This window comes from Vulpes vulpes, chromosome 13, assembly GCF_048418805.1.
Source record: "Vulpes vulpes isolate BD-2025 chromosome 13, VulVul3, whole genome shotgun sequence".
Taxonomy (NCBI): domain Eukaryota; kingdom Metazoa; phylum Chordata; class Mammalia; order Carnivora; family Canidae; genus Vulpes; species Vulpes vulpes.
Window position 1 is genome coordinate 106477962 of NC_132792.1, and position 909212 is coordinate 107387173.

At 40.4% G+C, this 909212-nt stretch overlaps 3 protein-coding genes and 6 pseudogenes across 44 annotated transcripts; 5 read left to right on the forward strand and 4 right to left on the reverse strand.

Moving 5' to 3' along the window:
• The first annotated feature begins 5430 nt into the window (after positions 1-5430).
• FHOD3 (formin homology 2 domain containing 3) lies at positions 5431-470553 on the forward strand. Of its 21 annotated transcripts, none has more exons than XM_072732212.1 (29): positions 5431-5715; positions 67712-67818; positions 78454-78518; positions 209042-209109; positions 217796-217901; positions 281583-281677; positions 297369-297480; positions 304133-304227; positions 310490-310633; positions 327705-327955; positions 351563-351655; positions 354485-354823; positions 355250-355321; positions 360751-360858; positions 376000-376134; positions 379403-379453; positions 385737-385969; positions 403740-404003; positions 411793-412676; positions 422181-422339; positions 432456-432638; positions 434042-434161; positions 435060-435221; positions 439598-439788; positions 445471-445663; positions 449786-449809; positions 451364-451538; positions 459628-459789; positions 469953-470553. In XM_072732212.1, the coding sequence occupies exons 1-29, from the start codon at positions 5551-5553 to the stop codon at positions 470033-470035; spliced, it is 4839 nt and encodes a 1612-aa protein (XP_072588313.1). In that variant the 5' UTR covers positions 5431-5550; the 3' UTR covers positions 470036-470553. The 21 variants fall into 21 exon arrangements, with proteins under 21 accessions (XP_072588313.1, XP_072588323.1, XP_072588316.1 ...); XM_072732222.1 differs by having other exon boundaries at positions 5434-5715; positions 354482-354823; XM_072732215.1 differs by having other exon boundaries at positions 5435-5715; positions 354482-354823; positions 376036-376134.
• LOC140595226 (U4 spliceosomal RNA) lies at positions 32542-32666 on the forward strand (annotated as a pseudogene).
• Positions 203582-204029, forward strand: LOC112918831 (large ribosomal subunit protein eL30 pseudogene; annotated as a pseudogene).
• Positions 290187-290270, forward strand: LOC112918994 (U4 spliceosomal RNA; annotated as a pseudogene).
• On the reverse strand, positions 452959-549866 carry TPGS2 (tubulin polyglutamylase complex subunit 2). 5 transcript variants are annotated; one of them, XR_011996230.1, is made up of 8 exons: positions 549507-549866; positions 533706-533785; positions 498119-498206; positions 496018-496146; positions 484640-484753; positions 483189-483364; positions 482801-482961; positions 480723-481663 (listed from the first exon to the last, which is right to left on the reverse strand). XR_011996230.1 is itself a non-coding variant. In XM_025997002.2 (7 exons), exons 1-7 carry the CDS (start codon positions 549682-549684, stop codon positions 481433-481435), a joined length of 981 nt encoding a protein of 326 aa, XP_025852787.1. In that variant the 5' UTR covers positions 549685-549785; the 3' UTR covers positions 480723-481432. The 5 variants fall into 5 exon arrangements, 4 of the variants coding, with proteins under 4 accessions (XP_072588370.1, XP_072588369.1, XP_025852787.1 ...); XM_025997002.2 differs by lacking the exon at positions 483189-483364 and having other exon boundaries at positions 549507-549785; XM_025997000.2 differs by lacking the exon at positions 483189-483364 and having other exon boundaries at positions 549098-549638.
• A 74-nt stretch (positions 549867-549940) lies between these two features.
• Positions 549941-898837, forward strand: KIAA1328 (KIAA1328 ortholog). Of its 18 annotated transcripts, none has more exons than XM_072732237.1 (12): positions 550079-550308; positions 552140-552262; positions 557093-557229; positions 557921-558060; positions 569096-569190; positions 598806-598921; positions 681691-681818; positions 766614-767287; positions 775010-775117; positions 828782-828969; positions 846728-846836; positions 893336-898837. In XM_072732237.1, the coding sequence occupies exons 3-12, from the start codon at positions 557178-557180 to the stop codon at positions 893544-893546; spliced, it is 1821 nt and encodes a 606-aa protein (XP_072588338.1). In that variant the 5' UTR covers positions 550079-550308; positions 552140-552262; positions 557093-557177; the 3' UTR covers positions 893547-898837. The 18 variants fall into 18 exon arrangements, with proteins under 18 accessions (XP_025852782.1, XP_072588346.1, XP_072588341.1 ...); XM_072732242.1 differs by having other exon boundaries at positions 550110-550308; positions 557093-557252; XM_072732236.1 differs by lacking the exon at positions 550079-550308 and adding an exon at positions 550408-550520.
• LOC112918834 (ATP synthase subunit d, mitochondrial pseudogene) lies at positions 627322-630891 on the reverse strand (annotated as a pseudogene).
• On the reverse strand, positions 747668-748184 carry LOC112918835 (small ribosomal subunit protein eS19 pseudogene; annotated as a pseudogene).
• Positions 788450-795306, reverse strand: LOC112918836 (protein SET pseudogene; annotated as a pseudogene).
• Positions 898838-909212: the final 10375 nt, after the last annotated feature.

Below are 909212 nucleotides of genomic sequence, written 5' to 3' on the forward strand. Positions count from 1 at the left end.
AAAAAACAATGGCTTCATGTTTACAGCTGAACAGCTTTCTTAGCCTGCTTCTTACCCACTGCAGGTTGGAGTTCCAGAGATTTCTTTTTATTTTGAATGAGTGCCTTTTTAGACCAAATTTGCTGTGATTTCATCAACACACCTATGTTAAACGCTCTGTGGATTTTTCTATGAATCTTATTAGGCTTAACTCCATGTTCCAAACACTAGATCCATAATTCTTTTTCCTTTGGGTCTGTCAGGCTGCTATGGAATAACACCCTTGGGAATCTTAGAAGCCCTTTTGCTTAAATGAGAGTATCTACAAGGCACTGCCTTAAATCTCTCTGAGATCTTAACAAAGGGTCTTATTAAAAGATAAGACATTTTAAAATTGATCTTTACCAGTCAGTTACTAGCTGGGCAGACTGGAGATGAGAGATATTTTATTTTACAACCCAGCAAGTCTTAGGCCCTCTCTATACGTCCTCTAAATTCTGCTTGCAAACAGAATATCTTATTATATGCAGTTAGAAGCACCTAAAAGATACTTTCAACATACTATCTAGAGTTCTCTTTAGCTAAGTTCATAGTTTATTAGACACATGTTCTATCTCCCAAATTACTGTAGGCCGTTGAGTAGTCGTTTTGCCAATTGTTTCAGTGCTACCTAACACAGCTAACCATATTCCCAGTCTTTAGTAGTAGTTTTCTTACCATTTTTTTTTTCTGAGGCTAGACCTGGCTTCTTCACATGGTAGTCTCAGGTCAACATTCTAAGAGGGAGAAAGCAGAAGTGGTGAAGCTTCTTGATGCCTGGTTTCAGGAGGCACACGAAGTCACATAAGTCACTTCTAAACATATTTTATTTGTCCAAGCAAGTCATAAAGGTATCCCCATTCAAGGAGTGGGGAAATAGTACCCACCTCTTTATGGAAGAAGTGAAAAAGTCAGATTGCCAAATGGTGGGAATAAAAGGAATGGGAAGAATTACTGTGGCCATTCTTGCCAGTAAAACAACCACATCGAGACATTCTGTGAGGATACAGAATGACGTTATCTTCAGACATAAAAGTTATTAAGAATTTATCTTTTCAGGAAACCACTAGGGTATGTATTGACAAAAATGAGAATATAAATCAGGAAACAATAAGACAAGCGATGGAACCAGGGGCTTTTATCTGAGGGAGAAGCCAAGGAAATCTCCAGGAAGATAGGGCTCAGAGAACCTCATTCCAAATGAGAGCAGGAGCATGGAGGACACCCAGAAGAATATCTCCAAAAAAGAGTATCTTATGAGAAAATACAGCACTGAGAAATTATTTGACAGTATTGAAAGAGGCATTTTCAGAGCTGTTACAAGATATGAGAAGACCTAACCAGCTATTCAAGAAAAAAAATAAGCAAGAGAAAAATATTGAAGCAAACATTAACTTCAGAAAAACAAAAAGTTGTACGAGAAAGGTCATGTAATCATGTGTACTACTTGGCACCAAAGTGATCGTTTTGACATAATCATCATTTAAAAAAAATCACTGAATAGGAATTTAATTAAAATTATGATAGAACTATAATGGGAAGATGGAGAAAGGGAAATTGTAATGAAGCTAAAATCCTCATTTAACATGATATAAAACCAAAGTATTATCTGAAATTCATAGTTCAACATATACCAGTGTGCTTACATTATAATGGGTGCCTCTAAAGAAAAAGAAATGGGTGCCTCTGAGAAGTAGGGTGGGATGGAAATGGGGATTATAAAATAGGGAGCTGATTTTTTCGTTACAACTTTTTATTACTCTTGACCTTTTAAATTAAAAGAAAGCATTATATTGCTAAAAAGTGATTTCAAAAAATAAGTTGAGGAAAAGACATTGGCTATTAATCAGGAGAAAAAAATTATTGCTAAAAGCAGTTTCAAGGGAGTGGTTGGGGGAAAATCCTTAAAAGAATTAATAATAACTTATGTACTTAAAATTCCAAAGGTTTTACTTTAGTGCCAGTCACTATTTGAAGGTTTTAGACTAAAACTGAGTAAGGCAAATTCCAGGTCTGGAAGTCTTATAGTTTAGTAGAGCATAGGTAAGCATGTACGAAAAGTGCCACAATAGGAACATGCCAAAAGTAGTCTGAGACCACAGAGGAAGGAGAGACAGTCCTCATTCGGGGTGAAGCTGGAGACAGCTTTCTAGAAGAGTGGACCTTGTAAATGAATGGTGAAGGAAGAGGGTTCAGCTGGCCAGCTAGAGAGGGTAGAGCATTCCAGGTTGAGAAGCTCATCTTGAAAAATCCCAGCATGTTTGGGAAAGGGTAATAAATTCAGTGTGCCCTGAAACAGGGTATGAAGCAGGGAATGACCAGAGATGAACCTGGTTTGTAGACTGGGGGAGATCTTGGAGGTTCTCATGAGTCATGCTAAGGGAGTTAGCATGTAAGGATTTTATCCTAACATGTGACACATTAAATGCACATCTTAGAGGGATCAGTGGTTCTGGGGAACCCAGTGGAAGATCAAATTTGGGATTGGCACCTGAGGAAGGGAGACCCACTTGAAGACTAGCATAGGAAGTGAGAGCTAGACAGGAGGAAAGAGTTGAGAAATATTTTAGAGACTGATTCAGTGACAGGTCATAGTGACCAACTGCAAGACCTAGGAGTCAAAGACGACTCTCATGCTCACTCATTCATCAGACATCTATCGTGTGCCCTTTCTGGGCCAGGCACTCTGCCGGGGTGGGGGGGGAGTAATATGGTTGGATACAGTATGGTTGCTGCGTTAGAGCAGCTTTTAGTTTTGTGGGAACATAGGGATAAATTATCAGTAACTGTAGCTGTGATGCCCATTTTCAAGAGGAGAACAGAGTCCAGAGGGCCTCAGGAAGCAGCTGCCAAGGAGGAGGAAGGAGGAGAGCCCACAGTCTATAGAACTATGGCAGCTGAGGGAAGAGAGTTTGGGAAAGGAGTGGTCCATAGTGACAGATGCTGCCAAGAAAGTGGGCATTAGGGTTGAGGTGTCCCCTGATGAGGCAATTAGGATGGCACTTATGATCTCAGAGCAGCAGGGGGGTGGTTTGCCCATCAGGTGTCTCGGGAAGTGGAACAAAGGTGGTGAGGATGCCGAGAAGTGAATATAGTTCTCCCTTCCAGAAGCTGGTCAGGAAATGAAGGGATAAGCCAGCGAGTGGCAGGCTTCGTAAAAGTGTAGCTTTTAGGATGGAAACTACTTGAGAGTTTCTTTTCCCATCGGGACCAGCTCCCTAACTTGTAGAGCCCAGTGTGCAATGAAGATTTGGGGCCTCTTGCTAAATTACTAAGAACCATAAGACAGCAACAGCAGAGTGTGAAGCCGGCGTGGGGCACTTCGAAGTGCAGGGCTCTGTGCGACTGCGCTGGTTGTGTGCCAGGAACCCAACCCTGATTCTCAGGGGAAGGAGCCCGGGGAGGAAGGAAGGGCTGCTTCAGTAACAGAGCCTGGTCCCAGGGCAATTGGGAAGGGAGGGATTCAGGGTCAGGATGGAGGGAGAGCCCTGAGCGAGAGAGAAGATGAGGTTTTGGTCATCTCCTGAAATGTGGGACATGGAGGATACAGGTAGCAGATGGAGAGGAGGTGGTGCTGGAAGGGGAGGACTTCGTCCTGGAGACATGAGTTTCTGGACTGAATAATCTATCGATGGGGGTTGGGTGGGTAAATGGGTCCCTGAGAGTGGTCCTGCCATCAGCGGGCACTGGCAGATTGGGCAGGGGCGAGCCAGCCCGGAACCTGACAGATAGGTGAGGCCCAGGGAGTGGTGTGGCAAGAAGGCCCCAAGATGATAGGCTGGAATTCATGCTGGGACAATGATGAGAAATGAGGTGGCCAGAAAGACAGGAGGGCTCTCTCAGTGAGGAGGGGGTTGGAGATGAAAGTGGAAGAGTAGGAGCCCCCCGGCAATGGAGTTGAGTTTTGGGGGTTTCGTATTCTGGCCATGAGCGTCTGGTGAAGTTGGCGTAGGGCCTGCCCAAGAGGACTCATTCAAAAAGTTAAGGAGCAAATGTCAGGGGAGTTAGGAGTTCTTCTGGAATGAGCAGAAGTGTTGTTCATGGATCATCATTACTTTAAGACCAGGCATAAGTGTCGGGTGTGTGACAGGGGGAGTCGGTGGAGAGGGAAGGGTAAACGTGCTGGGGGAGGGCACGCCTGGCTGGCTCATTCCACGGAGCACGCGACGCTTGATCTCGGGGCTGTGGGTTCCAGTCCCATGTAGAGATTACTTAAAAATAAAACCTTTGAAAAAATAATAAAGGTGCCAGTGAAGGGGCTAAGCATGGGACAAGGGTTTCTTTCTCCTTGAAACCAGAAGAAGGGGAGAGAGATGTTAGAGAGCCGCCGTAGACAGACGCAGATGTTAAGAGCGAGTGGGTATTAATCAGCCCAGGCACCTGTGCGAGGTGTGCGGAACCGCGAAGGCGCCTGGGGAGGAGACCGCTGAATTCTCATCGGAAACGGAGGGGGTCGCCCTCGGGCAGCGGGGAGAGCGGCGGGAGGGCGGCGGGAGGGCGGCGGGAGGCGGGAGGAGTCCGGGTGCCCCGCGAGGCGGAGGCCGGCAGGCGGCATCCCTCCCTCCCGCGTCCGTCGGTGGCGAGGGGGTCTCGCTCTTCGCCGCCCCTCCGCAGCTCAGCGACCTCTTTGGAAGCGGTCCGCGGCCCCACAAGCCCAGCGGGGGCTTTTCGGGGCCCTACGTGGTCGGTAGGCCGAGGTGAAGCCGAGGGCCAGCTAGCACCCAGCAGGTGGCCCCGGTGTGGCGCCCGCGCTGGGGTCCGGGCGCAGGGCCTCGCGGTCCCCCGGACATCTGCCCTAGCGCCCCCTGGGGTTGTCTGCGAGGAGCTGCCTGGGTTGCCCGGCTCGCCCTGCTCCTTCCAAGCTTCCTTCTCCCCACGGGAAACCCCCCGGTAACCCCTGCCGGGGCTCCGGTGGCTGCCAGCACCGCGCTTGCTGCCGGGCCGGCTCCCTCGCCTGCAGGCGCGCAGCTGGGGTTTTTGGGACCCGCAGCCGGGGCGGGCGCCGCAGCCTTCATCTGCAAGGGGTTAGGCCCTCTCCCAGACGGGGAAGCCAGGATGGCCGTTCTCTCCAGTTCCCGGAGCTCGGCGGTGCCGCTCGGCGGTGCGCCCCAGGCCGAGGGGCGCACGTGCAGCAGGCGGCCCTCGCGGCGCCCGCGCTGCGGGACTCAGCCGCCCGGGGACCCCGCCCCGCCCCGCCCGCCCGCCCCCCAGGGCCGGCTGCGGAGGCCGCGCCAGCCGTGCGCCCTCTCCCTCTCCAGGCGGCGGGTCCCGCGGGTCCGGGCCGCGGGGACTGGCGCTGGGGGACGGAGGAGGGGAGGAGCCGGGGAAGGAGGGGACACGGGGGCCGGGCGGCCCCGCCCCCGCCCCGCCCCCCGCGGCCGGAGCCCGGGCTGCAGCGGGGCGCGCCGGAGCCTGCGAGCCCGCGAGCCAGCGAGCGGCGGCCGCGGCCTCCCCTGCTCGCGGCGGGACCCGGCGTCCCGGCCCGCGGCCCCGCCGACCCCGGCGCCCGCGCCCCAGGGGCAGGGATGCATCATGGCCACGCTGGCTTGCCGGGTGCAGTTCTTGGACGACACCGACCCCTTCAACAGCACCAACTTCCCCGAGCCCAGCCGGCCTCCGCTGTTCACGTTCCGCGAGGACCTCGCTCTGGGCACCCAGCTGGCCGGGGTCCACCGGCTGCTGCGGGCGCCGCACAAGGTACGGCCCACGGCCGGGGCCGGGCTCCCCGCACGCAGCCGGGGCTGCGGCCCCGAGGGCAGACCCCGCCGCCTCCCGCCTCCCGCCTCCCGCCTCCCGCCTCCCCGTTAGGCAGGGGGGCCCGGGGCACCCGCCGGCCCGCGCGGGATCCCCCGGCTGTGAGAGGGGGCGGCCCAGAGCCGGGGCGGGCGGGGCCGAGCAGGTGCCGCGCCGGCCCGGGCGGGATGGAGAAGGTTCGCGGGCGCCGAGCCGTTAGCTCGGGGGTGGGCGGGCTGCGGCCCGGACGGCCCTGCGGGTGGTCGGCGCTGGCCCCTGGGCCCGCGCTGAGCCGGCGCGGAAAGGACCCGGCGCCCGAGGACTCGGGCCCAAACCTCCCGGGCCTCTGGGGCCGCTGCGGGCGGCCGCGCGACCCTCGCGACAAAGCGCGCCTCCCGGGCACCTCCTCCTCCTCCCCCGCGGGCAGCGCCGGGGACGCCGCGGCGCACGGCGGCAGCGCTCCGAGTAGTCCCTTCCCCGGGAGGAGCAGGTGGCTTGGGAGCCCCGGGGGGGCCGGGAGCGGGAGGAGGGGCGCGGGCGCGGGCGCGGGCGCGGAGGGGCGGCGCGCGCACAAAGCCCGAGCCTCGCGGCCCGCGGTGAGGGTCCCCCGGGGAGAATGGCTCCTCAGTCCCCCGATAGAGGCTTTTCTTCTTCTTTTCTTCCTCTTCTTCTTAACCCTTTGCAGGAGGACAGGCATCTTGCAAAGTGTGTGTTGCAAAGAGCCGGCCGTTGAAAGCTAACCATCTAGTTACCCAGGAGAGCCCTTCCTCCTACTTAAACAGATTGCCCCTTGAAGAATTACTTCCCAGCACCTTTTCTTTTCTTTCTTTTTCCTTTTTTCCCTCTTTCTTTCTTTCTTTCTTTCTTTCTTTCTTTCTTTCTTTCTTTCTTTTCATTAGGGTTCATATCAAAGCTTGGAGATGATTTATTCTTTGAAGATCAACGTTGATAAATATTTGGAAGAGATAACCCTTGATACCAAAAAGACCAAAATTGATTTTTGAAAATTCTTTAGATTTCTGTAGGATGTTCACCTGCCTTGGAAGAGAGGGAGGTTGTATGTGGAAGCTGGTGAACTTTGGCAGTGCTCTTGTTCTCCCTCCATTAGTAGTGTATCAGTGCTTTCCCTCCCTACTTAATTAGTAGTAACCTGTTTTCAGGAATGAGGAATGGGAGCAGTTGGTGCAGAATGGCTAACAGTCACTGTCTGGGGGAGTCTCTCTGGCCATAAAAGCAGGTTGGATTGGGAGATGGAGGGATAGAAGGGATAGATGTATTGTGAATTCAGTTTATCGGAGTCACTTTTGTAAATTATTTGGGTCTTCTTAATCAGTAGATTGAGTTAAAAGTTTTTGAAGGGCTTCTTTGGCATCATGATATTTTATTCATTATGATCTCTGATTACAGTAATCTTTTGCTGAAACCACAGAAGGCTCATAACTGTGGCCCTATGACCTTGAAGTGGTTTTCTTGGATTTCAAACCCTATATATATATATATATATATATATATAGGTATATATATATAGGTTGACCTTTCAAGCTGGAAACTAGAGTATGTTTTTATGTTTCCCTGGAATAGCCCCGTAGTCTTCATCCAGTGTTCCTGGTCTGGTAGGAGGAAATCCTGATGCTCTAGTGTTGGCTTCCTGTACCACCACCCCCTCCCACCCCTAGAAGCCACAGCACTGAAGTTGCACTGGCTCACAGAGCTTTCCGAGGGGTCCCCTATAGAATAAACAGAACCAGAAGGTATCCCATAGAACCCCTTGACTCCTTGTCTTGGCAGCCAGCCAGACTGAGTCTCAGCATCTTTTGCCCAAAGACCTCTGCAGTATATTCAGATATTTGGCATTGTTTTTCACATCTAGAGCTGAGTGACTGGTGGATTCTATTAGGGTTCTGTAAAGCAGAATTCAGTGCATTTGTGTACCTATGTGCACATTCATGTTTTAAAATGCTTGGTGGTTTCCTGCAGGGAATCTTAAAATTGGATGATCCTCCTGTGATAGAAAGACCTAAAGAGTTTTGATCACTTGGCATATAGGCATACACTCTGTATCACACCATGAGGGATGTGAGTGCACGGTCTCATGGAATACTACCTACCTCTGTGTATGTACCATCCCTATTGTGCAGATGAGGAAACTGAGGCAGAAAACGACAAAGTAACCTAGTTTCTCTGCTAGGAGTAGAGAGCTGAGATTCAAGCCAGGCCTGTGTGTCTTGAGCCCCCAGTGCTGCTCTGCTCCCTGGACCAGCTGTGCGGCTGTGGGCAGAAGCAGCACCTCCTGGGGGTTCTCTTCTATTAACCTGGGGGCGCTGACCAAATTACCTTTGTGTGCCAGGTATTTTTTGACCTGGGGCAGTTGGATGTTAAGAGCATGAGTAAGAGCCTTGAGGCAGAATTCCTAGTCTGGTAGGGTTCCTTGAGAGGTGAGAACAAATAGTTACCACCCCACTGTGAATTAGCTGATGGTGAGGGAGTGGGCCAGCTGTCACTCCAGGTCCCTGCTGTGAGTCAGGCTTCCCACACCACAGGGAACAGCTTCTTACAGGTCCCTTTGAGCCTGGCCTTGGCCAGATGGGGAGCTCCTTGGGGGAGGGCAATCTGTGTGATGGACAGGATGGAGAGGCGTGACTGTGGAACATGCAGACACCCTGGGCGTACCCAGCCATCCTGCACATGCGACTCCTTGGGAGAGTAAACTTTTGTTGCTCGAAGTAGATCGCATGTACAGAAAAGTGTGCAAGGCATAAGTGAGCAGCTGGAGGCATGGTCACCATGTGAACACACCTGCGCAACCGGCATCTAGAAGGCCCTACGGAGAGTTCTCATTGCGCAGCCCCGCTGCTAGGTTTCTCCTGTGCTGGGAACCTACCTATGAGTTGGATAATCTCTCAGGCCCTTACCAGCCAAAACTGGGGTCTGTGCATCTTTTCTTCACTTAATGATATATTCATTTTAGATCATGTCTGCTGACTCCTTTAGAAGTTAGTTGTTCATTTAACTAGTATCGTCTTGGACAAAAATGGTATATTTTGCTTATTATGCTTTATCTTTGTTTATTTTCTTCTCAAACTGCTGGTAGTTCCAGGGAAGATAATTAATGATGAGTTTTGATAACAAAAAGGTCAAAACAGATGCTGTATTCTCACTGGGGAGATATTCATTTTGGTGGTTATACGTTCTATCTGGCCTAGGTAAGGCCTTTTGTTTTCAAATGTTGTATGAATAGGTGTTTCTTCCTGATTTAGTGTTTTAAAGAATTATAATTATAGGACTTCTAATTTAGAAAAAACAATACAGTAGAATTAGTAAGTCGGGGGCCTTTGGGGATTTAAATGTGTTCAGATTGATTGATACAAAAAGCTAAGGACTCTTGTTGCCTTCTGACAGACAAAAGTGGGATTGTAGAATATTTTTACCAAGAAAAAGTGATGACTAGCTTACCTGTTAAAATGGCAACGAAGACAGTAATTTAGGGACGCCTGGGTGGCTCAGCAGTTGAGCGTCTGCCTTTGGCCCAGGGCATGATCCCGGGGTCCTGGCATCAAGTCCCACATCGGGCTCCTGCGGGGACCCTGCTTCTCCCTCTGCTTATGTCTCTGCCTCTATCTCTCTGTGTCTCTCATGAATAAATAAATAAAAATTTAAAGAGGCAGTAGTTTAGTTCAGGAGATATCTTGGTGCCTTCTGTGGACTAGACAGACTGGAGCGATAACAGTGACCATGTTCAAGGCACTTGCCTGAGACAAGGCCCATCCTCAGTATGCACCATCTCACCACGCCCACGGATCAGGTCCTGGTACTGTTGCATTTCATAGCCTAAGAGACCCAGGGCAGGTGAAATTCACCTGGTCACGTGAGTGCAAAATTCCAGAGTTGGCATTTGACACCACGTCTGAGCTCTTAATGACTCCACTTTTGTGTCTTGGATGTCTTCCTTCCAGGCAGCTTGTCCATTTGCCAGAGTTCCATCTCTTGACTTACTGTGTTCATCCTTTTCTCATCACTTTTGTCTTTGTGGTCGCCAGACTGCCTCAGCTATTGTACCTGCAAAACAACAGATTGCAGTGAGGATCAGAGCCTTGGTCCTTCAAGTGTGGGCTGGGCATTTCCTAGACTTCCATTAGAAAGGACTGTCAGCCTTCCCACACCTGCTGAATCAGAATGTGTGTTTTTCCAGCATGCTTTGGTGATTCCTGTGTACACTACAGTCTAAGCAGCACGGATTAGAGGTCATTTAGATCAGGCTCTCAGCATGTGGGGCTCTCACTGTCTCCTCTGTTGCAGAACAATTCCTTGAGGGAGAAGACGTGGCTGTTCAGTTCTTCCGTGTTTTCCTTGAAGCTCAGGAGTGCTAAGATGGAGTGTGCACTAAGTTGATTGATCGGTGTTAGTTATAGAACACAAATCCACTGGTATTATTGCTGTAATGAATTTCCACCTTAATCCTCTTAAGGGACACATCTGTTTGCTGCATTACATTAAGATTTTTAAAAGATGAGATCACTGGTAAAGTTGGCAAGTGTGTTGTGTCACAGAGCATCTTAGGACAAAACCGTTTAAGAATGTTGTATGAACTGCTAAGAGCATCTCTGTGCAAGCTGAGTCGAATCTGACTCTACCGTAATTAGCTCAGTTGGTTGGAGCCGGGCTATTGAGATCAGGATCATGGGATTGAACTCTTTATGGGTCAGTTGGCTTTGCTTCATGCATGGCCACAGACAGCGTCGGTAACCCAGCCAGACGTCCCGCAGGTGCTCTCATGGCTCCCCGCAAGGATCTGCGTTGGAAGGGATGGCAGGAGTCCTGGGGGCGAGGGGGACCACAGGACGGAGTGTGCTGGGCCCTAGGCGGTAGGCCTCCACGCATAACTTCATTCATCCTCATATCAACTCTAGCAGGTGGACAGCAGTCTCCCCAGGTAACAGGCGGGGGAAACCGAGGCACAGGGCCGCAAAGCAGGTTATCTCAGGCCACCCTGCTTTTAAGTGAAGGAGCCGAGATTTAAGGTCAAGTCTTTTTTTACTCCAAAGCCTGTAGCCAACTGTGTCCCATTATTAGAAAGCCAGCAGAGCACATGCTCCAGGGGCCCGGGAGGCGCAGGTGGGGGAGGGGGCGGACCGCGTTGCCTTCACACGCGGCTGCCTGTCACAGGCAGTGACTTACCCGGTTGTGCTCTGCTAAGTCCTGCCAGCCTTGAAGCCCTGCGAGGCGGTGCCTTTTGTCCTCGGAGTCCAACCTGCGTCCCTCTGGAAAACAACAGGACGGCCCCCGCCCTCCCCCCTCCGGACTCTGAAATGTTAGGTCTTAATGGTGGCAGATTTAAAACTGATTAACACGCTGGGGACGCGAGCACCCCTCCCCCAGCCTTCCTTCTCCTCCAGGGTTTATTTCTCCGTGAAGAGGAAACTTTGAACCCCTGCGAACTTGTCCTCCTCTGCCAGCCGCCCCTCCTGGCAACCGGCACCCTGGCCTCCAGGTGATGCCCCTCCACCGCGGCCGGCCCAGGGAAGTCCCCAGTTGAAGCTGGCTTGCCATTCGGGGACACTTCCCGAATCTTGGGTTTGTCAGCATCTGCTCCTTTACAGAGGCGAGCAGACTGCTTTTTTTTTTTTCTTTTTTCTTTTGCCTTTTAGCAATTTCATTGGGAAGTGTTTCTGGATCTTGTTTCTGAACCAAGTTAAGAAAGAATGGGGGAAAATTAAGTTACAATGAATGCTAAAACCTCACCACAGGGTGCAATCAGCAAAAATCCAGATTGTGGGCGATTATAGTTTCTCCAAAAATTAAATTGTGAAGAAGAAAAAAAAAAGATGGTAGGGAACCTTAGATTAAAAGAGATTTAAGAGATACATCAACAGCCATTTGCAATGTGTGGCTCTAATTGGATACTCGAAGAAACACATGGCAAATAACTATTTGAAATCATTGGGGAAACTTGAATAATGACTATTTGATATTAAAATTTATTAAATTGGGGCAGCCCAGGTGGCTCAGCGGTTTAGCACTGCCTTTGGCCCAGGGTGTGATCCTGGAGATCTGGGATCGAGTCCCACATCGGGCTCCTTGCATGGAGCCTGCTTCTCCCTCTGTCTGTGTCTCTGCCTCTCTCTCTCTCTCTGTGTCTCTCATGAATAAATAAATAAAATCTTTAAAAAATTATTAAATTTAAATTAAGAAAAATAAATTTATTTGACATTAAAAATTATTAAAGTGTGATAATATTATGGTTATATTTAAAGGCAAGTTTGTCTTTTTCAGAGATACATACAGAACTATTTACAGATGAAATTATAGGATGTCTGGAATTTGTTTCAAAATAATCCTGGATAAGTGGAAAGTAGGTGGGTGACTATACAGAGGAACAAGATAGACCATGAGCTAAAGCTGGATTATGGGCGAATGAGGGGGTCATTATACTGTTTTCTATACTTTTGCATATGTTGAACTTTTTGTTTTTGGAACTTTTTAAATAAAAGAGCAAAAAATATTACGAGTTCCAACATTCCCTTTGGGATCCGAGTCCTTTTATAAAGTGCACTGGTGTCCTCAGTGTGTTTGCTATGGCTGAGATGGCCAGTTGTCAGCAAATTTGTTGTTGTGCTTCCACTTTTATTTTTCTTCTTACCCTCATGGTTGTGTTCTTCTTAGGATCTTTGAAAAACAAGCGTAGGACATCTGCTTTTTTATGTTCAGGATGTCTTTCTAGGCTTAGTTCTTATGATGAAGACAGCAGTCATCAGCTACACAAAGTCTGAGTTTGGTAAAGGAAGTGTTAACGTAGAGATATTATATGTGTAGCTTCGGTAAATGCCCCTAAATTTTTATCACTAAGCTGAGATGTTGCTAAGGCTGTAATTAATGATACCGTATAAAGGTATCAGTTTCCCAGTGGCTGTTGGAGCCTATGACTTGCTCTCATGGCCACACCCAGGGTCTTACCTGATTCCCAGTGAGCCAGCTCCACCTCCACCTGGAGTATGCCTCAAGAGAGCATCCAGAATGCAGTGCCTGGCAGTGATGTCCTGTATATGAAAATGTAAGTTGATTGTATATGTTGGCACTCTTACAGGCAGCTTTAGATTTCTATGGAAAGATTAAGCCATTTATGGATTAGTTTTGGTGGGGGAGGGGAAGATGGATCATTAAAAAACATTATCATGCGTGAGCAGAATTATATATCCGGAAGTTGATCTATTTTTAGAGCCACATAGTAACGAATGGAATTACCTTGTATCTATTTACAACTTGGGAACATACTTCCTCTTCACCATTTAGGATTTGTAACCAGAAATTAAAATTTTGAACTCTAAGGGGAAATGTTTAGAACTTAATATTAGGAGGGGCACTTAGGGTGGCTCAGTGGCTGAGCATCTGTCTTTGGCTCAGGTTGTGATCCTGAGGTCCTGGGATCAAGGCCCACTTCAGGATCTTCACAGGGAACCTGCTTCTCCCTCTGCCTGTGTCTCTGCCTCTCTCTCTGTGTCTCTCATGAATAAATAAATAAAATCCTAAAAAATAAAAAAAAAGAACTTAATATCAGGGAAAAAAGTCTCAAAATTGTTAACACATTGGAAAAAGGGAAAATGGTAAACAACTTGCAATTCTGCTTAGAACAATGCTCCTAGATTTGGCAAAAGGGATGCAGAAAAATGGATTTGTTGACCACCTCATCAAACATTTCCACATTGCTGGAAAGAGGACCCAGAAGAAGTCTTTGTTGTTATTGATTGGGGCTACTCTGCTTCTTCATCCTGGTACTATGGCCGCGAATGAGATGCCAGGGTCTTCACCAAAGCACGCAGGACACACCGAAGATTATTTTGAAGTTCTCAGAAAAGAAGATAGAACTAATGCATCTTTTGCCTGATATTCTGATCAGATCCCAAGAGCAGCTTGGGGCTTGTGGCAGACGAGTTGAGTGGCCAGACACCAACGGGTTTAGAGCAGGTGTAAGACAGGGAGTGGGTCCTGGGAGGGGAGACCGAGGAACAGAGTCCTTTTGGCTATGGTGGAGTCACCCGCGGTACCGCAGCCGGTCCCTTTGCCTCTTAATACTGGCCAGAGTTGTGACTTAAGGGAGTTCATACCACTTACATTTTATACCACTATAGTACTGGTTTTGTTTTCTCTGTGATTTGAGCTCACCTTCCCCAGCTCTCCCCTCGCAATAATTATTCATCCAGAGTCAAAGGTAAGTCCCTCACAAGTCATGGACACACGTGTGTGGCTGTGGTGGGGTTGAGACAACAGGCTGAAACAATGCTTCCTTCCCCTCTCCCATTGTAATGTAAGTAAGTGAAATTTAATATTGTTAAGTGTGCTACGCCCTGAAAACCTAGCTTTCAGCCCTTGGGAACAACTGTGAGGGACGTCTGTCCGGTTCTCTGATTTCACCCCGCAGGCTGTGAGCAGCTCAAGGGCCGGGGTGCTGGTCTCCCTGGGAAAGCAGCCTCCTGAACACAGAGGTGGACAATGTCCCTGTGACAATGCGAGTCACAGGGAATGTGAGGGCTTGGAGCACAGTCTTCAGTGGCACCGCCCTGGCCCACGCGTGTCCACAGCCTCCGAGTGGGCTTCCTGGGCTGCCTGCCACGTTGTCTAGTGGTGTGTTTTTGTGCTAACACCCCCCTGCCTCGCTAACTGTGGCTCACAGCAAGCCTTGGTGTCTGCTAGGGTGGAGGTTCTCTCCTTGTCTTGGATCATGGCCATTAGGGGAAGGAATGGTGAAAGAGGGTCCCTTTAATAGCCTTTAATGTGAAGGAATACCTCCAAAACAGGCCTGTGTGACTCATTGAAGAGGAAAGAGAGAGGGACGCCTGGGTGGCTCAAGCGGTTAAGCATCTGCCTTCCTCTCAGGTCCTGATCTCAGGGCCTGGAGATCAGCCCTGCCTTGGGCTCTGTGCTCAGTGGGGAGTCTGCTTGCCCCTCCCCCCGCTCATGCTCTCTCTCTTTCAAATAAATAAAATCTTTTTAAAAAATGGAGAGAGAGAGAAAAGAAAAAGTCAGGAAACGTCACTCTTCTGCTCCAAACCTCCCTGTGTGCCGTGTCCTTCAGGGTCAACTCCAAAGCCCTTGAGTGGCTGGTCCACTGCTCCATGAAGGCAGAGTTGGTTGGTTTATGGTTTTATGGTTTACCCTAGAGCCTAGATCAGTGCCTGGCACAAAGTACATGTCTAGTAAATGGTTGTTGAATGGGCAAATTACCATAGCATTCAGGGCTGGAGAGAAGGAAGAGTGGTCTCATTCAAACTCTTCCCATGCGAAATCCCTTCTGTAAAGCCTCCGGCCAGCATGTTCTAGTATGAGGGTGAGTAGTTGCTTCTCCCTTCATGTGTAGCCTTTCCCGTTTTTGAGCTCTCTTGGTAGAATTTATTCTTTTTTAAAAAATTAATTAATTTATTTATTCATGACAGACAGAGAGAAAGAGATAGAGAGATGCAGGCAGAGAGAGAAGCAGGCTCTGTACAGGGAGCCCGACGTGGGACTTAATCCCGGGTCCCCAGGGTTATACCCTGGGCTGAAGGCGGTGCTAAACCGCTGGGCCACCGGGGCTGCCCGGTAGAATTTATTCTTTACTTGCCCCTGATTTTCACTTGCAGAAGTGGGTTTTCAAAGCTTCACAGATGGGATGGAGTCAGGTCTAGACAGTTTTTTGGTTGACTGTGCCTAAGAGGGTGGAAATAGGATGGATAAGCCAGAAGGGTCATGACTGCAGGGTTTGGTAAGTGGAGTGAGCTCTGACCTGCAGATAGTAGTACCTAGAAGGGATTGCTGGAAGTATCAAACCTGTCACTTTTCCCTGTGGCAGCAGTAGCAAAAAGCTGCCCTTTTCTCATGTTAACACTGAGTAATATGGTCTATTTTTCTTAGTTAAGTCAATATTATCTACATTGGTCTGTGTATGGTTGGTACCCTAAATCATCTTCACACTTGCCCTTCCACTTGGCTGTTAACTTAAACTGTGTGTGTGGAATTCCGAGTGACATTGCCCGGGAGAGGATACCAGTAGCAAAGCTACATCCAAGGAGAGAAAGGCCAAGGGCAAGGAATCTACCCATGGAAAACTAACAGAGCATCTGTTTCCATCCCAGAATGAGCATGTGTATAAGTTTGGAAACTACAGAAAAGCACACTGAAGAAATATAAACCACTCTTGTCACTCCCCAAAGGGAACCAATCATTCTTAACACTTTGTGTCTTACCAGTATTTTAATATCTATGTATCTTAAAATATAATATTGTGGTTACGTTCCCAAGCCATTAAATACTCTTGGAGCATATCTTTAGTGACAGCATGCTGATCCAGTCTGTGCATGTACTATGGGCCATGTAAGCATCACTCCCTTGCTCTGTGAAGTAAAGGGCTCTATCCCTTCCATATTTATTTGTCCTGTGCTTGGTGCTTAATAAGTAGTCATTAAACAAATGCAGGAATGAATGAGCCATTGGATGTTTAGGTAGTTGCCAATATAAAAATACAGATAATGCTGTAATATACGTGCTTGCAGAAGGAAAATCTTTGTGCTTATGACTGATTATTTCCTTAAGATGAATTCCTAGGGGTTTCATCACTAAGAAGGGTAAAGAATTTATCTTGGATGGTTGCAGTTTCCTCCATTTTAAGGCGATGATTGGAAAGGTTCTTAGGGGCACCTGGGTGACTCAGTGGTTGAGCGTCTGCCTTTGGCTCAGGTCGCAATCCTTGGGTCGTGGGATCGAGTCCTGCATCGGGCTCCCCGCAGGGAGCCTACTTCTCCCTCTGCCTATGTCTCTGCCTCTCTCTCTGTGTCTCTCATGAATGGATAAAATCTTTAAAAAATAAAAATTAAATTAGGAAACGTGGTCTCTGAATCAGTACAGGGCTGATGAAAAACTAGGCCAAGTTGTGACGCCCAGCTCCAGTGCCACCTTGTCCTTCCTCCCACATGAAGCTAATATCACAACTGAGAATAACATTTGAATTCTGGGAGTACCACCGGGTGGTATTAAGAGAAGACTGTTAAGTCCTTAGTAAATTACGTGTATGTATCCCATTGCCTCTCCCTATTTTGAGGGACAAATTCATGACTATACTTTAAAAGTCAATGCCAAACTTACAACCGTTACATTGTACGCATACAAGGAACAGAATTGTGTTAGACAGGGATCCATCTCAGTAGTTGCTACTGCTTTGAGAAAACTGAGGCACTAAATATGCTGCAGGTGCTGTAGTCAATGACTCTACCTCTTTCTAGAGACTTAGCAACACATACAAATCATAAAAATGATTATTCTTGATCTAGTGACCACACTTACAAAAATTACTTGAAGATATAAAAAAATATAAAAGTGCTATATGTATAAAGATATTCGAGGATTATGTTAATAATGAAAAGCTAAAGAAACACCATGTCCCATGATATGGAAGATATTAAATATATTATGTTTCATTATGGATAGAATATTGCATAGCTATTAAAATAGCTCCTATCCTAGTGCAGGCTATAACAAAATACTATAGACTGTGGGATTTACAGAGCAGATATTTATTTTCTCAACAGTTCTGGAGGCTGGAAATCTAAGATCAAGGTGTCAGCAGATTTGGTTTTTGGTAAGGGCCTCCTTTCTGGCTTGTAGATAGATGGCCACCTTCTTGCTATGTTTGCACATGACAGAGAGAGGGCTCTGGTCTTGTCTTGTCTTTCTTTCTTTCTTTCTTTCTTTCTTTCTTTCTTTCTTTCTCTCTCTTTCTTTCTTTCTTTCTTTCTTTCTTTCTTTCTTTCTTTCTCTCTTTCTTTCCTCCCACCCTCCCTTCTTTCCTTCCTTCCTTCCCTCACTCCCTCCTTCCCTTCCTTCTTTCGTGGTTCGTGGTTTGTACTTCCTCTTCTTATAAGGGTACTAATCCCATCATGGGGCCCCACCCTTGTCTAAACCTAATTACCTCCCAAAGGCTCTACCTCCTAATACCATCACACTGGGATTTAGGGCTTCAAAATAATACATTTTGGGGAGACACATCCAGTCCATAGCAACCCACACGAATTGTCAAATTGTACATATGGAAATGTAGATAAGAAAAGTCAAGAACATGGGATCCCTGGGTGGCTCAGTGGTTTAGCACCCTTGGTGCCTGCCTTTGGCCCGTGATCCTGGAGTCCCGGGATTGAGTCCCATGTCCGGCTCCCAGCATGGAGCCTACTTCTCCCTCCTCCTGTGTCTCTGCCTCTCTCTCTCTCTATGTCTATCCTAAATAAATAAATAAATAAATAAATAAATAAATGAATAAAATCTTTAAAAAAAAATGTCAAGAACAGAGTGAGTAGCTTCCTTCTCCCAGACCTGCTGCTCACATCCGTCTTCTGCATCTTATTCGTTACAAACGCCCTGAGAACTGTGAGTCAGACTTGATTCCTCTGCACACATCCAGTCCCCTCCTCTCCATTCCTGAGTGTTCCTGGCTCTCATTTGGACTCCTGGCTCTGCAAACAGCTCTCTCATCCGTCCCCTCACCTCCCTTTCCCTGCCTCCTCCTTCTGCACTCTGGTGGCTCCCCAGTATTTACTGGGTGAAGTCTCAGCTCTTCATGGGGTCACTCAGATTTCTCTGTGACCTGGCCTCTTGTCTGCTGCTCCCACATGGTCCCCAACTGTCCTTCCCTCCTTCCCCCTCCCAAGCCCTGTGCTAAGATGCCGGAAGTTCTCCTCATTGGCTGCCCTGGATGGTTGCTCAGGTTCTTGCCTCTACCTGGACTGCCTCTTCAGTCCTCCAGCCTGGGCTGAGACTGCTTTTCAGGGTCCCCTCTGTGGGCTTTCCTAGCCCACCCAGACCCACTCGGGCTGTGCTCCCTGCGCCCCCTCACTCATGACACTCTGGGTCTTATTTCATTCTGTGTTCCTATCTGCCCACCAGGGGTAACCATTCTGGAGCAGGTAGTGCATTTTAACTTACCTTCCAGTTCAGAGTTCCTAGGACAGTGTCTGATACATAATCAGCCCTAATAAATAGTTTTTGAATATTTGCAAGAATATTAAGTGGAAAAGTATAGTATCTGTTTATATCATGATGATTGTAACCATAGAGTAGATTCTTAACTTTCAAGATCTTCATCAGATCCCTGGTCTAGGAACATGATTTGCATGTGACAGTTTCTCCCTCAAACTGCAGCTGAGTGAGGTAGAACCAGTTCTTCAGTGCATCAAAACCTTGTTTTCTGGCCTTTTCCGCACTGAGCCTGTGCTAGGATCTCAGATAGGAAGCCTGGGGTCGCCAAAAGACGGCCCACCGTCCTGTCAGGGTCATCTCCTATTGGGTTTGAAGGATGTGCATGAGCCCTGGAGCTCTGCCACATAGGTAGTAAAGTCTCGTCCAGAGGACCAGATTTGAGGCCTGTTGTCCAAGGTGGAGAAGTTTCACCTCGGGGCCAGATGTCCTTGTTTGCCTGGTTCCTGGCCTTCCACACAGCCTCACTTACTGTTCGTGCCCATGCTGAGCCATAGGGAGGGCAAGGAGAGCTGTGAGCTTATGTGAGAGGCAGGGTCCCTGAAGCTGGGGAGGCCACTGCCAGTGTGATTATGGGAAGTCCCAAGAGGAAGGTGGGTCTGCCTGCAGACCAGCTGCCCTTCTTTCCACACAGGAAGAATCAGCCCTTTGCCAACCTTGGAGCTTTTGGATAGGTTTTATTTCAGGTGATGACACTCAACTGACAGGGATATATTACCTCTTGGCCATATCAGATCATAATTTAAGGCTGCAGGAGTGCTTAGGCTGGCTTCTCATCACAGCTTCCAGAAATCACCAACCCCCTGGCTTCTGCAGGACCTAGCAATATCCAAGAGTGGCTGGTGTGTGAGTGGCCAGTGCTTGGATGTGGGTGAGGTTATTTAGTCTTCCTAGGGGTCTTCCATTCAAGTTCAATGGCATTGTGTATCTGGGGGCAGGAAAGAAGAGCTTTGGCCTCCCTGTCCAGAACAATAGTCAAGGATATAAGTGGTTTTTTGTTCCCAGAACTGGGTGCATTTTTGTGGATAGTGATTCATCACCGAATATGCCAGTAATAGAACCACGGCATGTCTGTGCAGTTTACAAGGCACTGGGACATAGGTTTGCCTGGCTGATCCTCACACAACCCTGAAAGGGGGTGAAATGGGACATTTGGGCTCCAAGATGAGAAAAACTAAAATCAGGTTGGCTTCACAACTGATGCTCAGTAACAGCCCCTTGAAGGATGGCAGGGCTAGAACTTTGGCTCATGTCTTCTGTTCTCTGGATCCCAACTCTCTGTCCAATGAGGATCCAACCTTAGTCTGTTGGAGATAAGCATGGGGAATGTAAGTTGGCACCCAGAGAAATTTATGGAGCAAACATGATCAGGAGAAAATTTTAGCTGAGTTCATAGACATTATACGTAACCCATTCGTGATTATCTCTATGCGAGCTGTGGGGCAGAGCTTGGTTAAATGCAAAACTTTCTTCTCAAGGCCACTGATCCCAGGCCATGAAAATCATCTCCTTTATGGTTATGATTGGTTGGGGCAATCAGTCATAGACATAACAAAGAGTGAAGTAACCATTGACAAGGCAGCATATGACTCATGTCTACGTGTGACATAGGCAGCCAGGGCTATGGAGAAGTCGGAAGTGGGAAAAATCTACGTGGGCTCACATTCCAGAAAGCCTCCTGGCAAGAGTGGGAAGGGTTGAGTAGGTGAATGGAAAGGTGAGAAGTGGATGGGACCTGGGGTGGGGGGTCAAGTCCGGGTGGCTCCAGGCAAGTGAGAACGGTCCGCCACGTGGGGGACCCACAGTGGTGAGCTGCGGGGCTGGGCTGACACCCGGCTGTTGTCAGAGAGCCCAGAACCATTTCTGAAGCTACTTCCATTCTGTGTAATGGAAACATAAGGAAAAACGAAGGAAAGAGGAGAGAAAAATGAAAATATGGGAAGAGGAATGATTATAAAGAAAAGGGGAGAGAAGAAAGGAGAGGGATGGACAGGCCGTCCTTAAAAAGCCCCTGATGAAGAATGTGTGGGAGGAGGAGGCTAGTCGGAGACCACCACACCACGGGCCTGGCCTGGGCCTGGAGGACAGGGCTCCCACCGTCCGTGGCCCTCGGGCACTGCTATTCCCAGTGTGTGCAGGTGTTAGCCAACGAGGGCTAAGCTGTGACCCTTTTCAGGGACTCTCTCCCTCCCTCCTCTCTTTCACAAACATTTATGGGGTATCTGCTCAGTGTCAGACTCTGAGGGCCAGCACAGTAACCGAAGTAAAGGACACCGAGGGTCAGCAAAATCTTGGTGGGTGACAGCTCTGGCCCAGCCCATGCACTCCATATTCCCTCTCCTAAAACCTTGGACCTGTTGTAGTGTCTTCCCTCACAGGGCCGTGGGGACAAAAACAAAAAATTGTGAGGTCCCCTGGGGGGACCTGTTTCCTGCCCCGCACCCCCCCCCCCCCCACCGGCGTGCAGAGCCAAACAGCCCCTGGCCCGCCTTGAACCTCCAGCCTCGGCTTCCCTGTGGGATCGTTCCTTTAGCCACAAGGTGGGCAGAAGCTTCTGTCATCCAGAAAACCCTCCTCCCGGGCCCACAGAGCCCGAGTCGGCCTTCCCCGCCAGGCCTCTTAGAGCTGCTCCCCGCTGCGCTGCCTCACCTCAGTTTCCCTCCTGCCCCTTCTCGCTCCCGTCCCCACGGCCCTGCCGCTGCAGCCAAACTGCCCTTGCTAAGGTTGCTCGGCCTTAACGCAGGGGCTGGTTTTCTGTCTCTGTCTTATTTGAGGTCCTGGCAGCGCTCGCCGGTCCTCATCATCCCCTCTGAGGGACGCTGCGGCTCTGCGGCCGACAGTGGCAGACCCACCTTCCCTCCCTTCCTTCTCAGTCCTCGGTGGCCTCCTGCCCTTTGAGTGTTGGCCTTCCTCGGGCCTTTGTCTCGACCAGGCCTCCTCCTCGCAGTTGACCTCGTTTTCTGGCTGGCTGCCAGGGCGCCCCCATGGGCCTCCTCGGCCTTCTGTGTCGCCTGGTGCTCTCTCCGGCCCTGGGGCCGACTGTCCCACCGCCCCCGGACAGCTCCTCTCGCATGACCCGCAGATGCCCAACTCGCGCCATGTCCAGATGGCAGCTGGTTGGCCTCCCCCAGACCCGCGCTGCCTCTGTGAGGAACACACCCCTGGCCAGCTGCCCAAGCCAGCAGCTTCTCCCTGGCTCTGACCCCCTTCCCTCTGCCCTCACGTTCTGGGGATTCCGTTGGCTCTTGGCACTTCTTGCCCTGTTCCATAGAGAGGCCCTGGCGTACAGAAAGCGTCCGGCAAATGATGAAATGAAGGAAAAGCAAGCAGGATAATGTATGAGAAAGTGTCTGTCACATGGCAGTTGCTCAGAAAGTGTGCCTTGCCTTTATTAGTTATCCATGGCCGTGAACAAATCCCTCTGAAGCATAGTTGCTTAAAATATTCACATTATCTCTTGTGGTCTCCTTGGGCCAGGAATTTGGGAGCATCTTGCCAGGTGGTTCTGGCTCCAGATCTGCCATGGGCGTGCAGCCTGATCATGACTTCTTCGGTTGCAAGGCTGTCCTCTGGGCTGGGCAGATGCGGGTTGCTGGGGGCTCCTTGGGCATCTCTCGTTATCTCTCTGGTCTCATTATCTCTCTGATTTTTCCATGGGTCTCTCATATGGTGGCTTCCAGGTGGCTGGACTTCTTCCTTGGCATCTCAGGGCTCCTGATGGAGGCCAGGAGGGTGCTGTCTCTTCTCTTCTGTCCCTCTTACTGGTATTCCACGCGTTCGAACAGGTTGGCAAGGCTGGCCAACGTTCAAGACACCATTGCTACCTGGTGAGAAGTGTCAAAGGTCTGTGAACTTCTTAATCAGACATTTATATAAGATTCACTCTCATTTTTGGTGTATGATCCTAGGGATTTTGACACATGCAGAGATTCTTGTGACTACTGCAGGTTATAGGAGAGCTCCAGCAACGTGAAGAACTCCCTAGGGCTAGCCCTTTGTAGTCAGATTATTCCCCTCATCTCCCTAATCCCTGGTAACCACAGACCTGTTCTCTCTCCCTATAGTTTTGTTTTTTTTCTGGAATGCCATATAAAGAATCATTTAGTATGTAATCTTCAGAGACTGGCGTCTTCACTCTTCTTAATGCCCTCGAGACCCATCTACGTTGTGTGCATCAGCAGCTCCTTCCTTTCTGATGCTGAGTGGAATTCTGTTGTGTGGATGTACCAATTTGGTCATTCATTCACCCTTTGAAGGGCATTTGTTTATTTCCGGTGTTTGGTGATTACAAATAAGGCTCCTATAAACGTTTGATCTGGAGTCTAATCTCTTAGCCACTGTGTCCTACCGCTGTTTCTGCTGTAAATGTGCAGAGATTTTGTGTGGACATACGTTTTCATTTTTCTAGGATAAATACCTAGAAATGGGATTGCTTTTTGGCAGAGAATTACCTGGCACTCTCCTTGGCAGGCCTGTCAGGGGGTTTGAACTTATTAGGCAAATTACCCTTTGTCAGAAGAATTTGTTATTCGAGTCTTTGAACTTCAGAGTATAAGAACCTTTTCAAACACTGCCCAGAGAAAGGATCATTCATTTAAAAATCACTTTTCGTAGGTATCTGGCAATTCTTTATTCTTAAGCCTTCAGAGGCCCTGCTGGGGATGAACATGAGATGAAGCCCTGGGGTCCCCCTGCAGCCTATCATCCTGAGCTGTGACGTCACCCAGTACTCACTCTGTACCTCATTCCAAGACTTTACAAAGGGACAGCACCCGTGACAGAGCTGTGTGGTGACCATTTTCAAAGCTGCAGGGCACAGATCATCAGAAATTCCATCAGTTGGCAAAATACCATAAATCGATGAACTAGCAGGCCGCATTGGAGGATCTCAGAGTATGAAAATGCACTTTTATCATCACAGAGATGAAGAGCAGTGGTGGGGGGTAGGTGGCTGGATGGCTGTGGTTTTCTTCCTCTGGCAAGTCAGAAAAGAGACCCATCTGAAGTGAAGAAGGAGGTGGTGGGAACAATGGGAAGTCGCTGAATCCTTAAGAAGTTCAGAGGCTAGAATGTTAAAGATCTGTAGTTTGTTTTATTTTATTTTTTAAGATTTATTTATTTGTTTGAGAGAGGGAGAGAGCATGTGCAGGTGTGAGTCAGGGGAGGGGCAGAGGGAGAGAATCTCAAGCAGACTTCCCACTGAGTGTGGAGCCTGATGTAGGGCTCCATCTCATGACCCATGACATCATGACTTGAACTGAAATCAAGAGTTGGATGCTTAATGGACTGAGCCACCCAGGTGCCCCAAGACCTGGTTTTTGAATGAGTTTTACCTTCTCTTTGCTAATGGAGAGCTCAGGGTCCAGAAGGTTGCCAAGGCCTCAAGGTGACCCTCAGTGGAGGACCTTTTCATCAGGACTTCTTGTGCATTCCTTTTGTATTTGACTGAATGAAGCTCCCAGCCTGGGGAGCTGCCTGGAACATATAAGCAGGCATTGTGCATCGAGCCTTTTAGCTCTCTTTCTATCCTGTGGGGTTATTAGGAATACTTAGTTTCCTTAGGATATTAGTCCATAAATCAGGTGAAGGGTCTAAATAGAGGGAGTTCGGTGTGATTCTCCAAGTATCTTTAAAAACTGAGGACGTCAGTGCTTCTCTAGGAACCCACAAGGAAGTGAAATGTGAAATTGTGCCTGATGTTCACAGAAGCCTTTCACTCACTCTACATCCATGTGAGTTTGTGCTCTTTGTCAGGTTCCCTGCAGTGCACGTGGAAGTCAAGTAGAATAAAGCATGGGTCTTGTTGCCGAGAATTCCTCAGCCATGATGGTGACAGGCTGGCCTGATATCCTCACCATGGGTATCACTTCATTTCTATGAAAAATGCATTCAGAGTTCCAGACACTGAGTCACGGTGAACTTTTGAATGCCACCCGTGGGTAGGCTGGGGGCTCTGCTTGTGTAGGAAGTCGTGCTTGGCTTATCTTCAGTTTCATTAGGTCCTGTGGGTTTCTGTTATCATGTTTAGGACAATGTCCCTTGGTCACCTCCCTGAAAAGTCAGTCTCTTCCTCTCTCTCCCTCTCTCTTGGTTTCCTGGTCCCTGCCCATGTCTTTGGCCACTCAGGAGCTCTGTATTCCAGATTCTGTCTCCTGTGACCAGAGTCTACTCCCTCTGCTACATCCACCCGACTCCAAGCCACTTGGTTCTCTCATTCATCCACGGTACAGAAACTTCTGCCAGTTCCTTTTTGGATGAAAACGGGGGGCTCCTCTGAGGGGATGTGTGCACCCCGTGATTTTGAATTTTGCTTCTAACATTAGTGTTTGTGAACAGCGCTTTGGTTAAGGCCTGGCCTGATGGCAGCAGGGAGGGAGGACTTTAATGAAAGCCCAGAACCTGTCTATGCTGACATGTGTGCCTCATTAGCCCCTGCTGTGTGCCTGGCCCGCACAGAGGCCCTTCTGATCTGCGATGTCCCTGTGAACTCCCCACTGCTTCTGTCATCACCTCGACTTTGGGAAACATGGTTTGGTTTCCTGATTTGGTGTCCCCCCCAACATCCCCCGCCATCTCCTCCTTGGTGGGCTGTCCCCCAGCGCTGTGACCTGCCAGGCTCCCAAGTGGCAGCACTCTGCCTGTCGTGCCTGCCCCCTCTGGGCTGCTGGTGAGGCAGCCATGAGAAAGACAAGGGCTAATCCCAGGCTGAGGAGCGGGAAGGGAGGGGAGGGGCCCCCACCCACCAAGAGTTCTTTGTGTCTCAGGACTCCGGTGTCTCTAAGCCTCTTTTCTTCCCCCCACAGCCTTGGAGAGCCATTGCTTTCATTTCACAAAAGTTCCCTGGCCTGCCTGGTCCCTGAAGCAGAGCATGCAAGCACCATTAAATTAGTGTGTGCAATTCTGCAAAGTCTAAAGGTTTTTTTTTTTTTTTTTTTGTCTAAAGGATTTAAATTTCATTATTCTGGGCAGTGTTGGTCTGGTGACTAGTGCTTGCCAAAGCGGGAGGACTCTGAGGGGGCAAAGAGAGGTTTTGCCCGCGGCACTCCCGGGACCAGGCCCTGCTTCTCCCTTCTTGCATGGGAGAGAGTTGGCACTCCTCATGAAGGCTCTGTTGTCGACCAGCAAACATGGCATTGCTCTGATTCTATGGCACGGGTAGCTGGGGCTGAAAACCCATCTAATGGGGGAGAAGGGCAGCTGTGGGTTTATGGCGCTGTCTGCATATTCCATAGTGGGTTTTGGCCATATTGATCAGTCCTCATTGATCGAAGGGCCTTGGGTTCTCATTAGTGTTTCCAGTCAGTTTCTAAAAGGCTCAGAGTAATCAGTGGATTGAAGACTGACCTGATAAGGCAAACTGTACTGCCGCACCCCAACACCCAGTCATTCCGCAGCACGGCTCCCCGGGGGGTGTTTGTTGGTGAGGCTACTGTTAATCCTTCTGGAATCAATAGCTGGCAGCGTGCTGAGAAGCAGCATGATGTCCTCAGAGCACATGGCTCATGACTGTGGGTAATTAGCTGCGTTGGTCACGTTTTTACTGAGTGCCTGCTATGTGCCAGGCCCTGTTTTAAGCACTGTGGGAGCAGCAGCAAACACAACAGGCAAGAATCCTGACCTTCTTGGGGTGTATATTCTAGGGGCAGAGATGCCGAGAGACAGAGAGAGAGAGAGAGAGAGAGAGAGACTAAATAAAACAAAATAGTGAGTGTGACATCATGTGCTCGGTGATCTGTGCGGGTCTCGTGGACTCAGCTTCTTCATCTGCAGAATGAGAAAACTGGACCAGACCCCGGTGGTCCTTGCTGCCAGCTCGTCTCTAGATTCCTGGATCAGTTCTTTGCATTGTTCCCGAGGAGAACCGACACCTTTTCTTACCTGTAAACATGCTTCACGGGGACACAGAATTGTGTCCAACTGTGTGGTTCCCTGTCATCATTCTTACTGGGCGCCCCGGGGGTGTGCACCTCCAGGAACCCCGGGGGCAATGGCAGGACTCCCTAATCTAAGTGGCCAGGGCCTGTCCTGCGCCAGGTGTGTGTGTGTGGGTGTCGGTGTGGGTGTGGGTGTGTGTGCAAGCGTGCTGAGCCCCGTGCTCCGGAGTGTGGCGAGGGAGGACAGTCAGGTGCACTCAGCATCGGGCGCTCCCCCCAGCCATGGGTGTGTGCAGGGAGGATGGGGAGCCCCTGGTGTCTGCAGGCCACCACTCAGTCTCCCCAGCTTCTGGCTCAGGGGGCTGAGGAGGGACCTCTGTCTTCCCCATCCTGGCGGGGCTCTTGGGACGGGGCCTGCCACTAACCATTCACACTATCACACTTCCAGGATCTGCACAACTGTAGCTTGCCCTCGGCTCAAGTCGGATGTTGAACACCATCCACCGGACCAGTGCGGGTGATGTGAGGGTGAGGGGGAACAGACAGGCCTTTGGGGGGCTGGCGGCCCTCTCCCAGGGGCGACACTCGGGGCATCTGCCGGCCCCTGGGGTGCCGAGAGCATAGTGGCGGGTATGCAGGGATTGCAGCCTCCCACCCACAGAGGAGGGAGGGAGCTTTCGGTGTCCGTGAGCCACGAGGAAGGCTGCAGAGCTGCAGGTGACGCTGTGTGTGTTCTCGGATGTGCCCCGGGTTGGACTCTCGGGGAGACCGCGAAGCCTTGCTGTCCCTGTGGCCCCGGCGGCAGAGCCTCCTGCCTCTCAGACACTGCCTCTGCCAGGTGCTTGCTGTGCGGGAGCCTGGGTGCTCCGTAGGTCAGGCCTCCGACTCTTAATTTCAGCTCGGGTCATGATAGCAGAGTTGTGAGATGGAGCCCCATGCCGAGCTCTGCTGGGGGGGCCTGGGGCCTGAGGCCTGCTTGGGATTCTCTCTCTCCCTCTACTTCTGCTCCCTCCCTCCCAACAAATAACAAGAACAAAAAAGCAAAAGAATGTGGATTTACCAACTTTCTGGATGTGACTTTGTGTGATTGGTAAACAGGACCCAGTAGAAGTGTGGCTCCTCCCACCTCTTTCTTGCTGAGGTAGGGGGTGCCAGGCCATTGAGGTGGGGACTTCTTGTAAGAGGATGGCAGACATGAGGGTGGAGGGAAGATTGTGAGCAGATGCCAGGGTCTGAGGACAGGTGAGGAGGGAGGGTGGGGTGCATGCTCCACCCTTGCAGGTGAAAGAGCAGTGGGTGGCTGGAAGATGGCCTACCTTCCACCCCAGGCCTGGGGCCAGGGGAATGGGCCAGGGTACACATTGCAGTAAATTGTGCTTGTTTTCTTCACTGCAGCATCTGAGGTTGGTCCTCACTTACAGCTGTGTGGGGCATGGGTGAAGGCGAAGCCAGAGCCGAGGCCCCAGGAGGGAGCTGGGGCTGTCCTGGAACCCGTGGGCCTGAGAGGAAGAGCAGGTTTCCTGGGGGGAGTGGGTAGGTTTGGTGTGGGGCACACTGAGTTAGAGCTGCGGGGCCCGACAGGCCGCTCCCTTCAGTTATTGGTCATCACCAACACCTGGAGGCCTGCGTGCCTTCAGGGACTTGGCAGGGTCCCCTTTGTCCAGGCTGATCCGTCATTATGTCTCCTGTCTTTGCTTCATCAACCTGGCTGTCTTAGTTTCCTCACATTCCTAGCTGCTTCTAGCTTGCCTGCCTTTGTTTCTGCCTTGTCTCCATCCTCCCGCCCCCCTGCCCCTCTTCCTGGCTGGGTCATCCTCCTCTTCTGGCGTTAACTCACTCATCCATTCTGCTGGCACTTACTGCTGCCTGTAAAATGCCAGATATGGCTGCTGGGCGCTGCCACCTGCCACCCCCACACCCCACTATGGAAACGCTCCTTTGGCTGTTTAGTGCAGCATGCTGGTTTAAAGCCAGGCTTTGGATCCCATAGACACATGCCTCCAGTCCCTCTGAGTTTCAGTTTCTACATACATAAAATGGCAATAATAATGCTTTTCTGAGAGGGTGGTTGCAAGCTTTAAATGAAATGACATTTGGAAAGCATTTATCATGGTGCTTGGCCCCCTCAGGGAGAAAGGGAGGCATCTGCTGCTGCTTCTCTTTCCTGGCTTGGGATTCCCTCACTGGGTCCCTTCTCCTGTGGGAGTCAGACCGGTGTGGTCAGGAGTGAACTCAAGATGGAGGTGGGATGTAGTCAAGTATGGAAAGAAGATGTGAGTGTAGGCGGGTGGGAGAGTGGGGAGTAGATTGGAGGCTTGGAGAGGGGAGTGGGTTGAGCCAGGCCAGTTGATGCAGAGCCTGGGATGCCAGGCCTCATTTCTGGCCTTTGAAACCAGGACTTGGTGTATCCATAATCATTATCATAGTAATGAGTCCTGGTGGTGATCAGCAGAGCTGGGGTCAAGCTATAAGGCTTTCGAGCAAATTGAGAAATGCAATCTGTGTATTTTGAGTCTTGGATGGGAACCAAATATCCAGGGAGATATTAGAACATGTCTGCTAGTTATTCCTAATCTAGAAAGATAGTTAAACTGGCAATTATGATCTTGCTTGATGGATGTTGTAATTGAGGGGTGAAAGATTTTTGGAAAGAATGATTTCAGTACTCTCACAATATTCCCCTGAGAGGGCTGCTGCTGCTGGGTCTCTCTTCCTTCTGAGGGGACACAGGGCTGAGGTGGAGGGCAGGAGTGGTTGGAGCTACCTTAATGGTGGGAACTGGGAACTAGGCACTGAGGCTGGTGGTGCAGGTGGGTCCTCTGCTGCTGCCATCAAGAGTGTCGCTTTGCCTGACTACACACTCTGGGGGTGCTAGAGGAGTGGGGAGAGGCATCCCAATATGCCTGAGGCTATGACCCAAGCCAGCAAGGGCTGCATTTTGTGAGTAATTAAACATGCTATCTGAAGCCTCCTCATTATCTGCAATCTTGCCTCACAGACAATCCCATCCATTGCAGTCTTTTTTTTTTTTTTTTTTTTAAGTGTCCTTGCCATGGTGCTAAGTGGAAGAATTTGATGGTGTGCTCCTTTGCTGGACTTTGTGTTCTAAATTTTGCTTCCCATCTGCTTTGTGTGCTGCTGCCAACGCCCCACATTTTGTGGCCTTGGCTGTGGTGCCCATAAGAGAAGTGTGCTGAGCTGAGTGGAGAACAGAAAGATGGTCTGGTTAGAAGAGCTTTGCTTTGGATCTTGTGGCCAAAGGCCCAAGTGATTTGATCTTTTTAATTTGACATTCAGGGTCCTCTACAACCTGAATTCAGCCTGCCCGCCATCCCACTGTCCCCTGATCCCTCAGTCCCCCAGCCATTTCCTGTCCCTTTGCAGTATTCCTCTTTTCTAGATCCACATTGCTGCAGAAGCAGTGGTCCCTGCAGTGAACTGAGGGAAGCTGGTCCTGGGACATGGCATCCTTGTGTGTTCCCCAAGCTGTAATACATTCATGAAGGTAGGATTGGAGATGCAGGAGATGACTTGGTTTCATGCAGCTTCTTCCACCCACACCCGATCTGGTCTCTGACTGAGCCGAGCTCTGCACCCCCACACCGGTGCTCAGCTATTTCCCATTCCCCGAATCCTCCCCATTTCCAGGCACTGGTTCAGATAGATGCTGTCACCTACATAGAGGCTGCTCCACTGACGGCGGCTGGAAGTCACCATTCTCCTTGCCTTCCCAGTGATGAGTCTCCACCTTCCTCAGGTTTTCCTTCTCTTTAGATTATGAGAATGGGTTTGAATTCCTTCTCCCTACGGAGAAGAAGAACACTCACTGGGTAGGATCCTCCTCTCAGTCATCTTTGATCCCCTGAAGTCACTGCCACCACCTCTTCCAACAACTTCTCAGCTTTTTCTTTTTTGCTTTTCTTTGCTTCAGATTTATGGTATTAAGTTTTTTTTTTTTTTTTTTTGATGCGTTCTCCATCCTGGTTCTAGGTTTTTTTGTTTTGTTTGTTTTTGTTTTTTTTTTTGGTTCTAGGTTTTTGATGTGTATGTTATTAGAAAGTGGCCAGAAGATTAAATCTGAAAAGGTCAGTCCCATCTCAGACTTAATTTCTCATATGTTACTGTCTGGCTTTTGAGACCCTCCCTCTCCAAATAAAAATGGTTCATAAACAGCACAGGCTGAAAGCTTGAATGGTTGAGTGAAACTGTAAACAGTCTTATGATGCCAAGGAGATAAAAGTGAGAGTTGGGGCTTACAAAGGTGGAGATATCCTGGAAACACCCCATGCTTATAAATACCCTCCCACTTTAGTCAGGAACCCTGGAGGACTATGTCCTAGGAGAAATAGCTTGCTAAAATAGGCCAACTTTATAAAAACTGAAACCCAACCTTAAACTAGCTAACCAGAAATAGACCAAATTTGCAAAGACTGAAACTAAGCCTCAAATCAGCTAAACTGCTGATTTGGATTAAGATGATCTATTCCTGATATAGTTGCCTGTCCCAAACTAAAGAAAATCAGAAAATCATGTATCATCTAGATCCTTTGTAGTTTTACATATACATATAATATCCATCACTCAGTTAAATATCAGGCATAATAAGAAGCAGGATCAAGAGAAGAAAAAGTCAAAACAGTCAAAAACCACACAGCTGGTACAGATTTGCAGTTATCAGGCAGGGGCTTTAATGTCTGTGATGAAGAGTTTCAAGACAGTAAATGACAAGATGGAGAATTTCACCAGAGAATTAGAATCTATTTACATAACAAATCAAATAGAAAAAACAATCAAATAGAAATTCTAGAACTAAAATAGAATCAATGGTATTAAGCATCAATAGGTGGATTTAACACTAGCTTAGACACAGCTGAAGAGAGATTAGTGATCTAAAAGATAGGCCAGTTAAAAATATCCTGTCTAAAACAGGAAGAGGGGATCCCTTGGTGGCTCAGCAGTTTGGTGCCTGCCTTTGGCCCAGGGCATGGTCCCGGAGTCCCAGGATCGAGTCCCACATTGGGCTCCCTGCATGGAGCCTGCTTCTCCCTCCTCCTGTGTCTCTGCCTCCCTCTCTCAATCTGTGTCTCTCGTGAATAAATAGATAAATCTTAAAAAAAAAAAAAACAGGAAGAGAGAAAAGATGAAAAATAAAATTGAAAATGCCCACAAAAGATACATGATATATAATAAAGAGGTCTAACACACATGTCAGTTGGAACCCCATAAAGATAATGGAAGAGGCAATATGCTAAGAGATACTAACAGAGAATTTTCCAAAACTAATGAAGTGTACCAAACCACAGACTAAAGAAGTCCTATAAACCCCAAGCAGGATAAATGAAAAGAAAGACACAAACACATGCCAGTAACATTTCTGAATGTCAAAGACAAAAAGACAATTCCAAAGCAGCCTGAGAAAAAAGACCTATTATTCTTGAAGAAACAAGAGGAAGATTAACAACAGAGTTCTCAGCTGAAATGATGGACTCTAGGAAACAATGAAATACGTCTTTCAACTGTTGAAAAGTAAATGCCAAAGTAGAATTTTATACCGAGATTTTCCTTGGAGATAAAGATGAAATAAAATCATTTCCAAGAGCAAAGACTGAATATATTGCCAGCAAATGCACCCTAAAGAATACTAAAAGGGATTCTTCAGAAAGAAGCATTTATGACTCCAGTTAAAAGCATGGAGATGCAGGAAGGAATGAAGAGCAATGGATAAGGCAAATGTGAGGAAATCTAAATGAATACTGACTGTAAAAAGCAATAATAATGTTTCATGGGACTAAAGTACATGTAAAATCAAAATAGACAATAAACAGGAATAAAAAAGGAATGGGGGTAAATAGGAATGAATTATTTTAAAGTCCTTTTATATTCTAGACAATGGGAAAAGTACTAATCAATAAAAAGTGAAGGATGTAGCTTTGCACAGTGGCAGTATCGTAGCCAATGAGATTTATCTGAAGTGCAATTATTGCTAATTGAAAAAGTGAAGGATGTTATTTACATGATAGTCCTTAAAATAATAGTAAAATAATATATAATTAACAAGATAATAGAGGAGAAGAGAGTATTGAAGAAAACTTGACTAACCCAAAAGAAGGTGAGAATTGAGAGAAAAAGGAACACTGAACAATAGGAAAAATAGAAAATGTGTAGAATGTAGATTTAAATCCAAGTATATCCATAATTGCATTAAATAAAAATGGGTGAGGGGTGCCTGGGTGGCACAGTCAGTTGAGTGTCTGACTCTTGGTTTCGGCTCATGTCGTGATCTTTTTTTTTTTTTTTTTTTTTTTTTCAGATCGTGATCTTAATGTTGTAGGATTGCACCCCTCACTTGGCTCTGTGCTTAGCATGGAATATGCTTACCACTGTCTCCCTCTGTCCCTCCCCACTGCTCTCTTTCTCTATCTAAAATAAATAAATGAATCTTTTAAAAAATGAGTTTAAAAAATGGGTTAAATATTCCAATTAAAACTTTGAGATTGTGAAATTTAATTTTAAAAAACCTGGGGCACCTGGGTGGCTCCCTTGGTTAAGTGTCTGCCTTTGGCTCAGGTCATGATCTCAGGGTCCTGGATGGAGCCTGGTGTCCTGCTCCCTGCTCAGCAGTGAGTCCATTTCTCCCTTTCCCTCTGATCTCTCTTACTGTCACTGTCTCTCAAAAAGATAAGTAAAAATCTTAAAAAAAAACCAAAACCCAGCAAAATTCAGTTAATGCTCCTTACAAAAATACCTTAAATATAGGGAGTCAATAAGACTGATAGTAAATGAATGGAAAAAGGACATTCCATGCAGATCAGGTGATATAGCAAATGAGACAAAGTGGAACTTAAGGCAGAAAACATAACTAGATACAAAGAGGAACAATTAACCAAGACACCAGAAACCCAAATTTGTTTATATCTAATTACAGAATATATGAAATGAATTTTGATAGACAAAATAACCTGTAATATCATGTAAATAGACAAATTTACAATTAGAGTGGCTTTTTAGCATGCTTTTTAAGTATCTGATAGCAGAAGATGACAATAAAATCTGCTTGGCTCTAGAAGATTTTAATTGAATGCTATCAACCAGTATAACCAATCTGACATGTAGAGATCATTATACCACATAATTGTGGATTATATATTCTTTATAAGTGCATATGAAAGGAACATTTGACAAAATTTACATATTTGGGTCTTAAAGAATTGGATCTGTAAATAAATCCTTTCTATAAAGAATTCCTTAGGACCAGATATCCTCATGAGTGATGCAAATGTTTAAAGAAGAACTAGCACCACTCTTATACCACTCTTATACCAATTCCTCTAGAGAATGCAAAAAGAAATGAACACTTCCAAACTTATTTAATGAATATAACCTTGATCCCCAATCCTGACAAGGACATTACAAGAAAGAAAACTGCCTGAGTCAATCTCTTTTGTAAGTATAGATACGAACCTAAAGAAAATGTTGGCAAAATGTTGACAACAATGTAGTCAAAGGGTAAGACAGAGTAGTACCAAGTTGGAATAATTCTAGAAGTGAAAATTTGGTTGAATATTTAAAAATCAGTGTTACTCAGTATGCTAACAGGCTGAAGGGAAAAATCATGTTCATAATACAGAAAAAGCATTTGTTAAAGTTTATATTCATTTGTTTTAAAAAAAACCTCTTAGCAAACTTGGATCTCAGCAAACTGCAGATATTGATGAATGATGTCTCTTTAAATATAGAACAAAGATCATATTTAATGGTAAAATACTCAAAGCCCTGAAACTAGGACTGAGACAAGGAAGTCCGTTATAATCACTTCTTTTTAACATGGTACTGGAAGTCCTAGTAAGCACAACAAAGCCAGGAAAAGAAATAAAAAGTATGAAGATTTGAAAGGAAGAATAAAATTGTCATTCGTAGACATCATGATTATATATGAAGATTATTCAAAATAATCTATACTTCATCAGCTAGAATTAACAAATGAATTTAGCAGTCATTGGATACAAGATCAGTATGCAAAAATTAACTCAATTTCTGTATCACAGAGACAAAATCTAGAAACTTAAAATGATAAAAAAATAAAATCATCAGATATCTAGGTGTACATTTGACCGAAGACATTCTAGACCTCTACTTAGGAAGTTGAAAGGTATTTTTAAAAACTGAATTAAATGGACAGATATACAATGTTTATAAATTGGAAGACTCAGTATTGCAAAGATGTAATTTGTCTTAAATTGGTGTATGTAATCCCAATTAAAATCTAAGTAGATTTTCCTTTTTTGTAGAAACTGACAAACTGATTCTAGTATTTTTTTTTTTGACTGATTCTAGTATTTATATGGAAATGCACAAGACTGAGAATGGCCAAGGTAGTCTTGAAAAAGAACAAAAGAGAGGACTTACATTGCTAGGATGAAGATTTATTTCAAAGTTATAGTACCTAAAACATGTGGTATTGATGCAAGGGCTCCCTCATCCCCAATTTAGTGCAGTAGTGCAAGGTCTATAACTAGACCTTGGAACAGCATGGAGTCCAGAGACATACTCACAGGTGTATTAGTGATGACAGAGGTAATGCTGCCGTGTAGTGGGAAGAGGTTTATCCTTTCAGTAACTGGTCCTAGGTTAATTGGATATCCATATGGGAATAAATGCTTCCTGCCCCTTATGTTGCATTATATTAAAAATTCAATTCCAGATGGATCATAAATCTAATGGTGAAAGGTTAAATTATAAAGTCCCTACATGATAATAAAGGAAAATAATATTCACAACTTTGGATAGGCAAAGATTTTTAGGTAAGATGTGAAAAAGCCACTAGCCATAAAAGAATAAATGTGATAATTTGGAGTACATTAAAATTAAGATTTGTCCATCAAAAGACACGAATACAGGTTGAAAGGCAAGTCACACAATGGGAGAAGATATTTATGGGCTCTTTATCTATCTGTATGTATGTATTATTCAACAAAGGACTCATATTCAAAATACATAAAGAGTGCCTACTCCTACTAAATAAATAAGAAAAGACAGACTAATAGAAGAAGAGGGGAAAGATTTGAACAGGCACTTCAAGATAATATCCAAATGGCCAATAGACTTTATTCACCAGGGACACGCAAAAAAAATTTTTTTTTCTTAATTTGCACACCCACCAGAATAGCTAAAATTCAAAAGCATGATAAAACTTAAGGTTGGCAAAGATGTGGAACCAAAGCAATGGTCACATACCCACTTTTAAATACTCTTTTACAGCTACAGAACTGAACATTTGCATGCTCTATGACTCACCATTCCATACTTATAAACCCAACAGATACATAAACATAGATGCCCGAAAAGATGTATGCAAAAATCTTCACAGTAGCAATCTGTGTGATACTAAATAACAGACAGAGACCACACTATGTTTATCACCAGTGGAATGGGTAATTGTGTTATATTCATACAATAGCATGTCCTACAGCTACTGAAAATCAGTGTGTTGTTACATCCATGTAACAACATGGATGGATCTCGCAGACATATTTGAAAGAAAGAAGCTAGACTGGAGAGTACTTAATTTATATCAAGTTCAAGTATGGGAAAGCTAATTTATAATTTTACAATTTAAGATAGCAGTTACCCTTGTTTTTGTTTTTAAAGATTTTATTTATTTATTTATTCATGAGAGACACACAGGGAGAGGCAGAGACATAGGCAGAGGGAGAAGCAGGCTCCCTGCAGGAAGCCCGATGTGGGACTCAATCCTAGGACCCTGGGATCATGACCTGAGCCAAAGGCAGACTCTCAACCGCTGAGCCCCCCAGGTGCCCCTAGATTACATTTGGATGAAAAAGGGGATTGACATAGAACGAGGAATGCTCTATGTTATTATCTGAGTGGTGGTGACATGGATGTATTCAGTGTTTTCTAAATGGCTTATCTTTAGATAATAAAAAAACTTACGTAAAAAAACCACAGAGGATGGAAACCATTGATATAGAATCTCCTGGCTTTTGCCATTGCGAATTGGCTACGTGGAAAAGAAGGAGGTGATGATAACGTCCCTGGTATTTTTCAGATACTCTGATTTTGAGATTGTGCAGTAGCAGATTTATCCTCATCCCTAAGCACGGTGAGTGCTTTAGCATCATGGTTTTTGAGGAACCTCAGGACCAGGAATTATTGAAATGAAAAGAGAAGGGCCATTCCTGTGGCTCTTCTCTTTCTTGGAGACACTAGAGCTCCATCGTCTCTGCCTCACTCATAATAGATGATGCTGGCAGTGGGCAGAGTGCTGTGGGCAGAAGGAAGGAAAGCAAAGGCTCTTTTTTGTCTTCCACTGCCCCCCTTCTTCCCCCTCCTCTTTTTTTCACTCTGCTGCAAAGAGAATTCTTGATAGGGGAGCCCACACCCACAGATGAAAGAGACAGAAGGGCATTTATTTAACAAAAGGACAGATGTAAATTAGTATTTTGTAGACTGAGACACAAATGCTAAGATTTCAGAATGTAGTAGAGCTTAGACCCAGTGGGCGGTAGAGAGGGCTTCTTTGAGAAAGCAAGAATTCCATTTTCAGAACCTGAATGAAAAGATGTTTTAAAAACTTTATTCAGGGCATGTTATGGGCTGAATGTTTGGGTCCCTCTAAAATTCCTATGTTGAAGCGCTAACCTCCAATGTGATGGTATTTTAGAGGTGAAATGTTTGGAGGTGATTAAAATTTAAATGATGTCATAAACCATGGCCATGATGGAAGTAGTCCATCATAAAAGGGACTATAAATAGTCCTTTATAGTATAAGGGACTATAAGTAGCCCCTTATATCTACATATAGGGATTTTGTGTCCTTATAAGAAGAGGAAGAGGCAGGAGAGATCCCTCTCTTCACACGAAGGTACCAAGGAAAGGCCATGGGAACTCATAGTAAGATGGTGGCCATCCCTGATTTTGGAGACCCAGGATCGACTCGAGTCCCGTGTCGGGCTCCCTGCATGGAGCCTACCTCTCCCTCTACCTGTGTCTCTGCCTCACCCCCCCACCACCCCAGTCTCTCATAACAACTAACTAACTAACTAACTAACTAACTAACTAACTAACTAAATAAATAAAATCTTAAAAAAAAAAAAAAAAAAGATGGTGGCCATCTACAAGCCAGGAAGTCCAAGAAGTGAATCTACTAACAGGTTGATCTTGGACTTCCTAGCTTCTGTAAGAAAGAAATGTCTCTTGTTTAGGTCACCTAGTCTCTGGCATTTTGTTACAGCAGCCCAAGATAAGACAGCAAACTAAAACTTCACTTGGTCTAATGGTACTGGTTCCTATAAAATGAACCACAGTTATCTCTTCCCTGAGGGTGTTTCCCTGTGGAGTGCTGTTAGCTGGGACCACTCAGCAGCCTAGCCATGTCCATCTTCTGTGAGCACGGTGGTTGAGCTGAAATAAAAAATGTCTTGTAAAAAAAAAAATGTCTTGTGTTCACACTAGGGCTTTTAGTCTGGCCCCATCTTGGTAATGGGAAAGTCAAGGCACGAAGTGAGACACACTTGAGTTTGTGGGAACTGAAAGATTCAACTGTGCCTGCCAGGGCCATAATTAAGTTGACTTCCAAGTCAGGCTTTCCTTTTAAATTCTGTCTGTCGTTAGTCTCACCAAGTAAGTTAAAAACGTTATTTACTCCTAAAAAATGGTATCATAAAAGAATTGACTATTGGTTCTTTTTTTTTAAATATATATTTTTAATTTTTATTTATTTATGATAGTCACAGAGAGAGAGAGAGAGAGGGGCAGAGACACAGGCAGAGGGAGAAGGCAGGCTCCATGCACCAGGAGCCTGATGTGGGATTCGATCCGGGGTCTCCAGGATCGCGCCCTGGGCCAAAGGCCGGCGCCAAACCGCTGCGCCACCCAGGGATCCCTCACTATTGGTTCTTAATTAGTGTTGCTTCTCATGTTATCTAGTCTGAGTTGAAAATTCTTTTTTCCAGGGCACCTGGGTGGCTCAGTTAGCCAAGCGTCTGCCTTCGGCTCAGCTCATGATCCTAGGGTTCTGGGATTGAGCCCTGCCTTGGGCTCCCTGCTCAGCAAGGAGTCTGTTTTTCCCTCTTCCCCTGTTCATGCTCTCTTTCTCTCTCTCTCTCTCATAAGTAAATAAATAAATAAATAAATAAATAAATAAATAAATAAAATCTTTAGAAAAGAAAATTCTTTTCTCTGATTTAACAGATGGTACATTTCAATGATGCAGAATTTCCCCCACATATTTCATAGGAGTAAAGTAGTTCAAACTTTAGAAAATACTTGAGAAAATAATACTGCACATTTGGTTTGTGAAAAAGTCGAAAGAACGTCACTGGCTCAGGAAGCAGAGCCCTAGAGAGAGCGGGTGCCCTGCAGGGTTTGCCTTTGCCACGCTGCTGTTTCTCTGCTCTGAGTCTGGCATTTTAAAGCCAATGATTCAAGAGGTTTGCTTCTGCAACGACCAGTTATCTGCTAACCAGCCAAAAATAGCCACCAAATCAGTTTCTTTCCGTGGTATCTTTGCAAAGTGTGTCATGAGGTTTCTTTGAATCTGGAGATTTTCTTGCTAATTTGGGAAGCAGCTGGGGAGATTGACAGAGGTCACAGGGACCCATGCAGCTCTCCAAGAGAGCTCAGGGCTTTCCCTGACTCCCCAGAGTCAGTCCTTTCCCAATGCTGAAGCCATAGACTTCATCACTTTTATTTTATTTTATCTTTTTTTAAAAGATTTTATTTATGTATTCATGAGAGACAGAGAGAGAGAGGTAGAGACACAGGCAGAGGGAGAAGCAGGCTCCCTGCAGGGAGCCTGATGCAGGACTCGATCCCAGGACCCCAGGGCCATGACTTGAGCCAAAGGTAAACACTCAACCAATGAGCAGCCCAGACATCCCACATCTTTATTTAAATAAAAACTTATTTTTAAAAAATGAAAATTGTGTTCATTAAAGATAAGGAAAACCTGCTGGAGTCCTGGCCCAGCCCTGTTAGGGTCTCTGTAAGGGTCAGATGAGTCATTACATGTGTAGCATCAAGATTGTGTTTGGAGGACAGAGAATTCTCAGTGGTTAGTTGCGTAGATATATTGTGAGCTAGCCATCGTTAGTGCTTTACCTACAAAATCTTGACTCTTCCCGATAGTTCTACGAGGTGGTTGGTAGTGTTTCTTATTTTATTGAGAAGGAAGAAGAGCCCCAGAGAAGTTATCTATGTAATGTCACACAGTTACTGAGTGGCAGCACCGGGGACTGATGCGAAGTCTTACTTCTCCACCACGTATTTGCTCTGTGACTGTGTCTCAAAAGGGGGTGTGAACCTCCTGGAAGGTTTGCAGACGTTTTTGTTTGTGGGAGGGTTGTCCTTGAGTTTATGGCTTGAAAAATTCTGCTTTATGTAAGAGGTTGACGACAGTTTCCTATGAAGGGGCAGGGAGTAAGTATTCATGCTGAGTGGGCCGTAGAATCTCTGCTGCAACTACTCAAATCTTGTGCTGCAACTGGCACCATAGACAAACCTTGAACAAATGCATATGTTCCAATAAAGCTTTATTTGCAGGAACAAGTGATGGGCTGGATTGGACCCGTGAGCCATAGTTTGCTGACTCGTGCTTTATTCCGTGCTATCTTCTTTTCTCCCTAGTGCTCCCACTTCTCTCTCGACAGCATCCCCGCTTTCTTAGAAGCCTTCTATTCCACATTCTCAGTTGTCAAAGTCCTACATTCTACTAATGTATGACTGGCTGCCATATACTGGGCACTGGGGCTAAGGCAGTGGTCAGAATGAAATTCCTGATCTCATGGAGCTGACATTCTGCTGGCGAGACAGACAGGTGTATGTCAGGTGGTGAAGGATAAGAAGAATATAACACGGGGTGAGGGAGGGCCAGGGCTGCTATTTTATATGGAACAGTGAAAGAAGGCCTCCAGAAAGGTGACATTGTAGCAGAGGCCTACAGGGAGGGAGGAGAGAAGCTACATGGCATTCTAGAGGAAGAGCATTTTGGATTCCAGGGAGAGAGAACAGCAAGTGCAAAAGTCCTGAGGCAGGAGTGTGCTTGGCATGTTTGAGGAACAACCAAGAATCCGGAGTGGCTAGAGTGCAGTGAGTAAGGGGAAGAGCAGTGGGAGAGGCGGACAGATAAAGGGCAGTTCAACTGTAGAGCTTCACAGTGAGTAGCCTCTGGGGGATTTTGAGCTGCAGAGTGTCATAATCTGATTCATACTACAAGGGATCCCTTTGGCTGCCGGGTCAAGAGAGACTGTAGGGTAGGTAGAGATGATACCAGGATCCTCATTGCGAGGGTGATAGTGGCAGAAGTCAGAGATTCTGGATATATGGTGAAGGTAGAAGCACAAGCTTTCCCAACAGACTGCATGGGATGTGGGAGGAAGAGGGGGGGTCAAAGCTGACTGGTGGTTATGGCCAGAGCAGCTGGAAGGTCAGAGGAGCCCTCTGCTGAGACAGGAGGACTGTGGGAGAGCAGGTTTGTGGGCAAGATTAGGGGCTTAGTTTGGGTGTGTCAAGGTGGGGTGGTCGGTAGGGTATCCAAGTGCAGATGCCACGTAGGCGATGGATTTTCAAGTCTGGATTTTAGGTTGGGGCTACATAGCAGGGATGGGTGGTCTTTAAAGTCCTGAGCGGGCTGGGACTGCTCAAGAAGTGAGTGCAGAGATGCGGTGGGCTAAGCTGGAGGCCATAGCTCCCTCCTGATTTCACTGCCCCTTGCTGACCTCACACCTCACGGCTTGTACCTAAAACCACTCCACCGCCGCCCCCCCCACACACACACACTTAGATTCTACTTTATTTGGTAAAACTCAGAAACTAACCACCACTTCACATCTTCCCACCTCCTGCTCTCCGAAGAAGCCGGTTCCCGAGGGACAGAAGGGCTGTGGCTTGGGGGTCATCCACCATCTCCGGGCTTTATCCTCAGGCAGCCCACGGCCTGCGGTCAGGCCTCCAGACCCGAAGCTCTCAGCAGCAATAGGAGGAAGCAAAAGCAAGCTCCCACTTCCTGCTGTCTGTTATCCACAGAGCTACCAGAGATTCCAGAAACTTGACACCAGCCCCGTCCCTCCCCTCTGAAACCTTTGTTGTGTGTGCACAGCGTGCAGGAGAGTGTGTGGGCACCCAGGTCCCGTGCAATCTGCTCTGGCCTGCCCTTGCGCCCTCTCCCGTGTCCCACCCCCATCACCCACACTCTGCATGTGAGCAGAGCAGAGCAGAGCGGGGTTCTGTCTCTGTCCTTACCAGTCCTGGTCTCCATGGTTCTGCCACCCAGAAGAACCACTCCCGTGCTCAGCATTATATAATACATGTGTAGCCATTGTGCTAAAGGCACAAGAAGATTCTAGAGAGATGTAAATCACTGCAGTGCAGAGGCTTCATCTTTTAAAAGCATTCCCTCATGATGATGAAGGAGGGGTTAGAGATGGGATCAGAGACGTGCTGTGGCTTGGCAGTCTGGTGGCCGCAGGGAGTGGGACAGGGTGGTTCAATCACTCAGGGCTGTATCAGGGAGATGCAGAATGGGGGAGGTGGGCGAGTCGAGTTTTAGCCCAACTGTGAAGGAGGAGAAAGAGAACTGGAGAAGAGAGGAGGCCAGCTGGTTTGTGGCCCTGCCACGTGAGCATGTTCCTAGCAATGCTACAGACGTCTTGGGGAGGGCTGAGTGGACCCCTGAGCCACCAGGAGATGGAATCCCAGGACAGAACTTGAGTGGGACGCGCAGGGCACCTGTAGCTCAAGAAGGGCAGGTAGCTTTCTGTGGCTTATGCCAAGTTCGATCCACTGCTAGTGCCCCCTAGGGTCAGCTTGGAGGTCAGGTCTCAGGTGGAAGGATGAGGTGATGGCTTAGTCATGCCTACTGGGAGTGTGCGTGGCTGGGTGTGCTCCTCTGGTCTGGGAGGCAGTTTCTACACTAACAGGGGATGTTTGGACTGTAGCAGCGCGTGGTGTTTCCCACACACCTGCAGGGGATTGTGCTGCATGAACCTGATACCCACCGAAGTAGATTTGGCTTGAAATTAACCAACTTTAAGTGCAAATTAACCAGATCTATTAATTTTTTTTTAAACTCACAGGTTTTCTCCTTGTGCGTTGGAGGTGACCCTTAACATTGTTGTGGCCTGTGTATTATGTCACGGAGTGGATTACACAGAAGCTTCTCAAGAAGCGAAAACAAAGCATCTGAGAGAAAAAAAAATCCCAAGTAGCGAGATTTCCTTTCCCAAAAGGAAATGTTTGTAAAAGTATTTCGAGTGCAGTAAAGTGCCCTATAAATATAAGGACTTATTATTATGCATTGCTTGAGGCAGACCAGCTCAGCCATAATGCAAACAATTACAGAACAGACGTCCTTACTGCTCCTCCTTCCTGTGAAGTCGGTTCACGTGGATGGTGAAGATGACCTCTGAGGATGAGCTCTCCCTGACCTGGGTAAAGGTTTTGCTGGTGAGGGCAGGCTGAAGGCGGGGGCCTGTGGCCTTGCAGGACCCGCTGTGAATCATTTTGATGGCTAGTTCATCCAGCAGAAGTCCAGCCCATGAAAAATTGTCTGTGTTTCTAGTTGTGTGAGTTGGTTTCACATGGGGAGGCCAGCCTAGTCACTGAAAATGATTTGGCTGCTGGGCACCCTGCTGTGTATGGGCTCCGTCTCCTCCCAGCAGGGAGGTCTCCCTGGGAAATCACATCAAGGTCAGGAGCATCAGAGTGTGTATTTTGTTCCAGTTAGTGAATGCAACATCAGAGTATGTATTTCGTTCCATTATGGTCCACTAGATGCTCAGTACCTCCTGGTGAGTGAGTGAGTGAGCATACATGGAGTTGGAGCCATGAGGGTGGCTCACAGGCAGTGGCAGGCCCGGGACTGAGTATTTCCTTTTTTTTTTTTTTTTTTTTTTGAGAGAGAGAGAGAGGCAGCATGCACGATGGGGAAGAGGTGGGGCAGAGGGCGAGGGAGAGAGACTCTTTTTTTTTTAAATTTTATTTATGATAGTCACAGAGAGAGAGAGAGAGAGAGAGGCAGAAACACAGGCAGAGGGAGAAGCAGTCTCCAAGCACTGGGAGCCTGACGTGGGATTCGATCCCGGGTCTCCAGGATCGCGCCCTGGGCCAAAGGCAGGCGCCAAACCGCTGCGCCACCCAGGGACCCCGGGAGAGAGACTCTTAAGCAGGCTTCACTCTTAGCATAGAGCCTGATGCCGGGCTTGATCTTAGGACCCTGAGCTCATGACCTGAGCTGAAATCAAGAGTCGGAGGCATAACCTATTGAGCCACGAGGTACCCCTTTCCTATTTTCTTTTGTAAAAAGGTAAAAAAGTTATTGAAAATAAGGTACACATAATTTCCCCTGTTTTTGATAGAAATAGGCTCCAAGACACCTATTGTTAGTAAGCATCCAAAAAACTTTTGGATTGCCTGATAAAATAAGAATCTTTAAGAGGAGGGTCTGAGTCACTGTTCCTGACTTCTGTATATACTCAATTGACAAAAGAATAGGATTGATCATCACATACTACACTAAAAGTTAGTGTCTGTACTTTGTAGGGGGCCCCTTGCTCCTGTGAGTACCTCGGTGTCAACAGATGAGTAACACAGGGTGTGCTGGCCTGGCTGCACCCCCTGTAACTTCTTTGGGGTGCTTCCTGGGGGCTTCTTTGGGGTGCACCTCGGGGAGAGTTCTGGCATCATGGTCTGGGTCTGGTTGGGAGGTAGAAATCACACAGTGATTTAAACAGTATTTATTTACTCATGAGAGACACAGAGAGAGGCAGAGACATAGGCAGAGGGAGAAGCAGACTCCCTGCAGGGAGCCCGTAGCAAGACTTGATCCCAGGAGCCTGGGATCATGACCAGAGCCCAAGGCAGACGCTCAACCACTGAGCCATCCAGGCATCCCAAGGGAAGTTTATTATTAAGAATTATTAAGCTACAATGAGAGAGTATAGGATATATGAAAACTGTCCATGGTACCCCAGGGCTGAGGGAGAGTGTGCAAGGAAGGATAGACTTGGAAGGGGTATAGACCTGGTTGGAGAAGGCATCGTTGATTGCATTAGATGGTAGAGAAGTTTGCTGGTTTGGCGGCTCCTTGATCACTGGACAAACAGGAAGCATGCCCCCAGAATTGAGGTGGGGTGGGCAGGCGGTGGGGGTGTGGGTGTGCAGTGGGAGGGGACACCGGTGCAGGCATGAGGCCTGGAGCCCAAGTGTCTCTGTCCAGAAGGCTGGACCATCAGGACCATAGGAGAGAAACCCCAAGGAGGCAGTGGGTGAGCAGAAGGAACCGGGGTGCTAGTGTGGGCAGGAGCTAGAAGGGCCTCATGTCTGTCCCAAAAGGGGATGCAGGAAGGTGATGGCTGGGCTGACTGTGCAGGGGCTGCAGGGTTGCTGGGAGATAGAACATTCTGGCTGTGGAGCTGGGGCAGAACCTCACTGGACGTCCTCACCCCATACCCCCCTCCCCCGGCAGCGCCTTCCTCCTGTAGCATCCCTCCAGCACCACTGCTGAGAAAGCTTCACGTTGCTTCGGTGAAGGACAAATGCATGGAGGAGTTCCTTCCATTAACGCAGAGCATGGATTGTCGGGGGAGTCTGGAGTGAAGGGGAAGTCTGGTGACAACTGGCTTCCTTGGGTTCCCCTTCCTGCAGTGCCCCCGGCCCCAGCACGTCTGAGAGGATGCATGGTGCCCACTTCCTCTGGGCTATTCTGGTTGCTTCTCGAATGTGGCTCTCACAGGGACTGGCTCTCCTTATAAGACGGCAGCTTCTCCTCTGGCAGCCAGGGCAGCGAGGACGGTGGTGGAGGAGGACCATGAGCCCCATCACAGGCCTGCCGCACAGCTCCAGGTGACAGGGGTTGTGTGTGCCAGGAACCCAGTGCCCGCTGGAGAGCCATGCTTTATGACTTCGACTTGATGCCTTGGGGTTGGGGCAGTGGCATCTCTGAGGACTCCCAGAGGATGCCCCCTTCTCTCTCTCTCCCTCCTTCTCTCCCCCCTTCAGGCCAACTGGAAGTACAAAATGCTTGAAGGGCGTGTGTTTCTGCAGGCCCAGACTACTCTCCAGGCACAGCTTGGGTGGTTCTTGGAAAGAATCTTTCTTGATTGGTGCATTTTGGGCACAAGGACAGGTTCTGGCCTGTTGCCGACGCGGGCTGGACCCAGCTCTCAGCTCAGTTGGGGTGGGTGGCCATGCACTTAAAGGTGAGGTGCCAGCTGCAGGTTTGGAATGTCTGGGGCCTTCAGCATCCTTCTGCCAGAGCCCTGGCTCCCGGACGTTCTGGCTTCACTGATCCCAGGTGGCCTCTGGCATCTACGGGCTTTCATCACACCTCTGCCCCTGCTGTGTGGTTTGAAGGCACAGCCGAGGAGAGGAGCTGAGTCAGAGCCACTCTCTGCTCCCTGGGGTGGCACCTCTTGGCTCGCATCTGCTCTGTTTGCTTGTTTGTGAGTCTCACACAACTGTTGCTTGTGGGCATTTTACAGGCAGAGGATTTTCTTTCTTTCTTTTTAAAGATTTTGTTTGTTTGTTTGTTTATTTATTTATTTATTTATTTATTTGACACACAGAGAGAGAACACAGGCAGGGAGAGCAGCAGGCAGAGGGAGAGGGAGAAAGCAGATTCCTTGCTGAGAAAGAAGCCCGACATGGGGCTTGATCCCAAGACCCTGGGATCATGACCTGAGCTGAAGGCAGACACTCAACTGACTGAGCCCCGCAGGCACCCCAGGCAGAGGATTTTCACCCTTTTTGTGTATCTGTTGTCCACACTGTCCTTGGCCGGGGTTACAGACTCTCTGTAACTTAAGCTCATCCACCAGGCCTTGGATCCCTGGAGTTGCTGGTGCTCCTGGGCTTGCCTCACAGTCAGCCCCAGAAGCTCACTGACTCTGTGAGAGCTGACTTTCTAGACTTTCTCAGGGTCCAATTATCACTTGCCAAAGGAGGGAAGGAGGAAAAATTAGTCCTGGAGAGGATGGCTGTGGGGCAGACATAACTTTGTCTTTGAGCACTTGACAGGTTGACATTTGGGGTGGTTGTTGGTCAACTCGACTTCTCTGGGAGTTCATCCACAAGCTGAAAGGGTTCCATGTTGTCCCCACTTAACTTGGTGGGATGGATTCAAACCCATCGCTTGTAAAGCTTATCCAGAGGGACAGATGATTTTGCCCTTTTGGATTTATAACCATCTTTGCCTTGGCAGTAACATGAGCTATTGTACCCATTTCCAGATGGGAACAGTCCACTCTTTGAGACAATCTGATTGTCCTCCCTGGAATGTAGTGCAGGTGAGAGTGGGGCAAAATCCTTTGTCTTTGTTTGACAAAACCTGTCCTAGCAGTTCTCAAGGTCTGGTCCCTGGACCAGCAGCTTCAGCAACACCTAGGTGGTGGTTAGATGTGCAACCTGCCCCTGTGCCAGTGATCCAGATACTCCTGGGGGTGGGGCCCAGCATTCTGTATTGTGAGAAGCCCCCCACAGATGACTCTACGTGCTCCTGTTTGAGAACTACTGCTCTACCCAATAGTCAGATTGGATGGACGGATGCCTTAGTGTACCATGAGTCCAGTTTCTGCTTTCTTTTCTTTTTCTTTCTTTAACTTCCAAGCCTTCATCCTTACCCCTCCCTCCATTCTTCATGTGTGCCTTTTGAAATCACATCCATATTCCTGGCCATAGTCAGATATTTCTTCCTTCATGATCCCTTGCCTGACCGCCCCCCCCCCCCCCCACCTATGACAAGTGCGCTTTCTCTCTCCTGATGGAGCTCACTCTGCCTCTCCCTCTCCATCCCTTTTCCTTCCCCCTTCCTCTGCTTCCCCCTTCTCTTTATCTCTCTCTCTCTCTCTTTCTCCCCTGCCCCCCATCTTCATTGCCTACGGTCTTCCCATAGAAACACCAACATCAGTGGGCCCTTGTTAGAAATGCAGAATCGTGGCCCTGCCCCACCTACAATATTGGAGTCTGCATTTCACGAGATCTGTAGCTGATTCCTGTGTAGAAAGCATTGATCGAACCACCCTGAGTATACAAAAAAAATTTTTTTTTCCTGGTTACATTTTCATAATACATTACAACAAAATATACACAAGCCCAGGGCAGCCCGGGTGGCTCAGCGGTTTAGCGCCGCCTTTAGTCCAGGGCCTGATCCTGGAGACCCGGGATCGAGTCCCACACGGTGCTCCCTGCATGGAGCCTGCTTCTCCCTTTGCCTGTGTCTCTGCCACTCTCTCTCTCTCTCTCTCTTTCTCTGTGTCTCTCATGAATAAATAAATAAATAAATCTTTTTTTAAAAAAAATACACAAGCCCAGAGATTGACACTGACATGAGCAGACTCTCTGGGGGTCATTATTCATGTATCTGTTTCACCTTTGTTCTAAGAGTAGCTACACTCAGATGACCTGATTTTGAGATGGGAGTTATGCTTTAAACAACAGCTAATATCATGTCTTGCATAAAGCAGGGATTCAATAATTAAGGACACCAAAGAAGAAATTAAGAATTCTTTACTACTATGAGGTATAGACTCCTTTCTAGAAATTGGAGTCCCAGTATATTAGATGAAGGCTGTTTTTGGTTGAGCTTTTCATTCCTGCTAAATCTTGGTGCAGTGGCCATAATGTCTGTCTGAAACCTGTATGGCCTGGCTTCCCGGAGGGATGGTGAAGCCAGGTGAAAATGTGCCGCATGCAGGGCCCAGGCATGGTTGAGATGCTCTGTACCAGGAAATCCGCTTTCTGACCTACTCTGAGATAACGTGATTGTAGGTTTTACTAGAATTCTCCAGTGGGAATGAAAAGGGGTGGAGTTGGGGAGAGAGGGAATCGTCCTGCTTGCCACTCTGGCTCAGAGCCTAGGGACTAATTTAATTAATCCTGTACGGAGCTCCAGCAGCTGATGAGAGGCATTCCAGAATCCACCTTTAAGCCCATTCAGTCTAGCACCCTTGGCTGCGTGCCCATCCTTCAGGAGCTGTGCCTGAGTGCCACCCTCCTTGGCTTTGGGAGCAGCTACAAGTCTCCAGGACCTGGGTGGCTTTGTGGATGCCCACGGCACCGCCTTGTAGAAATAATTGTGGGCTTGGAGTCATAATCTCAAGGTTCTAGTACTGTCCAGCATTTAATCTTAGCATGCTCTGTCCTGTTTTCCCAGCTTTGCTAGAGCTGGTGCAGGAAAATACCCACCTTGCTTTCTGTGGATGCTACTGTGTACATCACTGTCCCTGTCCTCCAGGTGGGCAGAAACTCGGATGCTCCTGTGCTCCTTACAGACCTCTGCTGCTATGGGGTAGTGGCTCTGAAGGGGTTAGCACAGGGGGCCTAAGGCATGAATGGCTCCTTCCTATTTGGCCATTTCCCTCCATGAGGGTGCATGAAGGTGTGTGTGATACCAGGTGTGTTTGTGCAGATGATGATCTGGGCATATTGCTGCAGGAACAGTGTAAGGGTTGGTGGCAGCCTTACAATAAGGACACAGGACGTGTTCATACACCAGACACATCGGGTGCTGCAGGGTCTGCCTGGCCAGAGCATTTCTCTGGAGGATCTGGGAATGATTACTTTCTGTCTACAACCAAACTGTGAGGGGGCCATAAGAAATTCACATTTTAGATGAATTAAAAAAAAACAACAACAACAAGCAGGCAAACATGTACATGTGTGCTTCTCCATGAAAATAGTAGGTATGAGGGTTTTTTTTTTTTTCCCCATGAACACCAGATCTCTTTACCTGAGTGCCCAATCAGAAAGGGACGTGAGTGAAGTCCTGTCACAGACGGGCCATTACTTCTAACTGAAGCCACTGGAACTGTTTCTGGGACCTGAGGAAAATTTCAATTTCGATTTTTTTTTTTTAAAGCCAACCTTGTAGTATACTTTTCAGCTGCAGAGTATCTCCAGATCCCAAACAGTGATGACTGATGACTGGTCTGAATCTACAAATTCAAAATTGCAAAATAGAGTTTCACTCCAGAAAATATATACTGTGTTGAAAACGTCCATTGATTCCAAAAAGCTCAATCCTGAACAGTCATAGATTGAAGATTATTTCTGTACGAATGGTGGGATTCTCCAGATTCTCCAATGAGCTTGGAGTGTAGCTGGAGTCGTGTACCGACAGTCTCGGTTTTCGGTTACAGAAGTGCACGTCCTGCGTAATGAGGGAGGTCCCCAAATGCCCCAGACCCGGTGACAGTGATAGTTCTGCTCTAGGCTGCTAGATAATCCCAGAAGAGGTGATGACTTTCTCTCTACAAACATTTACCAAACACTAATTAAAGATAACAACATGTTTGGGGGTTTTTCAGGGAATATTCACTTGAGGCATATGGCATCATAAATGGAAGTGTTGCAACTTTTGCCTTTCCCTACAAATGGCTGTTTAGAAGCTTGTCTTATGGTGGCCAGAGGCTCCAGGAGAGATCTGAGAGTCATGTGGTCTTCTGCTAAGGGGCAAGGGCACTGGTTGTTTTTTTTTTTTAATTTAAAAATGGACCAGTTGTAATTTAGAAATACAGGGATGCCTGTGGATTTTTAAATTGGATTTAAAAAGTTGTGGCAAGGAGTACAGGGACCAGGCTTTAATTATAGCTCTCAGCAGCCCTATACTTTGTCATGTGAGGTGGGGGGGAGGCATTGCCGCCAGGCAGGGCTCTTGTAACCAGGGACATCAGGCATCTTGGGATGACGCTATTTGCTGTGGTGACAAAAGAGGAAACAGGGGAGCAGTGGATAATGACCTGGGTACCTGGGACCCTGAGTATGCTCATGGTGGCACAGAGCTCAGTGCGCTAGTAAAGAGTGGAGTGTTTTGTTGAGGGGATCCAGCTGGTCACTAAACTCGGGCTGTCTGGTCACATAGTTAATGAATCACTCAGGGAACAGAGGAGAGTCAAATTGTCTGCTGATTTCACACTGCTGATTTTGAAATCCTCTGGTTATTGAGAATGTGTCAGGCAGAGAACATTAGTGTTCTGCACGGTTGAAACTGAATGGAGAAATTGCACATTTTATCCAAGAACATTTGAGGAAAAAGGGCCTTGGAGTCACCTGAGCCAGGGTCCAGACAGGTGACCGAGAGAGTCAGGCGGGCAGGTAGCCTCGGGAGAACCAGCAGAGCATATACCCCCGAATAGAGGATGGCTGCTGCTCAGCCCAGCCTCCCTGGGCCTGGAAGGGATGGTCCAGGGCTTCCGGATCTTTCCATCCTTCAAGAGAAGCTGGAAACTTGGAATGTTATGAACAACCTCTTTTAACTATCTGGCAATTGGGATCCCTGCGTGGTTCAGCGGTTTAGCGCCGCCTTCAACCCAGGGCCTGATCCTGGGGACCCAGGATCGAATCCCACATTGGGCTCCCTGCATGGAGCCTGCTTCTCCCTCTGCCTGTGTCTCTGCTTCTCTCTGTCTCTCATGAATAAATAAAATCTTAAAAAAAAAAAAAACACTTTGGCAATTAACCAAAAATATTTTAAAATGCCACGTAGGCCGGGATCCCTGGGTGGCACAGCGGTTTAGCGCCTGCCTTTGGCCCAGGGCGCGATCCTGGAGACCCGGGATCGAATCCCATGTCGGGCTCCTGGTGCATGGAGCCTGCTTCTCCCTCTGCCTATGTCTCTGCCTTTCTCTCTCTCACTGTGTGCCTATCATAAATTAAAAAAAAAATGCCACGTAGGTCAAACTGAGTGCGGCAGTGAGCTGCCAGGTTGCATGCCGCCAGTCGTCTGTCTCCCTTCCCTTCCCTTTACAGGAAGCGCTAACTCAACAGCCCCAGGTTTTGCTCCTGGCTTGGCAGTGGCCCAAGGCCTAGAGACCCAATCTCTTGACTCTGGCTGATTTTCTTTTCTCCCCACAGGCCATTTTCTGGGGGTGCTGTGGAGTGACCAGGGTATTTAGGGTTTCCTGGGTGGCAGGCAACTCTCCCTCTAGTGTTCTTGAAAGCTCTTCTTAGAAGTTACAGTCATGGCCAGCTGGACTTCCCCTGAGGTGTGGCTTCTCCTGGGTGTTAATGGCACACATGCCAGGTGGAGCTGGATCCTTGACCCATTTGTGTGTTTTCCTAGGGTATCAGGATACCTTCTCTCGGACATGGAGTTAATACTCTACCCCTTGCTCACACCCAAGACACACTTCTCAGCATGCAGAACACTACACACAAATGTACTGGAGTAGGAAGTACTGAGGACAGGGTGAGGAGGGCAAAGCTCCACAAAATCCAAAGGGATTGGGACTCCCTCCTTCCCCACAGAGTCTCTGCTCTTGGTCCTTAGCCTAACCTGAGACTTCCACCTACCACCCCCAACCCAACTTGGGAGCTTAACACAGTAGCTTTGGCACCTGTTATGAGTACTGTTCTAGGCCCCTGCATCAGATCACCTGAGGATAGTGGGAAATGAGCAATGTTCTGAGCCCTGCTCACCCAGACCCTCAGAATTAGAATATTGGAGTATGACCCAGAACGCCCTCTCAGACACATGTCCCAGGAGATTAGTAGGCACTCAGAAGTTTAAGAATGACTGTTTTAGGGACAGCAGAGACACTGGGCAATAGGGTCTTGTGAATCAAGCCATGTTCTGGAGGCCCCGCCACCCAGGAATACAAGCAGATCAGAGGAGCTGGTGGGTCAACCAGACCATTTTGGCTCATAGCCTAGAACCCAAAAGGCAGTGTTAAGATGGAGGGGGCGTGTCTCAGGAATACTTTCACTGCTCTGCAACCATTGTTGTCACACAGTGCCCCACACTTGGGGGTTAATGTCCTGCTTCAAAAAAGCACCTTTTAAAATACTTAAAAAAAAAAAAGACTTATTGGGCAGCCTGGGTGGCTCAGTGGTTTAGTGCCGCCTTTGGCCCAGGGCATGATCCTGGAGTCCCGGGATCGAGTCCCATGTTGGGCTTCCTGCATGGAGCCTGCTTCTCCCTCTGCCTGTGTCTCTGCCTCTCTTTCTCTCTCTCTCTCTCATGAATAAATAAATAAAATCTTAAAAAAAGAGATTTATTTACTTTAGGGAGAGAGAAGGAGCATACATGGGACAGAGGGGCAGAGAGAGAGGGAGAGTCTTAAGCAGACTCCATGCTGAGTGTGGAGCCCAATGTGGGGCTCGATCTCACGACCCTGAGATCACAACTTGAGCCAAAACCAAGAGTTGGACACTTAACTGACTGTGCCACCCAGGTGCCCCTTAAAACACTTTTGAAATGCTTAATAATTTTATTTTTGATTTTGTCTTTTATTTTTAATTTATTTTTAAAGATTTTATTCATTTATTCATGAGAGACACAGAGAGAGGCAGAGACACAGGCAGAGGGAGGAGAACTAGGCGTCATGCAGGGAGCCCGATGCGGGACTCGATCCTGGGATTCCAGGATCACGCCCTGGGCTGAAGGGAGGTGCTCAACCACTGAGCCACCCAGGTTTCCCTGATTTTGTCTTTTAAATGAAAGCTAATGGGACAACAGAGCATGTTCATTCCCGCTTATAGACGGTTTCACCTGCCTCTGTTTATGCAATGTCCCCCAGGACAGGTCCTCTGCTGTGGGCTTCCCTCCCTGCCTGCCTAGTAACTTTCCACTACCTTCCACCCCAGCAGGAGCCTGGGGTGCAGGCTCATGCCTGTGTGCTGAGTTAGGGGGGTGCCAGTGAGGGTCTACACTGCCCAGTAAGTATCCCTTAGCTCAAGGAAGTGCAATAGTAAACAGAAGATAACAAAAGACAAAACATCAGAACACCATGACGGGTTGCAAGAGAGCCCCCTGAGAAAGGACCCCTGCTTTTGAACATGGAGTCCCACATTTTTAGTTTGCACTGGGCCTTATAAATTCTATGGCAGGCCTAGATGACCCTAGGCATAAATTCTATCTTTAGGGGATCTGATTGGTGGCTCACATTAGTAATATAATGTGCTCCTTCCCCTCCATCTTCTTTGTCCTCATTTCCTCAACTCTTCCTTCTGATTGTAATACCCAAAGCCTTCTATATGTTGACAAGTATCTTTGCATTATACATTCCAGTCTTTTTCTTTCAATGAATGGGAATAAAAGAAATTTTGAAGAATAAAGCAATCATAAGTTAAAAATTCCCTTGTAAGTTTTATGTAGGAGTTTTACAGATTTTAAGGAGAATCAGTGAAAGCTCTCATATTTGCATGGTTTCTCTAATTATGAAGTGTTCCATTTTAGCCCCATGCATTTGGTTATGTGGTCCAGCTAGTCAGGAGTGTTTTGCACTGCCTCTATCTGGCAGGCCAAATTAGCATGGTACACCTGGGACACAGTGTATGCTCAGGGAATATTTGTAGAAGGGTGGGATGTGAAAACAGACACTTTACCAACTGAGCCACCCAGATGCCTCTAAAATTTTAATTTGTATTTTTTTGAAGGAATGAGCAGCTGATAAAGCTAGGCCTAGTAATCTTCAAATGGAAGTTGTTACAGTATGTGTCTCAGGGATCACGTTCTACCTGAAACCCTCTCCTCTTTGGCTGGTAGTACGACCTTCTGGTTTTTCTCTCATCCCTCTGCTGCTCCTTCTCAGTGTCCTTGTCTTTGACTGAATCTTTAAATGTTGGACTTCTGAGGGCTTACTCTTGTGCTTTTCTTTCCAACTCATTCTATACTCTCCTGTAGCTAAAGACACAAGCTCCAGAATTGGGCTGTCTGGGTTCAGTTGCCACTGATTTTGAAGATCTTGGCCGAGCTGTTTGTTGAAGTTACAGTTTTCTGTGAACCTGTTCTCCATGGGTTTATGTCAGTGATCAGGTGAGAATAATAATAGTCCCTTCCCCATAGCTTGTGGAAGGATTAAATAATTCATCTCAATTCATGTTAAGTAAGTAGTAAATATTTTTAGCCACTAAAAATTAGATGTTTGGGCTTCTGCTTCTGACTGTAATGAACTAGCTTGTGGCAAACCAATACTCCCATCTAGGACAACAGGTAAGGTCGACAAAGCACCAAAAAATATCTTCTTGAAGGCATTAGAGAAACTCCCAAGGCAGTCAGGACTTGGGAAGCCAAGATTCCAGAGAGAAGGGAGAGTCATTGAGGTCAGAGTCAATGAGCCTGACATCCTGAGTTGCTTTTCACCTTGATGCACTCACTGGTTCATCAGTGGCAGGTGTAGAGACTATGAAGGCAAGCAGAAAATGACTGTGAGGAGGCTGAGAAGTTAGGGAAAGCCGTTAGCAGTTTCATAGTGCTGGGGAGAAGAAAACAATTCAGACCCCACCAAGGTAAACAAATCTTAATAAACACTCCATGCATTCAGTTGAGACCCCTAAAGATTACACCTAGAAGTAAGGATTAACTGAAAATAGATAAGGCCAACAAAGACAGAAACCCAGTTCTGGGTGAGCTCAATCCTTGATTGGATTACGGTGATGGACTCCTACAGCTTGCCAGAAGCGAAGGAAAATCTTCCCTTCAGAAAGATATCACCTAGAACCTTGAAATTTCTTCATAAACAATGATTGTAGTCAATAAAATATACATTGTATATCCAGAGACTTGGATCATAGAAATATCTATATGTGATATAGATACTAGAGTTATCAGATGTGATCGTTAAAACAATAGTGACAAATACATTCAAGAAAATAGGCAAGATGGAGAATTTTAATAAAACAAAGTAGGGGTATATAATATAAAGAAGCAAACAGAAATTGTAGAAATGAAAAATACAAAAATAAAGAATGGAGTAGATGGGTTCAACTGAAAAATAGACACAGATGAAGAGGAAAATCAATGATCTGGAATATAGGTCAGTAGAAGACATTGAAGACCAATTTAAGGAGAGCCAAAAATGGAAAATGCAGAAAAGAGCATAATAGGCATATGGTATATGTGTCTAAAATACATATATTGGAGTCCCAGAATGGGAGAAGAAATTGGGATAGAAGCAATATTTGAAGAGATAATAGTGAAGATTTTCCAAGACCAAAAAATGAGGATAAGCCACAAGTTCAATAAGTGCTAGAACTCTCAGGCAAAATAAATAATAGGTAAACCACACATAAACACTTCATATAAAACAATTGGAAATTGAGACAAACACAGCGTTAAATGCAGCTTGAGAAAAATAGATTCTCTTTAAAAGAATAACAGTAAGATTGGCAGCTGATGTTTAAATTGAGTTGATTTGAGCTGGAGCACCATCGGGTCATACTTTGTGAGTACTCCAAGAAAAGAACTGCTAATGTAGATTCCATGTTCTCCAAAAATATCTTTCAAAGTAAAGGTGATATGGTACCAAAAGTACAAACAACCAAAGAGAAAATAAGTAAATTGTATTTTATCAAAATTAAAAGTGTTTGTGCTTCAAAGGACACCACTGAGAAAGTAAAAAGACAACCCATAGATTGGGAGAATATTTTACAAATCTCATATCCAAAATAGGACTTGTATCCAGAATATATAACTCAACAACAAAAAGGCAAACAACCCAATAAAAAATGAGTAAAGGATTTGAATAGACATTTCTCCATAGAAGATCCCCAAATGACTAGTAATAAATACATGAAAAGATGCTCACAATCATTAACGATTAGGGAAATGCAAATCAAAACCACGAGATACCACTTCACATTCATTACGATGGCTATAATCTAAAAGCAAATGAGTGTTTTGGAATTATGGGGCAATTGAAACCTTTCTGCATTTTCAGTGGGAATGTAAAATGGTTAGCCAGTTTGGAAAATAGTCTGGCAATTTCTTAAAAAATATACCCAAGAGAAATGAAAATGTATGTCTACATAAGAAGCTATATACAAATGTTCACAGTACTTCATAGTAGCCAAAAAGTGGAAACAATCCAATGTCTATCAACTGAAGAATGGATAAATCAAATTTGCTGTATTCATGCAATAGAATATTATTTAGCAATAAAGAGAATGAAGTACTGATAAATGCTGTAATATGGATGAACCTTGAAAACTTTACACTAAGTGAAAAAAGCTAGCCACGAAAGATTACATATTGTGTGATTCCATTTATATGAAATGTCTAGAATAGACAAATCTTTCAAGACAGAAAGTAGATTAGTGGTTTCTGGGGGCTAGACGGGGGTGTGATTGTGGGAATGAGGAGTTACAGCTAATGGGTATGTGGTTTCTTTTTTGGGCGATGGGAATATTTTAAAATTGATTGTTGTGATGGAGGCACAATTCTGTGAATATACTACAAGCCAGGGAATTGTACACTCTAAATGAGTGAGTTATGTGATATATGAATTATATCTCAATAAAGCAGTTATCCAAAGAATGGAGGTAAAATAAGGATGTTTCCAGAAAACCAGAACTGAAGAAATTTGTTGCCAGCATACTCTCACTAAAGAAATACTAAAGAGAGTTCTTTAGGCAGAAGGAAATGATCACAGATGGCAGCACAGAAATGCGGGAAGGAATGAAGTGCAAGAGAAAAAGTAGGGGCACCTGGGTGGCTCAATGGTTGAGCATCTGCCTTTGGCTCAGGTAGTGATTCTAGGGTCCTGGGATCAAGTCCCACATCAGGTTCCCTGCAGGGAGCCTTCTTCTCCCTCTGCCTAAGTCTCTCATGAATAAAAGCTTTAAAAAAAGGAGAAAAGGTAAATATGTGGATAAATTTAAATGAATATTAACTGCTTGAAACAATATTGTGTTATGGTTTTCAAAATATATTTCTCAATATCTCAAAAGGTATAGGCCACATTCAAATGGTCTAGTGCCCTTAAATTGTCTGGGACGTGATAATGCTCATTTATAGTAGGTACTTCTGACTCAGGAAGCCATGTGATTATCTGTAGGGTAAATTCCTAAAAGAAATAATAAGAATGGGTAGCTAAGAGTAAATAGAATAATAGAAATGAAATACAAAGGATGTATGGAGTAATAAATGATAGTAGATTTATCCAAAAGATGGCAAAAAAGGAGGAAAAAGGAAACTAGAACATGTAGGTTTGAATCTAAATATCAGCAATCACTTTAGGTTAACAGACTTTGATTAAAAACTTGCATTAAAAAATTGAGATTGTCAGATTGGATTAAAAAAACTATGTTCTACTAAAAAGAGATACTTCTTACATATATGGGCTTCAAATGTTTTAAGTAAAAGACTAGAAGAGAGTAAACCATGTGACACTAAACCTAACAAAAGTGGTCTGGCTGTCCTAGCAGCAGATGATGTCATGCTTAAAGGAAGTAACATTACTGGAGATAAGGAGGGAATCTCATACTGCTAAGAGAGTCAGGCCACTAGGAAATATCAATCAATCAGATACTGACCAAATTAAAAGGAAAAAGAAACATTCACAGCTCTATTGGGAAATTAATATGCCTCTCTATAGAATAAGCAAGTTATGTATTTATTTTTTTTTTAAACTTTTTTTAAAATTTTTATTTATTTATGATAGTCACAGAGAGAGAGAGAGAGAGAGAGAGAGAGAGAGAGAGAGAGAGGCAGAGACACAGGCAGAGGGAGAAGCAGGCTCCATGCACCGGGAGCCTGACGTGGGATTCGATCCCGGGTCTCCAGGATCGCCCCTGGGCCAAAGGCAGGCGCCAAACCGCTGCACCACCCAGGGATCCCTAAGCAAGTTATTTAAAGCAGTGAGGATAGAAATCTGAGAATCTACTTAACAGTGTGGCTGTTGAGGACATATCCATTCAATTTACTGGGTCATAGATGAATTTCAAGAAATTTCAAAGAATTGAAATCATACAGAGTATATTTGCTGACTACAGAGAAATTAAGCTGGAAATCAACAATAAAAAAAGATACTTGGGATCCCTGGGTGGCGCAGCGGTTTAGCGCCTGCCTTTGGCCCAGGGCGCGATCCTGGAGACCGGGGATCGAATCCCACGTCGGGCTCCCGGTGCATGGAGCCTGCTTCTCCCTCTGCCTGTGTCTCTGCCTCTCTCTCTCTCTCTCTCTCTGTGTGACTATCATAAATAAATAAAAATTAAAAAAAAAAAGATACTTGAAGATCCTTAAATATTTGAGAAGTATGTAACACATTTCTAAATAACCCATGGATCGAAGAAGTCCCAGTGGAATTTAGGAAATATTGTGAAGATAATGAAAATTTGAAATATGGCATATCAGATATTGTGGGCTGTAGCTAAATGTGACAAGAGAAAATTATAGTTTAAAGTGCATATAATTGAAAAGAGGAAAGACTGAAAATTGTAAGATTTTTAGATGCTAGAAAAAAGCATATTAAACACTAAGAATGTAGGAGGAAAAAAATTAATGAGATAAAAAACAAACTGGAAAAGCAATAAAATCAAAAGTTGGTTCTTTGAAAAGACTAGTACATGAGAGAAGGACTTCTCCTAAACCATGAGAAAAAAAGGAGAAAGCACAAATTACCAATACCAGGTATGAAAAAGGGGATTACATTCCCCTTCAAGATACAAAGAGTTAGCTGTGATCTTTAGGTACACCAGTGTGTTTGTGAGATTTCAACTGCCATGTTTGTATTTATACCTGAACTCCCCAAATCAATTTCTCTACTCAGCATTTCCACTGGTCCAAGATGTAACATGTTTAACAACAAAAACTCCAATTCTGTCCTGTTTCTGCCCCCAAGAGCTTTCCCTCTCATGTTTCTCATGTTTGTAAAGGTATCACTAAAAGATATTAATTTGATCAAATAATAAACTCAAGATTTTGCTTCTCTCTGTTTGGGACTGCTGCATCTGATCAATCCCCATGTCACCTGACTTTTTCTTCTCTCTTCCCCATCTCTTTCCCTGAATGAGCCCTCTCCCTCTTTTCTCTCCATTCCCATAGATCCCCCCATTGTCCAAACCCTCTTCCAATTACCCCCAGGTCCTGCACTGGCATCTTCATTTGTCTTCTCCCTTCCATCCCCGTCCTGCAAAGCTGGCCCTGTATGTATCCCTTTACAATCCTTTCACAGCTTCCTGTTGCTCTAGAATCAAGCCTAAACTCTCCAGTGGCCAGGAAGTCTCCTCTTCCAGAGCCCTTGGCTTCCTTCTTTCAGTGTCTGGCCTACTCACACTCCTTCCCTGGCAGGGCTTTTGCATCCTTTAGCTCCCTGTTCCCCAAACCTGTCAATGCAATGAAAACAAGAACAGACACAACAAAGGGGACATACTCATTGTCCTTCCCGAAGTCCCACCAGCTGTTTGGGGATCAGCCCCATCTATAGCGGTGGGTGCTCCCTGGGCTGTCCTGATGGCAGTCGGCTCCCTAGGACATGGCACAGTGCCTGGCACACACGATGAGTATAGGAAAGGATTATTAATCTGCGTGAGGGAATGGGTGAATGATAATGGATCAGATAGGATTCTGAAACTTGGTGCTGATGCTGTTTTACAAATTGACTGAAGTGAAACAGAAAATGGAAAAAGGTGCCTGTAAATGTAAGTAAATATTACAGCCTCTTTAATAGAGAAGGTTAATGCATTCTTGGTTATTTATTTAATGATAAAAAAGTCTTTTAAAATCATTCAAATATTTACCAGATTATCATATCCCCTTAGCTTAAGCTCTTAATGGGAGAAATCTTGCCTTTGTCTTTCTTGTAGACTTTGGCAGAAGCCCTGGCCTTTGGTCGATGAGCTGCATGGTTTTGTTGACTTAAATAAAATCTGGCAACTGCCTAACTCAATTTCAGGACATTGCTTCTCTCGATGAAGTTGGTGGCCACAAATAACAGAACCTACTAAAGGTTTCCAAGGAAGTAAAATCCAGCCTCTTTCAAAGCAAATGCATTCATATTATTTCATAACCCATATATGCTAGATATCCAAAAAATCTGTGTACTTTACCCTAAAACATTTATTAAAGTACCTGCATTGTATTTGTTGTTCCAAAGAAGCTAAATGGGTCCCTGTGGATTTAAAAGTTTGAATAATATTTGTTGGGATTAGTTAATAAGACCTGTTTTCTTCTGATATCATGTGAATCAGTTTCATCTGATCTTTCTCTAAGAAAATGGACCAATATATGAAACTAATCATTTTTAATTGTGAAATGTATTATATATATACAAAGGAATAATTGTGAAAATTTTCTGTGGTTTGAAGGACAATGATATGCATGCCACATCTTCACTATACACCTCAGGAAATGACAGAGGGCAGCCATAATGTGCATCCCTTTGCATCTCGTTCCTCTGTAGTGGTCTGCGTGGGTTATAGGGGAACCATAGACCATAGATACTTGAATGGCCGAGCCAGGGTTTTGTGCAGGTTTTATTAAGAAATTGTGAAAGGACCTCGTGTCATTGCTTATTGGAAAACTCTCTTTCCTTTTTTTTTTGGGCCTGTCTCCTATGTCTAGTTCCATGTCTCTGCTGCCTTTAGAAGGAACCACAAAGTTTAAAGAAGCCACAAGCTTCGTGACTGCCTAGCAGCAGCAATGCCATTTGAAGGGGAAACAGGTGTAGTGCTCTTAGAACTGATGAATGGAAACGTGCTGCCTTTCTACTGCTCTTAGAGCTGGGATGAGTCTGGAAGAGGGGGCACCCAAGGAGCCCTCAATTAGCCTGCCCTGGAGAGAGATGGGACCCACAGCCATGCTTTGTTTCTGAGCCAGTAGTGGGACCAGTCCCACTTTCGGGACCTGCTTTGTGGGTGTGCGAGCAGTGCAGTCCAAAGGGTCCTGTGCTTGCAGTTGCTTATCCTGAGAGTCTTCATACTTTGACTTTTAAATGTACATTTTGTACAATGGGACGATGGAACCTGCATTAAGGGCTTAGAACCACAACTCATACATTGTTTTGCCTTTTGCTTCTTCCTACCTCCCTGGGAGGGATTCTCAGCTGACTACTCTCCCAGCCTTTTTTTTTTTTTTTCTCTCCCAGCCTTTGATGCCCCCCCCCCCCTTACTGCCCAGCGTCTGCCATTGCCTTCTGTCCCCAGTGGGGTCTCCAGGAAGGACATGCCTGCTCTGTGGCAGCTGAGGGCTGGGCGTTGTGCTGGCATTCCTGCCTTGAGCTGGTAGTGTCATGGTGTGTTCAGGGAGCACCTTGGTGGTGTGGGCCTCTCACCCATCACTGATCCAGGCACAAAGCACTAAAAGTGTGAAGTTGCATTCCCTCGGGCTGTGTGTCTGCTGTGGGCTGAGGTGGCTGGCCCTTGGAAGGGGATATTGACCTAAAGCAACAATCATAAGATGTTACCCATAAGTCTTTGGGTCTCCTGGCTGGTTCTTCTGGTTTGGGCCAGTTTGGCTGACATCTGCTGGTCTCTCATGTGTCTATCATCAGCTGGCAGATCAGATGGAGGCTCGATGATCCATATTGGCTTCACTTAGTGTGCGGCAGTTGGCAGGATGTCGGCAGGGGCAGCGGGAACAAACAGGCATCCCAGAGGCTCGCTAACCCTGGCTTCTTCATGCGTTGGCAGAGTTCCAAGAGCAGTAAGAGAGGATAGCCCTAGGGGAACAAGTATCTCTCGTCTCTACTATGTCACATTTGTTGCTGAGTTGGCCAAAGCAATAATACACAGGGCAACCCCAATTCTGGGAGTAGAGAAAGAACCTACCTCTTGATGGGAGGAACCACAAAATCATATTGTAAGCCGTGTGCATGCAAGGATGGGGGGAACCAATCAAATGACATTAGTAAATGATATTTTAGCTTTTCTCTGTTTTCTCTTAAAAATCAGCATATGTTTTCCTACTTCTGAACTATTACCAAAATTAGCTTAAAGGATAGTCCTTATGTGTATTTATAGAATGGTTCCATGCAAATGTATTTTACTGCCTAGACTAAGGATCCCTGTAGAACTGCTGCCAACCCCAGGTAATCATTAAACCACCTCAAGTAACACGCTGGCTTCACTACATTAAGGAAAGAAAAGAATATACAAATTGAGATGTGACATCAGCCTTGTTTTAGATGCTTCCCCCCACCCCCACCCCAGGATGGTGAGTCTGCCTTTTCTTTTTGTTTTTTTTTTTTTTTTTTTTTTTTTTATAAATTTTTTATTTATTTATGATAGTCACAGAGAGAGAGAGAGGCAGAGACACAGGCGGAGGGAGAAGCAGGCTCCATGCACCGGGAGCCCGACGTGGGATTCGATCCCGGGTCTCCAGGATCGCGCCCTGGGCCAAAGGCAGGCGCCAAACCGCTGCGCCACCCAGGGATCCCTGCCTTTTCTTTTTGAACTGCACTGTCTTTGTAGGAACAGTCAGAAGAACCTGAGAGTGACCTTGTGCAACCTTTTTTGCAAGGAGTGGAGGGGCTGCTTTAGTGGTGTGTTAAGATGGGGTGACACAAAACCCCAGAGTGTTTGGAAGGGTCCCTAGTGTGGCTCTGTGACTGACCCCCTCCTGAGTACCCTGCCCCCCCCCCCCCCCCCCCCCCCCCCCCCCGGAATCCTGGCCACAGGTTTACAGGCTGCAGCCTGATCTGAAGTTTTCCTGCCACACCGCGGTCACTGCTGCTAGAGACTTCCCTGCCCGCACTTCTGGAACAGCCCTGTAACGTTATCTTCCCCCAGGGCTCCCTGCTTTGTCTTATGTCCTGAAGTGCCCGGCAGTGTCCTGGCCACTGCACCTAAAGCCAGGAAGGGAGTGGGGGGAACATGCTGCCAGGGGATCAGGGTTGACATGAAAATTATTGGAGTCAGGAAATTCCAGAGTTCTTAAGTCATTCAGGAAGACAGTTGACATGAGAGGCCAAGGGAGGGGATCAGGTTGCCTTGGCGTAAGTAGGGATTGAGGTTCCCTGTCAAGAGCTGGTCTGGCAGGGAGGTGTCGGAGTCCTCCACGGTGTAGGCAAAGTTTGGGTGGTTCTGTCTGAATCTTTATAATAGCCAGGTGGGACTCAATCTTGACTCACTGCCTATTCACATCGTTGTGTTCTTTTATAACACTTCTCCCTGACGAGATTGAAGATTTCGCTGGGTATACTTACCAATTTGCTTTGAAGGTGATACCTGAAGCTGACCCTCCTTCGGGGGATTTTACTGTTTCAATGTGTGGGTCCAGCAAAGAAGCCCTGTGTTGTTACTCCTTAGCCCACATGATGGTTTAAATATTAATCTTGGGTGTCTCGGTTGTGCTGATGAGGTGGGGCTTGTGTGGTGGAATGGGGCGGGCAGTGTGTGTTGACCTGTGTGGTATCTTCATGGGCCGCGTGACCCCCTTCACGTGTTGTTGGGACCCCCCATGGTGCACATGTGTCCCGGCTCCTAAAGACTGCAATGTCTGAACTTGACCCCTTCCTGTAGCTCTACTGTGAGGCCTCCCCACACTCACTTCCTGACAGATTAAAAGGCACATATTCATCTTTTCTGGTTTAGTTGATGAAAACTAGCACAAATTGCCCATCTGTTAATTAGGGGAGCAGGATTGTGACACTGGCTTAGGAAGTAATGGCAGCCTTTCCTCTGGAAGGAGGACTGGGACATTTTCATGGAGGATGCTTGGGTCCCGGGAGCCTGTGGCTGCTAATTATAGGGAAGAAATACGACTGAGGATGAACTTCCACACATTATAACAGTTGGTTTAAATGGCTTTTAATTCTCTTCTGCATTCTATTTGTGTGTTATATTTACTCAATAAGATGATCTTTGAGGGGAGGAAGCGTTTATGTGTTCCTTGGTGCCCAGCCCGTGCCTGACATATAATTTTGTTAAAATTGAACTATGGAAATGGTAGTAATGATGCCCTGAATGTGAGGAGAGGAATGATGAGAACAGGCAGTTCTGCTAAACTTTTGGGATTCTGTTGTTGGAGGCCGGGGAGATTGTGGGGTGTTATGTTGTGGTTCCAGCCTGGCCAGGAGCATGCTGAGGCAGATACTTGGTGGGCAGATACTTGGTGAATGTTGAGGAAAACCGGATATTCCTTTTTTTTTTTTTTAAGATTTTATTTATTTATTCACGAGAGACACAGAGAGAGGCAGAGACATAGGCAGAGGGAGAAGCAGGTTCCTCACAGGGAGCCTGATGTGGCACTCGATCCCTGTACTGGGATCACACCCTGAGCCAAAGGCAGATGCTCAACCGCTGAGCCACCCAGGCGTTCCAAAACCAGATATTCGTATTCATCTGAGGCTCCATCCTCAGGTATGGGATGGAGATGCTGGGCAAACTGGCCACAGTTGCCAGTAAGAACAAGGCTATATCTGCTGGTGGCCAGTGAGCTCCACCTCTGCCCCAGCTGAGGAGACAATCATAGGGCTAAGTGGGGTGTGAGGAGTGAAAGCTGGGACAGGGTCTTCAGCCTCTTACCCACTCCCTGCTGGCTCCATGTTGGATGCATCAAATGAATGACCTGGGAGGGTCAGAAGGAGTGTGACCTGGGAGGCTGGAGGGGGCTCACAAAATTCCCAGAATTTTGTGACCAGTTGTTGAATGCATCCATTATTAAAAAGTAAATTTTAAAAAAGATTTTATTTATTCATTTGACACACACACACACACACACACACACACACAGAGAGAGAGAGAGAGAGAGAGAGAGAGAGAGAGCATAAGCATGGAAAGTGGCAGGCAGGTCAGGGAACCTGATGCGGGGCTCCATCTCAGGACCCTGAGCTGAAGGCAGTTGCTTAACCGGCTGAGCCACCCAGGTGCCCCTAAAAAGTAAATTATATAAACGTACACTTAAATAAGTTATATAAAAAATATACGTAATAAATACTCAAAACATGTTACTTCCTAATTGTTTTGTTATATTGTACTGCTACCTATGCTTTTAAGGTTCCTGACATCTCTTGTATCTGTTTGGTGAAAATACTATATACTGGTGGGCTTCTGTGTCTCTTTTCCAACTCCACACTCATTGGTTTCCCTTTGGTAGCTTGAAATGGGCCATGGTGGCAATATTTATACCCCATACAGGTGCCCATTCTGTCTCTCTCCATGCTAGCAGCACTGCCTCTCTGACTTGGTTCTTTCTCTCTGGCCTGAGTGTGGACCCTATCCTCAGAATAACTCAGGCCCCTGGGAGAAGCAGAAACTCTTTATCCAAAAGCCTTTTTCTCTGGGCCCACACATTTCTAGGGCCTGAGGCAAAAAAAAATTGTTATGGCTTAAAGGGCTTTTATTATCCCCATCTTCTGGTCTGTTGGTTATAAGTGGGATGAGAAATAAGCCAAAGTGTTGGTACTATCAACAGAACAGACCCCGTAAGTTGTCTTAGTTAATAACATCAGCAAGGGGTCAAAGCAAGACTGAGCTGCAGTGATTCCAGCTCTACACATGGCTTAGGGTACACGTTAACAGGTCCAGTTTCTAATGGAATGTTCCATCTAGGAATGATCAAGTCTGATTGCAGTCCACAGGAGACACTTGGCCCAGGAGATGGCTTCTGCAGGAAATCCTTCCTGTCCGCTGCTTCTAAAGGCTGGGGGAGGCAGCTCCCCTGCATGTCCCCCCAAACGCTGGGTGCACGTCTTGCACCACAGTACAATGAATTTGGCCAATTGGATCCTTGGGTTGAAATGCTTTCTCAGATGAGATGATCCATCCATAAAATACCAGTCAAGAATGCTGAACCTCACCAGTGTGCCTTTGGGAGTTAAGGGAAGCCAGTTTGTTATTAGAGAAATAAAAACAAGTGAATCAAATAGGATTAGCCCCTTCAAATGATTTAGCTAGGTATTTCTTACAAATAATTTTAAAAAAATTCCTTTCATTCTGTTGAGGATAACTAGAAACAGGAGCTGTGGGGTCTCTATAAGAATTAGCAGCCTATTACAGATGCTGATTCTAGATAAGTCGACAGTCTACATTTCTCTTGTTGAGGATAATAAGCAAAGCTTTTGCATCAAAAGAGATTAATTCCTTGTTTGAAATCTCACTTATAGTGGGAGGATTATCAGGCATTTATCTAGATGTTTTAAAGCAGCTAAATATTTACCTTTGCTTTCCCCCAATCTCCTGTCATTGTGGAATAGGAGTGTTAGCTCATCTGGTAGGTAACTACTAAGACCAGCCCTTATAGCCCAAGAAATCAAGCGTGAAGTTGGATTTCCTCAGAACGTTAATCTTTGATAAAATTATTTTCCTGTATTCTAAATGTCATGTAATGCTGGCTGCCGTAACAACCTCAAAATCTTAACAGTTTATCACAGCAAAGGCTTATGTCTAGCTCTTGTCACTAGCCAGGGTGGGCAGTGGATGCTGGGCAATTGAATGCTCTCTTCCAAGCAGTGATTCAGGAGCTGGAGCTCCTCCTATCTGGGGCTTTGCTGGTTTCTAGACTTTGGAATCCTCCTTTGGTGCCTTTGCATCCAGCCTCTGGCTTCTCTGCATCTGGCTGTATGTGCTAGAAGAAAGGTGGATGGATATGCAGGGAAGTTAAGGGCCAGGCCTGTTGGGAGCCTTTTTTTTTTTTTTACTTTCCACTAGGATTCCATTGGTCAGCACTCAGTTATATAGCCGTTAGCCCTACTGTAATACTGGGATATGTAGTCTTTGTGCCCAGGAAGAAAAAGGAATGGGGTTGGCAAACATGTGACACGGCCTTGGCCACACCCGAACACTAAGATGACATGTACTGCATTTTGCAAACATGATATTTTCAAGTCCTTTGTAGGTTTGTGGCCGTAGAGAGGATGCAGAGTGGCACAGTGATCAAGAGCATGACTTTGAATCAAACTACCATTTACCAGGTGTGACCCTGGTCAAGTAACGTAGTCTCGCTCCGTGCCTTGGTGTACTCTTCCTAAAAATGGGGAGAATGATAGAAATTAATAGGGTTTGTGTGACAGTCAAGTGATGTAACAGGTATAATGCTTAGCATTATGCATGGGACATAGTTAGCAACATGTAAGTGTTAAATAAATTTTTGAAAAATAAGGTTAGTAACAAAGAGACCAAATGTCTTCTGTGGTATGTTGTAATTTGGATATGCTATTATTCAGATGGAGAAGGACTCCTTCACTCCCCTGTCCACGTCTCCTGGGCCCTGTCAGTGTCATTCCCTTATTAGGTGTCATTTCAGTCCAGACATTATGTAGTTGGCTCCCAATTTGTTTGTATTAACCCACTCCCTCTGCCTGTTATGATCTGAATTTCAGAATAATGTTTGATTTTAAAAAAACACATGAGGGCAACCTGAAGGGACTTCTCTATACAAGGTCAGTGTCCTGGGAGCAGGCTCGGCTTAAAAGCTCTTTCTCTTGCAGCTCGATGACTGCACGCTGCAGCTCTCCCACAACGGCGCCTACCTGGACTTGGAAGCCACCCTGGCAGAGCAACGGGATGAGCTGGAAGGCTTCCAGGATGATGCTGGGTAAGAGCAACAGTTGTCCCTGCTCACTAGTCCCAACCTTCCAAGATATGGGGGTACGTTAAGGCCTTAGAATATTCGGAAGAAACCACCATAGCTTTACTCTTCTCTTCACACACAGTTACACAAAGGAAGGGAGATGCAAATGCCTGACCAGTAGAAATTGCAAATCTGTTTGCATTCTGAGTAATTCTTCTTGACAGGGCCACTCAGGGGCAGGAACATTTGTGGTATAGTTTAATTAAGCACATTACCTTCTAAGTTTTTTTTTTTTAAACCAAATATAATGAAAATAATATTTTCTAGACTTGAGTAGTTGGACAACTATTTCAAATATTGTTTTTAATGATAACTTCCTGGATATTTCATTTTCTTGGCAGATGTCCTAGTAGCTTATTTTATACTATATCACCTTTTGAACTCACAACAGTGGAGAAAATGATTCATAATTGTATTAATTGACATCACAATTAGCCTACCTACTTTTAGCCTACCTCTAGAATGGCTTAGTACTTTTGATTGCTGTGAATCTGAATAAAACAATACACATGAAAAATCAGGTGTAAAGAAAGTAAAATCCCATTCATCACACATGAACATATGGTCAGCTATTCCTGTATTTATTAGGTTGTTGAAATAGCTTTTTTTTTTTTTAAATTTTTATTTATTTATTCATGAGAGACACAGGCAGAGGGAGAAGCAGGCTCCATCAGGGAGCCCGATTCAGGACTGGATCCCAGGACCCCAGGATCACACCCTGGGCCAAGGCAGGCGCTAAACCGCTGAGCCACCCAGGGATCCTCGTTGAAATAGCTTTTTAATTGGGGGCCCCCTGCCTTCCTTTCTGTCCTCATCCATTCAGATCCAAGTCAATCTCTGATTTTATCACCTTCCTCCTGAGAAACCTTCAGAGATTCCCTGTTGCTTTCCAAGTAGAGTTTAGCTGTCTCAATCTGATATTCATGGACTTCCCCAAAAGTTTCTCTGAAGCTACCCTGCCTGAGTTAAAAATAGATTATAGCCAGATGAATATTCTCAGTGAGTGCTGATGCTTTGTGAGTGGCTCTCAAGATGAGGGAGAGTGGGAACCTTCTCAGCATTAGTTTTCTGCCTGATTCTGGTATTTCCGATGATTTTCTGGGTTTCCCCAACTTCAACACCTGCCACAGTTTAGGGTGCTTTGCCCCCTAAAAGTACCTCCCTTAGTTGCCTGCTGCTAAAAATCTCATAGATCAGAACTGGGCTTGTCTGAATATCTGTCATCTAGCATTTTCCCAGCACATGATAGGTACTTACTGAATGTTGGTAGTCAGGTAAATGGCAGGACCCTGAAATGGATTCCTGAATAACATGACCATGAGCACTAATGCCAGGATCCTTGGTGGGAACCAGCCAAGTTTTCTGAAGACCCAATGGGAACAGACCCTGGGGACAGACTACTATAGGCTATACATAGAGGAGAGGTGTCATTATTATTTCACACTAGATTCTACTCATCATTATTAAAAATAATTATTATTAGATTGATAGGCTTGGGAAAATTCCATTGCTATGTTTTTACAAAGTATTTGACAGTGCTATCCCTTTATATAAGATGTCAAAATTCAGGCTGGATGACAGTCTAATTGGATGACTTCATGGTTCATTGATTAAGCATATACCAGGAGTTTATGAGTAGATTGTTACCATCCTGAAAAATCTCTCTACTGGTAGTACAGTTGAAGACCATGCTCTGTTTGATTTTTTTCTTTCTTATCAAAAGTTGAAAAAAAAAAAACCAAAAAACAAAAGTTGAATGATCTGGAGATGGGAGCTTAGGGGAAGAAAGCATCCTTATATTAGATAGCAGTATCAAGGGTTAAGAGTGGGGGAAAAAAGGGGCACCTTGGTGCTGATTCTTGATTTTGATTCAGGTCATGATCTTGGTCCTGAGATCGAGCCCCATGGCAGGTTTCCTGCTGCGCATGGAGTCTAAGATTCTCTCTCTCTCTCTGCCCCCCTGCAACGCATGCACATACTCTCTCTCTTAAAAAAAAAAAAAAGAATGGGGAAGAAAATAACATTTATGGAACACCTGCTATGCCAGCCACCATACCAGGTAACTTGTTCACGGTCTGTTTATTTAATAGTTCATTCTCTTAACAGTCATGTGACTGATTTTATTGTTTCTGTTTTTCATTTGAAACAACTGAGGGTCAGGAGTTAAATTACAGGTCCAGGAAGACAGAGCCAGGAGATGGTAGAGCCAAGTTTGAACAAAGGTGGACCTGATTCCAAGTCTGTACTCACCTGACCATCCCAGGAGCTTCTGGGCAAAGGCATTTTAGGTTTACTCAGGATGTATGTCGGTACTTTTGGTGACATAAGTTTGTTTCATGCAAGGACATCATCGGTCCCAGGCTAAAACACTGGGTTTGGCTCAAGTAGCACTCAAGCAGGCTGCACCGTGACTCGGGAAGACGCATTTGCTGCCATCATCTGGCACTCTTAGCATCAGCATCCAGGTGCTGGAAGTCCCCACAACCATTCCTCAAGAGCCAGGAACCCTGCTGCAAGCTCTCCAGAGGAGATCCTGGGACTTACTTTCTCTCTCTGTTCCCTTGTAAATCATCACCTGGACATGGGGCCATGTGATAGGTGCAACCTTGACCACATTTCTGCACCCGCAACCTAAGATGGATTATGGCAAGATGAGAAGGCAGGACTCATACGTTGGAAAGTATCATCAGGAGAAAGTAGCCAGACCATGCTGGGTAGCTGTGCTTTTGACAGGTGGGCCCCAAACTTAGCCCAGAGGGGGCTTTATGTTTTTGCAAAATTCCTGGTTTTTAGTGACCTATCCCTTGTCCTTTGGAATGTATTCAAGATGGCACTCCTTTTTGTCTGGAAGAGTATGGGGAAGCTACCTTTAGTGATCACTGGTGGGGAGGCCCCTCTGTCCCTGGCCTAGGCTGCAGAAGATTAACCAGGATGGTACTGTCCTGGCATTGCTGGGTCACTCCATTATCCCCAGGTTGTTTACCACCACTGAGCCCAGGCAGCATATGGCAGCTTGCTGGGAGCTAGTTGGAAGCAGCCTGCAGGCTGAGCCTTCCTGCACAGGTGGGAGGCATCTGGGCACATCTGCAGTGTCATTTATTCTGAGTTTCCCCTTCTAGGTCCTCCCCTCAGAGTGTGGCATTTGGCATTGTCTGTGTGCCTGAGAACTCTTGTCTCCCATGAATGGGAGTTAAAATATAATTTCTTTCTAGTTAAGAATTGCCCCGTTGAGGCATGAAAAGGACAAATGAAACCATTCTTTCTCTTGATTTCTTTGTGTAAATTTTAACAAAAATCTGCTAGTGTTGTGACCATATAATGACAATGTGTGGCAGGAGGTGTGTAAATGCTGGTATTTTTGTTGTTGTTGTTGTTGTACAGTGTGTTCTGAGAATTTTCCTTGCTGGAGGAGTTTCTTTGTGCTTGTCCATTACCCTGCTCTTTAATGCCAAGACTAAAAATTAACCCACTCCTTGTTTAGAATTATCACTAAAGCTATAGCTAATTGGAGAAGAGGAGAAAGACCTTCAAAAGTAGAAGGACAAAGCAATTATGCTACCAAAATGGAGCCAAGTCTATTTATTGCTTTTCCAAGACCAGGGAAATTAACAACTACAGCATGTTGTGGCCGAACCAGAAGCTTCGAACCCTCTGGATTATTATTCGCGACTCTGCCATTGTGTGACCTTGGGCAAGCCACTTGATCTTTGACAAGAGTTTATAAAATTTATTTATAAAATGAGGACCATATTACCCAATTCCATTTACCTCCCTGTATCAGCAGGGATCCCAACACGGTCTCTGGCACAGCGGGGAGCAGCATGGCATAGTGGTTAGGGACATGGGCTTGCAGTTAGTTTCATGGCTGTGTTACCACGGGGATGCTTCTTCCCCTCTCTGAACCTCAATCTCCTAGTAACTGGGGATAATCCTAATACATCCTGGCTGGGTTGTTGTGAGGAAAAAATGCAATGACGTATAGTACCGAAAACATTAAGCCAATTCCCAGCATATAAACTCAAAAGTAGTAGCCCTTACCATAATTACAGCCAGAATTTGGAAAGTAGATACCCTGAAATGGGAATCCCTGCATTTTCGACCTGGAGGGGTGCATGAAGGTGAAAGCGTTCTGAAATCTAATTTCTTTTAGTTCAGGAAAACCAAAGCTGGATCCTTGCCCACAGGGCAGAGCTGGGCCAGAGAGCCCCCACCTCTTTTCTGCTTATTTCCACCTTCACTGCGTCTGAAAGAAAACCAGTGCCAGCTGAGGGGCCTGGGGACCTGTCACGGAGAAATGGGGCTGGAGGTTAGCCCTGGAGGAAAGCGCCGTCAGGGGGAGCGTGGTAGAGCTACGAGGGGCTTGAGGAGCACTAGAGTGCAGCTGGGTGTGGTGAGGACCGGTGTGGTGACTGTGGCACGTGGACTGTGCCTCCCCAAGTGCTCCTACCTTTGTCTCAGTCACTTAGGGTGACCTCAGTTTTCCCTGGCCTTGGCTCAGGCCTGCGGCCAAGGGTTGGCTCTGAAGACGACTGCTGCTTCTCTTCCAGTTTCCTCCTGGGCTGGGGCTCTGCAAACTACTCCTCACCCCCACACCGGTGCTCACAGGGCTGTGTGTGGGTGGGGAAGTTGGGTGCAACCCTGTGGGCTTGGGTGGGGGGGCTTGTGGCTCAGGCCAGGCAGGGCTGGAAAGGGCTGAACGTTTGAAGGTCCTTAGAGCCAAATACCCTGAGGGCAAAAGTGCCTAGAAATGCTGGCTTCTAGGTGCCTGCTTCAGGAGGTTTGGCTGGGGCCTGGGGGCCTGGGATCCTGGCCTCGTCAAAGCTCCTCAGGTGGTCTGCTGCTTGGTCTGGAACCTACAGCCTAGGTCCTCAGGCCTGGAGTGCAACACCTGAGGAACTTTAACAACTTCCCTCCTGGTCAGCCTCAGACTAATGAAATCAGCACTTGGGGGTGGCCCCAGACGGTGGTGCTTTTTAAAGCCCTCCAGGGCTGGCTGGGCAGACCATTCCTGAAAATGCTGCCGGAAGTTGCACAAGGGAGGAGAACTCCCACGCTGAGCAGGTGGTGCAGTGGGGACGGCTCTGTGAACCCTCAGAGGCAGGTGAGGAAGGCCGTCTGCAGGGGTGGCTATGCCCCCAGCCTGCCAGGTTTGCAGCTGACGTGCTTAGGGGCGCGAAGGAGTTGGTGAGAGCTCTGGTTTGACCCTAACATGCCTAGCTTCTCGGCCTGTATCTCATGAGCCCCAAGGAGCCACGTGAGTGTGGGGTCCGTGGACCCCTGAGGTTTCTGTACGGTTTGTGTGCCCACAGGGTTTGGGGTGAGGAGTCAGCAGTGAGGAGCTGAGAAGCCTGAGCTCAGCAGGAGGGCCCCCTTTGGCTTGGAACTGGCTGGTTTTCTCCCTCACCACGGCCAATGACAGGGCTTGGTTGCAGTTTGAGCTTGGCTTCCACTGGGAAGACGGGACTCTTCGCATCCTTCGCTGATTTGCCAGAGGAGCGCCAACAACATACCTGCACCCTCAGCTGAAGGGGACCTACCAGGAGGACAAGAAGGAAAAGCTGCTCATCGCTTCCCGTCCACCACACCTGACCTAGAGCCTCTCTTTCAGCATATCCAGGGTTTTTGCTTGTGTACGCTTTGGATTTTTGGTTTCAGTATGCTTTTAGATTTAGGTTCACAATGTATTGCAAGTGACTTCTCCATGCTGCGAGGTCTAGAAGCAAAGGAAACAAAGAGGTGACTGGATGAGGTTTTCTTTCCTGCCAGTAAGAAGGGAGAACTACTCATTCCTTCAAATTTGACCTATTGGGATGCAGAGAACTCTTTGAGAACCTGGTGAAAGGCAGTGGAACCCCTCCCCACCTAAAACCTTGCACAGTAGCCCTGGGCCAGTGCTGGGCTGCCTCTGAATAACCTGGAGGAAAGCTGCCTAGAAATGCTGGCTTCTAGGCACCTGCTTCAGGAGGTTTGGCTGGGCCTGGGATCCCGGCTCAGGTAGTTTGCTGTTTGGTCAGGAACCTACAGCCTAGGTTTTCGTATTGGAGCATACTGCAACCACCTGAGGAACTTACTTGAACTTCCCTCCCCACGCAACTTCAGAGCAATGAAATCAGAACTTGGGGTTGGGCCTAGGAAGTGGTACTCTTTAAAGTCCTCCTGGGCTTTTAAGGACTCAGGGAGGAAACAGTTCTGTAGGAAATCAGGGGAGAGAATTCACTCCCATGCGGAGCTGACAGTGAGAATGGGAAGGCTCTAAGCACCTTTGAATGCTACTCACATCACTGGATAGAGATGGCATCCAGGGGAAGTGGGTGAGCTTGGGTGGGCACTGGGCTTTACGGTGGGAATAGGAGTCAGAAGAGACCTGACCTGTAGTGGGGGAGTCCTCCTGGAAGTCAAGTGACAGGGAGGGTGGAGTGAGTGGACAAAATTTGGAGCAGGGAGGCTGCTGTCAGATGTGGTCTGCTGTGACCTCATGTGCCTGAGCTTGGTGACTGAAGAAGGTGGAGTGGGGGGTGGGTAGGGGCCTGTCGTGGAGGGGGAGTGCTGTGTTGGCTACAGCATAATAAGAGTAAAATGGGCACATGACGTTAATTGGCTAGTGTACAGACAGTAACTTTAGAAAAGTAGTGGGGTTCTGGAGTGGAAGCAGTTTAGGGAGGGGAAGAGGGTTTATACAAATTAGGTTACCTTGAACTGTACTCAAGGTGTGAGGTGGTCAGGAGAGGAACATTGGTCTGGGACCCAGGCGATGAGCATCAAAAACCAAAGAGGCTGGGGTGATTTCTTGGAGGAAGGGAGTTATAAACCTAAAACTTCTCTTTATTTACTTAAAAATATTTTTTGACTGTGAGCCTGCATGCTAGCGCATGAGTTGGGGAAAGGGCAGAGGGAGAGAATCTTCAAGTTGAGTTGAAGTGTGGAGCCTGATGCAGAGCTCAATTCCATGACTCTTACTAAGATCATGACCTGGGTTGAAACCAAGAGTTGGACACTCAACTGACTGAGCCACCCAGGCACCCCTTAATCTTCTGTTTAGAAATGAAGTCTAAATAGTAGATGATTAGGGCCATTTGAAGGACAATATGTTGATGACAGGTTGCTCTTAGGGGCCTAGGTTTATTTTCTCTTTCTCCTTTGCCATCCTTAGGATGTGGCTTCCATCTTTCATGCTTCATCACAGTTTAAATATGGCTATTTGCCTTCCAGCATTACATCAAGGCAAGAAGGCATGTAGTGGGTAGAGTATACCTTCAACCAAAATAAGTTTGTTTCTTGTTTGAGTTCAAATGTAAGCAATCCTCCTTGGGATTGGCAGAGTGCTATAACATCTTCAAAATGAAGATTCCATCTCTGCATCCAGAGGAGTTTTATTTTTAAAATTTTAAAGATTTTATTTTAGGGACACCTGGGTGGCTCAGTGGTTGACCGCCTTTGGCTCAGTTTGTCATCCGGGGGTCTTGGGGTCGTGTACTCCACTGGGCTCCCCACAGGGAGCCTGCTTCTCCCTCTATGTCTCTGCCACTCTGTCTCTCATGAATAAATAAATAAAATCTTTTTTTTTTTTTTAAATTGTCTTCTAAAGACTTTATTTGTGAGAGAGAAAGCATGAGAGCCTCTGAGCATGTGCATGCATGAGCAAGGGGGCGCGGGCAGGGGCTGGGGGAGGAGAAGCAGACTTCCTGCTGAGCACAGAGCCCTAGGCTGGGCTTGATTTCAGGACCTCAGCTGAAATCAAGTCACTTACTTAACCCACGGAGCCACCCAGGTGCTCCTTGATACATATTTAAATAAACTCTGGAACTTCTTGTAATTCTTCTTGAATTCTTAGAATAAACTTAATTTGGTTAGCCAATATTTTCTTAACTTGCATCTTAATTTTTTAATGTGTGTCTTTTTTGTTAGGTTTTGGTATTAAGGTTACACCAGTTCCTTAAGAATGCCTGGACTCTATCCTATGTAAGCTCTTGAGAAGGTTATGAAGTATAGGGCAGGATGTTTTCAGCCTGGGTCTGTTTCTACCAGCCATGTGACTTGATGCAGTTTATCTCCTTTCTACAAGCTTTGTATTCCCCAGCTGCAAAATGGGCACAGAAAGAGTACCCACATTGAAGGTGGGGGAAACCAGGGATGGGATGGAGATGGAGAACCCGTCTGTGGACCTGGCTGCCACTCACTACCACTGCCCTCAGCCTACAGCAGCCCTCTTCTTTGCTAGGAAGTCCTGGGATCTGGGGCTTCCTTTCTTTTAGGTGGTTTCCACAGCCTGTGGCCCCCAGTTCCCCACAGGTTTCTTCCCGTAGGGGAACTGTACATGAATTGTAGGATTTCATGTACAGGGGCAGGTGGGGAAGGAGGTAGTATGTTGAAGCAGAGGAATTATAGGTGATAAAACTACTACAAAATAGGCCTTTCTTCTGTGGTCTTTTCAATTCCTTTAGAGTTTAGTAATTTAGTAAGCCATTTGCCTGCTTTCTCAGTGCACAAGCACAGAGAAGACCACCTCTCCAGAATGGTGGGTCCAGCATAGATTCCTCAAGACTGTCTTTGTTTCCATGCAGGTGCCTGGAGTCCTAGACTACAGCACGCTCCCACTGTGGGACTGGAGAATTCTGTGGGAAAATAAGCATTTCTGCAAGATTCAATTTTGCAGTTGTTTGAAGATAAAGCAGGGCTATCAGTCGGCCCTCTTGAACTTTTCCAGAACTTGAGGTTTTCTGAAATATTTTCCCTGGCCAGACTATACTTTCCCCCCATATCTGGGCATCTAAAACATGTACTTTTGTCTACATGCTTTATTTATTGACTCATAACTGCTGATAACATGAGTTATAGAAAATCCTCTAGATCTGTGGATTCAGGGTTTGCTGTTACTCATAATCACAGTCTGGCCTTAACTCATTGGTTCTCTGGTTACCGCTCTAAGCTTGACCTCTGCCCATTGCTGGGTAAAGCTACACACCTGGTGGCTGCTGTCCCCCATCCCAGAATGCCCTGAAATCTGTTCAATAATTCACTTCCATGCACTTAAAGCTTTCTAATGTGATCACAAGAACTGAAGGAGGATCAACATCTGGATTGTCAGAGAAAGATTTTTGTGTTAAAAAAATTTTGCAGTCTGTGTTTATAGGAATCCCAGATTTGTGAAGATGGGTCAAGTGTTGTATACTTGTTAAAGCTCCTTGAGACCAGTGCCTTGTTTCATATTTGCTATGTGCAAACAGATGAACAAAGAATAAAGGAGGGGCTCACCCCCATCTGAGGGGACTGTGAATGCAGATTTTCTGCTTCTAAGCAGCTGCTGGGCTGGAGGCCACCGCATGCTTTTGTAGGGACTATGCAAGTGGTTTTCCTTTCTTCTCTGAAAGAGATAATTTAAAAAGCCATAGTTTCCCCTCTCCCCTTGTCTCAAGAATAAATAAAACTGTTGCAGTGATTATTATGAATTCATAATCACAATATTAGTCATGTGCCCTGGTGATATTTTGTTCCTTTCCTTCCAACAGGATACCCAAACCAGGAAGCAGGAAAGCACTGCCAGATTTAATGGGGGAGGGGGGGGGGGTTGGGGTGGGAGGAGCATCCAGAGAAGTGATGGGAAGTGTTCAGCCATGTAGAGACCCAGTAGGTTATCTGCTGCTGTGCTGGTTGGTTGGCTCCATTTTACCTTTATTCACTGGCTCCCCAATTTGTCCAAATCCCAAAGACTTTGTTACCCCTAAGTAGCCAGGACTCCTCTTTTTTTTTTCTTCTCCCAGTTATTGTCTTCTCTGAACTGCTGTGTGCTTTGGTTCTTCTTTGCATGGGGTGGAATGAGCCCCAGTAGGAGCAGAAGAATGGGGGAGGAGGGCCCATCTTGTTTTCTCTTAAGATTTGAGAGTGAGAGAGCGTGCGTGCGTGCAGGAGTGGGGGGAGCGTCAGAGGGAGAGGGAATAGCAGATTCCCTGCTGAATGGGGAGCCTGACATGGGGCTTGATCTTGGGACCCAGAGATTGTGACCTGAGCTGAAGGCAGACACTTAACTGAGCCACCCAGGCACTTCCCCGCCCCGCTCCCCACAACCCTGTTGTTTAAATGAGGTGAGAAGGATGCAGAGGCATTGCATAAACTGGCATTCTTGAGAATAAATAGGCTGTAAGCGCTTTGGTGGACTCCTACCTTCCTGTGAGCGAAGGGTAAAAGCTGTAACTGTCTTGACTTACTACATGTACATGTTTATATTCAAAAACATGTAAAAATGGTCAAGCAGATGTATATTGTTACATTGCAGGGATCTCACTTGAGCACAGCTTTTAAAACTTTCCCAACATGGTCAAGCATGAGTATATGCTAAGTCTACAGATGGAATGAGTGGATGAGGTTTGGTAATAGAATGTGTGAGCCAATCCAACAGAATCAAACTTCATCATTTAATTTTCTGTAAAGTCCCATGACATCTCATTATTTCAGGACAGATTCTTGTTCTGTTGAGGCCTCTGCTTCTGTTGAGGTCTCTTTGTGGTGGGTGTACCAGAACCTTCAAGTTGACTGACAGTATGTAGGTGTTGTCTTGGTGACTGCTCTGATACCCACGTCTATTTTGTCTTCTGTCTCCATTAGGCGGGGCAAGAAGCACAGCATCATCCTGAGGACACAGCTGTCCGTGAGGGTCCATGCCTGCATTGGTGAGTGACATGTGCAGAAGGGGATACTTGCCACCTGCTCTCAAGTGATTAAATGTGTGATAAGAAAGTCCTCTAAGCAATGAAATACTTAGGGTTATGCCATCTACTTGGGTAAACCCAATCACAGATTGTTAGTTTAGTGAAGCAGTTTCTGGCAATAGTTTTTGAAGCCCTGTTTCATTTTGACTTCCTTTACTGTTTGGTTAGTGAATAGGGCTGGAGGTAAGATAGATTGTTGATGAGGTTCTTTGTGGGGCAGTGATCGTGTGAACCTCCAGCCAGTTGAAGTGATCTGCACGTGTCTTTTGGTGGCTCTGTGCAGCTCCCTGTGGAGAAGTGGGGGTTGAGGCTCTGGGCTATAGTCACGTGATAAAAAGGTATGGTTCAGGTCAGTGTAGGACAGGGCATACATAGATATAAAGCAATATGGTGTCAAGGGGATGTATTTGTGGTTCAGAATGGTTTGCAAGTGGTCACACAGGGAGCCCACTGGGGCCATTCTCCAGCCATTTTCTTGTACCTATTGGCTTCCCCACCTACACATGTGGGTTGAATGGCAATGAAAGCAGTTATTTACATGAAGTAGACCATTTTAATGTGAAGTGTACCTAAAACTGTGCCCTGGTTTCTTCCTGGTGTTGGGCTAAGTTGAAGCAAGTATCTAGTATCATAAAAAGAAGAAAATTAAAATTTACTTTATATATAGAGGTTTTCCATATCTGAGTCCTTTTGCTTTTATTAAAGGTTGTGCTCTTAATTCAGGCCTCTCATTAAGAGAGCACAAATTGGGATGCCTGGGTGGCTCAGGGTGTGATCTTGGGGTCCTGGGATCGAATCCTGCATCAGGCTCCCTGTGGGGAGCCTGCCTATGTCTCTGCCCCTCTCTCTCTCTCTCTCTCTGTATATCTCTCATGAATAAATAAACAAAATCTTAAAAAAACAAATCACCATGCTGAGGCCCCAGTCTACACCTGGAGTGTGGGGGCTGAATGCAGTGGAAAGGATTGTTTCTGGTCCCTTCCCTTCCTCCCTGCTTCCCTATTTGAGACCCAGGGATGGGATGAGGAGGTGGCTGACGTGGAGGGGAATCTGTAATTTTAGGTCATCTGGTATTAGATGTGTGAAGCCGTAAGGGTCTTCAGTGACCACTTTTGTGTTGCCAGCGAGTAATTGTATAGCAGACTCAAACCTCTGGGGTGGGGAGGGTCCCTAATCTTGTTGGAAACATAGTGAGATCTGTAGAACCTTAGGAGTGACTTTTCATTTCTGCCTGGTGCCCTGAGTGACCATAAACTATGTACTCTAAAAATATACACTATATATTTAATAATTTGCTTTTTTAAATTACTGGCTTTATACTTTTTCCTGTTTCATATCTAGAAATCATGTCTCTCTGAAAAAAGGGCCTGTGACCTTATGACTTTGGATAACCCCACCACCACCCACATCCAGATCTAGAACAAATTCCAGTATGTAATGTGCTAAATACTGTTGAAGTTAACTGTTGGTTGAAGGATAGCTGATAACCTGTAGAGATTTGGGACATGAGTATGAATTGGTATTTCCCAAGACAGTAAGGCAGTGGAAAGCAGAATAACACTAAAATAGGCTAGATCAGAATCCTAATGAACTAATTCCTTTTATGTGAATTCACCTTTTGTACTTAAATATTTCAGGTAGAGGCATTTTTAAAACCAGCTTCTATGTTATTGACTTGCTGCAATAACTTAGGTATTCTATGGTCTCATGTAATACACGTACAATGTAAGACACATAACTTAAATCCATAGCACTTTGGGCACCAGCAGCCTGTCCAGCGCTCTCCTGGGACATGCATGCCTTCCTGCTGGAGGGGTTGAACTGGGCACTGATAAGATCAGTGTGTTTGTTTCCAAATCTCCTTATACCTGTTGCACTTGCTATTGGAATGAAGTAATTGAATGAAGTAGAGGTGACTATCATATAAACTGATTAAATTTGAGCATAAAAAGTCACTGCTTTGAAAATTCATTGACTGTTTTGGACAGGATCCAAAATTGGTTACTACAAAGGCATTCGTCAATGTAGGCAGGTTACAGCAACTTCTAAAAGTTGGAATATTGCAAAAAAAGAAAAAAAAATGGAGAAGGGCTCTAGTCTTCACCAGTCTGTTCTTGTTTGACTTCACAAAAACTGATATTGGAAATCCCAGACCACATCAATGGAGGGGTTCATGAAAGAAGGTCCAGAGAATTCTAGTTAGTAGACCCTATTCAAAGAAAGGTCATAGCTTGAACCTGGGTGTGAAGGTGTTGTGTGCCCAGTGTCTCATCACAGGCAAACCAGGACAATCAGTTCCTATAGCTGCACATTAAAATAAGGTTTTAAGGTATTTATTACTTTCAAAGGATCTCGTTCTTTAATTAGTTCTTGCCATTCATTACCTCAGCCCTAATTATGTCGGTTGGGAGGGTTTGACTGTATAAATGAACGTCAGTACCCAAGAAGGCAAAATTTTTCCTAGTATTAAAAAACCCTCTCTCTTGTCCCACTTCCTATTATTGGCAAGATCTGGAATAGATTTATTATAATAGCACTAAATATTATCCTTTGGTTATGTATAGAAAATGGAATGTATGCATCATGTGTACGAAGTACCAACCCCCATTGTGACATATTCTTTCCCTTTCCAAATGGCAATATTAGAGGAGATTTCTTTAGGATTAAAAACCCAAACCTGGAACAATCTTCAGTTGAAATGACAAAAGAAAACATGACCAGAGGGGAGAAAACCTTTTTCACATCAGTTGGTTGAATCCTTATTTCTTTTCCATATTTCCCCTCCCTGCCATATGAGCAGTGATTGAACTATTGCAGGCATTGGACAGTCTCTCTTCTCTTAATGCCTGGCACCGTATGCTATTTCCCGATGACCCCTTTCCCACCACGCAGTTGGCCTGGAAGGATCCAGGATGAGTTTTGGCTCATGGGTTTAAAATGCTATCAAGTAAATTTCTCCAAAAGGCTTTTTTTTCACCCAACAATCTTTTCTCAGCCATTCCTGTTTTTATTAAGTATAGGAATGTTTAGAATCCAGGACTGCATGTTGATGAATTGGAGATGACATACCATTGGAATTATCCAGTGTTAACTTTGGAACTCTGGACCCGATTGGGACAAGAGTAGAGTGGAGCCTTTATGATCAGCAACTGAACAGACCTCACAAAAAGTGAAGGCCATTGGGCGCTGCTTTGAAGGTCATGGCTGGCAGCTGACACGGGCCTTTTCTGATAGTACGGCAGTGCCGGAGCAGGAAGTTGGAATGAGATCTCGGTACGGAGACAGACCCAATGTTCCTCTCCACTGTAATTTTTATTTCTTTGCACAGTTTTGAGTATGACCACTTGATGTAACACTATAGCAAACAACACATGACTCGCCTTCCAACTCTAGCTGCAGTCCCTCAGAAAAACCAGTGGTCATGTTGTGGGCATGAACTTAGGTATGGATGGAAAAAGATCTATGACAGGCATGTAAAGTCTGCATTTTTATGAGGTTAGCTAGAGAAAATTTTTTGGTCTCTGCAAGTGATCCTATTTCCAGACACCAGAAAAATGTTCAGAGGGCCAACTGGCTCTGATGACTAAGTCTCATCCTGAAGAGAAAAGGAGTGGAAGAATTGTAGGGGTGAGGAATGGAATTGAGGATTTAAAAACAAAAAAGATTTGAGGTCGTTAGTATGCTCAAGGTAATATCTGAGTGTTTTCTACTGGCTTGCTTTGAAGGCATTTTATTGGACTTAAAACCTCTGTGCTTTAGTTTTCTGGACCAGACCCTGTCTTCTTATTAAGAGAAGAAACCCTGTCCAGTGATTGTCTGTGACAATGTAAGGTGGACACTTGCCAGTATCCATCATTAAATTAAACAAAAGGGTAAATTGGCTGAAGGTTGCAAAGTATCATTTCTGATGGCAGTTGTGAGGAATAACCTGGTCCAAAGGTCTTTGGAGTTTTTAGAAGCATTTCCTCCAAACCTAGGAGATGATGAGGTCTGCCCATGAAGATAGAGATGAGGGAAACAGAAATAGGTAGCTAATGTGACTAATCTCTCCACTAGGTTAGTCTCTTTGCTCATTAAAGGTCAATTCACAGAGAGGACTCTTGTAGAGGCAAGAAAATCCTATGAGGAGAAGTCTGCTTCACATATTGATACAAAAAGTAGTCCATTTCCAGCAACACAAACAACAGAACAAGGCATCAGCTATCATTTGCCAAGACCTCTCCTCTCCTGGCTGGTAGCCTCTTCCACCTTGCCAAGCTTTCCGACTGAGTCCAGCATCACTTCTCCTGCTTCTGAGTGTCTTTTTTCCTCAGAGCTAAGTTTGAGCTGAGGTTTTATGTGGCTGAGCCCTCCTGGCCTTGCAGGAAGGCCTCCTTCCAATTTTTTTTTTTTTTTTGATGTTGTACTTGTCCCTCGGGTGGGCTGTTATGTGACACTGGGTTTTGGCCTGCTAATTGGATTCCAATGTGGTCCTCTCTTGGCCTCTTGACTCTGGAATTCTCATGAAAACTAGAGGTTTCCTTCGGCAAACTGCAAAATGCCTTTTTTGATCCCCTTGGGCTTACTAGCACCTGGGTGGTATTTCTAAATTAGCTAATCAAGAGGAGGAGCTCCTTAGCATGTTGGGGGGATGGGTTACTGAGACACTGGAGGCCTGTATGGTAGCTTGGGTGTCTTGCTCCTCTGAGTGCTGGGAAGGGGAGTGGGTCCACATAGGTGTTGCTGGTCCTATGTTGTCTGAGGTGGCAGGCCTCACCCATGCATCCATTGGGTGACTGTGGAAACCATAACACAGGCTGTTGTGACCAGTACCACTCCCACAATCACTCTTTCCCCTCTGGCCTCCCTGCCCTGCTGTGTCTGACTCCAAGTCTTGGGCTTGGGCTTGGGCTTCTTGCTGAATCTGTTCTGCATTGCCCCAGCTTCTGCTCTTATCCTTTCTCTATGGCCTTGGGACAGGGGCAGGGGTTCCCTCCTGCCCTATTTGTGGATGTCACAATGGCCAAGTTCACAGCATCCTGGCTATGTCCTTCCCTAGTGGGGTTAGGCACAGCAGGTCACGTTTCCTATTTTCTGTCCTTGGATGTAGGGATCTATGGATTCTCCAGAAACCCTGGAACCCACTTCCTATCCCTGTCTTTCTGCAGACACCTGAGCAGCTGGCTTTGGCCTTGGCACAAACTGGTCTCAAGTTTGAAATCCTGTGTCTCCCTTTGTATTAGGAGATTTTAGCACTTATATATATATTGAAACCTCTCTTTTATACCCCATCAAGTCTGTGACCCATTTTTACTCACAGTTCTGTTCTTTAGGTAAAAACAGGCTCTCTGGGCTAATCAGATAAACACCTCCCGTCATCTGTTTCCTATTAATCTACCTCAGCTCCCAGGTGCAGAGCCCATAGAGTGTCCACATGTCCAGAAAGCATCTGGGCTAGGAGAGGCTAGCTTCTCAGTCTCTCTGCTCTGCGGAGGCGGCTACCTTGAGGTAACTTACGGCCAAACAGTGATTGACAGATGTGCCCTTGCTACCTGCCCCTCCAAGGCAGAAAGCATATGGGGAAGCATGTGAAACATTCCAGTTAGGTGGTTAAACTGCCCAGAGTCTAGTGTTTAAGTGCTGATGGCTATTCAGTTCCATCACACCTCTCCGCACATGCTATAAACTTAAAGGACAGTATATAGATAGGTCAGGAATGATTTGTTGCCAGAAATTAAAAGAACAATTAGAGAATTAAAAAAAGACTCTACTGTCTATAGACATACAGGTAAACATAAATACAGAGAGTGAATCAAGAAAAGGAGACACACTTATGAGAGAATTAGCATGAGAACCTTCCAGATACAGGTGGAAACTCAGGTCAGCTATGGGAATTAAGAGGAAGGAAATACAAGCAAATGTGAATTGACCCATACAGGGTCTCTTAAGGCAGTTTGACTTCACTGTTGTGCGCTTTCTTCCCCCTTTGAGGAGGAATTATTCATTCATTGCCTCTTTAGGACTTTGTTACCTTTTACCTCTGAATAGGTTCGATTGTTGCATAGTATTTGAGCATTGCCTTAGAAACATTATTCATGTTTACTTTGCACAGTCCTATTAATTGCTTATATCCTTAACAAGCAACGTGAAAATTTGGCAGAAATGGACTCTGGAGAATGTAGTCATAGTGGTGGGAACACCTGTAGCAGATGTTACAAGTTTAAACCATGTGCTGGCAGCTAGACTCCAAAGTTGCTGTCCAGCAGAACCTTCAATTTTATCCAGAAAACCACCCCTGGTAAGGAAACCACCATGCTTTAGAGTGTTGCTATAGATGCTTTCTACTTACATGTCTGAGCTGCCTGGGGGCTGTAATGGAAGTTCCAGTGATGGTCTCCACCTGAGGCTTACCCCATGAAGGGACCGCTTCATTTTTTTTTCTTTTTTGTCATGGATCAATAAGAGTATATTAGGAAGCAAAGTGATTTGTCTGGTTACTAGTTATTTAGAGGGCATGGAAGCTGAAAAGTAGGATGGATGGCTTGCATGCACCTTGCTACATGGAGGTTCTTCAAGGATTAGATGTGCAAAAAAAAAAAAAAAGATGTGCATCTATGTGTTTTTCAGGTCTTGCTGAGGGACTTAGAAAAAATGGATTCTTGGGTGGGGATTCTTGGCACATTTTACCGATTCCTGTTGCATTAGAAATACCAAATGGGAAATATTTTAACTTGGGAATCAAAACACATGGAAAGCATTAGTAGTTGAGCAAAACATGCAGCCAGTTCAAAATTTAATTCAAAGGAGGTAAAAAAAAAAAAAAAGGTGTTTAGGAATTGGTTATAAGTGCTGTAGTCTCAAGTTCATGTGCCAGAGTAGTAGTGATGGAATATCAAAGGAGAAAATGAAAAAGGTTAGAACAATTGGAATCTTATTAGTATAATTGAAAAGGAGGAAACAGGGGGGCCTGGGTGGCTTAGTCAGTTAAGTGTCTGCCTTTTGCTCAGGTCATGATCCCAGGACCCTGGGATCGAGCCCCATTTGGGCTCCCTGCTTGGCAGGGAGTCTGCTTATCCTCTTCTTTCTTTTTCTCTCTTCCTCTGCTCCTCCCCCAACTCATGTGCATTCTCTCTCTCTCTCTCATATAAAATCTTAAAAAAAAAAAATGAAAAGAAAACATTCTGTTAAGTGTACTGAGAGGTGATGTGATTTATTTTTATTCTGGTAACTGGATTGTGATGTGTGGGCAGGAGGGGGGATCCATTTTCAGGGATTTAGGGAAATCTGTGTGGGACAAAGTATAGCATTCAGCATGCAGTTGATTCTTCAATCACTTCTTATCTTTTTTTTTTTTTTACTTCTTATCTTTTTAAAAAGATTGCATTTTAGATTAAATGGTCAGCTTACTATCACTCTGAAAATTAGATAATGTATCTGCAAATATTTTAAGTTGTAAAATGCCATGAAGATAATTAGTTTGAGAAGAATTCTACTAAATTGTTTATTGTCTACCATGGCCATTTTATTTATATTTTAAAAGATTTTATTTATTTGAGAGAAAATATGTGAAGCTGACTCCATGCTGAGTGCAGAACCCCTGATGCATGGCTTGATCCCCACAACTGAGATCATGACCTGAGCCAAAACCAAGAGTCAGATGCTCAACCAACTGAGCCACCCACATGTCCCCTACTTTGGGCATTAAAAAAAAAGTAATGTGAATCATGTTCACAGAGCGGCACCTTTGCAGTTGGGTCCTTTCCATCCTTGGTTTCAGGGATCCTCACTAGCCCTCCTGAGCTAGGGGAGGAGTTGAGAGAATAAAGCTTGAATTTCTCAGTTCTCCAAGGAGTACTCTTTGTACAGGCCTGTTCCTTTGCTCTTTAGACCATTTATATGGTCTTCAGCCCTTTTCTAGATACATGATTGCAGAGCCCACTGTGACCCTTCTGGTCCAAAAAGTCTGAAGTGCTGCCAAAACCTCTAAGTAGGTTTTTCAAAACATTTGCCCTAGTGAAGTTCCACCAGGCTTCAAAGGACGCTCTTCTGAATTTTGGTATGGTTCACAGATGGCCTTAAGGGAAAGTTAATCAGCTGAGAAAAATGGATTTCACCCTTCATGAGCTGACTATGTTTAATTATCAGTTGAAATCCCTTTTCCCAAGCCAGGCTGCTGACTGCTGGAAGGGAGCTGCCCTATCCCTTCCAGGCTTCCATCCTGACTGGCTTCTTTCTCATTTTGGGCTTCACGCTGGGCAGACCTGGAAACTAAGACTCAACTGATCTAAGCTCCATGCTGTCAGTGCTGGCTTTAGGAGCTATCGGAAAGGAACACAAGGTTCTGGGCTGGAGGCTCTGAGTCCTGCTGCTCTTGGTTTGGAGGTCTGGTCCTTATCTGGGAAGATCTAGGAGGTAGGGTTTTTGTTCCAGGTAGCAGTTAGCTCTTGAGCATTTGAAGGTGGAAGGTTTTATATCCAGCCCACAGAAGCAGACTCCCAAAGTATTTGTTGATTAAAGAAAGCCACTGTAATAGTGATTTATGATAAATATTTGATCTTCATTGTGTTTCTGGCCCAGAGCTCTTAAAACACTTGAAATTCTTTAAATGATGAGAGCAACAAATGTGCCTTTTCTTATGTTAATGAGGCGATTTTGTCCCCCACCTTAAGGATAGGAGTGGGTTATCAGAAGAACTACCCATGTGATGGGGGGAGTTGAAACTTTCAGTCCTGTCCCTGATCTCTTAGCCATTGATGAGTGATTCAGTCAATCATCATGTTAATAACGAAGCCTCCATAAAACTCAAGAGGATAGGGTTCAGAGAACTTCCTGGTTGGTGAACACAGGGAGATTCAGAGAGAACATGGCGGGACTATACCCCTTCCTCATACCTTGCCTTAGGCATAATTTCCATGTAAGTTACATCCTTTTATAATAAACTGGTGATCAAGTAAAATATTTGAGTTCTGTGGGCTGCTCTATCAAGTTAATCAAACTCAAGGAAGGATCCATTGGAACCTCTGATCAAAAGCTGGTAGATCAGAGGCACACATGACAATTTGGGTTAATTACTGGCATCTGAGGGTGGTGGGCAGGCTTGTAAGAGTGAGCGCTGAACGTGTGGCACGTGATGTTATTTATAGGTAGTGTCGGAATTGAGTCGACTTGTAGGGCACCCAGTAGGTGTCTAATGCTTGGTGGTGTGGGAAAGCCTACACCCACAGATGTTGAAATCTGGTGCAGGAACCCAAAAGAGCTTCTGAAAGGGTCATGTTACTGATGCATGCTTAATTCATTTACTTCAGAAATGAATTTGGTGTTTTCTTAGGAAAAAGAATAAAGGGCAGGAAGTATAATGTGAAAGTAAATAGTAACAAATCTGTGGAAGTGGGTGGAATGTCATTTTAAAGCATTTCCAGGAGAGCTCTGGGTTCTGTGGGGGGTACTGTGTGGATCTGGAAGCGCACTGCCTGAGATGGCTCTTGGCCTGGGTGGCCTGTGTGCCAGGCAGAGCAATGTGAGTGGGACCTTGGGGCATCCACTGCTACCTTCCCCGCCTCCAGCCTTGTTAGGTCTGCCTGCTTGTTTATAATGGTGAGGACAGGGGCCCTGGTGCCTCCATCCTGGCAGTGCTGTGAGCATTCATGGAGATAGTGTGTGCACAAGCCCAAGCACTGAGCCTGGCATGTGCTACCTTGGGCAAATGGTGGTAAATGTTGTCCTCATCCTTATCACAGTTTTGTGTTTTGTTGCTTTACAAATTGTCAGAGCAAAGTTGAAATGTGATCATTCAGTGGTTCTCAAAGGAAAACACTTTTTAAATTTTTTAAATTTCCATTTCTTAAAAAGATTTTACTTATTTGAGAGAGAGGAAGAACACAAATGGGGGAGTGGCAGGCAGAGGCAGAGGGAGAATCAGGCTCCCCACTGAGCAGGGAGCCTGCCATGTGGCTTGATTCCAGAACCCTGGGATCATGACCTGAGCCAAAAGGCAGATGCTTAATTGACTGAGCCACCCAGGCGCCCTAAAGGAAAGTACTTTGAGTGTCTGACATGTTTAGAGACAGAACTGTCTAACTAACTGGAGGAAATGCATGTCTTGCCTCCAATTCTTGAAGGACCTTCCTTATTCAGAAGTGGATATCAGAATTGTATTAAATATTGAACTAGGGCAAGAGATTGTCAAACTCTTAAATAGAAAACCCAAATGATGCTCAACTAATGTGTTTAAAGTATGATTTAGCTGCTACCCTTTTCTGCTTGGCAGATGGATTTGTAACTGCAAGTCAATACATTTCCATTAACATTTTACCTGACACTATTATGGAGTTGGCCATCCTGGGTCCCTGATTCCTGGTTAACTAGTGGCATTGAGGTCTTTTTGTGGTTTTCTTCTCTTCAGTTTACCCTGCTCTAGGGGTACATTTTAGAATGTTCCAGAAAAACCCTAATCTTCACTGAAATTGAGTGGGTTTTGTGAAAAGCGAAGGCCATTTGATACTACCATTCTATGTGTTCCCAGATGGTGTTCTCCTGAAGGAACCACCGAAATGGAGGGTGCGTTTAACTGAGAATGTGCTCAGGCTTTACACAAGACAGTTGGGTACATGAAAAGCAGTGAAAACACCATAATGTAACACCAAGTGCTAGTTACATTGTGTAACTTTAAAGTGGAAAAATTGTTCTAAGTACTATAAAAGTAGTCAAAATATGCTGTACGAGTTGATATTTACACAATGGTCAGATAAGCTGTTCAGATTGCACCAAAAAATATAATCTGTATGTTTTGTCTAGAACCACTGGTGATGGTAAACTTTGACACATAAATAACCTATAATAGTCATTATCAGCTGGCTTTGTTTCTGAAGGATTTTGTTAATGACCTGGTTGACCTTAAAAAGCTGTCTCACCATGTCATGTGTTGGCATCTCTTCTACCTCCTGTTCTGCACCTTGGGGCCTGGCGTTGGTGAAGGTGGGGATGGGCGGACGGCCCTTCTTCCCTTCACAGGGCTTAGGCTCTAAGGCCTCTGAAGCCACCAGGAAGCAAAGAAGAGTGCCACGGAGCACTTCACACTTCATCAGAAAGCCGTAAAAACAATTACCAGTCCATTAGGGACTTGAAAGGGAGCTCCACAAAGCTGTCCTGACTGGGAATTGCCAAGACTCATGTGAGTCACTGATGGGATTCGTGCTGTGGAGTTTTTCCTCTTTTCTTTTCTTTTTCTTTTCCTTTTCCTTTTCCTTTTCCTTTTCTTTTTTCTTTTCTTTCTTTTCTTTTCCTCTTAATTTCTTTTTTCTTCTTTATCCTTCTTTCTCCTTTTCTTTTTTCTTCTTCTTCTTCTTTTTTTTTTTTTTTTGATAGAAGATAGTAGATTCTAGAAGTGAGGCATGTCATTGGGATGGTCTCACAGACTGCCTGGAAAGCTCAGAGCAGGCTTCTCCAGGGCGGGACTAATGGTGTACATATTCACTGTGGGTATTGGGATGGTGGTCCTCCGAGGGCAGCTTGGTCTTGGGGTTCTAATCGCAGCCCTGCCTTTTGTCGGCTATCATCCAAGGTTTGGAGTTTAGTCCTTTCTGGGATCTGACTCCAGGCCTGGCCTTTGTCAGGACTCTGAGGGAGTGCCAGGCTGTGGCAGCTGGGTTTGGGGCTTGGGGACTGAGTCCCTCCCGCTCACGGGTGGGCAGGCCACTGCTGACTTGGGCAATGTGGGAAGGACTCCAAATGAGGTGGTACCTAGAATGCAAGATTAAATATTTAAAACATACCAGTGTATATACATATTTTATATAACCCTCCTTTGGCATGTTTTCATTTTACTTAAACAAAAGGCTGAGGAGGCAAAATAAACTTAAAAACAAGGGGGTGGGTGGGAAGCAGATGCTCTAGAGCAGTCCTGCTGAGGTCTGGGCACCCAGACTGTAGCCAAGGGTGCTGGTTCCTCTTCAGAGGTGTCCTAGTTTAGAGGAGGAGGTGTGTGAGGGAGGAGCATGCGCAGACAGGATTCTAATTCTGAAATCAGGATGGTCAGCAGTGAGGCCTGGGACGTGGCATCAACTTTCCCAAGAATGGAGACCCTCACACTTCCCTTATGAGCTGTTTGAAGGCGCTGATGAGCCATATTGCTGTCTCAGGTCAAGAACCTGGCTGGCATCTGGCAGACCTGCATGATTTTTATGAACCTGACCTTTGTTGCTGCTGCTGTCAGGAGTCAACAGTATCCTGTGGGTGGATTTGAAAACCTCTTTATCCTTTATATTACTGTAATGTTGGACATGTTTAGCTTTCCACCTGACTTGGAAAAGAACTCTTCAAGGCTTATTAAATACCTTTTGGGTGCCACCACTGTGTTAAGTGCTAAAAGGAAATAGGCATGAGGCTTTTCCATTCCCTCCCACGATTCTAACTAGGAGCTTAGGCATGTAGTTTCCAGCTCCCTCAGAGTTCAGGATCTGCCGTTGATATCTGTGCTGTGTCTACTGGATACCTGAACTTCATCTCACATCCATCTCTTATTTCTCACCTCCCCCCCCCCCCCCCATTGGAAGGGCTCTGGCTCACCTACCCCTTGTGTCCCCAGTACTTCTAGCATGGATGCTGACCCTTCACTTCTTCTCTAGTTGGGTGATCTGCGTCCTGTTTCCCAGGATGCTATGTGATCCTTCAGGGCAGGATGGAGAACCTTCCTCTCTCTCAGGGTAGAAGGGTACAGAGGTCTCAAAGGAAGGAGGAGTTGGGTTTCTAGGAGCCAATCATACAACTGCTCTGATTCTCAATTTCCCCTCCTGAACTTGGGGATGGAATTCTTTTCAAAGTAGAAGAATTTTCCATACACATTTAAAAAGTATTTTTTTTTTGTCTGATAGTATATTTACATTGAGCTTTCTCTTGAATCTTGTCTTTGTTGTTCTCCAAGAAAGTTTGCTCGTAGAAGTCTAATTATACTCTTCATTTCTCCCGATCCTGTAGTGTATGGAATCTGGCTGATAAGTTTGTTAAACTAGATGTGTCAGGCTAAGCAGAGAGAAAACAAACCCCTGGGGCCCCCTGGTGCCTCCCAGGTCTGTTGTTTCTTAGATATAAACAGAAAATGGACAAAATGTATTTTGGGGACGGAGCTCAGCCCCTGAAGAGGCCCAGGATGTCAGAATGGAACAAAGAGCCTCTCATTCCTGTCTATTGCTGCAGGGGCAGTTTTTTCCCTCCCTTATTCCTTTAGGAGGCCACAGTCCCAGACCCAAGAACTGAAGAATTCACCTTCTTATTTCCTAACGAACTTACGTGATTACTGGTCATTGTCCTTTCCTGGAGCACTGATTTTTTTTTTTTTTAATACTTGTTCCCTGTACACACAGAGCCTAGGATGATGTGGCATGGCTTTTTATTTTCCTCTAATATGGGTACATCTTAGGGGACTCTGAATCCTGCTTCTCCCATTGACAGTGGGAGCAGGGGATTCTACATGGCTTTTCAGGAGGACCCTGGCTGCCCTCACTCCTGCGGGGGGAAAAGATGGGGGGACATGGGGAAAGGCAGTGAGCCAGTGAGGCTCAGGCTCTCCCTTTTTGGTGTCCTATTGGGATCCTCAAGATCTTTGCTTAGCCATGGGCAAGCAGCTTGCCCCCATGGTAGGCCAGGGGTCATTCCCTAAGCTACTGGGAAGCCTATCTGGTCATGGTGGGAGGCTAGTTCTCTCCTTGGTGGCATCAGTCTGGCTGTTGTCCCTCTGAACTCAGGAGGGAAAGACCACAGTGTGATCTGGGGACCTCTGGAGCCCCAGAGAGATGTTCTCTTGTACAAGAGGCTCAGGAGTTGGGGCTGTGAGTACTGTAGCTCTAGCCCTTCCCCTGGAGGCATAGAGTGCCATTGACAAGCAGCTTAGGGGTGAGCTGTGTGCACAGCAGAAAGGGGTGATGTGTCCAGAGCAGAGCTGACAGGCAGCTGTTTCTACCTCTCTTGCCTCTGCAGTGTTTCCAGTTTGGAGCAGCGTGGCTGTGCCAGGCTAAATTAAACTGGAGGTGCCCTGCGTTTTCTTCTTTTTAAGGCTGGAGTATTTGAGGTTAAAGAGAGGGAGTGAGTCTAAAATAAAATGTGACTCTGTTGGGGGTGTGCAGCCAGATGCTGTCTTTGTGCTTGCTGTTCTAGAAGAGATTGAGCCTGTTTTGTGCTGGGGTCTTGTTCTGACATACATGATGGCCATTGTCCTGAGTTCTGCTTGTCTTGAGTTTTCTGGGAGCACATTCTATGCTTGGAAATTTTTGGTCAGCATGTCTTTAAATAACAGTAGGACATAATCTCTGGCTTGGTTTATCAAGGTGTGAGCTGGACATGGTTTGGAGATGAATGTGTTTGCAGCAAACTTGCTTTAGAAAGTCCCTTGGGGAGTGACTGATATAATAGGTCAAACTCACTGATGATGGTTCTTGTAATACCTAGCATGATTCTCCACTCGGCATTCTGAGGGGAAAGTGGGAAGCCAAACTCCCCAACTCTGGGACCTGGAGTAGTCCCAGAACAGAATTTATGAAAGCATTTATTGTAAAATTTTTGGGGAAAATAACAGCAGGACCACATAGATCGATACCCTGTCATTTATGAATGACACCAACTTGGAAAGATCAGGAGTTCACCTCTGTGGATGGGAAATGACCTGCTTTAGCTTTCTTTCCTCTGGCCTGTGAGAGGTGGCCCATGGGTACTGACCAATGAACGGTGATTGCCTGTGGGCTGGGAAATTAGGAATCGGAGGGCAGAGCACCCAAGGATTTGTGTTGTAGTCATTAGTCAGGGTTCTGTTTCTTTTCTTTTTCTTAAGATTTTATTTATTTCTTAGAGTACACGCAGGGGGAGGCACAGAGGGAGACAGAGAAATGGACACCCCGCTGAGCACAGAACCTGACATGGGGCTCGATCTCAAGACCCTGAGATCGTGACCTGAACTGAAGGCACTTAACTGACTGAAGCCACCCAGGCATTTCCAGGGTCCTGTTTCTGATGCTGGCACATCTTTCCATGAGCAAAAGGCATGGTTTTATGTGATGATGCCTGGACTCCTTGGAGGGGACACTTTGAGTAGAGGCCCCACGGTATGCTGAGGCTCAGTCTTTCCATAGACTGGGTTTTTGAGGATCTTACAGGCACTTGGCTCATGAGCACCTGCTTTTGAGGGAAAGGCTCATGGAAGAGATGGAGAGCTCATTTTGCCAGAGGTTGCCCCTCTTCCCACACAAGCACCTGGGTCCCTGCATCTGAAGGGGCGCTCATGGGTGCTTGGGAGTCCAGATAGGGATTCTTTGGGGTTGGGGCAGTCTTGCCTAGGGAAGCTTCTTTACATCAGTAGTAGGTTCTACAGGGGGGTATAATGGAAATGGAAGATTCGGGAGTTGGAGCTCCAGCACGTTCAAAGCTCCAACCATAGGGGCATGTCCAGGGCCTTAGGAAGTCCTGAGACATGCCTGGGCTGTTGAGCCATGGTTCTCCCACTCAGCAGTATGAGACCTTGAGTCAGTGACTTCATCTCCCCAGGCCTCAGGTGACTTTCTTGTAAAGGGGTGGTCACCATTCTGTGCATCTCATGGGGCAGTTGGGGGCCCAGATAAGATGACTTGTGTCCTTGCCCTCCAGCTTCAGCTCTGCCGGGCTACTGGGGACTCGTCAGACAGGCTGTGTAGCCCTGTGACTCTGTGCCCGCCATTTGTTGACTCCTAGTCAGACTTTTGGGCTTCGCTCAAAGACCCTACCACATGATGGGGATAGTGACGTGTGGCCTTCTGTGTCCCCCACAGATGAGACCAGGCACTTTGAGTGCTTGTCAAGCCTCCAGCATGAGACGGTGGCGGTGCTGGTCCCTGTTAAGGAGGGCAGACATTGGAGCTGGTCTACCTGGTTCACACCCTGGCTTCACCGCTAAAAAGGCTGTGTGACCTTGAGCAAGTTACTTCTCTCTGCCTCCCTCTCCCCACCTGTAAAATGGCACAGTTGTAAGGTTGTTGGCAGTTAAATGAGTCAATCCACTCATTTAATCTCACCAGGTGGTGAGACGGGCCCGGGCACACAGTAAACCCTACGTAAGCACCTTGGGGCAGCCACCATGGGCTTCCCGGACACAGTGCCTAGCACAGGGTGGGCCTTACATCCCTGAGTGAATAAGAGGGGCCAGAAGGATTTGGGATTATGGGAGTCTAGCTGAACTGTCAGGCGGGAGAGTTGTCTTCCTTTTTTTCCCCCTGAAACACTTCTGCAGTTTTTCTGTAGTGCTGATAAGATATAGAGGCCAAAGCTGAAGTGTCTGCTAAAAAAGCCTGCCCCGAGCAGGGGACCGAGTAGGGGACCGAGGAGGGACTGCTTCCCACCGCCCCAGGCCCTGACCCCCTGCCCCTGTCTCGTCCTCCCCCTTCCCCTAGGGAGGCGCACGGCTGCTGTGCTGCTGTGCTGTGACGGAGCTTGCCGGGAGCCAAGCAGGATGTAGCTCTCGCTTCCCCTTCTGGCCTTGTCTGCATTTCATGCTCAGGCAGCTAATTTGTACCTCACCGTGGAGCACATTCTTTTACTTTTGGCTACTGTAATGGCACATGGGAAGGGCGGTTTTAATGGATTACTGTTTTCTTTTAGAGATTAAGCTTTCATTATGAATATAATTGTGGACACTTAGCCTCCTGGTACTTACATATCATTTGCCAATTAGGATAATGGACTAGAAAGTCCCTTGGAAAGTGACAGGGACTGAGTTAAGCCTGTAACTCAGCTCAGGGTGCTGGCAAATGGAATGCTTTGCCAACTGGAAGCAACATATATCAAGTCTGTCCGCAAAATGCGTGTGCTGAGAGGTCTGAAAATATTCGTGACCTTTGAGAAAGAGAAATTAAAATTAGTAGGCAGCCAGGCGGCAGCCAGCTCCAGTAGTTTGTGATGTGGTCATCCTGGAGCATCTGCCATGCCTGCTGCATGCTTCTGGGATGGCTGCAGGGCAGGAGGCTGTGCTGCTTAATTTTAGAATTCCGTGATGAAATGTAATGTTGAAAGCATTTATGATGGATTTGGATCTAATGTTGTGATGTTTCCATCACTTTTAGAGGGCCTGGGTCTCCTGGGCACTTTCTCTTATTCCCGCTGGAGCAGGATTTCCTCACTTGAGCATTGTTAACATTTTGGGTAGGATACTTTATTGTTGTGGGTCATGTGTATTGTGGGATGTTTACCAGCATCCCTGGCCCCTGCCTACTAGATGCTAGTGCAATACCCCTAGTTGTGAGAACAACAACAACAAAAATGCCTCCAGACTTTGCTAAACATCCCCTGAAGGGCAGAATTGGCTTCTTCTCCTTTAAATTGTGTTAACGTGGTCTATTCCTAACTGCACTATGATAGTATGGCCCCAACCTTCAGAAAAATCTGAGTTCTGTGGATATCCCATGTGAGGGCAGAGAGCTAATCCATGTGGTCTACATGCACGGTCTTAGGAAAGGTCTTTGGAGGCGGTGAGTGGTTTGATGAAAGCCTGGAAGGATTACACAGGTAAAGAGGTGCCTGGAGGAAAGACACCTGAAGGGGCAAAGGCAGGAGCAGAGTGAATTTGGCAGCAGAGAAAATCCACTCTATTTGGACACAAGGTCAAAGCAGGAAACAACATGGGTATGTGGGATGGGGGTGTAGGTAGGACAGGGAGGTAAGATATGCCTTGGTTTTCTGACCTATCTACTGGGGGAGGATGCCATATGTTCCATAGTTTCCTTGTTAGGTTCAAACAAGATAACATCCATTTAAATATTGGGTTGCCCAAATAAACATATTAAGGTCTTTGTATAGACAGTTGTCAAATACAAGATATGATTTTTATTTACTAAATGGAAAATCAGGGAATCATTGAAATAGGGTTTTGAGTATTATGGAAATAGATTGTAAGGAAGAGTATTCTAGAAATAGTATATAGAATGAATTGGGTGGGGAGAAGCCAAAAGGGCAGGGTGGAGGAGAGGAGGCTAGTGTTGCAGCTAACTACCAGAATATTTCAGGAGGTCTTGGTGGTAAGGAGGGACTCCAGGGTTATAACTGAGAAGTCTAGTTGGCAGATGCAGTGGTTGGCCAGATTCCGTGATTAACTGAGTATGGTTATACTTTTCTTGCTCCCCAAAATGATTAAAAGTGATATACAGTATTAAAACAACACAAAATAGTATATTAAATATGGATCATAACAAGTCAGAAAGAACAAAGAAATAGAAGATACCAGGCATCTGGGATGAATTGGTTACTGCAACTGGTCATTCAACATTAGCACTAAACTTGCTGGTAGTTCAGTTGCAAAGGAGACCACTGCCTTAGAACCTAGATGTTTCATTTGGTAGATCTCTTTGAGATGGTCTGGAGGAAGAAACTAGTATTTTGGCTCTGATTTAAATTGTTATACAAAGGCACAGAGTGTTTTTAGCTATAGGTTTTAAAAAACCACCCAAACCTTGTTAAAATGGATCGATCTTTCTCACTTTTAAAAGATTTTATTTACTTATTCATGAGAGACAAACAGAGGCAGAGACATAGACAGAGGGAGAAGCAGGCTACCTGTGGGGAGCCTGATGCTGGACTTGATCCCAGGACTCCGAGATCATGCCCTGAGCTTAAGGCAGATGCTCAACCATTGAGCCACCCAGGCGTCCCTAATACGGACATTTTTTTTTTTCAATGAGCCTTTTGGAAAAATGGAGGCACATTTAAAAATCTTGCCTCACTGGTGTTAAGTGGCATCATTTATGTCTTTGCCAAACTCCTTTCAGAAGTCTAGTTGGTGCCCAGTGGAGCCTGGCAGGCCTGGGAGGGGTTGGCTGACATGGGGAGATGGTGGTGCATTTGGTTTGGGGTACACTGAGTTAGAATAAGGACAGTACTGGAGGCATGTGGAAGGAGAGAGAGAGATGGGCTAGTAGTTCAGGGTTGCTTGTGATGCGGCACAAAGACACAGGGGTAGATATAATTGGAATATAGCCTTTATCCATTCACTTGACATCACACTCACAGAGGTACCAAAATAGCAACACTACTACCACCGGCAATATAATTATCTAGAAGAGTTAAATTTCTTTTCCATTTTTTCCTGCTCTTTGCTCTTATATTTCCAAATCTATTCTATCAAAGCATAAAACCATTTCAAACCACCCTCTTCATTTTAGCCCTAGTTTACTCTTACGTGCACAGGTACTTTCATGTTTAACGTTCACCACCAACCCTTACGTGGACATCTTTTTAGTCATTTTGTGTGTTTAGAGCTCATTCCCTAATTAGGGAGTCCTTGAGGTCAAAACTGTTTCCACGGGCACCTGGCTGGCTTGGTCGGTGAAGCACCTGCCTTTGGCTCAGGTCATGAACCTGGAGTCCTGGGATGGAGTCCTGCATAGGACTCGTTGCTCAGTGGGGAGCCTGATTCTCTCTCTGCCTCTGCTCCTACCCCCATTTATGCTCCACCTCCCCTATCTCTAATAAATCTTTTTATTTAAAAAAAATCCTGTTTTCATAATCCAAAATGTATTTTCTGCCCCCACTTCATCCTGTCATAAGCCTACAGTGGAGTTTTCCAGAAGCCACTTCTGACTTATGATCTCACAACAAATTGCATAAGCAGATAGGTGAGTCAGGCTGTCATGTATTAAGAGAGAAAGAAATTTACAAAAATAATAGTGATGGAACTCTTTTTCACTAATTATTTTTGGGAAAAGAGTTATTTTTCCTAAAATGTTATTTATATTAGCATAAAACAGGTCTATTATTTTTTGACTAGTAAAACATTTTGAAATTTCTGTTTTAATTTCTAAAAGGTTAATGTGGATATCACCCACAGAAACAAAGCTCTTTGGGCTCCTCAATAATTTGAAGAGTGTAAAGAGCCAGGGATTAAAATTTGAGGATCCTCATTCTAGTAGATTCTTCAAGAAGTGCTTTGAGGTTTTGTATGTTGTTGACAGTTTGCAGGTGCACTTGATATTTAACATTTTTTGCTCTCTGTAATATACTTTGCTGACATTTTCTTGTTATTCAATTTTCTTTTTCTTTTTTAAATATTTTATTCATTCATGAGAGACAGAGATAGAGGCAGAGACACAGGCCGAGGGAGAAGCAGACTCCATGTAGGGAGCCCAAAGTGGGACTTCATCCGGGGACTCCAGGACCATGCCCTGGGCTGAAGGCAGGCGCCAAACCGCTGCGCCACCCAGGGATCCCTCCATTTTCTTCTATATAAAATGTTGCTTTAAAAAAGTCTGGTGGGAGCACCTGGGTGGCTCAGTCCGTTAAGTCTCTGACTTCGGCTCAGGTTGTGATCTCGGAGTCTGGGATTGAGCCCCGAGTCAGGCTCCATGCTCAGTGGGGAATCTGCTTCTCCCTCTCCTTCTCCCTTTCCTCCTGTTCATCCTCAGTCGATCGATCTCTCTCTCAAATAGATAATTTTTTTTTAAAAGTCTGGTGATAATCTACTTTTCTTTCCTTCATAAGTCACTTGTTTTTGCTTAGATAACCTCCCCTCAATTTTTTTTCTTTGTTCTATTCAGTAATTAGACTGTCTTAATGTATGTTCTTCCAGGCCAGTATTCTCAACTACACAATGTGCTCTTTCAAAATGTATTTTCAAGTATATGTATTTCTTAATTTTAGGAAAGCCTTCTGGTATTATGGTTTATAATACTGGTTCTCTTGTTTGGCTTGTCAGGTTCAGGGACTCCAGTTTTCTGTATGTTAGATCTTCTTTGTCGACCTGCAGTAGTTCACTTTGTTTTGAATAATTTTCTTCTTTTAGAAGGAACAAAAAGTCCTCATTTAAACTTACACATGTCTTAAAGCATTATCTGTTGTATTCATTTCCTCTTGTGTTTCTTCTAGTTTGGTATTTCTGAGGTTATTTTTTAAAATTTCAAATACCCGAGTTCTGTCATTTCTAAGTTTTCTTAATTCTGATTTATATTGTTCTTGTATTATATTAATTCTGTCTTTCGTATCACTTTTTAAAAAGGCTATGGCTTGGCTTTTTAGGTGTGCCTTTCTGACATGCTTTTGTTGTCTGTGAGGTGGTCATTCAGCTCCTTAGACACTTTTTCCCTATAGCAACCCTGCATGCGATTTGACCTTTATATTTTATGTTGCTCATTTTTTATGTGAAATTGGTTTTCCTAAACTTTGAGAAGGTGGCACGGTTTAGTGTTGTTTTCCTAACATCATAGAGCTTCTGTATCTATTTCAGTATAGTGTTCAGAGACTTGGCTGGTTGTATTCTTAGACTTCTGGGCTCTGTTCCTTTCTATTTTTAACTGGATCATCTCTTTCTTTCATATTGTTCCTATCTTGCTCAGTTTTGATGCCACTCTCAACAATTTCTTCTATGCTGGTAGGGTGCCCTGGCAGCCCATTTTAAGTGTTCACAGGGGCTAGACCACTCCAGATCATTTAGTCCTAGCCACGGGCTCATGGACTCGCCTGGTAGTGGATTGGTCAATACCCATCTCAGGTTCTGCTGCTGTTCTTAAATTGGCCTACCATACTTTCCAGTGAATACCTATTAGCTATTTTGGGTTCTCCTGTTCTCATGTCTGTCAGATGTCTCATTGTTTCCTGTTTTCTGCTAAGCAGATGACAATATCATACATGTCTTAAAACTAGCGGTTTTCCTCACCCACTTATATTTTAGTGTTTTGGGGTTTTTTCCTTACCCTCTTGTATTTGACATGCGTCATTTTATTGGAAAATATGTTATTGGGGCTTTTGTTTTGTCTGGTTGCTTTTTTAAAGGTAGAGTATCCTTAAAATTGTTACTTGAAATTCAGTTTACTTTTGTATAACAAAGCCCTTAAGACAACAGTCTAGGGGGATGTACTCCAGGGCTAGTGTGGTAATTCCAAAGTCATCAGGGACATAGTTTGCACTTTCTCGTTGGCTCTGTCATTCCCAGGACATCCCCTCACAGTCTAGGATGACCACTGAAACTGGAGTCCTCTCTTGTGTATTTTAGGCAGCAGAGAGGAAGGAGGGCTGAGGAAAATCCTTTCTGGAAATTTCTACTTACATCGGATTAGCCAGAATTTAGTTCTGTAGCTATAGGTAGCTGGTAAGGAATCCTGAAAATAAATTCTAGCTGGCTTCAGGGTCACCCTCAGTAAAACTAGGATTCTTCTCTTGAGAAAGAATAGGAGAGTGAATACAGGGGTAGGCAACTCAGGCAAATGGACCTTTCTTGCTGTGTGCATGAAGAAACATACAGAAAGTGAATAAATATGTAGGAAGTTAAAGGACATTTTGAGTATGATTTTAATCTTTAACATTTTTCTTATTAAATTTGTGCTCTTCTGCAAATGAAAACAATTCAGTGGTAGGAGCTGAACTTTTTGCACAAATCTTGGGATGCTGATGGCACCTCAGTGCAGATCTTGAATCTCTTGGTGGGAAGGTACAGGAGGCTCTGCTGTCTGCTTTTTCTAGCAGTAACTCCTAAGTCACTGTCTTTGCAGTGTGTTGTTATACCAACTCCTGAGCACATCCATGCTGTGATGATTGGATTTAAAGGATTCTGTGGCTTCTTTGTTTATTTAAATAGGTAAGTGTACATCTAAGCCATTAAAACCTACATATCATGGGAAAAGTGCTGGGCAACTTTTCCGCTTTCATACTGTGGCTCTGAGTTCCTCAGGGGAGTTTCTAAAGTTCTCTGATTCACTAGAGTCAAAGAACTTGGCGGAATCTAAGTCTGATGTTACATTGGAAAAATTCGTATTGGGCTTACTTTTGTGTAAAGTGTGAGGAGCTACAGATGGTCTTTGGTTCTTGGGTAATAAGAAAGCAGTCTTCCCTTGCCATTTTCTGTGTGTTGGCGATTGCAAATAATACTACTTGTGAATATCGGTGTATTGATATCTCTTTGAGACGTAACTTTTGATGATTTTGCGGATATAGACTCAGAAATGTTGTTGCTGGATCCTGGAGTCATTCTATTTTCTATTCCTTAAGGAGCAGCTGTCTCTCCTGTAGTGATGGCACCATTTTGCAGTCCCACCAGTAATGCATGATGAGGCTCCAGTTTCTCTACATCCCCATCAATACTTGTAATTTTCTTGGGCTAGATTTCTTGCTTTCTTGCTTTCTCTCTCTCTCTCCTTCCTTCCTTCCTTCCTTCCTTCCTTCCTTCCTTCCTTCTTTCCTTCTTTCCTTCCTTCCTTCCTTCCTTCAGCAGCAGTTCTAAGGAGTGTGAGCTGATAGCTCACTGAGGTTCTAATTTGTATTTCTGCCATTATATTTTTGAGTCCCTTCTTTTGCTCTCTTTAAGTGGAGAAATTGTAGGGTATTGTGTTAAAAGGGTATTTGTTTTGGAATATTACAGGTTTTCCGGTGGCCCTAGTGCTGCCAGCTGGGCTGAAAGAAGCCTCCTGTGAGCTTCATGCAGGCATTTGTTCAACTCTTGCACTGAAACCGTTACCTCATTGTAGTTGTGCTGTGTGGCCATGTGTCTTTTGCAAAAATAAAGTACAGTAGGAGCACACAGGCTGAAGTATTGCCTTTTTAGAAAATCTTCAGAAGTATGAGGGAAATATTTTGGCTTTTTAAACAAATGGAAAGGTCTTTTCATTGCGTGCTTAAAAAATATTTGTTTAAAAATGAAGATTCTGCTTAAGTGGGTGAGGTACTAAGCTCTGAATACTGTAACACCCATACTGATTTTCTCCCAACTGAAGCTGTAATGTGTAACTAATATTTCAATATCATTTTCATGGGGATGGGAGGTGTTCAGGTTCCTCAGTGACCATACAAATCAAGTCTTTGGGTCTGAAACACCCAGAATCTTCAATGGAAAATTTGGCATTTTTTCTTAAGTAGACAGCTTATCTTTAATAAAACAGTATGTCTTGGCTCTAGTTTCTTCATAATTTCTGTTTTGTTGTCTCTTGTGCCCTGTCTTTCCTGCTCATTCCCTTTGCTTGGTCAGAATCTCAATATTTGGAAATGCGTTCCCCTAACCCGACCAACTTTAAGCTACACATACTTGCAAGCAAGTTACAGACCATTTATTCCTTCAACCACTTTTTTAAGAACTGCAAAATACACACAGGTAATTGTCTTTACCATTTTAAAGTGTATGGTTCAGTGGTATTAAGTGCATTCACATTGTTATATAACCATCACCACCATCAATCTCCAGAACTATTCTCATCTTGCAAACCTGAAACTCCATACCCATTAAACAATGACTCCCCATTTCTCCCTCCTGCCAGCCCTTGGCAGTCACCATTCTACTTTGTCTCCAAGAATTTGACTACTCTAGGTTGCTTATAAGAGTGGAATCCTACAAAGAGATGGGAACACTGTTCTTGCCCACTTCCTGTAGATGGGCAGGGCTCTTAAAAAAAAAAAAATCTGGTCGGCTGCTGTCTTCTCCCTACATCCTGGCTCTTGAGTGGTGACCCCACGGCCTGCTGCTCAAAGTGCACTGTCTAGACCTTGTTAGAATGCAGCTCCTCAGGCCCACCCAGGGTCTGCTTTTTCCCCAGGGTCCTGGGTAGGTTGGGGGTGGGGGTGCATTCAAGTCTGAGAAGTGCCTTTGGGGCTGTTTTGTGAGGGAGGCCCTGTGCAGCTGGGGCAATACACCTGTAGTGTGGGGGAGGGATTGGCACAAGGGAGGTGCTTTTCTTTAATGTATTTGCAGAGTTGAAAGCAGGACCAGTCCCGGGAATTGAGGGCGACTGGGGAGTGGAGGGCTAATCAAATATGTCTATGGCCGTCTGCTTTAGGGCAGAGTCCTTTTCTTTCTCTCCATGAGATGGAAGAGAAGATGTAGTCCAGAAGTAGAGTAAATCTTCAGAGGAGAAAAGATTGTGATTTGACATTGAGGGAGGAGTTTTAAGGAGGAGAGATAGGGCCACTGGCTTCCATCTCTGTATCTCAGATGTGAAGACAGGAGCTTGGCTGGCCTCTTGCTCTGAAGGGATAGTAGGCTGACTCTTCATTACAGAGATGAGCCACTGAATATGAATTATGGTGAAGGAGGATTTTGGAGGACATGATGCTTGGTTCTTCTCACCTGCCAAGATCATAGGAAGGAGGGGCAGGCAAGTGTCTTTTTAAGAGAGGGGTGAACTAGGACGCTGGACCCCCAGGTTCATGCTGTGCACCATTTCTTACTAGTGTGTGACCCTGGTTGGGTCCTTCCACCTCTCTGATCCTCAGTTTCCCAGTCTATGAAGTGGGCACAATAACACCCTGTGGTCTCTAGGCTTCTGTAAGGATTGGATGTGGTAAAGGAATATAAAAGTGCTGGAGGGCAGCCCCGGTGGTTCAGTGGTTTGGCACCACCTTCAGCCAAGGGCCTGATCCTGGAGACCTGGGATCGAGTCCCGCGTCGGGCTCTCTGCATGGGGCCTGCTTCTCCCTCTGTCTGTGTCTCTGCTTCTCTCTGTCTCTCATGAATAAATAAATACAATCTTTAAAAAAAAAAAGTGCTGGAAACTTGTGAGGCACTTTAGTCCTCAGCTTTTATTGTTGAGGCATCTCATGCAGGATATCTCACATGCAGTATACTGTAGGATGGCCATAATTGGCTACACCAAGCTGAACGCCCATTTTTCCAGCTTACTAATCAATGTGTAGAAACGAGTTAGTCTCACAGGAGAGGATGCTCCAGTAGACATGGCCAGCTTACCTCTCTCCTCCTAGGTCTGATGGCTGGGAGCTGAAGTGCAGGCGGGTGTGAGGGGGGAGCTTTATTAGTTGCATGACTCAGGGATTTGACGGTGTCAGATGAGGGTAGCCTAGCATGACCAGCCTGTCTCACAGGGACTGAAGGCTGTGGGGCAGGATAGGTCTCACCTCTGTGACGCTGCCAGAACTGTGAAGAATTTTGTAGTAGTATCCCACACATCCAGGTACATAGACTCAATATTTTATGTTTTGAGACAAAATTCACATACCCTAAAACTTACTCCCCACTTTTGGAAAAAGCATTAATATCTTCTCCCCGGTTGTTAAGTATATTCAAGTTGTACAACCATCGCCACTAGCTAATTCCAGAATGTTTTTATTGCCCGCCGAAAGAAACCTTGTACCCACTAGAGCTCCTCCCTATTCTTCTCCCCAAGTCCTTGGCAGCTGCAAATCTACTTTCTGACTGTATGATTTGCGTGGTCTGGAAATTTCGTATAAATAGAATCCTATGATATGTGACCTTTCGTGTCTGGTTTTGATTTGGCATGTTTTCAAGCTTTGTCTGTGTTGTAGCATGGATCAGCCAGGACTGGATTCCTTTTTATGATTGAATAATATTCTCTTGTATGGAGTTATATTGTATGGATATAGCACACTCTGCTCCTCCATCCCCTAGCTGGTGGACATTTGGGTGGTTTTCATCATTTTGGTTATTAGGAATAATGTTGCTATGAACTCTGATGTTTAAGCCTTTTTGTGGATGTTTCTACTTCTCTTGCATATATGTTTTAAAAATTCACTTAATAAATTCTACTGTCTTTTTTAAGGCAGAAATCTTTTAAACATGGTGCTTTTGAAGTTGTGATGATTCATTGATAGCCCTGGGCACAGGAGATGATGACAAGGAACAGGGGCCTTTGGGGTAGGTAGGATAGAAGTACTGAGCCAGCAGGGCTTTGCCTTTTTGTTTTTAAAAGCAGAAAAACCTGATAAAGCTCCAGGGTTGAAGAAGACCAGCATGTCTCTTTCTTTCATGACAGCCAAGAGGCCTGAATAAAGATTCCTAAGCTTTGAAGACTATGAAGAACCTGAAGTGCTCCTCTTAGTTAATTTCTAGCAATATATACACACACACACACACATACATACATACATACATACCCCTGGAGAGGTGACTTGTCTAAGGTCTCACAACTAGCAACTGGCAAGGCCAGGTTTGGAGTCTACTTTCCTGTGACATTAGATCAGTCTAATTTCCCTGACCTTCACCACTTCTCCTTTGATGTGACATAGTGGGACTTCTTTGAGTCACTTGCTTCCTTTATGACCGAAAGGGAAATGGCTTGGTGCCCAGTGGGATTTCACTTCTGGATTGTAAGGCCTCAACAAATATGTTCCAGTTTTCAGACTATCTGAACTAGAACCACAGTGAGTTTCCATCAGCTGCAGAAAACCCAACATTTACTCATAGCATCTTCTGTTTCACATATGCCGAGAGGCGTGTCTGCTCGCCCCAAGCTGTGGCCAACAGTGACGCAAGTTAGAAACTCAAGCTGGCTCGGTGGTAGGAAAGCTCTCCTTGGTTAAACTTTGCTAAGTATGACCACGAAGAGAGAATCTGCAAGGACAGTATTGCTAGGAGGGGGCCGTGGTGGTGCAGGGTGCAGGGACCCTTGGCTCTGCACAGACTGCTCCGTGGAAGACAGGAGCTGGAGGAGGCCTAAGGCCAGCTGGAACCCGGGGGCAAGTGGAAGGTGCTGGGAGAAGTCTCTGGGTTGTCATCCTCTGGTTTCCCAGGGGTGGGGTGGGGGGTGGGCAGTGGGCAGCCAGGGTTTTTCTGTTTTTCTGTCCTCTGCAGCCTTCCCACCTTCCCACAGCCTATCCTTGGGAGTGAGTCTGGCAGATAGAGTAGGGTGTTGCTCTAAGGTGACATGTACCCAAGGGTGTCAGTGGAGAATGAAGAATCCTGGTTAGTTTACAGAAAACCATAGTTCACTTTGTACCTTTAATAAATATGTCCCTGAAAGTGCCTGCAGGATGAGCAGCACGTCTTCCTTCCATGCCACCTACCAAGATGGAAACCTTAGAAGCCCTCTTGTGTGTCAGGGCTTTTTTACCAATCCTTCACACTCTTAAAGTGGAATTTATCATTTTAGGATCCTCACTGTTCATCTTTACAACAACAGATATGCTCCAATAAGGAGTTTTCACACTTAGTCATAACAAAAACCGGAGGTTTTATTTTGAAACACACAAAAATGAAATGCCTCAGTGGCTCAGTCAGTTAAGCATCCGACTCTTGATTTCAGCTCAGGTCATGATCCTCAGGGTCATGAGATCAAGCCCTGCATCATGTTCAGAGGAGAGTCTGCTTCTCTCCCTCTCCCTCTGCTCCTCCCTCCCCTTATTCTTTCTCTCTCAAATAAATAACCCTAAAAAAGAACAACAAAACACAAAAAGTTGTGAGAAGATGTTATTGCAATACTTTGAGATTTCATTAGAAGAATTCATGTTATAAATTATCTCAGAATTTTCTCTGCACCTGCCAAAGACCCTTCAATTTAAGGTAGGAATATTAGTAGATATTCTAATATCAGTATTAGAATATCTGAGCAGTTTCTAAAAAGAACTGGCATCTAGACCCCACTGCAGTCCAGTGTGGGGTGCCACGTTCTGGGGGTGGGGCCTGGGCATTGGTGTCCTTGAAAAGCTTTCCCAGGCGATTCTCAAGGGTGCTAACTCATGCTCTGGTGCCCTCAGGGTAACTAGAACTCATTGCTAGCTCTGTGCCCCACCTGTGCTAAGCACTCTACTTATGGGATCACATTTCTGCCTCATTAGCAGAGAGGTTTCATTATTCCTTTCATACAGAGGCAGAAACTGAGCTTAGCCGGGTTAAGTAACCTAAGGGCCCCCCTTCCAGGCCCCGCTGCCCCCTGAAAGTTTGGGCAATGCTGGCTCCCAGCCCAGGCCTCCCTCAGCTCTGGGGCTATCCTGCCTCCTGCAGGGACTGTCTGACTCTACAAGCCTGGGGAGAGCCAGCTGCAGGTGGGGTAGATGCAAGGTGTGGTCTGCTTCAGGTATTGGTGACATTCCCGGGAGGGCCACAGCAGGGCCTGGGGGCTGGCTTGGTATATGGACCTAGCCTCTTGCTGCTCTGTGACCTCACCTTACCTCATCTCACTTCACCTCTCTAGGGCTTCACTCCCTCATCTGTAAGTCAGAGATCGTGGTGCCTGCCTTACAGGGTTCATGGGAGATTACATGAGCTGGAAGCATGAAGGGCAAGCCCAGTGGCCAATACGTGAAAAATATGAGGCCTGTGTGTGGTGTGGCCCGATCCCCTACCAGGCTGCAGGTGCCGGAAGGGTAGTTTTGCTGCATTTGGTGTGCTTGTGCATCACCTGGATTTGGTGGGTCTGGGTTGGGACCTGAGATCTTGTGTATCTGCCTCTTCCTGGAGGATGCTAAGGCCTGAGTCTGCTCCTGGGATTCTCATGCACCCACTGCAGTGGCTAGCAAGGTGCTGCAGGCATGACTACGGGACGAGTCGAGGTGCCATGTGTTCACGTTATTACTGTCCCTATTCTCAGATCTGAGGGCTGCCATGCTTGCTTTCCTTCTGGGATGGAAGCTTTTGTCTAGAATGTTCTTCAGCTCTTTGAATTACCAGTAACTAGAAGGATTATAAAATCAATGACATGTTTACACTTTGAAATGAAACCACTGGTTTCAAATACTCTTCATATTTTGACTTTTGTGAAGTCGTTGTTCGTTTCTGTCTTATAAAACATCAACTCCCATCAAGCAGAATGAGAAACGGACATGGGGTTGCAAGTTCTGGGTTTAATTCCTGGCACTGCCAGTTAGTAGCTATTTACTTGGACTTCTCCAGCCTTCATCTGTGCATCTAGGAAATGGGTCTGATAGGACCTACAGTACCAGGTTGTTCAGTGGAAACAATTCAGAGGCACGGATGCCACCACTTTGTCTAGTTATATTTTAAGGGAAAATTTTAATTTGCAGAAGGAGTTAGTTCAAAGATCAAAATATTTTTAAAACTTTGGAGATGTTCCTCTTTTCTTGCCCCCTCTGCTTTCTTAGGTGACGGTGGTAGCGGGAGGTGTTGTCATGCCAGGATCCAAATTGATGGGCATGGAATGCTTGCAGGATGCAATTTACATCTTAAAGCTCCAATTTCTGTGCCTACATTATTTGATGGATGTGTGACATCTTAATGAAGGATTTCTTGAAAATGTAAAATGCAGATAAAAATAGGATAATAGGGGATCCCTGGTTGGCTCAGTGGTTTAGCGCCTGCCTTCAGCCCAGGACGTGATCCTGGGGTCCCGGGATCCAGTCCCGCATCAGGCTCCCTGCATGGAGCCTGCTTCTGCCTCTCTCTCTCTGTACCTCTCAGAGAGACTCTCTCTGTCTCTCTCTCTGTACCTCTCATGAATAGATAAATAAAATCTTAAAAAAAAAAGGATAATAAAAAACCAGAGGAATAAAGCTCAGGACCCATATTTGTAGAACTCAGGACAAACAACTAACACATCTTCATACACTTCCCAAGGACCCAGCTGTGAGGACATTTTTATATGACTGTGAACGTGTGAAAATACAGAACAGATGTGTTTCTTTTCCACATGGGGAGCAACTCTTGTTTGTGGCTGTAAGGTTCATGTATGATGGGCATTGCATAATAAATATTTTCCCTTTTCTCTTTTTGTTGGTTAAATGAAGCAAGATTGTTTCTATTTAAAACATGGTATGTCAAGTTTGTCTGTGGGTTCCAGAAATTGAACCAGCTGCGCAGGGGTCTGCCCAGCATTACCAAGCATGTAGTGGGCTCTTGATGATGGCCTGATGGGAAATTCATTTCTGGAGTGTGTACTTTGATGGATGTCATCTGCCCTAAACTCAAATTGGGGCTTTGTCTGTTTTTTAAGGCAAGATGGCACCTGCAAATGCTTTGAGAGGCAGTGGGAAGTGAGTGCGGGCTTTCACAGGATGCTGCCAGCTGGTGCTGGGTCACATGTCAGCTGCATACAGCAGTTAACAGGCATTGCCACTGCAAATGGACTTGTGGAAATGTGGCCCAACACAGAGATGCAGATTTAGGCTCTCTGAGCTGGACCGCTCACAAACCCATCCGTCTTCCTGGCTTGTTTGATATTCTCATGTTTTTGAAAGCTAAATCTTAGACCTTTGTAAAAGTTTTCCTTTCCAGCAGTTTCCAAGTGTGCCTGAAAACATAGCCTTGGACATGTAGGGGTGAGAATGGTGTGTTTGTGTTGGAACCCTCTAGCCTAGGGTTAGGAGTGGGAGGTGGGAGAGGGATACAGATGGGTCTTACATGTGACATTGAGAGGAGGTGCACTTAGACTAGGAAACTCTTTGGAATATCTGCCCCCTCTTGTCTATCAGTCATTTTCATCTTGGAATGAATGAATATAATCTGATTGTCTTTGACCTGAGATCAGCTGACCACTGGGACTGGGTGCTCTTATTTTTAGAGTGTTATTAGGGAATTTTGAAATTAATGATACTGCATGTTCTGGCTGGCAGCTTGAAAGTCAGAACAGTCTATAAACCACTTTCATGGGCTGGTGAAGAGGAAGGGCAATTGGCAGGAGGCTGTGTATTAATTCCCAGTAGGCCCTCCTGGGAATCTTCATTGGGTGTAATCAGACCACACGTGAGTTTTCATTTGGGCTTGTCACATCACCCATCCACCTATAAACATGTACTAAGCACACATGCTTCTGTACCTGTTGAGGGACAAGGTCATGTATGAGTTCAGTGTTTGACATAGTAGGCCCCTAGAGTCTACCAATAGGAAGTATAATGTATGTGGTCTGCCTCCATCACACAGTGGTAAGGGTATGTCTGCCATCGTCTGTCTTCTCTTCCCTATTTGCCTCTCTTCCTTCTCCCCATGTGTATGGAGTTTTTTCAAAAAGCAGATGTAGGGCAGGCCCAGGGGGCTTTTTTTTTTCATGGGTTATTTATTTATTTATTTTTTTAACATACAGAAAAACACCCAGTGCTCATCCCGTCAAGTGTCCACCTCAGTGCCCGTCACCCATTCCCCTCCAACACCCGCCCTCCTCCCCTTCCACCACCCCTAGTTTGTTTCCCCGAGTTAGGAGTCTTTATGTTCTGTCTCCCTTCCTGATATTTCCCAACATTTCTTTTCCCTTCCTTTATATTCCCTTTCACTATTATTCATATTCCCCAGATGAATGAGAACATACACTGTTTGTCCTTCTCCGATTGACTTATTTCACTCAGCATAATACCCTCCAGTTCCATCCACGTTGAAGCAAATGGTGGGTATTTGTCGTTTCTAATTGCTGAGTAATATTCCATTGTATACATAAACCACATCTTCTTTATCCATTCATCTTTCGATGGACACCGAGGCTCCTTCCACAGTTTGGCTATTGTGGCCATTGCTGATAGAAACATCGGGGTGCAGGTGTCCCGACGTTTCATTGCATCTGAATCTTTGGGGTAAATCCCCAACAGTGCAATTGCTGGGTCGTAGGGCAGGTCTATTTTTAACTCTTTGAGGAACCTCCACACAGTTTTCCAGAGTGGCTGCACCAGTTCACATTCCCACCAACAGTGTAAGAGGGTTCCCTTTTCTCCGCATCCTCTCCAACATTTGTGGTTTCCTGCCTTGTTAATTTTCCCCATTCTCACTGGTGTGAGGTGGTATCTCATTGTGGTTTTGATTTGTATTTCCCTGATGGCAAGTGATGTGGAGCATTTTCTCATGTGCATGTTGGCCATGTCTATGTCTTCCTCTGTGAGATTTCTCTTCATGTCTTTTGCCCATTTCATGATTGGATTGTTTGTTTCTTTGGTGTTGAGTTTAATAAGTTCTTTATAGATTTTGGAAACTAGCCCTTTATCTGATATGTCATTTGCAAATATCTTCTCCCATTCTGTAGGTTGTCTTTTAGTTTTGTTGACTGTATCCTTTGCTGTGCAAAAGCTTCTTATCTTGATGAAGTCCCAATAGTTCATTTCTGCTTTTGTTTCTTTTGCCTTTGTGGATGTATCTTGCAAGAAATTACTGTGGCCAAGTTCAAAAAGGGTGTTGCCTGTGTTCTCCTCTAGGATTTTAATGGAATCTTGTCTCACATTTAGATCTCTCATCCATTTTGAGTTTATCTTTGTGTATGGTGAAAGAGAGTGGTCCAGTTTCATTCTTCTGCATGTGGATGTCCAATTTTCCCAGCACCATTTATTGAAGAGACTGTCTTTCTTCCAATGGATAGTCTTTCCTCCTTTATCGAATATTAGATGACCGTACATTTCAGGGTCCACTTCTGGGTTCTCTATTCTGTTCCATTGATCTATGTGTCTGTTTTTGTGCCAGTACCACACTGTCTTGATGACCACAGCTTTGTAGTACAACCTGAAATCTGGCATTGTGATGCCCCCAGCTATGGTTTTCTTTTTTAAAATTCCCCTGGCTATTCGGGGTCTTTTCTGATTCCACACAAATCTTAAAATAATTTGTTCTAACTCTCTGAAGAAAGTCCATGGTATTTTGATAGGGATTGCATTAAACGTATAAATTGCCCTGGGTAACATTGACATTTTTACAATATTAATTCTGCCAATCCATGAGCATGGAATATTTTTCCATCTCTTTGTGTCTTCCTCAATTTCTTTCAGAAGTGTTCTATAGTTTTTAGGGTATAGATCTTTTACCTCTTTGGTTAGGTTTATTCCTAGGTATCTTATGCTTTTGGGTGCAATTGTAAATGGGATTGACTCCTTAATTTCTCTTTCTTCAGTCTCATTGTTAGTGTATAGAAATGCCATTGATTTCTGGGCATTGATTTTGTATCCTGCCACGCTACCAAATTGCTGTATGAGTTCTAGCAATCTTGGGGTTGGAGGCTTTTGGGTTTTCTATGTAGAGTATCATGTCATCGGCGAAGAGGGAGAGTTTGACTTCTTCTTTGCCAATTTGAATGCCTTTAATGTCTTTTTGTTGTCTGATTGCTGAGGCGAGGACTTCCAGAACTATGTTGAACAGCAGTGGTGAGAGTGGACATCCCTGTCTTGTTCCTGATCTTAGGGGAAAGGCTCCCAGTGCTTCCCCATTGAGAATGATATTTGCTGTGGGCTTTTCGTAGATGGCTTTTAAGATGTCGAGGAAAGTTCCCTCTATCCCAACACTCTGAAGGGTTTTGATCAGGAATGGATGCTGTATTTTGTCAAATGCTTTCTCTGCATCTAATGAGAGTATCATATGGTTCTTGGTTTTTCTCTTGCTGATATGATGAATCACATTGATGGTTTTACGAGTGTTGAACCAGCCTTGTGTCCCAGGGATAAATCCTACTTGGTCATGGTGAATAATTTTCTTAATGTGTTGTTGGATCCTATTGGCTAGTATCTTGTTGAGAATTTTTGCATCCATGTTCATCAGGGATATTGGTCTGTAATTCTCCTTTTTGGTGGGGTCTTTGTCTGGTTTCGGAATTAAGGTGATGCTGGCCTCATAGAACGAGTTTGGAAGTACTCCATCTCTTTCTATCTTTCCAAACAGCTCTAGTAGAATAGGTATGATTTCTTCTTTAAACGTTTGATAGAATTCCCCAGGGGGCTTTTGTAAGGCCACAGAACTTCCCTTCCTGGGTGATCCCAATGTGCAGTCAGATTAAGAATTACTGCTTCACAAATTCTCCTTTGGTTCCAGTCTGCATGAATTCTTTGGTCCTCCCTAATTTTGCATTTTTCCACCAGTGCTGTCTCTTACCTGTGCTCGTGAACAACAACTAGGGTAGGACTAACCCTGGTGCTTGAGAAGCACATCTGCCCTGGGCTCTCAGTATGGCTTTAGGAGCCTCACACTCATTATTCCAATCTGGTTCAAGTCTACCAGCCTTGCAAAATGGGTATTAGCATCCTTATTTTACAGGTAAGAACAGAGGCTTAAAAAGATTTACAGACCACCAAAGCCATAGATGTAAGTGGTTGAAGAATTTGTAGAGAGGTCTGTCTGATTCCAAAGCCATGTTCTTTCCACATATTAGGCCGCTTCACTAAACTCTGCTTTGAGTTCGACAGATACCCTACAGGAAATCACACTCAGTGTAGTCTCGGTTTCAGAGTGTGGACTGGATTTGAATCCTGGCTCTGCTGCTCATTGGCTGGGTCTTGAACATCCTGCTAACTTGTGGCCCTCATTGTCCCCATCTGTGAAAGGGTAATGATAATATTGGTAGGGTGACATGGTCAGTGGTTGTCAAATATTATTTTAAGCAGCACCATCCTTTGTTAGGAAACATAGGCAAATGATATGGGGAGTATTTGAGGCTGAGGAGTATGAGGCCTTGGCTGCTCAGCTTCCTGTGGGGAGAGCCCCTGAAGCCATGAGACCACCTTGCAGAGACCTTGGGCTGTACTTCATGACACCTTCTCCAGGGTAACCTTCTGTCCTGTGCATTTACCAACCTTTAAAATAAGTAGCAGGGAATTTAGTTGGTAGTGGTTACGGTCAGTTGTCAAGGAAAGAGCTGGATGGTGTGCAAAATTGAGGAATATAAATGTGGAATCTTAAAGATGGTCTTGGTTACTAAGAGGAAATACCCACATAAGCCTGGTGAAACTCAGTCCTAGTGGTGGGATGTACAGGGCAGGGCCTACATTGGCAGCCGGTTCTGCATGCCCAGGAAGGGGGTGTTTGAAAAAGTAAGGGTTAACCCCTGTAGGTGGAGGTGCCATGGACAGGCCTGACGAGTGTTACAGGGCAGCCGAGAAGCAGATGTGAAGGGCATAGGGAGCATGGGGTGGGTGGGAGCACTGATGGCAACACATGGGAAAGATGCCATCTGGAGATCTCGTGGTAGATGGAGGTAGCCTCACCAGAGAATGAAGCTGAAGATCAGCACACTGTGTTCATTGATATCCAGGATTCAGTGTCAGTGGCCACCCGGAGTGAGGGCTGGATAGCTGGGGACTTGTCAGGGGGAAGCCAGGGGTAGAGGTACTGGAATCTGGCCAGGGCTGGAAAGTGTCCCTCATGAAGAAAACCAAGGATGTCCTGGGCCCAGGAGCCAAGCCCAGAGTGTGTGGTGGTTCACCTCCTTGAAAAGTGCAGACCTCATAATACCATAGTGAAAGGGACACATTCTTGGGCTGGCTAAGTAAAAAGTGTCTGAGAGATGACTGGGGTAAGTGGTCTGTTCTGGAGAAGCTGACCAGATCATGTAATCCTTGTTATCGCTGGGAGGGGTTCCTGAGATTCTTTGCTTACTTCCCTGCTGGGGAGCTAGGCCTGAGAGCTTTGGTGACTGGGTTGAAGTGATAGAACCAGGGCAAAGACTTGAGCTGGAGCCTTGCCAGTGCTTCTCACAGAACTGAGCCTGGCAGCATGCCAAATTCATTCCTTCTCAGGAGGAGACCATCCAGCCACCATCCTCCGTTGATGGTGAGTAACTCCTCCTTGAGTGTGGCTGAGGCATATGCTCATCTCCTTTAGCTCCTGCTTTTTAAGACCTGGAAGAATCAAGCTGCTCATCTGAAACATGTAGGCATGATATCAATAAACAGACAGGAATGGCTGTTTTAAGAAGTCATGGTAACACATGGTTGGCAGTTCCAAGAGTCTATAAAAGCTCTTCATGCATACTGTTGGTTGTCATGTCTGTTCCATGCTGATCAGGCTTCCCTGCTCTCCTTACCTGGTTAGTGCCTTATTGTCTGTCACTATTCAACTCTGTGCTTGCTCCTCCAGCACACCTCCTTCATTTCTTCTGCCTGGTCTGGATGCCCACATATGTGTTCTCAGGTGCCCTTATGTATTGTTTTTTTTAAAATATTTTATTTATTTATTAGAGAGCACGAGTGAGCACATGTGCACTGGAGCAGAAAGGGAGAAGCAGACTCCCTGCTGAGCAGGGCACCTGAGATGGGCTTGAGCTGAAGGCAGATGCTTAACTGACTGAGCCACCCAGGCACCTCTTATGGGTTATTGTTGACTTGCTTTCTCCTTTAGTAGCCTCTGAGCTCCTTGGCTTTATCTTTGTGCTCTCAGCATCAAGCACTATGTATATTTCAGGGCCTGGTATTAAGTAGATGCTTAATAAATGTTTATTGTTGAGTAAATGAGAAGGTCATAATTTGCTATCAGTCTTCAGAATTGATCCTCAGACACAGACTTCTGGCTACCGGAAAAAGCCAAAGCTTTGATATTTGTTCCATAGGTCTGCTGGTTTGGACTGGTGGGGCTGCTTTGGCGACTGTTGTGGCAGCTTGAGGGAGAAATACTGCTCAGTGCTTGAAAGGTGGTTTCATGGTGGCTTGTCCAACTCTTACCAGGACTAGGGAATCCAATGTCCTCTCTGCCCCAAGGCCATTAGTGTTGGAGAGAGAGCTGTTAGAGCAGTAATACTGGAAAGAAAGATGATCAGAGGAAAAGGACATTGCCCAGGGGACCCCCCTCCCCCACTATGTTTCTTGCTTCTGATTTTGCTGTCATGTAAGAAATCATTGGCTAATAAAATACCATAATCATAAATATCATAAAGGTTTATTTCCATGTTTTTTCTCTAAGAATTTTATCATTTTAATTCTGACATTTATGTCTTTGATCCACTGAGCTTATATACGGTGTGAGGTAGGAGTCCAGCCTATTCTTTTGCATGTTAATATACAGTTCTAGCACCATTTGTTGGAAAGATTATCTTCAGTTTTGACAAATTAATGTATTTTAAATTTTGCTTTTGTAACTTAAGTGCTTTTGTTAATTTCATTGGGATCTATTGTAAAGAAAGCTACTAAAAATAATGTAATTCTTCAAAGGGCAATTATGTGATCCTGAAGGAAGAATCAATTAATTTCATAGCTCTGCTTATATTTTAACTAATATTTATAAAAGGATATTTAATCATTGAATTTTAGTTCTTAAAGCACACAAAGGTCTGGCCTCTAGACTCCTTATTCCTATTTCTCAGTGCTTGTTTTTCATCTTATTCACTGTCCTTTGTTTACTTGCTTATTGTTAGTGCTCTTTTTTGGTATAATAGAGTGCCCACATTTAAAATGGAGCACAACACAGAGTAAGTACTCCCATGGATTTATCTCTACAACCTGGCCTCAGTAGCACAGGACAATGTTGCAATTGTTAATTTTCAAAAACAGAGCAGAACCAAAATTCTGGTTTCTCTTCCCAAAATGAGAGTACCTAACTTATTCCAGAGTTATTTGACACTCTTCTGCTTTAGAACTTAAATGCAGGTCACCATTCAGCCATTGGCAGATTGACCTGCCTGCCAACTTGCTCCCTTTGAGTAGTGCCTGCTCCTGGTGATGGCTGCTCCCTTGGCCTCCCCTCTTGCTCCTACTCAGACGTTCCTAAAATAGATATTATCCTGATAGGCCATCTGCAGGGTGACAAATGGATTGCTGGAGTTGTAGAGTAGGACTTGAGCCCTTTGTATAAAGTGTGCTCTGTACTTGCCTAATTATAACCAGGACTGCCCCTCACCCCTACCCCATGCAGGCGGCAAGGGGGGGATGTTAACAGCGTTGGGGCCATGGCCTTTGGGGGAGGGTAGCGGGGAACAGAAGAGTGTCTCAAACAGTGCCCTTCTTTAGTACTTTTAGAACAACTATAATAAGGGTGTCTGTACAAATGCAACGGCCTTCTGTGTGTATGTTCATATATGCATTTAAAGAACAATGTGAGATAAAGGTATTTACCAAGAAAATAAAACTACTTTAGTTCTCTTTAAAATTAAACTAAAACTTACAGAAATGTGGCCAACTCTAAAGGGAAAAGGTAGTGCCATTCTTAAATAAAAAACAAAACCTTACTTAAATGCACATAATTTAAAATCAGGATGATTGACAAGTAAGGGGAAAAATTCATATTTATTTTTGAGCAGCTGGGAAAGCTATCCACATGTCATGGAAAGTTATCATGACATCTTGCTCATGTGAAAGTAAATGTGAATCTGGGGAAGAGTGCCCAGGTGAACTTATTCCCCTCTAAAGCAAGACTTAAGGTAGAAGCATTTGCTCTTAAAGCAATTTTATAAAAGTCAAAATAGCTTTTGCCATAGTCCTTTCAGATTTTTTATTTTAATTAGTAAAAATTACTCACTATGGAATAAAAGTAAGGGTAAAAACTATTGATTAGGTGTGGAAATTGAAAGTGAAAAGAGCATAAAAAGCCAATGTGTGAAAAAGAATGAATGATAGAATTTTCTCACCTCCTGGTGGCATATTGCCATGGCACGCGTGTCCCGGATAGCTCACCAGTAAAGTTGTCCCTAAAGCCTGGCCAGGGCTTCTGCCCACTAAGGCCATATAGTGAACCTTGGTTGCATGAAAGACTCCGTAGAACAGCCAGTGATGGGCAAGCCCAGAACCAGAAACCTACACCTCTCTCAGAAACTCAAGTTGTATAATTGAAACACCCTAGTTTTTAGCAATACCAGAAACTTGTCAAAAAGGTTGGCTCTTCACATTTTCCATCCTAAGTCCAAGTTAGTCCATCCTTAGTCCTAAGTTATTATCCGGTCATGTTTGGAAAAAGACACCTTAAGATAGGTGGCCATGGATGTCCTACTTGCCCAGAGGTAAAGATGCTTATTTCCCAGGAGAGGGGCCCAGTGTTGGCAGGGTGCATGCAGAGAGAGCCCTATGAGCCTGTGGCTCCCTTCCAGAGGTTTCTTTAATGTTTCTATTGATTAAAAAAAAGTCAAAAGTGTGACATGTCCTAGCTGTGAGCCCCAGGACATGGCACCAGGTTGTTCTGTGGGCTGTGCTCTGAGGTCAGGCCTGCTGACGAAAGCAGTGAGCCCTTCCTGCTTGGCAACCTGGGATGACAAGGGATGCTTTCCCCATGGATGGGGAGCTGCTTTTAGAGTTACGACAGACTGTCTCACATTAGCTTTCCATTTATCAATCATAGTACCCCTATCCAATATATAATTTAAATTTTATTGTGCTAATATACATACAACAAAGTTTGTTATTTTAGGCATTTTAAACATACAATTCAGTAGCATTACATTCACAGTTTTGTACAACCATCACCCCTATTTCCAGATTTTCATTTTCCCAAATAAACTCTGTAACCAAAAGCAAAAACTCCCCCTTCTCCCCTCTCTCAACCCTATAACCTTGAATCTACTTTCTGTCTGTATGAATTTGCCTATATAATCTTAAAAACTAATTTAAAATACTATTTTAAATTGAAGTTGGAGGGGTGCCTGGGTAGCTCAGTGGTTGAGCATCTGCCTTTAGCTCAGGTCATGATCCTGGGGTCCTGGGATTGAGTCTCGCATCAGGTTCACTGCAGGGAGCCTGATTCTCCCTCTGCCTATGTCTCTGCCCCTCTCTGTGTGTCTCTCCTGAGTAAATAAATAAAATCTTTAAAAAATTGATCTTAGAAGCAAAGTTTATATAATTTCAAAACTTAAAAGATTCCCTCAGGTTTTACAGTTTTTCAGTGGAGCACACTTAAGTCTACAGATCTATCACCCTTTCCACACTTGGACAATTGCTGGGAGAGACAAACAGAAGGTGCACTGAAGGGGACAAATCTTTTTTTTTTTTTAATAAATTTATTTTTTATTGGTGTTCAATTTACCAACATACAGAATAACACCCAGTGCTCATCCCGTCAAGTGCCCCCCTCAGTGCCTGTCACCCATTCACCCCCACCCCCCGCCCTCCTCCCCTTCCACCACCCCTAGTTCGTTTCCCAGAGTTAGGAGTCTTTATGTTCTGTCTCCCTTCCTGATATTTCCCACACATTTCTTCTCCCTTCCCTTATATTCCCTTTCACTATTATTTCTATTCCCCAAATGAATGAGAACATACACTGTCTTTTTCCGATTGACTTACTTCACTCAGCATAATACTGAAGGGGACAAATCTTGAGGAAGTATCATGTACCAAGTACAGGAGGAGCTGCATGGAGGTTGATCTGAGGAGATCCACATGGCAGCCTCATGAGTGAGTCATTCCTGCTTTAAGACAATGGAACTCGATTTTCATTGTGAAATTCATTGACATAAAAGTCCTCTCTATAGAGGAGTTAGAAAACCAAATCCTTCTGACCTCAACATGTCCATCTCTATTACTCTGTCTTCTGAGTGCATAAAAAGGACATTTTGTAAGGAGGGGACCATACATTTTGCTCCATTATTAAATTTGGTAGAGTGAATTCCAGAGTACAAGGTGGCAGCAGTACCAAGGAGGGCCAGAGAGACACCAGGACAATGCAAAGGGAGCCCCTGCCTTACCTGAAGCCATTCGGTCACATGTCTACCCATGTCAGCTCATCCCCAGTCCCTCACTGATGCCGGGCCCTCGGGAGGTGAGCCAGTGGCCCCAGCTGACTGCCAGGGGTGATGACAACCATGAGGATAGTAGTAGCTGCCCTTTCATGTTTACCAAGCACATTCTATGGATTGGACCTGGGTAGGGGGTTTTCATGAACATTCTCTAAAACTCTCACAACCCGTAAGAGGGATGGCAGTGGATTGAGCATGGGGAAATAGAAGCTCCCAGAGGTCAGTTGAGGCTGTCAGGAGAGCACTTGGCTGGTGGTGGCAGCATGGGGCCCAGCAGGGCCTCACTGGGGAGTTGGCAACCTTCTAGCCCCTGCTGCATCCTGCCCTGCACCGCCCCCCCCCCCCCCCCTGTAGCAGATAGGGCAAGGTGGCTCCTCCCAGGCCACTCCTCTGTGAGAGACAGACACCTGAGTAGCCAAGAGACCTGGCCAGCAGCAAGGGGCTGTTGGGGGCCTGGGGAGCAGAGACTGTAGGGGAGAGGTGTTGAACATCTCCATTTCTGGACTCCTTGGCTGGAAGATCCTCAGTGTTTGAGGGAGGTGTTGGGCCTCTGCTGAGTGCCCCTTTTTCATTGTGAACAGCACAGGCTGAGGTAGGAGCAGGGTTTAAGTCTAGGGCAATCAGTGAAAGTCATCTACCAGAATTTTAGGCGTTGGTGCTAATTTGCACACTGGAAAGTTTCTCGTTGTTTGGTCTTACCCTGCATATATTTCTATCAGCTTTGATTTTATTTCTTAGTCACAAAATATCTTCAAAATAAAATTAGGGCCGTGAGGCTTCTCTGATAGATGGTCACAACAGCAAGAAATAAAGGTGTAGGATGAGTGTTGATTGGTCTGTCAGTGAGAGAAAGGGGAAGAGAAAGAAGAAATTTGACTTTGTAAAAATGACTTAGTATACAAGGATTTATTCATACACCGTTAAAATTTAAATTGTATGCTTCAGTTTGTCACTGAAGACAAACAGTATCTTTTTAGCTTCATTTCATTTGAACTGTTTTATTAAGGCAATAAATATTTAATTAGTTAATGTTTTAAATTTTACCAGGCTGCAGTAAATCTATATTTAGCATAAGCCCCAGTAACATTGTTAGTCATTTCCAATAGGATTAAAATTATCAACATGTTTCTCAAATCCTAAAAGAAATATCAAACTCTGGAGGTATTTACAGTTGTTTATTCTCAATTTCAGACAGACCTTTTTGTTCTACCAACAAGTGATTTTTTTTCCAAGACCACATAAGGATGATGTTGCTCCTTCCCATGCCACAGCATCCCCGAAAGGGAAAGGAATCTGATCTCCTTGATTAAGGTTGATTATCTCTTTGCCTGGTTGATTATCTCTTTGCCTACCATATTGCTTAGCTTGGGAATCAACTGGAAATAAATCTGCTTTTCAAACACATCTCAAATGTGTTTGTCTAAGTGTCTAAGTATCCTGAACATGGGTGTCATTTCTTAACTATCTGCCATGACACAGAAATATGATAAGGCAGGTTGGATATCACTTAGAAGTGTAAGGAATCGTCAGCCCCATCCTGGGCCACTCCCTTCACATGAGGGGAGATGTGGGCTGTGCTTCAGACCCAGGTGATGGAGTGAGCGGTAGTCTCCTGAGTATACCCTCCTTCCATAGCTATCGGGTTAATAGCACTTACTTTGGTTGATCTCTAATTTCTACTTTTTGAAAATCTATAATTTTGATTTCTACAAATAAAAAAATTGTTCTCTTGAGTTCCCTCTTAACATTCTAGTTGCTACCACTTTAGCCTGCAGTCTTGACCCCTCTGGGATTTTGGTGGCACTCTTCACTGGGTTCTCTCTCCTCTGGTGGGATTCCCTGCTGCCAACCTGACATTCATTTTGGAGGTAGGTGATCTACCTGAAATGCAGATCTGAGCAGGACATTCTGCTGCTTTCAAGACCCACCCCCACCCTTGCCATCCAGACACATCTGTGCCCTTAGTCCTGTGCCTTCCTGTACCCTTCTCTCTGCCTCCAATGGCGTCCCCACCTGTTATCTTCTTAGCTGTCTAGCTTTCCTTTGTCCAAAAGTTCAAAACCAAGGAGGCCTACTTCCTTAATTCTATTTAAATTTCTTCCCCCTTGGTGAGAGATACTGAAGGACCCAGAATATATGTCTATATGCACATGCTTTTATTTCATGAGATTATATCCTTTAGAAACTTCTTTAACCACATGCTTTGTCTCTTATTGCTGCTGTATAGATTTCAGCTGGCAGAGGATTAAGAGAGGGAGAAGACAAGTAGGGAGCTTTCAATGGCATTCCCTCCCCAGATATTTGGAAGACAATTAAGCTACTCGGCAAACAAACTGCCTTAGAGAAGATTAAAATGTTGGCCTTAATTTCTTTTACCAACTTTTAATTTCCTTGAAATGTATCAAATCAAGTACTATTTATTGTCTTGGAAAATTTATCAGTTTAGAGTTTTTTTTTTTTTCAATGTTACTATGAATTCAAGAAATTTAGGATGAAATGTCACTTTTAACAAAAAAGGAAAAGCATTAAACCTATTAATGCATATAACTAAGCATATTATAAGAGACAATCTTATTCTTTGATTTTTCCCATTAAAAAAATCGTCAGTTTGCATCTCGGTGATACGCTGACATTTGCTCCTGTAGTAGGTAGGTGGTGGTTTGGAATTTGGCTGCACTGCACCTCATTCCATTTAGATGAAAATCCCCATTTCTGATTTCAGAGCGGTGGGGGTTAGCTCCCAGTATAGATGCTCACTACAGCTTCACATTTTAATGTATTCTGAAAAGGAATTTCACAGAGCTTAGCATCTAGAATGTGTCTCATTCCAAGTGAAAGACTTTTGGGGTAGAAAGATGGAATAAAATGCTTTATCCTCTATTGCAGCTTTTCTTTTTTTTAAAAGACACACATGTTGCTTTTGTGAAACCAGTTTGAAGATTCTCCATGTTAGTTTGAATGCTTCGTATTCCAGAACTTGGCTGAGATTTGGGAGTACCATGTTGAAACTGAGGTAACGGGAGTTGAGGTTTATGATGAAGAGGTGTGGATGAAAGGCATGCAAAACTCAGATCCTTTTGTCAGAACCTACATTCTCTTGCCAGATGGGAATTTCACTCTTATAAATAGGATGCAAACAGTGGGCTAGATGGGAATGCTCCATGTTAGTGGGAGAGAAAGGGGAAAAAAATATAGGGCTCTCAGGAGAACTTTGGATAAAATTAAGGCTTGCTCGTTCTACAGTCAGTCTGGCCATAAACATATTAAATTCTTACCAGTATCAAATTCAAGGAAAATGTTGTGAAATAACACTGGATGCAGTAAAAGGAATTTTAAAATAATTATAATTTGCCATATTCTCTTCAGTCAAGAGTACTTTGGAATCCGATGCCCCAGCAGCAAAGTCAGAGGAACTATTACCCTTTCTGTAAGCATTTGGCCTTGCTCTGTTGTTGACTGTCTCCCCTTCAGTTCACGGGGAGGCCTCCTGGGCAGCTGGTGGCCGGGGCAGCTGTGGTGACCTAACTCCAGTGTGCCCCTCCCATCAATGGAGCTCCCAATTTAGCTGTTGGGTTTGTGCATAAAATGCCACAGCACAGCAATCTGAGCTCTTGCCTTCTGTTTAAATAAAAAGGCAGATGCTTCACACATGTTTTCATGAATTGACATAAACCATGGAAGGAAAGAATGCCGATACTCAGGAGTTACCCTGTAGCAGCTTGTTACTTGTAATTTTTAGGTTTACTGTAAGAGCAAATGCTGACAGCCAACATGCATCTGTCCTGACCCTGGATTAGGAGTAACCCAGGCTCTTTTAAGTGCCTGAGTAATGGGTGGATGGGGCATCTATAAATAGTGAGCTTGTGTGTCTGATGGATCTCTAAGATGGGAAGACTTCGTCGGGCCAGCATGGGCCCATGTAGCTGAGAAGTACACTCTGTTTTTGCCTTTCTTTCCATATCAAGAAGAACAGATGCTTGAGTCACAAAATGAGCCCACTGAGGAGTGTTAGCTCTGGAGCTTAGGCTACGGGGGGCCCTAAAAATAGGTCTGAGAAAGGGTTTGCCCCTTTGCTTGAAGATACTGGCCCAAGAGGCATCAGATGACTCTCAATGGACTATCCTGTTAAGTAACACTTGATTAACTCTTGTGTTTCTTTCTGGGCTCACTACTTTATGAAGCTGATCTTCTCTTTGAATGTAGGGGCTAGGAGGGAAGGAGGTGGGCCCTGGATATTCCTTACAGTTGTTGTGGATTTACACTGATTCATCCATCACCATGCCAGGCACATGTCAGTGTTGAAATTAATTGATGGTGAGCATACTTGTAAGCAGATGAGCCACCACTAGAGGGGTAGCCTATGACCAGCACATATAGTCAGGTATCATGTGGACTGAGATGTACAGTCTGCAAGTCACAAGTCTATCGTGGACACTTAGGGAATGGGTTGTTTGTCATGTACCCATCTAGAATTGTGTGTTCTGCTTGTCACCTAGTGCAGTGTTGTCTGCTCCAGTGAGGATGAACACACGTACGTGCCAGTCTGCTCACCCATGTTGGAGCACCCGTGCCTTGTATGCTGCCTCGGGATGGTGGCCCCATGGCATCCAAGCATGGGGCTGGGAGCAGGTCTCTTAAATAAGCTCATACTTTTACATGTGGCTGGTTCTTGTTGGGGAAGGACATCTGGCTTCATAACAACCCCTCAGATAACCACAGTTAGAAATTTAGTGTTAAATATGTCTCATCCTTACACTTCAGGGTTTTTTTTTATTTTTTTATTTTTTTTATTTTTTTAAAGTAGTGTTTGCTTAAAGTCAGAACTAGCTTCTGGGAACGGGTCCGGCAGGAGCCCTAGTATTTGGCTAGTGTCCTTTAGCTTATCTGTGACTAGCTTAGATGCTTGATAAATTCTTTTCCCATTCCAGCAGCTTTATGACCATTGGGGTCTGACTGTCTGGTGGCAATTGAGGATAACAAGTAGGAAGTCAAACAGTCTGGGTAGTGTAAATAGTAAGTGGAGACATGTCTTGCTCGTCTTTCATTTCTACTGATGACTCTACAGTAGTGCTGGGGTTTTGATGTTTATCATGGTTTCTTTCGCTCCCACCCATTCCTTACCCAAAAGACAAATGGTGAGGTTAAATATGGCTATGACTCAACCAGTGCTTGGCGGAAACCCAGTCATGGCCATTGGGAAAGATGGTGCCACCGTCACACATCTTTTTAGAATTGGCATTCAACTCATCTTAGTTTTCACCAAGGTTTTCATAACTCGTGATTAGAACTTATTCTTGCCACTAGCTAATAAAGTATTCTGGGGCACGTTTCAAAAACTAAAGCATTTTTAAAAATAAAAATATAGATGAGATTGATTGGCCATGGGACATTCATGTGTGAGGAAATACACACAAGTAAAGTAAGTCTAGCTTTTAGGCTTAGATAAAAAATGTTTTTGAATTTTCACATACTGATTGAAGCAGTAACCAATGGGGAAATTGGATAGCTTCTTTTGTAAGACTTCTCATTCCTATAAAGTTAGTTGGTCCTGAAGACTTGAGTTGAACCAGGAGTTTGTGGAGCTGAGGTTTCAAAGATCTCAAACACTGCAACCTAAAGCAAGACTTGAGATTGTATATAATTTTTTTGTATGAGTTAAATTCTAGGAGGAAGAATATAGTAAAATAGTGACTGGATTGATTTTTTTCTTAAGTATTTCAGAGCAAGAAGTGTAATATGTACTGTTGAAAACCTATTAATGTGGCTCTAAGTCCAGTGGACTATTTCTGGCAGATCTTCTGGAATAATTCTCCAGAATTAGCATTTGACAAGAACACAATAGTGACATGCAACCTTGTCATCCAGCCAGGGCTGCCATGGATGTTGGTGGTAGTTTTGGGTCACATGCCAGTTCTAGGGGACAGCACGGCCATGCTGGTTCCTGGGTGGCAGCACCTTTGTGCATAGGCAGTCAGTAATGCAAAGAAGAGGGTATGCTACCTGAAGGCTTACGGAGGAATCAACATCGGAACGGGCGGTGCCAGAATAAAGACAGAGAGGAGGAGAGCAGGGTCTGTTGGATCCCAGGATGCCCAAAGCCTCCCTCCTAGATTCACATAGAACTGTCACTTTTGGAGTGGGAATGATATTTCAACAAGCTGTACAACCTTTATTCTAATTTTAAAAGTTGTTTAATTAAACTATTTTTTTTAAAATGGTAGCACATTCACATGGCTCTAACTTTTAACATTGTAGAATGATGTGTAGTAAAATACCCTATCTTCTCTCTGGCTATGTTCTCTACTCCCATTCTCAAAACTCACCAGTTTGCCATTACACATAATTAGTGTTCTTAATTCCCTGTGTTTTTATGCATGGAGAAAAAAATATAATTTACCTCCTCCTTAAAAAAAAAACCCTAATCTATCATACATACTCTTTTTCACTTAATATTTCTTGAGGTTTTTTCTGTATTAGTAAATAGAGTGCTTCCTATTTTAACAGTTGCATAATATTGGCATTACTGTATGTAGAAACTTCTGTACAGTCCATCTTCTATTGAAGAATAATTGGTTTGTTGTCTCTTCTTGGCCTTAGTAAACAATGCTACAATGAATAACTTCATATGTATGCCATTTTATCAGCAGGGTCAATTCCAGAGTCCTATGCTCTGTGCACTTAGAATTTGGATAAATATTGCCAAATTGCTTTTCACAGGACTTGTTCTAATTTCCCTTCCCACCAGCAATTTGAGATTGATCAATTTGAATGGGTTGGCATACTTCTTAGTGTGTCAAATAGTCATGGAAAAAACATTCTATGTGTAGGTGTGAGAGCACAATCAAAAGTGGTATTGTAGTCTTTCCCAACAGTATAAGAGACCCTCAGAGTCCTGATGTCATGTAAGAGAAGTTCACCCTGGACAGTGGTGCTTGTTGTACCCTGGCCAGGGACACCCTCCCCTGGAAAGCTTTAATGGGCCTGTGATCCAGCTCAACCTCTTGGCTGCCCAGAGGGACATCATTCTCTAATTCCTCAGCAGCAGCTGTGGCTGAAAAGGCCTTTTGAGAAACAAAAAAGATCCAATTCAGATTAGAAAACACAAAGTATGGTCTCTGAGTAAGGTCTTAATCAAATTTGATTTAATTAAACACTGACAGAAGTTGTCTTCATCAGATGTGTAAGAAGGGTGTATCAGGGAGATGAGCAATCTGGTTAAAATTTCAGTATTTTGACAGTACAAAAGATTTAATGTTTGCATCATTGCAGCACGAAGATAGGAAACCACCAAGCAGTGGGTGGTAGGATGGGAAACGCAGCTCAGGGAGCCTTCTTGGGTGTCCCACTGACCTGGCTTCCCTGCCATTCCTTGCTCAGGGCCTGCCTCCTGGGGAGTAACCACGCACTTGCCTCCCCGACCCCTCCGCCTGCTTCTCTGCCTCCTGAAGCTTCCTATCCAAATTGTCATTCTGCTGTAAACTTTCAAATGTAAGAATTGAAAACTTTCTGGTAATTAGAGCAATACATGTTTATGATAGAAAATTTGCAGTACTTGATTGAAAGCTGTGATTACAATTTTGGAGGCTTGTTAGAGGTTAGTTTGGGTTAGAATAAGGAATGAGCAGATGTGGAAAAGGAAGTTGAAAATGGACTGTACTGAGTTGTAGTGAAGTTCTCAAAGTATGTGGAACAGCTGAAAGATCTCAACAGTGTCTTGACCACAGGGGAAGTGCGAAGAGAAGATAATTTACCAGTTTTTGCCTGGGTGAATCTGCAAATTCCTGAACCCACACCAATATGTTGGTGGACATTCAGATGATTTGGGTTTGCTCATCACACTGGGCTGACTTGGAAATATTTTGCTGTCATTTTTTATGTGTGAAATCCCATTGTCTTATAATAGTGATGAATAGTAAAAAGTACCTGAGGCCCCATAGAAGGGCTGTGAGCAGTGGGCACAGTGTTGGGAGACCCTGTGACCACAGCATGCATTTGGGAAGGTTGGAAGAAGGAGCAGAAGGATGGCATGAATAAATGCAGTGCACCCATGGGTTTTTATTAATCATAAGTATAGAGTGAAAAGGGTAGTAGAGAATAATACATTAAAGAATTCAATGATATCCTAGTTCTCAGTTGTCTTTATTGTCCTGCTGTAGTTTTTCATGGCAATTATAATATACACCCAGTTCTGTTAAAAACAAGTGGTAAAACAATACCACTTGTTTTTAAAGCACCTATGTGTTTCAACATGCCTGATACAGTACTGAACCATTTGAGCATAATGCAGATTTCATATTTGCTTATGTGTGATTTCCTTTGCAAAAGCACCAGATGAATGTAGAAAACTGCACCCAGCTCAGCCAAGCCACAGAGGAATACACGACATACACATGCACACCCTTTAAACATCTACTGGCTGCCTCAGTTAACCTCTTGTTTTATGAGGCACATTCTGTCCCCATGTGTTACAACTTTGTCTGATTTCAGATAACCCTACCATGCCACAATTGTTCACAAGCTGCAGTCCCCATGTCCACTTCCTCAAGCACACTTGAGCTTGTTTTTATTAGTTTGTAGTGAAGTGCCATGTTTATTGTAGTGTTTGTGTATTTCTTAATCAGTGTGGTTAAAATTGTGTTCATTTTTATTAGGTTCTTGCCCTTTCCCCCTCATATGGCCTTTGGTGTTTATTGTGTGATTTTTTTTTTTCATAGCACGATGACTTTTTAGGAATGCATGTGTGGTGGTCTAACAGGAATTGAGTGTGATTGCTTTAGGTTTATTGCTCACTGTCTTGTCTCTGCCTCCTCTCCCAATAATGTCATTTCGAAGGGGCAGGGCCTTTTGATCACTGGCTCACTGTTGCTTTCCCAGGCCCTGGAACAGTATCTGGCACAAGCAGGGGCTCAACAAATACTTGTTGAATGAATGAGTTATCAGATCTTTTACTGGAAATAGCATTCTAGCCACATTCTGTTGCAAATTAATGGTCCTATTAAAATTATTACAGTTAAGGGATATAGCATAGTGGATGAGTTTGGCAGACAGGTCTCACTCTTTGGCTGACATAGCAGACAGAGGGCAAAAATGGAAGTGTGGGATATAGGTCAAACAGCTTTTTAGAATTTGAATTGGAGAAGAAATGTTCTAACAACATATTAAAAGTCAATTAAGAACAATCAGAATAGTAGTAAAAGTGGCCAGACTCGTGAAAGAGGTTATGTTCACTTAGTAAAGAGTGGAAAAGAGAAGGAATCTTAATGGTGGTGTTTGACTCCAAAAGAATTCAACAAATGAAAAAGCAATTTTAAGAAAGATATTTTGGATTAGTTGTTAGGAAGGACCCAAGTTTGTTTGTTTTTTTTTTTAAACTAAAATTCTTAAGTTAATGAATCATTGCCTCAGCACCTAGCATATGTATTAACATGTGTAAAACATGTCTGTAGTTAGTGCTCTGTAAAGGACAGACCGGGTGTGCATGTAAAACTGATGGCTGGAATTGTAGACACACACATATGTGCACACGTGTAACACAGGTGCACATATGTAACTTTGCTGCAACTCTAGGACGTGCTCTATGTGCTGATTTCGGTTTATCCTCACAACAACCCTACATGGCAGCTGCTGTTACTTTGTCCTTTTTCAGATGAGGATCCTGAGGCCCAGAGAGGCCAAGTAATTTAGTGAGGATGATGTAGCTGGTGAGTGGTAGAGCTGTGATTGGGGGATTTTTGAACTTTGGGTTTAGAGCCCATGTTTCTATGCACTGATATTGTGTAGATTCTGGTGATTCCAATTAAGATTTGTCTCCTCCCTTCCCTCAGAGGACATGGAGATGTAAATAACAAATAACAGTAGGGGGACACCTGCGTAGCCCAGCGGTGGAGTATCTACCGTTGGCTCAGGGCGTGATCCCTGGATCCTGGGATCGAGTCCCACATCTGGGCTCCTTTCGGGGAGTCTGCTTCTCCCTTTGCCTATGTCTCTGCCTCTCTCTATCTCTCATGAATGAATAAATAGGATCTTAAAAAAAAGAAAAAGAAATAATAGTGGGGTTGTTACCCATATGAGCAGAGCACAAGAACGATGGAGTTGGGGTGCAGGGGACCTACCCACTTTATGTCATGGGCCCTCTTTCTAATGACTAGGTGCTTTGGAAGGTGGCCTCCATCAAAAGGAACCAAACCCCCCCCCCACCCAAAAGAAAGCATAGTCATGTACATAAAGAAAGGAAATAATATTTATTCGATTGCTATTTCATTCTAAGACTAGTCACTTTTTATACACTAATAACTGATAATTTAGGATCTTGACCTAGGGTTAAGTGCTTTTAGTTGTTCTCTTTCACTTAATCTTGACAGTATTTCAGAGGTTCATTCTGTTATCTTCATCTTCCATAAAACTCAAAGAATGTGTTCAAAGTCACTTTGGCTTTGTTCAGTTCTCATGCACCAACTAGTGAGATAGGAATTATTTGAGAAATGAAGACACACAGTGAGAAAGTAGCACTGTTTTAATTTAAACTCAGGTCTGTCTTGATAGCTTTTCTTTTTTCATCGTAAATAAGGCATGTGTTGAATTGAGGTGTGTCTCTAGAAAAAATACGGGAGGAGATTTGAACAGAAGTGATGACATTTCTACAAAGCTTATTACAAATAAGTGTGTACCTGAGTGCATGGGTGGCTCAGTGGTTGAATGTCTGCCTTTGGCTCAGGTCGTGGTCCTGGGGTAGAGGTCCTCCCTCTGCCTATGTCTCTGCCTCTCTCTCTGTGTCTCTCATAAATAAATAAATAAAAAATAAATAAATAAATAAATAAATAAATGTAAATGTGTACCTAGAATAATGGAGATCTCCTATTGAAATACACCAAACTTCTCTAATGAAACTTGGCTGATAGCCCCTAACCCAATGCTCATGGTCATTGTTAAAAAGGCTTAAGACAAACCTGGATTATTTGTTCATTTATTGTGTATCTGGTGCCTGTTCCCTGTTAGAATGTAAGCTTCATAGGCATGTTTGTTGAGTAACAATGAGGAAGGTTGTGAATGAGGATTAAAGAATGCATGTAAAGCTCTTACAGTTGAACATGGGCGTCGCTTAACTAAATATAAGACTGAGTTCACTTTTAGCTGACCTAAGTGTATCTAGTAGTTGGGAGCTTTGGCATTGACCATAGTCAGGTGTGAATTTTGAAAGTTTTGAATAAAGTTAATAAGATTCTGGAAAAAAGTTTCAGCTAGAGTCATTTGAGAGGAGAATTTAAGAGGCCCACATTGCTTAGATTTCAGATAGGGATATACTATGCTGGTACATGAAGCTTTGGCCTAGGAAGTGGCACCTTGTCAGGGATTTTGAGGTCTAATTAGAAATTGAAGATGGTTAGAAAAAAAAAAAAAAGAAATTGAAGATGGTTAGACTTCCTCATGGCATGGGCATCTGGGAAAAACAAACTAGCATGGCAGGCAGTAACTGGAGTGCCACTTAGGTGGTTTACCTATAGTATGAATGGTGATGCTGGAAGGCACGGGACTTCTTTGGGCTGTGATGTGTATCTGCTGTATATATGGGAAGGGGATGGGAGTGACACCTAGCATAGTATTAATCATTATTAATCTTAAAAGATTAGCACACCTCAGTGGGAAAGGGAGCTGAAGAAATAAGTAGACTTAGAACTTGATATTCAGAGCCCCAGCCAAACAGGTGTAAAGAACACCCGGTTTTCTGTGGCTGGCCCCAGTCGGTTATAGGCCTCCATTCTCGTATATGACCAATGTGTTGCAGAGGGGCCTCTCTATTACCTTTGTACTTTGAAGCAATTTTCAGATCTATTAGAGATGAAGTTCACTCCTTTGCTATTGAGATAAAGAAATGGCTTTCAAAAATGTCTTGGGGCACCTGAGTGGCTCAGTTGGTTAAGTGTGGTTAACCTGTGCCTTTGGCTCAGGTCATTATCTCAGGGTATTGGGCCTGAGCCCTGTGTCGGGCTCTCTGCTCAGTGGGAGTCTGCTTCTCCTTTTGCCCCTCCCCCTGCTCATTCTCACTATTTCTCCCTTTCTCAAATCAATAAATAAAATCTTTTAAAAAGTCTATTTTTATAATGAAGAATAGAGCAGAAAGTAATGATACAGAGATAAAAAAATAAGACAGATCAACAAAAGTAGGAGATGGTTCTTTGAAATAATTAATAAGATTGATAAACTCTTAGGCAGACTTATCAAAAAGAAAAGAGAAAGGACCCAAATAAATAAAATCATGAATGAAAGAGGAGAGATCACAACCAATACCAAAGAAATGCAATTATAAGAGAATATTAAGAAGGATTATATGCCAACAAATTAGGCAATCTGGAAGAAATGGATAAATTCCTAGAAAACTATAAACTATCAAAACTTAAACAGGAAGAAATAAAAGACCTAAACAGACCCATAACCAGCAAAGAAATTGAATCAGTAATCAAAAGTCTCCCAACAAACAAGTCCAGTGCCAGGTGGCTTCCCAGGGGAATTTTACCAAATATTTAAAGAATAATTAATACCCATTCTTCTGAAACTTCCAAAAAAATAGAAATGGAATAAAACTTCCAAACTCATTCTATGAGACCAGCATTATCTTGGTCCCCAAACCAGACAAAGACCCCACTAAAGAGTCACAGACCAATATCCCTGATGAACATGGATGCAAAAATTCTAAGATACTAGCTAAATAGGATCCAACAGTACATTAAAAAGATTATTTGCCACAACCACAAACTAAGTGGGATTTATTCCTGGGCTGCAGGGGTGGCTCAACATCTGCATCTGGTTCAACATCAATGTGATACACCACATGAATAAAATAAAGGACAAGAACCATATGATCCTCTCAATATATACGGAAAAAACATTTGACAAAATATAGCATCCTTTTTTGATAAAAGCCCTCTGCCATGTAGGGATAGAGGGAACATACCTCACTATCATAAAAGCCACATCAAAAGACCTACAGCAAACATTATCCTCAACAGGGTGAAAAACTGAGAGCCTTTCCCCTAAGGTTAGGAACACAGCAGGGATGTCCACCCTCATCACTCTTGTTCAACTTAGTACTAGAAGTCCTAGCCTCAACAATCAGACAACAAAAAGGAATAAAAAGCATCCAAATCAGCAAAGAAGAAGTTTAGCTTTTACTTTTTGAAGATGACATGATACTCTATGTAGAAAACCTGAAAGACTCCACCAAACAATTGCTAGAACTGATACAGGAATTCAGCAAAGTTGCAGGATATAAAATCAATGCGCAGAAATCAGCTGCATTTTCTACACTGAAAATGAAACAGAAGAAAGAGAAATCAAGGTATCGATCCCATTCACATTTGGACCAAAACCAAAAATAGCTAAGAATAAACCTAACCAAAGAGATAAAGGATCTATACATAGAAAACTATAGAATGCTTATGAAAGAAATTGAGGAAGACCCAAAGAAATAGAAAAACATTCCATGCTCATGAATTAGAAGAACAAATGTTGTATGTCTGTGCTACCCAATGCAATCTACACATTCAATGCAATCCCTACCAAAATACCACAGCGTTTTTCATAAAGCTGGAATAAACAATCCTAAAATTTGTATGGAACCAGAAAAGATCCTGAATAACCAAAAGATTGTTGAAGAAGAAAACCAAAGCTGGAAGCATCACAATTCCAGACTTTAAACTGTATTATCAAACTATAATCATCAAGACAGAATGGTACTGGCACAAAAACAGACACATAGATTAATGGAACAGAATAGAGAACCCAGAAATGGACTCTCAACTCTATGGTCAACTAATCTTTGACAAAGTGGGAAAGACTATTCAATGGAAAAAAGACAGTCTTTTCAGCAGATGGTGTGGGGAAAATTGGACAGCTATATGCAGAAAAATGAAACTGGACTGCCTTCTTGTACCATACACAAAAATAAACTCAAAATGGATGAAAGACCTAAGCATGAGCAAGGACTCCATTAAAATACTAGAGGAAAACACAGTCAGCAACCTCTTTGATCTTGGCTGCAGCAACTTCATGCTAGACACATCTCCAGAGGCAAGGGAAACCAAACAAAAATGAACTATTGGGACTTCATCAGGATAAAAAGCTTTTGCACAGCAAAGGAAAGAGTCAACAAAACTAAAAGGTGACCTACGGAATGGAAGAAGATACATGCAAATAAGGACTAATATCCAAAATCTATAAAGAGTTTATCAAACTCAACACCCAAGAAACAAAAAATCAGTCAGCTAAGAAATGGGCAGAAGGCATGAACAGATATTTCTCCAGAAAAGACTTACTAATGGCTAATAGACACATTAAAAAATGCTCAACATCATTCAGCATCAAAGAAATACGAGTCAAAACCACAATGAGATACCACCTGACACCAGTCAGAATGGCTAAAGTTATAAGCTTAGGAAACCACAGATGTTGGCAAGGATGTAGAGAAAGGGGAACCCTCTTGCACTGTTGGTGGGAATGCAAACTGGTACAGCCACTCTGGAAACCAGTGTGGAGCTTCCTCAAAAAGTTGAAAATAGAGCTGTCCTACAACCCAGCAATTGCACTATTAGGTATTTATCCAAAGGATAAAAATAGAGTGATCCAAAGGGGGCATATGCACCCCTATGTTTATAGTAGCAATATGCACAATAGCCAAACTATGAAAAGCGCCCAGATGTCCATTGACAGATGAATGGATAAAGAAGATGGGGCACATATATACAATGGAATATTACTCAGCTATCAAACAGAAGGAAATCTTGCCATTTGCAGCCATGTGGATGGAACTAGAGGGTAATATGCTAAGCAAAATCAGTCACTCAGAGAAAGACAAATACCATACGATTTTCCTCATGTGGAATTTAAGAAACAAAACAGATAAACATGGGGAAAAAAAGGAAACATGAAATAAGATGAAAACAGAGGAGGAGAGAAACCATAAGAGACATTTAACTATAGGGAACAAACTGAGGGTTGCTGGAGGGGAGGTAGGTGGGGCAATGGGGCAACTGGGTGATGTGCATTAAGGAGGGCAAGGGATATGACGAGCACGGGGTGTTACATGCAACTGATGAATCGCTAAATTCTACCCCTGAAACAAATAATAAAAAAACCTTTTAAAAATGTCTATTTTTAGCTTATTAACATAGGTTTAGGAATTCTTAGGATTGGAAAAATAACGGGGGTCAAGGTGAAAGGGAGTCCAAGTTTGATAGATGACCATGGTGCAGACAGCAAGAAAGGGGGGGGCATGCAGAATTGAGGGAGGGAAGAAGCAGTTCATCATCAGTGGAGGTGCAAGAAGGGTGTTTCTTGGGAAAGCAACCTTTCCTTTGCCTGGAATGTCCCGAAGGTAGCATGGCTGTGCCAGCCCTGGGAAGGAAGCTTGTTGCTTTGCAGCAAGAATCGGTGAGAAACAGCTGTCTAGAGATGACCTACTAACAGACCGGTGAGTCTTGTTTTCACAGTGAGGTGAAGAGCCCGACCAGATTCTTTGAGCTCATTGGCAGTAGATGGTTGTTGCCTTGTGCAGACTCTAAACTTCTGGATCTATTGCCAGAGACCTCGAGGGTTCAGGCTGTGAAGCTGAGAGATCTCAGAATACAGGAGATATTTTCTTCCCTTCTTATACTTGAAGGATCTTCATTTGAGGGAGAACAAAGATAACTTTTGACAGCTCATTGGTGTTGATAGAAATTACCGATTATTTCATTGTGACTGCTTTCCATTTGCCAGAGGACTAGGTTGGGCGAATAGCCAGTTTTTAAAACTGGAAAATAAACAAGGTCAAAATGTTGGGCTCCTGGAAGTCTGACAGCAGTCTTGAGTGAAATCTATACCACTCAGCACATAGTAGATAAAATTTATTGCATAAAGCATGAAATTTGGGAGCAAACTGATAGGCATATTGTAAGCATTTCTGAATGATGCAGAATTCGTAGGAACCATTATGGCTTAGCTAAGAGTGAATAGTGCTGATCCTATCTCAGATGGGCCGTAACAGTGGTTGGTAGGTCTCATCTGAGGGAATAGATTTGATGGGGATTCTTATAATGTCCTTGTGGACTAGATATTAATATTGAGAAAAATCACCATTTCTTCAAAAACAATCTTTTTTTAAAAGTCATCAGAATGGACCCCAAGAATGCCACACACGGCCTTCTTCAATTAATAATAATAATAATAATAATAAAGTGTCCTCTATTTAGGGGACATTCTCCAAGGAATTTCAAGTGGCAGGAAGCTGACAGAAATATCTAAACTGTTGCATGACCAGTTAAGATCTCAGTTGAATTCAGCTAAGAGACTGGAACATAAATAACTGAACTAAAAGTCTTGCCTCTTGGGTTAAACATTTTGACAGGAGTTATAGACTTGAAAAAACAGCAATTCTATAAAAGACCTGTAGGTTTCAGTTGACCACATTTACAGAATATAAAGCTTTATAGGGTGAGACAGCCTATAAGTCTTTACTTTTGGTTAAGGGGATATAAAGTGCCCCCAGCAGAAGTGCCCTGGAAGCCTTATCCTAGAGGATCCTGACTCTTTGCAGGGTGTGCTGAAGAGCATGCAGGAGAATCCTGGACAGCCAGAGAGCTAGCTGGAAACCTGGCAGTGGTATACGAAGCCTTTCCCTGATGGCTTCATCTCTCCTGGGGAAGCAGCAGGCCTGGCCTGGGTGGCCCCTGAGGGGAGGACTACTTCTGTGGATCAAGGTTACTGGTGGACAGATGGAACTCAGTGTTGAGCAAGCCTGATGGCTGGGTTAGGGTGTGTCTTTAGTGGGTGGAGAGCAGAATTTGGTAGCCTCTCTAAATCGGAGATTTTGCAGTACTGGACAATCTACATTTTAATTTTGGAGTCACTACCATATGGTTTAGAGATGGGTTTATCATTATAATTTGGGTTGTGTAATACTATAAAAGGAAACTGTGATATGACTGTCCTTTAAGTGGGAAGGCTCAAGGAAATTTCCAGAGAAGTGAAAGAAACCATGACTGTTTTTGCAGAGGTCTAGTCTTGTGGAATGTACTTGTAAGGATAAAAGAAGTGTGTTACTTGAATAGGATAGTGAGTGGAGAGGGCAGGGGATACGTGCAGCCTGTGGAATGTGTCCCCAAGAATGCATTTGCATTTAGTCTATAAAGGTTGACTCCATTCAATAAATCTTGAAGATTAAACAAAAGGTCCTTTCTCCCTTTGGTAATTCTTTTTGAGCATTTCCGCTTTCCAGTAATCATAGCTTTGATTCCCCAAGAATGCTCTGCCTCTCAGGGAGCAGTGTTTTTCAGAGCAGTTATTACAGCTGGCATGGGTGGCCGAAGACCATCAGGCCCATGGCTGGCCTGGAGATTTTCTTCAGAAAGAGACCCTGATTACTCCTTATTTTTGCTCATGTTGTTTTACTCTCATCTGTAATTTAAAATCCACTATACAAAGAGTCTACAGAGCGCCAGCTGGATGCTAGTTTAAAGACTTTTCTTCTTTTTTTTTTTTTTTTTTAAATTTTAAATAGGACTGTCAATTTTGGTGTTTGCTGTTTAGAAATTGGTGAGATGTGTCTTTTGGTCTCCTTACCTTCAGTGGATGGGTACATTGAAAATAAAATCACCAGTTTGAGATTTATGTTGAAGTCCTTTTTTTTTTTTTTTTTACCCTCCTTGGAAAGGGAATGGGAATTACTTTGCCGACTTCATCTGACATAGAGGAGGGGAGGACCAGCAGGTTTCTGGAGTTAGTTCTCTGATTATAGCCTGGGAAGTTGTGATCTCAGGAGACCTTTGTGTGTGTGCTGGGTGCCTGGCCCTGCCATTCTCTGGGCATGTTGGGGTCACACGTGGAAGGGAAGGAAGGCAGGTGGGGCCAAGACCATGCTCACCCTCACGGGTCATGGTCAACCACAGAGGGCAGTAAATGGCACCTCCTTGCTGTTTTTGTAAAGCAAATGCTTCACTCACATATAATAATGGCTTTGTCTTGAGTTTTGTTTAGTGCTCTTTATCTTATGTTTGGACTGTATTTTTTTGAGGGGGGTGGCTTTTTTTGATTTTGTGAATCTCTGCCTTTTCAGCTTAGATGGAAGTCTTATCTTTTACATTCCCTCTACTTGTTCAAATGTGTGAGTCCCACACATAGATTTTTGAACAAAATCATTTATACAACCTAAACTTAATAGGACATTGTGAAGTGGACAATCCCAAACTCTGCTCTTGCTTTGGAAGTATGGTTCTTTCAGAAAAGCAATTAAATAGTGTGTGTTTAGATATTCTTACTATTTAGAAAAAAAAAGAAAAAGAAAAAAAACCTTTACAGATTTACTCTTTTTCCCAGCAATTTAACTTCTAGGAATCCATCCCAAGGAAATCTTACGAAACACAAAACCTCAGCATATCTGTTTTACAGCATTATTTATAACCATGAACTCTAATAATATTGTAAACAAACTTTATGTCTAATTGTAAGGGGATCAGTGTTATTTCTTCTTTGTACTTGTCTGTATTTTTTAGCATCTTGTTAAATAAATGTGTTCATTTGACTTGTTCCAGTGAGTCACGGGACCAGATCTTTTATGGATGAGAGGTTAGACTAGATGAGGTTTAAATTACATTGCCTGCACAGCTTGTGTAAGGGAAAAAAAAGCTTGATTTAAAATATCTGTTTGTTGAATGTATGCCCTAGGGCTTCTGTTCCTGGCAGTATGGGAAATGGGAGATTTTGAAAGCCCTCCTTTACAGAATGCCAGTATTGCTGGCTGTAAAACATTAATCATCCTTTCCAATGTGTGCAGAGATGACAAGTACTCACAAGAAATCCCTAGCATCTAAAAACCTTTTCATGAGTACTGTGAGCTGATGCTAGAGCAATTGCAGGAAAGTTGGCCAGTCTTGGTAACCTCAGGTCATTTTAGGGGTGTGGGCAGGAAAGATGAGCCTGTAGGCACAGAAGGGTAGGGATCCCTATTTAAAGCCATGCCTCTCAGGACTACATCCTCGATGAAAAAATGACCCTAGAGAATGTGCCCATCAAACTGGGGAGATCATCAGGAAGTTGACATACCCTGGGTTGGGACTGGGTGTGTAGGATTGGTAACCTCAGGCCAGCCCTCACTCAGGTGTAGAGTTTGAATTATGTTAACTTGTGTAAGAATCCCCAAGCTGATAAATTAACATGAGAGGGGCCCCATGTATCTTGAGGGATACACTCTGCTCAAGCTGCACAGAATTCTCACATAATGAATGCTCCTGAAGATGGGCTCACAATCCAAAATTGCATACCCCTGGGAGAGCCATCCACTGCACTGGGGACTCCATACACACCCAGTGAGCAGTGGGGTTAGAATGCTATGAGCCTAAATAATAGACTGCTGGATGGAGAATATTAAATAAATATATTTAAAACTATGGGAGATATACAAGAAGGTATTTAAATCATAAGAATAAAAAGATTATAAAAAAGACTTGAAAAAAATCAAAGAGTAATTTACATTCTCAATGGACAGGTTAACCATCAGGTTAATGAAATTGAAGACAGAACTCTGTACTACAAGGTGGTTGCAAGTTAGTGCAATTGCACAGAGCTGTGTATCTCATGTAGGATAGATCCTGGGAGTTGTCAAAGAACACAGAAACCAGGGCCAAAAAGAGAGCCTGCAAAACATAAAAGCTAGTAAGTATTATGTAGTAGCATATAACTTTAATGTGTAGTTGGATTATGTTTCCAAATCATCTTATTTTATGACAAGTAGGGTGTCAAGCAGATGACAAATGGAACTAGTAATGGCTTCCATTTTGAGCACTTGCCCTGTGTAAAGTCTCGTTTTCAGTTTCTATTCCATGAGGAAGAGGAGGATGGGTGGGGGGCGCTCTGTGATCTTTCCATCTGTCCACCTCCCCTCCCACCCTCGCTTCCCCATTGAGGAACCACCCTTTTTAAAAAATATTTTATTTATTTATGAGAGAGAGAGAGAGAGAGAGAGAGAGAGAGAGAGAGAGAGAGAGGCAGAGACATAGAGGGAGAAGCTGTCTCCTCACAGGGAGCCTGATACGAGACTCAATCCCAGACCTCAGGATCACGCCCTGGGCTGAAGGCAGATGCTCAACTGCTGAGCCATCCAGGTGTCCCTGAGGAACCACCCTTGAGCAGGGCCTGATGTTTGGAGAGGTCCTGTGGAGGCTTATGTGTGAATCAATCTAAACTGAAACTCCCTGACTCTGAATCCCTCTGGGACATCTGTCTCTTTGGAATCCTGATCTTGTAGGGGAGGGGAGCAGATTCAGTCCAAGAGCCGAGCTCCTGAGCGATGCTGGCTGGTCGCTGGCTGGTCGCTGGTCTGGTCGTCCCGTTACCTGCATTCCCTAGGGCTACTGTCGTTCCAGCACTCCCCAAGGCCCAGCCCTTAACCCTTCTTTTGATTGTGAGGGCTGTGCTTATATTGCTAATGCATTTCTCTGTTGTTTATTTTAGCCAATAACTTTCTTGATTGTCACCCTAGAGACTTAACTGATTGAGTAGATGTTTAATCTACTGTCTCTCTGATAAGCAAGATGAGGTGTGGAAAAATGAAGTGATTCTCCATAGGTCCTAGGGTCAGTAAGGTAGAGGCAGAATTGGAAACCAGATCTGGCCTGTGCCAGAGACTGCTCTCACCAGTTTGCCATGTGGCCTCCCTGCCTGTGCTCTTTATGTGGATTGAGGCAGCTTGTTTCCTTGTGATGACTTGGTCACATCTGCTTTCCTTTCATGGTGATGTCTCTGTTTACTCTCACATCCTTGGGGTGGAAACTTGCCAAAAGTGGTTTGTATATAAATGTATATTACACTTTTATATTATTCTCTTATTGGTTTCCTATTGTTGCATAGTAAATTGCCACAAACTTAGTGGCTTAAGAATACACATTGATTTTCCCACTGTTTGCATAGGGCAGAAGTCCAGTCATCACTTACCTGGATCCTCTGCTCAGGATCTCACTAGGCTGAAATAAAGGTGTCAGCCAGGCCTTGTTCTCATCTGAGGCTCAAATTCCTCTTCCAAGCTCCTTGGTTGTTGGCAGGATTCCATTTCTTGAGGTTGTAAGACTGAGACCCTCGGCTTCTACAGGCTACCTGTCCTTGCCTATCACATGGCTCTTGTCAACATGGCAGTCACTATTTCAAAGTCTGTAGGAGAGTTTTTCTGTTGTTAATGGTCTCTTATCTTCACACTCGCTATTAGAGGGATCACCTGATTAGGTCAGGCCCACTCAGGATAATCTCCCCTTTGATGCACTTGAGCTGATTTGGGACTTTAATTACATATGCAAAAATCTCTTCCTCGGGCAGCCCTGGTAGCTCAGTGGTTTAGCACTGCCTTCAGCCCAGGGCGTGATCCTGGAGTCCCGAGATCTAGTCCCACGTGGGGCTCCCTGCATGGAGCCTGCTTCTCCCTCTGCTTGTGTCTCTACCTCTGTCTGTCTGTCTGTCTGTCTCTCTCTCTGTCTCTCATGAATAAATAAATAAAATCTTTAAAAAAAAATCTCTTCCTCTTACACAATTAGTGTAACCTAATTGTGGGAGTGATATTCTGTCCTAATCCTTAGTCTCATTCACTATTCAACTGGAGGAGGTTATAGAGTTTGTAGAGCAGGGAAGAGAATCTTGGAGGCCATCCTAAAATTCTACCTACCACACTCTTCTAAATGTTCGCTCATTTAAGCCTCAAAGAATTGCACAGGATAGTAACAATTTTTACATTCCTTGCCTCCTCACGCTCACTCATTAGGACTTTATTAGGAATGTCACTAATCCCTATTAAGGGAATGAAATTCAGTACTACTTTTAGCATTAAGTGAAGAGGTTAGCAATTTTGTTCCATTTTATTTTATTTTATTAAGATTTTATTTATTCATGAGAGACAGAAAGGGGGGGGAGAGAGAGAGAGAGAGAGAGAGAGAGAGAGAGAGAGGCAGAGGGAGAAGCAGGCTCCATGCAGGGAGCCCGATGTGAGACTCGATCCCGGGACTCCAGGATCCTGCCTTGGGACAAAGGCAGCGCTAAACCGCTGAGCCACCGGGGCTGCCCAATTTGTTCAATTTTAAAGTATGTTGGGATTTTTATTGAATCTAAAATATCCTGGGCATACGATTGATACAAGGCTACTCAAAGTGTCGTCATTACGGCTGATTTGTGAGCCATTGGCTATCACTTCACAGTAAGATAAGTACAGAACCTGAAAGTAAGCATTTAGAAACAATCACAGGCTTATCTCTTTTTATGGTACTTCGCTTAATTGTGCTTCACAGATAGTGCTTTTTTTTTTTTTTAAATAAATTGAAGGTTTGTGGCAACCCAGAGTTGACGGAGTTGACTGGTGCCATTTTTCCAACAATATGTGTTGAAACACTTCATGTCTCTGTGTTACACTTTGGTAATTCTTGTAGTATTTCAAACTGTCTCATTAGTAGTTACAGTGATCTGTGATTGGCAATTACAACTTGCTAAAATCTCAGATGATGGTTAGCAAAATTTTTAAGAAATAGTCTTTTAATTCGTTTCTACTCTTCTTTTGATACAGTGCTATTGCACACTTGATAACAGACTGGTATAATGTAAACATAACTTTTATACCCACGGAAGCCAGTACATTCATTTGTCTCACTTTGTGATATTCACTTTAGGTGTTGGTTTAGAACTGAACCTGCAGTATTTACAGGGTATGCCTGTAGAATAATTGAATATTGTTATAGTATTGAAGCAAGGGGTCAATAGACAAATCCTATCGGCCAGAGAACAGATTGGATATTGCTGGACTGATGTGTAGAGTTACAAATGGCACAGGCTGTGCATCAGTCATGTGTTTTACAACTATGTTTCAAGGTGTTACTTTATTCTTAATCAACTTTATTGAGGCATACCTTACATTCAGAAAATACAGCCATTTAAGTGACAGTTGGATAAATTTTGACAAATGTATATATCTACATAATAACCTCTACCACAATCTATATTCCTAAAGCTTTCTTATGCCTCTTCTCAATCAATTTACATTGTCCGCTTCCCACCCTTCACCCTTGAGCCATCAGTAATCACTGACGTGCTTTCTATCACTATGGGTTAGATTGATCTTTTCTAGAATTTCACAAAAATGGACTTACTATTTTTTTTTTTTTTTTGGTCTGGCTTTTAGTAAGCAAAATGATTTGGAGACCCATCTATGCTGGGTATTATCAGTAGTCTACTACTCTTCATTGCTGAAGACTAATCCATGGTATGGATGGACCACAATTTATATCAAATGTCAAATGCTGATTGATTTTTGATTGTTCCCAGTTTTTAACCATCATGAATCAAGCTGTTGTGAATGTATATGTACAATACAAGTTTTATAAATTTTTAATTTTTCATGTGTAAATAGCCAGAAGTGGAATTGGTGGGTCATTATGTTAAATGTATGTTTAGCTTTGTAAGAAACTGACAGTTTTTTCCAAAATGATTATACCATTTTCTGCTAGTAAGAGCAGTGTATGAAAGTTCTAGTTGCTCCAGATCTTTGACAACACTTGGTATTCTGATCTTGCTAGTAGTATTAATCATTCTAAGATGTTTCTTATGGTGTCTGATTTTGGATTTTTTTTTTCTCTAATGGTGTTGAGCATCATCTTATGTACTTTTTGTCCATCTAGATACCTCTTTTGTGAAATATCCAAAATCTTTGCCCCCCTACCTTTATTTTTTATTATTGTTGTCTTCATCAAATTATAAGTTCTTCATGTATCCTAGGTACCCGTCTTTTGCCAAATGTACATATTGGGACTCTTTTGATGGCTTGTTTTATTTTCATTTAAAGTATCTCTCAAAGAGCAGAGATTTTTTAATATTTTGATGGGATCCAGTGTATTAGCTCTCTCTTCTAGGCTTAAATTCCTTGAATCCTACTTAAGACATTTTTGCCCATCCTGCTTTTACAAAGATCCTTTCCATCTGTTTTTCCAGTGGAGCTATATAGTTTTAGGTCTGTATTTTGGTCTGTGATCCAGTTGTGAGTTAATTTTTATGGTTAATGTAAGGTATGGACATCTAGTTGTTGAAAACACTCTTTTTCTATTGAATTATACTGGCACTTTTGTTAAATCAATTGACAACATATGTGTGGTTCTAGGTGTAGAGTCTGTATTCTCTTTCACTATGGTGTTTGTGCTTAGAGCAATACCATACTGTCTTCCCTGTCATTTTATAATATGTGTGAAAATTAAGTAGTGTAAATCTTCAAAATTATTTTGGCTATTCTATGCTGTTTGAATTTCCATATGCATTGTAGAGATCAGATTGTTGATTTCTGTTAAACCATGGGATTTTGATTGACATTGCAGTGAATCTGTAGATCAATTTGAGAATTGACAACTTAATATTGAGTCTTATATTGCTTTTATTTAGATATGTATCTCCATTTATTTAGGCCATCTTCAGTTTCTCTCTGCAGTGTTTTATAGTTGTCAGGGTATAGCTTTTAACACATATTTTAAGTGTTTTCCTAAGTGTGCCATTTTTGGATGCTATTATAGATTTAAATTTCCAATTCTTATTGCTCATATATAGAAATAAAATTGATACTTGTATATTGGCCTTATATCCTGTAGTTTTTCTATATTCCTTTCTAGCAGCTTTTTAAAATTCCATTGAATAATATAAATACATAATTATATTCTATATGAATAAAGATAGTTTCTTAAAACTCAATGTTAGCTAAATATTTTTCAGCAAGTGTGTATTAATTCTAACCTTAATGATGGCAAAGCACATTATCACTGGATTTTTTTTTTTTTTCAAAGAAAAACCTCCTGATCTGAATGCACAGTAGTAAACAAAGTGGTGAGGGTGGAAACCATTTTGAGAGCAAAAGATTTTATTTTAGTTTTTGTTGGCAGTATGAACCTTCATACATTTAGTTTTATAGCCATAATCAGCCAAATAAGCTGATTAAGCACAATGTGTTATTTTGTGAGAATGTATTGGCTGATGAAGAGATAAGAGCATTGATATTAGAGCATTTACAGATATACCAAAGAAATATATTGAAAAACAAAAAGAATTCTTCGAAAGCTCCAGTTGAGAGATGACAGATGCAGGTGTTCACTATTTCATATGTCAACATTAGTATTTTGTGGGCTTCTTACTAGATAACACTTTGATTTGCTAAGAATAAAAAGACAAATAGAGGTTGCCTGGTTGGCTTAGTTGGTTAAGCATCCGACTCCTGATTTTGGCTCAAGTCATGATCTCAGAGTTGTGAGATCAAGCTCTGAGCTGGGTGTGGAGACTGCTTAAGATTCTCTCTCTTCCTCTCCTTCTGCCCCGTCCCCACCCCAAGACAATATACGGTTGTTGAGACTGGCATCAACAATACTTGTGTGGAAATGGGTGAATCTAGGGCAAAGAAGATGGCTCAAGTATCACTTTCCAATGGTGTATTCTGAAACTAGGGCTACAGAAAACCAATCCATAGAACAAATAGAGAATTTTTCATTATAGCTTGAAGAGTATGCACATTTGCTGATGTGGCAATTCTAGTAAATGTTGAACATGATGTTGAGATGGTAAGAATTCTTAGCTTTATTGCTGATTAACAGAACTCTGAAACCATATAAAACTGAAGAATTATATGGTCAACAAGTGTAATTTGGAATTTCTTTTGTGTAAGAGTATGTTCTGGGGATCCCTGGGTGGGTCAGCAGTTTAGCACCTGCCTTCAGCCCAGGGTGTGATTCTGGAGTCCCGGGATCAAGTCCCATATTAGGCTCCCTGCATGGAACCTGCATCTCCCTCTGCCTGTGTCTCTGTCTCTCTCTCTCTGTGTCTCTCATGAATAAATAAATAAAATCTTAAAAAAAAAAAAGAGTATGTTTTGAGAGAATAAGAGAATATCCTAGAGCAGCCAAATGGATTAGGGAGCTTGCAACATAGTGTAAATCATGTACCTCTTCCTTCATTGAGCAAACTATAGTATGGAAAAATGTCATCTGAACTAAACAGTGTGCTTAGTAATAATGTAAGAATTGTGAATTATGTAAAGGTAAAGATGTTAAAGTTTATCTTCCCTTTTCTCTCTCTTTTTTTTTAAGATTCTATTTATTTATTTTTGAGAAACACAGGCTTTTCTTCATTGTATGTGTATTGGGTTTTAATGCGGGAATCTGTTCCCTTAGGACTTTTTATTTGCATGACAAAGTTGTGAGAGTCCTAGTGACTTTCTACATTAATTGCCTATATGCTTTCTTTTAGATACTTATATGTGTAATTCTTATGTTTTTTAGATCATATTAACAGAATTTTGTGGATTGAGTCGAATGATAAGACATTTGGTGTTTGTGTTTTATTTCCTTTGCTAGTACTTTATTTTGATTATAAATGACAAAAGCTCCTTTAGTGTGAATAGTTAGAGAAGCACTTAAGTGAACATTTTGTTTTTTTCCTTGAGAGCATTTATTTTGGATGGCACATCCCTGGACTACCCACTGTGTCCCACCTCTACAGAGGTGGCTCCCAGGGGTGCCTCAGGACCTAGCGGATTCCATGACAGGACGGTAGGGGAGTTTCAGTGAAGACTTCACAGTAGAAGGCATTATCCAGAAATACGATTTCCCTTAGGTATACCAAGCAGACCAGCATGGTAGGTGTTGTCAGTAACTGCTTTTGCTTCTGTTCTGAGGACATGCCAGCACCCTAGCCCCATGTCCACATTTCCTCACTGACACCATCAGCAGGGAATGTGCTTACAGGTCACCAGCTAGTTCATACTTACTAAGTGCAGGAACCTTTTTTTCTTGTGTCCTCCCCTCCTTTGAAGCACTGGAGGTGATTTGCTATCTCTTTTAGCCCTCCCACTAGCTCCCTTGATAACAGGCTTCCCTGCTTTTTCCCTCTCTTTTCTGGCAGCTTCTGTGGGTCCTCTTTTGGCACATGGGGTGTCACATTCTCCCTTGGCCCTTTCCTTTGGTCTCACTATGTCCATTCTCTTCCATCTGTGGCTTCAGTAGCCTTTTGAATCAGATTGGCTCACACCTCCGTCAGCCCACAGATGTCTAGGCACCCCCCACTCCCTGCCCCACCACAAGACTCAGCCTATCCACAGTTTAGTATCCCTCTTGTCAGTAAAAGCTGCCAGTGATCCCCTGCCTGGCCGGAGACCCGTGCCTGGCATCGCTGCCTGGAAGCCCTCCAGGCTTGCTCTCTTGCTTCCAGGTCCTGGCTTGACTTGACTCTGGCCCTCACTCTCTGACAGATGCTGCTCCCTGTTCCTGCCCCTGACTGCTCTCCTCTAGTGTACCCTTCACTCAGATACCTGAGCTTTCACTTAAAAAAAAAAACAGTTCTGGTCCTGAACTGACCTCTCTGTGGCTTTGGGGTGAGGCCCAGACCCTCCACATCCTGGCCTGAGCATGGCTGGTGTCACCTCGGGTGACTCTGCATCTACCTTGAACTCCAAGCCATGTTGAAGACAGTCAGATGCTGGTATGGGCCGTTGAGGGTTTGTGTTTTGTGCAACAAAACAAAGCAATTCTAGCATCTCATGGGAACGTTGGGTGAGAGAGAATGGGAAAGTTTCTAGGCAGCAGAGGATGCTGCACAGAAAGAGCAGTACAGCACCTTATTGACTAAGTCATAAGGGGCCCTGGGTGGTTTTTAAGAGTGTTCTGTCACTGCAGCTAATGTATAGGTTTTCCGGAGACTTTCATCCAGGTCCATCCCCAGCCTTGAACCCTCTGGTTTCAGTCCTGAAAGGTTGAGGTGTGTCAGCCCTGGGTTTCCTCCCTGGGGTTGCCTACGAGCAGCTGCATCCCTCCCTCACCAGGCTCTCTCTTCCCCCGACCTTGTTAGGTGCCTTGTCAGCTCTTTGGATCTGCCCCTGGATTTAGCAGAGAAGTCTGTGAATGCTTGAGGAATGAATAAATCAGTCTTCCTGCCCTCTAGGACTGAATCATTGCTTCTCAAATCTTAATATGTCTGTACCTCTCGCAGGGATCTTGTAAAATGCAGATGGTTCTTCAGGAGGTCTGGTGGAGGAGGTCTGGTGGAATTGAGCTTCTGTGCGTCTCACAAGCTCCCCAGGTGATGCTGATGATGCTGATCCAGGTTCCACCTTTGAACCGGATTAAACCAGTAACCTTTAAAAAAAAAAATAGGACATTCAGGTTCAGCCAGCCACTTGCTGTGAGGAGTGGTTCAGCTGTTACCTCCTGTAGCAGGAGCAAACTCTGGGGTATTTCAGGAAGTCATTCTGCATCTGGCTGCTGGTGGGGGGCTGGGGTGGGGAAAGGATACTTCTCTTCTGATCTCCACCTGACCTCTAGCTTCCTTTCCTTGTTTGAGGAGCCCCCTGAAAAAGCTGCATGTGGGATGGAAAGAACATGAGGTGCTGTCCCAGTTGGGTATGGGGACCAGCTGACTGAATCTGCATCTGGAAGATGAGGGATTCCACTGGTGACCTCTGAAGCCCTTCAGATGCTCCTATTCTGCCCACCAATTGCTGCTACCCCCTTGGCTGTAGATGATCCTGAGACAAGAGTGGCTGAGGCTGAGTTATGAAATGTTAACCTAAGTACCTTTATGGTAAAAAAAAAAAAAAAAAAAAGAAAAGAAAAAAATCCACTCTGTAGTCAACTCTGAGTATCTTCCCACATATCAACATATTTCACATACTCGTCATTTTTAAATGGCTCAGTGGTTATATTCTCTCAGGTTGCCTGGATAAGGCCATGGGTGGTCATTCCCTTGAGGCTGGCACTTGGCTCACCTCCAGGTTTTTTTTTTTTTCTTGTATTTTCAATAATGGGGTTGTGTCTACGGAAATTCTCCTCAACGCCCATTACTGCCTTAGATGACCTTTAAAAATTAGGAGGTTATGTGGTCAGGTCATCTAGTTACATGATCTTTTTTTTTTTTTAAAAGATTTATTTCTTTGAGGCTAGAGGGGGGAGAGAGACAGAGAGTGGGGGAAGAGAGAGAAAACATGAAGAGGGGCAGAGGGAGAGGAGAGAGAATCCTCAAGTGGACTCCTTCCCAAGTACAAGGTCTGACACAGGACTTGATACCGGGACCCTGAGATCATGACCTGGGCAGAAATCAAGAGCTGACTGCTCACCCAGGTGCCTCTAGTCACATGATCTTAGAATCCTGCTATACTTTTGTTTTGTTTGACAATATTTTTTGCAATTATAGTTACACGGTCATTTGCATGGTTATATGTTTAAAGTTCATCTCCCCCACTAGATTCTCAGTTCCACAGGATGCCCTGTGTCTCTGCCATTGCAACATTATCAGCACCTAGAACACTGCCTGGCATGTAGGAGCTCAGTAAAGTGGGTCACATGGACAAGCATTGCTCCATAGCTGGACTGTACACATAATCAGGTGTGCCTCCTACCAGCTCTACTTGGCCACCAATATAGACCTTAGGTACCTGTATGGACCAGGCATCATGTCAGACGCTGGTGTGGAATGGTGTGCGTGGACCCTGCTTTTAGATAGCTCAAGTCCAACTGGGAGACCTTATTGTTTGAAGTGCTGGCAAATGTGAAAGTATAGGGATCTTTGGGAACATAGAAGAGGAGGAGCAGATTCTGAAACCAGGGGTCTAAGTGAAGTCTACCTGGAGACAGGTAGGCCTCAGTTTGGGTCCAGAAGAATTAAAAAACTGTCCTGATAGCCCTGTTCCCAGATAGAGGTATGATAGCTGTTGTACAGAGCTGTTGCAGAGTCCTCGCTGGCAGGATTCTTCTTGGCTTTGTGTTTGCTAGTGGGCTCCTTTGACTTCTAAGGTCATTCTGGAGATGGTATACTGGGAAACCACATGTCACAGTGGAAGCATTACTCAAACAGCTGGGCTGTGCAATTGCCTTTATGTGCCTTAATTATAGACACTATGGTTAAGATCTAGGTCTCTATCACATTTTAGATGTAGTGTCTGCCCTGGAGAACAAAATGTACCTTTTCAGAGTGAGGGACTCATTGAATTTGTTCAGTGGAGCTAAAAGGGACCTTGGTTAAGTTAGTGACACATTGCTTGATAGAAAAATGTCTTCCACCTCCTACCCCCTGCCAAAATTAGAAAGGCTAAGCCAAGTTATGCTAAGTTAGGATTTTTCACTTCAGTTCACGAAAGTCCATGAATAAAGCTGAGGAATAGAATAAAAAATTACTGATTACAGAGTGTTTCCTCCATGAGTCATGGTGTGAGAGAGTGTCATTAGTTTTCACAATTTAGAAATGACATTGCCAGTGACTGGAATACTCAGCAACTTCCAGACACTGGACATTCCATGTGTTTTTGGATTGCCCCTCCCTGCTCCCATTCCCCCCACATTCCCCTTCCTGTTTGCTCTGTTTCATGTAATGTGTTTGCAAGATAGTGGTTCAAACGTTCTTCTAAGTATGTGGCATTCTTTGAGCTGAAAATAGTCTGTGGAGGCTAACAGTTGTTGTCTCTTTCTTTTTGCTTACAAGGTATATTCACGATAATGTTTATCATACACAGAAATGTATTTCCATATTTAGCTTAAAAACAGTGAATTTTACTTCTCAATTCTTCATAAATGGATTTTTCCATCCTAGGTTTATTTTATTTTATTTTATTTTATTTTATTTTTTTTTATTGGATGGTTTTCTTACCTTGGCATTTGGACTTCTTACATCGATATACTTACTTTTCATTCAGTCTGTTTCTCTGTTTACCTTAAGTGGTTGTATAGAAAAATACAGGAAAATTACCAAGAAATGAGGATTTTTTAAAAAAATTTTTTATTTATTTATGATAGTCACAGAGAGAGAGAGAGAGAGAGAGAGAGAGGCAGAGACCCAGGCAGAGGGAGAAGCAGGCTCCATGCACCGGGAGCCCGATGTGGGATTCGATCCCGGGTCTCCAGGATCGCGCCCTGGGCCAAAGGCAGGCGCCAAACCGCTGCGCCACCCAGAGATCCCAGAAATGAGGATTTGTTAGAGAAAATTTTGTTTAAATATACTTTAAATCTTCATTTTGAAATAATTGGATATCTTCCTCCCCAAATTACAAGAATAGTACATAGACTTTCTATGTGCCCTTCACCCAGCTTCCCCAAATATTAACATCCTATAAACCATAGTGCCAGCATCTAAACCAGGAAATTAATGTTGCTACAGTAATATCAACTATTCTTTATACTTTATTCAAATTTTGTCAATTGTCCCACTAGCTTTTTTTTTATTCTAGAGTCCAGTTCAGTCTTCAATCCAGGATCTTATGTCTTCATATCGTCACATCTCCCTGGTCTCTTCTGTTTTGTGGCCATTCTTCGTCTATTTCTTTCATGGCAACACATTTCAAGAGTACTGGCCAGTTACTTTGTAGAATGAGCCTCAGAATGGATTTGTTGGATATTTCCTTATGATTGAATACAAGTTACATGTTTTTGATAAAAATATGGCAGAAATGTTGTGTTCTTCTCAGTTCATCATAGATGGTGGCACATTATAGAGTCAGTGTCCCTGCTACAGATGCTAACTTTGGTCATGTGGGTAAGGTGCTATCTGTAAGCTTTTTCCCCTTTGTAATTAATAAACATTTTGGCAGGAGGTGCTTTCAGATGATGCAAATATGCTTTTCATCATACTTTCAAATTCCTTTGTAATTCTTGCCTCTGAAAATCATTACTGTGATGTTTGCCTGATGGTAATTTTCTATCTCTTTTATCTGCATTTATGAATTGAAATTCTGTAAGGAATGTCTTCTGTTATCTATTTGTTTACTCAATAATGTCAGTATGGATTTAAGGATATCTGTTTCATTCTATGGGTGCTAACCTATTAGTATCATTTATTCTCCAGATTTTCCAGATTTGACCATTGGGAGACCATTCAAGTTGACTATGTCCTTTAGATATTGTCTCATTATATTTTTTGGACTTAGAAAATGGTTCCCATTTTGAGATGTTTCATGTTCATCTTATGCTTTCCCTGTTCAGTCCTGGAAGCTGTGGTTTTTCCAAAGAGCTGTTTCCTTTATTTCTTTTTTATTTTTTATTTTTTATTTTTTTTATTTTACGATAGTCACAGAGAGAGAGAGAGAGGCAGAGACATAGGCAGAGGGAGAAGCAGGCTCCATGCACCGGGAGCCCGATGTGGGATTTGATCCTGGGTCTCCAGGATCGCGCCCTGGGCCAAAGGCAGGTGCCAAACCGCTGCGCCACCCAGGGATCCCTGAGCTGTTTCCTTTAGTGGACAATGGTGTCCAGAGAACAAGATCTCAAAAGTCAAGTGTGCTCATTGATACTGGAGTGTCATTGGTTTTTATACCTTCTCAGATCACAGGGCTAGAAAACATGTGTATATATGTATGTGGGTATATGAATTCACACACTTCCCTATCTCTATATATCTATCAAAATATTTGAGTTTGTAATGATAGGACCTATTCTAATCTACACACACAGGGCTTATTCTGGTCTTCCCCTTTTTCTTATTTGTAATTCCTTTCTCCATCAAACAGAATCCTGGCTCCTGCTAGCCACAATATGTTTACTTATTTACTCAGTCTTAGGAAACAGAATAAAGTGCAATGGTTTCTAAATCATTAAGCCATGGACCTATGGGGGAGAAAACTAAGTAGAGTATAATACAGTCCTTTTATCTTCAGCCTTATGGTATCTGATCAAGATATGTTCTCCAAAGTTACTTATTTCTTTATCCATTCCTCCAGAGTGTGGTTACTTATTTGTAGCATATTTAGATTTGTTACCTTTTTGGGTATTCTCACATCTTGGTTGGTTTTAATTATTTTTTTGAATATGTGAGAAACTAAGCACAATTTAAAAAGTTGAAACAGTTCAAAAAGGTGTACTCAGAAGTATTACTCCCCCCTCTTCATCGTGTTGCCATCCCTCTCTTCCTCAGATTGTTCCCAGCCACACCCAATCGGTAACCCATCTCCTTAGTTTTTCATCAGTCATTCCGTACTTATTGCACATTAACAGATACATGAATACTATCTCCCCTTTTTAACATGAAGGGTAGTGGTACTGTAGGTACTCTTTTTCATTTTGCTTCCCCCCACGCCCCCATGCATTTGCCTTGGAAATCCCTTCCTATTAGGTCATTGAGAGATCCTCCCCATTCTTCTTTACAGCTGCCTCATATTCCATTTTGTGGATGTACCAGAGTTTATTCAACCCTCTTATGTAAGGCATTAAGGTTGTTTTTAATATATTGCAATTATTGCACTGAGTAAGCCTCTTACATGTGTATTTTCATGTTGTGGAAGGCATATAGTCAGGGTAAATTCCTAGGAGTAAAAAATAAAGAGCCTTTACAGAGTAGATGTGCTAAGAAAATTTAAACAGAACAAGCCTAGCAGATTGATTCATGTGTCCCAAAGGTGGTGAGCTGTGGTGACATTTTTTGGTTGTGGAGAGGCCATGAAGGGCAGGAGTGGTTCTCCCATAGGACCCATTGTCCCTCTCACCTCCTGTCTTCTGAGGCAACAGTATAATGTAGCAGACTGCGAATGGAGGCCAGCTCAGGATTTAGATAATCATGCCTTCCAGGCTACCTCAGGGACATATGGGCTGCTGTTCATGGTGTTTCATGAAACTATTTCATTTAGAGAATGAACATGGACTGAGCCTGGGGGGTGGGTTAAAAACTTTCTGGGGTTGAGTCCTGCCTTGAGTTTCGGTGGTATGACTTGTAAGCAGGCTTTTTATTTTAACCAACCTGAAAGATGGGAGAAATAAATACTAATGTATGGAAAGTATATTTCAAGGTGTCCGATAAGGTTGATATGGTTGGTCTAAACAAATCATAAATGGAGTGGTAAACACTGAAGCGAATTTCTCCTTTCTACTCTCAAGTCCTGTTCAATTTATTTAAAGTCAGAAGAGGGATTCTAAATCATTCCACTGACCATGAGGCTGTGCTTAAAATGACTACAAAAATAAGCTTTGTTTCCTTTCAATATTTGACAGCCTGGCTACAAGGGTGATTACAAAGGTTTGGGCCTCTGCCTCCTCTCGGATTTCCTCTTTCCCGCCGAGGAGGCCTTGTTGGTGAGTTCCAGGAATTGGGGCATTTCCAGGTAGTTACCACTGAGGCTTTTTATCTGGTTAGCCACCACAACTTCGATTATGGTCTCTTGGATCTTAATACAAAGTCAGGCTGAAACTGAAGTTGCACATTTCTTTTAAATCAATTAATGAAGGCTCCTTGACCCTATTCCAGGGTTTTCCAGTATTTTGGTTGCATCCAAAACACCAAAACCCTCCTTGAGGCATGTGCTGGCAAACAGATGCCCTGGCTCCTTTGCTGGGGTAGGCTTTGGGAACAGGAATGTATCACTAAGGACAGCAGATGTTAACGTGTTTAGAAATGCCAAAGAATTGACCGGGGTTCATCCTGCTGCAGATATGGGGCTGATCCATGCAGGGTGAACAGACTGGGAAAACCAGACCTCAAAACATGATGTCACCCTGGGCCACCACTTGGGGATCTGGAACACTGGGAACCTGGTCTCCCTACAGTCTAGAAGGGCTTTGGGGTTATCAGAGTGATGGATCATCAGTAGTGACAGCCTGACATCACCAGCAACATGAGAAGCCAGCAACAGAATCAGACTGTCTTTTAACAGCTTTAAATCTACGTATTGATTTCTCCTACTCAGCAGCAGGAGCCTCTGTGGGTATTTTCCTTTTCCAACACGCTGTCTCATCAGCCCTGGAGACTGCTCCCAGGGGAGGTCATGGGATAATTTCTCATTGGCAAGTCTTGCCACATGTCCCAAATTGAACCCTTTTTTGAATGGAAAGGCTTTGCAAGTCAATAAAGATCTGAAAGTAAGTGGAACTGAGGGAGGCATCCCAGTTGGGGAGGTCATGAAATCACACATCCTGTGCGTGGTTGGTCCTGGAGGAAAGCTGCTGTTGGCCCTGGCCGGTGTTCTCATTACCCCCTCCCCATGTAGTGGCTGAGCCCTTGGTGTAATGGGTGCTCTGGGAGTAGTTACATGGATCTGCCTCCCTTGATGAGAAGAGCGGTATTGCACGTTGACTGTCATCTTCATCTATATGTCTCGTGTATGCATGGCCTTACATCTTTCACAATAAAAGTGTATCCAAATGAGTAGGAGAATGTCTGGGATGTAGGCAGGGAGAGGCAAGGCTGCTTTGGACTTCCCTTGCTGGGAGGTGGTGGAGCATGTGACAGAGGCCCTTGGGCCTTCGCCCTGGATCTGCTGTGATCACCCAAAAGACCTTTCCATGCAGCACCTGCGGCAGCTCCTCTTTTCGTTTGAGATGGACTTGTATCAAACAGTAGTGCCTTTACAATGCAGAGTTTAGAGTATGTGGTGCATACTTATGTAGTGCAGCATTCCTCAAATCACAACTGCGGGGAGGAATGGGGGCAATGCCTTAACTGCTTGCCTCTCACAAAATGTTGAAATCTTTTATGTTTTCTTAGCTTTATTTTAGAAACTCATTTGGACGATGCCTTCCACTTTCTAAGGATCAGTGATTTGTATAAATGTAACAGTTCATTTTCCAGATATTTGAGTGAGAATGAGGCTCAGGATGAGGACCATGAACCCTGCAGGCTAACTTTATGTCATTGTAAATCCCTAGGGAATGAGCACATGTTGGAGGGGCCCAGACCAGAGCATCTCTCAGGATGCCATCATCCACATACCTTTCTGCTTGGTCTGGGAACATGATGTTTGGTCTGACCTTGGCCTGTGACAAGTGTCTAGGCATCATCAACTTGATCAGACTCCATTTGGTAGGTTCATGTTTCCCATGAGTTGGTCTTTTCCAGTGGAGTAGCAAGACTGGTGTGGACCTCATGCTTCTCTTTATCAAAAGAGTGGATGGAATTGGAGAGAAGGATAGGCAGTTCCAGCCTCAGGAAATTCTGCACAGTATGACAAGAGCTAACCAATGTCCCTAGATGGCTTTTGCAGCATTATTTATCATGAAAATCTGAAAGCAACCTTAACAATTAATCACAACAAGGTAAGTTCAAGCAAACTATCAATTTAATGGAATAGCATGTAGTCAGTAACATCATTTTTAGTGTAGCCAGGTGGAAAAGGATTTTTAGGGTATATGAAAGCAGATTTTGCACTTAAAAATTTTTTTATCTGGGGGATCCCTGGGTGGCGCAGCGGTTTGGTGCCTGCCTTTGGCCCAGGGTGCGATCCTGGAGACCCGGGATCGAATCCCACATCAGGCTCCCGGTGCATGGAGCCTGCTTCTCCCTCTGCCTGTGTCTCTGCCTCTCTCTCTTTCTCTCTCTGTGACTATCATAAATAAATAAAAAAAAATTAAAAAAATTAAAAAAAAATTAAAATTTTTTTTATCTTACGGAAATTCAATTAATTAACATATAGTGTGTTACTAGTTTCAGAGGTAGAGTTCAGTGATTCATCAGTTGTATGTAACATCCAGTGCTCATCATATCACGTGCCCTCCTTAATGCCCATTGCCCAGTTACCCACCCCATCTCTCCACTTCCTTCCCCTCCAGCAATCCTCAGTTTGTTTCCTAGAGTTAAGTCTCTTATGGTTTGTCTCCCTCTCTGATTTTGTCTCGTTTTTTTTTCCCTCCCTTCCCCTATGATTCTGTTTTGTCTCTTAAATTCCACATATGAGTGAAATGATACCATAATTGTCTCTGACTTATTTCGCTTAGCATAATACCCTCTGGTTCCATCTTTGTCGTTGCAAATGGTAAGATTTCATGTTTTGATGGCTGAGTAATACTCCATTGTGTGTGTATACCACATCTTCTTTATCCATTCATCTGCAGATTTTTCACTTAACTTAGAAACACATTAAATGCATACCCGAACAAGAAACCGACTTCTTTAGCTGCCACTGAGAAGGGGAATCAGGTAGCTGGGGGGACAGGAGGGATGAGAGACTGTATAGGCTTTTGTACCTTTTGACTTTTATACCATATAAATGTGTTTCCTTTTCAAAACTAAACAAAAGAGAAATATGTAAAAACTAAAAGGAAGTGCAGCAAGATAGGTTAGTGTCTGTGTCCTATGATGCCATGAAGCAGGTTTTCATTTCACTCCAGCCTTCTTAAGATAGTAAAGAATTATTATCACTATTTTGAAATAAAAGAGCAAATGTGAGTATATACACAGCAGAAAGAATTTCCCTAAAGTTGCTTACATGTTCAAAGTGGAGAGAGTTCACTCTCTATTTCCCATGCTGGTACATGAAAAATGGGGGAGGAGTCAGCTCACAGATAATCCAAAACAATGGGTATGTGACAATAGTTTGAAAGTTTGGATTGAATTTTTTGTTTCCGAGCCACACGTTTATTATACTAGTGAAGCCCTCTTCCCCAGACCACTGTCGGCAACCCTCATCAGCATGCCTTTGGCTGGGCTTTTGAGGCCTGGAGATGGACAGTGGTGGACACCTTTTCTATGTGCGCTCACTGAGACCAGGCTGATGTGGCTTCCCAAATGTGTTATGCACAAGATTCTCTGCTCCCTTCTGCACAAAGCATAAGACAGCCTTGACCTGGCACTGGCTGGGGGATAGGATCTCAAAGCACTGTTTCTCCTTCCACTTCTGGCTGGGCCCATTTGGACTCCAGGCAGAGTGTGTGGGATGACTCGGGATGGGGTACAGGAGGAAGCTTGTGTGCTGTCCTTCTGTCCTTAGGGACTACCCCATAGCTGGTTTTAAAATTGAGACGTTTGTCCTTGGTGCCTTTCCTTGCTGTGCTCCTCCATCCCCCTGAGGTCTTGCTTCCTTGTGTTCTCTGTGACTAAACATGCAGCGGCTGTCCTGCATTATTCAACCCAGGGCTCCCCATTCTCCCCTGTTCTGCCTCCCCAGAATCCCAACTTGCCCTTTCAGGATGGCCATTTTTCAGCGTCCTTTTGACTGGAAGAACTCCTGTATTCTGAGCCTCATGAAGTTATTTGTGTTTAAAAGATGCTTGAGGAGTACAGTGTTTTAACCAAAACAGATAATCCCCAATGGTAAATATTGGGGTTACACAGATAGCAAGGACATACTGAAGATAAGGCTCAGTGGCTCTTAAATCACTCCAGCTTAGAAGCTATCTATATTTCCTGCGTTAAAGGCAGTTCTAGGGGCAACTGAGTGGCTCAGTGGTTGAGCATCTGCCTTTGGCTCAGGGTGTGATCCTGGGGTCCTGGGATCAAGTCCCACATCAGGCTCCCCACAAGGAGCCTACTTCTCTCTCTGCCTTTGTCTCTGGTTCTCTGTGTGTCTCATGAAGAAATAAATAAAATCTTAAAAAAAAAAAATGAAAGTTCTATCATTGGGCTTAAACTGGTAGAGAATTGGGAGGAAACACTATATATATATTTTAAGTTTTTATTATTTTAAGATCAAACATGTAGGGAAGGCATATAACTTTGAGTATACAGCCTGCAATAGTTTTTTATACTATTTATTTTCTTTATATGTCCATATTGCCTCCATGCTGCGTATGCCCTTGTTATCTTGATGTTCTAGGTGGAGGGTAGAGATTGTGAGTTCTTAAGGTACCTGCCCTGCAGAACCAGAAAGCAGGATTGGAGCCCAAGTCCATCTCACCACAGAACTTGAGTCACTGTGTTAACTGTGAGCCCTCACTTTACTTCCTTTCTTCCCCAACTTGTTCCCCAGACTTACTGCAGGAGATAATTATATGCATTCTAAAATAGCAGCAAAATGTAAAGCCTAAAAAACTTCCAATATTTTATGCTTGGCTAGAATTCTTGGAATTTTAAAAATGATATTTCTTTCCTCCTGTTCTGATATGCATAATAATTAGTCCAGTAAGCTTTTCTTGATATATGTATTTTAAAAGAAGAATTATTTAGGGAAAAAATTTTTAAGTCCAATTTCATTATTGGTTCATTATTGAATGGGGGCTTGTGGTGGGTAGAAAAACACTAAAGATTTTAGATGATCATGAAAATGAACATATTATATTTTGGGGTATGTTTGGTGTTATGTTTTTATTACAGTTTGATGAAAGAAACTTCTACCCTTAATGAGCAGCAAGTGATGAATCTAGAAGCAAAACTAATGTGAGAAGTGGGGCTCCCTTGTGGGATGGCGGAGGCAAGGGCTGTGGGGGTCTGAGGTGAGATCATCTATGGTGCTTTGAAATGTTTTGAAGTGGTTAACAGGGGGACTATTTGGACAACCAGCATTCATAAGCTTTTCTTTTTCTTTTTCTTTTTTTTTTTTTTTTAAGAAAATGCATTGTATTAGAGAATATTTGGAAAATGCTTTTTGTCTCAAACTTTAGGCATCTCAAATAACTATTTAATGAGCAGTAAACCGTGAAAGTTGATCCTGGCTTCCATTCTCTGGGGTCTTATAGAAGACTTGATAATCCATTTCATTCATTTATTTGCTCCTACTGCAACTGTTCTTGAATTTAGTTTCTTTTTACATGCTAAGTGTACCGACATTTGCCTGATGACTTTTCTTAGCAAGCCACTTTCGTTTCTTGATCCCAGAGAAAGAAGAAAAAACCCCACAGCAATTGAAAAACAAAAGATCATCCTGTCGTGACATTGCAAATTAACCTGGTGCATATCTCATGGTCCTCTGGTGGTCCTCACTAGTTGAAATATGATGGGTACAGAAAAGAGAACGAGTTGATACATGCCATTGAAGCATGCAGCCAAGGTCACAGATCTGAGTTGAACCAAGTGCTGTGTCCCACCTTAGGAAGCCAGCACTCAGCAGGTCCTATCTTGGAGTGGTACCGTGGTAGAGAAAGATTCTAGCAGCCAAAAGTCACTTCGGAAGAGTCCTTGGATCTTTGCTTTCTTCAAAGTGATTGCAAACCCCACTTTTTGTACTCTCCTTATCTGCCAGAATATGAAGCTGCCAAAGATGGAAGGGCCAAAAAAAAAAAAAAAAATCAGTGCTGCTTCGCCACCTGGCAACCATGGCAATGCCCATCCCTTCCCCTCTCTGCTTTAGAACTGCAGGAAGTAAGTCAGTCTAGCCCACCTGGTCATTCGTCAGACATGTGCCTCCCTCCATCCTCCTCCTCCTCCCTATGTCCTGGACTCTGCATATCAGTACTCAGGAAGGCTGCCTGACAGGAGCCGAGCCCACCCCTGTGCTGCTTCCCTGTGCTGGTGGTAGGGTGCGGGGCTCGAAGGAGAAAAACATGTTCACAGTTGTCCAGGCTGACTGTGCTGTGCCATCCTGCCTGTAGTACCTGATTGTCAGATGTCATGTGTACAGAATGAGTTTGACCAGGTGGGAATGCAGTTTGCTCTCTTGGGCACAACTGTTCACACCTGTGGTCCTGGGTCCACTCCTTTGCAGTCTCAAACCTCTCTGCTCTCCTTGTTCCTTTCTCTCTTGCCTGTGGTTCCATTTCCCAAGTTTGGCACTGAAAGCATCTCTTTTGCCATAATCAGCAACCTCATTTGCTTGCAAGTTTCTTTGAATTAGGCTCGGGGAGTTTGGGGTCCCGTTCACCCTCTGGAATGATGGGCCACCATCACAGCTCACTGGTATTGGGAGTTGGGAGGATTGTGAGGGTGCCTCTTGGCATTTTTTTGTGCTGCAATTGCGGAAAACTTTGGGACTTGAATCATGAAGGCTCATGAGCCTCCTCAGTACTTATGCTGCCTTTCCAGAGTTCTGGGATCTCACAGTATTTTTCCTCAGAGAATTAATGAAGTCGGCCTGCAAAGCAGGCCTGTCTGGCTTGGAATTACTCACCATTTGTTGTCAATGTGAGTTGAGAAAAGAAGCCCAAAGAATTTGAGAAGTCAAGAAGAGAACCAGAGGTCGCTATCTCTGGATCTTGAGGTTTCGAGATTAATATTTTTATAGGAATGAGAACATTTAACACGAAGTCAAGCCTTGTAGTAAATTTTTAAGAGTATAATACAGTATTGACTTATGAGCACAATACTTTACAGATTTCTAGAATTTATTCATCTTGTGTAACTGACACGTCATGCCCACTGATAAGTATCCCCCCCCCCACAACGTTTCCCCCTCCACCAAGATCCTGGGAACTGCTATTTTTATCCTTTGCTTCTTTGAGTCTATTTTAGATACTTCATATAAGTGGAATTGTGCAGTATTTGTTCTTCTGTGACTGGCATATTTCAACATGCATAATATTTTTCATGTTCATCCATGTTGCCTATTTGCAGGATTTCCTTTTTTTAAAGACTGAATTTCATATATACATATGTATATATATATGTATACATATATATGTATATATGTGTATATATATTTTCATATATATGTATATATGTATACTGTACATACACACACACACACTTTTTTCTTGATCTCTTCATCTGTTAATGGAGACCTAGGTATCCATATCTTAGCTCTTGTGAATCATGCTGCAGTGAACATGGGAATGCAGATAACTTTTTGAGATTCTGATTTTAATTCCTTTAGGTGCATACTCAGAAGTAGGATTGCTGTATAGAATATTTGCTGCTGATGGAAAACTATATGGAGGCTCCTCAAAAAATTAAAAATACAGACTAAAATATGTTTGCCAGAGTGCTTCGTGGTCAAGCTTAATTCTAGCCTGGTGTTGCCCTGACCACATATTCATTTTTTTGTTAGCTTTTTGTCTTAGGTCAGATGCTGTGGAGACCTCAGGATCAAGGGATCTGCTTAATGCTGTTCTGGTTCTAAAAACACCTTTTGTTACGCAGAGGTTTGATTGATTGGTTGATTGATTGACTTAGATTCAATTAGCCAACATAAAGGACATACTTAGTTTCAGATGTAGTGTGTGATCATTTATCAGTTGCTTATAACAGCCAGTGCTCTCATCACATCACATCACATCACATGCCCTCCTTAATGCCCATCACCCAGTTACCCCATCTCCCCACCCTCTGTCCCCTCCCACAACCCTGTTTGTTTCCTCTAGTTAACCATGAGAGACTCTTAACTAGAGGCAGAGGTTTTAATTTATATGATGATTTGATCCCCTGACAATGGAAGGTTGTCAGATAAGAACAGTGGAAACAGGGCTCTGAGGAGAGACAGCCCTGAGGACACAGAGCCAGTGGGAAAGGAGAAGCTGGTTCTGCAAAGTAGTCTTGTGAAGAGCCCCCCCCCCCCCGCCCCCTCCAATGTGCTCTGCTATGGTACTGGATGTGGGCTCCCTCTGCTTTCCTCACATGACACCTCTTGAGGAGGCTTTAGACTTGGCTTTCACAGAGCCTATATTTCAGAGGAGACATGAGTGTTACATGAATGTTAACTGCTCACAACCTTGAAGTGATGTGTTCATGGGGCCTGGAAAGGGCTGGAGCAGGGAGCCAGGGGATGTCAGGATGTAGGGCATCTTGCTTTGGCTTTTCTGTTGTGAATTAATCCCTGAATTCTGACAGAACTTTCGAAAAAAAAAATCCTCAATCTGGACACACCAGAAATTCAAACCTATTCAATTTTTTTTTAAAGATTTTATTTATTCATGAGAGACACACACACACACACAGAGGCCAGAGGGAGAAGCAGGCTCCCTGTGGGGAGCCTGGTACGAGACTCAATCCCATCCCAGGACCCTGGGATCACCACCTGAGCCTAAGGTAGATGCTCAACCACTGAGCCACCCAGATGCCCCTTCAATTTTTTCTGATTTCCACCCCCGCCCCGTACCCATCCCTCTTATCTCTCTGTAGGGCCTCCACAGTCCCCCACTGTTTTTTTGGTCTTATGATGGAAGCACAGGAAAGGGGGTCTCCTAGTATCTAACTTCTCCTTTTAAAACTTGCAACCAGGGCAGCCCAGGTGGCTCAGCAGTTTAACACCGCCTTCAGCCCTGGATGTGATCCTAGAGACCTGGGATCGAGTCCCATGTCGGGCTCCCTGCATGGAGCCTGCTTGTGTCTCTGTCTCTCTTTCTTTCTGTGTCTTTCATGAATAAATAAATAAAATCTTAAAAAAAAAAACCTTGCAACCAGTCCTATTTTCACCTCTGTCCTGCGTCCTGCTTTCTGCATCATGAACTGATTTGCTTCCTAATGCTCCCACTTAGGGAGCTTTCCCTGGTCTGCAAAGTCTGAACACATGCCCATTTAGCTCTTTATTCTTCAGACCTGCTAATACGAGGTTCACTCTTGATGGAACAAAGGCATAAAGCCACAAGAACAAAGAAAACCGGAGAGGAAATGCCAGCAGAGCAAGTGTGTTAGGAATATTTCGAAAACCAGACTGTGTTCCAGCTGCCATGTTTAGCTGGAAGGCACTTTAGTTTCTTATCGGTTTTCTAGTTGATACCTTGCAGCCACTATTCCAGAACCTTCTAATCTGCAGGCCCCCAGCAATCCTGTCTCCCTGCTTCTGGCGTGGAGCCCACCCAGTGTGCTAGTTTGTCAGCATTGACACTAGGAAGAGCCTATTGGGGCAAAATATTTTAATACAATTTTATTAAGAGAGACTCTTCCATTTAGACAGATGCTGTCAGTATTTTTTAAACTTCCATTTCTAAAAGGCTAAGCATCACAGGTAAATGTATTTGATAGGGGAAAGAGCCAAAGAATTTATTAAAATATATAGACCATGCTGTGGGGCCTGCCTTCCTCAAGCTCTGAGATGACTCAGCAATTACTGGAGTGATCACCACACACACTTTGATTCTGGCTGCAGCTACTGTTTGGGGCAAAAGTAGACACAGATTGGGTTGCAGCCTTCAGGAGAGTGGCAGACTCCTTTCATTACATCTATGGTTTGGTTCTACCCTCCCCTCCCCATCTTCCCCATGCTATGACATCTTACTCTCTCGATGTGGCATGTTAATGGCTGGAGACACCTGACAGACCCAAGTGTCTTCTGAGTCCTGAACCCTAGTGTAGAAACTCTGCATGTAAATATGGCCAGGTCCACATGCATTGGCATTTGGATTCTTATCCCCGAGGGCCTGTACTTTTCCAATGTTTTTTTTTTTAGGCCTCCCCCATGGAGAGTTAATGGGGTTTCTGTTCCTGTTGGACTCCTTTGGTCTGGAACAGTGAACAGTGACAGGTGAGTCTGGCTCCTGGGCCCCTGGTACAGTTATAATTAACTGTGGTCTCAAAGCCTTCAGCTAGGTGTGATTTTCCATCTTTGCACAACCTTTGGGGGTCTGTGATGAGTCAGCCTCTGACTGTGACTGGAAAGAGTAGTTTTCTGACAAATGCAAAAGCTTTCACAGAGAGCTGGGGTTCAAGCTATAGACTTTTCAGCTGCACCACCTCAGGGGTGCTGCTGGTTTTCTTTCTTGAAACAGAGAAGGCAGTTGATTGTAATGCATTAGAAAGTATTTTTTTTTTAAGATTTTATTTATTTATTCATGAAAGACACACAGAGAGAGGCAGAAGGGGAAGTAGACTCTCCACAGGGAGCCCAATCCAGGACCCGATCCCCAGACTGGGATCATGTCCCAAGCTGAGGGCAGATGCTCGACCACTGAGCCACTCAGGTGTCCCTCATGACAAAGTATTTTGAAAAGAGATGGTCATTTCTTGTAAAACAAAACAAAACAAAACAAAAAACCAATGTGTGCCCTGAGATCCTAGGGAAGGTTGAAGGAGTAGGAGGAAAGGGCTGTCTAAGTCATCTAGCCTATAGTTTTTAAACTGCTCACTGAGACTCTCAATGTTCCTTGGGGGCCGCTGGGAGGGACAGTAAAGGGTTTCCAGCTGTGGACCCCCCCAAGAGTGACAGTGTCAGTGACAGAGTCAGAGAAGGGACCTCACTTCTACTGCCTTCCTACTTTGAGCTCTCTGGGCTATATCAAGCTTCCCAAGAAAGCCCTGCTTGAAGTCTAGGACTTTGTATAGGCTCAGATTTTGCCTGTCCATGTGAAGCAGGACCACAAAGCTGTGACTACCAACCTCTCTTTGTCATGGGGTGACTTGTCACAGTGCCGTTTAGTGCCAATGAACGAGTCTGAGAAGGAAGATGCTGATATATAAATACTCTTTGAAAGGAATCTCCTTTTAAAGAAAGACTGTCAAACCATGAGACACTCCTAACTCTGGGAAACTAACAAAGGGTTGTGGAAGGGGAGGTGGGCAGGGGGTTGGAGTAACTGGGTGATGGACACTGAGGAGGGCACTTGATGGGATGAGCACTGGGTGTTATACTATATGTTGGCAAACCAAACTTCAATAAAAACAAATAAAAACAAAACAAAAAGGAGGACTGTATTTCCTTATTTAGTACATGTACATTTGCTTTTGTGGAACAGTGAAGAGAAGAATTAGAAAGGTAAGGTAAGGATGAGGCTGCTTGGAGCATTGGCCATTCAACCTGGGGTGTGGGGAAGTGGGAAGCGAGCCTGAAGGACTGGAGTGTTTTGAGAGGAGAGAGATTTTAAGGGAATAGCTGCCAGGATGCACATGATCGGGTGAGAGAGATAGGTGAAGAAAATCTTGAGAGTGTTTTGTCATGTGTTGATGCCTGTTCAAGAGACTTCAATATGAAAAAAAAAAAAAAGAGAGAGAGACTTCAATATGGATTTAAAATGCCACTGAAGATTCATTTGATATTGAGTTCCTTTTTTTTTTTTTTTTTAAATACTGAATGCCATGTCCTGCTGAGGCATAGCTGTGTAAGTCACTCAGCGTGGTTAGAGTCCTTGTGTGATGGTCATCATACAGACCTCCTGGTGAAAGTAACAGCCACCAGTATTGGTGGAGTATCTGCTGGGACAAGCATCTTCAGATGTGGTAGGACATTCCATAGTAAGCACAAGCTTCTGTGCAGAACATCTGGTTTTTGCAAGAATTTTGGCAGAAATTCAAATACTAAGGTTGTCTGAATCCAGCAGAGTATTCAAAGGCAGAGCTTTCCAAAAGAAAAAGGAGCAGCTTTGGTCCTTTGCCTCGATTGGTAGAATTGGTAGAGCTGAAACTGATTTCATAGAGTTTGACAGTCTTGCCCAATAGGATGAGGATGAGGAAAACCACAGTGCCTGTTACAGCAGGTGGAGAGCAAGCCAGGTGTCTGGTCTCGGAGCGTTTTTTCTCTGACTCAGTTCCTGCTCTTTATTGATTTCTCTGACACATCTTCAGGGCTTAGTACAGTTAACTCAAGACATCACAGCTTGGAGACAGAATTTTGTTTCTGTTAATCCTATGCCCTGTAGTAAGCAAAGATCTAAGACAAATTATAGCCTCATGGTCTATGTGCTACTTATTCTACTTATTGTTCTTAGCAATTGGGTAACATGGAAGGTTCTGGGCTTACTGAGGGGTAAGTCTTAGAGCCCCCAAGGAGGAGGAGAGCACTTGAGAACCCTTAAAAAATTAGAGGGAGATGGGAGAAACAAGAGCAACCTTGAATCCTTTCCAACTTGGATCCATCTCCTCCCAGGTACCTATAACAAGGGGTTGTTACTCTGAGACTGGATGAAAGTGGTCATTTGCATGGTGTGAATGATCAACTGACAGAACCCTCCCTGCAGGTATTGCAGGGGGTTCACAGAAAACTCGTAGGAATGAGTCTGGTGAAATAAGAAGGAAGGACAGACATGAAGACTTAGTAGTTAGGTTGGGCAGTGATGGGGAGGGAGGGTTGTCTGGGGGTCCCTTCTCGTTGCCTTTTCAGGTGGCTGTCTCACTCCCTTGCTCCTTGATAATTCTATAAGAAGTGAAATAAAAGAGAATTAACAGTTTCAAAAAATATTGTTTGGTAGCATACAGCTTACCACCACTCGCTTACCCCTGGTCACACTTATGGCAATGGGTCTACACATCAGGGGTTACTGAAGACGAGAATCAAGGATGGAAATGTTTCTGTGCATTGTGCTCCCCTCTGTTGAGACCTTTTCCCTGCCTCTGCTGGGTCCTTGACCTTTTGCTCCACTGAGGGGAGGAGGGACGGTCTCAGCCTTTTGAGAAACACGTTCATTTGTCGCTTAGTTGGAAAATCATCCCCGCAACCTTCTTCATCATGAAACCTGAAAATGGCTCAGTTGTACCATCTGGATGACTTGGCCAAACTAAATTTCATGTATCCCCCTTACTTTTTTTTTTACTTTAACATTCAAATAAACTTTAGTTCTTTCTAGCCTAAAAAAAACAAAACAAAAAACAAAAAACCAAAACTAAACAGTCTCTCGATTGAACTTGACCTATTGTTGAACTGTGTTATTATATCTACATGTGTCCTTGATCACTTGGCTGAGGTGGTGTTTGTCCAGTTTCTCCACTGTAGAGTTATTCTTTGTCTCCCCTTTCTATAATGGACCCATTGGAAGAAAGTTACCTACTAGATATAGCCCAAACCCAAGGGGGTCGGGGAGTTCTCTTATTTGTCCATTCTTCCCCTTTATTCAGGCTTTTATTTCTGTCAGTATAGACTTGTGGATATTGATTTTATATTTTGGACTATAATCCAGTACTACTTTTGAGCAGGGGTGTTGACAATGCAGATGTGAGACATTAATAATTGTGTTAGAGGCCATCCTGGAGGTCATTTTCCCTATGAAGCGTTGCTACAAGTTATTTCCTGGATGGTCTGAGACACCTGTGCAACACACAGCATGGGCAGTGGGGTTCTGTAGCTCCTAGCTTTTGTGTGCAGTGGTTTATGGGAACAAGCATCCAGAGTACTGGTTAATGGCGGTGGCACATCTCCCACTTTGCCATGTGGGTGTGCAGTTGTAAATTTGAGTCACAGTTCCCCTCTTGCTTACTATGTAACCTTGAGCAGGTCACTAACTCTCTGTGAGCCTCAGCATCTAATTGGTTGCAGGAGGCCATTCAGACCTATGTTGGAGGGTGGTTGTGGGAGGTGAATAAAGAGGCACCTGTGAAATGTGTGACATGGAAAAAATGATTGTTCAGTTCCCCACTTGCCCCTGTTCCACCCCTGCACCTGCTGATCAGGGAAATGGAAGCCCGCCTGGGATCTAGAGTGTTGGTAGTGACCCCTCCCTTGATAGCAGATGAGAATTGTTAGAAGTGGGGATGGGCACAGGTTGGGGATGGGTGGGGGTCACCGACTAGCTAGTGGCAGGGGTGTCCCTGCAGAGCGAAGTAGAGCAGGGCTTGCATGGTGCTTCTGCTTCTGCCCTGGACACTAGGGCTGGCTGCCCATGTTCTTTTCCATTGCCACCATCCATTGTTTTGGAGCAAGGCTTCCCCCTTTCCTCTGTGGGATGGCATCTTTCCCCCCATTTTCTCTCCCCTTGTTTCTGAAGGGAGAAGGGCTGTTTTGACTTCTAACTCACCAATACGATGGGCCCATGCAGGACTAGTGAAAGGATTTCTCTATCCCACCCTCAACTTTTTCCATGGGATTCCTATGGAGAGAATAAAGTCCATCGCTATTCTGTGAAAGTTGGGTGAATCTGAATTTGAATTCAGGCTCATCCCTTCCCAAAGCCTTTGTATTGACCCACGTTGCCCTCATGGGTTGACAGTGAGTTGGCTCATGAGTCAGGGCTTGCCCAGCACTGTCACCTGGACTTAGAGGTTTTGGAGGATTTCAGGAATGTCCGAGGGCTGGAGGATTACCTACTTCTGCTTCTCAACTCACTTTTGTGGGCTGGCGTGGCAAAGTTGCTTTCATAGGGAAATTTCTTTTAAATTTCAAGTAACTTACCAGTAAGCTCTTGGAACGTAGGTAGTTTGCTTTGCAGACTTGGGGTTCTGCCTGTCTGTTGTGTAAGAAGAAGCAGGGTTCCAGCAGGGAAAGGGTAATGTGGTGGAAAGAGCTGCCCTAGGATTTGGAAGACCTCCGTCTTAGTCATGGATCTGTCACAAATTATGGGGATCCTGAGCCAATCCCTTTTAGCTTGAACTTGGCGTTTTTAATAAAATCAGTTGGACTAGAAATCTTGAAGGTCTCTTTCAGATCTAAGAATTTTAGAACTTAGGCTCCACTGTAGAATGATACGCAGAAGTGAAATTGGTTGTGGTAATTTTTAGATGGTTTTATGCAAACCTGTTTTCATTGAAATTACTATAAACGCCCCCTCCCCCAGTGGAAAGTGCTGGGCTGACTTAACTGTTGGTCTATCCCAACCTATGTGCCTCATAGGATTGCTCACTGGCCAGACCTGATAGGAAAAAGAGGTCGGCCTTCTGGTGGCTTTGGTGGAGCTGTTGGGGTACAAGCAAGTAGGTTTCCCTTTAGCTACCTTCTTTTAGTTCTCCGATCTTTGTATTAGATGGCCCCAAATAATTTATATTCGATTCCTTCAGATTATTGGTTACTGACCCTGGGAGGTCCCAGTAGTTTAAAGATAGCAACCAAAGTGATCTGTCTCTTATTGCCCACTAACCCGCTACAACTCTGATTTGCATGATTTCTGGATTTTTAAGATTGGCAATTTTGTTAGTGCGGATTCCTGTTGCCAGAGATTAACTAGTTTTTAATCTCCAGAGGTCAACATTCTCAGTAAAATCCAAATTAGTTAGGGTGGTGGTTTTCGGTTTCCATGATCTCTGCATGGTTACAGCTGAATAGTATGAAATTCCTTCTGATAGCTTTGCAGGCTATGACAGGCATTTAGCCCAAGTGCTGGCTTATCTGTGGAAAAGAGAAAAGTTCTCACTGCTTTCTTGTGGTTTTAGTCTGAGGAGATATTAGAAGTTGAGGAAATTAAAATCCAGTAATGTCTTGCAAGTGTTTCATAGATGGATTAGATTAATAATGTAACAGTTGTCTTTAAAACAGTTTTTTTTCCTTATATGGGTCCCTGTGTACTTATGAAATACTCAAGACCTAAAATTCAGAAAATAGGTTACGCTCAAAAGAAACCCCATAGTATGAATGGAAATGTTCTCACTTAATGACACGGCTGGTGGTTTCTGCAGGGAGATTCAATAGGAGAAAACAAGCAGCTTTCATTTGTAGTTAGTCCGAAAGCCTTCTGTTTTCCATAGCTGGCCTTCAACTTGGACCATATCTGTGGCCAGGTTGATAATTCTTTTGGGAAACATGCCACTCTACTTGAGTTTTCAGATGATTGTGTCCACATTGACGTGTCGAAGAAATGAACTGCGTGCCTCTCTGATAAAAGGTATCTGGGGAAAGGATTAGGAACGGACGAGTCCGTTACAGAGCAGCGCACATTCCTTTCATTAATAACGTTCGAATTGTTCCTGAGGACATCTCGCTGCTCTTAAAATTCTTCTAGGAACGGCTCTGAATGGTAGCAACATGCTTCCTGCCCTTTGAGGCGTGCAGCAAGGCTGCCCTGTGGGGAGCCCGGGGAGCCCAGCCCATGCTGTGGCTATGGGATGCTGCACTGCTGCCCAGGCCCCAGCAGCCAGAGGCCGGGGACGGATCGGCTCCTGCAGAGTGAGGCAGGCCCAGCCAGGGGAACTTGGGTCAAGAAGATAAACATTCCATCAACTCACAGCTAGGAGACATTGCGTTTCTTTTCCTTTGCAGACTGCCAGTGTGATAACTTGCAGAAGTAGAAAGGATCTGAGTGCAAGTGGAGAAAGAGAACGCGTGCCAGAGACCCAGCATCAGGGAGGGAGATGCAGCCGGGTCCTCTGGGCTCCCTGCCTTCCTGCCCCAGGGACAGCTCAGGATGAGGTGGAGAGTGGGAGGGAGGCCCCAAGGTGTAGGTGGTAGTGGTTTGGCTTCAGTGGAAGCAAGAACAAAGACCCATCTCTTGGCTCCTCCGTTCATCCCTCCCCAGTCTCTCATCCCTTCCCCTCCTCCCTTCAGTGGGAGGAAGCCAAGGGCTCTGAACATCGACAGGCCAGCTGCCCTTCAGTGTCTCCGTGTGTGTGTGTGTGTGTGTGTGTGTGTGTGTGTGTGTGTGTGTCTGTGTCTTATATAAAAGTGCTCATACACAGGCCAACTACTGCGTTTGAAACTGTTAAAACAAATTTTAAAAGGGGACATGACCATTTCAGGTACAAAATAGATATGGATATCAGAGTGCAGTGACTTTCTTATACATCTTCCTGTAACCGTGGGCACAGAGGTGACCTGGAGGGAGCAGAGGTGCAGGCTGGCTTCTGCAGAGCCCTGGGGTAGGAGCCGGGCCATGCAGCACCTGCCTTCCAGACCTGGGGGAGATCCTTCTAGTTTGTTGCTCTGTCCCTGACACTGTCATCCAGGGACATAACGGGAGAAGGCTTGGCTGCTATCCTCCTAATGCCTCTAGGTTCAAACCTCTGTTAGTGATCATCCACGCATTGATTTAAATCAAGGATCCCAAATAAGTTTTTATTTCAGGAGGTAACACACGTTTATTGATACTAGATTCCCATAATGCTGTGTTAAGAATGATGCAGAAGTTGGGTTTAGGCCTGGTGGGTTCAATTACGTAGTACCTGCTATGAGGATAGCGGGAAAGAGGCTTTATCCTTTATCCCCATCCTTTATTCTAAATCCTTTTGAATCGTGTTAAACTTAAGATTTTCCTCCTGCTTCTCAATACATAGGTACATTTTGCCTGATTAGACTGAGATTGGCTTTGACCTTAATTCTAGACCATAAAATTAGAACAAGTCCTTGAGGTAGATAATACTTGTCAGTTTGCTGTAGACACTCCGGCTCTCTCACCCTCTTGAATGTCTGTTGCCTCAGCCTTCTCCCCATCTCCTCATTCCCTGCAAACCTCATATAATGCAGACATGGTGAAGCAATAAAGATTTGCCAACTCTGCTGCAGAGAGGTGCCATACCTCTGGGTAAGGTACTTTGGTCCCTGTGTTTCCAGGGAGGAGAGGATGATCAGGACACCTACAGGGACAGAGGTCACTGCAAATGGGTGAATTTGTCTTCCATCTTGAAGGAGAACTTGTTTGGGTATGGCTTCCTGGCCTGGTTTCCCAGATCTCATACTTTCCTGCTGACCAGCAATTCCAGCTCTTTAAATAAAAGGTGGAGACATTGTCTTCTGAGGAGTGCCTAGGAAGATAGGAGTTGCATGGCCCAACTTCTCCTGTGTACTTCCCACCTTCACCTTTGTCTTGGGAGATAGCATCCTCCTTGTTTTTCTTTGGCTCCTCTGGTGATTCCATAGTAGACAGAATTCCCATATGCCACAAAATAGATTTCCTTCTAGGGTGGTGAGGAAGTCACGGTGTGCCGGATATTTTTAACATTTAAAGTAGAAATGCTCTTTCCCAGGCACTGTGTGTTTCTGAGAGGGTGGGGGAAGAGAACCACCTTGCAGGTAAAGAGGTAGTACCATCATCGTGTGGCTGCTGCCCCTTGAAACTCTCCAACTGAGGCCACTTGTGTCCAGGGCAGAGGCAGGAGGTGGTCCAGGTGACTTCCTGGCCAGGAAGGACTGAGGGGGGCAAGGGCTTTGGGCCCTCACTGCCTAAATTCAAATCCCAGCTGGGGGATAGCCATGGGACTATATTGTCCTCAGCTGTTTATCAAAACCAAGAAAATGCTATTTCCTACTCATGGAGCTATGGAGGGGGATCAATTAAGATAACTTCCAACATTTTCTGGAAGTACTCAGTGCTGGCCTCTGTGTTGCATCTGACCTCCAAGATGTGCTTTAACCTATTTAAGGTTTAACCTGATAAGACTTGGGTCCTCTCATGCTTTGTGCAGGTGGGGAGATGACCTCAGATGTCATCTGTGGCATGGATGCCCACACTGCAGACCCTGCAGAAATGGAGATACTTGCTAAAATAAATTCAAATGCCAAGCACCCCCCAAAAGATTTGCATGTCTGTAGGTGGAGGGTAGATTTGTCCTCAGCTGGATGGTTAGGGTAGCCCCCAGGGTCTCTCACATTCCCCACTCCTCTTCTACAGTGGCATGAAGATAGGTGTTCTTTTGTGAGCTGCTGGGTATTGGGGGAAGAACAAAGTGAGAACCAGCCAACGTCCGCTTTCTAGCACCAACTCAGCAGCAGCCATATGCATCCTTTGGGGGGCCCCAGTCTGATTGCATTGCCTCTGATATTCCTTTCACCTTAAAGACTTCTGCAGTACTGAAGCTACATGCATGGTGGTGCCTCCCCCCTTGTGTGTCTGGGTAATGTAGCAGGGAGGCCCAGATGGGAGCCAGGACAGGACCGCTAGGGAAAGTGTGGTACTAAGAATAGCCAGCCAGACACAGTGATAAGGGCCCAGATGGTCAGGGATGTCACTTGGGGACAGGGAAGGCAGAGGTGGTGGGGAAAGAACAGGGTGATAAGATAGGGGCTGCACACAGAGCTGGGGCTCTGGAGATGGCTGTGGGAGCATGCCTCCAATAAGTGTCCCCCCTGACTGCCCAACCCCTGCACTCTGGGCAAAGGAGCTGCCCAGAACCCTTCCTGGATGTGCCCTATGGTTGCAAACCAGTGCAAGGGAAGGGTGAGCCCACAGACTGAGCAGTTACTGAATGTCAGAACCAGGAGGATTTTCATGATATTCCAGCTTTACCCCTACTTGCCCGCCCAGTACCTGATGGGGGAGAAATCTGTGGCTTAGATATGGATCCATCCAAGGTTGCTGGCAGAGCTTAGCCCAACTGTGGCTCTTCTGAGTCATTCCCCAGGGTTGCCAACTCCACCTATGCTACCTCCCAACCAGGCCTTCCTGTGGCTGTCCCCTCTGCTGTGCTCCTAGAGTGCAGAGCACCTCTAGGCAGAAGCCAGCAAGGAGGGTCCCGCCATTTATAAGGCTGCAGATAAACATGGAGGAACTTCTGGGCAGCAGCTCCAAGCCTTCTCACTGGGGATTTGGTAGGAGATATAACAGATGAGTCCCATGCCTTCCTGGAGCATGGGGAAGGAGAGAAATAAACACGTACATGGTGACTCTGGCTGGTTCAGATTGTGACTGGCCCTGGCAGGGCGTGGGGCTTAAGGCTGCTCTTGTTCAGGATTTTGGCCTTGCTGTACTTAGCTGGCAGGGGTGGGGGTGATGATGGAGATATCTCTTTTTAGAATGGTGACCACTCTGACCCTCCCTGAGAAGTGGGGGTGAGTTTCCTGTTTTGCACGTGCCCCCATCCCCTAGCCTAGCACCAGCTACGAAGCTAGCTTTCTACCATTCCTGAGCCTTGTGGGGCTGGGTGGTTACTGCTCACTTCATCCTTCTGAAACTTACAGAGACGTTTCTTCCATGGTTGGGTTCTGTGGCTTTGGGTGCAGATGATGGGAATGTGCAAGCCACATTTAAATCCCTGGGCCTCGCTGACGGCCTCGATCACATGGATGGCGGTGGGGACAGTTGTCCAGCCTGAGGCTATGATGGGGAGGCTGGCAGCAGCTCTGGAGCACCTGTCGCTCCCTTGTTGCCACACCCTGCAAGCTGGCTGAGCTCCCCTCAAGGACACCACCACCTTGTCCTTCAGGAGTGAGAGAGCAAAGTGCCATGCATAAGACGTGGAACCCAGACTGCTTCTTAAGATCCCAGAAGGGATGCCTGGGTGGCTTAGTAATTGGGTATCTGCCTTTGGCTCAGGGCATGATCCTGGGGTAGCAGGATCGAGTTCCGCCTCAGGCTCTCCACAGGGAGCCTGCTTCTCCCCCCTGCCTATGTCTCTGTCACTGTATCTCTCTGTGTGTCTCTCATGAATAAGTAAATAGAATCTTAAAAAAAAAAAATCCCAGAAATCAAACCTTCCTACTCAGCTATCGCTTGACCAACCAGCAGCTGATGGCAGCATGAAAATGACCTGGCCGGAATGTCAGGCTTCATGAGGGGCTGCGAGGTCTCATTGTCACGTTTGCTTGGATCATATTGTGAAGCCAGTTGGTGCTCTGACCAGGTTTTGAGGGTGTTCAAGTATTTTGATGTCGTGGGCTTTAGCAGGCCCCACAGGAAGTTGTTGGAGCTCAAGGAGATGGCAGTGGGTCTGAGGGGGAAGCTCCAGTGCTCTGTGGCTAAGCCAGAATAAGCATTATTATTTCCACAGATCAAACCATTTCCATGCATATTTCCCCGTGTCCTGATCTGTGTAATTGTGGAACGCGTATGTGTGGGAAAGAGGCTTTGGAAGACCGGCTCCTGTTCTTTGTCAAGAAGCTGACCTAAAAGTTCAGGAAATGGGTTATGAGGAAATTCTGGAGTGGAGAGCTGACAGGAGTTCCAGACGATGGGAGAAGGTGTGGTGCCCTGACCACGGGATTTGTCTATGTTGCTTTGTCCCTGGGGACCCTGACAAAGATCACAGGCAGAACTTGGGGCCCAAAGAATGTATGAACACGGGGCAGCAATTAGCATAGCATCCTCTTTTAAAGCTGGGAGCCTCCCAGATGGGCTTCCTGTCCTGCCACCAAGAGGGGCTGCACCTTCTTCTTGGGCCTGCCATCCCCTCAGTGCCTCAGTGTGCCTGGCACATAGTAAATGCTCGCTAAATAGTAGTGATAAGAGCCAGTGTTGCATGGTCTCTCTGGTCTCCTTTTTTTTCCAGGCATAGCAGGAAGGAAGTCCTTTAGCTCTGCAGTGGCAAAAGGTTTGATCATGTCTGTGACACTTGTCTTGGAACTTTGTGGAGAGGTTTAGGAGGTTTAGGAGATGCAGGTTGGGTAGGGAAGTTGGGGGTTCGGGGAGGCAGAGTGTGCACTTCCTAAGGGGACTTTCTCTAAAACCTGTATGGTTCTTTAATGATGTATCATTAATAAATTTCAAGTGTATAAGGGACTTTTAACTGGGATAGTGCTCGATGATCTGTACAGACACTGGATCTGTCCAGTGACTTTGTACATTCCTTGGTGAGCAAAATGAGGTAAGTGCTCTGCTTCCAGGATGTGAAGGAAGGTTTAGCCAGGTTCCCACCTAGGTATGGAACACTGAGCAGCAGAGTGTTGAAGTCTCTTGGGTATTGATGATCTCACTGGCAATAAGTGATCAAAAGGCCAAGGGCATGGGGTTAGAAAGGAAGAAACAGATAAAGAGCTGTCAGGTGGTAGGCTTTTAGTGAAAGGTGGGTAACTTGTGGCTTCACCCCTCCACTGATCACACCTTTCTGGGGGGAGGCCACGGCACCTGGTGTGGGAGGCCCACCTTACCTCTCTGAGCAGAGACCTGAGGGCATTCAGGCCTGGCTTTAAAAGCTCACGAGTATTCTTTGTGACTCAGCTGTTATAGTGTCCCAGACTTAATCATGTTAGTGGTTTTCTGCTGTATCATAAGGGCAGAGGGTGTGTCCTTTTTTTGAGGCTTTGAGCAGGTGAGGATGCCACCCCTGATCCTCTGCCTAGCCCATGAGGAGAGGAGTGCACACCCGTGCTGTGTGGATGCTGCCACAGGAGTCATGACCTGTGAAGGCCTCACTGCCTCTCCGTGAATTCAGTCTCCTGCCAGGGCCCTGCCCCCCGGTGCTTGCTCCCTGAACCCCTGCTGGCTTGCTTCCTGCTTCTCCAGGTGCTTTCCCAGGGGTTCCTGTAGTAGCATCCTCTTCCCAAGAGCCACAAGGTTGTTAGAGTTGGAAACCACACCTTATACTTCCCTAGGTCACCCTGTGTCTGTGGCAAGTGGTTGCCACCAGCTGCCCTGCATCAGAGGCCCCGAGGCTTCTCCTGAGTGCTGGTCTTTTTCAGAACAAACAGAAGTCTCTGTGGTTAGGATCCAAACAATGGTCTATTGAATGCTTCCCTAAGTAAAGGCTCCTTTTGTCCTGATTGCTGACTTTGGAAAGTTCTTGAGGTTTTTCTCTAGGAAATTCGAATCACCAGGGCAAAGACAGCAAAAGAGAATCTCCCCATGGGGAAATGATCCTGTTTTTAAGGTAGTTGGTTTTCTGCTGCTCTCACAGTTGCTGGTCTGTCTGTTCACAGTAGAGGGGATATTTTCCCTGCAGCACAGGGAAAGGTTCTTTGTTTTAGGGACATAGCTTTCAGAGTGCAATTTTGCATCTATCCTGGAGAGTTTGACCTGAACTAGATGTTAGGAATAATGGCTTGCATAGATTTTGTGGGCGGTAACAAAATAGCTGCAAGAGGATCCAAACCAGGCAGGAGACCAATAGCTATTTTCCATCATTTTAGCACCCAAGGTTTCCAGTGCCCCAGTGAATCTGGATTGAGATGATAAAAATCGTCAAACTCAGAGGGTCCCTAGGTAGAGCAGTCAGTTGAGTGTCCAACTCTTGGTTTTGTCTCAGGTCATGATCTCAGGGTCCTGATGAACCCTGGGTCAGACTCAGTGAGCAGTCTGCTTTGAGGTTCTCTCTCTGCCTCTCCCTCTGCCCCGGCCCTGCTCACATGCACGTTCTCTCTTTATGTCTAAAATAAATAAATCTTTAAGGAAAATCCTCAAACTCAGGTAATGATGTTGCCTGAAAAAACTGAAGTCTCTAACCAAAAGTGAAGAATGCAAATGCAAATCCCGTTTCTCCACAGCGTATATCTTGTCATAATCTCCAATGTACAAACGATTTGCCCTACATGATTTGCATCAGAGCTGCAACTTTTATGAACTTTGAAAGCGTGAATTAGTATCTGGTAGTATTTTTGGCTCATGCTGTTGAAAGCTTTGTATGAGCAAGTTGAGATTGCTGGTGTTAATAGAATGGCAGCTAGCTTTGCATCAATTCATTATGAGTTACTCTTACATCATTCCTGTTTTATGGATGAGAAAACCATCTAACTTGTCTAAGGTCATATATTTAGCAAATGAAGGAGCTGGAACTTTAAAAAGTGGCTTTACTGAGAAATAATGTACGTATCATAAAATTTATCCTTTTAAAAGTATATGATATGTTTTAGTACATCCACAGAGTTGTGCAGAAATCACCAGTGTCTGATTCCAGAACATTTCCATCACCCCACAAGGAAACCCTATATCCATTAGTAGTCACTCCTCATTTTGTGTCTTCCATTCGATGGCCCTAGGTAACCACTAAGCTCCTTCCTGTCTCTACACATTTGTCTATTCTGGGAAGTTCATGAAATAGAATAATACAATTTTTGGTCTTTCGTGACTGGCTTCTTTCACCTAGTGGAATGTTTTTAAACTTCATGTTGTAACGTATTAGTACCTCATTTTTATTGCTGAGAACATTCCATTGTATGTCCCATTTATCACTTGATGAACATTCGGGTTGTGTCTACTTTAGCTGTTCTGCAAAATACTGCTATGAACATTGTGTGGGCATAAGGAGCTAGAATTTGAACTAGGCTCTTAACTCTGCTCTCTGCATATGGTTGTCACAAATGCTTTGCATCTGTACCAAAGAGAACAGGATTTAACAACAGGAGAGTCCTTGGAGATGAACAAAGCCAATTCAATTTCATTTCACTGGACACAAGCCCAGTGAAATGAAATGATCTTCTGATCTTGGCTGTTCAAAATTACAGTCTTTGGTCCAGCAGCACCAGCTTCTTTGAGGAGCTTGTCAGAAATTGCAGCATCTTAGTTCCCACCTACTGAATCAGGAGCTGCATTTTCACATGACCCTTGGGGAATGTGTCAGCTCATGAAAGTTGGATACTCATGGCTGAGGCTGGAGCTGGAGCTATGATTGCCTAAAATTTCTAGTCTAGGAGATTTTTCCTTCATATCATGTCTGGACATTTTCAGACTGCATTATTATTCTATAAAATATTAATAACTTCCTCAGGCCATCAAAAAAAGTGAGATAAGCATTGACTCAGTGGAAGGGGTGAAATTCAAATGAAGATACTTGGTCCTTCATCATTGTCAGAGATTGCGGCTAACTCCTCAAGTCCTTTGGGCCAGTGGTGTCTAACTACCCTCTGCTAAATTTCCATTCCACAGGAAAGTATCTGTGGCTCTGAGAAAAGCTTGGTAAAGAAAGCTCTTTACTCTAGGACACATTTTTTGAGAAGCATCCTTAGGAATCAGTAATACTTATGTACACGCGTACCTCAGAGAGATTGTGGATTCAGTTCCAGACCACTGAACTAAAGGAATATTGCAACAAAGTGAGTTGAATGAATGGTTTTGTTTCCTAGTGCACATAAAAGTTATGCTTATACTGTGTTGTATCTATTAAGTTTTTAATGGTATTATATGTTTAAAAAACAATGTACATACCTTAAGTAAAAATACTTTATTGCTAAAAAATGCTAACCATCATCTGAGCTTTCTGTGAATTGGGATCTTTCTGCTACGGAGAGTCTTGCTTCCCTCTTGATGGCTGCCAAGTGATCTGGGTGGTAGTTTATGAAGGTTGGGGTGGCTGTGGCAATTTCTGAAAATAAGGCAATAATGAAGTTTGCCATGTTGAATGATTCTTTGTTTCATGAATGATTTCTTTATAGAATGTAATGCTACTTGATAGCATTTTTACCCACAGTAGAACCTTTCTAAATTTGGAGTCAATCCTCTCAAACCCTACTACTGCTTTACCAACTGACTTTATGTAATATTCTAACCCCTTTGTTGTCATTTCAACAATCTTCATGGCATCTTCACCAGGAGTAGAAGCCATCTCAGGAAACTACTTGTTTACCGATCCATAAGAAGTAACTCCTCATCCATTCAAGTTTTATCATGAGATGATAGCAGTTCAGTCACATCTTCAGGCTCAACTTCTACTTCTCTTGCTGTTTCCACCACATCTGCAATTACTTCCTCCACAGAAGTCTTGAATCTCTCAAAGTCCTCCATGAGGGTTGGAATTCCAAACTCCTAGTGATATTTGAACCTCTTTCAATCATAAATGTTCTTAATGGGATCAATAATGGTGAATCCTTTCCAGAGGGTTTTCAGTTTACTTTGCCCAGATCCATCAGAAGGACCATTATAAATGGCAACCATAAGCCTTGCAAAATGTAATTTTAATTTTTTTCAAAGATTTATCTATGTGAGAAAGAGAGTGAGTACAAGCTGGGGGGAGAGGCAGAAGGAGAGGAAGAGAGAATCCCAAGAAACATGCTGAGTGTGGAGCCCAACATGGGGCTCATCGCATGACCCTGAGATCATGACCTGAACTGAAACTAAGAGTCAGATACTCAACTGACTGAGCCACCCAGGTGCCCCCAAAATGTATTTATGAACTGAAACTTGAAAGTTGAAATGAATCCTTGATCCAGGGATTGAAGAATGGATGCTATGTTAGCAGAAATGAAAATATTCAATTCGTAGAACATCTTCAACAGAACTCTTGGGTGATGAGGTGAATTGTTAATGAGTAGAAATATTTCAAAAGATTTTTTTTCCCTGAGCAGTAGGTTTCAGCAGTGGGCTGCCTAAAATATTCAGTAAGCCATGTTGTAAACACATGTGCTGTAATCCAGGCTTACTTGTTCTGTTTCAAGAGTCTAGGTAGAGTAGATTTAGTGCAATTTGTCAGGGTCCTAGGATTTTCAGAATGGTCAGTGAGTATTGGCTTCAACTTAAAGCCACCTGCTGTATTAGCTCCTAATAAGAGTTAGCCTGCACTTTGAAGCTTTGGAACAAGGCACTAACTTCCCCTGCCTAGCTATGAAAATCCCGGATGGCATTTTCATCCAATAGAAGGCTATTTTGTCTATACTGAAAATCTGTTGTTTAGCGTAGCCATCTTCATGAATGACATTAGCCAGATCTTCTGGATAGTTTGCTGTAGCTTCTACATCACTTGCTGTTTCACCTTGCACTATCATGTTATGGAGACAGTTTTCTTCCTTAAACCTCATGAACCACCCTCTACTAGCATCAGACTTTTCTCCTGCAGCTTCCTTACTTCTCTCAGCTTTCATAGAATTGAAGAGTTAGGGCCTTGCTCTGGATTAGGCTTTGGCTTAAGGGAATGTTGTGGCTGGTTGAATCTTTGATCCAGGTCACTAAAACTTCCTTCATATCAACAAGGAGGCTCTTTTGCTTTTTTTATTTTTTTTTATTTTTATTTTTTATCATATGTGTATTCACCAGAGTAGCACTTTTATTTTCCCTCAAGAACCCTTCCTTTGCATGTACTGCTTGGCTAACTGTTGGGCCTAAGTGGCCTAGCTTTTGGCTGATCTTGGCTTTTGACATGCCTTCTCACTAAGTTAAATCAATTTTAACTTTTGATTTAAAGTGAGAGACATGAGACTCTTCCTTCTAATTGAATACTTAGAGACCATTGCAGGGTTAATTGCTCTAATTTCAATATTGTTGAGTCTTAGGGGAATAGGGAGGTCCCAGGAGGAAGGGGAGAGATGGGGAACTGCTGGTTGGTGGAGCATTCAGAACACACAGCATTTATCAATTAATTTTGCTATTTTAAATGGGCATGGTTTGTAGCACCCCTCAAACAAAAGATCACTGATCACAGCAAATATAGTAATAATGAATTATTAAAGTTTGGAATATTGCAAGAATTACCAAAACATGACCCAGAGACATAAAGTGAGCCTATGCTGATGGAAAAATGGCTCAGCTAGACATGCTCAATGTAGGGTGGCCACAAACATCAATTTGTAAAAAATGTAGTATCTGTGAAGCTCAAAGTGAAACACAATAAAATGAGATATGCCTGTGTTAAGGTTCTCCAATGAAATGGAATCAATGGGATATGCAGTCAACTCTTGAACAACACAAGCTAGGGGCACCCATCCCCTGCCACAATTGAAAATCCACATAAATCTTTTGATTCCTGGAACGCTCAGGGTGGTGAGCCCCTGGGTGGCTCAGTGGTTGAACATTTGCCTTTGGCTCAGGACATGATCCTATGTCCGCAGATCTAGTCTGCCTGCACCCCCCCCCGCCCGCCCATGAATAAATAAATAAATCTTAAAAAAAAACCCAAAAAACCTTTGATTCCTCCAAAACTTTACTAATAGCCTGCTGTTGACCAGAAGCCTTATAAATAACAAAGCATTGATTAACGCTTATTTTGTATATGTAGTATATATTATATTTTTACAGTAAAGTAAGGTAGAGAAAATATTAAAATCATACATTTATCATACTGTAAAGAATTTACATATAAGTGGACCTGTGTAGTTAAAACTTGTGTTGTTCAAGGGTCAACTGTATATATAAAAGATTTATAATAGGAATTGCCTCATGCAAATGTGGAGGCCAAGAAGTCACAGCATTCATGGTTAGCAAGCTGTACAACTAGGAAAACTGGTGATGTAATTTAGTTTTAATCCAAAGGCCAGAGAACCAGGGGAGCTGATGGTGTAAATCCTGATCTAAATTTGAAGACCTAGGAATGAGGAGCAGGAACATCCAAGGGGAGAAGAACCTGGATGTCCCAGTTTAAGCAGAAAGAGAGCAAATTTACCCTTCTTCACCCTTTGTTCTATTTAGGCTCTCAGAGGATTAGGTGATGCCTATCTGCATTGGTGAGAGTGATCTTTACACCTCTACCAATTCAAGTGCTAATCTCTTTGAGAAGCACCCTCCTAGACACGCTTAGAAGTTGTCTTACCAGCTATCTCAGCATCTGTTAGCCCAGTCAGGTTGACATATAAAATTGACCAACACAACTTGGAACCCATTTTGGGAAATAAATCTGATCCCAATATTATTGATCCCACAACCCACCCTTCTGCTATGTTATAGTCATAAGACGGTGATATCCAAGTTTTCTATTTAAGTCATTCCTTTTTTTCTGACTTTTCTTCTTCCTTTGGCCATGAACAGTTAAAAATGAAGTTTAGGAAGCTATATTTCTTTTAATAGCTATGCAACATAGAAAATTACAAAGTTTAGAAAGGACTTAGAGATTCCCCAAGGAGCCATCATGATTGTTGGTTGACCTTATAAATTACACTCCAGGATATTTATCTATTGGTTTTATTGACTCCTCTACTGTGTCCAAGGGAACATGGTTCCCTTTGTTCATGGTTCCTGTAATTTCAGTCCCTACAGAAGAGACGCAGCAATGATAATGTCAAATAGGAGGGAGTAAACTAGGATTGATATGCTGATATTACTTCCATAGGTTTTGACAAATGCCTTAAAGACCGTTCTCATCCTGTCCTGGCCACCATTTGGGATGCCTTATAATTGGGAAGCTGGATTTTTAGAGTAAGAGGCAAACTGCAAATGGAGGGCTTGGGGCTCTTTGCCTGTAGTTGGTGGTTTAGAGCCTGACAGTCCTTGGGAGATGAGGAGGGCTCTCTGACCCCAAAGAACTAGAAGCCAGGATGGCTGATGTCTGAGGAGATATGGGTCAGATAATAGGGTAGTGTGGGGCAAGCCCTGGAAACCCCCAGGCAAGCCCTGGAAACTCCACTTGAGTTGGCTGAATTCTGGTACTCAACTATTCCTTAATCCTTGAGACCACCTCTGCCTTGGACCTGGCCTGGGATGCTGAGGTGGGAAGGGCTCACAGAACCAGGAAGTCCGGATGCTCCTCTCCCAGCCCAGAGTGGATTTCCAGGGCCTGTGGTCCCCTGGCAGGCTGCTGCTGCTGGACTTTGGAAGGTGTGGCCAGTTTCCCTTTTAGCTAATTTCGAAGCTTCCTGGAGTTGCCGGCCATTCTTGGCTGGTTTGCGGCTCAGCTCAGTCTTCAGGGTCTTTTGAGGTAGTCCAATATCCTAAGGCTCTAAGGAGTGTAGGATTAATACTAGAATGTTCCAAGGGGTTGAGCTCTCCTGGATATTTCATGTTGCCTGCATTTTGTGAAACATCAGGGGTTTATGTGCTCCAGCCACTGATAGGGAAAATGTGTCTTCACTAGCTGCCATAGGGGAAAGTAAGCCAAGTAGTTCAAATGTTGGATAGAGGGGAAGAAAAACAAAGAGATTGAGAATTTTAATGGGAAAGACCTCAGAAATAGTGATTTCTGAGAAACTTTCTCTAATGTAATGAGATGCAGAAACTGTTATTTACACTGCTTTGTTTAAGTGTATATATGAAGTTAATCAATTCCTTTAATAAATCTGGCGGTTTGATATCCTAAAACCGATAGGATAGGATTACAGGAGTCTTTTACTTCATATACAGACATATAATTTGTAGTGTTTTATTCTCTTTGCTGTATAATTATAGCACTTTTTTTTTACAGTGGGAATGCATTTTTATAATCTGAGAAAATATACACAATTTAAAAGGTAATAATGGCCTAGACAATGTTAGCAAAAAGCTGTGGATTGAGAAAAATGTGACCAACAGAATTTATTATTCACTAGATATATTAGCAAACATCTGACCCAGTGACTGGTCAAAAGAAATTTATTTTAGGGCATCTGGGTGGCTCAGCAGTTGAGTGTCTTCCTTCAGCTCAGGTTGTAGTCTTGGGGCCCTGGAATCGAGTTCTGCCTCAGGCTCCCTATAGGGAGCCTGCTTCTCCCTCTGCTTATGTCTCTGCCTCTCTCTCTATGTCTCTCATGAATAAATAAATAAAATCTTAAAAAAACAACAACAGAAGAACTTTATTTTAAAAAGCATTTAACTAATACAGTGACTTAAAGTTAATGAGTATGCCCATTCACTCACGTGGTCCGTCAGTCCTTTATTGAGCCTTGTTGTCAGTCATGATGTTGAGCATGTCCCAAGAACACTAAGATGCCCTGGCCATGGTTCCTGCCCCTCCCCCGCCCCCCAAAGTGCAGTTTTGCTGACAGCCCCATTTCCACCAGATTGCTGCTGGTAAGGAATGTCTGCACATGCTGCCAAGAGCCCCAAGAGGCATGCTCATCTCTGCAGGGGGTGGGAAAGGTGATGCTATCAGGTGGGCAGGAAGGGATCTCTATGTCTAGTCTGGGGATGCCCCTGTTGGCCACAGGGTTTGGGTCCGTGGGACAGAGCCAGTCATGCCACACAGGGTAAGCTGCTCGTAGCCCTGTAGCCTGGGCAGACAGGGCAGCAAGTTGGAGAGGGAAATTGCTCAGCATTAGGAAAGACATAGTGCTCTGGCTTCCCTTGCTGGGGAATGGGGCCTGGCTCCGAGAAGAGCCCATGAAGCTGGTGTCATCTAAGGAGGAGTCCTCAGAAGGGGCTGCCTTTGTGAGCCTGGACTAGAGGAATCTTGACCCTGAGGTTAGGTCTGGAAGTGGTGAGATAGGGGGAGGTGCATTTAGCTTCCTCTCCTATTGCCTCTCTGTTTGTCCCTTCTCGATTCTCTGCTTTCCCTGAGTTACCAGAATATTAAATAAGTTGTGTCCTATTACCTGCCATATTTATGAACTTGAACATTCTTATTCTTAAAGATAATAGATGTCATATGCTTTCTTTTCTTTCTCCTCTGAAATAGGAAAGGAATGAAATTTTTCTTTACCATTGTGTTTATTTTTATGGGTTAATGATTTTTAGGTGAGAAAAGACTCAGAAGGACTTTTGGGCCAGATAAAGTGATCTAATTATAACACAGTCATATCCAAATTTCCTCGTTCAGATCCCAGGATTCTGTGGCTCATCTCCTGACCAAGAACCTGTAGGAACAAGTTGTAACTCTCAAATGAGGCAGTAAAACCTTGCCATTTAATGAATTACTGATGGCCAGACAGGCCATGTTGGAGGCCAAGCCATTGATGATGTGTGGAGGAGAGAGCTGGGAGACCAGGGCAGGCTGTCCTAGAGCGGACTCCCTTGCCCAGCCCTGAGGCCCAGGTGTGTGGGAACGGGGTGTGGACTTGGCTTCTGGGCCCCCTGCCTAGATTGACGATGGAAATGCCACAGAGGCAGCAGTTTCTTTATGGTGGCACAATAGGGTTTTGTTCCTCCAGTGCCCTTTTCTTAAAGCCCCCTGAGATTGAAGATGAAAAGATCTGGGGACTCCCTCTCCAGCATGTTGCTCAAGGCACCTTCTCTGGCTTTTTGCCCCCTGTAGCTGGGAAAGGTCTGTAGGATACGTGGACTTTTATGTTTAAGTCAGATTTTAAGCCAGTTTGAGTCACTGAATCCCTGCGATCAAAGGCAATAATTTCACCTCTTTTAGCCACTTCAAAGCAAGTCGTGGAAAAAATTAGGAATCTGAAAGCAAATTGAATTATACATCAAAGAAGAACATCTCTTGACCTTTCTTCCTTCCATAATGAATTGTTAAGTGTGAAGATCCAAACTGGATATAGCCAATGCTGTGTGGGGGGTGATGGAGGTCAGTTAAACCACGGGACTCATTGAACACTTTTTTTTTTTACCAAGGAATGTTCCTGGAGCTGCCAAAACATGGAAGAAGCACAAGATGAAGCTTTTGTCAGAAAAATACTTACCATTAGTTGGGAATGCAAGAACTGCACACAATGCAAGTGTCACACAGAGTCTGGTTAAGTGGGAGGTTGGGTGCCATAATGGGATGTGCTGTGAGACTCTGGAAGGGAAAGAACAGCTTGGCAGGAGTGGTCTGGTGAGGAAGGATTTCATAATGGGTCTGTGAAGGTCTGTAGAGCCTGGTAAGAGCAGAGTGGGGCACTCCAGAAGAAGGAGAGGAAGGAGGGGGAAGCACAGGGTATGCATGAGGGCAGTTAGTCCTGATTTCTTGGGAGGGGAGGAGGGTGACGCTGGAGGGGTGAGTGGCCCCCACGAAGGATGGGTCCCTGTGGCTGGACGGAATGTCACAGATAAACAAAGCCAGATGCTAGTTAAAATAGTAAGGGCAGATTTTAATCAGTAATCTGCTGCGATAGGGAGAAGTGTCCAGTGTCAACCAAGCTTTGATTTGTGCAGAGGTGGCTGGGCAGTTTAAAGGGAACAAGGGAACAGGGAGGAGTGAGTGGGGGCTCAGAGTCAGGGATGTGAAACATTACAAAGAGTGGGAAGGCAATGTTGGTCTGTGTGACACCCATCTGGGTTTGTGAACTGGCGCTTAGCAAAGTTAGGCCTAACTCTGCAGAGGCTGGGAGGCAGGGGTCCTATCTTCAGGTGTTGACTGAAACAAACTGAATTCTTCTGGAAGCCTTAAGATTTCTCAGGCATGTCTTTAAGGGGGGGGGGGGGGCTTCAGTCATCCTAGGAATGTGACCTTGAACTGTAGAAACTGTTCAAGGCTTGCTTTCTTTCTTTCTTTCTTTCTTTCTTTTTCTCTTTTCCTTTCTTTTCTTTCTTTCTTTCCTTTCTTTCCTTTCTTTTCTTTTTCTTAGTAGGCTCCATGTCCAATGTGGGGCTTGAACTCATGACTGAGATTAAAAGTTGGATGCTTTACCCACTGAGCCAGCCAGGCATTCCTATTCAAGTCTTTATAGGCCAAGGTTGAGGCCTAGTCAAGAAGGCTCAGAGGAGCTTTGCTAGAGTTTAATCACGCAGAGACCTCTTCCTCAGAAGGCAAGAAATGGAGTTGGTAAAGTGGGAATAACCTGAGGAAAAGGAGACTAGATAGCCATTGAATATTAATCCTTTTTGATTGAATCTTAGTGCGGCAGATGACCAAAGAGGCAATTAAACTTGAAGTCCTTTATTTGTAGAGGAGATAACTGAGATCTAAGGGGTCAAGCGACATGAAAATTGTCAGAATGTATGTATCCTACGTGTGTGTGTGTGTGCTAGGAATGCGCTAGGTGGTATGGGAGGCATAAACATTTGTCCTATAGAAGGACTTCAATATTAGTGAATAATTTGCATTTCTTATACAGAAGCAAGATTTTGGTGATGATCTCAATTAAGGATCATCATGATGCCATGAATTGCCTCCATGTACCTCTCCCACCCCCAACTTTCCTCCTTTGACCTGTCTTTCCAGTTGACTGCCCAGTTAGGCTGTGCTGAGGTTGCCCCCATGAGTCTTCCCAGCTGCAGCTGCAGGGGGCTGGCTCAGGAACAAATGAGCCTTTCCTCAGGACCAGTCAGCCAGATCTAGGCAGCAGTAGCTGTTGCAACTATCACACTCAACCAAATTGCTAAAACTTCCTAAATGATGAAGAGAAACAAGTAAATTATGCATATCTAGGTTTAGGCAAATGGGTATTTTTCAAATCAGTCTGCTTCCATGCAGGGGCACCTTGATGGCTCAGAGAGAGATGGCTTTTCTATGAGCCTCAGACATTGTGGGTCTGCTGGCCAGAGCCTTCTCTTCCCCAGTGCTGCTCTAGACATCCTGAGCCTTTATAGCCTGTGCCACTCTTTGCGTACCACTTCCAATTTGGTGTGTTCTAATGCCACCTAACCAGGACCACTAAAACTGCAGACAAAATTTGATTTAATTCTGTAGAGGAATATTTGCACACACGCACAGAGATGTCCAGTGTCTATCAAAGGCTTCTATGGTGGAAACTAGGGGTAGCTGAAATGTCCATCCAGAAGAGGAAATGCAACTTAATTACAGTTCTTTTGTCCTGGGAACACGAAGCATAAGGCTCTTGCCTGTGGCTTCAAGGACATTATTACTATTGACAACTATTTAAGTTATTCAAAGGCCTTTTCCACTTGAATGGTTTTTAACCTTTATTCTGGAAGTTCGCAGTTTCTGCTAGACTCTAGAAAAGTGGGAGAGTGACGCTAATCCTCTGCTCACTGTTATGATGAGATGTTATATACAAAATAAACTGTAGCAGTCAAATAGCATTTGGTCCTTGATTTATATTTTTGTAGCAACCTGGTTCAGTAGAATAGACCAGCTTCAGTATCAGTGAATAATTTGCCTTTCCTATGTGTAAGCAGTATTAGTTTTCTCAATTAAGGTTCATCACAATGTTATGAATTGCCTCCATTTACCGACTCTGCTCTGGGATTCCATAGTTTTTCCAAAACCGAAAGGTAGGATTCTAGCATTTTTCCTCTCCAGTCTTGACTCCTTCCTTCCTCATGGCATTAAAAGAGCATTCAAGACTTCTCTGGAAACTCAAGCCATTTCAAAACCTAGTTTTCTTGTGCTGTGTTGGGCTGGAAGCATCAGGAGTCTTTCTGCTTTTGAAGAGTGTAACTCCTTTTGTTAAGGCTTTTAAAGCATTCGGTAGCTGGTGTTGGAAATGAACCTTAATTTCCCTTAGCTTTTTTCTTTCACTGAAAGAGAAAAGCAACTGGATGGAAGGAAGGAGGGGAGTGGTGGAAAATCATTGTTGCATTCTGTGTTTGCTGTCCACTTCTCTTTTCTTAGTAAATTGCCTCAGGAATTTCTGCAGTCAGCTGTAATCTACTCTTGAAAGGCCTCCTTTTTGGACCAAGCTCTTCAAGTGAGCCAAAACTCTCTAGGGCCACAGAATTTCAGAGAAGACAATGAAAAGAAAGAGAGTATTAACATGTGGTCCTGCTATTGAGATTGTAAAATTTCCTTATGTTGTTGTAAAGACGGCTGGGAGAAAGGTGGAAAACTCTGCTTTTGGGGAGGCAGTGTTCACCACCCTCCCTTAGCCCTTCTCTTTACCCTCTGTTCCCCCAAGTTGGTTGTCACAGGTTTTATATGTGGTTCTAAAAATGGGAGGGGGCACTTGTGTCCCACTGGTACCATGGACAGATACCGAACTGATATTTTTTGTTGATATTTTGAATTAGCACCTCACTTCAAAAGTAACCTAAAATGCAAATAATTAAGATGTGGCTTTTATTCTTCTTAAGCCAGTTAATTATGGAAAATAATGTTGGGAATACATTAAATGCAATAGAAACCACCAAAGACAAAAGTATTTTTATATGACAGCTGGCATTTTAAAGTACAATTCTTTCCCATCCTACCCATGAAAGGAAAAAATCTCTACACTACCAAATCAGAGGCAGGCTTTCTGAACCTGCAACTTCTGCTATTGATCTAGTTGAGAGTGAGAACAAATTAATTAATGTTTCCTTAATTCTGAACAATGACAGGAAGGCAGCTTGCCACTATTTTACATCAGGGTCTGGGTTGGAGTTTTAAGGAATTAAGCAGAAGGTGGGTGTGTCTGACACTTAAAGATCCTGAAAGCTATTCCTAGCTCTCAGAAATTGTAAAAAAGAAGAGGGTGGGAACAAACTTCAAACACTCTATTCATAAGATCTGAGGAAGAGGGAGGGGAGGGAAGGTACTGATTCTTTCATTCACTCCACAAAAATGTATTCTGTGCCTATTATGTGTCACTCACTTTTGAAGGTTCTGGGGCTAGAGCAATGCATGAAGCGGGCAAAAACCTCTGCTCTTGTGGAGCTGACACTCCAATAGGGAAGCAGACAGTAAGCAAGCTAAGTAAGTAAAATACAGACAGTGAGTGGTTCTGAACTGTGTATATTTGGGTGCATGTTGGTGATTTAATAAAGAGTAGCCAGGAAAGCTCTCACCCAGAAGGGGATGTGTTCTTAAGGGTCTGAAGATGTGGGACCATGAATCAAATGGAGACTAGGGGGAAAGATAGGACACCACTGCATGCCCCAGGTGAGGGAAGATTGCTTAGGCCAGGGGTATGGAAAGGCAGTCATAAGAAAGGGTTGGATGGAGTCCCTTGCCAGATGAGATTGGGAGGGTAGGAGGGAGAAGCAGAAAGGCTGGCCACAGCACTCTAGGCTGAGCATCAGGAGCAGGCTCCTGGTTCCTCTTGTGGTCTCTGAAGCAGTCACCTAAGACCTTCAGTTTGCCCTGTTTTATACTTTGTGGAATTGGTTTTACACTAGTTTATTAAGCTCCTTGGGAGCAAACCTATTTAATCTTTCCATCATAACTCACGGAGTCTAGTAAATGTTGATTTGAACTGAATTGGATAATCCAAGATCAGCACTTTAGGGACAGAACATTGTAGAATACCTTACAGGTTCAAAATCCCTGACTCACCTGTAGTAAGAATGATAGCCGAGGGCCATATGATGGTCTCTTGTCTTGAGCCAACCAGATGCATTCATGCCCTAGGAAAAGATGTATGGACTTAGAATGTGGGGAAGAGGGGCAGAGCCTCATTCTTAATGCAGCCCCAGGCTCCTTGTCCTCGCTCCAGAGCAACCTGGGAGGAATGCGCTTTGGGAGGGAAGGATTGGAAGATTTTGGGGTTTTGCCAGGTAGTGACTTCTGGTTGGAAGGCCAGTCACTGCAGATGACCCACGGTTTTTAGCATGTCCCAAGCCCAGGCCAAGGCAGCAGGGCAGTGTGGCTTATGGAGAGGCAGGAGCAGTCTGGGGCAGCACTGCCAAACATGAACAGAGCTCCCAGTGGAATCAGGCTCAGCTCCATGCTCCACTCAGCCAGCCAACCGGTGTCTCTGGAACTGAAGAAGGAAAGGACGAGTTGTAGCCAGTTCACACCTGCTCTCAACATTTCTAGCTTGTCAGTGTCTGGTGTTTTGCTACAGGAGAGTTAATCTATTTGTTGCATGTGAAAATCATATATGTATGAGAAGCAGCTACCCTCCACTGGCTCATTTTGTTCTATCTCCAGGTGGAAAGATCATAATGCTAGTAAAGTACATTACCAGGTATTTTCACAGCAGCAGGGTGGGTTTTTATTCTCATTCTTCTGATGGAGGACTGGCTTGAAGATGAACTGCAGTTCAAGGATGGAGTTGCCAGCGTGGTCTGTCTAGCCAGTGACCTGTCCCGGACTACCACACACGGCGCAGTTGGAGAAGTATTTTATCCTCTCCCATGCTGGTTAATGAGCTCTGGGGAGCGGGTTTAGACAGCAGGATTAGAAGCACCTGTAGTGACTACACTTTCTATGGATTCCTTCAAATTCTAACTAGTCTCCCCTGGTGGGTGGCCTCTCCTTCAGGGTCCTCAGGTGGTAACTAAATGCCCCACAGTTAGTGGTTCTCCCAGTGTGGTCCTGGGACCTGTGAGTTTGGTATAAATGCAGAAAACTGGGCTCACCCCAGATTTACTGAACCCAGATCTGCAGCTGGCAAACTCCCTAGGAGGTTTCTGTGCACATTCCAGCAAGAGGAGATAAAAGGTAATGTGCCTCAACTTTCTGCTGGACTGTTGTAAAGGAAACCCTGTCATGTGACCATCTCCACGGTGGATGATTCCTACTCATGAGGGCTCCTCTCATCTGGGCAGCTAGTGCCTCCCTTCTTTCTGTTGCTGGTCTCTCAACACCGTTTTTTCTGTTCACGTGTCCAGTTCTTTGAATATATGTCACAGAAAATGTGTAGTGTGAATTTCTGATTTGCTTTGCAACTAGAGATAGGATGTGGCTGTGCACCTTCTGTGTCCCTCATATGCCACATATAGGACTGGCCAGGGCAGAGTTGCTCTTTAAATTCTTCCTTAATTTGCACTTTTAGCACCTCCCTGACTTAAGGCTGACTTGGCTTAAGTTTAAATATCCTGTAAATGCAGGCATTAACTGGTGAGATAAGGCTAAAATCTGGTGGTCTTAGATCCTGAAGAGAATATATGAAACAGGCTACCTCAGAATTTTCAGTCTAGCAGAAAATGTAACAAATCTCTGCTTCCTTGCCCCATAAAGCAACAGTTTGGGTGCTTGGTTTTGTTCTATTGGCACCTTCATTTGCAGTCAGTGTTTGAGGGAGCTTCTAAGTGTGGTTTCCTGATGGATACTCATGTCTCTATCCTGAGGAAAGAGCTCCAGCCCCTCGGGGGGTGTGGTGAAGGCTGGGGCCCTGCTGTCCGACCACAACGATTACTGAGGACATTTTCCATGCCTGTGGTTCTGGTCTGTGTGGAGTAAGGGCAGAGCCCAAGGAAGAACCCACTGGGGGGCACCCAGTGGAGCCACTCTCACCAACTTCTCGTTCTTGGTTCTGTCACTCTAAGTGCCACCCACCCTCAGTGGTTGCCACCAAGGTAATGGTTCACACAGAGGGCGTGGCTGAGGCAGCCCCATACCCTTTTAACACTAACTTGAGTTTCTATTCCTGGAAACACGTCTGCCCTTGGGAGGGAATGCGGGCTGCCATCTGTGCCTGAAGGGAGTACATATGGAGTTTGACCATTGGTGGGGGGGTGGGTTATAGGTCAGATCAAATCAAGGAGAATGCCATCTCTTGCAAAGGTATTCAAAGGTCCTCTTCACCACCAATGTGCCCTGTCTGTTGTCATGTACCATTCAGAAGTTTACTCATTTCCCTGTCTGAAATAATCCAACCAGGGGTAGGTCTGCCCAATTCATGGTGATGTGATGACTGCACTGTGGGCTCAGAAGAACGTGCCTTTTTGTTTGTCATCTTTTGTCAGTGGCCTGTGGTTCTGACTCTCTTTTACAGGCTCCCTTGGCTCAGCCTCCAGTGTGAATTAATGGAGAAGGCACTGGAAGGGTGAGAGCTTGCCTGCAGAGCCGATCATGGTCCAAAACCTGTGGGAAGTCTGCTCTTTAGCTGCTCCCAGCCCTCGCTCCCCACCAGTACTAGTACTGTCTAGTCCTTTTCTTTGCACTGACTGAGGTGGACCAGTGTAGAGCTGTGGCTCCTGAGGAAGAGACCTGGAGGGGAGAGGAAGTCAGAGTCAGCCAGATGTGATAAGTGGGCCTTATTAGGCAGGTGGGGAAAGCACTGTTGGAGTGCTTTAACTTTCTAACAAAGGACACCACTGTGGTAAGATCCCATCCACATTCAGTGAACCTAAAACTTAGCGCAAAGCCTGGTGGTACATAATGGGTGATAGTGTTGGTTGGGTGAATATCAAAAAAGTCACTCAGTCAACTTACCGTGAGTGTGATTGATGATTATTCCAGGAGCCAGCCTGTGTCTAATCCAGAATAACAATCCTGCCCATTTATGGCTCCTCTCCATGGTGTCAGAGGACACCTAAAGGTTACCAGGTGCTCTCACTTCTGGGGGTTGTGCTCTCATCCTGGAAATCTGTGCCTGCCTTTATTTGCCTGGATAACTCTGACCCCAGAATTTGCCTGAGGTCTTAGGCTTCTGGAAGCCTCTCTGAACCCCCAAATTTACTGAACTCTTCCTTACCCCACCCTAAGCCCTCCTCTGTTTCATCATATCCACCTTAGACTGAACTTATCTGTTAGTAAATCTGTCCCATTAAACTCTAAGTTCCTTATGGGAACCATCTTTTGTACATCTTTGAGACTGGGATGCAATGCTTCTTCCTGCTAGAGTAACTGTCTACGAGTAACTCAGAGGCCACAGCCCTTACTTTCTATGTGATGTCCCTCTGTAGTTCGTGATCCCATGGGAGAAGTTAGAGCTTGGCAATTTCATTAAGAAATACTGGTGACATATTAGGGTCAGAAAGACTGACTCACTCCACTGAGGCTTCGATCTCTAGGCTTTCTGGTCCTCTTCTCTGCAATGGGAGTCAACCTGGAACTTGAAGCTATGTGCGTGATGCTTCCTAATTATGTTCTCAGCTGTGTTAGACTCTCCTAGCTGTTGGTGCTCCAGTCATTTATGGGCCCTTGGCCCAGCCCTCCTTGGCACAGCTTGGAAATAAACACAGAGGGAAAGTGTCAGGAGGTCAGGGAGGATTGGGATGCGGTTTGTCCTTTTGATGTGTTAGAGACCTTCAGTTCAGACGTGAATTTGTTATAAGACAAAATGAATATTTAAGGTTTGCTGCTACACTTAATTGTAAAAAATGCTGTGGTCCTCCCAAGCCTCACCCCTTGGTTAGTGAAGAAACCCTTACCAAAACAGTTGTAAAAACTCAATCTTTGGCACTTTTTTTTTTTTTTTTTTTTGCCTTATAGGATGCTTGCCATAGATTAATAGCTTTCCATCTTAAAGAAGTCTTAAAGGAAGATCCTGGCCCCATGGGGTGGGTCAGGTGAACTATAGAGTGTTGCCACTCTGCTCTGTGACATGATTGATGCCAGATTGTTCCCTTTTGACCTCAGCTAATGATCCTTATCTTTTCTCTAGGGATTAGACATCCACTTCTTTCCCTCAAAATGTTTAGGGCTGGGTGGTGAACATTTTCCCTGTCAAGAGCCATTGACCCAGGAAGGAAGAGGCCGTCTCTTTGGGGCAGTCATGGTAGTTGGAGAGGCACCCCCAGGGCCCAACCAGGGCTGTCTGAGCTCGGGCGACCTTCTCAGCACAGAGTTAAGAGGGACCTGACAGATGACAGGAGGTGCCTTGCCAGCCCTTCACTACAGAGTCTGGTATTTTTTAGAAATGTCGTTGAAGGCTTTGGGGTCAGAGAGAAGGAAAAGTAGTTTTTATTGAGCACTATAATGTGCCAGGTGCTTTGCTAACATGATTGTGTTTATCACATCACATCACATCAAAATGTCGGGATGTGTCCTAAAACTGTTTTATTTATAAGAAAAGCAAGGCACAGAGAAGAATCCCTTCTGAAATGCAAACATCAACTTAGAAGTTTGGATGGTGGTATTATCCAAGGCTACAGCAGAATAGCGTGTCCTTTTTTTTTTTTATAGTTATTGGATTTTATTGGCTAATTCGATTTCAAGGCAAAAGAGGTATTATATTTTATTTTAATTTTTTAATTATTGTTTTTAACGAGGCTCCATAACCAGTGTGGAGCCTAATGTGGGGCTTGGACTCATGACTCTGAGATCAAGACCTGGTTTGAGATCAAGAGTCAGTTGCCCAACCGACTGAGCCACCAGGTGCCCTATAACATTTTATTTTTAAGGTACTCTAGGACAAGCAAAGATGATTTTTTTTAATGAAAATATCAAATAGCAATCCTGTGTGAAAGATCACTCTTATTGTCCTTTACCCTTGGGACTTGGCATACAACGTCTCCTCTAGCCAAAAGGCATAGAGGGAAATGGCCATGTTTCTGGATTCCATTTTGTAATGTGCACGACAAAAGGCTATTGTGACTGGCCATCTCCTGGGAAAATTTTCCACTAAGGAAAGGATAAAAAATAGAGATTTGGGAAGGAGAGAGGGTGTTATAAGAGAAAAAAGAGGGTGTTAATAAGAGAAAAAAGGTATAGCTTGAGTAATAGTTAGCAAGTCCCATGTGGGACAAACCATAGCGGTGCACAGTCCTGAGCAAGGAGCTTGCCAACTGGCAGGGCAGGAGAGGGCAGGTGAAGTGGACACAGTGCCCCAGGGGTGGGCAGGAATGGAGGTCAGGGGTCGGGGGGGCAGGTTTGGTGAGCCAAAGCTGGGGAGAAAGGGAGTACTTTGCAGAGGCCAAAGGCTAGGACAGTCCTGGCTACAATCTGTCCTGGGTAGGAGGGCTGAGGTGCTGGTGGGATGGGTGTGTGGTTTCTGGCCCTTGTGGCTGGATGGTTCTTTTCTCCTAAGTTTTCTCCTTGGAGAGGAAAGTAGGGTTGGGTTTGACACCCTGATTCAGAGGGATAGTCTCCTGTGGACAACATCTGGGATTCTGGATGCTTCCAGGAAAGCAAAGCAGAGCTTATTTATTAGGCAACCTCCCTGCCCTTTGTGCCCTGCCAGTAGGGGGTGAGCAGGGTGCACTGCAGGGCAGCGATGCCATTGTGCCATAGCCAGCTCAGGAAGCGAAACACCCTCCACTCAAGCAAAACCAACCTAGCACTGTGGTTTCCTGGTTGTTATTAAAAGAGAACTAGAAAGACAAATAAACATAATTTTGAAAACAACCTACATCTAAATGTTTTAGCTGAATTCTAAAAGAAAGGGAATGATACAAGCCTATAAATAAAATATGTAGAGGTTCTCTAGTTTCCTAATGAGGGGAGAAGAGAACAAAGAAGAAACTGGAGCAAGAAGAGAAGAGGGCAGGGAGCCTAGCCATTTATAGGGTGGAAAGGCAGAGGTGTAGACAGAGACCCAGGGGTTCTGAAGTGACAGGTTCCCATCACCTGTTTTTCAGGCCACTGTTTGCCTCGGGGTGTTTTTATTGCTTTTCAGATGCAAATGATCTGATCACCACAGGGTCAGCAGCCTATTTAAAGGGCCACTGTCCAAGTGCTGACCCCTCTTGGCATGGGAACAGGGGTTCTGTGGGTTGGGTGACTGGTTCAGCTTCTCCAAGGGGAGGTGGTAGGCCTGGATGTCTCTGTGGTTTCTTCTGTCTCTACCATTCTTTGATCCTGGGGAGAAATTCTCCCCAGAATCCCAGTGTATGAAGTGGCCTGCAGTAGCCGATCTGGTCCCTGCCAGGGACACTTCTGTTAAAGTGAAGATGGCAATAAACAGATGTGCACTTCACTGGGGCCCAAAGCTGAGCAGCTCCCTAAAATTCAGAGGGAGAAACAGTTGCCTCCCAATGAAGTCCAGTTTCATTCTACCTTCCTCAGTGGCCATGAAGGGGGGGTGGCCTGGTGACTTTTAAGGTAACAAGCTGGAAAGCACGTGTTGTTGAGCGGGGTTCAGGTAGGGGGCCAAGGTGGACAAGCAACCCAGCACATGAGTTCTGGATTTTAAGCCTGGTTGGTGTGGCTTCCTTCGTCAGCAGCTGTTAGAAGCTGTTTGGCACTTGAAGGGGGGCCTATGTGACAGGTGAATACTAGGAGTTCACAGAAGGTTTGGGAGGTGAAGGAGAGTGTCTTCAGGGAGGGATAACTGGCACACAGTGGTGAGGTGGAGAAAGTAGGAAAACCATATTCCAGGCTGGGGCATGTGGCCCCTTCTGACCCTAGAGACTTTGGGATGGTATTCAGCTGTCCTAGGGGGTCCATGTCAGGGCAGAGGCACTGCTTGCAGGCTGCAGTTGCTGGAGTGTCCCATGTCTTGGGGAGTGGCCTCCCCACAAACCCCCTGGGCCAGCTGAAGATCTGGGGGTCCTTCGCCCATCTCACCCCACGTTCAGCTCTATTCCTAAGTCACTCCCAAATCAACCCCTCCTTGCCATCCCCACTGTTTTTATCCCGACCTACCATCCCTTGCTCAGGTGACTCCAGAGGCTTCCTACTTGGTTTCCTGCTCCTACCCACCTCTGTTCTAGGTCCTTGGCGCTGGCTGGCCGTCCTGGCAGTGAGCTTGCTAGAACCCTGTGTCCTTAGATTCTTCCCTGCTTGCAAGCCCTCTAGCACCCTCTGTCACTGCCTGAGAGAGACATGGAGTTGAAACTTCTCAGTGTGGCAATGTGAGAGCCTGCATGCAAGGACTCCCCAGTGTCCCCAGCCTCAGGCTGTCACTGCCACAACCTGCTGAAGTGCTAGCCACGCTGAAGTGGTTGCGGCTCTGTGAACCTGGTGCTTCCCTCGGCAGCATCCAGGCTGTACACCTGCTCTTTTCTTGTCCTCGGGCTCCCCTCTGCACCTCTCTTCTCAAAGTGGCTCATTTTTATTTACCCTTGAAGTTTGTTCCAATATCACCTCTTCTGGATCTCTGCTGCCCAACTTCTGGTGCACAGGTGTCACCTATCCTTCCTTGGTGGCCCCTTAGTGCTGTAGTCACCTTCTCACATAGCTTAGGCACTATGTGGGGGTGTGTCTGTCTCCCTCTCTCAACTCTGGATGACTGAGACAGTCTTCCTTTACATCTGCTTAGTAGAGAATCAGTAAAGATTTGTATAAGGATGATGCAACATAAATATTTAAACTGATGGTACTCCAAGGGACTTTGGGTTTAAATAAGTTGATCTTTAGCACTTTTTTTTTTTTCCTCAAGACTCATGACCTCACCATCATTCCCATGTAGCCTCTTCATCTTCAGGCAGAATGGGTTGCCTCCCAAATGGTTGACAAATGGTTGGGGTGGCAGGAGGTTGCCCTCATGAGTCCCTACTCCCCATCATCTCACAGGTACGTCTCCTAGCCAACCTCCAAAACAAAAGCCCTTGCTTTTATGGGTGTGTGATTTCTCTCTGAATTAACATAATGACATGAATGTCATGGTTAGGATGTGAATTTCAGTGGCCCACTTGATTTTTTAAAAAAGATTTTATTTATTTGACAGAGAAAACACAGCAGGGGGTGGGGCACAAGGAAAGGGAGAAGCAGACTCCCTGCTGAGCAGGGAACCCACCATGGGGCTCTATCCCAGGACCCTGGGATGATGACCTGAGTCAAAGGCAGATGCTTAACCGACTGAGCCACCCAGCTGCCCCTGGCCCATTTGATTTTTATTGTACAAGCAGAACATAATAGTTTCCATTTCTACTAGTCATTTTCAGTTACTCTCTCCCACCTCTTATGGTCTCTGATTCCAGTGCCGAGGCCAGCAACTCAGTAACTCTCTGGTCTTAGTTTCTTTACCTATAAAAATGAAGATGCTGGGTTAGATCAGGCTTCTCGCCCGGGGTCTGTAGAATGGTGCCAGAGGCACACAGGTTGTACCTATACCCTCTGATGTTAAGTTATATACAGGTCATCAAAAATGTTATCAATGAACCTATGACTCTAAAAAACTTAAATGTTGCTGAGGAAAACGTGATTTCTAAAATCTGACCTGTAGTTTTTTCACTGAAAAATTTTCTTCCATGCCACTTTGTTTTTTTTTCTTTAAAATATTAATGTGTAATAATGAAGCTACAGTTGCAGGTTGAGGTGGGTTGTATTTGCTGGTCATCAGTGTGTCCGTGGCACATTCAAATTCATGGGAAGAATGTCCAGAGTAGAATTCTCTTGACTCCGTGCTGACAAGAAGAACGTGGGACTGCAGACTTCCTGGCTGGGGAGCAGGGTGATTTCTGCAGGTGGTCTTTTGTCCCTTTTCAGAGTCACTCTTCACCAGCTCTCTCTGATGGGTGAGTCTGAAGAGCAAACGTCATGCAGCTAATGCCTGGCAGACGAGCAGCTCATTTCTTTTTGCTCCATCTGAAAAAATGATGACGGTTGCATTCTCTGTGGCTGGTGCCAACAGATTCTTAAACGTAGGTGTGGACATTTTGTCTCTGAATAAATCTCCTCTCTCAGTGTGATGTCTTTTGTAGCAGCCCAAGGGTAAAAGGAAGGTTATTGTTGCCTACACGCAGAGAGGGGTCTCTCGGGTCCTGGTCCAAGTGTTTGCCCAGGGCACTTGGTTAATATGTTTGGCACTTGGTGAGAGAAGGGTGTGCTGAAATTATTAGCCTTTAAGTCAGTGATTTATTTGGGTCTGAAGCATGATGTTCTAGATGTATCTTTCACTCTCCCACGTCCCTTGTCACACTCACAGATGTCCTGGGTTCCTCCCCTCTACGTTCTTTCACTAATGTAAATTGGTTCTTATTTTCCCACAGATTTCCTCCTGACGTTCTGGTCTGCTTTCCGCACACAATGTTTTTCTTCCGTGTGTTCTTGGCTGAGCAGGAAACACAGGACCTCTGTGGCTGTGCCTTTCAGCACTGATGTGGGCAGGCCGTGCAGGTTTCCTTCTTGATGATGAAACAGGAATGGTCCTGAATGGCCTTTAATCAATTTGCCCTCTGCTCATTATTATAGGCTGGTTTAAAGTATAACACATTAATTATATCTCTTAAAAGAACATGTTTCATTTTAAAAGGCAAGAACCATGGACAGAAAAGATGGGGGCGGTTATAAAGACCATAACAAATGATGTTCTGGTCCTGCCTCCTTTCCCCACCAATTGTAGGCTCCTATGGCCTTTCACTCAAAAGCTAGTGTTATACATTTGACTGCGCCCTGGGCAGATCCAGTTTGGGAGGAGGTATGAGCATACATACATACATACATTCATTTATTGGCCAACTGCAGGCTGTGCTTGACCCTAATAGGAATGGATGCATAATTGTCCCACCATAGCGTCCCCAGCTTCTGTAACTGGCACTTCCTCCTCCATGGCACCTTCTGCCACCTGAGCTCTCAAGAGCTACTGTTCACCCTTGGGGCTGTGCTGGTGGGAGGTGGGTTCCTCTTTGAGTACCTCTCACCTGGCCGTCTCCAGGCTTTGGGAGAATGACAAATCTTCTGGACTCCAACCTGAGCCCAGCCTTGCCTTTTACACCTAGGATTCAGCTTTGCGTTGAGATGTTGTGGGTTTTTTTCCCCCTTTTTTTGAATTTGCCAGGAAGGGATCCACATTTCACTTCTTAGTCACACAGGCATCTTTTCCTCCAGTGCTCTGGCTTAGGACTCTTACACTGAGTCTGGGGCAGCAGGATCTGTCTTTTTCTGCACCATCCCCCCAGTAGAGGCTGCATGCTCCTTGCATGTGTTTACATCGTAGGTGGACAAAGAGGAAAAGGGAGAGCCTCTGTGAGTTCCTTTGCATATGGGAGAAGCCTCTGGAGCTGCCCACTTGCTGGCATAGGGTGGGCTGGGCCTCTCTTCCTGCTCATTTGATGCCTTCTTTCTTCTGCATTGCCTGATTTTCAGGCAATAGGGACATACGGAATTCCCTCCTTTGGGACTCAGAAACCATTAGAACAGACTGCACAGTGTGTTGGGTATATTTGGGGAGTCAGAAGACCCCCCAAGCTCTGCTTCATCATCCACAGGCTGAAGCACAATGTGCACCTGGATTTGCACACATGCAGACCCACACAGAGAGCAGGGGCTGCAGATACTTGAGGGCAGAACAAGGAACCCCGTGGGGCTCAGTCATCCTTCCCTAAGGAAGCCTTACATGTACTCCGTAACCCAGAACTGAGAATCACACTAGAACTCTGCATAGACAGGCTTCTTCTAAAGGAGTAGTGATTATTGTTCAATAGGAAATGTATCCATGAGCTGTGTCCAGCATCCACTCAGGAAGCTGCCAGGCCAGCCCTATTGCTAGGTGAGCCCTTCATAGTCTCGTCTAACCCAAAGGGGAGGCCTGAGCCTTGGTGAGCCTGACTTTCTGTATGGTGAGGACTGGATGTGCTACAAATAGAACGCTCATTTTCTTGAACCCCAGAGTGGCCCCAGCAGTGAAAGCTCCAGACCACGCCTCCCATGGCATGGTTAGCCCTGTAGCAAGGAAGCTGGGGCTTGGGCTGTAGGAAGGAGGGTTTCTCCTCTATCAACAGGAACCATGCCTCCCAAAATGACAAATTATGCAGGCAGAACTCATTTTATTGCACTTGATTGCACTTTGCAGATACTGCATTTTTTACAAATTGGAGTTTTATGGCAATCCTATGTCAAGCGGGTCTAATGGTGCTATTTTTCCAAAGGCATTTGCTCACTCATATCCCTATCATATTTTGGTAATTCTCACAATATTTCAAGCTTCTACATTATTATATTTGTTATGGTGATTTGTGATCAGAGATTATAACTCACTGAAAGCTCAGATGGTTAGCATTTTTTAGCAATAAAATACTTTTTAATTAAGATACATATGTTGTTTTTTTAGACCTAGTTCTATTGCACACTTAGTAGATTATAGTGTCAATATAACTTTTCTATGCACTGGAAAACCAAAAAAATTCATTTGACTTGCTTTATTGTGATATTTACCTTATTGCATTGGTCTGGAAGCAAACTTGGAAAATCTCCAGAGCATACCTGTATGTTATATACAAGGGTACTTGGTTCCTAATCCTTTCTGTCCTCTAGGTAAACAGCAGTGCCTCCTAAAATGTAAGTGAAGAACCAGAAGAACAGGTCAGGTTGGGCAAAGAGGCTATTTGGTACTAGTGTATTTTATTTTATTTTTTTATTTTTTTATTTTTTTTTTAAATTAATTTTTATTGGTGTTCAATTTACCAACATACAGAAAAACACCCAGTGCTCATCCCGTCAAGTGTCCACCTCAGTGCCCGTCACCCATTCCCCTCCAACACCCGCCCTCCTCCCCCCTTCCACCACCCCTAGTTCGTTTCCCCGAGTTAGGAGTCTTTATGTTCTGTCTCCCTTCCTGATATTTCCCAACATTTCTTCTCCCTTCCTTTATATTCCCTTTCACTATTATTTATATTCCCCAAATGAATGAGAACATACACTGCTTGTCCTTCTCCGATTGACTTATTTCACTCAGCATAATACCCTCCAGTTCCATCCACGTTGAAGCAAATGGTGGGTATTTGTCGTTTCTAATCGCTGAGTAATATTCCATTGTATACATAAACCACATCTTCTTTATCCATTCATCTTTCGATGGACACCGAGGCTCCTTCCACAGTTTGGCTATTGTGGCCATTGCTGATAGAAACATCGGGGTGCAGGTGTCCCGACGTTTCGTTGCATCTGAATCTTTGGGGTAAATCCCCAACAGTGCAATTGCTGGGTCGTAGGGCAGGTCTATTTTTAACTCTTTGAGGAACCTCCACACAGTTTTCCAGAGTGGCTGCACCAGTTCACATTCCCACCAACAGTGTAAGAGGGTTCCCTTTTCTCCGCATCCTCTCCAACATTTGTTGTTTCCTGCCTTGTTAATTTCCCCCATTCTCACTGGTGTGAGGTGGTATCTCATTGTGGTTTTGATTTGTATTTCCCTGATGGCAAGTGATGCAGAGCATTTTCTCATGTGCATGTTGGCCATGTCCATGTCTTCCTCTGTGAGATTTCTCTTCATGTCTTTTGCCCATTTCATGATTGGATTGTTTGTTTCTTTGGTGTTGAGTTTAATAAGTTCTTTATAGATTTTGGAAACTAGCCCTTTATCTGATATGTCGTTTGCAAATATCCTCTCCCATTCTGTAGGTTGTCTTTTAGTTTTTTTGACTGTATCCTTTGCTGTGCAAAAGCTTCTTATCTTGATGAAGTCCCAATAGTTCATTTTTGCTTTTGTTTCTTTTGCCTTTGTGGATGTATCTTGCAAGAAGTTACTGTGGCCGAGTTCAAAAAGGGTGTTGCCTGTGTTCTCCTCTAGGATTTTGATGGACTCTTGTCTCACATTTAGATCTCTCATCCATTTTGAGTTTATCTTTGTGTATGGTGAAAGAGAGTGGTCCAGTTTCATTCTTCTGCATGTGGATGTCCAATTTTCCCAACACCATTTATTGAAGAGACTGTCTTTCTTCCAATGGATAGTCTTTCCTCCTTTATCGAATATTAGATGACCATACATTTCAGGGTCCACTTCTGGGTTCTCTGTTCTGTTCCATTGATCTATGTGTCTATTTTTGTGCCAGGTACTAGTGTATTTTAAAAATAGGTAGCGATTCTGAGTTTTAATTGAGCACTGTGATTTCATTTTATACCATGACCTTGGTTCTTTTAGAAAGATAATATTATTGATCTTATTAAAAAAAATCAGTACTTCAAGGGCACCTTGGTGGCTCCATTGGCTGAATATCTCGCTCTTGATTTTGGCTCAGGTCATGATCTCAGGGTTGTGAGATCAAGCCTCACATAGGTCTCCCCACTCAGCAGGGAGTCTTCTTGAGATTATCTCTATCTCTGTTCCTTCTCCCTCAGCTCTGTGCTCTCTCTCTCTCTCTCAAATAAATGAATCTTTTAAAAAATCAGTACTTTAGAGCAATATCTCTTAATTATTACTTAATTTCAACCACATTGGTGATAACTACAATGATAACTACAATAACTACGATGTTGCTTTCAAATGTTATAGAGAACCGATGCATGACTTTTATAAAAATGTCGATTGTGTAAAGTACTTTGGGAGAGGTTATCTTTGTCCATAAAAGTGAAACTTTACTGCTAATTGCTTTAAAAAAAAAAAAAAAAGCTCCAGCTTAACAAATGCCAGATTGGAAGAATTTCTGATCTAGACCTCACCTAGTGCTTTTAACGTATAGAATTAAAACTGTGGCCTTTCTCCCTCCCGGCCATCTTGGCGGTTGCTGTTGGTTGGGGCCGTCCCGCATCTAAGGCAGGAAGATGGTGGCCGCAAAGGAGACGAAAAAGTCGCTGGAGTCGATCAACTCTAGGCTCCAACTGGTTATGAAGAGTGGAAAGTACGTGCTGGGGTACAAGCAGACCCTGAAAATGATCAGACACGGCAAAGCGAAACTGGTCATCCTGGCCAACAACTGTCCGGCTTTGAGGAAATCTGAAATAGAATACTGCGCCATGTTGGCCAGAACTGGTGTCCATCACTACAGTGGCAATAATATTGAATTGGGCACAGCATGTGGGAAATACTACAGAGTATGCACACTGGCTGTCATTGATCCAGGTGAATCTGATATCATTAGAAGCATGCCAGAACAGACTGGTGAAGAGTAAATCATGCAAAATTTTTCTTTAATAAAACTGGCCAGAGCTTGTTTAAAAAAAAAAAAAAAAAGAATTAAAACTGTGCCTTTTAAAGGACATTTAAGCCAATATGTGCAATATTCTTCAATAGGATAGCTTTTGAGTTTGCTATTAAAATACCAAAAAACTGTGTTAAAAATCTGTGAATCTTTCTCTGAAGTTGGCAGTGCTAGTTCTCTCATGTGAAAGAATTAGTTGGGAACATTACTATTTCATTATCCGGCTTTGTTTGGAATAATTTTTTTTTTAAAGATTTATTTATTTATTCAGTCACAGAGAGCGAGAGAGAGGCAGAGACACAGGCAGAGGGAGAAGCAGGCTCCATGCAGGAAGCCTGACGCGGGACTCGATCCCGGGTCTCCAGGATCACACCCCGGGCTGCAGGCGGCGCTAAACTGCTGCGCCACCAGGGCTGCCCTGTTTGGAATAATTATTTAAAGAAATAACAAACTTTTTTAAATTAACAACAACTGAAATAATAATTTTCAAATAGAAATTATGGGGCCGCCTGGATGGCTCAGTCAGTTAAGTATCTGACTCTTGGTTTCAGCTCAGGTCATGATCTCAGGGTCATGAGATTGAGCCCCCAGGTGGGTTCTGTGCTGGGTATGGAGCTGCTTAGGGTTCTCTTTACTTCTCTCTGACCTCTCCTCCCCCACAAAATAAATAAAAAATTAAAAAAATAGAAATTGTAGTTTTAATTAAAAGAGACTTGGCAAATAAGGGAGGAGGAGAATTTTTTTGGCACCACTGAGATATTTTTGGCAATTGTACAAGGATGTTTCTCATCAAAGGCTGAGTGTCACCATGAGGCTTCCCTGAGGTCTTTTGTTCTAGTATCACTGAAGAGTTATTTGTGATGCCCTAGGGGTTAAAAATACAGTCAATGCAAAAACAAACAAAAATACAGTCAATGCATATCAATTAAAAGATAGAGATTGTCAGACTGGATAAAAACAAGTTGCAGCTATGACTGCAGGAAACTATATCAGGCAAATACTAACCAAAAGTGGCCATAATAATATTAGAAATGTAGACTTTAAACAAGGAATATTGCCGGGGATGAAGAAAGACATTATATAGTGATAAAAGGGCAATTCACTTAGAAACCATAACAATCCTAAAGTGAGTGCCCATAATAAGAGAAAGGCAAAGTGTACCTAAAGCAAGTACTCAGACAGGTGCAAAGAAAAATAGACAATTCCACTGTCATAGTTGGAAATTTCAACCTTCCTCTTATAGTGATCTACAGAAACTCAGGAAAATATAAAAGATCCGAACAGCACTACCACTCAGTTTGATGTAGTGGATATTTCTTGAACAGTCCACTTAATAATAGCAGAATGCATATGTGAATTGTTCATGATAAGCTATTCTGGGCCATGAACATTAATAAATTTAAAATAATTGATGTCATACAAAGCATATGTTCTCATTGTAAAGAAATGAAGCTAGAAATTGGTAACAGAAAGATACGTGAAAAATTCCCAAACATTTGGAAGTTAAATAGTATACTTCTAAATAAACCATAGGTCAAGAAAAAGTCACAAGATTTATTCCCCTTTGAGTTGAATGAAATATTCAACATTCATTCAATTTTGAATTGAATGAAAATGAAAACATCAGATATCAAATTTGGTGGAAAGCAAATAAAGCAGTGCTTAGGGAGATATTTATAGCATTAAGTACTTAGAAAAGAAGAAAGGTTTCAAATCAGTTGTGAAATTTCTACCTTAAGAAAGTAGGAAAAAAGAGCAAATTAGGCCAAAAGCAAGCAGAAGGAAGAAAATGATAAAGTCAGAAAAGGGGAAGAACAATGAAATCGGAAGCTGATTCTCTGAAAAGATCAATAAAATTGATATAGCTCTAGCCACACTAAGTTAAGTGGAAAAAAGACCCCAATTACCAAAAATCGGAATAAGAGAGGAGATGGCTGTAGTCAATAAAAGGGTGGTAGGGAATATTATGAACAACTTAGATGAATTGGAAAAATTCTTTAAAGGATGCATGTTATCAAAGCTAATTCAAGAAGAAATAGATAATCAGAATAGCCCTATATTAATTAAAGAAATAAAATTCATGGTTTAAAACCTTCCAATACAGAGAACTCCCAGCCCAGGTGACCTCACTGGAGGTTTTTGCCAAGCATTTAAAGAACGTATAATACCAAGTCTACACAGACTTATTCTGAAAGTAGAAGAGGAGGGAATGCCCCCAACTCATGAGAATCAGCACTGCTTCAACATCAGTACCATTAAAAGGAAACAAAACTACAGATCAATATTCCTTGTGAATTCAGATGTAAAAAAACAAAAATCCTGAAAGTATTAAGTCATTCTCAGCTAAATTTTTTAAAAAACTGATTCTGACTACAGTACCAAGTACAATACCAAGTCTCTTAACAATCTAAACATAATTAACCATAATTCTCATTCACATGAACCAGAAGCTAGGACAGGTAATCAGTAATGAACTCTGTGATATTGTAAATTCACTTAAGGCCTATTTCTGCATGTCATCTAGTGGTAAATACCCAAGAAACATCTCCTGCAAGTCTTACTATCTTACAAAGAGGTACCTGGAATTGACACTCTCATCTGTTGCTCTTCCCAGATAGGATAAATCTGCTCCTCTTCTTCAGGGCTTATATATACTCATGCTTATGTCTGGTAGATTTATTCCTGTTTATTGGAAGTGGTACTGGCAAAAACCAAAATTTATATCCTCAGAATTTGAGAAGTCTGAGAGGTTAGCTGGCAAAACTGAAGAAGTGATCACCTCAGGGACGAGACCCAGGGGTGATACAGTTCACTCCATTTATTTATTACTTGTGTGTTTTGGGGCAATGCACACACTTTAGAGGTCAGCTTGAAAGTTATCTGAGCCTCATGTCTTATGGTCTGTGATAAACAAGATGTTCATTTTAGGGGTGGTTGATTTCTCTGGAATTTTCTCAGATCCTTGTTTTTAGTCACGTGATGCATTCTATCTTAGTCAAAACTCTATAATTACTAAGCAATCATGGACTGCATATTGTTTAGAGGTGGTAGATTCCATGCTGGTCAAACAATAAGAAGGCTTTGAGGTCAGACACTACACTCTAGACCCCCAAACTGACACAGTCTAGCCTCTGTCACTTGCTGGGTGTTTTCATAGGTTTTGAGTCTGGAGGAACCTGACCTGCCCAGTTGCCTAGAGGAGACCAGAGTATCTGCAACACAGTGAGGGAAGGAGCCAGGGGTGCATGACCAAGGGCTTGATGGGTCATGCAAAGGATTTTGGATTTCATTCTCAGTGCAGGGGCAGACATTGAAGGGTTTAAATGGGAGCAGTGATGTTATCAGGTGGTCATTTCACCCAACCCTTCTGGCCGTGGTGTGGAGAGAGGATGGGAAAAGGGCAAGATGTCTATAGGGAGGCCTTCAGAGTTAGCTACTACCATGCAAAAGCTGAGCCCCACCTACCATTCATCCTTTTAAATCTAAGGTGGGAGCCTATTGCCTTCTAGAGTTACTGTGCAAGCGGGCATATTCATCTCATGACCAGACTTCTGCAAAATCTCATAGACCTATGTGTTCCATGCCCTTCTACCCAAGTCTGTGATGTAAGCAGTGAATGTGGTTCTGCATATTGCCCCCCATAGGCTGGAATCGAAGCTCAGAGTGGCTGGCCTCCAGTATGATATTGCTTTTGATTGCTTTATTCTTAACATTTAAAATAATTTGGTATCACTCTTCATCATATCAATGTTTGATTTAACGCGAAAATGGTCTTCCTCTAAATCTCTTTTTTTTCCCCTCTAAATCTCTTATTGAATGTTCTTATTTTATAGACGGGATCCAAGACTTAGGAAAGGTAAACTACTTTGTTCAAGGTCATATAGCAAGTAGCTGGTGATCCCAGCTTTGAAATGTGGGCTTTCTGATCACTTAGTTTTTGCTCTAAGTCCACTCTTCACTAACTACTTCTTCACTAACTACTCTCTACCAAGAACAGTTCCTAGCAGGTGCTCAGGAAATACACATTGGATGATTTTTATTGGGTCAGTCTGGTGGTACCCAATGTTAGGAACCTAACCTGACCTCTGAGTCACCTGGGTCAGGGCCAAGCCTGACTTGTGTGAAGTTGAGCAGAGTCTATGCTCCCAGGCATTCTACATACACTGGAATAACCGGTTTTTTCCTTCTTCCTGTGTGCCTCAGCACTTTGTAACTCTATTCCATTGGCTAATTAGCAGTTGTGGCATATTCAATTCATTTGTCTCCCTGGCACACTGTGACTTCTGGAGGATGAGTCCTAGGTCAGGGTCACCTCCTTATACACCACACCTGGCCTAACTAGTATATGTTAAATGTGCCTAACAGCACACTGGGGGTTGTAGAAGTTGGCCTGAGTTTTGAGCCAGAGAAGACTAACACAGGGCTCCTCCATCTGCCTTGCTCAGGGCCAAATCCATTCTTGAACATGAGTGAGAGCTGAGGTATAGGCAGAGCTAGGGCTCTGTAGAGGGCCATCACCAAGGACTCCTGTCCTTAAAGCCTCTGTACTGCCCTTGGGTCTCTCAAGGTGACCATCAGATCCCAGGGAAAAGGAGGTGCCTCAAAGCTGAGCTCAGCTGCAGAAAGCATGGTGGTGCAAGGGCTGTGAGGCAAGGAAGGAGGCAGGTGGGAGGATGCATTCCATCTTGCTTTGTTAATTTTCTGGGTATAGTTGGCCATCAAGTGCAATGGTCTACAAACAGCTGGGAACAGAAGTCTGGAGAGAGGGAGGGTGGAGGCTGCGGGTGAATGTGTTGGGTGGTGATGTTTTCACCTCTCTTAGCCCCTCTTCCAGCCACCTGTAGCAGCCCAGATTGTTCTCTACACTGTCTGAGGTGAGGTCTGTATCTTAAATGGATTCAGTCTACTCACCTTTCCAGTGGAAATTCTGTTAATTGTTCACATCCTGTATTTTGACCATTTATTGAGTCAGTTTAATTAATCCTGTATGTTATGTTTTTTTTTTTTATTTCAGAGAAACTGTACAACTCCAGTGGGCGAGATTTAAGAAGGGCCCTTTTCTCCCTGAAGCAGATATTTCAGGTAAAAAAAAAGAAGAAAAATGTGCTCTTAGGCCCTGCTTTTGCATTACTGATGGAATTAGATACAGACATGTTTCTACCTCTCACTGACTATAGAAAGAAAAGTTTCTTTAGATTAAAATGTCAGGTAAAAAAAAATCTCAGTTGAGAGTATTTTTACCATATCAAATATTTCAAACATAAGAAGTAAAGACAACTTTATCAAATCATGTTTTTCCATATTTACTTCAGGCTTTCAAAAAGAAAAACTTACTGCAAGTATAACTGAGGTCTTGTTTTCTCCCTAATTCCAGCCATCCTCTCCCTCCCCCAGGTCCCCTCCCTCATGATGGTCACAGGCATGCATGTTTCCATGCTGGTGGTGGACGGTGTCCAACAATATCTGTCTCCTCTTCTGCTGACTTCATCTATGTTATGCTGCGGGTGTTGTACTTCAGCTTTCTTACTGAAAGTGGGCCAGATGTAGGCATGACTGATACAGCTCTGAATGTCCTTTTGTATGAATGAAGCACAAGTTGCCTTGTTCATTCTTCTATTGGCAGGCACTTTGGTTTATTGCTAGCATTTGCTGGTACGTAAATGGTGCTGCTGAGGACCTGTCCTTTATGCACATGGGCAAGTTCCTCTTTCAGGGTCCATTTTATCCTTCTTTCCTAAGCCTTCCCTCTTTCCCTGCCCTGAGAAAGTCGTGAACCTAGTGAAGAGGGCTGGGACAAGCTCCGAGACATGAGACTGCAGGAGAGAGACTGACAGAGCCAGGGGAGGAGGAAGAGGCTGCTGTCTGGGCCGAGTTGGGATGGCACTCGCATGAACTGGTATCTGTAGAGGTTCAGTGTTCCTTCGCTAATGGTTTTGGACCCTGTATAAGCAGATATATTCTGCTTCTCTCCAGTAACTGTTTGATTCACATTCTTAAAAAATTTTCATTGTCAGTGATAGTTCTGTCAGGGTGGCAGTCCCCTCATGGATGTCTTCCTGAGGTTGGCAAAAACGGCAGGCCAGCAGTCCATTCCATCTTCACATTCTCTTTCCGTTGTTCCTTAGACTTGGTCAACTATGCTCTGACCTTCTCCCAGAGCAGAATCCCTTCTCAGTGTCGACATTTCTGGACAGGAGTCCTCTTGGATCTGGTTGTGGTTATGGTTGTGAACCTACTGTGTCACTGCTCCCTCATGCCACACATCTCAGGGGCTGGGATCTGCCTTGGTTCAGGCTGTTTCTTCTGGAAAAATTGCAACAGCTGTCCTTGAGTACTTCCTGCCTTTGGTTCTCTCCATCTCAGTCTGTTCTTGAACTTCCTACCAGAGGGCTTTGAGGAAATCCTTTTCTTGCTGGTTCCATGTAGCCTTCTGGATGACATCTGAATTTCTCAGTATAACATGGAAGCCCTCATGGATCTGGCCTCTGCTGCCCACTTCTCTGGCTGCATCCTCACTTCTACCCACGGTTGTATTCTGGGAGCAAGCCACATCCTTTTCTGCACCTTTGTCTTGGGACCTATTGCTTCTGTGTTAGCATGTGTTACCACCCCACATCGACTCTCTGTGTCTCTCAGATTATATCCTGGTATCTCCTCCAGCTAGGGTCCCTCTCCCTAAGTGATTCCTCTCAGTCCCTCCAGATACCTCAGAAGTTCCCCATGCTTCTCTCTAGCATAGAACTTAAGGGACTACAGGACAGTCGTCTGAGTCTAGCTATGTGCGAGCTCCCTGGATTTCATTGCTGGGTCTTGGGGGCCCAGCACATGTCTGGGGCTGTGTAGGCAATGGATGAATAGACTAGGTGCATTGTATAGTCTTCTAGAAGATGTCTATGTCTTCGGTCTTTCTTGTTTTGAAGTTCCATCTGTATCTCCCCGTTCCTTAGCTGAACAAAAAAAAAAAAAAAAAAAAAAAAGCTTGTTTACCCTCGATTACATCCTTCTCTGTAACTCAGATCCCTTGATGCATGTGAGCTGGACTCTCATTGTACTACGAGAGGGTCATGCTCCTGCCACTCTTGAGTCCCTCATCCTGCCTGCTGTTTCTTTTCAGCTTTGACTTATTTTAAAACCTGTGTTTACCCCCTTGAGTGTCCAGCTGTGGCCAAACTGAACAGAGAAGAGTTAGTTATTCCAAATGACTTTAAAACATTGTGATTTGTGTACTTTGATAGATCTACTCTAGGAACAAAAAGAAACCACACAATCAACTGTTCATAATAATCCTGTTGCTGCTGCTGGTGTCATATTGCTATTCTGTGACTGGTGTTTGTGTGTTCTCACTTTGTCATTTTTAGAGTTCTTAGGGCTTTGGATTCTTGGTGTTGGGGAGAAAGAAAATAGAAAGGTAGAAGAGGTTAAGTTAAAGATTCTGTATTCCCAAATTCAATTGGAAGTAGCAGAATGAACCCACGGTGTTTATTGTTTAACAAACAAGCAACTAAGCATACTTCCAGCTCTGAGTTTACCAAAAAAGCACCACTAGCATTGAGATTGTGATTTTAAAAAACTGAAAGGAACCAGAGCTCCTTGGAGAAATAGCTGATTCCAAGTCTGGAGTAGGAAATGGGTTAAAAAAAAATTTTTTTTTAACCCAAGGAAGCAAGGAAGCTATCAGGTACTACTAGGATTATTGCTGGGAGAATTCAGGAGGATCTTGAAGCGCCTCCCACTGTCTGGTTAGAAAATTGAAACCTCAATTAGGATAATTACAATGGGTTGAAACACATCAGATAAGTTTGTGTTGATGAGTTCATAATGATACTGAGGAATAACGATGAATAGGTCACCTTTGGAAGATGCTAGTGAACCAGCTGATTATTTTGAAAATGGGTAAAATTTTAGACTCTCACATTTAGGGGTGCCTGGGTGGCTCAGTTATGTCCAACTCTTGATTTCAGCTCCGGTCATTATCTCAGGGTGGTGGGATCGAGCCCTGTGTCAGGCTCTGTGCTGAGCATGAAGCCTGCATAGGGTTCAATCTTTCCTTCTCCCTTTACCCCTCCCCCACTTAAAAATATCCTCACATTTATTTTACCATTTGCTCTAAAATTTGTTTATCGAAGTATAATTAACATGAAGTATTTTATTAGTTTCAGGTGTACAATATGATTCCATACTTCTATACATTACTCACTGCTAATCATAAGTGTACTCTCAATCCCCTTCACCTATTTCATACATCTCTTCATCTACCTCCCCCAGGCAACCACCAGTTAATTCTCTGTATTTGAGTCTATTTTTTTACTCTTTTTCCTTTGTTCATTTGTTATTGTTTTAAATCCTGTATATGAGTTAAGTCCTATAGTATTTGTCTTTCTCTGATTGACTTATTTCACTTGAAATTGTATCCTCTAGGTCCATCCATGTTGCTGCAAATGGCAAGATCTCATTCTTTTTTGTGGCTGAGTAATGTGTGTGTGTGTGTGTGTGTGTGTACACATGTACACACTGTACCTTTTTGACTCATCTGGGATGGACACTTGGGTTGCTTCCATATCTTGGCTATGGTAAATAATGCTTCAATAAACATAGAAGTGTATATTGTATATACCTTTTCGAATTAGTGTTTTTATTTTCCTTGGGTAAATACCTTATAGTGAAATTACTGGATCATATGATAATTTTACTTTCAATTTTTTGAAGAACTTCCATACTGTTTTCCACAGTGGCCACTCCAATTTGTGTTCCTACTCACAGTGCACAAGGGATCCTTTCCCCGCACCCTCACTAACCCTTGTTATTTCTTATGATTTTGAGTTTAGCCAGTCTTACAGGTGTAAGGTGCTAATTCATTATAGTTTTAATTTGCATTTCCCTGATGATGAGTGATGTTGAGCATCTTTTCATGTGTCTGTTAGCCATCTGCATGTCTCCTTTGGAAAAATGTCTATTTAGGTCCTCTGCTCTGAATTGGATCATTTGTGTTTTTTTGGTGTTGAATTGTATAAGTTTTTTATATGCTTTGGATATTAACCCCTTATTGGATACATTATTTGCAAATACCTTCTCCAAGAAGTAGGTTGCCTTTTTGCTTTATTAATGGTTTCCTTCACTGTGCAAAAGCTTTTTATTTTGGTGTGGCTGCAGTAGTTTAATTTTGTTTTTGTTTCCCTTGCCTTAGGAGATGTCTAGAAAAAGTTTCTAGGGCTGGGGTCAAAGGAATTACTGCCTATGTTTTCTTCTAGGAGTTTTACAATTACACCAAAAATAATAAATTGTCTATGTTGACTTTAGGATAATCAAATAATGGTCGAAGGGAAGTTTTGCTTGTAATAATCTTCTAGCTTATAAGAAGGAGTAATAGAATTAAAATATCACAATTTTGCAACCCTAAATGAATGGATCCAGGCATTGAGCATCAAGACCTGCTGATATGATAGAAATGAGATACAGACAGATTGTATGTGACTCCTCATGGTCATTCATACTGTCACTGATGATGTGGTCAAGCCAACAAAGTCTACCCTGGATCTCCTCATGCCTCCACATGCAGTAACCAATTTATAAATGATCTAGAACAGAGGCACATGTTAATCTATATCACAGTGGAGCAATGAACAAAATCCAGACTATAGGCTACTCTACAGGACAAATGACCTTGTTTCTTTAACACATAAATCAAGAGGGGGGAAAAGATGAAGTAGAAGGCATTTAAATACACATGTGGATCTTATTTGGATTTTGGTACAAAATGTAAGAAAACAAAACAAAAAACACAAACATAGAAACACAAAACTGTATTTATGAAACAGTTGGAATTTTGGTCACTGGACATTTAATAACAGAGTATTAGTTTTTTATTATGAGTACATGATTTTAAAGAGTTTCTGTATTTTGGAGATGCATATTGGAGTATTTATGGATTAAGTGATGTGATGTCTGGGATTCGCTTCAAATTAATAGGGCAGCAGACAGACAAATTAATATGGGGTGATAGAAGAAACAGGATTGGTATAAGTTGATTGGCACCTGGGATTTACTAAATTGTTCTGTCTTTTGTATATAGTTAATGTTTTCCATGGTGAGAAATTTTAAAAATAAAACAAAATAAATATGTTTGGGGTCTTGTGGGACATTCCTTCAACAAATTTATTTATTTATTTGTTTTTGTTTATTTTTTAAATTGGAGTTTGATATACCAACATATAGTATAGATCATCAAGACAGTGTGGTACTGGCCCAAAAACAGACACATAGATCAATGCAACAGAATAGAGAAGCCAGAAATGGGCCCTCAACTCTATGGTCAACTAATATTCGGCAAAGCAGGAAAGACTATCCACTGGAAAAAGGACAGTCTCTTCAATAAATGGTGCTGGAAAAATTGGACAGCCATTTTCAGAAGAATGAAACTGGACCATTCTCTTACACTATACACAAATAAATTCAAAATGGATGAAAGATCTAAATGTGATACAAGAATCCATCAAAATCCTAGAGGAGAACACAGGCAACACTTTTAGAACTTGGCCACAGCAATTTCTTGCAAGATACATCTATGAAGACAAGGGAAACAAAAGCAAAAATGAACTGTTGGGAAGATAAAAAGTTTCTGCACAGCAAAAGAAACAGTCAACAAAACTAAAAGACAACCTACAGAATGAGAGAAGATATTTGCAAATGACATATCAGAGAAAGGGCTAGTATCCAAGATCTATAAAGAACTTATTAAACTGAACAGCAAAGAAACAAACAATCCAATCATGAAATGGGCAGAATACATGAACAGAAATCTCACAGAGGGAGACATAGACATGGCCAACAAGCACATGAGGAAATGCTCCACATCACTTGCCATCAGGAAAATACAAATGAAAACCACAATGAGATACCACCTCACCCCAGTGAGAATGGGGAAAATTAACAAGACAGGAAACAACAAATGCTGGAGAGGATGTGGAGAAAGGGGAACCCTCTTGCACTGTTGGTGGGAATGTGAACTGGTGCAGCCACTCTGGATAACTGTGTGGAGGTTCCTCAAAGAGTTAAAAATAGAACTGCCCTAGGACCCAGCACTTGCATTGCTGGGTATTTATCCCAAAGATACAGATGCAGTGAAAAACTGAGACACCTACACCCCAATGTTTATAGCATACTGTCCTTCACTGAGTTTATTCTGCAGTATTCTGAATTCTCGGGAATGTTATTTCTACCATTTATTCATGAAACAGCTATTTTTGAGCAGCCTTTGCTGGCATTAAGTCAGCAAGGAAGAAGGTGCTGCTACCAAAAGTGTATAATCTGTTTGGAAGACCACAAAACAGCTCGAACCAGGGCAGGCATCATTGGGTGTTGGATGGATTACACAGGCTGCAAGCTGTCTGGGGCTTGGATCTCCTTCTCCCACACCCACAGTCTGCATTTCCCTCATCCTGTGTTTTTCACATACAGGGGGTTCTTTCTGGAACTTAAAGTATAAGGGTATAAAATACAAAGCCATTGGTCTTTTCTGTTGAATTGAATATTCCTTGACTAATGTGCATTAAAAAAAATTTTAGGTTAAAATGTGGCTAATGTAGAAAATTCTGAAACACAGGGATAATCCCTTATCAGTTAGAGTTAACATTTTTATTTTATTCCAGTCGGAAACCAGTGTTTTAAAAATCATTTATTAATGCCTAAGTATTTCGGGGTATGTGTTCAAAATCTCAGACATTGCCAATTTGGAGGATGTTCTTCACAATTTATTATCCACAAATGTCTATTTCTTAAGTGCCTTATCTACATATGTACATAAATTTTAGTTGGGGTTCTGAGTCTTTATAAACATTGTCTCCCCTGTCCGTGTTTTTTCCAAGTACCTTTGCCAGGCAGCCAACTCTCTGCTGTATTAATATTAGCGATTAGCTTGAGTGGTTTCTTGAGAGCTTGTTCTCACTTTTTCACCATGAAGTCATGTGTGAATCTAGGTTTAGTTAAAGTAATAAACATTTGTTACATGCTTGGAAAAACTTTCTGACTAGACATGAGCTCATCTAAATGTTCACTTTTCACATATGCTGGTGGAAAAGGATATGGATGGTGGGAGAATTATTTTTATTTCCTTTATACATACGAGTGTAAAGTAATTTTCCAAAAACTCATGATATTGTTCCACTTTTTTTTCATGCTTCCAAAGCCATGATTATCTTAAAGTCTGAGTTAACACAGCTGTCTTTCATTACCTTCAGGGCACAAGCATTGCTCCCCACCACCCAGTGCCCTCTGAACATTGAGAGTGTTTTCTGGGTTCAAAGGGAACCTTCTCCTGGCCTGCCCACACTTAGCTCAAGTCCTCCATCCATATAATTGGAAAATGCCATAAAATCAAAATGAGGGGCTGATTTCACAGAGGGACAGAATTATGCCTGCTTGTCGAAATTATTTTTTTCTTTTTTGGAGATAAACTATGGTTGCTGGCCATTCCTATAATAATAACCCTTCATTATTCCATTAAGCTTTCTACTATTTACATCACTGAGGGTTTTTTTTAATATATATATATATATAATTTTGCTCTGTTGTTATAATTGAAGATGAATGTTCCAGTCTTAGGCCCACTACATTTGAGACCAGGCACTGTCCAATTGAAGAAATCTCCTGAAATAGTAGTGGAAAAATCCCTCTAATAGAGCTCTGTAGAACTTGGTACTACAGAAAATGATTGGGCTAGCTGGACAGAGGTAATCTCAACCAAAGTTTTGAATCTTTATCTGTAAAGAGAAGGTCGGTTTAGGTCAGTGGTTCTTGAACTGGCTGCCCTTTAGGATTTCCTGGGGAATTTAATAACAAAGCCAGGACCCCACCCCTAAAAATTCTGATTAAATCTGTCTGGGTAGGGTCCTGCTTCCTACTCCTTTTTAAAGCTCCCCAGATAATCCTAACGTGAGAGTCAGGGATGAGACCCGTCTGAGCACCCCTGAGTCACCTGAAGGATGTGTTAAGCACAGATTGCTGAGCCTCATGGTAGAGTTTTCTATGTAGTAAGTCAGGGTATTTGCATTTCTCACAAGTGCCCAGGTTATGCTCATGCTGCCTCTGAGTCTGGACACCTCTCTTTGAGAACCACCGAATTAGATGGTCCCTGATATTCCTTCTGTGTTCTGCCTTCTGTGACCTGAGTCTGCTGGTCTGCCAAAGTGGCCCATTTGTGGGGTCACGTGGCTGCCCTAGATGCACGTCTGGTTGTGTGCTTTGCTTCCAGGCTGGTCCTGCAAGCAGCACAACTTGGGAGGTGGAGAAACTGCTTCCCAACTTAGATACCATTTGCAAGACCCCTCTAACCACTGACCTTAAGAACTGTCTTTGGAACACACGGGTGGCTTCAAATCCTCCACTTGACGGTCTGTGCTGCAATCAAACATTTCCTGTTGCTGAAACCCAGCAAGCTTCATGTGGGCAGTCCCTGGGGACCTGTGGGGGCACAGAGCCTGGTGATTTTTGAAGAATGAAAAACACAACACTATAAATATTCCTGACAGGGGATTCATTTGCTTTATCTTTATTAGATTGCCCAGAAGGCAATAATTGGTCTTTGGCAACCAGCAATATGGAGACTAGTTGTAAAATTCCTCTGGCAACAGTTAAGATGCCTCATTTGAATAGAGCAGAGCAATCTTCAGAGGTCAGTCTGGCTTCAAAGGCTCATACATAGTTTTAACAGCATGGATGGAGGATGGACTGGGATACTATTTGAAGTCTTTTTTTCTCCCTTCTTTCTTGCCAGGATGACAAGGATTTGGTGCACGAATTTGTGATGGCTGAAGGTCTGACGTGTCTGATCAAGGTGGGAGCTGAGGCGGACCAGAACTATCAGAATTACATCCTGAGGGGTAAGTTACGACATGTGAGCCCCACCCGTGGCAAGGGGGGCCTGGCATCGCCTCCAGGAGCTTCCATACCGAGACCTCTTAAAAAGATTTGGATTATGGAGTAAAGTGACAAAGACCCTCTGTAGCAAAAGATGACACTTTCATCAGGTTTTATCACTTCCTGGTAACTAGTGACTGAACTAACTTTACTGGTTTTTACCTAACATCTCTTCCTGGTTATGAAGAAGAAAAAAAAACCTACTTCACGTTAAGTTCTTTATAATTTCTTTCATTTGGTAAGGAAAATGGGCCTGCATTTCAGCAGAAAGTCACCCAAAGCCAAAGAGGCCAATTTATTTTCTGGGGAAAAAATTTTTATTCAACTTGTTACTGGGAGTCCTTGTCAGAAGCACACATTCTTCACTGGGTCCTTGTGTTTCTGACTTGGTAGGTTTGGGATGGGCCTGGAACTTACCCTATAAAGAAGGAGTCTGAAAGTTATCTGTATAATTTTGTCTTTCTTTTTTCTTTTCTTTCCTTTTTTTCTTTTCTTTTCTTTTCTTTCTTTTCTTTTCTTCTTTTCTTCTTTCTCCTTCCCTCCCTCCCTCACTCCCTTCCCTCCTCTCCTCTCTCCTTTCTCCCCTCCCTCCCTCCAAAGTGAAGTATGTGTCCAGTTTGAAGCACTGATCACTGTTCCAGTTCATAAAGTTAATGCTCTTTGGTTATACTATTTTTGTCCACCTTCATATAAATAATTTTATTTGATCCCATAAAAGTGTGACTGGGGAGAGCAGAAATTATTCAGTTGGACCCTAAGAAATCACTGCTATCAACAGTTTTGGCTGGTAAAAGTAGAGATTCAGTAGTTCGGTCTCATCCCCATTTTGCAACTGAAGGCTGTGAGACTCAAAGACATGAAGCAGTTGCCTGCTAAAGTTGGTCTCTCTAGGGCCCGGTCAAGCAGGGGCAGCGCCCAGGCTCTGTGGCACATGTCTCATCCAGCTTTTGTTCCTTCCTCTCCATGTATACCTGCAACCCCACAGCTCCATCTTCTATGTTCATAGAAGGGGGAAAATAGTGCTTTTGTTTCCTTTGGGTGAAGGATGAGTAGGTGACATGTGATTTAATATCACATGTCCATGGTTAGACTTGAATGAGACCTGTGGAGTGAAACCATCTCTTGCAGTTTTGCCCTGAGAAGGAGCCTCCTATTGTGTTGTCACCCAGCACAGCCAACCGAGGCCTTCCCTTTTGTCCCTGGCTCCTGGGGAGCCACAGCAGCAAAGAACAAGAGAGAAAACTTGGGCTCGTGAAGATAAAAAAAAATATTTAAGGACATATTTTCAAGTCCATGTTAATAGTTTCTGTCTCTGAATAAATGCCAATGTGTGCATGAGAGAGAGTTCTTAGCCTTCCCTTTCTGCTCTGTGGTGTTTGGGAGGCTAGGGAGTCGCCTCCTTTTGCCCATCTTCAATCTTTTCCTGGGTGTGTGGTTCATCCTCCTTACAGGTTATCAGTAATGATGGCTTATGAATGAATTTGATGATTTCTATCTCCACTGTAATTAAAACGTGGAAGCTTTTATGGGGGCTGTAGACAGATGAACCATAGAAGGCTCTTGCCTCCCAGTGAGGCTGTCTTTGTGTCTGAAGAGATTCTCCTTAGCTTTCTTTTCACACAGGTCCCACTCATAGAACAGGGGAAGACACACAGATAAGGGTGAGGGAAAGTCTTCTAGTTTATTTTCCACCTGCCTGATGGCTGTTTGTAAGTCAAACCACTGGAAGGAAAGAAACCTCAAATCACCTAATTCTGAATAGTGAATCCACATGGTATGTTAATTGTTGTTGTTATGCTTAAAGTATATACACACATCTCTCTCTGGAAGTAATATTTTAACCATCTACGTGCTTATCTTTCTTCTTCTGACCCTTACCTTGGAGTGTGTATATATGTATGTTTTTTTTTTATATGTATGTTTTTATAGTGTAACATCAGTGTAAACCTCTATATTGATCTACAGCCAAGCCTGGGTTGAGGGGGAAGGCTCTGCTAGCAGGGATCAACCCTTATCAGCCCTTATCAGGAAGGTCATATATATATATTTTTAAGTTTTATTTGACTTATGAGAGGGAGGGAGGTAGGGAGGGAGAGAGAGCAAGCAAGTGTGCATGCAGTGGAGGGAGGGGCGAGGGAGAGAGAGAATCTAAAGCAGGCTTCCCACTGAGCATGGAGCCCCATGCAGGGCTCAATCCCAGGACCCTGAGATCAGGGCCTGAGCCGAAATCAAGAGGCAACTGCTCAACAAACTGAGTCACACCAGGCGCCCCAGGAAGTCACCCAGGCGCCCACATTTTTGTCAGAAGCCCCTTGAAGACCTCTCTCAATAGGTTGGAACTAGGCCACATGACCACCTATAGCTGCAAGGGAGGTTGACAGATGATTAGGCTTCCTGGACTCTAAGGGGAGGCAGCAAGAGAGAAACGCCAACTCTAGTTAGGCCTGAGGGTTACCAGTGCCTGTCAGACAGGTGGAGTTAGGAGGCAAGGGGTCAGCCCCGCTGAGGAAGCTCTTTTAAGTAAGTAGGCCTGTGGTGGCTTAGTAGGTGGGAGTGAGGGCCTCCCTGCCATGGAGGAAATCATGCTGGGGCAGAGGAAGCTCAGCGGCTGCACAAAGGTCCCAGATGATGAGCTGTGTTAATTGTGCTTCCCAGTAAGGAAATATGGTACTGATGCAGAATACTTCTTCAAGGCTCTTTACCATAATGCGTCTCATTAAACGGGCGATGGTTATTTATGTTATTTATTTTACATATTTGCGGCAGTAGTTTATTCACAATTTGCAGTATCAGGCAGGTGCTAAAGTCAATTAGCAAATTATTAAGAATTGGATGTCCAAGCACAGCCAGGAGAGAGTCTTGTCTTGTTGACCATCTGCTCCTTCTCTGTGTAGAAAATACCACTGACAAAGATGCCTTGCTGCAGACACCCCTTCCTTAAATAGGAGGACGCTCTGTGGTTTCATCACCACCACCAGGGCCTTGCCTTTAGATTTTTCCTTTCCACTAATGCACATTTACTGAAGGCCAGAGGCTCCCCATGAATTCCCTGGAGAATGAGCAGGTGCTTACTCCCATTCAGGTTATTGCAAGATACTCTGTTTTCCATGGAATGGAGGTGCCTTGGCATGCCTGCCCCACTTCTGCTCAATCTCAGAAGACTCAGCATGAGCAGAGCACTGTGTGCAAACATCAGCACATTTGGATGTATCTGACCAGAGTCCATGCCAGGAAGATACCTTCTGAGGGATGTAAATGACAGATTTCTCAGAGTGTGACTTTTGTGTTTTTATATAAAGAAACTATCATTTTTCCTAGCCCACATGTTGAGTCACCCCTTCCTGACTTTGAAGAACTTCTCTTGTAAGCTTTTTAAGGTAGTGATCAGCTGCCAGCAGCCACCAGACATTTACAATCAAGGACAAACTTTGAATTGCCTCATTGTTCAACCTTATTTCAACCATATTACCTTGGGTGAGGGTATGGTGAGGCCAGATGCAGATCTTGAGAAAACCTGCTCAGAGTTTGGTGGTTTTGTAACTCACAGTTCTGGGAGGAGGCCCGCGTGCCCCACAAATGCTACTCAGGAGAAGCATGGGGGTCAGTCATGAGGCGGAGGGAGAGGGCAAGCAGCTTTGCTGTGGTTTCCATGGGAAGGAGCTGATGAGGTGGGATGAGCAGACTTAGGATGCACTAGAGTGAATAATTTCTGTGGGCCCTGGGGCAGGTAGGGTGGAAGTATCATGGCCCAGAGTGTGAGAGCCCGACATGGCAGGTGGCAGGGGGTGGGCCCTTGAGCTGCTAGAGAAGAGCTGATCAACCTCGACCCCTTGCCTCAGAACTACATCAAGACATGGGCCTTTGGAAAAACAGTATTACAACCTGTAAAGTGGGTTGCTTGTCAAATTGCTGTCAGGGAGAGTGTGCCCTTCATGTAGTTACCTTAGGAGCTCTGCTCTATGGGACCATGTGTGAGTCCCCCAGATCCAAAGGAAATGAGCTTTTGGAGAACTCAGTGCTTTTCACATCTGCTTTTAGAACTCATTTAATTTATCTTTATTTTTGTGCTCGACTGTCAGCTTTTTTTTTTTTAAAGGCCCAAGAATTTGTTGCTTTTAGTAGAGGATGTATCTGCTGAGAGGTAAAGATAGGTTTTGAGTTATGGTGTTAACCAAGTGCTCTCCAAAAATGTGAGCCGGCTGCTGGGAAGAGGTCTAAGTGCACAACATGCAGAAATAATATTTATCTGACTTATTATTCTTGGATGGTTCTAGCTAATGATCTAAAGTTTTTTGTGATAGCCAGTATTTAATATAAGTCTCCTGTGGAATTTTGTAACTCACAATTATTAAAGGAGGACCTAGAATGGTATATTCCTGGGAACTTTGTGCACGCATAATGAGCTTTCATTGTGGGCCCCATCAGGCCCTGGGAATGTGATGATGAAACTAGGGTGCCTGGTGAGGCTCCTCCCTAGGAGGCACTGTGCCTGGGCTACTTTGTATGTTATGTCTCCCACGCCTTATATATTTAGAGAGTGTATATAGGTGATCTACTTCAGGGCCGGGGGTGGGGGAAGAGAAAGAGATGAGTAGAATCAGTGAGACCAGCTGCCTTTTCTGGCTGTCCTTCAAGTGAAGCTGCTTCTTAAGGGCTAGTTTTACATGGAGAAATTTGATTTGATCATTTCACCAAAAGCAAAGTACCCATTAATCATAAAACACCTCAGTCATTGTCAGAACTGGAAAAGGTCTTAGGACTCCTATAGCTCAGCCCTTTCATTTTAGGAGAAAACTAGATATTTTTTTTGTCCCTATGATGCATCATAAAAAATGGTTTAATGCCTGTCAACATTTAAAAATTGGAACATTTGACCTAAAATAAATCCAAATTTCAGATTTCTTTGGGAAACCGGAACCAGAGAATTTTAGTGCTTTGCCAAATATTGCCTAACTATATTCCACTCTGGAGGGAAAAATGCCTTTCATGTTAGCAGATCTCTTAATGAGGTTCAAGACTCCTGGCAAGGAGGGTTTTTGTCAGCATCGGTATCACCAGGAAACACACGTTATGGACATTGTGGAAAGAGATTTGTGATCTTAGGAGGTGGTGGTACAAAATGATCAAATGGTGTTTAAACTAAAACCCTCCATCCTGGAAAACTTAAAAGTTTGTGTTTTGGCATTTCAGAACAAGGGAGGAGAGTAGAGGATGGGAGCAGACATGAGGAGCTACTCACTTCCTGAACCAAGCTCAGGTCCTTGGCTGCTATGTTTTCTACTGAACAGCCTGGCCTGATTCTATCCACTTATATTGGTCCTGGGGGACACTTGATCTGTCTTGGAGGAACCTTCCTCTCCTGAGATGAACATGTCAGAGTACTCAGTCATGGCGGCCACACGGCCAGGCTTTGGGTGGATGACACAAGTGCACAAGTGTCTGGGTAGGGGATCTGTCACCAGCTTCTGGGGATTGAAGCCAGTATCAGTGATGGAGTTCTTCCTCACTTGAGGTCCCTCTGCATGCTAAGTCTTTGTGACAGGGGACTATTCTAGTAGGGAATCATATTGGCTGGCACAAAGTAGTAGACCATGAGGCCAAATTGAACCTGCTGGTGGAGAGTGTCAAGGCCAGTGGAATAGAGACAATCTGAGATGGACATGTCTGAAAAGAAAATGGAGTAAAACCAAGTGATGGAAGTGATGGACATATTTTTATTCATTCATTCATTCATTTATTCATTAATTCGAGAGACATACAGAGAGAGGCAGAGACATAGGCAGAAGGAGAAGAAGACTCCCTGTGGGGAGCCTGATGGTGGGATCAGTCCCAGGACCCTGGGCCAAAGGCAGACGCTCAACCACTGAGCCACCCAGGTGCCCTTGGACAGATTTTTCTTAAATAGCTTTTTATAATATTTTATTGTGCAGTTGGTGAACACACCATTGTATGGAAAGCAACCAGCATACAAAGGGGGAAAAAAAGATAAAAATCACCCATAGTCCTATTAAACAAAGATAAAAACCATTTTCTACCCACACATATTTGTGCCTACTTCATACATGCCTTTTACAAAAATGAAGTGTCTTTTAAGTATGTCATCCAATTGTGTCTCCTGGGAATGGCTTGAAAATACAGGCCTTGGAAGCTGCCTTTGTGACATATCTTAGACTTCAGTACAATTATTTAACTACTTTCAACAGCAGCTTCCAAGAACATAGTATCTACTTTATAGGAGTGTTGTGAAGGTTCAGGGGCTCATAGAAAGGCCTAAATAAAGGATTGGATTGTAGCTATGATCATTATTATCAATAATGGGGAGAAGACAGCTATATACAAGCCAAGAAGAGAGGTCTCAGAAGGAACCCACTGTGCAGATACCTCGATCTTGGACTTGCAGCTTTCAAACCTGAGAAATTTCTGCTGCTTCTACCCCTAGTCTGTGGTAGGTACGTACATTTGTATCTTGTTTGGGATTGAATCATTGTCCTGAGAAAGGATAAGGGAATTGATGCTTCCATCTGTGTACCTTTCTGTTCATTTGCTCCAGGCCTGGGGTAATCATTCCCTTTAACCTTTGTCACTCCTGGTGACTAGGGTACCCTTATTAGTACCCATGAATTATAAACCTGCTACTGGAAAAGTGGTTTGTAATTTTGGTTGTCACCATGTTAAATCTCTCTATCAAAATTTGGGAAGAATCGATATGTTTGTTTGAAAATTCAAAACTACTACTTATGCATACTTCTGTGTCCCAGGACAAATTCTTTTCAAGAATATAACTCCTGTACATGTTCATCTGACTGGTGTGAAAGGTCTATTTACTTTGCCTTGGTGACAGAGTTTTACGTATTCCTCTTGGGTGTTTTTGTATTTATTTATTCTGGTCTCATTTTTTTTAATCAGTCCTGATATTTACCATGTGATAGAGTGAAAAGGCCTTGGCACCTTTTCTTGTTTACTGGTTTTGTAAATTCGGTTTTGGAGTGGTATCTCCTGAGAAGAGTCTTTCTCACCCCACTCCTACCCTTGGGTATGTTTTGCTTCAAACAGGGAACAATCTGTGTCTGGAACCTGGGTTTCTTATTTGTTAGCAACTGCTTGGTGAAGACAGAGAGGGAGGGTTAGCTCCTCTTCCTCTGTTTACATGCATGAATTTTCTTTTTTGCGCTTAGACTGGTAGCCTGCCTGGTGGGGATCTGGTCTGTTGGTTCTGGCATTTACCAGCCAGCTGGAGAAGGCGGGCCACTTGTAGCTGGAGGACACTGACTTATGTTTTGTTTGTTTTAGTTTCCCCTATGCTGAACCCTCTGCAACTGCTGTTAAATGATCTCTGTGGCCTGGCTGTGTCTGACCTCAGCCTGGCCTTTCTGCTCCCCGACTTGGCATGCTGTTGGTGCTGTGGCCTCCAGGTGGAACCAGCCACACTGCTGAGGAATTTGGTTAGGGGCAGGGAAACCATAGCCATCCTGCTTGGGGAGGAAGGCTGAGTTCCTCTTGTTGCTGCTGTTGGCACATGGTGGCTGACCTGCCACCCCAGAGTGCTTTAAGTGTCCCATCTGTGGCTCCTCTTGTCACCCTGCTGCCACCACCACCCGGCATCAGGCCTGCACCCCTTTTTAGAAAACTGAGAGAGTAGCTGAGAACTGTACTTCTGTCCTTCCTCTTGCAGCCAGTTTGAGCACAGGGGCAAAATAATGGGCTCACACTGGGGCAGTTCACATCTCTCCCTTGTCCTGCCCAGATCAGGGGGTACTGTGGGTTTGCTCAGCTTTTCTCCATGACTTTCTACAACATTGCATTTCCCAAAAGAGGGCATAGGATGCAGGGTCCAGCATTCCCCTCGGACCCGCTGCACCCTCTGGTGTGTGTTGCTGGGCCTCAGGGTCAGCAGCACGTGCTTAGCTACCTCTACTCTCAGGGCTTGTGGAATCTCTTCTCTGCTGACACCTCTCATTGGTTCTCTGGGTAGATTGGTAGGAAGATGGTTTGGAGGCTGCTTGTTGTGGTGCCATTTTTTCTGGAAGTGCTAAGTTATTGAATCATCCTTGCTTGTGGCCTGTGTCCCAACCTAGGCTTGGTCTGCCGGTGCAAGGTACAGGAACATGGTGAGTCAGAAGGTCGGGGGAACTCTTGCCAGAGGAAGCAAGGAAAAGCCAGAATTGGGTCCTGGCCTTTGCTGGGGCAGAGCATCCTTTGTTTTCCCTTTGATTGCTCAGGTGAGAGAGGGAGACACCCCGGGTGAGGTGGGTGACATGAGGGACCCTGAGCCCCTCACCACATTTGGCAGCCAGTAGGATATTTGCCTCAGTTTCTAACTCTATGTGGACACTTTGGCTTTAACAGGATTTTGATTTTTCCCTCTAATCCCTCGTGCAGGGGGTTTTTCCTCCTGAAATTAGAGAATGCTTGTTTCCTGGTAATCTCGTTTTAGGGTTAATAAGGTTCTTATTTCAAGCTTTACTTTTCTTAAAGTAAAAATCAGTTATTAATACTGTTGAATATAGCAAGCATTAAGTGGTAACAGAAACACTTCACATAGAGCAGTCTTTATAAAGCAGCAGCAGGTCTACCTGGCGACCATTTTTGCTTTACAGGAGCAGTAGACTTGAATGGCTTTATGTAATATTAGTTATCATCATTTAATTTTGACTAATTCTCAGACAGATTACGTGCTGCTTTAAAATTCGCCTTGCACTTTAGATATAATTACAGCCCTCCAGAAGTTCAGGCTAGTTGCAGACAAAACAAAACACAACAAAAAAAAACCCCTTGAAATGTTGTGCTGTCATGTCTTTGAGTCCTTCAACCTAAACCTTATCAGTCAGAGTCTCAGCCAAAGAGATTTCTCCAGAATGTTCTCTATGAGAAGCCTCCATCTTCTTTGTTTTATCTGAGATGAGATGGAAGAAAGAAAAGTGGGGTTCCTTGGCCATTCCCACATGTAGAATTTTCCACAACCAAATTCCACTGCTGTGTATTCATGAGGAATTTTTCTGCTCTGTTCATATGGAAGATGTGCCTCCTCACCCCATCCTTCTCTCCTTGCTCAGGAGACTTTTCCTGAGAAACTGCAGGCTAGGGCTACCTTCAATCATAATGGTTATTCCCTTGGCTGTAACTTTATCTCACATGTGATCTTCTTTTTTTAGGACTTCTGCTTACAAATGCAGGCTTATAATAGCACAGAATGTCTTCTGCAAATTTTGAACCTAGCCCCAAACATGACTTAAAATGATCTTCTTGCCTGGAGTTTACTGGGGAAACATCAGTCGCTATGTTCACTGATGCCTGCATTTTGGAGTTTTGAGAGCTCCTGGTAGATTGGGGCAACCTCCCAGCAGGACGCTGCTCTTTTTCCTGGCACTGTGGCTTCTTCCCCTGCCATCCTTGTGCACAAGGTCCCCAGCCCAAGTCACTCTGCAGTGCCCCAGGCCTGCAGAGCCAGCCACATGTCCTGGGTGTCTCCAGTGTACCTTGTCCAAACCCAACCCATCTCCATGCCTTGGTCAGCACCCCCATGGCTCCATTCATTGTGTCAGTGGAAGAGCAGTCCTCCAGCGTATTCAGGACCACAGCCTCCTAGATCCCTGGTCTCTAACTTTCTGTAATCCTCAATCTTCAAATCTCTGTCCCGCACTCTTTTTCAAGGGCTTTCATCTTCTTCATTCCCAGTTCTGGTTTCTGACTTCACACCATCATTTGTTCCTTCCTGATCTGCTCTACCAGCCTCCTGACTTGTTTCTGCTTTCCCTCTTGGTTCTCTTTGGTCTATTTTGTACCCTGTTACCTGGGTTGACCTTCTGCAGTGCTGATCTGGTCTTCCTTCCAAGGCTCCTCTCATCCTCAGGATGAAGCCCTCACTCTTCCCTGTGGGTAGTGCCCAACTTGGTCCTGCTGGATATATCTGTCTGGGCCACTTCAGTGCTCTCTCTGACCTGGGCATCTGCCTGAGACGCCCTTCCTCACCTGCTTTACACTTTATTCCTTGCTTCCTGCTCCTATTGGAATTGGGCTTACATACAATATTCTGTAGGAGACCTTTGCTCCCAGTATTTTGGTCCTTTGTGCATACCCTGGTCCTGATGCTTACCTCACTGATAATATTTGTTAAGCATGCGCTATGGGCCAAAGACCCTAGGCTAATTCTGTGTATGATACTTGGCTGCTTATGTGTCCATTTCCATCCTTGATGCCAGGCACATTTTAGGAGTTCAGCAGAAATTGGCTGAAGGAGAGGATACATGAATGATAGAATGTCTGCAGGGAAGAGAACTCATGACTCCCAAGGAAGCTGCTGGTTTGTGCTAAGGGTTTGAGAAAGCTCAGGTCTACTAATCTTGAAGCTTTAGCCCAACAGATCTTTTATTCCTGAAGCACTATAGCAAGAGTTGATTTGTTTGTAGTACTTAAAAAGAATGTCAACGTACTGAATTTCCCTTTTGGTAATTTTGCTGGTTCAGTAGGTCAAGGTGCTGTATATTTTTATTTTAAATATGCCATGATTTCTTTTTTTTTTTTTATGCCATGATTTCTACAGATAAAATACATGCAAAATGAATTATATTGTATGACCTGTTTTGTATCTCAAGGAATTATTTACCTGCCTTTGAAACAGATATACTATGAGTTCCTTGGTGGCAGGAATAGTGTCATCATAGCCTTTAGGGCCCCTGCTCTAGCCTATTCTTGATGCCTTCTTAGATATTCAACAAATACTTGATGAAAAAAAATGAAGGAATAGAAGGGGATCTCTATCTTGGTCTTCATGTTTTATGAGTGATTGTAGGTAGCATATACTTTATATCGAGAACTAAGCACACAGGATCTGAGGATGTGAAGTGGTGAGACAATATTATGGTAAATGATGAAGTGTAATTTGGAGAGTTTTCATTTGCTTTGGTTTTTTTATTCTCAGGATCTCAACCACATTGTCTTTTGCTTCCTGTGCCTTGCCTCTCCTTTCCCAGCTCCCCCGACCCCCTGCCAGCTTCTTAAAATTGGGTTCTCCCAAAGCCATTCCTGTGCTAGTTTGGCTTGACTCATCCTGGAGCCACTTCCTGCAGGCACACCATCATCTCTGCCCCCAGTACCTTATTGGCTCCAGGGTTCCCTGTAACACTACTGGTTACCCTGACTGCCCCAGATTTAGAGCTCCCTCCCTTTCCTTCCCAGGTAACCCTTCTTTGGAGCTGGGCTTGAGCCTGCAGAGATTTAAGTGGGGGATAAGTTTTAGATGTAGTTAGATAAGGAAGGGGTTGTTTTTTGGAGGAAGAGACAAAACTGTTGCTTTTAAAGGCAGATTAAGAGCAATGAGTAGGAGTTATAGGAAAGTGGTTTTTGACTGAAGACAAACTCCAAGAAGAGTTGGAAAATTAGTTGATTTTCCTTGCCAACATAAACTGATCAGTGGTGACTTTCTGGAGCATTCTGTTGAGGATTCTGAAGCCACATCCAGCATCAGCAGAAAAGAGTGCCACAACTGATTAGTGATGTCTGTCAACAGCCTGAGAGGTGGAGAATGAATAGGAATACTATATATGGTATTTGTTTATTCTGTGGAATACTGGGGATTTTCAGAATGTTTGTTGAGTTGACTTAGACAGGTGGGTGGCAATTAATTTTCTAACCACAGAACACACTACTTTCCATTGGGAATGCTCTAACAGAAATCAGATGACCTACTAGGGTTGAAAGACTTGGAGAAGGTGAAGCTGGATGACCTCTAAGAACCCTTCCAGCTCTAAGATTCTGTGATTCTCAGTAAAATGGAAAAAGCCAGATGAGGGATGAAAACAGACCTGCTTGACTCTTCTTCTGTGTGTTTTGTGTTAGTTGCTATAAGATCCCCAGGCTATCACCAAGCATATATTGTCCTGGTTCAGCTTCCAAAAAGGCCATCTGGTTACATGACACAGAGCCCAGCCAAGTCATTGAAAAGGAAGATGAATTGCCCATAGTCATTAAAGGGCTAATGTTCATGTTAATCAACAGGATTTCAAAGGACTAGCACAGCTGAGTATTAGTTTATATCCAGAAATTCATAGGTACAGGGTGAGGTCAGGAGCATAGGAGACAATGGTGGGTTTGCTGCTTCTCTAGAGCTTGAGGACTAGGAGGCAGTAGGGCTTGTAGAAGCACCATGAGGTTGGATTCATTGGTCAAAACAAGATAGGGCTGGAGAAGCAGGTTGATAGCTAGGAGGAGAGTACTCACAGGCTGGGTTACTTCCCATTGTTGCCTCTGACTTTCCTTGGTATCCACTTAGACTACCAACATGGCCTATATGGTTTCTCTCTCCATGTACATTTTCTTGTCCTACATCCCCCCCCCCCCCGCCCATGTTTTCTTCTTATCTTTTCAAGCTCCTCAGGTCTTAATTGGAGGGTTGCACGAAGATTGATCTCTGCCAAAGTTTAGATTTCATTGCTCTTTGTCAGTTTATGGTCCAAATTTTTCTATGGTTGGAGGCCTGAATTGCTAAAGATAGATCAATTGGTTTTGTTCATTCATTAGTGTGACCTGATTGCCTTACGAGTCAGTCACTCTGGGGTCTGAGTACCAGGTAGCTGAGAACAATACAAACTGAACAGTTACAAGTGGTGCTGTTAAGTCACGAATAAGGCATTAAGGAGAGCCAGCTGAGGATTTAGTATAGGAAGTGATGTACACACTATGATAGGCAGAGTTCTAAGATGGTCCCTGTGGTTATGAGAGATGTGTGAATATCACAGAACTGTGCTTAGGTTACATTATGTGGCAAAGGTAAAAGGATTTTGCAGATGTAATTAAAGTCCCAGATGAGTTGAGTTTGAGTCCATTTAATGGGGGATTATCCTGGGTGGGAGGAGCCTAAACAGGTGAACCCCTAAAAGAGAGTCTAAAAGTCAGAGAACTCTCTCTTCTGCTGATCTTGAAGAAGCAAGTTGCCATGAGTTCTCCAGCTGCAAGGAAATGAATGCTGCCAACAACCACATAAGCTTGGAAGGGGACCCCAAGCCTCAGATGGGACCACAGTCCCGGCTGACACCTTGATTGCAGCCTTGTGAGACCCTGAGCAGAGGACCCAGCTAAGCTGGGCTTGGATTCCCGCCCCATGGAAATTGTGAGAGAATATGTGTTGTTTTAAGCTGCTAAGTTTGTGGTGGTTTGTTCTATAGCAGCAGAAAACAAATTTGGTCACTACAGAGAATCACAATGCAAAGCCATCTGGACATGCTAAATACCGTGTGAACACACAAGAGACAGAGGTCTCTGGTGAGGAGTAGGGCAAGGTTTCATGAGGTCAGTGACTTCTTATTTTCCTCCTTGGCTTTTTAAGCAACCATATGCTGTCCATTAAAGCTGAATTCCCCTCTATGCCTCTGTTGCTGCTTATGTGTGACCGTTTCCAATGGTGGGCTCAGACTCCTCACTCGGTGGTGGTCATTCTTTTGGGTCTCTCAACTTTGGTGATGCCCATACCCATTCAAGTAAAGGACTCTCTGCTATACACAAATGAGGAACTGAAGAAGGTGATTCAGAAGAAAACTCAGTATTTCCAGTATGCCAGTGTCATGAGAAAACATGGTGGTCTTATGAAGATTGGGCTGAGTTTCAGGGGAAAAAAAAAAAAGGAAAGTCATAAGCAGTCACTTGGGTCATCTTGGGGTGATCTTGCTGGTGAAGTCTGACATAGGTAATTGGGCACAAGGGCTCTGGGGCAAGTCTTGCTCCTCTCCAAGGATGGTTTTGGCTTATCTTTCCCTGTATCCACAGCATTTGCTCCTTCATGTGCTCACAATCCCGCATGTGCCTTATGCACAGAATAGTAGTGGGTGGGGGGACTCCAACTGAGGCCCCTCACCACAAGGAACTTGGCAATGGCCTTAGGATAGGAGCCATCATGTAAGGATGGATATACAAAAAACACTGTATTAAGTTAGGTTTTGGATAAAAATCCTGAAATCATCATGTTTTCTTTCCTCAACTTTGCTTGCATCAGCATTATGTTTCCAAAGGTGGTTGATAAATTATAAGTAGTTCAGTCCTATATGATCCATTTCAAAGACCTAGGAAACTGTTTTTCCTTCTTGCTCATTCAGGATGTTTGCTTTTTATAATTTAGCTTTTTTTTTTAAACAGAATCAGCTTATGTATCAGGTTTCATGAGAATTTCATAAAACATGAAACGTATTTGAACCAACTATTTTCACGTACACAAAACATAGCACAAAGGTTTTTAGGCATTATCATGCTTGAAAAAATAATTGAACGGTTTGTTTCTGAACCACATGTGGATTATAAAATCCCTGTTGGGTTCATTGAAGTACTAGTGTCAAAGGTGCTTGGAACCAAGAATGGCTAACAGTTTTGTAAATTATAGTTGAGATAGTAGTAACCTTCTAGATCTATTAAGTGGCACAGTCATTACCCCATCTGCTTGGATATTTTGTGGAGGCTGCATCTGGATTCTGTGGCTCTGGAGAAGGGAACAGTGGCTGACTGGAAGCTCTTCCAGTACCTGATGGAGGTTCCTGGGAGTGTTATCTAGCTTAAGGCCCTTGCATCTATTCCCATGGGGAGCTGTGCCTGACCAACATGTGAGCAGGTGGTTGTTGTTATATTCCTTAAGCTGAAGGGGAGTGGTGTATCATCATGTGAATCATCTGGTCTAAATTAAGTTTTCTGAGTAGCACTAAGAAATAAATGTAATTGCTCATAAAAAGGGATTTATTTAAAAGGTACTGAACGTACGCTGAGTGTTCTCTAATCTGCCAACTCTTGAGAGATGGTGACAGTGCAACCTGTCTTGTAACCTAATGGACTCCTTGAGTAAATTGACTAGTGCTTCCCTCTTTATTCTTTGTTTTGGCAGGACACCGGGGCCAGGACAGTTGGGAGACGATGGGGAGGTGGTTTGGGGCTGTTTTTCCCCCATGCAGCTGATAGCAAGGGGTAGGCAGGCCCACTGTCTATCAGCATCTGGGTCATCTGTCACCTGAGTACAGTGTGGTCTCCTGAAAGTTGCCATGGGAGCACCGTTAGGTCATGTTCATTTTCCTGGCATATGGTCCTAGAAGGGAGAAAATATTTATATCACCAAGAGGGAAAGATAGACTCCACTCTAGTTCTGTGAAGGGGCATACATAGACTGGACTCTGGAAGTGTTTGAATCTATTAGGCTCTTGACCTCTTTGCTTTGTGCATGCCCACCCTCCTTTCTGCCTCCTCCTCTGGCTTACTACAGGGCTTCTCTTTACCTATGGACACTTTTTCTGGGACCCCGTCTGTGCTGCCTTCCGGGGAGTCCTTCCTAAAGCTGTCTGCAAGTGTGGCCTTCCTACCTCATAGGATATTTGTAACCATTTGTCCCCTTGTCCTTCCCCACCATGGGCAGGGTCCTCCTTAAGAAGCAGACACTCTTTCTTATTTGTACCCCTGTCCTACTCTGAGCAGACACCTCAAACAGGACTAGGGTTTGCTGGGCCCTTCATCAAAGGAAGGCTGTTGACCAGATGATGTTGCAAGGAGAATAAATCTGTGCGAGAAGGATAAGGCAGAGAGTCCTAGAATCAAGAGCTAGGAAAACTGAAGGAAAGACCCACAAAAGATGAATGTGTTCGGGGTACCTGGGTGGCTTGGCTGAGCATCCAAACTCTTGATTTGGGCTTGGGTTGTGATTTTTTTTAAAATTTATTATTTATTTATTTATTTATGAGAGAGAGAGAGAGAGAGAGAGAGAGAGGCAGAGACACAGGCAGAGGGAGAAGCAGGCTCCATGCTAGGAGCCTGACGCGGGACTCCATCCCGGGACTCCAGGATCGTGCCCTGGGCCAAAGGCAGGCGCGAAACCGCTGAGCCACCCAGGGATCCCCTTGGATTGTGATCTTGAGGCTGTGGAATTGGGGGTCCATGCTCAGCGTGAGTCTGCTTATCCCTCTCCCTCTGCTCCTGCATGGTTCTCTTTCAAATAAATGAATAAAATCTTAAAAAAAAAAAAAAGATGAGTGTACTCATAGCCAAAACCCTGTCTCTGCACATGTGGACAGTTGGATGGAACCTTGGCATTTTTGGGTTGGCCTGTTTAGGCTGCTGTATTAAATACTAATGGGAATCTGGAATAGTTAGCCCCATTCTGGGTGTTGGGATGGTTTGCTGGGAACAGAGTGCTCTACATTCCTGCTCAGAGCCCCGTGTTTGTCAGGAATAAAGTCTTCCTTTTGGAGCTCATTTTGTTTCTTTCCTTTACTTCAGGCACAGTCCTGAGAGATCCAGAGGGCAATTGCAGAATGTCTCGATCCTTCCTCCTTGAAGTGACAAGTTTTCTAGCCTGGGTATCTGAGCTGGTGTTCCCCTATCCCCCTGTGGCTTTCCCTTTTAGTCTCAGTTGGTGTAGGAAGTTCACCCTGGTGGTCCTCTGAGTGCTGGGTGATCTCATTTGCTTGGTGTTTGTGTGAAGCCAGTACCACATGCACAGCTGTATGTCGATAGCTTCCTTTATTAACTAGACTTTGTATAGTATTAATAAGGGAACCTGGCTGTCCTAGCAAATTATGCCTTGAAGTGTTTAGGGTGCTGAAAAAGTTGACTTTGTTGCACAGCTTCTGCCCTTTTGGAAATCTGGACTTGCATACATTCCACACCTATTTCTGTGCCAGCGTGTTGTGCCACGTTTCATGCTTCTCTCCTGCTTCACTCCTGCTCAGGACCCTGCTGATGGTTGGTGTCGGCTGGACAGAGTGCTACCCACTGAGTCTGGTTCTGGAGTGGGGGACTATGTGTGGGATTCTGACCCCGAGCAAATGTCACCATCATTTACTGTAAAGAGGGGGTCTGGAGGCAGATTTCTCACTTGGAATTTTATAAGTAGATATGGCTGTTGGTGATACATAGGCTGGCTTTGGATGTTGCTTCCCTAGATGCAGCTCAACACTCTGGTGCTGACTCTGAGTGTCTTTTTGATGGGGAGTTCCTGTGGTGGTTCTGGAAATGTAGCAACATTCAAGGACAGATGAGTTTAAATTCAAATTCCTTTATCAGAGATCACTCTTTATCAAAACTTCAATAAAGTCATTTTGTCTGCTGCTTTTTGTTTAGCTGTTAGCATTCCACAGTGAGGCAGTGGTCATGTCTTTTTCTAATATCCTGACAATTAAGATTTGGAAGTGGTCTACTTTAGCCACTTTATATTTACAGGGAGAGAGAGCCTTCATTGAATAAGTACATCTTGCTTTCTGATTTTTCTTTTCAATGAGAAAACCAAAGAGACATAGATTGGGGCGGGGAGGATATTTTCATATCACTTGTATTTTAAAGATTGAAAAGGCTAAGGCATCCTAAAGGCTGAAAACCTGGGGAATTTGTAGTGGAAGCCCATTCTTCCACAGTGGAAGTCACAGCTCTGACAAGGGTCCTCATAGGGCTTGGTAGCATAAGGTGCTACAAGGATTGGCTGGATTCCAGGAGCATCGCTCTTGACCTTGAGAGCCTCTGCTTCTTGAGAGACACCAGCCTCCTTATGTGGGAGGCTTGGCCATGTGGAGTGAGAGACAGGAACTGTGCCTTGCAGTGTAGAGGCTCAGAGGTGCCTCTGGCAAGGCATGGCTCCCCCGACAGCAGCTGAGCACAAGCATGCCTCACTCCCTCCCCCCCTTTTTTTAAAAAATTTTTATTTATTTATGACAGGGGGGGGGGGCAGAGACACAGGCAGAGGGAGAAGCAGGCTCCATGCACCGGGAGCCCGACGTGGGATTCAATCCCGGGTCCCCAGGATTGGGCCCTGGGCCAAAGGCAGGCGCTAAACCGCTGCGCCACCCAAGGATTCCCTCACTCCCTCCCTTTGGTGACACTTCACTTCACCTGCTTTCTCTTTGGTGACCCTGCTTTCACAGTTTGTCCCATTGCTTTTTCTTTTAGCCAGCACTCTAAGTTCAGCATTCCTGTTTGCTCCTGTCATGTGACACTCTGGCTGTGGGGACCCTTCCCCCTCCTGTGTGGGTGCCAGCTTTCCTCTCCCACCTCTGAAAAGCACTCCTTGTGTCCTCAATAGGAGGGACAGAACATCCCCAGGACTCATTTGTAGCACCTCAGATTACCCGAACTCCTTGGTTTGTTTTTGTTTTTAAGATTTTATTTATTTATTTTGAGAGCAAGGGAGGGAGAGAGCACATTAGCGAGTGGGAGAGGCAGTAGGAGAGAGAGAAGCAGATTCTTCACTGAACAAGGCGGGGTGGGCTGGTTCCCAGGACCCCAGGATCATGACCTGAGCCAAAGGCAGATGCTTAATAGACTGAGTCCCCCAGGAGCCCCGAACTCCTTGATTTAAAAGGAGGCTATTTGATATTTTAAAAATTGTGCCTGGACACCTTGCTATTGCAACAAAACTTAGAGGTACCACTTAAAACCAATCTAAGTCAGGAATGACATCTCCAAAATGCAAGTCTCTGAGCTGACTCCTAATCCAGCTGCCATCCCACATCTTCAGCCATCTATAGCCTGCCATCCCCTTGGTGTCCAATGCCCCAAACCAGAGTCGTTTGCCCAAAGGCTGGCCCTCTCCGGGTCTCCATGCTGCATGGGCTCTGTGCTGCCCTCCCTGCCCAGTACTCCCCGCTCCCCGTGGCCTCTCACCAGGTCTTGCACTTCCTTGGTGAAGTCGGTCTCCTTTCTACCCTCTTCCTCTGCCCTCGTCCCCACCTTGGGCCTTGCTGCCTGCTTGCTTTTCTGTCCTTGGCCTCTGGAAAAAATCTCCCTGCCCTGCGGCTTTTATGTCGTCATTGGAGGAAAACCCGGAGTTCCTCCCCTGCCCTAAATCCTGCCCTTGACTGTGTGTTCTCCAGCACTATAATTGGGGACATAGCCAGGCTCTGTAATTTTAAGGCTTCAAGTCTGCTAAAATATGGAGCGTCTCATTTTTCAGTAGGCCTGCTGTGTATACAGAGCAGTGACTGCCTTGATTCAGGAAGTCTTCAGTCTTGGTCTACGTGTTCAAGAAACTCTGGGGCCCTCCCTCTCCTTTTCCTCCAGCCCTGTCCCTCCAGACCCACCCCCTCAGATGCCTGCGGTGGTTTCTGTAGGCTCCTGGTCCAAGGCTGGCCAGGAGTCTTTGGGGTGCCATGGCTGGTGTGGAAGGGGCTGCTACATCACTGGTCCTGCTCTCAGCCTGGCAGAGGGCGGACTTCCTTCACTGCCAGAAACATTTCTGAGATTCCCACCTGCTCTGTTCTTGGTGGGAGACTGGAAGCTTTCCCAAGAATCTCTGTGTGTCCTCTTCAGATCCTCTCTGACTCCCACTAATATAAGGAACCAGGGGTTTCCATATGTTATTCCACAAATCCCATGGTCCGTCTGAGAGCCACACCCCCATTTTAACCACAGAGCCTTCACTTGGGTCTGTTTTATATCTCAGGCTTGTGTGTAAGCATTCTTGTGAAAAAGGTTCTGTTAGAACAATGAAAGATCAGAGACCACTGTTAGATGAGACAAACGGGGTGTCTGATCCTGTCATTTGAGGCTCTCTGTAATGGGTCTTCCCATGGATGGTCATCTCACTGGCCCCAGCATGATGCCTGCCCAGTTGGGGCTCCCTGTGGTGGTGGTCGAGGGGGCTCTGTAAGGACATCCCCTGTGTGAAGCTGACCCATGTGTCTTCTGCACATTTGTCCCTGACAGTACTGTCATTTAGGATCTAGGTCCTGTGGGTTGAGAACTGGGCTCTGGAGCAATCACTGTCCTTGACCCTGTCCAAGACCTCTCTACTCGTTTCTCCATTCCCAGAGCCTGGACCCCAGCTCAAGCGTGGAAATGCTGTGCACATTCCTTGAAGCAGTCCTCCTGTGGGTGGCCTCTCTGCCACCATGTCACCATTGCTGTCTGGAGCTATTCAGGAGCCCTGTGTGTTTAGTCTTTGTACCTGTAGGCTTATGGTGCCAGAGGACTAGGGAAGGATTGGGAGAAAGATGAGAGAGGGAGGGAGAGAGGAAAGTTACATTTTAGGTCCAAGTGTGGGGCTCAATTGTTTTGCTAGTTGTAGGCAGAATTAAAGATGCTGTTCTCTTGCCTAATCTCAGTCAGTCTGCCATTGGTTCAAGGCTGCCGCGTCTTCATCAGCCAGGCTGGATATTGAAAAGTGAAGAGGCATTCTTCCTGTAGTGATGAAATTTGTTCAAAGTTCAGCTAAGTGCTGGGCCTGGAGATAAAGAAATAGGATAGAGCCCCCACCGTGCTGTCTGGCTGGGGAAGTTGATACGAGTTGGCCATCTGGTCCCCAGGGGGTCAATGCTGGCACAGCAGAGTCCCCGAGGCTGTGGTGGGGAACTTCCCATTACCTGGGTGGCACCTCTCCCAGCTAGTGGGGAGGAGGGCAGCAGCCCAGAGGTGGTCATTGAGTGAGTATAGAGAATGGTGGGTCAGGGAGGGAGGCATCTGTGATTACGATGGGCAAGGGGAGAGGAGAATAAAGCACTAGGACAAGGGACAGCATAATGCCTGCCAGGAGCTTCCAGCTGCTGGGTGGTCAGGGCAGGTGCAAGGCAGGGGTGAGTAGTGTGGAGGCTGGAGCTGTAGCAGTGTCACTGGGGCAGGGTGTTGGCAGAGGAGCTAGACTCAGACTACAGCTGAAGGCGGTGCATTCAAAGGGTCTGGGTGGGAGGGGGTGTGGTCTGGATCTGGACTAGGGACATTCTGAGATCCCCTTAGGACAGAGGTGGTGGAATGAGGGAAGTGTGTGGTGCCAGTGTGGAGAGGGGTGAGAAGATCCTAACCAAAGCAGTGGGGTGAGGGGAGCAGCTGCTTCCCAAACAGGAAGTAGAAGCATCAGTGTTTGCTGGGCAGTGGCTGGGGGGCTGACAGAGGCATAAGTTATTATTTCAACATTATGAAATGATTTGGAGATGGCAGTAAGAGGAGCAATTGAAGGTGGTGTTTGCGTTAGAGCTGCCTGTGGACATTTAAGTGTGTCTGGGTACTTGGGTACCTAAGTCTAAAACTTAAGAGGGAGGTGGGACGGGTCATACAGGTGTGGCTGGCGTCAGGGTTACCTGGGTGATGGAGAGGCAGGGCGGGGCCCTTAGGAGGGCAGCTCACAGGATTTCCAGCCTGGGCTTTAGGCCATAGTAGGCTGCCAGTGAGGACTGACAAGGGTAGGAGTATGACTGCTGTAGAGCAGGGCCCGCTGAGATCATCCTCAGGCCCAGGTGTGAGCAGGAACTGTGTGTATGGCACTTGCAGTAAGAAGCAGGGCCAAGGGCCCAGCTTGGCAACTCCAGTCCTCAGGGGCACAAGGAGAAACCAGATGCCACAAGGGAGCAGAAAGTAAGTGGTCAGAGAGGCAGGAGGAGACTCAGCATTGAGCTGTCCTGGCCACCTGGGGGCAGATACCTGGGGTCACTGGGGTGCAGACTAGAATGGGCCCCTGCTCTGTGTACTCAAGGTCACAGATGAGGTGGGAATGCTGGTGCGTCATTTAAGGAAAGTGTGAAAACTCAGGAGACCTTGTCCAACTTGAGTTGAGCAACTTTCAGAATGTATATAGCCAGTTTTTACCACTAGGGACTCAAAATTCTTAGAGGCATAGTTTCTTCCTCTCTAAATGGGATAATATAAGTTTCCTTTTATAGCTTGATGTAGGGTTGAGTGAAGGCATGCATGTGGTGCACTGAATTCACCCCACGTAGTGAGGGCTGTAGAGATTCCCACTCTACTCCTGGCACTTCTGGCAGAAGGGATATGGGGCCAGGGATGGTGGAGAGAGCTCTGGCCGCCTCTCAGAGGCCAGACTGCCTTTTCTTAGATGTTTTCAAAGCACCTGTTCTTTTGGGGAGTGTGCTGTGGAAACAGTCCCCATCAAGAAGTGTTCATCTTCAAAGTAGACCATTAGCAGTGGCTCCATGGGGTGGCATAGACTGAGTTCAGGGCAGTAAGCTGTTGTTACATGCCCAGTGGCTCCAGCAAAGTTCTGAGGTCTTGGTGGTGGTCTTCGGATAACTGTCACAAGGAATGAAACTGATAACCCTGAAGGTGAGTGGGACTGAGCAATTAGTGGCTAGCCCCCTCATGGAGTTCTACTGGGAAGAGAACATGCTATCATAGTTGCAGAGAAAACCATGGCTCAGTGTGGCCTGCCCTCCAGGGCAGGTAAGAAATTGTGAGGTAAGAAAAACCTGACAGCAGAGGCTTTCAGAGGGGACAGGAGTGGGGAAGAGGAAAACTGAATCGTGTGATATGATATCTAAAATGCCTGTATTTCATTGAGAAATATGTTCCCCATTAGTGTTGAGAATGCCAGGATTATAGGGTCCTCTGAATTAACTATCCATCCATGACTGGGGATCTCCTATCTCCAGTGGAAAGAACCTTAACACCCCTGGAGTGGTGAGCCAACCCAGTTTTGGACATTGCTGATTAATTAAGTCCTTCCTTCCTGGAATCTGCTCCTTCATGACATCCTCCTCTTAGCCCTGGATGTGGCATACACTGCAACTCTAATCCCCCATCCAAAGACAACCCTTCAGATATTGGGAGAGGGTGGTCATTGTCTTGCTGTCTGCCCTCCTCACGGACTCAAGAACAGACATATCGGCAGCTAGGTCAGGACATGGTCTTCCTGTCTGCCTCTGCTTAGCACTATGCTGCTATTTCCACTTGGAGAAAGGCAGGCAGCCTTTCACAGCCAGCTGTTGGAGAGGGGTAGGCACCAGACCCCAGGGTGATGAGGAAGAGGAGACATTCCTGCAGCTGATATGGGAGGGATTGGTGTCCACCCTGGATGGCCATCAGAGATGGAATTTTATAGGACATCTGGGTGGCTCATTCAGTTAAGTGTCTGCCTTTGGATCAGGTCATGATCCCAGGGTCCTGGGATCAAGCCCCACATTGGGCTCCCTGCTCAGTGGGGAGTCTGTTTCTTCTTCTCCCTCTGCCCCTCCCCCTACTTATGTGTTCACTTTCTCATGCTCTCTCTCAAATAAACGAATCTTTAAAAAAAAAAAAAAAAAGTGATGGAATTTTATTAGTGTGCTTTTGAAATCCAGCATCTGCCTATGTAGTTGCCTTGGGTTATTATTGTTGACCAGTACCTTTGAGGGTACCCCAAGTACCTTCACCATTACCCTGTTTTTCAAAGCTCTGTGAGTTCAGGTGGCTCCTGAGACACTCCCAGCACGAGAGAGGGGGTTGTCCCTGGTGCTAATTTGCAAACTCCAGATCTAGCTTTTACTTAACTGTGTAAATTTGCTGGCCTTAGAAGGCCATTCAAAATACTCAGGACCATCTGTGAAAGTTTACCTAGGGGGGTGGGAAGGCAGGGAGACCCTACTGGGCCACTGGGCCACTTTGATGTCTTTATCATGTTTTTCTTCTTGTGTTTCTTGTTTTACAAACTTGCCCCATTTGTCCCTTCAAACTGTATTTCACTGCTACCCTAGGAAGCCCACTTTTTCAGATTGAAAAGTATCAGTGTTACAAACAAACAGTACTTAGCATTACCAAAGCAGCAGTTGCCTGTGACCCTGGGCTGTGAGCTGATAGACAAGGCTCAGTGAATTGGTGAATTTAAGTTACATGTGCAGTTTTCACTCTCTGGGAGTGAAAATTGCATGCTCTTGGCTGAAGACTTGATTTCAGACGAGAAGATCCAGAATGGGTCCCTGGACCAGGGATTCTCACCCTGTCTCCCTCAGAGCCTGTAAGCCCAGGCTGGTGTCAGATGGGCAGAAGCCACTCTCCAGCTCTCTGCTTCCTCTCCCTCTCCAGTCTTTGCCTTTCACCCCCCCACAGCCACTTTTTGGGTTAATCTGAGGGTTGAACACTTGAAGGTCATCAGAAGTAAAAATTTGGGTCAGTGAGTCAAGCATTTAGCTGGAATTCATTTAATCGGGTTTGGTGTGATTTCTCTTTGCGTGAAAACAGAAGGGCCCATAGAAAATGTCTAGATTAGAGAATGGTTTAAAATAAATGTACTTGTGGGATGCCAGCGTGGCTCAGTCAGTTAAGTGTCTCACTCTTGATTTTGGCTCAGGTCATGATCTCAGGGTTATGAGATTGAGCCTCCCATAGGGCTCTGTGCTGGGTATAGAGCTTGCTTAAGATCTCTCTGTCCCTTCCTGTACTCTCACCCTCTATATTAATGCATTAATGAATGAATGGATACATATGTGTGTACATACACATACTTGTTACTTTTAAGTTAGAGTCACATAGGCAGATCGAGTACTACTTAATTGTGCTATAGTGAGTAGGTAATTACTTAAAGTTCATACATTTTGTCTATATGATAGCCTTAACAATATTTCAGATTTTTTTTTGCTATTTATTTATATTATTAATTCATGCCAGAGATAGCAAACTTTTTCTGTGTAGGGCCAGTAAGTAGATATTTTAGGTGTTGCAGACTAAACACTTGATCTTAGCCAAAAGGCTGAGAAGTGATAGGTATTGCAGACTAAGACAAAATTGATGATATTGAGTGGGCACTTTTGTGATGCTGGAGAAAACCAATTTGTATAGACTTTTAGACTTTTTTTTTTAAGATTTTATTTATTCATGATAGACAGAGAGAGAGAGAGAGAGAGAGAGAGAGAGAGAGAGAGGCAGAGGGAGAAGCAGGCTCCATGCCGGGAGCCCGACGCGGGACTTGATCCCGGGACTCCAAGATCATGCCCTGGGCCAAAGGCAGGCGCTGAACCGCTGAGCCATGCAGGGATCCACTGTATAGACTTTATATTGACTAAGTTCACATATAATAAATGAGTACAAGATTCTTATAACTCAGGTCTCGTAATGATATGAACAGAATTTTGGTGTGTGTGGGGGAAATAGCATTTCTCTTGAGGTTAAACATTAGTGTTTTCTACCATCAGATTGACAATATTATCTGCACAAAACTGTCTTTAGCTTGCACGCTGTTCAAAAGCAGGTGGTGAGCTGGATTGGCTGTAGTTGGCCGACTTTGATGTATAAAAATGTCTTGCTTAGAAAGTTCATCCCACCTCACAAATGGGGCCATGCTGTCTGGTCTTACACAAATACAATTTTGTCTAAACATAATGGTCCTTTAGTGTTTTATGATACTTTGATTTTAAACTATTGCTCTGTGTGTTTGTGTGATTTAACAAGTAAGTCTTGGCAACTTCCCATTGTTAACAAAAATGAATTTAAGGAAGTCGGTGCCCCACTGTGCCCACTTAGACGTTTTAGAGTGGGCTGGGATGGGGGTCATGCACTGAGCTCTTCCTTCTATATGTACAGTTGGCTCCCTGCATGTTTTCTCTATGTAGGCCCCGTGCTGGTCCCGCATGTGTGCTTGGGCCTCCGCCCTGCCTCTGGGACCACAGTTGCCTGCCCGCCTGCCTGAGGAGCTGTCCTGAGCACTGACTCCCTGCTGGGGGCAGAGTGAGTCTGCCCTTGCATCCTGGTGAGGATCAAAGCAGGAGGAGGAGGGAAGGCCTTGTTCCCACACTTCTGTCTGCTTTGGCTGCACTGAGGCTGCATCACACCAGGCCAGTCGAGACACACGAATTCTGCTAGCAGTCCTGGCCCCAATACAAATGCCCAGGAAATATTCCTTTTTCCCCTTAGTTCAGCTAAAATAGTATAATTCTTCAAATGGAATCTTTTCTAGAAATAACCATAAAAAAGGAAAGAAAAACAAAAGTAGAGAAAGGTAAACTTGCAGAATCAGAGGAGAGCTTGATTAAAATGTTTTCACGTGACTAAAACCTGACACGGCCTTGGTTTCCCCTAAGTACCGGCCCCTCACCCTCCTTGCCCTGTCTTGTTGAGAAGCCTAGGCTTCTGCTCACACTGCCTTCTTGCTGCCTCAGGCTGAGCCTCCAGGCTGCGCCTCCAGGTCAGGCTGGTCTGTCCACACTATAGAGCCAGCATCAACCCCCCGCCTCTCACCACATCAAGGAGGGGGCTCTGGCCTATGGAGTCTTTGGAAACTTCCCATCATTCACACTTGCTATGGACCAAGGACTCCAGGGTCTCCAGCTTTCGTGGCATCCCCATCTGTCAGCATGTCAAACTGTTGTTCTGGGTTTGTCCACTGTCACATCTGGTCTACTCCTCATGATTGCCGCGCTGTTCTCAGATGGGTAGCTAAGCTATTTATCTCCTTCTGGCAGTGGTCTCCAGTACTTCTCTAGGAAGGGGAATCTGGAATTTACCCCAATCTGATCTGGTGGAAGGTGGAAGCAAGGTGCCTCTCCTCCTTCTTGGGCTGGTGCCAGAGAAGGCCAGTGGGTAGTTGGGGACTTTTATTGCTCCTCAGTTGAAACAGGTAAAGAAAACTACAAGACACAGAAGGATATGATATATGATGGGAAGTCAGTCTACTTGGAAGGCACCATAATCCTAAATGTGTGTGCAAGAAACAACAAAGATGTGGAGCAAGTGAAACAAAAACTGATAAAATCAAAGGGAGAGATAGACAATCCATGGTTAACATGAAACTTCATTACCCTTCCCTCAAAATAAAAATCAGCAAGGATACAGAAGAAGGCAATGATACTGTCAAACATTTATAGACCACTCCAACCAATAATCGCAAAATATACAAGCTTTACAAAGGCCTATGAAACATACACCAAGACCATATACTGGGCCATAAATCAAGTCTTAACAAACTTAGAGGAACTGAAATCATACAGAGAATGTTCTCGCAACCACAGTGGAATCAAACTAGAAATCAGTGACAGAGGGAAAATGGAAGAATCCCTAAACCCTTGGAAACCAAACAACACCCTTCTACATGGTCCGTGAATCACAGGCAAGTCTTAAGGGAAATAAAAAAAATATACATGTGCTGAATTGAGTAAAAATGAAAATGCAGTATATCACAACTTGTGGGATGCAATAAAAGCAATGCAAAAGGTGGGGTACCTGGCTGGCTCAGTTGGTTAAGCATCTGCCTTTGGCCCAGGTCATGATCCTGGAGTCCCAGGATCGAGATCCGTGTCGGACTCCCTGCTCAGTGGGGAGTCTGCTTCTCCCTCTCCTTCTGTTCCTCCCCTTGTTCATGCTTACTCATGCTCTCTCTTTCACTCCTTCTCTCAAATAAAGAAATCTTTTTTTTTTAATAAATCTTTTTTTTTTTAAAGTGTGATAGGGAACCTTACTGAACTAAATGTTGACATTAGGAAGAAAAGTCTCAAGTGAATATTCTATGTCCTACCTCCAAAAACTTAAGAGCAAAATGAATGTAAAGCAGAAGGGAGGAAATAATAAAAATTACAAAATAAAAAAAATAATTGAATGGACCAGTTGTCCCTCAGTAGGTGGGTACTTATGCAGTCTGTGGTGTGTCGCTACCATGGCATACTGCTCAGCAATAAAAAAACGAATGAACCATGGGCACACACAACTTGGATGGATCTCAAGGGCATTATGCTGATTATAAAAAGCCAATCCTAAAAGCTCACAGGCTGTAGATAACATTCTTGAAACAACACAATCACGGAGATGAAAAACGGGTTGCTGGGGGTTAGAGGTGCTGGTGTTGGGGTAGAGGTGTGGATGCGTCCCTGAAGGGGTAGTACATGGGGATCTTTGTAGCAGTGGTGTAGTTCTTTATCTTGATTGTGGTGGTCATTACACAGATCCACATATGTGATAGAATAATACAGGACTCTCCACACATGTCATACCGATGTGAAATCCATAGTTTTGGTATTGTGCTGTCGTTAGGGAAACCGTAACCATTGGGGGAAACCGGTACTACCTTGTAATTTTCTGTGTATTTATATTTCAGAATAAAAAGAGCAAAAAAGAGCTGTTAACTCTTTAGACCCCTCCTAGCTCCCTACCTGCACCCAAACCATCCACAAGCAGCATGGGCTACCGCATTGATGAATTTATCGTGTCTGATAAAGGCACATCATTGTCTTCAGGCTGTCTGTGCTGATTAGACCTATCTTGAGGTTCTTCTACACTTTAAACTCCTATGGGTGAGCTGGCTGGAATCCAGCACATGATGCACAATTGAGAGAACCCAGGCAAGGCTTGCCAACAGAGGGCATGCTGTGACTTTATTTGAATAGTTCACGATACAGAAGAACAGAGTTATGCTAAGTGTGGGCCCTGAGGCCAGAACCGCTGCCAGGGTCTGGAGGACATGTATCTGGAGTGAGATTGGGACTTGTATAAGGAAATCTGGTTACTGTCCAGAGAGGTAGACAGGCTGTGGCTCTCCCACTGTTCAAACACACATCAGGTGCTGCGCAGAGACTCAGTGAACATCCATCAGGGATCCTATCAAGGTGGTGACTGCAGTGGCAGAAATGAGGACTCCATGGCTTTTTTCTTTTCTTTTTTTTCCCAAAAACAAAAGGTTTTACTGAGAGACAAAGTATGGCCAGTACACCACCACTCCGCTATCCCTAAGGAGGGCAATGCTGCCCTGCACAAGGCCCTTCCACCCCCTTCCCTTCCACTGCCTGCTTATTGAACAGTCTCCATCCCTGGAGCTTTTTTTTTTCTTTTTTTTTTTTTTTACCATGGCTTTTTTCAATGGTATACCAAGTTGTGATTAATGAAGTCCATCACTAGGTGGATAGAGTCAGGGGGGACCAAACTTTAAGATGGGTCATTGATCAATCTCCACTATTTTGAGAAAATCAAAGCATAATTTTCTGGGATTATTTTTGGTCTCATTAGGATACTGGCTCCAGGCTAAGAATGGCAGGATTTGAGGATGACATGCTTGGGGGTGTTTGTTTGTTTGTTTGTTTTTGTTTTTGTTTTTTTAAAGATTTGATTCATTTATTCATGAGAAACACAGAGAAGAGGCAGAGACATAGGCAGAGGGAGAAGCAGGCTCCATCCCAGAACTCTAGGATCATGCCCTGAGTCAAAAGCAGATGCTCAACCGCTGAGCTACCCAGGGATCCCAGGATGACATGCTTGTTAACGTACCCCTGGAATGGAGAGCAATAATGAATCAGAACAGGCAGGTCTTGGGCAGAGGCCTGGTTCTGATGGTGGTGATGGGGGTGCAGCTCTATACATCCCTGTGAAGCCTTGGACTTCAACAAAGAGAAGGCTGCAGAATGTTCTCTGCTGCCTCTGGCTTCATGTAGCCTACATTTAAATAATAAGCCCTTTCATTATGTTGCCCCAACAAGCACTATTTCTACAGATCAAAGCAGATTCCTCGATGACACACATAGAGCTGTGGGCATGGGGAGGAGTTGGCCTGAAATGTTAGGCCGGTTTGTAGGGCCCCTGAGAAAGGAAAAATATTCTGCATCTTGAGTACATCCAATTTGGCCACATTCCAATTATAGTGGTAAGGTTGTGCATTGAGGCAACAGTATCCAATCATATTTATATTTGTCAGCACGCAGAGCAGCCGAGTTTAGTTTCCATCAACATTTCATCTTTTCGGAATGACTCCCAGAACTGTAAAGGCTATAACTGGAGGTAGTTGCTAGAACAAAGATTATCTGTTGCTGTATCAGGCATATCCTCATCAGCAGAATTTGGCATTACTCGAGGTAGGGCCTTTGGAGACAGGTGTACTTGGACAGAAGGGACCTCTCGGTGCCAATTCGACTTGGAGACATTGCGGGTCTTGTTGATTAAATCAAGTTAATGTGTCTGAGGTAATATATTTGACAGCGCTGCTGCAGCCAGGCCTGCTCTCTCGTGAGTTCTATTGACTGAGTGGTACCCCATGACGTAAGCAGGGAGGGAGTGTAGGAGGAGGGAGGATTATACAAAGGACAGAAGGGCTGTTTGGCTAGAGAGTAGCTTTCAGGGAAGCAGCTGAAAGTGTCCCCGTCCCAACTCCAGCCCCTGGTTACTCCGTGTGGTATTCCTATCACCAGGCCCCATGTGAGTGGGGCACAGAATGCTTAGTTCCATGCCCCTTCCCTTGGCCTCTGTGTCCCCTCACTGTCTTTAAGGCTGACTTGTCCTTACCAAAAGGAAGTTTGTTTGGTTCTGTTTAGTTTCTTTTCCTGTTAGTGTTGCTTTTCAGAAGGAAATTATTCTAAGAAATATTGCTGTAAGTTTATTGTTTTGCTTTCCATTTTAGCAGTCAGAAATCTGAAACAAGATATAGATATGTGTGTGTTTATTCATTCCAAATAGCATGGGAAGTTAATTGGGTAGTCAGTAAAATGTAGAACTAGCCCCAGGACATTAGGATAGTAGGGAAGTTGTTATGTGGATGAAGTTCTGGGTCCAAGGTCTCCCAAAACCTTTTTAAAGTTTAACCTTTTTAAAGTTGGCATTTGATCTCATGTGCCTCTTTATGGAGCACAATTGAAATCCAACCTCAGAATTGAATTGAGCTAAATCTCCACAGTATTCCCCTTAAGAATTCTGAGAAATTAATGCCTTTCTTTTAAGTACATAGATTAGAGATCTCCAGATAACAATAGTCTATGCTTATAAAGGATCCTTTACTAGTGCGCTAGCCGGAGGGAGAGGTAGGAGATCTGTGCTAGCATCCAAAGGTTCCCAGGAAATATCCACGCTTGCCAGTCCAGTCCTCACCAGCCCCACATCAAAGCTGTTTCACAAATGGGAACTTGGATCCCAGTTTATAATGCTGGAATTAAAAGGCTGATGTACTATGGATAGAGCTATGTATAATGAGGCTGACTTAATGGGGTTCCCACAGTCCTTTGTAGAGTTAGTAGCATCCTTGCCTTTTTATGAAGAGAGATGCCCTGTGAAAATTAGAAGGATCAGAGCTGGAGCCCAAACAGGAAGTAAAACCCATCATGATTTCTGTGCTCAATGCGCTTTCATCCCACGGATGCTAAGGCGGGTAAATAGGTAGGGGTGGAGGTGCCTTGATCTCTTTTATAGACCCCATCTCAATTTATTTTTATTTCTAAGGATTTAGAAAATTAGCCTTTGTTTTTTTGAATTCTAAGAAAAATAATAGGCAACTGTTTCACACTCATATTTCCTAAAAATAAAAACAGGAAGTTAAAGGAAAGGCCACACAGCTTCATTGAGTATTCTGTATTAGGTTTCTTGGCTTTGACATTTACTATTTTACCTGCTATAAATATATGTGGTGCTTCCTGAATGATCATCTTTGTCCCAGATTAAATTGGCTGAAAAAGAATTATGCTGGAAAAATATCCACTCTGCCTTAAAGCACTTTTTTGGGTTTGTTTTCAAAAGTTTGATTTTTTTCCCTCAACGAAAAAAATGACATATTTAGAAAAGAATTTTTTAAAAGATTTTATTTATTTTTTCATGAGAGGCAGAGGCAGAGGGAGTAGGACACAGGACTCGATCCCAGGACCCCAGGATCATGGCCTGAGCCAAAGGCAGATGTTTAACCTACTGAACCACCCAGGTGCCTTAGAAAAGAAAATTCTTGAGTGTTAGATTTGTGTGAGTTCCTTTGTAAAGGGAGAAATGTGTAAGTTGTCAAAGGTAGTATATAGAACCTCATAGTTCCTAAGGGCATCTGTATTGCAGGAGACATGTTACTATATTTAAAAAAAAAAAAACATGAAGTGTATCTGGAAAAACAGTGAAGAGGAGGAAGAGAGTGCTGGTTAATTTTATATGTCAACTCTGTGCTGGTTAATTTTATACGTCAACTTGGCAAGGCCACAGTGCCCAGGTATGTGGTCAGACATCATCCTGGATGTTTCTGTGAGGGTGTTTGTGAATGAGATTAATATTTAAGTCAGTGGACTTGAAGAAAGCAGATTATCATCCATAATGTGGGTGGTCCTCATCCTATCCATTAAAAGCTGGATAGAATGAGAGACTCATCTCCTTCAAGCAAGAGGGAATTCTGCTGCACTTGGCCTTTGGATTTGAATTGGAGCATTGATTCTTTTTAGGTCCTCAGACCACTAGCCCACCCTGCAAATTCTGAATTTGCAGTCTTCTACCATTGCATGAACCAATTCCTTAAAATAATTTGTGTGTGTGTGTGTGTGTGTGTGTGTGTGTGTGTGTGTATCCATCCATCCATCCTTTGGTTCTGTTTCTCAGGAGAACCCTAATACATTTCCCTTTAGAGAAATCCACCAGCAGAGAAATCTATGAGCAAGTACTTAATTGCATGATGTTTTCCTTGATACCCTGGTTGGGCCATATGCTATCACATATATACTTTTCCTGCTTCTAGAGAGGAAAGTTCAGGGTGCTCAGGATTAACAGCCTGTTGAGTCAAGAAGAATATCTAATGGGGGGGTTGGGCACCTGGGTGGCTCAGTTGGTTAAGCATCTGCCTTTTGCTCAAGTTGTGGTCCTGGGATTGAGCCCCGAGTCAGGCTCCCTGCTCAGTGGAGAGCCTGTTTCTCCCTCTTTCTCTGCTACTCCCCCTGCTTGTGCTCTGTCAAATAAAGTCTTAAAAAAAATCTTTTTCATCTACCTAGTGTGAGCAAAAGAGAACACTCTTGAAGTTTCCAGATGCTGAAAAGCTTATGAGTCAATCTGGGCTAAGGTTCAGAAGACCTAGGAGTCCTGCCTCTCACTGGGGACTTGGGTGGAGGTAATGAAACAGGGCTGGTGTGTCGGCATGAAGGTGAGTTCCTGCTGAGTGCTGTGGAGGAAGGCATGCAAAGGAACAATGTGCTTGTTCTCAAAGCTTGCTCTCTCTCCCCTTTAAATAGTGTTTTGTGATATTGCCAGTGCTTAGTGTTTCAAAAACAGTTCTTCTTAAAATAAGAATGTTTATGGAAAAAGATCATGCTTCTGATCTCTTCCAGTTATCTCCATGATGAAAACTGGGCACTTCGTGGCACAAACCCAAGTTTAATTGTTCAGGGCAAGAGGAGGGGTTCCAGTATAGCTGTAGCAAATTAAATCTCCATGCAAAACATAAAATTGTTTTAAAGTCTTTTTATGGGCTTCTGGCACATAATAGGTGTTCATTAAATATGTCACTTCAATGAGAAATTCTCTGGCTGTTCTCTAGAGAGATAGATCCATGTATTGATTTCCACAGTACTGTCCTTAAATATTAGAGCAGGTGAGGTGTTACCCTGGAAGAAAGGCTCCTGACCATAGTCTTCTCTAAGGAGAGATGCAGGTTTGTAGGGTCACTACCAGAAGCTGACACAGGCTTCTTGTCTTGTGTCCCCACACATGCTTCTTGTTGCGAGGCTACACCCAGCCTGCTCATGGTTGTTGTTGGTAAAGAGCATCCCCTGCTTGCTGATTGTGTGTTAACTTTCCTTTTTACTTCTCCTTGTTTGTTTCTCATCTAATTGCATCTGGTTCATGGGTAAATGCTTTATTGGTTGGGTCCAAAGCCCAGGCATCTCTGGGCCCCATGAATCAGGTTGCGTCTCAAGTCAGCTCTTGCTGTGAGGTGCCAGGGCACCTGAGTCACTTGGAGGTTGGGTGGCTGTAGACGCCACAGTGCCTGGTCACAGTAACTGGCTCCCCCAGTGCCTCTGGATGTGGAAAAGTTTTGGCAAGCTGAAAAGTTGGCCACAGATCGAAAAAACCAAGGAGAGCCAACCAGGGTTGTGGAGCAGTAAATGTGTTTCGGAGGAAACCTAAAAACCAGGTGAGTGTGGGTGGACAAGTTGGGGCTTGGCAGCCAAGCGTGCTTGCCCCTTTCCTGCTGAACCTCTCAGACATGTCTCCTCCTACCTTAGCATCTTCCCCAGGCATTTCTTTGAACAGAGTGGTAGGTACTTTTCCAGGTACATGAAAACCTCTGAATAGAAATTTTATAGACAATTTTAACTTAAAAATAGACAAAGAACAGTATCTTCACAAGTTGGTATTTCCTAAAGTGTCGGGCAAAATAGCCTTCTAGTTTTCTCATCTCTAAAACTCGATTAATAATACTATTAACCAAGTGTCCTCACGAGGCTGCAATGAAGCCAGTGCTTGTAGATTATCTGTGTTGTATATATTAGAACAAAAGTAGAGTTACTAAGGCAGACTTTTACTTTACTTGACACTTTATAACTTAATTTTTTTCCGTGCTCATCCTGCTTTCCTCTTCCTTTATCTTTTCACTTTGGTCGACAGACATTCATTTTGTTCCTATTGAACCAGGACCAGGTTATACAGTGGTGAGTGGCCCTGCCTCATGGAACTTTCTGTTCTGGCCAAGGTGATAGACTAGAACATGTAAAGGGTGTATGTAGTGATGATAGCTGGTCATGATTGTTGTGAAGAAAGATAAAGCAGGGTATGGGGTTGGCGGGTAGTGGAGGTGAGGTGGGCAGGCTCTGTATTATATAGCATGAACACGGAAGGCCTTTCGGAAGAGGTGATGTTTCACCAAAAGAATGGAGCAAACTGGAGATTAATCACCCAAAATTTTTAAAAAACAGATGGCTTAAGGCGTTTGAAATCAATTCCGGATCCTCAGCAACCAGCAATGCTGCTGCTAACATACTAGCTCAGAGATGTTTATCATGAAATGTTTTTAGGTCCTGGAAACCATTTCTGTGTTTGTGTGTGTGTGTGTGTGTGTGTGTGTGTGTGTGTGTGTGTGTTTGATGAGTAGGGGCAAAGTGCCTTTTTCCTCAGCATGGGTTACGCTTTATCTTATGAAGACACCGCTGAAAGAAGAACTTCTCGGAGGCATGATTTGGCAGCACTTACGTAGTAGGTAGAGGGTTTGGGTGATGTTACTGTTTGGTATTCTCTCAAATAAAGGTTGAAATGAACTCCTGTTGCTTCTTTGACTTGTAGAAATAGGTAAAAACTTTATGTATTTGTCTTTTTAAAAAATCTACTTTGATGTTAAAAAAATAGTTTAAAAGGAATTTTATGCCTGTAAGACTATCAGAATATGGAGCTGACTTCTTGGAAGGAGCTGCTGGGAGCTGGATACCTGGGAAGGGCCCTCCATGTGCAATGGGGGCTTGCTCTTTGGAGTGCAACCAGTGGGAAATCTGTCTGGAATCTCTGTGTCATGGCTGGCTGTTCCTCCTGGAGTAATAAGTTCTGGAACTAAATCTTGTAGGTGTCGTTAGAAGAAATCCCTTTCAAGGTACATTTCCCTAGGCAGTCATTCTACCCTATTTCCTCTTCAGACGTTCCTGCTAATCCCCTGTTGTTGGTCTTATCACAAATTAGCATTGCTTACCACCCTAGACTGTACTTCTGGCCCAAGTTCTTAGTGGCATTTTGGCTGTTTTTATTTCACATCTGTGTGTTTATTACTCACAGTTTTCTGTTTCTTTGCACCAGCTCCTGTCATTTGTACTTCAGGGTTGTGATATTTCATTTAAAAAACTGACCCAGGCAGCCCCAAAGCAACTTTCAACACGTATGTGGTGGTGGGTGAGTTTCAACTTTGGTGCAGTTCACAGAGAATGGCTGTCTTAGAAGCAGAGCATTTTTTCAGATGTTGGTTCATTGTTTTCTTTAGAGTCACATTAATGAGCAACTGGAGGACAACTCCAGCCCCCCCACCCCGCCCCCGCCTGCCCCAGCCCTGCCCTGTGTTCTCAATCCAGCAGCAGGAAGGGAGAGCAGCAGACGGGCTGGAATGTTCATTAAGGGAGATTTCAGGTTCTTCTCTTTCAGGATGAAGTGGGTTGTTTTTAACTTGGACTTGAGGATCTCTCTCCATGATTATTGTTTCAAAACATTATAGTCAAGGCTTATAGTGGAACAACCAAAGGTAGAAGAGAATGTTGTTTTGTTTTGCTAACTGTGAGATGGATTCCTAACAGTTGAGTGTGGATGTATTTGCTTGTGCGCTGGTGTCTCCACTACACCCAGTGTGTTTTGGTGTAATATTTATTAGGTGTTGCAGGAGACACCTAATAAATGGCACAAAGAAGTGAGTAATGCCACTGCATACTTGCTTCATGTTTCTCTTTGTTTTTTTTTTTTCTTTTTTTTTCATGTTTCTCTTTGAGTGTCAAATGCTGACTCCCTTAGGCCTTCTGTTCCTTTTTTTTTTTTTTCCCTTCATTTATGGGGAAATCCATATAGAAGTTGCAGGGAAGAATTGTTATCTAGGGCCTGGAAAGTCAGTGCAGCCCATGACATAGGGACTCCAGTGTTGACTCATACCATCTCACAGAGCTGATCCCTCCCTGCCCCAAGCTCTCTCCTGGGAACAGCCTTCAGCCTGGTCCCCTTGTTCTCTGCCTTTGGGGAACAGAGTGACACTGGAGGGGGGAGGGGCATCTCCATGGGGACAGAGGGCACAGGAAAATATGGGCGAGGAAAAGGCAAGCCCCTGGTAGAACACAGCCCCTTGCATTGGTGAGGTCCAAGGTCTAGAGGCACTGACTAGGGTGGGAGAGCCTTTCCCTTCCCTTTACTCTCTTCAAGATGGTTTCAGAACACAACAGCCAAAGGCTTATATGAGAACAACCAAAGGTAGAAGAGAATATCATTTTGTTTTCTTTGGCTTACCGTGAGATAGATTCCTAACAGGTTAAATTTTCTAATTTTAAAACCAAGGATAAAGGCCTTCAACATTTATCCCCACAAATATAGAAGGCAAAAGGGGAGAGAGCCAGAACACGGTAAAGCAGAAACCCTAAGTTCGGAAAGGGAAGTAACTTGTGGGAGCTGGCCCTCTACTGGTAGCTTTATACATCCTGCTTCTTAGCTCCCTATGGTGACTTGTCAGCTCCCAGCACAAGCAGAGTCTGGGGAGACTTGCTGCACAAAGTGGGTATTCCTGAGCTAGGCCTGGAGCAAACAAAAAGGATGTGGAGAGTGATACTTGAATTTGATGAGTATTTCAAATTTGTTCACTTACTGAGCAAATTATCAATTGAAAACTGACAATTCGCCAGGCACCATGTTTAGCTCTGTGAGTGCAAAGATGCCTGAGACAAGAAGCTTCCAACTGACTTGCTGAGGAGAGTGTACTTGTTATGCCATTGTTTCCTTTTAGTTTTGTAGAATATTTCTTTTTTCTGTTTTGTTAGGTGAAAACATAGATATTTCAAAACTACCCTTGAGGTCACATTGACATACAATGAACTGTGCATATTTAAAATGTACAAACTAATATGTTTTGCCTTGTGTGTATACTAGTGACACCATCACCACTCAGGAGAGTGAAATGTGTCCCTCACCCCCAAAACTTTCCTTGTGTTAATTCTTATCTCCAACCCACCATCCCTTCCCTAGGCAACCACTGATATCTTTTCTGTCACCATAGATTAGTTTGTATTCTCTCTAAGTTTATATAAATTGGATTAGATAGTATGTCTTCTTTTATTGTCTGGCTTCTTTCACTCAGTGTAATTATTTTGAAATTCATCCATGGTGCATGTATTTAGTAGCAATCCTGTACAATCTGCCACAATTTGTTTATCCAGTCCCATGTTGGTGGACTTTGGGTGTTTTCAGTTTTCAACTATTCAAAATAAGGCTGGTGTGAACATTTGTGTACAAGCATTTTTGTTGACATACATTTCTTTGTGGTAAATACTTAGGAGGAAATTACTGGATCATAAAATATAGATATATGTTTGATGCTACCAACTTTTCCAAAATGTTTTACAATTTTACATCCTCATCACTATTGTATAGAATCCAGTTCATCCACATCCTTTCCAATACTTGATACAATTAGTCTGCTCAATTGCTGCCATTCTAATATGTGAATAGTGGTATTCCTTTGGGATTTTAATTTGCATTTACCTAATGACTAATGATGTTGAACATCTTTTTATGTGCTTATCTTCCATCTGCCTATCTTGTCTGGGTGAAATGCTTGTTCACATCTTTGGCCAATTTTTAATGGGATTGTTTGTTTTCTGTTACTTTATTTTATTAATTATGTTATTTCTTATTTCTCTTTTTTCATAGTTTTGAGAGTTCTTTGTATGTTGCAGTTACAAGTCTTTTGTCAAATATGTTATTTGCAGGTATTTTACCCAGGCTGTGGCCTTTTAATTTTCTTAATGGTATTTTTCAAAGGAGGCATTTTTAATTTTGAAGTCTGATTTATCAGTTTTTTTCCTTTTATCAACTGTACATTTAGTGTCATATCTAAGAATTTTTAACCTAACTCAAGGTCCCAAAGATTTACTTCAACATTTCCTTCTAAGTTTATAGCTTTAGGTTTTAAATTTACGATCTATTTTGAGTTAGCCTTTGCATTTGATATGGATCAAAGTTCTTTTCTTTCTTATGTATAAACAATGGTTCCAGAACCATTTGTTGGGAAAAAATAACTACTATATTTTTCTCTATTGAATTATCTCTGAACCTTTATTAAAAATCAGTTGTCCAAAAAAAATCAGTTGTCCATATACATGTAGGCCTATTTCTAGACTTTCTATTCTATTCCATTGATTATTTGTGTATCTTAATGCCAATACCACACTGTCTTGATTACTGTAGTTTTATAGTAAGTGTTGTAGTTAGGTAGTGTAAGTCTCCAGATTTTGTGTTTCTCTTTCAAAGGGCCTGTATTAGATTTTTGGCATTTCCACATGATTTCTAGATTTGGCCTGTCACTTTCTAGAGGAAAAAAATCCTGCTGGGATTTAATTGGGAATGCATGGAATGTTTAGATCAACTTGGGGACAACTGACATCTTTTAAATACTCAGTCTTTTAATCCATGAGCATGGTTTATTTTTTCGTTTATTTAGGTCATTATATCAGCAATATTTTGTAGTCTATCCCTAAGTATTTCTTTCTTTTTTTTTTTTTTTTTTTTTTTAGAGATTTTATTTATTGAGACACAGAGAGAAAGGCAGAGACCTAGGCAGAGGGAGACATAGGCTCTCTGCAGGGAGCCTGATGTGTGGGACTCACTCCTAGGACACCGGGATCGACCTGAGCCAAAGGCAGATGCTCAACCACTGAGCCACCCAGGTGCCCCAGTATTTCATGTTTTTGATGTATTTTAAAATTTCATTTTTTAATTGCTCACTAGTATTACATAGACCTATTGACCTAGTATTCTGCCGCCTTGTTCTAGTCACTTATTAGTTCTACCAGCCTTTTGTAGATCCCATAGGATTTTCTACTGAGATGATCAATTTGTTTGTGAATAAAGACATTTTAGGTTTTCCCTTTCCAGTGTAGATGCCTTTTAATCTTTTCCTTTCCTTATTGCACTGTCTGTAAAGTTGAATAATGTTGAATAGGAGTGGTAAGAGTAGACATCCTTCTCTTGTTTCCTGCCTTAAGAGGAGAGCATTCAGTCTTTAACCATAACCATGGTTAAAGTCTTTAACAGATAACCATAGTGTTATCTGTAGGTTTTTGTTTTTTTTTTTTTTTTGGTAGAAATCCTTTATTGAGTTGAGGAAGTCCTTCTATTCCATGTTTGCTGAGAGTTTATATCAGCAATACACATTAGATTTTGTTCAGTAATTTTTCTGCATATAGGGATCTTTCTAAAAATTTTGTTAAAGTGGTAAATTACATTGATTTATTTTTAAATTATTAAACTGGGTTAAACTCGGTCATGACGTATTTTCCTTTCTTTTTTGGTAAGATTTTATTTTTAAGTAATCTCTACACCCATCATGGGGCTTGAACTCACAACTGCAAGGTCAAAAGTAACATGCTCTACCAAGTGAGCCAGTCCACTGCCCCGGTATTTTCCTTTTAATATTAGAGTTGATTTGCTAAAAATTTTTTTGTTGTTACAGCTATGTTCATGAGAGATACCAGTCTATAGTTTTTCTTTAATGTTTTGTCTTTGTTTTCATGGTAATACTCATTCTTTGTTTTGTTTCTAGAAGTTTAATTATTTTTTTTTTTGAAGTTTAATTATTTTTAAAGTAATCTCTACATCCAAGGTGGGGCTTGCACATGACTCTGAGATGAAAAATCTCATGCTCCTCCAACAGAGCCAGCCGGGCACCCCAGTAATACTCATTCTTATGTTATTGGATAAATTGGGAAATTTTTCTCCTCTTCAGTTTTCTGGAAGAGCTTGTGTATAATTGGCATTATTTCATCTTTAAATGTTCACTGGAATTCATCAGTATAGCCATCTGAGCCAGGAGATCCCTTCCTAGAAAAACTTAACTACAAATTCTATTTCTTTAATAGATGTTGGGCCATTCAGGCTATTTATTCTTGATGAGGGTTTATTGGTTTATGTCTTTCACGGAATTTGTCCATTTCATCTAAGTTGTCAAAATGTTTTGGCATACAGTTCATAATATTTTCTTATTTTAATATCAGCAGAGTGTATAGTGTTCTCTCATTTCTGATATTGTAATATATCACTCACTCTCTCTCATCACCCTGACTAGAGATGTATAATTTTATTTATCTTGGCAAAGAACCAGATTGGTTTTCTTTGTTGTTTTCCTTTTTAAAAAAAAAATTCATTGATTACTCCTCTCTGACAGGTATTATTACCTTTATTCTGCTAACTTTGGACTTGTTCTTTTTCTGGATTCTTAAGGTGGTCACTGATGTAGTTGACTTGAGAACTTTCTTTGGGATAAAGACTAGGTAATCTAAATTTCCCTCTAACCACTGCTTTTTTAGCAGCATTTCATAAATTTTGATATATTGTATTTTTACTAATTTTAAAACGCTTTCTAATTTCTTTTTTGATTTCTTCTTTAATCCACAGGTTATTTAGAAGTATTATTATATAAATATTTAAGAACTTTTAGAGATCTTTCTGTTATTTATAAGTTAATGTTATAAGTCAGAGAGCATGTCTTGTGTGACTCAAATCCTTTAAATTTATTGAGACTATTTTTGTGGGTCAGAATCTGGTCTGTCCTTGGGCATTTGAGTGGAATGTACATTCTGCCATTGTTGGGTGCAGTATTCTATAAATGTCAATTAGGTCATGTTGATGGATAGTTTTGTTCCAGTCTTCTGCACCCTTACTGATTTTCTGTCTACTTATTCTATAGATGACTGTGAGGGTAGTCTTGAAGTTTCCAGCTATAATTGTGTGTATTTCTGCTTCTCCTTTCAGCTCTGTCAATTTTTACTTCAGGTACTTTGAAGCTTTGTTATTACATGCATAAATATTTAGGATTGTTATTTCTACCTGATAAATTGACCTCTTTAGTGTTCTGAAATGACCTCCTTCATTCCTGGCAATATTCATTTATCTTAAATTTGTCTCCTCTGATATTAAGATAGTCATTCCAGTATTCTTTGGATTAGCATTATCATGGTTTTTCCACCATCCTTTTACTTTTAGCTAATTTTTGTCTTTATAGAAAAAAATTATTTTCTGTAGGAAGCATTTGGATCTTTTTTTAAAAAATATAATCTGATATGAAATTATTGATGTTTGGGACATTTATATTTGTGGTTAACGATGTTTCGGTTTAAACCTATCATTTTGTTGTTTGTTTTCTATCTGTACTTAATTACATTTTCCTTTTTTTTTTTTTTGCTTGTTTTAGATTACTTTGTAGCATTTTGTTTTCTTTTTTTAGCTATAATTCTTTGATATGTTGTGGGTGCTTTAGGTTTATAGCATACATCTTTCATTCATAATGACATTCTTCAAGTGATACTAACCATAAAATAAACTCACAATATAGTATCATTTCTTCCCTGTTAGTCTTTGTGTCTATTGTCATTTCTTTTACTTTTACATATGTGATAAGGCTCATACTACATGATTAGTCTTCTGTTTAGGCAGCCAGTTATCTTTTAAAGAGATTTAAATCTTTTTAAAAATTACATATTTACCTACATTGTTAGATTTTTTGCTTCTCTTTATTTTTTTTATTTTTTTTTCTTTATTCCTTTTTGTAGATTAATATTGCCATCTAGCATCATCTTTCTTTTGCCTGAAGGATTCCTTGTAGTGCAGTCTGCCGTTGATGAATTATTTCACCTTCACATGTCTGGATAAGTCTGTATTTCACTTTTGTTCTTAAAAGATGTTTCGCTTGGTGTAAAAACTAGGCTGAGTTTTTTTCCCCTTTGTGTTTTAAAGGTTATTCCACTATCTTCTTATTTGCATTGTCTCTGACAAGAAATCTGCTGTCATTCTTATCCTTGGTTCTCCATTTGTACTGTCATTTTTCTGCCCCTCTTAATATTTCTTTTTATCACTGATTTTGATCAATTTGGTTATGATGTGAATTAGTATAGTTTTCTTCATGTTTCTTCTACTTGTGGTTTGTTGAGCTTCATAGATCTGTGGGTTTACAATTTTCATTTCATCAGATTTGGAAAAGATTTGGCCACTATTCAAGTATTTTTTGACACTTTCTCCATCTTTTCTCTGCAGGACTTTCAATCACACATGTTAGAATGCTTGAAGACATCCCACAGCTCACTGATACTCTATTTTTAAATTACGTTTTTCTCTATGCTTCATTTTGGGCAGTTTCTATTGCTTTGTTCTCAATTTTGCTAGTCCTTTCTTCTGTATTTCATTTGCCATTAATTTCATTTAGTCTAATTTTCATCTTTCATCTTGAGTCTAATTTTGGTTTTCATTTAGAAGTTCAATTTAGGTCTCTTTCATATCTCTCATGTCCCTATTTTAACTTTTTGAATATAAGAAATACTGCTCTAATACCTGTTTAATGCCCTTGCCTGTTAATTCCAATATCTGTGTCAGTTTTGTTTCAATTTTGATTAATTTTTCTCCAGACCAGAAATGCCTTTCCCTGTTTCTTTGTATGCTTGGTAATTTTTTATTGAAATCCAGAATAAACTTTACCTTACTGGTATGCTGATTTTTTTTTTTAAATAAACATTTCTAAAGTTTGGGAACATAATTACTTAAAAACAGTTTGATCCTTTTAATTTTTAAGATTAATTAGGTAATCTCAGAGAAGCATGTAGTATAAGGCTAATTTTTATCCATGACTAAGACAAGATACTTCTGAGTACTGTATGTACCCAATGTCCCATGAATTATGAGATTTTTTTTTAGTATGGCTTGTGGAGATAGCCTTGTGTGAGCATTGGGTATTTTTCCTTCTAATCCTTTTTGAGTGCTTCTTTTCCTGACCTCAGGTAATTACATGCACTGACTAATTGTCTGCTGACTACTCAAAGGGAATCCTTTGTAGATTTCTTTCTGTTGTTCTTTCTGTATAGCTCTCTTTTTTATTCTGTCCTATGAACTCAATCTATCTTACTCTCTCAGATCTCCCAACTCAGGGAGTCTGATGACTTCCCAGCTCTGCTTTGAGTCCTTTTCCCTATGTCATGGGAGTTTTCTCAAGGCAATAAGCTGGAATTTTGTATGTTTTAAGCAGCAGGGGAAATTTGATGCCTGTTTCTCAATCTTGGCCAGAACCAGAAGCCTCACAACCATTTATATTTAAAACGTACTGACAATGTATAATGATTAACAAAAAATGATCAAAATTTTTGACCTGTAATCCTACTTCTGGGAACATAATCTTAATTCTAAAAATGAAAAAGCTATGCATACAAGAATACTCTGTAAAGTGTAATTTATAATGGAAAATTAGAAGAAATCTGTTAAAGGAGAGTGGTTTAAATTAAGGTATATATATGTAGTAAAACAGTGGGTTACTTTAAATGACAGTTTCAGAGATTTTCAACATTAAATATGTTTGATGTTAAACTCATTAATGATGTACAAAAATATTTCAGGCTATGCCATCAGTACAATCTCATAAGACATTTATATAAATAAAGACTCAAAAAGACGAATGCACACAAAATGACATAGCATTTTGAGAAGAGTGAATTGACCATTTTCCTCTACTTTAAGAATTTTTTATCATTGTATTAGAATCTACCCATTTGGAATTAATTTAATGATTATTTTTAATTTATTATAAAATATTAAAAGCATGCAGAGATGTAAAGAAAAATAAGATAAATTCCTGTGCATGTTATATGTACGTATATATTATGTGTGTTATTTATTTTCATTGTATTGTGGCATATTTGTGGGACACACAGTTTCACGAGCCACCTCCTGATGCTAATGGGCATTTAAGTTGCCTCAGTTTTTCAGTTTCAAACGTTGATGTTACAAAAATTCCTGTACGTGTCTCCTTATGCCTGTGTGTGAGAGTTTCTCTAGACAAGAGCTTATTGGTACAGAGAAGTTGTAGCCTTGTGAGGTTAATAATTATGTTTTTTGGAGCTAAGTTTCATAACCTCTCTCATTTTACCTGTTTTCTGGGAGGAGGGGTGCCTTGTATCTTTAGGTACATATTAAGAACATTTTAATGTGATTCTTAATAAAAGAAAGCTGCCATAAATTGCATTATTAATCAATTTAACTGAAATTGAAATGAAATTCTGTAACCTTTATGGTTAATCCATACAGCTATGCCTTATTTATCTAGAATTAGGGGAGTTGCTTAGAATTCCAGTATCTATTTTGGTGTCCTTCATAAGTGATTCCTTCTGCATCGAGTCACTGTATAATGAGACTCCTGAGGTTTTCATGTTGGACCCACCTGAGGCTAAATTCACTGCAGCTGCATCCCTGCTGAACTGCAATGTATACAGTCTATGCTCACATTCATGTTCACATGCCTGTGCTTTCTCAGCTTCAGTCTCACCACCTCTGGTAGCCTGTCCTGTTGCCACTATTGTTTTCACAGAACAGGAACAATCACCTGGCTCTAGTGACCTCATTCATCTTGATCTAGTATAAAGCACTGTCTTCTCTCTTGATCTGCTTGAATCACAGTCGTCACTTCCTAACATTCCTTGATGGTTTCTGGGAGTTGGAATTTTTGGGGGCATGCTCAGCCTTTCAGGGTTGAATGATGTAGAAAAGCCAGAAGGTTTCAAAACTCTCTGCCTGTGATCACCCTGCTAGCACAGGACCACCTACCAGCTGTTGAGCCAATGGCATTGTTTGTCGTCCAGGGATCCCCCTCTCTGCTACTGCTTCTCCTGGCTCAGCAGAAAAAGCAGAGAAAGAAGAGCAGCTGTACTTGTTCCCACACAAATCCCTCCTCAGCTCAGAAGGAAGCTTTTAAAAATAGGACTAGTTGGTTTACCTTTTCCTCCCAATAGGTGGCAATTTACATGTGTGTTGTTGATTGATTATATACCATCTGGCTACCAATGCCTCTGCTCCTCTGAACCCTTGATGGCATTTCATTTCAGCACCTCACTCAGAACACAAATTTTATTTTTTTCCAAAGATTTTATTTATTTATTCATGAGAGAGAGAGAGGGGGGCAGAGACACAGGCAGAGGGAGAAGCAGGCTCCATGCAGGGAACCCGATGTGGGACTTGACTCCAGGTCTCCAGGATCACGCCCCGAGCCCAAGGCAGGCGCTAAACCACTGAGCCACCCAGGGATCCCCAGAGCACACATTTTAAAGAGAGCTGCATGGTGATTTTTCTTCATCATGTGAGGCTGGCACTTCCTGAAGATGTGTCTATTTTGGTCACAATCACTGTCTTACTCTGAACTCTCTTGTCTCCAACTAGTTGCTCCCTTCTATCCTATCAGTTTATTTTTTCCCCCCAAAAAAGTCAAAGAGAGGTCTGTATGTGGATGACTATGGGCCATAGAAATGGCCAGGTGTCACCTCTTCATACATTAGTAGGTATACATCATCCAGCTTATGTGGCCTAGAGCTTACATGACTTGGGGCTACAGAAGCCAATATTTTATTTTATTTTTTTAAGATTTATTTATTTATTCGTGAAAGGCAGAGACAGAGGCAGAGACATGGGTAGAAGGAGAAGCAGGCTCCATGCAGGGAGCCCGATACGAAACTTGATCCCAGATCCCAGGATCATGCCCTGAGCTGAAGGCAGATGCCCAACCACTGAGCCACCTAGGCATCCCCAGAAGTCAATATTTTAAAATGAGAAAGTGAATCACAACAAATGACAGATTATAGGAAGGTGACATACCATAAACCTCTCAAAACCCACAAAAAAATCTTAATATTTTTATTAGTTGGCATACTGACATGCATCTGTAATATAGTTTTCCCTGCATTTTCTGGCTGTAGCTTTCTATGCTCTTACTTTTACAATGATTTGATTTGGTAGTGTTTTCTATAGACAAAGCAGGAAGATAATCCAGCCTTTGTTCTGGTATGATTGACTGAAATATGTTTTGTATTGATACTTTAGAGCAGGGATCATCAGACTTTGTCTGTGAAGGATCAGATAATATTTTAGGCCTTGGGAGCCTCTGTATCAATTAGTCAATTCTGCCTTTATAGGCAAAATCAGTCTTAGGCAGTATGTAAATGAATGGGTGTGGCTATGTCCCAATAAAACTTTATTTATAAAACCAGGCAGGAACCCAGATTTGGCCAGTAGGCTGTAATTTGTGGCACCATGATTTGCCAGTCCTTGTTTTAGAGTGTTGTTTTTATCTTCAAGCTTAATCATGGTAATCTTTTGGAAATGTCTAGGATTTTTTTTTTCAAATGGGCATAAACCTCTATTACTTTCATATGGGAGCTATAGGAGTTAGAAGATATGCCACAAACTTCTAGCTCTTTCCCTCTGAAGCATTGGTTCTCCCATTCACATATTTGTGATTGCTTACACTTAGGTCACATCTTACAGTGTGATCGTAGTGTCTGCCCCTCAGGTCACACATCAGGTGAGTTGCCCCACTGGGCAGCAGAAGCATTCTGGGGGATCATTCCTTCACCAGGATGACAAGCAAAAACCTCTATACACCAAAGAGATGGTAAACTACGTAAATACATCCCACCAAACCCCTTACTTCATCTCCCTTATCTGGATCCCCCAAATGTCCGTGATCATTCTTCTACCTGCCACTCAAGAAAGGATGATGGAGGGAACCAGCAAGCAACTATGGCAAGCAATTATAGTCTTAAGTGATTGCTGTTAAAGTGCTTTCATCTTATAAATTATGTGAAAATACAGCATCCCAAGAACACATTACCTGAGTCCCTCAAGTTCTGGGTATGGGCCTGCAGGAGTGAGGGGCTCTGGAACATAAGCTTTATAGCACAAGTAAAATTAACCCACAAAACCTGAACCTCACCTTTGTGGAATGGAAGTATGTATCCTAAAGTTTTAGCAAGAGGCATACTATTCAAAGGCTTATTCCTTCTAGGGCCCCTGAAATCATATCCTAAATGCAGACAACTTTTTAAACTGCTTATTAGTTTAGTTTGTGGGATGTGAACTCAGTGTGTCCTTGGGCAACCAGAGTCAGCATGCCTCCCATTGCCTAGATGAATTAGCCTCAGAGAGGGGCACGCGTTGCTGACCTCCTTCATTGACTTAAAAGCCCTGCCTGCTTCTGCTCCTGTTAGTCCCCCGGTCGTTCAGGTTGGGCTTTGCATCTAACCTGCTGGAGCCTGTTCTTCTATAAGCTGACCTTGAAGCCAGAGCTCCCTCCAGGAGATGGTGGCAGGGACCTAGCAGGAGTGTTGACTTTGTCATGCCCCGGATACCCTGATGGACATTGTGACAGCTGACTGTGTACTTTTGAGTTGTCTTGTTTCACCTGGTAAAGCATTACCAGTAGTTACTTAAGCTTGCAAGAGACAAATGTGTTCTGTCATCTCTCCCTTGATTCCTGCTGCAGCCCTGCATGAAACATCACCATCTTTTTTTTTTTTTTTTTCCAGAGGAGAGATTTGAAGCAACAGAGGTCAAATCACTTGCCAGACGTTGCTAGGTTGGGAAGAGGCAAGGCCACTAGGCCTGATCCCCAGGTTTCTTGGCTTCAGAACCCATGCTTGCCACCACTTCCCTGGCTTACCCTACTGCTTTTCTTCCAGGCTGCTGTGGGGCCAGGTGTCCAGTCACCTCCAGTCCTCATGGCCTAGGGCTCTGTCTGCTCCAGTGAGGGGGGTCCTGCCTGAACAGGCCTAGCAGAGTGCCTGGCACTTAATCCTTCCTTGCAACCTCTTGGTAAATGAATGCATAGGTCAGTCTTAGGGAAAGCTGAGAGTTTGGGCCACATGTGGAGGAAGGCTCCTTGCAGACAGCGGAAAAGACCAGAGGGAGGTCTGCAGCAAAACCCTAGTCTTTAGTGAAAACTCCTCATAGCTTTCCCTTTTTTCCCCTTTTCTTTTTTGTGAAGAACAGCTGGTTTTTGTTTACTTTTGGTTTAAGGAAAAAATCTTTAATTATAGGATACAAAGCAATGTTTATCAACCCTTTCTTCATTTTCATCCCCCTTTGGGACATTGTTTTCTTAATCACCCCTGTCGCTCACCCCCTTGAAATGTTAATGCTGCAGACATACTGTGTATCTGTTACACACTGTGTCCCTGTAGAAGACCATAAACCATCCTAATATTTACAGTATTTTTGCAACCAAGAACTGATTTTTTTTTATTCCTTCCCATGTTTGAGAATGCATGGCCTAAAGTCTTTGTTTAGCTTCACTAGCTGATGACATGTGAAATGCTCATAGATTTATAGGAATGAAAATAAAGTACTCATTGTTGACAGCCCGTAATGACTGTTAGCATGGCAAAACAATCCAGCTCTAATGAACATGTGATTACAGCTGCCAGGAAATAGCTATTAATTAAATGGGAGTCTAATACATTGGCTAAGGAGACAGGGATGGGTGGCAGTGGCGTCCATGGATGCATAGCCTTGTAGCAATCTGTCAGGTCTACAAGGGCTGATCTAGTCTTAATGCCTGTTTGCTCCCAGGGAAGGATTCCGGAAATGGTAGAGCACGTGCCAAGGCCACCTGACTCCTACAACATTTTAATTGCTTTTAGGTTTTTCTGCTATGGACATTAAGCCATTAGTTTTTATTGTTTTTCAAAATATATATACATATCTCCTATAACATACAGGATATGTAAATAACAAAACACATATATAACAACATTTGCCATGGTAACCCCTTCTAATTGTATAATTCAGTGGCATTAATTATCTTTATAATGTTTTACTGCCATCACCACTGTCTATTTTCATGACTTTTTCATCACCCCAAATAGACACACTATGCCCTTCAAGCCATACCTTCCCATTTTCCCCTTCTTCAGCCCCCCTTTTTTTGTCTCTCTGAATTTTCCTACTCTAGATATTGCATGTAAGTGAAATCATGTAATGTTTGTCCTTTTGCATCTGGCTTGGTTCTACTTTGTGGGATGTTTTTTCAAGGTTCATCTATGTTGTATGTAGCATGCATCTGGTAGGATTTTGAAATGTATCCATAACTAATTAAGCTTTATGGCATATAGATAATGGAGTGGATGGGCACAAAGAGAGATTGGATTATTACTTTTCTCTTTAAAGGAGGTTTCATTATTTCTCTTCCTCTTCCTTCTTTGAACACCAATTTAGAGGCCACATTTATGAGTATGAATTGAGTCATCCTAGGAAGGCTTCCAGTTCTTTGACTATTTTACATATTTTGGTTTTGTTCTAGGTCCTAAAATACGTGTAAAATATCATAAAACTATATTTGGCAAACTTGTAATACTTATAAAGAACTTAAGTTTAAATCATAGGCAAGTAACTCCTACACTGGACCCACATTTTCAAAACATCCTTGAAATCCCATCACGGGGGTCTGTAATAAAGTCCTTTGAGAACAAACTAAGGGATTGTCTTACTTAAAAAACATTATTTAAGAGTGCCTGAGTGGCTCAGTCTGTTAAGTATCTGCCTTTGGCTCAAGGCATAATCAATCTTAGGGTCCTGGGGTTGAGCCCCCATCAGGTTCCTTGCTCAGTGGGGAGTCTGCTTCTCTTTCTGCCCCTCCCCCTGCTCATACATGTGCTCTCTCTCTTACAAAAATAAATTAAAACTTTAATAAAACAATAACTATTTACTGCATTACCTGATGTTATGATTTTAAAGTAATGTCTAAAAGTTGAAATTTTGAAATTGTCAATCAAACAAGATGAGGCTGGGACCATTTCCAGCAATTGAGAATTTTGAGAGGGAAGTAGACTGGGCTGGTAGAAACCATTGTCTCCTACCTTGTCCCTCTCCACAGTCCTCTGCCCAGTTGGAAAGCATGGGAAATTGTTGTTGGACATGGGATTTTGTTTTTTTTCTGTTTGCCTTTGAGTTTGATTTTGGTTAAAAAACAAGTACTAAGAGTGAGTGAGCTGAGAGAGAGCCTAACCCAAGCACATCTCTTAGGTAATAGTTTAGTATCCACCAATGGTTCACATCTTCTGGATGCTCAGAAGAAATACCTGCAGAACTTTGACAACCATGGATGCCAGGTCCACATCCAGGACCAATTAGGTGCTGGAGGTGGGGCTCTAGGGGTGGGGAGCTTCCCAGGTAATGATTTTCCGCTGCAGCCCTGCCTGACAGCCCTGAGGAGGGTCAGTGCCTGGGATACTGGCAGCCAAGGTAATTACAGGGCACAGGTTCTTTATAGGAGGTGCAGAGGCAGCACCCTGCAGGGGCCAGTGGCAAGTACCCTCTTGGTGCAGATTGACTAGTAGTTGGTAGAATTGTAAGTAAGTTTGGAAGTTTAGTAAATCAGGCCTTTTTTTAGGAAGTTAGAATTCTAAAGGTTTCGAAATTCTACATAGAAGTACAGAATTGGTGTACTGGTATATACTCTGATTGCTTTAAATAATGCCCAGAAGTGTACTTCTAAGTTTTATGGAGTCACATTTTGGTGGCCTGGGACTGCGGGCCATTAGAAGGGCTCCCCCTGGTGCCAGACACTTCAGATTACATCCCCACAAGGGGCTTTTGAGTAATGTTAGGAAAAGGAAGGATTTTAGAGCTGATGGGCTTAGAAAGTCTTCCGGTTAAACCCTTCTATCTCCCAGATGACAGCTGAAGTCCAGAGATCAGTTAAAGAGAAGCATTGGCAAGGGCTGCTGGACCATCAGCCACATACTGGGCTAATACAGAACCTCCTTTCATCTTTACAACTGGGGATCCAGGTGGGACTTATCTTCCATTTTATAAACGAGTAAACCAAGGCTCATGCTGGGTAACTTGCACATGTTCAGAACTAGGAATTGATGAAGGCAACATGGAAAACAGCTTCTCCCTGGGTCCCAGTTCTATGAGTTTTCCTTGATGCTACACTGTCCTGAAAGCAGAAATCAGGGGGAGCATTGATGCACATTTTCTCTTCTCATGCCCTGGAAGCTCTCTGTTTTCTTGTAGTGAAGTGTGCCCCAGCCTTTAAGGTATGGCTCTGTTGCCCTCTTCTGTGACGCCTTCTCTAATTAGTCTCATACCAACCCTACTCTTCTCTAAATTGGAGTGTTTATGAGCTCCATCCCACTTCATACCACCCCACTCGATCTAAGTGCTCTCTCCAAGCCTCATGCCTATTGTCTCTGTCATCCCAGAGTATAGGTAAGCCTCTCAGAGGGTGGCATCCCTTGTGTTTTGCCTGCTGCGTGTCCCCTCCCTAGGTCAGGGGAGGAGCTGCTTCTCCAGAGGCACTCTCAAGTGAGCCCTATGTCACAGATCCATGGTGCCACCCTGGGTCTCTGTAGGAAGAGCAGGGTTTAGGTGGAGCATGTGAGATGAGCAGGGTGAGTTGGGTCACTGCTGGGCCTGTGGAGTCTCTGGTTTAGTTCATCTCAGGCCCTGAGATGCCTTGGGGATGGTGTGCACATCTGCTTTCATGTCACTGGCTGAAAGTTCTGGAAGATCATCATAGATCACATCATTAATGTGACTCTTCTTTTCATAGAGAAATTAGGGGCTGCTAAAATTTTTTAGAAGCTTAAAAGCTGCTAATGTATTACACCTGCCTTCATTCCATTGGTTTCTCCTTATCTAAAAAATAGGGGAATGTGGAATGGCAGAGAATGAGAGGCCAGGGAGCCTAGGTGTGATTGAGGCCACAGCAGCCCTGGCAGTAATAAGGCACTTCCTGTACTGATGGCTGGTGAAGGCCTACTTTTAGAGCATGAGAAATTGGGGTTGAGCTTTGCTGCTGGTTGAAAGGTGAAGGAATGGGCCAGAAGCAAATAGGTCCTGTGTGAGTGGTATTACATGGGGGAGTAGGATGGGGCTGGGGCATGGCTGCATAATGATATGGTGGGAAGGTCCATCAGAAGGAACCACACCAATGAGCCTGTTCTAGGGAGCCTGGGTGGAAGGCCCTCCCTTCACTGAGATGAGACTTAGTGGTTAAGTTTGCGAGTGTTATGCGTGGCTCTTAGGCCTGATTTATTTTAAAATTTATCTTGGGGGCAGCCCCGGTGGTGCAGCGGTTTAGCGCCGCCTGCAGCCCAGGGCGTGATCCTGGAGACCCTGGATCGAGTCCCATGTCAGGCAGGCTCTCTGTGTGGTGCCTGCTTCTCCCTCTGCCTGTGTCTCTGCCTCTCTCTCTCTGTCTCTATGAATAAATAAATAAAGTCTTTAAAAAGAATAAAATTTATCTTGGGGACTTTTTGGGCATTCAGGGGTGAGGAGAGGTTAGTAATTTTTCTAAGAATGCTCTGGAAAATTTGCATTGCAAATACTGCTAGATGTCAGCTGGGGACTCAGAAACTTTGACACCTTGCTGGAGCTCTTTGTGCTGATTAAATTCTTGTCTCCAGTTTAGAATTGGCAGCTTATTCTCCTTAATTTTCATGCAGTAATTGGTGTTGAAAGAGTATTTCTTTGACAGTTGCCCTTGGGGAAAACTGGGCCCAGGCTTGTTATTTAGGGCGGACAGTTAAGTGGAAGAGCATAATAATAACTCAGACTCCAAGGTCTCCACTTCTTTCCAAGAATGTCAATGTTATCAACCTCTTTTCACAATTTACTGCAGACTTTGGTGCAAAATGAAAGTTGGGGATCGGCAGATCCATTTGAGATTTAAAAAGTGAGTTCTAATGGTGTGATTAAAATAAGTTGAAATCTTGTGTCTGTGATGAATTAGGTCTTCCCAGAAGATAAGATTTTAGTGGTAGCAGTGGTTTTTCCCTCTCTGGAGATAACTTCAGTTTAAGAAGTCTCACTGAGCATTGTCAGAGGTCTGGTTGGGTTCTGGCTGAAGAAAGCAGTGCCAATCTTGGGCTTACATCTGCCTCCAGGAAGAACTGGTTGTATCCGATGACATGGCAACATCCATCTTCACTCCCAATGGGCAACTTACAGGTCACCCTCCCCTGGTTCCAGGAAATACCTTCGTGACCAGTAATAATTGTTAGTAGCGGATGGTTGCCCTTGTGGCAAGGCAGTTTTTCTTTAATTTTTCATACAGTCTCTTTTTCTGTACTTTGGGTTAAATAGTGATTTGCAGTCACATTTTCAAATGATAAAGTATCTTACGAAATGGCTGTAGAGTAGGCTTTCCTTCCCATGCTTTTGTGAAGAGGAAATCAAGAATGGGTGAGTGCAATAAATAAGTCTAGAGATCTAATGTAGAAGCGTGACTATAGTTAGTGCTGTGTTCAATTCCTGAAATATTCTAAGAGTAGGTTTCAGGTGTTCCCAACACACACAGATGTTAAACATGTGAGGAGATATGTTAATTAACTTGACTGTAGTAATCATTTCACTGTGTGTATGTATATCAGAGCATCATGTCGTACATTTAAATATACCCACTTTTTTATTTCAGAATTTTTAAAAGCTCAGAGAAAGAGGATGGTAAAGTACACAGCATACAATGGAAACAATTAATGAATTTGGGTAAAATGTATACAAGTAAATAAGGATTCCTTGTGCTATCCCTGCAACTTTTTTGTAATTTTGGATTTCTATCAAAATGAAAAGTTACCCAAACATGCAAAAAAAAAAAAAAAAAGTAGGAAGGTGATGTGGGATGATAAGTTGAGATACTCTGACTTCAGGGGGAGGAATCTTTTGTTGCATGATGGAGCTGTAGGGTCAACTATGCAAGTGAATACCTAGTTTACAAACCAAGCCTTATCTAGTATATAAAAGGACTGTTTTGTAGTGAATTGTGTGATCTCTCCATACTTAAAACAGCACTTCAACAACAATGCGTTTATTTTATTTTATTATTTTATTTTATTTTATTTATTTTATTTATTTTATTTTTAATTATTATTATTATTATTTTTTTGCATTTAAGATACTTAGACCTGGGATCCCTGGGTGGCGCAGCAGTTTAGCGCCTGCCTTTGGCCCAGGGCGTGATCCTGGAGACCCAGGATCGAATCCCACGTCAGGCTCCTGGTGCATGGAGCCTGCTTCTCCCTCTGCCTATGTCTCTGCCTCTCTCTCTCTCTCTCTCTCTCTCTCTCTCTGTGTGACTATCATAAATAAATAAAAATTAAAAAAATAATAAATTTAAAAGACTACACTGGGCATCAATGTTTGAGCTCTTTGTTTAAAAAAATCAGAGTGACTCTGCCAGGAAGGAATTACCTTCCAGCCTCTTCCATGGCATTTTTGGCATCTTTGGGCAAAGGAAAGGACATGAACAAGGAGGCCAATAAGGCATTTGGGATTGTTTAGTTGTATGTCTCTGCGGTGTCAGAATTTTTTTTTTTTTAAGTAAAATTACATCTAGCTCTGGTTTGTAGAACAAATGTATGTTTTATATGCAAAGACTTCTCTTAAATGAGAGGCATGGGTAATGAATTCAAGGTTGAGAGGCTTAGCATTGGTGGTCTGGTGGCCGTAGGTTCAGAGGCACAGGAGCCCAGGTGGTCTGGAATCACGCAGGTTGGCTGGAGAGGGAAGGGGCCCAGGCTTCATCCTGAGGTAGGAGGGAGCCAGAAGGTTTTCCAGCTGTAGCTGACATGTTTGATGCTTTGGAAAATTGGGTGGAAACAACATCTACCATAGGATTAGCTAAAGAGTGAGAGTCAAGGTAGGGATACCAGCAGGGATCAACGGTTGCTATAATTTGAAAAAGACAAGGAAAGCTGGACATGAGGTAGTGATGGAAGACAGGATGAATCTGCAGCCTGTTGCAGAAGAGAAACTGAGGGAATTAGGTGACTCATTGGTGATGGAGGATAAGGGAAGGAGTCTGCAAGAGTAGATTCTTAACTTTTGTGGCTGAACACCTACAGGAAGAAAACATTCCTATTTATTTAGAATAAAGATAGTCCTTATCCGAATAAATGAAATGCACTCTATTTTCTATTGTTTCCTTAAAAAAAAATATTGCTGGTTCAGATTCACTAGGTTGATTTTTATAGCTCACTAGAGGTGTTTAAAGATGCAGGCTTACACCTGAACTCTAGTATCTAGCCTGGGTGACTGGGTTCTGTGTGCAGTAGGCAGGGTGGGGGTGGTGGATCCAGTGTTAAGATGCGAGAAGCAGTTAAAATCCAGCAAAGCATCTGCAAATTATCTGTTGACCATGTTAGGATTCCTTTTAAGGGCTCCTTGGAGTAGAAGACCTCCAGCTTTAAAAAAGGAAGGACAATAAAAGAGGAAGAAAGGAAAGTAAAAATGAGGGGAGGAGGAAGGAAGGAGAGAAAACGTGGAAAACCATGAGGTTAGAGCACAGAGGCCAAGTTCTGGTGGGCACGCTCCCCCGCACACCCTACAGGACACGCTCTCTCTAGGCCACCTTCCACGTTGCTGCTGCAGAGCAGGGTGTGAGTTCATTTCTGGATGAGATGGAACGAGCACATGTGACCCCTATCTCTCCTGTTAAGTACAGCTGTAAGCCTGGGACAAACAAATTGAGTAACAACTCGAGGACTCTGAAGAGTAAATGGTAGGTGGGGGGAAGAAGTCGGGATTGTGAAATGGCATTGAACTGATGGTTCTTTTAACATTTTTCTTTTATTCTGTGGTCTGGATTCCAATTAGCCTGAAACCCAGGAGTCGGTCTTGGTGTGGACAGAGAGCATTCCAGGAGAAGCCTTCTGCTTTTGGCTTGAGCCAGAGGAAAAAGGACTCCGAACACTCAGTGTCAAAATGCTGCCCATGTTTCTTATTCATTTCTGTGTTATGTTGCACCTCAGGCCCTAGGTAATGCCAGAGTGACAACAGCCATGGTAACATGTGGACAGTCGAGCACCAGGGTTGGGGGGTGGGGGAGCATAGCACCTAAAACTTGGAGGGACATATAAACTTTTCCTCCAATGGAACTGTGGTCACATGAGGTTCAGGTGAACACTGTTGTTTTTTTCCCCTTGGTTCTCCCATAGCTTGGTTCCAGGTATGGACACAGTCACAGAAAATAAGTGGCAGGGTAGGGTATATGATGACTCAGCATTCCAGCTGAAGGACTAAGATGGAGAGCCCCAGGGAACCTAAAAGTATCAAGGAGATAATGAAGGAGAGGCTCAGGAAAGGTACCTGGAGACTTTCTCTTGTGAAGCCCTGGGTTCACACAAACTGTACACGCATGACTCAGACCCTAGATGGCATACTAGTGAATCTGAGGATGAAACAATAAGGTAAGTCATGTCCAAGTCTCAAAGTGGATGGGACAAATGCAGGACCAATCCAAAAAGCACAGTAAGAACTTTGAAAATGGAACTGGCATTAGAACCAGAGCCTGTGAAAGGCAGGTCAGAACTTGTGGCATGAGTTGAACCAGGTTAATTGCCTGCTTAGACAAAAAAAAAAAAAAAGTCAACATTTTCTGTTACATTTAAACAAAACCCAGAGTCTTAAAATTTTCAAAGTGTCCAGGAAATACACCAAAATTACTTGGCAGAAAGTAAACTAGGAAAATCTCAACTTGCGTGGGAAAAGATAAATCAACAGACCCCAGTGCCAAGGCAATATAGATATTAAATTTTTCAAATACTTTAGCCATTCTAAAAATGCATCAGGAAGAAAGGGTGACACTTAGAAAGTCTAAGCAAAGAGAGATACTGAAGATATAAAGAAGAACCAAATTGAAAGTATAGGAATGGAAAATATAATAACCAAAATAAAAAGCTCACTAGATGGGCTCTGTGACCGATTAGAAATGATAAACCTGACTTCAGATGCACCAATAATTAACTGTAACTGACTTAATCTCAGCAATTAAAAGGCAGAGAAAATCAAAATGAAAACATAGGACCCAACTAAATGCTGCCTACAAAAAAACCCACTTTAATTATAATGCTATAGGTAGTTTTAAAGCAACAGGATACAGAAATAAATACCCTGCAAACGTTAATCAAAAGAAGGCCATGATAACATTAGAGAAAGTAGACTATGAAATTTAAAAAATCAGCAAGGGACAAAGAAAGATATTATAATGATGAAAGGGTTATTAGTTCACTCAGAAATGAAAAACCTATAGAGCTTCAAAATACATAAAGCAGAAACTTAAATAAGAAATGGAAAATCATCAGTTATAGTTGGAGACTTCAACACTTCTTTCTTTGGTAATCCATCGGACTGGTAGACTGAAAATCAGCAAAGCTGTGGAGGAACTAAACAGCTCCCCTAGCCAACCAGCTCTAATTGAGATTCTTAGCACACTCTACCAACCACAGCAGAGTATCCACACTCTTCAAGTGTGCATAAAATATTCACCAAGACAGACTGCATCCTGGGTCATAAGACAGACCATAGCAAATTTAAAAGAAAACCATATGATAGGTTTTCTGACCATAATGGAATAAAGCTATAAATAACCAAGATAACAGGAATATTTCCATATGCCTAGTAATTAAACATCATTCTTTTAAGTAATCCATGTATTGAAGAGAACTTCTCAATGGAAATGGGAAAGTATTTCGAAACAAGTTGGAAATGCAAAATAATCACAAATTGTGAGATGCAACTGAAGTAATGCATGGCGAGAAACTTCTAGGATTATATGCTTATATTAGAAAAATAATAATAATACAAACATTCACTGTAGAAAACCAGAATAAGAAAAACCGGAGCAAGTAGAAGAAATAATAGAGTAGAAATTAGTGAAATTGAAGACAGAAAAATAATAAGGAAAAAAAATCAGTGAAACAGAAAGATAAATTTTTGAAAGAAAAATGGCCAGCAATAATGATGGAAGAAAAAAAAAACACTATTTGCCAACATCTGGAATGAAGAGAGGAGGATATCATGGTAGACCCCACAGACATTAAATGAGTAATAGAATACTAAAAACTATTCTAAGCACATAAAATTGAAACCTTAGATGAAAAGGACCAATTCCTTAAATTGCTCATGAAAGATGAAATGGATAACCTGATTAGCCTATTTTAACTATTCTTAATAGTGTCTACTGAAGAAATTTAATTTGCGGTTACCAGTCTTCTTAAAAAGGAATCTCCAGGCCCAAGTAGTTTCCTGGTGAATATGAACATTTAAAGACAAAATAAAACCAATTTTTATACAATCTCTTTCAGAAAGTAGAAGCAGAGGGAATGCTTCCCAAAATGCTTCATTTGATAAGGCCAGAATTACAATGATATGAGATGAGACAAAGATAGGGTACTACAGACCAGTATCTTTGATGAACGAAGAAGCAAAAATCCTTAGCAAATATTAGTAAAATGCAGCAATATATAAAAAGAATGATGCACCATGGCCAAGAGGGGAATACAAGCCTAGTTCAAATATCTGAATATCTGTGTAACCTGCCACATTAACAGTATGAAGAGAAACCACATGATAACATTAGTCGAAATAGAGAAAGCATTTGACAAATTCAGCATGCAGTTATTAAAGTTTTTAGCAAACTAGAAATTGGAGGGAACTTCTTTACCTTAACGAAGGGCAATGTAAAAAACCCTACAGTTAATATCATAACTGTGAAAGACTGTTTTCCCTGTTATTGAGAACAAGCAAGGGTGTCCACTTTTACCACTTCTGTTGAACATTACACTGAAAATCATAACCATTGCAGTCAGGTGAGGGAGGAAAAGGAGAATATAGATTGGGAAGGAAGAAATGAAATTCTTCTTAGTCACAGACAGCAGAATTGTCTAAGTAGAAAGTCTCCAAAATCTACAAAAACAAAACCTCAAATCTCCTAGAATTAATACATTTAACAAAGTTATAGGATACCAGGTCATCACACAAAAATCGATTTTATTTGTTTGTTAGTGATAAACAGTTGAGAATAAAAAAGTTTTTAACGTATAATTTCTAATAGCTCCAAGAACTGTGAAAGACTTAAAATTTAGCAAAAAGTCACATACAGAATCTATAAATTACAAGGTGCTGATGAAAGCAATCAGATGATTTAAATTAACAAACATGATGGCTCATGGATTAGAAGAATCAGCATAGCAAAGATATCAGTTCTCAGTTTATCTATAGATTTAATGTATTTCTTATAATACTTCCAGTAACGGGATCCCTGGGTGGTGCAGCGGTTTGGCGCCTGCCTTTGGCCCGGGGCGCGATCCTGGAGACCCGGGATCGAATCCCACGTCGGGCTCCCGGTGCATGGAGCCTGCTTCTCCCTCTGCCTGTGTCTCTGCCTCTCTCTCTCTCTCTCTGTGACTATAATAAATAAATAAAAATTAAAAAAAATTAAAAAAATACTTCCAGTAACATTTTTGGTAATTTAGACAAGCTGTTTCTAAAATTTATATGGGAAGGCCACGGAATAGGAATAGCCAGAAGAATTTTGAAAAAGAGTAAAAATTATAGGAATCATACTACCTATTATAAATAAGACTTACTCTAAAACTATGGTAACCAAGATAGTGTGGTATTGGAAAAAGGGACAGACAGATGAATGAAATAGAGTCCAGGAATGGACCCATGCAAACAGAGCCAGTTGATTTTTTTTCCCAATTTTCAAAAGCAATTACATAAAAACACAACAATCTCTTCAAAAGGTGTTAGATCAAGTGAATATCTGTACGGAAAAAAAAAAAATGAATCTTGGCCTAAACTTCACAATTTACACAAAGATTATCAATCACATATCTAAATAAGTAAAACTACAAAACTTTTAGGGAAAAATACAGGAGAACATTTTTATGACTTGGCACGAGGCAGAGGGTCTGCTTTGTGTCTTTTAGATTCTTTCAGAGTATGCTTGGCTTCAGTAGATAATGGATCCACTTCATGGAGGTAGTTGATATGACATTCATTGAACACTTACCTCTGAGTCAGGCATTGTTCTAACTCAATCCCTGCAACGCCCCTGTAAAATAGATACTACAATATTACTGTCTCACTTTTGAGAGGAGGAAACTGAAGCACAGATATTCCTAGGGATACCTAGAGTAAATTCCACCAGAGACAGAAGGACCAATGCTCTGGGCAGTCTGTTTTCAGACCCTGGCTGTTAGCTACCACTCTGTTCTGACATCCTCATCTTTCTGATCCTTTTTGAAAATGCAGATCACTGGTTTTCATGGCTTCTGTGACCCAGGCCATCTACCTTTTCTCTCTGTGTGAGTTTCATTCACTGGCCCACATTTAGGTTGGGTGGGTTTTTGAGGTTGAATTGGTGCAATATTAACCCACTTGAATCTATTTAGCGCCCTCTTGTGTCTGCAGTGGATTTGACAGGAAGCAGTGCTTCCGCATTAGGGTCAGGAGACAAAAAAAAAAAAAAAAATCTAGTGGGAAAGCTTTTGATGATCAAAATAGGACAAATTAGTGTGATCAGAAACTTGAATTCCATTAGACATGAGCTTTCTGGGAGAGTTATAGCCAGTGTGATTTTTTAATAAGAATACAATCCTGGAGGGAAGCTGGTCACAGAAAGCTTACAGAAATTCCAGTTGGTTTTTAAATCTCACTTTGCAGCCTTCTTTTGCAGCAGGGACTTGGATTTTGGGGCTTCCTTCTTCCCAGGGAAGTTAGGTGAAGACCTCCATTCCCAGCTTTTCAGCCTTAGAAGCAAGGTCCTCCCAAGGGATGTGTCTTCCTAAAGGCTGAAGAGTAGGAGGCCTCCCTCATGTGTTAAGCTAATTTAGAAGAAAGTGTTAAAATCTGCCGCTGGATTTGCTTCTTCAACAGTAAACCTAGAATGGGAAAAGGACAGTGGGGCACACTCCTCTTCCCTGGAGGTTTGCCTCTTTGTTTTGGGTGGGAGTGGATGGAGGAAAGGCTGGGGGAAAGGGGAAAACAGGGGTGGTATGTGCTGAATTCTCAGAGCTATTCCCTGAAATGGGGAGGGGGTGTATCTTTCTGAAGGAGGGAGGAGCACATGGAGAGGGATAGGCTAGAAAAAAAGTTCTGAAAACCAAGAAAAACCCCTAACACTTTGTTATATAGTCTTATTTTGTTCCCTTTTTGTATATTTATTTACTTTTCTATTATAGACATAATCAATGCCCCTAATGGAAAAAGACAAGAACAAAAGGGGGGAAAAAAAAACACATCCAAAGAATAGATATCCAGTCGTAAGCTTTGTATTTCATGTGGTTTTCTTCCCTTTGATGCATGAAGATTTGGGTGTTCCATTGCATAATGTCATGTTTATAATTTTCTACTTTTTAATTATTTTATCAGAAACATTTTATGAGTTGGGACATAACCTATGTAGTCATTTACCAAAGCTGAGTTCTAGAACTATGATAGATATTTAGGTCCTGGTTAATTTTAATATTACAGGTGACACTTCAGTGACTATTTGCTGCTGCTTCCCCCCCCGCCCCTTTAACTTGGGGTTATTTCCTTAGAACAGATCCCTGAAATCACCAGTGAAATCACAGTGAAGAGCTCAGAGAGGAGTTTCAGGCTCCCCGTACTGACATAAAGGAGCCTGCCTGCCCTGACTGCAGGTGGGCTCCATCCCTTGTTATCAGTGGGGTTTTTAGAGTACATTCCTATACTTTTCAGAGCCTTGTTTTCATTTTTTTTCCTTCTGTCAAATGGGGGTAACAATATCCACTGCAGAGAGCTATTGTATTAATAATGCATATAAAATACCCTCTCAGAGCATGACATACAGTGGTCATTAAATAAATGTAAACAACTTAAAACACTTAAAGGCACTAAGGTAGCCTTCTTACAGCATTTGTGTCAGTTTGCCTTGCCACTTGTAATGTGTGAAGTTACTTGTTTAACTCTCTAGTATTTGATACCTAATTATTTCTTTTTTAAAAAATCCTTTTACTGGTTTCACTGAAAATGCTACCTCACTATTGTTTTAATTTCTTTATTATAGTGATGATGGACAAATTTGTGTGTTATCATAAACAAGCTTGTCATCTCTCTTATGAAATGCTTTTATTTTTTCTCTTGGTATTTAGTATTTTCTTATCACTTTATGAATTATTTATACAATAAATTATCTAAACCTTTATCATATTTGCTGTTGTATATCCATTTATTATGTCTTTACATTAAACTTGAATTTTTTTGTATACAAGTTACACCTTTCTTATGAAAATGAGAAAGTGGTTGTAATTGTGATCTCTTCATTGTAAATTCTGTAGATGAATTTTTAGCCAGGTCTATATTTCTTGCAAACATGATGATATTATGTGTTCCTTTCCAACCATCCTACCTTTCATTAATTCTCATGTCTTTTAAATTTGCCTGAAATTCTGTAACAGTGCTAAATAATCATGGGGATTAGTGGGCATCATCTTTTAGTTCTGATTTATATCTCCAGTGCTTCATTATTAAATAGAATATAAATATGTTATTTTCAAAAATACAGTGTTTGTTGTGTCAAGAATATATTTTTTAAAATTTTGAGTTTTTTGCATATTTAAGAGCATCATTTTTCTCAACGATTATGTGGTTTTGTTTCATCTTTTTTGGCTAGAATAATATGTATTTTTTAACATCACAGATATATTTCTATTCTTGGAATTAGTGTATACTCACTATTTTGTGTTTTACTGTTTTCATTCAACACCATTTTTCTATGACCTATGTCATAGAAACACGTGTTTGTGTGAGTGCACATGTATAATAAATAAAAGAATGGAAGATTGATCCATATATGAAGAATGATTATCCTTAAGTTATGGAATTATGAGTTATTTTCACTCTTCTGTATTTTCCAATTTTCTACAATGAGATATCCTACTGTGGCCAGGAAAAAAGTGTTGCCTAAAAATATCAGTCCTGTGCCAATTAATTATGGGTGAGAGAAGATTTAGGAGGTCACACATGATTTAAGGAAGCCTATTTATGTGGTATATGTAACTTCTGTTCATTAGCTAGAATCTAAATGGTTTTTTATAATACAGGAACTGAAAAATTAGAATTAATCTTTTATTAAATAATAGTGAAAGGGAATATAAGGGAAGGGAGAAGAAATGTGTGGGAAATATCAGAAAGGGAGACAGAACATAAAGACTCCTAACTCTGGGAAACGAACTAGGGGTGGTGGAAGGGGAGGAGGGCGGGGGGTGGGGTGAATGGGTGACGGGCACTGAGGGGGGCACTTGATGGGATGACCACTGGGTGTTATTCTGTATGTTGGTAAATTGAACACCAATAAAAAATAAATTTATTTTAAAAAAAGGTAGTAACATGACTGTATTTTCTTTTTGGTGAATGAAGATAATATGTAGTGACTGTCTTTTCCCTAGCTAGGAATCTGGGACTTGGTTTCTGACAGATTATTTTTTTCATGCTTTCTGACTTTCTTTTTTTAAATCTGAAGTCTTTTAAAGGAGTTACAAATAATAAAACAATTTATCTCTTATCTAAGGGATCAAAAATGTATGAGCCCAGGTGGTTCCATAGCATCTGAGACCTGCCAGGTTGTTTTTAAAAACCCGATTTTTCCTCTTGGTCCCAGTAGGAGGTCACAATCCAGACACCGTCCGAGGGATATTGTTGCCCCGTCTGGGACTGCACACAGATATAGAAACATAAAAACATGCACTTATACATCAAGACACACAGAAACAACAATCACTGGATTTTGGTACCTTAATTGCATCTTCCAGACACCAGGAATAGCCCTTGCTTCCTCTGCCATGGTTAACACTTTCTCTCTGAGATGAGATTTAACTAATTTCAGAGCTCAGGAAAACTTTTCAAATTTGGTTTGTGACACATGGTGTACTTAAAGTATGAAAATCTCAACTGACACGATCACTGAAGATTACACATACATATAAAACCATAACGTCTCCTCCTTTTTCTCCTCTCTTCTGTAGCTTTGGGCCAGATTATGTTGTATGTGGATGGGATGAACGGAGTAATAAACCACAATGAAACGATTCAGTGGCTGTACACTCTCATTGGGTCAAAGGTAAGAGAAGGTTTTAGTTGAACATTTTATTCAGTTTGCATGTCATATACCTTTCTTTTTATTCTCCTCTCTGAGAAAGGAGAAATTCTATTCAGCTTGGTTTCAAGCCCTGTAATAGTACAAATGAGGACTACTGTTTTATGGATTCAAAAATACACTCAAATTGCAAAAAGCTTTTAAATTTCTAATGCATTTTATATTTCCTCGTTTTAAGCTTTGATCCTTCCAGCACCTCTGGTTTTTAATAATTAAAAGATTGTACCATAGACAGTATCAATCTTAACTGCTCTACTTTGTCTTCATATGTGCTCAGTTATTTAAGGACATATTTATGTGTTGTACATATGTATATGCTTATTCCTGTATGTGGTTAAAGGAATTTGAGACCACCTTTCAACTCTACCATCAGTTATAAAAGTAACTAACATTTAGTAATGATTCACCAGACACCATTGTAGGTGCTTTACAAGCATTACCTTCTTTGATCCATATAAGACCGTGATAGGATAAGTAACATTACCCCATTTTGTAGTTGAGAAAGTAGTGCTTAGTTATGAGAATCCTCTGACTTCCCCCATGGATCTTGGCACATGGTGACTCTATCTAGGCATGGTGTGGCGTGCTCCACTAAGGAAACAGACCTACCTGCCACTTGATGTGTATCGGCAGCTGGGAAAGGCTCTGGTGTGGTCTTCTCTGGGTTCTCAGGTGGGGCCATGGGAGACCTGGGTGGAGGGGGGGATTGAGGATGAGTAAGAAGGGATCCTGTCCTGAGCAGGGGCAAATGAACCAAGGCTGGAGTGTGGCCAGCTTTTGGGATGAGGGTGGGGTGGGGCATCATGGAGGGGATCTAAGCGGCTGTAGTGGGGGCAACAGGGTCAGGCAGAGTGGTGTCTGCAGGCCTGGCTGGGGGACCTGAGCATGACCTACACAGATCACAGAATCACCACAGCGTTCTCAGGTGGTCCCTGGAGAGCATGTAGTTCACACAAACTTTTCCCCACCCCCATACTTGCTTCCATACCTAGTTTGGCAAACCTGTCAAGGCTGGTGTCCCCTCGCATTGAGCTCACTGTGGTGAGGCCCATCCCTTGGCCTGATGTCTGCCATTACCTGCTTCCCAAAGACTCTGCTGTGCTTCAAGAGGGCTCAGCCCTGATTTGACTGTGTGGAGAACAGATCCCATTTGAGTTTCATTATCCTTTCAGATTTCCAGAGTCCCAGTGATGGTGCCCTTGTGTCGTGGGGAGACCCTTTTCTCTGTGAGGGGGATGGATATGCAGGATTCCTTGGGTCCCAGACCCATGCTTGACCCTTATATCGCCTTCGCAATTTTGCTTCTTCTCACATTACTGATGATAGACCGCCCCCCGTTTCATACTAGAAATAGAAACAGCTTTTCTCAGAAGACTGACAATCTTTCCTTCTCTCTCTCTCTCTCTCACCCTCCCTCCCTCTCTCATATTTGGCTTTGTTTCCTGTGGAAAATGGAAATGACTCTATTTACAAACTGCTGTGGGTGACCTTCGATGCTGAATGAAATGCTGGTTTTGCCAGGTTGAATTAGCCAGGCTGAGGGAAGATTGGTATCTCATATCCTGTTTCAGTGTTTTCTGTGTTTTCCTTATGCTGGGAGCCCTCCTCAACCTTCGTTCATTTGGATGCTGCTCCCTTCCCAAGGCTCCCTGGATTGTCTCAAGGGCTTCATGATGTAGGGAGATGCGTAGAGATTCTGCAGTAGAAATGGACTTTTGGTACATTTCGGAGATGAATAAAATCTTTGGGGGTGCCTGAGTGGCTCAGTCGGTTAAGCATCTGACTCTTGATTTTGGCTCAGGTCATGATCTCAGGGTCATGAGGCTGAGCCCTTCATTGGGCTCCACACTGGGCATGGAGTCTGCTTATATTCTTTTTCCCCTCCTCCCTTCCCCACCTCAAAAAAATAATCTTTGTACCATTATTATAGCCATGATAAAACACCAATAGCCAGCCCTATTTTTCTTAAATAAAACCTGACATACTTACAGTAGGAAAAGTGACAGTCTTTTAGCTCATCAGCAGGAAAAGCAGAGTGTGAGGGCAAAATCTAGGTGGTGAGACAGGAGGAAAGAAGGGAGGAAACAAAGGGAAAGGCAAGAAGAAAGGAGGAGATGGAGAAAAGTGAGAGGAGAGACCCCAGGGGAAGAAAAGAAAAAGAGAAGAGAGAAAGGAAACAGGATCAACAGAGATCATTTCTCTGCTTAGTCAATGGGAGGAGAGCTCAGAGTCTCCTGGGTTGCAGTATCATCCTGCTGATGTTTCTTAGAAATCATTCTTTTAAGGAAAGCAATTGAAAGGGAACCTTATTGCATTTCTAAATAGCATGGAGAAATCATAAAATTAAAAGCATTGAAGAATGAGTTTATAGGAATTATGCACCCTCAGCACACACATGCCCGTGACCCTGGGCATCTCTCCCCAGGGCTTTGTCTGAGGTGGGGTGTTCTCCTCCTTCCCAGCTGTGGATCAGTGCTGGTTTGCTTCTCCATCTTTCATTTCCCAAAGGAGAGTCCATAATAGTCTCGAGCTCCTGTGTTCAACGCTGAGCCAGTCACTATGAGAGCTAGAAAATAGAGCCAATGGTCGGCCTGAGCCTTGGAGCCTACAGTGTTGTGAAGAAGGATGACTATGGGTGACACCATAGCCCATGTCCCTTCACTCACTCTATTGTCAGATAAAGGTCCCGCTTTGTTCTACAGGGTGTACTTGGCTCCAGGCTAGTGGTCGAAAGTCAACAGTGGCAGCAGCCACCAAACAGATTTTTGGTATCGTTCTAATGAGATCACCTCTTCTTGCAAAACCAGTAACAGTGGCCCCTGACATTGCCCCCCTCATTCCCGTGTTTGGATAGTGAGGAATCTACAAGAAGCATAGCTGCCCCGACCTGAAACCCTTAGGTTTTGAGAAGGAAGCCACTATCCCCTCCTTATGTGTAGGTTTTCCCAGTTCAAATTAAGAAATCAGGAAAGCCAGAGGTCCTAGGGCTTTCTTTTGACTAAGAGTCTGATTTCTCAGAACCTAAAAGATTTACCTTAAGATCCTGCTCTTTTTGCCTTAAACAGGCACAGAGTTGATAAATGAAATCTTGGGTTAAAGAAACCTTCCTTGTCATTCTGTTTTTATAATTCTTCATTTTCCTCCCATGAAAGGCAACAAGATGTGATTTTGCAGCCTGCCAGAGGGTCATTATGCAATGCATATTTGCAGATATTTGAGACTCCTAGCCAGAGGAGAAAATGATGCATTTGCAGCCAAATAATCACTTTTTTAAAGAAAGAAAAAGTGTTTTCAATAAAGTGTTTCACTTTATTTACAAAAGCCAGTCTTTAAACTCCCCAGTCAGAGGTGAGAAGCAGATGCCCATCCCATGACTTCTCACACAGTGTGGAGGGTTTTTTTCCTCTGGAAGTCTAATTAATTGGGGCAAAATGATTCAGCTTGTACAGCCTGGCCTGTCGTCACTCTAACACAGTCTGTCTCTCTGTATGAATCCCCTTCTGGCCCACTGAGGAGGCCCCAGGGTCCCCCACCTCCTTGTGGGTTCTCCAGGGATGCTTCCAGATGTAGTCATGGAATCTGCACTTTCTGGATTTCTGTCCACCTTGGCTCACCCTGCTGTCTCTCATTTTCTGTCAGCCCTGTGGAATCTAATTTTTTCCGGCTATGCCCCAGGTTGCTGATCACGGATCTCTAGACTTCTTTTGGGCCTGAGTGGGGATAGATATGCTTGCACAGTATCAAAACTGTGAGGTGGTGACACCTGGTCACGAGTTGCAGTAGAAACAGAGTAATGAAAATATGGGGACATTCTGAGGAAAAGCCTCCTTGGTTTGGGTTTCTGGATATGGGTAAATAAAAGCAGTAATCTGATATCAGAAAGGGAGACAGAACATAAAGACTCCTAACTCTGGGAAACGAACTAGGGGTTGTGGAAGGGGAGGAGGGCGTGGGGTGGGGGTGAATGGGTGACGGGCACTGAGGGGGGCACTTGACTGGATGAGCACTGGGTGTTATTCTGTATGTTGGCAAATTGAACACCAATAAAAAAATAAATTTATTATAAAAAAATTAAAATAAAATAAAATAAAATAAAATAAAATAAAATAAAAGCAGTAATCAAAGATAGGGTCGCAGTTTTGAATCAGGGTAGCCAGGACTATGGTATGGCCCCTGGCAGGAATAGAAAAGTTGGGTATTGGGATTTATTGGCAGGAATACTTTGACATATTGGTTTTGAGGTGAAGGTAGTGTCCACAAGAAGGGTTAAGCCAGTGTCTCCATGATGTCAGTTGCTCCAGGAAGAGGAAAGGAGATTCAGTGAGACTTTTGGTCTCAGGTCATAGGCATGTCACTGCTGTGTCATCCATTCAGAAATGCCCCACATGTGAGTGAGTCTGAAGCTCTTTTTGAATTACAGAACATAAAACAATCGTGGCCTTGAAGAGGTGGCAAGGTCTTGTTATCTGACATTCACTAGCTACCTTCTTGACATTTCTAGAGGCAGAGCGAGAGCCATTGTTGGATCCTGGAGTCCGTGGGAAGCCTGCCTGCCTTCCTTCCTTCCTTCCTTCCGTCCTTCCTTCCTTCCTTCCTTCCCCTGCATCCACCTCTCTGACATTAACCAAACACTATGTACTGCTTTTTGGAGCAAAACACCCTCATATCCCCCTGGAAGCTCTTTGAGTATTTAAAGGCCGTTAACATGTCATCTTGTCCAAGCCAAGCTTGATGGTTTCCACAGATAGTCCTTGGTGACCTAATTTGCAATTCCTCATCATGCTGGATACAGCATCATTCTTCCACAAATCCCCTTTCAATTCATTAGGCTTCTCAGCAGCAGCTCTGGGTGCTGGCTCAAATCAGACTGATAATGGACTAAACTTCCCAGGAATTTTTTGTTTGTTTTTATACATCCATATTTGCCAGTTTCTTCCATTTTGCATCTCTGTGATTGATTCACACCTAAAAGCAGGACTTTGCATTTGTTCCCACTGATACCAGGTCAGAGTTCTGGACTCAAGATTATTTTGCATTTTGCTTTGTCCATTCATCACATTAACTGTTAATTCTAGTTTTGCTTAACATAAATTTAATAAGCAGATCTTCTCTTTCATTAACCAAAATGTCAACATAGGCAAGGAATGAATAAGCCAGTGAATAAAGCTTGCAGGTTGACACTCATCAGTCATTTTAAGGCCATTTTGTTGCAGTTAGGGGGAAGGCACCCAATTCTGATCATCGAGTCTTGTTTCTTCGTTGAGTTCTAAGGCCAAAAGTCAAGGTTTACTGCATCTGCTGTTAATTGCAGAGCTCTGAGATCAAATACACCTGTGTGATCCTTTGGGCGGACTATTTTTTCATCTATAAGATGGGGCTAATTATCTATAAAATGGGGATGATAATAATGGTGAAGAATATGTAAAACACTAATTATTGTGCCTGGTGTTGTGAGCTAACGTCTCTTCCCACAATTTCTCCAACTTCCTGTTTAAAAAAGGGAGATATGCTCAGCTTGCTAGAACTTGCTCACCTGGAAACTGCTGGTTCCAGGTGTTTCCCTCTTTTCTAAGTGCTTATAAGACTTTCATCCAGGAAGCCTTTGGAGCATATTGCCAGGGATCAATCAAGGATTTAATAAAGTGTGGGATATCAATTTTCTACTTCATCTGTAATCCTTTTTCTGAAAATTGGGACATTAACTTTGCATTGTTTGAGGCGCCTGTATTGTAAATTCTCAGAACAGCAAATATGCTCACCTATTCTTATTAGAATGTGAGGGATTGTATTAATTAACATGTTTAAATGTAAAAACCGAAATTGAATTGCCATGTTGAGAAGTCATTATCTGAATTCCTCTTCTCACTCTAGGGGTTCATCAGATGTACTATTGTTTGAGGTACATAATTTTCCAAGGTTTTTAATCTCTGCATCTTTGGATCTTCACATGAGGAAATTGAGATTGTGTGCCTTCATTAGAATCATTTTACCTTCAATAGGATGCTTGTTGAAATGTTCTTGTGTCTCTGGCTTCTATCCAAGAAGGGGGAGTTTTAGGCTTAAAAATGTTGCCTGTGATTGGCATAAAAATATGCTTTGCATGGTTAAAACTGACTCACTCTCTTTTCCTTTGTTGCTTTTTGGGCAATTTCTGTTGACTTATCAACTTATCTGATTCTTTGCTCAGCTATGTGAGTCTTCCTGATGAGGTTCTGAAATACATTCTTCATCTCTTTTACAATGCTTTTTATTTCTAGCATTTCCATATGATGCTTTCTAGTTTCTCTCCATGGAAAATTTTTCATCTATTCATGCACATTGTCCACCTTTTCCACCATAATTTTTAACATATTGATCATTGTGATTTATAGAGTTGCGATTTAACATTGTGATTTAACATTGAGTTAAATCTGTCTGGTTCTATTGATTGCTTAGTTTCTTTTTTTTTTTTTTTAAGACTTCAGGATTTTTTTTTTTAATTTTCATTTATTTATGATAGTCACAGAGAGAGCGAGAGAGGCAGAGACACAGGCAGAGGGAGAAGCAGGCTCCATGCACCGGGAGCCTGACGTGGGATTCGATCCCGGGACTCCAGGATCGCGCCCTGGGCCAAAGGCAGGCGCTAAACCGCTGCGCCACCCAGGGATCCCGATTGCTTAGTTTCTTGATAGGGTTGGGAACTTGGAGTTTTTAAAACTTTCAATTTTTTTTTGTATAAAAAACTTCTCTGTATAAAACTTTTGAAATACAAAAAAAGTGAAAATCACCTGAAATACTTCTATATAGATTTAAACATTAACTTTGTACATTTTCTTCTAATCTTTGGAGTCTTTCTTACATAGTTGACTCTACATTGCATTTTCCTTTGTTATTACCCTAAAGCATATTAAAACCTATGTAATAGTCATAGAAAATTTGATTTCTCATATTAATCAAATTGTTTTGATATGAAGAGCTTTGTTATTAACTTGTTGAAAACATATTTAGTGAATGAGGTTGTGTTTATCATTGTTTATCATTGTTTTATCATTGTTTATCATTGTTTCATTTTTAAGATTTAAAAAATTCTACGGGGGATCCCTGGGTGGCTCAGTGGTTTAGCACCTGCCTTTGGCCCAGGGTGCAATCCTGGAGTCCTGGGATCGAGTCCCACATCAGGCTCCCAGCATGGAGCCTGCTTCTCCCTCCTCCTTTGTCTCTGCCTCTCTCTCTCTCTCTCACTCTCGCTCTCACTCTCCCTATGTCTATCATAAATAAATAAATAAATCTTTAAAAGAAAAAAATAAAAATAAAAAAAATAAAAAATTCTACGAGTTGTAATGGCATGTTCAAGTCATTTGTGTTAGAGAGATGGTGGGTACAAAGGGCTATCACTGTCCTGCTGGTTACTTGGCTACATACAACCAGAAAACTAATTCTCTGTGTGATCTCACGGATACCCCACATGAGGATAATCTCAGTGGAAGAAAAAGAAAAAAGGTGGAAGGGGAGGAGGGCAGGGGGTGGGGGTGAATGGGTGACAGGCACTGAGGGGGGCACTTGATGGGATGAGCACTGGGTGTTATTCTGTATGTTGGCAAACTGAACACCAATAAAAAATAAATTTATTATTAAAAAAAGAAGAAATAGTTTCACTCATGATTATTTTAGGAAGATGTCAGGGGGAGAGGCCAGAGATTCAAGCCAGATCTTAGAGGAGCCAGTATGCTGAGAGGACCCTATGGTCCAGGATGGGTCTCCAGCCACAGGTCTGGGCATCAGCTTCTTCAATGCACTCTGAGATGATCAGCTTCAGGGAGCTGGTTTGCAGTAGGAACCATAACTCTCTTTACTAATTTACATTGGCAAGATCTCCGTGAACAAGAGAAATAGTGGAGTGGGGGAACTGACACTTTGACCCTTCTGTCCTGTTAGTGCATTTGGCTGAGGACTAGCAGCTGTGTTCTAGTAGCTGAAGAGGCTAGGAATGGGTGGTTCTAATAAGGAAGAAGAGACCCTGGAGGGGTCAGTGTGCTGTTCTTCAGCAAGTGATGCTCTATGAGTGTTGGATGGGCAGGAGAACTGGACAAAGCGTAGGCTTCTGGGAGTCATGGGGGGAGTGGCCCTGCAGGCTCAAGATTGCCTTTGCCAGTGCTGGTAACCCAGTTCCTGTAGCCTTTTTCCACCTGCCAGGGCTCACCTGCCAGCCCTCTTCCACCCACTCTAAGGAGATGTGAGTTAGCTGTCAAACTCTTGCTAATTCACATTTGCCATTCCTCAGGCTTCGTTGTCCTCTGTTATTTTCCAGGGCTGATTATTTACTTAGGAACATTCTTTAACCTTGATTATAGCTCATAAGAATGTATTTGTCTCATTTCCCCAAGGTTTAAGTTCTTGCACCAGAGGGAAAGGTGGGGCTCCTCATAGTATAGTAGAAAGAATCAGATCAGAGTTGGTGTTTTCCTTTGACTTTCTTCAGAAAGTAGTTGTGTGCAGCTTTGTGCAGTGGCAGTATCGATCGTAGCCAATGAGGCTTATCCAAGGCATGATTATTGCTAACTGAAAACATAAATTAGTTGTGTGACAAGTTAAATAGCCTTCTAGAACATGAGACTTTGTATCTGAGAATGGAGATGTCTGTCAGTAACTGGACAAGTAAGTACCCAACCTTGTTGATTTCCCTCCTTCATTTTGCAAATATTACCAGGGTGTTATTTAAGGCAGTAGTTTAGTGCAGAGTTTTTGGTATTCCTTAGTCAATAACAGAGTGGATCTGTGTTACCTATTATTAACCAACTCCTCATAATTACATTGAATATCCTGAGGAAAAGGTAGCAAAATGGGTATTTTCTGGCCTTGCCCACTTTTATCCATTGTTCTTTAAAGAAACGTCCTGCTAAGCCCCAGAACTTTTTTTTTAAAGATTTTATTTTTACTTATTCATGAGAGACACACAGAGGCAGAGGCATAGGCATAGGGAGAAGCAGGCTCCCTGTGGGGGGCCCAATGCAGGACTTGATCCCAGGACCCAGAGATCACGACTTGAGCCAAAGGCAGACACTCAACCACTGAGCCACCCGGGTGCCCCAAGCCCCAGAATTTTATCTGAATAGAAAGAAAACATTCATTTGTAGCATTTTAAAAAATTATTTTGATACTTAATGATTTCTGAATACTCTGCTGTATGTTCCGTTCTGCAAGATTTCCTCTCCACTAACTAGTAAACACTTATGGGGTTCCTAAACTCACACTTGGCTACTACATGAATCACAAATGTAGTTTGGTTCCCTTTCTGCAAATTCCATTAGGTCATAAGCAGATAGGCCATCAGGACCTGAGGGCATAGCATGTGGACTTGGTGTAGGTGACTTCCTGTCCTGGCAGATGTGCCAACCCTGGCCTCTGTGCACCTTGCCTCTTGCCAGATACCTGCAAAGCCACAGCCCCAAGTTCTATACTCAGGTAATGTATTTGGGTCCACACTTTATTTCTGACTAGACCCATCTCATTTTGCAGACAGCATCTTAAAAGGGGATAGATTCAGGGTTTAGGGTATCTGTTAGACTGTTTAATAACCAGTTACAAAGGCTTTAGGGCCTATTCTGAGCTTCTGGCTAGGAATTCTGAGCTTAAGGATATGTCATTGGAATAAAGTGCTTAAATGAGAAGGTCTTGAAAGTGTCTTAAATGCTTAACTCTTTGTTGTTAAAATATTCAGTATATTTTCAGTATGGTAAGCTGGGAAACAGTGTGACAAAGCTCTATAAGTTATCTTACCAATTTCTAATTCAGGTTTAATAACCAGCATCCACTTCTAGAACATATATTTATGCTTTTTTAGCAGAAAATGAAACAAATAGAATGGAGCATGTTTTTCTAACTCCCTTTGTAATTTAAATCCTGAGGCTTGGAAATTGTTTTCTTTTTATGGTTGTTGAATTTTTAGAAGCAGAGTAGGAATTTGGAGATTTCTTTTTTTCTTGGAATACTTTTATTTCTACTTAATAAGCAGCATATTTGACCTTCTAAGTATAGTTCTTGTGTTTCTCTAAGTACAATAAAACGTGAAAGGAGTTCCAGTTTGCTCTAATGTGCAAAATTATTGAGAAACTGGCTTGTATTCCTTTTCCATACATCTGGAAGTTACATTTTATCTAAAGCCCAGATACCCGAGTTCTGTACCAGCCGACTCCACACTCTCTCTGTGGGTCGGCCTAGAAAATTGAAAGAAAGAAAGAAAGAAAGAAAGAAAGAAAGAAAGAAAGAAAGAAAGAAAGAGAAAGAAGGAAGGAAGGAAAGAAAGAAAGAAAGAAAGAAAGAAAGAAAGAAAGAAAGAAAGAAAGAAAGAAAGAAAGGCAAAGTTCTATGCTGACAGTATCGTGCCACCCCTCCCTCAGGCTCAGCCTCCCTGGCATGGAGGTGACACTGGATCCCCAAGTGGTTGATGGAATCCGGAGGCTTAGTCCCCGAAACCAAGGCTTGACCTGACAAATGTCACATCCCTAGGTCAAAAGGCATCTCTGTTCCTCTGAAGGCTCATGGCCTCTCTTTCGTGCTGAGTAAGAATGGAGTGCAAAATGATAGTTGCAGCAGAAAGTGAAGCTCAGCCCAGGCGTCCCCAACAGGCACTAAATACTTAAGAGAAACACAGTTCACAGCTGGCTGCACGTTCTTGTCCTGCCTTTATAACAAAGGGGTTGTCTCAGAGTCCTGTTAAATACTGTGATTTAGCTACATGTTTTAAAGCAATATAAAGCATAATTTATTATAATGGACCAGTGTTAAAATAGAATACCAGTATTCCCTAGAATGTAATTACATAAAAAGTAGGTAACGTGTAGCTCAAAGACTGAATCTAGACCCCCCACGTGTTTCCCCTATCCCTAAGGAAGTGGTATTATTTATGGGAGCATGAACTCAAAAGTTATCACATAGCTCTTCTCTTCCATGGAAGCCCACAGGCAGCTGGATCAGCTCCAAGTTGGTTCTACTGACTCTCCCTCTCCACTTTCACGGCTGTCTTCTGGCTGGTGCTCTCTGTCCTCAGCCACCTGGCCCTGAGGGCTTCCAGCACAGATAACACTCAGCTGTGTGGTGTGGAGGGGTTCTGAGTCCTCTCTCAACAGCAAGAGGACCATCTCCTTGAAGGCAGGGCCATGACTTTGTTATCCTTTCATAGAACCTTGTTGGGGGCTGGGCATCTGGAAAGCACTCAATGTTGTTGAAAGAAGCAGCTCAGCATCTTGGGATGGGAAGGATCTTAAACAGAATCAGCTATTTCACCACCGTCCAGGTTCTGAATTTCTTCTGGAGTAGCCTTAGCAGGTGGCCACTCAGAACCTCTAGATGTGAGGAAGTTGCCATTTGTCTCTGAGCCACCACTTCTGAGACTGACTCCTTTAACTGTTTTATGACTGTTTGCTCTTATCTTCTCACATGATCCATGTATCTTCAGAATGAAAATCAATTCTTACTGACTTCCCTTCAGTGTTAGACAGATGGGCAAATGTTTGAGCCTGTAAGTCACTGTAGGTGAAACCTGTCGTTAGAACATGAGGGAGTAGCAGACAGAGCAGAAAACCCAACAGTTCAGATTTGGAGGGACACTGCCTTGTGGCTTTGAGGGGCCCCTTCAGTTGCTGAGCCACACTGCGGTGTGTATGCTGGCTCCTGAGTAGCTTGCTCCCACCTTTGTCATTTGTGGTCCTTGCTCTAGCTGCCATGCTGGGCTTGCCTCGCCTGTCTGTCACCCTCCTGTGGTGTGTCCCTTTCCAGTGGATGCGGGCTGGCAATCACCATAGCTATTCCTATTAGAATGTGTCTAAGATCAGCACAGTGGCACCAAGTGTGGGTTTTTAAGAGCTTTGAGATCAGCAGCATGTTTGGACTTGGAGGAATGGGTGTGTGGCCTCCACTGTGGCTGTTCCAAGGCTTTGGAGGGTTTTGACTACATTCCAGATACTTGTGGGCATCAAATTAAATGATTTCTGGATAAATAAAGGTTGATGCAGAAACCTTTTAAAGTAATGCGCTGTTATTACTTTCAAGTCTCTACAGTAATGCTAATAAGGTATTTCTGGGGAGGAGTCCTGCTGGACATATTTGGTGATTAGTTAGGACATGCTTGCAATTAGTATCATGCATTTCCATAAATTCACATTCTGCCCCTTTTTCAAAAGTAGTTTAACTATTGAACATTTTTATTAATTTCACATAGGGAGGCTTCCAAAGGCACCTAAATGTAAACTTAGACTCAATAGAAGCCTAAAATCATGAATCAGAAGAGTTTGGAAATTTTTTAAAATAAAAATATAATGCCAAAAGAGCTCCAAACAGAGCATTTACAGCAAAGGAGAAGCAGACATGAACAGACATGTTGAGACCGATAAAAAAAAAAAAGACTTTGCTAGAAAACAGTGTTTGTTTGTTTGTTATAAAATAGTTTAATGAAGGAGAATGGCGAAAGGGGTTCTGGGTCCCTGGGACTGTGTTGGCTAAAATCTGTGACCACAGAGATGTTCAGGAGGGACGTTGGTGAGACAGGCACAACCCCCCCCCCCCCCCCCGCCCTCCTGAGACCAGCGCATGCAGGTAGCCAGGTGGGCAGCAGCCAGGATCTTGCCCAGGAAGGCACTGACAAGGCTTAATCTACTCAATAATAGTCCGCCCACTGAGGAAGTTGCCTGGGCTTGCTAGGTTGTTTTATTTACTTGAAGAACTGTCTACAGCCCTAAACATACAAAGATAGAACAGTTCATTATGCCTTGCCTTTCCCTTCTACCCCCAACCTTGTGGTTGAAAAAAGTACTCTGGGATTCAGTGTGTTCCTCTTCTGGGAGCAGAGGACTGAATGCAGGTAGAAACCCTCTAAAGAGTTCAAAGCCTTCTAAAGAATTCCGTTTGCAGTGTGGTAAGGAACATAACGGTGAGAACAGAGGCCCAAGGCACTGCTGGTCCTCAGTGTGATTGTGGAGGGACCCCAGCTTTGCTGAGGACTAGGGGGATGGCAGCTGGGGCTGAGATGGCACCCTCTGCTGATGTGAGGGGGTGCATTTGGGGAACAAGCCTCAGATGCCTTCCTGACTGATCATCGGCTCTGGGACAGATGCTGTTTCTGGTGTGTCAGATAAAACACCTCTGCTGCCAGGTGACTAATGTTCTCGTTGGGGGCAGTAGAGGAATGTCAGGTGTAGCAATTTCAGGTCATGATAAAGGATGTGAGAGGTATAAGGCGTTGATATGAGAGTGACCAAGGGGCCCCTTTGGGTGAAGTGGTTAGGAAGGCACTTCCCACGAGGGAAAATTTCTCACATCTGAAGAATGATAAAAGGCCAGTCCTGTGGTGACTGTTTCTAGGCAGGGAATAGCCACTGAGAAGGCTTGAGCTGTGAACGAGCTTTGGTAGGTTGAAAACACAGTCATGTGATGGCAGAGAGGTAGATGGTGGGAACACACTGGGCAGAAGGAGAGTGACAGATGAGCCAGGACGTAACGCCTGTGGGAGTGGGTTCCATCCTGGGCTCGGGGGGCCATGCGGGGAGGTTGAGGGTACAGTGGTCACTCTGGCTACAGTTTGTAGAATGGACATTAGGGGGAGGTGGGAACAAGTCTGGAAGTACTGAAGAGGCTCTCTTGAGGGAAGCTCTGACCACGCTGGTGGATGGATCTGTTGTGGGAATGGGGTGAGAAAAGTCCCCACCAGCCACTTGGTGTGTGGCTGACATGCTGAGTGGAGGGAACAGGCTGGAATGGTAGGTGGGATGGAGTGAGCCCATGTGAGATGAAGGGTTCTCTTTTGACCACCTGAATTTGAGGTGCTGTTAGCATATGAGTAGCCATGTCCTGGGTCAGGGGGCTGTCAGAGCCCAGGATTTTGGTCAGGCCTGGGGTGCAACAGTTTGCACTGAGTCACAGATAGAATGTAAAACCAAGAGACTGAATGGACTCACTTAGAGTGTACGGAAAGAGAAAGAAAGAATGCAGAGTGGACTCTGCAGCCTTCCCCCACCTAAAGATGGAGTACCCTAGAAGGAGCCAGCAAAGGAGTGGCCACTCAGGTTGGAGACTGCGGTCAGCCATGGTGACAGGAAACTGTTCTTGGAGGAAGTAGTTGTGTCATATGCTGTTGGGGATTGAAACGAGTGAAGAAATAACTATTGGATTTAACAATATGGAGGCTGTTGGCAACCCTAACAAGAGAAATGTCATTTGCACGGTGGTGATGGAAACCCTATCAGATTGGGTTGAGGAGTCTGTAGAAAATGAGGAAGTGGAGCGAGTGGCAGTCCTTTTGAGAAGTTTTCCTATAAAGGGGAGCTGAGAACCAAGACACTGGCTGGAGAGAGATGTGGAATCAAGGAGAAGAATCAGGGAAGTATGCCCAAGGAGAAGGGTCAAGAGAGTAGAGGTGTTTGCCTGACTTTGGGGAAGTAACTTGATACAGGTGGTGTTTTTACACTATTCACTCTGGAATAGTGAGGAATACTTGAGGCTCCAAGTTTCTTATAAAATCTACATGTGTCCCTATCCCTAGTATTTTGATGTGAGCTGTTGCCTTCAGGAGGCCCTGGGTCTTCCTTGGAGGAAATGGAGGTCCTGGAGCTGATTCTTTACAACGAAGGTGATAAAGTTGAGGGGTCGTGCATTGACTGGTCATGAACTGATTCATTCATTCAGTGAGCAAACATCACAGAGCCCACTCCGTGCCAAATGCAGTTCCTGGTCCTGCAGACATGATGCAGATAAGCCCCCCTCCCCTTGAAAGTGTTACTCTCTGTGGGGGTGGGGCATTGCCAAGCAAATTGCTGGGGCTGGGCTGGGTAGCCTGGGGCAGGCTCCTTATTTCTTAGATGCATGATTTGAACCCATTTACAGGAGAGAGCTGGTGGGTAAGTTTCTTTAGAAAGAAGTTCTTGGGTGAGATGAGCCCTGGGTGTTAATACTAGGTTGGCAAATTGAATTTAAATAAAATTTAAAAAGAGTTTCTTGGAAGATGGGGCTCAGGGAAGGGACACTATAGGTAATGAGTTGTGGCAGCAGCATTTGGGGGAATGGGGGGAGGGGTGACCTGGAACCCCCACCCAAGACTGCCACAGGTAGCCTCCAGGGCCAGCTAAGCTTCAGCTGGGAAGCTTGGGAATTTCTCTGGGCAGGTAACCTGTGGTTTGTGTGATGGAAAGCCCCAGGGCTGTGTGTGGCTCCTTACAAATGCTGTGCCCTGGGCCTAGCAGGATGGGACTTGGTTCAGATTCCTGCTTGCCTCAGTTCAGTGGTTTGGCTCTGGGTAAGGCCTTTACCCTGCTGTGCCTACTTCTTACCAGAAAAAGGAGGATTGTGATTGTTCCTATCTCACAGTGTTCTAGTCTGGATAAAATGAATCAACCAACATGGCAAGTGCTATCTTTTTTGCTGAGAGGCTGCAGGGTGTGAGCTCTGGACCCAGAGGCCTTGGGATCGAATTCTGGTTCTATTTCTGGCTGTGGGCAGGATAGTCTGTGCCTCAGTTTCCTAATCTGTGCAATGGGGATAATATCAATTCCTGTTTCTGAGGCATCTGGCAAAGGAATCTGTGTGCTTGCCGAGTTCTCCTGGCCAAAGCCAGCACTGGGTGCCAGCCTGCCTTCAGGTGTACACAGACCGTCCACAGCTACATGATGCTTTTCTCTTTTCTGGGCAGTTCCGGCTGGTGGTGAAGACAGCCCTGAAGCTGCTGCTCGTCTTTGTGGAGTACTCGGAGTCAAATGCACCTCTTCTGATTCAAGCTGTCTCTGCTGTTGACACCAAAAGGGGTAAGTGGTCCCCACCCACTATTTCATCAAGGCAGACATGTCTACTCTAGGCAGGTTTCCATTTTTAACATGTTCATAACAGAATTGAGAATGAACAGAATTCCATTTGTGTGGACTCCCCGCTGCAGGAAACATATTTTTTAGAATTGTGAGTATACAAAGATCAGGGATTGAACATGGATTTTAGCTATGAAAGGGAAAGTATTCATGGCCTTACCCAGGACAGGTCAGACTCTGAGCTTGTGTTTATGCCCTGTTCTTAGTCCCCTCCACTGAACCCATAGAACCAGCTCCTCCTCTCCTTTCCCATTTTGTCCAGGTCACCCTGGCTCCTTTCTCCCCTTCTCTCACACAAGCTTTATTGGCTCTGACTCTCAGAATGTTCTCCTTTTTTTCCTTTCATCTCATGTCCTCCTACTGGGGGCCCTCTCCATCTGTCACCTGGCATTACGTCCCTGAAGTGCGACCCTCACCTCTGCTATTGGGAGATTCTTTTAAAACAAAAATTTGGTCACACCGTTTCCCTGCTGGTGGCTTCCCAAGGCCCACAGAATTAGGTCCAAACCCTGTAACTCATCCTTCACCATCCATCCCCTGTCTACTTGCCGCTCCCACTGCCCCTTCCCTATCTTGGGCTAGTGACATGCACTCAGAGCCCATATGTTGTTGTCATTGACATTTCTGATGAGTGTGTGCCCTGCCAGATGGTGGCAGAGTCTTTGGCTCTCTTCTTGGTGTCCCAGCACTGAGCTGAGCAGTGGGCAGGCAGGCCTTCCATATGCACTTGACAAAAAAAAGGACTTTGGATTTGGCTTAGCGTGTGGCCCCTGTAATACTGTAAAGCCCAAAGTTAAAATGTTAGGGGCTTTTGATTTTGTCCTCTTAAAAAAAATGTTTGGGCCTCTTTTCTGGTAGGACATTATTATTACTATGATCATCCCCATAAAGACCCAGCGAAAAGCAAAACCTTGATAACATTTATTTTTCTTTTTACAACACTCATGCTCTCTATAGAAAGAAAGTATAAAGGAGATTATAATGAATCACCACCTCCAGTCTCACCAGACAGAAATAATTATTAACATGTTGGTATATTTCTTTACAGTTTCATGTATATGTTTCTGTGCACACACTTAGCCAAGTACAACTGTCAAGGACAAGAGGCCTAATAGCACTCTTCGATTCCAACTATTTGTATCTCTGACTCAGCATTGCTCAGAGACCCACCTTTCAGTGCTGCATCAAAGGTGAAGGAAAGTAGCTCACTTATTAATTCAATAGTTTGAATATAAGTTAATGAAAGCCATCCAAGGCCATAAATTGAGCTCCCATACCTTTTCCATGAATGCACAGGCAAATGTCAGCACCAGGCATGATGGATCGTAGGCTGGATGTAACTCTAGGCCTGTGCATGAGGGTGGGTGGGTGTGAGAGAGACAAACTCTTATGTGTGGACAGAGACTGTGAATCTGGAACATGGGTCACAGACCAGGGCAGGCTTGTTTTTTTTCTTTCTACCATAGCATGTTTCCATCTGGTGCCAGATTTTAAATCTCTTATGGCCAAGAGCAGATTATAGGGCCAGCTGAGAATCCTTAATGAAGGTAGTCAGTGGCTCAGAAACCGGGGTTTGTGTTTCTAAAGCCAATTAATGAAGTTTAGGGTCAGAGGTGGGTGTATGGGAAGACAGCGAGGCAGACCCTTTTATTGGTCCTCAGAGAGATCATACTCCATCCCCCAACTCCAGGGATTACTTTAGGACAGTTAATGGACTCCTTGTTTTCCTGCCCTAAATTTCAAATAACCCATGGGTCCTTCTCATCGAGGCTGTATTTAAGGGATAAGCCTTTTCACGGCCTTGGGGGTCCCTCTTTGGCTTCATTGAGTTGGGAGTTTAGAGTTTCCTTCCTTGGACTTCACATTCTCTGAAGGGTTTGTTGGTTGGAGTTGCGGGTACAGGAATGAGCCTGAGATAATCCAGGGCTTGGTACCTACATCAAAGCCCCCATCTATCAGCCCAGTCAGAGGCTCTCTGTTGTCTTCAGTGTCTCCTTCAAGACACTATTATGTGTCTTGTTCCTGCATACAAACTTTATCAATTTGTAAAAAAAAAAAAAAAAAAAAAAAAGGTAGCTAATAGATGGTTTTCTTAGCTTGATGGTTTTGCCTATAAAATTTCTTAATTCTTGGCAGCTACTGCCATCTGTCTGCTACTGAGAGCTAGCAACTGAAAAAAAGCAATACTAACGGAAAAACTCAGACATAGCACATCACGTGGTTCAGTAGCATGTTCCTCTGTGGACATGTGTGGTCTTGGCCGTGATTTTTTAATGCATACATATAACATCATCCTATTTGCCTGCTAGTAAAATTGTTCCTGAGCTCTATGATGGAATTAAACATCTAAATATGTCATGGTGCTCTGCAGAGAGCACCGTGACTCCCAGGTGTGTTTCCACCTGGCAGGTTTAGAAGCAACTCTTCACTCCCCTCTCAGCTGGGGGAAGTGCTATACAGAGGTGCCAGAGGTGACTGAGGGCCAACTGAGCATGTCTGTTTGTGCACAAGTTTATAAATAAGCCATCAATTTTACTCCTCAAAGTGGCTTCAGATCCATTCCTCTATGGTGTTGGGTGGAGAATGGGCATGCTAAAGTATAGACTGGGTTTTGTTTTGTTTTAAATAGAAAGGCATTCTTTTGGACGATGAAAACTGTCAGATTTTTTAAAATTAGCAGAGAAAACCAACAAATAAGCTATGAGTCCTGAAAAATCACCACCACCTACAGCAGATGAAGTCCAGAACAAATTCCTCCAGTTGCTTTATAAATATTACGCATGCTGTGTGGGGGTTAACCAGAAGGAGTGTGGGAGTGGGATTCTGGAAGTGGGGATGGTTTGTCCTTTGGCCAGGAGTAGGCCAGGTATGAGCAGAGATAAAAGCTGAGGAGTCTAAGTCCATCATAGGGATTAATAACTATGAATTAAGGAAAATTAAATATGCCCCATTTAAATCAGGCAATTGGTACATTTGCTCAGGGGTTGGTATGGAAAGGTGAACCGGTGCTAGTGTTTGGGGCATGGCATGGTATCACAGTTACCTATTCAAACTGCTAGGTCACCTCTCTCCTGGCATCTTCGGGTCACTTTCCCTTCCTAGGGGACAGGATATGGCACAAAGAAAGAAAGGCTGTGAGTGGGTACAGGCGCCTATGAGAGGGCCTTGCTCTGTCATTTTGCCATCATCACAAACTCCCTTTCATTGAGACTGTCCTTGTGGGGGGTGGCAGGAAACTGGTTGAGAACCAAACCTCTGCTCCCCTGGGAAGGTGCCCTTCCCACTGACTGTGGGTTTGCATCTCAGAGAGAGGGTGGGGCAAGTGAGCAGACTGGGGAACTTATTTTGAAATTGCAGCCATAAATCCTGAGTTCCCCTAATTGGGGTCAGCACTGCTTTTGAAGAATTTTCATTTTCATTTGAGTGTGAGGTAATGAGAGATGACATAATTCCTAAACGTGTTTGTCACACCTGATTTACGGGAAAGACAAAATCCAACCATCCTTTCAGGCCATCCTGTGTCTGACTTCTGCTGGAGGAAATACTGATCTTGTGAAGCACTCCCAAAATTTGGTGGAAGTTGGGTGACGAAAGTCAAGCCATGTTTCCATGGTTAGCTCTAGCAGGAGCATACATGCTCAGTGTGTTTTTCAGTCATATAGAAAGACATGAAACCTGCTGCCTTTCTGATGGAGTGTTAGACCAACTCGTGTGTCCTAGGCATTGTGCTAAATATCAATCTTTTTTGGGTCGGGGAGGGGGAGGTAGTTACCACAGAGAGCTAAGAGGAAAGTCAGAAGGCGAACGCGTTGAGTCATCTGTTGTGTGCTTGCTTCTTCTGGGTTGAGAGAGAGGCACTGTGGTTTGGCGGGAAGAGAGGACCTGCCTGGGAGCCTGTGTAGAAGCCCTGTTGGGTAAGCGTGGGTGTCACCACCACCGTGACAATTATAGCTACTGATAATTCCAGTGCCTATTATGTAACAGACACTAGGCTAAATATTTGTTGTATAAAACTCCTTGATTCGGTAAATATTTAAGTGCCAACGATGTGCTTGAAACATCATAGGAGAAAAGGGCTCTCGTGGAGGCTGTACTCAGAGCTGGCATCTGGGGGGTGGAGCTGGAGAGAGACAGATGGTTGTAATTAAGAAAATTATTGTCTTCTAATGTACTTCAACAGCGCTAAGGCAAAAAGAGTGCTTTATCTCTGTGACACCCCACAGGAGTTCTCCAAGGTTGATACGATCACTCCTATTTAGATGTATTTCCTGAGCCTCTTTTCTTTCCACTACTTTGGAAAGGGGTTTCTTTCTCTGTTATGTGAAAGGGTCAGATCATATGGTTTATGATTCTAATACAGGACCACCCACCTCTACACGCGTGTGCGCGTGCACACACACACATGCATGCACTCACACTCTGTATGGAGCAAGTTGTGGCGGGGGGATGGAGGGGGGAGTTGACCTGGACCATTTAGTTCCAGCAGGTGCAGCTTTGGGGAAGTTGGGTGACTGGTGCTTCCCGTGGGCCAGCCTGAGCCCTTCCAAGGCTGTTTTGTTGCCCCGAAATGTTTCTTCCTCTTCACCTCCTTTCTTTTGAATGTTTCCCATTTCTGGCACTAAAACAATCAAAGGAGTGTAACATTCAACTCAGCAGTGTAGGGATATATGCAAGTTTCCAGAGGTTGAAATCCATAAAAGGTAATCAGATATCACAGCTGAAGAACATGTTTTTCAACTAAATTAAGCCAGTGTTTGAGTGTTTTCATTATAAAGGATTAAATGGTGCACACATGAGCGCGTTTGTATGTGGGCGAGGATATGGTCTGGCTGTACCTCCCTCTCTCTGGGAGCCTGCCTTTGCTTCTTGGCTTTGCCTTCCCTAGGCCCTGTTTGGCTTGTGGTTCCAAAGCTCGCAACCAGAAGGCTGTTCTGGGTCCACTAGCGCTATTGGAAATGCTTTGCGTCAGCGCAGTCTCCTTCAGGCTCCCTTTGAACTGTATGTGGGTAACCCACTAGAACCCATGTTTTATGCTAGGGTTGGGTGCCGAGTGTGAATGATACTGGTTACGCTTGTCCTAAACACAGCAGAAGTACTTGGAGTGCTCTAACGGCACCTGAACAGTGAGACCCAAGGCCTACTGATCACGTTGACTGTGGTTGACTGTCATGAGGGCAGAAATGGTTTCTTTGCTGGTTTGAAGCACAGCTGAGGACTTCAGAATACTTTGATGGTAAATAGCAGCAAGGGGATATGTCAGTGGTTAATAGGTAAAAGGTCATGAGTTTGTGTTTGGAGTTAGGGTTAGAGTAGCTTGCCTCATTCTGACCAACTGGGCAGTTTTGCCAAAGGAAAAGCCTCTCTGTTCACAAGGTAGGAGAGCCAATAGACCCCTATGTGAAACTCTGTGTTCCTAAGTCATAGAGTAGGTGCCTGTTCCTTTTTAAAATTCTCCTCATCTCCTTCCTTCTCTTCCTGCATTTGCCCCTCTGGTTCCTTCAAAACTGCTCCAGCTTACCCCACTTCATGCCCTCCAGTAGTTCCCCATTTACTAGTCAGACCTATTAGGTGCCAGACACTGTGCTAAGAGCAAAGAGATAAGACAGCTACCACTGCTGCCCTTTGGGGAGCTTTTTTCTCAAGGCCAGCAGATGAGCTCTGACATGACTCATCCAAGAACCTGCGTTTGGAAGCCACTGGTTTTACATTATTTCAGAATTTACTTTTATCAGTAAGAATAAGCAATATCCCTTTGAGATCTTTATAGAGAAAACAGGAAGGAGCTTCATGTTCCATGCCGCCATGCCAAAGGTGAGGCAATACCTCCCTTCAAATGTTTATCTCAGGCATAGGAAACTGTGTCCTGGTTTTGTCTGCCCTTTGTAACCTTGGCCTTGGCTGTACAGTACTGAATGTGATGGATTTTCCTGCCCTCTCTGGGAGCCAGGGAATAACCACCTCTGAGCTTTCATTTGCAGAGCCACTTCTTGTACCAGGCCCTCTGCGACCATCGGCACAAATACTGGCTAAGCATCAACAGGGTTCAAAGAACCAGCTTTTTGGTGAGGTGGGTTCTTTGTACCCTGTTGATGCTTAACCAGTATTTGTTCCTGGATTGAATCATAATATACTTCTGTTCTTGAAATGTTTGTTAGACAGATGTTTCCCCAGTATTTCTTGGAGTCCACTGTTTAAGCGAATGTAAAGATCTCCTATATCCCTTTCCTTGCAAGAGATCAGAGCATAATATGCCGATGGACATATAGAGAGCATTTATCAAGAGTTTCCACGCTCAGAGAGTGAAAATGCACATGACTGGATTTCCTCAAATTACGTATTTAATATAAAGAGAACTTTCAAGCGAATTGATAGCCATGCTGACATAGAATATACATTTTTAACTGGACAAGAATGATGTGGTGGTATATTATTGCCAAATTAGAAGCATGTTCAAGTTCACCCTAAGGGTATGCTTTGAAATTTGGTGACTGAAGACAACAGCATCATTGGGTGATAAGTCTTTGAATAAACTGTGATATTAGTTGGATAAGGAGTATTGACTTGCTGTTTCTAATTATTTTTGCTTTACTCATAGGAGTCAAACCCTGGTCAAATATCATGGAAATCCTGGAGGAAAAAGATGGGGTTGACACAGAGCTGCTGGTTTATGCGATGACATTAGTGAACAAGGTTGGTTGATGATTGTTAAGAACTGAATTATGTCCCCTTAACTGATATGTTGAAGCCTTAACCCCTATGAACCCCTATCTGTGAATGTGACCTTATTTGGAAATAGGGTCTTTGCAGATGTAATCAAGGTAAGGTGAAGTTGTTAAGATGGGCCCTAATCCCACATGATTTAGAAGAAAAGAGACACAGAGGGAAGACAGTATATGCACATGAATATGAGGAAGATAGCTGTGTGAAGACAGAGGCAGAGATTAGAGACCAAGGAATGCCAAAGAATGCCAAGGATTGCCAGAAGCCAACATAGGATGAGGCAGAGAAGGATCCTCCTCTAGAGCCTTCAGAGAAAATTTCTGCTGTTTTAATCCAAGTTTGTGGTACATTGTTATGGCAGCCCTAGGGAACTGGTACAATGTGAAAATCTACAATTTGCCCTCCAACTAAAGGCCACCTCACGTAGGACCCCCACGATGGTGGCTGGGACCATGGCTACCAGTGTTCTTCTTTGCAAGAGAAAACCCTTTCTAGCCACATGTGATGTGGGTGCCTGCAGGCTGGTGTACATACATGTGCCTGGAGTGTCTGTGTGCTTTCTTCTACTTTGGTCTTTTCTAACAAAACCAGAAAGATGACAGCATTGTATGATTACTTTTCCTATCAAGATGTCCCCTTAAAAACATTTTTCCTGAAAAATATAAATTAACAAGTTTTGGGGGTGCCTGGGTGGCCCAGTCGGTTAAACATCCAACTCTTGGTTTCAGCTCAGATCATGGTCTCAGGGTCATGAAATCAAGCCCCGTGTCAGGCTCCATGCTCAGCACGGACTCTACTTAAGATTCTTTCTTTCTTTCCCTCTCTCTGTCCCCTTTTGCCCCTCTCCTGTGCTCGCTCGCTCTCTCTTGCTCTCTCTCTCAAATAAATAATTATTTTTAAAAAGAATATAAATCACGTTTACCCTAAGAAAATAACTTACAATCCAAGAGAAATAAAGACACTTTTGTTCCACTGCTTATTGAATTCTGACTGCTGGGGGCAGGTCCCATCCTCCTTTTATGAAGGTGACATCACCCTTGTACTCCCCCCAACCCCAACACATCCTTCCTGGTCACCAGCTGGGAGGGCAGTAGCAGCAGTCTTCAGTATCCCTCCCTGGAGAGAGTACTGATCCTATGCTGCCCTCGGACAGCCCACTCTTGGGACTGGAGTCCCTTTCTCCTTAAAACTATGGTTGGTAGGGGGTATGTCCTGCAGATTACTTTGTCCTAGACCCCAGGAATCACACCACCCACCCCAGGGGCCTGCTTTTCCTCCCCAAGCTGCTGGGCACAGGCCTACAGTACTGACTGCAATGATGGGTGGTTCTTCAGAGAAGATTCAGAATCTCTTTGTGAAATAGAACTAGGGAAACATTTCCCCTGACAAACTGGGGACACATTAGTAGAAAGTATTAGGAGAAGTCATTTCTACTCGATATTAGAGTGTTGTGCAAACTCTAAGGACTAAAACAACATGGTGCTGGCTCTTTCCTCAGAAGACAGATGATGTGAGCCAAGAAGCGCTGAAACAGCCCTCACTGCACAGAACATCTCACCCTAGGACTGAAATCAGTAAGGATGGGTCAGCTTCATTCAGGACTGGGGAGAAGCGTGTGCTAAATGGAAATAAACAAATACATACTTTGACCAATACCAAATGAATTCCAGACAGATTAAAGAATTCAGTGTAACACATCCAATGGTAGAAAAACGAGAAGTAGTAGTGAAGATGAATTTGTGTCTGGTAGATGAAAATTATTTTAATAATCAAACCTGCCAAAAAAGAATCCAAAGGGAAGGAAATTTATTTCACCGCATAAAATTATTAAAGAAAGGTCTTATTTGTAAAAATGAAAACCACAAATAAAAGCTAAGGGCAAGTGGCAAATTGGGAAAATCGCTGCAAAAAATAGGGCAAAAAATTATACAGTCCTCAATATAGTAAGAGCCCAGTCGAGAAATGAAGGATATTCAACCAATTAAGATGAAAAGAAATAGATAGTAAAACAACAGACATTTTCCCCTGATTCTCGTTGGCCAGGGTTGCTTTTTAATAAAATGCCTTTGTTGATGAGGACCCAGGAAATTCTTCTATAGTCCTGGTGAGGAAGGGGCAGTACTTTTCTGTAGGATAATCCTAAAAATTCTGTTTATGTTTTCAAATGTATTTGTGAGTTGATTTTACTATATGCAGTTTTAAAGCAATTTTCTGGTTTTAAGTGTGTGTGTATGTGCATTTTTCTTTTTTTAAAGATTAAGGTCATCTATTTCCTGTCCTTCAGTCCTTCAGTGACATTGTTTTGGAAAACATGGACTTCATTCAGCAAAAATGGAATCTTCCTTCTTGCCTGGTGTTTTCCATTGTAACGCTACCCATCCTATTGGCAGGGGCCGTGCTGGGCGGTTCTGCTGGTCCCAGCAGCATCTGCGGGCGTGGGCATCCTGCTGCTAGTCACTGGCAAGGACCCAGCATGTGCCACATTCTCCTTGGCATCAGATGGCACTTAATGTCCAGGAATTCCTCGCTTACTCTTTCTCTTCTGGCAGTTCTATCTCCTCTTTTGCTAGTTCTGGCTCAGGGGAAGTCGAGGAAGATCCTATGGACATTATTCCAGATGTCATGCTTTCCTCAAAAAAGGTCGAATAAACCGTTGGCACCCACACTGGGTTTGTTTTCCTTTGTTGAATTTTAGTCCTATTGCCCCCGTGAGTAAAATCTTCTGAGATCCCAACCAACAACAACAACAAAAATAATAAATTGAAATGTTAATATGGTCTGGAAAAAAATTCTGACTCTGAAATCTGGGAAATTATTATATTGCTTTTCTAAGTTTTGTTTCAACAAATAAGAGGTGCACTAATAACATGGAATTCAAAACATACGAACATTTTTATGACAAAACAAGGGTGCTACATTTTAGCCTGCTTAGGGTTCTGAAACTGGCATCTGCTCTCTTTTTTAAACAGGGCCATTGATGGGGGGTTGCCAAGATCCAGACTAATCCCCCCCCTCATTCCTGCTCATACCCCCTGGCACCATGTTGTCAGATCTGAAGGAGCATCAGAAATTAACCCATTTCTCATTCTGCAAGCTGAAGTTCTATAATGCCCTGTTGTGATCCCGCTGAAATCCCCTCGGTGGGAGCCCCCCACTTTGATATTGATATTGACCACCTTGTGGAATAGGAAGAGGCAGATGCGGCGGGGGTGGGGGGGGATGAATAACAAGGTATTACTGTGACTGTGAGGCTGGCTTGGAGCTTTCAGGGAAGGGCTAAGTAACCTGGATGGGATTCATGCTGAGTCTTCGCCTTTGTTTTCACATTTCATTTATTGTTAGTTCTCATACCAGAAACTATGTCAATTGTAACATTTGTATAGTTGTAGAGCCTTCACAGTTAGAATCTAGAACATTCCCATCTCCCCCCAAATCTCCCTCATGTTAGCCTTTTACAGTCATCTCCTGATTCCCTCTTCCTACCCCTGACAACCGTTCTCTAGCACTATAGTTTTGTCATTTCAAAAATATCAAATAGAATCATACAGGATAGATCTAACCCTTTGAGGCTGGCTTCTCTCAGCATAATGCCTTTGAGGTTGATCCATTACTGGGGGTATAAATGGTTGCTCCTTTCTACTGCTGCGTAGTATTCTATGATATAGAAAATTTGTGTGCAGGCATTTGCCACACTGTTTTTTTTCTATCAGGAAGATTTGATGCAATCAGTGAGAACCCAGGAGAGGAAAAGAAAATGTCCTTTAGGACAGAAATTTCTCCCTCTGAGAGATGCCTGTGGAGATTTACAGGTCACCAGCCCTGGTAAGACAAGTGTGAGATAAGGCAGGATAGGGAGTCATAAGCGTCATCTGAAAGTGAAAGCACCAACAGACGTTTCCCTCACAAACATCTCGGGAGCAGCTGCTACCTTTGCCAGAAGGAGGCAATTGAGCAGAGTAGAAATGCAAGGACAGGACCCAGGGAGGGGTGGGGGCATGGCACAGTTTGCTGAGCATGTTAGAGAATTAGCTGGAAATAGGTGAATGTGTTTCTAGGATAGATGGTCTTCCTCAACAACTGGAGAAAAGTTGTATTTGTGTGGGGCAGAAGGCCACCTTCCCTGTAGCCACACATGGAAGGGGCTGGTACATCTTGGCTCCCACCCAAATTTTCATGGTGGAAATGACAAATGACCTCCTAATACCTTTGCTTCTGGACCTATTATTGAGCAAGGCTCCCTGAGTCTGTTCAGTTCTATGGACCTAATTGTTTAATAGTAATACGCCCTCGCCCCTGCTGCCATCGTGGTGGGGCTTGCTAAGGCAGTGGGAATTAGGTCTAGGAATTTAACCCCCTGGAAACTTTTGTGAGAACTGCAGTTGATTCTCAGCAGGGAGAAAAAGGGAGGATGGGAAGGGAACTGAGAGGTAAGAAGGCTTCTCTCTGTCTCATCGCGGCCCCCACGCTGTTGAGTAGGAAGTTTTGAATCCAACACTAAATGTCAACTCACTGGGTTCTTAAAATTGAGAATTTGGCAGAGTCTGCGATCAGGGCACTTCCATTAACCTGCCCTGGCCTTGGGGTCCCATTCTCTTAACAAGTTCAAGGGTTTTCACTAAAACCAGAAGATGGATTGTTCTGAGGATAGGATTCTTTGAAAGGCTGCAAACTTTTTTAACATTGTTAGGAGCCGGTGACCACTCAGGGGACTGCTCTTGCCCACTACCACAGAGATGCTGCCTCCCTGGCACCTGCAGGCGCTGGCATGCGCTTTCCCACGTGGCCGCTTTGGTGTGAGCACCTGTTTATGATGGAGTCAGACTGGTTCACAGCCTCCCGTTCTGGGTCTTGCTGGGGTACCTGCTTAATTAAGCTATCCCATCCCGGTTACTTTTCCTTTGTTTCTGATCTCAACAGCAGTGAGTTGTGTACTCTTTGCTCAGCATTGAAAGGAAAAAGCAATCATTTGGGTCATGAATAAAGACATTATTTCCAATAATTAATAGCCCCCAAATAGGGATGTTGGAGAAGTTGGTGCTGTGAACTGTTTTTAAAGGTTGGTCTTTTCCCCAATGAGTTCCAAATAATTTTGAAATATACACATGGGGCTCTTGAAAATGCAAAGGCAATGAAATAGAGAGTAAAGACCTGTGTTTGGAATTTCAAGCCACCATAATTTGTGTAGAAAACGAGTGTGTGAAGAGAGACGAGGCTTTTATCCCAGATCTACAGGAGCAAATCCCTTCCCTCCCAAGCCCTCATCTCCCCTGTTCATAAGATAAGGGCTTGCAGTGAATCACCTCAGGCCCCTCCAGTTCTGAGCAGAAGCCCTTTCTTTTAAGAGACACGGAATTCAAAGAGAAGTTAGCTTTTCCCCCTTGGGTTATCTTTTTTCCTTTTTTCCTTGCTTTGAAATTTTTCATGTTTTCCTAAATTTCCGAGACCAAGGGGGAAGGCCTACCAAATTGAAAGAAAAAGGAGTCATTATTCTGTTCTAAACCCAGCTGTTGGTAGATTGATCCTAACAGGAGTTTCTAATCACTGAGCATGTTAGTTTTCTATTGCCATGTAACAAATTACCACAGATTTAGCAGCTTAAAACAACACAGACTTATCATCTCACAGTTTCCATGGGACAGGCTCCAGGCACCGCCTAGCTGGGTCCTCTGCTCAGTCTCACAAAGCTGTAGTCAAGGTGTCGACCCTGGAGTCTGGTCTGAGACTTAGGATCCTCTTCCAAGCTTTTGTGGTTGTTGGCAGAGTTCATTTCCTTGCAGCTGGAGAACTCATGGTGGCTTGCTGCTTCTTTGGGGCCAGCAGGGTAATCTCTCTCCTAGTCTCTGAGCTCCGGAAATGCCTAAACCTGCTTTTAAATGGCCCACCTGATTAGGTCAGGCCCACCCAGGATAATCTTACCTTTAATTAGACAAAATCAGCTGATTTGGGACTTGAATATCTGTAAAATCCCTTCACCTTTGCCATATAATGTAATTTAATTATGGAAATGTCCTTCTTAGACTTAAGGGGATTATACAGTACCTATATACCAGAAATGGACCCTTGGGGTCCATTCTGTTTACCACACTAAAGGAGTTTTTTCTCAAATGATCTGGTGATCTATCTTGGTTTGTCCCTATAGTTATAATCCTGGCCAATGGCTATGCTGCAAAAAATGCTTTGAGAGTCTTGAGACAGTCCCCTAAAACATGTTTGTGTCCTGTTCTTTCTTTAGACATTGTCAGGATTGCCAGACCAAGACAGCTTCTACGATGTGGTGGACTGCCTGGAGGAGCTGGGCATTGCGGCCGTGTCCCAGCGACACTTGAACAAGAAAGGGACCGACCTGGACTTGGTAGAGCAGTTGAACATTTATGAGGTAACAGTATATACCTTTTGTTTGGCATCATACAGCTTGTCAGAGGCTGGGTAAACACATTCTAAGGCCAGTGGTTCTGAGTGTGGGGTAGTAGACACCACCTGAGAGCTTTACAAAATGTAGGTTCTGAGGCCCCCATCCAGATCTCCTGATTCAGAAACTCAGAGTGGGTGCAGCAATCGGCATAGTGCAAGCATCCAGGTGCTGGTGGTGTTTACTCAAATGCGAGAACCCCTGATGTAGGAGGACCTTGGTCCCTTGTTTCCTATTCAAGATACTACCCAGCTAGCTTTTTCCTTTCCTCTGCGGTCTCTCTTGCCTCATTATAGTGTTTTATTTGCTATTTATTGCCATTGCAAGGAAGTAAAAATAAAAGTTTTAAAATACTAGTGTAGATTTTACTGTTCAGCTTTATATTGTGTAATGCCAGTTTAAAATGCAAATATAAGAGCATTTAGCCTCTATGCAGAACCATATGCAATTTCCAGTTCATAGCTCCTATAGGCCTGTGTATTTTGTTCCTAGTGGACCAATGGAAACACCATATAAGATGAACTCTGTTTTTACTTCACTTCTTGATATGTGTTCAGTCTATTAACACTGTACCTTCTATTTACCTATGTGTAAGGAAAAGCTGAAAGGAAAAGGAACTGTGGGATTCCATATTTCTCTAGTTTTTCCTCTCATTTCAGCATAAGTGGTTGGCTAGTATAGCAGAGTAACCCAGGTAAGAAAGCATAGGGTAGGACCCTTGGGTTGCCATCTCTTCATTCAAAGCCAGTTCTGGTTTACATGGAAGGGCTCTAGGGCTCCAGGGCTTTCCATGCCTGTACTTAGTTATAAAGGAACATACTTACCTTGTATTCATTTCGATTCTCACTGAACTCCTACATACCATGCATCTATCAGCACTCAATGTGCATGGGTGCAAGAAATGGCACACATGCATATTGCATCTACTTCCCCTACTCATGCCCATGCTCCACTGTTTCATTGGACTTCAATTATAAAACACAAGTTTAGGGGCACCTGGGTGGCTCAGTCAGTTAGGCATCCAGTTCTTGATTTTGGCTTAGGTAGTGATCTCAGGGTTGTGGGACCAGTGCCGCATTGGGTTCTGCACTCAGGCAGAGTCTACTTGTCCCTCTCCCTCTGTTCCTCCCTGCCCCACTTGATCTCACCTTCTCTCTCTAAAAAGTAAATTAAAAAAAAACCCCACAAATTTAAAGATAAAATTTCAAGCTGGCCAAAGAGTATTAAACCGAGCATGGAGCCCTGTATAGTTGTACCCATGACACATCCATGAAGATAGGTTACACATCATGGCTTGTTTTTTTTTTTTATTTTTATTTTATTTTATTTTATTTTATTTTATTTTATTTATTTTTATTTTTTATTTATTTATTTATTTATTTTTACACATCATGGCTTGTTGACTTGAGTTCAAATTGTTCGCTGTCGGTTAGTTTTAGGTCAAATGCCCCCTTATTAAAGTTGTTTATCTGATGTGACGATTGTCTGGGCTCTAAATGAAGGTTAGAGCACATTTTAGGAGTAGCAAATCACATTCCTTGTTGCTGATCCTCACTGTCCCAGTTTCCTTCCATGGCCAGGGGGGGCCAGAATCTGGAGATCTGATTCCACTAGGTTGTGTGACTAAATAGGAAAGCTTATGACTTTAGACATGCTTACCCATAATAATGGTGTGAACTAGGCTATCCTTGAGGATGTTATCCAGAATATACTCATCATCCCAAAAAGAAACCTCATACCTATTAGCAGACACTTCTGTTTCTCCCTGCCTCACATACTGCATACCCCCAAACCACTAATCCACTCTTATGGATTTACCTCTTCTGGACATTTCCTATAAATGGGACCATACAACATGTGACTTTTGTGACTAGCTTTCACTTGTTTTCAGGGTTCATCTCTGTTTTAAGCATGTATCTGTACTTTGTTCTTTTTTGTGCTAATGTTCTTTTGATGGGTAACACCACATTTTGTTTACCTCTTTGTCACTTGATGGCAGTTGGGTTATTTCCATATTTTGGCTAATATGAATAATGGTGCCATTAACATTTGTGTACAAGTTTCTGTATGAACATATACTTTCTTTTTTTATTTTTTTTTAATTATTTTTTTATTGGAGTTCAATTGAATATATACTTTCAATTCTCTTGGCTATATATCTAAGAGTAAAATTGCTGGTCATAATGGTAACTTGATGGGTAACTGTTTGAGGGACTGCCAGACTATTTTCCATTGAGCCTGCACCATTTTAATGAGTGTAATGAGGGTTCCAATTTCTCCTCATCTTCCTCAATGTTTATTATTGTCCTTTATTTTAAAAAATTATAGCCTTCCTAGTGGGTGTGAAGTGGTACACATTTTGGTCATGATTTGCATTTCCCCAGTGACTAATGATGTTGAACATATTTCCAAGTGCCTACTGGCCATTTTTCTATGTTTTTTGAAGAAATGTCTACTAAGATCCTTTGCCTATTTTTAAATTGGGTTGTTTTGTTACTCTTGAGTTGTAAGTATTCTTTACATATGCTGGATACCTGACCCTTATCAAATATAAATTTTAATATATTTTCCCCAGTATATAGGTTGTATTCCACTTCTGACCTAACTTATCAGTCTTATTCATAGTGATATATGTTTTTAATCTTTCTTTTTCCACTTATAAAAATGATGTACTCATTGAGGAATATATAAATGTAAAAGGAAAAAGTCATCCATGGCTCTGTTACTAACCATGATTAACATTTTAGTCCATTTTTTCTAGCCTTTTTTTGTATATGTAGGTGTATGTAACCAGGGGCTTAATCATCTATATACAGTGTTGTGTATTGAATCTTTATTGCTAAATATGTTGGAGCCATTTTTTTGTCATTAAATCTTCAAGAACTTAATTTTATTAGGAACATAATATTCTGTCTGCATGCATGTACCATAATGCATATAGCCAATCTCCTTTTTATTTCAGATTTGGATTATTTCTAAACTTTGTGCAATTAGACATGCTGTTATGATGGACAGCTTTATTCATAATTTTTTTTGTGCATGGCTAGAGTACTTGGAGGGATATTTCCCAGTTAAGAGGCTCCATTGTGATTTTACCAGGTAGAATTGAAGAGGCTGACATGTAATTTCACTATTTGCTACAAATCATTGTCATAAAAAGTAACAAGGGTCAGAACAGAATTATCTTTATATGATCTTAGTAGAAGAAACTGAACTAGAGATACTTGTTATCAGAGCTTTAAAGCTTCCCATAGCCACCTAGCAGGCTCTGGGCATCTTCTCCAGCTGAGCCTCATTTCCCTGGTTATCTGTTCAAACTTTTGTGTTTCCTTATTCTTATGGCTCCTAAATGAGAGGTTAAGGTAAGAATAGTAGAGGTGGAGGTGGAGAAGGAAGAAACTAAAGACAGTTGGCTTACATGAAGGTGGAAGGTAGACTTTTCCCAGTACGGATATCTCTTTTTACCTTAACTCCCCACCGCCTCCCATTCAGAACTCCCATCTCTGAGACTGTGCTCAACCAGAGGCTTCCATTCTATGTAGTTGATGTATATTGGGAAGACTGCATAATGCAGGTGAATTTCCCATCAGTGAGCCATCTGGGAGTGAATTTTGAAAAGTGGCCTTGATACCAACCCTAGGAAACTTCCTGTTTGAGGCTATACCTTCTCTTCAGCCCACCTGACTCTCAAGCTACCTCCCATCTTTCTCTTCCCCCTCATATAAGCCTTTTCAAAAGTGTTCTGTATTCACCATCTTCCTTTTATTAGATTGCTTTTTCTTAATACTTTCAGCATCAAGGTCATATTATTCACAAATACAATGTATGTATGTTATTTAAAGAACAGTAAAACAAATAAATACCCATTGTGATGGTTATGTGTCAACCTGACTGGGCCACAAGATGCTCAGATAATTGGTCAAAAATTATTCGAGGTGTGTCTATGAGGGGGTTTCTGGATGAGATTATGATCTGAGTTGGGAGACTGAGGAAAAGAAGATTGCCCTTGCCAGTGTGGGCAGGCCTTATCCAATCTGTTGAAGGCCTGAATAGAACAAATCCTCTCTACCTGATGGTAATGAGCTGAGACATAGGTTGCCTACTACTTTTGAACTCCATCTGACACTAACACCATTGGTTCTCAGGCTTTTGGACCGCAGATCTTGGGTCTTGTGAGCCTCCACAATCATGAGAGCCAGTTCTTTTATTATAGATATCCATACATATCCTATTTATTCTGTTTCTCTGGAGAATCCTGACTGATACCCTCATATATTTAAGAATTAGAATATTACCAGTAACTCTGAAGTGTCCTTTGTAGCCCTCCCTGGTGTCATCCCACTAATCCCCAGCACTATTCTTTTGTTTTCTTTATACTTTTACCTGAAAATCACTTATTCTGTGAGTGAACACAGAGGATCAGATTATCAAATCAGAGTCAACAGATCAGAGATCTTGTTATCTAGCTGTACTAATCTAGTTATGCTAATAATTTCAAGAATACAGATGCTATAGAGGTGCAGAGGAAGCAGGGAGGGGTCTGTCCCAGGTCTTTTCTTCATGCATCAGATGTGCTCCCTGACCTGGAAAATTGGTTAGGTCTCCAAGTGGGGATCATAGGTCTCCTCCCCCAGCAAGAAGGATTCCATTATGAGACATCTCAGCTACATAGCTCAGTCATGTTTATAAGCCCATACATTCCAGGTTTATTTACTATAGGTAATCCTTAGCCAGTCCTGTCCTGGTAAGGACATTCCAGAAACAAGAGCTCTCATTTTAGCAAATATTGTTAGGCTATTTATTCGGTAGTCTGGTTATAAGCATACTTAACTAAAGATTAGAAGGAGTCACTTGCCTTTTCTTTCCCCAGAGGCATTGCCCTATAAAAGAAGCAAAGAGGTCACAGGCCAGCTCTTTTAACTCTTTCCTCCCAGTCTGTATCCCTAAACAACATACTGTTTAATTATATCTGTTCTCAAACTTTTAATAAAAGGAAATATATCATTTGTAGCCTTTTACAGTTTTCTCATTTGCTTATTGTTTTTTAAACTTATTCATGTGGGGGCACCTGGGTGGCTTAGTCTGTTAAGTATCTGATTCTTGATCTCAGCTCAGGTCTTGATCTCAGGATTGTGAGCTCAAGCCCTGTGTTGGGTTCCATGCTGGGTGTGGAGCCTACTTAAAAAACAAACAAAAAACCTACCCCTGTTGTTGTGTGGAGCTCTTGTGTATTCATTTTCACTGCTGGTGAATGTATGACGATTTATTCACCTGCTGTTCTCTTGATGAATGTTGGTTGGTTTAGTTTCGTTGCTATGACAAACAGTGCTGCTGTGAGTGTTTTTGTACTTTTCTTTTGGTGTGTGTGTGCAATACTTCTTATGTTTAAGTATCAGTTTTATTCTTGCTTTATAAAAATATTTAGAAATTTGTCTTCCTTCTCTTTGCCCTTGTTTCTGGTCCTTGATGATTTGATAGAATTCCCTTAGGGAGTTGTGTGGCCTTCTGTGAGGAGGAGTGTGTGTGCGCGCACTGGGTAACTTGTTTTTTCTATGGTGTTTAGTAACTATTTTTTTCTATGGTGTTTAGTCTATTTAAATTCCCTATCTTTACTGTGATCAACCTTGCTAAATTATATTTTATTAGGAACTTATTCATTTCATTTAGATTTTTCTAAATTTTAAAAAAATTTTATCTATTTACTCATGACAGACACAGAGAGAGAGGCAGAGACACAGGCAGAGAGAGAAGCAGGCTCCCTGCAGGCAACCCAATGTGGGACTCAATCCCAGGACTCCAGAATCACACCCTGAGTCAAAGGCAGATGCTTAACTGCTGAGCCACCCAGGCATCCCGTGTTTTGATTTTAAATGGATTAGCAAAGAGGCGTATAGTTATCTCTTATGAATGTTTTTAATTTCATCTGTTCCAGTTAGATATTTTTCTTTGGTTATTTCATAATATTTGTTTGTAATTTTAGGTAAACTAATAGTTTGACTATTTTGTTGGAGTTTTTTTCCAGATAATAATTTTGGCTTATGTATGATTTGCACTGCTTTTCTGTTTGTAACTCAATACTTCTTTTTATTTATTTATTTTTAACTATCTATTTATTTATTGATTGATTGATTGATAGATAGATAGATAGAGAATGAGGGGAGGAGGGGCCAAGGGAGAGAAAGAATCTCAAGCAGACTCCCCACTGAATGTGGTCCAGAGTCCAATGCAGGGCTTGATCTCACAACTTGAGATCATGACCTGAGCCAAAATCGAGAATCAGGCGCTCAACCTCCTAAGCTACCCAGATGCCCCTCAGTAATTGTTTTCTTTAAAGTTATTTATTTATTGAAGAGATAGTGACAGAGATAGAGCACCAGTGGAGAGGAGAGGGAGAAGCAGTTTCCCTGCTGAGCAGGAAGCCTGAGGTAGGGCTCCATCACAGAACCCCGGGATCATGACCCACACCAAAAACAGACACTTAACTGACTGAGCTACCCAGGTGCCCCTCAATGCTTGTTTTTAAATTGAGGTATGGTTGACATACAATATCCTATTAGGTATACATCATAATGATTTCAATGGTTTTATACATTATGAAATGATCCTCGTAAGTTTAGTTATCTGTCACTGTACAAAGTTATTGACCATATTCCCTGTGCTGTACATTACATCCCATGACTTACTTATAACTGAAAGTTTGTACCTCTTAATCCCCTTCATTTATTTCCCTTGTCTGAACCCATCTCTCCTCTATAACTAGAGTTCAACAGATCAGATGGGGCCTGCTCACACTGGCAAGGGCAATCTCCTTTGCTCTTATGAGTCTGTTTTGTTGGTTTGTTTAGTTTTTTCATGTTCCATGTATAAGTAAAATAATGTATTTATCTTTCTCTGTTGGACTTATTTCACTTAGCACTCTACCCTCTCAGTCCATCCGTGTTGTTGCAAATAACAAGATTTTGTTCTGTTTTATGGCTGAGTAATATTCCTTGGTGTATATATGCCACATCTTCTTTATCCATTCATCTGTCAGTAGACACTCAGGCTGCTTCCATAGCTTGGCTATTATAAATAAAACTGCAATAAACATAAGGGTACATATATCTCTTTTGAATTGCTGTTTTCATTTTCTTTGGAGAAATACCCAGAAGTGGGATTGCTGGATCATAGAGTAGTTCTATTTTTAACTTTTTGAGGAATCTCTGTGCTGTTTTCCAGAGTGACTGCACCAATTTATGTTCCCACCAACGGTGCACGAAGGTTCCCATTTTCCCACATCCTCACCAACACATGTTATTTCTTGCCTTTTTGATAACAGCTGATCTTGACTAGTGTAAGGTGATATCTCACTATGATTTTGATATGTGTATCCCTGATGATTTGTGATGTTGAGCATTTTTCCTGTATCTGTTGGCCATCTGGATGTTTTCTTTGGAAAAATATCTAAGTTCTCTGCTCATTTTTTAATTGGGCTGTTTGGGTAGTTTTGGAGGTTCTTGATATATTTTGGATATAACTCCTTATTGGATGTGTGATTACCTTCTCCCATTTAGTAGGTTGCCTTTTTTTTTTTTTTTTTTTTTGCTTTGTTGATGGCTTCCTTCACTGTACAAAAAGTTTTTTAGTTTGATATAATCCCATTTGTTTATTTTTGCTTTTGCTAACCTTGCCTCAGGAGATTGGTCTAGAAAAATATTGCTGAAGTTGATATCAGAGCTTATTGCCTGTTTTTTTTCTAGGAATTTTGTGGTTTCAGCTCTTATATTCATGTCTTTAGATTTGATTTTCAGTTTATTTTTGTGTATGGTGTAAGAAAGTGGTCCAGTTTGATTTTTTTAATATGTAGCTGTGCAGTTTTCCTATCACCATTTATTGAAGAGACTGTCTTTTCCCCATTGTATATTCTTGCCTCCTTTGTCAGAGATTTATTGAGCACATAAGCATGGTCTTATTTCTGTCCTATTGATCTATATATGTATGTTTGTGTTAGCACTATACTGTTTTGATTACTATAGCTTTGTAGTATAGTTTGAAATCATAGAGCATGATAACTCCAGCTTTTTCTTTCTCAAGATTGCTTTGGCCATTTGGGGTCTTCTGTGGTTCCACACAAATTTTAGGATTATTTGTTCCACTTCTATGAAAATGCCATTGGTATTTTGATGGAGATTGCATTGAATCTGTAGATTACTTGGGTAGTATGGACATTTTAACAGTATTCTTCCAATCCAGCAGAATGGCATATTTTCCTCTTATTTGTGTCTTCTTCAATTTGTTTCATCAGTGTTTCATAGTTTTTAGAACATAGGGTTTTCACCTCATTGGTTAAATCTAATCTTAGATATTTTGGGGGTGCAATTGTAAATGGGATCCTTTTCTAATTTTTCTTTCTGATAGTTCATTATTAGTATATAGAAACACAACCAATTTCTGAATGCTTTGTATCCTATAACTTTATTAAATTCACTTATGAGTTCTAATCATTTTTCAGCAGAGTCTTTAGAACTTTATATAGTATCATATCTGTGAATAGTGATACTTTTACTAATTCCTTTCCAATTTGGATGCCTTTTATTTTTTTACTTGCCTAATTGGTGTGGTTAGGACTCCAGATACTATATTGATTAAAAGTGATGAGAACTAGCATCCTTGTCTATTTCTGATCTTAGGGGAAAAGTTTTAGCTTTACACTGTTGCGTATGATGTTAGCTCTGCATTTGTCATAAATGGCTCTTATTATATTAACATATTTCCTTCTATACCCACTTTTGAGAGTTTTCATTATAAAAAGACATTGAATTTTGTCAGAGCCTTTTCTTCACCTGCTGAGATGAACATATGATTTTTATCCTTTGTTAATGTGATGTGTCATGTTGATTGATTTGTGGATGTTAAACCAGCCTTGCATCTCTGGAATAAATCCCACTTGATTATGGTATATGATCCTTTTAATATATTGATAAATTTCCTTTGCTAATATTTTATTGATAATTTTTGCAACAATGTTCATTAGGGATATTAGCCTGTAATGTGTGTGTGGGGGGGAGAGGGGTATCTGTATCTGGTTTTGGTATTGGGGTAATGCTGGCCTCATAAAATGAGTTTGGAAGTGTTCCTTCCTCTTCAAATTTTTATCCTTATAATTTTCTTCTTTAACTTTGTTTTACTGTATTATTCTTTTTCTAGTTTTTTTAGTTGGTTACTTAATTGACTTCTTTACATTTATTAACCATCCTCATTTTCCTAGACTATAACCCATTTGGTGATAATGTATTCTTTTTAAAATATGCTCTTAGAATTCTGTTTCTTACTAACTTCTTTAGGATTTGTACACAAGTATTCTTAAGTGTAAGATTGGCTTCCCCCTCATCCTCCCTCCACCTCTTCCCTTCCTTTCCTTTTTGTGTGCCATTTTTATCAGTTTGGGCATCACTGTTTTGGTAGCATTTTGAAAGACTGATGCTAGTATTCATGATACCTGTGTGTTGCTTCTGTGTTTCTGGTGGCTAAGTGTACAAATGGCTCCAGGATATCTCTCTGATCATTCCTCCTCAGTGTCCTCCCCTGGATCCTTCTCTGACCCCCCTTTCATTGTTGGGATTTCCTTATGAGACCTCGTCTCTCAGTCTATGTTGCCTGTTCTAATTTACCCAGTGAGTTCAGCAGCTTTTGAGGCTGGTGGCTGATATTTGACCTTGAGCTTTTGCCAAGGCCCATGGCTGCCTGCCTCCCTGCCTGTGTCTCTTCTTGTGTTACTTTCATTCATGGGGGCCTGTTATATATCACATACTTTGCTGGGGTTAAAAATACAGAGAGAAGTTCTATCCCTGACAAGGGAACTTTAAATCTATAGTCTAAGACAAGCAAGTGGCTAATTCCTCTAGCAGCTAAATGTAATGGAGCAGAGGGACATAGATGGTACCCTGGAAGCTCTGTGTTGGGGATGGCTACTTAGAAGCTCACATGGCATGTAACCAGCTCTAACTGAACTTTATTTTTCTCCCAGGAAAAAATAAAAATCCTGCATAATCTGCTCATTTCTCTACTTCGTGCAGTAGAGTCTCCCATGTTTCAAACATGGAGCTATCCTAGACTCCTTTCTCTTTCCTCTGCTTACCACCCCCACCCCCACCCCATTTAGAGATCTGACTGCTGAAAACCTCATTTCTCCATTCCCCTAGCTCGGTCCTATTGTTTCTTACCTGAATTACTGTGTCTTCTCATTCATTTGTTCCTCTGTGAATTTGTTTATTCATCAGAACTTTATTGAGCACCTACTATCTTCAGGTACTATTCTAGGCCCCAGGACATACACTGAACTAGACAAGGCCATTGCCCTCAGGGAGTACACACTCTAATAGGGTGTAGTGACCAAGTACATGAATAAATCAAGAATCTGAGGCTTCAAACATGTCTATGAAAAGAGACAGGATGAAGTTGGGGTGAGAGAATGAGGCAGGGACGGGGAAGACCTTTCTGAGAAGATGGCCTAAAGAAAGACTGTGATGGAGGACAAAACAGTGAGAGAGCTTTGGCATGGCAGGTGGAAAAGGTCAAAAAGAGGTTGGTGTGACAGGAGGGGGTAGGATCTAGGGAAGCAGTATGAGCTGAGCCTGGTGAGGCTGGCATCCTACAGGGGCTGCATCCCATGGGGACTTCTCTACTTTCTTCCTTTTCCTAATTCCGAGCAACTGGAAAAAAAAATCCTCCTGAAATCAGATCTGACTATGCCATTCCTCCTCCATTTAAGAGAACAAACCCAAGTAAACAAGTGAGTGAATGAATATATGAAAAAATGTTTTTATGGCTAGCAGGATGAAGCCCAAACGCCTTGAGTTGGTACAAGGACCTACATACTGGGTAGCCTTTACGTTCCTGTGACCTTGTTTCTGGCCACTCCTACAGTGTCTCTGGAGTTATCTCCTGTCTCCTGAATATGAAATGCAGGCCTAGGGGCAGGAGGCAGGCAAGAGGCTTTCCTTTATCTGTTCTCTTTTATTTACCACAGTTCTTCCTTTGAGTTCTCGCAGTTGGCAAATTCCTACTCCTGTAGGAGTCACCATAGATGTCCCCTTATTCACAAGGCCTTCGTGGCAAGATAGAAGGAGTTTCTGCTGCTTGTCCCCTGCTCTTTGCTCATGACTTAACAAAAGAGAACTTGCTATGACCATACCTCAGACTGAGCAGTCCTCAGGGTGTACTTCTCTGTCTTCCTTTTAGCTGCTGCTTTGAGTCATTTCTCATTTCCCTCTTTGGCCCCAGGGCCCAGCAGTGTGCCTACCCAGAGTAGATGTTCAGTAAGTGCTTGAATGAAGATCTCTTTTAAATATCATTTGTTTTATGACTGTATTTGCCAATTGCCAGGTTGAAGGAAGGGCATGATTTAATCAGAATGCAGCTCTCTTAAAGGAAAGATGCCTTGAGTAATTTCTCAAGGTGACAACTCAATGCTTGAGATACTGGGCAGAGTCACGGTTTTATTCCTTTCTGAAAGTTAATGTTTTGAAAAATATTTACTGCCACAGGACAACTAAGCTCAGTATATGCAGGGGCAGAAAGGAGACCTGTGAGTGGAACCAGACTTTTGCTCACAAAGGACTATGAATGTTTTCAAATAATTACAGAGAGAGAACTTGGTTGGGCTTCTAAAATTCTTCCTCATAGTGGAGGATGTCTGGTGACCACATGTCCGGGACTTTCTGGGGACAGGCCCAATTCCATGTAATTTAATTCCATTTCAGAGAGGTGATTTAATTCTTGTTTAATTAAATTCATTTTAATTCTTATAGCTTCATGTGAGTTTTCAAAGTACATAAATGCACAAGTCAAAATATAAAATCTTTTGTCAGATTATATGTTCTAATTTTTGATTCTAAAAATGTGGTCGTGGTAATGGAAAAGCATATTAAGGCTGAAAGACTTGGGGAGTGGGGAGTGGAGAGTGTGATAATGTGATTTATTTTGAGAAATATATATTTGGTTATTACCCTCGTTTCTGACTCATAGCTCCCCAAACCTTTGAAACTTCCAAAGTGTTGAGAGTGATAAAGGTATATTTTGTTACGTTAGGTGACTTTTGGAAAGCACCTAAAGGTAGGGGCTGGTTGCCAAAAGAGGACCAACTCTGTGATTAAATGGTTGGAATTTTCAGTCCCACTCCCTGATTTCCTGGGGCTGGAGGTTGGATCCTCCATTGGCTGAAGACTTAGTCATAACTATATCATGAAGCTTCCATAAAAACCCAAGAGGACAGCTTTTTGGTCTTTTTTGGAGACTTTCCACTCTTGCGGAAACAGAATGCTCCTGCATACCACCAAGTTCTATGAAGACAGAAGCTCCTTTGTTTGGGAATTTGCCCTATGTATCTCTTAATCTGCTGTTTCATATTTTTTTTATCATATCATTTAATAAACTGATAAATGTAAGTAAATGTTTCCATGAGTTCTGTGAACCACTCCAGCAAGTTAACTGAACCTAAGGAGGAGGTTTTTGGAACCTCTAATCTGGTTAGTTAGAACCATAGGCATCCAAATTAGGGTGGGGGTCAATGTGGCAGTCTTGTAGAACTGAACTCTTAACCTAGGTTATTTGATGCTGTCTCTTAGTAGATAGTGTCAGAACTGAGTTGAATTGAGTTTAATTCTTAGATATCCTGCTGGTGTCCAAGAATTGCTTGAGCCCCGCAGCCCCCTCCCAGTGTTGGAATTGGGTTCAGAAACCCTAAAAGAAAGGGGTAACTATTACTTTTAAGAATAATTAATTAACAGGTCCAATCTCTTAAATCTTTTCTTGTCATAGGTGATTTTAAAATTATGTATCAGTTACTCTTGCTGTAAGAGTTACTTTTTGCTCAAGCCAAAAACAGTGACCTAAAACAGCATTTATTGCTTATGATTCTATGGGTCAGACATTTGGCCTGGTTCAGCTGAGAGGGGTTGATTATATCAGAGAGCTGCCGTTATCTGGTGGCCTGACTGGGTATAGTCTAAGATGGCCTCATTCACTTAGTTTGGCATTTGGGGTTGGCTGTTGGTGGGGCTTTGTGTCTTTAACAGCCTAGCCTACACTTCTTAACGTGATAACAGCATTTCAGAAGGGCAAGTCCCAATGTGCAAACACTTTTCAAGCCTTGTTTGCATCCTGTTTGCTGATGTCCCATTGACCAAAGCAAGTCCCAGAGAAAATGGGCTCAATGTAGGATGGGGCTACACAAGAGTGAGGCAACAGGGAGGCATGGTCCTCTGGGAGCCTAGCACTGTTACAGTCCTCTACAAGCTGTCATTGGCATAATTCCTTCTTGAAATGGTACTAGTACTGGCATCCACTTCATCTAAAAGATGCGTCAAAATGTATAGGTATGGATGTATGTATAGGAATAAAAAGAAAATGAGATAGCAGTATGGAAAAAGATTGTATCTATTATGTGAAGATGGCTGCCTGTCACAATATTAGTAGTAATATAATGGTATAAACTCAAAGAAATGTAGTAGCTTTTGACTTCTATCAAGAATGTTCATATTGTTGGATATTTGATAATATTAAGAAATTATTTTAAGTGGAACAGTATGGTGGTTATGGTTTTTCAAATATCCTTATCTTTTAGGGATATATACTAAAATATTTACAGATGATATGGTCTGGAATTTACTTCAAAGTCTGGGATTGGGGGCAGGGAGTAGAGTATAAATAACACAAGATTGGACAGGGTTGATACTTGTTGAGCTATCAGGGGCGATAAACACATCACAGTCTTCATATTCTCTTTCATACTTTGTGTATGTTTGAACATTTCCATGATAAAAACTTGAAAAGAGTATTCAGATCATTCACTAGCCTTAACAACTGATGGAAGTTGCCACAGATACCCCCCTAAACTGCTTCTAACTGCTTTCCTAGTAAGGTAGGGCAGAGTATGCAAGCCATCGTGGCTGGATTTGGCAACTGCTTGCTCCTCTTCTGGGTTTTAGTGTGTATAAACAGTGTTCTACATCTAATTGAAAGAACTAAAAGACATTTGCTGAGGGGCCCAGCAAGTGAAACACTTCCTCATTAGGGAGAGACTAGAGATTCTCTGGGACACTGCTGATCTCATCTTGTGTTTGCTGGAGGACACTCATTACACATGTCGTTAATTAGATTTGAGAGCACAGAATCGGAGGAAGAGTTGTGGTAAGTGCTGTCCTCTCCAGGTCCTTGCCAGCTCTGCATGTTCTTGACTAATTTGTTGTGCTCCCTAGAATCTGAAGAATTGGGCACTGCTGTTGTGGCCCCACATGTGATCATAAAGCCTCTCTTTCTATCTTCAGTAGGTACTGGTGGTTCTATGATTCTTCTTGTAAGAACAAAATCATGAGTGAACACCAGGCCCAAATTTCATGTTATACAGTTGCTCACTGTGAGGCCCAAGGCTGCCATTGAATCTACTGGGATTCTGTGGTTCATACCCCCTTCTGTGTACCCCGTTCTCTTTTTAAAGAGATAGATGTTTTGCTGAGGCTCTGAACTTTAGAAAGCCCCCATTAAAATTTGTTTTATGAGGTTGCTTTGATAATTTTTCCAGATTTTTCTTTTCATTTAAACTTTTTGATTGTCTCCATCTTCTCTGACAAAAGGCAGTTAATGTGGGTTTCGCTTTGCGCACAGAGAGTGTGCCTCTCTCTGAAAGGAGCTGTGAGAGGCATGCTATTTGATCCTTGGATCTCTGAGGTTAGACAAGGAATTAGAAATATCTGAACTCTACTTTATCCCCTAATCTTATCATTCCAAATGTGTGCTTAATAAGAAGCAGAATCAATACTTTGGGTCAGGATAAGTTCAAATGGTCTAGAATTTTTATATCTAAAAATGAAGAAAAAATAACTGGTTAGAAATACTTTATAAATACTGTCCTTCATAAAGTGTGCAATCATTCTCAAACTTTCCCAGAGAATGTTTAACACATTTAAAGTGTTAATGTTGAGATGATAAATGTGGTAACCAAATGCATCCTGTCTTTCTTAGTTCCTGTAATGATATTGGAGAAGAGACCCCTTAGAAAACTGACTTTACAATGACATCTTATTTTTTGTTTTTTCCAATGACATTTTCTAACAAGGCTTTTTCTGAACTCTTACCAATTGTTACCTCAAACCTTCCCAAATTATGTCTGACTAGTAAATTTTGGGAGATCAAATAGTCAAAATATTATTAAATTGTCCTCAGATATCTGAGAGTTTGTTATAAAATGTATCTGGGACAGAGATAGTTTTCACTAAATCAATCTTACCCAACAGCCACAGCTAGAGGAAACTAGAGATGGGACAGATAAAAGGGGGGGTGCACCCCTGTGAAACTGGCCACATGTCCCAGGTGTTCATCCCTGTAGACCAGGATGAGAGTGGCCAACCTGACCTTGTCACAGTCAAGCTCACCTTTACTAGATGAGCATAGATGGCAAAACTTTGAACACAGGGGACCACTTATTTTGCAGTAGCTTAGTTTTCTATAGATAGGTGATATTAAGACCGTATCGCATGGTTAGCCAGTCTGGGTCTCCATTCTCTCACCTGTCTGGACTGAGCTGTGAAATGTGACCGGGAGCATCTGTAGGGCTGGAGAACTGGAATCTTTGGGGATGCAGGACTGTGGAACTCCTTGGTTACCTTGACAAGTCAGAGAGACTGCTGGACTTGGTTGGGACTGGCTCAGGCTTGCCAGTTCTGTGAGATGGAGGAACTTGTGGGCAGCCTAGGCCCCTTCACCTGATGGCCTAGCTTGAGGAAGGATAGTCATATTTATTGAGTACCAGCCACATAAATCATCTTTATAGAAGCTATTCTTACCTCAATCCTGCAAATGTAATATGATTAGCCTCACGTGGCAAGCTAGAGAAAAGGCAAGTAATTAGCTGAAGGCCACACCTGGTTTGTGAGTGGCACAGCCGGCATGCATGGAAAGGTCTAGTCTAGTCATCGACAACTCGTGCTTTTCCTACTTCCCAGTTTTAGCAAGGGCAGGCACAGGAATCACTTACAGAAGCTGGTGATACAGGTGAGCGTCGCCCCAGGCCAGGAAGAGCGGGCATGGATAAGGACGGAGCCATGCAAAAGCACATGGTGTCATAACCTAAAATGAGGCAGCCGTGGAGCAGGACCCAGGACAGAGCGAGATTAGGAGATGGCAGAGCTGGGCCTCCGGAGAGGGCGCCAACTAGGAGCAGGACTAAAATACCCTTTGGAAGAGAGTGGCGGTATGGGGGCACGGTGCCAGCTGGCTCGGCTTTCCACGAGAAATCCAGAGTGGCAAAGTGTAGGCAATTATTCTTCTGCACAAATATGCATTACTTTTAAGAGGAGATGTAACAAAATCAACTAATCCAGAGGTGAAGTCTATTTCTGGTGTGTATTTTTGTGACTAGCCTATGCAGGCTCCCTAGTGTAATTTCAGGCCCCGCCCCCTCCCCGGGGACCAGGCTGGGAGGCAACCTGATAGCAGCAGTGCCAAGCAGAGGCACTGACCTCAGGCAGTACGTGCTGCTGCACTAGGCCTCTTGAAAGGATCCGTGGGTGAGGCCAGCCCCACTCACCTGCCTCTTGTGGCTTTTGCCTCTGACCAGAATCCTTGCCAGGCTCTTCTGAGCACCCTCGTTGGGAAGCAAGCTCAGGAATGATCAGATACTCGAGGGCTCACTGCAGTTGGGCTTCAGGACAGACCTCGCCTCCTGGACCAGAGCAGAGCAAAGGGCGGGCCAGGAGAGATGCAGCCCCGGAAACGACAGTGCTGGGCTCCAGGGTAAAGACCCTAAGTACAGAGTACTTCTCAGGCCTTCTTGGGGTATCTGTCCCATTTGATTGGGAAAATTACAGTGGCAAGCATCTTTAAGTACGCAGCCTGTACTTTGGCACGCGAGTGGTTGTGAAGATCTTGCAGAGAGGCTGAGTTAGCAGGATGGAAAGAATGTTAAGTCCCCATTAGGGCGACCCTGGAATGCAAATCACACCTAAGGTCTCTGAGAGGATGTCAAGTCTGACCTTGCACCGGGCGCTCTCTGCTTTTTCAGGTGGCACTGCGGCACGAGGATGGCGATGAGACTGCAGAGCCGCCCCCGAGCGGGCGCCGCGACCGGAGGAGGGCCAGTGTGTGTTCCGGTGGCAGCAGCAGCGCTGCGGGTGAGCAGCGGGGCCTGGACCGCAGGCGGAGCCGCAGGCACTCGGTGCAGAGCATCAGGAGTCCTCTGTCGGCCCCCACCAGTCCCTGCTCCCAGTCGGCTCCTGGCTTCAAGCCCAGTCAAGTAGGAGAGCACTGTGAAAAGTAAGTATTAACCCAGCCCTTGAGAGGGGTGGAAGGACCTTGAAAAGGTGGGAGGGGTCACAACTCCGCAGGTACTGACCCCCATGACTTGATTCCTGCCTCTTTTCCACCCTTCAAACACCACCCCCAGAGTCCCTTGGAATGTCCTATGGCAAGGGGTCCCCGGTGATAGGCACAGATTTGATCTTACTAAGCCCACGAGCTCTTCTTCATGCATTTGTGTTTTTGTATTCATATCTCACATAATATCTGTTCAGAAAATCTGTGCTTTATCAAATAGAAAAGCATCCAGAACACAAACTTTACCATCCTGTAAATGTAAGATCATAAGAGTCTTGAGATACTTGTAGCAGTACGTAATTGAGGTAGTTAAATAGAATAAGTCTTGTGTGAGTTAAATATAATGTATAAGTATAAACATGTATGCAAATATACATTATTTATAATAAATATATTTATGTATATGAGTAGATACATGTAAATTTCAGTAAATGTTATTGCCATCATTTTTGCCTTAAAGATATAAGGTATGATCTCTGCCCTTATCAATCTCACATGTGGGCTGGGAGAAAGTAAGAATAAGGAAGACAGATAGGAAGAAGTAAAAAGGTTGATCTCATGAGAAATTACATATGTGATACACACACACATACACAAACACAAAGTAATAAATTTTGACAAAATCTATAGGAAGTTAGAAATGGTTCTTTAAAGCAGAAATGCAACAAAATGATGGTCATGCTGTTCTGGAGTCTGGGTCCACTGATATCTTCCCAAGTGAATGCTGTCAGTTCCCTAGGATGATGGAGCTCTGGGGACCAGTCCATGCCAACCAGGTCCACCTGGACTGACTGGCACACTAGCTTGCCAATGCATTACCACCTCCTATGGCATGTGGAAGCCCTGCTCACATCATTTGGCTGGAGCATTTTCTGTCATCATGGAGATCCACCTGGGAGCCAAATGTAGGTCATGAGTGCCTGGTGAAGAAAATAACTCAGAACTAAGTTGGATGACCTTAAAAGAATGATCAAGATATGTCTCTTCCTCTCCATCCCTAAGGGAGCATCCACCCCCCTATCTTGAGAGATGCCCTGAGCAGTCTGTTACTCATGGGATCACTTGATCCATGCTTCTGGGTGCCTCCTGACACAGAAGGAGAGGAAGGCTTTAGCCTGAGAGTGATGTGTAAGGCATGATCCACATTGACACCATTCTCTACCACATAACTATCCATCTGCAGATTTTTCTGCTCCTAAGAGTCTGCATAGAATGAGCTCTGTTATAATGAAAAGGAGAACAAAACTTCTAAACAGATTGAGGAATGAGAACATCTACCATTGCACCTTGTGGTCTAGTATCTTCAAGAAACTTAGTGCTCAAAGGACACTTAAAGTTCTCTTCAGCCCTGCTCCTAGCTAATGGCTTCAGAAATTAACATGGGGAGAAGTGTATATGGTGCGCAGAAAATCTATATTTAAAACCACCACAGATGCTGAAGAAAGTCATTTGGAGTCCTTATCAGTAGTATCTTGCTGTGTCCAACATGAGTCATGTAGATGCCAGTCTGTCTGTTTCTAACCTTTTCAATGATTCCCATATTGTGAGCCCTGATGGCCATGCCTTGTGACTGGTTGGCAAGGATGTCAGCAGTAGAGTGGACCACTGTGGGCACAGTTCACAGTTTTGAGGTGTGGGGCTTGGGGGGATCTGGAATGGGAAGCCACTCATGAAGCTCTGCATGCTTCTTGTCTCATTCTTTTCAAATAGGACTGATTTTTCATTTTTCTGAAATTAGTACTTTGATGTAAATTTATAGGTTTTATTTGAGAAGAATACACTGTCCCGCTTGTAAAGACAGATAACATTTTACAGACTGTTGATGAAGTAAGTGGCTTCATCCATGAAGCCTGTTGGAGGGGTTTTGCCCTCTGGCCCCAAAACAAGAGTACAATTTTGGCAGAGGTAGGAGTGGAATACAGGGAAAGGGTGACGAGAAGCCGAATGGGAAATGATCCCTGCATGCATAGCTTAGTCACCTGCTCAACATCTGTGCCTCCAAATAGGACCTTAGAATCAAGTAGTTCATTGTGTCAGACTCCCCATAGACCTTGAAAGACACAGAAGCATGCCTGACCTAGATCATTCTTCATCTATGTGAGCATTTTGGCCCTAGTTACTGCTAACTTGTAGCAACATGCCTTCCATATGCCACATAGGAATTTTAGAGTGGATTTTGTTAATTCTGACTGAACCAATTGCCAGTACTTTAGAAAAGAAGATGATAGGTTAGAGATTCGTGTAGCCCTAAAATGCATATGGCATTCTCCACTCAGATGGTCCTTTCACATCATCTGAAATTCTCATGATGATCCTCTGTAGGATCTAGGAGGACAAGCATCTTCATCATTGTTTTACAAGTGAGAAGATGGGTTGCTGCTTTGTCATGATCCCAGGACGAAGGGACTGAGTTATGGGTTAAAACACACATCTTCGGCCCTTGCCTTTCAATGTCCAAATCGCACATAACCACTTCCTGACCCACCATCCCTAAGCATAATGACTGAGTGAGAAGGAATTTTATTTACATACCATGTAGGTGTATTTTTTTGATATAAATATGAAAATTCAAAGAGTTGAAAAGGAGAAAATTTCAAAGTCTGCTTATGATTTAAGCCCGCTGGGCTATGTGCCTCAATTCAAGTAAGGATTAAGACTCCAAGCATGGATTGGTTTGCTTTGGTTTCTTAAAAAAAAAAGTAACTCTCCACTGAACATTTATCCAAAAAGGTATGAGTTTATTGGTTATTGGTCATCTGTTACCTAAGAGCATCTCTTTTTTTTTTTTTTTCCTGAAAGAGAGAGCACATGAGCATGAGAGGTGGCATGGAGGGAAGGGGCAGAGGGAGAGAAATTTAAAATGTAAGTGTAAAGATAAAACTCATTATGGCCCACACACAGTTACAAAAGATGCTTTTAGGGGCACCTGGATGGCTCAGTTGGTTAAGTGCCTGACTCTTGTTTTCGGCTCAGGTCATGATCTCAGGGACACAAGGTTGAGCCCTGCATTGGGCTCTGTGCTGGGCTTGGAGCCTGCTTAAGAGTCTCTCTCTTCCCTCTGCCCCTCTCCCCACATCCCTCACTTGAGTGTGCTCTCTCTTTCTTAAAAAAATTTCATCTTTATACTTCCGTCTTTGCACTGGAAGAAACAAAAATATTGATGCTTTCATTTTTTACCAAGAAAAAATTATTGTTAGCATCAAATGTGCGAAAGAACCAGTGTTGCTGGCTTAAACTATCAATAGTATATAATCTTAGGAGAGAAAACCTTAAAGCCTAGAGCAAGAGACCTTTCTATGCACTTCTCTCTGGGGCACCCCATTCTATCCCTGAACTTTCCTGTCAGGAAGATCATCCGACCTAAATGCACCCCATAATATTATAGTTCTTTTATTGCCTAGTATCCCAATACATGGATGAAATTTCCCCATCATGTTTCCCTATTCATCCTGGTTCTTAGCTCTGTCAGCACACACCAGGTCTTCTTCTTGCTCTGTATGTCTGTCTTTTTGATAATGAGCATTGCATGGGACTTTAATATGTGAAAAATTTCATCCTGTTGATTTCCACACAACATTCCAACCTGTCGAGGTAATTTTGAACTTTATTCAGTCACTAACGTTAGCAGTTGTGCCATCCAGCCTTCAGTCCTATGTATATTTTAATACACATGGAAGAGTGACCTGGCAGGTAGCAGATGATGACAACTGGCTGGGAGTGGATGGCACAGACTGCTGCCATGTGCCTCCAAGGTGGGGATTGGAAACTTTCTCTGTCGGAGGCCAGAAAGTCCAACTGTTAAGCTTTGCAGGTCAGACAGTCTCTGTTGCAGCCATTCAACTGCATTCTGCCTTTGTACAAAAGCAGCCATTGACAGCAGATAAGCAAATGAGCTTACTCATGTATGGACACCGAGATTGGAATTTTACATGTCATGAAATATCCTTCTGGTTTGTGTTTCAACCATTTAGAAATTTGAAAACCAGTCTTAGCTGATAGACTATATAAAAAGCCAGATTTGGCCAACAGACTATAGTTTGCCAGCCCCCATCATAAGGGGCTGGGTTTCTAGAGGGAGGTTGGGAGGGAAATGATCTGGAATGGGCAAAGAGGAGTACAAGAGGGCTGTGGGAGCAGCATGCTAAGTTCAGGGTGGGAGCAGGGAATATTCCATGAAGACATTGAGGCTATAGGGGATTTTGCTGAGAGCTGCTCATAAGTTCTCAGGGCACAGTGAATGGTTGAAGGGTTTGAAAAAGGCAGGAGTTGAGTTAGGTTAGGAGACATACAGAGCCAGCAAGGAGAAAGGGGATCTGGTGATGAGTCTGGGAAAGGTTGGGCTGCTCTGGGAGGTGGAACCAGCCTGGAGTCAGTCCTAGTGTTCCCACTGAGGTTGTGAGTCTCGATTGGAGTCAGTTCTGTCCCTCAGGACATTTGGCAATGTCTAGACATGTGTTTGGTTGCCATAATCAGGGTGCAGAGTGCTATTGGCTTCTGGTGGGTAGAGGCCAGGAATGCTGCTGAACATTCCACAATGCACGGGACAGCCCTCTGTAGCAAAAAGTTATCTGTTCTAAAATATCAGTAGTGCTAAATCTGAGAAACCCCACCCTAAAGGACAACAAGTAAATGGTTGTAATTTTCAAGTCCTCATTGGGATGATGCCAAGGTAGGGAGTCCTTTGGCTATTGGAAGGAGGGGGTGTCTTTCTTAGAAGCACATGGAACTCTGTGGCTGTACCTTCAAATGTTCATGTGTGTGGGTGCGCTTCAGGGAGGAGAAGTCAGGCAGGATATGATGTGGAGATGGAGTGTGGATCCTAGCATCAGAAGCTCAGTCCGCACCTGCTGGTGGAGAATAGGCTGTGGCTCCTAAAGAGTAGGGGGACACCCAGTCTACACAAGCCTTCACAGCCTTGCATTTGGAATCACTACAGTAGAGGACATAGGATGGTTGTATTGAAGCATGGGAAGAGGTGCTTAGCTCCATCACAAAGAGCCATGCATCGATATAGATATGGCCCTGTATCTAAACACAGGGACACATGGAGGCACTGACTGCACAGCAACTCTGTTTTCAAATAAAAACGATACAGGATTAAAGATGTGGTACCAATTATTAATGCAGTATAAAGTGGACAGAGTCGGACCATATGGTGTGAAGGAGATGGTAATGGTGATTAACAGCTGTAATAGTGGCTCACCTTTCCTAGGCACCAAGTTATCTGCCATACCTTATACTGAGAACCATGGTGTACTAAGTCTATTTTCACCATCACCCCATGATGTAAGGTGGCATTAGGATCTCCATGTGGCAGGAGGAGAAACTGAGACACAGGGAGTGAAAGGAACTGTCCAGAGTCCCACAACTGGTAGGACTGGTTATAGAGTTCATGATGGAGCTGGTTTTAGAGTTCAAGTGGTCTGTCTCCAGAGTCCCTATCTTTCATCATTTTGTTCAACTCCTTTTTTTTTTCTATGATTCTGTAGAAATAAATATCCTTGGTACTTGGCAATTAATAAGCAACTATCAAATACACACTGCCATCTTTTTATATTGCCACTTCCAGATTTTTATGTCAGTACATTTAAACAAGTTATTGCTTGGTGTTCCATTATATGGGTGTACTGTAAAAACAAGATGCCTTCATTCATTTTGCTGTGGCTTGACTTCAATTTTTTTTCTTGTACCAAACTTTCTGCAATAAGCATACACACATGTATTTGTACACATATGTTAGCATTCTTTTAGGAGAAATTCTTAGGAGATTCTAGATCAAAGAAAACTTACATTTTAAATATTAGTATCTCCATGTTGGCTTTCAAAACAGTGATACCACTTCCCTGTCCTCCACCCTCTGCAAGTAACTGACCATTTTCTCACATCATCACCAGCATGGGGTATTAGGAATTGTTCAGAAGGTGAGTGTTTTCTGAAGAGTGAAATCTGATGCTTCAGCATCTTACTTTGCACTTTTGCATTACTACTGAGGTTGTCCTTCTTTAATTGCCTCATTGGATGTTGAAATTTCCTCTCGTGAGTGCTGCCTGTTTATATCCTTGGCCCATTTGTCTCCTGAATGGCTTGTCCATTTTAATTGATGAGCAGCTACTCTATTTTAATATGGAAATTTTCAGATACAAAAGCAGATGGATTGTGAGTGTCCTTTCTACATTATAGATAATTTTTGACAACCATGTCACAAATATTTTTCCTTGTCTATTACATATCTTTTCATTTCTGATGACTCTTGGTGTATGCATAAAATATATTGCTAGGGTATCCAATTTGTTAGTCTCTTCCTTGCCGGTTTTAGGTGACATGCTTATACAGGAAAGTGTATCCTCTTTCTAACCAGGCTCTATGTTGCCCGGGGAAGATGCTTTGCTTTTCTTCCTTCACTATCTAGGAGATACGTAGTGATTGCAGGAGCCATCACTTATGGGGCACTGACTTTGTGCTTGCCGTTGTACTAAGCAGTTTTGCATGTATTGTAAACTATATGAAGAAAGTGGGAGAATCTTCGTCCATCTTACAGATGAGGAAACTGAGGCACAGAGCATCAAAAGAGCTGGCCCCAGATCTCACCGATGGTAAGCAGCACAGCTGGGTTTGAACCCGTTCACTCCTAGTCCAGAGCATGTGTTCAGAACCAAACATCCCTGGAACTAAGCTCTGAACCTATAGAACCTATTCAATGGTAACAACTTTTTCTCTTTTGAGGATGAATCAGATTTGTTGAAAAAGCAAAAAATCATTCAGAGCAAATATTTACTGTGACTTGGAAATCCTAATGAGCTGTATTGTTTATAGCCACTTAGATTTTGATCTTGAGATAACCACACTGATTTGCTTGTTTTTCTCAAAAATTGGCACTGTAGAGGGTTCCTAAGGAGTTCTGAAAATGAGCAACATCAGAACAAGCCTCCCCTGTTAATCATAACTAGGCAGCCATTATCTTGGTGATAGAGGAAGGAAGGAAGGTATAAAGAGCAGACATTCCTCTGGTTGAGAGGAAGCCACAGTTAATAGCTACTGGAGGCTAGGCCGTCCTCACCTTTTGGGGGCTCATACCTAATGTGTACCAATTAGTGGCCTGGTGAGTGGTGGGGAAAAAGGGAGCCAAGCCTTGGGGCTGAGCCTCAGAGCAGAGAACTGGAAGGAGGCAATTGGAGAGGGAGTTGTTGTCTATTTTCCTGCAGAAATAGGAAGAGGTGTTGGCTCCTCTCCACCAGCCACAGGAACCAGTGGGCAAAGGGGAGCCTAATTATGGAAACATTAGCAGGGTGGGTGAGCTCATCTTCCCATATTTTGACTGGAAGAGGCGTGTTTGGATGCTGAGTGCTAGGGCAGTACATTGCTCTCTGGTCTGTCTTCCACCTTGTCCACAGGACTTCATAGCCAGGGGTCACAGAATTCTTGGCCAGAATGTTGCTGCAGGGTCTTTAGCAGAAATAGCAGACTAGTCCTAGCTCTCTCTTTTTGTTTTTTTGGAAACAGTTAACCATGAGTAGATTGGCAGACAAACGTGTGAGATGAGTAGGTGTTGTGTAATTGGTGCTAACCTGTGAGATCTACACCTGGTGACTTGCTCAGTCCTGGCTTCTGGGGGAAGGTTTGGCCAAGTGCAGTAAAGGAGCAGCAGCTGAAGTGGCTGAGAGCACAGGGTAGGTCTTCACAGCCACAGCCTGCACTTCCCTGCCAGGTTTGGCCTCAGTCTTCTCCCCGATAAACTCTGGATGATGCTACCTCTTTAATAGGGTGGTGGGTGATTTTAAAGAGGCAGCACAAATGTGTGCTTAGCTCACCTTTATTATTATTATAGTCACTCCATGCCCTGGAGCTTTCCTGGGTTTTGTTCTGTTAAAGAAGGTAATTGTTAAATAAATACGGATGCAAAGCTGAAGAGAAGATTTATGCACTGGCATAAACATGCTAGAGGATTTCACAACAGCCAGATTAACAACCACTGGTACCATGGGCTGCAAGTGGCTACCTGGGAAGATTTATCTGATGGCAGATGATTTGTTGTAAATGGGATTCACGACAAGGGATGTGACCTTGTGAGGTAGGTATGATTAGAATACAGCCAGTGATTCAGGTTTACCATTTAGTGTCGAAGAGGCCCTTTCTGGTTTCCCGAGTATTGAATGGAGTATTGAATGTTTTGGGGTGGGCAGGAAGGAAAAGTGCTGGGGGGCAGAGGGGAGTGAGCCTGGAACTGGTAGACGTAGGCCAAGAAAAGACAGAAGCATTGAAGCCAGAGGAAGAGGTGGCTTTGCAGAGCTCCTATTGATTTCTGGGGCAGGGTCTCTGGTTTCTCAAAATTTCACTGTGACTAGATTGCAGATTTCTTGGGAGTTTGGACTCTGCTGCTCTTTATAAATTGAAATTTAACTGACATATTCTATTCTATTAGTTCCATGTGTACAACATAGTAATTCGACTAGCCTTTGTATACATTTGGAGCTTTGCCAAACTGAATTTGAGAATCTTGCTAGATTCTGAAGAAATCGGCAAAATTTTATCCTTACAACTGAACAGAACCTCCAGTGAATTTGAAGTGACCCATGATCGGGGCTGTGTCCGGATGAGACTGCTGGGAGGAGCAGAGAGCTGGTGGCGACAGCCCAGGAGAGGGCCTGACTCAGGCAGTGGCTGGGGGAGTGGCAAATAGGAGCAGGTGAGGAGACAGCACATTCACAGGACGGTGACTGGATTTGATGGTGAGAGAAAGGAGTCTGGGTGATTCCCAGGCAGCCGCTAGCCCAGCATCCTGGGGTGGCTGTCAGGACACTTTGCAAACCTTGGGCATTAAGTGTGTCTGTCAGTGGGTCACAAGTACAGCTTCCCCTGGTCAGCTATAGAGACATTTCTGGTATTCAGGTATGGGTAGATGATGGTTGAAGTCTAGGCTTAAATGCCATAACCCAGGGAGAAACCAAGTGAGCAGAGAAGTGACTAGTTAGAGCCCTGGAAAGCAAACTGTAGAATTCTCATCCTGTGAAATGCCGGAACCGAGAAGCTCACTTACTTGCCAAGTCAATGAACCTTGAAATCGGTCGTCTTCAAGTGTGAATATTTTTCAAGCTAGAGTGGCCTGCCCTAGTGTGATGTTTCAAGAAGAGACAGCCTTTATGGGGAGAGCCATAGTGAGCACATTTCAAAGAGCAGGAAAGGTTCTTGTTTCTCATTAAATCTTTGACTTGCTCTGGGAATTTACTTTCGGTGTCAAGCCTGCTTCCCCTTGACCGGGGCAAACACCACATTTCCTATAATGTGCACCTTCTCCTCCAATGTTCTGAATGTTCAAAGCCCTTTCCAGAGGAGCTTGCTTTTCCTTGGTAGTCCGTGTGGGTGTGGGTGGTCCTTCTGGAGAGTGAGCATCTGTCTCTCTCTGTCTTGTGCAATTCCCAGGATGCCTTTGGAAATGGAGCAGAGGCTTTCTAATGATTCCTGAGTGAGCTGTTTGGGTCCAGTCATGCAAGGAGGAATGTAATTGCCTTTGCTTGACAAGAGTCTGTGGAGGAAGCTCGGTGGTAACTCTTCACTTACAAAGGTTGAATGAACAGGGAAATTAAACCCAAAAAATGTAGATTGAAGAAGGTAAATCTGACCTGGTGAAAAGAAAGAGTGGCCAGAGGTGTGACTGGTGAGGCATTTTGCAGGACGAGGCTTTGGAGATTGAAGGGGATAAGCCCAAAGAGAGAGACCTGGCTTGATGGCATTCTTGTCTCACAGTATGTGGTCAGCATGCTGACCGTGATCACAGAAACATCATATTCCTATTCAAAAAATATTTATTTCTGAGTGAAGTAATGTTTATGGTTCAAAAACTGACCAAAATTAACATGTACTATAGCCTTGGTCCAAATATGTCTCATGGTGGTGCTCTCAACTGAGTCTGTGCTAGTGAGATGGGACCTTGGTGGGATGAGCAAGGGGTGAGAGCTGTAGACTCATTGTGCTCTTGAATTCAGTGAGAAGAGACATTGATGTGCTGGAAAGAATCTGGAAGAAGAAAGGATTAATGGCTTCTTCCAGTCCTTATATTGACGAGGTTTTGTTTTTGTTTTTGTTTTGCCACAGAGAAATGGTAACAGCAGAGGTAGCATATAGCATCGTAGTTAGGAGCTTGGATGCTAGAGTTGCACTACTTGGGTTCAGATCCTTACTAGCTGTGTAACTCTGGGGAAACTCCTTAACCACTCTGCTGGACTTCCTCATCTGTGAATGGAGTAATAATAGTACCTACCTCAGGGCTCCTGTGAGAATTCAAGGAGCAAGCCAGGCTAAGTGCTTAGAATGATGAGAATGGCCCACACAGAGTATATTTAAAAACTAGAGAGGATCCCTGGGTGGCTCAGTGGTTTGGCACCTTCCTTCTACCCGGGGCGTGATCCTGGAGTCTGGGATCAAGTCCTGCATTGGGCTTTCAGGCTCCCTGCATGGAGCCTGCTTCTCCTCTGTCTGTGTCTCTGCCTGCCTCTCCCTCTCCCTCCCTCTCTCTCTCTCTCACGAATAAATAAATAAAATCTTAAAACAAATAAATAAAAACTAGAATAAATGAGAGACTATAGGCCCCTATCTCCACCTCGGTAGACCCTGCTTTCCTTGGAGGGATCCCTGAGACGTGGAACCCAGCCAAGAGGGAAGCCAGCCTTGTCCTTTGAGAATTCAAGGAAGCCTGGGCACATCTAGGACAGGTATCTGCAACCTAAATGCCTTTTGATGATCGTGATAGAGCATGCTTCCCAAAGACACAAGAACTCAGAGAGGAATTCAGAAACAATTATATCACACTTTAGGAATATTCAACTATGGTATTCACATTGCCCCAGAGAAATAATTTCATTCCTGAGAGGTTTGGTGGGTTTTTTTTTTTCCCTCTCAACTGTGTGTGGTTCTGGTTTTATAAACATGAGATTAAAAATGGCTAGTGATAAGCCCCCATGAAGAAGTGGCCAGTCAGGGCCTGCCGCATGCAGGCATCTATCTCGCAGAGGTGTTGGATGGGATGGAGAGTATAGTGACCTGTGTCAGCAGCAGACTTCCAAACTGAAACAAAAACTGACTTAACTGGACTTTAGAAGATATAGAAAAACATTTTTTTCCACCTATGACAAGCTTTGTAAAGTTGCCTTTGAATTAGAAAGGTAAATAATTTTGATCATGAGATGGGAAAAAAAGCAAAGATGAGGTACCTTTGTGTCTGTAAAAAACATGGCTGGGGCTAGGGTCTATATCATGATAGCTCATGTCTGTAAGTAAATGAGCAAGCCACCAAACCTCTGGAAGAGAAATCCCCAATACTGAGCATCTTATTTCAGAGTGATTTCACATGGATAGACTTCTTAATATTGATATTTTATGAGCCTTGATATTAGGATTACTGCTTTGAGTTTGTGGCAGAAACACTAGTTAACGGGCTAAAGGAAAGCGAGATCATGTTCATTCGTTCATTATTCATCCAGCTCCTATATTCTTGTGTCTGCCACATTCTTGGTTCTGGGATACAATGGTGGAAATGACCCTTATGAAGCCTCAGACAGTGAGTGTGTAAGTAGTGTAACAAGGAAATGTGTGCAGCTTTGGAAGGAGGCTTTAAAGGAAGTAAACGACTGTGTGGTAGAGGGTAGTCTGGGATATGAGGGTATACCCTTGAAGAGAACTTGCAGAAGGGCACAAAGCTAGGGGGAGGGATTTCATTACAACATCACATGTAGGAGCAAAGAACTGGGGACTGGCTAGCTAAAGTAGGATGTGAAATAAGCATATGATGGAATGCAACCAGCAGTTATAAGAAATGCACCAAAACTAGAAGTACTGACCTTCTGACTATATGCTGCTGTATAAAAACTTGCTGCATAAAATGATTATATAATAATCTATGTTTAAATATTCTTTTAATCTGGAGATTTACCCACCAGATTTGTAGCAGTGGATATCCCTGACCAAAGGGAACTTAATTGTTATCAGTAGTAGTATGCTTTTTTGAAGGACACATGTATGCCTGTAATAACATCTGAATTTTTAAAAGGTTCTTTAGAAGAAAGGATAGTGGGAGGGGGTGGTCTAAGATATCTCCTCAGGAATTTAGGCTGAATCCTGAAAGATGAGAAGAACTCCCTGGGCTGAGGGAGGGATTGCCATGCTTAGTGGCAAAGAGAGGAAAGGGCTTGATGTGTCCAGGGAACTGGTAGGGGATCTCAAGAGACAAGATTATAGAGTGTGGATGGGGACACAGAAGTGCCACGGGGGTGAGACAAGGTTGCACCGCCAACAGGGTAAGTCCTGTGGGAGGTTGGAAACCATAGCATGGAGTCTGGTGGCTATTTGACATGCAAGACTTAGCCACATAAATCTGAAGAGATGCCTGTCTGGCTGGTGGGGATCAGATTGGAGGTGAGGAAAAGTGGACATTGGTACTCTGGGTGGTAGCTATTGATGCAGAACTATTGAAAAACACTGGTACCTTGGACTAGGGCAATGGTTCTCAACCCTGTGGAACACTGACAATAATGCATGCTCAGACTACACCTTAAGATGGTGGAATATGGGGCACCTGGGTGGCTCAGTGGTTGAGTGTCTGCCTTTTGCTCAGGTCGTGGTCCCAGGGTCCTGGGATCAAATCCCTCATCGGGCTCCCAGTGGGGGAGCCTGCTTCTCCCTCTGCCTGTGTCTCTACCTCTCCTTCTGTCTCTCATGAATAATAATAATAATAAAAAAGATGTTGGAATAAGCTTCTGAAGGGAGGACCTAAGCATTAACATTTCACTTATTTTTTTAAAAAGATGTTATTTATTTATTAATGAGATGTGGGGGTGGGGGTCAAGACCAAGAGAGGGAGAAGCAGGATCCCTGTAGAGCAGGGAGTCCAATATGGGACTCAATTCCAGGATTCTGGGATCATGACCTGAGCTGAAGGCAGACACTCAAACAACTGAGCCATGCAGGCGCCCCTAACATTTTAAAATTATGTATCTCATGGATGGGAATCATTAGGCTGGAGGTTGCTATGGGCCATGGAGAATTTGAGGCCCACACTGGAGAAAGAATCAGTAGTCCTCACTGCTGGATCTCCCAGGACTGCCCTCTCGGACTAGGCTGAGCCCCTTATGGACTGGTGGCACATATCCAGTTCCTTTGGGATGGTCCTTGTAGATAGTTCTTGGCCTTTCCTGCTCTTTTATTCTCTTCCTATTACCTTCTTTTTACACAATTCAGTTTTCATTGGCATCTTCACAGGCAGATGGCCAGTGAAGTAGAAAGCAAATGCTACCCACACAAGTCCATGTGGTTACTATTGGTAATTTGGAGGCATGACTTGAGGGGGTAGAAATAGAAAATGAGGTTGTTGAGAAAAACCCTGGCTGAAATGTAAGATTTGAGGTTTATCTCCAGATGTCAATTATCTGTACTTTATTACCATATTAAGAGTTGACTCTGGTGGGTTCAAGTCTAAAGCATGTGAAAGGGCAATTAGAATTCTAGAAGCAAACTGAGTCATGAGTTAGAAAGATATTACTGCACACAAACTCTGAAACACATTGCCTTCCTCATGGTGGTTGCATTTGGTATCTGGTTCTCAAAGATGGACATATCCTGTTTCTGTGATTTATAGCTAAAAGTTTTTCACTCTTTAGTATACCTCTCTTCCCATCTGTGAGAAACATGAGACAGTATGTGTAAGAGGGGCCATTATTTGAAACATTTAAAATTAAGCTTGACCAGTAAACATCTTATTAGACTAGTAGTTGCACAAGTTCTAGAAATGGGAGAATTTATTTAACGTCCATACAATTTTGTGTCTTCCATTATCAAAGGCCACTCCAGCTGGAAGCTCCCATCTTGCTGTTTTACTTTATTATGTGGGTGAGATAAGTAAGAAGTCAAGCTAGACATGCGGCAGGGCTGTTTTCATCTCTGGAGGCTGCGGTCTTGAAACCTCAGCTTGGGACTTGGCATCCCTTTCACTTCCAAAAGCCCATAGAGAATTCTAGTCCCTTTATCTTAGTTTCACTTCTCTCCTAGATTTCTAAGGGACATTTAACACAATTTACTAGTATCTGTGGCTTAGAATAAAGTGTTTTATTGGTCTTTTTATATCAAAATCAAAGCACACTCAAAGTAGTGAGTTGTCTCACTACTGTCTGTAGTTATCATTGGATTGATACAATTAGCTTGGCACCTGAATTACCTTTATGCCTGTTAGCTGCAACCTAGCTAATGTATTTTTTTCTATGGCTGTTTATACTCTATAGACTGGAATTCCATTATATTAAACTATTCCATGTTTTCAACAGAGAGAATGTATTGGATCCATTAGTATTTTATTCTAAAACAGGATAACAAAATACTGGCTTATGCATTAAGATTCTGGCCAGTAGTCCAGTTCTTAGATATATTCGGTATCCACGGCCTGTGCTTTATTCTTCTAAACTTTGCATGCTACAGGGACAATAAATACTTTACTGCCTAACTTTGAGTTCTCACCATGGAAACATCAGAGCAACAGCTGGGCTCAGTTAAATGTCTTCTCATTCTCTTGGCTGGCAAAAAATCTTTTAAGGGAACCTTTTTTTTTTAATTTGATGGATAATAAAACTATTTTTGAATGAAATCTTCACTTTGTCAGATATATCTCTTAACTGATTAAGATCACTAATTGGAAATTTTCAAAACTCATCTTGGCCCTTGGTAACCTAGAAACAGTCTTATAGTTAACAGAAAGTGTGAGTCACTGCAAAGCTAAATCTGAACTGGTTTAAGTATTTGTTAACACAGAGTGATGCAAACGGAGCCAAGGGGACACTTTTTCTGTCATAAACTTAACAAAACATTTCTATTACATATTTTTTCATCTAATTTTGCTAAGTCATGTACATTTTACAGAATTAAGTGGAGCATACAAAATGTGTGCATTTGGTCTGAACCTTGAGACCACATTCCAATTAATTGCCACAAATGTCATACCTATGTCGAGTGTCACCCTCATGTTCAGACACTGATCTGTTCAAGGCAACCAGGCAGGTCTGGGATAACCGGGGGCTGTAGGCAGCCCTGTTCATTATGCTAGTGTGTTGTGTATTAGATTGTCTGTGCTGTGCAAGAGGAGGATTGAGAAGCACATTACAGGAGACTGTTGCTTAGAAGGACAGTTCAGTGATGACAGGGTGATAAAACCAGTTGAGATTCTGCTTTGGTTTCTTGGAGTAGGCTGGCTGGTAGAAAGGATACTAGCCTGGATATCAGGAGACCAGAGTTCTTCCTGGCAGGTTGTATGATCTTTGCACTCCCTGGACCTCATCTTTCTTATCTGCAACATGGAGAGGTCTCTAAGGCCATATCTCAGTTCTTGCCAATCTTGTTCTTTAACCACCCTTAGCAAGTGTCTCCATGCTGAACATCATGGTAGGTCCTTAGTGCCAAAAAAAAATGCCACAGTCAGCTGATATTTACTGGCTGACCATGGGGACTGGTCTACTGGAGAAATAAGCTGAAGCAGCATCTCCAGGCAGGGAAATGGCTTCTGCGAGGGACCCCAAAACTGAAATATACCAGACATTGGGCTGATAGATTAATAGATCCAGTAAGACTGGGGGTGTGGAGGTTCAGGAAGGGAGAGTGGGAAATGAAGTTGGAGAGACAGTAGAGAAAGTTAGAGTTTTAGGTGGGCAAATTGGATTGAATCCTAAGGTTTGAGTAAGGCAGTGTCCTATGCAAAAATCCATCTTGTCCTCTGCTCAGTTCTTCCCCTGCCACCTTCGTTTTGCTCCAGCAGCACTGGATGGAAGTCTCATTTTCCAGGCCAGTCAGCCCCAGTTGAATACTTCCTGGTACAATTAGCTACTGGCTTGGTCTCTAACAGGTCTGTAAACTCGAAGGGTAGGAACCAGAATTTTGCATAAAATAAATGCTCAATAAATATTTGTTGGATAAAGGGAGAGAGCACTCCTGTCCCATAGTTAAACTTTTTGCTTTTGAAAAAACTGTTGTTACTTATGGGAAATCTCTATCATCTGCTTAGTTTTGCTGTGAACCTACAACTGCTCTTGAAAAAACCTATTGTAAAAATCCCAGTTGTACAAGTTTGGATCAATCATAATCCTTGGTTTATGGTGTATTGTCACTGTTGCTCCATGTGTGGCCCTCTCCTAGTTTGTTTTTATGTAAAATTGATTTACTGATACATAAAAAAAAAAAAAAAAAATCAGTGAGTCTGCGGCCTAGCTAAAACAACCAGAGCATTTCCCCTAACTTATACCTATCCATGTGCTTCCATGTTTCCCATCTCTGTGCCTGGGTAACCAACACTCTAAAATATTGTTTACTAAAATATTGTCTTTATGAAGTTGTTTTATAATATTATCAAACATATATGTATAACTAAACCCCTCACACAGGTTTGCCTTTTTGAACTTTTAGAAAGTGTATCATATTGTGTGCTCCTTCTTACAATTGCTTTCTCCACATTACGTATCTAATGTTCATCCATATTGTCATGTGAAGCCAACCATGATCTATTTTCACTGCTTGGAATATACCTCAATCTGTTTATCATTTTCCTTGTTGCTGAGCATTTGGGTTGCTTCCATTTCTTGACAATTACAAAGAGTGCTGCTGAGAGTATTTTTAGACTCATATCGTGGTGCATGAGTGTTTCAATATCTCTAGGGAGGGTTTCTCAACCTTGGCACTACTAACATTTTGGACTGAATTCTCTTGTGGAGGACTCTCCCGTACATTGAAGGATGTTTGACAGCATCCTTGTCCTCTACCTGCTAGATGACAATAGCACCTTCTCCTCAGCTGTGCCAACTGAAAGTATGTCCATTGACAAATGTCCCTTGGGGGACTGAATCACCCTAGTTTACAACCACTGCTCTGGGGTGTAACAGGGCCGTCTAGCTGTGGTATTTCTGGGTCATCTTTCAGGTGTTTAGCTTTACAGATAGCACCAATTGTTTTGCCAAAGTGTTTATACCAATGCACATTCCTATCAGCAATATGTGAGTCAGTTGGTCTACATTATCTTTGATACTTGGTGTTACCAGACTTCTAAATTTTTCCAGGTAGAGATAAGATGGTATCTCATTGTGTTTTGGATTTATATTTCCTGATTGATAGGTTAAAATATCTCTTCATATAAATTTATTGGCCATGACCATGTATTTTGCCCAATTTTATACTTTTGTTTTTTTTTTTATTTTTATTTTTTTAAAGATTTTATTTATTTATTCTTGAGAGATAGAAGGAGAAACAGAGCCAAAGACACAGGCAGAGACAGAGCCAGAGACACAGGCAGAGGGAGAAGCAGGCTCCATGCACCGGGAGCCCGACGTGGGATTCGATCCCGGGTCTCCAGGATCGCGCCCTGGGCCAAAGGCAGGCGCCAAACCGCTGCGCCACCCAGGGATCCCCTGTTTTTATTTTTTTTTAATGTGTATTTTTAAAAGATTTTATTTATTCATGAGAGACAAAGAGAGAGAGAGGCAGAGACATAGGCAGAGGCTCCCCACTGGGAGCCTGATGCAGGACTTGATCCCAGGGCCCTGGGATCATGACCTGAGCCAAAGACAGATGCTCAAACACTGAGCCACCCAGGCACCCCTAAAAAATGTTTTTGAGTTTGTGTCTGTTAGATGTACTTGAATGCCTTCTTTGAATTCATTGTTTGATTCTCTCATCCATAGTATTTTGGTCTTAGAATATACTTTAACACTGTTTTAAATGTTTTTTTGTACTTTTGAAAAGTTGAGCAACATCCATTTTCCTTTTTGTTTGTCTTTTGAAGCCTAAGAGGTGTAACATCAGCCCAAGACCCAAATTTAGGAAGTAAAGTTTGCTTTGATGGAAAATATATGCCACAGAATGGTCAGACATTGGGCCTCTTGGTCTCTTTTCTAATATGGAAAGGGTGGCCTCCAGTCTGAGATTGCTTGTGGTAAAAAGGAAAGTGCCTGTTGGATTCAGAGTAGACCTGTGCCCTGGAGTAACTCCTTATCAGTTAAAAAACAAAACACCCTTCATCATATTTGAAAGCCAAAGGTCAAAGACCCAGAATTCCTTTTAGACAAATGTAAACAAAATTAAGTTATACTTTAAGGGAAAATTCAGCTAGGGGAAAAGCAAAATTGTCTGAACTAATTCTTCATCTTAAATATTATCAGCATGAAAGATTCTGTTTGACTAATTCATCATGGGCTGAAACTAAAATCAAGCATACAAAGTCCTGTGTTCTATGAGAGAATATCTCTTTCTCCATCCATTTGGATTATAGGGCAAGGCCAGTGCCTTGACCATAGGCCACCCTGGAACTGGGTCCTCCAGGTAGGTCATTGTGCTGCCTGCTACTGGTCCTGGCTTGCCATTCATGATAGTAAAGCTATGGCACACACAAGCCATGTGACAGTTTAGTGCAGGATCAGAAGATGTTTAGCCTAAAGAGAGTACAGTTTGGGATGTAGGTCTGGATCGTGAACTTCAGACATCTGTGGGGCAGCTATGTAGAAGAGAGACGGATCAAAAAGAGCTTACACAGGCAGAAGTTATAAATGGAAGTGTTGCTGTCTGTCAGTGGTATGGAATGCTGTGTCTTGTTTTTTAGGACATCAAGCAGAGTTCTGAATGTCCACTGGTGGAAGATATTAGAGATTTCCTAAGGGGGCCCAAAAGGCAGTGTTGATGTTGATAATGATGGCCCATAACTAAAACAAACTGATTTGTCTGCCGAGTGCCAAGCCTTTTCAAAGTGCTTTTACATATGAATACAACCCTCCCACAAGGTGTAGTTACTGTTGTATCACATGTAGGGATGAGGAACAAAGGGATCCAAGATCACACAGCAGTAGGTGGTGTAGCTGGAGTACAACCCAGGCAGCCTGGCTCTGAGCATCTCCAACTTTAGCAGACTTTGCTTCTGATGACTTTACCTCCTGGGGGAGCCAGTAAAATAAAAATATTTTGGAGGGAGAGACTCCATATTTTGTTTTAAAGAAGAGAGGCCCATTGGTTGTCAGGATAGACGGCATTCTTGGTAGACCAGAAGTAATAGCGTCTGCGAATTCCCACTCAAGCCTTGTGAAGGTGGTAGCATCGGGCTGAAGATTGAAGGAACAGTTTCATCTGGGCTGCTATTAGAGCAGGTGGGAGAAAAAAAGGACTAAAGCTGATAAAGGGTGATGTGTGAGTGAAAGCGATCCCAGTCTCAGAAGAACAGACTAGGTATGTGAGTTTGCGTCTGGTAGCATTATAGGAGGAATGCTGCCCTCACCATTCCCCTGACCTCCTTGTTTGTGATAGAGGCACCCTTCAATCCAGGTAAGGGGCATTTAATCATTCTATTTTGCCAATGTTTCTCCCTCCCTTTTTCCTTTACATCTGATCAGTCACCAAATTCAGCCAACTCTGCTTTAATCTTTTTCAGATATATGACTACTTCCTTTGTTCTTAAAGTTGTCACCTTCTCTGCTCTGATTCTTTATGAGGTTTGCATAACTTTGACTCCAAAACCTGACAAATGCATTATAAGAAAGAGAAATTCTGATCAATTTTTCCAGAAGATGTGGGAAAAAAATTCATGATAAAATATTAACAAATAGAACCCAGCTGTATATAAAAAGAATAATGCAGCAAAGCTGGATTTATTCCGGGTATGCAAGGTTTAATACAGATTTGATATTTTAAAAAAGCAGACTTTATAATTCATTGTTAATAGAAAAAGGGGAAAAACATAAGATTATCTTTTTAAATGGAAAAAAAAGAAACCTTTGACAGAATCCAACATTCATTTATGGTAAAAATTCTTACCAAACAAGGAAACTTTAATCTGGTAAAGAATATCCACACAAAATTATGGCAAATCTCATACATTCCCCTGATATTTGGAAAAATAAAGGAATACTTAAATTCATCACTTCAATTTAATATCATACTGGCGTTTATAGCCAGTGTAATAAGGCAAGGATGGCATGAGAATTTGAAAGCAAAAAACAACAATCATTACTTACAGATGATGTGATTGTCTACATAGGAAATCTAAAAGAATCAATGTAAGAAGTATTACAATTAATAAATTTAGAAAAGTTGGTAGGTCCAAGGTAAATTTTAAAAAAATACACCACAAACAAATAGAAAATGAAGTTTAGAAATTGATAAATGTAACATAGCATCAAAATTTATGCCTAGAAAAAAATTTAACAAAAGATATGTAAAATCTCTACTGAAAAGTTTCCACAGTATTAAGAGATATTAAAGAAGGTTGGAAAAAGATTAGATTTAAATAAGATTATCCCAGACCATGGGATAATCCATGGTTTGAAAGACTCAGTATGTAGATGTCAATTCTGAAGTCGTGTATAAAGGAATGTTGTTCTGCAAATTTGTATATAAATTTAATATAATCCCAAACAGTAGTCCAGCATGATTTTTATGGAAATTGACAGGCTGATTGAAAATTCTCATAGAGGTCCATTTCTGTTAGGAAGGACGTTAGGTTTGAGGTAGGTGTTAAGGAGAATCACTACCATGACTTCAAGCACTTTGATGAAACCTCAGATGCGAGGCCTTCTGGCCAAGCGTCTGCGATTTCATATCGTTGAGGGTTGTATCCCTGTATCCCTGGGGATATCCCCAGAGGGATTCGCTGTATCCCTGGGGGTTGCAGCTTTCTATAAGTTTGCTGTGGCTGAACCAAGAAAGAAAGCATATGTAGATTTCTAAAGAAATTATGATTCCATGAAAGATTTTGAGGAGATGAAGAAAGCTGGTATCTTTCAGAGTGCAAAGCGAATTTAGAATATAAAGAATTTCTTTGGGTTGCATTTCACTGAAGCTTGTCACTGACTGTCCTGTGTTCCTGAGCTATGAAACACGAACACTGGGTTATGGAATAGTTTCTCTTAATAAACAACTAAAAACTAAAAAAAATTCTCATAGAAATGCAAAGGGTCAGGGACTTATTGACGCTATACAATGTCAAGATCTGCCTTAAAACTACAGTAAGTTAGGTAGCAAGGTATTCACACATTGAAAATTCCTCTTTGGTAAGAAAAAGTTCCATAACCCATAGGTATTTACCTGATTTATGATAATAATGATATTAAAGTAGGGAAAATAATGACCTCTTTTTCTAAATGATTCTGGGCCAGTTGTATATCCATATAGAGGAACAATATGTCTAACACTTATCTCACATGATATACAAAAATCAATTCTGGATGAATTGCAAGTATAAACATGAAAGGTGTAATAAGCTATGAGAAGGGTACATAAGAGAATGCCTTTAAGACCCTGGTATAGGCAAAATATTGTAAAAACAGGACACAAAGGGCACTAACTCACAAAGAAAAAAGAGAAATAGGACTTTTTTATGATTAAGAACTTTCATTTATTAAAAGATACCATAAAGTGAATCCAAAAACAACCTGCAGAGAGGGAAAAGAGTCTTGCAACATGTTAAGTATGGCAAGAGACTTGTACCCAAGTTATATAAAGAATTTCTACAAATCAAAAAGAAAAATACAACCTGAACAATGGGCCAAGTACTTATACTTCAAAAAGAGGTAAACTAAATGGAGGACACCTAACCATATGACAAAAGTGCCCAGCTTCACGAGTCATCAGGAAAGCAAACTAAAACCACAATGAGATGTCACCACAGGCAGATTAGGTAACCAAAATGAAATAGACAAAAAACACCAAATCTTGGCAAGGATGTGGGACAGGCAGGATGCTCATCTACTACTTATGGGATGTACATCTTAAAAAATTGCTTAACGGTTTCTAGTAAAGATGAACCCAAGCATATATGACCCAGAAATGCCATTCCTAGATACATACTGCATAGTAAGATATACACATAGTTGATGAGAGACATGTATGACAATGCTCATAATAGCCCTATTCAAAATCACCCCAAACTGAGAACTGCCTCGTTTATCAACAGTAGACTGGGTAACTAAATTGTGGTCTTTTTACAAGGGAGTATTTTATAACAACAAGAATGAATGATCTTCAGTGGCATCTAACGTAGATGAACCTCACAAATGTTATGGTGGACAAAAGAAGCTGGACATGGTGTGATTTCTTCTAGACAGGAGAAAAACAGACCCGGCTAATCTCTGCTATTTGAAGTGAGGTATAGGGAAGGGAAGCAATTGGAAGGGAGTACAAAGGGAGTCCTGGTTATAGGGATGTGTTTATTTTGTGAAACTTCAGTGATTCATGTACTTTTCTGAATATACTTTATATTCCAGTAAAAAGAGAAAACACAAGCAAAGGACAATGGGAGCAAAGAAATTAAAGATCTTGGCAAAATGGTGCCTGGGGTGGGAAATGGTACATTCGTTGGTATTCAGGGCAAGAAGGAGCTGGCAGCGTTGAAAAGGTAGAGGATGGACACAAAGAGATGGCAGTGGAGTTCTGGTGGGAGGAGAGGAATGAGAGATGGGGGTGAGGGGGGTTTGTGGCCAGGGATGGGAAGGTAGGATGTTTGGAAAGATTTCCAAGGTGGACTTGTTCTGTGTGATGGTGAAGTCCAGAGTGTGATGGGCTGAAGTGAAAAAAGGTGAAGGTCACTGGAGTTCAAGAACACAAGGGATCAAGAAGTCCACAGGGTGTGGGGTAGGTGTTCCATGTAGACAGTGACACAAGTCAGGTGTTGACAGGGCTCAGAGCCCAAAGGAAGGTAATGATTCAGTTATCAAAGTCTGTACCCATGTAGCTGCCAGGACAAAACCCAAATTAAGCTGCCTTAAGCGAAAGTGAGAATTTATTATCGTCCATTACTGAAAGGCGAGGGTAGAGCTTCAAAAGTGCTGGATCCAAGTATTAAAATTGTTGTGGGATTACCCCCCTTGCCCTCACCCAACTCTACTCTCCTTGGATTGCTTTTGGTCACAGGCAGGCTTCCTCCACTAGTAGCTACACACTTAGGGTGCCCTTACAGTGACTCATCCCTAAGGGCTCCAGGAGAAATCCCAGGGGTGACACTGTAGACTCTACCAGGACCACGTGTCCATCCTTGAAGTGGGAGTGGATCAGTCGCCTGCACCACGTTTACTGGGAAAGAGAATGTAAAAACCATGTGTTCCCCATGGGGGTAAGTGCTGGATTGGTCTGACCCTCAGTCATTTCAAACTGAGAGGGGTGCAGCGAAGTGGGGGCTCTATGCTTTCTGCAGGAGCTGGACATCGCCGAGAGCATTCGCTGCATGATTCTGGGTGGAGGAGGCCAGCCATCACAGAGGCCTGCCCAAGGCCAGGAGCTGCTCTGAATCCCATCTGAGGGGTGCAGGGCAGTGGCCTCCAGCCAACTTGACAGAGAAACTTGGCCCGTGCGGGGTTATTGTATCTTTACCCACATTCGAGTTTCCTCACCTCAGAACTTTCTCCTCTCTCCTAACAGACTGAGTGTGTTCTTTTCATTTCAGCCAGCTGGAGTGTGTCATTGTGTTCTGTTTTTTGCTCATCTTCCTGTTTGTAACGTTTATCTCGTTTTTCCATCTTGTCTCTGTGCATTTCTCTTTTCCTGGCCTTGTCTTAGGGAAGAGGAGGAGGAGGAAGAGGAGCAGCCAGTCACGGAGCCCAATTCAGAGGAAGAGAGAGAGGACGATGCCCCCTGTCAGGGCAAGGACAGGTACCGAGCCTGGACCCTCCCAGGCTCCCACTAATAGCCCGAGGTTCCTTCCGGTTAGATAGTTTGCAGCCACCTTTCAGAAATCTCCTTTCCTCACTGGCTCCCACTGGCAAATCTTTACCCTGAACACAGAGCCACACAGTGACTGGTTTTGAAGAAATCACTGAGCACGTGTTGGTTAGAGAACTGCACTTCCCCTTCCTTACCATGCTTTACAGAAAAATCACGTAGCTGGCTTTCTCCCTGCTGTTCCCTTCCTCCTTAGTGTTCTGGCTTAGATGGGCAGTGACTAGAAGGGTTCACTTCTAGTGAATCCTTCTAGTTCAGATGTTTCTGAACATCTGCTCAGAAAATGTTATTAACCCTTTCAGCATTGTCGGAAGGATAATTGCATGTATCCCCTTCTTCCTATTAATTTTACCAATGTAATAGCTGCTAAAATGTGTGGGTAAATGACTGCATTAATTATGTGGGTTTGTTTTTTTATCCAAGTATTTGGACAGGAGTCCGTTTCACCCGATGCAACCTAGAAAAATTTCCCATTATCTGTTTTCACATCAAGAATAAGTAACACAATTCTACAACCTTTTGAGGGAGTTTACTGTCTTCTGCTCATGCTTTCTGTCTTCAGGCAGTGTTAACAGATATAGGCTCCTGGCAGTTATTTTTTGATTTTATAGATTCCCAAAATAATATATTTATAAAAAATAAAAATTGATCACAGGTAATTTCATGTTCTAATATTCAAAAGTTGAATTTTTTTTTCATTTAACTGATTACCACAGCCAATTGACTTTTTTACTGTTTTTCCACAAATAAGCAAAAATCAAAGAGGTCTTGGATAAATTAGGGTAAAAAATTATTTCTTATGAACTTCAAAGTCAACGTGATTCTTTGCTGCCTGGCCTCTTTCCCCAGACACCAGTGGCATAAAAGTGGTCCATTTGGATGCACCGACACACCCACAGCTCCCAGGGGCCATGGAATCCTATCTAATCTGAGAAACTAGTGATTATTTCCCTGCTTTGGAAACTGTCAGGGAAGAAGCCAACAGGGTGCAGTGTGGAGAGAGGAAAAGAATGACCTGGTGACAAAGAGTGAGCCATGTGTGTCAGAATGAGGGGGGAGAAAGGTGGAGAAAGGTTGTCATTAGACAGAGCCCCTCACCTACGTGGAACTGCTGATGTCTGGGGGTAAAGATAATCAGCTAGGTGTGCTCTGAAGAGGGAGGAAGTTTCGTTGATAGTCACACATTAGGTTGAAAATTAGCCGCAGGAGATCATGTAGACCCTCAAAGAACACACTGGTTTGGCTCCATATGTGCTTAAATGTACACGTTCTGTCCCACCCACACAATCACCACCCCCAGACCCCATCTCCACGCCCCCCACGCCCCCCAGCTACTCTTATGGTATATAGCACCTAGGACCAAATAGAAGCTGGCTGGAAAGGGCAAACTTTGAAGCATCCCTCTTGATGTTGTATTGTCGTTTCATTTATATAAGGTTGTTATTTACACAGGTAGGTGTGGCTTATTGCTCTGAAGGCTCTTTTTTCCTATATGACCTGATGCTGGAGGCATCCTTGATCAAACTACTGTTAGGCTTTCCCGTTTTAGGAAATAAAGTTGTGCATGTTGAACACTGGGGCTTGGTCTTGACAGTAACTGAGGTACTCCTGAACATTGAACTGGATGTATTTATTCCTTGGCATAATCTGATCATACCTTAAAGTGATGAGAAAGATGCTGCTTACTTCTCTTGGGTTGGTGTCTTCCACTGCTTGTTCTGCCTACTGGCTGCTGCTTTGTGTGTGCATGCCACGTGTGGCAGGCCTGGGCTGGGCACTGTGGCGAGGTCTCATCTCATCCTCCCATCAAGCCAGGGGAACTGGTATGTCCCTGCCCTGCTATACAGATGGAGCTCGGAATTTGAGGTAGAAAAGAAAATCGTTCACCTCCCATTCCCAAATGGGCATGCCGGAGAGTCAAATTCTCTGGGAGAGGGACCATGGTTTTTGAAAAATGCTGAGTTTAACAGATTTTTCAGGTTCCAAGAGTGTACGTCAAAAGATCTAAGTGGTCCAAATCAAACCTGTGAAGATGGAAAAGTTTTAAAACTGTGGCAGGACTGGGCTGCTGAAGGAGTCCAGATGTCTAGGGCATAGTCTTAGAGGTGGGTTGTGGAAAAAGTGTGAAGTGGGTAAAATTTGACTCTTATTTATTTAACATTTATTTAAATTTATTGTTATTTATTCATTATTTACGTATTATTTATTTAACATTTTATTTTCTGGCGGTTTGCATTGCTTGCTGGCATCTCTTCTCCTTTGTCCTTTTCCATACCTTGCTTTTGAGAAAGCACCTGAAAGCAGGGACGTAAAGGCTATGAGGCTTGGGGGATACCGTTTCGTCAAGGCTGGGCTTTATAGGAGGAGGACAGAACCTTGATTTGATCAAGAGAAAGAAATGAAGTTCCAACTTTGGAAATTTAGGGGCCAGTACAGTCAGTGGGGGAGAAACTGGGGAGGCTGGGAGCTGCTGAAGAAGAGCTCTGGGGGCTCCTGAGTACCAAGGCCAGCCTGGTTCTTGGGAATGTGTCCTTGATTTTGGCAAGTCTTGCATCCCAGATTGACAAGCCCAGGGTGTCAGGATTGTTGGGCAAACCAAAGCTTCTGGTGATGGGCTTTTATGCTGCAATTCAAGAAACCTAGCTGGACCCTGGAGTTAAGTGGCCATAACGGTAGTGGGGTTTCTGTGTCTTTTTCTCCTTCCTAACCTCTGCTTCCTTTTCCTTCCCCCACTTCCCTTCTTCCCCACTGGGTCAGCAGAGAGGCCGGACCTGCCTCGGAGCAGAGCCCTGCAGGAGAGGATGCTGCTCCTGAGAGCTCCACCCTGTCGAGTGCCACCTCACAGGGAAAGTGGCTTCCAGCCAGCACGATGACAGTGGGGAGTCCCTTGCACATCTCTGGGCCTGCCTGCCTGTCACCGCCCCTGCCCCCTGCCTCTGCCTCCCGGCCCTCTGCCACGCTTGGGCCCCTGAAGGCATCACCGACCATAGAAAAGCTGCCCTATGTGCCTCACAGCCCTTTCCACCTCTTCTCCTACGACTTTGAGGACTCGCCCTTGTCCACCAAGGAAAAGGAGGCTGAGTCCCAGAAGGAAAGCAGGTAGATCCAGGCCCCAACCCCCTGGAGGCCTGTGTGAGTTTAATCTAGGGAAGGAGACCCAGCATGTTGACTGTACCCTCCCATCCAGCTTGCCTTCTGCTGTGTTTGTGTGGAGTCCGGTCCAAGCAGGGGGCAGTTGAGGCCTAACCCAACTCTCCAACTACTAACTAACTAACTACCAGTATTTAGGCAAGAGACAGAAGAGAACTGTCATCTGTTTGAATCGAAGAGCTCTTCTGTTACAATATGATTACTAAAAATAGATGTTTAAGCATACCGTTTTAAACAATATGCATGGCCTGACAAAATCTAGACATTTTGCACCTACCCGTGTGGCGGGGGTCTTGTTTGACCTGCAGAATGCAGTGGAGTGTCCTTCTGTCTGTCTGTGCAGTGGTTTCAGTGGAACTTTCCTTCCCTTAACAGTACTGATTCTCCCCACTTGAGCGCCTATTCTGCCTCTGAGCCTTACAACTTCCGGTCTTTCTCTTCCAATAGGTGGGTGTCTTTATTTTCTTTCCCTTTTCTTTTTTCAAAAGATTTTATTTATTTATTCATGAGAGACATAGAGAGAGAGAGAGAGGCAGAGACACAGACAGAGGGAGAAGCAGGCTCCACGTAAGGATCCTGATGTGGGACTGGATCCCAGCACCCTGGGATCATGCCCAGAGCCGAAGACAGATGCTCAACTGCTGAGCCACTCAGGCGTCCCTCTTTCCCTTTTCTATAGCTTTCTGTTTTTATTCTAATGTCTGCATTTTTTTCTTTCAAAGACTCCTTGTTGCTCCCCATGAGATGGCAAGCAGTTGCAGTGTGAGTCCCTTCGTAGGCGTTCATGCAACTACATTATTTAAGTGTGAGCACTACAATAATTCAGGTAGAAATTGGAGAGAGGAGCAGAGGGAAGGAGGTGTGCAAATCCAAACTGCACAAGGAATCTTTAACAGAGGCTTGTCAGGTGCCTGTGTGCCTGCCTTCCACTGTTGCCTGGGTTGGGGGTTCTCTGCAGAGTGAGGAATGGGAAATAGAGGTTTGGAATATTTTGAACAATCCATTATCTGAAATCACTGATTGATAATATGGATGGCCACTCCCATCTTAGAGTAATAATCGTTGAGAACATTGATCTTATCTATTTATTTATTATGAGTCAGGCCCTCTACTTGCCATGAAATTAGCATCCTAAAGTATTACTTCATGCTAAGAGGTAGGTTCTGTTATTAGCTGTTATTTACATGAGGAAACAGGCACAAAGACCTAGGGAAGTAGAGAGTGCTTTCCACCCCAAGCATCCTGCTCCAGGTTCTGGTCCTAACTTGTATGTTGTACAGGCCCCTCTTTTAGGCAGTCTGTCTCTCTCCTTCCTGGGGTCATCTACACAATAGCTTCAAACACCAGGCCCAAACCATGGCTGCTCCCTGCTAGGGGTTCTTCAGGCAAGTTCTCCTCAACAAAACACTTGTCAGAGCCCATGTTTGGGGAACTCGCGGCCTGGGTGCTCAGCAAGAAGTTACGTCTTGTTTTGAATAAAAGCATAGAGGAGCTAGACTCGAAAAACAGCTCTTGCACACCACAAAGAACAGGTCTTGCATACCAGTTGCAACGAGTATCAGACGTTCCATCTAATAAATAGAAGAATTAATCTAGAACTCTGAGGATCATTAACCTTTCTGCTTATATAAAACCTAAGAATGTTTTGAAACTTCCCTCAAAATTTTATTAAAGATTTATGTATTTATTTTGAGACAGAGAGGGAAAAGAGCATGCACATGTGGAGATGGGGAGAGGCACAAAGGGAGAGAATCTTCCAGCAGACCTCCTGTTGATCAGGGAGTCCAAGTCAAGGCTCAATCCTAGGACCCTGAGATCATGACCTGAGCTGAAACCAAGAGTCGATGCTTAACCAAATGAGCCACCTATTACCCCATATTTCCCTCAGAGTTTTTTTTTTAATTTTTATTTATTTATGATAGAGAGAGAGAGAGGCAGAGACACAGGCGGAGGGAGAAGCAGGCTCCATGCACCGGGAGCCTGATGTGGGATTCGATCCCGGGTCTCCAGGATCACGTCCTGGGCCAAAGGCAGGCGCCAAACTGCTGCGCCACCCAGGGATCCCTTCCCTCAGAGTTTTAAACAGCCTAAGGACCACCTGAGTGGCTCAGTGGTTGAGTGTCTGCCTTTGGCTGAGTTCGTGATCCTGGGGTCCTGGGATCCAGTCCTGCGTCGGGTTCCCCACAAGGAGTCTGCTTCTCCCTCTGCCTATGTTTCTGCCTCTCTCTGTGTGTGTCTTATGAATAAATAAATAAAATCTTAAAAAAAACTCAAACAGCCTATCTAAAGTTTTTTGTTAGGAGTTTAAAGAGTTGTAAAAGATGTAATTTATCTATCATATGTGCTTCAAATTCATTTTTGTCAGAACCTTGGGGTTTCAGATTTAAACAATAAGATTCTAGGAAACAACTACATATGCCTGATTGACAAAACCTGTCCTCAGACAAATGAGACTGAATTTCCATCAGAAAAAGTCTGACATCATATTTCAATTCAAATATGCACATGTCCCTGTGACAGCCATCTCACTTCTAGAAATGAGAAGCAAAACTTGACAGGCAGTCAAGTATTTTCCCTAGAAGTGGAAGGAAATCATGGAAGGGGAGGCAGGAGACCAGAACTTGGAGACCCTACGAGTGGCCCCAGCAGACCCATTTTATTTTATTTTTTTGTTCTTCTTTTCTTTATTAATGAGTTGAGATACACAAAGACTTAATAAAAAGTTACATAAAAGGCTCAAGCATCATCAAGACCCTTAGGCATCACTCCCATTTCACAACAATGGCCATCTGTTAATACCGGGTAGCAGAAGCTGTGCACTCACAGGCACTCAACAATTCAAGTATCTTTCGTTGTATGTAAACCCAACATGGAATTTCTAACCCAGTGGGCTGCTAATGGAGGGAAGGGCAGACCCATTTTAAGAAGAGAGCAGATATAGAACTTGTGGCTTTGAATGTCATTTCCTCTCATTTCCAGGATGGCTTTGTATGCCTGCAGGAGTGTGTGAGCTCCACTTTGACCACCATCAAACTATAAGTTCTCTATGAGTCTCTTCTAGGTCTAAAATTGTGGGCTTACTGGATCTTTCACATGATTTTTATGGAGCACATCCAACACGGCTCTTATGTCTCCAAGAGCATTATCTCTGTGCAAGTTAAGAGCTGTACATTTGACTGGAATAGAAATAACTTGGCAACCTCTTCTTTCCCAGCAGTGTGGTGTTAGCCCATGATGGTGATTCTGGACTTTCTGGTGATGGTCTTCCAGCCTCTGATGGGGCCTTCCTGGGCCCAGGTTCCTCCCGCTTGGTCTTGCTTATAGTCCTGGGGGATGGGAGGAATAGAAACATATATGTCGCTGGAATCAATATACACATAAATTAAGAAAAACAGCTTCATGCTTGTACATAAGGATTGTCTTATATTTAAGTGAGAGATTTTTACAATGTTTAATCATTTGACAGGAATTTGAATGCTGTATAAATATTGTTTGTACCTATTAATTTTTTCATATTCACTCACTGTGGTTTTCATGGAGTCTATACAGCGCAGTGGCTGATGCCAACTGAGCCCATTAGAGTAGATAACCAACCAGTTAGTCAGTGTAAAGAACCAAAGGAAAAAAGTACAGTGAACTGAGTGAATTGTATGATCCAGTTTGTTTGGCTGAAATTAAGAGGCAAAACTGAACAGACTGTGAGGTATGTGGATTAATTGCTCAGCCATTAGAAAAACCAAAGCGGGGGAATATATGTTATGCTTGTTTTCATTTCCATCATATCATTTAAACTCAATTTTCATAAAATAATCCAGTTAAAACATTCTACAAGATGTCCACATTGGGTCAGAAGGGGATTGTTTTAGATGCTTGCTGGGTGATACAGGTCTGAAGCCTGGGCACCGGGGCCTTGGCTCCCTGAGGACTCAGAGATCCTGATGGCAGCCTCCTTCCCTGCCCACATCACAGTGCCCTCTGCCCACTTCTCTTCCTCTTCTTTGCTCCTGAGCTTTTTTTCCCCTTTCTCTGCTGCTTCCTTTCTTTCTATGTTCTTATCCTTTGCTTTTCTGCCTTCTCCATGCCCTATGGTTTGGGAGCACTCTCAAAAAATCAAACCAACCCTCCCATGGAGAAGCAGTTAAACTGTTAGACATATAGCCATGTTGGGTTTTTATTTTTAATTTTATTTTTTTATTCTTTAAAAAGATTTTATTCATTTATTTGACAGAAAGAGCGAGCGACCCCAAGCAAGGGGAGGAGTAGAGGGAGAGGCAGAAGCAGACACCCCACTAAGCAGGGAGCCTGATGCGGGGCTCGATCCTAGGACCCTCGGGTTATAACCCGAGCCAAAGGCAGACACTTAACCAACTGAGTCACCCAGGCACCTGCATATTGGGTTTTTCAAAGAGAAAAGAAAAGGAATGCCCAGAAACCAAGTCCCATGAAGGTGATGTGCTAACTGAGGAGGACGATGGGATAAAGACTCGTGATCTGAGTCGTCATCTGCCTGGTGGCATGCCTAAGTGTTAAGCACGGGCCTGACATGTGATACCAAGAAAACACAAAGAACAGACTTAGCCGCACAGGATAGATGTGGAGTAATACAAATATTTTATTTCTCATTGTATTACTGTAATTTATGAAAGCAAATGGAAAAGATCTGTCTATACTCCACTTTTTAAAATAGATGGCCTGTTTTTAATTTTTTTTTCTGTCCATAGCTTTTGGTCTTTGGGTATATTTTGATACAGTTCTAATGTAACTTTGTATAAATATTATATTCTTATGTTTTACTTCAACCTGTATATAAACATTTCCCCTACTATTACATACAGAATTGGTGATCATTTTTAATGGTTGTATAATATCACATTGATAATTAATATATCCATTCTTTTTACCCATTCTTGCCTTGTTACCTGGTTGGGTACTTTCCAGTTTTTCCACCATGATTTTAATAATGCTCCAGTGAGTACCACCACAGATAACATTTTCCGTATGCAAATAACCGTAAGATTATGTTAGCTTCCCTTAAGTAGGCTTACTCTGTGAAAAGATATCCATATTTGAGGTTAAGTTGCTTCCCAGAATAGTTCACGCTGCTTTCTGCCAATGGGAGCTTGGACTGGATTCACTGTGTGCGAGAAAGTCTTTGTGCACTTATATTACAGTGACCTGTGTGGTCCCACACACCCAATACAGTATCCTCAACAAGTTTAGGGAAAGTAGTTGGCCCTGCTTGTGGCTGACTAGGTTGAGAAGTAGACCTCATTGACTCTCATTATTTGTGACTAATCACGAGGGTCTGCTCCCCACCCCCCCACCCCCCACCACAAGGGCTTCAAGTGATGATTTGTTTTCTGGGAATGTACTGAGTGATAATAGCTAAATGCAAACTGCTAAAGGGCAGCTATTCTGAAAAACAGAAAACTCTAGAACTTTACAAATCCTGAAGCTTGTCAGAGATGACTGGGAAATGATAAAGGCTCATTGAAACCTTGTGGCTGTAACTTGATTTGAAAGAAATATTGAAAAAAAAAAAGAAATATTGGCTGGAAACATGAATAATACATGTACCTCTGGCCCACAGACCAGTCCAGAAGGTTCTAAGGACATTTTCTCCTTGGTCACCCGGCACCTGATGAGATTACATTTTGACATTGCTTCAGAAATACCTAAAGCAGCATTTTAAATAAGAGGTTTGCTTAGCTAATCATTTGGTATTTTATACAGATCTTTGATGGATTTAATACTAGTTGTACCTGTTTTTCTTGCAAATATTAAGATCGTTTGCTAAAAGTTATTCGTTTACTGACTTGTACTCATTTCTCTGTCCTTCCACCCTCTTCCCCACCTTAAACTTCTGCACTATTTAGATACAACAGCTTTGGCAACACCTCTTATCACTCAAGACCTTCTGGATCGGCTGCGCCCACCACCCCCACATCATCGCTCTCACCCCAACAGGAGGCCAAGCTGGAAAGGTAGGTTTTATAAGAAGTATGCTGATCACTGTCCTCAAGTGAAGGAAATCAGTTTGATTAAGAGTGACTAAAGGAAAAGTATAAATAAAAAGCATAATCTGAGGTATTTTCCTTTACATAATATAGTCCAGAGGCAAGAATATTTTGTCTTTCACACTATTTACAAAGTAAATATTTTATTAGAGGTGATATTTATCACTGTTGTCTCATCTCCCTACAGAGTTCCCATAGAAAGTATAAAAATTTGTTCCCAAATATGTAAATGTGAATGTTTTGATTGACCTATGAAACACTGTTCTAGAGTTTGTGGAAGGTCTGCATTTTTCCCTATAAATACCAGTTTTCACTTTTGAATGATTAATTCCATATAAATCAGAGGTAGTGAGCCCATTAAGGTAATTAATCCAGGACCTACCAGAAGAGAAAAGAATTGCATGGGTCCATGGAAGGAATGTAACTTGGCAAGAGTATTAACCCACTAGAAATTAACTAATCATTACTTCTGGAAGCAAGTGATTGCACAAGGATGTGTTTACAAGGAAAAGGTAAGACCTGTAATTTTAGAACAATTAAGAACAGTTAACCTTATATGGCAAGAGTGCTGAGTTAGAGAAGACTGGCTAGAGTTCCAACATACTCACTGGGAAGCTATTTAATCCCTGAGGGTGAAGTGCCAGTTATGCCAACTCTTACCTGAGAGGGTGGTTTTGATGAGCCAATGAAAAGGTACCCATGAAAGTGCTGTGTGATCCCCACCATGTGGGTCCAGTGGGAAGTGACAAAACGTGATGATAAGATATGACATCCAGCAGCTCATGATTGATCAGAAATCCAGACACAAGCAATTCACAGAGATCCTTTGCCTCAAATTTTGAATTTAAAACAAACTCGACCTGTTCCAGACTCTGATCGTCTTCTGTGTATTCTGGAGTGTGTTTTTCTGAGTATGACTGGGTGATTAGAGATTTGTTTGGGATGGAGTGCAGATGAGACTTTACAGCCCCAGGAAGAGGGAGTTGTCCGATAAGCTTTATCTCGCCACACATCACGCTAATTTCTGAGGTGACACACAAGCTCCACATTGTCAAAAATCTCAGATTCCACAGCCTAGCATGGCCCTGTGCTGAGCATATTTGGGCTTAGTTACAGTTTAGCAATAAGACAACAAGTGATTACCTTGAAGACACACTGTCCTTCACCCTAGGGTGCCTCTTCTTGGAATCAACTGAAATCACTTCTGGTCCCAGAGATTAAGATGATCCTCGTCTTAAAGGATGCAAGGTCTTGGGCCAAAGTCAGGAATATTAGAGTCTTAGTGATATTACATCTCACCTCTTTACCTGCTAGGTGGACAGCAACTTGGGAACAAGAACCAAGTCCCATTCATTGCTATATCCCCCCCTAGTACTTGGGGCCTGCCTCTGGCAGAGCCAGCACTAAACACTAGTTGAAGGATCAGATGAATTTACCCACTTATTGGTTGGAGAACAGTGCGGAGGTCCCTGAAGTTGACAAGTTATAAGAATGGGAAGTTTATAGGTTTCCAAAGCCCTGGGCTTTAGGGGAAATTTCCCCCAATTCCTAAATAGGAAGTTCTAGCCTCTCCCTACTTCCCATCCCCTGGAAACCCAGGTCCAGGTTTGAACTGGGAGGTCCAGGGGTACAGGCTCTGGAAACACTCCTGCCTGTGTCTCCTTCCCTGTCTGATCTGGCTGAGTGTCTTCTGAGACCTGGCGTGGGGTGGAAATGAGGATTAAAAGAGAAAGGATTGGGCTAGATCCCAGAGTGCCTGAGGAGGAGGCTGCCCTGGGGAAGAGGCTAGTCTTCATCCTGAGACCTCAGGAGCTGTTCGGGTTTTGAAGCAACTGGTGAGGTGTTCTAACACATCCATAAATGGAATCAGTGGGTTGAGGCCACAGGGACTGGGGCTACCAGAAGCTGTCTCTGAGTTTGAGAGAGTTGACTATGCCCACCGAGGGCAGTGGCCATGGGGCTTGAGAAGAGCAGTGAGTTTGGGCCAACTTGGAGGAAGGTGGGAGCATGGGTAGCAGAAAGAGTGAGGGTTCAGGCTTGCTCAAACATGAGGAAGTTAGAAACTAGGAGCTTAGGCATAAGTTACTGGGAGAAAAACAAATTAAAGGTGGAGATGTTCAACCTGGGGCATGCAAGGCCTGAGGAGTCTATATGATACCAGGGGAGGTATCACCTGGGGAGGTGTGGACTCAGTGGTCTGTGGCTTGAAGAAGGTACTGGCATGAAATCCCTCCAGGCAGCCTGTGTGCTGAAACCTGGTCACCAGATAAACCAATAACAGGGGCCTTTTCTCTCCTAGGTGGTCTGTTCTCTCTTACAGCACACTCTGCCACAGAAAGTTTTATACCTGTACCAGCTACTGTAGCCACCAGCAAGTAAAGCTTCAAAGAGGTTTATTACTTCCTTTATATTTGCAAATTTTTTTCCAACTATCATTGTCTATGGCTTTGCAAAACAATGTGATGAATCATTTGAAATATTAGATGTGCTGTTTCCTTATTAAGACCACCAAGCCCCCAGCCTGGCTGTGCTATCACACTTTAGTCTTGCTGGCTGGCTTATGTCTGTGACTATTAAAGAAAAAAAAGAGAGAAAGTGCCCCCCAACTCCACCTCATACTTATATACCATCACCCAAACTTACAATGTCAATTGTATTTATTAATATATAGTTTAATAGAGTTTAATTTTTTCTTTTTCATTTTTGACAACTGGATTCTTTGGATATTACTCATAATCCACTTTCACACTGACAACTATTTTCTGCCCTATTGAGATATATGATTGTTTTTACTGAGGTTTATTCTTCAATAGAATTTGTAAGATTATTGAGATGTTTTATATACCCATAATTATTGAAGCCAAAAAGAAAAACTCAGGAAAAACGTAGAAGTATTATCAACAGTAGATGCATTTTTGCAGTGAGAAACCACATCTTCTGTTAACATACTTCTGATGAATAAACATCTTGTCAGGGTGCTGTGCAGTACTGGAAGATCTAGAATTCTATTCCCTTGATTTGGAAATGAGACTCCTTTCCCTGAACTCCTAGGACAATCAGGCCAACTAAAATATCCCTTCAGGAGGGTTGGGCCACTTAAAACCAGCCCACATATAACTGGGCATCATTGTGAACTTAGAGTTTTCATATTTTTCTCAAGCACTCTAGTACATTGGATGTTAATCAAATTTGGAATGATAAATTGACCTAGAAAGGAAGAACTGAAGAAACAATATGCAAAATTAAGACAAGGCAAGGGTATTATAATGAAACTATCTCCACATCTCCTATTACAGCTTCATTTAGAGGACTCTCTTTCAGCAACAGTGTAACATTAATTTTCATGAAATTGGACATTGAGTTGTGCCAAAACAAAAGAAAATAAGAAAACCAGAACTATTTGCAGAGGCCCTCAGGGACGCAAGATGCAACTGTTTAATTAAAGCAGACTTTCTAAATGCTTCGATTTTGAAATGTGCTTTTTGAGGGGAAATGTTCTAAGTATTTCTAAAAGAAAAAATTACAAGAATATTTGAACCATTCATATTGAGTATTCAAATAAAACAAACAAGCAAACAATAATTACGCCACAGTAAACATGTCTGGGAAGTCGGGAAGGGCAGAGCACATTCTCTTTCCATCCCTGCAGTGACATCTCCATCTTGTGGGCCTTTTCAGAAATGCTGGCCAGATGCTTGTTTGCAGCAGTGGCCAGTTACTACTGATGGGGCGTGGGGGCGGGGGGTCGCGAGTTGGGTGCCTGGGGCTGAAGGTACTCTGAGGCCGTCAGTCTTGGCGCTGAGCCTGGGGAGGACCCTGATAATGAGGTTGGGCTTGCACCTTGGAAGGGGCATTAGCAGGTGAACACACTGAGTGCTCCAGGGAGCACACTGGAAGAACCCCAGGCCCAGATTTCAGGGGGCCAGGGAAGACTTCTTTGTGTTCACTGAGCTAAAACCTGAAGGATCAGTATGTACCTTAAGCAGTGATCCTGTTGTTCTCTCTTCCACTTACAACAGTGCCACTGCTTATTGGAAATGACAATCACCTTCCTGTTTTACATGTTAATTATCAAGAGCCTTTAGAAAAGCTTGGGAACGTCTGCCCTCTGTAGCTGTTCAGCAGAGTTTCTCCTATATCCTGGACGACAGTAAACCCACATATAAGTAATAGCACCTCCGTTGAGAGTAATAATGCATTAATGAGGGATGAGTAAAGGATGCAACTTTAAATTTTATTTCTTTTTATATGGGCTTTATATGTGCACAATTCAGCATTTAAAAAGTGTAAATAGGGGGGCCCCTGGGTGGCTCAGTTGGCTAAGCGTCTGCCTTAAGCTCAGGTTGTGATCTCAGGGTCTTGGGATCAAATTCTGCATTGGGCTCCCTGCTCAGTGGGAAGTTTGCTTTTCCTTCTGCCTTTCCCACCTTCTCTCTCTCTCTCTCTCTTTCTCTCTCAAATAAATAAATAAAAATCTTTAAAAAAAAAAAAAGGGATGTGGGGGGGATATACAATGAAAGTGAAGGTCCCTCCCCAGAAGCACCTACAATTTCTTAGGTATACTTTCAGATATATATGATGTTCATATAAACATATGCATGTTTAGTAATCTTTACACAAACAGTGATACACTATACAAATTATTCTGTGTTCTGCTTTATCACTTAAAAAAATGTTTCCTGGTTCTTCCCACCACAGTACTTATAATTGTTGTGTTCTTTTTAATGGCTGCATCATACTTTTTTCCTTTGGATGCTACTTCATATACCCAATTCCATTTTTATGGGCCTCAGGGTTTTTGCTGTGAACAATGACATGGCAGTGTAATTCTTATATGTGTGGTTATCCATAGGATAAGTTCCTAGAAATAGATTTAGTAAGTCAGTTGCTTATGCATAAATGCTTATGCATTTAGTAAGTCAGTTGCTTATGCAAGAGAAATTTTGTCAAATTTCTCTTCATGAGGATTGTACCAATTTTACCAACCGTAGTGTGTGAGAGAGCTTGCTTCCCCCATCCTCTTGCAAAAAGACCACTCAACTTCTCAGCCTGAAAGCGAAGAATTATGTCATTAAAATTTAAATTTACACTTCTTGTGCTATGAGTGTGATTGAGCATGTTTTCATATGTCCACAAGCCTTTAATTCCTTTTCTGTGAATTTTTGGTTCATAGTCATTGAGTTCTTAACAAAGTGTAGAGGTTATTTATAAAGTGTGATTAAGAGTAGCAATTATTTTCTTCAAACATTGGTCTTTTTACTTCATTTCTGGTATTTTTGCCATGCAGAAAAATTTAAATTTTATGAGTTAAAAGTATTAATCTATTTTGCTTTCTGGTTTTGTGTTCTTCATGAGGAAACCCTTTTCTCCCATACTTGCTTCTAGAATTTCTAGCTGCAATTTTCCAGCTGCAATTCTCAAATTGAAATATTTTATCTATCTGGAAGTTATTTTGGAATATAGTGTGAGACAGAGAACCACCTTAAATGTTTTCACTGGTTTGCATACCATTTATTGAATAATCCATTATTTCCCTACTGATTTGTCATATACCTACCAGAATATAGGTTCGTGTATGGGTCTGTGTTCAAACTCTTTCCTTAGGAGTGCCTCCATTTCCTGCCTTCTCTGGGGTTGTCAGGAGCTCTCCTTCCTCTCAATTCTTCTCTTTACCATCCAGCCAGTAGTCTTTGGAGCAGGACTGTATCATGTGCTACCTTGAAACAGTCCCATTATTTTTGTTATCCACTATTGTGCAGTTTCTTATGATGATTGACAAATGGAATAGAGAATGCGGGGGCGGGGGGACATTTGGGGAGCCTGGGGACCAAACACCTAGGACTAGGAGAATGTGCGCCTGCTGTGCTGAGCAGTGACTTCTCCCAAGTCAAGCTCCCCCTTGTGGGATCTCACTTCTATGACTCCCTTCAAAACCTGCCTCCACCATTGGTGTGGAAACCTCTTCCTCAGAATGAAGATGTCTGTTTCCATAGGCATTTCCTGCCTATTTACAGTTACTTCAGCTCTTGTATATTACTTGCCTGGCAGGTCTTTTTGTCTGTTGCCCTGAGTGTAACTTGCTGATACCTGTGCCTTCCTCGTCCTGATTTCCTCCTTCATGTGGACTATCTGTTCTGCATGGGTCTGCATGCTTGTGTCCTCTTGTTCTAGTTAGCTTTGGCTTTTATCATTTCTTGCCTTCACTAGTACCTACATGTGCCTTGAGGTTTTATTTGTTTGGGTTTCAAACCACTGCTTTTCCAAACATATGATTCATGTGTTTTTCTGGATCTCAAATGCTTGCTGGCTATGTTCCATCACTTGATCTATACGGTACTTTGTTAAAAATGGTGTTGGTGGAATCAAGAGCCCCACTGTCCAAAGGGGCTCCAGTTAAAGTGTTTTTTTAATTTTAAATTTAGATTGGTCAAAGTGGAATTAAATTTTTAAAAAACCCTCAAGCATCACTGAGAAAATCCTGAAAAGCATATAAATATAGGATAAAAGTCAGTGCCTCATTACATGATCACAATTAATGGCACCCAGTCCATAACTGCCAATAGGAAATAAAAGGTACCAATGTGAACGAGTCCCTGCTATTCAAAGAAGTTGAGTTCTCTTTTTACATTGTCAACTTCCTACTTACCTACTGCTAATTCCTGATACCAATCTTGTTATACACAATGAATTCCTGTAAGGCACAATGTGGTCCTGATTAATCGATTGTGTTACATCCAAAGTGCAGGAGGGGAGAAGCACCAGTGCTTTGGTCCAGTGAGTTTGCAGTAGGTCTGGCTCCCTAATGGCAGTTTCATGCAGTGACTTTGGGTATTTGGAAACTGTCAGCCCTCTGTCCCAGGGGGACTCTGAATCCTCAATAGACTTTGGAGATTCTTTCTCCCACATGTGTTTTGGAACTGACTGCTCACCATTCCTACTATCAGAGACTTAGTTCAATACCTGTGTCATGCCTGGACTATGTATTGAGTGATACATGTCCTGAAATGTGGATCTGAGCAGGTGATTTTTCCTGCTTAGAAACCTTGACTCTCACTATCAGTGAAGCCCAACTTGGTTAATATCACCAATAGGATCTCTCCTGTTTCGGTCCTGCATGCACCTTCCAGCTTCATCAGCTGTCATGTGCGTATCCTCACTGTCCTCTAACCCCATGGAGATGCCACTGTGAACATACCGGGCTCTACTGAGGCCCCTTGCTTCAAATTTTTTCTGTTCTTTGGCTAACCTCTTTTTTAATCATTCACTTGATCCTTTTTATCCTCTAAGAGCCATGTAGGTAACATCTGTCCTATAAAACTCCTCTTCAGACAGGATGAATTGTAATATCTTTGTGGGTTCATGTACCCCTATTTCAGCTCTCAGCCCTTTGAATCATTATACATTTATCCTTTGTCTCTAAAATGGGGCTCATGAATCTGCAGTGGTCTATGGTAGTAGACTTGGGTCCCATGAAGCCAAGGGATCAAGATGGTTAACTTTCCTAGACTGGCCCTTTTATTTTAAGACTTGGGGAATATCATTAAGACAAGCGGAACCATGCTCTGTAGGGTCCACATTCTCATGACTTATCAAGAAACAGGTGGGTTTTTTTTCTTTTTGCAAGGAGGCACTTTGTGCTGAGCTCATTTTCCTTGCCTTCTCCTGTAGGACTTCTTTGCTGCTTCTTCACTGCTGTTGGGCAGCAGCCATTTCTGTGTCCTGCATGAGATTCTCCAGCCTCCTGTTCACTGCCCTGCCCCATACCTCTTTGTCAAATAAACAGGTGAACAAATGCACGACCAGTTTTAACCTCACAGAATCCTGTTTCCTTCCTTTGGAAAGTAGGATTAGAATAGATTTTTTTTTAATTAAACAATTCTCTCATTCTCATTTATATAAAAGGTAAAGACACCAACTTTAAAGGGTATGTACTGTTACTCCATTGGGAGGTGAGAACAGTGTGTGTAACACTTAGCCTTTGGTGAGATCTCTAACAAGGAAATGCAAATGTCACTCCTCAAAAGATTGCCGATGGAACCCCTACCCCGGCAGAACTGTAGACACTCTATGCTGTGAGCTGAGCCCCTGTGTCACCACCCTTCTGTGCACCCTCTCCTTGTGGGTCCACCCCTGATGGTCCATTTTCTACTTGTCACTGGCTATCGTGGTCTTACATTAGCATTGTACAAAGATTACAGAGTGAAAAAGAGTAGAAACAAGGGAAGAGATTTCTCCCTCTGAAAGTGTACATTTCTCCCACTGCTTCCCACAAAGCCCAGCCATAAGTAAATAAGCTTTACCATTATAATGGTAGAGGTTGAGTTTCCTCCTGGGTTAATTTGAGAAAGAGTGTGTGTGCGTAGACAGATAGCAAGATATTTAGATAGGAAACCCCACCCCCATCCTTTCTCTCTAATCTTCATATAGTGCCCAGTGCAAAACCACAGTAGCCAGTGACAGCTGGAAACCTAGCCACTGGGGGCTGTACACCCTCCTACACACATATAAGGACTCCTATATTTCATTCAGTAAATATTATCTCAGTGATCGTGATGTGCCACCCATGCTGGTATGGGATGTCGACATTGATTTAATCAGACCCTGTTCCTGGCTTCATCTGGCTTATACTCCAGTGGCAGACACAGAAGGTAAGCAAACCATCAGCAAATAGAGAGTCTCCATTGTAGCAAATTTTGTGAAGAAAATGAAATTTTGTAGAAGAGCTAGAGAGAAGCCATCAAAGTTGAGAGCCTAGCATAGATGCTCTATCCTCGTGAGGGACACCTCGGGTAACAGGTCTGGGAAACTGAGTCACTAACGTAAGACATGTTGCATTTTATCCCTAGGTTTGCCAGCTCTCATGGTGAGGTGAGCAAGCCCATTTAAATGAGGGAGATTTTTTAAAAAAAAATTGAGTAAGTTGGGCAGTCCCAGTGGCTTAGTGGTTTAGCGCTGCCTTCAACCCAGGGCGTGATCCTGGAAACCTGGGATCGAGTCCCACATCAGGCTCCCTGCATGGAGCCTGCTTTCTCCCTCTGCCTGTGTCTGTCTGTCTGTCTCTCTGTGTGTCTCTAATAAATAAATAAAATCTTTAAAAAAAATTCACATCTTTTCTTCAAAACATAATCCTGAGCCGGAGGACTATGTTTAGAAGAGACCTCGTTCTGGGCCAGCAAGGCCAGGAAGCCATGGTACAGGAGGTACTGGTGGCAATCTGTGTTGTGGAAGCTGCCAGGAGAATAGTTTAATTACGAAGCCACATTGAGGTGGCCCTGGGGCTGTGATGGGAAGACTGACCTCCTGGCTGGAGGACTCATTTGGTCTTCGACAGGAGAGTCGAATGTAAGAATGAACTGGCAAGAACTGCTATGAGCCTGAGGCCAGGGCCCGCAGAAGGGGCTGGGGGCCAGGTCAAAGCATGACACCATGTAGGCCTAGAGGAGTGGCAGCAAGCCCTGCGCATGAGCGAGTGCAGTCTCCAGGGCCTGCTGCGTGAGCTCTCTGTTCCCTCCTGTGCCTGGGAAGCTCAGACCTGTGCTGAAGCACTGTGTGACAGGCTGGAGAAGGCAAAGCAAAAGGAAGCCTTAAACCCATGCCCCATCTTTGATGCAGATGTCTCTGGGATTGTAGCAGTGATGTTGGAGAAAAGTTGCCTGTTTCTTAGGGCTGCCTCCGGCGCTTGCTCATTTCATCTTGAGAGCTGGGATGTAGCCCTGAAGTATGAAGATTCTGACATCTCCTAATTTCAGGACAAGCAGGCGCCTTTTATACCTAAGCATAACCCAGAGTTACCTCTTCTCCTCTGATTGTTAGATCAGGTGACCCCCAATTTCATAGCCAGGTTGTGAGGACAATCTGTGTTCTACATTGTTGAATTGCCATTTTATTACTGTTTCTTGACCTCTATAATCTTCATATTAAATTATCTACTTGAAAATTAAGTAATAATTTCAAATATCAGATAATTTATTAACTTACTTTGACTTTTGTTACTATTTCACTAGAGATAATTTTATGAAATAAAAAATGTTGAGGATCTGCTTCTTTTACAAATAGAACTTGTACTTAACTCAGACTTACCAAAAGGAGTGTGTGTGTGTTTAAACAGCTTTTTTAGTGTAATTGACATAAAAAAGTTGAGCAGAATTTTCGACGTTAAGTATGCATGTGAAACCATTATTGCAATTGAGATAAGGCAAATATCCATCATCCCAGATATTTTCTCATGCCCTTTTGTGATTATGGCTGCCACTCCCCATCCCAGACAACCACTGGTCTGCTTTCTGTCCGTAGAGATTAGTTTACACTTTTTAGAGTTTTATATAAATGTAATCACGCCGTATGTACTCTTAGGGAGGGGTTGGCTTCTTTCAATTAACATAACTGTTTTGAAATCTATTCATTTGTATGTTTCAATACTTCATTCCTTTTTATTGCAGACTAATACTCCATCGTATAGACATACCACAGTTTATCTGTTTACCTGTTGATGGACATTTGAGTTGTTTCCAATTTTTGGCTATGAACATTTGTTTGCAAGTCTTGGTATGGAAATGTGCTTTCATTTCTCTTGGTTAAATACCTAGAAGTGAAGTGGCTGGGTCATATACTAGATGTGTGTTAAGCTTTTTAAGAAATTGCCAAGCTGTCTTCCAAAATGGTTTGTACACCAGAGTAATACTGGCCTCATAAAATGAGATGGAATGTATTCCTTCCTCTTGGACTTTCTTTAAGACATTGGTCAGGGATCCCTGGGTGGCGCAGCGGTTTGGCGCCTGCCTTTGGCCCAGGGCGCGATCCTGGAGACCCAGGATCGAATCCCACATCGGGCTCCCGGTGCATGGAGCCTGCTTCTCCCTCCGCCTGTGTCTCTGCCTCTCTCTCTCTCTCTGTGACTATCATAAATAAATAAAAAATTAAAAAAAAAAAAAAAGACATTGGTCAACACTAGGGGTCTGGCCTAACAGGCTTGTTTAAATGCCCAGCTCTGCTGTATCCCAAATGTGACTCCTCTGGCCTCTGTTTCCTCATCTATTAAGGAGAGAAAAATGAAACTTCGTCCAGGAGGTTGTAGGGTTAGAAGAACATTTCACATAAAATAATTGCGAAACAGTATTGTCTTCATAAATGGTAATTGTTATTACCGACCACATTTCAGTGAAATGGAGTTCCTGTTTCAGACATCCTGGCGAGGGAGGCTTTAGCCAGATGGGTTTCTGAGGCAGCCCCTGGAGCCTGGTATGGCCAAGATTAAATGTTGCAATTCCTCTCACTCAGAGTATATCATCCGCTCCATTGCAAAATCACTCTCTCTCGCTCCTCTCCACCTGCATTCTTAGGTGGCTTCACTCGGCTGCTGTTGCCAGGGGTGTAACTTATATATGACTTCAGCTTTCCAGGTGCGTTGTGGGGTGGCACGCAGTCCCAGTGACTCACCCAGCTGGAAGCCACAGTGGGAAGATTCAGATCGAATCCCAGCCCAGTCTAGCCTCTCAGGCCGGGAACTGCCAGTGTCATATTCCAGATCCAGCCTTGGGGATTGCAGCTTAGCTTTTTCTCTGCATTTAGAGGTTTTAGGCTCCCAACATAAAATGACATATGTCGTGTACCCATTATGACACAAATGCTGTTCTCAGCAGACTCATACATAAACTGTCATATTAACCTTACAGTGCTTCAGGAGTTGCAAGTATTATTACTACCATTTCACAAACAAGTAAACTAGGCTCACAGGTGTTCAGTGGTTGGCCATGCTCAGGTTTTTCTCTAAGCCTTGTGCTCATTCCTTTTCACCATAGCACTTCATCACAGCAACTTCCAATCACTGTAAGTGTTTTTCCTGGAGAACTTGATATGAAAGATACAGATCTGTGAAAGATGCCTTTATAGGGATGCCTGCGTGGCTCAGTGTTTGAGCATCTGCCTTCAGCTCAGGTCATGATCCCGGGGTCCTGGGATTGAGTCCTGCATTGGACTCCCTGCAGGGAGCTTGTTTCTCCCTCTGCCTATGTCTCTGCCTCTCTCTGTGTGTCTCTTATGAATAAATAAATAAAATCTTTTTTAAAAAGATGCCTTTATAAGGAGAACTTACCATGCTACCTTGAATTTTGGTATTTGGATGTGTTTTTTTTTTTAATCAAAGGATGGTTTGGAATAGTCCCCTTTGTATGATTTGAATGCATTCCAGCTTTGATATTATAGATTGAGCCCATTTCCAGAAACAGGATTTATGGGACCATAGTTTATATTCTCACATGTTGGACTTATCCAGGAGACCTAGGGTAATTTAATTTATTAATATTATGTTTATAGCTTTTTGTTTCCAGTATGACCAAATGGATTATATCTAGGACAGAAAAGCTCATGGGGAGGTGTCTTTTTTTTTTTTAAAGATATTTATTTATTTATTTAAGAGAGATTGAGCCTGAGGGAGCATGAGCAGCGGGGAGGGGTAGAGGGAAAAGCAGAAATCCCTGCTGAGCAGGGAGTCCAGTGTGAGACCTGATCCCAGAACCCTGGGATCATGACCTGAGCTGAAGGCGGATGCTTAACTGAATGGGCCACCCAGGCGCCCTCACGGGAAGTCTTTTAATTCTCCCTTCCTGTTACAGGGATCTGTGTTAGAGTGCTCAGGAGAATAGAATTTGAATTGCTCAAGGTATTTTGTTTCATTTCCAGAAAAGAGTAACCATTCTGCATTGCTTGGAGTTAGCAGCTCACATTTCGGTTCTTCCAAACTGTGAAATGATTAAGGAAGGAGACTTCATGTATTGTTAATGCTGCCCAACAGTGTGTTTGCTGTTGTGTTCTGGCCAGTCAATAGGAGAGCTCTTCTTATGAGGTCCAAGTGGGCAGGAGCACAATCCACAGGAAGGAATGGCTTATCCATTTGACTAAACTGGACACTACTTAATGTTCTTAAGTTCTCGTACTACTTTAATTTTATACACGCTCCAATATTCACAGTTTACAGAAGTAAACGATGTTAATGTACAGTATAGAGAAGCTTCACTGTGACTTCTTTAGCATAGCCACTAATAGCCCATTATTAAGTTACGTGTAAAGTTTTCCCTGATATAAGTGGAAACATTTGGAAGAACAAATTAAAGTCAGAAGTTGGGGGTGGGGGATGGCAAGGTTCTTACCTTGCTCTTCACCAAAGAGCACAGACCACCAAGTTTGTTCTTGTCTCTTGCCTCTGAAAAGGGAACTCAGTAAAGCTGCTACTACTTAAGGAGATAACAACACAGGGCAGGCTGGGGAGCTGGGCTGGATTCAAATTCCCCTTGTGAGGGAAAACAGTTGCTAAAAAAATTCTGTGTAGAGTTATATTTTGCTTTAAAATTCTAGACTTAACTTTAAAAAAAAAGATTTTATTTATTTATTCATGAGAAACATACAGAGGCAGACATAGGTAGAAGGAGAAGCAGGCTCCCTATGGGGAGCCTGATGTGGGACTGGATCCCAAGACCCCAGGATCACGACCTGAGCCAAGGGCAGACACTCAACCAGTGAGCCACCCAGGTGCCCCTAGACTTAACTTTTGATGTTCACCTAGCTTGGGGCTTCAAAGATATTTGATATTAAAAGAGAAGAAGTTTTGATTCTTCAAGAGCAAAAGGATGACTTCAAAAAATATATTCCAGGCTTACAGAAGATTTTAGTGACAGGAAATTTTAGAGCTATAAAGAACATTGCATATAAAATTGAAGCCCTTACTCCTTTAATTTTTTCCTTCCCAGTGATGACCACTTGAAATTGTTTTTTTATAATTTCCATATGTGTTTTTATGTTTTTGCTAAATATAAACATATCCCTAAATAGTGTATGATTTTGCTTTGCATATATTTAAACTTTGTACAAATAACAGTATACTGGTCATATTCTTGAAACTACTTTTCACTGTCAATAAATATTGCACTTTTTAGAATCACCCATGTCAATCCATTTCACTCTATTCATTTTTCACAGGTATAGAGTATTTAAATAACAGCAACTTAAGCAAGATAGTCTGGACTGCATTTATGTGAAGGAGAAATCAAATTCTATACATGCCTGAGTGTCTAGGGCTGATGTAGTTCCCTCATGAGCCTGAAGCATAGGATTTGGTTACTCCCTTCCTGTGGCTTTCAGGAATGGTACTTTCTTCCCTCTACTTCTATCACCTCTGAATGAGAGCCAGAGGCAAGTAGCAGAGAATGGCTGTGGGACTTAGGGCAGAATGTGAGTGATACAAGAGTCACATCTTTCTCACATCTTTCTCCTGCACTAAGGAATCTTGTGTTCTCCACTAGGAGAGGTTTTTTTCTTAAAAAGATTTATTTTAATTTAGTTAATTAACATATAGTGTATTAATAGTTTCAGAGGTAGAGTTCAGTGATTCATCGGTTGCAAATAACACCCAGTGCTCATCACATCACATACCCTCCTTAATACCTCACACTCCTTCCCTACAGCAACCCTCAGTTTGTTTCCTATAGTTAAGAGTCTTTTATGATTTGTCTCCCTATCTGATTTCGTCTTATTTTTCCCTCCCTTCCCCTATGACCTTCTGTTTTGTTTCTTAAATTCCACATATGAGTAAGATCATATGATAATTGTCTTTCTCTGACTTATTTCACTTAGCATAATACTCTCTAGTTCTATCCACATTGTTGCAAATGGTAAGATTTCTGTTTTGTTGATGGCTGAGTAAAAAACCAATTTTAGATTAAATGTTGATTCTATAACGTCTTTCCATAGAAAAGTTTTAAAATGTGTGTCTCCATGAAGAGAAAGGGAAAGGGAGAGAGAGAGAGGATGAATTTCTATGTTATGCATATTACTGGAATTCTTTTTGGTAATAACAGCACACATCATTGAAGACTGCTTATATGCCAAGCATGGTGCTTAGTATTTTATACAAATTACCATCCTCCTGTCCTTCTGGCATGTGGAGTTACTAACCTCCATTTACAGGTGAAGACCCTGGGAAACTCAGTAATTTTCCCCCAGCAATACCTAGGTACTAGTGAACCAGACCCTCAATTCTAACTGAAGTATGGCTGCTTCCTACTTGGGTACTTGGGTACAGACCAAGCCACTAAAACATTAACTCTGTATCTTTAGGTCATCACTGAGTGGTCTTCTCACATCATCCTTTAGGCAGCACCAAGAGTCATTGGCAGCAGAGAGAGAGCGGCGGCGGCAGGAGAGAGAAGAAAGGTTGCAGAGAATAGAACGGGAAGAAAGGAATAAATTCAAGTAAGAGGAATTTCAAGATTTTGTAAATAACAAATTGAAAATTAAAGCACATACTTTCCTGCTCTATATGATTACTTCTGGTCTTAAGGGTTTGGTAGTAATATGTTTGCTTTAGATTCTGTCTCTGTTTTTAAGGAACGGTAAGACATTCCTGAAATGGGCTAGCTCTGGCTTGTTATGGCCTTTTCCCTTTAACCATATGGCAGGAAGCACAGAAAGCCAGCCAAATACAATTAGGAATTTGTGTATTTTTGGGTTCTCCATTATCTAAAATGGTCTTATCCAGGCTTTCCTGAAGACAGCCTAATTGTCCTAACTTAATTTGTCATTTCCCCCTAAAGCTACTCATGTTTTATTCATATCCTATTGGATGCCAAAAGAAAATACTTTTCCCACTTTCTGGTTTGCTTCTTTGCTCCCTGTATCAATCTTCAATATATTTTTTTTGAACAATCCTCTCTCCTCGTCTGGAGGAGAAAGCTGTTCTGCCGATGACTCCCAACCCACTGATCTCTTTGGTCTCCCTCCAGCCCCAAGGCTGTGTTCCTGTCTCAGGCTGTCTGCCCCCGCTGCATCCAGTGCCACTCCATTTCTCCTCCAGCTCCAGCTTGTGCACCTGTTCTTCCCAACCCCCCTGGTCAACTTCCTTCTGCTTCTCTCTCCTGAGCTTCATGCTCTGCAGTGCTCTTTGGACACCTGCTGTGTCTTTCCTTACACATTTCATTCCTTCTACTCTTCTTTTCCCTGCTTCCTCTCCTCCTCCTAATCTCTCCCCTTGTCATCTTTCCAGTCATCGCTGTGAGACCTTCTATGTTATTTCTTGTTTTCATTTCTCACCCCATCTTCACTTCCTGTTTCCTCAGTTCAATTTCTTTGGCAAACAATATTTCCTTCAGTTACTCCCACTTAAACCCACAAGAGTATAAAACATTGTCAGTGAGGGTTTACAGGTGCAGTAATGTTTTTCCAGAACACACTGCAGATGGGTGCAGATGGATTTACTGAAAGTATAGCAGAGCATAGAAAATAAAGCCCAAGCTTTCTGGCTAGAGGAGCAGGAAAGGAGACCCAAGGAAGCCAGAAGATTATAGGAAAGTCACAAAGAGTAGAGAGATCAAGTGAGCACTCCTGAGCTCGTTTCCAGTTTGTGCACATGTGGCTTAAAACCTAAAGAATATAGTACAGACTTTGAGAACTAAATACAGAGTGGACCACACTCAGTTCCCAGACTGGCCACTGGGTGGGTGCACACAAGGGTTTGATTTGTTAAAAAATAATTTTTAACAAAATCATTTTAACAAATCATTAAAAAATATTTGAAAACTAAGTTAATATTTTAGCCAATGTCAGAGGCAGTCAGAACTTGCAGGCTGAACCTAACCTTGTTGATGGCCTGCTAAAGGAAAATAAGATTCTTCATAGAATTCAAGCAAGACCCAGAGTCTCCTTTCAAAATATTTAAAATGTTCTGAATGCAATCCAGAGTAACTTATCACACACAAAAAATCCAGGAGAATCTTAAAGGAATAAGAGAATCAAAATATGCTAACTGTAAAAGGACATAGATGTCATTATCAGACAAAAACTGTAAAACAGCTACTATAAACGTGTTCTAAAAAGTAAAGGCAAATACTTTTGAAGTTAATGAAAAGATAAGGCTCTGCAAAGAAAAGCTATAAAGAAGAATCAAAAGGAAATACATATAGAACTGAAAAACACAGTAATCAAAATAAAAATTAATTGGATGGGTTCAGTAGCAGAATGGAGACGAAAGAAGAAAGAGTCAGTAAATTGGAAGATAGAACAATAGAAATATTATCCAATCCAAAAAATGAAGCAAAACATTGGGGAAAATGTACAGTCTCTCAGGGACCTATAGGAAAATAACAGAGAGCCTTGCATTCATGTAGTTAGAGTTCCAGAAGAACAGGACAAGAATGCACTGTACTCTATATTAAACTGTATGTATGTATGTAGGAAGAGACTGTGCTTATAACTATCAATATTTGCTCTTGGTCCAAGTGGGTCTCACTTCTCATTTAAGACACCAAGAGATCCTGGCAAGACCCTGTCCAAGAAGGACTGCTGATCATTAGGACAGACCACATACAACTATTAATTATGAAGACTATAATTCCTTCCTAAAAGTCTTAGGGTGTAAATGAAAAGAAATTCAAAAAGGAAATAGGAAAAGCTTTATCAAGTAGTCCCTGGAATTACCCAAATGCCTGACCTTTCTTCAGGCATTTTACTGATTTAAGTTATCCAGGCTTCTTGTGCTTTTTTTCCTGCAAAACATCCTTATCTATTGTTATTGTTGTTGAATGTGGTCTTAAGCTTCCTGGGTTATGAGACATATTATTTCTAGTGTGGAAAATGATGAGTACAGGTGCTTATAAATGATAACAAATCTGGGTCTTTGTTGCATTTTCTCCCTCTCCTAATCTGCTTTAGTTGCTCTAACTTACTGCCCCTTTCTATCCTGTTGCCAGTGCTTGGAGGGGTAGCATTCTTCAGCTGCATTGTGAAGTCCAGTTTAGAAAACATGAAGTCATAGTTTTTCAGGAAACTATGTGGTCCACTGAGAAGTGGCTGATCTTAAGTCTTAAACTCAGATTCAAGCTGGAATCTCACCAGCAGGAGCAGAACAACAAACATTAGAGTTGGACAAAGTTTAGCAACTCATAAGTGCAGACAAGAGGATGCACAGAGTGAGAGCTTCCCCTGATCCCTGCCTAGAAACTGGGAATGTGAGGGGTGCAGAGAAAGAATCCTGCACTATGGGATGAATGTCCAAACTATAGAGTGCAACATGAAATGGCCATGATGCCTGGACTCACCCAGATGTAATTCTTGAGATGAAAGTCATGGAGCCTACCAGACTTTGATTGGATGTTACTCGTCTCTGAAAGCTCTTGCTTGCTTGTAGTTGCCATATGTCACGTATGTACTGTTTCATATTTTAAAAAGCTTTTTTTTCTTTTCCCTTCTCCCCTCATATACCTAAACTCTTCTTTCTTTACTTAGTAGAATCTCCCATGTTCTCATCCTGGTGCTTTTATAGGAAATCCGTTATATTTAGTACTTTTAAAGTGTAGTACCTTGATATTTGTTGTTGTTTTTTAAAAAAATCGAACACAATTATTTTCCATTTCTGAGGCAATAGAGTTTTTCGTGATACACTGTTAATAATTTCTTGGCAATTGCATGAGCATCTAATTTTGTTATTTTCCTTCCCTATTTTGTTTCTTCTGCATATTTCCATTAGTCGAGAGTATTTAGACAAAAGAGAAGAGCAAAGACAAGCAAGAGAAGAAAGGTGTGTATATTTCTTCTTTCCCATTGAAACCAAATGGCACTTGACTTTGCATCCTTAACCAAGCATGCTGAGGAAACTGTGCTAATTAAAATAAATAGCTTCACTAAAGACGCCTAAGACTTTGGGTAACTGGTATTTTGTAGAAAAGAGTGTCCTAGTTATCTAAATTTTCCATGAAAATTTAGATTTACTATTTAATGCCATCATGGTGTGAGACAAATGCCTGTTCCTGCGACTCCTTTCCAAATGAGCACATTAGTTTAGCGTATTGACATATGGTGATATCCTGAACTAACACTACTGAGCCTAGGGTAGATATCCCTCTTGTGTGCTTCCAGATCACTCATTCAGTATTCCTTTAACAAATGTTTTTGTTTTGTTTTTTAAGATTTTATTTATTTATTCATGAGAGACACACAGAGAGGGGCAGAGACACAGGCAGAGGGAGAAGCAGGCTCCCTGTGGGAAGCCTGATGTGGGACTTGATCCCAGGACCCCGGGATCACCACCTGAGCCAAAGATAGATGCTCAACCACTGAGCCACCCAGGTGCCTCGCTTTAACAAATATTTGAATGCACACACCATGCTAGGCACTGACTGAGGCAGCAAACATTCCTGAGACTCTTGCAGGATAAAGCCGATTACTTACCTGTCTCCCTACTAACTATCCTCAGTTCCAGGATGGCAGGAACCATGTCACGTTTTCCTTGTTGTTCCAATGCCCTTCATAGTGCTTGGCACACAGTAGGCACTTAAGAAGGTTATATGGAATAAATGAGCAAATGAGCCAACAGCTTTATATAAAATATTAAGCTGTAAACTATTTTGTTTTTTCAATGGCACCATGCTTTGAATCCCACTAAAATATACAAAGTGAATCTATTCTATGTCTGATAAACTAAGCAAAAGAAACTGGTTTTGGAAGTAAACCGGCCTGTTTTGATCCTGGAGTTATTCCCTCTACCACCAGATGGCGGTAGTACACGGAGCAATGGAAAGGCTGATTTCATACTAGAGCCGGTTGAGAACCTCACCATCTATGAACTATGCCAATAAGTGGAACTTTGCTGACTTTTCTAGACACCTTCAGTTAAGTAGTTCAAGACAGTCTGAGGGGAGAGAAGAATGGAGTATGCCTGTGTTCAATTAAAAAAATAGATGCTTAGGTCAGCCTCATAAACAAAACTATGGCATTGCTTTAATTCCAGTGTTTTATTAGATTATTGTCATCATAATAACCAGTTGTGGCCAGCAAATTTAGAGTGAAAGAAACAAGAAACTTTTTTTTTCCTAATTCATACCCATTTTTGACATTGGAGGACATAGACTTTTACTGAAAATGCTGCCGACTTTATGCCCAGGCTTAAGAAACCAAATTTTATTTTCATTTTTAACTTTCCCTCCAGATTCTGCTTTTTTTTTCTTTTTTTTTTTTTTAGCTTTTGACAACTTGACTGTCAAGTTATGTCTGCGTAAGCAAGGCTTAAAAGTTTCTGGGGAGATACCAAAGTCTCTACTGGTTTCAGACTGATTTAAAAATGTTCCCAAACCACTGGAGGCTACCTCTTTCTGGATATCAAAGCACAGCATCACTAATGTGGTGGAAAACCTATACATAGGGGTGTTTGCCACTCATTTCCTGGCGCTTCTTGTTCTGACATCAGTCCTTGCCCCTTGCCATCCATCTGCCGGGGCCTTCTTCACTGGTGCAGGGGTGGGCTCTCCATGGCCTCATGTGGGCCCCATCTCTGCTTACATGGAGCACTGTGGAAGCAGCCAAGAATTTCCGTTTGGTTTGGACCAACCACTTTTCTTTGTTAGTTGGCTTCTTAAATTACCTGGTGAAGAAAGGAGAGAGAAATATAAACTTTTGTTCCTATTTGGAAAGTTGTTGGGGATTTCTGGTTGACCAGGAAAAGATAAGATTTCCAAATATAATGGGATTCAGAAATGGATGGAGAAAATGGAGATCAGAGGTGGAAAGATGTTCAGAAATAAGGAAGAGGACTCCATCTAGAAATGTAAAAAAGAAAACAAAATTATTTGTTTGTTTGTTTGTTTAAAGAGAGAGAGAGAAAGCAGTGGGAAGGGCAGAGAGCGAGGGAGAGACTTAACCAGACTCCCCACTGAGCATGAAGCTCCACAGGGGCTCGATCTCATGACCCTGAGACCACTACTGAAGCCAAAACCAACAGATACTTAACCAACTGCACTACTCAGGCACCCCTAGGAACTCTTGGTAGAGCCAGGTATGTTTGTTGGGTCCCATGTCTCTTACTCTAAATGCAATGACTCAGAGAAAAATGACTGGAGTCATAGCAGAGAGTTTTTTAAGGTTTGTATCATCTAGTGCAACAAGATGAATGTGGTTTTGCTATTTTGAGGTGTAATGGTCATCCAGGCACATTTGGTTTTATGTTGATTTATTTCATATTATCTCATTCTGTAATCTCCGGCAAACTATTCCATTGACAATGATGCAGACCCAGAATAAGATTCTATTGAGGTGATACTTCTAATTTTTTTTTAATATTAGAAGAAAGGCTCTATCTGATCATGATGAAGTAACATTCACAAATAATCTTTTTAAAGGAATAAGAAGGAATGAGATCCAGGCTGAGCATATGTTGGGGTAGGGTCAGGACAGAGATTAGTCTGAAGGGAATGGCATAGGAAATGCCTATGGGAAGCAGGGGTTATGGGAACAGAGTGCAAGAGGAAAGGTCAGGACTGGGCTAGGATTTGGGAAATTAGGTATGAAAGTGATCAGTGAAGCAGTAAGAGAGGATTCTGAGCATTGCTTAATAGGTCTGAAGACAGAATAGAACTTAGAAGGAACCAGATTTCAGTTTAATGTAAGGGAGAGTTCCCAAGTAGGAGAGTGGCAGGAAAAGCCATCTGTAAGTAGGTTTAGGTTAGTCTAAAGTCAACAGAGTTTCCATAGGGCCCTTTGTATGTCCCGGACTGCCATACAAGCCCCTGCAGCCCGTGACCTTGGCGGATGTGTGAATTCATTCCTAAGGTTTGTTTGCCTGTCTCTCCCATTGAACTGTGAGCTCCACGAGGATGGGGATTTTCTTGTTTATTATTAAATTTCTAGTACCTACGGCAGCTCTTAGCACATGACAGGCACTTGACAAATTTTCAATAAATAATGAAAAGATGAATGAATAAACAAAAATATGGATGGAAGTAGGATAAATGGAAATGTTTAGATGAAAGTGGGAAAGGTGAAAAGTCTTTTCTTAAGGCTGTAGTCTGTGGATAGAAAACCCAGCACCTTGTACACAGAAAATTTCAGGGGAGTCTATCAGTTGGAGGGCTGTGTCGCAAAGCCACAGGGACATATGACCGTCATCTCATGGGCTGCTGGGCTCCTGGGATCAAGTACTACTCGGCCTCTAAGTGACTCAGGGTGTATCTGTAAGGGAAGGTTGTGACATGGGGTGAGCTTCCTCCACAGGGACTGCCAGAGGTTGCCATGGGTCAGGAGGGGTTGCTAAGCTGTACAGCTCTAAATGCCAGGTGGCTTAGTGCTTCCCAAGCATACTGGTTCCCCTCACCACTCTGGCCCATTGCAGATGGACACTGGCACTGCTTTTTCACAAAGATTTAGTGACTCTTGACCTCGGTGCCCCCTTGTCTGTGCCATTTTAAAATGTCTTTAATTGTAGGGCCACCTGGGTGGCTCAGTCTGTTAAGTGTTCGACTCTTGGTTTTGGCTCGTGTCATGATCTCAGGGTTGTGAGGCTCCACAAAGTGTTTGGAGCCTGCTTAAGATTCCCCCTCCCTCTCTTTCTGCCCACTGTCCCCACTCACATGCAAATGTGCATGTATGCTCTCTCTCTAAAAAATAGTCTTTAATTGTGGCAAAATACACATTATACCAGATTTACCATTTTAACCATTGTAAGTGTACAATTTAGGAGTGTTAGGTATGGTCCTATTGCTGTGTGATCCATCTCCAGAACTCATTTCATCTTGTAAAACTGAAACTTTATACCCAGCTAAAGAGTCCCCATACCCCCTCCTTGTCATATTTGTCTACCAAATAAATCTCAGAATTCATATTAAATCCTTGACTCTTCCCATGTCCTCTGGGTCCTCGAGGATGGCGTCTATGAGACAGAGTGTACAGGAAACCTTTGACTCATATCTATCCAGAATCTGGATGAGCATCCCTTGCAAAGTGGGTTGAACCCTTTGGCTGCCCACACATACCTGCTAGTCTGGCTGCCCGCAGATAGGGGTATGGAGAGACCAGGTCCAGTGCTGGGCCACCTGAAATGAAGGTCATAAATGGGTTGTCCTCCTGGCCTGAAGCCTTGGACCTACATCGGTCTCCTTGTCTGCACTTCATTCCTTGGCTGCCCCTTTCTCCTGTTCCAGAAGGCTTGGACTCAGCGTGTGGATGCCTTCCAAACCCCTCCTGGGCTCGCAGCTTTCCTGGCCTTGAGTGTGCCATCACCTCATTTAGAACATGCCTTCTGTTGGGCCTCTAACTCTTCCCCTCAAGGTCACTTTCCTCCAAGATTCCATAGCCAGGTGATTTTCCTTGCTGGTCCAAGTGAAGCTCAGAAATAGCTCTCCTACCTTTTGAGAGGTGACATTGTTGGCAAGGACAGTCCAGAGTTTCTAGAGCTTTCTGTTCCTTCACCCTGTAGCTATGAGGCAGCTGCTCCTCCAAACCATGCCCCAGACCTTTGTGTATGTAGACCCCATCACATGTCTTTTATCAGAGATTCCCTGTGAGAGGAAGCTCACTCCCCCTGAAAGTGTAATCCGTGTATTCACCATCCTGGGTACCCACTGCTGCAAGGAGACCTCTGCAGGCAGGGTGCTGCCTCTCAGGCTCCTCCTTGCATACCTTGCCCGCTTTGCCTGGGCTGGCAAATGCAAGACGCCGAGGGAAAGAACAAAGGATGGTAATCTTCTGTTCTCAGAAATCCTATTATCTGCTTGTTGAGAACAGACACACACATGTGAAAAGACAGCTAAATATGCCAGGCAGTAAATGTAAAATGCCATCTGAGTTGAATGGACTACATATCCGACATGAGTTCAGAGGCAAGGCCAAGATCACTTCCAGCTGTGGTGGTCAAGGCAGGCCTCACTGAGGGAGACACGCGTGCAAGCCTGGGCTGCGGGGCAGATTGCCTATGGACCAGCAGGGAGAAGGGGTGATGACCACGGACGTGGGGGAGCCACACCCACCTTACGGATGCATGAAGAAATGCATGCTTTCTAAAGGGTTCCTGTGTGCACTCTGCCTTTCTTATGCGGGTGACTCAGGAATGCTGTGTGCCGTGTTGGGGGAGGGCTTTGGTGGGCTAGAGTTGGGGGGCTTGCCCATTAGGAAGGAACTGAGGCAGTAGATCTGGACGGGTATGAGCGAGGGTCTTCAATAACCTGTTCCAAAGTTTAGTGGTTGGTAAGACAGAAACCTGCTACAACTGAATTCGTAAATTTATTTCTGAACAAATGATGGTGGGTAAAATTAGCAGACATCTGGAAGAGGCACATATTTCAAAGTTATTTTGGTCTGATCTATAAAGCGCACTATGAGGAATATGATTGGTAGCTGGTCTTAATAAACAGTTAGTGGGTTCTGCCTGCCTGAAATGCAAAACAGATGTATCTTTGTTCTTTTAAACTGACTTTGATGAATAAACTATATGTGACGTCAGGTCCCAGCTATTGGATGTCTGAGCCCTACTCAGAAATATTTTAGAATATAAAAAAGTTTCCATGGTCGACACTGAGAGAACAAAGTGAATTCCAGTCGCATTGCTGTTAGCATTGAAGCAGGTTCAGAAATCCAGGGAGGGCTTCGTCCAACAACCCCTTTTGGTATTTTGGGGGCATTGTTTCTCTCCGCCGCACCAAGGCACCCTCCCATCTCACAGCTGCAGGCTCTGAGTGCGTGTGGTTTTCAGCTGTCACTGCTGGGGCTTTGTAATGGGCATTATTGCTGTTTTGCTTATTTGTACAAATGTTTCCTAAAAGAGCAAAATCGGATTCTGCAGCAGTGATCCAGTATCTGGAGACTGTGTGATGTTGCCATTTCTCCCAATTTGTTTGGTTATGAATGATGCGGGGTTTTTAATCATTAGCATCTTGGCTTTGCTGGCTGTTTTTGGCAGACTGGCCCTCCAGCCAGCCCTGTGCTGTGCTCTGTGCATCAGGAAACCAGCTCACTCTGCAGGTGTTTCAGCCATAAACAAGCATCGGCCACGGGCTCCTCTTTCTTTTTACGGAAACCCTTTGGAATTTAACTTTCAGATACAAATACTTGGAGCAGTTGGCAGCGGAGGCACACGAGAAAGAACTGAGGAGCCGGAGTGCGAGCCGGGGCAGAGGTGACCTCTCCTTGGACCTGACCTCCCCGGCGGCCCCTGCCTCCCCGACGGCCCCTGCCTCCCCGACCCCTCTGCACCGCAGCCCTCCCTCTTTAGACTCACAAGAGGCTCTTGAGGGATCCTCCTCCTCTCCAGGAACACCTCAGCATCCCCAAGGTGAGTGCTGGGAGAGTGGAGGGAACACCCATGGGGTAATTCCTGTTCGGCTTCTGGGCAGTAGGGACCATTACTACATGCAAACTGGTACCAAGTGGCAACTAAGAGCAAACTCCAGGCAACTGCGCTCACACATAAACCAGTTGCTTTCAGAACCACTTCTGTTAAAGCAGAATTATGTATGAAGATTGTCAATGCATAGTCATTGAGAAGGGAGCATATTGAAATTAAGGCTTAGTTGGCCATTTCTTCCTAAATCAAAGAGTATTAACTTAGTTCTCTATAATTTGGACATTATTTATTTATTGGCTCTGCCCAATAAGGTGGCCGCTTTAAATTGTCCTGACCCCAGGAATTGTGGGTCTGTTTTAAATTAAACTGATGGAGAATAAAATGAATCAAAGCAAGCAAGAAAAAAAATGTGGACCTAGTGGAAATAGAAGTTAAACCCTGAAGCAGGAAAAAGAGAAGATAGTAGTGATTACTGGCGCGTGTGGTGTGGGTGTAGATGCTTGTGTGCAGACAGACAGGCTCTCCCTGGAGAAATTGTCTGTCATCTTAGCTTTATTTGGAGAAAAACAGTGCTGAATGCTGCAGCCTGAGAACATCAGCTGTTTCCCTGATTGCTCCGAGAACGGCGAGTCGGTTTTCTCTCACATTAACAGAGAGGATGGGTCTTGGGCACTGCTGTCTACACTGCTGAGCCTGCAGCTAGCACTATTCAGTTTGGGTGTTATGGCTTGCAGCCTGACCGAGGCTTGGCCAGCTGAAGACCGCAGAGAAGCCCAACTTTTAACTCTCCGAGAGCTGACTAAATATGGCGTAAAGTTTCAGTTCCACAAGGCAGGACTGCATGACCTCAGCAGAACTGGACGTGACAGAGCAATCTTGTCTGTCCAATTCTTTGCGGGCTCTCCAAGCCCTGGGGCTCATTCTGCAGGAGCGGGCTGGGTTCACCGCTGCCTTCCATCACGTCCAGTGCCTCCCGGTCCCCGAGCCATGGCAGATGGTCCCAGGCAGATGGCCTGGTCATAGAGGAGTAACGTCGGTCTTCAAATCCTGAGACTCAAAGAGTCAGGAAAACAGACTGTTCCCTGACTGCCCTGTGCTTTCCAGACCCTGCCTGGTATCCCTGCTCTATCTGAATTGTGGTATTTGCAGAGGCGATAGGAAAAACATTCCCCTATGAAGTTGTGGGTCAGCACTTAATCTTGGGGCCTTGCACTCTAAGAGTTGTACCCTCTCCAGTTTACAGAAGGGTTGTCTAAACAGCCCCAAGCCTAAAGGGAATTGTCAGTCTCTGTGAATACTGTTTGTTCTCAGAACTTTTAATCTTCTTGATGTCTGTCACAGAAAGATAGGCCCTTAAGTACTTTGCCCAGCGATGGTCACTTTTGAGGCTGTTCTACCCAATTAAAAAGGCAGAATATATATTTTCAAAGATTTTATTTATTTGAGAGAGAGCGCAGGAGCAAGGGGTGGGGCAGAGGGAGAGGGAGAAGCAGACTCCCCGCCAAGCAGGGAGCTCCAAGCAGGACTCGATCCCAGGACCATGACCTGAGCCAGAGGCAGACACTCAAACGACTGAGCCACCCAGGTGCCCAAAAAGGCAGGATATTTTAAACTTCAATAAGAACACAGGAAATACTTATTTGGGGTACATGCAGTATTCACTGGAGGGAAATTTTTTTTAATTTTAAGATATACATTTATTAATACTGTGAATCTAAGTTTTATTTTTATAAATTTATTTTTTATTCGTGTTCAATTTGCCAACATATAGAATAACACCCAGTGCTCATCCCGTCAAGTGCCCACCTCAGTGCCTGTCACCCAGTCACCCCCACCCCCCGCCCACCTCCCCTTCCACCACCCCTAGTTCGTTTCCCAGAGTTAGGAGTCTCTCATGTTCTGTCTCCCTTTCTGATATTTCCCACTCATTTTTTCTCCTTTCCCTATTTATTCCCTTTCACTATTTTGTATATTCCCCAAATGAATGAGACCATATAATGTTTGTCCTTCTCTGATTGACTTATTTCACTCAGCATAATACCCTCCAGTTCCATCCACGTCGAAGCAAATGTTGGGTATTTGTCGTTTCTAATGGCTGAGTAATATTCCATTGTATACATAAACCACAGCTTCTTTAGCACTGGAGGGAAATTAAGTTATTTCAGTATGCTTTCAGAAAGACCGTGTCATTTTCCTCTCCAGAGAGGGAACTCCTAGAAACTGATAGAATGTTTGAGTGAAATCACCCCACATGCATCTGAAATAGGAATTCTGGGCTTGAAATGAGATATAATTACAAATTAAGGAAATAGCACCATATGATGTTTGCTTTGTTCAAATAAAACCAGAGCAGTGGTTCTTGTGGAATCTGGAAAAGTGGTCTGTTGTACGTTAAGTAATTCTCCAAATCAATCGGAACCAGCAAAGTAACCTAATGTCTGTGTCCTGATACATCACTGAATTATACAGTTGGCAATTATAAGTGTATAAGAAGAAATGCTGTGAGAGGATTGTCTCAGAAAGGTGCTGAGACTTCCTGCTGCTTTGGAGACCTTTGCCCTCATGGCAGAAACACAAAGGTGGAATGGCAGCAGGGTTTTCCTCAGCCTAGCTTGCGATCGTTCTCTGAGACATTCTGCTAACATCCAATTAATAGTCTGTTTTTGTTTTTTTTTTTAAACCAGGTCCCGTTTTTAAATGCTCAAAGTAACTGTTTTGCTTGTCCCTAACATTTACCACATCTGGGAGAATAAAAAAATCTTACCACACATCCAGATGTTTGTACTACTCCAAACACCTGGCACTATGTGGTCCAAACGTGCCCGGGGTTGACTGACTTCTTCATTCTCTCTGCTTATGGAATCATATGATGATAATCTTCACATCTCTGTAGTGCTCCACCCCTCCCTCCCAAATGCTACTATTCAACACCTGCTCGGGCGTCTGAGTAAGCAGGGGAGATGCTATTATCCATATTTGACTGAGACTCAAACGGGCAGGGGCACCATTTGCAGATCTTGTTGACACCATACTGGGGATAGAACCCATCTTTTAATGCTCAGTCCAGCCATTTATCAGGGCATCATGGCACCCCAGTATTTGTGGTGGTGTTCACATGACTGCCACACTATCCCTTTGCTTCTACCCCTTCCCCAGTATGTGCATGAACCACAGCCTGCATTTCAGAGTGATGTTTGCAAAGAAAAGGAAAAACAGGTATTTGTTACGAATCTATATATCTTAGGATTAAAGGCTATTTTATGGGGGGGTTTTAAAAATTAAAGATTCTGGAGAATTTTTACTGACAGAAGATAGGAAAACATTAAAAACTTCTTTACCTTTGCTCTTACAGAATACATTTAGAAAGAAGGGTAAATGGGGGATCCCTGGGTGGTGCAGTGGTTTAGCGCCTGCCTTTGGCCCAGGGCGCGATCCTGGAGACCCGGGATCAAATCCCACGTCGGGCTCCCGGTGCATGGAGCCTGCTTCTCTCTCTGCCTGTGTCTCTGCCTGCCTCTCTCTCTCTCTCTCTGTGACTATCAAATAAATAATTAATTAATTAATTAATTAAAAAAAAAAGAAAGAAGGGTAAATGTTAAAATACCAATAGCATTATGTGCCATCTAGTGAGATCTTTCAGCCAAAAACCTTCCCAGCTAAATCTGCTGTAATTTTTGTATAACTTATGCCACTACCCCCACCATCAAGTAAATGTGTGCTTGAATTATTTTTCCATCTGGCCCTCTTGTGGCTGGCTCACAGCAGATGTTTGTCCCAATACTGCCTAGACTTAGTGGTGATGGTCTGAATATTTTTCCTCTGTGTGAAACTACCAGGCCCAAGTGAGGAACACACACACGCACGTGTTCTCATTTGCACTGTGCTGCAATTAATGGAGACGATCAGCCCCCAATTTAGGTAAACACGAAGGGCCTCTCTCTCCATTGCTTTGATTATCTCTTATTTTCATGGAACCCTGGTGGTATAGATCAGACTATCTAATAAGCTTACTTCCTTTTATTTTAAGAAACACAGATGTCTCTGGAAATAAGTTTTTCTTACTAATTAGAAAAAAAGTTTCAGTATTCTTCTTAGGATAGAATTCTTTGCTATGACTCTTGAGGAAGTTACTGAGGGAATAATCTGTGTGCCCACAAGTGAAATCATTTTAGCAAAGTAACCTATTATCCCAGTGGGTATCATATTTCCATAACCTATTTCGTGGGAACAAAATGGAGAAGCCATCCGTCTCAAAACCAGGTGTTGATGTTGGTCCCTGCAGGGTGGCCCTGTGCGGAACTGCCTTTTCTGGAGGCTAGAGCTGTGTGGCTTTCTTGCTCCTTGGCTGGTACACCTGAGTCCATCCCAAGGCTAAGAGGAGAGAAATTGCCTTAGCAGTTAGAAAGCAGCTGCTGTTGTCAAGAGTTCACAAGTGGCTTTTACCCACTAATGGAGCCCTGAAAGCATACATAATAGACTATTTTTCTTATTTTTAGTTCAGTTCTCTCCACATTGCACACAGAAATAATACTTTAGAGAGCTTTTGAAAATTTTACCACACTATATTAATTTTATGTCAGGAAAAAAATATGTTCGATGGTGGTTTTTTTCTTCCTGTACCTGGGTTCCAGAAATTTCCAAATGTCTTACTGTTGGGCCTTAGATGTATAAAATATTCCGTATATGGCCATGGCCTACTCACCAGCATTCATCTGGAGGCTTTTACAGAAATTATTGACATTCTATACTGATATTTTCTCTCACAGATCCAAGCTTTTAAAGTGCTGGTAAATAGGACTCTTCCTCTAGCTTCCTTATCCTCTCACCTGGAAACAAAATATAGACCTATAGTTATATCCTGAAATGCTCTGTTGGCTTAAATGAATAATCATTTTCTCGTAGGCAGCATTCATTATCACAGCTGTTGTCATTGTTACCAGTCATTGAGCACCTTTGTCATCTTGTGTGACATGTTTTGGGTCTCCTTCAGGTGTAGACACTCTCTTAAGTTACCCAATCCACATGGCAGAAATCAGAAACATCTGGTGTCCTGTTTCCAGTTGGCACAGTAGCGATGGAATATCATCAGTCATCAGCCTAATGCATGTTGGTTCCCTTGCATAAAGCTTTTGGACACCTCTAGTCCAGTATTTCACGAATTGGCAGGAAACTAGATTCCTTGTGGTTCTGTGACTTGGGGCGGCCCCACCTCCCCACAACTCACCTGACTGCTGCTACTTGCTGACATTTGGTCAGTTAGACAAAATCTCTCAGAAGCTCTACCCAAGGCCAAGGCACTGCCTGCTACACCTGCTGTGGAACTGCTTTGAGAGACTTTGCAAAACATTGGGTTTTCCTGCCTTTTTCTCTGTCTCTAAAAATGGAAAGGAGCAAAACTTTCCCTTTTCCCTCCTATAGAAAATGACAGTTGCCTGCAGCATGTTTTCATGCATTTTGAAACATAGTCTTGAATCCTTTTGAAGTAGATCAAGTATGAGTCTTAATTTTGCTTAAGTGAAGACAAGGCACAGAATGGCTTTGGAAAAGTTGTTAAAGAATGGTATTACTTGATCGACGTGATCCCTTCATAAGTAGTAGTTAGGTATCAAAAAAACTCTGAAGGGTCTAAGACTTTACCAACTTATAAGTTAATAAGTTATCCTGCCACAAATTTGTGGATGGAGGCACAAAACATGAAACTTCAAGGTCAGAGACAATGGACTTTACTACTTGTAGCAATAGTGGTAGCCAGAGTATCAGCGCTTGTGCCATTTCTCCAAGCCTCAGTTCCTATGAGTTGATGTGGATAACCTTAAATGATGGCTGCACACACAGAGAGGAACCTTGAGCTTAGGGACCCCAAATCTTTTATAGTGGACAGGAAACATGTCTTCCCTTTGTCCCAGGGGGAGACATTATCTTTATCACATAGAGCTATAAACCAGCCAATCCTTGCTCCAGAGGGGAGACACCATCTCTGTCTTCCAAGGCTATTGGCTATGCACACATCCTTAGAAAGATATCCCAGAACCAAGACTCTTAGTACTTCTATTTGTAAGACTCCAGAAACATGAGAGACTCATGGAGAATTGTTTCCAGGCTTTGGATTGTAATGTTTTGTTTTGTTTTGTTTTTATATAAATTTATTTTTTATTGGTGTTCAATTTGCCAACATATAGAGTAACACCCAGTGCTCATCCCGTCAAGTGCCCACCTCAGTGCCCGTTACCCAGTCACCCCCAGCCCTGCCCACCTCCCCTTCCACCACCCCTAGTTTGTTTCCCAGAGTTAGTAGTCTTTCATGTTCTGTCTCCCTTTCTGATATTTCCTACTATTTTTTCTCCTTTCCCCTTTATTCCCTTTCACTATTTTTTATATTCCCCAAATGAATGAAACCATATAATGTTTGTCCTTCTCCAACTGACTTATTTCACTCAGCATAATACCCTCCAGTTCCGTCCACGTCGAAGCAAATGGTGGGTATTTGTCGTTTCTAATGGCTAAGTAATATTCCATTGTATACATAAACCATGGATTGTGATGTTTTTTAACCAACATTTACAAATTTGCATCTTAAAATCTGTTTAATGGAAACAAAGTATTCCACTTCAGGAGTTCTTAACAAAAAGAGCATCCGGAGTTGCAAGACCCAGTTTCATGCAGGCACTCTGGGGTGAATGAGCTTGTCTCCATCTGGACGTGCTAATGGGGAATCTGGAAAGACATCAGTGCCTTTCATCCCAGGTGGGAGCCTGGGATAAATGCTCCCAGGAACAATCAGGAGGCCTTCACAGGTAGGGACACTGAGCATTCTTCAGGCAGTGTGGTACTTTGAATTTCCAGAGCTATTGACTAAGAACTGAGATTTCTCAAAGACGAATAACTACCTGGTTCCTTGTAGCATTCTTAACTGTGGTCAGGACCTTGATCACCACTCTGACACTCCACTTTTCCCTCCAGCACCCCTGCCCTCATCTCTACCACCCCTGTCTTTCCCCTACTCACTCCAATAAGGCATTTGTGCAAAATGATACACCATTTGCCATGTGGCAGGATAATCACAAATTAGCTTTCCAGTCCCTAAAAGTATGCTTTTCAAGAGAACTCTTGGGGTCAGTGACCCTACAGTGCATCTTACTTGCCTCTGAACATGGCAGGAATCTTTAGAGCCTTCTGAAGCTGGAACATCCTCTGAGAAAGCTGTCTCTGCCAGATACATTTGGAAGTTCCAGAAGATTATCCATCAGTTCTTGGTCCCTAGTCTAGATACTCTCCAGACTCAGAATGTTATTTGGCTTTCTTATCTTCTGCATTTCTCATCACTGTTTTCTCATCATTTATCTCAGTCTTTCTCATCATTCTGTTTTAGTCTTTTTTACTGACACTTCTCCTGCATTCCTTCTAAGTATTGGGTTCTCCAAAGACTCCTTTCCCAGCAACTCCTGTTTTTATGCCTAACTTCTGGCTGTTTTCTCATATCCTCAGCTGTGATTTTTAACTATCTTCCATGTGATGGAAACCGCCAGGTCTGCATCACCAGCCTTGGCCTTCTTAAGCTCAGGACATGTGTATCCAGCCTTCTTAGACATCAGCATTGAATGCTCCTCAGACATGTCACACTCAACAGGTGCCAGTCAGGGGCATTTGGATGGGCGATTTACCCATCTCTCACCTGTAAACTCCCTACTCCCTAAACCTGTTCCTTCCTTCCAGTCCTCATCTGGTTTAGACCATCTCTCTTGGCCTAGTCATTTAAGCTGGAAGCATGCATATAATTTTTGACTCCTCCCTCAATACTCACACCTGCATGCAATCACCAAGTGTTTATGTGCTCCTTTCTCTCAATTCAGCCCTCTTTCCTATCTCCTCATCAACAATGCCTTGGTCCTCATCTTAACTAACTCTCATTTATGGGAGAGAGAGAGTGAAAAAGAGAGAGCGCAGGCCAGGAGGAGGACCAGAGGGAGAGGAAGAAGCAGACCCCCCATTGAGCAGGGAGCCTAATGTGGGGCTCAATCACAGGACCCTAGGATCAGGACCTGAGCTGAAGGCAAACACGTAACCAACTGAGTCACTCAGATACCTCCATTTCAATAACTTCTAATAGATCTCATATCTTTGAGGTTCTTATTAGCAATCCAACCAAAAAGAAAATCAGGATTTTTTTTTTTAAACAGCTCTAGTGGCTCTCCATTACCTATACCATAAAGTTAAGACCTTACATGGCACTTAGACTTTGGTTATCCAGTCTCTACAACCAGTCTTTGACCTCTACAACCACTCCTACATGTTACATTCCATCAGCACCAAACCACTGTCACTACCTGAAAGGTGCTATCTTCTTTCACATGTGCTTCTATGCTTGAGAGCCCTCTTCCACGGGGTGCCCACTGGGCTCTTAGCCATCTAGTTGAAGCATCTTCTCTAAAGTCTCCTTTGATTCTCTCACATGATTCCCTTACATCTTGCACATACCAGGGATACAGGGCTTATCTCACTGTATATGCAATAAGTGCTCCCTCTTCCTGATCCATGTGTTCCCCAGAGGAGAGCCCATGCCTGCACTCAACTTTGTTACCTCCCAATGCTTGGAGCAGAATAAACATTCAGTAAATGTTTTATGAACTAGGGAATGAACGAATAGGATGAAAAAAGAAAACACTCTACTCTATAGAGACAGCTATTTCCCCTATATCCAGAAATTATTACATGGGTCATGATGAAGGAACATATTTGACAATATAGACCACTCTATATAAAGACTGAAGAAAGGACGGTGCATTAATATAGAAAGGAAAATTTCACAGAGAACTGACATGTGGGCCATTTCCTTCTGAGGATCTAACTCTAAAGGATGCAGAACATTCAGAGGATGATTCTTGATAAATTGATAAAGATATTTATTCAACCACCTATTAAAATACCCCTTATATTAAGTGGATCTTTATCTTTTTATGAATAAATTTGCTAACAAGGTCAAATAAACTAAGTTACTGACTCAGCAGATTAGTGATTAGATATAATTGAAGAAGAGTTAACTGTTTGGGGTGAGATTTTAGAAGTGAGATTTCTAGTTGTACCCCAATTGTAGTCCAGCTGGTTCTGCTTAGGCTTGGTCAGACTCTACTGGCAGGAAGAGCTAATACCTCCTTTAGATAATAGTTGCTTTGATCCCATAATATCTCTTGACTAGACCGCTTTATCCTGAAAAAATATTTTGGGGAAGATATTTTTTCACATCTGACTTTCTTATGCCTAACACAGTGCCTGGTACATCAGAGGTACCGATAAAGATTGATGGAGTGAGTATAGCTGCTAATTACATTAGAACATCTATTTAAAAGTAACTGCATCATGCTAAGCCTGAAAAAGTGAATTAATCAAAAAACTCAAGTTTAATCAATTTATTTGCTAGCTGTTATGACTCAGGACTATCCATTTTAGTGCTAGTATATCCTTTCCAAAATAGCTATTTTGTTTTGATGTCATTAATGTTCTGTCTGGGACTTGACAAGAACTAGAAGTGCTCTTGAAATGCATTGTCAGTTTGGAATCAGACAGTGTCTTCATCCTTGAGGAAAGGCTGTCTTCCTACTTGCTCTTGTAAGAAAATGAGCATGTAGTTAATCTAGGAGCTCCACCAGCTCTCACTGGGCATTCAAAGACAAAAGAATACTGGAACTGATCCTATTTGACATTGTTTGAGCCAGGACAAGATCTGTCTAATCTGATTTTAGAAGAATTTAAACAAACTCAAAAGAAGTCTTCATATCCAAGGATTGATGTTTGGGATCATATGGTTTGAGTTCAAAATAATGATAAAGCAGTGACATAAAACAGAATAATGATACATGATAAAATAATCTTAAATTGTTTTTTCTTTTTTTTTTTTTTTCAATTTCTGTTTATAATGTGAAATAGAATCTATCCACTGACTGATATTTGCAAGAACTGGACCTGAAACTAGATACATATTTTTTGTCTAATATGATAGTACAGTGGAATTACATCCTGTATATGTTGAACCAAGTGTACTCAGTCAGAGGCATAATCCAAGAGGCAAAGGTTGAGGAAGTGAAAATGACCATTTGAGTAGTGTTTGTAATCCTGCCCAACATCCAGCTCAGGTGTGGGTTTCCATGTGAGCATGACAAGGGCCACGGATGTGTATTTATCTTGAGTCATTCCTGACTCTCATGTGCCTTTTCTAGTGTGAACAACACACTGCATCAAGTATGATTTTATAGTATAAGGATTTGTGTTTCCTGGTAACATGGCTCACCACTATAAGCCCAGTACTTCTTATGGCATTCCATTGAAGCTAAATGAGCACTTTGATTGTTGGTACTATGAGGGTTGATATGGTATTTATAAAGTGGCATTTTCCAAAAGGCCTTCTGAAGGTAATTTTGGTCTTACAGGGTTTTCATCTTAAGAAGTGGCTTAGGCTGAGCCTGTTTGGAAAAATCTAACTCTAAATTTTGAGAATAAAACTGGGGTAGATTTTGAAGACAGATGAATTCACGAGACTGAAGGATCAATATTTTGCACTTGATGAAGTGGGTTTTTTTGTTTGTGTAAAGCTGAGTTTGTTTGGTAGGCTAAGTTTGAGTCCATCGTAATGAAACTATTCCTTAGGGTAGTGATTCTCAACACAGGATGATCCCTGCTGCCTCCCCCACTCCCTCTTCCAAGAGACATTTGGCAGTGTCTGGAGGTATTTTTAGTTGTCACAACTGAGGAGGAGATACTATTGGCCTATACTGGGTAGAGGCCAGGAATGCTGCTAAACACCCTACAGTGCAGAGGATAGCCCTCCCACAACCGAGTTATCCAACCCCAAATAGCCATGGTATTAAGGCCAAGAAATCCTGCTCTAGAGTGAATCTGAGTGAACAGTTTAGCATGAACTGGCCCAACACCAAAGGCAAAGTCTAAAGAATTTTCAAAGTTGTGAGCTTTTTCTCTTGGGACCTTTTTCACATTTATGTGATTAAACCACAAGTTTAATGTTGATGGTGTTAGTTATTAGCTCTGAACTGGGGAGGTCCCTGGAATGTACATGATTTGGAGCAACTATTATAGAATTGGCTGGCCCAGCCCTTGGTTTCATAGACCTGCCAGAAAGCCAAGTCCTGGCAGAGTCATCAAGACACCCTCACAGATTGAAATCAATTGAAGCCACCCAAAGACTTATTAAGTTCAGATCTTTCTACCAGCAATTTATCTCTACAAAGAAAAGTTACATGACAGGAGATTCCAATTGGACACTCTGGACTCCGTTGTCAGGGACATGTATGAAAGGAGACCTGGAACATTCATGCATACTGTATGTTGTATTTGTTTTTTTAGGAATGATTATATACCTTTCCTTTACAGCGTAAGTCACCCACCTCACAGTGTAATATCCTGATTGGTAGCCTCAGTTTTTCAGTTATTCCTGTTGGGGTTCAGATCCCAGATCTGCTTGTTGGTGAGCTGGGAAGGAGATGGGCATGCTCAGAGGGTGTCTGAGAGCAGCCAGTGAAGGCACAGTTCACAGAGGTGTGGATGAGGTCATGGGACCATCCGGTGGAGAAGCCCCCAGAGACTAGGAGCAGTAGGAGACCATTAACACTGCTCCCACTTCCAGGCCTGGAGGAACTCAGTCAGTTCCTGGGACACGGTGAGAGCTGTCCCCTCAGGAAGGAGCACGCAGGACAGAAACGGTGGCCTGACAACCTCTGCTGAACTGAGGCCCCACGTGCAGAGAGTAGAGGCATAAATACTCCAGCGTCTCCTTCCTCTTGCTCATGCCTCTACCTCCCTGTGAAAGTGAGAAGCAGCCAGCCTCCCAGGGCACAGAGCAGAACAGAGAATGGGTCTGGAGGAGCAGCCATGAGCACCCAGCCCACTGTGTAGCCCTGAACCAGTTGCTTAACCTCTCTGGACATGTGTCCTCGTTTCTCACGCTAATCTTCATACTGCTGGTGTGAGGACTACACAGAGTGATGTGCATGTGGTTTCTGGGAAGTGCCAGCGTGGAGAAGGCACTTGGTACCTAGTACGCAGGGCCTGACATCTAAGGAGATTTTCTTTTCTTCTTTCTTTTTTAAAAAAGATTTTATTTATTTATTCATGAGAGAGAGAGAGAGAGAGAGAGGCAGAGACACAGGCAGAGGGAGAAGCAGGCGCCATGCAGGGAGCCCAACATGGGACTTGATCCCGGGTCTCCAGGATTAGGCCGTAGGCTGAAGGCGGCACTAAACTGCTGAGCCACCCGGGCTCCCCTGAGGAGATTTCAAGACCAGATGAGGAGTTGGTGCTGGGCTTTTGGAGGGACAAAGAGAAGTACGTGCTGTGAGCCGTCATCTGCCCTGGTTGAATTCCTCAGGGCCTGCTCGCTCTCGTCTCTCTCCCACTTTTGTGATCTGCGAGAAGTCCCGGCATCTAACCTGGCACCCTGTTATATTCTCCCAACAAAAGCAGTGGAGTGTTCCCTCTTTCCCTGTGGTTCTCATGTTGGTGGGTTCCCGTCCTGCTCCCATGCCCAGCCTCTCGCTCCTGTAACGTCTGTTGTCTTTGGGTAGAGGATTCCCTTCAGTGGCCATGTTGGGGCTACAGGTCCATCCCCAGGATGGCGATAACCGGGTTCCTTGTCACTTCTTTCTGAATATACCATGGACCTCTTTCTTTCAATGATTTCTTCCACATTACACAAATTATCCACTCCTATATCCCTTTATGCAGTTTAATTGCGATTTTTTTCCTCCTTTCCGCACTCCAACCTTAAATTTTAGTTTAAAGCCCTTTGAATCAGGTCAGCACAGGTTCTGGCCAAATACATTTTTCTGGCATTTGCTAAGTGCATTCTGACAATACCAGGATCCCATCAGTTCGCTCGCTTGGGATGTGGGCCAGGAGGACGGGTCCCTGTTTGGGGTGCCTTTTATGTTGCCAGGCATTTCTTGCCATGTCCTCCCTCCCCTTCCATACTTGTGCTGTGGGGAGAAGGACTACCTGGCCCCTGGCCCAGGAACTTCTCGCAACGCCTCTCCTCTTTGGCCCAGCCCCAGAGATGCGGCAGATCTTCACGTCCTTTCTCTGTCCAAGGTGATGAGAGGACATGACTGGTGATGGAAAAGTTGGGAGGGAGGAGCGCCCTGGCAGCTGTTGACTTGCAAGGTTAGTTTATTACAGTCACTTCTGACCTTGCTTCAAAGGCAGGGCTCAGGGTCCTTACAGGCACGTGCTTGGGAAGGCGTACCCTGCCCCTTCCTGCCCAGCACCATGACCTGGGCCTCCCCTGTTCCTTCCTGGCCTTGCTTTCTGGGGGCAGTATGACAGGCATCTGCCTAGAGGGGTTGTGTGGATTTGGTAGACCATTCATGTGAGGTGTGCTTAGTTGCAGTGCTCAGGAGATAGCACCCCACGCTCCCATCAAAGCTGACACACTACCTTCCCCAGAGGCTCTCTGGGGTGTGGACCAGCTTCCCATTGGCACCATGATTTGATTCATCATTGTCTGTTGAGCTCCAGTGTCTGGCATTTGCCTCTACCTCTTCAGTCTCTGTCTGCAAACTTTGCTTCTTGGGCTCTCTGTTCCACACTACCGAAGAGCTTCATCCATAGCTCCAGACACGTGGCAGCTATCCCAGTGGGAAGTGTTGTTTGCCTGTCTCTACCTACAGCAGCCATCACTGCCCTTAGCATGACGTCCCAAGTCCTTGCACCCATTGCCAAAGCCCAAACACCAGGGACCTTTCATTCCTCTGGCATGCCCTGTGCTCTCCTGTCTCTGCACACACTCTTCCCTCTGCCCAGAACATTCTTGTGTCCACTCTTCTACCTTTTAACTCACTTTCTTCCTGGAGACCCTGCTTAAATGTCATTTTGGCATAGTAACTAATGTGGGGGGGAGGGCGAAGTCCCTAGCCATGCCCTCGAACCCCACCCCCAGGGCACCATGCTTTTGCTTTTAGAACACTGCCATGTGTATAGATCTGTATAGATCTGTTTAATTGCGTCTGGGTGAGCCAAGGGGCTGGGATTTCCATGTTCATTGGTGGTGAGGTTCCCCCACCTTTGCTATGCAGAGGCCATGGCCAGGCATGTTGGTTCTCTTTGCTCCTCTGTAATCCCTGTGATGACAAGCCCTGGGTCTGTCTCTTGTGTCACTCATGTATCACTGTGTCTTTCACCACCAACACCATTGTTGGGCCAGAGAAATGCTCAGTAATTCAGGGATTGGCTATAGTGGGAAGTTGTGAACAGTTTCCACTCTGTGATGCTGATAAATGCCTTTGTTCTCTTTGGGTTGCTCCTGAAGGCTAGTATGATATGGTTCCTCCTGCTCCTGCGCACTCCCTGAGGGTAGATGATACTTTCTCCCCTGTCTGCCCCGAGTGGGGCAGCCTGGCATGGGGCAGTGATACAAGGAGTGGGGGTGTGGGTGTGGGTATGTGTGGAGTGGGTGTTGACAAGAGATGTCTTGATGAAAGAGAACAGGAAAGGGGGGGTAGAAATATTCTGGTGTTCAGGGTACAGTCTCAGAGGGCTTTCTGGGTGTCAGCAAAGACTCTGCACAGATGTTGGCTCAGTACCATGCTGGGGGCTCCTGGACATGAGAAGAAGGTGAGGTCTCAGCTTTTAGGGACCTTTTGCCCTTGTCATTTATATGTTGGATTAATGCAACTGCAGAAGGGCTCTGCCGTGGGTCCCAGCTGCTCCTTCCAGGGACCCCTCCCCCCACCCCACCGCATCACTTGTTATCCAGTGCCCTCTTTTGGGTGCCCAGCCACATATCACTGTGATCCCCACTGATGGGTTTTTATGTCCTGTTTCCCTAGCCAAAGACTGAGCCCTCTGAAAGCTGATATGCTATGTCAGTGACAAGTATGCTGCCTGGCGTGTGCAGTACCAGTGTTATCAGGAAGCAGCCATGTGTGTTTGCGCTTACAGTCACTCTCTATCTTTGATGGCTTCGCTTGACTAGAATTTGTGTGAATATTATTTGGTCATCATTAAGACCACCTTACATGCTGCAGATTTGCCATCAGGGCTGTGATGCTGAGTCTGCATGGTGGTCAGGAGGCAGTTTTGGAGATGGCTGCCTCTCCAGCAGCAATGACAAAGAGCAACCATCCGGTAGTCGGATCACACATAGAAATATCTCCACAAAGTGAGGGCCCTAGCATTTGAGGATGAAATCATTTAGGATTTCAGCCACAAGAATGTGTGGCTCTCTAGCATGTGCATGGCCATCACCATACCTGTCCAGACCACCAGGGCTAATCAGGGGCCAGTGTCATTGCTTCCGTGGAAGGAAACATGGTGGAGTGCACGTGGGCTGAAGTCATACTGCCACCAAATCATGGGTCTTTCCTACTTTGTATGCCCACTGTCCTGGGGATGGAGAGTAGACACAGGCTCATGGCAGCCCACTGCACCCCTCTCCCTGTCAGTGATAAAGCCACATGGAGGCACCCTAGCCAGTTTTCACCATATGCTCACCAATTAAAACTCAAATGTGTGCCACATGCTAGACTGTTGGAAACACATTTTCGTTTTGATGTGGCTATTCTGAAATAAATGTGTGCAAGGACATATGCCTTCTGTCAACCAAAGGATGACAGTGCTATTGGTAACGTGGTGCTTGTGCCATGCTCGTAAACCAAAGGATGTTTGTATCTCCTTGCTAAATGTTTTATTATCAGATGAAAAAGAAATCACCATAAAAATTCCTTTAATACTAAAGGGGATTTTTCTCAAGGATGTATTGTTCTTTCACTGTACTCAGCTCTGTCTCTGCTTTTGAGGAAAAGTGTCTGACAAGCCCATTCTTAGGTATATGGGTTCATGATTGTATGTCCTTTGGTTTCCTCCTCCTACTGCCAGACAGCACATCTCTGCCTGGAAACTTTGTCCTCACATCACCAGTTCTTGGGGGACCCCCAGCAGGGGTCTTTGCTGGACACAGGGTCTTTGCTGCCCCAGCCTACCTTCCCCTAGTCTCCCAGGGCAGCAGGTTCCCATATCAGGCTAGAAGATATACAACCTATCATGAAGCCATGGGCAGGCAGAAGGCTCTCTGACCTCTATACCCCATTCCTACCAAAGGGCATGAGAGACTCTCCTGGAGGAGTCATTCTGTCCTTTGGTGGTTGGAAGTTACCCAACCACCTTGGGAGAGGCTCTCTGACCTCTATACCCCATTCCTATCCAAAGGGCATGAGAGACTCTCCTGGAGGAGTCATTCTGTCCTTTGGTGGTTGGAAGTTACCCAAGGACATAAGGAGAGGCTGACATGTCACCTCCTTCAAATCCCTCTTTCTCAGAGGAAAGCAGCCTGAGAGTAGATGAGGGTCGGGGATACTGGACCCAATAATTCTGGGCAGAACAGCTTCTGGCTGGGAAGCTGAGGGAAGCTGAGGGTAGCTGAGCTCCCTGCCCAGTGAGGCCTGAGCTTTCCTCTCCCATAGTAATGGCACTGCCAGCCCTGCTGGCCTGTTCTGTATATTCCCTTGCTAGCTGTCCCCACTCACCTGAGCCAGCAGGTTGCCTCCACAGAGGGAGCTCCCTGGTCCAGTTGTTCTCCTGAGGTCTGGACAGATCTCTTACAGCCCCTGCCCCATGCAGATGCTGCTGCAATTCTGTATTTGAGTAGCCTATGCCTAGGGCTTGAGCACACACGCTTGGGACTCAAAAATGTGACTTTGCCCAGCCCCGAGGATCACACTCTCAGGAGTGACCTGTCTCCCTTTAGCCTTCACACAAGACATTTGGCTCAGAACTTTCTGTATCCTCAATCATTTTGCTACCCATATACAGTGCAGAGCTGAGAATTTTGCTCAGTAAAACCATGCAAAGCCATCCTATGCCATTTCCTGTTCCCTAGGGGATGGATGTCATACTTGGGAGTGTGAGCATTTTACCTTGCTACAAGCATCAAATCTCCAGCCTCGATAGGTTTACAAATAGTTCTATGCCCATGAGTGATTCTCCTGAACAACTCTCAAAATTATGGACTAATCAAATTATGAGCAAACCTAATTTAAGCAAAGGGCAACAGTCCTCATTGGTTTAGCTCCTGATAAAACTTAGCGATGCTACTGGTACATAACAAATTACCACAAACTGTGATTCAAAATAGACCCATTTATCGCCTCACAGATTCCATGGGTCAGAAGTTCAGCATGATTCAACTGGATTCTTAGCCCTGGGTACCAGGAGGCCACCCTCAAGGCTGTGACTGGCCTGTCTCTTACCCGGAGGCCCTGGGAAGAATCCACCTCAGGTTCATTTAGGTTGTTGGCAGAAGTCAGTTTCTTGTGCTCACAGGCTCAAAGTCCCTGTTCTGTGTTTTATGTTGGCCAGGAATTGCTCTCAGCTTCTAGAGGCCACTCGCATTCCTTGTCTGTCACATGACCCCTCTATCTTTAAAGCCACATGCTTCTAATCTCTCTTTCTTTTTTGCTGCCAATCAGGAAACACTGTGCTTTTAAAAAGTCTCACCGGATTGTTTCAGGCCCCCCTAGATAATCTCCACATCCTAGAGTCAAGTGATTTGAGACTGTTCCAGCAGCTGCACGATCCCTTCCCAGTGCCTAGATGAGTGTTCAACTGAATAACCAGGGGATTGGAATCCTGGGGCCATCTTTAGGATTCTGCCCACAACAAATAGCAAAGGGATGTCAACCTCATGTCTACTTTAACACCTCACTTGACATTCCCAAGAAATTCCTGTTGTGATGATAATCTCCATTGTTGTCTCCACCAGCTGAGCCTGGACCGGAGGCGGAGGTGGGGCAGGGTACGGATGAGGCCAGCCCGGAAGTAGCCCCTGCCCACGTGGGAGCAGAGAGTGAAGTGGAGCGAGCACTGGAGCAAGAGCCAGAAGAGCGGGCCTCCCTCAGTGAGAAAGAGAGGCAGAGCGAGGAGGTGAACGAGAAGGACAACTGCTCTGCCTCCAGCATCTCGTCCTCCAGCAGCACGTTAGAGAGGGAGGAGAAGGAGGACAAGCTCTCCAGGGACAGGGGAACTGGTAATACAGCCCCTTTTCTCAGTAAATAAATTCCAGGGAAACCTGGGCAGGGGACTTGGTTTGCTGGCCACTGAGGTCACTGCTGGCTCAGCTCGCTCACTGGGCTGTGTCACCTGGAGTCTGGAGGTTAGAGATGTGGCCACACTGTAGGCAGCCCCTCAGCTTCCTGCCCAATGGGGAGGTGACCCCCACACCCACTGCCATATTATTGTAGCTTCACTTCTATAGGTGGGAAAAGGCAATAATGAGGGCAGGAAAGGACTTTGCCTAAGGAATAAGTCCCAAAGGAGAAATGCCTCATTTCCTTCTAATTGCTCATTAATAGTAAATGTAGTTTTTTTTCTTACTTATATTTAGAGATATGTCATGTTGCTATCGGCTCCCTCGAAAGTTTCTTCAGTGAAATGTGCTAAGGTATTATGATGGACATTTCAAACCAGAGCAAATTTGTTAAAATGAATTGAAAGGGTACTTCCAAAAAAATGACAGCTCACAGTGTGCTGAAGTCAGTTTGATGTGCTTGAGTGGAATATACATAATTTAAGTACCTTTCTACAATATGCTCAGGGCCATGCTTTTGTTATAAAGCATTTGCTTTTCTTTATGAAACCAGATCCTTTTGGCATTATAGCTGATATTCAGTTCATATGTGTAATGGTAACTTTATGATGAGAGACCAAATGGAATGTTAATCCTCACTGGGGACTCAGGGAGGGTGCCACAGAGGGTTATAGGAATTGTAAAGGATTTATGTAATCACTTGAATTATGGTTCATATGCAACACCATAGGCTTGGTTTTCCTACCCATGACTTGTGTGCTGTTGAGAGGACAGCCACCTCTCTCAACTAACACATTTCACCAGTGGAGGCATGTCTTACTAGCCAGTCTTCATTAAGCTACAGAGTGATACACACTCAAGGAGCCTATGCTTTGGGCCCAAAGTGCATCATGAAGGCTTCACAAGGGCCTGCCAGCCAGTGACATAACCCATGCATGGCTTGTTAGCTCATAGATTAAGAATACATGATCTCTGAAACATGGATGTGTGAATGAAATGAATGATTTCATTCATTTTGAATGAATGCTTGGAGCCATAATGCCTGCCATGAGACCTATCAATCAATGGCTGAGTCTTAGTTGATATTTGAGTTTTCACCAGCTGTATTATTTTTATTCTTTATATTGCTAGTCACTATGATGCACTGAAAAAAAGACGGAAAGATATTAGTTTATGTCTTAGTAGTTATTGCATTGAAAATCTTGTGTCTGGTTGAAGATGTACGTGCTAGAAGGTATTGTAAGTATTTACTTATTACATGTATCTCTCGAAGTCAGATGGCAGTTAGTCTCCCGAATTCTATTTCTTAGTATTCACATTTGATGTGATTTATGGTCACAGTACAGGGGGTCAGGTCGGGTAAGTCTTCTTGATCAGTTTGGTCTTAAATCATGTTTTATTATAAATAGCTGTAGGAATTATTCGTCATCACTAGGGTTAGCAAGCCTAAAACATATCAACAAGTGGGGTTAGTGAAAAGAAGCCAAGGAACAGAACTTTCTTGGATCAGATTGTCCAATATTTTTCCAAATAAGGGCAACTTTCCAAAAATGGAGACTGTACTCTCAGTGAAGAACCATTGACTTTCTACCAAAAGCTGGTGGTGTCCAAGAGTATTAACTCAGGAATTAGGGCTTTGCAGTGATTTTTTTTTTCCTGCTTCAGTCTGGTGCTATTAAGAGATGTGATCATGTTTATTTGTTGCAACTTCTTAGAAAATCCCACTGCTCCCAGGCACCATCACCAGCTGTGGAGTCAGGGCAGCTCTGTCATCATAGCTGTTGCCTTTTATGACTCTAATGATTGTATCCATTACTCAGAAATGAATTTGTAGGGATTGAAAGAGTCTCAACCTATTCTGGTTGTACGGCTTTCTTTTTGTTTCATGTGTTCTGCTCTATGGCATTAGTGTGAGAGGTTTTATTGTAGTATTTGTTACACTTTGCGGTAATTACTTGTATAACTGTCTATTACCTCCACTTGAATGTCAGCTTTGTGAGGATGGGGATATCTGTCTTGTTCATTATGAGTCCTCACTTCCTACCTGTAGGACTGGAGCATAGTAGAGGCTCACAAAACCACTAATGAATTATTGAATGAAGAGGCATCTGGCTAAGATGGAGCAGGTCTATTGTTCCAAGTTCCTTCCTCTTACAACTAAAATAGAAACACTCTGGGCATAACAGAACAATCATAGGAGGTCCCTGGAAACTGGAGAGAAGAAGGCCGACTGTCTAAGATCTTTGGACTTCAGTGACATGGCAGCAAAGCTCTGACTAAATCTTATTCCTATAGCCAAAGAATTGGGAAAATAAAATGATTGCCTAACAGAACAGAAAGTCTTTTTGGCTTTTAATACATGCCCTACCCTAGACCAGCACTAATGAAAAATCAGCTGCTGACCTACCCCTTCCCCACCTAGTAGCTTCAGTGGGACCAAAGAGGAGGTGATCTTCTATAACCTCGACTCCATGGAGACCGGGGTGACACCATTCCTCTCCCCTTCCTCCAAGTCCCTGGTGTCAGTGGGACGCCCATCAGGAGGGAGCCAGTCCTCTATCTCCTGCCAAAAAGAAGCTGATAGTGCTCTCATTTCCTTGCTGGGGTAGTTTTGGCCTAATGGAGAACTGATATTCTATCCCCTATAGGACAGAAAGAATTGGCATCCCAGTTCTTCTATTGAGGTACTGTCAGTGGGGTCTTGTAAAGATCTGACCCTTTGCCTTTACCCAGCAGGAAAGAGACTTAGGAAGGCAGTGGAAGAGGACTAACCAGCATTCTATTGCCCCTACCCTCCTTCTCTGATACCAGTTGGGCCAAGCAAGGAGCTCAGCCTCCACCCCACTCCACATAAAAAAAGGTAAAATGATGTCATTGAGGGTGAAATTAGTCTGCAATCTATTCTCCCCATCCCAGAATCAGTAGGGACCAGTGGAAGCTGAGCCTTCACTTCCACTTGGAGGCAATGTGAGTAAGTGTTCCACTTTCACTCGGAAGATACCAGTGGGTCAAGGGACTGCTGCACCCCCACCCTGCCCATCTGCAGTGAGGGTAGTCAGCCTTCTTCCTGTGGTGGTGACAGTAGGACCCAGTAGAGAGCTGAATATTTACTTCCATCAAGACCTGTACACCACATCTAAACAGGGTGAGTGCCTACTGAAAGAGAATAGTACACATGACCCAAAGTCTAGCAGACAATCTCCAAAATATCCAGGATACACTCTAAAATCACTCATCCTATCAAGATCTGGGGCAATCACAACTTGGATGGGAAAAGACAAACCACAGATGCCAACACTGAGATGAGCCAGATGTTGGAATTATCTGACTAGGATTGTAAAGCAGCCATCATGATGATGCTTCAGTGAACAATTAGAAACATTCAGGAAATACATGACAGAAATGAGATATCTTGGAAAGAAATAGAAGATATTAAAAAAAAAGAACCAAAGAGAAATTACAGAATTGAAAAATACAATGGCCAAAATAAAATATTTGTTGGGCTCTGTAGTAGTGTGGAGACAGCAAAGGAAATAACCTGTGCAGTTGAAAGCAGAGCAGTAGAAGTAACCAAGTCTGAATTGGGGAAAAGTAGATTGAAAGAATGAACAGAGCCTCAGGGACCTGTGAAACTGTATCAGTAGAACTAACATTTATCTAATCAGAATCTGAGAAGGAGAGGAGAAAGCCTGCAGGGCTGGAAAAATATTTGAAGAAATAACAACTGAAAATTTCCCAAATTTGGGAAAAGGCATAAACCTCCAGATTTAAGAAGCTAAGCAAATACTAATGGGGATGAATCCAAAGAAATTCACACCAAGGAAGATGAAAAACTATAGATGAAAAATTAAGTCTTCAAAGGGAGTAAGAAGAAACAGTGTATCATCTATAGAGGAATGCTGATTCAAATATTTCATCTGAGACATGGAGGTGAGTGGGAAGGGGCACAGCATTTGTCAAGTGCTCAAAGACTAGAGTTATCTACCCTGAATGCTGGATCCAGCAAAAGTAGCCTTTTTTTTTTCTCCAAAAAGTAGCCTTTAAGGATGAAGAGAAAATGAAGACATTCTCAATTCAAGGAAAACTAAGAGAATTTGCCACTAGTAGACCACTCTTAAAACAATGACTAGACGACATTCTCTGAACAGAAAGGAAATGATGACAGAAGAAGGCTCAAAATTTCAGAAAGAAATAGAAAAATGGAGTGGGGAAAAAAATAGTAAATAAAAAAGACAGTCTTTTGCCTCACAAGTTTCTTAGTCATAGGTGATGGTGGAAGCAAAAATTATAACCTATGATGTAGCATTCAATGTATGTAGAGGAAATACTTGAGGCAATTCTATTTTTAAAGTAGGGAGGGTAAAAAAAAAAAAAGGGAGGGCAAAAGGATCTAAATGGAAGTAAGAATTCTATGCTTCAAAGTAGTAAAACATCAATATCAGCACACAGAGAAGTTAGTGTTCATATTGTAATCCCCAGAGCAACTGCTAAGAAAATTATATAAAGCCATGTAACTCAAAAACCGTAAAAATCAAATTGAAATTCTAAAAAATGTTCAAGTAATCCAGTTGAGGTCAAAAAAGGAGAAAGAGTAAAACAAAGGAAATGAACAAAAAATAAAGAGGCATATTGAAGCCCTAACATAATAATAATTTTTTTAAGTAGTCTTTACCCCTAATATGGGGCTCGAACCCACAACCTCAAGATCAGGAATCACATGCTCTCCTGACTGAGCCAGCCAGGCACCCAAGAATGACTTTATTTTAAAAGAGGGAGGTTCGCAGAATGGATAAAAATATAACCTAACTATATGCCATGTATACAAAACTCTTTTTCAACATAATGACAGGCAGATGGAAAGTGAAAAGTCAGGAAAAGATAATACCATGCTAACACTAATCAGAGAAAAGCAGGAGAGGCTATATTAATATCAGATAAAGTAGACTTCAGAGCAAAGGAAATTACTAGCGGCAAAGAAGCAACACTACATAATGATACAGGAAGACCTAAGTGAATAAAGAGAGTAAGGGAGACAACCAGCATTTAAAAGATCACCTAATTGTGTCCTCCTCCTTGTTGACAAAAAAAAGAAAATTGCAACATTTCCCAGGAAATGGAGGAGGAGAGAAGCAGTCTCTTGAGAGAGACTCAGCCACTTACCCGCTGCAGCCCCCTGATCTCAAAGCGGTCTTCCTATTTATGGGCCTGTCTGGCCAGTTGTAGGGACTGCAGATACCCAGACTTTCCCTGTCCTGTCCTCACTTGCCGTCTCCTCCCGCTTCAATGGTGGTTGTCCCCTAAGCGGACTCGGTGAAAGCTGCCAAGGGTCTAAGAGCTCCTTGTTCTGGTATTGGGCCTTTAGTGAGGTGGGGCCACTACTGAACAGAGGGCAAAGCTGCACTGGAAGAAGAGTGCCGGGAGGCCCTTGTGGCTTCCCAGTGATGCCTCCTCTGAGATCAAGGCAGGGTCACGTGGGAGAGACCAGTGTCCCTCCCAGTAGGTTTGACTGGGCCATTCTCCTTTGGTTGAACAAAGGCTGCTGATGCTCACGTCCATGACCGAGGTCCCTGCCGTCCCCCGGCGCAGGTGCCCACAGAGGTCCTGGGTATTGGAGGGACCTCACATCCTGAATGCCCGCCAAACAGCCCTGCTGGCTCTTAGGAGCCAAACTCTGAGGAATCCCATTTTTGAGCATTCACTGATTCATCGACGTGTCTTAGATGCTGGGAGTTCAACAGTAAACAACAACAAAAAACCCCAATCCCTGCTCTTGTACGGTTTACATTCCGATGAAGAGGACAGTTTAACAAGTAATTATAACCATTCCAGTGGCAGGACAAAGGCAGCAGTAAAATAAATAAGGAAAATATGGGGAAGATTAGGCAGTAATAAGTACTCTGGTGACTAAAGCCAGAGAGTGAGATAAATGGCATTGGGGAGAGAGGGGGAGTGTTGCAGAGTTTTAAATGAGGTGGTTGGGGAAGATTCACTGAGAACATACTGTTTAAGCAAAGACCTAGAAGGAGGTTGAGAAGCAAATTGTGTGGTTAAACGGGTGCAGTTTGTTCCAGGATGGGCAAAGGCCCTGAGGCCAGATCATGCCCGGTGAGGTCTAGGAATGTCAAGCAGCTACTGCAGTGAAAGAGGTTCAGGGATGTTCATCAAAAAAAATTAAGGTGGGTACGTGCAAGGCTCGGGAAATGATGAAAGATCACTGGCTTTTTTCTTGGCAAAATGTGGCACTATTAGAAGTCTTTGAGCAAAATGATGGGATTGGGCGTTTTAACACATCAACATCGCTGTTAACCACAGACTCTAGAGGGACATGAGTGGAAATTGGGACGAGCTAGGGGACACTCCTGCAGTGTTGCAGGCAAGAAACCATGCTGTCTCAGACGAAGGCCATAGCAGGGCAGGTGATGAGAGAAGTGGGTAGATTCTGGATGTGACATGAAGTCTTAGCTAACAGGACACCCTGCTATGTTAGATGCCCACGTGAAAGAACAGGAGTTACATGACTGAGATTTGTGGAATTGGCAGCAAGATGGATGAAAGTTGCCATGTCTGAGATAGGAAAGGGGTGTAGAAGAAATGGGTTCAGAGAGAGGGTGGGTATGAGGGCAGAGGTGGTACCTAAAGCCTGAAGACTGGATGAGATGGTAACTAAGTGTGCAAGGACACAAGAGGTCCAAGGACATCTAAAGGGTAAAGATAAGGAGGAAGTGGCATAGGAGAATGAGAAAGAGCATCCAGAAAAAAGGGAAGCAGACCAGGTGAGTGCAATGCCCTGGAAGCCACGTGAAGGATGTAAATAAAGGAGGGAGTCCTCTTCTGGGTCTAGTGCAGCAGGAAGGTTTTAGGCCACCTGGGAAAGGAGAGAAGTTGGATTATAGCTGGAGGGCTAAGTGGAGTTGAATTGTTTTAAGATGGGTGAAGTCATACCAAGTTTATATGCCAGTAGGAAGGTCTAGTGGGAGGAGCATGGGAAATGCAGGATAGAGAAGCACCAGGATGGCTTCCAAATGCACACGTGGAGTGCGTGACCCTGCTAAGAGGGCCAGTCTGTCGGTAGTCACAGGAGGGAAGCCATAGTTGGGGTTCAGGTGTGGGAAGCGGGGGGCTAGGTGAGGCCCTGGGAGATCTCTGGCTTCTGTTAAGCTGTGGAACTAGGAAGCAAGGCCATGCTTGTGTGCAGATGAGACAGCGGGGAGGTTAGAGGAGAGAGGGGAGGTGGGAAAAGTCACCCAGGAGAGGTCGCAGATGAGGCTGCCAGGAAGCATTAGGGGTTTCCTGAAGACCGGTGGCCATGGATTTAGTGTACAAGCCGCGCGATGGCCTGTGCATTTCCCCCAGGCACTTTGAGCAGATGTGGGGTGGGGGGTGGGGGGAGGGGAGACCTAACTCCACAGCTTTTCCACCTGTCCTGCGGTGGGCGAGGGAGCAGCTTCCTGGCCTCCCTGTGTCTGGTTAGGACCAAAGCCCCTTGTTACGTGTGGCTGGGTGGGTCTGTGGGCAGGAAAAGTGAGGAAAATACTCTCCTGAGCCAAGGTGGGAGCTGAGAGCGATGCCCTAACTACAAGAGTCTTGGGTCCTGGAGCAGGTTATTGTGACTGTCAGCGTCCTCTCCGAAGTCACTCCGTGTGTTAGGCCCCGCTGTCCCCCAGCTGGCTTCCCTCCACACGGAGGCACCTGCCATTTGCTCACTTTTTTCTCTCCTCTGTGCTTCCAGGTTTGTGGTCCGTGGGCGTTCAGGATGCCGGTGTAAATGAGCAGTGCGGCGACATCCTCACCAACAAGCGGTTCATGCTGGACATGCTGTATGCGCATAACAGACAGCCCACGGATGACGAGGAGAAAGCGGAGGGCGAGAGCGGGAGGGCCGAGCCGGGCGCGGAGGCCGTGGCCAGCCTGGCGAGCAGGATATCCACCCTGCAGGCCCACTCGCTGGCCCAGGATGAGGGCGTCCGGAGGGTGGACGTCGGCCGCCTGGACAATCGGGGCAGCGTGAGGGCCTTCGCTGAGAGATTCAACAGCGGGGACCTAGGGAGAGGGTCCGTCTCCCCGGACGCCGAACCTAGTGACAAGGCCCCAGAGAAAGCATCCGCACAGCCCAAGACGGAATCCGATTACATCTGGGACCAGCTCATGGCCAACCCGAGGGAGCTCAGAATCCAAGACATGGATTTCACCGACCTGGGGGAGGAGGACGACGTGGACGTCCTGGACGTGGACCTGGGTCCCAGGGAGGCCCCGGGGCCCCCGCCCCCGCCCCCACCCACCTTCCTGGGTTTGCCGCCCCCGCCCCCGCCGCCCCTGCTGGACAGCGTCGTGCCTCCCCCTCCGGTCCCCGGTAATTTATTGGCTCCTCCTCCGGTATTCAACGCTCCTCAGGGCTTAGGGTGGCCCCAGGTCCCCCGGGGTCAGCCGGCGTTCACCAAGAAAAAGAAGACCATCCGTCTCTTCTGGAATGAAGTGCGGCCTTTCGAGTGGCCGTGCAAGAACAACCGGCGCTGCAGAGAATTCCTGTGGTCGAAACTGGAACCTATCAAGGTGGACACTTCCAGGCTGGAGCACCTGTTTGAGTCCAAATCTAAGGAACTGTCCGTCTCCAAGGTACTGCTAGCATCCCAAGTGCTTCTTCATTTGCAGAGTTACTTTCTGCTGTTGAGTAGGGCCGAGAGATCTGTTGTATTTAAGATGTCCCTCGTGCTGCTTTGGTTATGCGGTTTAAAAAAAAAAAAAAAAAAGTTGATATAAAAATCTGTCCTTTAAGAGATTAGTCTTTGTGCGGTAGGCTGGACGCAAGCTAAATGAGTACCGGACCCTTAGTGGCTGACATGGACAGCGGCCTACTGACCCCGTTAGGCAAAGTAGCTTTCAAAGAAGCAAATAACCCAGGGGAAAAGACAAAAAGGTCCGCCAGGGACTATTAACAGGCCCAACAGTAGACGCTGACATTAACTGGAGGGAGGCAGTCTTGCTAATTTATCCAACACGTGGACTTTATCCAGGAGATACATCTGTTTACTCTCACCTTGATTGATGATAGTTGGTGTAGTGGTAGTTGGAACCCCAGCTGTAACCCCATATTTAGGGTTATGTAAACCTGCATATTTAAACCTGCAAAAACTTACCCTAAATTAGTTTCAGGTCCGTATGTTTTCCCATTTATCATCATGTTTCAGGTGAGGATAAAGCTGCCTGAGTTGGGCTCCCTGACCTGCCAGTCAAGCACTAGGTCTGAATCAGAAAGTTTATGCAGCATCCTCAGGCCGAGTGCCCTTCAGACAAGGAGCCAAGTGACAGGGTTAGTGCCCCAGGGGTGGGCGTGGGGGGGGCTGCAAATGCTTGCTGCTGTCCTCGAGCTGGCCTTCACTGTGGTGTCAGCTTCTCCCCAGTCTCAGCAAAGATGTGAATCTGAACTATGCCAGCCCCAGGAATCCCTCAAGTGTCAGGATTAGAGCTGACTCCTGCTTATAAATTCAAACTGCCGGGATCCAACACAGCACATCACATCCTGTCACTCCTCTCCTACAGCCAAAAGTAGACCTCCTTTTGTCCTCTCTAGGATATGACACTTAGGAAAATGAGGTTGGGCACCTGCTCTCAGTGTGCCTAACTTTCCCAGGACTGGTGGCCTGTGGTGCTGAGCCACTTACATGCCCCCTTCAGTTCTTGCAGTACAGCCCGCATTCCGGAGAAGACAGGCCTGGCTGCTTAACACAACAGTCTCTGGTGGCCTGGAGTTACCCAGGGCCTACCCTCGATCATACCCTCCAACCCCCGGATCTAGTTGGCTGGTCTCCTTCAGCCACCATCTCCCACATGGGCTCATCTGGCTGGTGTGCCCTCTGGGTTTTCTTTGGTTGCTCAGTACTTTTAGGTTACTGGCCCTTGACTTGAGTGAGAGGAAGGAAACGGAGTAACAATTTGGCAGTGAAGTTACTTCTGACTTCATTCTTACAAAGAAATTAGCAAGATTAAAAGCTTCACTGACAAGACCCAAAATGGGCGGTCCACCTGCCTCCTTCTCTTGGCCCTATGTTGGTTGGTGACAAGAGTCTAGTAAGTGCCCTTATAGTAGCCCAAAGTTCCATTCTTGCTTCAGGTAGGTGGTGACCTCATAAAATACTTTATTGCCTGGCTAAAGGACACCTGTTTGCCTAGTTTTTATAAAATGAGAGCATAAGAGAAAAGTATTGAAAATTTTACCAAATGGATTAAGATATGTTCTTCAGTGGGACCCAGAAACCCATACCTTTGTTCTCAGGGGTGGGGGCATAGGAAATGTGAGCAGGAACTAATTTACAAATGTTACAAAGGGTGAAAATGCACCTTAAGATGAAAATACATCACACTGGAAAGTTGAATCCCTTATATGGACGTTAGCAACACAGATATAACCAATTTTACTTCTATTTCTAATCCTTGGCTGTGGTTTTCATAAAACACAGCTGTAAACTGCCACTTCCGAATTCTGGCTTGTGAGAAGTTTTTCATTAAACACAATAGAGAGCAACACAAATAAAATGAAATAGACTTCATAGGCCAGCACAGAGCAAAGGGAATCAATTTTGGTTTTTGTCAGAAGACTTATACTGGACCAGAGTTCCAGAACATGCTAATGACCATCCAGGCCAATCCTTCCCCAAATAAAGATTCGTGTTCCAGATCCAAGGCTGGGTGACCACTTAGTGGAAATAAGAACAGAAAAATATGCTTTTGTATGTCCTTTCCAAATAGTTTTTGGAACTGGACCTATTTTTCTCTCTCAGCAGGAAATATATATAGCTTTTTAGTAAGATGACTTTAATTATGTTTTGTGGAGAAAGGCAGAAATCCTGTGCTAAATATCATCATGTTGTGTTTCTACTGCTGGTCTAAGATGTGGTGAGTCACATAGGAGATCATAGGAATGACCCCAGAGAAAGCTGTCAGGGCAGAAAGCCCCTGGAGGTATGGGGAAATACCCCTGTGGACTTGACAACATGCTGAGGGGCCCCTAAGAAGTGATCTTCAACCTATGTGCCTAATTCTTCCTGTACCCAAAGGCAGTTTTTATATCCTACGTTACAGACAGACCGAGACAGGTGTGGAGTGGAAGAGGAAATCAGAAGGAAGAGACTTGGTCCTCCCCACCTTGTGGACTTACTGTCTTATTCTTTTGGGCTCATTAGGTTTATCATGGGGAGGGAGCTCCAAAATGGGTTTGGAGAAATTTTTTCAACTTTATTTATCCTGACATTTCAAAATATATCAGAAACTGTTAGCAGTGGCTTTTTAAGAAAATTCAGAGAATGATTTATTTGGTCTGGGTGAGCCCCAGCCTGGGTTATTTTTAAAAGCCCCCCCAGGGACTCAACCAAAGTTGTACACCATTGAGTTAAAGTGAAAAATGAGGCACCAATGAAGGGGGGCATTGATCCTCCCCCCACTTTCCATGTTGACTCCCGTATCCACTACCCTACTCCATTTTACTCTCCCAAGATGAGAGTAAAGTTTTCCTACCTTATATTCAAGTTTAGGACATGCAGAAATGTTATTTTACTTAACATCACCCTCAGAAAACCTGAATTCTATCTGGAAATTCAAAACCCAGCGTGGGGACTTAAGTGAGGTGACCATACATCTAGTACGTCCAGTTTGGCCCAGGTATATATGCTTGTTGTCCTACTATGATTATTAAGAGCACTCTCTTGCTCTCTCCGGGGTCTCCTGGTTAGGGTACTAGACAGTCCATTACCATGTTGGAAATGCAGCTGTTTTGCAGCTGGCCTCAGCTATAGAAGACTGCTGCAGAAGAACTGGGGAATGAATACTTTTTTTCCTAAACTTCACGATAAGGCAAGCCTATTCTGGCCAGTTCCTCAAACACTATTCCTAACTACAGCCTTTGTTTAGACATCGTTGGGTAATGTTGCCTTCATGCTTGCCCATGTGTATGAGTCTCCCTTGTGATAGGACTTAGGAGAAGTCCACAGTTGTCACATCTTTATGACATCTGTGTCGTGGCCTCATTGTCATTGTCACTTTCTCAACAGACAGTTTTGAAAATATCCTATGGCGTCACCCTTTTGGCAGTTAGCGGGGAGTGAGGAGGAATGATTTATCCTTGCAAAGCCTGCACCTTAATGAGCCAGACCCAGGGGCTGTGACCGCGATGCCAAGAAGCATTTTGAGAGGTTATGCATTTCATGGGAGTGTTCTCCAGCTTAGGGGGAGATCACATTGTTAGGGCAGTTTCTACATTCAGTCATAGCACCATTTGGGGTGACAAGTTTTATATACTGAATATCTACTCTTTAAAGGTTGCATCCTTCATTTCTAGTAGAATCAGTCTTTAAAAATTCAAAGGAGGGGGCAGCCCCAGTGGCTCAGCGGTTTAGTACCGCCTTCAGCCCGGGGCCTGATCCTGGAGACCCAGGATAGAGTCCCACGTCCAGCTCCCTGTGTGGAGCCTGCTTCTCCCTCTGCCTGTCTGTCTGTCTGTCTGTCTCTCTCTCTCTTTCTCTCTCTGTCTCTAATAAATAAATAAAATCTTTTAAAAAATAATTAAAAATTCAAAGGGGGGATTCTTCATGGCAGCATCAGGAAACTGGGAAGCAAGCCCCATTTGGGACGCCACCACCCATGTCCCCTCTCCCCCCACCACACTTCTCATTTCCTACTCGCCCCTCATGAGGAAGCTTGTGCCTTCACTGTTGTCCTGCTCTGGCCTTTGGTCCACACCGTGGTGTGCCACAGGCAGAAACTCCAGGACTGTATGGAGAGGTGGAGTCAAGTTTTCTGTTTTATTTCCAAGAGCCACAGCCACGATGTGGTTGCTTGGTGTTCGCTGTGGCAGACTGTGGGGCCGTGTCTTCAGGAGTCAGCTGCATCCAACCCCAGAGACTCTCAAGCTGCTTTACCCCTGAGTGTGGAAAGACTCTCTGTGACTGACAGCTTAGCTCCCTGTACTGGAATGTGAGTTGGCATTTGGTGGGCATGTCAGGCACATTTTTACCATCGATAAAAACTCACTGTGTTGTCTATAGCTGTTGGGACTTTATCCTACATCATTCATAAAAATGGCAGGACCAGTCCTTGTTACGTCTTGGAATGGACAAGAGGACGCTGTTACTGTTTTTCTATTTTAAGAAATGTTCTCTTATCCTTGCCTTTTGTTTCCTGTTTTTAAATGACATTCCTCTTGAAAGAACAACTTTCTACTTGACAATCCTGTCTCAAAAGAGCTGTAGACTTACAAAAAGTCTAAATCGGTGGCTCTAGTTGCATGAGAGATTATTTAACATCTATGATCCATATGCCCTGCTCCACGCCGAGGAGATCAGAATCTCAGAGGATAGAAGCAGCATCTCTGAAGATTCTCTTGTGTACCCACAGTTATAAAGCATTGGTCTTAAAAAACTACATTTTCTGGTTTTCCTTCAGAAACTGTCAGTAGATTGATCAGGCCTGTTTCCAATACATGATGTCAAATTTCTCCCAGCCTAGTGGTAGTGACTTAATGTTACCCATTCAGCCATCAGTCATGGAGGCAGCTACATCTTCTGGAAAAGGAGAATCTCCTGTTCTTTCTCCAGAACATCCCTTTGCATTAGTCCTAGAGGTCAGTCTGTTAGTTTCAGAAGGGAATTTGGCATGTGCAAATCACCATGATAGTCTTTGTTAAAAACCGAAACCAAGATGTTCTCTACGTTTTTTTGCAAGATCTTTAGTACCACCTAAGGTGTGTTCATTTGCTGGGCTCCTGTATGCCAGGGGTCTGGGTAGCCTGTAACAGACGCCCATGAGCTATCTTCTATCATTCACAAAGGCCCATGCAAGTATCCATGTCCCCGGCAAGCAGCTTTGTGGGCTACATTGAGTATCAAGTCCACACTTCCCTCTGGAACTATCACTCTCTGGGGTGGGGACATTGATCTAATCTGACGTCCTATGTATGTAGGTGCCTTGGATCAGTAAACATGGTAGATGCATTAGTCATGAAAAGTATACATTGGTAGACCACATATTTTTAAAATGTCCATAGAGGAAAAATGATAAGCAGGAATCACTATTGGTGAAATAGGTAAGAGCTAATTTTTAGAAAGCACTATGTCCCAAGCATTGTCATAAGTGCTATACATGTACTAATACCAGTAATACTCTGCTGATAGTTTTAGCAAATACTTCTACAGTGCCTACCATGGCCAAGCATTGTTCTCACTGCTTTACATCCATTGTCTCATTTTATTCTCACAGAAAACTTTGTGGGATACATACCAGAGAGGAAACTGAAGCACAGAGATATCCAGGGACTTGCCAAAGTCACACAGCCACAAATGGTCAGATCCCAGCTGAAGTTACCTTTCAGGGCTCCTGAGTCTGTCAATGAATGTGATCCTTGGATTATATTTTGTTTCTTCTATTTTTTGATAAAAAGCCAATCAGTCAAAGCTCTGTCCCCCACCTCAGCAAGTCTCAAGAACTCTCAGGGAGGAAAGGATGGAAAGAGGCCCCTGTGAGCCCAGGCCCTGGGCACAGCATGCTAGACTAGGATTTGGTGGAAAGTGAAAACAGGAAAGGTGGACTCTGGGGTGAGATAGTTGCCCCAACAAGCGAGTGGTAGTAAGGCAGTGTGGAGCTGTCTCTGAACATGCCATTTTGCCAAATATGTCCAGTGGTGTTTAAGGGAAAAGAGGATCTGTGTCTTTAAGGGGTACAGGGTATCCTGGAAAGACGCTGGGTTCTGTTTTTGCTTCCAGAAAGCTGGTTAAATCAAACTCTTGTTCAGAGCCACACAGCAATGCTTAACATATAGAATAGCAATGTTTCTGAAGCCCCAACTATCAGGGATCTTCTAGCAGGCTAACAGTTGCCTTTCCAGAAATACTGTCTCTGGGGAAAAGCTTCAGCTCTGGATGCCATGTAGGGCTTTTGTTTGTTTCTGATTCAGCCAAGAAGATTGCAGGGCGAGGGGAAGTGGTATAGATGGCCAAACTAGTGAGAGAAGAGGTTACCCTCCATGGAAAGAGATGCTGTCATGGCGAGCAGGGACCCCTTAGAAGGGTCAGGAGGGGGATCCCTAAGCCAATTCAACTCCCTCTTCCCAAACTGTACAAGAAGACTGAAGATCTAGCTTCCAGGAAGGCAGAAGTGAGCCCTTCCAGGAAGATGCTTCAAATAAGCAGCACCCAAGGTCACAAGAGTTACAGGATTTCTGAGAAGTATAGAGGAGGTAGTCAATTTAAGAGGTTATTGCTAACTGCTAAGGCTTGGGGGGAGGGCTGTGACATTCCCTGTAGCCCCAGATTCACCTAGTGGTCAGCTTCCTGGGTTGGGGTCTACTCTCTAGAACCATCTGCTCTGAGATGTAGGGCCCTGCAAATAGTTACTCTGTCACAGGAAGGACATCGTGAAGGTCACACTTGCTGATCTGGGGCTTTGACCACACAAAGACAATTGGAATGGATCAGACTTGATGCCTGCTCATCCTGAGACACAGACATGTGCTCCCTGGCACAGAAAACTGGCTCTCACCCTTGCAGGTGCGCTCTAGGTAATTGTGGGAGGGGAGGAGAGAGTCAGACATCCCCACAAGATCTCCTCCTTTGTGTCAGGCAGAATGGATCCTGGGGCACTTGTGTGCTCAGCAGCATCCACTGGAGTCTGTTTTAATTATAAAGAACAGCATTTAAAATACATCTTGGATAAGATCCAGAGATTGGAAAATTCAATTTCAGATATTACTTTAAATCTTATTCTTTTCTTCACCAAGTGGGTTGATGTGCTCTGAAAACGTGTGGCATCATTTTGGGGGACAGCTCTTCCTGTGATTTCAGGATACTCGGTGGCTTACTTCTCCCTGACTCCTAGGGGAGTGTGTGGGTGTGCCCACTGGTGTACATTGGGTTCTGTTGGGAATGGGGAAATGGACATGTCAGGCTCAGAGCCATCACGTAGGTGTCTGCAGGTTGTTTGCTGTACATGTATGCTGACCAAGGGGAAAGGACCAGAATCTGAGTGGTGCTTCTCTCTCAAGCTGTTTGCCATGGGGCTGTGTCTCCCCAGAGGGAGCATCTTTTTCTCATTTGCACAAAGGCTGGATTGGGCTGAGTCTGCTTAGGCATCTTTCCAGGCTCTTGGAGTGAGAGGGGCTAGATAGATGAGGGGCTAAGATCTAATGATTCCCAGGAAGTCCCTGCCTCCTGTACTGGAGCCTGGCTGTGGGTATTTGCCTCTCCTTCTGCCATGCATGCCGCCCTCCTTACGTGGCACCATTCCTCATGTTCACCGGATGTCTACTGCAGCATCTCCAGGCCTCATATCCTTGAGTTCCCCTTCGTTGCCTCTGCTCAGCATTTTGCCAAACCTTTTCTCGTTCCTTAGTTTTTACACACAAAATACTATCTTAGATTTGAAAGCTGCATTCCAGGGGCTCCCAATAAGCTTATTTGATTTAATATATTGGAGATAAGTTTGCCCTGCAGAGTGGGGATGCTTCTACCCCACATGTCCCTGGGCATTCAAAACTGATCACACCCACGAGAATTGTTCTTCCTGGCCACCAGGCCCCAAAACAGCTGGGATGCTTTCAGCTGTTTTCTTCGTGAGGAAATTTTAATTTATTCCCAAATGCATATTTAAGGATTTAAAATAGAATTTTAGCAATTGAGTTTGGAAGAGCTTAGTAGGACTTAAGGAACCACAGTCTGCTTCTCCTTGCCAGCTTCCAGCCTGCAGTGCTATAGCAAGCCAGCTTCTCCAGAAAGCTCAGCCTTCACACAAGAGACCGACAGTCAGCATTATCAGGCCCTTGGCTGGGCCTGCCTGCAAGGAAATGGAGCAGCTGGCTCCGAGGCCTCCTGCATGTGTCCCCCCAAACCTCTCATTCCCTCCCTGGCACTTCCCAGCAAGCTAGACAAAGCCACTTCCTCTCTCCTTATCTTCACTCCCCAATTCCAGGCTCCATCCTAGACATTCTTTAGGGCCCATCCTCCAAACCTGACCCTTTCCACCCCCAGGGAAGTTATGTACCCCACTGCTGAGCCCTTTTCCACTGGGAGCACACCCACCATCGCGCTGAACACATCTTTTCCTTCAGGAGATCCATGATGCCTTATTCATCATTGTCATCCTGGGCTTATTACGTAAGTGGAAATAGTCATCCTCCCAGCTCTGCCTTGTCTCAAGGGAAATCTGAGCACGAACAGAAGGCTTGCTGAGCTGGATCTCTTCCACATGCCCCCATGGCCACCCACCCTTAACTCCTGGACAGCTAAGCGGGAAAGTGGAAGGCCTTGTCATCCTGGCCCTGGCACTCATTGGCTTACCAGCTCACATACTTGTTAGGCTCTGGTCTTGTACCAGCCCAGGGCCTGTCCCCAAGGAGCACCATGGTCAGCAGGGACGCCATACATGCAAGGGCTTTGTGAGGACACCTGTTCCCCTCTTTGGCCCCTGTTCCCATTCATCCCTCATTTTTCTTGAGCAGGTTCCCTTCTGTTTCCCTGCCTCTGAAGGCCCCTCTTAACCTACCCAGTGGGCAGCCACCCTGGTGTGGGAGTGTGGCAGGTGATCTGTTGGCAGGGCACAGGATGTTGAAATGGTGAGAGGAGCCATGAGACGCTAGCAGTGGGGGATGCAGAGGGGCTGACTGGCCAGCCCTGTCGGATTCTCCTCGTCACTCCTCTCGTCTCGGCATGTGTACTGACTGTCTCCATCTCTGGGCTCATACCGTGTGCGCTAGGGCCAACCAAGGCACATTCCGACACCTTGCAGCCTGCAGGAAGGGAGCTCTGAGAGGTTTTAGTTTTGTTTCCACTGCTTCTATGGAAAAAAACAGGTTTTTTTCCTTGCCAAATATCACATTTTTCCCAATTGAAGGAAAATCAATTTTATTTTGTAATGTGTCTGACTCGCGAAGTTCCACTGCTGACCCGTGCTTGGCGGCTTCTCAGAGCTAATCCTTGATCTCTTTCTTCTGTGCTGAGCAGTAGCCAGTCCTTCCCTGAGCTGGATCGGGGCCATGTGTTTTCATCTCTAAATAAGAAGTGAGTTTGCTTTTAATAATGAAACACAGAAAGGACCAAAGATGATGCACTAATCTTGGATTCTCCTTATTTTATCACCAAGAAAACTGCTGCAGATGGAAAAAGGCAGGAGGTCATCGTCCTGGACCCCAAGAGGAGCAATGCCATTAATATTGGTCTGACCGTGCTGCCTCCTCCAAGAACGATTAAGATAGCCATTTTGAATTTTGATGAATATGCCTTAAACAAAGAAGGAATTGAGGTAAGAGAAGCTCTATCAGGCATTATTTGTGTTCTGCTAACATGTCCCATATGTAAAGCATTACTGCATCCAATATGACTTTCTCCACAGGGTGGCTTGCCATTTTTCTATTTCAGCCAGACTCTGAATAATGTTAATAATTCTCACATTTTTTTAAACTTCTGGGTCGTGGCGGGGAGCCCCACTTGGCCTATGAAGTTCAGTGATCCTCACTCTGGCTCATTTGCTGCCTGCCTTCTGACCACGCTCACCCACCTCGGCACAGAAGAAGTCTAGGCTGGCCTCCTGACGGGGACTGGTAGGGTCTTTCATGTCATTGCCAACTGAACATACTTAAAGGACAGTTTCACAAGTAGGGCTTTCAGCGTGTGTTCACATCTGTGTGAATGACTTTGTTTCTTTCTTGGTGCTCAGTGGGATATGTAGAGATGGCTTTTGGGTGATAAACTGGAGAACCTATGCCACCTGTGCCTTTAGCAGTTGGTGACCTGAATGGCAGCAGTGGAGGGAGATGGGTCACTTGCTGTGACCACATGTCTTGCCAGCCTCAGTGCTCTGCTACCAGGCCCCGTTCTGGTAGCCCACCATGGGCTGCTGCCACTTTACAGCAAGTTAAAGCTCATCTTCTAATAATGAAGAAAGGGTGACTGGAGCAAGTAGCCCAGCACACAGATTCCTCCAGATGGGCAGTATAGCCTGGGACTCACCAGTTCACTGTGGGGATGTGAGGGCGCTGCTTTGTGGTGTTGGGTGACAAGGAGCCCTGGGTCCCTTTAAAGCCTTCCCATAGTTGAGGTTCATTCATGCACAGTCTTATCTGAGGGACTGGAGAGTGGACAGGACCAGGGAAGACCGGCTACAAAGGGAGAATGAGCCCCTGACAGTGAGGAGGGGCCCAGGGCCATGATGTGAGGCTTGCCCATGGCCCCAAGTGTGGAAAGGAGCAGTGGGGGCCATGGAGCCAGGTGGGTCTGACCATAGCAGGGTGGGCATACCTCTGTGCTTTGGAAAGAAGAGGCTCCCACAGGAATGATTGTGCTCCTGAGCACAATCCTGATTGTATACTGAGTTAGTAGTGTCCCTTCAAAATCCATGTCCACAAACTCAGAATGTGACCTTATTTGGAAACAGGGTCTTGGGAGAGGCAATCAAGATAAGGTCATATTCAATTGGGGTTGGCCCTCCTCCAGTGACAAATGTCCTTATAAGAAGAGGGAAGTTTGGACAGAGACACAGAGAGGGGAATGCCTCCTGTGAAGAGAGAAAACACAGGGACACACACACACACACACACACACACACACACACACGAGACAGCCATGTGATAACAGGGGCAGCGATTGTAGTGATGCGTTTACAAGCCCAGGACACCAAGGATCACCTGCAACTGCCAGAAGCTAGGAAGAGGTGAGGGGGGAAATCCCCTCTAGAGCCTTCAGAGAGAACACCACCCTGCTGACACCTTGATGTCAGACTTATAGTCTCTCAGACTGAGAGAATTCTGTTGTTTTAAACCACCCAGCTTTGTGCTACTTTGTGTGGCAACCCTAGGAAGCCAGTGCAAGGCCTGAATAGCTCTACTCTGAGAAACACACACACAGCGTGTGCCAGGCCAGGTACAAGGTATAGCATGCATTTGTTTTCTGGCTGCAGAGGAAATTGAGCCCTGAGCCCTGGAGTCAGGCCTGGAGTCAGGCCAGGTACCAGAGCAGGTGAATATATCTAAGTGGGCACACGGCAGGCTGAGACAGGGGTATAAAGGAGAGAGCAGGTGACAGGAGGCAAATGCAGAGAGGGACGTTGAGGCAGCCTTCGGACAGTGAAAAGGTGGCAAGCCTGGCCTCAGTGTGAGGCAGTCCCTCTCTGGGGCACCAGGCAAAAGCGAGGGAAGAGATGAGCATTGGCTGGCCACTAGGCAGGTGGGAGCTGCCAACCTGGATGAACCAAGCACCACGTGTCTTTCATCTAAGACGAACTACGTGGTAGGCCCTAGCACACATTCCAGCCATCCTATTTACTTAACAGTGCCTTTTGGAGACTGCAAAAGCTTCAGATTCATACAAAGAGAAGCTTCGAATGCAGCCAGAGCCAGCCTGATGAAAGGGAAAAATGACATCTTCCCCTTTTCAAAATATTTCCCCTTCTTGTCATGGGAACTTGAAAGTCCGTCAGGAGAGATTGATTCCTTTGGATCTAGCCTTTGTTCTTTCCTGAAATGTAGCTCTCCTTAGGTAAGGAAAGTTTCAGATACAGTAAGTCACTTCAATTTTAGAATAATGCAAATCCCTTTCTTTTTCTGACTGGTTTCCAGTGAGGAGCTTTTCGATCCAGGAAGGGATATAATGGTGGCGATGCAGGGCCGATGAAGGGTATAGGAATAACAAAGCAGCATTAAGCTTAGTGACTTCCATAGCTTTCTTTCTGGAGGCCAGGCACAAGCCAGGTGCGCTACACCGATGCTCGTGAGGTGTAACTATTAGTTTCCCCGTCTCGAAGACGAGGAGAGTCCCGATGGCAGTCTGTGCCTGGGCTCCGCAGGCCGGTGGAAAGTCGGCCGGAAGCAGGAGCTTGAGAGCCTGAGCCTGAGTCTGAAGTGAAGACCATGGGCCTTGGGGATGGAGGGTCATCTGGGCCCTGGCTCCTGTGACAAAAAGAATAAGAGGGAATCTGAAAGATTAGTGAGAAGACTCCTGAGGCCAGTAGTTCCGCCTCACAGTGCCACCTACAGTGTGTCCCCCGAAGTAGCTGACCTGGAATGGTTTACAGAGAGAGGACACAGCCATAGGAAACAACACTGAACCCTTCCTTCCTGAGAGTTCATTGTGTAGTCCTGAGTCACAACAGCACATGGGGTGGCACATTTTTTAATCACAGTTTTTATCAAAACGGTTTCCCATCTGTGTCCCTACTGATGTTCTGGATTGGATGGTACCTTGTTGTGGGAGCTATCCTAGACATTGTAGGATGGTTAGCAGCCTCCCTGGCCTCCGCCCACAAGAGGCCAGGGGTACCACCCGAGTGGTGACAACCAAAAATGTCTTCAGCTTTGTCAGATGTGCCCTGAGGACAAAATCCCCCCAGCTGAGAATACCTGATCTGAAGGCTGTCCCTGTGAATTCAGGGAGATTGTGTATACTTTTCAGTTCTGGGCGGTCATGATGAGAAGAGTCCAGTGGAAACCAGACACACTCGTCTGTCACCTGCCGTCTCTGGCCATTGTTGGCAGGACCTGGGTGGAGGGCATAGCTGGTCTAGATCCATGTCCTGAGCCACTACCCAGAACTTGCTCTCTAGGCTTATTGTTCAAGAGCTAAGTCAGGACTGAGAAGAGATGGAAGCTGTGTACTTGCAGATCTTTACTAATAAGATTTCCAGCTTATGCCCCAAGGGCCTTTTGCCAAACAAACTGTCTGCTTCTTGGACGCAGGCACTGTAGCATGGCACCACAGCTTAATGGGGCCATTTGAAACCTCTGTACCAAACGTGATTAGGATGTATTAAATTATATCCTGTGCCTTTGCTTAGCAACCCAGCAATATGTATCCAGCTTTGTCATGAAAAACTGAGAGAGTGGTTCACTAATTTCATTAAGGAAGTAATTTTTCATAAGGATATTAAACTTTAGAGCACATTTTGGGGCCATCTCAAATAGTATTCATGATATTTTTTCCAAATAAAATGTCATCAGCTTATCACAAGTGGAGTATGACGGGTTTTCCTTTTTTCTCTTAGTTTTCTAAGTTTTATCATCTGTATCTATAGTGTCACACAATTGGATAGTCTCAAATGACACTTAACTTGGCTCACTCTGGCTGGCAGGCCTGCCAGCATCCTAGAAACAGAAGGTCCCTTACTTAGGCTGCGTATACAAAACTATAGCACCTTTTCAGGCCATTTGTGCTATTCAACCCCTGTCTGGGAGTCGGGGGTGGTGGACACACAGATGAGCCTGGGCCCCAGAGCCATGGTCAATCAGCAGTGCCAGGGAACCATAAAATCCCCGCAGCTACGTACCTTAGCCACATGGTGATTTTACGCTTCTGGGCGAATGGCCATGAATTGTGGAAATGGCGCTTGGAAAGTAGGAGCAGCCCCTCGGTGGCTCCCCAGCTCTGCCTTGGTTGATCCAACCTACCTTTGGGCAAACACTTCATGTGCAAATTTGATGCAATAATTTCTGCCTTACATACCTCATTCAGTAGTCACAAAAATGAAAGAAAATATGATCAAGATACCTTAAGAAATAAAGAAAAACAATCCCTGCATAAGAAGTGCATGAAAAGAAAGCTGTGACTCACGAGAGAAGGCAAGTTGTTCACAAACGAGCCTCAGCCCTGAGAGGTCCACCTTTCTAGCAAAGTCCCTTTGCTAGATTCTTACCCAGAGCTCTAGCCAGGGTTCTGTTCAAAACTCCCGGGGCAGAATAATTATTCGTTACAGTCGTATCTGTAGGTGAACGAGATGGCCAAGCCCAAGAGCATTTGGGTTCATAAAAAATGGGACTTTTCCATTTTTCTCTGAAATATAGTTTTCAGATAACCAAGCAAAGCTGCTTAAAGCAGTGCTAGTGGGACACTGGGAGAAAGCAAGAAAAGAAAGAAAAGAAAACAACCCCTGAGATTATCACGTAGTGGTTTTGTTTGATGTGTTTTTCCTGGTGAAACCAAATGGTGACCATAAAATCATCAAGAAATTCACAGACATGGTGGAAGAGCAAATTGAAGGTACCTCTTCATGCTCATCCCCTTATCCTTTGCTCATGGAAAGAAAGGGCCATCAGCTCATCGAAGGTGGCTGCAACCTGCCCTTCCCCTGTCTTACAGCTATTTTTATTACCAGGGATGTGTAAAAAAATAAAGGGAAATAAACTGGCAGATGGCAACCTCATAAATCTTCAGCGGTGAACAAATGGTTTAAATTAGTCAGAGAAGTAAAAAACAAAAGTAAGAGTGTTTGATTACTTTCCCAAATGAAAGAAGCAGCTAAAAATCATTGCAGGAAAATGCCTTCTGAGAAAGGAGGAAAGTGTTGACAATTTCTTTGTTTTGGAATTCTCATACATACTTAAAACAATTTAAGCAGTAAGAAACTTAAAATCCAAATTTAGTTTTGGTTTTGAAGGCTCGTTGGGTTCAGATCCTGTATGTTTTTAAGGAAGTGACATCTGCTTAGATTGTTTTGGTTATTTTTTAATACCATCTGGTGTGTGGACAGGTGGGAGCAAGAGCTTGAGCCTTTGGGGGAGCAAGGAGCATTGTTCCTGCCCATGTGCCTTGCTGCTCAGATTCTCTCCACACGCTGTCAATAGTAGGGCCACAATGAAGGGGATGTTGGAAGAGGAGGTATCTAGGTTCCCCTTCTGGAATGTCACCATGACTAAAGCACAGAAACATGTCTTCAGTGTGGTTGGCATCACTGGCTTCTGAGAAACTACAGAAATGACCAGCCCTGAGGACTCTCTCATCAGACCCAGGATGCCAGCCACCCCACCCAGATATATCCTGAATCACAGTCATGTGAATGTTTGTGTCATTTGTGGATTATGCTGTCTTGTCCAGTTTTTTGTTTTTTATTTTTCATTTTTTACATCAATATAGAGGAAAATTGTCTTGTATTGGTGTCCAGTTCTATGACTTTTAAGATCTATAAATTCGTGTAGTGGCCACTGTAGTCGTGATTCAGAACAGTCCTATGTCCCAGAAAAGGTATGTGCTAGCTCTTTCTAGTCATTTCCTTCACCCACCTGTTGCCTCTGGTAACGACTGATCTCTTCTCATGACTATGGTTTTGTCTTTTCAAGAATGTCACATAAATGGAACCATGCAGTGTCTAACCTTTTAAGACTGGCTTCTTTCCCTCAGCATGATTGATGTTTTTGAGATCATCCAAGTGGTAGCGTGTATCTGTAGTTGGTCCCTTATTATTGCTGAGCACCACTGCGTTACAGGGATGTACCACAGCTGGTCTGTTCATCTGTTGAAGGATTATGTAACTCGGTCTAGTTTTTGGCAATTGTCAATAAAGCTGCTACACTCACATACAAGTTTTTATGTGAACATAAGTTTTCATTGTTCTAGTGTCACTACTTACAAATGGAATTGCTGGGTCATATGGTTGGTAAATCTAACCTTTGAGGAACTGTAATTGGTCTTTTGGTTCTCTTCACAGTGTCTTTCACTATGTGTTGCACAAGAGAGAAAAGTTTTTAACTTGGATGAAGTTCAAATTCTCAACCTATTCTTTTTTGGTATCATGTCTAGGAGTTCATTGCCCTAACATGGGTCACAAAAATTTCCTTTTCAGTTTTCCTTTTAAAAGTTTTGTAGTATTACCTTTGACTTTTAGATTTGTGATCTCCTTTGAGTTACTTTATGTCTAACGTGTAAGGTTGGATTTGAGGTTCTTTTTTTTTTTTTTTTTTTTTTGCATATGAATTCCAGTTCCAACACCATTTGTTGAAAATGCTATCCTTTCTCTATTGAACTGCCTTTGCACCTTGGTCAAAATCACTAGGCTGTATTCACATTTATTTCTGTATTATCCTAATGATCCATGTGCCTGTCCCATGACTTGTCTTATTCCTATAGCTGTATAGTAGATCTTAACCATTTTCAAAATGGTTTTGGTTCATCTGTTTTGCCATATAACTTTTAGGACCAGCTTGTCTATATCCACAAAAAAATCATGATGGTATTTTTATCAGAATTGAGTTAGATTTATAGATCAGTTTAGGGAAAATTAACGTCTTGACTGTATTGAGTCTTCAGTCCAGGAACATGGTATCCCCATTTATTTAGATTGTCTTTGATTGCTTTCACCAGTATTTTTATTTTCCAGCCTACAGATCCTGCACATGATTTGTTGGATTTATATCTAAGAATTTTCTTATAAATAGGACTTTAAAAAAATTTCAGCTTATAACTATCAATATAGAAATAAAATGGATTTTTAATGTATTAACCTTAAATCATGACATTGTTAAACTCACAGATTCATCAATTTTTTTGTAGATTCTTCAGTTTTTTTACATAGATAACTATGTTGTCTATGATAGGAATAGTTATGCTTTTTCCTTTCTGGTCTGTATGTCTTTTTTTAATGTTATAAATCTGTTGTGTTCCCAATCTTAGAGAGAAAGTATTCAGTCTGTCACCATTAAGCATGATATGAGATGTAGGTTTTTCATAAATGTGATTTATCAGATGGAGGAGATTCCTTCTATTGCTGGGTTGCTGAGATTTTTTTGTTATGTATGGATACTGAATTTTATCAAAAATGTTTCTGCATCAATTCACATAAGTTTTTTTTTAAAGATTATTTGAGAAGATAGGGGTGAGAGGGGCAGAGGGAGAGAATCTCAAGCAGACTCCCCACTGAGCACAGAGCCCAATGCTAGGCTGAGTCCCAGGACCCTGAGATCATGACCTGAGCCAAAATCAAGAGTCAGATGCTCAACCAACAGAGCCATCCAGGCTTCGCATCAATTGACATTATGATGTGAATTTTCTTGTTTGGACTGTTAATCTGGTAGATTGATTGCATTGATTGTTTTTTTGTACTGAACCAGACTTGTGGTCATTACTTTTAATATGTCACTTTATAAAATACAGTAATGTTTATGTATCTGAATATATTGACTTTTACATAGTTAAAAATAGTTTTGTTAAGGATTTTTGCGTCTAGATTCCTCAGGGATTTGGGCTGCAGTTGTAGTATCTTTGTCTAGTTTTTGTATTGGGTAATTCTAGTCTCATTTAAAAAAAAAAAAGAAGATTATTGCCCCACTTGCTTGGGTTGGGGCCACAGGTTCTGACCTGCCTCTTTTGGACTATGGTTCCAGTGTCAGCTCGGTTTTCAAGGTCTTTGATACCATGGTTAAGGTCAGGTTCACACATTAACAGCTCAGGGAGGACCCCAGAAATTCTTGAAGAATGTTTTACACTTGTTTTGCCAGGCTCTTCATTTTCCCCAACCTCCCTGATACTCTCTAGTTCCCTGGAGCCTTCCTTTTTGGTCCTCTGGTTAAAAGCTGGAGCTTAGTTGTCTCACTTTGCCATGTACTTTCTGTGACTGTGCCCATGTCTGGCGCCAAGCCAAGAGGAGACAGCATGTGCCTGGGGACATGGGCCCATCACATGGGATTGCCTTATTTGGAGGAAAACTGCTATTACCTTGTACAAAGAATTTAAAGGAACAACGTAAAGCCAAAATGTACATTCTTTATTATCTTTTCTTCAATTCTTTTAATCAAAAGGAAGTGACAGAGCCACTCTTGGACTGAAGAGGAAGAAATAGCCTAGCTGGAGGCTAGGATTTACCCCGTCTACTCCCTTTGTCTGGCCCTGTTGGGACTACAGCCCTACTTATTGGAGAGGAAGGTTCCCTCCCCCAGAGCTATAGGTGGCTGCCAGCCCCCGCTGTCACTGCTGTCACTACTAGGAGACTCATTTCCCACTCCTCAAGTCAGCACTAGAGGATTCCACTGGAGCTCTCTCTGTCTGCACCCGATACCCTCTTCCAGGTTTGGGGTACCTGAGCTCAGGCTGTGGAGTACCAGAGGACAAGTGGTCAACTCATCACCAGTTGGGTTGAACTTCCAGTTCTGATGGTCTTCCACAATCCACCTGCCACTGTATAATTTTTAGTCTTCAAATAGCGGCTCCATTCATGCTGTCCAGGGTGTGTAGTTGCATTCACTGGGACAGGAGGGAATATGTCTACTCCATCTTTCCTAGAACCAGAGCTCCTTCTGCTTCTATGCAGATGCTTGCTCTTGTAGAACAGTGACAAAAGCCATTTAGAATTAATGAATTAACATAAGTTACCAAGAAGTGTGGCACAATGCTGGAGAAGGAAAAATTAGAGAAAAATAATGACTCCTTACCTTTAATTATGTTGTTTGTGAAATATTACCTAATGGGAGCTTTTACCTTCTTTTAAATTACTTCTTATAATCACTGAGGAATTTGAACCTACAAGAATCCTAATCTTTTGGAGGACTTTTTGCCTCTACTGCCTTCCATCGTTAATTAACCAGAAATAAATAGAAGCAAAAGATAACTTTTTTCATTCATTGGTAGGTATTACTCTTCATAAATACCATCATTATTTTTGCTCAACCAGACTTGGATCTGATATTATTTATTATATTATCTGTTTTCATTTGAAGGCTCAGTAGTTAAGTGTCTGACTCTTGGTTTCAGCTCAGATCATGATCTCAGGGTGGTGAAATTGAGCCCAACAGCAGGTTCTGTGCCAGGCCTGAAGTCTGCTTGGGAGACTCTCCCTCTTCCTCTCCCTCTGTTCTTCCCTACCTTTCTCTCTCTTTTAAAAAAAATAGGAAGAGGAAGAGGAATAAAGAAGAGGAAGAAGGAGAAGAAGAAGAGTACTTTCTTTGCTACCTAAAATTTGAAATATAGCTTAAATATTTAAAACAATTAAAATTATAGTATGCCCCATATGCAAAAGCCAGTCTGAGTTCTTATATAGTCTTGACAAATTTTATTCTTTCCTAGGAACAGGGAGCCACTCTCTAACCTTCTATTTTCTGCTTTCCCTTTTGTCTCACCTCCCATCCCCCTTTTTTGTCTAGAATGTCCTTCATGTACAAGACCCAGAAAATTTAGGGCAAGTTTTTAAAATTCCTTATGAAACAGGTTCAGATTAGGGCACCTGGGTGGTCAGTGGTTGAGCATCTATCTTCGTTCAGGTCATGATCCAGGGGTCCTGGTATCGAGTCCCACATTGGGCTTTCTGCAGGGATCCTGCTTCTCCCTCTGCCTATGTCTCTGCCTCTCTGTCTGTGCCTCTCATGAATAAATAAATAAAATATTGCAAATAAATAAATAAATTCCTTATTAAACAGGTTAAGATTAAAGGAAAGAGAGAGAGAAAGAGATCATCTTAGAACAGATGAATGTGAATTTAGACTCTACTTGGGACTTTTCTTCTCTACAGTATTTGGTTTATAACGGTATACCACCTGTATATGATATGAACACTGACAACAGAATCTCTTTACTACCTGGTTGGAAAATTACAGTGTGATTTTGGAAATATCAAAGGGCTGGGATAGGATCTGTCACTAAGAATATGCTATATCATTTCACCTTTCAGAAAATTCTAACCATGATTCCCACTGAAGAAGAGAAGCAAAAGATCCAGGAGGCGCAGCTGGCCAACCCTGACGTGCCACTGGGCAGTGCTGAGCAATTCCTCCTCACACTCTCCTCCATCAGCGAGCTCTCAGCTCGGCTCCACCTCTGGGCATTCAAAATGGATTACGAAACAACAGAAAAGGTACACGCTTAGGGAGAGAGGCAAGCAGTCCTCACCCCCAGTGTGGAGAGAAATCCGATTTTTATTGGTGAAGGTAGTGAAGTATCCTTCTTGAGTGAGGATCTGAGGGGCAAGTTGGTGAGGGTGAGGTTGTGTCCACACTAAGTGATGGACAGCTTGCCAGGGGGGTGTTTTTCTCCAGTGGCTGCCTGGCCCCAGCCTCTGACATTTGCTTGAGGGTACCAGATGACTGGTCAAAAAAACTAAAATTTTCTGTCTATACTCATTGTAAAAATTTGGAAAATGTAGAAATGCACAATATAGAAATGCACCTGTAATCCTTCTACTTAATGATAGTCACCTAAACTGCCATTGACTGACAATTATCCTGGTATTGGGTCCCTTTGAGGGAGTATCTCTGTAGGAAGTTGAGGATGAAACACTCTAAGAAGTTGAGAAGATCCTTAACAGTGAAGGCATTGGGAGATTCATTTTAGTAAGAAGTGGAAGGAGCAGGTGTCTTCTGGACTGGGGAAATGGGAGTATATTTAGAGGTTTTTAGCAGAAAAATCCAGTAGAGAGGAAAGAGATGGAAAATGAGCTGGAATGAACTTAATTAAGAGAAAGTACCCAAAGGAGAGAGATTCAAAGCATAGGAGAGCCCGTGTGGTCTCCATCCTCTGGCAGAGGAGGCAGCAAGGTCTTATGCCGAGGACCAGGCAGGTGGCAGTGGGCGTAGGGGCTTCTGGAGGGAACCTGTGGTGTTTGAATTCATTCAGGAATCAAGTGGGGATGAAGAGATGCAGGACCACTGAGGGGACTTGGCATGACATAGTCTCAAAACCAGTGTGAAAGTCTGAGAGAGTGAGAGTTATGAGGGCAATGGCAGTAATGAGGATGGTGGTCTTCTAGAAACCCGGGCTAAGAAGTGGCCACCCGCAGAGTGCCCAGAGGGGAGGTTAGGAGACCAGAGGGGTGCAGGGACAGTGCAGGATGTTTTCTGGTGTCATCTGCCTGGAAGGAGAAGGCAAAGAGGAAGACTATGTTCCAAATGCTGAAGGTACATGCAAAGGAAGAGAGTTCTAGAAGGCAGTCAGAAGGAGAGAGAATGAGAGGGGAGTGTGGTCTGAAGGTCCTACCTGAGCTTCACTGATGGGCAGGAACAGGGGAGATAGAGCATTTGTCACCCCAGCACAGGTAGCCAGACATACTCATTTGGGCTCTACTGGGGAGACTCTGAGGACTTCCCGCTGCCATCTGGTACTTTTCCATACTTGGGAGCCTGTGCCCATCCCATGGACCTGCCTGACACCAAGGAAAACTCTGCTGCGGTGCCCTTGTACAGAAGTGAATAAGAACAAAGTAAAGCCAAAATGTACATTCTTAATCATCACCTTCTGACTTTTTTTTTTTTTAATTGAAAGGAAGTAGCAGAACCACTTTTGGATCTGAAGGAAGGCATAGACCAACTGGAGAACAATAAGACCTTGGGCTTTATCCTATCTACTCTCTTAGCCATTGGGAACTTTCTAAATGGAACTAATGTAAGTGTGTCATATCTCTTATTCTCCTCCCTACCTTGTCACAAAATCCCTGCTCTTCGTTTGCTGAGGGACATTGTACCTCTGGTCCTCCAAAGCACAAACGAACAAGTAATTTTTGTATTTTCTTGCTGGAAAATCTAGAAGGAATTTCATCCTTAACTTATCAGGGCCTATTTATTTATTTATTTATTTATTTTTAAAGATTTATTTATTTATTTATTCATGAGAGACACAAAGAGAGAGGCAGAGAGACACAGGCAGAGGGAGGAGCAGGCTCCATGCAGGGAGCCCAACATGGGACTCGATCCCAGGTCTCCAGGATCATGCCCTGGGCTGAAGGCAGCGCTAAACCGCTGAGCCACCTGGGCTGCCCAGGGCCTATTTATTTGAGCCTGTATCTTGCTATACATAAGAATACTTAGAAAAATAAGCACCCTCTTCTTTATGAAGCGTGGCTTCTCTCAAAACTGACATTGGAGAGAATTTCATTCACCTCCCTCCCCCATTTTTTCCCCTGAACTTATCGCTCAAATATTTATAATTTACACACATTATAAACCAACTTTAAAAAAAAATTGGCATATCTTTGGTCAAGAAGTAGAAAAGTAGAGGCCAAAGAGAGAAAGTTGTAGATACCCAGATGGCAGAGACCCATCAACCCCTACAGCACCCTGATTTAGTGGCAGAGGCCTGGGACAGCTCGTGGCTGATGGCCGTGGTGGGAAAGAGCCAATGTGGTTGGTCCCTATGTGATCAGCTAATGGTGGTGGAGCATGTGGCCTGAGAAGCTCCAGTCACAGGGGAGCTATTATTAGGCTCCTCCAACAGGGCATTGATTCTGGCCATTTGTGCCTGTGTACAACTTATTCTTGTCTTTTATTTAATGTTCACCAAACAGGCCAAAGCGTTTGAGTTAAGCTACCTCGAGAAGGTTCCAGAAGTCAAAGACACCGTGCACAAGCAGTCTCTTCTCCACCATGTGTGCACCATGGTGGTGGAAAACTTCCCAGACAGCTCTGATCTGTACTCAGAGATTGGGGCTGTCACCAGGTCAGCCAAGGTATGTCCATGGGCACAGAGGAGTGGGCTGTGCTTTTCCCTCAGTTGTTGGATCTTTGTCAGTCATCTCTGAGGAGCACAGACTCTATTAGGTGAAAAAAAAATGTCCAAGGGCTGCTTGCAACCCTTGCTCTAGAGTTTGTGGGTATGTCTTTTCTGATGCCATTTCTAATGGACTTTTAAGATCCTTTTCCCATGTCTGGTTCTCTATCAGATTCTTTCCTACTGAGGTATGTGAAGCAGGCCTGCTATCCTGGTCCAAAGCTCTGCATCCGCTGTGGAGCAGTGTTACTCACTAGACCTGGATTCTTCTGAGCAAGAAAACTTCTCCACTTTCTTTCAGTGGACAAAAATGTCAAAAAAATGCAATTTGGCTCCTCCTCAGACTTCCTGCAGCAAGACATGGAGCCAGGAAACAGGACACCTGGCCTTCTGCTCCCCCATAGATTGGCTGGCTATTCCTACACTCTTACACAGAGGGAGGGGTTTTATAGGGCTGTAAACAGTACATAGCATTGGCTTCTCGACTGCAAACTCTAAATTGAGTATAGAATTAAAATCTTCATGAACTTGTAGTTTATTAGAAAAGAGTTGTGATAGTTGGATACCCAGCTGCCTCAACTTGTAAGAGCATCTTGAAGCTGAACAACCCCAAGGAGTCCCCACCACAGCACAACTGGACAATGTGAGGGTCTCAGGAGCCAATAGGAAGCGCATGGGGAAGGGCTGAACAGGGTAACAGGAGTCAGGCCAACGTGGAGGAAACTTCTGGAAACCCAACCTGGGCAGGCCGAGGAGCTGAAAGCAGATGACTCTTAGCTCTGGGACACTCTGGACCCCAGTATGAGAAGAGGAGATAGAGTGGTGGGCAGAGGGGAAGAAGTGGGGAAGGGGCTTTGCTTAGGTCTCCTTCAAGAAACTCCCTCTCGCTGCCTTCTCCCACAGAACTGGCTTGTGGGGTCCCAGGGGCTGGGACCCTACTTTACCTGCCTCAGGAGCAACAGGCTGGCAGCTGCCAAGTAGAGCAAGCAGGGGGCCCTGGGCCAGAGCATGGCCGGGGATCTCCCAGCTTTGGCAGCTGACCACAGGCTTCTACTCTGCCAGGCACTGTTCAGAAGTCTTTTACAAATATCATTTCAGTGTCCTAACCAAGAAGAGAAACCCTTCCTGAGTGTCACAGTGGGGGAGGGTCCTACAACTGCTGCTTGGATCCCCAGCCCCCGCCCGCCCCGTGAGCACCTTCTCAGAGCGCAGTGTGTTAGGAATACCTCTGCTTGAGACAGGGTCTCATCTTTGTCTTGTTCCCAGATCCACACAGAACCAAGCAGTTCCTTAGCTATATGTGGTCCTTTGTTCTTTCCCAGGGCTTTCTCCTGGGTAGAGCCTGCTTATATCTAAAGCAGCCCTGGCCTCAGAGTCCTGACACCAGGCTGGCCCCCAGTGACTTCCCCCTTAAGTATCATCCTAAAGGGTGTTTAGTATTTAGTTAAATCATAATGAAATAACTTCTCCTTGTGTGAAGATTGGCTATGCAAGTCAAAAGTGCAAGTCTGTTTTATCTGTTAACGTTGGCAGTTACTAAAGGTGATCATTGAACTAGATCCCTGTGACTTGCAAGACGGCATCTACCACTTCTCAGCCTTTACTCCCAAAGCCTTTTTGTGTATTGAGGGGTCCTTCTGTGTAGACAGGCACAAAATAAACCTCAGGAACCCTCAGTCCCACTGCGTCTGCTCCATCTGCTGGTGTGTCACACGGGCGGGCTGCTCTGGCATCTGCAGGATAACTGTGTCCCTGAGTGACCCACACTATCCCAGTCTGACTTGATGTTTCATGTGGAACAGTCTTCAGGAGAGGTCTCCCTGACAAGGACTTTCTTCTCAAAGAGGGTGGCCAGGCTTGCTCTGTCTCTGGAGTAGAATTTTTTAGGGGCAAATCTAGGCTTAAGGCTGGTTGAAAACTTAGACTCTGGAGCCAGAGAGATCTGGGTTCAGATCCCAGTTCCACTACTTAGAGCTGTGTGGTCTCTCACAAGCTACCTACCCTCTCTGTGCATCAGTTTCCCCCCACCTGAGTGGAGCTAATAACAGAATCAGGGGATAATGGTGGAGACTCGGGTCACATGTGCCGGTGGCCTCTGGCCAGGCAGGCAGCCAGTTGAGACAGCCTTCCAACCCCCCTCAAAAGAAGCTACATTGAGCTCAACCCTGAAATTGTACTTCATCAGAAGTTTCCCTACCTGGCTTCTGTTGGCGGTAGGTTACTTTCTCCTGCCCACCGCCCCCGAAGGGCTCACAGTGGACTCTCTTCCCAGAAAAACCATCTGTCACGTGGTGGCTGCCTGGCCGCTCTGTGCCAGGTGAGTATCCCCTGGTTAGACTGTACAGGACTGCTCAGTGCATGTCTGGGCGGAACTGAGGTTATTTTATTGTGTATCAGGGAGCTGCCAGATGCAAATGAGGACAGATCCAGAGAGCTATGATTAGACATATTACTCTTGGCTTAAAATCTCCTAGACATTACTTCTCAGTCCGGGTCATCCAGATCCTTCTCTAGACTTATTCTTTGAACTATTCAGTCTTTTTCTAAATCTGCATTTTTTTTCCCCCTCTTGACTGAGCACCTGATTTTTCCCCCTCAGCTCCACAATATCATAGGAAAGCAAAAACTTTTCTAATCTGGACCCAGGTTTCTTTTGGTTCAGGCAAAATCATTTTTCTCCAAATCCCATGAACCCCTTGCTTACCTGACCAAGGCTCTGCCTAAACTTGCCTTCAGTTTTTGGCTCTTCTGCACTCAAGAAACCCAGGACTTGCAATGTCTTGCCTGGCACCCAGGTCACCCTTTGAGCTCATCCCATCTGGTGATAGATCCTCTAACAGAATCCACCTTCGTTGACTTGATTCCCTCCATTGTCTCCTGGAGGGTGGGACCACTCCAGCAAGTGCCCTAAGCACTCAAATCCAGCCTCACATTGCTCTCTTTTTGAAAAGATTTTATTTATTTGAGAGAGAGAGAGAGACCGCATGAGCAGAGGGTAGAGGCAGAGGGAGAGGGAGAAGCGGACTCCCTGCTAGCAGGGAGCCTTATGTGGGGCTTGATTCCAGGACCCTGGGATCCTGACCTGAGCCAAAGGTAGATGCTTAGCCACTTAGCTATCTGAACCACCCAGGCACCCCCAAGGCTCACATCTCTTGACTTTGGTCTTCTAAGCAGTGGCAGCTCACCTCCACGCACTTGCCTTCTCCTTCTGACCTTGAGTTGTCCAGCGATTGGCTTTTCCCACCACCTCCCCCCTGCAGCTACTTCTCTCCCCTCAGGCTCCTCCCTAAGTCTTGCCTGTTTATGTGTCTACCTCCTCTCCAGCCTTCTCAGTCCCTGCCCCCGCCCCATCCCACATCCTCCTAAATGCCCTCAAGTGTATTTTTTTTCATGACTACCTCTTTGATTCACATAATTTCTAGTCTAGAAATTCAATAAAAGCATCACGTTAGAAAGCCTCAGCTCAGGCTACCTCAGTTCATCCCTGCTGTCCCCACTTCCCTGAAGAGCACAGTGGGTACGGTGGCACGTCTGTTCTTTGCACACATGACTTGCATCTGGCAGTGAGACCATTCTCTCTCTCTCTCTCTCTCTCTCTCTCACACACACACACACACACACACACACACAGACACGTGCGCATGCACCTAGTGGGTTCTATACATCCCCAGTGTTTGGTCTACACACCTGTCTATACAATGAGCCTCCTTGAGAGCAGCAGTTTAGGTTCACTGAACATTTATTTGTCTTTGTGTTCTTAGTGCTTGGTGTAGGAACTGATAGACACCAGTCTCTCCATCCGTGTGGGTCGAATGAATGAATGGGTGGAGAAGTAAAATTTGTCACACGGTGTAAAGAGATCACTGTGAAGAGAAGCTGTCTCCCCTTTAGCTATCACCACCATATTGGAACCATCCCCATACAACTGGCATGCTCCTATAACCCTAAGTGAAAAATCATCTCTGAAGAACAAGAGCTCTCTGAAAAATTTTGAGACATCTTCTCAGTTCATCTTGTACTAGAATGCTCTGATATCATGTTTTAATTTACAGTTCCCAAAGACTTCCCTAAGATTTCTTTCCAAATTTGGAGGAGGGGGGAAGAGTGATATTTGCATTGGGTTCATTTGGAGAACAGTTTTATCACTAAATAATTTGATGTCAAGATAATGACCAATACACGTGTGGATAATTTTTAGGCCATAAATATGTTTGTATTTCAAGATGTAAATTTGGTTTTGATGTTTGTTTCTTCCCAGAGGCGGTTGAGTTTCCTGGTTCAGGTTGGTGTCCGGTTGTTTCAGTGCGTTAGCAATGTTCTCTCTCTGATTTTCAGGTTGACTTTGATCAACTTCAGGATAATTTATGTCAGATGGAGAGAAGATGCAAAGCTTCATGGGATCACCTCAAGGCAATTGCGAAACATGAAATGAAACCAGTTTTAAAACAGCGAATGTCAGAGTTCCTAAAAGACTGTGCAGAGCGAATTATAATTTTAAAGATTGTTCATAGAAGAATAATTAACAGGTAAGTAGATGAATGAACTAATGGAAATACCTATAAAATGGCATATTAATAATTGATAAACCAAGATTGGATGGAAGGTTAAGTTTACAAAAGTTGTACTATAAACTCTGGGTACATAGAAAATACACCTTTAGCACATATTTATTCCATGGGTATTTTTCTTACACACACACACTGCGATAATATAATGCCATTGAATTTTGAGATTGGAAGGAATCTCAGGGATAATGTGGTACAAAAATCCTATTTGATCAGGAATTGCCTCTATAAAATCTCTGACAAGTTGACCCCTGTGTCTCTGCATCTGCTTGAACAGTTGTGCATACTTACAGCACATGTCCTTCCAAGGTGGCCTGACTTGTTAGAAAAGTTCCTTTTTATAATCTGCAGTGTACCCTCTAAGACTTTCAACTTGTTGATTCTCTGATGGCTGCTCCATTGCAGCTTGTATGCATGAGGCCTGGGTCCCACCATGGGTGCCACCCTCTGGACCAACTGTCCTTAGAGTCAGAAGATCTAAGATGACCCTCGGAGACATGCAGGGATGGAGGAAGCCTTGCTTGCCTACCAGGAGGCTGCCTGGGATCTAGGACTGCTCCATAGGGGTCTCACTTGCAAGCAGTAGCAGCACCAATACCAGAACCTGGGTATTCTGACTTCCTGGGCCAGGGCATTTCTGACCATGCACCACCCTCCTCTTCTTTGTGATATCACAGAGTATGGTTGTAGGCTCCTCACCCTGGCCTTCAGGGTCTGGATGCTCTGTCCTGGACCTCACTGAGTAAGTGTGCAAGTCTACAGACTTGCAGGCAGTGGTATACCCAGAGCAGGTGCTCTGGAGACAGACCTTCTGAAACAGGCCTCATGTCGGTTCTGTTAAGGGAGCCCTCCCCTGGAGGCCATCTAAACTGCGGGCCTTTCCCAGAGATCTGCCCTCATGTACACTCCCAGGCCTATGTCCAGGCACTTGGTTATTTTTTTTTAAAAGATTTTATTTATTTATTCATGAGAGACACACACAGAGAGAGGCAGAGGCATAGGCAGAGAGAGAAGCAGGCTCCCTGAAGGGAGCCTGATTCGGGACTCAATCTCAGGACCCCACGATCACAACCTGAGCTGAAGGCAGATGCTCAAACGCTCAAACATTGAGTCACCCAGGTGCACCTTGATTATTTTTTTTAAGCAGTTGGGCACTATTTGCATTTATCCCTGTACATTTCATATTTGTTTATTCCTTTTTTTTCTCTCTTCCCCTCCCTCTCTTCCTCCTTTCACCCTCTTTTTTCTTTGCTTCCTTCACCCTCCTTGAACCCACCCAGAACTTTAATAACCTAGTCTTGTCTGCATGTGAGGCCTTGCCCTTTGCCGCTTTGGTAATTGTATCCCTCCTGGGTCTAGATCCAGACTGTTGTAGGGCGAAGAAGGTGGTGGAAGTCTTTAAATGTTAGATAAGACTAGAATGGGGAGCAGAATCTTCCCTCCAAGTGGATGACTGTCAATCACTCAGTACTTCTGGAATTTAGTTGTAAAGCCTGCTCCCTGCACTCCACCTTGACCTCACGGGGTGGAGGATCTTATCGGAGATCTGGTTAGGTTTCTTAGTGAACCCAAAGTACATTATGCTTTTAACATGTTTGAAAAGTAGAGGCAGGGAATGTGAGCTGCGGTGGCCCTCCGTGCTTTGTATGATACAGGCAGTTTCCAACTTAAAATGACTCAAACAAATAGTTTCCATTTGGAATATCATGAAGCTGGAGCAGTTTTCTGAAAGTCTCACAAAGTTTTTATGCCTAAGCACATTAGTCATTTTATCGTGGACAGGTAAAAACTCGTTTTGGTGATACAATTATTCCTTAAGCTATAGGCTGTGCTGTGGTGTGTGTGTGTGTGTGTGTGTGTGTGTGTGTGTGTGTGTGTGTGTAAAATGCATATCATGTTTGCTCTGATTGTCCTACTCTTCCTGGTAAGCTGGTCACCAAATGATGGTTGCTCTTGCATGATCTAGATCCCTGTCTACTCACTGGAGGCCATCCTGCTGGGGGTGACCTACATCTAGCTCATCTAGGAATCCACCACAGTTATCGTGGGTGGTAAAAGGGCCATGGCTAAAGAGTGGGTCCAGGGAATGGCCAAGCCAAAGCTCCTAAACCATAGAACCCTGGCTTCCAATAACATTGTTCACAGGAATGCCATATGAAGAACTGATTAAAGTCGGAGTATCATGTTAAAGTGGCTGTGGGGCCTCAGAGCCCCCGTGGCTGTGCTTCCTCTTTGCCTCCCCACCTACCAACATTTCCCAGGAGCATAGGCTGTAATGGCTAAGATCTAACATGTTCCCTTTGCACACTGGGACACTAAGACCCAGAAAGGAGCAAAACCCTAGTTGAGGTGGGTATGAATAGAATCCTTCTGGGCACGCAGATCAGCCTCGATAGAAGTCTTCAGATCAGAAAGTTGGAAGTAGCAAGGCCTTCCTCTCTTTTCCTCACCTGCAAGTATAAGAGTTATATTTTTATCTGTGTAATTAGTAATTCATTTAATCGGGCACTTTTTAAAAGAAGCAATTGTTACACAGACGTGGCGCTGAGGTTCCCAAGGTGGGAAGGTCCTGTGTCCCCTGGGGGTGAATGCAAACCTTCCGGTAGCAGAACTGCGGGTCTAGGCTCATGACACTCTCCCTCCCTCATGACCCACTGCCTGCTGGTGGCAGTCTGCTGACTTAGTCTTGTAAACAGCTGAATGTTTGGTCTTCAAGAGTCCTGCCACCCCTCTGGCCTTGGGGAAGGAAGAACAATGATTTCTAGAGCTCAATGGTGAAGAAGCGGGAGGTTCTCGGATGGAGCCATCTGGAAGCTCGCTAACCTCCCCTGTGCACAGGCCAGGACACTTCAGCCCATCCTTTGCTGGCACCTCCTGCTGTGATTGGTAGCTGACAGGACAAGTGGTCAGGTCTCACCTCTGCCCCCCGGGCATCCCCTCAGACACTGCAGGTTCTCTGCTCATGCCCTCTGGGTTCCCTCTGGTCCACTGTATACCACCCAGGAGCCTGGGAGTGCCAGTGCATCTGGCCAGACCCTCCTCTTCCTCACCTTATCAGGCTGCTCTTTGCACTCTGCCAGAGGTGTTGTGGATTGGCCTGGAACCTTCTGTCTTGCACAGGAGCCCCCTGGTGGGACAGAAATACCTCTTGCCTTCAGCAGCCCTGCCGAGCCTCTCAGCGGACTTCTCTCCACTCCAGGGCTTCCTCAGACAGAGATGAGAACTCACATCTGGCCACCTGCCCTCCTTCCCTGCTCCCTCAGTCATGGAGCTGAAGAAGCAGGCGCCTGCCCCTCCCCTTCCTGTCTGGCCCTCTCTTAGTTATCCCAGTGGGTCTCCTCTTGATAAAGAGGCAGATAAAAGAACTTTGACAATCCTCTTTAGGTAAAACAGCTTTCAGAACCATTGCATGGCTAAGTTTTCTTCTGCATATTACCTTTCCTTTCATGCTGCCCCAACGGCAGCCTAGTCCCAGGCCCCGCAGACCCATCAGGCTGAGTTGTGTACACTCTCAGGAGACAGAGGGAGTGGCTCAGACTGGACACCTTTCAGATCCTGTGGTCCTACCAGTGGAATGGCCTCCCTGCCCCCCCTCACAGCCCCTGCAGGCTCTCAGCCATCTCTCTGTCCCTTTGGGGTCCCCCACATTCCACCTTGGGGCCTGAGGCTTCTTCAAGGAATCTTGAGGAGTCCGTTGTGGCTGGGTTTAATGGAGATGAGAGAGGAAATGGGCCAGTTGTGCAGTACCTTGTATGGATGGACCACATTTTGTTTACCTGTTCATTGGTTGGGCATTTGGGTCATTTTTACTTTTTGGCTATTATGACTACTGCTGCTATGAACATTCCTGTAGAGGTTTTGTGTAGACATACACATATCTTCATTTCTTTTGGGTGTGTGCATAGGAGCAAAATTGCTCGGTCATATGGTAACTTTGTGTTTAACTTTTTAGGAACTGCCAGAGTTTTCCATAACAGCTAAACCATGTGATGTTCCTACCTGCTACTGTATAAGGGCTCCAATTTCTCCCCATCCTCACCAACACTCGTTATTATCTGGGGTCCTGACGATAGCCATCTTAGTGAGTGTAGAGTGGTGTCTCCTTGTGGTTTTGATTTGCACTCCCCTAATGACTAGCGATGTTAAGCAACTTTTTATGCACTTATTGGTTATTTGTGTATCTTTTTTTAGAGAAATGTCTGTTCAAATGCTTTGTCCATAATTTCATTGTTATTTCAATGGTAGGTTGTAAGATTTCTTTATATATTCTGGGTACAAATCTCTTTATATATTCTGGGTACATAGGATTTGCAAATATTCTCATTCTTTGGGTGGTTTTTTTCACTTTTGATGGTGGTTCTTTGAAAGGTCAAAGTGTTTAATTTTGATAAAGTCAAGTTTATCTGTTTTTTCCTTTGGTTTGATGTCACATATAAGAAAGAAATCATTGGCTAATCCAAAGTCATGGAAACTTATAGTCTTTGTTCCTCTAAGGGCTTTATAGTTGTGGCTAAATTTTCTGGCTTTAAACAGCATTTGTTTTTCAGCCTCTTTAATCACAAGTTGTATGTTTTACTTTATTATTCTTCACATAAAGAATAAGCTGATTTCCCTTTTGTGTTGTTGAAAACAAAACAAAACAAAACCCCTATTCAAACTGTACAAAATAGAATGATCAAAAACAAAAGTAGTTGTCCAGAAATAGTGGTATCATTTATATAAGACTGTTTGGTCTGCATAAGAATATCCCTGTCTCCTAGGATCTTCTTTCTCATTTCCTGATATCTAAAATTGGTGTACATGTTTGCTTATTTAATTTCCTTTACAGGATGTTTTTAATTCAATAAGATATAATAATTTTTAATTTATAATTTAAATACCTGAATTTATTTTGTGCTGCTTGTATGGTGTTTCCTAATAAAATTAAAATCATATGGTGGGACGCCTGGGTGGCTCAATGGGTTAAGCATCCAACTCTTGATTTCAGCTCAGGTCATGAGATTGAGCCCTGCATTGGGCTCTGCACCAAGCATGGAGCCTGCTTAGGATTCTCTCCCTCTCCTTCTGCCCCTTCCCACTCCCTCCACTCATTTGTTCATTCTCTCTCTCTCTCTCTCAAAAAAAGATTGTATGTAATATCATGAGAAAATATTTCAGAATATTTACAGAAAATTTTATCAGCATTTTTACAGACCATCAGTACACAGCTATTCCTGTCCTTAAAGCAGTGTCTCAAGGAATTGCTAAGCTATATTTCTTTATTCCTTATTCAGTTCTTACATAATCTAGAAACTTGTGCAGTATTTTCTTTAAAACAGTGCTTTATCCTTTTTTCTTTTTTTATCCTTTTTCTTACAAAAGTTTTACACATACATTTAAAAGAAGCATTAAAACATTGATAAGCAAAAAGAAAACAGTAACTGATCTCCTAAAATCCTACCACCTAGACATCCTCCATCAGCGAGAAAGTGAGTTGAACTTGACTTCTGGCTGCATTTTTCACTCAAGAAGACTCTTCAACCCCAGAGTCCTAGAAATGAAGAACAATGCCTGCCTGATTGATTTCGTACTGAAAGTTTTTAGACAGTTGTCTTTTGTTCCTTAGAACTGAAGTCAACACCACTATTGTGTTTTTCATTGCAGGTTCCATTCCTTTTTGCTCTTTATGGGTCACCCACCTTATGCAATTCGGGAAGTGAACATAAACAAGTTCTGCAGGATCATTAGTGAATTTGCACTGGAGTATCGCACCACCAGGGAAAGGGTTTTGCAGCAGAAACAGAAACGGGCCAACCACAGAGAGAGAAATAAGACCAGAGGGAAGATGATCACTGACGTAAGTCCCATGAAATAAGTCTCTCTGTATCATTTATTGTAAAAGCAGATCAACCCCTGTAGTTTAGGGGCTGTCCTTTTTTTTTTTTTTTGGACTGTGAAAAAAATCCATCTTTTAAAAAATGCTCTTTTTTTCACATTAAAAAACTTTTTTTTTTTTTAAGAACAGTTTTAGGTCCAGAGCAGAATTAAGAGGAAGGTAGAAAGATTTCTACAGAGATACTCCTTGCCCCAACACATGCACAGCTTTCCCTATTATCAACATCACCCACTAGAGTGGTATCTAGTTGATGAACCTACATTTCTACATCATATCACCCAAAGTCCAAAAACTGCTCTGAAACAGTTCCTTTACTATTACAGTGAAAATCTGCTGTATAACATGTGTGGGACAAATACATGTAAATTAAGGATGTGTGGCTAGTGGAGGAACTTTAACTCATGTTAGGGTATTGTAGGTAATATGGTGTCATTAAAGGCTTGAGTCCTTTTTCAACCTCTGGGATGTGGGTAGAAGTGGAAGAAAAGAAAAAATACAAAAGAGAATGCCATTTACTCTAGGAACACAAATATACTGATGTGGGAATTGATTCATGATTTTAATGGTCATAATGATGCCGTATAACCAGTCAGTTGACATGTGGACCACCGATTCGAGGCATCTGGATAGAGAAATAATTGGTGTGGTTGCTCAAAGACATGATTTGAGGGGGCTCTTGGCAGTCCCTTGAGTCAGAGAATCTTTAGGTAGGAAGAGATCCATAGAATAGTGAATCCAACAGGAGTTCCCTACAGCCCATTGTGGGGAGTTGCCCTGCTTGCTGGTACACTTCCCTTCTTCCTGGGCTCCTCTCTCCCTGCAGGCCACGGGTGCTGTGGGCATTCAGGTGCCAAATGCTCTGTAAGAGGAGGGGGGAGGGATGTGTGAAGATGCCAGAGACAAAGACATACCATGTAGGTGCCTCTTTCTGGTGGGCTTTTATACAAATCAACCCATCTGTATATAGATCTGAGAAGTACCATTGCCTCTCAGTAATACAGAAAATGGGATGGGAGAAGGACCAAATGATAGAGAGCGCCATCATCCTGGTGGTTGCAAGCCTCAACTGAACTCAAGTCAGGCAGATTTCTTTGGGGAGGATTAAAATTAGTTCTGCCTTCTGTCCCCAGATGGGTGTGAATGTTATAGGAGAAACAGAGGGCACATGATTAGCATCTACATTCTGAGGAATAAGAAGACCGGATCCATTATCTTAGAAATTTTGTTATATTGAGGTAGTTCTGAGGAAAACTAGGGACTAATCTTCTTACCATCCCCTCACCCAAGACTCCTTGTTCCCTTAGAATTTTCTCAAGCCTAAGGGAGTGCTCAGATCACTTATCTGCAGAGGGGCCCTTTGTACAGCCCTGCTGGCAGTTCTGAATGCCAGTGCCACCAGCTGAGAGTCTTCCTTCTCCTCTCCTGAAGTCTGGACTCCATAGGATGAGTATAGCAACAGGAAGCAAGCTGAATCCATTTGGGCAAACTGTGGCCCATTTTTCATTCCAAGGTGTTATTTTTTAAAGCTTTAAAAGGGGCTTACTCATTTTGGTGGAAGTGAGACATACTGGTGGGTGAAAAATACAGGCCCAATATGCTTATAGTTATGAAAACATGAAGATTTCTTGCCAAATTCTTGAGATTTTTTACAGATCCCACTAATTTTCAAATTCTGCCCTTCTCTGAAAACATTCGGCTTGCCTATTTATAAACAGGGGTAAATGTTGCTAGAGTTTAATTCAAAAATATTTAAATTCCCATTCAAATGTAGACAAGGACAGACCTCACGGTTCATCCTCAACAGTCTCTTTTTTTAGTGGTCAGAGTGGCATCATTCACGTAGAGAGACTGCCATCTGCTGGAAGATGAGGATATTGTCATTTAAGACGAAGTGTAGAGCTGCTTCTCCCAATTTGCAATTCTGTTCCCCTTGCATGCTCAGCCCTGCACTGGGCACCAACAACATATGACTGCGGTAAAAGACAAGCTTATACCCCCAAGGATGTCCTCATGATCTGGTTAGAAAACAACACATACACAACCTAAACCACTAAAAACGAAACTCGGCAATAGATGGAGTTCCTGAACATTAGAACTGGCAATGATTTTTAGAGAAAATTGTGTAGCGAATCATTTTTAATATAGATGCTGGGTAAGATGAAGATGTAAGTGGTAGTAATTGAACAGAGATGGTTTTAGAAAAAAAATTATTGTTTAAGACACAGTGAAATCTGGGCAAAATCTGAAGACTGATCGTTTCACGTCAGCCCTGTATCTGCCCTTATGTGCCTGTCTCTCCTCTTCATTCTCTGTTTCTGAAATGCAAAAGGCTTCCTTTCTCAAAATCCAGGTGCCCTCCCAGGTAAGAATCAGTGAGAAACTAAGTGATTTCTCATCCTTGTGCCCCAAACTAGTGGTAGACAAAATGGTGACATAGACAAGATGGCATAAGACATCCTTGGCCCTGTCTACTATCTTCATACTCAAGATAGACTGCAAGAACTCAGGCTATCAGCCCCAGGACCTCCACATCAGGGGCTTGTGGGGAGCTCTCTTGACCTTGAAAATGAACCAGTCAGCTATTTTAGTAGCAAAATGAGTTTATTCAGGAATGGCGGGGAAATTGCAATTTGAGACATGCAGGCTATGACAAAACCATAGGCAAGTCCAGAGAACAAAGGGGAGGAAAGTTATTTTATTGAGAAAAGAGGAAATTGGGAGGGGCTACTTCTGATTAAATTCCCTTGGAAAAAAGTGAGAGTTCAGGGTGGCAGTGGTTTCTCATTGGCTGGGCTGTTGCAAGCGAGGAGAAAATCTTCATCCCACTTGGGTAGGAAGGCAGGCCGCTTCCTGTTGACAGCTGCAGTAGACGGCACTATGAAGGTGTGAGAGCTCCCTTTCCGGCATCCTGAATACTTTATTTATTTAAAAATTTTTTTTTCATCCTGAATATTTTAAATGTTTCCTTTGGTTTTGCAGGCATTTAAGCTCAGCTTTCTCTTCTATAAAAAGGGAATGCTCGTTCCTTTGGGGGATGTCAAGAAGGCTAGAGATTTTGCGTATGTAGCACCTTGCCCATGTGCTGATGGCTGAGAAAATGCCAACCATCCCAGTTAAATAAATACATAAGCTCTAAAGTAGATATAAAAATAGAGCAAGACTGTCCTCTCTGGGTGGAGTGCCTTTTGCCTGGGAGTGATGTGGAATATGATGAACCAGAGGCATTTTGTCATTTTAACTCCTGAAAGTTTAGTCGGGTCTTAAAAACTTTCTGTCTGATTTGAGGCCTGGCCTCATAACCTCAGTGGAAACTCAGGTTACACTGAGGGTGTGTTTAACCTAAAATCAAGAGATGGACATGACCTTCACTCTCAATTGATTTTTTAGAAAAGGGATATTTATTTTAAAGTTACTTAAAGAAGTTTATCAGGTGATAATTAAAAGCTTGGCATGTCAGTTCAGAAAGCCTCCATGAGGGGCAGGTAAGATTTTTAAAAGAACTGAATTTCGTGTTTCTGAGGAGTCATATGATCCATTCTGCTTGGGCAGTTGTTGCACTGGTTCTGTATGGCCTGTGTGTGGAAGGATTCACGGAGGCCCACACCTGGCAGCCTGGGCAGGGAGGGCCCAAGCACTCGAGATGAGAGGGAGATAGTTGCTGACAGGTAGCACAAGGCAGATAGAGGCTGGTCCACGTGCAGAGGCCCTGATGAGCAGCAGGGTGTGGTGGGTTCCACACCGAGTAGCAGGGCACAGAGCTGGGAGTTAGGTCTATAGCAGACTGAACACCAGGTACGCTGGCTATATGCCCTTGGGCGGCCTCAGGAGATTGGTCTGGAGCCCCACAAATTCCTCCTGACTTTGGTCAGAACTGGCCTTGGAGCTCAGAGAGGGAATGTCTGGACACAGGCAGGAGGGCTACGCAGTCAGAATCTGGCAGCTCCCACCTCAGGAGGGCAGACCCTGGTGGTGGTGGCTAATTTCTTTATTTGGAATTTGGTTTGACATTAAGATCTCATCTTTGCTAACTTCTGTGCCTTCTAAGAATCCCTTCTGTCTTTTCCATCCTGTCCTCTCGGGTAGACTGATGAAGAGGATGAAGTGGAGGTAGGACTGTTTATAAACATGAGGAATGCCACACTTGACCTTCCCAAGTGTGCTGTAGAGTCTAACCTAACATAAGCAGCATGAGGCATCAGCACCATCCAGTGTTCTAAACCATGCATGGTCATTTTCTGGTTGCTTTCCGTGTGATCACTAACCTTCTCACACAGGTTCTCATTATGATGGGTATGCCAGTAATCAAAGGGTTAACTGCATTTTCCAAGCAGTCCCTGAGTCCCAGGCACTGTCAGGAATGGCAAGTTCAGCTGATCTAATATTGGAGATATTCTCCTAATATTGGAGAAGTGGACAGGGAGTTCTCCCTCCAGCCCCCTGGCTGAGCCTTTTGGCAACTCAAATATGAGAACTGGCTTCTAGGATAACCATGGAAAGAGCCCTGAAACCAAAGAGGAAGTGGGACAGTGGTCACAGAAATGGTCATCACTCATAGGCAGCCTTTGACTTGTGCCCATTTTCTCAGCTGGCATCCATTGGATTCACTGGGATTTGTGTGTCCAGGGGTGGGATGGCAGGGGCTCCTCCTCCTGGCCCTGGTGCAGATGGGAGAACCAGAAATGAAATCAGGGCCATCGGCCCTGGAACGTGAGGGAGCAGTGCAGATGGTACAAGCAGATGTGACCTGGGCTCTGTTGCCATGGCTGAGACAATTGATGAAAAGGGGAAGCCAGAAACCTGTGGGACTGCTCTTTGCAAACATTAACTGACTTTCCCCTTCTCATCCAGCTGTTTGGCCTTGTGTACATATGTATGGCCCAGTATTCTAGAATATCTCTTTTAAAATATACATGCCCTGATTCTTTGCTCAGCTCCGGTGAGAGAATATGATCATGTACATGTAATGCGTGTTGGGGCAACCATATTTCTGACACAGCCAGAAGCAATGAGTGTTGCCAAACTCCGTTTCAGCATGAATTTCCATGTCATGTTCTGGTCTAGGCCTTGCAGTTGATTCCCTTGGGGCCTTTGGCAAATCATTGAATCTTGGAGGGCTTTAGTTTCCTTCTCTGTAAAGTGAGATGGGACAAGGTCTGGAAAGATTCTGGCCAGTGTTTACCATAGTATGATTCTTTGTAAATGTTAACATCATAAGTGATCTATAAGAAAATTTTAACTTCTCTCTGGTGCTAAATTAAAAAAAAAAAACCATCTCAAGACATTTGATTAACTGAGCATATTTTAATTCTCATATCAGGGCTCTGGTGTTAGAAACAGATTGCAGTTCTGAGTTCTTCCCAGGGTGGAGGTCCGTTGCCCCCAGCAGGCACCCACTGAGGGGAATCTGCAGTGAGCCAGGAGAGCCATGACAGCAGAGGGATGGGTGTGGGCCTTTTGCGACCGGGGCTTTCTGATAAGAGAACTTCCTGTATACGTGGATGTTTGTCATTGGTTCATTTGACAACCTTAGTGACTGCCGTAGAGATTGTGTCTGCAGAATGTGCATAAACAAGAAAGAGGTTTTCCTCCCTTAGACGTTTTATAAGCTTGAGTTGTTTTGGGGGAGTCACCTCATGCCCATACCCCTACTTTGGTCTGCAGTCCGGCAAGTTCTCCAGCAGCTCTCCAGCACCTCTGAGCCAGCCGCAGGGCCTGACCTACGCCGAGGACGCCACGGAGCACGAGAACATGAAGGCCGTGCTGAAGACCTCATCACCCGCTGTGGAAGATGCCACCCCGGTACTGGGTGTCCGCATGCGCAGCCGAGCAAGCCGAGGTAACTCCTGGCCCCCCTGGCCAGTTGCCCACCCATGGGGGTAGTCTGGTCCCCATCACAGGGGTACAGATTACTGTGTCCAGGGAGTATCTGCTAAGGGACCCCAGCTGCCCAGGACCACCAGTATTGCCATTGGCACTTTCCATCACTCACATCTTTGTGACCCCCTGCAGTACTTCATCTCCAAACCAAACAGCACTCCCACAGGTGTAACTTAGCTCACACAAGAGGAGTTATGATTCTGAATAAATACTTAGGGGTTAGAGCAGGCTGTCAGCAAACCACACCCTGGGCCCAATTTAGCCAGCCACCTATTTGGTAAATGGGGTTTTCATCAGAACCAGCCAGGTGTATCCATTTGGGTGTCATCCATGGTGCCTGAATGCGGTGCTGCCACAGTTGGCGTGGTTGTGGCAGAGACCTCAGGTTTTCACTGGCTGCTTCTGTGTAGAAGTTTGCTGGATTCAAGAATTGCTCCTTTTTGCCTTTTTTTAATCTTTAGAGGCAATGAAGAAATGAAAACTACAGGTGGTAAAGACAGATAAGAATTTCTAGCTTTGTTTCATAACTTGGAAGGGATAGTTTATTTATTTATTTTTTTTTAAATTTTTATTTATTTATGATAGTCACACACACACAGAGAGAGAGAGAGGCAGAGATACAGGCAGAGGGAGAAGCAGGCTCCATGCACCGGGAGCCTGACGTGGGATTCGATCCCGGGTCTCCAGGATCGCGCCCTGGGCCAAAGGCAGGCGCCAAACCGCTGCGCCACCCAGGGATCCCCGGAAGGGATAGTTTATTGAATTGAGAATTAAAGTGCATTATTCATCTGAGTGTGTTCAGTGGTGTTTCCCGCTTCAGCTGGACAGCACATGAACCCCTCCTCAGTTTCCTTACTGCCCACAACACAAGGCTCATGCTATTCATGCTGTTGCTTGGGTCCCCCTGTGGTCTAGTCCCAGCCTGTCTCCCACACTTGGCACTCACTTGCCCCCACATTGTGGGCACCTCCCTTATGGGAACCCTGTGTCTCCCTGAGCGCCCTCTGCTGTCCACTTTTCCTCTGCCTTTCCAGCCCCCATTCACCTCCAAAATCCACCTCCTCATCTCCTAGGGCCATTCCTTCCTTCCATGGACTCCGGAGCCGCCAATTCAGGCTGCCTCAAGATTACAGACTTTATCACTAAAGAGAATAAACTCCTGGAGGACAGGCTTTCCCCTCTTGGTGTTTTCTTAGTCCATACTATGTGCCCAGCCAGAAGAAGGTATATGATTTGTTATCTCCAAACGGAGATGCTCTGGCATGTGACAGGGGTTCTAGTCGTAAGTATACTGGGTGAAAAAATAGAACAGGCCAGGTAGACTGGGTTGCAGGTTAGCTTACCTAACACGGAAACTCAGTAAAGCAGTGAGTATGTGCGGTGCCCGTCAGGCATCCTCCCAAGCTCCGGAGAACATTCAGACTCACAGGATGACAGAAAGGCAGCTGGAATCTAGGGTTGCAAGCTCGAGAAACCCCAAGGAGGCCCTTCAGTGACTTCTGTCTTTGTGGACTTACAATGCTTTTGGAATGTTGCTATTGTCAACTCTGTTGAATATAAAAAAAAGAATGATAGTAATAATAACTTCAACATAAAAGAAAAAAATGTAGTTTCAAGTGTTCTTTATAAGAAAATGGGTCACACAGTGCCTACAGTTTCTTGGAACTTCTTGTCAACCCAAGGGCCACAAGCTGCCATCTACGAAGGAGTCTTGAAAGGGCTTCCGGGCAGTGTTCCAGGTCCCTAAGGTTTATGTGGGATTCCGTAGTCGAGCTGCACCTCAGACTTTTTATGATATGACAAAATTTTTCTTATTTTATGTGAGTTCGATATCACTCTAGTTCCTTTCTCTGCTTCTTAGTGTTGGACTTTGGACTTCACCTGTTAGCAGGATTTTTACTTCGATAGGCAGCTAAGAAGATGCCAAAAGAAGGGCAGCCTTCCTCCACCTTCACCCCAGTGTTATCCTGAGACATGGTAGCAAAGTTATATAATCTACTACACCCTTGATTCCCAAACTACCCCAAATACTTGCAAATATTATTATTGTATCAAATAATCAAAGACTGGGTTCTCTTGGATTTGTTTTTTCCAAACCCCCTGACTTCTAGGTAGTTTTGGTTGTGGAATTAGGAGAAGAAAAAGCATAAATATTCTGCTTTAGCAATGAAAGGGCAGCCTTTTGGTGACCAACAGCAGAGAGACACAGCGGTGAAGAACCACAGCCCTGAGCACCCTATGTGGTACATTCTGATAATTTGATTTTCTTTTTTTTTTCTTTTTCTTCTTCTTCTTCTTCTTCTTTTTTTTTTTTTTTTAGACTTCTTCCTTTACTTTAGAGAGAGAACATGTATGGGGGTGGTGGGGGTGGTGAAAAGTGACAAAGGGAGAAGGAGAGGGAATCTCAAGCAAATTCCCCACTGAGTGTGAAGCCTGGGGCAGGGCCCTATCTCACGACCCTGGGATCGTGACCTGAGCTGAAGTTAAAAGTCAAATGCTCAATCAACTGAGCCACCCAGGTGCTCCTGATTTTTTGCAAGGAAGAAGAGGTGTCCTTGTAGAAAAGGCTATCTATGAAAGGCCTCCATTTCTTAGAAGAGCCAAGTAGTGATACAGAGAAGAAATGTGTAAGCAAGAAAGAGTATAAGAGGAGAGAAAAAAATAAGGAAGGTTAGACAGTGAAGAAAATAGTATCATTAAATGCTTAACAGTAGAGACTATTATTCTAGATGAAGCATAAAAAATAGATAAGAATAAACAAAACAGCTTTGCAGTGTTGTGGTGTGTGTGTGAAAGGAAATCACCTGTACCTGTGGCACTTAAAAAGGCCTAAGACCTTCCATGGATGAGTCTAGAGTCTCTGGGCCCAGCAGCAATCATAGGCTTTGTGTCCTGGCCAAACCATGGCCACCAAGAAGATGAAGGCCAGCACAGAGTTGACCATAGTCATCAGGAGTCTTGAGCCCCTGTACCTGGGTGGATGCAAGGGTAGCCTGATGGAAGCCATCTGGATGGAGATGGAGCCTAGTTCGTCCAATGGAACATGACAGACTGTGCTAATTTTTAAAGAGAAAGGGATTAGAAAGGAAGGCTATTCAGTTTCTCTGCACATTCAGGAACTTATCCTTCCAGATGGCACAGAGTAGAGAGTGGCAGGCCACCACTCCCACTTAAGCAACTAGAATTTTTTTTTTTAATGGCAAGAGCTTTCTTTTAAAAGCTATCAGTGAACTGTGAAGGGAAAAAGGACTAGACAAATGAGAGTTGTAGACAAGCTGAGCATGCGTCTCCAGGACACTTTGCCAAGCTTGGGCATAGGGTGAGAATTGGAACCCGCCACGGAGAGACTCTAATAGGAGAGAGAAGCCATTAGAACGTCTAATAGCAACATGAGCTGGTATAAGGGATTGGAAGTAGAGGGTCTCCAAACTCCAAGACCGTTTTCTCTAGGAGACATTTACTAAGTGCTGGGGCAGCATGGAGAGGGGGGAGGTTGGGCCAGAAAGGCTGGAGGAAATCTCCTTAAAGGTCTGAGGAAACAAAGACAAGCTAGAGTAAGTAATCACTTTCAACAAATACATACAGATATTTAAAAACAGAGGTGGATGGATTCTTCACGAAAACTACAGTCTGGTCCCAACCCCATTCAGTACTTCACCATGTCTGCTCAACAGAAAAGAGTGAAGGTTGGGAAATGACACTGACCCCAGTCTCTGCATCCTTTTGTACACAAAGTGCAGTGCATAGTCCAAATTACTAGCCAAGACAAGAATATGAAAATGTGGGCACCTGGGTGGCTCAGGGGTTGAGCGTCTGCCTTCAGCGCAGGTTGGGATCCTGGGATCCTGCATCAGGCTCACCCCATGGAGCCTACTTCTCCCTCTGCCTATGTCTCTGCCTCTCACTCTCTCTGTGTCTCTTATGAATAATTAAATAGAACCTTTAAAAAAAAAAGAATATGAAAATGTGCCCAGAGAGGAAAGGGAGGCAGTAGCAGCAGATCCACAGGTGGTCCATATATTTAAATATGTAGCCAAGGTTTAACCACTACAAATTTAAAGAACATAAAGGAAAATAGAGACAAATTGATTAAAAGGGGGGTCATTTCAACAGCAAATTGGAACTTATTTTTAAAAGGAATCAAAGAGACATTTCAGAACTGCAAAAGGAATAACCAAAATAAGGAAATCAGTGGATGAGTTTAACAGCAGACTCATCTCAGCAAGAGAAAGGATTAGTGAATTCCAAGACAAGTTATTAGAAAATGTACAAAGTGAAAGCATAGTGAGGAAAACATGTACAGAACAAAATGTAAGGTCTCACCTATGTGTAATCAGAGCAGCAGAAGGAGAAGGATAAGAAGCAATAATTGAAGAGCTAATGACTGAGAATCTCCCAATGCTGATGATTAATATCAACCCACATATTTAAGAAACTTAGCAAATCTAAGGAGAATAAAAAGAAAACTTTGCCTGTAAAATATAGGCAGACTGCTGAAAACCAATGATGAAGATAAAATCTTTTAAAAAGCCAGATGGAAAAGATAAATTACCTTCTAAGATACAACTATCAGAATGAGGGCTCACTGTTATCTGAAGCTATGGAAGTCAGAAGAAAGTGAAATGACATCTTCAAACTGCCAGGAAGAAAAGTTTTAGACCTATAAGTTTGTATCCACGGAAGTTCTTGTAGAAACACAGGACAACTTTTATTACATTAAAAGATAATCTCTATTTTGATATAATCATCTCACTTGTATACTATTTCCTTAGGTTAGATTTTTAAGGGGAAAAATAAGTTACAGTTCAATCAAACCGCATCAATCAAACCGCAGTTTGCATTTTTTTGTTGAAATGTAGTTGACACAATATTATATTGGTTGCTCGTGTGCAGCATTGTGATTCAACAAGTCTATATTATCAATTTACATATTTTTAAAAATGAAGTCAACATAAAGTAATATGGTGCTGTCATAGTCTATAATGCTTCATTCCTACATTCTCAGTACATGTAAATGTCTTCCAGGATGCCTGGGTGGCTCACTCAGTTAAGCATCCAACTCTTGACTTTGGCTCAAGTCATGATCTTGGGGTCACAAGATCAAGCCCCAAGTCATGCTCTACACTCAGTGGAGGAGCTTGCTTGAGATTCTGTCCCCCTCCCTCTGCCCTCACTTCCCATCCCTGCTCACATGTGCACGAGCTCCGTCTCTCTCTAAAATACATAATCTTAAAAAAAAAACAATAAATATCTTGCTAACACTTAGAAACTGTGATGAGCCAGTGGCCTCTTGGGGTCTGTAAAAAGTATAGGGCCGAGTTTCCTTGATGCTACATGTGGGCACAAGATTCCAGGGGAAAAATCCTATGTGTTCTTCCATATAGGTAAAATTCCTATATGAAAAGAATGTACGTAAACAGTTATTTGGCAAGAAAGTAACCAAGGAGTGGGGGGATAAAAAAGCAGAATTGGGACTGAGGTCATAAAAGAATGATATCATCACAAAACCAAGTCTGGCGATCCTAAACATATGGCAACACGTCCCTCTGAAGCATTTCCTGACATTACAGTGAAAGCAGATCCCTAGGGATGTTTAAGATGGGAAGAATAGGTAATTCTTAGTAGGAAGATCAGATGATGCCTTCATTTTTGGCCCAGAGCTTTGAAAATGTATTATGAGCAAATACAGTTGATTGAAACTTGTGCATTTTTGGAAGGGTAGCTTTGGCATTTTAAAATAAGAAACAGAATTACAAATCAGTAGGTAAAAGGGAAAACGGGAAATTGCTGGGCAAAACACAATTGCGCTGTTGATTGCTCTGTCTGCTTTGAGGAAGACCATTGTTCAGAAGCTCCAAAGGGTCCCAGGGTGAGAACGGTGCTAGTGTAAGACCTCTTGCCACCAATTAGACCACCTGGACCATCCTGGGAATGCAGAAAAATTCAACCATTTCAAAAATTCTTTTCTGAGAGAAGCCTATTTTTAAAAGGCTTCTAGGATGCTGAAAAATCTAGTCTGATGAAATCAAGTACCTTTGGGGATAAGCAGATAAAGTACAATGTATGATTTTTGTATATGCCAGTGCTATAGCTGTGCTCCCATTTGTACAACAAATGTTTAAAATGACATCAACAACAGGGATCCCTGGGTGGCACAGCGGTTTGGCGCCTGCCTTTGGCCCAGGGCGCGATCCTGGAGACCCAGGATCGAGTCCCATGTCGGGCTCCCGGTGCATGGAGCCTGCTTCTCCCTCTGCCTGTGTCTCTGCCTCTCTCTCTCTCTCTCTCTGTGACTATCATAAATAAATAAAAATTAAAAAAAATAAATAAAATGACATCAACAACAACAAAAAAACTTTGCCATTGGAAAACATATTGACCTATAGCCACAGGTCTCGGCGGGCATGTGGTGTCCCAGGAATCCTGCTACTCCTTTTGCAAACTGAATTATTTATGTATGCAATTCAGCAATATCCATTTTATTGGCAGAAGTTAGGACTAAATTATAGCGTATTATGTCTTTACTGTAAAATTTCAACCATGAACGTATGTCACAAAAATCACAATCTACTGAACTGTGATCAGCTATTCCTATTGCAATCAATATCCAAATGTCAAAAGTTTTTCCAAATAAGTTTGGGAATAGAACTCAAGAACTTCAGATAAATATTTACTAACTTTTTTTTGCCTGTGGTTTGAGGAAAGCTGACTGTTCTTCAGCTTCATCTGGACCTTATACTCCAAATACCTGTGTTCCATAGACATACAGTCTGAGAACACCCACCTGCAGGCTTCTGAAATTGTATGTTTATTATAAAGGGTGGTGTATATGGAGGAAATTCTCAAATTTGAGCATACTGCACATTTATCTTCTTACCAGAAGCATATTTCCCATCTTACAGAATAGGTTTCACAAGGAAGTTGATCTGTCACAAAAGCATAGTTCTTGATCCGTTAGAATAACATTCATTTCTAACTGTTGAACATGACTTGGGAGCTCACATTTATGTGATGCTTTCTTCTTATCTATAGGCAGATGCTTTTATGCCAGACTTAGACATGGTCTATCTTAATATATAGTTAAGTTACTTAAAATGTGTTTTTCTGGTCAAGGACCAGAGAAAAATTTATGTCAGTTCCCCCTTGCTAGTTGAAGAAGATAATCTTGTCATGATTTTTAAAGGTTAAGTAATCCAGGGGCACCTGGGTGGCTCAATTGGTTAAGCAGTTGATTCTTGATTTTGGCTCAGGTCATGGTCTCAGGGTCGTGAGATCAAGCCTTGTGTTGGGCTCTGCACTCAGCGAGGAGTCTGTTTGAGATTCTCTCTACTTCTCCCTTTGTCCCTGCCCATACCATGTGTTTGCTAGTGCACGCTCTCTCTCTGTAAAAATAAACCTTTAAAAAATGTTTTTAAGATTTTATTTTTATTTATTCATGAGAGACACACAGAGAGAGGCAGAGACATAGGCAGAGGGAGTAAAGCAGGATCCTTCTGGGGAACCCAGTGCATGGGACTCAATCCCAAGACCCCAGGATCAGGCCCTGAGCTGAAGGCAGACGCTAAAGCACTGAGCCACCCAGGTGTCCCTAATTTTTTTTTTTTAAGTTAAGTAATCCAAAGATGAACTGCTACAAAGCCCACTGATTTCTATTTAACTAGAAGAGAGGTTAGGGTTAGTTGACAGTCACTAGGCACATACAGCCATGGATGAAAGCTGAGTTAACACGGATCTCCAGACATTACTGGGCGTACATCCCTGAGTACCTGATGTGTTCTGTGGTGTGATGTCTGCCCTCCCATCATCACGGGGCCTGTGGAGGCCTCCGGTTGCAGTGTCACAGGGTAGTATTAGGTTAGTGCTCCACGGATGTGTGAGTGGGAGTAGCTGCCACAGGTCACAGTAGTGGCCCTGCAGTGGGGGACGGGCGACTACCCGCAGATCTGGCTGTGACCCATTGCTGACACTGGAAGAGTAGAGTTGGCATTTTCTCTAGTGTCTTCCTTCTCTCTGAGTACGTGGCACCCTCTGGTTGTTTCATTCTTCAGGATCCGCTAGTTCGTGGACTATGGGAACCGATGAGTCCCCTAACGTCACGGATGATGCAGCCGATGAGATCATGGATCGCATCGTCAAGTCGGCCACCCAGGTGCCCAGTCAGCGAGTGGTGCCTCGGGAGAGGAAGCGCTCCCGGGCCAACCGGAAGTCTCGTAAGTGCCTTGGAGCTGGGGTGAGGGACTTGCCCTGCGGGACCTGCCCTCCTGTTCCCTAAGCCCTGGGAAGGGCAGACGCTCAGAGGCTGGCTCCAGCCAGTTGTCAGTGATGCCTGGAGGGTCCACCCCAGCTCATCAACGAGAGGTTTCCTGGTTGACAATCAGCATTGCCACTGTGGAGGAGGAGGGTGCAGCCACACCCATCCAGTGCATTTGCCACTTCTGGGCTGGCCTCCTTCAGTTCTCACTCTGTTCCCAGGAGGGTCCGAGAGACCCTTTAATATCTCTGGTGTGCAGGGCTGGGTGCGGGGATTCATTGCCAAGCACTGCCCCAGGTGCTTTGCTGAGGCCATGTTTCTGCATCAGGGGCCACTTTATAGCTGAAGATGATTCCCCGCTGCTCACAAACATGTCAAAGGCAAAAACCAATGATTTTATGGTCATTAGGGTGCTTAGAATACTTAATGCCAATCTAGGTTGACCAGTTTGGTTTTGTTTTTTTTGGTATCAAACTGAGAATTCCACTAAATCAAAGGGACTGATTTTCTTTGTCTGAGCCCGCCGCCTGCTCCTGCCCATAGAGTGATGGGCATGGGGCTGCCTCTGCGGGCACCTTGCTAGCTCTCAAAGGGGCTGCTCTCCGTAAAGAAACAGAGTTCCTCTGTATCGTTTGACCTGTGCCTGCAATAGCTGTGACCCTTGCGTGTTTTAGGAAAGAGCTCAGCCCCTGAGCTTTGGCTGAATGCTGGGTCACTCAGCTCAGGAGACCAGCTTCAGTCTCCATTGGCTCTGCCTCCAGGAACAAGAGATGGTGATGAGCAGAGGGATTTATGGCCATCAGAAGAAGGAAGCCTGGCTACCCCTGCCTATACTGTCTCCAAAAAGTGAAAGGAGAGTGATTCCAGGTAGACTCCAGAGTCCAGTAAGAATTCAGACTCTGTTTGGTGCCACTTTGAGAGTCACACAGGAGGTGATTAGGGTTTGAGGCGCAGAGCCCAAGAGAAAGAGCTGACAAAGGATGCCAGGCCAGGGAATGGCCTCACAGAAGGGGGTCATTGCTAGGCCAGAGACCTCAGAAAAGGAGACCATATGAGACAGTGACCTGGCCAGTCCCCGGACACTAGGTTATGTGCTCCTCCCCCAGGTTATACGTCAGTGTTGGCAAAAAGTGTAGGCCCTGCCCTCTGGTCTAGAGAGAACCAGATTCTTCGAGAGACACATAATGTCACTGGGAACAATAACACAGTCATAATTAATTTTCCTCTTCAATCTGGCCAGGGAGATATTTTGCCTGTTTTTGTGGTTGACATAAACTAATTTCCTGTGGTATCGTTTCCATTCCAATCTTATGCAAAACAGCCGTATATTCTTTTTATTTAGCCAAACACATTTTATTCTGCGATGCAGTTACTACAACAAATACAGCCCTGAATGTATGTAAGTGTTTATCTGTAACAGGTTTAATTTATTAGTAATGGCACCATCAACAGAAATTTAAGACGGGGGAAAGTTACTTTAATTTCTGTTTAAGAGGGATGATAAACTCCAGCTTTCTCGCAAGAGGTTAAAGGAATGAGAAAAAAACCAATTTGCAAAATCAATGTGAAGTTTCGTGGCTTGGGCCTCCCTCTCAAACAATGCTGTATTTGATTTGATTGTTTAATGGCCGTGATGAGGCAAGTGGGTAATGAATAACCAACGTATTTGGGCTCTAACTCATTTGGCTAAAGACAGTAACAGTTCAGCTATTGCAGGAAACCACACAGAATCCATCCCATAACCTAGAAATTTATGACCTCCAAGCCACTTGAGGATCCTCCAAGATAATTAAATGTCTGCTCTTGTGTTTGATGCTGGTGACTAAGACTGCGCACGCCAAGAGTCCTGCTAAAGCTTGAAAAATGCAGCCGGTGGGGACACAGTGAGGGCATCTTAATCGATTTGCAGGTTCCTATGGCTCAGTTCTGCTTTTCCAACTGGTGACAACCCAGGTCTCATTAAGTGTTTTGAATTGTCCAGTTGATTTTTAGCCTGTGAAATGGTTGATCCAATGCACTTCGTGTGCCTGCCCCTGATTCTAGCCAAGGTTCTCTGATGCGCTGGTGGAGGAGAACATTCTGGGAGGTTCTTGTTTTTTGTTGTTGTTGTTTGTTTGTTTGTTTGTTTTTCTTATTTTGGTTTCTCTGTTCATATCAGGGCAGCTATTTTGTCCCAGGGCTGTTTGTTCTCTTAGGCATCCTGGATGTTGGCCTTTTCTAGAAAATCCTGAAACTAAATGGCATTTGAAATATCCTTAGCAGTGTGATTCTGCAGGATGGGCCCTAGTGGTTGGTAAGGAGGGGGAGCTGCTCCCCATGTTCTTTTCTCTTGGACCTTTCTTTGGAAGGAGGTCTCTGTGCAGCTGGCTGGCTGCATATGGCCACTCGCCGAGACTATCCCTGAACAGAACAGGATTTAGGGACTCATAGTGGTCCCTGTCTGTTCCCTTTGCCCAGGGGAGCCAGCTCTTATCACAGTAGAGAGAGGCCGGGTACCATTTTCCCACTGAGTTTCCTTCTGAGGTGGGGGTCTGGGCCCCATCTGGGACATGACCGTGAAGTTTGGACACAGAGCTGTATTTTTTAAAGATGTGATTACTTTGATGTGACTCACAGATAAACTGGCCAATTTCTTGGCTAGTTAAGATCTTAAGGCTGGTCACTTGTATATGAATAGTTTCTCAGTGGAAAGAGCCAGAAGTCCAGTTCCAGGGACTGCTGGGAAAGGAGCACAGAACCTTGATTTGATCTGGCCCCCTGACCTTCATTCCTCCGCCCGCCATGACTGCCTCCTAATCGTGTCATAAATCTTCAACATCCCTCTCAAAGGGCATGTGACATAGCTCATGTTGATTTGATGTAACTAAAATCTTATTTCTTTTACAGAATTTTGAGGGATGTAACCACACTCTTTGTTAAGTAGAATTTCATGGAGAAAGAAAACCATCAAATCTGAAAAATTATTGAATTTGTTTTAGGGAAAACAGGAGATATGCCTCACAAAATATGAGATCCAGCCCTGGATCTGATCAGTACACAACTTAGTTCAGTTATCTCTGCTTCTCTAAAGTGGTATTTGGAAATACCCAAGAATTTTCCCATTAATCCCGTTAAAAAAAATTCCCTGCATTTTGTTTAGTTTTTGCTTACTGACTGTGAATCAATTTTATATTATTTTATAGGGCAAGCTAATGATGGTAATAAAACAGGTTTTAAAACTAATGCTCTTGCAGTACAGTAAGATGTTAGTGGAAAGGACCAAAATTTCTCAAATGTTTATCTTCTCCACCACCCCCTCACTCCTATTTATTCAGCCTTTAATTATTCTTAGAGTTTATTACAGATGAACTGACCCTCTAAAGATAACTGAGACTGCCCCCCTGCCACATGTATCCAGGACACAGGATAGGAGGACAAAAAGAAGAAATCCAAGAGAGGACCAGAAGCCTCTTCCCCGACCCCAGTGGGGAGTCGCTGCATGATAGAGACCCAGCTGGACCGTGTGCGCCCCTGGGGAGGGGTGCCACCACCAGTGCTTCCTCCACGCTACAGGAGTGGGTGACCACAGCAGCACGGAGCTGATGGTGGCTGATTTCTTACATCCTACCTAAAGCCCAATTTTAAGAATGAGAGCAGGAAATGGGGAAGGCATTTGCAGCCTGTGCTCTGAATCAGGAGGGTCTTAGGGGTGGAAATGGACAGACACAGGGAAGAGACTCAGAGGGATATGCCAGGCATGGGGGACAGGGGGTGGAGGGCACAATCAGAGTCTGGGAACTTGGAAGAGAAGAAAGGCCCAAACCAGAGAGGTGCTGTCAGAACTGCCAACAGACCCCAGGTCACCCAGGCCCTGAAGGCAGTTCAACGCTAGGGTGTGTAGGCCTCGTACCCAAGCCCACAGGCCGGGCCAGAGGTCAGGACTGTGATGCAGGAAGAAGCTCGGATAGAAGCTTCAGCTGAAAGAGGCAGATGCAGGGAGAGTTTGGAAATATTTTATTGTGTTGGATGGCTCTTGGTTGTTTCATGTTCAGACAAATCACCCTTCCGGACTGGCAGCTAGCACACTGGAGAAGAGGCTGGCTTATATGTCTTCCCCCAAGTCTGGGTGCCAGGCACCCATTTGGCTCAGAGTGGAGGTTCAGGAGGAGGGAGGAGCAGGGAAAAGAGGAACCCGGGAGCGAGTCTGTCCTGCCTGTGAAAGCTGTTCTGAAAGCAAAGCAGGGGGGTTCCTGTAAGGGGGCTTTGGAAGGTGCCAAGCACCTTCGCGACATGAAGTTAGTCTATTTATTTGCCTTTGCTACCCAGCTCAAACAGAACCCGTTTCCGCGTTTGGAATGTACCCATTTGTACAACGGAGGAGGAGGTGGGGTCCCTCTTAACTCCCGTGGCCCCCTGAGTCTCAGGCTGTTGTAGTCCAGTGAGGCCAGGGGCTGTGAGCATTGAGTGAGGTACCTCTGATGGGTTCCCACTGTCCTCCCTCTCCGGCTCTGTCCTGCTGCTGCCCAAGGGACCCCAGCCAGGTGGGAATATGAAGCTGCTGGCAGGTGCATGAGGGCTGCTGTGTTGAAGTCACACAAGAGCCAGTGCCCAAAGACCACACCTACCCAGCTGTCAATCTGCTCCCAGCACCCACCTCACTGGGCCACCTGGGATTAGACCAGACCCATCTTCACCCCTCCTTTTACCCCCCAGGGTGCTGGTTTCACAGGCTCATACCTGTGCACCAAAGTCATGGTACTTGTCTGGCTCTGTGTACATCTCTGATGGAGAACTGCCATGCTGGACTTTATCTGGAAAGGAGGAAGGCAGTTTTGTCCTGCCCAGGAAATAATGTTGAGAACTCAGGAGTCTCTGACTCTTGAACCCCTTTCCTTCTTGTCTCCAGAACGCCCCAAGTTCCTGCAGGCTCTCCCAAAAACAATGGAGAGAAGTAGTTTCGTGTCTCTCTTCCCTCACCCCTTGCACCACTCCTATGAGGCAGGCTGTTTTTGCTTTTGAGCTGCTTACTTCTGTTCAGGGCCTGCTTAGGAGAGACAAGGACTATTGGGGTCCTGGATGTGAAAGCAGTCACGGGCTAGTCAGAGGGAGGTCTGTAGAGCCAAGACCATGGCCAGGCCCGTGGTTCCAGAAAGTGCCTGCTGCAATAAGTATTTCTAAGAGTTGTCTTCTTGTGGGGGAACTTACTCCTGTGTGAGGCAGAACTTGGAGAGTTCGACTCTGTTGTCACAAAGGCCATTGCCTTCCTGAGGACCTGCCTTTCCCTGTGTCTCAGGTGGCAGTGATTTAAGTTGAGACTCCAAACCTGGGCTGGCCAGCAGAATCTCCTGGAAAAGGTTAAAATGCAGTATGTGGGCCTCTCTTGGAGACTTGTGTTCAGTGCTTCTGGGCTGAGGTTCAAGCTGGATTTAAATCAACCAGGTTTGGGAACCTTTAGTTTTTGTTATTATTCTGGGTTTTGTTGTTGTTGTTGTTGCCATTTAACTTTTTATTATTTTGAAAGAGTTTTAGAGTAATAGACAAGTTGCAAAAAGAGTCCACTTGCCTTCTATCCTTCACCCAGCTTCCTCTCATGTTAACACCTTGCATAACCTAGGACAATTTATTGACATTAAAAATTAACGTTGGTACAGTACTATTAGCTGAACTAGGGGCTTCATTCACATTTTACCATTATTTCCATTAATGTCCTCTTTCTTTTCCACTACCCTACCCAGACTGTTCCATTGCATTGAGACAGAGTGTTTCCTCTGATGAGTGGAGGAGATTTTAAGAGCTCAACACTTTTGAAAAAAGTACTGGTCAGTTATTTTGTGGAATGCCTGTTGTTTTGGGAAACCTCTCCTTCTAATGGACAGATTTATGAGGAAAAACCAGATGGAGGGTAGAAAAAGAAGTCAGATGGCTAGATAATTGACATTGACAAAACAAAATGAACCAACCCATAGAAAGTCTAATAGGGAATCAATCATCATGCTACTAGAGCTTAAAACATTTAAGTCCAAAGAGGCATGACTGCACCTGCTATTTTGGCTCCACTCAGCGGATGGGTCCCTCAAGGAACAAGCTGTGAGTAAATAGTCTTGTTACTTCCCAACCACCAAGTACATACATTTAAGATCTCTTGAAGTCCTGATACTAGTTGCCATAGTCCTAGACACATTGCTCTGTGTACTTGTTAGAAAATCTTTAGTAGAATCTTAGGGATTACAAAAAAAAAAAGCTAACTTATTTCCAAACTGTTTGGCATTATGTGCAAAAGAGAAAAAACTATTGTCAACGATCTATTGTCTATTGTTTACTATTGTAAAACTTGGTGGGTGCCCCATAGGTAGGAAAGATTGTCCAAATGTGTCCTGCTGAGGCTTCAGCAGGGCACAGCCATTTCCAGGATGTCTTGGCTGAAATTCCTCTGCACCACTAACTGTGTGCACTCTGCCAGGGGCTTAATCTCTCTATGCAGTCTGTTTACTTGCTGGAGAAATAACAACAGGACTCTTCTCATGGGGCTTCCAAAGGGAATAAATGGAATCATCCAGGCTCACCCTCAGTAAATGGGAGGTTGCCATCACTGCTATTCTCAGATTCAGCTCATTTTTAGCAAAGAGCCACCTGGGAGCACTTTGTAGGATCAAAATATCTTTCAATTCTAGGGATAGGGAGAGAAAAAGAATTTAGGGTTTTTCCCCCTGAATCCCCAGACAGCCCTGTGCCTCATGTTGACAGCAGATGCTCTCCTGTGTCTGATCCCACTGCTGTCACTGCCGCATCATGGAGCCGTCACAAGTGCCTGGAGCAGAGAGTGGCTGCTGGTGCCAGCAAAGTGACCCATGCCATCTCTGGAAATGCTGCAAGGCAGACAGGGATAAACATTGCCATGGTCTGTTCTCTGTTAAGCAGCTACAGGGAGGGGAGGCCATCATGTGTGACAGGCTGGGGAGCAGCTACCCTACAGCCAGATCATTTAAGTGGGAACCAGGAATGGGGGGTGGAGGGACCCAGACATCATCTTATCAGACATATGCCAGCTCCCCAAGTTTAGTACTTGGGAAATCCCCTACTTGATAGACTTGTTTCTATTGTACAGGTTCCATATCCTGCCAGCCCATTTGCTGGTCCCCTCATTTTCTTATATCCTGGTCCTTTTTTGCTTTCCAGAAACTGAGAGCCAACACAGCATCCAGACAGGGTCTGCTAGTCTGAGCATTTCTCCTCATACCATGCCCCTGTCAGCCCTCTGCCTCCCTAACTGCAACACTAGGTTCAGGGTAGAGGCCCAAGTAGCATTTGCTGAATTGAATGAATGAATGAATGAATTGATGAGCAGGCAGATGGATGAATGGATCCCAAAGAGGCCCTTTCTATGCATAATTTGAATCAGAGCACAAAGCCGATTTCAACTGATTATCTTCATTTCACACATCTTTTCAAGTCATAATGTGAATTAACTTTGACTTTTTTAACAAAGCAAGAATTCGGATTCTTTTTTTTTTAATTTACTATTATTATTATTATTTTAAGGGTTTGGATTCTTAAGGTCTTTGGGGGTTACTACATTTACTATATTTATGATGGAGTGGTTGTATTCATTATGAGAACTTATCTGAATTGTCATGAAGGCCCACAGAAAGTAGGATTCCATTAATGGGGCAGGTTTTTCTATGAATACCTTTTTAGAGACACCCGGCAAGCAAAGAGACCTGGCCTATACTGGCTCCCTCCCCCCCCCGCCCCCCCCCCCCACACACACAGCAGAGAACACCTGAGCCCAAACAGAAGGGGCCGGGGGCGGGGGGCTCCTCAAAACCAAGAGTTGGCAACCAGGCTGAGGATACAGCCTCTGTGCAGTCAGGCAGCAGGGACGAGGCAGCACTATTAAACTTGGCTCTGTTCCCTGAGCCTGCCCTGGAGAGGCTGGCCTAATGCCCATATCAGGGCGAAGATTATTGCACATCCTTTAAGGTGCCGGGGCTCTTATTCGAATAGTTGCACCAAATGAACTGAGCACCACAGTTACAGGACTAAAGCAAATGCAGGAACAGGTGTTAAGGAAGCACCTTTAAATGTCCCCCTATAAAATGCTTGTCGGTTCAGAAGTCTTCTGTTGTCATTTGGTCAAACACGTACACCTAAAGGCTCAAAGATTACAGTTCATAGACTCATGTCCGTGCCACCTTCTGTGCCTAATGAAATTCAAGGTGCCCTGATCATGCAGCATGGACTTCTTCAAGCAGAGTCTTGGAAGTGAGGTCTTAGCAGTCTTTGTCAAGAATGAGAAACATTTTGTCTTATTTTCTGCCATTAAAATTATCTTTCTTTAACACACACTTGAAGGAGTGTTTAAAGAACATAAAAGGTTATAACCAACTAGTATTTTTATTGCTGCCCCATAGAACAAATTCCATTACTCAGTTAAATGCAATCTGCCTCCAGCCGAGGCTCTGGAGCCAAACATTTTGTCTGGACGAGTTAGACAGTCTGGAGCCTAGGGGCCAGGGGTGGGGGGCGGGGGCAGAGGGTGAGCCAGTGCAGGAGCTGCTGCAGAAGGATGGCTGGGGAGCCCGGGGCTAAGCTTGAAAATACAGTAGTGTGTGGTGGCATGAATTGAGGGTAACCTTCAGCACAGATCTTTGCGTCTCCATTTGTGTCAAATCCACACTTGATGTCTGTGGGTCTTTCATCAGTGTTGCAATTCTTTAAGTCCCAGGCACACAGTAGGCTCTCCATGAAGTATTTGTTGATTGACCAACTGATGGGATAGGTGTTGGCTCCCTATTCAAAGTACTGATTTCTGGGAGAGAAGAAACCATTTATTAATAGACCCTGTCTGTTCTACCAGATTTCTTCAGATCCTTTGTCCACAGCCCAGGTGGGCTTTTGCTTAGAGGAGGTTGGTAAGGCATGGAGTGTGGGGTGTTGCTTGCAGACACATGAGCTGTGATCCTGGTATCTGTATCCTGTGAGGCCTCCCCTTGACAAGGAGGACACAGGCCCTGTGATCACAGTGGGTGTGGAGAGTTGGGTCTGGCATGGGAAGATAAGAAGATGCTAGGGTAAGCTTTACTTTCTCCACATTCTGATCAAGGGCCTGCCTGCCCATCTGGGTCCTCTGGTTGATTTAGGATTTAGGGTTGAAGGTATATCCATAACACATCTCTTCTGAAAATAGAGCAACTCCCCAAACTCTGTATAACCTTATGTAGAGAGTAGGCCAAATACGATTTATAAATTAAGGGAAATGTAATTAGGCAACCTTTCAAATGAAAGGACTGGTCTTGGAAGGGACAGCTGCCTCCTCATTCACCCTTAACCAGCCTTTATTTTGACATCACAATTGATCAACACTAAACAATGGGAAAACCCATAATGCCAAGCTAAACACAAGCCAGTTCTTAGTCAAACACAAGCACTCCTCCACCTGCCAGTTGTAAGCCCCAGATAAAAGGGTCACTGGTCCTTCTTGAGCCTTGTGTGTTTCACAGAAAACATCTACCAGGTCCAGTCAGAAGTTTGGCAGTTTGCTCCTTGGCATCCAGTCCATAAGGAGTCACTAGTTATTGTCTCCAGAGGCCCTTTGATGAGTTGAGACTGAGACCCACCATGCTCACAGAGACTCATCCTGTCCACTGGCCCTTGTCCTGTCCTATGAACACCTTGCTCTGCAGGCCAGGTCCCCAGCCTCATGGCTCATCCTGCAGATTTGTGCTGTTATCTTACCTAGTTCAAATTTATTGGACCTTGCATTTCCCTATGCTCTGTAATGACTGTTCCAGCTTCCTTGTGCTGGCCAGAAGCTGCGCTCTCCACATGCCATCTGTACTTTCTACTATTGCACTCATTTCTCAGAAACCTTGTCAGCGTGGGCCTCCCTTCTCCCCTCTTACAAGGTCAGTTCCTCCACTTGGCTCTTCAAGTTGGCTTCTTGCAGCCCCCAAATGTGTCCTGCCTTGGCAGATAGATGGCCAGGCACTTAAGCAGGAGCAGGATGGGGCTGAGAATCTGTGAGCCCTATGACTACTCTGGGGAGACCTGGGGTGCAGGAGGGGTGTCGATAGACTACCATGTGCTGCTTGCTAACACCTCCCTGTCTTCTCATCCCTTTGTTATCTGTGGGTGCTGCTGCAGTGCGAAGGACCCTGAAGAGTGGCCTGACTCCAGAAGAAGCCAGAGCCCTGGGCCTGGTTGGTACCACAGAATTGCAGCTGTGACACCTGCGGGCACTCTAAGAGGTGTGCCCAAGAGTGCAAACTCCTGCTGGACAGAATCCCCCCAAGTTGGGAGTGAAGAGACTCAACAATAACATCTGAAGGTTCCAAAGGGGAGTGTCCATTTCTGGATGTCCACCCGTGGCCTGCTGGGCATTGATGGGACTCTTGTCAGACTCTCCTTCACACACTTCCTTCATTGTGTCAGCTGTGTTTCTCTTGTTTCCTTGACACCTGGTTTAGTAGTTCCAAAGCGTGACACCTTTTCTGTGCAAGGAGCAACCCTTTTAAAGAGCAGATCACTTCTGTCACAGTTCCTGTGGTCATGTGAGGCAGTTTGATTAGGTTCACAGACTGGGTCTCTCACAACACCAAAATATCCAGATGTAAACTCCAAAATTGTACACAAAAAGAAAGCACAGATTGTTTACCAGTTGTGGATTTTAGATGTACTAAATGTTTATACAAATTCATAAATGTACACCATGTTTCAAATACTAAATAAATAGAGTTTAATGCCATCACTGGAAACTTTTCTTCTCTTCGGTGTAAGGCCTTAAACATCTCCACAGGCTCACCTCCTTCTGAATCAGTAAAACCTTTTCTCAGGTTCATCAGAGGATTCTGGCTTGGAATGGCCTGGGCCCTTTGGCTTTCTTGTTGTTTGTTTTTTTGTGTTAATAGAGTGAGAAGTGCCTGACAATGTGCTCTTTGTAACTACTTATTAATTAGGCATCAGTGTTTGTTGCAGGATATGCTACAATGACTTCATATAGATTACCTTTCCCATGTACTTTGTTTTGCTCCTTTGGAATGCTGATGCAAAATTAGAGTAGCATTTAAAAACAACTATTCTGCAACTCTCGCTTATGTAGAATTCATTTTCTCAAAAAATTTACTAAGTCCCAAAACAAAATGGAAATTTAAAATTTTGTCTACAGAGAACTCAGAGTGACAAATCTAGTCCTTGGCACTTGAGAACAGGTCAACAGAAGCTAAGGTGTCAGTGGGGAAGGCACTGGCAGAGGCTCTGAGGGACCACAGAGCCACATTGAGGTGACTGGTGCCTGGGTGCTGGCTAAACCTCCACAGAGACCCCTCAGCCCTGTGTTGGCACAGTTCCTGGTGTAGAACCTCTGTATCCGGAAAGAGGGAGAGGTAAACCCCTGCCTAGGTAGATCATCAAGCCATTAATTCCATGTCTGTGTCACTTTTAAAACCTCTGTGACTCTTCCTAAATCTGGGTGTATGTGATTTACAGACAAGATGTAGTCATATTGTCTGAAGAGCTAAAGAGAAGATATTCACCCCACAGGCCTCCATGACTGTGTCCCTGCCACCCCCTTTCTGCATCTCCACTCGACTGAGAGAGTAGAAGCTCTTTAGGTATTGGTCAGATAATGTGTGATGAATATAAGTATCCAGGAGAGCCTGGAATCTGCCAAGAGTAGGTCTGTATATTACAGGCAATTGAGTTTAATCACTTTATCAATAAAGATACATAGGGTATTAATGCTTGTTTTCTTACAGTTCTAAATAATGTGTAATATTCTGATGTGATTCAACAGTTCAGAGCATTTGCCTGTTACCTCTGCACTGAATACAGACCTAGAAAATCTGTATCACTGGGGATTGGGATGTGTGAACCAAAAGGAAGGTGCATTTTTGTTGCACCATTTAGTGAACAGATACTTTGATGTCGTTTTGGAGGCCCTTGGTGTTCTGCTGAGAGTTACTGCTTTGGAATAAAAGGTCACGTTCAGAAGGATGTGACTGAATAAATCTCAAGTAATTTTATTTTAGGGATTAAAAAATTCTCAGATGAAGCAAGCAAGGTCACTAATTTCTTGGTTACAGTGAGGTAAAGGGAGTCTCTTTTTAATGGGAACTTGGTTTAGTAGTTTTTAGTGAAATTGAAGGATTATTCCTGTTGCTCATTTCTTCCTTCCTTGTTGCCACTTTGGCTGCCTCTATTAGCAATTCTTGTTTTTCCTTTTAACTCAGGAGGTTAAGTTTCTCTGAAAGACCTTTGAGAAACATTAAATGAATAGTCCTTTACCCTAGGAGATGCTTTGCTACTCTTGCTGGTCATCAGCATAGATATTCTCATGCCTCTTTTTAAATTTAGGTTGAAATTACAGAACTGCCAGTAAAGAGGGCAATGTCTTCTGTTAAAAATGCCTGAGTTTTAGTTTCTTTGGAATCTTAAGGTTTTTTTCTATTAAAAAAATAACTTACTAAGGGATTTGGGAATGGAAGGGAGGATGCACAGGGCCCAGGAGCGCTGAAGACCCAGGCTTGTTTTCTTCTAAGTCCCTCATTGAACACAGTGCAGGAAGGAAGAGCAGGATCAGTCAGGAGACCTGGTTTCTGAGCTCCTAACCTGTGGTGGCTGCCACACTGTTCACTGCTTCCAAATCTACCATTTCTGTGCTCATGGCCCTGAGATAGTGTATCATCAAATACCACCATAATCGGCTAAATTATGGCCCCCCAAAGAGAGGAGGTCCTAATTTACAGGAACCTGTAAATGTTAGAAAGAAGGGTCTCTTTGCAGGGCAGCCCTGGTGGCTCAGCAGTTTAGCGCCACCTTCAGCCCAGGGCGCGATCCTGGAGCCCTGGGATCCAGTCCCACGTTGGGCTCCCTGCATGGAGCCTGCTTCTCCCTCTGCCTGTGTCTCTGCCTCTCTCTCTCTCTCTCTCTCTCTCTCTCTCTGTCTGTCTCTCATTAATAAATAAAATAAAATCTTAAAAAAAAAGAAGGGTCCTTGCATATGTGAATAAAGTAAGGATCCAGATGTGGAAAGATAATCCTGGATTGTCTAGCTGTGTCCTAAATCTAATCATAAATGTCCTTTTAAGAGAGAGATGGAGGTTTTATGTGCACAAAAGAGGAGAAGGTCTTATGAAGACAGAGGCAGAGATTGGAGTGATATGGCCACGTAAGTAATGCCAGCAGCCACCAGAAACTGAAAGAGGCCCAGGAACAAATTTTCCCCCTGAGCCTTTGGAAAGACTATGGCCCTGTTGGCACCTTGGTTTTGGCTCAGTAAAACTAACGTTGAACTTCTGGCCTTTAGAACTGTCAGAGAATAAATTCCTATTGTTTTAAGCCACCAAGTGTGTGTTAATTTGTTATGGCAGCTCTAGAAAATTAATAACAACCATCAGTAACAAATATGCAGAGAGGGCCTATAATAGAGGGGACTCTGTGCCAGGAGCTAGGAAAACGAGAGTCACGATCCCTCCCCTCAGGGCCATGAGAGGTAGTCATCAACTAAAATTAAAATTTAGTTTAATCTGCAGCTATTTATACATTTTGTCAGACAGGTAAGTAAAAATAAAAACACCTGATTGCCTAGGAGAAGGGATGAAAGATCTTTGCAGATGCAGTTGAGGTACATGATATTAAAATGCCTCATCAATTTTGTCAACAAAAGGCAATTTATTTGGTAGAAAAATTCTGTTGCTAGGCAATTCATGGGAGATGGATTTTCCAAATGATTTTTAAAAGAGCTGAAGTATTGATGGCATCTCTGTGTGGGCACTTGTCATGTATTATTTTATGTAATCCATATAGCCATTCTGCATTTTCATTTTACATACAAAGTAAGAATGAGAGATACTGAATGACTTGCCCCAAGGGGCAAAAGATAGGAAGCCATGTGCTGGCTTGTCATGCCAGTCTTGTTTTTGTTCTTTTAAGAACCCTTAAGGAAAGCCTGTTAATAAGCAGTCCACTCTGCTTCTGGGCCCAAACAAGTGGCAGATTGAGCCCCAGGGGTGGGCCTCGTGGGTGGAGAGCCAGTCAGTCCCACACTGACCAAACACAAACCCTGGAAGCCTGGTTGTGTACAAGGTGACAGCACCATCTAGACTCTTGTTGATAAGGGTTCCTAATGTGCAAAATTTACATCAGCAATTGGCAGTCCACTCACCCAGCCACCTGCCTAGCCATCCGTGTACATCTAACATACATAGGAAATGTTCAGAAGCTCAGAAGCATCTTTTGTGATGGAATGATTCCTACTCTGATGGATGAAAGGATATGGTGAGAATTTATTCACATAGCTGATGCTGAAGTAAGGGAGGGCCAAAGTCATTTATATTTTTTTAATGAGCACTATTTAATGACTGCATTTAAGAAGAGTATTTGTTTAAGATGATCCACCTGAAAAAGTACAAATTTATGATTTTGTAGTTCAAACACCACTTCAATTGTTGACTTAGTGGAAATTGTTTCTAACTACTGGATTAGCAACAATGATTTGCTTCCAAAATGTCTTATAATTTAGAAGCAGAGCATTGCATGTACAGGAATATTAAATCAGCTGGTTAATTAGGACACCTGACCCACCACTGGGAAATGACTGTGGCACCCAGTTCATCAGGATTATGTAGGATCAGTGTGTGCTGGGCCTGTTGCCCTGCAGGACTGGATGCTGCAGGCTCCTAGCTTGTGGCTGGTGGGGCAGGAAGAGGTTTGCATGGACCAGGCGCCATGTCTGCAGAGACTCAGGCACACTCACCTCCCTATCTCCCATTACAGGGATTAGACAGCTGGTGTCTACACATTTTTCTCTATTCATTTTGATATAATCTAGAAGTTATCTGATTTAGGCGGAAATGGGAAGACATGGGTTTTAGTCCAATAGAAAAGAGATTCTGTAGAAGACCTGCACAGCATGTTACAGATACACAACATTAAATCAACCAAGGTAAGTAGTGTCCACAGTGGGTCTTCCTATACTAGGGGCAGTTACTGCAGTACTTGGGACTATGCGGTTGATCCAGCTAAGCAAGGGCCTTGTCTCTTGTACTTTCAAGAAATAAACTAGAAAGCTCATTTTCCTTCAGAATCCCTGCTCCTGAATAGCCTCTGCCTAGAAATGCTTTTAAACCTTCACTGCTTAAAAAAAAAAAAAAAAAAAAAAAGTAAACCTTCACTGCTCTCTGGAAGGGGTTTCCAGTGTTGGACAGACAGAAGCTTCTGGGCAAGGAAGTGGGCTAGGAAATAGAGACAGTCACCCTGTCCTGAAAATACTTGAATTGTGTATCCAGTGGAATTATACTTTTGCAAGCCTCAACCTTCAAATAAGAATAAAAAAGGAAGAGCTAGGTGCTAGGGAAAGTTGTTATAGTTGCTTTATCCAATCTCTGAAAAAAGCGTCCTAGATGATAGTGATTTGGACAAGGTCATCTTTACTACAACTCTGTGCACAGCAGCTGGTGGTAGACCTGGCTGTAGGATTGGAGCAACTCAATCCACCTCAGGGTCTTTGACTTAGACTAAGGCGTAAGATTAGAAATGACAAGGGAAGAGTTGATTCCTACCTCAATCCAACCTTAGAAATGTAGTCTCAGTGGAAGGAAATGGGTTCTAATTCAGAATCCCCTTTTAGCAAGTGGTATGAAAAAAATTAATTTGTATCTCTTTGGAAGAAAAACTGCCCTGAAATGGTAAAGGTTGTAGAAAATGACAACTTCCTAAATCAACATATGTATATAGACATTCACTCTTGGGTTAAATTAAGTTTTATAAGGTGGTTCTTAAGAAGGAATGATGTAAGACAAAATTTTGAATTTGTCTTGTGCTTGACTGAGTTATTCCTGCTTTTAATGGATAATACTGAAGGTGATTTCCATTTTTTAAAATGGTCTAAAACATGATTTGTGGAGGCAGTAGTTAAGGCCGCAATAGTCCATTTTAGTATCAAATTTTTAAAGGAAAGTAGTTTTTGTTAAAGTTACTCAATGGGGGGGGGGGGCACCTTGGTGGCTCAGTAGTTGAGTGCCTGCCTTTGGCTCAGGGTATGACCTGGGGTCCTGGGATGGAGTCCCACATCAGGCTCATGAAGAGCCTGCTTCTCCCTCTGTCGGTGTCTCTGCCTCTCTCTCTCTCTCTCTCTGTTTCTCATGAATAAATAGATAAAAATCTTTAAAAAGTTGCTCAATAGGCCTATATTCTGGAATCCTACTACTCTGTTCCAGAACCTGTGTGGCCATGGACTAGAGCTGCCTGTGGGATCCTCCAGACATGTAAATGCAGATCCCTCAAGAGCAATCTGTACCTTCACCTCCTCTCTCAAGGATAACCTTACAAATACAGTTTAGAAGCGGACAGCTGGGAACTGGAGCCATAGTAAAGGTAAGAGGTTTTTCCAGAGACTTACTCTTAATAGTTGTCCCTCACTTGCAGCTTTTGCTTGAAGGATGAGGGCTCTCCCTTAGATGGATCTGAACTACCCTGAGAGTTGTGTCCCTGCTCTGGTTGGTCTCTAAGTTATTTTTTGCCAGCCTTTCTGCTGTGGAAAAAAGGTCTCTGATCTCCAGAGGAATGGTAGGTACCTTGAGAGTGTTTATTTCTGAGTTCCAGAGGGTGTTCTCAAAGTCAGGCCCGCCTGTTCCCTGTAAAGGCAGAGGACTTGAGCTGCTCAAAGATGCAGAAACTTGCTTTCGTTTCTGTCCGCTTTCCATGCTGGATGCTGTACAGAGGCTAAGAGGCTGAGCTGCCTCATGGCCTTTGACTACCACACGGAACAAAGCCCAGAACCTGCCCAGCCCACAGTGCAGCCAAGACAGACCGTGACCCCGCTTTCCAAGGTGTGGTGGCATGCCTTCTCATCCCTGGCTTTCCCTGTGAGCCAGGAGTATAAAAATATATAATGTAGGAAATGATATGGTACCTTAGAAAAAGTGTGTCTTTAGGTAATTTGTTGAGTATGGTATGGCTTTGCAGCAGAATTATTCTGAGAAGTGTAAGGTGAAGACCAGTCCTGCATGGTATAAAGGGTGCTCTGCAGAACTTTCTGTGGTGATGGAAATATTCTACATATGCACCATTCTGTATGGTAGTCACTAGACTGAACACTTGATGTGGCTAGAGAGACTGAGGAATAGAATTTCAAATTTTATCTAAATAGATGGCACAGGTATGACAGACACCTTTGTGTATGTCGTTAGTGTTACACTCATCTGACCTAAGAGTTTTTCTTTATTTGTAAAATTGGCCTATAAACCCGCTTTGGACTACATTTACTCCAAGAAAACAGTTGTCTGCAAAATTATGTTCACTAGCTGCCCATATTGTGTTCCGAGCCTTGGGAATTCTTGTCCTCAAAGGAGAATGCCATGGGATTGGTACTTGGTGTGATCAAATACGCACTTTCCTCTCCTGATGGATCTGCCTAGATGTGCTATCTCTTCTGAATCCACATCAGGACTGTGTGAGTGACCCATCTATGACAGCAGCTAAGTCCACCTTGCTATAAAGCTTTATAGAACACCACATCACTTCCTGTGGTGCTGGTTTTTACCATGTCACCCTCTGGTTGGTCCTCACTACCGCACTTCACCCTTTATCATCCAGGAAGCCTGCTCACAACAGATGTTATTCACGTGAAACTAGCTGGTTGGATATCAAAGACAACCAGTTAGATGGTCTTTCCTTCCATGTGCTACAATGGACCAAGGGTGGGTAGACTGGAGCTGGATCTTGGAAGAGCGGGGACATTTGACCAGGGCTGGCAGGTAGGACACCATGCTGGTGTTTTGGAAGGAAAGTGAGTGGATCTGGAGGCAGAGCCAGATGGCTGATGTAGAAAGTGAATGGCTGGAAACCAAGGTTGGAGTCACATTATAAAGGGGGAAGGGAGGGACATCTGGGTGGCTCAGTGGTTAAGTGTCTGCCTTTGGCTCAGGGCATGCATGATTCCGCAGTCCCAAGATTGAGTCCCACATTGGGCTCCCTGCATGAAGCCTGCTTCTCCCTCTGCCTCTGTCTCTCTCTCTTAGTTTCTCTCATGAATAAGTAAATAAAATCCTTAAAAAAAAAAAAAAAGGGAAAAAGAAGGGACTATTCTGATTTCCCACCTATAAGCTGATTTAATTTTCATAAAGGCTTCATAACCATGGAATCCTTAGCTAGAAAAATAATCCAGTCTGGGTTAGCTTAAACCAAAGAAGAAAACCTATTCCAAGACCCCAAGGGTTAAAGTTGTAGTCAATTTAAATTGGTACCCACCATCCAGTGACCTGCTATCAGGGTGCCAGAGGTCTACTACACAAATATGACTACTCAGGGATGCTATGTGTATGAGTGGGTACTGTATTGAATAGAAAACAGAATATATATGTTGTAATCCTTAGAGCAACTGTTAAAAATGCAATGCAAATAACTGTGACTTAAAACCAATAGATAAATTAAAATGGAATTATTTTAAAAATTGGAAGGGTAAAGACCAGATATATAAATAAAATATGCTTGGTCATAACAATTGCTGAAATTGGGTGATGCACACATGGGGATTCATTATTCTACCTATCTTTGTAAATATTTAAAATTCTCCATAATAAAAAGTTTAAAAAATACATGTGTTCACCCAGGGTCCCTTGGTCCTTCTGATCCAATCATTGTACATGCTTTTCTTGATTAAAGGCAGATTTGGAGTTCTTTTCCATGCAGTTGTGCAGAAAGCACAACCACTTAGACCCATTAAGTAGAAAGCTTCAGATTCGGTAAGTATTATTATCACAATTGCAGTTGATTAACAGTCTTGATGTTTCCCTGCAATTTTGATTTAGTGGATCTGGAGTGGGATTTGAGTATCTTATTTTCTATGCACAAGTCCAGAGACACTGATGCATGTTCAATTTGGGGAGGCACTGCTTCAAGGGATAGATTCTATGGATTATTATGTTCAAGTAGCCCCCTGTCATTCCTATCCTTGGCTTGGGTACTTCCCTGCTGTAGAACTCAAGCAGCATGATGATGTGGCACTTTATGCACAATCTTAACTATGCATCATGAGGCATTCTGGCATTTATTCTCATTTTGTAATTCCAGCATAGTATCTTTTTCTTGTGGAGCTTAGAGTAGAGCCTATTGCCACCTAAATTGTTTTACTTTCAAAACAAATCTCATGGGTGAGTTTTTTTCCCCCATATAGTGCACCCAACTTACATATTTTCTGAGTCTTTCACCAGGAGTGCTCCCTTCTTCCATCACCACGGCAGCTTCATATGCATGTGAGGGGAGTAGTCACAGAGGGTCCCATACTCATGGGCCTCACACTTGGTTTAATGCTCTCCTGTCACTGTCTAAAGTTCTTAATTTTGTTTTTGAACTTGTGCTTTTTAAGTGAAGTCTGATGAGGCGGAGATCCATGCAATGTGTCCACTCTTCCTCACCATCCCATTCACTTAGAGCCTTTGTGATGCCTGTGTGTGTGCACAGAATTCCAGAAGACCCATGGTGTATGGGTTGAGAAGAGATTCAAAGTAAGTATAAGCAAGTTATTCTTGAGTAAGGAGGGGCACAAGAAGCCCCAAGAGGCCATGCTTTCCATTTGATCTGAATGCAAAAGAAGGTAATGGCATTCTAAAAAGCAGGAATGACTGGAACCTGGTCCTATCCTTTTTCTACTCCTGTTACTTTTATTTCCTCATGCCACTTTCCTTCATTAGCCATCCACTTATGGTGAAAATGACAACTTAGGAAAAAAAGAGAACAGGGGAGCTCCTAGTTTTTCTTTTAGTCCCTCCTTACTCATTAAGTTGGAAGAGTGTTAACAGAATGTATACATATCAAGAAGTAAAATAATAGTTGAACGAGGTTTTTATGCAGTGTTTCTAGTGTTCTAGTAAGGACAAAGTACATATACATACAATATATATACATAAGCTATTAAATACAAATTGTCTTTATTTTGATGATTCTGCATGAGTTTGCTACTCTTCTAGTTGCGCTTAAAATTGGAATTGCATATTATAAAGACAACTAAAATTAATGCTAGTAATTTAGAATTTAAATTTTTCATTACTTAGTATTAACTAGTAAGTAAAAACCTATCATAACAAGATGTGAGAGAGAGACCCTGCAACAAAGGAAGAACATTATAGTACTTTTAATGGTACTATTTCCTAATTTTTGGACAAGAGACCCCACATCTTCGTTTTGTACTGGGTCCTGAACCTCAGGTAGCTAGCATGGCTCTTCACTGTCCCCCTTTCCTTCTTGGAGCCCCCTTCCTTCTATAGTCTATAGCCTTTTGAGAACTTCCACTGATTTGAAGGGCACCATTGTTCTCCTAGTTCCTCTGTTGCTTCACCTGTGAAAACTAGAACAGGATCAGGACTGACTTCAAATACCTCAGGGGGATGCCTGGGTGGCTCAGTGGTTTAGCGCCTGCCTTCAGCCCAGGGCGTGATCCTGGAGTCCCGAGATCTAGTCCCAGGTTGGGCTCCCTGCATGGAGCCTGCTTCTCCCTCTGCTGTGTCTCTTTAAAAAACATTCCATAGTAGAGGATGACAGGCCTTCTCAATCTCCTTCTAACTTTGAATTGTCTTGGAGCAGCAGCCACATGGTGCTGTTGGCTCTCCCTTTAATTTGATCAGTTCTAGCAGAAAAATACTCTAGTAGACTCAACTTTAGCTATTATCCTTGACAGCTTGGTCCCTCTTTGTCCCTTTCTGCCACTTCATGAATTGCTTAAAGCTGTGAATAGGCGGAGCAGGTGGAAAGCTCTTGTTAACAGTGGTTTCATAAAAACTCTTTAGGAAGAATCCTGTAAAACAATGCTTGGGAGTTTGTTTTTTGTTTTCAAATGGTTCAAGTGAAGCAGAATCACCTCCTCTTTAAAAAACAACACAAAACAAATTTTGGCAATGCATAAACATCACACCACAAAACTGGAAACAACAAACTTTATAGGAAACTTAAAAAGGACCAGAGTGAGAATTAAGAAAAATAAACATATGCAATTGTATCTTCAAGAATTTTCATGGAACATTATGACGCATTAAATTATCTACATTCTCTAACAAAAATGAACTGATCTGAGAAAAAGCAGCATGAAAATATTCTAATGCAGTGTCGCCCAAAAGAACTTTCTGTGATGATGGAAATGTTCCATAATCTCTGTGCTGTCAAATACAGAATTTACTAGCCCCATGAATACTCACAATAGGGCTAATGCACTGAGGAACTGAATTTTTAATATAGTTTAAATAGCCACATGTGGCTAGTGATTACCAATTGGACAGCACAGTTCTAATGCCTTATGGGTCAAAATCAGTGGTTTCTTCGAGGGATTTCTCTAATGACTGCTGAGGGGTGTAGAGGGTTGGGGGTGGAAAGAGAGGAAAGCTCTTAACAGCTCTATTTAACTGCTTAAACAAGTTCTGAAATTCTCTACAGCTTTCAGAGGCAGGGGATGAGGAAAGGACTCTGGAAGACCTGAGTATGCCCTTGAACTCCTGGCCAATGCCAATGGGAGTAAAAGGCCTAGGATTTGGCTCGCTCAGACGGGAAGAGGTCTATGGTGCCACTCACAGAATCTGAGGCTTGGGCCACCTGTGTGTGGAAATCTTGGCTGTGAGGCTGGCGGGGAGGTGAAGTGCTCACTTCCGGACAGGGTTGCCAGGGCTAGAAGAGGATTTAGAAGTGGAGGGAGGACCTGAGGGCCCTTTCTGGCCACCTGGAGGCTGGACAGGCCCTTTCTTTTTGGGGATTAATGTCTTGTTCTTGCTCTTGAATACTCTGCTGGGATCCAGCTTGTTCACAAAGGAGTTGGTCTCTTCTGCAAGCAGGTTTGTGTTGTAGGTGATGGGTTTATACATGTTGAACCATTGCTGTAAGGGAGAATTGGGAGAGGTCACAATTCAAAGGAGAAGTGTGATTGTTTATGCTCTTTAGTGGGGACCCAGCGGTAGAGAGGTGGGCAGATGAGGCAAAGAGAATGAAAGTTTTTATGAAAAACTGCCTCAAAAATCTCTTAGCACTTCATTTAGATGAAAGTGATGGCACACACATTGCTTTATTAGGTCTCATATTCTTTACTTCCTTCCTTCTGATCTAGTGAGCCCTGTGTGGGATGTTAGGTCTCAGAGGATCAGTATCCTTCTAATTGTTCTGTCCGCACACCAGCCACAGGGAAGGTACAGGACAGGGGCCAGTGGCAGGCCCTGGCTAAGGGAAGCTGCCTATGCTGGTGCTCTCTTCCCCTTCCAGGCAGAGAGCATCACATTTATTGACTTCACGATGTGACTGGATGGAGCTGAGTCCCTAACTCACTGCCACTCAGTCAGAGTTCTTCCAGGCACACCTGGTCTCAAACCACACAGCATATGAGCATTATCAGGAAACCATACGTGTGCCCAGATTTGTAGTATAAATAGGGCACATTCATACAATGGAATATTCTGTATCACTAAAAAGGACAGTTTTGTATGCACTGATACGGAATGAACCCCAAGATGGAGTGTTAAGTGAAAAGAAGGTGCCCAGTGATGTGAGAAGTATAGTGTACCTGTGATTTAGAAAAAAGGAACCAAAAAACATACGCACACATGCTTTCCATGCAGTCAAGTACCCTGTGAAAAACATAAGAAAAACAGAAACAATGGCTGCCTCAGGGAGAGGCTGGAGAACCTGGGAATAAGATTAACTTTCTACTCTTCCTGTGTGCATGTACTGCCTATCTAAAACCAACAATCAGACCTCAGCCCCCAATAAAATTTAATTAGGAAGAAAACTTCCAGGTGATTTTGAGTATCAGCCATGTTTGGGAACCATTTAGTTCAGTATAAGGTGAGGCTATCCACTTAACATGCATAGTATCATCCGCCTGGCTTAATGAAAATGCAGGTTCCTGGGCCCCATCCCAGGTCGTCTGAATCATATGGGGAATCTCAAAGCTGCAATCTGAGTGCTTCCTCAGAGATTCTGATACAGTCCACAGTTTGAGATGCTACCTGTTTCTCTCTCACCTTGGCTTGGGGGCTAATGCCATAGCTGGTGAAGGCATACTGCCACTGTGGCAGGCCTAGGTGCGTGATGAGCAGGCGATAGTAAGCGGTAAATGTATCTGTGAGAAAATGCCAGTATAATGCTCTGTCCAGGAACCAGATCTCAGTGTCTTGTGCTAATGCTGAAATAGACAAAAGAAAGAAATGAATAGATGGCATAATATTTTTCTCCTTTTATCTGTAAAGCCAAACTCATGCAGTTAAAAAAAATTCCAATAGTGGAAGGATGTAAAACACAAATAAGAGTTCCCTTTAACCCCTTCCAACCTCCCAGGCCCATTCTCCAGTGGCCACTGTTAGGGATTTCACAGTATTCTGGTACAAATGCCTGATCAGTCAGCCAACTGACCTGTGTGCTGGATGTTGGCCATCTGCGCACTCAGGCTGACCGTTCCACAGCCCCTGCCCCAGTGGGGACAGACTCTGAAGGGCTCTGGATTTCTGAAGAGGTCTCCATCAGGAACCTGAAGCGTTGTAAGCAGTCGCTGTGGGGGAACCCAGACCAGCTCCTATCCTGGATCCTGCCTGTGGGACGTCTGGGCTGAATTCCAACAGGCACTGGCACAGCAGCTCCCACCTCGCACTCACTTCTGACCTTCAGGTCTTCCTCCCGCAGGCCTCGACTTCATCTCCTGTCTAATGGCTCTAATGGCTCCCCCAGTGGTTCCCACCCTCCAGACCCTTCCTCTTCCAAGACTGCCTGTGGTCACATACATTCCATCTTCATTCTGCTGGTCCTTTTCTGAACAACCTTGACTTCCCACTACCATGTCCAAACTCCTTCTAAGCTCTGCATGGGGGGAACAACTGGCCTTCTGGGTTCATCTCCTCGATGAACCAGGTAGCCCTATGATTTGAAACTGTCATTCCTTCCATATCAGTTGCATTTCCCTATGGCATAGGTTTACCATGTCTCTTTGCCTAGATGCTGCCCTTACTCTACAACCCCTGCCACCCCACCCCTCCATATAACCCAAGATGGGGATGAAAGGCTACTTTGCAAAGTTGGTCCCTTCCCTTTCTCTAGGGGTAAAATCTTGGTGCCTGTATCCTCTCATCTCTCGAGGCTGAGAGCTACTTGAAGAGGGCTGGGCCTTGTCCATGTCCCTAGGGTTGGGCCTTACTGCTGGGAGTCCAGGTGATAGCTGCTGCTCCAGGGCCATAGCGTTTTCCTCCTGATTTTTCATCTGAGGTCTTAGACTGGGGTCTACTCATTCAGGTTTTTAGTGTTGTTAACTTGCCTATGTATAAAAGTATACAAGAAAGATAATGCTTTTCCTGGATGCTTTTCTAAAGCATGAATGAGCCTGGTAGAAGAGTTTTAAACATAATGACTATATTTCTTTTAGTTTTTACTAATTTTCCTACTCCCATTATTTGCAGTAACTCACAAATGATGACAACTTAAAAAGACTCCAGTGACTGGCCTAGAAGGGATGCTCAGGGAGGAGCAAAGGGGCTTTCTGCATCTTTACATCTTTTTTTTTTTTTTTAAAGATTTTATTTATTTATTCACGAGAGACACGCACAGAGAGAGGCAGAGACACAGGCAGAGGGAGAAGCAGGCTCCATGCAGGGAGCCTGACGTGGGATTAGATCCTGGGTCTCCAGGATCAGGCCCTGGGCTGAAAGTGGTGCTAAACACTGAGCCACCTGGGCTGCCCTGGGTCTTTACATCTTCAAGACACCTAGCCACGTCTCAGGGGTCCAGAGAGGAGTGTGCCTTTTGTTTGATGGCTGGACAGCAGGGCCATCCATGCCACACCCAACTGCAGAACCATGCTTATCAATGATTCTTACCTGGTTTCCCTGTTTTGTAGACAAGGCAAACCTTCCCATTCCCATTGCAAGGATCCAGCTCAAATATCACACTGCGGGAATCAAAGTGAGGCTTCTCTGGCTGGTTCTCACTGGCTGCAAACCCAGAAGTTAACAGTTATGTTCAAACATACTCAACTCAAATACTTACTCATCCAGCACTGCTAGGGTGGGGGAGGAAGGGGAAAAAGCCTGTCTCAGACATATTCTTTACTATTTCCAATGTGAGCCACATTAATTTCTTTAAAATTTTTTATTTATTTCAGCAAGCGAGTGTGAGTGAAGAGAGGAGGAGAGGAAGAGCATCCTCAAGTCAACTCCCTGCTGAGTGTGGGACCCTGAGATCATGATGTGACCTGAGCTGAAACCACGAGTTGGATACTTAACCGACTGAACCACTCAGATGCTCACCAAATGAATTCTATACTCTCAATGCCCAGGATCTTATTAATGGTCTAAGCCTTCTGTCTGGGCTTCTCCATCACAGACAGACAGCATCATGGAATCTAGTGGAAGGTGACACAAGGAAAACTGAACTTGTTGAGAGTGGGAATACATAAAGGCAAAGTACTCTGGCCTGATTTTGATTTAAGTGTTTTCTTTTTCCCAGATAACTGCTTTCCCCTTGTTTATAGCACTTTATGATCTTTTGATTAGAATCTCTTTTCCTTGGTCTAAAATGTATTATTTATAATATTTACTATTAATTACATTATAATTAATACTTAGCCTAGCTCAATTAGAAATACCTACCTGGCAATCAAATAGAATAATGGAGTACCCAGAAAAAAAGAGACATTTTTAGAAATGTAAGCATCAGAAACCTTTCCTGCTTCTTTCATTACAGCTACTATGTAATAAAGATTAGTATTAGTGACTGAGGGAGAGAGTTTGCAAACCTAGGAGAGGCTAGATAAAACAAAGTATACAAAAAGATATTTTTTACTTATACATATAGCTATATATATAATCTTATACCAATGCATAAATATTTATATTTCTAACTAAAACTTTTTTGAACATGGATTTCCCTTCCCCAGGAAGTTACACTTTAATACTCTTCTTGATCTCATGTGGTCCTCAACTCACAGTGTGCAACAGGTTCTGCCTGGCTTCCCTTCTCTATGCTGTCTGTGAACTGGAAAATTCTCTAGATCTCTTAAGTTGAGGTTCCTCTTCCTTATTTCCATCTCTCAGGCTCACTATTCTTCACTGCCTGATGGTCTATGCCTTGAAATCCATTTTTATATATCTTTTCTGTTGATGGTTGTTTTTTCAGCAGGGCAGATCTAAATCAGGTCTGTTACTCCCATGTTGGGTGAAATCCAAAGTCTAGGCTAAGCTGTAGGGTCCCACTAAGTTTCAGCAGCCCTGCCCTGACTGATGCTCACTGTCACAGATGAAAAGTTATAAAATAGGAAGCTCACTCAGTGTGGCTCCCTTCTGCCATTTGTGGATGCCACTCCAGTTTCTGCAATCATTTTGCAGATGATTTCTGGTTATTCTCCAACCATTTTAGATCATCATTTTTAAAGTTATCCCAGAGTTCAGTGTAGTCTTGATTTGGTGAAAGGGACTCTGCCATTACCAGAAGCAGAGGGTCAGTATTTGAATCTTTTGCTTCTTTTTTTGCCAAATATGCAATGTCACCTATTTTTAGTTTCTCACTGAAATTTTAGTTCAGTTTTATCCCCACGTGTGCATTCGCATATTGTTGCGCCTAATAATTTCACTCTTGGGGGTACAGTGGATTGATCTTTCTTGTTACCTGTTTGTCTTGCTTCTTGTTTATAGTATTGTGTTTTTTTCATGTGCCTAGTTATTTTTCAGAAGGAAGTATTTTTTGAAAAATTATTTAGAAAAATAATTTGACATTTGCTTCGACGTGGATGGAACTAGAAGGTATTATGCTGAGTGAAATAAGTTAATCGGAGAAGGACAAACATTATACGGTCTCATTCATTTGGGGAATATAAAAAATAGTGAAAGGGAATAAAGGGGAAAGGAGAAAAAATGAGTGGGAAATATCAGAAACGGAGACAGACCATGAGAGACTCCTAACTCTGGGAAACGAACAAGGGGTGGTAGAAAGGGAGGTGAGCGGGGGGGGGTGGGGGTGACTGGGTGATGGGCACTGAGGGGGGGCACTTGATGGGATGAGCACTGGGTGTTATTCTATATGTTGGCAAATTGAACACCAATAAAAAACAAATTTATTAAAAAAAAAAAGAAAAATAATTTGAGGTCTAAGATAATGTTATCATCCTCTGGGATGGAATTTTCATTTTATACCAGAGCTTTACTGAGATATAATTCACCTACCATACCATTTACTCATTTGAAGTACACAATTTAATGGTTCTTAGTATATTTACAGTAATATAACCATTAAGACAATCCATTTTAGAACATTTCTCTAGAGTGAATTTGTTTGTTTCTGCCAGGCCCTGGAGGGGATTAGTAACCTGGAATCAATTTAGTCCAATTTTCAGATTTAGCATTTTCTGGGCCACATAGATGACTTACACTTGAGCTTCGGTATATGAGAAAAAGTTACTTGTGGTTTATTCTGTCTCCTAGGGTACTGCTCTTCAATGGTGCCAACCCAAAAAGTAGGTAGTTTTTATAGGTGCTATCTTTTGTAAGGCCTGAACTCTGCTTTATTCCTCTGGTTTCAAAATGGGTTAAATTCACAGCTTTCCAGCATCCTCACAGCCTGTTGTGAAAAGGGCAATGTACTCCAGGCAAAACAACCCCAAGTGCTGAATCTTTTCCCCCCTGATTTGTCTCTGGATGTTGATGATATCACCTCATCTTCTTGTTAAGCTCTTTAATGTTTTTAGGGAGATCGTTTTTATACCTTGCTCTGACTTCTTCATTGTCTTCAGCAGGAAGGCTGCTCTGAATTACCTGTCTGCTATTACCAGAAGAGGAAGTCTCTTCATCAGTTTAAGTATACTCCTAAAAATAACATATAGATGAGTTTTGCTTTTTACATCAATCTGGCAGTCTTTGTTTTCCAAAAGGGAAATTTAATCCCAGCACATTTAATATCGTGATGGATCAGTCTTCTTTTATTTCTTCTAATGTTTTATTTCCTAATTTGTTTCTTTTCTCTTATTTTTTCTCCTGTGATTCAATATTTCCTTATCAGGTTGGAGATTTTAACGTAGAGCTTTAGTCCTTTAGTTATCTTCCTTTTTTTTTTTTCTGTTTGCATGATTATCCACAGGACTACCATTATTTGAAAACAATAGACCATTATTTCTCCTAAGTGTGGTACCCTGAATTCTAAGGCCCCCAAGATTCCTGCTCCTGGATATATACACCTTGCAGGACCTCCTACTCTTGAGTATAGTCAGGACCTGCAAATATGATGCGGTAGCCACTCCCCTGATTATCTTACATGGTAGGAGACTGTTGCAGCAGACTGAAGAGGCATTTCCCTGTTGGCTGAGAAGTAAACTGCCATGTTGAGAGAGGGTCATGTGGCTAGAATCTAAGGGCAGCATAAAGATGCTGAAAGTGAGCCCTGGGCACAGCCACCAATAAAACAGGGATTTAAGTGCCACAACTGCAAGAAACTGAGTAAGGGCAACTACAGGTTAGTATGGAGGAGACCTCTGTGCCTTGGAAGAGATCACAGCACCAGGTGACACCTTCATTTTAGCTTGGAAGATCCTACGTATTTGTGGCTGAATTCTTGACTCATTAAGCTTAGATAATAAATTTGTGGTGTTTTAAGCCATTAAAATTGTGGTAATCTATTATACAAAAATAGAAAACTTGGACAGCCTGGGTGGCTCAGCAGTTTAGCACCGACTTTAGCCCAAGGCCTGATCCCGCAGTCCCGGGATTGAGTCCCACGTCGGGCTCCCTGCATGGAGCCTGCTTCTCCCTCTGCCTGTGTGTGTGTCTCTCTCTCTACTCTCTTTCATGAACAAATAAATAAAATCTTAAAAAAAAAAATAGAAAACTCAAATAACAAGACACACTTGTTTCCCCCCAAAAAGGTGTACTATTTCTTCCCTATAGGAAGAGGAGACCTTCCGTTTTCTGCTTCTTTTCCTTTTCCTCCTTTGTCCTACATTTTTTTACTATTAAGGACTCTAGGAACATTCTATATATTAGTTGCTGGGGCTGCTGTAACCAAATATCAAAAGTGAGTGGTTTGAACAATAGAAATTTGTACTCTTACGATTCTGGAGGCTATGAATCTAAGATCAAGGTGTTGGCAGATTGGCTCCTTTGACAGTGTGGGTAAACAATCTGTTCCATGCCTCTCCCCTAGCTTCTGGTAGTTTACTGGCAAATTTTAGCTTTCTGTAATGTATAAAAGTCCTACCCCATCTCTGCCTTCATCTTCAAATGGCATTCTTCCTGTGTCTCCAAATATCTTCAAGGACACCAGTCATATTGGGGTCCACCCCACTCCAGTATGACCTCATCCTAACTAGTTATATCTGCAATGACCGTATTTCCAAATAAGGTCACATTTTGAACTGGGGGTTAGGACTTCATTATATGAATGGGGGGAGGCATAATTTAACCCATAACACTTTTATATTTTCCCCTCTTTCCTTTCTTTTAGGTTGAGACAATATACAGTTGATCCTTGAACAACACGGAGTGAACTGCACACGGGTCCATTTATACACACGGATTTTTTACAGTGTTGTAAATGTATTTTTTCTTCCTTATGATTTCCATAACATTTACTTTTCTCTTGCTTATTTTAGGAATATAGCGTATGTTACATATAATATACAAAATATGTGTTAATTGTTTGTTATTGGTAAGGCTTCCAGTCAACAGGATATTAGTAATTAAGTTTTGGGAGAGTCAAAAGTTCTATGGGGATTTTTGACTACATGGAGGGTCAGTGCCCCAACCCTTGCATTGCTCAAGCATCAACTATAGTAGGTTTCTTACAATATTCCTTGCACTATGTCTCCCTTTCCAAGAGTTTTATTTTTAAGTCTTTATTTTAGAGAGAGGGCACATGCATGCAGGGGGAGAGGCAAAAGGAGGGAGGAGGCAGAGGGAGAGAGTGAAGGAGAGAAGCAGACTCCTTGCTGAGTGTGAAGCCTGACTCGGGGCTTGATCTCATAACCTGAGCCGAAATCAAGAGTTGGTCGCTCAACTGACTGAGCCATCCAGGTGTTCCCTGGGAATTTTATGTAAGAGTTATACAACCGAGGGGCACCTTGGTGGCTCAGTCAGTTAAGCACCTGAGTTCAGCTCAGGTCATGATCCTGGGGTCCTGGAATTGAGCCCTGTGCCACTCCATGCTCAGCAGGGAGTCTGCTTCTCTTTCTCCCTCTGCCCCTACTTATTCTCTTTCTCTCTCAGATAAATAAAGTCTTGAAAAAAAAATAAAGTTACACAACACATTCCTAGATACTAAGATTAAATGCACATATAACTCTTTCATGGGAAGTTCACTAATCCTGTTTCCTTTCCTATTATCCACATCTTAGGACCTCCATTCAGTTGTATTTGTCTTCTACTTACAGTATTAATGTTCTTAAAGTTTTACACACCCTTCTGTATTTTTCTTTCTTTTCTTTTTCTTTTTAATAAACTGAGAGGTGTGTTTGGTCTGTATACATAGGACTCTCAATTTTTTTACTCATTGTCTCTCACTAACCTGTATATGTTTTCTATTTCTAGTTTCCACTGCTACAAGTGAGAAGTCTGATATCGGTCTGATTATTATTTCTTCACAAGTAATTTATTTTTGCTTAGAAGCTTGTAATTCTTTCCCACATTATACAACACCTAGGTGTCTCTTTTCTAATCAGTTCAATCTGGGTCTCATAGAGCCCTTTCAATTTGCAGAGAAATTTTCTTTGATCAGTGTTTCTTGCCTTTCTATCTACTCTTTTTTTTTTTTTTTTAAGCCACCAGTAATGATAAGTCTTCTGGCTCCATTTTTCTATTTTTCTTACCCTTCCACCTTTTCCCTCATAATTTCCCCCTTTTAAATATATCTTGCACTTGGTTTATCAGGCTACTAACTCAAATCTTATTTATACTCTTCTTCATCAGTTGTTTGAAAATATTTACTTTTGTCCTATAGGAAGCTTTTGTGCTGTCTTAAATGTCTTTAACTGTTCGGATTCCTGTTTTTCCTTAGGTTTTCATCTGTGTCCTCTAGCAGTTTTGTCTGGTTGTATATCCTGACAGTCCTTTTTCACTGTTGAGTACCCTGAGAAAAGTCAGTATTTTTCCAATTAGGTTTAATAAGACTTAGGGTCTAACTACTGGACTATCCTAAAAAGCATGAACTTATTAGCAGGTGCCAAAAGGTCAGGTGGTTTCTGTCTCTATGAGTACACGTAGCACAATGCGGTCTCTTCCCGTGGTTGTGTCCTTTGCTGAGGCTCCTTGAAATCCTCTCTAGTATCTAGTCTGCCTCTATCTTCCAACTTTAAGGGCAGGGAAGGCTCAGTCTATGTATTTAACAACTTCTTTGCTTTTAGGGCTTCAAAGGCCCCAGCACACATAGGAAGCAAATGTGACCTTTCCCCTCCCCAGGAGTCCATACTTCTCTGAGTGTCAGGCTCTTCCAAAGACCCATGATTTTTCAGTCTTTGCTCCTGGATTGCTCTAGTACAAGCATAGCTTATTTTATTGTGTTTTGCCTTATTGTGCCTCAAAAATACTTTTTCTTTCACACATTTAAGTTTTGTGCCAACCCTGTGTTGAGCAAGTCTATTGGCCCCATTTTCCCAACAGCATTTGCTCATTTTGTGTCTGTTACATTTTGATAATTCTTGCAATATCTCAACCTTTTGCATTATGTTATGATGATCTTTGATCAGTGGCCTTAAGTTTAAACCCATCCCTTTTCCCCATATTTTAGGTATATAATAGTGCCATATTTTACATACTTTTGTAAATCCCTTGACTGATTTTTACAGATAGTTATTTTTATTGCTTTTGTTTTTACTTTTCATATTCTTAGTTTTTCTTTTCCACTCAAGGTCCCCTTTAATTTTTCTTGCAGGGCTGGTTTAGTGGTCATGAACTCTTTAAGTTTTTATCTGAGGAACTCTATATCTCCTCCTATGCCGAATGACAGCCTTACTTACCGGATAGTATTCTCTATCCTTTCAGCACTCTGAATATACCATGCCATTCTCTTCTGGCCTGTAAAGTTTCTGCTGAAAAATCTGATGGCTTTATGGATTTCTCTTGTATGTAACTAACATCTGCTTTTAAAATTTCTTTTTCTTTATCACTACTATGTCTCTTCAGATTGATTTTTTGGGGGTGATCTCTGTGCTTCCTATATCTAGATATCTCTTTTCTTCCCCAGATTAGATATTTCAGCTATTATTTCTTCAAATAAAATTTCTGCCTTTTTTCTCCCTTCTGGGATGTTCTTATACTTGATGGAGTCACCTAGTTCCCTACATCTATTCTCTCTTTGCATAATTCTTTTCTTTTCTCATTTGTTCAGCCTAATTATTTTCCATTACTCTGGACATTAATTCATCCCTCTGCTTCCCCTAGCCTGCTATTTATTCCATCATGTGCATTTTAAAATTTGTTTATTGTGTTCTTCATCTCTGATTTGTTTTTTTATTTCTGTGTTAAGGTTCTCCACTCTTAAGTCCAGTATTTTTAGGACTATTACTTTAAATTCCCTACCAGGCATATTACTTATATATGTTTTGCTCAGGTCTCTTGCTGTGGTGTTGTGCTGTTCTTTCTTTTGGGACATATTCCTCTGTCTCATTTTGTCTAACTCTGTGTCTGTTTGTGTGTGTTAGGAAAGTCAGCTACATCCCTTGCTCTTAAAAGTAATGGTCTTATGAAGAAGCGATTCTGTAGTTCCCTAGAGCACAGTGTCCCCTGTTCACTGGGATCTGGCACTTCAGGGGTGTTTCCATATTACTGTGTCCTGTCCTCTTTTTCCTTCAGTGCAGTCATCTGCAGAGGCTCTCTTTGCCTACTGTGGGCAGTGTTGGTCCCTAGCCAGGGTAGGAGTATGTTTTAACAAGGTATGTACCAGTCTGCTTGTGAAATGAGACCTGCTGCCAGTGCTGCCACGTGAGGCTAGCCCAAATAGATCTGTAAAGTATGCGTGGGTGGAGCACTCAACCTTAACAAGCCAACCCTTGGACTTTGCAGGGCCCACCTCAGCTGCTGCTATAGTCACTGCTACAGAGACTGAGGCCATGCAAAATGTGGGGGTTGGGAGATGCGATGCTGATGAAGTCTGTGCCTATCTTCTTGACCAAAGGCATTTGATGTTTTTATTGTAACCATTTTGAGGTGCCATAAAACACACCTGCAGAGGGCAGCAAACCTGATAAATGTTTGTGTTCTGAATGTACCATTGACTTGCCATTCCATCTCTCTTCTCCTCAGGCTTCTCTATTCCCTGAGATACAGTAATGAAATTAGGCCAATCAATAATCCTAAAATGGGCTTAGAAGGTTCAAGTGAAAGGAAGAATTGCATGTCTCTCACTTTACATCAAAAGCTAGAAATGATTAAGCTTTGTGAAGAAGGCATGTTGAAAGCTGAGACAGGTTGAATGCCAGGCTTCTTGTGCCAAACAGCCAAGTTGTAAATGCAAAGGAAATTAAAAATGCTACTCCAGTGAACACATGAATGATAAGGCAGTAAAACAGCCTTATGGTTGATATGGAGAAAGTTTTAGTGATCTGGATAGAAGAGCAAACCAGCCACAACATTTCTTTAAACCAAAGCCTAATCCAGAGCAAGGCTGGCTTCAATTCTAAGGCTGACAGGGGAGGAAGCTGCAGAAGAAAAGTCTGAAGCTAGCAGAGGTTGGTTCACGAGGTTTGAGGAAAAAGCTGTCTCTATAACATAAAAGTGCAAGGCAAACTAGTAAGTTATCCAGAAGATCTAACTAAGATAATTAATGAAGGTGGCTATACAAAATAGCAGATTTTCAATGTAGACACAACATCCTCTATTGGAAGACGCTACCTAGGACTTTATTTTTTATTTTTTTATTTTTTTTTTTTACCTAGGACTTTTAAAGCAAAAGAAATCAGTGCTTGGCTTCAAAGCCTCAAAGGACAGGCTGACTCCTTTTGTAGGGCTTACTGCAGCTGATGACTTTGTTAAAGCCAATGTTCATTAACCATTCTGAAAATCCTGGGACCTTTAAGAATGGTTAAATCAACTCTACCTGTGCTCTATAAATGGAACAACAAAGCCCCAATGATAGCACATCTGCTAACAGAATTTACTGAATATTTTAAACCCACTGTTGAGACCAACTGTAGAGAAAAAGATTTCTCTCAAAATATTACTGCTTATTGACAATGTACCTGGTCACCTGATAACTCTGATTGGAGACATACAATGAGATGAATGTTGTTCTAATGCCTGCTAACACAACATCCATATTGCAACCCATGGACCAAGAAGTCATTTTAGCTTTCAAGACGTAATAGTTAAGAAATATGCTTCATAAGGCTATAGGTGCTATGACTAGTGATTTTCCTGATAGATCTGGGGATAAGTAAACTGAAAACCTTCTGGAAAGGATTCACTATTCTAGATGCCATTAAAAACATTCATGGTTCATGGGTAGATAGTTTTATCAACATTAACAAGACTCTGGAAGAAGTTGATTCCAACCCTCATGCATGACTTTGAGGAGTCCAAGACTTCAGTGGAAAAAGCAGTTGCAGATGTGGTGGAAATAGTGAAAGAACTAGAATTAGAAGGAGAGACTGAAGATGTGACTGAATTGCTGGCAATCTCCTGATAAAACTTGAATGGATGAGAACTGCTTCTTGTGGATGAGTGAAGAAAGTAGTTTCTTGAGATAGCTTCTACTCCTGGTGAAGATGCTATGAAGCCTGTTGATATTAACACAAAGGACTTAGAATATTACGTTAACTTAATTGATAAAGTTGGTGGCAGGGTCTGAGAAGACAGATATCTATTTTGAAAGAAGTTTCACCGTGGGTAAAATGCTATCAAACAGCACAGCATGCTACGGAGAAATCATTCCTGGAAGGAAGTGTCAATCAATGCAGCAAACCTCATTGTTTTAAGAAACTGCCAAGCCACCCCCATCTTCAGCAACCCACCTCCCTATTAAGCAGCCATCAAGATGCAGGCAAGACCATCCATCAGCAAAAAGATTACAACTTACTGAAAGCTGATGGTGGTTAGTATTTGTTAGTAATAACATATTTTTAAATTAAGGTATGTACATTGTTTTTCTAGATGTCATACTTAATAGGCCATGGTATGGTATGAGCTTAACTTTTATATGCACAGGAAACCAAAAAATTCATTTGCACTTGATTTACTGTGGTGATCGGGAACGGAACCTGCAAAATCTCTAAGGGATACCTGTACTAGTGTCCAACTGCTGTGTGGTTGCTGGAGAAAGCCTTGCATCGGTTCTCCTGCCAGAATTTCAATGTGCCCCAAGGCCTTACCACTGGAGACAGAAGTTGCTTAATCAATATTCATTCTCCTTTTTTAAACCCCAATTCCTGTTTGAGGAGACAATACTGCACAGCTAAATGTATTTCCTCGGTTTTCCCTGCAGCTATGAGTAAGTAATCTTTTGACTCTGTTCTGGCTAATGGCTATTGGAAGGCACTTCTGAGAAAACTATTGTTTTCCTGATAAAAAGGGCTGGATTTTGCCAAAAGACAGTTTTTGTCGTCGTTTTGCCTTTTATTCTTCTTTTTCTTCCCTGGAACACAGACTGGAAGCTTGGAGGGACAGCCTGCATTCCTCAGTGATGAGGATGGAAGCGTATCCAAAGGTTGGTGCAAGAGAATCCAGAGGGAGACTTTTATCACTGACCTTCTCAAACAGCCGTGCCAGCCAAGTTCCAGATTTCTCGTTATGAGAAAAATAAACACCTATTTAGTTTAGACGTTGTAACTGGGTCTCTGATACATGCAGCCAAACACAATTCTAATTGACAAAGTCCTCACTTGTGCTCAGTTGCTCATAGCTTTTAGCAGCCATTTGAATCAGAGATGGCAATTTAGATTCCATGTTCCCTGAAAGCTCTTGATACTGAAATGTTGAGTCAAGTTAATCTATAACATTCATTCATTTACTAAGCATTCATGAAGTACCGGCTATGCCGGGCATTGAAGTGGGTGCTGGAAACAAAACAAAAATCTCAACCCTCGCATTTCTACATGAAAACTTCCTTTGTTGATACAGGCTTTTTTTTTCACCTTATTCCCATGGTCCTGAAAAGCCACATATGAGGAAGGTTTTGGCTTTGGGAAAGGTACTATATGCCACAATGTCTTCCTATGGTTTTCAACATTATAAAAGGGAAACAAAGAGGCTAATTTCTAACTCAGAGCAGAAGTTCCTTCAGGTACCTTCAAGTGTATCATCCTCCAGGTCTGCCAGAGTTGGTGCATTAGGGAGTGAGTACACGGAAGACTGGTTGAGTTGAGTCAGTTTTGAGATGCTGTTAATTGCCATGCTGCCCAATGGAATGGTGTGCTCTATGGAAACATTAGCAAAAAGAAACAGCCTTATTACCATGATCATAACTGGAATAACTCAAGCCCAGCTATTGTATGATCCCAGAGCTGAGAAATCTGATGGAAAGTTGAAGGAAGAGGATCAATGCACTATATGACCCAGAGCACCAACCTTTTTTAAGCAATGGTCACAGGTGAAGAGACCTCCTGCATGCATTAGGGTAGAGTATTGAAAATTTAAAAAGGGTATGCTCAAAAAGAACACAGAAATCAGGGCTAGGGACCCTCTTTGAAGAGCAAAGGACCTAAAAATGTTTTTGCTCCCTCTTTCTCTTACATGAAGGCTTATAATTCCCAAAGAAGTAACAGCTTTGATTATATAACTGACCCAGTCTTCTCTTCTTGTAAGCTTTTCATGATTGAAGATCGCTTCCCCTCTATTTTTTTCTTACTCATCGCAGAGAACTTGACAGCCTTCCTGCCTGATTCTAGTCTTCTGACATTAGGGTATAAATAAGGAACAGGCAATTGTTATTCTTATTATATAGAATCCTTGTCATATAGGATGCTGGACACCGGATGGCATACAAAGACTTAGAAATCTGACTGCTGAAAAAACCTGAAAATACTAAAACAGCTAGTAAACAGACTATGGGAAGTCCAAGCAGAACAGACCATTAAGGAGGTAAACATCAGAAACTGCCTCTGCTGTTAAAGTAGCTATCCAGGAAAGGACAGAAAGGGGGATGGAAATGGGAACAGCATAGGAAGACTAGGATTGGAAGGATTAAATGAGAGGAGGTATTAGAATAATGAACCGGAATTCATTCATAAAAACTTTGTGACTTATTTCTTCTCTGAGGGGTGCTCGTGAAGGGGCTAGCCTGTCTTCACAATACGGGCAAGGGAAAATCTGACCTTTGGTCTGGTCATGTCCATTCTCTCTCTCACTCCAGACTCCAAAGGCCCTGGTTATGCTTCAAAGAAGGGCTCTTGTGACAGAAATCGTTTTTAGGCCGATGGAAGAAATAATTCCAAGCTAAAAGTTCATGTTAAATGCTTAGTAATAAGCTATAAAGTGCCTCAGGTCAGCTTTGAGAGAGAGAGAGACAGAAAGGCTTTGGGAATTATCATCCAAAAAAAAAAAAAAAAAAAAAAGAAAAAAGAAAAAAAGGAAGTCAGAGCAAGAGGGCAGAGGAAATGAAGGGGAGAAGTCAGTTCTGCAGATCTGCTATGCAATAAAAATTGCCAAATTCTTTGTGACAGCATGGGGAGGTGCTAGGTACTTCCTGAAGACCAAAGTAGATCTGGGGAGGTGGTTGGAATGCAGAGGCAATAAAGGTCTCCTGTGGGCAGGGAAGTCTGTGGCAGGAATGAGCTGGACTCCAATGGATAGAACATGGTTTCCTGGCTTATGAAATTTTATAGGAGTCTTCACTCAAACACACAGCACCACCTTTCATGTGTACACAGTACCAGCAATTTCTGAACCTACCAAGTTATGAGTTCCCACATCTGCAACATGAATGTCCTAAACACTTTAATACTAAAGATGACAATTTTAGAAATGAGGTGGGGAGATGTGAGGGACAGAAGTTAAAGATCTAGTATGTGAGTCATAGCCCTGTGATCAGTGCCATGCTGGGAATGAAGGAAGCTGCCCCTCTTAAGACGACCATCAGTGGCTGTCCTTTCAGCTCACTCTGAGGAGAATACTCTGAGGTGGAGTCATCGGAGGCTTTAAGTTTGAGGTGGTACAGGAATTTTGTGTAGTGATTAATGTTTTCTAGGAGCCTATTCCAAAAGGAAGCCTCTAAATTGAGCTTCCAGTTAGGTGCCAGCTAGACTCTGGCATAGTGGGTGGTAGGTGTGGGTGATAGGTGAAATAATGATGGTATCTGGACATTGCACCTAGGAAAACTCAAGAAAACCATCCCTATACCCAAACTCTCAGCCAGGGAAATGTTACCTTACAGCAAGAAGGCTGACTCACCATCCAGCTTCACACTCCATGTCATGTGGAAGCCATTGGTCATCAGGTAAAAATTCTTCACATCCTCAGGTAGCATGCAGTTATTTTTCTAAAATCACAAAGCAGCTGAGTGTTAGGTCAGGGCTGAGAAAGGGCACAGGGCTATGCCCCAAAGCATAGGGGAACATTCTGGTAATTATCTACAATCTCCATTAGCAAGTTCCACTTCAAGATAGCAATACAGGAGGCCCCTGAACTCGCTTCTTCCCATAGACACACCAAATCCAAAGCTATATAGGGAATAATTCCCTCCTAAAGAAATCCAGAAACTGGCTTAGTAACTCCTACACATTGGGTGAATGAGAAAAAAATGCACATTGAAATGGGTAGGAGAGGCTGAGACACAACTCACCACACCACCCTGCCCTGCCAACTGGGCACAGCAATACAGAATTAGGAGAGAATTCACAAATCCGCTCTTCCCTCTAAGGAGTGAAGGATTTGAGCCTTGTATCTGGCATACCGTCTTTTTAAGATGGTATATCATATCAGCTCATCTTTGAGAGATGAGATTCCCAGATATCTAGCTTTGAAAGCTAAAGGGGCTTGCTCCGTAAGATACATAAGGCTATATAACAAACCGAAAAACAGTTCTCAAAGGGCTCATGCATGCAGATTTACCAACATAGGGTCTTTTGTAGAAGCAGCCAACTGAAAAGTACCCAGACTTTCTATGAAAGAGGCTTATTTGCTTATCTTGCAGCATCAGCCTGAGTGGCAACTACCTAATTTAATACACATCTAGGGGCTGACAGAAATACTCCCAAGAGAACAGAGAGGCTGGAGGGCACCATCTTCATGCTCTCTGCCTTGCTCCAAGTCAGCAGTATCTCCCAGAAAAGCACTTGTGCAGCCATCTGATGCACTGGCCTTTGCATCTGCTGCTCAAGGGACACACTCCTTTATTCCTTGGCTCTGGTGGCCAAGGGGCTTACATTTCCAGATCCCACAGGATTGTAACAAAGAAACAGTTCTTAATTGGCTATCCCACTGATGAAGGACAGTTGGAAGAAAGGCAGGCAGGGACAAGGGGCCCCCTGCCCTATGAAGATACCATACTTAAAAGGATTTTACGCCACCCTGTAAGAAATAGACATCCCACATCTGTGAAGTTCAGAGTTCCAAATAAGTTGAACCCAGAGCCCCATACCAAGACACATAATTGTCTAAGGAAAAGCAGAATCTTAAAAGCATCAAGAAAAAACTTCTTAATGTACAAGGGAACCCCATAAAAGACTTAAGATTTTGTTTCAGCAAAAACTTTGCAAGACAGAATGGCGTGGCACAGTATATTCAAAGTATGGAAAGAAAGGAACTGCTAGCTAAGAATACTCTATTCAACAAAATTATCCTTCAGAATTTAGTGATAGAGTTTTCCAGACAAGCAAAATTAACGGAGTTCATCATCACCATTTCCTTAAATGGAAAGAGAAGCCATAGCATATGAGAACTATAAAAGAAAAAAAATCTCACTGGTATAGGCAACCATATACCAAAGGTAGTATGTCAACTACTTATAAAGCTAGTATGCTGGTTAAAAGGCAACAGTACTAAAATCAACTGTATCTACAATAATTAGTTAGGAGATAAACAGTAATACAAAATATGACATAAATATAAAAAATGGGGAAGGGTGTAAAAATGCATTGCTTCTAGAATGTTTTCAAACTTAAGCAACCAAATCATCAACTTAAAATAGATGGTTACATACAGAGGGTGTTATACATGAACCTCAGGATAACCACAAACTAAAAACCTCTCATACACTAAAAACGAAGAGAAGGAAATCCAAACATAATACTAAAGAAAGTCACCAAATCATAAGACAACAAGAGAAGAAAGGAACACGAAAGAATTATAAAACAACCAGAAAACAATTGTGGCAGTAAGTAAATACCTATCAATAATCTACATCATACACATACACATTCAAGTCAATAAACTAGAAAGGGATTTGAAGGCTGGCAGAAGCAGCTCTACACAAAATATAGTAGTAGCTGAATGTAAAAGGCTAGGAAGGCGAGAAAGGTGGAAGGAGGCTGCCCATGTAGGGAGAGGACAAAGAAATGGGCCTTCATACCAGGGAGCTCATGCAGGGAGGACTAATCCCTATAGTGTGACTGAAAATCAGAGAAGCTGAACTGTGTAAATTTGGAGTGTGGCTCGGAGCCTGGAGATTTAGAAACCTGCTGATTCAGCAATGGGCTGAGCTGGGACAAGCCCAGTAGAACCAGTCCACCTGGGAGGGCAAGGCATAGCTGCATTGCTGCCCTTAAGGAGATAGCAGCTGAAGAGACAGGTAATATAGAGATAGCAGTTTACACAACACCAGGGGCAAATGGGAAACAGATCAGTTCATACAGATTTCAGAGCATGTTGGGGTACTTCTCTGAGAATGAGGGAGTTGGCAGGTGGCATCTTCCTCCTCCCACTCCCCAGGTGAACACAGGGCCCTCTGTGAGGCAGGCCTGCACAGACACTTGGTATCTAACCTGCGAGCAATGTGCCATGCCCACAAGTTCTCCTGAGGACTTGACCACTCCAAGCCTGGTAGCCTTGGCCCTGGGCTCAGGACAAAGTTTGCAAAACTTGTGCATCCCTCACTGATCTCTAGTGGATTCACAGCTGCCACCAGGCATCCCACTCAGTTGCCGCATATCCCCAGCTACTGTCACTTGCCAGCCTTGGCCATACCCAGCCATCCCTGGGCACTGTACACAGCTTTGGGCACCCAGGTAAGCTGGGAGGCTGCCCCAAGTTGCTATAGTGCTTCTACAAATCTGGCATAGAACTAGTGGCCCGGCACAAATTTTGCTAATGCCACTGCCCTGCCCCCAAGTTCTCTGGTGGGCATGCACCTGCTGAGCTGACCTGCCTGGGTCCCACTAACACCACAGTGAGCAAGCAGAGCCCAGAACAAGCAGAGTCAGCGCAGACAACTGCACTGAAAGTAAAAGTCACTCAGACACAACAGCAGGATATAAACAACATATATAGGATACTCTTCTGAACTGCCAGGTTCAGGTGAACAGAGGAGACTGCATTCTAGGACCTCTTCTTCATAAAGTCATTACTTTCAAAAGGTGAAGACATAGCTGACCTTCCTAACACAGAGAAACAGATAAAGAGAGGCAGACAAAATGAAGAGAAGAGAAATTTAAACTAAACGAAAGAACAAGACAAGGCCATGGCCAATGATCTAAGTGAAACAAATATAAGTAGCATGCCTGATACAGAATTGAAAGCACTGATCATAACACTCACTGGATTTGAGAAAAGAGTTGAGGACATCAGTGAGATCCTTAAAACAGAGATAAGGAACAACATAGCAGAGATCAAGGGCTCAATAAATGACATAATAAATGAAACATGCTTGACAGAATGAACAGCAGGCTGGATTAAGCAGAGGAACAAATTAATGACAGAGAAACACAGAGTAATGGAAAGTAATCAAGTTGATCAAAAGAAGAATTATGTAAAAAGAGAACAGACTTAGGGAACTCAGTGACTCCATTAAAAGTAATACCACGAGCATTTCTGGAGTCCTTGAAGAAGACAGACAAAAGGGGGAAGATAATTTATTTGACAAAATAATAGCTGAAAACTTCCCTAATATGGGGAAGGAAACAAATATTCAGATCCAGGAGGAAGAGAAAATCCCCATCCAATTCAACAAAAACAGTTCCCCCACCAAGACCTGTTATAAGTAGCAAAATGTAGTGATTAAAACAAAAAGGCAGCAAGACAAAAGAAGACAGTAGGGTACAAGGGAAAACGCATAAGGTTAGGAGGGAATTTTTCAGTAGAAACTTTTCAAGAAAGAAGGGAGTGGCATTCAAAGTGCTGAATGGGAAAAAATCTGCAGCCAACAATAGTCTACCCAGTGAGGCATTCATGCAGAATAGAGAGCTTCCCAAACAAAAACTAAAGGAATTCATGATCACTAAACCAGCCCTGCAAGACATATTAAAGGGGATTCTTTCAGCGGAGAGACCAGTGATAATATAAAGGCAGGAAACACAAAAGCTGTAGAAATGAATATTGCTGTGAAAAAGATGAGTCAAGAAATTCACAAGATAAAAGGATGTAAAAATATGACAATATATACCTAAAACATGGGGAGGAAAAGAGTAAAGAATGGGTTCAAACCTAAACAACCATCAACTTAATATACACTGCTCTATGCAAAATAGGTTATATACAAACCTAATGGTAGCCATATATCAAAACCACTGATAAAAGTCAAAGTACAAAGAGAAAGAAATACAAGTATATAACTAAAGAAAATGAGCAAAACACAAAAGAAAGACAAGGGTCAGAGAAAGTCTTCAGAAACAACCACAAAACAAGTAATAAAATGACAATAAATACATATCTATCAATAATTACTTTGAATGTAAATGGACAGAGGCAGAGGGTGACTGGTGAAAAACCAAGACCCATCTATATGCTGTCTACAAGAGACTCATTTTATACCTAAAGATTGAAAGTGAGGGGATGGAGAAACATCATAGAAATGGATGTCAAAAGAAAGCTTTAGTAGCAAACTTATATTGGGCAAAATTGATTTTAAAATAAAGACTGTAGGGCAGCCTGGGTGGCTCAGCGGTTTAGCGCCGCTTTCGGCCCGGGTCAAAGTCCTGGAGACCTGGGGTTGAGTCCCGCATCGGGCACCCTGCATGGAGCCTACTTCTCCTTCTGCCTGTGTCTCTGCCTTTCTCTCTCTGGGTCTCTCATGAATAAATGGAAGTTTAAAAAAATAAAAAATAAAATAAAGGCTGTAACAAGAGACAAAGAAGGATACTATATGATAAAAGAACAAACCAACAAGAAGATATAACAGTTGTAAATATTTATGCATCCAACAGAGGAACCCCAACTACATAACAGTAACAAACATAAAGGAACTAACTGATAATAATAATAGTAGGAGACTTTAACACCCCATTTATGTCAATGGACAGATCATCTCAACAAGGAAAAAATGGCTTTTAGTGACACACTGGAACAGATGGATTGAACAAATATATTCAGAACATTCCAACCTAAAACAACAGAATATGCATTTTTTCAAGTGCACATGGAACATTCTCTAGAACAGATCACATATTAGCCCACAAAATAAACCTCAACAAATTCAAGAAGATGGAAATCATACCATACATATTTGCTAAGCACAACTCTATGAAACTAAAAGTCAGCCACAAGAAAAAAATCTGGAAAGACCAGATATACAGAGGTTAAACAGCCTGCTACTAAACAATAAATGGGTCAACAGAAATCAAAGAAGAAATTAAAATGTACAAGGAAACAAATGAGAATGAAAACACAACAGTCCATACAAATTTTAGGATTGTTTTTTCCAGTTCTGTGAAAAATGTTGATGGTATTTTAATAGGGACTGAAATGAATGTGTAGATTGCTTTGTATAGTTTAGACATTTTAACAATATTTGTTCTTTTAAAACATGAGCATGGCATGTTTTTCCATTTCTTTGTGTCTTCCTCAATTTCTTTCATAAGTGATCTACAGTTTTCAGAGTACAGATCTTTTACTTCTTTTGTTAGGTTTATTCCTAGGTATCTTACAGTTTCTGGCACAATTGTAAATGAGATCAATTCCTGATTTCCCTTTCTTCTGCCTCACTGTCAATGAATAGAAATGCAACTGACTTCTGTGCATTGATTTTATATCCTGCACCCTTGCAGAATTCCTGTATCAGTTCTAGTAATTTTTCGGTGGAGTTTTTCGAGTTTTCTTCATAGAGTATCGTGTTGCCTGAAAAGAGTGAAAGTTTGACTTCTTTTCTGCCGATTTGGATGCCTTTTATTTCCTTTTGTTATGTGACGGCTAAGGCTAGGACTTCCAGTACTGTGTTGAACAACAGTGGTGAGAGTGGACATTCCTGTTGTGTTCCTGACCTTAGGGAAAAGCTGTCAGTTTTTCCCCATTGAGGATGCCATTTACTGTGGGTTTTTAGTACATGGCCTTTATAATATTGAAGTATATTCCCTCTATACATACACTGTGGAGAGTTTTTATAAAGGAAGGATACTGTATTTTGTCAAATGCCTTTCTGCATCTATTGAAAAGATCACAAGGTTCTTGTCTTTTCTATTATTAATGTGGTAGAACCAGAAAACACCCTGAATAGCCAAAGTAATGTTGAAAACGAAAACCAAAGCTGGAGCATCACAATTCTAGACTTCAAGCTGTATTACAAAGCTGTAATCATCAAGACAGTATGGTTCTGGCATGAAAAAAGATACACAAATGAATAGAATAGAAAACCCATAAATAAACCCACAACTATACAGTCAATAAATCTTCAGAAAGCAGGAAATAACCAATGTAAAAAAGACAGTCAACAAATGGTGTTAGGAGAACTGGACAGTGATGTGTGAAAGAAAAAAACTGGACCACTTTCCTACACTAAACACAAAAATTAAAAGTGGATTGAAGACCTAAATGTGAGACATGAAACCACAAAAATCCTAGAAGAAAACAGAAGCAGTAACCTCTCTGACATAGGCCATAGCAACATTTTTCTAGATATATCTCCTGAAGCAAGGGATAAAACCAAATTAACTATTAGGACTACATCAAAATAAAAAGCTTCCACACAACAAAGGAAACAATCAACAAAACTAAAGGCAACCTACAGAATGGGAGAAAATATTTGCAAATGACACACTCAATAAAGTGTTAACATCCCAAATACAGAAAGAACTTATCAACCTCAATACCCAAAAACCAAATAATCCAATTTAAAAATGGGCAGAAGACACGGGGATAAATTTCTCCTAAGAAAATATATAGATGGCTAAAAGAGACATGAAAAGATGCTCAACATCAGTATCAGGGAAATACAAATCAAAACTACAATGAGATATCATCTCATGTCTATCAGAATGGCTTAAATCAGTAACAAGAAACAATAGGTGTTATTTGGAGAGGATGTGAGAAAAGGGAACCCTCTTATACTGCTGGTGGGAATGCAAATCAGTGTAGCCACTGTGGAAGACAGTATGGAGGCTCCTCAAAAAGTTAAAAATAGAACTAGCCTACAATCCGGCAATTGCACTACTGGGTATTTGCCCAAAGAACACAAAACCAGTAATTCAAAGAGATACATACATGCATTCCTATGCTTACTGCAGCATTATTTACAAGAACCAAACTATGGAAGGAGCCCAAGTGTCCACTGATTGATGAATGGATGAAGAAGAGGTGGGGTGTGCATGTGTACACACACACACACGTATGTATGAGAATATAGATACTATTCAGCCTACAAAAGAGTGAAATCTTTCCATTTGCAATGACTTGGATGGAACTACAGAGTATCATAACAAACAAAATAAGTGAGTTAGAGAAAGAAAAACACCATATGATTTCATTCATATGTGGAATTTAAGAAACAAAACAAATGCTCAAAGTGGAAGAAAAAGTTAGACAATTTCAAAAACCAGATTAATTCTAGAAAACTGATGGTTACCAGAGGGGAGGTGAGTGGGGGATGGGTTAAATAGGTGATGTAGATTAAGGAGTGCACCTGTGATGAGCACAGGGCCATGTATGGAAGTGCTGGATCAGTATATTGCACACCTGAAACTAATAAAACAGTGTATGTTAACTGCAATTAAAATACAAACATAAAAAAATATTTTAAATGTAAATCAACTAAATACTCCAATCAAAAGACATACAGTAGCTGAACAGATTTAGAAAAAAACAAACACACAGGAAAACAAGACTGATGCATTTGCTGCCTAGAGAAGACGCATTTCAGACCTAAGGACACACCTAGACTGAATGTGAAGGGAAGGAAAAAGAGATTCTACATAAATGGAAATGAAAATAAAAGCTGGGGAAGCAGTACTTGTAAGAGAAAGAAGACTTTAAAACAGACTGAAAAAGAGATAAAGATTACATAATGATAAAGAGGTCAATCCAACAAGAACATATAACAATAGCTATGTGCCCAACATGGGAGAACCTAAACATGTAAAGAAATATTAACCTACCTAAAGGGAGAAATGGGTAATAATATAATAATACTATGGGATTTTTAACACCCCACATGCATCAGTGGATACGTCATCCAGACAGACAATCAATAAAACAGTGGCCTTAAATGACACATTAGACCAGATGGACTTAATAGATACATACAGAACATTCCATCTAAAAACAGGAGAATACACATTCTTTTTAAGTGCACATGGAACATTCTTCAGGACAGATCACATGTTAGGCCACAGAACAAATTTCAATAAATCTGGAAGACTGAAATCATATCAAGCATCTTTTCAAACAACTGTGACATGAAATGAGAAATCAATAAGAAAAAAAAAAACTGGAAAAAACCACAAACACATGGGAGGCTAAACAACATGCTACTAAACCACCAATGGGTCAAACAAAGAACTCAAAGAGGAAATCAAAAAATACTTTGTGACTAATAAAAATGAAAACACAACATTCTAAAATACATGAGATGTAGCAAAAACTGCTGTCAGAATGAAGTTTATAGTAATGGAGACCTAACTCAAGAAACAAGAAAAATCTAAATAAAAGTCAAACTTTACACCTAAAGGAACTAGAAAAAGAATAAATGAAAGTAAAAGACAGTAGAAGTAAGTAAATAATAGAGATAAAAGCTAAAATTAGGGCAGCTCGGGTGGCTCAGCAGCTTAGCGTCGCCTTTGGGCCAGGGTGTGATCCTGGGGACCTGGGATCGAGTCCCACGTCAGGTTCCCTGCATGGAGCCTGCTTCTCCCTCTGCCTGTGTCTCTGCCTCTCTCTGTCTCCCATGAATAAATGAATATAATCTTTTTAAAAAAAGATCAAAACTAAAATTAATGAAATAGGCTAAAAAAAATAAAAAAGATAAATGAAACTAAGACATGATTCTTTGAAAAGATAAACAAAACTGATAAACTCTTAGTGAGGTTCATCAAAAGAGGGCTCAAATAAATAAAAACAAAAATGAAAGAGAAATTACAACTGAAACCATAAAAATACAAAGGATTATAAAATACTACTACAAATAATTATACACCAGCAAATTGGACAATCTAGAAGAAACGGATATATTCCTAGAAGCATACAATTTTCCAAGATTGAATCAGGAAGACACAGAAAATCTGAACAATTACTAGTAATAAAATGGAATCAGTAATAAAAATATCTCACCACAAACAAAAGTCCAGAACCAGATGGCAAGGGAATGCTACCAAATATTTAAAGAAGAGTTAATACCTAATATCTATACTTCTGAAACTATTCCAAAAATTGAAGAGGAAAGAACACTTCCTAACCCATTGTACAAGACCCTGATACCCAAATTAGATAAAATTTCTAATGAACATAGATGGAAAAATCCTTAACAAATATTAGCAAACTGAATTCAATGATACATTTAAAGGATCATATGCCATGATCATGTGGGATTTATTCCAGGGATGAAAGGATAGTTTGGTATCCACAAACCAAATCAATGTGTTATGCCACATTAACAAAATGAAGGATAAAACTCATGTGATCATCTCAGTAGTTGCAGAAGAAGAGCTTGACAAAATTCAACATTTATTTATGATAAAAACTCTCAATGAAAAGTGGATATAGAAGTGAACACACCTCAACATAATAATGGCCATGTATAACAAACCAACAGCAAACATCACACTAGCAGTAAAAAGCTGAAAACTATTCCTCTAAGCTCAGGAATGAGAAAATGTCTGTTCTTGCGACTTTCATTCAACACAGTACTTGAAATCCAACAATAAAAGAAATAAAAAGCATCTAAACTGAAAGAAATAAGTAAAACGGAACTATCTGCAGATGACATGAACATAAAGTAACATAAAGAAATGCTGCGTTTCTATACACCACTACCAATCTTTCAGAAAGAGATATTAAGAAAACAATCCCATCTACAATTTCATCAAAAATAATACCTAAAAATAAATTTAATAAGAGGTGTACTCTGAAAACTATGTAACATTGATTTAAAAAATTGAAGATGGCGCAAGTAAACGGGATATCATGCTAATGGATTAGAAAAATTAATATTGGTAAAATGTTCATACTACCCAAAAAGATATACAGATTCGATGCAATCCTTAAAAAATACCAATGACATTTTTCACATAACTAAAATAAACAATCCTAAAATTTGCATGGAACCACAAAAGACCCCAAATAGCCAAAGCAATCCTGGGAAATAACAAAATTGGAGGTTTCACACTTCCTGACTGCAAACTATACTACAAAGGTATAGTAATCAAAACCATATGGTACTGGCACAAAAGCTGACACACAGATCAAGAGAACAGAGAACCCAGAAATAGATCCATAGCTTTATGGTTAATTAATATATAACAAAGGAGGCAAGAATATATAATGGGGAAAAAAGAGCCTCTTCAATAAATAGTGTTGGGAAAACTGGAGAGCTGCATGTAAAAGAATGAAACTGAACCACTTTCTTACACTCTATACAAAATTTACCTCAGAATGGATTAAAGACTTAAAAGTAAGGCCTGAAACCATAAGACTCATGAAAGAAAACCACTGGACACTGGTCTCAGCAACAATTTTTTGGATCTGTTTCCTCAGGCAAGAGCAATAAAGCAAAAATAAACAAATAGGACTAAATCAAATTAAAACAATTGCACAGCAAAGGAAACATCAACAAAAAGAGAAGGGAAATAACATTTCTAAATGATACATCCAATAAGGGGTCAATATCCAAAATCCATAAAAAAAACCCTCATGCAACTGAACACCATAAAAATCCAAACAATCCAATTAAAAATGAGCAGAGGGCCTGAATAGATATGTCTCCAAAGCAGACATACAGATGGCCTATTGACACATTTTGAAAAGATGCTCAACATCACTCATCATCAGGGTGATGCAAAACAAAACCACAATGAGATATTACCTCACACCTTTCAGAATGGACAGTAAACACACACAATAATATCGGTGAGGATGTGGGAAAAGGGAACCCTTGTGCACTGTTGGTGAGAATGCAAACTGGTACTGTTGCTATGGAAAACAGTATGAAAATTCCTTTAAAAATTAAAAATAGAGGGATGCCTGGGTGGCTCAGCAGTTAAGCGTCTGCGTGATCCTGGAGTCCCACGATCGAGTCCCACATCGGGCTCCCTGCATGGAGTGGGCTTCTCCCTCTGCCTGTGTCTCTGCCTCTCTCTCTCTCTCTCCCCCCGTATCTCTCATGAATAAATAAACAAAATCTTAAAACAATTTAAAAATAGAACTACAATTCCAGACAAGTCCATTTCTGGCTATTTATCTGGAGAAAATGAAAACCCTAATTCAAAACCCTTATGTTCACAATAGCATTATTTACAACAGCAAGATATAGAAGCAACCTAAGTGTTCATGGATACATGAATGGATAAAGAAAATGTGGTTTGTGTGTGTGTGTGTGTGTGTATATATATATATATATAGAATATATACATGGAATACTATTCAGCCTAAGAAAGAATGAAATCTTACCATTTGCAACAAAAAAGACAGACCTAGAGGAAAAGTATACAAAGTGAAATAGATCAGAGAAAAATAAGTATCATATGATTTCACTTATATATGGAATCTAAAAAATAAACAGAATGAACAAAGCAAAAGAAAACAGACTCATAAATACAGAGAACTGGTAGTTGTTTGGAGAGAGGTGAGTGAGGAATGGATAAAATAGGTAAAGGGGATTAAGAGGTCCAGTCCAACTTCCAGGTATAACATAAATAAATCACAGGGATGTAAAATACACCATGAGAATAACTTCAGTTTTTTTTTTATAGAAAAGATTTTATTTATTTATTCATGAGAGATACACACAGAGAGGCAGAGACACAGGCAAAGGGAGAAGCTGGCTCCATGCAGGAAGCCTGATGACTCCAGGATCACGCCCTGGGCTGAAGGGAGGCGTTCAACCGCTGTGCCACCTAGGTGTCCCTAACTTCAATTTTAAGGACATGCAGAGACTGAAAGTGGAGAGATGGAAACAGACATTTCACACAAATTGAAACCAAAAAGAGCAGAGGTAGCTTTACCTGTATCAGAAAAAAACACCCTTTAAGACAAAGGCTGTAATAGGGAAAAAAGATCATTATTTAATGATAAAAGAGTCAATCTGAGAAGAGGATACATCAAATTAAATATATAAATCAAATTATTAGCAGGCCTAAAGGGAGAAATAGATAGCAATACAATAATAATAGGGTATTTCAATACCCTATTTCCATCAATGAATAGATTATCCAGGCAGAAAATCAATAGAGGCACTGGACTTAAATGAACATTAGACCAGATGAACTTAATAGACGCTTACATCCACAAGCAGAATACACATTTTTCTCAAGCACATATGGAACACTCTTCAAGACAGAAGAGTGGCCCCCAAACAAGTCCTAATTAATTTAAAAGACTGAAATCGGGGATCCCTGGGTGGCTGGGTGTGATCCTGGAGTCCCGGGATCGAGTCCCACATCGGGCTCCCTGCATGGAGCCTGCTTTTCCCTCTGCCTGTGTCTTTGTCTCTCTCGGTGTCTCTCATGAATAAATTAATAAAATATTTAAAAAAATAAAAATAAATAAAAAGACTTAAATCATATCAAGTATCTAATCACAATGGTATGAAACTAGAAATCAATTAAAAGAAAACTAGAAATTTCACAAGTATGTAGAAATGAAACAACTTGCTCAGAATCAATGGCTCAAAAAAGAAATCAAAAGAGAAATAAAAAATGATCTGTGACCAAAGAAAATGGAAATACAACATGCCCAAACTTAGGGAATTAGCAAAAGCAGTTCTATGAGGGAAGTTATGGTGATAAATGCCTACATTAAGAAATCAGAAAAACCTCAAATAAGCAATCTAACTTTACATCTCAAGGAACTAGAAAAAGAACAAACTAAAGAGAAAGAAGGAAATACCACAGATTAGAGCAAAAATAAAGACTAACAAGATAAAACATCAGTGAAACTAAGAGTTAAAAAAAAAAAAGAAAAAGATAAGCCTTTAGCTAGAATCCCCAAGACAAAAAGAGGACTCAAATCGGAAATGAAAAGGAAGGGGCAGCCCAGGTGGCTCGGTGGTTTAGCACTGCCTTCGGTCCAGGGCCTGGTCCTGATGACCCAGGATCGAGTCCCACGTCGGGCTCCCTGCATGGAGCCTGCTTCTCCCTCTGCCTCTCTCTCTGTGTCTCTTATGAATAAATAAATAAAATCTTAAAAAAAAAAAAAAAAAGAAATGAAAAGGAAGACATTACAAGAGATACCACAGAAATAGAGAGAATGAGAAAAACCAATGTAGGGATGCTCGGGTGGCTTGGTGGTTGAGTGTCTGACTTTGATTCAGGTTGTGATCCCGGGGTCTTGGGATCAAGTCCTGGCATCGGGCTTCCCCCAGGGAGCCTGCTTCTCTTTCTGCCTAGGTCTCTGTCTCTCTGTGTCTCTCATGAATGAATAAATAAAATCTTTAAAAAATAAAAATAAAAGAGAAAAACTAGTTCAAGTAATTATATACCAACAAACTGGAAAACCTAGAACAGGAAAATTCGTAGAAATATTCTATCTCCTAAGACTGAATCATGAGTAGAAAATCTGAACAGGCAAATTACTAGTAAGGACACTGAATCTGTAATTAAAAGCCTCCAAACAAAAATCAAGGACCAGATGGCTGTTACGTATAATTCATAATTGAATTCTACCAAACATTTAAATAATTATTAAAAAGTAAAATATTTTTATTTTAATAAAATAAAAAATAATTTTAATAAAATAAAAACATAATTATTAAAATATTTGTCTCAAACACATCCAAAATATATGAGGAAGAAACACTTCCAACCTCATTTTACGAGGCTGGCATTACCTTGCAACCAAAACTAACACAGGCACTATAAGAAAATTACAGGCCAATAGCCCTGATGAACATAGATGCAAAAATATACTCAACAAAGTATCAGCAAACCAAAACCAAAAACATATAAAAAAATATCATACACCCTGATCAAGTGGGATTATTTCAGAGATGCAAGGATGGTTCAACATTGAGAAATCAAACACCACATTACCAAAATGAAGTATAAAAACCACATGATTATCTCAGTAGAATCAGAAAAGGCATTTGACAAAATTCAATACATTCATGACAAAAACTTTCAACAAAGTGGGTTGAGAACATACCTCAACATAATAAAGGCTGTATGTGACAAACCCACAACAAACATCATACTGGATGAGAAGCTAAAGCTTTTCCTTTAAGATCAAGAACAAGGCAATGATGCCCACTCTTGGTAGAGTCCTGGAAGCCAAGGCCAGAAAAATCAGGCAAGAAATAGCAATATAAGGCATCCAAATCAGAAAGGAAGAAATAACACAGTCTCTATCTGCAGATGACCTATTATTTAGAGAAAACTCTAAAGGCCCCACAAAAAAACTATTAGAACTAATACCCCAAACCAATAAAATTGCAGGATACAAAATCAACATACGGAAATCAACTACATTTCTATGCACTAATAACTATCAGAAAGAGAAATTAAGAAAACAGTGTCATTTACAGCTATATCAAAAAGAATAAAATACCTAGGGATAAATTTAATGAATGAGGTGAAAGACCTATATACACTGAAAATTCTAAGACACCAATGAAAGAAATAGAAGAAAAATGCAATATATATGAAGACACAATATTCATGGATTGGAAGAAAAGGGATACAATCCCTATCAAAATCCCAATGGTGTTTTTCACAGAAATAGAAAAAAAACAGTCCTAAAGTCTGTATGGATTCACAGAAAACCCAAAAAGCCAAAGCAATCTTGAGAAAAAAGAACAAAGCTAAAGGCATTACAGTTTTTTTTAAATCTCAAACTGTATTACAAAGCTATTATAATTAAAACTGAGTGGTACTGGCATAAAAGCAAACACATAGATTGGGAGAGCCCAGAAATAAACCTACACATCCATGGTCAATTAATTTCTGACAAAGGAGCCAAGAAAATGCAATGCAGAAAAGATAGTTTCTTCAATAAATGGTGTTAGGAAAACTGGAAAGCCACAAGTAAAAGAACTAAATTTGGCCACAATCTTACAGCATACACAATAATCAACTCAAAATGGATTAAAGAGTTGAATATAAGACCTGAAACCATAAAACTCCTAGAACAAACCATATGGGGTAAACTTAACATTGGTGTTGGGAATGTTTTTCTATTTGGCACCAGAAGCAAAGGCAATAAAAACAAAGATAAACAAGTGGGATATATCACATCACTTGTTAGGTACCACTAAAGGAAACCATCAACACAGTGAAAAAGTAACCTAGTGAATGGGAGAAAATATTTGCAAATCATTTACCTGATATGGGGTCAATATCTAAAATATATAAAGAACTCATAAAACTCAATAGAAAAAACAATCTAATTTACAAACAAATTGAGGAACTAAATAGACATTTTCCCAAGTAAGACATACAAATGGCAACAAGTATATGAAAAGGTGTTCAACAGCACTAATTATCAGGGATATGGAAATCAAAACCACAATGAGGTATCACCACCTCACACCTGTTTTGACTATTATGAAAACGACGAGTGCTGGTGAGGATGCAGGGAAAAAGAGATCCTTACTCACTTCTGGTGGGAATATGAATTGGTACAGTCACTATGGAAAACAGTACAGAGGTTCCTCAAAAAATTAAAAATAGGAACTACTATATGGTGCAGCAATTCCACTTCTGGGTATTTATTTAAAGAAAATATAAACACTAATTCAAGAAAATCTATGCATCTCTGTTTCAGTGCAGCACTATTTACAAAAGCCAAGATAGGGAAAAAAACCTGTGTCCACTAATGGCTGAATAAACGAAGAAAGTATGGTCTACATACACACACAACACACACACACCGTGGAATATTATTCAGCCACAAAAAAGAATGAAATCTTGCTATTTGTGACAACATGGATGGATCTCTAGGCCATTATGCTAAGTGAAACAAGTCAGATAAATACTATATGATTTCACTTCTAAGTGGAATCTAAACAAACAAGCACATAGCTACAAAGGATAAATTGGTGACTGTCAGAGGCAGGGGTGAGGAATGGGCAAAAATCGGTCAAAAAGTATAAATTTCTAGTTCTAAGTAAGTTGAGATCTAAAATACAGCAAGGTCACTGGAGTTGACAATATTGTACTGTGTATTTGAAAGTTGCTAGGCAAGGAAATCTTAAAAGTTCTCATTATAAGAAAAATAAAACTTAAAATTATGTGTGGTGATGAATGTTAAGTAAATATATGGTGGAAATCATTATATATAGATATATCAAATGTTATACATCTAAAACTAATACAATGTTATATGTCAATTATATCTCAGTAACATTTAAAATAAGAACAACTCCATTAGAGGAGGCACAGTCTGTAGGACAATCTCCAGCTGGATCTTTTTTTTGCCTCACCAGATAAGGCCGAGTATGCGTCTGCCCTGCAGTTGACAATGGTTCAGCGGAGAGGCGTTAACTGGAGAAAGGGCTAAAGAAGCAGCTGAGGATGTGGCGGCTTAGGGGAACAATGTCTGAGGGGAGAATCTAGGCAAACTTCCGATGATAGTGGAAGAAAATAATTACTGCCATAAATTCCAGACCCATGCTCACAAATTACTTTTTGAAATAAAGTATTGGATAAATAAGAACATCTTCAAAGTGAAGAGCATATACTTCTCGAGCATTTAATGTAATGAGCCTAAGAGTTCTGAAAGGTTTTAGGAAGTAAAAATGTACAACAGGACATGAACAAGTATTTCATATGGATAGCAAATTATCTAATCTGGGTGGAAAGAATAAAGGAACATCTTAGCATTCTTTCAGGAAGCCCTAGGAGCATGCCCTAAATTCTACATAACTCACATCAGTGCACATGCCTGATCAGTCTTCTCTAGCCCATCAAGCCCCTGGAGTACAGAAAGATGAGTTCTTCACTTCCTTTCCTGGATCCTTCTTGTCAGGGCTATACAGACAGAAGGGCAACATAATAGTAACTCCATTCAAAACTCTTGGCTTATCGGACCCCTGAGATGAGATACTGAACACTGCTCTAGGTCACACTGCTGTTCAGTTCTAGGCTGCCAGTGCATGGGCGAGTTAGAGCCTAGCAGGACAATCTGCGTTTACTTTCCAATTCTGCCACTAGCTGAGTGACCTTGAATGCCACTCAAACTCTGTGAATCCAGGTTCAAGAATAATCTCTAAGACAGTCTAAAAACCACTGGAGACAGGAGGAGGTGGAAGCTTGGCAGGTAATTAAGATTTTAGAACGGTATCTTCAAGAACTATAGGTGAGAAGCAAACTTCAACCTTGCAGATGATTTTAAGCAGTGTTTTTAAATTACTGTATGCACAACAGCTGTCATTTTAATGAAATGGGTTTTTCATTTTCCTGATCTATGAAAGAAAATATGCATTGTGATCAGTTTTGTTTGATCTTTTGCCATCTAGTTCCCAATCTCACAGATGTGTAACCTAAGGGATTCTCTGACTCCTTGGCTAATTTACTTATTTTCCTACTTAGTCAGCTGTCTGGAGTTTAGGGCTTAGTGCCTCATGAATGGCACATCCTATGTGCCCTTCAGAGAGGAATGTGTGTACACAGATGCTGTTCTCCCATCCCCAGAACCCTAGCAAGGGACGCCTGTTAGTGTTCTGACAAAATTCTCCTTCCTTCTTGTCCCCCGCAAAGTCCAGGATCTACTCAGATTTTGGTCACTAGTGCCATCTAGTGGTGGAGATGTGGAAACTACTGTCTACCAGACTTTCTAACCTGGATTCCATGAAAAATCCCAGCTGAGAAGGGCTAAGGTGGCATTCATTGTTCATCTTTAAATTAGGCTGGAGAATTTCAGTAGTAATGATTATATTATATATAATAAATATTATATTATATTATATATCTATATATTAATATAATTAATTATATTAATAATTAATATTAGTCTCCAGCTAACACCTCTCCGTGTTAATATATAATAATATATTACTATAATATTTATAATAATATAATATTTATTGTTTATTTCAGTAAGGGAAGAAATTCTTGTATTATTTTATACTATCATTGAAAAAATTATTCAGGATTCATAAACAACAAAAATCAGTGAAATCAAATTTTAATACACTGAAATACTAATATATACATACAAAATTTCAAGTAGATCAAGTTCATGAAAATCTTAAGCCTGCACTATCATTATTACATACATCACCATGGGCCCTGGCTCTGCTGCTTCCTTGCTGCAGATCTCACCACCAGGCATCCCAGACTGTGGCTGGTCCTGCAGTACATCTGTCCCTTCCTTCAGAGTGGGGCTTTGGGTGACTCTTTTACCCTGGCCAGCAACTCAGAGCTACTGACATTTTAATTTCTCTCCTTCCCAATCTGGAAAAAGACTGCTCTTCTGTAGGTAACAATCTGGCAACTTCAGAGGGCTTCTCCCCACCAGATTCATGCTGTCTTTATTTTGTGGGGCACAGGGGAGGAGGATGAATAAGGGGGTATCAGGAATGGAAGGAGTATTTGGGGAGAAAGTCAAGAGAGAATCTCACTGTTACCAGTGTCTGAAATAATAAGGTGGCATCAACATTGTACTGCAATCTCTGTAGCCCACTACTGATTCTGCAGTTTCCAATTTTCATTTTTCTTTTCTTCTTCCAAGGAGGCTACCTACAATAACTTCTTTAAGTTACACTAGGAAGAGGCCACCACAAGTGGTATTACTAGTTCATCAAATGAAGGACTTGAGCCACTCTGATATTTTGGAAGCTATCAGCTTTATTTCCAGAAACCTTCCTGAGGACTGCCTGAGCCTGGAGGGAATGGCTAAGCGCGGTCCCCTTCCTCATGTTCATCTTCTCTACTGTAGGAATCCTGTATCCCACTGGTCCCTCCCTCTCAGAGTTCACTGTATGGGGGAAGTGGGCAGGGCAGCAGATGCAAGAGCAGGCAGGCAAGGAAGCTAGGGCACAGAAACTAATGGTTCTTTAAGTGCTTGTCCATGCTAGGCAGGCTTTCCGTACACCTGTTGACAAGCACAGTGGAAGAAGAATTGCCCAAGACACCCCTCGCACTAAAATCTAATTGGAAACTGAGGCGATGAGGATAACTGCTCTATCAAAACTCTTCTCAGGGAGGGTGTCCTGTCCCATGGAATAAAAGGAAATCTTGATGGGCTGTACAGGTGTAGGGCAAGACATCTGGGAAAACTTGCAAATATATCCTCAAATGCTCACCTAAAGAGACGGGGAAGGGCTAGTTAACTGAAGCCTTCTGTCTTGGTGGGTGGCACATGAAAGTTTGGGTCTGAGTTGCTTAAGACTCAGAGGAGAGGCAACATACTCTCCCCAAAATCCTTTCTGCATATAACCACCAAGGCTTCCTTTTAAAATGCACAACAAAAAATATATAAATATTGGCCTGGGACACCAATGTCTTGCTGAAACTCTATATGGCAGATATCACCCAACACAGTCTGCCAACAGCAATGCCGTCAGCTTAACTAGTCACCAGGCTTCTACAACTCGAGGGGAACTCTTGCCCCTGTGGCCTCCTTGCTTCAGAGACACTGGCTACGTTGCCTGATTCTTGGGGTTGCAATTAAAGAATGCTTATGGAAAAGAAGGTGAGTCACCTAGGGAAAATTCTATATTCTTTCTGACCTTTGTATTTTATCTAATTCACTCATTTAGTAAAAGTTAAAAAAAAAAACTATTAAAGGAGGTATGGAACAAATACTGTATTGGGCACTAAGAATGGAAAGGAATGGGGCAAGGTAGAGAGGAAGCTGTGGCAGATACACAGATTACTTATTTAAATCCATATTCCTCCTTGACAGAACCCCAATTTTGTCCGAGATGATAATGTGCCCAGTTCAATACTTGTTTTTAGGCTCTCCTCTGCAACTAGTGCAGGACATTAAAGTGTAAAAACTCAAGTCCAACAAAGGGGGTTCTAGAATAACTTTGGCTCTCCTGTTAAAAGGCAACACACATGGTTAGAACCTTCCTTCTCTCTTTTTCCTGCCCTGAGCTTAAAGGTGACAGGTGGGACTGCAGCAATCATTTGGCCCTTTAGGGACAAAACTGAAAGAATTAGTGATTATGGCCTTAACATGTTTGGGCTGATGAACCTACTGCAACTGTCTGCCTCAGGTCTTGTTATGCAAGAAATATTAATTCCTATTTGTTTAAGCTATTCTTAGTTTAATATATTTCCTTGAGCTAAACACATTTCTAATTTCTACAGAGACAAATATGTAATAGGTAAGTATTGTGGAGATATGGGGGTAGACGGTGGGGCCACAGACTCCAAGGAGAGAGCTGGACAGAGAAGGGAGTGGTGGAGAGAAATGGAGCAGGTCATGTGAAGCCACATGAGAGGAAGATGGATTTAGCAATGAAGGAGTCCCTGGTGATTTGTGAGAGTGGTGTCCCCGGAATGGTGGTGGAGGAAAAGAGAGGCTGTGGAAGGATGAAGACTAATTGGGAAGTGCAGGAAGGGGTTGGTGTTTCAGACCGGGGGTCAGCAAACTGTGGCCCCCTGAGTATCTCCACCCTGCCACCTGTTTTTGCAAATATTTTATGGGGACCCAGTTACACCTGTGCATTTCAGTGCTCCCCCCATGGCTGTTTTAGTGCTACCATGGCAGAGATGACTGGTTGAGGCAAAATACAGCCCAGAACCTAAAATATTTACTAACTGATCCTTAAAAAAGTAAAACGTTAAAAAGGGGTGCTGACCCCTGATTTAGACCATTTTTCTACATGCTTGTCAGTGCAAACAAAGGAACAAATGGCCAAGTAGCTAAAGGAAGACACAAGGTTACAGGTTTTGTTTTTAATTTTAAAGAGGACACAGCTGGCAGTGTAGCAGGAAGAAGCAAGCACTGCAGAGGGAGGGACTAACCCGCGGAGAACACAGAAGCGCTCCCAGAGCAAAGCAGGAGCATGAGGTGAGGGGTTCCCTGGTGACAAGGTGTCACAGGCTGCGCCTTCCCACTAGGGATGCTTACAACAGATTCATAGCAGGGCATGTGAGGGACAGATCTGCAAGAAGGTTCAGAGCCTACTCTCTGTAGACTGTCGAAAAAGCGAGCCCACAAAAAGGGGAGAGATCCTGCCAAATTATTTGGTCTCTGTGGGCCACAGTTACACCGTCAGTAAACTGAATTTTTATCTGGGGATCGGAAAGTCTAACCAATCAAGAATTGTAAAGCACTCTGCAACTATGCAATGTCACTGAAATACTTAATCATAGAACTCTCCTGCCACCAGGATGCTGCGAGTATGAGGACACAGATGCTCTCATGGTGCCCGAGAGATGAAAAGCTCAGTACAGACATTAGGTCTTACTAACTACCATCATCACAAAAGGCAGGGAACAGGCATGGTGCACATGAACCATACAACTATACAAACCAGGCAGAATCAAAGTGCTTTTTAAGGAACAAAAACAGGTGAAAGACATAAAAATGGAAAGAGGTGGTGGTTCCCTTATTCCTCTAATCCGAGGAGAGAGCAGCAGGTATATGGTCATTTAAAGTTTTAGTTTTCAGCCTTTCTTCCTGCATTTTCACCAAAGAATCACAAAACATTAGAGCTAAATGAGTCCCTTTAATAACACTATTTCAAACCATTTCTTTTATAGATGATGAACATGAGACCCAGAGAAGGTGTGTTATCCAGCCAAGGGCCTAGAGCTGCCATAACCTACTCCAACCTATTTTCCTCACATCAGTGCCTGCACAGCCTTATTATTATATCTTATCTCATTGGGCTTCCCTGATGGCTGCATTTGCCCAAAGGGGCAAGGCAGCAGTAGGCCTCTTCATGGAGGGCCTGTAATCACCCTGGTATATTTGTGCTACCACATGACAGCAGGTGACCACATGACAATGGGGCACTGGGTGGGGTGTCTCTAAACAGGTAAGTCCCTAGGGTCAGTCCCTTAGAGAAATGGGAATCATCAGCCCCTGGGGACCCTCCAGTTCCTCTGGTATAGGCACTTTCTAGGGCAGGCACAAGTCAGGGGGCCCTGCCAAGCCTGCTTCTGCGGAAACAGGCTCTTCAGCAACCACTTGGGTAAATAAGTGGGGTGAGGGAGTTTCAGATCAGCTTAAAGCTTCTGCCCTTCACTACTTAAATGACAAAAGTAGGCACCAACAAATAACAGAAAGTCTTAACCTCTATTTTGAATGAAAAACTTGTTGCATTTATGGATAGGTCTCCTCAGGCAAGGAAACAAAAGCAAAAAAAAACTATCAAGACTACAACAACAGAGCAGCCCCAGTGGCCCAGAGGTTTAGCGCTGCCTGCAGCCCGGGGCGTGATCCTGGAGTCCCGGGATCGAGTCCCGCATCGGGATCCCTGCATGGAGCCCGCTTCTCCCTCTGCCTGTGTCTCTGCCCCTCTCTCTGTGTGTCTCTATGAATAAAGTCTTTATATAAAAAAAAAAAAAAGACTACAACACATAAAGTTTTTTCATAGCAAAGGAAACCATCTACAAAATGAAAAGGCAACCTACAGAATGGAAGAACATATTCACAAATGTTATATCAAACAAGGGGTTAATATCCAAAATGTATAAAGTATTTATACAACTCAACACCAAAAAACCTCAAATAATCCAATTAAAAAATGGGCAAAGAACCTGAACAGACGTTTTTCCAAAGACATACAGATGGCCAAGAGACAAATGAAAAGATGCTCAACATCATTTAACATCAGAGGAATGCAAATCGAAACCATGATGAGATATCACTGCACACCTGTCAGAATAGCTTGAATCAAAAAGACAAGATACAAATATTAGTGAGGATGTGGGGAAAAGGAACTCTTGGTGCATCGTTGGTAGAAATGTAAACTGGTGCAGCCACTGTGGAAAACAGTATAGAGATTTCTCAAAAAATTAAAAATAGAACTACCTCAAGATCCAGTAATTCCAGAACTGGGTATTTACCTCTCCAAAAATGAAAACACAAATTCAAGAAGTTATAGGTTATCCCTGTTTTTGTTGTATCATTTTTAAAATATCAAGATATAGAAGCCAAGATGAATAAAGAAAATGTAATATACATGGTACAACAGAATACTACCCAGCCATAAAAAAGAATGAAAAAAAAGGATGCAATCTTGCCATTTACAACAACATGCATGGACCTAGAGGGTATAATGCCAAGTGAAATAAGTCAGAGAAGGATAAATATCATATCATTACACTTATATGGGGAATCTAAAAACCAAAACAAGCAAAGAAAAAGTAGAAACAACCCAAAAATGCAAAGAACAAACTGATGGTTGCTGGGGGGCAGGGGATAGGCAAAAGTAGTTAAGGGGAAGGGGACGTACAGGCTTCCAGAAGTATAGAATGTGTAAATCACATGGATAAAAGTCACAGCATAGGGAATACTGTCAATGGTACTGTAAAAGACATTGGATGGTAACAGATGGTAGCTACACGTGTGGTGAGCACAGCATGTATAAACTTGTCACTACATTGTACACCTGAAACTAATGTACATTGAGCATCAACTATGCTTCAGTTAAAAAAAAAGTTATTATAAAAACCTGCTGTTAAGCTTCTTAGGGTTATGAATCCCTTTCAAAATTGGAAGAAATAACTCTGTAGAAAAAGGTATATATTAGTAAATTTGACATACATTTCAAGAAGTCCATGGACCACTTTCCATTTATGGACTCTTTGTGGGGGTGGTCCTTAGACCACACTACTAATTGCTCACCATCCATCCACCACAAAACTAAAAGTATACTAGCAGTGATTACCTCTAAGAGGTAAAGTCCTTCCAAGAGGACTTTTCTTTTTTTTTTTTTCCTTTTCTGTATTTTCCATGTTTTCTGTACTGACCATGTTTTGTCCAGCATATTTAGAAAAAAAAAAAGTGTTAAAGACTGAGTCTTAGAACAAAAAGTACACACCCCAAACTCTATTGTCTGCATCCACACATTAGCTTTTAAGTATCCCACAGGCCTTTAAAAAGTTCAGCCAAGGAACTACACAAATAATTTCTGTGTTACTGATCCTAATGCTGTTTATACTTTAATTAAGTCTAGGATATTGCAAGTAAAGGACTCGATGGAAAATTCCAAATCAATTTATATTATTCTAGATGCTTCCACAGAAATTCCCCCAACTGAGTACGTCTAAAGAAAATGTTCCATTAACTGTTTCAGTTAGCTAAAAATCTCTTTCTCTCATACTTACCCTTTACTTCTTTCAGATCTCCCATGGCGATTTGTCCAGCTCTATAACTACATCCTCCTAAATGTCAGTCTAAGCTGAAGAGAACCCAATAAAGATGCATTGTTCAGGAGGCAGGTCAGATCTAAATGAGATCAGAGGCAAAACACTCCATCCCTAAAAAGCAGCCATGGAAGGCATGCTCCAAATGAATAAACTACAGTGTAAGTTCAACTAGGACAAATGAATAAAGTCATCTTAGAGAGTTCTGGGGGAATATCTGGTATAAGACATAAGGAAGAATATGCCTCAGAAATTACTTCATTAAATAAGTAACATAATATGACATAACCTAAATGGTGTTCCAGTCAGGACAAGGCCTTCCTGCACACTTATCCTCCCATCCAGGTTCTGTGAACCGAGGTTTCCAAGCCAGGAACCTCCTTCTCTCAGGCAGAGACAGGAAAACACCAGAATCTGGCTTTCCCAAAAGTGGCCCGAAGCAGTTCTCCCTCAAGGGCTGACTTAAGCCTTATAAGGATCAGATAGGGCTATAACAATGTCAACAGGGCCAGGCTAGCATAGCTACACTGGAAGCAGGCTCTGTCCAATCAGCCAGTAAGAGTGTAAGAGATATACAGTGTTCTAGAATTCCCTTTTCTATTATGAACTGTGAGTGGAAACGGGGGTGGGGACTAAGTGAGCCCATGAGAAGCTGGAGTTCTGGCTGAACTGAGGTCCTGGAGAGAAACCTTAACTATCAATTACTGAACTGCCAGAGAAAGTGCTGCTGGCACAGCCCAGGGAAGGTGAGCCCCGCTGGCAGGGACTGAACATGCACACATACTGTGGGATGCCTGGCTGACCAGAGGAAGACTGCCACAGAGCTGCCTTCCATTACAAGGGCAGTCTGGCAGAGCAAACATGCCACATCCTTAGAGGCAGGTAACTCTGAGTTCAAATTCAGGCTCTGTGACTTGGTAGCTATGTGAGCTGGGACAAATTCTTTAACCTCCCTGGGCCTCAGTTTCCTCATCTATAACATGGAGATATCAATACCTACCTTGCAGGGTTATAATGATTAACTAAAATAAATTATATGACATGTGTTAATAAGCACTCATTAAATGGCAGGGTAAATTTTTGCCCCCTAGTCAAATCCATTTGCTACTCCTCAGACACAATGATTTTTCCAAAGCAGAGATCTGACCTTCCCAGTCCCTATTTAAAACGTTTCAATGGCACGTCTTTGCTCTCATAATAAAGAGCAAACTCCTCCTGGGTGGAAAGGAGAGACCAAAGTAATAGTATGAAGGTAGGAAATACAAAAGGAGTAAAAATGGATACTGCTATAAAAAAATCAGTCAAAGAACTCACAAAAAGGATATAAAATGACATATACTAAAAATGTGGGGAAGAGAGGAGAAAAGAATGGGTTCAAACTTAAATGATCATCAACTTCAAACAGACTGCTGTATGCGAAGAGTTTATATGCAAACCCAGTGGCAGTCATATATATAAAAAGCTACTGGTAAATATGCAAAGAATAAAGACCAAGAAATCCAAATATATCATTAAAGAAAATCAGCAAAACATCAAAGATAGAGAAAAAAAGATCAAAGAAAATCTTCAGAAAAAACCCACAATTAATAAAAGGGCAATGAACACATATCTATCAATAATTACTCTGAATGTAAATGCACTAAATGCTCCCATCAAAAGACACAGAGTGACAATAAAAAACCAAGATCTAACTATATGCTGGTATAAGAAACTCATTTTGTACCCAAAGACATCTGCAGATTGCCAGTGAGGGAATGGAAAAACATCTATCATAGAAGTGGATGTCAAAAGAAAGCCAGAGTAGCAATACTTATATTGGACAAAACTGATTTTAAAACAAAGACTGGGCAGGCCAGATGCCTCAGTGGTTTAGCGCCCCCTTCAGCCCAGGGCCTGATCCTGGAGACCTGGGATCGAGTCCCATGTCAGGCTCCCTGCATGGAACCTGCTTCTCCCTCTGCCTGTGTCTCTGCCTCTCTCTCTCTGTCTCTCTCATGAATAAATAAATAAAATCTTTAAAAAAAAAACAGGATCCCTGGGTGGCGCAGCGGTTCGGCGCCTGCCTTTGGCCCAGGGCGCGATCCTGGAGACCCGGGATCGAATCCCACGTGGGGCTCCCGGTGCATGGAGCCTGCTTCTCCCTCTGCCTGTGTCTCTGCCTCTCTCTCTCTCTCTCTGTGACTATCATAAATAAATAATAAAAAAAATTAAAAAAAAAAACAAAAAACAAAGACTGTAACAAGACACAAAGAAGGATGCTAAAATATTAATAAAGGTGACATTCCAACAAGAAGATATAACAATTGTAAATATTTATGCATCCAACAGAGGAACACTCAACTATATAGCAGTTAGTAACAAACATAAAGGAACTAATCAATAATAACACAATAACACATGGGGACTTTAACACCTCACTCTCGTCAATGGACAGATCATCTAAACAGAAAATCGATAAGCAAACAATGGCTTGGAATGACACACTGGAACAGATGGACTTAACAGATATATTCATAATATTCCATTCTAAAATAGCAGAATATACATTCTTTTCAAGTGCACACAGAACATTCTCTACAGTAGATGATGTATTAGCCCCCAAAACAAATCTCAACAAATTCAAGAAGATTGAAATCGGGGCGCCTGGGTGGCTCAGTTGGTTTAACATCTGCCTTTGTCTCAGGTCATGATCTCAGGGTCCCGGGACTGAGCCCTGCATAGTGACACTCCCTGTTATCAAGGAGTTTGTATCTCCCTCTCCTCTGCCCCTCCCCACCTGCACTTGTGCTCACTTTCTCTTAATAATAAAATCTTAAAAAAAAAAAAAGATCAAAATCATACCATGTACATCTTTGACCACAATGCTATGAATCTAGAAGTCAATCACAAGAAAAAATCAGGAGGTTAAATAACATGCTATTTAATAGTTTGAGGTTACATAACATGCTATTAAACAATGAATGGGTCAACCAGGAAATCAAACAAGAAATTAAGAAGTACATGGAAACAAAGGAAAATGAAAACACAATGGTCCAAAACCTCCAGGTTGCAACAAAAGTGGTTCTAAGAGGGAGATTTAAACAGCCCTACCGCAAGAAGCAAGAAAAATCTCAAATAAACAACCTATCATCCTTATATCCAAAGGAGCTAGGAAAAGAACAAAGGAAAAGTCTAAAACCAGAAGGAAGGAAATGATAAAGCGTAGAGCAGAAATAAATGATACAGAAAGTAAAAACCAATAAAACAGATCAATGAAACCAGGAGCCAGTTCTTTGAGGAAAAAAAAAAAATCAATAAAATTGACAAGCCTCCAGCCAGACTTGTCAGGAAAAAAAGAAAAAGAAATCAAATAAGCCATATGAGAGAGAAGAAATAACAACACCACAAAAATATAATCATAAGAGAATATTATGATTGAAAACTATATGCCAACAAAATGGACAACCAAGAATAAATGGATAAATTCCTAGAATATATAAACAACTAAAACTGAAAGAGGGAGAAATGGAAAATCTTAACAGACCAATAACAAGCAAAGAAACTGAATGCTAAAAAACTCCCCAAAATCAGAAGTCCAGGATCACACAGCTTCACAGGGGAATTCTACCAAACATTTAAAGAAGAGTTAATTCCTATTCTTCTCAAACTATTCCAAAAAATAGAAAAGGAAAATTTCCAAATTCATTCTATGAGGCCAGCATTATCTTGATACCAAAACCAGATAAAGACACCACTAAAAAAAGAGAACTATATTCCTGATGAACATAGATGCAAAAATCCTCAACAAAATACTAGCAAACCAAATCCAACAAAACATCGAAAAAAAAAAATCCCACAATCAAGTAGAATTTACTCCAGGACTAAAAGGGTAGTTCAATATTCTCAAGTTAATCAATGTGATACATCACATTAATAAAAGAAAGGATAACAACCATATGATTATTTTAATAGATGCAAAAAAGCATTTGACAAAGTACAGCAACATCCATTCATGATAAAAATCCTCAATAAAATAGGTTTATAGAGAATATACCTCTACATAATAAAGGACATATATGAAAAACCTACAGCTAGCATCATCCTTAATGGGGAAAAAGAGCTTTCCCCTAAGGTCAGGAATAAGACAAGGATGTCCTCTCTCTCTCTCTCTCTCTCTTTTTTTATGGTCAATAGATTCTTTTTCCTTTTCTTGTATATATATTTTTTAAATGTTTTATTTATTCATGAGAGATACAGAGAGAGAGAGAGAGAGAGAGAGAGAGAGAGAGAGAGAGAGAGGCAGAGACACAGGCAGAGGGAGAAACAGGCTCCATGCAGGGAGCCTGACATGGGACTTGATCCCAGGTCTCCAGGATCACAACCTGGACTGAAGGTGGTGCTAAACCACTGAGCTACCAGGGCTGCTCTTTTTTTGTATATATATATTTTTATAGAAGTTCTATTTGCCAACCCAGTGCTCATCTGGTCAAGTGGCCCCCTCAGTGCCCGTCATCCAGTTACCCCATCCTCCCACCCACCTCCCCTTCCACTACCCATTGCTCGTTTCCCAGAGTTAGGAGTCTCTCATGTTCTGTCACCCTCTCTGATATTTCCCACTCATTTTTCTCCTTTCCCCTTTAATCCCTTTCACTATTTTTATATTCCCCGAATGAATGAAACCATATAGTGTTTGTCCTTCTCCGACTGACTTACTTCACTCAGCATAATACCCTCCAGTTCCATCCATGTTGAAGCAAATGGTGGGTATTCGTGGTTTCTAATAGCTGAGTAATATTCCATTGTGTATATAGACCACAGCTTCTTTATCCATTCATCTTTCGATGGACATCGAGGCTCCTTCCACAGTTTGGCTATTGTGGACATTGCTGCTATAAACATCGGGGTGCAGGTGTCCTGGTGTTTCACGGCATCTGTATCTTTGGGGTAAATCCCCAAGAGATTGGGGACCCAATTGCTGGTCATAGGGCAGATCTATTTTTAACTCTTTGAGGAACCTCCATACAGTTTTCCAGAGTGGCTGCACCAGTTCACATTCCCACCAACAGCGCAAGAGGGTTCCCCTTTCTCCACATCCTCTCCAACATTTGTTGTTTGCTGTCTTGTTAATTTTCACCATTCTCACTGGGGTGAGGTGGTATCTCATTGTGGTTTTGATTTGTATTTCACTGATGGCAAGTGATGTGGAGCATTTTCTCATGTGCTTGTTGGCCATGTCTATGTCTTCCTCTGTGAAATTTCTGTTCATGTCTTTTGCCCATTTCATGATTGGATTGTTTGTTTCTTTGCTGTTGAGTTTAATAAATTCTTTATAGATCTTGGATACTAACCTTTTCTCTGATATGTAATTTGCAAATATCTTCCCCCATTCTGTAGGTTGTCTTTTAGTTTTGTTGACTGTTTCTTTTGCTGTGCAGAAGCTTTTTATCTTGATTCAAGGCCCAATAGTTCATTTTTGCTTTTGTTTCCCTTGCCTTCATAGATGTATCTTGCAAGAAGTTGCTGTGGCCAAGGTCAAAAAGGGTGTTGCCTGTGTTGTCCTCTAGGATTTTGATGGAATCTTGTCTCACATTTAGATCTTTCACCCATTTTGAGTTTATCTTTGTGTATGGTGTAAGAGAGTGGTCTAGTTTCATTCTTCTGCACATGGCTGTCCAATTTTCCCAGCACCATTTACTGAAGAGACTGTCCTTTTTCCAGTGGATAGTCTTTCCTGCTTTGTCAAATATTAGTTGACCATAGAGTTGAGGGCCCATTTCTGGGTTCTCTATTCTGTTCCATCGTTCTATGTGTCTGTTTTTGTGCGAGTACCACACTGTCTTGATGATCACAGCTTTACAGCTTTGTATTACTAACTTGAAATCTGGCATTGTGATGCCTGTGGCTCTGGTTTTCTTTTTTAATATTTCCCTGGCTATTCGAGGTCTTTTCTGATTACACCCAAATCTTAAGATTTGTTCCAACTCTCTGAAGAAAAGTCCGTGGTATTTTGATAGGGATTGCACTGAATGTGTAAACTGCCCTGGGTAGCACTGACATTTTCACAATATTAACTCTTCCAATCCATGAGCATGGAATATTTTTCCATCTCTTTGTTGTCTTCCTCAATTGCTTTCAGATGTGTTCTGTAGTTTTTAGGGTATAGATCCTTTACCTCTTTGGTTAGGTTTATTCCTAGGTATCTTATGCTTTTGAGTGCAATTGTAAATGGGACTGATTCCTTAATTTCTCTTTCTTCAGTCTATTGTTAGTCTATAGAAATGCCACTGATTTCTGGGCATTGATTTTGTATCCTGCCACACTGCCGAACTGCTGTATGAGTTCTAGCAATCTTGGAGTGGAGTCTTTTGGATTTTCTATGTACAGCATCATGTCGTCTGCGAAGAAGGAGAGTTTGACTTCTTCTTTGCCAATTTGAAGGCCTTTTATTTCTTTTTGTTGTCTGATTGCTGAGGCTAGGACTTCTATGTTGAATAGCAGTGGTGAGAGTGGACATCCCTGTTGTGTTCCTGATCTTAGGGGAAAGGCTCTCAGTGTTTCCCCATTGAGAATGATATTTGCCATGGGCTTTTCATAGATGACTTTTAAGATATTGAGGAATGTTCCCTCTATCCCTATACTCTGAAGAATTTTGATCAGGAATGGATGCTGTATTTTGTCAAATGCTTTCTCTGCATCTATTGAGAGGATCACATGGTTCTTGTTTTTTCTTTTGTTGATATGATCTATCATGTTGATTGCTTTACGAGTGTTGAACCAGTCTTGCATCCTGGGGATAAATCCCACTTGGTCCTGGTGAAAAATTTTCTTAATGTACTGTTGGATCCTATTGGCTAGTATCTTTTTTTAAAAAATATTTTATTTATTAATGAGAGACAGAGAGAGAGAGAGAGAGAGAGAGAGAGAGGCAGGGACACAGGCAGAGGGAGAAGCAGGCTCCATGCAGGGAGCCCGATGTGGGACTCGATCCCGGGTCTCCAGGATCGCACCCTGGGCTGAAGGCGGTGCTAACCCGCTGAGCCACTCGGGCTACCCTATTGGCTAGTATCTTGTTGAGAATTTTTGCATCTGTGTTTATCAGGGGTATTGGTCTATAATTCTTCTTTTTGGTGGGGTCTTTGTCTGGTTTTAGAATTAAGGTGATGCTGGCCTCATAAAACGAGTTTGAAGTATTCCATCTTTCGGAACAGTTTTAGTAGAATAGGTATTGTTTCTATCTTTCGGAACAGCTTTAGTAGAATAAGTATTGTTTCTTCTTTAAACGTTTGATAAAATTCCCCTGGGAAGCCATCTGGCCCTGGACTTTTGTGTCTTGGGAGGTTTTTGATGACTGCTTCAATTTCCTCCCTGGTTATTGGCCTGTTCAGGTTTTCTATTTCTTCCTGTTCCAGTTTTGGTAATTTGTGGTTTTCCAGAAATGCATCCATTTCTTCTAGATTGCCTAATTTATTGGTGTATATATTGGCATAATACGTTTTTAAAGGGATGTCCACTCTCCCCACTTTTATTCAACACAGAACTGGAAATACTAGCCACAGCACTCAGACAACAAAAAGAAAAGGCACTCAAATTGGTAAGGAAAAAGTCAAACTTTCACTATATACAGATAACATGACTCTCCATGTAAAATACCTGAAAGACTCCACCAAAAACTGCTAGAACTGATACATGAAATTAGTAATGTCATAGGACACAAAATCAATGTAGAGAATTCTGTTGCATTTCTATACACCATTAATGAACAGCAGAAAAAGAAATTAAGAATGTTTTCTTTCCATTTCCAATCCCATTTCCAATTGCATAAAAAACCTAGGAATAAACCTAGCCAACAAGGTGAAAGACCTGTGCTCTGAAAACTATAAAACACTGATGAAAGAGGGACACCTGGGTGGCTCAGTTAGGTATCTGATTTTTTATTTTAGTTCAGGTCATGATCTCAGGTCCTGGGATTAAGCACTGTGTAGGGCTCTGTGCTCAGTGGGGTATCTGTTTGAGGATTCTCCCTCTCCCTTTTCCCCTTCCCCTGCTTGCACATGCTCTCTCTAAAATACATAAATAAATCTCCTTTTAAAAAAACAAAAACACTGACGAAAGAAATTGAAGACAATGGGGAAGATATTTCTTACCTCCGTATGACTGGAGGAACAAATACTGTTAAAATGTCTATGATGCCCAAAGCAATCTACAGATTGTTATCTCCATCAAAATACCAACAGCATTTTTCACAGAGCTAGAACAAACAATCCTAAAATTTGTATAACACCACAAAGGACCCCAAATAGCCAAAGCAGTTTTGGGGGGAAAAAAAAGAAAAAAAAAAGCAGAGTAGGAGGCATCAGAATTCTGGACTTCAAGTTATTATTACAAAGCTGTAGTAATCAAAACAGTATGGTACTGGCATATAAAAAAGACACACAGGGCAGCTCCGGTGGTGCAGCGGTTTAGTGGCGCCTGCAACCCAGGGTGTGATCCTGGGGACCTAGGATCGAGTCCCACATCAGGCTCCTTGCATGGAGCCTGCTTCTCCCTCTGCCTGTGTCTCTCCCTCTCTATCAATCATGAATAAATAAATTAATTAAAAATAAATAAATAAATAAAAAAGACACACAGATTAATAAAACAGAATAGAAAAACCAGAAATAAACCCTCACGTATATGGACAATCTTTGACAAAGCAGGAAATAATATCCAATATGAAAAAAAATCTCTTCAACAAATGGTGCTGGGAAAGTGGATAGAGATGTGCAAAAGAAAAAAAGCTGGACAACTCTCTTATACCATACACAAAAATAAATTCAAAATGTATTAAGGACTAAAATGTGAGACATGAAACTATCAAAATCCTGGAAAAGAACACTGGGAGTAACTTCTCTGACATCAGCCAAAGCAAGTTTTTTTTTCTAGATAGGTCTCCTGAGGCAAGAGAAATAAAAGCAAAAATAAACTCTTGGGACTACATAAAAATAAAAAGCTTCTGCACAGCAAAGGAAACAATCAACAAAACTAAAAGGCAACCTACAGAATGGGAGAAAGTATTTGCAAATGACATATCTGAAGGGTTAGTATCCCAAATATATAAAGAACTTATAAAACTCAACATCCAAAAATCAAATAATACAATTATAAAATGGGCAGAAGACATGAAGAGACATTTTTCCAAGAAAAACATACAGATGTCCAACAGACATGTGAAAAGATGCTCATCATCACTTATCATCAAGGAAACGCAAATCAAAACTACAATGATATAACACCTTACACTTGTCAGAATAGCTAAAATCAGCAACACAAGCACAGGTGATGCGGTTTGGTGAGAATATGGAGAAAAGGGAACCCCTGGCACTGTTGGTAGAAACGCAAACTGGTACAGCCATTGTGGAAGATAGTATGGAGGTTCTTTGAAAAGTGAAAATTAGAGCTAGCCTAGTTCTAATCCAGCAATCGCACTATTGGATATTTACCCAAAGAATACAAAAACAGTAATTCAAAGGAATACAAGCACCCCCATGTTCATATAACAGCATTATTTACATTAGCCAAGATATGGAAAGCAGCCCAAGTGTCCATCTACAGATGAACGGATAAAGAAGATGTGGCACGCATATCTGTCTATATACATAAAACATGTAAAATGGAATACTGCTCAGCCATAAAAAAGGACAAAATATTTCCATTTGCAAGGACATGGATGGACCTAGAGGGTATCATGCTAAGTGAAGTAATTCAGAGAACGACGAATACCATATGATTTCACTTATATGTGGAATTTAAGAAAAACAAATGATCAAGGGGGGGGGGGGGAGAGAGACAAATCAAGAAACACTTTTAATTATAGAGAAAAAAACCTGATGGCTACCAGACGGGAAGAGGGAGGATAGGTTAAATGATGGGGATTAAGGCATACCTGTGATGAGCACAGGGCACTGCATGGAAGTGTTTAATCACTGTGTTATTATACACCTGAAACTAATGTAACATTGTATATTAACTCACTGGAATTAAACTAAAAGCTTAGGGGTGCCTGGGTGGCTCAGTCAGTTAAGTGTCCAATTTTTTTTTTTTTAAAGATTTCATTTATTTATTCATGAGAGACACAGAGAGAGCGAGAGGCAGAGACACAGGCAGAGGGAGAAGCAGGCTCCATGCAGGAAGCCCGACGTGGGACTAGATCCCGGGTCTCCAGAATCACGTCCTGGGCCAAAGGCAGGCGCTAAACCGCTAAGCCACCCAGGGATCCCCCATAAGTGTCCAACTCTTGATCTCAGCTCAAATCATGAACTCAGGGTTGGGAGATTGAGCCCCACGTACTTAGGATTCTCTTTCCCTTACCCCCCCCCCCCCCCGCCAAAAAAAATGCTTAAAAAAAATAAAAAGCAAACTCCTGACCATCTAAGAAGCCTGTATGTGCTGATCCTTGCCAATCTCTTGTCCTTGGCTCTCCTATGCACCAGCCACAGGGACCTACTTTATGCTCTTGGAAAATTTAATCCTTCCCATTTCAAAACCTTCATACAGGCTAAAAGCCCCTTCTTCCCAGATCCCTCTGTCTGGTTAACAACTCCTCCTAACTTCTTTGGGAAAAACCTTTCTTAACCTCCAGACTAGGTTAGGTCTCCTGATCATGCTCCGTTTGCCTCTCACCAAAGAAAAAAAATCTGCTTGGTAATTACACTCATAATGATCTTCACTATGTCTTAGACAGTAAAATTCTGAGGTAAGGAACTGTTTTTTGATTGCCACCGAATCCCTGGGAATCAACACCAAGTACAATGCCTGGTTCCATTTTAGGAGCTTAAAACTTGTACTGAATAAATAAATACAAGTTCAGAGGAGGGTTGGGGAAACAGTAGCTATTAATCTAGTTAGTACTTCTCTGTAACACTTAGCACATCCTGCCCAGCATGCTTATTAATATTTAATATTTCCTTTCTTGCTGGATTTTTAGTTCTCTTTTGTACAACTCTGAATATTCCACTGCCTCCAATGATAGTGGGGTTCAGAGAAGATGCTCCAGGCTGAGGAAATTGTATGGAATAGAAGGGAAGGTTAAGTGGCCCGAATAGAAAGAGAAGGGTGAACTCTACCTGGAGGGCAGCTGTGGCCAGAGGTAAGAACAGGTTTCTTGCCCTAATTTTTCCTTCTTAGGGGCACTGGAGTTGACCTCTCTTTGTGGGGATGGGAGGATTCAAAAGGACAACACTTACTTGTTCCCATGAAGAAATCATATGACGTTCAGCAGGTGGTTTTTCTATGATAGTCACCTCTGTCACACCTGGGGAAGATTCTGGAAGAGAAAAAGAGAACCCATAGAGTTGCAATGGGCCTGCTCTCACATATTTCAATACTAGAGGCTGTTGATGAGTATCTAGGGAATATCAATCAGATTCCTCCGAACAGTATTTATGATTCCTGTGATAAAAACAGGAAGAACTGGTCAGTCCTTCACAGACACTCAGTCCCACAACCTAGGACCACACATTCAACCTGGTAGAAAGGGCACTGTAACACCCCCTACACTCAGTCACTGCTCAGCACTTCAGTTGTTGGAAAAAATCAGAGATTCAACATTCCTAGTGATTTCATACTGAACTTCTCACTTATGACATGGTCAAAAAGAAGGAATAGCACCAGAAGCTAGAAAGAGACATGGCAGGTTCTTCTCTTCCAGGTTTCAGAATAAGCGTGACACTATCAACCCTTTGGTTTTGGGCTTTTGGCCTCTAAAACTGTGAGAACAAGTCTGTTGTTCTGAGTTACATGGTTTGTGGTACATTTTATGGCAGCCCTAGCAAACTAATATAAATCCTATCTACTTTTCTGTGATACTATGCAGATTATTCCCATTGACACGGCTCTGTTTTAGGACATGGTCACTGCAAGTGTATATGCAAATTAAAGCCACAAACTCTGTGCTTTGATCCATCCTTAGCATACCACCAGAGGACCTTCTCCATACCTAGGCTTGTTTCCTATCTGATCTATTCGGTTCTCCATGTGATTTCTGGAGGATAAGGCCCTTCTATATCTGCCTGGTCTTATCTTCTTCCACTCAGGAAACTGAAACACCCTTTGTTCCAGGTGTTTCAGCTTCCTCATTGTCTCCACCTGTGTGCCACACCCCTCCAGAACTAAATCTATACTCATCTTTGATTATGCTGTATTCCTTTCCCATTATAATATATACCCAAATGTGTCCATGTGTCTCATCTACCCAAATCCTACCTAGACTTCAAGGCTATGCTAAAGTTCTACCTCCTTCATGAAACCATTTCAGATGACTCTAGTTCACCATGATCTCTGCTCTTCCCGATATCTGAACCCATCACATGCAGGGTTGGGGCCACATATGTTTATACTTAATTATATTCTTTTTTTTTTTTTTTTAAGATTTTGTTTATTCATGAGAGACCAGAGAGAGAGAGAGAGGGGCAGAGACACAGGCAGAGGGAGAAGCAGGCTCCATGCAGGGGGCCTGACATGGGACTCGATCCCGGGTCTCCAGGATCACACCCTGGGCTGAAGGTGGCGCTAAACAGCTGAGCCACCCAGGCTGCCCCTCTATTTTGAACAATATTTTGGTTATTTACCATAAATAAATACTGTAAACAGGGAATGTATTGAAAATACTTTTTTAAATCTCTAAGAATAAAGCAAAGACTTCTAATCTAGTTTAACGTATAAAATGGTTCCTAGACCCAATCCCTCCAACATTTTTGTGGGGAGGCTTCCCCATACCAATAAGCAATTCTCGGATATCATGGTGTCCTACAAGGGGACAGATTATGAGTTCAGTCTCTAAGACTGCTACCCTCCCCACTTCAGACATCAGATACAAGTCTATGTTTTCACATGTGCTTCCTACCAACCTGCTACAGATTGGGGGTTCTCAAGATCCCCTCTCCTTGTACTTCAGATACTAGTCAAAAGCCCAGGCTATCACCCGTAGTTCTGACTGCCTATAAATCAGGAGGTTAAGACTACCTCCTCAGGCTCCATTAATTTGCAGGAGTGGTGCACAGAATTCAGAGAAACAGTTTACTTACTTGATTACTGATTTATTATAAAAGAATATAACACAGGGATAGCCAGATGGAAGAGATGCTTAGAACAAGGTATGTGGGAAGGGACACAAAGCTTCCATGCCCACTCCAGGCAGGCCACTCTCCTCACATCTCCATGTGTTCACCAACCTGGAAATTTTTGGGTTTTTATGGAACTTCATTACATAGGCACGACTGATTAAATCATTGACCACTGAGCACTGATTCAACCCTTCAGATCCTCTTCCTTTCCTAAAGGTCAGGGGACGGGACTGAAAGTACCAACCCTCTAATCACATAGTTGGATCCACTGGCAACCAGCCCTCATCCTTAAGTGCTTTCCAAAAGTCACCTCATTAACATAATGGATCTTTACTACTTTCAACACTTGGGAAATTCCAAGGGTATGGGGAGCTGTGAGCCAGGAACTGTGGACTAAGACAAAATACACAGTTGACCCTTGAACAGTATGGATTTGAACTGCATGGGTCCATCTGAACACCTGTTTTTTTCCCAATAAATACAGTACTGTAAATGTATTTTCTTTTTCTTATAATTTTCTTAATATTTTTTTCTCTATTTCATTATGGTAATACAGAATACAATACATACAACATACAAAATAATGTGTTAATCAACTTTATGTCAGTAAGATTTCTGGTCAACAGACTATTAGTTACATTTTGGGGGAATTAAAAGTCATATACAGATTTTCTACTGCACTGTTGATGGGGGGCAGTTAGCAGCCCTAATCCTGCTTTGTTCAAGAGTCAGCTGACATCTGAGTGAGCAAATACATATTTCTTATAAGTCAGAATATCACAATGTGGTTCACTGATTCTATAATCATGTTAGTGTCCTTTCTATGCATCATAAAATTTCCTTCAAGTTGTCACAAAGTTCAGATCTTGAGATGTAGCAAAAGCCCTAGAAGGCAAAGTATTCTGGATTCCACATATTCTAATCTTGGTTTATACATTCACTAGTTGTGTGACCTGAGATGAGTCTTCACCTTTCTTAGCATTCAGAGACACAATAATTACATTTCCCTGATAAAGGAAGCAGAAGCAGCAAAGGTAAAGGTGCTTTGGAAAAGTAAAAAAATATACTCAATTTTTTTTTTTTTCTGCCTTCTGTTCAATGTTCTAAGATATTGGGAACCATGGTACTATGGTGGAAAAACACCATGAAGGAATGCCTGGGTGGCTCAGTCAGTTAAGTGTGTGCCTTCTGCTCAGGTCATGATCCCGGGGATTCTGGGATCCAGCCCTGCATTGGGCTCCATGCTCAGTGGAGAGGCTGCTTCACCTTTTCTCTCTCTCCCTGCTTGTGCTCTCTCTCAAAACAACAAAAATCTTAAAAAAACAAAAAAACAAAAAAAACCCAAAACCAAACAAACACCATGAGCTTCAAGCTGTTAGACTTGGGCTAAGTCCTTGCTACTCCCTTGACTAGTTAGGATGGAAGATGCTTTCCATGTCTTCAGGGTTCCATGTGGCATTGTTCCACCAAAGCTAAGACAGTGAATAGTAAATGTTATTCACATTTTATAGAAAGGACATTCAGGTTGAGGGGCTAGGTCACTCCAAGTACCTAGGCTGACTCCAAACATGCGTCTACTGAAGAGTTTATGTCTGTCCTTCAGCAAAGCCCTCTAGCAACTATCCTATGCAAATATAGAGCTTAGGTTCAATCAGTCTTAGCTGCCTACTATACCCACTGTTGTAGGACAGAACAATACAGAATTCTTTGTCAATGATCCACCCGGTTGCATAATGATGTCATCTGACAACATCCACAGGGCAGTCTAGTATCTAGCGTTGCTGAAGGACACACAATGTAAGTACCGGACATTAAGCTTTTGGTTGCCAACCCTTCCATTTCAAATATATCCATCTTAAATAAACAAATTGCCAGTCTGTGACACAGCTACTAGCTAAACAACGAGGAACCAGGTCACCGCATCTGTGAAGTTCTCCTTTTTAAAAGCCCTGAGTAACTTGGGGAACTGTTTGATGGCTTGACTGACCCCTGCTTTTCCCCCTCCTGCACCTGAATTCCCACGTTTAAGTTTTACATTCACCAAAAAAGAGTGGTTCTGTGAAACCCTAGCCACCCCATCCTTGGATACTAATAAAGCAGAGACTCAGGTCTGTTCCTCTTCTCCCTCAAGTGGCTGTGGGGCCCTCAGGCATGGCATGCACCCTCTTGGACTTTTGAGTAATATATCCTTTTTTAAAAGTTCCCTGATGGTTGTTACTGAGGTGCATCTTGCAATCACTGTAAGAACCACAAGGGCCAGCCCAGCCCAGCTACAACATTGGCTCCAGTCAGGAATATATCTGTGGGAGCTCATCACCAACTACATATGCTCAGGTGAGTGCCTCAGGCTTTCCTAGCCAATAGCATCACTGTCAATAGGCTGAGATGGAAAAGTGCACAACAGTTCCGTGCATAATAGGCCCATGTGTAGGGGCTACAGGCTCATACAAAACTGTTGTGATGTCAATAGGCTGAGATGGAAAAGTGTACAACAGTTCCGTGCATAATAGGCCCATGTGTAGGGGCTACAGGCTCATACAAAACTGTTGTGATGCTACTACAGGAATATATCTGTGGGGGCTCATCACCAACTACATATGCTCAGGTGAGTGCCTCAGGCTTTCCTAGCCAATAGCATCACTGTCAATAGGCTGAGATGGAAAAGTGCACAACAGTTCCGTGCATAATAGGCCCATGTGTAGGGGCTACAGGCTCATACAAAACTGTTGTGATGCTACTACAGATAAAGCTGCACAATGGAATAAACAACATTGAGTTTAAAATGGAATCAGGAGGTTAGAAGGGGGAGCCCAAGTGCTGTAGCACTCTATCAATTGCATACCTCAACAGGAAGAGAGTTACCTTGCATTCCCAACAGGTAAAGCCTGCTTTACCACTTCAGCAGGAGGAAGAAAGAATTTCTCCTTGCCCAGCAACAACTCAGACAAATGAGAAACCACCATCACCCTGCACTCTCACTTTCCTCCAACAGACCTCCTTCAAAGCAACCCCTCCCAACTCCCTCCTTTTTCTCTATAAAGTAACGTGTCTTATCTTTGATTTCTGGATTCACCTATTGTTTGCCAGAGGTTGTGTGTCCAGAATTGCAATTCTCTGTTATCCCCTCCCCCCAAAAAACAACTAAAAAAACAAACACACAAACAAACAAAAAACACAAAAAACCACCAACTATCGTGCTGATAAAATAACTGGCTATTTTACTTTTAGGGCTAACAAGGACATATGACACTTTGAACACATTCAAGACAGGTCAACTGGTCAACGTGCTGCCTTTAAAAACCTTCCTATAATAAACTGTTTAGGAAGTACTAACTGTAGGGACTTCGTTACCCAATATAAACAGCAGTGGTAGGGAGGGGGTACTGGGGATGAAGAAGGGGAGATAGAAAATAAGTCTCATTTGTATAATGCTCTATTTCAGGGAATTGGTATAAATTATCTTTTAATCTTTCAATGAAGCAGGTATCATTACCTTTTTTTTTTTAAAGATAAGAAACCGGTTGAGAGACATTAAATAATTTCATAGAACTGAATCTCTAACCACAACTGCAACACCAAGCCTAATTAGCTTTTTCTACTATATTCTCTTAGTAGTTAATTCTGACGGGGATGGGAAGTAGCTTTCCTCACACCAAGCAATTCTTAGACATCAATTCAACCCAATTCTGGCACCATCTATCCAGAGACAGCATCCACAAGCTAAATGCTCAATCCCACAAAACTGCCCTCCACTTAAGATGCTAATTCCAAAGCCAAGTTGTTAATTGTGCTTCTGACTGGCTATAAATAAGAGGTTCCTCCTTACTGAAACCCTCCTTTGGTTCAATTACTTTGCTAAGGTGACTCACAGAACTTAAGACACCTACTTTCTTAACAGATTACAAAGGATATTATAAATCAATAGATAAAAAGATGTATCGGGCAAGGTCCCAAACAAAGCAGCTTCTGTCCTCCTGGGTTTGGGGCCCAGCACAGTGACACATGGAAGTGTTCTGGTTCATCAACCTAGAAGCTCCCCAGACTTGCTTCTTTTGCATTTTCATGGAGGCTTCATTATAGAGGCACAATTGATTAAGTTATCAACCACTGGCAATTCATTCAACCTCTAGCTCCTCTCCCTTCCTAAGAAATCAGGAAATAGGACTAAAAGTTCCAACTCTCTAATCACAGTGATTGTTCAGGCAACCAATCCGCAACCTGGTTACCTAGGAGGTTTCCAAAGGTACGTCAATAGAACAAAAGACACTTTTTATGACTTATCACTTAGGAACTCCCAAAGATTTTGGAAGGTCTGTGCCAGAACCAGAAAGGAAGACCAAATATGTATTTCTTATTATAAATCACAATATCACAGATAACCAAAAGCATTGTGAAGATGTTTGGAAAGCAAGAGCAGGAACAAGTTGTCCTTGGTCTATTAAGATGTCACAGGAGAAATAGTAACTGACTAGGCCTAGCCATCCCCACTCTCCTGCCTCTGGGACCAATGACAAGTATTTGTGACCAGCCTGGCTGGAATAATCTGTATGGCAGAGTAGGAAATGAAATATTAAATGAACCTATGAAACTCAGGTCTTTAGTCTCAGCGCGCTGCACTCTACATAATTGTATGACATGCTACAGATGAAAACTCTGTGGTAGCTTACTCCAAAGTTGGGTGCTATCAATTCCTTTCTTCCCTGCCTTCCCAAAACAGTTCTCCATTGAGAGGGGGAGTCGATTTCTCCACCTTCTTGAATTTGAGGTTGGCCTGTGATGGCTTTGAGTAATAAAATATGGCAAGGAGATGCTGTGCCAGTTTTGTACTTAGGAAACCTGAGTTTCCTCTTCCTCTGTGCCCTGAGCCATCATACACTGAATCCAAGCTACTTTTCTGAAGAAAATGTTGAGAAACACTGAGAAGCCAGACATGAATGAAAGCCATCTTGGATTTCCAGCCTAGCTGAGGTATCAGATAATTCCAGTCCCAGCTCTATTTAATTGCAACCACTTGAGAAACCCAAAATGAGAACCCTCCCAGCTGAGCCCAGTCAACTGACAGAACTGGGAGAAACAGTAAATTTCTATTTAAATCCACTATGTTTTGGGGTGGTTTGCCACCCAGCAATAGATAACTGGGACATACACCCCAGTAGAAAACAAATCTCTGGGATCCCTGGGTGGCGCAGCGGTTTAGCGCCTGCCTTTGGCCCAGGGCGCGATCCTGGAGACCCAGGATCGAATCCCACGTCGGAGGGTGCATGGAGCCTGCTTCTCCCTCTGCCCATGTCTCTGCCTCTCTCTCTCTCTCTCTCTCTCTCTCTGTGTGACTGTCATAAATAAATAAAAATTAAAAAAAAATTAAAAAAAAAAAAGAAAAGAAATCTCTGATGTATTTAATGAGAACCTTCTATGTCCTCAGCTTGGGAGAATTGTGGAGGCCGAGAAAATTAAGGCCATTCCACTTTAAGTTCAGTGTTAGCACAAGTACAGCCATCCCAGGCCCCTGTGAATAAAAGCTGAAATTTACCTTGCTTCAGTTACAGGAAAAAACAGCTTACAGCTCAATGCCCTTTAAAGCCCCATATCAGAATGTAAACAGAACTTGAGAAATTCCTCCACCCCTTCTGGAGGTTCCCTAGACCAGCCCATAAAACTAAGCTGAAACCCACCTCGGGGTCCAAGTCCCTGCTCCACTGTGTCGGGTATACTTGGACCCAAGCTCGAGCTTGTAAATAAACCATCGTGTGTTTGCATCGGTGTCGGCTCCTTGGTGGTTTCTCGGATTAGCAATCTCGGGCACAACAAAAATCATTGCCAGAGATAAGGAATTTAAGTAGGAGACACAACCTCAAGAAATATTGCACAAATACTACAAACATGAAAAAAAAGTGAAAATTTCAAGATAATATATATGTGAAACTGAGTAATACAGATCCTAAGGGCCTCAGGAGTTAAAGGTAGAGGGAGGTAGATAAAGACTGAAAAAGTGACAGAAAATGATCAGATTCAGTTGATCTGGGCCTTTAAAGGATAATGGGCCATTCCTGCAGACTGGCTCACTGAAAACCTACTCCTGCTCCCTTCTACTGTGCATTCCTGTATTTTAGAGACTGGACAGATAAAGACTACATTTCCCAGACTCCACTGCAGCGAGGCCCCCTCAGACTAATATTTCTGCATGGAAACTCACTCTCATACAGCTGGGAAGGATCAGGAGAAAGGGTAAGTGGGGAAGATTAGATCTTCTTACAAGCATAGCTGCAAAGGTGTTTGGATCTCATGGTGTTGAGAGCTGTGACAGAAGCAATGGCATTTCATAAGCCTGCAGCTTCCTTAGCATACCAGCCATAGGTACTTCCCACTCAGCATCTTCTTTCTGCAGTGTGGTCCTCAACCTGCAGGCTGCTCCTTTTAGTGCTGCCAGTGATTTTGTGGTCTGTTTCTTCATTGATCCATTGCTGCTTTAAGATTTAGAAAAGTCTAGCCTTAAATTAGCTGGTGTACTCTATGGTCTGCAACCAAGAACTCTGACACATACAGTGTGCATTTGTGGGTTCAGAAGTGACTTTTCAGAACAGGCAGATGTGCACAGGTCAGAGAAAGAGGTCATTTACATGACCTAAAAATAGTGGCCATAGAGCTAAAGTACGAGAATCTGGAATCCAAGATGTGACATTAATGGTCTTTAAGAGCCAGAGGGGGAAAAATGGAGATATCTCTGTGATTAGGTAAGAACATTCAGAGAATAATTGAAGAAAACTAATCTATTGCATAAATCAAAGAATTAGATAAGGACATACTAGAAACCATAGTTTGAAGGCAGGATAGTGGGGGACTTGGGGGGTGGGATAAACTGCATAGGAAAGAGTTGACACAGCCAACCTGAGGTAAACATTTTTAGAAGCACCAGCTTGTAGGGTTCAACTTTGGCTGAACCTGGAAATTTGACCTTTGGATGTGTTCTGTATTGACAAAGTGATTTTGCCCATCTTTGGCTATACTACTATGCAACTACAAAGATACATCTGCTATCTTTCTAGGAGTCTAAAATTTCATTAGCTGTGCCTGATGGTTTTACCTATTTGACCAGCCCCCACTTAAGCCCCTAGAATTTGAGTCTTAAGCAGACTTCTCTGAGCGTAAACACTGCATGTATTATTGCTGCATTTCATTGCTTAGGGAAGCAGTGTATTGTATAGGACCACTGACATGAGGGAAAATTTCAGAAGCCTATGCATGGATTCCTCTAGACTCCATCTGATACATCTTTATACCTTGCAAATTAATGTAATACAGTATAGCTGGGAGTCCTGTTTCTGAGTCCTTCTAGAGAATCACTGAATGTGCACACGGTTGTGGAACACCAGAAATATGTCTCCCTCTCTTCATTTTTAACATCTATGAACTAGTTGTTTTAGGCATATTTTTGGCCTAAACAGTTGGTTTTTCAGAGCTAGGTTTAAAATCTTTTCCTATTACTAGGTGACTTAAAGCCTATTCATATTTATTGTTATGGTCTTAACTTTGCATTATGTTATACTTACTATCTTTCCCCCTTTTTTAGATGTATATCATTTGATTTTTAAAATACTTGGGGGAATGTATTAAGTTTTCTATGGCTACATGATAAATTACAATTAATTAGCAGATTCAAACAACCACCATTTTTAGGTCATAGTTCTGTAGCTCAGAAATATGGCACAGCCCGAGTAGGATTTTTTCTGGGGCTAAAATCGATTTACATTCCTATCTTTACACGTGGTATGCTGACTGCTTAGGTGTCAGCTGTTGTGTTTTCATGTAGAGCTCCAGGCATTTTCCAAGTTCATTCCTGCATAATTCAATTCCTTGTTGTTGTAGGACTGAAGTCTCCTTCCTTTAGCTTGCTGTTAGCTGGGGTCACTTTCAGTTTCCAGGGGCATTTGCATTCCTTGTCATGTATTCCTATCCATTTTCAAGCCTGGAATTCATAAGAAATCCTTTTCATGCTTCAAACCTTTCTGACTTCCCCTTTCGTTAATAGCTTGTTTTAAAGGGCTTATGTGATTATATCAGGCTCATTTGGATAATTGCCTGTGTGTAATCTCAGGTGTGATATATCATCAATTTCATAGTCCTGGGCATTAAGGCAGGGTATTTTTGAGGGATGTTTCTAGATTTCCTCCCCCAGCATTTTTTTTTTTTTAAGATTTTTATTTTAAGTAATCTCTACACCCAATGTTGGACTTGAACTCACAACACCTAGATTAGGAGTCAGATGCTTCACCAACTGAGCCAGCCAGGCACCCCTAGCTTTTCTTTTATTAAAAAACCAACGGCAAACCAACAACACCTTTTTTGAGATATAATTCCCATACCTAAAGCCCACCCTCTTAAAGTGTGTAATTCAGTGGTTTTCAATATATTCAGAGTTGTGCATCCGTACCCCCAAAAAAGTAACTTTGTGTCTTTTAGCAGTCACTCCCCATTCCTCACTCTCACCCTTCTGAGGCAACCACTAATCTACTTTGAGTCTATAGATTTGCCTCTTCTAGACATTTCACATAAATGGAATTACACATATGCCTTTCTAATTGGCTTCTATCACTTAGTTTTCAAAATTCATCCCTATTGCAGCATGTATCAATACTTCATTTTTATGGCTAAATAAATTTCTATTGTATGGATATACCACATCTTATATATCTATTCTTCAGTTGATTGACATTTAAATTGTTTCCTCTTTTGACTGTTATAAATAATGTAGCTAAACATATTACTGTGCAAGTTTTGAGTGTAAATAAGATTTCATTTTCTTGAGTTCACATCTAGAAGTGGAATTGCTAGGACATATGGTAACAGTATATTTAACTTTTTGAAGAAGTGCCAAACTTTTCCAAAGCAGTAGTGCCATTTTACATTTCCACCAGCAGTGCATGTGGATTCCAATTTTTCCATAACCTTGTAAACACTTATGTCAGTCTTTTTGATTATGGCCACCCAAATGGATGTTAAGTAGTATGTGACTGTGGTTTTGATTTCAATTTCCCCAAAGAATAATAATGATGATCATCTTTTTATGTGCTTATTGCTCATTTGTATATCTCCTCTGGACAAATTTCCATTGAAATCCTTTAAAGTTGGATTATTTGACTTTCATTGCTGAGTTGTAAGAGTTCTTAATAGTTTCCATCTATAAGTCCCTTCTCATATATGGGATTTGCAAACAGTCTCTCCTATAGGTTTTCTTTGAACTTTCTTAATGATACACTGAAAAGCAGTGTTTCATATTGAATCCATTTTTATGTAATTTAATTCTCCTTTTCCTTTTTATTTTTAAGCGTTTTATTTATTGATGAGAGACACAGAGACATGGGAAGACAAAGGGAAGAAGCAGGCTCCCTATGGGGAGCCTGATGGGAGACTTGATCCCAGGACCCCGGGATCATGACCTGAGCTGAAGACAGACACTTAACCACTGAGCTACTCAGGCACCCTATGTAATTTAATTCTGTCTGGAGTTTAGTTTTAGTTTTCTTCTGCTTCATAATTGTTTTTCAGGAAAAACAGTTGAAACAGAATAGAAAACCCAGAAACAAACCCACAACTATATGGTCAATTAATACAATGGGAAAAAAAGTCTCTTCAACAAATGATGTTGGAAAAACTGGACAGCCACATGCCAAAGACGAAACTGGACCACTTTCCTTCACCATACACAAGAACAAACTCAAAATGGATTAAAGACTTAAATGTGAGACCTGAAGCTATAAAAATCCTTGAGGAGAGCACAGGCAGTAACCTCTCTGACATAGGTCCTAGCAACAATTTTATAGATATGTCTCCTGAGGCAAGGGAAATAAAAGCAAAAGTAAAATATTGGGATGACATCAAAATAAAATTTTCTGCACAGCAAAAGAATCAACAAAACTAAAAGGCAACCTAAAAAATTGGAGAAAATATTTGCAAATGATGTATCTGATAAGGGGTTAGCATCCCGAATATAGAAAGACCTTACCAAACTCAACACCCAAAAAACCCAAATAATCAAATTATAAAATGAGCAGAAGACATAAAGAGACATTTCTCCAACAAAGACATAGGGATGGCTAACAGACACATGAAAAGATGCTAATCATCACTTATCATCAGGGAAATGCAAATCAAAATTACAATGAGGTATCACCTCACACCTACCCCAATGGCTAAAATAAACACAAGAAACGGCAAGTGTTGGTGAGGATACAAAGAAAAGGAACCTTCCTGCACTGTTGTTGGTGGGAATGAAAACTGGTGTAGACACTGTAGAAAACAGTGTGGAGGCTCCTCAACAAGTTAAAAATAGAACTACTCCACAATCAAGGAATCACACTATTGGATATTTACCCAAAGAATACAAAAACAGTAATTCAAAGGGATACAGGCACTCCTGTGTTTACTGCAGCAGTATTTACTACATAGCCAAACTATGGAAGCAGCCCAAGTGTACACCAATTGATGAATGCATAAAGATGTGGTATACATATACAATGGATTATTATGTAATCATTAAAAATGAAATCCTGCCATTTTCAACAACATGGATAGAGCTAGAGTATCATGCTAAGTGAAATCAGTCAGAGGAAGATAAATACCATATGATCTCATTCATATGTGGAATTTAAGAAACAAAACAAATGAGTGAAGAAAAAAAAAAGGAGAAACCAAGAAACAAACTCAACTATAGAGAACTGATGGTTACCAGAAGGGAGGTGGGTCAGGGAATGGAGGAAATAGGGGATGTGAATTAAATACTCTTATCATGATGAAAAAACAAAATGATTTTAAAAAATCACAGAAAAAAAGAAGTCTAGATGGAGAGGACAGATATACAGTTGAACCTTGAACAAGGTTAGGGATTATGAATTATGAATCCTCATGAAGATGGAAATCCATGTATAACTTTGGACTCTCCAAAAACATTACTAATAGCCTACTATGAGAAACCTTAATGATAACATAAACAGTTGATTAACACGTATTTTGTATATGTATTATATACTGCATTCTTATAACAAACTAGAAAGAAGATAATGTTAAGAAAATCAGAAGGGTAAATATATTTATACTCTTGTACTGTACAAAATCTATGGATAAATGAACCCACACAGTTCAAACCTGTGTTCAAAGGTCAGCTGAAATTGATCTTGTTGTATCTCAGGTAGATCAGAATATATTTAATCATCCGTTACCAAAATTAACATTTCCTTACTCATTTCCATTGAGTAGGAAACACTTCATCATCATAAAAAATTTTTCCTCGTTTGTTTAGCATTTCATATCCTGATTTTAGTCTTAGCTCTCTATAGGTTCTGGTACTTGACACCCTTTCCAGTCAGTTGAAGCAAAGTACAGATATTTTAGCAAGTTTTTCAGGTATGGGAGAGAGATGCGAGATTTCCTTTTTCTTTGAGCTTTTATTATCAATTGCCAAGTCTCTTCCTTCTTTTTTGCACATTTTCTCCTCTGGAATATATACATTTGGAATACTGTCCCTTTCAATTGCATGGCTGATCCTTTAAATAGCACCTACTTTAAAGTCCCTTTCCTGCCCCTCTGCTCAGATTTACCCAGTTATTACTGTTATACTTTCAGATTGGTGGTTTTAAACTTTCTGTTGCTTCAACTAGTCTCTTCGCTGGCATCATTTCTGGGTCTGCTTTTGGCATAGAGCCTTCTAGCAGTGAAGGAGTGGGGCCGGGACAGTGCTCGGATTTGTTTTTTTCTCTTTTTACTCATAGTTATTTTGCACTTCTGGCATTCTCTGTCTTTAAGTAGTGTTGGGCTTGGTTCTGGATAGAATGGTCATAGTTATGGAGTTATTTCACACATCATTTAGAGAAATGAGATTTTGGTGTGGTAGTTTGCCCTACACAACCACCACTGACTTCAGCCACCTTGTTTTTAAAAATTCTCTTAATATATTTTCAAAACAAAAACCAAATGTGAAAAAAATAAAAATATAATGGATTTTTGACTTATGATTATTAGCTTGAAATTATGAAGTTTTGATTAAATCGATATAAAGTATTAGAAGTTTCACGAGGGGGATCCCTGGGTGGCACAGTGGTTTAGCGCCTGCCTTTGGCCCAGGGCGCGATCCTGGAGACCCGGGACTGAATCCCACATCGGGCTCCTGGTACATGGAGCCTGCTTCTCCCTCTGCCTATGTCTCTGCCTCTCTCTCTCTCTCTGTGTGACTATCATAAATAAATAAAAAAAAAAAAAAAAAAGAAGTTTCAGGAGGAAACCAGCTTCGCTATAAATTTAATTACCAGAGTTGTTTAATGCCAGACATCTGGAAAGCTCAATAACATAAAAATACTAAATGTATAAATGAAATTTAAAATGTTTAGTTATTTAATTATTTAGGTCTTTAAATTGAACTGACAGCTTAAGGGGAATTTGGCCAGTCTTGAGTAGATTAAACATTAATTAAAAGACAGCTTCTTTTTTAATGGGAGGACAGGTTGGTCTTGATGATTAGATCTTTTCTTGCCCAACTCTATAACTTCATTTCTAAACCTTATTATTTCTCTCAAACATATGATGGTGTTTTGTCCTCATTTACTGCAGCATTTATTGTAGACACTGGGGAATACCAGCAAGAACAAGACAAGGCTCCTAAATTCATGGACTTCTATTACAGAAGAGACAAGTAAATTAAGAAAGCAACCCAACAAGCAATTCCAAGTAGTGATCAACCCATAACGATTATTAAAAAAAATAAATAAACGATAAGGGAAGACAATGACGGAGAAAGGTATTACTAGAAGTACATTCGGGGAATGCTTCTCTGAGATACTGATATTGAATGAAGTGAGGTTTGAAAGAGAACTGCAGATGGGGAGGGGGAAGGGTCTAGTAAAGGCCTTGAAGCAGGAACAAGCTTGCTAAGTTTATAGTACAAGGAGGCAACTGTGGCCAAAAAACAGTAAAAAATAAAGTCAGAAAGACTGAGGAGGGGGCAGATCATAACGACTGTGGGTCACGGTACAGAATTTAGATTTTATTATACATGTGATAAGCAGGCCTCGAAGCATGCCACGCAGCCTACTTAGGCTACTGTTTTCTTCTTTGGTTATCTAACCTCAATTCGTCTTTCAAAATCTAGCCTCATCTCCCGCAGGACGTATTCCCAAACTCCCTGACTCCGCAGAGAAGGTGAGTCCCCTCCTCCTGTGTGTTATTTCAAAGCGCTGACAGAGGACTAGCGGCCGCCTTTCACACCTCTGGGGGTACCGAGGCTGTTGATTTTCCTCACGGAACCCCTTCGGTCCCCCTCGCCATCTTCGCAGCCCCTAGGTGTAACACAGCAGCGGGTCCTGGATAAAGGTCCAGGAAGGGAAAAACCGACCCATTCAGCGGCGCACGCCTGGACTCGGACTCCCTCCGACCGCTCGGGGCGCGGTACCCGGAGGCGCGTGGGAATCGTCACCTCGCACCCGCGCTGCGAGGCTGCGCGCAGCGTTCCCCCGCTCTCTGCTACCTACCGGGGGAAGAAGGCTCGCGCGCGTTTCAAGGATACTCCCCTGGCCAAGAATGCCTCTCGGGAAACCCAACGTGCCCACGGCCAGGTGCCTGCTGTCTCCCCCTTCTGCGCGCCTTAGCTCGTCCTTTCCGAGCCCCGGGGGGTGGGCGGGCCTGGGCTGGAGGTGGTGGTCGTGGTCGTGGTGGTGGTGGGGGGGACCTTCGGCCTTCCCGGCTCTGCGTCCGAGCACTCCCCGCAAACGCTCCCGGGCCCAGTCACGCACCCGGCTCCGCTCTCCTCCTTAACAACGGAAGTCACAGCGGCGATGCCCACTGGCGCACAGGGGCGCAGGGTCCACGTCGCCGCTCCCGGCTTCCAGCGTACATCCCCTCATCCCGCAGTCGCTTCCCACGGCCCCCCGCTCCACTCACCGAGGATGCGGGTGATCCCCAGGGTCAGCTTCTCCAGATGCGGCTTGCTGCAGCCCGGGGGCGGCGTCTCCTCCATGGCTCGCGTCCCCGCTCCGCGCGCGGCGAGTGCGGGTGCGGGGACCCGGCGGGAGAGCCGGGCGGGCGGGACGGCGCTACGCCGCCCCGGAGGCTCGGACATCAAGTCCAAGGCATGCCGGGAGTTGTAGTCCTCGGCGCCTGAGAGCGCGGCGGGGCGGAGATGGGAGGCCCGGGGTGCTCTGGGAGGAGTAGTCCCGCGGCAGCCTCGTTCTCCCTGTCCCGGCGGTCGCTCCACCCCAAGCCGCGGAGACACAGCGACTCCTCCACAGGGACCCTCCCGCCGCGCCTGGGCCGGCCGCGCAAGCGAGGGCGGGCCTCTGCGCCGTGCGGCCAATGGGGACTGGGCCTGCAGGCCGGGGCGGGGCGGCCCCGGCGCTACGCCCGGAGTGGCGGTTGTTTCAAGATGGCGGACGTGGCGGGCCCCTCCCGCCTGGGCGCGGCGGCGTTCTGGAGCCGGGACTGTATCCTTTGCCCGCCTGGCAGGGGGCGCCGGCGCCCTCCCCGGTGCGGCGAGCGGCGAGCGGCGAGCGGCCGCCTGGAACTCTGAGCGGGGGGGAGAGGCTCGATGCTGTCCCCGGGGGCGGGGCCGGCCTTTCCGGCCGTCGAGGGGGTGCCGGGCTCTCCGCTGGCCGGGGTGTTAGGGAGCAGAGAGGCTGACTGTGTCTCCAGACTGGAGCTCTAGGTGTGGGGGCTGAGCGCCGATGCTTCCCGGCCCTCCTCGGCGGTGAGCTTTGAAAAGATGGCCTAGAGTCGTGGCCCGGCGGGGGGGGGGGGTGGGGGACGGGGGGGGGAGGGGGAGGGCCCCTGTGACCGCGGTGACCTCAGGCCCGCCGAGTCTCTGCGGAGGAGAGACCTTGGCTTAGGACTGTCCTTGGCCTGCGTTGTTGGGAGCAAGTCAGGAAGGGCCTTGTCCGACTTTGTAGGCCTGTCAGCGATGTAGGTTTTGGTCCTGGCGTTTTTCGGAGAGGTGTGGGGCTGAATGTGGTCCGGTGGTGCTGGTTACGGAATACAAAAGCGTTGCAAATCATTGCTCCTGGGAGGCGTGTTGATTTTACGTGTGGATCGTGAGTCACCGCTGGCAGGATTGGAGTTCTTGGGTTGTTTGGAGGGTGTGTGTGTGTGTGTGTGTGTGTGTGTGTGGAGAAGCTGTTGGGGTGGTGTACCCGGTTCAAGAACTGGGATGAGGTGTGTGACAGAACTCGTTCGTTCTCTGGTTCAGGTAGACTGGCCCAGCCTGATGGTTGGGTCTTGGCCAGTTACCTCACTTAAAAAGGTGTGACCTGAAAGGACAGCCCGTGTATTGGGTGCCTGCAGAGAGGCAAATCTCTGTGTCTGTTTGCTGGGATCCATGATAGCAGTGTGTGAGGCATGGCTGTTAACTTGGGCAGAATCGTCCTCTGCACTTTCTACTTAGCTCCCGGTGAAACTTACAAAATTGTGTTATCAATAGTTTTCCTTATTGAGTGACAATACTAGGATGGCGGTGTCATGTGGAGGGAGGGATATTTTTTGCAATCCTTGCTGCTCAATGTTTAGGGTTAGGCCCTTTCTAAACATAATTACCATTTGTCTCTGATAGGTGGGTGACAATCAAGTAAAATGCACCAGCGCACTGTGCACATTAATTTTTTTTTTTTCTCCTTACGCATCAGGAAGGACACAGAGAAAATGTACATTGGGAACTGGGCTGAATTAGGAAGTCAGGAAACTGGGATGAGTCTTCTCAGGAAACGCTGTGCTTGCAATGGTAGAATTTTGTGATGGTGGAGATATTTGAAGGTTATCAGCTTCAAATAAAGTGCTTTTTTAGTGTAATCATTTTCATAGCAACCTATGTGGTTTTGGTTATCATTCCTTACCTTTATCAATGACCAATGGAATTGTTCTGATAGGTATAAATGGTGTGTGTGTGTGGGGGCAGTGTATGGCTGTGGTACTGATTAAGTTAGTAGGTAAATGAACTGAGCCCTGTGCTCTTGGTCAAAGCAGCACTGTATGCTCACTTATCATATACTTATATTCCTCCTTATTTCATATAGAAGTCCTGCATCCTCTCCTTTTTTCTTACATTCTAACTTTGAAAATTAATGTGAAATACTCATCTTTCCATAGAAAGTGAGGAGTTGAAATTATATGGGCAAAATGGTAGTAATTACATTGATAGAAATCCTGATGTGTAAGTGACTTGCAAGGTTACTAGTATTACCTAGATCCCTCACCTGTTCTGAAAAATGACCAATTACCATCCAGCCTCAGATATGTCAGTAGGACACAAAAGCAGTTGTCCAATGTAAATTTACTACTGAATCTTTGCTAAAAAGCATAAGGATAGTTATGACTCATTTGGTTTAATCATGTGTCTTTGGATCTTCATCTCTTTTTCTGTTATATGGACAAATTCCTAGATCACCCCTTAGCCTTTGTATAGAACTTTCAATAGGAAAAGACCAAAAAGTATGTGTATATAATCAGATATACCTCTCACAGTAATTGAAAGACAGATATTCAGTGCTTTGCCTAAACAATTAGAGAAATGTGATTGAGATATTTTCCAGTCCTAGATGTTTCTGTCATGTGAGGACAGATCATCTCTGACTGAACGTCATCTTTTTTACTGTTGGCCTTATGAGTTATGCATCTCCTACACAGTATGATTCAGCAGTGCTGTTTTGCACAAGGTATGTTTTTATACCTTATGTATAAACAATGAATATGCCATGTTGTCATTTTATGGGTTAAATCTGCAAGTAAAATAAGCCCCTTCAGCCATGAACTGCTTTCCTCCTTTATTATAGCTCCCGGTAATATCAAAAGAAATTAGTATTTCTGCAGTATCTATATTTGATTGGGTAAATGCACTCCAGTGTATTATTATTAACAGTATTTTTAACTTGATATCAACAAATATGAATTGTAAAGGACTTGGTCAAAACATTGAATTAGCTATAATCCATGTCATTGGATATTCAATTCAAAATAGAATATGTTGATGTTAAAATAATACACTAGTCAGGAATGTCACTGGGATCAGTAATTACATATATATGTGTTGCTGGTAAATAATCAAAACTCAAAAGGTTAGGGGTGCCTGGGTGGTTCAATCAGTTAAGCATCTGCCTTCTGCTTGGGTCATAATCTCAGGGTCCTAGGATGGAACCCCCAGTCCTGCTCTCTCCATGCTCAGTGGGGAGTCTGCTTCTTGTTCTTGCCCTCTGCCCGTCCCCTCACTCGTGTGTGCACACACGTGTGCCCTCTTGCTTCCTGTCAAATAAAATCTTAAAAAACAAAAAACCTCAGAAGGTTAGAGTGTGCAGTACCAAGTTTATTTTCTTCAGCTTTTGGTGGTCTGGGATAGATATGCTGCTTCCTATTACCTCTACCTTGGGTTTCTAATTACTGCTTTAATTCTGGGGATTCAGAGTTTGGTACCAGCATTAAGGATGCTTTATAATTTGCTGTACTTGTCTTCTAAAGAACTTCCAAAGATCCCAAAGTAGAACCGAGGTGGCACATAGAACCCAATGAGAGGTCCAGTATACATTTGGTATATATTGTGTCTCTTTGACTTTCCCATAAAATAGGCTTGTATGTTTTTTGGACTTTGTATTTGAAGAAAGTAAATATTTGGGTTCTTCAGATAAGATGAGGATAGATTACAAATGATTAGAAAGGATAGGTTGGATGGAGGCAATTTCAAATATTTTTAGGCTTATTTTTTAAAACCTTGTTAAGGTCAATTTATTTAGCATTTTTATATTTGAAAAAGATACCTAGCATGGATGTAGCTAATGGATCTTGCCCTCATATTTTGAAATTTTCCTTTACCCTTCAAGGGACTTCTGGCTGGTCTAAGAATTAAAATGACGTGAGACATTAAGAGGAGAAAAATCAAACTTAATTAGGTACATATGGGGAATCCACATATATCTGAGAGATTCCAAAGATAAGCAAAGTGAGGTATGCTTGTCATTGCTAACTGAGAAGGGAGTAGGGGTCTGGGACTTTGAAGGAAAAGAAAGCAATTCACAGGAAAATGAAAGGAGTAAATGTTTGATTAAAAAAAAAAAGTTTTCTGGGCCATATAGAAACACTGGGACATAGAGAGGAATTTTAACAGAATTTGCTAAATTCATCCCTGTCTACCACCCCTTACTTATACTGTATACTGTAGTTATTTACGGTGATATCTCCCTTCTGGGAGCAGGTCCTCTATCTAAATTCTTTTAGGCCATTTGTGGGAAGGTCAAAGTTTCTTCTTGAGTCTTTTGGGCCTCGATTGTTTTCAACTCAAAATAACCCACATTTCAAAGTGACACATGTTGGGGTGATGGGTTCTGAGCCTCAACAAGATAAAGAGAGACAACACCAAAGAGTTGTTGGACAGTGCCTCATAGAAATAAATATCACTTTCTTTCTTTCATAGATGATTTACTATGAGCTGGGCATTTTTTGACATTAGGTGGTAAGGAACACTGAACAAAACCAGAGGGGGGGTGGTGGGAAACAGAGGAAAATCCTCATCCATTTAGTGCTTACATTTTTGTAAGATAAAATGAAGCCACAAATAAGTAAAATATGTTGTACATCCAATGAATATCAGTGATATGAAGAAAAAGCAGAAAAAAGGTAGCTGTCGTGGGGGTCTTTGGGTCTGATTTTATGCCAATACCATGCTGTTTTGATTACTGTAGCTTTGTAATATAGTTTGACATTTCAAACTATATTACATTTCAAAGCGTGATGTCTCTGATCCTTTTTTCTCAAGATTGCTTTGGCTGTTTGGAGCCTTTTGTGGTTCCATACAAATATTAGGATTTTCTATCTATTTTTGTAAAAAATTGCATTGGAATTTTGATAGATGTTACACTGACTCTGTAGATTACTTTGAGCAGTACAGACATTTTAACAATATTATTTCAAGTTATAAGCATGGAATATCTTTCTATTTGTGACTTGAGTTTCTTTTATCAATATCTTACAGTTTTCAATGTATAGGTCTTTCATCTCGGTTTAGTTTATTCTTAGGTATTCTTTTTTGATGCAGTGATAAATGGGATTTTCTTAATTTCTCTTTTGTTATTCATGTACAGAAACACAACAGATTTTTGTATATTGATTTTGTATCCTGAAGCTTTGCTGAATTCATTTATTCTAATGGTTTTTAGGTAGAGTCTTTAGGATTTTCCTATATGTAATATTATGTAATCTGCAAATGAAGCTTATGAAAGGTCTCTACAGTTTGTTTTTCCTAAATAAGAAGCAAAGTTACTAGCTCAAGAGTAAGGATGTGGGAAGTTATATCAGGTTTGAGAGGAGAAAGTATTGAGTACTTGATGAGCTTCTTGGGGCACATGGGTGGTGTAGTTGGTTAAGCATCTGACTCTTGATTTCAGCTCAGGTTGTGTTCTCAGGGTCTTGAGATTGAGCCCCACATAGGGCTCTGCGCTCAGTGTGAAGCCTGCCTGGAGTGTCTCTGCCCTAACCCCTACCCCTCAAATAAATAAATCTTTAAAAAAATAAAATTCTTGATGAGCTTCCAAATCAAGGTGCAGCTGAGTTGGGTCCTCAGCGGCTGCTCTGTTTCAGCTGTGAGCAGTCAAGTCTTCTTTGTGAATATTGTAGGGAAGTGTAGTATATTTCCCTGAATTCAACTAAGTTGGCCTTTCCTTAGGTCAATTTTGGAGAATATTCTGTAAATTCATCACTAATGTATCTTCTAATTGAAGACACTGCCAAATGGAGGTTATCTTGAATCAGCATGAGTTTTTTTTCCCTTGGGTACCTTTTTCCCATGTGTATATCTCCAACAGCAAATAATTAAGTATTAATTGAGCACCTGTGTCTGGTAGTCCCAAGGGATATTAAAAGAAAATGACTTGGTGTTTGCTGTTGAAGAGCCTGCCCAATTTCATTTTATAAAGCTTTTTTTTAGATTGGGTGCCAGCGAATTTATAAATTCTCTCTCTGCTCTAATGTTACCTACTAACACTTTCCTTGGACTAGTGGGGTCTAATTTTTGTTTCTTGTCTTATGTGCCCCTTAAAATTATCTAAGCTCCATGCCTAATGTCTGAGGAAATTTAAAGTTTAGGGATACTAGTTATTAGCCAAAATCTTGAATCTATGATAGTATGTGTGTTGCTGCACAGAACTATTAGAAATCATCTGGCAGCTCAGACAGTAGCACCATCTTTGTATTCCTTAAATTCTTATAGGGATTCTAGGCATTTATAATCAGCACTCCTTGAAAAAATTCTATAGCTGGGGTTGGTCCTGAACTGAAATATATTGACTTTTTGAATATGTTATTAAATCTACTGTTTTATAAGGAAGTTTTAAATAATTAATTTGTCTAGAAATCTTGGAAAAGAAAGCATTTTATAAAAGAACAGAAAACTGGAATTTTCTAAGTCATTTGGAAAAAAAATGTTTAGACACTCCCTAAAGGTCTAATAGAAGGTTATCAAATTGTGGACATATCTGGATTTAGAATTCTTTTTTTTTTTTTTAAGAAAAATATTTATTTATTTATTTATTTATTTATTTATTCATTCATTCATTCATTTGAAAGCAAGAGCCAGAGAGAGAGCATGAGGGGAAGGGAGGGGCAGGGGCAGAGGCAGAAGCAGAAGCAGAAGCAGAAGCAGACTCTCCATTAAGCAAGGAGGCCAATGTGGGGCTCGATCCCAGGACCCTGGGTTCATGACTTGAGCCAGAGGCAGATGCTTAACCAATTGAGCCACCCAGGTGCCCCAATTTATTAGATAGACTTTGAACAAAATTTTGCTTCTGAAAAGAAGGCTTTTTTATTATATTGGTTCTTCTTCTATAGCAGTAGTATGATCTTAGCCTTTCTAAATTTCTTTTGAAATTCAGAATAGTTCTTTTTGTCTTAAATTTCTTCTACCTTTGGGGCACCTGAGTGCCTCAATCTGTTAATTGTTGGATTCTTGATTTTGGCTCAAATCCTAATCTCAGGGTTGTGAGATCAAACCACACTTTGAGCTCCACGCTGGACATGGAGCATGCTTAAGATTCTCTCTCCCTACCCGCCCCCCCCCAAAAAAAAGTTAAATTTCTTCCACTTGTTAAATAGTAGGTTTTCTTGGGACATTTCACAAATGCATTGCAGAAGAATAAAACCTTTGTGTTTGCATGATTGACTTGCCCTCAAACAGTGTTCTTCAAAGCCAAAGCTCATTTTGAAATTATTTATTCATACATAAAATAACTTGTTGGTTCTCCAATAATAATCAAATTCGAGCATTTAAATCCTTGTCTATGAAAGGAAAGGAAATGAAAGGAACTTAACAGAATTTGTAGGGCAGGGTATCTCACTTGTGATAAGCATGGATAAAAATTTTATGGAATAGGGCTTCCAAAAATTTTACAAAACATATAATTGTGAATATGTAAAGATGAACTTTAAAAGATTATTAATTTTGCTACCTTTATTTCACGTGTATTCCTTTCTAGTTTTGTTTTTAAAAGTTTGTTATACATTCCCAGGTCGAAAGAAATTAGGAATTATAACAGAAGTACAGAATAGAGGCAGCGTTTGGATATTGGATGATCTTTTCTAGTATTTTCCTTCATGTCCTTCTTCATAGTTTCTGATGAAGAACAATCAATAGTCTATGTTCCAGGTATGATCTTCAGTATAAATTTGGTAAGCTTCCTCTGCCTCTTAAGTGTCAGGAGAAAATAAAGCAGTAGGACCACTTTGCAGGTATAATTAGATGCAGAACAAACCATTGGAAACTAATTTAAAAAAATAATGTGGTTACACCTTACTGAGGTTTGCCTTATTTTAGGGGCTGGTCAGGCAAGTGAGCTTTTGATGAATTATAGAATATTCATCTCTTAAAAAGCAAGAGATTCTTATTTTTTGTATTATGAATAATAGCCTAAATTTGTATTTCAAAGAAAAATGTGGAAACTTCTTGATATAAGGTTTATGTGATAGACTCTTTAAAGCTTCCTGGTTATTACTAAATGAATAGTAAAACTGAGCCATTGAAGGTACCCTAATTAAATTAAAATCAGGTTTTTCATTTCCTTTAATTAAGGTATGTATTGTATGTTGTAATTTATTGTTTTTAATGTGACTAATAAATTTTCACATCACCTTTTGAAAATATTTCAATTGAATCTTAAATGTATTCAAAACATAAACTTCTCATGATTCATTATTTACTAAGAGGTTTAAAATGAAGTTTATAAAGTAAGTTTTCCCCATCAGATCGCATATAGAAGGATGTCAGGGAAGAGCTTCATGGGGGTGAATTTAAGAGAATGAAGTATAATTTTGATATTTTGTTTGATGTAAATCCTTAGGAATTTCTACAGAAGAAAGTACGAAATCAAGACACAAGTTAAGTCCAAAAGCTGATGTTAAACTTAAGACTTCCAGGGTTACTGCTGCTTCAGTCTCCATGGAGTCTTTAAAAGGTGCAGGAGATTCAGTAGATGACCAGGTCAGTAATTTCCCTTTTTTTTTTTTTTTTTTTTTTTTGTCATTATTCTCCAATCTTTATAAATGCTGACTAATAAGTGATTTGTCTGTGCTGACCAGTTACCCATAGGTAAGGGTAGAAGAAAGAATGTTAGATAATCTACAAGCAATCTTAAAAGGTACAGAGGATTCTAGGATACTTGAGGTTTTGTTCTAAAATGTCTAGGCTTGCCTTAAGCCTTAGTTAAAAAAAAATTATTTTCTTAGTATGTCTCAAAAGACCTACATCCTGATCTATGTGAAGTTAGTAAATCAAATTGACAACCATTTTTTCTTTTATTAAGTGTGCTTTATGATTTTTGTTCTTGTGAATTTGTTAGATGATGATGGATAAACCTTTATATATAAGAAAGAAACTTTGTTAAAATTTCTCTGCATTATTATTATTATTATTTCCTTCACTTTAAAAGTATCATAAAGACTCTTTATAGCCCAGTCATCGATTTCCTCTTCTTATTTACCTTTGTATTAGTATCTGTGCATTCCTTTGCTACATGTGCTTTATCTGATAGGTTTGTTTTACTTTACTTTTTGTTAAGGTTAAATCAGGGTTTGGCAATCTATGACCTATAGGCCCAATTTGCTGGCTGCCTGTTTTGTGAATAAAATTTTATTGGAACACAGTCACGCTTATTCTTTTAATAATATTGCTGCTTTTGTATTCTAATGGTAGAGTTGCTGCCATAGTGCTATTGGCCCACAAAGCCAAAATATTTACTATTGAACCCCTTTCTAGAAAATGCTTTTCAATCCCTGGTTCATGTTCTTGATGACATTTCCAATATTTAGTTTGTTAGTGAGTATTATGTTTAGTAGTTTATGGGATTTAACTGTGATTTGCCCAAAGGCCTAGTTTGTTACTTGTATCCCCATTGTACCCACTTTATACTGGGATATGAATAGTAGTTGAATTTGCAAGATCTTATCAAAATTGAAAATGTTTTCTCATAAAAGGTATATTTTATATTGAAGAATAGCCTTCTTTTGGATTAAGTCCATCATATTTTTTATGAATCTGTTGGCTTGTTAACTATAATTCTTTGTTGGGCTATTTCACTAACTTTGGGAATTATATATCTTTAACTTAACACAGCCTATTTTAAGTTATTTTCCACTTTGCCTATAATTTTGAGGACCTTTCAACAGTCTGTGTCTTTTTTAAAAAATATTTTATTTATTAATTCATGAGAGATAGACAGGAACGTAGGCAGAGAGAAAAGCAGGCTCCATGTGGAGAGCCTGATGCAGGGCTCCATCCCAGGACCCCAGGATAATGACCTGAGCCAAAGGCAGATGCTCAACCACTGAGCCACCCCGGTGCCCATAATAGTCTGTGTCTTGACTTTTGTGATATTGTCATATATTTTACTTCTATAAGTAAACCCCCAATACATTGTTGTTACTTTTGCTTTAATAGTAACTCCTTTTTTCCCCCAGATTTACCTGTAATTGACATATCATAAAATTTACCATCTTAAAATGTACAATTCATTATTTTTTTTTATGTATTCACAGAATTGTGGATCCATTACCACAGTGTAATTCCAGAACATTCTCATCACCCCAGAAAGTAACTCCATATGCATTAGCAGTCACTTCCCATTTTCTATTCATCTTGGCTCCTAGCAACCACTAATTTACTTCAGTCTTTATAGATTGGTCTATTCTGGACATTTCATGTAAATGGAATCCTATAATATGTGGCCTTTTGTGGCTGTCTTCTTTCATTTAACATAACGATTTCAAAGTTATTTATGTTGTACCCTGTATTATTACTTCATTACTTTTTATGGCTGAGTGTATATTTATCTGTTCACCAGTTGAAGGACTTTTGGGTTGTTAGGTTTTTTTGGCTATATGAATAATGTTGCTATGAACATTCACATACAAGTTTTTGTGTGGATATATATTTTCAATTCTCCTGGTTGTTTGCTTAGAAGTAAAATTGCTGGGTCATATAGTAATTCTGTTTAACCTTCTGATGAACTGCCAAAATGGCCATACCAGTTTATATATTATCAGCAATATATGAATGAGGATTCCAGTTTCTCCACATTTTCACCAACACTTTATAGCTATCTTTTTTATTATAGCCATCTTAGAGAGTATGAAGTGGGGTATCTCATTGTGGTTTTGATTTGTATTTTCCTAATGACTTATAATAATCATTTCTTCATGTGCTTCTTGGCCATTTATATATAATGTTCTTTAGAGCTATGTCCATTCAGATCCTTTTCAATTGGTTGTCTTTTTATGGAAGTTAAGAGTTCTTTATACATTCCATTGTCAAATCCTTTATAAGATATATGATCTGCAAATAGTTTCTCCTGTTCTGTGCATTGTCTTTCACTTTCTTATTGGTGTCCTTTGAAGCATGAAAGTTTTAATTTCGAGGTCCAGTTTATCAATTTTTTTTCAGTTGTTGTCTGTGCTTTGCTGTCATATCTAAAAACTCATTGCCTAATCCGAGTTCTGAAACATTTACACCAATATTTTCTTCTATGAGTTTTATAGTTTTAGGTACTACATTTAGTCTTTGATACATCTTGATTTGATTTTTGTATGTAGCTCAATTTGTTCTGTTGCATTTGGATATCCACTTGTCCCAGCATCATTTGTTAAGGTTATTCTTTTCCCTTTGATTGCTCTGCCACCCTTGTTGAAAATCCGTTAACCACGTAAATGTAAGTGTTAATTTGTAGACTCTCAATTCTATTCCATTGATTAACATTTCTATTTTTATGCCAATACCAAGCTAATTACTGTTTGGGATTATGTTTTGAAATCAGGAAATGTAAGTCCTCCACTTTGGTTTTCTCTTTTTCTTTTTCTTTTTTTTTTTTTTTTAATTTTATTTATTTATTCAGGAGAGACAGAGAAAGAGAGGCAGAGACACAGGCAGAGGGAGAAGCAGGCTCCAAGCAGGGAGCCCGATGTGGGACTTGATCCTGAGACTTGATCCCGGGACTCCAGGATCATGCCCTGGGCCGGAAGGCAGGCGCTAAACTGCTGAGCCACCCAGGGATCCCCAACTTTGGTTTTCCTTTTAAAGATTTTGGCTATTCTACATCCTTTCAATTTCCTTAGAGATTGTAGAATCACCTTAGTGATTTCTTCTCAAAGGTCAGACTGAATTTTGATAGCAATTGCAGCAAATATTTAGATAAATTTGGAGAGTACTCTACATAGTACCAATTTTTCCAGTCCTTGAATATGGTGTATGAGATAGCTTTTCATTTATGTATTCTTCTTTAATTTCTTTCGGCAGTGTTTTATAGTTTTAAGTGTACATATCTTGTGTTCTTTTTGTTCAGTTTATTTCTAAATATTAAGTATTTTATATTTTTGATGCCATTATTAATGGAATTGTTTTATCTTTGGGTTGTTGCTAGTGTATGGAAATATAGTTGATTTTATCTACTGGTTTTGTATCCTACAATCTGTCTAAATTCACTTATTAGTTTGAATCTAATAGTTCTTGGTGAATTTCTTACTATTTTTTTTAAATATAATTATGCCATCTGTGAATAGAGATATATCTCCCTTTATGATTTGGATTCCTTTTATTTCAGTTGTGTTTTAAAGAGGTTCAATAATTAAACAAAAGTCTTTTATTTATTTTTATTTTTTATTAAAGATTTATTTATTTTAGAGAGAGAGCATGAGTGGGAAAGGGAGAAAGAATCTCAAGCAGACTCTGCATTGAGCGGGAAACCTGATGTGGGCCTCGATCTCATGACCCTGAGATCATGACCTGAGCCAAAACCAAGAGTGGGTCGCTTAACTGACTATGCCATGTAGGTGCCCTTCAATAAAAGCCTTTTTATATTTACCCATGTGGTTTACCTTTTCACTTGTTTTCCATTTGATATCCTTGTTATTTCTCCATCTGCTTAAAGTACTTCTGTAACATTATTATAGTTCAGGTACACCGGAAATGGATATTTTGGCTTTTGTATGTCTGATGAAGTCTTTGTTTCACTTTGGTTTTTACTGGCTATAGAATTTTCAGTTGAGAGTTTTTTTTCCCTTTAGTACTTGAATGATGTCATTGCACTGTTGCCTGGTTTCACTGTTTTTGAGAAGTCTGCTATCCTTTTATTCTTTTATGTTTAGTATGTGAGTTTAAACTATTTTTAGGATTTTCCTTTTATCCCTAGTTTCAAGCAATTTGATTATAGTATGCCTTGAACTAATTTTCTAAATGTGTCTTTAGTTGGAATTTGTTTTGGATTTGAGAGTTTGTAGTTTTCATAAAATTGGGAACATATTTGGCCATAATGTGTTGAAATATTATGTCCCCTCATCTTTTTCTGAGGACATATTTTGAAGCAAATATTAGGCTACTTGCCACAGCTTCTTGCCGTTTTTTTATCCAGTTTTGTTGTTGTTGTTGTGTGTTTATCTATAGATGGTTTATATTGCTTTGTCTTCAATCATTAATCGTCTTCTGCAATGTCTAATCTGCCACTGATCTTGTTCAGTATATTTTTTTTTTTGTTCAGTATATTTTTTATATAAGACTATGTTTTTATCTCTAGAAGTTCAACTTCGATCTTTTGTTCTTATTTATATATTTCATGTCTCTACTTAACCTGTTAGTCTTCTAGTTTTTTGAACATATGGAATATAAATAACTATTTTAATGTTCTTATTTATAATTCTATTATCTGAGTTGTTTTTTTAAAAAGCTTTTATTTATTTATTTATTCATGAGACACACAGAGAGGCAGAGACAGGCAGAGGGAGAAGCAAGCTCCCTGTCAGAAGCCCGATGTGGGACTTGATCCCAGGACCTGGGACCTCACCTTGAGCTGAAGGCAGACGCTCAACCACTGAGACATCAGGCATCCCTATCATCTGAGTTATTTAGAGAGAGATTTAAATTGAGTAATTTTTCTAATTGAGTAATTTTTCTAATTATATATCGTATTTTTCTGCTTCTTTACCTGCCTGGTTGTTTTTTATTGGATGCCCCCAGGCAGTATGGATCATGCTGCTTTTTTTTTTTTTTTTGAGTTCTCGATATTTTATATTTTTATAATTAATTGAGCTTTTTTTTCTGAGACTAAGTTATTTGGGAGTAGTTTGATCTTTTTAAAGTTTGGATTTAAACTTTTAAAGGTAACACCAAGGCAGCTTTTAATATGGGGCTAATTTTGCCAACAGTAGGCAGTGCCCTTTTGAAGGACTCTTTCTGATGCCCCTTTAAATTATGAGATTTTCCACTTTGACTGGCTGGAACATGGACTATTCCTGGCACTGCATTAGCTACGGAAACTATTATGTTCTGAGTTGTTCTTTCCCTGGCTTTTGGTGGATTTCCTCATAGACAAATGCTCACCAGTACTTGGTGGTTGATGTGCAGGGAACCATCTGCAGATCCCTAGAGCTCTCATTCCATGCAGCTCTATCCTCTCCATTACTCTGTTCCTCAAACTCTAGACATTTTGGCTGTCCTGGACTCCCAGCTTTATCTTCTCAACTTGGGGAGATTGCTGTACTCCCATCTGGGTTTCCCCAAAATGCACCCTGAAAATTCCAGAAGCAGTTTAGCTAGGATAATTACATGGCTTGCCTTATTTGGTTCCCCTCTTTCAATGATCACTTTCCTGTGTTGCCTGCTGTCCAGCATTTAAGAACTGCTTTATCATATATTTTGCTAGTTTTTTTGTTTGCTTTAGGCATTGGGGTAAGTGTGGTTCCTATTACTCCTTTTTGCCTGGAGGTGGAATGTAGGGGTTGTGTACATGTGTATTTATTTTGTTGCAAAACTAGAAATGATGTGTGTGTTAGGAGGGTATGTGCATATGCATTTTTCTCTCAAAAGTAGATGTTGTGTATGTTTTTCTTCAGAGAACATGACGTCTTTGTGGTTTTTCTGTGTGTGATCTTTGTAGCCATTGATGTTCAATAGCTAGGTCCTTAATTCATTAAGGTTTTCAGAATGGTAATGATGTCAACTCAAGTTTTCTGGGAAATAGGTACTAAGATGAAAGTAAAAATGGAAGAGGTTTAATAGAGGAAAAACTGACATAGGATAGAGAGTAAAGTGAACAGGAATAGACAAGGAGAGTCTTAGGATTTTATTATAGGTCTGGCATCTGTGAGAGAAGAAAGAAAGAAGAAAAATTGACTAGGGAAAACTTCACACTTCATACTGTCTTGTGGTCTGAGGTACTGTCTTTCAGGCTAATGGGAAACCCCAGAGTGAATATTGTTCTTTAAGGATGTCATATCAAACAATGGCTCAGTTCTAGTACCTCTGGTGTTTCTAGTGATTGGCAGTGGTGTGACCACCACAGTGGACCAAAAGGTATGATAGTAGTTAGGTAGGTGAGGCTATTAGGCAACTACACTCTTTATAGCAGGTTCTCTCTCTCTTTTAGAAGCCACATTGTTTCACTCCTCACTGTGAAATCCATTATTCATCAGGAATTAGTATGGGTATGGTGTTAAGTTAGTTCAGTTCATTTTTCCATACTGACAGTCTGTTGGTCTGCACTATTTCTAGAGAAGACCATTCTTCTCCCCACTGAATTGCAATGATTTTATCATAAGCCAAGTGGCTGTAGAGATATGTCCTTCCCTTACTGTGTCATCTACTTTGGTAATACCTATCCTGAATTTTATGTTTCTTTCTTTTTTTTTTTTTTAAATACTAAGAGTTGACAAACTTTCCTGTAAAGGGCCAGGTAGTAAATATTTAGCCTTTGTGAACTATGTGGTTTCTGTCTCACTTACTCAACTCTGCCACTGTAGTGTGAAGAGTCATATATAAGTTGATGTGTAAATGAATGTACATGGCTGTGTTTTAATAAACCCTTATTTACAAAAATAGTGAGCCAGATTTGGCTTGCAGCTGTAGTTTACCAACCTTTGTCCAATATAGTCTAAATACATAATTGGTTTCTAAACAATGTTCGGTGTTATATATATTTGGAATTTTATTTATTCATTTATTTATTTATTTATTTAAATTTATTTATTTATTCATGAGAGACACAGAGAGAGAGGCAGAGACATAGACAGAGGGAGAAGCAGGCTCCATGCAGGGAGCCTGATGCTGGAACTTTATATAAATAAGCTCCTTCTATGTGTATTGCATCATTTGCTTTTTTTGCTTAACATTATGTTCATGAGATTTACTTAAGTTTTATATAGCTATATGTCATTTCTATTTTCTTTTAAAGATTTATTTATTTATTTGAATGAGAAAGAGGTAGGGGAAGAGCAGAGGGAAAAATCTTCAAGCAGACACCCTGCTAAGTGTGGAGCCTGACTCAACGCTTGATCTCACTTCACATGAGATCATGACCTGGGCTGAAACCAGGAGTCAGACGCTTAACCAGCTGAGCTCCCAGTCACCCACTATATGTCATTTCATTTCACAGATACTTCAGTCAGAGTTTAGTCATTTTTTTTTAACTGAGAATATTTAATATAAAGACTTGCTAAATTGGTGCTGGAGAACAGAAACCGCAAATAGAACACTAAGATACAACACACACATGAGAAAATGCTCTGCAACACTTGCCATCAGGGAAATACAAATCAAAACCACAATGAGATACCACCTCACACCAGTGAGAATGGGGAAAATAACAAGGCAGGAAACCACAAATGTTGGAGAGGATGCGGAGAAAAGGGAACCCTTTTACACTGTTGGTGGGAATGTGAACTGGTGCAGCCACTCTTGAAAATCTGTGTGGAGGTTCCTCAAAGAGTTAAAAATAGACCTGCCCTATGACCCAGCAATTGCACTGTTGGGGATTTACCCCAAAGATACAGATGCAATGAAACACTGGGACACCTGCACCCCGATGTTTATAGCAGCAGTGTCCACAATAGCCAAACTGTGGAAGGAGCCTCGGTGTCCATCGAAAGATGAATGGATAAAGAAGATGTGGTTTATGTATACAATGGAATATTACCCAGCCATTAGAAATGACAAATACCCACCATTTGCTTTGATGTGGATGGAACTGGAGGGTATTATGCTGAGTGAAATAAGTCAATTGGAGAAGGACAAACATTATATGTTCTCATTCATTTGGGGAATATAAATAATGGCGAAAGGGAATAGAAGGGAAGGGAGAAAAAATGAGTGGGAAATATCAGAAAGGGAGACAGAACATAAAGACTCCTAACTCTGGGAAACGAACTAGGGGTGGTGGAAAGGGAGGAGGGCGGGGGGTGGGGGTGGATGGGTGACGGGCACTGAGGGGGGCACTTGACGGGATGAGCACCGGGTGTTATTCTGTATGTTGGCAAATTGAACACCAATAAAAAATAAATTTATTATTAAAAAAAAGAAAGAGGGATCCCTGGGTGGCGCAGCGGTTTGGCGCCTGCCTTTGGCCCAGGGCTCGATCCTGGAGACCCGGGATCGAATCCCACATCGGGCTCCCGGTGCATGGAGCCTGCTTCTCCCTCTGCCTATGTCTCTGCCTCTCTCTCTCTCTCTCTGTGACTATCATAAATAAATAAAAATTAAAAAAAAAATAAAAATAAAAAATAAAAAAAAGAAAGAAAAAAATAACACTAAGATATCATGATAGGTAGTAACTTCAAGAAACAACTCCCATCTCTGGGACTAGGAAGATAGCCAGAGCAAATTGGATTTATTAAAACTTAGAAGCTTGGAGGAGAGGCCCTTTACAGCTGGAACTTGGACTGCTGCTGATTGGGAACCAGCCTAACTGGTACTGCTGTCCCAAGGAGACATGCTAAAGCCTGGTTCTGCCAAGGCTGGGAAAATTGCAGACAGGAATCAACTGTCCTTGCCAGGGCACACTCTGGCAGAGGTGACACTAGTGGGAACAAGATGTGAAGAGGAAGGACTGTGTCTTTTCTTCTAAACCTCTGGTCTCCCTCTAGTTCGTCCTATTGGCAGATTTTAACAGAGTCATCTGGCAAAGGAGAAGTGACTTTTCTAGGGTCTGAGCCACAGCACCACACCCGAGGGCTCAGAAGGGTAGGTTTGAAGATGAGAGTCACTAAATAGCGTAACAACCAGTTCCTACAGAATTCCATTGTGTAAATATGCTATAGTTTATTCTCTAATTGACAAACATTTGTATTTTCAAGGATGTTCTGTTAAACATAATGCTGCCGAAATTCTTGCTCATGTGCAAGAGTTTCTCTTGTTCTTTTACTCGCTGCACCACCACTCACATGTCTTCTCATGTGTTTTCAGCAACTTTTCCCATTGCCAAATTGAATGACTTCTTTCCACATTCTGTGTAGCTTTTTTGATCATTAACACTGTTAACCCTGTATTCTTTTTGAAACATTTTTTCCTGCCACAATATTATATCCTTCTGATTCTCTTCTTGTCCTTTCAAATACCAATTTTAATTTATTATCTTGGATTCATAGATGATCTTTAAAAACTAATTTCTTAACTTAAAAAAAAACTAAAACAGACATATAAAGAAAATAATAAAAATCTAAATATCATCCATAATACTTTATGGTTGAAGTTTAAATCTTTATGTTTTACTCTGACTTGAGAGCTAGACCCACATTTCCAACTTCCTGCCAGAACATTTCCATATGGCTATCTTTCTGGCATCTTAAGTTGACCATATCCAAAATCAAACTTGTTTTATTTTTTTACCATCTCCTTTTTTCCATTTCCTTTTTCTCCCCTGTCTTTCCCATCTTTGGCTATCAGTATTTCCAGGACTCATTTTAGAGGTCTTGGATTGTCCTTGGCTACCTGAAGAATTTGGACTAACCTACTTTGTGGTTGTACAGATGCCAAGGGTTCCTTCCATTTACATGTTACCTCTAGTTTTCCTGTGACTCCCTGAGTTTCATTGCTTTAAAGACCCTTCTTTTTTGTTGTTGTTGTTAAAGATTTTATTTATTTATTCAAGAGAGACAGAGAGAGAGAGGAAGAGAGAGAGACAGGCAGAGGGAGAAGCAGGCTCCCCGCAAGGAGCCCAATGCAGGACTCGATCCCGGACCCTGGGATCACGCCCTGAGCCAAAGGCAGACACTCAACCGCTGAGCCACCCAGGCATCTCTTTAAAGACCCTTCTTAATGAAGTTCAAGTAGTAGGAGAACTTTTTATAACACAAGAGATGAGATAGTTCAGTGGTTGAGAGCACATACTCTGGAACTTGTGCTTGAGTCTTGATTCTGCTACTTTAACTGCTGTAATCCCAGGCAAGATGTACCCTCACTGTAAATGGAAATAATACCTACTTAATAGCCTTGTTGTAAAGATGAGATGGGTTAGTAGGTATAAAGTACTTAAAATGTTCCTGACATGCAGTAAACATTAGTCATGTGTTGGCTGATATTACTCTTTCTTTGATCTAGTGCCGATTGGAATGAACTTTAGGATATATCAAGAACATAGAAACCAGTGCCTCTGCTGCCAACCTTCATGTACTTTTAAGCACCCTGGGGCCTGTATAGCGTAGAAAATGTTCTTAATATCTTCCATTAGGTGTTTGTTTGTGATAATCACCAAGGGATTGTTGTTTCCTTAATATTCTCTTGTATTTAAGTGGGGACATTTCTGCCTTTTGTGTTCTTTATGAAAATTTCTCTATGTGTTTCTCTATGTAAGTTTTATGATGTCTCCTGCTGGACAGACAGTTCCTTAGCCTATTTTGAAATCATGGTAGGGTTTTGAATGAAACAGGTAAAGAGTGTTCCAACAGAGAAAAGATATCTGAGAAATTTTACCTCCTGTACTAATTTTGTTTTTAAGATTTTATTTATTTATTTGAGAGAGAAAGAGACAGAAAGAGAGAGCACAAGCAGGAGAGGGAGAAGCCGGTTCCTTGCTGAGCAGGGACCCCGATGCAGGGCTTGATTCCAGGACCCCGGGATCATGACTTGAGCTAAAGGAAGATGCTTAACTGACTGAGCCTACCAGGAGCCCCCCTCCTGTATTAATTTTAAGAGATTTCTCAAAAAGTCTTAAAAAATTGTTTTTAGCAAAAGTTAACCAAAAGCTTCTTTTGTTTTGTACTAGAATTTCTGCAGAGGAGGAATAAAGAGTGCATCATTGAAGGATTTATGTCTGGAAGACAAAAGACGCATTGCAAATTTAATTAAAGAACTGGCCAGGTGAGATAAAATCTTATATGAAATGTATTATTACATAAGAGATATAACAATTTTTAAAAATAGACATTACTATGTTTTGATGTCATTGTGTCATTGATCTTCTGGAAGCAGAGACTTTTAGAAAAAAGTATTCTGTGGCCCCAAAAAAAGAAAAGTAGAAAAAAAGAAAGAAACACCAGAACAAACCACTTCCATTTCACATTTTCTTGTTTATTTAATTTCTCCAGTTAATTGGTGCACATATGTGAAGCAGTCCTCTAACGAAAGGGAAAATGTAGAAGCTTAGCTCTGCTGTCAGTGTAGGTTGATATGTTGTAACTAGAGTCCTAGCAATTACCTTTGGTTTTGTTGTAGACCCAAACAGAAGGGAACATTCATTTTACTGTAGTCCATCACAAGAATGTCTTTCGTAATTTTGCTAACTGATGCTTTCAGGATTCAAAAGAAGGGATTTTGAATTTTGAGAATGATTAAGTTCATAGCTACTTGGTTGTACTGTTCCAGTTTATTAATGATGTATATGAAGCATATCTCTTGGAGTAATTTTTTTGTCCATGTTACTTCCAGTTTTGGGGTCTTAAAATACTTAATAGATGAAGATGTCTATAGAGGAATGTATTAATATAAGTTGTGAAAGTCAAAATTAAGGAAAGGCCGTACTTAAAAGTTGATTAAAATAGTACTAGTTTTTGTCATTGAATTGCATATTTAGAGATAGTAGGTCTTTTCTTTATTTATTTTTAATTGAAAATAACTATATGAAGTGTTTCAAAATGTATTTCATGTGAAGACCTTAAAATAATGTTTGTAGAAGCTTTTATAAAAAGATTGAAGTTAAAAAATTGCCTTACTAAATCATAGAATTGTTTTTAAAAGATGACAACAATGATGTTTTGAGGGTTAGAATATATGTTATGACTATTTAAAAGTACATGCCTTAGTCTGAATTTGATATGCCACCTGAGGAGCAGTAATTTCGTTCTCTAGAATTCTTTGGCTGTTCTAGTCTCTGAAGTAGACTTTTCATTCACTTCAAATAGTATTTTTTGTACTGGGAAAACATTTTACCCTCTGTATTTAAAGATGATTTTCTCACAAGGCTTTTTACCAAGTAGATGGTGTGGATATCCTTACATATGCTTGATGGCATTGAAAAACTATTACCATTGGTTTGACTTTGCCATTGCTGTCCTAACTCATCTATTTTATTTCAGTTACAAGGCTTGGAGGATACCTGAAATACTAGAGCATATTGTTTTGGTTTCAGCAACCTTCTGCTTTCTTAGCAAAATGCTAGTTTCTTGCTAGAGAGTCAGGTTGTTACTATAAGGTTAGTAAGATTAGTATTAGTATAAATTTGCTGATATTGCTAGAAACTCGATTATTACTTTACTATTAATATGCAGATATATGGGAATAATGCATACTTTGTTCGTTTCTTGAGTTTGCTAAGTTTCCTCTGTTGGATATTGGCTATTTCGGTCTACTTTATTGTGCTTCTTCTTACCAAACCCAATTTCTTCCTCCTCTTTTTTTTTTTTTTTTTTTTTTTTTTTTTTAACAAGACTCATTTTTATTGAAGTGGAGAAGTAGAGAACAAAATTCCATATGCCTCAAACAATGATAACAAAACATTCCTAGCCTTTATGTTTTTTTACCTCTGGCTTTCCCCCTGGTTTCAAATAACTGGTTTCCTGTTGTCACTGAATACAGTCATTTCTCTTTTATCTTGAGAAATATTCCTTGGACCACATATTTTTTTCCAGCTACTACTTTGTACACCACAACATAACCTTATTCCTAGAAAGAGTCTGTAGTTTTATTTTCTACTCTGTTGCATTTCATTCTCTCTTCAAGCTTATTTATTTAAAATATATAGAATTGCAGTTTACATGCAATAGTATATATGCATATATTTTTAAATATATGTTTGCATTTTAAGTATATACTTCAGTGAGTTTTGGCAATTGTAAGGTCACTTTAAAAAGTTCTTTTGAGATCTTTGACAATCAGTTCCTTCCTCTCTTCTCCATCCTGGACAGCCATTCATGTGATTTCTGTCATTATTTCTTGGTTTACATATTCTGACATGCCATGTAAATGGCCCATAGTACATACTCTCTTCAGTCTGGCTTTTTTCCCTCAGAAAATGATTTTGTGTGTGGTAAAATATATATAACATAAAATTTACCATCTTAACCATTTTTAAGTATACAGTTCAGTGGTATTAAGTACATTCATATTGTTTACAAACATTGCCACAATTCACTTCCAGAACTTTTTCATCATTGAAACTCTATATCCACTAAAAATAACTCCTCATTCTCCCTTCCTTCGGAGTCCTTGGTAACCATTATTCTGTGTGTTCCGTGAATTTGACTATTTTAAATCTTTCTTAATAAATGAAACAGAATATTTGTCTTTTTGTATCTGACTTCAGGGAGTAATGTTTTTGAGATTTTTTTTTCAGTTTGTTGTGTGTAGGAGTAGTTCATTTTTTAAATTATTGATTAGTACTCCATTGTTTGCTTGTACTTTAGTTTGTTTATTCATCTGTTAAATGGATGTTTGGGTTATTTTAGTTTTTGCCCTTTATGAATAAAGCTTTAATAGTATTCATGTACAAGTATTTGTGTGGATATGATGTATTTTTTCTTCTGTACCTAAAGTATGGAATTACTCAGTTCTAAATTAAATCTATACTTAACTTTATAAGAAATTGCCAAACTGTTTCCTGATGTGGTTGTATTATTTCACACTTCCACTAACAACTGATGAAAATGCCATCGTTCAGCATATTCACTAACTGTTGATATTGTCATTTTTAAAAATTTTAGTCATTCTAATGAGCATGGTGATACCTCCTTGTGGAATTAATTTGTGTTTCCCTAAGATGAATGGGATCCTTGGCCATTCTTTTAAGTGTCTGTTAAATTTTTTTGCCTGTTTTTTTTGACCTGTTCCTTTCTCTTCTTGAAATTGAGGTGTTCTTTATATACTCGGGATGCAAGTTGTCAAACATACGGATATTATGGTTTTTCCCCCCAACCTTGCTTTAATTATCTTAATGTTTATTTTGTAAAGCAAGATTTATTATTTTGCTGAACTTCAATGCATCCATTTTTTTGTTGTTCATGTCTTTAGTGTTCTATCTAAAAAGTCTTGCCTATCCCAAGGTAGCAAATATATTTTTCCTTTGTTAGAAAAGACTACCGTTAATGCAGAATTACCTCCTCCTCCTTATCAAAAACTGACCATACATGCATGCCTTTTCCTGGGTATTTCATTCCATTACAGTGATCTTTGTGTTGCCCTTTGGCCAATACCAAACTGACTTGATTACTGTAGTTTTACAGTAAGTCTTTTGAAATCAGGTAAGCCTGATTTGCTCTTTTTGAAAACTGTTTAGGCTTTTTGAGGTTCTTTACATTTCACTATAAATTTTAGAATCAGCTTGTTAATTTTTAAAGGAAAGTCGCCTCCTAGAATTATGTTTGGGATGTACTGAATTTGTAGATCAGCTTGAGGAAAATTGACATTTCACATTATTGAGTCTTTCAATTGGTGTTATGTCATGTTTCTCCATTTATTTAGATTATCTTAAATTTTTTTTCTGTAATGATTTGTAGTTTTCATGGCACAGGCTATAAAATAGCACATATATTGCCCTTAAGTATTTTATGTTTTTGATACTGTTGTAAGTGGCATAATTTACAATTTTTATTATACATTTAATTTTTGATTTTATTTCATTTCTCATATGATAAAACAGAATTGTTTTTTTAATATTGGCTTGATCTCAAACTTTTTAAATTCACTTACTATAATAGTTTTTTTTTGGCTGAAAACTCTGGATTTTCAGTATACAGTAATAATCATGTCAACTACAAATAAAATTTTATTTTTCCCTTTCCAATTTGCAGATACTTTGTTTCTTTTTCTTGCCCTTTTGCATTGGCTAGGACTTCTGCTACAAAGTTGAACTAAAGTGGATATCTTTGCCTTCCTGTTCCTGATATTGAGTCTTTCACCATTAAGTATAATGTAAGCTGAAGGTTGTTTGTAGACGTCTTTATCAAGTCAAGGAAATTTATTTTTGTTCCTAGTTTGCTGAGAGTTGTTTATTTAAATCACAAATAGGAGTAGAACTTTGTAAATGATTTTTCTTTATTGTGCTAGTAATATGATTTATTTTTTTCTCTGTTAATGTAGTAAATTATATTGATTGGTTTTTGAATGTTTAATTTACCTTGTATTCCTAGCTTAACCCCACTTGGGTATGGTGGTTTTGGTTTTTGTTGTTAATACGTTGCTGAGTTTGAGCTAATATGTTTGTCAAAGATTTTGGTTTCATGAAAAATACTTGTATTCATGAACTATCTTTTTGCATCTTTTAGTTTATTTTTTAAATTGTGGTAAAATACATATATAATTTATCATCTTAATCATTTTTTAAAAGATTTTATTTATTCAAGAGAGAGAGACAGAGAGGCAGAGAGGCAGAGACACAGGGACACAGGCAGAGGGAGAAGCAGGCCTCACACCGGGAGGCAGATGTGGGACTCCATCCCCAGTCTCCAGGATCACACCCTGGGTTGAAGGCGGCGCTAAACCACTTAACCACCTGGGCTGCCCCCATCTTAATCATTTTTAAGTGAATAGATCAGTAGTGTTAAATGCATTCACATTGTTGTTCAGCCAGTCTCCAGAACTCTTCATCTTCCAAAACTAAAACTCCGTTCGCTCTCCATCAACCCCTGATAATCACCATTCTCCTTTCTCCATCTGTGAATTTTACTTTTCTGGTACCTCATATAAGAGGAATCATTGCACATTATACCATAATACAATAAAATACCTAGAATATAAAATTGAATACTAATGACATTTCATATACAAGAATGTTGCATTACTATTTAGTCCAGAACATTTTCACCCCAAAGGAAACTACTCATTAAGCGGTTGCTTCCCATTCTCCCTTTACTCCCAGCCCCTGATGATAACTAATTTATTTTTTTCCTGTATCCATTTGCTCACTCTCAGTATTTCATGTAATTGGAATCATATAGTTCATAGCTTCTTCTACCTGGCTTTCACTTAGTATAATATTTTCAAGGTTGGCTGAAAAATATCTTATTGTATGGATAATATGACAGTTTCTTTATCCACTCAGTTTTTTGCATGTGGAAATTCATTTGTCCCAGCATTATTTGTTGAAGAGACTGTTCTTTTCCCATTTAATGGTCTTGGTACCGTTGTCAAAAATTGATTGACCAGAAGTATATGAATTTATTTCAGGAGTCTCAGTACTTTTTTTCATTGATCTGTATGTCTTTTCTAATACCAATACCACATTGTTTTGATTAATGTATCTTTGTAGCAAGCATGAAATACAACACCTTTAACTTTGTTCTTCCTTTTGAAAGATTGTATGAGCTGTTCTGTGTCTCCTGCAATTCCATATGAATTATAAGATCAGCTTTTCTGCCTCTGAAAAAAAACCAGTTGAGATTTTGATAGATTACATTAAATATGTAGATCACTTTGGGGAATATTGCCATATTAATAGTATCAAGTGTTACGGACCACAAACATGAAATGTCTTTTAGTATTTAGGTCTTTAATTTATTTTAGCAACATTTCAATGTACAAGTCTTTCACTTTTAAATTTTTTCCCAGAATTTTCTTTTTGGTTTTCCTGTAAATAGAATTATTTTCTTTTTTAAGAATTTATTTATTTGTGGGATCCCTGGGTGGTTCAGTGGTTTGGCACCTGCCTTCGGCCCAGGGCATGATCCTAGAGTCCCGGGATTGAGTCCCACGTTGGGCTCCCTGCATGGAGCCTACTTCTCCCTCTGCCTGTGTCTCTGCCTCTCTCTCTCTCTCTCTCTCTCTCTCTCTCATGAATAAATAAATAAAATCTTAAAAAAAATAATTTATTTATTTGACAGAGAGAGAGGGAGACAGGGAGATTGCACGCATGAGCTGGGGGAGAGGCAGAGGGATGGAGAGAAGCAGACTCCTCACTGAGCAGGGAACCCGATGCAGGGCTCAACCCCAGGACCCAGGGATCACCTGAGCCGAAGGCAGATGCTTAACCGAATGAACCACCCAGGCACCCCATAGAATTGTTTGTTTCTTTCTTTCAGATTTTATTTATTTATTCATGAGAGACACAGGGAGAGAGAGGCAGAGACACATCAGAGGGAGAAGCAGGCTCCTCGCAGGCAGCCCAATGTGAGACTCTATCCCAAGTGTCCCAAGAATTGTTTTCTTAATTCTTTTCAGATTATTTATTGCTAGTGTCTAGAAATACGGAATATTTTTGTATATTAATCTTGTACCCTGACACTTTGTTACATTTGTTTATTGGCTCTAATAGTTTTTTGTGGATTCTTCATGGATTTTCTATATATAGAATCATGTCATCTGCAGAGATGGTTCTACTTCTTTTCTAGTTTGGATACCTCTTATTTCTTTTTCCTCTGGCTTGAAGTTCCAGTACATTGCTGAATGAAGTGGTAGAAGCAGGCATCCTTGTCTTGTTCCTGAACTTAGTGGCAAAGCTTTCAGTTTATCAATAAGATAAGATCTCAGCTGTGAGTTTTTCATAAATTCCTTTACCATGTTAAGCAAGTTTCCTTTTATTCCTAGTTGGAGCATTGGGGATTTTTCCAAAAGCTTTTTCTGTGTCAGTTGATATGATCACGTATTTTTGTTGATTTGTTTACTAAATTTGTGTTGATTGATTTTCTTATGTTAAACCACCCTGACATTTTTGGGATAAATACCAATTGGTCATGTTTTATAATCCCTTTTAATACATTTTTGAATTGGTTTGCTGGCAATTTTTTTTGAGGATTTTTGAATCTATATTCATAAGGGATCTTGATCTATAGTTTTATTATTTTTTTTTTTCATAGTTTCTTTGCATGGCTTAAGGCAGGTACTGCTGGCCTTATAGGATGAGTTAGGGAGTATTCCCTTTTCTTATGTCCTTTGGAAGAGTTTACAAATGATTGGTGTTAATTCTTCTTTAAATATTCGGTAGAAAAATAAATATTTGGTAGAATTCATCCATTAAATATCTGGTTCTTAGATTGTCTTTGTAGGGCAGTTTTTGATTACTGTTAAAATATTCTTCCTTGTTATAGATCTATTTAGATTTTTCCATTTGTTCTTGAGACAGTGTTGATAATTTTTGTGCTTTTAGGAGTGTTTATTTCATACAGGTTTACCAATGTATGAGACACAATTTTTTGTGCTATTCTCTTAAAATCCTTTTTATTTGTGTATAGTTAGTAGTAATGTCCCTACTTTCATTTCCAATTTTATTTACATCATCTTTCATTTATCAGTCGAAGCTAAAGATTTTTAAATTTTGTTGATCTTTTCAACAAGCTAACTTTTGATATTCTAGATTCTCTCTTGTCTTTCTATTGTCTGTTTCATTTATCTTTGCTCCTTATTATTTTCTTCCTTTTGCAAGATTTGGGTTTTAGTTTCTAGTCGTTAAGTTGTAAATTTAGTTACTGACTTGAAATCTCTCTTGGTTTCTAATTTTTGCATTTATGCCATAAATATCCCTATGAGTACTGCTTTAGCTGTACCCCTTAGGTTTTGTTAAGTTGTTTGATCATAGGTTTGATCTCATTCATCTTAAGTACTTTCTAATTTTCCTTGATTTTTTTCTTTGATCCATTTGTTTGAGTTTGTTGATTTCCATGTATTTATGAATTTTCCACTTTTCTTTCCCGTATTGATTTTGAGCTTTATTCTGTTGCAGTGGAAAAGAGACTTTGCATGCTTTCAGTCTCTTTAAATATATTGAGAATTGTTTTGTGAGTTAATACATGATTTATCCTGGAGAATGTTCCATGTGCACTGGAGAAGAATGTTGATTCAGCTGTTTGGTTCTATATAAGTCTTTTAAGTCTAGTTGGCTTATAATGTTGTTCAAGTCCTTCCTTTTTTATTGGTGATCTTGCATCTAGATGTTTTATTTGTTATTGGTAGTTGGTTATTGAAATATATTGAACTATATTTCTTCTTAGTTTGTCAGTGCTTCTTTAGAGACTGTTGTTTGGTGGGTTTTTCTAATTTTAATATATTCTAGAAGAATTAACCCTTTTATCAATATATAACATCTCTTCATCTTGTAACATTTTTGTTTTGAAATCTATTAGTACAGCCAACCCAACTCTCTTTTGGTTACTCTTTTATTGATATTTGCATGATATATCTTTTTCTATATTTTAGCTTTCTATCTTTGTGCTTTTTAATATAAATTGAGTCTCTAACAGCCAACATATATGCATTATGTGCTTGTCATGTGCTAAATTGTGACCCCACCAAATTCATATGAAATGCTAACTCCCAGTTCCTCAGAGTGTGACTGTATTTGAATGTGGGGCCTTTAAAAGTGGTTATTAAGGTAAAAGGGAATCCCTGGATGGCTCCGCGGTTTGGCACCTGCCTTCAGCCCAGGGTGTGATCCTGGAGTCCTGAGATTGAGTCCCACATCAGGTTCCCTGTGTGGGGCCTGCTTCTCCCTCTGCCTGTGTCTCTGCCTCTCTCTTTCTCTCTGTGTCTTATGAATAGATGAATCTATTCATCTAAAAAAAAAAAAAGGTAAAAGGAGTTCATGCTATGATTGGAAACTTAATGTATTTTACTTTTAGTTTTGTCATTTTTGTGTTATGTATTTGATGGTGTGGTTATTGGTTGTATTCAATGTACTCATTTTCCTGGTTATTTATTTATTTTTGGTTATTATTTTTAAAAGATCTCATTTATTTGAAAGAGTGTGCACACATGAGTAGGATAGGGGGCAGAGAGAGAGGGAGTAGCAGACTCCCCACTGAGCAGGGAGCCATATGCAGGACTTGATTCCAGGACCCTGGGATCATGACCTGAGCCTAAGGCAGATAGATGCTCAACCAACTGAGCCACCCAGGTGCCCCTCATTTTACTATTTAAATGAACCTGTGGCCACACTGGGAATTTGCCATCCACATTCTTGACTAATCATAGTCTAATAGTAATTGATACTTTTAGTTCTATACTAAACATTTCAAGAACTTTAAAACTCAATAACTTCATTTTCTTCTCTTGATTATGTACCATTTGTAGTGTGTCATAATTTTGTATATATTTATGTATTTTTGTATATGTTTAACATATATTTAAATTTTAATGTAGTGTAATATGATCATTACTATTTTGTATTATTTTGAAGTATTTTAGGTGTACAGAAAAGTTGCTGAAATAGTACAGTATTGGAGGATGAAAAATGGGAAGTGACTGCTAATGAATCCAAGGTTTCTTTTGGGAAGGATAAAAATGTTCTATGATTAGATTATGGTAATAGTTGTAGAACTCTGAAAATATATGAAAAGCCATTGAATTGTACACTCTAAATGGGTTAACCTCGTTATATGTAACTTATACTCAAAACACTAAAGAAAGCTATGATGGGTTCTGATATCTTTCACCTAGCTTGCTTTAAAGATAAGTTTTGAATAACTTATTGCAATTATCATAAATTAATATTGGTATAGTAGTATTAATTAACTACTGTTTATTCTGATTTCTCCAGCTTTCCTTCCTAATTTTTTTCTGTTCCAGTATCACATTTTATATTCATTTTTCATGTTTCCTTAGTCTCCTCCCATTTGTGGTAGTATGTTAGATTTTCTTTGCTTTCCTTGACCTTGTCACTTTTAAAGAATACTGGTCAGAATTTTATAGTATTTCTTTCAATTTGTTTTTTTTTTTTTCATGTTTTACATGATTATGTTTTATTATGATATTGTATCGGGAGGTATGACGTTGGTGTGTTGTTACTTGTGATTTTAACTGTGATGACATAGTTGATGTAGAGTGTACTAGGTTTCTCCCCTGAAAAGTTACATTGTTCTCTGTAATTAATAAATTGGAGGAGGTCCATGGGGATTATTGAAATCCATTGTTTTTTTCTGAAACTTTTACTCACTGCTATAAACACTCATCAAAGGGACTTCACTGCAACAACTATTACTGTGATGTTCTAATAGTTACTTTATGTTTCCCCTATTTTTTTTGCATTTATTAGTTGGAATTCTTACTTAAGGATGTGCTTTTACCATATTTATTCTTACTTATTTCAATATTGATTTTGTTATTTTTTTTATCAGTACCGACTCAAGGATATTTATTTTATTCTAGCTCAGGACTCATGGAAACAAAGATAGAATAGCAAGGTAATACTTCCTCTTTTTTTTTTTTTAAGTTAATTTATTTTAGAGAGAAAGAACATGTGTGTGCTAGAACAGGGGGGAGGGGCAAAGAGGAGAGAGAGAATCCTTAAGCAGACTCCCTGCTGAGCATGGAGCCAGACATGGGGCTCAATCCTAGGACCCTGAGATCATGACCTGAACCAAAATCAAGAGTTGACCACTCGACTGACTAAGCCAGCCAGGTGCTCCAAGGTGATACATTTTTAAAAAAACAAACTTTTTATTTTGAGGTAATTGGGATTCACTTATAGTGCTAAGAAATGATAGAGAGAGACTCTATGACCCCTCTCCCCAATTTTCACCAATGGTAGTAATTTGATAACACAATATTACAACCAGGAAATTGACATTGATAGGACTCATCAACCTTGTATAGATTTCACATGCACTCACTTGTATATATATTTAGTTCTATGCAGTTTTATCATGTGTAGATTTCTATACCATCACCAGAGTAAAGATACAAAATGGTTTTGTTACAAAAATCACCTATGTTGTCTTTTTTATAGACATACCTAACTTTCCTTCCTATCCCCTTCCCTAATCCATAGCAACTGTTAATTTATACTCCATCTCTATAATTTTGTCATTTCAAGAATGCTGTATAAATGGAATCATACAGTATGCTATCTTTAGAGATTGGCTTTTTCCCCCCACTCACCTTAATTCCATTTAAATCCATCCAAATTGTTACATGTATCAAAGTTTGTCCCTTTTATTGGTCAGTAATATTCCATGGGTGGATATACCACAGTTCAACCATTTACCTGATGAAGGTAAATTTGGCTTCTTTCCACTTTTTTTTGATTTTTACTTTTTTAAGTAATCTCTACCCTCATCATGGGGCTTGAACATACCACCCTGAGATCAGGAGATTCACACACTCCACCCACTGAGCCAGCCAGGTGCCCTTCCTTTTCAGTTTTTGACTGTTAGAAATGAAGCTGCTATGAACATTCCTACATATAAGTTTTTGTGTGAGCATAACATTTTAATTTCTTTGGATTATTGTATCATAAATGTATATTTAATTCTCTAAGAAACTGCTGAACTATTTTCAAAGTGGTTTACCATCTCCTATTCCCACCAACAGTGCAAGAGAGAGCTAGATCCTCTGCATTCTTGCCAACATTTGTTATAATTATTTTTTATTTTAGCTATTCTTAGAGGTATTTAGTGTTATTTCATTGTGGTTTTAATTTGTATTACTCTAGTGACCATTGATGACCAGTTATTTTGGACATTGTTTCCTATGTTTATTTGCCATCTGTATCTTTTCCAATGAATTGTCTTTTCATCATTTCTGTTCATTTTTTTGTTGGAATGTTTGGTTTTTATTGTTGAATTTTAACAGTTCTTTATATGTTCTGTGTACAAATCCTTTGTGGGGTATGTAGTTTGTAAATACTTTCCTAGTCTGTAGCTTGCCTTCTCACAGGTCTTTCATAAAGCAAAAGTTTTTAATTTTAGCTAGGTCTTTTATGGATTATGCTTTTGTTGAAACTTTTACACCTTTATCAGAAATCAGTTGGACATAGTTACATGTGTCTCTTTTGGAGTTCTCTTTTCTACAACTTTATTTTTTTTTTTTAAATTTTTATTTATTTATGATAGGCACACAGAGAGAGAGAGGCAGAGACATAGGCAGAGGGAGAAGCAGGCTCCATGCACCGGGAGCCCGACGTGGGATTCGATCCCAGGTCTCCAGGATCGCGCGCTGGGCCAAAGGCAGGCGCTAAACTGCTGCGCCACCCAGGGATCCTGGAGTTCTCTTTTCTAATCTGTCTATGTGTTTTTCCTTCTGCCTTCTGTCTTCATTACTATAACTATATTGGAAGCCTTAATATTGGGTAGAGTAATTCCTCTCACTTTACTATTTTTCAAAATTATTATCTTTTTTCAAAATTATTTTTAACACTTCTGGTCCTGTGCCTTTCCATAATTATTTTATTATTATTATTATTTTTAAATTTTGTTTATTCATGAGAGACACAGAGAGAGGCAGAGACACAGGCAGAGGGAGAAGCAGGCTCCATGCATGGAGCCCGACATGGGACTCAATCCCGGGTCTCCAGGATCACACCCTGGGCTGAAGGCGGCGCTAAACTGCCGAGCTATCCAGGGCTGCTCTATTTTATTATTTTTTAAAATATTTTATTTTTTTATTCAGAAGAGACACAGAGAGAGAAAGAGAGAGGCATAGACACAGGCAGAGGGAGAAGCAGGCTCCATACAAGGAGCCCAACGTGGGATTCGATTCTGGGACTCCAGGATCACGCCCTGGGCCAAAGGCAGGCACTAAACTGCTGAGCCACCCAGGGATCCCCATTTCCATAATAATTTTAGAATAAGATTGTCAATGTCCACAAAAAAAACCCACTTGCTGGTATTACATGAAAATTATAGATCATTTGGGGAAGAATTGATATTTTACTTTGTTGTATTTTCCAGTCCATGAATATTGTATGTCTCTCCATTTATTAGGTCTTTGATTATTTTCATCAGAATTTTGTAATTTTTAAGATACAGATCTTGTACATGTTTTCTCACATTTACATCTAAATATTTCATCTTCTTTGGAGCAATTGTAAATAGTATTGTGTTTTAAATTTTGGGTTTGACGTTTGTTGTTTCCTGTTTGTTTATGGTTGAAATGAGATTGAATTTTGAGTTTTGATCTAAAGTCATACAACCTTGCTGAACTTGCTTATTCTCAGAGTTTTGCTGTTGACTCCTTGGGACAATGACAATTATATAGTTTGCAAGTAGGGACAGTTTTATTACTTTCTTTCCAATGTGTATGTTTTAAATTTCTTTTTTCTGCTTCATGGTGCTGGCTAGAGCTTGCAGTGCTATGTAAGTAGGAGTGATGAGAGAGGATTGTCTATGTTCCTGATTTTATGTGGAAAGCATTGACTCTGTCATTAAGTATAACGTTAAGTGTAGAATTTTTGTAGCTGCTGTTTATAAAGTTGACAAAGTTCCCTTCTATTCCTCATTTTATAAGGGTTTTTGTTATGATTGCATGCTAGATTTTTGTCAAACATTTTTTTCTGCTTCAATTAATATGATATGAATTTTCTTGATATTTTAGCTGTTGATACGGTAGATCTTATTAATATTTGACTATGAATCCACTTTGCATACTTGTATTAAATCTGACTTGTTATCATTTTTATAAATTTCTAGTTTGGTTTTGTATCATTTTGTTTGGAATTTTTACATCAAAATAAGTTAAGAAGTATTCTCTCTTTTTCTGTTTTCTAGGAGAAACTATAAAATTGGTGTTAATTCTTCTTTAAATACTTGGTGGAGTTCTCCATTGAAATCCTCCAAGCCTGGGGGTATAGTTTTAAAGAGCTTTTTAGTTACGAACTTAATGTCTGTAATGGTTACAAGATTATTCAAGTTGTCTGTTTTGTCATGGTTGAATTTTAGGAGTTTATGGTTTTTTGAGAATTGTTCCATTTCGTCTAAGTTGCCAAATTTATGAATATAAAGTTGTTTGTAGCATTCTCTTATTATCCTTTTAATGACTGCAGGATCTATAGTGCTTTATTTGTGATATTGCTGATTTGTACCTTTTAGTCAGTCTTCCTAGGTTTGTCAGTTTTATTGATTTTTGTCCAGAGACCAGCTTTTTGTTTCATTGGTTTTTATCTGTTTTTCCTGTTTTCAATATTACTGATTTTTCCTCTTATTTCCTTCCTTCTTATTGCTTTGAATTTATTTGTTCTTTTTCTAATTTCTTAACACAGGAACTTAAAGATAATTCCTCTTTTACCGTCAGGATTTAGTGCTATAATCTTCCTTCTCATTCCCGCTTTCAGTACATTTGTACATATTTTGATTTATTTTACTTTGATTTACATTCAGTGTGTATATATTTTTTTAATTTCCATTGAGACTTTCTTTTTGACCCATGGCTTATTTAGAACTGTATTTTATATGGAAATTGTAAAATTTCCAAGTGTTTGGATATTTTCCTCTTATCTATTATTGATTTCTAGTTTGGTTCTATTCTGGCCAGAGAATATTTTAAAAAATTTTTGGAGGTTTATTTCATAGCTCAAGGTACGGTTGATACTCATAAATGATTTGAGTGCTTGATAAAATGTTACAACTCTACTGGCCGACATAGAGAAATCTAGTTTATATTATCTCTAATATGTTTACTTTTTTGTTTAATCACTTGTATGTAACTAATCTTCCCACTCTGCTGTTTCTCCTTCTAATGCACAGAAGACTTCTTTATTCTGTTTGAGCTCTGACTCCCTATTCTAGTTCACCGGTCCTCCTCCCATGGATGCCCTCTTCTCTCTGCTTATATTTCAGCACACCAGTTGAGGCCACACTCTGCTTGAATGTCCTCCTCACTCCACTCTGTTCTCTTTATGTTGAGCTGCCCCCACTACTTGAATATCACGTTTCATCTGCTTAGGCTTTGACACCCACACCAGGCTACCCTTTTGCAGTTATGTTCTCATTCTTCTCTGGCTCTGACCTCCACATTGGTCCTCTCCCAAGTGTTGAAACCTTCCTCGTTCACCCTCAGGCTCTGGCACTACCAGCCTGCCCCTTCTTGAGAATAACCCTTTTCATTTTGCTTGAGCTCTGATACTCTGAATATATGTCTTCCTCATCTTCTTGGGCCCTGATAACCTGCTAGAGATTAACTGTTTATGTGTGTTCTCATCACTGTTTGTGGGCTCTTCTATGATAGCACCTACTCTCAACCTCTGCATAGATCCTTCTTACCCTCACCATACTTGGGCTCTGAATCTCCATGCTGGGTCATTCCTACCCCCTTACAAGAATACCCACCTCCAGTGCTTAGGCTTTTATATCCATGTTAGGCAACTCTTCCACATGGATATTCCTCTCATTTCACTGAGGCTGTGACACCCATGCTGGGCTACCTGCCATGTGTTGATGCCCTTTTCATCCTGCTTGGCTACTGACATCTTACTGGGCAAACCTTGTGCATTTGCCCTTCTGATCTCGATCTGATTCTGATTCTACCCCAAGTCAAGATTTTAGAACTTAATTGTTCAGGAAGAAGGAAAGTAGAAAATGAAGAAGAAAAAGAAGAGATGAAAGCTCAACTTTCAGTTCAGAAAAGAAAAAAATTTCTCTTTCAGTAAAGGATAGTTAGATATATTTCCTTGTTCATTGGTAAACACGCTTTTTAAATTTGTATACTTTGCTTTCCAAATCATGTGTAAAATAAAATACTGTTAAGTTTGTGTTCTGCCTACTTTGCCTGGTTCATGACTTTTTAAACTGATAGACTTGAATAAGTAGAGAATAATTTTAAAAGTATTAATGGTGGAAAAACAGGCATTAATAGGGGATTATTAGGAGGCTGAAGTTTTAAAACTTGTTTTAATTCAAGGCTTTCCAGTAAAAATTAGGTAAAATTAAAGAAAATTGTTTCAATTTTGATAAAGTTCAAATCAAATGCAGAAAATTTCAGGATTTTTTTTTTTTTTTAGATTTTATTTATTTATTCATGAGAGACACAGAGAGCAAGAGAGGCAGAGACACAGGCAGAGGGAGAAGCAGGCTCCATGTAGGGAGCCTGACGCGGGACTTGATCTTGGCACTCCACGATCATGCCCTGGGCCAAAGGCAGGCACTAAACCTGCTGAGCCACTCAGGGATCCCCGAAAGTTTCAGATTTTGAAAACCTTATGTAGTCATTTGACTATTTAAGTATATCATACTTCTAAAGAATTTCAGATATGCAGGTCTATTAATATTATTTTAGGGGAGAAGTTACTGAGAGTGCTCAGCACCTAAGACCAATCTTTAACAAGTATATTTCAATCATGGTCAATAGCTCTCAGCAAAATATATAAAATGAATAGCATTTTTTTCAATTATAAGGTGACATGCAAATAAAGGTAAAGTGATAACTGTAGCTTCTTTTAAAAGGTGCCTTTGAGGTAAAAAGCACCTTTTAAAAAGCATAGGCTTTTTTTTTTTTTTTTTAATAAAAACATGGATGTGCCTTTAAAAATGTTAGTGGGTGGGGAGGTGGGCGGAGATGGGGGTGACTGGGTGACAGGCACTGAAGGGGGCACTTGATGGGATGAGCACTGGGTGTTATTCTATATGTTGGCAAATTGAACACCAATAAAAAATAAAATAAATAAAATAAAAATGTTAGTGGGAAAACCCTATTTATCTAAATTCCAGGACTGACTTATCTGTATCTTGGAGGGATCCATTAAGAATCTAGCTGTGAGGTCCTTTATAGTCAATATCTTTGTTGGTGCTACATATGAAAAAGATTTGTGTATCAAAAAGATGCCTATAAGATTTATTGGTATTTCTAAACAAGAATAAATGTTAATGAAAGATATAAATAAAATTCAGAATTGGCATAATAGGTTGGAAAATGACTTCATTCAAACAGGATAAACGACAGTAGTGACAAGTACAGGTTATTATATGCCCAAGGATAAAAATAAATTAGAAATTCATTTTAGAGAAAGACTTACTGGTTAGGCCCAGTACATAAAGAAAAGTGCATGGTTCATAGTTAAATTTAACTTGAACACATGCAAGCAACATTGTGCTATTTGGCAAGAAAATAAATAAATTTAAACAGAAACAAGCAAACCTGGTATGAATTTTTAATCTTTAGATTCCTCCTTAATAATCTGTAATGTACAGGAAACTTTTTCACTTGTGTTAAGTACACTGATAAAAGAGTACATATATAAATCGAAATTTACAAGCTAATGGAGAATAGATGCCACAAAGATAAATTACGAGTATTATGAATTATTTAGCTTGTGGAAGAGAGTGTAAGACATGACTTGATATATGGGTTTCAAGTAAATGAAGGGGTTTCCCTGAGGTGTCCAGCATTGATTTACATTTGCAGAAGGATAAGTGGAATATTGATTGATCTTTCTAGGAGGTATTAAGATAGAAAGAATTTTTTTGGTTTAATATTGCTGAATTAAGTGACCTCAGAAAGTCTTTTATAGTAAAATTAATGAATTGTTTGCATAGATGGGAAAAGGAGTGTCATTTTGGAGCACTTGAAAAATGAATGGCTTTGCAAAATTTTGTAGTTCATGCTGAAAGATGGTGACAGTTTTTTATATATGGATTTGCATTTTTTTACTGAGACTTTTTAAGATGGGAGGGGTACCGTAAACTAATGCATGAACTGTACTATAGCTTAGCCTTTGAAGGAAAGAAAAAGTTTAAAAATAATCTTGGCCACAATTGCAGTTTTTGATGTATATGAGCCATGTTCCAAGATGCCTAAAAACACCCCACTATTTCATGTCCTATGCCTTCAGTGTCAAATAATGCATGGTTCCCCAGTGAATACTTGTGCACTAACTCATTTGAGGACAGAGTTCTTTTTTAGGCTCAGATACTTTGATTTTTCCCAGAGGACAGTTTGCTATTTCTACTTGCCATTTCTCAGAAGAAAAATAGAAACTGTAACACCATTAGTTTCCCATTGTAAAATGAGTAGATCATTATTATTTTATATTTATTCTGGTCTTTTTATTTTTTAAACTAATCATAATTTTTTGTTCATAATTAAATGTACATTGCAGTACAATAAGGAAGTTAGACTTTAATTTTTCAGTGACTTATTTTTGCCTTCCCATTTGAAGCCTTGGGTTTTTTTGTTGTTGTTTTTTTTTTTTTTTTTTTTTTTTGCGTAAATAGTATTTGTAATAGATCATACAATAAATTTCAAGAAAACATAAGGAATTTTTAACTTGCTTTAGGTAGAAAAACATCCTTTGAACTTTAGTGTATCTTGACACTGTAGAATAGTCAGTATGACAGAATTCATTTTCAGGTTGTCTATTCTGAGCTGTACAATTCAAGGAATAATTTTAAGTGATTAGCATGCACTCGATGTCTTTTTTTTTTTTTTTCTGGCTAGATACTGCTTCCTAAAATAGGTTAATTTTTCTATAGCATTTCCCCCCCTTATGCATGGCATGATGTAATATGCCTTAGTTTATCTTTTAACATTAATAAATATATGGTTGTGTGAGTTATGATATAAAACTATTGTCATTTAGTTATTAAAATTGTTCTGACTTTGAAAATTGGGAGGGCATGTTAAGAGTGTTAAAATATAAACTGAGGCATATTACATTTTTTAAGAATCAATTTGAGCAAAAATCCATTCAAATCAGGCAGCCAAGAACCAGAAGTGATTAGCAACCCTCTAAGAGCTAAGGGAGAGACTATTATGGAGAAAAGATGGAAGCAAAGCAAGGAAAGTTATTTGTCTGGCTATAGTGTAAGTCATTACCTTATGTGGGAATGGCTAGGTGGCTCTTGGTGATCGATTGTTCTTAGGTTTTAATTTCTTAATCTTGAGGCATTATAGGTATTAAGTATTGGTTTGCTTCCTTAGGCTGCTAAGGCACTAAAGCCACCTCAGTCTACTTGCCTCCAGTTGAATTAATTAGAATTAATTAATTAGAGAGCCAGAGAGTGAGAGCGAGAGGGAGAGAATATGCTCCAGAAGAGTGGCAGAAGGGAGAGGGAGAGGGACAGACTCCAAGCTGAGTGTAAAGCTTGATGCCAGCTCAGTCCTATGACTGCTCAGACCATGACCCCAGCAGAAATCAAGTCAGTCACTTAACCAACTGAACTACCCAGGCATCCCTAAATTATTTTAATAAGAGCAAAAACAATGAATTATGTGCAAATAATTATAGGTAAGTCTAAGTGACTGCAGAAGATGTGGCTCCCAACCTTATAAATAAACGAAGGAAGGAAGGTAGAAAAGTGAAACAAACTGCAAGCTCACCACATTCCTTGAAACATTCGGAATTCAATTCACAAAGTGACCATAACCTGAAATCTCAGGAGAGACATGTACCTGCAGGGAAAGTTGAGGTGTGAGCACTAGCTTACCTGGGGTGGACATAGCTGGCAGTGGGTAAGGACATTTCAGTTGCAAAAGGTAAATAATTGGTGGAGGCCAAATGTGGACAAGAGAGAGTGGGGAGCCCTCTGGAGTAGCAGTTAAAAATGCACCTCCAACCCTCTTGCAAGCTTTTTCTCCATAAGCCCCACTTGATGAGAGCCCTGCTAAATCATTTCTCTTGCTGTAGGCTTGGAAGAGGGGAACAGTGGTTGCTATGGAAAGGGCACAAATATGACCCGGATCCTTCTCCTGTATCTCTCCTATGTAACAAACCATAAGGTCAGGAAGAAAGGGTACCATAAACTATATTGCCCTTTGGGCACTGGTAAAAACCGCTGAAGCTGGGGTTGGGGGGAGGGGGCAGAAAATAACCTAAGGGAAAGCAGTATTACATCCCAGAAACTGCAGTTCCAGAGCTACAGTATGTAGGAGAGAGAGGAGCACTTTAAAATTGAAGCATACAGATTTTTATTAGCACAGGTCTAATTAGAACAACGGATAACACCACCCCAACCCAGATTTCTGCCCCAGGCTAACCAATGTCTAATAAAAGTAACAGTTGAATACTGGTGAGAAACTCAAAAGAGACAAATAGTCTAGGAGGGAAGATAGAGAGCTGAGGGTACAAAAGAAATTGAGAAAAGCATGTAGTCCCATATGAAGAGAAGTTATGGCTAGAGGAATTTGAAGCCTCTAGTACACTGAGGGTAGTCATAGCAACAGTAAACATCAGACCTGCCTAACTTCTGAGATAAACACAATTCTGCACTAAAAACCAAAGGAAAGATCTGCCCATTTCCAAGTAGAGAAATTATTTGCCTTGGTCTCTATTGTCCTACCCAGGATATCCAGATATCAGTACAATTATGAGCATTTGAAAAGTCAAGGGAAAATATGCAGAGACAAAGCAACAGAAGCAGATAGAGTTGGAATTGTATGATGAGGAACTTAAAATAATGAATAGGTTAAAATCTGTATTATCTATGGCTGCCTAATATCACAAAATTTTAGCTATTTAAAATACTAGAGGCCTTGGGTTTTTGTTTTTGTTTTTTACTAGAGGCTGTATTGTTCGAAAGAGAGATTAATGAGACTCACCATTAATCTCTTCACAGTGCCTTTTGTAGGACTGTGTTGTGGCATCAACTTTGATCTTTCTAAGGTCTTAACAAGTTACACACTTGGCTTTATCTCTAGAGCTTGTTTTTCCTGGTAACGTCCTGGATTTGAAATTTATTCTGAAGACACATCTTACTTTTACCATATTTGCTATGTGGAGAGCTTGAGAATCTTTGGAATTATGGAATCTTGACTCATTTTGGTTTGATAGTCTTGCCTTGAATTTATCTTTCCTTCCTTTTTTTTTTTTTTAAGAAATTTTATTTTATTTTATTTTATTTTTTAATTTTTATTCATTCGTGATAGGCACACAGTGAGAGAGAGAGAGAGGCAGAGACACAGGCAGAGGGAGAAGCAGGCTCCATGCACCGGGAGCCCGACGTGGGATTCAATCCCGGGTCTCCAGGATCGCGCCCTGGGCCAAAGGCAGGCGCTAAACCGCTGCACCACCCAGGGATCCCTGTCTTCCTTCCAATTCACTATATGCACCAGGAAGAAACCAGGCAACACCTTCAACACTTTACTCAGAAATTTCCTTAAAGGGGATCCCTGGGTGGCGCAGCGGTTTGGTGCCTGCCTTTGGCCCGGGGCGCGATCCTAGAGACCCGGGATCGAATCCCACGTCGGGCTCCCAGGTGAATGGAGCCTGCTTCTCCCTCTGCCTGTGTCTCTGTCTTTCTCTCTCTCTCTCTGTGACTATCATAAATAAAAAATTTAAAAAAAATTTAAAAAAAAAAGAAATTTCCTTAAATATATTAGTTACCCACTTCATTAGACACATTCCTACTACCCACTTTAGTAAAAGATGATATGATGTTGGTGAACTTTCTGCCACAACATACAGTGCTTCCCCTTTCTTCAGTTTCCAGTAATATCTTTCTAAGACTGCTTTTTTCAGTTCTTTACTGGCTGTTGGCTGGAGGCCTCCCTCCATTCCTTGTTTCAAGGGCTTCTCCATATGGCAGCTTACAACTTGGCAACTGGCTCCCATCAGAGTGAGCAAGAGTAATCAAGACAGAAGTCACTACCTTTTGTAATGTAATCATAGAAGGGACATCCAGTCAGTTTTGAGAGTCACTAGGTCCATTCAAGGGATTAAACAAGGACATGAATATGAGAAGACAGGGATCACTGGGAACCATTTTAGAGGCTGGTTACCACAGTAGCAGTATGATTTTCTTAAGTTTACCTGTTCTAATATATTTTCCGTAGATTCTTTAGTGTTTTCTACATACACAATCATATTATCTACACATAAAATTTTACTTCTTTCTTTCTAGCCAGTATTCATTTTACTTTGTTTTCTTATGTTATTGGACTGGCTAGGAACTCCAGTCAGTATTGAACAGAAGTATTAATAGCTGACATTCTTGTTTTATGTTTTAAATTCACAGTTAGGGACAAAGTTTTCTTTTTTTCCATCCTTGTAATACCTATAGGTTTTTATAGATGTTCTTTATTAGTTTGAGGAAGTTCCTTTAGTCCCTAGATTGTAGAGGTTTTTTATCATAAATTGGTTGAATTTTGACAAGTGATATTCTGTATTTATAGATAAACATATAAGATTTCTCCTTGGGGAGGAGGGGGGGGTGGGGGTGACTGGGTGGCGGGCACTGAGATGGACACTTGACGGGATGAGCACTGGGTGTTATTCTGTATGTTGGCAAATTGAACACCAATAAAAAATAAATATATTATTAAAAAAATAAAAATAAAAATAAATAAGATTTCTCCTTTATTCTATTAACATGGTGCATTACATCAAGTTTCAACTCTTATATAAGTCTTGCTTTCCTGGGATAAACTTATCTCAGATGTGTCATCTTTTGTATCTCTGGATTTGGATTTGTCTTGCCTATAATTGTTTTTGTGGGGTTTTTTTTCTTTTTTGGATTTTTTTTTCAGCTATATTTATTAGATTAGACCGTAATTTTTGTTTTCTGTAATGTCCTCTTAAGGTTTTAGTAGTAAGATTATGGCTGCTTCATGAAATGAGTATACACTTGAACTAAAAGAAGCAATCAGTGAGCATCTGAATGGTAACTTTTTGGGGGTGCACATTGAAACATGAATGTAAATGATAAGATAACTCACCTCTTTAAGTATTATATATCATACTATCTCTTACACTTTGTTCCTTGGAAAATGTGTTTTATTCTTAGTATTTTAAAAACTATGAATTTTTATCATTTGATCCATTCATTAGTTGATAGACATTTGGGTTATTTCCACTTTTTAGCTATTATGAATAATACAACTATAAACATTTGTCCGCAAGTTTTATATGAATATATATTTTCAATTCTCGTGGGTATATTAGGAATGGAATTGCTGGGTAATACGTTAACTCTATGTTTAACTTTCCGAGGAACTGCCAGACCATTTTCAAAGCGGCTGCACCATTTTACATTTCTACCTGCACTCTATGAGGGTTCCAATTCTTCCACAACTTTGCCAACATTTGTTACTATCTATGTTTTTTATTATAACTTCCTAGTCGTTTTGAAGTGATATCTAATTGTTTTAACTTAATGGCTAATGATGTTGAACAACTTTTCATGTGCTTCTTTAGCTTTTTGTGTATCTTCTTTGAAGAAGTGTCTATTCTGATGCTTTAAATTCAGTTGTCATTTTAGTGCTGAGTTTTCAGAGTTCTTTATATATTTCATTCAAGTCCATAATCAGATATGTTATTTGTAAAAAATTTTATACATTCTGTGCATAATTTTTAACTATTTTGATGGGGGTCATTTGAAATCTAAAGTTTTTATTTATGGTGAAGCCTAGTTTATCTGTTTTTCTTTTGTAGATTATGTCTGATGTCATACATATCTAAGAAACTATTGCCTAATCCAGTATCACAATGTTGTATGCTTCTGTTTTCTTCTAGGGGTTTATAATTTTAGCTCTTACATTTTGGTCTTTGATTTAATTAGTGTTAATTTTTTTTATATGGTGTGAGGTAGGGCTCCAACTTTATTCTGTTGTGTGTGGATACAAGTTCCAGCACTATTTGTTGAAAAAAACTATTCTTTCTCTTTGATTTTCTTGGTATCCTGCTTGAAAAATCAATATACTGTAAAGTAAATATTTATGTTCTGTTGTTCCCTGCATCTGTCTTCATACAAATACTGCATTGTCATGATTACCATAATTTTGTAGTAAGTTTTAAAATTGAGAAGTATGAGTCCTTCATCTTTTTCTCCCTTTTCAAGAATATTTTAGATATTCTGGGTCCCTTTCATTTCTGTATGACTTTAAGAGTTGGATCAGCTTGCCTTTTTCTGCAAATAAACCAGCTGAGATTTTGGTAGAGACTGAGCTGAATCTGAATGTCAGTCCTAAAAGTATTAAATCTTCCAATCATGAACATGCAATACTTTTCCATTTATTTAGGTCTGTAATTTCTTTTGACAGTGTTTTTTAGCTTTCAGTGTACAAGTCTTGCTTCTCTTGTTCAGTTTATTCCTTTGTACTGTATTTTTCTTGATGCAAATATAAATAGAATTGTTTCTTCAATTTCCTTTTGGGGTTATTTACTGCTAGTGTATAAATGTACAATTGACTTTTGTACATTGATCTTGTATCCTGTCACCCTGCTGAACTCCTTCATTAGTTTTAATAGTTTTTTAGTGGATTTCTTAGATTTTCTGTATATAACAGCATGTCATGTGTAATAGAGATAGTTTTACTTCTTTTAGAATCCAGATGCTTCTTTGTTTTTTTTTTCCCCTACTTAATTGCCCTGGTTGTGATCTCTAGTACAATATGAGCTGAAGTAGCAATAGCAGGCATCCTTGTCTTATTGATGATTATAGGGAGAAAGCATTTTATTTTTTTCCTATTAGATATGGCATGTTAGGTGTGGGTTTTTCATACATAGCCTATTTTTAGGGTGAAGAAGTTCCCTTCTCTTTCTATGTTTTTAAGTTTTGTTGTGTGTCTTTTTTTTAAATCATGAATCGTTATTGGATTTCTGTTTTTAATTTTCCACATTTACTTAGATCATGTGGTTTTTGCCCTTTGTTTTTTATTGATATGGTATATTACATTAATTGATTTTTTGAATGTTTAACTTTTCATTCCTGATTTTTGGGTTTTTTTTGAGATTTTATTTATTTATTCATGAGAGACAGAGAGACAGACAGAGAGAGAGAGAGAGAGAGAGAGGCAGAGACACAGGCAGAGGGAGAAGCAGGCTCCACACAGGGACCCCAACATGGGACTCGATCCCAGGATCCCAGGATCACACCCCAAGCTGAAGGCGGTGCTAAACCCCTGAGCCACCAGGGCTGCCCTCATTCCTGGTTTAAATCCCAATTGGACATGATATATAATCCTTTTGTTATGGTTCTGGATTATGCTTGTTAGTATTTTGTTAAGGATTTTTGCATCTATGTTCATTTGATATTACTCTAGTTCTTAGAGACCTTTTGACATAGATTTTCGTGTTTCTGATTTCTTAAAGCACCTATATTCTTTTAGACAATACTTTTAAAATAACAGCAAAATATTACAATTTGTAAAGAGGGCATTAAGGTGATTGTACTGAAATATTTTTTAATAATGATAGCTCTTTTATTTTTCACTATGTGTTTACTTTTGCTTGAAAACACTATGTCTCTTTCTCTTTGCCAAATATCCTGTGAAATCTATTCTTTCCTTTTCCAAATCTTACCTACAAAATTGATATTCAGAATTTATAAAATGAAACCAGGATACTGAGCTTCCAAACACAAGACATTAAAAAAGGCAAGAAATTTATCTGGTTTACCATGGAGTGAGCTGCAATTCTCTTTAGAATAGGCGCTTTGCTGTCTTGACCTTATCTTTCACATTAATGTAAAATTGCCCATTCCTGGAGTAGTACCTGGAAGAATATCAGGATTATGCAAAGCTATAAAATAAATCTTTTTCTAGAATGCTAGATTTACTAGAAAATTAAGAATAGATGAATGTGGGAAAACTTCTTATATTAAAACTGGAAATATTTTTTTATGTAGAAAAATACAAAATGTGCAAGGATGACGAAGCTAAAACTTAAGACTTCAAAGAAATTCAATACTTTTGACACAATTTTCAGCCCAACCATCCAAGTCTCAAGGATATGAATTCTCTTTTCTTGATATATAAGAGTATAGTTTGTGGAAGTTTTTGAAAGAATACTCTGAAGCATTAAAGAAATGCTGTAAATGATTTCTTACTTCATGAAAAGGCTATTGTCCTTGTAAATAACAAAACAACACTGGGAATATTATCTTGTCCAGTTTTAACTTAAGGGGCATTTTTTTTCAAGTTTTTATTTAGATTATTGCTATTTAACATATAACATAATATTGGTTTCAGGAGTAGAATTCAGTGATTCATCACTTACATATAACACCCAGAGCTCATCACAAGTGCCCTCCTTCATATGCATCACCCTTTAGCCCATCCTCCACCAATTCTCTCTGTATTAACCCTCAGGTTGTTCTGTATCATTAAGAGTCTCTTATGATTTGCTTTCTCCTCTTCTTATTCCCCCTACCATATGTTCATCTGTTTTGTTTTTTAAATTCTATTTATGAGTGAAATCATATGCTATTTGTCTTTCTCCAGTTGACTTATTTTTCTTAGCATAATACACGGTAGCTCCATCCACATCATTGCTAATGGCAAGATTTCATTCTTTTTGATGGCTGAGTAATAATCCAATGTGTGTGTGTGTGTGTGTGTGTGTGTGTGTACACATATACCATATTTTCTTTATTCATCAGTTGATGGACACTTTGGGCTGTTTCCATAGTTTGGCTGTTGTTAAATAATGCTGCTATAAACATCGGGATGCATGTGCCCCTTCAAATCAGCATTTTGGTATCTTCTGGATAAATACCTAGTAGTGCAATTGCTGAGTTATAGGGTAGATCTATTTTTAACTTTTCAGGGAACCTCCATATTATTTTCCAGAGTTGCCACACCAGTTTATAGTCCCACCAACAATTTAAGAGAGTTACCCTTTTTCTGCATCCTCACCAACATCTGTAGTTTCCTGTGTTACTAATCTTAGCCATTCTGACAAATATGAGGTGATATCTTATCATGGTTTTGATTTGTATTTCCCTCATGGTGAGTGATATTGAACATCTTTTCATGTATCTGTTGGCAATCTGGATGTCTTTGGAAAAATGTCTATTCATGTCTTCTGGCTATTACCTTTTTTTAATTTATTTTTAAACTTTTTTTAAACTCAATTTGCCAACATATAGTATAACACCCAGTGCTCATCTCATCATATGCCCTCCTTAATGCCTGTCACTCAGTTACCCCACTTGCCCACCCACCTCCCCTTCTGCAACCCTTTTGTTTGTTTCTCAGGAGTCTCTCATGGTTTGTCTTCCTTTCTAATTTTTCCCTACTCAGTTTCCCTCCTTTCCCTTATGGCCCCTTTCACTATTCCTTATATCCCACAGGTGAGTGAAACCATATGATAATTGTCTTTCTCCAATGGACTGATTTCACTCAGCATAATACCTTCCAGTTCCATCCACATTGATGTAAATGGTAGGTATTCAGCCCTTTTGGTGGCTGAGTAATATTCCATATATTATAGTATATATATATATATATACACACCTCTTTCTTTATTCATTCATCTGTCGAAGGACATCGTGGCTCCTTCCACAGTTTGGCTCTCCTGGATTCTCCCTATTTCTTTTTTGAGTGTTGATTTTGATAAGTTGTTTATAGATTTTTGGGTACTAACCTTTTATCAGAAATGTTTTTTGCAAATATCTTCTTCCATTCCTAGGCTGCCTTGGCTGCCTTTTAGTTTTCTTGTTAATTTTTTTTTTAACTTTATTGTTTTCTTTGCTATGCACATGAAGTCCCTTTCATCTCGAGGAAGTCCCAATAATTCATTCTTGCTTTTGTTTCCCTTGCCTCTGGAGACATGTCTAGTAAGAAGTTGCTCTGGCCAAGGTCAAAGAGGTTGCTGCCTGTATACTCCTCCAGGATTTTGGTGGTTTCCTATCTCACATTTAGGTCTTTCATCCATTTTTAATGTGTTTTTGTGTGTCACATGTATGACACATGTATGTCACATGTATGACATGTATTTCATTTTTCTGCATGTTACTGTCCAGTTTTTTCACTACTATTTGTTGAAGAGACTGTCTTTTTTTCCATTGGATATTCTTTCCTGCTTTGCTGAAGATTAGTTGACCATACAATTATGGGTCCATTTCTGGGTTTTCTGTTCTGTTCTATTGATCTGTATGTCTGTTTTTGTGTAGTACTATACTGTCTTGATGACTGCAGCTTCAAGCAGACAACAAAAAGAAGTAAAAAACATCCAAATTGACAAGAAGGAAGTCAGATTTTCACCATTTGCAGTTGACATGATACTCTATGTAGAAACCCAAAGGCCCCACCAAAAAATTACTAGAACTGACACACACATTCAGCAAAGTTGCAGGATACAAAATCAGTGTACAGAAATCTGTTGCATTTCTATATACCAGTAATGAAGAAGCAGAATGAGAAATCAAGGAATAGATACCATTTACAATTAACCCAAAACCATAAGATACCTAGGAATAAACCTAACGAATAAACCTAGACTTACACTCTAAAAATCATAGGACATTTAGGAAAGAACTTGAGGATGACACAAAGAAATGGAAAAATGTTCCATAATCATGGATTGAAAGAACAAATATTGTTAGAATCTCCATATACCCAAAGCAGTCTACACATTTAACGCAATCCCTAGGCAAATACCACTAGCATTTTTCACAGAGCTACAACAAACAATCCTAAAATTTGTATGGAACCACAAAAGACCCCGAATAGCCAAAGCAATCTTGAAAAAGAATAAGCAGGAGGCACTACAATTGTGGACATCAAGTTATATTACAAAGCTGTTGTCTAGTTTTAACTTTTTAATCCTGTTAGTCAAATATTTCCCTTTCCTGTGTTTAGATTTTCATTTTCTTAATTAACTTTTTGCTGTGCTCCACATGAGATAGAGGATTAGGTCTTACATTACTTGGTGGTCTGAGAATGTTTGATGAAAAATGTAGATCATGATAGCAGATATTTTCTTGGACATATACCTCAAGGGAAATATTACTGAACATAAATTTAAGAAGAAGACAGATTTCAGAGGTGATATCAAATCTGGAGGATGTTTTATTGGCAAGTCCTCTGCATTTAAGGGTTGTATCAGTAAATGTGCTCATATTAACTAGGCTAATAGGCCACAGAGAAACTATACATATCTTTAGATAGGTCTACAGAAGAAGTGTTGCCTTTTGTGTTTGACACAGCTTAAGTTTATAGCCTTCCAGAGCATAATAATTGCTAAAGAGTAGTCTTACCATAGCAGCATAACAGAAGATTAAAACAAAACAAAACAAAAGCCCTGTTTAAATAGTATAGCAACAAATTTTTCTTGATAGAGTACCTTAAGTTTTTGGAAAAGCTCATTGTAGACTCTGGCATTACGAGATATATGTATATGCAATTCTGCCCTCAGTGATCCTTAGAGATAATCTCTGTGGTTTAGTTTAATGTTAAGGTAAACTTGGCATTCTTCCTTTTTTAAAAAACTATTTTTCTAACCCTGGAACATTGCTTGCTGATGGGCCATTTCTTACACTTACAGAGGCTTTTATGAATAGTCTTGAAATGATGGAGAGCCATTGTTAATGTTCCTTTTGTTTTGTTTTTTTTTTTAATTTTTATTTATTTATGATAGTCGCACAGAGAGAGAGAGAGAGAGGCAGAGACACAGGCAGAGGGAGAAGCAGGCTCCATGCACCGGGAGCCCGATGTGGGACTCGATCCCATGTGATCCTGGAGACCCGGGATCGAATCCCACGTCGGGCTCCCGGTGCATGGAGCCTGCTTCTAGCCTCTGCCTCTGTCTCTGCCTCTCTCTCTCTCTCTCTCTCTGTGCGACTATCATAAATAAATAAAAATTTAAAAAAATAAAAAATAAAAAAATAAAAGTTGGATATTTTTTCTGTCCTGGATTACCACTGGGAACTTCTATTCTTTATAGGACTTTCCATATTTAAGATACTTCTGATGATTCGGAACACTTTTGATGTAAAAATCATGTTCATATTTTATTACAAAGGTATGCAAGATTGCCTTATGGAAGGTTAATTTTTTAAAAAAAGCAAAGCATAGATTATCCCTGAAGAAATCAGCACAGCTCTGGAAAAAATCTAGTTTTGGTAAATGACAGCTCTAGGCACATATTTTCTTATTCTCATAGGCATTTTCTTTTCATTTTTGTATTTCAGAGTAAGTGAGGAAAAGGAAGTGACAGAAGAACGATTCCGAGCTGAGCAGGAATCATTTGAGAAGAAGATCAGGCATTTGGAAGAACAGAATGAACTGATCATCAAAGAAAGGGAAGATATCCTTTTTGAAAGTCCTCTTTTTTAATGTGCAGGAAGTTTGGCTCTTTCATGAAGAAAATATACACTCCAGAGAAATAATTGTTCTAATTTATAACAGGGAATAAATCTGCATGGGCTGCCATTTTTAGGCAATCAAAACGACACTTAACAGCATGTGCTGTTGCTTCCTTTGTGCTTGATATGGCCACCCAGCTGTTCTGCTACTGCTATTATACTGCGGAGCACATATTTGTCAACTAAAAAAGACAATAAGAAATTTGGACATTAACATGTAATGTTGGAACTTTACTGAATTCTGTTCCACTGCTCTAATTGAGCCTGAAGCTTCTTTGTATTTGGCATTCTTTTTAGCAAAAACTTTGACAGCCCTGAGGAATTCTATTCCGAAATCATAAAAATTTTTTAAAAATCCATTGTAATTTGTAGATGTTGTAATTGCTAAGTATTTACACTGCAGCATAATACCACCAAAATTCTCATGGAGGAAAAGACTAGGGATTAAAACTGGAAGTGTGTGTGTGTGTGTGTGTGTGTGTGTATAATATAGCATTATTTGTAAACTGGCATTTTAACTTAAGAATTGTACTTTAAGGAATATGTGAGTTAAAATAAGCATATTTCTGAAGTTTCTTTTGACTGGGAGGAATTACTTATCTTGGAGTGTTTTTGCAGTGGTGTTGATAGAAAAGAGAAGTAACTGCCCCTAAAGTTTGGGCGATAGATTGACCAACTAAACTAGTCTATGAATACTTCAAGGAACCAGTGCCTTTATTGGCAATATCGCCATTAACTTGATGGTTAATAATCATTTCAAAAGTTCTTCAAGTGTTAAAAATTATCATATCCAGTGGACGGTAACTATACCTTCATGAATACCAGGGAAATAGAAACATAAAGATAAATTAATTCACTTGGGAGAACATGTAACTGTAAAAATGAGTTCTAAACCTTTTTTTTTTTTTTTTTCAAAAAGTGGAAATACACCATTGGGAATTAATATAATCAGAATTTTTAGATTTGATTTGCTGAGTATATATTTATAAAGTTTATTTTCCCACAATTCTAAAGGTGTACTTTCTCAATTATTTCTTTTCTGTAATCCTGTAGCATGTGAATAATCATCTTGAGTCTTCTCTTTTCTTTGCCCTCATTGACTTTATTGTATTAGGCTGTCAACTGTCATGATAGACCCTTTTTTGTGATATTCTTCCTGCTGCTTTTCTCTCTGGGTTAAAGTAGTACTGTTTAGTTAGAACTCACAACAGACTGTACTCAGCCACTTCGGGTTCTTCACATCTCACGAGGAATAGTGACTCAGACTTCCAAAAAAGGTAGATTAGGAATATTTTTATTTGTGACAGAAGTTCACTTACAGTGTCTGTTTTTTCCCATGTAACAACTGGAGATAAGTGACCTCTGGCAGTGCTTCAGTGGTTTCAAGTTTTCAGCACTGGAACTCTACAGTTGTCTTAGCATGTTGCAGAATGGTTGCTCTAATTCCAGATGTCGTATTTGCCCTAAGACAGGGAAAAAGGGGGAGTTCTGGCAGTTGTGACTCAGTCTCCTTTTTTGAAAAAAACATGAGATCTTAGGGCACTTCCACCCCTCTCCCCAGCCCTCCCCCAGCTGCCAGCAGTCTTTCATGAGATATTTATTGTCCAGAACTTTACTGCATGGCCATGCTAAGTTTTAAGAATGGCTGTTTAACCTTGTCCAATTTATAGGGTGAAAGGCAGCAAGGGAGAAAGGGACTGGGAATGAAGTCAGCCTCCAACTCTATCTGGTAGCAGAAGTAGGGGAAATAGAAACCTCTTTCTTTATATATAGAGAAGGAGGTGATGATGCCTTGGCCTTCCTGAGACAAAAAAAAAAAATATTATGTCCAGTGGAATTAGGGCAAAGTGGGGAAATAAGGTGAGAAAGGGAGGTAATAGGCAAGTTTGAAAGCCTGGCCACAGTTAAGGCCTATTTATCTGGTAATATGCTTAACCAAAATGTGTAACTATCTAGAAAAGTTAAATCTGTTTTTTGGGGACTATTCTATTTTAGCGCTCTTTGAGTCAAGATTAATGGATTTGGTGCTGAAAATTCAACATGGCTCTGAATGGTTTCCCTCTGTCAGCCTAAGTCATAAGATATACCAGGTGAATGTATTTGCACTATTTTTCCTGTTTTTCCAATAACTTAGCTCAGGGGTCAGTAAACTACTGCCAAATCCAGTAGGGAGCCAGCTAAATCTAGCCACACCCATTAATTCATGTGTTATCTGTGGCTGTTTTTGTACTGCAGCTGCTAGCTGAGTAGTTGCAACAAAAACCTCCGGCCTACATTGCCTAAAATATTTACTTCTGGCTCTCTACAGAAAAGTTTACTAAACCCTGATCTGTCTTATAAGCTAAAAAGGAAAGGAAAAGGCAAAGGCATTTAAATAAAGTCAGACTTAGGCATATGTCACAGTTGGAACTATTTTACATACAATATGAAAAGATTTGACTTGGGTATTTGTTATTGTGAATGAAGATTGGTGTGTGAGACCATTATCAAAAATTGAATTGGTCTAGTTAATATAATTGGTTTAAAAATTTTTTTGAATCACCAAAGGTAGGTGGTATTTATGGAACTGTGGAAGAAGGAAGAGAGGAAGTTATGATTTAAAAACAATGACACCCATGGTTTTTATTTCAAGTAGATTCCTCAGGTGCAAATCTCCTTTACTAGCATAAACCTGTGAAAGGTTAATACAGACCATTTTACAGTACATAAAACCCTATAGAATATAGAAACCTAAAACAAGGTTATAACTTAAAGCAATATAATTTTAACTACAGATACATTTACCTATCATACATGAATGATTCAGACTCTTTCATATATATGAAATCAGATAATTTTAGGTCATTTTACAGTCTCTTTCTGTGTAACTGTACGAATTCTGATTTTTGTAATTTTAAAGATGTGTTATACTAAATTTATGGTTTTTTTTTGTTTTTAGAAGTTTTAATAACTTGATTTATTGCACTATATGAATACAGACCAGTCCCTTGGTGGAAAAGAGAAAAGATATTTTACTTGTTTGCATTTGGACCAGGCTTTTGAAGATTTGTTCTTAACAGTGAATAGAGAATTTATTATTAAAACATAAAAATTCTTGTAATTTTCAGTCTTTGAATAAAGCTTATTTCCTGGGAACTTAACTATGTGAATGAATATGCCATTCACAAAGTCAAGCAGTCTGATGAACCTAGTAGATTTTTGCCTACTTAAATAAGTATGAAAAGAGAGAGAAAACTAGAAAGAAATATGACCCATAGGAATTGATCTGAAGCATGTTAGCAGGTAATAGTTTAAGATACAAAGAATGTGGCCATTAGAAAAGTTGATTAATATTTGAGCTAATTGGGGACGCTTGGGTGGCTCAGCAGTTTAGTGTCTGCCTTGGGCTGGGGGTGTGATCCTGGAGTTCTGGGGATCAAGTCCTGCATTGGACTCCTGCAGGGAGCCTGCCTCTTCCTCTGCCATGTCTCTGCCTCTCTCTCTGTGTCTCTCATGAATAAATAAATAAAATCTTTAAAATTTTTTTGAGCTAATCATATTTTCAGAACATATGTTTCAGATCAGGATGATATCAAAAGCTTGACCGAAGGAAAGTTAAATCTGATGTTTGCTCTTTTAACTGGCAGAGCAAGGGAAGTAAGTGATAGAGAAGAAAGTATAGTGGCTTTAGAGACAAAATCCTGTTTTAGTGCTGGTAAGCTGTCTGACCTTGAAAAGCTAATGAACTTAGTTCTGAGTCTCTGTTTTCTTCTACAACAAATGGATAGCTAATAATGCCTTCTCATTTCTTTGCCTTTCTTCACTGGGGCTCTGATGGCTTTCATCAGGTTATACAAATGCCTAGGCTGTTTTGAGGCCTGGTGAGAGAGTGAAAGTGATCTGCTCTCTCTGCTTTATCTTCTAAATTCTATGCAAGATGTAACTTCTCTGTACTGCTTGGGTTGGGTCCTCACTGGGAGGAAACCAGGTCTGACTGTCCTCCCCCAAAAACTGGACTGACAGATCTTTTTCTCTTCCTGATTTGTTCCCATTTTTTTCTCTGGAACTCAGTAAATTGAAGAGAGAGAACTTTAGAGGTGCTTATAGCTCAGATGCTTGAGCCATTGGATAGGTGGTCATTTTAGAAACTTGGCTCTGGAAAGAAAGAATTTTAAGGAAACTACCCTTAACCTTTTTGAGGAATGTTTTAAAATGAGCCAAAGGTCTCAGGATGTGTGTGCTGAAAGTAGATTAGAGAAAATTCATAAGAATCTCATCTAATTATGTAAAAAGAAATCACTGATATTGAATAACAGTAATGCTTCAGAGGTGTTCAAAGTTTCCTATTTAACTATATATCCGTGCTACAGAATCAGATTACCATGATCTGTTGGGCTTTTGCCAAGGATAGGAAGCGCACTGTAGGAAGCTCGATTATAGATCTGGGTGCAGTGCTGTTGAGTGGATAGGTAGGGTGGGGAAAGATAGTTGAAATAGGTTTCATGAGAAAGGAAATAAGTTTCAAAAGGTTAAGTTTTACCTTCCTAGTTAATTTTTCTGGGCCATCATAAGAGAAGGCAGGAGAGTTTCTAGTTTTAGAAGCAGTTTTGGGAGAATTAAAATTCAAACCTTCTTAAAATGTAGAAGATTAGCAGAAGAGAGGGTGTTTTGGTGTTTGACAGGGTGGTGGACAAATGCAGCAAAGTATGTTGCCAAGCACTTACCAGCTCTGATGACTCTTGGCATTTTTGTTTTCAATAAATATTGGGTTCTTGTTGTTTATGTTTATAAATTCTGTGGTGACAGAATATATTCCATATACTTGGATAAATTCGGTTTATTCAATTTAATAAGCCCTAGACAATATAGTTCTACTAATCTAATTATTATCTCGAATGCTGTGGAAATTGTACTTCTTGAGGCCATTTTATTTGCTCTGTGATCCTGTACGACTTTAACAGGTTTTGGACCATTATTATTATTGTATACTACCCTGGAATGTCTGGGTAAATCTTAAATATTAAGATTTAAAATCTTAATAACAGATTAAATAACTCTTTTTTACTTGTATTTTAGAGAAATAAGCCTGCTTAATGAAAAAACTAATTATTACTGGCATTGTTGTTGTCTAAACTGCTCTTAAGGATTATTTTGTTTCTTAAAAATACTTGGATATTAATGCTAACTACAGGGAGGAATTGAGGAGAAATGTTGGCAGAAAATTTAAAAAGTATAAAATTTTACTCATATACTTAATTTCATTCCAGGAGGCCTTTATGAGATAAGTTACTCTGTGGTAGGGTATTGCATTTATACTTTACCTGTCTGGAACTAATCCAAGAATAAAAATAAAAAGAAGCATTTCTCACCTGTTCTCATCCCCTATGTATGCACATTTGTTGTATGAGAATTCCTGAAGCTGTCATATGGATAATAATAAACTCATTATCTGCTGTCTAGTTTATAAATCTAATGCAGATTAGAAACAGAAAACTGGAAGTAAGGTTCGGAGCTACAGTGAGAATATTTAAGCTGACAGGGGACTTAACAGGAAAATTATTAAAAATCATGTAGGAACTCATAATGTAAGCAGTCTAGAACTCTGCCCACCTAGATGTATCTCAAGACCTTCATATAATAAATGTAGTGCAGTAGTTAATATTCATAGTCATAATTCTGAGGCATTGAAATAAAGTTAAATTGTTTTTATTCCCTATTACTTTTTAGTACTTCTATTTTTTTTTTTTTTACTTTTTAGTACTTCTAGTACTTCTTTTAGTAAGACGTCTTATATTTAGTAAGACATCTTACGTTTCTATTTACAGAGCACTTTCACGTGTATTTTTTTACTTTATTATTTTAAGATTTTGTTTATTTGAGAGTGTGTGCACAAGCATGGAGGGGGGTGGGGGGTGAGGGACAGGGAGACTCTGTGTTCAGTGCAGAGCCCGAGGTGGGCTTGATCTCACATCACCCTGAGATCATGACCAGCGCCAAAATGAAGAGTTGGATGGCCAGCCCAGTGAGCCAGCCAGGCGCCCCACACGTGTACTTTTTAATTTTCACAATAACACAGTTAAGTGATGCAGATACTCTTATTCCCATTTTACAGGTAAAGACACCAGTCTGGAGAGGTGACTGGAACAGCCCACTGGAATTAAGAGTGAAAATTTTTGACACCAAGTGGCTTTCCATTATACCAAATTATTTTTGCAGCAGTAAATTATAACAGATATTAATTGCTTTTCTAGTGTGCTTTATAGTTAACAATTTATGAAGTTGGTAATATATTTTATGTTGCTTTTTTATTCAAAATTGGTTAAAAATTTTTTGGTACTCATCCTCAGTTATCCAGAAACCCTGACTTGTAGAATGTTCCTGAGATTTTCTTGTGTTTTGGCTTTTTCATTCAGTCGCCATGCCTTTATCATTTCCCTCTGAAATTCTGAGCGCATTTTTTGCTGTTTTCTTGGACACTTCTCTGTATTCCTCTGTTACTCTGTATTATCTTTTTGTCACTGTCTCCTTCTATACTGTCTTTTGACCTGTTTCATTCCTTCACTGCTGTCACGTTAATCTTTCTTAAGGACTATTTTTATTTTGCCACTTGGCTTTTTAATCCCTTTCCATGCCTTCTTATGGCCCAAAGTTTCAAATGCATATTCTTAATTTTGACATTTAAATGCTTAGTTACTGATACTACATAGCATATATGACCTTCATTTTTATGCCTCCCTATTTGGTCCCTACTTAGGAAGTAGGAAAAATTCATTGGTTTTTCCTGCTTATTACAGTTTATTTCTATGTCTTTGTCATTGCTCCTTTTACTGATTTTCTAATTTTCTCCTTTAGGACATATTCTCTGATAATTTTTTTATACTACTTGGCTTTTAGAATTCTTTAAGAAGTCATACCTATACTAACTACCCTAACTTGTGTATCTTAATGGTTCTTTAACTGTGGTATTCTTGCAACTGTACTGGATTTTTAATAAGAAAGCTTATATCAGAGTCTTGGATCGGCTACTTTATGCCTTTGTGATTTTATACCAGTCTTTGAATGCAGGAGCATTTCAATGGCATTTTAGGGTAATAAGCCAGTTTGCAATGGCTTTAAGTCTAAGACCCAAGTCTGAGTAGGGGTGGGAAAGTAAAAGCTGTGAAGTAAAGGAGATGTTGTCTAGCCAAAGGGATACCTATATTTGAAAGAATGTTTTTTAGTTTGTTTTAAGGCTGGAAGAGAATTTTCAGTGTACTTACATGTCAAAACAAATGTGCCAGCCAATGATTAAAATTTGTTTTCTATCTTATAGCACCTTTTCTGATTTTTAGTTCTTCTGTGATAATGAACAAATCTTAAATTCTGATAAATTTATCCAACTGCTAAATCTACATGCTTTGGAGTATTGAAATATGAGATTGTGCTTTTCAATCTCTTTGCCCTCTGTCTGGGTTTAGCAAGGTTTATTTTTCTATTATTTGCTGTGGACTGAATTGTACCCCTCCAACATTCATGTGTTTGAAGTCACCTCAATGTGACTGTGTCTGGAGAGAGGTTTTTAGTAGGTAATTAAGGTTAAATGAGGTCATAAGGGTCAGGCCCTAATCCAGTAGAACTGTGCCCCTGTAAGTAGAGGAGGAAAGATCTCTCTCTCTCTCTCTTTCTCCTCCCCATCCCTACCAGCTCTGCACCTTGTGAGGATATGAAGCAAGGTGGCCAGAAAGAGAGCTCTCCCTGGAAACCCAACCCTGCAGGACCTTGTTGGACTTGCTGGACTCCAGAACTTGAGCAAATAAAGTTCTGTTGTTTAAGCCACTTTGTCTTTGGTACTTTGTCATGGCAGCCCAAGCAGAAGTAGATAGTATTTAACATGTACTTAGTTCTTTAGTATTTTTATTCTGTATTCTAAGTTTAAGGTGAAAAGGCTTTGCAGTGTAACTGTACTAGGGTAGTGTTTCTAAACATTATTGTGTTTTCAGGTATTATTTCTAATTTTCTTTTGTTTTTAATTCTGGTTGAGTGTTAATGTGCTTTGAGGATTATTTTTAAAATATTATTTTGTATTTTTTTATGAGATTTGCTTTTAGGGATTTCTCCACCTCCTTATTGTCTTTGATCCTTTTAATAGCTGTGGTGTGTACTCATTTTATAATAAAATGAACAAACTTCCTAAGTTTGATTTTGATAGTGTTTTTATTTCTTTGGCTTGTTGAAGGCTCTGGATGTGGAACCTTAGCACCCACAGAGAGCAACTTCTTTGTTGCTTTATAGTGAGTAACACTGGGATTCAAATAGATGTGTGCTGAGACTTCTAAAATGGCCCTCTTGAGGCTAAGGGATTCATTTGTTTTTGATGCCCACAGGTAAATAAGCTCAGCAGACTGAAATGCAAAAAAAAAAAAAAAAAAAAAAAATTGATTTTGTACATCTCTTTAATTAAAAAAGTTTTTCGAGTGATAGTTCTGCACTGGATAAACAGTACTAAATCTATTTAAATCATTTAAAATTACTTTGGAAAGTTTCAGTAGTTCTTGCATGAAGAAATAGACTTTCAATAAATCAATTTTGTGATAATTATTATTTAGGAGAGTTCATTATTTTGTTTAGTCTTTTATATTAATGATCTTTAAATGGCTATTTTGACGTAATCTCTTAAACTAAATCCACTTGCTGTACTAGTTTATAATTGCCTTAGATTTGAAGAATGTAATTAATGACTTTATTATTAGGCAGTAGCAAATTTGTCTTAGTTGTTCTTAACTTTAGCATGGCCTTTACTTGTGAATATTTAAATGATTCAGATGGTAATTTCCTCACTTCAGTTAGAGACATATAATATTTCCTTTTTTATTTTCATAGTTACACCTAAGATTCTGCATTTCCAAGTTCTAAATTTTCAGTAGTACAACTAATTACTGTGTAATCATGTAATGATCAGAAATTAACTGAGAAAAAAAAAAAAGTTAACTGAGTATCTGAAATAGATCTCCCTAAAGATAGATGCCAGGTTTGATGCCTTATCTTTTGTTAATACAGAAATCCCAATTTATTGAGCTGTTTTCTTAAATCCTCAGGCTTATGAAGAGCAGAACCAAATAGAGAACTAGTCCTTTGTGTCAGTATAATCTTAAGCAGTCCTTGAATTTCTAAATAAATCTAACCAAGAAAATCCAAATATCTAAAGATAATTTTTGTTGTGTTCCTGTTGGTCAGTTTTTCAAATAATTGTTATGATGTGTTTATTTTTGGCCATTCCACACAAAAGCTGATAAACACAGGAAAAGTAGCAAGAGGCAAAAGAGAAAAAACAGGAGATGAAACCAACAGAAAAGAAGGTTAGAAATAGTAATTGCCCTAGTGAGAAATTTGTACTAGAGAAAGTTTGATGGTAGAGAAGAGAGCCTGTATGCTGTAGTGAAGCATAGCTACTAGTCTAATGGTAGGGGAAAGTTGCCAAACGCTTCTGTCTCACAATAAACCCCCAAGACATCAGTGATAAAAGCACAGGAACTAGTTAAGCAGTCTAGAGCCAAAGGAAATGCGAGGAAGTTTTAGTCAATGGTAAGTGTAATCATTGAGTAGTATCACAATATTTATAAGTATATTCTTTGTATAGTATCATATGGTAATTTAAGACAGAAGAGAAGTGCTTTATGCTGCTAAGGCAGCTTCTTCATCCTTAAAAATTTATATGAAAACTCCTTTTTGTAAACATTCAGTTAATCAGAGACTGGAAGTCTCAAATATGACTTATCTCAATGTGTATATCAAGAACACTTTAGCACTAGAATCATAAAACTTAAAATCCTGACTTAATTTTGCCTTAAACTAGGTGTACAACCTTGGATAAACCCCTGCAAGTCTTAATTTCAACATGTTAATAGTATCTGAACTGTTTACCACATAAGATGATCAGATGAGCTAAAATATGCAAGGTTTTTCAAAACTGTACATGTTCTATAAAAATTTAAGGTCTACAAAAATATTTCCTTGCCCTGAAAAAGTTTACAACATACCAAAGCCATAGTTGATAAATCTTGCAAATATTATCTTTTATTTCAGATGCAATCCATTTGAAGATTTTTTTTTCCTTTTAGAGTTCTCATTTAGACTTCTCTTGCCCAGAGAGTAGCTAGATTTCTAGTTTTTGAAAAGTCTGTATTTTTTTTTTTGAAGCAAAATGCTTCTGGCTATATGAGGGAACATCCTTTAAAAATTTTAAAGCATTTTTTTAAGAAAGCTTATTGCCAAGAGAAATCAGTTAGGAATTGCTAAGAATCTCCAAGGCGTAGAAGAGATCTCAAGGAAAATAATGTAGGAACAAAGCTGAAAAGGCTAAGAGTGGATAGAGTATACTTATGGGTATTTTATGAATCTGTGTCAGGATTAAACTTTTTTTTGTATATAACAAGAAGTGCCAGAGTAACCGTAATCAAAACAAGATACATATTTATTTGTTTTCCATGTAAAAGAACATCTGAATTTTGACAATTTTAGGCAAGTACACTGACTCCATAAGTTTTAGGGAGCCATGCTTTTTAACTTGGCATTCCAAGCTTCAGCACTCATGTGCACATTCTAGTCAGCAGAGGGGAGTCTGCCAATTTTGAAAAGTTTGTTTAATTTAGGTTTAATTTCAATTTATAATTGTTGAATTTAGAAATATAATTGATTTTTGTATATTGATTTTATTTTTTTGACCTTGCTAAATTGTCATTGTTAATTTTAATAGTTGTTTTACTGAGTCCTTAGGATTTTATTGTTACATAATTACAGCATCTGCAAATAAAAACAATTTTAGTTCTTTCTAGTCATTATGCCTTATATTTCTTTTTCTTGCTTTATTGTAGTACCTCCAGTAAGGTACTGAATAGAAATGATGACTGAGAACATCCTTGCCTTGTTTTATATCTTAGTGGGAAATATGTATTTCATCCTTAAGATTGATATTAGATATCGGGTTTTTTTAAAGATTATATTTATTTATTCATGAAAGAAACAGAGAGAGGCAGAGACATAGGCAGAGGAAGAAAAGAAACAGGCTTCCTGCAGAGAGCCTGATGTGGGGACTCCATCTCGGGACCCTGGAATCCTGACCTGAGCCAAAGGCAGATGCTTAACCACTGAGCCATGCAGGTGGCCCAACTATAGGTTTTAAATAGGTACCTTTTATCACACTGAGGAATTTTTGTTTTCTTCCTAGTTTGCTAAGAGGTTGTTTTTTTTCTTTTTTTTTTAGTTGTGAATGGGTGTTGATTATTCATAGCACTTGACAGTCTATTATATATTTATTTATTTTCTGTTTCCCTCCTGGGACATCATTTCTCTCTTGTACACTATAATTCACTGAGAGTCTAGTACAGTACCTGATACTCAGTATAAACTCAAAACATAATTGTTACATGAATGAATTGTAATGCCTGAGTCGCTTTGTCAGACTCTTGGGAGAAACTTAGACTTTATCACTGAAGCTGCACAATTATAGCACTCTACCACCACCTGGTGATACTATATATAAATTGTAGTGAAAGCTTCTTGAGAGATGAATAAACACATGAGACCTAAAACTGCAAATGTTTGGACTGATGTGACTTTCAGACTTTTTTAAAAATTTATTTATTTATTTATGATAGTCACACAGAGAGAGAGAGAGAGAGAGAGAGAGAGAGGCAGAGACATAGGCAGAGGGAGAAACAGGCTCCATGCACCAGGAGCCCTACGTGGGATTCGATCCCAGGTCTCCAGGATCGCACCCTGGGCCAAAGGCAGGCGCCAAACCCCTGCATCAACCAGGGATCCCACTTTCAGACTTTTGAAATAAACATATAATCATATATAACAAGTCTGTGTCTGGGATTTAGTAAATGTTTTCACATTTAGTAGGTACTGAGGTGTTTTGTGTTTTTCTGAATGCTAGAAAACAGTGAAGGAGCACTTTAATTACATATGTTAAACAGTAAATTGTGAAAGGTGACATAAATGAGAGCAAAGGCATTTCTATATTTGCATTCCTGCCCTGTCAGCATTTCCTTGCTATTAGGTGCTAGCTAAACTTGAATTTTAAACTACAAGTCTTTTCTAGCTTCTTAATTTCTTGTACTAAATATTTAATATATCACAAGAAAGTCCATCTTGTGGCCAAAAAGGAAATTTTAGGTCTGTTCTTAAAAATCCAGTACCTTAGTTCCACAGAATTCATTGAGACATACAAATGTAGAACTGAATATAGGACTTATTTGTTAGATCAGGGAATAACTTGGAATGAAACCATCTATCCTCTTTACTGGTATGACTGTCTCTGTATATTTTCATTTCTTAGCCTCCCTTTTTTTAAAAAAAAAAAAAAAGGGACCAGGTGCCAAAATTCAAGTAGTAAACATTTCTCACTGATGTTAAATGGTCAATCTTGTAAAATATTGATATTTTTACATAAAGGTTAGCCCTTTTTATGATCAAAATACCCTAGGGTGATGATGTTGGGAATACTGTTTCAGTAATAAAGATTATAATGTGGATAAGTTCCCTACAAGGCCCCATGATGGTAATACCCCTAGATTTTGTCTTTAAAGAAAACTGCTGAGAGGCAATAATTTTTTTTGTATGTGTCCCATTTTCATTAATGCATGGTAATTGATGGAGTTGCAGTGACTTGTAGCAGTAATGAGTTCTAAACATAATAATGCACTCTTTTCTAATAAGTGAGCACTGCTGGGGTTTAAAAGCATACTAAATCAGTTGCTTTAGTATGAATTTATTAGTTTTTTTCAGCATTAGCTTTAATAGTAGTTATTTACATAAGCGTACATCCCATTAACCGCCATCAGGGCTGGAAAACATGCTGAACTGTTCATATTTTCATATAATTATTGAACATAATGGTTTCATTTGCATTTCTAAACAGTGATGTTTCTGTCAGCCTTGGAAATAGTGTCTTTACGCAGTCCCTATTTCACATCCACTTATTTGACATCGTTAAATTTTATGCTAATGTGCTTCCCTAGAATATCATCAGTAGGACAGATGCTTGTGCTTTAATATACAAATCAGGGATGCTTTTCCATCCCCCAAATGGTGAAGGAAATTTAAAAAAATCTGCACTTTTAGATATAGAGTCTGTCTCCATATAAATAGGTTTATGAAATAAAACTTTCAGGATTAAATGTTATAATCTGGTTTTCTCTTCAAAATGCTTCGTTCATTATGAATAGCTATCTACCTGAGTAGGGTTAGTTTTGTTGTCTTGACTGAAGAGATGAATTTTAGTAAAGATCTTGTTGCTTATGAATATTTAGAATTCTGCTTCTGCAAGGTTGATCTTGAGATGCACATTTTTCAGTGCCTTTGAATATATCAGACCACAGTGTTAGTTTTGAAAGTATTCTCTATAATTCTGTTGCTTTTTGTTTCTCAACCTGGATTGTAATACCTCATGGGGGAAACTGTTATGTTAATGCTCTTGGGCATCTAAGCTTTTTGTATGCAATTTGGAAGTGTTCAATGTGAAAAACTGAGTCACTTGGTGGGGGAAGGGTGCAGGAGGGGAGGCCAAGTGCATGTCAGTAAGGTAACAGAACTAATACAGAAAGACAGGTTTTATGAAAAAACTCCTCGCCTTTGGACTATGTATACTATCAGCTTTTGTTTCTGCATCATTTGTGGATGCTTTGTGAATGTTGTCAATTAGATGGCTGGAAATTTTTAAGTAAAAGCAATAAACCAAATAATCGTTTTGAGAGTTGATTCAGGTCTTTTTGGTACCCACCAAGAAGGTACTGCTACTTTTGGGTCTTTTGAAGCCCCTTCTTTTCTTGTGTTCCAACAACTCAAGGCAGCGTTTTGCTGTTGACTCTTGGTGGACCTGCTATGCCACAGCTGACTTTGCAAAGTTCAAAACGCAAGGTTGGCAATCTGGCAAGATAGGGTAAACAAGCAGTTTTAAGAGGATTCTTGCCCCAGATTACTTGCTAAAAATATGTTAGAACTCATATGGCATAAAACGGGTACAGCATAAAAGGATTATTTGCATAGAAATGTTTGGCTTAACAGGTCAAGAGGTAACTGAAATTTTGGCAAAGACTTCTGTTCTTTGAGGAATTGTCAGGGAGGAAATATGGGAAGGATTGTGAAGAAACTACGTTAGAGGTGGAGTTTCATAATTGTTTTACCCTTTTTCATAAATTTCTATATTATCTCTTACATAGTCTGTGATTATTACTTTTCAGTGATGGGGTCTTCTCAGCTATTGTACTGAATACATTAGTCATGGGGCATCTGGGTGGCTCAGGGGTTGAGCATCTGCCTTTGGCTCAGGTCTTGACCCTGGAGTCCTGGGATGGAGTCCTGCATCAGGCTCCCCATAGGGAGCCTGCTTCTCCCTCTGCCTATGTCTCTGCCTTTCGTTCTGTATCTCTCATGAGTAAATAAATAAGATCTTTTGAAAAAAAAACATTAGTCATAGGACTGTTGGGTGGCATAGTCAATTAAGCATCTGACTCTTGATTTTGGCTGAGATCATGATCTTGGGGTGGTGAGACTGAGTCTCAAGGTGGACCCTGCAGTCAGCACAGAATCTGCTTAAGTTTCTCTCTCCCTCTCCCTCTGCCCCTCCCCACCCTCTCAAATGAATAAATAAATCTTTAAAAAGAAAACATTGATCATACCCTTCTATCCAGGGCAAACATAGCGTTCATTGTTGCTAGACAGACATATGTGAAAATTTTTATTAAAATTCTGAAAATCTAGCCTCACCTATCAGCAAGACGATATTTTCAGCTATTTATAAAAACTATTTGTGATTGCATTCTTAAGCAACAAATTTTTTTTGATTGAGTGCTGTTTGACACAAAACTAGAGATACATTCCTTGTTGCCAAAGCATATCATTTATTTTCTTCTCCTTGTCCACATTTATTCCTTTTCTGGAAAGTTTAATGTTGAAATGAAAATTTCATCTGCCTCTTCATATGCCATGGCTGTGCCATGATATTTAATTTGACAACTAGTAGAACTTAATACTTTAAAGGCAGCAAAAGAGGCAGTGTTAAGGGCCATGTGACTGGTTTCTAAGCCCTGACTTGGAGGATAAAATAAATCTAAATTTTGTTGTAGGACGGTTTTTTTGTAGGTTTCTTGTAAAGTTAAAAATTCAAGAAAAAAAATCAAATATCTTCCATAAAGTGCCAAGTGGTTGAGAGGACATTATGTGTTTGTTTATACTTATTTTATCTTTTGTGGCTAGGGGAACACAATTACCACCTCCCTTTTAGAGATGATGAAAGTACTTAGAAATAAACCTCAAGCACTGTGAGATGCCTGAGCACCACCTGTTCTGCTAAGCTGCAGGGACTCTGGCATTCACTATGTTACACCTGTTCAAGGAGACTTTAATTTAGGGTATTTGATTTTTCACTGCATAGATTTTTCCTTATTTTTTCATCATTAGCTAGGACAGTACTTCAAATTTTCTAGCCTCTGGAAATACTTACAAATATATATCTATTAATCTTTCCTCAACTCTATGACTAATGCTAGTATTTGAGGAAATAGAAAGAATCAGGGGAATACTTGATAACTAATGTTTATTCAGTTACAATTTTTAAGCTACTTTTCCCTGGTTTTAAAAACAACACATGCACATTATAGAATATTTTGGAATAATACAGGATATTGCTTCCTTCTTGAAATCATCAGTGTATGTCTGATTCCTCTTTCCCCAGTTCATCATCATCACTCATGTAGCTACATGGATAGAACTAGGTCTAACTTGACATCATAGTGAAGATTAGAATTTTTCAGCTCTCTTGCCTTTAATTTTGTATCAATTAATTGTACTTTATTTCAGTTAAAATATTAAACATCCATTTAAAACACAACAGAAAAATGAGCCAAAGATGTTTAATGCATCTATTTACCGTAATACTTGCCAGCTTGGTTATCCTAGTGGTATTTGCGACAGTACTCTGCTTCAGTTTTGTGGTTAGGCTTAGGTCTTTCCAGTGAGGTAGAGTAGGAAGGACTCAAAAGAAATAGAAATCTGAAATTGATATGATTTTAGGTGAAATATGGGGAAAAGAAAATTTCCATGGAGCCCGTTTAGTGCCTCCAACACCTATGCTTTGCTAAGCTGGGTAGTTAGATAGCTCTGGGATATGTGTAAATAACTGACCTCTCAAAATCTCAAGTTCCATCTCTGAAAAATTATAATAATTATAGTATTTATTCATAGAACAGTTTTAAAGATACAATGAAATAATACATACTGTATGCTTTATACCATGGCTAACCACATTAGATTCACTCAAAAAATGTTACGTTTTTATCTGTCATTGATTTTCTAGAAGTAGGCAAAACTAATGTGACCCCAGCTTCCTCTATTCGCTTTCCTCCCATCTTCTAGTCTCTTGCCACTTCAAGGGCAACACACGAGAACTTGTTAGAAATTCAGAATCTTCGGCCTCGTGCCAGGCTTTATTCTTTCAGAATCTGTACTTTAACAAGAGCTCTGTATATTACAGCACTGTTTGTACTATTGCTTACAACAGGGAGTATTTGTGTTAGAGAAATGGGCATTGGAGGTTTTACTCTCTTGTCTAAGTTCTCACATCCAAAAATATAACTTCAGATAGGATGCTATGTGTATATGAACAGAGTGCATTCTGTAAACAGGTCTTTTGCTGATTGTAAGGTGATTTTCTTACATGTGTCAGATGTGTGATGCAAACTTCTGTATGCATGTTGATTTTTCATCTACTTGTTCTCTCAGTTATTGAGAAAAGGAAATTGTGGATCTTTCTATCTCTCCTTACAATTCTATTAGTTTTTGCTTCCTGTATTTGGAAGATCTGTTTTTAAGTACATAAAGGACATTGAGATTGAGATTGCTCTCTCTTTCTGATGACTGGACTCCTTTATCATTATGAAATGACCTTTTTTATCCTCAGTAGTATTCTTTGTTCTAAACTCTACTTTGCCTAATGTTTATTGAGCAACTCCAGTTTGTTTTAATTAGTGTGAGCATGGTATATCTTTCTATGTCTTTTAACTTTTAACCTAATTGTTTCTTTATATTTAAAGTACATTTCTTATAGCCAGAATGAGATGAGTCCTGCTTTTTTATCCAATTCGAAATCCATATCTTTTCATTGGGATATTTATTTATTTATATTTATTAACGATGTTATTTATTTGAGAGAGAGAGAGAGAGAGAGAGAGAGAGAGAGCACATGAGTGAAGTGGAAGAAGAGGGGCAGAGGGAGAGGGAAAAGCAGACTCTCTCCTGAGCAGGGGGCCAGCCCCATGTGAGACTCAATCCCAGGACCCCGGGATCATGAACCAGAGCCAAAGGCAGATCTTAACCAACTGAACCCCCAAGAACCCTTCATTGGGGGTATTCAGACAGTTTACATTTAGTGTGATTCTTGATACAGTTGAGTTTATCATTTTGCAGTTTGTCCAATTTGATCTTTGCTCCTCTTTTCCTTTTTTCTGCCTTCTTTTTCTTTCTTTTTATTGAATCTTTAAAATTTTTTATTTTATCTCTTGTTGGATTATTAGCTATCTCTTTGTTCTTTTTGATATTAATTGGTTGCTGCAAGGTACGTGTATTCATCTTTTTTTAAAAAAAGATTTTATTTATTTATTCATAAGAGACACAGAGAGGCAGAGACACAGAGAGAACAGGAACCATGCAGGGACCCTGACATGGGACTCTATCCCAGGACTCCAGTATCACGCTCTGGGCCAAACTCAGACACACAACTGCTGAGCCACCCAGGTGTCCCAATATATTCATCTTTAATAACAGTCAATCTTCCAGTGATATTTATACCACTTCAGCTATCTTACCATAGTATAGTATCATTTCTTCCTGACAAACATTTGTGCAGTTGTCAAGATACATCTTAAGTTTTTACCCACACCTTACTATTTTTGTCAAATAGACAATTATATCTAAGGAGATTTAAATAACAAGAAAAATATCTTATATATTTACCAGGTAGTTAACACTTTCAGTGTTCTCCATGAAGTATGCATTTCTTTTACCACTTTCTTCTGCCTATCAGACTTCCAGTAATACTTGTTGTTATGAATTCCTTGTTTTTGAATTTATAAAAAAGTCCATATTTTACCTTCCTTTTTTTCAGTTTTTTTTTTTTTCCCTTCAGTAATTTACAAATGTTACTGTCATCACCCTGTCATTTCTACCAGTGAGCACTGGTTGTTACCCTTGGTCTTACCACCTTACTTTTCACCTCCAGGCACAGCTCATTCACTGTATCTCATATCTGTAAACCAATGGATAACGTCTCATCATTGCTGATAAGTACTCATCTGTTTTGCAGGGCTGTATATGCTCCATTACTTTTTATCAGTTAATAGTACTCTATTGTAAGGATGTACCACAGTTCATCTACTCATTTATTAAAGGATATCTTGGTTGCAATTATATAAAAAGCTAATATAGACATTCACATGCAAGTTCTTGTGTGGACATGAGTTTCAAATTAATTAAGTAAATACTCAGGAGAATGGTTGCAGGGTTGTATGGTAAAACTGTGTTTAGATTTGTAAGGAACTGCCAAATCCTCTTCCAGATTGGCTGCTGATTTTATATTCCTACCAGCAGTGAATGAGGGTCCTTCTTGCTGTGCATTCTCGCTATCAGTGATTATTTTCAATTTTTTGAATTTTAGCCATTCTAATGTATATGTAGTGATAGCTTATTGTGGTTTTTAATTTGCCTTTCATTACATTTGATTTTGGTCATGTTTTCTTAGGCTAACTGGCCACCTGTCATATTCTTTGGTGAAACATCTGTTCATATCTTTTGCCAATTTTTTTTAAAGATTTTATTTATTTATTCATGAAAGACACAGAGAGAGAGGCAAAGAGATAGGCAGAGGGAAAAGCAGGCTCCATGCAGGTAGCCCAATGTGGGACTCGATCCCGGGACTCCAGGATCATGCCCTGGGCCGAAGGCAGGCGCCAAACCTCTGAGCCACCCAGGGATCCCGTTTTTGCCTATTTTTAAATTGGATTATCTATTTTCTTATTGTTGAGTTTTAAAAATTTTATATATATTCTGCATACCAGTCCTTTACCAGATATGTGATTTGCAAATATTTTCTTCCAGGGTAGTCTGTGACTCTCATTTCATTCCCTTACAAGTAGTGTCTTAAAAGAGCAAATGCTTTTTAATTATGATAAAATCCATTGTTACCAATTTCTTTTCTTTCTTGGTTCATGCTGTTGAATCATCTAGAAATTCACCATGGAGTCCATGGTTATATTTTCTCTTATGTTTTATTTGAAAAGTTTTGTCACTGTGTTTTAGTTAGGTTTGTAATACCTTTTGAATTAACTTTTTAAGATTTAAAATCTGTCTTGGTTCAGTTTTGATTTATCTAGAAATTCATCATCAATGCTATGGTTATGCACATTTTCTCTTATGTTTATTTGGTAAGTTTTGTCACTGTTTTACAGTTAGGTTTTTAATCCCTTTTGAATTAACCTTTTAAGGTTTAATGTCTTAGTTCAGTTTTGGTTTTTGTCTGTAACCTTTTTTTTTTTTTTTTGCACATCAATGTTCACTTGTTTTAGTACCATTTGTTGAGGAAGTTGTCTTTTTACTAGTGAGTTATCTTTGACTTCTTGTTAAAAATTAGTTGACTATATTTGTATCAGTCTGTTTCTAGGCTCTCTTTCTCCTCTGTTAATTTATGGGTCTGTTCTTTCATCAATTCACCCTGTTTTGATGACTACAGCTTTATAGTAAGCATTAAAATCCTATAATATGAATCCTCCAACTTTGTTCTTTTTCGGAATTATTTTGACTGTTCTAGTTCCTTTTTCCTTATCAGTTTGGGATCACCTTGTTGATACCTACAAAGAAGCTTACTGGGATTTTGCTGGGGTTGTGTTAAATGTATATATCAGACTGGAAACAATATGCATGTTAATATTGAATCTTCCAATTTATGAACACTGTACATCTTTCAATTCATTTAGATCCTTTTATTTATGAGTGTTTTGTAATTTTCGCCTATAGATCTTGCACATGTTTTGTTAGATTTGTATAGATTTTGTTAGATTTTAAGTAATGTTTTTCGTACTAATTTGTATTAACTTTTAAAATATTTTCAGATTTTATTTTATTTATTTATTTATTTTTTCAGATTTTAAATTTTCATTGCTGGTATAAAGGGATGCATTTGACTTCAGTATGTTGATCTTGTATCTTATGATTACTAAACTTACTAGTTTTATGAGGGTTTTTTGTAGATTCTTTGGAATTTTTTGCATAGACTATCGTGTTGTCTAAAAAGAAGGATAGGTTTATTTCTTCCTTTCCACTGTTTTTTTTTTTAATTTCTTCTGTTTTATTGCATTAACTAATTCTAATTAATGCGTTAATACCTGATATGATGTTAATAAAAGTGGTACTCGAGGACATAATTGCCTGTTCCAGATCTTAGTAGGAAAACATTTTTTCTTTTTAATTGAAGTGTGGTTGACAGATAATGTTACATTAGTTTTGGATGTACAACATAATGATTTAACAAATGTATGTATTATGCTATGCTCACCATAAGTGTAGCTATCCTCTCTCAGCATACAATACTATTACAATACCATTAACTAAATTCCTTATGCTATATACCTTTTATCCCATGACTTCCCTTCTATCCCATAATGGGAAGCCTTTATCCTCCGCTCCTCCTCACCCTTTTTGCCCCTCTCCCTCTGTTTCTCTCCGCTCTGGCAACCATCAGTTTTTTGTATTTATGAATCTGTTTCTGCTTTTTGTTTGTTTGGTTTGTTTTGTTTTTTAGATTCCATGTATAAGTGAAATCATACGGTATTTTTCTTTCTCTGTCTGACTTATTTCACTTAGCATAACACCTTCTAGGATTATCCATTTTGTTGCAAATGGCAAGATCTCATCCTTTTTTATGGCTGAGTAGTGCTGTGTATGTGCGTGTGCTTGTGTATTTACCACGTCTTTTCTATCCATTCATCTATTGGTGGACACTTGGGTTGCTTCCATATCATGGCTATTTTATATAATGCTACAATAAACGTAAGGGTCCATAGATCTTTTCAAATTAGTGCTTTTGTTCTCATTGGGCAAATACCCAGTAGTGGAATTACTGGATCATGTCATATATCTGTTTTTAGTTTTTGAGGAACCTCCATACTATTTTCCAGGGTGGCTGCACCAATTTACATCCCACCAACAGTGTACAAAGTTCCTTTTTCTCCCTATATTCACCAATATTTGTTATTTCTTGTCTTTTTTGAGTCTAGGCATTCTGACAGGTGTGAGGTGATACTTCATCCTGATTTTGATTTGTATTTCACTGATGATTAGTGATGTTGAACATCTCTTCATATGTGTTTTGGCCATCTGTAGGTCTTCTTTGGAGAAATGTCTATTCAAGTTCTGTTCTCATTTTTAAATTGGATTATTTGGGGGGTTTTGGTATTATGTAAGTTCTTTGTATATTTTGGATATTAAACCCTTATTGTATATGCAATTGTGAGTATGTTCCCCCATTCACTAGGTGGTCTTTTTCTTTTGATGGTTTCCTTTGTTGTAGTCTCAATAGTTTACTTTTGTTTTTGTTTCCCTTGCCTGAGGAGATGTATATAGAAAAATGTTGTAAAAGCCACTGTCCAAGAAATTACTGCCTGTGTTTTCATCTAGGATTTTTCTGATTTCAGGTCTTATACTTAGATCCTTAATCCATTTTGAGTTTATTTTTGTGTGTGGTATATAAGAAAGTGGTCCAGTTTTGTTCTTCTGTGTGTAGCTATCCCATTTTCCCAGGTTTGTGTATTGAAAAGACTGTCTTTTCCCCAATGTATGTTCTTGCCTCCTTTGTCGTAGAATTAATTAACTATATAAACATTGGTTTACTTGTGACCTCCTTATCCTGTTCTACTGATCTATATATCTGTTTTTATGCCAGTACCATACTGTTTTGATTACTATGGCTTGTAATATATCTTGAAATCTGGGACTGTGATACCTCTAGCTTTGTTCTTCTTTCTTAAGATTTCTTTGGCTATTTGAGGTCTTTGTGGTTTCATACAAACTTTAGGATTATTTTTTCTAGTTCTGTGAAAAATGCTGTTGGAATTTTGACAAAGATTGCATCGGATCTGTAGATTGCTTTGGGTAGTGTTGACATTTAAACAATATTCTTCCAATCCATGAGCATGGAATTCTTTTCCATTTTTTCCATTTTCCATTTGTTTGTATGGTCATCAGTTTCTTTCATTATAGCCTTTATTAAGTTGAAGCAGTTTCCTTCTATTCCTAGTTTGCAGATAGTTCTTATCACAAAGGGATATTGAATTTTGTAGGAGGTTTTTTCTGTGTCAATTGATATGATCTTATGGTGTTGCTTATTTATTATATGGTGAGTTACATTGGTTTTTTGAATGCTGAAGCAGCCTTGCATTCTTGCTTGGATTAAACCCCACTTAAAAAAAAAAACCCTGCTTGATGTGATGTATTGTACTTTTATATGTTGCTGGATTTTGGTAGTTAATATTTTGTTAAAGATTTTTATTTGTAAGAGACACTGGTCTATAATTTTTTTTTCTTTGTAATGTTTTTAGGTTAGTATCAGTGTGATATTGGCCTCAAAGAATGAGTTGGAAGCATTCCTCTTCCTTACTTTATTTCTTGCACTGGTATTGTAGGATGGGTTTTAATTTTTTCTCCCTTAAATTTGTGTTAGAATTCACTGATTAAGCCATCTGAGGTTGGAATAGTTTGTGTTACCCTTTCTGATAGCAACATTTTAAACTACAAATTCAAGTTTAATCACTGTAAGGCCATTCAGATTATCTATTTCCTTTTGAGTAAGCTTTGGTAGTTTGTGCCTTTCAAGGATTTTGTCCATCTCATGCATGTTTTCAAATTTGTATGCATAAATTTGGAGTATTACAGTAATTTGGGTATAAATTAATCAGTTCTTTTTAAAGATTTTATTTATTTGAGACGGAAAGAGAAAACATGAGTGAGGAAGGGGTAAAGGGAATGGGACAAATTGAGCAGGGACTCCCAACAGGGGGCTCTATCGCAGGACCCTAGGATCACAACCTGAGCCAAAGGGAGATGCTTAACGGGACCACGCCATGGAGGGGCCCCATATCAGTTTTCTGAATTTTTTATGTTCTTTTCAAGTAATAAGTTAAATAAAGTCAACAAGTTTCTATCCTCCGTTTTTGGAATATACTTAAAAAGGAATGTATAAAAACATGGTTGTTTTCTCATTATAGAAAAATTGCTATTTATCGTTTCTTGAGCTTGAGCCTGATAGCTTACTAAGAGAGACAGTTCTTAAGACAGCAAAGTAATTTATTTTCATTTATTTTTATCAATTTACAGACATTTGTCTGGAACCCATAGCTAATAGCTAATAGCTAATTCTGACCATATGTTTGCAGACTTGGGAGACTGTGTATCAGGTGTGCATATATTTACATGGTATACAAGACAGAATTTGCAACTATGTGAATTCAGAATGTGTGTTAATAATTTATATATTTTTTAAATTGCCCATTATTTATAATAATATATCTACATGTAAATTGAGCAGCTTTCCCCCCCTTTTTTTTCCTTTTTCTTTTTTTTTAAAGTTGGCTCCTTGCCCAGGGTGGATCCCAACAAGGGGCTTGAACACAGGACCCTGAGATCAAGATCTGAGCTGAGATCAAGAGTCAAACACTTAACTGAACCACTCAGGCACTCCTCCACCTTTTTATAATACACAGTATTGTGAAATTAACTTTATTTATTGCCAGTGCAAGTTCAAAAAAGTATCCCTATTTCTAAGGCCAAATTGAAGTAGGCTTTATTATCCATTATCCACATAGGCTTACTTAGGAGAACTGAACCAGAGTCTGTTTGTGTGGTAGACTTGGTGTCAGTTCTGTACCCATTCCTAAATCTACTTTCCATGTGACTTTACAGTTGCATATGTTTATCTTCCTGTTGATTTGGAGTATAATCATATTATTTTGACGAAATAGAATGAGACAAGTGAAAGATAATATGCCATTTTCAAACGTGGTCATTAAAAAAAGAGCCTTGAATATTTCCTCTTATTTTACTGCATTTCTGTCATTGTTGTGAGAAACATGCTCAGGAGGATGAAAAGTCTGGAACCAGTCCACGCTTTATTGCCCAAGGTGAATGTGTCACATTATCAGCACCCCAGAAGCTTCCCCTTCTGGATCTTTCCAATCACTACCAACTCCCAGTGGTGTCTCTTATAAGCCATAGGTTACTTTTTACCCTCTTGCCTTGCACATCCCCAGTTATTTGGCAGAAATCCTGAGGGAAAATCAGCAATGTGTTTGAGGCTCCCCAATTGTACCAAGAACTCTCCTGGTTTTGTATTCTTATATTCAAAAAACACTTTATGTAACAGTTTAGCTTTAAAAAATTGCTAGAGTCAATTTACAGTGTAATTCCTAAGATCTTGGCATTTTTAGCCTGTTATTCTACCTCCTTCATGACATTATTATAATTAAGAATTAGAATTGTGGCTATGAATTCTTGTTAGCCATTAAGTGGATATGACATTCTTCTTTCAAAATGCTTAGCTTACTAAGGCAGGAGAGAAGACTTGGACTTTCTATTAAAACTAGTCATGTGTGTTTAAACCAAAAATGGCTTTGGTCATTTGTCAATCCGAATTCCTGTTTTCTCTTAATTCTCTGTTACTTCATTGTGACCTTGTACAAAAACATTACACATATTTTATCTACTTTTTTTTTAATTTTTATTTATTTATGATAGTCACAGAGAGAATGAGAGAGGCAGAGACACAGGCGGAGGGAGAAGTAGGCTCCATGCACCGGGAGCCCGATGTGGGATTCGATCCCGGGTCTCCAGGATCGCGCCCTGGGCCAAAGGCAGGCGCCAAACCGCTGCGCCACCCAGGGATCCCCTATTTTATCTACTTTTAAAAATTGGTTTATTTTTTTGCAAAGCAAGCCTTCTGTACTTAAATCATGTTGGCAAGAAACCGACCCAAACAAGGAAATTGCACAAAGCTGTGTGGTACAGTGGTTGAAAAAAATCTAAGACCTATTTGGATTCAATACAAGGATATGTTCTATTTAAGCTGCATGAATTTGGTCATATAATTTTTAAGCCTCATACTCCTCCTATGTAGTATGTGTATACATATATAACAGATTCTACCTCATGTCATTATTGAGAAGGTAATATCTGATGAAAAATGCATGTAAAGCCTTAACATAGTATGTGGTGCGTATTAAACACAAAGAGCTCCTTGTTGATATTATTAATGTTAATTACTACTAGTATTGTAAAATATTTCACTAAGGTCTTATAAAAATATTCTTTTTTCTATGCTTTATGCACTGTAGGATTTAATAACATATAGATTACTGTTGAGACCTTGAAACACATTTTTCCCTTCAAATCTGTTAATCCTTTAGTTAAATATATCTGTTTATATGAATTTTTTAAAGTATTCACATTCATTTTCTATAGCTACTATAACAAATTATCATAGACTTAGAGATATAACACAACACATATTTATTATCTTATAGTTCTGGAGGTCAGTTCAAAAATTAGTCTCAGGCTAAAATTATGATGTCAACAGTACTGAAATTCTTCTGGAGGCTTTTGTCTCCACCTTCCTCAGCCTCTAGAATTTGCCAGTATTCTTTGGCTTCTGGCCTTGTGTTAATCCAACCTCTTTTTCTGTCATCATAGCTTGTTCTCCGACTCTGCCTCCTTTTCCTCCTTATGAGGAACCCTGTGATTATATTGGGCATTTCCAGGTAATCTAGGATAGTCTTCCTATCTCAAGATCCTTAATTTAGTCATATGTGCAAAGTCACTTTGTCTAGGCAATGTCTAGGTCATTTGGGATGAGGACATGGAAATCTTTGGGTGCACCACTATTCTACCTACCACAGTCTATCCTCTGGCCCCCAGAGAGTCATGTCTGTCCCACATGTAAAATACATTCACCTCATCCCAACATTCCCAAAGTCTCAACCCATTACAGTTTCAACTAAAGTTTAAAAATCTCTTCAAAATCTTAACAGCTCAAAAGTTCAAATTTCATTATCTAAATCATCTAAATTAGGCATGGATGAGGTTCTGAGTATAATTTATCTTAAAGCACAAATCCTGTCTATGTGAACTTGTGAAATTGAACAAACAAGTTATCTGCTCCCAAAGGACAATGGTGGGACAGGCATAAGATAGAAATTATATACATTCTCATCAAAAAGGGAGGAAGTAGATGGAAAATGGAGTTATCAGTTTCTGGCAGTTTTGAAATCCAGCCTTGGAAAATCCATTAGGCTTCAATACCTGGGAAAAATTCTCTTTGATTTAAGGTTCTACTTTTGTGGACTCATGGCACAGGAAGCCATCCTTTGAAGCCATCTTTGATACAGCCTTCCCTTTTCATGAAGACTAGTTCATGTTTGCAGCTGAGTATTTTCATCAGCCTGATTCCAGCTTATGGTATTTGGGGAGTCCTATACCTTCTTTTATTTTGTCATCTCTCTGTCCCTAGTTAGGACAGAGCTAACAGTGTTTTGCTTTTTAAACATTCTCGAGAACCTTGTGGATTTCCCATGTCTGTCTTGGGGATTCCTTCTATTAATAAATGGACTCCTCTGTAAGCATTTCCTGCATGATCCCATCTCTATCTGAGTTCTGCTCAATGGCTGAAGGAGTCTGTGGGTCACATGACTAATCTATTCTAAGGTCCTTCTGGGTGTTTGAGTACTCTGACCACACCCTGAGCCAGGGGCAGGTGCTCAACTGCTGAGCTACCCAGGCATCCCAAGTACTCTGACTTTTTGATCTTCCCAAGGCTGCCTACCATGTCTTTGGGCAGAGTCCCCTTTTGCTATTTAATGTAACATAGTCAAAAGAGGGAACGGGGGTGGGGCAGAGGGAGAGGGAGAGAATCTTAAGCAGGCTCCATGCTCAGTGCAGATGCCCTTGCAGAGCTGGATCTCACAACCCTGAGATCATAACCTGAGCCGAAATCAGGAGTTAGACGCTTAACTGACTGAACCACCCAGGCACCCTAAGAATTTATTCTTTTAATTCCAGATACATCTCTAATAATACACTTCTCTCCCATACACATATTATGTATATATCTGCATTTGCAACCAAATTGCAGTAACTGTTATTCATTAGGGTGATATACGTATTTAGAATATATCATCTTGGGCTTCTGACCAATTATAATTTGTTTTTAACACAATAAAAATGATTTCCTGTCTAGCCATCTGTACTTCTAAATTAAATGGTATATTTCTCATTTCCTCTGGCATTTATGCATGGATTCGCATTATCTGATTTTAAAATATTTTTCTAAATTACATAAGGTATATGTGATTTATTTAAGTACTCTTCAGTTTAAAATGTCATTTCAACATGTCTCAATTAAACTTTCTTTTTGTTTTATCTGGTACTGCACTGAGTAGAATAAATTATCAATGATAGACACACACTTTTATATTTTTTTTTTAATTTTTTAAATTTATTTATGATAGTCACAGAGAGAGAGAGAGAGGCAGAGACACAGGCAGAGGGAGAAGCAGGCTCCATGTGCCGGGAGCCCGATGTGGGATTCGATCCCGGGTCTCCAGGATCGCGCCCTGGGCCAAAGGCAGGCGCCAAACCGCTGTGCCAGGGGATCCCCACTTTTATATTTTGTTTGAAATCTGTTTTGATTAATCTACATCTAAGGTTACTTTCCAAAATCTTGTTAGATAATACAAAAATATTGTCAAATGTTCTGAAGCTTCCTATTGTTCTCTTCAAATCAGTTTTATTTTGTAAATATCTGGAAGGATTTTATTTTCCTTTTGTATTTTTGTGCTTTAGCATTGGTTATTCTAAGAACTTTATAGATATTTTATGAAGTTGTTTTCATTGTTGATTATCAGCACTGAAATACATTTTTAGCGCTCAATATCTTTTTAGCATCTAGTACATTTTCTTTTTTTTTTTAAAGATTTATTTTTATTTATTTATAATAGACCTAGAGAGAGAGAGAGAGAGAAGCAGGCTCCACGCCGGGAGCCCGACGCAGGACTCAATCCCGGGACTCCAGGGTCGCGCCCTGGGCCCGCAGGCACAAAACCGCTGAGCCACTCAGGGATCCCCGCATCTAGTACATTTCAATCTTTAATCTTATTTTGCAGTTAAAAGTTGTTATATAGTACTGGATGTTCACTGCAGTGATTTTAGGGAGAATTGTGGCAATTCTTCCCCCCCCCCCCCCCCCCCCCCGTATCATTATTTTTAATGTCCAATGTTTATAATATGAGGGCCGGGGCTTTCTCTTCAACTCAAGTTTATAAATTTTCAGTTGGCTTGTGAGGCCAATAGGGATACTTCTTCTTGTCTAATTTGGTTTCTGGGAAGACTTCATTCAGGTCCTCAATGGTCATCTGATCAAATGGAATTATGTTCTTCATCTTCTCCAGCTCTTTTTCATATTCTTCAGTCCTGGCCTTTGAGAGGGACAAAAACTCAGCACAGCTTTTCACATCTTCTTTTTCCTCAGCATCCACCTGGACAGTGTATTTATCCTCTGGCACAGGAACCTTCAGGGCGTTAAACTTCTTCTCAAAGTCATCTACCAAGCCAGCCTTTGCCACATTGGCCTTGTAGTAAGCCCAGTCGATAGCAGGTGGTTTCTCAGGAAGAGTAGCCAACCTGGAGGTAAGCATCTCATTCCAGGATTTCAGGGAGTTGGCAGTGGCCTTCTGGTTTCGGGGTATGATCTCCCCAAAAGCTACCCAGTCAATGGTTTTTAGAGCAAGTTTTCGCCCAGCCATCTTGAGATCCTTCACCGACCCCCGAATTGTGGCAATTCTTAAGGAGCACAACAAAGTTGTATCTCATCATTATTTATTATTTTTATTTTTTAATTATTAATTTTTAGAAACATGTTAATGTACAAGCTTTAAGAACATTTTCTTAGTTTTATATGCACTGAGTTGGGAAATAATTTGTTATTTTTATAATTGTATACACTGTTGACCCCTTTTAATACCCCCCCCAGAGAGATAATATCTAAAATATTTAATTAACTCTATGATGTGCTTTTGAGAAAAGAAGAAATAATAATAACATTCTCTCAATAGCCATGTATCAAGATTACCTGTAGTGATAACAAATAATGATGAGGTAGAAAAGAATAGTGGCTTATATTCATGCTTACAGCTCAGAAACTGAAATTCACAGATGTTGTGTAACTCAGCCAATTAGTAAGTAGTCCAGCAGTTTGGATATAACTCTTGGTATACTTTTAACTTCTAACTCTTTTCAATTACCAGTGACACTTTTATGCTAGAGTAGTAGTTGGTTTTGAGATGAAAACTAAAATGGATTACGTATTTTATGTACTGTATTGAAATAGGGTGGTCTAAATGATTATAAATACATCTAGTTTCTCATACCTCAAATAATTTGCTTCTATACTTAAGTTTCCTAAAATTTCCAGATTATTATTGCAGGGATTGTTTAAGTGACAGTCTTTGTCATATTGACAGCAAAATGTATAATCTTGCCATTTTATACAACTAATCACTTCATACATTTCAGAGTTTAAAAGTCAGTTGAAACAGTTTCAAGTACTTTATTGTCTTATTTTTATTTATGCCCAGCCTGGCAATTTGTCTTTGCATTAGCTACTCCATATTATATAGCTGTCTTATCCTAAAACAGGTCTTCTCTTTAGTTCAATCATTTCCTTTCCTTTTATTTATTCATGTTGTTGTCTATTTTCCGTGCTACAACATTGTCTGTTCTCTATCAAGCTAAGTCTTTCCAATGCTAGCTAAGGAAATTAATCTTTTGTAACTCACCCATTTGGAAGGTGTTCTGCCCTTATTTTAAAATTCTTTTTTAATTACTTATAAATATTTTTACCACATGTGTGCACTTTTAAATAGTTTTCCACAAGAAGAGTTCTCTACTTTGTTTTGTTTTTTTAAAAGATTTTATTTATTCATTCATGAGAGACACAGAGAGAGAGAGGCAGAGACATAGGCAGAGGGAGAAGTAGGCTCCATGCAGGGAGCCCGATGCGGGACTTGATCCCAGGACTCCAGGATCATGCCCTGAGCTGAAGGCAGGTGCCAAACCGCTAAGCCACCCAGGCATCCCTCTCTACTTCGTTTTATATACTTCATATACACACACACATACACACACAAACACTTTTGAATGGTTACTCAGTAAATTTTCATATACATATTTAGCTTACCAAAAGTCTTAATATCTTTATTCTTCACACATAGAACACATTAATTCTCTTAACTGCATTCCAATTTATGTGTTGCCATTATTACGTATTTGAGTTATAGAGTTTTTTTTTTAAAGGCTTTTTTGAGGGCGGGGGGTGGGGTGACTGGGTGGCAGGCACTGAGGGGGGCACTTGATGGGATGAGCACTGGGTGTTGTTCTGTATGTTGGCAAATTGAGCACCAATAAAAAATAAATTTATTATTTAAATAAAAAGGCTTTTTGAGTTACAGCTTAAAAAAAGAAAACACCACAAATTATTTCTTGCATCTCAGACTTTCTACCTGGCATCAGTTACCTTCTGTTTCAAGTATATTATTTAGTGCTTTTTAAAAAAAAATTTTGGTGAGGATTTCCTGGTGTTGATCTCTACTTTTGTTTGTCTAAAAATGTTCCTGTTTCAGCTTCATTCTTAAAATTCTAAGTCGATGGTTACATTTTGCCAGCTCATTGAAGATCTCATCCACTATCTTCTGGCTTCCATTTTTGTTCCCCAGAGCCATCTGTTTGCATAATTCTCAGTCTTATTCTATGTGTGTGTTTTGTTCTGTGGCTTTACTGTGACAATTCTAGGTATGAATTTCTTTCTAGTTACACTGCTTAGGAGTCATCTGTTATCTTGAATCTGTCGATTTATGTCTTATTGCTAGTGAAACATTTTTAGTTATTATTCTTTATATATTGCTGTTGGCCTTTTCTTTCATTCTTTGCCTTCAGGAGACTGAGTAGATGTATTTTTGATCACTTTGTTTTATCCTTTATATCTTGTCATCTCTCTTCATATTATCTTTGTTTCTCTATGCAACATTCTGGCTAATTTTTTCAAATCTCTTTTCAGATCTATTTCTCCGTTCATTTCTGTCTTAGCTACTGTATTAAATGCTTCTATTGAAATTTTAAATTTCAGCCATATTTTTATATAGCTAAAGAGTTATAGTAGTTGAGTCTTAAGATCTGTTTGGGCATTATTATTTTCTGTCCTCTGTTCATGTTTTCATTTTTCCGTTTTCTTTTATTAGGCATATTAAATATAATTATATGAAGCCTTAGTAAGTCTGTACCGGCTGTCTGTTGTTTTGCTAATTCTCACGGTGTTTTGTTGCTGTGTAGTTACTGATTATTTTTTTTGCTCTGAATCTTTGGGAATTCTATGAGGTTTGTGATAAAAGTAGGTTTTTCTAAAGTAGATTTGAGTTTCGTTTTGTTTTATTCTCCCAAAGTGCTGTCATATAGTGATCTTTGTAATCCATACTGGGTAGTATAAATTTTAGCTGAAAATATATGTAAAGGCAATTTCATGGTAGCAGATTCTTAGGATGATTTGTGTAGTCACTTGAGCTTTTCATTTTCCTACCATAACGTATAATACAGAGATGTAGGAAAGGAATGTAAGAAACAAAGACTGCTCAGTTGAGTCTATTTCTTGTGTGTGTGCACCAAAGCACATAAACATGTGTTCTACAGGGGAAGACCTTTGGATGAGACAGCAAAAATCCTGGACATGGTGGTAGAAGAGAAGATTATATATTAGCTCTAAGCACTCATACTTTATCTCCATAAAAACCCAAAGGAATCTTAAAAAAAAAAAAAAAAACCTCCTAGAACTATTAAATGAGTTTAAAATGCTATGAAATAGAAGATAAGGGTACGAAAAAAAGATCAATGCACAAATATCTATCACAATGAAGAGTTGGAAACTGAAATTTTAAAAATTGCCATTTACAATATCTCCCCTACAAATGAAACAATTTGATATTAAATACATACAAAATCTGAAGGCTAAAAGCTAGTGTTGAAAAAGAAATTAGAGAAAATCTAAATAAATGAATAGACCAGCCATGTTTATGGAGTGGAAAATTCAGCAAAGTGAAAATATTGATTGTCTTAGAATTGTAGATCCCTATCACAGTCCCAGCAAGATTCTTTAAAGATAAAACCAAGGCCATTCTAAAGTTTACATGGAAAGATAAGAAAACTGGAATATCTAAAAGAGTTTTTTAAAAGAAATAAAAAATTGGAGGACTCTCACTACTCAATTTAGCTAGAGTAATCCAGTGCAATACTGGCAAAAGAACAGATCTATAGATTCATGGAACAGAATACAGACTCCAGAACTGGAGCCACAAAAGTTTGGCTACTGGTTTTTGACAACAGCGCAGTAGTGACCTTGGTTAGGGAAAGAGTTCTTTAATGGGACACTAAAGTTATGATCCATAAAAGAAAAAATAATGATTAATTAGACTTTATCAAAATAAAAAGCTTTTTTATCTGTGCAAGACACTGTTAAAGACATTGAAAAAAAAAACCACAGACTGAAAATAAACATTTGCAAATCATGCATTCAACAAAGGATATACACTCAGCATATGAAGAAGACTCAAAACAAGAAAACATCTTCATTTTAAAAAAGGGAAAATATTAGAACTGACATGTAAGAGAGGACAAAAATCTTCTACCTTTCTGAAATCTCAGCTGGGACCCCAACAGCAAAGCATACAAATTTATTTAGTATAAGTTTTAAGTAATCCAAGAGACTGCATAAGAAATGAAGACCTGGGATCCCTGGGTGGCGCAGTGGTTTAGCGCCTGCCTTTGGCCCAGGGCGCGATCCTGGAGACCCGGGATCGAATCCCACGTTGGGCTCCCGGTGCATGGAGCCTGCTTCTCCCTCTGCCTGTGTCTCTGCCTCTCTCTCTCTCTCTCACTGTGTGCCTATCATAAATAAATAAATAAGAATTTAAAAAAAAAAAAAAAAAGAAATGAAGACCTGAAGGAATAGTTAAACCTGAATGTTTGTGTGCTAGGTTTGATGAAGAGTGGAAAGTTAATGGAAAGGTGTAATAGGACAAATGTGAGTAAAATAAAGCATGGGAAATTTATAGCAAAGCCTTTTTGTTGAGATTCTACTGTGTCCCTTCATCTTTGAAGATAGAGATGTTCTTTTCCTCTGGGTACAGGAAAGGTACCTCTCACATAAAGATGTTATAACCTGCTTCAGGGGAAGTCCAGAAAGTCCTTTCTGTACATTCCGTATTTCAAATTCCTTCAGCTTGAAATATTCAGTATGCCAAGGTGCCAGCCATATTTTGGGGTAGTGTGTCCTGAACCCTGATAGACACTTCACCAAAGGCAACATAGAAATGGCAAGTAAACCATGAAAAGATGCTTAACATTTTTACTCATTAGGAAATGCAAATTAAAACCACAGTGAGATACTATTTCGCATGTGTGGTGGATAAAATCTTTAAAAATACAATAGTGTTATGAGTGATACAGAATAACTGGAATTCTCATACATTTCCTGTGCTTTGCATATGGCATAGCCATGTTAGAAAAAAACTGGCAGTTTCTTATAAAGTTAAGCATAAATTTATTGTATGACTCAGTAGTCCCAGCTCTAGGCATTTATGAGAAATGAAGTGAGAGACATGAAAACTTATCACACAAAAAACCCTGAATGTAAATGAATATAGCAGTATTGTGCATCATTGTCAAAAATCAGAAACAACCCACATCATCTTTCAGTGAGTGAATGAACATACAAACTGGTAAATCCATTTGATATAATACTACTCTGCAGTAAAAAGGATCAAAGCAGTTTTACACAACATGGTTAAGTCTCAAATGCAGGGTTAGTTCATGATGTTTTCATGATCCAAAGTTCAAGAACACGCAGTTTTGCATAACAAATAACATTAATGTTTTGAATGAAGTTTTTCCCACTCCTAGGTGAGGTGTTAAGATATATCTTCAGGTGAGTATGAAATTCCTCAATCCTGTCACTCTAGCAAAGGACAAAAAAAAAAAAAAAAAGAAAAGAAAAGTAAAGGACTTTAGGGAGCTCTGGACTTTAAATGCTTGAATATATAAATATATATGTTCTGTGAATATAGTTTATAACAATTATATTAGGCAACTTCAGGCATCACATTTCTATTACTAGTTCTTATTTTTCATTTACTGTATTGAAAATGTACATTTTTAGTAGTATCTCTTGAATATAGGGATCACAAATTGATCTTTAAAAATTTTCATGAATTGGGCAACCCTATGTGAACAAAGAATTATGGATTTTAAATTTTACTTAATCTTGTTATATAGTCAGGCTGCATCTTTTGGTTTGTTGTTTTAATTGGGAGACTTAATATATCCTTTTATTTTGTGGACCCTGTGAGATATATAGGATGAGGCATACTTGCTGTGCTATTGATGTGGAACCTAGGATCTGTGTAAAGAATTGTTTACCTAACTTTGGTCATGGAAATATTCTCCTATGTTTTCTCTTAAAAGTTTTAAAGCTTTGGCTTTTATGTTTTTTTGTTTTTTAACTTGATTTAAAATTATGTATGCTGTGAGGTAGGGGTTGAAATAGTTTTTTTTCCATTTGGCAGCTATTCATTTGTTTCAAGACCATTTGTTTTGTCTTAAAGATTTTACTTATTGAGAGCAAGAGAGTGAGAGAGAGTGCACAAGTGGAAGTAAAGGGCAGAGGGATAAGCAGATTCCCCACTGAGCAGGGAGCCCAGCAGGGGCTTCCTCCCAGGACTCTGGGATCATTACCGGAGCTGAAGGCAGATGCTTAACCAACTGAGCCACCCAGGCGCCTCTCAGCACCATTTGTTGACAGACTTATTTCTCAACTTTTATGCCAATACAACACTGTGTTGTCTTGACTACTGTGGCTTCTTTTTTTTTTTTCTCTTTTTTTTGTACTGTGGCTTTATAGTAAATGTCTAATTCAGGTGAATCCTTGATCATTGTTCATAATTTGTCAAGATTATTTTGGCTATTCTAGTTATTGGCATTTCTATATAAATCTCAGAAATAGATGTCAATTTCTATTAAAAAAAAACTTGCTGAGATTATGATTAGGAGGCTGTTGAATCCATAGATTAATCTGCAGAAAATTGACATCTTAATAATATTGTGTCTTCCGGTCCCTGAAAATGTTGCATCTCTCCATTCATTTAGTTATTGTTTAATTTTTATTAGCAATGTTTTAAAGTTTTCAGTATAGAGGTTTTGCCTACTTTTTGTTAAATATATTCATATTTTGTTTTTTGACATTACATGGAGTTTTTTGGGTTTTGACATTGTTTTACACGGAGATTTTTTAAAATTTCATTTTCCAATTTGCTGCTAGCATATAACAACATAATTAATATTTGTTCACTAATTTTGTACACTGAAATGTTCCTCAGCTCAATCAAGAGTTCTCACAGATTTGTTCTTGTTGATTCCTTGGTGTTTTCTACCTAAACAATCATGTAATTTGCAAATAGGAGCAGTTCTTTTTTTTTTTAAGATTTTATTTATTTATTCATGAGAGACAGAGAGAGAGAGAGAAGGGCAGAGACATAGGCAGAGGGAGAAGCAGGCTCCATGCAGGGAGCCCAACGCAGAACTCGATCCCGGGACTCCAGGATCATGCCCTGGGCCAAAGGCAGGCGCTAAACCGCTGAGCCACCCAGGGATCCCGGAGCAGTTCTTCTTTACCCATCTGGATACCTTTACATTTTCTTGTAATTTATTTTCCTGGCAGGACCTTCAGTACAATGTTGAACATAGCAGACTTCTTGCCTTTTTCTTGATCTTGAGGAAAACATTCAGTCTTTCATATTGTATATGATGTTAGCTTTAAGCTTTTTATAGATTTCCCCATCAAGTTAAGTTTCCTTCTAGTCCTAGTTTTCTGAATATTTTTATTGGAAATAGATGTTGAAACATGTCAAATACATTTTTTGCTTTTATTTGAAAATATCATAGAGTCTTCCTTATTTAGTTAAAATGGTGGATTTGATTGACTTTCAAATACTAACCTTTTATTCCTGGGAAGATCCTTTCTGATTGTGATGTATTATTTTTTTTTTTTATTGCTGGATTCAGTTTACCTAGGCTTTTTATTACTATTTATGATGTATATTGTTCTACAATTTTCCTTTTTTGTAATGTCTTTTTAAAATCTTGATATTAGGGTTATGGAGGTCCAATAAAATGGGTAGAGAAGGTTCCTTCATCCTGTTTCCCCAAGATATTTGTATAAGATTTGTTTTATTTATTCTTTCCATCACTGATAGAATTCACCAGTGAAGCTTTCTAGCCTGTAGTTGGCTTTGTTAAAAATTTTTTTTTAAGATTTTATTTATTCATTCATGAGACACACACACACACACACACACACACACAGAGAGAGAGAGAGAGAGAGAGAGAGAGAGAGAGAGAGAGGAAGAGACACAGGCAGAGGGAGAAGGAGAAGCAGGCTCCATGCAGGGAGCCCAACGTGGGACTCGATACCAGGTCTCCAGGATCCTGCCCTGGGCCGAAGGTGGTGCTAAATCGCTGAGCCACTTGGGCTGCCTGGCTTTGTTAAATTTAATAACAAATTTATATTTTCTAATTCGTCATTTCAATTTTTGTCCATTGTGTTTTTCACAGAGTTTCCGTTTTATCTATGTTGTTAAATTTTTTGGCATAAGTAGTTCATAATAATCCATTATTCTTTTGTTTTGGTACTTTGAAGATATTCTACTTTCTTCTGACCTACATTGTTTCTGATAAGAAGATAAGAAGTAACTTATAATTCATATAATTTGTTACTTGCATGTAATAAGTCATTTTTCTTTCTCTTTTCAAAGTAATTTTATTATAGTGTATCTTGGTGTGGTTTTCTTTCCATCATGGGGTTCACTAAGGTATTTGAACATTTATATTTATATCCTTCAACTATATGGGAAAATTTCAGCCATCATTTTTTCAAATGTTTCTAAACTTTTCTTATCCTGAGGTTTCACTTGCATGTATGTTACACCTCCTAATATTGTCCCAGATTTCACTGAATCTGTTTAAGATCTTTTATCTTTCTGTTTCTTAAATGATACATACTGATCAGTCTTGAAACTCACCGACTCATCCTTCTGATACCTCCACTTTGCTTTTTAAAGCTCATTTAGTGAAACTTTCATGTACTGAATTTTTAAATTATGAAATATTTATTTTGTAATTCTTATAGTTTCTCTGTGTAGATTTTCTTATCTATTTATGCATTATGAGTGTAGTTATATATTTTAAGTCTGTGTTGGATAACTCTAGTTTCTGGGTCATTTTAGAGTCAGTCTTCATCGCTCAGCTTTATGGGTCATTGATTGACTTTTGGGATTACCTTCTTCATATCATGAGTGTTGCATTGTAGACAGTTTGTATTCTGTTATATTCCTCTAAGAGTTTTGAATTTTGTTTTATTTTTCTTTCCCTGGATTCAGATACCAAACTATTTTTTCCAAGATTGGGCAGTAGCTGATATCTTTCCTCAGTTCATTTTAATGTCCTACCTGGACTGCTTGGAGGCTGTGTATGTGTAGTTTCAAGTGTCAGCCCAGAGATTTAAACAGTTTAATATATAGGATTTGTGCACTTCCTTTATCCTTGCTGTAATATTTCTCCTTAATTTCTGTCTGCCATTGTCATCCTTTATTCTCATCTCTGATTCAGTGACTATAGATAAGGCTTTTTCCAAAATGTAGCCATTCTGCTCAGTATCAAGTGGAACCTGCACTTACATAAAAAGCATTAAGAACAGGAAGCTCACACAGTGTTCCCGTCTTTCAGTTCCCAACTCTCTTCACGGTTTTCCTGTTTCTGTTTAACCTCTGGTGCTTTGAGATAGTTGTTTTTTTATATCTTGAGTTTTTGTGTCTAGAGCTTTATATTGTTACCTGTGAAAGAGTCGGTTCAAAACAAACTACTTCACATTACAGAAGGTGGGATTCCCTTTATTCTCTTTTTGATTTGTGTAACGTGTATGATATTTTTTATGTTGGTAATTAGTGTTTTCCCCCTTTTCACTTTGCAAAGGTTCTATCAATTTTATTAATGTTTAAAAAGTTGTTCTTGATATTTTTAATTTTTCATGTCTGTTTTCTATTTTCTTCATTTCTGCTTTTATATTTATTCTTTCCTTACACTTATTTTGGGCTTAATTTACTAACCATTTTCTGTCATCTTAAGATGTAAACTGAAATCATTGTTTTTAAGCCCTTCTTCATTTTTAACATAAGTATTTAAAGATGTAAATTTCCATCTAAGCCCTGACTCAGCTGCATTCCACAAATTGTGAAATACTGTATTTGCATTGTTACTCAGTTTGAAATATTTTTGAATTTTTTTAGATTTCTTTGACACATGAGCTATTTAAAACTATATAGCTATTGATTTCTAATTTAATTCCTTTATACTTATAGAACATACTCTGTATAACTTTACCCTTTAAAATTTAATAAGAGTTGTATTACAGCCCAGTGTGTGGTATATATTAATGAACATTCTGTGTGCACTTGAAAAACATGTGTATTTTACAATTTGAGGGGTAATGTTTTCTAAATTTCAGTGTTAATTGGATCAAGGTGCTTGATGGTATCATTTGAAATCGTGTTAATAAGTATATATGCCTTTATTATTATTATTATATGTTGGTGATGTGCTAATTACCCTTTTACTGTTATGAAGTGTTCTTCTATATCTGTGATAACATTTTTTATCTCAAAGTCTATTTTATTTTGTATTAATAGGGTCACAACAACTCTCTTATGCTTACTGTTTGTATGATATGCCTCATTTGTTCTTTATACTTACCACCTGTTACTCTTACTTCCAGTGCATCTCTTATAGACAGCATATGGTTGGGTATTTTTTAAATTTCATCTGACAGTATCTGTATTTTAACCATGAGTGCTTTGTCTGTTATATTTAATTATTGATATGGTTGAATTTAGGTATTCCATTGTGCTTTTGGTTTACTGTTTGTCATATTTGTCTTTTTATCTCTGAAACTCCTTTCCTGCCTTATTTTGTGGTAGTTAAATATTCAATATATTCTATTGATTCCTTTTTTTTTTTAATTTTAGATTTTATTTATTTATTCATGAGAGAGAGAGAGAGAGAGAGGCAGAGACACAGGCAGAGGGAGAAGCAGGCTCCATGCAAGGAGCCCAATGTGGGACTCAAACCCGGGACTCCAGGATCATGCCCTGAGTCAAAGGCAGACGTTCAACTGCTGAGCCACCTAGGCATCCCTATTCTATTGATTCCTTTTGGAATTTTAGCTCTACTACTTTACTGTTTAGCGATTGCTCTGGGAATGAAAGTATGCACTTTAAATTACCAAAATCCACTTAGGATTCATATTGTACTCCTTGTTAAAGGAATCTTGTAAACGTGGAAGAGCATTTACCTAGGAACCTTCATTTGTTTACCTCTTCATAGATTATAAAAAGTTCTGGTCTTTGTTCAGACACAACAGGTTATCTGGAACCAGTTTGCAGCTTTTGAATTTTGCTTTTAAGCTTTAGCAGATTGTGTCTTTTATTGTACAGCTAAGTTAGCCCCATTATTAAGGTGTGACCTCTCTGAGGACCCTATCAAATGCCCAATGCACATATTGTGTAGTGTCTCTCCTCTGATAGGAATACTATTTTCATCTGTGTGCAAGCTCTGCCTTTGACTTTCCAGTGGTTCTTTCTCTGAATTCATGGTGTTTTACTCAATGAGTATGCACGCTAGTACTCAGCCAAAGACTACATCCTTCTGCAGCTCTACAGAACATTCAGTCCGTGCAGCACTCTCCTATGTGGTACTGGCCTCGAAAAGACTGGCATCTTTGGCCTTACTATATGTCAGTCTACACCTGCATAACTCAGCAAGCCTACCAGGTTCTACTCGGATTGCCTCTCACTGTGCTATAGCCTAGCAACTTCCTCAAGCAATAAGCTGGGGTGATTGTACAGCTTATCTGACTTTTTCTTTTCTTTCCTCTGGCAGCTTAATCTTATGTTGTCCTTCTCCAATATCTGAACACAGTTGTATCATGTGTTTTGTCCATTTTTCTAATTACAAAGGACAGGAGGGCAGTTTTTGTCCCAATTCATCCCTTTTAAAAGCAGAAGCTTTTAAAAAGACAATTTTTATGATAATGATTATAAGAGGATTTTTTGGTGGTTCAGCTTGAATGAAATTTTAGAGTTTTACTTTAGGTCATCTGTGCTCTTAACAGATATCCAACTTAAAAGTTTAGTATGACTTGGGGCACTTGGGTGGCTCAGTGGTTGAGGGCATGATCCTGGGGTCCTGGGATTGAGTCCCATATCAAGCTCCCCGCAGGGAGTCTGCTTCTCCTTCTGCCTATGTTTCTGCCTCATTATGTGTCTCTCATGAATAAATAGATAAAATCTTTAAAAAAAAGTTTAGTATGACTTGCCCTGGTCCATTCTTATCACTATCAGAATCTTCCAAAATCCATATAAATTACTGGATTTTGACAAGCTCCTAATTAGGCTGCATTACTATTCTAAGAACCCATTCCTAGTACTCATTTTTCCTTATTCACATTTTTGTCAAAGTACTTTTTTCATAAGTGGTTTGGAAGTTTTTGAAAATACTTCTTTTACAATGACAGCCTGTATCATATAGCCCTCCCTCCTTTTTTTTTTTTTTTTTGTAAGATTACATAGATATCAGCAAAATAGAGATTGCGTTTAACACCATTATTAGGTTTTTCTGGGTATTAACACCATTATTTTCATTTGCTACATCTTGAATGTAATTGTCACCTTACCTTCTGATCATACAGTACTTAAGGAGACAGGATCTGTTTTCTCTTACTTTTGTCCTATGTGTGGTACCATACCATACTATGATTTGGTTCAAAAATGTCCACCTCTACTGATCCCATCTCTCAGTTGGCAACATGACATGCCTCTTTAAGTGTGGAATTGATTTGCTTTTTTTTTCAGTAATTGAAACTTTTATATTTATGATCAACATCATCATGGAAAACCAGTCATGAAAAATACATCTTATTATAGATTCCTTCTGATTCAAGTATTGAGAAGTTTGTATTTTGCCACACTGGTTATGTGTAGTTCTATGTTGAGACTTAGTAAGCTGCTTTTGGATTGATTCAGATTTAGTAGACTGGCCCGTGAATGACTTTTTGACTTGGGTACATCTAAAAATGTTTACATTTGGGCCTTTAGAGGTAATATTTTTTTTCCATTTACGAGTGCATTTGTAAAAGAGAAAAATTTCTTTTTACCTCAACAGAAGTCTAAACCAGGTAAACTGATATTTATGGAGAATAAAAATGTTGAGGTAATGAACATATAAGTATTCTCAGATTTCATCCTTCCAAGTTACATAAGTTGGGAATGTTTTTCTCGTAATAGATATTATTTGGGAGACGTTTTACATATTGCCCTTGGTAGCACTCTTGATTTGCTATTATACTTAATGTTGCCTAGTATTGCAATATACTGTTATACTTTAATATATTTAACAAACCCTATTGGACATTTAGCTTACTCCCATTTTTATTCTTATATGTAACTTATTTTGGAAGAATATCCTTTTGTCCTATCCCCTCTCTTACTCCTCTGCATGGTGGGATAAACTCCTCATCCAATTTTTTTGTACTCTTCCTTTATCTCTTTCTTTTAGTCTTCAATGTTGCCTGCTCAAACCATTTGACCTCTATTAAAGATCATTTACTTTTAAAGTGTTACTTAGCACAGGTGCTTTTGATCATGCTTGATTTAAAGCATTTGTATAACATTTGGATGTAGAAGTTTTGTTACACTGAAAGAAACTATACCAAGTCTTGGAACATGATTCTTAGGCTTGTTTTTTTAGGAGAAATAGTGTTTTCTCCATGTAAAAAAGTAATGACATTTATAACTGAGTTCTTTTTTTTTCCCTTTTATCTTGCTTTCCACTTTGAAGTACCCAGGTGTCAGAGAAGAAATCCAAGTGGAAATTAGAAAGTATTTTTAACTTAATGAAAATGAACCACGATATATTAAAATTACTTGGAAGCAGCTAAAGCAGTACTTAGAAGTTTTTAGAACTGAACACCTACATTAGAAAAGAAGAAAAGTTTCAAGTTGATAAACTCAGCTTTCACCTTGAGAAAGTAGAAAAAGAAAAACCAATGAAATCTGGTGTTGAGGAGAAAAAATATAGTAAGATCAGGGAGGAAATCAGTGAAACAGAAGAACAACAGAGAAAAATTCACAAAGCCAATGTGGTTCTTTGAAAATATAATAAAATTGATAAAACTAGTCATTCTGATGATCAGGCAAAAAGAAGTTACCAAATCAGGAATGAGACAGATCTCATTTTACAGATTATACAGATGCTAAAAGAGTAATAAGAACAACTTTATGCATATAAATCTGACTACTTAAATGAAAGGGATAGATTTTTTGGAAGACACAGGCTACCAAAGCTCACTCTGGAAGAAATAGATACTTGAGTAGTTCTATATGTATTTTTAAAATTGAACTGGTAGTTAAAAGCAATTATAGAACATCCTACTAAAAGTCCTACTAATGCAATAAAACAAAACAAAACAAAAAAAGGAAATTTAAGACACATCTCAAGAAAGAAGAAATAAAGCTGTCTTTGTTCACAGCTGATGCGATTGTCTCTGTGAAAATCCTAAAGAATAACCAAAAAGCTCCTGGAACCTAATAAGTAATTCTGTCAAGGTTGTAGGATACAAAGTTAATATACAGAAGTCAGTTACTTTCCTCTATACAAACAATGAATAATTGAATTTGAAATTAAAGATAGTATCATTTTCATTCACAGCATGAGAGGGAAGGAGAAAGGGGGAGAGAGAGCGATACAGACCTAGATATAAGTCTAACAAAGTATGTACAAGATCTATATGAGGAAAACTACAAAACTCTGAGGAATGTAATCAAAGAAGATCTAAATAAAAAGAGAGAGAGTCTGTGTTTATGGCTATGAAAACTTAATATTTTAAAATTGTCAGTTCTTCTCAGTTTGATCTGTAGATTCAGTGCAATCCCAGCCAGAACCCCAGCAAGTTACTTTGTGGTTATTGGTAAACTGATTCTAAACTAAGGTTTATATGAAAAGGCAAAAGAACCAGAATAGCCAATACAATATTGAAGAAGAACAAAGTGGGAGGAATGATGCTACCCAACATCAAGGCTTACTTACTATAAAGCTACAGTAATAAAGACAGTGTTATTAGCAAAAAGAGAAATCTATCAAAACTTGATTAGGGAGCCCAGAAAGAGGCCCACACCAGTAGGTGTGGTTCAGTGAACTGAACCAGTGAACTCACCTTTGAGAGAGGAGCAAATATAATTTAATGGAGAAAGGAGGATGGCTTGGTGGTTGAATATCTGCCTTCAGCTCAGGTAGTGATCCTAGGGTCCTGGGATCGAATCCCGCATCAGGCTCCCCATGGGGATCCTGCTTCTCCCTCTGCCTATGTCTCTGCCTCTCTTGTCTGTCTCTCCTGAATGAATGAATGAATGAGTGAATAAATAAATAAATAAATAAATAAATAAATAAATAAATAAATAAATTTTTAGAAGAAGGATAGCCTTTTCAACAAATGGTGCTGGAATAACTGGACATCCACATGCAAAGAAATGAATGGACCTTACACCTTTCATAAAAATTAACTGCAAATGGATCATAGATCTAAATATAAAATGCAAAACTATAAAACTTCTGGAAGATAGGAGAAAGTCTCAGTAACCTTGGATTTGGTAGTGAGGTTTGAGACAGAACACCAAAAGCACGATCCATGAAAGAAAAACTAATAACTAGGATTTTATTAAAGTTGAAAACTTCTCTATGAAAAACACTGTTAAGAGAAACGAGAGAAGTGATAGACTGGGAGAAAATATTTGCAAACACTTATATCCAGAATATACAAAGAACTCTTAAAACTCAAGAACACTAACAACCCAATTTTTATTTTTATTTATTAAATTTTTTTACATGCAAAAATGGTCATCGCACTTTTATTTTCAGTGGCAAAAAAAAAAAAGGGGGGAAATCTGATGTCTGCCCTGAATTGCCTGGTTAAATAGATTGTGGTATATTCTTTTTTTTTCTTTTTTTTTTTTTTCTTTTTTTATTGGAGTTCAATTTGCCAACATATAGGATAACACCCAGTGCTCATCCCATCAAGTGCCCCCATCAGTGCCCCTCACCCATCACCCCCAATCCCCATGCACCTCCCTTTCCACCACCTCTTGTTCGTTTCCCAGGGTTAGGAGTCTCTCATGTTCTGTCTCCCTTTCTGATATTTCCCACTCATTTTTTCTCCTTTCCCCTTTGTTCCCTTTCACTATTTTTTATATTCCCCAAATGAATGAGACCATATAATGTTTGTCCTTCTCCAATTGACTTACTTCACTCAGCATAATACCCTCCAGTTCCATCCACATCAAAGCAAATGGTGGGTATTTGTCGTTTCTAATGGCTGCGTAATATTCCATTGTATGCATATACCACATCTTCTTTATCCATTCATCTTTCGATGGACACCAAGGCTCCTTCCACAGTTTGGCTATTGTGGACATTGCTGCTATAAACATCGGGGTGCAGGTGTCCCGGCGTTTCACTGCATCTGTATCTTTGGGGTAAATCCCCAGCAGTGCAATTGCTGGGTCGTAGGGCAGGTCTATTTTTAAGTCTTTGAGGAACCTCCACACAGTTTTCCAGAGTGGTTGCACGAGTTGAGTTCACATTCCCACCAACAGCGCAAGAGGGTTCCCCTATCTCCACATCCTCTCCAACATTTGTGGTTTCCTGCCTTGTTAATTTTCCCCATTCTCACTGGTGTGAGGTGGTATCCCATTGTAGTTTTGATTTGTATTTCCCTGATGGCAAGTGATGCAGAGCATTTTCTCATGTGCTTGTTGGCCATGTCTGTGTCTTCCTCTGTGAAATTTCTGTTCATGTCTTTTGCCCATTTCATGATTGGATTGTTTCTTTGGTGTTGAGTTTAATAAGTTCTTTATAGATCTTGGATACTAGCCCTTTTTCTGATAGGTCATTTGCAAATATCTTCTCCCATTCTGTAGGTTGTCTTTTAGTTTTGTTGACTGTTTCTTTTGCTATGCAAAAGCTTCTTATCTTGATGAAGTCCCAATAGTTCATTTTTGCTTTTGTTTCTCTTGCCTTCATGGAGGTATCCTGCAAGAAGTTACTGTGGCCAAGTTCAAAAAGGGTGTTGCCTGTGTTGTTCTCTAGGATTTTGATGGAATCTTGTCTCACATTAAGATCTTCCATCCATTTTGAGTTTATCTTTGCGTATGGTGTAAGAGAATGGTATAGTTTCATTCTTCTGCATGTGAGTGTCCAATTTTCCCAGCACTATTTATTGAAGAGACTGTCTTTTTTCCAGTGGATAGTCTCCTCCTTTGTCGAATATTAGTTGACCATAATGTTGAGGGTCCACTTCTGGATTTTCTGTTCTGTTCCATTAATCTGTTTTTGTGCCAGTAACACACTGTCTTGATGACCACAGCTTTGTAGTACAACCTGAAATCTGGCATTGTGATGCCCCCAGCTATGGTTTTCTTTTCTTTTCTTTTTCTTTTTTTTTTGGTTTTCTTTTTTAATATTCCCCTGGCTATTCGGGGTCTTTTCTGATTCCACACAAATCTTAAGATAATTTGTTCCAACTCTCTGAAGAAAGTCCATGGTATTTTGATAGGGATTGCATTAAACGTGTAAATTGCCCTGGGTACAACCCAATTTTAAAAAAAATAAGCAAAAAATATGCCAGATACCTCACCAAAGAAGACAGTGCTGATGGCAAATACACATGAAAAGACACTCAGTATAATATGTCACTAGGGAATTGCAGATTTAAACAACAATGAGATACTACTACATGCCTAATAGAATGACTGAGATCAAGAACACTGACAAATGTCTTGTGCTGATGAGGATGTTCAGAGCAACAGGAACTCTCATTTTGCTGGTGGAATTGCAAAATGGTACAGCCACTTTGGAAGACCGTTTAGTAGTTTCTTACAAAGCTACACAGTCCTAAAATATGATTCAACAATCCTGTCCCTTACTGTTTATTAAAATCAATTGAAAAAATATCTATACAGAAACCTGCACCAAAATGTTTATAACAATTTTATCATAACTGCCACAACCTGAAAGCAATGAAAATGTCCTTCAGTAGGTGAAAGAATAAACAAATTGTCATATATTCATACTATGGAATATTATTCAGTGATATTCTTTATCAGTGATAAAAGAAATGAGCTATCAGCCTTCAGAAAGACATTGAGGAACTTTAAATAAATACAGTTAAGTGAGAAAGCCACTCTCAAAAGGCTACATACTGTATGATTACAAGTATATGAGTTCTGGAAAAGACAAAACTATAGAGACAGTGAAAAGATTAGTGGTTGCCAGAGACTTGGACTGATCTAAGGAGGGGAGGATGAATAGGTAGCAGGGGGGATTTTTAGGGCAGGGAAACAATTCTGTATGATATTGTAATGGTGGGTACATGACAGTATGCATTTGTCCAAAACACATAGAACTGTACACCACATAGAGTGAACCTGAATATAAACTATCAGCCTTAGTAATAATGTATCAAGATTCATTCATTAATTGTAAAAATGTGCTAGCCACACTAATTCATAGTATTAAAAGAGGGACAACTGTTGGGGACACTGCTATATAGGAGCTCTCTGTACTTTTTGCTGAAATTTTCTATAAACCTAAAATTGCTCTAATAAATACAGTCAGTTAAGGGGGAACAAAAACTTTCTAGAAAGAAAATTTCAAGCCCAGATGGTTCTACTGGTGAATGATGCCAAGCATTTAAGTAAATGGCTGGCTCCCCAGGACCACCTCCAGGGATCGTGCTGGAAAGAGCCACAGGACTCAGAAATCATTTTACTGATAGCTACATTTTTTTTTTTAACAGCAAAAGGTTATGCAGCAAAATCAACAAAGGAAAAAAGTCCATTAGGCAAAGTGTGGAAAAAACAAGTACCAAGCTTCCAAGAGTCCTCACCCAGTGGTGTCCCACAGGATGTAATTCATTCTACCAGCAGTGAATTATAGCAATATATATAAGTATTGTCTAACAAGGAAACTTTCTTGAGCCTAATAATCTAGGATTTTCACTGGGGATCAGTCACACTGCCTACATGACCAATTACAGTTACCAAAATCGAGTATTCACCATAAATCACATTGTTTGCACAAACTATGTAGACAGATGGGCAAATTGATAAGTGTGGTTCAGATGAGCAAAACAGTTTTTATCAGGACATTTTAAGAATACAGTTCCCAAGAGCCAGCCAAGGGCCAGTCACAAAATCAGGCCTTTCTGGAAATGTAAGAGATTTAAGTGAATCAGGCCTCTTTCTTGCACATAATCCTATACAAACTGTTTCTGAAAACTGAAAAGGAGCAGATAACTCATTACCTGCATTATCCTGATAGCAAAACCTGACAAAGATTGTGCAAGAAAAATAAAATTGCAATCCAGTATCCCTTGTTAATAAAGATGCAGTAATTCTCAACATGATATTGGCAAATCAAGTCCAACAGTATAAAAGTCCGTCATAGATCATGACCACAAATTTTCTAAAATGCAAGGTTGGTTTAACATTTCAAAAATCAATATAATTCACCAAATTTACTGAAACCAAAAATCTGTATGATTTTCTTAACAGATACAGAAAAAAATCACAAAATCTAATATTTTAACCTTATAAGTTTCTTTGCCAACTAGAAATAGAATAGAATTTCATCAGTCTGTTCTAGGGCATTTACAGAAAATTTACCCTCATGCTTAAATGGGAAGAATATACTTTTCCACTTAACATTAAAGCAAGACTGAAAGTTGGAAGTAGAACACTAAACCATTTTTTTTAAGATTCTATTTATCTATTCATGAGAGATAGAGAGAGGCAGAGACGTAGGCAGAGGAAGAAGCAGGCTCCATGCAGGAAGCCTGATGTGGGACTCGATCCCAGGACTCCGGGATCACACCCTTAACCAAAGGCAGACACTCAACCACTGAGCCACCCAGGTGTCCCTAATATTTTAAGCTGACTTATGATTCTTTACTTTCACACGTATAGAACTTTAATAATAGCTCAGTACAACAAATACTTTTGTGGTAGAGGGAGCCTTCTATTACCTGTGTGGGGTTTTTTTTCTGTTGTTGTCATTTACTTTATTTAACGGCCATTGCAGAATTCTTAGGTTGGTTAGTTTGATTTAAGAAGAAAGGTAGTGCATGATTAAAATTGCGATGGGTGATTGTAGTGTTTTGAGTAAAAGCAAACCATGTATAATATTTATTAAACTTGGTTTTAAAATGCATAAAACCTTTTTTTTCTTTGTAGGTATTGGTACCCTGAAGAGGCAGGGACTCAGGACAAGGCTCAGGTAGTTTCTTGGATAAGTTAAATAAGCTTTTTCATTTTGACTTGCATGTAGGTCTTTCAGAATATGAATTTGCTAATAAGGGCTAGATGAAAGGTTACAGTTGTATGAATGTTATTGGCAGAAGTTGAAGAATAATATTAATTGCTAGTATCTCTCTTGTTTTTTATGTAAATACATATTTTGTAAACTTTTTGAGTGCTAGCTATATGCTAGGCACTATCTTTTACATTGTATGGGGAAAACAAATCAGATATTCGTAATGTAGAATGCTAAGTCTATGATAGAGATAGTTGCAGGGTAACATTTCAGAGCACAGAGAAGAGACTAACTAGGGATCAATGGAGACTCCCCAGAGGAAGAGACTTTAGCTCTGAATCTTAAAACACAAAGGAATTAATCAAGTAGAGAAGGCAAACAAGGGAATTCCAGACAAAAAGAAAAGAATGTGACAAAGCATCAAGATATACATGAGCATAGCATTGTTTGGAGAACAGTATAGGTAGATACTTCTAGGGTAGCACCTCTCACACAGTTTTGTGGTTGTCTGTCCTAATAAGTAATAAATTTCTTATTATAAAATTGTGGCTTACTCTTTTTGAATCAGTGGCTTGTACAACATTTAATACATAACAGGCATTCAGTAAATATTTCTTGAAAGAATGACCACAGTATGATAAAGGGTACCGTGTGTGTGTGTGTGTGTGTGTGTGTGTGCGTGCGTGTGCATGTGTGTGTAAACTCTTGTGGGAGTTGATGGGGGCAAAGGCTTTTTTTTTTTTTTTTTTTTTTTTTTTTAGGGGGCAAAGACTATAAACAGTGATTGAGTTGAGACTTGAAAGATGAATAGAAAGTTACCATCCCAGCAAGTAAAGAGTCCAAAAAAAGAAACATTCTGGACAGGGCGACATATCCCAAGATATATAGAACACAGAGCTGCATTGTTTAATATGGTAGCCACTAGCTACACATGACACTTTAACTAAAATTGAATAAAATAAAAAAATTAATACCTAAGTGTTACACTTGCCACATTTTTTAAAAAAGATTTTATTTATTTATTCATGAGAGACACACACACATACACACACACACACAGACAGAGAGAGAGAGAGAGAGAGAGAGAGAGGCAGAGACACAGGCAGAGGGAGAAGCAGGCTCCATGCAAGGAGCCCGATGTGGGACTCGATCCCAGGTCCCCAGGATCATGTCCTGGACTGAAGGCGGCGCTAATCCGCTGAGCCACCGGGGCTGCCCCACTTGCCACATTTTAAGTTCCCAATTACCCACCTATGACTGGCACTATATAGAATGGACATAGAACATTTACATTATCATAGAAAATTCTATTGGACGATGCTGTCATAATGTGTTTAGGAAACTTCAGGAATTTGATTTACTGAAAGTATAGGTGGCAATGGCATGATGGAAATTGCAAAGGCAAGGTGGAAGGAAATGAGGCAGCAATAGTAAGCTTAGTCCAAATCATGGAGTGTTTTCAATGGCAAAAGGGGTTGGACTTACCCTGTGAGATATTGGGTGGGTGGGAGTGTTTGGTTTTAATTGGTGAAGATAGGGCCTGGTGAATTGATGTGATTGGTGTTTGTAAAGAATCTTTGTTGCAGCAAGACAAAAGGTAGATTGAAAGGGTGAAATTAGTGTTCAGAAGCTTATTGTACACAGATGAGAAAGATGCTAAAGACTAAGCTAAATCAGAGGTAATGAGAATGGAAAAGAGACAGACTTGATGGCTATTTAGAGATAGAAGAGGTCTGAGGATTTCCTGGGAGCCAACAGCATCTGGATGACTCTCATTTCTGGATTGGTAATATAAGTAGATGATATAGGACATAAATATAGGAAAACAGGTTTTAAAAAGAGAAAATGGTTATGACTGATTTTGGCCACATTACCTTTAAAGATAGGCTCAATTTAATTAAGAATCTGGAGTTGAGAATAAAATTCAGAACCAGATAAGAGCTTCTGGGAGTCACCAGAGTATAATTGGCTTGTGAAGCTTAGAGTTTGGATGAGATTGCCCAGGAAAAATATGTAGCATGGAGAAAGAACAGCCACAGACAGACTCTAGCACTTATTAAGTGTGGAAGGATAGGGCCTTAGAAAGAAAAGGAAAAGGACTAGGTAGAGAAAAAGGCATAGTATTAATAAAGAGTTGTGCCAAAAGAGCTGAAGGAAGATAGTACTTCAAGAGAGTCAATGATCCAGAGAAGTCCTATAAGAGAACCAAAAAGTATATATTGGATTTGTTGAACAGGAAGTCATTGGGAACCTTTAGGAACTGCAGTTTGCTGAACTACCAAGTGAATTCAGACCTTCATTTGTGGTGAATTTGTAAAGGGTCCTTGGGACCAGAACTGATATGGCCTTCAGTCATGTAAGTTGCCCTTGCTTTATTTGTAAAGTGATAGCACACCATGGTGTTTTTGTTATTATAAAAATCATGTGGGTGACTCAGAGAAAAGTATTTTTTAAATTCTAAAGTTTTCTAGTTTACAGAATTATGATTAATTTTTGGTGAAATGGCAATTTAAGGTAAGCAATTGCGGGAGGGGGGTGGGGGTTAGATAAAGACAGAGGACACAAAGACCTGTCTTGGTGTAGAATATTGGGATTCTAAAGGACCTGTTGGAATTGGATGAGCAGTGGAGGTATGAGCCAAGAAAGAGAAGGGGCTGGGCTGAGTGAAGAAAAAGAATAGAATACTGTGTTTTGCAGACCACTGGTTGAGTACCTCCTTCCCGGGCAGATCTTGTACATTAAATAAGTTTGGAGCCTTTTTTGTACCGTTCAAATAGATCACTATTCCTTAGATGTGTTCAAACTAATTAATGAGGTGAGCTTCTTGCTCAAGGGGTTCAGTTTCATGAGAGCTGATTGGATGAGAGACAGATTATCTGGGAAATGAGAAATTATTTGTAGCCTAACCAAGAATAACTGGATAGTCTTTTAACATATCTGGTTATCATGCCTTCCATGGCCTCTAGAGATGTAATTTCTAATTACAGATGGCAGCACCAGACGTTTTTGTGTTACTAATAGAAAGGAGAACACTAATTTTACTCATTTCATTTTCTTCCTTCCATCCTACTGAACCTCCACCTTAAAGGAAAGAGAGAGGGAGAGAGAGAGAGACATTTGGTTGCACATGTGAAGATCAGTTCCTGCTCCACATTCCTTCATTTGTAGCATACGTTGCATGAACTTTGCTTGTTTCCTAAGGTTAATTTTACATAGATGCATTGGGTGCAATTGTTTACTCAACTAACATGCTTTAAATTTGTTTTCAGTAGAGTTGGGCTTGAAAGTGGGCTAGGATCTTGTTTGTTGGCTTTGAGAGAGTAAAATCTCAGCCAAAAACATTTACTTTATATGACCCTTTTATGCCCACCTCATATGAAACAATAGCTTTAACATAAAGTAGTCAAATCAGGGAAAAGACAACTTTATCATAGAAGAATTTCAAATAATAAACACAGCTACTCCTCCTTTCAGAAGATGGAGTCTGACTCTCAACCTCTGCTCCTGAGAGTGGGCTAATTTAGTGACTTACACCACAAGAATAGAGTCAGGAAGGGGGAAAAATAATAATTTTACAGTGGAGAAACCTGGCAAACACCACCTTCACCAAGTGATCAGGGTCCACGTCACCAGTGTCTTAGGGCTATCACGTGCCCCTGCTATGATGAGATGACAGTGGAACCTCTATGGTATTCTCTTCAAAAACCCATAACCCTACTCTAGCCCTGAGAAAAACAACAGGCAAGCTCAAATGTGGAAACATTCTACAAAAATACTGGAAAGTATTCTTCAAAATTATCAAAATCGTGAAAAACAAGGAAAGACTGAGAAACTTCCACAGGCTAGAGAAGACTGACATTTCAATTAAATGTGCTGCCAACTAGATTGTGGAACAGAAAAAGGATAGTAAAGGAAAGTTGGTGAAATCAGAATCAAGACTGGAATTTAGTTAGTAGCAATACAACAATGTTGGTTTTTGGGTGTGACAAATGTACTGTGGTAGTATAAAGTATTAACAATAGGGAAAACTGGATGAAAGGGATATGAGAACTCTCTAGTACCTTTGCAACTTTTTTGTAAATCTAAGGTTATTCTAAAGTAAAAGACCTTATTAAAAATTAATTAATCATAACACGTTGTGACAAAACTGTTGCCTGGAGACTACCTGCTGTGAGCAGAGACCATTTAGTAATAGCTTTTTTTCCCAATTAACATTTTTTTCTTTTCCTTTTTTTTAAAAATTCAATTAGCCAACATATAGTACACCATTAGTTCCAGATGTAGAGTTCAACAATTTATCAGTTACATAGAACACTCAGTGCTCATTACATCATGTGCCCCCTCCCTTAATGCCCATCACTTAATTACCCCATGCCCCCACCCACCTCCCCTCTTGCAAACCTCAGTTTGTTTCCTATAGTTAAAAGTCTCTCAGGTTTTTCTTCTCTGATGACTTCCCATTCAATTTTCCCTCCCTTTCCCTATGATCCTCTATGCTATTTCTTATATTCCACATATGAGTGAAACCATATGATAATTGTCTTTCTCTGATTGACTTAATTCTCTCGATATAATACCTTCCAGTTCCATCTACATCAATGTAAATAGTAAGTATTCATCCTTTCTGATGGCTGAGTAGTATTCCAGTGTGTGTGTGTGTGTGTGTGTGTGTGTGTGTGTGTGTGTGGTTGTGTGTACCACATTTTCTTTATCCATTCATCTGTTGATGGACATCTTGCTCTTTCCACAGTTTGGCTATTGTGGACATTGCTGCTATGAACGTTGGGGTGCATGTGCCCCCCTTTTTTTGTGCATGTGCCCCTTTGAATCACTACATTTGTATCTTTGGGGTAAATACCTAGTGATGCAATTGCTGGGTCATAGGGTAGCTCTATTTTTATCTTCTTGAGGAACCTGCACACTTTTCCAGAGTGGTTGTACCAGCTTGCTTTCCCACCAAAAATGCAAGAGATTCCCCTTTCTTTTTTTAATTTTTTTTTAAATTTTTTTTAAATTTTTTATTTATTTATGATAGTCACAGAGAGATAGAGAGAGAGGCAGAGACACAGGCAGAGGGAGAAGCAGGCTCCATGCACCGGGAGCCCGACGTGGGATTCGATCCCGGGTCTCCAGGATCACGCCCTGGGCCAAAGGCAGGCGCCAAACCGCTGCGCCACCCAGGGATCCCGAGATTCCCCTTTCAAGTGACCAACAGACACATGAAAAAATGCTCCGTATCACTTGGCATCAGGGAAATATAAATCAAAACCACAATGAGATACCACATCATACCAGTCAGAATGGCTAAAATGAATGTCATACCTTTTTCTGTGATGTGATTCTGTTCACTGTGCTTGAAAGGAGAGAAGTGGTTCTCAGCAGGAGTGCCCTTATAAGAACAAGTGGCTGTAACTCAGCACAAAAATATAGTCACATAATGCAGTTAAAGTCCAGATTTTTTAATGCTTAGAAGTGTTTATCTAATAGTAAAAACTATGCTAACATTCACTGCCAACTAGTGATGAAGTTGTGTACTTCCTTACATCTTGTTGCTTTCTCGTTTAGAAGCGCAGATGGGGCAGGGTGTGTATGGTTGTGTGTAGCATGTTATTTATTATTGTCTGTGGTACCCTAATAGAGTGGAGATGAAGATCTTGACCAAAACAAAGAGTATAGTGATTAGGAGTATGGACGCTGGTGCCACATTACTGGGATTTGAACCCTGATTCCACAGATTCTAACTGTGTGATCCTAAGCAATATATTTAATCTCTTCGTATCTCAGCTGCTTCATCCATAAAATAAAATGTTAATTGTACTTCATAGGGTTTTTGTGACAGAACAGTGTCTGACATGTAACAAGTATTCAGTAGGTGTTCATTATGCCTTTTTTTTTTTATTATTTGTAATTATCAAGTCACTAATGTGGAATGATTGCAATTGTGATATGCTTTTGTTTCAGTACTTTAAACAGTGTTTTTGGGTTTTTTTCCTACTGTCTTCAAGATTTTCTTTTGACTTTGGTTTTCAGCAGTGTAAGTTTGGTATGTCTAGGAGTGTGTGTGTGTGTGTGTGTGTGTGTGTGTGTGTGTGAGAGAGAGAGAGAGAGAGAGAGAGTATGTGTGTCTTGCTTGGAGTTATTTGAGCTGTTTTGACTGCAGTTTGTTGTGTTTCATTAATTTTGCAAAGTCCTTGACCATTCGTTCTCAGATATTCCTTCTACCTTTCTTCTCTCTCTACTGTCTCTCTGATGATACATGTTTGATATGCTACCACAGATCTGGGATGCTTTGTTCTTTTTATCTTCTTTGTGTTTCATTTTGGATCATTTCTGCTCCCTTATTTTCAAGTTGATTGTTTCCTGGGCTATATCCAGTCGGCTGATAAGGCCATCAAAAGGAATTCTTTATTTCTTATTTAATACCTGACATTTTGTGTGAAAAAACAGCAGAGACTGAAGTAAATAGTAGTTTTACTCAGAAATGGACATCTCTCTGTCAGGCAGGCAGTTAACGTGCACTTTGAGTCATTCTAGTCAGTGGTTGAATTGGATGTGGGTTTTATTGTTACTATAGTTATCCTCACTATACCAGACTCCAAATTTCCCTAGAGGTGGGCTTCAGCTACCTTCTACTTAGTATGGGTTCTAGAGTACTGGTTTTTACGAGCATTCCTAGTGCCCAGAAATGTTTCCTGACCTTCTTTCTCATAGAAGCTTCTAGGAAAAGCTTTCCATGACAGAAGAATCCAAGAAATGAGCAGCTTTGTAACATTTATGGGATTCTCCTAGGTCTCTTGCTCTGTTATTATTTCTTGTAAGCCCCTGTGAAAGATCTGATGAGTGAGTGCATACCCTTCTTGTGTCTGATGCTCCCAGGAATGTGTAAGCTGTCACACTAGCCCACATGCAGTCTTCAATAATTTGTTTAAATTTTCAGGTGTTTTCTTCTCTGCTTTATAGATGACTGCTGCTTCCTTTGGGTTATGTGTCCTGTGTCTCCTTAGAGAGGCTTGTCACCTTTGGAATTCAGTTCATCCAGTTGTCTTGTGACCTAAAGTCTGATGGCCCCGAAAAAAAGTTACAACCTACAGATTGTCTGGCTCTTTCTCAGTGTGGAAGCAACATTCTCTAGAGACTTTCTACATTCTAAACGGGATGGACCTCCCTTCTAATCATGACATATCTTTTACACATGAGTTAAATAGTTCTAAGACAAAAGTAATTCACCTGTAGAACTGCCTTTTCTAATTTTGAATCTAATAGTATTAGTCTAAAAATAATAAAGTAATAGTAAGTTAAAAATTAATGTAAACTAGTAGTTTTAAAAATAATTTTAAAAATAATAGTAGCAATAAATGTTACAAAGCTCCTCATTCCTTAGACTCTTCTGTCATGGAGAGATGGTATAAAGTGTGCTGTGTAATGAAGTTAGTTGTGCATCAAGATTCTTTGATTCTGTAGTGCTAGAAAAATGGACGTCCTGCCGTGCTCTGCACCTAGTTATAGAATCTACTTTATAATTAGTGTTCTACTTTTGGATTAAATCTGATCAAAGCAATGACGACTCATTTTTGCCTTAATTCTTTTTCAATTTTATTTTTATTTTTTTTCTTTTTCAATTTTAAATACAGGATGAATAAAGAATTTACCACTCAAAGTGATTCTGAATATTATGGTATAGCTTAAATGCTGTAACATTTCCATATAATTCCATAGCAACTAGCAGTAATTGTGAGTGTTAAAGTAAAAAGTAATGTCCAGGTGTAGGGCCCTACAGTTTGCCACAGCTACCAGTTTTTGAGATATAATAACATCTTTGTGTTTTGGCTATTTAGTATATTTCTCCATTGGTTGCATATATTCCCAATCACTAAGAATGGTGCCATGGCTTTCTCTTCCAATATCAATTGGAATCAATTTGTTGGCTTAACAAACCCAACATCAATCCAGTGAAAAAGCAAAAGAAGAAAAAACAAATGGGAAAAATCTCCAAACAATAAAGAAGTCTTTGGCTAGGGCTTGGATTTATAAAGACAGTTCAAGGCATCCGGACCTTTTGCTTTCCAAGTAGTGAGAGGATTTCTGGTATTAGTGGCCTCATTCTTGAGGTCCCTTTGCTCTGTAACATATTTGAAGATTTGTGTTTCTCTTAACTTTTAGAATTGTGAAATATTAATTTATTTTCCAGCTTTTATTTTAAGCCAGAAACAAAGTGGTCAGCAATTTGCTTGCTATTTTGTGATGTTTTTGCTGTTCTTAGCTGTAGGGAATATATGCTGCAGTGTAAATTTTTGACAATTACCAAAATAGCTTAGCTATTTTATTTTCTAAAATGTTACTTTTGTTTTAACATTTAACATTTTATTTATACTTTTTTATGTATACTCCATAAGAATGTTTTTTTGCTCCATCAAATTCCATCTTGCATTTTATATTACACAGAAAGTATGATGTATAATTTAACAAAATCAGTTATAAAAGATTTAAACCATATGCACTTAAATGTAATGGCATTTTTCCTACTTTCTCTCTGTGATCCAACCTTTTCTATCCATTTATTTTAAACCTGCAAGGGAGTGTAGAGGAAAAAATGTATAATATGAACAGAAGAATTAGAATCTTATTGAAAGTAAGCTTGTGATGTTGCTTATTGTTTTTATGACACAGACCACCTCAGTGACCATGAACATTTGTAATAATCCTTTGATTTTCATTAGAAGTTCGATATTTTATTCGAAGTATTTCTGTAACTGACATTTACAATAATTACCAAAAGCCCTAAAAGAGAAATGAAATCCAGCAGTAGATGTGGGCAAGTCACTCCAAAGCACATTCTGAGGCATATGCTCTGAGATAAGAAACAAAGAAACACAACTGAGGTCCTCCGTATTATGTGCTTTTTTGCGTGCAGAATCAGAAGATGAAACCTTACTTTGAGATCAGAACTGGTTTCAAATTACATTTTTTATTTTTTATTTAAAAAAAATTTTTTTTTATTTATTTATGATAGTCACAGAGAGAGAGAGAGGCAGACACATAGGCAGAGGAAGAAGCAGGCTCCCTGCACCGGGAGCCCGACGTGGGATTCAATCCCGCGGGGGTCTCCAGGATCGCGCCCTGGGCCAAAGGCAGGCGCCAAACCGCTGCACCACCCAGGGATCCCCCTCAAATTCCATTTTTTAATCAGTGTATAAAAATGAATATGGGGCATCTGGGTGGTTCAGCGTCTAACTCTTCATTTCGACTCAGGTCATGATCTCAGGGTTGTGAGATTGAGACCTGCAGCAGGCTCTGTGCTGGGCGTGGAGCCTGCTTGAGATTATCTGTCTCACTCCCCTCTTTCCTTCCCACATAAAAAAAAAAAATGGTGAGTGTATATTCACACTTGAATATGTGTTTATCTGCAGTAGGTGTATTTAGTGCTTTTTACCTGCAGAAGGTCAGGCTTCTAGACTTCAATAGTAGAGCAGCATAAACTCAGTCAAAAATTGAGGGTGCAAGAATAAGAAAAATAAGGGGAATTTCTTTAGCCAGTTTTGTTTATTTTCAAGAGTGGAGATGAGGTGAAAGGATAAATTGGCTCTTTTCCTTGTTTCTAGTTTTTGCAACATTTCTTAATCTCTTTTTCAGTCATTTCAGTTTGCTCTAACGTGTGATTAGAGTCCCATCATTACCCTCCCTGCCACTGATAGTCCTGTTTCTGCCCACAAACAAAGGATCGTTTTATTGCCATGATGATTGATGGTATTGAGCACTGTTTCATATATCTGGTGGCCATTTATATATCTTTTTTGGAAAAAGAAAGTCCTTTGCCACTTTTTAAAATTGGGTTATTTAGGGGTTTTTTTGCTCTTGAGTTATATGAGTTTCTTGTATAGTTTGGATATTAATTAACCCTTTAAGGAGTATGTGGTTTGCAAATATTTTCTTTCATTCCATAGATTACCTTTTTATTTTGCGGATGGTTTCCTTTGCTGTGCAGAAGCTTTTTAGTTTGACGTAGCCCCACTTGTTTGTTTTTTGCATTTATTACCATTGCTTTTGATGTTCAATGCAAAACATCATCACCAAGAACAGTTGTCAAGTCACTCACCAACTATATTTTCTTCTAGGAGGTTTATGGTTTCAGGTCTTCAAGTTTTTAATCCATCGTGAGTTGATTTCTGTGTAAGGTATGAGATGGTGGTCCAGTTTCATTCTTTTGCATGGGGCTGCCCACTTTTCCCAGTGCCATTTATTGAAAAGACTGTCCTTTCCCCATTGTATATCTTTGATTCCTTTGTCATAAATTAATTGACCATGTGTTTGGGATTATTTCTGGGCTCTCTCTTCTGTTTCCTAGACCTATGTGTTTGTTTTTATTCCAATACCATACTGTCTTGATTACTATATCCTTGTAATACAGTTTAAGATTTGGGAATATTATGCTTCTAGCTTTGTTCTTTTTAAGGTTATTTTGGCTATTTGGGGTCTTTTGTGGTTCCATACAAATTTTAGGATTTTTTTTTTTTATTTCTGTGAAAACTGCCGTTGGAGTTTTCCCAGAGATTACACTGAACCTGTAGATCATGTTGGGTAGTATGAACATTTTAACAATATCTGTATATTTATTTGTGTTCTCTTCAGTTTCTTTCATCAATGTCTTATAGTTTTCAGTGTAGAGATTTTTTTTACCTTCTTGGTTAAATTTATTTCTAAGCATTCTTTTTGGTGCTATAGTAAATGAGATTGTTTTATTTCTCTCTGATAGTTTCTTGTTGGTGTTTAGAAACATGACTGGTTTTTTTTAACAAGATTTTTTATTTATTCATGAGAGACACAGAAAGAGAGGCAGAGACATAGGCAGAGGGAGAAGCAGGCTTCTCGCAGGGAGCCCAGTGTGGGACTCCATCCCTGGACCCTGGGATCGTGCCCTGAGCTGAAGGCAGACACTCAAACTGCTGAGCCACCCAGACATCCCAAAAACATGACTGATTTTGATATATTATGTTTTTTATTCTTCAACTTTACTGAATTAGTTTATTCTAACCATTTCAGTGGAATCTTTAGGTCTTTTTATATATGTAATATCACGTTACCTGCAAATAGAGACAGTTTTATTTCTTCCTTTCTGATTTGGATGCCTTTTATTTCTTTTTCTTGCCTAATTGTTCTGGGTAGCACTTCCAGTGGGGAATTATTTCTTTATAAAAATCAATGAAAATAACAAGGATGAAGCTTAGGGAAAGGAAAATTATATGTCATTGCAATACAATGAAATAAGCTCTGTAATATAATAATCTTTTATTTAAAAAATTAGTCCAAGCTGGTTTTCAAAGAGCTAATCACTCTTAAAACCAGGCAAAGTCATCTAGAGGCAACCTTCTTTCTGAAGGTCAAGTGATTCTCACTCATCATTCTTCAAATCTATTTTTCATAAAAATCTAAGGGAAGGGACAGCAATAGTCTTTCTAGTTCTCTAGCAGAGGTTGCAAACTACAGCCTACTAATCCAAGATACTGCCTATTTTTGTAAACAAAGTTTTATTGGAACACAGGCATGCTTATTGTAAAAATGCAATTGTTTTTCTTATCTTGCTGATTGTGATCTTTAATACTTATGTTCAGAATTCCAACATTTCACTTTAAGATATTATATCTTTCTCTTTCTGAGTAAAGCAAAAGCAGTGAAGTAAGAAGAAATTTATTTTTGCATTTTTGTTTCTAACTTTTTTCAGTTTGTTAACCTGAGCATACATATTTTCTTCCTTGCTGTATTTTTCTTTACTCTCCTGTTCCCTTTTTCCCTTTCCCCATTTACCCAGACCTGAAGTCATTTAATAAAACAGCAGATTTGGAGTTCTTTTGGTAAGGCTTCTCAGTTTATATTTTAAGGAAAAGGACTTTTTCCCCTTTCATAAAAAGCTGCCCAGATAGTGCCATCTTTACCATCCCAGATAGCATATGGCGATCTAATACCTGATGGTATCTGGAACCATGTAGTTGGTTAGTGGGAATTTGGGTTTGGTTTAGTTTGGATTGGGTTGTTGTTAGTCTTTGTTTCATTGCTTTTGTTGTTATTGTTGGGTTACAATTAGGGTTGTCATCTCCAAGGCTCTCCAATTGCCTTGCCACCCCCTTGCCCTCCCCTTGCCCTCCAGAGATGCCCCCCACCAGCCCAGCCGCCCTCAGACAGGCCTCAGAGTCCCTGGCACCTCCCTCTGCTCTAGCTGCTGGCCACCATCCTCTTGGAGCCTTGTGGCCACTCACTCAGCCCCTGCTGCCCGGGCCACCTCTACCCCACTGCGTGGCCCAGCCCGGCCCATGCACCTAAGACCCTGCACACCGTAGGCATTCAGTGCATTGTGGTCAAGGAGCAGACCGAGGAAGGAATGGCTAGATGGCTTCAGCAAGGACGTGTAAGCCCTCTTCCCCCAAAAGGGCACGAGTGAGATTCAGGCTGCCGTTCCTCACATCCCCGGGCCTCTTTGCCCAAAAAATAGGAAGCATCTGTTACCTTTTGCACCTCCCACTGCCCCATCCTGCCACCCAAGGCTTTCTACTGGGCCTTGCCAGGACCCCAGCCCATGAGGTCAGGACTGGCAGATATGGCTACTCAATAAATACTTGTCGAATGATTAAAAAAAAAAAAAAAAAAAAGATTCTGCATCATACACAGGATGGACTTGTAAAACACAGACCAAGGAGATAGGAAAGCTTACAAATAATGCACAGTGAGTATAGACAACAGTATGGTATTATAATCACCACACTTGCTAAGAGACTAGATCTTAATTATTCTCACAACAAAATGAAATGATAATTATTTGATGTGATAGGGGTGCTGTCACCATAGTGTTGATCATATTACAATATATAAATGTATCAAGTTAACATGTTGTACACCTTAAATTGACACAGCATAAGATGTCAAATATATTGCAATAAAAATGTACAAAGTGTTATAAATCAAATATATTTTAATTATAAAAAGTGTACCCACAAAATGCGAGTAGAAGATGTATACCTTCAGCACTTTGAAGCTTCTTGTTCTAATAAAGCAGCCAGACTAGTCTTTTAAGTATATACTCTATGTGTGTGCATGGTAAGAGGTCAGGGAAGATAGCTTGTGAGAATAGGGGTCATTTTACTAGAGACTTTCTGGGTGCTTGGCATTTAAAATTTTATGACAATATGCATGTTCTAATGAGATGTTGTAATGGTTTTCAGTAAAACTCTGTGATAGCCCTGTCTGGCCAAATCTTATAAAACAATCATTACTAACTTTTTCTTCCATAGTTTTTAATTCTTTGTAACCAGAATCCTTGGGTCCTTTTATATCCAATTAAAGAAAAAACATTAACTCTCTCTAGTTTTTTAAAATGTTTATCTAATTGATGAAATATGTCCTGGACATGTAACATAAGCATGAATTGTTAACGTTTCTATTGCACAAATGTTGGCTGCTTTGCATCTATATGTAAGAAAAACATTTTGAAAGAAAAAAAAAACATTTTGTATTTTATACATACTTATATATGAAACTGTTTTTTTATGCTTTTTTTTCCTTTCCGAAGGAAATTTATTTAAATTCAATTTGCCAACACATAGTGAAACTGCCCTTTTAGGAACTAATATTTAGTCATATTTAATCAATTTTATCCCAGATATCATTTGTGATCCATTTATCCATCCTTATTTATTGGGGTCCAAACAAAATAGCAAATTAAAAAAAAACATTTTAGTGAGTTTGATATAAAAGAGCTATGACTTTGGTGGCAGGGAAAACTGCTTAACTGTAAAAGTGCAACATAGACAGGAATGGAGCCTCGAACTTCGCCATAGAAGTTTAGATCAGTGGTCCTCAGACTTTAATATGTACATTCATCACCTGGGCAGCTTAATAAAATGTAGACTCTGATCCATATCTGGAAAGGGAGCCAGGATTTTGCATTTCTTACAAGGTCCCAGGTGATACTGATGCTGTCCATGAACCACACTCTTAGACTTCTGCTTAACAGCAAAAGTTTTCTCCATATACAACATGTCAATAATGTTGAAAAGTTAAACCCACATAGACAAACTGCTAATGTTGAGGTATACTCTGATAAGGAAGACATGCACTTGCTTAAGCTTGCTGTGATTGTGAAATATTAGTTGTAAACAGAGTGATAACTAAGTGAAGGATTATGAATTCCTGAAGGTTTTATCCTGGCTTCCCTTTTATATAAATGTAATGGTGGTATTCTTCAGACAACTGGAAAGCCTGTAAGAAAACTCTATCTTTAGTGAGAAAATCTCTTTGGGCTGTTTGTGCTCCCTTGAACCCTGGTCTCCTTAACAGATTGCTTATTTTTCTTATGTAACTTTTTGGCTGATTCAAGTTTTGAGTGACATATGAACACAAAACAAGGTGTTTTTTTGAGTCATTTGGACCTTTTCCCACCAGACTTCTGGAAAGCATTTGGTTGTCAAATTAGACCAGGGGCACAAATTATTTGGTATGATTAATAGCTTGAATGGGAAAAGTGGCAGTATGTCTGTATGTATGTATAAATTTTTTTCCCTTCTGAATTTTTATAAAGTTCTATAACTGAGGATGAAGCCTTTCTAAAAAATAGAAAGTGTCAATAATACTCCCATGGAAATAGACACGTAAAACACAGTGTTTTAACTTATAAAATTTAGATAATTATTTGTAATTGCTCTTGCCCTATCCACAAATATAGTAAAGAATTTAAATTTTACTATTTATTATACAGTTAGTTATACTTTAAGGAGTAATAGGCATTCTTAAAAGTCAACACACTGCAAAATCATGCCCCAAAACCCCACAGGGCTTATGGGAAAAATGAGTTTAGGGGCACAGTAACACTCAAAAAACTTCATCAAGGAAACTTTTTTTTTAAAAAAAGAGAACCTAATAAAAATGATACCATGGTTTTATACATATTGAGATATGAAGATATGCATAAATACTACAATAAATACAGTACTTTCCTTGAAAATACATGCAAAATGCTCATGGAAGTAGACACGGAAAGAGTTGCAGCTTGCGAGTTGCTGTAAAATGTAGAAAGGTTGAGGAGATTGGACGGGAAGTTGTAACACTAGCTGTGGGTAGGTGTGGCTCCTAACACTGGATGAGGTATCCTAGCTGGTCTGTAGATGTCTGAGGTGTGAAGCTGGCAGGCATGTGTTTGTGTATTTGTACTGGGTTTGGGTCACCTGGGTGCTGTTTTCTGCCTGCGTCTAGGGTTTCTCATGGGTGATATTCACAATATGTTCATAGTATTTCCAAATACACCAAAAGCACTTCTTTATGTTTTCAAAACAAGTGTTATAGCAGAACTGACATTTTGTGAAATCTCCCACTTGGAGAAATCACTTTTTATTTTATTGCAATTCAGTTGCACAGGCACCAGGGGGAGTAGTAAGTTCACATTTCGCAACAGCGCTGACCAGTGCTTTTCTTAGTTTTGCAGCTGCACATATGGTAGATTATTATCATTTTATGGTTACAGTTATAAGCAATTTGGTAGAAAACGACAGCTAAATTATGCAGTGTTACTTTTATTTGTTTTAATTTTGCAATCTAAATATATTTTTTTAAATGGGAAAACAAAAGGCAAAATAATTTTTAGTAGTAAGTAACTCTTCTGTAGCTTAGTCTTGTGCCACCCAGTGGAGCTTGCATTTCATTTTTAATCGATCTCTTGTGTATGATAGAAATTGGAGCATATAGCTGGGAGATTATGTCTATATTCTGGGGAGTGAATATTTTCAGCCACATTATCATGACTCCTACTACTTATTAAAAGGGAGATTTCACTGGCAATTGGATTGACAAATACATGAAAATTTAAAAATCCTCTATCATTTCCTAGACACAGAACGATCCTAAATTTTATTCCAGGAGGCATCACTAGAAATACTGCCAAAACAAATTTACTTCCTTAAGCCCTATCAGGATTTGGTACAGTGCTACACAGTGCTACTGGGTACAGGCATCATGGCCTGTTGGCATCTTTACATTAAACCCTTTTTTTGAGTTGAAGGAACTAATAATGTGCCAGGGGAAAGATGTGCAAAATACCTGTCTTATTTGTTTGGGACTGGTATATTGAAAGAGAGTCTTAGATAATTGGTACCTAACACATGTATGAAGGTCACTGTAATTCAACTTTGAATACATATCTAGTATAAAAGAATATATTTGCTTGAGTAAAGGGACTAAAAATTTTTTTGCAGTATTTATTTAATTACATAGCTACTTTCATTATTAAACCTTTCTTAGGTATTTCCGTTGACTTGTTCAGCATTAAAACCTGTTGATGCCTGTATGGTGTTCTGTATATCTTCTATGCAGTCTCGTTTCTACATGGTCTATATATTTCAGAGACATGACCTGAATTAGGGGAAGGACATATCTATCTATCGAACATTGAAAATATTAAATCCAGTAAAGTAATATAGTACTTATAATCTTTATTCTGTTAATATAAACAGGTCATGTCAGTGATTTTACTAGCATGAGAAGTTATTTAGCATTTTTCATTGCTTTTAAATTTTTTTACAGTTTTAAAAATATTTTATTTATTTACCTGAGAGAGAGAGAGAGAGAAAGAGAGAGAGAGAGAGCCACACCGGGGTGGATGGGGGTGGGGTGGGGTGGGGGAGAATGGAAGTGGGAGGAAGGACAGAGGCAAAGAATCTCAAGCAGACTGCACACTGAACATGGAGGCAGATGCGGGGCTTAATCTCACAACCCTGAGATCATGACTTGAGCTGAAACTGAGAGTCAGACACTTAACCAATTGCACCACTCAGGCATCCACGTTTAGGTGTTTTTTGAACAGTTACGCCAGTAATACTAGAAAAGAACTTGTCTGTTAGAAAATTAAATATTACTGTAATCTTTTTGATGCCATTTGGTAAAAAAAGAGGTTTTTTTTTATTTTTTGATGAATAACATAGCCTTTAATTTATTCAGTATGATTTCTTTTTTCTTGTACATAGGTAACCCTAACTTAATTCATTTGTATTATACCATATGTCACACTGGATTCACTTCAAAGGGTAATCAAGTCAGGAGCTAATTGTTAAATGTTATTCTCTATTAAAGTAAATTTTATGTTTCCTTCAAATGAAATGAGTATGTATTAGCACTTTCTTTATATTAAAGTAATATCATCTAACAATATTATTATGATGCTCCAAACAGTAGTAAGATGTTAAAAGTTTTTTGGAGTGGTACACTTTTGTTATTTAAAATATAAAAATCCAACAATATGATTTGAAGATACAGAGAACAATTTGAGAAGTTAGAGCTTTAGCAACTATCTTATTTATGTTTTATAAACCATTCAAGTGTCGAATATGCACATGTATGCTTCTGGGTAATAATCATGTCTGTAACCTGGGACTGCAACAGAACCTCACATTACACTGCTTTTCTTGATTATAAGGTTATGGGAAGAGGTAGTGAAAACAGTAAGTTGCAGGACATTATTTTAGGGAATATCTGCATTTAATTGTGAGTATAGGAAGAGGAAAGTCAGTGAAAGAGATTTAAAAAGGAGCAATCAATAAGGAGAAAGTAGATTGAGTCAGTAACTCAGAAACCAGGAGAGGAGATCCTTTGGAGAGGGAGAAAGTACCCAGCAAAGAAGATGAAACCCCAAATCAGGTTGTTATATTTAGCAATTAATAGGATAGAGGATATTTGTCATGAATACCATGTAAAAATGTGACAGGACAGGAGAACATTATATCAGGCCAAAGATTGAATTGGAAATGAAGTTGAGATGGTAAGTTCAGATTAATCTTTTAGAGTTTTGGTAATAATGTGGAGGAGAGAGAGATTGGGAGTTTATGAAGAAAGTATTATTTAAGGAGAGATTTTTCTTAGAGTGCACTTAGTTGAAGGCTTATGGCAAGGAACCTTGCCAAAGCTGTTGAGAGCATGAAAAAGATAAAATAATTTATAGGACAGTATCCAGATGACACAGAGGAAAGTGAAGTCGGAAACACAGACAGAAGAAAAGTTTGTCTTAGAAAGTATCCATTCAGTCATTCATTCAACATTCATTGAATGCTGAGACTTGAGGGAATGATGTATTGAAATGAGAGTTGTGAAGAAGTTGGGGATATGTAACAAAGTCATGTTGGTCATCTGCCTTTTCAGTGAAACATTTATGAAATACTTGTTTTAGAGAAACACTTTTAGGTTGTACTTAAAATTGAGTAAAATTTTTGCTTTCAGATGTAGTTGCTGAAGCTATTATTCCATAGTTACTCCATTATATGTTTCTTCTTTATCCTCATCAGACATTGTTATAATTCAACTGTCAAACATAATTTGGAAAATTTAAGAGGGGAAGAAAGAAAGCCTATTTATCCATTTTCTACTCTTTCTGTTCTTTCTTCCTTCTTAGTGTTCCAAAATTCCTTCCTTCATTTCCATCCTTTGTCATTCTCTTTTAGAGTAGATCTGAATATAGATCTAAATTCTATTAGATGTCCTTCCTTGGAGAATTTCTTGATTTTTTCTGCACTTTTGAAGGATATTTTTGCTGGATATAGAATTCTAGGTTGATCATTCTTTTAGCACTTGAGAAATGTGCCACTTCCTTTTGGCTCCCGTGTTTTGTGATGAAAATACACCATCATTCAATTTTCCCCCTTTATATAAGCACAGCTTCTCTCTTGCTTTCAAGATTTCTCTTCACTCTTGGTTTTCAGAAGTTTGGTTATGATGTATCTTGACATGAATTTCTTTGGGTTTTTCCTGTTTGAAGTTTGCTCAACTTCTTGGCTCTTGTCAAATTTGGGAAATTATCAGGCATTAGTTCTTAATATCTTTTTCCCGCTCTTCCCTCTTTATGTTCTCCTACAACTCCAATGACATAAATGCTGTATCTTTTATTATACTCCCACATGTCCCAGAGGCTCTGTTCATTTTCTTTTTCAGCCTGTTTTCTCTCTTTTGTTCTGATTGGATAATGTATATTCTTCTCTCTTCAACTTCACCAATTCTTTCCTATGTTCTCTTCATTCTGTTGTTGAGCCCATCCAGTAAGTTATCCTGTTATTGTGTTTTTTCAGCTCTAAAATTCCTATTTGATCATTCTTTATATTTTCTATTTCCTAGCTGAGACTGTTTTCATTGGATTCAAGCATGTCTGTAATTGTTTATTGAATCATTTCATGATGGCTGCTTTAAATTCCTTGTCAGATAATTCCAACATCTATGTCATTTCAGTATTGGCATCTGTTGATTGTCTTTTCTCATTCAAGTTGAGATTATCCTGGATCTTGGTATGGCAAGTGACTTTTTTTTTTTTAATTTTTTAATTTATTTATGATAGTCACAGAGAGAGAGAGAGAGAGGCAGAGACACAGGCGGAGGGAGAAGCAGGCTCCATGCACCGGGAGCCTGATGTGGGATTCGATCCCGGGTCTCCAGGATCGCGCCCTGGGCCAAAGGCAGGCGCCAAACCGCTGCGCCACACAGGGATCCCTGGCAAGTGACTTTTAATTGCATTCTAGACATTTGGGTGTTATGACATCTTTTCTGACATCACACCATGAAGGAAAGAGCAGGCTTCCGCACTTTAATTTTAGATGGAGGATGAAAATTCAGCTCTTCTGTAGACCTCTGCTGTTACTACCCTGGCTGAGAAGGGCAGAGGCTCCCCAAATGGCCTCCACTGTCACCTCTGGTAATGTAATGAAAGTCTTGGCTTTCTACTCAGGTTCCTCTTATACCACCCCACCAAGGAAGGACATCTCATTAAAGCTCGATGGGAGTTGGAATCCAGGCTCCCTGTGAAGCCTCTATTAATACTAATGAGGCTGAACAAGGTGGAGGAGAGAGACAATACTTCCAGATAGGGATTAAAATCCTGGCTCCCCACTTAGTCTTCTCTGATAACACCCCAGCAGAAAGGAAGTGTGGAGTAGAGGAACACCTAGAAGTCCAGGTTTTTCACTTAGCCTTTGCTGATGGAGGTAGAGGTGGGGTTGCAGTGTTTTCCGTGCTACTTGACTAGAGTAAGTCAGTTCTTGCCTAAAAGTTTTCCATTTTGCTAGGCATCCTTTCCCTCCTTCTTTTGGCTAGTAGAACAGGCTTTTCTTAGATATTTTGAGTGTGTTTGTGTCCATTGGTATTTCTGAGTTGTTGACTTATCAACACCTAGTATAAGATATTTAAAGCAAAAACAAAACGAGGCAACACACCACTGTGTTGTTCTCCAGGGTCTGAGGTCCCTAACCTCTACCATCTTCTTTCTCTCTCTCTCTCTCTCAGTGTTCTTATGTTTGTCTTATATGTGATGTCCAGGGTTTTAACTATACTTAGTGAGAGAATAGGAAAAATTATGTTTACTCCATCCTGAAGGGGTAACCCTCTTGCACTGTTGGTGGGAATGTGAACTGGTGCAACCACTCTGGAAAACTGTGTGGAGGTTCCTCAAAGAGTTAAAAATAGATCTGCCCTATGACCCAGCAATTGCACTGCTGGGGATTTACCCCAAAGATACAGATGCAGTGAAACGCCGGGACACCTGCACCCCGATGTTTATAGCAGCAATGTCCACAATAGCCAAACTGTGGAAGGAGCCTCAGTGTCCATTGAAAGATGAATGGATAAAGAAGATGTGGTCTATGTATACAATGGAATATTACTCAGCCATTAGAAATGATAAATACCCAACATTTGCTTTGATGTGGATGGAACTGGAGGGTATTGTGCTGAGTGAAGTAAGTCAATCGGAGAAGACAAACATTATATGGTCTCATTCATTTGGGGAATATAAATAATAGTGAAAGGGAATAAAGGGGAAAGGAGAGAAAATGAGTGAAAATATCAGTATGGATGACAGAACTTGAGAGACACCTAACTCTGGGAAATGAACAAGGGGTAGTGGAAGGGGAGGTGGGCAGAGGGTTGGGGTGACTAGGTGATGGGCACTGAGGGGGGCAGTTGGCAGTCTGAGCACTGGGTGTTATGCTATATGTTGGCAAATTGAACACCAATAAAAAATAAATTTATATATATAAAAAATGTTTACTCCATCCTATGTAGAACCAAGAATCCCACTGTACTAATCTCACTTTTCTCTTAATTTTTTTTTTGCCAGGGTACCTGCATGGTTTGGTCAGTTAATCATCCATCCGACTCTTAATTTCAGCTCAGGTCTTGATCTTGGGGTCATGAGTTTGAGCCCTGTGTTGGCTCAAACAGGCCCAGCATGGAGCCCACTTAAATTTTTTTAATTTAATTTAATTTTTTCATTTATTTATTTTTTGTTATTGACATTGGCTCAATTTTCTGAACATATCCTATTATAGTTAGATGTCTTTAGTCCAAAAGTTCCCTCCTCCCAGTGCAGTTTTGGGTGAATTGTTTTAGTAGGCAGAGACTATATAAAGTTTTTGCCTCCTCATGGAACTCCTTAAAACAGTAAAAAAATATAGTACTATTCACTGGCTTTAACTCTTCTGTTCATTACTTTTGAATTTTATGATAGATTCAAGTCTCTATTGTTGAGCATATGTAGATTAAAAGAAAACCCTAGATCTCAGGAATAATTTTTTAAATTATTTTTATTTATCTCCATAAATTAATAATTTATTTAGCAGTCAATAATGTTAAAATAGTTAAATCAAAACGTAACTCCATGATTTTAATGACACTGTAAAACTTTTCCCCTTGAATGTTTTGAGCTGGTTTTTTGTAACATTTCTTGAGTGGAGGGTCAAGCAAATAATCTGGTTCTTTACCAGTTTTTAAAATATCATTGTGCTAAACAGTCCACATAAGCTCAATTATATTAGGAACCAGTGAAGTGAAGTTGTTCATAAAATGCTTTATTACCTTCAGTCTTTGCAGCATTTGCTGAGTTTAGATAATAAACCTGCACATAGAAGTTACTTAATTTTTCTCTGAGCAATAATTTACATTCGTGAGCAGTAGACTCTGTCATTTTCAAAGAGGCAAGAAATGATATATTCCTATTTCTTTTTCCAGTTTAACCTTAAATGTTAGGTGTGATTCCATTCTATAAAAAAATATACTTTTTTACTCTAGTTATGAATACTGTTTTATGGACATCGTTTGATTTTTACTTAGAATTATTATACTGGGTCATATTTTCATACTTTATGAAAAAGTGCATGCAACTCTGGCAAGAGTGCTGTCCCCCAAGACCATAGCTAATGGTCTGGCAATGTTAGTAGACTGAATTCAGAAATCCTACTGCAAACATAGGCTTAACAATGTGCTTGGGCAAGTAGATACTGGATATCTGTTTGAAAGTAGAAGAGAAAAAATGTGGTTGCTTATGTTTCCCATGGACTCTTCCCCAGTATAAATTCTCAAGCCCTACAGGTAATTTTTGGTAATTGTTTTTACTTCAGCAGCCAGTCACAATTGAAATGTTATAGTGCTCTGAAAATCCAGAATATTGCTTCCTTCTAAAGAAGAGAACTGGTTGTTTGACATCTCCTATTTTATTTCCTATATGCTTCTTTCCAAAACAAAAGCGATTGGTCAAAAGAGAAAAAAAAAGCCCATCATACTCTAAAGATGGGTGAAAGGGAAGAAACAAAGGAATCTGATAGTGTGTTACATACTTTGGTGTACAGGAAGAGAACAGGCTTTCTCTTACAGATACGGAGGGTACTTAGAAAGACATGCACATTCAGAGTGAGGTGCCTACAACAGCCATCAAGATCACTGAGAAGGAAGCTTGTTAGATACATAGAACATTGGGCCCTACCTCAGATCTGCTGAATCAGTATCTGCTAACAAGAATCACAGGTGATTCCTATGTACATTACTTTTTTTTTTCCTATGTACATTACTTAATAGGAAACACTGAGCTAGTGGTTCTAGGACTTTACTCCAAATCCTAGCTCCCTGGCAGGTAACCTTAGGTAATTTGTTAACCATTCTGTGCAGCAAATTTATTTGTAAAAGAAGACTAATAATAGCACCTAATGTTTTTTTTTCCTTTTAGTGAGAATTAAGTGTATAATAATGTCTCTAAAACACTCAGAAGTATCCTGCCACCAGTAAAGCCAGCCACAGATGTTCTAATTCACGTACCTATTCCTGGTAATAAGCATTTAATTTTGTGCTAAGTAGTGGTGGTATCCAAATCTTATAAGAAACTCTACTGGGAAATCTGAAGAAGAGAGATGATAAACCCAAAAATTATAAGAGCTAGAAGATGAACTGTATGTATGAGGAAAATACAGTACCACTGGATTACTTTGTTTGAAAAAGAAGAATAAGTGATCTCTTAAACTCAGTTTATATTTCCACCTGGAAATGAATGGTCTTACATAGCAGCATAAATATTTCAAGTAGACAAGGGAATATGAAGAAAGGAAAGTATTATGTGTATTAATATTGATAGTTCAGGGAAGGTTTTAATGTAATGACAAGAATGAAACTCTCCTGCTTGAAGATAGGAAACAGAGTGAAATGAGATAAGTTCTTTCTAAGGAGCTTTTAGTCTATTCCTCCTGGCTGAGCTAGTCAGCCCCACCCAGCTTGGCATGTTTAGCTCTGCTGTACAAAGCATCATACACGCAGCTTCACTTATTGTCCTTTCAGAGTCTAGAAAACTTAGTGTGTAGACAGTTTTCATTGGTCCTAATTGTCAAGAATATACCCTTTCTGAAATTGGAAATTTTCAAGTGTTAATCATTGTTACCACATTTCACCTTATAATAGTTGGGCAAGGGGTGAGATATTAGCCTTCTTTTTCTGCATTTCTAGACTAGTTCCTGTAACTCAAAAAAGGCTGAATGATTTAAAGCAACCTTCCAAATGGAGAAAATATTTCTCCTTTGGGTCTAACTGAAACGTAGAACCTTTAAACAAAAGGTTAATTTTTAAGTAAATTAGAAGCAAGAGAAAATGCATGGCTTTCAGTAAAACTGTTTTTGTGGCCTTATCTTTAATATCTACCATGAATGCTTGTATATGTGTGTCATTAGAGTGTTATGTGAAAGGGAAACTCTGAAGAAAAAATTCTTTGTCAATCTGGCATATTAATTGCCTGCTTTTTAAGATATCTACATATAAACTTTTAATTGTGACTGTCCTTCCGTTTAAGATTGAAGAGTTAAACCTCCAGTCTCCATTATGTTATTGATTTCCTGAAAATCTCATGTTCTGATGATCTGAGCAAAGACGGATTCTCAAATATTTCAGTTCTGAGTCTGTTTCAGCCCCATTCTTTTTTGCAAAAAAAAATCTAAATGTCATCTAAATGTCATAGTTTCTACCTTACTTTTGGTACAGTTGCAAAACTAAAAAAGCAGGGTGCCTGGATGGCTCATTCATGATCCCAGAGTTCTGGGATGGAGCCCAGCTTCCGTTCCCTGCTCAGCAGGGAGTCTGCTTCTCCCCACTACTTGTGCTCTCTCTCACTCTCTTCCTCAAGTAAATAAATATAATCTTAAAAAAGCCAACTAAAAAAGCTAATTTCTCTAATTAGATATCTTTCTGTGGCTCCTGTTTTTGTTGCTGTTGTTCAAACAGAACAACTAGAATCCTGAAGAAACTGGGTGAGGTTGGGACACCTGGGTGGCTCAGCAGTTTAGCACCTGCCTTTGGTCCAGGATGTGATCCTGGAGTCCCGGTATCGAGTCCCACATCAGGCTCCCTGCATGGAGCCTGCTTCTCCCTCTGCCTGTGTCTCTGCCTCTCTCTCTCTCTCTCTCTCTCTCTCTCTGCGTCTCTCATGAATAAATAAATAAAATCTTTAAAAAAAAAAAAAAAAGAAACTGGGCGAGGCATTTCTCTTCTTTTGTAAATGTCCAGAATATTGAGATTTCCCCTGTTTGTTTTGGCAATTTGTTCCTCCCCCCAACAGATTACTATTATCAGGAGATTGAAAAACACTGTGGCCTGGCACTGAATTTGCCATACATTTAATTAAAGGGAAAATTTCAAACTTGTATCAGTGGGTTGTACTCCAGCACAGATCACAACTTAATAAAAGGGTGTAAACATTTATGTGAAATTCTTGTTTAGCTCTGCTAGTCAATTCATCTTGGTATCACTTCCTCTTTTACCAATAATCCATTTTTAGTTGCATATGTTGTCATTGAGTACCAAACTAGTTATATAATTTGTGCCTCTGTTTATCTTAAACAATGTATATTGTTTTTTTGTAGGGAGGGAAGAGGAAATGATTGTAAGGTGAGAAATATGACATGATCAGAAGCCATATTTGCTTCAAGATGGGAAAATCTTATGAGTTTAGGACAATTTAAAACTTTTAATGAATCTTTTTTTTTTAAAGTATTCTCTTGGCTAGTTTAAAGAATATGTGGTTTGGTTCAGTTCCCAACCCAAAATGAATATGAGATTCAGTAGACACCCCTTTACTTTATTTCACTACCAAACATTTTTAAAGTTCCTCCTGTATACTAGAGAGATACTAAAATTAAGATACTCTGATTTCCAGGAGCATGCAGTCCCCTTCAGGTGGTAGTAATATCAAATAATTTTTGCTGTATGCTATTTACTGTAACAAAAGTGTTTAACTCTGCCTGGGAGTTCAGAGATGGAGGAAGAGATGGCATGGGTCAATTTGAAAGGATAAACTGGAATTTTGTAGGTATAAGGATAGGCGAAATATTCTAAGTAGAATACACAGTATATGCTATCTTAGTATTTTATGTCAGGTATATGTGTTCAGAGTGAAGGAAGTTCCTGCCATAGTGAAAATCTTTGAGTTCTTTATATTCCCTGGGAGTCTTGTGACTAATGGACTGTATTAGAGTTGGACCCTCATGGTCACCTGTTTTTATCTCAAGGTGACCCTGAGTAAAACATCTTTTTTTGTCCAGAAGCTTCTCTCTTGGATGTGAAAAATAGCCTAACTGCCACCTATCAAAGCAGTGGGGGAGATAGTGAATGGCTAAGTTATGTCAAACCTGTGTTCTGGCAAGGATCACCAGTAGCTTCCTCAGCTCTCCATCTTTAGCTGGTATGGCCTCTGCTGTTTTGGAAATACTTGACAACATCTTTATTGATTCCTTTTCCTTTGCCTGCCCTTTATAAGTTACTGTTATATTAGCCCCCTTATCTTTTCTCATTTGGAAGATTTCTTTCTCCAGGTGGCTTTCCCTTGCTCCCCAGTCACTCATCTCCTTGGGGAGTGCTAGTATAGCACGACATAACATTCTTGCCATTATTTCCATCATTCATTATTGTAAGTATGTGTTTGATTACCTGCCTTCCTCCTGGATGATACGCTCCCTGCAGGAGACAGTGTTGCTCTTCTTCATCACTATATGTGTAGTATCTGGCACAGTCTCAAATGTTAATGTACTCAGTAAATATGTTTATTCAATAAATATTTATTGAGTACCTATTATGTAGGCTAAAGGATTTGGTAAAAAAACAAAACATGTATATTCCTGCTCTATGAAGCTTATTTGTTGAGTTAAAAAAATGAACAGATGAATGAATGAAACCACATGTTCCTTGGACACTCATGCATTCATTTGGTCAGCCACCACCAAAAGTGGCTGTGATTCCACCAAAGTGGAAAGTGATTAACTCCCAAATTCTCTGTTTCTATTGAGACCTCTTTTCTGAATTCCAAGCCTAGGGATCCAGAGATCCTGCATTGGCCATCTCAAGTGAATGCTCCCCAAGCATCTCTAACTCAGTGTGTCTAACGCTTATTGCCCCTTTACCCAAACATTTTCTTTATTGTGTATTCTGTCCTGGTAAAGGTAACTGTGCACCTAATCATACATCTTGTTACCCAGTTCATAAGCTGGAAGTGTCTTAAATTTCCCTTTAAAACTCCAACCTCCCTACTTTCTACCACTGTTCAATTTTGGTCCCTTGCATCTCTCACTTAGACTGTTGTAACAAGTTTCTAACTGATTGCTTTGATTCTGGTCTTAAGCTTTCCAGTCTACCCTTCACATGCCCACCAAAGGTATCTTTATAAAATACAAATTGGTTGTAAAACATCAATGAGTTATATGGAAATAAAATTCAATAACTTAGTGTAACATTCCAGATCTGACCCCTCTTTGCCTCTGAGTTATATGGAAATAAAATTCAATAACTTAGTGTAACATTCCAGATCTGACCCCTCTTTGCCTCTGCAGTCTCTTCACACGTCTCCCTACTTATGACCAGTTAACCATCCATGCTGTGCTACTTGCACTTCCATTAGTGTGCTTATCAGTTTCATTTCTCCATGGCTTTAGTCCTGATGATCTTTCAGCAGAGAGACTGCCCCCATCCTGCCCACCCAGTGCATCAGTATACTCCTTTTCCAAGATTAATTTCTGGGTTCACATCTACTCTGTTCTGGATTCTTTCCTCCTGCCTCCCTGCAATGTTGTCAAAGTGACCACTTACCCCCACGTTTTGAAAAAAAATCTCCACTGTATCCTGTTTAAATGCCTCTCCTAGAACATGATCTTTATTTGTTTTAATCTTTCAGCTCCTTGATATCATTTTTTTCTACCTTTATTGAGATATATTTGACATATAACATTGTGAAATTTAGGGTGTACATGTGATGATTTTATATATGTGGAGATTGCAGAATGATTACCATAATAAGGTTAGTTTGTACATCCATTACCTCCTTATTTGTGTGTGTGTGTGTGTATGTGTGTGTGTGCTGAGAACAGTATCTTTTAGCAACTTTCAAGTATACAATACAGTGCCTATTGTTAACTAGAATTACCATGCTGCACCTTAGATGCCCCAGAATTTATTCATCTTAAAATTGGAAGTTTGTATCCTTTCACCACCATCACTCATTTCTCTCAACCCCCACCCATTAGCAACCACCACTGTTTTTTATGAGTTCAGCTTTTTAGATTCCACATATAAATAAGATCATACTGTATTTGTCTTTCTCAGTCCAACTTATTTCACTTAGCATCATATCCTCAAGGTTCATCCATATTGTTACAAATAGACTTCTTTCTCTTTTAAAGCTGAATAATATTCCTGTGTGTGTGTGTGTGTGTGTGTGTGTGTGTGTGTTTCACATTTTTAACTGTATCTGTTGACAGATGTGTAGGTTGCCTCCATGTCTTGGCTATTGTAAATAATGCTCCAGTGAACATAAGGATGTAGATATCTCTTTAAGATAGTGACTTATTTCCTTCAGAAATAGGATTGATAAATCATATACAGTACTTCAATTTTTAATTTTGGGGGGACTTCAATACTGTTAGTGGCTGTATCAATTTACATTCCCACCAGCAGCACACCAGGGTTCCCTTTTCTCTACATCCTTGCCAACACTTATCTCTTGTGCCCTTGATCCGTTTTCACAAAATCTATTGAATGTATGCTTTGTGCTCTGTGCTATGCTAAGTTCTTTTTGTTTATTAGCTTATTTATATTCATAATTGCCCTGTTAGGTGAGGTAGGTATTATCATCTCCAGATGAGGATGTCAGAGAAGTTACTTATCCAAAGTTACATTATTACTGAGCACCAGAATGAAAGATTTGAGCCGAGAATGTTGGGTGACACTTAAGCCCATGCTCTAGTCACTCTACATTACTACCTTTGTTAAACAACTGGAAGAAACGACAGGCTTTTTAAAAATGATCTTTTGCTACCCTGGATATGCCTATCTTTGGCACAAAGGTAGATTTCTGTTGGTATATCATCAGATCATACTTACGGTTTGTCACCTGACTTAATGACCACGAATACATGGAGTTGTGTAGAGAGTTCCTGGGAGTCTAACCTTATGCTTACGATTTTGCTTATCACCTGGAACCTATGGTGGAAGAAGGAAGACAGGAGGAAACTGAATAATAGTAGAAAGAAGAAAACAACAACAAAAATGTAATAAAAGTAAGTTTTTTGCAATGATTTATTATGGCAGTTTTTAAAAGTTGACAGACTAGTACAATGAACCACCATATATATGCTACCTCAATTTCACACTTAATGACGTTTTGCAATATTTGCTTCACGTCCTCTCATATATTTGCTTTTATTTTTATTATAAATTTATATAAATATACATATATCTATATAAACTTATACAGATATAAATAAATTTATTTACTTACATATATAAAAACTTTCTTGCTTACTTTTTTCTGTCCAAGTGTTATATGTCACCCTAAATGCTTTACATTCATCTCATAAGATTAAGAACATTTCTCTTTATAAACCACATTATGATACTTAACAAAATTAGCAGTAATTCCATAATATCAGCTATTGAGTCAATATTCCAATTTCCCTGGTTGTCCCAAGAATGTCTTTTAGAGCTATTTTTCCCCTGAGCTAGGGTCCAGTCATGGGCTAGAGGTTACATTTGGTTGCATCTTCAACCTGTAGGATAGCCTCCAACCCCCACTGTTTCCCCCCATGGCATGGACTTTTTGAAGAGTTCAAAGAGTTTAAAGACTGCTTTGCAAAATTTCCCATATTCTGGATTTGTATGATTGTTTCTTCTTGCTATAATTTAACTTGTTCTGTGTTTCTCATTTCTTTGACCTTGAAGTTAAGTTTACAGATTTGATTAAATCAAAATAAAAGCATTTGGCAAGAATATTTCATTGGCAGTATTGCCTACCTTGTACATTAGGAGGTATGTAATTTTTTGTTTTTTTTTTCACTATTAGTGATCTTAAATTAATTCACTTTGAATAATGACTGCCAGATTTCACCATTTAAAAGCACATTCTCTACTTTAAGTAACTACTCTTGACACCTTATCTTATTTATTAATCTTTCATCTACTGGTTTCAGTCCCCATTAATGATTCTTGTCTGAATGAATGATTACATTGGAGGGTGATTTTTTAAATTTGACCATTCCTTCCAAGTAAGTAGCTAGGATTCTTCTGTAAAGAAGATCTTTACATATTTCCCCTTTCATGCTTTTCTGGTTTTTTGAAGTATGGTGATACTTTGGAAGTATGGTGAACTGGTAAATATTTATTTATTCAATTTGCTATTAAAGTCACCCCTTCCAATGCTCAAATTGTCCCAAATTTAACTGATGAGAATCTCCTTCAGAATTGCTTCCATTCTGTTTGACAAGCTCCCATCTATTTCTCTTTGCACACTTTTTTTTTTGCAATATAGCATAGCAACATGTTTCAACTTACTTTGTACTTTCCATACTCCAGAATGGGAATTAGCCATTTTTCCAAGGAGTCATGGTTCCAAAAAAGGAGAATTGTTGTGTTTTTTATTTGTTGTTGTTGTTGTTTTTAGTTTAATGATTCTGTTTTCCCCTCCCATATAGACCTTCCCTCATTGAGTTCTGTATTAAATCAGAATCACTAAGTACCAGATCCCAGTATCCCAAATATCCAAGACAAGGGTAGGTTGGGGTAAAAGAGTGGTCTTTGCTATGCCAGAGGAAATCTTTCAGCTTAAGGCAGTCACTTTCTACTTTGGCAGCCTACTAGTAATGTATCCTGTCTCTGGTCCCTTTTCCCTTTACCTCTGATTTTTCTCTCACATGACTTTTTTTTCCTCCCTGTCTCCCTATTCATTCTACTTTGACCTTTACTTGTATTTTTCTACATAATGCATTTTGGAGCTAAGGCTTTCAGCTTTGCAAAATGACCATTTCCATCAGCCATTTCAGCTAATTAATTTGATATTTAGGTTTTGATATGATCTTAATTTATACTTATGTTTTTAATGAAGATTTCTTTCTTTGATGAGATTGTGATGACTGCTATTTCTTTCAGTTCTTGAATAGCCATTGGACAGATTGCCTGTATGTTTTCTTGTCAGTCACGGTTTGGTGTACACCTTCTCTTAGATTGGATGTTCTATATCTGTTGCATTCTTTTCTGTCATTTGGCCAGGATTGAGTTAAATATATCTTTTTTATTCTCAGAATACTCTCTTCCCCATATCAGTGAAGAAAGCATTTTACCCACAATTTCCTTATGTAAATCTCTCTCTCTCCAGATGGAAGGGTGAAGTCTCATTGTGTTAGGAAAATAACTATATTGCCTGGACATATATTTTGGATTTTCCAGGAAAAGGAGAGCATTTCAGAATCTGGTGAATCAAGACAGATATAAAAAACTGATTAAGGATAGGACTGCCTGTTTTTATATTCTGCCGCATACATAGCATTTTAAAATGAATTTGCCTATTATTTGTCTTTAAATGCTGACATTTAACTCTTAGGCTGTGTAATTGTGCTGGCTTTTTCCAGAGGAAAATTCCTATTCTGCATCCAAGCTAATATGTTCATCTACTATAAACATTACTGCCTATGGTAACAGCCAGACTAAAAAATTCTTTTTTTTTTTTTTTTTTTTAAATTCTTTTTATATACATCATAGCTGGCAGGAACTCTTGGGACCAATGCACATCATTCTCGTCTTTTGAAGCTTACTGACAAAAAGCACGGCAATGGAAAACCAGCCTGGTCTGACATACATTGACTGTGAAATCCTATTAGCTTATTTAGAACACTTTTCATTCTATTGTTACTGTTTTTACGATTCTGAGTATTTAGCAAGCTCTTCTAATTAATGTATTCTTGAAACTTAGTAACCTGTCCTTTTATTAAAACCGCTGCTCTTCTACGAGCCATCTCTAGTTCCTTTTTTTTTGTTAAAGGTTAATTATAAGAATAATGAAGCAATTGGTTATTTATGCAGTCATGATTGGCAAAAGTTATTAGAACAGGAGCCTGCCCAGAGGCGATGATTAGGTTATAAAAATGTTAAGGAATACTGAAACCAGTCACCATTTTTGACATTTACAAAATACTATTCCCACCCTTAATCATGATGAGCTGTTGTAAAAGTATTTATACAGAATAATCTCATTGGACAGTAAGTTTTATACCAACAGCATACATAATAAGTGTGAGGGGGGAGAGTTAGAAATTATCTGAGAGAAAAATGGGCCTGTGGAGGAAATTATCACAAGAGAAGGAATAGAAATCTCTCTTGGATGGAACTGTCACCCACCCCTGATCTGCACAGTTAGGTGACCTTTCCAATTTAGCATCTTCATCTTGAGCACTTTGCAAGCGTGAGGAACTGTAGGAGAGAGTATACCCAGTTAGGTTGCTGTGTTCTTCATGTTAGACTCCAAAAAATGTAGAGAGGTATATTGGCCAGGAAATTTCCTGATTATGGGTTTATTAATGAAACATTGACTTAATTGACATTATACAAAAACAAAACAAGGAGCACTTGGGTGGGTCAGTGGATTGAATCCCACATCAGGCTCCCTGTTGGGAGCCTGTTTCTCTGCCTGTCTCTGCTTCTCTCTGTGTGTCTCTCATGAATAAATAAATAAAATCTTTAAAAAAAATCTAATTATAATCCCTTTGTGTATAATATAGGTAGAACTTTCTTTGTAAATTAAGCAGTAATTATTTTCACCAAAATAGTATTATCACTTCTACTCTGCATCTTTTGTAGCAGTTTTATTGAGATATAATTCACATATAATAAAATTTACCCTTCTGAAGTGTTCAGTCTACAGCCATGCCACCCTGAATGAACCCAGCGTGTTCTAAAGTGTGAAATTCAGTTGTTTTGACAATATTCCCAAAGCTATGCAAACACAATCATCTAATTCCAGAGCATGTTCATTACCCCCCCACCCACCCACCCAGAACCAGTACCCTTTAACAGTTGTTCCTTATTCCCTTACCCCACCCTAGCTGCTGGCAAACACTAATGTACTTTCTGTCTGTGGATTTGCCTATTCTGGGCATTTTGTTTCCTTCAGCTCTTCTCATATAATATGTACTTCAGAAAATTGGAGAAGAGAAAGTGAACATGGATGAATATAACTTTTATTTGTGATCTTGTATACTTAGAACTGAATATTCTTTCCCCTAGCTCATTGGAATAGATATTTAAAACAATAACAACAAAAAAACCCATCTTTATATTAATAAAATCATACAATATGTGATCTTTTATATCTGACTTTGCATAATATATTCAAAATTCATCTATATTGTAGCATGTAGCAATACTTTGTTTCCTTTTATGGCTGAAGAGTGTTCTGTGTTGTATAGATATACGCATTTAGTTTATCCATTTATCACTTGATGACATTTGGGTTGTTTTCACTTTTTCACTATTATGAAGAATGCTACCCTGAATATTCATGTACAAGTTTTTGTGTAGATATATATTTTTTATTCTCTTGGGCTTATATCTAAATGTGTAATTGCTGAGTCATGTAACTCAGTGCCTAACTTTTGAGGGCACTGCTAAATTGTTTTCCAAAGCAACAGTGCCATGTTACATTCCCATTAGCTATATATATAGGAGAGTTGTAATTTTTCCATATCCTTGTCAAAGTTTTATATTGTCAGTCTTTTTAATTATAGTAGCTGCAAAGTATTATCTCATATTGTGGTCTTGATTTGCATTTTCCTAACATTTAATGATATTGGGCATATTTTCTTGTGCTGCTTGGACATTTGTGTATTTTTGGGGGGGAAATGTCTATTCAAGTTCATTGTTTTTAATTAGATTAAGTAGTTTTTATTGTTGTAGAATCGTACAAGGTCTTTATATATTATGAATACCAGTTCTTTATCATCTATATAATTTGCAAATATTTTCTTTCATTCTGAAGGTTGTTTTTGCAGTTTTTTAATAGTGTTCTTTGAAGCAAAAGGGTTTTTTAAATTTTGAAGTCCAATTTATTCATTTGTTCTTTGCCTTCTGTGCTTTCAGGTGACTATTGCCTAATTCAAGGTTATGAAGATTTACTTTTGAGTTTTCTATAGTTTTAGCTATTTTATTTAGGTCAATGATCCGTTTTCAGTTAGTTTTCATGTGTGAGAGAGGAGTCTAACTTCATTCTTTTGCATGTTTATTTTTATTTATTTACATGTAAAGGCTTGAGAGGAATTTCTCCTCAAATGAGATGACTATTGCTACTCTCTTTATGAATTATTGTTTTCATGATTTTTTTGGTGAAGATATGTACTGTATTCATCTACTTGCACTCACCAAATGTGGTTGCATTTTTTTCTCTCTTGTTTATTGGAATCTAAAAAGCAACGCTGATAGATGCAGTTTGAATCAGTTTATTCGTGTTTTTTCCCTTAATTTGCAATCTTACCTCTTCAGCTACAGTATAGAGAATGCCAAGAACTTCTAAGTCTCTATCAGAAATATCTATCAGAACAGCAAGAGAAACTCACCATATCTCTCTCAGAACTTGGTGCTGCTAGAATGCAAGAACAACAGGTAAGCATCTTTATTCTTACCTTTTCTTGACTTTATGGATCAGCAAGATGTCAGAAGAATCATTTGCTTTACCTTGAGTTACAGAATATAACACTGTCTTAAAGTGTGTAAATACAGCATGTGATTGAGTTAGTGTCATTTACTTCCTTTTTTTCATCTCCCTGTTCCTGGGGCCCAGAGGTCAGGGATGATTGCTTGAAGCAGGGTATGGGTCAGTGGGAGACTTCCTAGTTGTATGAAAGCACAGCAGGAATGGTAAAGAAAACTCACTGCTCTGTTGCTTACAGAAAATCAGGTGGCCTGTTTGTTACTCACTGTCCTTATGGAAAACACTAATGAGCCTATCCTAACTCATGGTTAAATTTTTACAATAATAAAAGTGACTTGGTCACTTATAAAATCTTTAATCGGAGAAAATTGAAATATTCTGGATGATTTTATGTTTGAGTGTATATATTAATCACATAAGTATATATGAGAATCTTTGTATATAAACACTTACATACGTATCATTAAATGGCACATATTGTATAATTAAATGACAGTTCAGAACCCTGCCAGTTGTGATATGAAATAAGCTCTAAAACTTGCCCTCTAACAAGTGATACTTGGTATCTTTTGCATATCCAAATGAGTTTAAATCTTCAAATAGATGAGAACAGAAAGTCTTATATACTAAAACATTGTAGAAAAACTGTGCAGTGGGGGCCAAGCCATTCACATTAAGTATTAAAGCATACTTAATGTGCTAAGGTGTTATCTTCCCCTTTTGAATAATATCAGATCCTGTGAATGGTTCTTTGCAACCCTTCTAAAGAACATAATTGCTGTTCAGCCTAGAGACAACTATCTCAGATATGTTAAGAGCCTGGGCCAAGAAAACTTCACTTTTGAACCTAAAGTTTAGGTACACCTTTAGATGGAAAGATTAAAGTAATAGATAATAATTTTCCTGGAATGTTATGTAGCTCAGATTTAGAACATATCCTTGTTTTGAATAAATGGCCTCACCTGGCTGGCTCAGTCAATAGAGCATACAGCTCTTGATCTCAGAGTCGTGAGTTTGAGCCCCATGTTGGGCGTAGAAATTACTAAGAAAAATAAATAAAGTTTAAAAAAAAAAAAAGAAAGAAATGGCCAAAGAATGAATGGGTTATTTGTATTCTAATTAGAAACAGTTTCTTTTGTTCTGATTTCTGAAAAACCTAAGCTATAAAATGAGGCAGAGGAAGGTGACAGCTAATCTTTTTTTTTTTTTTTTTTTTTTTTTTGTGACAGCTAATCTTGATGGTTTAGCTGGATTTTCCCCCAGCACTTTGAAAGCAGGGCAGGCGGTTTTGTTTTGTTTTGTTTTGTTTTCCTATTTATTCAGTGAGAGAGAGGCAGAGGGAGAAGCAGGCTCCATGCAGGGAGCCAGACATGGGACTCGATTCCGGGTCTCCAGGATCACGCCCCAGGCTGCAGACAGCACTAAACCGCTGCGCCACCGGGGCTGCCCTAGGGCAGGCAGTTTTGAAGGTGGTTCTTGCCTCTTGCTCTCGAGTGGGCAATTTTCAAGAGAAAATTGTACATAAAGATCATATTTCTGACCTTTGCTTTTGTAGTTCCACTCCTTCCCTCTGAATGACATAAGTGTGTTGGGGGGCAACCCATCTGGCAGGGTTATTGGAAGGGAGGCAGAGGGGTTTTCATTTGCCAGTGTAGAGTCTTAGGACCTTAAGGATATAGACTGAGAGTCAAGAAATAATCACTAGAGGCCTCTAAAGATATCTAGGGGGCTCTGAAGACTTCCTAAATAAAGAGGCCTCACTCTTTTTATCAACTTTTGAAATTGGGGGAAAATAAAACTTTCTCAGGTATTAATGTTTTATGTTTAAGCTAGTGATTCTTGGTGATTTCACTAGAGATCCATCGTAATGAGCACTGAATCTCTAACCTAAACTTTGAGGAACAAAACTAAAAAGATCACTAATAGTAAAATGAAGATTTTGGCCAAGTACATGGAGAGAACACCGTTGAAAGCAAAACAAAACAAGAAAGATACTCTTAAATTTCCATTTTAACTTAGTCATGAGAAAATTTTAAAACCATGTTTTCAGGAAATGCCTGGTAGTCAAGTCATTATGTCTTACATGCAATGAAAATGAAATTGAAGCCACTTATAGGCTCTGCCATTTACATTTAGAGAAGGAAAATAAGTTTCTTTTTGAATGCCAAGTGGAGATTGTCATCTTGTTCCCTGTGTCATCTGCTTTGTTCTTCATGACAAGCTTTTCTTACCTAAACAAAAGTATAAACACCTTTTCATTCCTTTTCATGGGAATTGGGTAAATTTGGTCAATGAGTTTGTTTTCTGTCAGGAAGGGCATCACATCGTGAGGACTCTGATCCTGAATGAGGATATCAGGTAAACATTAAATATTATTTGTTCTCAAAATAAGGTGTGGTTTTTTTTTTTTGATTTAACCAATTTCTAGATTTTGTGATGGAAATGGTAGCAGTTCATTTTTCATGAGGCATTTATTTTACTTTAAGAGATGTTTTCTGTTTCTTCTTTGCATTGGTGGCATCTGCTTCAAATTGTATAAGTTTTGCTTATAGTTTTATTAAATCCACAGTTCTCCAGAAGAATGCTCTACCTTATGATTTTCTTCTTTGACCTCTATCATTTCCTTAAAAATAAATTATTCTATTTACAAGGTGAATTTTTTCCTCATTTCTCCTTCATTCTCTTTCTTGCTATGCCTCAAAGGTGAATTTTCTAATTTATTCAGCATGGATTCATTGTGGTGTCTAGAAATGTTTTTCACTTGTTCTACTTAGATTAAAATATTTCATTGATATGTATCTGTTACTTCATTCCCCTCTTAAGAAATAGTTCTTACCCACAGTATAACCTTGATCTTGGATGTGGAAGGATCTAGTAACCACAGTTTTAGCCAACGTACATTTTAGAGTATACCTTTTTTTTTTTTTTTTTTTTTACCACGATTGAGTGTTACTTCCTCTTTTGTGAATCTGAACTTAATGTCACCTCAAGCTATCATGCTTATAACTTCTATTTTAGTCTTATTTGATAGGCTGTACCATTTAGAAATGTTACAGTATTTCTGAAGTATTCTTTATTTTAAGAAAAGACCTAGGTAGCATTTTGAGTAGCTTCTCCCACTGTCATTCAAAAATGTTGGTATAGAAGCCTACCTTACTATTTTTCTTACCTCTTCATTTTTTTTTTTTTTTTTGTCAAGAAGATAAAAAGAGATTTGGTATCTTTTTGAGATTTCCCCTTTTCTATAAATTGGACAAAATCATCATTGCTTTTCAGCCATAGGCAATAGATATTAATGAATCTCTGCTGTTCTGACCTGGTAAAAGACCTTTTATAGAGACTTTTCCATTTTGTTCATGATTATGTGTTCCATGTTCCTTAATTTGGGTCTGGGTCATGGACTGAACAGAATTTGAAATATACTAAAGACAAATCATTGCTGAGTACATGTTAAATGTTTCTTGGTGGTTTCTACTACCATGGTCTCTATTGTTTTGTCAAAAGAGTTTTTGTTGTCCTTCTGTCCAAAGTGCCTTAGGACTACTTCCTGTTCTATGATTATTTCCTTGTATTGTTTTGATTAAATTTTTGTTGTTGTTGTTTAACTACTGTATGTAGTCATGTGGTAATTGAGTTCCTTACCATTTTAATTCTATCTAATTTTAATGTGTATTTAATGTGTAATATTTATTTTAATTCCATCTAGTACTAAGCTATCTTTGAGTTTGCTATAAGAAACCTAGATTTTGGGATCCCTGGGTGGCTCAGCGGTTTAGCGCCTGCCTTTGGCCCAGGCCATGATCCTGGAGTCCTGGGATTGAGTCCCACATCAGGCTCCCTGCTTGGAGACTGTTTCTCTCTCTGCCTGTGTCTCTGCCTCTCTCTCTGTCTCTGTGTCTCATGATTAAATAAATAAAATCTTAAAAAAATAAAAAAAAAAGAAGCCTAGATTTTATTGGCAGTCCAGAAGTCTCACCATACTTCTCTGACAAACCAAACCAAAGAAAAAGTTATGTTCTTTGGATATCTCTAATAGAATGTCTGGCTCAAATGTACTAAATTCCTCACAGAATAAGAGATCTGTAGATATAAAAAGAATATGATTAACAGCTGACTTCTCATCAGAAACAATGGCATAAAGAGGCAGTAGGATGCATAGTCAATGAGATAAAGAAAAAAACAAAAACCTGGCAATCAAGGGAAGCTATCCTTCAAAAATAAAGGTGACATAAAGACAATCCTAAATAAATAAAGACTGAGAGTTGGTTGCTAGCTTACCTGCTTTACAATAAATACTAATAGAAGTTTGTTCACATGAAATGACATAAGACAGTAATTCAAATTCACTGAGAAGTAGAGCACTGGTAAAAGTAATTCTGCATCCTTTTTTATATAACTTAAAAGAAACCTGGATAAAACAATAATTATGCAATTGTATCATTGAGATACAAAGATATAAAGATGGTGTGTGTGTATTTGCACAAACGGAGGAGAATAGAAGAGCTATTTTGGAGAAAGTTTTCTGTTACTGAGATAAAACTCTTTGTTCATAAACAATGTGATCTCTATGTAGAAAATCTTAGGTAATAAAAAAAAAAAACCTGATAGAAGTAATAAATGAGTTCAACAAGGTTACAGGATACAAGATCAATAGGCAAAAATCCATTTTATTTCTGTTTGTTACCAATGAAAAACTTAAAATGATATATTTAATAAAAGCAGAGTAAGACTTGTACACTGAAAATAACAAAACATTGCTGAGAGAAATTAAAGACCTAAATAAATGGAAAGTATTCCATGTTTATGGATTGTAAGACTTAATGTTGTTAAAGTGGCAGTTCTTTTCAAGTTAATCAAGATATGTTGCAATTTCTATCAGATTTCCCGTGGTTTTGATAATCTGTTTTTTGCAGAAATTGATAAAGTGTATTTATATGGAATCTCAATAAAAACAGCCAAAAATAATTTTGAGAAAGAAGAGCAAATTTGAAGATTATTCTTTCTGATTTCAGAATTTACTCTAAAGCTACAGTATAATAAAATTCTAACATGGCTCACATGACTTTTTCCCCTTAGCAAAATCATACAAACACAAGGAATGTATTCTGTCAATGACCTGAATGAGTTTGGAAGTAGGTTCTTCCTCAGATATTCTGGATTAGAGCCCAGTCCAGCTGACATCTTTCAGTCTTGTGAGAAACCAAGCAGAGAACCTAACCAAGCCGGCCTGGACCTCTGACCTACAGAACTATGAACTAATGAATTTGTGTTATTTTAAACCACTGCATTTATGGAAATTAGTTATGCAGAAATAGAAAACAAGACGTAACGGTATTCACAACAGTATAGTACTGCTATAATGATGGACATGTAGATGACTGGAACAGAACTATGAATTGAGAAATCAACTCTAGCAATTACGGTAAATTGATTTTCAACAAAGATGCTAATGCAATTTATTGGGGAAAATAATCTTTTCAACAGGCATTGATAGGACAATTGGACACTTACAGAAAAGATAAATTTAGAACCTTCATATCATCCACAAATTTTTTTTTATCATCCACAAAATTTAACTTCAACATTATTCCAAAATTAAGGACTCCTTTTTTGAAATCTAGCTTTAGATACTGATTTTTCTCAGCACCGGTTTATGTTTTCTTTAGGTGCAGTGTTCTTTATGCATATTACTGTAACCATCTGAACTTGAACACTGATCACAATATATCTTTTAGTCTTATGTAATTAATAGTAACCAGAACTATTACCTTTAAATAAGGATAAAAGTTTTATTTTAATGTACATAAAATCCTTAATAAAAAAGAAAAAATATAGTGGGTGTTCTGACATTCCAGTAAATACAGAAATAAAGAGATCACAGCATAATGCCTGGAGCTTTGCTTTTCAGAACCATATTAAGACTATTTCAAAATGTCTGGGTCTCTTGCTGGCAAATTCAGTGTATTTGTAGGTCTGTTTCCCAAATCCACTCTAACAACTATAACCTTAAATCATGAAATAAATACTAATCAATAAAATACATACTTTAGTAGTCAAGGAAAAAGAATAAGAGATGCTACCCTTGATAGATGGGTGAACCTAATATATCTGTTATTATATCAGGCATGTTGCAAAGATTCTTTCTTCAAGGGGAACTAATATTAAAGTGTGGTCCAAAAAAATTTAAAAAAAATAAAGTCTGGTCCAGTGGTATGAATCATAATGATAATGAAGGTCGTCAAGTCCTAGCAAACTTTGTTGACTACATATGGGATACCGTGCATGAATTTTTAATCCTAAGATGACTGTGCCTATTGAATTTCTGTGCCATCGTGAATTCTGAGGATTGGGCTAAGGCAAACAATTAGAAGGATAGTTATGTGTCTACCACCACCACCAGTCACATACTTTCTTAATCCAAAAGCGAAATACATGATATTTTCGCTTGTGTGCAATTCTGATATTCTTTACCCCAAAAATAAAGCTAAAATGTGACAATTTAAAATACTATTATAAGATAATAGTTAATATAAAGAATGTACCTGAGATAAGAGGAAGAGACAGAGACCAGAGAAAGTAATGCTTTATCAAAATGAAGAATATGCTGAAATTTCCTAAGTAAGGAAAACTCCAGTAAAGAACATGAGAAGCCTAAATGTTTGGTCACATTTACTAACTCTGACTCACTGCATGTAACTGGTCTTTTAAAGAGTAAGTTAGGGATGTCTAGGTGGCTCAGCAGTTGAGCATCTGCCTTTGGCTCAGGGCGTGATCCCACGGTCAGGGACCGAGTCCCATATCGGGCTCCCTGCATGGAGCCTGTTTCTCTCCTTCCCTACATCTCTGCCTCCTGCATGGAGCCTGTTTCTCTCCTTCCCTACATCTCTGCCTCTCTCTCTGTGTCACATAGGAATAAATAAATAAAATCTTTTAAAAAATAAAGAGTAAGTTATATTACTGTGGAAACTACAATTGTAAAAGCATAGGGTAGAAGCAAACATATAAAGACAGTAAAAAGATCAATGACTGCCTGGGGTCAGTGGGAGGGGAAAAATAAATAGGTAGAGCATTTCTCAAAGCCCAGGGAACTGTATAACACAAGGACACAAAGAGGAACCCTAATGTAAACTATGGATTTTATGGACTTCAGGTAATAATAATGTATCAATATTGGTTAGTCAGTGGTAAGAAATATATTATATTAATGGAATATGTTAAATATCAGGGAAACTATGAGACAAAGAGAAGTATATCTTAAGTCTTTAAAAATTTCTAAATCTATTTTTAAATTTAAAACTGCTCTAAAAAAGTCTATAATGTAAAAAAGTACAATGAAAATAAAGTTCAGGGTATAAGTTACTCTCAAGTTGTTACCAAATATGTTTTATATTCTTGGTGAATTATGTTCTTCTGGCCGTTGGCTGGAATGTCACAAGTTACTTAACTGGAGAACAAGCATAGGCATCTAGTTAACTGTATGTTAAGCTAAATTTAATTTTTCATATTTAATACTTATCATTTAATTCACGCAGTAACACTGTGAGATATCCCTTCTTTGAAGATGGTGTATTAGTAATCTCTCTTTGGAACAAATATCCAAAAAAATTAGTGGCTTAAAACACATTTATTTTCCCACAATTTCTATGTATCAGAAATTTAATCAAGTCTTAGCTAGTTCCTGTGCTTGAAGGTCTCTTGCAACCTGCCGTGAAGGTGTTGACAGAAGCTATATTCTCATGTGAAGATTTGACCAAGGAAGAGTAGAAGCTGCTTCCATGCTCATCACATGGTGGTTGGCAGAAATAAGTTTCTCATGGATTTTTGGATTGTGGGGTTCCTAGCTGGCTAATGGCTGGAGGCCACTCTCAGTTCCTTGCTATGTAGGCCTCTCCAGAGTGTCTACTTGTTTCATCAAAATGTACAAGCCAGAAAGGTAATAGAGTCTACTAGCAAGACAGAAGTTATCGTTTTATGTAACCAAATTGAAAGAGTGATCTTTTATCACATTTGCTATAGCAGGGGCAAGTTATAGGTTCTGGTACACACCAAGGGAGATGATCATATACAAGGGCAGGAGATATGGGTCATTGGGGTCATCTAAGAAGCTCCTTGCCATAGGCAGAGAAGTTAAGCAAGTTGTACACCACAGAGGTATTTGAATATATGGAAATTTATGAAATTCTTGGGGCATATTTCTCTAGGTAAGATTCTACTTTGTCTTGTGAAAATTTATATCTTTATTTTCAGTTGTCTAAATTCTTGATTTTTCTGGTATTTAAATACATGAATTTTGTGCTAGAAATATCATGGTGGCTGTCCAGTCTGCAGAATGGATTATTCTTACTAGTTCTTAAATATTTTACTTTTCAGTATATTTTACCCATTATCTTTCTTATTATGACCTTTTTATTATTTATTCAGACAGATTATCATAGACCATTTCCTATCAATTTGAGAGAAGAGATCAGTCTCTATACACTCCAATGAAAGTCATGCATACTTAATTCATATCTTCAGATCAGGCTAAATTGAGTAATAATAAATAATTATTTGGTGACATACTATAAGTCTCATAATCACTGAAATCCAAATCACCATGAAAGATATATATTTCCTATTGTCTTTTTTTTAAATTTTTATTTACTTATGGTAGTCACAGAGAGAGAGAGAGAGGCAGAGACACAGGCAGAGGGAGAAGCAGGCTCCATGCACCGGGAGCCCGATGTGGGATTTGATCCCAGCTCTCCAGGATCACGCCCTGGGCCAAAGGCAGGCGCCAAACCGCTGTGCCACCCAGGGATCCCATTTACTATTGTCTTAATGTTAATTTTTTCATTTCAAATTTGTTTGTGTACTGAGTGCACAGTCTTTCACGTACTTGGATATTCTGCAACTATTTTTCAAACCAGAAAGTCTTATTTTTCAGTGCAAGCTAGACACTAATACTTGGCTATTGACTTGAAGAAATATGCTTTCTACTGGTAGGTTACAGATTCAAAATTAAATCTGAAAAGTATTTAAACTGATAATATAGTATTAATAGCATTGAATTTTGTGTGTTCTCTACATTAGATTGGGATACATGGTCGCAATATGTTGAATCACTTAGATTCATGGGCACTCTCTTTGGAGTCAATGTTTGCCATTGTATATAACTATTCTGACACTTTTTCTCAACCCTACATCTCAGAAGGTTTATTTATTTCAAGTGGCTTTAGGACTGTGTCACCTAGGGCATCATGTAATAGGAAAGAGAATCTAATATTAAACAGATTGTCTCAATATTACATGATTCCACTTAAATTTGAAATATCTAAAATAGTCGAGCTCTTGTAAATAGGAAGTAGAATGGTGGATGTGCTGGGGGAGAAGGGGAAAGGGAAGTTAGTTTTCAATAGATACATAGAGTTTTCAAGTTTGCAAGATGAAAAAGTTCTAGAGTTCTGTTATACAGCAATGTATATGACTAAAACTAGTGTATTGTATCTTTAGAAATGGTTAAGATGGTTACATTTTGTTTGTAGTTTTGACCACAATTAAAAATAAATAGATTGGGCAGCCTGGGTGGCTCAGCGGTTTGGTTCTGCCTTCAGCTCAGGTCATGATGCTGGGGTCCCGGGATGGAGTCCCGTGTCAGGCTCCCTGCATGGAGCCTGCTTCTCCCTCTGCCTGTGTCTCTGCCTCTCTCTCTCTCTCTGTCTCTCATGAATAAATAAATAAAATCTTTAAAATAAATAAATAAATAAATAAATAAATAAATAAATAAATAAATAAATAAATAAATAGATTGTCTTAGCCCAGGAATGAATGAATTTTTACTCATGGAACAGAAAGTCTTGATCTGGAACCAGTTCTATTGACTGCAGTATATAAGCAGCCACAGAACTCATACTTGATTTTACAGAGTTAGCATCAACAGGCTCAGATAAGATGTCTAAGTGCAGAAGAGAGAAGTGGGTCACTTTTTATTATTGCTTTGATGTAAGTCCATCTGCACTCTTTCAAAATGAGGCTTTTGACCATAGGTACTAGCTGGAAGAAATCCCAAACACCTTTTTCCCCATTTTGGTTGGGAATACTGAACATTCATATATCAAGTATTACTGACAAAGATATTTGACAGCACCCTCCAGGTAAACAGATAATATCTCAGAAAATACAGTATTTGTCCTATTTACGGAGTCGAACCTTCTCATCATAACTTTTCTTCAAGTACCTGTTAACTAAGTTAAACTTCAAACACTCTTGCTGCCAGAGTTTTATAGTCTTTCTTATTCTTATTTCTTATTAAGTTATTCTTCCCTTGTTAACTTTTCATTTAAATCCTTGCTAGCCTGTTTGCTGCTTCTTTCAAATTAATGTGATTTTTGAGCCTTTGTATATTATTTGATTGGTTAATCCTGTCATTATAGTAATAACACTCATTGTCTGATTGAAATTTTAAAGTTCATGTCAATGTGTAAAGATTAATTTTCTCATACAGGAGAAAGATAAGTGGAACAGATATGCAAAGATGGAATTATTTATTTGGCAAATGTCTATTGAGTACCTACTATGTGTTCACTGTTTTGAGTGTTCTAGATACAGATCCATTCCTCATGGACCATATAATTTCAAAAGACAATTTAATAGAGAAAAAGAAATTAATTTTCAGATAATAGCAAGGCTATGTGATAGAGAGTGGCTGGATGCGGCATACATGGATGAGCCCTTTGAGGATATTGCAAAATAAAAAGAAAAGTAGAGGGACAAGATGGCTGCTGAAGGAAGAAGAAAACTCAGTAAGAGGAAATGCCCTAAGTAGATCATGAGATCTGTTTGGTGTCTCCAAATAAGTAACTGCAGGAGATTAGGGAATATGGGTCAGCTGCCCATCACAGAAGCTGCAGGAATAAAGAAGGGTTTGTGCAGAAGTCAGAAGTGCCTGAGAAGAGCTAAGATTCATTAGCCTCCTTGACGAAGCCATCCGTAGTGGCTTTAAGTTATTTTGATCATTGCTGTGCCTGTTATTTTTCTTTTTATTAGTATCATTTCTTCTAGTCCACTGGCAAGCCTCTTCTGTCACTGCTCATTATTTACTGTTGTTTCTTTCTGTCTTTTTCCTGGTTTGTTCTTTGGCTTCTTATTTTCCTCAAGTCTCCAGGTGCTTTTCAAGTTCCAGTCTGTCTCTCTGGCTTTTCTTTACACCCTACCATCAATACTTCTACTTATTTAGAGAAGCTTATGTTATTTACGATCGCTTGTAGATGGAAAGCTTCTTAAATAAAGGTCTTCACCTGTGACTATACGCCAAAATTACTTTATTATCTGTCTCATTACTTCCACTGACAGTACTCAGTGCCACACAGTCCTGGGGCTCGGTCCTTGCCATTTTTTTATTTTCTTGATTTCTCTTTGGTTGAGAGTCTTTGGCCTTACTCACTTTTGTAATCATAGAATTTAAGGATTACTTTGGTGTAATTCAGAGTTATAGATAAGCAGCTAGTATACCTGCTGCTATTACTCACTACACAGAGGTGACGTCACAATCTTTATCATAGTTTTAATAGTCCTCATTAGTCGAACTGAGTTGGCACAAAACCTATTTTCATTCCTACTTTAAGGATTTTCCAGTACTTCCACTTCCAGACAAAGTGGAATAACTGTGGTTGGAGATATGCACTAAAACAAATAGAAAACTGGACAAAATATATTATAAAAAAGTTTTCAAAATATTGGACATCAGGCACTGAAGAGTGTGATCCCTGAAAGAGAAGAAACTGTCTAGATGAGTTGGTGAAGATGCTACAGAGAGGGGATTCCAACTGGCGATGCAGAGGGAGAACCCAAGCAGAGACTGGTTGTTTCCAGACTGGTGAGAGAATGGAGCTGGGAGCTTGAGGAGGCCAAGATAGTGTGAGGTTACAGAGCAGAAAACCAGCAAAGGGAGAGTTGTAATGAGAGATTTCTCCAGAGATCAGCAGAGAGCCTCTCTCAAGTTTTAAACTACAATGATGAATGCAAAACTATGAAAAAACCTAATGAGTCTGGAGAAAGAATCACCAAAAGAGAAAAAATTCTTGGAACTTACATAAAGCTGTAAATACATACTGTTTCTACTAGGCAGACTGACATCAGGTATAGTACTCACAAGAGTTTGGCTCAGTAGAGGAACAGAAGCAACCCTAGAATAAAGGATGCTCTGGCTCTCCCTAAAAATGCTGAAAAGTAATGCTTGGTAGGATATATTTCCAATTAAATTAACTGCATCCAAAATAAAGCACAAGTATGTTAATAGACAAGAATAAATACAAAAATATCCACAACCAAAAAGGTGAAATTCACAGTGCTTGACATCCAGTCAAAAATCACTAGCCCTGAAAAAAAAAATTACTAACCCCATAAAGGTGGAAAATAATGAGACAAAATCCATCAAAACCAATAAAAAAATGACATAGATTATAGAGTAGACAAAGACACGTTATTTTAACTTATTGCATTATGTATTTTCAAGAAGTTAGAGGAAAGATGAACCTGTTAACTAGAAACAATATATATTTTTAAAGTTTCAAATCAGACTTCTAAAGACTAAACTGCAATGAGAAAAAAAACACTAGAAGGAATTAACACCAATTTTAACAAGGCAGAGGAAAAGATTAGTAAATGAAGAAACAGCAATGGGAACTAGTGAAAACTAAACAGACAAAAAATGACTGAAAGAAAAGGGACAGAACCTAAGTTAGCCTACTGTAGAATAACTTTAGGCAGCCAAATATATGTGGAATTGGAGTTCCTAGAACTGACTTGGGGGAGCAGTGCAGAAGGAGAATAGAAAAATATTTGAAGAAATAATGGCCTATGGTTTTTTCAGTATTATGAAAACTATAAACCCATTAAACCTAAGAGGATCAGTAAATTAAAAATACAGAAAAATGACAAAAACTCTGAGAAATAACATTAAAATTGAATTACTTAAAACCAAACCAGTGATAAAGAAAAATTCTTAAAAGCAGCCAGAGGTAAAACCATGGCACATAAAGAGAAATAAAGATGAAGATGCAAGCAAACCTTTTTTCTTTTTTAGTCCAATAATAAAAGTAAGAAGACAGTGGAATGATGTTTTTAAATTACTGAAAGAAAAAAGTTTCAAATTAGAATTCTATCCTGAACAAAAAATATCTTTCAAAAGTGAAGGTGAAATAAAGACGTTTTTGGACTCTAAAAACTCAAAAAAAAAATTCATCCACTAACCTGCATTATAAGAAATGTTAAAAGAAGTCTTTCATACCAAAAGAAATGATACTAGATAGAAATATGGATTTACTCAAAATAATACTAGAAATTCTAATTATGAGTAAATATATTCTTTTTACTATTAAAGTCTGTATAAGAGTAAGATAATTTTTTAAGAAAGATAATGGGTTTATAATATGTAGAAGCAAAATATATAACAGTAGTACGAAGACTAGGTGAGGATACACATACTGTTGTAAGGTTTCTTATTATCATATCTATAACGGCATATCCTCCTGAAAGTAGATTATGATAAGATATATGCTATCAACTCTAACTCAATTCCAAAAACAATATGACAAAAGATTATCGCTATTAGATTGATTGGAATCATTAAAAAAATAATCCAAAAGAAGGCAGAAAAAGAGAGAAAAGGGAACAAAAAAGGGAAGGACAACTTGAAAACAAATAGCAGATTTAAAAGTAAAAGGTTGGAGAAAAAAGGTGTACCATATTAACATTAATAAAAAGGTTGGACTCTCTAAGTTAATATCAGATGATGTATATTTCAAAGCAAAGAATATTTCAGAAAAAGGTCATTTTGTAATGATAAAGTGTTCAATTCATCAAGACAATGTAATAATACTAAATGTTCATGCACTTAACAGTTTCAAAATAATGTGAAGCAAAAAATGATAAAACTGCAAAGAGAAATGGATACATTGACAATTTTAGTCAAATATTTTAATATCCTTTCAATAATTGATAAAACAATTAAGCAGAAAATTATTAAAGGATGTAAAAAATGAATTACGTTAGCTAATTTGATGGGACTTTTAAAGAAAACACCCGATAGTCTAGTGCAATCTTTTCTAGTGAACACAGAGCATTTGATAAGACAATTTATATTCTGCACTTGAAAAGAAGTCAAATAAGTTTAAAATAATTCTAGTTACTCAAAGTACTTCTCTCACTAAAATGGGATTAAATACGAAATCCACAACAGAAAGTTGTCTCTGAAATCACCAAATATTTGTAAACTAAATAATAAATGTCTAAACAACCCATGAGTCATAGAAAAAAATCAAAGGGGAATTATAATGTATATTGAATCAAATGAAGTTGAAAGCACAAATATCAATATTTGTGTGGTTCATATAAAGCAGTAACTAGAAGCATTTAAGGCTGTCTATATCAGAAAAGAAAGATTTCAAATAAATGATTGCAGCTTCTGCCTTAAGAAAGTACAAGTAGAGAAATTAAATCCAAAATGAGCACTAAATAAGAAAAAATTGGAGCAGAAATCAATGAAATAGACAACTAAAAAAACAGTCATTGAAACAAAAATGTGCTTCTTTGAGAAGATCTGTAAAGTTGATAAACCTCTAGGAATACTGGTCAAAAAAAAAAAAAAAGAAATCATCAATTATCAGAATCAAGAAAGGGATATATAACATTACTACTGTTTCTGCAGATGTTAAAAGGAAAACAAGGATGCTTAATGAACATCTTTATGTTGATAAATTTGACAACTTATATAAAGGACAAATTCCCTAGAAAACACAACCTACCAAAGCTTACTTAGAAAGAAATAGATAACCTGAATAGCCCTATAATAGTAATTGAGTTTGTAGCTAAAAGGCTTCCCACAAATAAAACATTAGGATCAGATGGCTTCACTGGTAAATGCTACTAAATGTTATTATTTATTTAAGAAATAAATAGTACTAAAAAGAAAACTACAGGCCAATATCCGTGATGAACATAGATGCAAAAATCCTCAACAAAATATTAGCAAACTGAATCCAACAGTACATTTAAATGATCGTTTATTACAATCAAGTAGGATTTATTCGAGAGATGCAAAGGTAGTTCAGATTTGCAAATCAATCAGTGTGATACAACACATTAAAAAAAAGGGAAGGGTAAAAACCATATAATCATCCCAACAGATGCAGAAAAAGCATTTGACAAAATACAACATCCATACATCGTAAAAACTCAACAAAGTGGATATATAGTAAACATACCTCAACATAATAAAGGCTATATATTAAAAAAAAAAAAAAACAGGTAACATCATAGTCAATGGCAAAAAAAACTGAAAGCTTTCCTCTAAGATAGAAACAATATAAGGATGTCCACCCTTATCACTTTTACTCAACATAGTACTGGAAGTCCTAACTGCAACAAACAGACAAGAAAAAGAAAAGGCATCCAAATTGATAAGAAAGAAGTAAAATTTTAACTATTTCCAGATCACATGATACTATATAGAAAATCCTAGACTCCACCAATAAAACTATTAGAACTGATAAATGACTTCAGTAAAATTGCAGGATTCAAAGTTAATATATAGAACTCTGTTGTGTTTCTATGCATTAAATACAAAGTATGAGAAAGAAAAATTAAGAAAACAATCTCATTAACAATTGCACCAAAAAGAATAAAATACTTAGGGATACATGTTACCCAGGAGATGAAACCCCCCTACTCTGAAAACTATAAGACTTTGATGAAAGAAATTGAAGATAGCACAAATGGAGAGAAAGACCATGCTCGTGGAGTGGAAGAATTAATATTGTTAAAATGTCTATACTACCAAAAGCAATCTACAGATTCAATGTCCCATGAAAATTTCAACAGTATTTTTCACAGTACTAAAATTTGTATGAAACCACAAAAGACCTTAAATAGCTAAAGTAATCTTGAAAAAGAAGAACAAAGCTGGAGATACTATAATGTCAGATTTCAAGATAGGCTACAAAGCTACCATAATCAAAAACAGCATGATAGTGGCACAAAAATGACACATAGATCAATGGAACAGGATAGGGAAATAAACCCTTATGATCAGCTAATGTATGACAAAGAAGGCAAGAATATACAATGGAAAAGTCTTTTAAATAAATGATTGAAAAAACTGGACAGCTACAGGAAAAAGAATGAATCTTGACGACTTTCTTACACGATACACAAAAATAAACTCAAAGTGAATCAAAGACCTATGTGAGACTAAAACCACAAAACTACTAAAAGAAGACATAGGCAATAATTTCTTGGATATTGGTCTCAGCAATGTATGCATGGATATGTCTTCTCAGGCAAGTGAAACAAAAGCAAAAATAAACTATTGGGACAACACCAAAATAAAAAGCTTTTGCATAGCAAAGGTAACTATCAGCCAAAAAAGGCAGCCTACTGAGTGGGAGAAGAAAAGTACAATCATCTCCATAGATGCAAAAAATAAAAATTGAGAAAACCCACTTCCATTCATGATAAAACTCCCAAAACTAAGAAGAGAATTCCTTTAACCCAATAAGGGCATCTCACAAAAACTTATAGATTGGATTGTACTTTTAATGGTCAAAGATCAGGAATAAGGCAAAGTAATTTTCTCCCACCTCTATTTAACATTGTATGGGAGGTTCTAGCCAATGCAAAAAGAAATAAAAGACATACAGATTGGAAAAGCACTAAAACTACCTTTATGTGAAGAAAACATCATCAAAATTTAAGTCTACATATAGTTTAAGTGTACACACAGACTTTTTATTAATTACCAAAAAAAAGTTCTATGAATTTAGGAAGATTGCAAGTTACAGTATAATTGCAAGGAAGATTGCAAGTACAGTATAATTACTTAGAAGTAATTAAAATCAGAGAAAGTAAAATTGTTGCCAGTAGCTGCAGGGTGGGGAATGAGGGCTATTTTTTAATGGGTACAACGTTTCAGTTCTACAAAATGAAAAGAATTATGAAAATGGATGGTGGTGATAGTTGCATGTTAGTATATAATACCACTGACCTGCATACTTAAAAATAGTTAAGATGGTAGATTTTATGTGTATTTTACCTCAGTAAAAATTTTTATGTTCAGCTGTGTATCTTTATACTAGTAAACAAAGTGTCATATTGAAACTCTAAAAGATTTTAAATTGTTAAATTTTTTAAATGCCATTTTGTAATAGCATCAAAATATATGAAGTACTCAGAGATAAATGTGACCTATACTCTGACAACTACTTTGCAAAAGAATTTAAAGGATACCTAAATACATGGAAGATACCCCACGCTCATGGATAAGAAAATTAAAATTAATATATCGATTCTCCCCCAAATCTATGGATTCAACACAATACCAGCTGAAAGTCCAGCAGGATTTTTTTTTATAAAGTTATTCTGAGGGGATCCCTGGGTGGCGCAGCGGTTTAGCGCCTGCCTTTGGCCCAGGGCGCGATCCTGGAGACCCGGGATCGAATCCCACATCAGGCTCCCGGTGCATGGAGCCTGCTTCTCCCTCTGCCTGTGTCTCTGCCTCTCTCTCTCTCTCTCTCTCACTGTGTGCCTATCATAAATAAATAAATAAAAAAATTTAAAAAAAAAATAATAAAGTTATTCTGAAATTTATGTTGAAATGTGAAAGATCTTATTTCTAAAGTATAATGATGAAGACATTGTAGTAATGTAAAGATAAACAAATAGATTGATGGAACAGAATATAGCATCCAGAATTATTAGACTTAGTATATAATACGTTGAACCTAAAACTTAAATATAAAACATAAAGCTATGAAACTTCTAGCAGAAAACATTAAAAAGAAAAACCTTTTCACCTTAAGAAAAAATTTCTTGGATTCAAAACCACAAGCATGATTCATAAAAGGAAAATTGATAAATTGCACTTCATCAAAATTAAGAACCACTTTTTAAAGACACTGATGTGAAAATAAAAATTCAAATCACAAACTGGGAAAATATTCATGAATTGCATATCTGATAAAATTGTACCTAAAATATATGAAAAACCCTCAAAATTCCTTGTTAAGTGGAGAAAAAGAGTCTAGCCCCTTCCAGACTTTTGTTGTTGGTTTCAGACTCTGGGGTGGAAAGAACAGGAAGATAATGCAAATGTACTTTTTCTATGTATTCTGTTTACACCCTCAGTATTATTTGAAATTTTATCTCTTATGTAAAATGAGGTAATAAGTTCTCTCTGATTTCTCTATGTCTCACCACTTACATTTCAGAATCTACTTTAGGGACCTTAACATTAACTTAAAGCTGTTAGTGCTAATCTAGTCTCTACTCACAGAAATCTGTTTACTGATTTTCTTAAACTGCTGGTGAATTTCTTTCAAAGTATTCATAAGATGCCCTGACTTGCCCAAGCCCATTGAAGGAGCCAGTTGTAGTAAAAATTCAAACCCAGACTTTGCCATCTCAAGGTCAGTACTCTTGCTGTTTTCCTCAGCTGCTTGGTTGAAAATGAGTTTAGGGTTCTAATTTTTGCTCTTTCTATAATTCATTTATGTTCACTTGCATAAATCATTTAACTATTTTGATCTTTCATTTTCTTTGATAGAAGATGAGAAAGTGGAGGGAAAAAGAGAAATCTCTAAGGTCTTTTCCAGTCTTAACTGCTATTATTTTTTTATTTCATTTCTCCTTCACTTTTCTGCCCTCTTGTGCAACCTTCCCCTCCAGTTTTTTTTTTCTTTTTACTGCCAGTGAACTCCCCTTATGTGTCAGGGTCTCTTCTATGAAAGTTGTCTCTATAGAGTGACATATGTACCTCACAAACTCTCAGAAGACTTCCTCGTAAGATTTCCTTGCTGACTGCAGCTGTTTTCCTGTCTTCCAACCAATGGGACTGTCACTCTGATTCTACTTCATCTGTCTTTAAAGCATACTCTGAAACTGAAATTAATTTCCATGAGTGTCATCTTGAATATACCTACCTGGAAAGTTTACTTCTAAATTTTCACATGCAGAAACAAGTCTTTTACTTTATGAGATCTCTCCATAGTTATTTAATGACAAGTCTGCTCTGAAGTAACTGTTGAAAAAGGATCACATTTCTTGAGGCCTGATTGAATTGGGTAGTGGCAGGGAAAATAAGTAGTAACTGTGGGGTTGCTGCACTCCCAAGACATCTTTGTATTGAACTGTAGTTCTGAGTTTATTCGTACTCAACTAATGCTGCCACTTTTGCCATTCTTTTACACATATTTTAGGCCCATTTTGCTGTGCATCATAATTTCTCAGGAATTTTCTTGCACAGAAGCTTAACTCATTAACCATATGTGTTCCCTTAAATAGAAGCCAGTTTTCAAAACATAAAATAGGGCATTTCCATTTGTGGCTAACAGCTATCGCTGCAAAGCCTGTGCCTGCTTTTATTCCAGGTCCTTTCTTTTCATGAGTCTGATGTTCATGTGAGAACACTTCCACACCATCCAGCCTTCTACATTCCCCCCACCTTCTCTGCCTGTCCCTTTCTGGTCATCAGGGACTAGGCCTTACCTTTCCAGCCAGTTTGGGATTATGTTAATAACTCAGTCATCACTTCATTTTTTATTTATTTTTTTTTAAATTAATTTTTATTGGTGTTCAATTTACCAACATACAGAAAAACACCCAGTGCTCATCCCGTCAAGTGTCCACCTCAGTGCCCATCACCCATTCCCCTCCAACACCCGCCCTCCTCCCCCTCCACCACCCCTAGTTCGTTTCCCCGAGTTAGGAGTCTTTATGTTCTGTCTCCCTTCCTGATATTTCCCAACATTTCTTCTCCCTTCCTTTATATTCCCTTTCACTATTATTCATATTTAAGTAATATCACCTAATGTAGGAACTATATGACATATTAAGAACTTTAAATAAATAAGAACAGAAACGAATTACACACTATTGGGGAAAATAGACATTCATGGGTCTAAACCAGTGATACAAAAATACATACATACATGGATGGAGGAAGAAGGAGGGTTTTATGTACAGTATAATGCTAAAGGTCAACTGGTAAACGTGGGACTGCTAAAGTTGAAAATTTATTATTTTGAAGCCGTCATGAAAAAACTTGAATTAAGAGTCATCAATGGCTGCTCAGTCCAGGGGAAAATGAGAAAGAAGATCAGGATATTTGCTTGGTCTTTAAGTGTCTCCCCTTAACACTGCTTATTAATTGTAAGGGAGAAAAAAATAGTAATTATACAGTGTGGAAAAACTGTCCAGGTGATAAAAATTAACATCTCCCAAAAAAGACTGGTGAACTCTAAAAATCTCCAGATGTTAAACCATAAGAATACATCATCTATTCAGTATTCTCACTGAGCCTGAATCTAAATCTCAAGGAAACATCAAACACAAAATGATGGCCTTCTACTAAGTGAGGGAGGGGGTTATATACTTCAAAAATGGAAATATCATAAAAGACAGAAACTGTGGACATATTCCATATTAAAAGAGAATTAAGAGATATGACAATTAAATGCAGTATCTGACCCTAGACTATATCCCATAATATTGGCAGGAATATACTATAGAGGACATTATTAGGTCAGCTGATAAAATCAGAATGTTGATGGTAGATTAGGTAAAATTTGTGGAATTGATAGCTTTACTGTGATTATATAAGGGAATATTTCTATTTATAAAAAATGGCCACTGAAGTATTTAAGGGATTAAGGGTCATGATGTATATAAGTTACTCTCAAGTGCTTCAAAAATATAACATGTGTGCAAATGTCTATGCAAATGGTGAAGAAAATGGGGGTATAATGTAATATATGTCTGCATAAAGGATATATGAGTTTTGATGTACTTATTTTTTTACAACTCTTACTGTTTGATATTCTTTTTTTCTTTTACTCATTTTTTTCACTTATATTCTTTCTATAATTGACATATAACATTAAGTTATTGTGTATCACCTCACATAGTTACAAATGTGTTTTTCTTTGGGATGAAAACTTTTAGGATCTCTTCTCTTGGCAACCTTCAAACATGTGATAACAGTATTGGTAAACTATAGTCATCATTTTGTATTTTTTATCTTCAGAACTTAATTTTCTTATAACCGATAGTTGTACCTTTTGACCATCTTTACCCAGTTGATACTGTTCCTAAATAACTTTAAAAAAAAAAATTAAAAGTTAAAGCTTTTTCCCCCTTCAATTAGAATTAATGGCCAAACCTATGTCTTTTAGAGAAGTAATAATTTTAAAGCTCTACTACAGGGATCCCTGGGTGGCGCAGCGGTTTAGCGCCTGCCTTTGGCCCAAGGCATGATCCTGGAGACCCGGGATCGAATCCCACGTCGGGCTCCCGGTGCATGGAGCCTGCTTCTCCCTTTGCCTGTGTCTCTGCCTCTCTCTCTCTGTGTGTGACTATCATAAATAAATTAAAATATATATATATATATATATATATAAATAAAGCCCTACTACATGATTACTTTTAAAACTCTATTATTTATTATTATTTTTGTACCTATAATTTTGTGTGTGTGTCTTGGATATATACTTACTATTAGTCATGATAGCCTCTGGATGAGGTACATGATGGAATATAAGCAAAACAAAGAACATAGAGAAATTAATTGTGAATCCAAGTACCTGTTAGAACATCTAGAACAGTGCTATTCAGTAAAACTGTCTGTGATTATGGAACTGGTCTTTGTGTGCACTGTCCAATATGGTAACACTTGAGCACTTGAAATGGGGCTAATGAGAGTGAATTTTTAATTTAGTTGTAATTAATTTTAATAGCCATATATGGCTTTTGACTACCTCGAGTAGTGACTAATGCCTAGGTAGGAGGAGTCTATAAGTTCCCATAATCAGTAAGTTTACTACTTAAAGAGACAAACTAGTCACAGCTGGACTTGTTAGCTTGAGTGAGGTCTGTTCTTTTCATAAAGAATCTGCGGTATGTTGCATATGTTTTTACCTTTCTACTGGTAGCTGATTTTATTGCTGAATAATAGTGAATCAAACTCAATGAAAATTCAAACATCACAAATATAATCATTGCTAGACTGATTTTTACAGGTTACAACATTAGCTACCAAAAACCTGAATTAGATGCAGGACTTCCCTTTTAATGACTTACTCTGATTAAAGAGACAGAATGGATCTAATAAGGACAGAAGGAGGAGGAAAGAAGGGAAGGAAGGATGTACAGTTGGATAGATAGAAAACAATGCAAGATATTCTTTTTTAAATGCCATGGGAAGAGAACAGTTAAGTTTCTTTTGTCAAACATCGGAATAGACTTGATGTTACCTAAGGTGCCTTCCAGCTTTAAATCTTGCAATGCTGAATGTTAAGAATACTGAACTGAAGGAAATCTATGAGAATGGAGCAGTCAGGTAAATTTAGGAATTGGAGTTCAATGTTTGACTTATGTTGTTATATGATCTTAATCTCCCAGGCCATTGGAGTGATTTCTGCCTTGCTAAGTCCATTTATTTCATTTCAAATAGAATATTGATTAAAGGAAAGCCCTGATAAACAGTCCCTAGAATACTGTATCTTCCTGGTTACTTGTTAGTATTTTTTAAGAGTGAGAGTCATGCTTTTTAATCAGTCAGATATAAATACACTACTTGGGAGGCAACATGTTAAGAGAATAGACTAGAGGAAGTATAAACATAAAAGGTAACTTTATGTCTCTCTGAACACAGCACTGCTAGCACTGAGGCCTCAGTCCAGTGTTCCTCCATCTTTCACTGTGTATCAATAAAGCCTTTCATTGACAATAGGAGGTAATATTATTCTCATTGGTTAGCTAACCATGTTGGTAACTTCAGTTCTTCCAGATTGAGTCAAGGCACTAACTCTTTCAGTTTAATGCTCTGTTGATTCATAAATCTATTGCTTTCTTTGGCTTATGCCTTTGTGCAGTGTTCAGAGTTCTCAAAAGATGTTTAGGCTTAAGCATTTTGCTTTACTTTGGGCATGAAATAAGTGCTTGATAAAAGCCTGCATGCTTGACAGGTTGAGTGCATGCTTTTTTTTTCTATACCCTCACTCTGCTATATAAATGAATCTTAATCTTGCTTGCTTGGTACTCTTTTTTCAAAGTATTTGCCTGAGTACTGAGAGCACCTTCTCATAGAGGAGAACTGAAACTGAGTGCCACCTGCACTTTACATCTTTTTAAGCAAGGGACCATACTAATCTAATAAATCCAGAAATTAGGGGTATCAGGGTTCCCATGACCACCCCACTAGGGAATGTTGGTGATTCACTAGGAGGACCCATGAGACTCAACATAAAGTTATATTCATAGCTGTTTCTTTTTTTTTTAATAGTAAAAGATTATAAAGCAAAATCAACAAAGGAAATAGGTACATGGGGTGAAATTTGGAGGAAATCAGATACAATCCTATAAGAATATTGTCCAAGTGGAGTCACACAAAATACACTTAATTTCTCTAACATCTAGCATATATGAAGTGCTCTCTACCATGGAAGCTCATTAGAGACTCAGTGCTGATGTTTTATTGAGGGCTGGTCATACAGGTACTCTTTGCCTAGCATGTGCTGACTTCCAGACTTGTAGAAGGAAAACAGATGTTCAGCATAAACTATATTGTTTCTACATACCATTTGGGCATGGTAAAATACCATTATCAGTTAGGGAATGATGAAAATCCTTCCAAAATCCAAGCTCTCAATGTGGCTGCCAAGAGTCAGCCTTGCAAACAGGGTTTTCTAAGGATAGCAGTTTCAGGCCTGCTGTGTTAACTCTTTTCTGCATTTAAAAAGTATTATATTACAAGTATTATACTACACACCTACTGTTTTACCTCGTGGGGCTATTTCAACTTCTTTTTGTTTTTTTGAGATTTTATTTATTTATCTGAGAGAGAGCGTGAGAGAATGAGCACAAGCAGAACTGGAGAAGAGAGGCAAAGGAAGAGGGAGAAGCAGACTCCCCACTGAACAGGGCCCCCTGATGCAGGGCTCAATCCCAAAACCCTGGGATCATGATGTGAGCCAAAGGCAGACCCTTAATCAACTGAGCCACTCTGGCATCCCTATTTCAACTTCTTGTAGGCTACAGCAGCAGCCAGTCTTTCCTCTTAATCCTTGCCACTGCTGTTTTCTTTTATCAAGTAGTCAACAATGAGTATTCTCCTTATTACAGGTCAGACTCTAACCTTGCCACTGTTTTTTATTTTGGGATTTACTTTCCTCAGTTCTCCAAAAGTATGTTATCATAGTTGTCTCTGAGCCTTAAACCACAGATTTCTTTCTCCCTCAGCTCCAGGCTAGTATTGCCTTGAAAGAAGATAGCGTGAATGCTTATCAGTATGCTTGTGGAGACTCAGAAACCTTAGGGGTGAACTGTAGCACTTTAGAGAAGCCCTTATGTCTATCACAGATGTAAACTATGGACATTATAGAAGCAGATTGAGAAATTAGGCCTTTAAATCAGTTCTAAATCAGTGTCAACTTACAGTTACAATTGATTTAAGAATTTAAGAATGAAGAAACCAGAATCACAGTTAAAAGCATTTGGGTAAAAACAATAGGAAAGAAATATAGAAGTGATGTAATTGTGAGAGTCTACAGGATAGGAAGTAGATGATGCTATCCTAAAACCAAGTAAATTTTGCCATGGAAATAAGATAGTAATAGGGACTTCAAATATGTAATATTAGGTATATGCTAGAAGACTTACTGTTCTAAGTTCGGAATATGGTGTTTGGCCTAAATGATGGCAAAGAGGTAGTAAAAAAATAAAAAGTACTAGTATTTTGGAATTAGTTCCAACTAATGAGGAAAACCTAATTGGTGAGCAAGGGATGGAAACTTTTCAAAGAAAGTGATTGTTTCATTTCAGAATTAATATAAGTAAAATAACAACTGGGAATATTGCCTGTTCCTATCAACCCGAGGAATAAAATTAATAATTCATGGGGTATTAGAGTATTCCAGTTAGATCTTCTCTTATGGATCATAGACATAAGTGTAAAACCAAAAACTATAAAACTTCCAGGGGAAAATCTTTGCAACCTTGGATTAGTCACAGATTCATTAGCTATAATACCAGAAACACAATCCAGAAAAGAACCAATTGAGAAATTAGGATTCATCAAAATTTTCAGAAAGTTCTGTTAAAAGAACGTGATCAGGTCATTATCCCGGGGTCCCAGGATCGAGTCCTGCATCAGGCTCCTGCTACCTATGTTTCTGCCTCTCTCTGTGTGTCTCTCATGAATAAATAAATAAATTTTTAAAATTAAAACAGGCTAGAGATTAAGACAGATGCTTCACAAGAGAAGATGTATAGATGGCAAGTAAACACCTGAGAAGATGCTTAATATCATTAACAATTAGGGAAATGAACAGTCAAATCACAGGAATGTACCACTACACTGCTATAAGTAATTTGGCTATTGGCCAGAATTTTAAAGACTTACCCTGTCAAAAATGTGGAGGAACTGGAACTCTCGTGAACTGCTGATACAAATGTAAGAATTGTATAACAACTTCACAGAAGTCTGTTTAAGTGCAAAACATACATCTACTATATGATCCATCCATTTTACTAGGTATTTACCCAAGAGAAATAAAAGCACACATCCATATACTGTTGTTCACAGCAGCTTTATTTTTAATAGCCTCAAACTTGAAACAACTCACACGTTATTAGCAGATGCACTGATAAACAAATTGGGCTATATCCACATAATGGAATACTACAAAGCAATAAAAAGGAACTACTAATACATGAAAAAACATGGATAGGGATCCCTGGGTGGTGCAGCGATTTAGCACCTGCCTTTGGCCCAAGGTGCGATCCTGGAGACCCGGGATCGAATCCCACGTCGGGCTCCTGGTGCATGGAGCCTGCTTCTCCCTCTGCCTGTGTCTCTGCCTCTCTCTCTCTCTGTGTGTGTGTGACTATCATAAATAAATAAAAATTCAAAAAAAGAAAAAACATGGATAAAAGTCAAAATAATTAAACTAAAGAATCCAGACTTAAAAAAAAAAGAATCCAGACTTAAAAGATTACAAACTATATAATTCCATCAACTTAAAACCAGAAAAAGCCAAATAATCTCTAATGACAGTAGATTAGTGTTCACCTAGTTCATCAGGTACAAGAGTGAGTGAGTACAAGGTTACAAAGAGACACAAAGACTTTTAGAGGTGATGGAGTTTGTTATCTTGGCTGTGGTGATGGTTCCTAGGTATATACATATGCTAATACCAATCAAATTGTGCAATATAAATATATGTAGTTTATTGCATATCAATTATACTTCAATAAAACTATTTAAAAAAAAAGAAAGAACTGCATGATTTTCCTTTAAAGTTTTAGTTGCCTGGCCTTATTGTGATCCAAGTAAATTTAAATTCTCCAACCCTGGTTCAGCTTTATCTTTTCCCCTTTAATATATTTAACAGTTCATGATATATTTAATACTCATAAAGGAAACTTGTAAACAGTTACTATAGCTGTTGTCCTAACAAACTGTGTATTCTTGACAAGTTAGAAATGTTCCCATTTTAATGTCTTTTTAATGATACATTACACAGGCTTTAAATGTCAGTCTTTGTATTTTCAAACCTGCAGAAACTTGAATGAAGTTTACATATATAAGAGCAATCAACTGATGGCAATCAGTTGAATATCAGTTTCTGAAAATAAATTTTATATGAATCTTTTCTGCAGTTGACTTTTAAATGTTTTTCACTATGACTCTTTATATAAGTGAATATATATTGAATAAGTAGCTATAAAACCTGAGATTTCCATTAAAAATTTTTTTTTGCTATGCCTGTTAACAGGATATAGCTAGATATTATGCACACTTCATCAGTTTACTCTGCAATAAATTATTGCTCTCCTGACCAGTAAATGGACAGCCATCACCGTTGAGTTAGAAACCTTAGGCATTTTGCTATATCCTAGATTGCGATTCATGGTTTTAAAATACTATGTATATGAGAGACTTTATAGGTGATCATTTGACAAGGTACCGCATTCTGGTTCCTCAAGCAATATTTGGGGTACTGATTTATATTTATAGTTTTGCTTTAGGGCTTACATTCTGGTGGACAAGATGTTTTTCTGCTCATTCCTCAAGGATTCCTTCTAAATGCCATCTAAGAGCATGAACTTTGGGCCAGAATATTTAGGTTTTTATATAGTAAGCTCTTCCACCTACTGTGACCTTGGGGGAAGTTACTTAACATGAGCAAGTGTCAACTTCTTCATCTGCAAAATGCAGAAGAAAAAGAGAATATAACTTACAGAGTATCTGCCAGGATCTAATGAATTAATAAATGTAAAACAAACACGTTTTTACTTAAAATGCAGTACATGCTGTACAACAAACACCTTCCCAACTGTTATCATTGTTACTGTTAGAATTGATTTTTCTTTTTTTTATTGTGGAGTAGACTCTGGTGAAAACCAAAAATATCATCTGTTTGGGAATGTCCCTGTGTTTAGTTATTCATCGTTTGCACTTACAACATTCAGCCTGAATTATGATGTCAATTTAGGGATTGATTACCACACCTGGCTTTCATTTCTGTCAGTCCTGGTGTATTATATTCACCAGCACGAAGTGCTTTGAGAATGAAATAAAGGGTTTTTCCCTCCTCTAGGAATAAAATTTTTGTAAACCCCGGTGTTCATTTGGTTTAAAGCACAAAGAAAAGTGGCACTTGATAAAATGAATTGCTGAGTCCACCTGTTAACTTGGGTTCATCAGAATTGCTAACCTAAACTTCGACCTGTGGTCCATCCAATCTAGCATTTGCTCCCAAATAGGGCATAAGGAGTCCACATGAGTAAATCTAGAGGAACTGACAGAAACCCCCACTCAGTTTTTCCCCCAATTTTTTTCTGCTTTTATTCCTATCTAAACATAGCTTTTTGATTTCTTTAAATCATTTAGAAGAGAGTTTCAGCCACAGGAACTCAAGAAAAAGGTAAGGAATGAGAAATTGAACAAAAACCAGGAAAGGCAGTTTCTTTTAAGATAGTTTATTTTTTCTTTGTTACTGTTATGCTGACACATTTTGGTCTTAGAATATTTAAGCAATTCAAAAATATATGGTATGTTAATTCCAAGTCCTCTGCATTCTCTATTCTCACGAATAACTACTGTTAATTTTAATGTATACTGCTCCAGATTTTTTTCTCTGCAGATCTAATACTATAATTTTAGACAAGTAGGTTAATCCTATACAAGTTATTTTTATAATTTTATTTTCTTAATAATGTCTCATATACCTTCCAGGGGAGTACATACACATATTCATGGCATCCTTTTTAAAGACCATTCAGTATTTTGGTGTATAGATGTATCATAATTTATTTAATGAGTCTTGATGATATATGATTCTAATTTGCTCCTATTACAAAGGATGCTGCAGTGAATATTCTTTTACATATAGTTTTTTGTTTTGTCTTGTATATATAGTTTTGAATATGTTTGCAAGTGTTTCTCTGGGTAAACTTCCTGACGTGGAGATACGTGTTCAAAGAATATAAAAATGTTTTGAAATGGTAGATATTGACAAATTATAGGTGCTTGTTGATAGAAGAGAGTGACATATATTAATAGTAGATACTGCTGATGGAATGGTAGTCTGCTTTGCCTTCAGTTGAGGTAGCTCTTTGGGTTAACAGTTAATAATGATTTCTAGATTTTCAAAAAATCAATAGCTCCCTTTACTCTTCATTTTTATCTGTTCTATCTATTCATTCATTGGTACTTAATTTATTTAAAAATATTTTAAATTGTAAAAGTAATATTAACTAATAGATAACTGGAAATTTAGTTAGCTAACCACAATGCCAGTAGTATATGTGGTCACAAAAAAGTCTTAAGACTTTACTGAGTAGGTTTTTTTTTTTCCTCAGTATATTTGACAGCTTTTACCTCCAGGCTTTTAGAAGACAAAAACAGTAAAAAAAAAAAAAAAAAAAAAAAAAAAATAGTTTCAATTATCTATTACCACGTAACCAACCATCCCCAAACAAGCAACTACATTCTGCAGTTTCAGCTAGCTTCAACTGTGTGCTTGTTCTACTGATCCTCTCTGTGGTCACCCATGAAGCTCTTGGAATTGGCTGTTAACTATGACACTGGCAAGGCTGGGTCTTTCCTTCTCTCTCCAGGTAGGCTCTCATCTCCCTGTGGTTCATCTAGCAGAGTAGCTAGACTTTTCACCTGCAGGTTCAGGGCCTCCTGCAAGAATGGAAGTTGCCAAGTCTTTATCTAGATTTGGCACAACTGGCAAAGGGTCTATTGGTTAAAGTGAGTAACAGGGCCAGAGTAGAGTCAGCAGGAAGGGACTCCTGGGAGGTGTGGTTTTTCTGGGGCCACAAAGGGCATTTGATAGTCAATTACATTTCTATTTCTCAGACTCCCAGGGGAGTCAAGCCCTTTTTCCTTTTTTTTTTTTTTTTTAATTAATTTTTATTGGTGTTCAATTTACCAATATACAGAAAAACACCCAGTGCTCATCCTGTCAAGTGTCCGCCTCAGTGCCCGTCAACCATTCCCCTCCCCCCCCGCCCTCCTCCCTTTCCACCACCCCTAGTTCGTTTCCCAGAGTTAGGAGTCTTTATGTTCTGTCTCCCTTCCTGATATTTCCCAACATTTCTTTTCCCTTCCTTTATATTCCCTTTCACTATTATTTATATTCCCCAAATGAATGAGAACATACACTGTTTGTCCTTCTCCGATGGACTTATTTCACTCAGCATAATACCCTCCAGTTCCATCCACATTGAAGCAAATGGTGGGTATTTGTCGTTTCTAATGGCTGAGTAATATTCCATTGTATACATAAACCACATCTTCTTTATCCATTCATCTTTCGATGGACACCGAGGCTCCTTCCACAGTTTGGCTATTGTGGCCATTGCTGCTAGAAACATCGGGGTGCAGGTGTCCTGGCGTTTCATTGCATCTGAATCTTTGGGGTAAATCCCCAAAAGATTGGGGACCCAATTGCTGGTCATAGGGCAGATCTATTTTTAACTCTTTGAGGAACCTCCACACAGTTTTCCAGAGTGGCTGCACTAGTTCACATTCCCACCAACAGTGTAAGAGGGTTCCCTTTTCTCCGCATCCTCTCCAACATTTGTGGTTTCCTGCCTTGTTAATTTTCCCCATTCTCACTGGTGTGAGGTGGTATCTCATTGTGGTTTTGATTTGTATTTCCCCGATGGCAAGTGATGCAGAGCATTTTCTCATGTGCATGTTGGCCATGTCCATGTCTTCCTCTGTGAGATTTCTCTTCATGTCTTTTGCCCATTTCATGATGGGATTGTTTGTTTCTTTGGTGTTGAGTTTAATAAGTTCTTTATAGATTTTGGAAACTAGCCCTTTATCTGATATGTCATTTGCAAATATCTTCTCCCATTCTGTAGGTTGTCTTTTAGTTTTGTTGACTGTATCCTTTGCTGTGCAAAAGCTTCTTATCTTGATGAAGTCCCAATAGTTCATTTCTGCTTTTGTTTCTTTTGCCTTTGTGGATGTATCTTGCAAGAAGTTACTGTGGCCAAGTTCAAAAAGGGTGTTGCCTGTGTTCTCCTCTAGGATTTTGATGGACTCTTGTCTCACATTTAGATCTCTCATCCATTTTGAGTTTATCTTTGTGTATGGTGGAAGAGAGTGGTCCAGTTTCATTCTTCTGCATGTGGATGTCCAATTTTCCCAACACCATTTATTGAAGAGACTGTCTTTCTTCCAATGGATAGTCTTTCCTCCTTTATCGAATATTAGATGACCATACATTTCAGGGTCCACTTCTGGGTTCTCTATTCTGTTCCATTGATCTATGTGTCTGTTTTTGTGCCAGTACCACACTGTCTTGATGACCACAGCTTTGTAGTACAACCTGAAATCTGGCATTGTGATGCCCCCAGCTATGGTTTTCTTTTTTAAAATTCCCCTGGCTATTCGGGGTCTTTTCTGATTCCACACAAATCTTAAAATAATTTGTTCTAACTCTCTGAAGAAAGTCCATGGTATTTGATAGGGATTGCATTAAACGTGTAAATTGCCCTGGGTAACATTGACATTTTTACAATATTAATTCTGCCAATCCATGAGCATGGAATATTTTTCCATCTCTTTGTGTCTTCCTCAATTTCTTTCAGAAGTGTTCTATAGTTTTTAGGGTATATATCTGTTATCTCTTTGGTTAGGTTTATTCCTAGGTATCTTATGCTTTTGGGTGCAATTGTAAATGGGATTGACTCCTTAATTTCTCTTTCTTCAGTCTCATTGTTAGTGTATAGAAATGCCATTGATTTCTGGGCATTGATTTTGTATCCTGCCAGGCTACCAAATTGCTGTATGAGTTCTAGCAATCTTGGGGTGGAGGCTTTTGGGTTTTCTATGTAGAGTATCATGTCATCGGCGAAGAGGGAGAGTTTGACTTCTTCTTTGCCAATTTGAATGCCTTTAATGTCTTTTTGTTGTCTGATTGCTGAGGCGAGGACTTTCAGTACTATGTTGAATAGCAGTGGTGAGAGTGGACATCCCTGTCTTGTTCCTGATCTTAGGGGAAAGGCTCCCAGTGCTTCCCCATTGAGAATGATATTTGCTGTGGGCTTTTCGTAAATGGCTTTTAAGATGTCGAGGAAAGTTCCCTCTATCCCAACACTCTGAAGGGTTTTGATCAGGAATGGATGCTGTATTTTGTCAAATGCTTTCTCTGCATCTAATGAGAGGATCATATGGTTCTTGGTTTTTCTCTTGCTGATATGATGAATCACATTGATGGTTTTACGAGTGTTGAACCAGCCTTGTGTCCCAGGGATAAATCCTACTTGGTCATGGTGAATAATTTTCTTAATGTGTTGTTGGATCCTATTGGCTAGTATCTTGTTGAGAATTTTTGCATCCATGTTCATCAGGGATATTGGTCTGTAATTCTCCTTTTTGGTGGGGTCTTTGTCTGGTTTCGGAATTAAGGTGATGCTGGCCTCATAGAATGAATTTGGAAGTACTCCATCTCTTTCTATCTTTCCAAACAGCTTTAGTAGAATAGGTATGATTTCTTCTTTAAACGTTTGATAGAATTCCCCTGGGAAGCCATCTGGCCCTGGACTCTTGTGTCTTGGGAGGTTTTTGAGGACTGCTTCAATTTCCTCCCTGGTTATTGGCCTGTTCAGGTTTTCTATTTCTTCCTGCTCCAGTTTTGGTAGTTTGTGGCTTTCCAGGAATACGTCCATTTCTTCTAGATTTCCTAATTTATTGGCGTACAGCTGTTCATAATATGTTTTTAAAATCGTTTGTATTTCCTTGGTGTTGGTAGTGATGTCCCCTTTCTCATTCATGATTTTATTAATTTGAGTCTTCTCTCTCTTCTTTTTAATAAGGTTGGCTAATGGTTTATCTATCTTATTAATTCTTTCAAAGAACCAACTCCTGGTTCTGTTGATCTGTTCCACAGTTCTTTTGGTCTCGATTTCATTTAGTTCTCGAATTTTAATTAACTGCCTTCTTCTGCTGGGGGTGAGGTCCATTTGTTGCTTTTTCTCTAGTTCCTTTATGTGTAAGGTGAGCTTTTGAATTTGAGTTCTTTCCAGTTTTTGAATGGATGCTTGTATTGCGATGTATTTCCCCCTCAGGACTGCTTTTGCTGCATCCCAAAGATTTTGAACGGTTGTATCTTCATTCTCATTAGTTTCCATGAATCTTTTTAATTCTTCCTTAATTTCCTGGTTGACCTTTTCATCTTTTAGCAGGATGGTCCTTAACCTCCACGTGTTTGTGGTCCTTCCAAACTTCTTGTTGTGGTTTAGTTCTAATTTCAAGGCATTATGGTCTGAGAATATACAGGGGACTATCCCGATCTTTTGGTATCGGTTCAGACCCGATTTGTGACCCAGTATGTGGTCTATTCTGGAGAAAGTTCCATGTGCACTTGAGAAGAATGTGTATTCAGTTGAGTTTGGATGTAAAGTTCTGTAGATATCTGTGAAATCGATCTGGACCAGTGTATCATTTAAAGCTCTCGTTTCTTTGGATATGTTGTGCTTAGAAGACCTATCTAGTATAGAAAGAGCTAGATTGAAGTCACCAAGTATAAATGTATTATTATCAAAGTATTTCTTCAGTTTGGTTATTAATTGGTTTAAATATTTGGCAGCCAGATATCAAGCCCTTTTCCATATGTATATTGTTGTCTTCCTTTCCTGTGAAATGCCTTGTCAGATTTTGCCCACTTTTCTTTTGGGTAGTTTGTCATTTCATATTGATTTGTAAAAGTTCTTCATATAATCTGGATGTTTCCCTCTGTTGGTTGTATGTGTTACAAACATCTTTGGCCAGTTTATGGCTTATCTTTCACTGTCTTAATGGTGTTTTTGATAAATAGAAGTTCTTAATTTTAAGATAGTTGAATTTATTATCTTTTATGATTTGTGCCTTTTGGATCCTTTTCTTCTCCAAGACATAGAATACTCTTTCGTGTACATCATCTTCTAAATGTTTTATAGTTTTGTCTTTGATATGCAGGTTTATCACCTGGAATTGACTTTGGGGACTGGTGTGAGGCAAGGGTCCAATTGCATTTTTTTCCACATGTGGCCTTTTCTTATGCTTTACTTTTGGGTTAGTTCCAGTGTTTCTTAAATGCTGTACATTCATCTTTCCTGGATCCTTTTTTTTTTTTTTTTTAATATTGCTGGAGCACAGCCATGCAGCAGTTCTGGAAAGAAGCTACTTAAGAGCAAATCAGTATTTAATTGAGCACTTTTACAAATAATATGATTAAACAACTGCAATCTTTTGGTGAGGAGGTGTCACTGGAGCTGAAACCTCAAGTATTAAAGGGCAATATATGAAGAGCCTAGAAAGAATGTTCTGAGCAAAGGGAACAGCAAGTATCTTTACCAACTGGGAGAAGAAGGTACTTAGAAATGTAGTAAAAATGAAAAGATGAACAAGAAAGTAATGGTTAAAAATGAAGTAAACCAAAATGAGATGTGATTCTGAAGAGTTAAATATTAGAAAGATGATGCCATTGATCTCTATATTTAGGACACTCCTTTTCTGGTGTCTGGTTTAGTGACTACATGCTGACATCTTACTCTCCATTAATCTAACCATATGTCCTGTGTCCACTCTAACAAGTATTCACCTATTTTATGTGTTTATAGACTTTGTTTTCATAATAAGTCGGCACACAAAGCATGGAAGAATCATTGTTTCTGAAAAGAATCATTGTTTCTGAAAAGAATACAAATGTTAAAACCTTGATGATTTGAAAGAGATGGCATGGTATTAGAAGTTGGAATATGATGCAGAGGCATAGAGGTGGAAGGAAGTATGGATACTGATTTTCTTATTTTACAGAATGAGGAGTCAGGACATACAGTCTGAAGTAGTGGATCAAGTAGAGCTCATAATTATTCCAAGTTAGAAAGGTAACATATAGGGAAGCCTGGGTGGCTCAGTGGTTGAGTGTCTGCCTTCGGCTCCGGGCATGATCCAGGGTCCTAGGAATGAGTCCTGCATTGGGCTCCCTGCAGGGAACCTGCTTCTCCCTCTGCCTATGTCTCTGACTCTCTCTGTGTGTCTTTTATGAATAAATAAAATCTTTAAAAAAAGTTAATGTATAGAACTGAAGATAAAAATATAACTAAGAAAAAATTTAAAGGATATAGTAGTGTAAGTGAGCTAAATTCTTCATCTTTTGTAATGAGAAAATTGCTGGATTTCCTCAATAAATATATAAATATATAAATATAATTGAAGAAATAGAGGTCTACACATAGTAAAGTTGGGGAGGTATTACAGGAATAATTAATGTCAGAGATGGAGAAGAGGGTCCACAGCTGTCAGTGGGACAGATGTGCTTTTGCTTTTCATTTTATTTCCTCCTAATAATTGTAATTTTACTTCTGTGCTTATTTATTACTTCTCAAGTAATACAAAAAGAAGAATACAAAGAAAGAAAAGGTAAGGCTGAGATTCTGTGACAGAGGAATTGAAACAATTGTTGGAAACAGCAACATTAAAGTCAGCTGGATATCTAGGATAGACTTATGAGTATTAGTTATATAGTTTATGAATCCATTTATAAACTTTCCGTATCAAGGTTTGTATGTTATAGTAGTCTATTGGAAATAAACATATTTAATTTGAGATATAAAATTGAATCATGACAGTACTACCATGGATACATTCATTTATTTGACAAACGTTCATTAGTGGAGTAAATTCATATTGTTACACTTCTATGCCTGTTCCTGGTGTCCTTCAGGATGGTTTAAAGGAAATCTCAGTTTCTATTGAGTGAGCTTTGCTATTTGAAGTGTAAAGCGTGTTGAAATTAGAAATGGCTTTTTGAGATCACCTTCTTCAGTGATGGGGAGCTTTTTCTATAATACACATAACCAGGAACCCTGGATAAGAACCACTCATCTGATCCACTCCTTCATTTACAGAAGTGGAAACTTGGGTACTGTAGTCACATAGCTAATTAGGGGCACAGCATAGATTGACCCCTAGTATCACGTGATTTTTTAATGCTCTAGTTTTTTTTTTCAAGCTCTATGCTTTTTTTTTAAATTTTTATTTATTTATGATAGTCACACAGAGAAAGAGAGAGAGAGGCAGAGACATAGGCAGAGGGATAAGCAGGCTCCATGCACCGGGAGCCCGACGTGGGATTTGATCCCGGGTCTCCAGGATCGCGCCCTGGGCCAAAGGCAGGCGCCAAACCACCGCGCCACCCAGGGATCCCTTAATGCTCTAGTTTTGAAAATTTTTTCCTTCTCTTCTGCTGCTGCATATGGCTTCCATAGTCTCTTTCTTGAGTTCTTATTTTACATACCTTCTTCTTTTAAAAAAAAACTAATCTTCTTCCAAAACAAATCTTCTTTTTAAAGAGACTTTCAATCAACACTCCTCTTAAAAAAAAAAAAAAAAAAGACTTTGTTTATTTATTTGACAGAGTGCACAAGTAGAGTGGTAGGCAGAGAGAGGGAGTAGCAGACTCTGAGCAAAGTGCCTGATGTGGGACTTGATCCCAAGACCCTGGGATCATGACCTGAGCTAAAGGCAGATGCTTAATTGACTGAGCCACCCAGGCACCCCAGCACTCCTCTTTTCAGCCTCATTTCTACCCTCATTTTTAGAAATATCCAGTGCTTCCCATTTCTGAGCTAATACCAATCAGCCTACTTCTGAATTAGAATTCTGCTTTGTTCAGGTGAATTCAGTTACCAATTTATCCATGTACTTTCCAACATTCAAAGTTCTGTTGTTATATTTTCTAATTTTTTTTACCCTTGTGTGTCTGTACCTTTTTATATTCCTTTCCTGCCATTCCTTTACTATTGAATGCACCAACTTTAATCAGAGCTCTGATTTTATTTTTACAGGCCTCAAATCAAAAACCATTTTTTAGTACAGACAAATCACTGATACATCAGTAAAGCAACAAGGTGAAGTGATTGCTCTTAAAATAAATAGTACATACATGATGAAACTGCCTTGTTAATGTGTTCTTACTTAGACCTCTAACAGGACAACCACTCCATGTACTTTTGTCAGAGGATTGGATTTGGCAAACTTAGATAAAGACACCTTCCTCCTGTTTCTCTCTTCCTGAGATACAGGAAAATTCTCCTTTGGCTAGTGTTATGCAGCAAAATTAAATTTGCATTTTTGTGATTTCTTTCAAGGAACTCAAAGTAAAATGCATGACTTCTTCAGAGGACAGACGAATTCCTTATTCTTTGGAAAGAAGCTGGGTGATAGTGATGATAATAATCACTGTTATTTATTATTTATTGATCACTTCTCTGTGTGTAATTTGTTTTATGAACACTATCTTTTATTAATCCTCAAAATGCTATAAGTAGATATTATTGTCTCCTTTTCACAAATGATGAAATAGCTTTTCTAAAGCTGAGGTACTTGTCCAAGGTTACATGGTTAGTGTCAGGCACACTACCAAACCTTCTGTCTGACTCTACAATCTATTATTTTCCCACTTGTCTAACTTGTTAGACTTATACCTATTTTAATAATAACAGCAGCAACAATGATAAGTGATATTTACATAATACTCTGTATCAGATACTATTTTAAATTCTTCATATATATTGACATATTTAATTTTTACCCTTTAACCTTCTGAGATACCTCTTCTGAGGTAAAAGAGGATAAAAGGTATCCTCTTTTACGGACGTAAGGAAGATTATGTAAGTTGCTCAAAGTCAATTTAAGGCTAAAATGAGTAGAGCCAGGATCCTAACACAGTTTAGTTGTAGATAGAGTAGATGAGAATGTTTGTGGAGTAGATGAGAATGTTTATGTGTTCTCATTGATTACTGAGTCTCTTGAAAAGGGCTCTAAACTTAAAAACAGAAAGCAAATACATACTTGGGAAGCTATCAGAATATAATATAAAAAATAATCATCTTACTACCCGTAATATACCAGTCCTTACCGAACAGTGACCATATGCAAAAGAGGGAGCAGGCAGGAGGAGTCCTCTGCGTTTTTGTATTAGAGTTCTGATGTTAGCATTTGCAGTTTGTGAAAAGCTAAAGAATTTTCTCTGAAGTACCCTCTTTATTTTGCTGTACTCTTTAATGTTTCTAATTCCAAGAGAGATCATAATATGTATTTCATCTAGCTTTCACTGTATCAGGAGGCTGAAGATCAGATGCACTATCTTGGCAAGGTTTTAGGAGAAAATTTGTTATGTGTAGAGCTAGACATTTGGATCTGTCAGAGCACTGCCTGTGTCTCACTTGGACATACACGTTGGATTTGCTTTCCTGTCTGTGTCTGTGACACTGCAAGATGTTCAAATGGAAGGAAACTACCCTGAGGCACCTGGTTGATGCTTTGACTTTGCAATATTAAACCCCTTGCTTCTTCTTATGCTTGTCCTCTTCTCCCTTCACTCCTCACTTAAAACGTTACTTTTAAAAAAAGAATAGTAGAAAATTCTTCAGGGATTATTTTGGTCAGTTTCTTTATAACCAGCATGACCAGCTGGCAGTCTGACTTCATTAGTTCAGATATTTAGCTATGAAAAATTCCTTTTTCATCTTGATGATTGTTTTATATTAACACTTATGATTTAGGATTTTTTGTATTTTGCTTATTAAGACTTTGTGATTTGATTCATGCAGCTAGTATCTATGATTTCCATAGAAGTTTATAGTTCCATGACTTTCGTTAAAGGTATTTTAGAAAGTTTATGCTCCTGCTATCATGTGGTAAACCCTTATAAAGCTTACCTTTTCTGCTGATTAGAATTAACAGCTCTGGACAAAATGCAAAAGCAGCTATGTAAGTAAACAAAAGCAGGCAGACAGTGGTAAGAAGTCAAAACTTGGAGAAGCAGTTTGGGGGTAAGTTTCCTACTCTTTGGTTTTTGGTTTGTTTGTTTTCTCTCATGGCTTGGTGCTGGCAACTAAAACTGTGGTAGAAACTTCATTTTTCTGGCCAGAAGAACCAAGAAAATGGGTTCAGCAGTCTAAGGAACATAAAGGGAATCCCCTTGTTTTTTTTCCTTTCTCCCTTTTCTCCCAGTTTTGCCCCAAAGACAGGCCCAGTTGCCAAGCTGCATCTGCCCTGCCTTTGTTGCCAGAGGAAGTAAAAAGAAGGGGCTCCTGTGAGCCAAAGAACTTGAGGGGACATCTCAGAAAAGAGAGATCAGGGCAAGGGTGTCTCTTCCTTATGTATATGACCAACATAAGAACTAAGCTGTGAATGCATAAGACACACCCATAGCAGCATACCAAAGGCTCTGAGAACTGAAATTAAATTAGAACCACTGATCAGAAAAGGTCAGAAAGAATTTGTGGTCTGAACCTCACTGATTTGCCTACTTGATTGCCTACTAAAACAAATGCTAAAGCAGATTATAGCAGGTCATAGGACTCAGAGTCACACATAACATTTAAAATGTCCATGATATAACTCAAAATAATGCTACCTACAAAAAAAGAAGAAGAAAATTACAACCATTTCTCAAGGGAGAAGACAGTCAACGAATGTCAACCCCAAGGTCACCCAGATATTGGAATTACCAGGTGAAGACTTTAATGCAGCTATTATAGCAATTCTCCAGAGCATAAAGATAAACATGCCTGAAATGAATGGATAGGAGGTCTCAGTGGAGCAATAAAAATTATTAAACAAATAGAAATTTTAGAGCCTAAAAGTATAATACCTAAAATAAAAAATTTGCTGGGTGGACTCATCAGCATAATGGAGTGACAGGAGAAATCAGTAAACTTGAAGATAGATCGATAGAAATTATTCAGTTTAAGAAGAGAAAGAAAAAACAGATTGGGGGAAAAATGAACAGAGCCTTAAGGACTTAACTTTTATATCATTAGAGTCCCAGAAGGAAGAAAAAGAGATTACAGACAAAGAACCAGGAAAGAATAACAAATTCATAAGGGAAAAAGCAGCCTCTACCAGAAAAAGCCTTTCAAAAGATACAAATCAGGGTAAAAGTTCTTTTTTAAAACTTTTAGAGCCTTTGTAAGGATGTATTCAAGAATGTTAGTTTAAAGAGCAAGTCTTAGGGGGGCCCTGGCTGGCTCAGTCTGTAGAGCATGCGACTCTTGATCTTGGGGTTATGAGTTCGAGCCCCACATTGGGTGTAGAGATTACTTAAAAATAAAATCCTAAAAAGAAAAAGAGCAAGGTTTAGTCATTGAAAAGAACAAGGAAAAACCTTGTTATATCTGGGCAAAGAGACATTTTAAAGAAAATATAGTTGGTGGGTAGAGGAGTATATAATCTGGCAAGTAGCAGAATTGCTGGGCTACTCTCATACATTGGCCTATTTTAAAATACTAAAGATATCTTAAAGGCAGTTGAAAACATTGTGTGAGTTTTTTTAATGAAGCACTTTTCAGCTACTTCTATAATGTATTTCATTCTGGCACCAAGATTTGGCATATTAATTTCCTCTAGTTCTGTAGTTACCTTGGGTCACATAGGGATTTAACTGCTTTAGTCCCCATTACCTGGAGTTGCAGACCCATGAAAGAGAAAGTGATGGAGGTAAGCAGTGCACACACTGTGGAAGAATAAGAGAGGTAATGTTGATGGGGCTCCTTGTGATCCTTTTCTGATTATGAGGCAACATCAAAGCTAAAACACTATGTCCAGCCTTAGGACTCATTTCAAATGATGCTGTCATTAGAGATTATGCTACACGAAGAGCTCAGTATCTAAAACTGTTTGTTCTGACCTAAAAGGGGAGAGGCATAGCAGTAATTGATGGAAGCAAAAAAATGGAAAATTCAATACAAAGAATTCCCTAATCATGAAATTGCCTCTTGCTCTCACAGAAGTGGTATTTCTTTGCTGTATACATGCTGAATCAAGCTGTCACAGAGCAATGCCATATTCACGTAAATAATGTGGACCCTACAAGTAGCCTCTTGTGAAATATAAGAAGCTTAGTACACCTGTGACAGCCTGATTCTCACTCCAGAATTTTAGAGGTGAAGAATACCCCTAAATCTTCTAATCTGTTACATTATAATTATAGATCATGTATTAGTAAAAGATATAGATTCTGCCTTAAATATTTCCAGTCTAATGAAGCTAACAGTAAACATATACTTGATCTGTCCACTAACATCTAAAATTTAGCATGACTACAATCAAGAACTCTTGATTTCTTTTCTTTTCTTTTCTTTTTTTTTAAGATTGTATTTATTCGTGAGAGACACACACAGAGAGGCAGAGACACAGGCAGAGGGAGAAGTAGACTCTATGCAGGGAGCCCGATGTTGGACTTGATCCTGGAACTCTAGGATCACACCCTGAGCCAAAGGCAGACACTCAACTGCTAAGCCACCCAGGCGTCCCTCTTGATTCCTTTTCTAAATTTTAATATCCTCATCTATCCAGTTCAGTAAATGACACTCCCATTCTTTCTGTTTCTCTGGAATACATCTTTGAAGTACTAATTGAAATCTCTCTTCCTCTCACCCCCAGATCCAATCCACCACCAAATCCAGCCCATTCTTATTTCTGAGTATATCCCAACTCCTACCATTTCTTTTCACCTTCACTGCTTTCACCGTAGGCCAGGTCCATACTTCACCTGGATTGCCTTCTAGATTTTTACCCCAGAGAAACATAAGTCTGTATTCACATGGAAGCCTATATGTGAATGCTTACAGTGGCCTTATTCATATTTCCTAAAAACCAGAAACAATCCAAATAAGCTTACTTGGCAAAAAAACAAATAGAAGACTATTGATGTACACAATATCCACATGAATCTCAAGTGCATTATGGTAAGCAAGACAACCCAGACTCAAGAGTTTACATACTGAATTGGAACACCTGGATGACTCAGATAGTTAAGTGTCTTCCCTCAGCTTCGGTCATGAGCGCAGGGTCCTGGGATCAAGTGTTGCATCGGGCTCCTTCCTGGGCAGGGAGCCTACTTCTCCCTCTGCCTGCCACTCTCCCTGCATGCGTTCACTCTCTCTCTCTCTCTCACAAATAAATAAAATCTTTTAAAAAACCCTATATATTATATGAGTCCATTTCTATGACATTCTAGGAAATGAAAAATAGAGACAGAAATAAATCAGAGTCTGAAGTTGGAGGAAAAGCTTGACTACAAATCATTTGGAATTTTGTGTATGATAGAACTATCTTGATTATTATGATGATTACCCAACTGCATTCATTTCTCAAAACTTGAAGAGCTATGTACTTAAGAAGGGTGATTCTTATGGTGTGTAAATTGTAGTAATTTTTAAAAAAGAAAAATGAAAAAAAAAAAGAAAAATGAATGCATTGTTAGTGTAGTTGACTCTTGAACAACGTGAGTGGGGATTAGGGTGCCAACACCCTGCACAGTTGGAAATATGCGGATATAACTTTAGACTCCCCAAAAACTTAACTACTAATATCCTGTTGATCAGAAGTATTACCAGTAACATAAACACCTAGTTAACAGCCAGTTAACACTACTTTGTATATGTATTTTTACTGTATTCTTATAATAAAGGAAGCTAGAGAGAAGAAAATGTTATTAAGAAAATCATAGAGAAAATACATTTATAATACTGTACTGTATTTATTGAACAAAAATCCATGTGTAAGTGAACCCACACAGTTCAAAATCATGTTGTTCTAGGGTCAGCTGTAGTAGCAATAAACTGGCCATCAGGGCTGGAGAACAGAAACCACTCTAGGTATTTTAAGCATGAAGAAATTTAATACTAGGAATAAAAGCTTTGAAAGGGCTGAAGAAGCAGATTTTATGTTGCACTTCCAGCAGTGACTTCAAAACAATATAGAATTAATATACGTGAGTGGTAATGCTCTGAGACCTTTGCTGGAGCTATGCTTCAGAGGTCTGTGGGCACCCAGAAAACTAGAGTAGACCCCCACCAGTGAGATCTAGGAGTTAGGAAGCTAGATCAAGTCATTGGTGCTTCTGCTACTGCCACAACTGCTGCTTCTTACCCAGAATACTGAAAATTATTCCCTGAGCTACTATTGCTGGAGAGAATTCTCATGTTCTCATCATTGTCCTTATCAGCAAAGACAAACAAAAGGAGACCTCCAAAATCATGTGAAGGAGGCAGAACCTAATAGCCAACCAGAGCCCTGGCTGCAAGGGAGTCTGGAATATGTGATTTGTAGCTTCCCAAATCCTACAATTAAATGCAGGGTGGAATGAGCCATGCCTCATTAATCAACACAATACCCAAATTTCCACCAACAAGAGACCACTGAATAAATTAGGGTTTGTTATACAGTAGTAGGTGAAAGATTTATGCAGGTAGTAGGTATTTGGTAAACTGGGATATAATTGTAGTCTTAAGTGTTGGTTAATAAATTCAGCTTATTGGGGATTCCTGGGTGGCTCAGAGATTTAGCACCTGCCTTTGGCCAAGGGCATGATCTTGGGATCCCGAGATAAAGTCCTGCATCGGGCTCCCTGCATGGAGCCTGCTTCTCCCTCTGCCTGTGTCTCTGCCACTCTCTCTGTGTCTCATATGAATAAATAAATAAAATATTTTTTAAAATAAATAAATTCAGCTTATTTAAATGTTGAACTCAAAAAACTAGTTTATACCAAAGCTAATATCTGTATTACAGTTTCTCTAATACTGCTTTTAAACTTGTGCTAAAATCATTACTATTTCTTGAAAATAGTTAAATAGCCTTTCTTTTGCAAAATTAGCCTGAAAGATTACAGCACTAGACTTTCCCATATCCAGAATGCTATACATAAATTTAGAAAAGAATGTTTCTGACTGGTAAATACTATAAAAGAGATCTTTAACAGCTTTCTCTGTCAGAGAAACCAGCTACAGAAAAATGACCAAGTTTATATAGAACCACTGGCAAATATATAGTGGAACATAATCTTGGCCTCTTGGCTGAGAAGTCTAAACATTCCCTTCCAAATGGTATTTGGATCACTTTCTAGAAGGAATGACCTTATGGGCATCCTTTCACATATCATCTGCTGGAAATAGTAGGTGTATTTCCATGCTCCTGTGTGTTCATACTCACATAAGAATGGGTTTGAGTAAAACTGAAACTACAAGAAGTATTGTAGTTTGTGAACACAAGTCTTGTATTAAGTTCTGTCCTCTCTCACCTCCACCAAATAAAGTTCAACTTAAAAGTATTTTTAAATAAAAAATAAATATTTTAAAGTGTACCAACAATGAGACTAGAGTGAATTGCCTGAGCAGCTAAATGGCCAGACTTCCTCTAATTATTTTTATAGTTTTCCCAAATGAAGACTCACAATAGCCATTTTAAGTAACTACAGCAGCTCTTCCATCTTCATTTCAAGCTTCAGACCCTAAACAAAGCATGAAGCTGAGCAGTGCACTGTTTAATTTTCAAATTGGATTTTTCATTATGTTTTATGATAACTTTTTATTTTTATCAAGTTGCATCTCAGCCTTCTGTTTAGACTCAAGAAGATTTATGGCAAATGATCTGGGTGCTTATTTGGACAAACAAATGCAATAAATCAGTTTACTGTTTCAATAAAATGTTATTAATAGAACACATTATTCTGTTCAATATTATGTTATCTTTAAAATTAAGCAGAACATTAGTGGCAATGAAACTAGTTTCAATCAATACATTCCTGTAATGAAACCTATTGTATAAAAACTTTTCTTTTTAAGGAGGAAAAATGTCTTAGCACAAGTACCAACTTCTGACTCTTGAGATGGCATCTCACAACCTCTAAAATTTATTGGTAGGATTTCTTTGTGTTTGTCTTGGTGTTAAGAAGATAGTTTTCTGAAAGTTACCTTGTGGCAGTTAGAGCATGAATGTTCCTTAAATGATTTTTATTTTATTTTATTTTATTTATTTTTTATTTATTTTTTATTTTTTTGATTTTTTTTTTAATGAAGAATTTAGTTGGCGCTTGACCTGGCAGAGACCTAAGCATGTACCTCAATGAAATTGAGGTCAGAGAGGATTTTAAGAAAGGCAGAGCTGCTGGTGACACCCACCAGTATTAGAATTGACAATTTATTTTGTGATCGTATAGAATTTCTAATCGTATAGAATGAAAAATGTGTAATGGATGAAAAAATGAGTAATATTCAGAGAAGAAGGATATAGATTTTAATGTTTCAAAACTCATGTTGTGTTGAGAGTTTTCTGGGATTAGAGCCCTGATGCAGACCCTCAATTACTCACTATACACCCAATTGAAATTTTAGAGTGATGGTTTTAAAAGTAAAGGTGGCTGAAGTCTCAGGATAGTATTGCAGTCCTAGAGACCTACACTGAACGGGAAGGCAGGTTGTTTCAGTAGCTGTTTTCATAGCAGTGTGCCTTTAGAAAAGGCTGCTATTTAATAATACAACGTGGAAATTAAAGACTTTGGGATGTTAAATTGCACGGTGTCTCCGGTGAAAAACTCTTAAAAAATACTCTGTGAAAAAAAAAATATTCTGTGGATACTTTTGCTTGGTACATTGTTTTGTCACATGGCAGTTTAAGGAATCTGGAGATTTGTTAGAGTCCTAAATTTACTCCTTTATCTCTACCATTTCATATTTTTAATCTGAATGTAAGAAATAGAGATGTTATCTTGTGTGGTTTTTTCTCATTAAATTGTTAATAAATTATTGCTTTGGGAAATGAGAGTTATGTTAAGATAAATATTTATGAAAATCTAAACCATCATATATATATATATATATATATATATTTCTATTGACTTAGGATAAAGTTTCCATAGCCCATCAGGCAAATAATTTGAGTATATTGTTGTGCAATTCCAATTGGAAGCAAGTAAGCTCTGCACTCAATACTACAGCTAAATTTTATAGTCACACTTTCCTCCTATAGTTTAAATGAAGATGACTGCGGTATTTTTTTTCACATCAGTGGGAGACTGCTTAAAATCTGCATTGAGTGAAACATAAGCTAGCAGCAGACTTGATTCTAGTTTTTTTTTCTCCTTTTAAATGTTACATTTTTGAAGGAAGATTCATTTTTCTGTTATGTCTATGAACACCAATGCAGCATTGTGTGTAACTGGCCTACAGTTGATGATGATTATACGTGGACAGTTTGGCAGCAGGTAGCAAGGAGCAGCTGACCACTTTGTTATTATTCAGGTTTTTTTCTTCTTTTTCATTTTTCCCCAATATCTTAACATTCTCCATGTTTATAAGGCATATTTGTATGTAGTTTTCTTTTCTAGTAATAGTTCTGTCTGGTGTTAGAGTAATTCTGGTTTCATTAAATGCATTGAAAGTTGTTTCCTTTTTCTTTTTTCTATCTTTGCATTGTTGTTGTTTAGTGACTCAAAGAATTCATCACTGATGTCATCAGGGACAGAGTTTTCTTGGTGGTGATGTTTTTAATTTACTTCAATTTCTTTGATTGACATGGAGTTACTAAGATTTTCTCCTTTGCCTTCAGTAAGTTTTGGTAATTCCTGTATTTCAAGGAATGTGTCCATTTCATTTAAGTTGTCATCTATATAGCATAAAGTTGTTTATAATATAATATTACTTTATCAACTTGCTGATGTCTGTGGCATCTGTATCTGTCTGCTCCTTTTCCGTTTTCTATTTTGATGATTGTATCCTAATGATCAGTCTTAATTGATTTCTTTAACAAAGCAACTTTTATCACGCTGTCTTTATTGTTTCTTAATATTATTTATTTTGGCCTTATGTTTAGTTTTCCTTCCTACTTGTAGATTTTAGCTTTAATTTGCATTTTTTCCTAACTTTCTAGGATGGGTATTTAGCTCATTTGTTTGAAATTTTATTCTTTTCTAATATAACTATTTGAAGTGATAAATTTCCCTCTGAGAACTCCTTTATCTTCATCCTGTAAGTTTTTATGTTGTTTCTGTTTTCATTCATTTCAAAATATCTTTAATTTGTGAGTTCCTCTTTGAACACTTTATAAAAATGTATAAGATTCTTAATTTCAAATATTTTATAGATTTCTGAGATCACTATCACTCATTTCTAATTTAATTCCCTTGTGTCAGAAAATGTACTCTTCAGGCAACTGGGTGGCTCAGTTAGTTGGACATGGGACTCTTGGTTTCAGCTCAGGTCATGATCTCATGGGTAGTGGAATTGAGCCCCACTTTGGGTTCTGCACTCAGGGGAATATGCTTGGGGATTCTCTCCCTCTGTTCCCCCCCACCCCAATTCTCTCTCTCTCTCTCTCTTTCTCTCTCTCTCAAATAAATGGATAAATCTTTAAAAAAAAAAAAAAGTTAAAAGCTCAGTAGGATTGTGGGTTTATTTTTCCCTTCTTTTCTGTCCATCTTTTCTTCATATATTTTGAACTTCAATTATTAGATACTTTTACAATTGGGATTGTAATGTCTTCTTGGGGCATTAATGTCATTCATTTTGAAATATGCTTCTTTATCCCTGCTACTTTTACTTATTCTGAAGTATACAAGTATGATATTAATATAGCTACTCCAGCTTTCTTGTAATTTGTATTTTTAGATTATATCCTATTTTTATTCTTCTCCTTTTACTCTTTGTCTTTATAATTTAAATATAGTTCTTAAAAATAGCATATATTTGGAGTTTTGTTTATAATCCTAACAATCTCTAGCATTTTATTGGACTGTTTGGATCCTTTACACTTGGTGCAGTTATCAACATGGTTGGATTTAACCTGCCATCTTGTCTTTTTCTTTTCTATTTTTCAACGAGTTTTTCAGTTTTTCCTGCTTTATGATTAAACAGTTTTAGTGTTATCTCTTTTTTGGGCTCTTTGTTTTATTTTTTAGTAGTTTCTCTAGGGCTTATTTTATGCATTTTACAAGTGTATTTTCAAATAATGTACCATATACAATGTACAATGTATAATTTACAACAGAGTGCTTCCATTTCCCCCTTCCTTTCTGCTATTGTTGTCATATATTTACATATGTTAGAAACTCCATATTTGTTACTATTGCACTAAACACTTTATTATCATTTAAGTAAATTTTAAATATGAAAGAAATATTGCTTATATTTCTGTTTCTGGAAGTGTACTATTGTTTGTGTAAACCCAAGTTTCCATCTAGTATCATTTTATTTATCCCTGTAAATTGTTTGTTTATGGTCATGAGGGTTTTCTGGCAATAAATTAATTTTTTGTTTGCCTGAAAATATCTATCTCACTTTCCATTTTTAAATTTAAAAATTTGTCTCAGTTATTTTATTAAACATTTCACAGGACACCTGGGTGGCTCAGTGAATGAGTGTCTCCCTTTGGGTCAGATCGTAATCCTGGGGTCCTGGGGTCAAGTCCCACATCAGGCTCCCTGCGGGAAGCCTGCTACTCCCTCTGCCTATGTCTCTGCTTCTCTCTGTGTGTCTCTCATGAATAAATAAATAAAATCTTAAAAATTTTTTTTCACTGTTTTTCTTCATAGTTCTTTCTTCTCTGAGACTGTTCTGCAACTTCTGGCTACCTCAACCTCTCTGAACTCTGATTTCTGTCTCTATAATTCACCAAAACGTTTGTTATTCTCCTTAGGATGACTTCCTTTGAACATTTGTACAAATAGGACGTAGGGCCAATTTAGGTTCAGTTTTTTGCCTTATTTGTGTACCTGAACCATCTGTTGTCCAGTGTCTGAAAATAGTTGTTATATATATTTGTCCAGTTTTCAAGCCTACGGTAGGTATATGTATTCCTCGTTACTCCAAAATACCCCCAAATGGAAATGCTTATTGAAACTATATTTTAAATGTAGTTGTTAGGTTTTATCATACAAATTTAGTGATATTAGGAAAACAAAGAGGCTTTGTGGAGGGATACAGTGCATCATGAGCTTATTAAATGCAGAGTAACAAAAACGTGTAGTAGAAGATACAGCAATAAATGTTTTTCTGCTCTTCTAAATAAGGTAAAATAGGGATGCCTGGGTGGCTCAGCGGTTTAGCACCTGCCTTTGGCCCAGGGCATGATCCTGGAGTCCTGGGATCTCACTGCATGGAGCCTGCTTCTCCCTCTGCCTGTGTCTCTGGCTCTCTGTCTCTCATGAATAAATAAATAAAATCTTTAATAAATAAATAAGGTAAAATATAATCTCATGGGCCAAAAAAAACTTAAATGAAAAAATTTAAGGGAAGAGAAGTTACATTTTTGTCAGACTTATTGTAACTTATAATTAAAGAAAGCCCAAATTGATATTGTAAAGAACACTTATTTTGAGGGCCCAAAGTAATAAAAAGGAAATAAAGATTTAGATAAAAACCGCAGAAATAGAGAGATTTCCTGTCATCTTGACTTTTAGGCTGTGGGGCAAACTCCATAGTTTCGTTGGTTGAGTATCTGCCTTCCACCCTAGTCATGGTCTCTGGAGCCCTGCATAAGACTCTATGCTGAGTGGGGAGTCTGCTTCTCCCTCTGCCTCTTCTCCCCAACTCGCGTTCACTCACGCATGCATGCACTCTCTCCCTCTCCCTCTCTCTCAAATATAATCCTTAAAAAGGTCGGGGGGACCTTTGGGCAAGTCTTTTAGGTTCATTCACATTTCCTTATATGAATTAGACTTAACTCTTAAATAAACCTTTATTCCATCCAACAAAAGGTACTCTCCTCAGGTATATCTTGTGTTCCTTCTTTATGATGCAGTGCTTTGTAAAAATCTATTAATACCCTGAAAAGAGAAATGAAAAGTAGTTATTCATAGATTAATAATCTGCAGTATCCCAAAGGTTTGTGTGTGTGCTCTTGTCATAGATACATTTGGTTTTAAAATAAAAGCAAGTTCACATAAACTAGGAAGCAGAAAATTTAATCAACATTGTTGAACAAAATTGCTGAATGAGGTACATGGTACTGTGCAGGACTGAAAGATGCTTTGAAAGTAATGGATATAAAATGTAAATAGGAAAGCAAAGAAATAAAAACTCTTTTTTTTTTTTTTTTTTTAGAAATAAAAACTCTTAAGTGTACTTTTCATTTTATTAGTTACATATAGACCCACCATCAGAGACCTTTAAGGAAAACATAACTGATGGACAGGAGGTACTTACTGTAATGGGAAAGAATTATTTGTTCCAAAAAGACCATCCAGTAGTATTTAGATATAGACTTAACATAAAGGAGGAGGCCAGAGAGGTAAAGGGAATTGTATGCAGTCCATCATGCAAGATAAGGAAATGAAAACATCTGAACTGAACACTCACCAAAGCCAGACAGAATCCATCTGTGAAGGCTTTTGCTAATGCAGTGGTTCTCAAATGTGTTCCCCAGATCAGTAGCAGCAGCAGCAGCATCACCAAGCACTTTTTTAAAAGTGCACATCCTCAGGCCCCAGGACCCACGCCTACTGAATGTCAGAACCTCTAACATTAGGGCCCAGAAATCTATATTTTAACAAGTCCTGCAGGTGATTCCTATGGACTCTAATGTTATAGAACCTTTGTGCTACAGTAATGGAAATAAATGTCATCTGTTGATTAAACTGCTGGTAAGTCCTATCACATGCAGAGTTTTGTGAATACATCTCCCCCAATTATCTTCTTGGTGCAGATAGGTTACCCATATTTTCTATATGAAGAAATGATCAGTGTGCTCAATCACATAAGTGCTAGAAAACAAAGAGTCTCTGAGATAGAAAATGAACAAATCCATCCTCAGGTTTATGTCTCTTCCTTTGTCATCAGTTTCATACATTCTCATGTGCTACGCTTTTCTGCAATTTTTCTGTGTTGATAAAGGAATTTAAATTATTTTTGGCTTAGAGATAAATATGCTATTTTTAGCACAAAAAAATGACTCCAATAAGCTTAAACTTGTTTTTAAAAACAAGTTTGAAGGGTATGAAGTGATTTTCTTGTAATATAACTTTTCCTGAAATGCTGCTCTTTCTTTCCCTCCTTCATTACTCATCCCACTCCCCTGTGTTCTTCTCTGCTTCTCTGTGACACCTCAGCTCTTTCCGCATGCCTTTTCCTCAAATTGTGCCTTCAGAGAAGATAGATTCTGTGTTCCGAGTCAGATTTGGACTTACGAATGTTAGGAAGATCTTATGTTCATGGCTGCTTCTGTTTTCCCAATAATGCCAAAAACATTGTGACCCTGTTTTGTAAGCATTTGATGACAGATGTGCTTGGCACTGCCTAGTAAATTGCCTAGAAAGCTGCTCTGTGAAGGAAACGACATGGCCAAAATGGCTTCTGGAGAGCACTGGAAGATAACACTATTTGTGACCACTAGGTAAAATGCCGTTCTTGGGTGCTGAAGTAAGCTGATTTAGCAGACTTTCATAGCTAAGTCAATAAGCATATATAATTGCTTATTTATACTTCTGAGAAGTGTAGTAATTCTCTTATGGATTTGGAACCATAGTGTACACTGGACACTCTCTACCAACTGGAAATAGTATTACCTGGGAAAGGAATTCTAACAATGATTATAGGATTAATACTATATTAGTGAGGCAAGATTTCCAATACTTCTTGGGAAGAAGCACATTGCCCTGTCCTCTCTATAAGAGAAAATTTTTGCTCACAGATTAATCAAAAGCATGCTGATTATGGTATCATTTAAATCACTAGATGATGAGGATTTAGTTAATAAGCCTGACAGACCCCGAATGCTGTCTATGCCTATTGAAATTGTGCCAGTCTTTCTAGGTGAGACTGATTGGTGGAAGCAGTTTACGTACAATTCATTTGGACACATCGACCATGTTGAACAGATGCTGACATCTTGGCATGCACAGATATTCCATACAATTTGAGTTGATTAATTCTTGTTGAAACATGCAGAAATATGAAGACTATTGCCAGTATGCCAGTCCATGCTCACAGGCACCTGCTTTTTCTGTTTAGAGTTGTTGCCTGGGCTGGTCTCCAGTTTCAATGCCTGAGTCCACCCTCCTTTCCACATGAAAACTGCCATCACAATTCAGGTTTATGCTGCTGTTTCCATATTTCCCTCTTTCTCTTCCCCACAGGAGTGTTTAAAACAATCTTCTGTGAGCAGGGCTTCTCCTACTTTCTAGATTTAGTCTGGATTAAAGAGCCAATATATTTTTGGGTGCTCTTTAAGTCATTGCAAGTAATAAAAAGCTTAAATAATCATCTTCATCGTGACCTCAGCAAAACGTCCAAAAATTATACAATATATAATACCTCATAATGATTTCCAGACCCTAGTGAAACCATGTAGTATAAATATTGTTGCAGTAATCTTTCATTTGAATTTTCATGTTGGGGGATCCCTGGGTGGCTCAGTGGTTTAATGCCTGTCTTCAGCCCAGGGCGTGATCCTGGAGTCCTGGGATCGAGTCCTACATTGGGCTCCCTGCATGGAGTCTGCTTCTCCCTCTTGCCTGTGTCTCTGTCTCTCTCTCTCTGTCTCTGTCTCTCTCTGTCTCTCATGAATAAACAAAATCTATTTTTTTAAAAAAAAGTATTTTCATCCTGAATCCCTCTTAGAAGTGAAGAAAGCAATAATTTCTGGCCCGCTATTTGAAATGTTGATATTTTCTCTGGTCGTTGTAGTTAACTTTTACCTCTTTCCACCTGTTTTCTAACTGACCATGTTTTTCAATGTTTATATATTGTTATAAGTATATAGGTTTTGTGCAATAAATCTCTCCCCAAATCAAATTGCTTTTCAGCCAGTGCAACTCTGAAGGCCCATCTGAAGCAAGATAAAGTCAAAGTGGTGACTCTCCCATAGTAAAAATAAATAGCCAATCATAGCAGAAATCTTAAGGCAAGTAAGAGATAGAAGGGATTCATTTAGTCTATCATTTATCCCAATTATTAGTCAATAAATAGCCCTATTTTTAATGTCTTTATTTGACTTACAAATGACTTTATAATTTGTTTACTTGTTTTTCTCTTTCTACTAGAATATGGATTTTAACTACAGCAGACTTTTAAAAATATTTTTTATTTTTTAAATTTCAGTATTATTAAAGTACTCTTATATTAGTTTTGGTTGTACAATATAGCAGTTCAGTAATTGTGTACATTACTCAGTACTCATCATGATAAACATATTCTTAATCCTCTTCACCTATTTCACCCATTCTCTCTACCCGCCTTTCCTCTGGTGACCACCAGTCTGTTCTCTGTATCTAAAAGTCTGGTTTTTTTGTTTGTCTTGTGTTTCCTTGTTCATTTGTTTTGTTTTTTAAATTCCACATATGACTGAAATCATATGATATTTCTCTTTCTCTGACTGACTTACTTTGCTTAGCATAATACCCTCCTGTTCCATCCATGTTGTTGCAGATGGTAAAATTTCATTCTTTTTATGGCTAAGTAATATTCCATATATATGTGTGTGTGTATACATATATATATATTCATATATATATATATAATCTTATTTATGCATTCATCTATTGATGGATACTTAGGTTCTTTCCATAATTAGGCTATTGTAAATAATGCTGCAGTAAGCATACAGGTACATATATCTATTCAAATTAGTATTTTTATATTCTTTGGGGTAAATAAAATACCTAGTAGTAGAATGACTGTATCGTGTGGTAATTCTATTTGTAATATATTGAGGAACGTCCATACTGTTTTCCACAGTGGCTGCACTAGTTTGCTCTACCATCACCAGTGAATGAAGGTTCCTTTTCTCCATATCCTCCCCATTCAGTATATCATCTTTTTGTTTTGTTAATTGTTTCCTTTGCTACGTACATAGAAGCTTCTTATTTTGATATAGTCTGAAGAGTTTGTTTTTGCTTTGGTTTCCCTTGCCTTAGAAGACCTACCTAGAAAAATGTTATGGCTGATGTCAGAGAAATTACTGCCTGTGCTCTCTTGGAATTGTGTGGTTTCAGGTCTCACATTTAGATATTTAATCCATTTTGAGTTTATTTTTGTGTATGGTATAAAAATGGTCCAGTTTTATTCTTTTGCATGTTGCTGTCCAGTTTTCCCAGCACCATGTGTTGGAGAGACTGTCTTTTTCCCATTGGATATTCTTTCCTATAGTGTTGATTTGCCAACCATATAGTTGTGGGTTTCTGGGTTTTCTATTCTGTTCTTTGTTCTGCGTGTCTATTTTTGTGCCAGTATCATACTCATTTGGTCCTTACAGCTTTGTAATATAACTTCAAGTCTAGAATTGGAATCCTTCCAGCTTTACTTTGCTTTTTTCTTTTAAATATTTTATTTATTTATTCCTGAGAGAGACACAGAGAGAGGCAGAGACATAGGCAGAGGGAGAAGCAGGCTCCCTGTAGGGAACCCAATATGGGACTCGATCCCAGACCCCACGATCACGACCTGATCCAAAGGCAGACACTCAACCACTGAGCCACCCGGGTGCTCCTGCTTTGCTTTTTCAAGACTGCTTTGGCTATTCTGAATCATTTGTTTCCATAAAAATTTTAGTATTGTTTGTTCTAGCTTTGTGAAAAATTCTTTTGGTATTTTGATAGGGATTGCATTAATCTGTAGATTGCTTTGTGTAGGATGGACATTTTAATATTTGTTCTCCTGATCCATGATGATGAAATATCTTTCCATTTGTCTGTATCATCTTCAATTTCTTTCATCAGTGTCTTAGAGTTTTTAGAGTACAAGTATTTCACTTCTTTGGTTAAGTTTATTCCTAGGTATTTTATTATTTTTGGTGCAATTGTATATGGAATTGTTTTCTTAATTCCTCCTTCCGTTACTTCATTATTAGTGTATAGAAACAGATTTATGTATGCTGATTTTGTATCCTTTAACCTTACTAAATTCATTGATCAATTCTAACAGTTTTTTTTAGTGGAGTCTTCAGGTTTTCTATATATATTATTATGTCGTCTGCAAATAGTGAAAAGTTTTACTTCTTCCTTACCAATTTGGATGTCTTTTATTTCTTTTTCCTTTTTTTTTTTTGTCTGATTACAGTGGTTACAACTTGCAGTAATATGTTGAATAAAAATTAGAGTGGATATCTGTCTTCTTTCTGATCTTAGGAGAAAAGCTTTTACTTTTTCACTACTGAGTATGATATTAGCTGTGATACTAGCCATATATGATTTCCATATATGGTCTTTATAATGTTGAGGTATGTTCCCTTCAAACCTACTTGTAGAGGGTTTTTTTCTTTAATGGGTGTTGTACTTGTTGAACGCATTTTCTGAACCTGTTGAAATGCTCATGTAGTTTTTATCCTTTCTCTTGTTGATGTTTATATGTGAATATTGAACAACGTTTGCATCCCAGAAATATATCCCATTTGATCATGGTGAATGATTTTTTTAAGGTATTGCTGGATTCAGTTTGCTAGTATTTTGTTCAGTATTTTTGTATCATGTTCATCAGAGATGGTCTCCACCCCCCATCCCCCCTTGGTGGTGTCTTTATCTAGTTTTGGTATCATGGTAATGCTGGCCTCAGAGTGAATTCGGAAACTTTCCTTCCTCTTCTATTTTTTTTGTATTACTTTGAGAAGAATATGTATTAACTCTTCAAATGTTTGGTAGAATTCACCTGTGATACCTTCTAGTCCTGGGCTTTTGTTTTTTGGGAGTTTTTTGATTTCTGATTCAACTTTATTTCTGGTAAGCAGTCTATAAAAATGTTCTATTTCTTCCTGGTTCAGTTGTGGGAGACTATATGTTTCTAGGAATTTATGCATAGGTTGTATAATTTGTTGGCATATAATTTTTCATAATATTCTCTTATAATCCTTTATATTTCTGGGATGTCCATTGTTATTTTTCCTCTTTCATTTCTAGTTTTGTTTACTTGAGTCTGAATTTTTTTTCTTCTTTTTTTGATGAGTCTGGCTAAAGGTTTATCAATTTTGTTGATCTTTTCAAAGAACCAGTTCCTGGTTTCATCTATCTGTTCTATTGTTTTTTTCGTTTCTATTTTATTTATTTCTGCTCTGATCTTTATTATTTTCTTCCTTCTATTGGTTTTGGGTTTTGTGTGTTCTTCTCCTCCTAGCTCCTTTAGGTGTAAGGTTAGGGTGCTCATTTGACATTTTTCTTGCTTCTTGGGATAGGCCTCTATTGCTATAAACTTCCCTCTTAGAACAGCTCTCACTGCATCCAAAGATTGTGGACCATTTTGTTTTCATTTTCATTTATCTCCATGTAATTTTTGTTTCTTGTTTGATTTCTTGGTTGGCCCATTAATTGCTTAGTAGCATATAAGCCTCCATATGTTTGTGTTCTTTCCAGATTTTTCTTGTGGTTGATTTCTAGTTTCATAGTCTTGTGGACAAAAAAGATGCATAATATAACTTCAGTCATTTTGAATTTGTTTCCTCATATGTGATTTATATTGGAGAATGTTCTTTGTGTATTCCACTGTTTTAGAATGTGTATCCCACTGTTGTAGAATGGAATGTTCTGAATATATCTGTTATGTCCACCTGGTCCAATATGTCTTTCAAAGCCACTGTTTCCTTGTTGATTTTTTATTTGGATGCTGTATCCATTGAAAAAATTGGAGTGTTAAAGTATCCTACCATTAATGCATTACTAGTACTTTATGTTTGTTAATTGCTTCTTTATGTATTTGGGTGCTCCCATATTGGGTGCATAAATATTTACAGTTGTTGTGCCTTGTTGGATTATTCCCTCTATGGTTATGTAGTGTCCTTCTTTTTCTCTTGTTAAAGTCTTTGTTTTAAAGTCTATTTTGTCCCATATAAATATTGCTACCCTGGGTTTCCTTTCACTGCCATTTGCATGATAAATTATTTTCCATCCCTTAACTTCCAGTCTGAATGTGTCTTTAGGTCTGAAATAATGCTCTTATAGGCAGCATATGGATGTGTCTTCATTTTTATCCATTGTCACCGTGTCATTAGATTGAAGCATTTTGTCCATTTACATTCAAAGTGATTTTTGATAGATGTGTACGTATTGCCATTTTGTTACTTGTTTTGTAGTTCTCTGTTCCTTCTCTTGCTTTCTTCTCTCAGAGTTTGCTGGCTTACTTTAGTAATATGCTTGGATTCCCTTCTCTTTATATTTTACCTTTTACTGGTTTTTTATTTGTTATCATTAGGTTTATGTATAACGTCTTATGCATGTAGCAGTCTGTATTAAATTAATGGTTTTTTTAAGTGTGAGCCCATTCTAAAAGCACTAAATTTTTACTCCCCTTCTACATTTCAGGTATATGGTGTTGTACTTTACATTCTTTTATTTTGTGAATCCCTTCACTAATTTTTACAGATATACTTGATTCTACTGCTTTTGTGCTTCTGTTTTGTTTTGTTTTGTTTTGTTTTTTTACTCTTGGTTGCGGTCTTTCTTTTCCACTTGAAGAATCCCCTATAACTTTACATTTAGAGTTGTCTTAGTGGTCATGAATTCTTTTAACATTTGTTTGTGGGAAACCCTTTATCTCTCATCTTTTGAGTGATAACCTGGCTAGATTGAGTATTCTCAATTACTGGGTTGGTATTTTTTTATTTTGTTTGTCTGGCTGTTTGTTTGTTTTGTTTTGTTTTGTTTTTTGCACTACTTTGAATGTATTATGCCACTCACTTCTGGCCTGCAAAGTTTCTGTTGAAAAATTAGCTGATAGCCTTGTATGTAACTGTTTTCTTTGCTCTTACTGCATTTCAGGTTCTCTCTTTATCATCACTTTTTGCCATTTTACTTAGTATATGTCTTCTTGTGGACTTCTTGGATTTATTTTGATGGGAGCTCTCTGTGCCTCTTTGATCTGGATTTCTGTTTCCTTCCCCAGAATCAGGAAATTTTCGACTATTCTTTCTTCAAATATATTTCCTACCCCCTTTTCTCTCTCTTCTGCTTTTAGTATTCTTATAATGTGAATATTATTATGCTTGATGGTATCACTGAATTCCCTTAATCTTTCCCTTAATCATTTTTTAATTATTATTTTTTCTTTTTCCTGTTCCACTTGATTATTTTCCATTATTCTATCCTGCAGGTCACTAATCTATTCTTCTGCTTTCTCTAATGTACTATTTATTTCTTTTAGTGTATTTCTAATTTCAATCATTGAGTTCATCATTTCTGATTTTTTTTTTGCATGTGTTTTCTATCTCTTTGGTGAATTCTTAAGTTCAGTGAATGTCTTTATGACCATTACTTCATTTATTTATTTATTTTTATTTTTTTAAAAGATTGATTTATAAGTACCCAAATCAGCATCCAATGTACTATCTAGTATAAATACTTTGTCTTCAATAGTTTTATTTATTTTTTAAAATATTTTATTTAAATTCTGTTTGCCAACATATAACACCCAGTGCTCCTCCCATCAAGTGCCCTCCTGCTCATCACCCAGTTACCCCATACCCCTACTCTCCTCCCCTTCTGAAACCCTTTGTTTGTTTCTCAGAGTTAGGAGTCTCTCATGGTTTGTCTTCCTCTCTAATTTTTCCCCACTCAATTTCTCTCCTTTCCCTTATGGTCCCTCTCACTATTTCTAATATTCCACATATGAGTGAAATCATATAGATAATTGGCTTTCTCCAATGGACTTATTTCACTCAGCCTAATACCCTCCAGTTCCATCCATGCTGAAGCAAATTGTAGATATTCATCCTTTTTGATGGCTGAGTAATATTCCATTATATGTTTTATATATAAAACATATATATATATATGTATATGTATATATATATATATATATATATGCTGTTATGAACGTTGAGGTGCAGATGTCCCATCATTTCACTACATCTGTATCTTTGCGGTAAATACCCAGTAGTGCAATTGCTGAGCCATAGGATAGCTCTATTTTTAACTTCTTGAGAAACTACCATGTTGTTTTCTAGAGTGGTTGCACCAGCTTACATTCCCACCAACAGTGCAAGAGGGTTCCCCTTTCTCCACATCCTCATCAACATTTGTTGCTTCTTGTCTTGTTAATTTTAGCCATTCTCACCAGTGTAAGGTCGTATCTCACTGTGGTTTTGTTTGTATTTCCCTGATGGCAAGTTGTGTAGAGCATTTTTTCATGTGCTTGTTGGTCATCTGTGTGTCTTCTTTGGAGAAATTTCTCTTCATGTCTTCTGCCTATTTCTTGACTGGATTGTTCGTTTCTTGGGTATTGAGTTTGATAAGTTCTTTATAGATCTTGGATACTACCCATTTATCTGATATGTCATTTGCAAATATCTTCTCCCATTCTATAGGTTGCCTTTTAGTTTTGTTAACTGTTTCCTTTGCTGTGCAGCAGCTTTCTATTGATGAAGTCCCAATAGTTCATTTTTGCTTTTGTTCTAATCATAGATGTGTCTTGCAAGAAGTTGCTGTGGCTAATGACCATTAAATTCTCTTATCAGGCATATTACTTATCTCCATTTCATTTAGTGCTTTTGCTATGATTTTGTCCTGTTCTTCCATTTGAGACATATTCCTCCATCTCCTCATTTTGACTAATTCTCTATGTCTGTTTCTGTGTGTTAGGGAAGTCAGCTACACATTCATTTTGATCTTGTTATTTTATCTAGTTTGACAATCTTTGCCTTTGGGTTAGAAGGATTAATATGTTTTCATTAAATATAACTGATGTGGTTGGATTTGGGTTCCATTTTGCTTTTTAACTTTTTTGTTTATCTCTCTCTCTCTTTTTTTTTTTGTCTTTTGCTCTTTCTGTACTGTATTTTTTTGGGTTAGATAAATATCTTCTAGTGTAATGTGTAATTCCTTGGATTTTTTCCACTGTTTTTTTTTTTTTAATCATTGCTTTAGGAATTGCATTATATGTTCTAACTTACCACAGTATCCTTAAGATGCATACTAACAGTATTCTATTAAAATATGAACTGTGCTCTAGTATAACATTTCCTTCCATTCAACTGTGCTATTGTTGTCATATATATAATCTTTTTATGTTATAAGCCCAGCAACATTGTTCCATAATTATGACTTATATAATTGTCTTACAAAGAGTTTAAGAATCCACACACATGCATATACACACACAAGTTCTTTCACATTTATCTAAAATTATCTTTCTTGAATGGATAAAGAAGATGTGGTTTATGTATACAATGGAATATTACTCAGCAATTAGAAACGACAAATACCCACCATTTGCTTCAACGTGGATGGAACTGGAGGGTATTATGCTGAGTGAAATAAGTCAATCGGAGAAGGACAAACAGTGTATGTTCTCATTCATTTGGGGAATATGAATAATAGTGAAAGGGAATATAAAGGAAGGGAAAAGAAATGTTGGGAATATCAGGAAGGGAGACAGAACATAAAGACTCCTAACTCGGGGAAACGAACTAGGGGTGGTGGAAGGGGAGGAGGGCGGGTGCTGGAGGGGAAATGGGTGACGGGCACTGAGGTGGACACTTGACGGGATGAGCACTGGGTGTTTTTCTGTATGTTGGTAAATTGAACACCAATAAAAATTAATTTAAAAATAAAATAAAATAAAATAAAATAAAATAAAATTATCTTTCTGCTGTTGTTTATTTCCGTAGATTCGTAACTGGTTTAATTTCTTTTTAGCCTAAAGATTTCTTTAAGATTACTTAAAAGTCAAGACACCAACAACTATTCTTTCAGTCTTTTTGTTTTGATTTTAAGTCTTTTCATAATTTGGATCTCTCTCTCCTATTTCTTTACACTTGTAATTTTTACTGAAAAATGAACATTTTATATAATATATTGTAGCAGCTCTGGCTTCTCATCTCTTCTCTTGAAGGTTATTGCTGTTGCTGTTTGTTTAATGGCTCGCCTAGATTAATTCTGTAGAATATATCCCCCCTGCAATGTGTGTCTACAGATGAACTCTACTCAACATTTTTTGTTTGTTTTTTCATTTTTTGTGTTTAAGTCTAGCTTCATAGGGGACATCTCTCAGTCAGCATAACTTTTTTTTTCCAGTCAGCATAACTTAATTAGCAAATAGCTAACAGGTTATACTCAAACACTTTGAGTTTTCTATGGCTTCCATCCTTTACCAACGGATCTGAGTTGAGGAATGCTGTTACTTTCTGCCATGCTTTCTCATGTCTTCTCTACATGTGTACAAAATGTCATGTTCAGATAGGATCAGTAAATTGTTAAAGGTCTGTCTAGTCTTTGTTGAGTGTGCACACAACTACTTACTACTTAGTATATAAGGAGCTTATCAAGGGTCTCTGTTGATGTTTCATTCCCCTGTCTTGTTAAATTTATGACTGCTCTACCAGTTAGTTGCTTACCCCAACCAGGAGTGTAGCCTCAGGCTAGCCAACATATAGGTTATCTTCATTGCCACAGTGATCAGTATTGTTTCAACTCTCAGAGGCATGTTGAGTTTCCACACCACTTCAAATCAAGTCAGCAACCTGCATCACCTTGCTAGTTTTCAGGGCTTGCCTTACCCTTACAGATTACCTTTCCTACCTAGCAGGGAACTGGCATGGGAGCACAGCCTCAGGCTAAAATATCACAGTTTTTCTCTATTTTTATTCAAGGCTAAGTTTAATAAATGCTTCTTAATTTGTTGTATGCCTTTTTTCAGTTCCCCCTGTCCTGAAATGATTTGGGTTTGTTGTTGTTTTCACAGTTTAGTATGGTTTTCTTTTTGTTTTTAGGTAGAAGATTTATTGAACTCTGCACTCTGCCATTCCAAAATTCCTACCCTCAGGTCTTGAGTTTTTTATTATTTTCCTACATCAGAAGCTAAATGTTTTTTTCCAGGAATGTATATTAATAAAATAATAAAGAATTACCACAGTTATTCTAAAGTAGAGGGAAAAGGAAGTTATTGTATCACTAGAATATTATATTTAGGGGCTCCTGGGTGCCTCAGCAGTTGAGTGTCTGACTTTGGCTCAGGGTCCTGGGATCAAGTCCCACATCAGGCTCCTACAGGGAGCCTGCTTCTCCCTCTGCCTTCTACCTTTTTCTCTGTGTCTTTCATGAACGAATGAATGAATGAATAAGTAAATATAAATAAATAAAATGTATTTTCAGACCAAGCTAGTTTGCTGAAATGATACCATGGCTATTGTTCTTTTAACTCTTTTTTTTTAAAAACTCTTTTAAAAACATCTCTTGCTTTTTAACTTATTTCTTTATTGTGTATGTAAATGTCATTTATGTGTGATAAGTTTATTGCTTCTTTATCCATAATATCCAAGTAAATAACACACACTGGCTTTGGCACTCTGCCATCATTCATGAACATAAAACTGAACTCAGTTATGTGAGGGATCACACTTTCAAGTAAAACTAGTATGAAATGAAGCTAGTATGAACCGTTGGCCTTTATTTCTCAGCATCGCTTCCATTATCATCATTTGGCTCATAGTAATAAACTATTTCTGTGTTGCAAAAAGGGGTGTCTCTTCTTAACTAAGCATCTAGTAAAGCTTGTTTCGCCACATGTAAATGGAGATGTAAATAAATAAAATATTACTAAGCATTATACTTAATATTAAATCATAAATTTAAAATAGGCTTAAGAATCTAAAGTGTTAGTACAGTAACAGAATTATTACATGTGAAAATCATGTAATTTATAAAAACATTTTCTCAGATTTTAATAGAATTTTAGGATACAAATGACAAGCTATCCTTAAAATATCACACATTGTATAAGGGTTCCAATATAAGACTAGTCTGCAGCTCATGGACTGACTATATGATTTCAACATCACCTGTTGATGTTGAATAGTCTATATATTTAACCAGTCAAATCCACTGATGAATTTTTTAAAATATTAGTATGTCCTATGAAATATTTAGGACATATTTATGCCAAAAAGTAATTCATTGTTTATCTGAATATTAAATTTAACTAGAATCTTGCATTTTTATATGCTAAATATGGAAACTGTACTTTGCCTACCATACAGTTGCAAAGATGGTCTCATATTTTCTTCTAAAATTTTATAGTTTTAGTTTTCATATTTAGATCTATAATTCCTTTTGAGCTAAGTTTTTTATGTAGTGACATAGTGGTTTTTTTTCCTCATGCTTATGCAGTTGTCCAAGATCATTTGTTGAATAGATTGTCTTTTCTTCCATTGAATTACCCTTCTACGTGTAGCAGACACACACTAAGGTGGACCTCCAATATGTCATGCCCTTGTATAAGTCCCTCCCCTTAAATGGGAGCAGAAGTTGTGACTTGCATCTAGCCAATCAGATATATCAAAGGTAAAGGAATTCTACAGATATAATTAAAGTTCCAAGTCAGTTGATATCGAGTTAATTAAAAAGGAGATCCTAAAAATGAACTATTGGGACTTCATCAAGATAAAAAGCTTTTGCACCACCAAGGAAGCAGTTGACAAAATCAAAAAACAACCAACAGAATGGGAGAAGATATTTGCAAATGTCTTATCAGATAAAGGGCTAGTATCCAAAATCTATAAAGAACTTATCAAACTAAAAACCCAAAGAACAAATAATCCAAGAAATGGGCAGAAGGGGTGCCTGAGTGACTCAGTGGTTGAGCATCTGCCTTCGGCTCAGGGTGTGATCCCGTGTCCTGGCATTGAGTCCCACATCGAGCTCTCCCCCCCCCCCCCCCCCAGGGAGCCTGCTTCTCCCTTTGCCTGTGTCTCTGCCTTTTTCTCTGTGTCTCTTATGAATAAATACATAAAATCTTTTTAAAAAGAAATGGGCAGAAGACACAAGCAGACATTTCTCCAAAAAAGACGTATAAATGCCAATAGACACATTAAAAAATGCTCAACATCACTCGGCATCAGAGAAGTACAAATCAAAACCACAATGAGATACCATCTCACACCAGTCAGAATGGCTAAAATTAACCACTCAGGAAATAACAGATGTTGGCGAGGTTGTAGAGAAAGGGGAACCCTCTTACACTGCTGGTGGGAATACAAGCTGGTGCAACCACTCTGGAAGACAGTTTAGAGGTTCCTCAAAAATTTGAAAATAGAGCTACCTATGACCCAGTAATTGCACTACTAGGTATTTATCCCAAAGATACAAATGTGGTGTTCCAAAGGGGCACCTGCACACCCAGCAGTGTCCACAATAGCCAAACTATGGAAAGAGCCCACATGTCCATTGACAGATGAATGGATAAAGAAGAAGCGGTATATATACACAGTGGAATATTACTCAGCCATCCAAAAAAATGAAATCTTGCCATTTGCAATGATGTGGATGGAACTAGAAGGTATTACGCTAAGCAAAATATGTCCATCAGAGAAAGACAATTATATGATCTCACTCATATGTGGAATTTAAGAAACAAAACAGAGAAGCATAGAGGAAGTGAGGGAAAAATTAGATGAAATCAGAGAGGAAGATAAACCATAAGAGACTCTTAATCATAGGAAACAAACTGAGGGGAGGAGGATGTGGGGATAGGGTAACTAGATTATGGACATTAAGAATGACATGTGATATAATGAGCACTGGGTATTATATAAGATTGGTGAGTCACTGAACTCTACCTCTGAAACTAATAATACATTATATGTTAATTGAATTAAAATTTTTAAAAAGGGAGAAAATAAAAGGAAATCCTGAATAAACCTGATTTAATTAGTTAAAGTCATTACAATAAGAGCAGATAGGGCCCCCTGTAGAGAGAGAGATCTTACTGGACTTGAGGAAACAAGCCTTCATGAGTTCTACAACTGCAAGGAAGTGAATTCTGCCAGAGAGGACCCCAAGCCTCAGATTTCATGGTGGCCAACGCTTTAATTTCAGCCTTGTAAGATCCTGAGAAAAGGACCCAGTTACAGAAACTGAGACACTTATGTTGTTTTAAGTTTCTAAGTTTGTGGTTTGTTGCATATCATTAGAAAACTAATATGTTACCTTTGTCAAGAGACCATTTTGTTTTAAGATTTTATTTATTTATCCATGAAAGACACAGAGGAGAGAGATAGGCAGAAACATAGGCAGAGGAAGAAGCAGGCTCTATACAGGGAGCCTGATGTGGGACTTGATCCCGGGCCTCCAGGGTCACACCCTGAGCTGAAGACAGGTGCTAAACCACTGAGCCACCCAGGGATCCCCATCAAGAGATTATTGATCACATATATGTGTGAGTCAACTTTTGGACTCTGTCCTTTTCCATTTATCTCTTTCTCTAATCCTAATTCAGGGAAATAATGTCTTCATTATACAGCTTTATAATATTCTCAAATTAGGCAGTGTTAAGTCCTTTAACTGTATTCTTTGTCTTCAAATTATTTTGCTATTCTAGTTCCCTTGAATTTTCATATAGATTTCAGATTAAGCTTGTCAACTTCTACAAAAGAATATAATGGGATTTCATTGAAATTATAAATCAATTTGGTGGAAACTGACATCTTAACTATATTGCATCCTTTGATCCATGGGCACAGTCTCTCTCTCTGTATAGTCAGGTGATCTCCAGTTTCTCTCAGTAGTACTTTTTAATTTTCATTGTACAATTATGCACATATCTTGTGGAATTTATCTCTAAGTATTTCGTGTTTGGGATGCTATTGTAAATAGTATTTTTGTTCCATTTTCTAACTGTTCTTTACTAATATAAGAATATTTCTTATTTGTATAGGTCTTCTGGAACTTGTGATTGGCTTATGTCCCAATAAACTCATCATAAATTTAAAATACCATAAGTCAAAAATGCATTTGATACACCTAAACCTACCAAGCATCCTGTTTTAGTCAAGCCTACCTTAAATGAACTCAGAACACTTAAATTAGCCTACAGTTAGGCAGAATTATCTAACACGAGACCTATTTTATAATCAAGTGTTGAGTATTTCATATAGTTGATTGAATACTGTGCTGAAAGTGACAGACACAATGGTTGTATGGGTACAGAATGATTGTAAGCATAAGCATATCGGTTGTTTTTTCTCATTGTCATGTGGTGGACTAGGAGTTGTGGCTTGCTGCTGCCGCCCAGCATTATAAGACAATATTGTACTGCATATTATTCTTTCCAGGAAAAGATCAGAATTCAAGATTTGAAGTATAGTCTGTACTGACTGTGTATCACTTTTGCACCATCATAAGTCAAAGAATCATAGGTTGAACTGTCAAAGTCAGGAACTGTCTGGATTGTCCTTATATCCTGTGACCTTGCTAAACTTAGTAATTTTGATATTCTGAATTCCTTATGATTTCTACATATACGATCATGTTGTCTGTATAGAATGGCAGTTTTATATCTGTTTCCAAATTTTGTGCCATTTATTTTATTTTCCTTATTGTACTGGTTAGGACCTCTAATATACAGCTAAAGAGATGTGCTGAGCATGGACATCTGTGTCTTTTTTTTTCCAATTTCATGTAGAATGCATTGCGTCTTTCTCCATGAAGTCTGATGGTGGTTATAGATTTTGTATCAATACCTTTTATCTAATTGAGGAATCTTCTTCCTATTTATAATTTTCTGACTTAAATTTTTTTTTTTTTTAACGAATGAGGCAATTTATTAACCCAGCATTTGTTCTAATGCTTCTTGTTGGCAGCTGCCACCTGTCCGGCGATTCTGTCCAGATCCCGCTGTCCCTGAGGTGTCAGTTTGCAGCCCCCATCTTGGTCCTTTTCTACCATTTTCAGCCCCTCTAAGGCTTGGAGGACCCTGCGGGCCACGCTCTTGGAGCCTCTGCTGAAGTGGCTGGGCATTACCCCGTTTCTCTGACGTCCCCCGTAGATCTTAGTCATGGAGCTGACCCCAGCGCCGCCCCGGAGGTACAGGTGCCGTGCTGTGGAAGCAGCTCGTGTGTAGAACCAGTTCTCATCGTAGGGAGCAAGCTCTTTATGCTTGGCCAGCTTGACAGTGTCCACCCATTCAGGGACTTTCAGCTTCCCAGACTTTTTGAGGAAGGCTGCCAGAGCTCTGACGAACTCCTGCTGGTTCACCTCTTTTACAGTAACTCCAGGCATCGTGTGGCCTCCGCGCTGCCAGCCAGGGGAAAAAGGTTATTTTGTTTTTTGGTTTTGGTTTTTGTTTTTGTTTTGTTTTGTTTTGTTTTGTTTTGTTTTGTTTTGTTTGCCAAATGCTTATTTTGCTTCTATCAATGTAACCATAGAATTGTATTTTATTCTGGTAAGAGAGTGCATTACAGGGATTGATTTTCAACTTACCCTTTCAGGGATAAACCCCATTTGGTCATTTTATATTTTTATAAATTTTTATAAAAATTTTTATTTATTGCTGCACTTAACTCTAATTTTATAAAGAATTTTTGCATCCATGTTTATGAGGAATATTGATTTGTAGTTTTCTTATAATGTCTGGTTTTTATATCAGGGTAATGCTAACATTTTATTACACATAAAATAAGTTGCAGGTATTCCACTTTCCTCTCATGAAAAAAATTGTGTTTGAGAGAATTCATCATTATGGCCATCTGAGTCTTCAGTTATCTTCATGAGAAATTTTTAATTAAAAATTTAATTTGTTTAGTTGATATAGAGTATTAATGTGTTCTGTTTTATCTTGATCCATCTTGATAATTTGCATTTTTCAAGAAATTTGTTCATTTTATCTAGATTATTAAATTTATTAACTTGAAGTTATTTGCAGTATTTCTTTATTATCTTTTAATGACTAGATTAAGTAATGGTATCTCTCTTTTGTTCCTGAGATTGACTTTTTTTTTCTCTTGATTGGTCTATATAAAGTTTAATATTTTCAAAGAATCTGCTTTTGTTTTCATTATTTCTCTACTTGTTATGCTTTGTTCATTTCTGTCCTAATCTTTTATTGTTTCTGTTTTGATTCCTCTGGGTTCGTTTTGCTTTTTTTTCTTCTGGTTTTTTAATATGGAAGTGCACATTGTCAACCGAAATCTTTCTTCTTTTCTAACATAGGTGTTTAAAGCTATAAATTTCCCTTATAACTGCTTTAACTGCATCCCCTAAATTTTGATATGTTATGTGTTCCTTTTTATTCAGTCCAAAACATTTTCTAATCTCTGTTACAATTTCTTTTTTGATCCATAGGAATGTGTTCCTGAATTTTAAAATAATTGATGAATTTCCAGATAGGTTTCTGTTATTGATTTCTTACTTACTTTGTCTTAATGTCAGTTATTTTTAATTTGTTGAAGTTTGTTTTATGACTCTGCATACGATTTATGTTGGTGGTTGTTTCATATGCACTTAAAATGAATGTGAATTAGGTTAAATTGGTTGATAGTGTTTTATGTCTTTCATAACACTTATTTTCTGTTTACTTCGTCTACACTTATCAAGAGAAGAGTGTTGAAATTTCTGACTTTCATTGTTACTTACTCTATTTTTCATTTTCCTACTGTCACTTTTTTTTTTTTAATTTTTTATTTATTTATGGTAGTCACACAGAGAGAGAGAGAGAGAGGCAGAGACACAGGCAGAGGGAGAAGCAGGCTCCATGCACCGGGAGCCCGACGTGGGATTCGATTCCGGGTCTCCAGGATCGCGCCCCGGGCCAAAGGCAGGCGCCAAACCGCTGCGCCACCCAGGGATCCCCGCTGCGCCACCCAGGGATCCCTCTACTGTCACTTTTATCTCATATATTTAAACTCCATTATTATGTATACAGTCATTTAAAATTATTTTGATGCTTCGAACCATTTATCATTATGAAATTTTCTGTTTTTCCCAGGCAATTTTATTATTCTAAAATCTACTTTGTCTAGGGGTGCCTGGGTGGTTCACTTGGGGGCACCTGGGTAGCTCAGTCAGCTAAGCATCTGACACTTGATTTTGGATCAGGTCATGATCTCAGGGTTGTGAGATTGAACTCTGCATCAGGCTCTGTGCTGGACATGGAACCTGCTTAAGATTCTCTCTCTTCCTCTCCCTCTGCCCCTCCCCACTCTGCTCAAGCATATGTGCCCATGCTCTCTCTCTCTAAAAAAATTATAATAATAAAATAAAATCTACTTTGTCTAAATTAACATAACCATTCCAGTTATTTTATTAGTGTTTGAATGATACATGCTTTCTACTCAGTTTTCTTCTAATCTGTCTTTGTCTTTACATTTCTTATTAGTTTCTGTAGAAAGCATGTAATTGAGTCTTGCTTTTTTTCCAACCTGAGAATCCTAGCCTTAAATTTGGAGTGTTTATTTACATTCCTTATAATTATTAGTATATTTGGATCTCAATCTACCATGTTGCTGTTTAATTTCACTCTGTTCCATCTGTACTTCTTTTTGTCCTCTTCTTTTAGGTTAATTGATTATATTTTAGGATTTCTTTATTTCCACTATTGAGTTATTAGCTATGACTCTGTTTTGATTTTTAGTAGTTCTAAGTTTTATAATGTTAACTTTTAACTTCTCCCAGTCTTCAAATAGTATTATTCTGTGTTATATAGAATATGTGAACCTTCTATCAGTATACTTCTGTCCTTTGTGCTATTGTTGTCAAACATTTTGCTTCCACACATACTTAATATACTTTACTATTACTGCATTAGGTAAGCAGTTACCTTTCAAAAAGATTAATTAATAAGTAAAAAAAAAGCATTTTATGTTTACCTGTTTTATTATTATATATAACTAAATTACCATTTGTAATATTTTAATTTTATTTCAGTAGGTTCAGGTTCCCATCTGTTGTCCTTTCCTTGTTCCTAAAAAACTTGTTTGACCTTTCTTGTACTGCAGGCTTGCTATTACTGAATTACCTTAATTTTTGTTTTTCTGAGAAAAAAAATCATCTCCTCTTCATTTCTAAGTCTATTTTCATTGGATATAGAATTCTAGGCTGACAGTTCTTTCAGTTCTTTAAAACTGTCGTGTCATCATCTTTTGGCTTGCATAGTTTATGATGAGAAGTCTGCCATAGTTCCTTGTTTTATGTATGTAATGTTTCTTTTCTCTCTGATTGCTATTAAAATTGTTTATCACCAATATTCTACTATTTTATTATGATATGCATTGATATGGGTTCTTGTGTTTTTCTCATACGGACTTTATTGATGTTCTTCAAGAAAGTTGAGGGACACCTCGGTGGCTCAGTGGTTGAGCATCTGCCTTTGGCTCAGATCGTGATCCCAGAGTCCTGAGATTGAGTCCCGTATCAGGATCCCCACAGGGAGCCTGCTTCTCCCTCTGCCTATGTCTCTGCCTCTCTCTGTGTCTCTCATGAATAAATAAATAAGATACTAAAAAAAAGAAATTTGAAAAAATTTATACCATTATTTAAAATATTTTTCCTATTGTTCTCCTACCCCCATTGTTTTCTTCTGTGTTTATATGTGTGTGGGTATTTTTGCGTGTGCATGTACGTATACATATATTCATATAGGTAGATACATATATACATAAATGCGTTAGATTGTTTGATATTATCCAAGGATTACAAATATTGTCTTTCCCTTTATCTCTTTTTTCATCTTTTTTTTTCTTTTTTCATCTTTTCTGTCTGCTTCACTTTGGATAATTTTCATTCTTTATCTTCATAAAAACTGGTCTTTTCTTTTTTAGTTATCTAATGTGTTATTGATCTCATAAAGTGAAATTTTCATTTCAGATACTGTATTTCTCTTCCCTAGAAATGCTGTGTTTAAAAATATATATTTTGCATCTATCTCCTCATCATGTTTTACATGTTGTCTTTGAACATATTTGTAGTAGCTCATTTCAGGTTTCTGTCTTATAAATCCATCATTTCTGTTACTTTTTATGTTTCTGCTGATTGATTTTTCTCATGGTTATTGGTAACATTTTGTTTCTTTGTCTGGTAAGTAAATGCCATACATTATGAATTTTCCATTGTTGAGTACTAGATTTTGTTGTGTTTCTTTATGAAGTGTCAGGGTTTGTTTGGCTAGCAGTAAAATTGCTTTTGGATTAGTTTGATACATTCAAGGCCCTTTTTTTTTTTTAAGATTTTATTTATTTATTTATTTGAGAGAGAGAGATTGCATGCATGTGAGCAGGGGGAGGAGCAGAAGGAGAGGGAAAAGAATCTCAAGCAGACTCCACTCTGAGCACAGAGGCTGATAAGAGGCTAGTTCTCACCACCCTAAGATCATGACCTCAGCCGAAACCAAGAGTGGGATACTTAACTAAGCCACCCAGGTGCCCCTCAAGGTCTATGTCTAAACTGTTTTGGAGTGATTCTAGTTTGACCTTTACTCTAGAAGTAATATTGCCACATACCTAAAGTGTGGCCCTTTTATGATCTATCTTGATTGCTCTTTTTTTTGAAACCTCTATTCTATGGATGATATGACCTTCCTGTCTTGAACTTTGGGAATTGTTCCTTTTGGAGCTTCCTTGTAATTGTTTCTACCCTGGAGTTCCTCATGATTTTTCATCCTATATATGGACACATTGGTATTCAGTCAAAGAATCAAGGAGACCCTTTTGCTCCCTTCTGCTGGATACATAGTCCTTCAAATTCTACCCATTTCAGCCTCCTCCAACTCTAATCTCTGACTTCTCAACTCAGTTGAGAATCTTGGACTCTATTTGCGTTCTTCCTCCTCTGTGCTACCATTCAAGAGTTACCTTCAGACAGAAAGCTTGTGTTATTGTAGGATTTACTGGATTTTCTTCTTTTCTTTCAGACATCATAATCTCTGCTACCTGTCTCCTATGTTCTGAAATAGGTTTTTCCTACATTTTGTCAGCTTTTATTGGTAAAGATTGGGGGTTAATTTTTGACCCACTTACTCCTCAGGACTGGAAGCAAAATCTATTACATTTGTTTTTAATAAATATTTACTTTCAATTACTTTCAATTGAAAGTCTTATTATTGTCTCCTTGAAGGGAAGATGCTTGTTTTCTCTGTAGCTGTTGAGCATGTTTTGTCCTGGTTTTTAACCGTCATACTATTATGTGTTCTAGATGTGGCTTTCTTTATATTTAATCTCCTTTGGATTCATGCTACTTTTTAAATTTGTGATTTGATAATAATTTTGAAAAATTTTTTATCTCTTCAAATATTACTTCTTCCTCATTCCCTCTTTTCCCTTCTTCTACTATTGTATTTATTTTAGGCTTTTCATCATATTGCATACATTCTTTTATGTATTTCCATCCTTTTACATATATGTTTTCATGTTGGTCTAGATATTTTCTTTTTTTTTTTAAAGATTTTATTTGTTTATTCATGAGAGACAGACAGAGAGAGAGAGAGAGAGAGAGAGAGAGGCAGAGACACAGGTAGAGGGAGAAGCAGGCTCCATGCAGGGAGCCTGACGTGGGACTCGATCCCAGGTCTCCAGGATCAGGCCCTGGGCCGAAGGCAGTGCTAAACCTCTGAGCCACTCGGGCTGCCCTAGATATTTTCTTCTGACTTTTATTCCAATTCACTAATTGTCTCCTCAGATATACCTAACCTGCAATTATGTTTTTAACTATATGTATTGTATTTTCAGTCCTAAAATTTCCATTTCATTTTTCTTCTAATTTATATTTCTCTGCAGTATTCTCCATGATATTCTTTGATTTCTTAGTTTTAAGTAACAATTATTTTTAAATCCATATTTGATCATGCCAACACATAAATCTCTTGTGGTTTTATTTCTATTGACTTTTTTTCTCTTGTAAGTTTATTATTTTTATCTTTTTGTATGCTTCCTTATTTTTTTATTGAATGTCAGGCAGTGTCTCTGAAAATACTATTTATTATATAAGTCTCTGATGTTATCTTTCTCCAGAGAAAATTTGCTTCTTCTCTAATCTCAGAAATTTTCTTCTTGCAGGCAGTTAGCTTTGATTCAAATTACCTCAACACAGTCTGGGACTGAGTAGATTTTGAAACTCAACCTCAGTGTGTCCATGGGCTCTTCTATTTCTGTTTTATTTTTCCTACTAGCTTTTCAGGAGTCTCAATGGAAAGCCTGGATTTTTTGACAGGACCTCTTTCTTGGCAGGCTCTGAAATCCAAATTTTGTTTTCAGCCCTGTGAGACTGCTTACAGCTCTTCTCAGCTTCTCAGCTAGCATCCCAATTTAGAACATCTTGAACCAAAAAGTGACAACTAATGTCAAACTATCTTTTCTTGTTTACCTTCAATCTGGGATCCTGGCCTCTTCATGTCCTCACTACCTTGATAACATACCAGTGCCTTCAAACAGATTTTTAAAAAGTTTGTCCTCATAGTTATTCATGAAGGGAAGTTGACTGAAATAAACTTATCCACAATGGATTTTGCTCAACCTTTTTGAGAATTTGGAGGCATTAGACCCTAAGGAAATTCTATAGAGTTCTTAATCAACAAATTGTAGTAAGTTTGTTAGTGCCTTCCTTTTAATGTAGTTCCTTTTTTAAAGATGTTTTTATTTATTTATTCATGAGATAGAGAAAGAGAGAGAGAGAGAGGCAGAGACACAGGCAGAGGGAGAAGCATGCTTCATGCAAAGGAGCCTGACATGGGACTCGATCCTGGGTCTCCAGGATCATGCCCTGGGCTGAAGGTGGTGCTAACCGCTGAGCCACCCAGGCTGCCCTAATGTAGTTCCTTTTTATGCCTTAGCTAGGCATCCATCCTTTACCTAGTTCCCTTACTCTCTAATGATCATCCAATACAATGTGTAGATCTGAACACTTTATGTTTAAATTCTCATCTCAGAAGCATACAGCTCCCTTAAAATTTACTGTTTCACAGATCCAAACTAAATAGGCATTGAGACCCCTCAAAGATATAGTTGGAATTTTTCCTGAATTTGTGGAATTTTTTACTAACCTTTAAACACTCTGAGAAAATGTACTTGTAAGAAAAAATAAGTGGCTCATGAAAAAAATAAAGTACATTTTGCCATAAATTACTATCGGTTCCTTATGATCCAAATTAAGCCATTTAGCTGATGATACTCCTGCTTTTTGTTTATTGGTTCATTCAACAAATGTTCATTACTTTAAGTATCTTTTATTTATAAAGATCGGTGTCATTCAAATATGAAGTTAAAAGTAACATTGCCCCTCTCCTGAAGTTCTACACAGTATGCACTGGAGTGGGACCAAATAATATGCAAAAAACATTACTTATTATGCACCTACTATCTCTTGATGAGGTACAACAATAAACAAAAGTAATGGTATCTTTTGAAATCTTCACCCTCAAAAGGGTTTGTACTTTTTTTAAGAAGTGTAAATACTTACACATCACAGGGAAACTTAGATATATGAAAACAGCTTACAGGTGACTATTATAATAGGAGCAGGATGAAATAAATACAACAATAAAGGAATGAGCAGAATACTCCTGGGGTGCTTCCTGGGGAAAGCACAACCAAGCTGAGCTGGGAATGGGGAGACCACAATGGAAGGAGTGGTGCTAAGCCAGCCTTGAAGCAGGAGTAGTATATCAAAGGCCAGCAAAGAAGGAAGGGCATTTGAGTGCAAGGAAATTGCCTACCTTATTTCTTACTAATTTCTAAATAAAATGTCTTCTCTTGATTTTTTACAGTACACTAAACTAATAAGCAGTGTCCTGAATTTTTTTAAGACCTATGTATTTATTTGAGAGTGGGAGAGAGACATAGAGAACACAAGTGGGTGGGGCAGAGAGAAAAGGAGAGAGACTCTCAAGCCAACTCCACATTCAGTGACGCACTCAACATGGGGCTCGATCCCACGATCCTGAGATCATGACCTGAGCCAAAACCAAGTCAAAGGCATAACTGATTGTACCACCCAGGCACCTTGCAATGTCCTAAATTTTTAAAAGTCAGTACTTAGACTCTATACATTTAAAGGACTAAGATTTCTAAAAGCTCTTGAGTCCCCAAGGACAGGCTAGCCCTTTAAGGGTGACCACCTTAAATCTCTTTGGTTTAGTAGTTCCCTGTGCTTTCAGAAATGCTTCTCATTAGGTCTCTTCACTACCCTGGTCAGCAACCATATAGGGCGGGAAAGGATATAAACTAATCTTTAGTAAAAGGGCTGTGATTCATTTCAAGAAATGTTGGTATAATAACAGCCTGGTTTTCCCTCCCTCCTGTTTCCTACAAGTACACCATAGGTTATATTTCATAGTATTTCTTAAATACCCTTCTTCAGAAGAGTTTATTTGTAGTTTCTAGTTTCAAAAATACAATACAGATACTTTTTCCACCTCAGCCAACAACATAAATGCATTCTTGATTATGTTCAAATGGTATTAACTTTGTTTTCTAGAAAGTCTACTAAGAATTCTTTGTTAAGAATTTCCTTCATTTGACACAAACTAATCTTGTTTCCTTTAAAAAGAACTACATTGAAACATCTGTCTACACTCACTTCTTGTTTCCATTCTTGAGGCTTACAGTCACTGGAGCTAGAGAAGAGAGAGCAGTGAGCAGACCAGGGGGAGCTGTGTCTGGAGCTCCAGGATATACTCTATAAACACAGGATACATTCTACAAACATAAAGCCAAAAAGGGGGTGTGAGAATGTTGGTGTAAGCTATTAAGGATCATTTTCTTGTGCTGCCTCCCTAACAATCTAAATACAGTTGACTTTATTACCCAATGTTTTGATTTCATTTTTATGCCTATGAAGCTTGTCCTCACCACTTCTAATTTGTCTTTATTTCATTTTCCCTATAAGATTATTTCACCTTCTTTTTGATCTTCAGTAAATTAAAATTAGCGTTGTACATCTGTTTCCTTTGGTAGATGTAGAACATCATGTATAAAGCTGCTTTTTTTTTCTTTTGGCAATGACAATCATATATGTAAAAGCAATTTGAATCAGTACCACTGTTGTGTATTTGTGTGGCAGATAGTTGTGCCATCGCATCAAAATATTTCAATCCCATTGAAGTGTTTGGGATTGTTCTCAAACCATGCATTTGCCATATTCAATCTTCATTTGTATCTCTTTCAGATTTAATGATCAGATAAATTAAGATACTTATTTAAGATTTTTAGTGTGCGAATTACATAAGGCAGTAATTTTGTTTAAAAAAAAAAACAATTTGCTAGGGGAAATAGAGCCAAGGAACATTCAGTAATTGTGCAATAAGACTGTTAGTTGATAGCTGAATATTTATTGATTTCTATAATTTTTCACGTAACCCTTTTCTTTCCCTTCATCTCCTTGGTGTAGAACAATCCAATCTCTGTATTGGTAGCTCTTAAAAAGCTCTAATGATCATCAAACCCAACCCCCATTTTACAAATATCTAAACTGCCTAAGAGATGTAAAATAACTTGCCAAAAAAACCCCACCACCACCACCAACAATAACCCAGAATTCCTAAGTGGCAGAACTAGAATTCTAATCAAGGTCTTTTGACCTCAACTTAAGTGCACTGTCAATTATTCCACACTCTCATTCATTCTTACAGCAAATCAACACACTCCAACTTTCAAGAAATGTAGTAATGATTAAAGATTATGAGGTTTAACCTTTTCTAAGTCTGGTAGTAACTGTTAGAAATGTTGGCACACTTACAATATACATATCCTAAAAGCTGGTATGGCACGTAGTTTCTCTTGCTAGTGTTCTGTCATCTGTACCTTATCATGTGTCTATATTCTTTTAAATCTCATAATTACTGACTTTAATGTCTTCTAGATTCAATAATCCTAGGTTGTGCCACCAGCCCTGTGGGAACTAGAATAAGTTATTAGAGCCTTGCAAATGCATTTGACTGCTGCATTCTGTTATTTTTCTCTTCCATTGATAGCCTACAGCTTTAGCTGCTGAGCAGCAGAGAGGCTTAAACCTCTAGGGCCCATTAGATTTAACTTGTTTACTGCATTGATATCTATATGTTAAATGACAAGAGAGTTCAGGTTATTGAATAATTTAAAATTCAGCTCTAATTGGTGTCATATGACCTGGAAAAGGCCATGGATGATGCCAGGAGCATGCTGTGAATTTCTTATAAATAATTCATAAATTAGATTATTCATTTGCCTGGATGTCTTCCTAAATGCAAAAGTTTGTAAGTTATAACTGATGATATAACACCTGTAAGTATTTAGTTCATAATGCTGGAAGGTAATCTACCTTGATGATCTTCTAGCAAAATCTGCCAGTATAGGAAAGTTAATTGCACTGGGGAGAATGAACATTTATTTGGGATGAGACTTTGGCAAACCATACAGTGCAGCTGTTGCATTGCATAGCTTCTGTCAGCTTGACAACTGGTCCGTGTACGTCTGACCTTAAAAATGCAGCATGTCGTTCTATGCCTTATTTCACATTAATTCCAAATGTTCTGGGTAATGCAATGACCTGTCCCATACACAGTAATTTAGGTTTAGAAATATTTAATATAGGTCTGGATTTTCTGACTTTTCAATGAAGGGCACAGGGGGGAATTTTGAAGTTACAAAATTGAGACTTCCATTCTTATAAGACTGTGGGAATGTGAGGATTGTTAATAGGGTACTTGCCAATAGTAAATTAGTATTTGCCATCAGAGACATGAATATCATGAATAGATCAATAATATTTATTGATATTGTTAACTACTAATTCTGTGGTTAACAATTTACAAATGCATTATAATCAATTCCTAATCATGCAGAGCAAATAACTACCTGTTGCAAGAAATAATTACTGCAGTTTAATTCACCTCTTTTCTTATGGCTTCATAGCAGAGAGATTGACCAGGGCTGTAAAAACGATTTATAGAAACTTAACAAAATATTACTGTTTACTTGTTGATCATATTTCATAAGCAATACTGCAGGTGTTATTATTTTTTTAACTTGTGAGAATGTAGGAAAGCTTTGTATCACCATAGGAATAGTATGTGATTGTGCATGGCCATATACATGCTTGAACACCTAGGTGCACATGCATAAATGTATACAGGATCATATCATACTCTGTTTAGAACCATCTTTTTTTCCTATGAAGTCTGTTTTAAAATGTCATATAAAAAATTAGTAAAACAAAAATGTCATATATTAAGAAGGTGTCCTAAACATTCAGAAAACTCTCTTCCAACTCAAAAATTTACTAATTTCCACTCCCAAAATGTTCTTCATTGTGTCCAACCTAAGTCTCTCACATTTTTTTAAACTTATACTTTTCTCACACTGTGCTTGTCTCATGTTCTGTGTGTTCTTTTTCTGTGTGACTAGCACATATCCACCCAAGTTAAAAGACATGATATTTCAACTATGTCATAAGCCAAAAAATGCCTGCAATTTCTCCTCATCTTTTTTGTGTGTGTGTGTTGTGGATCCCATAGCATATCACATCAAAGACTTTATTAGCTATATTTTTGCCACTTGTAGAGTCTCAACATGTAGTCAGGGTTTGTGGTAGCTTGTATATAATGCAAACCCTAACATGCTACCATTTTGAATTCAACTTTTTTATTTGTTGTGATCTACAGATCATTTTCCTGTGTAAACTTATTTTTTCATTTATACAGTTTGGTTTTCCTGCCTGAGTATGTTCTTCTGCATTCTTTTCTGCTAAATATCATTCTGTTCATCTCTGATTAAGCACTCCATTTAACTCATTTTCATCACACAGATAATGTGTGATAGCCCATTACAAGTCATATTGGTCAGTTTGCTTGTTGAATTTTAAGCATATCTTAGCATGTCCATAGAGTCCTTTAATTGGAGGAGCACTCAATCTAATCATTAGTTAAGAATGGTTTTTACTTTTTTAATGATTAGGGGAAAAATAATATTTCATGAAATGGAAAAGTTACTTTGAAATTCAAATTTCAGTGTCCACAAATAAGGTTTTACTGGACCATTAATTTATGTATTATATCTTGCTTTCACACTACAAAAGTGGAACTGAGTAGTTATGGCAAAGACCATACAGTCTACAAAGTCTAAAATGTTTGTCTTCTGGCCCTTTACAGAAGAAGTTTGCTAACCTTTTCTGTAGAACTATGAAAATGAACAAATTATAGCCACATGCCATATCATATATAAACTTTACAGTTATAATGTTGGGTAAAGAAGTCAGACACAAAAGAATGTATTTCATATTATTCCATTTATACTTTTTTTAAAAACAGGTAAAATCAAAATCTGGTATGGACTTTAAAGCAGGTAAGTATTAAACAGGGAAGTTATTCCCATAAAAGTCAAGATAGTCATTCCCTTGGACCGGAGAGGTAGAGAGTAGTGATTGTACTGCACCATCAAGGATCTTCTGCATACAGGCAACATTCTGTCTCTCAGAAGGTGGTTCACATTGGTGGACATTGTCTTGTGATTATTCACTGAGATGTTTATATTTGTTTTGTGCACTTTTCTGTGTCATATTTCATATTAAAGAAAAATGTTTTTTTTTTAAGAAAGAAACAAAGAAAAAATTAGTGTTTTAAAAAGCTACATCATGGAGGGATACCTGGGTGGTTCAGTTGGTTGGGCATTGGGCTCTTGGTTTTGGCTCCAGTCATGATCTTAGGGTCATGGGATCAAGCCCCTTGGTAGGGGTCTATGCTCAGTGGGACGTCTGCTTGTCATTCTCACTCTCCCTGTGCTCCTCCCCCTCTGCCCCTCCCCCTCTAGCTCTCTCTCAAATAAGTAAATAAAAATCTAAAATATATATATATATATAGGCTACATCATGGAGTAATGGAAGACTAAAGATTTGGAACGAGACACATTCCCATTTATTACATATAGTGTTGGTGTGATTTTGGGAAAGTTGTGTTGATTCATTGAACTTCATTTTCTCTTCAGTGAATTGGTAACTATAATAACTAGCTTACAGAGTTGTTATTAATTTTGCAAGTTGAATATGCTTATAACTGTGCTATTTTTAGCATAGTACACAGTAAGCTGAGTTAAGAATGGCCAAAATGCGGAAAAAAAAAAAAAAGAATGGCCAAAATGACAAGGTTTTCTGGGAGTATGTTATGCATTCATGGTCAATGAAGGTGAACATTTAGAGCCAAGTTCTCTCATCAGAAAGAATTTGCATAAAGTTGTCTTCCCTGACCTTCATTTTTCATTTCTCATCTCAGTTCTTTAAAAATTATTTTGAATTATAGGGGCACCTCAATGGCAGTCCATTGAGCATCTGCCTTTGGCTCAGGTCATGATCTCAGGGTCCTGGAATCAAGCCCTGATCGGGCTCCATGCTCAGAGGGCAGTCTGCTTCTCCTCGTCCCTCTGCCTCCACCCCTCTGCTTGTGCTCTGTCTCTGTCTCTCTCAGATAAATCAATAAAATCTTTTTTTTTTTAAAGTAAAAAGATGGGATGCCTGGGTGGCTCAGCAGTTGAGTGTCTGCCTTTGACTCAGGATGTGATCCCAGGGTCCCAGGATCGAGTCCTACATCGGGCTCCCTGCATGGAGCCTGCTTCTCCCTCTGCCTATGTCTCTGCCTCTTTCTGTGTGTCTCTCATGAATAAATAAATAAAATCTTTTTTTAAAGTAAAAAAATAAAAATTATTTTGAATTATTTAAAAGTATTGGTTTCACCAAGCACATAACAAAACAAGATATCCAAATGGCTAATAAGCATATGTCAACTACTGTCACTACATACCAGGGAAATGCAAAATAAAATCATAGCAAGATTTCAGTACACACCAGATTGGCTTAAAGTAAAAACATACTATCAAGTGTTAGTGTGGGCAGCTCTTTCTGCCCACAGGTCCTGTCCCTGTGCTTTAATAAAACCACCTTTTTTGTACCATCCTCCCCAAAGAAGTGTTAGTGTGAATATGAAACACCTAAGACTCTTTTACTGTGCTGGTGGAGATGTAAAATAGAACGACCACTCTGGAAAACTTTTATTGGCTGTTTCTGTATCAAACATATGCCTACCCTGTGCCTGAGAGAAATAAATACATATGTCTAAAAAATGACTATATAAAGGGGCTTCTGGGTGGCTCAGTCAATTAAGTGTATGACTTGATTTCAGCTCAGATTATGATCCCAGGATTGTGAGATTGAGCCCAGCGTTGGGCTCCGTGCTGGGCATGGAGCCTGCTTAAGATTCTTCCTCATTCTCTCCCTCTGCCCCACCCCCTCTTAAAAAAAAAAAGACATAAGAATATTGCTAGCAGCTTTGTTCATAGTAGCTCTAAACTAGAAACAACCTAATCCAATAAAAGAATGAATAAACAAATGTTGCTATATTCATACAATGAAATTCCTTGGAGCAATAAAAAAGAATTAACTATCAGTACAGGCAACAACATAAAAGAAGCTCAAAATTATGTTGAGCTTAAGAAACCAGCAGCAACAGGGACACCTGAGTGATTCAGTCAGTTGAGTGTCCAACTCTTGATTTCATCTTGGGTCTTGATCCCATGGGTGGTAAGATGGAGCCCAATTTTGGGCTGTGTGCTCACTTGCACAGTGTCCTTGAGATTCTCTCTCTCCTCTTCCCCTGCCCTCTCCTCACCTCTCCCTCTTAAATAAATAAATAAAATATTTTAAAAAAAGATTTCTAGCTTTTAAAAAAGAAGAAGCCAGCCACAAAAGAGTAGCATACTTTATGATTCCAGTTGTATGAAGCTAAACCTGGACAAAACTAATCTGTGGTCATAGAACTGAGATTAATGGTTACCTCTGGGAGTGTGACAATGTTGGTTTGACTAGAAGTAGCACAAGGAACTTTCTGGGGTAATGATTACATGGGTATATGCAAATGTAAAATTTCATCAAGCTGTACACTTAAGACCTGTGCATTTTAGTATATGTAAATTGTGCCTCCGTTAAAAAAAAATCTATTGGTTCCTAAATTAGTGTTATATATCTGAAAAATTCATAGCAAACCCATATGCCAGAGATTGCAGTTTGGGATTTGCTAGTTTAAGCCTTAGTTAAAAGAGGTTACATTTGTAAACATCTCATAGAAAGGATGGAGCATCAGCTCCAGAAAGAAAAACACATCTGTTTCCTTCAGGCCCATTGTGACTTCCATGTGTCCCAAAGGCAATATTTGTCTCAAGCTCACTATAAAATAACTTAATTTCTTATATTCAGATTCTAACAGACAGTTACTCTATTTCTTTCTTCCTTTTCTTAGTACATAATTCAGCCTAATCATGGATTCTGATTTTTGTTTCTAGTTTTCTTGGTCCATAACCCAACTTGGCTTTTTCTATTTATCTAATACAATCAGTCCCTAGTTACAATGTGCAAGCCCTAGTGCGGTACACCGAGAGAAGTAAATATAACTCCTGACCTCAAGGATTATTGAGGCAGAGAAGTTAATGATAACAACAGTAGTAATAATTCTAATAGGAAACATGGTTTGAATACTGACTTTAGCTAAGGCACTGTCCAAAGCTCTTTATGTGAATTATCTCATCCAGTACAACAACCCTAAGAGGCAGTGCAAGATGTCAGGATAAGACTGACAAAGATGAAGAACCTCTCTATTATCTGAAGCATAGCAACTCTAGCCCAACCTACAAACCTCACTGCAGCAAAATAAAGCTAAATAACTGAACTCATTCTCTTTAGAAGTAATCTGTTGTAACTGCATGTCTCTTGGAGATCTTACCTTCCCCGCACATACCCCCTATAATATTCTTTTTGAAAAAAGTTTGGGTAAGCATAAGGGTTTTTTTTTTCCATTTTGTAAATTAGTACCCTTATTAGTTGACACCCTTGATAACTGCCCATCCGACCACCATTGAGGTCATTGAGGTCACTGATGAGAAAACTGAGTCAGGAAAGTTGAGTAATGTGCTTTGTTTTGTATTGCTGTGTAAGAAATAACTATAAATTTATTAGTTTAATACACACACATTTATTATCTCACAGTTTCTGTGGGTGATGAGTTCAACATAGGTTAGTTGGGTCCTCTGCTCAGTGTCTTAGAAAATTTGGAGTCAAGGTGACAGCTGGGCTGCATTCTAATCTGGAGCTCTGGATCCCCTTCCAAACTCACATGTATGTTGGCAGAATTTAGTTTCTTGCATCTGTATGATAGATACCTCATTTTTAGCTGGAAACTGCCTTCTGCTCCATATATCATTACTGATTGACCTCCTTCATTGGTCCTCCCACATCATGTTAGCTTATTTCTTCAAGGCCAATCTCTAACATTAGGGAGGGTACTATACCCTTTTTTAAAGAACTTATTTAAAAAGTAACATCCCTTTGGCCATATGGTGTAGCATAATGATGGGATTCATATCTTATCATGTTCCCAAAGACTACCCACACTCAGTAGGACTCCTCAGTAGGAGGAGTCCTACTAATGACCTCCTAATACAAGGTGGGCACACTAAGAAGACAGGAATCTTGGGGACTGTCTTAGAATCCTGCCTACTAATATGCACAGTCACCTATCAGGTAATTGGGAATTGCTGGTAATTGCTCTCTTTGAGCAAAGTATGCATCAAAATCATTAAGTTGAACTGCCTCTCAAAAACAGAAAAAGATAACTACCAAAAATTTTTTAATATTCCGAATACATAATTTAACAATTAGTACCATTAACATAAGTATTGGCTGTATCAATACCTAAAAATGCACATATGTAAATAATGTTAAGGAACAAAAATAAGACTATAAAATAATACATGCTATTGCTGTGTTACTAATACATGGATTAGGGAGGAAATATATGATAAATAATTGATTTAAGTTTCCAGACCTTTAAAAAATTTACCTGTAATTTTTTAAGTATAATATTTCTATAAAAAGATAGCTTACCATACAAAGTAGCAGATGATAAATGTTAAATATTTGTTTTGACAGTGCTACAGAAGTTCAGTGTAGGGCAGCCCTGGTGGCTCAGTGGTTTAGCGCCACCTTCAGCCCAGGGCATGGTTCTGGAGACCCAGGATCAAATCCCACGTTGGGCTCCCTGCATGGAGCCTGCTTCTCCCTCTGCCTGTGTCTCTGCCATTCTCCCTCTCTCACTCTTTCTCTCTCTCTCTCATAAATAAATAAATAAAATATTTTTAAAAAAGTTCAGTGTAGGGGAGACTAATGTAGACTAGAGTTTTCCTTCAGTCGTAAAATAAAGTTAATTTTTATGAGGTAGTTTATCATGAATTTTATCATAAGTTTCTTTTCTGTAGCATGCAACCTATTCAGTGTCATTTGCTCAGTATAAAGGATTGGATGTCCTCTTCCCAAATGTGGCTCCTCATTAGAATAGAACTCCTTTAGTATTGCTGTATTAATTCAAAATCTTAAGAGTGTTAGAAGAAACATGGTGTTGCTGTATATCTGCTGACACGTTTTACCAATCAGCTCATCATTTACAACCATTGCAAAGTAAATTGGCAGGATTTTTTTCTCCTTTAAGGATCTCAATTATTCATTTATTCCATGTCCCTAGAATAAGATAAACATCTGAACTGTTTATGAGTTCTAATTTAAAAAGAAGTTGTGGTAGACTGAATAATGGCCCCCAAACATGCCCATGTCCTAATCCCTAGAACCTGTGAATGTCCTTTTATATGACACAAAGGATTTTGTATGACAAGAAACTTTATAGACATGATTAAGTTAACAATCTTGACATGATAAAATTATCCATGATTACCTGGGTAAGCCCATGTTATCAAAACACTCCCTATAATAGGGACATGGGAGGAGTCAGATGTCCCATGATACAGACAAGTGGTTGTCAAAGTGTGGTCCCAGATGAGGAGCATCGGTATCATCTGACAACTTCCTAAAAATGAGCTTCTCCAACTCTGCTGCAGAATTCCTGAATTCCTCTGGGGATGAAGCCCAGCAATTCACATTTAACAGTTCCTCCAGGTGATTCTGATATATGCTAAAGTTTGAGAATCAGTGATAATAAACTAAGTTTTGCTCTCCTTAATAGAATAGGCTTGAGGCTAAAATACTGGGAAAGCTCACTCTATTGGCCTGCCAAAGGTGATTTGCAACTACTTCCTTTCTGTGTGAGTTGTATCAGGCTATAATCACTTGAACAGCTTAATTGAAAAATCACTTATGTTTATAGCTGAAATTAAATATGTTTTGTATTTAAATAACTGCTTTTGATTAGAATCATATTTTTTGGAAAGTACTTGGTTTTATCTTTGTGCTGTAAAGATATTTATAAAAACTCATCAAATCTCTAGCAGTAACTAACATCCTATTTAGTTTAAGATGAAATGTTTTACATCAAATCCTGTTGTGTGTAATGTGTAATGAACAATCAAAGGGTATTACTAAGGGCGGCTGAATGGATTTCTTGCTTAGTATTTAGAAGTAAACATTTTGAGACATTACCTTTTAATGCTTTTGCCTCTTCTCAAAGTTGATTTTATATAACCTTTATTATTTGCTACTCTTGTCATATTGCTTAGCAGCAAGTAGCAACATTTTATTTTTCTCATCCTTATGGATAGACTGAAATGTAGATTGTTTCAAAATGGTTTTAGCTTTGTAGCACATGTCTGTTTAGCTCTGTGAATACTATCATTTATTATTTGAGAAGGCAAAACAACTTTGTTTTGGTACAAATATATCATTGATTTCTGAAAAGCCAAAAGAACTCATTTCAGTGTGCTCTTACTTGACAAATGATCTTGTGGTTCCTTCTAGGTATCCAATAGGAAAAGCACTCTTCAGTCTTCAGCTATGGAACTGGATGGTTCCTACTTGAGTGTAGCCAAATCACAAACCTGTTATCAAAACAAGGAGAGGCCTAGGTCTGCAAACCAGGACTCAGCTTCAGAATCCCTTGTGGAGTTCAAGAATAATTCTTTGAAACCAGCAGACTTTCATTATTCCAAAGAGGATCTAGACAGGATGCCATCAGAGACCAGAACATGTGATTATGGATCCCCAGGGAGAAGATTAGTAGATGCGGTCCCTATAGAGAAGGCTCCACCAGTGGAACTAAAGATGAAAGAATGCCACACCCTGAAGCCTACTCCATCCAGTCAGTGTTGTGGTCATAGACTTTCTGAAAATGCAGATCCTGTTCATGAAAGCCATCCTACACGCATGGCCCCTCAATATTCCAGAACACATCTGGAATCATGCAGTTATTGTGGGCTTTCCTGGGATTCCCTGATGCATGGTCAAGTGACACAGAAGTCTAGTGAAACCGATATCAAAAAGCAACTCTCAGAAAACAGAAGGCAGCAACTTATGCTTCAGAAAATGGAGCTGGAAATTGAAAAAGAGCGCCTTCAGCATCTGCTGACCCAGCAGGAGACAAAGCTTCTCCTAAAACAGCAGCAGCTTCATCAGTCTCGACTGGATTACAATTGGTGAGTCTTAGTTGATCTTTCAGCAATGTCTGTAGCTTGGAGAGCACAGTGTTAATAAAATAATTGTTGTGCTACTATAACATTTGCAAAGGAACAGAGGTTCCTCAGAGTCTTGGCTTGCTCAGGATGCATACTCACCAGGACAACTAAGTAAATTCCACTATCTTCTTTGGAAGACTTGGAAGATTACCTTGTTCTTCCAAAATGTTAGCTTGATGTATCTACTTCTGAACAGTCCATTGTAACTTTCTCAGGATTCCAAAAAGAATATTTTTAAAAGATATTATTATAAAAAATCCGTTGCTATTTGAGATCATTGTAGAGAATTTTGGGCATTAGGTAAAAATTTGAGACTTCAGAATGTGGAAGTAGAGTGATTAACTGTCACCATTCCATATTTGTCTATCCCCCGTAATATAAAATATAACAGATGATAGCCTTTCCAGTTCAACCTTTTCTCATCATGAAGCAGAAACTATTCAATAACCAATTATTATAAATGTACCCGCATTTAAACTTTTCCTCCCTTAACAATTCTTCCCTAAGAACAGTGCTTCAGGGGATCCCTGGGTGGCGCAGCGGTTTGGCGCCTGCCTCTGGCCCGGTGCGATCCTGGAGACCTGGGATCGAATCCCGCGTCGGGCTCCCGGTGCATGGAGCCTGCTTCTCCCTCTGCCTGTGTCTCTGCCTCTCTCTTTCTCTCTCTCTCTCTGTGTGTGTGTGTGTGTGACTATCATGAATAAAAAATAAAATAAAATAAAAATAAAAAAATAAAAGAACAGTGCTTCAAAAACTATATTGGTATTTTGAGATTATATAGCAGCATCAAAAAGTTTGCTATCTTAATTTATTCAAGCAAAATTAGTAATAAATCAGACTAAATTATATTTTAAACATAATATGACATTTATGTCCTTTTTTTCAATTATGTCTTTAAAAAATAAATTACAAGTTTTCATAAGGAGGTTCTTGTATATATCCCTGCCATTTCCTTCTTAATCAAACTTAGATTTCCTCCTTTGTACTCATTCATATATCCTATACAGACACATACATCCTATACATATCTAGTATGAATGTCATTTACTTTTACTTTTTTATTTTCTCTCAAAGATTCCACCCAATATTTTTTAGATTCTAATTTCCTTGAGAGTTCCATCTTGACATTTTTCTGTTAGTGTAATACTTTTCTTGGAACCAGAAATGCTCTTTCTCTTTCTCTTCATTCATAGTCAGACAGTTACATTTTTCATTGTTGAAAGTTGGAGGCTTTTAACGTAACTGAAAATGAAGGTTCTTGTAACAAGATTATCACCAAACACCAAAAGGTTACTTCAGTTTTATGACCCCAGTCTCTAATCCTCCAGTTAATGTGTAGTCTCTCCTGACAATATATTTAACAAACACTTATGGAATGCCTGTGATAGGTGAGAAATGGTTCTAGGCCCTTAGGATATAAAAATGAATCAAATGTGGTCTTTAAAAGGGACACAGTCCAGCAGGGGAAAATGGATACTTTGGGATAAGTTTCGGGTTTATTTGAACAGCACTGTTTATTGAAATAATGCTACATAATGACAGCAAATAGACATTGTGTTCATTTGAACAGCACTATTTATTAAAATAATGCCACATAATGACAATAAAGTCTTTATTGTTCTCTTGATCATCTAGCTTAGATGAGAACTATGAAACAGTTTTTGAGCAAGTTGTTTTATGTATAAATTGGAAAAGTTTATACATACTTACAAAACTTTTATAAACTTTTTTATTGGGGGGGATCCCAGGGTGGCTCAGTGGTTTGGCACCTGTCTTCAGCCCAGGGCGTGATCCTGGAGTACCAGGATCTAGTCCCACGTCAGGCTCCCTACCTGCATGGACCCTGCTTCTCCCTCTGCCTGTGTCTCTGCCTCTCTCTCTCTCTGTGACTTTCATAAATAAATAAAAATAAAAATAAAAAAAATAAAAATAAACTTTTTATTTTTAAATAATTATAGATTGACAGGAAGTTGCAAAAATACTATGGAGAGCCCCACCTTGTTTTTCCCAGTGGCTATGTCTTACATACCTCTAATGCGATATCAAAATTAGCAAATTAACATTGGTACAATGTGTGTGTCTAGCTCTATGCCATTTTTTCACGTGTGTATACTTGCATTACCACCACAGCGATCAAAATACAGAACTATTTCATCACAATCAAGATTTACTTTTTACTACCCCATTTGAGTTGCCCACCCTCTTCTACCTCCATTATCCCTAACCCTTGGAAACCACTAATTTCTTGTCTATAACTTTGGCATTTTGAGAATGTTTTATAAATGGATTTATACAGTGTGTGAACTTTTGATATTGGCCTTTTTTTACTCAGTATGATGCTCTTGAGATACATCTAGGTTGTTACATATATTGTGCCTTTTGATTACTGAGTAGTTGTCCATGATATGGTTATACTATGATGTGTTTAACCATGTATCTATTGAAGGACAACTTGGTTTTTTGTCTGTTACAAAGAGAGCTGCTATGTACATTTTTATACAAGTTTTTGTGTGGACTACGGTTTTAATTCCTACAAATAAAAACTCGGACTGTGACTGGTAAATCACATGATAAGCGTATATTTAATTTAAAAAAATTAAATGTACATTTAGGTTATACTACATTTAGTATAAAATACTTCACCAGCAATGTATAAGGGACTGTTTCTCTATATCCTTACCAGTATTTGGAATTGTTACAAATTTTTATGTTGCCTGTTCTACTCCATGTATAATGATGTTTTGTTGTGGTCTTAATTTACATTTCTCAAAAGGCTAATGATGTTGAAAATCTTTTTATTTGCTTATTTTCCCTTCCATCTTTTTGGGTAAATTGTCTCTTTAATAACTTTTGTCTATATTCATATCAGATTGCTTAAGGTTTTTTTAGTGTTGAATTTTGAGAGCTTTTTCATATATTCTGGATACGTCCTTTCTCAGATATGTGGATTGCAAATATTTCCTCCTATTCTGTAGCTTATCCTTTTAATCTCTTAACAGGATCTTTCACAGAGCAAAAGATTTTAATTTAATGAAGTTTAATTTATCAATTTTTTTCTTATACATTATATAGAGTTTTTATCATGAATGTTGAATTTTCTCAACTCTTGTTTATGCATAAATTGATGTGATCATGTGATTTTTTAAAATTTAACCTGCTAATATGGTAGATTACATTTATTAATTTTTGAATATTGACCTAGTGTTGCATCCCTGGAAAATGAACCCCATTTGGTTATAGTGTAAATACTTTTTATTTATTACCAAATTTCATTTACTATTATTTTGTTAAGAGCATTTGCATCAATATTGGTGAGGAATTTTGGACTGTATTCTTTTTTATGCTGTCTTTGTCTAATTATGGTATCAAGGTAATACTGGTCTCATTTATTTATTTTATTCATTTCTTTATTATTTTCTTCCTTTTGCTTGCTTTGGACTTATCTTGCCCTCTTATTTTTAAATTCCTTAAGGTGGGAGCTTAGATTATTGGTTAGAGACTTTTCTTCTTTTCTGGTGGAAGCTTTTAGTGCTATACACTTCCATCTCAGGACTGTTTTAAGTATGTCTCACAAGTTTTGGTATGTTCATGTATTCACTTAGTATAATGTTCCTCTGGGTTCATCCATGGTATTGCAAATGTCAGAATTTCCTTCCTCTTATAACTGAATAATATATATATATATGTATATATATATATTTTATATGTCTTTTTCTATCCATTTATTTGTTGACAGACACAGGTTATTTCCATTACAAGTAACACTGAGAGGAACATGGGAGTACAGATATTTCTTCAAGATACTCACTTCATTTCCTTTAAATAGATACCCAGAAGTAGCATTGCTGGATCATTTGGTAGTTCTGTTTTTCATTTTCTTGAGAAATCTCCGTACTGTTTTTCATAATGGCTGTACCAACTTACATAAACACCAACAGTGTATAGGGATTCTCTTTTCTCCATATCCTGCCCAATATTTGTTACCTTTTTTTTTTTTCCTTTTTGATCAAAGCCAACCTACAGGTGTGAGGCAATATCTCACTATAGTTTTGACTTGTGTTTCTGTAACAATTAGTGATACCAAGCATCTCTTCATGTACCTATTAGTTACTCATGTGTCTTCTTTGAAAAAATGTCTTTTAAGTGCCTTGGCCAAGTTTTTAATTGGGTTATTTGGTTTCTTGCTGATGAGTTGTGTAAGTTCTGTGTATATTTAGAATGTTAACCCCTTATCACCCTTGTCATATATATATATATAATTAACCCTATGCCATATATATAATTTGCAAATATTTTCTCTTATTCTATGGGTTGCCTTTTCATTTTTATAATTTATTTCTTTTGCTATGCAGAAGCCTGTTATCTTGATGTGGTCCCACTTATTTTATTATTGTTGCCTGAGCTTTTTCCCTATGTTTTCTTCTAGTAGTTTTACAGTTTCAGGTCTTATATTTAATTCTTTAATCCAGTTCAGGTTAATTTTTCATTCTAAGTGTTTTTTGATTCAATTGTAAATAGGATTGATTTCTTAATTTCTTTTTTAAATAGTTAATTGTTAGTGTATAGAGATGCAACTGATTTTTGCATGTTGATTTTGTATCCTATAATTATAGTGAATTTGTTCATTAGTTCTAACAGTTGTTTGGTAGCATCTTCATTGTTTTTTATATATTAGATTGTGTCATCTACAAAGAGAGACAATTTTACTTTTCTTTCTGATTGGAGTATCTTTTATTTCTTTTTCTTACCTAATTACCCAGGCTGGCACTTCCAGTATTACGTTGAATAAAAGTGGCAAGAATGATATCCTTGTCTTGTTCCTGATCTTAAAGGGAAAGTTTTCAACCTTTCATCATTGAATATGATGTTAGTAGTGGGCTTATGGTATATGGCCCTTGATCATGTTGAGTTATATAGTCTTTCTATACTCAATTTCCTGAGAGCTTTTATCAAAAAAGGATGTTGAATTGTGCCAAAGGCTTTTCCTGCGTTTATTGAGATAATCATATGATTTTTATCTCTTATTTTATTAATGTGGTAAATTCTTTTCGATAGTATTTTGTTGAGAATTTTTTTCATCTATATTCATTAGAGATAATGACTTTTTATTTTTCTCATAGTGTCCTTAACTGGCTTTAGTATCAGGCTAATGCTGCCTTATAGAATGAGTTTGGGAGTGTTCCTTACTATTAAATTTTTTGAAAGAATTTTATTTCATTTTATTTGTAAAGATTTATGTATTTTATTTGAGAGAGAGAGAGAGCGTGAGCACAGGTTGATGGGACAGAGAGAGGGAGAATCTTTAGACTCTGTTCTACACTCAGAGCCCCACACAGGACTCAATCTTATGACCCTAAGTTCATGACCTGAGCCAAAACCTTAGTCAGATACTTAACCAGCTGCACCACCCAGTACCTCTGGAAAAATGTTAGAAGGATTTGCATTAATTCTTTTTTAATGTTTAGTAGAATTCACCATGAAACCCTCCAATCCTGGATTTTTCTTTGTTGGAAGGTTCTTGGTCACTAATTTAATCTCCTTAGTCACTTTTGGTCTGAAGATTTTCTGTTTCATCATAATTAAGTCTTGGTAGTTTGTATATTCCTAGGAATTTATCATAGATTCTTCTAAGTTATCCAATATTTTGACATATAATTATTTATAGTAGACTCTTATGATCCTTTGTAGTTCTGTGGTATTAGTTATAAAGTCTTCTCTTTCATTTCTGATTTTATTTCAGTCTTTGCTCTTTTTCTCTTCTTAGTCTAAGTTTGTTAATTTTGTTTATTCTTTAAAAAAACAGCTTTTAGTTTCAATAACCTTTTCTATTATTATTCTGGTCTCTATTTCTGCTCTGGTCATTGTTATTATCTTCAGCTAACTTTCGCCTTAGTTTGTTTTTCTTTTGGGGGGTGTTTTGAGGTGTAAATGTAGGTTGTTTAAGATCTTTCTTTTTTCTTTAATGTAGACATCACTATAAACTTCCCTCTTAGAACTGTCTTTGCTGCATTCCATAAGTTTTGGTATGTTGTGTTTCTATTTTCATTTGTTTCAAGATTCTTAATTTCCCTGTTGACTTCTTCTTTGACTCATGGTTGTTCAGAGGAGTATGTTGTTTAATTTCCACTTATTTGTGAATTTTCCAGTTTTCATCCTGTTACTGACTTCTAGTTTTATACCACTGTGTTTGGAAAAGGTATGATTTCAGTCTTCTTGAATTTGTTGAGTTTTTTTGTGACCTAGCATGATCTGTACTGGAAAATGTTTACACCTGAAAAAAAATACATATTCTGCTGCTGTTGGATGAAATGTTCTACATATGTCTCTTAGGTCTGTTTTTTTTTTATTTTTATTTTTATTTATTTATGATAGTCAGAGAGAGAGAGGCAGAGACATAGGCAGAGGGAGAAGCAGGCTCCATGCACCGGGAGCCCGACGTGGGATTCTATCCCGGGTCTCCAGGATCGCGCCCTGGGCCAAAGGCAGGCGCCAAACCGCTGCGCCACCCAGGGATCCTATTAGGTCTGTTTTATATAAAGTATATTCAAGTCAAATGTTTCTGGTCACCAAGTCAAATGGTGTCCAGATGATCTATCCATTGTTGAAAGTGAAGTTTTGAAGTCATCAATTGTTATTATATTGTTGCCTATTTCTCCTTTAAAATATGTAAATATTTGCTTAATAAATTTTGGTGCCACAGTGTTAGGTACATATATATTTATAATTGCTAATATTCACTTGATTAATCAACCTTTTTATTATTAAACAGTGATTTTGTCTCTTTTTACAATTTTTACTATTGATTTTGTCTAATATAAGTGTAGTTACCCCTCCTCTCTGCATTTACATACCTTACCTATATGTCACCAACAAATATTATTAAATTTTAAGTTCCTAGAGGGTAACTAGTCTACATATTTTTCTTTGTATATTACTGTGCAGTTAGTTGCAGTTATAAGAATGTCTTTGACAATGATGGAAATGATATTGTTTTAATAGTATTTTTACCTCTTCATAGTTTTATTTCATAAATAATATATTCTACAGATTTCATTTCTAAAAATGAACCAGAGAATATTTCTAAAAGACTTATAAAAATAGGTAGAAAAGGTCACATTGAAGTTAGCATTGTTGGATATAACTTCTTACAGTTTTGGCAGAGGGAGGGCTTTTTTTTTTTTGATCCTGAGAAAAACATTGTCCAGTGAGACATAGCCCCCGTCTTTTGAATTGTCAAGATGGGAAGTAGTTGCCTCCTGTGGATGGATATATTGGGCAGGATCAGTGATACTTGGTGTTACTAGAATTGCCATTAAGACTCTGGTGATCAAAATATACTTGCTTAGAAGTGAATAGAGAGAAACTTAAAATTTCTACAGAAGAAATTTAAAATACTCCTAAAAAATCTATAATGTTGACATTTTAAATGATATTCTGACCAACTCAGTCTTCCCCAATTCCTCTTAAATAAAGAAAATTTAAGTTCCTGTAAAACTGATTTGATTTATTTTATTTTATTTACATCATCTGTGTATTTAGGAAGTATCCATTTATTTTGATAGATTGAGTTTTAATTTGAAAATGATTGCTGGAGGTCTAGCTAAAAGAATATGGTCTTCCAAGGGTTACCATTCAGTTATTAGGTTCTACAGGATTAGAAATTTTCTAAATTTACTTTTTCAGGTTAAGAACTCAAGCTGCATTTAAATCAAGAGAATTCCTTGCTGCTAAAGAGTTTACTAAACCCCAGGAACTCAATCTGGATATGAATGGGGATGACTCTGGACCAAGGTAAACCTGACTGGTGGGTGGAAAGCAAGAACATGTAGGACATAGATATTAAGGATATGTTTGGCATGTATTTATAGCTTTATATAGGTCCAGTTTTCTGACAATATGAATAAATGCATTCTCATTATAAAATTTTGAAAAATATAGGAAAGTGTAAAGAAGAAAATAAAAATCATTCAGGATCCTACCATTCAGAGATGATCCTTTGAGCCCTCTCCCCCTTTCTTTCTTTTATAATAATATATATTCTATATTGAGTAATAGGATTATGCTTATGCAGACTTTTAATTTTTGTTTTTTTCACTGGGTCCTATTTTCTAATACAATAATTTATTTTATGAAAACTTGATATTAATTCATTCAACAAATATTTATTGTATAACATGTATTTCTTTACTTCTCTTATATCATATTATTGAATAGTACTGGCTTTTGCGATTATAAATTATGCCTTGAAGAACATTTCTATGAATATTTTTTTTTACTTTATCTATGTCTTTGGTATAGATTCCTATAAATGGAACTACATACTCAAAGTATATATGAATCCTTTTAAGATTCTTGATTCACATTGCCCAGTTGCTTTTCATGAAAGTTAAATAGTGTTCATCCCAAAGCTGTTTGAGAATTCTCTTTTCATGAAATTTGAAGAATTTTTGGCCATTGTTTTTTCGAAAAAATTTTCACCCATTCCCTTTCTTCTTTCCTTTTGAATTTCATTCATAGATATATTAGACTGTTATTGAAGTCCCTGACTCTCTGGTAATTTTTTAGAATTTTTTTCTTTACTCTTCATAGTGGATAATATCTATTGTTCTGTTCTCAAATTCATCAACTCTTCTGTTATTTCTAATCTGCTGTTAAGCCCATAGAATGCTTTACTTTTATTGGATATTGGATTTTTCAGTTTCAGAATTTCCATTCAGATCTTTGTTAAAATTTCTGTTTTTCTGCTCAACTTTTCTATTTTATTCATTACAAATGTATTTTTCCTTTAAAGTGCTTACCTCCAGTTCCAACATTTGGATCACCGTGGGGTTTGTCTCCATTGATCAGCTTTTCTCTTGAGTATTGGTCATGTTTTCCTTTGTACATTTAGCAATTTTTTTTGTTTCCTGGGATTGTGAATGACTCTGGAATTCAGTTATAGTACTCTAAACAATGTTAATTTTTATGTTAGCAAACAGTTAACTTGATAGAATTCAAATTCCAAGCTCTGGTTCCCTTGAATAAGAGTGAAAATCACTGCTGAACTCTTAACTTCTTGGGATGGATGTTTGAGCCCGCTTCATTTGCATGTAGTTCAGGGGTCAGCCAGAACTGGCAGGGTTGTTAACACAGAATTTGAGGCTTTCTCTCTTTCTCTCTGACCTCTCTAGGATTTCCCCTTTCAGGTGTTCAGACTCTGTCCTCTGGTTATTAAGATTGACCTTCAGCTGAAAGCCATTAAAAAAAAAAAAAGAAAACTCCCAATGCCACTGTCTTCTTCAAGTGCTAATCCTCTTCCAGTTTCTGCTTATTTTCAGTGACTCTTCAGTGCTTCAGGTTTGGTTGTTTTTTTGTTGTTGTTATCGTTGTTTTTGTTTTTGTTTTTGTGCCTCCCAGACTTTATATTGTTAATTATGGGAGTTTGGTCCTATGGAAACCACTCATCAGTCACTGCCAGAAGCAGAACCCAAGAATTCTCAGTTCAAACAGTTCTACTATCTTATAATTTTCATAAAATACACATAATATAAAATTTACCATCTCAACCATTTTTTAGTTCACAGTTCAGTAATATTAAGTATATTCACATTGTTATGTGACCCATCTCCAGAACTTTTTTATCTTGCAAAACTGAACCTCCATACCCATCAAACTACTCCACATTTCCTCTCTCTGTGAGCACCTGGCATCCACCTTTCAACTGTCCATTTCTATCAGTTTGATTACTCTAGTTACCTCAAATAAGTAGAATCAGTATTTGTCTTTTCATGACTTGCCATAATTATTTTTTATTTAACTTTTATTACAGTTGGTATCAAGCTTATGAATAGTTTAAAAACTCAATTAGTTCAATAAGGTTTATGCAAAATAGCAGCCTCCTCTACACTGGAGCAACAGTACTCATAATTTTCACTCTGTAGATGTTTCTTTTTATATATTTCTTCTACATTTATATCCATATTTCTGAACAACGGATTTATGTAGGCATTGAGTATTAGCTTTCTGCTATGAAAGATGATGACTTAGCTCTCACAGATAACCGCGTATTTGCTTTCTCCCTTTTTTCTCACTTTTCCCTCCATATCTTTCTTCTCCTTCTCTCCCTTTTCACTTCCCTCCTACACACATGCTTTTCCCTTCCTTCTGTCTTCTCAATATAGTTGTATCAGAAGATGGTTACATTAAGACTGTATCTATTTTTTTACACAGCTGCGCCATATATTATATGATTATTCAGTTTTTATGTAATTGTTTTCTCTAGAGCTTAGAAATGCCTTATTTAATTTTCTGTGTACTCATTCATTTGTTAATTCATTCAAATATCTACAAAGGTTCCCACCAGGTGTTAGACACATTCTAAACTTTGGGGGATATAGCAGTGCACAAAACAATAATTTCTGACCTTCTGCAACTTACATTCTCATGTCTTATCATTCCCAAACTCACCCAGAAAGTATAATTCTCAGAATATATTTAGGCACATTAGTTATTCTATCATATCTTCATTGCATTCTTTTGTTTCTGTATTCCCTTCTTTCTTCTTTCTTTTTTGTTTTTTTAAGATAGCCGTTCTGAAGCCCTCTGGAATCCTACTTATATATTTACTTGCTTGCTTATGGTAGAAAAAAATATATAAAATGCTGATAAGCCAAAAGAAGAAATTAGCACATACCTATAATCTCACCATCTAAAGAAAACTTTATTACATAACTTCTAGATCTTAGTTCTTTATGATATATAATATATTATATATTTTGTTTCATATTCCATTTTTTAAAAATCAAGTATAATTAACATACAGTGTTATATTTGTTTCAGGTGTACAGTATAATAATTAAACAATTTTGTACATCACTCAGTGCTCATCAGTATAAGCATACTCTTGATCCCCTTGATCTGTTTCACCCATCCCCCTACCCACCTCCCCTCTGGTAACCATTAGTTTTTTCTGTATATTTAAGACTCTGTTTTTTGTTAGTCTCTTTTTTCTTTGGTTTATTCCTTAAATTTCACATATGAGTGAAATCATAATGGTATTTGTCTTTCTCTGTCTTACGTATTTCATTTAGCATTATATAATACCATCTAGGTTCATTTATGTTGTTGCAAATGGTAAGATCTCATTCTTTTTTATGGCTAAGTAATATTCCTGTGTGTGTGTGTGTGTGTGTGTGTGTGTGTGTGTGTGGAGTAGGAGGAGGGGGCTGGCCGAGGGCTCTTCTGGGGGGCACCTCGGCCCTCCTAAAGCCTCAGCATCTCCCCAGCACATCTAAGCATCCGGGTGGCTTTGGGAGTTCCATGCTGTCAGCCCGGCAGTCTGATGGACCACCTCGGGGTCCTGGGCTGCCAGTGCTGATGGTAGAGCTGAGATGATGTTTATTTATTCCTCTGTCCCAAACCCACAGGTCATGCTGCCTGCACCCCAGTACGGGGAAGGTTTTGTCTGAGCAGCATTCTCAGTGACTTTGATGTTGCCTTTAGACAAGGGTGGGTTCGCCTCTTGCATATGGGCTTTTTCAGAATCATTTATGAACAGAAAAGAAACGTTGAAATAAAACTTTGCTAATACTAAAAAAAAAAGTGTGTATGTATGTACCACATCTTTTTGGGTTTTTTTAAGATTTTATTTATTTATTCATGAGAGACACACAGAGAGAAAGGCAGAGGGGGACCCCCCCCCACCATACTGGAGTGACTCCAACATGAAGGACCCCCAGAGCTACCATCTGGTTATCTGCCAGTTTTTCCAGCTGCCCTCTACCCGACCCAGCACCCCCTCCCCCTTCCCAGAATTCATGACATCAAAACACCGGTTTTCCCCTTTTCCTTGAGACTCAGGAGGGCCGAAGCAACAGCCTTTTGCTTTTTCTCTCTCCCCTACCAAGGGGTGAAGGAAGGGATCCATCCTATTGTTCAGAGGCACCAGCTCCCTCCCCTAAATCAGGCTGAGAAGGAACCAGCCAGCCAGGAAGCACCTCCATGAAGGAGTCTGATGTGGGACTCGATCCTGGGACTCAGGGATCACGCTCTGGGCCAAAGGTAGGCACTCAACTGCTGAGCCACCCAGGCATCCCAACACATCTTTTTTTGTTGTTTTAATTCTAATACAGTTAACATACAGTATTGTATTAGTTTCAGATGTACAATATAACAACTCAACAATTCTATACACTAGTCCGTGTTTGTCAAGATAAGTGTATTCTTAATCCCCTTCACCTGTTTCACCTACTCACATACACAGCCACCTCCCCTCTGGTAACCCTGTCTTTGTTCTCTATAGTTAAGAGTCTGTTTTGGTGCTTATCTCCTTATTTTTCCTTTTCATTTGTTTTGTTTCTTAAATTCCACATATGAGTGAAATCACATGGTATTTCTCTTTCTCTGAGGGACTTAGATCACTTAGCATAATACTCTCTAGATCCATCCATGTTGTTGCAATGGCAAGATTTCATTCTTTTTATGGCTGAGTAATACTCCATTATATAATGTGTACCACATCTTCTTTATCCATTCATCTATAGATGGACAATAGATTGCTTCCTTATCTTGGCTATTGTAAATAATGCTGCAATAAACACAGGAGTACATGTGTCTTTTTGAATAGGTGTTTTTATTTTTCTTGGGGTAAATGCCCAATAGTGGAATTACTGAATTATTTGGTAATTCTAATTTTAATACTTTGAAGAAACTCCATGCTTTTTTTTACAATGGCTCTACCAATTTGCATTCCCACTGATGGTACATGGGGTCCTTTTTCTCTGTGTCTTAGCCAGTACATGTTATTTCTTATATTTTTTTATTTGAGCCATTCTGACAGGTGTGAGGTGATATCACATTGGTTTTGATTTCCATTTCCCTGATTAGTGTTGTTGAACATCTTTTCATGTATCTATTGGCCATATGTATGTCTTCTTTGAAAAAATGTCTATTCAAGTTTATCCAAGTTTTAATCAGATTATTCAGATTTTTGGTATCAATTTCTGTAAGTTCTTTATATATTTTGGATAATGATAATATATTTTGGATTTATACATTATATGTGGATTTATATATATTATGTATTATATATATGGATTTTTAAATATATCTTTATATTATATATGGGTTTATATAGATTTTTATATATTATATTATATATATGGATTTATATATATTTATACATATGAATTTATACATTTTGGATAATGGAATGCTTATATGGTTTTCTTTCTTTTGTTAATGGTGTATCACATTGGTTGACTTGTGACTTTGAATCATTCTTACATCCTGGAATAAAGCCTGCTTTATAGTGGTAAATGATTTTTTAATGTAATGTTGGATTTGGTTTACTAATATTTTGTTGAGGATTTTTCCATCTATATTTATCTATATTGACCTATATTGACCTTTGGCTTTAGTTTTTGGGTTTTGGGAGGGGGGGTTTGGGGGGTTTTTTGTTTTTTGTTTTTTTGGGTTTTTTGGTTTCTTATAGCATCTTTATCTGGTTTGGGTATCAGGGTAATGCTGGCCCATGAATATGGAAGCTTTCCTTCCTCTTCTGTTTCTTGGAATGGTTTGAGAAGAACAAATATTAACTTTTCTTTAAATGTTTGGTAGAATTCATCTGTGAAGCCATTTGGTCCTGGACTTTTGTTTGTTTGGAGTTTTTTGATTACTGACTCAATTTCATTGCTAGTCATTACTCGGCTCAACTTTTCTAGTTCTGATTCAGTTTTGAAAGGTTATATGTTTCTAGGAATGTATCTATTTCTTCTAGATGTCCAGTTTGTTAGCATATAGTTTTTTCATTATATGCTTTGATAAATCCTTTGTATTTCTGTGATTTGGGTTGTTATTTCCTCTTCCTTCATTTCTGATTTTACTCATAGCTCCTAGTTTCATTCATCTGGTCTGTTGTTTCTTTAGTCTCTATTTCATTTATTTCTGTTATAATCTTTACCATTTCCTTCCTTCTACTGGCTTTGGGTTTTGTTTGGTCTTATTTTTCTAGCTCCTTTAGATGTAAGGTTCAGTTATGTGAGACTTTTCTTGTTTCTTGAGATTGGCCTGTATTATAATCTTCCCTCTTAGAACAGCTTTAGCTATATCCCAAAGATTTTGGGCTGTTGTGCTTTCATTTTCATTTGTCCTCATGTATTTTTGATTTCCTCTTTGATTTCCTGGTTCACCCATTCACTGTTTAGTAGCATGTTATTTTTCCTCCATGTATTTGTGTTCTTTTTTATTTTTGCTTATGACTGATTTCTAGTTTCATGTTGTTGTGGTCAAAAAAGATATGAGATATGATTTCAGGTTTTTTTAATATATTGAGACTTGTTTTTTGGTGTAATGTAATCTATTCTGGAGAATGTTCCATGCATACTTGAAAAGAATGTATATTCTCTGGGGATGGAATAGTCTTTTTTTTTTTTTTTAGGATTTTAATTTATTTATTTGAGAGAGCATGAGCGAAGTAGGGAGAGGGAGATAGAAGGAGAGGGAGCTGCAGTCTCCCCACTGAGCAGTAGCTGACACGAGGCTCAATGCCAGAACCCTGAGATCATGACCTGATCCAAAGGCACTTAACTAACTGAGCCACCCAGGCGCCCCACAATGATATGTGTTAGCACACTGATGTGTATCCTTTATTAAAGAAATAAACCTTTCTTTATTTTTACATATATATACAACATCTATAAGTATTTGAGATAAAACTGAATACATTACTTGTTTATTCCCCCCCCCCCCCACTTAACAGTACTTAATAGCCATCTATCAGATTTTTAGATATAGAACTGTGGTAGGTAGAATAATTGCTCTCCAAAGATGTCTGTGCTCTAATCACTGGAACTTCTCTATATGTTACCTTACATGGCAAAAGGACTTTGCAGGTATGCCCAAGAGAACAGATTTTGAGACAAGGAGATTATCCTGGATTATCTGGGTGGGCTCAGTCTAATTACAAGTCCTAAAAAGTGAAGAACCTTTTCTTGCTGGGTCTGAGAGATGAGAGGGAAGGAGGAGCAAAAATTCCAAGAATGAAAGTGACTTAACCTGTCATTGCTAGCTTTGAAAATGGAGGAAGGAGGTCATAAGCCAAGGAATGTAAGTAGCTTCTAGAAGCTTGAGACAGTCCTCAGCTGACAGCCAGCAAGGAAATGGGTAGTCCTCTGACTACCAGGGACTGAATTCTGCCAACAATCCAAATGAACAAGGAAACATCCTCTCCTAGAGCTTCCGGAAAGGAACTAGTCCTGCCCACATCTCACTATTAGTCCAGTGAAGCCTTTGTCAGACTTCTGACCTACACAACTGTAGAATAATAGATTTGTGTTGTTGAAGCCACTAAATTTGTGATAACTCATTATAGCAGCAATAGAAAACTAATACAAATACTAACTTGTTTTTTATAAAAGCATATTAGACTGTTTTTGTATATACTGTTACTTACCTAGTACTTCTTTTGTTGGACATTTAAGTTGTGTCAAGTTCTTTTTTTTAAAGATTGTATTTATTTATTCATGAGAGACAGAGACATAGGCAGAGTGAGAAGCAGGCTCCTCACAGGGAGCCCGATGTGGGACTCAATGCCAGAACACTGAGATCATGCCCTGAGCCAAAGACAGACGCTCAACTATTGAGCCACCCAGGCGTCCCTCAAGTTCTTTACTACATGCACAAGGCTATAACAAGCATGACTGTACTTATATTCTTACATTCTAGTAATTGTATTTTTTTAGAATAAATTCCCCAAAATGATTGTCGAAGGCTATTCTTCCATAAAAATATTTTGATATAAATTATAGTTACAAATTAAAAAGTCCATGCCAATTTTCTGTTCCAAAAGGTTGTAGCATTTCATAGTCCAGCTTGCATTTATGAGTTTTCATCACTCCTGTTCAGGTAAGCATAGAGAACGCTTTATAAACTAGCACTCCAATCTGACATGGGGGTGGTTTAAAAGTTTAGGTGCAGGACACCTGGGTGGCTCAGTGGTTGAGTGTCTGCCTCCGGCTCAGGGCATGGTCCCGGAGTCCCAGGATCAAGTTCCAGGATTGAGTCCCGCATGGAGCTCCCCACAGGGATCATGCTTCTCCCTCACCCTATGTCTCTGCCTCTCTCTGTGTGTCTCTCATGAAAAAATAAATAAAATCTTTAAAAAAGAAGAAAAAGTTTAGGTGCTTCTGGGCATGCATGTCCTACATTCCAATTATGATGAAAATAATAAGACTATACACTGCTTCCAAAAGAGTATTTCCTAATATGCCTTTTATCATAACATAGACCTTTTAAGATGTTAATCTACATTGTAAGAGTTTGAATAAACTCTGGCAGCTGCTTCCAAAATCTGACAATCTTTGGAAAGCCAAGAATTTTTACTCCATAGCACTTAAATTATTTAATCTAATGTGAGATTCAAAGAAGTAAAGGCAATAAATTCATCTGTCCTTTTGATTCAGTTGGCGAGGAAAATGATATTGTCTCCACTAACCCCAAAAAGAGGTAGAGATGGGTCAAGGGAGAATAATATAATTTGAGCAGCCTTTGCAGAATGATTTAAATAAAAATGTCTGTTGATTTCAGAAAATGTAATCAAAAATCTTTATGGGAAATGACCTTCTTTCTACCTTGCAGGCTTTGATTTTGCCTGTAGAACTCCCTAGATAAAATTTAACTTTAAGCTAAATTTTGTTTATTTGGAAATTTAAATTATCTTAGCATTAAAAATGTGTATTTAAAATATTAAACTTACTCAAGTGAGGCATTAAGAATTTGGAACTAAAATAAATGAGATAATGAGGAAGTGAAAAACATATTTTTTATAATTAACAGCTCATTTTGAGTTAATTATATACAATTACCAAAATCTAATTGCAATTTATTTTCTATTATCTGTGGGAAGAATCACAGGCAAGGGAGCTTACATTGCTGCCTTCCTGCATAAATGCTATAGAATGAAAATAAATAATATGCGAGGCCTTAATGACAAATAAGAGCAAATAGTAGAGCACAGCTGAGCCAAACCATTGGAAGATAATTATCACATGAAAGATGATAATAACCTAAAAAAATCACAAGAACTCTGATTACTTATAGGTTTTCTGGTTTGTTTCTTAGTTAGTTTGATATCTGTTTGTTGTCTTTAGAGATGACCTTTATAAATTAACATTAGTTCTATAATCCTACAGATTTCAAAAAATCTGACCATTTTTGAATTTTATATAATACTGAGCAACAAAAATTTTTATTAAATATTTATTATTATTTTTAAAAACTGGCTCACCAAGTACTACAGGAAATATACAGAATCCCCTACCATCAAGTACTCTAATAGTAGAGTAAGGCAAGTATCCCAATATTTATCATCTATTGGATAATATATGAAATACAAAGAAATGAAAAAAAAGGTTTTTGGAAGTTGTAATATCTGAAATAAGCCCTAAAAGATAGGATAGAATTTGATGGGTTAGAGGTATCTAGGAGTGAGTCCGTGTGTATGTGTGTTTCATGGGGGTGAATCCATGTGGAATCTGAGTAAAGGAAGAAAATCACATAGTATGTGAAGGACACAGCAGGAAGTATTCTTTAGTTTTACCAGAAGTATAAGGGGAAATGAAACTAAAGATTAAAATCATAAATTAGGTTAGGTTATGAATGGGTTTAAATATCAGGGCAAAGGTTTTAGACCTGTGTGATTGGAAGAATAAAAAAATTAGGAAAAAGAACTGATTTTGTGATAAAGATGATTAATTTTATTTTAAAGGCCATTGAAATGAGGGTCAAGAATACCAGGTTTTAGTCTTTCCAAAAATTAGCCATGTGACTTTAAAGATAATACTATGTTCCTCAGTCTCCTTGCCTGTAAATGAGAGAGTTCAACTAGATTTTTTATTGAGTTTCTTCCATCTCTAACATGATTATCTAATTATTAAACAGGTTTATTTCCAAGCCAAGGTACCTAGTATATATGTAGAAATTTGAATCTAAATCTCCAAGAGAAATTGAAATTAGAGGTTTCAATTTGGGAGTCATCTAGACTGGTGTTGCCAATGGGTGTTAATTTCTGAGAAAACAATGGTATTAACAGATGGGTATTAATTTCTGAGAAAAAATTCAGAGATGAAAACAGTACCTTAGAAAATGGCTAGGTGCGGGAGTCTAAAAAAACAAGAGTGGCAATCTAAACAGTTGTCAAAGAAGCAGGCTGGTGCTGTGTCATGGAAACAAAAGAGGAAAAGCAGAAATTTGGTTGGGAGAGTATGATTTTGGAGAGAGGAAGGACCTAAAATGTCAATAATCCTGAGAAGTGACTGGTGAAGGAAAAGATTGCAGGAAATGAATAATTGATGGAGCCCAGTCCTAAAAAAGGTAGGAAGATCAATTTTTGTCACTGGTCAACTTCTCACTTATTTGTTACAGGCTTCTCTTTCTCTGCTTGTACCTCTACCCACCCCTTCTTCCTTTTTTCTACACATTGTCCCTATGTAACCTTATCTAGGCACTTGGCTTTAAATATTATCTATATGCTGATGACTCCCAAATTTGTTTCTACAGGACTGACCTTTCCCCATAATCATTACACCACATACATCACATGGATCTTGTCTATACAAGATGTCCATTGAACTCTCTGCTAGACATTTCACACATAACAAAGCTAAAACAGAAATCTTATTTCCCTTTTGTAACCCCCACTCCATATACACCCCATCCCAGTCTTCATTTCAATAAATACAGGCTAGCCAGTCAAAACCTGCCCTTCACTTCTCTTCTTTCTTCTCTCTCCCCTTGCAAGCAATCTATAAGCATATTCTTTTATTTCTATTCTACTTCTAAAATGTATGTACTCTTCCCAACCATAGTTCAGACCTGGGCTTCTGTTAGAGAGTTGTACCCCCATAAAATTCATTTTCCACAGCAGATTGAAAGATCATTCAAAAATAGCAGTCTACCCTGGCCTAAAATTCTTCAAAGACTCCTCAATAATGTAGAATGAAATCTGAAATCTTAGATTATTCTGTCTTAGAGTATTCTACATGATCTGGCTTCTGCTTACCCCATTTCATACCACTCTGTTCTCCTTTGGAAACATTTAGTGACTCTTACTTAAAACTTAAACTTCTTACCATGACCATTAGGGGCCTTTTATGTTTTTTTTTTTCCTTGAATCTTGTGTTCCAACTACATTGGCCTTGGTCTTCTTTCAGTTTCTGGTACTTGCTGTATCATACCTATAGCTGTTTTTAGCACTCTTAATCCTGTTCTTCCTTGTATTGACTCTTTTAGATGAGAGTTTAAATATTATCTCCTTGAGAGGATACTGTCCTAATCACCTATGTAAATCATGTGTCTCTCGTTGTTCCCTGCTTCCATATTCCGAAGTCTAATATACCACTTCCCAACTCTAAGCTTCCTGAAGGCAAAGATACAACTGTCTTGTTATATATATGCCATAACATATCTTCTAAATGTTATAAAGATTATATATTCGGCATATAGTATGTGCTCGTAAGATATTGGTACAGTGGAGGTTTTAAAACCTCAATCTTAGTAAAGAACGAAGTGAGCTAATTTACTAAGAAAGGTGGCAGTATGGACAGTATTTGGGAGGAGGAAAGATATTTGGAATAATCTCAGGGGAAGGTATGATAAGTCCTAAAAAGGGATGATTAAGAAGTGTTATATCCATATTATAAAAATTCCTTCAAATTAATAAGGTAAACTATCCTAAGAAGCAACTCTCAGAAGAGTAAACCCAAACAGCCACACATATATAAAACTTCACAACTAATCTTGGGAAAATAAAATTTTAAAGCAATGAAAACAGATGAAAGACCAAATGTGATACAAGAATCCATCAAAATCCTAGAAGAGAATACAGGCAGCAAGCTCTTTGACCTTGACCGCAACAACTTCCGGCTAGACATGTCTCCAAAGGCAAGGGGAACAAAGGCAAAAATGAGCTATTGTGACTTCATCAAGATAAAAACTTTTGCACAACAAAGGAAACAATATACAAAACCAAACACAAGCTACAGAATGAGAGAAGATATTTGCAAATGACATATCAGATAAAGGGTTAATATCCAAAATCTATAAAGAACTTATCAAATTCAACATCCAAAGAACAAATAATCCAGTTAAGAAACGGGCAGAAGACGTGAACAGACATTTCTCTAAGGAAGACATGAATACATGGCCAGTAGACACATGAAAAATGCTTAACATCATTGGCATCAGGGAGACACCAATCAAAACCTCAGTAACATACCACCCCACACCAGTCAGAATGGCTAAAATTAACAAGTCAGGAAATGACAAATGTTGGCGAGGATATGGAGAAAGGGGAACCCTCTTACACTGCTGGTGGGAATGCAAGCTGGTGCAACCACACTGCTGTTGGGAATGCAAGCTGGTGCAACCACTCTGGAAGACAGTATAGAGGTTCCTCAAGAAGTTGAAAATTGAAGCTATCCTATGACCCAGCAATTGCACTACTAGGTATTTATCCCAAAAATACAAATATAGTGGTCCAAAGAGGCACCTGCACACCCAGCAATGTCCACAATAGCCAAACTATGGAAAGAGCCCACATACCATTGACAGATGAATGGATAAAGAAGTTATATATATATATATATATATATATATATATATATATATATATGAGAATGGAATGGAATGTATATATTCCATTATATTTTAGATAGATAGATAGATAGATAGATAGATAGATAGATAGAATGGAATATTACTCAGCCATCCAAAAAAAATGAAATCTTGCCATTTGCAATGATGTAAAGAGAACTAGAAAGTATTACACTAAGCAAAATAAGTCAATCAGAGAAAGACAATTATAAGATTTCACTCATGTGGAATTTAAGAAACAAAACAGAGGAACATAGAGGAAGGGAGGGAAAAATAAAATAAGACAAAATCAAAGAGGGAAACAAACCATAAGAGACTCTTAATCATAGGAGACAAACTCAGAGTTGCTGGAGGGGAAGAGAGTAGGGGGTAGAGTAACTGGGTGATGGGCATTAAGGAAGACACATGATGTAATGAGCATTGGGTATTATATATAATTGATGAATCACTGAACTCTACTTCTGAAATTTTTTGTGTGTGTGTACACACTTAGTTTTATTGTAACAAAGCAACTTGTACACTTTTAACGTTTAAAACTGAGCATCTTTCCTTTCCAGTGAAACAAAAAGAAAATTTAAAAATAAACAGGAACAAAATTACAATAGAGAATGTCAATTCGAAATAAGATCCTACAGGTTCTGCTGATTCTCCCATCGAGTGGCAGGACTCAAGTCATCATTAGGAGAGTTTTATTTTAAAAGTGTCATCTTAAACTGCAAGGATGTCCGTTAAACATCGCAATTAAACATGCCAAAGGAGAAGCCATGTTGTCAAAATGCCCACTTAACCCACCCAAACATCTCAAACCCACCCTTTGCTGACCTTCTATAACCCCATTTTTTAAGTTGTTTTTTCTTTTTTTAAACAAGAGAAAGTAGACAGGTACATGTTGGTAAATGCTAACTGTCCATATTCACATAGAGACACAGTGTAATCTCTGAGCCCAAAATACAGAGAAAGGAGGAAAAAAGCTAGAATTCTATGCACTACTACACAGGGGCCTAGCACCCTCCAGCTTCCAGCAGAGCTAAGGGAGCAGAAGGTTTTTCTTTTTTCCCACAGAGCACAGTAGTGTTGATTCCATAAAGTTTTTGTTGAGACAGGAAGGAATAAAAATGAATTTGGAACAGAAAGGGGTAGAGATTCTTTTCCCGCTGTATTCTGCTCAAAGTATTTCCCCAAAAAATAAGTTGAGAACAATGGTATAAAGGGAGAGAAAAGAGACTTCAAAAAACAGGGCGAATGAGCACAAGAGGGGGAGGGAGGGAGACGCAACTTGCTCCCAGGGACTGGAGAAAATTAAAAAAGGAAGGTTGGAATCCGTCAGTGTTCCATTAGTCATCTTCTCCTTCATTCTCCTCTCCTTCCTCCCCCTCATCATCATCTTCATCTTCTTCACCTTCATCTTCATCTCCTTCTTCATCAATATCTTCCAATCCTTCTTCTTCTTCATCATCATCTTCTTCTCCTTCTCCTTCTTCATCATCCATATCAGGAACCAAGTAGTACTGTAATGGATTTGGCCAAATATCATCTTTGATGACCTCTCCTAACTCATCTGCACCTGCATCAGAATGGTCAGTAAACCAGGTGAAGAGGCTCTCTGGTTCCTCGTGCTGTCTCTTTCTGCTGGCTTTATTCTGTGTTTGACTTGAACATTTCGTCAAATCCTTTCCAGATTTCCATTTTTTGATTTCAGTGGACTTTGACGATGGATCACCACTCTCATTCAGATGAAATTCTTTGGAGAGAACTTTATTTTCGAAGTAAGGGTTTTCATCAAAATAAAAATCTATTCTGTAACCTGATTTAATATCTTCAAATTCTATCACTTTGACTCTTGTCAAATAATGCAGCGCCTCTTCATCCTCCTCCCCAAGCAGTGCAGACACTTGTGGATGGTTGACAAATGTTGTTACCCAAAAATTGGGGATTTTGGCGATCAATTCCGACCTCTTCTGAAAAAATGGTTGGCGGAGTTTGTTATATTTCTGTTCTACTTTCAAAATCTCCTCACTGGCTTGTTCATTAAGTCTGTCTATTTCATTTTGTACTTCATCAATATGTTCAATTGCTTCTTGCTGTTCTTTTTCTCCCTTCGGCAAGTGCTGAGAGGTCAACGTCTCCTCTGGCTTGGGGGCCGGAGGCAGCCTTGGTTTCTTCGTTTGAGGTGCGAGCGAGGACTGGCGCTTAGGGGCCATGCTGTGAGGAAACTTCACGAAAGTGGGAGAGGGGCACATCAGGAAGAAATAATAATACAACATGACTGATTAACATGCATGGGGATCTCTGCTGTCTATCTTAGACATGCTAGAAATCATCTATAAAATTGTAAAATTGGGCTTAAAGACATCCCATTATAAAGCATAACTAAAGTAAAATGAGAAAAAAAAGGTTTGCTTTTAATTAAATGTCACATAGCTTCAGTAATAGAGAAATTTTCAGGGATTGGATAGTGATCTTCCTATTATTTCTCAAATTCTTTTGAGCCATAAAAAAAAGAAAAATAAAACCTGTTTCCTTTTACTTTCTTCTAGTTTCACATTTCATTCTTTTAATCATTTACCTTTTTGATAAATACAAAAATCATCACTTAAACATAGAATTACCATATGACCCAGCAATTCCACTCCTCGGTAACATTCATCTACACAAAGACTTCTATGTGAAGGCTCACAGGAGTATTATTCGTAACAGCCAAAAAGTGGAAATAACCCAAATGTCTAGCAACTGATGAATGGATAAACAAAATATCATATATCCATACAATGGAATATTTGACAATGTAAAGGAACAAAGTACTAATACATTCTACAATGTGGATGAACTTAGAAAACAAGCTAACTGAAAAAAGGCCTCATGAAGGATTGTGAATTATATCTTCCATTTATATGAAATGTCCAGAAATGGCAAGTCTATAGTTAAAGGATATAAATTCCTGATCACCTAGTGCAGGGAGTGGAGAATAAGGAGCACCTGCAAATGAGCATGAGCTTTCTTTTGGAGATGTTAGAATTATTATAAAATTAGTTTGTGGTGTACAACTTTAAACTTGCTGAGAATTACTGTAATTGGGTAAATTTATAGTATATAAATTTATCTCACTATAAATTTAAATTTTTTCCTCTATTTTTAATATTGTTCCATATTGAAAATAAATAGAACTAAGAACAAAAGAAATGTTACAAAACTTTGCATGCTCTCAGACCATTCCAGCCTTCTTCCTCAAGATTTTTCTGCCCACATACCCCTTCCTCAAGTTGGTAATTGCTTTTTTAAACTTAATTCTCCCAGATGACATCCTATTCTATATTCATGATAGATATAATACTAAGACAAGTAGTAGCAAATACTCAAATCCTATTTATGAGACTTATGTCCTGGTGAATGATAATTTGATTTTTAAAAGCTGTATAAAACCAACAATTTTTAAAAGATAAATTGGTGATAAATATAATTTATGAAATCAACTTTTCTGTTTTCTTCATTTTAAGCAATAAAGGAGATGGCAGGACTTCACCAGTCTGGTGCCTCTTCTGTCCATGCCTGAGCTTGATCTTGTATAGTTTTCAGGAGCAAAGTTTCTTCTTACATTCCATACTGCAGCAACTTCCTTCTCTACCCTTGCCACAAACACTGTTTTCTTTTTTTAAAGATTTTATGTATGTATGTATGTATATATGTATGTATGTATATGTATGTATGTATGTGTGTGTGTATGTATGTATTTCAGAGAGAGAGGGCAGTGGGAGGACCAAAGGGAGAGGGACAAGCAGACTCCAAGCTGAGCATGGAGCCTGACACAGCGCTTGATACCATGGTCCTGAGATCATGACCTAAGCCGAAGTCCAGACTCAGACACTCAACTAACACCCCCACAAACACTGGTTTTTAAATGATGACGAATAGACTAAAACATAAGGCTACTTAAGGTTTTCTCAAGCTATTGTCTACACATGCTCTGTTACTTTGCATATTGATGGCACTTAAATAGGAAAAGACAAGCCACTGTCCCCTTTTATGTGATATGGCATATCCTTAGAATTACCTTCTTCATGTAAAAATCTACATGTTCTGACTCTGGATAATTTTTTAATTATATTTGTCATCTTAGTATGTAGTGGGTTTGTGGGATAAATATTTTCTAAGATGGCAATTCATAGATTTTTCAGGCTATTAGATTATTTGGCTACATCATTTTCCTAGGGTCTGATTTATATGTATATGGGACGGGGGGTAGAGAGCATCATCTACAGAAATTAGAGTAATTGGCTAAAGAATACTGCTGCTACCACTGGTTAAATACAAGGAACTGGATAATAAATTGTGTAATCAGTTACATTTTATATGCTTTACACAAATAGAATTGTGGTGGTTTTTAGCCTTCACTTTAACAAACACACAAATCTTTGTAAAAGTAATTTTCTTCCCAGACAACATTAGTTGGATTGGGGAATTGGAAGTTTCATTGCCACTTGAGTCAGCTTACTTTGATAACCTCATTCCCAGATTTATTTGGAATAAGAGCAGTTTGATTTCTATTTAGACAGTGACTACCTATCCTGTTTCCAATCTGAAACATAAGGTTTTTTGTCCCAATTTGGAACAAGGGTGGCACCTTACATAGTGAACATTGCTTCCCAGGAGATAGAGAAAAACAATAGTCTCTGAGGTTCAGCTGGTTAAAAAGTATCATTTATTTGTTAACATCTGTTTTACAAGCCCCAATAAATAGAGACCAATCTAAGGCCTACAACTGCAGATTTAGGTGTCATATCAAATCTTTGGTAGTATCCAAAGGACTGTTTCTGGACCTCATTGATATGTCCAAGTCTTGATTCCTTTTTTCTTTCTGCAAGCATGTAAGATTTTTATTTGAAAGGAATTTGTAAACATTTCTATATACATTTATACAACTAAAGTATTTGTACATACAATTATTTTGCAGGGGCAAGAAGGAGTAAGACAAAATGGATGCTAGCCAAAAACATTTTCCAAAAATGCCATATTGTCATAAGATTTTTATATGCCTATAAAAGGGTGGAGGCAGCAAAGTTAGGTCAGTTTTTTATTTTTGTTTTCAGAAGTCCTGAAAGTTATCTCTGAAAGGATATGCAATTTTTCGTTGCCATAAACAATTTTTATTTTTAATTAGCAATAGCTTCAAATGCCTTTTCTGACTTCCTGGATATAGTTTAAAAATTGATTTTTTGGTTTCAAGACAATGGAATACACAAAGGATAATCACAAAAAAACACAAAGGTTTTAAAAAGAAGTTCATTCTTTTATTTGTAGAAGTATGTATGTAGGGACTTCCTGGGTAGATAGAGTAACTAGAGCTTTGTTTGAAGTTAAGATGAAAAGAAACAATGACTGTGTTTCTGAGCATACGTTTTGATCATAAAGTGTCTGAGGATATGGTTGTGATCTTGATTAGCCCATGGTTTGTTACAGGTAGTTGCCTGTCTCAGAAGGACTGGCTATTACATATGAAACAGTGCTAATTTTTGATAATCCTACAGAGAAAATTTCATATTAAACTCAACTCATTTGTTTTTCACATTGCTCCTGTGGTGAAGAGGATTGATTTCTGTGTTGCTTTTGCTATTTGGCATTTTCTCCTTTGGTAAACAGTGTGTGCCAGCTTTAATCGTTTAACCTTGAATCTGAGCCCTGGGCTATTTGTTGGAAAGAGAATCTTTCTTTGTTATATCATGTGACATGGTGAAGGACTGCATTAGTTAGGGTCAACCAGAGAATAGAATCAGTAGGAGATATGTATTATGAGATGTATTGCAAGGAATAGGCTTATGCTAAGCAAGTGTGAAGTCCATAAGGCAGGCTGTCAGGAAGATCAGGTTGAAACTCTTAGGTACAGGCAGAAGCTGCTGTCCACAGAGGGATTTCTTCTTTTTCAGGGTAGCCTCAGCTCTGCCTCTAAGACTTTTCAAGAAATTGAATCAGGCCCATCCAAATTCCCTAAGATATTATGGATTTTAAGCAATCTGTGAAATACCTTCACAGCAATCCCTGGATTAGTGTTTGATTGGTTAACTGGGTAATGTAGCCTGGCCAGGTTGACACATTAAAAAAGACCATCAAAGGACACCTGGGTGGCTCAGTGGTTGAGCATCTGCCTTCGGCCCAGAGCTGATCCCAGGGTCCTGGGATGGAGTCCCACATCAGGCTCCCTGCATGGAGCCTGTTCTCCCTCTGCCTTGTCTCTGCCCCCCAGTGTGTATCTCTCATGGATAAATAAATAAAATCTTAAAAAAAAAAAAAAGACCATCACAGTGCACCTGGCGTCAGCTTGGCACCCATACATGTCTCCTTAAACCATACTTAATCTCCAAATAAAGATAAGAGAGGCATACTTCCATCTAACGTGATAGTTATCTCACAAAGAGCTGAAAACATACGAACCCATCCCCAAAGGAGGATGAGAAGTCTTTGGGTGATGATCATTGTTCTTGATATCCTATAGTTTTAATGCTGTGATGTAACATAAAGGATGAGAGGAAAGAAAACAAATTTAGTTAATATACATATACAAACATACTCTAACAAAGTAAGGAAGAAATATTAGTCTTCATCTCTGCACCTGACTACATGGCTATACCTGGTATTTATAACTACTTTTTTTCTGGTACCTACTCCGTATTCCTTTTGCCGTCAGGAAACATTTCAGCTGGTCATGGATCTTTGTCCAGTAAGGTGACCCAAGACTTCATTTCTGAGAGGGCCGGCCTTTAGCATCATGACTGAAATGTATTGTCGGAGCTTCCCATTGACTTTAATCAGAGGACACAATACTAAGAGATACCCTAAGGGATTTCTTACATTCCTGACACCCTCTTCCTTATCTCCATTGCATAGTAGCAACCCATTTCCCTCTCAGATCAATAACCCTAGTATATATAGTTACCTTCTTATTTGGTTGTTGATTCAGAACCATAAAGAGCCCAAAGTAACAACATGGCATGTAAACTTCCAGTTCAATGGAATCACTGTTATATCTCCTGGTAGAAAGATTCCTCCTTTGGAATGACTCCTAAGCCAACAAATTCTAAGATCCTGGGGAATGGAAGCAAAAATTTGCTAATAGGTCACTCAGGGAAATAGTGAGTAGAGCCAATCCCATCTCCAACCTTTCTTTTTTGGATTTATGAAGCCTAGCTATGGAGAAATAGTACCATATATTGGGCACTGATTCAGAGTGGATTTAGAGCATCCTGGAGGACCTTTCCTGAACCCTACAAGGTATTCCTTCCTAGCTGGCACTACTGCTGAGCTTTTAAAGGTTATTTCACACACACACACACAAAAAAAAAATAAAAAATAAAAAATAAAAAAATAAAGGCTATTTTGCTGTACTATCAATGATTGCAGATATGAATGGATTCCATTAGTATGGTCCTATTGCAGTACTTCATAGCAAGTAAGTTCCTTGATCAGAGGCAATGCTGTGTAAAATATCATGGCAGTGGGTAAGGCATTCTGTAGGTCCATGGGTAGAAGCATTATGCACACAGAAGGAAAATCCATATACAGAGTAAATTTCTATTCCAGGAAGATACATGACAGCTACTAATACCATCACAGCTACTAATAGCGGATACCTACAGTCTGTCAATTGAAAAAATAATATATGGCTAGAATGAATACTATGGTAGTAGCTTAGAGTTGGAGACGTTAGTATATATTCATGTTTTTCTAATGTCTTATTCTGCTCAGGCTACCATAACCAAATGTCAAAAACTAGAAGGCTTAAACAACAGAAATTTATTTTCTCACAGTTCTGAAGCCTGAAAGTGTAAAATCAGAGTGCCAGCATATTCAGCTTATTTTGAAGGCTCTGTTGGCTTGTAGATGGCCACCTTCCCACTGGGTCCTTACATGGTAGAGACAGAGAACCAGCAAGCTCTCTGGTGTCTCCTAAGTAGACTATTCCCAACATTACGGCCTCACTTTCATGACTCATCTAAACATAATTACCTCCTAATGGCCCCATCTCCAAATACGATACCATCACAATTGGGAGTTAGAGCTTTAACATATGAATAGGGTTCATAATACAGTCCATAGAATGTTTGTGTATGTGTATACACTGATGAATGTATACAAAAATATATATATATATATATATATATGTTAGTATACATAATATGTATCCCTTAGCTATGTCTGCTGAAAGGGCCAAGGAACAGTGATCCCCAGTGGCAATAAGCCAGCATGCAGCACACAGATCGTAGTTTCTAAATACCATTCTCCAATAAAAGAAACCAGGACTCCTGAGAGAAATGGCTAATTAGACAGATGACACAAAAGAAAATGAGAGATGAGCCTGGATCCAGAAAGCAAGGAAGTGCTCAAAAATCAAAAGAATAAAGGCATATGAAAGGGACAAAGAAGTGAACCCAAAAGAGCTTCCAATGGCCAAAGCTACAACAATTTGAGCAACAAAACAAATAGTGTAATCCATTATAACCTGAAGTATAAAATAAGTACAAATGAGTCCAAACTGATATAAATAAATGATTGAATAAATAAACAAATAGAAGAAAAGAGAAAAATCTTCCTTCAGAAAAATTCCAAGTAAATATTTCTCCCTCCGGGAGGTAGACCTTAGCATCCACTCCACTTGAGTGTGAGCTAGACTTAGTAACTCACATCCAAGGAATAGGATATGGAAAAGGAAAATCCTGCTCTATAGTGGAGAAATATGGTGAGCAGTACGTTAATCAATCAACCAAGTTTAACACTGCCAATGATTATCATGTTGCTATCATATGATGTGATAAGGAGGGAACTTTACCACCACAGTATTCTTCCCAAACGCTATGATACTGTACTGGGGAATCATGGGGAAATGAACATTGTACAAAATACCTAACCAGTCTTCAAACTGGTCAGGTATAATCATGAAAGAAAAAAGACTGAGCAACTGTCACAGACATGAGGAAACTAAGAAGACATAGTGACTAAATGCAGTGTGATACCCTGGAACATATCCTGGTATAACAAAAACAAAAGCATACGTATAAAAACAGATGAAATCTTGGGCAGCCCAGGTGGCTCAGTGGTTTAGCACCTGCCTTCAGCAGGGCCTGATCCTGGAGACCCCAAATCAAGTCCCACGTTGGGCTCCCTGCATGGAACCTGCTTCTCCCTCTGCCTGTGTCTCTGCCTCTCTCTCTCTCTCTGTTCCTCATGAATAAATAAATATTTAAAAAAAAAAACAAACCAGATGAAATCGTAGTAGTCTAGAGTTTAATTAATAGTAATTAATGTGTTGTTAGTTTTGACAAATATATCATGCTGTTGTAAAATGTTAACTTTAGGAGAAGCTTGGTGAAGGGTTTGGGGAAGGTCTCTGTAATATGTTTGCAACTTTCCTGGAAATCTAAAATTATCCCAAAATAAAAATTTTGTTTTTCAAAAACAGGAAAGTATAAAGGTAGAGTACTATGCAAATGAATCAGAGAAAGCATAATTTTTTAAAATAATACTGTGATTTTACAGTGTACTAATCAAAATCCACTTAGTGTGATCTAACAGTAGTTGTACTACTTTAGCAATAAAATGGGATTAAAAACAGAATTTAGTTGCACTGAATCCCAGTGACACTTACCAAAATGCCCTCCACAAGCATAGTAATGGCAGGTGTTTTGGGTTTTATTTGCTTATTTCTTTCCTTGTAAAATGATGCACAGGTTTGTTATCAGGTAGTTGAAGGTGTTCCGTGTGGTATTCTCAATTTTCCATGTGAAGCAAGAGGTTAGATGATCTACTTAAGTGTGATAGAGGTGGTGAGGAAGGTACAGGGCTGTATGAGGGTGGAAATGAAGGTCTGAAGAGTAAAAGAGGCTTGAAAATACTGCTATGAAGAGCTTAAGAGTGGTAAAGAAAGCTGACCAGGAAAACCCAAAAGATGTTTGGTGGCACTGCATGTTCAACTGATTTTAGAAATATAAAATTCAGCTTAGGATTGTTTTTACTTTACTATAGGGTTAAAGCTATATGAATTAAGTAAAAAATGTACTTTGAATTTTGATTTTGGATCTTTTTCCAGGCTAGTGATATACCCTACAATCTTCCCTCATGATACTGGGCAAGGGCAGCAAGCTACAGCTCCCAGTCAACCATGCAATCAGGAGGATAATAACTGATACACTTAACAATCATTTTGTGTCCATACAACTATTCTGTTTTTGACTTTCAGTACAGTAATCAATAAATTACATGAGATATTCAAGACTTTATTATAGAATAGGATCTGTGTTAGATAATTTGGCCCTACTCTAGGCTACTGTAATATTCTAGGCTAAGCTGTGGTAAGGTGTATTAAATGCATTTTTGACTTATGATAGTTTCAACTTATGATGGGTTTATCAAGACATAACCCCATCATTAGTTGAGGAAGATCTGTATTGAGTTTATACTGCCTTTTTTGAAAAGTAAAGTCTCTTAGGACGTCGAAGTGGTCATATATAGCAGGAAAACATACACAAGTATAGAATTTTATAATCCAGGACCATTACAAGGCAGTGTAGTACAATGATTTCATATCTCTAGCTCTGCCACTTACTAGTTGTATGAACTTCGGTAAATTATTTAACCTTGCAAAGCTTTGGTTTCCCCAGTCTTTCCTAAGAAAACATGGAGTGGTTGTCAAACTTAAGAAAGAAAGCATTCTCACCTGTTATTACTATATGTAGAGCATTTGGATAAAATCAGAGAGAAAGGAAAACTGGAAATCTTATTCCACTCTTAAAAATTCTTGACTGCTTTTTGTTAGCACTTCATATCCTAAAAGGAGATGAAGGCAACCAGTAGAGTTGTCATGTTCAGCCTAGTTCATGACAGATGAAAAATCTGTCGTAATTAAATGCATAAACAAAATTTAAGATAAGGCAGAGAAAGAAGTATGATTTTCTGATCTGAGACCCAAAAAGGTAAGAGTCCAAAGAGCTAGGAAACTACCAAAAGTATAATTCTGATTGTATGAGCATAATTGAAGAATTAAGGAAAGATTTTTTTTTAATTGTGGTACAGAAATAGGAAGATAACAGTTCAGGATAGGTATAAGATAATTTCAAAGGACGGTCTATCAAATACACTAAGTTCTAATAAATAAGTTTAAAATTTTAAAATATGCCATACATGACTAAAGTAGCTTGTCTAATTTTTTTTGAAGGATTAAGGGCAAACCAAGGGTAGGTTTACTGTTTAGAACCTGTGTTATATTAACACATGGCAAAGAGAATGAAACACTACCTATTTCTTCCTTCCAACATAAATTATCTTTGGTCTAGATAGAGTGGAACAACCATTGGTACAAGAAAACTGAAGCAGAAGATAGGTGGATTTTATTTAAAATATACATATATACCCATGTATGTATAGATAGATAGATAGATAGATAACCTCAATTCTTCTAGCTTAATTTATTCACATCTCAGGGCAGTAAAGGTTCATGTAGACTGCTAAACATTTATTGATTGAGGATTTGTGGAAAACTGTGGAGAGGTACCAGGAAGCTAAAGATGAATAAATTGCATTTAATTTTTTTAAAAAAATAGAATTTGAGGTGCCTGAGTGGCTTAGTTGGTTAAGCATCTGACTTTTGGTTTCAGTTCAGATCACAATCACGGGGTCATGAGATCAAACTCTGTGACCAACTCCATGCTCAGGGCAGACAGAGTCTGCTTAAGATTTTCTCTCTGACCCCACCACCTGTGCACATGTTCTGTCTCTCTAATAAATAAATAAATCTTTAAAAATAAAAAGGAATTCATCATATTATATGCCAATGAGCTAGACATTAATTCTGGAAATGATTATTATGATTATAAGAGGACTTATGGTCTAAGAAAGCAGAATGAACATGTGATTACCACTGTTTCCTACAGAATACTACTAATATGTCACAAAAAGATATTTGGAAAACCCAAATGTATACCCTTCTTTTACCCATTTCAAATATATTTGTATCTTATTACTCAAGTCAAAAACTGTATTTTTACTTATTTCCTTCCTTCACCCTCCATATCCAGTTCATTATTGACTATTTATAAAAGTATCCTTTATGTCATCTTCCTTCCATATTCATTGCTTCCATCTAATTCAAACCACTGCCATCCACCTAGATGATTGCAGATGCTTACTAATCTATGTTCTTATTTCTTCGTCAGAGTAACATGATTTTAAATCATGTGCCAGAATCATGTTTGTCCTCTGCTTAAGACCCTCTGATGGCTTCAAATCATACCTAAACACAAATCTCCGCTCTACCCCAATTTACAAGACCCTACCTGCTGTGGTCCATGAATACCTCTTTGACACTGTGAAGTGCTGTCACTCTTCTCAGGATATTTCAGCCACCATGGCCTTTCAGCTTCTCAAATATGCTAAGCTTATTTCATTCCAGTCTGTTTGTGCTTGCCGTTTGTTTTGCATGGGATGGTCTATTCCTGCATTCTTATATGACGAACTTCTTACTCAAAACAATCAACTATTACTTCTCATTCTTCATATTGGCAAAAGGTAAAGAGTGATAACACCCATTCTTAAAGGGCTGCAGGGAAAATAATAAAATGCAGTATCTAGTGAAATATAAACTATTTTGTAGAGCAAGCTGATTCTACAGTTAAAATTTAAAATATAGAGCTGAATCAAGGTAAAAACGCAACAGAAAGCTCCCAGGTGATTCTAATACTGTCTAGTTTGGGGACCAAACAGACAAGATCCCTTCTATGCTCAGGTTGTGCATGTTGTATTAATTAATTTACAAGTCTTTTTTTTTTAAAGATTTTATTTATTTATTCATGAGAGACAGAGAGAGAGAGAGAGAGAGAGAGAGAGGCAGAGACACAGGCAGAGGGAGAAGCAGGCTCCATGCAGGGAGCCCGAAGAGGGACTCGATCCCGGGACTCCAGGATCACACCCCGGGCCAAAGGCAGGCGCTAAACCACTGAGCCACCCAGGGATCCCCTTAATTTATAAGTCTTACATGTCCTACTATAATGTAACTGAAGTTTGGGGAACATTTTATTATAATATCATTATTGCTATCTTTAGCAAATAGTTTTTGCATATTCTTATGGTCACTGGAGGTTCAAAGTAGTACCAAAATCACCATTGCTTTCCAGAGCTGGTATGTACCAAAGGTAGCTGAAGAATACTATCCAAAATCAATCTTCTCTGAACTATGGTTTCTGATCCCTTCTATGTTTACAGAACCTTTGAGCAATGTAAGAGGAGCTTCCATCTCTAAATGAATGAGCTAATAGCCATAATATACTGTCGTGTTTTTCATGCCCAAGTGGTTATTATGTCCTTAGTAACTCTCTGTTCCTACCTCTCACTTTTCTCCAAGAAGCAATCCAGCATGACACCTAAGAAACACACTTACTACACGGAAGCCTTTTTGCAAAACAGCACAATTCAACAGAAACCAATTTTAAATTGCAGAATTTAAAAACTATGGTTCATTTGGTGACTATACAGTAATGTCAATAGCAACAAATGCTATATGAGAAAAACATGCAAAGGACTATCTTTGTGTAAATTATATAGAACTATTAACAGTGAGGAACATGATTGATTTCCTTTCAGCTACTCACACTGGGGTAATTAAAGGCTTTCATTTTATCCTTATGCTCTGGGACTTTTCATTCTTTGAAGGTTCTGGGTCAAATAGGTCCCAGAGCATGGCCCTTACAAACTGTAAGAAATCCACAGTTTTATACCTCAAAGCTGGCTGCTTTAATTATGGGTCCTTTTAAGTGTTTTTCTTTGAATCCCTCTAACATGTTGTATTTTCTTTTTTCCCAGCTTTCTATTACATTCTCATTTACTTCAGGGATGATCATTTTTATGAATAGGACCTATTGGCAAGGAAAAAAAAAGATCTCAAAATTGCTATTGATTTTTCCTAAGCTGCCTGTTCTCAATGGCTGTGAACCAGTTCTAAGACCCCTGTGGTAGAGAATGGTGTGTGTGTGTGTGTGTGTGTGTGTGTGTGTGTGTGTGTATGGTCATATTGAGTATATGAAAACATGAAAGACCTTATAGCATGCTGGTGTCCTGAGGATTTTTATAGAGGTTCATTGATTCTAAGTTTCATGTTACCAACTTGGTTCCATATATATAGTCAAAGCCCTAAAGAGAGACTCTTTTCTCTTTTTGGCCCAAGACGACAAGGAAGTTTCTTGATAGCCTCTTTTTATTTATTTATTTTTTTAGGTTTTTATTTAAATTCCAGTTACTCAATTAACAGTGTAATAGTAGTTTAAGGTGTACAATATAGTGATTCAAGACTTCCATACAATAAGACTCAGTGCTTACCACAACAAGTGCACTCCTTAATCCCCATCACCAATCCTCCCAACTGCCTCCCCTCTGGTAACTATCAGTTTGTTGTCTATAGTTAAGAGTCTATTTCTTGGTTTGCCTCTATCCTTTTTCCCCCTTTGCTCATTAGCTTTGTTTCTTAAATTCCACATATGAATGAAATTATATGGTATTTGTCTTTGACTTATTTCACTTAGCATAATACTGTAGTTCTATCCATATCATTGCAAATGACAAGATTTCATTCTTTTTGATGGCTTAGTGATATCCCATTTTGTGTGTGTGTATCTCACATCATTTTTATCCTTCATCTATAGTTAGACAGTGGAGCCATTTCCATTATTTGGCTATTTTAGATAATGCTGCTATAATTTATTTTTCCTTTAGAGAAAGAGAGAACACCCACATAGGGTGGGGAAAAGGGCAGAGGGAGAGAATCTTAAGCAGACTCCCTGCTAAGCATGAAGCCGAATGTGGGGCTTTACCTCACAATCTCAAGACCATGAGCTGAGCCAAGATCAAGAGTCAGATGCCTAACTGAGCCACCCAGGCACCCCAATAATGCTGCAATAAATATAAACATCAGGATGCATGCATCCCTTTGAATTAGTATTTTTGTATTCTTAGGGTAAACACCTAGTAGCACAATTGCTGGATTGTAGGGTAGTTCTATTTTTAACTTTTTAAGGAAACTCCATACTGTTTTCCAGAGTGGTTGTACCAGTTTGCATTCCCACCAACAGTGCAAGAAGATTCCCCTTTCTCCTTCCTTCCTAACACCTGTGTTTCTTGTGTTGTTGATTTTAGCCATTCTGACAGCTGTGAGATGATACCTCATTGTAGTTTTGATTTGCGTTTCCCTGATGATCAGTGATGTTGAGCTTCTTTGCATGTGTCTGTTAGCCATCTGTAGGTCTTTGAGAAAATGTCTGTCTATTCATGTCTTCTGCCCATTCTTTAATTAGATTATTTGGCTGAGTTTTATAAGTTCTTTATATATTTTAGATACTAACCCTTTATCAATTATGTTGTTTATAAATATATATCCTCCCATTTTGTAGGTTGTCTTTTAGTTTTGTTGATTGTTTCCTTCAATGTGCAAGAGCTTTTTATTTTTTATTTTTTTGATATAGTCCCAATAATTTATTTTTGCGTTTATTTCTCTTGCCTCAGGAGATGTATGTAGAAAGTAGTTGCTATGGCCAGTGTCAAAGAGATTGCTGCCTGTGTTCTTCTCTAGGACTTTTGTGGTTTCAGGTCTCACATTTAGTTTTTTAATTCATTTTGCATTTATTTTTGTGTTTGGTGTGAGAAAGTGGTCCAGTTGCATTCTTTTGCATGTTGCTGTCCCGTCTTCCCAACCCCATTTGTTGAAGAGACTATCTTTTTTCCATTGAATATTCTTTCCTGCTTTGTTGAAGGTTAGTTGACCCACATAATTGTGGGTTCATTTCTGGGTTTCCTGTTCTGTTCTGTTGATCTATGTGTCTATTTTTGTGCCAGGATTATACTATTTTGATCACTGCTGCTTTGTAATATAGCTTGAAGTCCAGAATTGTGATGCCTTCAGCTTTGTTTTTCTTTTTCAAGATTGTTTTGGCTATTCGGGGTCTTTTGTGTTCCATACAAATTTTAGAATTGTTTATTCTAGCTCTGTTAAAAATGCTGTTGATATTTTGATAGGGGTTGTATTAAGTATGTAGATTGCTTTGGGTAGTATTAACACATTAACATTTGTTCTTCCAATCCTTGAGCATGGAATATCTTTCTATTTCTCTGTGTCATCTTCAATTTCTTTCATCAGTGTTTTATATAGTTTTGTGAATACAGGACTTTCACCTCTTTGCTGCAGTTTATTCATAGATATCTTACGGGTTTGGGCACAATTATAAGTAGGATTATTTTCTTAATTTCTCTTTCTGGTGCTTTGTTATTAGTGTATAGAAATGCAACACATTTTTGTACTTTCATTTTGTATCCTACAACTTTACTGAATTTATCAGTTCTAGCATTTTTTTTTTTTTTTGGTGGAGTCTAGGATTTTCTATATCAGAGTATCATATCATCTGCAAATAGTGAAAGTTTCACTTCTTCCTTGCCAGTCTGGGTGCCCTTTATTTCTTTTTGTTGTCTGATTGCTGTGGCTGGGACTTCTAGTACTACATTAAATAACAGTGGAGAGAGTGGATATCCCTGTCTTATTCCTGATTATAGAGGAAAACCTCTGTTTTTCCCTATTGACTGTGGGTTTTTCATGTATGGCCTTTGTTATGTTAGGTATGTTCCCTCTAACCTACTTCATTGAGGGTTTTTATCATGAATGGATGTGGTACTTTATCAATTTTTTTTTCATCTACTGAAATGATTATATAGTTTTTAACCTTTCTTTTATTAATGTGGTATCACATTGATTGGTTCATGAATATTGAACCACCCTTGCAATTGATGGCCTCTTGCTAGTTGTTTTACTCAGCAATCAGATCCCAAAACACATGACTGTGAATGCCAGAAAATAGATTATTTTTGTGATATTTGTTGATTACATGAGGTTATTACATCTCTTAGATGGGCATGAGGAGAAAAGTGAATTGGAATTATAACTCCTTATAAATTCTCATGAGTTTATTTGAAGGTTAGACTTTTCTTCAATAAATGGGAAAAAGCATTCCCTTAATGTATATGATACTGTCTGAGTTGAAGAACTTTGGATGATATTTTTAAAGTTTATCACAGGGTAGCCTCCGTGGTGCAGTGGTTTAGCGCCACCTGCAGCCCAGGGTGTGATCCTGGAGACCCTGCATGGAGCCTGCTTCTCCCTCTGCCTGTATCTCTGCCTCTCTCTCTCTGTCTCTCATGAATAAATAAATAAAATCTTTTTTAAAAAAATAAAGTTTATCACAAAACTTGTTGAGAATAAAGGAACAAAAAAGCTCTTTTTGATACATGCTATTATCAATTTTAAGAGCCAGAAGACTTCCAACTTTATACCCTTACTGAAATTTAGGAGCTTCCTTTATTTACTGAAGGTTCATAGTAACTTCATTTGAAATAGCCCAAACCTGGAAACCACACAAATAATCTTCAGTGAGTGAATGGATAAATAAACTGTGGTAAATCCATATAATGGAATACCATTCAGAAATTAAAAGGAATGAACTATTGATACATGATACAGCTTAGATGATTCTCAAAGACATTGTGCTAAAAGAAACCAGCCCCCCCCCAAAAAAAAAGAATGCTGTTGGATTCCATTTACATAGCATTCAGAAAAAGACAGCAATAGATTAGTTTACTAATTCAGAGTTGTGTTTTAATTCCACAAATGCCTCCTAAATTAATATCATTTCTTCAGTAGATGTATGTTAGGCCTCTTCTCTATGTACATCCCCATGGAAGGCAATTCTGTGGATTCAGAAAGGAGCAGGGCATGATATCTGCTCTTAGGAAGCTGATTGTGTAGTGGAAAATATTCATACTTTATTCATACCTATATTTCTTAGTTTATATTAAACTAACATTTTCTTTTTTTTAAGATTTTATTTATTTATTTATGCATGAGAGAGAGAGAGAGAGGCAGAGACACAGGCAGAGGGAGAATCAGGCTCCATGCAGGGTGCCTGATGTGGGACTCGATCCTGGGTCTTCAGGATCATACCCTGGGTCGAAGGCAGCACTAAACCACTGAGCCACCCGGGCTGCCCTGAACTAACATTTTCATCTTCCCACCTATAAACCTTCTTTTATGTACTTTTAAAAAGTTTTAAAAAGGGCGGCCTGGGTGGCTCAGCAGTTTAGCGCCTGTCTTCATCCCAGGGCGTGACCCTGGAGACCCCGGATCGAGTCCCACGTCGGGCTCCCTGCGTGGAGCCTGCTTCTCCCTCTGCCTTTCTTTCTGTCTCCTCTCCGTGTATTCTCATGAATAAATAATAAAAATTTTTAAAAAGTTTAAAAAGTACTCCTTCTACATTAAAATATACATTAACTGACTTAAAGAACCATCTTCCTTATTGAAGACCATAGAGAAATTGTGAAGGCATTTCTGGAATCAGAGAAACAGAACCCAAATTTGTGGTTCGGTTACAGCTGCAGTGCCATGTCTTATTCATTACCATCCTCTTTTTCTTAACTCTTCTTCACTTGTTTATTCTTCTGGGAATAATTAAAATCAAAACATTATAATTAATGAAATTCCTGCAAAATTTCCTTTTATAAGGGAGCAAGTAAGATCTACTGACACCTTCAAATATAAAATGTACCTACACTAAAATGAAGTCTGCACTAATCTCTAATTACCAGGGGAGGATCACATGTTTGTATGAAGCACTGACTTCTCTCTAGAGTTTATATTTTAAAGTGCCTATCAGCATAGAAATAGACATAATGATCAATGGAACAGGATAGAGAACCCAGAAATAAACCCACACTTATTTGGTCAATTAATATACAACAAAGGAGCCAAGCATATACAATGGGTAGAAGACCATCTCTTCAATAAATGATGTTGGGAAAACTGAACAGCTACCTGCGAAAGAATCAAATAACACTCACTTACACCATTCACACCATACACAAAATAAACTCAAAGTAGATCAAAGATGTAAATGTGAGACCTGAAATCTAGAACTCCTAAAAGAAAACAGGCAGCAATCTCTTGGATATCAGCCTTAGCAAACATATTTATGGATATGTCTCCTCAGGCAAGGAAAGGGCAAAAATAAACTATTGAGACCACATCAAATTAAAAAGATTTTTTTAACTTTTTTTTTTAAGATTTTATTTATTTATTCATGAGAGATAGAGAGAGGCAGAGACACAGGCAGAGGGAGAAGCAGGCTCCATGCAGGGAGCCTGAGGTGGGACTTGATCCTAGGTCACCAGGATCACACCCCGGGCTGCAGGCGACGCTAAACCGCTGCGCCACCGGGGATGCCCCAAATTAAAAAGATTTTGCACAGCAAAAGAAACCATCAACAAAACAAAAAGGCAACCTACTGAATAAGAGAAGGTAATGGAAAATAATATATCCAATAAGGGAATAATAGGCAAAATATGAGAACATTATAACTCAACAACAAGAAAAACACAAATAATCTGATTAAAAGTAGGCAGAGGACCTGAATAAACATTTTCCAGAGAAGACATAGCAATGGCCAGTAAACATGTGAAAAGGTGACCGATATCACTAAGCATCAGGGAAATGCAAAACAAAACCATGTGAAATATCACCTCACACCTGTCAGGATGGCTAAAATCAAAAAGACAAGAAATAACAAGTGTTAGCAAGAATGTAGAGAAAAGGGAACCCTCATGCGCTGTTGGAGGTAATGTAAATTGGTACAGCCACTGTGGAAAAGAGTATGGAGGTTTCTCAGAAAATTTTTTTTCCCCTCAGGAAATTAAAATTAAAAATAGAACTACCATATGTAAGTCCACTACTGGGTATTTACTGTCAAGGAAGAATAATGTTTTCTGCCTTTCAGTGGCCTAGTTGGGCTAAGAATCAAATTGACATGAAACAGATGAACAGGAAAATCAAATATAATATTGTATATATAGGGACTCCACACAGTCATGGAAATCCCAAAGGCAGTGAGGCAGCATGATGCTTTTATGAGCTAAAGAGAGGGTGGGATTGAGGAAACAAAGGGGGGAAAAGACCAATGAGCAGGAAGGTGAAAGATACTTAGAAAGCAAGGGTTGCCTTATTATGCAGATGTGTTTCTTAGATAAAGAGGGCTCTCTGTTAATAACTCTCTTCCTGGTACAGGCAGGGGAAGGTAAAGAGATTCACCTGAATCTTCTGGGTTTTGATCATTTTTTAACTGAAAATAATCTTGTTGCCAAAGTGGCCCATCTTGGGGCAGCCTGCCCTTGGCCCCTACATTATCCAAAGAAAGCCAAAACATGATTCAAAAAGATACATACTCCTATGTTTGTTGCAGTGTTATTTACAATAGCCAAGATATGGAAGCCAAGATGAATGAAGAAGATGTGATTGATATATATAGAGAGAAAGAGAGATACTGATACACACAATGGAATATTACTCAGCTATAAAAAATAATGAAATTGTCATTTGTGGGAACATGTATGGACCTAGAAGGCATTATGCTAAATGAAATAAGTCAGAGAAAGACAAATACCATATGATCTCTCTTATACATGGACTCTAAACAACAGAACAAATGATCAAGCAAATAAAGAACAGAAATGTTCATGCTCCAAAAAAAAAACAAACAAACAAACCAGAAACCTATTCATCAATACAGAGGACAGGTTGGTAGTTATCAGAGGGAAAAGTGAAATAAGTGAAGGGGATTAAGAGATACAAACTTCCAGATATAAAATGAATAAGTGATGGTGGCTATCAGTACAGTATAGGGAAGGAATATTATAATAATGTTTTAAGATGATTGAATGTACTTACAACGGTGAGCATTGAGCAATGTATAATATTGTCAAATCACTATATTAGATACCTGAAACTAATATATGTCAACTATACTTCAATAATAAATATACTTCAATAATAAATATAAAAAAATTAAATATCAAGTACCTGTCAGGCATTACTGCCTGGAGGTCCTGTAAAGGTCTCAAATCCAAACATCTCCTCTATCAGTACCTTGTTCATATTCCCTATTTTCCCAACAATTTATCTGTATCAGTACCTCTTCTCCTGCATCTTCAGGTTCTTTCTCTACATACTTAAAGATCCTTCTCCTTAAAACCAACAACAAGAAGCACCTGGGTGGCTCAGTCTGTTAAGCATCTGACTTGATTTTTGGCTTAGGTCATGATTTCAGGGTCCCGAGATCAAGCCCCACATTGGGCTCCATGCTGAGCGCAGTGCCTGCTTGAGATTCTTTCTCTCCCTTTCCCCCTGCCCTTCCTTACTCTATGCATGCTCTCTCTCTCTCTCTCTCTCCCTCTCTCTAAACAAACAAAAACCAAAAAACTCCTCTTTGCCTTGCATAGACTCATTGCCCTTTCTTTTCTTTTTCCCAAACTTCAGAGCTTCCACTCCCCTGTCTTCCATTTGTTCCTCATAAACTGTGTCACTCAACTAAAACCATACTACCTATGGTCACAAGTATCCTCCTAACTCCTAAATCTTTCTCTTTCTTTTCATTATTCATCTTACCTGACTTCTCAAATTACACATCTAACTTTTATAATACCTCTTTCATTTCCTTGTTTTGTTGACAATATTCTTTCTTTCTCTGCTTATTTTCTGTTGGAGATTCTCTTCCTGTTGGTTTTTCCTTCCCCTTCCTCAAAGTATTTTACTGCTTACTTTGCTTCTGCCTACTGTTTAAATATTTAAAATTCCATTCTTTTCTCTCTTCTCAATAGACTTCTCTCTATGGGAAATTTAACTCATTCATATTGGTTTAGATCATATCTCTATTCTCATTACCCTAAAATCTTTGTCTCAGGTCTCAGCATTTCCCTCAAGTCCAAACCTGTCCTTATAACTTCATGATAATATTATCTGGCCCAAATGATGTACAGGTTCCTCAATTCAGGGTTTTCAGATCCATTCCAGTTATTTCCCCGAAGCTTGTGCCAATGACCTACTCTTTTTCTATAATTTGCAGAAATTATGCCATCTATCTATTCAGCTAGTCTATAATAACTTACTGACAACCTACCATGTATTACATATTGCTCTGTCTTTTAAATGTTGCCTCAATGTGATAAAAATAATGATAATAATAGAAGCTAACATTTTGGTAGTATTTATGTACTGGACACTTTTACATATCTTACATGTCAATTCATTTATTTCTCACACCAGCCCTATGAGTTACATATTATTATTAACCTCACTTTAGAAGTGAAGAAATGAGGCACAGAGAGGTTAAGTGACTTGTTTAAGAAATCATATCAAGGAAGCACCTGAGTGGCTCAGTGGTTGAGCTTTTGCCTTTGGCTCAGGGCATGATCTCGGGATCCTGGGATCAAGTCCCGCATCGGGCTCCCCACAGGGAGCCTGCTTCTCCCTCTGCCTATGTCTTTGCCTCTCTGTCTGTGTCTCTCATGAATAAATAAATAAAATCTTTTTAAAAATCATATCGATGAGGACTTATAAATAGCTATACAGAGCCCAGTTCTATCTGACACTGAAGCTAATATTCTAAACTACTACATTACCCTAACTATCCCACAGGTTTAGACTCCTTTCTTTCTTATGTCATGCACATCTAAGTTATGTCCTTTCTGCCTCCAAAGTATCTATTGTCTTCCAGAGACCATTATTCTACCCAGCATACTTAAGTGGTTTGGGATAACTCCTGTAAGTAAATTTTTCACTAGGATGCCCACATCTTTTGGAGCCAGAAACCATGCCAGTGCCCTTTGCATAGTATATGCTAGCAAATTATTGTTCCTTTTTACTGAACTTCCTTACCTCATCTCCTTCAAAATCTTCCATTCCCTTCTTATAAGCTTCCTGTTGCAATTATCAGTTCCCGATAATTTTTGCATATTTTGCATATACTGTCATCATAACACCTACCATATTATGTATTCATTGTTGGGCTGGCTATCTCTTCTGGTTTACCTATAAATATCCAAAGACAGTCACTTATTCGTCTGTGTACTCTTATAACCAAACACAGAATTGAAACATGGTAGGCTCTCAAAATCATCTTTATGTGATATGGAAATAAAACTTGTACTCATGATTTTGGAGTGGGAAAATAGATCTAACAGCATATGAAATATTTTCATTTTTGAAATTTAACTCTTTAAAGACTTTTTTAGAATATTTTGTTTACTAACAGATCCATCTCTGGAGAATATAAAAATCTAGTTGGGGCACTTAAGAAAATTATTTTTAAGAGTTCTAAGCAGAAAGATTACATGCCATATAGCTTTACATTCATTGGTAGCCACGTATGCACAGAAATGGTAACTAGAAACTCTCACAAGAAACCATGAATCCTTTCCAAGTAGCAGGTGGAAAATAAATACTAGCTCATTGTACCTCCTTTTGCTACTTGAATTACTTAGCACATCAGTGGATCCATAATATTCCATTTACAGACCAAGCAGACCATTTTTGCTAGATTGATTCATTGAGATGAACAGCTAAGACAAGTTAAAATCCATCATCATATCCCTGCATTAATTTCAAAATGAATTTATTTGGTGTTAAATGGACATTTGTTTTTATTGTCTCAAAGATTGGGCTTTTCCTCCAGTAAAGCAGAATAATGTATCTATATGGTGTTCTAACTTGAACAGTACATAAAGATTAGTAAATAAGACCCCATTAAAAATACTTATAATGTAAGTAACATGAGTCCCAGTAGCATTTCTAATGTCCATTAATGCTTATTCTGAGGATCAGAGCTCATTTTACTGAGCCATTTAGTCAAACCGTGTGATTATTTAGAAAGTTAATTCATGCATACTAAAATCTAGCTTAAGTAATGCAGAGGGTAGGAGGTAAAACTCTATGGAGACAGTAGTCCTTTTTGTTATTTAATGATCAGCCATAATTAACTTGCAAATTTGAAATAATTAGAACAAATTAAAGGTATTTAACTTTGCCTCCCTAAAGAAAAATTCAAATTGCACCAAATGCAGCTTTAAATTATTCAAATCTCAGAGGTCTGGGCTAGATTTTTTTTTTTTTATAATGCCTTTTCTATGATGAGAATACCAATCTGCTTTTTGTCAGAAGGCATCCTATCAAGTAATTGTTCTTTGTGTTTAATAAATGACAGCTATTCTTCTTTGTAAAAGTATTCCAGTCTCCTAAGACTACATCAGCATTTCCGTGGCATTTTAATTCAATAAAACAAAAGGTTAATGTTTTTCTACTTTTTAAGGAATGCAAATACAAGTGGTATTCAGTTGGTCCTGAGTGACATTTAATATTTGCCATTCAAACCCAGACAGACTATCGCGATATGAGATTTGGGCAAAATAGCAAGAACAGTTCAGGGAGTTTGGGATTATTAGAATTTTATTGAACTTGAAAAACTGAAAATGTTTTTCATTTCCCCTTCCTAAGTCAGGGCTACTCAGTTTCCCATCTATTATGTTATAATATTAAAATATGGATAAAATGTTAATAACTCAAGAGTGACACAATGCAGCAGTTCTAAATGCCACGAGTTTAACCTCTTTTCTGCTACTGTCTTGAATTCGATCATTTTACCATCACTTCAACAGCTCCAAAAGATGCTAAATAAGAATAACAGAAAAACTATTCTTAATAATTTCATCATATCAGTGAATAATGTCCTATGTCAGTTAGTCGTAGCCCCCAATGAATTTTGTACACATTTCGGGATCCCTGGGTGGCGCAGCAGTTTGACACCCGCCTTTGGCCCAGGGCACGATCCTGGAGACCCGGGATCGAATCCCATGTTGGGCTCCCGGTGCATGGAGCCTGCTTCTCCCTCTGCCTGTGTCTCTGCCTCTCTCTCTCTCTCTCTCTCTCTCTCTCTCTGTGACTATCATAAATAAGTAAAAATTTTAAAAAAAAGAATTTTGTACACATTTCATCTGAACTATATGAAGTGATAAGAAATACCAATCATCTGACAATTAGGCTTTTACTTTATGATGCCTCACATATTTAATAAGTGGTAGAAAGTACATGGTCAGTGAATCTTTCTTCTTTTAATAGGTCTCTGTAGTTTTGTGAATAGCATATAGTTATTAATTTTGATACATCTCAGTATATCTAAAAGTTTTTTGGTAAAATTTTCTCTGCTGTTTTATTTCAACATTATTTTTTTATCAACTTTATTGAAATATACTTTACAGGGCAGCCCTGGTGGCGCAGTGGTTTAGCACCGCCTGCAGCCCCGGGGTGTGATCCTGGAGACCCGGGATCGAGTGCCCCGTCAGGCTTCCTGCATGGAGCCTGCTTCTCCCTCTGCCTGTGTCTCTGCCTCTCTCTTCGCTCTCTCTGAATAAATAAATAAATAAATCTTAAAAAAAAAACCAGAAATATAATTTACATTTAGTAAAATGCACACATCAAGTTTGGTGTATTTTAACAAGTAGATATACTTGTATAACTAACATCCCAACTAATATAGAAGTATACATCGCCCAGAAAGTACTTCGTGCCACTTTGTAGTAAGTCCCCAGACAAACTCCTGACCCAGGCAACCAGTAATCTGATTTCTGTCACTTAAGACAGTTTTGCATGTTCTAAATCTTCATATAAATGAAATCATACTGAATGCGTGTATTTGACATCTTTTGCTCACCATATGTTTTATGTATTTTTGCATGTTGCTGCATATTACATTTGTTCATTATTCTTTTATTCCTAAGTAGTAGTTCGTTGTATAAATATACCACAACTTGTTTATCAATTCATTTGTTGATGGACATTTAGATGATTTCCAGATTTGAGAGGGAGGGGAAAATTGAGCTGCTATAAACATTTGTGCAGAAGTCTCTTAATAGGTATGTTTTCTTTCTCGTAAGTAAATATCTAGAATTACTATGTCATATTGAGGTGAGTGTTGTTGTTGGGGGGGGGGGGTTGGGGGGGCGGAACACGCACACACACAAGTGGACAAAAAGGACAAAGGGAAAGCGAAAGAGAGACCTCAAACAGGCTCTATGCTGAGCATGGAAACTGACTTGGGGCTCCAAACAGGGCTTGTCTCAGGGCTCAATCTCATGACCCTGAGATTACGACCTGAGCCCAAATCAAGCACCAGCTGCTTAGCTGACTGAGTCACCCAGCCACTCCTTATTTAGTTTTAACTATACCTGATACTGCGGAATTCTTTTCCAAAGTAATCTAACTTTACAGTCCCACCAGAAACATATCACAGTTTTATTTGCTCCTCATTATTGCCGAGGCTTGGTAGAGTCAAACTTTTACACTTTAACTATTTTAGTGGGTGTGAAATGGTATCTCATAATGATTTTTGTATACTGATAACTAATGACAATGTGCATCTTTTAATGTTGCTTATTGGCCATTCATTCAAAAGTATCTGTTCACATCTTTTGACCATTTTTAATTGGGTTAACAACCCAAGTATTGAATATACAATTATTTTGTATATTTGTATACATATGCTTTCTCAATATATATATTGTGATTATTTTCTCCCAGTTTATGACTTGCCTTTTTATTTCCTTAATAGTGTTTTTGAAGAACAGAACCTTTTATTGATGAAGGTTAAAAAGGTATTCTCTTGTGTTTTCTTATGGGAGTTGTAAAGTTTTAACTTTTATATTTAAGTATTGATTTATTTCAAATTACTGTCATGTGTAGTGTGATGTAGGGCTCATGGCTCATTTTTTTTTAGACCAATACCCAGTTTTTCTAGCACCATTTGTAAAGAAAAAAAACTTTTTTTTTCTCATTGAATTATCTGATGCCTTTTCTTAAGTCAGTTTACACACATACACACACACATTGTCTATCATCCCATTGATAAGAATGTCCATTCTCATGGCAATGTCACACAGTCCATAGTTAGCTTTATAGTAAATTAATAAATCTTGAAATCAGATAGTATATGTCTTCAACTTTGCATTTATTGTTAAAAACCCTTTTGGCTACTCTAGGTTCTTTCGTTTACATTTTAGATTCATTTTACCGATTTTTATTAAGGAAGTAGAATTATGGGGGAGAACTGCATCCTAAAAACATTGAATTTTCTAACCCATGAATATGGGGTATCTCTTCATTTATTTAGGTCTTTTTAAATTTAATTCAGTAATACTATATAGTTTTCAGTGTAACAGTCTTGCACACTTTTCATTGAAATTATTGGTGGTATGTAGAAAGAGTATTGATTTTTGAATATTCACCTTTATACTACAGTCCTGCTAAATGCACATATTCCACCAGGGTTTTTGTTTTGTTTTGTTTTGGTAGATTCCTTAGGATTTTCAAGTTCACAGTCACATTGTCTGAATAATAGTAGCTTTATGTATGCCTTCCCGGGCTCTATTTTCTTATTCTTACCATATTGCATAGGCTTGAACTTCCAATAAAATATTGAATGGAAGTGGTTAAAAAAGACATTCTTGCTTTCTAAAGGAAAAGACATTCAGTAATTCATCAATAAATATTATGTTAAATATAGATTTTTGGTAGATGCTCTTTATCAGATTGAAATAAGTTCCCCTTCCTAGTTTGCTGAAAGTTCTTATCAGAATTTTAGCAAGTGCTTTTTCTGCAATTATTGATATAATTATATGGTTTTGCTGCTTTATTCTTTTAATGTATTTACATGGATTTTTTAAAGACTTTATTTATTTATTCATGAGACATATAGAGAAAGAGGCAGAGACATAGGCAGGGGACAGGCTCCCTGTGAGGAGCCCGATGTGGGACCACCAGGATAATGCCCTGAGCGGAAGGCAGATGCTCAACCACTGAGCCACCCAGGCGTTCCAGCATGGATTTATTTTTGTATATTAAGCCAGCATTGCATTTTGGAAAAAACTCATTTGGCCATGATACATCATGGCCATGATACACTTTTTTATATATGGCTGGATTTTATTTGCTAATATTTTATTGATGATTCTTATGTCTGTGTTCCTGAGGGATACTAGTTTATAATATTCCTTTATTTTAATAACTTAATCAGCTTTTGGTATCACACAGTAACATAAAATGTGCTGAGTATTACCTCCTATTTACCAAAAGCTTGCGTAAGATTAGTAATATTTCTTCACTAAATATGATCAAATTTACAAGTGAAGCTATCTAGTCAGTTTTCTTTGTGGGAATGTTTGATTTTGAATTCCATTTCTTTAATAAATATAGGGCTATTCATATTTTCTGTTTCTTCTTGAGTCAGTTTTAACAAGTTACATTTTTCAAGAAATGTGTGCATTTGGGGCAGAAATCATGAATAGACATTTTTCCAAAGAAGATATCCATATAGCTAACATACACATGAAAAGCTCTTCAACATCACTCATCATCACTCATCATCAGGGAAATACAAATCAAAACCATGATGAGATACCACTTCACATCTGTCAGAATGACTAAAATTAACAGTATGGATATTCCTTAAAAAGTTAAAAAATAGAATACCTTACAACCCAGAAATTGCACTACCAATATCCTTTGGGTATTTGCCCAAAGGATACAAAAATACCGATTCAAAGGGGTACATTTCACCCTGATGTTTATAGCTGCATTATCAACAATAGCCAAACTATGGAAAGAGTCCAAGTGTCCATCGACTGACTAATGGATAAAGAAGATGTAGTGTGTGTGTGTGTGTGTGTGTACAATACAATTCAGCCATTGAAAAGAATGCAGTCTTGCCATTTGCAACAACATGGGTGGAGCTAAAGTGTATTATGCGAAGCACAACAAATCAGTCAGAGAAAGATAAATACCATATGACTTCACTCATATGTGAACTATAGGAAACAAAACAGATAAACATATAAGAAGGAGGGAAGAAGAGAGAGAGAAGGAAGCAAACCATAAGAGACTTTTAATGATAAAGAACGAACTGAGGGTTGATGAAGGGAGGTGGGTGGGAGTGGGCTAAATGGGTAATGGCCATTAAGGAGGGTACTTGTTATGATGAGCACTAGATGTTATATGCAAGTGATGAATCACTAAATTCTGCTCCTGAAACCAATATTACACTATATCTAAGGAAGTAGAATTTAAATAAAAATTTTGAGGGGAAAAAAAGAACTGTATGCATCTTAATCCCATTTCAATTTTGAATATAGTGGCATAAAGTTGCTCATGATTATCCTTAATATTCTTTTACTACCTGTAGAGTCTATAGTGATATCCCTTCTCTGATCTCTAATATTCATAAATCTAGTTTTCTCTTTTTCATAGTTGTCTTGGTAGAAATTTATCAATTTTATTACTATTTACAAAGGGCCAACTTTTGGTTCTATTTGTCTATTTCACGAACTTCTACTCTATTGTTTCCTTTCTTCTGCTTACTTTATATCTAGTTTGCTCTTCTTTTTCTACCTTTATAAAATGGCTTATTTTATATCCTTGATTTTAAACTTTTCTAACCTAATGTAGGCATTTAAAAAAATTTATTAATCTATTCATGAGAGACACAGAGAGAGAGGCAGAGATATAGAGCGAGAAGCAAGCTCCCTGTGGGGAGCCCAATGTGGGACTCAATCCCAAGACCCCAGGATCATGACCTGAGCCAAAGGAAGATGCTCAGCCACTGAGCCACCCTGGTGTCCCCCTAATAAAGACATTTAAGTTATTTTCCCTCTAAGCACTGCTTCTGTATCCCTCAAATCTTGATAAGTTATATTTTCATTCTCAGTCATTTCAAAATATCTATTAATTTCATTTGTGATTTTCTTAACCTATGGATTATTTAGAACCATGTTACATAACTCAAATACTTGAGATTTTTCTAGATATCTTGGTTTTTATTTTTAATTTAACTCCATTGTGGTCAAATTACATTCTCTATAAGCTTTCATTGTCTTGAAATATATTGAAATTTATTTTATGGTTCAACATGTCTATCGTGGTCAATATTCCATGTGTACTTTTTAAAAATGTATATTCTAGGGGTGCCTACATGGCTCAGTTGGTTAAGCATCCAACTCTTGATATCAGCTCAAGTCTTGATCTCAGGGTCATGAGTTCAAGACCTGCATTGGGCTTGGAGCCTACTTTTAAAAAATATGCATTCTGCTGTGGAGTATAATATTCTATACATGTCAGTTCAAATTGATTAACAATGTTCAATGCTTCTTTAGCCTACTGAATTTTTATCTTTTTTCCCAATAATTGATAACAAGAGGATGTTAAAGTCTTCAAATATGATTGTGATTTTCTCTATTTTTTCCTTTAGTCTTATCAAATTTGCTATATGTATTTTGAAACTCTATTTTAGATATATATGTATTTAGGATAGTTATGTGTGTCTGATGATTTTCCACTTTAATCACAGTGGCATATTTCTCTATTTATGGTAGTACTTTTTTTCTTAACATCTATTCTATTTGATGTTATATAACCACTTCAGTTTTCCATGTGTACTATTTGCAAGGCACATATCCTTCCATCTAACCTTTTATGTCAATATACTTATTCTTTCATATTTAAATTGTGACTCTTGTAAACAACATACAGTTTACATTTTGCATTTTTCTCTCTTTAATCTGACAATTTCTTCCATTTGACATTGAGTGTTCAATTCATTTAAATTTAATTTAAGGACCCTGGGTGGCTCAGTTGGTTAAGCATTTGGCTCAGATCATGATCCCAGAGTCCTGGGATTGAGTCCTGCATTGGGCTCTATGCTCACCGGAGAATCTGCTTCTCCCTCTCCCTCTCCCCCTCCCCCCTGCCTATGTTTTCTCTCTCAAATAAAAAATTAAATCATTAAAAATAAATTGAATTTAATAATACTATCAGATTAAGATCTAACATTTTGCACTTTGTTTTTCCTTTCTATTAATTCTATCCATTCTTTGTTCCTCTGTTTCTTCTTTTCTGCTTTTTGAGGGGATTTGTGGGGAGAATAATAAAATTTTTCTCCATTTTCTTTTTTAATTCCTCTATTATTTCATTTGCTATCCATTTTTGCATTTTTGTTAGTGATTCCTATAGGGACTGCTGTATGTTTCCTTAACTTACTAAAGTCTACATGGTACTAATACTGTGACATTTTATGGAAAACATAAGAACTTATTATTGCATAACTTATTTACTTTCTTATTCTTTGTGATATTATTGTCATATACATTACAGCTTAGTGCATTATAAATCCCATAATACAGTGTTACATTTTTTGCTTTAAACATTTATATATCTTTTAATGACATTAAGAGAAATGTAAGAATATATATGCTTTTAGGAGCACTTGGGTAGCTCAGTCAGTTAAGCATTTTACTCTTGCTTTCAACTCAGGTCATGATCTTTTTGGTCATGGGATCCAGCTTGTCATTGGGCACTGCACTCAGTGTGGAGTCTGCTTTAGTTTCTCTCTCCCTTCCCATCTACCCTTCACTCCTGTTTATGCTCTCTCTGTCTCCCAAAAATACATAAAAATAAAATCTTTTTAAAAAAAAAGAATATATATAGGCACCTGGGTGGCTCAGCAGTTGAACATCTGCCTTTGGCCCAGAGCATGATCTCGGGATCCTGGGATCAAGTCCAACATCACACTCCCCTTCAAGAGCCTGCTTCTCCCTCTGCCTATGTCTCTGCCTCTCTCTGTCTCTCATGAATAAATAAATAAAATCTTTTTTAAGAAAAGAATATATAGACTTTTATATTTATTCATTTATGTACTATTTCTGATGCTTGTCATTTCTTTCCATCCATCCAGGTTTCTATCTAATGTCATTGTTCTCCAACTTGAAAAACATTTTAATATTTCTTATAGTGCAAGTCTAATGACAACAAATGTTCTGTTTTTGCTTATCTGAAAATGTTATTTCTCCTTCATTTTGTTTGTTTTTGAGTGGGGTGGGGAGGGACAGAGGGAGAGGTGAAAGAGAATCCCAAGCAGGCTCCATACTCAGCACAATGTTTTTTATTCTTTCTTTAAAAGAATACTGTTCTACTTCCTCTTGCCTTCCTTGTTCTGATAAGAAGTTACTGTCAATATCACTATTCTTTTTTATGTAATTGACATGTTTATCTGGTTGCTTTAAAGGTTGTCTTTATCTTTGGTATTCAACAGTTTGACTGTAATCTGTAGGTCAAGTTTGTCATCAAATTTGGGAAATATTCTGTATTATTTCTTTAACACATTTTTTCAAACAATTTTTTCATCTCACTCTCAGTCTCTTTTTCTGCAACGTTATATATGTTAGACAGCTTAATACTGTCTATAAGATTCCTAAGACTCTGATTATCTTTCTTTAACAATTTTCTTCTCTGTGTTCTTCAAATTGGATCATTTCTATTAATTCTTGGATCTTTTATCTCCTTTTTTTTCAATTTTTATTTTAATCACTGTGATTTTCAGCTCACCTGGTTTTTTTCTAGAATTTCTCTCTCTCTCTTTCTCTCCTGTAACTGTCCATCTGTTCACTCATTAAAACTATGCTTTCCTTTATGTCCACCAACATATAAATCTAATAGCTAATTTAAATGGAATTTTAATCTGCCCAAGTCCAACATCTGGGCCATCTTTTGGTTTATTTTCATTGATTGATTTTTTTTCCCCTTTAACTGTGGGGCACACTTTTTTTCTTTTTTGTGTTTGGCAATTTGTATTTTATCCTGGATATTATGGATGATGCAGTTAGAGATGTGGATTTTATTATTCTCTGATAATCACTTGCTAGTCACCTTGAACTTGGCTAGGCTTGGTTATTTATATGCTTTGTGAGGCAAATCTCTGGAAAGTCCAAGGTGTTTTCCAAGCTCTTCTACATTGGTAAGATTCAATCTCCAGATTCTTTCCTCCCTATGTATTTTGTCATAGCTAGTTTTTAGGATTTGTTAGAGGTTTATAATAAAAAATTTGTCTAGAATGTGAACCTTTTGGTTTCTCAGCTGAAGTCCGTGACATTAACAGTACCTTTTCATTCTTTGCCAGAACTTCGGATTTCTCCCAACATTATCCAATTCATAATAATTCCATATTTCTGTTCTGTTTTCAACCTTCTAGCATCCACTCTGTGGTAAGGTCTTGCAGTCAAAAAGAAAACAAGCAGTAGAGAAATCTACAAGCTAAAAGTTGATGCTTTGAAGATATAAATAAAATTTGCAAGCCTTTTCAAGATGATCAACCTATTATAGAAAGAGAAATTACAGCATCAGGAATGAAAAAAGATATCACCATAGATTCTAACAATATTTTTTAAAGTAATTAAGGAATATTATGAATGATTTCTTGTAAGCACATTTGATAACCTAAATGATACAAATTCCTTGAAATTGATAATATACCAAAATTGTTACCAAAAAAACCCCAGAAAATCTGAATAGTCTTATACCTGTTGAGGAATTTAATTTTTAATCAAGAAATCTCCTACAAATAAAACTAGACTTGTCGGATGCCTGGGTGGCTCAGCGGTTAAGCATCTGCCTTTGGCCCAGGGCGTGATCCTGGAGTCCCAGGATTGAGTCGCATGTCAGGCTTCCTGCATGGAGCCTGCTTCTCTCTCTGCCTGTGTCTCTGCCCTTCTCTCTCTGTGTCTCTCATGAATAAATAAATTAAATCTTAAAAAGAAAAAAAAACTAGACTTGTGAATTCTACTCAACCTCTAAAGAAGAAATAATATCAATCTTAACGCAGATTCTTTCAGACTTAGAGTAGGTTTTTCAGCCTTGGCACTATTGACATTTCAGATCACACAGTAATTTTTTGTCGAGGCCATTCTGTGCTTTGCAGGTTGTTTAATAACATCCCTGTCTTCTACACAATAGGTGCCAATAGCATCCCACCTCCACTTTGTGACAGTCAAAAACCTCTGCAGACATTGGTAAATAGCCTCTGTGTAGCAAAATTCTCACCTCTACCCCTCTTGAGAACTATTGGACTGGAGGAACAAAGAACTTTCCCAGCTCCTTTTGTGAGACCTAAGACAGCTAAAAGCATTAGAAGAAAAGAAAATGACAAGGTAATCTTCCTCATGAACATAAATGCAAAACAAAAAAAGTTTCTTAATAAAATATTAGCAAATTAAGTCCAGGAATATATGAAAAGGATAATCCAGTTTAACCAAATACAGTTTATCCCAGGAATGCAAAATTGGTTTAACATTTGAAAATCAATGGGATCTGCCATATTAACATAATAAAGAAAAAAATCCAGTGCCTCAAATAGATGCAGAAAAAGCATTTAACATAGCTCTTCCAATGTTCATACATTATAGGGAGAAAAAAATGGCCTGTCATTAAACTAGATATCTGATAGAGGGGATGGACAAAGATACATCTCTTTAGTGATGAGCACTTTGAGGAATAAGGGAAGAATATCCACACTTAGCACTTCTATTTACATTGTACTGGAGTTCCTAGTTAGTGTGATCAGGCCATAAAAAATACTGGAAAGAAATAAGTAAAACAGTCTTTATTCTCAAATAGCATGACTATCCACATAGAAATGTCCTAAAGAACCTACAGAAACAAGCTCTAGAATTAAGTGGATTTAACACAGTCACAGAATTTGAGTTCAAGATCAACATAAAAATCAATTTTATTTCTGTATAATGCAATTAGCTGTCATATAAGAATACATATAAAACAACAATTGAATATAAAATTAAAAGAAGCAATTACAGCAACATAAAAAGCCATTAAGTACCTAGGAATAACAAAAATATATACAAAATCTCTAAACTGATTGCTATAAAATACTAAGATAAATTCAAGAAAACTTAAATAAATGTACAGAATGATATACCATGTTCTTGAATTGGAACATTCAATATAGTTAAGATACAAATTTTTTCCAAATTAAAGATTAGATTCAATGTAATTTTAGTCAAAATACCAGCTACTGTTATAGAAATTGACAAACATTCTAAAATTTGTATGGAAATATGAAGGACCTAGAATAACAAAAACAGTCTGCTATTTTAGAAGACTAAATTGAAAGACTTGTGAACCTAATTTTAGGTATGTTAATTAAGGTTATATAATCAATACAGTTTCATATTCACATTAATAAGATAAACAGGTCAGTGGAACAGAATGGAGTCCAGAAATAGACCCACACAGTTATATGTTCAGTTGCTTTTTGACAAAGGTATCAAGCAAGTCTGTGTAGAAGGGAGTCTTCAAAACTAATATTGGATATAGATATGGAAAAAAATAAACATTGATTCCTACTTCACATCATATCCCAAAACTAATTTGAGCATACAGTGTTAGAGCCTGATCCACAGAGGGGACAGCTTGACACAGAATACAGAGCTTGTGCAGGGTGGGGACTGTACTGGTGTTGGAGCTTGAAACTTGATCTTCAGTTTGCTGAACTCTCCCAATAAAATCCTAAACCTAGATCAAGTTCTCAGGCTGCTTTCTGTGCTTTTACATCTGTGCACCTGAGCCTTGACACAAATTTATGATTTCTAATTGTTAGGCCTTCAATATTTGTTTTAAAGATTTTATTTATTTATTTGTTTATTTATTTATTTGACACACACACAGAGAGAGAGAGAGAGAGAGAGAGAGAGAGAGGCAGAGACACAGGCAAAGGGAGAAGCAGGCTCCATGCAGGGAGCCCAATGTGGGACTCAATCCAGGGACTTCAGGATCACCCTGAGCCCATGGCAGGCGCTAAACCGCTAAGCCACCCAGGGATCCCCTAGGCCTTCAATATTGCAGGAATTTTTATCCTTGTTGTTGGTCGGTTTTATCTTGAATTCCCTCAATACATACTCCAAATCTTCACTTCATTCCTCAATACCCATTTCTTTCATTTACAAGAATGAATTTACCTCCTCCTTCACTGAGAACTTTGACAGTGAAGCATATACTTCCTCCACTCTGTCTCAACCTCACTCTAAAGTCAGCCAGCCGACTAGCCAAACATATGGAGTTATTAATCCAATTGCTTTCTTGAAATGTCTTCCCAGATGTTTCATAAGTACTTCAGGCTACATTAATTTCTCCCACCTTCCCAGTCCTTCCATTCTGTATTGCTTATACCCCCAAAATTCTGCCAATCATTCTCACTACCTTTTCCCTTCACTTTTCACATTCAAACACTCATTGAATTCTACCAATTTTAAATACTAAATGTTTTTTAAACCATTTCTCTTCATTTTCTACAACTGCTCCTCTCTCCCAGACCCTCATCATGTCTCATCAGAGCTATTTCAGCAGCCTTCTGACTCATCCAACTTCTTGTAGTCCCTCTTTTAAGTGGCCCTGTCCAGGATAATTTTTTATGAATTCAAGTTGGATAATGCCACTTTTCCCCTTGGAGCCTTCCAGTGACTCTCCCTTGCCTATGAAATAGAGCTCAGGCTCCTTCATATGAAGGCAAACCTTTTATTATCTGACCTATCTCTGTCTCTCCTGCTTCACCTTCACTTATCCTCAAAATATATTTTACTTGTTTACTTGTTGGTATATTTATTCAAAGTGTTTCCTTTTTTCTGCTTAGAACATTCTTCTCTCCTTCCTTATCACCTGCTTATCCTCCTCCAAGATTTAGTTTGAATGCTTCCAGAATTTACCCTCAGTAAGAGATAAGTCCTCTGCTGAGGACCTATGTGCTCCCATTGACACCCTGTATATCCTGAATCATAGCATGTTTCATATAGTATTAAAAATGATCTGTTTCAGAGGCACCTGGATGGCTCAATTAAGCGGCCAACTCTTGATTTTGGCTCAGGTCATGATCTCATGGTCATGAGATGGAGCCTGGCGTTGAGCTCCATGATCAGAGCAGATTCTGCCTGAGGATTCTCTTTGCCTCTTCCTCTACCCATCCCTCCTCCCACTCTCTTACTCCCTCTCTCTATAAAAGAAATAAATAAACCTTTTTAAAAAATGATCTATTTCAGTGTCTCTTTCCACTACTAAAATCATTTTGAGAACAGGAACCAGGTCTTGCTTGTGTTTGTATACTTATCACCTAGCATACAATGTACTCAATAAATATTTATTTTTCATGTTTGCCCACTCTAGACCCATAACACATTATCAGGCCTTATAGAGTATGTCCTCAATAAATATCTGATGAATATATAAAGGAATTGTTGATTTAGTAATTTATTGGATAGGCACAAGGAAAACAGAATTTGAGATGACTGATACTTTTCATATAAGTGACTGAGAGAATGGTGATGTCATTAAATGAAAATGGAAACATGGAGAAACTAGTTTCAAGATAAATATAATGCCATTGCTTTCACATGAATTGCTTTGGGAAGTTATGACAAGACATCCCTTCACAGCTTTCTGGTAAATAGTGGATCAGATCAGCAGTTTTAGAGAGCACTAGGGGCTAGATGAATCTATTTAGAAATCATAATTGAAAATACAGCGATGTGGCAAGAATCACTAGAAAGTGCTAAGTGGGGGGAGAAGAAAGAAAAAGCGCAGACTCTTGAGGAATGTCTGCACTTTTAAGGGGAAGGAAGAAGAAGTGTTCCCAGTAAAAGAATCTGAGTAGAAGCCTCCTAAAACTGGAAGACCAGTCTTGATAACATACTATGATGTCCAAGGTAAAAAGTTGTAAGAAAGGAGTCAATTGAAGTGAAGTGATCTAGTAAAAAGACTGCTGAAAGAGAAAAGGCCACCAGATTTGTTCTTTAAAAAATAGTTTTAGGGATCCCTGGGTGGCGCAACGGTTTGGCGCCTGCCTTTGGCCCAGGGCGCGATCCTGGAGACCCAGGATCGAATCCCACATCGGGCTCCTGGTGCATGGAGCCTGCTTCTCCCTCTGCCTGTGTCTCTGCCTCTCTCTCTCTGTCTGTGACTATCATAAATATAAATAAAAAAAAAAATTTTTTTTAAAAATAGTTTTAGTAGGTATGTCTTTTAAAATTGATTACTATTTTCTAGAAGTTTGGCAGAGAAGCGAAAGAGAGAGGAGATGATAATGTAAAGGAGATGGTAAAGGTTTTGTTTTTTAGTTTAAAAAATACATGCCTATTAGAAGAAATGAAAACATTCAGAAGCATATAAATTAAATTATAAAAGCTATTCCCTCAGTCACTCTATTTCTGCCTCTCAGGTTTGGTGTATATTCATGAATAACTTTAAAAATATTTTTATGTATTTTTGTTTTTACAAAAATGAGGTCATATTGTATATTCCATTATTGCAAATTGCTTGCTTATTTGCTTTGTTTGTTTGTTTCCTTTTATGTCATGAAGTTTATTTGTATGTCATGAAGTTTCTCCACAATAGTATAGAGAAATCCCTCATTCTTTTTAGTGACTGAATAGTGTTCCTTATAATGGGTGTACCAAGTTTATGGGGTTTTTTTTACTCATTCTTCTATTGAATGATATTTGCTTCAGTTTTCCCCTATTACAAGTAGTTCTGTAATGACCATCCTTGAACAGATATTCTCATGCTGTTGTTTATCTAATTCTATAGGATAACTTCTTAAAAGCAGAATTGTTAGGAGGTAGATGCATTTTTGTTTTGTGTTGACAAATCACTCACCAAAAAGCTATACCAATTTTCAGTTTGTCCAATAATGTATTACAATGCTCTTGTCCCTGCACCCTCACTGACACTAAGTATTATACTTTCCCACCTAAGAGAAGAGTTTCTGGTTTTAGGTTTAGGTTTTAATTTTTAATGGAAAGTCTGATTTTCTTTGTAATCCTAGGAAAGAATCCAATTGAGAGGAGGAGTTTGTAAATTATAAGAAAAGGAAGTAATTGACAGGCCATAGTCACAAAGGGCATAGGTCAGTTATATCAAGAGTATGAATAAAAGGTAAGATTTTCTTCTGAGACATTAGAAGAAGAATAGTAGATAAATAAAGATGGAAATGAATGCAAGGAAAGAAGAAGTTTTTATGTAGTCATCTATGTTCTAGAGAAATTAGAAGCCAAGTTCCTTATTGTGATAGAGGATTGGGCTTAGAATAAAGATCTAGAAAGGCTTCTATGTAAAATTGGGTAAAGAAGCAGGTAGCAATCAGTATTGGCAGTGATCAGTATTGGCTAGTATTGGGAGCTTAGCTGAGCTGAAAATGAAGGAATTTAGGGGAATCAATAGTCTGGGTCACCATTAACTTTTGTATAAGAACAAACAGATCCCTGTTCAGCAGGGAGTCTGCTTCTGCCTCTCCCTCTGTTCCTCCCCCAGCTTGTGCAGGTGCCTCCACTCACATGCTCGCACTCTCTCTCTCTCTCTCTCAAATAAATAAAATATTAAAAAAAAAAAAAAAAAGAACAAGCCTCTGGGGGCCTCTGGGTGGCTCAGTCAGTTAAGCGTCTGACTCTTAATTTCCACTCAGGTTAGGATCTCAGAGTTGTGGGATCGAACCCCACTATGGGCTCCATGCTCAGTCGGTAAGGAGTCTTCTTGGGATACTTTCTCTCCCTCTCCCTTTGTCCCTCCCTGCCCCCAATAATCTCTCTCAAAAAAAAAAAAAAAAGAACAAGCGGAGATATAATCCCTGGATTTACCTGCATTTGGAGCACCTAGGTTTAGGTAAATTTATCTTACATTCACAGTGAGTAGTTTTATTCTTTTCCTTTTCCTGTCCCATGAATACAAGTTATATGAGCTAATGCACACATCCACTGGTGATTCCCTATGGGAAAGTGATCCCTGAGATCTGGTAAAAAATTGTAAAGCATGTAAATTTAATACACTGTATTATGCCCATATAAAGCCATACTGCTAATAGTTTTTGTTTCTTTATAACATTCTGAACATAAAGCCAATTCATTTCTTGGTTTTTATTAATAAATTATATGAGCAAGCATTATTAAAAATTCTGATCAATATAAACCAAAAGCCCAATGGCTTTGATGGGTGTACATGATTTGAATCCTAGTCAAGAACCACCTGAGATTAGTAATGAATCCAGTAATACTCTGTCAGCTTATTCTTATTCTTATTTATTTCTACAGATATTCTGGTTATTATTCTTATCTGTCAGCTTATCACCTCTGCTTCTGGAGAGTTTAAATGTCTTAATATTTAGACTCTATGAGTAAATCTCTCTCTCTCTCTCTCTCTCTCTCTCTCTCTCTTTTTTTTTTCCTATTTACTTTAGCTCTCACATTGTTTTGGGGTATGGAAAAGACAAAACCAAAGTGTCCTGAGTCTGTGGTGAATTAAAATGTAAAGGAAGAAGCTGGGATATGTCATTGAACATTTGTCCCTAAAAAACAAAATGTTAAAAAAAATAAATAAATAAAAATAAAAATAAATTTAAAAAATAAAAAAATGAAAAACAAAATGTTATAAGAGGAAATGTGTTAATGGTGGGAACACAGTTTATTAGAGAGAAAAACATATGTACATGTGTTTATTTTCATTAAAATTCCTTTTATTCCATATTTGCCTTGCTGACTTTATAATGAAATTATGTGAGGACAGGGACCAATTATTCCACATACACCATTGTACTGCTTCTTACGTACTCTAGGCACATAATAAATACTGTAACAATTGAAAATGAGAAACACAAATGCATTTTGAAGCAAATTGGTGATATTTTAATCCCTAATGTTCAATTTTAGTACTTGGAAACATTTTAGCTATGCAAGTCTTGTTTTAGCATACTTTTTATTTCTACAGATATTCTGGTTCTTAGTCATACTCTGTGGCTTTATTAGCAGTTTCATGGGTCTGAGTCTCATTTCCCGAACTCCAAATATAAGCTTTTTGAGGATAAAGACAATTTCTTCTCCAAAATTATTGTGAAAAGATACAAAATAGACCTTTGGTAACTTACTCAAATTATACTTCAATAAAAAATAAGAAGAAAAAGAAAGCTCTTACTGCCATGAATTACATTTCAACTCATGCTGAATTTATATGCCTTCATATAATCATCCACCTCCCATCTATGCTCTCTATAGCTCATTCATGTTTATTCTTTTTAGTTTATTGAAGTCAAAATGTGATGGCTGGCTGCTGGGACCATCATCATCCATCAAAAAATACCAAGAGTCCACAAGCAGTGTTGAGAATAGAAGGGAAAAGAAGACAGTTGGGTTTCAACCACATACAGAAGATGATACAGGCATGATATGGACATGTCAAAAGAAAGATACATATCAACCCCTAAGAGGTAAACTTAACATCTCTAAGTAGCAAAAGGAGAAGCTCTTCTGGGGCCAGTGGTTGCTGGTGGGTGCTAGCCATGAACTCCAGGTGATTTATGCAACCTTAACAAGAGTTAAGTTTATTACCAATTGACATGTGCATGCAAGGCCTCAGGTGGCATATCTGTTAGATCACTGAATCACATCAGCCTTTCTCTTAATATACTGTTATAAGAAACTGTCCAATTTGTCCCTCTTTGCAAGCAGCAAACTGTAAGGATGATTCAATCATAAATGTAGTTATAGACACAAAATAATGTTCAAATTGAGTAAAGAAGACAGGAAATTGAATATAAATTTCTGCTAAGAGAGTAAACTCCAACAACTACAGTTAATTCTCAAATAACTAGAAATATGGGAAGGGTGGAGGAGAGGACATAGACAATTCTACATTGTGGCTAAAATAGAACTTCATAAGTCTGAAATATATATTGCCTAGCAGTCTTTTAAGTGCCAGCGATTCTTCCTATTTTAGATGTCACAGATTTTTTTTTAAAGATTTTAAGTAATCTCCACACCCATTGTGGGGCCCAGACACAAGCTTAAGATTAAGAGTCACATGCTCCACCAACTGAGCCAGCCAGGTGCCCCAGAGGCCACAGATATTTTAAAAGAAATCAATTATAAAATAACTGTGAAACATTGAGCTAAGTGGTCAAATTTAATTGTGTTTCCTGATTGTTTCTGGAGTGGCTTATGGCTTAACCTCTCCTGAAATTATCAAGGGAAGAACTTCACAGAATGTAGCAAGTCTGAGCTTCATTGTCCAGAGAGATGTACGGAAGAAAGAGCCACAAAAAATCTTGGAGCACTGTCTGCTCACACTTCTTTCCAAGGTATCTCTCTTATCTGTTCACAACCATTAACCCTGACATCCTTCTTTTTTTTAATTTTTTTTTAATTTAAGTTTTAGGTAGTTAACATACAGTGCAGTATAGTATTGGCTTCTAGAGTTTCTACTAGTGATGAAACTAGTGATTCATCACTAGTAGAAACAGTGATGAACTAGATGAAACATCAAGGATTCATCGCTTACGTACAACACCCAGTGCTCATCACAGTGCCTTCCTTAATGCCCATCACTGATCTAAACCATTCCCTACCCACCTCCCCCAGTTGGCGTTCTCTGCCTAAGAGTCACTTATGGTTTATCTCCCTGTCTCCTTCCTCCCTGCCTTTCCCATATATTCATCTGTTTTCATTCTTAAATTCCACATATGAGTGAAATCATATGGTATTTGTTTTTCTCTGACTGACTTATTTCATTTAGCATAATACACTCCTAGCTCCATCCACGTATTTACCTGTTTTTTTTTTTTACTGGGCTTACACCTGCCCACCTCTGGAGTTAAGGAACCAAGTTTTCATGATCTCTCTAGGAACTCTTCCATTTATTTGTGTGAAAAATGGGCAATGCCTTATTAGAAGATCTTGTATACAACTGTCTCATCACCTGCTATCTTTGTCATGATTTTTGGTTTTAATTATGGTTAATCTAGAAATTGTTTAATCTTCTCCCAAATAATTGAGAGATGCTAATTAGTCCAAGCCTCAGAAGAGAAACTACCCACATTTTGAAACAAAAACAAGTATATTTTATTTGACATGAGGTAGAAGTTCTGCAGACCTCCAGTGCATTAGGACAACTTAGAACTTTTGTCTTTATAGACTTTGCTACCGGAAACAAAAATGAGATTGAGGAGACTTCATATCTTTTTTTAATAATAAATGTATTTTTTATTGGTGTTCAATTTGCCAACATACAGAATAACACCCAGTGCTCATCCCGTCAAGTGCCCCCCTCAGTGCCCGCCAACCGGTCACCCCCACCCACCGCCCTCCTCCCCTTCCACCACCCCTAGTTCATTTCCCAGAGTTAGGAATCTTCCATGTTCTGGAGGAGATGGGAAACTCGTACTCTCTTCATAGTCATTGCACTTTGGAGAATAGAGAACCAATCAAAATGGTGTGGTGGTTACACTGCAAGTCTTAACATAGTTTTCTTTTAACTTGTCAACAAATTTGTGTTGTGTGCCAACACTAAAATAAAATGGCAAAATGAGAAAAATATAGTATAATAGCAAAGGGACAAATGACTTGTGTTATTGGTTAAGACCACAGCCACATTAGAAGCCTGCAGTTGAAAAGGCACTTTGAGAAAGGTACCATCAGGCCAGCCCTTACAGTGGTGAAAGTTAATCTCTCCCGGGTCCAGCTACGGAAGCTATAAGCTTGGAAAGGGCTTGTGTCCAAAAAAAATCAATTTCTAATTTGAAACAAAATCATTTTTGACTAACAGGGGTTCAGAACCCATTACTTTTTGCTGTATAGTCTGCTGACATTTCAGCACTTTCTGTTGTGCACAATGAATCCTAATAGTCATTTTATAATGTTGCTATACCAATCAATTTAACCAAGACAAAGCTGTTACAATTCTGCAAAGTTTTCAGGAACAGTTTTCACTCATGGTTTTATTTTTTTCATTAGCTTTTATCCTTTTTTTTTTTTTTTTTTTTTTTTTTGTGGGGAAAGATTGAGTGTTGCAGTGAAAAAAAATAGAAACTCTCTCATCTTTTTAAGAGAGTTTTGTTTTAAGGTGTTCACAAGAATAACTTTTTTTTTTCTACTTATAAGAAAGCCTGTCATGTAAGGAGTGCCTGGGTGGCTCAATAGGTTAAGCATCCAGCTCTTGATGTCAGCTCAGGTCATGATCTCAGGATCACAAGTTCAAGCCCCACATCGAGCTCTGAGATGAGCTTGGAGCCTTCTTAAGATTCCCTCTGCCCCTCTCTGCCCTGTTAACACACTCACATTTTCTCTCTCTCTCTTTTTCTCTCTCTCCCTCTCTCCCCTTCTTTCTCTTTATTTAAAGAAAAAGAAAAAAAAAAAGACTGTCATGTATTTTTCTCTTCTTTTATGCTAATATGGAGCCATTGGCAAAATTACAGTATACCTGATCACCGAGGAGCTGAAGTTGCCCCTTGAAGTCATTCTGCCCATTATAGAGCTGGTATGCAGATTACAGGACAGGGCAGTTACTGCATTGGCATTTACGGTGGCACCCAACCAGATGGGAGTCAGGCTTTTCAAGGTGTGCTGCAAAGGGTTTGGACACCCTGTTTATCATAAGGCCAGTGACCTAGCCCTAATAACCTCAGTCACACTGTTTGGTTTGCGTGTCCTTAATTGCTTTCTTTTCTTTAGTGTGTCTAAATTTTTTAACATACTTTTCTTCTTTGTTTCTTGTGTTGTCTTTAATCATGAAGTACCACATAGGATATTTACTGCAGGACCGTTAATCTTTATTATCAGTCTCTTCATCTACCTTTTTCTATCCTCCTCATCATTCTGCCAACTTTATTGATACTAAATGTATTAAAAAAAAAAAAAAAAGATCTGACTCTTGTCTCAAGAAAGAACCTTGAGATCATACAGTATTGCCAGAATTACACTTAAAATATTACACTGAAAATATTGTTTTTCAATCATCAATGCTTGTAATAGTCTATTTTAGTTGCCTTTATTGAGCTATGTGGAACAAGGAGACATTACTTAGGAAAATATAAACTTGAGTCAAGAACTTTTAAGCCAAACGCACAAATCTGGAAACACTGTTCATTCCTTTTTTCCTCCCTACTCAGCAGTGTGTTTTTTTTCTCTCCCAGCTTGCCTGAATCACCCTTTTCTTATCAATCACTGATTCCCTTTCATGAGAGCCCTTGAAGCTGAGGGCATTTTTTTCTGTGTTGCTGACAGGCTAACAGAGGCCATGAGGCCACTGAGCAGACATGTTTCAGAATCGAAATGTTAGACCTCAGGGCTTGGCATTGACCACTTCTAAGTGAGGCTGTAAAGCCATGCCAAAGCCTCCTACTATGCTTAGAGCAATGCCTGTTTATTCCTTTTTCACAGATCTCTGGATCTTCTTAAAACTTTCAAGGGAGGCTGAACCTAAAGTAATTTTGATTTAACTGATGGTATTGACTACGCCCTCCATTTTGTCTTTGGGCTTTTTTAGACTATATAATATACAGCAGCTCTCACTGATTGATGGTCCCTGAGGGGCTCCCAAACACATTTTCCTTTACTGAAAGAGGATTATTATAGACTCATCTAAAATGAGAAATAATCTTTGAAGTTCCTAATTTTTCCTCTAGGTAAACCTGTGCTTGCAGTGATATCAATGTTCTGTGTAGCATAATGGACTAATATAGGTGATGTGATTAAAGAAATAAACAAGTTGGAGTATCCAAAGTATAGAAGCCATTTCCATTTTGCCTCTAAGAACACTTATTTATGTTTCTTTTGTTATTAACATCACCATCAATAATGTATGTTTAATCATTAGAAAAGGTATCACAAAATATCACCTCTGATTCCCAGAAGTCTGAGCTAAAAGATTTGTTAAAAGTTGATGTCTTTATCAACAGAACACAGAAGATAAGCATACTATAGGGCTATGAATAAACCCAGATGTGTAGGTTAAATTGTCCTGCTTAGTCCCCTTTAAAAAGGAATTCAAATGCAAGAGGCCAGCGTTAAGAGTTGAAGTTACTGTATGAAATATTGTCACTTAAACCAGAAACTCTACATTTCCCATCCTCTATAACAGAAATATCTCAAAATAGTATATAATTTACTTATTTTTTATATTTTGTATCTTCTCCCACTAGGATATGACCACTCCATATTTTACTCTTGTATCCCCATAAAAACATTGCCTAACATGTAGTAAGTACTCATTATATGTTTCTTAAATGAATTAGTATATATAGATACATTTATAAAGAGAGAAATAGATTTTTCTTTCTGTCTTTGCCCCGTTTCCCAGCCATAAAGATCTAATCAGTTAGACCTTTTGACCTCAGTACCTACTGTGATTAAGGAATACATATCCTGTCCCTTCAAAGTCCTTATTGTGATTGATTGGCAATGTCAAAGAGATGTCAGTCGAGTGTGGTCTTAAAAACAGCACTGAATCAGAATCAAGAAACCTGTCGGGTTTTTAATTTTTCTTTTATTCTGATTGAGATTTAATTTATATATGGTAAAATTAAATAGGTCTCAACGTATAGTTTGATAAACTTTGCAATTGTATATACCCATACAATTAAGATATAGTACATTTCCATTCTTCATGAAAGCTCATTCATGTTCCTTTCTAGTCATTACCCCCTAAGGCATCTCTCCTAGGTTTGTACATGGGTGCCTTCTGTATCCTCATGTGGCCTTTTCCTAAGAGCATACATTCCTAGTGTGTCTCTTTTTTTAAGGACAAAGGGTCATAATAGATTATTAAAGGTCAACTTTATGACCTCATTTAGCCTTAATTACATCTTTCAAAGTCCTATCTCCAAATGCAGTCACATTCTGAGGTATACTGAGGGTTAGGACTTCAACATTTGAATTTGGACGGGGTAGGGGAGCACAATTAAGTCTGTAACAACTACTTTTTTTCTAATCCTTATGCTTTTTATTTCTTTTTCTTATTTTATTATACTGCCTAAGACTTCTATTACAATGTAGAATAAAATGGTAAAAGTGAACTTCCATAAGGAAGTCCTGATCTCATGGGAAAGCAATCTTCTACCATTTAGTATGGTTTTAGCAGTAGGTTTATTTGTAAATGCTCTTTATCAGGTTAAGAAAGTTCCCTCCTCATTTGCTGAGAGTCATTATCATAATGTGTTGAATTTCATAGTCTTTTTGATATACCTATTGAGATGACCATGAATTTTCTTTATTCTGCAATTTGATGGATTATACTAATCTGGAAATATTGGTATATAATACTTTTCTTTGTAATGCCCTTGTTAAGGGATGGTATCAGAGTTATGCTGTGTCATAAATAAGTCAAGAGGATGTCAGCAAAAATGGTAGAGTAGGGATTTCCAGAGGTACCCACCTCGGTTCCCAGAAATAGTGAAAATACTGGCAAAACTGCCAGAATCAGCCTTAACAGAACTCTGAAAGGCAGTGAAAAATTAATAAAAATCAAGCAAATGCTTAGCCAGCAAAAAACTGAAACATGGTAGGAGAACTCTGTGGAATTTTAATTTAGCTCTATCCCATTCCCATCCCCAGCATGACAGCATTCTTGAAGTTGGCATCCTATGTTCCAAGTATGAGCATCTGTGCCAGAGGAAACAAAACAGATCTTGTTCTCAAGGAATTGTATTTGTGTCTTTCACGTGTCTATTTCCTAAAGGATTAACACAAGGTTTTTCCTAAACCTGAACTTTCTCAGAACAGAGAGGCAACCACATGTGGGATATTCCTTGCAAATATTAAAAACCAAATGAACCCACCACTGTTGCCTGAAGTAAAAAAGTAATAGTTGAAACAAAAACAATAGACACATCAAAAGCCAACAACCAAAGAACCAAAGGTGAAATGGAAAAATTCCTAAAAACACACAAACTACCAAAACTGACTCAAGAGCAATAGGAAATCTGAATAAACCCAAACAAGTAAAGTGATTAAGTCAGCAATCAAAAACTTCCCAAAAAGACAAGCCCAGGACCAGATGGCTTCACTGGTGAAATCTACCAAATATTTAAAGAATTAAAATGAATCCTTCTGGAACTCTTCCAAAAAAATAGAAGAAGGAGGAACACTTCTTCGTCCATTTCAAGCATTACTTTGATGCCAAAGCCAAAGACATCACAAGAAAACTACACACCAATATCACTCATGAATATAGATGAAAACTCCTCAATAAAATACTAACAAAACTGAATGCAGCAGCATATTAAAAGAACTACATACCATAACCAAGTGAGGTTTAGCCCAAGAATGCAAAGGTAATTCAACATACAAAAATCAATCAGTGCAATATAACGTATTAATAGACAGAAGGCCGACTCACTTGGTAGAGCATGCAGCTCTTGATCTTGGGATCATAAGTTCAAGCCCCACATTGGGCTTGGAGCCTACTTTTAAAAAAATAGAATAAAGGAGGGGAAAAGCATCCACCCAACACAGAAAAACCACTTGACAAAATCCAATACTTTTTCATGATAAAAATAATAAAGTGGAAATAGAAGGAAACTTCCTCAACATGTTAAAGAGCATATATAAAAATTCACAGCTAGAGGACACATGGGTAGCTCAGTGGTTGAGCATCTGCCTTTGGCTCAGGGCATGATTCCAGGGTCCTGAGATCTAGTCTCGCATCAGGCTACCCGCAGGGAACCTGCTTCTCCCTCTGCCTGTGTCTCTGCCTCTCTATCTGTGTCTCTCTATCTATATCTAATAAATAAATGTTAAAAAAATATATATGTATAAATTCACAGCTAATATCATATTCAATTGTAAAAGACTGAAAGTTTACCCCCTAAGATCAGGAACAAGACAAATATCCCTGCTTTTGCCACTTCTATTCAACTTTGTGCAGGAAGTTCTAGCCAGAGCAGTTAGACAAGAAAAAGAAATAAAACATATCCACATTGGAAAAGAAAAAGTTAAACTGTTTTAGCAGACAATATGATTTTATATATAGAAAATCCTAGAGGATGCACAAAAATCTCTTAGAGCTAACAAATGAATTCAGCAAAGTGGCAGGATAAAATTCAGTACTCAAATTGCTTGTATTTCTACACACTAGTAATGAACTACTGAAAAGGAAATTTTTTTAAAATTCCACTTATTTATTGATGCTTATTGATGTATTATACATCAAAACAATAAAATATCTAGCAATAATTTTTTAAGATTTTTTTAATTTGTGGGAGGGTTGGGGGAAAAGCTGACTCCCCAATGAACTAAGAACCCAATGGGGGGCTTAATCATAGAACCCAGAGATCATGACCTGAGCCAAAGACAGACGCTTAACCAACTGAGCCACCCAGGCACCCGCCATAGCAAGAGTGTAAGACTTGTACACTGAACAGTTCAAAACATTGCTGAAACAAATTAAAGAAGACCTAAATAAGCAGAAAGACATTTTGTGCTTATGGATTTAAGGACTTAATATTAAGATGTCAGTACTCCCCAACGTGATCTACAGATTGAATGCAGTCCCTGTCAAACTTCCAATATAATTTTTGCAGAAATGAAAAAACCAATTCCAGAATTCATACAGAATTACAAGGGTCCCCAAATAGTCAACATAATCTTAAAAAAGAGGATCAAAGTTGAAGTACTCATATTTCCTATCTTGAAAATTTACTACAGGGATCCCTGGGTGGCGCAGCGGTTTGGCGCCTGCCTTTGGCCCAGGGCGCGATCCTGGAGACCCGGGATCGAGTCCCACATCGGGCTCCCAGCGCATGGAGCCTGCTTCTCCCTCTGCCTGTGTCTCTGCCTCTCTCTCTCTCTCTCTCTGTGTGTGACTATCATAAATAAGTAAAAATTAAAAAAAAAAAAGAAAAGAAAATTTACTACAGAGATATAGTAAACAAAACCATCCTATACTGAGGTTATACCCATACATGGCATGAGGGTATAAGAGATCAACAGAATAGAATTGAGAATCCAGGAATAAACCCATACATCTCTGGCCAATTATTTTCAACAGAGATACCAAGACAGTTCAGCAAATGAATAGGCTTTTCAACAAATGGTGCTGAGACAACTGGATGTCTACATGCAAAAAAATGAAGTTGGAGTCTTCATTTATATACCTCATGCCATACACAAAAATTAACTCAAAATTAATCAAAGAACTAAAAATAAGGGGCACCTAGGTGGCTCAGCAGTTGAGCATCTCCCTTTGACTCAAGTTGTGATCCCAGAGTCCTAGGATCCAGTCCCACATCAGGCTCTCTGCAGGAAGCCTGTTTCTGCCTCTGCCTATGTCTCTAACTCTCTCTGTGTGTCTCTCATGACTGAATAAAATCTTTTTTAAAAAAAACTAAAAGTAAGAATGAAAACTATAAAAATATTAAGTGAAAACATTAGTGTAAATCTTCATGCTTATAGATTAGTCAGTGACTTCTTAGATATGACACCAAGAGCGCGCAAGCAACCAAAGAAAAAAATAGATAAATTTAGACTTAATGAAAAAATTTTTTGGGCAGCCTGGGTGGCTCAGCGGTTTAGCATGGCCTTCAGCCCAGAGCATGATCCTGGAGACCCGGGATCAAGTCCCACATCAGGCTCCCTGCATGGAGCCTGCTTCTCCCTCTGCCTGTGCCTCTGCCTCTCTGTCTCTCTCTCTCTCTCTATCTCTATCTCTGTCTCTCATGAATAAATAAATAATCTTTAAAAAAAATTTTTTTAATTCTGTCAAAAGAACACTATCTGTAGAATGTAAAGATAGCCCACAAAATGGGATAAAAATTTGCAAATCCTATATCTCTTATAGGTCTAGTATCTAGGATATATAAAGAACTTTTACAACTCAATAACGGGACAAACAACTCAATTAAAAACTGGGCCAAAGACTTGAATAGATTTTTCTCTTAAGAAGATATTCTAATAGCTAACAACCATATGAAAAAATGTGCAACATCACTAATTACTAGGGAAATCCAAATCAAAACCACAGTGAGACACTGTTTCATACACACTATGATTATTATAATTTTTAAAATAGAAAATATCAAGGTTGAGAGGATATGGAGAAATCAGAACCTTCATACATTGCTGGTAGGGAATTTGAAATAATAGAGCCACTATGGAAAACAGTTTGATAAGTCTTCAATAAGTTAAACATAGAATTACCATATGACTCAGAGGTGTATATACAAAATAATTGACAACAGATGTTTAAACAAATTTTGTATGTAAATGTTCATACCAGCTCTATTCACAATACCCAAAAGGTGCAAACAACCCAAATGCCCAACAGCAGATGAATAGATTAACAAAATGCAGTATATCCATACAATGGAATATAATTTAACCTTAAGAAGGAATGAAGTTCTGATATGTGCTAACATCAATGAACTTTGAAAACATTATGCTGGGGCACCTGGGCAGCTCAGTCAGTGAACATCTGACTCTTGATCTCAACTTAGGTCTTGATCTCAGGGTCGTGAGTTTTAGCCCTCATTGGACTCCATGCTAGACATGGAGTCTACTTAAAATTTAAAAAAAAAAAGAAAGAAAAGAAAAAAAGAAAGAAAGAAAGAAGAAAGAAAGAAAAGAAAGAAGAAAGAAAGAAAGAAGAAAGAAAGAAAGAAAAAAAGAAAGAAAGAAAGAAAGAAAGAAAGAAAGAAAGAAAGAAAGAAAAGAAAAAATTATGCTAACTGAAAGAAGCCAGACACAAAAGGCCACACATTGTATGATTCTATTCATATAAAATATCCAGAATAGACAAAGCAGATTTATGGCCACTAGGGACTTAGGAGGAGGGGAAAATGGAAAATGACTGCTTAATTGTTACAGAGTTTTTGTTTGAAGTGATGAAAAAAGTCTGGAACTAGATAGTGTGATGGTTGCACAACATTGCAAATGTACCTAATACCAGCAACTTATACACACTAAAATGATTAAAATGGCAAATGTGTATTTTACTACAATTTTTAAAAAAATAAAGTAGTACTTTTTTTCTCCTCTCTTTTCTGAAAGAGTTCATGTTAAGATTGGTATCGTTTGTTCCTTACATGTTTTATAGAATCCACCATTGAAACATCTGGCTTGGAGTTGTTGCTTTTGTTTTTAGTGTTGATGGTGATGGTATGTGTGTGTAGATGGGTTTTCTTATTTTGGATTTTATTTTTCTTTAACAGATACTGGAGTATTCAGACTTGTCATTTCTTTTTGTGTTCAATTTTGCTGATTTTTGTTTTTTGTGGGATTGGCTCATTTCATCTAAGTTGTTGACTTTATTGGCATAAAATTGTTCATTACATGCCTTTTCTTTAATGGCCTTAACATCCATAGTGATGTCCCTCTTTCATTCCTGATATTGGTAATTTTTAATTTTCTCTCTTGATCAGTCTTGCTAGGAGGTAATCAATATTACTGTTTCTTTGAAAGAAAAAAAAAACAGCCTTTGCATTTTGTTGATTTTTGTCTAATACGTGCTTGTTTTCTATTCCATTGATTCTTGTTCTTATTTTTATTATTTACTTTGTACTAATTTGGGCTTAATTAACTCTTTTTTCCCTAGCTTCTTAAATTGAAAACTGAGATCTATAATTTTAAATCTTTTTTCTTTTCTAATATAAGTATGTAAACTAGAAGTTTCTCTCTAAGCATTACTTTAGCTGCCTCCCACAAATTATGATAGATTGTGTTTTCATTATCATTCTTGTGTTAGCAAGACTAGAACACCAGGAATGCTTGTCTGCTGATCAGAGTAAATATATACAACCACTTTGGAAAACAGTTTTGCATTATTTATTGAAGATAAAGAACAAATACCCCATATCCAAGAGATTCCATTTTATATATGCTAGAGAGAATCTCATACACATAATTAACTTACAAATATGTTCAAAGCAGCTATGTTTAGTTGGGTAGGCTAAACTACAATAACAAATAGAAAAAATATCAATAGCTTAAGGAACAAGAAGTTTCTTCCAAGATCACCTTGAGTATTACAATAGCACAGGGATTAGCAAACTTTGTTCATGGCCAAATCTGTCCTTGCTGCTTGTTTTCATAAATAAAGTTTTATTAGAATACATGATTTCCATTTTTTTAAAGATTTTATTTATTTATTCAGAGAGAGAGAGAGAGGCAGAGACACAGGCAGAGGGAGAAGCAGGCATCATACAGAGAGCCTGACATGGGACTTGATCCAGGGTCCCCAGGATCACGCCCTGGGCCGCAGGCGGCGCTAAACCGCTGCACCATGGGGGCTGCCCTGATTTCCATTTTTTATGCATTGTCTGTGGATCCTTTCTTGTTATAACACAGAGTTGAATAGTTGCAACAGAAGCTCAATGACCCATAAAGCCTAGTATATTTACTATGTGGCCCTTTACAGGAAGCTGTTGGCCCTGCTATAACAGGTCAATAAGAAGGAGGAAGGGTATAAAGAGCACATATGAAAGGTTTTATAGGATAGGCCTGAAATGGCACATATAACATCCAGTAGTTTTCTACTCGACTACACATAATCATAAGGGGGATTGGGAAATATAATTTAGCTGGTGCTCTGGATGAAGATCATTTGATGAATAACTGGCAGCCTCTGCCACAGCAAGCATTCTTCATAATAGAAAATAAGAAATACTTTAAATATCCATCAATAGAATGGATAAAAAGTCATAAATGCATGCATTGGAATACTATGTAGTAAAGAAAACAAACTGCAGCTATATAAATTATCAACATAGATAAATATCATGGACATAATATTGAGCAAAAGAAGTCTTCAAAAGAATATATATAATATATTTCTATTTGTATAAAGCTAAAAGCAGCAAAACTATGTCACATTTTTTGGGGATGCATTCATAAATGGTAAAACTATAAAGAATAAAAAGGGAATAATTATGAGAATAGTAACTGGTTCTTGGAGACAAGAAGAGGTTGCAATTAGGGATGGACATTAGTAATGTTTCCAGTGACATTCCTGCCAGTACTTCATTTCTTGATCTGCAAAAGTGTTATACTGATATTTTCTTTATCATTTATTCTTTTTTTTTTAAGATTTTATTTATTTATTCATGAGAAACACAGAGAGGCAGAGACACAGGCAGAGTGAGAAGCAGGCTCCATGCAAGGAGCTCAATGTGGAACTCGATCCCGGGGACCCCAGGATCCCGACTTGAGCCAAAGTCAGATGCTTAACCACTGAGCCACCCAGGTGTCCCTATCATTTATTCTTTAAACTGAATGTATGATATAACTGAATGACTTTTATTTATTTTATTTTTTATTTATTCAGAGAGAAAGAGAGAGAGGCAGAGACACAGACAGAGGGAGAAGCAGGTTCCATGCAGGAAGCCCGACGTGGGACTCGATCCGAGGTCTCCAGGATCACACCCCGGGCTGCAGGCGGCGCTAAACCACTGCGCCACCAGGGCTGCCCACTGAGTGACTTTTAAAATACTAAATAAAACAAAGAGCAAAGAAACAGAATTTTCCTAAACGTTGAACTCTAAAAAGCTATATTATCATGAGATATTGACTGATGGATGGGCATAGACCCAACTATCTGTGGATAGACTATGTTCCATTATGTTCAATTTCATGTATGTATGCAAAAATATATGTATGTGTTTATTTACATACATTCAAACATTTATGAAACTTACCACCCAGGCCAGCCCGGTGGCTCAGCGGTTTAGTGCCGCCTTCAGTCCAGGTGTGATCCTGGAGACCTGGGATTGAGTTCCACGTCAGGCTTCCTGCATGGATCCTGCTTCTTCCTCTGCCTGTGCCTCTGCCTCTCTCTCTCACTCACAGTCTCTCTCTCTCTCTCCCTCTCATGAATGAATTAAAAAAAAAACTTACCACCCTAATGGATAATATCCTTGTCAGCACTTTTATTTTTATTTTTATTTTTTAAAGATTTTTAAAAAGATTTTATTTATTTATTCATGAGAAACACAGAGAGAGAGAGGCAGAGACATAAGCAGAGAGAGAAGCAGGCTCCATGCAGGGAACCGGATGTGGGACCCCATCCCAAGACTACAGGATCACGGCTTGAGCCAAGGGCAGATGCTCAACCACTGAGCCACCTAGGTGTCCCAAGATTTATTTATCTTTTTGAGAGAGAGAATCCATGAGTAGGGGGAGAGCAGGAGGAGGGGGAGAGAGAGAATCTTGAGCAGATTCCCCACTGAGCGTGGAGCCCAATGCAGGACTCAGCCCCACAACCCTAAGATCATTAGCTGAGCCAAAACCAAGAGTCAGATGCTTAACCAACTGAGCCACCTAGGTGCCCCATGCACTTTTTTTTTAATGTATATATTGTCTTTGTGTATGTGTGTATGTGGGTGTGTATGTGTAAATATATATGTAGTTTTATGATATGCATAACCATGTAATTGTTAGTGTACTTAATATGAAATCAAATTTTGTAGAAGAAATGAATATAATTAAAAGCTGATATATACCTTTCCAGAAACTTAATAAGGAATACAACTTAGAAACCAAGAAAAAGGAATAAACCTGTCCTATGTCTTAGACCAATCATTCCTAATTTTGGGGAGGTCTCAAACTCTTAGAATTTGATGAAAGTTATGATGCCTTTCCTTAAAGAGTGAATGAGCATATATACACTCATTATTGGCCTGCAGTTATGAGGGAATCACACATTCATGAAGTATATCCATGAATTCCAAAGAAGTCCCTGGACCCACACTAAAATTTCTTCTTTAAATTGTCCCCATCAAAACAAAGGGTTGTGAAAGAGGAGGTGGGTGGCACATGGGGTAGCTGCATGATGGGCACTGAGGAGGGCACTTGATGAGATGAGCGCTGGGTGTTATAGTATATGTTAGCAAATTGAATTCAAATTTTAAAATGTGAAAATAAATAAATAAATAAATAAATAAATAAAGTCTCCATCAAATGTCAATCGTCTAGACTATTGATAGAAGTATCAAAACAGAATAAATAAGACTGATGTTCAGGTCTTCTATAATAGTGTTTGCAGATGATTATATTCTTTCCCTACCAGACATTTCTTCTTCCCTCACCTTAGCCACAAACCCCTCTTAGTTGTATCTACTCCTGTTTGCCCATTTTAATTTCCCCTCACACCACCCAGAATTCTACCCACGCAGTTGTAGTTGTGGTGAGCTGCTTTACCTGCTCCCATTCTCTCTGTCCTACTCTATTCCAAATCCTGCCACAGAAGTAATCTCTCCAAAGACCAGTTTTTTTTTTTTATTGTGGCTGTTATTGCTGTGTTTTATTCATGTGGCCAAATAGCACAATGCTTAAGATTAGTTTGCAATATAAAGTCAAAACCCCAGCCTTGTTCTTACTAGCTGTGTGATATTGGGCATTCTGCTTGACCTTTCATAGTTTTCACTTCCTTATCCATAAAAATAGGACAATAATATAAGGACTGTTGGAAAAAATAATGAGATAATGCATGTAAAGTGATTTAAAGTGATTAGCAAGGTACAAGGACATAATGATGCTCAATAAATATTTCCTGAATACATTAAATATTTAGCCTCAAGGTTTTTAATTTAATGCTTTTGCTAATTCCATGCTCCTCATTCCTTCCTATCAAAATACCACCTCCTGCATCAAATCTTTAATCCTACAGCCATAGTGATCTCTCCCACTTCTTAATTCCTCATACTTTTCATACTATTTATTACAGAAGAATAACCTAATGGTGAAACTCTGGGATCGGATTATCTGGACATGAATATTGGCTCCATCACTTACTAGTTTTGTGGCCATAGACAGGTCATGGAAGTCTCCTATGGCTTATTTTGACTATCTCTAAATGAGATATTAAAAAAAATAGTACCTATTGCAAAGGGCTTTTATGAGGATAACTATAACTAATTTCTAGAAATGGCAAAACTATATAGAGAGAGCTAAAGAAGGGATAGAAACAAAACAGACAGGGGAGGGGGGCTGGCCACAAATGAGCATGAGGGAGCTTTTGGGAGTGAGGAAATATTCTAAAACTGGATTGTAAAAATAAGTCAATCCCATGACAAATATTTTTTTAAGATGATTTGAGAGAGAGAGAGAGAGAGTGCACGTGTGGGAGGAGAGGCAAGGGGAGAGGGTGAGGGAAAGGATCTCAAGCAGACTCCTCACTGAGTGCAGAGCCCTACTTAGGCTCCATCTCACAACCCTGAGAGCATGACCTGAACCTAAACCAAAAGTCAGATGCTCAGTTGATTGAGCCACCCAGGCACCCCATCCATGACAGAGTTTTTTAAAACTGGCTTGTGGCCATGCTTTCCTAAGTTACATAAATTTACTAATATTTATCAAACTGTAGCTTGAGATTGTTAAATTTTATGTTATTGGAATTATAATTAAACTGTTTTATAAAAAGATAAATGGTATGTGGCAAGGGCCTAGAACAGTACTAGGTACATAAAAAGCATACCATATCTGTTAGCTATTATTATCTTATACTGCCTTAGGTTATTTATGATTCTTTACTGTATTGTTAAGAGTATCTCATATTCTTACTCTCCCATCTTCTTTACTCTCCCCTAAACTAACTCTGAGCTTAATTGTGGCACCAGGCCTTACCCATCATTAGGTACTTGGTAAATATTTACCAACTGATGCACTGTATATATGATGGAGTTTATGTCTAATTTGAAAATGTACTGGTTTGGCTTGAGGGTCCCACAGGTTTGTGTATACAAAGAAGATTGAATTGTGCATTTAGGTGGCTCATCTTTTACATCTATACATAATAAAGAACAGGCAGTATTGAGTATAGTTTTTGAATACTAAGGATCATGGTGACTGTTTTGATGCTAATATCTCTATATATCCAAAGACTCTTGCATTTTCTGGGCCTGATTTTCTCTGGTCACACCAAAAAAGGGGTGCCATTCCCAGAATTGGCATACTATATTTTTGGCATTTGAAGGTCTGAGATTCCCAACACACCAAAGCTGTCTTAATATTATTTAAATAGTTAAACTTTCCTCAAAGAAAAAGTAAATTTTCCCAAATAATTTCTTTTTTTGTTTAAGATTTTGGGATACCTGGGTGGCGCAGCGGTTTGGCGCCTGCCTTTGGCCCAGGGCGTGATCCTGGAGACGCGGGATCGAATCCCACATCGGGCTCCCGGTGCGTGGAGCCTGCTTCTCCCTCTGCCTGTGTCTCTGCCTCTCTCTCTCTCTGTGACTTTCATAAATAAATAAAGATTTAAAAAAAAAAGATTTTATTTATTTATTCATGAGAGACAGAGAGAGAGAGAGAGAGAGAGAGAGAGAGAGAGAGAGAGGCAGAGACACACGCAGAGGGAGAGGCAGGCTCCCTCAGGGATCCTGACCTGGGACCCGGGTCTCCAGGATCACGCCCTGGGCTGAAGGCGGCGCTAAACCACTGAGCCACCCGGGCTGCCCCCAAATAATTTCTTTAAGCAGCCTGGGCAATAGTTTCCCAGGTACCAGAAGAAAATTATGAATGGGATTCATACAGTCTTCTAAGAAAAAGACAGGGATGTTTTGTGTTGTTTGGGAAATAATATTAAGAAGGAAAAGGGAAAGGAAAAAATTATTGTTAGAAATAATAAAAATTAGAGAACAAGAAACTTTGTCCATGCCATTGTATTTAGCACTCCAGAGGAGAAAAATAATTATTAACTGAACATTGCTTGTTAGGAAGGAACAGAGACCAAATCAACCCTAAAATGGTTAGGTGAGCGTCTCTTCCAATCAAACATTTGTTTTAGCCCAGTGTACAGTTCTTTGAAAGAAATTCAAGATTTATGTCTACCTTAAAAGTTTTAGGGGTAAGAGCAATTTAACTTGGGGAGTTTGGAGGTACAAAGTGCTAGACTCAAAGAGAAGAAATATCTTTTCTTAGAATTGTTAAAGGGAACAAAATAAGCAATCTACCTTCTTGGGCATTTTCACAGTAAACTCAAATCAGCAGGAAGATGACAGGCTATCAGGTTTAAAAACAAAATCACTAGCCAGCCTGTTATTGCACAGAAGTACTTTTTTTAAACAAGTTACTGTGGATCTCTGATGTTTACAAAATCAAAACAACCCACTGAGTTTTCCATCTGCCATTGTTTCCTTTCAGAGGGAAAAAAAATGGCTTACTTTTAAAGCTTAGGGATTTTTGAAATGTCTAATATATTACTCAGAATGGACTTTTCCATTTCTTTTTATTGAATGCCTAAATTAATTGCTTTTATTGTTCATACAGGAACAGGGGCAGGAGTTAGAAAAGATGCTTCCACATCTCCTATGACAAAAGGAAGCCAAAAGGAGCTTGCAATCACAACCACATCGGCACTGCAGCTTGACACTTCCCGGTAAGCCTCAGAGACTCTTTAGTTTAACATTCTTTAGATAAGAGAGTTTGGGGAACGGGGGAGTCATTTAATAAGGAGTTGAAAAGTCTTGACAATTCTTAAAAGCTGTCACTCACGAGAGGGGCCTTATTTGGAAGCATCTAGATTTGGCCAGCTTGAACTCATAGAGCCCTTTCCTTTACACATGCCCTGTCTTAATTGAAACTGGTAATTGGCAAGGATTTTTCCAGAGAAACACAAGGCCAATCCTGTCTTTCATCTGAAAATGTGCTTAGCAGCAGGTCTTTCCCAGTTTGTCACAGAATGGTTATACACTTGGACTTTAACTAATTTAATTAATTGATACTGAAAATTATAGTGGATTTTGAATTACAGTTTTAAAAGACTGTCAGCCTTTACTGATACTAGAGACATTTGAAGGTTAAGAATTTGATCAGCCTTTTCTGGAGTCAGGAAAAGAAATACATTATTAAAATTGTTTCACGTGCAATAAGCCACCCCCCTGTTATGCATTTTAGGCTGAATATATAAACATCAACACCAAATGGGCTTATTTTCGGCTTCCTTGGAGACATGATCGTTTGAGCACTTAAATTCCCAGCATCTTATCAGATTAATATAGATTTTAAGACTTAATTTTAATTATAAACAACTTTTGGGAAATAACTGTAACACAGAGGACAATAGTATCTACCATCTATTAGGACCTATTATGTGTCCACCATTTGTATGAACTGTCTGATTTAATCTTCCTCACAGCCGTATGAAGTGGTACTACTATCAATCTCATTTCCAAAATTAGGAAACTAAAAGTTTGAGTGACTTGCCTAAGGTCACTTTGCAGAACCAGCTTCAGACTCCAAAGCCCATTATTTTAAATACTATAGTAGTTGACAATAACAACCTCTATTTTGAAGGTGACCCACAATCAAAAGAAAATTTAACTAGTTTACCACATTGCTCCTTTCTTTTATTTTTAATGCTGCCCTTATTAGCATTTCCCAAGTACCCACATTGAGCTGTTCTGAAATGTTGAGGGGGGCTTCCTCCTTGGGCCATTTAGCATTGTGGCTGAATGCTTCTGCTCAAAGAGGATGCATCCCAGTCACCTTGAGGGCTTCCTCTGGAGGAGAAATGATCTGGATTTTCAATCTTAGTGAATTTTCCTATTGAAGATAAAAGTGAGATCTTTAACGCTACTTTAATGTGTTTTTGATTATTGCATTTCAGTTTAGAGAGAAGCATGAAAAAGAATAAAATGTTTCCCCAGTAGGAGTTTTGTGGAACATTCTCAGCACACATTTTCTGAATGGACCATATCAACTTTGTACAGTTTTACAAGGCCAGGTTAAAATTGCTGTGAAGACTCATATTTACAGACCTTAAAAAAAGGATTCTGTATCTGTTAGTTCCTAACACTGCAAATCAGCTAAATACACATTCTCAGAGGTTTCTTAAATAATGAGTACTTGGCTAAATAAAACAATGTGTAACACCCTGGATTTCATCCTTAGAAGTGCATGATGGCATATTATAGATCTTTTATACAAAGTGCAGAGTTGAAAAAAAAGATTCAGTACTATGAAAATCAGTTACCAGGAGGGTACAGTGGTTGCTTTCCAGATTTCAGAATCAGGATTATTAGAATTATTTTTATTTCAAAGTGTAGAAAAGGCATTTTTTATAGACTTCTTTTCAGTTGCATGTAAACTCTTAATACAAGACAAAACTCTGTTCTTCATCCCAACAAACCTATGAAGGTACTGAGAATAAGAGTAAAACCCTATCTACCCTAAATTCCAAGAATTTTCCAAATTTGGGAAAGAAGATGAGGATGGGACAGATACTGGTGGGAAACAGATTCTCCTTTGTTCTCTGAACGGCACTAACACCTAGAAGAGTCCCATATTGTTGCATGATGTGCAGGTGATAAAACCAGGCGTGGCAAAGCCATCTTTCTCATTCACAATGTGGATTGTTAATTGTTCTCTCTGCTGCCTGTCAATATAATGTGAAATTTTCATTCCCCATTCAAGATAGAAAAAGTTGTGGCTGAAAATGTTAACATTTGCATTTTTATTTGTTGATTTATTTAAAGGACAGCCTCTCCTGCAGCAATCCATCACTTGGTGACACCCCAAATATGAATAATGTATTGTAGACTTGCGGTTACAATGTGTAATAAGTGCTAGAGACAGTAAAGGAATGTTAACTATGTTGCAAATGTAATATTTATTGACTCATAAAGTTTATTGCTTTGGAGGTTCAATAATACTGACCATAGGACATTAATATCACTTATCCTGATTTTAGCTGGACACCTTTATATGTAGAAATATTCATCTATCTCATGCTAACAAAATAAATATGTAATTTATAGCATAAGCAAAGGTGGCTTTATAGTTTCCTGTGCTGAGAGCTGCGGTGCTTCTTTCTCTTCATTCACTCCTGGCCCCCAACATTGATCACACACCCCCGGGCTGCCCAATAGAGTCAGCACAATGGTCATGCTGGCAGCACAAGAGGGTGGTACTGCTGAACCAAATAGTGCCAGGCATTTCTGCTTGGCTGGAACAGGCAACACCTCACAAACCCACTTCCCCTGGGGCTTTTTTCCCTGTCATCCTGAACACCTAGTGGGTAGGTGCAGCTTTGATCAGAAAGTTCAACAAATACTTCTGCCATGATGCTGAGTCAGAGTTTACAAATTCTACTTGATTCTCTGGTCTCCAAGGTGAAGCCAGAGCTGGTCAGGTTCCCAATTAATTTGTTATAAGCACAATTATTACTGATAATTAACCCTTTTGTGCCTTCCAGAATTAGGTATGTCCATTGCCACCAATAGAGATCATATAGGAACTGACACCCAAAGCAAAAGAAGTAATGTTAATTAGCAACCATCAGCCATAATTGTCATCCCCATTAAGATGCAGAATTATGTATTTCTTCGTTATAAATAACCTTTCTAATTGTACTTGATGTATGCCAATTTAATCAAAAAGTATACTTGCAACAGACAGATATTTGCATTAATGTAGCTTTGGATCTTCAAATATTTTATTTCAAATTTGGGGAGAAAAAGCATATTACAGCTATATATCCTTTATATGTGGGTATCTTTTTCTATCCAGGTATGGAGATCTAATATATTTTATATTAAACTGAAGACAGTATCTTCTGGGACTGTTCAGTGAAACAGAAATCTTGTCCCTTTTTAAAATACCAGTGAAGTTTCTATTTCCCGGTCATATGACAGCTCAGTGGTAATTGTTCCAAACTGATAAACAGAGGCAAATAACAGGCCTGCAGCAGCAGGATTATGTTCTCAGTCCTTGAGTAAAGGGTTACTAAGAATTCTTCTCTCTGTTGTCCCCCAATTCATAAGAGTTAAGGCTGGTGCTCTTGCCCTCGTGTGTGTGTGTTGTGTGTGTGATATGAAGAGAGAAAAGCATATCTCACCAAAGCATGCCCAATTACTGAATTTGGGGAACTGAAGCTATAGTTAGCCTGTTTCTAGGAAGTACTGCTCACCTCTCTACTCTAGCTTTTTTAAAAAAAAAAAGCTTAGTTTTTTACCACAACACAGAGTTGAAAGTTTTGCTCTTTTTTTTAAGGTTTATTTACCTATTTTTAGGGAGAGAGGGCACATGTGTACAAATGGGGTCAGGGCAAAGGGAGAGAATTTCAAGCAGACTCACCCTTGAGCACAGAGCCCGACATGGGGCTGGATCTCATGACCCAGGCAGAAACCAAGAGTCAGACGCTTAACCAGCTGAGTCACCCAGGCGCTCCAAGAGTTGGAAGTTTAGTTTTATTTTGTTTGGTGTGGTTTTTAGATATGTTGGAGAGGGGAGATTTTTGTTTCTTTTGTTGTTGTTGTTGAACGAGGTAAAAAAATATTTGGGTATGTATTTTCAAAGATGTAATAGCTTACTTGGGGGCTTTTTGAAAAATAGTTTTAAAATAGTTTAACATGTTCTTTTTTAAGACTGTGTTCCTTTGCTGTCAAACCATATGCTTAATTGTCCTAAAAAAAAATTGCTGTAAGTTTTCAGCTTGATGAGCTCTCTATAGAGCACTTGCTTGTGCATAGTCATGCTCCCATACAAGTATTTGTGTACAGCTGATGGGAAGCTTGTGAGACTTTGTGTCCATTGAGGTTGAGGCTGAGGGACTCAGCTCAGAATATTGGAGAACTGGGACTACATTACACTGAGCCCAGGCTGGAAGGATCCAAGTGCCCTGCAGTCTAGAACTTAAACTTTTCTCTGTCTTAAAAACTATATTTTTCTGTGTCTTTAGAAGAATGCCTGTCTATTCAGGTCCTCTGCCCATTTGTTATTGAGACTGGTTATTTTGTTTGCTTTTGTTTTTGATTGAGTTGTATGAGTTCCTTATATATTTTGGATAATTAACCTCTTATCAGATATTTAGTCTATAAATATTTTCTTCCAGTTTGTGATCATTTCCTTTACAGTTCGAGGCAGTCCCATTTGCTTACTTTTGCATTTGTTGCTTGAGGTTTTGGCATCGTATCCAAAAAAAAATCATTTCAAGGACTAGTGTCAAGGAGCTTTTTCCTGTTTTCTGCTAGGAATTTTGCAATTACAGATCTTATATTTAAGTCTTTAATCCACTCTCAGTTTTTTTTAATATCATGAAAGATGAGAGTCCAGTTTCATTCTTTTGCATGTGAATATCCAGCACCATTTATTGATAAGATTACCCCTTCCCAATTGTATATTCTTGGCACCCTTGTTGAAAATGCATAGACCATTTATTAAAGATTTGGTTTATTTTGGGTTCTTGATTATGTCCCATGGGTTTGTGTGTCTGTTTTTATACCAGTACCATACTGTTTCTTTTTTTTATAAGATTTTATTTATTTTTTCATGAGAGACACAGAAAGTGAGAGGCAGAGACATAGAGGGAGAAGCAGGCTCCATGCAGGGAGCTTGTGTAGGACTCAATCCCAGGACTCCAGGATCACGCCCTGAGCAGATGCATTTAACTACTAAGCCACCCAGGCGTCCCTACCATACTGTTTCTATTACTAAAGCTTTATAATATAATTTGAAATCCAGAAGTGTGATGCCTCCAACCGTATTCTTTTTTCTCAAAATTTTAGCTATTTAGAGTCTCTTGTCGTTCCATATGAATTTTTAGATTTTTTTTCTGTTTCTGTGAAAAATGACATTGGAATTTTGGTAGGGATTGCATTGAATGCATACATCACTTGGTAGCAGGATATTTTAACGATATTAATTATTCCAATCCATGGAGATGGGATAACTTTCCATTTATTTTTGTCTTCAATTATTTTCATCAATGTTTCCTAGTTTTCAGTGTCCAAATCTTTCACTGCCTTAATTAAACTTATTTCCAAGTATTTTATTCTTTTTGATGCTATTATAAATGGAAGTTTATAATAATTTACTTATTTTACTTAATTTACTTTTTAATTAGATCATTGTTGGTGTAAAGAGACTCAACTGATTTTTGTATATTGATTTCATATCTGAGAACTTTACTGAAACCCCCTAAAGGTTGTTGTTGTTGTTGTTGTTGTTGTTTTGTATATGGAGTCTGTAGGGTTGGCTACATATCACTTGCAGAGATTTTACTTCTTCCTTAACTATTTGAATGGCTTTTATTTCTTTTTCTTGACTCACTGCTATTGCTTGCCCTTCTAGTACTTTATGTAATAGGAGTGACAAGAGTGCGGTTCCTTGCCCTGTACCAGATCGCGTAGGAAAAGCCTTCAATTTTTCCCCCATTGATTATGACATTAGCTGTGTCTTTTTTTAAATGGCCTTCATTGTGCTGAGGAAATTTTCTTCTATATTTTGTTAAGAGTTTTTGTCATGAATCGTTGTTGAACTTGTCAAAGAAGACACACAGATTGCCAACAGGTATATGAAAAGATGCTCGACATCATTAATCATTGGGGAAATGCACATCAAAACCACAATGAGATATTACCTCTACCTGTTGGGATGGCTATTTTCAACTATATAGAAGGCAACAAGTATATAATGGTGAGGATGTGGAGAAAAGGGAACCTTGTACACTGTTGGTGGGAATGTAAATTGGTACAGCTATTGTGGAAAACAGTATGGAGGTCCCTCAAAAAATTAAAAATAGAACTACTATATGATCCAGTAACCCCTTTTTGGGAATAAACTTGAAGGAAATAAGATCAATACCACAAAGAGATGTCTGTGCTCCCATGTCCATTGCAACCTAAATGTCCCATCAGTAGATAAATGAACCTTGGATAGTATTCAGCCTTTAAAAAGGAGCTCTGGGCAGCCCTGGTGGCGCAGGAGTTTAGTGCCACCTGCAGCCTAGGGTGTGATCCTGGAGACCCTGGATCAAGTCCCACGTCAGGCTCTCTGCATGGTGCCTGCTTCTCCCTCTGCCTGTATCTCTGCCTCTCTCTCTCTCTCTCTCTCTCTCTCTCTCGTCTTTATGAATAAATAAATAATCTTTAAAATAAATAAAATAAAAAGGAGCTCTGCCGTTGTAACAATACGGATTAACCTGGAGGAGATTACACTAAATGAAATAAGCCAGATGCAGAAATACTGCATGATTTCATGCATATGTGGAACCTAAAACATTTGAAGCATAGAAGCAGAAAGGAGAATGGTGGTAACCAAGAGTAGGAAGGTGGAAATGAGGAGATATTAGTCAAAGGGTACAAAGTTGAAATGCGTTCGGATGAATAAGTGTGGAAATCTAATGTATAGCATAATGGCTATAGTTAATAATACTATATTAAATGTTGGAAATTTGCTAAAAGAATAGGTTTCAAGTATTCTCACCACACATACACACACAAATTGCAAGCATATGAAGAGATGGATATATTTGATTGTAGCAATCATTTTACTGTGTATATGTGTATCATTAATAATTTCCTAATATTAAATAACTCTTCTAAAAATCATGTTGTATACTTTAAATATATACAATTTTAATTTTTTTAAAGTGGGATTTTTTCACCATTATTTTCACCTTTAAGTAACTTGACATGAAAATCTAGTTGCTTCCAGCTCCAAATATTATGATATAACCTTTAAAGTGCTTGAACAACTGGCATTTTGGCCCTTTACTGTGCCAAGAAGAGGGACAAACATTTCTGCATTTGTCCCTCTTCATTCTTTTTGGGTCATTGTTTATTGGGCTTTTCAAGCATTGTTTATTTTCTCATCTCAATTTGCCAGTAACCACTTAGATTGCATAGAAGGAAAAATTGTGTAAATATGCTGTTCCTGATTGTAAAAATGATCTGTTTTGTCTCTGGTAACAAAGTTCTGGATTGGCAGCAGCCAGGGGATTCAAAACCTATGTAAGCAACGTATATATCTATCATACTTGTAACAAAAATACAATGCTGAAAATAATAATTACCTGTTCACAATGCCTGGCATAGTACCTAAGAATTGACAGAATTCTTTGAACCTGCATTTTTCTTATTTAAATTGCACCCAACCCTGTGAAATAAGTAGTAATAGTAGTACCTCATTCTACAGTGAGGAAATGGGAACTGAACAAGACTGGAACTGTCCATGGTCACACAGTAATATAGCAGAAAAGAGGACCTGAATGTAGTTTTCTGATCCCAAATTTTAGTGTTTTTTTAATTCTTCCACACTGCCTGAAACTTGAACTTATTCAAGGTGTAAGCACTAAGCTGATAAAAATCTGGTTTAGAGTGGGAATCAGAGAAACTTGCTTTAAGAGTTACACTTTATTTTTGTAACTTGATAGGAAGAAGCAGCCATTCAAGAGAAAGAGAAATGTTGTGTTTCCATGACACACAACAGCCAAATTGCAACATTTTCTTGCACTTGTGCCTGGAATCCTAACTATAACAAAATTTTTTTTAATCAGAATTTTTCTCACCTGTATGTTCACACAAATATTATATGTACTCAGCTAGATTTTCCCCATACACCTAGCTCATAGTAATTTGTTATTCTTCCAGGGTGGAGAGAGGAGAGCTACACTAAAATCCCAAACCCCAAACTAAAGCCCACAGGTACTACTTGAGTTTATGTAGTAGGTTTGAATAGCAGACTTCACTGCCTCTATATAGTTGAGTATATGACCGATGACCATATGTGACAATACTGGCCACTATTCATTGAGTGTCAGGTAATGTGTTATATATCAGGTAATGTGTTACATATCAGGTAATGTGTTGGGCATATATAGATATGTCCATTTATAATATGTGTTCATATAAATTACATGTCATTATAAAGCTATCTTTAATGACTACTAAAACTCAACTGCAAAATAGTAGATAAAATTCCTTTTTAGGTTTTTCAAAATGACTTCCTAAAATGTGGGCTACTAGGCCAAGAGCTATCATTTTAGCTTTATTTGCTCTCAGAGTAAGTTTGCACACCACACACAGAGTAGCATTTACTATAACTTTTCCATCTTAAGTGGAAATTTACATATTGTAAAGAAAAACAAAGCCTAATGAAATGGTGCACATAAAATGATGACAGTAAAAAGGAATACTATGAAAACTTCAGAAAAGAATGTGTTGAATATGTAAAAAAAAAACCATGAAGTATAATGTGCCCCTCTGTCCTCCATCTTTAATCAGAAGGATGAAAAGCCCCGCCATTCAAAAGGGGTTTTGTTTAAGTTGAGTTGATAATTTGAAATTCCCTGCCAGCAGGTACATTACTACCAAGAACAGTTGAACTTATGGAAACTCTTATGTGTTTGATAAAAAGATGCTGCTTTTAATTAAGCCATGATACTGTGTTGTTACTATAATTCCCACTGTTAAAAGCCATTAATATAATCATCCATTCCTCTGGCACACACTGTTATACAGCATATAAGCTTAAAAAATAGAAATAAATAGGCTAGGTTGAAATAATAAAGAGATAGCATAATTCCAAGAAATGAATTTGTCTTGAGGATGCTTGTCAAGACATTCTTAGCGTAGGAAAAAACATACTGCACAGAGAAAATATATATTAAAACGCCTGATATTTACTTGTCACTTAGAATTCTAATCCTTGGCTTCAGGAATTCTAAATTCTGGGTGAAGGGATTATGAGAGCTCCTTCACTGTTCACAGTTTTCTGCATTTTCCAGATGTTTACAGTGATATATTACATAATGTTTAAAACAATATTTAGAAAGAAAACAAAAGAGCACATATTATTAGGAGGTAAACCCATTTCAAAGTTTTTTACTCTGGGGAAGCCTGGGTGGCTCAGTGGTTTGGCACGTGCCTTCAGCCCAGGGCATGATCCTGGAGACTCGGGAACGAGTCCCACGTCGGGCTCCCTGCATGGAGCCTGCTTCTCCCTCTTCCTGTGTCTCTCATGAATAAATAAATAAAATCTTTTAAAAAATTTTTTTTACTCTGATTCCAAGAGTACTCAAGAACTCTAAGGTTCACCTTGGAACATATGACATACATTGCTATTTCTTTGTGGAGCCAGCAATAGGTAAGGATTATGCACCTTGGTGTATCTTCTCCAGGGTCCTGAACACTGAAAAATGGTATGATTAGTGGCATCTGTTCAGCATTGCCAGTTACTGTTATCATTTCACAGTTTTTAGCCTCATGGACTGCTGTTTTAGAGTCATTCATTTGGTCCGATGTCACCAAATTCCCTGAATTCAATGTTAAGAAACATTTGTTGAGTGTCACTTAGTGTTCTAGGCAGTTCAGTGCTTTTCTAAAATTATATATATTGCCTAACGTAATCCTCACAATCATGAGAAAGTAAAGCTCAACGAGGCAATTATAGAACAGTCAAGAGCCCAGGTGTAATAATTATAACACCTGGATTTATAGGCCTAGGTTTGAATGCTAGCTATATGGTTTTGAACAAATCATTTAATCTATAAAATGGGGATAATAATATCTCCTCATTGACCTGTCATGATGATTAAGCAGGATGGTTTCCATAAAGTACTTAGCACAGTCTTGGTATATAGCTAAATAGTAGTTGTCATTGTAGAACTTCCCAAGTCACACAAGCAATGAGGAGCTAGGATTTGGACTTTGCTACTCTAATTCCAAACCTATGTGTTTTCCCTGATAAAAGATTAGGAATAGGGTCAGGTTCATCTCAGAAGTTGGCAATAGGGGTATATTTTTTCATATTTATCATGCAAACATGTTTGCAAACATGTCTTTTGCTTTACCTCTCTAAATGTGATTCCTCAGGTTAAAATAAGACTATTAATAACCACCTTAAAAATTTGCTCAGAGTATTAACATTAGGTATTCAAAGCCCTTAATATGGTGCTGGGTCATAGTGTATATTTAGTGTTCACTTCTTTCCCTGTGCTCTGCACAAGACTTGTTTAGGCACCCAGAACAATATATGTAAATATTAGCCCCTCTACCAAATACACTGATAGTGAGTGCTCTGCAGAAATGTGGCTTTAACAGCAAATGTGAATGACCCTGCAAAGTATTGTCCCTATGCACCATTGGCACATTCTTTTAATGTCTTGAGATGTGTCCTCCATTTGTTTTTCCTCTAAATACAGGAGGGTAGGGAGTAAAATTCTTGGATAGTGCTTGAGTTAGGATTTAATGTTGTGTTCCTAGAACTAATGTTTCTAGGGTCACTTAAGGCCTCAATGGTGTTACTGATCATGGATTTCTTCCCACAATTAACCCTTTGTAAAAAACTTCTGGAAGAGTTTATTTAATTCCCTTCAGAGCAGTGGTTGTAAATCTATCTGCACATTGGAATCACTTCAGAAGCTCTTTAAAAGTATCTAGTTCTATGTCGCTTGGTCTAAAAACACCATTTGGAAGCTCCTTCTCTGGAGCTGCACATCCTCTAACTACCTAGAGTCTGGTACACTGACATTCTCTTAGTCTCTCTCTCTCTCTCCCTTCCACCCCCGGTACCCCACCCAACCCCACCCCAGTACTCTCCTTGCCCTTAGCAATTTTCTTTAGCTATTGTCATCCTCTCTCCAGGGCATTACCAGAACCCACCAATAAGCTTACACTGACAAAAATCGTTAAGAAGCCCTCAGAGTTCCTCTTAGTGATCTAAATTGTTGAAGTTGGGTCTAACCACTAAGACATAGAATTGATGGCAGTCTTCTCTATGAAACGCCTATATGGCACCATCATCCTCTGAGTAAAAGGGAAAGACTCCTAAGGAAATCATTCTTAATGTTTTTCTACCTTTCTCTTCCTTCTCTGCTTTCTTCTTCTTCACCTCTGCTTTATCACCTTCTAATACACTGTAAAATTTCCCAATGTGTTTTATTTATTGTCTGCTTCTTCCCCTCTCCTCTACCACCTGGAATATAAACTTCATGAGGGCAAGGATTTTTTTAAAGCTTGCTTTATTTATTTATTTACTTACTTACTTACTTACTTACTTGAGAGAGAGGGAGCAGGGAGAAGGGCAGAGAGAGTAGGAGAAGGAGAGAAGCGACTCCCTGCTGAGCAGGGGAGCTGGAGGCAGAGCTCAAACTCACAACCCTGAGACCATGACCTAAGCTAAAATCAAGAGTCAAATGCTCAATGGACTGATCCACCCAGGTACCCCAGGGCAAGGACTTCTTTTATTATATTCATTGCTATATCCCTGTCCTAGAGCAGGACCTGGCACATGACAGACATTCAATAAGAATGAATGAATGATGACAAAGTAACTGTTTACTTTTCGATTTACCAGTTTATGGCATTCCTATAGACAATTATTTTCCATTAGGTCTTCTTCACATCTACAAAAGAACCATAGGCTTGTGCCCTGCTTATACATTTAATTGTGCTTTTTACTTCTCAGAACTTACTTACATTTTCATCTACTTTCAGATGTTCCCATTTAATAAGAATTGAAAGATATCTAGACTTTCAGGAAGTTTTCAAGGAGCAGATTCTCAATTGTGAGCAGTTTCAGCATGTTCTTTACCTTAGGATTTGATTGCTTGGACAGTGACTCACAGTTCTCTTCACTTAGCTATTCCTTTCCTTATGTTCTGCCAAAGTATACAACTTCCTCTAAGCCTCTGCTTTGGACCATGGCTACTTTGTTATTCTGGTTTTGTCAGGTTAACATCCTGCATGCAGATAGGCAGCATGGCTTCAAGGAAAGGGCAATAATATGAAAGGCCAAAGACCAGGATTCATCCGTCTGTATCAGCAGCAAAACCTTGACAGAGTCCCTTGACCACGTGGAACTTTAGTTCAGCCTTCCATCCTACACCTGAGCCTTACCCTTTGTTTAGAGATGAAATCATGTGCATCTTCCTCTTGATTTTAAAGTAGTGAGAATAAAATGAGAAGTGAACATTTTCAAAAACAAATAATTGATTTCAGAATAACATGTTTTAAACTGTCCTTCAAAATCTTTGGATTTTGTGCTGGCCAGTAGTTTGGAAACATTAAGTAGATAAACATGGTACCCATCATTCATAGCATGGTGCAGAGCAATCATGTGGGTATCTTTGACCTTCCCAGTTGATAGGGGACTGGGTGCACTTTACATTCCCAGAGATTGTGCTATGTGAACATGTGTTTACTGGGGTTTTTCTTTTTTAATGTTTAAGTGAAACCATGTCTGGTAAACATCAGATCTTACTTTAGAGAGGATGCCCAGAGAAAAATAGAAAAAAAAAGGTTAACACCCTTGAAGTCCAAATTGAAATCATTAGCCACATTGAAAGAGGTAACCATATCTTAGTGTAAGCTACATGCTTTGCCTTAGGGAAAGAATAGCCAGGCTTGTGCCTGATAGTTTCAAAAAGGCCACTGGGTAAATCAAAGACTTTATCAACAGGAATGCTTATAATGGAGAAGCATTCCTTATAAAGGAATAATGTAGTTAATGGTCATTGGCTAATGTATCTTAAGCTCAACTAGACATCTTTATATACTGTTTATATATTTAAATATATATTTGTGTGTGCATATATATCACTTATATTTAACACATTTTCATTTGAGTATAGGTGATACAGTGTTTCAGATATACAACATAGTGAATCAACTTCTCTGTACATTATGCTGTGCTTATCACAAGTGTAACTACCATCTGTCCTGTTACAATGCTATTATAATACCATTGACTATATTCCTTATGCCGTCTTTTATCCCTATGACTTACTCATTTCATGACTGTAAATCTGTATCTCCTACTCTCTTTCACCCATTTTCTCTATCCTTCCATACTTCTACTCTCTGGCAACCATCTGTATTTATAGGTCTGATTCTGCTTTTTATTTGTTTATTCATTTGTTTTGTTTTTTAGATTGCACATATGAATCATATGGTATTTATCTTAATCTGACTTATTTCACTTAGCATAATACCCACCAGGTCCACCTATACTGTTGCAAATGGCAAGATCTCATCTCCTTTTATGGCTGCATAATATTCCAGTATGTGTGTGTCTGTGTGTGTATATATACCACATCTTCTATACCCATTCCTCTATCAATGGACAGGTGCTTCCATATTCTGGCTATTGTAAATAAACCTATAATAAACATAGGGGTGCATGTATCTTTTCAAATTGGTGTTTTCAGATGGTATTTCTATTTGTAATTTTTTGAGGACCCTCCATACTGTTTTCCACATTGGCTGTACCAATTTACATTCCCACCAACAGTACACAAGCATTCCTTTTCTCCACATCCTTGCCAGTACTTGTTATTTCTTGTCTGTTTTATGTTATCATTCTGTGGTGTAAAGGGATCCCTCATTGTAGTTTTGATATTTGACACCTTTCATATTTTCCCCATAAACTATTTGCTTTTCATATTATGGAATATGACCCCCCCTGAAAAATATGATGGTTCTTTTTTTTTCTTTCAACCCACATTTTCTTTATTTCAGGTGGAGAAATTAATTTTAACATTTTGTATTTTCCATAAGTTTTTATGAATAACTACAAAACTCAAGAGATGGATATATATGAAAATTCTTTGGAAAGAATAAAGAAACACGTGAATATTGTTCTTTTCACTAGCCTTAAAACTTCTGGATCCATCATCTCACTGAAACATCCTTCCTATATCCTTTTAGAGAATATCAGTAAGCCATTTGGTATACAAATCCTACTATTACCCAAAGAAAGGAGATTCCAGGTTGATCTTGAAGCTCTAGAGTAATTGACCAATGTATTACCTGTTTACTTATCAAGTCTTTTGTTAATTTTTTTTTCTGTCGTGAGTACATACTAAAGTAAGACTGTTACTGAGATTGAGAGTTTATCATCTTGTTGGAATGTAAGTCTCTTGGCAGGCAAGGGCACAATGATACTGTTTTACATGTGAGAGGCTGTTTCTTCCTTTGGGAGAGCTAGGAGATTCTGAGATGGGTTGTAGTTTGTAGGGACCCTGCTTAACACCCTGTCACAAGATATGGGCCACTGAAAACGAGAGCCCATTGCTAGAGCCTAAAAGAAAGGCTCCCAGGCAGCCTGGTGGCTCAGTGGTTTAGCGCTGCCTTCAGCCCAGGGCCTGATCCTGGAGACCTGTGATCAAGTCCCATATCAGGCTACCTGCATGGAGCCTGCTTCTCCCTCTGCCTGTGTCTTTGCCTCTCCCCCCCCACACCCGTGTCTCTCATGAATGAATAAATAAATAAAAATCTTTAAAAAAAAAAGAAAGGCTCCCAACCCAATAACAGTATAGCAAGCTAGAAAGCTGACAAACCTAATTGCACATCTCATAAAAATCTTCTATATACTTGAGTTTCTTAACATGCATGAAAAATTCATCCTTTCTAATTTTTGATAGTTTAAAAGTATTATGGATAAATGTTTATGTTTAATAATAGTAATACCTAAGGAAGATGTGATAAAATGCATGCCTAGCCAGTGAGATTGTTTTTCAGTGGGATTATTTTGTAAATGCTATGCATTAGTAAATAAAAAGATGCTAAGAGTTATACCTTGGGGATTTTCTTCTTTCTGGGGCTCTGAGTAACCCTGAGGAGGTACTTTGAAGAGTCAGAATGAAACCCAGAGCTGGAATACCATGCCAGTCCATGCTGAGGGAGAGGATAAGAAACTTATTTCTTATTGAAGGCTGTATCTTCCCTACAGCCTAGAAGTTTGCTCATTAGAAGTCACCACAGTCATATACTTAGCTCTTGGTATAACTTGATGAAGGCTAGAAGTATCTTGCCTTGGGACACCTCTCCTACCAGATACAGATTGAGCTATTTACCACAAATGGCATTCTGTGTGGACTTTCATTAGGATGTTTCTGTGTGTTTTCCTTCAATGAAGTGGTTCCCTCCTGCATGGGTAGTTGGAAGTACTGTGCCACCTAGCTCAGAGGAGAATCCTCAGTTAGTGACTTTTCATCCCATTCAACTCCACATCTGCTGTCTTCACAATCTCAGCTGACGACTGAGAAATGTGCTGTTCCTAAAATAAAACTTCTCTGTAGACCAGTTGATACATACCACTGCCAACTTCTGTCTTCTGGATTTGGGGAAGAAATGGACTGGCAGAAGAACCAGATTCTGGTAGAAGCCGAGGTGTGGCATCATCTGAGATCATAACTGTAACATAAATCACTGATTTGCAAAGTAACAAGCTAAGTGGTGGCAGAACTAAGACTGGAACTGGCATTGAAATCCCTGGACCCCTGACCACTCTGGACCCTAGGAGAGTTAGGAGCCAGTAGGATTGCTGTGGTACTTGCCCATGAGCCACCCTCTGCCAGAATTGCACGTTCTCTTCACTCCTCCTTCAGGGGCTGCTGGAACTGAGCAGCTTTTCCAGAACTGTCCCCTTCTGGAAGTTGATACTTCACCACAGCTTGCCCCAATTATTTTATCTTTTCCCTTTGGATATACATATTTTTGTGAGCAGTAAAATGTTGTTATTGATATTCAGCTGTAGGTCACATGGCAATGACTTTTATTCAGACCAGAAGGTCTCATGCTAAGATTGTAGCTTTATATCATGACCTCAGTGGATTGGATGTCTTTATATCAATGTGAAAATTTTAATTTCATGCCCTGCAGACTTTACAGTCTTGGATGCTTTCTCTGATCCTGTTGTTGCACAAAGGGTAAATCCCTAGGTCACATTCATTTTAGGCTGAAAAAAAAGTAAAGTTGATCCATTTGAGATCTCCAAACAAAGATAAAAATCTATTGTCCGAAAGCTCTTCTGTGAGAGGGGAGGAAGAGTGGGAGAAGAATTCTTTTCAGCCAATGTGGCTTTCCACATGGGTGAGTATGGCCTCAAGTCACAAAAAAGGAGGGAACCTCTCTGTTAACATTGGCTACTGGTACAGATATCCTCAAGGGACGTCTGGGTGGCTCAGTGGTTGAGCATCTGCCTTCCGCTCAGAGCGTGATCCTGGATTTGGGGATCCAGTCCCACATCGGGCTCCCTGTGAAGAGCCTGCTTCTCCCTCTTTCTGTGTCTCTGCCTCTCTCAGTATGTCTCTCATGAATGAATGAATGAATGAATGAATGAATTAAATCTTTAAAAAAAAGATATCCTCAAATGTTTGGGTATAAAAACCAATCAGACTGGGGCCAACATCTTTTTTAATCAGTTATTGCTTGCAAAAAAAAAAAAAAAACAATATTTCTCCTCCACACAACTGTTTATTTGAAAGAGAGAAGGAAACATTGTAGTAAAGAAAATTGTCAATGTAAAGTCTGGAATAGGTTAAAGCAAATATGGAAACAAATTAGAACTTAATATTTAAATTTGGTATTTAATATTATTTTTAATGAAATAAAAAGCTTATATAGACAGGTTTTCATATCAGAGGTTTAAGATTTAAAAATACCCACAGACTAGTATTATAATTTAATATCATAAACTATTTAAAATTAATTTCTGAGAAATATATTAATTAGCCTTTACAAAAACCATGAAATAGTATGTGGCTTTTAATGAGCTATTTCAAATTTCCTTTCTTGCCACCACCTTCAGCCCTAAAGTCAGGTGTAGACTGCTAAATAAGATCAATTGCTTATGACATAGGCACCCAGCTTTCACCTCCTGATAATATCAATTGTAATCCTTCTTAGTGGGCTGTGTATAGGACTTAGCAGAGTTAGCAAGGATCCATTCAAGAATCTGTTTGCTAACAAGTGTTTAAAGAAACTAATACCAGTGATTTGACAGCAATTACTTAAGCACTTATACTTATTTGGGACAATTGCAGCAGTGATACAGATTTTTTTAAAGTAACATTTATATCACCTGTAATCCTACCATCCATTGTGTGTACTCTAAACACTGTATATAACACTGTTAATATTTTAGTAGTGTATTTCCTTCCAATCTTTTCTCTTTTGCTTTATTTATACACTTTCTTTAGACTGAGTTTTTCTAAATCGTGAAATATCTGGGAGTTTAAATAGCAGAAAAATGTTTTTGTGTTAACCATTCCATGCATAAGTAAGAAAGAGATAAGTGAGAATTAGCCATGCTAAATGAAACTGCCTAGATTGACCTATTAGCAAGGTTGATTATTGGAGTGACAATGCACATGTTTTTCTTCTAAGTTTACCTTAGGGATGCTACAATGTGATTGTGTTTCCAATAAAACTTCTCTCTTTTTTCTTCTTTATTAGATCTATACACAAATTTAATCTGTAGCATAAATCACTCCTATAAAGTGTATGCTATATTCTGTAACTCCTACATCTGTCTTCAAGATAAAAAAAATTATGTACTAAAGTTAAGTCACATAATTAGAATGTATTTCTTTGTAGAGGAAAAAATGATTAAATGGAATTTTCCTGGTTAGGAATAATGCAAGACAAAGGCATTTACTGGAGAATGCCACTCAAATTTGCTGGTTGCCATTCTACTTTGTCAATTTTCAGAAACAGAGGTAGCTAAAAACCAAGCCATATTGTTTTAACTTTTAGGCAGACTTGCAGTCTGTGCTAAGAAATAATACTATTCTCTTGCTCAGAGCCTCTCGTAAGACACCAATGTTGAGTTTTCACCTTTGCATACCCCATTTATTTATTCTTTTACCTCCTTCCTTCCACTTATCATTGATCTTGACCCAAACAAGGGACATCAGATTCAATTGCTATGCTGGCCTAGTGCCAACTACAATGAGCCAGAAGGAGATTCTGGCCTTCCTGTCAGTTTTCATCAGATTCAGTCTTTCTTATTGACACTTCTTGTATTTCAGCATCAGATTCATTGGGCTTTTCCTTGTCATCCAGTTTTCTAAGTTCTTTCAAACTGGGATATATAGTTGATCTGTATGGGTCTTTTTACTACCAGAGCACTCGGAGAAACCACCATGGGTTCCCCAGTCTTGGTTATGCTCTATTAAAAGTCTGGTTTCTTTCTCATCAATTTCTCCTTTTTCTGTCCATTTATTTATGATTGAAATATTTTCACCCTATTTGTTATCCTTGTCTTCTTGACTCCCTTTCTGTCCTACCTTTCTACCAAATTGTTCTGATTTTCCTAGCATCAGTAAAGCCTAACAAAGGAAGTTGGAACAGTAAATGAGATACAGTTTCTTGAACTATTTCTTACACTCCTACCTGCCCCCCCCCACCCCTGCAACAGAGTAACATGGAAGGAACATTAGGTGCACTCTAATCATGTCTTTTTAACGTGGTCCAGGTCAGAGGTATATTCATTGGGAGAACATCCTGGTTATCATAAGGGTAATCAAAGATGGCTTGCATTGACAGCTTATCAATTGCTTCACCCATGGTGTTCCATTTTACATTTAATAGAGGAGTGGGCCATTGCCTTTTTTGGGGACACTGTGTGTGGTTGTACTTATTATCTATCCCAAAAGGTTGGATATTCTCTCATACATAATTTTCATCCACAGTCTCATAGATAATGGGCAGGTGGAGGGCATATATTAACGTAAACATGCCTCCCTCCCCATGCAGCCATATCCAGAATTAGGAAAATGGTCTTTGAGTTCACAGTCCCAAAGAATCACTTAAAGTGATGACTCTTCTGGAGCTATCTATACCTATCAACAAATTGGGTGACCTCTTTAACCAAATATTCAAGGGTTTCTCTTGTTTCATGATTTTGCCCTCAGCCAACCTATAACATCTTTGTGACCAGAGGATAGAGAGGTATAATCTGCTATCTGAAATTAGAAGAATCTCAGGTCTCCAATTTACAATGAATTCCTGTTTGAGCTTGCTCACTGTCAGTTCTGGTCTCCCAGCTTCAACTGTGGCCCTGAAAGCAAGGAGAACACCTTCCTTGCCAGTTCATTCTGTCCCCTCTAAAGCAACCCTGAACACCTATTTTTTTCTTAAGCTAGAGAGAACAGCCTGTGGCACACACAGAGAGAAATTATGTGGTGTGTGTGTGTGTGTGTGTGTGTGTGTGTGTGTGTATAAGAGGAGGGAGTTATTTCTTTTCTGCTAGGTTGTTGTCCTCAATAGGTTCATATAAAGGTTATAAAGTCCATCAATTCATATTGCCTTTCTCTTTGAAGGTACACATGGTCATAGAACACTATCATTCAGTTTTGTAATCTTAAACTTCAAACAATGCACTGATGAATTATTTATGTTACAGAATGTGTTTTCAATAATGTGTAGCATAAAATGGAATGAATGCATCCATATGTGCCCTGAACTTTCTAAAGTGCATTCTAATAAACAGGGTAAGCTAGCATCACTTTGGCCTGGTAGAATTTATAAGCAAGCACTTCTCCTCTTGCTTTGGGGTTTCTACATTATGTTCTCTGACAAGCAGCTTACTGCTTTTCCTCCTGGAGCCTAACAGGTAACATTTTCCAACTCCAAGATAACAATGCTTTTCTCTCAAGATAACAAAGGTTGAGGTCTATAAATTTCACTTGTCATTTTGGCTTCCAGTCATACTAAATTAGGCTTTAATTCATAATTAGTAGTACGTTACAGATCCATAGAAAAGAGAGTATTTTATATTAAGTGGAACTATCTAATCTCATGATTTCATGAAACAATTAAGACTTCTTTTAAGTTTTTCAGTACTTAAAAGTACAGGCATGGATATCAGGGGTGGTAATTATTTTTAATCTGTATTTATTTCCTGCAACAATGACAGAAAGAAAAGTAATTCTGCTTAACATTTGACGAGATACAGCATCCTTTCCTGATTAAAACTTTTCAAAGTATAGGAATAGAGGGAACATATCACAATATCATAAAAGCCATCTATAAAAAGCCCACAGCAAATATCATTCTCAATGGGGAAAAACTGACAGCTTCTCCCCTAAAGTCAAAAACATGACAGGGATGCCCACTCTCACCACTGTTATTCAATATAGTACTAGAAGTTCTAGCCTCAGCAGTCAGACAACAAAAAGAAACAAAAGACATTCAAAATGGCAAAAAAGAAGTCAAACTTTCGCTCTTTGCAGATGACATGATACTGTATATGGAGAACCCAAAAGACTCCACCCAAAATGCTAGAACTCATACAGCATTTCGGCAATGTGGCAGGATACAAAATGAATGCACAGAAATCAGTTAATTGCATTTCTATAGACTAACAATGAGACTGAAGAAAGAGAAATTAAGGAATCGATCCCATTTATAATTGCACCAAAAACCATAAGATACCGAGGAATAAATCTAACCAAAGAGGTAAAGGATCTATACTCTAATAACTACAGAAAACTTATGAAACAAATTGAGGAAGACTCAATTCCATGCTTATGGATTGGAAGAATAAATATTGTGAAAATGTCATGCTACCCAGGGCAATTTACATGTTCAATGCAATCCCTATCAAAATACCATGGACTTTCTTCACAGAATTGGAACAAATAATCCTAAGATTTGTTTGGACCCAGAAAAGACCCCAAATAGCCAGAGGAATGTTGAAAAAAAAGAAAACCAAAGCCTGACTTCAAGCTGTATTACAAAGCTGTGATCATCAAGATAGTATGATACTGGCACAAACACAGAAACATAAATCAATGGAACAGAATAGAGAACCTAGAAATGGGTCCTAAAGTCTATAGTCAACTCATCTTCAACAAAGCAGGAAAGAATATCCCAAGGAAAAAAAGACAGTCTCTTCAATAAATGGCATTGGGAAAATTGGCCAGCCACATGCAAAAGAATGAAACTAGACCACTCTCTTGCACCATACACAAAGATAAACTCAAAATGGATGAAAGATCTAAATGTGAGACAAGATTCCATCAAAATCCTAGAGGAGAACACAGGCAACACCCTTTTTGAACTTGGCCACAGTAACTTCTTGCAAGATACATCCATGAAGGCAAGAGAAACAAAAGCAAAAATGAACTATTGTGACTTCATCAAGATAAGAAGCTTCTGCATAGCAAAAGAAACAGTCAACAAAACTAAAAGACAACCTACAGAATGGGAGAAGATATTTGCAAATGACATATCAGAGAAAAGGTTAGTATCCAAGATCTATAAAGAACTTATTAAACTCAACCGCAAAGAAACAAACAATCCAATCATGAAATGGGCAAAAGACATGAACAGACATCTCACAGAGGAAGACATAGACATGGCCAACAAGCACTTGAGAAAATGCTCCACATCACTTGCCATCGGGGAAATACAAATCAAAACCACAATGAGATACTACCTCACACCAGTGAGAATGGGGAAAATTAACAAGGCAGGAAACCACAAATGTTGGAGAGGATGTGGAGAAAGGGGAACCCTCTTGCGCTGTTGGTGGGAATGTGAACTGGTGCAGCCACTCTGGAAAACTGTGTGGAGGTTCCTCAAAGAGTTAAAAATAGACCTGCCCTACGACCCAGCAATTGCACTCCTGGGGATTTACCCCAAAGATACAGATGCAGTGAAATGCCGGGACACCTGCACCCTGATGTTTATAGCAGCAATGTCCACAATAGCCAAACTGTGGAAGGAGCCTCAGTGTCCATTGAAAGGTGAATGGATAAAGAAGATGTGGTCTATGTATACAATGGAATATTACTCAGCCATTAGAAACGACAAATACCCACCATTTGCTTCGACATGGATGGAACTAGAGGGTATTATGCTGAGTGAAATAAGTCCATCGGAGAAGGACAAACATTATATGGTCTCATTCATTTGGGGAATATAAAAAATAGTGAAAGGGAATAAAGGGGAAAGGAGAAAAAATGAGTGGGAAATATCAGAAAGGGAGACAGAACATGAGACTCCTAACTCTGGGAAACGAACTAGGGGTGGTAGAAAGGGAGGTGGGCGGGGGAGTGGGGGTAACTGGGTGACCGGCATTGAGGGGGGCACTTGATAGGATGAGCACTAGGTGTTATTCTCTATGTTGCCAAATTGAACACCAATAAAAAATAAATTTATAAAAAAAAAATCTGAGAGAAGAACACAGGCAGCAACCTTTTTTTACCCTCAGCCACAGCAATTTCTTGCAAGACACGTCTATAAAGGCAAGGGCAAACAAAAACAATAATGAACTATTGGGACTTCATCAAGATAAAAAGCTTCTGCACAGCAAAGGAAACAGTCAACAAAACTAAAAGGCAACCTGCAGAATGGGAGAAGATATTTACAAAATGACATACGAGATAAAGGGCTAATATCCAAGATCTATAAAGAACTTGGCAAATACAACACCCCAAAATCAAAAATCTAATCAAGAAATAGGCAGAAGACATGAACAGACATTTCTCCAAAGAAGACCATGACAAAATGCTCCACATCACTTGTCATCAGGGAAATACAAATCAAAACCACAATGAAATACCACTTTACACCAGTGAGAATAGCTAAAATAGCAAGACAGGAACCAACAAATGTTGGTGAGGATGTGGAGAAAGGGAAACCCTCTAAACACTGTTGGTGGGAATGCAAGCTGGTACAGCCACTCTGGAAAACAATGTGGAGGTTCCTCAAGAAGTTAAAAATAGAGCTACCATACGGCCCAGCAATTGCACTACTGGGTTTTTACCCCAAAGATACAGATGTAGTGAAACAGTGGGACACCTGTGCCCCAATGTTCATAGCAGCAATGTCCACAATAGCCAAACTGTGGAAGGAGCCACGAAATCTTTCGATAGATGAATGGATAAAGAAGATGTGGTATACATATACAACGGAATAGTACTCAGCCATCAGAAAGGACGAATATCTACCATTTACATCAACATGGATGGATCTGGAGGGTATTATTCTGAGTGAATTAAGTCAATTGGAGAAAGATAATTATTATGTGGTTTCAATCACATGTGAAATATAAGAATAGTGAGAGGGACCATAAAGGAAAAGAGGGGAAATGAGTGGGAAAAAAATTAGAGAGGAAGACAAACCATGAGAGATTCCTAACTCTATGAAACAAAGGGTCACAGAAGGGGAGGAGGGTGGGAAGAGTGAGGTAACTGGGTGATGGTCATTAAAGGAGGGCATGACGAGATAAGCACTGGGTGGTAAACTATATGTTGGCAAACTGAATTTAATTTTTAAAAACTTTAAAAAAAAAAAAAAGAAGAAATAGTGAAAGGGACCATGAGGGAGGGAGGGGGAACTGAATGGGAAAAATTAGAGAGGAAGACAAACCATGAGAGACTCCACTCTGGGAAACAAACTGAAGGTTGCTGAAGCAGAGGTAAGTGGGAGAATGAGGTAACTGGATGACGAGCCTTAAGGAGGGAATGTGATGTGATGAGCCCTGGGTTTTATACTATATGTTGGCAAATTTAATTTAAATTTAAGAAAAAGAAATTTTTAAAAAAAGGAAAACCAAAAAAAATTCTGCTTAAATAATTTCATTTTTATATTTGTACAAGTTGGGATCCCTGGGTGGCGTAGCGGTTTAGCGCCTGCCTTTGGCCCAGGGCGCGATCCTGGAGACCCGGGATCGAATCCCACATCGGGCTCCCGGTGCATGGAGCCTGCTTCTCCCTCAGCATGTGTCTCTGCCTGCCTCTCTCTCTCTCTCTCTCTCTCTCTCTCTCTCTCTCTGTGACTATCATAAATAAATAAAAATTAAAAAAAAACAATATATGCTCCTCAAAAAAAAAAAAAAAATATTTGCACAAGTTGTCAGATCTGCCCAAATTTGCTTTCATAACAAAATCTGAGATCAAGCACATTGCTTGCATAGTGATAGTCTTTTACCAAAACTCCCAAAGAACAAAAACAAAAAGCCAAGAGTAGGCATCTCAAGAATCTTGCATGATGGGCATTGTTGAAGAAGATTTGGAAACTTTCAGGAGGCTGTTGCTATTTATAATAATATCCTTGTGTGAAGACTTAACTCAGGACTGACAGCCAGGAGAGAAATGATACAGATCCATAGTACCTCTTATACAACTATTGGAGCCAAATGTATTTAAGAATTCACAAATTTTTAAGGTAACGTGGTGTGCATACCATGTGAGGTGTAGCAAAATTTAGGATTATTCACGTCAAATGGAATAAATGACAAGTATAAATAGTCTCATATCAGCTCAAATTGGATTTTGCAACCAAATAAGTTTGGCGTAGGTCAGATGTTGCTACCAAAAGGGTTATGAAAAACTTAGAGTTTTTAGTACTCTTAAGATTTCAAAATTACAGATAATGATTGTGAACCTACATTACCACTCTTGGACATTTTATTTATTCCTAATCCAGGAATCTCCATAAAAGGCAATGTCTGTGCCTTCCTCTAAATCACTTTCTCATACTGTTCTCAATAAAATGTGAGGCTACACAAATTATAGGAGGAACCCATTAAGATATTTCAGATCCAGATGGGTCACATATCAGTTTTCAGAGACAGATAACTGAACTAAACTGTTTTTATAATTACTCTCTTCTTCAGGAAGTACAAATTCATGGGGATATTGTTTGAATAAGGCTTTCTCACACCCTAGTCTCCCAGCCAGCCAAGTGCCCTCTTTTGATGTAACCACTACCAGTTTCTTGTGTGTCCTTTTAGGGATAATTATACATGTACAGTTTTGACTATGTATACAAACGTGTGTACTGTAGAATTGCCTCATTCTTTGAAATCTATACATTGTTCCACTATATGTATGTATCATAATGCATTTAACCAGCCCACTGTCAAATGGACATTTGGGTTATTTGTGGTCTTTTATGATTGCAAACAAGGCTGCTATGAATATTCTTATGTATGTCATTCATACATGTATAAGGATATCTATGGGACAAACTCCTGGAAATGCAATTATTCGTCACACATAAGTTCCTGATGAATTTTTAAAGATACCACTAAATTGCTTCAATAGATATTGTACAACTTACATTCCCACTTTCAGTATTTGAAAGTGTCTATGCTATTACACCTTCAAGAGCATAAAAAAAGTTTAGTTCTTTGCCAGATTGAGATGTGAACATGATTACTTATAGGTATAAATAGTTATAACTAGCATTTCTCTTATTATGAATGAAGCTTTATATTTGAAAAATAGTTAGATGGCTGATATTCAGCTTTATATTTGAAAAAGATAGATGGTTGATATTCATTAACTATTCATAAATGCTACATACTCTCTTCTGTAATAAAAAATAAAAAGGGGGGATAGAAAGGGAGAGAAATTGAGAGAGGAAAAATATTCTAACACATACAACAGTAAATAGGAAAGTCTTGATGCAGGAAACAACTTGTTCATTCCTGAAATAGAAGACCACTATACACTGGAACATAATGAATGAAGCAGAGAATGTGAAATAAGAAAGGAGAAGCAGGTGAGGACATAAAATTCAGGGTCCTGTTGCCTACATCAGTCAGGATTTTCCAAAGAAACAGAACCAATGAGAGATGTGTAGATGGGAGGGCAGGAGAAGGGAAGAGAGAGTGGGAGGGACTGTATTTTAAGCAATTGGCTCATTAAGTTGTGAGGCCTGGCAAGACTGAAATTCATAGGGTAGGTCAACAGGATGGAAATTTGAGGTAAAAGTTGATGTTTACAGTCTTGACTGAAATCCATAGGGCAGGCCAGTAATCTAGAAACTCAGGCAGAATACCTGTTGCAATCTTAGGGCAGAGTTCCTTCTTCTTTAGGAAACCTTAGTCCTTGCTTATAAGGCCTTCAACTAATTGGATGAGGCCCACCTACGTTCTGGAGGATAATCTGCTTTACTTAAAGTCAATTGATTGTAAATGTTAATCGTATCTAAAAATATTTTCAGAGGGACGCCTGGGTGGCTCGGTAGTTGAGCGTCTGCCTTCAGCTCAGGGTGTGATCCCGGGGTCTTGGGATCAAGGCCCACGTCGGGCTCCCTGCAGGGAGCCTGCTTCTCCCTCTGCCTGTGTTTCTGCCTCTCTCTGTGTCTCTCATGAATAAATAAATAAAATCTTTTAAAAATTAAAATTAAAAATAAAATACTTTCACAGCAGCAGACTAGACTAGCGATTGACCAAAAAACTGGGCACCATATCCTAGCAAAGTTGACACATAAAATTAACTGTCACACTGTTTTGTACTTTAAGTACAAGGGGATGACCCTGAAGGGAATTGACAGGATATATTTTGAATTTGTTAAAACATTCTCTGGTTGCTATATGGAGGGGAACAGGAGTAAAATGGGAAACCATTGAGGCTGCTGCAGTAATACAGATGAGTGATGATAATAACTATGACCCAGGGGTTAAAAGGAATAGAAATAATCAAAACCATAATATATTTAGGAAATAGCATCAACAGTATCTTATAGGGAAGAGGGCAGTAAAGTGTCAAGGATGACTCAAGATCTTTGGCTTTGGGATTGGAGTGGATGAGAGAGCTTTTTTTGAGTGAGAAAACTGGGAGAAGAGGGAACAGATTTACCATGGGAGAAGGGACAGAGATAGGACAAAAATGAAGATTTTTAAGTTTGAGATGCATCAAGATATCCAAGTGGAGAAATCAAATAGATGATTAGATTTTAGAGCTTGGACTAAAGATAATAAATTTGAGAATTGACACAGAGATCACCTCAAGAGAAAAAGTACAAGGAAAAAAGCTGAAAGGAAAAGACTACTGACCTAAACATGAAGAATGCCAATATTTTGAAGTTGGATAGAAAAAAAATTTAAAAACTAGAAATGAGGGGACCTGGGTGTCTTAGTGTTTGAGCATCTGCTTTTGGTTCATGTTGTGATCCCTGGATTCTGGGATTGAATCCTGCATCAGGCCTGCTTCTCCCAGTGCATTTGTCTCTGCTTGTGTCTGTGTGTCTCTCATGAATAAATAAAATCTTCAAAAAAAAAAAGAAAGAAAGAAATTTGATCCACAACCTGCAGCCCAGGTAACCAATGCCTTATTTTATGATAACCACTGAGTTACTTCAACAAATAGTCTTTTGTCTCTAACAGATTTCCTTTCTTTTGTAATGTCATTTATTTGTTGAAGTAACTAAGTCATTTGTCTTGTAGAATTTCACGCATTCTGGGACGTGTATGGTTGTGTCCTATGATGTCATTTACTATTCCTCCATACTTTGTATTTCATGTGAATTGACAGATCTAGAGGTTTGAATAGGCTAAAATTTAATTGTTCTATAGTAAGAACACTTCATAGATGATGCTGTGTACTTTCTACTGTAATAGGTAAGTAAAAAAATAATTACTGGTTGTCTTACTTTTCATGATTATAAGATGGGTAAATGGGCTTAGATGATGTCATCCTGATTTATTGATTATAAAGGTCTCTGTCAACCTTTCCCTTAAGGTTTTAGCAGCCATTGATGATTGCTGAATAGATTAGGGGCTGCAAAATGATTCATTTTCTATTGTTATTCTTCACTTATTAGTTGTGATTTTTCTGGAAAGAAGAACTATCAGGATTTTTTTAAATATTGGGAGATACTAGAGCTCGTTTGAATGCTGATGGTAGTGATTCAATTGAGAGAGAAAAAGTAATATTGAAGAGAAAGGAAATGATCAAACAATGGAGGTCCCCAAGAAGGTGACAGAGGATGGAATTCAGAGCAGATAAGGAACAGTTGGCCTTTTTTTTTTTAAGACATTCACTCCTTTCATTGTAACAGCGAGAAGAAAGAAATTGAATGCAGATACAAGGAACTTGGTAGTTTGGTGCTCAGAATAATATATATATGGTTTTGCTTTTTTTTTTTTTTTTGAGAACAGTACTTTCTTTCTTTTTAATACTTTATTTAAATTCAGTTTGCCAACATATAGTATAACACCCACTGCTCATCTCATCATGTTTTTAATGAACTATACGAGAAGGTCACTGACAAGGAGGTAGGGGAAACTGGAGGAAGAAAGTAGAAGAGCAAAACTTTTAATTCTGCTTTTATGTTTAATGAGAGCTTAAAAAAAATAACTGAAAATTCCTGCAATACCAATGGCTTTGTTGGAGCCTCTGAAACTAAAATTTTTTCTTAGAAATCTTATCTTTTCAAAGGGATTCCTCAAAGCTGTCTAATCTCTTTGATGGAAAGATAAATCAATAATTTGTTCCACTTTATTTTACCCTATTTTCTCTCTTTCTTCCTGCGATCTCAACTTGATTCTCAACAAAGAAGGATTCTCTTTCCAACGTGGCGTGTTGGGTAACCATGCCCTTTTTGCTCTGTTCTTTTTTTTTTAGTGGGGAGGGGCAGAGGGAGGGAGAAAGAATCTTAAGCAGGCTCCATACCCAGTGTGGAGCCAATATGGGGCTCAGTGTCACAGCGCTGAGATCAAGAGTCACCCAAAATCAAGAGTCTGACACTTAACTGACTGAGCCACCCAGGTACCCCGCTCTGTTCTTCTTACCTTTTATTTACAAGTTTGCCATGGAGATCTCTCTTAAGAAGACAGTATGAATCAAACATGAAGGTAGAATTTGATCTAAAATTTGTACTTACTTCTCTGATGTATAAGGACAGAACAGGATGACTGACAGCTACTTCACTTCTGAGTACTGTGTCTTATACAACTGATATCTGTTATTCTTCTTGTTACTTAATCCTTGATGTAGATTTCAATCACATTATTATACTTTTTGAAAAATTTGATTACTTGATCTAAAAGAAAAGCTAAAATACATCAGATGAAGGATTGGAAAAGGATAAATAAAATTATCTCTATTCACAGGCAGAATGATTGCCTACATAAAAAATGCCATAGACTCTAGAGAAACTTCCTAAAACTAAATGAGTTTAAAGGACTACTATAAAAGGCAACACACAACATCCAATACTACTTATGTACACTAACAATGAACAATTAGAAACTGAAGTTAGTTCACAGTAGTTCCAAATAACTGGGACAGTCTACCTTTAAATAATATTAATGCATGCACCTGTGTGGTATAAGACCCATACAATAGTATACTTCCACTCTCTGCCTTGGTGTTATTCTTATTATACATTTAACTCCTACATATTTTATATTCCACTTTGTTTGTTGAAGTATAATTTATCAATATTTTTCTTGTATTTGCTATGCTCTTGATGGCATATCTAAAAATTATTTGCCTAACTCCAGGTCACAGAGGTCTTTTCCCTGTATTTTCTTCTAAAAGTTTTACAATTTATGTTTCATAAATTAACATAATGTTCCATAAATTAAATCTCATAGTCTATGATCCATTTAGAGTTAAATTTCTTTAAAGACAATTTTTTAGAGTAATTTTAGGTTCACAGCAAAATTAAGAAGATACAGAAATTTCTCATATACCACCTATGCTCACCTGCATAATCTTCCTCATTATCAACACACCCCACCAGAGAGTTACATTTTATTACAGTTGATAAACCTACATTGACACATCATAATCAGCTGAAGTCCATAGTTTACATAGTACACTCATGGTGTTGTACATTCTGTGAGTTTTGACAAATTTATAATGACACGTATTCATCATTTATAGAATCATGCAATATCAGAGTGTTTGCACTGCCCCCCTGCCCAACCCCTGGCAACTAACCATTTTTTGTCTCCATAGTTTTGCATTTTCCAGAATGTCGTATAGTTGGAATCATACAGTATGAAGCCTTTGCAGATTGGCCTTTTTATATTAGTAATATACATTTAAAGTTCTTCCATGTCTTTTTATGCCTTGATAGTTTTTTTTTTAATGCTGAATAATATTCCATTGTTTTTTTGTACCACTATTTATCCATTCACCTACTAAAAGACATCATGGTTGCTTTCAAGTTTTGGCTATTGCAAATAAAGCAGCTATAAGCATCCACGTGCAGGCTTTTGTGTAGACATATTTTTAACTCTTTTGGGTAAATACCAAGGAGGACAATTAACAGATCATGTGTTAAGAATATGTTTAGCCTTGTAACAAATTGCCAAACTGTTTTCCAAAGTGTCTGTAGTGTTTTGCATTCCAGCAGCAATGTATGAGAGTTCCTGTGTTCCATATCTACCAGCATTTAGTGTTGTCAGTGTTCCAGTTTTTGGCCTTTCTAATAAATGTGTTGTGGTATCTCATCATTGTTTTAATTTGCATTTCCCTCATGACATAAGATGTGGAGCATCTTTTCATATGCTTACTTGCCATCTATATTTCTTCATTGGTAAGGTATCTGTTCAGGTCTTTGGTCCATGTTTTAATTGGGTTGGGTTTTTTTTCTTATTATTGGGTTTAAATGTTCTTTAAATATTCTGGATAATAGTCCTTTATCAGATGTATCCTCTGCAAATATTTTCTCCCAGTCTGTGGCTTGCTTTCTTGTTCTCTTGACACTTTCTTTTGCAAAGCTGAAGTTTTTAATTTTAAAAATTTTTTTATTTAAATTCAATTTAGTTGGGGCACTTGAGCAGTTCAGTGGTTGAGCATCTGCCTTTGGCTCAGGTCACAGTCCCAGGGTCCTGGAATCAAGTCCTGCATTGGGTTCACCACAGGGAGTCTGCTTCTCCCTCTGCCTGTCTCTGCCTCTCTCTCTGTGTCTCTCATGAAAAAATTTTGAAAATCTTTTTAAAAAAAAAATAAATTCAATTTAGTTAATATATGGTATATTATTAGTTTCAAGGGTAGAATTTAGTGATTCATCAGTTGCAAATAACACCCAGTGCTCATTAACTGTCCTCCTTAATGTTCATCACCCAATTACCCCATACTCCACCCAGCTCCCCTCCAGCAACCCTCAGTTTGTTTCCCAGAGTTCAGTGTCTCTTGTAGTTTATCTCCCTGTTTTTATCTTATTTTCTTTTTTCTTCCCTTCCCCCGTGTTCATCTGTTTTGTTTCTTTTTTTTTTTTAACAACTCTTTTTTTTTAAGATTTTATTTATTTATTCATGATAGTCACACAGAGAGAGAGAGAGAGAGAGAGAGAGAGAGAGGCAGAGACACAGGCAGAGGGAGAAGCAGGCTCCATACAGGGAGCCCGACGTGGGATCCGATCCCAGGTCTCCAGGATCCCAAACCGGGCCAAAGGCAGGCGATAAACCGCGGCGCCACCCAGGGATCCCTGTTTTGTTTCTTAAATTCCACATATGAGTGAAATTATATGGTATTTGTCTTTCTCTGACTGACTTATTCACTTATAATATTCTCTAGTTGCATCCATGTCGTTGCAAATAGCACGATTTCATTTCTTTCAATGGCTGAGTAATACTCCATTGTTGTATATATACCACTTCTTTATTCATTTATTTTTTTTAATTTTTTTAAAATTTATTTATGATAGTCACAGAGAGAGAGAGAGAGAGAGAGAGAGAGAGAGGCAGAGACATAGGCAGAGAGGGAGAAGCAGGCTCCATGCACCGGGAGCCTGACGTGGGACTCGATCCCGCGTCTCCAGGATGGCGCCCTGGGCCAAAGGCAGGCGCTAGACCGCTGTGCCACCCAGGGATCCCCCTCTTTATTCATTTATTGATGGACATCTGGGTACTTTCCATATTTAGGCAATTGTGGACATTGTTGCTATAAACATTGGGGCACATGTGTCCCTTTGAATCACTATGTTTGTATCCTTTGGATAAATACCTAGTAGTGCAATTTCTGGGTCATAGGGTAGATCTCTTTTTAACTTTTTGAGGAACCTCCATACTGTTTTCCAGAGTGATTGCGCCAGTTTGTATTCCCACCAGCATTGTAAGAGGGTTTCCCTTTCTCTGTATCCTCACCAACATCTGTTGTTTCCTGAGTTGTTAATTTCAGCCATTCTGGCAGGTGTGATTGTGGTTTTGATTTCTATTTCCCTGATGACAAGTGATGTGTGGAGCATTTTTTCATTTTTCATGTGTAGGTCTTCTTTGGAGAAATGTCTGTTCATGTCTTCTGCCCATATCTTGACTGGATTTTTTGGTTTTGGAGTATTGAGTTTGTTAATAAGTTCACTACGGATTTTTGGATATTAGCCTTTTATCTGATAAGAAGACATTTGCAAATATATTCTCCCATTCTGTAGGTTGCCTTTTAGTTTGTTAACTATTTTCTTTGCTTTGCAAAAGCTTTTTATCTTGATGAAGTCCCAATAGTTCATTTTTGGTTTTGTTTCCCTTGCCTTTGGAGACATGTCAAGCAAGAAGTTGCTGCAAAAGTTTTTAATTTTAATGAAGTCCATCATATCAATTATTTCTTTCATGGCTAGTACCTTTGGTATTACATCTAAGAAGTAATCACCATACACAAGGTCATTTAGCTTTTCTTCTGTCTTCTGGGATTTTCTAGTTTTGCATTTCACATTTAGGTCTATGGTCCATTTTAGTTAATTTGTGTGAAAGGTGTGTCCAGAATGATTTTCTTACATATGGATGTTCATTTGTCCCAGGATATCTTTGAACATTTGTTGAAAAGGCTATCTTTACTCCAGTGTATTGCCTTTGTTCTTTGGTCAAATTATCAGTTGATTATACTTATGTGAATCTATTTCTGGGCTCTCTGTTGTATTCTATTGATCTATTTGTCTCTTATTTTACCAATTCCACACTGTCTTGACTACTGTAGCTTTATTAGTAAGTCTTGAAGTCAGTTCTTCAACTTTGTTCTTCAGTATTGTGTTGCATTATTCTTCATCTTTTTCTCTCTCCATATAAACTTTAGAATCAGTCTGTCAGTATCCACAAAATAACATGCCGGGATTTTCATTGGGATTGATTGCATTGAATCTATAGATCAAGCTGCAAAGAACTACTATCTTGACAATATTGCATCTTCCTATCTGTGAATGTGGAGTATCTCTCCATTTATTTAGCTTTTTGAAATCTAACTAAGTTAGATTTCTAACTAAGTATTTCATTTTGGGAGATGCTAGTGTAAATAGTATTGTATCGTTTATTTCAAATTGTACTTGTTCATTGCTGGTATATAATGATTGTCTTTTATGTATAAACCTTGTATCCTGTAACCTTGGCTATAATCACTTTTAAGTTCCAGGAGTTTTTGTTGATTCTTTTAGATTCTCTACATAGACAAGCATGTCCTCTGTGAACAAGAACAGTTTTATTTCCTTCTTCCTACCTTTTGTTTCCTCTTTTTATCTTATTACAGTAGCTAGTTTTTCCAATATGATGTTGAAAAAAATGGAAAAAGGATATCTTTGTCTCATACCTGAACTTAGTGGGAAAGCTGCAAGTTTCTCAGTTTATTAAGTGTGATATTAACTCCAGATTTTTGTAGATATTCTTTATCAAGTTGAGGAAGTACTCTTTATTACTAGTTTACTGAGAATTTTATCATTAATGGATTTTAGATTTGTCAAAACTTTTCCTACAGCTATTGAAATGATCATGTATTTTTCTTTTTCAGCCTGTGGATGTGATGGATTTTGTTAATTGATTTTTCCAGTGTTGAATCAACCTTGCATATCTGGGATAAATACCACTTGGTTGAGAATTTTTGCATCCATGTTTATGGAAGATATCGGTCTGTAGTTTTCTTGTAGTGTCTTTGTCTAGTTTTAGTGTTAGGGTGATGCTGGCCTCATAGAATGTTAGGAAGAATTCCCTCTGCTTTCATCCTCTGAAAGAGAATTGGTATAATTTCTTCCTTAAATGTTTGGTGGAATTTACCAATGAACCCATCTGGGCCTTGAGCTTTCCATTTTGAAATGTTATTAATTATCAATTCAATTTCTTTAATAGATATAGGCCTGTTCAAATTATCTATTTTTCTTGTGCAGTTTTTGTCAGATTATGTCTTTCAAGGAATTCATTCATCTGTATCATCACATTTGTGGGCAGAGTTGTTCATAGTATGCTTTATCCTTTTAATGTTCATAGGCTCTGTAGTGATATCTCCTCTTGTATTTCTAATATTAGTAATATCTGTCATCTGTTGTTTTTTTTTTTTTTTTCTTAGCCTGGCTAAAGGCTTATCAATTTTATCAATCTTTTTTAAAGAACTAGCTTTTGGTTTCATTGATTCTCTGTTGACTTCTTGTTTTCAATTACATTGATTTCTTCTCTGCTTATTGTTTATTTCCTTCTGCTTCCTTTAGATTTAATCTGCTTTTCCTCTTCTAGTTTCATAAGGTGGACAGCCAGGTGATTGATTTTAGATTTCTTTTTTTCTAATATATGTATTTAGTGCTATAAATTTCCCTCTAAGCACTGTTTTTGCTGTATGTCACAAATTTTATTAAGTTGTGTTTTCATTTTTATTCAGTTAATAATTTTTAGTTTATCTTGAGATTTATCTTTTGATTTACATTTTATTTAGAAGTATATTGTTTAATCTCCATGTACTTTGGGATTTTTCAATTATCTTTCCATTATTGATTTCTACTTTAACTCCACTATGATCTGAGAGTAAACATTGTATGATTTTTTTATTCTTTTCAACTTGTTAAGGTATGTTTTATAGCTCAGAATATGGTCTATCTTGGTGAATGTAAAGTTAATTTTTGAATAAAGTGTGAGGTTTGTGCTGAAGTAATAATCCTTCTCCTCCTCCTTCTTCCTCTTGTCCAGTTGTTACAACATTATTTGTTGAAAAGGTTATTTTTCTCCACTAATTGACTTTTCATATATGTAAAAGCTTCAGTTGATCATATTTGTGTTGATATACTTCTGGACTATTATTTTTTCTGTTGAACTGTCTGTCCTTTACTAATAGCACATTGTCTTGATTAATGTAGCTTTACAGTGAGTCTTAAAACCATGTTATTGAGCCTTCCAACTTTGTTTTCTTCTTCATAATTATGACTATTTTAGTTCTTTTCCTTCTCATATAAGAAACTGAGTCTTAGGTTAAAAGGTAAAGGGTACAGAAAAATAAATTATAATAACATGAATAAGAGATTTTACTGTTAGCTGTGTCTTTTAATATATTATCTTAAAATTGTTCTTGGGGTGCCCGTGTGGCTCAGTCACTTAAACGTCTGACTTCAGCTCAGGTCATGATCCCCAGGTCCTGGGATCAAGACCCACATCAGGCTCCCTGCTCAGTGGGGAGCCTGCCTCTCCCTTTCCCTCTGCCTGCTGCTCTGCCTACTTGTGCTCTCTCTCTCTCTCTCTCTCTGTCAAATAAATAAAATCTTAAAAATAAAATGTTTTTTAAAAATTGTTCTTTTTTTTTTTTTTTTTTTTTTTTATTTATGATAGTCACAGAGAGAGAGAGAGAGGCAGAGACACAGGCAGAGGGAGAAGCAGGCTCCATGCACCGGGAGCCCGATGTGGGATTCGATCCCGGGTCTCCAGGATCGCGCCCTGGGCCAAAGGCAGGCGCCAAACCGCTGCGCCACCCAGGGATCCCTTAAAAATTGTTCTTTAGGGGAGTCTGCTTGTCCCTCTCCCTCTGCCCCTCCCTCCACTCATGTGCTCACATGCATGTGCTCTCTCTCTCTCTCTTAAATAAATCAATAAAATCTAAAATATATATATTCTTGATTTAAGGATTTTTCTATATACCCATTAACTTTCTGGTAAATTCTTTAGCCTACTTTCAAGGTGAACTGACTTTGCATAATATTCATTCTGTGGCTTATAAGCACTTCAAGAAGAAATATGTTAAATTAAACTTAGCGAAGTCCTCTGTTGAATAGAAAACAAGAGACAGAGGTAAGGTTCTGAGTGGTACCTTCAGTCCTTTGTCTGCACACATCTGATTTTCTCTCCATCTATATGAGTAGTTCTTCTGTGAGGTCTGCAATTTCATAATCAGGTTCAAGACCACCCTGTTATTCTTACTAGCCTTTTTGGCTGATTCTTGACAAGTAATTGTGAAGCATTTATAAAATATGCCATATTTTCTGTAAGTACTTAAGAAACCTGAATAGCAGCCTAGATTTGCTTTAGTAATTTGAGAACTTTTGAGAAGAACTATTTTAGGATTTCTGAGAAGACCTGTGTGAGGACTCCTGGCCCAGTATGGTAATTGGTTATCCTTCTACTTTCTTTATAAGGCAGGTTTTTAAACCCTTAAGTAATTGTAAGGAATCTAATTTAATAGGATATATAAAGAATACTATATAACCAAGTAGAATATATTCTAGGACCTTGAATGTAGTTCCTATTTCAGAAGCCAAAACAGAATATTCCTTAGCAGTATATCAAAGAAGAAAAAGTTTATTATCATCTCAATATATACAAAAAGTTACTTGGTAAAATTAATTTTTCATTCTTGATTTTAGTAAGCCAAAAGAGGAAATACTTAACATAATAAAGAATATCTGGATGACAAATACTTAATAGTGAAACACTAGATAATTCCTTTTGGATCAGCATTATACAAAAGTGCCTATAAAACCTATAGTTTTAGGAGCACTAGGGTTGCTCAGTGCTTGAGCATCTGCCTTTGGGTCAGGTCATGATCCCGGGGTCCTGGGATCAAGTCCCGCATCAGACTCCCCACAGGGAGCCTGCTTCTGCCTCTCTGTCTCTCATAAATAAATAAATAAAATATTTATTTTTTAAAAAAACCTATAGTTTTAGCATTTCCCTGAAGGTGTTAGCCAATACTATAAGAAAAAATAATACAAATAATATAAAGCATATAAACTATCATCATTATTTATATTCAGTGTAATTGCTCACCCATAAAACCCATAAGAACCAATTGAAAAAATAATCGAAAGAAATTAAGAAAGTTCAATACTGTATAAAATTTAATTACTATAAATCTCTATACCAGCATTAGCTATTTAAAAGATATCGTGGAGGGATCCCTGGGTGGCTCAGCGGTTTAGTGTGCCTGCCTTCCGCCCGGAGTGTGATCATGGAGCCGCAGGATCGAATCCCACATCAGGCTCCCTGCATGGAGCCTGCTTCTCCTTCTGCCTGTGCTTCTCTCTCTCTCTCTCTCTCTCTCATAAATAAATAAAATCTTAAAAAACAAACAAACAAAAGATATCGTGGGGCAGCCCCAGTGGCACAGCGGTTTAGCGCCGCCTGCAGCCCAAGCCGTGATCCTGGAGACCTTGAATCGAGTCCCACGTCGGGCTCTCCTTGGAGCCTGCTTCTCCCTCTGCTTGTGTCTCTGCCTCTCTCTCTCTCTCTCTCTCTGCATCTCTATGAATAAATAAATAAAATCTTTAAAAATAAAAAATAAAAAAAGGTATTGTGGACTTCTTAAAAAAATAATAAAAAAATAAAAGATATCGTGGAGAAGGAGGTTTCATTCATACAAGCTAGAAAAAGGGGGATTCCTAATGATAAACCTAAAAGAACATTTTTTAAGTAAATAAACAAACAACCTAAAAGAAATTTATGTAACCTCTCTGAAAATACATTTCCTAGCTAAGATAATTAATTGAGAACTTATCTATTTCCTGAGACACCAACAAGATTACAATAAGAATTTTTATTTAAAGGTATAAATTCACAAAAATAAGTACATCAGAAGACTCCTCAATATACCAGGGATTTTTTTAAAGATTTTATTTATTTATTCATAGAGATGCAGAGAGAGAGAGAGGCAGAGGGAGAAGCAGGCTCCATGCAGGGAGTCTGATGTGGGACTCGATCCAGGGTCTCCAGATCACGCCCTGGGCTGCAGGCGGCGCTAAACCGCTGCGCCACCGGGGCTGCCCTATACCAGGGATTTATATACATTTTTGGTAAATGGAAAATGAATGGAGGATTAGTAACTTACTAAATAGAACAGAGGAATCTAACACATAGAAAGCACTAAAAGGTATTCACACAAAAAAGAGATGAATATCACAAACTTTGGGTAGTTTAGGGAATTAGAAGCAACATGAACAATGGAAAGTAGTGATGTGGAGTGGAACTAAAAATTTATGGAATAGACATGTGAAGTAAGAATTAAAAAACAGTACTCTGCCACAGCACCATATGTGGCGTATTAGTCCCAAGCAGAAGGCTGGATGGAGATTAACTCCATCTAGAAAATTCAACAGAGAAAAGACATTAAGGGATGTCACACTTTGGAAGATGAGATGAGTCAGATAGGGCTGAAAATAAGATCAATTCAAAGACTACAAATGGCAAAGGTGGCTTCCTTCCCTGACCCAGAAGTAGACCACATCTCCTTACCATGTAGAACATGGAAGATTCTTCTCTGAAGTTTAACAGTCTCAGAAAAAAAGACCTCGACATACTGATATGGAGTGGTACATCCAGGTTGGGGAACAGTCTGACAATTCCTTAAAAGGTTAAACATAGAATTTGCAATCCCACTCCTTATGTATCTACCCAAGAGAAACAAAAATTTGTACATGACTATTCATTGAGGCACTGTTCACACTAACCAAAAGGTGGAAACAGCCCAATGTATCATGTGAGGGATGGGTAAACAAAATGTGTTATATCCAAACTGTGGGATATTATTTGGCAACAAAGAGGAATGAAGTAATGATACATAATATAACATGGTTGAACCTTAAAAACAATTGCTAAATGAAAAAGCCAATTACCAAAGACCATTATATTGTATGGTTTTATTTATATGAAATGTCCAGGCAAATTTATGGAGATAGATAGTGGTTGTCTAGGGCTGGCTAAGAGGGTGGAAATAGAGAATGATTGCTAATAGGAACAGGGTTTCTGTAGTGGGGAGGGAGCAATGAAAATGTTCTCAAATTAAACGATTATAATAGTTGCCTAATTCTTAATAAACTAGAAACCACTGAGGTGTATGCTTTAAATAAGTGTAATTTCTGTGTGTATTTTTATTTCAATAAAAGAGTTTGAAGTCTATAAAGAAGCATTCAGCCACATTTGATGCTGCAGAGATATTATGTAAGATAAATGCCACAAAAAATCCATTTGATTTAACAACATAGAGGTCATTGGTGAATTTGGTGATTTAAATTTTAGTAACTTCAATTTATTGCAATAAATTTAAAAATTTAGGGCTCCTGATTAACCAGTAAGCAGACTGAAGGTTCTAGAGTAGATAGTCAATACAAAATGTTCCTAAGAAACATAAATAGGGGATCCCTGGGTGGCTCAGCGGTTTGGCAACTGCCTTCGGCCCAGGGCGTGATCCTGGAGTCCCGGGATCGAGTCCCACATCGAGCTCTTTGCATGGAGCCTGCTTCTCCCTCTGCCTCTCTGCCTCTCTCTCCCTCTCTCTGTGTATCTCATGAATAAATAAATAAATTTTAAAAAAACACACAAATAGAGTGGATGGTCTTGTCTAGAAGAAGGATAAGGTACCTGGGTGGCTCAGTCAGTTAAGTGGCTGCCTTTGGCTCAGGTCATGATTCCAGGGTCCTGGGATCAAGTCCCACATTAGGCTCCCTGCTCAGCGGGGAGCCTTCTTCTCCCTCTGCCCTCTCCCCCTGCTTATTACCTCTCTCTCTGTCTCTCTCATGCTGTCTCTCTCTCAAATAAATAAATAAAATCTTTAAAACAATAATGTGGTAAAAAATTGATAAGGAAAAAATAGTCCCAATATAGCAAATGAAAAAGTAGTTTATACAAACCATTTGTAGTATCCTTTTTTATAAAACGAGACCAAAAAGAATATGTGGACAGGTAAGACTTTTCAGAATATGTGAAATATATTGTGATTTTTTTTTTGGTAGAGCCATCATTTGAAAATTTATTTATTAATTTGAAGGAGAGAGAGAGTAGGGAGACAGGGAGAGGAAGAGAGAGAATCGCAAGCAGACTCCTCACCAAGTGTTGAGCCTGACACGAAGTTCTATCCCAGGACTCTGAGATCACGAGCCAAAACCAGGAGCTGGCCACTTAACCAACTGAGCCATCTAGGTGCTCCATATTGTGATTTTTTAAAAGACTACCTGTCTGAAAATTTTAAAAAGCTGCTTATGGAGGAATACTAAAATTTAAGCCATCAGACCATTCTTTTTTTTTTTCCAACAAATATTTAGCTCCTACCTTGTGTCAGATACCATTCTTGGCACTGGAGATAATATCAATGAACAGAATAATGACCCCACCCTCATGGAGCTCATTACTATTGAAAGAGCTAGACAATAAATAATGTATTTTAGGTAGTATTGAGTGATACAAAGAAAATAAAACACTGTAATGAGACAAAGTGACTATGGTATGATGGCGATTTCAGATAGAGCGTTTAGGAAAGACCTCTTTGAGGAGGTGACATTGATGACTAGAGGGAGCAAACAAGGTCTGACAGCAGAGCCTCCCAAGCAGACGATACAGCATGTGTTCAGGCCCGGAGGTAGCTGGGTTGATAGAGAGGAGCAGGATTTAAAGGGGGAAAAAATTAGTTCTTTTTAGGATAGTTTGAAATGGCTAATATGCATCCAGGTGGAGAAATCAGGCAGCAGTTGGGGATGTGAGTCTGGAACTTGGGAGCAAACTTCACATTGGAGCTGTACGTTTAGGACATATTGATATTATTAAAAATCACATGAACGAATGGAATCACCTGAGATATGAGAGCTGAGGATTGAGCCCTGGGACATGCTATCATATAAAATATGAGAGAAGAGGAGGGTAATCAGGAGAGATCTGAAATCACAAAAGATGAGAAAAGGGAATGTGAGGGCAAGCTCCGGAGACTGCATCCTCCCCTGGGTTTTGTCTCAGTGTCTTGCTAGGTCAAAGGCAACCAAAACTGGAACAAGAGTTCTAGGAGGACAGAATTAATGCCCTACAACCAAGTCCACATTGCTTCCTGAATGGACCTAGCAGAATAAACCAAATAAACCTGCATATCACCTCTCCATAAGGAAGCTTGTAAATCAGCCTGGATGCCCAGAGACCTTGTGAGTACTGATTTTGTGAGGTACACAGGCAAGAAAGCCAACACAGTCGATGCCTGTGGCTCAGAGAGAGTCTGAGTGTTTCCAGGAATGCTATTTTATGGATGTGAATAAGTTGCCTATCCCGCTAAATTATGTAAATACCAAACTCCCATCAGGGTCAGGCCAAGTTAATTCACTTGATAACCTCCTGTCATGTGTCACATCAGCAAACTAAGCCACACTGCTCACAGAACACAATTTGATAAACACTGCTCTTTGCTGGTATTTAGTATAAAATGCCAGAGGAATTCATTTTTTTATTGTGCTTTATTGCATATATAGTTCTGATATAAAATTGGGCAATTTTTTTTAAGCTTTGGTTTTTTAAAGCAATCTTTGCTATTTTGTAGCTTTTTAGTCTGCCAAAGTATTTGGTCTTTCCTGATACCAAAAGTGTTGTTAGAACACTTGTTGAATGAAATTAGCTATGAGGTGCCCCTGAAATCTAAGGCCCTTGTCTACCACAGACTTTCAGATTCTTCTGCCACAGTGTAAACCATGATTGAATATGGTTTCTAGAGAAAGAGAATTTTTATGATAACAATAGAACCATGCAGATAAGTATTTGTTCTTTAGGTAAATTAAATTGTTGGCAAAAGATAGCCCAGTCGATTAGGAATATGGATATGTTCACACAGAGTTACAACTAATCATACTACACTTTTAAAATAAAATGTAGTGGGCCTGGGTGGCTCATTTAGTTAAGTGTCCTACTCTTGATTTTGACTCGTCATGATATCAAGGTTGTGAGATCCAGCCCCAAGTCTGGCTCTGCACTGAACCTGCTTAATTCTTTCTCTCTTTCTTCTCTGTCCCTTGCCCACTCATGCATGTGTGCGCACTCTCACTAAAAAAATATAAATAAAAATAAAATAAAATGCAGTGGAAAGAGGAACCATTTTCTTCTTTCACTTTTCCTATAGTTACACATCTTATCTATCTTGGTGGAAAGACTGAAGATACACAAGTCTAGGGAAGCCAAGGTGCCTGAAGTAAAAACCACTTGGCTCTGCCACTCACTTGCTGTATGACCCTAATCAGTTAGTTCACTTCTAGCTCTCTGGACCTCAGGTTCCTCATCAGTAAAATAAGTGAATTATTTCAAATTATGAAAGCCGAGGCCGAGTCCTCCATGACTAAGCATTACCAAGTGTTTGCCAGTATCTGGTTCTTCTCCTCTTCTGGAGCCACATGACTAATTCTGGCCAATCACATATAAGAAGTATTGTGTCACTTCCAGGCTGTGGAAACCTATATATAATTTTGGAGTTTCTCTGCCCTGCCAAAACAATAGAGAAGCTTACATGTTTCAGATAATGTGGAAAGATAGTGGAACCACTCTATTTGGACCTACTTTGAGCCTGTAACATAAATGTGAAATATATTTGACTTCTATAAAGCCATTGGAATTTTTTTTTAAGATTTTATTTATTTATTCATGAGAGGCACAGAGAGAGAGAGGCAGAGACACAGGCAGAGGGAGAAGCAGGCTCTATGCAGGGAGCCCGATGCAGGACTCGATCCCAGATCTCCAGGATCATGCCCTGGGCCGAAGGCAGGTGCTGAACCACTGGGCCACGAGGGCTACCCAAGCCATTGGAATTTTGACATTAATTTGTTCTGTCCCATAATCTAACTTATACTAATACATTAGATCTAACTCTCCATGGTTTTGTGGGTCACTCCATATTATAAAGATTTTTTCTACTATATTGTATGTGAATAAGAGTACTATGAAGGAGTGTGAAGCCCACATTTTTCTCAAATGATCAAATAAGTTGGTACCTATTAAATCAGTCTTTAAACACAAATCCCTATCATTACTCTCTATTTCAGTCTGTGTCTCTGAAAGATTGATTGCTGACATACTTTCTGATCCCCAATTATTTTGGCTCTATTTTTTAATAGAGAAAGCAGCTGGTTTATTCCCTCATTCAGAATACCTTTCCTAGCTGTTTTAAGCATGAAGTTGTATAGAAAAATACAGCTTTACATTGTTTCTAACTTATAAAAATGTTTTGACTATATGAAGAGATGAATATTACCACAAGACTGCCACATGTCTCCAAGGAAGGTTCAAACAAACTCTATTCCTTCAGCATGAAGTAGGTCTGTCTTTATGATAAAGAAACTTTCTTGGAAACAGTACCCAACCCATAGGCTTACACCTTAAGCTAAGATGTTTTGGTTGAACACAGAAACCATTGTCCTTAATGCTGTGAGAATAATCTGAAAAAAAAAATCTGCTCAAAAGATTCTCAATTTACAGTTTTTCATACCATATAAAATATGACATTTCCACGCCTGAGATGTTAGTCTAATCTTGGCGAGGACTTGAGAGCAGGGCCAGTGTCATAACTTATAAGACCAATATAAATAAAAATGTAGGACCCCTTGTTCAAAAAGTAGTATGAAAATGTGCTAAGGTACTAAAATACAAAGCTTTTTCCTTTTTTAAAGAATTTATTCATTCATTCATTCATTCATTCATTCATGTATTATTCATGAGAGACACAGAGAGAGAGAGAGGGGCAGAGACTTAGGCAGAGGGAGAAGCAGGGTCCATGCAGGGAGCCTGATGTGGGACTTGATCTTGGGACTGCGGGATCACACCCTGCGCCAAAGGCAGATGCTCAACCACTGAGCCACCTAGGCATCCCAGCTTTTTTCTTTAAAAAGAAATGTATAAAGCATAATCAATAAGGGTGATACATGATTATTAGCATAAACCTACAGATAGCAAAATTTTTTTATATTTTTGAGGTCACAATTTTATATAATAAGTAATACTTTATTAATGTGATACCTTAACTGATCATAAGATTTTTCTAGCTCATTTTTGTTTAAATTCATTTATTAGATCGTCAAAAGTGATACACTTAACAACTTTTATTTTAAATGATACAATTAAAAGCAAATCAGTCACTTTGGCAAATGAAACATCACACATAATTTTTGGTAATTTTTAATTTTGAGAAGAATCTGCTGATAAACTGACAGTGGAGCTTTTAGGAATATTTTATAGACTGTGACAACACTAGGATAGATTTCTGATAAATTATTTCAAAATATAAATTCTATCTCTTGAGCTTATGACACAGAACAACTTTTCTAAAAAGATACAGCTCCTTACACACCTTAGTTTTATGTATGTCAGAAAATCTAATTTTAAATATAAGTTTGTTCAGTGTTGGTTTTCTCTGGTATATCCCATAACTTGTAGAGGTCATACAAGAAACCAAAAGTCACTTTTGGCTTGTATATAATGATTTGTTTATAGTTTGTATATAATGATTTGTATATAATTCAAAACTCCTACTTATGCCTTCTATTGCTGTATCTTCCATGACAAAGAAAAATTAATTTTAAAATTATCTTCCTCGGAGCACCTGGGTGGCTCAGCAGTTGAGTGTCTGCCTTTGGCTCAGGTCGTGATCCTAGGGTCCTAGGATCAAGTCCTGCATCAGGCTTCAGGTAGGGAGCCTGCTTCTCCCTCTGCCTATGTGTCTGCTTCTCTCTGTGTCTTTCATGAATAAATAAATAAAATCTTAAAAGTAAATAAATAAAATTGTTTTCTTCATTAACTGATTCATTTGAAGCTGCATATGAAAATAGTGTTATTTTCCATGAGATGCAACAATCTTTACATTTAATTTCTAAACCCGTGGATATTTAGTTTGCAATGATGCAGCTGGTTTTGGGGTTTTGTTTTGTTTCGTTTTGTTTTTTAGAGAGAGAGAGAGAGCACACGTGTGAGTTGGGGGAAAGAGGAGAGGAAGAGAGAGAATCCTAAACAGGCTCCATGTCCAGCACAGAGCCTGATGCGGAGCTCGATCTCATGACCTGAGATTATGACCTGAGCCAAAATGAAGAGTCAGATGCTTAACCAACTGAGCCATCCAGAAGCCCTGGGTGCAGCAGATTTTAAAACCTGATTCTAAACTCTTTGAAGAATTCCTGTATCTCCTCAATGTGCTTTATTGCAATGTCCGTGTGTATGCTTTTATTTTATATCTATTTTACTGGATGTATATTGCCTAAATGCTACCATTCTCATCTCAGTGTTCAGGCCAGAAAGCTAATATTTTGCTTCAGGGATGGGTTCTGGGAAAAGACAGGCAAGGCAGCCTCTCAGCACTGCTACCACCACTGCTGCTTCTCCTGCTGGCACCATCACCGTCACCAATAAGGGCCCAGGCCCTAGCCCCAGCCACACCCTCAAAGCCCTGTGGTGCCCCAGGCTGCTTCTGGATGAGTGTGCACACCAGGCAGGCAGGCCAACTGTTTGGCACACACACTGTCCATTGCCCACTATGCCTGTGGCCTGAACCTGCATATGCATTCCCAGCATATCTCCTCTGTTCACACACCTGCTCTCTTGTCTCATCAGACTTCATTTGTAAAACACAAGGTCAAAGATAAAATCAAGAGTTTCAAGACCACAACAGAAGAGCAGTAAGCCATGTCCAGGGCCCTGTGCACCTGCACAGGTCACACATGCCCTGCTCAAGGCTTCATGATATATCTGTAGAAATTACTTGGCCCCTTGTATGAATGACTATGGAGACATACATTTATGCCTTTGGCTTTCCATCCTGGGAATACATACAGATGAGCCATGGATGAGGGTCTTATTGACCACTATTAGTTTCTCTGCCTCTCTGCTGATCTAAGCTTATCCCTTTCTGATGAAAATGCTGGATACCAAGGCAGTCTTTCTTTGGAGGAAGCTCTTCATAGATTCAGATGAGAGTTTCTTTTCCCAAGATTCTAGAGAGAATGGGAGTAAGCCAGCAGGACGGGACTAGCATTTATTGAGTACTTACTATGTTAATTTATACCAACTGATTCATTTAACCCTAACAGAAGTTCTGTTAACTCCTTATGCATGAGAATCTGAACTGAATGGTTGAAGGGCTTTCCCAAGATTACACAGCCTGCAAATGGTAGAGCAGAGATTTAAACCAGGTCTGTCTGGCTGCAAAGACTTTGAGAAGCTGCTTTACTGTCCTGAATGTGAGCACTGGAGACAAACTACCTGGGTCCAAATCCTGACTGTGCCACATGATGGCTACATGTTGGATGAGTTACTTCCTAGATCCTCTGTTTCTTCGTATGCACAATAGAGATCAGGCTAGTATAGTACCTACTTCATAGGGTTGATTAGAAAGTTAAGTATGTAAAGCATCAAGAACAGTGCCTGATACTTAGTAAGCCTACAATAAATGTTACTACTACCATCATTACTATTGTCACCATTCCTTTTCCCACTCGACAGTCTCTCTTCACAGCTCAGAAAAGAATGTCAGTGATCAACAGAAGAGAAGAGCTTACAGACAATAGGGGGCTTCTGCTGTTCGACTTCCAGAAAGTTCCCCTAGAAGGCCTTCTTGCACATGATGTGATCACTGATCCAATTCTTGCTCCTGGCAGCCCATTTCTGTAGGCCTCTTGGATTCTGATATTCCACTGGTCTGATCAGTTTCTGTCTGGGTTGTGTGTGTTGCAGGTATGAAACATCTCTATTGGATTTGGTTCAATCTCTGAGTCCAAAGTCTGCTCCCAAACCTCAGCCCCATCCCTCCAGAGAAGCTGGGGCCTGGAATCACAGTACTCGCCGACTCAGTCCTCGAAAATCAACATGGAACAAGATGGGGGCAGGCAGGACCCCTGAAGACCTGGAGGAGAGTCAAATTCTAGAAGATATCTTTTTCATTTGACATTGAAACACACGCTACAAGATTCCCATACAACATGTGTGGGCTTCTTTATATACTGATCTAGGATTTTAAATTATTTTATTGCAAAGTAACCGTGTCTCTCCTTTCACAATGGCCTCTCTCACTAACATCCTGTTATGTGTTGAACTAATCATGCTACAAACCCAGGGTGGTTTTGATCAGACCAATCAGTAGGTAACATATTAAGGGGGCATGGGAGTGGAGGGCCATATCTTTCCTGTGCCAAGCAGAGATTAGAAAATTAACATAGAATACCTTCTACATGCAAAGCCCTTTGCATATTCAGCCTCATTTCCAGTGTTTCCTTCGCAATGCCTTATTGGAAAATGTTGGCTTTCTTTTGTACACAAGGAAAACCTTTTCATGGAAAGATCCCTCTGATTGAAATGGAGCCCTTTTGTAGCATAAGCAGTTTCAGAAAGAAAGAACCTTTACCTCTCTAGCTCTCCTTCACCTCTGTATACGGGTAGTCATTTAATTCTGAAGTTGGGCTTAGTGCCCCTCCCCGTTGCTTGTGACGTCACCAGGACCAGTCTTGAGTCAGTTCCAGGAGTCATCAGCCCTTAACCACAGGGCACAGTGGCCCGGAGGGAGGGACCCAACCAACCCTTGGAAACCAGCATTAAGTAACGCACGTGGAACAACTGCCCTCTGGAAATAAAATGGAGGCACAGGCCTGACATGCTTTTCCTGCCATCCACTCATTTCCCAGGATAAATAACAGCAATAACTCAGTACTTTTTATTGACTCAAGTGTCTATATTTGTGAGCTGTTCATGGCTGTGTCTGGGGAAAATGCCACTAGAGAGAAAGGAGCATCAGCTGCCACAGGCTGATCGGCTTTCCCTGGTCATCCCTCTTACGTCTTGAGGATCAAAGGCCCAAGGTTGACCAGGCCTTTTATGTGCTCTGCTCTGTGTTACTGTCCCATGACCCCAAAGAGCCCTCTCTACTTGCCAGATTTTCCTCTGCCCCTCCAAGCAGCATCTACCAATCTTTCCCACTGGGCCTCCATTTAACCCAGAGAAGTCTTGTGGAAGAAGTACACTTGAGACCTCATTCTCTGTTCTCCTATTTGGCAGAGCTCTTGAGATGGGTCCTTCAGCTTACAGGGGCTCTAGTGGGCTCTTGTGCTGATGGGTAGCATGATGAGCCTGCTAAAGCCAGTGAGTTGACAACTTCCCAGTCATTGGAAGCAAGGGAGATGTGTCCCCAGAAGTGAGTAGTGGATGACTTTATTTCATCTGGAGGGTATCGCTTTCTTTCTCTCTCCCTTCCACCCAACTCCAGACTTGAAGTGGGACCAAGAGTCTTTATCAGTGAGCATTGGTAGCCACAGTCAGACCACCCAGGGTAAACTGCTGTTGGTGAGCCTGCATGACTTCCCTGAATTCTTTATCAAAACCAGATTATGTCAGCCTACAAAAGCCTTGTTAAATAGATTCTTTATCTAGATAGATCTAAATCTCATTGTCTCTTCTGGCTGAGGCCCTGTCACCTCTACTTAGCCTTCCCTCCCTTTGGTGTTCTTGCTGTTTGGGGAAGAGAAAAATGAGATCTACCAACACCAGTCCTTAATCTGAGGTCAAGATTAACAGATTTTAGGCATTCAATTACAAAGTTGAAAAACACTGCAGATTATAGTGTCCTTTTAAAGTTCACCTCATGACAGGAACTGAGTCAATTTCATCCCATTTCAGAAAGCATTTGGAAAATTGAGTTTCCTTTGGTATAGCAAAATAGGGAGCAAAAAACTGAGAGCCCTTAGCCATTTTCTCAATTAAATTTAGATTTCCAGAACTCTCTCTTCCTTGCCCCATAAGTGTCAAGAGCACCATAAGTACATCCATCTCCCTTGGATCAGCCATACCGACACTCCCTCATTTGGAGACCAGTGTCTTTACAGCTTTCTAGAATAAGAGGATGCCAGAAAGACCAAGAAAAGGATTATTTCTCTAAGAAGCTTGTTTGCCTTTAGAAGAATCATAAATGAGAGATATAAGCTAAGGGCTTTTGGCTGGGGGCAGGAGTGGTCATGTGCCACAGATTGGAGTTTAACTGCTTCTTTACCTTCCCCTGCATGAGCATTTTGGAAGAGCAAAGATGGATGTTCAGCAGAGCGTCAATCAACTTATTTTTTATATGCTACATTCCCCCACCAGTTGCCTTTATCCTGTAGGCATTTCCTGTGTGTCAGGGCAATGGGATGTGAATATGTGCCTAATCCATTGGCTTCCTTGTGAATTGAACAGCGTATGTTAGCATCTTCATCTGTCTGACTTTGAGATATGTATATGTATATATATGAGAAGTTTGTTGTAGAGCCTGTAAGTTTGGCCTAATTGCAGATTTCCTATAGAGAGAGGGCCTGACACAGAGGAGTCTGCTTTCTTACTGGTAAAGTGTTCCCAACAGTGACTGGATGCCTCCAGCTGCTTCCTCAGAGCAAGACTAGACACATACTAGGGGTATTGCAGTTAATGCCATAACATCACCCACCCTGCTGCACATCACTCTGTGAGAGAGAAACCAATCAATGTTTGCACCATGGGACTGGACAAAGTATGTCCATTCAAGCTCCTACAGGGGCGCAACATGCTTGATTTAGGAAACTAAGGTCAATCAAGGAAAAGCTTTTGCTGACGGTCATCCTTCCTGGAGGCACACTAGAGTTCTTCCAAAGCTGACCCCCACAGTGAGGACTTATCTAAAAAATCCCAAATGTCCTGGGGAAGGGAGGAGCTCTCTCCTCAGTCAGAGCCTCTCTTTCCACCCGGCCCTGCTCTCAGCACCACAGCCAGAGACTCTGGGAAGGGATAGGCCTAAAGGAGCCCAGCTAGGTGAAGTCTGCCGTCACTAGTGAGGTGGACAGAGGTTTTGGCAGACCCCTCCCAGCTCAGGCTTTATCCTCACTTCAGAGAGTATTGTTTATATACATATGAGATTTTAAGTTAATAAATTATCTCCATGGCTATTTTCCCCATGTGGTTTTGATATCGAATGGTCCCTTCAATACCCCTCATCAGATCAGGGGGGCAGAGGTCCAAAGCAAGAGCAACACTCCAGGTTATCAAAATGTTATTCTTTTCAGTATGTGTTAAAACAGCAGGAGCTTGGGTCAACCAAAAGAAAGGAAACAATTTGTCACATCCTGATAGGTTTTCCTGGTTGACTCCCACTCGCTCCCATCATGTGGACACCAGGCCGCCTCTAGGTTGTGTGGTTGCTGGAATGGAACTTTCAATCTGTGTGCACCTCTGAGTCCCTTCCATTTGCCTGTCCCCCAAACTACTCAGCAAGGAAGAACTATCACAGCACTTCGAGGCAGGAAAAATGGCCCTATCTAGTTGACTTTAGGTGCTAAGAGATGTTAGGCGAGGGCATGTGTGCCGGAAATGCCCAGTTTGGGGATCATACCAGTGGATTCAATTAATGGCCAAAGACCCTATCTCACCTCTTGTTCCCCAGGTCAACCTGGCACCTCCACCTGACCAAGGAGACTGCAAATGCCCCTCAGGTGGAGGTGGCGAGAACACAATTGTCAGTCAGCTCCAAGCCCTGTGCCATCTTATTCAATGCTTATGAAAGTCATACTTTTAAGAAATCATTTGTATATGTGTTTCTTGTAAGCCACCTGTAGTCCTTTATGGAATGAGGACAAGGGTATGTCTGTGCACACCTAAGGTTCTGAAAGTGTTGTTTTGTGCACCAATAAGGAAAATGAGGCATAACAAGCCCTAACTAAGGTCATCAGCTAGTAAAGAATAGAATTCCAACTTGGAATCTGGGGTTGGGAGAGTCATTATTCCCTTCTTCCCATCTCCTCTTTCCTGTCAAACTCGCAAGTAATGGCAAGTCCACCTCCTATTTCTTAACACGCCCCCTTACCTCTATCTCCGCTGGTACTTCTCTAGCACAACAGTCTCTGCATTTGTCTTCCTACCAGATGGCCTTGAACAAGTGACTTTACCCTTTGCCTCACTCTTATCTGTAAATGGGGATCATAACAGAACCTACCTCAAGGGGTTATTGGGGGGTGCAGTGAGCTAATGCATGTCGAGTGCTCAGCACAAATAAATAAGTACTCATAAGGTTACCTGTTACTGTCCTCCAGGAAGCAACCAGGTCATCTTGCCATGTCGCATCCTGGCTTAAAAGTGTTGGATAGTCCCAGTACTTAGTTTCCTGTTGTGTTTAAAAGAGAGCTTGGCCTTCTGAGCATAATGCATGAAGATCTTCATGATTTGGCCCACTGCACAGCTCTGGCCCCACTGTTTTTTTCTCTTGACTTCTGTGCTCCAACCACTCTGAACTTCCATAGTTCCTGAAGGCACTATGATCTTCTCCTGACCTTGTGAGCTTTCTTAGTCCTTTGTATGTCCCTTATCACAACACTTGCTATGCTAGAAATGCCTGTTTATCTGATTCCTCCTTCAGCCTTACTACTTGTGAGTTGTACACATTTAGACACATTATACTTTATACATTTAAACTATGTTGTAAAGTTAAGCTTCATAAATTATAACTCTAAGCCTCGGTTATGATCATTTATAAAATTACTTGCAAAAAGGGGATGGTAATTCCTACCTTACAAATTGATGCCTGGATCACTGGCCCAGAGGCCCAGAGGAAAGCCAGAATGATAAGGCAAAACTTGTTCCTGTAAGTCAGCCTAGGCAGGGTTTCCAGCAGAGCCAGAGGGGGCTGTGTGGAAGGTGGAGGGACCAGAAGACCCAGGAGTAAAGAACATTGTTGGGGTTTGTGAGAGAAGAGGAGATGTCTGGCTGGAAGACCAGGGCCCAGACAGGGCATGGGCACGAGCTTCGCCCTCCCCTTCCACTGCTCTCCAGAGCTGGGTGGCCTTGGCAGGCACCTCACTGGCACCACTGCACAGACAGGCCCGGGCCTGACTACTGCCAGGCTGTCCAGGGTCCACTGTCCTCTTGTGCTGCCCTTATAAGCTGGGATGTCCCCACTCTTTGTCCTTCTCTTCCCCAGTGCTGAGCTGAGGAGCTTGGAGGAAGAGAAGGCCAGCTGTCCTGCTGCTTGTCGCTGCCAGCTGAGACAGTATGAACTCTGCAGCCCCGATTTTCAGCCTCTTCCTCCCGGCAGGAGGTGATTTAAGCTTGTTGGATTTATATAACATTGGGAAACGGTAAACTGTGTAAATTTGCTATGTTTTCCAGGGACAGTTATTTATGGAGAGGCATTTTTAACTCAAGTGCAGAAGTGTTAAATCATTATAATAAATTCATGCTATTCAGACTTTCTTACATTGTAATAAATTTTTTCTAAGCATGAATGAGGAGATCCATGATTCCTCTAATATACCATTATGTATTTCTTCTCAAAATGACACAACTTACTATATCAACTTGGAGAATAATAGAAGGAGATTTACTGTGCTAGAGGAACAAAAGTCGAGTAGGAGTGAGTGTGAGAAGGGCCCCAAGAGCAGTGACCCGCCAGCAGAATTTCTCCCCACCTCTCTGCTTGCTTTTGCCCTGCTAGGAGGAGCGGCAGGTACAGCCGCAGCACGGGAGGGTCTGGCGAGGGGCCACCCTCACATCTTGCAGGTGAGCTTAGGAAAAGAGCAGAGAAGTGGGCCAGGAGCCCAGGGGCTTCTGTCCCCTACTATATGTGTTGGGGGGGAGGGGTGCGGGGAGTAGGCTGTCTCAAAAGGGAAATGTCCCCTGGCCTTCCCAAACCATCAGTCTGGGTAGAGAGCTGCCTTCTTGTCACCCATCTCCCATCTCACTCTTCACCTGGATGCTCACCTGGACTGGAGGATTCACAGCTTTCATCAGATTCAAAAAATTCAGGACACACTGGTCTTCCATAAACTCTGACACATTTTTTTTTTTTATTGCCCACCGTGCACTAGGCACAGTCCCCTGACCTGGTGCCTGACCCCGCACTGCATGCAAGAGCTACGTCGAACTACCGTACAGCTCCCACAGGCCAGTCATCACAGAGGCCTGAACAGGGGCTCCTGGGAAGGGGAGGTTCTTCACTCAGAACCTTTTTTGCTGGGCAAAGGGACATTTTTGCTGGGCAAAGGCAGGGAAAGAAGGGTTCCTGGCAAGAAGCCATGTCTCAAAGGCATGAAAACAGAGAACCCCCAAAGTCAGGAAGTTCCTGGTCAGCCTTAAATACTGGGCCTGGTGTTTTGGATTTTTTAAAAAGATTTTATTTATTTATTTGACAGAGCATACGCGGGCAGAGGGAGAAGCAGGCTCCTCACTGAGCAAGGAGCCTGATGCAGGGCTCCATCCCAGGACCCTAGGATCATGACCTGAGCCAAACCAACAGAGCCACCCAGTTACCTCTAGGCCTGCCACAGGAGCAGCAGGGTCTGGTGGAAAGACACCTGCATAGGTTCCCAACCATGGCTGCTTCCCTGCTGCATGTCCCCTCCCCACTTGGGGCTCCCGGTTCCCTCCTCAATGGATGGTGGGTGGGGAGCCGGTCCCTGCAATGCCCAGTCCAAGAGGCTGACAGCTCTCTTCAGGCTGACCCAGCAAATTTCAAACTGGCCACCTTTTCTTCATTCTTTTTTGAAGTCAGACTTACAGAAAAGTTTTGGAAACAATACAAACAATTCCTGTAAACCCTTCACCCATATTTCCCAAGTGCTAACATTTTAAAACCATTTGCTTTATCATTCACTCTTTCTCACATGTATATAAATACATATATTATTATCTTTTTCCTGAAATACTCAGCAGTAAATTGCAGACATAATACTCTTCTTTCTCCTAATAGTTTAGCATGGATTTCCTAAAAATAGGCCATTCTTCTGCATGACCACAGTACCATGATCACAGGAGGTTAACACCAACACAATGCCATTATCTCATCTGCGACCTTACCTGAAGTTCTGCCCAATTTCCTTCCTAGCTTAGTTTCCTTTCCTGAAATTTCCTTTTTAACAAAAGAAAAAACAATTCTGTCCTGGGATCATAAGCTTCATTTAGCTCTGAGATGACTACAAGCCACCTGTTTTGTAAAATGTTCCCCAATTTGGGCCTGTCTGTTGTTTTCATAGGATTGCATTCAGGTTCTGCATTTTCAGCATGAGTAAGTGGTGCTGAGTCCTCGGTACATCACACCAGGAGGCCCATGATACCTCTTGCCTTCAGTCCAGGGGATATTAACTTTAATCACCTGACTAAGGTACAATTGTACAATTATTAACTTTTCCTTTGTAATTTATTAGTGTGGAAAGTGGGGGATACTTGGAGACTATGTAAATATTGTTTCTTTTCTTCCTTATACCTGTAAGATTCAGTATCCTCTGATGATTCAGCACATTCCATGTAAATCCTTAGTCTTCTACTAGGTTCTGACTACCGTCTTTGACCAGCCCAGAGTTAGACAGGAGATTGGAAAAGGAGACAGCTCATTTCTTTTCCTCAAGGACTTCAGCTAGGGAAGGGACCACATATACAGAGCAGTACAGAACAGTGTGGAAGGAAAGCCCAGTGGAGCAGTCCTCACTCTGAGGCCAATAGGAGGTCAGAAAAGAGGTGCTCAGCTGGAGCTAGAGCTCTCTGGAGCAATGGACCCTGAACCAAGGGCAGGGAGAATGTGAATGGTCAGAAATCTGGAACGACAGGAGAATCTGTGTCCATAAGCCATCTATGAGGGCCCCAGGGACCTTTTCCCAAATGCCTGTCATCCCACCAGCTCCCCGGGTAATGAGAAGACCGGAACCACCAGGCTTTCTTCCAATCCTTGTGCAAAGTTGGGGCAAGAGGAGGCAGAGGGGCCTTGTCCATAGTGTACCAGGTATGGGGTATTCAGAAGGGATCCAAAGGCAGCAATCCCCCCATGCCACACCTTTCTCACTCATTTGGCAAACACTGCAGAGCACCTAATAGGTGCCAAGCATTGAGTGCCATGCTTGAGGCACAAAATACTCTCGAGTAGTTCTCGATTAAAGGATACCTGGAACCCAGAGGCCTCTTAAGTTTGCCCAGCATTCAGGGCAAGGCAGCAAGTGTCAAGACTTGCTTCTGCTTCTGCCCAGAATCAAGAGCAGAATAAAGTGGTGGGTAAAACAGCTGCGTTCTCTCACTCAGATGGCTCTTCTCTCCAGAGCTAGGCTGAGGGCATTCACAGGCTCCCCCCTCTGCCCTCTCTCTTCTCCATGGCCCTTCCCAACACTTAGCAGAGAGCTGGGCCAAACTCCTGAGACCCAGGACACCTGCTTGCTTGGCAGAGGAGAAAACTGGCAGGGGCAGAGGGATCCAGTTAACCCTTGCTCTGGGGATCCAGTTAACCCTTGCTCACTTTCCAACACTCAGCCCAAGTGTCCCCCCCCCCAGACAAGGTTACCTACCTTCCCTCCTCAGGGCTCCCCCAAGCCCTGCACCACACTACCCTGCAGTCAGTTGTCTTTGCTTGGCAAGGAGCCTCCTACGGGGGGATGAGTGCAGCTGATTTTGAATCTGGGCTCTGTTACTTTCTTGCATTGTGATTTTGGGCAAGTTATTTACCTTCCCCAAGCCTCTGATGGTTCATTGGCCAAGTAAGGTGATAGCACCTTGCAGAGTCGCTTGCAGGGTTAGAAAGAATACCCATAACACACTCAGCATTGTGCTCGGAGGGTGGCAATGTGTGTGCTGTCATCATCATGTCTCCCCTGATCCTCAGCACAGTGCTGGTATGTAGGGAACCAGTGTACCCCGCCTTCCACGAAGATTTTCATTTAAAGACTAGGCAAAATGAGGCCCAAGTCTGACCCAAAGAAAAAGGCCTCACTGTGGGATCTGAGGCCCTGAGCAGTACTGGGGTATAACAGGGCAGATGTATTGGGTCTGCCTGGTGGCCCTCATGGTAGTTCCCGTTGAGTCCATTCCCTGCCCACGCAGGCTAAAAATGAACCACAATTGCCTGGCTTCTGAAACCCCTCTTGGGACCCCAGGGAAAGGTAAACGGGAGACAAAGTTGGCAGCATATGGGTCCAGTGATTTCCTGCCACCCCAGTGCCCCCAGCCTGGGCCCCAGGAGGAGGTAAAGAGGGAGGGGCAGTAGCCAAGATGATTCACATGGAGACTCTGGAGATGAGAGGAATCCTCATACTTCAATTAGTGGAGTATGGGACCCCCAGAAATGGTCAAATCTTCCCCTTGATTTGGAGTGATGGAGAGCCAGTTTGCATTGATCTTCAGAATTTGCTTATAGTTTTCTTCAGAGTTCTGTGTACTGGGGAAAACAGAGTGGACAAAAGCACAAAAGGTTTTGAACCTCAGGTGGCTGCATAAACTGTTAATAAATATTCCATTTATTTCCACTGAACTTCCTCTCCTTGCTAAGAATAAAAGCTAATTGGGTCTTTGGGTTTTTCTGTTTCCCTCCATGCTCCCCCTCTGTCCCCACTGCCAGCAAGAACTACTAGGGTGGGAGGACTTTGGACTCCTTAGCAGCATGCTAAGTACCATGTCATTCACTCAAGCCTGAGAAGCCAATTCCAGCCCAGCTGATGAAGGGGAGGAGGACAGGACCTTTCCTGGCACCTGAGCCGACATAGATGATGCATTTCCCAAAGGTGAGATTGGGTGGTTGAAAGACCCGTGAGCAGGAGCGGGGAGCTAGGAGGCTGGACACAGCATAGGAGGAAGCTGCTGTGGAGAGGGTCCACAGCCCGGGGAGCTGAGGTATGGAGATTCAGAGCACCCACCGTTCTGCACACAGCCCTGGGCTCAGACCCTGACTTGGGTCATCTGGGCAAGGGACTGCACCTCTCTGAGTCTGTTTCCTCATTCATATAATAGGGACAAAAACACCCACCTTGGAGCATTAAGTGGGGTTGTAACAAGACAGCTCAACACAAGGTCTAGCTCAGAGCCAGCGCCCCTAAGTGGTAGCTACACCCATGGCTCAGAAAGAAGAGCCCAAACGATGAGTGTGAGGGCCCCGATTCCTCTCCCCAGCCGTCAGGGTCCTGAGCATCCTTGGGGCCTGGGCTTATCTGCTGGGACCCCCACAGGCCAGCTGTTGGAGCCTGGCACTGTCAACTGTCCAGCTCTGGGTCTCCCCACTGAAAATGAGAATAAGGGCTGAGTTCCTCATGCCAGTGACCCCCTCGTACACACGTGTAAATAGGGTAATAGAAATAACTGAGCACACTGGCTGGAAGAGGTGGGAAGACTTTTCACTGTATACTTCTTCATACTTTTGAATTTTGAAATATATGAATATGTTGCCTTTAAAAAAAACAAAGAACATTTTTAAAATGCAAAGACCAAATTAATATGTAGCCTGAGGCCATGTGACCCCAGAGGAGGCTTGTAGACAATAACAGCCACAGTGTTGCCAGGAATGCTCTTGGGATAAAGGGCAAGGAGAGGAAGGGGCATGGGAGCAGCAGCTAATTGGGGTCCCTGGGAAAGAGTGTGAGCAGCAAGAAACAGAGGTGTGTGCACCTCAAGATGACAGGAATTCTCTGGGAGAGTCGCAGGGCTGACTGGACTGGGAGAAGGTGGCTTACAGTGGTCTGATGTCAAGTTCAAGCTTGCTTCAATTAGGACGTGAAGTGTCGATCCAATGGAACTAAGGAAAGGGACAAAGGGGATCGAAGCCTGAACTATTCATTCTCAGTATCTATTCTCTCCCATCATTTACAACTCAGAATCCTTGGGGCAGCAGGAGGTAGCCGTGCATGGCTGTCTCATGTACTCCTCGCAACCCTTGGGGTGGTAGTACTATTATCCCCATTTTAGGGAGGAGACTGGGGCTCAGAGAGGTTAAGTAGCTTTTTCAAAGTGACACAGAAGATATTTGAAAGAACTGGGTTTGCATATGGTCAGACGTCAAAGCTTATGCTTTCTTCACTCCCATACTCTAGTCTCTGAGCCTCCTCCTGGTCTAGGCAAATCATGGTTAGACCCCCACAGAAGGTGCAAGCCCAGAGGGGGATGTTCGGAGCTCCTGAAAGGGATGAGGAGTTAGGCTAGCATGAAGGAAAAGGAGTTTGGCTGATAGGAGGGGCCTGGGGTGCTGGGGCAGGCCTGAAGACCAGACACCAAGGGCATGGGGGAGACAGCAGGGAACCGAAGGGAGGACTCGCAGGGAGGAGGACAGCTTAGAGAAGCAGGATGGAGGGGCAGAGAGGCAACTCTCAAGTCAAAAGCCTATACTTGCAAATACTCAGCTGAGGGGAAAGAGAGCTGGTTACACACTGACTCCGAGTGTGCTATTATTATTTAAAAAGCATGTTCAGAACACCCACCCCTCTGGAACATGTCTTCAGTGGTATGCAGGCAGTGAATCAACAGTGATGAACGTCCACCCGCCAGGAGTGAATCGTCTACTAGAGGTGGGGAACCAATGGTAGCTAATACTTTTTACTCGAGGGTGGATTCCATTTTGTGAGAGAGACGCATAGTATTCACCGCCAAGTCTGATATGTTCCCTTGGGCAGGGCTGGTCCCTGAGCTCACGGGCCCAATGTCCCTTGACCCCCTTACCCGTATGGTGGGGTTCTCATTGTGGTTGGTGGCCCAGTAGACCTCATGCCAGAGGGAGCTGCAGGTTTGCCCAGCTCTCTGGCTGTAGAGCTTGGCGGGCAGGAGGCCGGAGGACCTGGAAACACTGGTGTGGGTGGGGAGGCTCTGATCTGTCTGTGTCTCACTACACTCCGTGTGCGGGAGTGCGTGGGATCCAGCTCAGAATAGGAAAAATGTCAGATCTCTATAAAAACCCAGAAAGAGATGGGAGCTATTAACTAAAAGTTCTAACTAAACACATTCTTTTCATATTAGCATCACACAGAAAGGGAGAAGGGAGAGAAAAGTGAGTAGAGTGAATGGAGAGCTGAAGGCCTTTGAAGATCCCTGGGGGATGGGGGGGGAGGGGGCAGGAGCTGGAAGGAGCCCTGGGATCTAACCAGGAGCCAGCATCTGCCCCAGGATAAGGCTGGGGGAGGCCACCAGTTCCCCCAGCAGCTGCCCCACAGTCCACACCAGCCTCTAGACAGCAACACTGCATCAAAAATGTTGAGGGCTGGGACGCCTGGGTGGCTCAGCGGTTGAGCATCTGCCTTTGGCTCAGGGTGTGATCCTAGGATCCGGGATCGGGTCCCACATCGGGCTCCCTGTGTGGAGCCTGCTTCTCCCTCTGCCTGTGTCTCTGCCTCTCTCTCTCTCTGTTTCTCTCATGAATAAATAAATAAAATATTTTTTAAAAAAATATTGAGGGCAAACCAAGATACTTATCAATGAAATTACTTGATATTTAGAATTTGCTGCAAAAATATTTCATGAGTTGACATATGTTAAAGCTGGGTGGGGGGCGCCTGGGTGGCTCTGAGCATCTGACTCTTGGTTTCAGCTCAGGTCATGGTCTCAGGGTCCTTGGACTGAGCCTGTGGCTGGCTCGGAGTTCAGTGGAGAGTCTGCTGGAAATTCTCTCCCTCTGCCTCTCCCCACTTCACATGCATGTGCACTGGTGTGCTCACTCTAAAATAAATAAATAAATAAAAGTTTTTAAAGGAAAAAAAGCTAGGTGGTAGTTTTTTTTCCTTTAAACACATGGAGGTTCTTCATGTGGGTATCTCTACTTTTCATCATGCTTGAAATAAAAAATGTATGATAAGCAAAAAGTCTTTCAAATGGGTAAGCTATGAAGAAATAAAAAACTGCAGGTAGAAGAAGACTAGCAGAGGAATATAAGCCATAGGATATAGGCAGAAATTAATGAGAATTGGGTCTTGGGTTTTCTTAAATAACACTGCAAATCGGGGGTTCTTGGCTAGGGGATGATGGATGAGCTGTGGTCCCTGAGCTCCCTGTAATCGTGTGCAAAGTGACCCGATAGTCTTCAGCAAGTTTTCAAAGAAGCTGTGACTTTCCCCCAGAGGTTAATAAATTGTACTTTCTCTTAAACATGCTATGCATTCATTAGTCACTGGGTGTGTGGTTTTTAAGTAGAGGGTTTATTTTACAGAACTGGCATGTTTTCTGGTTCCCGTGTTTTCAACTCTCAGTCAGTGGTACCTGGAACTGAACAAAATTGGCCAACCCCCTTCATAGCCCAGCTCCCAGGGGGCAGCCCCCAGGGGCCCCGCAGCCCCTGAGCCTCATCAGTGGAGGTAGCAGTGAGCTGTGCCAGAGAGAAGGACACCCAGTGGGGAGGGGAGGCCCTGGGCTCTGAGAGTGGAAGCCAGAAGTGGTGTGGAGGCTGTCATCCTCTGGTTTCCAGCTGGGAATGTCCAACAGAAACCATAGTTTTGAAGAGTCTGAGGCGTAAAACCCAGAGAATCCCTTAGAAAACACCTACCCATTCCTCACAGGAGAGCCTAACGCCTGACATGATGTCATGCCCTTTGCAGTAAATTCTTTCAAGAAGGCCAGCTCCCTACAAGCTCCCCAGAATAGGCAGAGCAGGCTGTCACCGGGGTCACAGCCTGGTAGGGGAAGTGGGGCTAGTTTTAGGGGACCTTGAGGATCTCATCTCGGAATCATCTCCACACTTAAGTCAAGGCTTGAAGGCCTGCCCCACCTCCTAATGCATTAGGGCTAACATTTCACAGGCTAGTGTGAGAAACAAGGACTTGGCCCTTGGCCTTGGGAACAGAGGTAGGAAGAGAGGACTGAACACTAGGTCCAGGTATTACTCGGGAGCTGGGGCTCTGACTTCTGCTCTCTATCACCCTGCAACAGAGAAGACATCTGAGAGCGGAAGCCATTCCCCACTCTTCCACAGGAGGGCACAGACAGACCCACAAGGACTCTTGTCTCCCAGCACTCCTGTCTCCTCCCTGACCAGGCACCTGAAACCAGGAAGCCTGCCTGCCTGCCCCCTCACATGGAAAGGGAAGGAGACCCTTGGTGGGCTCTGCTCATTCTTAGAGGAGACCATGGGGCTGAAGGGAATGAGACAAACTGGAGAAGAGATCCGTCCCAGGACAGGGGCTGATGAAGGCTTGTGACTGAGGTGCCTCTGGGCTCTCACTTCAGAAGGACCTGCTATCTATTGGCCACCTCCCCACCCCCAAATCCTGACTCCCAACCTTCCTCCTTTGGACCCCCCGCAACACACACACACTTTCTGTCTCAACTCTCCCCTGGCTTTCACGGTTTGGACATCTATGTCCTGAGAGAGAAGTAGGAGCACTCCAGGCAGTTCATCCCTCTACACCACCTCCCCTCAGAATCTCGACTCCGAGGACATCCTCCAGAATGGTTTTCTGCATCCCTGTAAACTGTCAATGCAGTGCAACAAGGTGCAGGACCAGGAGAAAATGCTGTGTGGCAACTTTTGGGTTATGTCCTTATCCTTCCTCGCTTGTGGTCCCCGCCTCGGCTGCCTCCTTCCTAAACCCCTTACAGTGCTTCACCCCCAACTCAGGACAGGTGGCCTCAGGTTCCTCCTGTTGGGGAGAAGGGGGGTAGTTTCTGTTGTATCTGGGCACTATGGCCATCCTGGCCCAGGAGCCAAAAGAATGGGTTTGCAATGGAGGCTTTCAGAGACACATCTTAAGATGTTTCACAGTGTGGACCAGGACCTCCTCTCGTGCCCCACATCACCTCCCAGAAAGTACTCCCTACAGTTCAGATTCCAACCGAGCACACAGAAGCCATGGAGAGAAGGACCAAGCTATTGCCAATGGGCCACCTGACCAGATTCCGGGAAGCAAAGACCACTGAAGAAGTCTTGTGTTGGTTTGTTTTTTTTTTTTTAAACTGTGCTTTATTTAGGGCTAAGCTGGAGAAAGCGTCATCCAATAGTTACAGAAGGTTACAAGGAGTTTTAGGGAGTTGAGTGTGAAAAGAGCAGTTGTACTGAACTGCGGCTGTTTTTTTTTTTTTTTTACAACATCTGGACATCCTAAAAGGAGGAGCCAAGAGAAAGAAAAAGAAAATTTAAAAAATAATAATTAACCAACGAAATAGACAGAAAGAAAGGAAAGGCAGGAGGCCTAAGAGGAACCAGACAGTTGTCCCTGTAAAGAAAGAAAAAAAAAAAGTGGGAGGGGGATGGTAGGTCTGAGAGCCCCCTGGCCTCCAGATGACCTGGACATCAATGAGAGGAGGGTATCAAGGCAGAATGCCAAAGCAAGTCTTCCCAACGGTGCAAATAAATTATAATAAATATGTTATACTTTAAAATATATGTGTTCTTAAATAATTCAGTGTTTTTTCTGATTCTGAGTTTTTTTAAGCAATGTCTTTTTAACTGCTCTAAAGTCATTTACCAAAGATAAATATCGTGCTTTCATTAAATAGTTTTCCTTGTTTTTTTTCTCTATCATTACAATTAAAAGTCCTACAAAATATGCAAATTTATTTACAGAAAAACAGAGCCGGCATCATTTAAACATCCCTGTTTTTCAAAATTCCTTGTAAACAGTTTCAGAAATTCTTCAAAGATTGTTTATTTTTCTCTCTCTTGTTTAAGGTTTTTGTGTGTGTGTGTGTTGTTTAGTTGTTTTAAGATGAATTTCCCAGGTCTCCCTTGCCCGGAAAGTCTCTGGAGCAAGCATGGAAGGCGAGTGAAGCGGCAGGTGTCGAGGGCTTGCGGAGAGCGGGCGAGCGCGCGCAGCTCCCGAGCGAAGCAGGCGAGGGCGGGCGGCGGGGCCTTCCAGCGACGGCGCGGCCCCCAGCGGCGGTGGGCGGCGGCCGGGAGCCCGCAGGTCTG

Bases quoted from the DNA above. Each gene is read 5' to 3' on its own strand.
- FHOD3 (XM_072732222.1), top strand. From the start codon at position 5,551: ATGGCCACGCTGGCTTGCCGGGTGCAGTTCTTGGACGACACCGACCCC. The intron at 385,970-403,739 runs GTGAGTGCTGGG...TGTCTCCACCAG, and splicing joins AACACCTCAGCATCCCCAAG to CTGAGCCTGGACCGGAGGCG. The intron at 404,004-411,792 runs GTAATACAGCCC...CTGTGCTTCCAG, and splicing joins CTCCAGGGACAGGGGAACTG to GTTTGTGGTCCGTGGGCGTT.
- TPGS2 (XM_025997002.2), bottom strand. From the start codon at position 549,684: ATGTCCGAGCCTCCGGGGCGGCGTAGCGCCGTCCCGCCCGCCCGGCTC. The intron at 484,754-496,017 runs GTACCTGAAGGA...CTGGGTTTGCAG, and splicing joins GGAGGATGATACACTTGAAG to CCAGTGAGAACCAGCCAGAG. The intron at 481,664-482,800 runs GTGAGAGAGAAA...TCTCCCTTACAG, and splicing joins GCATTAGCCCCCAAGCCAAG to CAATGGTTCAACATGTATAA.
- KIAA1328 (XM_025996992.2), top strand. From the start codon at position 549,988: ATGGCGGACGTGGCGGGCCCCTCCCGCCTGGGCGCGGCGGCGTTCTGG. The intron at 550,046-557,193 runs GTATCCTTTGCC...CCTTCTTCATAG, and splicing joins GGCGTTCTGGAGCCGGGACT to TTTCTGATGAAGAACAATCA. The intron at 828,970-846,727 runs GTAAACTTAACA...TTGTTCATACAG, and splicing joins TACATATCAACCCCTAAGAG to GAACAGGGGCAGGAGTTAGA.